General features: G+C 38.0%; 2 protein-coding genes, 2 long non-coding RNA genes and 3 other non-coding genes across 40 annotated transcripts; 4 read left to right on the top strand and 3 right to left on the bottom strand.

The window, feature by feature from the left end:
- Positions 1–208,634: 208,634 nt before the first annotated feature.
- On the top strand, positions 208,635–208,772 carry LOC120886727 (small nucleolar RNA SNORA3/SNORA45 family). Its single transcript, XR_005729822.2, has one exon. It is a non-coding gene; the product is annotated as a small nucleolar RNA SNORA3/SNORA45 family (small nucleolar RNA).
- A 13,539-nt stretch (positions 208,773–222,311) lies between these two features.
- Dlgap1 (DLG associated protein 1) lies at positions 222,312–1,100,510 on the top strand. Of its 20 annotated transcripts, XM_078030331.1 has the most exons (16): positions 222,312–222,450; positions 337,691–337,849; positions 511,454–511,562; positions 595,871–595,981; positions 618,643–618,733; positions 737,371–738,405; positions 808,692–808,906; positions 891,823–892,000; positions 901,699–901,939; positions 964,674–964,703; positions 1,025,636–1,026,006; positions 1,035,734–1,035,825; positions 1,068,302–1,068,723; positions 1,087,761–1,087,852; positions 1,093,672–1,093,824; positions 1,097,048–1,100,510. In XM_078030331.1, the coding sequence occupies exons 6-16, from the start codon at positions 737,440–737,442 to the stop codon at positions 1,097,255–1,097,257; spliced, it is 2,970 nt and encodes a 989-aa protein (XP_077886457.1). In that variant the 5' UTR covers positions 222,312–222,450; positions 337,691–337,849; positions 511,454–511,562; positions 595,871–595,981; positions 618,643–618,733; positions 737,371–737,439; the 3' UTR covers positions 1,097,258–1,100,510. The 20 variants fall into 20 exon arrangements, with proteins under 20 accessions (XP_077886457.1, XP_077886459.1, XP_077886455.1 ...); XM_078030333.1 differs by lacking the exon at positions 595,871–595,981 and having other exon boundaries at positions 1,025,720–1,026,006; XM_078030329.1 differs by lacking the exon at positions 595,871–595,981.
- LOC120886745 (small nucleolar RNA U13) lies at positions 539,811–539,908 on the top strand. Its single transcript, XR_005729842.2, has one exon. It is a non-coding gene; the product is annotated as a small nucleolar RNA U13 (small nucleolar RNA).
- On the bottom strand, positions 541,008–546,539 carry LOC144370130 (uncharacterized). Its single transcript, XR_013430070.1, has 3 exons — positions 546,395–546,539; positions 544,591–544,697; positions 541,008–541,530 (listed from the first exon to the last, which is right to left on the bottom strand). It is a non-coding gene; the product is annotated as an uncharacterized LOC144370130 (long non-coding RNA).
- On the top strand, positions 896,566–896,640 carry Trnas-gga (transfer RNA serine (anticodon GGA)). Its single transcript has one exon. It is a non-coding gene; the product is annotated as a tRNA-Ser (tRNA).
- On the bottom strand, positions 986,264–1,015,008 carry LOC120886307 (uncharacterized). Of its 11 annotated transcripts, XR_013429672.1 has the most exons (12): positions 1,014,390–1,014,748; positions 1,014,144–1,014,310; positions 1,012,234–1,012,465; positions 1,010,687–1,010,867; positions 1,005,802–1,005,988; positions 1,005,168–1,005,342; positions 1,004,704–1,004,811; positions 1,003,077–1,003,246; positions 988,741–993,516; positions 988,494–988,575; positions 986,900–986,993; positions 986,264–986,393 (listed from the first exon to the last, which is right to left on the bottom strand). It is a non-coding gene; the product is annotated as an uncharacterized LOC120886307 (long non-coding RNA). The 11 variants fall into 11 exon arrangements; XR_013429681.1 differs by lacking the exon at positions 1,012,234–1,012,465 and adding an exon at positions 1,012,496–1,012,580 and having other exon boundaries at positions 986,264–986,993; positions 1,014,390–1,014,751; XR_013429678.1 differs by lacking the exon at positions 1,003,077–1,003,246 and adding an exon at positions 997,030–997,073 and having other exon boundaries at positions 986,264–986,993; positions 1,014,390–1,014,749.
- A 33,252-nt stretch (positions 1,100,511–1,133,762) lies between the features above and the next one.
- Positions 1,133,763–1,143,383, bottom strand: Tgif1 (TGFB induced factor homeobox 1). 5 transcript variants are annotated; one of them, XM_040274793.2, is made up of 6 exons: positions 1,143,095–1,143,383; positions 1,142,023–1,142,714; positions 1,141,613–1,141,810; positions 1,141,179–1,141,503; positions 1,135,669–1,135,895; positions 1,133,763–1,134,828 (listed from the first exon to the last, which is right to left on the bottom strand). In XM_040274793.2, exons 4-6 carry the CDS (start codon positions 1,141,192–1,141,194, stop codon positions 1,134,253–1,134,255), a joined length of 819 nt encoding a protein of 272 aa, XP_040130727.1. In that variant the 5' UTR covers positions 1,141,195–1,141,503; positions 1,141,613–1,141,810; positions 1,142,023–1,142,714; positions 1,143,095–1,143,383; the 3' UTR covers positions 1,133,763–1,134,252. The 5 variants fall into 5 exon arrangements, with proteins under 5 accessions (XP_040130727.1, XP_013219137.1, XP_040130731.1 ...); XM_013363683.4 differs by having other exon boundaries at positions 1,141,613–1,142,714; XM_040274797.2 differs by having other exon boundaries at positions 1,141,179–1,141,363; positions 1,141,613–1,142,714.
- Positions 1,143,384–1,153,433: the final 10,050 nt, after the last annotated feature.

The following is a 1,153,433-nucleotide window of genomic DNA, read 5'->3' as shown; positions in this document are numbered from 1 at the left end:
GAATTAGAGCAGAATCACTGCACCTACTAGAAGTAAATGTAGGCCCAACACTCCAGTGTGTCACCTTAGGAACCAACTTCCTCAACAAGACTCCTAAAGTACAAGAAGCATAATCAAGAATCAACAGATTGGATGCTATCAAACTGAAAAGCTTCTTCACAGAAAAGGAAACAATCGAGAGCATGAAGAGAAAGCCGACAAAATGGGAGAAAATCTCTCCCACCCACCCCTCAGATAAGGCATTAATTTCCAGCCTATACAAAGAACTCAAAAAACTTAACAACAAAAATACAAATGATCCCAGCAACAAATGGGCAAAGGAACCAAACAGACACTCATCAAAAGAAGAAATTTGAACAGTCAACAAATATATGAAAAAAAGTGCCCCAAATCTCTAGCAATTAGAGAAACGCAAATTAAACTACACTGAGATTTTACATTACTTCAGTCAGAATGCCAATTATTAAGAAAAAAAGTTAACAATAAATATTGTCAAGAATGTGGGGAAAAGGGTAAACTCATATATTGCTGTGGGACTGCAAATTGGTACAACCACTCTGGAAAGCAGTATGGAGATTCCTTAAAAAAACTATGAATGGAACCACCACTTGATCCAGTTATCCCACTCTTTGGTATATATCCAAAGGAGTTAAAATCATCATAACTCAGTGATACAGCAACATCAATGTTTATAGCAGCTCAATTCACAATAACTAACCTATGGTACTTAGTGGGAATTGGGGCCTGGCTTTAGGGTATATATTTGTATCTGGCAAGTGGAGATCTCTCTGCTTCCTACATGCCCTTCAACAGATGAATGAATGAAGAAATATATACACTCTCTCTCTCTCTCTCTCTCTCTCTCTCTCTCTCTCTCTCTCTCTCTCTCTCTCAAACGCAATGGAGTATTTACTCAGCCATAAATAAAAAAATAAAAATGACTTTATTATATTTACCAGTAAATGGATAGATTTGGAGACTATCTTGCTCAGCAAAATAAAACAGTCCCCAAAACCAAAGGTTTAATAATTTCTGTGACATTGGAAGCTAATCCACACTAAGGGGTAGAGGATAAAAATAGGTATTTGGTATATTAGATCAAGGGGAATAACAGGAAGGAAGGGGAGATAGGAAAGACACTGGAATAAATCCCAAATAATTTTCCTATGTCTGTCTGTTTGTATATCTATCTATCTACCTACATATGAATACACCATAGTTAATCTTATTATGATGTGCTTCCATAAGAATGGGTCCTAACTACACTAACATATATTTCATGCTTGTACAATTTTATCAGAATGAATTCTACTGTCGTATATAACTAAAAAAGAAGCAATAAAAATATATAAATAAAATATGTGCAGTAGAAATAATCCACATTTTCTTTGTTAAGAGATGAAAACTCAGGAGTTTCATTTATCCAAGGTTTGCATTTATCTTCATGGTACAACAAGGTCTCCTTCCATTGTATAGATACCTTTATGGTTTAGATATGAAGCATCCCCCCAAAACTCATGTGTGAGACAATGCAAGAACATTCAGAGGTGAAAGCATTAGAATATAAGAGTTGTCACATAATCAGTGGTCTAATCCACTAGTAGGAATTAACTGGTGGGAAGTATAGGTAGGTAGGGTATAGCTGCTGGATTTGCATCACTGAGGACATGCCCTTGTATTTTATATTTTGTCCCTGGTGAGCAGAGCTCATTCTGCGTTATGGTTTGGATGTGAAGTGTTGCCCAAAAGCTCATGTGTGAGAAAATGCATAAAAGTTCAGAGGAGAAATGACTGGTTTGTGAGAGAGAGTCTTAATTCAAGCAGTGAATTAATCCCCTGATAGGGATTAACTGAGTGGTATTTGAAGTGTAGGGTATGGCTGAAGGAGGTGGGAATTGGGGCCTGGCTTTGGGGTATATATTTGTATCTGGCAAGTGGAGATCTCTCTCTCTCTCTCTCTCTCTCTCTCTCTCTCTCTCTCTCTCTCTCTCTCTCTCTCTCTCTCTCTCTCTCCTTTCTGATTATCATGTGAGCCATTTCCTTCTACCATGCTCTTCTTCCATAATGTTTTGCTCCTCTGGAGCTCTAAGGAATGAAGCCGATGGACTAAGACCTCTGACACCCTGAGCCCCTGAATAAACCCTACTTCCCCTATAGTTGTTCTGGCCGGGTCTTTACGTCATAGAAGAGGAAAAGCTGACTAACACCCTCTGTTTCATGATTGCCCTATTCTGAGCAAATTCCTACCACGATGGTTTGCTTCACCTTAGACCTAGAACAATGGAGTCAGCCATCTCTGAACTGAGACCTCTGAGCCCCAAATAAACTTGGTCATGAAACCATGAGCCCCAAATAAACTTTTCCCCTATATGTTGTTCTTGCCTGGTGCCTTGGTCACAGTGGTGAAGAGGCTCACTGAAACAGTTACATCTCTTAAACAGGCTGCCAATCTAGGATTGGCTGTAAAAGTTTACAGATTTCAGAGACTGCTTTGCCTGCCCTCTTGAACTACATGTCATCATATTCTGAGTTCTCTACACTGGGTCTCTTCCTGATGATGCTGATGTTCTCCTAACTACACATCATTTACAGGGCATCTCATTTAAGTTTTTAATAACCATGGGAAATGAGGCACAGATAGTGCCCTCTATTGATAAAGTGACTGAGGTTTGAAGAGTTAACAGCATTTCTCTGGGATCATTTACAGATATTTATGCAAGACTTGAAGCAGGGCCAGGCCAATCTTCTTATATTACAGTTTTCTTTTAAAAAGCTTAAAGTCATTTCTTGCAGAATAATATAGGTAAGATAATAGACCAAAAGATAGGTATTTTACAGGCTATTCTCATCTACAAAATCAACAATGAGTGGGTTCTTGGCAAACATATTCCTTTTGCTTTTAGTATCTCAAAGTATTGAAAATATGTGTTAGGGATGTAGTATTCTGAAATGCTGCTTCTGGAACAGAAGTTCACAAAGAAAACAAAATGGAGGCTTCGCAAAAGAGAGTGCACTTAAGGTAAGGATATTAAATGTGTCATCTCCTTCCACTCAAACTATTTTCAAGACACACACATTAGCAATGTGAAATAATTAGGACTTTTTCAAAACATCATACAAATATTTCCCCCAATTGGCTGTAGCCGTGGCAAGCTCAATAACTATTTTCAGCCTTGAATGGACCTTTTGAATTGTCAATTATAGTTCAACTTTCAAAATGCTGGTCAATCAATAGTAGTGAGGTGCCATTTCCGTTGATGCTATTGCTATTTGAAACTTCATATTGGAAAAGTCAATATCCAAGCTGCCATCTCTAATGAATCTATCTAGTGAACTCCTAAACATCTGCTTTCTATATTCTATTTTCATCTTCGTAAGTTTGTTAAAATAATTGAAATTATTACTTTATCTGAAAAATTCATCATATACTGCCAAAAGTAACCACAGTACAAAATATAACCAGTGTGTTTTATAAATCCTCTTTTCAAATATTCACCTTCTTCCCAAAAGCAAAATTAGACAAAAGATAACAGTGTTTGCAAATTACATGGATAGTGTTATTGGAAAATATTAAAATTATCTAGATTTCATTGAAAAGGACCTATAAATTTGTAATTATGTATTTGATTTTATTCCTGTTCTAAGCACTTTAAAACATGTTGGAGCATCTTTTTTTCCCCTATCATTTCTACTATTCTTTCTTTTAGTTCAAATAATGATCCTTTATTTCTTTTATTTTTCTTATCTGTTCTCTTTTTCTTCTCTTTTTTCCTTGTCATGCCTTCCCTGGGTTTTTCCTGTTTCTTACTGTATGCTAGTAATATTTTTGGACAGGTAGATTTAGTTTTCTGGAATTTCTCTGGCCTACTAGTTCCTTTACTTAAGTCTAGACTCCTCTGCATATCTTGGAACTGAAGGGGAACAGCTGTCCTCACAAAGCAGTTTGAAGTTGAAATCGCCACCTTTTGTCTTTATTATAATCTTTAAAACCCCTCTGCAAAAAAAAATATTCCAATCTGCCAATATCAAAATCTCTCTTTGATCTTTGATCGTAATGGGAACAACTCATGAAGAATTGGGGTTGCTGGTAAAGTCTAATCTTTTAATTTCCTCAACCATTTAAAAAATCATTGTTAGTATTAAATAGATTATTTTTGGAGTAGTTTGAGGTATACAGAATGAATTGAATGGAAAATATACCTCCACATATTCTTACCAACCTAACCACATGTAACATTTCTCTCATTAGAAACATTTTGTATTGGTAAAGTCACCTTTGTTAAAATGGATGAACCAATATTGATACATTATTTTTAAAGTTTACCATATTCTTTGTGTTACTGATGCTATATGGGTTCTGGCACATGTATAATGACAGGTCTTGACCATTGCAGCATCATACAGAATAGTTTCAATTGACTGACAATTTCCCTGTGATCTGCCAGTCATCCCTCCTTCCACTTTGTGAGCTCTGAGCAATCATCATCTTTTTACCCCCATTGTTTTTCTGTTTCCTATATATCATAAAGTTGGAACCATTCATGAAAAGGATTGTACCATCTTTGGATTTGTTTCATTCATTTAACAATATACACTTAAGTTTCCTCTGTATCTTTTCATGGCTTCCACAGACCATTTATTTAATAATTGAATAACAGTCTGTGGCATGGAGGTACCAAAGTTTATTCACACATCTACCGAAGGACATCTTGGTTGCTTCCAAGTTTCAGCAACTTTGAATAAAGCTGCTGTCAATATTTAGGTATAGCTTTTTGTATGGACATAAGTTTTCGATTGTATAAAAACCAAGGAATCTGATTTCTGGATCATGTGGTAAGTACATAGCTGGTTTTATAAGAAACTACCAGACTGTCTTTAAAGTAGTTCTATCATTTTGTATTCTTACCAGCAATGAACTGGAGTTCCTATTGCTCCACATTCTTCTCAGCATTTTGTCTTGCCAGTGTTTTCCAATTTTAGCCATTCTAAGAAGTATCTAATGGCATCTAATTGTTGTTCTGCTTTTTTCTCATTTTAATAGAAGAACATAGTTTAATTAAATATGTTAGCATTTATGGAGTAAAAATTAAGTACTATTCAACAGACATGTGATGAAAAAACTTGGGAGTTTATAAACTCCCCTAGAACCTCTCAAATCATGAAACAACAGCTCCCAGATGCTAAAAGCCTGTGTGGTCTAAATTATGATATGATTTTAGGTCCTTGATATCTAGGGACAGCAAGATTCTAAGATAACTGAATATACTTCAAATGTGCACATCATAGAAGTGAAGGTGAATTCTCACACCATTGATCAACAAAGTGTTCTTTACTGGAGCTGAGAAAACGTATCTGATTCCTAAGCACATCTTCAACCTTAGAGGCACCCTCAGATCTGGGACACATACAACTCCACTATTTTTACTCACAAGTATTAATATCATTCGTTTTTAAAAAATTGCACTCCCCCTCTAGCTGTATCAGGGCAAAATTGACAAATCGTCTCTATTTAAACTGTATGACAAGAATGTTTGATATGTGTATACCCTGTGAAATGACGAAATCAAGTTAAAAAAATCCATCACCTCAGATAGTTACTATTTATTTATTTTTGTTGGTGATAAGAGCATTTAAGATCTACACTGTTGGCATGTAATACATTATTAACTATATTTACCATGCTGAGGAACGGAGATCTGCAAGATAGCTCATTTATTTTATATGTCTCCACCTCAATTTTTCAGTATTGATTTTTTAACAGTTTTATACTGATATTTTAATGTTACCTGAAGCCAAATAAAAGTCTCCTTCTACTACTCCAAACATGTTTGCTTTTACTTAGAAGATTTTAAAAGGAGTTTTGAGAAGAAAGAGATACATCTTTTGAAAACAGGACCCATGAGATTTTTTTCAATAAATATAGGCATAGATATGAAAAATTAATAAATAGTATGATAAAACTTTAGACAAAATCAATTTACAAAGGCAAATAGTGACCTTTACCTTGTAGTCAGGTACAGGTGTTCTGTAAATTCTAAGTTAAGGTGGTGCATACTACGGAAGGATATCCTTGAAGGTACATTTGCCTAACAACAAAAAAAGATAATTTAAAACTGTGAATGGTTTTAATAATTCAATTTTTTTAAAGAGAGAGAGAGAATTTGTTTAATACTTAGTTTTTAGTTTTCGGCAGACACAACATCTTTGTTTGTATGTGGTGCTGAGAATCGAATCCGGGCCACATGCACGCCAGGAGAGCGCGCTACCGCTTGAGTCACATCCCCAGTCCCTAATAATTCAAATTTTCAGAATGCACTTCAACAAAAATAAAGCATCCAAGAACTAGAAAATTTTAGCTCAATAAATAAAAGAGGGAAACATTTAAAGCACCTTGGTCCAACTCTGTGGAGATGCCCACAGAAAAAAAGGGAAAAAGCATAAGAAGATATATAATAAAAATCCAAATTAAAATATGACTCTATGGGTCCAAATAGAGCAAAATTAAGTATACTGTCATGCTTTTAAACAAAAGAAAAGCATGTTTTGAAACACTTAAAAATTACTCTAATCTTAGAAAGGATGCTCTTTAAAAAAAGGCATTATCCCAGATCTACTTTAGTATAGAATTCAATATTACGAAAAGAAATTCACAGAGCAAATGAGGGCAAAGGCTGGTGGAGGCTAAGAACTCACACATTCTAAACAGTACAATAAATTTTACCTCTTAAGAGAACAAAAGTAAAAATAGATGACCTGGGCATCCCAAGAATTAATTAAATCAAACCAATCCATTCCTATTTTCACCCTTTCTCCTTTAAGAAACACTGTAATTGTGTCCCAAATTAGTTTTCTTTGCATTCATATCTCTGTACTTTTACTGCTGTTTCCTTCACAAATCAATGCTAACCCTTCCCTGGTTTTAGATGCTAACTGGATGGAGATTCTCAAATCCAGGAAATGGTTGTCATTGAGGGCTGCTACAAATTTGATCTACAATGTCCCCAATGTTGAAGACTTGGTCCCCAGATGGCATCACTATTGGGAGTTGGTGGAAACAGGAGAAAGCCCTATGTATCAGGGGCTATGCTGCAGACATGTGAGTGAGAATGACAGTTTCTGCTCTCAGGTATAAATTGCAGTGTAAAGGTTTGTAGGACGTGATGGAAGAGACATACAAGAAGGGAAGAGCACTCACAACTGTCTTTGAAATGTCTACCTGAAGATGTTCTGAGGGTCGATTATGGCATGCAATTCTATATATTCTGGGGAAATTTTCTGAGTTAATAGCTATTTGAAATTTCCTTGGGCTTTGCTGTGTATTACTTAGGGAAGATGGAGGTCAATCCTGCAACTGACATAGGAAAATTCAGCAGGCCTGCATCTGTTAGGTACCAGAGTGGCATCGTGGTATGAAGCAAAGACAGCAGGGATTGATCCAGGTGTTTATGTAGAGAGACAACCAGAGAGATTTATACTTCTCCCTGCTCCAGAAGAGAGCCATAGATCTAACTTTTGGGTGAAAGATCCTGAGCTAATTTCCTGTTTCAGATTTGCTGGCTGCCCTTTGTGGATTCCAAGTCTACAAAAATACTATCATGATTAAATGAAACCATTATATGAATTTAGGAAGTACAAACTTTTCAATAGTAATATATAATTTAAATTGTTTGTACCTCAATTTAAATGATCCACAATTAAGTGTCATACTTGTTTTAACTGTAGTCTCTTCTTTCCCAGGTGTAACTGAACTCACTGGAGCTTTGGCCTCCAATTCGAGGCAGCTGATCAAGAAGTCTTTCAGGGAAGCTGAATGGATGGATGGCACTGTCTCAGAGGTGAGGGAGTAAGAGATGAGGGCTTACAGTATGCCTGGAACAGGCCACTAAATTGCTGTATTGTGGTATGCTTTGAGTAAGAGCTGCTGGTGACTGTGAGTTGAAGGATCCGTAGGCTGTTGGAAGTCTCTCGGGGGAACATAAGGCAATGTGCAAAATTATGGAATTTATACTTTTAGTGCAAAACCAAATGTCAAGAGGAAGAGGAGAAACAGTCTGCATATGGTGACAGTTTGAGGGACCATTGCAGTATACGATCCAACAAGATGCAATACAGTTTAACGAGTCTAATCAGCAACACCGAATCTAGTTAGTGTAAGAGCAATTGATAGCCGAGTATTATTGAACAAACCTGGGCTCTGCCTTATGCTCTGATCCATCTAGATTCTTGCTTTTGTGAAGCTCACTACAGAAGTGAAGTAGAGAGGCAGATCCTTGGATATACTCGAGTTTGCGGAACAAGATGAACAAGTAGAGCTTACAGCCAAGTGGTCGGAAGGGACACAAGGAACTGAGAATGAGGTATGTTGTCTTGACCTTCTGATATCAAAGTCAGCCTCCATGCTGGTGAGAGGGCTGGAGAGAGATGGATAGACAGCCTTCAATTAGTGAGAATAAACTTTTAAATACTTGCGAAGATAAATCTTTTATAGTTTCCATGTTGTCAAATGAATGTTAAAACCTTTTTTCCCCAAGTCTACAAAAAATACTCTCATGATTAAATGAAACCGTTATATGAATTTTGGAAGTACTAACTGTTCAATAGTAATATATTGCCCATTTCTCTGCATCTTCCACTTAAATTCTGTAACTTTTTTTCACAAGCATTGCCAGTTTTTCTTTTTCTCTAGTTTTTTTTATGCTTTTGTAAATGACACAGATTATTCTTTTGTATTCTAATTGTTGCCATAGGAGAAATCTTGTGATTACTTCATTGTATGACAACTTACTGATTAGTTCTCAGAGAATTTAAATTAATTTTTTTTTGCATTTCAAAGACACAATAATCTAACTTATCACCACCTAATTGTGCAGGAATCTAACTTATCACCACCTAATTAGTGAGAATTTTTGCATAGTGAATTATTATTTTTAATTTCATTTTTAGTTTTCTGTGTTGTGGCTATGCTACTGTAATTTATATAGCCAGAAACACAAACTCTTTCATAAAATTGGTAATAAGATTTACAGATTATATGAGATGAATAACTGAAATCCGGGTGGTATTTAATTTTTGGACTTTTTTTAACCTAGATTTTTGTTTCTTTTCTTAAAAATACATTTTGATGTCATGGGCACTTAGTATTTCTGTCTGAGAACCAATAGTACAATAATTGTGCTTTTTTGTGAACTGAGGTAAATTTTTGACTCTGACGTTCAATAACATTTCATCCAAATGAGTCACTGGAACTTTTATGAAGAGTTTTATAAGGCAGATAACTGTCATGCCTCAGCTTGCAACATATAAAGTGAAAACTGGGAGATATGTTCAAAAGGACTATCAGCTTATTTATTTTTTTAAGATCATCCCAAAAGACAGATTAGAGATTGGTTTTGGTCCACATTAATGGTCAGGTCAGCCAGCCATTTGACAAGCTTATAGTAAGTGGCTTTTCTGGATTTAGCACCATTGTATATTCTGAGGAGATGATAGACAACTTTCCCCTTGTTAACTCTGTAAGGATTCCTTCCCTCCTTTGCAGGTCATTTCTTCTCCCCATTCCTCATCTCCCTTCCGCTCCCTCGTCTTCTCACTCCACGTTCTCATTTCCCTGGTTTTCAGCAGACATCATTACAGAGATGACTTCCCAATTGTTCATCTCTAGTCCCTGGAGCTTTACAGCCAGATCTCAGAAGCTGGATAGCAAACCTCCTGAACACCTCCACTAGCAGTTTCTTCAGGGAACCTCAGTACGTATTCGTTATCCTGATTCTTAAAATTTCCACCTCAAGTTTACTTAATTTCTCATGCTTAAAAACCAAGGGTCATCCCTCATTCCTTCCTCCCTTCTTTCTCATGCCTAACCTGCAAGAAATACCTGTTGATCCTTGTGACCTAGTATACTTCACCCCTTTTTATTATTACACTTCCACACGAATACTGTTATCGCTACCTTAACTAAGACTCATAACTTAGGTTACCTAGGTGGCAAACATAAAATATTCAGTGTTCTTTCTGTTCTATAGGCTCCTATCTCCAAATAATTTTTTTCTACATTCCCTTAATTTAATTTTGAGTTAATATGGTCATATCACTTTTCTGCTTGGATTGCCTAATGCAGCCTGTTGACTTGCTAGCTAAAACTATCTTCCATTTGCCCCTTTGTAGGAATACCAACTTAAGGAAGATCACGTGGAAACATTCTATTATCTCAACGTCCTATGCTTCCTCATGTTTCCTTGCTTTTCCGTATTCTGGTCTTTCACCCCAAAATACTTTTTTTTGCTACCCTTCTCTCCTAACTAATCTTTAAAAATTCAATTTAGTTTTCAACTGTTCTGAGGACTGCTGCTTAACTCGTAATGGTTTCAAAAATATTTCTAACAATTCTTTGATAATTCCTTCAAGAAGTGAAGCTGTCCCAATCAGTGTGAGCTGACCTTAGGCACTTGCTTGTGACAAATGTAACATGGGGGAAACGATGTCTTATAGCTTCTAAAAGTAAGTTTATAAAGACTGTAGCTTTCTTCTTGTTGACAAGTCCTTCTTTCTCAGATAGGTTTTTTCCTATTGCAGAAGAGCCTGGAGAAGACTGTGTGGTATGTCAGTATAGACAGGGCTTCAATGTAACTCTCAACAAACCTTCCTTCCATTAAGAATATTATTTCAAATACAGTGAAAGCAAATGGTAAAGGACAGTCTCCAATGGACTAAAAACTTAGATGGTGCAAACTCCACTCTACAGGAGAGATGAGAGATGTGTGAAAGCTAAAGAAATCCATGAAAACTTCCTAGAGGTGACAGTGGAGCTGACTCAGAACTTGGATAAGGCAGGTAAAGATTAAGTTAAACCAGCTTGAATAAATTAAGCAGAAACCAGACACCGAGGACCTTGAATGCAAGGGGGACATTTCAAAAAAGAACTCTGGTAGTTACCTTTATGTGTCAACTTAATAGAACCATGAGGCACCAAAATATTTATTCAAACATTATTCTGGATGTTTCTGTGAGGTTGTTTTTGGTTAAGATTCAATACTTATAGCAGCTCAATTCACAATAGCCAAACAATGGGACCAACCTAGATGCCCTTCAACAGATGAATGGATAAGAAAATGTGGTATATATATAATACAATGGAATATTACTCAGCTTATAAAAGAATGAAATTATGGCATTTGCAGGTAAATGGATGGAACTGGAGAATATCATGCTAAGCAAAACAAGCCAGTCTCAAAAAACCAATGGCTGAATGTTTGATTTGATATGCAGATGCTAATTCACAGTAAGGAGGGGGGGCTAGGGAAAATAGAGGTACTTTGGGTTAGGAAGAGGTGAGTGAATGGAGAGAAAGGGGTGTGGAAGAAGGAAGAATAGTGGAATGAACTGGACACTCTTACCCTATGTCCATATACGATTATTACATGATGGGTATGATTCTACATCATGTACAACCAGACGATTAAGAAGTTATACTCCATTTATGTACGATGTGTCAAAATGCATTCTACTGTCATGTATAACTAATTACAACAAAAAAGAGATTAGCTTTCAAATTGGTACACTAAGCATCAGGAGGCCCTCATTCAGTTGGTTGAAGGTCCAAATAGAACAAAAAGACCAACACTTGCCTTCCCCAGTGTATGGGATTCCTCCACCCTGTCTTCCAGCTAGGATATCAGCTTTTTTTCTTTATTTGAGGAAACATGGGATCTTAGCCCACAGGTCTTTTGTACTAGACCTACACCATCAACTCTGCTGATTCTGAGGCCTTCAGATTCAGCCAGGAGCTAAACCATTTGCTCTTCTGGGTGCTCAGTTTGCCTACTTACCCTGAAGTTCCTGGGACTTGCCAGTTTTCATGCTTGTGTAAGTCAATTCCTCAAAATCCCTCTATCTCTATTTACAACTGGTTCTTTCTAGAGAACCCTGGCCATACATATCCTCCCATTACATTTTTTCTTCCTAAAGAAAAGAAAAATAGAAGGTCTTTATTCATATGTGAATTTTCAGGCCACAATTTGGCACCCCAGAGAAAAAGACAAAAAGTACAAGAATACTCTCAGGTAAAATGATACAGAATGCACTCAGATAATATATCTCCAAGAAATAGTTTTCATAATACTTGATGATATTATTTTAGATTTTCTAAAATTTCTTCAAATAATTCTTATTTTAAAATAGTCATCAAAGATTGAGTTTCATACAGAAGCTATAGAGTGAATGTTTCTAGTTATCTCTGTGACCATGTTCTCTCAGTCATTAAAACCTAATCTTATTTCAGTTACAGTTGAAGCTTCTATAAAAAATCTAAATGGCAATGTGTCTCCCTTGCATCATAACTGGTATCGGTGGCTCATTACTGCTTTCATCAAAATTAGTTGTGCATTCCAGATGTACCACCTGAGGTAATTATAGAATTTAAGAAATAATCTCATGAGTCTACTTTTGGACTTACTTTTAAAATATATACATAAACTCTTACGAAGCCCTCAACTTCCTCCCCAGCCTGTTCCTTCTAGGAGGCTTGACTAACAGTGTCTAAACATATTCTTTTTAAACCATCCCCCACTTATGAAGTTACACTTCACTGTAGTGCAGGTTTTTACAGTGGTTGCATAGCAACAGTATTGGCAAATCATTTTTTCCCCCCACACAAACTGAATTTTCTAGTTCTAATCCAAAATTCCTTCTTTTCTTTAATGTGAAAAACTTTCATTGACTCACTGGGTGAATGGAGCAAGGTAGCAAGCTGCTTTTTTTCAGCAACACAAGCAAAAAGCCTAACTGTGTAGGAAGAAAATTAGTTGAGGAAAAAGTCTACAAAAATTGGGGGTCTGTAAGTACAATTTAAACTGTGCAACACTATTAACTGAATTTTATGGGAAAAGTGACTGTTTTCTGAACCCTTTGATGGAATTCCATGTCTGATGAGCAAAACAGTGATGGGGTAAGTCCATCAGCTTTTCACCACTGTAACAAATACCTGAGAGAATCAGCTTAGAAGAGAAAAGGTTTATTTTGGCTCATAGTTTTGGAGGTGTTAGTCCCTGATTAGTGTTTTAGTCAGTTTCTTTTTTTTAATGTATTTTGTGTTTTTTTCCCACCCTGTGACTAGGGGACCTGAACAGAACAACTATAGAGGAGGAAAAGTTTATTTAAGGGCTCACAGTTTCAGAGGTCTTAGTCCATCGAAGGCCAGCTCCGTTCCTAAGGGCTTGAGCATCATGGTGGAAGAGTTTGGCAGAAGGAAGGAGCAGCAGCTCACATGGTGATCAGAAGGCAGAGAGAGACACTCCACTCACCAGATACAAATATATACCCCAAATACATGCCCCTAATGGCCACCTCTTTCAGTTACCACTCAGTTAATCCCATCAGGTGATTAATTCACTGATTAGGTCAAGGCTCTCAAACCCAATCAGTTCCCTTCTGAACCCTCTTGCCTTATCTCACACATGAGCTTTTGGGGGACACCTCAACCCAAACTATAACAAATAGTTGGCCCCTTGCTTCTGGGCTTGTGGTGAGGCAGCAGCACATCAAGATGGTACTGCATGGCAAAACTCTCACCTCATGGCCAAGATAAAAAGAGAGCAAGAGAAAGAGGCTGGTGTCCTGATGTACTCTTCAAGAAAACTCCCTCAATTACCAGAAGACCTCCAACTAGCTCCTAACTTCCAACACTTTCCAATAGAGCCACCAGCTGGGGACCAAGACTTAATACCCGAGTATTTGGTGGACACTTATCTAACCATAGCAAGAGACATGTGGCTGGGAACTGTTATGTTCCTGGGAAACTTGGTTCCTTTATTTTCAGTTTTTTTAAAAAAATGTAAGATATGCCTTGAGTTTGCACCTCCAATATAAAATATGAACTTTTTTCCCCCAGAGAGTTTGAGATAAGAAACCTACATGTAATAATCTTACTGAGCTATGCAAGAGAAAAAGGATGCATCAGACTTTTATCCTCAAGAAGTCTGAGTCTCTTAGGTATTTTTTTGTATGCAGTAACTTAAAAATATTTTCCTCCAAGAGTATATCTGGAAGCTTTCCATGAGCAGATTTTCCTCCTTCTTTATCTAATCTCTCCTTGTTCTCTCCCTCTCCTGTTGTACTCTCCACTGAATTCCAAGCTATTATTGGTTACAACTAAACAGCTAAACAAGAAAGGCAGTTTACACTGCTTCTGATTTTTGATATTTTATTCTTCCATAGCGAAGATACACATGATAATGTTTTACATACATTATCACACTTAATCATCATAGCAAATCCTCAAATGTACAAGTAGAATATTCAACAAACTTTAGTTCTTAGAGTTTAAAAATAGACAGCAAATAATAGATACTTAATGGAACAATAGTTTTGCCTTAAATTTGGGACTTTTTTTCTTGGACCATGTTGCCTTTTGTAAAAGGGGATCATATCTGTTTGATTCACATTGTGAAATTAATTGGGCAATAGTCCAAAGTTGAAAAAAAATTCTATATTTTTCACTTGCTTGTGATAGTTGTACATAAAGTGAGGCTTGTTGTTACATATTCATACATGAACACAAATATAATTGAGTCAATATTTCCCCTTTCTCTCCCCTTTTCCTTCCTCCTTGTCCCTTTACTGATTTTTCAATTTTCATGAGATCCACTCCCAACAACTTTCTTTTCCTTTTTCCTCTCTAGCTTCCATAGATGAAAGAAAGCATATGACCCCTGACCTTCTGAGTTTGAATCACATTGCTTTACATAATATTCTTTGGTTCCATTTGTTTTTCTCCCCTGATTTCTTCTATCACCCATTCATCATTCAAAAATGTGTTGTTTAATCTCAGTATGTTTATACAGATTCTGTAGGGATTTTTGTTGTTGATTTACCATTTCATCCCATTATTATCTGATAAGATACAAGGAATTATATTTTTTATATTTGCTATAAATTTCTTTTTGGTCTAAAATATAGAGTATTCTGGAGAATGTTCCATGAACAGCTGTTGTTAGATGAAATATTCTATTGATATCTATAAAGTTCACTAGATTTTATAAGAGCTTTCATGTCCAAAGAGTTTTTATGGAGTTTATATTTTTATGATCTATCTATTAGTAAGAAAGATGTGTTGAAATTACCCCATATTATTATACTGGGTCCATCTGAGTCTTGTACTCAAGTAGTGTCTGTTTTATGTAATTAGGTACCCCAATATTTGGGGGAATAAATATTTACTATCATTATGTCTTCTTGTTGGATTTTTTTTTCTTTACCTATATGAAGTGTCCTTCTTTGTCTCTTCTGATTAATTTTAGTTTGGAGTCTGCTTTCTTGTATATGAGACAAAATTTTTTTTCTCCCTTTTCTTCTTCCTCCTCCTCCTCCTTCCTTTTCTCCTCTCCTCCTCCTCCTCCTTCTCTTCCTCCTCCTCTTCCTTTTTGTTAAAGTGTAGCAAAAGCTTGAGTGTCATTAGTTTGTGTGCAGAGCAAGGTGTGCTGCCTTTTGACTGGGTTTAGTTTGGCAACTGCCTACCCTGTAAACTTGTATTGTCCTTATAGAGTCCCAGCACATCACAGAAAAAGGGGAAACAAATGCTAGCAACAACCAATGCAAATAGTATGCAGCATTAGAATAAATTCCCAGTGCCTACTATGACATCTGCAACACTAATTTCCCCAAAAGAAGGAAGTGTGGGGTCAGCAATAACAACAGTAAAAATAATAAGTACCCATAAACTAGATCTGGCATTACTGTAAATAGCAGTCAACTATATCTTCCACAGCAGTAATAACTGCAACCACATAAATGGTGGGAGCAGAAGTTATATAAACCAAATAGTTCTAAAAGATGGTAAAAATACTGTTCATGAAGAGAAAATAAAATGTGATAGGAAGGTAGACTAGCATTTAGAATGTTCAAAATATGAAAAGAGAGGATATAGAAGAGACCTAGCAAATGATAGCACAAAGAATGAGGAGAAAAAAAAATAGGAAAAACAACATAAAGGGAGAAAGAACAAGAGAATCTACTGTTAGTGGGAGAAGAAAAGAGAGAAAGAGAAAGAGAAACCAACAAAAATGAAACACAAATCAGCCAAACACCTTAACCCTTAAAAGATAAGGCAAGGAAAAGTAACGATATTTTCAAAAAATAATACAAATAAGAAAAAAAAATAGAAACAAATGTGGACAAATGTGCATATAGTTCCATGAACCAATCAGCACAGCAAGAACGAACACACACACACACACACACACACACACACACACACGAAGAAAGAAAAGAACATTCTTAATGGAAACAAGAATTGTCCACTGTGGTGGTTATGACAGTTGATAAGAATGATGGCTACTGCCTATGCTTCACTATGCTTTCCATTTTTTCTTGGGATATGTGCTGAGAGAGAGGAAGGGAGGGGTGTGTGTGTGTGTGTGTGTGCATGCACAGGGGCTGATTTTTTTTTTTACCCCTTCCTTTCTGTGTTGCTCACCAAGCTGCTGCCAGTTGTAGTGTCCTAACCCTGAGGCTGGTTGAAACATCTCCCATCTTCCCTTCTCACCAGTATTTATAAAGAATGGAAAGTACTGTCATGGCAATTCTGTCTTCATAGAACAGATGGCTGCACTCCTAGGTTAGAGCTGCTGCAGAATTCTAAGAGAGGAGTTCCTCTGACTGGGGTTTAGGGTCTAATCAGGCAGTGGGGAATTTATGGTTGGCAACTACTCTGGAGAGATTAAATCAACACCACCTCTAGGGCCCAGCAGTTGCTGATTTCTGTTGGGAGTCTGAATCTCAGGAACCTCCCAGGAATTCTACTCATGGGGCCGAGGAGCAAACCTTCCACACACATTGCTTCCAATGAACACAGTCTTCCCAGACTGAGTCCCTGAGTGTATTCACTCCCACCTGTTCAGTTCCCCAATCCTCTTCATCCTGTTATGTGAGTTGCCAAACTCAAAGGAACAGAAAGTTGGATACCCCTTCGTTTCACTGACTTGAATTCCCCAGGGCACAATCTTCCTTGTGTCTGTTTCATTCATGTTCTGCTAGGTACACCCTAGGCCACATGTTAGGTGCCTGACAATCCATATGGCAACGTTTGCCACCATCTCCCAGATTCCCACAGCAGCAAGCTGCAGCATGGTCCCCTGAACATGACCCCTGCCTGAGCTCTCTGTTTGCCAGTTGAGGAACAGAAAGCACTTTTCAAACACCAGTTTTCTGTGCAAACTGTGGACCAGCTAAGTTCAGGCTGTTTTTCTGATCTACATGTTTTTCCGTGCCAAATCTCTCCAAGGTACTCCTCTCTGCCTGTCATCCCTCCCCTTTGCTGCCAGAGCTGCTATTGCTGCTGGCTGGACTCCAGTGTATTCTTTCTTGTTCTTTGTTCAATGCACCTGAATTCTAAGTCTCTAAGATACTCTAACTGCCAAATATTGAATGTTAGTGAAATCCCTCTTTTACCCACTTTGCTGAGAACCACAAGCCACAGAGCAACTGGAAATGTAGCCTTTCTCTATTCCTCCATCATTTGTTAACATTGTTTGTCTTAACTTGCCATCTGCTAGAAAGGAAAAAACAATATGTTAAATTCACTCCATCAAACTGTCAGGCCTTTAAGCATTCAACAAAAGAAAAGGCACATGCAGTCCTGGAGTTATAATCATGCAAGGTTATCATCAGACTTTGGCTCTTTTAGATTTTTTAGAGTTTTAGTAAGAGTAGCCCAACAAAATTTGAATCTGTTATTTCACTACTGATTTCACAGTATGATTTGTATTTTAAAGAAAAACCTGTAAAGAGACAATTTTCACCTGTTGATTGTTTTCATATAATAATATTAAAACCAAGAACTTTCAGTAAGAAGAAAACACTATTGATTTAAATTGTATTCTTAATGCCAGGATTAAAACATAAATTATGGTACATGATGAATTTTTTAAAATTTTTTTATTTGTTCTTTTTAGATATATAATACAGTAGAGTGTATTTTATATATTATACATATATTATACATATATATTACACATATATATAATACAGTAGAGTGTATTTTAATATATTATACATATAACTAATTAGGATCCCAGTCTTGTGGTTGTACATGATGTGGGGTTTCACTGGTGGTGTATTCATATATGAACATAAGAAAGTTATGTCCTGTTCATTCTAGTGTCTTTCCTATTCCTATCCCTGCTGGATTCCCTTCATTTTCCTTTGTCTAATACAATGAACTTCTATAATTCTTCTCCCTACCCCACCTTCTTGTGTGTTGACATTCACATACTAAAGAGAACACTTGATCTTTGGTTTGTTCACGACTGGCTTATTTCACTTATCATGTTAGTCTCCAGATCCATACATTGGCAAATGCCATAATTTTGTCCTTCTCTATGGATGAGTAACATTTCATTGTGTATGTACACCATATTTTCTTTACCCATTCATCTGTTGAAGGGAGGTTCCATAGCTTAGCTATTGTGAATTCAGTTGTTATAAACATTGATGTGACTTTGTCACTGTGGTATGCTGATTTTATGTACTCTGGTTATATTTTGAGGAGTGGGATAACTGGGTCAAATGGTGGTTCCATTCCAAGTTTTCTCCCTGTAGCTCTGGAGGCTAAGACAGGAGGATCACAAGCTTTTTAGAGTGGATGCATCAATTTGCAGACTCACCAGCAATGTATGTGTACACCTTTTCCCCAACATCCTAGCCAACGTTTATTGTATTCTTGATTGTCGCCATTCTGAATGGAGTTAAATGAAATCTCAGAGTAGTTTTAATTTTCTTTTCTCTAATTGCTAGTGATGTTGAACCTTTTTTCATATATTTGTTAACCATTCATATTTCTTCTTCTGTGAAATGCCAGTTTTTGTACAGGGTGAGAGATAGGGGTTAAAATTCATTCATAAATACATATGGATTTCCAGTTTTCTCAGCAACATTTTTTGAAGAAACTATCTTTCTCCAATGTATATGTATGGTGCCTTTGTTTAGAATGACATGATGAATTTGTAGAGCAGACAAATTCTGTAACATGTAAATTCTGTAGCACTGATGACCTGTTCTTTAACTGTTAGTGTGCTTTTAGGTTTTACAGTTTATTATATGTGTTGAAGAAAAGTGAATACTATTTTCTGGGTGGCATTTTGCTCAGAAATATAATCCATGTAAATATAGAAATTGTATAGGAAATAGAAAATTCTTGCATTGAAAACAATGGAACAGCATTTCTTCCTCTCTGATTCAATGAAGAGAGTTGGGTATTTCTTACATTTATGCTATTTTGCAGCAGGGCTAGAGGCAACTTGTGATATAGTGGACAAAACTTCAGACCCAGAGAAATAATGGGCCAGGCACAGCAGCACATGCCTGTAATCCCGTGGCTCTGGAGGCTAAGGCAGGAGGATCACAAGTTTAAAGCCAGTCTCAGCAACTCTACAAGGCCCTAGGTAACTTAGCAAGATCCTATATCAAAATAAAAAACTAAAAGGTGCTGGGAATGTGACTCAGTGAGTAAGTAACTCTGGGTTCAATGCTTGATACCAGAGAGAGAAAGAGAAAGATAATAGATACTGTCCTACAATATTTATCCATCAGAGTGATACGTTGTTCATATTTTCAGTGAAGATTTCACAGAGTGCTTGTTACCTCAGTATTCTATCAGAAATGATATAATACAAATGAATGAATGAGTAATCTAAACCATGAGTTTTAAATTCCAATATCTCAGAATAGTCATTTAAAAATTCCATGGGAATACTAATATATCTTCTCTGTGCTAGATCCTATAAATAATGATCCAATATAATTGATGTTTTAGAAAACATCAGGCCCCCCCTCCTTTTTTTTTTACTTTAAGGCCAAAAACACCACTTTTTTTTTTTTTTTACTTTAAGGCCCAAATTTTATTCTTTTTTAAAAAATTATTTATTTATTATAATTTGTTATACATGAAGTAGAATGCATTTCTATTCATAGTACACACATAGAGCATAACTTTTCATTTCTCTGGTCATACACAAAGTAGAGTCACACCATTTGTGTCTTCATTCATGTACTTAGGGTAATGATGTCCATCTCGTGTCACCATCTTTCCTAGCCCCATGCCTCCTCTCTTCCCCTTTGGCCTTTCTTCCCATGCTCTCCACCCCTACTCACATTATGGATCAGCATCCACATATCAGAAAAAACATATGGGCTTTGGTTTATGGGGATTGGCTTATTCATTTATCATGATATTGTACAACTCCATCCATTTACTGCAAATGCCATAATTTTATTCTCTTTTAATGCTGAGTAATATTCCATTATGTATATATACCACAGTTTCTTTATCCATTCATCTATTGAAGGGCATCTAGGTTGGTTCCACAATTTAGCTATTGTGAATTGTGCTGCTATTAACATTGATGTGGCTGTGTCCCTGTAGTATGCTGTTTTAAGTCCTTTTTTCGTTTTCTTGTGATGTAGTGGGATAGCAGGGCCAAATGGTGGTTTCATTACAAATTTTCCAAGGAATCTCCATACTGCTTTCCAGATAGGTTGCACCAATTTGCAACCCCACCAGCAATGTATGAGTATGTCTTTTTCCCCACATCCTCACAAACACTTATTGTTGTTTGTTTACAAAACTCCATGGTATTGGCACCAAAATAGACTTGTAGACCAATGGTACAGAAATAGAGAACAAACCCACATAAATATAGTTATCTCATACTAGACAAAGATGCCAAAAACATATAGTGGAGAAAAGATAGCCTCTTTAACAAATGGTGCTGGGAAAATTGGAAATCCATCTGCAGCAAAATGAAATTAATCCCCTATCTCTCACCATGCACAAAACTCAACTCAAAGTAGATCAAAGACCTAGGAATTAGACCAGAGACCCTGTGCCTAATAAAAGAAAAAGTAGGCCCAAATCTTCATCATGTTAGATTAGGTTCTGACTTCCTTAACAAGACTCCTATAGCACAAGAATTAAAATCAAGAATCAATACATGGGGTGCTGGGGTTGTGGCTCAGTGGTAGAGCACTTGCCTAGCATGTGTGAGGCACTGGGTTCTACTCTTAGCACCACATATAAATACATAAATAAAAGGTCTATTGACAAATAAAAAATATTTTTAAAAAAGAATCAATAAATGGGATGGATTTAAACTAAAAAGCTTCTTCTCAGCAAAAGAAACAATCACTGAGGTGAAGAGAGAGCCTACAGAATCTTTGTGGAGCAAATTTTTACCACACACACATTAGATGCTAATCTCCAGGATATATAAAGAACTCAAAAAACCAAAAAAAAAAGTAATCCAATAAATAAATGGGCTAAGGAACTGAACAGATACTTCTCAGAAGATGATATACAATCAATCAATAAATATATAAAAAAAGTTCAACATCTGTATAAATTAGAGAAATGGAAATCAAAACAACTCTATGATTTCCTCACACTCCAGTCAAAAAGGCAGCTTTTAAGAAAATTTTAAAATAAGCTTTTAAATGTATAAAGAAAACCACTCTTAAATAATAATGTGGGTGTTCTTTGATGGCTCGTAGTTTCCATCTAACACATCCATCCTTTTCCCTTAACTTCTTGACCATTTCTAAAGATTGACTACAGGCAGCTGACAATTGAGTATCATTCTCAATTTGATTCTTGCTCACAGCAAGCTAGAAGCACCGTGGCATTACTGCAGTATGAATATTCTCAGATTTTTTCAATCTAGACTCAGTGCATTTTTTGCAAATTCACTTTACTTACAAATTTTGTGATATCCTACATATCTGATATATTGCCTCAAATACCATATCTACAATTGTTTTTGAAACAATCTTCCTTCTAGACTCAATTACTACATTTGATACTAAACATATGTGAGATTACACGCTCCTTTTTTTTTTTTTGAATCCCTTTTATCTAACTGGAAAAGCCTGCCATAAAAAACTTAAAATTCTTTCAGCCTTCTTTAGAAATATCCTCATTATTGCACTCTTGATTTTTATCTTAAGCCTTCAGGACTCATTTTACATTAGAAAATTTTACTAATGGGGAAATAAAAAATATATCTATTTCCCAATCCTACCTATTTCTTCTAAGTTACACTTGCATGATGGCAAGTTTTCCTATTATCTCATCTTTACTGGTTTTTTTTTACGGTTCAGCATTACATACAGCTAAAAGCAATCAGTTTATATTTTCAATGTTATTTTTTTCTTTTCTTTTGGTCCTAGGAGTTGAACCCAGGGAACTTTACTACTGTGTATATCTACAGTTCTTTTTAATTTTGAGACTAGATCTCACCAAATTGTTGAGGGTCTCACTAAGTTGCTGAGCCTGGCCTGGAACTTGCAATTCTGCCTTGACCTTTCTAGTCATGGGAATTATTGCCGTAAGCTGCTATGCCCAGTTTATGCTTTTGATGTTCTGATTCATTATCATTTTACTCACAAAAATGCACAGTATATGTTTCATTCCTTCTTAGTGTACAAATAAGGACTTACCTCTAAATCTCCCAGGTTCCCAGGGAAGTGCTCATTTTGAATGGATTCATTGATGGGTCCGGTGTCAGCTATGAGACAGGGAATCCATTCTGATGATCTTGGCTGGGCTAGCTCACATACCTGGAGGCAGCTGACCATAAGCTTGGTTAGGATGTCCTCAACTGAAACAACTGGATTTTTCTCCACATGGAATCTTATTCTTCAATGAGCAAATTTTTTCTCTGACAGTGGCAAGGTGCTAAGAAGAAAGGTGGGACAGATCCTGACATCTTGACATCTTGACGCAGATGCTCAGAACAGTCTCTCATTCCTATATTCTGGACCGAAGCAAGTTCAGAGGGCAGCCTATTTTCAAAGTATGGGAAAACCATTTTCACTTCTTGATAGGAATCTCTCCAAAGTCCCATTGCAAAAGGGTATGCCTACAGGGAAGGGTGAAAATTCGCAACAATTTTTACAATCAACCAAGAGTCATTATCTCATCAAACATTGCATCTACTTCATTCTTATTCCATCTCCTTTCCAAACATTGAATAATGAGTATTATTTCCATGTCTTATAGCCTCTGTTTTCTGTCTCTTCTTTCTCTATGTGAGGTATTCTAGGTAGTTTCTTTTGACATATTTTAAGTTTAGTATTCCTATCTGTAGCTGTATCTAATGTGTTATTCAACTTCTCCAATTTTAATATATGATATTTTCCCTTAAGCATGGTGATTCCTGATAAACTCCATATATATATTTACTTTTTTATTACATATATATGCATACACACACACACACACACACACACACACACACACTACTCTGTTGCTTCTGTTGGTTATTACTCATGATGGCTCATTTCTTTGAAACAATTTTTCTTTGTGAGATGCTTATTTCTCATTAAGTGTTCTTAAAGATTTGAGTACAGATTGATGACTCATTTATATTACCTGCCAAATGCTCAGACTGAGTGTTAGGAAACAAGTTTGAATTTAATTCATCACTTAAGATTTATCTATTGCAGTATAATCTGGACTGATAGCCTTGTGAGGACGTGCTAATGTTTATAAATTTCAAGGGCATTTTCACTGTGACAAAGCAGAGTTCCTTTCAGCTTCATAGGAGTTAGGGGACAGGGCATGTTTACTGCTTAATCACTTAAAAAATTATTGATTATATTTTATACATTATATATTTCACCCATTTAAAGAATACTGTTCTTTTCACTTATCAACATGGTTATCAAGTCCACTTATGCTGTAACATGTATCAGTTTGCTTATTCCTCTTTTCATTGTTGAATAGTATTCCATTATACAAATATATTACATTTTGTCCACTGTATTTGTCTTAACTACTTTAAGAGAACAAATTTTGTTTTCAATGATATTTATCCATTTTGTTGTTTTCTGTTTCATTGATTTTTGCCCTGATATTTATCAATTTCTACTTTTCCTTGCCTTGGGTTGAGTTTGCCTTTATTTTTCAAGTTATTTGGGTGAAAGTTTAGGTCACTGATTTGAGATTGGTTTTTCTAAAAACAGACATGATACTCTAGATTTTCATGAACTCTCTTATGAACTCTTTTTAACTATATCACATACATTTTTATTTTAATTTTTAAAATAATTTTATTGTGTATATTTAAAGTACATAAAATCATGTACATATACATACCCACAAATATAATTATATGTATCATATATATGATTACTGTAGTGTAATAAATTTATAGGTCCATTATTTCACAGTTCCACATTTTCCTTGTGGTATGAACAGCTCTAATCTATTTAATTAGCAAAAATACTGTATATAATACACTGTTATTCACTGTAATCCTCATATCATACAGATCTTTGAAAATATTCATCCATGTTTTCACTTTTGTATGGTTCAAAATGCTTTCTAGTGTCCCTTGTTTTATCTTTGAGTTATGGGTTAAATGGAAATTTATTATTTAATTTCTATTTATGAAATTTTCAGTTTTCTGCTGTTGAAATTCAAATAAATTTCACTATGATCCAAGGGCATACTTTGTGTGACTTTAATCTTTTAAAATTTATTCAAATCCCTTTTGTGTTCTATTACATGGTTTGTCCAAATGAACATATTATGTGTGCTTGAAAAGAATATATTATCTGTGTTTGGATCATTGAATGGTCTGTATTTATCTGTTGGGTCATATTGATTCATGGCATTGATGAAGTTCTTTTTGTATTCTTGGTGGTATTCAGATTAGTTTTTGTGTTCATTATTAAAATTAGAGAATTATTGTTGAATTACCCATTTCTTCCTCTAATTCCATCAGTGTTTGCTTCACGTATTTTGTGATTCCATGGTTTGGTTCATATTTGTTTATATATCTTCCTCCTGAATTTACCCTTATTTCAATTATAAAATGCAGTTCTTCATCTTTGGAAATATATTTTTAATTCTAAAGTCTATTTTGTTTAATCTGAGTGTTGCCATTCCAGCTCTGTTTAGGTTACTGTTTGCACTTAATCTCTATTTCAATTTTTTTACTTCAAACATTTTTATGTCTTGGAAATTAATTATCTCTCTTATGGACAGCATATATTCAGATGATATCTTTTTATCCAGTATGATAGTGTTTGATTTTTTAAAGTTTTAATACATTGAAATTTAAGCAATTACTAATATATTAACATTTGCATTTGCTATTTTTTGTGTGTGATCTGTGTGTCTTACATCATTTTTTTCCTCTGTTTCTTTGTTACTTCTTTTTGTTCAAATATGTACTTTCTAGTCTGATATTTAATCCTTTAATTTTCTTTTTAATTTCTTGAGTTATTTCATCAGTATTGCCTGGGCAGAATACAGTTTGCATCTTAAGGAAATCTACTTCAAATTACTCTTAATTAAATTCTAGTACACAAAAGTTTTGCCACAACATAGCTCTTTCCTTCAGCCTTACTTTTTGTGCTATTACATATGATTTATTTCTTTTATAAGCCAACCTGATTCATTTTTATTGATTTTTTAAAAAAAATAAACAACAGCAGAATGCATTACAATTCTCATTACACATATACAGCACATTTTTTCATATCTCTGGTTGTATATAAAGTATGTTGACACCAATTTATGTCTTTATACAGGTACTTTGGATAATGATGTCTATCACATTTCATTTTTAAAAAATTTTGCTTACTTGTCTTTTAATCAGTTAGATTAAAAGAGTTTTAAAAGGTTGTGCTCTCTTTTATGTTCATCTATATAATTACTTTCATGGTGGTGTGGTTGTTTTTGTTTTTGTTTTTGTGTGAACATCAGTTAAAGTTTTCATCAGTTTGAAATACTCCTTTTAGCATTTCTTGTAGGACAGGTCTGTTGATGACAAATCTACTCTTTTTTTTTTTTTTAATCTGGGAGGGACTTCATTCTTTTTACATTTTTGAAGGATATTTTCGCTGGGTATAGAATTTCTGATTGACCGTCTTACTTTCTGCTCCTTGACTTCATTACGCTGCTGCCTTCTGATTTCTGTTGTTTCCAATAAGATGTGTGTTAATCTCATTGAAGACTCTTGGAGTATGTTAAGGCAAAAAGTGTTTCCTCTACCGGTTTTAAAACCTTATTTTTGTCCTAGATTTCCTATCAGTTTGTAATGCAATACAATAAATAAATCTGAATTTATTCGACTTGGAGCTTATTGAATCACTTGGATATGTAGATTAATGATTTTCATAAAATTTGGAAACTTTTTCTCAATTACTTATTCTAATACAATTTTTCTGCCATTGTCTGTCTCATATTTTTCTTGGACTCCAATTTTGCATATTTGCATAGGATTTTGTTTTATCCTTCTCCCTCTCCCTATTCCTATCCCTCTCTCTTCCCTCTCCCTTCTCTCCTTGCTCTATCTCCTCTTTCTTTCTTCTTTCTCTTCCTTCCTCTTCCTCCTCTCCCTCCTTTCCCCACTTCTCTTCCTCCCTGCCTCCATATCATTTTATGGACCCATCCTCATATTTGTTGGTTCTTTCTCTTGCCTCTTGTGAACTCTTTAATTACTTTACTTTCAAATTCAGAATTTCTATTTGAATCTTTTTTTTAAAAAATCATTTCTAGGTCATTTTTATTTCCTTGATCATTTCCTTGGTAAGACACAATTTCCATCACTTTCTTTAATTCTGCATCTTTAGTTTTCTGCATCTGTGATTTCCTTAACTCTTTGAATATGTTTAAAATAATCTTCCTCTACTAAGTCCAACATCTGAGACCCTCAGAATTATTTTCTACTAGCTGCTTGCTTTCCTGTGACTTTGCATGTCTTAGAACTTTTTTGGTGAAATGGGAAATTTAAATAATATATTGTAACAATCTTGGAATCAGCTTTTTCTTGTTGTCACTTTAGATCACTGAGTTCTTGCTTGTTCCTTGTATTAATCTGTTTCCTGTGATAACAAAATACCTGGAGCTGGGCACTTAATACCTTATAAAAAGTTTTTTTTTTTCTTCCTCATGATGCTAGTGATTAGAGGACCCAAACAGCATGGCACCAGTGTCATGGTGAGAGCTCCTTGGTTGCATTTCAACATGGCGGAGAATAAAGGTAATGACCATGACAGAAAGGATCACATGGCAAGACAAAACAGCCAGAAGCATTCAGGGGTCAGGCTTGCTTTTGTAAAAATTACAGCTAGCTTTTGTGGGCACTCACAGAATCCCATGAGAATAATATTAATCCCTCTCAAGGGCAGTGCCCCTAATCACCAAACCACTTTCCAGTAGGCCCCACCCCATGAAGGATTCATCACCCCAACACTCCCACAGTGAAGATCAAACTTCCAACACATGGACCTCTGATGAACACATTCAAACTATATCCAAATTATTACCTTCCTTTTTTTCATTTTGTTTTTAAATTCTTGTTTGCATTTTTAAGCCTGACATCCTAGGGTGTCACCTTGAATTATCATTATTTAATGGTCCAATAATAATCAGTATTTCCTTCAATAGCTTGACGCAGCAGATCTTGATTATTTGGTCAAGGAGGCTTATGTGGGAAATGACACCTTCACAATTTCAGGCATTTTATAACTCAGCCTTAGCTTTCAGTTCCTATCTGTAAAAAGTCTCGAGATCAGGCATAAGTGAATAACAAGCCCACACTTTTTCCCACTTCTTGCTGAGCATGCAAAGAAACCTGTCAATATTCACAGCCTTTTAGATACCTATGAACCTGTCAGAAATTTTCAAAGTATATTATGCAGTACCTACATCTTCCTTTTAGATTTTTTTCAGTCTCCTGTTTGCTCAGGACTTAGGCAGCTATGATGTGAACAGTTCCAGTGGATTGCTATTATTTTTGATAATGCCTTGAGGCTAAAGTTTTTTCTGCAAAGCTGAGTTTTGAGTCTGATTAATAATAATCAATGCCCTAGGACTAGGGATTTTCTAGGAAGCTATGAGAGTAGCCAAAATAATGGCTATGCTCTCTGGGCATGGGACTTTTAACAAAATTACAAAATAGCTCAGTCTCTTTTGTTGGATATGAGGCCAGTACTGCTCCATGGGATTGAAGAGGGGAGAAGGAAGCCACAGTCTCCCAGGTTTAGCTGGTTTTCTTGATTAAACATCTTGTTCTGTGTCTTCTATAGATCTTCGGAGGTCTGAAATTATTGCTACTGATAATTTTGTCATTATGTTTGTTGCTTTAACCAGGAAGGTGAATTCACTGAGCTCATCCTTCAACATTCCTGAAATCTTACCTGCTGATTCTCTTATTTATTTAATTTATTTATTTTTGACAGTGGAATGCACTACAATTCTTTTTTTAAAAAAATTATTTTAATTAGTTATACATGACAGTACAATGGTCTTGACAAATCATACATTTGAATCAGATGGGATATAATTTCTCATTTTTTTTCTGAGTGAACAGGTTGCAGAATCACATTGGTCATGCAGTCATGTATATACACACAACAATAATAATGTCTATTTTTAATATTAAGTATTGCAGACCTTTGTGGTTCCTTCTTTGGGGGCCTTTTTTTTAAAGTTAAATAAAAGATGCATTTCTTAGTCCATGGGGAAAAGAATCCACAGATACTGTTGAAAACATCTTCTAAGTAAAATTATGCATTTTATATAATCTAGTGGTATTTTTCAGCATCTTAAATGCTGTCTGTTAGTAATCAGGCATAATTTGTGATAACACCAGGAAGAGTTGCACTGATGACAAGAATGAGATTTTTTAAAATATTTTACCAAATGCATGGAATTATGTTTAAAAAAAAAAACTATAAGCAATTTACCTTTCAGAGGGTTAGCTCCAATTATGTAATGTTAATATTTTGTATTATTAGTTTCCTCAAGCTATCACATTATGGCAAATACTTATGACAACCAAAGCTATTCTTTTCTACCTACATATTATTGAACTACTGGATAACTTTTTGTTTTCTTTATTGAAAAGAAAGAAAGTTTATATGCACATTTGCCTATTGTATAATACAATTTGGATCAAAAATTCTTAACATTATTTTAGTTCTGTTTTTTTTTAATTTGAAAAAAGTCATTTTTCTTTCCCTCCAGATGCTTGCATCATTTTTCCATCATGGAGGAAGTACTATACCAACTTTCCTTAAGAATTTAAACTTGATAATTAACAAGGACCACCATAGAAACTCTGACATAAAAATCAGTAGCAAATTATGCATCTCCTTCCTCTCTCACTCTGGAACCCTCTCAGTTATATGGAGCTTTGTTTATCAGATCAATCCCATGCACTTTAGTGAGGAGGGGTTTCTCTCACCCCAAAATGTGAATAGCTGATAAAACACCTGAGACTCTTGATTACTTTCATTCTGACCTTGCAGAATCTCTGAGAAGTAAATTGAAGCAGTTAAGATAAGAGGCTGTGGAGTCTCTCAGAGACACAAGTCGGCCCTGCTCTGTCACATGACCTTGTACATGTTACTTACTGGCAATGACATCTTGGGCAAGTCCTGTATGTCTCCATGACTCATCTTTTATATGGGGAGCATAATAGTTCAAGTAGTTCTGGATTGACTACATAAAATATACACTTGGCAAATTTATCACACATGTAGGCTGAAGAACAGTCACCACAATAGCCTTGCCCTGGGAAGGTGTTTCTAGGTTTCAAAAGAACAAATCATTTCAACCTATGAACTTTTTATATAAAAAAAAATTCAGTAAAGGGTTGAGGGTTGAAAGTTAGTAAGAAAAATTAGAACTCAATACTTTGAACCCTCATTCTACTTTAAGGACAAATGGGCTTTGTTTTCTCATTTCTTCCTGAAGATATTTTAATTATCAAGTAGCAGAGGATTGTTTTTAGTGATGACTGCTAGTCATGAATAAAGATTTAAATTCACATCATCTCCCTATAAACAGTATAGACCCCTTGAAATTGGATATGTCTTTGGTATTCTCTAAAGTATTAGTACCTAGCAAACACTTAAAAAACGTTTTTTTTTAAAATTTACTCCAGTTTTATGTTTTGAAAAGCAGTAGTTAAAAGTGGAGTGTACCAAAGAAATAGCAAGGAGGACCCAATAACAAGCCTCTCACATGGAGGATAAAAGCTCTGATTCCGTCTTTGAAACTCCTTGATGCAGATATGTTTGGGCAATGGGAATGAAACAATCCATTGTGTCATAGATAAAGGTGGGACTGTATTGCCTATGATCATAATAAAAATACTGATGCCAAATATATTTTTTAAAAAAGAATCATTAAACATGCTCTTTAAAAATTAGAATCACAGTAAAAGATCACTCTGTGCAAGAAAGATGAGTGAACATAAAATGGGTGCATCTAAAATTTTTTTATTACTCTTAACCAAGTATTTCTCTCTGATGTCTCATAACCAGTCCTGTAATTATTGGTCTAAATTCACTGGGTGGCAATAATGAATAAGTCAAGACCCCTGGCATTAAGTTCAATGGGATCCTTTCCCAAGTTGATCAACAGTACATTCATTTTTAAAAGAGCATACCAAATGCTTATTAATTACAATACCAATAATCTAAATGATAGTGGATTTTTCTTTTCAGAAGAAATTTTAAAAGTAGGTCTGGAAAAATCATACTGAGAAGACATAATGGCCTTTATTCAGGAGAGGGACACTGAATGAGCATTCCATTTATTATAGAAAGAAAGCGGCGGGACAAAGGGAGATCTGTGAATGAAGATCATTCTTTGGACAGGCAGGAACTTGTACTGGCAGTGATAATGGTGCCTTCTACTCTGCATATCTACATTTTCCAAAAAGCATTTTGTCTGCCTCCATGGAATAGCTTTTTGAAAAACCATACAAAGCTCCGTAGCCGTTCAATGTCAGAACGTCAGTTCCCCACTTTCCAGTGAACATATTTCAGCATTCATCCAAACCCAGCTTCCAAGAAGCACAAGAGAAACTGGCAATCTTCCATCCATGGATGCTACAGGGAGAAGCATGATAGAAATAGTCAGCGAAAGCAACCACACACTGAAAGAAATGGCATTGAGGCTATTTAACTCGGGAAGAGATTTACAATGTATGTGGTAGGAATATGGCATATATGTATTTATGTTTTTGTATATAAATGTGTGTGTGTGTACATACAAATACACATATATGTTCTATCTTCTTTATACAAAGGAAATGTTTCCAAAGAGACAAGTCGGGCAGAGGATCAGTCTGCAAAGCAATTTGGAAAATTAGTGAGAATGTTCCACCTTCCTTCTTGGGGACTGAACTCAAAAGAGATGTGCTTGCTCTAAATTAGGAAACATGTACCAGCTAATATGGTTCAGTACCTGGAAATTTCCTGGCTCCTGGCTTCTGTCTGAAGCCTCTGTCTGCAAATGTGCTTGACCTCTAACTTCAGCAAGCTCTCCAACTTTCCCAGACTATCTGTTTTCAAAGAAACATTTTGACCTGTCCTCTCTTTTTCATATGTGGCCTGATTCTTTTGCTTATTTGAATTTTCATTTCCTTAGTCCTTGTGGGTCTGAGCTCTAGAATATTTATTTTAACAGAGGACTTACTTTGTGCTTCTCCATGCCTTGATTAGATATGTCAGAAAACAGTACATTTATTGAACAACCTAGGTCCTACTCACTGAGGTGAAAACCCTATGAGATTAGAATATTCTAATATTTTCATCAGCTCTATAGAAGCAAATGTGATTATAAAATGCATAACATTTGGGCGCATGCCTGTAATCCCAGTGGCTTGGGAGGCTGAGGCAGGAGGATGGCAAGTTCAGTGCCAATCTCGGTAAAATTGATACGCTAAGCAATTCAGTGAGACCCTGAAATAGAGCTGGGCATGTGGCTCAATGGTCAAGTGTCCCTGAGTTCTATTCCTGGTACCCTCCAAAATAAAATAAATAAAACACATAACAATACTGCTACCATGTATTGAATTTTTATGATATGTTAAGTACACTGATTGCTTTATATGCTCTAGAGAGAGCTATAGAACCATATCAGTTAGATAGTCATAGCTTTTGTGCAATTTACAGGCAACCAAGAATTACAGAGTGTATAGCTACTAAGTAATAAGGAAGGGATGCCAGCTCAGGTTGCTTGACTGCCTTGAAAATACTGTCCATAAAACTTAGAGATCTGGCAGACAACGACAGAGATCTGTCAGAAAAGGTAAGGAAGAAGGTAAAACTCTTTAATTCTGTGACCAAAAGGGTACTTTGTGAACATGGCTAGTAAAATCACACTTTAGCTAATTAGCCTGGTTGAGCCTTTCTTTTGGTTTTGGGGTACCCGAGATTGAACTTAGGGGTGCTTAACCACTTATCCACATCCCCATCCTGCTATTTTTTTTCTGTATTTTAAAGACAGGGCCTTGGGCTGGGGCTGGGGCTCAGTGGTAGAGCACTCATCTCACCTGTGTAAAGCACTGGGTTCTATCCTCAGCACCACATAAAAATAAATTTAAAAAAGTTATTGTATCCATCTACAACTAAAAAATAATTTTAAAATAAAGACAGGGTCTTACTGAGTTGCTTAGGGCCTTGCTAAGCTGCTAAGGCTGGCTTTGAACTTGCAATCCTCCTGCCTCAGCCTCCTGAGATGCTGGGACTATAGGTGTATGCCATTGCACCTGGCCTGGGTTGGGCCTTTCTAATGAACATGAGAGTAACAATCCATAAAAGTCCACATGAGTTCAAGGAAGAAAAGACATCCTTGTCTTGATACCCTCCCTTGTCCACTTAGTAAACTCTTAACTCACCCTTAAAGAAAGCTTCTCCTGATCTTCCCCTTGATGTAAAAGACCAAGTCCACATACACGGATAGAGTTAAGAGTCCCCTGCACTTGATTCCCAATGCACAGATTTCATATTTCCTTCACTTATTGTATTTAATCCCTCCCACATTCCGTTACTTGGTGAGCTTTGAGAGTGTTTTGGTTTTTTTGAGTTTGTATCCTCAGTGCCTCACATACAATAATACCCAGAGTGAATGAATGAATGTCTCAACTGGTCAGTTGTCAGGCTCATTGAAGTAAGAACCACAAGAATGGGATCCGAATAAGTTATACTCCATGTATTTGTAATATGTCAAAATACAGTCTACTGTAAGTATATCTAAAAAGAACATAAATTTTAAAAAAAAATTCAGGTGGGATGGCACTTAGGGAGTTTCCCTAAACTGCAAATTTCAAAGATTAATTTCTTGCAAACATTTTCTTTCATTCTGTGCTTTGTCTTCTCATTTCTTGATGGTGCCCCTAGAAGAATAAAATGTTTAATTTTGATGAAGTGCAATTTTCCCATTTTTTTCTTTTGTCAGCTGTACTTTTATGTGTTTCTAAGAAGACTTTGCCCAACACAAGATCTTGAAGATTCATGCTTACGATTTTTTTCTAAATTTTGATCCAATTTGAGTCAATTTTGGTTTCTGATATTAGAGGGGAGATCAATTTCATTCTTTCACATGTGAGCATACACTTTGTTCCAGTTGTTCCAGCACCACTTGTTAAAAAGGACAAATTCAGTTTCCCTGGTAGCCTAGCACCAATACAATTTTATTAAAGCCAGGGTACATTCATTATATCAAGCAAAAGAGTATTCTTGACCTGAGGGAGGGTATCAAGCCTTTAATTTCCTTCAATTTTTTTCCATTATTACCTTAATGACTCTAGAACCTCCAAAACTGTAATATGAATTGCTTTATTGTCAATAAATAGTTTGGGAATAAAGATATAAATGAAGAGTCAAAAATTGTATTGGCTTTTTAAATTTTTCTCTTTGCTCTTGAATACAAAATGCAGGCAGCCTCTCATTTAGCAGCTTGTTAAGTAGCTTGCTGCATAAGCCCTTCAGTGTTTGGTTCCATAATATCATCTCTACAATTTAGTTCCATTATGTCCACATTGACTGAATACAGATAAATGTGATGAATGACTTCTCAGATATTCTGCTTTAACAGATGGGACTCATTTCCCAACAACCACTTAATCCACAGTGGCTCGATACAGTTCATATATTGTTGTTCATGGGCCACAAACAAAACACATCTATTTGAGAAGAGATTTGCCCATAACTACAAGAAGTATCATGAATGAACTGTAGTCCAGTGTATCAGACTGGTTTCCTTAAGATCTTTCACCCACTTTATTTTAACCCACCTCAAAATAAATGCATTTGTTATTTTTGAAATTACTGTCACACTGAATAAATACTGGGATTACTTTTGGCATCTGAGAAACTAGTGAAATAGAAATTAAAAACTGTATTCCATGAGGATTTTTACTCCTTAGATCAATTAATAAAAGAATACCTAAAAAGAAATCAATTAAAATATATTCAACCATGAGAAAATAACACAATAGGAAAGTTTTACGATATTGGATTCACCAATAATTTCTCCAATATGACACCTAAGCTTGGGAGCAAGAGGACAATTCCCAAGATCAAGATTAAAGATTTTCATGTATCAAAAGACAGTGTCAGTACCATGAAAGGCAACCCATATTATGAGAGAAAATGTTTTCAAATTATATACTGATAAGATATTACTATTCAAATCACATGAAGAACTTCTACAACTCAACAACAACTACAACAACAACAAAACCAATTTAAAAGTGGGCAAGGGACTTGAATAGAAATTTCTCTAAAGAAGATGTACAGATGGCTAAAAGCACATAAAAGTGTATTCATTACCATCACTAATCATTAGGGAAATGCAAATCAGAACCACAAAGAGATGCCACTTCACATTCATTAGGGATAGCTACTATTAAAAACAACAAAACAACAACAAAGAAACAGAAAATCATATGTTGGCAAAGATGTCGGGAAATTGGAACTCTTGTGTATTGCTGGTGGAAACGTAAAATAGCGTAGCCACTGTGAAAAATGGTATCTCAGTACCTCCCCCAAAAAAATTAAATGCAGAATTACCATCAGATTCTGGATTTGATTCCCCAAATAACTGAAATCAGGGAAGTGAACAGGTGTTTCTACACCCACATGTATGAGAGCATTATTTATAATAGCCAAAGATGGTAACAACACAAATGTCCACCAGCAGATGAATGGATAAACAAAATGTAGTACGTATACGCAAGGGAATAAAATTTTCAGCTTTGGAAAGGAACGATCAGGTCATATCACGATTCACATTTTACAGTTGAAGAAATTGAGAAAGGAAAATTATGTAACTTATGCAAGACCTTGCAGCAGTTAGACTTATTTTACTTGTTTATTTATTTTGGTGCTATGGATTGAACCCAGGGGTGCTTAACCACTGAGCCACATTCCCAGCCTTATTTTGTATTTTATCTAGAGGCAGAGTCTCACTGACTTACTGAGCACTTCACTTTTCCTGAGGCTGGCTTTGAGCTGGCTGTCCTCCTGCCTCAGCCTCCTGAGCTGCTGGGATCACAGGCCTGCGCCATGGTACCCGGATCAGCAATTAGATTTAAACCTTAGTAATCCAAGCCCAGCATTCTTGCTCTTAGCCTTCATACTAGGCCACCTTTGCTGTTTACTCATATAAATCCCCAGAGTTTGAACTACTCAAATGAATAATGTGCAAAAAATCTGTACTTCTTCATAGCTATTATCCACTTTATTTATGGAGTCAATCAACCAAAATTCAAATCAGTCTCACCAAAAGCATTTGGAGCATTTTCCTTGTCAAATATGGATTTATTTTTAAGTGCTACACCTATAATAGAATGTTCCTCATAATTTTAAATCCATAAATTAGTAGTTGTCATGGACATTTATTTGCATATATTTGATGGCCACTTGAAATTATTATCTGACTCTATCTTTGCCCATTATTCTCTTTTCATTTTTTTTAAATGGAGATTCTGCTCTATGGGATGTACTAATTATTTTCCTCTTAAAAATAATGCCAATCATTTTTCTCAGTTGAAATGATTTTCTCTCTTTAGATGCATATTAGTGTTGCTTTACATAACAACACTAAAACTGATATGCAACGGTGTGGAAAACATGAAGAAGCAATGCACATTGACGCCCAAGGCCATTGTCATGGTCTAGTCTAGATCATCAAAACACCATCCCAATTATTCTTCAGTTCCCAGCCTTGCTCTTCATTACCCTATCTCTTCTGAAAATAAGGGCCTTTTAGTATAAGCATTTTTAATGTGCTTAAAATTTTCATGGTTTCTGAGTGTTGGAAAAACTTAACCTGAAATTTTTAGCAAAAGCAATAAAACACTTCTTGCTCTTCCCCTACTTGGCTAGACTCCTTATTCATCACTTTCCCTGGCCAAGCCCAGCCCCACCTCCTTCTGCCCTGTGTATGAACACATAGTGGCAAAGAACCACTGCGTTTCCCATTCTTCCAGCTGTTCCTAAATCCCTGGCTTTTGCTGTTCTTCACGAATCCCTGCATCAGCTTGGTCAGGCCCGCAAAGTGAACATCTCCTTGTCTTCTGGTTTACCTCTTTACTCAGAAACAAATTTTAACTATTCCTTTTGCACTTCTCCTGGGCTTCCATTGAAAAACTTCATAGCATTTATTTAGTGTCGATGAATCTGTTCAATCTATGAAAGATGGATCAATTCCTCTATGTTCCTTAGTACTAGAATCAGAGTCACATGGACAAGTAATTGGTGCTATCTCTAATCATCTGTCAGATTTACCATATAAAATAGCTTTATAGTCCTATAAAAATATTTAATCACTCTGAGCTGAAATTCCTCATTTGTTAAAAGAGTAAAAATATATAAATAGTAATCCTGTCACAGAATTATTTTAAACTTCGTATAAAATCATCTGGATGTTATTTTACAGATAGTCAATGGAGATTTTTCTATAGGGAAATCCAAAGGCTTTGTTTTATGTCCTACTCTATGGAAATAAGACAGAAAATTATACATCTTTGCCCCTTCCATATTATTTTTCTTTTTACTAAGTAAGAAAGAAATATATATTCTCTTTCCCCTTTTCAAGCAAAAGGCCAAGATTAATCAGCTCATCTTCTCTGTTCATTATCATTTTAGCTGAAAGTTGATTAAAGAAGATTATTTTCTTGCTAATACTTAATACAAACTCTTTGCCTTTTTGTAAAAGAATGACTCATTATATTTAAAATCCTGACAACTAAATAACGTGATTTCTATTCTATTAAGCATAAGATCCATCTGTGGCATGCACGATGGGCTCCCTTCACACTGACTTGCTGCTGAGGGGATTCATGCCCATCATTACTTAAAACTTACACAAATGATGGATATAAAATGAATTCCTCTCAGGTTCCTCAAAAGATTAGGAATCTAGCCACCATATGATCCAGTATACTATTGGTTTGTACCCAAAAGAACTAACATCAGCATACTACAGAGATATATGCACACCCTGTTTAATAGCAGCATGATTCACAATTTTCAAGTCATGAAATCAGCTTAGGTGTCCATCCACAGATGAATGGAATTAGAAAATATGGCATATATACATAATGGAGTTTTATTTTAACCTCAACAAAATTATGACATTTTCAGGGAAATGGATGCAACTGAAAAACATTATGTTAAGCAAAGTAAGTTAGATTCAGAAAGTGAATGGCCATATGCTTTATCTCATATGTGGAAGCTAAAGAAAATGTGAAAAATGTATTTCATGAAAATAAAAAGGAGCTTAGTAGAGTCCAAGAATGGTATTTGTAGAGGGAGGAAAGAGCAAGGGAGGTACTAGGGAATAAAAATGATCAAAATGTTTTATGTTCATGTACACACATGCCACAATGAAACCCACTATTGTATTATTATTATGGACCAATAAAACATATTTTCCCTCTCTTTTGGCATGTTGTGAGTTGAAGTGATTTTTGAATTTAGGATTTCCTCTCTGAATATTTCAGTTATATCCAATTGTGTCAAGTGTGGATCAGTAGAATAAATTTTCCTACTTGCTGGTGTGTACTTGTATGTAGGGTGTGTGTGTGTGTGTGTGTGTGTGTGTGTGTGTGTGTGTGTGTATGTGTTTATGTACATGCACACTTAGCAAATAACCATTGTAGCTATTAATTTTTCAAAATAATGAAAAATTTTTCATGGAGTGTGAGTGAAAATTATGCCTGATGAATTTTCTAGTTAGAATATTTATAGCACTAATAATTTTGAATAAGAATAAAATGCTAATTGAATTAGTCAAATCATCTCCATTTTACACCAAATCTGAGTACCAGCCCAGGTTTTCTTAAAAACAAACCTACTTATAAATAATTTTAATTATTGATTTACTCATCAAAATTCTTTCTGGACATAGTTATTGAGAATTACCGACTTCTCTCATCTTTAGCTACTTCTGTGGTATTTTATTAGTAGCTAAAGATGAGAGAAGTCAGTAATTCTCAATAACTATGTCCAGAAAGAATTTTGATGAGTAAATCAATAATTAAGAACATATCAAAAGGAAGGGGAATTTTTACATCTATGTTCATCAGGAAAGTTGATCTGAAGTTTTCTTCCCTTGATGTGTCTTTGTCTGGTTTGAGTATCAGGGTGATACTAGCCTCATAGAATGAGTTTGAAAGGGTCCCATTACTTTCCATTTCATGGAATAATTTGAGGAGTAGTGGGGTTAATTCTTTTTTGAAGTTCCTGTAGAACTCAGCTAAGAATCTCTCTGGTCCTGGGCTTTTGACAGAGTCTTCTGGGGTTTTTGACAGGGCCTTCTATTATTTCATTGCTTGAAATTGATCTTTTTTAATTGAGTATGACCTCCTTATTCAGTTTGGGTAGGTCATATGTCTCTAGAAATTTGTCAGTGTCTTTAATATTTTCTTTTTTATTGAAGTATAAATTTTCAAAATAGTTTCTGATCATCTTTTGTATTTCAGTAGTGTTCACTGTGATATTTCATTTTTCATCATGAATTTTAGTAATTTGGGGGGTTTTCTCTCTTTGTTAATGTAGTTAAGGGATTCAATTTTATTTATTTTTTTCAAAGAACCAACATTATTTTGTCAATTTTTTAGATAATTTCTTTTGTTTCAATTTTATTGTTTTTTTTATCTCTGGTTTTAATTATTTCCTGTCTTCTATTGCTTTGGTGTTGATTTGCTCTTCTTTTTCTAGGGTTATGAGATGTAATGTTAGGTCATTTATTCATTGACTATCTCATCTCTTCTTTTAATGAATGAGTTCAATGCAATGAACTTTCTTCTTAGCACTGCCTTCAGAGTGTCCCAGAAATTTTGATATGTTGTATCAGTGTTCTCATAATTCTGGCAAATTGCATACAAAAACATATTAAAAAGGTAGTGAACCACGATCAATTGAGGTTCATCACAGGGATGTGAGGTTGGTTCAACATATGGAAATCAATAAATATAATTCATCACATTGATAGACTTAAAGGTAAGAATCATATGATCATCTCAATAGATGCAGAAAAAAGTATTGGACACAATACAGTACCACTTCATGTTCAAAACACTAGAAAAACTGTGGATAGTTGGAACATTCCTCAACATTGTGAAAGCTACATATGTTAAACTCAACATTCCTCTAAAAGGAGAAAATTTGAAAACATTCCCCTTGAAAACTGGAACAAGACGTCTTCTTTCACTACTCCTATTCAATATTGTCCTTGAAACTCTTGCCAGAACAATTAGTTAGAAGAAAGAAATTAAAAGGATACAAATAGGAAAAGAAGAACTCAAACTATCACTATTTCCTGAGGACGAGTCTATATTTACAAAATCCAAAAAATTCCAAAAGAAAATATCCAGAAGTCATAAATGAATTCGACAAAGTAGCAGAATATAAAATCAACACTCATAAATCAAATACATTCTTATACATCAGTGATGAATCCATTGAAAGAGAAATTAGGAAACTTCCCCATTCACAATAGCCTCAAAAAAAAAATACTTGGGAATCATTCTAACAAAAGATGTGAGTAACCTCTACAATGAAAACTAAGAATACTAAAGAAAGAAATTAAAGAAGACCTTGGAAGATTAAAAGAGCCCCCGCCATGTTCTTGGGTAGACAGAATTAGCATTGTCAAAATAGTCATACCACCAAAAGCACTATACAGATGTAATGCAATTCCTATCAAAATCCCAATGACATTCTTCACATAACTAGAAAAAGCAATCATGAAATCATTTGGAAACATAAGAGACCTAGAATAGCCAAAGCAATTGTTACCAAGAAAACTGAAACAGGAGGCATCACAAAACAAATCCTTAATTTATACTACACAGCCATAGTAACAAAAATGGCATGGTATTGGAACCAAAAGAGACACTTATACCAATGCTACAGAATAGATGACACAGAGACAAACCCCCATATCTCATACTAGAAAAGGATGCCAAAAACATTCAATGGAGAAAAGATAGCCTCTTCAACAAATGGTGCTGGGAAAACTGGAAATCCATATGCAGCAAGATGGAATTAAACTTCATCTCTTACCCTGCACAAAACTCAACTGAATGTAGCTCAAAGATTTAGGCCCAAAAACTAGAACAGAGACCCTGTGCCTAACAGAAGAAAAAGTAGGCCCAAATCTTCAGCATGTCACCTTACAAACTGACTTTCTTAACAAGACTCCTAAAGCACAAAAAGTATAATCAAGAATCAATACGGATGATTCAAACTAAAAAGCTTCTTCTGAAGACAGGAAATAATCGATAATGTGAAGAGAGAACCTAAAGAATGGGAGAAAATATTTTTCATATGTACCTCAGATAAAGCATTAATCTCCAAGACATATAAACAACTCAAAAAACTTAACACCAGAAAAAATAATCACCCTGTCAATAAATGGTTTAAGGAACTGAACAGGCACTTCACAGAAGAAGAAATACAATCCATCATCTCTGACAATTAGAGAAATGCAAATCAAAACTACTGTAAGATTTCATCTCACTCCAGTCAGAATGGCAATTATCAAGAGGACAAACACCAATAAGTGTTGGTAAGGATGTGGGGGAAAAGGTTCACACATACATTGCTGGTGAGACTACAAATTGGTGCAACCACTATAGAAAGATATATGGAGGTTCCTCAGAAAACTTGGAATGGAATCACCATTTGATTCAGCTATTCCACTCCTCAGTCTATACCCAAGGGACTTAAAATCAGCATACTAAGTGACACAGCCACATCAATGTTTATAGCAGTCCAATTGACAACAACTAAACTATAAAACCAACCTAGATGCCTTTCAATAGATTAATGGATGAAGAAAATGTGGTGCATATGCACAATATTACTCAGCCTTGAAGAAGAACAAAATTATGACATTTGCAGGTAAATGGATGGAGCTGGAGAATATCATGCTAAGTAAAATAACAGTCCCAACAAACCAAAGGTCAAATGTTTTCTCTGATAATCAGATGCTGATACATAATGGAGGAGGGGCAGAGAATGAAGGGACTTTGGATTGTGTGGAGGGGAAGGGGTGTGGAGATGGGAAGGATGGTGGATTGAGATGGACATTATGACCTTATTACATGTATGATTATACTACTGGTGTGACTCTGCACCATGTTCAGCCAGAGGAAGAGAAGCTGTATTCCATTTGTGTAAAATGTGTCAAGATGTATTCTACTGTAATGTCTAACTAATTAGAAAAAATTAAAAAAATAAAACTACACTGAGATTCTATCTCATTCCAGTCAGAATGGCAGTTATCAAGAATCCAAGCAATAGTAAATGTTGGCAAGGATTTGGAGAAAACGGCAGACACATACATTGCTGGTGAGATTGCAAATTGGTACAACCACTATGGAAAGCTGTATGGAGATTCCCCAGAAAACTTGGAATGGAACTACCATTTGGCCCAGCTATTCCACTCCTCAGTTTATACCCAAAGGACTAAAAGCTAGCATAGTACAGTGACATAGCCACATCAATGTTTATAACAGCTCAATTCACAAAAGCAGAGCTTGGGTCCAACCTAGGGATCCTTCAATGGATGAATGGGTAAAGAAAATATGGTATATATACACAATAAAATATTACTCAGCCTTAAAGAAGAATGAAATTAAGGAATTTTCTAGTAAATGGATGGAGCTGAAGAATATTATTCTAAGTGAAATTAGCCTATCCCACAGAATCAAGAGTCTAATGTGTTCTCTGATATGCAACTGCTAATTCACAAAAAGGGGCAAGGGTTTTGGGAAGAATAGGGGTACTTTGGATTAGGTGGAGGGTAGAGTATATGGGGGCAGGAAGGATAGTAGAATGAATTGGACATTATGACCCTATGTGCATAAGTCACTACACAACCAGTGTACTTCTACACCATGCACAACTGAAAGAATGAGAAGTTATACTCCATTTATGTATGATATAGCAAAATGCATTCTACTGTCATGTATAACTATTTAGAACAAATAAAAGTAGATTTAAAAAATTAAAAAGTAAGGGATATCAGAAGGGGGAGGATAAAGGCATCTGAGAGGGGTCAAAATGATCAAAATATTGTAAAATATTTTACATGCACACTTGCATTCCTCATTTGCATAGCTGTCTGGACTGGGAATACAGATGGCAGAAGACTTCCTCTATGTAAACCATCCCCTCTCTTTGTTCCTTCAGAGCACACTTTCAATTTATCTGGAATCCTGCACCTCTTTGGTTTGTAAACTGCTTATCAAAATAAAGCCTCCCTTATATTTTAAATTATTTCCTAGTACTATTTGTTCACAATTGGTTCTTTGATTTATGTATTTATCTCTAGATTCCATAGCAAATGGAGGGAAGCCAGAGAAAGAAGAATTCAATGAATATCCTGGAACTTCTGAGAAATGCTATAGCAATGGTTTCCAGAAGTACAGAAGCAGAAATCCAGTTATTAGAACAGGAACCTAGAACAGTGCTAAAGGAATCAAGAGTAAGGAACATTTTATTTTCTCATTTTGTTATCCCTAATTAATTTGCATTCTCTGACTGTTATAGCTGTTTGAGGGAGAAAGGACAATAATGATGTTTTATTTGAAATGCTTCTATATTCTGGGTCCTAATCTGAATAATTCTACCCATCCTTAAAATCACCTCCTCAGAGGCCTCTGCTGACTTCTAGATATTGTTAGGTAGGCTCCCCTGACCTATACCCCCACATTCACTATAATAATTATGATCACCCTGTGGACCATTTATCATGTTGACTCTTAAGTTCTATCTCATCACAGCAGGATGACCAATCACAGTGTTTGGTGGCATCCCAGGACCTGACACACAGTAGGCAGTCAATAAATATTCCTTTAATAAGTGAATAAGTAAGTGATAAATATACTCATCAACTTTCTTCTCCAACCCATGTCATGAGCCCTGTGAGGATGGAGTGAGTTAGCATTTTCCACTTAGCAAACATTTAACCAACCAGAACTTTGAAAACAATGTTAATGTGCTTTTATAATCTGAGTTTCCAAACTCATATTTTTCCATCAACCCATGAGAACATAGGAATAGTTTAAGTTCCTATCGTTAGGAGTGGGTCCAGACAGTGTGGGTGTTGTATTTCCCATGGAATGGCCTTTTTATAATATATGTGGAATCTGTAAACTCTTCAGACTATGTTATAAATCCAATAAATGGATCTAATCACATAGCACTGAAATGAAATGTCTTTCAAATCATTAATCATATTCTCTTACCTGATGAAAATACCCTCTTCTGGAGATTTGGCTGCTTTTGACTCAGTATCTCTGTTACCGTGTTTCCAAATTACATTCTGTAAGTCATGATTTCTCAAATTCCACACTATGGCCTTGCTAGTCTCAATAATTTTTACTATGAGGTCGTTCTGTGTGTTGATAATTGTTTAGTGGTATCTCTGGCCACTGGAATTCACATGACTCTTTAGTACCAGGCAACTATGTCTATAGAGCTTACCCAGTGTTCCCTGGGAAGCATAATCACTCCTGATTGAGAAAAAGAACTTTTGGTTCATGTGATACATGATTGTTTCCCATATTTAAAGATTGACTTCTTGTAAACACTTAAATTCTAAAATTAATATTTAAAAGATCATTTTTTCCTAAATAAAATTTGCCTTTCTAGCAACAAAAATCTAAAGATTCAACAATGATTTTGCAAATTTAACATTAAAATATTCTCCAGGACCCAACCCTGGTCATTGTCATATGCTATCACTTCAAACTTTTTCCCGATTTGCAATGTTTTAAGAGTCTGTTTTTTAGAAGCAAAGGTCCTATTCTTGTGAATAAAGTGCTCCCTGGGTGATTTTTCATTGCTTCCCAGGAAAGCTGTAAGAATTACTGAAGTTATTTTTGGTCCAAATAATTCTGAAAGGCATCCTTCATCTGTCTCAGTCACTCACATTTGTCATGGATTTCAGAGTTCCTTTTACATTAGCTCCATCTTCTTAGAATTTAGATGAACAAGAACATAGTTACATAGGAAAAGATGAGAAAAACTTAAAAAGAATGTCATTTAACTTGCCTTCCTTTCCCTATTGCCTGAGGAGGAAAAAAGTCTCTCTCTCTTTCTTTCTTTCTTTCTTTCTTTCTTTCTTTCTTTCTTTCTTTCTTTCTTTCAGTATAACATTGCAATTATATAGCATTTACATTTTAGTCAGGGACTGAAATAATGAAATGCAGGGATCCCAGAATAGAGCGTGAGCCCAGGTTTTTGAAATGCATGGGAATAATTGTCATAATACCCTAGAACATAGCCTTGGGGATATATTTAAGACCCTGGATGACAGGAAATGGAGACATTTGCCTTTTGGATTTTGCCAAATTGATTCTTTGCCTATAGGAAATCCCCAAGAAGGTATCAGCCTGACATTAACCACCATCAGGTGCCATGTCCAGTTATGCACACAGTGTAGTCTACCCTAAGGGGTTCAACTCTTCTTTTGCAGAATCACTGCCAGCATCAGCTCAGCAGCATTGGAGACCTGGGCCATTCCATTCTTACCCAGGACAACGACCACAGGCAAGCTATATTTATTGCTGTTGGAATTCATCCAGGCCTCCAGGGCTGGCCTGCTTCTGTTCTAACATGTTCTACCAAGGGTCAGCAGCTGCAGAATCAGAGGGTCAACTTGCCAACTCTTGTTTTTCTATCATTAATAGTGGAGATAAATGCCACAGAGTACATAAATGAATACTGAAGAAGTCCCCTTTTCAGGGTATCTCCTACAGGCCTTATGCCAATTGTGTTCATCAGACAAACAAGCAGCTCTTGAAAAAGATCCTGAAACTGTCAGATAAGAAGGTCAGAACTACTCTTGTAGATCATCTAATGAAATCCCTCATTTTGTGGGGTAGAGTAGTTGATTATGTAGTCTATCTACATGATTTATTCTTAACAGAACCTGGATCTTTTTATTTCCTAAATGAAAAGGACATGCATTTTGTATAACACACTTTCTTAGTTTTACTTTTGGATGATACCAAAGAGGGTGTCTTAGCTTGAGCTGCTATAACAAAATACCATAGATTAAACAGTAAGCATTTATTTCTTACAGTTCTGAATTCTAAAAGTCTAAGATCAATGTGCCAAAAGTGTGAGTGTCTGGCAAGGGCTCTTTCCTAGGACTACAGCTAGCCACATTCTCGTGTGTTCTCAATTGACCTCTCCTCAGTTCCTGCAGATGGAGAGAGGATGAAAGCTCAGTAGTGTCTCTTCATATAGGGCCATATGTAGGGCCTCCACCACGAAGGCTCCACCTTTATGACCTCATCTAAACATAATTATTTTCCAAAGGTCTCTTCTCTAAAATCACCACATTGAGGGTTAGGGCTTTAGTATATGAATTTGGAGGGGAACACAATTCAGTCCCCAGGAGACAGACAGAAACAGTTTTGGTGTCTGGGACTCTTTGGAAATGGACAGACCTGAGAAGAATGATCAGTGGATTATTATAAAATAGTATGAGAATGCTAGCTGGGTCAGAGGCTGCCCGGGTGGGGGAATATCAGTCAAGGCATCTAGAAAATTCATAGGCAAAATTCACAATTTGATTTTGGAACTGTCAGAAACCATTGCTCTACCAGTCAGGGGCCATCATACTGTATGAGCAGCCGGTATCTTTTTATGCTGGTATCTCTTGCAAACACAACCTTTCAATGACACTCTCTTCTTTCTACATCTTACTAAGTCACCCAATATTGTTTATTTTTAAATAAAAAATACTGGTTCCCTCAAAATATGACAAGAGTGACTCCATCTTATTTTAGTCTCCTTTCTCTCAACTCAGCATAAACATGGAATGCTTACCTCTCAGAACTGTGCTGAATTATCCCTGGAGGGTGGCAGCTGGTAACACATGCTTTGGGAGAAGTTGTACCAGCTACCCAGGATCACAATGAGGCAACTGTTGGCCATAGTACAATTAGCATGTTCCAGGAGTTCCCCCTGATACCTCCCCTTTTCTGATTCTTCTTAGCTCCTCTGGTGGTCTTTTCTGAATATATCTTTGTTCCCTTTCTGCCCTATTTCTTTTCTTATCAACACTTCGGTTGATACCAGCATGCTCTTATTTTCATTATTCAAAACTGCCCAAAGCCTTCATTGTTGGATTTTAAGATGGCATTTTCGAGAAATATTATCACGTCAAGTCATGGTTATCAGATATATATACCAGGAAATTTGCAAAGCAATCTTTTTGCAATCTACTCCTCAAATACACTTGTCATTGTTTGTAAAAAAAAAACCCTCTAATAATCATGCACCAAATATGTGCTTTTCTGGTTATTTAGAGTTTTTATATTATCATCTATAATTTGGGTAAGTTGGGCCATAGTTTATTGTGCTAAAGCATAAGAAATAAGGGTTGGTGGAACTGAAGGATAGGATAAGTCATTGGATATGAGTTACCTTGACTCAAATTCTGCATGCTTTAGTATAAACACTGGCTTACCAATTTGTTCCATTTGTGTCACTGTTAAGGTCTGTTTAGTGACTCACCATGAAATCCCCACAAAATAGTCCAATTTTGGCCTCTGTTCTCTTTCCATTTTTAGTTAAATAACCACCTAACTCACTGCAAGTCTCTACTAATTATCCTCAAGAGCATCTGTTCCTCGGTCACTCCCCGCCTTTCCCAGATTGGCAATTGACCACTCTCATTTCAGGCTGCTTCTCTTGCATGGCAAAAGTCAGGTCATACAAAGCATCATTACCACTCCTACAATTAAGGATTCCCCGTGGCTGAACTCTTACATGTGGGGTCCGGGGAAATTGTTACTATGGGAATAAATATCACTGTCTCAGTGAAGATCTGAGACAGAACATTGGATGGGAAATCGAATACACTGCTGCCACAAAATGACCAACACCATGGCGCAGAATATAGCCTGATGTGGCATAAAAGGAAAAAAAATTGAAAGCATATTTTAGTAATACTGGCTATGGACATGACAGCTCTTATTTATTCAGTCAATATTGAATGAGTGTCCATTTTATTCCAGGCCCTGGACTCAGTGCTAGGAATAAAATGGCAAAGAACTAAAACATGAAACAAACAAAATCCCCAAAGAGCAGAGGATGCTTATCACTATCAAAAGTTTGTGGCATGTTTTCAGTACTAACCAAGTTTGTGTTGAAGTCGACTCTAGAGAACTCACAGGAAAAGTAACAAAGTGGAGAAAAGAAGAAAGTGCTTGATTTCAGGCTCCGTTGCTTACTCAATAGGAAATTTTCCTTATCTGTAAAATAAGTTGTGCCTCATAGAATGTATCATAATTAAACTAGTTAATACAGGTAAATATTTAAAATAGTGCCTGGCATATAGGCAGCATTAAATAAAACCAAGTAAAATGGAGCCCAGAAATATTCTGCAATGAAAATGATCCTGAATCAGAGTGTGAATTCAATAAGAAAGATTTTTCACACTTGATTAATAATGCCCGTAATGAGCAAGTGGTAATTATGTGCCACTTAAATATCTTGTCTGCTCTGTACATTAATTTACACAAACAGAGCACGGAAAGATTAAGACACTTATTAGATGCAAAGAGATGATTTTCAGACAAGGCTGTACAAAGATAGTTTCTCAAAGTTAAGAGGAGAAAAAAACTACCAAATATTTATTGATGGCAATATCTAGAGGCAATAAGTAAATAACAGTTTACCTGACTTGCCATATTTATATAGTTTAAAGATGAATTCAAGCATTTATCTGTTGAGTTGATTCCTTGCAAATTTTATTCTCTTTCACATATCCAAGGGTTTTTCAACATAACGGTTTCAATTCAGCCTAAAGTTATTTTCATTCTCTTTCTGGTGGTACCATGAAATATTTCTCAAATGATATGCAAAGGAATTTTTGTAGTCATGACTGCACTCACACTAGTGTATTCTAATGTTTAGGTTTATATAAGTTGGCAGCCTTAAAACTATACACTTTTTTTTGCAAATTACAATATATTTAGTAATTGATTTAGGTAGAAAATTAAATGCATCCGTTAAACCTAGTCATTGAATCTTTATTCCTGTGTTCATGAAAGAAATAGTTTCTTCTTATTTTGTGGTTGAGGAAATTAAGACACAGAAAAGTGGGTTTTTTTGTGTAATGAAGCACAAGAGGCAGAAATAACCCCATGAGAAATGTCTTTTCATCCAGTCTACTAACTGCAGCCTCTGCTCAGTTGCCCTAAATTCTACTGTTAGCAGAGAATGTGGGAGAATCCATGGGTGAAAGTTTCCAAGGCAGGAGTGTTGAGTCCCTGTTTTACAAACAAAGGAAAAAGTATAATCCAGTGCTGTCAATATGTCAAGAAGAAGCTTTTTCAGCTTGTAGTATAATAACAGAACTGAGACTGTCAGGTACACAGAGAGTGCCAATGATTTCTTATTAAATGTAAATGAATAAAGAATGCCATTGGGTGTGAGAGAACAAACATCCAAACATTTTTACTTCCTGAGGAAGAAGTGAACAGCAAATCACCATGTTATGAGACCCAGGGGATTTATGAACTCGTTCAGGGATGGATATTTGGTGAATATGTACACACATATTGGGGGGTGTGCCACACCACTGCAGACATTCTATGTAACATTAAATCTTGGTAAATAACAAAGAATGTGAGAACTCAATAATCAAACTGAAAGGTAGATGCATTAGGTTCTCCAGTGTTCAAATTTCACAAGGGGTAGAAGATAAATGCCCAGAGAATAGCAACAAAATCCCCAAAGCCACTTAGGGTGAGACTGTTGTTTTTGCCCTTGCATATATTTCTTTTCCAAACACCCTCCCTAGATTTCTTTTGGATCATCCCAGGTATTCCCTCTGCTTTGTGGAAATGGGGGCACTACCGGGGGTGTCACTTGGTATCAGCACAGCCAATCAGAATCTTTCTCCTGGGATTCTGACAGATGAGGGATACACTCCTCCAGAAGCGGCAGCAACAGCCCTGTCAACAGTGACCTGTCCTCTCTGCTGGCTTGGAAATACCCCTGTGCTCCTTGTTCTTGATTCTCGTCTGTTTGCCAATTTCCTGACCACATGTGCTAACTTCCTTTACGGTATACTAACATCTTTGTTAAAGTACAATAAATATAAAATGATGCACATATTTTAAGGATACATTTTCAGCCAGTCCTAGTGGCACAATCCTGTTATTCCAGCAGCTTGGCTGAGGCAGGAGGATTTCAAGATCATGGCCAGTCTCAGCAACTTAGTGAGACCCTAAGCAACCTAGCCAGACCCTTTCTCAAAACAAAAAAATTAAAAAATAAAAAAAGGCTGAGGATGTGCTCAGTGGTAAAGCACCAGTACCAAAAAACAAAAACAAAAAATACACACACACACACACACGCACACACACATATATATTTCAACTGTGTACACTCATGAAACCATCACTACAGTCACAATCATCTCCTTCAAAAGTTTCCTTGGGCTCCTTGGTACTCTTTACCTCCTACTCCTTCCTGGCTCCTACTCCCAGGCAACCATTGCTGTCACATTTGATTAATTTGCCTCTTTTGAAGTTTTGTTCGACTAGAATCATGTAGAATAAATGCATATTTGTTTTCTTCCACTCAGTATTTTGAGATTCATCCAAGGTATAGCATGTATTAATATCATATTTCTTTTTACTGCTCAATGGTATGCAATGTACATATGTGTGTGTGTGTGTGTGTGTATTTAAAATAAATGAAGTTACTATTCTAAATGAAGTTACCAGGAACATTCATGTACTATGTTTTACATTAGGTGGTTGGTGTATATATTTAAATATTTATTTTGTAGTTATAGGTGGACACAATGTCTTTATTTTACTTTATGTGGTGCTGAGGATTGAACCCAGTGCCTCATGCATGCTAGGTTAGTGCTCTACCTCTGAGTCACAAGGTTGTGCCATGTATAGTCTATCAAAAAAATATATGACAGTCCCATATAATGCCCCCGCTTTGCCAATACTTGGAATTGTGGAGCTTATTAATTTTTGAAAGTCAAATAAATGTAGGTTCTATTTCATTGTGGTTGTAATTTGGATTTATCTAATGACTAATAATAATCACTTTTATGTGCTTATATTCAATCTATGTTTCACCTTGGGTGAAGTGCCTACACAAAGTATTTTCCATTTATTTATTGGTTTGTTTTATTATTATTAAATTTGGAAAGTACTTTACACACATATTACCATAAATTTTTTCTTATTAGGAATATGATTCATAAATATTTTTCCAGTTTGTGGTTGTGTTTTCATTCTCTGTGATGGTTAATCTGAATTGCCAACTTGATTATATTAAGAGATGCCTAAGATTTAAAGGATTTGGGATGTTTTGATGAAGGTGTTTCTAGGAATGATTGTCATGTGACACAGAAAACTGAGAGGAGCCCCACTCTAAACATGGGTAGCGCAGTCCGATAGGCTGAGGGCCTGGATAGATAAAACGGTGGAAGAACGAGAATGCAGTAGGTGTGAACTTGGTTCTTCTTCAGAAGGTACTTTGATTGCTGCTGTCATCACCTGATTTCATCAGGATCTGGCTCCTTCACTCTTCTAAAGTAAACTCAGCAAATTCTCCAGGGAGTTTCCAGACCTTCAGTTCTGGAACTGGGACTCCATCATTGATACCTCTTATTCTGAGGGCCCAACTTCTTGCACTAGACAGCTACTGGTTCCTCTAGCTCTCCAGCTGCAGAGACAGTCCTTGTGAAACTATCCAGCTTCGTGCTGTGCAAACCAATGTATAAATCATATTTCTATAATTATAATATATGTAATTATATATATAGTCTTTTATGTTTGGAGCTGTGTACAGCACCTTCCAATTCCATTATGGGTTCTAGTCCTCTAGAGAATTCTGACTTATATGTTTTCTAAATCATATCCTTCTGAGGTAATATAGTTATAACTTTTGGTAAACTCCAGTTTAATGACTATTCTAATGAATCATGTTTTTGGTATATCTAAAAACTCATTGCCCAAGCCAAAGTGTAGTATAATTTGTTATATAGTTTTATGGTTTGTTATTCTACTTTTTAGTTAATTTTTATCTACTTTTCAGTTCTATCCACTTTTGCTTTATATAATTTGAAACTTATTAAGTGTATGACCATTGAACTTTTGTTGAATTGACCCCTTTGTCATTACAAAATGGGTTGCCTTATCTCTTGTAATACTTTTTCTGCAAAATCTTCTTTGATATTAATATAGTTATTACTCCAGGATTTTTCTAACTATTGTTGACAAGTTGTATCTTTGTTCATCCTTTCACCTTAGACCTTTATGTGTCTTTATATCCACATTGTATTGCCTATTATCAGTTTTAAGGTATCTCTTTCAATTGGTGAATTTAAGACATTTACATGTCATGTGATTATTGATATAATTAAGATTAGGTCTATCATCTTGTTATTTGTTTTCTACTTATATGTTATTCTGAGCTGAGGTTGTAGTTCAGTGGCAGAACACTTGCCTCACACATGTGAGGTACAGGGTTCAATCCTCAGCACCACAAAAAATTAATAAATAAAATAAAGATATTATGTACATCTACAACTAAAAATATTTTATAAAATAATATATGTTATTCTCTTTTTCCTCTTTTATTCTGCTTTCCTTTATTGGCTTAGTAACTATGACTCTATTTTGTTAATTTAGTAGTTGCCTTAGGGCATAATATACATATTAATATGCTTGGATTCTACCTTGAAGTGATGTCATGTCACTTAACCTATAGTGTAAGCACCTTAGTGACATTCTCTTTCTTTGCTCCTGGCTTCTGTGTTGTTGTTGTCCTATCTTTTATTTTTGCATGTGTCATAAACCCAAGTTATATTGTTGCTTCTGTGTAAATTGCCAATTGCATTTTAAAATATTTAGATAAGCCAGGTGCAATGGCACATGCCTGTAATCCCAGCAGCTTGCAGGCTGAGATAGGAGGATCCCAAGTTCAAAGCCAGCCTTAGCAATGGCAGGCACTAAGCAACTCCGTGTCTCCAAATAAAACACAAAATAGGGCTGGGGATGTGGCTCAGTGGTAAAGTACCCCTGAGTTCAATCCCCAGTACAAAGTATATATATTTATAAATTAATCTTATTTGCTTTTATTTGTATAATTCTTTCTGCTTTTTCTTCCTTTCTATGGATTCATATTTTATTCTGGAATCACTTTGCTTCTGTCTGAAGAATTTTTTTTAAATTTTTTACCTTTTCATGTAGTATGGGTCTTCTTGGGGCAAATTCCTTCAGTTCTTCTTAGGTTTGAAAACATTTTATTTTACCTTCATTTTGAAAGATAATTTCACTGAATATAGAATTCTTGGCTGACAACTTTTCTCTTTTCCATACATTGTTCTTCTCATTTCTGTCTTCATCAAAGATAAATTATATTGATCAGTTTTTAACTTGACCTATTTTCCCCCAGGTGTTGTGGATATGTTTTCTTGATTACCATTTTGAGCACTTCGATTATGATATCATGCCTTAGCATAATTCTCCTCATGTTTCTTCATGTGATTAGGGTTGTTTGAGCTTGCAATTTGGAATTTTTCATCAATTGTTTCTTCAAGTTGTTTTTATTTTCTTTACCCGGTTTTTTCACATCCTCTTTGGGGAACTTCAAGGACATAAATTTATTAGGTGTGTGAAGTTGTACCAGATGTTTGTTTCCCCACACTTTTTTTCACAGGTTTCTTTTATTTTGACTTCAAGTTTACTAATATTTTCTTTTGTAACATAAATACCTTTAATTCCTTCCAGTTTTTGCTTTATCTCAGATGTCCAGATCAGTTTTCTATCTAGAAATTCAGTTTGGACCTCTTCTAAAATGTGCCTTCTTTTACTGAATGTTAAAGTCTGTAAACAAGTCAAAAATAACGCATGGTATTTTGCCAGGGAAATGTTAGAGTTCTTAAACAAGTCTGGATGGTGCCTGGCAAAATGCCAGAGGGAGTGGTTTGAGAAGTAACAAAAGTGAGCCATTAAGTATCTAGTTTATGCTAATTAAGATAAGCTGTGCACAATGTATAAATAGCTCTATTGTCCTACAATAAACGGCTCCTATTCCTGCTGTATCAACGTGCACAAGTTATTCGTCGTCACCCCCCCCCTTATTCTGCTGCGGCCGCGCCCCCACCCCCTGCAACTGAACTGTTTGAACATATACACCAAATTATGAAAACGGCTTTATTGTTCTTGTCTGTTATTCTGGTATATATGTCAGTCCTGGATCATTTTTTATTGATTCCTTTCTCAACTTTATAGATCATATTTTCCTTCTTGGTATGACTTGCAATTTTCTGTGAATTGCCAGCCTGTGCAAATTTTACCTTGCTGGGTTTTGGATATGTACCTTTTCTTATAAATATTCTCAAACTTCTTTCTGTGAGGTAGTTCAATTGTTTGGAAAGGCTGAACAAGTGTTTGCCAACATTTTCTGTGAGGAGTAAAACAGTTATAAATTTTACACTTTGCAGGCTATACATGATCTCTGTGAAATATGTCTCTCCCTATTTTCTTTTCTTACAGCTCTTTTAAAATGTAGAAAACCTAATAAATATAAAATAAAACTCTCTCCAGGCTGCAAGCTAGTGTAAGTACAAGACTCTCATCATTTGTTTTCTGTCTCTCAGGGAACACTGTCTTCCATTGCCTGATGTTTCGGGGCTTAGAAAACATGGTTTCACATATTTTGTCTATTTGTGCTTTCTCCAGGAAGGTAAATCTAATCCCTGTTATTGCATTTAGTTTCAGAGTTTCAGAAGACCCTCTTAATTCCTTCTGATACTGTGTCCATCAATTCTGCAAGGCTAAATGGGTCTTCCAATAAATTTCCTTCTACTAAGTTGAATAGAGCGATTTCTGTAGTTTGCAAATAAGACCTCGGCAAATAGAATATATCAGCAGTGTCTGATTAAGCTAATTTGTTTTACTCTATGGGGAAAAGAAAAGCAGTGTTTTGATCTCCTGCTGCTCTAAAGACATGGAGGAGTTTTTCTTTTGATTTTTTTCTCTTTTGTTTGTTTTTGCTTATAAGAATGTAACTGTAGCCTTTTAAAGATGATTATATACAATCCTTACGTGTAAAACATGTAACACTTATAGAAATTTTATGCACATGTATGTTTATGAAGATAACTATTTCTAAACTTGCATTAAATGTATCCCCTCAACGAAGTGATAAAAATCTGTTAGAAATCTTGCTGTTTTTCCTTGTGATAATTTTAGAAATTCAGATGTACAAAAGCTGCATCAACCTGAACAAAATGATTTTGGTACTGTCAAAGGCCAGGGATATATAAAGAACCTCTGAGCTATCTAAAATAATAATTTACTTTTAATAGTTAGAAACTGGCATCTCTTTTCTCTTTTCATTAAGTTTCTATATTCAGAATCAGACAACTTAAAGTCAGAGCTTTAAGTGAGGATTTAAAAGGGGAAGAGAAATGAGAATAATAAGTTAAACCCTTCCATTACTGAAGGCATCTGGTCAATGATGAAAATAAGTGTCCAGAGCTAGAAGCATTTTTTTTAAAAAAGGTTCAAGTCTATAGTGGTGCCTCTGGGAAACCATGATGACCTTAACTTGTGCATGAGTAGAATAAAACAATAAAATGGAAGATCAGAAATAAATATTTAAAAGAATTCTCAAACGTATAGGTAACCAGCTGCAATCATTCTTCCATCAGTGGTACCAGTCTGGACCTAAAGGTCATGTGCTAAGACCAGAAGGAAATGCAGAGTGTGTCTTGCTATGGAGCCTAGTCTTCTCTTTGTGACTGACACTGGGCACCTCACAATCATGGATACCCCAGTGGGTTGCGGGTGGTGGGCTTCCTCCAGTAAAAGAATTTTCCAGACCCCTCCATCCCTCCTGCTGTCCATCTTTCCCATCACTGCCTCTTACCACCTTCAGACGTGGGTCCTTTCTGGATCACTTCAAAAGGCTCTAAGAATTCCCCCTGATTTCACCCTGGTTTGCCATCTTCACCTGACCCTCAGATGGTAATCATAGGCAGGGTAAAGGGATTCTCCCTTTACCCTGCCTATTTCCCACTGGTAGTGAGCCAGACCCTCATGGGTGGCCCACCAGTATTGGTGTCCATGCCTGATGGACCTGGATCTTCTCTCTGTTGCTTCCTGCTTCTTCAGCATGCTCTGGTCACACGGGATTCCTCCAGGCTAATCTTCAAACTCTCCACACTCCTCCTGGCCGAGGAAGTTTGTGTGTGAGTCCCCATACACCTTCCTCTATGAAATTGATCATCTCCCAAGAGACAGACTGAACCCAGGTCCACTCTTGTCATGTGTTCATCAGACATCACAGATGGTTCCCTGCCCTTGAAGCTCATCGCTGCTGAGGGGAAGTGTCATATATGCAGTGTTTATGACAAATTAAAATTGAAAATAAAAATGCAAACTGATGGCCTTAAAAAACTGCAAGTATACATACTTAGGTCTCACTGTTAAGGTGATAATATCTAAGATTTCACTGACAAGATATGAGATGGGTTCTGAGCCAGCTGGCCTGGGTTCTGAGCTCTCTGCATGATCTTGTACAAACCCTTGGTGTGAGAGATGGAGAGGAATGCATCGAACTTTCTTCCTTGGTGTTTTTGCTTACCTCTTCATTGTGTTCTTGTTGACAAATGTGAGTACTCTGAGTGTTGTGGACCCCATTTGCTACTGTTAACCAGAGTGCCTGGCAGAATACCTTGCAGTCCACAAATTGTTAAATGGATGTGGTAGCATTCAAAAGATGAACTCAAAAGCACCTGCAGCCTTGTACTCAGTAGCATATTCATGCTGTGCAGGAAAATTGTTTCTAATCCTTCACATTAAATTAATGCCATTCATTTGAGTTTTACTGCATTGGGCTTTTAAAAATTCAATTTACAAAATGTTCACCTACCGTTTGATAAGGGCTCTGAAGTAAGGAGTATGAGTCGCATGTTTTGTTTGTCTGGGTTTAAATAATACATCTAAAATTATGTAAATTAATATTAAAATTGCTTGAGATGATTTTCCTTCTAAAAATATCTACATAATTTTGAAGTGTGAGAACTATTGTTCTAGTCATTTCAGTGATTAGAAGTCTGCAAAGTCACTCCAAAGGAAAATAAGAAATGAGACGTTCATTCATTCAGGAAATAGTTGTTGAGCATTTGCTATGTGAACAACATTGCTATATACCCCATTTGTTTATTCTGCCCTCCTGGAGCTGATGATTAACAAGAGGGAATAAGGCATATACTCCTCTCACTAGAATTTCAAGTAGAAATTTATGAAAACCAATAGATACCCTAATCTAGGGCGAATTCCTTAGGAACTGAAGAGACATGATGATCTCAGTGACTTCTTGTGACTTTAGAACATGCATCTCATGTAAAAGTTTACAGAGAAAATAGTAACTCAGGCGGCTCAGAAATCGAGATGAATAGATTGAAAATTAGGATTAGCATGAAAACTGAGAGAAATGAGAGACTGACTCTGTGACTTTTATTTCTCTAGTGAATGATGCTGTTAACCTATGTTCACCTCCGGGATTTCAAGCTCGTTTTATCTCAGACCCCTCTACATCCCCCACTGAGTGCAGGTATTTGGGGCCCCAACCCCCTCTGCAGATCCTGCATGTAGGGAGGCAAAGTGTCTACACAGGGTGATCAGATGGGAGCCATGAAGTCTTGGAGCAGACACATGTCAATGCAAATGATGATGAATGTCCCTCATGTACATTTTTCTCCAATTGTAATGGGGAACAAGTTGAGAAGGAGTTGGGTGGAGACACTCCACTACCCAGTGGCTCTTGGGCCCCATAACTGTGGTTGCCATTGACCAGTGACTAGTTCCACTCACCCTACTCATCCCAGAAAGTCCTTCCTATCTTCAGCATCTGCCTTAGAATGAATTCCCAGGCACCTGGAGGAGGAATCAAAAGCTTCTCTCCCTCCTCCCTCTTGAATTCTCCAATACTCCTTTAATTTAAAGAAAGTAATATTTTTTTCCTTGTGGATTTCCAGACATACATTTTTTTTCTCTACAAAGTTTATTCTTTACAATCACAAGTCTTGCAGATCTATTATCTCCACGTCCCAAATCACTGGTAATTTTACAAAAGTAGTTTTCTTTTGTTAAGTCAGGTTGATATTAATTTTTGAAGCCTCCCTTGAAAGTGAGGCAAAATATTTGCATTTAATTTTCCTGATAGAGCAAAGAAAGGCAGACAAGAAACAAAAACAAGTCACTTTCCATATTGAAAAACAAAACAAGAAAAACCTTTATTCTACTACATTCAAAATAACAATTTGAAGTATTTAAAAGTCCATTAATAAAGAACAAGATGATTAGTTGAATAAATTATGGTGTATTTATTCAATTGATTTTTGTTAATCTATGGTAGATGAGGACAGAATAGAGGTTACATTGTAGAAGGAATTTCACTGGGAAATTTCTTAAAGGTGGGGAGATAGCGAACATTTCCATCTTGATCTTAAAGGTATGCATTAAGATTAATGCATTTCACTCTATGTAAACTGTACCACAATGGAAATTGCCTCTGACGGCATCATGAAAAATAAGACAATGTAGATTTATATTCGTTTATGTGGAATATTGCCTATAATACATTATTTAGAGAATAAAAAGTGCTAAAACACATGTACACACACACACACACACACATACACACACGAAAGATTTGGTACCCATAGATAATCATCTGAAACATGCAATCAAATAATCTCAATACTTATTCATTTTATTATAATTATTAGTGAATATTAATTATACAAAGTAATGGGTTTCATTTCGACAATTTCATGAGTGTGCATAACCTGTTTTGATCATATTCACTCTTCCAGTTACCCTCCCTATCCCTGGTTCCCTTTCTCCTTCCTCATAGTCCCACTTCTACTTTCATGACATCTCCCCCACCCCTGTCCTGGGATTACACATATAAGAGAAAACAGGTGGCACTTGTCTTTCTCAGTCTGTCTAATTAGATTAACATGATGATGACTCTTTCTATCCACTTTCCTGAAAATGATTTGATTTTGTTCTCTTTCATGGCAGAATAATACTCCTTTGTTTTTATGTACCACATATTCTTCATCCACTCACCCATTGATTGGCATCTAGATTGATTCCATATCTTCTCTATTGTGCATGTTGCCACAATAAACGTGGATATATGTCTATCTCTTTTTTATGCAGATTTCATTTCTTTCAGGTTTACAGCCAGGAAGTGTTATAATTGAATTATACGGTTGTTTGATAAACTTTTTTTTAATCAGTTTTAAGAGAATCGTGGTCAACTGTTTAAGGTTTTCTAAGTATAGAATCATGTCACCTGCGAACAGAGATAATTTGACTTCCTCCCTTCCTGTTCAGATCCATTTTACTTCTATATTTGGCCTGAATGCTGTAGTTAAATTTTCCAGTTGTTTATTGATTAATCGTCAATATCTTGCTCCTGGTTTTGGAAGAAATTCTATTTTTCTACATTCAAGTTGATGTTGGTTATGTATTTTTCCTATAGAACCTTTTTTATGTTGAGGTAAGTTCCTTCTACCCCTTGTTCTTTAGGGTTTTTATCATGAAGGAATGTTGAATTTTATCAAAGGCTTTTTCTGCATCTACTGAGATGATCATATGATTTCTGTTCTTAATTCAACTTTTTGGTGTATTACATTTATTGATTTGCATCCTTGGAATAAAACCAATTTTACCATGATGTTTTAAGTGATATTGAATTTAATTTGTATGTATTTTATTTAGAGAATTTTTGCATATATGTTCATCAACCATATTGACCTATAATTTTCTTTGTTTGTTATCCTATCATTATTAGGTTTGGATAGCAAGGTACTACTGCCTTTGAGAATGAGTTTGGAAGAGTTTCTTTTTTTCTATTTTGTGGAATAGTTTGAGGAGTATTCATATGAGTTGTTTTTTAAAAAATATGATAAAATTCAACTGTGATTCCATTCAGGTCTGGGCTTTTCTTTGTTGGGAGACTTTTAATGATTGCTTTAATCTCATTGTTTGTTGTTGATCTATTTAAGTTTTTTTATATACTCTTGGTTCAATTTTGGTAGGATGTATGAGTCTAGAAATTTATTTCTTCTATATTTTCAAATTTATTGACATAATTTTTCAAAATTATCTTTTGGGATTTATTGGTATCTGTTGTAATATCCTATTTATAACCTCTAATTATTTAAATTTGGGTCTTCTCTTTGTTTTGGTTAGTTTGGCTACTCTTTGTTTCATTAATCTTTCGTATTGTTCATTAGTCTCTATTTCATTTATTTATACTCTGATCTTTATTATTTATTCCTTCTACTACTTTTTATTTTCATGTGTTCTTGTGTTTCAGCCCTTGAGATTCATTATTTATTTAAAAATTCTCTGTTCTTCTAATGTAGCTACTTATAGCTATAAAATTTCTTCTTGTAGCTACTTTCATTGTATCCTATAGGATTGCTAAATTGTTTTTCTATTTAATTTGATTCTAAAATTCCTTAATCACCACCTATCTTATCTTCAATAGCCCACTGCTCATTCAGTAATGTATTATTCAATTGCCATGTGTTTGTATAATCTCTGAAGTTTCTCTTCCTGTTGATTTCCAGTTTCATTCCATTATGATCAAATAAAATGCAAAAAAATTATTTTAATCCTTTTGTATTTATTAAAATTTATTGAATGACCTATAATGTGATCTATTTTGGAGAAAGTTCTGCATTCTAATGAAAATAATGTGTATTCTGCAGCTGTTAAATGAAATATCCCATAGATTTGTGTTGCCAATTTCACCTGTAGTGTAATTTAGCTCCGATGTTTCTTTGTTGGTTCTTTGCCTGGAAGATATATCTATTGGTGAAAGTTGATATTGAAGTCCCTCACTATTATTTTGTTGGGACTTTCTCTCCCTTTGTGTCTTGTAATGTTTGTTTTATAAAATTAAGTGCTATGAATCTCCATACATATGTGTTTATAATCACTGTATCTTCTTAATGGCTTGTTCTGTTTATTAAATTTTAGTGGCATACTTTGTCTCTTCAGATTGATTTTGGCTTAAGGTCCATTTTGTCACATGAGTATAGCTACCCTTGCATGTTTTTAGGTTCCTTTTGCTTTTAATATTATTCTCCATCCTTTTAATTTTAGTCTATTTATATCTTAACAACAAGGTGAGTTTCTTGTGCAACAAGGTGAGTTTCTTGCGCACACACACACACACACACACACAGAGTTGAGTATTGTATTTTAATCCAATTAACTAGTCTTCATTTTTTTAACATTTATTTTTTAGTTGTAGGTGGACACAGTACCTTTATTTTATTTTTATGTGGTGCTGAGGATTGAACCCAGTGCCTCAAGCATGCCAGGCAAGCATTCAAACTTTGAGCCACAATCCCAGCCCAGTCTTCATCTTTTAATTGGAGAATTCAGACCATTTATATTCAGGGTTATTATTAAAAATAATGTACAAGTTTCTGTCATTATGTTGTTTTTCTTTTGTTTTTAATATTTCATGTAGATTTCTCTCTTTTTTGTCTCAGTGAGATTTGAATTTTTTTCTGAAATGATCATATCTGATTCCTTCCAATCTTCATTTTCTTATCTGCTTTTCTGGTGAGATTGTTTGTTCTTGTGCTATTATAGTTACTTATCTTGATTCCTTGTCTGGATGTAGAATTTCCTTGTACACTTATGTCATGCTGGTTTAGAGCTCATGAATTTATAGTTTATACTAAATTTTAGTTAAATTTTAGTTTACCTTAGAAGATGTTTATTTCTTCTTCAAGTCTAGTCAATAACTTTAATGGACATAGCAATTTAGGTTGGCAGTTGTTTTCTTTTGGAGCTGGAAATGTATTATTCACCTAATCTTTGAAGTTTCTGCTGAGAAATGTACTATTATTCTGATGGGTTTGCCTTTTACAAGTGACATGATGCTTCTCTCTTACAGATTTTAATATTTTTTGTTTTGTATTTTTGGCAGTTTATAATTTATCTGCTTTTGGTACCTGAATATTCATATGAATCCAAAGATTTGTGATATTTTCTACTATTATTTCACTGATTATGTTTTCTATGCCATTAGTCGATAGTTTGACTCTTCTAAATATATGATTTGAATGTTAGGTATTTTAATATTTCCCAGATAAACTTGTGTGGTTTATTATTTGTTTTCTTTATTGCTTTCTGTATGTGCTAGTTCATCCATGTTGTCTTTGAACCCTGATATTATTTATTCCACTTGAGCTAATCTATTGATGAGGCTTTCCAATGAGTTTGATATTTGACTTATTGAGCTTTTCATTTCCAAGATCTCTGTTTGGTAATTTTTCAGAATAACTATATCTTTATTGAATTAATCTTTAATGTCCTTCCTTAATTCATTCTTACATTTGTGTCTTCTCTGAATTTATAAATAATTTTAACAGTCTTGAATTCTTTGTCCGGCGTCCCATCCACTTTGATATATTTGGTTTCAGTTACTAAAGAGTTATGAACTTTTGGAGTTATGAACTTGTTTCATGTTATTTGTGTTTCTTTGTTAAGTTTCACGTATCTGTTGGAGTAGATATCTCTTCTAATATTTTTGAGAGGTACCTCTTAGTGAGAAGTGCTGTTACTTAGCAGTACAAAGATGCACTTTGTATTGTAGTTTCCCTGTGGCTTCTTAGGCTGGGATTGGTGGGTTTAGACTCTGTGCCTACTAAGTCAGAAACCGAGGGACCCAATTATCTGTAGGTCTTCTCTTCTGGTAGTTCAATCAAGTACGATAAAGACAGAATAACATATGAGGCTTGTTCTTTTTGGCTACTTCAAATTTTTCCACACTGTGCTTTCTGAAAGAGTGTGGGAACAACCTATCCTGGAACTCCTTGTGGGTGGAGCCATTGTGTTGTTACTCGATGTTGTTGCTAAAAGTGACTTTAAGTAGCAAGTCTTAAGCTCACCCACAATCTGTATCTACTTGGAGCTATGTTGTCAGCTGGGGACTTTTGTTTACTTATTCTTTATGTTGATGTATCTGCCAAAGATTGAACAGGATGAGGTGGCGAATGGAGTCAGGTGAAATTTCTCTCAACTGGGCTGGGGGTGAAGTTCAATGGCAAGCCACTAGCCTAACATGTTCAAAGTGCTGGGCTAAATCATCGAGAGGAAAAAGAAACTGCCATTAGCAACAAAAACTTAAATAAAAATAAATCAGATGTAGACATAGTATAAAAATTATTAAAAGCAACAACTACAATCTCACTAAGCAGTCAGCTTAGATAATTGACCTCTTCTAAAGATAACTCCCATTATGGAATCAAAATATACCAGGAGTACACCAGGAAATGCAAAGCACCACTTCTCCAGCACCAGTTTGCTATGCAAATCCTTGGTCTTTTGTCTGCTTTGACTGTGCATTTTCCAGGTGCCAAAATCTGGACTTTTAATTTGATTTCTAAGAGTCTTTGTCACCTAAAGTCCCACTAAAAGTGACCTTTCTTCCAGCAATCAAGCACTTGGTGTCAGGATTCTTCTTTGTTGCACTTATTATTCTAATAACCAATATTTGGAGTTTCATCTGGTCTCTGACCCTCTTCTGTTATATTCTAGTATGCTCCTGTAACTTTCTTACATTAACATACAGCTGCCCACCTGTTGTTTTGGTTCAGTTTTATGGAGAAGCAGGAGAGAACTGAGTGCCTCTACTCTGTCGTCTTCAATATTTATTTCTTGATGGAAAGATTTGGGGTGACCTTTTAAAATGTGTTTTTTTCAGTATCAAATTCTTCATAAACAGCATATGTTACTTTTGTAACATAAAATAAATTTGTTTTGGAAAATATTAAAAAATTTAACTCCAAAATCATATTTTTTAAAGCTGAAGTCTGTAATTTGGGTTTTTTTTAATGTGAGGGAACTATCAATTATTGCCATACAAGAGACCTCATGAATGCTGCCAGATTATTCTGTACTTACCCACATCAGACTACACCGTGTGGAGGTGATACATTTACTCAGCTTCATCTACCAACAGACTGTCAATAACTAGATTTCAGAAGCCATATCTAATTCACTATGCCCCTAACTTAGAGCCAAATAACTCACACATATCAGGTATTCAATAAATAATGATCAAATAAATAAGAAAGTAATAGTAATGAGTTTGAGGATGACTAACTTGGAAACAGGTACATAATGACTTCTAAGGAAGAGAGTACAGTATAACCAACAAGACTGTGATAGTATAGATGCAGTAAAAACCTGGAGGATAAAATATTAGCAAACTAGCCAGGTGCAGTGATGCATGACTGTAGTCCCAGTAGCTCTGGAGGCTGAGGCAGGAGAATCTTGAGTTCAAAGCCAGTCTCAGCAAAAGTGAGGTGCTAAGTAGCTCAGTGAGACCCTGTCTCTAAATAAATACAAAATAGAACTGGAGATGTGGCTCAGTGGTCAAGTGCTCCTAAATTCAATCCCTGGTAACCCCCCAAAATATATATATATTATATATATTATATAATAATATAATACAATAAATTAGCAAAGTAGAAATAGTAATAGATGTTCTTAATTTGAAGAATAGTATCTATTTGAATTTTTAAACCTTTCCCTTGGGACTGGTTTAAAACAAAAATGCCTATTGTGTTCAGTTCTGTTCAGCATTATAATGAAGGTCTTAACTAATACAGTAGGACAGAAAGAGCAATTAGATTTTTTTTCTTTTTTTTAGTATGTAAAGGAAGAAAATTTTTTAAAGTTATTGTGATTTAATATTTAAAGTATGCAAAAGAATCTAGAGAAAAATTATTAAGTACTTAGGAATATATGTCCTCCTATTGAATAAAAGGATACTTATGATGTATCTTATAGAGGAAAAATAATAGTACTCGGAGCAATTTTCTGTAAGAATTAAGTGAGCAGTCTGTTTTAGTCAGCTTTTTTGCTGCTGTGACAAAAAGATCTGACCAGAACAATTTTGAAGGAGAAAAAGTTTATCTGAGGGCTCACAGTTTCAGAGGTCTTTGTCTATAGAAGGCAGGCTCCATTCCTTGGGGCTGGAGGTGAGGCAGAACATCATGGTGGAAGAGTGTGGCAGAGGAAAGCAGCTCATATGGTGATCAGAAAACAGAGAGAGAGTTTATACTCTCCAGATACTAAATATATATCCCAAAGCCATGCCCCCAATTCCCACCTCCTACAGCCACACCCTAACACTTCAATTACCACTTAGGTAGTCCCTATCAGGGGATTAATTCACTGATTGAGTTAAGACTCTTATAACCCAATCATTTCTCCTCTGAACCTTCTTGCATTGTCTCGTATGTGAGCTTTTGGAGGACACCTCACATCCAAACCATACCACAGTTAAAATAGAAAGGGAGTTTCAAATGATGAGCCTATATGGAAAAGTGTTACCATTAACAGAAATAAGGACCCTGGAAAGGAAATAAGTTGGGGAAGCCAGTTATTGAATATAATTCAGGACATGTGACATTTAAGAAATCCAGAGGCAGGGGCTGCGGATATAGCTCAAATGGTAGAGTGCTTGCCTAGTATGCACAAAGCCCTGGGTTCTAATCTCCAGTACCACATTAAAAAAAAATCTGTCCTTGGGGTGGACTCAGAACACATTGAAGGTAATAAATGAAATCCAGAGGCTATCAGGTAAACATGCAACAATAAATGCAGGTCTAAATCATGAAAATATGCAAAATAATTGATTTATGTCAACCTAGATATGGATCACTTCCACACAATGTAAATAACCTAAGTTTTTCAGTAAACTATATTTAGTTTCCACTGGGGCTGTGAAGGTTTGAGGGTTCACAGTCAATAATTACAAAATTGAGGCTGAGAATCCTAGTTCCTTTTTAAAATTTCCTAAAGCATCAGAAATTTGATACTTTAAAAAAAGTATAAAGGGGAGGTAGATGTAAGAAGGGAGAGTGGGTCTTTGAGGCCATTGTTATTTCTGTGAGCTACTGACTGAAGAAGGAAAAATACATTAGAAAGGACAACTGGAAACATTACAGCATAGCTCAGAACAGAGACTCCCTCCTTTTCATCCTTTGCCTTCTTTTGAAAACCTGCCAACTTCCAGTGCAACCAGCATCTCTGTCCCTAGCTCACCCGTGGAAGAGGAAATAATCTTCAAAACTGTGCAGGGAACTTTGTTCTCATCTCCCCTTACTCCATCTAGGTCACCTCCTGCCTTCATATTGTTCTTGCAAACCCAAAGTTTCTCAGAAATAGCAAGATTAAATATGTGTGTGAGGAGCCCATAGCCTGCTATATGACCAGCATTTGCAGCCTGACCTCCGTTCCTTGGTGTTTATGGAGACCTCAAGGTGGAGTGTAGGGGGCACTATAGCATGAAGTTTCCTTTCAATTACAAAAAAAAAAAGTTTTTTTTTTAATTATTCATTTCAAAATAGCATCAATATAGCAGGTATAATTTACTAGGCTCAACACCTTTTAGTTGTTCTTCTTAATATTCTTCCTCCCAAATTGTAATATTTAATACTATTATAAGCTTCTATTCTAAGCAACTACTTGTACCAAACATTATAGATAGTCCTACTTAATACATAAAATAATCCTGCAAAGTAGATATTTCTGCATCCTTTTAATTGATTTTTTAAAAAGATTTCAAATGTAACATTTTTATTAAAAAAAATACTTTACAAGCTAGTAATAGCAGAAGATGTTTTTAATTTAAGGAAGAGTATCAGTTTGAATGATGAAGGATATCAAAAATTTCTCCTGAGACTGGGCAAAAGCAAACATACCTACTGTGTCTAGTTCTGTTTAACATTTTAATGAAAGTCTTGGGAAGGACAATAAGAATGAATAATGAGCTTTTTAAGGATTGAAAGGAAGAAATGAAAAGTTATTATTCTGATTGGATACTTAGAGAATGGAAAACAAGTAATTAGAATTATATGTACTGAAATAAATGCAAGACACTACAAGGTTTAGAAAATTGTAATGAAGAAATATTCAAAGAAATGAAAGAGAGATAAACCATGTTCATGGATTTGTAAGTTCAATAATGTAAATGCTGTCAAATCTTCTTCAATTGATTTCTAGATTCTGCATAACTTCAAAGTCTGAACAGTTTATTCGTTTTTCAATCTGAACTCTACTGTTTTGTTTTTTGTGGGTGTCTAAGGATGTTTGATTCATGACCAAAACATCCCTACAGAGTAGGGAGAGAAAAGTAATCATTTTAAAAAATGATGCTAAAGCAGTCAAATATACAGACTGCAAAAAAAGCAAGAAAGAACTCATTTCTACCACATTTTATGCATACAGACACACACAAAAACAACTCATATTGTTAGTAGAACTAAAGGAGGTGAAAATCATAATAATAAATCTAGAATATAATATAAAATGTCTTTATGATCTCCAGTTAAGAAATGTTTTTAAAATAAGACATAGAAAGTGTTAATCAAGGGCTAGAGTACTGGCTCAGAGGTAGAGAGCTTGCATAGCATGCATGAGGCCCTGGGTTTGATTGTCAGCACCACATAAAAATAAAATATATTGTGTCCACCTGTAACTAAAAAATAAGTATCATTCTTAAAAAAGAAAGTATTAATCAGCAGGAGAAAATTTGATAAAATTCACTTTATTACATTTTTAATTATTGAATTATATCCTTAAGAGAAAGAAAAGGAAATCCATGTTTTTTAAAAAATCAATTTTTGACACATCACCAAGAAAAAGAATTATGCCCAGAGTGTGGAAGTACTTTCAAATTAAATAAGAAAAGTAGAAATATTTTTTTTAAAATAACATAGCTCAAGATCTGAACAGGCATCTCACATAGAACACACACACATATACATATTGCAAAGGCCAATAGAAATGTGAAAGTGTACTCAGTCTTACTAATTATAGGGAAGTACATATTTAAAGTTATAATGAATTTGAAATCACAGTGTTATCAGCATAAATCCACAAGTTAGTCAAAAAAAAATTAAAATATGAGACAATCTAACATGTTGAGAAGCAACATGTATTAAAACAAAGCAGATAGAAGGTAGGTTTGCAAAATCTGTTTGACAGTGTTGACTAAAACTGAGGAATCACATACCCTTTTCCACCCTAGATCTTTGGGGGTTTTGTTTGTTTGTCTGTTTGTAGCGGGGATTAATCCCAGGGGTGCTCAATCACTGAGCCACATTCCCAGTCACTTTTATATTTTTATTTTCAGACAGGGTCTTGCTAAGTTGCTTAGGCCTCACTAAGTTGCTGAGACTGGCTTTGAATTTGTGATCCTCCTGCCTCAGCCTCCCACGCCCATAGAATATGCCTAGTTTTGTACTCCAAAGAGATATTGACTTCTGTGCACCAGGATATATCCAAAAAAAGAGAGTCATGGTAAAGGTGTTCAAATGGGTCCAAACAGAAAAACAATCAAATGTGTCATCAGTATTAGAAGAGAGAAACACAATGCGGTATGATGGAACAAGAGGCCATTCTGCAGAAAGCACGTGATTCCAGAAAGACAGCAGCAGCATGGGTGAGTTTTAAAGACGTAACATTACATAAAGGAAACCTGACCCAGCAGGATGAGTGCTGCATGTCTTAGTTCTGGCTGCTATAACACAGCACCATAGACTGAGAGACTTACATAACAGAAATTTATTTCACACAGTTCAGGAGGCTGAAAACCCAACACCAAGGTACAGCAGACCAGTCTGTGTCTTCACATGGTGGACTGAGGAAAAGATCTCTTACACTAGGGCACTGATCTCCTTCTTTAGAGTGCCACTTTATGCCACATTGATCACTATCAAAAGACCCCACTTCCTAAAACCCTTACATTTGGTGCCATAAGTGTCTCCCAAAGGCCCATGTGTTAAAGTGGTTTAGATTGTCACAGGTCTGTGACAGTACTAGGAGGTGGTGAAACCTTTAAGAGTTGGGGCCTAATAAGAGAAAATTAGGTCATTGTAGGTGTGCCCTTGATATTGAAATCTCATCCCCTTTCTCACTTAGATTCCCAGCCTCTCTGACATGAGCTCCACTGTTCCACCACATGCTCCCTGCTATGAGGTGGCCCCCAAAGCAACAAGGTCAACAGGTCATGGACATGAACCTCCCAAATTGAGCCAAAATAAACCTTTCCTCTTTTTTAAGTTGGCCATCTCAATTATTTTGTCATAGTAACAGAAAGCCAACTAACACGTTGGGTTAGGATTTCAACCTATGACTCTGAATGGTAGAGACAAATATTTAGACTATAGCAGTTCATTATGCCATTTATATGAATCTCACACAGATAGATAAATTAAGCTATATTACTTAAAGACATTTAGACAATAAATCTGTAAAAAAAAATTAGTACCCTAAAATTCAGAAGGCTCTTTCTTTATCACTGGAGGGAAGCCGGGTGATCACCTGGAGGGCTGGTTATCTTTTTTGTCTTGATTCCCAGAAAAAGGTTATTGTTTAATGATCTTTTGTTAAGATAAAGGTTTGTATTCTATGTACTTTTTTTTCCTGCTTCTTATATATTTTTTAATTTTACAATAAACTGAGACTCAGAAAGTTAGAGAAATCAGTGAAAGTGAGAGAGCCGGTAAGTGACAATTTGAGACTTAGTCATACTTGCCTGTTTCAAAGACTGTGCCTTTTCTAATGTATCATTGGTTTTTAAGTTTTGTATCTTGGGCCACGTAAGGAAAAAAAAAAACAATGGCACTCACTAAAAATGCATATTATATTCTCCAGGCAAAATTGAATCACAAACTTTATGTGATAGATTCAAGAAAATGTGCATTTTATCAAGTATTTCAGAAGCGATTCTGAAGCACCGTGAGGTTCAAAACAACTGTACTGTATCGTACTTTACCTCCCTGCAGGGAGAATGACTTCATTAATCCAGCCCTGCTGAGGTCTCACATCTTTCTTTTTATTCCAAAAGAGATGTTATTTTGACAGTTTGAAAAAGATATTTGAATGTCCCGGAGCCAAAAGCAGGTAAAAATTGTATCTCAGAGGCCACAGTGAAAAATGAAGCACATCAGCTTGGAGGAAGGAAGTTAGAGACCCGGATATTGTGCTGAGACAACTTATCAACTGTTTGCATCAACCATGAAGCTCTGTTATCAGCCTTTTTATAGAATGCAGTGTTTCTGAGTCATAGGAAGAGGCAGATTTCTTATGAATTCTGTGTTTATTCTCTTGTGCGCCCTTGGAAAGTCTCCTTAAACATTCCAGTTTATCTCAGCTTTTCTAAAGGTACCTAGAGAATGAAATATCAAGGGACAAAACTAAAAAAAAGATTCTCAAATGTTCTCTTCCTTCCTCCCACGGAAGAAGTCTCTGACTTGGTCCCCTGGATGGCCTCTCTGCAAGTCAGTAATGGTGCTGTCTTGCCAGATAGGGTGTGTGATTGTGTGTGACATAGAGCCTGCAGGAAAGACTATGGACGTGGAGTTTTAAAAAGAGCATGGAATAGACCTGCAGGCGCATCAGTTGAGACCAGTATGGAAGCAGGTGAAATGAATACATATATGGGTGAGAAATAGAAAAGGAAGACAAGAAAAACAGGTGAAGAATTCAAGGTGATTTGATTGACTTTTTGGTTGAATTTCTGTAATCAAAGCACTCCTCTCTGATCAGGCCATGCACAATACAACTTTATAAGCATTATGGAGCCCAAACACAAAAGGGTTATCATTGCTCCCCCCAGAAGGAAGTGGGGTGCTCTGTTGGCACAAGCAATTGGAAAGACACCTCAACCTCTGTGAGTTGTGACCACTGGTTCACCTGTCCTCTGCTGCCTGCACCAGTCCTGCAGCAGCCGGAGCTCAATCCAGCAGTTCTACAGTTGCAGTAATGTTTGGAATGGGTTTCTGAGTGTGTGAACAATTTGGCTCCTGTTTGGAAGCAGATCTGCAAGATAACAGTTTTCTTTTATAGAGGTACCATCAACCACAATGGGAGAAGGAGCATCCTTCTCCAGTGATAAGATTATCTCTTATTTTAGATAAATATAGTAGCCTAGGCTGGATATTGTGCTGACAGCAAAAGGACAGAATAATTTACTTTTATTTTCAGAATTTTGGAACATAAGCCTAAGAAACATTTCAAGGGTAGAAATTTTATATTCTTGCATGAATCCTATATATTTGTTCCAAAGAGACCATATTTTATGTGTATAGGCTTCTTTTTTTTTCTGAGAAGCAAAGCCAAATGAGACTGTTATTTTTCTCCAGCTGGAAAAATGATTCAGGATTAATAATAACAACTCATAATATTGGTATAACTATAGTTTAATAAGCTTTTCATGGATATTTTCATATATGATCACCGCTCAACTTTGTAAGGCCAGTTTCATTACTAGCACATTACACTAAGGATCTCATTGCAGATCCTGAGGTCATGAGGTTGAAATTATCTGCCTCCTGGATGTGACAGGTGGATGAGAACTAGCTCTTTAGACTCAATGTCCTTAGAGCAATGTTAATGTCATCACAGCTTTTGTATATATACACACATTCACACACACACACATACACACACACACATACACACACACACACACACACACACACACACACACACACACACACACACACACTGGTGTTTCAGCATGAGTGTTCTTTCACTGCCTGTCCCATATCTTAGCATGTGGTTGGGTGAAAGGCAACCAACCCAGAAAAATACCAAGTAGGCCTGGGAGACTTCAAAATAGCCAGGTGACATGAATAAGCCATGTTTTACTTCTTAAAACTAAAAACTAAAACTGCCTTCAAACACAATTCTTAGCTCAAATATGATGGATGACAACCCATAAGTTTTCTTCAATCTGATAAAGATTGTCATAAACAACAAAAAAAATTTCTTTCTTATTTTTTACGACACATACTGTTGCTGGTCTTGAGACAGTGAATGACTTTGGCAGACCAGGATTCAGGTCTAGTCCTTTCCCAAATTTTATCTCTTTAACAGGGGAATGTAGCCTCCTTGAGAGTCAGGTTCCCAGTCTGTGAAATGGAGGAAATAGTGTCTATCCTGCATAGTCACAAAAATATTGGGTAGGATAAAGAAAATAAGCACATGTAATATTGTTTTTCAGTGGTAATGTATTGTACAAATATGAAGCCTTATCATTCAGCATAAAATGTACTCTGGGTGATTACATGTGATCCATCATGCCTCAGAATATTTTAATATAAGTGTGAGGATGCTTTCAAAAATCTAAAAAAAGTATAGATCATGAGAAGAATCTTGAAATAATGTAAAATTCTCTTTTATAACTCCAGCGAGAAAACTGAATTGGTAGGTCTTGATAACTTTTAAGAACACAATATAAAATTGAGATCTGTGTTAGATATAGGAGATAATTTTTAATGAAAATAGAAAGCTAAATTTTTTATAAAAGTGGAATTAAGTAAGATACCACTCCTATATTAATTGTACTAAAACAATGCTGCTTTGAACGTGCCCATCAACTTTCTGGTATCAAATGATAAAATTCAGTAACAAACAATATAATTTGTTGGTTCAGCAGCAACTATAGGGATGCTGTGGATGACACAGATATGATGTCACAATTGTCACAATGGTACTTTTAAAATGTGTGAAATGCTATCATCCTTGAGTGAACCACATAATTTCCTTGCCTCACAGACAGATCTGTAATAGAGGGAATTATGAGACTAAATTAGCACCACAGAGTATAACATACCCAGTGATCATAAAGCACTCAATGGAGACATTTTCTTGGGAGAATAAAGAAAAAAAACCACAGTGGTTACAGTAAATTATTTGTAAAAAGAAAATGAAAAGAGCTTTAAACTTGATTTTTTTCCTACACTGTCCTAGAACTTAGGCAATAACTTTATATGGAAAATAATTTATCAGGTCAAATCAAGTAAACTGATCTATGGGTAAGAAGTGATGGGGAATGAATCTAGATTCAGGAGTCTTGGTTCTGACTTTGTGCCATCATGTACAAAGCAAAGGTATGTTATGGTCATGGGAAATAGTGATATATTCAGCTTATCACTTTCACACCAGTCAGAAGTTTCCAGTAACTATGACTGGATTCTGTACCGTTCTGATATACAGTACAACAATGACTATGATGAACTTAGAACTGCTTATCAAATGCCTAGTATATTATTCAATCCTGGAAATAGTAGTGAATAAATTAAGTGGTACATCAATATACAGAATAAAGCTGACACTCTGGAAATATGATCTGAAATAAACAGTAAAATATGCTAATAAAAATAAAATGCTATATCTGTGAAGTAGGGAAGGTTGATGATCTGTCTTGATGAAGGACAAAACTAGAAACTCAGACTTTTTAAGTGTCTAGTGCAGACTCTCACAAGTAATAACAGATAGAACTAGAACTAGAAAGTGTGGTTTTGGACCCCTGATTTAATTTCCTTCTTACTATACCAATGCCCACACTGTGCATCACATTCCCAGGAAGAGAGGAGAGAATTCTGAAAATTATATGAAAGAAATTCATCAACTCTTGGGGAAAAGTTCAGAGTCCAAATCCAAGAGCCTCAATAATTTGTATCAGGATGATTTTCAAGAGAATATTTAGGTTTTCTAGATTAGCTAGATGTGAATTCCAGTTTTATGAAGGTTGTTTCCCTATCTAGGGTGATTTTTATTTATTTTTATTTTTTGATAATGGGGATTGAATTCAGGGACATTCTATTATATAGCTACACATCAAGCACTTTTTTTTATTTTGAAACAGGATCTTGCTAAGATGCTCAAGCTGGCCTTGAATTTGTGATCCTCCTGCCTCAGCCTCCCAAATGCTTACTGAATGCACATAATTAGGCAAATGATATAATAAAGTCTATTTTGACACAATTCACTATTTTGTAAAACTTACATTGACTTCTACTGGTCAGGAAAAAAAAACAAATGATGAACATGTAACCATGACTTAGAAACCCTGCAAGTTGTAGCAATCCTAGAAAACAGAGAGGCAGAACAGATGCTGAATTGTTTTTCAACTTCCCAAAGTAGGTTTTCACGGTGCAACTTTGTTTTCCTTATGCAAGTCTTCCTACATTCCAGCAGAGCTGTGAGCCATATTGAAGATGGTGTGGACTTCTGCATGCAGAGCCACGAAGCAGAGAAAACAAGAAACCCAGATGGTATTGAGCTACCTAACAAACAGCTCCTGAAGACGGCCCCCCTTCTGGCCTTGCTTCCTTTTTGTTGGATCCAAAGTTAATCTGAGGTTTTCCAGTATTTGCAAAACAAAATTCCAAACCCAAACAAGAAAACATAAATGACGGTACGCTTAGGTGCCATTTGATTCTGAGATATTTTTCCATCAGTGCCAGAGTTCTTCTATAGCACTGGATACATATCAAAGTATGTGGTCTTTTCTCTGCTTTGGTCACAGATAAATTGATGAGGGTTTTGTGTGCATTAGATTGTGGCTAAAAAATCATGACCATTGATGCAAATTAATCAGCCCTCAGCATGATGCCTGGTGTGGATGCTCAATAAGTACATTAACTGTCTGACTATAGGCCTCTGTTCAGTGAAGTTCCCATTATCACCTTTCTCTTGAAATCCTTACCATGATATTAAATATATTATATGGCTTGCCTGGTTAAAGTATATCTTGTCATATTACTCAGTATATTTGATAAATAATAGCCTTGTTATTTGAGAGGAGCAGTTATCATTCATTATTTCTAAGTGCTAAGATCTGTGCTAAGTGTTTTCATTTCATTTTACCAGAACTCTACAAGGTAGGCATTATTATTCTCATTTTTAAAATGACAAAATCGGGATTATATTTTAAAGAAAAACTTCTTAACTTTAATACATTTCAATTTACCAGTCCTTTTGATTATTAAAAAAAAATCCTGCACTAAGATTTGCAAATTATTTGCAAGATGGGAAATCCTGACTTAACTACAGTTTTAGAGGACATATGGCATATATTTTTGCTTTATATTTCCATATGGAGAGACTTCTGATATGATGACATTCCTGATCTTATTATATTCCATGACTTTCTAGACTGGTAGTAACAACAGTAACTATCATTAATTCATGAATTGGGTGGTGCTTATCTTCTATAAATATTTAAGTGACAAAAAGTTATTCTCCATGCTGGACCATGGAAAGACAGAAATTAAGGATAAATTTATCTTTTCTAAAAGGCCAAATTTTATAACTGCGTTGTCCCAATGCCTAGGTTCATGGTAACCAAGTATAAGTAATAGCAAACGCGTTTATTCATTCATTGCGCATGTCTGTCTCTCTCAATTTGTCCAAATTCGCACGGGCAAAAATGTATTATCATTTCCCCTCAAACTCAAATACATATTTAATGTGAAACGACTTAAACATCATATTTAGCCAAGATTACAGAAGAGTTAAAGATAGGAAATGATAGTGAAGAGCTTTCTCTTAAAACAGGGATTACTTTGTGTGGTCTCAGAGAGAAACAGTATTTTGGTTTTTTTTAATACAGAAAAAAGTTGAGCAAACAGGAACAGAACAATTCGTTCATTCATTTGTTCATTCAAGAATCTACCATGTACCATGCCCAGTACAGAGTATTAAAGATACATCCATGAACAAGACCAGCATGATCCCTTCCCTCAGTCAGGGAATAACAGGTTATTTCAACACAGTGTGAGTAGTGCTGTTACAGAATACATACTGGAATGTTACCACATAATATAGGGCACATAACACAGTCTAAGGCGTATGAGAAGGGTTCCCAGAAGAAGTTATATTATATTGAGTTGACAACTAAACATAACTAACAGAACTGATTTACAGGCACCGAGGGGAAATAGAACAACATTCCAGGCAGTAGGAATGGTACATGGAAAAGTTCAGAAAGAAAACAGGTCTAAAGAGCTTGGAATTTATCCTAGAAATATGAGAAATCATTGAAAGCAGACACATATTTTTTAAAATTATGAGATAACTACACTAACTTTAACATGAAAAGTGGAGGGGTGATACAGATTGAGGGCATAACGATGGAGAGAGGTGGAACAATAGGGAGATGCTCAGTGGACAGAATGAATGACATCCCAGGTGATGAGGTGTAAAATGATGCAGAATCACCTTGCTGTTGGCAAGGGTGTTATATAAACATCTCTATATATTGACAATGGAGAGTGATCTCCAAGGACATTGGAGCCTCAAGATACCTTCCTTGTGTTCCTTAGCAGAGTTGACTAGCACTGAGTGAAGGTTCTTGCTCATTGAGATTAGAAGTTGCTATACAAAATTACATATAAGAGGTTGCGAGGGGAATGGGAAAATAAACAAGGAGAGTAATGAATTACGGTAGATGGGGTAGAGAGAGAAGATGGGAGGGGAGGGGAGGGGGGATAGTAGGGGATATGAAAGGTAGCAGAATACAACAATTACTAATAGGGCATTTTGTAAAATTGTGGATGTGTAACCGACGTGATTCTGCAATCTGCATTTGGGGTAAAATTGGGAGTTCATAACCCACTTCAATCTAATGTATGAAATATGATATGTCAAGAGCTTTGTAATGTTGTGAACAACCAATAAAAAAAATTCAAAAAAAAAGAAGTATTAGCTAATGATTAGCCAAAGGAACAGTGTGTCCTCTATCATGCTACCCACATTGGTATGAATTTCTGATGTGGAAGTGATGACTACTGACTTAATGAAATTTTTGACATGTCTGTTTTCAAACAATATGATGGCTTGAAATTTAGCAACCCCTAAGGAACTTTTAGAGACAGGCATTATAAGGGGCCATTAGAGATAAATGGAAGCAATCTGCCTAAATTATGGCTGGTGGCTATGTGTGTGTGTGTGTGTGTGTGTGTGTGTGTGTGTGTATTTAAAGTTCATCTATATAGAGATAAATACATATATATGTATACATTTTTATATCAAGCACTGAACCCAGGGATGCTTTACCACAGAACCACATTCCTAACCCTTATTAATTTTAAAAATTTTGAGTCAGAGTCTTGATAAGTCATTTAGGGCCTCACTAAGTTGCTGAGGCTGACTTTGAACTCACGATCCTCCTGCCTCAACCTCCAGAGCTGCTGGGATTAGAGGCGTGTGCCACTGTGCCCTGTTTGTCCTTTTAATTTTTAACTTTTATCAAAACAAAACAACAAATCAGATTAAACCAAGATCTTTACAATGAACACTAACAGTTTCATGACCGTGTTCCCCGCACCTCAAGCCTGTTCGACAGAGGCATTCATTTTCAACTCTTTCGGTTGTTTATTCTGGCATTTACCTCTTCTAATATCCATTCTGCCATTTACCTCTTTTAGAAATAATATATTGGCTTCCATGTTTATGGAAATACAAATTTAAATTTATTTTTGTCTTCCCAGCTTTAATTCTTTCCTCTCTACAAAATAAGAAAATAGCAAATGTCTAACTATTCAATTGCTGTGAGGCTCACATGAGATTTTCTGAGTCTGATATCAAATAACTCAGAGTATCATATCAAATTTTCTTTTCATCCACATAACGACTCTTTATTCACCTTTGAGCTATAGAGACTCACCAAATTTCAGCCAGGCACATGGATGTTCAGGGGTGACACCATTTTTCAACTTTCATTGCAGCTAAATATGGCCATATGACTATATTTTCACTGATGGAACAGGAATGGAAATAAAAGTCAAGTTTTTAAAAAGTAATTTTACCACTCTAAATCTTCCCTTTCTTCCTTCTCAAAAAATGGAAGACAGATATACTAATATGAGGCATTTCTGACCAAAACAAAGTCAAAACTTTGAAAAAAACACATCAAGATAGCAGGATAGAGTCCATCCAAAATGGCGGAATAGAGGAGGTCATGTTTCTGGCTGCTTCGTGATGAAACCAAGAAAGCAGACAAGCAGCTTCTCCTCACAGTGGGTGAAGAAAAAAGCAAGGGTGAAGGGTGGGAACAGACTTTACTGGAACCTAAAACTGGACATTCAAAGTAGATTGGGGACACAGGGGGTTGGATATCATAAAATAAGGAAAAAATCCCCAGCAGCATAGCTGCTGCCATAGTCGTGCTGGAAGCTTCAGCCAGAGGTCCCTCTATGAGCATGGGAGAGGGATGAGGGAATTAAAAGAACCTCCATTTTGGGGAGGCCTGAGGTATGTCTGGGTACTGAGAGTTTAGAGACCAAGGTCATTGCCCAGCAAACCTGAAGGACTCACCACACAATATTTGTGTGTGGTGGGGGGGAAGCCACTGTCTCTCCAGTTGGCATGTTGAGGACAAAGGAAGGAACATTTTGCAGCTGTGGCTTGGGGGCTGACAACTGAGGAAAGAGATTCCTGGTAACTGGTGGTTGGCCTGAAATATAGGCCCAGTAAACACACGCTGCACAACGTAGAGTGTGCTTAGTGACCAGAGGAAAATCAAACATGGAGAGGGGTTTACACAGGGACAACGGATTATGGAAACTCACCCTACTCTAGCCCTCTCCTCCAATCCAACTGCTTGCAGGACCAGCTGGGAAAGACACATCTGGCTGGGGACACGGAAGGGCAGGGATGGGAGAAATTGTTTGAAACATGGGGTCTTCGGGTGACATAGGGGACCAAGAATTGACTCCCTCATCCCATGAGTGGAACTCAGGGGAGATCCCTGGGGTAAGTCTTCCAGCATGGGCCAACAAGTTCTGGGCATTGGAAGTGGACTGATTTAAAATCTCCCAATTAGCTTTCAGTGAAAATCTTGGAGCCTACCTAAACTTAAACCCTGCCTTCAGGGACTCTGACTACAGGATTACCTCTCTCACTCCAGCAATCCAGAGGGTAGAGTATCACACTCCAGAAGACCCTACCTAAGTCTGCTGAGAAGAAAAGCTGAGAATATTTTGAGCTCAAATGGAAAGAATTCTTTAACTTTTCATCAATATTTTTTTCTTTTCTTTCTTTCTTTTTTTGCTAATTTTTTTTCACTGTTTAATTGTGACCTTAATGATACATGGACATTAGACAGTTTTCTATTGTTTTTTTTCTTCTCATCTCCAGCATTTTTGAGGCCTGTTATTTTACATGGATTAGTTTTCCGTGAACTAGGATGTTTGACTAGTATATTTTAGTTTTGTTTTGAATTATTTTATTTTTAATTTTTTTAAATTATTGTTTTATTTATAATTTTTTTCTCCTACCTGTTTCCCTTGATTCTATTTTCTTCTGCTAACAATCTCTATTTCTCTCTTTCACTCTTCCTCTAATCTTTTACTTCTGTTTTCTCTCCTCCTCCCTCATAATCATCACATCCTACATCACTTATGTTTTCTCCCTGTCCACCATTTGAAAATGTAAACCCTTTTGAAAACTTGCTATTTTTATTATAGGCAATAACTGATAATATTATTTTTGCTATTTTTTATTTTTTTGTTTATTTGTTTATTATTTTTATTATTTTTGACATTGTAGATGTCATGATAGAAACTTTAATTTCAGTTTAATGCTATAGGTTGTTTGCATTGGTTGCTGTTATTATTTGACTTCCCCTAAACAGTGAAGTACTGGAAACCTTCAGGGACACTATAAGTCCACAGGATAGAAACTCTACTGCCTCAGACTCATACTGTTAGATGGGTAGACACAAAAACAACATAAAAAAAATCAAAGGAATAAATCACCCCAAGCAAACCAAGATACCTTAATAAAAGACTCCATTGACACCACAGTGGAAGAAATGTCAGAGAAAGAGTTTAGAATCTGCAAAGTAAAGGATGATATAAGAGAGCAAAAGCAGGGACCAAAAAATCACTTCAAAATAAAGAGAGAGAGATTCTGAAAAACAAAAGCAAAACAACAATAACAACAAAAAAAAAACAGAAATCCTTGAAATAAAGGAAACAATATACAAAATTAAAAATTTAATAGAATAACCAACAGACTAGGCCACTTGGAAGACAGACCCTCAGGCAAGGAAGACAAAATACATAATATTGAAAATAGAGTTAATCACGGATAAAAGATGTTAAGAAACCATGAATAGAATTTTCAAGAATTATGGGACAACATGAAAAGACCAAATTTAGGGTTCATCAGGATAGATGAAGGCATGGAGATACAAACCAAAGGAATGTAGAATCTTTTCAATGAAATAATATCAATAAATGTTCCTAAAGATTTAAATAGAAAACCAAATATAAGAGGCTTACCGGATCCCAAATGTATAAATTTACAACAGACCCAAATGAAGGCTCATTATAATGAAAATGCCTAGCATAGAAGTTTAAAGGCTGCTAGAGAAAAATATCAGATTACATAAAAGGGGAAACCAACACAGACCTCATCTGATTTTTCAACCCAGACCCTCAAAGCTAGGAGGTCTTGGAACAACATATAGCAAGCTCTGAAAAGAAAGTGGATGGCAACCAAGAATCCTATATCCAGAAAATTATGCTTCATATTTGAAGTTGAAATAAAGTCTTTCCATGGTAAACAAAACGTAAAAGGAATTTGCAACCAGAAAGCCTGCACTTCAGAATATTCTCAACAAAATATTTTAATGAAAATGAAATTCTAAAAAAAGGGAAAACCAGCAAAGGAAGGAACTACACTAAAAAAAAACAGTCAATCAAAGGAAAAACTAATTTACATTAAAAACTAGAAATAAACCAAAATGACCAGGAACCCAACTCATATCTCAATAATAACTTTGAATTTTAATGGCCTAAATTCATCAATCAAAAGACATAGACTAGCAGATTGGATTTAAAACACAAGATGCAACAATATGCTGTCTCCAAGAGACTCACCTCATAGGCAAAGATATCCACAGACTGAAGGTGAAAGGATGGGGAAAAAAAAAACATAGCACTCACATGGATTGCATAAACAAGCAGGGGTTTCCATCCTCAGATCAATAAAGTGAACTTCAAGCCAAAGTTAATCAGAAGGAAGAAAGAAGAACATTCCATACTGCTTAAGCGAATTATACATCAACAAAATAGAACAGTTGTAAATATTTATTTCTCAAATAATGGAGCATCTATGTACATCAAACAAACTCTACTCAATTTCAAAAACCAAATATACCACAACACAATAATACTGGGTAACTTTAACATGTCTCTCTTATCACTGGATAGATCCTCCAAACAAAAAAAACTAAATAAAGAAGCTATAGAAGTAAAAAATTCAATTGATAATTTAGACTTAATAGACACAGAGTATTTCATCCATCAATGACTGAATACACTTTCTGCCCAGCAGCATATAGATCTTTCTCTAATATAGACCACGTTTATGTAAGCTATCACAGCATTGGCAAACAATTGTAATATTACCTTGATATATTTTTAGTATCTGTAGGGTTATTTTGATAGCTCCTTTTCCATTGATATTATTTTATGTTCTTGCTTTTTCCTTGATTAAATTTGTTTGATTTTTATCAAATTTTAACTGTTTTATTTATTTTCTATTTCATATATTTCTGCTCCTGCTCTTACTTTTTATATCGTACAACATAATTTGAAAATAATTTGATTGTTACTCTAGCTTCTTTCTGACACAAGTATTTTAAATTATGAATGTTCATCCTGAGCACTGTTGCATCCCAGAGATCCTGATATTTTAAACTTTATAATGACTTAGTACACAGCACCTTTTATTTCCTTTTCTTATGATTTCTTCCTTGTCCTCTGAGATATTTATAAGTATGCCATTTAATTTTAAAATAGTTGACATGAGGGGGTGGGATTCTCTATATCTTAAGATGATTGATTTCTAATGTAATGAATCATGCAGGAAACACAGCATACATGATTTCAAATTTAATAAAAAGCAATGGGAATGCTTTTTATATTGATTGTATTGGTTATACACATGTCAAAAATGATCAAATGCATACTTCAATAAGTACATTTTATTGTACTTCAATTTTACCTTAATAAAACTATGGAGGGAAAAAGAGAGCAAGATAGAGGGATACTGTCTGAGGATGATCTCACAAGGCAGTTATTCTCACAATCTTCATGTTGGTTCACTGATTTGTGTATCTAGTACAGAAAACATAACTTTTCCTTTTACTATATACTCCTATTGTCTCTAAGTTATTATGTGAAAAAGGAATATTTACATTAAGTTTATTTGAACCACCATATTTCAAATTATCTTTGTTGCAGTATCTCAGCCTATTTAGTGCCTATTGTAAGCATCTTGTTATAAACTTCTACTGAATGTTCAGTTAATAATGATTTGACTCATTCACATAAAGTCACTCACAATAGCTCTGCTCATTCACTATGCCCTACACAGTTTTCTCATCCCATCTAAAAATTAGAGCAAGTTAGCCATGCAAATCAGCACAGAAGTAGCAATTTACTAAATAGATCCCTTGTGGTTTAAAAAGTTAAGATATCTTCCAAAGTATCTAGCCATGCCTGCTCAAACCTTAAGTCCTAGAAGGGCTTGGTTTATTATAAACTAGTACTTTCAAGCTCTAACATTTTAAAAATGTTATTTATTTATTTATTTATTGTATTTGTTCTATTTAGATATACATGACAATAAATGAATTTTGACATATCATACATACATAGAGTATAACTTAGGATTCCATTCTTGCAGTTAATTCTCAGGTGGTGTATTCATATATGAATATAGGAACATTATTTCCAATTCGTCCTACTATCTTTCCCATTCCCATTCCTCCTCCTCCTCCTTTTCTAATCCAATGAATTTCTATTCTTCTCACCTCCTTATTGTGTGTCAGCATCCACATATCACAGAGAACATTCAGACCCTGGTTGTTTGGATTGACTTAATTCACTTAGCATGATAGTCTCCAGTTCCATCCATTTACTGGCAAATGACATACTTTCATTCTTCTTTATTGTTGAGTAATATTCCACTGTGTATATACCACTTTTCTTTATCTATTCGTATTTTGAAGGGCACCTAGATTGATTCCATTGCTTAGCTCTTGTGAATTGTCAAGCTCTAACATTTTGATACCAGCTTTGTAACATATTGCTTGTTGGTCAACAATGATGAAAGCATTCAAAGACAACTGGTTGTTCAGTTTGACAAATATTAATTGAATTCTTGACATATATTTCATGTAAACTTAGTAGACGTCTCTTGCCTAGGAGAGGAAGAAGTTCTCTTCTGGAGCTAGATTAAGGAATGAAGTCTTTTTGGTAGTAGTAATCCCCAAGTCCTAAAATAAGGAGGTTTTTTGAATAGAGGGAAGAGTGGCATTAAAGAGGTGCTCTGGGATACACAGTCCACACCCATCTTGAATCAAAGAGAGCACTTAAGGGGAGAACCAGAAAATCAGCAGATGATACTCATATCCAGAGAAAGGCTTACTTCAGTACCACCATGATAACAGCCTGGTCCGTGGCATATGACATTACAATGGCATAGCCCTCTGATCTTGATTGTGCTCCTCAATGAAACATCTTAAACTGAAATAACTACTTTATTATTTTATTAAGCTACATCAAAGTTAATGGGCTAAGTTAATGACAGTTTGCATTTCTGAATTCCAGCATTCAATTACTCTAGGCAAGCATAGTGATCATGTTGTAAAAGTAAAAAAATTTGGACATGGTATCTGATGGGTATGTATATAGAGAGACAGAGAAACAGGTAATTTGGAATGGAGATAGTCCCAGAAAATCTACATATATAATTGTCATTACAATTTTAACCTTGTACTAGTGTCAAGCTACTGTCTACATAAAATCTAGGTAACAATAAGAACAGCTGCTCAAATTAGAATTAATACAGGTATTGCTTATCTTTTTTTTAAAGCTGGAATTCAATCTCATAGGGAGTTTGTGGAGTTATATTTTAAAACAATGAGTGGTTCATTAATTGCTTTGATAAGATCCGAATTATTCTGCCAAACAAGAGAGAGAATATTCTTTCAAATACTAGCGTAACTGATAATACCTGAACACAGGCTTCCAGGAGGAGTATTTAACGTTGTAGAACAGGGAGTGCCTTCAGAAATTTTTGTACATCATGAGCTTCCCCTGTGAGAATGGGCTGGAGAATCATCCAGGGACAGACGGCATTTTGCAGAGTATGTCAAAGGCATGGTTAGCCTTTCCTAGAATTCAGTAGGAGAGAATTAATGCTTAATGAATGATCTCTGGCTAAGAGCATAAGCAACTGTAAACTTTCAAAATAAGTTTTCTGAAGCAAAAAGAAAACCTTTCCGTGCAAATCAGATAATATAATAAGGAACTCCCAGGAGAGAGCCCAGCCTGAGCAAGACCTATTCCCTAAGCCCTGGCAGGTTAAAGCTAATCATTCCCACTTGGGAATAAAGAGGAGGAACAGGAGGCTAAACAACGGTGCAGCTGATTATACTGTTGTGAATGTCATAGATGCTGTTGTTCGCGTGGGCACTTATTTGCTAACCATTATAAAATTGTTTGCTTAAGAACCCTTTAAGCATTTTCAAATGAAAACAGGGAATATGGTGTGTGACCACCAAATACCAGATATCAGTGTCCTGGGTAGAAACACAAACGACAGAAAATTCAGTTCTTCTGATATATGGGGCCTACCTTTTTGTCTTTCAGCCAAGTTTAGTGTTATTAAAGAAATATGATTTTTTGAATTCCATTATTCTGGTCCATTTGTCACTGCTGATTATTTTAGGTTGGGAGAAAAGGTTTGAGTATTTGTATGCCTCTTCACTGAATCTGTGAGCTGTATTCTGTACATTTTTCAGAATAGCAAATTATGTAATACCATGATGTATTTATCTCTTTATTCTGCTGTGTCACGAGAATATGATTGGATCCATATAATAATGTGTGCTGGTCAAAGGTTACAAACAGATAAATGGGCTAATGATGTAGTTTCTTCCATGTCACCAAAGAGTTCTTGAAAAGATATCATTATTTGAAAATAATTCACATGCCCATGCAATTCACTCATTTAAAATGTAAAGTTTAGTGACTTTAAATATATTAAGATATGTATAATCATCACCCCCAAGTTTTGACCAATTTCTTCACCTCTAAAAGAAACCCCATCCACTTACAATCTCTCCTATAACAAGTCTTATGCAACCCACAACCACTAATCTATGATAGACTATATAGATTTCTATTTCATATGCATCATACACTACATGGCCTTTTGTATCTGGTTTCTTTTACTTATTATAATCTGTTCAAGATTATAATTATTATAATTATAATATTACCCATGTTATAGTATGTATTAAAATTTCATTCCTTTACATGATCAAATAATTTTCCCTTATATGGATATACCATAAGTGGTTTAACCATTCAGACACTTCGGATGTTTCTAATTTATGGTTACCAGTTTGATACCATCCCTTTTATGGATTCTTGATTTTACTTCTTGTGCTTTAGGAGTCTTGTGGAGGAAGTTGTTTCCTAAGCCAACATGTTGGAGAGTTGAGCCTACTTTTTCTTCTAGTAGGCATGGGGTCTCTGATAGCTTCCAAAAGTACCTGATCTAATACCTAAGTACTTGATCCAATGAAATTTGAATTTTGTGCAGGGTGAGATATAGGGATTCAGTTTCATTCTAATTCATATGCATTTCTAGTTTTCTCAGCACCATTTGTTGAGGAGGCTACCTTTTCTCCAGTGCATGTTTATAGCACCTTTGTCTAGGATGAGATAACTATGTGTGGGGGTGTCTCTGGGCCTTCTATTCTGTTTCATTGGTCTATGTGTTTGTTTTGGTACCCATATCATGCTGTTTTTGTTACTATAGCTGTATAGTATAATTTAAGGTCTAGTATTGTGAGGCCTCACAATACTTTTCGTACTAAGGATTGCTTTGGCTAATCTAGGTCTCTTATTTTTCCAAATAAATTTCATGATTGCTTTTTCCAGTTCTGTGAAGAATGTCATTGGGATCTTTATAGGAATTGCATTTAATCTGTATAGCACTTTGGTAGTATGGACATTTTGATAATATTAATTCTACCTATCCAGGAACCTGGAAGATGTTTTCATTTTCTGAGATCTTCTTCAATTTCTTTGTTGAGTATTCTGAAGTTTTCATTATAGAGCTCTTTTATATTAGGTTGTTTCCAAAATATTTTACTTTTTCTTTGAGGCTATTGTAAAGGGGATAGTTTTCCTGATTTATCTTTCAGTTCATATATCCTTGTAGTATCATGAATAATGCTGCTATGAACATTCACATACGATTTTTTTGTAAACATGTCTTTCACTTCTCTTGGGTAAATGTGTAGAAGTGGAGTTACTAGAACATAAGATAAATTTTTATTTCAACATTTAAGGAATTGCTAGACTGTTGAAAGCATTTACACCATTCCCACCAACACATGTTTAAGTGTTCTAACTTCCCCACATCTTCACCAATACTAGTTTTGATCTGACATTTTGATTCTAGCCATCTTAGTGGGCATAACTAGTCTCTCAGTCTTGATCTGTGTTTCCCAGATGATGATTCATGTTGCGCACTCTTTCATGTGCTTTAATCATGTGTTTATGGACCATGTATGTATATTTCTTGAATTTGAATATATTTCTATTTGATATCATCTGCCCATTTTTAAATTGGAATATATGACTTTTTATTCCCCAAACATCCCTACACTTAGATCTGATGCCACATATTCCATGGATACACAGCTTCTCTTCCTTCTCTAAAATGTTGTTGAATTATTGCTGAAGCTCCAGCTCAGTGGTGGAGTAGGTGCTAGCATTGCAGGGTGTGTGTGGGGGGAAGTTGCCCTAAAGGTAAAAACCTTTGTAGAACTTTTATGTCCATGTGGTAAACTTCTGCCTTTCTGGAGAGCATCAAAGGTTTTTATTGCCTTCCTTAAGGCTCCAAGACATGACTAAATAAACCTGACACAATTCTCTTCTGCACTAGTAGTTAGAGTTTTCCAACCAGAACAGGTTTTTATGGATCCCTAGGGGGCCGGCTAACAGAGAATGGCTATGCGCTGGAGAGCTAAGTGAACTACTAAAGAGATTACAAATTTTTAGTTATTTCTTTCACATTCTTTCAATAGCAATGAATTTTTCACAGTGACTTTAAAATTTTCCCTTCTATATTCTGGATTCAGACAGAGTAAAATGTATTTTATAAATCTTAAAGAGTTAATTGAATCATGAATAAACATTTTGTGTGTGTGTGTGTGATTTGTGTGCATTTGGCATATTTGCAAAGATGATCCTTCATAATAGATATATTTGGCATAAGTTTGTGTATGCCACATCAGTCACATCAGTATTTATCAATCAAAAATATGAGAAATGGACAGAACCAGTGGCAATGATAAATTGTAAAATATCATTCTAAGACATTGATCAGTAAACAAAATTAAAATAAACAAGTAAACTAGTAGCAAGAGAATATGAATACAATTATTTTAAGAATGTAATGGAAATAATAATTTATCCAAAGATAGTTGTTGTTAAACAACCAATAAAAAAAAACTTGTTCTTTTTCATCAAGAATCTTTTTCCAGCTTATTCTAATGATTTTGGCTTCCCTCAAAGGGCTTTTCGTTGCTGGCAGGACAGAATCACAAACATTTCACCAGGTGTAAAAGGGTAGTCCTGCGTAATCTGGATCCACACGATCCGTCAGGTCCTACTTGCTGCTTTCTTCCCTGACTCTCTAAATTCCACCTACATTAATCTTCATTAAAGTTTTACTCAAATGCATGAAGCTATTTCACATCAAGAACCCTTATGCATAATGCTTATTAGAACTTATGGTAATTTCTATTTGTATTAAATGGTATTAGGTCCAAGGAACTTAGTGATAAGCAAATCCTACAGTAAGGACTCCTTTTCAAGAAGCTCCCAGGAGAGATACATCTCATTGAACAATAACACAAGAACGAGAAAGAAACACAGCAATGCTTATACAGGTTGCTTCCCCTAATCTAATCTGAACTCTAGTTCACTGAGCTACAACATGGGGATTGCACCAGTGGGTTAATTGGCTTTCTTATTTCCTAAGACCAAACCTCATTTGTTGAATTACGAGACGTTAACAAGTGCTATGGAAGAAAGAAGTAGAGAGAGCAAGTCAATATGGGATTTTCTAAGGGTTGCCCTAGGTCTGCTAAACACTCTGATGAATGGGTAGAAAAGATGAGAACCAAGCTGTAAAAAGCTATGCATGTTAAATAAAAAGAAAGCCACTGTCCTGCCCACCAGCACATGGCTAGTCACTGTTTGGATTTACTGGTCCCTAACTGTTTCTCTTCCCTATCAGTGGTGAGATGAGATTGCTAATTGTATTAGAGAAAATTCTTGACAATGGTTTCTAGTATCAATATCACCCTCTTCCCTCTTTCCTATTTTGAAATAAATCATAATAGGTTTTTTTAAAAAAAAAAATAGAAAATGAGACAAACAGGTAATAGGTGGGAGAGAGACATAAAATCTAATTTTTCCCAAGTAACATATTAGTACAACCTGGAACAATTTACCAATAAATTTATTTGAACATTTAAGCAAGGTGCTTCTTAAGCAAGCTAGGCTTTTTAAATTCATTCTCTCTCTCTCTCTCTCTCTCTCTTCTCTCTCTCTCTCTCTCTCTCTCTCTCTCTCTCTCTCTCTCTCTCTCTCTCTCTCAGTGCATTGTAGTTATACATAATATCAGGGTTCATTTTTGCGTAATCATAAATCATGGGATATAATTTGCTGTACATACGTCCCTAGTACTTTCTCTTTCCCTCCCCTGTTCCCTTTCCCACTCCCTTTCCACTACTCTGCTGCTCTTCCTTCTATTTATTTATAGTATTCTTTTTAAATTAGTGCTTTATAGATATACATAATGGTGGAACTCATTGTGGTATATTTAAATATGTACCTAGCATAATATGGTCAATAGATTTCACCATTCCTCTCTTTTCCCATCCCTGTTCCGTCCCTGTCAATCCCCTTCTTCTGTCCCACTGACCTTCCTTTTATTTTCAGGGAATCACCATCTCCTACTTCTTTTTTTTCCCCTTATTTTGGTCTAGCTCCCACATATGAGGAAAGAAATTCAACCCTTGACTTTCTAGCACGATGTTCACCCACTCCATCCATTTACCAGCAAATGCTACAATTTCATTCTTTTTATAGATGAGTAAAACACCATTGTGTATGGATCCATTATATATACTTTCTTTATCCACCTGGGCTAATTCCATAACTTGGTTATTCTGAATTTCATTGTTTTAAACATTAATGTGCTTATATCACTATAGTATGCTGCTTTTAATTCTTTTGGATAAATACCAAGGAATCGGATAGCTGGGTCACATGGTGGTTCCATTCCTAGCTATTTGAGGAATTTCCTGGCTGCTTTCCAGAATGATTGTATTAAATTGCAGTCTTATCAACAATGTATTAGTGTACTCTCCCCTTATATTCTTACCAGAATTTTGTTATTTGTATTCTCAATGATTGCCATTCTGATTGGAGTAAGATAAAAAATCTCAGGGTAGTTTTGATTTGCATTTCCCTGATTGCTAGGGATGGTGAGTATTTTCATATGTTTGTGGGCGATTAGTATTTCTTCTTTTGAGAAGCGTCTGTTTAGTTTCTGCCCATTTATTAACTGTTTATTTTCTATGACAAGTTTTTTTTAGTTCTTTATATATTCTGGATATTAATCCTTATGATAGGAGCAGCTGGCAAAGATTTCCCATTACTCTGTCTTTACACTCTTGATTATTTCATTGTTGTGCAGAAATCTTTTCATTTGATGGCATCCACTTATTCATTCTTGGTTTTATTTCTTGAGCTTTAGGAGTCTTGTTAAGGAAGTTGGTTCCTGGACCTCTATGTTGGAGTGTTGACCCTATGTTTTCTTCCAGCAGTTCCCTGTATCTCTATGATATCTAATCACCCCTGCCTTCTTTCCCATATTTTTCTGTAGCTTCCATATATGAGAGAAGACAATTGACCCTTGATTTCCTGAGTCTGGCTTATTTCACTTAGCATGATGTTCTCCAGGTCCATTCATTTACTAGCAAATGCCATTATTTCATTCTTCTTATGGCTGAGTGTGTGTGTGTGTGTGTGTGTGTGTGTGTGTGTGTGTATACCACATTTTCTTTGTCCATCTGTTGATGGGTACTTGGGTTGGTCCCATCATTTGGCTATTGTGAGTTGTGCCACTATAAACTTTAAAATCATTCTGTCTGGAGTGAGATGAAATTCTATTGTAGTTTTGATTTGAATTTCCCTGATGACTTTTTAAAAGTGCATAGCAACTAAATTAAATCTCCTCAATTTAACTTATTGATGATGTCAGTAAAACAAATAGAGAAATTCAAGTTAAATTCCATACTTCACACTGTAGGTAAACTCCAAGTTAAAAAAACAAGGTGTGGGGTGGAGGTGGGGACAGAGGTTTTAATTCTTATAAGTGCTTTGAAAATGTTGCTATATACAGGATGTGGATTTATACCCCAGGACAACTAGCAAGAAAGAAAAAGGTAACAGATGTCAGCACAGGAAAGTTTGCCTTCTATGGGCAAATCGTCCTGCATCACCTAAAAGAGAAATGGGACAAACTTTTATAGTTAGGCAAATGACAAAGAATTTAAATAAATATATGTCACTATGATCCAAGTAAATGGATAGTTGAAATAAATGTATAAGGCAATTCACAAATGTGATTTATAAATTTTGGAAAAATGTGTAATCCATATAATTGATTAATATAAGAATGCTCGTAATGATTAAGGGAAACACTGAACACCCAAGTAGACAAACATGTAAAGCTAAATGTAGAAAAACAATTCACAAATATTTCTTAAATATATAAGAACACATGCATTAGAGCATAGTATATCATAAATAATTATTAAGAATTCAGACTTTTTTCCAGGCATTTCTCCTATCCATCTCTCAAATTCTGAGGTCTTTCTCCTAGCCTCCCCTACTCTCAGGACCTTCCATCAATATGAGAAGAGGAAGACAAAAGGGAAGGATAGCGATCATGACCTTGGGAAGAGTTTGCAGGGTTTCTATATTGTTTCTGGAGGAGACAGATTGAGAAGGTTCTGTGATGTATGAAAGAAAGGATGAGGGAAAAAAAAGAGAGTTATCTGAAGTATTATGGAAAACTGATGTAAGCCCAGTAGTTTACTTAATATATTCCATGGGGTGCATATACTGAGTTCTGTAGATTCCTCAATGCCCAGAATAAACAGTGTGGGTCATGGTCACATGCTTTACACATGACCCCAGAGATACAGAATAGCATCTTTATAAAGATAGGAAATATTCATAAGGAGGGAAGGAAAGAAGGAAGGAAGGAAGGAAGGAACAAGGGGAGAGATAAAGGGAGGCTAAAAGTTTTTGTTATCTCTGACTAAATAATAATATATCCAATAATCTTGAAAATTTGTTTGTATTTTATTTTTAATATTTTTTAAGTTATACATGGACACAATATCTTTATTTTGTTTATTTGTTTATTTATTTGTATGTGGTGCTGAGGATCGAACCCAGGGTCTCTCACATGGGAGGCGAGCGCTCTACCACTGAACCACAACCCCAGTTCCTGTTTGTGTTTTAGATGTTATATATTTGTTTTCATTACTTCTCCCTCAGGAAATGTAGAAAAGTAAGAGGAGAATATAAGATATTTTTATAAGTTTCGTTACATTGATTTTAAGAGTAGTTTCATGTATTTTTAAATCTATTTTTATAACACCAGAAAAGTCATCTGAATAAAAGAGGATTGACTTATAGTCTTTTCAAAAATATAAAATTATTTTTATAGTTTTAATATCTACACTTAACACTTAGGAGTCATATTATCCATTTTAGCTATAGAATACTGAAAAGGAAAATTGCAGTTAATATTTAAAAAAAAAGAAAGGTGGTAAATCTCATTAAAAATCTTTGAAGCAAATGTCAGGAAGAAGGGACGTCTTTTTTTTACACAGAAGTTTCAAAATATATCATTGAGTTATGTTTTTTTAAAATCAGTACAAAACTTTTTCATTATAAATAAATGCCTTTTTACATTTTCTATAGCATTTTGTTGTACTCCAACAATGAAAAATAATGAAATCCCCATATGCACTTCAGCAATGCTTATTCAATCCTGGTGAGCTGAATGTCTGTGCACCAATACCTTTTGATGTTTATATCTTTAACTTGGTCCTCATAGCAAGTGGAGGGTATATGCCATAGATATGCTTGAGAAATCCAAATGGAATGGGAAATGTAATGTGTACAAGATCCCCCAAACTATAAATCCTGACACCTTTGGGCAATTTATCATTATACCATGTATATAACCTAACACTACATCCAACCTATGGTCATTAATGTCCTTCTATTTCATGGTGAAACCAGCTTCCTTAGTGGTCATGCAAAAACACCAAAATTAAAAAACATCAGAAGCAAATTTATGTATGACATTTAACCTCCTATAGACCTGTATAGCAGAACCAGTATCTTAAAACTACAGAATTTCTGCCCATCTGTGAGATTTCATGAATGCCTAGTGCAAAAAGGAGGTAGTGAAAGATTAATGATGTAGAGTGGGCGTTGGGGACACTGAAATAAAATATTTACTGGAGTTTGGAAGCAGAAATAAAATCTTTTAAGTCTCAAATTTACTTTGTAGATATGTACGTGTCATCTGCTATCTAAGATGGTTCAGATATTTCCAGTGACATATTCTAAACTACACATAGCACTCAATCAATGCTCGGTAGAAGAATGTATAATATTTCCTGTTATATTACATAAAGTAATTCTATGAGAACATCACCAGTCTTGTTTCAGCTAAGAGGGTTCTTAGAAGAAAGACTATTCCAATTGGCAATAGATTATCTGGGGGAAGGTGTAGGAAATGCTGTATGCTGACTTCTCTTCTGGGTAATTCATGGTGCATACCAGTATGTCAAATACTTTGAGACATCCTCTGTAAAGATATATTTTATATTCACATAAACCACCATTCCCCAAAATTACTTGACTATGATTTTTTTTCATGTAAAACATTTTTATTCATGTATATTCCAAAAACACTCTTTAGGTAACTTAGATCAAGGGAAATGCCCTCCTTCCAGAGTTAAATCATCTTGACATTGACTAGCCACCATCCTCAAAACACTTAACAATGCCACAATGATCCAGTTCCAGCCAATGACTGTGACCAGTGATCTCCAGCAGCTGACCCACCCGATAATCAGTGTACTTGAAAATTCACTCTCCAAAGTTAAGGCTTGAAATACACATCATGTTCTCTTATCTATCAGAACAAAGAACATAAGCAGAGATTCATTGTTCCAGGAAAAAAAAAGTCATGAAATGATAAAAATGATCAACCCCAGAGCCAATTCATAGATGTTAGAAACCTTTTGCAAGCAGCCTCTGTCTTAAAAGAGAATGGAAAAGTAGATCAAATTGATGGGGGTAGAAGGATCAAAACAAGGCTTCCATCACATTCTCCTCTTCATAAGTCAAATGGAATTTTTTCCTATTGACTTTGGTTAAAATAGGGAAACGTGGACAAAATTAATCCAATGAAATGTCATGGGATGAAGTCATCCGAGAGAGTGCCTGGGGAAACAAGAAGCATACAGTCACTTTTTGGAAGATGACAAATTTTCTAAGGCCTTCATGAAGAAGAAAGAAAATGAGAAACAATTTTTCTATATTTAGAATTTAAGTATGATTGTAAGAGAAAAGACCGTAGCTAAATTTCTTCATATAATTTACTTCCTTTTTTTTCTTCCAACTTGTTCTTTTTGCTCTATGTTTATTCTTTTTTGATTTGGGGACTGTATCAGTCAAGGTTGAGCCAGAGAAATAGAATCAATAGAGAATATATGTTAAGAGATTTATTGCAAGAAATTGGCTTATGTGATTGTAGGGGAAGCTAGAAATGATGAAAATCCACAGTGCAGGCAATGAGGAAGTATGAGCAAAGGGAAAACAAATGTTGCAGTAAGCAACTAGTATCTCCATCTTAGATGTGGTCCCCACCTTGTCAGTAATGGGAGGTGGCAGAAACTTTAAGAGGTGAGTCCCCGTGGGAGGTTTTGAGCTTATCGGGGGCATTGCCTAAAGGGGTCGTGGGACCCTGGTCTCTTCCTCTTGCTTCTACTTCTTAGCCATCAATTAAGCAGTTTCTTCCACCACACACTCCCTCTATGGTGTGCTGCCTTGCTACAGGCTCAAAGAAATGGGACCATCAATCATGGACTGGAACCTCCAAAACTATGTGCCAGAGAAATCTTTTCTATTTAGAAGTTGATTATTTGAGGATTTTGTTATAGTAAAAGAAAGATAACAGAGCATTTGGCCTATTGCAGTTAGGCTAGTGTAGCCTCTATGAGATTGATTTCGAAGAGTGAGTTGAGTAGGTGTATTTAGGTGTATTTAGGTGTGTTTAGGGGTGTTTTCCTCTAGCTCTTTCACCTTTGCCAGGTTAGCAACCTCTGTGATTTCTCTTTTTTAACATATGAGCCAGGGGCAGTGGTGCATGCCTCTAATCCCAGCAGCTCAAGAGGCTGAGGCAGGAGGATCACAAGTTCAAAGCCAGTCTAAGCAACTTAGTGAGATCCTGTCTCAAAAACAACAAAACAGGAGCTGGTCAGTGAACCTGGAATCAATCCCTGGTACCAAAAACAGAAAAAAAAAAGTTCATTGTACCCAAAACTTCAAACTTCACCTTGAAACTCTTATGTTAAAAAGGGTTTCCAGATCAATGGTCAAACTCTTTGAAACTGACATCAATCAGTTTGGTTCTGCCTTGGTACCAATTCCAACAATTGGGCCTCTGTCTTGTTCCCACACATATCACCACTTTATATCTGGTTTTGGAGAGTGAATTTGTGTGCATTTTTCTGTTTTTGCATTCCTTTCTTACTCATATTTTGTTACTTAATGCTCTAAGATGGAGGAAAATGGTGTCCTTGCCTTTCTTTTACCAGAATCAGTTTTTTGTGTGTCTGATATTGCTAAAGTGAATTAATTTCTTTTTCTCTTCTTTTTTTTTTTTGCTAACTTTGATTTCTGAAAATTGTGTGAAATTGTGAACTATATAATATTTGCCATCTCCCTGGCTTATCATTACCCAGAATAAAATTTTTCTCTTTAAATATTGACATAAAGTTATTACTCAGAATTCTATTCAGTAAGGGAGATTTAAACATAAGAAAAAAAAGAAATGTACTGTGCAGTGAGTGGCAATGTTTTGGAGAGGAACATAATTTACTTTCAGGTTATCAAACCTGCAAGAAAGAGGTGGTGTGTAAAGAACACTATTCAATTCTATTTGTGTGAAGAAATGCCTCATTTGTTCACTACTGATTTCTTTGGTTAATGTTGAAATGCCTTTGACTGTGCAATAATGAGGTTGAATACCTTTTCCTTATTGCAGTAATTTGTAATCATTTACAAGGTTGCAGAGTAATAATTTTATTATTGCTGTTAGGAGATGAGTCCATTAGGAAACAGCGATTGCCAACTGTTTATCCCTTACAGCACCATGTGAAGAGAATTATTATACCAATCACTGTTTTCCATGAGACATTGGTCTTTAATTGGTGATACCAGAATACAATAACAGCTAGCAGAGAACTGCTTAAAGCTATATATTTTCCCCAGATGGTCATAAAGGGACTATGGTCTTCCTAAAGTAGCACTTTCGCCCTGCATTTTATATTTCCACAGTTTTGAAGTTTAAATTTCTTCCCTTTGTTGCGATCTACTCCTTTTTTGAAAACATCTTTGGGAAAAAAAAACCTGTCTATTCTATATTCCATTTTTCTTATAACACGTAAGTAAATCATAAATTTAGGTCACCATTTAGATATTATGTTGCTTGGGATTTTTTCCCCTTCTTTCAAAAAGTAAATGACTGATTTCAGCTAAAAGAAAAATGTAGAGAGCTGGAAAGATCAGCATTCCAACAACTACAACAAGAAAAGTCTAAACAAATTGCAGATTCTTAATGACTTCCCTAAACCCACCATAGAATGGAGGTAGCAGAGCCAGACACAAAAGGCTACGTGTCACATTATTCCATCTGTGTAATATTCTGGGAGCAACAACAAAACCAGAGGGATGGAAATAGTAGGGTGGTTGTCAGGGCTGGGATCCTGGGTAAGGTATTGACTATAAAAAAGATGGCAGAGGGAATTTTAAGATGATGGAAGTAGAGTCACCAATGATTCATCTTAGCTTTCCAGAACCATAGAAATTGGAAGTCCTGTACCCCAGAAATCCCTGCTTCTCCTGGAAAAATCAGAATAATTGATGATCCTGGATGTAAATGCTCTGTTTGATCCTAGGATGGTACATACATGACTGTGTACCTTTGTCACAGTCCATTGAACTGGATGTCACAAAAGGTGGGCTTTACTGTATAAAAAGTATTTTTTGAATCAACTAATATGTTGCAGATAGAATATCATGTAAGCTGTGACAATGAAATCTAACAATATTAGAAATGAAGAATGTGTTATTAAAAAGTTGGAATCTACCCAGTACAAATTTGATCATCTGCTCACAAGAGCAGATATGTTGAATTTTGAAGAATGCTTGATAGGAATCTGCAAATACATGCAGAGCTATCATGAAGAAAATGGTTCAAACCATTTCAGTTCTAGTAGTGTGATATATTTAATAATCTTAGATTTGTGCAATGCATAACATAAAAAACTGTGTTCCATGGCCTTACATAATTTGGTATAATTGCTAAGTATCTTGAGATTTGATTTCATTCATTCATAAAATAAAAAGTTATAATGTTGTTGTTTTTGCATTTATGTGTGGAGACAATGGGATAAGGAACTTATCATCTTTACATTTTAACTCTGGCTACAAATTAACTCTGTAGCTCTGTGTCTTTGGTTGAGTTCTGTGCTTTGATTTTTCTTTTTCTTTTTTTTAGAATAAAGATTATAATGGCACATACACTCCATTGCTAGTGTAGGGGTAAAATGAGATCACATCTACAAAGTATAACACAACACTTGGGTACATCTTAAATAAGGATGACATACCCTATATAGTCCAAGTAGTTTGCTAGCATTATCATTTGGCATTACTAGTTTTTGAACTCATTTAATGCAGAAGAATATGTAAATTAAAATGTCACAATAGATGTTTTTTGCAGTTTCAAAAAAAAAGAAGAATGCAATTCTTGTAAATTTAACTTTATCACCTTCATTACAAGAATGGAGTTGACAAGAACATAGAAGAGTGTTACAGGCAAGAAATAATTATGTAACAGAAAAAAACAAAAAGGAAAACAAAAACAAAAACTCGACAATTTTCTACTCTGACCTTGAGTCAACCCTTTATACCACAAAGTTTAGACACTTACAGTAATAATGATATACCAAAATTAAAGGATTAGGATACTTCTTTCTAATCATCTATTATAAATCTATTGAAAGTCATGAGAAACAGATGTGTAGTTAAAGATTACTTAAGACAGAAAGCAGGTCAAGCCAATCCTTCTGGTTTATTGTCACTCACAAGGGAGATGTATACATTTTACACTCTGTAGGGGCCATGCATAGTATTAGTTGTAGAAGTCACAAAAATAAATATGTGTAGGCACATGGATTAATGAAAAAGAATTGAGGGTTCAGAAATTAGGCTCCATATATGTAGACAATTAAATTTTGGCAAGTGTGCTATGAAAATTCAATAGGGAAAGAGAGATCTCTTCAACAAACCATGCTCAGACAGCTGGTTATCCACATACAAAAGAATGAAATTGGACCCCTATTCCACACCATAGGCAAAAATTAATTCAAAGTGGATTGAAGTCCTAAAAATATGAGCTAACATTATGTTAGACTCTCGGAAGAAAATGTAAGCATAAATCTTTGTGACCTCAGATTAGGCAATGGTTTTATAGACGTGATAGCAAGGACACAAGTAAAAAAGAAGAAAAAGTAAACAGAGTTTCATCAAAATTTAAAATGTTTGTTATACAAAAGATGTCATCTCTCATTATCCTGCAGAACAGGAGAAAATATTTGCAAGTATATCTAATAAGAGACTTGTATCTAACAGCATGTGAAGAAAGATATTTGAGTGTTGGCACAGAGGTGGAGAATTTAGAAGACTCAAACTAATCTGAATGAGTTGAGTGGCAAATGAACACACTTTTCCATAGTAGTAGAGGAATCCATGAACTCCTTGGAGCAGATTGAGGAGATGTCACACTGACCTATGCTTTGATGTTTGTGTGCATTTTCTCTCATAATGCTAGGGAGAGTTGGATTTGTAAACTCAGCACCCATGAAGCACTATCTCCTAAATTTACTCCCAATAACAAGTATGTTTCAAACTGAAGTATAAGTTAAAAACCCTTTATCTTCTTCATAATTTACCTTCTTCATAATTTTTTAAGAGAGCATGAAATAGCACTATTTTGCAAGTGTGTGCAATGTAGTCACATTTTTACAAGATCATAATTAATGTAACTACATTGTTTTATATTTTACAATAATATCACATGTATTTTGATAGATCTACATAGTCTGTGTAGATAAATTTAGTGACTATTTGTATAATTTATAGGGAGTCAAAATAATTTTATCATAGCATACATTAAGAAAAAAAACGTAGAAAACAGACCAGAAAAAATCTCCCCATATTTAATGGATAAAGCAAACTCAGGGAATATTTAATTATAAGGAGAACTTATCAGCCTCTAGTCCAAGTCTCTTTGAGACCTAACCATCGAATTTACCGTATCTTTGTTGCTGGAGCATCTGTTTAGCTCTTGCTGATGAGAAGCTCACTCCTTCATGGAGCTGCCTGTCCCAGACATCAGCTCTAATCAAATGGAATGTGTGTTCAGAGTTTTTCTCTATAAAATGATTCTAGTAATTCAAGGTTTTCCCTTTGCAGCCACAAAAAAAAAAAATTCCTTTCCATATTTCATGTACTGTTATTTAAGCTTTACTTACATCTTATAGTTCTATCATTCTTTGATATTTTTTTCAAGCTGTTTCACAAATATTATCTAATTTTGTGCTTAGAGCAACCCCATGAAGTTTAATGATGTATGACTTTTTCAATTTTATAGATAAACTGCAGAGGTCTCTGTTGTGGTTCTTAAAGAGAGACAAGAGAACTCCACTTAAGTAGGAAAATTTTATTATTAATATCTACATTAACATGTGGATATCTCTCATAATTTGGCTCCTCTATAGGGACAGGATCTACTTGAAGCAACCTGTAAAACCACGGCTGAGAGCTGTTCTGGCAGCCACTGAACCTGGGTAGGTGTCCTCTTCATCTACTCTTATATGGGCACATCCCGTGGGCGGAATATGTGTCATATGTCTGCACCTTAGAAACAAGAAAAGCTAGGAAATGTACTTTTGCTGGATTTTTACAGAGAAGGCAAGATACAGTGTAAGAAAATATCAAAATGTAGAGAGAGCAAGGAAATTGTTTTAAGTTGTCAGAAATAATGGATGCCCACTGTAGCCTCCTAATTCATTTTTCTGACACCTACCTTTCCCCTCCCACATTGTCTTGTAAATTTTCTATTTCTATGCATTTTTAAACATGCACATGGATCTTTACATCCATCGACATCTGTTTTCCTCAAAATTGCCAGCTTGGCTCACAGCTTCTACCTTTTAAGATCAGGTTGAAACCTGTCTGTCACTATATGAGCAGTCCCACCCAGTTTTGCTGATCATTACTTTTAATACTTGCCCTTTCTGATTCTATAGGGGGATATCAAAATCTCTCTTCAGTAGTGACGACAGTATGAAAATATTACGAAGCCTACTCTGGCACATCCTTTTTTTTTTCTTTTTCTTTTCTTTTGTTTTTTTTTATTGGTTGTTCACAACATTACAAAGCTCTTTGCATATCATATTTCATACATTATATTGAAGTGGGTTATGAACTCCCAATTTTACCTCAAATGCAGATTGAAGAATCACGTTGGTTACACATCCACAATTTTACATAATGCCCTAATTGTTGTATTCTGCTACCTTTCCTATCCCCTACTATCCCCCCTCCCCTTCCCTCCCATCTTCTCTCTCTACCCCACCTACTGTAATTCATTTCTCTCCTTGTTTATTTTCCCATTCCCCTAACAACCTCTTATATGTAATTTTGTATAGCAATGAGGGTCTCCCTTCATTTCCATGCAATTTCCCTTTTCTCTCCCTTTCCCTCCCATCTCATGTCTCTGTTTAATGTTAATCTTTTCTTCCTGCTCTTCCTCCCTGCTCTGTTCATAGTTGCTCTCATTATATCAAAGAAGACATTTGGTATTTGTTTTTTAGGGATTGGCTAGCTTCACTAAGCATATTCTGCTCTAGTGCCATCCATTTCCCTGCAAATTACATGATTTTGTCTTTTTTAGTGCTGCGTAATATTCCATGGTGTATAAATGCCACATTTTTTTTATCCATTCATCTATTGAAGGGCATCTGGGTTGGTTCCACAGTCTAGCTATTGTGAATTGTGCTGCTATGAACGTCGATGTGGCAGTATCCCTGTGGCATGCTCTCTGGCACATTCTCTATATTAGAAACCCTGCTTTGCTGTATAGTTACTCAAGCTGCTAAGAATTCACCTCCCAACCTCTTTCCATCTTGCTCTCAAGAAGTCACGTGACATTGGGTCACATTTGTCAGATGCCTTGTTTCAATCGAAATACACAACATCTGCAGAAATCCTCTATTCCATTAGCACAGTAAACCTACTTAAAAAGGAAAGCAAATACTCCTTACTTCACTATCACTTTTCCTTGAATAATCTGTACCCATTTCTAAGGATTGGTTCTTCCTTTTCTCAGTGTTTAACTTCCCCAAAACTTATTTCAGAGTTTGAGTAGCCTTCCAAGGTTTAATGATTTTTATGTAAATGATCAACAAGATCATCTCTTCTCCTCTCTCTGCATCTGGGTTTTCTGGAGCAGTAAATAGATAAACAAATCAATAACAATAAAGACAGAAAATAGAAAAGACATGAGATACCAGATTCTCCACTTTTAGTACGTCTCCATTAATGCCTCTAACACCTGTATTAAACTACTTTATTTGCAATAGGTAGGTATTCCTCCCAACATTTTTTTCTATTCCTACCCAGAACATTTTACTTTCTAACTGATAAGTGTATTTTAATCAATTCAAAAGGAGGGGTTAAGGGAAAGGAGTGCAGAAACTTGAACAATTCAGAAAGCTTCCAGTACTCTAGAAAGGATTCCATCAATGGATTGACTCACTGACCCATGTCTTTAAGCAATATTGATGGAGCAGGGCAGGGGATATCCTCCTCTTGTGATAAAGCTTTTAATCAGAGACAGAGGTAGAAGGAGACCTTAGGGGAGACAATCGAGGTATTTTCTGGGAATACTATAAGGACTACGTACCACATGCTGAGAACTGGGTGCAGAATGAAATGGCTCATGACACGCAGGGTAAAAGGTGTGGGGAAAGGGTGAGACTTAACGGTACCATCTGAGCCTGAATCCTGCAGTACCGAATGTCAGGACAGCCATGGATTTTGTGGTTTTATGCTCTGATAGACTCCATTTTTGCTTAATGAAGTTTGTGTCCCATTTCTGTCACTCACAATAGAAAGGACACTAAAAAGACATGTAAAAGATTCTATTTTCAGTCTTTCTTTTAGGTATATATGCAAGCTAGGTCGGTCTCTCTCTCTCTCTCTCTCTCTCTCTCTCTCTCTCTCTCTCTCTCTCTCTCTCTCTCTCTGTCTCATTCAAAGGTAAATGCAGGAGACACAGAGGCTATGCCGGGGACCATTCTGTTCTCTATTATGTGGGCATAGACTGAATAATAATACTCATGTAATGAGGCTGAGAACATTATGTTGGCAGTATCATAAGGATTCCCGTGGAAAAATGACTAAATGTAAAAACACAAAAACTACCCTCTACCGTCCATCTGCTCCCATAGCTGCCCCCATCTCCTACTGGGAGTCTTTGGCCTGAGAACTGTTATAATCTGAGAGCTTTAATCAGTACCTGCTCCTGCTCCCAGATCCTGCTCCCAAATAAGCTTCAATTCCCTCTTGACAATACTCTAAGAGTCCCTGGAAAATTCACTTCTTTTTCACCTAGAATGTTTTAATAGGTAGGATTTTAAGGTTCAGTTATGCTTGCTTTTAGTACAAATATCATTTTCATGATTAACTCTAAGTTTATGCTAATTTCAATAAAAGTTTGTCATCTATTTTATTGACCTTCACTATAATCCCCTACCAGCTAGTTTTTTTTCTCATCTATGTTGTAGATGAAACTGTGTAGGTAGTCACCTTGGTTTTTCTCGGGGAAAGCCAGGAGCATAGGAATAAACCTTTGGCATTGTGATCAGAAAACAGCTACTTGGATTGGAGCAAGTCATGATGGCATTGGTTTGTGGGCTGTGAGTTATATATGTATAACCTTTTAGAAAGTGGGGCTTTCATTCTGATTCATCGGCCAAATTTTGTTCTTTGTGTTAAAAAAAGAAAAAACAGGTTCTGTATTTTACTTAACTGTGTGTGTGTGTTATTTACATAGGATTTGACCTCTGGTTCTTGCCATTGGCTAAGACTTTCAAACTTTCTACAGAAGTTGCATTAAAAAGACTCCCTCATGGGAGGTATGGCATTGACTTGTTGATTGATTTGAAGGTGACAGATTGATTTAAACTTACTGCCCACAATTTATGAAACCTACTGGACCACAACTATATTATAAGTAAAGCTTTATATAACAAGCTGCTAACAGAGTTGCTGGCACATAATGAGTCAAACAAGTTTATAAATAAAAATTTATACATGAGCAATTAAAAGAATAGATCAATTGCTTACCATGAGGAAGGCATATTGAGTGAATGATTTTTATAGCCTGTGTAATATTGCTACATAATGATTTTTATAACCTATGTAATGTTGCTTACTGAAAATATGTTGGAGGGTGTCTTTTAGGTACATAATGATAACAAAACTATATATTTCTACTGTAGCAGATGCTTTTAGTGTTTTCTCCAACACTCTATTATGAAAACCTGCTCCATGCCTTACTGTTGTAGCTACCATTTTGCTGTCTGTTTCTGTTGACTCTGCGTATGGTCGCTAAACTGTTTCTTACAAAACATTTTCCACAATCTTGACAGAAAAAAAAAAACACCTACAGATTTTGTCTAACTTAATTATCATTAAGGGCACTATGGAAAGATGCATTGTTTTCTAAAAAAAAAAAAAAAACAGAACAATAAGGGCATGGGAAGAAAAAGGTGAATCACTTAATAAAATATCTGTAAGGAATTAATCCTTTTACTGTGATAAAGATAGTCTGATCCATTCTTTTTTTTTCATTTTCAAATCTCATTTAAATAAGATGGGGAAGTAAATCAGAATAGGTGGGAAGTTACAGATGAGTAAAAAAAGTCTTACAGTATAAGAGGCAAGTATGTATCTATGCAAAAGAGCAGTGTAACATTTTCTATAAAATCTGAAAGTGATTTTATTTATTATTGCTTTTTCATTTGTTTCATCTCTTCAAAATCATATTTACATGGTATAAAGATACAGATCACTCACATTTAATTAAAGAATTGTTTTATATTTTCTTATTTTTTTTATTAGTTGCTCAAGACCCTGCAAGAATTATTTTATTTTATTGTCATGCTTTTCTCCTGTGCCAAGTCCAAATCAAAATCTTCAAATGCACACATTTCCTAGGCAGGTTGTACAAATAAGAACTTGGGCTTTGGGAATATAGACTGATGCATTTAACTCTTTATTTGGCAGGGGGAGGTTACTGGTACTGAACTCAGGGGCACTCTACCACTGAGCCACATCCTCAGCCCTATTTGGTATTTTATTTGAAGACATGGTCTCACTGAGTAGCTTAGTGCCTCACCTTTGCTGAGGCTGGCTTTGAACTTGCGATTCTCCTGCCTCAGCCTCCTGAGCTGGTGGGATTATTGGTGTATGCCACAGCGCCTAGCCATTTAACTCTTGATTCTGACGTATGGACAGGGTAACATCTTCTCACTAAATTCCAGTTTTCTCATGTGAAATGTCAAAATGAAAACAAGATTGCTTCTTTGGAGGGCAAATGAGATAATACTTTTTAAAATGCTTAGCCTGGTATCTGATATAGGAAGCAATCAGTCTCTAAAATAATAATTGCTGTTTACCATAGAACATTTCAAATGTGAGATTATGAATTTTTAAGTCTAATAAACAAAACTTAAGTCAGAACAATTGCATTTTTCCAACTTGTTATTTGGAAAAAAAAGTTCAAACACATAGAAAACTTTCTAGAATAGTACAATGGATAGCATCTATTCACCAAGATTCACCTGCTGTTCCGTTTTTGCCCCAAAGACAGCCAGTGGCTGTCCCTTTTTGTGTTCTAATACATCTGCAGGAACTTCCTAAAAATAAGAACCTTCTCCTCCCTACATGTATTATAGTGAAATCTTACTGGATTAAGTAAAATTATCTTTTCTCTTAAGAGGAATTTCTCATTTTCCTGCCTGGAACTTTGAGCAATGCCTGGAGGGGTCAGCCATAGTGTAGTCTGGTCAACTTTTGCAAGAGGTGAGGCAGGAAGGGAGACCAAGTGTCCCATATCTGGGCTCCAACCCTGGGATTCCTTGTTGAAGGACAAAAGTAAAGCGTTTTTCCAGTTTCAGCTGCTGTTTTTCATTTTCTTGTACATTCAGCTAAAGGCAATCCTGGCTGATACTCTAAATATTTGTTTCAAAAAAATAAATTTAATAGATATATATTTTTAAAATATAACACTTCAAATCTTTTCTATCTAAATTGCAAAGGCAGAAACATGATACTAGTTACAGAATTTGGCAGCATTGGAATCAACAAATTGCACATTATTAGACATAACAACACCTTATGTTTCTGGCACATAGAAAAAGATACTTGTTGCTGGGAAAAAAGAAAACAAAAAAAAACTGTGATCCTTCTTATCCTGATGGCTTTTTACCTGCTATCCTCCCAGCTAAACTTTTTTCTGTATCCTCCACCAATATCACCTTACAATATTGCTTATCGTTATAGCTTCCTTACAAGACTATGACTACCTTGAAGGTAGACAATACAATTTTATCATTTTGTATTCATAAATACCTGTTGCACTTAAAATAGCAGCTGGGTCACTACTTCATTAATTTCCTTATTAATTCTGTAATTTTGTTTTTGTTTTTTGTTAAATCCAGAAGTACTCTATCACTGAGACACATTCCCAGCTTTTTAAGATTTTGATATTTTTGAGACAGGGTCTCCCTAAATTTCCCAGGTTAACCTTAAACTTGTGATTTTCCTGCCTCAGTCTTTAAGTAGTTGCAATTACAGGCAATGCAGCCCACTCCATGCCCAAATATTCTGGGTTTTTTTGTTGTTGTTTTTAAGATATAGCATCTTACTACATTCCCCAAGCTGTACCTGCCCCTACCTCCCCGCCTAACTTCTGGCTCAAGTGTTCTTTGCCCCAGCCTTTCAAGTATCTGGGACCCAAAGTACATATCACCACTCAACTTTTATTAATTCCTAAAGTTGGAAAATGTTGTGGTTTGTGTCTAATGACCTGTTATATATAAGGCACTCTTATTGGTGCTGGTGCAATGAGCAAAACAAATACAAATTTTTGCAAAGATGTATGTATGTATGCCCCAACAATCTTGGTTCAATGAAAAACATCCACATACAGAAATCTTCTCTACATTTGTGAATACACAAAAACAAAATGGAATGATATCGAAAAGGAATTTATGAACAAATCAGTTTTATCAAGACATTTTGGTCCTCTTTATAATTTTACTTTTCATGTTGTCCAGTTAAGGTTTTTTTCTTTTTCTTTTTTTTTTTTTTAATACACGTCACCTTTAACACATATTGATGAATTCCAATACAGTTATTTCCAGGACAGCTCTTGATATCCAAGCCACGTCACCAGCCTTCTTCTAGATATATTAGGTACCACAAAATCACCTGTAAATTCAATAAGCCAAGAATGGAATTGCTTTCTCTTCACTCAAAACATAGTTCTTTTCTTAATTGACTTATCTCACAAAAACACATCCTCACACGCATGCCTAAAATTGACCATGCTATTCTCATTCATATTAACACATGACATTCCCTTGCCAGGCCTGGTGGCACACACTTGTAATCCCAGTGGCTCGAGAGGCTAAGGCAAGAGGATTGCAAGTTCAAAGCCAATTGCAGGTGCAAAGCCAGCCTCGACAATTGAGCAAGGCCCTAAGCAACTTAGGGCGACTCAAAATAAAAAATAAAAAAGGCTGTCCTGTAGCTCAGTGGTAAAATGCTCCTGGATTCAATCACTGGTGCCAATAAATAAATGAATAATAAAAATAAAAATAAAGAAAAGAAAACCTGGCCCCTCTGAGCTCTATACCTGCAGCTCCAGCTGTATGTGTACCCTTTGCTCTCACCAGAAATAAATGCTAATTACCATCAAATGCACAAACACAACTTTTTTACCTCTTTGCTTTTGCTCATGCATTTCTCTTTCTGGAAGATCTCACCTTCACACACATCCCGCACCTACTGAAGCACTATCGTAGTCAGTAACCCTACCATTAGAGCCCACTCCTTGTGTTTTCTTTGACCTTTGTGCTTACCATGATTATAGCATATATGAAAATATTTTTTAAGTGTTTACCTTTCTAAGGACATGCTTTTATGATCACTTTAACAATAACAAGTAATAGTAAAAGTAAAAGAAAAAACGTTCACCTTCCCTACCAAAAAAGCCACACTTTCCTTGTTTTACAAAAACGTTAGTAGATTTCTCTTATTTTCAAGTTTTTAACTTTGGGAAATGGTCAAAAGCTAAGAAATCCTGTATTTCATGAAGAAAAAAGCAGTTTATGACACATTTAAAATAACTCATGTTTAAGAGAAAATTAAATTAGTAAATTTTATTTTCTGAGTAAAATTTATTTCTACATTTAGTTAGGTAAATGTGCTGACTAAATCAGAGTGAATTGTACGAGTTAGAATTTTTATATTCTTTTTTTTGGTTAATGAATATATGGGCATATGTTTTTTATTTTTTCATGCCCTCTTTTTTTATTATTATTAGTTGTTCAAAACATTACATAGCTCTTGACATATCATATTTCATACATTTGATTCAGGGCAGTATGTAAAAACGTGGATATGTAACCGATGTGATTCTGTAGTATACAGGGAAAAAATGGGAGTTCATAACCCACTAGAATTTTTATATTCTTATAGTGTTTGAAGATACAGAAATGCCCGCAAAACTGTAGGCTTTCATATGAAACTGTCTTTGAAAATCACATCTTTTCTTTATGATACAAAAACACATGTCTACAATACTGTAGAAATGGAAGTCCAGAGAGAAGATAAGACTCTAAGATTGTACTATATCATTTCCTGCCAAATTTAACAGTCCTTAAGTTATGAGGTAACTTATTTAATTCAATTTTGGGGAAAAATAATCAAAAATCCTTGATTTTTTTTCTACTTAACACAATATACATTATATATCACTTATATTTCCTGTTCATATAGGTGAAGAAATGCTCTAGACATTTAGAAACATGAAGGAAGGAATGGAATCAGAAAGAAACAGAACTCCTGCCTAGTTTTTCCTAATAGTGTCTGTGAAAAGTTTTACAGATGCCTCTGTTCAAATTTTCTAATCCTTATTTTTATCTCTCTATAATTTTTATAATTTCTATTATATCTTGAATACCCCATTTTCTTGACAGGAACATTAGCCTTTGATTTAATGTGATGCACATAAAGACTGGATCCTTCTTCATTTTTCTCTTCCTGGAGATTTTAGAAGTGCACCAATTATGTGTGGTGATGGAGGAGGCTCGGAAAGTGTCGTGAGAGTACATCTCAAAGTTTGCAGTGACACAGACTTCTCTCACCCAGACTGGAAGATGCACACAGATAAAGACTGTATTTCAGTGTATGTGTGTGTGTTATAATTATATATCTGTATCTTTATATCTGACGACCTACCTATCTTCTTATGCCTACCTCCTAGGTGCATGGTGTGTGCCTAAAAAGCAGATGTGGAATAAACCGCTGGAAATGTGCCCTATTTTTAATAGAACTGTCTATGAAAAGTGTGTTTCTCAACAATACTGAGCTTTGTTTGTGTTACCTGGGAAAGTTCATGCTGTGCATGAGGTCGCCTTAGGGGGTAGATGTAAACCCCCATAACAAAATGCTTCATTTCTTGCCCATAATTTTAACTGGGCTTCTCTGAGGACTCCTTTGTAATTGTATTCAAGGGATATAATACTGCGCTGTACCTAATGTCCAATCTCTGAACTAAGGAGCATTCTTCATAGCAATGATGTTTCCTTCAGTCTAAGGAAACTCCCTCTAAGAATCCTTTTATTATTCAATAAAAGCTGTCCTATATTTGGTAAACTACTCCTAAATTATACTACCCCAGCTAATTTCACCTCCATGTTTTCCATCCCATCTTGATTTGCTGTCCTTACACAAATACCCTCCTTAGCATAGAAACCACCTCACCCTGACTTTCCAGCCTTGAAACAGTTAAGAATTAATGTAACTTCCCATCAGAGTAGTGGAGTCAGCTCTTGTGCTCTCCCAATGTGTCACCAAGTTTTGATCGATGATTTAGTTATTTTTACTACAACTGTCAAAACGAACATTGAGCTAAGCTCATTGTCTTTCTGCAGTGCTAGGGATGGAGCCTAGGGCCTAGTGCGTGCTAGGTATGTGCTCTTACCTGTGTGCCAAGTTAGAGCCACACACCTACCAGAGTCCCCCATTGCTATCACTGTGTGCCAAGTAAGAGCCACACACCTACCAGAGTCCCCCATTGCTATCACTGTGTGCCAAGTAAGAGCCACACACCTACCAGAGTCCTCCACATGGTCTTACCTTTTAGGAAGTGGGTGTAAACACCAGCTCAGAAGGAAGACACGTGGACAGCACAGCTGAGGATTTCTAGCAATTCTGTGGTGAGATAATGCAATACTTTGGTAAAACCAGAGCAGTTCAGGATGCTGGCGTATTTGATAGTTTTGAATCATTTCATTTCTTCAAGTGTCTACCAATATGTCGAGGATTTTAAAGATATTCATGAACTCCAAGGGACCACTGCATCTCTAAATCAACAAAACCATTAAATTTTTTTTAACCTAGAATAACTAATCCTGAGCTAGGGTTTTGTTTTTGTTTTTTTGTTTTTTTAATGCTAACAGAGAGTTTAACAGTTTGGGTTGTTTATTGCTGCCTAACAAATCACCCCCAAACTTGGTAGCTTCAAACATCAGCAACATTTATTTTGCTCGTGTGTGTAACTCTGTGGGTATAGGGATAACTTATCTTTCCACTTTGTATCTGTTGGAACAGATGAAGAACTAGGGACTAGAATCCTTTGTAACCTTTACGTATTGACAGACCTGGTCTTGATACTGATCGTTGGTTGTGACTTTAGCTGGCTCTCTCAACACCACACCCATATAGCCTCTCCACTTGATCTATGTTTTCTTATTATGTGATTCCAAGAACCTGTGTCCCTAGAGAGAGAACCAGCTACAAGCAATGTCACGTTCAATGACTCACCACGAAAAGTCATGCCACTTTCTATTTGTCAAAGCAGTCTCACAGGCTCACACCTTTAAGAGAAAGAGGAATGGATTCCAGTTTTTCTTAGTTAAAGGATTACCAGGGTTCTAGAATACCATGCCGGATCAGAAATATGGTTGTGGTTATTTCAGGAAATCATCCTATTAGCACAAAAGTATCGGGCCAGAAGCAAACATCATGGATCATTTCAGCCTTTTATTCAGGGACAGGATTACACCCCCAATGGATCCATTTTCCTGGTGGAAAATGATCCAATGGCCAAAGGAGGAGGTGGGGCTTATATGGGTTATACTGAGAGGTGATTTAGTGAGCGTGTCAGTATGGGCACTCAGGAATTTGGGCTTGGGATTGGGGGTCAATGGCCAGCACCTGGAGAGGATTTATCTTGGAAGAGATTAGTGTTTCCTAGAGACTATGATTCTAGGTTTGGTGAAACACTTTCTCCCCATCATTGGCCAGCACCTGAAAAGGATTTATCTTGAAAGAGATGAAAGGTACCAATGTATAGCTTTCTTTTTTATTCCCTTTCCCCAGATGACACTGTCTTGGGGTTTTTCACTTTCCATATCTAACACATCTTACGCTATAGTCTGCCCTTTGGCCACAACAATTCATATCCCTCCCACAGGCAAAATATATCTCAGAGAATTTTCTGTTTCTTCTTTTTCCGATGAGTTTGTTACTTTACATTTTAAAAATGTTATTAACTGGATTTTATTTCAAAATTTTATTTTTGAATTTAACATTTCCTTCTATGGTTGAAAAGTCAGGCACCTTACTCTTTATGATCTTTAAAATTATGTGCTCAAGACATTTTTACATGCATGCTAATCTAACATTTTAAAATTGATGAATAGCGTTTCAGTCACCCTGAAATACAAGATCTTAGCACACTTTAACTCTGATTATCCCCTCCCAGCTTGATGTGTGTCTTAGCTTATGCTGCAATAGCTAAAGACCATGGTATGGGAGGCTGTTATAATCTGAATGTGGTATCTTCCCAAATGATGGTTTTAGGAGGTATGACATTCGGGAAGTAATCAGAATTAGGCAGAAGCTTCATGAAGGGAATCAGGGCCCTTGTACTTGTCCTGAGAGATTGGCTCTTCCTGCTCTCTGCCTTGTGAGAGACAAGGAGAATCCAACAGTCTGCAACCAGAAAGGTGGCCTTCATCAGGGCCCAACAATGTGGGCACTCTAATTCAGACTTCCAGCTTCCAGAACTATGAGAAATGAATTTCTATTTTAAGTGCCACCCAAGCTATGATAATTTGTGATAGCAGCTCCAATTAACTAACTTGATGACTTTAACAATGTACATCTTTTTGACATAGTTCTGGAGACTGAAAAGACCAAGAGTGCAGTGCTAAGAGACTCAGGAGCTGGTGAGGGTGCTCTTCATGACGCTCAGGTGACTGCCTTCTGGCTGTACCCTCACATGGTAGGGAAAGAGCATGATGTGGGCTCTTCTTCTCCTTAAAAGGCCACTAATCCCATATTGGGACCACTACCTTTGAGATCTTATCTCAATCTAATTACCTCTCAACAGCCTCACCTCCAAATAACATCATATTAGGTCCTGGCCTTCAACATATGGGTTTAGCAGGGGACACACACATACAATTCATACCAATATTCTATTACTTTCTTGTACTTCAGACCTGGCCTATTTTTTTTTCATGTTTAGTGTTATTATTTTTGCTTTTAAAAGTAGAAAAATGCAGTTGACTATTGTTACATTGACCCATATTTTATCAATATTTTTCCTATCACTTTTTTTTGATTGGGCTATAATTTTCATATGATACAACTTACCATTTAAAAGTGTATACTTCAATGAAGTTTAATATGTCCATAATGTTGGGCAACTCTCTACCAACATTTAATCTCAAAACCTGTTGTCACCCCCAAACAAATTCTACTGGTTATTGAACTCTGAATTAATAGAATATTTTCTCTTGGCATGCTGAAATGAGTGTTTTCTAATATTTTGGCTTCTTTTGTTACCGCTGCTCTTAGTCTAATTGCTACTCTTTCTATGTGACTTTTGAGTCTTTACTCTTGGCCTGCTCGATTTAGAAATAATTCTTGAAGTTTTGGTTTTTTTTTTTTTTTAATAGAGGCTTTTCAGAATATTTCTGGAGTCACACTGAATCTCTAACTCCGTCTGGAGAAAAGTAGCATGTTTACTTTGAATTGAATGTTTCTTTCAATTAACATGGTCTGTTGGTTCATGGCATATTTTATTAAAGTTTTATAATTATCCATATATTATTCTAGCTCATATTTTGTTTGCTTTGTTCTTAGGTATTTATAACTCTTATACTATTATTATGGATGGTTTTTCAGGGTAGGGAGGATTGAACTCTGGGGCACTTGAACACTGAGTAACATCCGTATTTTGCATTTTATTTAGAGACATGGTCTCACTGAGTTGCTTAACAGCTCACTTTTGCTGAGGCTGGCTTTGAACTCCCAATCCCCCTGCCTCAGCCTCCCAAGTCACTGGGATTACAGGTGTGTGCCACTGCACCCAGCTACAGAAGGCTAATTTTAAATTATATTTCTAATGTTTGTGAATGCATGAAATTATTTTTTTAAATTTTTCATTCCAATTTGTTATATATGAGAGCAGAATGCATTACAATTCATATTACACATATAGAGCACAACTTTTCATATTTCTGGTTGTATACAAAGTATATAAACACCATTCACATCTTCATACATGTACTTGGGGTAATGATGTCCATTTCATTCCACCCTATTTTCTACCCCCATACCCACTCCTTTTCCCTCCCACCCCCTTGCCCTATATAGAGTTCATCTAATCTTTCCATACAACCCCCCTCCCAATCCTACTGTGAATTAGCCACATTATATCATTCAGCATTTTTTTTTGGCATTGGATAACTTCACTTAGCATTATGTTCTCCAAATCCATCCATTTACCTGCAAATGCCATGATTTTATTCTCTTTTATTGCTGAGTAATATTCCATTGTGTATATATACCACATTTTCTTTATCCATCTACTGAAGGACATCTAGGTTGGTTACACAGTTTAGCTATTGTAAATTGTGCTGCTATAAACATTGATGTGGTTGTGTCCCTGTCGCATGCTGTTTTTAAGTCCTTTGGGTATAGATTGAGGAGAGGAATAGCTAGGTCAAATGATGGTTCCATTCCGAATTTTCCAAGAAATATCCATACTGCTTTCCATATTGGCTGCACCAATTTAGTTCCACCAGCAGTATATGAATGTACCTTTTCCCCCACATCTTCACCAGCACTTATTGTTGTTTGTATTCATAATAGCTGCCATTCTGACTGGAGTGAGATGAAATATTAGAGTAGTTTAGATTTGCTTTTCTTTAATTGCTAGAGATGTTGGACATTTTTTCATGTATTTGTTGATTGATTGTATATTACCTTCTGAGAAATGTCTGTGCAGGTACTTGACTCATTTATTGATTGGGTTACTTGTTTTTTTGGTGTTTAGTTTTTTCAATTCTTTATATACACTAGAGATTAGTGCTCTATCTGAGTGCAAGTGGTAAAAATTTGCTCCCAAGCTGTAGGCTTTCACCTCACTGATTGTTTCTTTTGCTGACAAAAAGCTTTTTAGTTTGAATCCATTCCATTTATTGATTCTTGGTTTTAATTCTTGCACAATAGGAGTCTTACTAAGGAAGTTGGGGCCTAATTGGATGTGATACAGATTGGGCCTACTGTTTCTTCTATTAGACGCATGGTCCCTGGTTTAATTCTTATCTCCTTGATCCACTTTGAGTTGAGTTTTGTGCATGTGAGAGACAGATGTTTAATTTCATTTTGTTGCATATCAATTTCCAGTTTTCCCGGCACCATATGTTGAAGAGGCTATCTTTTCTCCAGTGTATGTTTTTGGTGCCTTTGTCTAACATAACTGTAATTATGGGGTTAGTCTCTGTGTCCTCTGTTCTATACCATTGGTCTACCAGTCTATTTTGGTGCCAATACCATGCTGTTTTGTTACTATTTCTCTGTAGTACAGTTTAAGGTCTGGTATAATAATACCACCTGCTTTATTCTACTTGCTAAGAATTGCTTTAGCTATTGTGTCTTATATTTCCAGATGAATTTCATGACTGCTTTTTCAATTTTATGAAGTATGTCATTGGGATTTCAATTGGAATTGCATTAAATGTATATAGTGTTTTTGGTAGTACAATCATTTTGACAATATTACTTCTGCCTATCTAGGAACAAGATAAATCTTTCCAAATTCTAAGGTCTTCTTTAATGTCTTTCTTTAGCATTCTGTAGTTTTCATTGTAGAGGTCATTCACCTCTTTTGTTAGGTTGATTCCTAAGTTTTTTGGGTTTTTTTTTTTTGAGGCTGTTGTAAATGGGGTAGTTTTTCTCGTCTCCCTTTCAGCAGTTTGTCACTGATATACAGAAATGCCTTTGATTGATGGGTGTTGATTTTGTATCCTGCTACTTTGCAGAATTCATTTACTAGTTCTAGAAGTTTTCTGGTATAATTTTTTGGGTCTTCTAGGTATAGAATCATATTGTTGGCAAATAGTGCTAATTTGAGTTCTTCTTTTCCTATCTTTATCCCTTTCATTTCTTTTGTTTAATTGCTCTGGCCAGTGTTTCAAGAACTATGTTAAATAGAAGTGATGAAAGAGGGCATCTCTGTCTGTTTCCAGTTTTTAGATGGAATGTTTTCAATTTTTTTTCAATTTAGAATGATGTTGGTCTGGGTCTTAGCATAGGTAGATTTTACAATGTTGAGCTATATTCCTGTTATCCCTAGTTTCTCTAGTGTTTTGAATATGAAGGGGTGCTGTATTTTGTCAAATTTTTTTTTCTGTGTCTATTGAGATGAGCATATGGTTGTAATCTTTAAGTCTATTGATGTGATGAATTACATTTTTTGATTTCCATATGTTGAATTAACCTTGCATCCCTGAAATGAACCCTACTTGATCATGGTGCATGATCTTTTTGATATGGTTTTGTATTCAATTTGCCAGTATTTTATTGAAACTTTTTGTCACTATGTTCATTAGAGATATTGGTCTGAAGTTTTCTTTCTTTTCTTTTCTTTTCTTTTTTTTTTTTTTTTGATGTGTCTCTGCCTGGTTTTGGAAACAGGTTGATATTGTCCACATGAAATGAGTTTGGAAGTGCTCCCTCTTTTCCTATTTCCTGAAATAAATTGAATAGCATTGGTTTTACTTCTTCTTTAAGTGTTTTGTAGAACTTGGATGTGTATCCATTCAGTCTTGGGCTTTTTTTTTTTTTTGGTTGGTAGGCTTCTGATGGCATCTTCTATTTCATTGCTTGAAATTGATCTGTTTAAATTATGTATATCATCCTGATTCAATTTGGGCAAATCAAATGACTCGGATATTTGTCAATGCCTTCGATATTTTCTATTTTATTGCAGTACAAGTTTTCAAAAGAATTTCTAATTATCTTCTCTATTTCTGTAGTGTCTGTTGTGATATTTCCTTTTTCATCATGAATGTTAGTGATTTGAGTTTTCTCTCTCCTTCTATTTGTTAGCATGGCTAAGGATCTGTCAATTTTATTTATTTATTTATTTATTTATTTTGCAGAACCAATTTGTCAATTTTTTCAATTGTTTCTTTTGTTTCAATTTTACTCATCTCAACTCTTGATTTTAATTATCTCCTGTCATCTACTGCTTTTGCTGCTGATTTGTTCTTCTTTGTCTGGGACCTTGAGATGTAGTGTGAGGTCATTTATTTGTTGACTTTTCCTTCTTTTAAGGAATAAACTCCATGCAATGAGCTTTCCTCTTAGTACTGCCTTCATAGTGTCCCAGAGATTTTAATTCATTGTATCTGTGTTCTCATTCTCCTGTAAGAATTTGTAATTTCCTCCTTTATGTCTTTTTCAGCCCATTGTTCATTCAGTAGGATATTCTTTAATCTACAGGTGTTGGAGTAGCTTTTATTTTTATTTTATCATTTATTTCTAATTTCATTCCTTTATGATCTAATAGAATGTAGGGTAATATCTCTACTTTTTTATACTTGCTAAAAGTTGCTCTGTGGCATAATATATGGTCTATTTTAGAGAAAGATCCATGTGGTGCTGAGAAGAAAGTGTATTCATTCACTGAAGGACAAAATATTTTATATTTGTTAGTTAAGTCTAAGTTATTGATGATATTACTGAGTTCTTTAGTATCTTTGTTCAGCTTTTGTTTGGATGATCTATCCAGTGTGAAAGAGGTATGTTAAAGTCACCCAGAATTACTGTGTTGTGGTCTATCTGACTCTTGAACTTGAGAAGAGTTTGTTTGATGAGCATTGATGCATCCTTGTTTTGGGCATATAAATTTATTAGTGTTATGACTTGTTGAGAATGGCTTCCTTGAGCAGTATGAAATATCCTTCTTTATTCCTTTTGATTAACTTTGGCTTAAAGTGTACTTTATTTTATGAGTGGATGGAAAAACCTGCTTACTTCCACAGTCCATGTGAGTGGCTTGATTTCTTCCAACCTTTCACCTTCAGTCTGTGTATGTCTTTTCCTAAGAGATGAGTCTCGTGGAGACAGCATATTGTTGTGTCTTTTTTTTTTTTTTGTAAAATCCAATCTGCCAGCCTATGTTTTATGATTGATGAATTTAGGCCATTAATATTCAGTGTTATTATTGAGACATGATTTGTATTCCCAGCAATTTTTGTTTATTTTTTATGTTTAACTTGACTTGGTTTTCCCTTTGATTAGTTTTTTCTTTAATGTAAAACCTCCCTTTGCTGATTTTTATTGTTGTTTTTCAATTCCTATTCATGGAATGTTTTGCTGAGGATATTGTGTAGTGCAAGCTTTCATATTTGGAAAATTTTCCCACGTTATTTCATTGAATAGATTGTTCGTTCCTTTGGTTTGGAACTGTATGCCTTCCTCTATCTCAATAACTCTTAATTTTGGTCTTGCTATGCTATCCCATATTTGTTGAATGTTCTGTTCATGGTTTCTTACCATTTTTACTGTGTGAAGGACAATTTTTAACAGATCCCAATATAAACTATAGATATCCTTAAAACAAATGTTTGCTATTAATACATTTACAGTTTGGTCACAATGTACAGAAACGGTGAGTTCAATTATTATCTACATTATACTCAGTAGCTTTGTAAAACCTAGGTTTACAGTTGCTGATGGTGGACAAAGAACTGGGGAGGGTGAGGAGTAGGATGATATGCTGAGGAGGTAGGAGGTGAGGATACAGAGTTAATATATCTTAGAAAGTGTGAAAGAGAAATCTAAAGAGGAAGATAAGTAGCAGGAGAGAGGAAGTAATTTGGGGTGGACAAGTAAGTGGGAAGACAGTACAGTACATAAAATAAACTCACATATACATTAAGAAAAAAATTAAAAATGTTAAAATAGTAGAAATTGGTGAGAAAAAAGAATATACAACACAACTGAATATACTATTCAGAGATCTCAGTAGTTAAAATTCTAATTCATGCAAAGTACTTGGTTTCACATATGTTGGGGATGTGAGGGCGGGAGAATGGAGAGGGAAAGGGAAAAAAAGAAAAGGAAAAAAAAGGTCTTGAAGAAAGACACAGGGCTTGTTTTGGTTGGAGATCAGTATCTTTCCTGCCTCCCTTCTCATCTAATAGGTGGGTTGTCTGTTGTTAGCTTGTATCTCTGTCCTCAGGATGGTGAAGGTAACCAGGGTGTCACTGTGCTGGGAAAGCGGCTGCTGGGGAGAGGGGTGAGTTAGAAACTGGGTACCTGGCCAACCAAAGTTCCAAACTGGGAGTTGCTCCCACTGAAGATGGTGATGAAAGTGACCCACAATGGAGGCACCTGCTTTCAGTAATGGGGTGTGGCATTGGGTGGGAGAAGCTGGGCAATGGCATTGGACTATGAGTTCAGAGAGGACTCTGTGGCATGCAGTGTGTGGTTTTGGCTGACTTCAGAGCCAGAATGAAGTTTCCAGGTACAGGGAGGTGACTGCTCATTGGGGACTATCTCTGCTGTTTCAGAGACCCAAGATGGCGGCAACCGAGGGAGCCCCACATTGGTATATGGGGGTCCATACAGGAGTGGCAGCCAGAGTTTCTGCACTCAAGAAGCTGCCAGGTGTCCTGCATGGGAGCCTCGTCCATGATTTCTGCTCAGGTGGGTGGCCAAAAATTTTGCATGGGTGCTGATGCCTATGGTCCCTCTCAGGTACCCAGTAATCCTGTGTGGGCAAGTAGTTGGGAGGTCTCACCTACTCTGATGCTGAGGCCTGGAGCCCTGGACAGGCACAGTGACTGTGATTCCTGCCACAAGCTTACAGAGAAGCAATATTCTCACTACTTGAGTCCCAGGTCACTGAGCGACACATAATGCTGCCTCCCTCTGGCCCACCATCTTGGATTGATGCATGAAATTATAATAGACTATTTTATATTCCTCTAACTTTCAGCAACTTGCTATATTCTTAATAATTAGATAAACTATTCTAATTATTGATCTGTATATCTTTTTATGTGTGTGTGTGGTGCTGGGAATTGAACACAGGGCTTTGTGCATTTGAGGCAAGCACTCTGCCAACTGAGCTATATCCCCAGTCCCTGATCTGTATATCTTGAGAGAAGTTTTTAGATAGTAATATGATCTGAAAATAATAAAAAATGCTAATTGTATTTCCTTCATTCCAGTGTCTGTGCTATTCATTTTTATTATGTTTTATTGTGCTTGTTAGCATATTTCAATTCAATGTTTAATAGAACTGACAAAGCTAAGCATTTTTATTATATATGAGATCTCTGATTCTTTATCATTTTATTCTTTAATGAGATTTTGTTTTAAATAATTTCATTTCCATTTTGTGTATAATGCTATGTTATAAAAATACAAAAAGTAAACAAATTATTTCATTTCATTCATTGCCCATGTCACAGTTAGGAAAAGAATAATTTTGAAGTAATGTCTTATTTTATTTTGTTTAGCTTTGTGGTGTTTAATAGATTCAATATTGTCTTGAAAACTAAACTTTTTTGCTGATTTATTTTAAATATTTCAGGTCTCAGTTGAACTTCTTAATGGCTGTTTTAGTCAGTTTTCCCTTACTGTAACAAAATACTTGAGGTAATCAACTTATAAGAAGGAAAAGTTATTTTGGCTCATGGTTTCAGAAAAGTTTATGTGGGCTCATGGTGAGTTGCCCTACTGCCTTTGAGCCTTTAGTGAGATAGCACAATATGGCAGAAAACACATAGGAGAGCAAGCTGCTTGCTTCATAGCAGCTGAGAAGCAGAGAGAGAAAAAAAGGAACCAGGGTCCTAAAATGTTCTTCAAGGTCATGCCCGGGACAACCTAACTTCTTTTCACCTAAAGGTTTCACCTCTCCCAGTAGTGCTATAGGCTGGATACCAAGCTCAGTGACCTGGGACTATGGAGAACTTCCATTAATGCCCGTCATGAATGTGCTTAGATATCACTGTAATTTCTGAACTGACTTTAACATGTGGGCCTTCAGAAGACATTATATATATAAACTATAGCCATGGCTGTCAAAATTATTGGGCAACTCAGAATTTGTGCTTTTTTTTCTGATTAACTAATGAGTACACAATTCTGGCGTTTTCACACCAAATTTGTGTCATTATAAATATTTTATAAAGTAAATATTTCATGAACAGGATGAGTAGCAGAGTGATGTTTCCCTTACTTTCAAAGAAAGCAAAGGGGATATTTTTGGAAATTGTCTAGCTTTCTTATCAGTGTAGCAAGATTTTAAGATCATATGTAGTGTATAAAGCACAACTTTAAAATGTAGTTGAATCTGAATTAACAATAGTATCCCTAGAACAATATAATCCCAATCTGCTTAAGCAGAATTAAATTTATGATAAATAGTGACTTAGGGACACATAATCAGCACTTGAATATGTTCCTCATACAAGCCTTATTTAATCACGAAATACCAAAACAAAACTAAGAGGCTTAATTTATTATAGTGGCATAACTTGATGAAATTTTAAATTAATCCTTTTCTACCTTCAAGCACAAAGCACATAACACATTTTATTCTCCATCAGATATTTCCATTAACTCATTTATTATGTGCACGCTAGGAAGTTCTAACAAAGTAAGCTAAAACTTGTAGATAATCCTTTATAGACTCACGTGATCTTTGTAACCCAAAGGTTTGAATAGCAACTTGGTTTGCTGATGGCCTCCTAGCTTTGGCTAAAGGCCATTTGGAAAACAGTGGAGAACTTCCATTAATGCCAATCATGAATATGCTTAGATATCACTGTAATTTCTGAACTAACTTCCTACACTGCACTCTTGCAGTTGCTATATTTGCATAGTTACAAAATTGTGTTCTCAACCACTACGCACTATCCAGAAACAACCTGGAGGGTAGCTGGTGTCCAGTCAATCTATACTAAGCTAGTGATTTGGCTTATGTGAAATTTCTTTTCTTTTTTCATATTATTATGGATTATTTCAATCTCTTAAGGTAGGTGAGAATTGTTACTCAACACCAATTTTCATCTGGCACATGTCGCTAAGAGTCTACTGCATACCAGGAATGCCTTTTTCAAATACCACAATGTAGTGTGCATTGAGTCAAAGGATATAACTAGATCCATGCTCACCCTGGTAGGTGAGACAGAAAAGTTCCGATTGGATGTACTATCATGAAACTACTCCAGTAAATGGAATGTACACCTCAGCCAGTGTCTGTTCCTTTTTGTTTTGGAAGACCCTAAGTTATAGAAGACAAATGCATGTTTTTACCATCTTAAGACACCTATAAATTGAGCACACACATTAGCATCCCCCTTATTAACAACCTGCTCCTAATGTCACCATGAATACTACTTTCTATTACAGTTTCTCTAAGTGCTCTTGGATGAAGCTTCCTAGATCCAGCCTCAAAGAAGGAAATCTCAAAAGCACAATATGCACTTGCTCTACATTGGCATGTCAAAATGTTGACAATGGCTACTTCAAAGACTAGATCACCTGCCCTAAAAATGTATCATTTCTAACAGTTTTGTTGATATTGATGTCAGTTTGGCAGTTGAGACAGATGAAACAACACCATATTTAGTTGAAAGACATATTGAGATCTCGTTGTCCTGGCTTACTATTTATTCTCTAGAAACTAACCTGCTCTCAAAGTAGGTTAGTTTGACACATGGACCTTCAGAAGACATAGTGATGTTCTTCCTTTATTTTTTTATAATCCAGAAAAGCCCTTTGATCAAAATATTTTCTATCTAGAATAAGAGATTCAGTTCAATGAAAGAACGGTGAAGCATTCGTATTCCAGGTGGCACATAGTAAGTGTGTAGAGAGATCTCTGAATAAGTGCACCCCACTATGTTCCTTTTTAGTGTTGATAGTTGGTTTAAAGTAGAAATAGGGGGTAGTGTCGGCGAGAAAAGTATTATCAGTTTCAAAACAGAGATATCTGAATTGATAACAAGAAACACCAATAACTACAACAGCAGACACTACTGTCAAAGAATTAACTTACAACGACAAGGTTCTCAATAAAAGAAGTCATCCAGATTATAAACAGGTCTTTCTGTGTTACTGATGCAAAGACTGGTGTTTTAGGGGCTAATAATTTTAGGCTCCTCAAAGAGGATACATAGTTATGCTTTATAAGCATATATGATATGTTGATATGGAATCAGGTTAGAGTTGACAAGAAAGTTCTAGAACTAGTTTCCTTTCTTAGCAACATAGGGATTATGGATGGCCTGATCCTGTGGCTAATTTTTTTAGACAAAAGTATTTGCTTTTTCTACTTTTAAATTCAGTCTCTGTTGACACTAGAGAAGTTAATAGATAAGAAGGCAAGTCATAACAAGCATTATTGAGGCCAGACTTTGTTTCTCGTAAGGACAATATAGGAGACCACTTGTTATTATCAGAATAGGTCACCCAAATTGAAGATAAATGCAAATTGTTCTCCTTTATAATTTTAAGAGGATGCATCTATAAAGTGAATAAAATTTTGGTTAAGTATTGAGATGAGGAAAATAATTCATTGGTTTCTTTATTCCCATAAATTAAACAAAGGATCTCATTGGTACCTTGAAATAATGTTATAGAATCTTTAAAATAGCAGGGTTTTAACATCATATGTTCAAACGTATTAAATTCAGAGAATCCATTTACCTTCATTAGTTTGACAAAGATTTATTCAATAGATCCTATGTACAAGGCACTCGGGAAATCAATAGAAAGGCACAATTTCTTTCCTTAATATTGTAAAAGACCCATGAATAAAAATACATCAAACAAAAGTAAACACAGTTCTTTGTCTGAATTAAAGAGTCTGAAAAGCAGGGCTGAGATTCCTTACAAGGCAGACTTCCAGGTGGATGCGGTTGCACACTGTGGGCCCTGAACAAGTTTATGGGTGGAGAGTTTGAGGTTCATCCTTCTGGTGGAAATCATGTACATGAAATCTGTAGAGAATTGGGAATGAAGATGCTGTTCTCATCAGCTATTTTGCCACTTTGACCCAAAGCCCTGTAAAGAACAAGTTTAGGGGAAGAAAAGTTTATTTGGGGGCTCATGATTTCGGAGGTCTCAGTTCAGAGAAGATTGACTCCATTGCTCTAGGCTGGAGGAGAGGCAGAACATCATGGCAGAAAGCATGTGGTGGAGGAAAACAGCTGGAAACATTGCACCAGGAAGCAAAGAGAGAGAGAGAGAGAGAGAGAGAGAGAGAGACAGAGACAGAGACAGAGAGACAGAGAGAGAGAGAGAGAGAGACTCCCCTCTCTAGGGACAAACTATAAATCCCAATGTCATGCACTTGGTGACCCACCTCCTCCAACCACACCCTACCTGCCTACAGTTACCACCCAGTTTATCCCTAAGAGTGAATTAACTCACTGATTAAATGAACACATTCATAACCCAATGAATTCACCTATAAACTTTCTTGCATTATTTCATGATCATATATGAATTTTGGGGGACACTTCCATATCTAAACCATAACATCTGTCAATCATCAGCAAACAGAGTTCCCAAGGTTGTCTTCTCCTTCCTAAGCTCACCATTTCTTGTCACTGTTGATTTGGATAACCTATCATTTAGAGGCTGTTTCTGAACTAAGAGGACTGTTATCAAGGATTGGCTCTGCCATTTTCTTCCTTTTTTATGTTGGCAAATCAACCAATCCTTCTAAGGTTCATTTTCCCTTTTTGTAAATCAGAGTAATTATGTTACCTTAGACTTACCTTTCAGTATGTAATAAAACCATAATTTTTGAGGCATAAGTGTTATCAATGCTCACTAGTTATTGATCAGAATCAGAACTTTGGCCTTGGGCATCCAGAAATCTGGATGTCTTCTTAGCTGGCAGTTATACATAATTATCTAAGAGGAGCTAAGTTGTTAAGATTACTGTCCAAAATCTGACAAATTTACATGCTTAAAACTTATGTTACTCTGAGATGAAGTGCCTCTTGCTGAGATGTGTATTATCAGTCACTGCAGCATAACACATCACCCCCATGTTACTGTCTTAAAACCCAATAGACATACATTAATACTCATGAGCCTATAGGGTGGCTGGGGGTTCTGCTGTCTGGACATGGCTCACCTGATCTTATCAGGAATCTCTAAAGCACTGTGGTCAGCTGGAGTTTGACTGCAGTCTGGCTGATCTAGGATGGCCAAGGCTGGAGTGCCTATGACCAGATGACAGTCCCCTTCTCATGTCTGTCACAAAGTTCTAACAGGCTAGTTCAGAATATCCTAATACTACAAAATAAGTGCAAAAAGAAAGACTGGGCAAGATAGCAAGCAGAAATATCTTGGCTTTTCAAGCTGTGCCTTTGTTACAATTGCCCTCCTTTTACTATAAATTGAATGATGTGGTCGCCATTCATACGTTGAAGCCCTGATGTCCAACGTGAGGGTATTAGGAGGTGGTGGCTTGGGAGGTGATTAGGGTTAGAAATCTGATTATGTTTAGGACTCAGTACTTATTATAGGGTAAGAGATATCAGAGTTTCCTTTTTCCAACATGTGAGAAGGCAGCTGCTTGCAAGAAGAATCCTCACAAGATACAAATCTGCCAGTATGTTGATCTTGGGCTTCTCAGCCTCCTAGACTGTCAGAAACAGAAGTCACATGTCAACCTCCAGTCTGCAGTATTTTGACTTCTGTCATGGGCCAAAACAAATACCTGCTAAGTTCAGGACGAAATTAGAAAGAACTACAAATTAGTGGGCAAAGGGCATGCATTCAGGGCAGATCTTATGGGAGCTACTGATTCCATCAATATACACCACTCTTAAAGTTTGCGCAGGAATGCTGCAGTCTGTGGGATCTTAGGGTTTGTCCTTCTGCAATTGCACTTTGAGCACACATAGCAGGCAATCAATAATTAATAGCCATCATCATTATCTCTCTTGGGCAACAATGCTTGGTTTGCCGGGTAATGACACTTCATTTCCTTCATTGTTTTCCCATCTCATGTTTTAAATGTGACAAGGGGATAGCAAGAATATAATAGCAGATTCTAGCTATCGGGCCTCTGTGAAAAGTTAAAAATTGGTGACTCAAAAGTGAACTTTTAACTTCTAGTTTTTTAATTATACATGTAATATATTGACTGTAGGAAAAAAGAAACCATAGTAAAAATAATCCATACTCTTTCTATGTAGAAATAGTCATGATTAACGTTTAGAAAAAATATTCCAAGATTTTTTCTAGCATATATAAATATCTAAGTATGTATATACACATATAATGAATATGTTTTCCTAAAACATGTGATTCTGTTGTTATCCTTCCTTCCAGAAAGACAAAAATAAGATGGTATGCAATACATTATAGAGAAGACCATATTTCCCTAACCTGCCAAGCCTCAATATAATACCTATAAATATTTGTCAATCTACTCAGTAAAAATGGAAATTCATCATTCTTTGATTTTACATACTTTTTATATTTAGTAAGAATAACTTTTTATGTTTGTCCTTCAGCTGTTCATGCCTTTTCTTATGGTTTTGTTTTTATGTCTTACTAACTATCCCATAGATATGTTTCTAGCTTTCCTTTAACTTATTGATTTACTTTTAATTCACAAATATTGTCATTCATGAAAGCACTTAATTTGCATATGTGATTAAATAACCCATGATTCATTATTTACTCTTTAAGCTAGTTTAGGATATTTTATGATGAAAAGTAAAATTTAGTCAACAATTTCTTATGGATACATTTCTTGAGTTCAGCCTCAGAAAAATTTCATAAGAAAAAGATGCTTTACTTCTCAAAATGTACCAAAATCACCACTATTTTTTCCTACCATGTGATACTTTCATAAGATATATCTAGTTGTAGTAAGAGACAGGAGTAAGTCATCTTTTTACTGAGCTATTTCTTTTTCTTTTTTTAGTTGTAGTTGGACACAATACCTTCATTTTATTTATTCATTTTTTATGTGGTGCTAAGGATTGAACCCAGGGCCTCACATGTGCTAGGAGAGTGCTCTACCCCTGAGCCACAGCCCCAACCCTTCACTGAGCTATTTCTAGGGACAAGTATGAATAGAAATTCTTGCTTCCCCATGCAGTGACAATGTAACATAATAAAAAGGAATGTCATTTCACTAAGCTTGGAGTCACATTCAGACAGATTGAAGCAGATGCATTTTAGAAGAGGCCTGCTGAGAAATGACCCTTCCACGTTAAGACAGCTGCAACACATTGCAATCACATCTTTCTCCTTCTTGAACCATCTTTATGTTTGGTAGTAAAGGAAAAAGATTCCTGGAAAATTATGGTGGGCCAATAAGAATAATTTCCTATTTAAAGAAGATTCTACACCTTTGATAACACCAAAGACTCTCATGCTTTATCTGACTCTCATCCTAGAATGAAGGGGAAAAAAAGTAGAAACTCTTAAAAACAATTGTCCTGAGACTTACACCTGTAATCCCAGCAGCTCAGGAGGCGGAGGCAGGAGGATAACAGCTTCAAAGCCAGCCTCAGAATATTAGCAAGGCCCTAAGCAACTTCCTTGTCTCAAAAAAAAAAAAAAAAGCAGAAACAAAAAATTAAAAAGGGCTAGGGGTGGGTGCTGGGGTTGTGGCTCAGCGGTAGAGCACTCACCTAGCACATCCGAGGCCCTGGGTTTGATCCTCAGCACCACATAAAAATAAATAAATAAAATAAGGGTATTGTGTCCAACTACAACTAAAACATAAATATGAAAAAAATACACATAAAAAAGCAGGGGCTGGGGATGTGGTTCAGTGACTAAGCTCCTCTGGATTCAATCCCTGATACAAAAGAGAGAGAAAAGAAAAGAAAAAATTGTCATGAAAATAATTACCATATAATAAATATTCATTCACATCAGTGGTGCAATGTTATTTTAGTCTAAGGCTATTCATAAAAAGACACACACACACACACACACACACACACACACACACACCACCACCACCACCACAAATTCAATTCAATCAAAATATATTGAGTACCAATTGTTGCCCTCTTCCTAATTTCATGGGGATAATACTCTAAATCTAGTGCTGGTGGTGACGAGACATGAAAAAAAAATAAGAAAAGGTGAAAAATTAAATAGTGATACATTTTGTGAAAATAATTAAAATGTCATAATATGACATTAAGTGACAGAATTTGCTGGATGGCCAGGGAAAGCATCTCTGCACAGGTGACATTTATACTGAGATCTGGATGACAGGATCATTTACTTCTCCTTGTCTAATATCCAATAAAGAAATTTTACTTTTCTTGTAATTTGATGATACAAAATTGCCATCTGTGGATTACTGAAAGAATGTATGTTAATTAGAAATATTTATTTTCTACTATATTTTGTTTGGCCATATCAAAATAATTTGTGATTATATTTTTTTAAAAAAAAACTTTAGTTCACATTTTTTCCATGGTAAATTTTTGCTTTCTATGAGGTCTCTCTCAACCCAGAATATTCAGTATCAAAATTATGAGGTACAGAGGAATACTTGAGTTTATCTATTTTCATGCTATAAGAAAACTATATCCAGATCCTCATGAATTTAGAAAATTAATACAGTTACATAAATATAAGGATGAGACTTAATGACTATGACCGCTAGAAACATAGAATGTATAACTTGGAAAATCATCAAGATAAAACCTGTCATGTTACTATGTAATAAAATATTAAAAAATAAAATTCAGTAATGTATAAAAAGAAGTGCAGTCTACATTGAATCAGAATGCATTCCAGGTATGTAAATCTTGCTTAATATTTGAAATTTAATTAATGTAATCCACCATATTAGCAGGTTAAGGAAGAAAAATCATATCAATTGATGCAGAAAAGTATTTGGCAATAAAGCAACACATTCATGAAAAGCTCTCAACAAACTGAAAATAAAAAAAACTTCCTAAATTTAATTTTTAAAAATCCCCCCAAAAGAAGCAAATCCCATACTTAATGGTGCTTGACTAAATACTTCAAAACATCTTAAACTTCATCTTTTTTTTTTGTTTGTGTATTTGTATTCTCTTTTTTTTATTGATTGTTCAAAACATTACAAAGCTCTTGACATATCATATTTCATATATTAGATTCAAGTGGGTTATGAACTCCCCTTTTTACCCCAAATACAGATTGCAGAATCACATGGGTTACACATCCACATTTTTACATAATGCCCTATTAGTAACTATTGTATTCTGCTACCTTTCCTATCCTCTACTATCCCACCTCCCCTCCCCTCCCATCTTTTCTCTCTACCCCATCTACTGTAATTCATTTCTCTCCTTGTTAAACTTCATCTATATACTTTAAAAGTAAACATAACTATAAAACTTATTTGAAAAATAATTTTAAAATCTTTAGATCCTAGGACTAGGTGAGCTATTATTAGATTTGATACCAAAATTATGATCTTTAATTATGATCAATAAATTAATAATTAATTATGATCAATAAATCAAACTTAATCAAAGTTTAAATCTTTTGTTCTGGTATAGATCCTGCTAAAATTAAGGGAGGAAAACCAGTCAGAGATTGGAGAAAATATTGTGCAATTAAATAGCATCTAGAATACATTATGAATGATTAAAACTCAATATTTTAAAAAATACAGGTAGAAAATAAACCCAAAATATGAATCTCTTACTAAGAATGAATATCAAATAAGCATGTAAAAATATGTTTAGCATCATTAGTTATTAGGGAAATGCACATTAAAACCATGAGATCAGAAGCAGGTCTCTGCAGCTGTGGGTCGTGGCTCTAAATGGTGGGCTATGCGCTCCAGGGTTGCAGCAGACCCCTGCAGCTCACCACCAGCTTCTTTCCCGGGTCTGACTCACAAATCTGAAGAAAGAAATTCTCAAGCAACAGAAGGCAAGAGTGAAAGGAGTGGAATTTATTCAAGAATAGAAACAGAGCTCTCACAGGGTGAAAGGGGACCTGATAGCAAGTTACCACTTGAGTATGTTAGTCTAGGGGTTTACATAGCCTTGGGTGAACACTACTGGTCCAAATTTAAGTTAACCTGGTTTGGAAAATTACTGCTACTGGTTAACCCTTGAGTCTGAACTTCCACTCGGGTCTTCCCATTTCCATTTTCTCACCTGCTCACTGCAATCTCAGGTTCCTAGGAAATTGAAGTTAGTGGATTATGGATGCTGAGGGAGGGAGTGTTGGTAGCTATGGTGTTGTGTGGAGTGGCATCTGCACTGACCTGGGCCAGTCTGGCTGCAGGGTAACAGGTTTGGCTCGGCCCTGGTTGACCACCCCTCAGGCCTGTGCTTGCACAGCTGTCTCTGCAAAGCTGTGTCCCATGTGGATGCACAGTGCCCAGGACACCTGCTTGTGCTCAGCTAGAGGTAGGAAGCTGGCAATGCGGCCAGGCCCCAGTGCAGCTCACCCCAGCTGCTACTCCCCTGCCGCTGCTCCTGACAAGGGCTTGGATTCATAGTGACATTGCCAAATATTGGTGAAGATGCAAAAGCACTCATATGTTGTTGATGGTTCAGTCACTTTATAAAATTGTTTGTTGGTATTTTTTTATATCACCATATAACCCAGTAATTGCATTCTTTGGCATTTATTACAGAAAAAAAACATTGAAAACATACACACTCATGCAAAACCTGGGTGCAAGTATTTGTATCAGTTCTATGTATAATATCCCAAAAGCAGAAAGCCAAAATGTCCATCAGTGGATAAAGAGTTAAACTCTGGTTTATGTTTGTAAACTCAACAAGGCTAGTGATCCATGTAAAAACCTGAAGATTTTCAAAATAATTATTGCAAGAAAAACATTCATTTCAAAAGTGTGCATATTGTATGGTTCCTTTAAATAGCATTCTTAAAATAACAAATTTGTATATATGGTGAACACATTGGTGGTTGCCTTGGGTTAGAGACGAGAGGAATGGGGGCAGCATAAAGAAATGCCATAGGACCTGTGAGGTGAAGGAATAATTCGATATCTTGAGGGTTGCAGTGATTACTCAAAGTTACCATGCAATAAAAAGACATCACATTGTGTACACACACACACACACACACACACACACACACACACACAAGCATGTCTTGTAAAACTATTGAAATTTGGATGAATTTTATGAAAGGTGTTTAGATCTGGAATGCTCACCAGACATGGGTTGAAGGCCTGGTACTTGGCTTGGTGCTATTAGGAGGTGGTAGAAACTTTTAGAGGTGAGATATAATGCAGGTTCTAGGTCTCTGGAGGTGTGCCCTAAAAGGGAATTGTGTGACCCCAGTCTCTTTCTCTTTCTTTCACTTTCCCAAACATGCTGGGAGCAGCTCTTCTCTATCATGCGTTCCCCACTACACTATGATGTGCTGCATCTCCGCAAGCCCAAATGCTATGGGGTCAATCAATCATGGACTGGAAACTCCCAAACTGTGAGCCATGACCAACCTTTTCTAAACCTATTCTCTCAATTATTTATTATAATGACAGAAAATTAACTGCATTATTTTTGTTATGCAAGGCATGCTATTGGAGAAAGGTAGATGAGGTGTGCACAGAATCTTCCTGCATATTTTATTTTCTGAATACATTGACCTCTGACACCAGCTTCACTTCAGACACCAGTTGCAAGTGGAGGGGTGCCCGGGCCACCTTCATTTCTAAAAAGCAAGCTACTATGGTAATGCTATAATGGTTCACAGAAATCATGAAAGCACTGTACTCATTCACAGCTTTATTTTAGCAAGTGGGTACAAAACCAGAGCCAGCCTAAGGAAAGGAAGCAGAGTGTGACTAGAATAGTCAGAAATAGTCCCTAGAGCAAATGTTCTTTTATTCTTTCCCTGTGGAGTTACCATAGGCTATGTTGACATGCATGACGTGCAGAGAGCTGCCAGCCAGGGAGGCTCACCAGAGTCTCTGGGCCAAGAGATTTTATTGGGGCTTCACTATCTAGACAAAATTGATTTGTCATCAGCTATATGACTTATCACCAGTGCCCTCTACACTTCTCAGAGATCTGGTTGTTGTCACATGTCCCAAAGCCCCAGTCCTCTAATCATATGGTTTGGTTGTCCTAGCCTTCATCCTGAGTCATCTAGTTAACATAAACTACCTAAGTGTCTGCCATGAGTCTTCTCATTGGTGCAAACTATCAAGGTCCACCAGTCATAATGGGACACCCCCATCACTCAAAACATTCCCAGAATCTAGATGTTACCTCTCAGATATTGGAACAGAGCCTCACCCTGATTATCACAGAGCAATTTCCTGTGGGCTTATAACTTGTTCAAACTATAGGTTTTGAAAAAGTTGTTGCACAAGGTGGTGAAATTATTGCACACAAATAGTGTTGGGGAACTTAGAGTGTAGCTCTGTGGTAGAGCATTTGCCTACCATGTGTAAGGATCTAGGTTCACTCCCCAGCACCCCCCCTCAAAAAAATATCATGAATAGTATTAGGAATGAGCTAGACAGGAAATAAATAATTTTTAATTCCATTCACCCATATCTGAGAAATACTTTTCATGAACCATAGATACAAATATAAGCATGCATGCATGTGCATAAATATATGCAAATATGAATGAATGAATAAATAAATTTATAAAGTGAAAATACTATCAGAATAAAATTTGGAGTGAAGATTTATAAAACCGTGACACAAAATCTAAACACCCTTAAGAAATTTTCAGAATCAATAGCACATGCAAAGTTAAAGACAAATAGAAAATATATAAGACAAATACAGTTAAGTAGTAATGGATTAATACTCCTCATATACAAGGAGATCCTCTCATATCAAGAAGCAAATAAAACCCAAAGCAGGACTATAAATAGGCAAATTTCAGAGAAATAAATTTCTGCAATAAGCACATGTGAATCTCGGTATCACCAAGGAAATGCAAAGTAAAATTCCAAGACATCATATTTCATCCATCGATTGCTAAAAATTTACATAATTTAGCATGTAATACTGATGATGGAAGGAATGTCCTCATGTACTCTGGGAACATAAATAGTTTAGGTTTCCTCTGAATAAAGCAAGTGCATTGTAAAGAAAACTGATAAAAGAAAACTTTGTATTTTGTTTTGTTTTCCTCTGCCTACTTTTTTCTTTCTTTTTTGGGGGGGAGGGGGGTACCAGGAATTGAATTCAGGGGCACTCAACTACTGAACCACATCGCCAGCCCTATTTTGTATTTTATTTAGAGATAGGGTCTCACTGAGTTGCTTAGGTCTCAATGTTGCTGAGGCTGACTTTGAACTCAGGATCCTTCTGCCTCAGCCTCCTGAGCCCCTGGGATTACAGGCATGCACCACCACACCCAGCTCCTCTGTTTATGTTAATGGACACATATTAATGCATATTTATTTAAGTTATTGAATTTAAAAGTTTGGAAAATAACAGATATTTTCTGAAGCAAAATCAAATTTTCTAAAAACAATAATAATTATTTGAAAGATACTTTTTAAATGTGTTTTTTTGGCACAGTAGTTTTAAGGGATTTTTTTTGTGTGTGTGTGAAACAAGCTTAACGTGAAACATGAATTTAAAAAAGCACATTTTCTTCATTAAACTCCAGTTCCTAAATCTTTCACCTGGTTATGTTAATGTCACATTCCAAGATTAATATGTGATGAATATTGATAACAACCTCTGGCCATTGTTTAATCATAGATGCACAGAGATCCTTCAGGATTTGTTTGTTAAAGGCATTCATCCTTTAACCATCCTGGGAATCCTTGCATTAATGCTACTCTGGTTGCATGAAGTGTATACCCTTCTGGAGTATAAAAATTCAAGAAAATGAATGGGAAGAGCCAATATACAAAAATCTTGTCAGTACCAGGAAAACTATCTTTTAATGAAATGTTGATTCTTCTCTTTAGAATTTCAAAGAGTAATTCCCCATTCCAACCATTATAAAGGAGAATTCCAAATATCCTTTTGGGCTATGAAGCATTCCATATATGTTTACATATAAAGATTTTTTTAGAAATTCCATTACTAAGCAACTACTTACATTTGACCAATGGGACAGATTTTATGGAAGAGGGGATTCAATAATGAAAGTAAACAAAAAAATGTCATCAAATGACATAAATTGCTATTAAAAAACACTTGAGGATCAATAATAGAATTAGAGGTATTAGAGCTCAAACTGATTATTCAGCCTAATTTTGCACTTGTGGTTATGGATTCCAAACATCAGGTCTTCTCACATCCTTAAATCCCTCCTTGGAGTCTCTTGAACTAAGAGTGACTTAGAATGGGTTCTGTACCTAAAGTATCTACTAATGTGGTATATTAGAAGACCTATCTGAGTTTGGGGTGTAAAAGACAGATGTCAGAATCAGGAGTTAAGAGGATAATTAGAGCTTACCATAGCTGAGGGAAGTTTCATGTCTCATCTCAGATTGCAAATTGTAACAATGACTAGGGAATGGGGCAATTGCCCACTAAGAGAGACCCCATTTTGTATTTCAGGAAACATATCTGGTGAATAGTGCTGGCACAAATTTCTGGAGGCCCACAATGATTATAAAAATTTGGCTGAATTTTTATTCAAAAAGAGACAAAACTAGAAAAAAAATTATAAATGCATACTCTGAATTGTTAGATTATTTTATAAGTTGTTTGTGGCCATGCTCTAGGAAAATGAAGATTCATTGTGGCTGAATTCTAACACGATTTTTAAGAGCAATAGAAATGAATAAACCTGAGCTGAATGAAACAATATAGAAAAATCTGTCAAAAATAACTAGCAAAGATCAAAAGCAGGTTGGAAAGAGATGATATCATTTATACACAGTGCAAACATTATGCAATGATTATGGGTGTAAAAATATGTGGGGAAATATATACATATGCATAATTTATAAAATCAAATTAATTTACCACCCTACAATTTTGAACTACATAAACATTTAACAATATATCATTGCTCTTATTGATAGGCATTTTGGATACTTACATTTTCATCATTATAAATAGTACTGTACTAAAGGATCATAATTGCAGATGTCTATATGGATATGTCTTTCCTAAGGAATCTAAGTATAGAATTAGGGTAAAATGGCATTTTCTAATACCTTAGGAATCTTAATTAATTGTCAATGATATAAGCTGTAATTGTTTTCTCAGATTTTCATTTGTTTTAAGTTATTGTTTGATGTGCAAATATTGAAATCTTTACTTGATTCTATCAATCATTTCCTCTATTATTCTGTGTTTTGGTTTAAAATTACAAATATATTCCTTCCTCTAAGATAATTATAAAAATTCCCATTTTTCTTTTCCTGAAAAGTACAATTTATTTTGAATATCTACACATAATTTTATCCTATGACATTTGAATTATTTGGACTTGTTCCCATCATCTCATTTTTCTACTTTTCATCCTTTATTTTATTTTAAATTTCCTGGCTGTTATAATATTGTTAACTTTCCAATAAAATCTCCCTTTGTTATCCCTCTCCTGATTTAGACATTATTAATAAAATTGGATGTTTCTACCCTTCAATTTTTCCTTTAAATTGCTTGAACTTATTCATCATTATTCTCCCCTTCTCCCAAATTTGGAGAGATGCTTGGAACTCAGATTTCTCATCCATCTTGTCATTACTGTACAGGATATTGGGGTCGAATCCTATTTTAAATAAAAAATTTTTACTAAGATTTATAGTCAATATTTGATAAAATTTCCTGGCATTTAATCAGTCGTGGAACTAACATTTGTTTCTTGAATCCCACAGCTTCTTTCTTTGTTCAGTTTTCTTCTTGCTGAAGTACACATTTAATAGTTCTTTTAATGAGAGCCTGTGTGGGTGGTAAATTCTTCTGGTAATTGTAAGCATGAACATTGCCTATTTTTTTCTTCACTCATGAATAATAGCTTATCTGTGTATATGGTTTACAGTTATTTTCCTTCAGCAGTTTAAATTCATTATTCCATTGTCTCCTGGAATCTATCATTACTGATGTCTTTCACTGGTCTAATTGGTCATTCCGTGGTTGGAAATACACTGTTACTCTCTAGTGCCTTTTAAGATTTTTCTCTTTATCTTCATGTTCTATGACTTCACCGTTCTGTCCTTGCATTCATTTGTTTTAATTCATTCTGTTTAGCACTCCATAGTATAATTTTGATCTGGAAAACTTTCAGCAATTACTTCTTCAAATTTTATAGCTTTGACATGCTCCATTCTGCACTTACTAAACTGTTGTTCATGTCAGGAAGCCTCACTATGTATTCATTATGCTTTTTAGGTGAGGTTTTGTTGCTGTTATTTTGTTTTGTTTTTGTCTTACCATGATTTTTCTGTGGAACATTCTGGGTAGCTTTCCCAGTGCTGTCTTTGAACTGAGGCATCCCTCTTCAGACTCTGACTCTCTAGCAGGCTGCCATTGCCCACATCAGAAAAACCAGGACTTCAGTCTCATTCGTTCTTTGATATTTCCATCCCAATCTGATGAAGAAGATATATGTCTTTTGTTGAGACCAAACACAGTTCTTTTGGCTTGAACTTCGAATGTATTACTTCTTTGCGTTTGACGCAGAGGGAACAATTAGAGAATGAAGCAAGTGTATCAGTTTGTCTATACATCTTATACTTGTTTTTTAAAAGTTGTACCCTATAAAAGATTGATCAAAAACTTAGTATTCTATAGTACAAATGTTCATTCTCTAAACTTTGCTTAGAAGAGCCAAAACAGGTCATTTGAAATGCCTACATAAATATTGAATGCAAGCACAAAAACACTTCTTAGACATATGGAGATAGAGTTGCTAAAATACTTAATTAGCTCATTTGAACAGATGTCATGAGTCATTATGGTAAGCACCACAGTAAAAAAAAAAAAATCAGTCCTGAAGTTTTCATTTTCTGCACATTCCTTTTTTGTAAATATTAAAAATTATCCAGAAAACAAGACTAAGTTCTTAAAATATAATAAGTATTTCTGCAATTGCTTTAATGTCTAAAGAATGTCGTCTGTTTAATTATATTTGATTATAGAGCATCTTTTTATTTTTGTTTGTTTCTGCAGTGCTGGGGATTGAACTCAGGGCCTCATGTGCTAGGAAAGTGCTCTACTGCCGAGCCACAATCAACAGCCAAACGTCTTATTTTTACAGTGGCATCTTTTGCTTTCTGTAAGTTCTTATAAATTCTTTCATTGTTTTGGAAAACTGAAGCTCTGTCACTGTAAATTACCACGGATGATTGCTTCCATACTATATAAAACTATTTTTTAACAATGGCATCTTCTATTTATTTGCTTTGCATTGTGTTTCACTGGCAAGCATGGCAAGCACAGGACAATTTGTCAAAGAGACCTATGCAGTCAAGACAGAGTAATGATGGACGATGCTTGGCTTCTTAATACTTAAATTCCTAATAAATCACATTACTATTACTCTCAGTTTTTATAGTTCACTATTCTGCATACAAAAAGGGAAAAGAAAAATGTTTACTAAGAATTCCTTAAAACTCTTTGCTTTGTGGTAGTTGAGATATAAGATTAGTAATTTTTACTAATTAGCAATTTTTTATTACATGATGAAAATCAACAGTAATCTTACTTAACCTTATCACATTGATGAGCGCCATATGGCCTTTAAAACAGGTGAACAGCTCAGCAACAATTATATTCTTAGCCATAATTGATCATTTGTTTGTTCATTCATTCATTCTTCTATTCATTCACTGTCTATTAGATTGCTATTATATACCTCCCTGTTCTGGTTCTAGGAACTAAATGTGTTAGCAGAACAAACTCCAAATATCTCCTCTCATAGTTTATAAGCCAGAAGGAGAAACATATTAAATAATATCATTAATGATTATGCAACTGCTATTTTGGTAAGAGCAATGATGAGATAAATACAAATAGCAACTAAGAGGGGGTGCCATCTCCTTGAGGACCTGAACTATTCATGGAACTGAGAGATGAGTAATAGAGAAAGGAGTGAGACAGTCAAGGGCTGACTTACAGGGAGAAGATGGATCCTAAATAAAAGCCATGGAGTGATTGGATGCTTGCTACAGTGCAATGTCAGAGGTGTGGACAGGGCAGGGTGCTTGAGAAGAGAAAGAAATTGGTGAACTTGAGGACAGAGATGCAGTGGGACCAGATTACATAGGTCTTTATGGATCACTTCAATGATTCTGTACTTTATTCCGTGGAGCATATTTTGGAATGGATCACATGTCAATCACAAACCCTATGGCAATAGTGTCCATTTGTGACCAATCATCCAAATCACTTGGGAATTCTTCCTCTGTGCACATTTCAGGGCCTAGAGTGCATTCATCCTGACACATAGCTTCTGGCTGCAGAAGTTTTGCCTTTGTTTCTTTTGCTAAACTCAACATTCACTTGTACCTTGTTCCAGTCTACTACCTGACTCTGCCATATTCTTGGCTACTAAGTGGTCACCCAAGGAAGTAGTTGCTTCTTTAGTAAGCATTAACTTCCTCATTTCAGCTTTTAACACTCTTCCAATATATTTCAGTTTAGTATTTTCTTTTTGGCCTTATGGTTTCATATAGTGCAAATAGAACACTTGAAAATTCTCACTGTTTAACAATTACATACCTGATTTCATTTTTTTACTAATACATATGTAAAACATGCATGCTTTCTTCTGAGCACTAGCTATATAGAGAGAAAAATAACTTAGATTCTAAAGAAAAATTGCCACTGTTCAATGTCTTGAGTCCATGCACAAGTTCCCAAATATAGAGTGCCATTTTATCTATGAAATAAGGATACTAATTTTATTAAATTCATTGAATAGTTGGAATGATGCAGTGAGTTTTCATAGTGCTTAGAACAATGTTTTGCATGCAAGAATTACATAATATAAAGTTCATTCCATATATTTGTGGTTCTAAAATTTATAGGTATATAAGCTATTTTACATATGTTCAAAATGTTATTTTCCTTTTATAACCAAAATTAACACCGATTGTTAGTCATAAAATAATTATTCAAGCTACTTTTTAGAGAGTGATGTTGAAATGAAAAAAAATGAACATAATGAAAATTATGAAGTTCTACATTTTAATTGCCTATAGCATATTCAAAAAATAAGGAATGAATAATAATTCTAGAAAACAATTGTTCTTTAAAAAAATAAAACAAGTTTGGGGTTAAAGTTAAAATCAATTACCATATCTCTTTTCTTCCCATTTGCCAAATACTTTAAAACAGTTGGACACAGATCTCTTGGGATATTTTTAATGACAATTCTATGTTCCATACACAGTTTTTAAAGTATCATTTTAAAACTAGCTTCTTTTGCCCCAAGATTCCATGTTGTCAATACTTTCCGCTCTAGTACTGTGGATCAAACTGGCAAATCCCTGAAAGGATGAAGATTCAAAACTCTTTGTACTTATTGGCTATTTGTATACATTCTTTCATGAATCCCTGTGACTCATTATCTTTTTTATTATTTTTTAAAGTGCTTTGTATCTGCAACTCTTTAGAGAATTTGATATATTTCAAGTATCTTCTTCCACTTAGTTTCTTGCCTTATCATTTTCAAAATGTTCTCTTTGGATTACTCCTAACTATAAGCTAGTATAATTTATCAATATATTCTTTTTTAATGGGTGATTTTTGCATCCTGTTAAATAACACTGGGCATTCTAGATTTTCAGAAACTCTGCAGTGTTCCTCAGGGAGCTTTATTATTTTGTTTTTCACATTCATGCCTGACATCTGATTTGAATGTGTGAAGGAGGTATGAGTAAGTGTCTTAAGGATATGATAGGTAATACAAATGTGTGTGTGTGTGTGTGTGTGTGTGTGTGTGTGTTAATCAGTTGGGTTTTTTTTGTTGTTGTTTTGTTTTGTTGTTATTTTTTTGTTTGTTTTTCTTTCCATCTCTTTGGCCAAAGTACCCAGCAACAGAAAGTAAAAGAGGAAAACATTTTTGAGGGGCTCACCGTTTTTGAGGTCTCAGTCCATAGATGGCTGACTTCATTGCTCTGGGCCAAAGATAAGGTAGAACATAATGGCAGAAGGGTGTGGTAGAGGAAAACAGTTTAAGACATGGTAACTAGTAAGCCAAGAGAGAAACTTCAGCTCACCAGGGACAAAATATAAACCCCAAAGGCACACCGCAGTGACCTACCTTCTCCAGAAACAACCTGCTTACCTACAGTTACCACCCAGTTACTCTGCATGAGTGGATTAAACCATGGATTAAATCACATCCTCATAACCTCATTATTCTTGCATTGTTTCACACTTGGATTTCGGGCAACACTACACATCCAAACCCTAACATTCTGCCCCGGGCCCCTCAGAAGCTCATGATCATTTCACAATGCAAAATACATTTACTCCATTCCCCCAAATCTCATAGTCTTTAACATTTTTAGCATGGTCCACAAGTCCTAGTCCAAAGTCTCCTGAGACTCAGGGCAAACTCTCAGCAAGAATCCCTGTAAAAATCAAAAGTAAGTTATATATATAACCCATAGATAGTTTCACAGAATAAACATTTCCATTCTACAAAGGAGGCAGGGAAGGGATGGCACCAAAAGCGAGCCTGAAATCCAGCTGGGTAAACAAGTCCTGAAGTTCTACTATCAGCATCTGCCGCACATGGTGTTCTCTCCAAAGGGCTTGTATAGCTCCACCCTTAGGACCTTGCTGGTTGAGCCCAGATGGCCTCTCTCTTATCTTGTCGCTGCTCAGTTCCTGCAGATTTCCTTACCAGATGCCCCACACTACTGGCATCTCTCTTTATATCAGGGTCGTCACTGCAGCTTTGGCTTCCTTCTCACATATTCATGCATCACCCTTTCAGTGGAAGCCCAGAGAGATTCTGACCCTACAACACTTTGCCTGGTCTCCAAGGCATTTTTTTTTAAATCTCCCTGGAAGCCTGCATGACCCCCTCACACCAGCATCCTTCAGTCCTGCAGATCCAGCACCATGGGGTTGACCTCAAAGTCTGCCGCCATCTTGAGCAGTGTCCAAGTCTCTAGGAATCCTAGCTGCAGGAGCCTCTGAGTGCCCTGGCCAATGAAAAATGATAAAACGACTTCCCAGGCCCCTTTCCCAGGCCCCCTTGCACAAGCAGGGTGACCCATCGATCTCTTCTCAAAGAAACTTTTACTTTTGTATCCTTGAATCTAAGATGGGTTCCTGAAATTCCTGGAAGCCATCTTTTCTACTTTGTCTGCTCAAAGGACTTAGCAAATCTTTAGTGGCTACAATGGCCTCAACAACCACAATTTCCTTAGCTCCAGTTTTACCCACACTTTTCTGGCTAAACTAAAAATTTTTCAAATCTTCCTGTTCTGATTTCTATTCCTGATTTTTCAATTAACTTGATAAAAACAGCAGCAATTTCCATGACACCACCTGAATATTATGGTGCCTTGAAATTTTCTCCACCAGATTAATTAGTCTATCACCTTTAAATTCAGCCTCACAGAAAGTCTCAGGACATGGGCAAAATATAGACAATGTCTTTGCCAGAACGTAACATGAATGGCTTCTAGTCCAATTTCCAATAGAGTTGTCCTTCTCCTCTGAAACTTTATGAGTCCAATTTTTCCTGTCCACACTCCCCTGGGCAGTCTGGTCTTCTGTGATCCTACACAGTTTGGCCACTAAGTTCCATTTACAACATTCCAAAGCATTTTTATAATAATTTACAACATTCCAAAGCTTTTCTTTTGCATTTGTAATCTTTTCAAAATCTAACGCTGCCTCCCAAAACCAGCTTCAAATTCTTCTGAACTACATGGTCAGGTCAGTTACAGCAACAATCCCACTTCTCAGTACCAATTTCTATTTTAGTCAACTTTTTTTTTCTTTTCCTTTCTTTCTTTCTTTCTCTCTCTCTTTCTTTCTCTCTTCTTTCTTTCTTTCTTTCCTTCTTCCCTTCTTTCCTTCTTTCTTTCTTTCTTCTTTTTTTCTTCTTTCTTTCTTTCTTTCTTTATATTATATATATATATATATTACTGTGATCAAAATACCTGGCAAGAACAAGAACAATGCATAGGAGGAAGTTTGTTGGGGGCTGCTCAGTTTCAGAGGTCTCAGTACACTAGGCTAACTTCATGACTACTATACTATTATGCTACTGAACGTTTATGAGTTTTAAATTTTGTATAAGTTCATGCTCACCAGACATAAAATATAAACCCCGAAGGCACAACCCCAGTGACCTACCTCCTCCAGCCACGCTTTACCTGCCTATAGTTACCACCCAGTTAATGCACAGTTATTGATTAAGCCATTAATTACACCTCTCATAATCTAATAATTTCATCTCTGGACATTCTTGCCTTTTTTCACACCGGAGCTTTTGGATGACACCATCTATCCAAAATATATCTCTAGTTTCTACCTGAACACACACACACACACATACACATACACATATATATGTATATAATTAGTATTCATTTATATTTACCCATACTTATTCTTTCTGTTGCTATTTTCATACAGCTCCATACTTCCGTATTGGGCCATTTTTCTCAACTAATAATAATAAAAAAGAATCAAAAATAATAAAAATTTAAAAAATAAAAAATATAAAAGTTTCCTTTATAATTCCTTTAGTATGGGTCACCTAGTAACAAAATCTTTCAACTTTCCTTTGTCTAATAATGTCTTTCTTTTTGTTTCTTTCTCTTTTTTGGCAAATTTTGTAAAATTTTTTCCCCTTTTATACTTAAAGATTTAACTACTGAACTACATTCCCAGTCCTTTTTAGTTTTTATTTATTTATTTATTTTTATTTGGGGGCATGATGGTCTCACTAAGTTTCTGAGGGTGTTACTATATTGCTAAAGCTGGCTTTGAATTTGTGTTCCTCCTGTCTCAGCTTCCTGAGTTGCTGGATTAGAGGTATGTGCCACCATACCTGGCTATGGGTAATTTTCCTAGGTTGAGTTTAACTTTTAGATTGGCAGAGCTTTTTTTTTTCCTCTCTCTCTCTCTTTCAACATTTGGAGATGTAATTCAATTGATCTCTGGTCTTTTATTTTTGTTAATTAATCAATTATTAGTCTTACTTTTGCTGCTTTAAACACCAGGTGTTTTTGATTCCTTATTACTTTTAAGATTTTTCAAACTATCTTTGGTTTACAATAGCGTTACTATAATGTACTTTGTGATGTTTTTTATTATGCTTGGAATGCATTTAAAGTACTTAATTTGAAACTGTTATATTTTATCATTTTTGGAAAATGCTCACCAATTGTTTCTTCAAAACCTGCTCTTGCTCCATTTTTTCTGTCCTTTTTGGAGAAATCCAATTACATATGCATTAGAACTTTTCATTGTTCCATGTCTCTTAAATGATTTTTTTTATATTTTTCTTTTTTTTATCTTTAGGCTGTTCTATCTGGACATGTTATTTTGTCTTATTTTCCATTCTTCTAATTCTTTCTTCAACTATACTAATATGCTACTGAACATTTATGAGTTTTTAAATTTTGTGTAAGTTCCAAAATTTCCATTTGGTTCTTGGTTCTTCCTATAATCTCCACGTTTTTATTTTCTTATTTACTGCTAAGCATATTGATAACACAATTCTTAAGTTATAGTCTATTTCTGAAAATTCCAATCTCTAAAGTCTGAATCTTCTAAAGATATCTCTCCTTCTCTCTCTCTCTCTCTCTCTCTCTCTCTCTCTCTCTCTCTCTCTCTCTCTCTCTCTCTCTCTCATATGTATGTATGTATTTTAATTGTTGTTCTCACGTGGTTTTATTTTCCGATATTTCTGATAATGTTTGAACATTGTGTATGAAAATCAGTTTGGGCTCTGGCTAATGTCATCTTCCTCCATAAAGATTTTGCTTTTATTTCTGGCAGTTATGTAAGAAAAGAGCCCTATCATGCCATCAGTGATCCTTCAGACTTTGTGGAAGGCAGAGTTAGCTGTGATTTGCTCCAATATCTGGGGCATACGTAGCAGTTCCTTATAGGTTCTAATAGAAATCTCCCTCCTCCTTCATGGGCCCTAAGACTCAACAGTGCATATCAAGATATTAAGACCTTGGAATCAGCGCTCAGCTTTTTAGCCTCACTTTGTGACAGGCAAATGCCCAGGTTAAATTCTATGTCAAATATAGGTTCTTCCCTTCTCTCTAGGATGTTTCTTTTTTAATTATTATTTTTTATTTATATGACAGTGAAATGCATTACAATTCTTATTATACATATAGAGCACAATCTTTCATATCTCTGGTTGTATACAAAGAATATTTACACCAATACCGCTGTCTTCATACATGTACTTTAGATAATAATGTCCATCATAGTCCACCATCATTAATAACCCCATGCCCCCTCCCTTTCCCTGCCACCCCTCTGCCCTATGTAGAGTTTGTCTGATCCTCCCATGCTTCTACCTCCATACCCCACTATGAATCAGCCTCCTTATATCAGAGAAAACATTCAGCATTTGTTGTTTGGGGGGGACTGGCTAACTTCACTTAGCATTATCTTCTTCAACTCCATCCATTTACCTGAAAATGCCATGTTCTCTTTTATTGCTGAGTAATATTCCATTATGTATATATGCCACATTTTTTTATCATTCATCTACTGAAGGACATCTAGGTTGATTCCACAGTTTAGCTATTGTGAAGTGTGTTGCTGTAAACATTGATGTGGCTGTTTCCATGAAGTATGCTGTTTTTAAGTCCTTAAGTATAGACTGAAGAGAGGGATAGCTGGGTCAAATGGTGGTTCCATTCCCAGTTTTCCAAGAAATCTCCATACTGCTTTCCATATTGGCTGCACCAATTTGCAGTCCCACCATCAGTGTATGAGTGCACCTTTTTCCCCACATCCTTTCCAACACTTACTGTTGTTTGTCTTCATAATAGCTGACATTCTGACTGGAGTGAGATAAAATCTTAGAGTGACTTTCTGACTGGAGTGAGATGAAATCTTAGAGTGACTTTGATTTGCATTTCTCTAGTTGCTAGGAATGATGAACTTTTTATATATATTTGTTGATTGATTGTATATTACCTTCTAAGAAGTGTCTGTTCAGGTCCTTGGCCCATTTATTGATTGGGTTATTTGGGTTTTTTTGTTGTTGTTGTTTGGTTGGTTGGTTTTTTTTTTTTTTGCTTGTTGAGTTCTTTATATGCCCTAGAGATTAGTGCACTATCTGATGTGTGAGGGGTAAAGATTTGCTCCCAAGTTATAGGCTCTCTATTCACCTCACAGATTGCTTCTTTTGCTGAGAAGAAACTTTTTACTTTGAATCCATCCCATTTATTGATTTTTTATTTTAATTCTTGCGCCACAGGAGTCTTATTAAGGAAGTTGGGGCCATATCCCACATGATAGAGATTAGGGCCTACTTTTTCTTCTATTAGACACAGGGTTGCTGGTTTTATTCATAGTTCCTTGATCCATTTTGAATAGAGTTTTGTGCATGGTGAGAGATAGGGGTTTAATTTTATTTTGTTGCATATGTGTTTACAGTTTTCCCAGAACCATTTGTTGAAGAGACTATCTTTTCTCCCATGTATGTTTTTGGTGCCTTTGTCTAATATAAAATAATTGTAATTTTGTGGGTTAGTCTCTGTGTCCTCTACTCTGTACCATCGATCTACCAGTCTAATTTGGTGCCAATACCATGCTGTTTTTGTTACTATTGCTCTATAGTAGAGTTTTAGGTCTGGTATAGTGATGCCACCTTCCTGCTAAGGATTGATTTAGCTATTCTCTGGTCTTTTTTCCAGATAAATTTCATGACTGATTTTTCTATTTATATGAGGAATGCCATTGGGATTTTGATTGGAATTGCAATAAATCTGGATAGTGCTTTTGGTAGTGTGGTCATTTTGACAATATTAATTCTGCCTATCCAAGAGCAAGGTAGATCTTTCCATCTTCTAAGGTCTTCTTGGCTTCTTTAGGGCTCTGTAATTTTCATTATATAGATCTTTCTCCTCTTTTGTTCTGTTGATTCCCAAGTATTTTATTTTTTTGAGGCTATTGTAAATGGGTTATTTTTCCTTATTTCCCTTTCTGAGGATTTGTCACTGATATACAGAAATGCATTTGATTTATGGGTGTTGATTTTATATCCTGCTACTTTGCCAAATTCATTTACTAGTTCTAGAAGTTTTCTGGTGGAACTTTTAGAGTCTTCTAAGTATAGAATTATATCGCCAGCAAATAGTGCCTATTTGAGTTCTCCTTTTCCTATGTGTATCCCTTTGGTTTCTTTCATCTGTCTAATTGCTCTGGCCACTGTTTCAAGAACTATGTTAAATAGAAGTGGTGACAGAGGGCATCCCTGTCTTGTTCTAATTTTTAGAGGGAATGTCTTCGATTTTTCTCCATTTAGAGTAATGTTGGCCTGAGGCTTAGCATAGATAGCCTTTATGATGTTGAGATGTGTTCCTGTTATAACGAATTTTTCTAGTGTTTTGAACATGAAGGGGTGCTTTATTTTGTCAAATGCTTTTTTTGTGTGTCTATTGAGATGATCATATGATTCTTATCTTTAATTCTATTGATGTAATGAATTACATTTATTGATTTCCATATGTTGAACCAAACTTGCATCCCTGGGATGAATCCCACTTCATAGTGGTGCACAATCTTTTTGAAATGTTTTTGTATTTAATTTTCCAGAATTTCATTTAGAATTTTTACATCTATGTTCATTAGAGATATTGGTCTGAAGTTTTCTTTTTCCTTTTTTTTTTTTTATGTGTCTTTGCCTGGTTTTGGAATCAGGCTGATATTGGCCTCATAGAATGAGTTTGAAAGTGCTCCCTCTTTTTCTATTTCCTGAAATAAATTAAAGAGTATTGGTATTAGTTTTCTTTAAAGGTCTTGTAGAACTCACCTATGTATCCATGCCGTCCTGGGCTTTTCTTTTCTTTTTTGGTAGATTTCCGATGGTGTCTTCTATTTCGTCACTTGAAACTGAACTCTTGATTCCTTGCATCCTGGATAGATTGTTCATGCTTACACTTGCTTTCAATTTTTGGCAATTATCATTGATCTCAGTGGGAGGACTGTTCAGCAGGAAGCTAAGACTACCTTTTTAGAAATATAAACATTCTAATTATATTTTAATGATTATGTTTCTTAATTTAAGAAGATATAGGAAATATTTTGCTATAAATTAGGAGGTTGGAGAAGTTCATTTTAACTTTTTTCAGTTACAAAACCAGTAAATTTTAGGCCAAGTAGTTGAGGAACATATTTATAATGAAAAAGAAAGCAAAGAGGCTCCTAACTTTACTTTTATGCTGATTTTGACTCTATTTTGCTTTTAAGTTCCCTAACTTGTTTTTTAACTCCAGTCTAATTTTACAGAGTCATGGAAACATAAAATGATAGAATTGAACTTGGACTTAAATATTTTTCTTCAATATTTTTAACATTTTCCCTTATTAAATCTTCTATTTCCATTTAGTCATAACATAGTATTATTTCTTCTTTCCAGAGTCTTTTAAATTTACCCTCTACTCTCTCTGTATTTCCATTATCACCATCTTTATCACCTCAAGTATAAAATACCTGAACAATTTACATATTCTTTCCAACTGTATGTTTCCTCCTTTTAATTCATCTGACATTTTTCTTGTAAGCTATTCCTCATAATAGACTCTGTTCAGCATTCTATTCCTTTATTAAAAATTCATAATGTGCCATAACTTTCCAGCACAAAGTACAATAAATTGAAATGCTCACTGCTTTGATCTAACTACCTACCAAACTTGCTTTTTACTGCTATTTAATCTCTCTCTATTCAAGTCAGATGAGTATCTTTCCTTTTTAGTCTCTTTCCATGGATCCTCTTACTCTATTCCTGATTTAAATGTTGACATCCTTACCATCTTCAAATGCTTGGACTTTCCTTTATTTTCCACATCCCACACCTTACACCCTCTATTTCTAGGAGAAGTAGTTTAAAATTTTCAGGTTTTTTTTCTACTATTGTGAATTAAATTAGAAGAATTGTTATAGCTATTCTAAAGAGCACTACTGCTCCACCTAAGACAAGAAAGCTGGTAAGACTACTGGGTAAATATCTCCAAGGAAAACCTATATTCCAATAAAATAGAAGACAGTGAAGACATTGATAAATTTCTTAAGTCATATGATATGCCCAGACTGAGTCAGGAGGATACACACAATTTGAACAGACCAATATCAATGATGAAATTGAAGAAGCAATCAAAAGACTACCAACCAAGAAAAGCCCAGGACCGGATGGGTATACAGCGGAGTTTTACAAAACCTTTAAAGAAGAATTAATACCAATACTTTTCAAGTTATTTCAGGAAATAGAAAAAGAGGGAGCTCTTCCAAATTCATTCTATGAGGCCAACATCACCCTGATTCCGAAACCAGACAAAGACACCTCAAAGAAAGAAAACTACAGACCAATATCTCTAATGAACCTAGATGCAAAAATCCTCAATAAAATTCTGGCAAATCGAATACAAAAACACATCAAAAAAATTGTGCACTATGATCAAGTAGGATTCATCCCTGGGATGCAAGGATAGTTCAATATACAGAAATCAATAAATGTTATTCACCACATCAATAGACTTAAAGATAAGAACCATATGATCATCTCGATAGACGCAGAGAAAGCATTCAACAAAGTACAGCATCCCTTTATGTTCAAAACATTAGAAAAACTAGGGATAACAGGAACTTACCTTGACATTGTAAAAGCTATCTATGCTAAGCCTCAGGCTAGCATCATTCTCAATGGAGAAAACTTGAAGGCATTCCCTCTAAAATCTGGAACAAGACAAGGATGCCCTCTATCACCACTTCTATTCAATATAGTTCTCGAAACACTGGCCAGAGCAATTAGACAGACGAAAGAAATTAAAGGCATAAAAATAGGAAAAGAAGAACTTAAATTATCACTATTTGCAGATGACATGATTCTATACCTAGAAGACCCAAAAGGGTCTACAAAGAAACTACTAGAACTAATAAATGAATTCAGCAAAGTGGCAGGATATAAAATCAACACGCATAAATCAAAGGCATTTCTGTATATCAGCGACAAAACTTCTGAAATGGAAATGAGGAAGTTATTTCCATTCACAATATCCTCAAAAAAAAAAAAATACTTGGGAATCAACCTAACAAAAGAGGTGAAAGATTTATACAATGAAAACTACAGAACCCTAAAGAGAGAAGTAGAAGAAGATCTTAGAAGATGAAAAAATATACCCTGTTCATGGATAGGCAGAACTAACATCATCAAAATGGCGATATTACCAAAAGCTCTCTATAGGTTTAATGCAATGCCAATCAAAATCCCAACGGCATTTCTTATAGAAATAGATAAAGCAATCATGAAATTCATGTGGAAAAATAAAAGACCCAGAATAGCAAAAGCAATTCTAAGCAGGAAGTGTAGATCAGGCGGTATAGCGATACCAGATTTCAAACTATATTACAGAGCAATAGTGACAAAAACAGCATGGTACTGGTACCAAAACAGGCGGGTGGACCAATGGTACAGAATAGAGGACACAGAGACTAATCCACAAAGTTACAACTATCTTATATTTGATAAAGGGGCTAAAAGCATGCAATGGAGGAAGGATAGCATCTTCAACAAATGGTGTTGGGAAAACTGGAAATCCATATGCAACAAAATGAAACTGAATCCCCTCCTCTCGCCATGCACAAAAGTTAACTCAAAATGGATCAAGGAGCTTGATATCAAATCAGAGACTCTGCATCTGATAGAAGAAAAAGTTGGCTCCGATCTACATATTGTGGGGTCGGGCTCCAAATTCCTTAATAGGACTCCCATAGCCCAAGAGTTAATAACAAGAATAAACAAATGGGACTTACTTAAACTAAAAAGTTTTTTCTCAGCAAGAGAAACAATAAGAGAGGTAAATAGAGAGCCTACATCCTGGGAACAAATTTTTACTCCTCACACTTCAGATAGAGCCCTAATATCCAGAGTATACAAAGAACTCAAAAAATTAAACAATAAGATAACAAATAACCCAATCAACAAATGGGCCAAGGACCTGAACAGACACTTCTCAGAGGAGGATATAAAATCAATCAACAAGTACATGAAAAAATGCTCACCATCTCTAGCAGTCAGAGAAATGCAAATTAAAACCACCCTAAGATACCACCTCACTTCAGTAAGATTGGCAGCCATTATGAAGTCAAACAACAACAAGTGCTGGTGAGGATGTGGAGAAAAGGGTACTCTTGTACATTGCTGGTGGGACTGCAAATTGGTTCGGCCAATTTGAAAAGCAGTTTGGAGATTCCTGGGAAAGCTGGGAATGGAACCACCATTTGACCCTGCTATTGCCCTTCTCGGACTATTCCCTGAAGACCTTAAAAGAGCATGCTACAAGGATGCTGCCACATCGATGTTCATAGCAGCACAATTCACAATAGCTAGACTGTGGAACCAACCCAGATGCCCCTCAATAGATGAATGGATAAAAAAAATGTGGCATCTATACACCATGGAATATTACGCAGCACTAAAAATGACAAAATCATGTAATTTGCAGGGAAATGGATGACACTAGAGCATAATATGCTTAGTGAAGCTAGCCAATCCCTAAACAACAAATACCAAATGTCTTCTTTGATATAATGAGAGCAACTATGAACAGAGCAGGGAGGAAGAGCAGGAAGAAAAGATTAACATTAAACAGAAACATGAGATGGGAGGGAAAGGGAGAGAAAATGGAAATTGCATGGAAATGAAGGGAGACCCTCATTGCTATACAAAATTACATATAAGAGGTTGTGAGGGGAATGGGAAAATAAACAAGGAGAGAAAGGAATTACAGTAGATGGGGTAGAGAGAGAAGATGGGAGGGGAGGGGAGGGGGGATAGTAGGGGATAGGAAAGGTAGCAGAATACAACAGTTACTAATAGGGCATTTTGTAAAATTGTGGATGTGTAACCGACGTGATTCTGCAATCTGCATTTGGGGTAAAATTGGGAGTTCATAACCCACTTCAATCTAATGTATGAAATATGATATGTCAAGAGCTTTGTAATGTTGTGAACTACCAATAAAAAAATTAAAATAAAAAAAACAGTCTTAACCACTATAGAAATAAAATCCAAGAATAAAAAAAAAAATAATGAGTCTTAGGTTACAAGAGCCAGAGGTAGCCTCTAACTGCTATTACCAAAAAAAAAAAAAAATCTATTATGGTTTAGATATGAAGTGTCCTCAAAAAACTCATGTGTGAGACAATGCAAAAATTTTTAGAAGTGAAGTGATTAAATGATTAATTCATCTGACATTTTTCTTGTAAGCTACTCTTCATAATCAGTGGATTAAGCCTCTGATATGGATTAACTAGGTGGAACTGCAGGTACTTTCTGGAGGAAATCGGTCACTGGGGGGTGTGCCATAGGGGTTTACATTTTTGCCCCCAGTGAACAGATCTATCTCTCTCTCTCTCTCTCTCTCTCTCTCTCTCTCTCTCTCTCTCTCTCTCTCTCTCTCCTTCCTGGTTGCCATGTCCTAAGCTGCTTTCCTCTGCCATACTCTTCTGCCATGATGTTCTGCCTACCTTGGGCCCAGAGCTATGGAGTTGGCCAACTATGGACTGAGCCTCTGAAACCATGAGCCAAAATAAACTTTTTCCTCTTTTAAGCTGTTCTTGTCAGTTCTTTCCATCACAGCTACAAAACAAAAAGCTAATTAAGTAGTCTATTTATTGTCAGTGAGTCTAATAATATTAAGAAAGGTGACTCATTTCCTTATAATCCACACTTGAATAATTTTCCAACAAATCTTCCTATTTTCAAATTCATCCTTTCTACATCTGTTGAGGTGAACTATCTAAAACATGAATTTGAGCATATTAACATATGCATATTCACATATATTCAACCTCCTTCTTCAAGGCTTTCAATAGATTCCCATCACTGAAACATGAAGCCCAATGTATATATTGCGTGGCATATATACATTGCAGTTATAATACAAGTCTTTAAGTACATGCGGTGACATGTGTGTGATTCATTGCATGTGATCACATTACATAAGCATCTAACACCCACCTGACAAGGAGCCACCCTCCCTTGCTAACTTGATGACAGAACACAGAGCTGGGAAGTACATATGACAAAGAACCCCAAAGGCTTCTGGGACTAAAGGCAAATGCCAGCCAATAGCCAACCAGGAACTGCTGGCCTCAGGCCTATGGCAACAGATGAATGGATTCCACCAACAAACTGAGTGAGCAAGAAAGTGCATCTTTACCAGGTCAAGCTTCTAGTGAGACTGCAGTCCTTGCTGAGATCTCGATTATGGGACTAAGACCCGAAGCCAAGAACCCCAGTAAGCCATTCCCAGACTCTGGACCCACCAACACTGTGAGCTAATAAATGAGTGGAGTTTTAGGCTGCTACATGGGTGATACAACTGGTGCACAGCAAGAGATAACTAATGCTCACGTCATACTATTTCTCACTTTCATAGTTTACACGGATAGCTCCCTCAACTTTGATGGTGTCACGGACACTCTTTTGTTAAACTAGGAAATTATTATTTTTCTTTGACGAGAAAATTCTTCATTTCTGCAAAGCCTGCTTTTATATTTTTCTAATTCTGCTTTCTACAAAATATCAATAATTATCCATCTTGCTAGTTAACCTAATTAATTAAAAGCTGATTTTTGCACATTTCACACATTATTAATGCTATGTATTGGATCTGTGTTGAGTGTGGCCACAAAGGTTCGTGTGCTAGAAGCTTAGTCAATGTTGAGGTGGTGGAACTTTTGAGAAGTGAGACTTAGTTTGGACCAGGAGTGGGGATATATTGCATTGCATATGTCAGAAGGCCATTGGGAAAAAAAAAAAAAAGACTATTGCTCTCAGAAAAGATTAATAGAGTTCTCATGGAACCCTGAATTCATTCTTATGAGAGTTTTATTATGCAAGAATATAAACGGCTCCACCCTTCTCTGGCTTCCTGTCTTGCCATGTGATCTCTTTCTCACACATTCCTGCCATGATACCCTCGGCAGTGAGGCAGTGACATGACCCAGTCGAGGGGGCTACTTAATCTTTGACTTTCAGTCTCCAACCTTGTAAGATAAATGAATCTTATTTTTATAAGTTAGCCAGCCTCTAGTAATTTATTATAGTAATAGAAATCAAACTAATACAATTAATTTTGTTTATTTTCATTAGCAAGCAGGACAGAGATTATATCATACTTATCTTTTTATCCACAGTATCTGTCACTCTGCATAATACTATATGCACCCACATGTCGCTTGCTAAACTCTCATCATGAATGTTACTACTGCTCTGACTTTACTCTTCAAATACCCTTCCCTAGACTGTCCTTTCTCTTTCTTTCCTTTTATGAAAATCTAATTTCTCATTCAAGGTGAACTGCAATTTTACCACCTCTTATTATCTTTGAAGTTGTATGATTGACAGTCTAAAAATTCATAACAAAGATGAAGTGTAGGTTGATTGCAGAGGGTAGGGAAGTTGCCTGATTTCTTTTATCATGCCTCGCTGCTCAGAACTGCTTTCCATTCTCCATTCCATGCTGAATATAAACACTGCCTGTTATAATGAAGCAAGGCACCAAGTTCATACAAGCTGTTTTTGTTTCCTCACTGAACTCTAAACTTCCTGTGTTTAATCATTCATATTTTTGAGAGAGATCAAAAATATGATTTTTTTTTGGCTTGCTGTTTTCAGGGAAGAAAAATTTACCCAAATGATGCTAAGTGTCCTATAACACTACTATGGGAAAAGTGTAAATACTTTATTCAAAACTATCAAGCAAGTAAGAAATTACTGAGTAATGAACAAAGTACATAGTCAATTTACCAAAAAATTAAATACCATAGTTTGGCTACTAGTTATTAAACCTTCTCTTTATTTCCGGTACGCATCTAAAATGCTCTACTTACTTATTCCATCTCATTTAAGCCTTCCAACAGTCCTGCAGAACAGCATGGTGAAGGGATTAATAGCATAGATTCCTACATAATTATAATGCCTTTTAAAAAAATGGGCTTATGGTGGAGATTGCCTACATTAACACATAAAGTGCTCTTAAAAGTATATCTAACATTTAAAGTGCCATTTAAAGGTTAGCTGGATTTATGATGAATAGAAATGAAGGTCTTGAGTGGTTTAGTTATGGTAAAAGTAAAATCGCTGTGAGGTAGACCTGCTGAAGTTAAACTCCAGTGGGATTCCCAAATCCCATAAGCCCAACCACTAACTACATTACTGCACGATTGTCATCTTTAGGTTTTGTAAAGCTTAGTCTAGACAAACAAGTACAAATAGAGATGGTAATGTCTCTCATTCAAATTAAGAAAGACTCAAACAAAATGTAGAGACAGATCAAAAGCAAAGCCATTGAGATTCATGTTGTTACATATTGGTGGCAAGAAATTAAATGGTAGATCTTGATTTAAAAAAAAATAGCTTTATAGTATGTAAGAAAATGATGACCATCCATGACAAAAATGTATCCCTTTATACTAAATACAAGAACCTGTATTCTGTAAGCTCAAATCAACAAGGAACCCTATTTACAGCCTCTCTGTTTAACATAGATCATAATTAAGAGTTTTAACTTTAGTAACAATGGTACCCCAGGGGAAAAGGAGATGCAAAATATTCATGCCTTCCCCAAATGTCAGTGATCAGTATGTACCGACTCGACGGCATCCCCCTAATGACTTGGTTTGGTACATGAGCAGAAAACATTACCTTGTTACTGTGACATAGTAAATACTGTGAATCAAAGCCTGACCTTTTGCGGTTCCCTACGCAGGAATTCCTGGCTGTGTGGACACTTTCTGACCGCATTTAAACCTATTGAAGTATCTCTAATAATAATAAATAGCTTCCCTAGAACCAACAAACCCCTTGATTTTTTCTTCCCCCTCCCTGTCAAACTTCTGAACAATAGTTCTCTTTACTTTTTGATTTCCTTTTCTGTCACTAAAGAAAAGCAATTTCAGCTGATTGCCACCCTCAACGATGAGAGACTCTTTTAATATTACCAGCAATTTTCATTCCGCTGTATCCTGTGGCCACCTTTGAAACAGTACTTGACTTGATCTTAATAGAGCATTTGACCCTGATCACCACTTCCGTTTTTAAAAATTTCTGCTTTCTTGCCCATTCCATGACTTTACACATTGTGCTTCCCCTTGAATCCCTTTTTATATTTGCTTCTCCTTTGTCTTCTCTGCAAATGCTCCTTTTCTCTAATATGTGTATGCGGTAACTCTTGTCTTCTCACTCTCCAGGAGTGGTGACATACATTCCCATGGCTTCCCATTTAAAAACTATATAACCTTATCCCAAGCTCAACATTTGAAATATCTCATTTCCTACTTTGACATCTTCATTTTGAAGTTGTATGGAAACCTTGTCTTATATATTTTCTGTTGTTATCACAAAATACTGAAGGCTGGGTAATTTATAAAGTAAAGGGGCTTATTTAGCTCACAGTTGTGTAGTCCCAAGAGCATGGTGTTGACATCTTGGCCTCTTGCAAAGGGCCCATGGTGCTGCATTAACTCATGGCAGAGAAACAGTAAGAGAAAGCAGGCTTATGGAGAGAGAGAGAGAGTATGTGTGCAAAAGAAGGACAAGAAGGAGGCTAACTCATAACAACCTGTCTTAGCCAACTTTCCATTACTGTAACAAAATACCTGAAGTAATCAACTTAAAAGAGAAAAGGTTTATCTAGGCTCACAGCATCACAGGTTTCAGTGCATAGTTCCTTTGCTCAACTGCTTTGGGCCTGTGATAGCACAGTACATTATGGCAGGAATACATTCACCTCATTGAGACTAGGAGGTAAAGAGAGAGCCAGGAAGGGGGGGTCAAGGCTCCAATATCCCTTCAAGCGCCTACCCCCAATGACCTAACTTCCTTCCACCAGGCCCCACCTCCTCACGGTTCTACCACCTTCCCATAGCACCACAGCCTTGGATCAAGACTTTATCACAGGGGCCTTCCTGGAACATTTAAGATCCATGTGCCAACTGTGTGACATTGGAAACATTATTTTATTTAATTAACTATGAGCCTCATTTTCCCTCTTTGGGTTGTTGGGAAAATTAAAATAATGTGTAAAAAAGCAAACCCAGCACCGTTGGTGACGCACAATAATTATTTAAGTGTTCTCCATTCCATGACTCTGTTCTCAGGGGATGACCTATGAATACCCCCAAGTACCTGAATGAATAGCTTGAGCATATTGACTCTCCTTTCCACCTGCCAATTCACATTCAATCCCCTAGTTTTGTTGATGGGTCTTACTTAAATATATTTCAAATACAATCATTTCTTTACATGTCGTCCTGAGGCCATCAGCATCTTGACTGCTTTCCTGATCTTATCTTCATCTAAAATTACTGGTTTTCCTCTCTTTGACCTCACTGATTTCAATTCCACAAGTGCCAAAATCACCAGAAAACTTTTCATGACATTAACCTAATTGATTCCTTTTAGCTAATAATTGCCCATCTCTGGTTCTTCAATTGAACATGGGGAAACCTTGTAGAGCTCCACCTTATCTATATCCATCTCTTGATGTTCACTTTACTATGTTCTCCAGTCCTGCTAGGCTGGGTCTCTCCTGATTTTGGCATGTCACCCACCTTAATGAGACAAACATTTCTTATACATATGATTTTACTTCATGAGTTAGAGTTAGGTTCAATCTTTTAAAAAAAACACACAAAAATATTGGTTTGCCCACGTTAGAGACAAGGTGAAATTAAATTAAAAATAAAGTACAGAAAATATCATGCTCTTTTTATCCAATTCCAAGACCAGACTTCCTCAAATTCTATGATGACTTACAAAGATACCAATAAGAATCTGATAATAATTGCAAAAATGAAATAAAAGAGAATTCGAACAGCAGGATTAGCTCAAAATTTTAACAATTGGGTATAGAAATAAAGCATGTGAGAAAATAGGCTCTAAGCTCACAACTGGAGAATGTTTCCACATTAACTAAATATTTATGCAACTCAAAATTACAGGGTTATATATTGAAATCAATTCCAATTCACTGCTTGGTTTTGGGAGACTGTGTCTTCTAAAGCATAAGTAGATTTCCTTCATTCGTTTAACCCGATTCAGGACTTTTCGTGAGACCTAGCCTGTGCCAACCATGGTTTTCCATTCCCCATACATCTTCCAGCTGATAGGGATTGTTATTCTTAGGACATGCCATGTTCTCTCCCACTTCCTGTAATTTCATACATTATTTTCTTACTTGAGCTGTTCTTTCCTATTCTTAAGCTCTTTCTTTAGCTAAATTCTACTCATACTTCATGAGTATGACATTCTTGACATCCTTCAAAAGGCCATTCCGGAGGCTTAACACCCGATCAGATTTCCTTCCCGTCTTGTTCTGTGATTACACTTCTTACCCTGACTTGGAATCACCTCATTTCACATATGTACCCCCATCATACCGTCATCTCTTTAAGGTGAGATACTTTGCCAAACTCAACCACTGTATGCCCAGGAACTAGTGCAAAATCTGACTTGTGGAAAGTTCAAACCGCATTTGGAATCCTATATTTGATATTTTTTAAAGTGGAAGTCAAGAATCAGCAATAAATGTCCTCTGCTTTCCTATAGAACAATTTTCTCAACGTTTTCCATTTTCAGTAATGTTCTCTGGCTAATAACTGTTCTATTTTAAAATTAACCTAATGACATCAATTCCAAGAATTTGCTTAGTGTAACCACAGGAGGTGGTCAGTAAAGTTCTCTTTCATAAGAATGACCTCTCCTCTTCTATGAATAATACTATTTTTATTTTATTTTTACTTATTCAATAGTTCTCACTTTCTAATTTCCTTCTAATTTTATTTCTATATCTTGTTGTCATCACCAAATGGTCTAGTTTCTCTGAACAGTTGTTTCCAAGTGGAGGAGAAGAATGACTTCTTGTTTGCACCAATCTGAAGCCTGACACAGCAGAGTCACTTCTCCCAGGGACTGCTCTGATAACCCTGGGTCAGTAATTATAAACAGAACTATGCTGAAGTTTTATGTGCAGAAACTATGGGAGTGTTTCACCATTCCAAAGAAGTGATGTATAATTTTAGACAATTGAAAAATCTGTTATGAGCCTTGTAACTTCTTGAAGTTCTACAGTCATGGTTACAGTAGTCATTTGTCACTAACGATGGAGACATGTTCTTAGAAATGTATCCTTCAGTGATGTCACTATTGCAAAAACATTGTAGAGTGCACTTGCACATAGAAGATGACTACTACATCACTAGGCAATATAATCTTGTGGGACCACCATCATAAATGTGATCCATTGTTAGCCAAAATATCATTCTGTGGTGCCTGTCTGTGTTTGTTTAAAAGTTATACCAAAAAAGCAATTGATTATAAATTACTGACAATATCTTTTTAAAGTGAGATCTTATTCTCTATAGTTTTACAACACACACACACACACACACACACACAAACAAACAAAACTAGTGCCCCAAGTGACTACACAACAATAAAAACAGTGCAAGACAAAATACAAATTGACATGAAAAAAGAAAAAAGTAAGATGTTTTCTCTTCCCTTTAAGGTGCTTCAAATGTGGTGGGAAAACACAGATTCTTATAGATAACAACAACCAGAATAGCCAGGCATGGTGACACATGCCTGTAAAGTTGGAAGTCAGGAGGATCACAAGTTTGAGTCCAGACTCAGCAATTTAGTAAGGCCCTAAGCAACTTAGTGAGGCCCTGTCTCAAGAAATAAATGACTGGGGACATGGCTCAGTAGTTAAGCACCCCTGGGTTCAACTCCCAGTATCCCTCCCCACAAATTAGAATATATTCACAGGTGGGTCCATAATAAAGATGGATGTGGTTTGGAGATTCGGGGCATAAGAATAACCTTAGACATCTAGATACATATTCCTGCTCTGCTGATCATGTAACCTGTATGTTTGTTAAACTCCTAAGACTTCGCTTCTGCATTTGTAAATTTGGGTTATTAATAAGATTTATCTCACAGAAAATCTTTAAAGATTAACTGAAACAATACAAGGGATTGCTACAGAGCCAATCTTCAAGGCGCAATAATGATTATTATGATTTACAAAGGGTTGAAAGTATACAGGGGACAAAATTTTAATCATGCTTGGAAAAGGTAACTAAGGTACTTGGAGTGGTGCACAAGGGGGATTCTTTTGCAATTTGGAAGGTAGACTTAACAGCAACCCTTTATAGTCCACACATATTGTTTATCTGCTAACTGGCTTCCTTCAGGTGAAGCAGCAGCTGGTTCTGCAATTGTTCTACCTTTCCCTGGAGGCTATACTGATTCTGGGCTCTGTGTGTGTGTGTGTGTGTGTGTGTGTGTGTGTGTGTGTGTGTGTGTGTGTTTAGCTTCATGACAAAGGGTACGGCTTCTGCAAGGTACCCTTGTGACCATGGCCAGAGGAAGTAAGACAGATTCAATCCATTCCTGTGGGCTTCTGGCTCACACTTCTTGGTTCCATCCTCCTTTGTATCTTCCTCACTTAATAGCCATCTTTCTTTCTTCTTGCCTATTCCTTCGAACTTCGAGAGCCAGCACTAGATGAGGAGATGACAGTATTTCTGGCTGCTTCATTAGCTTCCACAGTGTGTAAGCTAATCCTCTGAAATAAACACACATACATACAAACATCACCTACTGGTTCTTCTCTTGATGAGCCTCACGGGGCAGTGCTCTATGGTTATATCTATGTTATTGTCATAACACAACACATATGTTATGCCAAGAATAACAATGTGAAAATTTCCCATCAGTGTCTCTGAATACAACAGCAAATTTGTGATTGGGTGACTGCTGTGGCATTATACATATATCCTATACATTTATTTCAGAATTTCATTGTAACTTCATAATTAATCCATGAAATAAGTGAAAATATAAACAAGTGAATAAAGGAGACATTGGACTGTGGAGTCACCTACCCAACTGTAATCATTTTTTTTAATACCAGGATTATTGCATATTAACTATAACATTAAATATTAACTATAACATTAAAGGCAAACCATGGTTAAAGTTGTTTGTGTTAAAGAACAGCCTGTATATAGCTTCTAATTCTTTTTGTAAGCACTAAATGTTTTTACAAACTGACAAAAAGAAAGGATCAAAATAGGACAGACACAGAAATTGCTATTAATAACATTCAAGTCATCCTGTTCTTTTCTACTTCTACCTCTGACCTTCATTTCATCAGAGTCTGAAACAAAGTAAAAACCCAGTAAGAATATTACAAGGAAATGATCATCTTTCTGACATACATACTTTATGTAGAGAAACTATTCTTGGTTCTCATCATTTTCTTTTTCTCCCACTCACAATTTCTGTGCTGCACTGGTGTCCATGGTAACATCCATAGCTAATGAGTAGATTACTACCAATGTCCTGCCACTGCCAATCACTGTTGTCTTGAAGCCAATGCAAGTCTTCTCCAGTTTCCCCACCCCACCTGCAAGTCCTGCATCTTCACCATGAACGCACGACATCAATACACGACTATCTGCTGCCTTATCTATTTTATCACAATGGAAAGTTTTATCAGAACGATGACATTTATTCACAAACAATTGTACAGATTGAAAAAAAACCTCCCTGTTCTCTTGATATAATGAACAGGAAAACAGCAGGTTAACATATGTCAAATTATTCATAGAAGTCACTGTGCCTTATGTACCATTTGATGAGTACAATTGGAAGGCGATAATATTAAGAGCAGGAAAGAAGAATAAAACATACTTTAAGAGAATGCATCTATGTTTCTTCCCAACTAAAGTATAGGCTACTTGGAGCACTGGTAATAGTGTGAGAAAATTAGGGAGTGCTAACGCCATGTTTTGCACACCCAACACTTTCCATGATTGATTCATGAAATGGATTTGGTTATTCATGGTCTGGTTTGACAATTGATAGATTGTGAGCACCTGGATACCTAGATTATGGTTGATTAATCTTTGTATTCACCACAGTACTCCCAACACTACTACATATAAAGTAGAAAAAATCAGCAAATGTTGAAATGTATTAATGTAAATTATATTGCAGGTTAATTTTCTCTCCAAGAAAAGATGACCCAATTGTAAAATTCCATAATGACATAGGAAAAGGCAATGTGTGGGAAGACAAGAAGATTCTATCTCTAAATACCAAATTCATCCTTCTAAAATTAAGAATTAAGGAGGACACGATGTCATAATGGCAAAGTAATTTGGAGAAATCATTGAGCTTCTCAGATATTGTTGTAATATAAGCAAAATGAAATCAATGTCATTACTGAGGTCTCCTTAAGCCCTAGAATGTTATGATTAAATAAAACTATCTTCATTAATTATTCACATACATTAATTGAGCATATATTTTAATCTAGGAACTCTCCCAGGCCCTAAGAATCCCAGTCAAGGAAATTTATTGGCTTCAAGAAATGTGGTGACAAGGGAAGAGGTAAGTTGTCATATGCTAGAAATATTTTGTTTTGAAAAGGCAACAGGATCTACTAAAGAATGGAGGTAGAATATGATAGAAAGAACTCAAAATGAATTGGGGCCATATACCTGAAATCATGAATTCATGTTAATGGAGATGTGAAAAAACTAGAAGAGTATTTTCCAGGGGAAATTCAGAATTTTCTTTTAACATATTACTAAGAAGATGGAAATGAGTCTGGATTTTAGAAAACCAGTTAAGCACATTTGAGAAACACAAACATCATATATATATATGTGATGTTTGTGGCCACAGAAATGAAGGAGATTATGTAAGTGAGAGATTGTGTGTATGTGGAGAGAATAGGTTCAAAATTAAGTCTAAGGGAATCACACCACACAGAGATGGTCAGGAAGGGGAAGAGGAGTCAATAAAGGAGACTCAAGAGCAATAGCAAGGGAGGTAGGAGGATAGTCAAGAAAAAGCTACCTTCCAGAAGCCAAATGAAGAATAAACCTCATGGGTCAAGTGATATTGATAGGTCAAGAAAAAAAGAGATTCCTAGCATCGGTTCTTATATTGAGCAACGAACCACAGTCTCTAACCACAATTCAATTATTTTAGAAAAACAAAACTAAAAATCTTTGAAAGAACACTAAGAAAAAATTTGAAAAACTAAAAAATGAAAAATAAAATAAAATAATATATGTAATTTTAAAAAGCCAGAGTAACATACATAGTAGAAATTTGTATGAGTTATTAAAAAAGTCACAAAATTTTACTGTGACAATATATTTAAATTACTTCGATGAAATGGATAATTCACAGAGGAAAAGAGAATTACTCCAACTGATTTAAGAAAAAAAGAAGAAACCTGAGATAATTAATAACAAACCATTAAGTGAATCCCAAATGTAATCAAATTTCTCCCTCTTCACCCTAACCATGTGTTCCCCTTTCCATGCATATACACGTATACACACATTCCAAATTTTAAAAATCTACTCATCTTGAACTATAAGGAATTATAGAAAATACAGTAAGAATGAAAACCACTCAAGTAGTTTTATAAGACTAATATGAAATTGATACTAATAGCAAAGAAAGCATTATAAAAATATTAATGCATAATCTCAGCAATTCAGGAGGCCGAGGCAGGAAGATTTTGAGTTCAAAGTAAGCCTCAGCCAAAGTGAGGCCCTAAATGACTCAGTGAGATCCTATCTCTAAGTAAAATACAAAATAATACTGAGGATGTGGCTCATTGTTCAAGTACTTCTGAGTTCAATCCCCGGTTAGGCACTATCCAAAAAAAATTTAATGCAGATGTAAAAAGGTTGAATAAAATATTAGCTAATTTAAATTTATCAGTGAATATAAACTAATATATCATTGCCGAGTCTACTTTAACCCCAACATTTAAGTGGTCAGAATAAAAATATTATTACTGTCATATAATATACTACATTATCAAAAAAAGGTAAAAAAATCAAATATTTTTCTAAAATATGTGAAAAAGGCTTTCAATAGGTGTTAATATTGAAAATGGTTTTGTCTTTACAAAAGAAAAGTATAGATAAAATCTAGCATCTCATTAAAAATGATACCAGGACCAAGAGGAACTTATTTTATGGATGAAAGGATAATTTAATATTTAAAAATCTATAAATGCATCTGATTAGTAAATGTAAATAGAAAAATAATATTATTATCTTCATAGATATTTTAAAGACCTTTAATAGTATTTAGTAGGCATTCTAAATAAAAAAAATGCTCAAAAAGTAAACAAGCATCTTACTTGATATGAAAACATGAAAGTAATTCCTCCTAAGATTAGGGCAGAAAAAGCAAAGATATCTATATCTTTACTTGAATTTAACATTTTTAGAAGCATGAGCCAATGCAATCAGACAATATAAATATATATATTCAAAGCACAAATACAGTAAAAGAAAACATGAAGCTATAATTATTTACAGATAATATGAAATTATTTGTGGAAACCAAGACACAATTCATGAAATTAAAAAAAAATCTATTGAGCAATACTCAAGTTTTTATGCATACTACCTATAAAACACATTAGAGGAACATAATGGAAAAAAATTCCTGATTTACTGTGACAACATAACAGAAATAAAATGCTTATACTAAATTAACAAGGAATGTAGAACCTATATGAAGACATTTTTAATACACCTAAAGGACATAAAATTATATGCTCTCACAATATAGAAATACTTTTTTCCTTGTCTCAAGCTACTCAAAAACCAAAAACACATATTACACCCATATTATATGTAAATGCAAACACAACATTCTTTTCAGGAACATCACAATTCAGTTTTTAAATTATTTAGGAGGAAATATACATTTAAAAATGGCTATGAAAATCCAGAAAAATTGAAAAAAAATAAAAAAGAAGTTACAAGAGGTGACAGCCTTTTCTGAGGTGAAAACAACACTCAAACATTAACTGAAAAATTTGGTTCTTGCCCCAGAGTAGATAGACTGATGAGTACAACAAATAAAAGAGCCACCAATAGGTCCAAGCAAATATGGTAACTGAGTATGTGTTAAACTTATAAACTCAAATCACTTTGGGAAAAAATGTTATTGGTAATAAATGGTAATAGTCATTTATAAAAGAAAAAAATTTAATTCATACTTTCCACCATTTATCATAATAAACTTGAAATCAATCAGAAGTCTAAACATACAAAAATTAAGTATTTAGGAGACAAAATGAATGAATTTATTTTATTAGAGTAGTAAAATTCTTTCTGAACATGAGTCCAAATCTAGAAACAAAAAAAGAAAAGTTAATAATTTGGACAAAGTTATCAAAAGACATGACCAAATGAAAATGTGTGCAGCTGACAATACAAGAAAAGATAGGTTTTCTATTAACAGAGGTATGCAAAATTTAACTCACAATTTTAAAAGTATAACTTAAAACCACACTGATGTATTATTTCTCATGGCTAAAATTCCAGAGCTTAACTGAAATTGACAGTGAACACTCTATCTTCTTTAATTTTAAAAATGTAATTTGTAAAATTATATCTCATTATAAGTGCTTTATATTCAATTATATTTACACTATGTTTATTTTTTAAGTAGTAGTCTGTAGTCCAGGTATGCAAGGTTGGTTCAGTGCTAGAAAACCAAACAGTAATTCATCACATCAACAAGCTAAAAAGAAAATCACATGGTTATATTGATACAAAGAGTAAAAGCATTTGAGAACATTCAGCATTACCCAAACCCAGAGAATGGATACTACCTATTTTCAAGACTTACTATAAAAAAAAATCGACACTGAGCAAGAGTGTGGCATTAGTAACAAGAATAGCAAGTAGATAGTACAACAGAACAGAGAACTCAAAAATTGATCACAAATACAGTGAACTGATCTTTAACATACAAGCTAAGGTGATAAAATTGAGAAAAAATTGTCTTTTTGAGAAATGGTACTATAAAAAAAATGTGCATGCACACACACACACACACACACACAAAAAAAAAAGATCTAGACACAGACCTTTTCCTTTCCCCAAAGTTAACTCAAAATGCATAGCAGACCTATATGTAAAATGCCAAACTATTTCATTTCTAGAATATAAGATAGAAGAAAATATAGGTGAATTTGGGTTTGATAACTTTTTAGATATAGCACCCAAAGTCTGAGGGACTGGGGAATGAAATTGGTTAAATTATACTGTTTTATTGGGTGAATGTATGAATATATTTTAACAACAACAACAACAACCCAGGACCAAAGCACCAAAGATTCAGTGTCTCATTACTACACATATCCTGCAACACAGTGCCATTGTGCTGCACTGAGGAAACAGCGTACTAAGAAGAATAAGGAAGAGGCTACAGAATATGTCAAACTTTTGGCCAAGAGAATAAAAGAAGCCAAAGAAAAACACCAGGAACAGATCACCAAGAGACGCAAACTGTCCTCTCTGAGAACTTCTACTTCTGAGTCCAGTCAAACACAAAAATTTTCAAGATTACCAAATAAATAAGATCAGAACTTCAAAAAATATATTTCTTCCACTAATGGTGTATGGCTGACTTCTTAGGAAACATAGGCTTAGCTGTGCTAACATTGTGTGATATATTTATCAAAATCACTAAGGTAGTGGTAAATGTTCCGGACAATTTAAATAGTATAATACAGCATGTAATTTTTAAACTATCATTTCAATGATTCTGCGAATATTAACAAATTGTTTTTCCTCTTTTTGCTTCATATGCTACAGACACTTCATTTTCTAGTCAAAATAGATTTCTACAAGCAATGTGAATTTTTTTAAAAAAAGGTTTAGACAGATTGTGAAAGTCTTGCTCATCAGAGTTCAGAGGCATTTAATCAAGAGATAAGAAAGTGATACCTATTAAATAAGAAGAGAAGAAAATATGTAATGATCATACTTGACTATAACAAAATACACTTCTTTTTTTTTAAAGAGAGAAAATTTTAATATTTATTTTTTTAGTTTTCGGCAGACACAACATCTTTGTTTGTATGTGGTGCTGAGGATCGAACCCAGGCCGCACGCATGCTAGGCGAGCGCGCTACCGCTTGAGCCACATCCCCAGCCCAAAGTACACTTCTTTTACACAACTACAAAGTAGGTATGAAAGTACTTAAAGGCTATCTATTCTGGTATATGGAACAAAATACCATTTTAAAATAAGATTTATAGAGGACAAGAAGTATGCAAAGTAATTAAAGTTAATTATTTAATACATCCTCAAAACACATATTTAAGTTTCGTTAAAGTGAATTTTTGTGTGTGTGAATAAAGTTGTCAAGTTCACCATTTCTTTAGCAAAATATATCTCTTATGTTGAGCTACTATTGACAACATTGACTGCAACATTTCAAATTACATGATACATGTAAATATCAACTTTACCAAGATGCACAAATTTTCCTTACGAATCAAGTTATTCACAATAAAATAATAAATTAAAATATTTTAAATTTTGTGATTTTATATTGAGATATGTCTGATTTAAATATTTTACAAAATCTTGCTCTTTTCAATGGCAAAATTTCCTACTGAAATGCTTTTAAGACATAACAGAAAAGTACATGACTTCAGATCTACATAGCTCAGATTGTAGCACTAACACCAGGGTTATTGTGGTTGTAGTCCATAACAGTTGTGCCTTTCTTAAACATCTATTTCCTACCAGAAAAAGGCCACAATATATGTTAATTTTACTTAAACAAGGTAACTATCAAAGGCCAGGAAATAATGGTATATTCAACATTACAATTCCATGTAGTCAATGATGTAAATATAAACACTGAGTGTAGACATCACATGGATGGCATGTACATGTACATGTACTGCATGTACATAGAGGCCTTGCGTTTTCATTCATTCATTTATTTATTCATTCACTCACTCACAAACGTTAACTTAACATGTACCATGTGAGGCATGATTGTAAGTGCTAAGAGTAGCTGAATATATAACAAATAAGTCATAACTGAAGGGGACTTTTCTCTATGAGAGAAGTATGGCTGGTAATAACTTATATCTGAATGTAAAACAAAGGTTCCCCAACCCCTGATACTGTTTGCCGGAAATGCTGTAGTTATTTTATATGCAAGTCCTAATATGTGTTTCATATTACAGGGCACTGTTCTCAGTGACTTTATTTTGAAGGTTGATCCATAAGGATGATAGTTGATCCATAATACTGATAGTCTCTTTGGTTACTGGGAAAGGTCATCAGATAGAAAAAGTATGTCTATGGAGGAATTTAGTTCAAATTTAATAATTATTTCTTTGGGGTGTTTTAAAAGTTGCAAGTATTGAATGTTATTATAAATAATCTGTTCACAGATCAACAGAGTAAATAGTTATCTTGGTCCAAGACTAAGATCAAGAAATCAAGCGATGGAGTATATAATTAAAAATATATACAAATATAAACCCAAGCCAGGTGTGATGGCACACACCTGTAATCCCAGTGGCTCAGGAGACTGAGACAGGAGGATTGTGAGTTCAAAGCCAGCCTCAGCAATGGTGAGGTGATAAGCAACTCCGTGAGACCTTGTCTCTAAATGAAATATAAAATAGGGCTGGAGATATACACCATTATTTCCTGGCCTTTGGTTTTTTGGGGATTGACTTATTTAACTTAGCATTATATTCTCCAGCTCCATCCATTTATTTGCAAATGCCATAATTTCATTTTTCTTTAAGGGTGAGTAATATTCCATTGTATATATATATATATATATACCACATTTTCTTATCCATTCATCTGTTGAAGGGCATCTAGGTTTGTTCCATAGTTTAGCTATTGTGAATTGAGCTGCTATAAACATTGATGTGGCTGCATCACTATAATATGCTGATTTTAATTCCTTTGTGTATGAACTGAGGAGTGTGATAGCTGGGTCAATTTGATGGTTCCATTCCAAGTTTTCTGAGGAATCTCCATACTGTTTTTCATAATGGTTGCACCAGTTTGCTGTCTCACCAGCAATATATGTCCCACATTCTTGCCAAGAGTTATTTTTGCTTGTGTTCTTGATGTTTGCCATTCTGACTGGAATTAGATGAAATCTTAGAGTAGTTTTGATTTGCATTTGTCTAACTGTCAGAGATGATGAGAACTATTTCATATATTTGTTGATTGATTTTATTTCCTCTTCTGTGAAGTATCTGTTCAGTTCCTTAGCTCATTTAGTGATTGGGTTACTTGTTTTTTGGGTGTTTAGTTTTTTGAGTTCTTTGTATATCCTAGAGATTAGTGCTCTATCTGAGGTGCATATGGTAAAGATTTTTTTTCCCATTCTGGTTTTTACCTTCCTTGTTTAAGGGCTTTCTTCGTTAGAGAAGTTGAAAAGTTTGCAGGTTCTACTAACTCTTTGGGGTCCCAGTAAACAGTAGTATCTATAAATTCAGGAATATCCTTCTCTCCACTTTTCCCACAATAACCAAGTTGAGAACACTCAGATTGTTATCCACAATGCAACCTTTAACAGATATGCACTTTCACTCTCCAGTTGGCCTTGGTCTATAAGAGGAATGTCCCTTACTTGGTAGCAGGTGAAAAATGGCCATGGGTCAAGATAACCTGCTTCATGGGGAAACCTTGTTGGTTGTTCCCACTACTGATTCAGACCACATAACTCTTCTGTTCTTCACCCGGAGCATCAGTAGTAACTTCTGTGGTCATATGCTTCTCATAAAAGTCCACTTCAATGAGTTTCTGGCAGGCAGGAGCTGGGAAGGAGATACGTAGCTTCATATTGGTGCTAGAACAAAATATTTCTGAGGCAATACAGGGACTGACATTTTCCACTATGTAACATCCTAGTGTTAACCTGTGGAGTAGCTAGTTATCAAAAATGATCTCTGATGAAATATTTCTTTCTGTTTTCAAGCCATTATTCACATTCCAGTCCTCTTTGAAATGGACCAGCCCTGTGACTTAATTTAACCAACGGAATGTGACAGAAGAGACCTTGTGCCATTTCTAGAAGAAAGCTTGACCCCTTCTATGTTTTGTCACTTATGAACTCTGAGTCACCAACTAAGAAATACAGCTTCCCTCCCAGAAAGAAAGTGCAAAGAGACCAAACAGAAAGCCAAGTGGAGATTGCTGGGTAAAACGGTAGTTCCGGGCTGGGGATGTGGCTCAAGCAGTAATGCGCTTGCCTGGCTTGCACGGGGCGCTGAGTTCTATCCTCAGCACCACATACAAATAAAAAAATAAAGATGTTGTGTCCCCGATAACTAAAAAATAAATATTAAAAAATTCTCTCTCTCTCTCTCAAAAAAATGGTAGTTCCATTCATATACACCTAATTAAAATAAATTGGTTAATTTTTTTTAAAAGAAAGCCAAGTGGAAAGAAAAGCTCTGAAATCACATGAATAGAGAGAAAAATGCAGCCATATCAGTGGCCATGCTAAGCCTAGAATTCTAGCTATTCCTGCCAAGTTACCAAGTATACAAATAAAGACATCTGAGAGATTCAAAAATCAGTACCATTTAACTACAGCCATAAAACAGGCTCTGGGTAAGACCAGGAGAATCATCTCACAGAGCCCCAATCAACCCTCAAATCATGAGAAATTTTTTTAAAAATCACTTGGGTGATTTAGTGATTTATTATACTGCAACAGAGAATCAGAAGAGAAACTGGAATAAAAAGCTGATACACTGATAGCAAAAAATATGGTATTGGCTTTGTTAGCAGATCACAGGTAGAGATGGAAGGCCTGTGGGTGTTATTAACGAAGACTAGAAAGATAGTAAAGAAACGCTGATGGGAGCCTGGGGGAGAAGGAACTTAGTTATACAGTGGTAGGATACTGAAGAGCTGCATGAGATAACGTAGAAGATAAAAAGACACCAAGGGAACTTGCAATTTTAGCTACAGATGCCTTACTTACCTGGGCCACCCTTGATAAAGGAGAAGAGGCATGAGATAAGCTGTGGAAGTAACTATTTCATTTGCAAAGAGAACTTAGAGGGAATCCAATGAATTCAGGACTAGTTACTTCTGAAAATGTAATGAATTCTCACACTAATAATCTCCTGGAAAGTGTTTCTCAAAATTGACTTACATCAAAAATTATATTCATACTAAAATGTGCCCTCATGTTTAAATAAATAAAATAAAATAAGATATCCATAAGAGTGTGTGGGCGGGTGAGAGAGAGAGTGAGAGAGAGAAAGAGAGAGAGAGAGAGAGAAAGAGAGGATAGATACAGGGTATTGAACACAGGGCCTTGCATGCTAGAAAAGTACCACTGAGCTACATCCCAGCCTCTTTTTAAATTTTTATTTTTGAGACTGGATCTTACCAAGTTGCCAACTTGTGATTCTCCTTTCTCAGCCTCTTGAGTGGCTGGGATTAGAGTTGTGCACCAGTTAAAAAGCAGAACTTTTTAAAAATCAGGGAAAAAATTGCAGCAAAGTATGCAAACTATCTCATATACAAAAAAAATCTCCTGTAATCATAACGCCATTCATTCCTCATTGATCCTCTGTGATAAGTAATAGGGTGTGTAAGAGAGCTTCCAATAATATCTTAAAAATATTATTTCATAGCAAGCTGATCTGTAACCCAGAGTAGAAGGGACATGTATTGAAGAGATGTGGGCTTGTGGCTTCTGTCTGAAGTATATAACTAAGTGGATTATAATTTAACAATTAGATGGCTTTAAAAGTTCATTAATAACCTGTACTAACTCAGACTAAAGGATACAGAGGTCATACAGAAATTTCTACCCCAAGAACAGAAATAAAAAAATAAAAAAATCTCGAGATGTATATGAAGGCCATTTCTCATGGAAAATGGAGAATAAACTAAATTATTAGAACCAAAAGTCCAGAGGAAACAGTTAATAAGTTACAAAATAACCCTCAGGAATATAACTGGGTCTATAAGCAACACACATTACCTGCTCTGAAGCCAGGGCAACTGGCAGCATGTATTTGTTTGGATTTCAAAATTGCTATGAACCAGTGTCTCTTATACATCTTCCCAATTCCCTTTTTGAATGGCACTGTCTATTGCAGTGTTTCTATTTCTTTCTCGTCTTTGTCCATTTTTACAAATTTCAGGTCTATCTTTAAAAGTCCTACAATTTTCTTTTTTTTTTCTTTTTTGCATTTTCATGAGCCTTAAATCACCTTGAACCATCACATGAAATATCCAACTGCCCTAAATAAAGAGAACCATGTAGGGAGATTGCATGGAGAGGCCTCATAGACAGGGAGAGGCCCCAAATCTATCCTGAGGTGGGGGATGGTGGTGCCCAGCCACTCCATTGCCAAAGGTAAGCCTCACCTTCCAGAACCATTCACATCAGGGCAGCAGAAAAGTCAGACACCATCTGTCATCCCCAACCACCTGTCTTTGCTAATGATGAAAGCCCTTAACTAAGAAGAGCAGAAGACCCGCCCCGTTGGTTCAAACCACAGCATTCTGAAAGCAATAGAGTGAGGATTGTTTGAAGATTCTAAGTTTTTTAGAGGCTTATGATGGAGCAATAAAATGATGTGTTTTAGAAAGAAATATAACTATTTCATGACACTCGTGATCCCCCGGATAGTACTTCTATGGAGAAAGCACCCATAATCCATCTACTCCTGTTGTAGATTCTTCCTGGAATTTAAGACCTACCCACAGATGCCTCAATCCTATAGACATAAAAATCCACTATCATATTTTAGATGAAAGAATAATGTGGGTTTTGACTGAGGTATTATATGTTGAGTTTGCAATTATATTGCAATATTTTTTTATCAGTACCTTGAATTGTCAATTGTGGAGATGACAGTCATTGATTATTTAAAAATTTTATAATTACACATAACTGTGAACTGAAATCAGAACTGTCATTGGTATTTTTGTTGGTTTTTGCTTTTCATTTTGTTGTTTATTGAGCCCATCATGAATGAATAATTTAAAACACAAATTTTAAAGCATGAAAGCAAAGACAGTGATAAAAATGTGAATACAAATGCTGGCAGTGATATGTCTTCAAATCAGTCATATGTCTTTAAAGAGTAATGAGAACTAAGCAAATAAATGACTTGGTGTTTTATAAATAGCAACCTTAAAGAAAACTAAAATGTCACTAAAGTATATAGCAATAGTTGATATCTCCTACTTTTATGAGCTAGCAATGAAATTTATTCCACTTTGAATCAAGTATTTAGAGATACAAATTAAACTAATCAATGTCATGCATAATTTTGAAATACCTTACCCAAAGAATACTAAGGGGAAAATCTATCAAAATATTTGAAGTTTTATGTAAAAAGATACTCAATTGTTCCTATAATTAATGCATATTGGAACAGGGGACAAATTTAAAAGCTTCAGAATACTTACATACAGTGTCATGTTTAAACACAGAGCTAGAGATGCTGAAGAATTAGCAGAATCTTAAGTAAATTTACTATTAAAAAATGTTGAAAATGGTGTTTGGGCACAGAACAAATAAACATTAGTCTTATCAAAATGTTTAGGTATTGGAAGAAAACAAAGAAATTATCACCATCCTAATTATGGCCAAGTATTATTCATTAATAGCTATTTTTCAAATATGGGCTAATGAAGAATTCCAGGAAGGCACTATTTTTTAAATGAAACATTAAATTATGACTAGAGAACAGATTTCTAAAAGAACTTACACGTGTTGATGGACACCTAAGCCGGTTGCCCATCCACAGATGAATAGGTAAAGAAAATGTGGTATACATACACAATGGAGATCTACTCCTCCATCAAGAAGAATTAAGGTATGACATTTTCTGGTAAATAGATGGAACCAGAGAATATCATGCTGAGTGCACTAAGCCAGACTCAGAAAGTCAAAGGTTGAGTGTTTTCTTTCATATGTGGAAGCTAAAGAGAAAAAAGAGGGGATCTCCAGAGGAGAAAAGAGAGATCAGTAGAGTAGAAGCAGTCAACCAAAAGGAAGAGAGGAAGAGAGGGAAGGAAGAAGAACTGGAGAATGACATTGACCAAATTTTACTACGTATATGTATGAATATACTGAAATACATTCCAATTTTATATAATTACATTTACAATTACTTCCTGCTTATGGCAATTTAGATATTTTTAAGTACATGACTGGAGAAAAGTTATTTTAAATACATGCCTTTTAATAAAAGATAATGTATTTGTTGAAATAAACAAGTAAACAAACAAATAAAAGGCAGACAAAGAAAAAGACGAAGGGGACCAGGTGGGAGGGTGGAAGGAAGAGAAGGGGTAGCCCTGAGGAGGGAAATTGGGAAAATTGTCATATGCATTAAAGAAATGAACCCACTATTCAAAATGATCCCCACTATTATGCATAACTAGAATGCACTACAAATAACACTAAAAGCAAATAAATCAATTGACTTCATATCTAAAAGTAATATATTATGTTAATCAATGGCTCTAAAGAAAATTAGTCTGGGGGGCTGGGGAGATAGCTCAGTTGGTAGAATGCTTGGCCTTGTATGCACAAGGCCCAGGGTTCAATCCTTAGCACCAAAAAAAAAAAAAAAAGAAAAAGAAAAGAAAAAACAAAAAAATTAATCTGCTAAGGAAAACCATTTTAGGCGTTTTAAGCTTTTACAACTGAAGCACAATATATTCTGGGTTGAGTACATTAGGGAAGGTTTTCTCCCATTTGGAATGTACAATTATTTTAGCAAAGGTGTTTTAAAGTCTGTTAAAATGATCATTTATATCAAGGGCAGACCTTTAAAAACCTTACTGTTCTCAGCTTTTTAAAGAGATGGGTAATGAATACAGACAACTGCTATATAAAACCACAGCACGTTGACTCACTTGGTAAGTCTTTGGTGTTTCATCGAATAATGAAAACTTCAAATCCCACTGGAACAAACTTATTTTAATCAGATTTATGTACATGATTTGCAAATTAACTAAATTTTGCATCTGTATCTGCTCATTTGAGAAATCTAAATGTATGTGTGTGTGTGTTAGTATGGTCTGGATTCAGCTGTGGCAACAAATGATGCTCTCATATCTTTGACTTGGAAAACCAATGTGCCCTTCTCTGCTTGCCCAAGCCTCTGCTCTAGGATGGTGGTCTTCATTTTAGAACTCAGCATCACAGCTAACCACCACTAATTCACTGCCAACTGAGGAAGTATGCACTGTCCCTTGAAAGCTTCCACAATGAGATGACCACATCATTCTATTCAACAAATGGAGTCCCGTGGCTTAATTTGAAGAAAAATGGAAGCCTGTCATGTGAAGGAACCCTGAGAACCAGAATCTTGGGAAGCTCCCTAACAGCATCCAGGTTTTTCTCAAGAGTCAAGTTGCCTAAGGATTAAAGATAGTGTAATCATTACATACCTAACAGTATGCATATGTACTTGACCAGATGGAGCTAAAGTTTTTCTGTTGTTTTAAGTGTGTATAAATTTTTTGATGAGTTTTTCAAAAAAATTGAATTTTTTTTTTTTTACAAAAAGGCACTTGAAAAATGTGAAAAAAATTCTTAATAAACGTGTGCAGTCAGAGGGCACTGATGAGTGGAGAAGCAATGCAAAGGGAGCATATTTTTAAGAATTGGTTCTCAGTGTCCTATTGCATCAGAGACATAAATAATTGATTTTTCCCCCTTTTCTGATTTCAGAGTCAGAATTTTAATTCTTTAGTTAACCATAAAAACTTTAAAAACAAGTGTTCTATTCAGGAGCCACATCTTCACTTTCTACTAAGCTAAATGTAACTTTATCATTGAATAATCAAAAACATTATCATTTTTCTCACTGAGGAATATAATTTTAGGTATGCAATTTTGCAAAATGATTAAATTTAGCATTACTTCCATATTCTTTAACATAAAAACTTGGTTTTAATTACAATTACAGTTACTTCCTATTTATGGCAAATGAGATATTTTTAAGTACATGACTGGAGAAAAGTTATTTTAAATACATGCTTTTTAATAAAAGATGAAATAGGTAGTAAACAACTATGTAGATGGGACACACATAGAGCTAAAAAATATGCAAAGGTCATACAAATACCAATGTTTTATAAGAAGTAATCTAGTGAAGAGATTGCAAATGACTGTTCTGAATTAAAATAGAAAAATACTTAGCCTAAGGTTGTTGTTTAAAACATTATGTTACTTTCATGGAGACTTAATCATAAACAAATTTGAAAATCTGAAAATTTTAAACTTAGAGAAATTCATTTTCTAAAACTCCTGATTTTAAAAATGAAGTTAAAAAAAAAAAAAAACATGTCAGGTACAGTGGCACACACCTGTAATTCCAGAGGCTTGGGAGGCTGAGGCAGGAGATAGTGAGCTCAAAAGCCAGTCTCAGCAAAAGTGAGGCACTAAGGAACTCAGTGAGAATTGTCTCTAAATTAAAAATACAAAATAGGGCTGGGGATGGGTCGCCATGTGCCTCTGAGTTCAATCCCTGGTAACCCACCCCCACCCGCTGCCATAAATAGATAGATAGATAGATAGATAAATAAATAAATAAATAAATAAATAAATAAATAAATAAATTTGAATATGCACATATCAATGCAACTTTTTAATGATAAATATTAGACTGAATAAGCAAAGGATTTTCAGACCTATAGTGGCATTTGATGCCATTCTAAATTGCTTTGGGGGGATATACCAGAAAAGCGAAAATTTCCTGCCAGATTATTTACTGCTATGAAAGTTTATTTTTAACCACAGCTGGTCTTAAGACAAGCCAGGCAACTGCTCACTTGAGGCCATTTTAGAGATGTTGAAAAATACTCTGGCTCCAAGAAATTACAGCGAACACTTTGCTTTGTGGGTTTATGGTGTGCATGTTTATTTAACCCTAAATAACACTAAAAGGGATATATTCTCACTTATTGAGTGTTATTTGTAATTTAGCATGAATAAAGTGGCTAAAAGCAAACTGATAAGAAAAAATAAGATCTAATACTTTAACAATACTTGAGAAAAAAAAGTAAAGAAGGTGAGAATGTAAAAGAAAGTGGGTCAAAGGAAATTTTCAAAACTTTCACAATTCTATTTAGGGCTGGCCTTAACACTTAATCTAAAGTTTCAAATGGCATCCCATAAATGCATAGCAGATGCCTGGGGAACAATCTAGAGCTCAGTACTGTTACAGCCAAAGTCACGGATTTCCAAACTGTGCTTGCAGCATTGCAATCATGAAGACATAACTATATTCTCACCTGCATGGGTTGAGGAGAATATTCTATCTAATGTGTTTTTCCCAGTGAACATCATAGGTCCTTCACCTCTGACATTTATATCAATCTAAAATCCCTGAGCCCTTTTAGGAGAGTACATTTGGGGTGGTGCCCCACTTAGCTTAGATAGGTCAGCATGCTATTAAACACCAGTCTTTCTATGCAGTTAGAAAAATATTAGAACCAGTTATCCAATTAAAGAAAAGTATTTTCTGGGTTGACATCAAGTTTCCCAAGCTTCTCTTTGTAAGTATTGATCTATGGATTGAGGGAAAAGGCTACTTTATGGGGTGGGGGATGAGAGACAGGACCATACAATAGGTACAGAAATATTTTTCTTTCAAATTAAAAGAAGAAAACTACAAAAGGGCATACAAAAACACTTGGGCCTCCAAACATAAAATCAAAGGGAAACCTGAAGAAAATGAAGTTCACAATTTGTGTAGACATAACGCAGAAAAAAAATCATGGAAATAACAATCACTTTTTAAAGGTGTGTGCATTTGGTAAAAATTTTAGAGCTGAAAGGATTGTGAGAATATCTTTAGTCCTTTTATTTTACATACTGAGATTATCACTTATTTCACACTTATTCTATCCCCCAGAGGAGAGTAATGCTATTTTTAATCAACCAAAACTTAAAGAAGATAACACAAAAATATGATTCAGGGAAGAAAAATGATAAATTGTATATTATGAAATTAAAGCATCTATTTTGCAAAATACAATTAAAATTGAAAAAATATAAGTCATATACTGGGAAAACACATATCTTGTTAAAGACAAATTGAAAATATGCAAAGAACTCTTAAAATCCAACAATAAGAAAACAGGAAGTCAATAAATTTACTCAAAACTTCTGAAAAGACACTTATCCAGAGAAGACACATGGATGTCAAATAAACTCATGAAGAGAGCTCTATGTCATTTGTCATTAAGCAAACATTAATAAAGATAACAAGATACCACAACACACAGTTAGAATGACTTAGTAAAACAAAATGCACTGGCCATATGTATTGCTGGTAAAGATATAGAGCAAAAGGCAAGGCTTCTTATCCACAGCTGGTGAGAATGCTATGTGTTCCAACCACTTGGAGGGCAACTTACAAAGATAAACCTAATTTCACCCACCAATTCAGCAACCATGCCCCTTGGTGTTTAACCATCTGATTCTAAGCTTTTATCCATACAAAAACGGCATACCAACATTTATAGAAAAAAAATTCATAACCGCCAAACATGGCAGTAACCAAGATGTCTATCAGATGAAATAGCACACAAAGTATTAGATATCAACATAGTGAAATTCTGTTCACCAAGAAGAAAATATGAAATATCCACACAAAGGTATGGATGAAGCTTAAACACACATCACTGAGTAAAAGAAGGCACTCTGAAAAGGCCGCAGCCTATCAGATGGTCTAGAGAAAGCACAGCTATAGGGATCACCAGTGATTTCCAAGACTTGTGAAAGACTGAGATACAGCAGGATTTGGAAAGGTAGGCGAAAGAAAAAAGAGTATGTTTATGATAGGAAAAACATTCTTTATTATACTCCAAATATGGGATACTCCAGAATGCATAACACTGTGCATTTGTCAAAATCCATAGGACTTAGAGCAAACAGAATGAGCCTTAGTATATAATATGTTTTAAAAATATCATTTAGGAGGCTGGGGATCCCAGGAATGAATAGGACTGTGACAGGAAAATCTAATTGTTTTATAAATGTATGAAGCAATCTCATAAGAAAGGATAATGTTAAGAAGCATGGACCCAAGTAAATTTTGAAAGGAGCAGAGTCTGTAAGACTAAAGGTGAAAGGAACTTACATAAGTACCATGCTCCAGTTGATAAGATGATTTCTCATGGGTGTGCAAGCTAATATTTCTGAAACTGCTACATATGCGCCTTGCAATTGAACAATGAAGCAAGTGAATGCCAGATGGTAGGAGTGAGATTTCTAACTGTTGTAGTGAGGATTTACAGATAAGCAAAGGGTAGATATTTCCATATGGTTGTAGATTAGAGTTGGAGCATCAGTATTAACTTATTGTGTTAGTCATATTTTTGTCCCTGTGACAAAAATACCTAAGAAGAACAAGTTAAAGGAAGAAAAGTTTATTTTGGCTCACAATTTTAGAGATTCAGTTCCATAGTGGGCCAACCCCATTGCTCTGGTCCCAAGATAAGACAGAAAATCATAGGAGAAGGGTGTGGTGGAGGAGCACTTCTCAGTTCATGGGTAGCCAGAAGTCAGAAAGGGAAGGGAAGGGCCCACTGTGCAGAAGGAAGAGAAGCAGACTACAGAAACCTTGGCCACTAGCTACACAGAAGGAGGAGGAGCAGAGTGACCCTGACCTGCTGCAGGGTAGGAGGGGAGCAACTGAGCTGTGCCCCCATCTACCAATGCGTCGGGTGGCTTTCTCTGACAGCTTTCATCTAGTGACAACAGCCAGGACCTCCAAGACCCTCTTCCAGATTCCTACAGGCAAGATATTGGTAACCTGCAGGGACACTTATAAGATTATAAGGTAGAATACCTTGAATTCACACTGCGGAGAGGAAGACACATGAACAACATGAAGAAACAAGGGAAGAAAGTACCCCAAACACACCAAGTTGATACAATAAGTAATAGATTCCTTTGAGAGCACAGTAGATGGAATGTCAGAGAAAGAGTTCAGAATGTACATAATCAAAATGACCTGTGAAGCAAAGAACGAATTAAGAGAACAAATACAGGCAACAATTTACTGCTCCAACAAAGAGATATGAGAAAAAAAAATACAGGTAGCAAAGATTGCTTCAAGAAAGCGATAGAGACTCTGGGGGAAAAAAACCAGAAATACTTGAAATGAAGAAAACAATAAACCTAATAAAAATTCAATAGAAAGCATCAACAACAGACTAGTTCACTTGGAAAACAGAACCTCAGGCAATGAAGACAAAATATATGATCTTGAAAATAAAGCTGCCCCCTCAGTGAAGATGGTAGAAAACTTTGAACAGAACATCCAAGAATTATGGGACAGCATGAAAAGACCAAATCTAAGACTTATTGGGATAGAGGAAGGCAGAGAGATAAAAACCAAAGGAATGCACAATCTCTTCAATAAAATAATATCAGGGAATCTTCCAAACACAAAGAACTAATTGGAAAATCAAATACAAGAGGTTTGTACCAAATGTACCAAATTACAATAGATCCATACCAAGGCATATTACAATGAAAATGCCTAGCATACAGAATAAGGATAAAATTTTAAAACCTCCAAGAGAAAAGTTTCAGATCACATGTATGAGGATACCAATTCAGATCTCAGGAGATTTCTCAACCCAGACCATCAAAACTAGGAGATTCTGGAACAACATATACCAAGCTCTGAAAGAAAATGGATACCAACTAAGAATCTTATATCCAGCAAAATTAAGCTTCATATTTGATGAAATGAAAACCTTTTGTGATAAACAAAAATTAAAAGAATTTACAATGAGAAAGCCTGAGCTAGAGAATATTCTTGGTAAAATATTTCATAAGGAGGAAATTACAGAAAACAGTGAAAAATCAGCAAAGAGAGGAACTACACTAAGGAAAATCTAATCAAAGGAGAAATCAAAATCTAATCAAAGGAGAAAACAAAAATAAACCAAAATGACTGGTAATACAAACCATGTCCCAATAATAACCCTGAATATTAATGGCCTAAACTCATCAATTTAAAAGACATAGACTAGAAGATTGGATTTAAAAAATATCCAACAATGTGCTGCCTTCAAGAGACTCATCCCATAGGAAAAGACATCCACAGATTAAGGTGAAAGGATGGGGAAAAAATCATATCACTCACATGGGCCATGTAAACAAGCAAGGGTTTTCATCCTAATATCAGATAAAGTGGATTTGAAACCAAAGTTAGTCAGAAGAGATAAAGAAGGACATTTCATAATTTTTAACAGAAACTTACATCAACAAGGCATAACAATCAAAAATATCTATAGTCCAAACAATGGAAGTTCTACGTATATCAAACAAACCCTTCTCAATTCCAAGAAGAATAGATCACAACACAATAATGCTGGCTGACCTTAACACACCTCGTTAAACACTGGCTAGATCTTCTAAACAAAGAAACTATGGAACTCCATAATATAATCAATGATTTAGACTTAACAAACCCATCATTGAGTAAATACACCTTCTTCTCAGCAGCACATGGATCCTTCTCTAAAATAGACCATACATTATGCCACAAAAAAACTCCCAGCAAATAAAAAAATAGAGATACTACCCAATATTCAGATCATAGTGGAATGTAACTAAAAATCAATGATAGAATAAAAAATAGAAGTTACTCCACTACCTGGAGATTAAATAATATGATATTGAAGGAGCAATGGGTAGCAGAAAACATTAGGGAGGAGATTAAAAAAAAATTCTTAGAGGTAAATGAGGACACCGACAGAAACTACCAAAATCTCTGGGACACTATGAAGGCAATGCTAAGAGGAAAGTTAATTGCATTGAGCTCATTCATTAAAAGAATAAAAAGTCAATGAAAAAATGACCTAACATTGCATCTCAAAGCCCTAGAAATAGAAGAACAAATCAACACCAAAAGTAGTAGAAGACAATGAAATTGTATTCTGAAATCAATGAAATTGAAAAAAAAAACAATTCAAAAATTGACAAAATAAAAGTTTGGTTCTTTGAAAATATAAAATAAAATTGATAAACCATTACCCACGCTAACAGAAAGAAGGAGAAAAAACTCAAATATCTAAAATTTGTGATGAAAAAGAAAATATCGTATGGACACTATTGAAATACAGAAGACAATTAGAAACTGTTTTGAAAATTTATACTCCAATAAAATAGAAAATCTTGATGACATCTACAAATTTCTAGAAACATATGATTTACCCAAACTGAATCAGGAAGACATATACAATTTAAACAGATCAATTTCAAGCAATGAAAAACAGGACAGCATCAAAAGCCTACCAAACAAGAAAATCCCAGGACCAGATGGATTTTCAGCTGAGTTCTACAAGATCTTCCAAGAAGAACTAATACCAATACTCCTCAAATCATTCCATGAAATAGAAGAGGAGGGAATCCTTCCAAACTCATTCTATGAGGCTAGCATCACCCTGATACCAAAACCAGGCAGATATATCAAGGAAAGAAAATTTCAGACCAATATCCCTGATGAACATAGATGCAAAATTTCTCAATAAAATCCTGGCCAACCTCATACAAAAACATATTTAAAAGATAGTGCATCATGATCAAATAGAGTTCATCCCAGGGATTCAAGATTGGTCCAACATGCGGAAACCAATAAATGTAATAAATCACATCAATAGACTTAAAGACAAGAATTGTATGATTATTTCAAGAGAGGCTAGAAAAGTATTTGATAAAATACAGCACCTCTTCATGTTCAAAGCACGAGAAAAACTAGGAATAATAGGATCATCCCTCAACATTGTAAAGGTATCTATGCTAAGACTAAGGCCAACATCATTCCAAATGGAGATAAATTGGAAGCATTCCCTCTAAAAACTGAAACAAGACAGGGATGCCCTCTTTCACCAATTCTACTCAACATGGTCCTTGAAATTCTAGTCACAGCATTCAGATAAACAAAAGAAATGAAAGGGGTATGCCTAGGAAAATAAAAAATCAAATCTTATTTGCAGATGACATGATTCTATATTTAGAAGATTCAAAAAATTCTACCAGACCGTTTGGAAGAAGATGGCGGCGAAGGGAGTGCATCACCCCAGTGCGCCGCATCACTGAGCCAGTGAAAGAAGATATGAAACGGCTGAAAGATATCTTGTTGGGAATTTCCAGTGAAATTGAGGTGCTACAGAATCTAATAGACAGGTTTCCATCGTGCGAGGTTCGGCAGTGGGAGCTCCATTTCTCCGCACGGAGGGTCGCATAGCCTGATTGCTCCGCGGCTGGTTGTCTGTGGCGTGCGCTGGGGATTGGCAGGGTGCCGGAGCGGGAGAACAGCCAGGAGAGGGAGAACAGCGATACGGATTCGGAGGGCTCCTGCCAGTGATACATCAGCAGCGCTTGGTGCGGAGTTCCGGCTTGAGACAGAGGAGAGAAGCGGTGGTTCCAGTCACCGGTCTGACCACGGAGGACGGCGGCCTCCATCTTGGAGAGATGATGTAATCATCCCATTGTTCTGCTGATCTCAGCTCATTCAGCTACGGAACAGGTGAATTCAGGCTGGTATTTGCCTGCGTCTAGCAGACAGATTTCTTGCTCAGGATCGGGACTGGGGATCTTGTGGAGAATACTCTTGAAGGCTCGTGCCTGGCAAGGCGTGCGCCGGGCACTGAGCAGCGGGACTTGGGTTCCCGGGACTTGGGTTCCCAGGGATAACCGGGCCCAGTTCTGAGGAATCTGCGGAGACTGCCTGTGAAGGTGAGCTCCGAGTGGAGCGTGCGCTGAGCTTGGGGCGACTGGGTTCTGACTCCCGGGGGACAGTTTTGGCCTGGGGCTGGGGAACCCGTGGGGGTCGCTCGCTGGAGCCAGCTCCCAGCGGAGAGAGTGTATCTGGATCGGAAAGGCGGGGTTCTTGCTACCTAAGCTGCTTTGGCCCAAGGCTAGGGAACCGGTGGTGACTGCTTCTCGGCCAGGGTCCTGCTGGGTGCTGTGGGGGCAGAGTGGAGCTTCCACCTGCGCCCAGAGCAGGCCAAGTGACCCGCCGGCGTGGTATCATGAAACCCCAAATGCAGCTGGGGCTGAAGAGAGAAGCCGCCCACGCGTAGAATAGGACCAGCGACCCACTGGCAAGACAGGCCAGGTAGCTTGCCAACGTGGTGGACACGTAACACTGAGGCAGTCGCGTCACACTGGTTGGAGTGGGGGTGGAGCAGGGTCGCCGCCCAGGTCCGGAGGGGGCTCAGCGACCCGTTGGAGAGGTAGTCAGGTACCCCCATTGGGAGTGGGGGCTGTGCAGAACTGCGACCCACCGGCCTAGAGGTCTGCCAGCGTGGTAGACACGTCACACCAATTGGAGTGGGGGCACAGCAGAGCCGCCACCCACATCCAGGTCAGGACCAACGACCCCAGGGCGTGGTAGTTACGTTACCACAATTGGAGTGGGGTCAGAGCAGAACAGCCACCAGTGCCTGCAGTGGGGGCAGACCTGCGACCAATTAGTGTGGTAGACAGACCACCCTAATTAGGGGAGGAGCACAGCCACTACCCGCCCTGCAAGGGAGACTTCCCAACTATACAAGAGCAATATAAATAAATAGGAGGTAAATTTCAAAAACACAACAGTTGCACCAGCAGAAAGAAACGCGAGCAGTATGAAAAGACAAGGAAAGAAAGGACCACAAGCAATGCAGGTCAACTCAACTTTAGAAGAGGTAATAGCTGCAACAGACGGAATGTCAGATAAAGAGTACAGGATATATATGCTTCAGATGATCTGGAGTCTCAAGGAAGACATGAGACGGCAAAATCAGACAATGAAAGATCACATTGACAAACAAATCCAGGAAGTAAAAGATCAATTTCACAGGGAGATAGAGGTAATAAAAAACAAACAAATTGAAATCCTAGAAATGCAGGAATCATTAAACCAACTTAAAAACTCAATTGAGAATACTACCAGCAGATTAGATCACTTAGAAGAGAGAACATCAGACAATGAAGACAAAGTATTTCAACTGGAAAAGAACATAGACAGCTCAGCAAGTCTGCTAAGAAACCATGAGCAGAACATCCAAGAATTATGGGACAATATCAAAAGACCAAATTTAAGAGTCATTGGGATACAGGAAGGCACAGAGCTCCAAACTAAAGGAATAAACAGACTATTCAGTGAGATTATACAAGAAAACTTCCCAGACTTGAAGAATGAGACAGAATCACAAATCCTAGAAGCCTACAGGATGCCGAATGTGCAAAATCATAAGAGATCCACACCTAGACACATTATAATGAAGATGTCCAACATACAGAATAAGGAGAGAATTTTAAAAGCTGCAAGAGAAAGAAAGCAGATTACATTTAGGGGCAAACCAATCAGGATAACAGCTGATCTCTCAACACAGACCCTGAAAGCTAGAAGATCCTGGAATAACATATTTCAAACACTGAAAGAAAATGGGTTCCAACCAAGAATCGTGTATCCGGCGAAATTAAGCTTCAGGATAGAAGATGAAATTAAAACCTTCCATGATAAACAAAAGTTAAAAGAATTCACAGCTAGAAAACCATCTCTTCAAAAAATCCTTGGCAAAACATTACAGGAAGAGGAAATGGGACAGTAAAGGGGGAAAAATAGTCAAAGAGGATAACAAATCAGGTTTAGAAACATCAATAAACAAATATGGCTAGAAGAACAAATCATATCTCAATAATAACCCTAAATGTTAATGGCTTAAATTCACCAATTAAGAGACACAGGCTAGTAGAATGGATCACAAAAGAAGACCTAACAATATGCTGCCTACAGGAGACACATCTGATAGAAAAAGATATTCATAGACTGAAGGTGAAAGGTTGGGAAAAATCATACCACTCATATGGAATGCGGAAACAAGCAGGAGTGTCCATACTCATATCTAATAAAATAGATTTCAAGCCAAAGTTAATCAAAAGGGATAAAGAAGGACACTTCATACTGCTCAAGGGAACCATACACCAACAAGACATAACAATCATAAATATATATGCCCCAAATAATGGTGCGGCTGTGTTCATCAAGCAAACTCTCCTCAAGTTCAAGAGTCTAATAGACCACCATACAATAATCATGGGAGACTTCAACACACCTCTCTCACCACTGGACAGATCTTACAAACAAAAGTTAAATAAAGAAACTATAGAACTCAATAACACAATTAACAACCTAGACTTAATTGACATATATAGACTATACCACCCAAAATCAAGTAGTTACACTTTTTTCTCAGCAGCACATGGAACCTTCTCAAAAATAGACCATATATTATGTCACAGGGCAACTCTTAGACAATATAAAGGGGTAGAGATAATACCATGCATCTTATCTGATCATAATGGAATAAAACTGAAAATCAATGATAAAAGAATGAAGGAAAAATCAAGCATCACTTGGAGAATGAACAATAGGTTGCTGAATGATCAATGGGTTTTAGAAGACATCAAGGAGGAAATTAAAAAATTCCTAGAGTTAAATGAAAATACAGACACAACATATCGGAATCTATGGGACACATTGAAAGCAGTTCTAAGAGGAAAATTCATTGCTTGGAGTTCATTCCTCAAAAAAAGAAAAAACCAACAAATAAATGATCTCATACTTCATCTCAAAATCCTAGAAAAAGAAGAGCAAAACAACAGCAAAAGAAGTAGAAGACAAGAAATAATTAAAATCAGAGCTGAAATAAATGAAATTGAAACAAAAGAAACAATTGAAAAAATTGACAAGACTAAAAGTTGGTTTTTTGAAAAAATAAATAAAATTGACAGACCCTTAGCCATGCTAACGAAGACAAGAAGAGAGAGAACTCAAATTACTAACATACGGGATGAAAAAGGTAATATCACAACAGACACTTCAGAAATACAGAAGATAATCAGAAATTATTTTGAATCCTTATACTCCAATAAAATAGAAGATAGTGAAGGCATAGATAAATTCCTTAAGTCTTATGACCTGCCCAGATTGAGTCAGGAGGATATAGACAACCTAAACAGACCAATAACAATAGAGGAAATAGAAGAAACCATCAAAAGATTACCAACTAAGAAAAGCCCAGGACCGGATGGGTATACAGCAGAGTTTTACAAAACCTTTAAAGAGGAACTAACACCAATACTTTTCAAGCTATTTCAGGAAATAGAAAAAGAGGGAGAACTTCCAAATTCATTCTACGAGGCCAACATCACCCTGATTCCGAAACCAGACAAAGACACTTCAAAGAAAGAAAACGACAGACCAATATCTCTAATGAACCTTGACGCAAAAATCCTCAATAAAATTCTGGCGAATCGGATTCAAATACATATCAAAAAAATTATACATCATGATCAAGTAGGATTCATCCCTGGGATGCAAGGCTGGTTCAATATACGGAAATCAATAAATGTTATTCACCACATCAATAGACTTAAAAATAAGAACCATATGATCATCTCGATAGATGCAGAAAAAGCATTCGACAAAGTACAGCATCCCTTTATGTTCAAAACTCTAGAAAAATTAGGGATAACTGGAACATACCTCAATATTGTAAAAGCAATCTACAATAAGCCACAGGCCAGCATCATTCTGAATGGAGAAAAATTGAAGGCATTCCCTCTAAGATCTGGTACAAGACAGGGATGCCCTCTCTCACCACTTCTGTTCAACATAGTCCTCGAAACACTGGCCAGAGCAATTAGACAGATGAAAGAAATTAAAGGCATAAAAATAGGAAAAGAAGAATTTAAATTATTACTATTTGCAGATGATATGATCCTATACCTAGCAGACCCAAAAGGGTCTACAAAGAAGCTATTAGAGCTAATAAATGAATTCAGCAAAGTGGCAGGATATAAGATCAACACGCATAAATCAAAGGCATTCCTGTATATCAGTGACAAATCCTCTGAAACGGAAATGAGGACAACTACTCCATTCACAATATCCCCCCAAAAAATAAAATACTTGGGAATCAACCTAACAAAAGAGGTGAAAGATTTATATAATGAAAATTATAGAACCCTAAAGAAAGATATAGAAGAAGACCTTAGAAGATGGAAAAATATACCCTGCTCATGGATAGGTAGAACTAACATCATCAAAATGGCGATATTACCAAAAGTTCTCTATAAGTTCAATGCAATGCCAATCAAAATCCCAATGGAATTTCTTGTAGAAATAGATAAAAGAATCATGAAATTCATATGGAATAATAAAAGACCCAGAATAGCAAAAACAATGCTAAGCAGGAAGTGTGAATCAGGCGGTATAGCGATACCAGATTTCAAACTATATTACAGAGCAATAGTGACAAAAACAGCATGGTACTGGTACCAAAACAGGCGGGTGGACCAATGGTACAGAATAGAGGACACAGAAACCAATCCACAAAACTACAACTATCTTATATTTGATAAAGGGGCTAAAAGCATGCAATGGAGGAAGGATAGCATCTTCAACAAATGGTGCTGGGAAAACTGGAAATCCATTTGCATCAAAATGAATCTGAACCCCTATCTCTCGCCATGCACAAAAGTTAACTCAAAATGGATTAAGGAGCTTGATATTAAATCAGAGACACGGCATCTGATAGAAGAAAAAGTTGGTTATGATCTACATACTGTGGGATCGGGCCCCAAATTCCTCAATAGGACACCCATAGCGCAAGAGTTAACAACTAGAATCAACAAATGGGACTTACTCAAACTAAAAAGTTTTTTCTCAGCAAAAGAAACAATAAGAGAGATAAACAGGGAGCCTACATCCTGGGAACAAATCTTTAATCCACACACTTCAGATAGAGCCCTAATAACCAGAATATACAAAGAACTCAAAAAGTTAGACAATAAGATAACAAATAACCCAATCAATAAATGGGCCAAGGACCTGAACAGACAGTTCTCAGAGGAGGACATACAATCAATCAATAAGTACATGAAAAAATGCTCACCATCGCTAGCAGTTAGAGAAATGCAAATCAAAACTACCCTAAGATACCACCTCACTCCAGTAAGATTGGCAGCCATTAGGAAGTCAAACAACAATAAGTGCTGGAGAGGATGCGGGGAAAAGGGCACTCTTGTTCATTGCTGGTGGGACTGCAAATTGGTACAGCCAATTTGGAAAGCAGTATGGAGATTTCTTGGAAAGCTGGGAATGGAACCACCATTTGACCCAGCTATTCCCCTTCTCGGTCTATTCCCTAAAGACCTAATAAGAGCATGTTACAGAGACACTGCTACAACGATGTTCATAGCAGCACAATTCACTATAGCAAGATTATGGAATCAGCCTAGATGCCCTTCAATAGATGAATGGATAAAAAAAATGTGGCATTTATACACAATGGAGTATTACTCTGCATTAAGGAACGACAAAATCATAGAATTTGGAGGGAAATGGATGGCATTAGAGCAGATTATGCTAAGTGAAGCTAGTCAATCGTTAAAAAACAAATACCAAATGACCCCTTTGATATAAGGGGAGTAAACAAGGACAGGGTAAGGACGAAGAGCTTGAGAAGAAGATTTACATTAAACAGGGATGAGAAAAGGGGAGGGGAGGGGAGGGGAGGGGAGGGGGGATAGTAGAGAATAGGACAGACAGCAGAATACATCAGACACTAGAAAGGCAATATGTCAATCAATGGAAGGGTAACTGATGTGAAAAAGCAATCTGTATACGGGGTAAAGTTGGGAGTTCATAACCCACTTGAATCAAACTGTGAAAGATGATGTATTAAGAACTGTGTAATGTTTTGAACGACCAACAATAAAAAATAAATTAAAAAAAAATTCTACCAGAAAACTTCTAGAACTAACAAATGAACTCAGCAAAGTAGCAGGATATAAAACCAATACCCATAAATCAAATGTATTTCCATATATAAGTGATGAATCCACTGAAAGAGAAATTAGGAAAAATTCCTCATTCAAAATAGCCTCAAAAATATAAAATACTTGGGAATCAATCTAACAAAAGAGGTGGAAGACCTCTACAATAAAAAGTACAGAACACTAAAGAAGAAAATTGAAGAAGACCTCAGAAGATGGAAAGATCTCCCATGCTCTCGGATATTAATGTTAATATTATCAAAATAGCCATAATACCAGAACTGTTATACAAATTTAATGCAATTCCCATTAAAATCCCAATGACATTCTTCATAGAACTAGAAAAAAACAATTACGAAATTCATCTGGAAAAATAAGGGACCAGAATAGCTAAAGTAAGCCTTATAAAGAAAAAGTGAGGCAGGAGGCATCAAAATACCAGACCTTAAACTATACTGCAGAGCAATAGTAACAAAAATGGCATGGTATTGGCACCAAAATAGACATGTATTGGCACCAAAATAGACATGTAGACCAATGGTACAGAATAGAAAACACAGAGACCAACCCACATAAATGCAGTTATCTCATACTAGACAAAGGTGCCAAAAACATACATTGAAGAAAGGATAGCCTATTCAAAAAATGGTGCTGGGAAAACTAGAAATCCATATGTAGAAAAATGAAATTAAACTTCTATCTCTCACCATGCACAAAACTCAACTCAAGGTGGATCAAAGACCTGGGAATTAGACTGTAGGCCCTGCACCTAAGAGAAGAAAAATTAGGCCCAAACCTTCATCATGTCAGATTAGGCCCCAATTTCCTTAACAAGACTTCTAAAGCACAAGAAATAAAATCAAGAATCAATAAATGGAATGAATTCAAATGAAAAAGCTTCTCAGCGAAAGAAACAATCACTGAGGTGAAGAGAGAGCCTACAGTATGGGAGCAAATTTTTACCACACACACATCAGATAGAGCACTAATCACCAGGATACATAAAGAACTCAAAAAACTTAATACCAAAAAACAAACAACCCATCAATAAATGGGCTAATAAACTTAACAGTCACTTCTCATAAGAAGATATACATGTGATCAACAAATATATGAAAAAGTGTTCAACATCTTTAGTAATTAGAGACATTCAAATCAAAACTACTCTAAAAGATTTCTTCTCACTCCAGTCAGAATGGCAGTTATCAAGAATACAAGCAATAATAAGTGTTGGAGAAGATGTGGGGGAGAAGGTACACTCATACATTGCTGGTGAGACTGCAAATTGGTGCCCTTTGGAAAGCAGTGTGGGAGATTCCTTTAAAAATTTGGAATTTTTAACCATTTGACCCAGTTATCCCACTTCTGGGTTTATTCCCAAAGGACTTAAAATCAACATACTATAGTGACCATATTTCTCAACACCTTCAAAGTCATCAAACACAAGAAAAAGTTTGAGAAACTTTCAAAGCCAAGGAGATCCTAAAGAGACATGATAACTGAAAGCAATATCATTTCTTGAATGGGATCCTGGAATAGTGAAAGAACAGTTGTTTAAAAACTAAGGAAGTAGACTATGGATATAGCTCAGTTGGTAGAGTGCTTGCCTTACATGCACAAGGCCCTGGGTTCAATTCCTAGCACCAAACACACACACACCCCCCAAAAAAAAAACTAAGAAAATATGAGATTTTGATATGTTGGGTCAGAGTTCTCCTTTACTTCTAAGAATTTTTTTTATCCCATCCCTGATGTCTTCTGCTATTTATTCATCACTCAATAGTATATTATTTATACTCCATGTGTTGGAGTAGCTTGTATTTTTTATTTTATCATTGATTTCTAATTTTATTCCATCATGGTCTGATAGAATGTAGGGTAGTATCTCTATTTTTTGTATTTGCTAAGATTTGCTTTGTGGCATGACATATGGTCTATTTTAGAGAAGGATCCACATGCTGCTGAGAAAAAAAGGTGTACTCACTTCTTGATGGATGAAATATTCTATACATGTCTGTTAAGTCTAAATTATTGATTGTATTATAGAATTCTATAGTTTCTTTGTTTAGCTTTTGTTTGCAAGATCTAACCAGTGGTGAGAGAGGTGTGTTAAAGTCACCCAGTACAATTGATGAACAAATATATGGAAAAAATGTTCAATATCTCTAGTAATTAGAAAAATACAAATCAAAACTATTCTAAGATTTCATCTCACTCTAGTCCAAAGGGCAATTATCAAGAATACAAGCAACAATAAGTGTCGGAGAAGATGTGGGGGAAAAGGTACACTCTTTCATTGCTGGTGGGACTGAAAATTGGTGCAACCACTCTGGAAAGGAGTATGGAGATTCCTTGGAAAACTGGGAATGGAACCACCATTTGACCCAGCTATCTCTCTCCTCCATTATACCCAAAGGACTTAAAATCAGCATACTACAGGGACACAGCCACATCAATGTTTATAGGAGTTCAATTCACAATAGCTAAACTATGGAACCAACCTAGATGCCCTTCAATAGATGAATGGATAAAGAAACTGTGGTATATATACACGGTGGAATATTACTCAGCATTAAAAGAGAATAAAATTATGGCATTTGCAGGTAAATGGATGGAGTTGGAAAATATCATGCTAAGTGAAATAAGCCAATCCCCAAAACCAAAGGCCAAATGTTCTCTCTAATTTGTGAATGCTGACCCATAAGACAGGGAGTGAAGGGGAAGAGGCATGCATCACTCCATCAATTAATTAATTTTCAATGAATCCCCTCTTTTGAGACAAATCAGTCCATCAATTCTTTTATTTTGTATGTGCTTGCATGAATTTCTTTTTAATTTCAAAATGTAACCATGTGGTATTTCCTGGGTTGAATGGTATTCCATTTTTATTGAAAGTTGTGTAGAGTCTGAAAGTCCTCTACTCAGTTGTTGGTTTTTTTAAATTTTACTTTTATTTTGTTCTATCTGATTTTTTGCTCCAAAAAACTTTCAATAATTCATGTGTATAAAGCATTTTAAATTAGAAATAAAATTGTATACTGAAGTGTCTCAATAAAGCAAATGGTTCATTTTGTCCATAAGCAATAGTACTATGGAATCAACATCCATTTTAGTTTATATTGATAGATCAAGAACAGCAACAGAAATGGCTGGAGATTAGCAAGCAACAAAAAAATTAAGTTCATTTTTAGTGTTATCCACAAAGTTTTCTGCTTCTCTCCTATATTCTTATGATTTTAGAAAATGACAAGATAGCAATTTGAATTGTAGACAGAATTAAAGTGATATATTTCTGCTAATGAGAAATAAAGCCAGGGTCATTAGGTGAGAACTACACAGAGCTCAATATAAGAATACCTGTCAAAGAATCATGGAGTTACCCAAAGATAGCAAAACTATATCACTATGTGTTATCCTTAAGTTTTATTTTCTCATTTTTGTTTTGGATCTTTTGGGGGGATTTTTTTGTTTGTTTTTGTTGTTGTAGTTTTTGTTTTTGTTTTTTGTAGAGCTGGGATCAAACCCAGAACATGCTAAGCAGACACGGTACTACTGAGCTACCCACCCAGCCCCAATACTTATCCTTGGAAGCATTATCAGAAGGTGAACAATGTTCATTTGGAACAGCTGAAAAAGATTGTCACTGGATTAGACCAGTTAGAGTTCTGTCGTTTAGGTTATAAACTCCTGGAACTTATAAGTGGAGAAGAGTTCAACATTTGTGTGCATATATGTAAGCATAAGTCTGCATTTTACTTATTTATTTATTTATATTTATTTGGCCATATTAAGATAGAGACATTTATTTGATATCCAAGGGGAGATACCAAGCAGAAAGATGGGTATATAAAATATTGAAACTTACTGGAGTGATTCTATAATGTTCTTTTTTTAAATTGACTTGTTTATTCTTATATTTAAGGTACAACATGTGATGTTTTGATACACTTATAGATAGTGAAATTATTACTACAGTCAAGCAAGTTAACATATCTGTCATGTGATAACATACAGTATTTATTTGGTCTTCACCCAGTTTCTTGGCACACAACTCCTAAAATTCTGAAATTTCCAGAGAGATGAGAGTATCTTTCTTTTTTATTATTATTATTTTTTTAAATCTTTTATTGATTTTATTATTTTTTTAAATGCATGACAGCAGTGAAATTCATTACAATTATTATTACACATATAGAGCACAATTTTTCATATCTCAGTATATAAAGTATGTTCATGCCAATTTATACCTTTATACATGAACTTTTTTTTTGCATTACAATTCTTAATACACATATATACCACAACTTTTTATATCTCTGTTAGTATATAACGTATATTGACACCCAATTCATGTCTTCACATATGTACTTTGGATAATGATGTCCATTACATTCCACCATCCTTGCTAAACCCCTGCCTCCTTCCTTTCCCTCCCTCCCCTCTGCCCTATCTAGAATTCATCTAATCCTCCCATGCTCTCCCTCCCTACCCCACTATGAGTCAGCCTCCTTATATCAGAGAAAACATTTGGCATTTGTTTTTTGGGTATTGACTAACTTCACTTAGCATTATCTTCTCCAAGGCCATCCATTTACCTGCAAATGCCATGATTTTGTTATTTTTTAATGCTGAGTTAAATTCCATTGTGTATATATGCCACATTTTTTTATCCATTCATCCACTGAAGGGCATCTAGGTTGGCTCCACAGTTTCGCTATTGTGAATTGTGTTGCTATAAACATTGATGTGGCTGTGTCCTTGTAGTATGCTGTTTTTAAGTTCTTTGGGTACAGACCAAGGAGAATAATAGCTGGGTCAAATGGTGGTTCCATTCCCAGATTTCCAAGGAATCTCCATACTGAAGTCTGCATTTTCAAAGGCACATTTTAGTGTATTACTGAAGATTTACACATAGGTAAAAAAATCATATATCAAAAAAATATAAAAAATAGTATATGTTTATAACTGATGCATTAAAATTATTTTCAAACTAAGATGCTTAAATCAAATATTTTGCTTTGATCATAAATTATACGCTAGGTGTTTGGGAAGGACTTAGCTTGCAAGTTCTTCCTTTGTGGTTTCTCACACAGATACAATTAAATAATGGCTGGGACTGCCCTTATTTGAAGGCTTCCGTGGGTTGGATATACACAATGGCTCCCTCAGTGGCTGACAACAGATGCTGGCCATTGGCTGGAGGCTTTGAGGGGCTGTTGACTGGAGCACGAGTTTGGTCTTTCCATCATGGTAGTCTAAGAATAGTCATATTTCTCATACTGTGAAAGCAATGCTCCAAATGAGAGCATCCACCGAAAAAAGAAATAATGTACAACTTTTTTATGACCTACACTCCTAAGTCACAGAGTATTCACGATATCACTCTTACCCTTCACCCTTGGTTTCAAGAGAGTCTCAAGTTTGGTTTGAGATTCTAACTAAGCCAATGTTCTTTGGCCAATCTGAATTGGGATTCTTAATAAATAAAGATGATTGATACCCCTTGATCACTTTCAATCAAGTTGTCGCTATTCTTTAATTCCCAAGATGGAAACCAACCCTTTATCTACAAAACAGTTTTATTGGAAATTTTGTTGTCTATAGAATGTAAAGTCCTAAAAATTTTGTCTATAACACACACATTTTACTTTTGATCCATAAAAAGAAAATGGTAAAATGACTTTGTTGCACTGGCATATGATTAGAGAGCTCTGTTAAATCTGTGCCTAACTGCTTGGTGGATATGCTGAACTTCATCTACTGGCAGAGAGAGAGGAGAAAGAGGCAGTATGGAACTGTCACTGAAATTTTTCATTTTTACACGACAAAGACAAGTGGTAGTATTTATAATAGTTTTCTCCTCCTTGAATATAGGAAATCAATCCTTAAAAATCCAAAATCTTGGCAAGTATGTAGATAGCTTGAAGCATTATTCATATTGTGAAAAATTAGAAACATTTTAGATGTCCAAATTTAAGGACATCCACTAATGAATGCAGCAAAAAGATGTTTACGAAGAATTTTAAATCATGAGAAAATGTTATGGAAAGGGCTTATTGAAAAAGTCAGATTATAGAATTTTATATGATTTAAAATTCAGACATACCTTATTGCACTTCATTTTATTTGGCGTCACTGATAATGCTTTTTTTTTTTTTTTTTTTTTTTTACGAATTGAAGTTTTGTGGCTGCCCTGTGCTAAGCAAAAATCTGTTGAGAGAATTTTTTCCAAGAGCTTGTGCTCATTTTGTGTTTCTGTGTCATATAGTCAATAGCAAGATACTAACTCTTCAAGTCCTTGAAGACTGGGAAAGATATGACAGAGGTGCAGAAGAAAAATATGAATGTAGCCGAGGTTGGTGCATGTGGTCTGAGCTAAGGAGCCATCTCCAAAACATGAAAGTGCACAGTGAAACAGCAAGAGCTGTTACGGAGGCAGCAGCAAGTTACCCAGATGATCTAAGATAACTGATAAAGGTGGGTGCACTGAGCAGCAGATTTTCAATGTAGATAAAGCAGACTTGCCATCTAGGGCTTTTCATAACTGAAGAGCAAAAGGTGTTGCTTGGCTTCAAAGGACTGTGCAACTCTCTGGTTAGGAACTAATGCAGCTGATGATTTGAAGTTGAAAACCAGCACACATTTACCATTCCAAAATACGAGGGCCCTTAAGAATTACACTAAATCTATTCTGTCTGTGTTGTATAAATGGGAAAACAGAGCCTGGCTGACAGCACATCTGTTTACAACATGGTTTACTAAATATTTTAAGCCCACTGTTGAGACCGATTTCTTCCTTTCAAAATACTTCTGCTCATTGACAAATATTACTGCTCTTTGAACCTGGTTAGCCAAGAACTCGGATTGAGATGAACAGTGAGATTAATGTGTTTGTGCCTGCTAACACAGTATTCATCGCCAGCCCATGAATCTAGGAGTAATTTCAACTTTCAAGTCTTATTATTTAAGACGTAGATTTGAGGAGGCTCTCGCTGCCATAGATAGCGATTCCTCTGATACATAAGGGTCAATGCAAAAACTTCTGGGAACGATTCACCATTCTAGACTCCACTAAGAAGATTTGTGGTTCATAGACAGAGGTCAAAATATCAACGTTAATATGAGTTTGGAAGGAGTTGATTCTAATCCTTATAAATGCCTTTGATGAGCTTGAGAGCAAAAGAAGTAAAAGAAGTCACTAAAGGTGTGGAAAAAGAAGGAAAAGTAGAATTAGAAACAGAGCTTAAATGTGTGACTTAATTGTAATCTTGTGAGAAAACCTTAACACAGGAGGAACTGCTTCTTATGGATAACCAAAGAAAGTGGTTTCCCAATGGAATCTATTTCTGGTGAAGATGCTGTGCACATTGTTGAAATGACAAGAAAATGTTTAGAATACTAGGTGAACTTGGTTGATAAAGCACTAGCAGAGTCCCAGAGGATTGAATCCAGTTTTGAAAGAAGTTCTGTGGGTAGAATGGTATCAAACAGGCTCATCTGAAAGAAAGAAGAGTCAAGGCAATAAGACCTTGGGATACTGCCTGAGGCCTGAATGAACCTGTAGGGGTGCTGAGGATTTCCTGAGTGTCCTGGCTGTGCGTTCATGAGAACCCATGTATGCCCTGACAGCTATTGGCAGGCCAGCACTGTGTCTTGGGCAGGGGAGGGATTATTCCCTCATTTATTACTCTCTCCTTCCTCCCTCTTCAGTAATCTAGCTGGATCTATTGTGCATGAACCAAAGGGAAGCTAATGCAGACAAACTGCAGTACCTCTGTCCATCAGTCAGAGGTTATACTCTCATTCCAAACCTGGGGCCCATTCTCAGGAATCACAACAGCTTCCCCAATGTGTTTCCATGGCAACCCAAGGTCCTTTCCTTTAAAAGCAGAAACAGAGCACTTGGCCCAGGCCTTTAATCCCAGCAACTCAGGATGCTGAGGCAGAAGGATTCCAAGTTCAAGGTCAGTGCCAACTCTTTCTCAAAATAAAAAGGTAGGTGTATCTCAGTTATGGAATGGCCCTGGGATCCATTTCAGAACAGGAAAAAAAAAAAAGTCAATCAATGTGATCCACTTCATTCTCTTCTTTCAAGAAATTTCCACAGACACCCTGAACTTTAGTAACCAGCTGATTAGTCAACTCCATTAACATAAAGGTAAGACCCTTCAGCAGCAAAAGATTATGATTATGAAGGTTTAGATGATAGCTATGAATTTTTAGCCATCAAGTATTTTTAATTCAAGTATGTACATCTTTGGATGAAATGGTATTGCATACTTCATAGACTACAGTATAGCATAAAGATAACTTTTATATACACTGGAAATCAAAATATTTGTGTGACTTGCTTTAATTTTGTGGCCTGGAACTTCATTTGCAATATTTCCAAAATAGTCCTGTCATTAAATGAAAAGATAATTGAAAAAGGCAGAACTATTGTAAACTGTTAATAAGATAATTTATTTTTTAATTTATTTATACTCAGAACATATTTGTCTTTTATAATAAAGAATTCATACAGCCAGTCCTTAAAAATCATAGAATGCTAAAAACAATTAACATATTTCATACATGGTACATACCCATGCAGAAAATGATTTTCTTTCTTCCTTTGCTTGGTTTACAACATCATATTTATTCTACATTATCTTCTGACAATTCCAATGCCCAGATCAAATATTCTTTTTGTTACTTTTTCTGATATGTCCAGACAGAATTCTTTGCTCTTAAAATTACGTTCATATAAGGCATTAAAATTGTTTTCTGATTCTATGAGCTGGATTTCTACTTTCTTGATAACATCCTTTGAAGCACAAAAAAATTAATTTTGATCCAAATTTATCTATTTTTTCTTATTCTGCTTTGCTTTTGATAGGAGTCAGAAGCAGATCTGAATCTGCTTCTCATATCTAGGAACGATTGCCTAATCCAATTTTGCATAAGTGCGCACAGGACTTCATATAGACTTTACAATTGCATTTAATACTGTGTCATTCTTTAAAGAATTTATTCTTTACTTTCTTCCTCCAGATTTTGATCTCCTGAAACAATAAATATTGTATGGATTGATGCTAAAACTGATTATTTCTTTGAATTTGAATTTAATGCCATTTAAATGATTAAACAATAGCATGATGATGCCACCAAAATTTGCTTTGTTCACAAAATAAATCTTTTTTAAAAGTTTTTATTGGTTCTTTTTAGTTATGCATGACAGTAAAATCCATTTTCATATGTTGATACAACCATGGACTATGTATTATTCTAATTAGGACCCCATTTCTGTGGATGTAAACAGTAGCGAGATTCACTGTAGTGTACTCATATATGTACAAAGAAAATCATTCATTCCATTGTCTTTCCTTTCCCTAACCTCCTCCTTTCCTTTCATTCCCTTATTCTCCCCATCTTATGTTAGCATCCACATATGAGAGAGAACATTTGATTTTGTTTTAGGGGATTGTCTTATTTTACTTAGCATGGCAGTCTCCAGATCCTTCTATTTACCAGCAAATGTCAGAAAGTCATTCTTCTTTATGCCTGAGTAATATTCCATTGCATATATATACCACATTTTTTAATCCATTAATCTGCTGAAGGGCACCTAATTTGGCTCCATAATTTAGCTATTGTGAGTTGTGATGCTATAAACATTTAAGTGGCTTCATTACTGTATGATTATTTAAAATCCCTTGGATATATACTGAGGAGTGGGATAACTGGTTAAAAGGTGGTTCCATTCCTAATTTTTTGAGGAATCTCCATACTGCTTTCCAGAGTGTTTGCACCAATTTGCATTCCCACCAACAATGTATGAGTGTACCCTTTTCCCTGCATCCTGACCAACGTTTCTTGCTACTTGTATTCTCGATTATTTCCACTATGACTGGAGTGAAATGAAATGTCAGTATAGTTTTAATTTTCATTTCTCCAATTGCTAGCGATGTTGATCTTTTTTTTTTTTTTTACAATTTGTATTTCTTCTTCTGTAAAATGAGTGTTCAGTTCCTTTGCTCATTTATTGATTAGGTTATTTGAGTTTTCTGTTTATTTCTTTTGGGGGGTTTTTGTTTATTTGTTTGGGTTTTTTTGTTTTGTTTTTTGGTGTTAAGTATTTTGAGTTCATTGTGTATCCTGGAAATTAATGCCATATCTGAGGTGCAGGTGGCAAAGATTTTCTCCCAACATGTGTGCTGTCTCTTAAGCTTATTCACAGCAAAATAATTCTTATTCCTTATCCACTAGTTGTTACTTTTGATTTCAAACGTACCTTGTTGTGTGTGACCATTGCCTTGTGAAGGGGTAATACAATCTCATCTGAACTGAGATAATTTCATATGTGTGTTTATGCTTTGTGTGTTTTATTTGTTTAATAGTTTCCTATCTTCAAACTTCTCCTTCATCCCCAGAGAAAACTCTAAACAATACAAAACAAAATAAACAAACACTAATAATTTATTGTTCTTGTGTTAGCAAAGGTGCTGAATTACTAGCCTACAGATTTCAGGTGAATAGAGAAGACCCAAACATTCATAAGGACACATCAGATGCAAGTTTTTTTCCTTTTAGAAAAGTGAAAGATTGACTATTTTACTTGAACATCCATCATGGTGGAACAAAGCCAGAAACTCAGGAAGCATATTGCTCATGGCGTATAATAGAATATAGAGCTTCTCTGTCACTTCTGTTATACATCATAAGAAAGACTCAAAAAGTGTTGAAAATTTGATATCAAAGAATGAGTCTTACAAGATACACTTATCAAATATTAGCTTGACATGTACGGTGTTGTTTTCTTTTGATTTAATTTTATAATTATAATCCCCATTATCTCATGAAATCTCAGTTGTTGGGTATCAGGAAACTCAGATAAAATACTAATCTGTCATTTATTCCTATTACTAGAAGGGAACACAATTGTAAGGTGCAGATGCCAAACCAGCTACTGGAATATAAAGACAGCTGATACAGTGGGGGCCATAATATAGAGGGAACCAGCTAAAAGAGGCCAGAGTAAAAGTCTCTAAGCAATGATCCAACTAATAACCTAGACTAGGTAAAGGAGAAAGTCATTTCCTTTAGGCAAAAAAAAAAAGTAATAGTTTAAATGCTTAGAACTGACCAAAGCCACCATGGCTGACTGCTCTTGGAGAGTCAAGTGTTATCATTAAGAACCTGAGGGCAAGCATATCCGAGAAAGAATCTAAGCAAAAAGTGTGTGCAAATAAACTTTAAGAAAATGAAGCATATCTGACTTATGCTTAGCGTTTTTATTTTGAGTGACTTGCTCTGATGGGGCATGTTAAGCTGCTTCTCAGTAAAAGCAGTAGAAAATATAGCTGTATATACTTTTAAATTAATAATGACACTGTCATGAAATAGAAAAATAAGTAATAAAATCATTTGCAATGTAAAATAAATCACAAGCCAATTGTAGAAAACAAAATGTACATTAATGGCGCCATCAATTCCATGTGTTGAATTAAATGAGCTTAGATACTCCCAAGAAAACACTGTGTGCCTCAGTCTACAAAATAGAAAGAAAATGTTGAATTCAAGTTAAGAAATTTATGGTTCTGGGATAATTTCAGGTTGTAAAATAATTATATCATCTACTCAAGGGCAGTAACTGTTGTTACCAAACCTGTATTGTTGCTGCTTACTAATGACAAAAACTCCCATAAGAAAGGACAACGTAGAGTGAGAGACTTACTCTATTGCTTTCCTTTCATTTTCTGTTAATGAAACAAAATTTAGTATGTATTCTACCATCAACTGTTTTTAAATATGTACCATTGTAATGTTAAAAAAACACCATCTTTTTCCCAATGAAATATTACTTTAATCATGTTAAATGAATGCAAATTATATGTCAGGTACAAATCCATCAATTTATGCTGTGATTGTCAACTGTAGCAGCAGGGAATTTAAATGAAAGCTTGATTTTTTTTAAAAAAAATTCATTTCTTTGGGTCTCATAAATGTTTATTCACATGCACATTGAAGAAAATTTGCATGCTCAACCTGACCTAACTAAAAAGCAGCCTCAGACTAAATCAAAGCTTTTGACAGTTATGGAGTAGCAGAGATTTTTTTTTTTAAGAGAGAGAGAATTTTTTAATATTTATTTTTTAGTTTTCAGTGAACACAACATCATTATTTTATCTTTATGCGGTGCTGAGGATCGAACCCAGCACCCCACGCATGCCAGGCGAGCATGCTACGGCTTGAGCCACATCCCCAGCCCCATGGAGTGGCAGAGATTATTTAATTTGGAGGTATGCGTAAAGATAAAGAAACTTGCCCCCAAAAGCACTCAGTGGACTAGTAATGATAGAATTGCTTGGATTTCCTCAGTACTTTTACAGAGCAGCTTCAATTAAGGTGAAGAGTCTCAAGCTGGGGACGTTGAAGATATCAACCTAGATATCCAGCTACTCCTTTGGCTTTGGCTCCTGGATGTCTAAAAGCCAATTAGACCCAGGATGGTGAAAAACAAACTTGTCTTCCCCTCCAGTGCAGGTCTCTTCTATTTTTCAGTCTTGGTTAAGAACGAGGTCATTCACTATGAGGGTTTATATATAAGATGTCTCCCCAAAGCTTATGTATGAGACAATGCAAGGATGTTCAGAGGTGATATGATTGGATTACACAGACTGTGACCTAATCAGTGGATTAATCCACTATACGGATTGGCTGGGTGGTAACCCTAGGCCAGTAGGATGTGACTGAAGGAAGTAGGTAACTAGGGGTGTGCCTTTAGGGTGTGTATTTTGTCCTTGGTAAGCAGAGCTCTCGCTCTCTCTGCTTCTTGGTTGCCATGTCTTGAGCAGCTCTCCTCTGCCATGCCCTTACACCATGATGTTCTGCCTCATCTCAGATGTAGCGCTATGGAATTGGATGACTATGGACTAAGCTTCTGAAATCACTAGCCAAAATAAACTTTTTCTGTTCTAAATTGTTCTTGTCAGGTCCTTTATTCACAGTAACTCAAAACTGACTAAAACAGAAATTGGTAACTGAGACACAGGGTCATTGCTGGAACCAAGCAGACCACATGGTTCAGAAGAGTTTGGAGTTGGTTTTGCATTTCTATGACCACAATGCTGACAAGAACCATGAAACTTTATTACCACCAAGATCATTTCAATTTTGAATTTCATGACTGACTTTGACACAAAGATTAGGGTAAATTCTCTTGGAATCAGGAGAGATTTTGAGGAGAATAAGTACAGTGCCCTCTGCCTTCACATTTGCTTTCTTCTTTGTCTTCTTCAAAAGTGTCAGAATAAAAAAAAAAAACATACAAAATATAATCCAAAAGGCTGACAAAAAAAATATATATATATATTCTCAGAGCAACTGAAAAACAGTGACAACTTTACTGTTGGGCCACAGTTTATATTTAATAAAAAGAATAATGAAAAAGATGTGCTTTTGTGAATATGGCTGGGAATCACTTGGAAGAGAGTCCTTGTTACCAAATAATTATCTAAACAATATAAAGACCAAACAAAGTAATGAAAATCCAACTACCAAACAAATGCCTTTATTTTAGTGAAAGGCCCATCTGATAAGTGAATTCTGGAATGATTCTGGAATCCACTCATCAGTCGAGGGTACAACTGGTTCTTTATGATGTCACTATCCAGAAAGTTTGCTCACTGAGCTCATTGAAAAAACATGGCTTTTGTAAAGTCTGACTCATTTCCAAATGTCTGTTCTAGGACAAAGTCAATGACGTTTGTGCCATCACGAAAGGATAGATCTTAATTCAAGATCAAGAATCAAAAATCATGACTGTGATGTATTTATAAGTGGGGGGGAGGGGAGACCGCTTTTGTCCTGGAGGAATATGATAAGTCTTGATTATACCTTCCTTTGTTTTACACATAGAACATTTGGTCTTTTCATAATCATTTATTGATCATTCTACTAGTCACTGAAAATAAAAGATGAACCCATCCTCCTCTCTATTCTGGACTAACTGTTGGCTGTACTTTTGACTGATCTTATATAACATAGAAACCACTTCCTGCATTGATCTGCTCATCTTACTCTGGGAAAGTATACATGTATTTCAGTTTCTTATCAATCTATCTGAATGTAACTAGCAGGTTGAATTTTAACCATTCCGTCATTGACGGAGGTAAGCACCTTAGAAGTTTCAGTTTCCCTTATCAGAGAACTCACTGTCTTCTGATGATGTTAAATTTTACCATAGGCATGGCCATTGGAAGCTTACTTTGACTTTATATTATGCTTGCATTTTGTTTCGTTTTGTTTTTCATAAACTGTTGGTAAGTCTCTCCCACCTTTGTCATTAAATGATCTTCTAAAAATTCATGAGGAAAAAAATTTCTGAGTCCATACCATGTATTCCTAATAAGCTTTATGTTGTTTTAGTTCGCTGAGCATGCTTGGATTTTCACGGGTAGTTAATTGTCCCTCTCCTATGATGATTTCTCTGTGGCTACTGTGGCACTGGCAGATTTAATCAACTTGGCTTTTTTTTATTCAATCCAGTGACCAAATTGTAAAAATGACATGGGAGAACCCTGTCCTACACCCATTACTGATGTTTTTTTCCCAATGGTCATCTTCAGTGACTGACATATTACATTAATCAACATTCTTGGCATAAAATTGTTCAGCTAAACATGATGCTTACATTATTAATTACTAATGTTACAGATCAATTAGTTGAATTGCAACACCAACCCATATTTTTCAATCTCACACAAAGGATATAGTGGCTTGCTTGTACACATTGTGCACCATTGGATACCTTCCATGTATTTGTAAGCTTCTCCTAGTCTGGTAAATAGTCATATCTTGTTACAAATTAGTCCACAAGAATCTATGCCCTTTGTATCTGTATTTATTTATATTGATGGCCAGCTTCTTTAAGAACTTTGTGGGAGAGCATGGGAGAAATAGATGAATTCTAGATAGGGAAGAGGGGTGGGAGGGAAAGGAAGGGGATTAGCAAGGGAGGGAAAGGCAGGGGATTAGCAAGGATGGTGGAACTCGATGGACATCATTATACAAAGTATGTGTATGAAGACTTGAATTTGGGTGTCAACATACTTTATATACAAACAGAGATAAAAAAATTGTGGTATGTATGTGTATTAATAATTGTAATGCAAAAAAACCCACAAAGTACATGTATAAAGGCATAAATTGGCGTGAACATACTTTATATACAGAGATATGAGAAATTGTGCTCTATATGTGTGATAAGAATTGTAATGCTTTCCACTGCTGTTGTGTATTTAAAACAAATCAATAAAAGATTAAAAAAAGAACTTTGTTGAATCATAGTCCTTTGCTGGAGACTGATATAAAATTTGGTAAAATTTAATATCAGGACTTTATCTTCTTTTGAAAAATATTATGATGATCATGGTATATCTAAAGTCACCCAACACTTCTCTCCATATCAACTGTATCTGCAAGCTCATTCAATATATTCTATTTTTGTGAATCTTAAGTACCTGAGACTGTCTTATTCTTATGATTTCTCAACTCCATTGGATTCTAGATCTCTCTTTGTAATGCTTTAAAAATGTATTTTGCCTATATTGCAGAACTTTCTCTTTGATTTTAAAAAAGTAAGAATAAAAAAGATGCTGAAAATACATTGGATAGTCTGGTAGCAGTACACCATCTGCCCAAATGATTGTACCCAGGCCATGGTTGGTCTTGTTCCAATTTGTTTTATAAAGACTTATGTTTTTCCTTGTACTATAATCACAAGAATAGAAGCTGAACAATGTTTTCATGGACATTTGGTTCTATGTTTCTCTATCCAATATATAAAATTGTGATTTAAAAAATGCAAGTTCAATAGAAAGCTCCATTTGGAACTCATTCTGTTTTCTTAGAAGCCTGATTATTTTCTGTCAATTCAGAGTAATTTGTGATTGTACTAATTTAGAATGTTGTATCCCTATTGATTATTTTCCCACTTAAGGGTTTCTTACCATTGTATCATATCTATTTTCTCTATGAATTTTGGAAGTAAGAGGATTCTCTTTGATTACACCCAAAATCTTCTTTACTACTGTAATGTCTTCTCTATGTCATTTTGGCTTAGCAAATTTTAATTTTTGTTGTTTCTCTTATTTTTATCAAAGTAACACGTGCATATAGTAAAAATTAAATAATATTAAATAATTTGGAATATTTATCTTATCTTCTGCCATCTCTAATCCTGCTACTAATAAACCAGCATTTTTTAGGAGTTCTAATAGTTATTCTTTTGGTAGTCATGCCCATAATTCTAAATACTATAGGGGTATTTCTTGACTTACTGTATTTTTGATTCTCCTATGAAAAACAACTAATTAGTCTAAGTGCTCTCATCAGGCTGCCTCATAGTGTTCTTAATTTTATTAGTTATATTATGATTTTTAGTTTGGTCATTGCTTGGTTTTGTGCTATAATAGAATTATAATTCATCAACTGCAATTATTCTTGCAATTGAAAATATTGTCACTCCAGCTTTTTATTAACATCTTCTTTATTGTCACCTTCTGAATTCTGTCAAGAATCGGTTGATCTCTACAATCACAACACAAATAATATTTTATGTTCTGTTTGCAGCCATCATTTAATATTGCTTAAATTGATTCTTGAAGCTGAATAAACAGCATTGCCATTATTACAGCTGTGTATCTACTGTCCAATGAAGACCAACATGCCAGTCTAAAATGCCATTTTAATCTCCACATCCCCAGTGCCACACAAGCAGAACCACATAAGAACAGTGCTGTTTTAATCAAAACAGATGTACTTTTTGTGTACTTACTCAATATAGCCTGAATCATAGTATATTTCATTTTTTTCTTTTAAATTAATTTATTCATTTTAATGAGATATATATGACAGCAGAATGTATTTTGATTCATTGTACACAATTGCAGCACAACTTTTTATTTCTCTGGTCATACACAATGTAGCGTCACAACATATGTGTGTCATACATGTACCTAGGGTAAAGAGGTCCACCTCATTCCACCATCTTTCCTATCCCCATAACCCCTCCCCAACTCTCCCTCTCCTTTGCCAGAAGTTCCTCCATTTTTCCCATCTACCCCTAGATGGATCAGCATCTACTTATCAGAGAGAACATTTGGCTTTGGGTTTTTTGGAATTTACTTTGCTTAGTATGATATCCTCCAACTCCATCCATTTGACCTGCAAATGCCATAATTTTATTCTCTTTTAATGCTGACTAATATTCCATTTGTGTATATATACTACAGTGAAATCATACTATATTTTACTTTGTTTCACAAATTAACTGCTCTTTATTTTTCCTAGAATTTCTCATTTTCTAAAATGAGAGAATAAATATATGCATTCCTCTGCAAAACATGAAGGATTTCTAGTTCTTGCCAGAAACTATGGCACAAACCTGAATCATGATCCTCAGCACCACATATAAATAAATAAAGGTCCATCACCTACTAATAAAATATTTAAAAATTAGTCAAAAGGGCTGGGGGTGTAGCTCAGGGGCAGTTCTCTATTTACTTCATTTATTAATGGAAAATTATCCCACTCTCTCTTAAGAATTTTTTCCTAGAGTTTGTTGACTTTAGGATCTGATTTGAAGCAGCTATACACAGGCCATTCTGCTATTTGATGCACTCCTAACTCAGTTTTTACTCAACTTCTCTCTGCAGCCCTGACTGCCTACTGTGTTTGCTACATTCCTGTGGGTTTGTCATGTAAATAGAATCCTTAGGGAGTTCTGATTGTCACTGCTTTCACCTAGCAGTTGCACCATTTCTCTTTTTTTGCTTTTTTACCTTTATTTTCCTGGAGTACAACCTCAAGAGACTTCCTCAGAGGTGATACCTCAGAAATGAACTTCTTTATTGCTTGAAGAATTACATCATCTTTATTTTACAATGCACAATTTAGTACCACTTTGACCAGAGATAGAATTGAAGGTTAGCCGTTTATATATCTGCTGTCAGTGGAATTTGCTTTGTTTTAGGGTATTTATTTATTCTTAGAGTTATGGGATTTCACAGGGATTTGTGTATGTGTGAGATTTTCAGACTCATTTTTTTAGGCGTTCTATGGGATCCTTTTTATTTTTCCTGTATTTTTTTTAAATCAAACAAAATAATTTATGATTTTTCTTATCTTTCTCTTCATTGTTCTAGGTCATGCCTTTTTACTTATTATATAAGAAAATTCTCTTTGATGTAGAGCTCTATGAGTTTTGACAAAAGTAAAAACAAGACAAATAGGATACAAAAATATTTATTCCATTATCCCCAAAAATATATTCCTGCACCACTTCTTTGTAGTCAACTTTTCCACCTATTCTTAGTTCATAACAACCTCTGATGTATTCCTCATCTTGTAGAATAGAATCCCTAGGAAGAGCCTTGAGTCTAACTTCTTTCCCTTAACAAAATGCCTTTAGTTTAACAAAATGCCTTTGGTTTATTTTCTCACTGTGTTGTCTTCCACTGAATGAATATACCACAGTTTGTTTATTATTTCATCAGTTAAGAGACATTGGGTGATTTATAGTTTAGGATAATTGTGAATAAAGCAGCTATAAACATTCATCTACAAGTTGTGTGAACATAGGTTTTCAGTTCATTTAGACAGATCCCTAAAGAGGAGGTTTGTTTTGTATATGGTAAGCCTATGTTTGAATATATACAAATATATAAAACTACTAGACTTATCTAAAGGTCACAAAATTTTATGTTCTTTTCAACTGTTTATAGAAGTCCCCCACTTCCTTGCCAGCATTTATTTATATGGTACACCGTTTTTAATCTTAAATATTGTGTTGGTATCACATTATGATTTTAATTTTAATTTCTCTAATGACAAATAATATTGAACTTTTATTCATGGGCTAAATTACCATCTGTATGTCTTTAGTGAAGTGTCTTTTCTTATATTTCACATGGTTTATAACTGGGTATTTTCTTATTATTGAGTTAGAATGTGTTCATGTAATTTGGATACAGTTCCTTTGTGGAATTTGTACTATGCAAAAATCATCTCCTTGTTTTCATTTGCTTAATAATGTCTTTTATAGGGTGAGTTTTTTTTTTTTAATTTTGATGAAGTCAAATTTTCTTTAGGGATTGTGCTTTTAGTGTCATAACTAAGATCTCATCACCTAAGTCAAGGTCTTCACGGTTTTCTCCTATAGGTTCTTCTTGAAGTTTTTATAGTTTTAGGTTTTACATTGAGTTCTGTGATCCATTTGGAGATTAGAGATCACAGTGGTAATGCTAGGGAACATTTGTGTGTGTGTGTGTTTGTGTGTGTGTGTGTGTGTGTGTGTGTGTGTGTGTGTATTTGCATCCAGATATATAGATGTAGTCTTTCAGTAGGACTTTTGGAGGGTTGATGCTTCATGTTATGCCATTTTAGAAGGGCAATGTCATTCTTAGTCTAAGACACATGTCCTTTTTGTTCTGCAGAGAGTATTTGGATATTCTCTTCATCAGCAGTATTTTAAAATTCATGATGAAATACCCTAGCTTGAGACTCTTTTATTCAATGCTCTAGGTATCTGGTGACATCAACATATAAGACTTGTAAACCAAACAATGTTGGCAGATGACATGGATTCAAGGAAGCTCTGGGCCAGCATGTGCAGTGCAATAATAGGAAAAAAAGAAGAAGAAGGAGGAGGAGGAGGAGGAGGAGGAGGAGGAGGAGGAGGAGGAAGAGGAGGAGGAGGAGGAGGAAGAGGAGGAGGAAGCAAAGGAGATGAATGAAGAGGAATGAGAAGCCTGACAGTTGGAATAGCTGCATGAGATGATCAGCTGCCCAGAAGGAACTTCCTGGCTTCCGCTGTAAAGTCATTGAACTATGTTCTATGGGAGATCTAGAGCAATTTGTGTCCATGTTAGTGACCCAGGGCACATCGCTCTCCATCCTGGCACTTGGCAGACAGAAGTATAGTGGAAAATACTGTGTAGAACTCAAGCTAAAGTTTAGTTTCTCACTGGCCTAAACTCTAGTCAATATGGGCTCTAGTTGTGAATAATGAGAGAATCATAATTCACTAGGGCTAGGCAAGTGTGATGGGAGTCCGAGGCAGCAGTAGGGACCAGTTGTGCTTGGTGACCACCAATTTAGAGTGAGACAGGGCAGCATGACTGTGGTTCAACTCTGTGTTATTTATCTGCCGATTAGGGACTAGGCTGGTGGGAGGAGGGACTTTTGCTGACTGACATTTCATATATCAACTTGTTAAATCTTACAAGTGTCCATTACAATCATTTACTTTTCACCACACCCACTTAAATTGCCTTTGTTACCCAGTTTTTATTTTGGAATTTCGCTAAAGCTAGTGTTTTTTCAAGGGCAAAGATTTAAGAATCTTTGCAAATGAACACCCATCTTATCTGTCCGTGTCTCCTGTGTCCTTATCCCTCATATCATTATCTTTGATAAGTTATGTACGTAGTCTTTTTCTCAAGAGAAAGGAAAATTATAATAACTGGCCCAGAGGCAAAGATATCCCCCAAACCTTCATCTATAGCAGTCTTTGAAATATACCAGCCACAATGCAGGAGAACAAAGTGGTGGAAGGAGACAAATTAGTCGCCAAGTTGCCAATGGTACTCGGAATAATGCATTGTGGGGAGGAGGGATGGGGGAAGTTTGGCATGTTACAGACAAGTAGCCTCAAATACTTCACTGTTGGACTGGGGTTGTGGCTCAGTGGTAGAGCACTTGCCTAGCACATGTGAGGCACTGGGTTTTATGCCTCAGCACCACATAAAAATAAGTAAGTAAAATAAAGGTATTGTATCCAACTACAGCTGTTTGCCTGAGTACCTCTTGAGGAGGAAAAGCAGAAATGGAGCAGAGACGAGATGACCTTCCAGGATATGTGACCTCCTTTGCTTGTTAGGAGATCACTTGATCTACTGTATATATGCCCCCTAGCTCTTGACCTGTGCTTCTCTAATCTCAGATACTCTAAGAAGTCTGTGGATGGGGCTGCAAAATGCCCATTGCCAATCTAACAGGAAATAAGTACAAAAGGTAGAGTAAGAATTTTAAAATGCATAGGAATTTGAAAATGCTGCAGTATTCAAGCACATGAATTTTGTATTTTGTGTGTTTATTGGTCCTTGACAATAAATAATACATTAGGATTTTTAAAAACTAAAACTGGTCTATCAGAAATTCTGCTCAATAGACCATTATAGAAACGTAGTACATTTCTCAAGCTATTTTAAAATTTGAAATGATGATCTTTTATGTTTTCCCAAAGAGAATTTTTATGTTTAATTTTCCCATTGTCATACCACACTTAGAAAAATGTTTAAAAGACAAAAATACTCTGCCAAAATTATTTCACTTCATTGTTATAGAGACCAAACCCACTCGGTTTTTCCTTAGGCTACAGCCAGCTCAGGTGTGAAGTTGAGTGAGAAATAGGCTTCCTACAATTGATGGCTTGTTTCCGTCTTATCCGGAGTAGAATGATCTTCAAAGTCCCTCTTTTATTTTTTTTCTTCTTGTTGTTGTTTTCCTCATTTTAATTTTTCATTTTCTGTTCCCTTGTTATTTATCTTGCTATTGATTAAAAGGGCAAGCAAGTTGGCTGTTGTGCAGAACTTTATTTGAAACGAAATGAACCTGAAGTAATGCTGCTTTCCAAACTTTTGATTTCTCGCTTCTTTTGACAACGCATCAATGCTGTGATGTTGTTGTTGCTATCATGCAGATTGTTTTTAGTGTCCCCCATCATTGGCTAAAACATCTCAGAGGCTGTCTGTGGCTAGCTCCATCCAAGCTAAATGCATGTTGCTCAGGGAAGCAGAGTGTGTGTGTGTGTGTGTGTGTGTGTGTGTGTGTGTGTGTGTATGTGTGTGTGTGTGTGTGTGGTGTGTTTGTAAGCTGCAGCAAACGTGATTGTGTATGTGACAGAAACTGTCACACCTCAACAACTTGACTCTGTTGTTCCCTAGGAGAGACAAAGAGAGCTGAGCACTGTGTTGGTGAGCACAGGCAAAGGTGTTATATTGTGAAATAAAATTTCAAGGACTGAGCTCTTGATACATAAAATATTCACACTTCTATGTGAAATCTTTTTCTGGATGCCTGTATAATCCCAGAATGTCTAATATGAGCATTGTGCGGAAGTCTAAATTTTCTGAGTTCATATTCTTCACTTGGATATTATCAACTAGAAAGAAGAAAAGGAATTGGCTGGAATGTCATGAGGCTTCATTTTAATTTAATACCTTCAACTAATTGCAAACAGCATAAATCCCTGCTACTGGTTCCAGGCTTGATTGGAACAGGTGCCTGAGACTCCAACACTAAATAGTCAGGAGGCCAAGACAGAGGCATGGAGGAATGGTAATGCTGGCTGAGACTAGAGTCACATCCTGACACAGAACTTGTCCTGGTGTGCTACAGATCTCAGAGAGAATTTGCTGGTCTTGATTCACTGGTGGGGAGGAAGGGTAGTCAGTGTCTTCATTAGTGCCCAGATCAGAAACATACCCTACCTGGGACCTCAAATGTTAATGTTGGCATCTTTCTCGTGCCCATTAAGAAATTGGTACATGCTGTGGTGTGTTATAAATGCTTTTCCTCTAGGGTTACTACAGAGTTTTGGGGAAGGGAAAGCTCCCAAAGTAGCCTGTCATTGTGAAGCCCAAATTCTTCAGCAGAAGAGCTGAGGAGAAGATTAAGGGTATTGGGGTGCCTATGTCCTGGTGGCTTTAAGCCACATGGAGCTCTGGAGTTTCATTAAATCTTAACAAATACTTTAAAAAAAAGTGTAATGCACTTTTCTTCATTTTTTAAGCATTATTTTTTTTAACTTTACATTTCAATTTCTTTTTAACTTATACATAAAAATTGTATGTACTTTTGGAACACCACATGATGTTTCAATACACGTATACACTGTGTAGTATTTAAAGTGTATCTACCCCATCAAACACTTATTTACTTATGGTGAAAATATTCAAAATATTTCTTCAGCTACAAAAAAAAAAAAAAATGAACCCAAATGAAATCCTGTCACTTGTAACAACATGGATGAAACTGAAGATGTTCATGTTCAGTGAAATCAGTCAGGAGTGGGAAGTACCATACACTATTTTCCATAGGGAAAAATTCCTCTATTTATCACAGGACTAATTAAATGAAAAAATCATCAAATTTCCAGTAGACTAGCAACATTTATTTAGAGACTGCCTTATATAGATCATCATGCTAGCACTGCAAAGGTAGCATCTCTATTAAATTTATTTATTCTTGCCAAAGCAAATCTTTTATAGGCATAACATATATATAATTATGTCTTGTAGCATAGTTTGCTGTTTTGATTTATCATTCTCCCTCTACACTGCAAATTTCATAAGGCCAAAGATAAAGTCTTACATATCTATGTATTCCCCCGCCCCCATACAATGTATCCCAGCTTAGTTTTCTACATAATAGAAACTCAAAGAATGCTACCTAAAATGAAATATTGAAGGGATAATAGATTGGTTCTCCACACGGGGTTCAGGTGGCGGATATGACCATAGTTGAGAGACAGATTTAATTATTAATTAACTCAGTTTGTCATTCCAAAGATATTTATCTTGCTCCTGCTGTGTCAGTACTCTCTAAGATGCTAAAGCATGTAGATACAGAAAAGGATGCAGATGGTACAGCCCTTGTGAGTCTGTACTTGAGGTTAGGTTCAAGACTCCATTGCCTTATTTCTCTGCTGCACCTGATAAGACTAGGCTATGGAGTTCGGTTCCACTCCATCCCACCCTCATTTCCTAACATTATACCCCTGCACCCACTTCCAGGATTCCTGTTTGGTTGCTGAGAGAGGTGAGAGAAGGAGTATTTGATTGCCAGAATTTAAATTAACTTCTTTTATATTAAACTATAATGTATGCAGTGAAAAAAAAAACCTCTGAATTGTGTTAACAATAGATGACTCTTTGCAAGAGAAGAAGTGGGTATACTTGGAGCCAACACAATAAATAAAACCACAATAAAAAAAACACAAGGGGATAAAAGACAGTAAAAAAAATGAACAGCTGGGCATAGTGGTGCATGTCTATAATCCCAATGACTTGGTAGGGTAGGCAGGAGGATCACAAGTTTGAAGTCATTCTGGTCAATTTAGTGAGACCCCTTTTCAAAATATAAAAAGATCTGGGGATGTAGCTCTGTGATAGAGCTCCCCAGTAGCAGGGTGAAAAACAAAAACAAAAACAAAAACAGACTATTAGTAAACAACAAAGTACAAACACAAATGCCAAAATATTTGTATAATTGGAGTCCTAAAAAAAAATGAGTCGGGCCAAGGACTTAAAAAAAATTAGAAGAAATTTCTCATTTTGAGTAAAATGATAAAAACACAGATCTAAGCACTTCAAAGAATTCCAAGAACAATTGACATGAAGTAATCTCCAGCAAAGCACATCCTTTTACATTTCTTAAAACCAGTGGTAAAGAGAAAACATGAAACAAAGCCAAACAAACACACCCAGGTAACGCCACAATAAACAGATAGGAAGAAAGAAAAGAATGATAGCAAACATCTTCTATAAAACAATAGAAGTCAGAAATCATTGGAACAGTAGCTTTTCATACCAAAGAAAAATCGAGAATTCATTACCCTGCAAGACGTCTTTCAAATTAGAGATCTTTGCAGACATACGAAAGCTGAAAAAAATCATTGTCATTTTTTTCTTCACCAAAAGTATGTTAAAAAAAGTTTCTCACCCTGTGCTATGATGCATGCCTGTAATCCCAATGGCTCTGGAAGCTGAGGCAGGAGGATTGTGGTTTCAAAGCCAGTCTCAGCAACTTAGTGAGGCACTAAACAACTTGTGAGACCCTGTCTCTCATCAATACAAAAAAATGTCTGGGGATGTGACTCAGTGGTTGAGTGTCCCTAAGTTCAATTCCTAGTACCAAAAAAAAAAAGTTTTTTCAAGCAGAAGAAAAATTTCACTTGGAAGTAAAATGCATCTGCACAATTCAATGAAGATCCCTGAGAAATGGTAATTACATGGGTAAATATACAAAATAATTTTCTTGTTATTTTTGTCTCTTCAAAAGATATTGAGGCCAACAAAATAACATTTCATTGTAGAGTTCATAGCATGCATAGTGATTCATGTTTGGCAACAGTAGCACAAAGCCTTAAAGAAGAAATGGAAAATCACTATTAGAAGATTCTTTAACTATGCATAGCATAATATATCATAACTTATAGGCAGACTCTTGATAAGTTGAAGTTGGATAATGAAATGAACTTCTAAAATAATAACAATTAATAAATAACAGCTAATAAATCAAAAGAAGATACAAAGTTGATTCAGGAAATATATTGAACTATTTCAAAGAAATGCAGAAAAAGAAAAGAATCAGAAAGATGGAAATGAAATATCAAGATTATAGATATAAAAATCTAACCACATAGATAATCATATTAATGTAAATAATAATTCCAAATAAAAGGCAGGGAATTTTAGTTTCTGCCTACAAGTAACCCACTTTAAATATAAAATCATAAATACATTTGCAATAAAAAAATAGAAAAAGATATTCCAGCATAACTTTAATCAAAAGAATACCTGAGTGCCTCTATTAATGCTGAACAGTATAGATTGCAGAACAAATAAATATGTCAGGGATAAAGATGGTTATTTGATAATAATAAATGGGTCAAGTAACCAAGAGTATGTAATCAACCTAAACTTTGTTCACATAATAGCAAAGCTTTAAAATAATCAAAAGAAAAATAAAGAGAATTAAACATATTTACAATAAAAGTTGGTGACTTCCTTCTCCAGTAATTGAAAGAACAATTAGACAAGAAGTCAGTAAAGTCATCAAAGATTTCATCAAACAATTTCCCCTAATTGGAAGAGTGATGTACGTATTCTTTTAAAATATACATAAAACATTTATCAAAATAGACTATACTCTCTGTTCCATAAAACATCGTCAATAAATTTAACACTGTTTCATAGTATGCTGAAAAGATTTAACTTATGGTGTATACTTTGACCACTATGGACATAAATTAGAAATCAATAGCAGAATTTATCTGGGCAAGCGAGGCACAGCGTTGAATGCCTCTAATACCAGCTTCCTTAGCCTGAGTGAGGAGTATTGCAGGTTTGAGGCTAGTCTCAGCAATTTAGCAAGATCCTGTCTCAAAATAAAAAATAAAGAGAACTGAGCATGGAACTGAGTGGTAAAACACTTGGGTTCACTCTCCAGTACCAAAAAAAAAGAAAAAAAAATTTATCCAGAAACCCCCCAAATAAGTGAAAATTAAGCAAAACACATTTGAATGATGCAGAGGTCAAGCCGGCATTCAAAAATAAAATTACAAACATATGTTGAACTGAAGGAAAATGAAAAAACTATATCAAATTTATGAGACAGAAAAAAATAGTACTTAGGGGCATGTTACCACTGAGATGCATCCCAAACCATTTCAATATTTTTTTTTAAAGTCTAGCCAAATTGCCTAGGCTGATCTCAAACTTGTAATCTTCCTGCTTTAGCCTCCCAAGTAGCTGGGGTTCTAGGAGTGGTTCTCTATGCCTACCTTTATATAGATTTGTATTGTAATATACAAAATTGGGAAAGAGGAAAGTTTCAAAATTAATAGTCAATTATCTGAGCTTTCATATTAAAAAGCTTAAAACAAAAGTGAATGAAAGGTAAAGTAAGCAAGATAGAAAGCAATAAAGCAATAGAGAAAAATCAATGACTCTAGAAGCTGAGTCTTTGAGCTTACTAAAATTGATAAATTTCTCTTCTGCCTGATCAAGAACAAAAAGAAGAGAACCAAATTACCAAAATCAGAAATGAAGGTCGTTAATGACTACTTATAGACACTATAGCTATTGTGGTTAATAGACTATATGACAAGTTTACCTCAATACATTGAAAACTGAGACAAATTGAAATATGCACCTTACCAAAGATCAATCAAAAAGGAATAAGTAGCCCAATATCCATTACACTAGTTGCATTTTTTACTTTAAAATTTCCCCATAAGTAAATCTTCAGGACCAGAGGACTTAACCTTGAAGTTTTGCCAAACACTTAAGAGAAAAAATAATACTACTTTTACAGAAACACTCAGAAAATTGAAAGAAGACCTTTCTATAAGGCTGGTTTAATCTTGATACCAGAAAAAGACATTGTAAAAAAAATGGGGAGGGGGGAGAAATTGCAGGTCAGCATACCTCATGAATATAAAATGAAAACAGTTAAAAAAAATTACAAATTGTATTAAATTGAATCATTTAGTGAATTGAAAATAAATACAGCAAAAGGTTTAATACATAATAACCAAGTGGGGTTTATCACAGAAAAGGAGGCTTGGTTTAACATTCTAAAATCATTCAGCATAATTCACCTTTAACATATTAAAAAGAGAAAAATATATATGATCATGTCAATAGATACAGAGAAATCAACTGACAAACTACAACATCCCTTACTGATAAAAACTTTGAACAAAACAGCAATTGAAACTTATGAACCTAATAAAGCTTATCCATGAACACACTATAGCTAATATCATAATCAATGAAACAATGAATGTTTCCCTGCTAAGTTCAGGAAAGGTCAAGGATGCTTACTCTGATGATTCTATTCTCAGTTTTCTGCCATCTTAAACACAGTACACAAACAAAATTGCTTTGTTTTTCCTTACTAACTCAAGATAATCTCTAAGTCTGATAACCACATTTTAGGGCCATCATATAGACATGAATTTAGTTGGCATCACTCTAGATAATTAAGCCTGCTTACCCAAACAAATAGCCCTGGACTTCTATAGTTTGTAAAATTTTATTTCATCTTTTTATAGTTTACTATAAAAAGTTTACTATGTTTTCAGAAATTTCCATTATCAAAATTTCTGTTTTATGACTTATTGCTTTAAGTTGATCATGAAAATAAAATCTTTATTCCATTATTAAAAGTCAATCAAAAGTACAAGAGATTACTCACGTTGTGAAGACACAAGCTTTGAGGTAAAAATATTCAGATTTGAATTCTGACCGTCACTTAACTGGTTGTAGATCCCCCAAAATTTATTCAACTCAAGTATTCATTTCCCCCATAATAAAAGGAGGATACTAATGGCTAATTCATAGATTTGGTTGGGAGAACAAATAAAATACCATATATGCAATCTCAATTATACAGTTAGACACTCCAAAATGTGATCTTTCTTTCTTCACTCTATTAAATGAATTAACTTTAGTTCTGTAGTTGATAAATCCTCAAACATCAGTTCTACAGTTGTTGTTGTTTTTAATTTTTTTAATTGTCAATGGGCCTTTATTTTATTCATTTATTCATATGCTGTGCTGAGAATCAAATCAAGTGCCTCTCACATGCTAGGCAAGTGCTCTACTGCTAGGCCACAACCCCAGCCTTCAGTACATATTGTTTTAATCATGGAACACAATCGTATGGTCAGAACTATAAGGCAGTCAGGAAGAGAAGATTGTCTATGTGTCCAGAAAAGAGTGGAAATTTGGTGAACATAGAATATGCTTCTGCCACATTTCATGTGTAAATTAAGAATGGCTTGAGGGACACACAAAAGAGCTTTTGTGTATAGCCTCAGCAATACTGATGTGTTGTGCAGAGCCCACATTGGAGCTGTATATCAGAGAGCTCAAGTTGTGGCTATCCCTACCTCTGACAGTGGCTTGCATCCTGCCTGAAATGGTGTATTCTCAAAACTTTATTCTCAAAACTTCTCGCTCTCATATAATCATACATATATATAGGGTAAAATGTGACTCTGCACCATGTACAGCTAGAGGAATGAGAAGTTGTGCTTCATTTGTGTACAGTGTGTCAAAATGCACGCTACTATAACTAATTAGAACAAATTAAAACAAAAAAAATGACAAAAAAAGACACAGTTAAAGCTTATTTAAGGCAAATTGTGCTTTCATGCATTGTTTTACTCTGAGTAGAAAAAAAAAATTGGCCAAAAAGAGTATTTGAAGAAAAAAAGAAATTGGCCAATACATTTGTCTTCTGTTAATAAATTTACTTTAACTACCTTAAAAAAACTATAATTTCCAGTACTTCTTTTAAAAGGATATATATTGAAAGTATGTGTCACCATGTATGTGACACTGTTAAAAGATATATATGTCAAATAATTGTAAATAAAGTTGATAACACCATATATATAAACAACTTCTCACTCTCAAGATGGCTGGCATTTTCCCTTGAACATATATTTCTTACTTTCCTCCAAAAGATTCCTCTCTCTTGAGATAGCCTGCATTCTCCTTTGAATGTGTATCTGCTTTCCTAAAAAAAAAAAATCTGTCTCTGAAAAAAGAGAAACATTTTACCACTATTATTCCATCAATTTTCTGCTCTGGAATGAAGAATTCTTTGGGATAGAAGACATAGCATGTAGGTTTTTTCCCTGTGGTATTGAATAGAATGAAAGCGGATTATGGTTGGTGTTTTTTGAAAGAATGGAAAATAGAAACAGAATCTCTTTAAAAATTCCTAGGAAACATACCTCAGTCTCTTTAGTATCCTAGGCATGAATATACACACCTCAGTTTTTAATATGTCTTGAAAATATATTAGTATCAGATGGGTTTATCAATGTTAATAATAGATGTCAGGAGCTATGCTTCTGAGAATTCAATAAATTATATCTTTTAACAAGTTTGTATCTAAAGAATCTGGCTCTTAGGAGAGTGTGTGCCTTAGCCAGGTATGCTTGCAATCACCAGAAATTCACTGCTGATTTTTCCTGAACTGCACATTCTTTTTCTGAAAATGAAAGGTGCTTTCCATTTAAACCAGCTGTACACAACAATGAATACAAAATAAAATTCCACTTCAGTGTGCATTGCTCATTGCTTTTTTTTTGTTGTTGGTTTATGTAAATTTCAGGTCATTCCAATATTATGAATTTTTTAAGCCTAGATTCTCTTATTTAATAAGGGTCATGTTTATAATAGTATTTCCCCCTCTGACAGATTGAGGGTATGTTCATTCTATATAAAAAACTTAAATGTGAACTAAAATTACGAAAGATAGTCAAACTAAGTATCATGTTAAAAACAGGTTATTGAGATTAATAGCAAAATTACTCTTTAGCTGGCTGAATGTATTGCATGCAAAATTTAAGGTCAAATCTTAATCCTATTATTTGTTTTTAAACAGTTTTACTTAATGGAGTCTGTCAAGAACATTTATGTCTCTGGAAAAATTAGAATACTACATAATTACAAGAGATTTCTTGATTGGGTTAGATGTCTTGCTAAATTAAAATGCTTAAAGGAAAATTTGTACAGTACTTCCAGGCACAAAATTCTGGATTATGTTCCTTTTCCAAATTTCTGCAATTACACACTAATTTATTTTTGTTAGTTATCAGGATATTCTTCCTTCCCCCTCCCCTTTTTCCACTTCCTATGCTGGTAAATAGTTGCCCCAGGGATATGTAATATCAACAACCCTTAGTAGGTAAACATATTTTTATCTGCACTTATTGTTCTTGGATTCCTTTATTATTATTCTTAACTAAAAACTATCTCTAGCCTGTTAACATTATTTTCATAAAGTTTTTAATGTAATATTCCCAAATGTCAAAAGTCATTCAGGTCTTGATCCCAGCCCTTTCTTTTCAGAGATCTGGTCTTCAATTGGCCTTCGGTAGCACCTTAAGGGCATGATAAAAGGAATTTAGGCGAGGTAGTAGGAAAGAAGGAAAACCAGGACTCAGTGGAGTCATAGGAGTGTCTTGTGAAATTTTTGAAAAAAATCAGTTGTCAATAGTCTAAAATTATACACAGAAATTAAGGAAATAGGAACTATAAAAGGACTTTTTGTTGGGAAAATTAGGCTACTTTTATCAGAACAAAACCAGATTGCAACGTGCAGGACTCAAGCCATATTATTATAACAGGCTGAAGAGTAAACAGGGTGGGAGGATGATGAAAGGAAGAGGAGAGAGTGGATTTGATTAACCTATAAATAGAAGAATGTCAAGGAACAAAAGACAAGGTAGGACAGAAGTTAATCATTGTGTTGCAGCATTAACATCTTTAATAAAAAAATGTTAAAACATAAAGCAAAAGTTCACTGAAAAGCATTTGAGACTAATAAGTTCATTGCTTTTTACAAGATTAGCTATTGTAAAGAAAAAAAGGAAGCAAAACTGGATATATTCATCTGTCTCTCCTCAAGGGTTGTTGTTGTTATTTGTTTTTGTTTGCATGAAAAAGAAAGCTCCTGTTTATTAAACTTGATGAGGGTTGGGTTTTAAAATTTGACTACAGTTTGTATTAAATCATGCATAAGATTTTATTAAATGGTATTGATATATACTGACATTGTAAAATATTCTCAAAGCAGTTCAGGTCAATTGAGTTCAACAGATATTTAAAGATTATCTATTGAGAGGAAATATCTATGCTAGAAATTGGAAATCCAAATAGGGATAGATATAGTCTCAAAACATATTCTGGATATAACCTGAAATTTTAAGAACAATGTGGTAAGAGCTAAGATAGTGGTAGGTGCAATAAACATTGGCAATACTTATTTCAACCTAGTGATCTAGGCACAAGGTTTATTAAAGCCAGCCTTGAAGGATAAATAAATGAGTGAGAAAAAGCAGAGGAGGAAGAAAGTGTCATGGGGTGGGGAGGATATTGAGAAAGGGATAGAAAATACATTCACAACAGACAAGTCTGTCAGTTACAGATAACATGCAAAGCATGTTATATGAATGGTATAAACAAAATTTTGACTTATTGAGCATAATGTACAAATCATTGGAGGAAGGACTGAAGAGGTAGGTTAAAGCAAGTATGTGCAGAGGCTCATATGTCATCATAGGGACTCAAACTTTATATGTGTGTACTGATTATTATTCAAGATTCTAATGCATTAGAATAACAGTGTTGTATATTTTGATCACTGTTGCTGAGATGAAGAAAGTGAAACTGGGAAAAAGAAAATAAATTAGGAGAATATTATTCACGATGGAGGGGAGATAATGCATGACTAATAGGACTATATAATAAAAATGGAAATAGAAGAAGTGTTCAGGACCTATTCAATTGGTGAAATAAGTCAACAGTGTTTGAGGATAGGCTGAAGGTGAGTGCAGAATTCAAAGATAACAAAGGTTTCTGATATTGGTGACTTGGTGGATGACATTTCCATGAATCCTCCATGTAACAGGAAATGGAATAAATTTGAATGGAGGTGAAGGGCAGAAGCTGATGAGTTCAATTTGGACCTGTTAAGTTTGGGGTGTCTGCAGGATTTTCAGATGGGTTTTTCTACCAGGTCTTTGGATTCACAATTCTTAATTCTAGCACAGAAGTCAAGGCTAAAGATATAGATATGGAAATCATCACCGTTTCAGTGTTACTTAAAAACAGGAGAATGGATGAAAATGTTCTATTAATGCAGAATAAACATGTACTTCTTTCATATTTACTATTCAGATTGCCCCTACAGCTCTTCTGTCACAAATATGCTTAATTTTTTGAAATTTAACCTGCTTGACCATAGGGTGGTCTAGGAAGTGGAATGTCTCAATTTAATTTAACCAGGAAATTGGAAGCTCCTGGATAGGAACCCTGTCTGTCAGCGGTTTCCAAATTTCTCTTCTTACCATCTTGTTTGCCGATTAGGCCAGCTTTAATTTAACTTCTCCAAAAGTACATACACTTTTCTGGGGTCTTCTATAGTGAGGACTTTCATGCTACCTGCTACCTGCTATCAATCATGTGTTTTAGGGAAAGAGGGTGGTCCCAAGGGTCTATAAGCTGTCTATATGAGTTTCCTATGCCTCCTGCTAGTAATCACTAGAAATTTGGTGGCTGAAAGCAATACAGATTTATTATTGTACAGCTCTCCTTCTTCAGTAGACTAAAACCAAGATGTAAGCAGACCAGTCCTCCATGTGGAAGGCTCTAGGGAATAATCATTTCCATTACTTTCCTACTCTCCAGAAACCACCACCTGTATTCCTCATAGCCACCCTCGATCTTCAAAATACATCATTTCAACCTCTACTTCCATCATCCAATGTTTTTGTCCTGACTTTAACCTTCTTGCTCTTCTCTTATTAGGACTCGTGTCCTTATGAGGATCCATTAGGGTCTCAAGGATTTCCATTTAATCACATCAACAAAGTCCTTTTGCCATGTAAGGTAACAATCCTGGTTCCAAGTATTAGAACTTGGGTATGTTTTCATTATTCAGCTACCATATTGCCATTGTGGAAATGAGTACAGCAGATCAGCCCTGGCTTATATTAGAGTGTACAGAAACTCTGCTTATATAAATAAGGTAACCAGTTATGTGATAGATATTTAAATAACATTTTTAAATGCCTTAACTAAAAACAAGCATGTGAACCACAACAACTACAAAGAAGAAGTGTTACTAGTTTTCCTTAGGCAAAATCATTGTTTGCCATGTAACTCTTAAGAATTATAATGTAAAGTTCATAGACAGTCAATGTAACAGATTTTATCATTAAAAAAACCATAAAAAACCCTCATTATCAAATCCTGCCTCTTAATAGTTGATCTTCCCTTTTGAGGAATTACCTATCTCCAATCATATGTTTATCAGGTGCCTGACTTCTATCTTGGAAACTAAGGAATGAAATGTTTTCTCTCCCCATTCTGGTGTAGCCAGGCAGTTAGTACCTGTAGGCATCTTGGCCATTCAAATTCCCAACCCTGTCATTTTAAATCTAACCAGCAATGGCTGATTAGGAAAAACAACTGGCGTTTACTCATGTTGAGTGTGTAAGTAGTAGCAAATCAAACTGTTTCTGTCTTCCTGTTTCCTGGACTGCCAGTATTCTCTCAAATATTTCTGCTTTCTAACCCCATTTTTAATTCTGGAAGCTTTCTATATATTTTCAATAAATTACTTTAACTTAAGGGTAGCCAAATTTAGTTTCTGTCACTTACAGTCAGAAAATCCTAAAAATAGTAGCATTATATAGATATTATTGTAACTCAATTAAATCTACCATAATGATTTTGTAAGAAAATCGATTTTTCCACTTCAGGTTATTTTATTCACTAAAGTCATCTAATTTGAGTCAGGTCTTGACAATTACAGTGACCTTCTGAATTGTGCCATGTCATTAAAAATTCTGTGGATTCAACATATTTATAAATATGGACAGGCAAGGTAGTTGCCTTTCTTCAAATTATGAAAATTATTGGCTCTGTCAGTATTTTGCTTCTTGGAGACTGATTTGAAGTCTGTGTTCCCACATAGTAATTATTGAATTGGCTGGAGATGTCTTTCAGAACATTTAAAGCATTGGTGATCATGGTATTACAATGCTGAGAATTTACCTCCAGTTAGTGGTTTAATGATTCTTTTCCTTTTTAATGGAAAATCACTCAGTGAAATTATGGAAAAGAAATTATTTATCTGAGTCATATTTTTTATGGAAACTGTTTTTCACTTCCATGCATTTTTAGCAGTGTTTTCTTTAAAAAGGATATTCTATTAATATTTATAATTAGCACACAAAACAGATGCTAAATCTTATGCTATAACTTTATGGGTACAATTACATAAAGAAGATTATATACTTTTTGGCAGAATGTTCTCTCTGGGAGCTGTAGAACAAAGGGCATGCTCCAGGAAGATGGCATTTCATTTTTGGGTGGAGGGAAACAAGGAAGATGGTGATTAAACACGATTATTTCAACTATTTGAACATACAATGTTAATGCTAATGAATACTTACTTCATGTAATACTTAAGTGAGTAGAACAGAAACTCAATACATATTTAACGTATTGACTTCTCCTTGATCCGCTTCTCAATTCACCTCTTCACACTATTGTTCCTATTCTTACTTTGAGGAAAGGTGGGTTCTTCCTATTTTTAGAGCACGAAGGGGCTTGGTGCTGAGCTGAGCCTGGGGGGGGGGCGGATGACTTCCAATGACCTTGGGACAGATAGTGCAGAGTGAACTGAGTGAGGTCTGAAGCTAGGAGTAAAAAGTCTATCTATGGATCTATCTATCTATCTTAATATATATATAATATTAGAAAAGCATATATATGTGCTTTTCTAATTGTCTTTATGCTAAAACCAAGGCGAACTGCTGGAATACATGTTGTGTAATCTAATCCACACAACCTCCCAAGAGCCCTGGTTGTAGGAATGAGGAAATCCAAGCTCCAGCGAATAAGTGTTTGAAAGTGATGGTCCTGGGTTTGAAGTCAGTTCCCAGTGACGTGTGTCTGAGGCTTTCTACTACCTAGGCTTCTCTATGGCGATTACTTCTTCAAAAATTTATACTGTGGACCCCGAGGATAGAGAAGAGCCGTTTGCCTATCTTGTGCCCACCAATTTGACCCTCCTGTGATAGTAAGTGTTATAAGCCCTACTTCCCCTCCTTAAAATGACAAAGCTAGGAACAAGGCTGGCAAGACCGGAGCCGAAGGTTTAATTCTCCAAAGATGCTGCGCAAGGGAACAATCATTTCAATAGGTCACGCCCACTAGAGGGTGGCCGCCTCTCGGTTCCATCCCGGGCTTGTAAGGCTTTCCTTTCTGTGTGGTGCGGGAATTCGTCCCGCCTGAAGGCTGAGCGGGTAGCATCCCCCAGCCGAGATCGCGGTCCGGGAGACGCCGGCGCCTCCCCGTGGCCTGGGCGCACGTGCCTGGGCTGGGGCCGGAGCGAGTGGCCGCGCCGTAGTAGCTGGGGCGGGTGGGAGCGGCTGGCTCCGGGCCGCGGCCGCCGCCCGCCCGCCGGCTCCGGTGGTTGGGCGGAGGAAGCGCGGGACTCCTCCTCCCCACCGTATTAACATGCACCCAGGGGCGGGTGACCAGCCCAGCCTCGCCGCCCCAGCCCGCCGCGTCCCGGCGCTCAGCCTCCGCGCCAGAGGCGAGCGCTGCGCTCCGGGCGCCGCAATCCCGGGGACACGGCCTCGCCGACACCTTCCGCCCGCGGGAATCGGCAGTATCAGCGGCGCGATCGGACGCAGCTGCCTCGGCTCCTTTCTCGGGTCCTTCCCATCCTTTCGCTGAGAGCCGGTCCCGGCGGAGGGGCCACCCCTCGCGTCCTGCTCTGAGGCTCCTGGGCCCGACGGACGGACTCAGCAGGCAAGGGCCCGACTGCGGGCAGCGGCAAGGTAACGCCAGGCTGCGCCGCGGGACTCGGGTGTGCGCGGCGGCGACGGTGGCGGTGGCGGTGCGCTGGGTGGCTCCTGCCCGTCGCCCCCCGCGAGGTCGCCGCTACCCTCGCCCGCGGAAGGACTGCGGGCTGGGCTCATTTAACTACTCTCCGCGCATCCGCTTCTCCTTCCCTTGTCCCGGGCGCACTCCAGGGCTCCTTGGGGACTCCGGGATCCCGGGGGCCGGCGTGCCCTTCTCCAGGAGTGCTGTCCTCGCAGCTCCCCCCAGGAACCCCAAGAAGGGAAGGATTTCTAATTGCGACAGGGTCCCGGAAGGGGGAGGGGAGAAGAACCCAGTCCTCAGTCTCCGTCATCCTCGGACTGACCAAATTCTCACCCCCCCACCCCACCCCCTGAAGCACCTTGCAGGGGAGGAGTGGGCTGGTGGCACACTGCAGGCGTTTTTTCGACAGGTTCCTGGGTCGTTTGCAAAGCAAGTTGTTGCACTTGCTTTTCGGGTGACATTTTGGCTTTAACTGTGGAGAGAGACCCTCCCTCGTGAAAAAGAGAGAGAGAGAGAGAGAGAGAGAGAGAGAGAGAGAGAGAGAGAGAGAGAGAGAGAGGAAACAGAGACACAAAGACTGAGAGGCACAGAGAGATATAGAGATACACATAGAGATACGCACACAGAGAACGGATCCAAGGAGGAGGTCACTGGAGAGTCGCCCTCTACCCGCTGCCCAGACCAGTTGCCTGCAAATCGCGTGGCGGGCGTTGAGACCCGGTATTCAGTTAATTGAATTGAATGGGGCTGGAGCTGAGACCAAATAGGGACCTTTCCCCAGGGTTGGGGGAGGTAACAGATTGCACTTTCATTGAGGGCCGAGTGGCGACCCCTGCATTCAAGCGGGAACCGCTTCCCGGTGTGGCCCTAGAGGCCCTGGGAAGGGGCGGCAGGCGGCTCGGGTGCGGGCGCTGGGGACACTGAGCGCCTGTGCCCTAGCGCTGCTCGCGCCTCCCACGGCCGGGCTCGCCCTCCGCGCGGCCAGTAGCGCTGCGGAATTTTGTGTCCGAGATGGGGAGGGCACGAGGAGGGGAAGGGGTTGGAGGTGGCTAGGCGACAAGGACAGGGGCGCTGGTGGATGAGATATTATGTCTTTTTTGGATCCAGGCAAGACTTAATTCCTAGCTGTGTGTGAGAGAGAAGAGTTAGATGAGGGCTCCTGGGTGAGGGAGGTGGATGCTCCCCGCCTACCGGCATAGCACGTGAAGTTATGGAATTACACTGAGGAAAGACATGTCATAAAAGTAACAAAGAGATCTTTAGCTTTTATGGTCTTCATAAATGACTTCGTAGAAAGTGGCGATGGATCAATCTAACATAGTGCTAACATGTAGTGCTTAGAAATAGGAAAGCGATTTTAGGACAGCAGGCAAACATCTTGCAAATTATCATTATTATCATTTTTATCAGGAAGGAGCTGTTCCAAAAAGAACAGTCTTTTGACAGTTGTTTTATAACGCAATTTCAGTTTTAGGAAGCAACTTTTCATTGGCCTAATTCATTTTGCATACATGGCATTTACTTTTTATTCCAGCTTGAATGAAAATGACATGGAGGCAAGAAATGTTACAAGTGCCCTAATTTACATTATATAAAAAATAGTATTATTTGCCTAAGTTTTTAAAAAGAAGATTCAATATATAAAGAAAAATTGAATATATCTTTGTAACGTGTATAAAATTTTAAAAAAGCTATCATTGGCTCAGAAAATTCATGTTTTGACTTGAAACAAATTTGACAGAAATCCCTAATGAGTTTCATTGTGGAATATTGTTGCATGCATATATGCCACACTTTGATCATGTACCCCATTACTCTTTCTTACCCTCCCTGCCCTTCTTTTCCTGATCCTTTTCCTTTTCTCCTGTAGTCAGTCTGATAGCTTTGTTCTTAATTTTCTTTGGATTTAGTAGTTGAGTTTAAAATTGCCAGAGTGAAGTCACTACCTTGAAATATTCCTAGTTCCAGATTGGAAATTCTGTAGCTGCTTTTAAAGAAAACTGACATGCTTACGATAAAATTTTGGTTTGACTTATATGAAACAAAACAAAACTTTAATATACTTGCAAATGTAGTCTGTTTTGAAAAGTTCACATCTCTCTTTCCATTTCTCTACTTTTTACTGTAAGATTAGTTTGTCAAAAATATCTTAAAAATTACAGGCAATATAAAATATTGGTGAAATGAACTTGTTAACAGATGCTTTTACGATTACAAACTGGTTTTCTGATAAAGTTCTTCAAATTACATTTCTGCACTTGAGCTTTTGGGGAATGGTATGTACATGTATTTTCCCTGTGAGAATTTATTTTTTGTTTAGCATATTTAATTTCTCCCTCAAGATAAATTTTATTCTGACAGGATTAAAATCTCAATGAATCATATTAGTAATTTTTCAAAGGAAATGAAAACAAGACCTTCCAAAATATTGAGTAGCCCACATAGAGAAATAGTCCAAAACTGTGATATGCTACTTTTTAAATCCTTCTAAGCTTAAGTGTTGTATGATATCAAATTTGGGAATAGAAGCTGCATGCATTTTGAACTTCTACTAGATATGTATGCCTGTATTCCATATGCTTATGTAGATTGATTTTTGAAATATAAAAACAAAAATGGGAAGAGGGGAACTTGTTTTACAAACTACTTATTTTATAAAACATAGGTAGAACAATAGTAATTTGAGCTAGAACTTAATTGAGACAAGTACTTATTTTTAAATAGCAATTCTTTTGGAAACAGTTTAGTGTTTTGATTTTGCATATTATTTCAAATGCAGAAGGAATTGTAAAATGCTACCAAATGTGTATTTCTATAGTGAAGTTTCCATGATCAACTCAAATTCATATTATGTTACCTTTGTGATCATTTCCATCAACTGTTCCGCCCTTTATCAGAGGACAGGGACTTGGTTTCCTTCTGGGAAGCATTTAATTGGAAGACCTTTTACTAAGATTTCATCTCTATAGAAACCGCACTTACCTCTCTTTCTTTAATTTAAGGAAACGATGTAATTGTTAAGTTTCTTGGTTGATTTCTTCTTTTCCTTTGGTGATTTTTTTTTCTCCTGCTGATAGAATACCATTAAAACAGAAAGGCTAAAAGGACTCTTGAAAAAAACCTGAGTCCCACCTCCCATACTTTAAAATCTAAGCCTATGTCTATGTCTATGGTATGTTAGTCTTTTTGTACATTTTTATTATGAGACACTATCACAAGAAGCCGCTTTGCTAGCGTTGTCAAAAATCTTTCTGCTAAGACCCTTAGAGGCTCAAAAGCACCTGCTGTCTTGCACTGTCTCTTTTATTTCCAGAAGATCCTAAGTGTTCACAGTTCTCCTTTTTCCAAGAAAAGAATAACATAGTGGTCCCCAAAAGACAGTCTTTTTTTTTTTATTTAAATCATGGAGTATTTGTAGCCTGATTCTTGTTACTCTCTGTTGAAGGTGACTTTTGTCTACATGTGTGGTCTATCAGGAATTGCCAAAGAAGTTCCTAAAAAGGTCTAAAACATTCTCCCACCATGAAGATTTTGAAATCATCTTCTGTTATTCAATCTAGTTTATTAAACACCCACAGATGATTGATTGTATGAGATATCAGGCACCACCTCCTTTTTTTTTTCAAACACACATCTGTTTGACTTTACAGTATGTATTTTCTGGGTCCTTTTGTGTAACCCTGAAGCATACACCCCACAGAGCAAGACATGTGGTTAAAAACAAACAAAAAAGGGAGTGTTGATAGAAGGTTCAAAAAGATGGATGATTGCCCTTCTTCTCCTTATTCTGACTGCACACAAGTTGGTGTTGTATACATGTCCCCAATAATTTTACATCCTTTATTCCTGTAAATGATGGAGACTGATAACCTATCAAATGAGTCTGAAACAGGGGACATTTCCATCTTTTATTGACTTGAGATTTTTTTTTCATGTTGGTGTTTAATTTTCTCTTTCCTGTAGAAGTTACTGATTCTTGGGAAACAAGTGACATCCCATTTAGGAAAACCAGTTCCCCTACAGGAAGCCCCATTTGAAATCTAGTTAAGATGAGAACCAGCATAGCTAGGATATCATTGCCCATTTTATTTTTAGGTGCAAACTAGGTATCAATGCTCTGAATATACTATGAAAATGCAAACTCACCCTCCTCTCTCTAGAATTTGCCAGAAATGAAACCGTTCATTTTCAGATTCACTTATAGCTTGCTCATCTGTTGTCACTAACAATTTCTCTATCTTCTCTCAGTGTTTTCTTGTCAGATATGTAAGCAACCACACAAAGGCAAGCCATAAAGTGTGTAATTTGGAACTGCCCAATCTTACCAGGTTTCCTTAGCATTCAGCAGAATAGAAGTCTTGTTGAAGCCATGGATAAGCAATTAAAAGGGTTGTGTTATGACTGGCTTATCACCCTAGCTTTGCATCTGAATCTCTGCACCAGGAGGGTTCAGACATACTTAAAGGGCTCCCTCAGGCGGCTTGTGGGAAGGTCTCTCTGGGCACACTTCCAGCTCTGCTGCCTTATTCTGTGACACGGTTTTAAGCTAATTTGAAAACATCTGCTAGAGTAACTTCCTTGTTAATTCTACTACTGGTGAACATTTATGAATGTGTGATAGAAGAATTGGCACTAACCCTCACTCTAACCTCCTGATTATACCCCTTCCCTGGAGACCCTTTGCTTCTTGATTTCAGTTTCAGTGGAAATTCAGTGTGAAGTCTATTTCTGGACCAGTATTTTTCCTACTAAGATTTCCCTGAGATTTCTTTACAGAACACATGCAGCAGTTTCAGAGGAAAATGGCATTTTGATCTTGTCCCAGGCTTTGCAAACAACTACTCTTTGATACGATTCATCACACTTTAGTAGCATAGAAGCAGGGCACGTTCACCCCCCTTCAAAGCTATTTTCCTGTAGACATTAACCTAGAAGGCAGGGTAACCTTCTCATTCTTTCAAACAGGGATGTGCTTTCCCATTTAGAGTTGAGGAGAGGCAGCAAGGGAAAATCTTGAAGCAGTAACACTTTTGAAAACATATTGTGTGAACCCTTGCCTTGGCAATTCAGATGAGGCTTCTTGATTCTCTAGCTTTTATGAAGCAGGATAAGAAATCTTTTCCCACTTCTTCCTGGATCATTATATCTTACATTGTTTCCTTTTTCCAAGACCTCAACTAAAAAGTCATTTAATTACTGAGTCTCTCCAGGTGAAGGCAGTTTTAGTCCTTTATACTTTTTCATGGTCCTTTTTACAGTAAATACAGACGCGTTGCCTGGTGATGGTATGATTGACCCATAGGCTAACCTGCCACTTGTTCTCTGTTTTAAATACCAGGTCCTATCTTCAGCCTTAAATAGTCTGTGAGGAGAGGTGAGATTCAATGTGAACATGGCTCATGCTTTTATAAACTACAATAGGAAATAATTTCTCTAGATTTACATATTCTTTATGGATAATTAAAAAATATTTTGCTTTGTGATAAGAATCCTAAGGGCTCTAGATGTTTGCTCTCAAATATTGGGTATATACAGTCTAAGTGTGTGCAAGCAAAAGTATTTTTATCTCCCGGCTACTCAGTACTGGGGAGAATACAGAAATCCAAGACATAGTTCAAGTCCTTGGGCACCTTAAAATGCAGCCAAAAGGGAAAGATTGAGATGTAGGAAATAACTAGTAATGATGTGTAATAGAATTAAACTGAGTGCTCAACTGTGTGGGCAAATCATACTTATTTTGAACTTTTTTGCAAGGGTGGAACTTAACAATACATGAGGACTTATAGAATGCTTCCTAAACAGGAAGGTCTGATGCTGACTCTTTAAGGATTGGTAAGAATTAAATAGGAAGAAGGGATGGCTTTCAAATACTGTCAAGCATTTACAAAGATATGGAGATGCAAGTGAACTGGCATTTCCTGGTTGGGGAGATGGTCCTCTAGTTCCGTTAGCACATTTTGTTAGACCTGGAGAGGTATTTGATTGAGAAGGATGGAGATGCATTATGGAGGGTCCATCCAAGCCATATTAATTGCTATACAAGAACGTTTAGTTTATGAGAGCCACTTAAGGATTTTGAATAGGCAGTGATATGAAAAAGTGGCTGCTTGGACTCATAGAAGTAGTTGAGTTCAAATTGGAACAAAGGAAATTCTTGCCCTAAGTGAGGCATAAATTATTGAGAACCAGGTCTAAGGATGTAGAAATGGGGAAAAAATATTTTGAAAACATTTCAAGTTGTAGTTGATTATTTCTTTTCCCTTGCATGTAATACCTGTGTCAAACTCTATTTTCAATTCTTTATTATTATTAAAAATTATTGTGAAGTATTTTGTAAATTATTGTGAAATATTATAGTTAACACCCATATGCCCACTAACCCAAATTATAACTAGTTCATTGCATACACTGTTGATACTTCCAATGTACTATCTTTCCAAACATATCTTCCCTCACTTGTACGCTGTACACTGAATTATTTGTTAGTCATTCTCGTCCATTTCCATATACTTTGCTATGTATGTGTGCCAAAGCAATGTAGTGTTGTTTTGGTGTTTTCACATTGAAGAACACGAAGAACGTGTTACCGCAGACTGTTTAGAAATGGTAACATGTTCTTTGTGTTCTTCACTGTTATGGTTTGGATGTGGGTGTCCCCCAAAAGCTCATGTGTGAGACAATGCAAGAAGGTTTGGAAGAGAGATGATTGGGCCATGATGGGATTAACTGAGTGGTAACTAGAGGCAGGAGGGTTGTGGCTGGAGGAAGTGGTTCATTGGGTGCATGACTATGGGGTATGTATTTTATATCTGGTGAGTGGAGTCTCTCTGTGCTTCTTGATCATTATGTCAGTTGGTTCCCTCTGCTTCACTCTTCCACCAAGATATTCTGCCTTGCTTTGAGCTCTGAGAAATGGAGCTGGACTTCTATGGACTGAGCCCTCTGAAACGTGAGCCCTGAAATAAACTTTTCCTCCTCTGTTGTGCTGGTGGAGTCTTTTACTCATAGCAGGGAAAATTAATTTTTTTCTAGTTACATGGTATTCCATTGTGTAACTCAATCTTGATTAGTGAGTGCAACAGCCTTGTGTTGCTGGACATTTAAGCTGTTTCTAATCAAGGTGGTAGTGAACATGCATATGCATATTCCTTTGTACTATCAAAGGATAATTCCTAGGACTATCTCTTTAGATTGGAATTGTTAAAGGTTAGTATATGTACTTTTACATGTAGCAGATAATACCAAGTTACCCAGACTGGTTTTTATATTTATATTCCTACCAGGAATCTATAAGAGCTTCTTTTGTTCAACATCTTTGCTGACACTTGGTGGTAGATGTTATTTTTTTGTCAATATTATGGATGCAAGATGTAATATCATGATAGTTTTAATTTGCTGTTCCCTGACTGTTATAATGTTGACCATTTTCCCTCTCTCTTTATCAACATTCTTTTTTTTTTTTTTTTTTGTAGAATGCTTATCCACGCATTTTGTTAACTCTCCTGCTGCTTCTTAAAAATTTATTTTTTTATTTTTTTGGCGGGGGTAGTACTGGGGCTTGAACTCAGGGACACCCAATCACTGAGCCAATCATATCCACATCCCTATTTTGTATTTTATTTAGAGATAGGGTTTCACTGAGTTGCTTAGCACCTTGATTTTTACTGAAGCTGGCTTTGAACTTCTGATCTTCCTGTCTCAGCCTCCTGAGCTGCTGGGATTACAGGCTTGTGCCACCATGCCTGACAAATTTATTGATTTTTAAGATTTATTTACATATTGTGGATACCAGAGTTTTTTCTGTAATTTTTTTTAACATTCCTCACCCAGATAGTGGCAGATCTTTTATTTTGATAATGTCTTTGGATGAAAAGATTTATATTTTAAATTTTAAAATAGATGTATTTTGGTTCTTTTCATCATGGTATACATTTCTTGTTTAAGAAGTTTTTTTTTTCCTAATTTGAAGTGGTAGCAATACTATCCTTTGATATTTCATAAACAAAGTTTAAATTTCAGATTGAGTTCTTTAAGACATTTATATCTGTGGTTGTTTTACAAAGCTTCAATTATGTCCTAAATTTGTGCAAAATACAAGTCTTCTCTGGTCTTAATTTCTTCTCATTAAGTGAGAGTGGGAAGTAATTGTTTTGTATGAATTCTGCTGCCACCGACCGACTTCAGGGCTTTATTGTTGTACGCCTGGAACTCATGGAAGCCTCTTAATGGAACGTCTTGTCTTAGGTCTCCTTCTTCCCATTGAACTTGCCTCAAGATTGACTTTTCTAAAGAACTGTCAAAATCATTGCGAGACTTTTGAGACCCTTCATGAGGGCTGTGGTTACTTTTATTCTTTCTCTTCTACCTTCCCCAACACTGGGCCTGTGCCTGGACCCTGCATGGCCTTCAGATTGTGTCCCTGGGACATATGCATGAAGGCAAATTGGCTTCTGTCATCACTTAGCTAGCTGCATTTCTTTAATTATTATTTTTATTCTATTTTTTTATATATGATGGCAGAATGCATTGTAATTCACATTATACGTATAGAGCACAATTTTTCCTATCACTGGTTGTACACAAATTAGAGTCCCACCATTCCTGTCTTACACCAAGCTTTTCTACGGTGACCACCCCTGCTGGTCAACTCTGTGCTGCGGGGGCCATACCCTGCTATTTAATCCCTGCTATTTTAAATTCTGACTGTGTGTCACATTGTTTAGAGTAGATTCTCCTAGGAGAAACAGAGTCGGGAATTGTCTCTTCCTTCACAAGAGTGAGGATTTCTTTTAAAATAATTGTTTTAAAGCCCAGCTAAATCTTCCCCTCCCACGAAGCATTTTATGACTACTCAAACCAAGGGTAAACTCTCCCCTGAATTCCGTTTGTATTTATGTGGACCATTTATTTTATGATTTACATATGTGAGTGTTAGATTTTTTAAGCTCCTTTAAGTGATGAATTGGCTTATGTGTTTTTCCATCTCTCCCAGGCCTGAGCCCAGTAGCAGGCAGAGTGGTTTTCAATGGGCAACAGCTGCTTTCTTGATGATTGGTAATTAGTTTTTGGAGAGGGCATAGGCTGAGTGGGAATTTGGAGTGTAAGGGTACTGGGACTGATGACATTACTGAAACATACAAGGGTTTGTGATAGGGAACTGGTAACTGAGCTATATTTTGGCTGTGTTGATTTTTAAGATGATTTTGAACATGTCGCATAACAGCTTAGAAACTCTTTAGAGCTGAGCTTGTGAATGATGGAATTTGAGGTGTTCATTGGGGGTTATCTGCTGGGAGGTGGTGAGCTGATTCATGAGAGTAGCAGTTTCTGCATTCCAGGTAGAAAGTGGTACCTTCCTCTCCAGGTGTGCTCTATCTTGATCTATTTGACTTCCTAAATGACTTTGAGTAACTTAATCTTACTGAGCCCAGTTTTCTCATCTGAAAAATGACGATAATTAAACTTACATATCCAAGTTTTTCAAAAGATGAAATGAGCCAGCTTATGTAAAGTATCTAGTTCAAAGCTGGGTCCATGGTGAGCAATTAAAACATGTTCTTATTAAGCATCTGTGTTATCTGTAAGAGCTACTCTGCCAGCCATCTTTTGACATCAAAGTAGTATCAGGTAAAGAATTTCAAAATGATGAAATATTTTTCTTCTACTAAAAAAAAAATCCCTAGGTCTTCTTATCTCATGTTCCTTTATTATCCAGTGACAGTGACGACAATTCACTGAATAAATTTAATAATAGGTAGTGTTTATTGAGCACCTTGGTTTTTGTACTCAGTCAGGATGTGGCCTTCAGTATGGCCTGTAGGTTATGTGTGCTGCATCTGCAGGAAATAGAGGCCCCCCCCCAGCCCAGCCCTGCCTGACATGGTACCATCTGCTGTGAGGAGATTACAAAGGAAATCAAAGTCATGACTTTCTCCCCAAGGAAGATTTAATTGTGCTGATGAGAAGACATTCTTATGAAAACTGTTCTGTGCCTCTGAAGCAACTCTCAAAATATAAATTTTAATTTACTCTGATTAGAAGGCATATTTCCTAAGGTGAGATGGAATATGGAAAACATGGAGAGAGGAGGTAGAATGATGGCCACAGAGGTGTCCCTGATGGGGTGGTGGATCTGAATTAGTGCACAGGGCTGGTGGAGCCACTGTCTTGTGATTGCCTCTTCTTCTCTGCCACAGGGGGCTCATCTTCTGTCTCCCTGCCTTCTGTGTTCAGTGGGCTCAGTCTCTGTTCTTAGAAAAATGGCTCATCAGGTAACAACATGCACAAAGAAGAAAGAGAACAAGTTACTCACTGATTCAATGGGAGGAATTTTTTCATTAAAAGAGTTCTGGGCAGCTCTACCTAAATTATTTGGGTTTTATAGTTCTCATGATCTGTTATAGTAACCCACTAGGTCTTCTTGTTATATATTATATTTAAGACTTCATAGAATAACAAAACTAATTGCATTTTCCTGTGTGTTTGTTATTTCAGGTATCCTTTTGGGGCAGATATTTGCATAAATAAAGTGGCTTGTGTTGCTCCATAGAGAGTTGATAAATGGGTAGAGTGCGATTTAAATATTAGCAATACCAATTCACAAATAGGTGATATTTCAAAGGTACATTTATCACTGAATAATTTGGGGGTATTAAAAAGCATCTCCTCATTGAAATTGTGCTATGTAGTGGTGGCTGGCTTCTAATTTAACAGTTCCTAGTCTTTTGACTCCTCTTCCACAAAACAGATAGCATCACTCAAATGAGAACTATGAATTTAGGACCCTGTATCTATTTTAAAAATTAACTTAAGTTGTAAGCAAGAACACACACCCTCATTTCTGTGGCAGAGTTGGGATCACCCTGGCTCTGCCAGTGGTTGGCACTGGTTGATACTCAGACACCATCAACTCCCATTGCACAAGGATGATTTGCCTCAATCCAGGACCAGGATCCAGGGAGGAGAGGAGGGCACCAACAGAGCTTGCTTAGGCCATTAAAAATAGCTATATTAATATGACCATCTTCTGTTTTTTGGATATTTGAATAAAGAAAGAAATATATAGTACAGTTATTTTTATTTTCTGCATCCAGAACCAAAACATGCATGTTTAGTTTATTAGTGAGTCAGATTTCAGTAATATAGGAGTTACAGGGGAAAGCCAATTCTTTTGAATTTAGGTAATTTTTGCCAAATATCTTTTTCTTACATATTTCAGATTCTGAAGATGCCCATTATTGGATGATGGCCATTACAAATTCATTCCTTTGTCCTTCATTTATTCATTCAATCAACAATGATTTTTTGAACACCCACTTTATGCCAAGCATGATTCTAGGTGCTTTGAAGTCAACTTTGAAAAAGAACCATAACAAAAGATATAAGGCATACCCTCGCAGAAGTATGGAGGAATGGGAGGAAACATAATAATATCACATTGCATTATAGCTGCCTGTTTGTGTTTTGGATCTCCCACTAGATTATGAATTGTAGAGAGGTCATATTTCCTGCAAACCTGTATTTTAGTAATGATAATAGTGAGTGCTTATTATGCTCTAAGCAAGTTAATCATCTTAATTTATATTCACATCAACCTTATGTAGAAAGTGATATCACATTTTACGGAATATATTCTCAGATCATAGAACCGCCATGGTGAGAGCTAATAATTGAAGTGGAGTCTGCAACAGTAGGCTCTGTACTCCCCTGGTGCCTAACCCATTGCCTGACATTGCTTAGCATCCAAGAAATCAAATAAGCTAGGCATTGCAAAATTGATAGCTATCAATTATGTCTGTAGCTGCCTGCAAGATATATCCTCATCTTGTTTTAAAGCTTGATTGGCCCAGGAGGTAGTTCTTTGGAAATTCTGCAAGTGTCACTTCCTATATTTTTTTTCCTTAATTCCTTCCTTTCTATTATTCCATACATATCATGTGTGGAGAACACAATAGGAATAAAATTACTTCTATTAAAATGACAGTCCTGTGGTCTGAAATTGAAGCTACTTTGTTCTGTAAGACCGGTTGTTTTAAGAAATCTCCACTTTTCCTTTTGTTTATCTATTTATCTATTTTTAAGTTTTACTTTGATTTTTTTCCTAGTTGTGACTTCAAAGGGTTCTTTCAGGATACAAGCTATTTTGATGGTATGAAGGACAGAGAGCATAAATAGATTATATTTGCCTTACCACCTTCTTTGCACCTGTGCCTTCCTGCATGCCAGAGGAATTTTGTATGACAGAGGTGAAGCTCCATGGAACCTTCTAGGTGTGTGGCCATCTGCTTGCTCTGGATAAAATCAGTGTCTTCTTTCCAGGAAAGGAACTGTCTCTGCAAGAGAAACTTCAGCTCCCTGCTTCCCAGTGAGTAATCTATTTGAAAGGTAGATGAACACATACCTCAAAGACAAAGGAGTGCAAACAGAGGAGTCTGTAATAAGGACATGACTTAGAGAACACAATTAACAAACTTGGCACACAGTCTGCAAGGTTCAGATAAGGACTTTAATGGCAAGGGAGAAGAAAGATGTTTGATTGTCCTCCCAACATATACCTGAAAAAAAGTGCTGGTTATCTCTTAGGATTCTTTGCAGTTCAGCCTGATGGAATTAGAAACATCAATCTGTTTAAATGGACATTGGCAAATCAACATTGTTATTCTTAACTCAGGAGCAAAGTAACTCAATGGGTCCCTGAAATATTAGAGTACTTTTTTGTAGCTTATTTCCAACTTCAGTTTTTTAAGAAAAGGAAAATTGGATGTGTGTGCATCCCTGTTTCAGATACAGAAAAAACAGTGCAGGATGTTTCACTTAGAGAAATTAACAGAGGATGCTACCTGAGGATGGATTCAGGTAGCATTCATTGAACAGTGAGTGAATTTTATGATATTTTTGCTGTCACTATAGTGTCCCAGATGACAAATGCATATCATAAGTTAAATATCTTAGATCTTTCTTCCAGTGTTTCTCTAAGGATCATTTCTAATCCTTTGTTTTGTTCTGACATTTTACATTCCTGACCCAAAATAAATTTGAATGTTTAGTTGACTTAGGACATAAACTTAGTTAATATTCTAGATGAGTACTCGTCAAAGTTAGGCGCTAATAGTAATGTGTTACTTTGTTGAAGACAGGAAATATATGGCCAAAGGCATTATACCATTTTTCAGTCTGCAAGTACTGTTCATTGAAATTGAAATTGAAATTTATGTTTGACATGTTCTTAAAAGTAATTTGTACAATGGGCCCGGTGGCGCATGCATGTGATTCCAGTGGCTCTGGAGGATGAGGCAGGAGGATCGGGAGTTCAATGCCAGCCTCAGCAACGGTGAGGTGCTAAGCAACTCAGTGAGACCCTGTCTCTAAATAAAATACAAAATAGGGCTGGGGATGTGGCTCAGTGGTTGAGCGCCCTGAGTTCAATTCCTGGTATCAAAAAAAAAAAAAAAAGTAATTCATGGATACATGTATTGAATGTACATGAATCAAAATATTTTATTTGAAATTATATAATTGAAATTTCAGTAGCTCATATCATAGTCATGTTAGCTGTAAAGATAAATAATATTTTCTAAAATTTTTTTCCATTTGCCTAGTGTTGCTCCCAAACATTCCTGGTACACCTTCATGTGACAGGTTCTTATTAGTGCTGCTCTTGACTACCCTTATAAAGGGGCCCAACCTGTTCCAATTATCCTCTTTCACTGTTTTAGCAGTGTTTCCTAATAAATGTTTGTTAAGTATTGGTTTTTAATGAACATTTTTCCAAAGAATGAATGTGAGGTAATAAAGCACAATTATTTAAATCTCTTGCTTATAATAATAGCCAGGCAAATTTTCATTTAAAGTTTTAAGTAACAATTAGTTGAAGACATTGATTTTAAAGCTTTGGTTTTGAACTCTCTGCTCTATGACGACCATGTCAGCTCCTAATATGGGTTGGGACTTCCCCATTAGAAATGGCGTCCTCCTTGTTGTGGTGAACTCACAGGCTCATAAGGAAGGAGGAATCACATTCTGTCCCTGTGAGTAGCAGGGTCATGAGGGGTTATGGGGCGCTGCAGGAGGCCTGCTCAAGGTCAGTCAGTTCAGCAGGTGGATCCTCAGAGGTGAGATTGGGGTTGTCAAAAGAAGGTCAAGGGTGGGAAGGAAGCATGCACCAGATCTTTCCAGAGCCTCTTTAGGTCAGTTCATGTAGACATTTCTTCTCCCACCACGTTTCTAACAATAGTGTTCTATGACCCATACCATGCTCCCTGCTCAGAGTCTGAGTTTTCAGTTGTCAAGCACAATCATGTGCTTTTGAGGATTCCATAAAATACTAATATTCTCTCAACTATAATTTCAGATCAGTATGGTGTTCCATAAAGATCTCAGTGAATATGAAGTTAATGGTAGAGTTGTGTGACTTTACAAATCTTTGACTCTAATGTTGAGCAGAGAGAAGGGATCCAGCAGTTTAAATGTTGAAGTGAGAGAAAGTCTGTCAAGGAGGATTGAGTATGGGAGGTCATAAGTATAATAGGCAGAGCTACAGGTGATCTACATTCTTTGGGGGCAATTATGAGATATGCTTTAGGAGATGGTGATTATTAATGGGGTAATGAGGGTAGTGGAGTGGATTCAGGGGATATGACTGAACACTAGAAGGAAGCATAAGAGATTTAAAATACTTGCTTTCAGCTGAAAAAAAATTGTGAATATAAAGGATTTGTTGAATTTTTCTATGTCATGTGTTAGGTTAAAATTCTATATTGAAACATACATTATTCTTCAAACTTTCTGGAGTCAGATTTTTTTCTTTATCTATCAACACATCAAGTTTCAAGTAATCTGAAATATATATGATATATATGTATATATATACACACACACATGAATGAATAAATAAAGGTTATGAACACTTTTGAGAATCATGAACTGAATCATAATAAAAATGATTTTTTTAGTTGTAGATGGACACAATACTTTTATTTAATTTATTTATTTTTATGTGGTGCTGGGGAATGAACCCAGTGCTTCTCATATGCAAGGTGAGAAAAATCTACCACTGAGCTACAACCCCAACCCATAAAAATGATTTTCTAAGGAGTTAAAATAATGTAGGACTGGATCCAACAGTAGCATCAGGCTGGTACTTCAAAACCTTTTATTGATCCTTTATTTACCATGCATTATGTTTGATGCTGGAATCCAGAAGTACTGGGTCATGGAGGGACAGGCATGTAAACAAGATTTGGTAATATATTTTAATAAATACACACAAGATTTGAGTAGGACCCAGGGGAGTTATGTAAATCTTCCAAAGCTCCTGTGGAGACCCTCAAGTTGCTTTTCTGATGGGGATAGTCCATTGGTTGATGAAACAGCCCTGGTAAAACAAATAAATATCCTTTCTGTGTTTTGCTTCTTTAGCATATCCTTTGACTATGGTTAGTGGCAATTCAAAGATTGTGGGAGCAGAGAGAAGCGCCGTTTCAGCTTATAATCTTATAATCTTTAAAACCACATTTACTGTACAAGGGAGAGAAATGGGTAAATAAAAACCAACATCCTACCAGTTTATAAGTTATTATTCATTAATCAATTATTTAGTAATTCTGAAAAATACGAAAGAGTTCTACAACATTTTCTCCACCTTTGGGTAGAGATACTGCTTGGCTAGTGTAGCACAAGGCACCGACTTATTGTCACTCTCTTTAAAATTGTATTCAAAGTCTTTGTCAATGTGTCAGTTGGTCGATATTCTTCATATATTTTCAGAAATGAACAAGCCACCTGTTCCTAGAGCACTGTAATTCCTTGGCAACTTTATTGAATTTTCTTCTTGGTTGCTTTATCATTGTTTTGGAAAAACAATCCTGGTAGCATGGATAGAGAAAAACAAAGTCATCTTTTTCTTCTTAGAGATTGTTCTCTTTTTTCCCCCAAAAAAAGATAAGTTAAATCTTCTAGGACAATTAATAAATTATCCACAATGTTGCAAGGTTGGTTGGCATATGGAGAACTGATTGAGCCTTACTTAGCAAGAACTGTAAGTACTGTTAGATCCCACTGTTTAATCTCATGCAAAATATATGCCCATATTTTTAAATAGAGAAGTCAGCCTGCCTTCAGAAGGATACTTTGCTGAATCCAAAAGATAAATCATTTGTCACCGTTTAATTTACTTGCACGTGCATGGATAATTCTAAAATTCAGCTGCACAGTGAATTGCCTAGGGTGCATTAAAAAAAAAATAAAGATCTCCAACTGCATCCTGACCCACTTCAATCTAATGGGCTCAGGCATGCCTGTGTTTGCAAAGCTGGTCTGGTGCTTTGAGTTTGCATCCAGAGAGAAGACCCAGTAACTAGTGGCAGTGATTCACATAATGTGGTCCCTGGATCAGCTGCATCATTTTACCTGGAGATTTTAGAATGCAGATTCTTAGGCCCTAGTTCAGACCTACTAGATCTGAGACTCTAGGAATGAGCCTCTGAGATCAGTGTTTCAACAAATTTTTTAGGTGATTATGATGTATACAAAGTCTCAGCACTATTGGCTTTTAGGTTCAGTTTCAAAAAGGTACTTATTTTTATATGTCTCTACCTGCATGTGTCCCAGGCAATCATGCTTATGTATTAGCTTTCTTTTTGTAAGAGAAACAAACAAATAAGCAAACAGATCACTAATTATGAACAAAGGATCTCAGCTAGAATCTACCTAACTTGACCATGATTATTTTCCAGATCTCTTCCCTGGAAACTTCCTATCCCTTTCCCCATTACATAACTGTTTTTCTGAGCATCTCATCTTCCTCTTATACTATTAAGATCATTTTGCATATTTTGAGCTCCATCAGTGATCATTGTGGTCCTTCATCCTACAGACCTCCAAACACATCTAATTTTTGACACCTGTGTGCGCATCTACTTAGTTTTGAGCCCTTGGTTTCTCCCTATGCTCTTTGTATATTCACAACCTGTCCTCTGCTGTCCTGGTCCCAACCCTCCGGTATTTGTAACCTGCTGCTAACATGCCTTTGGGTGCTGTGTAGTATAAACCACTCCTGTGTTGGGAAAGGGAAGTAAAAGAAAGACTTCAGAACTTGGGCAGCTTTCCTCTTCCCAGAATTACATTTTTTTTTGCAAAGTGATTTTATTACTGTGATTAAAGAGTTATGAGTTTGTAGAACATCTGGAGCAATTGCACTCAAATATACCAAAACTCTTTCCAAAGTTAAATTATGGATGCAGCTAAATCATGATAATTTTACATGAATGTTCTCCCTCCCTTGGTGTGGGGACCAAGCTATGATTGAATGCTGCTGCCTCTTCCTTTGCCAGTTTCCCGTATCTACTTCAATTTCCCATCTTTTCTGTCTTCGGTGTTATTTCCTAGGATTCCAGGAATTGTCCTTCCTGGTTCCCATCCCGTTCCTTTTCATTTTGCCATGATCTACTATTTTCACCATTGAGAATTTGATGCTAGTACTTTACATGACTACGTTTTCTATTTCGTGTACATTATCTTTGCAGTTGCTCATGCCAGCATCTTGAGAGGCAGCCTCCACTTTTATTTTCTTACATCAGATCATCAAATTTTACAGACTGACTGCCTAACTTTCTATCAAAAAAAAAAAAAACAAAACAAAAACAACAACAACCAAAAAACCTCCCTTCTGCAGCTCAGGAATCTCTTTGCCTTCACCATCTCTTCTCTCTGCACGTCCAAGAGCCCTTGACTGCTCGTTGTGTTTGGTTTCACCTGTACTTTGAAGTTGTGCTCAACAGATCATTTTGAACAATTAGTTCCCAAATTAAGTCATTTGATGTCCAGCCTTCAGTGACTTATAGGAAAAAGTTTCAAGCTTGAAGTATTTGTAGCTCTTAAAGTTCTTCATGACCTGGTCAGATATGATTTTACAATCTTAACTCTTAATACTCCTGAAGGTCATGTGCTTTTATATTTGAGGCTGCTTTGTTATTTTCTAAACCACATGATGTTCTTGATCTTACCACTCTGGTGTGCTCTCCTCTGGATATCCTTACTTCACTTTTTGCTGGAAGACCTCTAAAATGTAGTTCAAGGACAGCTTGGGGGCTCCCATTCCTTCCCTGGGAAGATTTCTCAACCACCTCCTCTGGGTTCCAGCTGAATCTCATATACAGTCATCACAACATATTGCAAACTGTTGTCACCGTGTTCTCTCTCCATTACCTGGTTAAAAAGAATGAGCTTCTCTGCAGGATGAACAGAGGAAGCATCCTCTCTCCAGAGAAGCTGAGATTTGGCAACACTAGAGGACCATGTGGGAACAAATAGAAAGTGCGTGGGACCCAAGGTGGGTGGAGGGTGATGGAGTTCTCTTCCCTGGATGCAGCCCAAGGGAAGAGAGTGATGTGCAGGCTGTTTCTATAATTTGAACAGACCCAAGGAGAAAGAGGGTTTTTAAAAAGGAAGTTCATAAAACAAAGAGGAGAAAACAAAGCATGAGACAGGAAAAGGTAGTGTGTCAGTTGTCTTTGGCAGTTTAACTAATTGCTACAACACTTACGATATAAAACAACCATTGCATGAAGTTTCTCAATCCAAGAACTCAGAGCAGAACATTCTTGTTGGGGAGGCATATGTAGATGAGACTCTATAACAGAACCACAGAAGGAAACTCTGTCGTGTAGGGGTGGAATGCTTCAGGAGTGAAGAACAGGTTTTGATTCATAAAACAGAACATGGGAGGGAGAAAGCCTTTAAGAAGGAATTGAGTTTTGGGTTGGATTGTAAAGGAGAAGTTTAAACCTAGTCTCAAGCTCAGTAACTGAGTGAGTAAATGAAATGATTGAATTGTTTTGGATCACGGTGAGTAGTTGGTGTTGATTGGGATATATGATGTGTGGTCAGACATGGATCACACAGGAGCTATGGCACATAAACTAAGAGTTTGCTTCATTATGCATCAAAGAGGCATTGATTAAAAAAATAAAACCCTCTTACCTAAAGCCTATCCAGGTTGTGATCCTGGCATAGGCTGGGATTGACCAAAGAAGGAAGAGATGAGAGCGAGAATCAAATATAGGAGTATCAGGTTTGTGTCTCCAAATCTCTAACACATACGATACATTCAGGTTCTACTTGATGAAAGTAGAGAACAAATGATCGATGTGATGAAGAGTGTCATTGCTTGGATCCCTTCAGTTATCTTTCAGAATAAGTACTTTTCAAGTTGTAATGAGAAGAGTGCGAGTTCTATAAGGGCTACTACGTCTGTGCTGACTAGAAACACACCCAGTCTATTCAAATTAGATGAAAATAAGATAGATTTTAAAAAGATGCCTCCATCAGTATATGTACCACTTGCCTCTCACCTCTCCAGAAACAAAACCTGGTAGAGCTAAGTGGTTTATAGAAGTTTGGTTGGGGTAACCAATTTCTACAAGGTAATTGAACTCTTTTTGTTAATAGTTGGTTATTGGGATAATGACAGCTGCCAAGAGCCAACTTAAATTATGTAGAATTATCTTATGCTGGGACATAAGATGTTCCTAAAGAACATAGGTCTATTTCTGGCACCTTATTACAGATGCATACATTGAGGTCTATAGGAATTAAATGATTTAGCCAGAGTTTATCCAACCAACCACTTAAATGCTGAAACCAACACTAGGAGCAGGCTCTGATGCCTAGTTCAGTATTATTTTGATTGCTGAGTGCTGTATGACACTCTACTTTGGAAGTCCAATCTTGGCTTGAACCGTATAGGGGGAAAATTCTCCATTTGGTTCCATTAAATTCCAAGAGGGGGACCCAACCTTATTTGGTTGCAGAAAACTTTAAATCATAAGGTTTTATAGGTTGGAAAGGAAAGGAATTAACATCGTGGTATAGTCAAATAACAGTGTTTTTAATAAAGGAGATGCATGTAGTTTGATGGTATATACAATTAACTTCTTGAGAGCCCATTTTTGAGATTGAGTTCAGGTAGGCTGGATTTGGCCTTAGAAGGTCAAAATCTTGCCCTCAGAGCTTTATAGAATTAAAAGGTGCAATGCAGAAGATGATCAAAGGGCACCGAGTTTCAGTTAGGATGAATAAGTTCTAGAGATTGATCCTACAGCATGGTCATTATAATTAATAATGGTGTATTGCATACTTACAAATTGCTGAAGAGTAGATCATAAATGTTCTTATCCCACATACACAAAAGAATTAAGTGGAGTGATGTGTTAAATAACTTTATTGTGGTAATCTTTTCAACATGTATACACATATCAAAACATCACATCATATACAGTAAAATATAATTTTAAATTAAGAAGTATCAAATGAATTTCAATATGTAGTTTCAGTTTTAAATAGAGCTATTAGACAAGTTTTTCTAGTTAAAAATTTGTTATGGGAGGAGGGGATAACTTTATTAACTTACAAGTGTTAAACATAGTGAATAAAGCTACTAGACCATGCATTTATAAACGCCATGTTTAATAGTAAAAAGTTCTAGCTGTACTACTAGAGGGTAAAGAAATACCCTGTCGCACCTCACTGTTAATTATAGCCTTCTTCTAATTACTACTATGCCCAACAGAATTTTCTTAGATTTTGAGTCTTTCTGTACCACTTATGAATTGTGACTTAACCGTTGCTCTTTAAAGAGTTCTTTAAAAGAGATTTGAAAATTTAATTTTCACCTTGAACCTCTTTGATCAATGAATATAGGACATCATTACTACAGTCTTTCAGACAAAGAATTCAATGAAGAACAAAAATGGTATCTACATAAGCAGCAAATTTTTGATGTTTAACTCAGTTTTCTACTTAGCACAATAATAAACTTGTTCTAAGGAAATGGTAGTATTTATAAGTACAAAAATTATTATATCCAGTATGTGGTATTCTACGTAGACAAAGATAATAAGAGAACTCTTTATAAAAGTAGATTAAAAATGTTAAATGTCTTGATAATTACCAGTTTTCTCAAAGGCTAAAATGAAAAAGTGCAGGAAATAGAACTACTCATGGATTAACATTATTTTGCTTTCAAAAGTCAGAAAGCTTCTATTCTAAGAAATAAACAATAATGATAAAAGATGTGATTAGTATGCTGTATCTCTTTTAAGCCAAGTGCACAGTTCACCTCAGAGAGGTCAACTCTGACGTTTATCTTCTTAATTGCCTTTTTCCAGAACAGAATTCCATTTTGAACAATTATTTGAATAGAGTTTATAATCTGAAGTCATTTTCCTCCAGAGTGTATTTCCATAGGCTGCAAAATGGCAAATGACTAAGTCAGTTATTTATAAAGAATTTTCACATAATAAATGCTAATTAACAACAGTTGTCAACTGATAACCAACAATCGTCTGTACCCAAGCCTAAAAGTTACTTCTGCCCTGATGTCAGAACTAACACGAATTCCCCCTATGGTATTATTTTGGGTACATGAATTCAAATAAATCTTTGTGGACCCTTCTAAGAGCTGATATGTTCTGATTGGCCAGGGTTAATTGCTGGGTAGGGTTTGTAACCTTGGCGTTCAGTCAGGGTCCTTGCAGTTTTGAATAAGGCTTGCCAGATGTGTTTTTGAAGCAGGCATAGCCAACCTGAACGTTTTTCTCCATGGCCTCTTGACTCCATATAAATTTTGTGTCATCAACTTTCATGGTCCTTTGCAGTCCATTCCATAACATTCTTGGCTTAACAGTGTATAGTAATCATCTTTGTAGTGGTCATCTGAGTTTGTCCTGGGATTATTAGTGAGCTGATCACAATTTCAGATTTCTCTTGGCTGTTTTTCTCTTTTTTTTTTTTCCTTTGGTTCTACTGTACAATTATAAGGAAAAGGTTTAAATTTCAAACCTAGTGGCTAGTTCCTGGCCAGAGGCTCTAACTCTTGCTCCTGGGCCTTGGTAAGAGCTGGCCACATATCATGCTGCCCGTGGGGAAGCCAGGCTGGGCCACACCACACCAGCCAACCCAAGTCTCCTCTGCATTGCTCCTGGGACCAGCAACTGGTACCAGCACTCCTAAATAAATATATGTAATTTTTATTTGTCAATTATACTTACGAAAATCTGAAAAAAAAGAAAACAGGGAACCAAGAAAATATTTAAATCACTCTTACACACAAATATTTCCATTTAAAAGTGAAGCTTTTAAAAAATACATTTAACCTATGAATGTTTACTTGTGATAGAAACCATAACAATTCTACAGATGGCATGCTGTCCGTCCAAAGATAGAGCATACCAAGAGCAGTGGAATGCGAGGTATCCTCTGCTTCCTGACCTCAGCCTCCTCTCACCTCCAAAAGAATATTTCTCCTGAATTTCAATATGTTTCTGTTTTCTTGGTTTTCTGTACTCATTTGCCATTGTTTGCCTTATTCCTAAACAATCTATTTTTTAAAATATTTATTTATTTTTTAGGTGTAGATGGACACAACACAATGTCTTTTTTTTTTTTTTAATATGGTGCTGAGGACCGAACCTGGGTCCCAAACAATCTATTTTTGAGGGGGGTTTGCCTGCATTTGATTTCTACAAAATATTTATTTTTTGATAAGAAAAATATTTGTATTCTCCTGAAACCTGCTTTGTTTCATTTAACAATATCTTAAAGATTCATGCATACTGATGTACAGAGTGGATATATTTTCAATCTTTTGCCACCTGCAGTTATGAGCATTCCACAATTTGTTCATCCATTCTCTCATGATTGGACATTTGGTTAAGAGTTGTCTTGTTTGCTAGTTTTTTTCTAAATAACCAGGCAACCACACACATTCTTATACATGTCTTATGATAACTATATGCAGAAGGATGGACTACACAGTGTGCAAGATTTATAAGATAATGTCCAGCTGTTTTGCAGATTGGCTGTGCCAATTTCAATTCTTACAGTGGTGCACGAGAGTCCCTAGTGTTCTAAATCCTTGCCAACACTTAGAGTCACCAGCCTTCTTAATTTTTGCCAATCTGGTGGTTGAATATTAGTATTGAAACATTCTTTTTACAGTGATTTGGGGTCTAATATTTATCTGTAAGAAATGCATGTGCAATACTACAAGCGGGCGCAAAAATTAAGACATTTTATTCACTTTGGACAAAATGATCCAGAAAAACATGACACAGTTTACATTCAGAAAGTCTAATGTCTTTGTAACTGGAGAGGTATTTTCACACATTCAGAGTGATGGTTGTTGCTGAATTCAGCAATAACAACTTTATGTTCTTTAATATTTAATGATAATCTTGAATTAATTAAATGAAGTTCAATTTAGTCTGTTTTTTTTTTAATCCTGTTTTTTTAACTCATACTGGAAAAGAATATAGTAAAATGGAAATTACTCACATATGGAATCATATATTGACCTAACAAATTATGCTGCAAAGGTTTATAGAAGTAATAACATTGTTACTCTTAGGGTGGGTTGGAGAGTTTCACAATTTGAAAACTCATTATGGTCCATGGTAGAGAAGTGCTCTGGCTCTGCTTTATTGCAGGTCATTTCACAAGGCCAGCAATGCAGCAAGGCCTGCCTGGCTATGTTATAGATTGTTGATTGCCCCAGAGATTTGATGTGGCAACCACACTTTTCTATTTTAATGTGGTGATAAAGTTTTGCAAACCCTAGAACCACACCCTCCACTGAAACAAAAATAAGCAGATTTGCTCTAAAAACGTGTTACTAAGAACAGATGAATAAACTCAGAGAAGCAGAACATCTTTGGGGGAAGACTCAGTAAGTACTCAAAGTTAAGTGGAAATTTGATACAATACTCCTATGATGACTGATCTGAAACGTTTACATCCAGGTTTGATGGTAAAGATCATCTTTGTTATGAAATTATTTTGTAATGAGACACTGGACATTGACACAATGAGGTCAATCCTTGCATGACTGGACTCTGGGCTGTCAGATATCAGTGATCAGAAGGGATAAAGTTTGAAGACCAAGTTTATTTTAGAATCCACTATGAGCTCAGCATTCTCTCCACAAATTGCCGGTTCAAACTTGTGACCATCCCAGAGTCGCTCGGAACAATGGGTGACAGTAGCAAAAGGACTGAACAGGCCTAGGGACTCTCTTGGTTGGTTCCCATCAATTCCCCAACACCCCCACTCTCTTTGGGTGGTTTCCATCCTCTTTGATGGCAGCTAGGGATCCAATCTAGATTTCAAGCCTGGAAATTTTACAGAAGCTTCCAAAAGAAGAAATTTACCAGTCTAAGGTCCCTTCTTTGCACCTTGAGGGCCCATAGAGGAGTCGTGAAAATGTGGATCCCCAACAATTTCTTAGGCTGCAGGGTGTGCAGGAGTCAGGATCTGAGGCTTGCAAATGTGATCCAGCCAAGGGTGTTCCTCCAGGTCCCATCTTTTATTTATCGCATGACTCTCCTCCCAGTCCCACCACCGACCTTCTCCCAAGGTGTACTGAATCCATCTGCTTGTTGCTCTTGTCCCCATTTATTCTTCATTCCCTCTGCATGTGGCTTTGCTTGAGATGATATCACCAGCTCGGAAAGACAGTCTCTCTGCTCCATTTGGTTAATTAATCTCCGACTGTGTCTGTGGCTCACCTTGTTCTTATGTTTACAAGATGATGAAAACTCTGAAACTTTCTTGTCTTAGTTTTCTTGCATCTTTGCTATATACCCCAACCACACTGTCATTTCCCAAATACACTGCTGTAACACCTTCTATTTCTATACTAAAGCAAATCTGTAATGCTTCCAACATTAACAATCCCATAATCATATCTCAATTTGCTTTTGATTCCTTTCACCTGCTTTGAATTTAACCTAATATATTTTCTCTTTCATTACAACTATTTCCCTTTGAGCCATTGCCGCCTAGTAGCTAGAAGGCACCCAATCTTGTTTTATTGGTTTTGCGTGATTTCATACCTAATTGAGTAGATAATTCAAATATAAGAGGAAAATGAAAATTTAATGATATCTACCAAGGTTCTGTTTGGTCCTAGGAAGGTGTTACTTTGCTAGGTCTGTTAAGGTATTATCATTTATTTATTAGAGTAACCGATGCTGTAGTCATACTTTTATCCCTATTTTATAGATATGGAAACAGAGGCAAGAATAATCCATGGTTGCACAGGAAGTAACTTGTTCTGATTTGGTAGAGGAATGATGCGAATGTAAGAACTTTGTCTTCCGACTCAGCATTCTTAATCACTAGTCTCTACTTCTCTATCAATATGGTACATTTTTTATCCTCTTTAACTCCTTTCTGAGTAAGAAAGTCCTTCTAAATTAATAAATCTGTTCCTTGGTCCAAGAGTTTGAGCAGAACATGATGCAAGAATTCATAGGCAGAGGCAATTACTGCTAGAATTTATGTTAAAAGAAGCTTTCTGGACTTTTAACTGAGATTGTGAACAAGACAGGGATTTCAAAGGCCTTCCCAAGACCAGTTATCTGGGGAGAGATTTTTAAGTAGAAGATATGTTATTCTGAACAACAGCATCAAATCAGGAACACTAACCTCCTATGTGCATGAATGTTGTGGAGATGGGGGTTAGGGTAGTAGGGCTGTAAGAAAGTTTCTGTGGTTCCTGTGCATCTGGAATGTCTGCTGTGACTAACACAGCCACTCTGCTCTACTGAGAACCTTTATCTGCTTTTATCTTCAGAGTGGCCTGGATATCCCGACTTTTGCCAGTGCTTCTGTATGGAAGAGGATGTGATCTTATCCATTTTGCAGGAAAAGTAGTGTCATTCGATGTGTATCGCTAGGAAATTGGGTGTTGGGGAAAGTTACTAAAATGTCTATGATACAGGGCTCCTGACTTCAAGGAGTTTACTATCATGTTAGGGAAAAAAGACAGGTGCAATGAATTCATTAAGTGATAGTAGAGGAATCTTAATATGAGGCTGTGGGGGGGTGACTGTAAACTGTTATAAGTTGGTTGTGTTAGATTTGCATCGGGAGAGAGGTAAGGAGTACCTCTTTCCTTCCAACCTCCCCTCCGTGTATTCTGTTTGAATTCCATGAAGGTAGTGGCTATTTTTGTCTTGTTGCCACTGTGTCCTCAGTACCTGATGTAATACCTAATCTGTAGCAGGTGTTCAGTGAATGTTGGAATAAGTGAATGAAAAAGTGTTTTGGAGAAAAGGGAACCCTGAGAGACTATTGGTGGAAATTCAAATGACTTTTAGCCATTATGGAAAACAGTATGGTAATTCCTCAAAAAATTAAAAGTAGAATTACTGTACAACCCAGCAATTCCACTACTGGGTATATACTCAAAGGAATTGAAATTGTTATATTGAAGAGATTCCTTGCCACCATGCTAATTGTAGCATTTACTTACCATATATAAAATCACCTAGGTCTCCATTAATTTATGGCATATATGCACAATGGAATGCTATTCAGCCATAAAAATGAAATCTTGCCAGTTGTGATAACATAGATGAACTTGAAGCATTACATTAAATGGAAGAAGCCAGACACAGGGAAAGTACCACATGGCATCTCTCATATTTGGGATCTGAAGAAGTTGATCGTGTAGAAGTAAAGAATGAAATAGTGGATACCAGAGATTGGAGACTGTGGATGGAAGGAGGAGATGGGGCAAGGATGGTCAGTGGGTACAAAGTATACTTGGGAGAAATAATTTATGGAGTACTATTGCACAGTAGGGTGACTACAGTTCATAATATATGTTTCAAACTAGCTAGAAGAGAGGATTCTGAATGTTTTGCCACAAAGAAAGGACAAATGTTTTCATCAGTCACAGATGTTAATTGCCCTGATTTGAATGTATGTATTAAAATCTGATGTCTGTATATTTCACAACATATGCAATGTCTATAGGCTGATACAATGTAAACACGTACCAACACATTACAAGGTGGCTCATAAATTTGTCCAATGACTATATGTCAATTAAAAAAAAAAGTAAAAGCATTTGGGGATGAAAAATAGAGGGGAATAGTTTTTGGCATTTCTGAAAACAATTCCATATATGGGTCTAGAGTACTGAGTCAATGTTTTGTATCTGAGCAGGTTGGGAAGCATCTTCGGCAGAGGGTCAGTTCTGTTTGCAAGGTTGTGTTCTGTGTCAAAGCTGAGGCTGGCTTTGAACTCGCTTTTGTCCAGCCTAGCCTCCCAAGACTTTGGGATTACAGGGGTGCACCACCATGACTGGTTCAGCTAAGCTCTTATAGTGATAATTTGAGGAACCATTTTTTAAACTTAAATATTATACTGATTTTCAATATTTTTTGGAGATTTTAAACTCGAAATAAAAATGAATAGATAGAATCCAGTCAGTTTTACCCCCCTGAGGAGTATGTTGCTCTTTTTGATTTCCTTGGATTCTTAGAGAGTTTGGTGTATAGTAGGCATTAAAGATGCATTGGAGTAGAAGATGGAAGTATCTATAATTTTTAATTTGAAAGAAGTCTCTAGTTTATTCTGTAGAATAAACAATGGCAATAAATATTAGATGCATGCTGCTAGAGAAATCTAGCAATAAATTGGTTGGTGGAAAGTAAATGAAGAATAAGGTTCACATTTAGGCAGCTTCAGTATATCTTGTACTTGTACTTTGTCTTTCCCTTAAAAAAAGAAAAAAGATAAAAGCATTGCTTAAGAAACAAATTCTTAAGCAAAACTACTACTTTATGTTTTTTTCAGTTTGTGATTAATAGCTCTGCACTTTCAGATGTGTCATGAATTAAATCAGAATCTCACAGAAAACAATTCACTCAATGTTTGCTCACAGTTTGAAGGCATTCCCAGAGGGATTTAAAAAAATAACTTTAAGAGATTGCAGTATAAATTGCTAAATTTATCCTTTAAAATATTAATGGTTCTTTTATCTCCCTGACTATGGTCACCATGCATTATCTTTTCATCAAATGTGCATATTTGTGAATGTATATGTATATATTTATACATATATACACACAAAATGAGGATTGAACTCAGAGGTGCTCTACCACTGAGCTACATCCCCAGCCCTTTTTTTGTTTTTATTATTATTTATTTTTTGGTACCAGGGATTGAACCTAGAGGCACTTAATCACCGAGCCACATCCTCAACTCTTTTTGTTTTATTTAGAGACAGGGTCTCACTAAGTTACTGAAGCTAGCAACTTGAGATGCTTCTACCTCAGCCTATGGAGCTGCTGGGATTATTACAGGCTTGCACCACCACACCTGGCTGATTGTTTTTCTTTTTAGTCATTTCTTGAGATAGCATTTTAGTAAACTGCTGAGGCTGGCCTCGAACTTGCGGTCCTCCTGCCTCAGTCTCCTAAGTCACTGAGATTACAGGCGCTCACCACTATGCCCTGCTTGCAAATGTATATTAAAGCAATTTTTTTTGTAATAATGAAACTGGGAAGATGGCATATGAAGCAGAAGAAGTGAATTCCAAAAATGTTTGTTAATATTTAAGCCGTCTGTAAACTGGAATGAGGAATTGGGAGTCATGAGATTTGGGACCCTTGCCTGTTGTGATCTCAGTTGAATATCTGGAGTCACGAAAAATTCAGAGAAAAAGCTTGCTTAGATCCTTTTGATTTGCAAGGATCCTCTTGTATCACCTCCACTAAGTGCCTAGTCAATTTTTCTGACTTCAAATTATCTGCTCCCTTCTTCCATAGGCATTGAGAAGATTTTTTTCTGACCACTTCCCTCTTATCTGTTGTCTCATTTCTTTGGGATCCTTCAGGTATCTCACCTTTTCCACGGCACGTATATATGTTGTTTTGGGGTAGAAACCTTTTAAGGTTTTGATGAAGTTGACAGATTTGAAACAGCTGCTTGATGGTTATATTCTGCATCAGAAGAGGCTCATTTGTGGAGTGTGGAATTTCCTGGATGTTAAAAGCCTGAATGAACATCTACCCTAGTTTTCTATCACACCTTAAGAATAATCTAGCAAATTCTGTTAATGAACTAAGAATTTGAAAAGTTTTCTCTTGGATTGTTATGATTTTAACAAAGTTGAGTCATCTACTATACTTTGTTGTAAAAGGTTGAGAATTATAACTCACAACAGTAATATAGAAAAATCATTACTGTAGCTTGTTGTGAAATGCTTTGCAAACCATCACAGAGTGAGTTAAAAATTTTGTTAACAACTATTCAATTTCATAGTTGTTAAATTAATTGTGCGCTACTTCTCACCTTAATATGAATGCAAATGTTCTGCCAGTGAACACTACACAATTTCCATTATTCATTTTATGAAGTTACATAAAGTTCTCCAGAAAGCTCTAAGAGGACATTTTTGATTAATCCATTTTCCAGATGAAGAAGCAAATATTTATTGCTTTGGGAAGAACTGGTGGATCACATTTAATGATAGCAAAATAGCAATTTCATGATATTTCTAGGGTTTGAGCTATAAAATCAACTCTGTGCTGGTAGTATATAAATGATCATTTTTTTGTGAGTTAAATATAAATCAAAATATGTCTTGAAAGATCCATTTTGTGCACAACAGCATCACTAATCATGATGCTTAATAATAGTACAGCCTCTTCCAGAAACAATTAAATGTTATAATTTATACATATAATTTACATTTATAGATGGTTCATTCAGTCTTATTTATCAGGCGCACATAATTGCCTCTTAAATGGCTCATAGAGTATATTTACAGCTACCGGCTAGCTTTTCCTTAAATGATGAGTGTTTATTACACTCAGTAATAAAGGAATTTTCCCTTTGAAGGGATATGAACAAATAATGCTAGCATTAATACTTAACATAGGTGGTACTGATTTCTTTGGTCTTGGACATTGTAATATTTAGAAAACAAATATTTGATTATTTTCAGCTTTATTTTGCTTTTAAAATGATCTTTATTTTATGGCTAACTTACATTTAGTTGTCTGAAATTTTAAGGCTGACAAATACATTTTGGAGGAAGTGAATATGTGTTTAATAAAAACATATTCCAGTTATTTGAAAGTGTTATAAATAAGTTTTCTGTGGAAAAAGTCAAACCCATAGAAAAAAATGAATAAATAGAGTTCCAGTGGTTCTACTAATATCAATATTCTTGTGATTAATTTGTCAAAGTTCTTTTAGATGTATCTTTTTTTAAAAAAAACATGATCATATTATACATGCATTTATAACTTTTTCTTGATAGTTTGAATGCTTTTATGTGTCAAATGTGGAATTGTATTTCCACTTTTGATGTTTTTTCTTGTGTAAATACTCTATATTATATATATGTATATTTATTCACATACAATATGTATTGTGTATGTATATTGATTATGTTATTTATTTAATATACATTACAAATATTTTTTATAAACCAAAAAATATAATTATATATTTAAACTATAAACTATAAGATATTATATACTATAAACTATAAAATATGATATACCATAAAGTAAATATAATGTAAAATAAAACAATAAGGAATATGTTATATATATGAAATACATAAACTATATTATTCATTATGTTGTTTATATATTGTGTATGTATTGCGCATATTATGTAAATATACATGTAATATATAATTTAAGTTCATTATATAGATATACATTTATATTTACAAACATGAATTATAAATTTAATTTATTTAGAGACAGAATGTGGGAGAGGAGGAGTTGGCTATAGGCTGAGGAATACTGAGAGTGATCAAAAGTTCAAAAGGGCAAAGAATGGGATCTCCATGGAGGCTTCAGAGGGAGTGTGGGCCTTTACACAACTGGGTTTCAGATTTCTAGCTTCCAAGATAAATTTCTATTGCTTTTTTTCCAGTTTTTTTAAGTCATCTATGGACACAATACCCAATACCTTTATTTGATTTATTTATTTTTATGTGGTACTGAGGATTGAACCCAGAGCCTTGCACGTGCTAGGTGAGAGCTACATTGCTGAGCCACAACCCCAGCCCATATTTCTATTATTTTAAGTCATAATTTTGTGGTGATTTGTTACACTGGCCCAAGAAAATTAATATAGTGCTATGAAGATTTCACTGCTGGAAGAGATACAGTGGCCTCTGTGGTTTCATATCCTGTGGTTTCAGTAGTTGGTAGTGATGTGCAGCCTGAAAATGCTGATGGAAAATTCCAGAATAAACAGTGTAGCCTGAAAATGTTGATGGAAAATTCCAGAATAAACAATTCATATATTTTAAATTGTGCACCATTCTGAGCAATGTGAGGAAATCTTGAGCCACCCTGCTCCATCCAACCTGGGAGGTAAATCATCCCTTTGTTCAACATATCTGCTCTGTATAAGCTGTCTACCTTTAGTAACCCTCTAGATTACCTGATAGACTGTGTAGTAGAGCAGTGTTTGTGGTCGGGTAAGCCTTATTTTATTTAATAATGGACCCAATGCATAAGAGTACTGGAGCTGGCTATTTTATTACAATACATTGCTATAATTGTTCTATTTTATTATTAGTTATTTTTGTTAATCTCTTATTATGCGTGATTTATATATTAAACTTTATAATGGATACGTACTTTTAGGGATAAACAATCTATATATGGATCAGTTTTGTATGAGGTTTCAGGCATCTACTGTGGGGAATTTGAAGCATATCTTTTACTAATATGGAAGGACTTGAGGTACCATAAGAGTTCAGAGGGAAAAATTTCTGAACTTCAATCTCAAGAATCATCTGTACTTGGTCAAGTTTCTGCTTGATCTTTAAATCCTATATATAATTTTCTCTTTCTTATCACTTTAATTGTCATCAACTGGTCCCAGAGTCTCAAGTCATTACTCTGGCTCTGTTGTCACCCAACTTCCCTTCCTAGGAAGTTCTCATGCAGGCTCAAGGCTTCAATTATGACTATGCATTGATGAATCTCAAATTCACAATTCTAACCGCTGGAGTATAAACCTAGCATTCTGGTTAGATTTTTCAGTACCTCAAACCCAGCATATCTATTGTACTTCACACATAGCATATCCTATTGATAAACTACACATATTCTTCTCCTATCACTTTAATTATCTGCTGTGGTGATTCATACCTCCCTTGGAGCTACTGACAGTTTAGCAATGGGATGGTTAAGACAGAATTGTGCATTTTTTCATTTATCAACTCTATAGGAAATAATTTGTGAGACATTCTTTTTAAAAATTTTTTTTTGTGGTTGTAGATGTTTTTGTTTTTGTACGTGGACAGAATGCCTTTATTTTATTTATTTGGTTCTTTATTTTATTTATATGGTTCTGAGGATTGAACCCACATGCTAGCAAACATTCTGCCACTGAGCTATCGTCCCGGCCCTATGAGACATTCTTGATAAGCTATCTTTAATATCTTTCTCTCCACTTTAATGTGTGACGAGATATCATCCTCTATCACATCTGTAATAGCTGCTTTCTTGGTCCATTCCACACCCCATAACTATCCCCAGCCACTTTTTACATGTCCTTTGTAGTGTAACCAAGACTTCTTTCTAGCAAAAACTGGTTGTGCCAACTTATTACTCAGCACTGATTCCAAAATAATCTCAATGTTTAGTAATGACAAGTGAAGTTGTTGACTCTCTTTGTTCCTGCCTATACACCTGCCTGCCATTCTGTCTTTGGTAAACTGTGTCCTAGTAATTTAAACCAATTGCAGCTTCCAAATTTGCACATGTCCTCACAACATCCTGCTTTGCTCAGAGTATTCTCTTCTGGAGTGTCTTTCTTTGTTTCGCTAACCCCTGACTCTTTAAGCCCTGATGCATAGTCTACCATCTCAGAGAAACACCCACTTGATAGAAGTAAAATTTCTCTCTCCCCATTAGACTTTGAGGTTCTTGAGCATAAGGACTATGTCACCTCATCTTGAGTTCCTACTGAAATGTTTTCTAATTATTAGAAATTAACCAAAATGTATCTGATATTTACTAAACACTGGTAAAAAAGTTCTTTATAATAAGTTACATCTAATGCCCTTAGAAAGTAAGAACTATTATTACCTTCATTTTAGAAGTCAGGAATTGGAACTATTGACAGTTTAGCAAATGGCCCAAGATCACACATTTAGTATAAAGTGGACCCAGATTTTAACCCTATCAGTCTGACTGGAGAGCCATTCTTTTTCTTATGTAATTATCTTAAGACTGTAGACTTTCCTTTAAATGCTGTTTTAGCTGCATCCCATGTCTTTAGGTATGTTGTATTTTTATTTCCCTTTGGTTCAAAGTATTTGTGCTTTTTCCTCTGAGACTTCCTCTTTGATTCATAAATTAAGAAAATATACTTTATATTATTTTTATTATTTTAAAGTATGCTCAGCTTCTTATAGACTCTGTTGATGAATGTTCTATGTGCAATAGAAAAGATGGTGTATTCTGGTGTCATTGGGAGATGTATTCTATAAATGTGAATTTTGTCAAGTTGGTTGACAGTATTTCTGAGGTCTTCTATACCCTTACTGATTTATCAAGTCCTTATTTGCCAGTTACTTGAGCAAAGTGTTGAAATGCATTCATCTAATTATCTTTTCTGTTCTATCAGTTTAAGCTTTGTGTCTTATGAAGCCCTGTCATAAGGCACATATACATTTAGGATTTTTATGTCTTCTTGGAGAGTCAATTCTTTTATCAAGACATGATGTCCATTTTATCATTATATATGTGTACATGTATATATATATATATATATATAATTATATATATATATATATATATATATATAATTCCTTCTTTTGAAGTCCACTTTATTTGCTATGATTATAGCTACTGCAACTTTCTTTGGATTATTACTTCCATGGTTGATCTTCCTCCAGCTATTTATGTTTAACTAATCTGTATCTTTAAATATATAGCATATATTGGGGCCTTGATTTTTTTTTTTAACCATCTCTGTTAGGTGCTCTCTATTTGTCCCACCTGTTATTCTCACTTTTTTTTATATTCCCTTCTCCTATAAATTTAGTGTTATAATTTCATTTTATCTCCTGTATTAACTTATTTAGGCATTTCTGATTTTTTTTAGTGTTCTATGATTTGCAATATACATCTTTAATATATTAATCACAGTTAGTTTACGTTTTCTATTAGATAGTTATAATTTCATTGCCATGGTTGAGTGGTTCCATTTATCATTTTGTTTGGCGGGGTATGTGGATAGTTATTTTATTTTGGTGCATATGTGGGAATTTTTTTCCTTTCCATGTGCCTCAGAATTGTCCTGTTCTGTTGATGCATGTGGATGCCATGTGTGGTTTAATAGAGACTGAGATAAAGTGCTTTTAATGAATAGATATGGTCATGCCTTTTCTCCTGTTGGGCCTTTAGTGCAAGGTTGAATAAATGTAGTGAGGAGTAAGGTTAGGTTTAAAGTGTGTTGTCACTGTCTTTACCCTCACCATCTACCATAGGCCTCAGATTCCTTGTGTTTAGGATTGTTCTAGATTGTCAGAAGATTGTTCTAGATTGTTCTAGATTGTTTTCCCTCCATCTTTGCCCCATTCCCAGCTTTGGTCTTTCCTTTGCACTGAACACCAGAGAGAGTTTCCTCCCACACACTCGTTCATCTGCTGTCAGTGGAGTGTTCTCTGTTGTTCCCATTTAGCCACACTGTTAGGGCACACTGTATCCTCAGGTTTTGGGGTTTGATAGACTTCCTTCTCTTGCCTTCTCTGTTTCTAAGGTCAAAATGTACCCACCCTCCCTCCAGGGCAGGTGGTTTTGTTTTGGTTTGTTTTTTTGTTCTCCCAGCTGAAGTGGGTTTTCTTCAGTTCTCAAGTTGGTAGTGTTAGCCGCCTTTTTTGCCCACAGTTTAAAGCTTTAATTCTGTGGGGGAGATAGGCTAGAAGGTTCCATATAGAGTTTTGCACCTCTGTAGCAGCAGCTGCCATTCTCCTTCCTTAGGTCACACCCCAAGGAACACTCTAAACTTTTCCCCAAGTTTTGTTAGTGCCTGGTTAGATTCATGGAGAAAGGCATCTGAAGGAGATGTGAATTCGTCCTATATCTCTGGCCCCCAGAGTCTTCTCTATTGACCCTTCACCCTTGACCTCCAACACGCAGCTGAACTCTCTTTACTGGTTTCTAGTGTCAGTACTGAGTAAGCCATTGCTCTCCTGGACTCATACTGCAGTCAGCTGTCTCTCCTTAAATGTTGGCGAGTTGTTTGCCCTGTCACAACCTCAGCTTGCTAGTGGGTTCAAGAAAACTTGTAAAATTCTTCCATTTCTGGTTCTGCTTAGTTTTTTTCTGCCTTAAACAATGGTGTGAAAGTGAACCCATATGACCATTCTGTTTTTCACTTGCCGTGCCAAATTACATGGGCTACTGAACACTATTATATGTTAACTGATTTTTGTCAATCAGAGGCTAATTCTTTAAGTGTTCTAAGCAAGGCTTAGCGTAAAGGCAGGTTAGGCTAAGCTATGATGTTTAGTAACTTAGCTGTATTCAATGTGTTTTCAACTTAGGATATTTTCAATTTATAATGGTTTATCAGAATATAACCCCAAAGTAAGACAAGGAGTTTTATGTAAATGGGAGAATGAATTCTTCTTGATGTTCTTTATTCTTGAGTGAAAGCTAGGAGTTCCCAGAACTTTTACTTTTTACTGAATCATTAAGGCAGAAGCTATGAAAACCTTTCAATTTGAGGACCTCTTTAGTCTTAAAATGTATTGGAAAACCCAAAAATTCTTTTGCTAGTGTAGGTTGTATCTATTAACATTTATCGTATTGGAAATTACAACTATTGTATTATAAATTACAACTAAGTTATTTTTAAATAATTTAATAAGTTCTTTAAAAATAAGAGTAATAAATTCAAACATAAGTAAAACATTTTTAAACAAATATGTTTTAGAACAAAGTATATTTAATGATGAGTATTTTGTGATTGTTTTGCTGTTTTTCAAACCTATTTATTGTCTAGTTTTAGAGATCCATAGAAGACTTCTCATATCAGCTTTCTATATTCAATGGGTTGCCATCTTTCAGTCACATCCTATAATCTCTTAAAAATACCACTGTAAACTCATCAGGAAAAGACAGAAAAAAAGTGGAAATAACATTTTAGAATTATTATGAGAATCATTTTCATTTGGAAAACCCCCTGAATAAGATGAGGAACCTCCCCCAACGGGTTTTAAATAACTCCAACATGAAGTAAACACAACCATATATGTGCCTGACTTCTAACACTACTAAAGAATGAATATCACCTGTATGTTAGAAAGGTCAGTTTGGTTTGGGCATAACATATAACACTTTGTAGGCCTCAAGGAAAATGAAAGTGACCTCATGTCTGAACCCACCCAGGTCTGCATGACAGTGGAGTCCGTCCTTGATAGACTGAAAAATTAGGCAAGCATAGTGCACTTTGCAATTATTGTGTATTTCCTCTAACATCTTGTATTGGTCTCCCAAAAACTGATAACAGCATATTTTTCCCTTTATAACTGTTATTAAATAGAAAATTAATGAGCATTGCACTGGCCATTTAGAATGATGTAGGTATAAATGTATAGACGATTTGTAGATTTCTTACTGTTTCAAAGATATTAACTGAACGTGTTAAAAATATTTTTTTAAAAGTTCATGATATATGTTCTACAAATATCTTATTGTAGCATTCTTCCTTGAACTGAAAAGTAGTTATTAATGGGCATTTATTTCAGTTTTAATTAATGAAGGGAATCCAAAGGATGAATTTGATATCAATAAAAGATGCCTATTTTGACACTCCTTTCTAATGTAGCACAACTCAAAATAGTATCCCGTTACCAGCTAACCTTGGTATAAGCTCCTCTATAGAAACTTGAAGTTACTGTAATTTATCCATCGAGGACACAACTGCCAGGACCTATGACAATAAACAGTGGCAGGGTGGACAGTATTGTATGCTGAAGTGTGAACATATGTTTTGTTCTTTCTTAGAGGCCACTGAATCTTTGTAGAATTTCACAAAGTATTAATATGTCACTATACATTTAGGTCTTGAAGCATAAAATATATTCTAGCCAGAATGCTTGCCAAGATGCTAGTGCCAGAATTGAAATACTGTAATGTGTTTATTGAACAGCATAAACAGAATGAATGGAACTGCAGGTTTATATTTTACTGTGAGACTTTAACGTGATTAAATGAGAGGGAGAAAGAGAACTGAAAAGCTCTGTAAAAAACTAAAACTAAATCAATTCTCTGTCACTCACCAATATAATTCATAATGCAAATGTCATGATATAAATAGCTCCCCTCTATTGAACTCCTGCCTTTCAGTATATTTTAGGCTCTTTCCTAATATCATTGATGGTGGTAATCCTATATTACAGATGAAAACACTGAGATTCAGACAGATAAGAAACTTAGCTCAAGACACAAAGTTAGTAAATGACAAAGCTTAGTTTTGAGCCTATATCATCTAAAATTCAAGATCTGTTTCATCTATATTTTGCCAAGCTCATTTTTTTAATAATAGAAAATGATGGACCAAATTTACAGTAAAAAATAATTTGTTCTTTGAAATTTGAGTTTAATTTAATGTTAAAGGTAATTCAGTGTGTAGAATTATGTCCTAATGAACTTCATAAATCTGTTACCTGACTTATTCCATGTAATCTTTCTGATTTAGAAAAATTTCATTTTGGAATGCTTATTTTATAAGGTAGGCGATAAAATGAACTTCAACTTTTTAAATACTATAAATACTGAAATATTTTTGTAGCTCATATTTTACAAAACATTCTCATATTACATTTGTTAATCAATCTCATGACTCAAATTGTAAAATGCTAATTAGGAAAGTTGTCCAGAATACGATTCTGTGATTTCAATTGTGTATTCCTTTTCCATTATAATTTGTGTCTCATCCATCAAAACCAAGTAATACATTATACAAGTCTCTGTGCTGGGTGCTACGGTTTACAGAACATGACATATGGTACTTGATTTAAACTCTCTTTAAAAAACTATTTATTGAATATATATTGATCCTATAAACTCAGCAGCCATTAGGTAAATATATGTTCTTGGCCATAAGCAAGAAGAGGAGTGCAAAGTTTGTATTGTGACTGAAACAACATTGTGAGTATACTGCTATTTTCTATAACAGCACAGGAAATCCCACAGAATGAGCATCATTATTCTTACTGTAGAAAGGAAAGACTGTAGTTATAAAAGATAAGCAACTTTTATAAGATAGTTGTAGTTTTGTGGATTGGTTTCTGTGTCCTCTATTCTGTACCATTGGTCCACCCGCCTGTTTTGGTACCAGTACCATGCTGTTTTTGTTACTATTGCTCTGTAGTATAGTTTGAAGTCTGGTATCACTATACCGCCTGATTCACACTTCGTGCTTAGCATTGTTTTTGCTATTCTGGGTCTTTTATTTTTCCATATGAATTTCATGATTGTTTTATCTATTTCTACAAGAAATGCTGTTGGGATTTTGATTGGCATTGCATTGAACTTATAGAGAACTTTTGGTAATATCGCCATTTTGATGATGTTAGTTCGGCCTATCCATGAACAGGGTATATTTTTCCATCTTCTAAGGTCTTCTTCTATATCTTTCTTTAGGGTTCTGTAGTTTTCATTGTATAAGTCTTTCACGTCTTTTGTTAGGTTGATTCCCAAGTATTTTATTTTTTGGGGGGATATTGTGAATGGAGTAGTTGTCCTCATTTCCGTTTCAGAGGATTTGTCACTGATATACAGGAATGCATTTGATTTATGCGTGTTGATCCTATATCCTGCCACTTTGCTGAATTCATTTATTAGCTCTAATAGTTTCTTTGTAGACCCTTTTGGGTCTGCTAGGTAAAGAATCATGTCATCTGCAAATAGTGATAATTTAAGTTCTTCTTTTCCTATTTTTATGCCTTTAATTTCTTTCATCTGTCTAATTGCTCTGGCCAGTGTTTCGAGGACTATGTTGAACAGAAGTGGTGAGAGAGGGCATCCCTGTCTTGTACCAGATCTTAGAGGGAATGCCTTCAATTTTTCTCCATTCAGAATGATGCTGGCCTGTGGCTTATCATAGATTGCTTTTACAGTGTTGAGGTATGATTCTGTTATCCCTAATTTTTCTAGAGTTTTGAACATAAAGGGATGCTGTACTTTGTCGAATGCTTTTTCTGCATCTATCGAGATGATCATATGGTTCTTATTTTTAAGTCTATTGATGTGGTGAATAACATTTATTGATTTCCGTATATTGAACCATCCTTGCATCCCAGGGATGAATCCTACTTGATCATGGTGTATGATTTTTTTGATATGTTTTTGAATCTGATTCGCCAGAATTTTATTGAGGATTTTTGCATCTAGATTCATTAGAGATATTGGTCTGTAGTTTTCTTTCTTTGAAGTGTCTTTGTCTGATTTAGGCATCAGGGTGATGTTGGCCTCGTAGAATGAATTTGGAAGTTCTCCTTCTTTTTCTATTTCCTGAAATGGGGCTAAAAGCATGCAATGGAGGAAGGATAGCATCTTCAACAAATGGTGCTGCGAAAACTGGAAATCCATTTGCATCAAAATGAAACTGAATCCCTTTCTCTCGCCATGCACAAAAGTTAACTCAAAATGGATCAAGGAGCTTGATATCAAATCAGAGACACGGCGTCTGATAGAAGAAAAAGTTGGCTATGATCTACATACTGTGGGGTTGGGCTCCAAATTCCTCAATAGGACACCCATAGGGCAAGAGTTAACAACTAGAATTAACAAATGGGACTTACTCAAACTAAAAAGTTTTTTTCTCAGCAAGAGAAACAATAAGAGAGGTAAATAGGGAGCCTACATCCTGGGAACAAATCTTTACTCCTCACACTTCAGATAGAGCCCTAATATCCAGGGTATACAAAGAACTCAAAAAATTAGACAAAAAGACAACAAATAACCCAATCAACAAATGGGCCAAGGACCTGAACAGACACTTCTCAGAGGAGGACATACAATCAATCAATAAGTACATGAAAAAATGCTCACCATCTCTAGCAGTCAGAGAAATGCAAATCAAATCCACCCTAAGATACCATCTCACTCCAGTAAGATTGGCAGCCATTATGAAGTCAAACAACAACAAGTGCTGGAGAGGATGTGGGGAAAAGGGTACACTGGTTCATTGTTGGTGGGACTGCAAATTGGTTCAGCCAATTTGGAAAGCAGTATGGAGATTTCTTGGAAAGCTGGGAATGGGACCACCATTTGACCCAGCTATTCCCCTTCTCGGTCTATTCCCTAAAGACCTAACAAGAGCATGCTACAGGGGCACTGCTACATCGATGTTCATAGCAGCACAATTCACGATAGCAAGATTGTGGAACCAACCTAGATGCCCTTCAATAGATGAATGGATAAAAAAATGTGGCATTTATACACAATGGAGTATTACTCTGCATTAAGAAATGACAAAATCATAGAATTTGGAGGGAAATGGATGGCATTAGAGCAGATTATGCTAAGTGAAGCTAGCCAATCCTTAAAAAAAAATGCCAAATGACTTCTTTGATATAAGGGGAGTAACTAAGGACAGAGTAGGGACGAAGAACAGGAGAAGAAGATTAACATTAAATAGGGATGAGAGGGGGGAGGGAAAGGGAGAGAGAAGGGAAATTGCATGGAAAGGGAAGGTGATCCTCAGGATTATACAAAATTACATACAAGAGGAAGTGAGTGGTAAGGGAAGAATAATACAAGTGGAAGAAATGTTTTACAGTAGAGGGGGTTGAGAGAGAAGAGGGGAGGGGAGGGGAGGGGAGGGGGGATAGTAGAGGATAGGATAGACAGCAGAATACATCAGTCACTAGAATGGCAATATGTAAATCAATGGAAATGTAATTGATGTAACTGATGTGATTCAGTAATCTGTATACGGGGTAAAAATGGGAGTTCATAACCCTTTTGAATCAAACTGTGAAATATGATATATCAAGAAAGATGTAATGTTTTGAACGACCAACAATAAAAAAAACAGAAAAAAAAGATAAGCAACTTTTGCCAATTGATACAGCTAGTAATTAATAGTCAGAATTCAAATATAAAAATATCCAATTTTATAGCCCATGTTTATTTAATAATATGAAGATGTCATTTACTCTCACTTTGCTGGGAAAGAATGGAGTCTACTTTCTTATCACTCTTCTTGCCACAGGTAAACATGTATCACAACAATTGTGCTTATTTATGTATGTAAATGTATGATTCATATTAATATAATTCATATAAATTCATATAAATTGAAGTCCAATCAGGTAAGTTACTTGTTGTGAATAAAACAAAACAAATTATCTCATTTTTATTTTGATAAGCACTTTCAAGCATCTGTCCTATGCAAAGTTTAAAATTAATCTAATTTAGTGCTAATGCTATGAGTTATTTTTTATTCTACTTTAATATTATCCTCAGTTCTTTAAAAGGAATAGCTTATTTAGTAATCTCAACAATTCCATGTGGTGCTGTTTTGTTTGTATTAGAGACTAAAAAATCTAGGTTAACAGAGCAAAAAAGTTTGACCAGCTTTTCATGGCTAGTACATATCTAAATCTGATGTTGTACATAAGACTGTTGGTTTCACAGCCTAAAATGATAATTCATGTTCATATTGGTGATCAGAAGTGAAATAATTTCTGAATTGTCAAGAAGGACTGTGAAATGTAGGCTTCTGAGAAGCGTCTTCTTGATGTGTATATTATATAAAATATAAAATAAAATTGCAGAAGTACTATAATCATAATTGCCTAGCTCATGAATTTTCACATTCATGTCAATAACATCCAAATAAGAAGCATAACAGTATCATTTCTCCAAAGTCCTTTAATCCCCCCTCAAACCTTTCTTTCCCCACAAGGAGAATCTCTGTACTCATGATGAATGTAAGTTTTATTTCTGCCTGTGTTTGAATTTTATACAAATAGAATATACTGTGTGTGTTTGTTTGTGTTTGGCTTAGATTAGCCTCCCAGAAACTGACACTGAGATGGAGATTGACATACAGGAGATTTACTGGGGAGCCCCCGTGACATTGTGTGTGAGAAAGGAGGGGAAGTTGAATTGAGATGCAGTTGCCCAGAATCTATATCCAGTCCCACACAGAACAACGGAACTGTGTGGCCCAGACAGGCAAGAGAACAGTCCTGCCCATCGTATTGTTGAAGGGGAACCTGGGCAATGCTCTTAGCATCTCCTCCGCTTGCTGGCCACTGGGATCCACCTACTTCATTTAACCTATGGAATAGTTCCTCCAGGGTTTGGGAAAACTTGCAGAAGAGGAGCTAATGGAGTGAGCCAAGCTCTAACTGAGCAGCTGGTCTCTTGGCCACAACTGATACTCATCATCTTCCTCTTCCACCGATTCTAGATCCCCCTCACCCTCAATTAGCACTTCTGTTTATTTAGATGGACAATTGGATGGAGTGATCCAGATCTTTATCTATGAGGGGTCTGAGTTCCCAAACCATACCCTTCTCAGGATTGAGCAGTTATCTATTTACTGTCACAGTTAGGCAGGGGAGTATGAGAAATGCCCCAGTGAGTGTCCAACATGTTCTTTCCTTCTCTCTTGTGCATTGACTATGTCTCCTCCCAATGATCAGAATCAAATATTCTTACCAGAATTGTGACTTCCTTCCACTTCTTCTAGTTTCTTGATACAAGGAGCTTAGAGTGACTGAGAGGGAGCCTTTGCTTAATGTTTTGTTTTCCCTTGGTCCTCTTGGAAAGTGTTTCTTCTTGACTTCTAGATCAAAACCTTAAGTTTTGGGTGCAGGAAGAACAAATATTTCACATGGGTCTTTATAGAGATGACAAATAAGCCACTTGGATTCCCACCCTGTGGTTCCTAAACAATCATAATTTAGGGTGTTTATTGTACCCTTCACATATGACATCCACATGGTGGCCAAGTGTCATCCCCAACCTGACACCACCTTGCAGCCTTGTAGGGCAGAGCAGTCGTTTGTTAGGGTAGCAGTGTTGGGGTGATAGGACTTGTGGCTACTTAGAGTCATACTTCACTTTGAAACTTCCTTTGATGAAGGCAGTGCCCTGATCCAGTGCAATGTTATGTAGGAGCCTGTGACAGTGGATCAAATACTTGATCATGTACAGTAGTGCTGTCTGAGATCCTTTGGGTAGCAAATGAAAACTCATATATGGAATATGAGTCAATTCCAGTTAGGAGGAATCACTGCTTCTTCCAGAGGGGAGTGTGAACAGTGTATTTTAGCTTGCCAAGTGTCTCATTTCTCTCCTTGAGAGAAAGTTCCATGTTCGAGTATCAGCATTGGTCTTTGTTGCTGTTTTTATGTCTCTATGACATGTGTCTGGGGCAGAAGGTAGATCAGCCTTAACGAATTGGAGCCTGTGATGTTGGATGCATTAATGACACCCTGGCCACTACACACACCATCAGCTACCATGGCCACTTGGTTTATGTACCCATTGTGTTGCCCTTGGAGTGATCATGGCAGATACTTTCTGGTGTCAGCTGACCAAGTCATACTCTGCTAGGTTGAGTACTGTCTCTTCTGTGGCGGCTGCTCCCTGGCAGGCTATAACATGCAATAGAAAGATTTCCAAAGCTCTTTATATTTGCTGCTCATTCCCTTATATCTTTTCCAGGTTTCTCTTCCCCAGATTTTCCTGCTGCCAGTCTTTCATTCTTTTTCCCTTGAGGTATCTGACCAACATGCATTGCTGGCTGTAATCTTGTATATGATATCCAACAATCCTTGACGTGTCTGAGTACTCCCCTTCACCTGTGAGCAGTTTCCTGGTCTTTGGGCCCCTTTCAGGAAGGACTATGGGGATTATCAACATACATACTTGCCTTAGGTCTCAGGTTCCTTTTTCCTGGGAACCCCATTTTTTAAAATTTCAACTAGTGGGTTTAGAGTATAAAAACTGGCTCAGGTATAAAAATTAGGCAAGGGATCATAACTTTTTATTGGGAAGGCTATTTGCTACTTCATGATCATCCATTTCTGATTTGTTTTGATCATATAATTGAACAATTGGTAGCTTTATCTTTCCCATGAAGAATGTAGAGTTTTATTAACACTCTCCCTATATAGGTCAGCAATCCCTGGTTACCATTCCCAATGCCATCCTTGATGATAATTGTCCATCATTTCTATTAGAAGCATTGCTATATAACAGTTTCTCCTCTGATTCACCCTGGCCTAAGAGGACAGCACCACTGAGCGTCTCAGTGTTGATTTTGCCTATGTGACTAGTGGGTTTCTTATAACTTTAGCAAGCCTTGTATTCTCCATGACAGAATATGGAGTGAGTTTTCTGGTCTTCATACAAATCTAGAATACAAACTCAAGTATGCCCATTTTTGTCTACATCTTGATCCCTTTTTCTATTGTCTACCATGTTATGGACCACTTTTTTCTCTACATTTCCAAGAACTGTCTTATCCATATTAATACTAGTTCCTTTCCACAGAGTTAAGTACAGATTCTTTCAATAGAGTTAATTCCTATATTGTAAGTAGTTGTTTCCATATCAATAAGCTATTCCTCATTAAACTTTATGATCCTCTCTTTTGGGCCCAGGACCCTCAAAATTCTACTCAAACTCATTCCGTCACCTCTGGTCATGCTTGTTAGCTAGGTCACCCACCTCCTATAGACTCTCTCCTTTTTAAAAAATATTTTTAAAATTTAATATTAATATATTTTTTAATTTTTAAAAAATATTGTCAATGGACCTTTATTTTATTTACTTATATGCAATGCTGAGAATCAAACCCAGTGCCTCAGACATGCCAGGCAAGCACTCTACCACCGAGCCACAGCCACAGCCACAGCCACAGCCCTAACGTCTTTCTCTTTTAATAGGCCTAGAACTTACCCAGCTGGATTATGTTATTACCTGACTTAGTTGTTTGTCTCATATTCCAGAGGTAAGTGGGCTATATCCTGATGGGAGCACTTCTAATCTTGTAAGAGAAAGGTGCCTTTGCATACAAGAGAGTGGTGCTAACCACAAGAGTGGGCTTGTCCACTTGTTTAGGCCTAGAAAGTTCAAGAGAAGCTAGTAGTAAAAGAGTTTTATGTTCATTGATTGAGATATCCATGTTCCAAATCTCTGGTCCCTCTTATTCTCATCATGAGTCTTGGCACAACTGACCTGTTGCAGCTACCTATAAGTCCAGTTTCCCTTATAATTAAGTCCAGAGTCTCATCATTAGCCCCTTTTTACATTCTGACAGAAGGAATTAAACATATCTTTAAATGGTACTAAGAAGACTGAGTGAGCTAGTGAGAGGAACACCACAACCCCACATTCAGTGCCTTGCTAGTTCTTTTCCTTACATAAATATGCTTAATCAAGAAACAGGACTTATTTTGGATCCCCTTGAATATGGCTTGAACTTGAGACTGGCTATGACCAATCAAATATGGAAGAAGTGATGGTTAGTTTCTCCTGACTCTTGAGCTCACGAAAGGACTGGAAACTCCCTCTTCTTGGCACCTGACCATGCTATGAGGAGCCCGGGCTACACACAAAGAATTCTGATGAAGAAGAACTCATATGCTTCCATTAGGAAACCTAAGCTGATAATCCTACCAAGAGCCAGAATCCAATGCCAGCCACATGAGTGGACCATATTGGATATTGGCTGGAATAATCTGAAGGCTCAAACAGTTAGCCCTCATATGACTTGAGCCAAAATTATAGGGAGAATGTGTGTTATTCAGCTTTTTGTCATTGCAACCAAAATACCTAACAAGAACAACTTAGAGGGGGAAAAGTTTATTTTGGCTCATGGTTTTAATGGTTCAGTTTTTTGATGGGCTAACTCCATTTCTTTGGACCCAAGATGAGGCTGAACATCATAGCATAAGGATATGGTGGAGGAGCCCTACTTCAGTCATGGAAGCTAGAAAGCAGAGAGAATGAGGAAGGGGCTGTATGGAACATGGGCACTTGTAGGGCATGCCTTAGAGACCTACCTCCTCCAGCCACGTACTACTACCCTCCTACAGTTACCTGGGACCCAGCCTGTCCATTCAGACAAGGATGGACTGATTAGGTTAAAGATCTCGTAATCCAATAATTTTACCTCCTGTATTGACACAGAAGTTTTGAGGGGACACCTCATATCTAAACTGTCACAACCGGGAAGCGGTCTAGCTGCACCTGGTCAACCTAGACATCATGTCTAGGTTGAGAGTGTCATTTGAAACCATTAAGTTTATTCAGAGCCACTAATCTTTCCCTGTACTGCCCAGTCACCCAGCATAACACCCCTTAATTTGATCATAGATTAATATGATCTTATGGAACTTTAAGTTTTTCATAAAAACTCTTGGGTTCTTCTCCATACCTCCAGGTTTTATTACAGCAGCTGCTGTAGGAGAATTGGACAGTGTCTGTTGAGTACCTGGCGAATACTTTTAGGTTCATGAATGAGTGAAGTTATTTGCTCAGGCCCAGAAATCAAACCAGTGGTCTTTCGACTGCATTGCGTTGCCACTATATTACTTGTGAGGTAACAAGGACCAGGAATACATATTGTGTGAAGATATTCAATCCAGAAACTTCAATCCAGATCCCCTGTTTTTCTTATCCAGTGTTCATCCAGATAGAATTTATTTAATTTCCCTTGTAAAGATGACACCTCTTCATCCTTTAAGGGAAACAAGTTGGGCAACCGAATAGTACTTTTGGATGGTTAGAATTAAAATCTCCCTACCCCTCAATTTTCTTATTTCTTACTGCAAATGCAACATTTTCCCCACTTTTAACTAAATTGTGTTTTGCCCATTATTTTTCTGGTTGGTAAAATCTGTACTGCTAAAGTGGGATTAAACTTAACTGTTATTGTTCTGTGGCTAGAATTGCATGGAGTAAGCTACCTTCTTACATAAAGAAAATAGGTTTCACGGTTCAGCAGCTAACACAAAATTAACTTAATGTGACAGGAGAGTACCATTTTAAAAGCAAGGATCCCAGTGATCATAAAATCATCAACTTCTTTTGAGTTGGAATAAACCACAGAAATTACTTTTGTTTTTTTTTTTTTAAGCAGCCCATGTAAGTCAATATCACAGAGATAGAATGTGTTAGTCAGCTCCCTGCCACTATAACAAATACCTGAAATAATCAATTTATACAGAGTAAAGTTTTATTTTAATTCACTGTCTTGGAGGTTTTGGTCTATGATTGATTCCACTGTTTTTGGCCTGTGGCGAGATGGCACATCATGACAGGGGCAGTAAACTGGTCACCTTATGGCCAGAAAGCAAAAGATAATGAGGAAGGGGTCAAGGTCTCACAATACTCATAGGAGAGCTATCCCAAGGACCTCTCACTAGGTCCACACTGGAGACCAACCCTTAACATATGAGCCCGTGGGGGAATAGTCAACATCCGTACTATGTTTATCCAACTTTTAAAAATTATCTCCATTTGCATTTTCTCATGACAATATTTTTTTATATCTGATTCAGTTCCAATTATTGTATGGTTTCTTCTGATTTCAAGATTGTTTCCCTTATCTCTCTATTAATGCTTATTTATTTGGTACCTACTAACCTTAGTTGGACCACTACAGTCCTCTCTATCTGCTCTCTCCTATCTAATCCAGTTCATGCCACAACCACTCCCAATGTTCTTCACTAATTCTGCACTGATTCTCGTGTGCTTGTGGTTGACAGAGGACATCTTCTAACTCACGACCTCTCTTCCCACGTGGTAAAAAGATACCTCTTCATAGCAGCATGACGCTGGATGTCAATAGAGCCTCGGTTGACCTCAGTTTTCTCTGCTCTACAGGATGATAATACCTCTCCCACCTCACAGAGCTCTTTCAGGGATTAAATGTTGTATTCAAAGGCACTATTACAATCACACGAGACTTTGTAGTAAATGATCTAATGATCCACCAGCTCTTTGTCTGTTCTGTGGAAACATCTTAGGAAATGTCTAATCCTCTCTCAAGATAGCCTCTTGAAATTCTTGAAGTTCTACTTGGACCTTGAAGCTTTCTCCCTTATCAAGCCTGCCTCTTTAAGCTAAGCATCTGTAGTCTATTCATCTGCCCTTTCATGCCTTAGTTATTGATTCTATATTTGTTCTAGTTGATGCTCCTCGAGAGCAGGAAGATTTTTGTGTTGTTTTATACTTTCTAAAATTTTTTGAGTAACATGTATTGATTATACAAATTAATGGGCTTCATTAATATGGGGCCACCTCAAGATGTGGCCTCAATACCCTGTTCTCATTACCCTTCCTTTTTGTTCAGTCTATTTTTGAAGGCTACTTTGGATTCCCTGGTGTTGCCACCCTTGATTCCAGTATTTTAAGTGAATTCCTAGGATTCAATCTCTGTGCCGAGGTGAAGTCTTCAAAACGCACAAGTTAGGTGGCAGGCGTGAATGCCACTTTGCGTATAGGAATGAAATAGGTTAGACTTGAGCCAGTATGCCTCCTCCCACCATCTGTTTTTGTTGTTATATATATATTTTTTAATTCTCAAAAGACAAAGCTTTCTGAGAAAGAAAGATTGATACTTTGAGCAAATGTTATTTTTGTTGTTTTCATATTATGCATGATCCAGTGCTGGATTTAAGGAAACATGGTTTTCTCCACCTCATTCTTAATTATGAGTGCCTTTGTGTGATGTCCAGATTACAAAAGCAATTTTCAGAAATCATCTAAGGCACATTGTAAATCTGTGTTATATGTTATCCTGGTACTTATATATATTTTTTTCTTTCAGTGGGAAGTAGACTGGCATGTTGTCTTCTGATTTGGGCCTCTTTTGGGGGACGCATATACTGAGGATTGAACTCAAGGGCACTCAACCACTGAGCCCTATTTTGTATTTTATTTAGAGACAGGGTCTTACTGAGTTGCTTAGCGCCTCACTTTTGCTGAGGCTGGCTTTGAACTTCCAATCCAACTGCCTCAGCCTCCGAATCTGCTAGGATTACTGTCCTGTGCCACTGAGCCCAAATGATTTGGGCCTCTTGAGTAATAACTACAACTTTGACATTCCTCCTTTGACACAGCCCTGTCCTAGGTGCTGATATAAATCCAGTTTTGAGTTGCAGTTTATAATTGCACAGAAACTCCCTTTCCTTTTCAATCATGAGCTAAGTGCTGTAAACTCTCTTATGAATGCAAATGCTTTTCCAGCTGTGTGTAATTGAATGTATTTAATCTTAAGTAGATCTCTGATAGTCTTGTTCTTTTTCCTGTACAATGAAGATATCATTCTCCTCCATGGTTATTCCCTTATTTGTTCAAAGAACTTGTAGAATATGGTTGTTTCTATTTTTAGTGTTTATTTGATGATCATAGGAAGGCTTGGGGAGAAGTCTTTTGTTTTTAATTCAAACTGTAGATCTCTTACAAAATTGCCTCCTGTAAACTATGTGAGAATGTTTCCTTCTCCTGCCTAAGTCTTCTGTGACTTTGTTATATTTTTCAATCCTTTCTGTGTTTTCTGAATATTATTGTATTTTCTGATTTCATAGGATATCATTTTATATTGATATTTTTCTTCCATAATAATTTGACAGGGTTGGGGATATTGTTCAGGTGGTAGAGAACTTGCTTAGCATGCACAAGGCCAGATCCTCAGAACTGAAAAAAAAAAGATTTTCCTTTTGAAAAGAAAGAGCTACATGACAACATTATGTAAAATGAGAAAACACAGAGTCTTTTCTAATTCATTAGATTCATTTTGACACTGAGCTATTTTCCAGTAGTGTATATGAAAACAAATGAATCGTTTAATATTATATGTTGTAATTGACTCTTGATATCTATGTTTAGACTGACCATCTTGGGTATTACCTGCAGAATCTCTCTCCCTACTCTGCCACCTATACCCAACAGGTCGAGTGTCTCTTAACCAAAATGCCTGGGATCAGAAGTGATTCTAATTTTGGAGATTTTCTGTTTGGAATGTTATATATACATAAAGAGATACCTTAGGGATGGGACCCAAGTATGAACAAAATCATACATATATGTTTCATATATGTGTTATTCACATAGTGCAAAGGTAATTTAATACAATAATTGTCATAGTTTTGTATGTGAAACATAGTTTAATGGTGAAGAATTTTCCACTTGTGGTATTACATGAGCACACAAAACATTTTAAATTTTGGAGCATTTCAGAATTCAGATTTTGGGGTTAGGGAAGCTCATCATGTATAAGATTTTATTCTAACTTCATGCAACTATTTGGCATGTTTTCTTACTGTATCAAGAGCAATTGGTGTGTGCTCAACAAGTGCAAACTTCATTAAATAATTATTAGCAAAGAAAACCAACTTCACAGGAAGAAAAATAAAAATGTATTTCAAACTTAACGACAACTGCATTTTGAGTTATTTAATGCTATTAAGTGAGATTTCATTTACTTGCATTCATTAGTGAATGTCATTAAGAGTTGTTTACTTTTTCCAAGTAAAATGTAGTGAAATATTGATAAGCTTGAAAAAAAAAAAGAAGAGTTACTGTTGGATAAAGAGCAACGTCACCCTCTTCCCCACTAAACCTTTTCCCCTTTCCTCTCTCATTAGTCCATGAATTTGGTGTATGGTGTAAAGCCTCCTTACCCAATACTGGCCATCTGTGGTTTCTCTACAGGCCTTGATCCTGAGAGCAATTTAGTAGAGGAGTTTTTGACCCAGATTGGGAAGCTTAAAGGTTGATGAACGGATAATGTGGGAAGAAGCAGCCAGGATCGAGCAGGGAGTGGAGGGGGATAGACATAAAAGTCAGACTCAGTTCTCTTTATTATTGCAAAGTATAATATACATATGACATTTCCCCAGAATATCATATTGATCCTTCAAATAATTCATGGACTCTCAAATAGAAGTGTGGTGAGGAAAAAAAATGAAGGAAGGTAGGAAAGGAGGCTGGGAGGGAGGGAAAGAGAAGGAAAAGGGATGGTGAGAAGGCTCTTTCCATTCCAAGGGACAATCATTCATATATGTATATATATATGTATATACATATTTAATTACATATATATGTAATTAAATTTGTATGAACATGAGAACAAAGTTTCCCATTTAAAAATGTAACATAACTTAATTTACATAATTGAAACATTTCTTAAAGCATAATTTGAATTTGTCAGGGATATAGTTTCAATGGCAGAGAGAAAGTTTAATCACCACAGTTTTCCTATTCTAAAGCATGCGTGGTGAAATGCTGCCTATCATTTAAACATGGTTTTCCTGAGGAAATATTTCAGGTAAAGACAATGCTTATATTTTACTTTAAGACATGGGTAACATCAAATACCATGGTTGTGAGTGAGGAGGTTGAAAGATGAAACTAGTAAATAATTAGAATTGCCATTATCTTGATGTCTTTCTGAATTATAAAAATTTAGCCTGCAGATTTCAGGTATATTGTCATTAATCACAAAGACATGGCCTTTTTGGGTGGAACATTTGCACTTTGTTTATAGACCAGGTAAACTCTGCATTCCCTTAATCCACGTTATCCGACTACTCATTCTTTACAGTGGACATGTTTAAATAGCAGTAGGATTTTTAATTAAAAATAAATTAAAATTTAAACTTTAGAATTAGCTGGTATTTCCAAAGCAGGACTAATAACAGTACGTAATGCTAGTTAGCGTAGGAAATAAGCCTTTAGTTTGCAATATTATCCAGAAGAAAATGACAATAACGATATCTGTCAATTTGATACTAGCCACAGTCAGAATAGCAGTTATATTTCCTATAATTGATATACTGAGCCGTTATATTTGCAATATAATATCAAGTGAGAATTTCAAAGTAAGAAGTATTATTGGAGATAATAACAACTATAAATCTGTATAATCTCCATCAAGGCTCTGGGATGACCTGTAAGTATTCTAAATAATTACTTTGGGATAGGAGTTTAGTGACAGTTGTGGTGAAAATTAAGCTAGATTCCATTTGCTGATGGCCATGGTCTTTTCATTATGTGTCACATCAATTCATTTTACTGTTTTTTTTAACTTTCCATAATTTCTCATATTACAAAATAACCAATTTAGTGCTTTTTCTTCTTCTTCATCATCATCATCATCATAATGAAATAAAGCAATAGTGTAATAGTGTGCAATGGCAAAGTTGTTTGAGATCAGATTCTGATGCTCATGGGCCATTCAACTTTGGGAATGTCATTTTAACTTGTCTGAATCTTCCTCCTCTGGAAAACGGAATTATCCCTGCCTATTCTGCCTGCTTCCCATAGTTTTCTTGAAGAGTAAATAATGCAATAAATATTATTTATTTTGAAAATGATTTTGTTAAATGAATGTTTGTTCCTAACATCATACTATATAAGAGAACTATACGTTGCTGATGAATGTATTTTAACGATTTAAAAATTATTTCTTTGAATTTAGTGAATTTAAGAAAACATTACAATAATGTAGTTGTGAGTTCAACTCATTATATGAGTTTACAACTCATATAATGAAATAGTGATTGGACTCAGCTCCAACACTGAGCTGCATCCCTATTCTTCTCTATCGAGGAGAAATAGCAGTCTTTGTGCCCCCACAAAAAATAATTTAAAAATGCAAAGACAAGGTTTTAGGGTTCAAGCATCTTTCAAACCTATTATCCAACTAGAGTCTGCAGATGTTAACCAGAGAATTCTAAGACTCATTTTGACAGAAGAGTTTCTATCATAAGCATCTTAATGTCCTAAAAATGTATTAAGCAACATTATCACAGCTAGGTATCATACAGTTATTAACTTCTGTACAGGTGCTTATTGGCCAAAGAAAAGCCAAGCTCAGCTTTTTCGACAAGGGACAATAAATATTGCTGTTCCTTAAAAGCTGTAATCAAGGGCCCCCTGCTATTGGATTCTGAGAATGCTGAAATTCCTTTCTTCTAAGGAGACTTTACTCTCTTTGCCTTTGTTGCTCAGCAGGGGACTAAAGTCACCTGGCTTGTTCAAGTCACCTGGCTTGTTCAAGTCACCTGGCTTGTTCAAATACTGATTCCTGGGCCCTCAAAGCCTATTTGGTTTGGGAGTTACATGTAAGACAGATCTCCAGGTATTGCTAATGCACATCAATAACTAGATATCACTAATTATTGGTTAATAAATTCTCTGAGTTTGACAAATCAGTAAGTGCAATTTTTATAATTGTATATAAGAAAAACTTATTTAGGGTGGGAGATGTCTTTAGGTCTAAAATAGTGTCTAGTAATTTTCTTTTGAGCCCCCTTCCCCCAGTAATAGTGATTGAACTCAGCTCTAACACTGAGCTGCTTCCCTAGTCTTTTTTATTTATTTTTTTTATTTTGAGACCAGAGTCTTGGTAAGTTCCCCAAGCTGACCTTGAACTCGAGATCCTCCTGCCTCAGCTTTCCAAGTTACCGGATGTTTTGGATCATGTTTTACTGGCAGTTGTAGTTAACTTTTGTTTTATTGAGGAGAAGTAGCAGTCTTTGTGCCCAAAAAAAAGGTAATTTAAAAATGCAAAGACAAGGTTTTAGGGTTCAAGCATCTTTCAAACCTATTATCCAACTAGAGTCTGCAGATGTTAACCAGGGAATCCCAAGACCCATTTTGACAGAAGAGTTTCTATCATAATCATTGATTTGACTTCACTTCCAGTTGAAATAAGCGCTTCAAACTTTGAATTTGACTACTGGCCATTTGGGAATACTTCTTCTGACATGAGCAATATTGTACTTTATTTTCGGCTTACATGATTCACCCAACCCAATGCTATTCTTCCTAATAATCTAGAAGATTTTGCCATGTCTATTCTGGGTAAGAGTTAACTTGGTTTAGAATTTGTATATAAGGACTTCCCATGCTTTCACAGATAGTAAACATAGGCAGATGGAAGTAGATTAAGGGAAAGGAGATCTCCAAAACTCTGAAGCCAGACTCAGTTGTTTGATTGTTTTATAATGGTAATTCTTCAGTTGTTACAATCCTCAGCCAGGAGAATCAGTACAAAGTGAAGCTTGTTAGAAATGCAGCTTCTCAGGCCAAATATCAGAAGTCATAATGGAGGCCCAGGGATCTGAAATAACAAGCTATCCAACTCTTCCCACCCAAGCTAACATTTCAGAGACACTGCCCTAGAGCATTGTGTGAGCACTCACATGCAGGCCCTCCTTCAGTATCCCTAACTTCCAACAGTGTTTGCTAATTCATAATGAAGCAGCTCACCCCAATAGATTGGAGAAGTTAAGAATATGGGCTTAAAGATCACAGATCCTGGAATAGACCTTGTTCTTAGATTTTTTTTTGCACTGAGATAAAACATTGTACCCATCTGTCTGAGCCTGATTTCTTCATTTTTTTAAAACTGGAAATTATATCATATTTGCCTCCAAATAGCTATTTTTGCTATCTTTCATCATCCCACTTGCCCAGCCTGTTTAAACTTGCCTTTTTTTTTTTTTTTTTTAAAACAGTGTTGCTTCTTTCTGGTCTGGAAAGTTTGCCATGAAGCTATCAATTCTCACATTGACTTTCATTGTTTCTGACTTTCTCTGCACCATGTCTCAGTGTCTGTGCATCCTCCTTTATTCAGGTGGAGCCTCAGTTTCAGCTGCCATGGAAGATGGTTGCCTGTGCCCACCAGATGTTTCTTGCAGAGCCTTCCCCCAGTGGCATTCTGTGTATGTCTTCTAATCTTTATCTCATGTCCTTTAGGTTGAGTGACATATATCCCTGAAAATATGCATGGGACACAGTCCGAGCCAATGTGACAATTTGCTTCTGGAGGTTTGATGAGCCCTCCCTTGCCCAGTCCTTCTCAGAAGCACACAGCCAACATCCACTCATTAGCAGATGCTGTAGCAGCAGGTTAGACAGCTTGGCCCTGTCCTTTTTTTTTTTTTTTTTTGTTCAGAACAACAGCAAGAAAAGAATTGTCCTTTATGATACATAGAGGTCAAAACTTGAATGTTGTTTTTTTTACAGCATAATTCAGGTCAGCTTGTCCCTAGCTAAAAATCAGTCTTTTAACATCTTGTCAAAACCTTTGATTATCTCCTTTGGTCCTAAATGACACATGGGCACCACGCTTGTCTGACTGTGGGCGCGACACAAGCTTCTCTGTGTTTGCTGGGTTGATGGCATTCCGAGTACCTTCCATCAGGGCTTTCCTAATGATGCTCTCAGGGCCATTTTGAGACATGACATATTTAGCCTTTTACCGATCTCAGGTTGCCCCTTAGTATGCATAGTAATTAGGCTGTACTCAACCACATATTTATGCACAAAGGAGAAAATATTTGTCTTTGGAAATACAGAGCACTTACAGAATAATTTGAGAGACCCTCCCCCTTTTCCAATAGCTATCTTTGTCTATGCCTACCTGCTTCTCCACCCACCTCTTTTAAGAAAGCCTGCCTCTCCACATGTAATGTAAAAGAAATAACGTTAAGCATCCCATACTTTGACATGAATTCAGCTGAGGACGAGTACTGGCTTTATCTCCAATAGTTTTAACAAAGGACTTCTGAAAAAATATGGGAGAAAAAGGTTTCCTGTAACATTATAAAAGAGTGAAAAATAAAACAGTTGGCATCAGTTATTATGTTTGTTTGGATTTCCTTACTCACTAGCTATTTTCGCTGGACAAATTATCTCTCTGACCTTCAACATTATCACCTGTAAAATGGGGCAATAATACTTATTTTTCAGGGTTTCTTGTTCTAGATACTTATCCAAGGTAAATGCTCGTAAGTAGACCCTTAAAAACTAGTAGGCATCAATGATTGCTCATGGATTTTGAGGAATTTCTGTTCATAGTAGAAAATTAAACATACCTATAATGTTGAAAAAACAATCCTTTTTTTGGCAAAGCTTTTAAAAATAGGAATAAATTCTTCTTAACAATTAGACATTGAAGTGAGTCGTCAAAGAGATGCTTTGAAATCACTCAAAGTCTTTAAAATAGGGCTCATTTAATCTGAAATAGCCTGCCTTTGATGGCTAAACTCTGAAAAATCTTCCCTATTGTGAGATTTAGTGACTTAGCCTTGGCCTCCTGGACACATAGGGAATTGATTTAAGTGACACAGATGAAAGCCAAAGGACAACAGTTTCCATTTACCAATTTCCAGTGTTCGCGAAAGTAGTTCCCATATTTAGCTTTTAGTAGCAGCAATAATGCTTTCAACTCCTATGCCCATAATCATCTTCCATCAGTTTAAAAATATTTTCTGTAATAGCTATTCAGTTAATAGACACCACAGGTCTGCTCGACTCAAGAGTTGGTAAACAATTTGTGCAGGATGGAGCAGGGCCAAGCTCATGTCATTTCAGGTTAGCCTTTTTGCAGCATGTCCACTAAAAAAAAAAAAATACAGCTTCCCCTTTTACTTGATTTGACTTCAACTTCTAAGGCAATTGGGAAAACTGAAGAGTACTATTTCTGAAAATGAAAAAGAGTTTTATTGAAGTTATTTTTCTATATTCCAGCAGAAAAGTAATGGGGAAAATTGGAATTTTCAATACTGTACTTTGGTTGCATTTAAGGTACTTAAACATGTACTGTTCTTGTTTTTGTTTAATTTACTGCTTTCCCTTGGTTATGTCTTTTTTCCCAATATGATTTTATATGCACTAGGGTTCTGAGCACATACTAAGAGTTTATCAATAGTTGTTGACTTCATGCTAGTTTTTAATAAATCTATATTATTAAAAAATATGGCAGAAACATATCTGAGTATGTACACTCTAATGTCAAGCTATATGTTCCTCCATTCTCTTCTTTATAATTTATCCTCTGGAAAGTCTTTAAATCTTAAAAAAATAAAATAAAATAAAAGTATACACTAAATTAGAGTAACATGTTGATGAATGATCTGCAAAACAGCTTTTTTTCCTCGTAAAACCTGTTTAATAGCTAGATTAAGAATGTCCTGAGAAAGTAGATTTAAGAAATGTTTATCTCTAGCTGATTACATTGTAAATAGTACGGATTCTCAAAATATGGTAAGATTGACCTTCAAAATGGCATTCATCCTTTTATATCTTGAGATTGTTATGAATTGGAAACATAATGGGGAAATTTACTAATTTTGACTCAAGTCATGGCAGATTCAGAGCAATTTAATTCATTAACTTATGGCTCATACTACTTATGAAAAAAAGAACGTGATACATTTATAAATGCAATCAAGAGCAAGGAACATATTTGAAAAAAATATTTGGGGACCTTAGTGTATTCTATTACAATATACAAATTCACATTGATAATTTCTAGTGCAATTTATTTGTTTAAATAAGGTGAATAAATTTGTTTAAAGAAGGTGATCAGAGAAGTGCTTTGATGTAAATAAAGTGTGGCTTCTAAGTATGTAGAAGTAATCAAAAATTTAAAATGTTTCTGTGTAGACTTTAATAATTTAAAATAGTCTACCTTAGAACTAGTACAGTTAGACTTCTGTATCTGTAAGTTGTGCTTCCTCAGATTCAACCAAATGTGGATCAAAAATATTTGAGACAAACTGTGTCTCTGCTGATCATCTATAGACTTCTTTCTTGTCATTATTCCCTAAGCAATACAATGTAATAACTATAATGTAACAACTATTTGTGTAGTGTTTACATCATAGTAGGTATAAGCAATCTGAACATGACTTAAAATACAAGAGAATGTAAGTTATATGCAAATAAATACCTATATGCAAATAAAGGGGATTTGAATAGCCTTTGTTTTGTTATCTTCAGGGGTCCTGGAACAAATCTCCTGTGGGTACTGAGGGACTGACTTTGACATCAGACAGTTGCAAGAAACAACAATGAGCCTCTGAAATTGAACTAAAGCCTATAACCTTCTAATGACTTAGGAAGTCATGATTGTTGAGGGAACTACTAGCACTAATAATAGTGATTACGACTTGTTATACATTAGGTACTGTGATAAGCTCTTTGGATGATTTACTTCACACAAATACCCTATGGTGGAGATACCTTACCATACCTATGAAGCAGGCTTGGAGAATTACATAGCCTGCCTTGATCAGGCTAGTGGGATAGAACTCAGGGGTGTTTGCCTCCAGTAACAGGTTCTTATCATTTGGTTCTACCATCATAATTCCTTGGAAGCTTTCTCCCTTTATCTTTTTTTCCCCCACCACAGTGAAATATTGCACAATTAATTTTCTAATTAGATCAGAGAACAAATTAGTACAAATTATGCAATTTAGGTTTGGGAAACTATGAGCCAAACCTATCCAGGGTGACTTAATTTAGTGAAGCACAGACTCTGCGGTAGACCCAGGTGGTCCTTTTTACCTGAGTGTGGGATTAACCCCTCCTTCAGCTAAACTGGCAAAGAGAAGTAGCAGGTTTCTCTTTTTGTCTTCTCTTTGGGTCTCTTTTGGCTCCCCAAGCCCCAGCATCACAAATTCCTACCTTTCTAACATGGACTAGAGCTAAATTTGGAGAGAAAAGAACATTTGGCTTTCTTTCAGAGAAACTCCACACCAATGCTGCTGTCAGCTCTGCATGGTGCCCCTGCTCTTTCACAAGGTGAAGACAATAGATCTTTTGATGATATGGTCTTTGTGTCTTACAGGCTTCATATAGGGAAGTGTGGTTGCTTTGCTGTCTTCCTATCATTACTTTCTTCTTCCTCAGACTTTCAATCCAATATTACATTTTTATTTCCCCTTAGGGAGTGTTAAAGACAGAGCACTGAGAAGAGGCTCACTCAGCATCTTTCATGGATCTACAGGAAATTCCTCTGGCTCTTCCCTTCCTGGAGCCTGTGGAGTCAGAACATCTGTTAGCATATCTATGTTCAGGATGACTCCGCCATAAATCTGGGTTCTGCAGGATAGTGTTTTTTTTTTGTGTGTGTGTGTGTAATAAATAGACACTGAGTCTACTGTGGAGAGTCTCTGTCACTTTCCAGTGGTCTGGAGTCAGGATATCTTGTTTGTCTTTATCCTGGTTCTTAGAAAGTGACATTAATTCCAGCTCACACTTTCTGTGTTACTTGGGCATTTGACTACACGTGTTTTTGGTATTTCAAAGCGACTGTAGAGTGTCCTCTCTCTCCCACAAGTTAGGACTTTTATAATTTAACAGGTATTGACCCAAGTAGACTTATTAAAAATCATTAGACGAGGAAAAAATGCCATTTGACTCTCAAAATATATATTACATTTATATACATTTACCTGAAAAATTGGCTGTTTCATCTCCTTCCATTCCTGCTTGTTAATTAATGTCAGATATTTATAGAGCCTCTGCCCAAGTCTTACACATTTACTAGGTTAGGAAATCATCAGCACCTGGCTGTAGGTAATGCTCAGTTTTCACATTGAAATAGACATTAGAAATAATAATTATAAAAGTGAACTTGAATATTTATTTATTTTATTTTTTAATGATGTTTATTTATTTTATTTTTTAATCATACTGTTATGGCTTGGATGTGAGGTATCTCCCAAAAACTCGTGTGAGACAATGCAAGAAGGTTCAGAGAAGAAATGAAATGATTGGGTTGCCAGAAACTAATCAGTGAATTAATCCCTGATGGGATTAACTGAGTGGTGATTGGAGGCAGATGGGGTGTGGCTGGAGGACGTGGTTCACTGGAGGCGTGGCTGCATGGCATATATTTTGAATCTGGGGAGTGGAGTCTCTCTCTCTGCTTTCTGATCATCATGTACACCACTTCCTCCACCACTCTCTTCCTCCATGATGTTCAGCCTCACCTGGAGCCCTCAGGCATGGTGCTGGACTTCCATGGATTGAAACCTCTGAAACTGTGAGTCCTCAAATAAACTTTCCTTCCTTTACAATTGGCTGGTTGGATCCTTTAGTCACAGCAGCAATAAAACTGCATAAAACATAGTCTTTCATTTTAAGTGAGTTTGTCTTGATTTCTTTGGAGCCAGGAGTAATACCTTCCTCATTTCTTAGAATTGTAGAACTCCTTGTTCCCCATCTATCTATTTTTATCAACATATACATACACACACATATATATATATATATATATATATATATATACACACACATATATATACACACACGATATGTATGATATATACATATATGATATACATGATATATAACATGAATATATGTATATGATATTCATGTATATGATCTATATTATATATACCATGTATGTGTCACATGTCAATATCATGTGTATTGTGTATATATGTGATAAAGTTAAGTAAAAGTTTATGCTCATTTGAAATTTTATATTTTTCTTCTTTTTGTTTTATTTGGAAGTGGGGAAAATATGGGCTTAGCTAAGGAATTCTAAATGCAACATTCTATCTTTTATAGCATGTATTTTGCATTGGAACACTTTAAAGTTGTATGTTAAACACAAATGAAAGACTGAAAGTCAGAAACTGGAAAATTAACATTGAAATGTCTTTATAATTTAAATAGAGTATTCCTTGTTTTCTTTGACCAAATACTATATTCTGACTATTCTGAGGGAGGTTTTATTTCAGGTAACTGCTAACTCTCAGTATCAAATGGCTTACTTATTTCAGTGCATTGGGCCTAAAGAAGATATTCCGGGTGTGTATCTGATGTTTGTTCGCTTGGCTTGCTCCAGCTGAGCACTCCTTGTCGTTAACAGATGCGAATTGAAAGCCAAGGAAAACAATTCATGAAACCCTTTACAAGAAATCTTAAAATGTCACTGTTGGCAACAGAAACTGATTAATTTCCTTCCTCATCAAAATCCTCATTTCTAAAATTAGGTCTGTTTCTACTTCATTATCTGATTCAGTGGGAGAGTATTTATATTACAAAGAAGGGGCATCTTAACACAAAAACTGAAGTTTTCATTGAGAACTTTCATTTTCATGAATAATTAATTAAATGGATTCTCTCTAAAAGCAATGAAGACAGTGATTGGAGGCATTCTATTGGGAATTTTTTACCCCTTCAAATTCTTCGCCAAGGGAATTTTTGCATTCTGCCCTACATTTTTCTGTGGTTTGTTGTATTCTTTAGATGTTGCATTGTTTAATGATTGTCATTTAAACAATTACTTAGATTGAAGTAAATTTTTTTCAAGATGCTGATGAAATAGCAGACAAAGCTAAAGGAGATTATTTAAAAATCTATCATTTCACATGCTTTTAGTAGCTTTTTGTTTGTTCCTGGTTAGAATAGTGGATATTTGATACTAGGTGCTTATTAAAATTTCCACTATTCACTAGCAATGGCAGAATCTATGACATCTAGTAAACTGGATACATTTTTTTAAGGTGCACGGGCCTCACAGCAGACCTGGCCATGACTTTCTTCTTCATCTGATTTTTTTTTTTTTTACACATATGTGAAAACTTTCTTTTCACTTTGCAACTGTATTCAGTCACATGGCTAATTTTGTGCTCATTTATTCAAAAAAAATACTTATAACTTCTATGCATTGGTTGTACTAGGAGTGGGGACTCAAGGTGAGCAAAACAGACATGGAATTGCATGCATAGAGTTCATGTACTACCAAGAGAGACAACAGCAAACATACCAACAGAAAGGCAATGACAAATTATAATGCCACTAAGTAAACAGACCGTGGATTGAGATGAAGAATAACTGCATTGGGAGGTGGTGCCAGTTTAAACCCATGTTGAAGGGATGGCGTTTTCAGAAAATGGCATCTGAGACTAAATGTTGACAATGAATCAACCATATGAAGATTTAGTGGTAGAGTTCATTCCAGGTATAATGCAGAACATGAAGAAGGGCTCTTGGGCGGAAAAGAGATTGGCATGTTCAGGAAATGGAGAGGGAGACTCCTGCAGCTGCAGTGTGTGAGGAAAGGGCATGACATAATGGAGAAGAGCATCTGGGTGAGCAAAGGTCTAGGCAGATGGGAGCTGTCAGGGGTTACGATAAGGAGGTAGGATTCCAGCTGAGTGCAAAGGGCAACAGACAAAACTATTCAAGTCTACAAGTGACAAAAATCTAATTTTTATCTTTGGATCATTTCTTTTGCTTGAAGGAAACCACATGTAGGAGATTTGCAACCACTCACAGGGCTACTCTCAGTAATAAAATGGGATGAACCACGGGCTCAAGTTGGCAGCAGAGGATATTGAGAGAAGTTAATCAATTCTGTGTGCATTTGGAGATAGGTGGACATGACTTGCCGATGGACTAGGTCTGTGGGGTCAGGGAAGCAAGAGGAAGGAGGCAAGGGTGACTTCTGTGTGTTTTCAGAGGGAACTGTTAGCTGGGGGTGGTGTTTCTTGAGAGGGATAAATCAGGCCTGCGAGCAGGTGGGGACCAATCTCACATGTTTTATCTTGGTTATTCTGAGTTTGGAGTGTCTTGGAGATATTTGGGATGCTAAGTAGGTAGTTGGAAATTTAAGGTCCATAGCAGAAGTAAGGCTTGGCCTAGAGACACGAAGATAATCTTTAAATTTATGGGCCTCAAAGCACCTTCCACTTACAGTGATTACAGAGAGACCAGTACATTGTAGAACTTCCTGTCCTAGATTAGGCTTTAAATTTTGAGCAGCCTGATCAGTCAAGATAGGAGATTGACCAGCATTCCCTTTTGATCAGAAAGGAATTTTTGAAGTGTAAGATTTACATAAGCCCAAATTCCTTTGTTTCCTTGAGTATCCAAAACTTGCATATTGCCTCTGAATGAATCAAACTCTAAAAAAGGATCTGTTTTGAGGACTCCTAGATCTTTGTTAACCATTCTAACATAATTTCACTCTGATTTTAGGAGTCCAATCACAGAGTAAGGGAAGAGATCCTACAGCTTCCAAAGGGAGGAGTCCCCTGGATGTGATCAGGTCCTTCTCTAACACTGTAAGGAATCCAAGTCTTTGTCTTTGTCTCTAGATCTCAGGTTGTGTTGCCTCCCACTTGCTTTGAAGCAGGTTTTGGGCAGCCTGTCTGGGTTGCTCTGCACTGCAATTGCTTGCACTGACCCCCACCCCACCCCTGCCGCCGCCCCTTTCTATATGACACAGGACTCAAGAGGGAGCAGGCTTCATTTCCTTTGACCCACACTTGTCAAAAGAATCAATCCATGGATTTGATCTCTCCTCCTAAACCAGTAGTTCAATTTCTCCCTTTAAGGGTTTGGAAGAAAATGAAGCAATTAAGGCTAAGACCTGCTAAAGTAGAGTCAGGAGGTCGCAAGAGGATTGGACTTGCTTCTACTGAAGGTCAAACCATGAAAAATTCTAATGGACTTGGATGTATAATTGAAGTTGAACATTCCTGGCCTGCAACATCTCTCAGCTGGGAGGACTCTAACCGACTTTTCAATTAGAGCAAGTTTGCCCTTTAGAATGTCTGCTCCGCCAATGAACTGCTTTGCAAACAACTGCTGTGGAAATTCCCTATAAAATCCTCTCCTGCCTTTGCTTTATAGGAAACTATAAAAGACCACCCCAAAATGTTGTTTCCCTTGACAGTCCTGTCAATCTTTATATTTTTTAGTTAATAAGCGCTTGTACAAGCAAATGAACAGCAACAATACATCAGTAAAATACACTTTAAGAAAAAAGAACTTGGGCTGGGGTTGTGGCTCAGAGGTAGAGAGCTTGCCTAGCATGCATGAGGCACTGGGTTCGATCCTCAGCACCACATACAAATAAAATAAAGTTATTGGGTCCACCTATATGTAAAAAATAAATATTTTAAAAAAAGAAAATAGAACTTTTTTTTTGTTCAGATAAAGAGAGATTATATTAAAGTAAAATGTAGGTGTGATATGCTTGAGGCCAGATCATTTCTCTTATTTCAATAAACTAAGTGTTCTGGGGACATTCCGAAACTTTGCTGGCCCCAGTGAGATGAATGTTCAGCCTGAGAACACCTGTTTCTGGAAGCTCATCTTAGCAAAGGGTGTAGAACTGTTGGGAATAAAAACATAAAAGTCAGTATTTCTACTTGAGCAAATCTGAATTTCCTGCTGCCAGGAAAGATCAGTTTAAGTTGCAAGCTGTAATTTAAAAGGACTGCTATAGGTTATGTGGTTGCTCCTTTAGTATCTTCAAAAGTTAAAGGGATCATCATTAGTGAGTTCTGTAGACATCATTGAAAACAGGAGCTGTCCAACTGTGGGTTGGGGCCAATGTTAGTATTTGGAATAGAGAAGAAATATCCAATGAGTCAGCTCTACACAATGGTGAAATGGATAAATTAGACTCTAACGAGAACAAGCACCTGAGATCCTAGAAATGTCAGAAAGCCCACCCATGAGTCAAATTGGAAAAAAAAATCAGAAGTTGGATGAAGAAAACATATTCTCTGAGCACATCCTCAGCAGCTGGACTCTGTCATTTTTCTTGAAACAAGGAAGGGAGGAGAAATATCCCAGTTAGGTTTCCCTAGTCACATAAGCCTTCTGCTCACGACCTGCACTTGAGAAAGTGATCACAGGAGGAGCGAGTTTCCTTGGACAGTATGTCTGTTTTGTGGCACAGATGGCTAAATATCTGAAAGATGATATTTATCTGAGTTAAAGCAAACATACAAAGAATGGATGACCTTACCAGCTTGGACAGGTGAGGTTAAAATGAGGTAACATATAATGTTGCTTATAGTATTTGTACCTTTTGGATTAATAGTTCTGTTCTGGGCTTCTTTCCTCTAGGGTGTGTAGCTGTTGGAACAGGCCCATTAGCAAGCACTTCTGGTTGGAGGTCAGAGAAAAAAGTGAATATGGAGGAGTCATGAGAGAGTCCTAATGATCTTAAAGCTTTGCTTAAAGGTGCATGCAAATCTACTTACCACTGTTTATATAGCAGCTTTATTCAGGACTGTCAGCAACCTAGGTATCCTTCAGTAACAAACAGATAAATAAGCTGGTATATCCAGATAATGGAATATTATTCAGTCTAAAAGGAAGTGTTACATCAAGCCATTAAAATAAAAAAAAGACATGTAGGAACTTAAATGCATATAATGCATATACTAAGTAAAAGAAGGGAATCTGAAAAGGTAGCATATTGTGCTGACATTCTAGGAATGTCAGTTTAAGTTGCAAGCTGTAATTTAAAAGGACTGCTGTGGGTTATGGAGCAAAATAATGGACAGAGTAACAAGATTTGTGGTTGCAGAGGGTGAGGAGGGAGAGAGGGGAATAGACCAAGCATGGAGGTTTTAAGGCACTGAAACTACTCTATATTCCAATGATGGAAACACGTCACTGCACATTTTTTGAAGCAATAACACGTAGAACATCAAAAGTGAACCCTAACAGGAACTCGAACTGTGCATTATGATGTGTTGATCATCAGTGGTGCACTACTAATGTATGAGGTACCAACAATAGGGACATTGTGTACCTGTGGGGACAGGGCATTTTGAAAACTCAGAACTTTCCCCTCATTTTGCTGTTAATCTAAAACTACTCTGAAAAATAAAGTTTATTAATTGAGAAAGAGAGGAGGAATGCACTATTTGTTCTCACACATTTGCCAACATGAGCTGGGAAGTATATTGCTTCTGTAAGAGGCAGAGAATGTTTTGAAGAACAATACAATCTCCCATAGCAACATATTTCTTAAGATCAAAACCTACAGCTCATTTATTCCTGTAATCAGTACAGTGATTGAGGACAGTGTCTATGTGTAATTGGTGTTTGGTAAAAATTAATTGATCTTGAAATAGTATCTTACAAATATCAAAGAAAAGAACTTCTGGATTTAAAAATTAAAGCTATTCACTAGGAGTAGTGAATACAGGTTGTAGTAAGTGGGGTGCATCTGAGTAGATTTTTGTTGTGTGCCATGTAGATTCTAATGCACTAGTACATCTGCTCTCAAAGCATGTTGGTGATATACATTTGACTTGAATGTGTTGGGTGGTCTGGATTAGTTGTTTTTATGGCTTCTCTTTTGACTTATAAAAGATGAACATTGCAGTAATTTTGGATAATACATGAAATAAAGAAGAAAATAACAACAATCATTTAATTCAACCAATCACAGAAAAAAACACTGTATAGATTTGTGTGATCACTATTCTTTTGCTTTTTAAAATTTTTAGTTGTAAATAATTACATAAAATGCACCATGTTACCTTGCGTGTGTGTGTGTGTGTGTGTGTGTGTGTGTGTGTGTGTATGTGAGAGAGAGAGAGAGAGAGAGAGAGAGAGAGAGAGAGAGAGAGAGAGAGAGACTAGGGATTGTACTTGGGTCCTTATTCATGCTAGGAAAATGCTTTACCACTGAGCTACACACTCGTTCTTTTCTAAATTTTATTTTGAGACACGGTTTTGCCAAGATGTCCTTGAACTTGCAATCCTCCTCCCTTCCAAGTAGCTGGGAATACATGTTTGCATCACCATGCCCAGCTGTCTCAGCCATTTAAAAAAAACATTTTTTAGTGATACATGGACACAATATCTGTTTTATTATTTTTTTATATGATGCTGAAGATCAAGCCCAGTACTTCATGCATGTGAGGCAAGCACTCAACCACTGAGCTACAACCCCAGTACCATATCAGCCATTTTTAAGTATAGGTACTTCAGCAATGTTAAGTACATTTACATTGTCATGAAACCAATCTCCAGAAACTTATCATTTTGCAAAAATGAAACTTTATAGCCTTTCTACAACAACCTCTCATTTCCCACTTCTACCAAGTCCCTGCAACTACCATGCTACTTTCTGTTGCTATGAATTTGATTTTACCTTATATAATAGATTTATAGAACACTCATCTTTTTGTGACTGGCCTATTAGCGTAGTTTCCTCAGGGTTCATCCATGTTGCAGAATATCTTTTTAAGGCTAAATACTACTCGTTTTAGTGTGAAACAGTGTAGAATAGTTTGCTTATTCAACCACTGATGGACACTTGCTTCATTTCCATGTTTTAGCTACTGTGCATAATGCTGCTATAAACACAGGTGTACAAGAATCCTTTGAAGACCCTGATTTCAATTCTTTTGGGTTTATACCCGTAAGTGGGATTGCTGGATCCTATGGTAGTTCTATTTTTAATATTTTGAGGAGCTGCCATACTACTTTCCATAGTAGCTGAACCATTTTATGTTCTAAGAACCGTGCACAAGGGTTCCAGTTTTTCCACAATTTCACTAATAGTTATTTTCTCATTATTTTTCTCATATATAGCTTAAAAATTATGTTAAATACTTTAATAGTCTTTGGCTGCAAGTAATAGTAAAAGTAATGGCAGAAGGTAGTAAATTTTTTTTTTCTGATGTGATGTCTGAAGTTAGTAAGACCTTGATTAAGATAACTTTGGCAACTTAACTGCATTAATTTCAGTATGACATTAATCTTTGTCTTCTCCAAATTCTCTGCCTTTTCCCACCCTTTAAAAGCTCCTGACCCCCACAGGTCTATTTCTTAACATTTTGTTCTAACTGGAAATGCTCATCTTTTCCTGTGACTCCAGTCACTGTTTCTTCACTCTTAGCACTGTTATCTTCAGGCTAAGGACTCTGTCCTGTGTTCCAAAATGGCATGTCCATCTCCTCCTGTACATTTCCAAATGACATTCCATGGAGATGCACAAAACTGAAGCTATTTCCCTCTTCAAAACCTTCTCCTCCTTCCTAAATTTATCTTCACCATTTCCTGATCAGAAATCATTCTAGAATTCTCCATCACCATGCTGTTCCATTGATCCCATTTTTTTACCTTGTCATACCTATTCCATTTCTAATGGTCCATTAGTACTGCTACAATTCTAATTCAGAAACTCATTTTCCTCTTGGAATATTGTAAAGGCCTCTGAACTTGTCTTGAGGTTTATACCTGGTTTCCAATCTGTACTCCACACTGCTGTTCTTATCCCTTAGGTGCTCAGTCCCTATGTAAAATGGTCCAAACCCCTGAGTTTGACTCATAATCAACTGATCCTTTCCTTACTTAATGTTCCTTACTCAAGCCATGCTTAGCTTAATGAAAAGGATAGGTTCTGAGAACTCCTTTTGTCATTGTGTGAACATCACTGAGTACTTACACAAATTACAGTGTCATTAGGCAAGATGCTCTGAACGAGCCACCTTTCACATATAAAGTCTATCATTCACCCAAAAGATGTTTTCACTGTGTGACTTTTCATTTTCATTTATAAAATAAATTTACTTTCAATGACATTTTAAAATCATAATCTAGTTAATGATATGCCCTTGCTTTAATTTTTATAACAGTCCATAAATTATTTAAATATGGCCTTGCATATTCTATTTTCACTCCAAATACTTGTTATTTCCCAATGAGACCATTAAATTCTTTGTCACTCCTCAAATAGGCCAACTAAATGCCTTGTGGGCATGTTGGGAATGGAGGCTCAATAAATGTCTTTTGACTGATTGAAATCACCTACCTCTCCACTCAACCTTGCCCCATCATTTCTTCTTTGTACCCTTTTCATCCATTCCTATGGTTTTTATTACCATCCCAATGAGGCTCATGTAGTTAGAACACAGTGGGTGTTCAATACATAGTAAAGTGGAACAGCATACTCCCTGTTCTAACTCAAGTCTGGTTTCATTTGCAGGGGATGCTACCAAGGTAGTTTACTCTTATTTATCTCTGAGTATTATAGAGGCAACATTTCTCTTTTACTCCAAACACTCTTGCTCCACAGATTTTTATACCCTAATTATCCCTGTTATGCAACATTGATGTTTCATTGTTTTGGTTTCTTTACCTTATTTCCTCAGCTTTAACTAGCACCTCCTCTGTTCTAAACACAATCCTACTTTCTGTCTCCTTATTTTCATCCTCTCATTCCTAGATCTTAGAGGGTTGTTCTCCCAGAGAGTCATCATCTAATGGTCTCCAAAATAGTTACTGCCTGTTAACTCTACTTCCTCCCCAATGCTCTGCCTACATGATCTTTCTCATTACTGCTTGAGAAGACTCCTGCCCATATTTTCCCCATTATCCTCTGTATTAACTTTAAACCAGCTTTTTGACCTTGGGCAGGTCTATTAGACTATCCAGGGACAGCCAATTTAAAAAATGTTCAATCACTGTAGCTCTTGCTTCTACATATTGCTAATGTAACATGAGTCATGATGAACTGCAGTTTTATTTAATAATTTGCTATGTCCCATGGAATACAACCTCCTAAAGGGGAGTTTCAGTCCCAGAGAGGTCATAGCTATCATTGTAATCACCCCCCAGCACATCCCTGGTCGTAAATGCACTTAATACTTTTTGAGGAAATGACCCTTAGCATTAAGACTCTTCATCATCCCACATTACTCTTTCTCTTCATCCTCGGGGCAGATAAAGCCCTGGTTCTCATTCTGCATATTTCTTCAAACTTATGTATTCTTGGAAAGCTTTCATAAAATTTTCTCTGGAGAGCTACAAAAAGCTCATCTTCACTACCAAAGGAAAAAATGTTTGAAAAAACCAGTGCCTTATTGTCAATTTAGGGGCATGTTTATTTTAATGTTATTTTACAATTAACATGAAATTTTGCAAGCGCAAGTGATGAAAATAAAATGTAAAAAAATGAGTTTACTTACCATTTTATGATGATTATAGATATTTTTTATTGTATACCTTGTTTTAGAAGCGTCTTGATGGTGAGAACTCTGAATATATAGGTTTATTTTTCTGGAATAACCTGTTGGTTTTATGATATTGTATGGTCTTTGTAAGATCCATATTGCTCGTTTCTCTGGCTCTCCTCTTATTTATTTATCATGGGGTAAATGATTCCTTGCAGCGACCAGCAAAATACACCTCTCAAATCAGATATGCTCAACAACAGAGGGACTTCTGCTAAGGTATGGAGAGAATGAATGTATTTCAATAATATAAATAGAAAAGCATGAAAAAAAAACCTTCGTCCAATCTAATACCAGCTTCAGTCAGATTTTGATGGGGTCTGAGGAGGGCACTGTGAAAGCTACATCTTTTGAACATAGGGTTTGAGGAGCTGAAATCGTTCTCACCATTAACGTTTGCATTTCCTTTGTTCAAAATCTGCATGCTGCCTGTTGTCATCTGAGAGGATATGTCTGAAAATGAAAGTGGTAAAAAGAAAGGGAATTCTGGTGGCCTAGTTCTTAGTGTGGGGAAGTCTAAGTTCTATTTCTGGCTTTAGCCTCCCCTTCCTGGCTTCAGTACAGGCTGCCTAAGCTTTCATTATTACTTATTTTATTGTATTGTATTGTTTTTTAAAGTGATTATTTCCATGGCAACGAGGCACGGTTCCAGGCATGGGGGAGGCGTGACAGCCCCATTGGAGTTGGGAATCGGCAAAGAAAATAAAGGCAATGAAGAGAAACAGTGGGGATAGGAAGAACTTTGAGAGCAAACATGTAGGATGAGGCCCGTGAACACCAGAGATATTTTAACTTCTTATGTCAGTTTGGCTTGTTCATGTTTGCCATGTCAGTGAATAAGATAGTGGAAATTTTGTTTGTTTATTTTCTGATAGTACAAAATAATAGAATATTATTCTAGGTTGACGCTGCCTGTGAAGTCTCAGGGTCTAGCCACCAGACACCATTAGGTAGTCAGTCTCCCCTGATTTGGCCCACCATCCTTTTTCTTGGTAATTGTCCAACACATCAGTGGTGACAGGAAGTACTCAGCTATGTTAGTGTGAGGAAATACACAAAGAATACTTGATATAGAGGCAGAATAAAATTCTCACTGTTGTTAAGGTACAAGCTATTGTCCAGAGTTGAAGGGATAGGATTCCTATGAACAAGACATGGTGTGTGTAAGTCAATTAATCCCTGCTATTAGATTCTGTCATCCAAGTAAATAATGGTGGTTCCAAATGAAGGTAAAAATAATTAACATAATAACAACAACAAATGTTGTTGTGTACTTCCTGGGCACTAAGATTCAAGCACTGTTCTAATAAATGTCAAAATTTCAATCTGTTAACTTAGTGACTTCTCTGCTAAGAGAGAGATCCTTCGAAGGTATACTTGATGTGCGCAATTACCTTCACAGTGAAAATTTAACTTTTAAAATGTCCTCCCTGGACCTCTAGGAAATTGAATGAAGGTGATATAAGGGAGGATAGACATTTACTTTTCATTATTTATCAGGCAAAATATTGAAACACATATTAAATTCTGTCATTAGTACTTGGCCTTGGAAGGAACCCCATTGCCTTTGAGCAAAGCTGTTTGGGGGGATGATATTGCTTGTGGTATCAAGGAATAATTTACCATTTTATGCATTAGCCTAATGGTGGGGAGGGTTTTTGACTTTTGCTCATCTTTTTAGAAGACTACAGTATGTTTTTCACTCTTTCCTTTTCACTGAGTTCCAGAGAATGGATCCAGAGTTAGCTATTTATTAGATAGGAGTCATTCAAATGGTTTCACTTAACTTTATCCTCAATTTTACGGGTTGGATGTGCAGATAATGTGGGTGTTAAATGGAGATAGAAAAATGTAGCTTTCTCCATCAATCTCATGATACAGGGGTTTCTCCAAACTGAGGAAGGTCATATGGTTACATATTGTGGGTAAAAGAAGGAGTGACAAAAATCTATGATATTTAAGTATTTTGTATTCTACATAGCATTGTCCACAAACAGTGCCACTCAATCCTCATATGTAAACATTCCGTTGAAGAATATATGGCTATAGTTTTATGAGTTGGGTGCTTAGTTCTGGGACATATCTATATGTAGATTGTTCAATGACTAATTAATCTCTTACTTTTCTTCCCGGTGTTATTTGTACTACAAGCTCCTGTCATTAAACCAGAGAGAGAGAAAGAGGAATATCTTGTATCCCAATTTCATTAGGATTACATCTTCAAAATTTAATTATAAGAGGAAAAGGAAAAATGAATGCTAATAGAAACCGTGAAAATCCTGTTAGTATACTGAATATTTTGAAATAAGTTCATAATATTTTGCTCATTAATAAATATGCTTGTACTGCAGTTGAATTTTAAAAGCTAAAACTCCAGAGATAATGACCTTTCAATTAGATGAATATTAGAACATTATTCCCCAGGTAATGTTTTAATGTTTGTTTGTGCTTTTGTTCTATGTGGAAGATGACTCAGTAATTCTCAGAATAGTTAGCCTTTGTAAGAAGAAGGAGTGAAGCTAATTAACCTCAGATTTCTTTGTTAAACTCTATTAGCAGACACATCATTTATTTGACCTCTATTAGGCAAAATAATATGGTGGAGAGAAATGGCTAGGAATTTTTTATGAATTCTAAATACAGTCACTAAAGTACTGACTGACCCTATACATATGACATGATTTTGCCCTGGCTTTGAAATAATTCAGTGTGGATATTTAACCTACATTGTTGAAGCATAGTGTCAAATCCATATTTGATATAAACTTCAGTAAAACCCATTTAATAAGTCTTTACTAATTCTGATTATGTCTTAGATACTGTGTTGAAGTGAGAATTGTGTCCACCTTAGATAGCAGAAAATACAAGATAAATTTCATTGAAAAGTTTTCATATAGCCATTTCTAAAAAACAAGCAAACAAAAAAGAGGTTAGCATTCTTAACCTTGAGGGTTAGCAAGTAAATATTCTAATTAAAATGAAGAGCTTAAGAAAAGAAATAGATGAAAGAAAAGATTTCTTTTAGATTGTAAAGTACGGTCATACACCACCTAACGATATTTCAGCCAGTGACACACTGCATATATGATGGGGTCCCATGAGATCACATGACCTAGTGACATTGCAGCCATCTTAGTGTAGTATACTCCATGATGTTCACACAACAAAACGTTCTCAGTGCATTTTTAACAGCGAATTCTCAGAATGTCTTTAAGTGATGCATACCTGTAATTGACTCCAAATTTATTCCTGAGGTTTTATTAGAGATATATTAAGGAATGTTAAGAAAATACTTTCATACTAAGTAGTAATACTTTTATTAAAAAATAGCCCAATACTCTCTCTTTTTTTTTTTTTGATACCAGGGATTGAACTCAGGGGCACTTGACCCTTATTTTATTTTAGATGCAGTGTCTCACTGAGTTGCTTAGCACCTTGCCATTGCTGAGGCTGGCTTTGAACTCAAGATCCTCCTGTCTCAGCCCCCCGAGATTCTGGGATTACAGGCGTGTGCCACCACACCTGCTCACAGTAGTCTATTTTTATTGGCTACATACATGGAAAATTTTTTAAAAGTCAGTTAGGTGTGCTGGGAAATGGCATGAAGGTAAATCTGACTGCAGAGGTTGAGCTCCTGGTCACTCCACTCCAACCAGTGCGTTAAGAGTAACTGTAAGGACATAAGCAGGTCTTGAAGTTTAGGGGAGGAAGAGACCCTTCATTATGAGGGAACATAGATGAATCTATAAAAATGATGATGCTTTAATTGGGTTTTTAAGGGTAAACAGGGTTTGAACATACCCATGTTAGGGAGGAAGGAAGGGTAAATGCCAAAGGAATAGGAATGGGAACACTCTTATCAGGTTGCTTCCTATCTGTTGGAACATGGAATGAACAGGAATGAAAAGGAAGATGGAATGTTAGAAGGGAGATGAGAAACACATGGATCCATGGAGAGGAATTATTAGTGCTACTTATTTGCTTTATTTCACTTGCTCTATTTCAAGGAAGATTAATTTTGAAGGTGTGGGGAGTATTAACATATTCACCAAATATTACCTGAGAACTAGTACTTGCAAAAGATGCTCCCTCTAACTTCTATGCATTGGACATCATTGTGACCATATTTTATGGTATAAATATGCTGCAGAATATTTATCACGTTGTTCTTTCAGCTTTTACATTATTCTTTTTTTTTCTACCTACCTACCCAGCTAGCTATCTACCTTATCATCTCTTCATTTCTGCAAACAGTAGACTCACTCTGATAAGTAGAAGGACCATGTCTGTTTTTAAACTTCTAGTTCTTAGGGAAAACACAGTAATTTTAACATGGAGAAATGTTTCAGGGACCCATATGTCAATAATTTGTAATACTACCTGTCAGATATATCTTTGAGTAGTGTTAACTACCTGGGAAATTGATGACAAGCCAGTTGGAAATTAATGATTATTGATTGGAAATATTCAATAGTAGTATTGGTTGTTGGCTAAAGCTCCTTCAGTGTTAAAATAGGTGTGCCTCACATCGTAACAGATATGTGTTAATCATGTCAGCAGTTAGAAACTTTGAATGTGTGCATGGCAATAGAACCTAGCTGGTGACTACCTCATTAAGCTGCCATTGGAATATATCTAATGGGAGTTCTCAGGGCCAGGACAGGGTTGTGTGACAAAGACAATTCATCAGTGCTGCTTCTCAGTGAAGGGAATGAGGTAATTAATTAGTATACAAGCCAAGAGTTAAGATCCTGGGAAACATTAATGGTATGGCAAAACCTAAATGGGGTGTCAAAGAGAAAGTCAGAGGTTAATAAGGATTAAGAGGTAGTTCATGGTGAATATCTCCCCTATTAGACTGTATCTCAATGGTGCCACTTAAATGCTAAACTTGGTTTGCTTCTTGAGACTTGGAGCATGTGTAGAAAATGACCAACCTGCACATAGATCATTAATAAATGAGAAGAGAGAATGATTCATGAAAAAGAAGGAAAAGTGAAAGACACAAAGTTGATGTGTGAATGTGTGTCTTACTCCCTTTCTCCCGTGCTCCTTACCCTGTGTTTTATTCTATTGTAGGCTTACATTCTCCAATCTAGGACAAATGTCCAGTGCTGTCCTCTTGTGATCATTGAACTGGCAACTTCTTGAACATTATTTTAATTTTGAAGAGGTAGTTTTTAAGTTTTACTGGAGATAAGAAGAAGAACAATTTTTTAAAATATAACTATGTTCCTTTTAGAATAACTATATTCCTTTTATTTTCCAGTGAGTAATATTTGAGAAGTCATAAAGTATTGTATGTCTGTGATGTACATTATTAAAGTCTTTATAGCACATCTTTTTTTAGCAGTCATGAGTATACTTTTACTTAAGACTTTCACCTTTCATTTTTTCTACTCCTGGAAGAGTATTTATGTGTGAGAAATACAACACATCATCAACAATAATATTTTATGTGCATTCCTTTTTTCCCTGTTAGATAGAATACTGGGTTTTAAACACAAGGTTGAATTTGACGCATTTGCTTTAAATATTTAAATAGTATATATTGGTTTGTTTTTGTTTGTTTCTGTTTTCTTTTTGTTTGGTAGTGGGCATTGAACGCAGGGACACTTTACCACTGAACTACATCCCCAGCCCTTTTTATTTTAAGACAGGATCTCACCAAGTTCCTTAGGGCCTCACTAAATTGCTGAGGCTGGCCTCAAATTTTCTATCCTCTTGACTCAACCTCTCCAGTCACTGGCATTATAATCAGGTACCACCACACCGGGCAAGTTGATTCATTTTTCAAGACTGACTCTAATTTTCTGGCATAACCTATCTCTTTAATGACCTCATCTGTCATTTGAATGTTTTATTAGATCTCAATTCCTTATATTAGAATATTTACCTTAAGTACTTATTTCCATTGAGTGAGATTCAGTTATATTTTTGAACCATGCACTGAGCAACATTGTCCTCGTTCTGTGAATATCTGAGGACTCAGCATCTGAAAACTGCTGAAGAAATGGAACACTTTCCCTCTGCCCTAATGAAGTTTCTAGTCCAGTGAGTGTATCCTGTCAAAGTCGTTGTTTTACAGATAAAAATTGCTCCCACCTAAGTTTATTTTTTTAAAGAGAGAGAGAGAGAGAGAGAGAGAGAGAGAGAGAGAGAGAATTTTTAATATTTATTTTCTAGTTATCGATGGACACAACATCTTTGTACGTGGTGCTGAGGATCAAACCCGGGCCGCATGCATGCCAGGGGAGCGCGCTACCGCTTGAGCCACATCCCCAGCCCCCCCCACCTAAGTTTAAATGTTGATGCACAGACTTTGTGGTGTCTTCAAAGAGTGAATGCAATCATGAATTATAATTGTGCCCTGTTCTTTTTATGTGAGTAAAGAAAAAAGAAGGATTTGTGTGGACCTTGAAAGATGAATAGATTTAGAATTGATATAGGGACAATCCAAGGGGCTGTGTCGAGGACACAGACACCAATCCCATTAGCTTCTCTAAGGAGATACATATTAAAAGATTACAGTGGAATCTAGTAGGACCAAAGGAGATGAGGAGCCACTGAGTCTTCCTAGAGGTAGTAGTAAAAAGCCCTTGGGGGACAAAACAACTAGTCTTTCCCCTTTCCTTAGCTCTTCTCCCATCTTATTCTTATTCTTATGTGATTCTTGTTTTTGCCTCTTAGTATCTACAGTCTGAATCTGCTAAAAATAATTAGTATACATAATTCTAGGAGCTTCTGTGGTTTCTGATTCTGCATGATTTTCCAGCTCTAAGAAGCAGTAGGAATCAATTCAGAGAGGATAACTATCTTGGTTAAGTTCTTAAGTGATGATCTGATTGGTTTGTATCATGAGTAAGAGGTTGACCCTGGGGCTGATCAAATGTGATTACACAGGACAGGAGACCTCATTCTGTGAACATGGGAAGTCATAGCAGGCTTCCTCTGGAAGGGAGTGATGGAGTACATAATGGTCAAAGACGTCTCAGAAAAGAGAGTGTTGGTTGAGGAGGAACCCTGTGTTCATTAGATGCAGAGGAGTAAGAAGGAAAGAGGTTCATGGAAGGGTGTTCATGCAGTTAGGACACAACCAAGCTCTTAGCAGGGAAGATCTGTGTTGAAGAAAAATAGGAAATAAAAATGGCTAAAATGGTGTGATGGTTTGGAATGCCCGGCAAAGGCTTATGTGTTGAAGGCAGTGTTCAGAGGCGGGGCCCTGGGAAATGATTTCATCACAAGAGTTCTGACTTCATTATTGGGTAAATAAATCAGTGGGTTCATAGCTGATGGCATTGTTGGGAGGTGGTAGGAACTCTAGGAGGTGGGGCTTGGTTGGAAGAAGTAGGTCAGTGGGACCATGTTCTGGACACACACTTTTTTTTTGTCCTCAGCCCCTTCTGTCTCTCTAATTTCTGGGAGTTATGAGCAGAGCAGCTTTCTTCGGCCATTCCCTTCTGCCATGATGTTCTGCCCCACCTCAGGCACCACCCAATGGAGCCAGCCAGCCATGGACTGGAAGCTCTGAAACCATTAGCCAAAGTAAATCTTTCCTCCTCTAAAATTGTTTTGCTGAGGTATTTTGTAATAGTAACTGAAAGAAGACTAACACAGATGGGTTCAGATGAAGTAGTGAATTAAACTTCACAAGGAGGCAGAATATTTACACAGACAGAGTGCATATTTTGTACCAAGCCTTTTAGATGTTTCCATTTTGAATAGGGTGCTTTCTTATCTCCTTTTCAGTCTAACAACTATACCAATTATATATATTTTATATTGGTTTTGGTCTCATTATAATTCAGTTTTTAGATTCAGGCAAGTTAGTTCTTAATTTCAAGGTATCAAACTAATTTACCAATAATTACTGTGAAATTTATCTCAATTTGGGTATTAATTCCATATCCTGAACATATTCTTTGTATATATAAGTTTAATTATTCAACATGACTTTGTGATTAAAGTTCCTTGAAGCCAGGTGTGGTGGTGCACGCCTGTAATCCCAGCGACTTGGGAGGCTGAGGCAGGAGGATCTCAAGTCTAAAGCCAGTCTCAGCCAAAGTGAGGCACTAAGGAACTCCGTGAGACCCTGTCTCTAAATCAAATACAAAATAGGACTGGGGATGTGGCTCAGTGGTAGAGTGCCTCTGAGTTCAATCCCTGGTGTCTCCTACCAAAATAAATAAATAAATAAAGTTTGTTGGATTACTCCTGTTAATTTATGCTTTAAAATTTAATTGAGAAGTGCTATAGAGTAAACGTACATTGTAGAACAATCAGCAAAAAAAACCTAAATGTTAAGTATAATATGTTATGTGTGAATGTCTCTGTTCTTATCTCTTTCCTGGCCTCCCCATTCTTCACTCCAATCTATATATTTTTTTATGATCATATTTGTTAGTATACTTTAAAAAATAGATATACTGTTCACCTTCAGCACCTGGGGATTCTGCATCTCTGAGTTCGACCAGTCACGGATCAAAAGTATTTGAGAACAGAATTGTGTCTATACAACATGTACTGATTTTTCTTGTCATTATCCCCTAAATAGTATATGATAACAACTATTTACATAATATTTTTATTGCAGCGGTTATTATAAATTATCTAGAGTTGACGTAAGTATACAGGATGGTGTGTATAAGTTCTGTACAAATACCACACTACTTTATATACGGGATTTTAGCATGGGCAGATTTTAGTATTTGCAGTGGGTGCTGCAGCCAATTTCCATGGATGCCAAGGGATGTTGATGGTACATGTGATCTCACATGCACACACAGATAGAGTGCATATTATTCATAAGATTGATTTAGGGCTGGGGTTTTAGCCCAGGGGCTCTCAGTGGTAGAGCGCTTGCCTAGTATATGTGAAGCACTGGGTTCCATTCTCAGCACCACATAAAAATAAATAGATAAAACAAAGGTATAATATGGATTTAACTTGGCCATTCTTCTGAGTACAGGCTCAGAGTAAGAGGTAAGGAATGTTGCCATTATTAATAAAATAATAATCACTGACCCATATTTTTGTGGATATGTAATTAGACTTATGTCTGATGGATTCCAAACTGTAGAATTTTGGGATTTAAGGATATGTACCCTTTAAATCTTGACTAATATAGCAAGTTGCTATCCAAAACTGCAGTACCGATTTCCACGTCTTCCAAGAGAATATGAGATTACCTGTTTTTTTCAATCCTTCAACCAGTTATATTAAGAGTTTTTTCTTGGCACTTTTTCAAAGTGTTTATATTACCTCAATGGTGTAAATTATACATTTTGCAAGAAAGTAATAATTTACATGTCACAATACAAGAATGATGTAAAAGGATTTTGTGTGAGTGATTGAAGATGAAGTTAATTTAAAATCCTAAGGAATATAATATCTTCAATGCAATTTGTTTATTCTTTAAAAGCAAATGTTTATTACCCATCTCAATGAGTTCAAAATGTGCTCCATGTTTTCTTGAAAAACGTGGCCAATGATGAAAGGTTTTGAAGTTTTTACAAATACTTGACAGGTTTTCTTTTTAAAATGTTTTTTATTAGTGCATTAGAGTTATATAAAATAGTGGCGCTCATTTTGACATAATCACACATGCATGGAATTTAATTAGCTCTATTTCAATCCCTCATACTCTTTTCCTTCTCTTCTTCCCCCATTTCCTTTGCTCTACTCTGATGGTGTTCCTTCTATTTATTTATCGTAGTTGGTTCTTTATAGATATACATAAAGTTAGAATTCACTGTTGTATATTTACATATGTACCATAACTTTGTCATTTTCCTTACATAGTTCCTCTTTTTTTCTGTTTCTCTTCCCTCTTTTTCCTGTATTTCACTGACCTCCCTATTATTTTCGTGAGACCCCTCCTCACTTTTCCCCCTTATTTTGCTCCAGTTTCTACAAGTGAGAGAGAACATTTGATCCTTGACTTTCTGACTCTGCTCATTTCCCTTAGCATACAGCAAATACCATAATTTCATTTTTCTTTATAGCCCACATCCTCACCAACATTTATTGTTATTTGTATTCTTGATGATTGCCATGCTCACTGGAGTGACATGAAATCTAAAGGTAGTTTTGGTTTGCATTTCCCTGTTTGCTAAAGATGTTTTTCATATATTTGATGCCTATTTGTATTTCTTCTTTTGAGAAATGCATGTCGTTCAGTTCTTTTACGAATTTGTTGATTGGAATATTGTTATCATTAGTTTTTGGTGTTAAGCTTTTTGAGTTCTTTATATATCCACTCTAAGTTTGTGTAGGTGAAATCTAAGGATCTAGTTTTATTCTTCTACATATGAACACCCAGTTTTCCTTTCCCCATTTGCTAAAAAGGCTGTGCTTCCTCCAACCTATATTTTTGGCATCTTTGTTGAAGATCAGATGACTGTAGGTATGTAAGTTTGTCTCTGTGTCTTCTATTCCATTAATCTTCATGTCTGTTTTGATGTCAATACTTTTCTATTTTTGTTACTGTAGCTCTGTAGCATAATTTGAGATCAGGTATTGGGATGCCTCTAGCATCACTCTTCTTACTCAAGATTGCAGTAGCTATTCTGGGTCACTTATTCTTAAAAATGAATTTTAAAATTATTTTTTTTCTAGTTCTCTAAAGAATGTCATTAGTATTTTGATGGGGATTAAATTGAATCTGTGTAATGCTTTAGGTAGTATGTCCATTGTGACAATAATTATTCTGCTTATCTAAAAACATGAGATGTCTTTTCATCTTCCATGATCATCTTCAATTTATTTTTTCAGTGTTCTATTGGAGAGGTCTTTGGTTAGATTTATTCCCCAAATTTTTTATTTTATTTTTGAAGGTTATGTGAATAACCTTAGTTTTCCTGATTTTTTCACTGTTGGAGTATAGGAAATGTACTGATTTATGAACATTGATCTTGTATCCCACTACTATACAGAATTCATTTATCAGTGGTAGAATTCTTCTGATGGAGTTATTTAGATCTTCAGGATATAGCAAATGTCATCAGCAGATAGTTTTGACTTTTTTTTTTCCTATTTGTATCTTTCAATTTTGTTCTTTTGCCTGCTCGCTCAGGCTGGACTTTCAAGATCTATATTTAAGAAGAGTGGTAAGGGTGGAGACCTTTATTTTGTTCCTTATTTTAGAGGAAATATTTTCACTTTTCTTCCATTCAGTATTATGTTGGCTTTGGGTGTGTCATGTATAGCCTGTACAATGTCTAGGTAAGTTCCTTTTGTCTCTAATTCTAAGCATTTTTTAATATAAATGGATGCTGGATTTTGTCAAAGGCTATTTCTGCATCTATTAAGATGATTCTGTGATTATTGTTCTTGATTCTATTTATATGGTGCATTACATTTGTTGATTTCTTTATGTTGAACAAAACTTGTATCTCAGGGATGAAAACTTGATTACAGTGTATTATTATCTTCTTGAGGCATTTTTGAATGTGGTTTGCTAATATTTTACTAAGGATTTTGGCATTTATGCTCATCAGGGATATTGGTCTGTAGTTTTATTTCCTTGATGTGTGTTTGGTTTTCGTGTCAGGGTGATACTGAAATCATAGAATGTAATTGGGAACATTCCCTCTCTATAGTGTGTGGAATAATTTGAGAAAGACTGACATTTGCTCTTCTTTAAAGACCTGATGGAACTCAGCTGAGAATCAAACTTGTCATGTGCTTTTCTTTGTTGGAAGGCTTTTAATTGCTGCTTCAATTTCATTTTTTGGTGGTAGTCTGTTTAGGTTTTCTGAATCCTCATGGTTCAATTTAGATAGGACATGTGTCTAGACATTTTTTTTGTTATCTTCTAGATTTTCTAGTTTATTGAAGAATAAATTTTCAAAATGGTTTCTAATGATCCTCTGGATTTCTTGAATTGTCTGTAGTGATATCCCCCTTTTTATCTTTAATTTTGTTGGTTTGGGTATTCTCTCTCTTTATTGTCTTTTGATTAGTTTGGCTAAATGTTTATCAATCTTGTTTATCTTTTCAAAGAACCAACTCTTCGTTGCATTGATTCTTTCTATTTTTTCCTCTCAATTTCATTAGTTTCAGCTCTGATCTTAATTACTTCTTGTCATCTACTCATTTTGGAATTAGTTTGTTCAAGAATTGACATTCTGAAGCAATGTATTTACTTGAGAAAATTAGCTGAGAGTCAAGGAATAATTTTAGAGGAGTAGTCCAAGTCTTTTCTGTTTGGAATTCCGTCAACTCCTTGCACTGATTAAAATTGTAGTAAGTTCTCTCTCTCCAATTTGCAAAACCTTAATGCAAGACTGGCCTTTCCATGTCCCCCTTTTTTTGGTTTGGGGGAGCACTGAGCCACATCCCCAGCCCTATTTTGTATTTTATTTAGAGACAGGATCTCACTGAGTTGCTTAGTACCTTGCTGTTGCTGAGGCTGGCTTTGAACTCTCAATCTTCCTACTTCAGTGTCCCGAGTTGCTGGAATTACAGGCATGTGCCAAACATGCCAGACTCCATGTCCTCTTTTGCATCTAAGTCTGGAGGGAACATTATTCATACATGTAGCATCATTTCTGAAGTGTGTGTATGAGTGTGTATGTACGTGTGAAAGAGAGAGTGCGAGAGGGACAGAGAAGATGGGTATGTCTAACAGGGATCTGGAATGGCCCTCTGAGCCTCTGGAAATCCATGGGTGGCATGGCACTCACAGCACATTTAAGGTTTCATATGTTGGGAAGTGAACTTTTTCTTCCATTCATTCACTAGATGGAGTCAGAATTTTTGGAGTCAGACAGCTCTGAAAAAGTTATACTGAATACAGATTACTTAAAATTTAAGTAATCTAGATAACCATCATCAAGGAAATTATATATTAAATATGCTCTAAAAGCTTGTGGTTTAATCTTTGTAGTGTTCCGATTCGATTCACAATGCCATGTCCAAACACCTAAAACCCTGTGCATTGCTTTATGTGCCAAAAGCACTTAATGAATCTGTTCAATAAAATTCATTTCTCCTCTATCAAGGATTCAATGAAAAAAGTATAGCCAATAAAGGGTCCTAGCCAGGAGCAGTGGTGCATGCTTATAATCCCAGTGACTCAGGAGGCTGAGTCAGGAGGATCACCAGTTTGAGGTTAGCCTTAGCAATTTAGCAAAACCCTGTCTCAAAATAAAAATTAAAATGGCCTGGGAATGTGACTCAGTGGTAAGGTGCTCCTGTATCCTGTATTCAATCCCCAGTACGTGTCATTCCCCACCAAATAAATAAATAAATAAATCCCTAAGTGCTCACAATCATTCTGCAAATACATCCTAATTTTCTTGTAAGTCTGTCTTTTTAAGACTAAAGACCATTTATCTTTTCAACCTACAAAGTTTCTTGTTGACACCAGTTACCTTTTGGCTATAACTAATATTTCCTAAATCAGTGAGTATTTCTTCTTAAGAAATGACAAAAGTCACAATCCTGAGATAGGGACAGGAGAGTTCCTATTAACTGAGATTATGGTAAAGTTTACATCCCTTTGATTTCCACTGAAACTCATATAACAATTTGTGATGGTATTGAGGTATAGGGCATGAAGCTAGGCGAGGAGCAACTCAGAATCCAGTTATTTCTACCTGGATTCCACTAAGGGAAATGTGGTTTTACATTTTGGAAAATGTAATCAGATTGAAGGCTCTTGAGATTGAAGAGAACAGGTTATGGAAAATGGAGTATGTGCCAAAAGTAATTACTGAATAAATATGAGAAATAATTTTAGCACATTGTGTAGGAGTACATAATGACATTAACAGCTGGTTATTCCCTTGGCCTCCATACGGTACTTGAAATAATGCCATTATATATATGCCAAGCATTATTTTTGTTTGTGATGGTTTTAAGTAGCTATTTGATGATTTCCATGATCAAATACAAGTCAATGTTTTCAGTTTGTTTTCATACTCTTCCGAAAGAAGAATCTACAGATTTCTCTCTTATGTTCATGGTATCAAAAAATGTATTGTAAATGAAAAATATCCATGTTTGCCACATTTTTCTATATTAACATTTATAAATCATGAGCTTAAACTGATGAGAAAAAAAACATTTGTTTTGCTTCATTACAAGCAATAGGTTTCGTATATGGATAGTTTCAGATATTAACTGGCAATAAGGATTTGCTCTGAAGAAAACAGTACGACAAATTCAACTTTCTCGTCATAGTTTAATCTAAAGGGTTTTATTCTTTGGCTTCTTATTCAGCCTTAGGCCTTTGTGCAGATGTATATTGAGGTCCTGTTACATGCCGCATGCTGAGCCTGGCGCTGGGGTGAGCATAGAGAGTCATGAGCTCTGTTGTGGTGTGTGCAGACTAGCCTGATGCCGAGGACCCAAGTGAAGAGAGTGGAACAACATGGTGCCACGGCGGCTCTTTTATTGTACTGTCGAGATCCACTTGATCTTGGAGGATTCCATAGATCAAACAATGCTTCGAAAAGCATTGGAAAGATGAACATAACTTTTGGTCTACAGTTGGTTGGTCTCAGTGTTGAAAACTTAACTCTGTCACAAAGGAAAACCAACTGGCTTTTGGAACTATATACCCCTCATTGTTCTAGGCTGCTGAGAATATAAGGAATATATAATATATTTGGTTGCTGAAATCTGATGGAAGGCCAGCACTCATCTCTATTCCTGTGACAATTCAAAGTGTGTGAAAAGCATCAATAGGTTTTACATGTTGTGGTTGATTTAATCCAATTAATCCAAAGACTGCTGAATGAATTTAGAATTTCATTCTGTATCTTTTTTTGGTTCCTTTATCAGCATGCAATTATTAATATTTCACTAAAAACATTTGGAACTCTTGGATGAAAGCTAACAAATTGGTGGAAAGTGTTTTGGTAAGTTGGTAAAAATTTATCTAATAAAAGAGGAAAGAAGAACTTAGAGTGCCCAAATGCAATATAATTTCTGGATTTTTCTCCCCAAATTATGTGGAATGAAAGGCTTTTTTTGGTGAATTTTGCCTAAGTTCTTATTAGTTAGAAAATCAATTCATTCTCTAAGTAACAAAAAAGGTAATATTTTAGTTTTTCTGGTTAATCTTTTCATTCATACTTAAAAGTTGCCCATTTTCTGTATTCTCTATCTAGTAATTACATTGAATCTAAAAATTCACGCATTACGTGTAGTTATGGGTCATGAGACAGCATTTTAAAAGTCCCTAAATGTGATCAGTGTTGAATCCCTGTATTTTCTCTTGCTCATGTTTAGCCACGTTTGCCACCACCTGATTGTATTTCTTAACATTTACCTTTTCACTGTTAAACAGACTTCATGCCACTATTATTTGATTTATTTCATTTAGATGGTGTACTGTGTCCCCAAGCTTTAAGTGAGAGGAAATGAGGATCTTTGCACTATATCCCATTTTCTTTGCTCTTTGTCTTTTGGTGTGGGGTGTAGCATTTACACTGCCTTCTGTAACTATAATACTGCATTTGTTTTAGCTTTAGGTCTACCGTTCAGTAGATTCGATGTCCACGGCCAACCTTTTGCCATAGTATTTCCATTTCTTTCTTAAACAACACTAGTATTTCCATGGAGACAATATTATTAAATGGGGTGTTACATATTAATAAATGTTAGTGCGTTGTTTTTTTTTTAATCTTCATGTCATCTTGGCAGAGTATAAAATTTCTAACCCATTTTTTCAATCTGATTTTTGTTTTTATATTTTTTTATGAGTTTTGCAAGTACTTTCACATTGTCCGCTTGACACCAATCTGTAGTTAGTGACCAGCCTGGTCATGTTTCTCTTTATCAAATAAACATCTTTCCTCCTCTTTTCCCAAATACATTAATCTTAATTTTGGGAGTTCAGTAAGTTTCTTAGATCTTGCCTCAGTTTTGAAAACATCTCTGACTAGTTTTCCAGGAAAACAGTATTCCCTTTAAGTCTATTGAGTCAAATAATTTTATTTTCTTAAAAATTTCCTGGAATTATATTGTTAAATGCTTTTAGATTCTTTCTTCCTTTTCTTTTTCCAGACACTCCAGATATTGCCTACTTGAATCAACATATCCAAATAATAAATACTTAACCTTTCATCACAAACTTACTCCTTTCAACTTGAATTTATTTGACAGGATAAATACATTAATTTATTTACACAGGCTACTCTTCAGATTTTTAAGAAATGCAGATCTAGGGCAGATCCTTTCTTTGGCTTAATCAGTAATAAGAGATAAATTATAGAAAAAAAAGAAAAAAGAAAATCTAACCAGTAATTCTAATAACCAGTGGAGTAGAGGAAGGAGATCAGGGATGGGGAGGAAAGGAGGGCATGGGGAGGTGATAGAGAAGGAAATGGGCCAAATTGTTATTTTGTATACATGTGTGAATATCTAACAGCAAATCCCACTGTTGTATATAATTATAATGCCCCAAAAATTAAAAAAAAGAAAAAAAAGAAAGGGGTAAATAGGCAATTCCTGAATGATGCTGGAGAGGTTAAAAGAGGAAAGGAGGAGATGCCGAGGAGGGGAAGGGAGACACTGATGGACCCTGTACTGTATGTGTGCACCTGTGTGGGGGGTGCTCACATCCACGTGTGTGGATGCAGTGGTGAGTCCAGTTGGCCTGGATGTGGGCACTTGGCATGGAGAGGGGTAGTATGAACCCGCTGTGTTCACTCATACTAGGTTCCCTCTCTCCTCCAAGTTGGAACCTAGGCGTCTGCTTGGCCTCCCCTCATGCTCAACTTCCCATTGCAGTTTTCTCTCCTTCATTGCCCACATTTATTGGTCTCTGCTTCCTGTGGATTCTGACTCTTCACTCTCTGCTGCTGTGTCCAGCTCCTGTGTCCATCAGGCCTTCCTTCCCCTGAATGATTACAGTTGCCATTTTATTTCTTCATCTCCTTTAATCAGTCCTCAACACTGTCCTTAGAGTGATCTTACCCAAAGGTAGCTTGAATCCTGATTGAATGGACTCAGTGTCTTCCTACTGTATTTGCAAATGGGAGCAATATTTTGGATTTAAAGGTCCACCTGTTAAGGGATTGATTCCCAGGGTGGCTGTACCAAAGTGGGTAGAACGTAAGGAAGTGAGGCTAGTAGGGCATTGAGGTCATTGGCAGCATGCTCTTGAAGGAGTTGTGGGACCCTGTTCTCTTCCTCTTTGTCTCTTTTGATTCCTGGCATAAGGTGGGTGGCTTTGCCCTGCCACGTGCTGCTGATGTGATGTGCTGCTTTGCCATAGGCCCAAAGCCACAGGACCAACAAATCATAGATGGGAACCTCCAATATTGTGAACCATAATAAATCTCTCTTTACAAATTATCCTAGGTATTTAGTGTGTGATGGAAGGTCAACCTATTGGAATAAAGGTCCAATTCTTTAACACAACTGTGGCCTGAATCGCAGTCCTTTTGGGCTACCTCCCATACACAATGTCATGGGTATTTCTGTTGATTCCATTTATTGGTTCTTTCTTTGATCTATAAGTTTACAGATGATGCCCCCCTCTGCCTTTCCTTATCCTAGCCTCAGTTTCTATTTGTTTACGACTTGTCTCTAGCTGGACTGAGGTATTCCCTTACAATAGTACAGAGGTTCCTCTTCTACCACCAGGACATCCAGCCTGGACTAGATGGTCTCTTCTATTCCTCTTTGCACCTTAGGTATAGCTCCAGCACATGTTGTTATTATTATTATTGTTAGTTGGGGGACCAGGGATTGAACACAGGGGCACTCAACCACTGAGCTATATCTCCAGTCATATTTTGTATTTTATTTAGAGACAGGGTCTCTCTGAGTTGCTTAGTGCCTTGCTGTTGCTGAGGCTGGCTCTGAACTTTCATTCCTCTTGCCTCAGCCTCGGGAGCCCCTGGGATTACAGGCATGTGCCACCTTGCACCCAGCTTAGCACATATTATTTTGAACTAGTCACTCAAGCAAATATTTATGGAGTCCTCAGTATCATGTGATCACTCACCTGAACTCCTTCCAAGATGTTTTAGTCAGGTTCTTTACCACTGTGAACAAATAAGGTCTGCATCTGTAGAAGGCTGCTTCCATTCCTTGGGGCTTTAGGTGAGGCTGAACATCATGGTAGAAGAGTGTAGGAAGGAAAGCAACTGGGAATATGGCAGCAGGAAGCAGAGAGAAAGCTTTGCTTAACAAGGACATAATATATATCCCAAAGGCACACTCCCAGAACCCACCTCGTTCAGCCATACCCCACCTGCTTATAGTTATCACCCAGTTAACCCCTATCAGAGAATGAACACAGTGATTTGGTGAGGGTTCTCGTAACCCAATCATTTCACCTCTAAACTTTCTTGCATTGTCTCACATCCCTTAACCATCACCAAAGCCATGCCCGGTTCTCCATTGCCAGTCTCTTCCATGGTCCCTAGAAGTGGTAAACACATAGTAAATGTCTGTCAAAGGAAGGAAGTCAAGGTTAAGAAATACTTCTATTTATTCATGTGACATGGAAAATGCTAATATAAGTTTAGCATTTCTAATCCAAAACCATGAAGTCTGAAGTGCTTCAAAATCTGAAACTTTTTGAGAATAGACATAATACCCTAGGTGGAAAATTTCACGCCTTGAGATTTTGTTTTTTGCACAAATTATATAAAATGTGGTGTAAAGTTATCTTCAACCTGTGTGTATAAGGTGTATATGTATGAAACATAAAAGAATTTCATGTTTGGTATTGGGTTTTGTCCCCAATATATCTCATCATTGTATGTGCAGCTATTCTACTCTGAAAAAAATAAATAAGAACTCCTGAACACTTTTGGTCCAAAGCACTTCAGATAAGGGATAGTTGAGCCTATAATAAGTTTTTAGCCATTTAATATCTGATTGTGTGTGCCTTGTGAACTAATAAACCCACACTTCTCAAGAAATAAATCATTTATTGAATTTCTCTTGAACTACGCCCACCCCATCTATAGCCACCCATCTTCCAACATTTCTGTTTATTAGGTACAATGAAATTACATGGCTTTCAAGTATATCTTTGATGTACAGCTTGTGTGCTGGTAGATGAATGTGTCATTTAAAAGAAGAGGTTATTTTCTAAACCCAAGAATAGCAACCTGGTCTTAATATTCATCTTTAGAGAGATGCATTATTTTAGATTAAGAATTCACACCTGTTAATGTGTCCTCCTTTCTGATAGCAAATCAAACTGGCAGCACTTTGATATGAATTAGATCATCAAGGTGCTGGAGCAGTATTTAATACTGGGGTGAAATGACTTGGCAGAAAGAAGGATGGGAGAGGAAGATGATGCATTGAGAAGGCTGATTTTGCCTTTTTCACCAGGTTGGCTCCCAGTAATCCCAAATGCCTAAATATTGACTGTCTAGTGAAAGCTTCATGCATTTGTAATCTTCCTGCATGTTTATTCCTAACAGAAATAAATGCACCAAGTTCCATTTTTAATAGACAGTGATTAAAGACTCAGTAATAAAAAATAGAGGTTCTAGGGGTGACTAAAAAGCTTAGTCCAAAAATGAAGTAGAGCAGGAGAGCAAGAAACACCTGAACAGGGTGGAGTTTGAGACATCTGCGTCTTTGCAACTTAAGAGGGTTGTCTATTTAAGTCACAAATGCATGTGGTATAATCTGCCCCAATAAATACTGTATAGATAAACAAAAGGCAAGTTTTAAAACCAAATGACAAAAGGCAAGATTTCTCCATCCCATATTATTGCTACATTTTTTTTTATATCTTGTTCTCTTCTACTGCCCACCCCCTCAGCCTGTACTTGGCCATATCTATTTGACTTTTTAGCAAAGTCTATTGTAATTATCTATTTGTTTTTCTTCATGGACATGTCTATTCCTTTGCGAGACTGGAAACGGCTTGAGAACGCCGCCAGTCTTATTTATGCTCTTCTCTCTGATACCTGCCAATGTGTCAGGATGGCACATGGTTGTCAAATGAATGAATCAAACAACTGCTTTTCTCTACCAGACATGCCCCTGCATCTTTTTCTCTTGTGTTTGTTGTGTGTGTGTGTGTGTGTGTGTGTGCACATGGATGCACATGCTGTCATTAAATTGCTGAAGATGGACACTAGACTCATTATTAAGAAATAAAATATTGCAAAAACCATTAGTTGGCTACTTCAGATAGAGGGAGAGATGATTCGTCTATATTTTTATTTATTGTTTTAGATGGATATCACAAGCATGTCTTATTTTTGAAAAACAAAGAAGTTCTATGTGCACATGTATCCAGTGAGTTCCAGAATAGGGAAACAGACTAGGAATGAAGAATAAGAAGTCTTTATTCAAAGGTACCTTTTCCTCTCTAGTAGACTGCCCATGCTCTCCTAGAGGAGGTAAAGATCCAAGCTTGCTTCATTTATCACTTGGGAGATGAGACTGTAATTGGCTGTGGGTACTATCAAATTCTACAACAAGATTAGGTAGCGGATGTTGATGAAAATATTGAGGAGGAGAGAGAAAGTCAACAAGAAGTAATTCTTCCTTGAAAACACTTATTTTACCTGAGTGATTTTCCTGATCACGGTGTTCTGATGACTGCTGTTCTGCTGATGGCCAAGTCTCTAGTACCCCTCCACCTTCTTTCATGAGGTCCACACCAACTTACTCCAGTAATCCTTGGACTCCTCCATTTGAACATTCTATGGGAACTTCCTGTTCATGATGTCATCATCTCCTGTGTTTCCCTCCCACCTCTGTCTTTTTTTCTGTCTTCTCTAACTCTCTAAAATCTTTGGATCTTTCCTCACCCCTGCTTCGCCCTCCTTGTTTCTAAACAGTCAGTGGATCCTCCTAAGTTTCCTTCTAAATAGTTTTTTTCAAATCTAGATCCTCCTCATATTCTCACTACAGAGGTAGTCCCTTCTTATTCAAGTTTCACAAAAGCGAGGCACTGAGTAAGTCAGTGAGATCCTGTCTCTAAATAAAATACAAAATAGGGTTGGGGATGTGGCTCAGTGGTAAAGCACTCCTGAGTTCAATCCCTAGTACCAAAAAAAAAAAAACAAAAAAAACCCAAACCAACCAAACAACAAAAAACCCCGAGTATTTTGAGCTTGTTATTTACATAAGTTATTACTTTGTTTTAATTGTTCTATTATTAGTTATTGTTGTGAGTCTCTCACTGTGCCCAGTTTATAAGTTGGATGTGCATTATAGGGAAAGATGTACACAGAGCGTGGTGTGACCTGTGGTTCAGGCATCCTCCAGAACACATGCCCGGTGGATGATGGGACCCACTGGACCTTTATCCTTAAATTCATGTCCTTGCTTTGCCGTTCTCTCCCAGGTTACAGCTCTTTCTCTCTTGATCCAGTCTTTGCTCCTCTCTCTGCTTCTGCTCCTGTGAGAATGATTGTTAGGACCCTGTAGTCATGTCCATACCACTCCCTGCTCAAGGCTGCCCCAGCTGGAGCACCCACCGGCCCTTTGCTTCTGTGGTCCTGACTTGTCCAGAGCACTGTTCTCTCTTTTGCACTAAGGGTTTCTTCCTTTCAGCGATTCAGGTTTGTACTAGGTTTTATTTCTTCTGGGAAGTTTCAATCACATAGGATGCCAACCTCCTCCCATCCCCCATCCACTCTCCTGTTCCCCCGTGGGCAGAATTCCTGTCCTCTGCATCCCCAGGAGCCCAGTCCTGTCTCTCTGTCAGCCACTTACTATCCTGTTGAAGTGCATTGTTTGCCTCAGTTTCCCTTCATTGTCCCTGGATGTTCGTAGGTATTGAGTCGAGGTGCAAAAAGAATAGGACAGAGTCCTTAGATTGATACCGTAATCCCAGGGCGAACAATATTAAATTATCTGAATTAGAAAAAAAGAAAGAAATCTTGGGGGCAATTAGAGGGGTGGGATGTGAGGTCTCATTATGTTGCTCAGCCTGGCATCAAACTCTGGGGCTCAAGGGATCCTCCTGCTTCATCTCTGAAGTCGCTGAGACTGCAGGCTGATGTTGCCCTGCCTGGTTCTATTTCTTGATGGGAAGTATAATCGGAAGATCAGATTTGGGGTGTTCTTGTCAATTAGGGACAAGGCAGAAGGAAAAACAGACATCGTTTGCCAGATATGGGACTCCTCAGTGAAACACACCCCTGCACAAATACACGCCAAGATGTGTACACATCTATGTTCCCGTCCTCATACATATGTATGAAGAACGTAAAGTGAAGTTTCAGTTATTTTCACTGAAGACTACATCTTGGATATAGGAAGAGGCAGTTCTATTTCGGGCTCTCCAATCAGAGGATTTTGTGACCTCAGAGATCTGTCTTCACTTATCTAAACCGGTTTCCTTCCTTGAAAAAATACAGCCGAATACTGCTAATGCAGCGTAGGATGCTGCTCAGTTGTCCTGGCTGCAACCTGCTTGTGGTCTTTAACCCACGGAGTTCCACAGTGACTGCCTCATCAGGATCTGGTGTAGAATAATAGAGGGAATAGGGGAAATGTTGCTTCTTCCTCCCTCCTGTCTACCTGCCTTTCTATCTGTTCACCCATTCATCCATCTCTCTTTGTATCTACATAGAGAAAGCAATGCATTTTAATAACATTTTCATTTTAAATAGCAGTACCTTGGGTGTCATTCATATTTATTGAAGTATTAGTAATATATGATCTTTAAAATTTAAAAAAATATGTAAATCTGTGGTCGTCGGGGTTCTCCAGAGAAACAGAGCGAATAGGATATATGTGTGTGTGACTATACAGAGAAAGTTAGACGAGAGTGATAGATAAATTTTAAGGAAGTGGCTTATGCATTGTAGAAGTTGGCAAGTCCAAAATCTGCAAAGCCAGTCAGCAGGCAGGAGACCTAGGAGGGGCTGATGTTGTAGTTAGAGTCTGAAGGCATCGAAAGTCTTTCTTTTTCTTAAGGCCGTCAACTGATTGGATGAGGCCCACCTCGCCTGTGGAGGGTCATCTCCTTTACTCAGTGTCTACTGATTTAAATGTTAATTCAATCTAAGAAAAAATACATTCACAGGAAACTCCAGATGTTTTTAACCAAATATCTGGATACTGGACCTAGCCAAGAGGATATGTGAAATTAACCATTACAATATCTAAACTATATTAATGGTTATTGATAAAGAAAATTGTAGTAGGTAATTTGGAAAGTTTTTTAGAAATTTTTGAACTTTTGTTCATTACAAAAATTTACCCACAATGTTTCCTGTGATTTACTATCATTAAAACTTTGTGGTATTATGTATAAATTCTTTTCCATCTCAGGATCCATGAATTTAAGGTTGTTATATTTCTCAATCTATTTTCTGTTGCTAAAACAAATTACAGCCATGTGCTGTGTGTAACACAATTTCAGTCAGTAATGGATCTCTGATATGATGGTGGTCCCATAAGATTATAATGGAGTGAAAAATGGTGACATGGTAGCATCCTAGCTCAACACATTCCCCACATGCTTGTGTTTGTGTAGGTGTGAATGAACCTACTGTGCTGTCAGTCATATAAAAGTCGGCCATGTACAGTTGTGTACAATATATAATAGTTGATAGTGGTAATAAATAAATATGATACCTTTTTATGTGTTTACTATGTTTTTAGTCATTAATTTAGAATTAGTATAAAAAGTTAACTATAAAACAGCCTCAGGAGGGAGTTCCTAAGTAGGCTGAATTATAGTAGAGGATCGAAGACCTTCCATGGGACAAGATGTGGAGGTGGAAGGCAGTGATATTGATGATCATGACCTTGTGTAGACCAGTGCTAATGATTGTTTTTGTGTCTTAGTTTTTAACAAAGAAGTTTTACTTAATAATTAGAAAATAAGCCGGGCCCAGTGATGCATGCCTATCTCAGCAACTTTGGAGGCTGAGATAGGAGGAGTGCAAGTTCAAACCAGCTTCAGCAAATTGGTGAGGCTTGAGCACCTTAATGAGAGCCTGCCTCAGAAAAGGGTGGGGTGTGGCTCAGTGGTGAAGTACCTCTGGGTTCAATCCCAGGTGCCAACAAAAAAAATTAAAACCAGAACATTTAAACAATTTTAACTGGTTATGTCATGTAGCCTAGGTGTATAGTGGAGTGTGCCACCGAGGTTTGTGTAAATATTCTATACTGTGTTTGCACATGATGAACTTGCCTGAGAATGAATTTTTTAGAATGTGTCGTCATTGTTAAGCATCCTGTGACAGGGTGATTTATGAAGAACAGAGGTTATTTGATTTAGGGTTCTGGAATCCGGGAGGATGGCTGAGTGTCTGGTGAGGGCCTTCTTGTTGCATGGTAATATGGGAGAGCACATCTTACGGTGAGACACAGCACATGCACCAGCTTGAGTCTCTCTTCCTCTAATTATATAGCTGCAGACATCATCATGGAGACTCTGCCCTCAAGACCTCATCTAATCCCAGTTACCTCTCTGAAAAGTACCTCCAAATACCATTGACATGTATGTGATTTTGGGGATTAAGTTTTCAATATATGAATTCTGGGGACAAATATTCAAACAGTATCATCACATTTGTGTTGCTATTTGTTTGCAGGAAAGATGGTGGAATGAGATGGCCATCATTACTCTAGGTACCCATATGATTGCACCGATGGTGCGAACCTACGTTGTGTACAACCAGGGAAATGAAAAGTTGTGTTGTGATTGTGTACAATGAGTCAAAATGCATTCTGCTGTCATATATACCTAATTAAAATAAATAAATAAAAATTTAAAATGCATGCATTGCAGGTTTGTAAATATTTATGCTTATTAATGCTAATAGACATTTTTTTATTTTTTTAATTGGTTGTTCAAAACATTACAAAGCTCATGACATATCATCTTTCATACATTTGATTCAAGTGGGTTATGAACTCCCATATTTACCCCAAATACAAGCTGCAGAATCACATCAGTTACACATCTACATTTTTACATATTGCCATATTAGTGACTGTTGTATTCTGGGGATGTGGCTCAAGTGGTAGCGCGCTCGCCTGGCATGCGTGCGGCCCGGGTTCGATCCTCAGCACCACATACAAACAAAGATGTTGTGTCTGCCGAAAACAAAAATAAATAAATAAATATTAAAGCTAATAGATATTGATAAGGCAAAATTCATTAAATTCTTTTCTTTATATTTTTTCAGTAAAATATGTAACCAATTCAATTCTAACATAGTAACTTACCGTTTTCAAAAATCCCTTAAATTCCTGAAGAAGCTGATTTACTATTTCTGAGTATGCCTTCTATCTCTATACATCATTTCTTGGGTATAAGGTTTGGTAGAATGGCTACATTTTTAAAGGAATAACTTGATTTCTTAGTATTTTGGAAAGAAGTAGATAAATTGAATTTAAGGAGATTTGCAATTTTTTATTCTAAAAGAAACATTCTTAGGTTAGATGGGATGAAAGCAATTTGGGATAAAATTAGGAAAATGGTTATAATGGATACATTTTTGAACTCTAAAAATGATGAATCAAATCAAACTGAGATTTGACAGTGACCAGCTTTTTTTTTGTTATATCTGAAAACGATATGCCCACTAATTCTTCTGAAGTTATCCTATGCCAGTTCTTCTCATGCATCTGCATTCTACTTCTGAATAACTATATTAGGTGTTAGATGTAATTAGTGTTTAAAATTAGTTTGCCTGATGGTCTTGAAGCCAGTTCTTTATAATTTAGGTCAGCAAAGAAAATGCCAGGGTACCAGATTAGCACAGTTTTTACTGTTCTTGTTCAAGCAGCTGCAGGATAAGAAAACAAGTACCAGACCCCGCACCCCCCCACACACACATACACTGACTGCAGTATACTAAATTATTACATGGAATTTACATATTGTGAAAGTAAAGATCAAAAAATCAATTTTTCCATGAGATTGCCTTGCTCTATGTTTGTATATAATTAGCATGTTCATTTGATTTATGGCATGAAAGGTGAGAAATACTATTGACTTTTTGGATATAGCCTCTAGTATTAGGCATGGAAAGTGTTCCTCCATTCCTAATGCGATCTCACATTATTAGGCAGAGAGAATTCATTTTGCAAAGATAATGATCTTTTTTTTTTTTTTTTGCCTATGGTGAGAATTTCTAAAAACGGAGACTAGAGGGGAGAGCCAGATATGCTGAAATTATTTGTAAAAAATGTCTTCTACACTATGGTTTCTTAGCATTTTTTTAATCATCACCCACTAAGGATTCTTTCTAGACATGATTTTTTTTTCTGATTATTCCTGGGGACATTTTAGTATTAGAGATATACTGTATTCTACTTGTGTCCTCTGGCCCTCAGGAGGTCATAAATCATGGTAATATCTATGATTTTTTCACTCCCTGCAAGAAACAATTCTTGTGTTAAGAATGTATGATATGCTCTTTTGGCCTCTTATCTTTCTCATCAGATTTAGAGAAGATTTTTTTTTTTTTTATTGAAAGAGTTCAGGTTATTTTTTATTTCAAAACACTGATTTTCAAGAAAAATTCTACTCCCTAACTTCCTGTAAAATACTGCACAGTTTTAAATTCTCTCTGGTTTGATTTAACAGAGATTTATTTACATCTAAAATCATTTTAGAGATCATTTTAAGAGAGTATGTAAGAAGTAGATACACTTTCAAAATAATATAAATTTTTTTTTATAATGGACCTTTGGCCAATGGAATCCAGATTTATAACAGTTTTGTTGTATAATGTGGCCCCTGACTAAATCAGATGAAGATATTTCTTAGTTATTTTGAATATATACTTACATATATATACAGATATATATGTCTTTGGCCAAAATTATCATGATGTGTTTCAATCTTGTAATAGTTCCCCTTGAAAAATCAGAGTATCTTGATAAATAAACAAAATACATTTATATTATGATTTTTAAAAATCTGTAACTAATTATAGAGCTTTCCATATTGTGGGAAAATATCCATACGTTTTGACTTAATAGTTTAATGCTAAATAACTGTTATTAGACATTTAATTTAAAAATTAAGACAATAGCCCAATATTTGATGTGAACATATCATTTTAATGGCTCAAACTATAATAGAATATTTTTATTAACTATAAAATTTTTAGGAGCATGGTTAAATATTCTTTAAAAATTCGTGTCTGTGCTTAGCACTTAACAATTCAATTTAATATTATTGAATTTTGTTTATTTGGGATATGGACATGTATATACCAATTAAGCCATTAAATTTTAATGAATTTATTGAACTATAAATGTCATACTATTAAATCCATTCATTTTATCTGTATAACTCAATGATTTTAAATACAATTTATGAAGTTATGCAATTATCCTTCCAGTCTAGTTTTAGAACATTTGTCTTCACCTCAGAAGAATCTCTTTAGCCTGTTTGCACTAACTCCTTCATTGCACCCCACACCCGAGGCAATCACTAATCTGCTTTGTCTCTTTAGATTTGCCCTTTTCTGTCACTTTTCTTAGTAATGGAATCAGCTGGCCTTGGCCTTAGTTTTCTCTTTCTAGTTTTTCAGGGCAGGAGCTTAGGATACTGAATGCAGATTCTTCTTTTTCAACGTTGGTGTGCAAAATTTTAGTTTTTTCTTAGCACTTTATCTGTGTCCCATAAATTTTGATACACTGTGTATTCATTTTTCATTCAGTTTGATATACAGTTAAGTGCCACGCAATGACATTTCAGTCAGCAGCAGACTGCATATACAACAGTGGCTATTCCATAGAGCCTCAGTAGGGAGCAAACTACACTATCTAGGTTCAAATAAGTACCATCTGTGGTGTTTGCACAATGATGAAATCACCTAATGACACATACATTAGGCTGGATCTCCATCATTAAGCAAGACACAAGTGTATATTCTACAATTTCAGTGATTTCTTCTTTAACCCATGGGTTCTATAGAAGGGTTTTGTTTAATATCCAAATATTTATAGGATTCTCAAACTTCCTTCTGTTGCTGGCTTCTCATTTTGTTCTATTGTGGACATAGAGGGCATGGTTTAATCTTTCAAAATTTATAGATTATCGTATGACCTAACATACTGTCTATTCTAAAATGTGTTCTGTGTGAACTTGAAAAGAAGGTATGTTGCTGTTGTTGATGGAGCATTCCACATATGCCGGTTACCTGGAGTTAGTTGATAATGATATCTGAGACTTCTAGAAGCTTAATTTTCTGTCTAGTATTCTTTCAGTTATCAAAGTGGCATATTGAGTTTTCCTAATGGTTGTTGCTAAATCATCTGTTTCTCATTTTGGTTCTGTCAGTTTGGTTCTTTTTTTTCATATGTGTTTATTTTGAAGTTCTATTAAGAGAGTCTACATTTATATTCATTGTATATTCATTCTACTACTAGGAATATATACATTTATAACTGCTATATATAACTTTGAATGGACTCTTTTGCCATTGTGAAATGTCCCCCTTTTTGGTGTTAAATAGATATTTCCAGTGTATCATATGAATTCTTTTGATGATTTTCTTAAAACATGATTGTCATGGTTTACATCTGGAATATCTTTCCCCAAAAGTTCATGTCTTAGCAAGGTAGCAGTGTCCAGAAGTGGATTTTAGGGTTCTAACCTCATCAGAGTATTAATCCATGGGATGAATGAGTCAGATGACCATGGATTGAGGTCTTGGAAACTGTGAACCAAAATAAGTCTTTGCTCCTCTAAGTTGTTTTCATCTGTTTTTTTTTTCCACCATAGCAATGAAAACATAACTATATCATTTTCTTTGTGATTACTCCCAACAATTACACTCTGCATCTTACCTTCTACAGTCCACTTCAGGTCAATATTAATATAATGAAGTAAAGTTGAGAAACTTTGCTGCAGGACTGAAGATGTAGCTCATTAGCAAGGCACCTACCTAGCATGACAAGGTACCAGTACCACCACCAAAAATAAATAAATGAACAAGTAAACAAACAAATAAAGTAAAATAAAATAAAACTGCACTAAAATCATGCCTGTAATCCCAGCAACTCAGAAGACTGAATCAAGTGGATCGCAAGTTTGAGGGCTACCTAACAAAATTAACAAGACCCTCAGAAACTTAATGAGACCATGCCTACATTTTTTTTTAAAGAGGACTGGGAATGTAGTTTAGTAGTAAAGCACCTCTGGATTCAGTAACCCCAAGTTTCAGTAACCCCCCAAAAGAAAATTCATTGCAACATAGTTATATTACCTTTCATTTCTTTTTATTACTATTACCATACTTTTATATCTATCTGTTACAAAACCAATAGTTTCTTTTTATTGCTGATATTTATTGCATTAAAAAATGTTCACTGATGCATAAAAACATCAATGTTCTACAATATTAATGGGGATACCATGTAATGTTTAATATGTGTATATATTACATAACATTTAACTCAGGTTGAACTTTTGTCTTCTCAATCAGTCATCAATATTTTATGGCAAATACTTTTCAAATTGTTTCTTCTAGCTTTCTGAAATGAATAATACATAATTGTCATCTAATTCTCTATACTATGCAATAGTACCTCAGAGCTTCTTACCCCTATCTAACTGTAATCTGGTCCCCATTGATCAAAGTGTTCCCATTTCTTCCCTTCTAATAATATAATTTAAAACATTTATTTTATGCATTTGTCTTTCAGAGAAAAAATATAATTATTTATGCAGTCCTTTATGTCTTTTTGTGTATTTATCTTTTGTAATGGTTTTTATTTCTTTCTGTGGATTTGAGGTAATGTCTAGCCAGAAATACTTCCTTTAATGTTTCTTTTGGGATGGCTCTGCTAGCTATGAAATATATCAGTACTTGTTTATTAATGAATATTTTTATACATTTTCATTTTTGAAGGAAAGTTTTGCTGGGCATAGAATTCTCAGTTGACAGTCGCCTGTCCCCAATCCCGAAGAACGATCCTGTTGCCTTCTATCCCTCATTATTTTTATGAATAATCAACGATTAGTTGTAGTATTCTCCCATATATGAAATAAGTCACTTTTCTCTTGTGTCTTTCAAGATTTTCTTTGTCTTGGGATTTCACATGTTGAATTGTGATATTCCTAGATACATAGGTCAGTTTTGTTACTATAATGAAATACCTAAACCAGGATAGCTTTTTAAAGGAAAAAAGTTGAGGCTTACAGTTTGGAGGTGCAATTCTAGGGCTTCATCTGGTAATGCCCTTATTCCTGGAAGAAATTCAAGGCAATACACACTACACATGGCAAGACATAGGAAATGTACTTGTATATACATCTATGTGTCTTCCTCTGTTTGTAAAGCCACCAGGATTCAACCATGGGGAATCTGCTCTCATGTCCTTATCTAATACTGATAATTTCCCAGTGGTCCCACTCAAAACACCATAGTCAGATAAGTTTCTGCCCTCTTCATACTCCATAATGGGGATTATATTTCAACACGGGAAGCCCTAGGACTTCTCATAGTATATCAAACCACATGTTGCTCTCCTTTAGTTTATCCTACTAGGATTCTCTGAGATTTTCAGGTGGATATATATTGTCTTATAATCTTTTTAGAAAGTTTTCAGACATTCTGTCTTTCCAATTATTTCTTTTTCTGTCTTCTCTCCCTCTGGGACCTTGTTTTGCACTTATCCATAGCACAGATGCCCCATAGGCCACTGTTTGTCCTTACACTTTCTCTTTATTCTTAGGATTGCGTAATTTCATTAAACTATTTTCAAGTTTGCTGTTTTCTTCTTCTACTACCTAAAATATGCTGTTGAGCTCCTCTTGTGAATTTGGTCTGTTATATTTTTCAACTCTAGGGTTTTCTTTTTCTCCATTTTTATAATTTCTGTTTCTGTATTGATAGTGCACATTTGAAATCTCATTGTCATCTTACTTGCCTTTCCTTCTTTAAGCTTGATTTTCTTTAGTGTCTTGAATATATTTATAAAGCTACTTACTAACCTTTTCTTCCTGCTAAACCATGCATTTAAGTGCAGAAAGAACTTAGCCTATGGATTCAGATTTTCCTGTTTCCCTGTGGCTTCAAGGACAGTTCATTGTTTTCCTCCAGGTATAGAATGGGTATCTCAGAACAGTCCTATGACCTGCTTCAGGAGAAGGTCAGATAATTCAGAAGGTCAGATAATTCAGAAGGTCAGATAAAACCTCCAGGTTTTATGAGCTGCTTCAGGAAAGAAGGGAGGGAACATCAGAGCAACCTTTGTTCTTTTGCAGTTTTCCCAAATGCCAAGACGCTGAATTTGGGGTTAAGGGGTCCTGAATCCTATTACTCTTCTCCAGTATCTTTGCTCTTCATTTTCCTTCCTCTATAATTCGGTCTCCAAATGCAAAACCAGAACAATTTTTTTTTAAACCTGAATGAAATCCTTGTATCTTTTGTATATTAAAAAAGTCTTTCTTTTGCAGTTTTGGAAGCTAATAAATTATAATCTTCCTATCACCACCAGAGTCTGAAAGCAATTGAATGAGATAAAGGAGTCAAACATGGAGAACAAAGCATCAGTTTTATTATTACCAGGACTCTGAGAGAATGTGACATAGTGAGCACCAACAATGGGCTTCCCACTGCAGCACCAGACTTAGATCAGCTGACCCACACCTGCACAGGCAGCACTGAATACCTGAAAGGCAGAGGCCCTGGAGGTAAAGCCATTTCACAAAGCTCTGCTCTAGGCCCAAAGCAGACAGGAGGAGCCCTGCTCTCTGAAGGCCAGAGGAAGTGCCCACCTCTTCCTCCAGAGGTGTGAGATCAGGATAAAGGCCTGAAGGATATATTGGTTAAAGGTTTCCCTTCTCATGAAGAATAAATTAGAAGTGAAGACTTCAGTATTCTGCAGTAACATCTTTAATGTCTTTCTTTGCACTTGAAACATGAACACGGTCCCTGAAGTCACCAGGATTGAGGGGGCATCTCCATTTCTGTTTTCATCTGTTCTGACTCTCTCCCTACTCCTTTGGCTGTGAACATACTGCCTTTCCTTATTTGTTTCTCAAACATGCCATCCTAGCCCCCGAAGGCCTTTTAACCTCCTTTTCCTTTTCTAAGGAACATTCTGCCCTCCAATCAGCGTTGCATGACTAATTCATTTTAATTATTCACATTTGGGCTCAAATGTCATCTCAGAGTAATAACATGGTCACCCAATTTCCATGGACTCTTTCATTTATCATTTTATTGCCTTCGCAGAACCAAGCATTTTATGAAATTATATTGCTCACTCATTTGTTTGCATGTATATTATTTGTTTTCTTTCTAACTCTAGAATAGCAATTTTAGGAAACAAGAAATATTGGCTATTTTTCTTCCGTACATTATCCCCAGGGTTCAGGACAGTGCCTACTTCCAGGGGGACCTTCATAAACATTTGTTGAATGAATGAACAGATGACACTGTTATTCCCTGTATCCCTTCAACTAGGCAAACCCTGTATTGCAAACTCAGTCCTAGGCAAGCACATATATAGATGTTTGTAATCTACTGACTCTCAAAGTACTGGGATTTGTATTTTAGATTACCTGGTATAGGAGGAAGCTGGATGCATAGGTACTTGTCTCCTACCAGCTGCATCTCTTGCTGCCCTTCTGCTGTGGAGTCTCTGGGACTGAGATAGAAAATTGGTCTTATCCTGGCGGGGAGGGGTCTTCGTTGTTCAGTGGAGAGGTGTTGTCATCTACAGACCTTGCAGCAGGTGGTGGTATCAGCTGCATTCACCAGACTTGGCATCACAGAGCACAGGGGCTTCTCCATGACTTTTAAGAATTCTTAGTGTAGACCACTTTCTAACTATTATCTTATTTGAAAGTAGAGAATTATTTGCATAACTCATTAAATAATTCATTTTTACTATGATTATTTATTGAGTACTTTCTCTGTTTCAGGCATGATTTAGACACTAGGAATACAGAAGTGAAAACCAACCAACCAACCAATCAACTAGACAAAAACTGACCTGTGCCTTTTGCTTCTACTAGGAATTCACAGATAATAAAGAAACAAATGGCACATTGTGTGTGTGTGTGTGTGTGTGTGTGTGTGTGTGTATGTGTGTATGTGTAAGAGAGCTGTATGTCACAGTGGAGAATTATCTGAAATGTGCTAATCATGAAGCAAAGAGAAGTTTATTTATCTCCTAGTTTGGGAGGTCCAAGGTACAAAATGCATAAGGCAGGCTTGGCAAATCCTGCCCCTCAGCCATGTCATCTCATGGTGTGGATAGCAATGGTAGGTGGACATTAAAGATCAAGCAAGTAACTGCATCTTGAACCAAGAGCAGAGAGAGCCAGCTGAGTGGGACCAAACTCAGGGTCCTATAACAACCCTGCCATGGGAGCTACTTTCCAAGATCATGGCCCAATAGATCCAAGGAGCTTCCATTAGGCTCCACCTTCCACATTTCACACCTCCTAAGAGTGCTACCTTGTAGACCAAGCCTTCCATCATGATAGACCTGGAGGAGTTCTGTCTGTCTGTCTAGCTACCTATGCTTTAGGTGTCCTATGAAGAATAATAAAGTATGGAATGATAGAGATCCATTTAAAAAGGTGTCATTTGAGCATCTGAATACAGAAGGGCAAAGTTACCCTTGTGATATCTCATGTCAAAGAAATAACAATTACAGAGTTCCCGTGGCATATACTTGGCATGTTCTAGAAAGAGCAAGGAGACTATCACAGAGCCAATAAAAGGGATAGAAGTAAGGGATGAGTTTAGAAAAGTAACAAAGGACCAAAAGTGCTGAGTCTATTTGGGCAGATAAATGTCACACTGTAACTTGTCATTTAAAAGGTTCACTTGGGTGTTGAGCATACAGTAAAGGGAATGAGAGCAGAGTAGAAAGCAAGCTATTTTGGGAATTCAGGAAATAGATAACAGGGGCAAAAACGGGATGATAAGAGTCAAAATGTTGGGGATTGCTTAGGTTTCAGGATATGTTTTGAAAGTAGAGCCAATGGGATTATCCGATCGATTGGATACAACACGCAGTAAGGGAAAATTTCACCAATATTTTTTACCTGTGCTGAACTAGACATGTAAACGTGTCAGTTTTTGACATAGGGAAAACTAGAATTTGGAAATGTGAATGTCAGGCTGGAGTTATAGCTCAGTTGGTAGAGTGCTTGCCTTGCATGTATAAGGCCCTGGGTTCAAACCAGCACCACACACACACACACACAAATAATAAATTAAAAAAAAAAGAAAAAAAAAAGAAATGTGAATGCCATTGGTGACCTTGACAAGGTCAGCTTCATTGGAACTGGTGGAGGGATCAGAACAGCAATTGAAGCAGATTTAAGAACACATTGTAGGAGAAACCTTAGTGGCACCAAGCATAATATTTAAGAAGATTGTTGTAAAGACAGCAGAAGGAAAGCAGAGAGCAATGGCTAGAAAATTATGAGATGATATCTCATTTTAATTTCTTTAACATTTTATTTTGAAATTCTGATTTCACAGGAAATTGTCACATATATGTATCTATATGTATATATCCCATGCATTTTTTTTGCTTTTATGGTTTAAATGTTTCTTTTTAGTATATTACAGTTTCACATAATAGTGGGATATTTGTGACATAATTGTAACACATACATGAATACATGTGACATTTTTCTTCATTTCATTTCCTACTAATTCCCCTTCCTCTCAAGTCTTTCCTCCTCCCGAACCCCCCTATTCTTCTGGTCTTCCTTCTATTTACTAAAATAAATATTTTAATTGGTGTATTATAATTATACATAAAAATGGGATTCATTGTGATATATTCATGCATGCACATAGCATAATTTGGTCAATTTCATTCTACATTCCTCCCTTTTCCTTTCTATCCTTTCTATCCTTGCTTCCTCTCAGTTTTTCTACTCTCTTGATCTCATTCCTATTTTCATGAGATTCCTGCACCCATTTTATTTCTCTCTAGGTTTTTCATATGATAGAGAACATTAATTTTGTTCATCTTACTTATTTCACTTAGTGTGAATTACCAGCAAATGACATCATTTCATTGTTCTCTATGCCTGAGTGGAATTTTATTGTGTGTGTGTGTGTGTGTGTGACATATATATAACATTTTCTTTACTCTTTCATCTATTGAGGAGGACCTCAGCTGGTTCCATAATTTTGCTATTGTGAACTGTGCTGCCATCAACGTTTGAATTTGGGTATCATGATAGTATGTTGATTTCAGCTCTTTTGCATAAATATCAAGGAGTGAAATAGCTGGGTCATATGGTCCCCATCAAAATACCAGTGACATTCTTCATAGAACTAGAAAAAAATCATCCTAAAATTCATATGGAAGAATTAAAGACCCAGAATATCCAAAGCAATTCAGATTGATAAGAACAAGGCTGCAGACATCATAATATCTGATCTCAGGCTATACTACAGAACTATAGTAACAAGACCAGCATGGTATTGGCATAAAAACAGACCAATGAAATACAATAGAAGACAGAGACAGACCTGTGCACTTTTAATCTAGGTTTTTTTCCCAAGTTAACAACTTATATAATTATAGTACATTGCTTATTTCTATGTGTGTTCTATTTAATTTTTTGCTATCTATAGATTGTGTGACCACCTGTACAATCAAGATCCAGAACATTTCATAATCAGGTGGTACCCTTGAGCTTTCCTTTTAAAGCTACACATCTTCCATCTCTAACTCTTGTTAACTACTAATCTATTTTCCATATTTTTAATTTTATAGTTCTAAGAATATTATATAGAGAGGATCCTGTGATATGTAGCCCTTGAGGGCTGACTGCACAGTGTAATTCCTTGGACTGCATCTAAGCTATTACCAATTGTTCTCTTTTATTGCTGAGTAGTTAGTATTTGGTGGTATGGATTTACTCATTGAGGGATATCTGGGCTGTTTCCAGTTTTTGGCTTCTTTGAGTAAAGCTGCTCTAAACGTTTGTGTATAGGTTTTTGTGTGAACATAAATTTTCATTTCTCTGGGACAAATGCCCAAGAGTACAATTCCTGAGTTATCTGTTAAGCGCATGTTTGGTTTTATATGACCCTGCTAAAGTGTTTCCCAAAGTGGTTGTACGGTTTTACATTCCTACCAGCAATGTGAGAGTGACCCAGGATCTGACCAGGATTTTATGTTTTCACTATTTTTTTTTTAAATTTAGCCATTCCTACATGTGGATAGAAGAATTATTTTTTTTTTAGATGAGAATAATTATAGGAAAAGTCAGGAAGCTGTCTGTAATCCCAGTTTCTTTTGGGTAGCTTGAACATTATTAAAAATTCAGCACATAATTTTGAAACATTGAGCAGCTGTTGTGACATGTAAATGCATAGATGTGTGCAGTGCTTTATAGATATGAAAGTGCAGAGTTCGTCTTGATCCATGGCAGTAAGGGGCAGTACTCTGGTGCTGTCACAGAGTCCCACACCAGTCAACTGTGCTAGCATGACAACAGCCATTTCAGGATGCTGCTGTTTATATCTCAGCCAGAAAGTCTCATTCACTTGTATATATCTGACCACAAAACCTACTTCATCTTTAGGATGAAACTTATAGTAAATAGCAGCAACCTAGCAATTATAAATTTGAACTCTCATGTTTATCTATTAATTTGTTTGCCAAAGGAACAGAAAATTTGTAACTTCAATGGGGCTTAAAGTTGATATGGGCTAATAATCTTAAACACTGATGATCCCAACACTAAACTTCAGGACAAAAAATATCTTGAGCAAAAGAATGGGGAAAATATTCATATTTAAACATTTATTATATAAAATATACAGATCCACATATTATGTGTGAAGAATAATTGCATGTATTGTATATTAGAATATAATTACATACATTATATAGACAACATATGTATATATCTGTATCTGTATATCTGTCTCTATACTATACACATATATAATGATTTATATAGATTCAATTTCCACATTTTTTTAGAACACAAAATACCTTTCATTCTTTATCTGATAATACATTTTTCTCTGAGCCAAATTTGCTCATTGGAAAAAATAAATAAACAAAATTCAAAAGGCCACAGAGAGCCTTTTGTAAGGAGGATGAAATTATCTTGTGATGGAGAAAGCCAGGCCTTCAAACTGCCAATCAAATGTAGGTTGCAGCCTTTTGGGGACTGAAAGGCGCCTGTATTATGGTTGTTTTGCTTGATATGAGGCTCATCTCAAAGTTGCTAGTAATAAACTTGGCTGAACAGATGTAGCTAGGTCAGGTCATTGAAAACATGTCAGCTTGGGGTAGGTGATCTTCAAGGAGTAGTGACTCCCTGCTCAGTAGGAAGCCTTTATTAAGCCAACCTGTCTCCTGGGACCTAGAAGGAAAGGAAGAGAAAGATAAAACAAAGCAAAGCAAACATGAGATAAGCTGATGAGTGATGGGAAGGCAGGGGACAAACAGAAGCAGCTTCGGTGTGTGTGTGTGGTGATTCGTATTTCCCTGCTAGAGTCCTGATTTGTGTTAGGTCATTTAAAACAGAAGAGTTTGCTGAGAGTCAGAATTGTTGCCTGTGTTCTCAACTTTTTTGCGTTTGATCACGGTACTCAATTACCGCCTTTTAATAAGCAGTTCTGCCCTGAAGACTTAAGAGACTGAGAAACCTCTGTCATGCAAGCACATGTCTGTCATAACCGCAATCTTGCTGAATGCTCAAAAAGTCCCAAATGGTCCCTTCTCCCCAGAAATGTACATCCCATGTACAAAAGTAATGGAGATAACATTTGCAGAAAAATCCCTGGTCGAGAAACTCAAGTCATGGTTTGCATGAAATACTAGTTGTGAAGTATGTTTTAAACTTCTCAGGCAACAGCGAATACAGAGTTTTGGGTGATGGTTGTTGAGGGTACAGGACTGTCAGCTTCCCTTAACTGAAATGGAGCTGTTTGTGGACAGGATGTCAGGTGTGGGTAAGTGGATAAGAGGTTGTTTGATACTAGGAGATGAAGGAAATATGTGGTATCAGAGACTATTTGATAAACAAACAAGCCAGGATCATGGGACATTTATTTTTGTTAAAGGAAAGACACTGAATATCCTTTGTGTGTCTGTAGCCTGTGTAGCTAGCAGGACAGTGACATTCATTGAGCAGGTGCTAAGTAAATGTTATTAACTTGATCGATAGGACTTCAAGAAGGCAGAAGGTTGCCTTTTCAAGCCATGGTTAGAAAAAGACTGCATCGAGAATTCTAACTTTGTACAAACACGAAGGCCAAGAACGTAAGGCAAGGGGGAGATTTGGGAGAATGTGTCCCTGAAAGCAGGAGTTCTGGGCATATATAATATAAAGGACCTGTGGTATTGCAGATAGAATCTAGAAGCCCATACAATTGATTCTTATCTTTTAGGTTTCATGATACAACAAAGTCAGGTAAGAAAGACATCTGGCTGAGTGAAGATAGGGAGACATTTCCTTCTTTTGATGAAGTTGATAATGGTCTTTGAGTAATTCAAATAATAATCTGATGTTATTTCCAAAGCTACAGGAACTTTCTCCTGAACTATGTTACCATGAATATTTTTCTGTAACCATCTTATTCTGTAGAACATTTCTGTACCTCATAGTTTTATTCCAGGTTTGTGAATTGTGACAGAACAGTCTGACAGGTACGATTTTTATGGCAAAACTACATGTTGCTTATAACAAAGAGAAAAAAAATGCATTTAAATATTTCAAATATGCCTAAGCAATCTTCTTACTAAAGGAAGATTATTCATTTTAAATTTTAGCATAGTTGAAACAAAATGTATGAAAAGAATTTGTGCCTCAGATTATTTAGATTAATGATTCCATTTGTAGCACCACATTTATACAACAAATCTAATTTATTCATTATGAAACTCTAATACTTTGATGAATGATTAGCTATTCAGACTTATTTTTATTCAAGAGAAATCAGAATAAACTGAAGCAGAAAGCTTGGTTATAGATGCTGATTTTATTTTCAAGTGCCATAGATTCAGAAATATTTTATTGTGCTACATATGTATCTTTTTAAAATTAGAAACAGAAATCTATTCATCCAAGGAAACATTAGCTAGACTTTGTGTCACAATGATCTAAGATTTTAGTGTGTGTAATAAAATTAAATTGTTTATCTCAGAGCTATTAAGAACTTACAAATGCAACCCTGGAATATATAAGTGTGGCTATTTTTACAGATTCTTACAAACCAAAAAACTCCTCCCCCAAATATGTCAAGCTTAATTTTCTGCTCTGTGGAGCACAGCTAGTGAGGTAGCAGGGCCCGGTGACATTTTCCACAGTGTGAGTTGCCAGCCACTGCAAGCCCGTGGCAGTGTTTAATCTACAGCAAACCAGCTAACAATTGGTTGAAGAAAGGTTTATGTAATTCTTCCTTAATATCCCTGTCTAAGGTGATTACGACACAGGCAGAGAATAATAAAAGCAGAATTGGTGATTATCTGATAAGGTAGTGTTTCCTACCAATTATGAGCTGATATAACCTTTGTACTCTCTGAAGGTTACTTTTGTGACCCTCTCCATTTTTTTTTTTTTACTAAGCTCCTAAAGAAATGGATAGTTGAGTATGCTCCTGTTAGAATATGTTGGAACTGTGATTTCATCGGTCACTATTTCTGCAAGAGCAGCTTATGTGCATTCCAAAGTTTCCAGGAGATCTTTAATTTGTAAAATATTAACATGCTGCTACCTGGATTCTAATAATGCTTCAGTAATTCAATCAAATCTCCAATTTGAAAAATTGGTAGTGGCAGCAGGAGAGTTAAATTTGGTAGAACTGGAAAACTTTATTTATTGTTCAACAGATTAGAACAAAGGTCAAAAGAGGACCTCTGCAGTATCACAGACAAGAATGCCATGCTATGAAATTTTGTGAAGTTCTAGGGGAAATACGATTATCCAACTAGTCCTATGGCAGCACCTCCGTTTGGTTCCTGGATCTATAAACTATTGTGCATCTGCACAGTATTACCTCACCTACTTGGGAACGTTGGTGAACAGAATGATAAGTACATTCTCTACACAGCTGGAACATTTTCACTGCAAATGAGGTGTTTTTTCCCCCACTATAAATTAGTATTTTCACTATAAATCAGTGACAAAAATGGAACTGTACAATGGAATTTTTATAAATGAAATAATATGCTGTATTCTCTTGAGATTTTTTACTCATTTTTATCTCTGTATTGTTGATCGATATTGTATATAATAGTAGTTTGTTTTTTGTGTCTGTAGAACAGTAAATTTTAGAAATATACCAGGACATAATAGTTTTTTTTATTCTTTTATTTGTATCCATTGATCAGCATCTCTCATCCCCATCTCAACCACCTAACCCACCAGCCATTCTCCTTTCTTGCTTCTATGAGTTTGAGTATTTTTTTTTAGATTCCAAGTGTCATAGAGATAATACACTGTTTTTCTTTCTGACCTGGCTTATTCCACTTAGTATAATATCCTCCAAGTTCATGCATGTTGCTGTAACTAGCAAGGTTTCCTCTTTTTAAAAAGCTGAACAATATTCACATTCTTTTTAAAAAGCTGAATAATATTCACATTCATTATTCACATGTTCTTTATTCAACCATTGAAAGGCATGCAAGTTAATTTCATATCTTGCCTATTGTGAATAATGCTAAATGATCACGGACATGCAGAGTTCTGCAAGATAGTGATTTTATTTCTTTGGATATTTCTTGAGAAGTAGGATTGCTAGATCATATGATAGTCCTACTTTAAACTTGTCAAGGACCAGTTTACATTCCCACCAATAGTGTACATGGGTTCTTTTGCCAACCCCTGTTATCTTTTGACTTTTTGACAATAGCCATCCTAACAGGTGTGATATGACCATCTCATTGTGTTTTTGGATGTGCGTGGGCTAAAGTTTATTAACCAATTCTATTGTTAAACATTTGCCTCATTGTTTTATGAGTCAAAAAGTAGAATTGTTGATCCTAGCCCCTGCATGTTTATATTTAGTGAAATAATCATATAAAGTGATCGAACCAACTTATACTTGTCACACAGAAATTCTCCTTCTTCTCTCTATATTTTCCAACTCTGGCTGTAACTGTCCTTAGTGCTTTAGGCCACTGTTTCTTAGAAGCTATCTTGTTTTAACTTTCATGTTAATATACAATCCATCTGACATTTATTTTTATGTTTAGAGATAGTAACAGGAAATGGTCCACTTTTTTCCACACAGATTTTCAATGTGTCTAACACCACTTATTGAAAATACCCAATGTCCAGTGACAACTTTGTCACAAATCATGTATATGTGTATGTGGGTGTGTTGATTGACTTTGTTCTGTTCCATGATGCTGGCATACAATTTTTTTAAACATATTTTTGTTGACAACAGATTCCCTCATTTTTGTGTAGTATTGTTTAGTGTTACTTTTCTGTCAGTCTTATTAAGTTATAGAAGCAACTTATGGAATAGTTGGCTTTCTCCATTGTGTATTTTCTTTGAACTCTTATTTCTACACGTATTTTTATTCCCACCTTTCATTTATATTCTTTGAATTGAGTTTGTTGTTCTTTTTCTAGATATTTTTACAATGTTTTGAAATAATCATTTTGAAATAAGTTGAGACTTAAAAAAAATCTTCAAAAATATTACAGAATTTCCACCATCTCATTACATAGCTTTACCAAATATGGACAGCTTAAAAGACTGTGGTATAATTATAAAATCATGAAATCAATATTGATCCAATCTATAAACTGCCTTTAAATTTTGCCAATTATGCTATAAATTTTGTTTTTCTGGCTTAGGATCAAATCAGGAATCATATATCGTATTTATTTGTCATGGGTCTTTAGTCTCTTCTGAGGCAGAGAACCTCCTTAGACTTTGACTTTCACAGTCCTGACAATTTTGAAGACTGCTGACCAGTCGCTTTGGAGGATGCCCCTTGATTTGGGTTTGTCTGATTTTTCTTTCTCATTATGAATTCAGGTTATTCGTTGTTTGGCCTGAATACCACAGAGTCTCTGGTGTGGCCTCAGTGCAATGTACCTGGAAATTGATGTTGATAGGTCTCATTCTCAGGAATGCAAAGTTTGCTTACCTGAGTGAGGTGCAGCATATCAGTCTCATCTACAATGCATTTTTCATTTTTCTCCCTGGTAGTTAATCTTATGGGGAGACAGTTTGGGATTATGCCAATGTCCTATTTTGTACTTTCACCTGCTAATTTTAACCTCCATCAATAATTCTTGCCTCTAAACAGTTATTACCTTTTTTTTTTTTTTTTGATGTCGTACTGGGGGTTGAATCCAGGAACTTGCACATATTAAGCAGGTGCTCTGTCGCTGAGATAGAGCTCCTGCCCTTTTTAATAACTTATTTTTTGAGACAGGGTCTTGCAAGTTTGCCCAGTTTGGCCTTGCCATCTTCCTGCCTCAGCCTACTGAGTAGCTGGGACCATTGTGTATTTGAGATTATGACGTTCTGTTTCTATCATTCATTCTCTATTAGTTTGAATTCTATTGTAAGGATGGGTTGTCTCGTTCTTGTTTATTTGTAGTATAGACTTAAGGATATTGATTTTTTTTCCATGAGATAAATTTCATCATTATTATTTAGTTTGTTGCTCACATTATTACAGATTCGGCTCCTTTAGCTTGTTTCCTTTGTCCCCCCATGATATCCATTAAATTTTCATCACTTGCTTCCTCTTTGGCACCACAAGATCTTGCAGGCTCATCTTGCTATGTGTGTGTGTGTTTTTTCCCCCTTGCTCACCCCTGCTCCATTGTAGAAATCAGCTAATTGTCTAGGAATTTTGATTCTTTTTACTGAAGAAGGTCTTTGGAAGCCACAATCTATGTTCCAGTAATATCCATTGCTCTTTTTCCATTGGTTCTATGTCTTCACTAACCTGGCAGAGCTAGGAAATATGTGTGAATACATACACATATAAATATATATCTTAACCTGTTTTTTATCATTTTGTGTATACACGAACACACACACACAAACACTAAACTCTGAGTTCACACAGATATATCCTATTCTATTTCAGCATCCTGGGCTTCTTTCTAGCCAATTCCCTTTTATTATTTAAAGCTTAACTTTTTAACATTGAGAACACTTGCTGTCATCATCATCTGTACATTTAATCATTTGCCCAATCCTGAAATATATCTGAAAAAAAATCTCACATTTAAAATTTCTTACCCTTCTGATAAACAGATCTTCAGCTGTGTGTTTATAGTTTTTCTTGTCTTTAGTCTTGGAATATGCCATACCAATACTGTCTCTGAAAATTACATAGGTTAGTGTGTTCTTCCCAAACCCTTTAGTGTGGTTATTTATTTATAATGCAATGTTCATAAAAGCTATCAGTTTTTGAATATTAACTTTATGTTCTGTTGTCTTACTAAATTATTTTATCATTTGAGGTAACAGTGTTAGTGATTTCTAAAATCATATCATCTCTGAGTAGACAGAGTTTTATCTTACTTACCAATTCTAATATCTTTAATTGACTTATTTTACTTCATTGTATTTGCTAGTACTTTCAATATAATGATGAATAATAATGGAGATATTGAGCATTCCCCTCCTATTCCTGATCTGAATAGAAATGCTTCTAATGTTTTCTAATAAAGTAAGACACTGATTTTAAGATTGATGAATATATATATATATATATTATATTTATATATATAATCTTACTAAGAAAGTGTTCATTACTTTTAGTTTCTCAGGTGTTTTTTTATTGGTACATTATAATGTACATATTGATGGGATTTGTTATGTATTCATACATACATAGTATGTAATTTTTTTTTATATGATGAGTGAATATTGTGTATGGTGTTAATAGATTTCCTGCTATAAACCAACCTGGAATTTTTATAATAAATCCCACTAGATTGTGGATATCATTTTCTTATTTTGGTGCTGTGGATCTAACCCAAGGCTTGTGCATACTAAGCCAGTCTACCACTAAGCCACACATTATTTTCTTAATGTGAGGTTATACTGTTTTCTTATATTTCTTTGCATTTCATTGATAATAACAGAAAATATTGGTTTGTAGATTTCTTTATTTTTAAACAAAATAATTTAGGTTAGTTATCAACATTTTACCAGCTCAAGAAAAATAAACACATATTTTTTCTCTTTTCTAATGTTTTAGAACAGTTTTTAGAGGGTCAGGGCTATTTGTCTTTAAATGATTTATAAATTTCAATTATTACACTATCAGTGTTTAATTATTTTTTGTGTGGAAAGTGATCTCTGTAAACTTTTTATCAGCAATGTCATTTTTTTAAAAAATTGTATTTCCCTGAGAAATTGTCCTTTTTATCTTGTTTTTAAAACTCATATGCATAGATTTCTATGGAGTATTTCTTTATCATTTTATGTCATTTTTTAAAAATAGTTAATTCTTCTAATTTTTTTATTTCTATATTTTTGCTTTATCTCATATTTTCTTGGTCAAGTCTATTGATGGTTTGTTTATTTGTTAATGTTCTTAAAAACATAGGGTATTGATTATGTTGAGTTACTGTTTTCTGACTTTTTAGTCATTAATTTCTACTTTTGTCTTTGTTATTTCCACTTTTGTGCATCTATTTTTGCATTTAGTTGGACATTCAATATTAGTTTATGTCTTTATTTTTTCCTGATGTTAAAATACAATCCTTTTATATCACAGCAGAATTTTTTTGATGTGTGTGTATAAATTAAGCAATTGATTATTAAATTTACCTCAAATATGAAAGAGGCCAGAAGTAGCATGAACTTTGAAAATTAGACAGACATGACTGAAGATCCAGCTCCACTATTTTTTTGTTGTCTGACTTTGGAAAATTCTCAATTTCCTGATTTGTAAACCAGAAATGGTGGCATTTCACCTGAGAGTTAATTGAAATAATTTCTAAAATGTACCAACCCAATGTTTTATTCTGTGTAATCAATAAATGATCTTTTGTCTACCTTCATAATTTTTAACCAAGAACAGAAAAATGAGGGAACAGATAAAATAACTACTCTTTATTGAGGATTGTGTGTGTGGTCCTTGATTTATGGTAACATTTCTTCATTTCAGTGCCTTTCTCAGAAGGCATACATAGGTTGCCCAAAGAAGCCAAGTAGATGACTGGCTAATGACGTTAAGCCTCACCCTCTGACTCAAAGACCCTATCATTTTGTTAAAAAAATTTAATACACATTTGTACTTGCTTACTTGTAGTTTCACTTTCTGTGGTTTACGCTACCTATGTTCAGCCAACCATAGCCTAAAAATATTAAATGGAAACTTCTAGAAATGAATAATTCATGCATTTATATTGTGTACACTATTCTAAATAGCATGCCGAAATCTAAAATCTAAAGCTGTCTTGCTCCATTCTGTAGGGTTTATGAATTATTTCCTTGTTCAGAGTATCCATGCTGTGTATGCTACCTACATGTTAGTCACTGGATAGCCATTCTGGTTATCAGATAAACTGTCTGATATTATAGTGCCTGCATTCATCTTATTTTAATTAATAGTAACTCCAAAGTGCAAGTTTAGTGATGCTGGCCATTTTATCACAGTGTATTTTAATACTTGTTATATTTTATTGTTATTGCTAATCTCCTACTGTAGGCACATTTATTACTTAAATTATGTAAAGAAGATAGCACATTTAGGGTTCAGTACTCTCTGAGGTTTCAGGCATTCACTTGGGATTTTGAAACTACTTGTATTTATTTATTTTTTAATTAACATATAAACTCACTCACTTGTTAAGAAATAAGACTAAGACTGCTATTTATGTGGTTAAACAAGTAATATTGATAATATAACTATGAAGCTCTATTAACAGATCTGCATTCTTTTTTTTGTCCCCTTCTCTATTTTAGCAAATTGTGAATAGTACTCTTGAGCCCCTTCAAGTGATTATCACTTAGACTTTTCCTGGGACACTTCTTTGAAAGGACCATCATATATCCAATTTGCTCAGATAAGCCAAGATTAATGGAATTCTTGCAAAGTGAACTGCACTTGTCTCACTAAGACTGGTAAGAGTTTTAAAAATATGTTTACCGTTTGTGCATGATATTCAATGTCATGAACTGTTCTGAAATATTTCTTATAATTTGGAAAGTTATATTAATTAAATAACCATACTGGGGAGGAGGGAAATAGACTATCAGAGAAAGGCAGTAGTACATTGAGTTGTTTATTAGCCAAGCATAATGGTGATGTATTTGAAGATATTTTTATTACTTTTGAAAAGTACAGAGATTTAAAATTAAGTGTTGGTATAATTTCATGGCAAGAATTCTTCTTGTAGTGACTGTAATATAGCTTATAAAACCTGTAATTGCTAAAAAATCTGTGTTGTTTTACCACTATAAAATCAATAACTGTAAAATGGAGACACTATCTCCTTGAAGTTGGTTATGATGAAAATGTACCTATTGTGATTATCTATATGCAAATTTTTCCTAAGCTGAGCTTGCTTTACAAGTGTATAATGTTAGTGCATTTAAGTTTACTTTTGCATATCATTGCCTCAGCCTCAAAATTTCCTCTTCCAGTATACTAAATTGCCATAATTTCAGTAAGAGCTTATTATCAAAACAAAATTTCCATCCAGAGAAGACAATAAAGTTGAATCAGATGGCATAATAGGAGTAGTTACTGCAAGGGGTTTTTGGGGGGAAGAAGATGAGCGAACATGATTTGGCATCTCTCAGAAGCATATACCAGGGGTTTCCTGAGAATAGAAGCTAAGAGATAAGCACAGCTGCTTGGGCCATGACAAGAAACTATCTTGGGCGGACAGTTGTTGAGAAATAAAGATCATCCAAAGGTTTCCCTTCTCAAACATACAAGTCATTTTGCATCTCAAAGATCTAAGACTCAAGACCTGAGCCAGTAAGAGACACAAATCAGAAGAACAAGTATGTAGATGGAGTACTATGTCTTCTGAGATGTGTATTCATCCTGTCTCTAGCAACTTTTAGAATATTTTGAGGGTCATGTAAGGAAGAGCTATCCCCCAAAATTTCTGGTGAGTAGGGTCTGGAACTGGAATCTGAGGAGGCTGAAAATGTACAAATGCCCCTAGTCATAGCATAGTGGCCGAGAATATGGGCTCTGGGGACAAACTGTTTTTTCCAGTTTAAATCCTGACTCTGCCACAATTTGTCCTGATTCCTGGGGGGTAGTGGGAAAAATTCAAAGACTGAATTTTTATAAAGGGTGATGGACACTGTATTGACACATAATAAATGTTCAATAAATGGTATTATCATGCTAGACATTTGTACAAATATTTATAAGGGCTTTCTTAGGCTCATTATGACCTTGATTTTGATATGATTTTTCTCTATGAGATTTCAAATTTCTCATCTGTAAATTCTCCAACTGTTCTCAACAATTTTTCATAATCTCACATAGCCAACCACAGGTGGGAAAATATTACTATATTTTTCAAGAGTAGATTTTGTGTTTGTAAATCCCACCTGTATCATATCCTAATGATTATTTTATTTTAAATTTTATCACCTCAAATATGTCACTTGCTAGCATCTTAATATTGAATAAATTACTTAATTTTTCTAAATATCTGTATCTCTGAGATGGGAATAGTAGAATACTTAGAATTATTGTGAAGATTAAATGATAAAATACACAGTGCATGACACAGAAGTATTCAATCCATGTTAACTATGACTAATATTACTACTATCATTATTGTTATATTTATTTTTCTTAAATACATTCTTTATCTGTGATATGATTGTTAAAGTTGTTTAAACTTTGTTTATAACATCGTAGAGGCTTTTCTTTAAAAAAGTCATTCACATGTAATCTACTTACGTTCACTTCTGTAATATGATTGTTAGAAGATTGTGACCTGGTGAATTTTCCTTTTATATTCTTTGAAAAAATCAATTTTCTCTAGTAATAGCAAAATGCTTAGTGCTCTTCTTGGCAGATTTACTAAGAGATCTATTTAGATCATAATTTAAATAAAACATTTAAAATGGAATTTTAAATAAAATATTAATATATTAAAAATGTCAGAACACTTTTTGAAAACATGGTACATTGTTATCATTTTGTACCCCAATACAGCATATTTACTATAAACAAAAATTACACCTTGTGATATCACCAAATTACTTCAAGCATAGCTGCTTCTAAATCTATCTTGACTTCATCCTTTCCAAGTGAAATTATACAAATTTCATTTTAAGTTGTTTTAAACTCTGATGATTCTTAATAGCAGAGTTTTCAGTTTCACCCTTATTAAGAACTTTAAACTAGTGAACCAACTATTGAATTTATAAAGTCATAAAATAAATACTAGGAAATTAAGATCTACCACTGTTCACTACCCATTCCATCTGACTTTTCTAACTCTGTACTTGGCCTTATCTCTGTGGTTTTCAATTCTTAAGACGGAATGACTTCATAATCTAAACTCTGATTAATGCCAACTATGATTCTGTTTATAGTTACTGTAGTATAGTACTGGATTCAAAATAATAAATTAATTTTAGGAAACCAAAAATTTGGCTCTATCCCTCCTACTAGGGTCTGATATTGCTTATGCAGAGTTGTGTACCAGGGTTAATGAAAATGATCTCAATGAATTGTTGCAGACAAAATCAAATTTTATATTTCTCCCCGTTCTTCATTTTTGTTGGTTTACTTCCAATGTTTTAAAATAAATTAATTATATGTGTAAGCAGGAATAAAAATAGTAAAATTGGTCAAGATATATCTAGAAATCTTACACATAACTATATATTTTTCATTTGCCTACAAATAAATTTTCAATATGTAATTTTAGCTAAGCTAGATTTTTGACAGGAATTTCATAATTAAATTGTTTAATGGAAGCATTTGCAAATAAGTAGATCATAAACTCTTTCAGTGTGGGCAATGAGTAACTTTAGACCATCTGCAGAAAATTAAAAACTGCTTTTATTGGAAGAAAATTATTTAGTTTTAAGACTATAAGTTTTCCTTGGAGAAAAAATTCTACTCATCTGATATTTTGAAGGACTCTAAATATTTGGTATTCATATTAGTGGTTAATGAAAATTTAAGGTCTTCTTAAATATTATGCTCTTTGATTGGGTCAAATCTGGTCATTTTGTGGTGTTTATTGTTATAAGATTCACTGATAGTCTTATTCATTTAAGATATGTTAGGAAGACTTTAAAGACTAACAGGTTAGTTAAGATCATTTTCCTTTTTCAAAGTGTATGAGACATTATTAGTCCCTTAGTCTAATAGTTCCTTAGTCTTCTTTATCCTTTATTAAGAAAACTAATATTTTTCCTTTAGGCATATTTTCCTTATTTATGTGTTTTCATTCTGGAAATATATGGATAATTGTGGTCATTCATAATTCTTGGTGTGAATTGACATGAAAACATAAAATTTCATAGATGTATGAAATTAGCTAGATTATAGTTGCAAAGCATTGTTAGAGGTTCTTAACATCAAAACTTGAATTATTTAAAACATTCTAGAGGCTTCTCTTTAAAAAGTCATTCATATGTAATCTCTTACTTATATTCACTTCTATAATATTATTGTTAGAAGATTATGGCCTAGTGAATTTTCCTTTTATATTATTTGAAAAAAAAATCAATTTTCTCTAGTAATAGCAAAATGTTTAGTGCTCTTCTTGGCAGATTTATGAAGAGATCTATTTAGATGCTTTAGAAATCTGGCAGTAAAAATTCATCATGATAAAAAATAGGGATTGTCATCAAGCAAATAATAACGTGGTGCACACATCTCTTCCACTTTTTTCATATTCACCCTAAAATGAAACTTTTATGTAAAAGAAAGATCATTGGACTGAAGGTTGGTGGGCTATGTTTCTAATGGTGATTTTAGGCAATTCACATTCTAGGCCTCTTGAAGTTTGATGTTTTTCTTTTCCCTTAAAAAATATTAATACCTCATTTATTTGTGGAAATTAAATGAGATGACATTTGTGGAAATGTTTTTGAACTTGAAAGTTCTGCAAGAATGGTGCATATAAGTATTGCTCTTACCAGTGATGGAAACATTTACTATAAATAAGAATGTTAAAAGCCTAAGTGTATAAGTGTTTTAAAACCTTTTTAATTAAAGAATTTCAAAGTTAAGCATTTTCAGTAGATTTAACATCACATTTATTGTCATTTCCTTGGTCAACGCCTCATGTTTCCTACTCTTTAGTGGGAAAGGATTTGTGCAACACTCATTGGCAGAACTTGAGCCATCCCAGTAAATGATAGGTATTGACATCAGTATTGTAATTTTATTAGCCATGAAATCCATGAAGAGTTATTGAATCTTGAAGATTTAGAATTTCCTGGCATTAATGTCAGAAAATTTTGATCAAGGAATAATAATGATACTGTAATTTTAGTAGTTCTGATGAAGTCAATTATAATTACATATATTTTGTAATACAATTGGGAGCTGTAGTGAGTTCATTATGATGGAGGAACAGGAAATATAGAGAATCGATAAGACACAACAGTTTGGCTGGATGAACTCCACTTTTTTGACACCAGCAGAAAGTTCACAGGTGTAGCTGAAGACATAGTCCTGACTTGGTAATGTAGACTAGTTAGTATTTTATGGGGTTAGAATCAAAACCTAGTTTTGTCTAAGCCCAAAGTCAGAGTTCTTTTGCACTTGACATACTTTTTTAAAAATATTTTTTTAGTTGTCAATGGACCTTTATTTTATTTATTTATATGTGGTGCTGAGAATCAAACCCAGGGCCCTCACACATGCTAAGCAAATGCTCTATCACTGAGCCACAACCCCAGCTCTTGACATACCTTTTTGATGTATTATAATCATCAATCTGCAGTGTGTTTAATAACTATTCTGTCTTCCTCAATTTGATACATAGTCTCAGTGATAAATTATAAAGCATTTATAGTAAGTAGTTTGGAAGGGAAATCTTAATACATGACCAAGTAAGACATTTTTGAAGCTCTATTACCAATATTAGGCTATTTACGTCTATTAAATGACCCTTTTAATGTCTTAATCAGTGTCTTGATAGCCTATGAAATGATTCATGGATGACTACATAGCGGAAATAGCCTGTTTCCATAATTGAATACAAAATTATCCTTCTCAGTTAAGAAACAGTGAACTCCAAGTTTATTTAACACCTTTGTTAAATTCAATTCCTCTCCTACTTACCATCTTGTCATGTTGAAGAATGTATGATCATCAGTTTCTAATTTCCTTGGGAACTCCTAGAGGGAACCGTCTCCCATCTACTAGAGTGGTATCCTTGCTCCCAACCTCGGTTCTTGAGACTAGTAGGCACTTAATATTTAGAATACGGATGACTGAAGGACAAAACAATTCGGTACATACCCAGAGTCATTTAACAAGCCACTGCTATAATCGATAGTAAAATACTTTTTTATTTTCCATCTGTTGATACATCCTATGATTAATTTATTCATTCAGGAAGGATTCATTGGACACATGCTGTGTGCTCAGCGGTTTTCTGGATGCTACAACTGTATGAGTAAGCAAAACTCACAAAACATTATTACCTTTATGGACCTTACCTTTTACTTGATAAAAGCGCTCCTGGCCACACTTCAGAATCCTTTACAAATTTTTTTAAAAAGTTTTTTTTCCAGAATTTATTTATCATAATTTAAAAATGAATTTCCTTAACAATGGAAAATAAATGGAAAGTTTCACAAAATACTCAAAAGTCTGTGAGACTTGAGACTGAGTGATTTTGTAGTAGATGCTACACGCTCAATGAAAAGATTAGTTTCTACCTAATATCCATTATTATCTTAGGTAATTCAGCAGAGATTAAAAACCTTATAGTTTTCAACTGTTTTAAAATACGATGGTGTTTCAGATTTTATATATATATATATATATATATATATATATATATATATATATATATTATTGAGACAGTAGCAAAGGGAAATGTTGAGACAGTAAGGGGGAGAAGAACCACTGATTCAGTATACTGTTAAAAAAAACATTGTAAAATATAGCTTCAAAATAGATTTTCATTTTAGCTGTAAAAGTTTAAAATAAGTAAATTAAGATGTTTCCAGTATAAGAAAGAATAATGATTTTACTCAAGTACTCTAGTACTTCCAGTAATGTACCCAATGATGTTGATGAGGGGACTCTCATTGTATGTGTATATTTATTTTTTCTTATTTGGACCAACTGATAATTTTTCTTATTAATCAGGATGAACATTAGTTCCTGATATACAACTTACTAGGATGTACAATACTTGTGGAGTACAGGAGCAGAAGTATTTCTTTATAAAATATCATACATGTGTAATTTGTTCTTAAAATCTTTTTAAGGATATGAACTATAATATTTCAAAATACAAATATAGGTAACTCAGCCCCTCCGTTTACCAAATATCAAACTCCTACATTTGTTCTTTTAGATGCTAATGTGAATTAGATTGGATCTTACCCTCAAGGAGTTTACACTCTACTGGGAGAGAGAAATAGTCAAATAGGCATCTACAACAGTAATTTAGCCAGGTTTTATTCATTTAAGCCCTTGTGTTCAATATATATTCATATGGTATTTATATTAAACTATAATAACATAGAGTACATATTATTTATTAGGCTTTGAATTATCCATTGACTCAGCCCCTTACATGAAGGAAAACTAGATGTTACAGGATTGTTTTGTTATGAGAAGCAGAATCCCTTTCAAGCTAGCTTTGGTGAAGGGTATCTGCTGGAACGACATCAGAGGAATGTTTTATGTAAGTGTATCCCAGGGGATCCGCCTGGTCTACAGGTTGCCATGGTCTCTTTGACAGTCTGTATGGGCCTCATGGCCTCTCCTCTTTCCTTCTTTCTGTGAATCTACTTCCACTCCATCCTTCTACCTCCTGATGTGTTTCTTACACACTTGTTTCTTCTACGACACAATGAACCCCAAAATATAATTTGAGATTTTTCTAGATTAGCTGACTGCATTCCTTTTGGCAGAACATATTAGTTTTCTCGAAATATCTCATTGGTTCCGTTATTCACTCACAGCCCAATAAGCTGCACTTAGAGTGGAGTTATTTGGTGTGTACAGAAGCCCCTTCTGTGCCAATGGGCGGCACAACTCTTGAGAAAGGGTTGTGATCAATAAGGTACTGTCAGCTCCTGTATTACTATGTTAGGATGTGTTAGTGGTAATTATGGGCAAGTTGGCATTTAAGGTTTGCTTCAGTGCTTTTTATGTGATAAATTGTAAGCTTATTTTTTTTTTGGTATATAATTTGTGCCCTAAACGATAATAGAAACCAATGAGTAGTTATACTTCTAAGCCATAAAAATGCCACAAGTGATTCATGGTTTATATTTAATATGCACACTCTAAGTACCTGAATGTAATAAATTGATGATAGAATTTTTAATTCAAAAGTCCAATGGAGTTTACACTTTTGCAATCACCATAACATTTCTATTGCTAATTGCCTGCTTTAAACTACACTGTGCACCTGAAATTTTAGAATGTTTAATACTTAAGGACTTAAGCAGGATGTAATTTTACTTCTCTTTCCTTATACTCTAAAGTTGAGTGTACAGTCATTCCTTGGGATCCATGAGGAATTGGTTCCAGGACCCACAGTGATATCAAAATTTTTGGATGTTCAAATTGCTTATATAAAATGGCATGGTATTTACATGAAACTTCCACAATCCATATATATTAAGTCATCTCTATTTTACTTAGAATGCCTAACCCAATGCAAATGCTGTGTAAATAGTTCTTATAGTGTGTTGTTTAGGGAAGAATGGAAATAAAAAATTTATGTTATTATAGACACAATTTTTTTTCATGTATTTTCAACCTGTGGTTGGTTGAATTTGTGGAAGGGAACTACAAATACATAGGGTCACAAATATGATGAAGCTGCTTAGTTTTTTGAACTATTAAATTATGTCTTCAATTACTTTTATTGTGCAAAAAGCACTGAGTTCATTGCTTGAGTTCTAAGGGTGATCCTTGATCTTTGTCTAGTTCAGTGGATGAGTACTATGAAAGGTACATTGGGATATAATCAGCTTCATCCTAACATTGCCATTCAGTCCATTGTTACTGCTCTTTCCTTGGGATGCCTTTGAAACCAATCACATAAATCTCTCTGTTTCTGTTCTGGAAAGTCTCTCCAATAAGAAATTTGCTGCTATTGGGATAACAGTTTTATAAGTTATTATTATTTTGATGAATTAACTGCTGACTGCTTTATAGTACTTTCCTGTAGGTCTGCAATACATAGAGAACTGACAAATTGTGTTACATAGTGTCAGTCTCTGTATGTATATTGCATAAAATGATACATAACTTCACAAAATGAATGTTCAAATGGCCTCACAGATTAAAAGGCAAATGTAAACACTAGTGAGGTTTTGTAAATTCCTCATGGCTTTCTCCATTGTATCTTTGATTTTTTTTCTCCCCCAAAACTTGGAGACTTATTAGGATGTATTTTCATAACCATCGTTCCTATAATTTATTTACAGTCAAAACTCAAAGGATTATGTATATATTTCTTAAATAGTTATATAAAATATATATCTTCTATTTTAAAACATTCTTAAGATAATATGCAGACAAAGATGGTTCCAAAAGTGAGGAATGGTATTAGTGATTATAATCATTGTTATTTCAAAACCTCTTTCCCCCTCCACCCCAGGAAAATAGGAAACTTCAGTTTTTTTTCTATTTTCTAGTCCTACATATTCCTACATTGTTCCCTAAGTAGAATGTAATTTGAGGTTCATTGATATCAGATGAGGCCATCAAAGACTCTTGGGCCATCCCTAAACTCAGACTCGAATCCTTTTATAAATCTTTTTGCACACGGGGGTCAGAAATATTCCAGCCATCGTTAGAGCTGAAGGATGCCAGTTTGCTGTAGCAATAGGGAGATGCTTCTATAGAACCAGACTTCTGGAAATTCAAGGTAATTCATAGGTTTTGTGGTCAAAACCTGTCAGTAGAGAGCCAAACAAGAACAAGAGTTAGCCCATTTCTTTGGATTGACTTGATGCAAATGGTGTTAAAATCTACCATGAAAAATAACAAGTGAAACTTATTGTCACAGAGATCAAGATGCCATATGAATGGAAGTGGGGGTCTTTCATCCACCTCTTCATTTATGTATTCAGTCAGAAATGTGTTTTAATTGTCTTTTATAAATGGGTGGCACTGATATGGGGAGTCAAAGAAAATGTTTCTTTATTTTAACTTCTTCTAAGGATGAGGTCCATTGTAAAAATGACCACAGATTCCTTCCCTCTCTGTGTTGGTGGTGATGTTGCAGATCTTTCTGTCCAACAGTGAGTTGCACTGGACAATGGGGTGTTCACAACAGTGGTTTCAGCAAAGTCTTGAAAAGCACTTTCATAACGGAGCTTGCCATTTTGCTTCTTTTATTGTGGAGTATCCATGGGAGGAAGCATAGGACAACCAACTAGATAACAGGAAGTATATGGCCCATGCACCAGCCAGCTGCCACGCCTGGTAGTGAGGCCACCCATCACCCAGGACCAGCATCTCCTGCCTGACCTGACTGAGCCTCAAACTCACTTCCAATACATGAGCTAACCTCCTTGGGGTCAATGAAATTAACCCAGAGCAGATGAAGTCTCAGCAGAATTGTGCACTAAATAAATGCTTGTTGTAGTCAGCCACTGATTCGCTTGTAAAATAGTTATATAGGATAGTAGAGTCATATATGGCTTAGATGATCAGAATTTGGTGATGGATAAATTTTGAAGATGAGAAGAGCTGAGGAAAAAGAGTTAAGTTTTAAGCTCAATTTTTTTTAAAAAAATAAATAGGATTTGGTTAAGCAGAAAAAAAAATAATAGATGAGGAAAACAAGTGATTTCAGCCCAGCTGGGAGACCAGAAGGAAACAGGAGCATGAATGTAAAACCTCACTTTGGTCAATTTGGTGGCATAGATCAAGTGATACCACACTTCTACTAGATCACTAGCTCTACTTCCAACTCAGGCCATTTGCTATGACAAGCCCCCAGGGGGAAAAAAGTGTGAAGTGTATGGATATCCCTGTATTTTATATTGGTTGATTCTGCCTGAATGTTTAAGTCCACATTAAAAGAAGCATTGAATTGTGTTGTTATATTTGGCTAAGGAAATGCAGTTTGGGAAAAGTAAAATATTCTCTATTGTCATTAAAAGATTTTTTTTTTTATACAAGTCAGGAACCAGAAGTTTACATGAAAACTTGTTATTATTCTTTTCTTAATTCTCCTATCTTACAGTGCACAAAATATCATTCCTCTCTGTTGAAGGAATAACCCATAATTTTACCTTTAGATATATGACAAGATTGTGCCAAATTGAGAGTGGTTATAGCTAATTACTAATCATGATGTGTCTAATCAAAACTGTCATAACTTATCTGGTTAGCAATGCATATATATGAACTAAAATTTCAATTAATGTGCTTTTTCTCTCCACTGAATTCATAATTTATAATGTGCTGGTTAACTCCTACTCCCCCTTCAGATCATGGTCAAAGAACTCCTCCTGAGCAAAGTCTTTACTTATAACCTCAGTCAATTTCAGTTTGGGTGTGGCTGTGTATGGAGTGATGCTCATTTTCTTTATAGGATTTCTTTCAGTGCATGGTGCACTTTCATGGAATGCTGTTGGTCCTGCCTGTTAGATTGTAAGCTTTAGGCTTGTCATTTTATCCTCAGCATGGAGCACAGTGTTAGGCATCTAGTGTGCGTTGAACAAACATTTGTTGAAAGGATAAATTAGTGAAGAACACTTTTGCCTGCATGAGGTCTCCCTTGAAATGCTAAACAATGGAAAATATCAAGGGGAATTTTTTCTAGGCAGAAGCCAGAGCTGAGGCCCTACATGGGAAAGAGTTTAATAGAATCAAGGAACGGAAAAGGGGAACCAGAGCTTGGTGTTCCTTGTGGAGTTAGGAAAGAGGAAATCAAGGCACTTAGGATAGAGGGCCTTCCAGGCCACAGGAAGGAGTCTGCATGTGGGTCTGGATGCAGTGGGGAGACACTGGAGGGTGGGGGCATGTGACCAGTGGGATATATGATAAGATCCCCTGAGGTGCTGTGCAGGAGATGGCAGGGAGGTGGGAAGGGAGTGGGGGCTAGAGATGGGCCAGGAGCTTTAAAGTGGTAAAGATTTTGACTTCTTTTAGGTTTGTACTGTGGATATGGAGAAATGAGTTTTGAATATTTTCTGAAGAATAATTAAGATGCTCTCAATGGATGAGGGGAGTTATGGAGATGTTGACTAAGTTTGTGTCTTGAGCCACTGAGCGCCAAGTGTTCAATCACTGACGTGCAGAAAACCTGTGGATGGGATGTGGGGTATGTGAGTGGAGAGATGGAGAATGTGCCCTGTGACACATGGAGGCAAGGTACTAAAAGTAAGAAGATGGATAATGGTATACCACCCATGCACCTATCAAAAGCAAGCTAGCATGGCTTTATGAATGTCAGGTACAGTAGATCTTAGCACAAGGAGCACAGGAGGGAGAATAGAAATATTTTATAATGGTAGAGGTCAGTTTCTCAGAAAGACACAGCAGTGTCAGGTGTGTTTGCAGCTAGTGACGGAACCTTACCTCCCAAGATGGCCAAACTCAGAGTACAGCAAGGAGAAATAAGCAAATCTATGACTACAGTTGGGAATTTCCGAACTCCACTCCTAGTTACTGAAAACTGATAGGGGTATAGAAGACATGAACAAAGCTATTATCTAAATGATTTGCTTGAAAGCTTCTCCAAATAACAGAAAATACACACCCAGAACACCCTTCAGAAGGGACCAGGTGCTGGGCTCTAAGGCAAATCTCAATAATTTAAGAGGAGTGAAATCAGGCAGTGTCATCTTTGACCACAAAGGAATTAATCTAGAATTTAATTTTTAAAAAACTATCTTGATATTTGGCTGCTCTTTTAGAGATCAAATGACATATTTGTAGATAGTCCATGTTTAAAAAAATAAATCCCAAGAAAAATTAAGAAGGATTTCAAATAAATTGAAAATGAAATCATGACAGACCAAGATGGGTAAAATGCAGCTCAGCAATTATTAAAGGCTTTTTTTGGCATGAAATGTTTATATTAGAAAAGAAGAAATATGCCAAATCAAAGGTCTAAACACGTCCCTAAAGGATCTGTATATCAAGAATCCAAATAACAAGAAACAAGAAATAATTAGTATAAATCAAGGACGGAATGAAATAGAAATCGAAAAGCTATGAAGAAAATAAAACTAAAAGGATGTTCTTGGATAAGAGTAATAAAATTGACAAATTTTACCCAATCTGATCAGAGAATAAGAAAGAAATTAATAATGTCAGGAAAGTCTGGCATCAGTAATGATTTCCCACAAAGATAAAAGATAGGGAGAGGACAGTGAGAGAGGCTATCTGTATTTTTAAGTTTTGTTTGTTTGTTTGTTGTGTGTGTGTATGTTTGTGTGTGTGTGTGTGTGTGTGTGTGTGTGAAACAGAGAGAGAGAGAGAGAGAGAGAGAGAGAGAGAGAGAGAGAGGAGGGGATTTAACCCAGGCACACTTTATTCCTGGCTACATCCCCAGCCCTTTTTATTTTTATATAGGATCTTGCTAAGTAGCTGAGAGTCTGACTAATTTGCTGAGGTTGGTCTCCAACATGTCATCCTCCTACCTCAGCCTTCTGAATCCCTGGGATTATAGGTATGCTCCAACATTTCCGGCTAAGCCGATACATTTGACGTCAAAAATTAAATGGGAAATTTCTTGAAAAACCAAAAACTATCAAGGTTTTCTCAAGAAGAAGTTGGTATATGATAAAAAACCTAATATCTATTAAATATTTGTGTATATTATTTAAAATCTCCCTACAGCTGGACCTGATGACACATACCTGTGATTCCAGAGAATTGGGAGACTGAGGCAGGAGGATCGCATATTCGAAGCCAGGCTCACTTAGTGAGGACTCAAGTAACTTAGCAAAACCCTGTCTCAAAATAAGAAAAATAAAAAGTGCTGGGGAATGTGTAGCTCAGTGGAAAAGCATCCCTGGATTCAGTCCTCTGTACTGAAAAAAAGAAGAAAAGAAAATCTACCTACAAAGAAAATTTCAATATTAAGTGGCTTCACTGATGATTTTCTGTCACTTAGGCAAAAACATTACTGACATAATAGGAACCCTTCCAAAGCCTAGATCTCATTTCATGAGATCAAGCATTATCCTGCTACCAAAACTAAAGACATGATGAGAAATGAAACCGACCAACAGACCAGTGTCTCTCATAAACATGAATTGTGTTTCTCTATACTATTAACAAGTAACTTGGAAATTAAAATTCTACAGTGTGATTTATAAGAGCATAAAAATTATTAAATACTTAGGAATAAATTTAACCCTCTCTTCAGAATCTATAGATAGAAAACTACAAAATAAAACAAAGAAATTTAAAAAGAAAATAGCAAAGAGATAGCCCCTGATCAAAGATTAGAAGACTCAATATATTTAAGATCTTATTATCTTAAAAGTGGCCAGTGGTTTCTATATGATCTCAGTGAAGATCCACCAAATATATTAGTAGATTAACTGATTCATTTAAAATGTATATGAGACATTAAACAATGAGTAATGTGCTATAAACAATTTTAAATACAAAACAAAGTTAAAGAAGTTACATATTTGATTTCAAGGCTGTGAGATTGCATTAAGTATTGTTAGATAAACAAAAGAAATAAAATGTCACAAATATGAGCAATTGGTTTTTGACAAAGGAGTCAAGGTAATTCAATACAGAAATTTCAGTTTTTTTCAACAAATGATGCTGGAACAATTGGATATCCATGTGAAAATAAATGAATATCAAACATTAACATACAACATACACAAAACCAGTTCAAACCAAAATATAGACCTATAATCTATGAAGAGAGGGCTATAAACTATACAATGCAGAATAAAAAAAAATATATTCATGACTTTGGGTGAGGCCAAAAGGACAAGTTACAAAAGATATTGATACTATGAAAGTTATTGGCATTTTAGATTATTTAAAATCAAATTATTTGCTCTTTACAGTAAACTTCTTAGAAAATTAAAAATTGTGTTGTGACAATGTCTGTTTGGGAGTGAACTTTTAGCAGAAGAGTTGCTCTGGTGGAGTAGATTTAGAAAATTTAGTTCTTTTTAGTTCTTTTGGGAACTCTGCTTTTAGGCAGATAAGAGATTTAAGGAGCTCAAATGATATCAGCTTAAAATATTTTTATGTTAATGTGGCATATTTGGGGGTTGTGTATTCTGATCCTCTTTAACACACCAAGTAGCATACTCAATACTTTGCACACTGTATAATTCCATTTATATGAAATGGTAGAAAGGACAAAAACTAAAGTAACAAAAAACAGATGATAGTTTTGGGGAGCAGGGATTGGGATGGAAGTATTGATTACTAATGGGCACAAGGAAACTTAATGGCCTGCAAAAAAATACATGTGTATATGTGTATATATATATATATATATATATATATATATATACATATATATATATATATCCTGAGTAAAGTGGTCTTTATATAAGAGTATATAATATTTTATAACTTAAAATGAATATGTGAAATTGTTCAATTTCATTTTATATTTTCTATCAAAATATTGGCTCATATATATGCCTTCTGTATCAGTGTAATGCACACAGAAAATTTGATCTTCTACAGAGAACTTATAATATTGAGTAATTTTTTAATTCTCTTAAAATTTCCAGGATCTCAAAGATATTGACTACTTAGAACTTTGTAAAGTGAAAAATATTGAGCAAATGATATTTTTTTTTCTTCATTTAAATTGTATTTTTGACACATGATTGTACATATTTCAGGGTACAATGTGAGGTTTTGATGCATGTATGTTTTATGGAATGATTAACTCAAGCTAATTAACACTTGGATCACCTCACATACTTATCATTTTTTTTTTGTAGTGAAAACACTTGAAATCTACTTTTTTTTTTAGCAATTCTGAAATTTATAGCACATTATCATTAACTGTGCTCCCATGCTCTGTAGTATATTCCTTGTAGGGAACTAAATTGTACCCTCCAATCAACATTTCCCAGTTTCCCCATCTCCACCCTCAAGTTTTGGCAATTGCAATTATACTCTCTACTTCTAAAAGTTTTACATTTTTAGATTCCACATGAGGAAGAAAGTGTGTGTTGGTCTTTCTGTGACTGAATTATTTCACTTAGCATAACGCCCTTCAGACTAATCCATGTTGTCACAAATGACTGAGCCTCATTTTTTTGTAAGACTAAATAGTATTCCCTTGTATATGTATGTGTGTATGTATGTATTTGTACATATATATGTGTGTGTGAATATACATAATCTACATTTTATTAATTAATTCTTCCTTTGAAACTTTGGTTGATTCATATCTTGGCTGTTGGCTATTATGAATAAAGCTGTAAAGAACATAAAAGTGGCTGGGCACAGTGGTGCATACCTGTAGTCCCAGTGGCTGGGCAGGCTGATACTGGAGAATCGCAAGTTCAAAGCCAGCCTCAGCAGCTTTGAGGCATTAAGCAACTCAGTGAGACACCGTCTTTAAATAAAATACAAAATAGGGCTGGGGATGTGGCTCAGTGGTCCAGTGCCTTTGAGTTCAATCCCTAGTACAAAAAAAAAAAAAAAAAGAAAGAAAGAAAAGATAAAAGAAGAAGAAATAAAAGTGCACGTAGCTCTTTGACACACTGATTTCATTTTTTCCTTTGGGTATATACCCAGAAATGGATTTCTGGATCATATGGTAATTTTATTTTTAGAATTTTGAGAAACTTTCATATTCTTTTCCATGATGACTATATTAACCTATAGTCCCACCAACAGTCTGAAAGGGATCTTTTTATCTCCAAATCCTTGTCAACACATCATTTGGGTGTTTGTTGTTGTTCATAGCTATTCTGACAGGTCTGAGGTGACACCTCATTATGGTTTTAATTTGCATTTCCCTGATGATTGGTGATGACAAGCTTTTGTGTCTTCTTTTGAGAATTTTCAAATTTTTTAGCTGCTTTGCAATGAGGTCATTTGTTTTCTTGCTGTTAAGTTCCTTCTGTGTTCTAGATTTTAAACCTTTATCAGGTGTATTGTTTGCACATATCTTCTCTGGACCTTCAAATTGTTTCTTCACTCTATTAATTATCTCTTTTGCTGTGCGGAAGCTGTTAGTTTGATGTGCTCTTGGTTGTCTCTTTGCCTTAGTTGCTATGCTCTAGGGGAGTCAAATGAAGCAAAAATTATTGCCCAGGCCAGTATCATGGAGCTTTACCCCTGTTCACCCCCACCAATAGTTTTATAGTGTCAAGTGTTACATTTAAATCTTGAATTCATTTTGATTTGAGTTTTGTGTAAAAGGTGTTATATTAAATGAGGGACCAATTTCATTTCTCTACAGATGGATATCCAGTTTTTCCCCAGCACTGGTTTTTTTAAGAGACTGCTTTGCCCATTGTGTGTTCTTGGCAACTGTGTTGAAATTCAGTTGACCACCAATATGTGACTCATTTCTGGTCTGTGTTTTATGCCAGTACCATGCCATTTTGATCACTGTGTCTTTGTAGGATGGTTTGAAATCAGGTGGTATAAGGCCTCCAGCTTTACTCTTTTTGCTCAAGACAACAATGGGCTTCATGCATGAGGAAAAGATTCATGAACACGGTTTCAGGGTGTCTATATAATTCACTGTTACCGCCTCATATTCCTAGAATCAAGGAATGCCCTAAGTGATAAGATATAGAAAATTCATGTAACTGTGTTTAAATTCCTAGTCTTTTGTGGTTGAACTCAATTGATTTATTTCCCAGATGATCTGCTAGAAGGCTCCGAGAATTCTAAAGTGCTGAAAGGCTATCTTGATGTCTAGATACTATTAAGTTTGGAAATCATTAGTATCCTTATTATCAAATTTTAAAGGTGTCTGTGGTCTGTGAGTTGGGGATGACTTTTACATTGGAAGTTGCTGGAAACAAACTCTAGTCCTATGAGAGGAAGTTCTGCTGTTTTCTCTGATAGAGAGTAAATGACAAATGTTCTGATTCACACAATTGAAGCTGCTGAGTAATTTTCTGTAGTTACATCTCCTTGTCAATAATCGAGTGCTCTCAACCGTGAGCATCAAATCCATAACCTGGCGAAATGATAGTGGCAATATATCCTAATACTGGTAATTATGTAATTTTTTTCTCATGGATAATAGATTGATCCTGTGTAAATTATTTCTACCAACTCATTTTCTGTTATTACTAATCTCATGTATTTATAAATTTATATTAAATATTAAGTGCTGATAATACTGAGGAACCTTTCATCCTGTTTCTGAAATTTGAAAATGATGATTTTATTATCTGTATTTGACTGTATCATCTTCAAACTGAGAGATGAGAAAAAAGGAATTGATGACAGGACTTTGAAAAGCCATTTTCTTTCATAAATGGTGACAAAAATAATGTTTTTTTTTTTCAATTGAGTATGTTGCTGTTTATTTAAAACATCAGTGTTTCCATCCTGAAGTTCTGGAATTGAAAGTGTTGTAAAGGTTACATTAATGCTAGCACCCAAAGAGACCTCATTAAATTTCATAATGCACAATAGATACATGGGTAGTGATGGTCTTTGCAAATTTTTCACTTTTTAAAAATCATCTAACAATAGGTAAATTATTCTTCTTTTTGAATCTTATGAGTTTCCTTTCTGCAGTAGCATTAGTGTGCATGTATGTGCGTGTATGTATAAAATTGTAATCAGTGTTTCCACCACAGATGTTTTCTAAAGCTTGAAAAGGGCAACTCTAATTCATTATAAATGAGGGCCAGAGTGAATTAAAATGAGAGCTTTTGATTGTGCATACAGGAGAGCAAATGGTGTGGGGGTTGCTTAGCCACTTTTGACATATTTCCCATTGGCTTGCCTCCTACATTGTTTTGCTACTGCTTTGGCTAAGAAGAGATTCATTATGTACTGTGGGGGTGTGTTCAAGAGAACATGACAATTAGAACTCTTGAGACGATGATGGCATATGTAATTTAATGAACTACAATGAAAGTAAATACATGCAATTCAAAAACCAAAATCTTTGAAAAGTGGATCCAATGTCCTTGTTCAGCTTGAATATCAACAAAGAGGGAACCCAGCCAATAGGCATCGTCTCCCATGTTTGGAGTTCTTATGGTCACTTCCCCTCCTGTACCAGCTGAAATGATGCAAACGGCTGTAGAAATCATGGGAGGAAGAAGCCCTGGGAATATGAGTAATTGTGCAATAACTCACTCTGTCTTTCTCATAATTGCCCTCTTTCAGAGCATGCTGTGCTTATGGGGGGAAATGCCCCTAGAAAATTCAATGGTGCTCCCAGTGATTCTTTTGGAATTTAATTAACATGCTAATTAAATTTTTCACAAGGAAGTGTTAATAGCAAAGACCAGGTTGAAAGTAGAAGGGAAAGGAGACAAGGAATGGATCAAGCTCACTCTGAGAGTGGGAGGGCTGAGACAGGAGAGGGGTGGATGGATGGGCCTCACACGGGAGGAGGGAAGAGGCAAACTTCTGTGTGGAGAAGAGGGAGGCGCAGACATGTCCTCCAAGTGCTGCTGGGTTCCTTTCTAAATTAAAACGTTGTTTTCCTGTTTAGAAGCTTTCAGTGACTACTGCCGTAAGCACATGGGGATCTGGTGACATCGGTGACCAATCAGTGTCATGTCTCATCAGTTTTTCCTCATTCTCACTTTAATCCTGTCTTTTAAAATGCTGAATCCTGAGCATACCAAGTAGATCTGAACCACTGCAAGAATATCATTCCCTACTTGTGTTCCTGACAGTTGTTATCAAAGTCATCAGGACCCAATGGAAATGCCTCCACCTTTTCCATAAACCCTATGATAACCATCTGCAAGGTTTAAAATTAATTTCTCTTGTGAGGATCTCCATTCGGATTATTAATATGTCTCTAGTAAAGCTCAGTTTCTGGTAAAGATTCCACCCCCAGATTATGTACTAACTTTATCTAGATTATGCATTATCTTCTCTTGTTAGCCCTTATACTCTTAGCATCCTTTGACACCCACTAAAAATTTGTTAGAAGACACAAAAGAAAATAATGCAAGACAATTCATCACTACATAAAAAGATGTCCAAAAATGTCTGAAGAGCTATATAATTTCAGATACAATTACTGTTCTTTACCATAGGCATTTTCATTAACTATAGTCACCATAATGCCATCATGTGCAATAGATCTCTTGATATTTTACCTCCTACCTGAAATTGTGTCATGAAATGAAAATACCTGTATTACATTAGCCAGAAGCCCTGTAAAATGTTTTGGATGTTAATAGCAACAAACCCAGAAGACTTATGGACTAGGAGCATGAAAACAGGCTTTCAGTATAATGCTGATCTTTAGGCAGGTAAGTACATACAGACATTTTTTCAACAATTGAAATACGGTGGCTTAAAAGTTCCATACTTAATGAATGCAAGTAGGAAATGACTTTTTTAAAAAATTAGAAAAGGAGAGAGAGAAAATTCTTCCCAGTTTTCTTTGCTATAGATCGCCTATTTTTATTTATTTATTTATTTTGGTCAGGGATTGAACTCAGGGCACTTGACCACTGAGCCACATCCCCAGCCCTATTTTGTATTTTATTTAGAGACAGGGTTTCACTGAGTTGCGTAGTGCCTCTCTTATGCTGAGATTGGCTTTGAACTTGCAACCCTCCTGCCTCTGCCTCCTGAGCCACTGGGATTACAAGCATGTACCACTGTGCCCATCTGGAACACCTGTATTTTCACTAGGAAAGCCTTTGTGTATTGCCTTGTTGCTTGCCCCTGATTTATGCGCTCAGGTGTAGAAAACAATGAATGCCACATTGTGTAAGTGAAGGGTTGCATTGAGAATTGGCTTAATGCATTGTTCAAGATTCAGCCTGCACTTGAATTGGACTTTGATTTTAAGATCATGTTATAACTTTCAGGTTTTCTACTGTGTTTCATGCAGTACAATTTTATGGCTCACCAGTTCATATCTTAATGATCATTATTCTCCATGAAGGTGTGTAAATTTTACTGGATTAAGCAATAGAAATGCATTGAATTTTCCTTCAGATCAAGCATGGTGAACAATAGAGGAATATTTTAGTGAAACCTTGAATTCAAAAGATCTGAGGATATTATGGTACTTCTTTTCCCATGGAAGGGACATAATGCCTTTAAAAAGAAAACTTTACGTGATTTTGCATCGTTTCCTTATTCTTTTACACCTCCCCAAGTACAACTGTTCAGGTTATGTTGGATCAAATTCCAATTATTTGTAAACTCTCTGCCTTTCTCCCTTCCATCATATCTGCCCTTGAAGCCCTGGAGGAGAACAAGAGAGATATTTAAATACAAACAAAATCATGGGTGAATAGGGAATATGCAACTCACTTTGGGGATCTTGTAGCTTTCAGGCATTTTAATAGGTGTGAATTCATTGCCATAGTTATTCATGAAAGAGTGGCTATAGCTCACGGAAATCACATTTCCCATAGAATGGTTTTATTCCCAATTCAAGAAACAGAAGATAGAAGGAATAGACTTCTTTTTGTTACAGTGTGCAAGAAATTATATGAATAAAATCTCAAAAGAAAATTCCGTGTCATGACACTTTAAAAAAATATTATGGCCTGGTCTGTTTCTGTTTCATGATAATGATTAGTGAGGGCCTGCCAAATGTTATTAGAGTAGAGCAAACAAATTAACAGATCCAGCTCAGCAGAATATATCATTTGGAAAAGATGACAACAGATGAAGGATTATATGAACAGGTGAACATGTCAGTAACAAGGGTCTGACAGCAAGTAATAAATAAGTCTCCTAACAGGTGGTGGAGCAGCCCAACAAGGAGTCTAAGGTCAGTCAACTCTCTGCGAACATATGGGCAAAGTAGGAAAGCATACTAAATCACATTTCCTCCTACCTTCTTTTAAAACTTAAATGGAAATATTAAAGCCTAGCCTAATTCCAAGTAGTAGGAGTGTGATATCTCCATTTGCAGTATTTCCAGCATGGACCAAGGCAGCAGACTTGGGTGTATGTAGGTCATGAGGAAGTAGAAGTAGAAGAATGGTTGATAGAAAATGCCAATGAAAACCCTGCATCCCCGAAAGGAGGTGACAGTAATAACTAGTTGATGTCCCTGTCCTAAAGCAGCTGGGGAGCTCAGTGAGGATACAGACATGGAGCAAAGTTATGGATCCAGTGATCAGACTGTGCACAAGATCAACAACAGGTTTTACAAGTTGGATCCTGATCATTTCATCATAACTGGGATGCAGGGTAGGGCAAGGATTTGATGCACAGTGTAAGTGTTCAGCTTCAGAGTCTTAATCCTTCCTGTGCACAGTCAAGATGTGGCTGTTACTGTGGAGAGAGGCTGTAGTGGCAGGAACCTGATTCCATCATTGCTATCTTCTCTGCCTGGGGACCCTCTATTCACACATGGTCCTCCAGGGCTAAGTGGTAGCAGCAGGAGGACAGAACTGTGGCTTTTTTGGATGTCTGTGACTATGACTGTCAAGTGTGGCGGTTATGCAGGGTTGCTAACTACCACAGTGCCACCTTACCCCTCCCATCTGCCCCATCAAACCTGTACTAGCACTTTACCATAGGATGGGGAATAGAGATAAGAGCCACTTGTTTTCTACATTGTACATCTGTGCGTAATAAACAGAATTGTGATGTTTTCATAACCAACATAGAGTTTAAATAGTAAATAGTTATTTCATATGGTACCCAGGTGAGGTAGTTATTCTTATTACTTTCTGAACGCACAATGCTATGTAGCATAGAGACAAATAGAGATTAACAATCCAAAGTCAAGGAAAAATATATCGATAAGAATATCTATATGATAGATCCAGTTGGGCATAATAAACATAATTCCGGTTGTACTTTTTGTCCTTTGTATTTTCAACTGGTAGAAAAAGAATTAGCCATAGAAGTTTTTTTTTAAAAAAATTATTATTTTTATTTTGGGGGAAGAGATATCAGGGATTGAACTCAGGGTACTCGACCAGTGAGCCATATCCCCAGCCCTATTTTGTATTTTATTTGGAGACAGGGTTTCATTGAGTTGCTTAGGGCCTTGCTAAGTGCTGAGGCTGACTTTGAACTTGCAGTCCTCCTGCCTCAGCCTCCTGAGTTGCTGGGATTACAGGCATGCATCACCATGCCCAGTTTAAAATTACTTTTCTTGTATCAGTTTTGTATGTGTGTATGCCTTATGTTTTCCTTTCTGTGATTTCACCAAGTATCTGTGGTATAGCTATTAGTAACATGTAAAATAATGATGAATCCCAATCTGTGAGCTCCTTTGCTCATGGGATATATTATCAATTTAGTTATTCATTCAATAAGTCAATATTTATTGACACTTCCTATGTGCCAAACATTGGCTCTTATTCTCCTTCTGAGTAAAAAAAAAAATTATTATGACATAACATGCAACTCCAAGAGACAAGTAATCTGAATATTTATGAAGTGTATTTCAAAGGTTTATGTAATTTTGTCAATTTCTAAAAATATCTGGTACCTGAGTTGAATTATCTTTTATTAGCTTAAGTTTAACAATCAGTTCATTTTAAAATTAATTGACCTCCAGACAAATTCAAAGGAATAATTGCACTAAATTTGTTAATTATAAGCATAATAAATAGCATTCGTTGCTTAATACCTAAAACCTGTAACTTTTTAGTTGTCTACTTCTAGAAAGCTTTTGAGGTAATTTATAGTTTTAAAAGTCCTATAAATCAAAATAATTAGAGACTGATCAAAGACATATCAAAAGCTAATTAACAGGGGAGAGAGACTTGCCAAGACCCAACGATGTTATTCCAAGTAAGCATTTAATTCATTTTGAAATGTATAGGTAATAACATGGTAGCCCATATAGTCATAATATCAGCTAAAATTATATAGGTAATGACAACAATAATAATCAACTTATATCACACTTGCCATATGCCAGGTCTGCTGGAAGCACTTAACACGTATTTCATGATGACATTTTCACAACTCTGGGGCTCACTTTACTGTCCTACTTCTGCAAATTTTGAAATCGAGTTTAGGTCATTTGCCCAGCTGGTAAGGGACAGAGGAGGGAGGTCATCCTAGCAGCTTAACTTCAGGGTCAAACTATGGACCCTCAAATTATTAAGGCAAATCCTACATATAGATAATATTTTTAACATTTAGAATAATAACTTTTAATGATTCCCAAAATTCAGTTTTATGGGGAAAGGGATAGATATGGTACACAGAGACACATTATCCCGGTGTAATTCCAAGAGGTTTTAAATCAGTTGAAACCAGTACTTGGTCTTCATATCTGTAGACCCTGAGTATAGTAATCCACATTTGTCTGTGGTTTTGCTTTCCATGGTTTGTTACATGTAGTCAACTACAAACCAGAAATATTACATGGAAAATTCCAGAAATAAATAATTCATAGCTTTTAAATTGTGTAACCTTCTTAGTGTGCTGAACTCTCAAGCCATCATCCTTTATGCCACCTAGGATGTGCATTATTCTTTTGTGCTTCAGTGTATCCATGCTGTATATGCCACCTACCCATTAGGCATCAAATAGCCATCACAGTTTTCAAATATATTGTTTTGGTATCACAGTGCTTGTGATCAGGCAATCTTTATTTCTGTTACAGTGTTCCAAAGCAAAAGAGCAATGATACTGGCAATTTGGATATGCCAAAAAGAAGCCACAAAGTGCTCCCTTTAAGTGAAAAGGTGAAAGTACAATATTGAGAGAGAAAATACATTTACATAGCTTTTGTTACAGTATGTTATTATTATTGCTCATTTTTAGTGTTAGCTATTGTTATTAGTCTCATATTTGGTCTAATTTATAATTTAAACCTTTCCATAGGTATGTATGTACATAGAAAAAAAGAACAGTATATATAGGATTTAGAGCTCCCTATAGTTTTCGGCAACTACTGGGGTTCTAGGAACTTATTCACAGCAGAGAAAGAGGACTACTATATTGAATTTATCTACTCATATACTGCCTTCCTACCTCTCTGTTTTTGTCATTTGTTTGCTTGTTTGTTTTCATCACACTTTTGTGCTCCATCCTACTAACATAATGGGCTGCATTTTGTGTCATAATCACTCCTACAACTCTGTGTTCTGGATGGTCCCATTGAGTCATTTTTATTGTAACCCTCCCTTATAAAGATACTGGGCCAGTTTCTGGGGAAAATGTGCAATAATACCAACAAACCTGGTGTTACCTTTCTATAAAGCTTATGTGTCCGTGGGAGAAACATGGTGTGAACCATGATTAATTCTTTAATGAAATGATCAATGTCCTATGAGATCTGAAGGCCACTCAACTTCATGCAGTGTGAAGCTTCTTTCTGGAAATAATATTTGAGTTGAGAAATAAATAAAAATGACAAAAAATTACAGATTCACAATTAGGGAATACAGAGGTTCACGAAATCGGAGCAGCTCTTGCTTGATTTATGCTTCCAAATGACCTTTCTCAGATCATGGTACAGTATTAAGTTGTATAGAGTGTCCTCCAGTCAGTTTCTAGAATGAAGAATCTGTTTACCCTATTCTGAATTGATTCATTGCAAAGCTGCTTAGAATGTAGACAAAGCTCAAGTATTTGAAAAACCAGCTTCTAGATTTTCTTTCTATAGGCAAGTCTCTGGACCATGTGCCATTTACATCTGGATGAGGAAAAAGGGTTTTTTTTTTTTTTTTTTTAGATCTCTTTACTCTCTCTGATGGGATTTTAAAAATGGGACTCAAAGTTCTCTGACTCTGTCTTCTGAAACAGCTGTGGATTTCACTGACTCAGTGTGAAGGTCCATTCTCCATCTGACCTCCTGGTGTTCCCTCAAGCTCTGCTCTGATCTAAGGCATTGGCTTTATCTTTCCTGCTAATTGTGTTGAGCCCTGACCCAAGCAAGTTCTGGTCACTTATTTGTTGGCAACTTCTTCATTCAGTGTTTCTGCATCATGCTTTCTGCTCACTCTTAAGACCAAGTTTGAAGGTTAATATCACTTGTTCTTTTCCCATGAACTACAACATCGAATGCCATCATTTCAAGAGCTTCATTGCTGGTCATCTTATGATCACTGTTCCCCCACTTTTAAAGGACAGGCCAGTGGATTTTTGTTTCTTATCTCAGGAACACTGTTAAATCAGAGTCTTTGCAGAACAGAAATGATGACTGCCCTGGCCTTTTTATGGTGATTCCTTTACAACTCAAGTTTCCAACCTTAGTAGAATGCCCGAGTTTTCTCAAACACCACATTCATGCACTCCTACTCATATGAATAAATCTTTAAATTCAGTTTTAAGTAGCAAAGATTTTCTCAGATGAATAGAATGCAGAGTACTTCTTTTGGATAACTGCATGGCTGCCTTCCTGTCTTCCTTCCAGCCTCTGCTGAGACAGCTGTTTTTCAATGGCACCAACCAGGATTGCCCTATTTAATGTTCCAACTTACCTCAAATTCCTTCCCTCTTCTAGCTCTTTGTTCACCTAATGCAGCTCTATTTTTTTTTCTCTTCTTCAAAACACATACCATCTTTTAACCTCCTGTGAAAAGTTAGTTATTCCAGTCTGTCTTCTGATACCAGCACATACTCTCTAGGCAGGTAAATGATTCTCAGTGCATTCACTCATGTATGCCAAGCACTGGGAACATGGTAAGCAATAAATATTTGTTGCGTGATTGAACACAACTTACAGAACACATTGCAAACACAACTTTTTACTAAGGAAAAGGTGGGTCATTTTTAATTGCTTTTAGAAGACCAAGAGGTTAAAAAAGAAGATATAATATAAAAAAGCAAAGCTAAAATGAGTTTGTATGTGGGCCAGCAGGCTTCAGCAGCTAAGGTTAAGATATTACTAGAAGCTAGGTATGGTGACACACACCTGAAATCCCAGTGGCTCAGGAGGCTGAGAAAGGGGGATTGAATGTTCAAAGCCAGTCTCAGCAAAAGCGAGGCCCCAAGCAATTCAATGAGACCCTTTCTCTAAATAAAATATAAAATAGGACTGGGGATGTGGCTCAGTGGTCATGTGCCTCTGAGTTCAATTTCTGGTACTTCCCCCCAGAAAAGATATTACTAGAGAGTTAATAGGTGATTTTTATTTCCTAAACAAATTTTCCTAAGGCCTTATTATACACTGAAAGGATTTAAATAATAATAATAATAATTAAAAATTAGAAATAATAGCAAAGATCTACACAATGATATCAAAGTTATTGTGTTACAAAATTATTCAATAAGCATATTAGAAATAAAGTGTGTTAGAAATAAAACCATCATAAACCAATTGCTAAAGGCTAAAATTAATAGTTTTTGGCAGGAATTTTATTATTTAAGCCAACTTTTCAGAATAGAAGTACCTTCTCATTTAGTGTGTAATCTTTGTGTAGGGCATAGTGGCAAAACTATGTTTAAATTTCAGTCTTTTATATAAATTCTAGATGTTGCTTCTTCTGGGTTATGATACACTAAATAAATTTTTTAAATACTTAGAACGTTTTATAGGTTAGTCACTTAGAATAGTTCCTGGCACGTTCTTATTATTGATTTATTTTTTAGAAAACTTTAAATGAGAATGATGGGCATTGCATCTACCTGTATCCAGGTTCAATGTAGAATTAAGTACCAGTGATGCAGTCTGCCTGTACAAATATGTAACAACAAATCCCACCACTATCTGCAACTATAATGTACCCATGATAGGGTACCAATGTAGGGAGAAAGAGCCAGTAATGCATGGCTAAGAATGTTCAAGAGGAGAAAAATTTAAATAATATATTAATGGCCTATAATTTCTAGTGTTAGAACCAATACATAAATCATAAACAAACAAACAGAACTTCACTCTAATATAGCCCCCAGACTAATCAAAAAGATTTGTTATAAAAAGATCTAAACCCACTATTAGTATTTCACAAATGTTCACACACATTGTACTCAGTGCTATAGATAGAAACTGCAAAGGCATTCTTAGCCTCTTCGGCTAATTATCTAAATAAAGCAGACACGAGTGAACCAACCACTATAATTATCCCAGTGGGCACTCTAAAAAAAGTGAGGCTGATGTGTAAATTAGGAGGTTTTATCAGTTAGAGGGTAGAAGAATTTGACTTTATCAAAGTTTAGCTGTATGCAATAAAATGCTGAACTGTTCTGCTTGAGCTGAAACCAGCAGCACTGACTGCAGATAAATTTTGCCCAAAGGGAAAACATACCCTTACAAATAGGATGCTTGGATCTAAGTATTGGATTGTACCTACTTGAAAACCTAGGCTTCCTTTGTTTAATGCTGCAGAATTTTTTTTTTAGCTTTTTTTTTTTCTGGTTAGATCTAGGCTTTAAAGAGAAAAATAAATCAACACTGTTTTCATGTGGGCATAGAGTAAGTGTATATTTGGCGAGGAATATAAAGAATTCGAAAGTTTCAAATACAACAGAGAGAATTACTAATGTGTTCTGTCAGGTGCCTAAGGAGTTTTTAAAGGCATCTAAGAATTGGAGAATTGCTTAAATGATGTAAAGAACCAGGACAGAGGAGCTTTATTTTATCTTTGAGAGTGATTTGGAGAATCACTGAAGCAAGAATGAATGGATCCCATTTGAAATGAGGAATAATGCTTACATTTAAATGAAAGGGGACAGGGGAATGTTTTTGTTGCTTTCTGATAAGTATATCGTGTTATTATTTACTGAGCGTATCATTATATGCCAAGCAACCAAACCCATGACATACAGAGAAAAAAAGAGGATTCGTGCCCACAAAGAACTAACAGCTTAGTGTAGGAAAGAGTATATAAATATATATCCTATGGTAAGCACAATGCTAAAGATCCATTCCAGGTATTAGGAAATCACATGAAAGAGGTACCTAATCAAATTGGAGCAGAAGAGTGGGTCAGGGAAGTAACAGATGAAAGAATCTTAAGGAACAAGGTGAGAACTTCCTAGGAAAGATGGCCTGAAGCCTCTTTACAGATTTTTAATTTAAAAAATACCCAACTTACTACACAGAAATGTACCTACATACAATAGTGTTCAACATAGCGAAAAACAAAAATCTAATATAATACTAAAAAAAAAATAAATAAATAAGAAAAAGCCAGCAGCCAAGGAATGAGAGATGTTGCCGGCTCAATTCCAGACCACCACAATATAGTGAATATCATCATAAAGTGAACTTTTTGGCTTCCAAGTGCATTTAAAGTTATATGTTTACATAGCAGGCAGTGTACACTATAGTATAGTCTATTTGATAGGCAATAGATTTATGCCTAAAAATGAAACAATGTTCAGACCTTAAATTTAAAAAGATGGCAGTCAAGAAAATATAAGAGTACAGTGTGCCCCAGAGATATTCCAGGTTCAGTCCCAGACCACTACAATGAATATTGTATAAATATAAATACCAAATAAAATGAATATTGCTTAATGCTAAAAATCCTCCAAGTTGTTAGAAAAATGGCACTGATAAACTTACTCCACAAAGGGCTGCCCCAGACCTTCAATTTATACAAAACATGGTATCTGTGAAGCACAATAGAGCAAAACACAATAAAACAAGGTATACCTATATCTTTTCAATAAGGACTTTTTGTGTCCCACAGGGATAATTTCAAGTAGACCCAAACCTGGTAATTAGTCCTTTAGTAAAATGTCATAAATGAGAATAGAGACCAGGCATTCTAACAAGGATGTTAAAATTCCTCATCTAAGGCTTTACCACTTAGCATATATGAGACTGAATTTTCCCCAAGGATGCCAATCCTGCTTTGAGTCCTTGCATAAAACTTTAGCTTGACTTCAGCGTGACTTAGCTGAAAGCCTAACTGAAGAGTACAGTTGATAACAAATAGCTGAGCCTCAGCCAATCATAGCAGCTGAGCTCCAGTCAATCACAGGTAGCCAAGTGATCACATCATATTCAAGTAAGGCAAACATTGAGCTATAACCAATCAAGCCAACTCTGTCCTGCACTGCCATTTTCTATCCGTAAATGCTGCCTTCACACACTGCAGAATGGATCTCTGTAAACCTCTTCTGGTTCTGAGAGCTGCCCAATTCATGAGTGGTTCTTTGCATAATAAAATGGGTAAATTTAATTTGTCTAAAGTCTTTAACATTTACCATTTGATTAAGGCTATGAATAGACCACAAAATATTTAGCCCTCAAATGTAACTTTGGAGAAAAAAAAAACTGAGACTTTTTGTTTTTCAGATTTGACTTGTATCATTAGAATGACTTATATCCATCCATTCATCTATTGAAAGTCATCTAGGTTGATGCCACAGTTTAGCTTTTGTGAATTGTGCTGCTATAAACATTGATGTGGCTGTGTCCCTGTAGTATGCTGTTTTTAAGTCCTTTGGGTATAGATCAAGGAGAGGGACAGTTGGGTCAAATGGTGGGTCCATTCTCAATTTTCCAAGAAATCTCCATACTGCTTTCCATATTGGCTGCACCAATTTGCAGTCCCACCAGCAGTGTATGAGTGTACCTTTTTCCCCACATCCTCGCCAACACTTATTATTGTTTGTATGCATAATAGCTGCCATTCTGACTGGAGTGAGATGAAATCTTCGAGTAGTTTTAATTTGCATTTTCTCTAATAGCTAGTGATGATGAACATTTTTTTCATGTATCTGTTGATTGATTGTACATCATCTTCTGAGAAGTGTCTCTTCAAGTCCTTGGCCCATTTATTGATTGGGTTATTTGTGTTTTTGGTATTTAGCTTTTTGAGTTCTTTATATACCCTAGAGATTGGTGCTCTATCTGATGTGTGAGGGGTAAAGATTTGCTCCCAAGATTAATATACAATGTATACAACCAGACATAGAAAAATTGTGCTCTATATATATATAATAAGAATTATAATTCATTCTGCTGTCATATATAAATAAAAACATTACATTAAAAAATAAATAAATAAAAAGGAAAAAAAAGAATAACTTATCATTACATGTGTCCAAGAAGCCACTTCCAGTATATCAGAGCAAATATTTAGGCCTTCTTCTAGACTTTGAGAAGAAATGGTATTAAAAAAATAAGAAGAAGCAGAAGAAGCTAAAGGTTATGTTATATCAACTTTGTTTTAAAAAACTAGAAATGGGCTGGGGATGTGGCTCAAGCTGTAGCGTGCTTACCTGGCTTGCATGTGGCCTGGGTTCCATCCTCAGCACCACATACAAATAAAGATGTTGTGTCTGCCAAAAACTAAAAAAATAAATATTAAAATTCTTTTTCTCTCTCTCTTAAAAAAACCCCTAGAAATGGAATTCTATAGTCCCATTTTAGAGATAAGAAAACTGAGGTTTAAAATGTTTAATACTTTTGAAAAGCAGGGAACTTTTGAAATAAGAATTTGACTTAATTCCTAGAAATCCAAAGACGATTTTTTTCTGACACTCAATGTTGAATCTTGACTTTAATAATCAATTTTCCTTCTCTAATACTCTAGAAGAAATAAGAAAGAAAAAAATAGGCTAACTGAAATTATCTTTTTTCTTGTATTTCAGTACTGTGATCAAAGTTTTGGAGAAGGCAAATACTAGCTTTTAGAATGAAGTGCTAAATGCATCTTGACCTTCCAGAGCTGACCTATTCATCTCTACTTCATTCTTGTACCTTACAAATCCCTACATCCCATGAAATCTGCAAAACTCAGTGCAAATTATATTGCACTCTCTTGCTTTTTAAACTTACCTCAGCATTTTAAGACTTTTTTTTTTGCCTGATCTACAAAATTCAGCACTAACTTATACTCTGCTACGTATTTAGTATTATTTCTGTATATACTGTTTCCCCAACCTGTTGAAAGAGGGTTGTATATGGATTATTTTCCAGCTTTCTCCTTTAGGCTCTGAAGACAATGCCAGAAATTATACATTCTCAATGGACACTGATATCAGAAAGTATACTGACCACTAAGTCCTGCATTATAGATGGGACCATCTATGATGTTCTATCTTCATTATCTACATCTTACATATAGGTCTGCAGTTTCTGGACTGTTTCCATGTGTATTATTTTATTTTATATTAAGTCACGTGTATTTATCTGACTTAGTTGTTACAATGACCAGGCGGTGTTTACTTTTCAGTTCACTTGTTAATGAATGAAGCAATTATACTTGTCCTTCTGGCCTCTATGTCATTAAGAGGTTTGGATTTCACCTGTCTTACTGTTTAATAACTTATTTTAGCTTGGTTGGAGCTCTTAAAAGGTGACGTTCATTTTATCTGGCACAGGATAAGATAGCAGTTCCTTTGCCTGAGGCTTTGTGTTTTACTAATTAGGTTTGCTGCCAGGACTTCACATAGACATGAAAGTTGTCTCTTACTGTTTTTTTCTCTTTTTACTTTCTTAGTTGAGGCTCAATCCTGAATCTATTACTATTTGTGGAAATTGAAGCCTTTTAATTTGTGCAGGTAGCCTTATCTTACTTTGAGATTCATTGACAGGTGAAGTCAAGGGTAGTCCTTGTGTTTTCATTGTTAATCTGAAGGAGGAGAGAGTTTATGATTTTTCTACATCTTAATAAAATGAGATGCCTAGATTTGTAAGTCTAGTAAAAAATACATAATTCATTCCATAGTTGAAGTTTTCTAGTTTGATTTATCTTCCATAAAATTGAATATGTCACTGGCAGTAAAGATTATAGCATAAGATATGTGAATTATTTTAAAGGACAGAAACAGTAGTTTTGATTGCTATTTCATTGTGTGGGCAGATTTAATGGCTACTTTTTAATGTGGCCCCAGTTTAGTTGGTCTCAGTACAGTGCAGTTATGGAGTGCCTATGTATGGTTGCAGGTAATTAGTCATCAAGCAGATTTAAATGTGGGGCAAAGGCAGCAGGGTACAGTGGTCAGAGACTTGGTCAGGCTTTTGGGAGGAAGAGTCCTTGGGTCACATGGCCTCTTGACCACTCAAGGTCAGATAGATGTTCTGTTTTCTTCAAGTTACTTAGGTTGTGCACCTCCGTACCTCACTGTACTTAAGGAATAATAATAGCATCTTGTTTATCAAGTTGTGCTAAGGTTTATATGGGTCTGTAGATACAAAGCATAGTATAGTGACTAGCATAAAATAAACCCTCAAGTTTGTGACCTTGGGCTCAGAAGCCTGGCTCTGTCAATTTCTGTTTCTGTTATTTCTCTCACCTTAGTTTCTTTAGCTGTTTAAAGAAAGAATATTATACAGGAGTACCGTTATATGTAAATGAAGTAATAGATGTAAAGCATCTGGAATATCATGTGGCATTTATCAAGACTTTTAAGTCTTGGTGGCTTTGTCAGTGTATGTGAGAAATATTTGCAAAAAATTAATTGATCCACTTGAAAGATGGAAATCACAGCTGGCATTTGAGAATCTCTTAGATTGAAGAATCTTCAGTCAAGGTGATATGAAGGAGGACTAGGAATTCGCTGCCCAGAAATGGGCATTCCCACAAAGGGGAAAGAACCTCATGGAATGAATTAAACACATCTGTCTCTTTACTCTATAATACCGGGACTCTCAATTCTATTGCAGTATGTTTGCCTTTAAGGATGCATTCTTCCCAGGAGAACTTGGCTACAAATAGTGCCCACGTCCTGTACCATGTTAACACATTCTAAAAGGAATTTGAGCATTCAGACAAAGGCTTATTGTATAAAAATCTAAAAAGTTCCAAGGTATAAATGTGGGTTGTCTCAACAGCCCCAAATTTTGATGACTTTTTATTTGTCTTTGTTTTTTAATTTTTCTGTTTGTTCTTTTTAGATACACATGACAGTAGAATGTATTTTGACATGTTATACATACATGTCGTATAACTTATTCTGATTAGGATCCCATTCTTGTGGTTATACATGATGTGGAGTTTCACTAGTCGTGTAGTCACATATGAACATAGGAAAGTTCTGTCCGATTCATTCTACTGTCTTTCCACTTTCCATCCCCCTGCCCTTCCCTTAATATCTCTTTGTCTAACTCAGTGAACTTTTATTCTTTTCTCCCTCCCCTTGTTGTGCTATTTGCACTTTTTGTGACTAGACTATGAAGTCAGATTAAATGCCTTTTAAAGTTCAAATTAACATATTATTGAAAAGAAATTAAACAAAAGCGTATTGATTCTCTAAGGAATTTTTATATCACATGCCTGTAACATAAGAATCTGCCTCTCTAGAATAGACAAAGTTAACAGACCTAACACAATGTCATGAAAATTACTCAAATTGCTTTTAGGTGGATAATTCACAGACAAAGGTTTACAGTAACAAATGTTTTTGGAAACCAGCATTGTCAAATCCCCCCAAAGAGACTTTAGAAAAGAATGTCACTTAACAGACTCTCTAAAAATATAAAATTCCTAGCTCTACTATCATTTTGGAAACTCATGACAAAAATGTAATGATACTTGTAATACTTTTATATTAAGTTTAATTTTTCAAAGCTATACAAGAAGATGTTTTAAAGTCAAATAATTTTACAAGGATTCCAATTCCCTTCTCTCCTCTTCCCTGTTCTTTCTCTGCCATTTCTTCTTCTGTCTCTGTCTTTTTCTCTTTGTCTTCTACACATACAACACACGTAGACTCTTCTATTTTTTTTATTCTTCTCATATCTTTTAATTATGTTAACATTTTGGGAGTCAAAAGGCCAGAGGTAGATACGTCAGACATGACAAATTCTCTGATATTGCAAATCTTACTGAATTTCTCTGAGCATGATTTTATCATTTAAAAAGGTGGAATAAGAGAACTCAAGAAACCTGTCAAGAAGGTCATCGATGGCACGCATATAAAGCTTATATGTTTGTAGACTCAGTATAGTATGACCTGTGGTCTTCCTGACTATTTTTCATTCTTGTTATTTTACTCTCCCTTCCATCTTCCATCCCTTACCTCTCCTCCACCATGTACATGTACAACCAGATCATGATGCATTGGAACTCAGGGTCTCCTCCTTAATTGTATCTCTACCCTGGGGCCCAGCACATGATAGAAACAGATTTATTTATTAAGTTAATTGAATGAGTGAATGCATTATTAAATGATGTCATAGCTAACAGGAATGAATGAGGAGAGTGATATCTAATGTCAGGGAGAACTTTGGAATGAATTATGTTAGCACAGCTAATGATGACTATGCTTTAGTTAGTACTCTTTGAAAATTACTAAGATAATAATTTTAGGATACATTTCCTTAGAAAACCTCCTGCCATATTAACAAGTTATATATAATGGTGTAAAGAAATCATCAGCTAAATACATTTTTCATAAAAATTGCCCCAAATCAGCTGGAAGTCATTGTTCAAGCGGCGTTGTTTACAAATAATTGTATTATTTGTGAAATTCCAATGGTTCCAATTCATATTGCCCAAAGCAATATAAATAATAATTCCTAGATATCTGAAAAATTATTTGAGGACAGAGCACATGCATTTGCTTTTCTTTTCATTATGGTAAAATGTATATAACATAAAAATTACCCTTTTAATCACTTTTAATTGTACAATTGTTTGGCATTAAGTATATTCACGTTATTTTGCAACCATTCAGAACCAACCATCTCCAGAGCTTTTCATCTCCTCCAACTGAAACTTTGTACCCATTAAACTAACTTCTCATGATAGCCACATAACCAACTTCCCAATTTTGTTATTGTTGTTGTTTTTTAAATTCAAACTGAAAAAGATGTACATATTAAGGTTAGCTACTCTACTGCTTATCACAATAAAATGTCCAAGTGGACAAAAAAATTGCAATCTCAATTAAGAACAAATCAAAATACTTCTAAATTTTGCTTCAAAAATGTTTTTTTCCCTCAATATCATCTTTTTTTTACTTTGAGAAAAAAGAAGTTTCTGATATCATCTTAAGTCATCTTTTCCTAAACACTTTTCAAAACTAAATGCTAACAACCTGCCAAAACTGGAATTAAAAATAAACTAAGATTTTCGGGATGAATATGATATCCTAAACCTATTTGAATTTCTCTCTCTCTCTTAATGTACTTCAGAATAGATTGAACTAAAATAAGAAGGAACGTTTCTCTAACAAGCATAAAACCAAAGAACATTCCTCTTTCATAGTTGAAGTTCAGTGTTGTTCTGGCAGGAAATGAGATAGTGTGCCACTCCAATGTCCAATACCTGCATGGATCCAGTTGATGTGTAAACAGAGAGTCCCGGCTACTTCTCCTCAATTGACATTGGCCAGCTTGACGAAGAATTGGCATTGTTGGGGCAGGTCAAATCCTTATGGTACTTTAGCTTCTCAAATGACACTGCCGTCCTTGGAGCCTAGCATCCTAGGACTTGGTCTGCTGTGAGACAGATGAGCTTGACTGTGAGAAGTAGGTGTGTGAGTTTAAGCCAGGTATTGCTCTAAGTCATAACTGCTAAGTCACGGCTGCTAAAGCTGTCCTGAAGAGTGGAGCTCCTACTTGCTGTGATCTTCTACTTACACATTGGCTCCTTCTCCATATTTACCTGAATTATCTAAAAGTTGCTAATGAAAATAATGGCATACTACCATTTTTCTTCTTCCTTGTTTTTTTTTGGGGGGGGGCGGGTAAAGGACTTGGGAGTTGGCTGAAACAGAAAGAAATAAGCAGAAGTCCCACATTCTTTCCCAGAGATCAACTGAGTGATCAATATTGGATTAACTGGATTTCATTCATTCATTCCTCATTCACTCAACAGTTGTTTTAGTGCCTTCTATATACCAATCATTATTTTGAGATCTAGGAACCCAACAGTCAACAGAAAAGTTTCCAGCTCTTAAATATATACAAGGGGAGGATAAACTATAAAATATAAATAAATTCATAAATGATGTTATTTTACTTATTGATAAATGAGAAATCAAAAAATCAAACAGTCATATTTAGTAGCTACCAGGAAAGAATACTCAGAAATAGAATTATAAGAAAGTAAAATACCTATACACTGAAAACTATAAAATGTTTTTAAAAGAAACTAAAGAAGATAAAAAAATAAATGGAAAATAGCCCATGTTCATGGATTAGAAGAATTAATATTATTAAAAAGTCTATATTACTCAAAGTGATTTATAGATTTTGATGCGATCACTATCAAAATTCTAATGCATTCTTTCATTGAAATAGGAAGTGCCATCCTAAATTTCATGTGGAACTACAAAAATCCTGAAAAGTCACACTAAAAACCAGCATGAAGAACAAGTTGGAGGCATAACACTACCTATTACAAATTATGTTACTACACAAATGAAACAACATAGTTCTGGCAAAAATAATAGACACATTAAATGATAGGACAGAATAGGGAGCTCAGAAACAGATCTTGTGTATATTTGATCAGTTCAACAAGTGCCAAAAATACATGATGGAAAAAGGAAACTTCAAAAAATTATATGGGGAAAACTGGTTATCCATATGCATAACAATGAAACCGGACCCCTATCTTGAACCATATAAAAATTAATTCAAAATGGTTTAAAGATTTAAATGTAAGACTCAAAAATGTAAAACTACTAGAAGAAAACAGAAGAAAAAGTTACATTTAGCAACAAAAGCAAAAATACACAAATGGAGTTGCATCTCAGAGGTTTTCATACAGCAAAAGAAACATTGAAAAAACAATCCCCAGGCTAAGAGCAAATGGTTGCAACAAACCGGTTATTGAGTATATCCAAGGAATTGAGTAGGTTGAAAAGAAATATACACTTCCATGTTCTTTGAAGTATATTCACATAAACAAGATGTGGAATCAATCTAAGGTGTCAATTAAGCAGTTAATAAATAAAGAGAATGTGATAAATACACATGTGCATGCATACACATGAGGAATAGTATCCAACCTTAAAAAGAATGAAATTTTGTCATTTGCAAAACATAGGTGAAATTGGAAAACATTATAGAGACAAATACTGAATATTATATATGGAATCTAAAATAGATTATGGAATCTAAAATAGAATCTAAAATTATAAAAATGGAAAGTTGAATGGTAGACACCAAAGGTATTTGGTGGGTGAAATGAAAACCTGATGTTCAAAGGGTTCAAAGCCTCGATTAGGAGAAATGAGGTTGATTGTTTGTTGGTTTTTTTTTTTTTTTTGAGATTGCACAGCCAGGTGAATATAGTCCATAATAGTATTTTGTACCTTTCAAAATAAGAGTCATTTCAAATGTTCTTACCACATCATGTCATAAGTATAGAGATGAGGAATGTGTTAATTAGCCTAATTTGATTATATAGTATTTGTAAATCAGGATGTCACCTTGTATCCCCCCATCTATATTCCTATAATTTGTCAATTTAAAATTTAAAAAAAAGAAAATTCAAGAGTTATTTTTGGCTCAAATAAGAAAATTTTCATTTTCAAGAGCATCATTATTGGACTGGTTTGTCAACAATTAAGATCTTTGATCTGAGAATTGAATGACCAAAAGAAAAAAAAAATATCCAACTTTGGAAGTAGAGGAGAGAAGTTTCTCAAAACTGAACAGAAGAAAACCTTGTGTTAAGAACATATATATCCCACTCTTACAATTCCACTCTTACAAGTCTATGATTTGCAGTCAGGGCGTGATGACAAGATAACAGCATATAAGGACTCGGTGTGTAATACTGACACTGAGTATCATGAAAAAAGACTTTTGAGGAGCTTCCTCATATAAACATACTAAGGAAAGGAAGGCAGGTAACATCAGAAATAGTGGTGATGGTGATGATATGCGCACTTAAAATCATGTCTAAACTACATTATTACTATGAATGTTGGTGTCAAGTTCCATATGAAGGTTATCAAAGATTTCTGGGAAGCAAATACAAGATTTTTTTTTAAAATGCAAGTTCAGAAGTATTTGTGTTTGCTGGAAGTGTGTGTCTGTAGGTGTGTTTGTATGTAGGATGGGACTACATGTTGAAGGAAAGCAGTAAGTAAAATCTGCTCAGTCCTTTGTCTTGTATTGATATTGGTAGAGACTCACATAAGTAAAACCCTGTAGATAAATCACAGTAGGATATAATAAGTACACTTAATTATATGTGACTGAGAATGTTTTTAAAGACATTGTTTTAGCAAAATGGGGCAAAGGTGGTGTAGTAAAATTATAATTACAAAGGCATTAGGTAAGATAAAAATAAGGTGAAATATTGTTATTATTGTGGATTAAATCCCTCCGTTAAAAGACAAACCCCTTGGAATTAATCAAAAAGTGCTATTTATCTATATGCTTTCTATGAAATACTCAAAAGTGCTTACTACTTGTAAATAAAGACGTAGGCAAAGCTTTATCACACAAATGAAAAAGAAACTTTACTATTATAAATGAATGTTTTTTTTCCTTTGAGTATTCTAAATAGATTTTTTGGCATGTAGGAAATCCATTGATCAATTTAAATTGTACACTTACTAATTTTTTGTTAGCTTTAATAATTTTCTAGTTGAATCTGACCTAATTGCTCAGACTATTGTGTACATTTTTTTGGAATATAAAATATAACTTTTATATATCACACAGTAGTATATGGATTGGTTAAATAAATTACAGCCTCTAGGCACAGTTAATAGCCATTATGGCCCACATATCTGATTTTGTCCTTGGATAAGGTTTTTTTTTTTGTTTTGTACACATATGTGCACACACATGTGTATATATGTATGTAAAATCTTTCAGGGAAGAAACCGATACAGAAGTAAATAGTTTAAAAAAATTTTAAACATGTTTATTCTTTATGATATATGTTGAGTGTTTTATAAGTAATAAGCACATTTTAAGAAATGGATAGTTTTAAGAAGCAAGACATAGTTTCTATTTAATGACAGTGTGACAGAATGGACTTTTATTTTTCTGGGTGCTAATATAGATTAATATTTTTGGCTCCAATAAGAAATGTAGTATTTGGAATAATCTTCTAAGTTGCACTAAATCATAGTCATGAATGTAGAATTCGTTCTGTACTCTAAAAATTTTGGAAAGAATACCTCCAACATATAGAAGTGATTTATTTCAGGAAATCCAAAATTTCTGAGAGAGAGATCTGTTGAATCTTCTCTCGAAAATGAATTTATGTCAGCAGGTCACTGTCAAATGGAACTGCTTAGAAATATTTGAATAAAGTGTATTTCAGTGGTTCATCAATCTCAGTATGCATCAGAATTAATGAAATGGCTTAATAAGGCATAAATTGCTGAGCTCTATGCTGAGTTTTCGACTTAGTAGATCTGGGCAGGGGCTCAGGTATTTGCTTCTCTAACAAATTTCCAGGTAAAGTTACTGCCGGTGTTTCAGGAACCCATTTCAACAACTTCCAGTGTGAAGTTTAAAACAGGGGAAGGGTCTCTGATTTCCCTCTTTGAAAGTTAACAACTTGTCCAGGCCGAGTTTCACACACTTATGCTGATGGAAGACACCAGAACTAAGAGAGAGAGATGGCTGGCTCATCACTGGAAGCAAAGCAGTATCCAGAGAACTGGCTTCATCTGGTTTCCGGTTCCAGTTGCCCACACTGATTTGCCAGAGAAGTGATAATAGGGAGATGTTTACCTCCACTTCCTTCCGTTTTGTATCTTAGGAGTGGAACCCCAACTTGAGAGACTCTAAGCTTTGGTTACCTGATGGTACCTCTGCCTGCCCTCCAATACAAAGGGGATGGGAGGGAGATATGATTCCTTATTCTGGAATGTAAGCAAATTCCATTCAGAGATAGGAAGGAGAGGGTTTGTCTCTGAATCCTTCCTGGGTTCTCTCTCTTAATAGAGATCCTCATCATCTCAGCTACTAAGACTATCTGTTATATCAACATCCTTGTGGAACCCTTTGTTCAAGAAGGCAGGAGATCATGCAGACCTGTGGAAGTGATCAGGATAATAAAATAACCAAGACTGAATGCTTCCCAACAAGGGGTATAGAGGAAATGTGAAAATGCCAGATATTTTCAATTCCTCATTAAACGTCTGTTTTGTTTTCTTTTAACTAATTAGTTTCAATAATAAGATTTTGTTAATTTTCTGATGGTAAATTATACTTAACCAACTTTTCACCCGTGGCATGGAGCTCTCCAGGCACTATGGGCTCTAGTGTACTCTCCCCAAGGCGTGACGCTGGGTCATGGAACAAGTGGGGGTCTTCAGTCTTGTGATGGAGATCCCTCCTCTCCCACTTATTAGCATTTTACCTTACTGAATGTCTCTGAGCCCCAGTCTCCCTATTTATAAAATCAGGATCCCTTCCCAATACTATTGTGGAAGGTAAAAATAATATTTATTTACCTAGTCCTTTGGGTAGCACTTACTACATGAGAGGTGTTTAGAAGTTGTAATTATAATTAACATTAGGTGCACATAGTCATGGAATCCCCTGCTAATCCTGACACACAGACCCATTCCACACCCACTTTAGATGAACTACTCATCAGGTTCAATTTTGAGTTATAACTCCAGATGATTTACTACTGTGATGAAGTGTTCTTTGGTTATTAAAGATGTTGAAAGTTTAAATCCTTCCCAGGTCTGTGCAGGAAGTAGCTACTTTGCCAGGTGCAAGTGAGCTGCTTGGTCAAATGCTACCCGTTCTGCCACTCAGGGTCACAGGTTATAGAAGAAGATAGGAAAATATGACTTGCTATAGTGAGAGCTTGTCTTCAGGAATGTGGTTCCAAGTGGTTATTTATTCTTTTGATGCTGAAGTCTTCAACATCTAGGGGTAAAGAATTGTTTTGGAACACAAATGTTCCTTCCAACAGAGAATGTGAACGTTACAGAACTATTAATCAGGACAATCAAGCGGAAAGTGGATTTAACCATGGGATCTAGAGGAGAAGGAAGCTGGAATCCAGGTATAAGATATTTCAGGATTAAAAGAGGATGAACTAACCCAACTGCAGATTTTAGAAAGTCAACAAATTGTACCAGACACATTATAATTCCATGAATGTAAGCATGTGGTCCATTGGATGGTTCAGTTTGTCTCTTCATTGCTGGAATATTATTGAGGTTGACCTACCTTTTAATTTGCTGTGTCCTTTCCATCAATAGGGAGTTAGTTTGTTACTGACATCTGGGTGTGTGTGTGCAGGTTTATACACTAGCTTTGGGCTGTGAATGCTATAAAGGTGAGTGGTGCAGCCTGTCTTCAGGGAATTTACAGTTACCGGGAAGGTAGAGGGAGGTAATGCACATAGCTATACTAAGGCACAGTCAAGATACAATCAAGACATAGGGAGACTGGCCATAATGTATGGGCATCTTCGTAGAAGTTGATTTAAAAGTTGTGTATTTGCCACGAGCCCAGATTATAAAGCGTTAACTACAGTTTACACCCTTTCTCATTCTTAACTTTGAGCTTGTTGTAGTAATTTCAATGTTTCCTCATTACTAAAATTATACAATAATAAAAAAAGAATAGGGAAGACTAGATGATTAAGCACTCAGTAAGTGTGGACTATATTGACTTTTTACTTTAATCACTAGTATTTTTAGATACACTTAATAAAAACTTAAGTATAGTAGGAGGCCTCTCAGAAGACTTCAAGACAGTAATAACTAAACTTGGTTGAGCTTATACTTGAGGTTTATGCTCTCTGCTAAACACTTTACTTACTTTTATTTAATTTCATATATAGTGATAAGAGGTCAGTATTATTTTATACCCACTTTTCAGATAATAAAATAGAAGACCAAGAGTATGTAATTGCCCAAAGCTCCATAGCTAGTAAGTGGTAACCAGATGAAACAGGACTACCTCACTTAGTATTTTAGGTGCTTGACCTCCATTTCTTCAGTTTATTTTGTTTAACTTGGTTGTCCCTACCTCTGAACACTGCTATTAAAAAAAAAATCAATCTTCTATTCATTCACTAGCTCAGCAATCATTTTTTGAGTCTCTAAATTCAAAAAGTGCTTATTGTGCTCTGTGCCGCTTTGGAACCATAATTAAATACAGCTCAACAGAGATTTATTGAGACCCATCTAAGAATCAGGCACTACGCTACCTTTATTCTCCTGGGAAACTACATACAGAATCAAATAACCACAACAGATTGTGGGGAGGGTTGGAACAGAGGCGAGCACAGACCCTTGTGGAACCACAGGGGCAGAAAGAGTGAATCAATGAAAGTGTTTACTACCAGCACCAGCTGGATGCCATTCATCCCTACCCCAGTACCTTCTGCTCAGGTAACAGAGAAGGGCCAGGATGCTATGAGGGAGGTGATGGCATCAACATTATATCTAGGAAGGTCAGTGCTAAATGTTGTGGAAGGGTGAGGAGGAATTGAGGTGGGAAAAATTGTTTAGAATCAACTGAAAAAAAAGGTTTTTTGAATGTCATGCCATTGTAGATTTTTGATTCACAAGCAAAAATAAAAAGTATATCCCATAAAGAAAAGAAAAAGGAGGAGAATAGGAGACACTCCAAATTCCTGCTGAGTTTCATGCTGATTTCCTTATAGCTTGAGACAAAGGAGAACAGAGTGAGGATAAAGAATGATAAAAACACCAAGTTTAAAAGACACACACTAAAATTTTTTTAAATGCATAATATTTTTGCATGAAGTTTTCAGTCTCCTCTCTCCTTGGAATGTAGGAAAGTTTCCTAAACTTGGATTAAATTAAGGAGATGAAGTAGGAATATATTATTTTAAAGCCATCAATCTTGTTCTTAAAAGCTTGAATTTTCTCTTTGGCAGGGCAATGTGGTGGAGGTGGGGTTAGAAATGTGGGGAGAAGGAAAAGATGGGTGGGAGATTGGCTGCAGAAAACCATTAAAATACCACATTATACTTTATAGTTGTTAATTATTTTAAATGCTATAATGATTTTTCTGAGCTAAAGGTTTTTGTCATAAAGACATTGATTTTGTATTCAGGGAAATACATATAAACATGACCTCTTTAACAAATGCCAAAAGGTCTTGTTTGTATCTGAATGAAAATGAGACTCAAGGATGACATAGAGTCTGGAGAACTTGGTTTCCTGTGATCTAATTGCTTTGTCTTCGCATACAGAAATCTTCAGAAAAGTGCTGGGCTTTTAAATGATTCAGTATTGTTTTGGAATGTAGTTTAATCTGATTCTTGGGGAAAAAAAAGACAACTCAGTGTTCTTATTTTGATCTAGTCACTCTGATCTCTGTTAATATTATTGATTTTGTAACCTAATCAGATTTTATTTGTCCCTTTGAAATCTTATTTATCTCTAAGAGAAGACTTATTTCAGAGTCTGAGTCAACCATTCATTGCATGTTACAAAGGCATACTTCAGAGATGTTGTGGCAATAGTCTTTTCTATATTTCAGAACAGTATGTGTGTGATCATTGCATTCTTCATTATTGGAACCAGACTCTACCACTGCTTATTTTTCTCCAACGTCTTGCTATATGCAGATAATGCAGACATTAGAATCATAATTACTGTTGTTCTTAAGGAATACTTTGAACTTCTATGGATTTCATCTCCTTTTCCCCCCCTTTTTTTTAATTGTACTATGTGTATGGTGATCACAGTTTTTGTCTAAATGGGCAAATAAGCTTGGGGTGTAGCTCAGCATTAGAGCACTCACCTAGCATTGGCAAAGCCCTGGGTTTGATCCCAGGTACCACAAAGTAAATAGATACACACTTTTGAAGCTGTCCCTTATGCAGGAATCTGTAAGTGGACTATGATGGATCTTCTTGGTGGTCCCTGAGAAGATAGGGACAGAGGACAGCTGGTCACTGGAGGTGATGTGTGGAGGTCCCAGAGAGAGGAGCCTCAACTCCAGATGAGGGGATTCTTGACCTCTTTGATGGAAAAGAATTTCAGCACCTGTCAGATATTGAGGCACACTGATTTATTAAGGAAAGCAATGAATACTTTTTTAAGGGAGAATGTGGGCCACCTCAAAAGTGAGAGAGTTTTTAGGCTCTTCTTTTAAAGGAAACTTGGTGACAGGGTATGCATGGGAGAGTATGAGATGACATCGGTGACTACAAGGCAGTTTATGGTGGTCTGGCAAGTCTCAGGATCCTTGGGTTGATGTCTTTTCAACATTCTAGGATCAATTGACAACACTGGCAGAGTTTCGTAGGTTAAAGGTTCATGTCTCCCTTTGCTCACTCTATTCTAAACATGTATGTGTTCATGGGCTAATTAACATGAACATGCACAGGACAGATTTCATAAGTGGGTGAATTTTCAATAACTTTAAGGCTGTGAGTGCAGATGTGTAGACCTCCCAGAAATTTGGGATTAAGAAGGCCTGGAAGAAGAACTTGCAGAGTGACAGGCCTGGGACAAAGAACTGGCTTGGGGAGAAAAGGTTTGCAGAACCTCAGCATAGGCTTTCACATTCAAGGTTGAATCCTCCTCCTTCCTTTTGTCTGCTTTCTGCTTATCTTATTTCTTCTGTCCTACTTGAAGCTGGGGAGAAGAGCAGCCCTAAGCCTTTTCCACAGTGTCTTTGGTCCTGTCCCACAGGATTCCTCCTCATCTTTCCAACCAACTCTTTTTCCCTCCTGTGATGTCTGGTTCTTAGCAGAGAGAAAAGACTGTCCTTGAATTTCTATGGGGCCTAAATTTTATCTGCAAGAAAACACAATGTGTGTGTGTGTGTGTGTGTGTGTGTGTGTGTGTGTGTGTGTGCATGTTTAACCTCCAAGCCCCATTGTTGCAAATATATTAATTTTTAAAATATCGGAAAAAGGTTTTATCCTAAAAACATAATCAAGCAGGAATATTCATAATAGATCATTTTTTCCTAATTGTTTTAAATAATAAAAATTAATAAAGTGTATTCTGGGATAGGCAGAGTTAAATCATGAAATGTAATATTATAAGGGACCTTGTAATGGAATGGAAAATGTTCATAATATCTTGTTACATTTTTAAAAATTGCAAAAAAAAGTCAAATGATCTGATTTAAATATACATGTAAACATCAAAAAAGAAATATTGGTAGCAGTGGCAAGTACTAAACATTGTGATAATGAGTAATTATTTTGGCTTGTACAATTATTTCTGTTTTCAAAAAAATACCCATATTTTGCTTATATGATTAAATAATAATAAAGATGAATATTTTCCATAAACATTCCATAAACATCACTTTCTAAACATTCTGGACTGCTTTAAAGATTGCTAACCCTGTTTAATTAAGGCAATTCCATATTACTTAAGCTGTTCTACTTTGGAAATTGACTCCATCAATAACAGAAAAGAGATTGAAAATACCTATTTGGAATGTTTTCAGTGAAATCCCTGTAGCAATGATGTTTATGTACTGCTGGGATTCTGGTTAAAAGATTTGTCAGGCTTCTACTGAATCAGAGTCTGTGTTTAAGACTCTGACAAATGTATTTCAAACAGTACCCACAAACATTCCAATATATAGCCCAAACCTGGCAACTGCTAGTCTAGAGATAGTCTTCAGAAAATATTTTTCCTTTCCCATATTTTAATTTTTATGTAATTTAAATATTTTTACTTTCATAATGTTCTTCCTTCAAGGTCAATTCTTCATAATTTATCTCATGTTTATAATTGTCAACATTCAATTTCTGAGTATATACAGAACTTGAACCTTATTAGATCATATGTTTCCTTAACTATAAACCCAATATAAATTAGTAGTATTATGTATCATCATATTTCTCATGATCACAACTGTTCCTACCTTATTGTAATAACTGAAACCTATTGGTGGCATTAAGATGTTAATAGGAATGTATACCTCTGTGAAATAACTATATGTATGTGTGTATGTGTATATATACACATACACACATACATATAGTTAGGAATTAGGAAGGCTAATTTTCCATAGATTATTGGGCCATCTGGTTGTGAAAATTTCTATAAATAGTGTACTTAAGTGAATGTTTTATCAAGTGAATATTAAGTAGTTTCTCATGCTGAAAAACCATGCCTGTATTCTTAACAACAGGCAAGAAGTCAAGCCCTGTCAGGGTTACCCATTTCCTAGGCAAAACTAGACAAATGCCAGCAGCTCTGTCCTTACTTGTACAAAGACCTTCCGCTCCCTTTCTAATGGCTAATGAGTCTTGGCATCTAATCCATCTGAATTTCAGTTTCCATTTGTATTTTCTGCCTAACCTGGACTGAGAGCGGGCAGCCCAGATGTCGTCTTCAATGCTGTCACACAGCAAATCAGAACCCCAGTGTCCAGCATCTTGGGCTAACAAGAAATGTCTGTATTAAAATAAAACCCAGATTATGGCATTTTCCTATTCCTTTCCTTACTGCGCTTTCGATTTTTAAAATATTAACAATATTTTTTAAAATATTTTTTTTAAATATTTTAAATATTAACATCAGCTTATATTTTCAAGTGTTCATTTTCTTACAGAAATTAATCTTAAAAAAAAAAGTCAAAAACACTGTGATCACTCCCTGCAGGGCAACTTGTGTCAGGGTTGTAAAAAGTGCATCATAGATTGAAATAATAAGATAGACCACGTGTGTGGGTTTTTTTTTTCCTTTTCATGTTTTCTTGGGAAATAGTTGTGTGTGTCTCTCTTCTTTTAATACTCATTCTGTGATGTTAAGACAAAATCACTGATTGGCATCCACCATTAATCCACTGATTGACAATTCAAGTGTCTAACCTTCTCTTTATTTTACTTTTGTTGGATCTTAATTGGTAATTCACACATTCAGACTTGGGAATCTCAAATGTTTTCTCACACTGGCCGTCTTTAGTGAATTATAAACAAACAAAAGATTATTTAAGGCAGACTGAACTTGACCCTAACAGTAATCATGAAGCAGGTAAGAGTGATTCCCAGCCTGCCAGTTAGTCCACATTGTCATTCATATGCATAGAAATATACTCAGCTGTTGTCCCTTGGTAACCAAGAAGGAATGGCGGGTGGCTTGTTTTTACAGATGATCTCAACTAATTCAAAGTTCAGTTTAAGTTTCAATTTTCTGTATTGTACCCATATTTAAGTTGCAACATTGAAGACGACATCTGGGCTGCCTGCTCAGAATATATTCTCCTTTGAGTCGTTTTTAATAACTTCAGTACTTCTCCCAATACCACGCTTCTCCCTTGACTTTGGAAAGTGCACATAGCACTAGCATATAAATGCTAACTAATAAAAATTATTTTCTGCAAGATTTTAAATGGTCACCCTTCACCTTTCTGGTGGCAAGAAAAGAGATGGTAGGTGGCTGAAGTAATTCAAACCACTATATTTGAAAAGCCTCCTTTTGTAACAGTTGTGAAACAGAAAAATCTATCAGGTATGCTACATAACATCTGTGTTTATTTCCTTTTAACACAGAATGTTGTACAAGAACAATCTAAGGAGCTAGGTATGATGGTGCACACCTGTAATTCCAGCAACTCTGGAGGCTAAAGAAGGATAATCACAAGTTTGAAGTCTTCCTGGGCAATTTAACAAGAGCTTGTCTCAAAATAAAACAAACAAAAAAATTTTTAAGAGCTGGGGATGTAGCTCAGTGGTAGAGCGTCCCTGGTTCAAATCTCTATGACTGTAAAGTAAAATATAATAATAAAATAAAATAAATAAAAAATAAAAAATAATCTAAGGCTAATAGAATATATTTCCAAAGGTAACGAGCCTCAAAGAAAAAACTGGAAGAAGACAAAAATTTCTCTTTAACACTTTTATATAATTCATTGTGTATGAATTATTTATAATATTTTGTGTTTAGAAGGAACTCATTTATAATTATGCAAAAGCTAGGTTGCGAAATAAATATAATTGTTCTTAAGAGCAGAATGACTAGGAGGACTTTAAACTCATCGTTTCAGGACAGATATGTTACTTACTAAAAGAATTTTGAATCTCTTTCCTCACTCCCCTTCTTGTTTGGTAATAGAAATCCCCCTCTTTCCACTAAAAATCAGTTTAATTACTTTGATCCATTGAGGGAAGTATCTTCACTCCTAACCCTTCATTCACATACCTCCATTGATAATATCCATGCTTGGAAAGAACATTTCAACAGCTGTGGAATCAGATGTGACCACCTGGGTTTTCACTAAAAGCTTGGTCCCCAGCTGGTGTTGCTGTGGAGAAATGGTGCCAGCTTGAGTGGGTGGGACCTAATGGAAACGTGAAGTTCCTGAGGTTATGCCCTTTGAAGGGGATATCTGGACCACCCTGATCCCTCCTTTTGCTCTCTCTCTCTGCATCCTGGCTGCCTTGAGGTGAGCAACCTTCCTCTGCCCCATGCTTTACATGTACTGAAACCGTGAGCCAAAACCAACATTTCTTCCAAGTTGAGCATCTCAGGCATTTTGTCACAGTAATTGAAAGCTGACCAACACAACATGGATGTGGGGCAGGATCACAGGATCAGGTCACAGAATGTACGTAACAGTTTGTAACTTTGCCCGTGTTTTCAGCAATACTTTCCTTCTATTTTGGTTTTCTGACTTCACCTAACTCCTGTCACTCTTCCACTAGAAGACTGCCAGGTATTAAGACTTGGATAGGGATCTCATACAAGTGCTTCCATTTGCTCACCTACTTTCCTTACATATTCCTGCTCATTGCTGAATTGCTTCGTATGTAGAGAGAGAATTGTCCACTCTAAGATGGATAATAATTCCACATAAAGAAAACCTACCCTCATCTCCTTTTGTCCAAAACTGCTCCATATCTTGTAGAGTGAGCTGCTTGCCCTCAAAAGGCACTGAATTAGGTCAGAATAGAATCATGTTCTAGTCATTTCCAAGAACACTTCATACCCTGCTCTGAAAATTTATCTGTTATTCCATTTTTCATTTCACATTACACCCGGATACTTAATGCCCTCCGATAAGGCATGAGATGTTTTACAATGAGCATCCTATGAGAGAACACGGGCCAAAATAACCAGCAGCTACAGAGAACTTCCAAATTAAAAGATGGGCCTCCCTCCATCATTAATTTACCCTCCCCTAGAGAAATTTAAGTTAAAAATGAAGCCTGCTTTGTGAATTAAATTCCAATAACACCAAAGGCTAGACTCCTGGCCTCCCCATTTCTTATTTAGCTTAGTCTGAGGTAGGTGATGAACTGAGACCAAGCGGATCTATTTTAAGCTATCTTCTGGAACATTCTATTTTTAAATGACTAATACTAGAACATTTGTATGTGTCTGTCTTTGTCCCCCGAAGAGTCATGTAACGTATGAAAATTTATAGTGCCAGGCCCACCCACAAAATTACAAAAATACAAGGAACACCCTTCGTGCCGAGACTAGAGTAATTATCCCAGGCAAATTCATATACTCTGAATTAATCCATGGTGGTGGTAAATGTATCTGCCCTTCAGCTATCAATCATGGAAGAGACACAGAGCAGAGCTCTCAGCTCATTTGGAGGAAGGAACATATAGCAACCCTGAAGACAAAGCTAATGCAGGGCACTCAGCAATCCTTGCCAAGTTCCTGGGGTCTATAACATGTTAATTGAAATTCCTTTGGGCGAAATTTCCTATTAAAAGATGAATTGTGGGCTGGGGCAATAGCTCAATTGGTAGAGTGCTTGCCTTGCATGCACAAGGCCCTGGGTTCAATCCCCAGCACCACACACAAAAAAAGAATTGTGACCTCATTCCTCTCTTCTCCTTAGAGAAAATTCCCAATGCACAGTACCAGTTTCTCATAGAGTGAAGATTGAGTCTTACCTGCCTTATGCAAAATTTATGATTTCTCAGTTTGTCACCTTAGTCTCCTTATCTGAATCTGTTTCTCTCTTTGCCTTTGCATTGAGTTCATGTCTGTAAAATAGTTTCTCTCTCCCACATACCTCAGGGTCAAATCTGGACTTTGACTGCCTCCCTTGCCTTTATTAGCAGAGTGCTCCTCTCTTAACAAGCAAATCTTCATGGTCTTGAGTCTATAGGTGACCGATTTCCAATGGTCCATACGGTTCACCTCCTCAATTTTTATTAAAGGTGTCCTCCTTCCCTCACCACTCTAGTTCAACTCTCAGAGCCAGTCCTTGATATCCTTCTCTGCTTATATTTTTTTTAAGATTCTTCCTAGAGTTGGGGAGATAGCTCCATGAAGAGCACTTGCCTAGCATGTACAAATCTCTGGGTTTGATCCCAGCCCTGCAAAACGGAAAAAAATAATATATTCTCCCCAATAAAATTATTTTGCTCATTTCTCTTGCTTATTTTCCATTACTTTTCCTTAAATAGAAGTTTTTTAAAGGCACAGCTTCCTGTCTGCTTGTTCCCTTCCAGGTCTTTTGCCTTGTAACACATTCCTGACTCTCAGTATTTCTTGAACAAGTGAGTGAGCCCTCCACCCCCAGCAGTTTTACTGTGCTTCTCCCTGTTTCCCCCCATCCTCAGCAATACACCCCAGCGGTTTTACTTCTGTGCCACACAGTTGCTGTCCTCTAATTCTGGAGGCCCAGCAGTTCTGTCCCCCAGGATGGCCTCCTCTGAGGCATCTTAGCTTTAGAGTGACTCTCAGATGCCAGAATGAAGTGAATCATTTGTTTATGCTTTTGGCTGCCTGTACCCTGGGGGACCCCAATCATTGCTTTCCCTGAGCTTTGACTAGCCCAGGCTTTGAGGACTGGTCCTTTTGGGCCATATTTTCACTGGTCAGGAAGGATCAGCCTCTGTGTTCTATTTCCTTTCAAGCAGGCTCAGCTGGGTTTGCTCGCTTTCGTGTTCCTCTCTTTGATTTTATTGGCTGCTACTTAACTGGGCCCCTCTGTCCTCTACCACACACCACTGCTTTGCTCAGTCATTTAGTTATCCTTCCTTTTTGGGCTTCCGGATCCTGACACTGTTTTTGTCAACGCTTCTGCCCAGACTCTGTCCTTTGAAGTGTCCCTCAGCGACAGATGCAAAGTTACTGTGTTCCAAATTTGCCAAAATGTCATTTTGATTTTTCAAATGCATTTGACCATCCATCCAGGATCAGGCTACGTCAGCCTAGGCTATCTAAAAAGTCATCAGAATGTGCATTTTTTCCCTTTCCCTGAATCATCTGTGTGAGCTGCCCTGTGAGTTGTTGGAACATTCCCCAAAGGTAATTACTCTCTTCTTTCACCTCCACCAGCATTTTCTTTTCAGTTCACTTCCCTTCCTGTTCTGACTTTAGATAGACATTGGCTTTTAACTCGTCCTCCTCTCTTTGAGTCTCTTCTTAGGGTTGTAGATAGAAAGTTCTTTCCAAGTGTGAGGGTTTCCACTGCCCTTCTTCACTTCGAATTTGTAATAAAGGCACTGAATTTTTCTCTCTATGTCATTATGAAGGAAACACGTATAGGATTCCCTCTCATCCTACTTGGTTTTTAGCAACTAGTTCTACTATGCATACTACGGATCTTTGATATCCAAATATTGACCAGGACCTATGGTGTGAACAATTGGAATCACCTGAGACCTCGAGGTCATTGATCCCAAATCCCCAAGGATCTATACCCACTCCCTAGTTGTACACCACTAAATAGAGTAAGGCAAGTGTCAGACACCTGGGCCCAGTGATTTACGAAAGAGCAGCTTCAGTATCACATGTAAGAATGCTGCCACCATAATGTGTACAAAGCCACAGTAGGGTCTTATGAGACTCTTATACTTAAAGTTATATTTTCCCAATGAACAAAGATTTATTGTTACTAAAATTTATCCCTGGTACTTAAACTCAGGACCTACTTACTCATTCATCTCTGGTGGGATAATTCGTTCTAGGTTTTAACTGGTTCCCCTTCCCACTGTTATTTTTTCTCATTCCCACCCTCTCCACCCTCACCTGCATTCAGCAAGTGCTTACTATGCCCAGTTTTTCTAGGAAAAATGCTAAAAGGCTTCACTTCCCTGGACTGGCCACACTTGATCATTACTTGGAAATGACCTTGGGAAATAGCTTTTTTCTTTTCTTTCATTTTTTTTTTTTTGTACTGGGAATTGAACCCAAGTGTGTTTTACCACTGAGATACATTCCCAATATCTTTTTTTATTTTTTATTATGAAAAAGGGTCTGTCTAAGTTGCCTAGTCTGGCCTTGAACTCGGGATCCTCCTGCCTCAGTCTCCTGAGTTGCTGGGGTTATAGGAATTCACCACTGAGCCCTGCTGAGTGCATGGCTTTGAATCTCTCCCATATATTCCTTGGGTATCTCCTTTGGCGAGAGACTCATCACTGTTGGTACCTCATCCTTGTCCTTTGTTTAGTTCATTGTCTTCAGGACTGAGTCCCAGATTCCTTGCATCAGACAAATCATACTTATTCAGTAACTAGGATAAGGCTATATGCTACTTGAAATTAAACTCATAAGCCATTTTATTAAAAGAGCACTATTCTAGTTCATTGAATAAAGTTTAAGGATGTAGATGACTTCAGCAGACTATGTTTACTAATTATGTCTTCCGTATCATGTTTAGTATGTTCTTAAAGCTACTTCATCTAAGCTGCTTAATCTCTTCAAAACTTTACCACCTCTTTTGATGAGAAAGCATTTTGAATTATGCTGTTTAAAGTTACACCAAAAGTTTCTTGAAGAAAGGACTGGGTATACTGAAACATAATGAAATTATTTTCATCAGGGTTGGCAAGCCCAGCCAGGTTGTATTTTTGTATTTATTTCCCAGGGCCCTTTCTCCACTAGGGTAACTAGTTTATTTTAGTGATAATACTAGTTCAGGAACCCACAATAAATCTTAATCTTTCTGTCTCATAATGTCTTTAAAAATACTTAAAGATAGAAATACTCAAATAACCCTCACATGTTACATAATACATGTCCTTACTTTCTATATCTCTCATATTACAAGCTTTCAGGAATGTTTATTCTGAAAACACTTTAACTCATTGATGTTCCTTTTGAAAAATGATTTTCAAGAATCATCCTTATACTTCAGACAGGGTGTGATTTGCACAGAGTGTATTGAGAGTATTACTTTCTTTGTTGTGTCCAAGATTTCTGTTCTGTAGCCTATTATTCCGTTAGCTTCTTTTGACAGCCATGTACACAGTAGACCAACGTGGAATCTGCAGCATATTTCCTATAGCTTATCCCCTTCATTTTGACATTTCTCACATGATACAATGTCAGAATTAATTTTTCTATCCTATATGGCTGAAGTTGACACTTGGAACAGACTGATTACTAGTTTTGAAGTTAAAGTGTTGTAAAATGACAAGAGTGAGACGAAATAGTTCAGACCGTTTATTACAGTGTTTCCTAATTTTTGACATGTGTCCTGGAATTATTTGCTATGATCAGATCCCTAGTTTTTAAAATTGAAGTCAGAGTTGTGCTGCCAGGGCATAGTACAGCATGCTGTACTATGATAGTCCCTGGTTATGCCATCATAGAAAAGATAGCAGCTTCTAGAGTCTAGGTATGAAAATTTAGCAAAATTTTCTTAACAGATACAGAGATATGTAAATGCTTCCATAGAAGATCAAAGCATATAAATAGTTACTGAAATGCTATCAATGTTAAATATGGATCAGATGTTTATCTGATTCATTTTACTTGAATGTAGATGAGTTTACTGAAGATTAATTTATTCAGTGGCTTGGGAGGCTGAGGCAGGAGGATCATAAGTTCAAAGCCAGCTTCAGCAATTTATTGAGGCCCTAAGCAATTTATCAAGACTCTGACTCAAAATTTAAAAAATAAAAAATAAAAAGGTCTGGAGATGTGCCTCAGTAGTTAAGTACCCCTAGGTTCAATCCCTGGTAACAACAACAAAAAAAATTATTGGTTTATGATTTGTATACAGGAACCATTTTCTCTTTCTTGGGAACTAAGTTGTTACAGCATATATTACCATCAGGTACCTTAAGTTTCCCAACTGTATTCACAAATCACTTTGTCTTGTCATCACAAAATGAATCACTTTTGCTCTTTTGGTGAAAACATTATCATAGATATGCATAGGAATTAGGAATACTGATCATATGGATTATTAAAAAATTTTAGACATTTATTGGCAAAATAAGTACTGACAACAAAGTAGAATGATTTTTCAAGTTCATTAAATAGACTACACTTCTTATACCTGTTTCACTCAGAAAATCAAATAAATTACTACAAAACACCAAATCATAAATATAGGAAATATATATATATATATATATATATATATATTTTAATTTACCTGTATTTTATATGTATGTATGTGTTAATGTGTATAATCCTGAAGAAAATTAAGAAGTGAACTAAACTCCATAGTATCCAGACAGAATCTGAATATTTTTCCTGAAGAAAAATGCTATATTCTCTTTATTTAGTGATATGAAAAACAATATAAAACAACAACTAGTGAATAGAAGTGAAAGCTAATTATGATAAATACGACCAGATTCAGTGCAAGTTTTATAGATGTGCAACATTTTAAGAAATTTAAGAACAAATATATAAACAACAACAAATAATACAGCCGTAAGGCTATCATTTCTCCAAATTTTCAAGTCTCAAAACAAGCTGCTTTCAGATTGTTGACATAAAATATATATAAAAATGTGAGCCCTTGGGGCTGGGGCTGGGGCTCAGCAGGAGTGTACTTGCCTGGTATGAATGGGGCACCAGTTTCAAGTGTCAACACCACATATAAATAAATAAAATAATGTCTATCAACAACTAAAAAGTATTTAAAAAATGTGAGCCCTCAAGTAATGTTATTTCATTGGAATTTCAAAAGATCTAAGATGAAATATTGAAAGAAATTGGGCTGATAAGTTTATTCTAAAATTAATAGGCATAATTAATATATTTCTTATAAGATATCCTAAGTTATAACCAAAGATAATTTCAGATTTAAAAGAAAGTTCCATTTTTCTCTAAGACCATGAAGAATGAGAAAATAAGCTCATCATGAAAGATTACAGCAGACTGAATCAGTAAAAATAGGATACAAATTTTCTGAGAATTCTTTATCAGGGTTAATCAATCCCTGAGTATTTCATACCAAGTCTTTGTGTCCAAAACTGTCAGACTCAAAAGTAAGATCCTTTCTTACTTCATAATTGTAACATAAGAAACATGGAGCCTCCTCTGTCAATAGCTATAAATGGAAAGTCATCACTGCTAATGCTAAAAATTATATTGTTTTTACCAGAGTGTAGAAGATTCTTATGTTCACAATTGAAAAATTGCTGTTCACAAATCATTACAAACCAATGTGAAGTGGTAAGGTGGTTGGGGGGTGACAGTGTGGAATTGTAGGAATATCCTTAGTCTAGAATATAAAGGATTGGTATCTTAAACCTAGCTCTACCATCAAATATGTATGTGATGATTTGAAGATCGGAAGTGAATCCTTAAAAATATACTTAGCCCTATACTTTTGAGTAGTAATTTACTCATGCTGGGCTTTTGTTTCCTCATTTGTTTTACATGAGACTATGAAGGCAGAGATTTTATCTGTTTAATTGTTGATATATTCAAGACACTTAAGAACAGTACCTGGCAAGATTGTTTCTCAGTCAATATTTGTTAGTTTGATGAATGACTAAATAATTGCCAAGGAAGCTAGATTGGTTAATACCATATCTTGATTAATTTTTACTTGGAAATGTTGGCAAGACTACATGTGTTTAAAAAAATCTTAGCCAATATATATTAAGATTTCATTCAGCATTAAGAACGTGAAGCTCATGATGAAACTAAATAGCAACCCAAACCATTGGGTCATATTTTATAAAATCAATAAAACATGAAAACATCAGAAGAATTTTAATTACATTACAGGAAAATTAAAAACTAGAAAAGACAACTTATTTTTATTCATTGAAATTGAAAGGAAAATAGACCAAGTATGATATAATGCTTTTTAATGAATAAGTGAAATTTTTTGTTAAAAAACAATCATGTGTATATTTTAATATTCAGGGTAGTAAGATGAAATAACATTAATAAAATTATCTGGTTTGACTAGTGAAATACACAAAAATTAGTGAGAACCAAAATATTGAGATGATATGCTTAAGTTTTGTCAATCTTCAATTTTATAAAGGATTTTTATAGTACCTATAATATGTAAGCCAATTTGATATAAAATAATAGCTTGTCTGCTTTACCAATGTTCACATTAGTCAAGAAAATAGCAAATGCTGCTTTCTTGATATTAAAAATGTTAAACATCAGCTGCTTCCAGCAGGATTCTAATTTGAGCCAGCAACACACAGACTGTACTAGCGTTTACAGCTGCATTTCTGGTTCAAGACTATTATTTTGTTCATTTTAGGTAGAAGAGATAGTTTTTCTTGTTTCCTTAAGAGGATTATACTATTCTAAAGAGTACCTTATCAGTCCTTGAATAGACTATATCATTGCAAAAATAAACTTTCCTGTACGTATTTAAACCATTTACTATGCCATATTTTTAAAAGTATAAACTTGTCAGGAGAATATCATTCCCAAATGCAAAACAACGGCAACAACAACAGTAGCCACAACAACAAAGAAATAACAAAAAGACAAATCAATTTGAACACATCCAGAAGTCCAGTGAAAATCTCTTTCCCATTTATCAGGTTCCCCTAGCAAAGCACTGTTCAACTGTAAGTTTATAGGAATGAGAATGGGAAAGGCTGCTAGAGGGAGCTGTAGGGGCAAAGTGGGAGTTGCCCTCAGAAGGTTCAGGAATTGAGTCGGCTGAAGCCAACTGACAATGAGCGGATTAAGAGGAAAGTTTATTATGTGCATGGGGGCATCACAGGAAAGTGTATACCCAAAATCAAAATACATATATATTTTTTCATAGAAGGAACTGGAGGATGAAGGCAATTTTTGAAGATTTTTAGGGGAGATGAATGGTCTCAATGAACAGACAGTAGCCTAGAAGAAAATCATCCTGAGTGCCGGGCAGAGCACCAACTCTAGATTTCATTCCTGTGAGTTATCCTTCCCTATTTAATGAGATTGGGAGAGGAATGTCAAGATAATTGCATTCCTTCTGAAAGACCTTCCCTCAGTCAAATGAAAAAGCGTCAAAGAAAGCCCTTTTCTTGAGTTTTGGGAGAGAGAGAAGATCCAGAAACCTAGAGGGGTAGAGAGGTCAGACCGACCTTGAAGGTGAGTCTTTAGTTCATAGGACTCTGCCAGTTAAGCACCATGCTTTGAGATATCGTCTTCTGAGCCCCAACAGAGCAGAGTGGGGGCAGACATTCTATTTCCAAGGACTAAAATTCTATGAAGAAAAGGATTTAATTTAATTTATTTACCCAAAAGAATGTTTGGGTAATTAAAAATTCAACCAGCCCATTATTCATAGTGGGATCGGGAGCAGGGGAGGAATAGATGAACTCTAGATAGGGCAGAGGGGTTGGAGGGAGACAGAGGGGGCATGGGGTAATTAATGATGGTGGAATGTGATGATCATTCCTATCCAAAGTACATGTATGAAGACACAAATTGGTGTGAATATACTATGTATACAACCAGAGATGTGAAAAATTATGCTCTCTATATGTAATAAAAATTGTAATGCATTCTGCTGTCATATATAAATTTAAAAAAATTTACATTACAAAAATTCAGCCAGCCCAGACACACAAAGTGAAAGCAGGAGACAGCTTCCTGCTTCCCCTACTGAGTTCTACCATAGTAGTATCTCTAGTAACTTTCTAGGTTACAGTAATATGTGATATCCAGCCCACAAAAAAATATTTAGCGTCAAATAGCCCCCAAAAGACAGAGCAAGTGCAATTACAAGATGCTTTTTATACAAAGATGGTTTGAAACAGGCTCTCTTTAAGGTAGAAAACTACTCTATGGCTCATATACTAATGTACTAGACGTCCTTCATGGAACACATGACATATATCTTCCCCCACATAAAACCCACACCAACTATTCTTACTTTTGAAATATACACTGACACACTTGGGTTCACAGTAACCATGACATCCTAAAATTATCAGAATAGGAATTACACTGAGCCAGTGCCTACAGGCATACACACACACACACACACACACAAACACATGCTGATGCTCACACACATATATTTTTCATTTTTGAAATTGGGTTGTAAATAAAAATTCTAGAATTCTCTAAGTAAATTTAAAATTTAATGAAATTGTACAATTCTATATATGTCTTAAGGAGTGCTTTGATAGAAGCAGTTTGAGGCATTTTTATTGAGTCATGAAGCTATTCAACGTTTACAGTCTCCAATCAGAACATGTCTCTCTCACAGTGTTCCACATCATCTACATGCAACATGATCAAAATACCATTATACAGGGAGAGAAAAAAAAACTCCTACTGTTTTGGTGACAAGATTTTATTTCAACTTTCTCTCCTTTTCAAAAATCAGCATGAGCTGAGTTACAAAGAAAATTTATGTGTGACTTAGAAATTACATTCATTAAAGTATAGAAAAATATCAGGAGGCCAGAACTAATACTTATGCATATCTTTAGAAATTTAAGCTATAGTTTCCTTGATCTATTAAACATGTATTTATATTTATGCATTCTTATCTATATACAGTCAGATGCTCAGAAGATTCTAACTTCACTTGAAAATATTCCATAGAATTTGAATACTAGATATTCAGTACAAGTTTCTTGTATGCAACAAAAAAAGAACCACAAAATTTGAAAATTGTCTATTGGTAGGATTATACTATAAGAAATATTTTACTTTGACCATGGGAAACTCTTAGCTTTGGGAAAATGCAATTGTTTGATTCATTTTCATTTCTGTCCATAAACGGAAACTCTGAAAAGATTCCAAATAATCAAAAAATTTCATTATAATTCTCTACTGTAGTTAAAGTAATTTCACCATAACATAATTATGATCATATCTCTCATTCCTTTCCACTGCTTCTAACCTTCAAACTAAAAAAAAAGAAAGTAAAAACAAATCAGTAGTTTCTCATTTTTCTTAGATGATGGCCAAAAGCCATAACTTAGTTTTTATTCTGTTTTCAGGTTGGACACTCCTGTGCTCCTGCTTTCCCATTCTTTCTCTTGTCTTTGGTGGTTACAGGAGGTTAGCATATGCTCCTCATATCAAATTTCAAGAATAGTTTTCTGATATTTGAACAAAAGTTTTCCTAACCATAAACTCTATCTCCAAATATAGACATTTTCCTTTGCTGTATTTCCATAGTTCTGTTAATTTCCCCAGAATCCATGTGTATCTCAATTTTAGAATGTACTATATATTATTATTATTATTATTATTATTATTAGTAGTAGTAGTAGTAGTAGTAGTACTGGGGATTTAAACTCATGGGCACTCAACTACTGAGCCACATCCCTAGCCCTATTTTGTATTTTATTTAGAGACAGCTTCCTGCTTCTTAGTGAATTGCTTAGCACCTTGCAGTTGTTGAGGCCAGCTTTGAATTTGTGATCCTCCTTTCTCACCCTCCTGATCTGCTGGGATTATGGGGGATTATTGCTTGATCTCTATATTCACTACTCAGAAAATGAGAATGATGAACACTGACGTTCTTACACACCATGTAGCAGTATGACCAGCACAATGGCTGGTACTTAGTAGATGATCAGTAAGCATATCTTGTGAGAATGAGCAGAGATCTGCACTGGACATTTAAAATATTCAATAGGGAAAACTTTTCAATAGAACTAAAATCCCTGCTCCCTGAGGTTATATATCCTAGCAAGGGAAGAAGAACCAAACATGAAGCATAATAATAATTAAAAAATACATTCTATCAGAAAATTGTAAGTGCAATGCAATAATAATAATAATTATATCAGAGTAAAAAGATCAAATGGACCAAGGGTCAGGAGAGAATAAGAGCAGGTTGTAGATTTAATAGGATTTTTTAATACATGTAGACCTGCTTGAGAAGGTAGTATCTGAGCCAAAGCTTAGAGGAAGGGATTAAATTCACCACGTGAATCTATGAGGATAGAATATTCTTGGAAGGAAGGAAAACCCAGGGAATAAATAGGAGAGTTCTTGGAGTAACAAGATGGTCAGAGTCAGCCACACTGTGGAGAGAGCAGACAGGACAGTAGAATACTAGTTGAAGATACTGGAGCCATAATCAGAACCAGAGGCCTGAATGGAAAATAATGGAAAGTAGAATATTTTAAAATTTGTTTTGATAATCTCATTATTATTAAGCACAATTTACAATGTAGGAAATAAAAAAGTTATGAGAAAATACTATGAAAAATTGGACTCCAACAAATCGAATGAAGACCTTATTGTACAGTGTAGAAAAATTAAAATAGATTTTTTTAAAACTAAAGAGATCATAAGAGCTAAAATTATAAAATTCCTGGAAAAAATAAAACAGAAGAGTAAATCCTCATGACAATGGATTTAACAAAGAATTCTTAGATATGACACCAAAAATTAGAACAGCACCCCATACAGGTAAATCAGATTTGAATCAAAATTAAAAACTTTTGTGCTTCAATGGATACCCACAATTAAGTAGAGGGAAAAATCCCACAAAATAGGAGAAAATATTGCAAATTATGTTTATGATATGGGGCTTGTACCTAGAATACATAAAAGAACTCAGTTATACAGAATAGAAGACACAAAGACAAACCCATACAAATACAGTTATCTCATACTAGACAAAGGTACCAAAAACATTCACTGGAGAAAAGATAGACTATTCAACAAATGGTGCTGGCAAAACTGGAAATCTATATGTAGCAAAATGAAATTAAGCCTCTGTCTCTCATCCTGCACAAAAATCAACTCAAAGTGGATCAAACACTTAGGCACTAGAACAGAGACCCTGTGCAAGTAGACCCAAATCTTTACCATGTCGGCCTAGCATCTAACTTTCTTAACAAGACCCCTAAAGTGCAAGAACTAAAATTAAGAATAAATGGGATGGATTCAAATTGAAAAGGTTCTTCTCAGCACGGGAAACAATAAATAATGTAGAAGAGAGCCTACAGATTGGGAGAAATCCTTTACCACATGCATCTCCAATAAATCTTCAATCTCTGAGATATATAAAGAACTCAAAAAACTTAAAAACAAAACAAAACAAATAATCCAGTCATCAAATGGGCTAAGGAATTGAACAGACACTTCATGGAAGAATAAATAAAATCCATCAATAAAAATATGAAAAAGTATTCAACATCTCTAGTAATTAGAGAAATGCAAATCAAAGCTACACTAAGATTTTATCTTACTCCAGTCAGAATGGCAATCATCAAGAACACAGGCAATAGTAAGTGTTGGCGAGGGTGCAGGGAAAAAGACACACTCATACATTGCTAGTGAGACTGCAAATTGATACAACCACTACAAAAAGCAGTTTGGAGATTCCTCAGAAAACTTGGAATGAAACTCCCATTTGAACCAGCTATCCCACTCCTGGAGTTATACCTAAAGGACTTAAAATCACTATACTACAGTGATGCAGCTACGTCGATGTTTATAGCAACTCAATTCACAATGCTAAACTATGCAACCAACCTAGGTGTCCTTCAGTAGATGAATGGATTAAAAAAATGATGTGGTGTATATATTCAATGGAGTATTACCCAGATTTAAAGAATAATGAATTCATAGTATTTGCCAATAAATGGTTGTAGCTGGGGAATATCATTCTAAGCAAAATAAACCAATCCCGAAAAACCAAAGGCCAAATGTTCTCTCTCATACGTGGATGCTAATTTACAATGGAGGAACACCAGAGAAAACAGCATTACCTTAGATTAGGTAGAGGGAAGTGAAGGGAGGGAAGGAGAAGGGATGTGGGGATAAGAAGATAGAATGAAACAGACATTATTACTTTATGTGTATATTATATATATGACTGCATGACCAATGTGATTTTACAACATGTACACTCAGAAAATGAGAAATTATATCCCATCTATGTATGATATATCAAAGTGCATAAATGCACTCTACTCTCATGTTTAACTAATTAAAACAAATGAAAAAAATTTAAAAGCTTACTCAATTGAAAACTGGAGAAAGAGCTTCTCCAAGGAAGGTTTACATTTCTGGCTATTTCTCTTATTTGGATCAAATAGCCAATATGCATATGAAATGATCTCCACGTCATTAGTCCTCAAGGAGTACAAATAAGTGAACCCACCTCAGATACTGTTCCTTTTAATTAGGATGTTTGGTAAATAAACAGCACATGATCACAAATTTCGCAGGGGTTGGGGGGGATATGAAGAAATCTCAATTTTCATAAGCTGCTGATGGGAATGTAAAATAGTATAGCTGCAGTGGAAAATAATCTGGCAGTTCTTCAAATGTTAAACACTGCATTACCCAATAACTCCACGAAATATACCCAAGAGAAATGAAGACATGTGTCCATGCAAAACTTATGCTCTTATGTTTATTGAAGCATTATTCATAATTGCCAAAAAAGCAGAAAGAATTTGTTAGTACATCAACTAATGAATGAATAAAGGAAAAAATAAGGCACAGCCAAAGATGAATATTATTGGTCCCAGACTTCATTTCAGGCCTAATAAATCAGGATCTCTAGGGATGGAATCTGGGCTTGAGATTTTTGTAAAATCACCCCAAGTTATTCTGTGATTCTAATGTGCAACAAGTTTGGAGAAATCTGCTGAAAGAAAGAGAAGGAGGGAGGGAAGGAAAAAAAGAAAAAAAAAACACTCTAGTTTGTAATGAAATCATAATTAGAAATTATAGCATATGAAATATAAGCAAAATATGCTTCATAAACATAGACTACAGATTTGATAACTGCATCTAATATCACTTTTCTCACCACCTCTGGTACCTCTCGTCAGAAGAATAGTGCATTACTCTCATTTATAAAAGGTCGTCTCTGGAATACACATTATCTCTTGACTTTACATTTCTGGCTATTTCTCTTTTTTGGATCAATGTCCTGTCAACTGCAATTGAATTGCAAACTGGACGGCCTCCTGGGCCTTTGCTATCTAGAGGTACTATTAGTTAGGATTAGTGTGAGTTTAGAAGGGAAAAAGTTTCTTCAGCTCATATATGCAGACATTCCTCACAATATGGAACTTCTAGCAGACTCTCATGTACAGAAAAAAGGCTCTTTTTGTAAATAATCTAGGTTTTTAATATAAGAATATTTTACTTAATTTGCAATAAAATTTCTACCAATTTAAAATGATCCTTAATATAGTCATGAAAGAAGAAGAAAATGAATAAAGAATTATCAGTGGAAAATTGACCACAGTATATATATATATATATATTTTGGACAACATTTATCTGTGTGGTCTCACAGCATACCCCACCAAACATAAATTGTATGCGTCATCAAAGGTACTTTCTATAAGAAGCATGATTTCCTGGGTTTTTTAAAGCTTAAATTTTTCTCAAGTTATATTAAGTCATTTCAGTGTAATCAATTTCGACATCATTAAATTAGAAGCAGGAAGGGCAAAAGCAAAAAGGACTAGGTGAATGACATCATTTAAAAGTAGAAGAAGTAATAATTGTGACAGAAGATTTATTGCCTCCAAAAACTTTTAGAACTATGATATTACTTAATGGAAGTACCTAAATATAAAAAAGAAGAAGATAATGTGCTCATAGATGTTGATGATGATCATATTGAAACATCAAATGATTACATTTTGCTTAGTATATATGTTTGTCTTTTGCATTTCTATGTTCAACTAACCATGGACTTAGACTATTTGGGAAAAAATGCATTTCTACTGAGCATTTACAGAGTTTATTTTTGTCATCATTCACTAAATAATTATAGTACTATTTATATAACATGTACCTTGTAGTAGATATTTTAAGTAATCTAGAGATGACATAAAGCCTAGAAGAGGTTATACACCGATAATAAGCAAATATTAAACCATTTTCTAAAAAGGACTTGAGTGTTCATGGATTTTGGTTATCTGTGATGGTCCTGAAAACAAATCCACCTATGATACATAGGGACAACTGTACTTTCTTTAAGATACAGACTTATATAATATTTATTAGAAAGATTTCCAACAAAGTTGGTAATATATTTTATATCTGAGCATTGACAGACTAAATTTCTTTTATCTGGAGAATTTTTTCATTCATAATAATCATTCCTAAAGGATACCAGACAGAGGACATGTTATCTAAATTGCTCTATTCCTGCCAATTTGTATGGGTAAAGGTATATAGCAATATAATAGGCAAGAACCCCAAAGTAAAGTATTTGTAAACATTGTCCTTACTGGAAGTTTTATTCATAGCTGTGCATTAGAAAAACTTTTGGAGCTTTGAAAATATTGTTCCCTGGACCTCATTCTACACCAATGAAATCAGGATTTCTAAGGATTGAGTCTGAGCTTCAGATTCTTTGTAAAATCTTCCCAAATGAATCTAATGTACAACCTGCTTGGAGAAATCTGCTCAAAACAACAACAAACAACCCCCCAAAAAACAAAAATGCATTCCTGATACACAAGGATCTCAAGTCACTTTCTAAATCAAGAATGCTCCCAGTTTGTAGATGGGATTCTGAGTTGACTGGTGTTGGTACCTTCTGGAACAGGACAGGAGGAAAGCCTGCTTTGAAATTCCGTGTATAAGCTTTGGAATGCAATCCACAAGGAATGGAAAATTCCCTTATGAGAACAGTTACTTGCTAAAATGTTAGCGTGATGGGATCAAACAATAAAAAGGCATGGTGAATAAGGAATATTATTCATCATGAAAACTATTTAAGGTCCAAGTCAACATCTGAGAACAGCAATGGAGACAAACCTACACAACTTGCCTAACAGTTGTTCCTTAGAAAATCGTTCTTGCATCTTTACTTTGGGAAAGTAAGCTTACAAGAAATTATCTGATTACTAAATTAAAATTGATCCTGACAGTTATAGCCATACAACAGATATTAGAGAAATTGGAAGCTTAATTTGGGGATAAGTAGGAGGCAGAATTAGGAGATTCTATTTTCTAGCAAAATAATTTATCTAAAAGACATTTCTTTTATTATAAAAGAAAAGTAGTGATTTTCTTTCTGTTGTATAGTTTCTTAAACCTGCTTATTTATTTGTTTGTTTGTTTGTTTGTTTGTTTATTTATTTATGTATTCCATACTGGGGATTGAACTCAGGGGCACTCAACCACTGAGCCACAGCTCTAGCCCTATTTTGTGTTTTACTTTTAGGGTCTCACTGAGTTGCTTAGCTCACTTTTGCTAAGGCTGGCTTTGAACTCTCAATCCTCCTTTCTCAGCCTCCAGAGCCTCTGGGATTACAGGCGTGTGCCACTGGACCCCGCTTTCATTTTTAATAAAAGCTCCTCTTAAGAAAATATATTCCAAATATCAAAAAGAATTAATTTTTTTTGCCATGTAACCATCCACATGGACTATGTTGGTGGATTAATTTATCATCAAATTAATTATTCTCATGAACAAGTATTCACTCTGGTTTTAATTTAATAGATCATTAAATTATCTTCACCAAATATTGTGTACTCCTACTGGTTACCATTTTAGACCTAGGGATGGGCTCGATGGGACGAGTTGGAAGGAGAAGGGTTTCTGCAGAAGAGTGAGTTGTCCTCAAGGGAAGAGCAAAGTAAGGACTTGCTTTGCATTTTACTTGAAGTAGGTGACAGTGATGAAGAAGGACAAAATGAAATAATGCCATTGCCAAAAGTTCTACACAAGAGGCACACATGTTAATGGTCTGCTGATGTTAGTCATTCAGTCATGACACTTTGAACAATTTTGCAGTGTGACCTATTTGGGAGGTGATTTTCTCTGAGAGAGATCTGGTTCCTCAGTTAGTGAAACTTGAACCATTTTTTTTCTGAAAGGGTCAAATGCTAAATTTTAACACAGAGCTTGTGAGTGATTAAAATGGAGTTACTATAAAATGTGAAGGATCCTATCTTACCTATTTGTATTTTAATGATTGGATTGATAAAATGAAACAGTAAGGAAGGCATTTCATTTTTTTGGTGCATTATAACTTACATAATAGTAGAATTTGTGGTTAAATATTCGTACATGAACCTGACATATAAAAGCTAGGAAGAAGACATTATAACTGATTTCAGGTTAAAGTTACATTAGAAGTCAAGTTTTGCACCTTGTGCTGGTGGTAAGGTGTAGTATTTTCTGGATAAATATACTCAACTTGTCATGTCTATAATGTTCAATAACTAGACTTGTCATTTGTTATTTTTTCTTCATCACTACAACATTAATCATAGATTCTTTTAATGTTCCTTTCAAAAAGCTTTTATTTCTGGCCAAAAATAAAATTAGAATATGAATGATACTGTCAGTGTGTTTCCCAAAGAGAAATTATTTCTACATTCAGGGAGCCAACATGATAACCAATATTATGCAAAAATTAAATAGACACGTGGAAAGGTCAGGCTAGAATTACTTGGATACACTTTCTATGATATCTTACTGCAATTTGGCAGAAGTTCAATAAATAGCAAGGGATTTATTTATCTTTTGAAAAGGATCATTTGATTTAACACCATTAATTTGTACCAAGACTACTCTGATTTGCCAATTTTTAGTAATGCATCAATTGGACATATATGTTTTAGGCATTACTAAAACAACTTACTCAACTTATCTCCAAAGAACTCCTCATCATCACTAAGCAAGAAAAAGAATTGTATATAACTGTGTTAGCTTCTGGTCACTGTGACAGAATATCTAAGATAAACAATTTAAGAAGGAAAGGCTTATTTGGGTTCATGGTTTTGGAGGTTTCAGTCCACTGTTGCTTGTTGCTTGACCATATTGCTTTGTGCCTGTGGCAGCCACAGCTCATCGTGATGGTAGCGTGTGACAGAGGAGCCCTCTACCTCCTGGTGACTGGGAAGTGAGAGAGAGAAAGAGAGAGGAAGGAATCAGGGCTTTCAGAGATATGATCCCAATGACCTAACTTCTTCCACTTGCTCTCACCTCCTAAAAGTCCCACTACGTCCCAGTTAGTGTCACATGTTTGTGACTAAGCCTTTAGCATATGGGACTTTCAGGGACATTTAAGATCCAAACTCTACCATTAATACAACCTTGAATGCCAGAACCCCTTTAAAATCATTATTATATCATGGATCTTATTCTTCACTGAGATCCTCTGTAGCGTGTCATTTCTTAAAATAGACATTGGAACAACTTAAAATGTATTAAATACATTGCTTTAAACCACTAATTCTTATATTTTCAGGCGAAAAGCAAACTTATGAAATGTATTACTTTTGAAATAAGAATACATCTTTTTTGGAGTCTTTCAAGTTTAATAGTTACTCCTTCTCAAAATAATAGTTTTAAAATTTAATATCTCAAAAATTCTCATAGAAATAAAAAAAAACGTTGCCCCATTTTGGTGCAAATTATGTAAGTGAACTGGTGGCCACAGGACGTGAGAACAGCTCTGACCGCAACCCTTACTTAATATTAGAACTAGAAAATCAAAAGTCAGGCTGGTCCTATGAGGAGAGAAGACTGTGGCAGGAGCAATGGGCTAAATTATTATGCTGACGTCTACTTCAGCATCAAATTAGCATTTCCTCCTGTCTGTGGCATTCACACCTCTCTTTCTCCTTCATTTTCATTTTTTTAATTCCCTGGTGGGATTTCTATAGTAACCATACTATAGAATAGCAGTATTTGTGTTTGTTTCTTTATAAGAGTTCAAAAATTGCAAATAACAATTAAATTGGAACTTTCATATTCCAATAGCATATATACACACATATATATATCCATGTATATACATGGATACATATACTGGATATATGTATATGTGTGTGTGTATGTACACACACACACACACACACACACATATATATCTCCTGTGTGTATATACATACACACAGAGATATAAAAGCTATCAAAATCAAATAAACTGTACTTGTTTCTGTCCCCTCAGCTTTTACAAAGGTAGTAATTTGGGAGATAACAGTTTTAACTGTTCAGAGATGGAATGAATGACCATATGAGGCACAATCATCTTGTGAAAAGTCAAAGAGACATCAATTCTAGCCAACATTCAAGAGGCCTCCATTGACCGCCATTTCCTGATATTCATACCGTTGGTATAGTCCTGTGTCAAAATTTAGTATAATCACTTATGGCTTAACAATGGGGATGGGTTCTGAGAAGTGTGTTGTGAGACAGTTTTGTCATTGTGTGGACATGGTGCACTTAATGAAAATCTACATGCTGTAGGTCATCCGCTCAGCATGGCCTCTTGACGCTGCCAATGTCAACTCGAGATGAATAAGGCTGTATTTACTTTACAATGATAGAAACGAATATTGATCTTGTTGTATTTGTGAAGAGCTATTATCATATGATATCCCAAACCTATATAAGAACATAAGAACAAGTCAGGTGAAAGGAAAAGTTAAGGAGAACAGATGCAAGAGGGTAAGTAAGTTATTCTAACTCAGCAAGGGAGCGAGCACATTAGTTAACTCAGCACTTGAGTGCGTGGAATCCAGACTTGTTCAGAATGTCACATTTATACAAATATTACTTTGGGGGGTTGTTTTTTTGTATTACTTAATAAGTTATTAAAAATTGTACATACAACCCACGGGCTGATTTCAGAAGTCTTTGTTTAAAAAAAAATAAATCTTAGAGAGCTTGTTTGCACAGAACGTAGTTGATTCTTGAACCTTGTTGTCATAAGGTAAGGGTAAAGATACTCTGAAATTCACTCAAATATCACTGAACTTTTATTTTAACTCTCTGCCCGAATGGTTTGTGTGGAGATATGAGAAAGCAGCTAAAACAATAATTTTTACTTAATCTCTCCTGCCTTATGAAAATACCTGTATAGTATCGAAAAAAATGAGCAAATAAAGAAGCAAAGGATTTGTGCATTCAGCCTTGACAAATTTTGTGCCCTATGCTGACCTTTAAAGTAGTTAGGCACTCAGCAATCAGGAAGCCTACTATCAGTCTTTTAGTTCTAAAATATGCATTTTCTCCCTGGTTCTATTATATTGATTTCCTCTGTTCCCCAGCTCTTTATCACTGTTTTCTTTATTATCCCAGCAAGCAATCAGTGGAATCTATTCATGCTTTATCTGTAGAAAACTCAAAATCACCCTCTTTCCCAAATTGGGGATTGTTGGCTATATGGGTATGTGGAGTATAGCCTTATGCAGACCATAAGAAGTGATGTGGGTGGGTCTAATGTGGTAATTTTGTTCAATATACTTTATTTTCAAAAATCAGCTAAAAGAAAAATAGCTCCCTGCTCAATACAATCTCTCTTGTGTATTTTACAAATTATAGACTCTATGAAATAATCACTGGGATTAATAAACACATTTTGAGGAGCAAAATGTCATACGAGAATTCCCATATTGAACAATCTAGTGTCACTTATTTTCACCTTTTTAAGGCTTTACCAGAAATCTGTCATTCTCTGAGAGAAAGAAGTTTGACTGGTGAACAGAAGAAAGGAAGAAAATCTAAGACATTCTGGGTGGGTATTTTTTTTTTCATAGCCAAAGGGGCTTTGGAAAGCAAATGAAAAGCACCAAAGGAAATTCAAAGATGAGAATGGAAGATTCCATTCTTCCTGCCTTCTTTATGGATTTCCTAGGGCCATGGCATGGTGTGTTTGGAGAAAGCACTGCCATCTGTTGCTCTTGGACAGCTTCAAATTCACCTCTCCTGAAGGTGAGCTTTCAACCCCTTTCGGAGGACTAAGAATCTCAGTTTCCATAAACTCAGCTCAAGGTCCCCTCCCCCCCAAAAAACTAGCATATATAATCTAAATTTAGCAGATTAGCCTGTATTTCTGTGAAGGTGGGGGAGACGACGAGTGAATGCAAGGAGTCCTTTCAGGATTTGGCTCAAGGCAGAAATTCTGAGAAGCCAGATGGCTTACAGCCTGGGAGGAAATCCAAACTGCAGGGGCAAGGCAGAGGGAAAGTACAGAGTTGTAGGTAAAAGCAGGTGGTGAATGAATTTTATGAATCAGTACAAGTTCAAGGGCAGTAATCTAGCAGCTGGACAGATCAAGGACCCAGAGCAAAGCTTATACAATATTGAGGAAAGAGCAAGGACATGGGGCCCTCTTCCTCTGGACAGATTGGATCTCAGAACATGAGCTCAAAATGGAAGCTGAGCTGAGCCGAGCCAGGCCCACACATCTGGTGGAGGGATTCCGACTGTGGGGATGAGGACAGCCAACTGTTGCCCTCCAAAGATCAGAGCATATGGATACAGTCCTCTCCTTATCTCAGTCCCCTCTATTTTTAGTTCAGTGCATAAGGATTTCCCCAGCTCCAGGAAATCAGTACACCCTTTTCCTAAAAATACAAGTAGTATCTGCCAGTTAGATTTTATGGATTTTTCCATTTAAATGATTGATTTTGAGTGGCAGGACCCTGTCCTTCCAGAAGGTGATTGAACAGAGCACATATAACCTGTTCATAGTTTTGACAAGTTGTGAGAAAATATTTTCTGTGTGATGCTTAAAGAAAACTTGTTTTAATTGTGATATAATAATTGATTCCATATTAACCAAACTATTTTTTGATGAGTATAGAGTTGCTCATTTTGAGAAGATATGTCTATAAACCGGGTCCTCTTAGGAATGTGCTTCAGTGTTTGGAATAGTAGTGTATTTAAAAGAAAAAATATCAAATAAAGATTATGTACGAAGAGGGCCTTGCAATCGCCTTTCATAACATATGCTGCGATAAACCATAATTGATTAATTATGCAGTAATACACTAATTTGTTTTACAAATATTTAAGTTTTGGGCACCAGGTACTGAGATAAAATGAACTGGAAAGGACTAGATCTTGCCTTTATTGCACTTAGAATATTCAATGGAAACTAAAATGTTTAATTTAGAATTTTATATTCTTGGACCAGATATTTGCAGTACATCATATTTTAGAATTAGCCATAAAATCTGTTTCTATTATTTCTTAAATTTTACAACTAATTTGATATTTTACTCTAATTTTATTTAAATATCATACTTCAAACAAATTTTAATAAGAATTTATTTAAACTAATGGAAGAATTTATTAAATCCCACATACAGGTATAATTGCATTTTAGGTGATTAGAACAATGTGGAAACATACTGTATTAGATTTTGTTGTTACTATAATAAATCACCATAAGCTTAGTGGCTTAATACAACAAAAATTTAATATCTCATAGTCCAGGAAGTCAGAAGCCTGACATGTTCTCACTGGGCTGAAATAAAGGTGTCAACAGGACGATATACTTTTATGTAACTCTAGGGAAGAATTCCCATCCTTGCCTTTCCCATAGCTCTGAGAAGCCACCCTTATTATTGGCCTCTTCTACCATTTGCAAAGTTAGTAATAACCAGATGACGTCTTCTCAGATTGCCACGTGCCTGGGTCTCTTCCGCCTCCCTCTTTTGCTTTGAAGAACTCTTGTGTTTACATTGGCCCCATAAGGACAATCCAGGAGAATCACTGTTTTAATGTCAGTTTAGTTGTAACCTTCATTCCAAAGGCAATTGCAATTTACCTTTGGATCCTGACCTAATTGACAGGTTTTGAGCATTAACCCAAAAGAAGTCATTATTCTGTCTACTGTGTCTGCTGGAATTCTTCTGTCTCTGTGAGAAATAAGCACTTGGTCTAACCAGATACCTCAGCTCTCTTCACCAGGAAATTCAACCATTACTCTAAGTTACCTGTTTTAATTTTTATTCACTTTTTTTTAGTTTCTTCTGAAATCATCCAAGGTCAAAGCACACAAAATTTTTGTTGGACACAGGAACAAATTCAGGAGATCTGTAGTGCAGCATGGTGCCTGTAGTTAATAACAATGTATCGCATAGTGCAAAATACTAAGAGAATGGACTTTTAGAGTTCTCACCATGGAAATGATGCAAAGAAAGATTGAAAAGAGAGGAAGCTATTACAAAACACTTTCTGGAGTAGCTTGAGCAGAGGCTTAAAGAAGAGAAGGAATTATCCCATGAAGAAGGAAAGTAGAGTTGAAAGGGCATTTAAGAAGAGAATAGTTTGAATCGATCCCATTTATTGATTCTTAATTTTATTTCTTGCTCTTTAAGAGTCTTGTTAAGGAAGTTGAGTCCTAGTCCAACATGATGATAGATGTTTTCATCTATTCGGCATATGGTCTCAGGTCTATTTCCGAAGTCCTTGATAGATCTTGAGTTGAGTTTCGTGCATGGTGAGAGATAGGGGATTAGTTTCATTTTGTTGCATATAGATTTCCAGTTTTCCCAGCACCATTTGTTGAAGAGGCTATCTTTTTTCCAATGTATGGTTTTGGCATCTTTGTCTAGTATGAAATAACTGTATTTATGTGGGTTTGTCTGTGTCTTCTATTCTGTACCATTGGTCTACATGTCTATTTTGGTGCCCATACCATGCCATTTTTTTTAAAATTATAGCTTTGTAGTATAGTTTAAAGTCTGTTATTATGATGCCTTTTGCTTCATTCTTCTTGCTAAGGATTGCTTTGGCTATTGTGGATCTCTTATGGCATGGAGTTGTAGAATATCATGCTAAGTGAAATAAGCCAATCCCCAAAATCAAGGGGCTGGAGAGGCATATGGGGATGAGTGGAGGAACTTTGGATAGGGCAAAAGGTAGGGGAGAGGGGATAAAGGGATGGGAAAGATGGTGGAAGAGACGAACATCATTACCCTAGGTACATATATGATTGCACGAATGGTGTGACTCTACTACATGTACAACCAGAGAAGTAAAAAATTCTGCTCCATTTGTCTTCAATGAATCAAAGAGCTTTCTACTGTCATGTGTAACTGATTAGAACTAATTTAACAACAACATAAAAGAAAAAATTAAGACCTCTGAAACCATGGGCACTTAAATAAACTTTTCCGAATCTAAAAAAAAAAAAATGCCAAATGTTTTCTCTGATATAAGGGGGGTGACTCAAAGTGGGGTAGGGAGGGAGAGCATGGGAGGAAAATTACAACTAGATAGGGAATAGGGGTGGGAGGGAAAGGGAGGTAGAAGGGGAATAACAAGGATGGTAGAAGGAGAGGGTCATCATTATACAAAATACGTATATGAAGATGTGAATTTGGTGTCAACATACCTTATATACAAACAGAGATATGATAAATGGTGGTATAAAGGTGTATTAAGAATTGTATGCAATAAAATAAGAGAGCTCATGTATAATGGCATAATTTGGTGTGCACATACTTTATATACAGAGTTACAAAAAATTGTGCTGTGAATGGATAATTATGAATGTAATGCACTCCACTAATGTTATGTATATAAGAAATAAATTTAAAAAAGAAAGAAAAGAAAGGAAAAAAAGAAGAGTATAGTATTTTTTAAAGAATGTGGAAAGTACTATGTGCTAGGAAAACAAAAGAAGCCCATTTAAAGTGGGAACAGATGAGTGGGAACAGAGAACTGGGGTTGGTGGATGCATGAAGCTAGGTCATTTGAGGCCAAAAGCACTGTATGTGTTGGGGTTCAATGGAAGCCTAGGAACACTGAGTGGTACTATGGCTTGCATCATGAATGTCCCCCAAGTTCCACATGGTCAAGTCTGGGTCGCTGGTAAAAGCTATTAGGAGGTAGTAGGATCTATAGGTAGGGGCCTTGTGGGGAGTGGTCTTCTGCCTGGCTCCCCCAGTTCAGCTTCTTTTCAGGCTAAGCAGCTGCTCCCTTTCTTTCTTACCCTCTATGATATATTTTCAGTGCTGTTCCCTTAGTGAGTGTACTCTGCTTTCTAGATACCAATGTCTAGAAGACAGTGCATCACTTGAAGATCCAAAAACTAAACAGAATATTCTAAATGTTTCCTGACAAAACTTAGGATGTGAAAATATTTGTGTTTCTCCTTTACACACTCTAGTTCCATTAATGGACTTGTTTGTGTTAACTTTTTGGTAAGCTATGCCATGTTGATGCATTTGAATCTGTAGTAAATTAACAAGGTAGATCTTTTTGAGGTGATCTGTTTCTTAGCCAAGATTTTCAAATCCATACTATGTCATGTCACTTTATTTCACGTATGAACATTTGTTTGTATTATGAAATTTTACCTAGTTTCCCATGTCATATTCTAACACCCTGAACAGAACATTGGGATGCAGATTTCGTTTGCAGTATAATAACAAATTTAGCTTTTTGCTATTTGCCCATTTGCTTTTGCATCTATGTTTGCTCCTAAGAATTTATGCTCCTTAAAAAGCGTGAGAAAGATACTCACTGACCTTCCCTGTGTAAAAATATGCATCTAGTATTTACCTAGAAAACAGTATTAAGTAAAAAAAGTAAGTTCACCCTATGAGATATTTATTTATATTTAACATATCTTTTATTAAATCAAAGCCTGAAGAATCCCTGAGCACACAAAACCTGTCAGGTCTCATTGGTGACCTTAACCTTGCACAAGTGGCAAAAATAAGTGAAAGTTATCTTGAGCTATTTATTGCAAAAATCTGTAGTTAAGAAAAATGTAACCATGCTCACTCATCAGAAGTCTCTATTACCTTATAGTTGTACTTACTAGGGATTTTCAACCAGGATGGATTTATAAGGCAACCACAAAACAGTAACTATTTTTATATTTCCTTGGCTTTATGTCCATGTTCATCCTATAAAAAAAAATTCGCTTTGCATTTCCCCTGGTAGCGTTCCCAAACCACTTCCAGTGTGGACCAGCCTGATTCATGAATTGCTGTTTGTGCAAATAAACTCTTTAAAATTTTATTTTGCCTCAGCTGCCTTTCAACATCTCACATAAACTGATCCACTTGCCCCTAAAGATGATAATGTGGATTTATTTCTTTTTAGACATAGGTGGAGGTATTATTAAATATGACTTACCACAAAAATAAATACTTCTTGGTTTTAATTACACAATCCTGAAGTTAAATGCATCAATGCCTTGATTTGCAAGGTCATATCCTTTTTATTACAAGAAATGTCTTTATCTTTAAAGGAATTCTGTTCTTCAGTATTATAGACCAGCTGTGGAAAACAACAGCATTTTTAATGCATAAAACGATGTCATAAAATATAGCAATAGACATTATATAGAGGGTATCACACATAAATACATATTTTGTATTTGAGAATGTATATTCAACTAACCAGCATGTCTTCTAAGAACACAATAGACCCCTTGAGAAGAAATAATTATTTAGATTATTTTTGTTTTTTATATAATTTCTGTCATTTATATTAGGTATCAAAATGCATTGACCTCGCTACTGAACATGAACTGTTCCATCATGTAATGACATACAGGTCGAATGCCCAACCCAGTAAATCTCAAAGGACTTTTCAGATTTCATAGGAATTTAGTATATTTCTAAAGATCACATTCCTCTTCTTTCCAAATGAGGCAGATCCAGAAACTAGCTCCCTATTACAACTGCTGAATATATAATTTCACTAAAAAAAATTTTCAAATCAAAATCTGTCTACCATTTCCTAGAGAGAAAATTGACTCGTTGAATTAATGAATAATTTATCTGTCCTTTTCTTCCGAACCTGAAAGTATTCATTGTGTATGATTAAGGCACAAGTCTAATTTGCTGTCTTCTAAATGAGTTTTAAAGAGATAACACTAAGTGAGAACAGGAAGGGGTTAGGTTATTTCTAAGCCCACATTCTATATCCTACACGCTCAGTTTTCCTCACTAATATTTCTGGAGCTTTCCAGATTCCCTTTCCTTCTCTGCTCTTCATTTTCATTTCTGTCTTCTCCAGTTCTAATCTAACCCCCTGATATAGTGGATCCCCCATTCTTTTGCTTCGAAACCCTCTGGAAAGTGAATATTTGCTAAGAGGAAGCATTGTCTGAGAGAGAAACCCTGAGGCTGTTCACATGCATACAACTAATGTATTTAAATTTATGCAGATTCTTTAGTGGCTAATAAAATACAAAAATATTGCACCAGCCTTGCAGAGTTTGCTTGGCAGTATTTCTACCTTGAAAAGCAGCTACATGATCAACATTTCATGAGAAAAGTAGAAAAATGATGGGGAAGACGTGTCTCTGCTTGGCTCCCCTTGTACGCAGTATCACAAAATTTAAGATCACACAGATTATGGTCAAAGACTAGGAAAAGGCAAATATTCAGGAATTTAGTGCATCCTCTACACTTTTCTTTTTGGATCATTTTTATGTTGGTCCATGCTGGAGGATAAGGGGAGGTATTTCTATCATGATTTATCAGTTGGGAAATTATTAAAATGAAATCAATTATATTTTATAAATTTCATTCAAATCACAATATAATTTGGTCACTGTATGTATTTTTTAATTTTTTTAGTTGTAGTTGGACACAATACCTTTATTTTACTTGTTTATTTTTATGTGGTGCTGAGGATCGAACCCAGAACCTCGAACACGCTAGGTGAGCATCCTACCACTGAGCCACAACCCCAGCCCTGACAGTGTGTATATTTAAATATTAGTTATATTTTCACTTTCTCCACCAAGCCGTGATATTTCCATTTTTTCTCCTTTGGATAGAAAAACATTCATAATCACATCATGGGTTTTTTTTTTTCAAATATTGTATTTTCACAGAGACTCATATGTAAAAGTGATACATGATAGTCTTACAGACCTTGGGGGAAATGGAATATAAAATAAAATGTGAATGTCAATCATCTGCCCTAAAATGGGAACTTTAGAAAGTGTAATTTACCAAGATGGGTCTTAACTCATATTGAAATGGGAATTTTTATTTTCTTTAAATATATACTTCGCTCTCCCTAGGGATCCTTTCAAGGCTAACCCCATCCTTGAATCTAGAGAGATTGTTATCCATTGGAGGAGTCACATTCTTGTACAAGGGCGGGGGGGGGGGGACCTTGATTTTTTTGCTGACAAAGTTTGACATAGATTTTTTTTCTGAAAAATATATATGTATAACTCCTATCATCATCTATGATTATTGCTTAACAAGAAAATAGGAAATGAAATGTTCAAAGGAACTTTGGGTCTTTAATTAGATTTTATCAAATATCCAGAAGAGAGAATTCCTTGAGGGATATAATTGATGTAACTAACAAGTTTCTTTTATGTCTAAGATTTAAAACAAGTTTTTGCTACAATTCCAACAGCATAGCAGTTGCATTATTTAGCTATCACTCTTAAGCCAGATTTTGCCAAATAAGGTAGTGCACACACTAATATATGTTCTGAATCCCACATGGTGGCCTTAACAGCTCGCTCAGTTGGCTTCCAGCAATGTTTTCCTTTCAGACTTAACAGGACTCAGCTCAGTGACCTTCTGTAGCCCCCAGTCAGAGTGGCCTATGTCCCCAGGAGGATGCATCCACACTCACATACCATTCAGGTGTTTTGCTGGATACTTCTCTCATTTCCTTAGGATCATGATGGCTTTCTGCCTATCCTGGCAGTTATGGATCTCTCAAGGAATTCTTACTAGTTTTTAAAATGTAAACATACCTAACCCCTGTCTCTGCTTCGGGAGGTTTCTCCTTGAAGTGAGGGAGAACATGCATACCACTCGAGTCCTTGGCAGTGTGTCGCTTCTGTTCCTTCTCAGCCAGAATGAGTGTCAGAGTCACAGAGCGTGAACAGTGACAGCACTGTTCACACATGCTCTGGCTGGGAAAGGGACCCAGCATTTGTGTTCCTCCTCCTCCTAGTTGTCTTCACCCTGTGTCCCGTTAATGTCACATTCTCTGTATCCTTGAGCTATGGAGGAAAGCTGGAGTCAAGGAGCAAGAGTAGTCAAACTAAACTACCTCTGTAGCACTTTGTACCTTTCCAAGGGGATACATTTTCAACATGATTTATATAGTTTAACTACTGAAGCTTCTTTCAGGGGAGAAGAGTGATAGGAAAATTTTTTTCAAAGCTTTTAGTATAAATGGACACTCATGTAACAGGAAAATGGGAATCTTTGTTAAATATGATGTGTGTGTACAGTACTATATATAACTATCTATAAATATGATATGTATTATATGCTGCTGGGTATTTGTATCTGTAGGCAGTTGGCTCCAGAATCTTCTACCTATACAGATACATGTCCAAGTCTCTTAATATGAAATGGCATATTTGCATATAATCCTCTGCACTTCCTCCTGCCTGCTTTAAGTCATCTGCAGATTATGTTTAATTCCTAACACATGTAAATGCTATGTGAATAATTGTTACACTGTATTATTTAGGAAATCATGGAAATTACAAAAAAGTTACTACATGTTTCATACAGATATTATCATTTTAGCCCTTACTCTCTAGCATGTGGAAGCACCAACTTAACTTTGTTTTCCTGGATATTTTGACCAAGTTTGTTTCAGTCCACACATGTGGAACCCAAAGATATGGTGACCAATTATATATATTTCCCCCCAATACTACATAGATATATTTTCCTCATCTAAGGATACATTTCTAAGTTGAGTACATTTTAGAAAACACACACACACACACACACACACACACACACACACACATCACATCCCCCCCTCAAAGAATCTAAGTTGAATAATCTAACCAAATTTTACAGAACATACTGGAGTAATATAAATCATATTGAAGTAGGAAGACTTCAGTACAGAAGTATGATTTTCATCAGTAGTGTTGTTTGTGATTAGTTTTTGCTATGGGGCTGGCCAGAAGAGCCACATGTCAAATGATTTGCTCCTAGTAATGCAGAGAGTCAGTGGTTCAGCTTGGATTAGCATCTCCATGCTTATTTGTTGCTATAAGTTGTCAGATTTCTCTGAGCTTCCTTCCACTCCTTATTCTTACACATAATGATTAAGATAAGATTCCTGGGAGGGACAGTAAAATGTGATCTTTAATTGGATTCTGAAAGAAACTAAAGAATGATTGCTATCAAGTTTCCTTAACATCAGTTGAAATTATCTAAGTAAGAAGTCTCTAGCATTTTACATGAAACATTGTTTCCTTCCTATTCTTTTTTTTTGCACATTAAAAACAATTGTTTCTGTTTTGTGCATTTGGGAAGAATCTTAATTTATATCTCTTCACTAGATGTTAAGAAATAATACTTCTTGGCTTTGGTTTTAGTCTTAAAGGATGTGTAAATGATTTATTTAAAAATGACCTATACTTGCAGATAGATTTAACTATGGCAGACAAGATTGAGTTTCATTGGTGATTCTGTTTTCCATGTTTAAAGTTGACACCACACTAAGAATGGCTACTAATGACTATAGTTTAAAAAGAAATATATATATAATCAAGGCAATTATTATTTAAATTTGTTTGAAAGCAACTCAGAACAAAGTGCAAGAAAAAGCACAATTTTCTTGGGAAGATGATGGAGAGGCTCTATTTTGTTGAATAAAAGCGTGAATTAAGAGCTCAGAAATCTGCAACTTAGAACTAATGAAAATTAGTTCTCGTGTTCATTTGTCAGCTCCCTTTTTCCATCTCTGATTCCCAAACAGGCTCAGTAAATCATGGCAAAAGGCAATCTAAAGGCTAGATGAACTTGAATGTTCATCTATCTACAATACGTCAAGTCTAAATCCCATGCTGGGTTTTGATCTGACGTGCCTCAAAGTAATTCCTACGTTGATTCCTGCTCTAGCCCTGTTCCTTTTCTGTGCTTTGACCAGGTTGTTTCCCCACTGGTCCACCGTGCTAATTCTAAACTTTTCTTCTTGGTTTCCACCCTCTAGGCCTTTCCAAAGCTCAGCGTGTCTTCCTAGATTATATTCCACCGAATGCAGATGAGCACCTTTCTGCAGGCTGTCTTGATCCCTGTTTTTGTGTCATTATTTCCTCTGCAAGCAAACTATTTCAAATCCTGTCATGCCCAATTGTGCTCCTATAGATGTCCAAGAATCAAGAGCACCACAATACAGTGTTCACTCAGCAAGTTTCTCTGAGAACTAGGAAGTAGAGTCAGACGGGAAGAATATGTTTTCACTTCAGCCTTTTCACAATTTTCTTAAGGTGGATCACACCAGCAGGTGCATATTAATGTAAAACACTCTGCTTTCTTGCTTCTTGGCTGCAGAATGTCATCTCTTTCTGTTGTCTGGATGATATAAAGCAATATAGTGAAAAGTATTATTTTAGATTTTGAATGGTGCTCCAAATACAGGCCAAATTTACTGGAGATAACAGGGATATCTTAGGTAAGTCCTGATTGAGTATGATGAAACTTAGATATTGGAACTGATATCCAATTACCAACTGCTTGGTGTCTCGGAATTAATATCTTGAATTATTTCATTTTTACCAACAAGCAGGGTAAACCATGAGCAGGTATTTTTACCTTCTCTGGGTATAAATGTCCTTACTTTCAAGGTAATTTGGGCTAGCTGTTCTATTTCTAATCAATCTTTTAGGCCCCAAACTTCAGTTTCTATATAATTGTTGATAACTGGGATTATCAACAGAAGTACCTCTTTATGTGAAGTGGGTACCTGTGCATCATGACACATAGAAAACGCAATCACTAGAAGAAATAGGGTTCCTAATTTGAGGTCATGAGGAGGAACTTCTTGGGAAGTATTTTCCAATGGATAAGCCTTGTTCTCTCTCCTATTATCAATCCCTGTCTTACGTAGCATAACATGGGAAAACTAACTATGTACTGATCTTCAAAGTTATTGTGTATTAAGGGACATTTAAAGGGTTGGAAACAAAGGGAGGGAAGAGAGCATGTGGGATGTTATCTACCCATGATTTATTTTTATCTTTTTAAAGCACATAAATTTCAGAAATAGGTTTGGGGACAGGGGTGCTAAGGGAGGTCTGATATGGATGTGATGGACGGACTGTCAAATCCAAAGGAGATAAAAGCAAGACACAAAGTACAAACATAAATATAAATGGTGGGGATTGTTGAAATTCAGATGAATTACAAAGAAATTTAGTTTTTGACAAAAATCTACCAGGGGTTAGGCTGGTGCTCTCATTCTGCTTCCAAACTATTTGTATCTAGGGTCTCAATTATATTCACAATTGGAAATAGGGACAGTGTCCTTTGACAGTAATAGTTATAAGATATATCTCTCTTATATTTGTTGTGTTTGAGCATTTCAGAATATTATCTTCTTTTTCTCACTGCAGCTTATCTTTGGGGTAAATCATAATCCTACCACTTAACTATTTGGGGGGATGAGTGTTTAAATCTCTAACACAGCATCCTTCAAAAAGTGAGTTAAGATTGGATGAATGGAGTTGATTGGCCATAGCATCCTACTGTGTAATATATGAATGTATTTCTTGGGATTTTCTTTCTTTGCGCGATTTTACTGGGGGAATGAGTGACCCTTTGGTACTTGCCAGGAAGCAGGGAAAGTTAGTGAGTAGGCTGATATATAACTACCTACACTTGCGACTCGGGCAATTGCCTGCATTTCTTCGCTCCAAGGATTTTCAAATGCCAGCCACCAGCACTGTGCCTGTTGATAAAAATCTTAAACTGCATTATGTAGTTGGAATCTGAAGATCAATCTCCATGAGCCTTGAAAGGATTGTGCTTCAAAATTTCTTGAAAATAAGAAAAATGTGACTTTGTTTAAGAAAAAAAGGTGGCTTGTGATTAATGGCATGGCCATTGTGATATGTGCATTGAGTTCTGATGTTCTGCTCTGGGACGACAAACAGTGCTGATATCTGAGGCAAGATTCTCTTGTCTCATCATCAGCAAATGTTCTGTCTTCAGTGGTGGCATATGAATTCTGCAAAAACTTATTTTTCTTGGAATTGAAGGTAAACCCGTTTTGTTTTGTTTTGAATATTCGGCTTTCCCTTTCTCAGTGACTAGTTTAAAATGGAGAACACAGATTTTAAAAGACCATTGCTAAAAAAGAATTCTGAGTTTTCTTTTGTGTGAAACAAAAGAGTCTAAAATTTAATGGTGCAAGAAAATGTGCCTACTTTTGTTCTCTCCTGGCTTTCTTCATCCTAAGTGTACAGAAACTTTATTTCCAGTTTGTATGAGGAAGCCAGCATCACCCTCAACCTCATATGTTCTTTCTCAGTTCCATTTAGAACTAAAAGACGTTTATTTAATTTCAGAAGAATTCTCCTCCACCTTAGTTGCTCTTATGTCAGGCAGAGACATAATAAATAAATAGATGGCATTTGCACATTCACTGTACAAATGTGAGGTAAGGCAGAAATAAGATACTAGCTTGGAATTCCAGAGAATACCTTCTTCCCTGGTCCAGATAGAAGCAAGTCCTACTAACTCTTAGATCAGAGCTGTCACTGGTGAAGGTGGTGCCTCTCCAGGGCACAAGCCACCAGACAGCTCTCTCAAGGGCCCTTGTAGCTTGAGATGACAATAACACTACACTTAGCAATGCAATCTTTTTGGTGCCAGGTACCTCACCAGAGCTCACAGAGAGCCAGATGGGTACCTAGGGCACAATAAGTGCTCAACCCATGTGGAGTGGTCCCTACCCCCATAGCATTGCCAAAAATAAATATGAGGGCTTAGAAAGAGGAGTCAGAAATGATGAATGGTTTAGAAGTAAATGAGGAGTTCAAGTTATTTGTCCTGGAGACACTTGAGCTAAAAGATCCTACAACAGTAGTATCCTCTATGTTCCCTGACTCTAAGACTCAACAGACAGTACCTGTCGGGAGGCCCCATCTGTGTTTTCTCTAGACAAGATCAGCTTGCGTTGGTTTTTAATATTGGCTTCTCTGGATGACTTTATTATACCTGGAGTTGGGTGGCTACCAAATATTTTTAAATCCTATTTTATTTTATGAAGAATAAAAAGGTTTATGACAAATAAACATTACTCTATTTTCACTGATTTTAAAATGAGGTAGAGCTCTCTTGGGCTTCTGCTTACTCATCTGTCAAATAAGACACTGAATTCTTCGTCTTTTTTAACTCTAAGCAAATTCTGGGACTCTCCAAGGAGATTATAGTAAGCCAGTTGTCTCTGACATTGGTTACTGGAGACAGACTCTGGGGGAGAAATTAGGACTCCGTGGTCCAGACTGCAACAACTTACTGACCTCCTGGACCCAGTGTTCCTCTTGGTGAGGTTGAGTTCTTAGATTAAATCAACTGTGACAGATCTTCCAGCTCTAAGAGTTATATAATCCCATGATGGCAAAACTAACCTAAGAGAAAAGAAATTTATAGGATTTATGTGTATGATGATTTTTAAGGAGATAGATAAGTTCTGATCATCTCTCTCTCTCCCCTCCTCCCTTCCCCCCCTCACCCTCTCATGTTAGTATATTTTTCTGGAGGCTGGAAGAATTTAAAGACCCTTTCATTTCTGTGTTTCTAGAAAGTGTTCAGTGTTCAAATATTTCCTTTTAAACTTGTCTCCTGGGGCATTTTAGTTATCTTTGTGTTTTTTTTTTCTGGTTGTTTTGTTTTTTGATCTCTTTGAACAAACAAAGGCTTCTTACTTGTTCTTTTGAGTGTATATATTTGTGTGTGTGTGTTCCTTTGTGTTGAATATATTGCATATAGTGGCTAACTTTAGTTATATGGCTGTATTCTTCTTCTAAAATCCATACTTTAGGTTTTTTTTCCCCAACATCACATAAATCTACTTTTAAATAAATTGTTTTAGCAGTGGAATATTTAAAAAAAATTTTTGTTTCACAAACCAACTCTACTTTCAACCCTATTGGAGGGAAGGGTATTTTCACTCCATAATAGGAAGTTACGTAGACCAGGTATTGACACAGCTTTTCTTCCTTCAATTGAAGTTTTTTTTTCATTAAAATTACTGCTTAGAAATAAGTACAACAGTTATGAGAAGGTGCAGATGCTGCTAAATATGAACCAAAAAATTATAAGGACACATGTTCCTGAGCTGAAAAAAAAAAGTTTAGTCCCACAGTAATTTAATGAAACATGAAACACAAAAGTGTAGCAAAATAATCTTTAATGGTGATCTTCAAAACTGTTAGCATCAGGACTTTCTCAGGTACAGAGAATGTGTGACACTGCAGCTGACGAGATGATTTTTTGTTCCTGTTAACTGCACAAGTAGGTGACAGCCCTGAGTGTGGTACCTCACAGCAGAAGTGAGCTCAGCACAAGTTATAAATGCCAAGGTGAATGTGATAACCTCTCCCATGTAGACATTTGGCCTTCTTTGATAAAAGGAAGAAGAAGAAGACGAGGAGGAGGAGGGGGAGGAGGAGGAGGAGGAGGAGGAGGAGGAGGAGGAGGAAGAGGAAGAAGGAGGGCTTCTATTAAGTCTAAAAGATGGTTTCTCATTTGCACCTGCTGTTGAGGAACAAGGGCAAAGGAAGGATCTTGAAGTCAAGGGGAAGAGCTTCCCCCAAGGAAACTAACGTCAAGCCCTTCCCTCCAACCATGTTCCGGCATTTTCTAGACTTGTAGGTACAAATTTGCTTAGTAGAACGTAAACTTTTCCTCTTTAAAGAGGCATAGAAGTGAGCTAACTCCAGACAGTGTGCTGGGGACTCAGGAGATACTCCATCCTCATTTGATAAATTTTAATATAAGAAATAAAATACCATGGAGAGTATAAAATACCATGGAGAGTATAAAATACCATGGAGAGTATTTGGTTGGTTTATTTTGATGTAGCTAAAGTTATATTCTGAAATGCTGTAGTCTCTTAAGCATGGTTTTTCACCTTCTGTGGATATTTTGCTTTTTTCATTATTCAAATTTCAAACCCAGCTGGATACCGACACCTTTGTTTAGTGACATGATTGGGGTACTTGATGGGAAGTATGCAAAAATATAATTAGATAATTGATTTGTTAAAATAAAAAAAAAAGTACAAAGAGGTGAAGTGACCTGCCCACAGACATATGGCTGAATGACATGACCTTAGAGACTCTTAGATATAGCTGGGGACAGTGGAAGAGAAGGACAGAGAGAGAAGTTTTTATGGGGAGAAAGACTGGGAAGCAAATACTGAAGTCAGTTGTTATGGAAAAGCTAATATACTTTCATTGAGTAAAACCGTTGCCTGATTTCTTTAGGCAGGCCTGTCTGATATGCACTTATTTTTCTTTGCCAGAAATTTCAACACAGCCAGACCATTTAATGGAAATGTGCCTTAGTACTCCCAAACAGCAAGGGACACAATTGGTATTTTCACATCCAGGCTCTTTTTCTTATTTTACACAATGTAATTCCATTCATTTCTCACTCATAGAGTGAAGAATTCTACACTGAGCCTTTACTACATGCCAGACAGAGTTCTGCGTATTGGAAATAGAGTGTGAACAAAATAGACTTGGTGCATTCACATCCTAGAGGGAGTATACTGCAATGAAAAAAAAATAATGTTATTACAAAGACATATAGTATATGATATGGTGATAAGGGAGCAGAGAAAGATAAGGCAGGGAAGTAGGTGGAGTGTGTTGGGATTTCCAGTAGAAAAGTGAAGGGATACAGCCCCACTGAGCATGCACCTTTCATAGATGGGAGTTAGATGTGCAGGCAGCCTGGGTGGATATGTTGGCCTGGTTGTCCAGGCCAAGACAGTACACCCATATGGATGAACCAATGCACTGAAGAAGCAGGGACTATGGACAGAGAGATAAGGCCACAGGGGTGCAAATGGTGCGCACTGAAGTGTCATCCACGGTGATGACTTTGGTTTCACTGCAGGAAAGAGGGGGCCAGTTGATGTGTTTCAAGAAAGGAGTAATAGGATTTGACTGATTCAACAGAACCATTCTGGCTACCATGTTGAATACAGATGGCAAAGGAGCAATTCAGGGAGAAGTCTGAAGCTTGAGAAGTGTGGTAGACATCCAGGTGGAGAGGAGGAGGGGGCCTCCTGGTAGAAGAGTCCAGGGGACCTTTCCCTTTTCTACATTCATAAGTAAACATGTCTAAATGTCTCCACTCTCCCTTTGAATGATTCAACAGATTGAGCAGTGTCTGTAAGAAAATGATGGAACTGGCAGTCGATTAAAGTTAAGGGCCATTATGAGCCTGATTTGCTGGGAAATAATAGGCAAGAAAAGAAAGTTTTACTTCAGGATAAAGTAACTTCTTATTTAGTGAAATTTAAAAATTGCCACAGATGCCAAGGAGTACCTGTCTTGAAGGAACTGAAAATACGGCTGGGGCCCCTGCATTCTCCTCTTCATTTAACTGTGAAGGTCATTGTTAATTGTTTTTCTCCTGAGTTTTAAAGTCAACATTGATATTCCTTTCTTTATTTTTTTTCCTTCTAAGCTGATTAATACAGCTATATAGGAACCCCAAGATAGGCTTGCAAAAAAAGCAGCCCAGATTTGCAGCTGCATCCCTAGTGAAGGGCCAGGGAATTGGGAGTGTTACACCTAGGGCTGCCATTTGAGGGTGACTTTCACCAGAATCATGGGTATCTTTGTTCATCTTTTTATCCCCTGCCTCCCATGTTAAAACCCAAGAAATTAAGATGACTTTCCTTTATCACAGCATATTGAAGTTTATTTTTTTTATTTTTTTTTAAAGTTTTAATTCTGAAAATTTATTCAGTTACAGATCCTTTCTTAAAAACGCTAAATCTTTTGCCAAGTTCATGACATTTTATCCAAGAAACAAAGTTCTATGTAAAACTCTTTTCTTTTGAGATTAATTTTTAAATTCAGAACAAGTGAAGAGTCATAGTTTGGTTTTGAACTAATTTTTTTTATAGTTCTAAATGACACAACTCTTTTGCCCTAAGGCCTTCAACACCTTTATTAAAAGTAGCCCATGAATCCTTGGAACAATTTTGTCTGATAAGAACATATTGAAGTTTAGATCTCAGGGTTTACTGAGTTCTTACTTAATGGAGATTGGATGGTAAAGTAGAAACAAGAGTGAAAATTCCAGTTAGATCCCAAGAGCTATCATTTAGTGACCTTGGAAAAGAAATTTGATCCTCTTGATGGCAGTATCTTTATTTTTCAAACCTGGGCTGTGAAAAAATACATTGTATAACATTTCTGAGAATACTTTTCACAGTAAAGAGGTAAATAAATAAGTCAATATATTATAGCTATTAAAACTAAGAAAGCTTAGGCCACACTGTGTGGGTTCAAATTCTGATTCTTTTCCTTAGTAACTAGGTGAACTTGGCCAAGTTACTTAACCTCTGTGCACTTCAATTTCATAACCTAAAAAAAAAAGTAGGAATGAGTATAATGTCAAATATAGTAGGTAATTTGGAAGATTAAATAACTTCATACATGAAAAATGCTTATAGTAGTGCCAAACACATGGATGCCCTACTCAGTAATAATGATTTAAAGTGGAGGGCCATTGTGAGCCTGATTTGCCAATATAGGATCCTCTCTTCTGCCACATTTGCACTTTCAGTCACATGCAATCAATACAGTTCAAAAACATTGGCTCATTAAGTTCCAAGTTTTCAATTCCATATAGGATGGTGTCACATGTGGATAAAAGAGAAAATTCCAGAAATAAACAACTTATAGTTTTTAAAACGCCACTTTTATGGGTGGAATTTTATGCTATTCATCTCCATCCTACCTATGACTCATACCTTTGTCCAGTGTGTCCATGCTGTATATGCTGCCTTCCTGTTAATCACTTATAGCCATTTCCATTATCAGATCAACTGTCCTAGGATCACAAGTGTTTGTTTTTAAGTAATCCTTACTTAATAATGGGCTCAAAGCATAAGAGTAGTGATGCTGACAATTTGGATGCACCAAAGGAAGCTATAATGTGCTTCCTTTAAGTGAAAAGGTAAAAGTACAATAGAGTAGGAGGGAAGAGATTCATATAACCTTTATTGCAGGATATTGTTGTAATTTTTTATATTTTATTGTCATCTTTAATATCTTACCTAGATTAACTTATAAATGAAACTTTGACACAGGTATGTATGGATAGGGAAAAATAATATATATAGATTTTGGTACTATCTGTGGTGTCAGGCATCCCTCTGGAGGTCTTGAAACATACCTCTGATGTGATGAAGGGTGGACTCATTATACTATTTCTTCCTCCTCCTCTTTTCCTCCTCTTTCTCTTCCTTTTCCTCCTCCTTTAATGATTATGAATGATGAATACTATTACCTCTACTCTAACCCGGGTGAAAATTCTTAATGTAATCAAATCTTAGAGACTAGCTGAATTTCAAGACATTATCTTGGAACAAAATAAGAGAGCGCATCTCATAAGGCATCATAACTTTGAAACAAGATATTATAATAAAAGTATTGCTCTCTCTTTCCTTCTTCTTCCCTGTCTCTCTTATAAGGAGAGAAATAAAGGTAAAATGAGTTAACAAATGTCACTGTGAATTTAAAAGAAACTAACAACTATCTAAGATAGCTTTTTAAACAACCAGGCTGTCTGGGTTTCACTCTTTTTGTCCTGTGATAATCTAAGTAATGACCCTTAAGACTGATAAGTCCTGATAAGCAAGAAAGATGCCCTGGGGCAGAGCTGGGCATGTAGGGAGACCCAGGTAGGATCCTGTCCTTCCAGCCTGAGGTTTGACATTATTGCCTAAGCTGACTTCTCATTGGAGTGAGAGGTGGTGGCCTGTTCTCTGTGAGGTCCCCAGCACCCCAAAGTAGGAACACCAGGTATGATGATATCCTGGTTTGAGTCATTAGCACTACATTCAGCTTAGGTATTCCAAATTCTTTGTGCTCGGGAAACCTGGCCCTTTTATTTATTTAAAAATACTTTTAGAGCATTATAACTATACATGATAGTTGGGGTCATCCCAACAAAATCATACATGCATGGAATTCAATTTTAGTACATGTTCTTCCATTTTCCCTCTCTTCTTCCCTCCCCACATTCTCCTTTTTCTACTCAACTGATCGTCCTTTTGCTCAACTATTTATTATTTTCAATTGGCTTTTTTCTACTTATACATAAAGGCAGCATTCCCTCTGGTATATTTGTGTAGGCATATCATATAATCTTTAAACATTCATTCTGCATTTCCTCCTCTCTCTCTCTTGATCTACTTCTTCTATTCTATTGATCTTCCCTTTATCTTTATGATATGCAATTATCTCCTCCTACTTTCCTTTACTTTGCTCTAACTTTCATATGTGAGAAAAAAACACTCAACCCTTAATTTTCTGAATCTGGCTTGTTTGACTTTAGCATGATGTTCTCCATTTTCACCCACTTACTGACAAATCCATAATTTCATTCTTTTTTATGGCTGAGTATCCATTCATCTATTGACAAGCATCTGGGTTGATTCCATAATTTGGCTATTGTGAATTGTGCTGCTACAAACATTGATGTGGCTGTATTGCTATAGTATGCTGATTTTAGTTCTTTTTGGATAAATACCAAGGAGTATGATAGCTGTGTCATAAGGTGGTTCCATTCCTAGTTTTTTGAAGAATCTCCATACTACTTTCCAGGCTGATTGTACTAATCTGCAGTGCCAATGTCATTGTACAAGTGCACTTTCCCCCCACATCCTCTCCAGCATTTATTATTGTTTGTATTCTTGATAATTGCCCTTTTGGCTGCAATGAGATGAAATCTTATTTATAGTTCTGTTTTGTATGTCCCTGATTGCTAGAGATGTTGAACATTTTGTTTTAATATATCTATTGTTGGCCTCCTGTAAAATAAAACTTAAAAGAAAAAAAGAAGCACTATAAAACAGAACACTACTAATAAAGGCTATCTGTAACACAGAACAGCATGTACTGGTTTGAAATAATAAATGCATCTTTTTAAAATTAGACATACATACCTATTCTGGAGTTAGCCACATATATACAAATGTTGATGATGCAATTAGTGTATACTCTTCTATTACTGACAAATTGTGCATACTGTTATACATAAATTCTTTGTCCGAGAATTCTAAATAAAATTTGTTTGCCTTTCTTGAAATAACACCTGCTTGGGTTTTTTTTTTCTCTCTCTCTTTTTTAAAAATCAGAAAATGAAAAAAAAATCATTTAGAACATTTCCTTAGTATTTATGTTAAAAATATCATAAACCTAATTACATTTAACTACATTTTATAATTATTTTATACTGTCCCTACAGGAAAATAACAGATACATATCCTCAAGCTAGATCCAGCACACATACACATTAATAACATACAAACTCTTCAATATGGTAAGACAGAGACATATAGGGAGGGTTTCTTTCTTGTCACCAAGTGATGCTAACAACTAGCAGCTGTCAGGTCTTCTGGGAAATCTTTGAAGCTGTATTTCTGAGATTTGGTTTTCATTAAAGGGTCCCCCCACCCTGTTCCATGATGATGCTACTTTCCAGCATGTTGGTACTATCATGTTAGGTGGATAAAGGAGCATGTTTGCATTTCATTGATATAAATGCTCTCAACCTCTCTCGAAATAGCAGCAAAATCAAATCTTACTTAAAAAGGAAGCTTAATGCTTCTTGGCAAAGTGATATTGCCCAAGTGGATTCTGATGATACATCATTATTTCCTGCTGTAAGGTCAATGAATTGCTCTGGGACTCTGTGTTATCTCTGTGCTGCTGTAGTTTGGAACTTGCTGCTCATTTTAAAATCTAGGTCTATTGCTTATAAGGAAAAATAGCTTTGTTAAGATAAGACTTCGGAGAGATTGGGATGTTTGTTTTATTGCATTAAGAAAAAAAAAAAACCACAGCAATAAACCTGCTGAAATTGCAAGCTTTGCTTTTTTAAATTTTTTTTTTCCTTTTTGAAATCCCTTACTTCACTAAAGAAAGATGCTGGGAAATCTCTTTGTAAAATAAGCTTTTAAAACAGAACATATGTCTTTTGTGGATTTCACGTGATGATTTTTAATACATCACAGTGCATGGATTCACTGTGGTTTTGCATAACATGTTGGAGCATCCATAGCAATTGGTGTGGAAATATTTGGACTCTACAGAATCAGTTAATAGCCATTAGTATAGCCCTCTTAAATAGAGCACACTTTCATAATCAGGTTCAAGAACTTACACAATTTCAATACTGAGGTAATATTCTAAATAATAGCAGTAGTAGCTAAAACAGTAGTGGACAATATCTATTGTAATTGCTGGTTTAAACAATATAAAATTGGTAATAGTACATCATTTTAAACTATAAAATGATAATTTCATGTGATTTAAATTTTCTTATTACAATACGGAAGAACTGTGTATTGAATTTTACAAACTATTTAAGAAATATATTGCTAGATACTTGCAATAAGAACAATTCTCCAATATGGCAGGCCACTGCAGTGTACTTGGCAAAGACCTGTTCTATTACACTGGATTACAGCAGATATCATTGAGATGCATAAAGCTTGGATTTATGTTATACTCTGCTGCCTTCGAACCAAAAGCAATTTCATACTATTTCCTTTGTCCTCTTAACATCTTTGTGATGTCAATGGTGATATGAACCTGCCTATTGTACAGTTGAAGAAAATTATATACAGATCAGTTAACTGTAGTCACCTAAATATTTTGATTTGGGAGGAGGACAACCATTGATATAAAATCAACAAAGAATGACCAACAATATTTATATTATTGTCACTGCCATTTCTTCTGTCACTAATGTGGTGACTCATATTTCTGATTATTCTACACATCTAAAGCAGTATTGACCCTAGAATGTAATATAACGCATAATTTGATATAAGGGCAAATAGGTAAATTGTGTAAGTAGGTACTTTTAAGTTTTTAGGATATGAATTTGGTATATTATGATACTCTAAAAATCTAGGAGGCATCTAAACAAAAATCTAGAAAATAAAGGGTGTTATTTAATGTGTGATTCTTGTTAAACAGAAAACCAAAATTGTTTGTTAAATTCTTAAGAACTGACACATTAATCAATGGGTAGTTGTATTAAGCATGTTCCTGTCTAGGTAAGACTTGGAGGAAGAAGATGAACTTTATTAACCCAGATTTCCTCCTGACACTTTCTCCCATGAAAATAGATTTCAAATGATGGTGCTAATAAGATGGGGTGCACATTAGTTAGGTAAGTGCTATTTCACATGGCTTACCTTTTAGACACAGAATAGGGTTACCCATTTAAGCAAAAGAAATGTGGGTTTTATTTTTTCCCCCTAACTCAAAGCTATACACCTGAATAAAATATCCCATTTTTCATATTTTAATACATATGATGCCAAGGGGAAATCTGAAAATGGTGATATTTATCATCAAAATAAACAGTTTAGAAATAAGCACAGACATGGGATATCATGGACTATCACATTACAATGACATTGTTTTGTCTGATGTTCAGATTTGTTGGTGTTGCCATGGACTTGATAGTGAAACCTCAAACGTATTATACAATATAAAGTGATCTTGAATTAGTTCTTTTTATACAATATCAGTGAAGAAGAATATCTTCTACCATAGGGATGAGTTCTCTTCTCATAATGCCCAGGAACGCAGAGTCTTTTGTGAATCTGGCAGTACACACAGAAGCAAAATCTGGGACAAGACTCCTCTAGCACTGTGCATCCGTTATTTGTAAATTACCTCTACATACCTTGGAGGTGATAATAATTCCTGTTCTTGTTGTCACTCTTATGTATGGAGCACTTGTGAAATGCCAGGCACTGTATACACTGGCACTTCCTGTGAGAAAAAAAAGTCTATTACTGTGTCAGTTTTACCCATGGGAAACTTAGACTTTAAGTTACATGTTTCAATAAGTTAGTTTTTTAGTCGCCAAGAATGATTCCAGAACTCGTCCACTTAAACACTATTCCACAGTGCACAAGCCTCACAAAACATGTCCTAATAATTAGCTCTGGGTTTGGGGTGCCGGGTGGCAGCGGTATTAGTCATACATCCTCCCCTTTCTCCCTTACATGTCCTCACCTCATTGGTGCAAGAGGCAGCCCTGAGGATGGTTTGTGCACCTTGGCTCCTTGCATTGCTGCACCTCTAACCCTGTCCTGCATCATTCCTAGGGCAGCTGCCTTCCCTTATCCCCCTCTGCTTCCTCCCAGTTGTCCTACTGTTTCAGAAAAGAATTTTTGAATGAGCACAGTAACAAGACCCCCTTGCTCTGCCATTTCTCAAAGGAAATCATAGCTCTTCTCTGGAGGAGAAATTTGTTTTCTGACTTTGTATTTCTAAGACCACATCTATCCCAAATCCCCCGAGTGCCTGGCTGCCAGTGTCCTCCTTCATTTCAGATCCGTCTGTCAGGATTCTAGGTGTGCATTCTAGCACTCTCTGAAACAGTCAGCTGCGAGAGCTGCTTGTGTCCTTGAAAAGGTGATCCATGAGCCAAGTTAATTCTAGTGGATTAAAAAATGTGTGAAATGTTTTTAGACAAATCTTGCTAATGTTGTCCTATGGAGAATACTCCTTTGGCTCCTAAAAAGACCAGGAAGAAGGCTATAAGCTTCCTAAAACAAAGAAATGGAGCCTATATTCATTTTTATGGAAAGATACTTTCTGAAAAAAATGAAAACCATACAATACTAGGCTAAAATCTATAGAGATGAGGGGGACCACTTTTGTGCATCAGGGGATATGTCTGGCACCTGATGGTTTCTAGGACAGACTCATAATAATGTTTTATTTTTCTTCATAATGGCAGATGGCCATCCCAGATAAGGAACTATAAAAGAATACTTTATTTAAGCATTCCTATATATGTAAACATATGTGTGTGTGTACATTCACAGACATAAATATGTGTATATTTCAAAATGTGCACAATAAATACATAAAATATTTATTTTTAACTTAAAAAGTATATTTAAAAACTCTTAAAAATATAAGAAAAAAGTCCCAAGACATTATCATTGGCCATTCAATATTCTAATGAAATTATTGCCTGTGTTTCATTCCAAAATATTTGGAAGCACAATAATGTGTAGTAATACATGGCACTCCATAAAACAAATGTTTTCTTTTTTTAGAATAAAGGAATGAGGCTCCATAATTTTTACCAGTAGCATCCCATTTCTTCAGCCAGTACTATGGAATTTTGAATTTTTATTTCTTTCCCATTGATGGTAAATTTTATTTCTATTTTCTTATTCACCCATTTAACAATGATTTTTCTTTTCATAGTCTCTGGATAAGCTCTGGCATACATTTGTATTTCATATGAAACCATTCTTGCTAAGAGTTGTGTTTTAAACTGATACAATATATTTTTGTGTCAATTTTGTCTGTGGATTTTACAGTCAGATTTCATGATCAAAATTTACTGGAAATGAAAGGCAGTCTATAAAAAATGACAGAGTGGTTTACTTACCAGAGCTATGACCCAACTGTGGTTCCAAAATGGGATCAACATCACCTGGGAACTTGTTAGAAATACAAATTTGGGGCCCTAACTCCAGACCTAACAAATCCAGAACTCTGGGATGGAACCTCTGTGATTTAAGAAGCTCAGTGTATCAGAACCCCCTGGAAAGGACTGTACAATCTCACATTGCTGAGTCCCAGAAATCCTGAATTCCTGTAAGAGAGCAATTTCCTTACAGAGAGAAAAGAAGCATGACATAAGTCCACTTAAGTTACTGCTTTGGCTTTTACTAGACCAACAATGAATTGTTCAAGTTAACCAAGAAAAGAGATGAAAGGGTCATTGGTTCTTTGTTATATTTTGTTTTGTTTTGTTTTCTCCTTTAGCTCTCAGTATCTCTATTAATGTGGGGAGTGAAGTGATAGTGAATAGTGGATCTATTAATACTGAGATCAAAGGGCTTGTGCTTCTTGTATTCTATTTGTTATCCATCATCACTGAGCCAAAGTGAAATCGTGTTAAGTTCATATGATTGCATGAAGGTTGCGTGGAACTTACGAGAATCCCATCAATTGGTGGTCTTTTCAACAGCATGCCTTGGAAGAAATCCAGAACTTGTGCCAATTTCTGATCAAATACTTTCCAAATTCTAATGCTGTCAGTCAGCAATTCCCTTTATGTCAGAAAAGTTGAAGTTGTTTCTGTGGTTCATATCTAGAATCATCTAGGAGGCCTTGATTATATGAATTACTTTAAAGAAATGTAAAATTTTATTCTATTTGTTAATATTCACACATAGGAAGAGAAAATCAGCTTATCTCCTTTTTCAAGTTTTCAATCTGGTCTTATAAGAGTTCCACTTTTATCAGAAAATCGGATTTCAGATTTGTTATTAATATGATATTGATTTTCTAGGAACTTATCAAAAAGAATTGCTTAGGATCTCACATAATTTTTCTTTCAGTTCTCAATTTTTTTCTGAAGCGGTATTTTTATCTTAACTATATTTCCTTTAGAAGTATATTTGGTAAATAAAGTGAAATCATCCTGGCCTCACTGATACTGATAAATTATACCAACTAGATTTTGATATATAAGTACAAATGGGATAAAATACACTGTCAGGGATGTAAGAAAAATCTACTCTTTTTTCACCGAAAAAAAAGCATAAATAATTTAGAAACTAAGTGAACAGTAATTATTCCTGGGATTACCTGGCCTATTAAAAACACCAACACAAATCTGATAACTAGTTTACATTTCAGTGAAGGACTACTTGGTTAATTGAGAATTTTTAGCACAAGTAAATTACCAGAAAAGCAAATGTCTCTTTGGAGGGCAAACTTGACATGCTTGAAGGACTAAGAAGATGAAAGAAGAGATTTAAATAAACAAATAGAGCATGGAAGAAGAGAATAAAAGATGTGGGGAGGAAATGATATTAAGTACGTGCTAATGGATTCAGTGTGGATTTGAAGAACCACATTTAAACTGAAAATGTGTTCTTGAAGTTGAACCAACTTGAATGACTTGCCATGAGTAAAGCAATATTTTTCTTTTCAACCTTCCAAATAAATACGATTTTAGAGTCTATTACTAAAAATATTCATAAACACGCATATAGCCAAGGAGGCTTATATGGTTTCATTTTAAATGGAAAACAATTTGGTTTGCATGTGATTTTAAGAAATGGGTGTCGCAAAGCTACAGTTCTTGACTGTGGCTTCCAGGATTGCTAACCCTGATTATCACTTAACCATGGCTAATTTTTATAATGTGAGACTAATTTTTAAAGCAGCAAGTCAGCTTTTGGTACTATTTTCCTACAAGGAAAATAAGAAATGGATTTTAATACATTTTTCAGGGATCTTTTGAGACTAAAGAACCAAAGTCTAAAAACTAACCTGATCTCATTAAATAAAATTACTTTACTTTAATGGTTCAACATTTCTAAACGAAAGATTTTCCTTCTTTTTCTTCTTTTTTCTTTTTACCTTCCACTCTCTGGTTTAAAAGCTAGATTCCAACTGGAGTGAAACAAATTGATTTTTCAAAATGATGTTGATAATTCATTTAAGATTTAAGAGGCAGATCAAAATATAATCTTTCATATATTTCATAATTTGACAGTGAAAACCTGAGGGTTGAAAGTTATGAGTGGTAGATACGTTTATTACCAAGTTGATAATTACACAACATATATATGAATCAAAAGTTTGCACTAATATATACAAATATTATGTGTAAAAATACAAGTACTAATAGGGTGGATTTTTTCAGTTGCTGTTTTGGAAACTTCCTGGAAATATTATGAATCACTCAGAGCTGCTGTACAGGATAGTCCATGATATCAATGATTCCCTCCAATATTGTGCAGTGCATAGTTCTCGACATTGCTTAGTGACCTGATTGGCCTTCTGTCTACACAGGGATAACGTCTACCACAGAGGATCTGCATTTTTATGTTCATGAAAAGTATGAGAAGTTTATTACCAGTGCTTATTCAAATTTCTCCTTAAGAAATTGTAAGTAAATAATTTGGAAGGTGCATTTCACAAATCTGCTCTGCTGAAAAGTGATTCTAACTAGTTTGGATGCAGAGGGTCCATGGATTACTCCTGGAGAGATCTTTGCCTAAAGGGTGCTCATTTCTAACATTCAGGAAGAATTAAGTAACTCTCACTACCAGCTCATTTGCTTTTAGTAACCTGATAGGACAGTTATTACACATTTTGCTCATAATTAATAGTGCTACTATAAATCTATATCCCCTCATTATTATGTATCATCATTTTCTTTTTTTTTACAGAACACATCTCCTCAATAAGTAGTTATGAAATCAGTTTTATTGGAGGAAAGATAACCAAACATGGAGTGAAAAAGGGGTATTATTTCTAAAACGTATACTGTTTATTTACATAATTTTTTTTAAAAAAATTCAAACACTGAGAACTCTTTCCTGCTTCTATTTAATTAAAGAAAATGCAATTCATCAAAACATTGTCAGAAAGTTGTCAAATTGAGTTAACAAGCTAGATTTATTCCTTTGTATGATCTAAATAACTTCTGATATCAGCCTTTTTTATTCTACTTCCAAAGGGCATAAATTTGACGTTTGATTTCCAATAGAATATAGTTTGGAAGGGCTGTTTAGACTTGGTCATAATTTATGGAGGCCCTTCTAAGAATGTTCACAGGTATTATCTCATCTAATTCATGATACTTCTAAAAGGTGGTTATTCTCCTGTATAGATGATGACACAGGCAGAGAGGAAGTTTACCTGTACAAACAGAGGCTTGCTGTGTCTGACATACTTTAAATGATATGACATCTGCAGATTATTTTTGCTGGTAACAGATCCAAAGGAATTTTTCATTTTGCATGTATAATAATATTGCATCATAATGTTATATCTTTACAACTCACAGTAACTCATTCCATCCTAGTCATGATTAGTGAGCCGAAGTAATTACAAAGTGATTCATGTTAATGTAACTTAGTTTAAATTTAATCATTCATTCATTCTGTCATTGGAGCCATTTGTACCTATCAAATTTCAGTACACTCATAACTCAAGCAACAATGGTTTCTCTTTTATTTTTTTTCCCTTCAAAAATGGTGTCTGTTAAGGTCTCTTTGCTGCAAACAGAAATTAACTCTGGGTAGCATAAGCAAATCAGAAGGAATTCTTGCACAGTGTCCTGAGGATACCATCAAGTCTGAAAGGAAGACTGCAGTGTACTAGAAAAAGCAGGAAGCTAGGCACTGCAGAGCTGTTGTTGGTGGGCACACCCGCTCTGTGACTGAAGCAGTGTCAGTCCCTCCCCCCAGAATCAAGGCATCAACTCCCACCATACCTTCTGCCATAGGTTTTCCCACTTAATTCATATTCTTATCAAAAGGAGCCTCTAGGGACTCATTGAGCTTCCCAGATTTATCATTTCACCATGACAGTATCTGTGGAAGGAGACAGAAATTCCCCAAATGAACTTGGTGTGCTCTTGAGAAGGGAGATAAATATTAGCTGGCAAACAACAACAATGAGAGAATGAATGTCTGCTGCAATGTTTCCGGGAGACTTTCCCTTTTCCTCTTCTGAATCTGGAACGTACACATATGTTCACGTGTGCACATGCACACAACAGAGATGTCACAGATGACAATGTCACCTCTTTAAGTCACCAAGAAAGCTAACGGGAGAATGTGATATGAGAATTGTGGCCAAGTGGGCTTGTCAGACTTCACCTCTTAATGAGAGAGACATTGGAGCAGCTGTTGAACTGCAGCCTGCCCCAGAGACCCCCATCAAATGACAGCAAGCAGACCAGCATGTGGCCTCTTCACTGGCAGGCAAGTCCTCCCGAAGAAGGGACAGTTGCTGAGCGGAGCAGGCTGCACTTCTTCCTGCTCCTCATCCACTAAAAAGTCATCCCTTTTGCCATGGGGAAGAGTAAGAAGTGAGTAGAAAGACTCAGCATTTTATTCTGCCAGAAATTTCTTTAAATAACAACAACAGCAAAACAAAACAACCAACCAACAAACAAATGAAGCAAACCTCTTCCACAGGAAACACGGAGTTGGGGAGTTTGGGACCACCCCAAAAACAATATCCTTTATAACTTGATTTTTGTATCATACAAGTACTTCTTGCACAGTGTAAAAACCGAACCAATAAAGAAGGTTGTGAAGGACAAAATTAAATTTCTTCATAAAATTATTACCCCCCCCAAGTAACCAGTGTTTACATTTTAATGTTGATGCTTATTTCATTCCTTTTATGCACATATACACATTGACATATTGTAATATATACTTTAACACAGGTATCGTGGCACACATGTACTTTGGAATACAGTGATTCGTAATTATGCTTTTTTGCATGCTTTTCTTTTTAGTTTTTAAAAGTGATTTTGAGTGTGTTATAGTCACACAGAGTGGAGTTTATTTTGACATAGTCATATGAGCATGAAATATAATTTGTTCCATTTCAGTCCCTAGTACTTCCTCTTTTCCTCCCTTCCTCCCTCTCTTCTTCCCTTTTTCTACTCTACTCTTCTTCCTTCTCTTTATTGATTGTTTTTAGTTGGTGTTTTAGAGATGCACATAAAAGTGGAATTTGCTGTGGTATATTCAGAAATGTAGCTAGCATACTTTGGTCAATTTCTTTCTTTTTTTTTGAAAAGTATTTAATAATAATATTAGAAATTTGTTAGAGATTGTTGATGGGATTAGTTCAACAGAGAGAGAAGCCTATAGGGTTTCCAAGGATCGTTGTTGAGATGTGTCAAGCGGTGGCATTTCTGTCCTATAGAGGATGAGAAGGGAACCCTGCAAGTAGCAGTGGTTAGCAGCCACAACTTCCATAGTGCGTACTGACTGCTTTCACATCAGCATAACAGCATCGCCGTCTGTCTGCTTTCCAGAAATCATGTTATCCATTTCCTCAACTTTGCAGGTATAGAAATTGAAGGCCAAAAACTGGTCAGTGCTTTCCAATCCCTTCTCCCACCATAATGCATGACTTACCAAAAGTGAAGCCAAGAAAACTATGCATTGTAAGGAAATGATCATTTAACAGCACATAGTACGTGCTAGTTGTTTTGCCTATAACTTACATAACTTCATCTCTATACCAATTCTTAAAACAACAATTATTATATTTATTCCTGAGATGACACTATGTAGGGCCGGAGTTGCCCTAGGAATATTAAGTATCCAAATTCAATTTTGTCTGGTTCTAAACTGCTTCAAAGCATTACCTTGTATTCAAACTCACCACCACATAGTGCATCTCTGAATGTGGAAGGATTAAGAGATAAATCATGATTCCTGATTTCTCACCTATATCTAGGAATGTAAAGTGTAGGTTTTACACTTACAGTAATCCTTATAACAAATCAACAAAGAAGAACATATAATCATCTGAATCAAAGAGATTAAGTAAGTTCCCCATTGGAGAACATCAGAGTTATACTATAATCTCTCTACTTTGCTACGGAACTACACTGGTAATATTTTCAATGGAGATAACAGAGCAAATTATTAATTTTACTAAAATTGGAAGATTATCCAGCGAAGAAGTATCTACAAATCTATCCTGTCCTTTAAACTGTAAGTAGGTAAGGACCATAGCATCAAATAGAGCTTGGTCATTAATGGGTGAATTCAGGATTAAAAACATAGAGCCAACCCTACCATTCCCCTTGTTAGAGCTTACTCCTTCCTAGCACTGGGCCACTCATTAGCCATAGACCATATCCTCTGGATGTACTGTAGAGATACTCCTCTTGACTGATCCCACCTCTCTGTGTTGGAGTAAGCATGCCTGACTGGGAGGGTGGTTTATTTAGTTTTCAATGACCATAGAATGGCTCATTTTGTTGGATTTTCATATTAAATTGCACCACCAAGAACATGTCTTTGAACTGCTAAGTAAATATAACTAAATAAAATGAGGGGGTAATAATAAAGGGCCCATATAAAAGCAGTTGGCAATTCACTCTTCTACACATAGGTAGAGTCATGGGTCTTCCAGTTTCATCAGTCAGCTAAAAAAGACAATTACGTATGTAGTGTCACTTTCTTTTACGTAGTTGGAATCATCCTCTCCAGATAAATATCGATGGCAATAGTTCAACATGTTGAATAAACAACATGGCACTAAAATGTTATCATAATTCATTTAAGGGGGAGAGGGAAGAAACCAAGGTTTAAAGGGTCTGAGCTATAAAATGCAGGCTGTCCATCAAGGAGTTCCTTTTGACTGGCCTTTGAAAACTGCCTCAGCGGGCTACTGTGGCCCCTGGGCCAACTTATTCCTGAGCATCACTAGGAAAAGGGAAACCAGACCATGTTTGACCATATTATGCTCAATTATCTGTCTCTCCAAGATACATAATGGAGTTGAAGAAACAGTGAAGGAATTTTAATGACTGAAGAGATTCTGACCCATACACTCGTAATTGTAATAATCACATCCAACACTGCTTTAGTTCTTACTGTATGCCAGCCCATATAGGAACTTTTTTTCATGTATTCACTGACTGAGTCCTTACAAAATCCTACGAGGCAGAGAATGACATTTTATCCTCATCATGCGACGGTTGAAGACTTTAGTGACTTCTACAAGTCAGCCTGTTGAACTCAGCAGAGGCAAGATTGGAACCCTGACAATCTGGTCTTACATCTATGCTGGAACTATAGGAACAATATGTAAGGGAAATCCATGTTGTGTTATGGAAAGATGAAGGTAGAGAAAAAAATATTATTAAAACATATAGGACTGTAAATCATGCTAATGGATAAAATTTGCATTTGTCCTTCACTTCAAAAATATTGAGAATTAGTTATATTTTCAGATGAATAAGAGAAAACTTATATCTTATCCTTGAGATGTTGCAGGCTGAAACAAATAGATGAGAGCAAACTTTTCACTGAATGCATTATTTCAAATGGTATTAAGAATAGAATACCAGAAGGTTTACAAAAGGCTTAGATAATTTTATGGATGTTGGCTCTATAAGCAGAACTTCTATTTTATAGACAAAAATGAACAATTCTCATGTGGATCATATGATGTTAATCTCATTTTACTGTAAGGATGTTGCTAGTCTCTGGTCACCCTCTTCAAATTTCAGGGGGAGAATTCACCAGGCTCTGAGCCTCTGTTTCTTCCCCTCCTTTATCATGATGGGCTGCTGTCATAGGTGATAGTGTCCTGGTTACTGCCCTTTTCTTCCAACTTATGCCAGCAATTTCTTCATGTTGGCACACCTTGAATCTTTCCATTACCTAAACACCTTCATATGTGAGAATTTTAATTGGCAGTAAGCCATTCTTAATCCTTTCATTTATTCTTATTACCCTACATCACTTTTTAACTTAACTGAGGTTAGTAATAACTCAAATTCTTCTTACTTTTCTGAATTCTCAGTCTCTCCTGGATAAATTTCATTTCCTAACTGGCCAGTCATTTCATTGATATTTAGCCATATCCTCAATTCCTTGACCTCATACTCATTGGACTAGACCTTGATCACACCTTGATCCCATTCTTAAATCCAACCAAGCTTTCCTTTCTACTTCTGCTTATAGATTCCTGGAGAGGGTCTAAGAAATAAGGTTCCTAATATTTGACTGAAAGATATTAAATAATATGATAAATGAATGAATCGGTGCATTAGAAGATAGAACACTTCCCTTAATTGGTTTTCCCACATTCATGATTTCCAACTTCTGATGGTTCATTATTATCCATCAAGCTCCCTTATATATGGTGGATAATAAACTGATACCAAAATCACAGTTAAGGACAACTAAACTCCAAGCCTTAATTTCCACATCTCTAAATGGGGAATAACAATAGTTCACACTTCAGATTAATTTCCTTCTGTTTCCACCCTTTCTAGCCCACTTGCTGTGATTCCCTAATTTTTTCCATGGACTACATGCAGTTTTTATATTTTTTAAAGAAGTGTTGGTTTTAAATTTTAATATGTATTTATTTATTTGGGGGGAGGTGTACCAGGGATTGAACTTCAGGGCACTTGCCCACTGAGCCACATCCCCAGCCCTATTTTGTATTTTATTTAGAGACAGGGTCTCACTGAGTTACTTAGCGCCTCACTTTTGCTGAGGCTAGCTTTGAACTCGCGATCCTCCTGCCTCAGTCTCCTCAGCTGCTGGGATGACAGGCATGTGCCACTGTATCCAGCTAATAAATATTTAATATGTGTCCACTGTGATACAGACACCATGAGCGTAGAAGATGAGTGTGCCATGCTTCCTAATATCAAGCTGTGCCTCCTCAAACAGCAGAGGAATATAAAACATTCTTCATGAGGTCAGAAAAGGGGACACCACTAACTTAGCTGAAGGCAGGACACTGTTCATAAATGAGGCAAAGTTGACTCTGGAATCTTTTCATCTCATACAAAAATGAAGAAAAAAAGAGAGGAAGGAGGAAGATACTAAAAAGATGAGTCTTGTGGTCTTCCTGCACATGATACTATATAGTGCCTCTGTGTTATCTATCCATAGGTCTTTGTTTAGATTAATTTTTATGAAAAAGTAAAAAGGAGATGAAGAATTCAGTATCTAATCAAAGCATGCTGAGTAGAGGGTTGCATTGAGAATTGACACAGAGTCTCTTGCTCTTTCATAATGACCAGTTGTCAGAGTGGCACTAGATTTGTTCACCTATTATTCTTCTGAAAGGGTATATATTTCTAAAATATGCAAGAAGTGCTGTTTTGATAACTTCAAGAACAAAGGGACCATATGATATAAAATATTTTGCACTTGATATATTCTTCTGTCAAAGTTAAAAACCTAAAGACTTGTTCAGAGAAAATTATTGTTATCAGAAGGAAGGATGGAAGAGTTGATGGTTTCAAAATTAAATTGGCTGGTGAAATTGCTAAGAACAAAGTAAACACTTGTAGCACTTGAATCATTCTGTTATCATTGTGTTGAATCACAAATTTTGCGTGGTTAGTGTCAAAGGCAAATAGAAACTAAATTTAAACAGTGCTTATTAAGAATTGTTAGTCCAAAGAGCACTTCATCAGCTCTTAAGTATATATAAGTGTCATGGCTAATTAAAAATTGAATTTTAGTACTACTAATATAATATTCAGTCTTAAAAATCTTCTATCTGGGAACCTCTCCAGTACTTCATTTAAGATGTTCTTGGTACCATTATTAATATTCACTGGGAACTATTATAATAGATAATATCTGTTTGACCTTCCTATCAAGAAACTGAAATTTAAAGCAAAGAAAGACATTTTATGTGTCTTATGTCTGTAGAACAATTTTTGGTGTAATTTTATAGATTTTGGAATTTTTCTCAAGTTGAATCAGGTGAAAATGAAGACATTTAGGTATTATAATCATGCTTCTCAAAGTTCATTTTTCAATAAATGTTGAGGTAATTCAGTTATGATAAGAGGAAAGCATAATTAATCTGGATTATGATTTGGATATTAAATTAAATATAGAAATAAATGATGAGGGCTATGAGTAATCAAAATGAAGCTGAAATGCTTTCTCCAGTGCTGTTTTTTCTTTCCTTATGCACCATCAGAGAGATACATTTTTCAAACAAAAACTAATTGATCACTAAGGGGATTTTAACATTGGTCCACAAAGTTTTTGAAAACATTCCCTCTAGGAGGTGGAGATTCATTTCCTTCTCTTTGAGTGTCAGTCACTTAATAACTTGCTTCTAACAAATTATAGAAAGGGGAAAACAGTACATTTACAGGGAATAGAAGTGCCACACAACATCTTAACCAGGATAAGATAAATACAGCAGTGATAAGTCACATACCCTGTGATATGTTGTAATTTAAAGGGCACCTCAATCTTAGGGTGTTTTTCCAAAAACCCATAACTCCAGTTTATTTGTGAAAAATATATCAGATAATGCCAAACTGAAGGAAGACATTCTAAAATATCTCATCAGTGTTCTTCAAAGTTTTCAAGGTCATGAAAGACGAGTAAATATAAAGAAAGTCTCACTGATTGGAATTGCAAAAGAGACAAGACAACAAAATTTGATGTACTTTTCTGGCATAGATTGGGAAATAGTTAAATTGGTTTTAAAAAACAAACAAACTGGAGAAGCCAAGTAAAAGCTATATGTGAGGTCATAACCTTGTACCAGTGTTTCTTAATTGGGGGGGGGGGATGGTGATTGTGTTGGTCAGTTGTTTGTCACTGTGACTAAGGTGCCTGACAAGAACAACTTCCAGGAGTTCATTTTGGTCTCACGGTTTTAGAGATTCAGTCCATGTTGGTTGGACTCCATTGCTGTGGTCACAAGATGAGGCAGAACATCATGGTAGAGAAATGAGGTTAGAGAGTGCTGCTCTATTCATGGCAGCCAGGAAGCAGAGAACAAGGAGAAGGGGCCACAGTGAAGAAGGAACAGAGCCTTCCAGCCATGCCCCACCTGCCTACGATTACCTTGTTGGTCCATCCAAACTAGGATGAGCTGATTAGGTGATACTCTTTAATCTAATCATTTCAACTCTGAATATTTCTGCATTAACACAGAACCTTTTGGGGGAGACCTAACATCCAAAGCATAGCAGGGATAACAGTCATATAGGATATTAACATTAGGGAAAGGTGGGTCAAAAGTATAGGAAATTTTCTGAACTAATTTTTCAATCTTTTTTAAATCTAAAATTATTTCAAAATAAAGTCTTTAAAAAATAAATTCATGAGTAATTGCAATTTTCATCATTAGTTATTCTGGTAGCCAAGATCCAAGGTATGCCTCCTATAATCCTTGCCTTCTCTATACCCACACTTGTAGTTCCCTCTTATGATGGATCACAGCCGACCAGTGTAAAAGACTACTGCAGCAGTGATAGTGGTGGCTTCTGAAACTAGATTATAAAAGGTGCTGTGGCTTTCACATGATCTCTTGGATGGCTTGCTCTGGGGGAGGCTGGCTTCCATTGCTATGAGGACCCTAATGCAGCCTTGAAGAAAGTCCCATGTGGAGGAGAACTAATATCTTCCACCACTAACCTACTCACAACTTACTTGCATATATGAGCCACCATGTAATGGGATTCTCCAGAGGACTATAGACCCAACCAACATCTAATTGCAACTCCATGAACATCCTCACAACTATAAACACCCAAATGGTGTTCATTGTTTTTTATTAAGAGAGAGAGCAAGAGAGAGAGAGAGAGAGAGAGAGAGAGAGAATTTCAATATTTATTTTTCAGTTTTCGGCTTACACAACATCTTCGTTTGTATGTGGTGTTGAGGATCAAACCCAGGCCGCACGCATGCCAGGTGAGCACGCTACCGCTTGAGCCACATCCCCAGCCCTTATTGTTGTTTTTAAGCTATAAAGTTTTAGGTAATTTGTTATGCATGAACTGTAATTAGTAAAATTACTTAAGTTGTAATATGTAAGGTTCTCAGATTCTAATATGACCAAGGAAATGACACTACATATTATAAATAAGTTTTATACATGTTTAATGATGCTTACAGTATTTTAACATTTCCATGAATTAAATAATGAAATAATTTGCTATAAATTTTAAATTCAATGCTTAATGAAAAATGCACTTATATTTAAAATAATAATAAGCCAACAGAGGCCAAAACACAGCAAACTGATGGATGTTTACATTAAATTTTAAATATTAATATTCCTTTGATTTGGTTCTGCTTTGAAACTATTATTATTTCTGACATAACCATTTTGTAAATGGAATGCATTCTTGTTTCTAGAAGAGTAAGACTTTGTAAAATCTGAGATTCTAGATCAACTAGAGAGTTAACCTCTAAGGAAATTAATACTCATTTCATATATTGCCAGTTGTACTCAGAGTAACATTTTTGATACCTGTTTCACATTTATCTGCTCTTATATCTTATTGATCAATGAACTATATCATATATCTATTCTTGACTATGAATTGAGTTACAGTCTGTAGATCCACCAATCAGAGTCTGCAAAAGTTCCAGCAATTGTTATGTTGGAACTATATTTCCCCATTTTTAAGAGTTATTTAATTATTAACAGTTGATTGTGAATTTGGGCTCTTACACTTTCTTCCTAAGCCTTTTTACATTACAACAGGCTTGTCCTTTAAATTCCCTTGCACTGTCATAATCTTTACTCTTTCATTGATAAGACAATAAATACATTAGATCAGCCAACAGACGCTTGCAGGTGCCACTGTGTTGCAGGAAAATCATTATTGAGCAGACAAGTCTAACCATTTATGGTGCTCTGTATTCTGACTGACTTGTAAGTTAATAGATGTATCTGTCCTATGAAATAGTATCTTAAGCCACATTAAATTTCAGTCAAGCTGCTTTCAAATAGCATTTCTAAAATGATTTAAGCACCTGTCAGTATAAATTGAGACTATCTATGTTTTTTCCGTAAGGTTGCATTTTCTGACCAACAATGTCTATTTCTATGTTGGATGGCAAATGTGATTAGAGTATCCTTGATGTTAGTATTACTTTATTCTAAAATGTTTAGTTTACCTATTAGTAACCTCTAAATAATGATGAAATAGTAAATACTTATCATTTACTTGGTTTTACATAAATTGAACAAATATATGTTAGTACTTATTTATAACAAATGCAGTGGGCTAAACATTAGGAATTGAACAGTGACCAAGTGACCACATATTTGCATACATATGCTTAAATCTATTCCCTGCTAACTTCTATAGCTTATTGGCACTTGATCCTCAATTTTATTTACTAATAATCTGTCTTTTTATTGATATGTGTTGGCTGTGATTCAGATGTCTTCTGTATCCTCTATGGTCCTGGCAGGAAATAGGATGACCTCAGATGGTTTAAATGAAGAAAAGTTTTTTTTTTTCATTTTTTGTTTTTAATGAAAAATTTACTTACAGAGTGGTTAACAGGACTGTGGAAAAAAGGATATGAAAGGAACAGAGAACATCAATAGTATGAATAAAGTATTTTCCTTAAAAACTAAGATATAAGGGGTTATACCTGGAAAGAACTGGAGTTCTAAAAAGAGATCACCCAATGAAAGTAGTAGTCTTAAAACACCTAATTGCTTCCTGATACTTTGGCCAAAGCAACATGTATGCAGGAATAAAATACCCAAATTTTCTTTAATCCTGCCTGATAATCTCTTGCTCTGCTGCAAATAAAATTCCACATGCAAAATAATGTGGAATGCTAGCTAGCTTGGCAACATGGTCTACATATCTGCCACTTAGGCCTCTAGAGAGGGACAGAAAAGTATGGAAGAGGGACTTTGGCAAGGAGGACAATGGATAGTAAACAGCATACCTTCATAAGAAAATATTTTATTGTATCAGGAATTTTGTTTTTCTTTCTAGTCATATTTGAAATGTATTTCAATATAAGGAAGGGCTTATAGGTGTTTGAAATTTGATTCAAACATTAATATAAATTGAATAATTACAATATTTCTGAATATAATGTTGCTTTTTCTCAAGAGATAATATGTCTGAAAATAATTAAGCAGTAAAAATTACCTGACACGTAATCTTGAAATTAGTTTATATAAATTTCAACTAAGTAACTAAATATGCCCCAGTGGATGTCCTCTTCAGGACCATGGACAGATTCCCTATGGCTGCTTCTGAGTTTTCACTAGGACTTATGTTCACTCCGTTACTTTGGCTAAAATTGCCCCAATTGTATTTAAATAAATATTTGATGGGTTATATGAGGATTTTGTGTGATCAATGCTGAGAATTGCATTATAACAATTAGACCTTTTGGTGCAGATATTCTCCTTCATGTGGCAATTTGTGTATCTGCCATGACGATGCTCTTATGGCTATTTCTCTGTTCTCTGTGCAGAATGAGAATGATGGAGTTTCAAGTTTCAGAAATGAATGCTATAAAAAGTGAGTCTGTTACTAGTACAACTTCAAGGAAATTTGTGTTTCTGTATGGGGATACAAACATTTAGAATCACTATTGGCATCATAGTAATGCCTTTATGTATCTTTGTATTATGAACTATTGTGACCTAATCTTGAAATTTATTGAAATCATGATACAATTCCTTGACTCCACTAACCATATTTTCCCAACCTCATCAATTAGATCATTTCCTGTAAAACTAAAACCATGGTACTTGTTGCTTGTTCTTTTGGTTTTGTGCCCTTAGTGCATCTTGTCCAGATGTCAAACGCACCCACTAATACCTCAAAGTGCTGCATAAAAGGCTGACGCAATTTTTGGTACACAATTTTAGACTAAGCCACTAAACTATAAGGTTTTAAAACATGCATCAGTTCTTGGAATAGTTCTTCAGTAAATATGAAGTACAGTAAACTGAGCCAATCTTACTCTTTAGTGAATTATAAATTTTACTCCCCATAAACATGCTTTATACTCAGTTGTAGATAAGAAAAGACATTTTTTATATTTTGTTAAATATTAATTTAACAAGACATAATGTTTATAAAACATCTATAAGATAAAGAAGAATTATGCATTCAATACTATGTAATCCACACACTATTTAAAAAGAAAATGGTAACAGAATCCTGAATATGTGTTAACCAATTTTTAAATTTTGTTTATGGTCACTCCAAACTTGAATTATGTCTACTTACTTCACTTCTACATTTTAACTTACTGACATTATTATGGTTTTATGCGGAAAGTGCTTGTTTAGATTTTTACACCAAATTGCTGCATTTCCATCCCTCATTATTTTTATATTTCAGCTTCTGTCTCGTGTAATTTTCCTTCTGCCTGAAATATATCTTTGGGAATACCATACAGAATGGAACCACTGGCAATAAACCTTTCCAATATTGTTTATACAAAAACAAACATCATTCTGATTTATTCTTGAAAAATATTTTTCATCAAATACACAATGCTAAATTAATCATATTTTCTCACAGACTCTTAAATACATTCCATTGTTGTTGCTGAAATATTAGCTGTATGAAGATATTCAAGCATCTAAAAATAAACTAGCTCTTTGTTTTATGTTAAGATTATATCTTTACCTGCCCTTTCACCTTGATGAGTGCACTTGTTAATTTTTTAATACTTACCATACTTTGAAGTACGTAAATTTCTATATCAGATACTATGAGTTTCAAAAATGAGCTTGATTCTATATTATGGAGCTTATGAAGATATGAGGGAGAATTAAATAAACACCACAAATAAAACTTGTTTGGTGCAACGGTTTAGACATGATGTTTTTGGAAAACTGAAACTGATATATCTTTAAAGTAAAAAACAAAGAAAGAAATTTGTTACATGAGTCAGATACTCAGAGAAGTTTGGATTGAAGATATTAGTTTGAACATCACCAAGTAAACAAAGAAAATAAAATCACGGACTGGGAAACATTGTCTAAGAAGAGAATATAATGAGAAGAGATGGAATTTTAGGAGACAATCTTGAAAAGTATTTTATTATTTATTTAGTGGTCAAGTAAATGGGGCATGAGAAACTGAGAGTAAGCAACAAGATACCGGAGTAAAGTCAGGAGTATTCTGTACTCAGAGATTGCAAAAGAATCTTTAAGGTACTATTTAAAAAAGAAAAAGAAGGAATGAATGACCAACTATTTGAAATGCTGCTTAGAGAAATCACCTAAAATAATACAGGAAAATATTCATTAACAAACTGACATGTAAAAGTGAAGAAATAATGCTGGAGTCAGGTTAAAGCAGTTGAAGAGTAATGGGAAGGGAGAAAATGGAGGGAACAAGTTATGTAGGCAAGAGTATGAGGCCGTAAAGGAAACAATTCTAGTAGATATGCTGTATGCAGTGTTGCACACCTGTAAGCTCAGCTATTGGAGAGTCTGAGGCAGGGGATTGCAAGTTGAAGGCCAGTCTCTCATCAACTTAGTGACACCCTGCATCAAAAATAAAATTAAAAAGGGATTGAGATGTAGCTCAGTGGTAAGGGCTCCTTGGTTAAATCTCCAGTACTGGAAAAAACAATAGTAGGCACATTATCACAAGGGTAAATTTCATGCTCAAGCCGTCATCCATGATGGATTGACCTCAGCTCTGCTGGTGTTCAACAGCACCCAGGACCAGGATGGAACAGCAGCCACCATCTGAGGCAAGAGTGATCTTTTTAGTGGGAGAAAAACAGGAGCAGCACTATATAACTCCTGTAAAGGTTTCTTCTTGGAAGGCACGTATCACTTTCATGTATATTTCACTGATTCAGGAAAGAAGTGTGATGAAACCTGATTTCAGAAGGCTGCAATGGACAGGGAATATTTTATTTAATCAAATTTACAATCTACATATGATTAATGGACTCTTTGGGTTATTTTCATTATAAATTAGGAGAATGGAAAATAAATAACCCTGCAAGTTGAGAGAATTTTTTTAGAGGGAGAAAACTGAAGATGTTTGATTATCATGGGCAAAGAGTCTGATTGTAAGAATATAATTGGATATGTGGGAAAAAGAAATGTTGGTTGCTAGTTTGAGGTTTGTAATAAATAGGGTCTGACTTATAAGGGAAGGTCTTAAACCTAGATAGGAAGACTTTCTTCCCCATTCATGAAAGAGAGAAAAAAAAAACCTAAAAAATAAGAGTTTATATAGGTGGATTGGTAGGTTTGTTAGAGGGTACTTGAAAGAGTTCCCATATGTATGATGGTTTCTTTTGTGAAGTAAAACACAGAAAACCTACTAGCACAGTGGAAAACATTAAGGAATGTGTCAAAGGCTAAGGATAATGGAAAAGTTTTGAAATAATCATTGTGAGGAAAAGTAGAGAGGTAAAACAGAAAAATATAGTCATTTTGGTAAATGGTCCTGAGGGCCAATTTGATATTGCTGATATTATAAACTTATAGTGTCACCGTCTGCCCTCTTCTGATTCTTCCAGCTGTGTTTGCTCAAATGTAGACAAAATAAAGTAGCTGACTTACATGCATGCACAGTTGGAGTTTTGCCAGATGGAAGTGAACAAATGAGAGAAATGAACAAAAGACTCCAAGTTCTTGGCAAAAGTGTTAATGAAATTATGAATCATGGAATCTGAGCTAGAAACTAAGAAAGTGAAGATAAAATTGGATGTATTGGGATGAAGGTAGATGGAACCTAAGTTTTTGATTAGGAAAAAAAAAAAAAACCCTAAACCTTAATGACGCCAGAAAAAGATACACAGATGGCAACTGTGCATATGAAAAGACATTTAGCATCCTACAACTTTAGGGAACTGCAAATTAAAATAAGATACTACCACAAAACTATTAGAATGGCTAAAATCCCTGCCCCCTGCAAAAAAAAAAATGAACAATACCAAATGCTAGTGGAGATGCAGAGAAATGAAGTCTTTTTGATTGCTGGTGGGAATGCAAAACAGTAAAACTAGTTTGGAATAAAGTTTGAGAGTCTTTTACAAAATATGACCTTATGTTTTAGCAATCACATTCATAGATATTCATCCCTATGCTGCTGAAAACTTATATATACATAATAACCTACACATGAATATTTCTATAAACTTTATTTGTATTGCCAAAACTTGGAGACCACCAAGATGTCCTTTAGTGAATGAATGGATTAATAAACAGTGGTTCAGCCATATAGCAGAATATTATTCAGCTCTAAAAATAATGGCAGGAAAATGGATGTAGTGAAGTAAGCCATTCCCCAAAAAACAAAGGCTGAGTGTTTTCTCTGATAAGTGATGCTAATCCATAATGGGGAGGGGGCATGGGATGAGTGGAGGAAATTTGATGGGGCAAAGGGGAGGGGCGGAGGGGGCATGGGAGTAGGAAAGATGGTAAAATGAGAAGGGCATCATTACCCTTACTTACATGTATGATTTGTGCATGAATGGTGTGACCTACTTTGGGTACAACCACAGAAGTCAAAAGTTGTGCTCCATTTGTGTATAATGAATCAAAGAGTATTCTGCTGTCATGTATAACTGATTAGCAGACATAAATAAATTAAAACTTAAAAAATAAAATATAAAAGAAATGGGAAATCATGACATGAAAAGGTGTGGAGGAACCTTATATGGATATTGCTAAGTGAAAGAAGCCAGTCTGAAAGGCTACATAAACCCAATTATATGACATTCTGGATAAGACAAAAGTATAGGTGGTAAAATGATCACTGGTTGCCAGGAGTTCAGGGAGTGTGAGAGAGGGATGAATAGATGAAATGCAGGGATGTTTAAGGGCAGTGAAACTATTCACTATGATACTTTAATGATGGAACATAATATTACATATTTGTGAAAATTCCTAGAACGGTACAGCACAAAGAGTGAACCATAACATAAGTAGTTAATACTGGAACCTAAAAGTGATCTAAAAGTAAAATCTATCAATTTAAAAACATCAATCTTAACCCAAACTCCTTAACTCTGATTGCTTTTCACCTGTCTCAATAACCAAATTCTACAATGATGGTTGCAAGCTGAATCTGTAGAGTTAGTCATTGTTATATTCAGCATATATTTATTTGTGGTTAGAAAAATAATGTGAACATAGTTTTGTATATGTGTTTATGGGCACCATGACTGTGTTTATAAGAGACATTTAAAACACCATCCAAAAATTCACTATGAACGTAATGAAAAGATAAACAAGGGGAAAATGAAAGGGAATACAACAATTAAAATCTGTTGGTAGGAAGCAGAGAATTTAAAGGATGCAATGTGTTGTATGTTCTATAGTTGCTTCAGATTTACCCATTTTGTCTCTCTCTCTTTCTGGTGTAACTGGTGAGTTTGTTCCAGTAAATTCCCAAGACTCCACCTCCCTTCCCAAACCTGTTCCCTGCTTGTGCTTTTGGCAAGAGAAAAAGAGACACCTGCATTAGGAGTAAGTGTACTGCCAGAATGTGATGTTTTACCTTTGCCATAAAAACTGCATCAGCCCTTGTTTTAAAACCCCACCAAGCCATTAAAAATCTGCCAATATCCTTGGCACAAAGAGGATGCCCCAAATTAACACTGACCCTCTTCACTTTTGGCTGCTAAAAGAGCCCATCTGTTTTAATGATGGAGAAAAAAAAATGTCCCCCTTCCTTGCCACATGGAACCAGAAATACTGACTGAAGAATCAGGGGTGATCGCTGTCCTTCCAAGAGTATTTATGTCTAAGGTTCCTTTGGTAAATCAGTTTAAAAAACAACAACAACAACAACACAGAATTGAGGCTGACAGAAATCTGGATCACATGAGATGAGCTGCTCAAAAATATGAGACATGTTTGTCCCTTTAGTTATTTGTTAATATATTCACTCTTTCTCTTGAAAGTTTTGTGTAAAGCCTGTCTTTAAAATATTGACATAGATAATTGGTAGCAACATAAATGTTACATAAAACAACATTTTTTCATGCATAGCTTTTATTTAAAGATATTTTGTTGTGATCTCTCATAACAGTTGATGATAACGTCATTGTGTCTTCATGTTGAAGTATTTTTTTAAATAGTTGAGTGCTATTTAAATTTGTACAATAAATGTAAATTATGCATATGGCATCATTTCAAAGTACTTTAGATCATGTTATCACTTTTCTTCTCTGTGAGATCTATAGATATATTAATAGCACAAAGTATCTTACATCTTATGAAAAGTGAAACTGGTACAAAAATACAACAGAATACATCTGATTTTACAGGAAAACAAATCTCTGATAAATAAGTCTGAACTTTTCATTTATCTTTCCTTAACTATGTATAGGCCTGAAACTTCATTCTCATTTTAATACACATTGTATTATGAAAGAAAAAAGATACTGCATCAAAAATTGCATCAAGATCCTAATAATTAAGGAAAAATTTCTGGTGTGTGTTTGGGGTTTTTTTTGTTTTGTTTTTGTTGTTGTTCTGTTGGGGCACTTTCCCTAAATGAACCAGATAATTAATCATGTTCTCTAGAGTGGAAAATTGGCCTGATTAGATCAAGGTCAAATTGCAATTTGCTGCTCAGGTTAATTAATTCCAGTCTCCTGGCTAGATTAATAACTAATGTATCCATGTAGTGGTCATCATTTATAAGATTAGTATTTGTAATTGTATTAGAGAAGGTGGACTATTTTAATATTGGTTTCCATGTCTAACAGTTAGAAAGGTTTACAGAGCTTTTTTGTACTCAGTGCAAACCCTAAACCAGTGCCAGCATTATCACAGGTTATTTTGGATTGGAGATACATGTGCGGCTTCCTTGTCGGGGGAACTCTGTTCAATTGACCACTGTATGCATTGTCTGCTTTGCATGAATAGGTAAAAAACATGGGCCACTCTGTGAGTGAAATCAGAGTCACATACAAGGTTTTAAACTGAATATTTTCCCCCATTAGAAATCCAGACCTCCTTACCCTGTACTTGTATGCCTTGACCTATATGTGACCTTCAGTTCCTGCCTCACCTGCCTCCTCATCTACTCATTAGTCTGCTTCACTTGTTTTTGCACCTCTGATCTTCCTTTACTTTGTTTTTTTTTCTTGTTGTTTATTTGTTTTACCATAAAGCATTTCTATCTTCAAAAAAGCAAAATCCCAAGGTCTATACAGTGGGGTTCTTGGAAGCAGTGTCTTCACATAATGTCTCCAACCTTCTTATATTCTGTCATAACCACTCAATCCAGGACACTCTGACCTGCACGGAAACTTCTTTGACCAAGATCCCAGATGACTCTTTGGTGCCAAATCAGAAAGTCTTCTGAACTAGATTATGAATGAACCGAAGCCCTCAACCATGTTCCTTTTTTTTTGGCCTTTGGCTTCCAGGACAATGATGTCACTCATTCATTTTCCTTTGGCTTGTCTGGCTCTTTTCCAGTCTTCTAGTCTGATTTGCCATTACTTAAATGTCATTATTTAAACTATGGAGCCCAAGATTTGTTCTTGCTTTTGTCTTGTAAGCATTCCCTGATAAGGTGGGTGTTCCCTCCATGGTCTTCCATGCCTGCTAAACTCTGTCAATCCCTGTATGTCTATAGATCCTACTGGAATATCTCTCCTGAGTTTTAAGGGGACCCATTTATACTAGCATTCCTCATTGGTATTTCCAGTATGAAGTGTCCAAATTTTGTCTTATCATTTTCCTAAAATTTACTTGCTATATTTCTAATATTGCACACCATTGATCAGTACTGTCTTCTGTCCAGAGGCCCAAATTAAAATTTGAGACTAACTTCTCCCTTTATTAACTCGCAAACTACTGGATATTGCCCTCTTAATGTCCCTCTAATTCGCATCCCTTTTCTCCCTTCTTCCATCCACTCAATGTTAGTTCAAGGGCCTGCCTGGCATCTTTCCTTGCCTGAATTATTGCAGTGACCTTCCAGCTGATTCCCTTCAATCGTTTCCCATGCTAATAGAAAAGATTGGCATGGAAAATGATTGGAGGGAAATTTCACATGGCTCCTCCAAGCCTTTCCGTGATTCTCTGCTGCCATCAGTGTAAAGGTGAAATCTCTTAGGACTGGCATTTGTGTTTGGGCCCCTATGTGTTCTGGAATATGTTTCATAGAAGGAAAGAGACCACATCTATTTAGAGCCATAGTTCTAGCCATAGAGCCTTGTGCTTAATTAATGCCCAAAACACGTTTGTTCAATACATAAGCAGATAGATGGAAATAATATTATTAATATATTTTAATACCAGGGAAAGAAACCTTATGAAATAATGTAAATATAACTTGTATGTCACTTTATCATCTATGAATTTCTTTTAAGATGATTTTTCTCACAATAAATATGATAGCTTTTCTCAATACTACTGATTTATCGGACCTTCCTGAAGAACTTTTTGGATGATTAAAATTGATAAATCATACTACATATGAATTCAGTGATGGGATACTTTTTGTGCCAATTAAAAAATTGATAATTCATGTATAGTATACATTGATTCCCAAGTAACCAGGATATTTATAATTATAAATGGCTTCATTAAAAGTCTATTGATATCAATTAGTCTATGTAATTTTCATAAAAGTTCTGTGATGTGGTATGATTATTATCCCTACTCTAAAAAACTAAATCACCTTATTCACCCCTCTTACATTTCCAGTTTAATAGCAGAATCTTTCAGTTTGGGAGTGACTGATAGAGATGATGTATGTTAAGGATCAAAATGGTTTTAGTGGTATTTATGGTCCAGAGGTTGCATTGAAAGTCATCAAGTCCAATGACATTTTGGAGTTCAGTGTCACTTGCCCCTTCTGCACAGTGCTGTACATTAGGCGTGGAGTTGCCTTCCTACCTTCCTTTTTGTCACAGAATCAAGCCATATACCATTTGACCTGTGTAGATTCTAATGCTGCAGAGAAAATGGATTCCTACTGGGAGTATCTGCTTTTGTAAAAAGAAAACCAGAAAGGAAACAGCATATACAAAGAGTGATATATTAGAACATTTTCAAAAATTCATACAAAACACATACTTATATACTTATATTATTAAAGAGAGTTTCTCAAGACTACTGGAAATATGAAAAGATGCTTGAATTCTCTCTTACTTAGGTGAATGAACTGAGAAAGAATGACCAACAGAGATGCTGGACATGGTGGTGTATGCCTGTAATCCCAGTGACTTAGGAAGCTGAGGCAAGAGGATCATGAGTTCAAAGCCAGCCTCACCAAATTAGCAAAGCCCTAAGCAACTTAATGAGACCCTGTCTCTGAATAAAATATATAAAAAAAATAGATAGGGATGTGGCTCAGTGGTTAAGCACCTAGTACCAGGAAAAAAAAAATCAAAAAGGAAGGGTTAAGGACTGAAGCTAAAATCTAATCCAGAAAAGCCTCAGTAGTGTAATGACTTATGTTGACATGACAAGAGCAGTGCCCTGTCACTTGCCTGTAGTGATTCAATCATTTTACATAGGGAGCCACTGTTTCATCTTGTCTTGAGACTAAACAGAGATCCTGACCGTTGTCCCTCTGAAGCAGCATATTGAGTAATTGCTGATATTTCTGCATAAAATGCAGTGCATTGTGATTTACCACCAGACCTTGCAAATAGGGTCTGAGCTGTCATATACTGATATTTTTGGAACTGTCTAGGATGTTCCATGGAAGAAACACTTAATAGGCCAGAGGTGTCACTGGGCTCCAACAGGGCATCCACTCATATCCCATTCTGTCATTCGGAAAGAACAGATCTGATGCCTCCTAGATATAAACAAGACCCAATTAAATAGAACAACAGAATGATATCCTTTGATAACCCTTCCTAATGTTTACTGATGAAAAGAATCAACACATACACATCCACTATGCGGAATCTTTATCATATGGTCCATCCTTTTTGTTTTGTTCTGAGGAATTATGATGAACAGCTGTTTAGCATTCTCTACAGGATGCTCATGATTAATGCCATTAGGAACTCGCCCCTCTGCTTAAAGCATCCTGCCATCTGGCAGATGCATCGTCATCATCGATGGTCTAGAAAATCTGTGGGGTTGCGCTGGCTTATTGTGATCTTGGGCTGACTAAGCAACGTGGCTGCTTTGTGCAGCATGGCTCCATCTTAGTCCTGTGCTTTGGTATTCAAGTTGAGGGAGGAAGTTTCTACCTTCCAATATATTATTTTAAATGTCTTATTATGAGAAGATTAAGCTTCATTGTCTTTTTTGAATTTTAGTCCTCCACCTTCTGGTTAATTCTTGTGCTTCTTTAGGATTAATGCTGTGAGTCCTGACCTCAAGGTCAAGAACCTGGGTCTGTCATCCTAGCTCTGCGCGTAATGACCAGCACGATGCCATGGAGCCATCCTGGGCTGTTTCCTTACATGTAAATGAAAGAGTTGACCTAGATCAGGGGTGCTCTTTGCACACCAGGATTGCATAAAGAACTTCTTAATAGATTCTTAGACCCCAGTCAGAGGTGGTGGATTAGAGTTTCTGGTATTAGAATCAGGAATCTCCTAAATCTTGGCTCTCCTGTAGCTGTTCTTCATCTGAGCTGTTCTTCACTGAGGTTGGTACATTCTTATCCACTCCAGCTCTGCAGTTTCACATCTGTTCTGACAGGCTGGCATCTCCTGCCACCTGCAAAGTTTTCCATTCCCCTCGCTCATTTTCCTGAGTGGTATTGTATGTGCATGTAAGTTTTTGAAGGAAATAAAAATTTAAAAAATCTGTTACTCTTGAATTCTCTTTTCCTTTTTATAGCCCAATACATGTGAAGTATTAATAATAACTGTGAATCCATTTTTCCAACCACTAGTGCCCCCACCTCCATAAAAAGATACCTAAAGCACTTAGGATCTTTCTGCATTTCCACATTCATCTCCCATCACTCTTTACTTTAAATGTGATGTTTTTGATTATTATTATGTAGCTATTTACTTATTTATTTACTTATTTTTGGTACCAGGGATTAAACCCAAGGTCACTTAATTACTGAGCCACATCCCAGTTCTTTATTATGTTTTATGTAGAGACAGGGTCTCTCTGAGTGGCGTATGGTCTTGCTAAGTTGCTAAGGCTGGCTTTTACTTAGGGTCCCCTGCCTCAGCCTCTTAAGCCATTAGGATTATAGGCATGTGCCACCAAGCCTGGATTCACTCCTTTGTTCATCTATTCATATGTTGGATACTTACTCAGCAGTTTGAAATTACCATACACTTTGTAGGGAAATGAGTAATGGTGAACCTCACTGAAATGGTGTCAATCTTCAGAAAACTAATTGGCCAGTGAAAGACAGTCAATGAATTGTTTAAAAAAAAAAAAAACTGTGATGCATGGTGCAGGACATTGAGCACACCATGGGACCCCACAGAAGGAGCAATTAACCCTTTATGTATGATTAGGAAAAGTTTTCCAAAGAAGTGAATTTTAAGCCCAAACAGGACTGTTGGAGAAATTAAGCTGAATAAGGACCTTTCAAATCCAGTGGGAAGTCGGTGAAGGCTCAGGGAGTTATGTATTTACAGAGCAGCTCTGACGTCAGATTTCAATAAGTTATGGAATAGGGGGAAAGCCAAAAAGTGTAGATATGGAATAGTTTGTATCCTTGCTTTTCCTAAAACTCTTCCTTGATTCTTCTCCTGGAGGCACTGATAAGTCCTCTCATTGATAAGTCCTCTCAGTAATGCACTGACTACATTGTTCTAATGTACTACTCATCCATCTGTCCACCCCCACTACTAATACTGAGCTCTTTGAAGGCAAGGGCTGTCTTCTTCTTCAGCCTCTAACATTGAACAGCATGTGGAGTAAGCACTCAAATTGCTATCGAACTGAGCTGAACTAGCATCTGCCTCTATCCACATCTCCACATCCTCCTTGACCATTACCTTGTATAAGCACCATCTCACCTTTGCTATAGAAATATTTTCTTGATTGGTTAGGTTGACCTTGAACCTGCCCTTTTACACTCTATTCTTCATCTGTACCCAAATACAGGTTCTCTAAAAATCCAAGATGAATAGGTTTTTTACTTGTTTAAACTTTTCTGAGGGTAGAGGACGGACATTTTTCATGTAGAGGTGGCTTTTCTTCCTTTAGGATTTCCTTTCTGTCTTGACCTTGTGAAAACTGTTTATAATCAATAAATTATATTTTCTGCAACAAGGAAAAGATTACCTTTTCTCAAACTGTCTTAAACAGTGGCAGCAAAATTAAATCTCTAACAAAAAAGGATGCCGAGGCAGAACAGTCTCTGGTCACTGTGTATCAGGCTCCAGCTTTGTGACCTATTTGTGAAATCCTGAGCTCAGCCCTTCTAAGTATAATGCTTCACCCTCAAGCTGGTAGCAAAACAGCCACAGCAACAGCACCAAGGGTCATATTCCAACTTGGCAACGTCCAGAAGAAAAAGAGGGGTTTCTACTCCTCTTGTTGCTTTCTTAATAGCAAAGTGATTTTCCCCACAAACTCCCAGCAGATGTATGCTCATGCTTATCATCCAAAATGAGAACAGGCAAAGAGTTACCTTAATGGTTGTGGCTTAATCAGAATTCACCTGCTGGTCTCAGGCTGGAGTCATCTTCTTCTGGACTAGGAGGGTGAGAGACAGACACCTTAATAGGATTAGGACTCTCTGTATCACCTTCTGGATCCAGCTCATACCCTCTGTCCCTAGCATTAACTGCTCTCATGACCTTAGTATTTATTTGGTGCTGAGGATCAAACCAGTGGCATGCAAGGCAAGTGCTCAACCACTGAGCCACAACCCCAGCCCCTAGAAGTCACTTCTTAAAGAAACTTTTCCTGGCCTTCTGATACCACAGCCACCTCCATTTATCCTATCATGATCCTGTCATATCTGAAAATGCATGGCATTTCTGTGCTTTTCTGTCCTTTCTGCTGTGCTTCATCTTCAGAGGGGGCATAAACTACGTCTTTCTTACACATCATTATATTCACTCCACCTGACATAGACCCTGGCACTGTTATGCACACAACAAAATTGTTTCTGATGAACTGAACTTTATAAATCATAGGTAAGTTTCAATCACATATTAAATAATGTAGTACCTTGCTTTATAATGTATTTATTATAGACTTCTTGTCAGCCCCCAAAGAGAATTTAAGTTGATGTAATGTTGCCATCATGAATATATTAAAGTATGAGGCACAAAATCTTTTAAATTTTATTAAATAAAAATGTAAGTATTCGGGCTGAGGTTGTGGCTCAGTGGCAGAATGTTTGTCTTGCACATGTGAGGCACTGGGTTGGATTCTCAGCACCATATAAAAATAAATAAAGATATTGCGTCCATGTATAACTAAGAAAAATTTTTTTAAATGTAAGTATACACCACAGGTGTTTAATATACCTATGTTTCAATTACTCAGTATCTTAGTCAGCTTTTTTGATGCTATGACTAAAGATCTGAGCAGAACAATTTTAAGGAAGAAAAGTTTGAGGGCTCAAGGTTTCAGAGGTCTTAGTCCAAAGAAGGCCAGCTCCATCCTTGGGGGGCTCCAGGTGAGGCAGAACATCATGGCAGGAGATTTTGCAGCAGAGGGAGGCAGCTCACATCAAGGTGGTCAAGAAGCAGAGAGACTCCAGCTCTAGATACAAAACATATACCTAGTAGCCAAGTCCCCACTTCCTCCAGCCACACCCACCTGCCTCTAGCCCCCACCCAGTTAATCTCATCAGGGATTAATTCACTGATTGGGTTAAAACTCTCACAATCCAATCTTTTCTCCTCTGAAACTCCTTGCATATGAGCTTTTAGGGAACACCTCAGATCCAAACCACAACACTCAGGCAGGTTGAAAGACTTATTCAAAAGAAGGCTTTGAAACAGTCACCAAAGTAGATCTGCTAGTCACATACTCAGCGCTGACAGTCGGTCTACGATTTACACATCCTTAACTCACTGCTGTTCTTTGGGGGTCCATGGTGTTTTTCTTCATAACCCTCTTGTCTTCTGGCAAGAATAGCTCTAGTCTGCCTCTTTGGGTCTCCTTATGGTTCCAGTTCTTTCTTCCAGGCCACTTGGGGTCTGCCTTGTGGTGCTTCACTACTGTCATTACTCTAATCCTTGCCTCTCCAGCTCCAGAGCAAAGGGAACCTCTGGTCCTCTGCCTGCTTTTGCTGGTACAAGTGGATTCAATCTTGTCCTCCACTGAGCCTCCTCCTCAGCATCAGTTCATTGGATTGTAGTGTCCTCTGCTTCTCTCCCTGCTGCTTGGTAACCTCATTGCCACTGATAATTGCTATCAAGTGGGGAGCTCTCTCTGTGCTGTCTTGCCGAGTGGAAGCCCTTCTCTCCTGCAGGTAGTGATTTCCCAGCCTGTTTTATCTGCCATTATTCTTATTCTTCCTGAGTCATGTCTACACTGCTGGATAGTTCCACAGTGCTCCTTAGCTTGCTCTCTCTCCTCTGTCTCTCTTTTTCTTTCTCCCTCATTCTCTCTTTTTTGGCCTTGGTGGGAGAGGGGGCTTTGGATACTTTGGGGTCTAAAGGTGGTGGAAATCAAAATGTACTCCTTGGCTCCAGTCATCTTTTCCTGCTGAAGGACCCTCAGACTGTGGTCTGAATTTCCCACTTAGCATTCTTTTTATTCTAAATTCCAATAACATGTTCCTGGCATAATGGAAACAGACCAACATGAGTGCCAGCTCCACCTATGGCTCGGATTCCAGCCTTAAATTGGTCAAGTCCCTGGGCTTTGCATGAGTTCCAAAAGTGTTTGAATGCAAGAGGAAAACAGATTGTGATTCCATATGCTATTTTCTATTACTTCATGCAAATTTATGGTATTTCAAGTATATTGTGTATCAAATTTGCTTTTATGAGCAGGCCTGCAAACCTAATTACAATTTGTAATATTTTTTTTCCTATGGAAATTATGTTCTGTATCCCAAATGTGCAATTTATAAGTGAACTTTCGAAACGCAGCCTGCTCCTAAGGTGGGGATAACATGTTCAGGAATTTATAATGACAGAGATTTTTATCTTTTATTTCCTCTTTGATAGTTTTAATAAGAATAAACAGAATAAAATTTTTATGTTTAAATGTAATTGTGTAAAAAATTATCTTTAGGTGGCTGAAATGAACTTCCATTGAAAGTGAACAATATCTTACAGATAAGGATCCACGGGGTCTGGGAAGATTCTAAGTATTTGAACTGACATAGGCACCTGGAATCATTATTTAGGAAAAGTAGCATGTTCATTGCTTCAAAAGATGTGTGTGATTTCTGTTAGATGACTCAGGATTTGAGGCACATCAATGATTTTTAAAAATTGGGGAAATAAAGAAGCTTGAAAGACAGAACCAGGATTCAATCTAAGATAATTATATCCCTGAATAGAAACACAAAACCAAGAGTTCCAAAACAACAGGTATTGCTGGTTTGCAATTTGGCTTTCTTGGAGATTCAAGGATTAAACTTGTTCCATGTGGAAGAGGAGTGGGTCCAAAGTGTGGCTCCAGGATTGCCATCTCCCAAAGCTGGAGAAGTTCTCCCAAGCCCTCCCAGAAATCACAATTTGTATGGAGCTAAGGGAATGGGGAAGAGAGCCCAGCCCTACTGCAGGAGGACTTGGTGACTGTCCCAGGTGGATAATTCCTTTGGAATCCTTAGAATTCAGGTCAGATGATTTCTCCCCTGTGGTCCACATTTTTACCTCCTTTGATTCTAGAATGATTGAGGAGCGGTCCTTCCATCACCCCGGTGCCAATCCACCATTAGTATTCCACTCCATGTACTCCAATTTCCTGTGACACCTCATCATCAGGCTTTCTTTTCTTTCTTTTCTGAATCTTCAATGTCTTGGTCTTTATTCTCTCTTTTCCGTGGGGATCTAGACATATCCAACTGACTGACTCTCATCCCAAGGAAATCCCACATCAACTCTTTGTCTGCCTCTATCATCAATTCTTTGCCTGGCCTTCTATGACTCTTTTCCTAAACCAGGGACTGAATCAATTGAAAACTTAAGATACTTTGTTTGAGGGCAGTTGAGCAAGGCAGAATTTTCAAAGGAAAAAAAAATGTCACTAGAGCTTACTTTTTCATTAGTTCTTTTTAACTATACATGACATTAGGATTCATTTTGACATCATTATAAAAGGATGGGATACAATTTCCTTTCATTCAGTCCCCAGTATTTCCTTCTCCCTTCCCTCTTCCCTACTCTTGTTCCCTTCCCTCTACTGATCTTTCTGCTATTAATTTATACTTTTTAAAAATCAGTGCATTATAGATATGCATAAAGGTGAGATTCACTGTGGTATGTTCATATATGTATATAAGAAAATTAGGTCACATTTATTCCATTGTCCTGCCCTGATCCTGTCCTTCCTTCCTCCCCTTCGGACCCCTTCCACTTCTCCACTGGTCTTTCTTCTATTTTGATAGGATGCCCCCCACCCTTTTTTCTTTAGAAATTACTTTTGAGACCTTTTGAGACTTTATCCAGGCATCCTCTCTCAGCCAAGTTACCTCAAACTCAACAGATTACAAATAAACTAATATCTTCTCCAGCCCAACTAAAAATCTCTCTAAAGTCCTCTCCCAAGGGCATTACCATCCTTGATTCTACCCCTCAAAAATATTCTGAAATGGGCCACTGCACAGTTTTGATTCATCCATTAAACAGTTACCTTCTTACTGGCCTCCTGCCTCCATTCCCACCCACCTCCAAGCCAATCTTTTCACAGTATATTAGTTATGATTTTCAATCCCACACAGTTTGCAACTCAGCCTCTTGCTTTATAATTAGCAATTTAATTTGGCTGCTTGTTATTTAAAAAAGAGCTGTTTTTTTGTAGTATTTTTCAGTGATAAGAGAAACATTCTATATCTATGCCATCCAATATGGTAGCCATGAGTAACATGTGACTATTAAGTACTTGAAATGTGGCCAGAGCAACTGAATGACTAAATGTTTGTTTGTATTTATTTTTAATTGAAATTTAAATGGCCACCTGTGAAAGTGACTATTTTATTGGATGTTGTATGTCTAAGGAGTATGGTCCAAAATCTTTGACATGGCATGTACCTCCACAGCATTCCCATTTTCCCTTTCCCATTACATCAATTGGTACTGTAGGCTGTAGACTCACACAACTACTTAGCATCTCTCTAGACCTCCAAGAGGGCCTCTTGTTCTGACTTCTTCTGTATTTGTGTTGGTTTATGTGGGTTGTTGTATAATACATTTTATTTCTTCTTAACCTCCTGTATACATCCACAAATTCTATAAGGCAAGGCCACAATGTGACATTCAGATGTTACTCCTTTTACATTTTTAGCATCTATCAACATCCTTGAGGGGATTTCCATAACAACTTGAAAAGTATCTAACCAATCATTGTATATACTTCTTTTTATGTCTATATTAGTTTATTATTTTGAGGTACAATTAACATAAGACAAATGCACAGATCTGGAGCATGCATTGCAGTGATTTTGACCATTGTACACAAATGTGTAATCACCATTTTAAAAAGATATGCAATACTCCCATCATCCCCAGAAAGTTCCTTTATGCCATTTCCAGTTAATTTCTATCTCCTATCAGAAAATAGTCACCATTTTGGTTCCTCCTCCTCCTCCTCCTCCTCCTCCTCCTCCTCCTCCTCCTCCTCCTCCTTCTCCTCCTTCTTTTTCTCATTCCTCTGGCTGTACATGATGCAGAGTCACTCCAGTAGTATAATCTATACATTCTTCTTGGTGATTTTTTGTTTCCTTGTTGTTTATCCTCAATCTTATTTTTCCCCATTAAGCAGTCAGAAAATACATTTCAAAATTATTTCATATGAAGGCTGGGGTATAGCTCAGTGGTACAGCACTTGCCTAGTATACATTGAGGCCCTGGGTTCAATCCCTAGTACCATACATGCACAAAATCATTTCATATGATAGATAAGAAATATGTTTGTATCTGGGGGGAGTCAAGTTAAATTTCAAATTAATTATAAAAGAGAAGAAGGAAAAATTAAGAGGGAAGAGGCTCATCACTGATATCACCATTGCATACTCCAGTGCATGTAAGTCTTTTGAGAGAACTTAAGGGAAAGAGTTGATTTTGACCTTCATTCAACATCTAGCATTTCCCTTTACAATTCTGAACTGAATTCTTTCAGCTCTTACTTCATCTATATTTCAAATGTGTTCCTGTTTGATGTCAAATCTCTTAAAACTAATTAAGTAATAGATTTTCCATTGAGCACACCATATATCTTTCAAGGTTAAGGAAGAATAAAATGCTTTGTCTGGATTTTCCCATGGTGAAATTGATGGTGGGGAAGAAGGATGTTTTTAAAGTGATACACTGCAGTAGGAAAAACAATCCTGTCAATTAAAACTGCTAGATACAGTCAGCCTTATAAATGTTTTATGATCATTGTAAAAAATCAAAGTGAATTAATGATACTTTTTAATTCCTGGAAAAATTACTTCCTGCTCATTGAGTTATCTTGGAAAGACTCCCACCTTATGAGCTTACTGGAAAGGAATGAGAGTAGCATCTTTCTTGATTTTATGGGATACAAAGCAATATACTTTGCTTTTGAGAATGTTACTATTGCCTAATGTTACTATTGCCTTTTTAATAAAAAAGGAGATGATTTAAAAGAATCTCCTCCTTAGTACTTCTTCAAGTTATTCTAGTTTCATTGACAGTATTATGTAGAGATGATTGAAAGAATTATGGCTGTTAAACAGAGTTGAGTATTATAGAAAATTAATGCATAATGACTGGATTTCTGTTACTCCCTATTTTTATTATGAAGAGTTTCAGAGGCAACCTGATTTCAAATTGTGGACCATGTAATATTTGACAGTCAAATTTGGAAATGATAGTAATTCTCAAACCTCTTGTTTTTGTGGAAATGGTATCAGGAGGGAATTTTTGAGAAAGAATCAAACCATTAATCAATCTGCCACCTATTTTAATCTTCTCTGACCTCCTGGGAATACAGTGGGAATCCTCTCCTATGGGCTTAAAGCATCCTATGTTCCTATGCATTCCTCACTCAGCTTACCAGGTTATGTTGTAATTAGGTGTCCACATTTGTGCGTCCACTGGCCTGGGAACCTCTTGAAGCCAGGTACCATACACAGTTAAGTCATCATTGCATCTCCCAGAATCTAGCATGGAGCCAAGAACTAAATAAGTAAGGATTTAGGCAAGGAGAAGGGGAGGAAGAGGTGGTTATTTTCTGGGCCTTCTTTCAATGATGAGCATATTCTCATTCAATTTTAGGAGATGTAAAATCTCCTAAATATTAGGAGATCTAAAGAAAATAGAAACCCAAAGTATAAACCCAAATAAAAACTCATGGAAGAACAGTCATATATTTCAAAGATTGATAATGGCTTCTGTATCAAAGATCTTAAAAATGGAAGTATACCCTACCCATTGCTAACGTATTTCCTCATGATAAATTTGGGTTCTAAGAAGAAAAAATGGGGGAGGGAGTGCCCTGAGGTGGAACTCAGGGCCTTATGAATGCTAAACACACACTCTACCACTGAGCATCACCCTCAGACCAGAAAATATTCAATGGGTATTTCAGGAATGCATTCTTGCAACTGGGGAATATCTTATACTATATTTATGCTTTAAAATAATGACTTTTTTCCAAAAGCTTAATATTTTAATAGAGTGATTTGCAGACCAAGTAAAGGAGAAAAATCTGTCTATGATCAATGCGTACCTCCTATAATGTAACATTATTTAAATTACCACCTTCCTATCAAATATTCTTTTGGCATAAAATGTTTATGTTGAAATAATAAGTGTGCAAACAATATATTTCCCATTGGTGTTGCTTTGGTATGTTTTATTTAGATATCAGTACCACATTCCAGGACCCTTCTGCTGGAAAGTCCTACTATAAGTCAATGATGTTAAAATCGGTTTCAGAAATCTATCCCAGCATGACATGCCTGTCCATATTACCTTACTCCACTTCTGACCTTAGAGAATCATAGTCTAATTCAGTGAATTTACATGAGTGTTTGGGAAAGCATACCCACAAAATTACCATTAATTATTTGTTAATTTTACAGATAATAAGACTGTTTTTGAAAAGGTTTTGCCTAATCTTGTATCTTGGTCACCCTATTGCCAACTTCCTTAGGAAAACTAACCTCTCAATTGTCCTGTGGAACCTTTGAACATTCAGGGAACTTAGGCAAAGTGTCCCGAGCCCCTGACTGTCCAAACACCACTGTTTTACTCTCAATTATCAGATTGTTCCCTGACACTACCCACTCTACTGTTCAAACAAATATCATTTAAAAAAAAATACCTTTCAAGGCCTGATCGCCTTAAAACCAAGCATCTCTTGGTAAATTCTATTCTGAGATATCTTAGCCTGTTTGGTTCACTAAGTAAAAAAGTGGGATAAAACTTTGAGACTGCAGGTGGCAAAGTCTTTTTGCAAAACTATTTCTATCTTTATTCTGCCAAACGAAAGTCTAATCTAACGTGCCATAAATTGTCTTAAACATTCTTAAAGCCACATGGATTGAAAAAAATCACCAGATTGAATGCATGCTAACATTAGTGTGATTGTTATGGATGGATGTGAGGTAGCCCCCAGAAGCTCATGTGTGAGACAATGCAAGAAGATTCAGAGAAGAAACGATTGGATTAGGAGAGCCTTAACCCAATCGGTGAATTAATCACATGGTGGGATTAATTGAGTGGTAACTAAGAGCAGGTGGGGTGTAGCTGGAGGAGGTGGGTCACTGTGGGGGGTGAATGGCTATGGAGTAAATATTTTGTTTCTGGAGAGTGGAGTCTTTCTCTTTGCTTCTGATCATAATGTGAGCTGGTTTCCTCTGCTTTACTCTTCTGCATGATGTCCTGCCTTACTTCAACCCCTGAGGAATGGAACCAGCCTTCTCTAGACTAAGACCTCAGAAACCATGAGCCCTCAAATAAACTCTTCTCCTCTACAATTGTGCTGGCCAGGTCGTTAAGGCACAGAAGTGTAAAAGCTGACTAAAACAGTGAGGTTGCATTTTTAAACTTTCATTATCAAGGATAAAATCTGTACTTGCTTTCTTCTCTTAAATAATTAGAAAAGTATTCCTAAAATACTCCTCTCTTGACATAATATGTTGGTTTTATCTCTTACTTTTTAATGTGTTTTTATGTTTCTACTGTAAATGATAGAAAAATGAAATCTTTCTAGTTAAATTTTATTCAAAATCTAAATAGAGAAATCGAGCAGAAGAGGTTCTTAATACAAAATTGTGAAGATCATTATGAAGTGACCCTAATCATTTGTCTAAGACCTTCATATTTTCCAAATTTCTTATCTCTGCAGTATTTGGAAGTAAATCTGTTCTGTTAGATGAACAGTAACTTCACCTAGAAGAATTATGACCAAACACTTCCCTTATACATGGAAATTAAGAGCCAGAATTAAGAGCCCTAATTTCAACATATACTAAAGTTAATGAATAATAATTAGAATCAACTACTGGGGCTGCAGTTATGGCTCAATGGTACAAGTGAGTGAGGCACTGGGTTTGAACCTCAGCACCAGACAAAAACTAAACAAACAGCCTGTAATACCAGAGTCTTGGTAGGCTGAGGATCACAACTTCAAAGCCAGCCTCAACAACTTAGCAAGGACCTATGCAATTTAGTGAGCCCACGTCTCTAAGTAAAACATAAAAAGGGCTGGGGATGTGACTCAGTGGTAAAGTGCAGCTGAATTAAATTCCCAGTACCAAATAGAAAATAAATAAATAAACAAACAAATAAAAATAAAGTTATGAATTTTTTTTAAAAAAAGAATCAACTACTATATAAGAAATAAGAAATACAAGTGTGGTCCTTCATATCACCTTAATTATTTAATATTCCTTCTGGCCAGCACAATAAGAAAAAGACAGAGGTAGAGATGTAAATATTAGAATAATTCCATATGACATTCTTTTTAAGTGATGTTATTGTCATTTTAAAGAGCAAAAAGAATCAATTGGGAAAAAAAGTATAATTTAAAAAATATTGGTAACTTGGCAAGGTAAAATATAGACAACAGTCAATTGTAAGTTTGTGAACATGCTTTTAGAAAATAAAACAGAAAATGTTTCACTTATAGTGGCAAAATTATATAAAGTACCTGGTAATCATTTTAATAACAATTACATCTGAATAAACTGAAAAATCATGAAACAGAGTTGCCTGTATTTTAGGTTTTTCAATTCTCCATGATTTGACAGTTTTATCACAATCCTGATTAAAATCTTCAAAAACATCTTTTTAATAACATAACTAAACACTGTATGGTTTTTCAGAAATATTGAAGAGGAAATATAAATATATAAAAATAAGAAAAGAGGTCACAACCAAAAGTGAGCAGTACAAGATATTTACACAATAATATTATTAGAATTATAAACAAGGACAGATTTATTAGCCCCAAAACTGACTCTGATGTATCTAGAAATTAAAAATATTACTAAAAGCATCACAAATTTCTGAGGAAGAGAAAAATTATTCAGTACATGATATCAGAATAATTTCTAGCAAAAATACCTAGAATGATATCAACTTCAACCATCAAAATAAATCCTTAAGAATTAAAAAAAGTTTCTTTTTTAAAAATACAATATGAAGAAATTACCAACTTTCTTAATGGTAGAGGGGAAAAAATTCAAGCTTTAAAAAAATACGTGGAAAAGTAGATATATATATAATATAAAAACTTGTCAACTTCTGGATATTAAAAACCAACATATAAAAGGCATTAATCAGAATTCTGCATAATATATTTATTATATGAAATAAAATAATTGAGAAAACTAAGGTAATGGAATATATAAATGATGTGGACAGGGGAATTCTGATCATCAAACAAACATATGGAAGTTACTCAACCTTGTAATTAAAAGAAATACAATTTAGGAATCATTTCTCATCTATTAGAAAAGGCCAAAAATAAAAGTGAAGCTAATTATCATACCTAAAGTTTAGAACAAATGGATTCTACACTATTATAATTAGTATCCGAATAACTAGAGTACATGTTCTACAAAAGCCATGAAAAATGTGTCTTCATTAATATCATATCATATTTCTTAAAATCTACCTGAAGTTATATTTCAAAGTACACAGATCTTATGGCTTTCTAATTGACATATTTCAGAAACACTAGAAAAATTATGCGTAGAATATAGTTTGTACTTAAGATATTATTACCCAGCCATTAGAGATGTCAGTTAACAAATGCTGGATGCTACTCAGAAAATACTTGTAATTCAGATGTAGCTAAATAGACACAAGATACAAAATTGTACACACATATGCTAACAGTGTGTAAAATATGTTTATGAAGAAAATCTAGATGGTAAAATCCATAATATTATTAGTTGTGTATTTGTCTGATTATACAACTTTGAAAAGGAAAAATTTATTGAAGTGTAGGATCCTTCGAAAATGAGTTATTTGTTGGATGTGGTGGTGCACTACTATCATTCCAGTGACTCGGGAGGTGAAGGTAGGAGGATTGAAGGTTTGAGGCAACTTAGGGAGGCCCTGTCTCAGAATCAAAAAATAAAAAGGGCTGGGGATGTAGCTCAATGGTAAATATCCTCTGGGTTTCAATCCTGAGTACCAAAAAAAAATAAAAATAAACAGGAAAAGGAAAAATAAAATGAGTTATTTCACTGTAGTCTTTACTGGCTTAATCACCTGTAAAGCTCTTGAAGAAGTTTTCAACCATAACTTTACGTCCTCTTATAATACAGAAGATGCCATTGCTTTTAGAAGAACTACCTTTGATGATTAACAAAATAACCTTTCTTCTTCCCTCACTCTCCCATGGTCCTAAAGATAATCCATTAAAACAGTTTTCCAAAAATGACTTACTTTTTATAGGCAAATCAGAAGCCAGAGATTCTCCAGGTAAATATGGTGATCATTTTAAGGCAGTAGTTTAACAGTAGAACAGATTTAGCAGTTCACACATGCTGGAGACACTAACACTGATTACATGCTCCCATAGGCATGGCCAAGATTTTTCACAATTATCTTAATTTAGCAAATCTGACTCTAGTTATAAAATACGTTTTGTGTACCACTGAGTTAAAACACAAAAATGTGTGTAATTGAAGATATGTTATTGATTGTAAGAAGCATCCTTCCTTCACAGTGTTAAAACATTTCCAAACGCATATTAAAATTAATGAAAACATTGATATTAACACGTTGCAATTACTTCTCCTTTACACTACTCAGAAGATGTCTCAATGCAAACAGGAGGAGCCAAAGATGCTTACCAGAGGATGATCAGGAGAATCCATCCTCCTCAGGGCCAGAAGGTCTGGAAAAAGCACTATACCAGGATAACACACCTCTGATGATTCTCCACTATTCTCCAATTTCACATTTACAAAAGTTTCTACTGTCATTGATTACCAATGAAAAGTGGGGTAAACAAGGAAGAAGGCCCCTCACCTAGTGTACCACAGGAACTGTCTCAGGCTGCACCTCCCCTTGGGATGATGAGCCCTTGAGGGAGCCCAGCCTTTCGCTGACCACCCATCAGTGCTTCTCCCTTGAATCTCAGGAGGTCATAGCTTTCTCCCACTACTCCAATGCAGGTAACCAAGAATGCCATTGTTCTAAGGATGGTACTGACTTTATCTTAATTACCTCAAAACATATCCTTGAAAATCTGGCACCTAACACATCATTTGATGAACACCTGTAAGAAGTTTGGGAAGAAAGGTGTAATTAATTAGAGCTTGAGGCCAAATGACATCAATCTGTCCTTACTCTTCTTAAAGTTCTGGCAAATTAGATCATCTGAAAGATGTCATTTAAAAAACTGAAAAACTTAAAATCTTCTACTGTAATATAAGAATGTCAGAGAGTAGCAATTGGTTGACATTCCTGGTCAATTCTTTCATCCTGTTAAATTTGATGGACTTAATTTTTGAAGTTCCAGAGCTTGTATTGTATTATCAATGACCATCCCAATCTATTTTTAAAGGATTAGAAAGAGTAGCACCTGTCTGATGTCTTATTCAAAGTGCATTATTCAGAAATGTTCTCTGACAACATTGCTAATTTTTAGTGGATATACTATGGCACTTAAATAAAAGAGAATAAATGCACATGGTGTGGCATTCAAGAGAACAGAGCTCATTGCTTTCATTGATAAGACCATTATTTGAAATCATTTTGAGTTCTGGCTTCTTCCCCAGGTAGATAATCCTTAAACAGACCATGGGCCTCTATAGAAATCTAAAAATGGGTTTTAACTTCTCTCCAAAGTTTTCCATGTATTTCATTGTTATGATTTCAATATGTCCCCCAAAAGCTCACGTCTAAGACAATGCAAGAAGGTTTGGAGGAGAGATGGTTGGGTTATAGCCTTAACCTAACTAGTGAATTAATTCCTACTGGGATCAAGTGGTATGGAAGCGGGGGGGGGGTGTGACTGGAGGAAGTGGTTGATTGGGGGGCTGGCTATAGGGTATATATTTTTATCTGGAGAGTGGTATTTCTCTCTGCTTGCTGATCAACATGTAAGCTGCTTCCCTCTACCACACACTTCTGCCATGATGTCCTGCCTCACCTCCAGCCCAGAGGTGTGGAGCTGGCTGGCTATAGATTGAGAGTTCTGAAACTGTAAACATCCAGATAAACTCTACAGTTGTTCTGGTTGGGTCTTTTAGTCACAGCAGTGAAAAAGCTGATTAAAACATGCATCAACCAGACTGGTGTTATGGCTCAGTGGTAGAGCACTCACCTAGCAAGTGTGAGGCCTTGGGTTCAATCCTCAGTACCACATAAAAATAAATAAAAGGTACTATGTCCAGCTACAACTAAAACATAAATAGTAAAAAAAAAAAAAAATAAACATGCATCAACCAAAAGGGCACTGCAAAGAAGTGCTGGCTCCCAATCTTCTCATGCAATAATTTCTCCCTATATGATCTCTAATATCCAAGCATTTCAACTCACCCCTGAATGTAAATTATTTCCAGTTCTCATACCCTGACCTCTCTTAGAAATTCCAGTCCTGGGTATTCATGCTTGAACTCTACATGTCTGAAGTGGAACCCATCTTTCCCCCTCCTTCTTTATTTCTACTCTGTCATGTATCTCATTTAAAACATTCCCATCTTCTTGGCAATCCAGACTAGAAACATTTGAAATTTGTTGCCCTCTCCCTTTGAACCCACATTAATGAATTGTCAAATCCTACTGGACTAATTATACTCTGCCACTTCCCACTGCCACCAGCATTGTCTTCCTCAACTGCAGATTTGGTCATCCCTCCCTGACACAGCCAGAGACTCACGCCTGCACCCCTTGTCTGCCATTCTCAAATGCATCTATTTCTGAAATCCAACTATTTCTGCAAAACTTCTGCCCTGTGCATCCTCTGGAGGCATCCTCTGTGGCCCAACTTAACAACAATTCCGCCTTTGCCACTACAGTTTTGAAATGTCCTGTCTCTGCCTTTTTTCATGTTTCGATAGTTCTCTTCCTTTGGAAAAGCTGTCCATAAAGGGTTGTTTCTTCTTTTCTTCCTTTCCTAGTTTTCTCTTAATATCCTTTGTTGTGCCTCTCTTCTTTTTGAGATAGGTTTTAACCTGTCTCACAAAAATGTATTGTATGTTATAGTGTACAAATGACTTAAAATAGGAGCAAAGTAGGACATGAGATAAACATCCACACATAACACAAAACCAGAAAGAAGCTTGTCAGAATATTTTTCAATGGCAGTTAATTCAAAGAGCTTGATAAAACATCTTTGCCAATGGGATTATCCCCACCTTCCTCCTATGAGATCCTTCTGACTTTTAATTGCTCTTTTATCAGATCTCAACAATGCATTTTCCTGTGGACACAGTTTTGCGTCTTTCTGTTCAAATAGTGAATTACCAGAAGTGGAGAGTGTGTCACTTTCATATTTGTGTTGCTGACATGCTGGGTAGGTGCTACTTGGGTAGTAAACATTCAGTGTTTTCATTAATGAATAATGCATGAGTATGATGTGAAATTGAAAATAAAGTCCACGTGGCAATCAGTATTCTTTTTCTTTTTCTTTTTTTAATGTTTTGGTAGTTGTAGATGGACAGAATGCCTTTAGTTTGTTTATTTTTTATGTGGTGCTAAGGATCAAACCCAGTGCCTTACACACGCTAGGCAAGTGCTCTGCCACTGAGCTACAGCCCTAGCCCAGCAATTAGTATTCTTGTTTTCATTCTTTAAGTTTGGAGCTGAGAGCTTTTGTTTTATTCTCTAAAGGTGAAATTCATGGAAGCATTGCCAATAACCACTCGCAGTCAATTTCCATTCCTATATTCTCATACCTACCATCTCACCATGGCCCTTTCTTAGTTTGCAGACATTTATACATTAGTGTGAGTCTTTCTTGTCTTCCTTCCTGTAATGTTCATGAGCACTGTCTGGCCCTGTTCACAATGATAATCCAGTGCCTGGCTAGATGGTGTTCAGATGATTGTCAACTATTAAATGGAACACTGGAGAAATGGGCAGTGGTCCCACATGGATTTTGTTCACTCTTTTGTCTTTTCTATGCTGATGCTAGCACCAGGATGAGCAGGAGGTCTGTCCTCCCAAGCGGCAGAAGGTCTGGTCAATCACAATGTCAGATGTGAGCAGTGTAGATTTTCAGTGATCTGATTTGCTTATTCCTAAATTTTATCTTCATTTCTGCAAACTCCCTCATCTTTGAATGTGTCAACTGCCATAGATAATAGGGTCTTTTTTACAAGAACAGTCTTCAATGAGAAGCATTGTCACTTGGGCCTGGGGATGTGGCTTTAAGGCAGAGTATTGCCAACATGGCTAAGGCCCTGGGTTTCATCCCTAGCACTGCAAAAATGAAAAACAAACATCATCTGATATTCTGATGACAATTTTAAAAAGTCTTAATAGGCATGCCCAAATTTCCCCTTCTTCATCATTTTTAGAATAAAGACATGGGAAAATTAGGTAGTGAAGGGTACAGTACATCCGAAGCTAACTCTACTGTGCCTATGTGTAAGTTAAAGAGCTTTTAAAGATGCATAATGTTTCCTCAAATACCTTGTTATTTTTTAAAAAAATGGCTTATTTTCTTACAGAGTTATTTTTCATAATGTAAAAAGAATTTTTACAGTCTTTCATATACGACGTCTCATGAATCATGGAGAGAAACCACTTAATTCAGGTGTCTTCAAGCGTAGATAGAATTTTCTAGAGTTATAGATGATGATAGAACTCTCTAGTGTTATTAACTATCTGCCTGAATCTTTGGAATGGCAATCATTAATGATGCCATTTTCAAATACTTTGGCATTTCTTTTTCTGCAAAAGACCCGTGTGTTAAAAACTCTTTGACAGGAGGAATAGGTTTTGAGTTCTACTGCCCAGTGTGAGACTGGAGTTAATGATAATGTATTGTATTTCGAAATAAATAAGAGGAAATTTAACATGTCCTTCCACAAAAAATGATAGTGGGAGGATTGATATGTAAATTAGCCCGATGTAACCATTTTTGTCTATCAAAATAATACGTCACGTCGTACCCCATGTGTGTATACAACTATGATTTTTCAACAAAAATAATGTTAATAAAAAAGTAAAATATCCCTATAAAGCCTATTAAATAATTTTTTAAAATTTGCATTTAACTTTAAATTTTGTTAAATACAACTGCTGACATGGTTTAAAGTAACTAGAGTTTTTCATTGCTAAATTTGGCTCAATGTGATTTATGTATCAAGAAAATATTAAGTATAAGACTTTGCTTTAAAAACAAACACTCATACAGCTATATAGAGATACACACAGGCATCATTAATAAGAAGTCTTTATTGGTGTTAGTTCTGAACAATTTCATGGTTGGCTTGTCCTTGAATTTGCTAATCCAATTTGATAAGTTTTTTTAATCTGCAGCCAAGCAAGTGATTTAATAGTTGAAGAATATATGTCTTAATCCTTTTATCTCAGCATTTTTCACCAACTCAAGAGATGTTTCAAATTTGCAGCTTCAATTTCAATTTTTGAAAAAGAGGGGCTGAGGAATGTGTTTGGAGGAAAAGAAAAGAAACACAGAAGATTAATTCCTTCTGCATTTATATATTTCTGTTAAATTTCCAGATTTTCACATAAGCGTTTAGATCTAAGTATCTAAGTCGTTTAATTTTTTTTAATTGATGGAGGTGTTAATGAGTTTACTGGGACTTTGAAAATAGTCCCAGAACAGAAAAGGCATAATGCCAATGTGAAAGAGAACATGTAAGGTGCTGGCTTTTAGCTTTGTTTCTTTTGACCTTCCATCCCAAGTTCTTTCATTTTTTATACACTTAACAATATTCAATAAAAGATTAACAAGCTTTCACCCTAACATAAAATCCTACAAGATTTAGTTGTGTCTATAATCAAAAATTTTTAATTTAAGAAACCCATAAAACTGTTTCATTTTCATTGTTGTTAAATTAATCTTATAGATTCTAGGATGAAAATTGGTGTCAGTCCAGTATTTGACTGTTTTTCCCTCAAAGCTATTGTTTCTGGGTAGATTCATAGTTGTGTAATATTGGCTCAACTTTAATGCTACTACAAATCTTCTCTAAAGGCTTTATGTTTGCTTGGGACCGGTTGCAAAGGTGCCATGAATTATTAACTATACTTGGCTAATGATTTTAGTTTTTACCAGCATTAAATAATGTGTGTATAATAATCTGGAAAACATATTTAAAAGGAGATCCAATATGAGTTCTAGCCAGGGCTAGCCATGTCCCTCTCCTGAAATCCTGGCCAGTTTTACATCCAGCTCAGCCATGTCTCTGCAACACGTTCCAGAAAAGCCCTATTGTCATAGTGTGGAATGTGGAGTCAGTTGAGCCCTTAACAAGTGTCACTGGGACATACAAATAGACTTGATAGCACTGACTTCCAGTTGCCGTCAGTGGTTGAAGACCCATCATGGGAGATATGAGAATCTTCTATATTACATAGTTCTACATTCATCCTTCAAGGGGTTAAGTGGACTAAGGTATCTTTTCCTGCAGTCTGGATAACCAGTGCCTTTCTTCAATGAGAAGTTGATCCCTATCTTTGCCTCTCTTTTCACATCAATAACTTCTGAAAACATTTTATACAAAACATGCCCCAAATTCCTCCCAAGCTATAAAGCCCATAATTTGGCATTTTTCTGCAGCTTTAACCTCATTTCTGGTTGGCAACAGCCACATGGCCTTATTTGGTTTCATTACTCCACATTAGGGGACACTCAGTCTTTGCTTTAGTCTGGGATTTTCCTCTTCCACATCTTCACATCATTGTCTGCTCTTTTGTTTCAGCTCAAGAGAAACACAATGTTATATAATCATAGAAATAGGAAAGATCTAAAGATATTACCTTTAACAAATCTGTTACTGTTCTCTCTCTCTCTCTCTCTCTCTCTCTCTCTCTCTCTCTCTCTCTCTCTCTCTCCACTGTAACCATATTCCAGGCATAGCTTCTGCTTTTAAAAATGAAATTACGTTTATCTCAGTATCACTTTGAGGAACTGGAAGTGTGGGGGTTAACACAAGTTGTAGTAGGTATCAAGTGATATGATTAAGCCATTCCCATTCTTGCTTTGAAAGGTACACCTTCACAAATCATAATTGTTATTTCTTAAGGACTACTGTGTAAGTTAGATTTTCATCACCATCACCAAAATACCTGACAAGAATAATTTAAGAGGAGGAAGAGTGTATCTGGGACTCATGCTTTCAGAGGTTGTATCCATGGTTGGCTGACTTCTTTGCTCGGGGCCCAAGGTGAGGCAGAACCTCATGGCAGAAGGGCATGGTAGAGAAAAGCTGCTCAACTCATGAAAGCCAGGAAGTATGGAGAGAGAGGGCAAGGAGCCAGCCATAAGATGTGGTCCAGAACCATGCCCCACTGACCTTCTTCCTTCAGCCACACTCCTTGCCTACAGTTACTACCTGGTACCAGAAATGTGGTATGCATACAGAATGGAATTTTATTCATCCATAAAGGAGAATGAAATTATGTCATTTGCAAAAAAAATGGATGGATTTTAAGAACATTATATTAAGTGAAATAAGCCAAATCTCTAAAAGTCAAGTGTCATATATTTTTCTCCCCTATGTGGATGTTAGAAAGGAAAAGGGGAAAGAAATATGAGAGGGATCTCATGAAAATTCAAGGAATATCAGTGGGGTAAAGGGAAGAGACTAAGACGGAGGGAAAGATAAAATACTGGGGAATAATATTGACCAAATTATATTGTTATATTATGTGCATGCACCAATATGTCAGAAAAAAATCCCACCATTATGTGTTATTATAATGTACCAATAAAAAATATGGAAAAAAATCAGTGATTTACATTTTACACCTAGAAATTAGGAATGCAACCACAGCAACAGCAACAAGAACCTGCGCTATTTAAAGGCTATATTTGACCCCTCTAATAAATTATTAATCTATCAGATGGATAATCCACTGTTAAGAATAGAGCTTTTACCATTTACTCAATTAAATGGCTCATCTGGCACTTTGGAACAGAATAAAAATTCAAATCAGGTTTTGGGTTTTTTTTTTTTTAATTGTTTTTCTGAGGGTAATGGGAGAGGATTTATGAGAAATAGATCTTCCTCTCTCACCCTTAGGAAATTTTATAAATAAGAACTTTCAATGCTCAGGGGGGAAAATGATGTCTCAAACCAAATCAATTACTGAGCCTTCTTTCCTCATGCAGTCAGTTATGTGATCATAGTTGATTACTTTCTCCCTTACTTTCTGTCATCTCTTTACCTTGACCTTGCTTCTGACTTGTCTTGGTGGTGATATAATCAATCAAGAAACCCACATCAGGTTTGATAGACAGACACTTCTTCTGTATGCCCACAAAGTTCACTTTCCCTTAACAGGGCAAAGAGTGCTTGGGTAATTATATAGATGACTCTGTCATTGCAGTGGGACAGGTACTCTGAAGGAAACAGCATCCGGTGACTGTCTGGGGTGTCTTCATCGGCTAAGTAGAGGTTCAGAATATGTGTCACTGAGTAGCTACATGGAAGCTGAGTTCTGAAGGGCACAATTAGCCACTGAGGAAGGGAGGAAAGAGTGAACTGTGCACTCAGAACCTTTGAGGATATTAAGGACATGATCAGACTGTGCTTTAGCAAGATCGCTATGGTGACTCTTTAAAGAATGGATTGGAAAGGAGGAAAAATGGAAACAGAGAACAGTTAGGAGGCTATTAAAGCTGCCCATGAAAGAGACACTGGTACCTTAGGTGAGGTAAGAGGACTGGAGATGGGATGAGCAGATATTTTTTGAGATATAATTAAATCTTATGAAAGTACTACATGAGAACTTCAGAATTCTAATTAATAGTACATCTGTGGTTTTCATCATTTTGTATTCAGGTTTTAGAAAATGTACATGATGAGGACTTCTTTTGTGATGAAGTATTAAGTTGAAAGAACATTTAGAAATGTACTTGGATTATCACATTTTATGGAGTAATCACAAAATTCATGAGGCAATCACGAAAAGTGTAGAAATAAAATAAATGGAAAACTGAAGGAAAATGTGATCCTGTCTGTTATTACAGCAAACATATTTGGATGTGCCACGTGTAGCAAAAAATCATTTAAAGGGAAAAATCAATTTCAGATACACATCCATGAAGAAGAAGAAAAATAAAGTTTGTAACTTTTGGTGAGGAGGTTTATATGAAGTAGAGTCTTTCTAGATACTTCCTCATTCTAATTTTTTTTCCTTTTTTATTGGTTGTTCAAAACATTACAAAGCTCTTGACATATCATATTTCATACATTAGAATCAAGTTGGTTATGAACTCCCAATTTTACCCCAAATACAGATTGCAGAATCACATCGGTTACACATCCACATTTTTACATAATGCCCTATTAGTAACTGTTGAAATCAAGGGATTAATGCAAAGTCTTTTAAGCCATTGGCTTCTTGTTTAATACATTTCACATAATATACTTTGAAATGTTTCAGATGACAATAACATTTTCAAATAAACTTTATTTACTCAGAGAATATTGTTTGTGCAAAAAAATTAAAACTTTTTTAGAGAGTAAAAAAAAATTACCTTACTTAGGACTTAACATGGAAAGCATATTGACCTCTGTTTCTTCATGTTCCAAATTTGCACACAGGTTTCATGAAAATGTATGATTAAGAATGCAATAATGGGTTACTTTTTAAAAAAAAAAACTTTGTTTTATATTTATAAGAAAGCTATATGAAAAATAGAGTCCCTTTTGGCCTCACTCATTTTTCATATTTTATCTAATTAGTATCTTGCATTAATGGGGTGCATTTGTTACAATTGATAACCAATATTGATTCACTAATATTAGAGATTTATCATAGAGTTCATTCTATGTTGTCTAGTATAGGTTTTGACAAATGGATAATATTGTGGATCTATCCTTATAATATCTTACAGAAAAGTGTCATTGGCCTAAAATCCCCCCATGCTTCAACTATTTATCCCTCTCCATTACCCACTGGATCCCTGTCACCTGCCGATCAGTGTACTCTCTTTAGAGTTATCCCTTTTCCAGAATGTATATAGTTAAAATCATATGGTATATCTCTTTTTAAGACTGCCTTCTTTCATTTAGCAATAATTATTTAAAGTTCCTCTATTTATTTTTCATATATTTATTTTTGTAGCTTGATAGCTTATTCCTTTACAATCCATTGTCTAGATGTATCACAGTTTATTAATCCAGTTACCTGTTCAAGGATTTTAGTTACTTTCCGTATGGCAATCATGAATAAAGCAACTAAAAATAACATTCATATGCAGACTTCTGTGTGCACATAAGTTGTCAACTCATTGGGTAAATGGCTAGGAATATGATTCTGGATCATGTAGCCCTTTGTAAGTAATGGCTAAAGTGTCTTCTGAAGTTGCTGTACAATTTTGCATTCCGACCAGCAGTGCAAAAGAGTTCCTGCTGCTTTACGGTCAATGATGATGATGACACTGATGATGATGATGATGTCCTTCCCCTCCTCCTTCCCTTCCTCCCCCTTCTAGTCCGTTGGTCCATATCATGTTTTGAAAAGTCTCTCCTTTCTTCAATGAATTGCCTTTGCTCATTTATCAACGATAAATTGACTGCGTTTGTGTGGGTTCTCCATTCCTTTCAATTGATCTGTTGTCTATTGTTTCACAAATGCTGCAGTAACTTCATCATTGTAGTTTACAGTAAGCCTTGAAGTCAGGTAATGTCAATCCTCTCACTCAGTCTTCTTTAGTGTTGCATTGACCATTCAGGTTCTTTTTGCCTTTCCACATAACCTTTGGAATCAATTTGTTGAAATCCACAGAATAATTTTCTGGGAGTTGGGGGTTACATGGAAACTACAGATCAAGTTGAGAAAAATTGACATCTTAATAATATTAAGTCCCTCTTGTTCTGTTCATCACTTAGATCTTCTTTGATTTCTATCTTCAGAGTTCTGTAGGTTCACAGCCTCCTTTCTAGATGACCTGTTTTGCAAGTTAATATTTCTCAATATAAATATAGTATAATTCTAACTACTTCCACTTTTAAACTACCACTGTTTTTAAATAATATTCTCTAGTAGTCAATAACAAAAGGAAAAGTTATGTCTGGAAAGGACTTAATGAAATAAAAACAAAAATTACATGAGTAATCCAGGGGAGTTATTAACAAACAATTTCTTCAATATTTTTAAGGCATAAAATCCAGTCATTGAGGACAGATAGGCCCTAGTTGCAAAGTTACCATCAAATGGAAATTACTTTCATAAAAATTGCAATTTTTATATCTGATGGTATAGTTTCTGAGCATTATAATCTTCTGCAAATTACAAAAGAAACTAAAAAGTAATCCATAATTATTGAGAGTGTTTATGATTAAATGCTTAATTTGATGAAATGTGGAATAATAAAACATTGACAACAATATAATTTAAAAATGATGTCTCCAATAGTGAAATCCACTGATTTGAAGGTCTCCATATGAAAATATCTGATTTAATTTGATCTCTCAATGACTTTAAGTTTTTGACATCACTGCAAAGTGAATCTGAGACAGTTCATATGAGTCAGTCCTGCTGGGAAATATTGTAAAACATAGTTGGTTTTTAATAATTTTTAAAAATTGAATTAGTAAATAAAATAAACAAATATCAAGTAACTAGGGATGCATGAAAAGTTATGACAGTTTTTAGATGGAACATAGAAATAAGCACAAAAACTTGCACAAATTTTTTAAAAAGGAGCTTTTTATCAATCAAAACAAGGAAGGAAAGATATTCAGATACCAGTGTTCTTCACACACAAATTTTAGTTATAAAATTTATTCTTTAAAGAACACAAATTGCTGATAAAAAAGAAAAGATAATATAATATTACAGGCAAGACTAGTTCCTTTTGGTCAAAGTTATGTATCACTTTGTTTAGAATTATATCGAATATCATAGTGACAATACAGAAAATGAATGATAATAATCACAATTTAATTTTCATCTAGTGGAATTCTTTTTTTTTGGTATAGGGGATTGAACCCAGGGATGCTTAACCACTGAGCCACATCCCCAGTCCTTTTTATATAGTTAGTTAGCTATTTTTGAGACAGGGTCTCACTGAGTTGCTTAGGGCCTCTCTAAGTTGCTGAGGCTAGCTTTGAACTCCTTCCTCAGTCTTCTGAGCTGCTGGGATTACAGGCATGTACCAACACTCCTGGCTAGTTGAAATCTTATACTTACATTTATATGCATACAATACTAATACACTAGAATTTTAAAAGGTAGTTTCTCTAAGGTTTTAGTTCTTATTATGTCATTGTCTAAAATTACATTAAAAACCAACTAAAATATTTTAAAAAAAGAAATTAAACTTTAAATACAAAGAATTATTTGGGACATGTTTATAGGAGCATTTGCTTTATGCCTTGGAAAATGCACTAAATGTTGAGGTAAATAGTATTTCCAGGGCCCTTGGAATAAAAAGATGAATAAGAACACAATGATAACAGAGTCACACAATCTTGCGGAAGGTAGGAATGTGAGCTGATCATAGAATCAGCTGTAGTAGGTGGTCTAATATTATATGAATGTACATAGAATGTCAAAGGAACCCAGAATAATTGTGAGAATGGAAGAATATCTGGGTAACAGTGCTGAACACTGTTTACATATAATTCAACACTCAAAATATTAATGGTGCTTTAGGGGCACTTGGAATAGAGGAAAACATTGATTCATTATAGTAGTATATATGGTAGCTTATACAAGTATTGTGAGATCCCCAAACTATAGTTCTTTCTAGCAAAATAGGCCATTTCCACTCCTAACAAAAATAAGAACACAGTGATTTTCTTTTTTAATTACAAAAGAGAAGGCAGAGAGATTTTGGTCTTTTATCCAAGTAGTGGGACCCTGGGTGGTATATTTTACTCTCTTCATAGGTTTATTGATGCTTAGAAATACTGTCATTGAAGGAATCAGCATGGCTGTTTGTGAGCTTTGTATACATCCCCAATTTACTAAATAGATTTTGAATAATAACCCTAATGTATATAGTGAGAGATTTGTCTTCTCTGGGTAAACTAAAATTATGATATAGCAAAGCCCAACAGGACAATTCTTGGCCTTTGAAACAGTTTATTTTTAATGCAGCATTAGCTGATAAAGACCTGGTTATCTGGTCTAACAACAGAATATCTTTGTCTCCATGTTAATAAACGTAAATAATTAATGTACCATTTGGTAATGCTAGAATGGCTGTGGATTTTCTTCCCTAAGGGTTTCGTTGGAGTGCCTAATGCTGCTCTATGAACTGGGCAGAAGCATTTTTAGGTCATGATCAATAGGAGCAATTAAAAAGCCTTTAACAAAGTGGCTACGGCTTTGAATTCATTTAATTATTTTACACCCAATGTGAGAAAAGGTTACTTTTTCCTCTTAGAGTTTATCCAGAATTATTTCTAACATTTAAAAGATCTTTCTTCCTTTTTGGAATACAGATTTGCTTTGCATGAACCAGTTCTATTAGTCTAAATATAGACTCCTCGTAGAATATTATGAACTTTCCTGGGTGGGTATTTATGCACACTCTGTGCTGTCACTCTCTACAGTAAGATGAGAAAATACCCTCAGGTCTCTTTTCTACTGTGAAAGCTCTGTGGAAAAAAAAATGAAAGGAAAAGATTTGCTTGGACCCTATTTGATGTGAAGAAGAGAACAGTGTTTTCAGATCTTAGTGATAGAGTCAATGGCATAATTAATTTACAGATGAGACTAAGGCTTAAAGAAATGGATCCCCATAAAACCTATGTAAATGTTATTTGTTGTCTTCCAAGGGAACCTACGTGGCACATAGCTTTTCTTGGCTTCTAGAAGGAACGTTGGAATCCAAGAATCTTTCCTCGAGGAAGGAAAGAGGATACACAGGACCTTAAAGTAACCACATAATTCAAACAGAATAAAAATTTACCAAAGTCAAGAAAGAAGGGTAAAATCTCAGGAGAGAGAGTAAAAAGGCACTGGAAAATTTTGTCAATAATCATAAATATATATTTATATATATATATAGTCAATAAATACATATATTTATTGAAAAGGCAAATATATGTGAGATGTATAAGGAAACTTTCTTTTTAATCTATTTACTCTGATTCCATTTATGAAATCTTGATAGAGCCCTCTTCTAAGTACTTATTTCCTCAGCCTCTCATAGTCAATCAATTAACAGTCACTCTGTTTTGTGCTATAACTAAACTTGTGCATTAAACTCAATTAGTGAAAAGCATTTGCTTTGAGTCGGGCATAAAAAGGGTTGATGGTTTTCAGCCTGACTGGTGCATTCAACGTTTTTGCATGTTCAAGAGGCTAAGAATTTGATTTGAGTTAACTTTTTATTTTTGAAGAGGCTTTTTGTATGTTTGTGTTTGTTTAGTTTTCTTGTAGCCTGTTTTGGCAGCTCATGTTTCTGCAACCATCAGATCTTAACTAGTCTGTAAATAATAGAGATTAATTTATAATTGCTACTTGTAACGAGTTTAACTATGATCATCTTCAACTTCCTTCCTTGTCCACAGTCTTCTCCAAAGATTGTTCTCTTCCTTCTTATCTTTATGAAGTGAATTCAGTGTCATCAATCATTACCAGACATCTGGGCTTCATATGGGCAGCTGTTTTTATTTCACTTGGTTCCACCTTTCCATGATCCAGTGTTTTCTAACCAGATTCCTAACCAAAAGATCCTCTAGAGTCAGTGGTGTGTAGCTGGTAATATTTAATAACCAGCATCGGGGAATAAAATGTTTTCCTTCAACTGAGCTGGAATAAAACCCCATAATGAAAGATAGCTTCAGGTACACACCTGTAATCCCAGCAGATCAGGAGGCTGAGGCAGGAGGAGGGCTCCTTCAAGGCCAGCCTCAGCAACTAAGTGAGACCCTAAACGATTTAGCAAGATTCTGTCTCAAAATTAAAAGGGCTGGGGATGTAGCTCAGTGGTTAAGTGCCCCTTGGTTCAATCCCCATTTCCTAATTATAATAATGGAAGACTCTTTCACAAGAGAAAAATAAACAAAAACGACATGTATAACACACACACACATACACACGCATGCATACACGCACACACTACCCAGAGAATGAATATAGTTCTCAAGGAAGTAACTGTGAATTCCAGTTTATATGGCATCTTCAACAACAACAACAACAACAACAAAACAAAAAAAGTACATTTTTAAAGCGGTGTCAAGCCAGACAAAGGACTTTGAGTCTCTGGAAGTGGCAACGTGTGGGATAGCAAATAAATGGAAGACAAAGGCTAGTTAAGCTTGTTAATGTAGATTCCCCTAGTACCATCTCCGGGCTCCTCGGGGTCCAAGTTGTCTTCACTGGTCAACCGTTGCTCTCCCTGATTAATGGTGGGAGGGGAATACGGTTTGCCTTTATAAACTATACCTTTCTTTTAGGCAAATAGAAGAATCTCAGAGAACTATCCTGCTTCTGCTTTTCCTTATTTACCTTCAACTCAACCGTCCTGATTCCCCAGAGGCCTACTTTGAGGTACCATATTCTGGGAACACTTGCTAGCTTTCAGAGGATTTGTACCAATTTCTTTGACCAACTTCATGCTACTAGCTTCAAGCTACTAGTAAGTCTCCACAGACCCCTGCTTAGGATAAACATGTGCACAGTGTCCCAGCTGGTGGTTCTAAATCCCTGCATGGTCTTCTTCTGCATGGTCTTCATTGAGAACTGCAGATTGAAATACACTTTGCTAGCAACCCTTATATCAATTAGTAATACTGATGCTACTTTCTCAATTAAAAACTCCCCTCATTTGTTTCCTCGTAACAATCAGAACATCATCTACACAAAGGGTAGACTACAGATGTGTTTATTGGAACAACACATGAATACATTCCATGTGAGAACTGACAATTTGAAATACCAAACATTTTTAAAAAAAGAAATTCAAAGAGATTTTAATGAGAGAAATAAACTATTAAAGGTTGATTTTTTATTGTTGTTGTTTGGATATAGTAATAAAGATGTTGCAAGTTGGGTCCTTGAAATGCAATTAGAAGATTAGATAGAGGAGCTTTAGGTTTTGTCATGAATAAAAATGTTTGTGACCAAGATAAAAGTGCTTCTCCTCATTTACTGACATATGACAGGTAACCATTGCTACATTTTCTCCTTTATGCCACCCTAGTATATTTTTCAACCAACTGTGAAATTAAAAAATCCTCCCTGTAGCAGTTGGATCCAGTTTGTTAGTTTGTATCTTATCAAAAACTGTTTAAATGCATCTCTGGTGACATTTCAATGATAATTAAAAGCCGGGTCACAAAGTTTCAGGAGTGAAGCATATATTTTCAGTTACTACTTTACCCATCTAGTATAACCGGGCAAGAAATGAGTCTATTTTATGAAATAAGGGCCTATTTTTTTATATAGTCTTAATTTTATTATTCCATTTATGAATAACCAGGATGAGAAAACGGATAAATGGGTCTCTGTTTTGTAAAAGAAATATAAAAAAAAATCCTAGACATAAGTCATCTTAGGTCAGATAGTCATGGACACTAAGAAAATATTATTTCATTTTTACTCTGTGTCTTATGTCCATTAGTTTAAGTTCTTGGTGTTGAAACTGCTGAGCATTCTCCTAACTGGTTCCTCTCTCTAGACCATTCTTTTCTAGACCTTACTACACACCACACTAACTGCCATCTTCTGAAAGTAGTGATCTCAACATTTGACTACCTGGTAACTTTTTGCTGAAGGCCAGTTTCTGGTACCTCTTCTGCTTTGGAATCGGTCTCTCCTTCCTCTGAATGTATCTACATACTATGTTAAAAATGTAAAAACCTTCTCTGTCTAGAAAACATCTTTATGATAAAGCAAAGCAATAAAATGTTAGTAGTAGGTGGATCTTGGTAAAGGACTATGTATTCGGTGGTAGATGCCTATAAAAAAAATGACAGGGGAGACTGATGAGGAAGATCACAAGTTCAAGGGGGAGCCTCAGCAAGTTAGCAAGACCCTGTGCCAAAATAAAATAAATAAATAAATAAAAGGTCTGGGGATGTAGTTCTGTGGTAAAATGCTTCTGGGTTCAATCCCCCCACCTACACACATACAAAGAAAAGACTTTTACTCTTTGTACTATTCTTGCAACTTGTTTTGTATTTAATATTTATTTCTAGATAAGTAATTGTAGAAAAAACCTTAATATACAATCTCAATCAATAAAATAGCAATGATTTTCCTTTATATGCCATCTGCTCCAGTTACGTCAGGTGATTATGTATCGGCTTTGAATGAAGCCTTTCAAGGTGTGCATTTCCTGATAGAGAAATTTTCTATCACATTTGATATATCATATTTGGCATATTTGACTTTGCCTCCTAACTGCTTTCTTTTTCCAGACTGTTATTTTCTAGACCTTTTTACCAGGAGGAAAAGTCAAATATGCAGAAAATTAAGAAAAGGTTAAGTTCTTTTGGGTGGTATGATCAACTTTCCCAGTTTTCCTGAGACTGGTGGGTTTCCCAAACATAAGATTTCCATTGCTAAAAATAGTACTGTTCCAGGTAAACCAGAGTGAGTTGGTCACCAGCTTTGGAGGAACTCTGAGCAGATGATTATTGCTAACACCAAAAGCCGGTGTGGAGAGTGCTGGGTAATAGCTTCAGATGAAGTATTTCAGTTTTGTCCTGTCGGCAGTGGGGAACCAAACAAGTGCTTTCAACTGCCATGCAAGAGAGTTTTGTTGACAGAAAACTAATCTTTGGTAAACACACCATGGTCCTGTGGAAGATGTAGGTTGCTCCATTGTTTGAACCTCCATATTGCCTCCTCAGTGAAATCCAATTTCCTTAAGTCAGAGTAGAAGAAATAAGAATTACCATACACATGGGGCTATATAACTGACTCGCCCTCTTACCCCCAAAGTTGTGTTGCTGTGCTCAGTTAGCAAATATGGACCCAGAGGTCAGAAAGGGGAAGTACTCCTACCCAGGCACTGAGTTGCATGTGGGAACATTAGAAATCACACTAGTGGCTGCCTCCAGGATTCTCTCTTTTCTGCTCCCTGTTTGAAACAACCTACTCCCCATTGAAAGCCATGTGCGAACCACGCAGCTCTGCTCACATTTTGAGAGAAGCTGCATGCTTTTCCTTTGTAGGCAGCTCATTCTTAGGTTCTACTCACCTAAAACCTTTTCATTCTTTAATGATATTTCCTCCATGTGAATTCCTTGATATTGATCCAGCTACAAATGGTCTCTCCTATCTCGGAACACCTGGCATATTTTGTTTATAACATTCACAGAACACTTTCTATTTGGACATATACTTAAGAGATAATATAATAAAAATATATGTTTGCAGACAAGATCTCAATCATCTCAAATTGTGGGTAGTATGCTATCTTCATCTGTCGCCCTATGCTAATTGAAATGATCTTAAGAATTTTAGTTTACACAGAAATTTTATGCCACAAGGGAAGTGGTATAAAAGATAGCCTGATCTCTGAACCATCATCAACAATGCAATTTTAGACCTCTTAAGGTCAAAAAAATGTACCTCCCAAAGTTTTTGTTTTCTTTCTTTTTTTTTTTTTTTGGTACTAAGCACTATATTTTGAACATTTAAGGCATTTGATAAATGTTTAGTGGCTAAATCAAAGGCTTTATATAGGATGGTGGCATTGGAATGGAAATAAAAAAGGATTGTTGTAAGGAAGAATAATAACTAAGATTTGACAAATGGCTAGATATATGTTGAATGAAGCTTCTGAGAGGGAATTCAAAATGACTTAAATTTTAATTCTAGGATTCACAAATGAAAAAGAAGAAAGAGTTCGTTTCCTTTTTCTTTTTTTTTAAGATTAAATTATCAAGCCAATAAAACCACATAAGATTGCTGTAAGGCTCCTTGGTGTTAAAACACCTATATGTCAGACTCTAGGCAAATGTACTACTCATCCTAGTAGTGTGATTTTTTGAATATATTATTCTGTACCTTGGTTTCCTCATCTCTCATAAAATGATTATTATAGTATTTCTCATAATTAATGGAAAACATTTACCAGAATACCTTGTAGTCAGTGAGCACTAAATCAACAAGAACAATAACAGAAGTAGTGACAATTATTTTAATGTCTAAAGGAAATGATCTTAAGAATTTTAGTTGATATAGAAACTAGCGCAACATATTTTATTGAACAGTGAACATTTCTGCCTGGGAGCATCATTAAGGCCATTATTTTGACAGCCCTTACAGTTGCTGGTGTCATTTAGCAGAATTCACTGCACTTTCAGACAATTCCAATCAACAGTGATGACTTTTCACTTATTGCATGATGACATTTTTATGTTCTGAAATCCCCATCAACTTGAAGGTTAAAAAATTGCAGATTTATCCAATAAATAAAAAGCTTGTTTCTTTATCTTAAGTTTAAAGGACAGAATTGCCTTTTAATTTATACTCTGCTGTCCTGCTGCTTGACTGATAGTAAAAGCAAAGGAGCTACTTTTACATAAATCTCTTAATACATAAATATTTGACAATTTTAGAATAGGAATCAGGTTTCTAACATATTGTTATTTTCATAATAGATTCATAGTTTTCTTGCAACTGATTGGTTGATTATGAAAGAAAAGATACTGGAGACTGAATGAGAACAAGATATATTCCGTGCTTTTATAATTATGTCAAAATGGATTATTCTATTGTCATGTATAACTAAAAAGAACCAATAAAAATGTTATGAATAAAGTTATATTTCCAAATATCCTGACATCACATAAGTAATCATTTTCATTATGATTTAGACTTTTCTATATTGAATAGTCTTTGTAACTGTACAAATACTCTAAAAAGCAATATGAAAATTCATTTCCTTTGATATATATTTACTATTTATATTTAACTCGCATGAGATTTGCCAAGCTCTTTACCTCTTAAGACTCTTATTGTCAAATTGCTTGGAATATTTTAATATAAAATTTTAAAAGTCTTTCCTTTCAACATAGTCAGTATAAATTAACACCATTCTGAATTTTCATGAATGTTGTCGATTAGTTTGTCAAGGAAATGGGCATGAAAAAAATATTTATTTGAACACATACGAAGCAGACATTTAATTTAAGCACCTAATTCTATTTCTCAGCCACCATCCTAGGTAGTATAGGTTGCATAAAGATAAATAAGATTGATTTTATGGCCTTAAGAAGATTAGTCCTATTTAAAAGTAAAACCAATGTGCAAAACAGAAAATATATCATAAAACAAACTGTGATACCTTCTAAAATGTTTTAGGATCAAGGTAGACAGAGACCAAAATACCTATTTATGGGAATAATAAAAGACTTTCATTTGAAACAATCTGAGAGTATAAGAACATATATATGTGAATATGTGTGTGTGTGTGATGTGTGTGTATCTGTATACACCTTTCAGAAGAGTGTTAGTCAGCACTGTACATTTCAGTGCATTATTTAAAAATATATATTTTTTCTTATCTCAAAGAGATTTTACTTGAAACATAGATTTTTGTTTTGTTTTGTTTTGTTTTATTGGTTGTTCACAACATTACAAAGCTCTTGACATATCATATTTCATACATTAGATTGAAGTGGGTTATGAACTCACAATGTTTACCCCAAATGCAGATTGCAGAATCACGTTGGTTACACATCCACAATTTTACATAATGCCCAATTAGTAATTGTTGTATTCTGCTACCTTTCCTATCCCCTACTATCCCCCCTCCCCTTCCCTTTCATCTTCTCTCTCTACCCCATCTACTGTAATTCATTTCTCTCCTTGTTTATTTTCCATTCCTCTCACAACCTCTTATATGTAATTTTGTATAGCAATGAGGGTCTCCCTTCATTTCCATGCAATTTCCCTTTTGAAACATAGATTTTGAAATGCTCAAAGAATCACACATGTAACAAATATAAAGGCAAAATTTTTAAAAAGACTTTACAGTGACTATCTTTTCCAGGACTCTCTGATTTCTATAGGTAGACCAGTCTCCATGATAGTGTAATCTGAATTTCAAAAGTTCATAGTAGCTGAATGGAATTTAATAAAGATTTGAACAAAAATGGTAAGGATTGAAACATGATCAGTATGGAATGATATTTCAATAGGAAGAATTGGATTTTGATGGAATATGATTCGAATGGGGTGTGAATGATAGAGATGTGGAAATATGTCTGGAAACTTAAGGATAAAAGAACTAGAATCTAATGAGTGGGAATCAGATTTCCTTCCAAGCAAAGGAAGTTGTGTATATGCATCTGTGTGTTACATTCAAAAGCAAGCCACATGCCTTAGTCAGGTGTTAATCATGAAAAGAGCTTCTATGAACATTGTGGGAATATAGTATTTAATATGGGAATTAGACCCTGAACAATTGAGGTGAAAGGTAGGAGAGGGAAAATATGTCAGGGCTATCTTGCAGGTTCAGAACAACAGCCATTTCCTGGACCATGTTGGGGTGAAGCCTTCATGGAAATCCAGTGAATCAATCATATTATTTTAATGACATGAGACCACAAAGATGGAGCTTGTGGAGAGGTGAGTGTGTGCCAGCCCTGGGGAAACTGTGACTTCTGGGTAGCTCCCATCTCTAAGGGACTGCAGACACCCAAGAGCCAGCTGGGAACCTGGGGCTGGTGTTAATCAGCCAAGCCAACATGGAGGAAGTTTAGCTGGACACCGATGTAGGAAGAAAGGACAGCTAAAACTTGCTGGGCCCCTTTGACTCTTTCTTTTCTTGTTTGGCACAAACCACACCTGCATGCATGTGCATACCCTACCTCCCCCCACAAACACACATTCTTCGATTGCATGGAGACTTTTTGCATACAGTGATTCAACAGAAAGCCAAATTAGAAACAAGATCGTCAACAACGTGATTCCTCTGTGATACATCTAATGAAACCTACTTTGAAGCCATTTTTAATTTTTTTTATTTATTGGCACATAATAATAATTAATCGTTATGATAATTCAATATATGTATACAGTGTGTGCCTCTACATCTTTTTATCACCATGACTCCCCTTGACACTTCTCAAGAATAGGAGCATCTGTCCCATACCACCTTCCAAATCTCACACAGGCTCCTCTTGGCCAACCTAACTCAGAACAATGAGAGAAGAGGGGATTCTGAGCCAAGTAATTCTTAGGCCCAGAACTGGCACAATATGACCCAGGGCATGAACCCTGTGACATATTAGTAGTATTCATGTTGATAATGTGTGGACCAAAAATGGAGTGAGGGTGAGGAAGAGGAAGGAAGGGATCACTACAGTAGTACAGGAGAGTACAATAAGCATCCAAATTAGGTAACAGTAGAGATGTGAAGAAGGTTCCTGGAAAGGGGTAGGGGAAGGAAGACTAAAGTCAAAAGACAATATTACAATGAGTTTAGCTTAAAAACTTTAATAGGCTTTTCCAACTCTTTTTAGATAATGGTACCCGGGATTGAACTCAGGGGCACTTGACCACTGGGACACATCTGCAGTCCTATTTTTTATTTTATTTAGAGACACGTTCTCACTGAGTTGTTTAGTAACTCACTGTTGCTGAGGCTGGCTTTGAACTTGCAATCCTCCTGCCTCAGCCTCACTGGGATTACAGGCATGTGCCACTATATCCAGCCTTAATTGACTTTTATTTGCAGTTCTGGAGTTGGAAAACAATTCCTTTCATAAAACACAAGGAACGTTCTGATAACCTGAACAGAGAAACTTGGTTGTATAAACAGAAAAGGGTGAAGAGAGCAGAAACAAAATCCAAAAAGCAGATTGTCATTTCAAAGTTACTTTCCTTTTAAAGTTTAAAGCAAAAGAGATACTTCCTTATCATGCAGGTTAAAACTGGCTTGTTTGGGGTTTTGATTATTACCTCTCATTCTTTCAATTTCTCTGAAGGTCAAATAAACCACTGAGTTTGGACTTGGTGACATGGAACTTTAGCATGAGTGACTCCATTTTTGTTTGGCCAGTTGGGCCTAGATCAGGCACTCAGCCCAAATCAATGGCTGCCTGTAAGTTTTATTTAACACTAAGATGTAGAAGTTACCTCCAGGACTTTGTACTTGTGTTAACATGAATGTGCTGATACATTAAAAATTTAAACCTCATGAAAGAAGCCTGGTTTGTAATAGAAATAAACTTGGTTTTCGAGGTGTGAAGGTGTGGCATAACTCGTGAGAAACAGAGCACAGTAAACATCCAGAAATGAAGATCTGGGACCCTTGAGACAGAAATTCAAGGGTCATTCCTTTAGAAATGACAGTCAGGGTCAGTACAACATATAACATGTAGTGAAAAGGAAATTCAGAGAGGCCAAGCTTCTCACCTAAAGAAAGGCAACAGATGAGGTGGCTGCCATCTTTGTATTGCACATCTAGGGAATGAGGGGCACATGGAAGGGAAACAGAAGCTATGCAGACAGTTCTACAAATTTCCTGTCTATTTTTAAGAGCTGGGGTATAGCTGTTGAGCGTGTATTTGGAAAACAATGATGTTCCTGGGGCTCCTTCTGCCTCTGAAGAGGGTAAAGAAGAATGTCACTTAATCAGCTGGTTTCCAACTAGAAAAGGCATCTTAACCCCAACACTCAGAATCCCTATCAGTGGGAAATCTGAGAAAGAAAATAAAACCAACAAACGTAAATGCATGCATACATACACATATAATCATATTTCCTGGGAATGTTTTGCAGTGTCTATACAATCATCTTTGCTGATAAGAACATGGATATTGAGTTTCTTCTTTGTATTTCCCTTATTTATATTTTCCTTTAAAATTTTTTTTAACCATGTAATGCTTTTAAAATTGGAAAAAATAAATGAGACTTCATGAAGAATAAAAAAAAGAGAAAAGGAATGGAGAAATTAAACAGTGTGTCCAGGCTATCTCAAGGCAGGTTTCAGGCCCTGATACTAGGACTAGGATTCCTAGGCAGGAAGTCCCTTCTTGGAGGGGAGGCTAGACTCTGGACTGGGATAGGGTGTCTAAGATGGAGATAACTGGGAGTGCTGTGTTTGAGGTCTACCCCAAGGCATCTAAGACTAGTGCCCTGGGAGTATTAGATTAAATGTATGGTGGACTCACAGAAGACTAGAGGTGACCATTAGACTTGCATGAATCCTAAGTCTTAAGAGAATAATTTATTTGTCACTTTCAGCTTGGTTAAGTGAGTGAAAAGGAAGTCAGGCCGAGTTAAGGGTGCAGAAAGTAAAGTGAAATCCATGTCCATTTGAGACAGAATCTTCCTCTGTGGATACAAAAACTGAAGCGATTCTGGAAGCCAGGTAGAAATGATGAGTGGTTCCAATGGGGTCTAATAATTGGGGAAAAGAAAGGAAAGGGACCACGTGCTTGAAATTGTCCTTTTGTTAGGGAGTGAACTCTCTGCAGCTATCCCATAGCTCGTGCTTCCACTGGGTCTGTTCACTTCACTGTTGCCTTTCACCAGGTCTCAGGTTTCTCTGGCTCAAGATCCAACTTAATTCATACACATGCTTTTTGTTTTCCTCCTTTTGACTGAGACTTACTAGTTTCAAGTCCACACCTGAGGTACTCTGGCTTCAAATATTAGTGGATAGAGCTCAGTTTTATTGGTTTTCAAATAGAAAACACAGAACATGAATTGGTTAAAATAGCAGATATCACAAATGTTTGAACCTCATCCAACTTCCAGTGCTCAGTAAGCCCACATGCCAGGTAAACCCTGGGGAGAGAGGCATTCCATGGCCACATCACCTCTACTTTGACTCATTGCAAACATATGGGCTTCTCGAGAAACCAGCATAGAATACTTACAGAAAGTCTATTATCTAGAAAAATCCTGGGGCTCTTTGGAAAACTTGACTTCCATGCATGTTCAACCTAATATGATGGTACCTCCAATTATTGGGTGTATTCTCTTGGCTCTTGCAACTGATCATCTCTAAACCAAGAAACTAGCTACTGTTCACAGAAGCTGTTCCTTCCAAGAGTTAGACTATATTATAGATATCGGCATTGACCTTTGATACACAATGGAAAAGGATCTGACCCACCCTACACTCTGGAAATGCCCAGTGATCAAATTGGTTCATGAAATGTGCACCAAATATGTCCAATTTTTTAGCTCATAGGAAGGCAAAAATTTACAGATTTTTATTTAATGAAATTTTAAAATATTTATATTAATCAGGTAGTTCATTTTGGATTTTAACATTCTTCAAGTGCTAATGAAGTATATTCATAACTTCAGCAAAATTCTCTCTAAAAGGATCTTTTCAAAAAAACTGGAAGACCTTTTATCTGAGAAAAATAAATAAAGAATAGATTTTTCTCTAACATTGCAAGAAACACATCGGTCTGTATGAGAACAATTTAGGAAGTTTTAGCTTCAAAGTACTTGGCTTTGAATGTTCTAATCAGAATGGCTTTCAGCCTGTACTAGAACATTTACAGCTACTAAGGAATAGTATCATTTAACACATTCACTCTCCCAGTTTCTTTTGTTAAAGAAAAATGTCATGTATGACTTTAACATGGATTATGCTTTTTTCCAAGAATATTTCTTCTAATTTTTTGGTGGTGAAGCAGCTGCGGTTGCTATGCCATCAGCTCCGTTGCTATGGGGGATGCCTTGGGTCTTTGCCAGAAAATGATTGGTTATTTCAGCACCCTTATGTTCAGCAGTTGACATTTTCCTATGTTGAATCGTGCTATTTTATTTTAATTTGATGGGTAGGCTCAATAATGTTGATCAGCTTTGAAAGAATTGAAATTACATATAAGAGCATCCATTATTTCTCTCTTTAGAAAACATTAATAATTCAAGTGGTTTGCATAGAAAACATGCATGTATACAAGAGCATGTAAGACTAAATGGTGAGATATATAGAGAGAAACTTGCCTGCATACAAGACATGAGACTTTTAAATCATGAGATTCAGAGAAATAAAAAGGGACGAACATTGGCATTTAGGCAGTTATCTGAAACAGAGAAATTATTTCAAATTGGAGGTGGCCACATCCTGTTAACGTCAATGACAACTGTCAAAATCAATACAAGAACTGCTATTTGCATTTCATTCTCCCCAAATGCAGTTCTCTGCTTTCCTGTAGTTTAAAAGCAGTATCAAGATGTGTCTGGAATAAAGAGTTTCTATCATTGGCTCCACTTTCTAATCTGCTCTCTTTGCCTTTGTAATATGATAATGCTAATTGAGTGTTTCAGATGGTTGGCAATGAAAAATTTGAAATTCTTTGAAAAGAAAAAGATAAATTCTTTTTTATAATGACTGAGGTCTTGATCTTCTGTACCTCAAGGGCCAGCAGAAATAACCTTTGGAAACCAAGATCCAGGAGCTCCTGTACCCTGGTTGCTTAGTCACTAATCTGTTAAGACAGGGTAAGATACAAGTTTGTAATTTTTCCAAATAAATATTCATAAGAGGGCTTATGGAAGGAATATAAGTAAGTTGGCTTAATACTGGAGCATCAAGACTTTGCTACCTAGAAGCACATAACGGCTATATATTATAACGATTTTTTTTTCCTACAGCATTTGTACTCTTTGATATTAGAGAACATTGGAAGCCGGGTTTATGAGCAAATGTGACATTTCTATAATACAATTTATTTTAGAAAGTAACTGAATCATTTCCTGGAAGTATTTATTCTCAAATGCTGAGTCAGTTTTTCATCGCAATAATTCCCCTCCTAAAAATAATACTTTAACAATTAAAGAGGTTATATGTGTTTGGGTTGCAGAAAAGAAGATTTAACATTATTTCAAGGGTTTGTTGTTTATATAGAACTTTTCTAACTAGTGATATTTATACGAGCATCTAGATACAGATATTATACTTGAATAAAAAGTAAGTTTTTTTCATTCTAGACAGAAAATGATAACTGAGGAGGACTTCAGAGCAGAAATAATCCCCATGTTCAATTCATGAGGATATAGATGTTCACATATATGAATACATTTTCTCATATCAATACATAGTTAAATCTCAAATTGTGGCATGTTAAGGAGCAGAGCCATGCAGTGGAGGTACAAGAGCAGAAGTCAGTGTATGTGGTTCTCAATCCACATCTCTCCATCCATCTTCACGCCACCACCAAAGGCAAATAAATATACACGTGTAAGACCTGAATGAATGCTAGTATTTTTCAATTATTTGCAAAATAATTTGAATTATTATGTTTATGGAAAACATTTGGGAGGGCAGAAGGTAACTTTATTCTTTTACATAATTTGCTCTTATTTTCATCTGTAGAGTAGATTGAGCTACATATTCCCATTCATCCTTCCCCCTCAGATTGGCTTCTCCTATATTGTTGTCTGATGAATGAAGCCAGACCTGGTGGGGCCCTGCAGGAGGCCTCCATATCTCTTGTATTTTGGCTCCAGTTGGTCATCAAGTTCCATTAAACACTTTCAGGTCCCTTTCTTCATTCAGCCAGAGAATTATTTCAGGCTTTATCTTATTTTTGCTTGACCACTACCACGGTTTCTTTTCGTCTGGTCCCTATCTCCAGTCTCAGTCCTCTACAGGCATTTTTCAAAATAATAAGAGCAACAACAAAAAGTCTGCTTGCCCTCCTTCTTCTTTCATGTGTCTGGTGGACCTTTCATAATTTTAACATGTTCAAACCTAACATTTGAACTTTCCTAATACCTGAAACTTTCTTAACCTCCCTCTTTTACATCAAAATAAATAATCCCATGGCGAATCCCACTTCTAAAGCTAAGAACCCAATGACACTGCTTGAGCATATGTGTAGAATCTTACCATCTTTTACACAAGAAGAGGAATGCTGTCTGTTTCCACTAATGCGGGTTAGCAAGAATGAGCAAATTCACAAATAAAAAGTAGAATAATGTTTCCTTGGGGATCTGATAGAAGTGGGGAATGTGGAGCTATAGTCTGTGGCTTCAGGGTTTTAGTTTGGAATGGGGAAAGTTCTGGAAGTGGATAACAGTGATGAGAGGACGACACAGGGACTATTGTTGGTACCAGAGTTGTCCACTTTATGATTAAATGATCCATTTTACATTATTTACATTTTTCACAGTAAAAAATTATTATCCAAGAAAGAATCCAAAATTCAAATCACAAGGAGTGATCTTATGATGAATTGAGTGTATATTGTATTAGAAATATAAATTATTCCATTGTTTTGTGTTATCTTTTAGGATTTCAATTTTCCCTGAAACTTAAAATTAAAAATCCAAAATTCTTGTTTGTAACTGAATATATTATTAATAATAAGTTCACATACTCTTATGAAAATAAGCCCAAGAGATACCATGTACATTTTAATCAGTTTCCTTCAATGGTAACATCTTTATAAAAAAAAAACATAGAGTCATATCACAGCCTTGTTACAGACACCAAAAAAATCCACCAACCTTATTCAGATTTTCAGTTTTACTTCTGTGTGTGTGTGTGTGTGTGTGTGCGCGCGCGCGCACACGCGTGCATGCACCTGTGCACTATTATTCCATGTAGGGTCATATATCCACCAATATGGTCAAAATTCAGAACAGCTCCATCAGCACATGGATCTTCATGAGGCAAACACCTCCCTTCTCTGCTGTCCCTTCCTTTATCACCTGCTTCTCCCCATCACCCTAGCAAGCACTGATCTGTTCTGTCTCAATAATGTTGTCATATCAAAACAACATGTAAATAGAATATAGAGAGAGTGTAACAATTTTAGGATTGACTTTTTTTCACTTGGTGGCATAATTCCCTATTGAGTCATCTAAATTGCTGGATCAATATTTCATTCCTTTATTATTTTTTTTCAAGAGTAGGATTCTATGACATATTTATTTAACTCATCACCTCTTGTAGGCTTGTAGGACATCTAAGCTTTTTTTTAATATAGGATTTGGTATACAAATAAAGCTTCTATAAACATAAAACAGGGGTTTTTTCCATGCAAATATAAATTTTCAATTCTCTGGAATAAATGCCAAAGGATGCATTTTTTTCTCATTTCTGGAATAAATGTTCAAGATTGCTGAGTCATATGGTTGTTATCTGTTTAGTCTCATAAGAATCTGCCCAGGTGATTTCTAGAGTGACTAGAAGATTGCAAGATATTGTAATTACAGAATAAGCCCTGGTAGAGTACTTTAAACTGCAGTGCTTTTGTTTTCCATCATTAAATAGCTTTAGGGTGGCTGTTTATATTCAGTCTAATAGCAAATGTAACCAGACTTTGTGACCAAGCACTCAATTTTATCACTTCATTTCTATAATTATTGGCAAAAGCAAGAGGTTGTCTTATTGACTTGGAGGCAAATTTACATTTTATTACTAGGTCTCTGCCACTGGACATGTTGATATAAAATAAGATATAAAAAAATCAGATATAAAAATACTTTAGGTATATCAATTCCAGAAAATTTTAACTGTAGTTTGGGGACTTCAGATTATTTACTTATTATAGTTATAATAGAGTCGGCTCAGCAGCTCTAGAAAATGATTTTTAATAGTCACAGAGTGAAAGATAATGTGTAAATGTTATTTAATTTGCCTAAATAAAATCAGCATCAGGAAAAAAAAGACTCTCCTCTTTTCTACATGACTTATATTTCATCCTTAAGCTCCTTGCAAACAGAGACCTTATCTTTTCCATCTCTCCACTGGTATCACATAACCTGCACCAATCCTAGTTATGAATCTCCATACTTCTTCCCAATGTAATGATGGGGCTTTAATGATAGGTGCAAAACTGTAGATATTAGTCAGGGTCTTCCAGGGAGCCAGAACCAACAAGATAGAGAAGATGGATGGATGGATGGATGGATAGATAGATAGATAGATAGATAGATAGATAGATAGATAGATAGACAGACAGATAAGGATTTATTGATTTGGCTCACATGATTATGGAGGTTGAGAAGGACCATGCAGCCATCTTGCAAGCTGGAGACCTTTGGTTGTTGGTAGCATGTCTCAGCCCAAGTTCAAAGGCCCCAGAACCAGAGAAACTGAAGGTATAACAGTTCGAAGCAGAAGACCTGGAACCCCAGGTGGCTTCTGGTGTAATCCTGGAGTCTAGAGGTCAGAAATCCTGGAGTTGTGCTGTCCAAGGGCAAGAGAAGAGAGTGTCCCAGCTCCAGGAGAGAGAGAACAGATTGCTGTTTTGACTACCAGCTGCTCAGCTGATTGGATGCTGCCCACCCACATTGAATTCCCCACCTAGTCCACTGACTCACACTCCAGTTTCCTCCAGAAATACTACACAGACAACATCCAGAAATTCTCATTTACTAGTTCTCTAGATAATCCTTAATCCAGTCAAGTTGATGCCTAAAATTAGCCATCTGACATAATAAACTCTTCTGAGACATTATAGCTTTGAATCATACTTATTTCAAGACAGTGCTCCTGATCACTTTTTTTCTAACAGTAAATAAATTCAAGGTAACTTAAACTCATGACACATTTTTTTTTCATTTGACAGTTGGTTATATTTTCACATTGTAATACCAGGACAGAAGGCTCCAGGAGGGCAGGATTATTTTTTTCCTTTTTGTCTACTATCCTGTCTCCAGTACCTGGGAAACTGTCAGGCACAGAGTAGCCATGCAATATTTATTGTGTAAATTGGTATTTTTAACACTGTGAAAAAAATTGCTTGGAAATCTGGGAATGGAACCACCATTTGACCCAGCTATTCCTCTCCTTGGACTATATATATCCAAAGGACTTGAAAACAGCATACTACAGGGACACAGCCACATCAATGTTTATAGCTGCATAATTCACAATGGCTAAACTGTGGAGCCAACCTAGATGCCCTTCAGTGGATGAGTGGATTAAAAAAATGTGGGATATATACACAATGGGATTTACTCAGCAATAAAAGAATAAAATCATGGTATTTGCAGGTAAATGGATGGCATTGGAGAAGATAAAACTAAGTAGAGTTAGCCAATCCCCCAAAAACAAATGCCGAATGTTTTTTTTGATACAAGGAGGCTGACTCATAGTGGGGTAGGGAGGGGGAGCATGGGAGGAATAGATGAATTCTAGATAGGGAAGAAGGGTGGGAGGGAAAGGGAGTAGCAAGGGGTTAGCAAGAATGGTGGAATGTGATGGACACCATTATCCAATGTACATGTATGAAGATATGAATTGGGCATCAACTTACTTTATATACAAACAGAGATATGAAAAATTGTGGTACATATGTGTAAATAAGAATTGTAATGCATTCTGCTATCATTTTTTATATGATTGTATAGAATGCCTTTTTGTGTGGGGGGTAAGGACACCATATAAGGATGTCTCAATGATTGTCCAAACTCTGCTGGGATGAATTTTCTGTTTATGTGGGACTTTGCTACATGTACACCACTTAAATTCTCTGTGCCTTTCTTACCTTTAAAATGAAGAAATTTGACTGATGAATGATAAAGTTCAGTTTGTGTTTAAAAATGTTTGATTCACTGATTCACTGGCGATTAGCAGCAAACACTTGGGAAATGGCTAGCTGGGAAGAGTGATACAGTTTGTGGTCAGGGAACCAGTATTGCCAACTGGCATATCAAAGTTTGGAACCAAGACTATGGTCTCATTGGCAACTGAGTGTTTGGCTCTAGCAATTACACTAGTCACCAACTCGATTAAAAATATAATAAAGCTCTTTTATATTTTGGCACAGAAAATTGACTTTGAAGAATAAGGACATCTAAATCTGATACAAAAGAAAAAGTTGTTAACATAATGATAAAAAGGAGATTAAATCCTGGCTCTGAGGTTTTCACTAAGGCTTTGGCCAAATAATATCTTTGTGCCCCAATTTTAGCATCTAGGAAATGGATGTTGATAATAATATCTAGATGAAGCAATTCATTTAAAGATCCTGGAACATAGTAAGCTCTGATAATTTCTATCTAGATTGATATGTGTCTTGGGGAAAATACCAAGAATCAACATGGAGACCAGCCTGTATCTGTCTGAACCTCCACTTACCAGATATAATAATTAGGTCAGTTTCTTAACATCTCTGCATCACAGTCTCCTCTTCTATAAAATGGCAATAATAACAGCTCCTATTTCATAGGGTGATTGCAGAATATACAGGAAATAATCCAAGTAATATTCTCACAACAATATCTGGCATATAGTAAATTCAATATATGTAGCTTTTCCTGTTATGTGCATTAAGCTCCAGTGTGGAGGGAATTGAGATAGATACAGAAGGTGGGTCAGCCCAAATTTAGAGAGAGCAATGGGATTCATCTTTTATGCTGCATAGCTTCTGATAGTCTATTGGGTCTCTTAAAATTTTTAGTTTAGAAAACTATGTGAAATCGTACTGAAACCTTTGAGATTTTAGAGGGAAAAATGACTTTCAAACTGTAAGACATTGAATGATTCCCTACTTAAGGCATTGAAAATTAATATCAGTCTTCAAATGAAGATATAAGGATAGGGGTTGGGGATGTGGCTCAAGTGGTAGCGTGCTCACCTGGCATGCATGAGGCACTGGGTTCAATCCTCAGCACCACATAAAAATAAAATAAAGAAATTACGTCCACCTAAAACTAAAAAATAAATATTAAAAAAAAGATATAAGGATAGGATAGAAGTACACAGGTAAAAAGATAAAAACAGTAAAATGAAGGCTCAGTTTCCAACTAGGACTACACATTTTAAAATGCATTTTAATTTTGGCAAGCTTTAAAGAAAAAGGAAATAAACTTAACACATTTCATGACTGAGAGGCCCTTTTCACTTAGGGAAAAATGTTTACTTACATTGAACACACATTATTTCATTTAAATGAAAAGTATAATTGTTCAAAAATAGGTGGCCACCTGTTCTGTCAAGGGAATAGGGATAAAAGAGGGCTTCTTAGCAGAGAGTAATATAAAATATTTTCCCTTAAAAACATTGTTTCTTACACGTAATTAAGTTCATTTAGGCTGAACAAGTGCTTTTAAGGCTTTATTGAGGTTTGATTGGTTTATGAAAAGATTTACATACTTAATGGATCTGATTCGATGAATTTGGACACATGCTTTTTAAAAATATGAATGTCTCTTGAGAGTTCAGGTAGCTCTACTTTTCACACTTGAGAGTAAATTGCTTTTATCATGACTTTTCTCTCTTCTCCAACTGAGTATTTGACCTTGAGGGCAGTGGAGTTTCAAAAGTAATATTAAATTAAATTAGAAGTTAAATTGAATTAAAAGCTGGGGGACTTTTGAGCAGGTTTGACTTGAATTAGCAACTTTGGTCAGATGTCCAAGGAATCATTTGGGAGACAGCAAAAACACACTCAGGGAAACAGAGACTAAATTAATCTAGTTTTCTGTTGTACTAGGACTTTCAGAAGATGGTGATCTATTTCCAAAATCCTATATAATGCTTAGTACTATATAATACTTAGTCTATATGTTAATAATGCTTGAAGGGCTTGCTAGAGTCTGCACCGTTCATTACAACAGGGTGAATGCAAATGGGTACAGAATTTGCTATACAGGGCCCCAGGGAACAATGAAAATGCAGGTCCCTTTTCAGAAAGGATCATTAAAAATACTAGGAAAGAAAAACACAGTATTTCCTTCCTTTCACCATCTCTCTCTTGACATATCCAAGTGATTTTTATTTGCTAGTTCATGTTGTTGCAAGTAAAAAAGAAGAAAGAGAACCCAAAGCACAAATTATTAGCATGAATTTTACCATCCAGCTTTATCTTGCACAATGGAAATATAAGCATAAATAACTTGCATGCAAAAAGCACCAAACATTTCACAATTCAAATTTTGTAGATCATATTTATATGTGTCATTCTGACCAGCGCAGTGAAAAATGCCACACAAAACTCTCAACTAACTACCAACAGGGTCTCCTTTATTTTGCTGATGAGTAGGGAAGGATTGCATGAAAAAGAACCATGAAAGGCTCTTTCTTTTATTCTTTTTCCTGTATCATCTTTTTCAACCCAAGTGGTTGGCTAAACCAGGGAAATAAAACAAGGATGAACATTTATGATAGGGTATGTGTTTCTTAGAACTCCATCCCCTCCTTGCCAGTTTTGAAGGAAGTTCTGGTTCCAATGAAGGTGTGCAGCTCCCCAGTTAGACATAGACAGAGCACACTTAACTCTTTGTTCTCATGTTGAATCTCACTGAATGCCTTTAAATGATGTGTCCATCAAAATGCACCATCATGAACACCATGTGCAGATGAGGCCATAAGGAGTAGCCACAGACATGCATGTTGTGTAGCTACCCCTTGCTCCCTGCATGTTCACTGTCCCACTGGACACATCCTCAAAACAATGGTGTGCATTAAACAAAGAACAGTGCCTCCCTAAGCGTGAACCCTTTACAGCTGTGCTGGTGACTCACCCATGAACCCAGACTTGCCTTTTCTTACATGCAAAAGAAAGTGCTAACTTACTAGTTCTCTTTTTCTTATTACATGATTTAACACTGCCTCCGACAGATGGGAAGTCACAGGGTTGTTCTGAAGTTTATTTTTGTTATGGTTTGTATGTGAGGTGTCTCCCAAAAGCTCACATAGGGGACAATGCAAAAGGGTTCAAGGGGAAAATAATTGGGTCGTGAGAGCCTTAAACTAGTTACTGAATTGGGCTGGGGTTATGGCTCAGCGGTAGAGCACTTGCCTAGTATGCGTGAGGCACTGGGTTCGATTCTCAGCAGCACATATAAATAAATAAAGGTTCATCAACATCTAAAAATATATTTTAAAAAAAAACTACTTAGTGAATTAATCACCTGATGGGATTAGCTGAATGGTAACTGAAGGCAGGTGTGAGTTGGCTGGAGAAGGTGGGCATTGGGGGCGTGGCTTTGGGGTATATATTTGTATCTGGCAAGTGGCAATCTCTCTCTGCTCTCTGATCATCCTGTGAGCCACTTCCCTCTGCCACACTTTTCTTCCATGATATTCTGCTTCACCTCGGGCCCCAGGGAATGGAGCCAGTCTTCTATGGACTGAGATCTCTGAAACCATGAGCCCCCAATATACTCTATCTCCTTTACAATTTTTCTGGTTGGGTCTTTTAGTCCCAGCAGCAAAATAACTGTCTAAAATAATTTTACTCCAAGAACTTCCAGCCTGAGGGGGGCCAGCATGAGGGGCTGGCAGGTCGTTTAACATTGTCTTCAAGCAAATGTAACGATTTATGGATTTTGTTGTAAATAGTGAGTAAAAGTTCAGATAAAACATGAGATTTCAAATAAATGATGCTGCTTGTTAAGTAAAAGTGGTACTTGTGGGAAAACTTGAAAATATTGGAACAGAAGGACAGCTCTGCTGAGAGTTGGAAGGCCTGGGGGCCTGTCGTGGCTTTCTGTTGGCCATGATCTCAAAAAAAGTCCTTTATGGTCCCCATAACACTCCTCTGTAAAATGGAGTTTGAATATAGATGGTTTCCAATTGGAGACTTTTCCCATCAAAGAGGCATTTATAAATCAAGGAATCTGTTTTAAAAGATACAATGGTAGAATTTAAAAATTCTTGCTAGAACTTCCAGGGATCCTCAGCTCACCTCAGGACAGTGTACTTCCTCAGCTCTACACTTGGACTTAGGGTTTAAATGATCTTCTTTCCCATATCTCTGCATCTTCTTCATCCCAAAGGATTACCGATCATTACTAAAGGGCACAGAAGTTAGAACTAGAGGGTAAAATTTAAAAAAAAAAAAAGATAACTATTCCCCCCTACCCCATGAATCCAGGGATATCTGAAAGTCCAGTGACTTTTTAGATTCCTACATTTATTTCTGTTCTGTTTTCATTTTTAATTTAGATCTTTCAGTTCTTGTCCAAACTAAAATTTACCTAGCTATCTGAAAATTGTATTTTATGACTTACTTAGTACTGTTAATATTTTATCAGATTTTTCCCCCTATATTTTAAAAAGAACTGCCAAAATGTAAAGTATGATTTTTTATTAGGTCTTGCAGAAAATTGATTTTTTTCACAGAAAGATGGGTTCAATCTTATTATGCAGCCAATAGAAAAATAAGTATTTTAAAATGCAGGAAACAGAAGAGAATTAAAATATGTTGAATTCATGTTATGCACCAGTTACTGCCCTTTACACTATATTATTTGATTTAACCCCTACAAAAATCATCTGTGGCAGGTAAAAATAAGATTACCACCAGTTCCCTCTGCTCTGCAGAATGGTTTTAATGCAAACCCAGCCTGGACCTCTCTCCCTCATTCCAGTGTTGCATTTCTCTGTGTGTTGGCCTTTCATTACTATGACCAAAATACCTGACAAGAACAACTTAGAGAGGGAAAAGTTTATTACATCGTATGGTTTCAGACATTCAGCCCATGGTTGATCAACTACATTGCTAGGGCCCAAGATGAGTCAGAACATCATGGTGGAACATGGCAGAAGAGAGCTGCTTACCTCATTGAGGTGGCCAGAAAGAGAGAGAGAGAGAGAGAGAGAGAGAGAGAGAGAGAGAGAGAGAGAGAGAGAGAAAGAGAGAAGAGTAGAACCAGGGGCACAAGAGACAGTTCCCAAAAGCCTACCCCCAGCAACCCACTTCCTATAACACCTGGCACAGCAGTCTTTTCAAATTTTTAATCCATAGGATGGATTAATCCTCTGATTAGGTTACAGATTTCACCATCCAATCATTTTACCCCTGAACATTTCATCAATCATTTCACCCCTGAACATTCCTGCATTAATGCACCTTTTGAAAGACACCTTATATCTAAACCATAACAATATCCAACCATCGACGTGACGAGCCCACTTAACAAGGACACCTCAAAGTCAACATGGCCAGAGTGATCTCATCATCTTTTCCCTTAAGCTGATCTACCATAAGCTTTTCTCATCTCAAATGATGGCAATGTGGCTTAGGCTAAAAACCCTGGGGTCATCCTTGTCTCCTTTCTTCTCACCTTTGCCAACAATCCATCAGGAGATCCTGTCAGCTGGATCCTGTCAACTGCTTCACATTGAGTCCAACATGGAGTCACTCACTCCCAAGGGAGCTGACACTCCCTCTCCCAGATAATCAGTGAGGTTTCCAGCGACTTCTGTTTTGACCTCCCTTTGTTCTGGTCCCAGCCAACAGCCAAGATGAACCATTGAAACAAAATCCATGTCAGTCGTGAGCTCAGATTCCTGAGATGGCCTCCCATTTTACTCTCAGAGTGAAAACAAAAAGCCTTGAGCCACCCCCTTCTTCCACTTCCCCGTCATTCCCCCCACCACAGGGCCATTCTCCCGTCTAGTTGTCCTCCCTCACTTCACTCCATCCTCAGTGACTTCCTTGAAATTCCAAGACCATCCAGGTACACCCCACTGTAGGCCTTGATCCCAGCAGGTCCCTCCTCCTGGAACACCCTATTCTTGCAGATGACCAACTCTCTCCAATACTTCAAGCTTTTGGTCAAATTTCACTTCTTAATGAAATCCTGTAGGAGTCCATGTTCTGTTGCTCTAGCAAAATATCTTAAGGGTAGGTAAAGGAATAAAGAAAAGAATCTTAGAAGTAAAGCTCACAGCATTGGAAACTCCAAGGGCATGACACCAGCATTAGCTTGGTTCTGGTGAGGACCTGATGGAGGATTACAAGACAATGGCAGACCTGTGTGCAAGATGAAGAATCACAGGGTGAGACACGAAGCCAGAGAGAGGGGAGAGGCCAGTCCTGCTCTTTATAACAACCTTTTCATGAGCATTAGCTAGGGTCCCAAGGGAACTTTATTAATTACTTTTGAGTTTGGTGCCCCCAATGACAAATGGGCTTCCAGGAGGCTCCACTTCTCAAAGGCCCCACCACCTCTTAACATCACCACAATGGTAGGCGAGGATGTGGGGAAATAGGCACACTCATACACTGCTGGTGGGACTGCAAGTTGGTGCAGCCAACATGGAAAGCAGTATGGAGAATCCTTGGAAAACTGGAAATGGAACCACCATTTGGCCCAGCTATCCCTCTCCTCAGTCTATAACCATAGGTCTTAACCTTCCCCCTCCCTCTTCCTCTCACCCCTCTTCCCTATCTAGAATTCATCTATTCCTCCCATACTCCCCATCCCTACCCCACTATGAGTCAGCCTCCTGGTTACCTACACCATCCTGAGGGCAGAATAGCCAATAGTTTTTCAATGAACCTCTTAGAACACTGTAACTAAAATGACTGTATTATAGAATAACACACTTAAAATAAATGATATGAGATGTATTTGTTTGGACTCTGACCACAGAGTTATAGAAACAAACAAATTTGAGCTAGCTCAAGTCAAAAAATTAATTTAAAAATAAATAATTAAAGGTTTATTGATCTCCTGGAAGCCACACACAAAAAAGGAAAGATAAATGAATGAGAACAGGAGGCAGATTATTTTAAATAGTTTCCACTCTACTTTCCATATATGTGTTTTTCATCCTTTCTCTACAGTTTACAAATATTTGCTCCCTGTGTCTGTAGGAGACAAGGAGAAGATGCTCCATCCATCCCTCTTTAAACCTGAGCAAGGTTGTGGTTTGCTTGTCCTTAAGTTATGAGCCCTGTTTAGGTAAAATCTTTCTCCTGATCCAATCAACAATGGCCAGGATTGAGGACTCAGTGTGTAAATAACTGATAGAGGACACCTTACTGATAGGTGGATGGGGAGGGCAGGGTACACCCCAGAGAAATTAGCTCAGCACACAACCCAAAAGTGGTTGACCATAGAATAAGACAGTAGAAGAGAGAAAGCACACTATTCTGTGCTAAGTTGAAATTCCTATTTCCTATCATTTTATCTGTGTAAGTTCAAGGTTGTTACTGATGAGAAAGCCTATGTGACTCTTCTGATACTCAAATAATTATTGTCCTTTTGCTCTCATTTTTTTCTCCAGTATGGGGGCTAATTACTGTTACTTGATAATTGGAAAGACCAGAGAGAAAAAAACAGAAGAAGGACAGTTGGGGTCAGGAAGAGGAGAGAGAATATCAGAGAGCCAGGAGTTCTGCATTATAATCTCACTTCTGTCACTGGGAAACAAATGCCTTGGGCAAGTCCATTCTCTGATCTCTGTGGTCTTGATTGTCCAGTGAGGAATGACAATCAGTAGCTTTCCAAACTAGTGTGATCAGTGTAATGAGCTGGGAACATTTTCAAAATGCAGATTCCCCTGACTTACCCACGAATATTCTGATTTATAAGACTTTGCATAACCCAATGTTAAGGTTTGGATATGAGGTATCCCCCAAAAGCTCCTGTGTTGTTTTAGGAATACTCAGAGGTGAAATTATTAGATTCTTGGAACTGTAATCTTATCAGTCATCCTAGTTAGAATGGACTGGGTAGTAATGTAGGTAGGTGGGATGTATCTACAGGAGGTGGGTCTTGGGGGGTTGTGCTCTGGAAGAGTTCATTTTTTCCTGGAAAGTCTCCCCCATTCTCCCAACCCCCCACTCACCCTGCTTCTTGGTCACCATAAACAAAGCAGTGCTCCTCCACCACACCCTTTCACCAGGATGCTCTGCCTCACCTCAGGCCCAGAGCACGGGAGTCATCTGACCATGGACTGAACCCCTGAAACCATGAGCCAAAAGAAACTTTCCTCCTCTAAGTTGTTCTTATTAGGTATCTTGGTCATAGTGATGAAAACGTAACCAACACCAGGTGTGACAGCATACATTGGTACTCCCAGCTACTCAGGAGGCTGAGGCAGGAGGATTATTTGGGGCCAACCTACAAAACATAGAAAGAAAGACTCTGTCTCCAAAAACAGTACGTACACACACACACACACACACACACACACACACACACACACACACAGAGAGAGAGAGAGAGAGAAAGAGAGAAAGAGAGAGAGAGAGAGAGAGAGAGAGAGAGAGAGAGAGAGATATTACATGAAGCTCTCTATTTTGTACTTCCAAGCAGCTTTTTGGATGATTATGATGACCAACTATATATGGAAACCACAAGACTAGAAGATATTTAAGGCCACATTTAGTGTTTAAAATATCCGTTTGCCTAATAATCATCTCACTTAGAAGATACTCTGATTGTAATTAAATTTATTTCTTACCTATGCTTAATTGTCATCTTCAGGAGTTACCTAATATTTCCATTTTGTTTCTACTGAAACTTAAGAACACTATTTAGCACAAACTAGATTCTCAATAAACATTTATGAGGGCTGGGGTTGTGGCTCAGCAGTAGAGCGCTCACCTAGTACATGCAAGGTGCTGGGTTCGATCCTCAGCACCACATGAAAGTAAATAAATAATAATAAGTAAATAAATAAAATAAAGTTAAAAATTAAAAAAGATGCAGTCATTGCCTTTTCAAACAAGATAAGCTTTTATGTATGGATAAGTAGTTAGTTCTATATGTTTTCCAAATGAACTCTTATTTATTTTCCCTTGAGTATCTTTGTCCCCACAAATATGGTAAAGGAATTCCTTTTGGACTTTGTCCAGTTTACTAGAACATTCAGAACACCTAATGGGATAATAGTATATAAATCAAAGTTCAAATATCTAAATTATTCCTGAAAGTTTATGATGGTGGAATATCATTTTAAAGCATAGATAAACCAGATTTATGTGAAAGTGTGATATTGTTGATGTGCTTTGTTAAGTGCTGTGCAGATTTGTGATGCTGTTGTGTTACTATTTTTGCATTTCTCCATCCACAGCATTCTAATATCTGTGAGCTTTATCAGTGCTTTAAAGTATTCTGAAGAGGATTTTACTGGTGCTGAACTTTATGAATGTCCAGTATGCTTTTAGGAAACTAAAGGTCTTGGTTTCTAAAGGCCTGGATTTCCAGACAGCGTACCTATGCCTACCAACTATACAAACTGATCAAGCCAAGCCACATCCCCTAAAATTTCTCTTCTATATTATGAGTTCTACATTCATTCAGACACTATATTTTCTCTTTTCTACAGTACTGGGAATTGAACTGATTCTGTCACTAACCTACATCCCTAACCCTTTTTAAATTTTTATTTCAAAACAGTCTTGCTAAATTGGCCAGACCAACCTTGAACACGCGATCCTCCTGCCTGAGACTCCCAAGTCACTGAGATTGCAGGCATGCCTCACTGCCCCCAGCCCTGCATTGTAATTTTCACAAGTAATTAGAGGTTAAAAAAATGAAATTGGTATTCTCATTTCTGAGTCTGATTACATTTCTGCTGATCACTTAGATTCACCATTTTTCTCCTTCCCTTCTGAGAATATTTTTATATGCTTCCTTGGTCCACAAAATTATATTGCTGAAAATAAAAAACAGAAGCAGATCTCTATAGACTCCTACACTTTCCAACACCAGATCATGTGTGTGTGTGAAACCAGTCCTTTTGTGTGACCTTTCAGAAAGGAAAATCACAGCTCAACATATAGCATGTGATGTGATCTGAAATGCTTTCCTCTCCCACTACTGTGGGCCCAGGTGTGGGTTCCATTATGTTTCTTTCCTATGAAAGCATCACTAATAATTAGGAGTAATGGTTTGGCTTGGGTATCCGCAAGCCCACAGAAGTACATCTGGGATTACCGTACCATGATTGGTTCCTTCTGTGATGTTGAAAGAACCACCCTAGAAAGAACGATATTTTTTAGTCCTTTTACAGTCATGGTGGTTTAGTTGCAGTGGTGATAAACCAAATAATGCACAGAATATGAATACGATCTTGTATTTATGCTGAATATTATAAAAATCATATCATTGATGTTTGTATTTTATTGCTTTTGAAATAGTAGTAGTAGAAAGGTATTTTGTGAATATCAAACCTATTTATTACAGTGACTTTTTACATTTTTTGTGGTTGATTTTATTTTCTGAAAGACATAAAAATATTAAGTATGGCATCACATAATAACGGCTGCCGTGTAAATTTTCTATGAAAATCATTACTCATCATTGAATTTAATGTCTGCTAATGTAATTCTTATGAGACCATTCTTAACTTTTTTCCAGGTTAGTCATTACATCTAATCATTGCATTATTATCTTTCAGATTATTTGAATAAAACATACCAAAAGTGACATCAGGTTAAAAAAAATTCCTGCACTTTGGATCTTTTTCTGCTTTGGAAGCAAGAAAAATGGAAAATTAATAAACAAAGGTAAAACATTCCTTTTTCCCTTATATAACACATTTTCTGGCTTTCTCATCAGTCATTTCTTTCTTTGGGGAAAAAAACTAAATAAATAAGGTGGTGTTTTTTTATTTTTTTTTTCTAAAAATTTCTTTTAATATTTCTTATATTTCAAACAATATACCAAAATCTATTTAAAAGAAATTAAAATTTCCGAAGAAAATCTAATCCAGAACAAAGCAGTCAATAAATGTATGTTATAAAGAGAGACAACTCCTTTCTGGGAAATATATTACAACATATATAACAAATTATCACTGTGTATTTTTTTTTTTTTTTGGTTTCATGCATGGACTCTGGACCTGATGTAGTTTGTGTGTTTAATCTCTGTTATTGTTGCTAACCTAGAATAACATATCAGTCAAACACTATTTTTATGAATCTGTGAACCAAACTATTGTATGTTATGTTAGGTACAGAATTATAAAACTAGATAATATAATATCTGCTTTATTTGTATATTTATTGATTAGCATGTTCTACAGATTTGCAAACAGACATGCTCACCATGATCTAAATATGTTAAGAAAGACAATGGAAACACTGGAGTCCATGCTTCAATCTCCACTCATGGAAGGGGAAGAAGAGCAAATATTAACTATGTAGAAAAAAAGATAGTACAAAAATGACATCACATCAGAAGGGAACTGATAATGTGGAATATATTGATAAGTTATTGTCTTTGGGTTACTTGTCCACCAGTCAATGACTTGAATATAGCAGTGTAATGGGACACTGATCCCAAACATCAAGGTTTTGAAACAAGAAAAGTGAGTCAGTAAAGAAGCACAAGTCAAAATATAGGTACATGAATAAGTCCACCTTTGTGGACCCTGGGAATTTGGTTCCTAGTAGGCCTCCCAAGATGGATATGGATACTTTCTGAAATTTCTACCTGGAGGAGGTGCTACAAGAGTTTTATACATTGGCTCTTTCCCGCTGGTTGTGAATGGCCATCAGAGGCATGAGTTCCCCAATCTAGAGTGCTCTGGTGCCACATGGTGCAGGAAGTGCATACCAGTTGTCCCTTGATGTGTACACTAGGAAGGCAAGGATAATCCATGCAGGCATAGGAATATCTGTCCCTGCGGCTATGGGCTACAATCACAAGTGGGCGCAGGGACTTGAGGCAGACAACAACTGGTAAATGTTATGGTTCATTTTACTTTATTTTAAAACATAGCATTTTCTTCCTACATTAAATACCTCCATAAAGAACATTTTTGTGTGTTTCAAAGTTATACCCAAGTGTCACGGAACCAGAGTAAATTCTGTTTCAAAAGTATCTCTTTCATCAATAAACTTTCTTTGTTCAGAATGAGACATGCATCTTGGTTCACAAGTATATTTTTTAAGTTATATAATAAGATTCAAAGTATGGTAAACATTTTGGAATAGTTAGAAATACTATAACAAAATTTCACAGTACCAGTATTTATTAGTCACTGTCTATTGTTTCATATACAAGAAAGCGTCTGTGGATAGATCCTAAAGCAGTACCATGGTATTTCCTATGTGGAAACTGTAAGAAAAGAACTGAATGAAGGAAATAAAGAGAAAAGAGAGGCAGCTCAACAGGAACACAGGTTGATTAGAGACAAACCTGCGCAGGGGAAGCCCACTGGAGACTTAGACCTGTCTTATCCTTATAGCCTAGGGAAGTTGTAAGGGATGAGGAAGTTGGGGAATTTTTGCAGTTAGACCATTGCTAGGGGGTTGTCAGAAAAGGGTCCTTGGGTTTGTCAGAGAAGAGTCCTTATAATTGTCACCTCTCTTCTTTGAGGTGGCCACTGTACCATGTCCAACCAGGTACTTTTCAGGATTTCAGTCCCAGATAAAATTTTCCTTTCTTTGTATGACGATGGAGCCTGGGGATCAGGTCAGGCTGAGCCAGAGTGACTGTGAGGTGACTGTTGTGCTAGGATAGACGAGATGTTTCAAAATGGCGTTGCCTGTGTCAGGTTCTTCTGATCATAAACAACCCTGTAAGCAGTGGCATTATTTGTGTGAAAAGCATGACTGACATTGAGTCTAGTTGACATAATGTTAGGTGGATGGATGGTCAGCTAGTAAAACAGTACCTTAAAGTGAATCAAAGTATTTGGGTGGGGGGGGGGGTTGGCTTTAGGTTTTTCATTTTTGTGGGAGAACATTAACAGATTAAAGTTGGGAGTAGTCTGTTTGGACCTAAAACATCACATATTCAGAAGAACAATATTATCTGTGAACTCTAAGCAGCATCTATTAAAAATAAAACAGACATCAACAAACATCTGAACTAATACATATTAGGATGCAATTTTCTAGTAAAAGGAATGAAATTGGAGGGGGAGCAGAAAATGGTGGAGCAGGTTATGGCAGATGCAAGATGGAAATACCAAAAAAGTGGACACAATCAAACCATAGGGTAAAAACAAACCATATTCTGAGCACAGAATGCTCACTGGCTGAATGACCCATCAATCTGAGACATGATAAATTCCAGAATCACCAAAAAAGGGTGAATTTACTGTGTCTTCTCACTTTAACAGTATAATCGCCTCTTTAATTGGCTTCTCTTTGGATCCAGAGTCGACCTGGACAAGAGCTAGGATCATGTCTGCTTTTTGCTCAGAAAATATTCTCAGATTTAACAAATTTATTTGTTGTCTAAACTCCTAAAACAGATACTCAAAGCCTGCCACTCCAGTTTTCTGACATTTCTTATCCTTGACTTCACTTACAAGTAGCCTATCCCATTGTCTAGAAATGTCATCTCCGTGATTTATCAAGCTTTCGATTGATTTTGTGGATTTGTGATTCTCAAACAAGATTGAATCTAAGGTCAGGTCCAAGAATTTGTGTTTCTGTCAAGTTCTCAGGTGATGCTGATCTTGCTGGTCCAAAGACTTGACTTGGAGAATCACACTGTACAACAAATAGACTGGGCACTATAATGTCTGCATTACAGTTAGAATCAAAGAGAGTAGAATAAAAGACTTCCTTACCAGCATCACCGCCGTGGGGAGGTGTGTTAGTTTACACATGGCATCTGCGGCTGATAGTCAAAAACCATCTTAATATCATAAAATTCCCAACAATAAAATTTTTGATACATTTTTATATCTCCCACTGCATTAAAGAGTTAGGCGATCCATAAATATTTGTTGAGTGGATGAATAGGGGGAGGGGGTGTGGGAGTGAAAGAAATATGGACAGTTTAGCAACTCATTTCAGCAAGAAAATTAACTCCTTATAAAGAAACTTGTCTGGCATGTGGTAATAGAGAAAGACTTATTTCCTTAACATGGAAACCTCCTCATAAGACCATCCTCAATATATAAGACATTTTATAAGATGGACCAAGTCTATTCAAAACCTGAGTAGCTGATATCTATAGCATTGTGCTCTTTAATAAGCAGAGCTTTTCACAAAAGACTTTTTGCTATTTGATTGAGTACAATGGTGGAAATGTCATTTTTATCAAGACAAATTGTACATTTTATTTTATAAAAGAGCCACGGGATATGTGAAACCAGGAAATCACATCAATTTAATAAATTCCTTTGCAAATGTTTCTTCCTTGAGTTTAAATTTTGCAGCTGCAGCATAATTTGAATGTTTATTCACATTTAGGACAATTGTGCTTTCTGTTTTTTTTTTTTTTTTTTGCTTTCTTGCATTCAAATGTGTTCATGTATCAATGTTGCACATTTTCTCTCTGCATCTTTTATCTGCATACATCATCACATGATTGGCTTGGTAAATTTATCCTACTTTTCTTGCTAAAATAACTGTTCCTGCTGTCTGTTTTCTGCCTACTCTTTGATTTATTCCAGAAATTGGGCTCAATGCCTACTTTTAGAGCTCAGTGTGAAATTTATTCTGTATGTTTTTAAACCGAATTCCCACATTTTTTTTCTGTTATGTATTCTGTTGTAGAGTCAACTTCAAATTGCACCCATGAAAAAGCTTATGATTTATATTGGCATAAATAATCACAATGAATGGTTAACAGAAATGCTTGAAATTTTATATTTATAAATTTATTTCATAATTTACTTCAATAATAGAAAATTAAAATTTTCATTTATGCATAGGTCTAATGTTAAAGCTTAAATTAAAAGTCCTTGTCCCAACTTTATAATCATGACCTTGATATATGAAGTTGGCTGAGACCCTAAGGCTCAGTTACCTCAGTTAGAAAAAGAAGGGTTTGGCTTGCAGAGGCCTCCTGGGAACTGGAATTCTAAAAGACAAATATGTCTGGAAGTCTGTGGTGCAAGGTGGTTTTTCATGGATATAAGCCAGGGCTTTGGAACTCAGCTCTTCTTAAAATTGAAGGTGTTGCTGGGTGCAGTGCTGCACACCTGTAATCTCAGCAACCTAGAAGGCTGAGACAAGAGGATCATGAGTTCAAAGCCAGCCTCAGCAATGATGAGGTGCTATGCAACTCAGTGAGACCCTATCTTTAAATAAAATACAGCATAGGGCTGGGGAAGTGACTCAGTGGTCAAAAGCCCTGAGTTCAATCCTCAGTACCCTCCCCAGCCCACAAAAAAAGATTGAAGGTGTTGCTGGGCACCAAGGTACATGCCTGTATTCTTAGGAACTGTGAAGGCTAAAGCAGGAGGATGGCAATTTCTAGGCCACTTCAATAACTTAGAAAAACTCTGGGTCAAAAATAACATAAGGGCTGGGGTTGTGGCTCAGTGGTAGAGTGCTTGCCTGGCATGTGTGAGGTACTGGGTTTGATCCTCAGCACCACATGAAATAAATAAAGTTAACTATAACTAAAAATATTTTTTAAATAATAAAAACATAAAAGGGGCTGGGGATGCAACTCAGTGCCTCTGGGTTCAGGCCCCAGTATCAAAAAAAAAAAAATGTGAAAGTGTTCATGTCCAAGATGAAATTAGGTTCTAGTTGGCCACTGGATATACTTATATGTACAAAACAAAATAAATAAATAACCACAGTGACTCCTGGTGGCAAATGAAACAGAGCCAGTCATCCTGGAAAAGGTACCTCATGCCCTTAGGAAACAGTATCATGATTCCTGTCACGTGTCAAACAACCTTTCTGCTAAGCCATTAGACACCAAGTCTGTGTGATGCTCTACTCCTCAAAGATTAAAGAAATAAAATTAGATTTGTTCTCTTGCATTTGTTTGTATGTTTGTTTTGTTGTTGTTGTTGTTGCTTTGGAAAAGAAAGAAAAAGAAAGTTTAGGATACCCTGGTCTTGTTGCAGTGCCTTATCATGCAAATCTTAGCATAAAGTGAATCAATTAGAAAACAAGAGAATCAATCAATCAATTAACTCACATATTTGAAGGCAGAGTTGAAAGGTCAGGATTTTGGACACAGAAAGATTTCAATTCATAACCCAGATATTTTATTTACCAAGTGGGTAAGCTTACAGACTACTCGAACCTCTCATTATCTCCAGCTGTAAAATGAGAACAGTGTTTTATAATTATCTGCATGGTTGCTTTAGATAAAAGATAATACACAGATAATACACAGAATATCTAGAATGTGATAGAAGCTGCACCAATAGCTCTAAAGACTTGTCCAGGCCTCAAAGCTGACTGGAGCCCCAACCAGGATTTTCAGAGGTTAATGGAGATTATTACACTCTCCTCCAATATGATTCTACAAAGTTAAGAAATTGTACTCGGGACTCTAAAAGATGAAAACAGTTTAGAAAAATGTATCCATAACTCAGCCATTCTGAGTCTTCAAAAGCTAATGGTAAAATTCAATATAGTTTTTCATGTAGCCAGGGCACCTCTTCCTCTGCACATTGCCAGTGATCACACGTGACAAGTGAAATCCCTTTCATCTAGAGTAACCCCTTCAGCATCAAGTATGATCTCTGCAAATTGCATCCTGTCATCTGTTCTGTAATTTAGCCACAGCCTGGGCAGAAACCAAAATAAAGATTCTTCAAGCCATAGGTTTATCCTCAATGACAATTTATATATTCTTGATTTTTATCTGATTCCAGTATGTACATAATTATTCTTTCTTCCCCTGATTTCTCCTCCTCTTCTTCCTTTTCTTCTTCTCCTTGTCTCCCAAACAGTCCAGTCTGCCTGATGTACCCTTATACCCAGAGGCGAAAGAAATCAAATTTTAGTCAATAGATGATTCCTTTACTACAGGATTCATGCAGATATTGAGCATTTTTCTGGTCTTTTATGTCCTTTTGAGATTGAATTGTTACTTTGCTATTGGTTGACTTCAATACTTTGTCAGCAGAAATTCAGAGCTGTCTGTTTAATAGGATATCAATAAAGTTTTGGTGTAATATTTCATCAATTCTAGAAGATTTAATTCTGTTGGATTTTTTTCCTATTTCAATATTCCATAAATCTCCTGCAAGTTTGCATGCTTTGAGATAAATTGTACTTTTTACAGTTCTATTTTTTATGTCAGAAATAATTTAGAAATTGTGAACTGCTTGTGTTATTTGAGTACCTTGATTATTTCAGACATCTGGGCAATAACTAACATCTGACTGTGGAATGTTAAGTTTGCCTATTTGTCATGTTTCAGCAGCAAATCACCTTTGCAATGAAAATCATATGGATGAGGGGTCTCAAGCCTTATGAGGTAGAGACAGACAGATGGATATAGTGAGTGTAGTGGTGGTGGTAATGGTGATGATAATGTTTATCTGCACAATCTGATCATCCTCATTAGCATAGTTATTTCTAAGTAGACTAATTATTACTGATATTAATATTTTATGATATGAACTATTAAATATTCTCTAAAAATGCTATTTTGTACAATAGAAGAATTTGTACTATAGACTATAAAGGAGTTTATTGTGAATCACATTTTTGAATATTTTTTTGCACTGTAAGAATATCAAAGGACACTTACTATGCAGTGCAAGGATGCTGCTTGCAAGAACTATAGGAAAAGGTGCAAAGACTTGTTGGCTTATTTCATGAGGGGTTTTTTCATTCTTGCTGTATTCTCAACATGTGCTACAAATTTCCAACTAAAGTACCTTAATTCATTTAAAAAGCTAAGGTTGGGGGAGAATGACTATCTGTTTAACAATGAGCATTCATGCTAAGATTTCTTTATCTTTCCAATGAAGTCAGGGAAGTTAAAATTAAATAAAAGAGAAATTTGAAAAAATAATCATAGTCATACATACTGCCCATCTCTCTGGCACCTCAAATATCTGAGTTCTTCAACTGGCATTTCTGTGTAATCAAAAGCATAATAGCAAACATATATTATGTGGTTTGGGTGTATGCCAACCATTGTTTTAGACACTTTCCCTAAATTGTCTCACTTAATCCTTACTACAGCTCTAGGAAAATTCTATACAACTAAGGAAGAAATTGACAAATCTACTGCCATAGGAACGGGACTTCAAGATATTTTTCCTCAATCAATGACAGAGGAACTTCACAGGAAAAAGAAAAATTAATTGAAAATACAAAGGATATAAACAACACACTAAAGACTTCATTTAGGGGTCATACAGAGATGTCTTCACTGAATAGTTGAAGAACACCATTTCTTTTCAAGTGTATGTGTGATTATGCACTAAGCTATCTATCAGACCTAATACCTACTCTCCATTTCACAGACGAGAAAACTAGGGACAGAGAATTTAAATCACTTTTGAAGGAACATGGCATTAGCATGTTCAGAGCCAGGCATTAAATCCATGAATCCAGACAATTTGCTAGCAAAGCATACTGGATCATCATTTGCATGTGCGCGCGCGCGTGTGTGTGTGTGTGTGTGTGTGTGTGTGTGTGTGTGTGTGTGTGTGTGTTAGGAAAAGGAGACTAAACTTAATTTGTTACATTGTATTTTGAAGCAGGGATGTTGCCATGATTTGAGATCAACCCATTATCACCTTGGCAGAATAAAACAATTCAAACCACAAAGTAAAAGTATGTGTAAACAATTGCTAAATGCTGAAATTGAAAAACAAATTGAAGGACATACAATTGTGTGTCACTTAACAATGGGGCTTGCTTTCTGAGAAATCCGTCATGTGAATGCCAAGGAGGAAACGTATCCATTCAAAGATGGCTACAACAAGCTTAGGTGATATAATCCCAAGAGATCACCATTGTCTGGGATATTTTTATGTGTAGATGACCACAGTTAAAATTACCTTAAATTAATTGCCCTTAATAAATAGGATCTGAATTATTGATCATGTTGAGGGTCTGTGTATTAAATGTGAGGACGTCATATGTGTTTTGTAGCCATCAAACTCAGCCTTTCCAAATCTGAACTCTTGTCCCCCCTCTGTTCCCTCCCCCATGCTTCTCCCTCTTTGGCTGTTCCCTGTCTCAGTCTGTGACACCATTCTTCACCCACTCAGCTTCTTAAGTTAGAAACCCAGGAGTCATCTGTGAAATCTCCTTCACACACACCCCAAACCTTGGGCAAATTTGAATGAATTTCTTGAATGAAATACCATATTACCCATCTAATATTTTAATGCCCAATTAGACAGATGGTTACAGTCAGTAAGAGTTTGAAGATCAAATATTCAACTCTACAGATGTTTTCTAATGTGTGTTGGTTTCTGGGCACACCGTTCAATTCCTGTGTATGGTTTGCTTTTGCTTTTTCATTTTGTTGGTAGTGGTGTGGTTAAGGTTGAGCAGCCTCAAAGCTCAATGGAAGATCCGCTCCTGAAGAGCGGAGCTATCTTACCTCTCCATGGAAGTATTGCATTTATTGACAAATACAGCATATTGCCTTTGGCAAACACACACTGTCAGCAGTATTACTTCCTTTAATTATGTCCTTTGGGGAAAAAGAAAATTCCATTTTCTGGCAAGACAGCATTCCTAATCAAAGACTTCCTGGGTCTTGAGTAATAAAAAAACTCAAATACTTCAAGCTGCAATGTATAGTAGGGCTTAATTGGATATGTACTTTAATCTCCTGTGGGGATCAAGAAACTCTAAATGTTATGCACAAGAAAATATTTCATGAGGTACACAAGGAACATTTTGCACATTCTGAACCATTTTTATTTAAGAAATATTACCAGTAAATAACATGTGCATTGGTAATAAAAACTTGAATAATTCTCTTTCTTGACTTTGAAAGTACTGCTTCTTTTCTGATATTTTTATTATCATTATTTTTCATTCAATCCTGTTTCTAAGTATGGAAAATTCTGCAGAGTTGGATGATGGGGGAGGGTTCCTTGGGCAGGTAAACTGAAGGCCTGGGTTCTAATAAGGTATGAAGAATAAGAATGAGAAATGTTGGATATTAAAAGTGAAGCCAATCCCCAACCTCCCACCCCAGGGAGACAGTTTCTAGAAAAAGAGAAAGACTGTGGTTTCGACTCAAGGGAAGGCCCTTATTGAGATGGCAGTGGAGGAAGAAGCCCTGCTCGGGAAGGCTGCAGTGAGACATGGAGACCACAGATGTTTTTTGACATAAAGGCCAAAAGGAAAGTTTCAGAATTCAGACCAGAAAATTTAATTAACATGGTCATGTCATAATTTTAAACTTAGAAACTTCTTTCAAATGTGGCATCTATCTTACAAAGTTTATATATTTATACATTTTTGAAATGATAAATCCCATCACCCCATCTCAGCTATCTGACCTCTCATTTTTTCAAAATAGGACCAATGTCAAATTATGTCAGTTATGTCAATGTCAAAACCTCGAGGTGACCTTTGACTTATTGCTCACTTCCTTCCCACTTACTTAACACTGGGTTCGTGGTTATTTTCTCCTCATCCTTTCAAGCCACTCCTTTCCTAACATCTTCATCCAGGCCCTTCTGCCTCCTGCCTCAGCTGCTGCAGTCTCCTGCCAACCTCGTTCCAAAATTTCATTTTGCAAGCCATCTCCATACTAACATCCCCTAAATACCATTTCCAATATATTTTTGATTGTGTTTCTTGAGTCCTCATGGAACAGACACTATGCTAAGTGTACAATTTTATTTAATTCTTAGAGCCAATGTTAGACAGAAATGGATAAGAAAATTGGTCTTTAAAGGATTTGGAGGAACTCACCCAAGGTTGCAACAGCTAAGCAGGAAAGTCTAACTCCAGACATTTGAAATGAGTCATGGCACATAACCTACTATGGCTATGTAGGAAAGATACAGTGGTGACCAGATTCCAGGGGACGAAGCTGAGTATGCTAGATCAAATTGTGGAAAATTCAGCCAGGTGTGGTGGTGCACACCTGTAATCCCAGCGACTCAGAAGGCTGAGACAGGAGGATGGCAAGTTTGAGGTCAGCCTTCAGCCACTTAGCAAGACCTTGTCTCAAAAAAATAAAAAATAAAATAAAAAGGTTTGGGGATGTGGCTCAGTGGTTAAGTACCTCTGAGTTCAATCCTGAGTACCAAAGATGGAGAGGTGGGTTACAAAAGAAAAGAAAAATTGTGGAAGATTCAATAAATTTTATTCAACAGGGAAAAATTCATTCAAGATTTTTCCGCAAGGGCTAGGGAAACACAGGGCCAAATTTGTTGCTGCGCTCTCTGCAAGGGATGCTCTTGCTGACCTTCTTGCCTCCTGAACCTCTTTGGAGACTCTCCTCCATTGCCACCTCTGGGGAGGAATACTGAGTCTCTCCTTTGCACCTTTACAGCTTAACTCCAAGCACTTAGGGTGTTGCCAGTATATCCTTCTGCCACCCTTTGTTCAGCAATTCTCATAGGAATCCCGAAATCTTGTTGAGGTGTTGCTACCCCTACTTCAAGGATAAGCAAAGCAATACTCTCAGCCTCGATGTGAGGTGCCTCTATAAATCATAAGTGAAGCACATTTGCATTAACAATGCCTTCGACCTGGTAAATGCTCAATAAATGTGTAATGAATATATTGATGTCTTTTATCTGTTTATGCCTTTTCTTTCATTAAAAAGGTTTAAGACTTCTGGATGACAGGAAGTACTCTTCTCAGAACTTTCTAGTTCTCATCAAACCCACCACTGTGTATTGTACAGATCAAGTAAAAGTACTTGATATATGTATCATACGAGGCTTTCATTTTCTTTTCCTGTTTCTGTTTTAAATGCAAGATGCTTTCAAGTAGAATTTTAAGTGAGTTCTGTTTTGCCAGAAATCAGTAGGATGGACACCAGACTTTCAGGGAGGACCATTTTTGACCTATAAATACATGATGGTTATATACAATAGAAACTAGTGTATCTGGTAAAATGAAGGTAGAAGTTGAAATACGGTTATCAACTTTTGTTAAAGTTTGACTACGTAATAGGAACTATGCTTTACAGATCATATCTCATTTTATTCTCATAATACTCTATGCTATAGGTAATATTTTAATCCTTGTTTTATCCCCCAAGGAAAGCACAGAAAGGTTAAGTAATTTCTCCCAAGTTCACACCACTAATAGGTAGCTGAGCTGGAATTTTAACCCAGGCATTATTTCCATTTACTCAATTAATAAGCAGTTTTATGCCCTAGTATATATCAGCCAGTCTCTTATAGGTGTTCAGCAAATGTGTGCTTAATGATTGTACCATATGAGTACTTAGGCAGGCCGAGTATTCACTGACTGGTGTATAAAAAATAGATTTATAATTTAATGGCAGTTGAATCATTTCGGTGAAAAAAAAAATTCGTTGCCTGAAGCATCCATTTTTAGTTTTCAAATTTCACATGCTGTACCAATTCATACTCAATTAAAAGAAAGCAATTGCGAAGTGACTAGGAAATAGTCAATTATTGTTTGAGCTGCCAAGCTTCAGGAATTAGCATTCTAGAATTTGCAAAAATGTTAAGCCAGAAAAAAAAGAAGTCATAAAATACCATTTCAATGGCTTTTGAAATTCTGCCAGATATTAGTGATTGTATTATGATTTAAATTTTGGACTCTTAGAATTTTAGAGTTGGAAGGAAACTTTGGAATGATCTGTGCCAACCTACTACCTCATGCCAGAAATGTTCATACAATGTTCTAAAAATAAGATCTTTGACAAATGTTCCTCAAACATTTGCATAGAGTCAATAGAAACAATTATGGATTTTCTTTTGACGCTATCATATGACTTTGTGCCTATGACTAGTGAAATATTGAAATATCTAGAATGTAATCCAGCAAGACTTCCTGTCACTCTTCCCTGGCTCTTTCTCATGCCCACATTTTAGGAATCTTGGTATTTCAGAATTATCCTTTTGAGTAGTATTTTGCATTGCTTTCTAGTCCTGTAAAGTAGGGGTCAACAAACCTCATCCCAAATCTGGCCCATCTCCTATTAGTGTAGATAAAATTTAGCTGGGACACTGCCACACAGCTTTTGGGCATTATTTTTTGAAGTGCTTGGGATCACCCCCAGGACCCTGTGTGTGCTCGATAAGCTCTCCAGTCTCTTGAATACTGAGCAAATATATCCCTCCTGTTATGGTTTGGATGTGAGGTGTCCCTCAAAAGCTCACATGAGAGACAATGCAAGAAATTTTGGAGAAGAAATGATTGGGTTAGAATCTTAACCTAATCAGTGAATTAATCCCTAATGGAGTTAACTAAGCGGTAACTGGAGGCAGGTGGGTTGTGGCTGGAGGAAGTGGTTCACTGGGGGAGGGGCTATTGGGTATATATTTTGAATCTGGAGAGCAGAGTCTCTGTCTCTGCTTCCTGACCTTCATGTGAGCTGATTCCCTCTGTCACACTCTTCTACCATGAAGTACTGCCTCCCCTCAAGCCCCAAGGAATGGAGCCGTCCTTCTTTGGACCAAGAACTCTGAACCCATGAGCCCTGGAACTTTTCCTCCTCTACAATTGTTCTGGTTGGGTCCTTTAGTCACAGCAGTGAGAAAAGCTGACTTAAAACACCACCCCTGCTCCTACATGTCACTTGTGGCTGCTTTTGTACTAGAAAGGCCAAGCAGGGTGGTGATGACAGAACAGTGTCACCCACAAAGCTGAAAACATTATTGCTTGACTCTTTCAGAAAAAAAAAAAAAAAAAAAAAGCTTGTCAATCTGTATTCTAGCTCTCCATAGGTTTTATGTTTTCTCATTATTTCTTATTCTATTTGTCATATTGGACAAAATGATGTGGTGGCCTTAATGACAGGAACAGAGTCCACATACAGTTTGACTTTCTTCTCATATTGTTAGTAAACAATAGAGCTCCTTCTGCCACCCACCCCTGCCCAGTTCCCCACCCTCACATGCACTTTTTCCTGAACCTGATGAACTGGGCACAATAATGGTCTTTGTTTCTGTGCAAAGTCAGGATGTCTACAGTTGCCCTGGAAACAAATGACATAACCATATTTTAATATATTTCTGAAAAAGACATGGCATTGGCTTATTTACCATTAAGGATATTATTCATGAGTATCATATATATATATATATATATATATATATATATATATATATATATATATATATATATATACTTTTTAAAAAGTGAATTAGATGCAAAGATTTCTTTCTTCAGTAATTTCTTCTCCCTGCCACCCTTTCCCACCATCCTTCCCAATGGTTACCTCCTCCACCACCAGGGTGGGCAATTTCCTTCCAGTGTTTGCAAAAGGCCAACTGCTAGCTACTTCTGCCAGACATTCTCTGGTCTTTTTCCTGCCTCCTATGTCCCTTTTTGTCTCTTTGCCAAACTGTCACTCTGTCATCTAGCTTTCCTTGGCCTACAACGTTTCCCTCAGTTCCTTTTCTTTGGTGTTTCTGAACGTTCATCACAAGGTACAGCTCTCTCCTGGTCCACACACATGTTCTATGTGTGTGTGAGTGGTGGGCAGGGCCCCCTATCCTCTCTACTGACATGTAAGTTTCACAAGGGCAAGGACTGAACCTGTGGTACTGAACCATTATTTTCCTAGTTTCTAATATAATAGGTACTCAAAAACAAACAAAAAAAATTAAATAAGTGAATGTCTTGTAAGTGTTGATGTTGTAAGAGATTTCAATGCACATTCAAATGTCCCTAAGATCTTCACCCAGTTGTGCTAATGCCATTAATGCTTTTGTTTATTAATCAATCCCATACCATTGAGTAATCATTATTTCAGATACTGTGTTTGCGTCTCCCTTTCATTCTTGGGAGATGTATATCAGCAATGTCTCTGGAATTTACTATTCAGAATTTTTGGAAAATAGTAGACAGTCATCTGTCATCAACAGAGAAGGTTCTATAGAGTAAATGAAACTTTCTAGACTGGCTTGAAAGACTGACAGGGCATATGTTGGAGGTTCTTGTAATGAAACATGTAATGTTCTTGCAATGAAATTGAATGGGCTCTAATAGTTTAAACCACAATACCCAAGAAGGTTTGAACGTGATAGGTGATTGGACGAATATGCAATTAAGCTTTTCCAATATGACAAGGCATCTGTTTAGCATGCTTTGGACAGGACCCAGAATGCCCTATTCAGATATATAATAAGTAGTTCAGCTAGTACTGCTGTCAGGAGAGGTGGCTCATGCCTGTAATCTCAACTACTCAGGAGACTGAGGCAGGAAGATTGCAAATTGGAGGGCCCCCTGGGCATCTTAGCAAGACCTTGTCTCAAAAAGTCCTGTGGATACAGCTCAGTGGTAAACCGCTCCCCCTGCCCGCTGTTTAATTTAAGATAGTACTGATTATGTCACATGTCATGTTATTTTCCTGGTGGGAAAAACACTTTGAAAGATTATTTTCTAGATTCTTGTTCCTTAAATCACAATTTGAGAAAGAGTTTTGCCTAATGAATCAAGTACATTCACAGAAGAGCTGTGACTGAATCCCATAGATTTGATTCTCCTAAGTAACCCATTGCCAAAGTGAGCCTTGGGTAGCAGGCTCAGAGGGTGGAATGGTCAGAGGAAACTTAAACAGTCCATGACTTCCCATCTATCTTTCCTTATCTTCCAGTAATCCAAAAGCCTCAGGGGAGGCAGCTGGGTTCATTATGGTCTTGAAAAACTACAATAATGCAGATTGGCTTCTGAGGCTGATGGATTAGTGGTGCCTGATGATTTTCATGCCTGCATCAACCATTGTTTCCCACTCTCTTCTTTGTGATTTGGGAAAGGTAGGAGGAGCTGCCCAGTGTGCATCAATATGACAGTTGCCGAGCATGAAAGAATGATAAGATGCCACCCCAACGTAACTGGCACTCTCTGATGGCTGTAGGGTTGCCCAACCAACAATATATGACTGTAATCCTTTAAATGAGGTTGGAAATCAGAAGCTCTTCATGAGTTCCTCCTAAGCATACAGAATCTTTAAAGGCCTTTCCTATTTTCATCTCCAAATCTCTTGATGATGGTTTTTCTTTCCGGGGAACTTATCAAAGGGACATCTTTATTTTCTGGTGCTGCATGCAATGAGCAGTAATTTAGCTGTCACATTTCCGTAGCCCATCTGTTGGTGTTTTATTAATTAAGACCCAAAGAACACAACTGTGCTTAAGGATGCACCTTGACTGCAGATGCCTCTCCCCTTGGCTTCCCTTACCAAGCAAACATACACACACACACACACACACACACACACACACACACACACACACACACACTTCTGTTTACTCTATAAGCTCTTTAACTGTTAGGAATTTATCAAGTACTCAACATAACCTTTAGTGTGAAGTCTGCAGGCATTTGGGTCAAACTATTAGAAAAACAAAAAAAGAAGAAGCTAGTGTCCTATGCTTTTCAACATGTAATAATAATAATTCATTTTCGGTCTTTAGAACACTCCAGTTTTCTATGACCCCAAATCTTTCATTTGTTTCTAGCATATTTTTTTTCTAGCTTGATCATTGACTCTGTTGACCTTGGAAATGTATTTTACCCTCTGTATTGTCAAATGCAGCCTGACTTTGGAGTTTTTGTGAACTAACTTGGTCTCTGCTGATATCATGTGCCCTTCTCCCGATCTTGCATGCCAATAGCTCCTTGTAAGGACCCACTTACCTGTGTAAAGACAGAGTACTGAGTTTCTGTTCTTTCCATCACATCTTGCTGTGCACTGAGGCTCTTCTTTTCTAATCCATTTGAATAACATGCAGAGAGTGAAAAGCATGTAGAAAACAGGAAGTGGCACCCAACGGGTAAGTAATATAATCATATTTTCACATGTGGAATCAGCAATTGCAGAAGATACATCATTGCCTCTAGTGACATAGAACACTCTCTCTGAACTTTGTGGTATTCCCGAGGGACAATGTTATGCAGCTAAAAAAGGAAAAAAACAGTTCCATTAAACACAAGACTTATCTCAAACTGAAAATGCTTTTGAAAAACCTCCACCTTATTGTAGACTATTGTATTCGGTATTTTCTTTTGACACATGAGCTTATTTTATACAGTCTTGAGCCGTGTGAAATGAGTTTTCTATTTTTCTTTTCACAGTGACTGGATGGTTTAAGTAAATTGAATAAGCCAAGGAATCACATATAAAAGCTTAATATAGCATGTTCCATACCTGGGATAGAGAGCTTTGAAATTTTCTGTATTTTAGATCTTATTTTCTGAGATTTTAATCACTAACATACTAGAAGAGACATTAGTAATAATGTAATATTTTAATATCTGTTTTCTTATTTTCTAGCAAATATGTGAACTTCTCAATTAGGTTCTATGATGCTTCTCAGATAATGCAATTTATTCAAAAAATTTATTATCAGTCGTATGATACTGTGGTAGTTCTCTATTTGACTCCGTCAAATAAATTGATGCTTTTGTTTCATCAGTGTGTCAATTATTTAATGAATACTTCCAAACATATTCCTCTACTATTCTTCCTCTGCTTTTGAAATCTTTCTTTTAATTCCTTTTCCTCCTTCTTTTTTTAGGGTGTGGGGCGGAGGCGGGTGTACCAGGAGTTGAACTCATGGGCACTAAACCACTGAGCCACATCCCCACCCCTATTTTGTATTTTATTTAGAGACAGGGTCTCTCTGAGTTGCTTAGTGCCTCCCTTTTGCTGAGGCTGGCTTTGAACTCACGATCCTCCTGCCTCAGCCTCTGGATCCTCTGGGATTACAGGCATGTGTCACGGTGCCTGTACCTTTTCCTCCTTCTTCTCTCTGCTTCTCTTTTCCCTCTGTGCTGCACCCCCACACCTGCACAGTAAAACGTGACTAATGATTACCAGAAGGATGTCAGTAGTTGTGTTAGTCTGCTTTCTGTCACTGTAACAAAAACCTAAAACAATGAACTTGTAAAGAAAAACAGTTAATTCTGGAGGTTTTAATCCATGGCCACTTGGTCCGCATTGCTTTGGGGTCAGAATAAGCAATATATCATGGTGGAGAGCTTGTGACTAGCAATTAGCAAAATCATTCATCTCATGGCCAGGAAGCAAAAAAGGAAGACGGGGCTGGGATACAACTACCCCCTTCAAGGGCATGTTGCCAGTGACCTAAAGTCCTCCCAGGAGGTCCCATGTCATTTTTTTTCTTTCTTTCTTTCTTTTTCTTCAGTGCTGGGGATACAATCAGGGCCTTCAACGTGCTTGGAAAGCACTCTACCACTGAGTTATATCCCCAGCCGCAGAGGCCCCCTCTTAAAACACCCCCCAGTAGTGCTGCAGGCTGAGATCCAGGCATTTAATGCATAAGCCTTTGGGGGACATTTCAAATCCAAATTGTAACAGCAGTCAATACCATCTTATGTTTGGAAGAAGAGATTAAACACCATTCTTTTAGCTTCTGGAAAGAATCCTAAAAATGTATCACAAGCTGCTATCCTGTTTCCCCAGCTCTAAGTCCTACTTTGTGAAGGGTGTGTAGTTGTATGTGTGGCTGTGAATGACCTTGAGGATGCATGCTAGCTCCTGTTCATGTGCAGAATTGCCACTCTGCCTGTGGATTCTACTCAGGTGGCATGTTCCCCTTCCTCTTCTGAAATGATGGAACTATTCTTGGAAATCTTGACTGATATTACCATATTCTGGGTCAAATGACTAGGAATGTCAAAATACCGTTATGCAAATCTGTGTCTTTAAGGTGGAACTGGCAGACTATTGCTAGAAACGGGCAGAAGAGCAAACTGAAGGAGATTCCTTTTCTGGAGATCCTCTGGTGCTACCTTTTGCTCTCTTTCTTGTGGGATGTTCCCATTTCCCTTGAGGCAGAAGGGTTTCATTAATCTGGGATAGAGATCTCAAGCGGTTTTATCCCTTTTAGAGGTTGCCTTTGAAAAGTGTCTTTGATAGCTGTACATCTGAGTTTCTGTGATTTAAAAATTAAAAAAAAAAAATAAAGAGAAATCTCTGAGCATCATATGTAACGACTGTTAGAATAATGGGGTTGCTACCGTAAGGCTGCACAACAACTTGTGGCCAGTCAATGGAGAAACCACTTAATGATTTTAAACAGCTATAATTCCCTACAAAGAACCTCCAAGATGAAAGGCATCCTCACTTTTTTAGAATCATAAATGCATCACTAATAAATGTAGATACATGTAAATATCCGTATTTTCCACTATAATATGTATATGTATATATATATGTATGTGTGTATATATGTATACGTATACATATATGTGCAACACACACAGACACATGTACTCCATTTGCACATCTATATAATTAAAACAGATATGGAGGTGCTTAAAAATGTGCTTTGCAAAAAAAAAAAACTACTCATTTTTGCATAGTATCTAACAGGTTAACTCTGAGCTGGATCATAAACAAGCTTTGTATTTTACTGAGAGATGAGATGGTAGAAGTTGCCCTTTTGTGATCGTGAGCCAATGAGTTTGTGCCCTACTGAGATTCCTATTGCTGTCTCTGCACTTAAGGGCACTACAAAGTCATCTCAGAGACAAAGTGTTTAATAATGGTAGAGAGATCGGCTCTATTCATCTCTGCAATGGCTTTTATTTATTTTGTGATATGGTTCCCCCACCCCTACTCACGAGAGGATTCACTTACAAAAAGCTACAGCTGTGTCCCTGCCCTGTGTGGGCCACGTTGACCAGGTGCTTGAAATTGCAAGCTTCTGTCCCTGAGCCCGAGACCAGCTGTGCTGGGATTGATTTCTGCCACACAGGAAATGAAAGAGGAAGCCTGAACTAGGTCAGAAAACTGCCTGGCTCATCAGGTCATGCCAACTCTAGCTTGTGCCCTTGTTTCCTTCTTTGCTGATGCCTGTTCCTGGTCTCTGTGCCCCCCCCCATGCTGTGGTTGCAGTCACTTTAGCGCTGTCGAGGTTTCTAGCATCCACCTCTGGACCCAAATCCAGGCTCTGACTTTGGGACAAGTTCTTGGCCCCATCAAGAGCAGTAAATCTCTGACCAAAGGACAAATCAGTGTATATCTAGAATCACTGCTTTGGCATGTTCAATTTAGTACCCCCAGTTTTTATGTCTCTTAGTTTTACCTATGATTAGAATTCATGCCCTGGGGCCTAATACACACTCTTCCTGCATTGATTGATTGATTGATTGTTTTTTTTTTTCCCCCGAGTCCACAGATCATCCTCTCTGGGGTTTCCACCCTTCCCTGGTCCAACCATGATTCATGTAGAGTCCCCAAAGTCTCCACTATCCCAGTCCTATCTGGACTGCTACCCACTGTGTCTGGGTCTTTGGCCAACATTGCTTGAGTCTCTGTGATCCTTAACAACCCAGTTAGAGGGCAGCCTGTTTACCCTGATGACTGGAATGTTCCTTTCCTTTGGTGAATTGCTTTACATCACTTGTGACTTGGGCATTCATTCTTCATGAAGCCTCCTCCTCCATACTCCCTAATCACCACTGCTAGAGACCGGACTAGTGGCTGCTCACTGCATTCTCAATATGGCCCATGCATATTATTTCAAACATACACACTGATGTACGTTGTAATTGTCCACTTACATATCTATCACCCCCTCCTGTCTGTCTGTGGGCCTCCCAGTGCCTAGCATAAAGCCTGTACTTGTGTGCATTTTTCAAATGTTCCTTGAGTGAATGAATGAGTCATCAGCTTGGTGTTTCTATGTGCTGAATCTACATGCCTGACCTTTTGCCTTGCTCTTATAAGCTGAGCCTCAAGCTCCATCCAAACTCTTAATACTTTAATCGATGACATCTGTCCAACAACCTGGACCACATGTTGGCTTGCCTCAAGCTCTCTTCTTGCCCATTAATTCTGCTTAGTGTGGATGGTCTCCAGGAAGAGCCATTAAAATTTCTACTGCTGTTGACAATGGTGCACATTCTGGGATAGACGTATGGCCTTTCTCTCTTTCCAGCTGGGAAATGATCCGCATGAAGATAAAGTAAGTCTCGTAAACTCTGAACTCTTGAAAGGAAATGCCAAGCACATAAACCTTCTTCCTTAATAGAAAAATAAAAAGTATTGAATGAAACACCTTTAACACCTTTAAGGGTGGATTAATGAGATAGCCAAATATTTTATGGTGAAAATTTTCTGAAAATTCAAGGCCATTATTTAAAAATGAGCTGACGGTGTCAGCTGAGACCCAAGCTCTGCCCGGGGTCAAAAGCTGTTCTGTACCTTGTGAGCCAGACACACGGACCTGTCATTGTGTTTCTGGATTTGGAATCCAAAATACCGAGACCTTCCATCCTCAGCTTCACCAAAATTCAATATTGGTAGCTATTGAGAGTTGGTGAGAGCTATGGCTGCTTTTAGAGACTGGAGATTATTGAAACTTTTTTTCCCATAATATTATGCTCTCATAGGATTTGTTTAGGGGGCAAAGTCAAACCACATACTGTCATTGAAAATCTGCCTTGTGAATAGTTTTCTGTTTTATCCAAAATCTCCATGAGAAGTCGAGGTGAGGCTGAGTCACTGAGGTAGGGTCAGGTGAGCCCCACTTTTCATAGTCACAGAGCAGTTGCTGACAAGATTCTATCTTCATTTCCAGAGCTCTTGGGCCAGTGTCTTCAGTCAGGAACTCCTGTTACTTCCTTGGAGATTGAAGAGTAGGTCAGCTTTTCTAACTGCTTTGTCCAGCGGGGCCCTTAGAATCACCTTGTTTCTGTTCTGCATTCAGAGAAAACTCTTAATAAATGTGTTTTATTAGACCCTTCCCATTTTCTTCCCTCCTCCTCTTTGGTGTTTCCTTGTAGAAGCTTTCATGGGGCTACCATGAACTTGATGTTGTACACGGTCCCTGTTGCAGAAGTATAGTTTCCTCTGCCCACATTTAACTTAGTCACATTTATCCTCCTTACTCCTTTCCTGCACCTGGGATACAGGAAGAAAACCAGCCCCAGGGCTGATCTCCCAGGTCACTAAAAGTCCCCTCACTGCACCCTCCTTTGCACCAGCCACCTGCACAGGCCGGCACTTCGGACTTCCCATGTTGTCAGTTGATGACCATAAGGGAGAAGGATACAAATGAATGCTAAGTTTTCCATGCATGTTCTTATTAACTTTACCCTGATGGCAAAAGAGGGAAGGAAAACAGTGGGGAGAAATGAAAGGGGAAGAGAGAGGAAGAAGAAGGGGAGGGAGACAGAAAACATTAGATTCGTTTTCTTGACTGAGTACTTGTGAAGAAACACCACCTTTGGAAAAGGGGGGTAGGGGAGAAACACTCTGCTATTTTCTGATTTCTTCTCTTGTCAAGAGGAATCTTCAGCCCTTTCTTTGTGCTTTGAGCATGGATCTCATTCTTACCTGTCTATCATTACTTTCCCGACATTGCAGGTTTTATGATCACGAGTTACGTCACAGTGATTCACATCAAGATTAAACGGCGGACAACAGTTATGAAAAGCCAAGAGTGATGTGAAATCCACCTTTTCCTACTGGCTTTCCGTCATGCCACTGATTAGACACAGAATCAGGTTGTCTGAGTGTTTCCTGAAATTGAAGGCTTTAACTTTAGCCTTTTCCCCCAGTGACGCCATCGGATGACCTGCAACAATTTAATTGGGCCCTGTGATATATTTAGTAGGAGCTTGCTGCTCTTTTCAACGATTGCGAACATGAATGTCTGAACAAGTGGGAGCTGAATGTTACGGCTGTTTTTCGAATAACGGAGAGTTTTTAAAGGTCTCTTAATAAATAACATTATAATTAATCTTCATTAGTTATCCATCATGATAAATATGCATTTTCAAAATAGTGGTTGTGTTGAAGAGAATTTTTCAGTGAATGCCTAGCTGTAATTCAGCACACTGTCTTTTATTAATTCAGCCAGCCCCCTCTGCTGTTAAAAGCTTGGCGCTTGGTGGGGTATTTCTGTTTTGTTTTGTTTTATTTTGTTTCATGTTCAATGGCTTTTGTTTTTTCAACTCAAAGAGATACTTAAAATTCAGTCTTTGCACCAAATAAAGAATAGGGTGCATATGTCAAGTCATTCAACCACTGAGAATATTTATATAACCAGATGATGTCTCATTTCATAGGAAATCTTATCAAAAGCACAAGTTTCATCACATTGTGACTGAATTAAAATAGGCAAAGAGAAAATTTCCAGATTAATAAAGATCTACCCAAATCTTTGTGGGTAGATAAGCCACTATTCCACACAGAACATAAATTTTTTTAAGTGGTTTTTTTGCTGGTACTGAGGATGTAACCTAAGCCCTCACATATGCCCCTCTACTGGTGAGCTATATCTACCCAGCCCTAGTAGTACTTTTTCTTATTAAAAAAAAAAAAATGTGAGAGTTGGAAGTCTGGAGCCCTGGACTGTAGCCCAGCTCTGTCAGGACCATCCTTATTATCCTCACTGTATTTCCATATTATTCAGAACATTCCAGCCACTTTCTAGTGTGGACAAGGTGCTATTATCATTTCAATAGCACTGGAAACCATGAAGCACTATTCAAATGCAAACCCATGTGAGAGGGTATTGTTCTCCACTCTGCCCTACCCTATACTAAATCTTGGTGGTTCTAATCTATAAAATGCTAAAATAAATTTATTAGTCTATAAAACATATATAAAAGTAATAGAAGACGTCATCTCTGTCATGAAATAATGTACACCCAAAGGGAAGGGTTATTTGTTTTTGTAATAATACAAATAATACATTGTTTTATTATTTTAATAACGTATTATTTGTATTATTTTCATTATTTATCATTCAAGGGAAAGATGACTCCAGAGAAGAGAAAAGAGCAAATTCTCAAATTCTCTCCCCAGCAAACATCCACTTACATGGAGAAAACAAACAAAAAAAAATCATCATCATTTAAAGGAAATTGTCCTAAAGATATAGAACAAATAGATAAATGCTCATTCAGCTCTGGAATCTCAGTTCTTAAGTCTCATTAAGACAACGGTAGGTAGCATGTGAGCTGTGCCTGCTACTTCAGCCCCACACCTGGGGAAACCAGCTAAGGCACTCTCCTCCAGACAGAGGCTTCCAAGAACGGGAGCCCTTCCCGTCTCCCCCTGGTTCCCAGGTTGGGGCTGCAGTGCCCCACTGGGAGGAAAGGAGGGATTGGCAATGTTCCTTACATCTTTCAGCCCCATTCTGCAGCACCTTCCTTCCAGGCAGGTTGACAAAGAGGTCCAAGACTCCTTTCCTCCAACTAACCCCATTTATGGGACAGAATCTCTACCACAGACAGCAAGTCAAGAATACCAGGGCACTGATCACCCTCACCTCAGCTCACTGAAGCTGGGGTTTGCCACCAGAAGTGGCAATCCAGGCAGAGGGAGGTCACAGGCACACCTGCACTAGGCTATCCATGTGAGAAAAACAAGCACCTGACCTGCCCCCAGCCCTTGTGCACTGGAATAGAGGTTCTTCTGCCCAGGGAGAAAGGCAGGTCTCAAGGATGAAGAACTCCACAGCCCTGCCCAAGGGAGCTGACTTTATTTAGAACAGAGCATGGAGTATTCCAAGCCCAAGGGCATTGTCAAAAACAATGAACATCTTGGTGGAGAGCAATTGAGAAGGCCCTCATAGCTCCATGATGTAAGCAGCAAAAAAAAAAAAAAACAAACAAACAGGCAGATCAGTCAGAAGTTTAACCAAGAGAACAATGGGAACAGACAGCCTGGAAGAGCGCTCCTGGGATCAAGCATGACCCTGGTTATCGGAAGGTTGTGTCATGCTAGGCTATACTCACCCAGAAGCAATCTGAGCAAAATAAGGGCGGACTTGCAAACCTCCCCAAACCACAAAGAGGTCAGCTGACACCGGGTAGAAGCTTCACCAGCACAGAGACTGAGGCCCAATTTTGTACCAAAAACTGGCTGAACCATGAGCTGCTCTGATACAGAGGTATCTCTTGGGAAGGCAGACCTATCAAAAATCACAACTACTTCTGCCACTGGAAAGTTCTATATACATGCCTAAAACTGTACCTTCTCAAAAGTGACAAGAAAAGGAAATTCCAAGCTCATAGTCCCTGACAAAATGTGGAGGCAAACCTATAAACTATTTAAACTGAGATTGTTATAGGATTCACGCAGAGAGAGCCTGGGGCATGCAATAGGAAACAGTGTTTATTTTTGTGTCAGCACAGGATTGGTGGACTATTATCCCAAGGCCAAGTCCTTATATATCTTTTGCAAACTCTTTGTCTCCTATATAAATTAATGCACATTTGATTTGGTATTCTCATGTTATAGAGTTGCAACATGATAGCGTCATGCATAAACAAGTCACAACAAAGTCACAGTAGATTTATGGCAGAGTTGGCATGCACACTAAATGTGACACATAGCCTTTTCTTTATTCAAGAAGAGCCTCTACCTCAACATAGCAGCCTGCAAGCCATACGTACATCCAAAGGTAAGGAGTTTAAGCAAAACCTATAACTAGTAAGTGGTTTATGCTGACTCATGGAAAAATCTCTAAGTAGCAGTCTAAAAGACACAAACAAGAGGCTATATACTGTGGGAGAAATGCCCTTCAAGTCACTAAATATGTAAATTACTGAGAAAGGAACACTTCCAATAAACCTCTTGGAGTAGAGAAGGGGCAATCAGTAAGCAGAGTTGCTACAATTTATTATATAAAAATGTATCATTTTCTTTTTTTTTGAATATTTTTTTATTGGTTGTTCAAATCATTACATAACTCATGACATATCATCTTTCATACATTTGATTCAAGTGGGTTATGAACTCCCATTTTTACCCCAAATACAAGTTGCAGAATCACATAGGTTACACATTCACATTTTTCCATAATGCCATATTAGTGACTGTTGTATTCTGCTACCTTTCCTATCCCCTACTATCCCCCTCCCCTTCCCTCCCATCTTCCCTCTCTACCCCATCTGCTGTTATTCAATTCTCTCCCTTGTTTTTTTTCCCCTTTCCCCTCACCATCTCTTATATGTAATTATGTGTAACAATGAGGGTCTCCTTCCATTTCCATACAGTTTCCCTTCTCTCCCTTTCCCTCTCACCACTCATCTCTGTATAATGTTAGTCTTTTCCTCATGCTCTTCCTCCCTGCTGTGTTCTTAGTTGCTCTCCTTATATCAAAGAAGACATTTGGCATTTGTTTTTTAAGGATTGGCTAGCTTCACTTAGCATAATCTGTTCTAATGCCATCCATTTCCCTGCAAATTCCATGATTTTGTCATTTTTAGTGCTGCGTAATACTCCATTGTGTATAAATGCCACATTTTTAATCCATTCATCTATTGAAGGGCATCTAGGTTGATGCCACAGTTTAGCTTTTGTGAATTGTGCTGCTATGATCATTGATGTGGCAGTATCCCTATAATATGCTCTTTTAAGGTCCTCAGGGAATAGACCGAGAAGGGCAATAGCTGGGTCAAATGGTGGTTCCATTCCTAGCTTTCCCAGGAATCTCCATACTGCTTTCCATATTGGCTGCACCAATTTGCAGTCCCACCAGCAATATGCAAGTGTACCCTTTTCTCCACATCCTCTCCAGCACTTGTTGTTGTTTGACTTCATAATGGCTGCCAATCTTACTGGAGTGAGATGGTATCTTAGGGTGGTTTTGATTTGCATTTCCTTGACTGCTAGAGTTGGTGAGCATTTTTTCATGCACTTGTTGATTGATTGTATGTCCTCCTCTGAGAAGTGTCTGTTCAGGTCCTTGGCCCATTTGTTGATTGGGTTATTTGTTATCTTATTGTCTAATTTTTTGAGTTCTTTGTATCTTCTGGAAATTAGGGCTCTATCTGAAGTGTGAGGAGTAAAAATTTGTTCCCAGGATATAGGCTCTCTATTTACCTCTCTTATTGTTTCTCTTGCTGAGAAAAAAACTTAAAAATGTATCATTTTCAACAAAATAATGATAAGCCCTACAAAAGACAGGAAAATGTGACCCTGTCATAGTTTGCTAGGGATGCCATTACAAAGAACTATGGACTGTGTGACATCATCAACAGGAATTTATTTTCTCAGAATTTCAAATGCTAAAAGTCCAAGTCCAAGATGTCAGCAGAGTTGGTTTCTTCTAAGATCTCTTTCCTTAACTTGTAGATGGTCATCTTTTTTGAGAATCTTCACATGGTTTGGTGGATCTGTGCCTAATCTTTTCTTAGAAGAAGTCATGTTGGATTATAGCCCAAGCTGATGACTTCATTTTACCTCAGTTACCTCTTTAATGGCCCTATATCCAAATACAGTCATATTCTGAGGTTCTGGGGGTTAGAATTTCAGCATCTACTTTGTGGGGAGACACAGTTCAGGCCATGGCAGACCCAGAAAAACAGAAGAAAGGCAGAAAATACACAATGCTTTTGAGGGAGCCTAAACGGCTATCTCAACAGACAATGTCTTTGAAGCAGTTATTATCAATATGCTCTATGAGCTACAAGAGATCATAAAAAATTAAAATGTCTCAGAAAATAAAAAAATATAAGTTTTAAGACTTATTTTAAAAGTACCAAATGTAAATTCTGGACTTGGAAAATACAACATGAATGAAAGAATGACCAGAGCAGCTCAACAGATTTGAGCTAGCACCAAAAAAATGAAGCAGCAGTGAATTTGAAGACAGATCAGTAGAGATTATGTAATCACTTTGGAAAGAGAGGAGAAAAGACTATGGAATAATGACCAGTGCCTCAGAGAAATGTGGGACACCATTCAGTGTACCAACTTAGGCATAATAGGAGTACCAGAAGAAGAGGACAGAGAAAAAGGAATAGAATATATATATATATATATATATATATATATATATATATATATATATCTTCTTTTTCAGGAAATATTTCAGGAAACAGTGTCTGAACACTTCCTCAATTTGGTGTGAAAAGGATTGATCTACACATTCAAGAAGCTCAATAATCTTCAAACAGAGAAATAGAAAGAAATCAGAGCTGGACACAGTGTAGTCAAAATTTTGAAAGACAGAAAAAAAATAGCAAGAAGTAAATGACTCATCGCTTACAGGGGAGCTTAAGAAGATTAAGTTGACCTTTCTTTTAAAAAATAATGGAAGCCATTAAGGACTGGATGATATATATAACATGCCCAAAGTAAAACCTATTGAGCAAGAATCTAGCAAAATTATCCTTGAAAAAAGAAGGCAAATTTAAAACATCCCCAGATGCATATATTTTAAAAAGCTGTTTTTTGACCTGGCTTGCAAGGAATGGTAATAAATAATTTGAACCCACATGAAAAAATAAAGAGTGCTAACAAAGGTAATTATGTACATAATTGGTATAGTTGATTACTTAACTCTCTTCTCTACACTGATTTTTTTTTTTGAAGGGGATATTGGGGATTGAACTCAGGGGCACTCAACCACTGAGCCACATCCCCAACCTTGTTTTGTATTTTATTTAGAGACAGGGTCTCAGTAAGTTGCTTAGCACCTTGTTTTTACTAAAGCTGGCTTTGAACTTGTGATCTTCCTGCCTCAGCCTCCCGAGCTGCTGGGATTACAGGTGTGTGTCACTGTGCCCATCCTCTATACTGATTTTAAAAAGATATTGAATGAAAACATATCATATTATTTAGTTCACATTAAAATTTAATCTATTTGTCAACAGCACAGAGAAGGTGGTTTACAAAGAAGAGATTTTATTGGAGGAAGAAAATGGAATCATGTGGTAGTTTGAATCCATAGAAATGAAGAGATCATAAATGGCATAGAGGAAGGTTAATGTAACAAACTCCAGAAATATGTACTTACTCTCCTTTGTTCTGTCTTTAAAAGATGTCAATTATATAAAATAATAACAATGTAGTTTTGAGCTTATAACATGGTAGCCTAATATAAATGACATTAATAGCACCCCGGAGGAGTGTTTGATTTCCATGACCAACTTCAGGTGAGAGGGGAGGAGAGACGGTTGGAGGGATCTTCTTGCTTTTTCTACTTCCTGACTTTTCCTTAAACTTAAAACACTCAGTAGATCCTTTTATGGCTCAAAAGTGCAACAAATAGGTTTTCATGCCATTGCACGAGATGTGTCTCCTGCAAGCCTTGCTCTAGCACCTTAGAAATCTGACCTAAACTTAGGAAAAAAAATACTCAGCATGTAAAATACCACATTTGGGGGGAACATTTCCTGCACTACATTAATAGGTTTCTCAATTCACTGAGAGTAATAAAAACAAATAAACAAACAAAAAGACTTTTGGTCAGACATAAAGCAGGTAAAAGAAAAATCTAGAAAGAGAATCAAACACGTGAACACTGCAAGGAATCTTTAAAAAAATGGAATGTGGATGAACAGTCAATCTGTGTTGAAAAACAGGAGAAAAGAAACATTCATTGCACAGGTTATGATCTTAAAACGAGAGAAATGCCTGTATCTTTTTTAACAGCTTCACCGAAAAATGTTCACATCCCACATCTAAATAGAGTTCCCACATTTAAAGTGTCCAATTCAGTGGTTTTTACTCTATGCCTTCACAGTGTTGTGCAGCCATCACCACAATTTAAAATTCATTCCCCAGGAGAAAGGCACTGAAATCTCATTTTTTTATCAAGGTGAAGTAGAAAGCATCATAATCCATTTGGGGTTGTGGGGAGCAAGTTAGGTCAGAAAATGAAAGTTGGGGGGCAGTGGATATGATGTCTGTTTTCTCTGTGGATTGCATGGGACATTGTGCTTCTCCTAGAAGGAGGCAGACATCTTCGAAAAGGTTTTCCCTGGTAAATTTGGCTTGTGGAAAATTCACCGTGTGATTCCACTTAAGCCTAATGGGAGCGTCAGGGCTTATAAAGAGGCAGAATTGTGAATTGCATTCCTCACCACAGTGTTCTCCGGGTCCTTTCCAAAGGGTTCATGCTGAACCTGAATTTAAACACAGTGTGTGTTTTGCTTCAGCCCAGGCCATTGTAATCAAGCGGGGCTGTGCTTTAGCTGGGCAATTTTGAAACAAATAGTTTCATTGGGGAGGCTTTTCATAAGATCTGAATGGGTTTTCTTTGATTTTTATTCCTAACTTGCAGAGACCAAAGTGTTAAAGACAATCTAATGCATTTTACTTTGAAATGACCAGAAGGGGACTAGAACGTTGATGCACAGCATGCTGTTATAAGAAAACGCACAAATCATTTCTAGGAGTCATAAACTCTGAATTGATCTACAGATTGACTAAAATGTGGATGGTAGCCAGGATTCGCACTGTATCTGGCTTTCTTCTCCCTCACCCCTGTCCCAGTTTGGGTGTATCTGAAAGTCTTTACACCAGACACATGCAGTACTCATTAGATTGTATTGATCTGATGTCGAAAGCGTTGGTAAACATCCATTGTTAAAAAAATGCGATTTTTCTAAAGAAACGAGGGAAAACAGCTTTTGGTTTTGGTTCTTGCGTGTGAAGACAAGCAGCAATGCGAAGTCTGATCCTCTTTTCCCTCTGCCGGCTAAAGAGAAGTACTACTGGCACTTTGTAGCCTTTTTATTTTTTTATTTTTATTTTTTTTTGGCAAATCTGGGAGCACATTTTCTGCCTTGCATAATTAAAACAGCTGAATGAAATGCAGGGGTCAATCTTCAAATTTCCAAGGAGAAATGAAATTTCTTCTACCCACTCCTCTTTCGGGCCTCTTCCTCTACTCACAAAATGTGAGAAGGTGATACCCACAGGGATTGGGGACGTGGCAGCGATTGAGGTACCCACCTAGTGAATGCAAAAGGAATGAATTTCAGGGAAGGAAGTGCTGTGTAAGGGAAGTTCTCAGGAAGAGTTTATTTTAGTATCCCGTATTAGTGATTTCACACTATCATAGGCATTAAGGTTTGGATCTTAAACACTCTCCCCAAAGATCTGACAAAGGCTTGATTGACAGATTGTGGGCTATTGGTAAATGGTGGGACCTTTGGAAGGATCTAGTGCAAGGAACTTAGGAGGTCTTTGGGGGAATGCCCTTGAAAGAGATATCAGGACCCTGGCCCCTTCCAATCTTTCTCTTTGCCTCCCTGCTGCCATGAAGTGAGAGCTTTGACCCAAAGCAAAGGAGCTGACTGACCCTGGACTGAAACCTCAAAACTGGGACCCAAAAGAAATCTTTCCTCTTTACAAGTTGATTATCTCGGGTATTTTGTCACAGTAACAGAAAGCTGACCAACCCAGTAGGTATCACGGCACCGAATATGCTGTTCTTTAGTCCTTGTCTTCTGAGTTGAGGAGATGGGAACATGTCACTTCTTCCACATCATGTTTTATCTCTCAGCTAGAGAAAGTAACCAACGGCTACTTCTTTAAAGAAAAATAAAAAATATTTTGTTTTAACTTGTTTGGCTACTGCTTCCGTTAGTGAGCTTTCTGTTGCTTATTTATTATCAGAAAAAAAAAACAACTTAGAAAAGACTTATTTTGCTCAACTTTTTAGAGGTTTCAATCCATGTTGGCTTAGTTCCATTGCTGAGGCCTATAAAGAGGAAGCACTTCATGTTAGAAAATTCATGGCGGAGTCAACCACATCATGGTGGCCAGAAAGCAAAACCAGAAAAAGAGGGGAGCCCACTGTCCTGGTGTCCTCTTAAAGTCACAATCCCAGTGACATCACTTACATCCACTAGTCCTCACCTCCTAGAGGTCCTCTGCCACTTCCGAATAGTCCCATAGGCTGGTGACCAAGCCTTTAGTATGTAGCCTTTGGGGGACATTTCAGATCCCAACCATAAAGCTTGAGAGCTATTTCTGGGCACGTGAGATGAGAATGTTCTAAATCATTCTGCTCTTTTGAAATATACCACACATTAGAATGTGAACCAAGGGAAGAGGATCAGACAAACCTAATAGGGTGGTGTTAAAATGATTGTGGGAACTGTAAAAATTAGCAATTCATGTTTTGGTTTGGTTTGTTAGCTAGAAAAGGGAAGAATATTGGTTCAGTTGCCAAGACCAACATCTTATTATTTTATTCTTTTTTTCTCATACATATTCTGGAACGAAGGGAGACAGATTAAAAATGAAACATGATGCCAAATGTAATCTGCAATCTAAAATCATAATTTATAAGAAAAAGAATTATCAGAAAAATCAGTGTCTATGAAGACTTTTCAAAAACATAAAAGCATGAGGCAGAAATGATCAAAACAGATAAATAAATAATAGTGGAGTAGGAACAAATAAAAAAATAAAAACCTGATTCCTTGAATTGACCAGTGAAATTGACAACCTCTTGACAAGGCTGATCAAGGAGGAAAAAGATAAATGGTCCAAGTAAATAGTTTTAGTATTTAAAAAGGGGGTCATAATTACAGATAAGGGGGAACTTGAGTAATAGGCAAGTTGAAAATTCTAGGTGCAATTATTAGCTTTTAAAACTACAAACATTACCAAAATTTCTTAAATGAATAGAAAATTTTAAGAGAACAATAAGTCAATTAGGTAATCAAAAAACATCTATAGGCATGAGAGTCAGAAAATTTTATAAGTGATTTCTACTAAATCTTTAAAAAAACAATTTTTAAATTATAAAAATCCTATATCCAGATAATACAAAAAGATTGCAAATAACTAATCAGCAAACACTGATACCAAATTAAATCAGAGATTATACCCACAGAAGAAAAACTGTAAGCCAATCTCACTTACAGATATGGAAACAAAATTCCTCAATAAACCAATAGTAATTAAAATACAGCAACGCCTCTACAGAATTAAATGTGTGGACTAATTGCCACTTATATTAACTGTGTAAATCAGTTCGGTTGAGGAAATCCATTAATGTTATTATCTATGTTAACAGAGGAAGAAAACATATGATTATATTCTGAAAAGAGCATTTAATAAAATACAAAACCCATTGCTGGATTTTGAAAAAAGATAGCAAGCAATAGAGGATATTCCTTTTCACTTGCTGTTATAGCAAGCATTATAATCAATGATAAGACATTAACTAAATATCAACAAAAATGAGGAACAAGAGGTGGCTATCTGACATCTCAGCTATTTTTCAATTCCATAGAATTCCTAGCCAAGGCAGTTAAATCCAAAACATGTAGTTGGTGACAGGAGTGCATTGTTATTATTTAAGATAATTGCATGGACTATCTAGAATCAAAGATGAACAGCTAATTATTAGAACTAATGAAAGATTAAGTGAGTCTAAAAACAGAATGCCAAAACCATGTTGGTCAGAATAGAAATCAATAAGCAAAAATAAAGGGTTTTTCTACACCCGCAACTCATGAGTAACCCTCTTTATCAAAATAATCAATATCGTAAAATTTCTAGGAACAGCTATGCAGAGAAACATATAAAACTTACCAAAGACAACTACTAAACTTTTGTGAAATGCATAGAGGCCTTGAGTAAATAAAAACATATGTCAATCTTCTGAAAATAAAAGCTCTGTTTTTAGAATACCAGTTGTTCTCAAGTTATTCCATAAATTTAATACAACCTCAATCAAATGGCCAGAAGGAGTTTTCATCAGTTCTCTAATGTTGACCTAAAAATGCATATGAAAGGACAAATGTGCAACTCAAAGAAATTTAGAGGCGGAAAAGGGGATGGGGAGAAGACCAGGGAGGCACAGCATGGAGGTCAAGACTCTCCCCTGGGGCCACACCCCACCAAGTGCCTCTGCTCATTGGGTAGGAATTGCCAATAAATTCATAAGCTGGTTAGGAATTGAAATGCAATGCCCTGCACTGGTGGAAAAGCCAGAGTAGAGACTATTGTCTGGGCTTCCCCTGGAATTTCTTCCCTGGAATTTCACATACCCACCAGGTGAGAGGGGAGAACAGCTGAGCAGAGTAGGCAGTTTCTATGGAGCAGGAGGACAGGTCAGGGCACTCAACCCCAGGAGGAAGCAGAGAATGGTTCTGCAGGTTCTGCAGAGTAACAGAAGACAAGAATATCATTTTCTCAATCAAATCACTTCCCTTTCAAATCACTTCCATTTCAGGGAAAAGGGCGAGTGGGTATATGGAAAGAGGAGAGGGAAATCCCCTCTAAGAAGTATGGAGCTAAATGCAAGAGTTTCTCCAACACAAATACAGGTTGAACCCCACCCCACCCCCGCCTCCGCATCTGAAGCACTTGGGACTTAGAAGATTCTGTTTGGATTTTAGATTGTTTTTTTAATTATTTTTGGATTATTTGCAAATGCATAATGAAGTATCTTGGAGATGGAACCCAAGTCTAAGCAGAGTTCATTTATGTGTCACATACATCTTACAAGTGTAGCCTGAAGGTAATTTTACTTTTCACTTCATTTTGAGTGCACCCTCATTTTGACTGTACCTGTCATGTGAGGTCAGATGTGGAATTTGTGTCATTGGGAAGGGAGACTTTTGGTTTAACCGTATTGGTAGTATTCTTTTTTTACACCAGTAGCATATTTAATTATAACTTTTTTGTGTTAGAATTCAGTTAATTTGTTGAAAACAGAGAATTCAGATGAGAATAGACTTACAGAGGACAGAACATAAAATCTCAACCCCAAGACTGGTCTCACCAGCGTGGAGCTTGGAGCAGTTCCCAGCACAGAGATACCAAATGCAGATAGGACAGAACCATGAGGCAGTTAGCATTAACTTGTGAGAAAATGAGTGAAGGACCACTGGGAATAGGGAGCTGCTCTCTATATATAGCAGATGAATTCTGCTATCCATCTAGACTTGGAAGGGAATAAGGAAAATATGGAACTCAAAGAACGGCAGCAAGTACACTTGGAATGCTTTCCTAAGCTACCAAAGGATGATCTGGTGGTGAACATAAACACAAGTCAAATTATTAGAAAGAACCACCATCAGCAATGACTTGTCTTCTTGCTGGTCTTGCCCTTCATGGCCCCAAAGCACTCCATGTCTTCCATGACACCCCTGCTCTCATTAACCTTCCCAAAGACCACACATAAGTTGCCACCCATCCACTCCATCTTGATAATACAGATGAAAAACTGGGGACTGTTTGTGTTTGGTCCACATTTGCCATGGACAAGATGCCGTGCTTTTGTAGGCTTCTGGATGGAGTCCTCATCATCAAAAATTTCCCTCTAGATGGACTTGCAATTATGGCATGTGACTTCACCATCCTAACCCATAAATCCGGGAATAATTCTGTGAAAGCAGAAGCCCTTATCACCAAATTCTTTCTCTCCAGTGCTCAGAGCACAGAAGCATTCTACTATTTTGGGCATTTTCTTTGCAAATAGCTCCAACGGGACACAACCAATGAATCACTATCAATGGTAATGTCAAAGAACATGGTGGGGTGGACCATGGCTGGCAGCAGGCAATTGCAGTTGACAGAACATCTGCAAAAAGCTCTTCTTAGATTCTTAATAATGCAGCTCCTGTCATAAATACATGCATACATCCATACATACATACATAAAAAATAATGCAGCTCCATGGGCCAGCAGTACTGTAGCTCAGTGACAGAGTTCTCACCTAGCATGTGCAAGATTTCATCCCCAGCACCACACACACACACACACTCACACACACACACACACACACACACACACACACAATTCAAAAGGAAAGAAAAGAACACAGCTGCCGACAGTTGTACAATTACTCACCTAAGAAGGCCAATTTACAGCTCCGGTTCCTCTAATTCCTTATCCCTTCTTTTGATCTTCTCCATTCTTGCTGCTATTGATTGAATCATTGAGAAGATTCGATTGGCCTCTAGCTTATAAGTACTTGAGAATATAGCTTGCTTCTTTTTCTTTTTTTTTTTTCGTGAATGTAATCATTTGCTTTTTTACTTCAAGAAATGACAAGTTCACCAAAAAAAAAATAATAATAATAATAATGGGTTATAATAGAATTGCCTCTTACTTCCACAAATAGACTTTTATTTGCCCCATTAAGAAGTTAATAAAGCTGTTTAATCTATATAGCAAAAAGATCAACTTCTCTGGTATTAAAAACACATTAAAACATTTTCACCCACCACATTAACGAAGAGTTTTTGAAATACCAAATGATACTAAATGCCAGGTGAAGTGATAGAACCAGTACTCTGTCATTACTGACGGAGAAAAAATATATCAGAAAATAGTGCAGCGACAACCCATAATGTTGGCCTAAACTTTAATCAGCAATTCCTCTTCTGTGATCTATATGAAGAAAAATATCTTACTGAATGCACATACACCAACGTGTCTGCTATCTCTGGATAATTTTCTTTCCTTTACACTTTTGCAGTTTCCAAATTTTCAGTAATGAACATGACTTACTTTTATGATGGGAGGAAGTCATCTTTATTTTTAAAAGAGAGGAAGATCATGGACCCGAGTGTCAGGCCCATCTAAATTCAAAGCTGCCCATCATATTTTGTGACCTTGGGGAAATCACTTCATCACTGAGGCCTGTCACACTGAGTGGCTGTAAAAATTAAGTGCATAAATGTTATGTGGCTCGACTGAGAGTAGCACATCAGTGCTGATTCTGTGTGTGTGTGTGTGTGTGTGTGTGTGTGTGTGTGTGTGTGTGTCCTGACTTCTCATTTCAAGTTCTAGGGTCCCTGGAGCCGCTGTGGCATAAAAGTAATATAATAGGTCAAGACTTTGTTAAAACTTTTATCAATGGGCCAATCACCATATAAGTACTTTATGTTGTTTCAGTCTTACTGGAAATTGAGAAGATGGAGAGCACAGCTGGAGGAGTTGAAGTCATTTGTGTGAAATCACGGAGGTTGGCAGCTTAAAGAAACAAGATGCAAATACAAAAGCTGGGCAGACGTCAAATCTAGTGCTCTTGAGGGATCTAGGGATTCAAACAACTGAATACGTTGAGACTTCTCCACTTGGGATATTGGATAATTTACTTTAACCTCTTTGAACTTTGAAGGATGTCTAGAGATCTCAAAAAAATAATAATGACTATAAAGGGGATTTATAAAGCATACATTGCTACCCAAAGACCTGCCATCTGTTGGATATGTATTCTTAAACCTCTGATCTTCCTGCAAACCCAGTTTTCCTAATCTTGCATTAATTCTGTTCTCTCTATTCTTGTTCCCCTACTAAGATTTCTTCCTCTATTTTCTATATTTGGGTAGTTTGAACGACTTTCTAGGATTCAGATGTTTGCAGTAGCTGAAGCTGTTCCTTCTTCCTCTGACCCCACTTCATCTCTTGTCCTGTTGGCTCCTTCACGCATCTTTGCTCCTCCTTTCTCTCCCATCCCCTGTGCCACAGCTGCAGTCCTGTCCCAGTCACTGCAGCCTGCACTAAGGAAAGAGTCACCTCTCCTGTTTCACCAACTGCGTTCTCTCCTTGGATGTCAAAGCCTTTTCTTATATTTCCATATCACTCACTGACATGACAATTATTTTTGATTGATTTATACTATCAAGATAATTTATCTTGTTCCTATATCTTGAGTAATTACCCATATATTCTGTTTTTTTTTTCTAAAAGCCACTATTTATACAATGGGATTCTTATGTTTTTGTTTCACTTTGATTCCCAATTTAAAATCTGCAGCCATCAATTGTATATTGAGCTATAGAAAGGATGCTAAATGGTGGGTTTTTTTTTTTTTTGGCAGTGGGGAGGGCTACTGGGGATTGAACTCAGGGGCACTCAACCATTGAGCCACACCCCCAGCCCTATTTTGTATTTTATTTAGGGACAGGGTCTCACTGAGTTGCTTAGCACCTTGCTTTTGCTGAGGCTGGCTTTGAACTCATGATCCTTCTGCCTCAGCCTTCCCTGCCACCTGCTGGGATTACAGGCTCCAACACACCCAGGAGTTACATGACTAATAACCTTCTCCCTTGTAGAAAAACATCCCATTGTATTTGTTGACATTCAACAGTTTATAACATCTTGATAAAAAAGCATGTCTACCTGAATGTTTTTGTCAAAACATTTAAAACTTTCATTTTTAAGTTAAGTTAGTTCTGCTGTATGGTGCATCAAAGTGTAACCAATAAAATTGTGCACTGCTCTCCTTAACTAGGGCTTATCTAAATTGGTTGAACTTATAACAATGACTATCTGTTGAGCTCCCGTCACATGAAAGGCGCACTGCTGAAACCTCAGGGAATATACACCAGTAAGTTTAAACACTGCCTGTGGGAAATCTGGATAAATCTGGAGACAAGGAAGGAAGAATGGAGAGTGGCTACACAGACTATGCAAATTTCTGCAGTCCTTAGTACTGAAGAACTCCTAACACACTCAGGAGCATTTCACAGGACAAGAGATCACACTGGTTGGAGCAGTTATGATTGACATCCTGGAGAAGGTAGGATTAAGATAGGATATGATGAGTATAAACAGAGAAGACGGGGAGTATTGGGGGCAGTTAAGACAACTCAGCAGCAGGAAAGAAGATAACAATGATGACTTGAGAACTAGAATATTAACAAGGATACAGAGGAGCATTGTATAATGACAAAATCATTGAAGAATTTTCAGTCTTAAGTATGTATGAACCTAACAACAGATCTTCAAAATACATGAGGCAAAGATTAGTAGAATCGAATGTTGATATAAACAAATCCACAGTTATATTTGGAAACTGCAACACTTCTCTCTCAGTAATTAATAGAACAAGTAGACAGAAAGTCAGTAACAGTTTAGAAGAATCCAGCAATACCGGCAGCTGACTTGACCTGACGGTTTTAGAACTTTCAAATCAACGGTAGTAGAATATACATTTTTCTAAATGCACATGAAACATTCATCAAGATAGATCATATTGTAGGTCATTAAATAAATGTCAGCAAATTACATAAAACTGAGAACATACCAAGTATATTTTCTGATCACAATAGAATTAAGTCAGATTTAAATAGATAGATAGATAGATAGATAGAAAAATCCCCAATATTTAAAATTAAACATCACACTGCTTAGTAACCCATGGGTTAAAGAAAAGTCAAAACAAAATTTACAATCATTTGGAGTGGAATGAAAATGAAATACCTGCTGGGAAAGGTGGCACATGCCTTAATCCCAGCAACTTGGGAGGCTGTGGCAGGAGGATTGCAAGTTTGAGTCCAGCCTCAACAAATTAACAGGGCCCAAAGAACTTAGTGACACCCTGTCTCAAAAAAACTAAGAGAGTTGGGGATATAGCTCAGTAGTAAAGTACCCTTGAGCTCAGTGATAAAGTGTCCTTGGGTTGGATCCACAGTACAAAAAAAAAAAAAGAGAGAAAAGAAAATTTAAACACAACATAGCAAAACTGTGTGACACAATGAAAGCAATACTGGTAGGAAAATTTATAGCATCAAATGCTTATATTAATTCGGTGATTATGTTATTAGCTTAATAAGTTAATTAGCAACAATGCTGTCTTTATTTAGTTCCCAGCTTAGAGAGCAGTTTTGTAGTTTTGTTCATTTTTTGCTATTTGATCTTTATATTACAGAGACAAAGACAAAAGAGAAACTGAATGATCCAGTCTAAACCAGATTTAGCAGATGGCAAACTAAACCTAATCTCAAACTCGGTGATCTTTACAATGACTTCCCAGCCTTCTTTTTTATCAAGTCCTGATCCAACAGCTTCCTCACAGATTTCTCCCATACTGTTCCCAGGCCTAAGAAGTATCAGTAACTCAGATTGTCCCCAACAGCAAGATAGAATTGAGCACAGTCTCCACTTTTTAAATATATAAAAAGGAATTATTTGGCACAAACGACCTTTTCTGCCCAACTTAAGTTCCATTGAAGTTACCAAATTATGAAATCAAATCAACTTGATAGCAAATCAGTGATCACTTTCAAAAGAACTCTCCAATGTTAAGCAAAGTAGAGATGATGGGGAATTCAAGAGAAGGAAAATAGAAAGATGTCTGCAAAGTTGAAGGTAGAGAGAGTTCAGGTCAAAGAAAAATACAGGACTGTAATTTCAGATTATTTGGCCGGAACAGGGAAATACCTTCTGAGGTTTTGTGAGGAAATCCCTTTGTGTTAAAAGTGAAAAATACATTTTGTTTTCTTTTGGGACAGAGACTGAGATCAAGCAGGTCGAGTTGACAACAAGACACCCTGGGATTTGAAAAACTACATCAAAGAAACACAGCCTTGTAAAGTTTGTAAAACAGATATTGACTGTTGGAAACATTCTTTCAAATGATATCTCTGTGTCATTCGATCTATTTCTAAAAATACTGAGTGACAACTCTACAACTTGACCAGGTATAAAAAAATGAATACCCTTTTCCTAAACACCAAAGAAGTTTCTCCCATGGTAAGAAAGGGATGGTTTCTTACAAAGCAAACTTCTGACTTAAGCTGGTTTTGCTGAATTAAACAAACGAAACAGATTTTTCAATGAAGATACAGCCTCTAATTAGCATGTAAGTGAGTTGGATACTGATGCATATAATCACTGCTTGGGGGAAATAATCAAACCTCATGACCGCCCACATTTTTTTTTTTTTCCTGTCTTAGTGACTTGTCTGGGCAGTAAATAATTAGCTTCTTGATTTTTAAAGAGGCTGACATTTGGAAAGATTCTGCAAATAGTATTTTCCCTGAATTAAATGGAATTTTCCCTTAAAAAATTAATAGTATTTTCCCTTTTCATGGACCCCGTTTAATTCTACCATTCCGTTTTACCGAGACTGCCTGGTTTGCCTCAGTAATTTTCTTAGGAAATATATAGAACAATATAAAATGATCTGATCTATTTTTATGTCCTGTAAATATCCAAAACCTTTCTGATTCATAGACTTGTAATCTTCCGTTGTGAGACTGGGATGCGTTCCCACTTAACCATTCGACCAGGTTGAGGCCTTCGCCTTACCCATGTTCTCCTTTCAGAGTCAATTAGCAAAAGCAGATGTCAAAAGGAGATGAAAGGGGGAAAAAAAAGATTTTCCCCAAGTGCCTTAGTGTTCCTGGCTGGTGGTGAAAGTAACTCAAAAAGATTAACTTGGAGAAAAGCATATGAATTAATTTAATGAATTTTCATATTACAAGGGAATCATCGTAAGGAAATTAGGCCCACATATATGGGCAACCTCATGTATCTTCGTGCTGAGTTTGATGATAGTTGTGGAGAATGATCGGAAAAGGAGGACATGACCTAATAATCATCAGTCAGTGATGGACTGGTGCTTATCAAGGCCTGTTTCTTCAAATTATGCTCCATAACCTTCAAAGATAAGAATGTTCCTATCCTCTGGGAATAGGGTGGAAATCTTTCACAGGAAGGTCAGATGACCCCATATGAGAGGAGAAAAGTGGGAAAAGGTCAAAGAGACCTTCCTCCTTCTGCTGTTGTCTCAGTTTCCTTCAGTATAAAGAACTCGTTATGCCAAAGTGCCATATTTTCGGGTGATGTGTTCTGAGTCACTCCAAGAATAAATTTAAATTTTGAATAATGGAAAGTCATTAAACAAATTATGAGAGTCTATTTTCCATTAAATAAATCCTTAAAATAAAATACATTTAGAGGCTAGGGCTGTAGCATCGTGGTAGAATGCTTGCCTAACATGCCCAAGGTCCTGGATTTATTTCCCAGAATCAAAGGAAGGAAAAAAAATCTGGGGCACGGGGGTAAAAAAGAAGTCCACAGGGTTCAAGTTCAAGTCATGAATGCTGATACAAGATGGACAGATGAATGGATGAATGAATAGATATCAGCAGAAATAAAAATACACAAAATACATATAAATATATATCTATACATATATAAATACATAAAGAAAAAATATCATAAATAATGTTTATCAAAATATTTTCTCCAATGGGTTATTCATGTGTAAACTTTATTTTATACTACACAAGGGTGCCGAGTTTCTGTTCTCGAGACTAAAGGGCTCAGGGGTCACTCCAGGTAAACTGGGCTAACTGGGCTGCGCGAAATAACCACACAAGAGACACAAATACCTTTTTCTTTGGGATCGCTGTGACGGCTCCTCTGAGAGAGTGAGAGCACGCGCTGACCTCTTTTATTGAGGAGAAGCTATACAAATGAGGCAAGGGGTCAAGTTTCAAGGGGCTGAGTCTATCTTCAGGATGTCCACTGTCAGCAGGTTGACTGACACCTGGGTAGGCCACACCCAAGGGCACAGTAAGAGAAGGGGACACACACAAGGCACTTCCATGGAAGATTCTATCCTAAACAGGGCGAGGGGTTACATTACAAAGGAACAGGTGAGCATAGCTCCACCCATGGGGCTGTAGCAAGACACACCCATGCATGAGACACTGTCCCTGGACCCAAGAAGGGTGGGGAAAGCTCTGCCACATTTCTGCGACTGAGTGCCTCAGCACCCAGCCAGGGAGTGTAACCCAGTCACATGTAAGGTTGGTCTCCCACACAAGGGAACATTTATTCCTTTTTTTTTTTTTAATTCCAGTAATGGGGATTGAAACCAGGAGTTTTCTACATTTATTACTTTTATGATCAAGAAAGGGACATATAATTTGTTAAATAACCTTATTTATTTATTTATTTATTTATTTATTTTTTAATGTGGCACTGAGGATCAAACCTAAGGCCTTATGCATGCTAAGCAAGCGCTCTACCACTGAGCTACAATCTTAGCCTGGACATATACTTTTAATAACAAGTGAAAGAAGAGCATCTAGTAGAGCTGCTGTGTCCATAATTTAACCAGAAATTAAAACAAAATGTTATGAAACAAAGCAAAATTAGAACAAAGTCACTCAGAAACATAAGCAAAAATTTATGAGACCAAACCCTTATTAGTACATACATTCTTATAAACATTTACATGGAAATATTTCAAGCATTCCTTCCCTGAGCAGTTTTATATTTTACCCCCACTGACAGTAGGAATTCCATGTCCATTTATCTCACAATGACTAGAAATTCTTAAAAATTTCTGACTTCAAGCTCGAAAGGTTTGGGAGATCCTAACCTGAAGCAGCCCATGGCAATAAAGTCAACCATAAAATTGGCAAGGTGTTATGCAAAATGAAAACCTGCACCCTGTTGCTCAAAAATTATTAAGAATTTTAAGGTGGCTACAGCAGAGGTGAATCAAGCACAGGGCCCTGAGAGACTGCACAGGTCTCCCATTCCTGGAAGAGACCATGTGCTTTCAAGCAAGGCAGACCTCAGTTGCAATCTTGTCCTGACACCTGCTGCCTGACTTTCCCAACTTACTCATTCTGTCAGAGCCTCAGTTACCTCATCTGCAAATATGGACGCAAGTTATATGAGTCTTCCATGAACTGGTTAAGTAATATATGCAAAAAGATATGCCTGAGACACAGTGCTCAATATATTATAGTCTCTTTCCCCTTCCCTAAACATGCATTTCCTTCATTGTACCCAAAGATGGAAACCAAGAAAGTGGCCATCTTGAAAATCCCACTTAATTCCTTACTTTACGTTTTCCTTTATTTATGTATTATTTATTTTTTCACAGTGCTGAGATTGAACTCAAGACCTTGTGCATGCGAGGCAAATCCTCTACCTCTGAGTTACATCTCCAGTCCTGCATTTTACGCTAAACAATTCCAGTTACCATTAATAAGATTTCATTAAGAGCCACAGTGTGACCCAGTGAAATAGGATTTAAAATTAAATCCTGATTCCCCAAAAACAAATTTTTATAGAGGAAAGTACTACAATGTGTGTATTTTTAGGTATAAAGAGGGACTGAGAATCTATTGTTCCCTCACTTCACATTCCTGGTAAACAAGGAACATAGCTCTTTCACAAGATGCCATAAAGCATTTTTAATGGAACAAAATTGAATTTGAAATTTTCTTTAAAGTTGGAGATTGCCTAGCACAGGGGAAATAAATGGTTCCTAGGTAGTTTACGATACCAACTTTATTTTTGTCTTGTTTCTGAACCTACTTAATGAAGAAGAATTTGACGAAAGTAGATTTTAATATTCCGAGTTAAACCATGGAAGAAATTTATTATGAGAGATACATCTGCTGGGTAATGGCTGATTGGAGCCATTGTTCCTCAATAGTGTGTTAGAATCACTTTAGGGAGAGCGTTCAAATTGCAGATTCCTGGCTCCACTTCTAGGTTCACTGAATTAGAGACGCAAACATGAAACCACCCAGGAATCTGGTTGTTTGGGTTTTTTGTTTATATATATATCAACATCTAAATATATTTAGATGTTGATAGACCTTTATGTTATTTATTTCTATGTGGTGCTGAGAATCGAATCCAGTGCCTCACACATGCACTACCACTGACTGAGCCACAACCCCAGCCCAGAAATCTGATTGTTAAGAAGCTAGTGGTTCCTATCCACATCAAAGTTGGACAACCACACCCATATAACTTCTTATTCATGTGAACATAGATGAAAGCTGGGTGATTAACAAGTTTGCAGATGTGTCAGGAACAAAAGCACAACTTTCTATTTCTTCTGTTTCCTCCTCAAGGAAGTTCTGTTTCTGCCCCTAGGATTCCACTGTGAGCAGGACATTGCCTGCCACCATCCAACTCAAGACCCAACCTCAATCTAAAGAAAATGAAACCTGAAAGTGACCACATAGCTGATACCCATGGGGAGAATTCCTCATACATAGACACCTTCCCACCGATTTATCTCATTCTTCCCAAACCAATGGATGCCAGATGGTAGGCATGTGCAAGGTGAGGCCAAGAGCTCAAATCTGCCCCATTCATACTTGGTTTGCTTTGAATTTTTGTGGAAAGTCAGTGTTCTGATCATCCACAAGTACGGGCTAGAAGGTGTTGATCTTTTAAAGCTCCTTACAGCACACTTGTTTATCTAAGAACAACAATACTTATTTGCATACTAATCAACATTTAAGGAATATAATCTGTGGCCATAAATTTGAGACCCACGGCCTCATCCTCTTGGAGAATGAATCTATGTTCTGTATCTCATTATCCCAGGACAGTAAAGCTGCACCTGACCTTCAGGTTTCAAGAAAAATAAATCCATGTATATACCCATCCATATGTCCCACCTGCCTCCCTTGAACCCCCCATTCTTCCACCCAACTAACATCAAATACCAAGTTTCCAGATTGTAACATCCCTTCAAGTCCATCAGACAGACCATCAGTGCTTTGTAAAAATGTGGAACTGGCACTAATTTGTGTGTTTATAGAACTTCTTTGTGGACCATTTTTCTTAAATCTGCAGAAAAGGAGACTCTGAGGATTTCACCTGACCTGATGTGTGAAGTCTCTCGGGCCTGACTTCACATTTACTTTCTCACTTGCCCTGGGGGTTGTCAACCACCATTTTTCAGGCACCATAGGGAGCTACTGAAAATACCACCTCATGGGTTCCTCCCTTGAATTTCAGAGTGTATTTTTTTTTGGCCACTTGCCTCACCGTAGGCTGTTTGATGACTTCTGTTTAAAGATAAATGGGCATAATTTCTAGAAGTCAGAAGGGGTGACACATAGAGTGTCACACACAAGATCGGGTCCCCCGACACTGATTGTGCTGCCTCAGTTATTAATGGCAGGTGCTTTATTTTCTGAGTATTTTAGTCTTAATTCTATGTTATACAGAATACCCTTTCTAAAGGATATATAAGGGATAACAAAGATTAGATCCCTTTGTAATTCTGTCAAGTCTCAAGCTCTAATAATTTACTCACCTGGAAAAGGATCAAATTTTTTGGAAAAAGTTCGTAGCCATGAGAACCCCGAGACTTATTCCACAACAGCCAGAATGTGCTGTGGAATTGCCCTCTGTGTCTAGGCCACGTTGCAACATTCCACCTGTTTAATTTCCCCTTAGGTAAAGTCGGCACTTCCTAAGGCTCAGAGATGTCAAGTCCCAAGGGCTCTCTGTATAGAAGCCTAAATGACTTCCAAAGATTATCTAATAGCTAGTGTAAATTCACAGACGGCTTGGGGACCTGTATACTTGTAAATTGCTTAATTTCTCTACTATCATTTGCAAGATTTGGGAATTCACATATTAAGAAAACATTAGTTTCAAACACTGCTGGGCTCTTAACGAGTTGAGTAACTTTGTCAAAAGGCTGTGTCACACACACACCCAGATCAAGGGAACTTAACTTTTCACTTAATCCCTTTTCTTGATATGTTTACATTTATTATGCATTTTGATTATGAAGTACTAAAAGGACAAAATCTAGTTCTCTATGGGTAGCACAGAGTGAAGATGATCCATTCCTAAGTTCTACCAGTATTTTCTATATACTTGCTCTGAACAGAACCAGTCCCTGCCTTTGTGGAATTTGGAAGGACAGTTTCATATAAATGACATTTATATCAAGGTACCAAGCTTTAGCAATGCTTTCTCCAAGTATAGCATGCATTCTCTTTATTTTCCCAAACTAAGCTCTTTCTTATTGTGGTTTTCTCTTCTGATTTGTTTCCTACTTTGTTTTATGAATTCCTCATTTTTTACCAATTCCATGCATAAAAGTACAGTTTGAGCACTTACAAAGTATGGATTCAGTTTTGAATGCCTTGGTAAATGAAGGCTTTATTGTATCTTTGTTAATTGTCAGTTCTACCAAACTACTGTGAGCTCCTTCCCTTATGTATAATTAAATATATATATATATATATATATATATATATATATATATATATATATATATAGTACATTTCTGAGGAGTCAAGAAAAATAGGCATATTTTACGGAAGCTACCCTGAGCTGAGAACCAAAAAGAAAAAAAAAAAATTGAAGTTCCAGCTCTTTCTTCTGTACAAATCATTGGGTGTCAACAAAATGAGTTGAACACTTATTTTTGAGGAAATTCTGGAGGATAGAAAGGAATGAGAGGGTAAGGTTAGCAGGAGAACAGAGAATCACCAGAAAACCAAGAGTTTTGGAAATCAACAGGCAGAGATTGAGAAAGAAAGAGAATGAAATAGAGAGTTGGCTATGGAAGGAACCCAAGGGCTATGGAGGGTTCAGGTCTAATAATAAGCTCCATTATTAGATTTAGAACAAAAGAGTCCAATTAAAAAGAAAAAAAACAGCCTTAGAGTATTCCTTAAATAATCAACACATATCTTGTAAAGCATTACAAACTCATGTTGCATTTAAATGCAACAAAGAATAACTCTACAATGAGAAACAATGTTTGACTTCTTGTCAGAAAGAAATATCAAGTTGAATCCATTGTTGTCTCACATAATGCTATTATCACTAATATTTACATTCTAGATAATTATACAGCATTCTATGCTGGTGGTTGTTTTTTATGCTAATCATGCCAGAAAAAACAAGCTGTCTCCACGGGTATGCTCAATGAGGTCCTTGTCACTCATTCTTTACTGTACATATTTCAGAAACTTAAATAATTACTCCAGTTGGGGGCTCAGCCTCATTTTTCCCATATAAATGTAGCCAGGAGGAAAAACAGATGCCTTCAAATGGGTTAAAGTTGCTAAAATCTTGCCTCATTATTAGAGATTCCAGTTGATTGAGCATTTTTTAAAATGCTGTGTTGTTTGCTAAGAGTAAAAAGAAGAAAAAGTATTCTTATTTGCTTTAAGAAGCGATTTCTTTTTATACAATGAAGGAAGGCTGATCCGCTCATAGCTCAGAAGATTGGAAGTAGCAATCATTAAAATGTTTGAAGATTTCTTGCTCTTACTCACCAGCACCATATGGTTTTGGAAAAAGAAATCGTATCTGGAGAAATGATAGTCACTGATATTTTCTTTTTAAGTGTAATGATGCTAAGAAAGCTGTTTAATGTCAAGTGGCTGCCCCCACAAAGTCAACAAGAGGAAAATTCCCCTTGGTAAATTTTGGTGATTCTGAAGTGGAAAAGGTTTAAGTCACTTTTCTGTCAAGAAAACTAATGAGACTAAAGATTTGACCTTCAAAAGGTTAGATTAATGGGAAAAAAAAAACAAGAAAACATTCTGAACCAGAAAACCAAGCTTTCTTAGGAGAAACTGGAAGTTTTATTCTTCTGATTTGTCCTATGTATGTTAGGAATGGTAATTCTCCCATTCATTCAGTAAGCGTTTTCTGAAGGCCAACTCTTTGCCACTATGAAATAGACTTTCTCCCACACTGAAAACTTGCCCTTACAATTTTGAGAATATGACTGGTCCTTATCCAAGGTTTTCAGAAAACTACATGTTGCATTTGTTCAGTAGGAGTTAATGATATAGGTAGAGCTTGGTGATCACATATTTGCTGTGATTTGACATTTTCAGTAGAATGTTTTTTAAATCTCCTCAACCCCTGGTAAAGAAGACATGGAGATTTAGTATACTAATAGAAGCAACTGAACTATGTTTAAATCATATATATTCACTTAAAAAAAAAACACCTTTTATCAATTGATTTCCAGAATTGAAACTAACACTAAAAAGTTTCTGAAGGTCATGCTGAAATTATAGAATATTGACAATGCTGAGTCTTAAAAATAGATTTAATTGTAAGATAACAAAAAAACTTCCTTTCTTCAAATAGAGCACACAGCCACTTTTATGAAAATTCAAGTGACTGAAGCTTGCTGTACAACTTTGAGTCCTAAGATACTAGATAATTGACACTGTGTGTCTAAGTGACAGGTGAGAGGCAGGAAGAACCTTATAGATAATATATCCATCCAATAATCTAACCAAAAAATATTTGCCAATGCAAGAAGAGGTGAACCTGTTTACCCTGGTTGAAGCTGTTATTAGAACTAGATGTCTTGTTTCCTAGCTCAAAGGTCTTTATTTTACATGAATTTTTCTCACCTGCTGCATACATATCTTTATATATAAATACTTAAATCTTTGTAAAGCATTAGTTATAAGGAAAAGAGGAATCTCACTCTCTTTCTTCCTATAAATAATATTATCAACTCATGAATCAGCTTAAAAAAATATTCTTCAATACCTTCACTTTGAGGTTGTGCTTTCTGTTGAAGACCTTGACCCTGTTTCATTCGTTTTTTACTTTAATTTTATCTCCGAAAAAATCCAATTGGATTGGTTGTTTGTGGTATTTAAATTGTGGACTAAGAAAATCTTTGCTTGGAATAATCTGATATATTTGTTTAAGGAGCCCAAAACAGAGTGATTTGTGCATTTTTGAAGGTCCTTTTCTCCCAGTGTTAACATAGATATTTTTCTCTCTCTCTCTTCTTGAGCAGCTGATGTGGAAAATAATCCTTTCTAGGAAATTATTAGAATTTCTATTTATCTCATTGTATGCCAAGATTCTTAACTTATTTATTTGGTTTCTAAAATATGATCACATTCATTTATGCATGAAAATACTTTGGTCAGGACTTTTAGATATGTTCCATTTTTTTTTTTTTCCTCCATCAGAGAGCATCACCTCAAGGTAGCACTGACTTTCCTGACTTGAAAGTGTCAAGTTGGAGCCTGCAAATGAAGTCATCTCTGTGCTGGAGAAATATGCACCAGAAACAGACATTTACTAAATCCTGCTCTTAATTTTTTAAAAAAATTTGTGGATAAAAAAGAGCCTGGATGTTAAGACATCTGTAGATGACAACCACAGATGTGACCATTGAAGCCTAGCAAGGCAGGCTGATGCTGCCAATTTTTCTCTCATCTTCTCCCTTTGTAAAAGTGGTGCTTCTCCTCTTCCTCATCCCATCTCAATCTCTTTGGTGTGTGTCCATCATTAATATGCCACTTTTTCAGATGGGGAAACAACAGTTCAGGAAAGTTAAAACAGTTTGCCCACAGTTGCAAGTTAGTAATGGTGATCCAGACTTTGAATACAAGCAGGTTTGGTCCAGGGCCCAAATTCTGACGCCAGTAGCCACATACAGCTTCCTTAAATTCCTTTACCTTCATCTCTTCATCTGTCCCATAGAGGTGTCGATAGAGGTTGTTGAATTAAGTGAATTAATATTTACCTATAACATAATAAAAAAGTGGTTGCAAAGATCATAGTGATAAATGAAAAAGATAGCAATGATGATGATGATATTGGATTATGTCTTATATGATTAATACATTGGCCTTTTAGGACTGATCACATGTAAGAGAAGACAAACTACCAAAAAAAAAATTTCTCTAAAATTAAAGGTGGTTGAGCATTGCCATGGGAGGCAGATTTCAACTAAAAATGCAGTATGGGTATCCTGCTTGTGCCACTAAATATCTGGGCTCCTTCAAAGAATTCTTAAGAGAGACACTGCAGGATAACATTGACTTGAAATCTTTGCTACATGATGTTCAATGTCCACACAACTGAAGAATTAACTACTTAGTATTCCCTCTCAGTTGTGCTGGTATTGGACCACACACAGGCACAGCATATGTTCTCAGCCTCTACAAGGAAGCTGTAGGAACTAGAGATAATTAAAATTTGGACACACATATGTGAGCACATTCTCTTTGTTCTGTATAAAGAAACACTTACCTTAAGTCAATCTGAAACTTCTTTGCCGTGCAGCTGTAGGGACTGCTATAGGAAGAAGAATGGGAATTTTAGAATGAACGAAGTTGAAAGTCTCTCTGTAACAATGAATGGGTATTTGAACAGTTTGAAAATCATAATGACAGGCTGCAAGTAAAATAGGAGGCTCTCATTGTCTCTTCCTCCTGTCCTTAGAAACAACTCAAATAACCAGACTGCTCCTTGGGAGCTTATTGCAATGTCGAGACAAACTTTGTTTGTGCAGTATGAGATTTCAAAATATTGTCATTGTTACACATTGTGAAAGAATACACACTAGAGAGGTGGTACTCTTATTATAGATAATGCTACCTTGGAATGTGGCAATGACCACATCATTTTCCTGAGATAACACTAAGGTATTGTATGTTACTTGGGAGCTGTGGGAGTTGACTCTGGACCAGATAGACTACAACTTCCTTCACTGTGCTTACAATGATGAAATTGTGAAGGATTTTAGATAGTAAATTGGCAATCAACCAGAAGACATTTAAATAATTATAAGTTTTATAATTTTATCATTTTAATGTGCATATTATTGCCTCCTTATGGGAATGTGGTAATGCTGATATTAATTGCCCCAAGGAAACCTTCAAATGGGTAATTTTGCTTTTCCAACAAGTATCTTCGGTATTTGAATGCACATACACACGCATATCTACATTTTTATATTTAGTTTTAGGCTTTACATTTATGTTTTTCCATTTCAAAAAGTCAATCTTCAGGAAATAAGTCAAATATGTATGTTCACAGTTGTAGAATTATGTACAATAGCTTAATTTTTAAATATCCAGAAGAGACAAAAAATGATCATTTAGTCAATCTCCCTAATTAGCTTGGGTTATCTCTAACTTAGGGGAAAAAAAATACCCATTCCTCAAAAATTATTGGAAGTCCCCCCAAAGCTATTTTTAGTTGAATACAGATGAGAATAAGATTACAGCCTTAGACCTGGGTGCAATGGTACAAGCCCATTATCCCAGAGCTGTTTCTGGGGTTGAGGTAGGAGGTCGTAAATTGAAAGTTGGTATGGGACACTCAACAAAACCTTCTGTGTTAGCTTTTCATTGCTGTTACCAAAACACGGGAAAGAACAACTTAGGAGAGGAAAAGTTTATTACTGGGCTCCTAGTTTCAGAGGTTCAGCTCATTGTCAACGGGGGCTGACTCCAATGTTCTGGTCCCTGAGATGAAACAGAAGGGGGTGGGGGAGGGAGGCAGAGGAAAGCAGCTCTGTTCAGGGGTCCAGTAGCCCTCGGTGACTAACCTCCTCCAGCTACACCCCATATGTCTCATTACCACTCAGTCTTTTCAAATGAATTCATCAAAGGTTTTATTCCACTGATTAGGTTACAGCTCTCATAATCTAATCAATTTACCTCTTGCGTTGACACAGAAGCTTTGGGGGATACTTCAAATGCAAACCATATCTCAAAATAAGATGTTAAAAAATCTAGGGATGTCAATCAGTGGCAGAGCACCCCAGGACTGAGGTAGGGGTGGCCTTAGAATAACACCAAGTTTTTGACATGGGACCAAAAATGATGATTCTCTTACCTTTTAAAAATTTAATCACTTGATAGATTTCTGAAAACACATGTATCTTTCAACATGATTTTTTAAACTGCTTTTTACCAAGTTGTTTGCATCATATATTTGAAAAGCTCTGTTCCCGATGTTTACAGCTACCATGTGTTTGTAGATTAAGCCTTTTTGCCTATGAAAACACCCCTTTTTGTCCTGTGTAAGGCTCTTTATCATGAATTCTGTTTTATTTCAGATTAATACTTCCTCACTTCTTCTCATTATTAGTCTGATGTGTATTTTTAAATCCACTTATTATCAACTCTCTGGGTCATTTAGTTTTAGATGTGCCAGTTTTAAGTAGAAATTTTGTGGTTTTGAGTTTTCTTTTGCTGTCTCAGATTATGTAAGAGTCTCTATCTTTTAAGCTGATTTCATCCATTTGAATAGTTATGGTGACTCACATGTTTGAAATCATAATTTTATTAAAAATTCTTTTTTTCTTTTCTTTTATCCACCAATTTCCTTTTTCTTTTTAAATGATGTCCAAGCATCTTATTTCTAGCTTTGTAGGAGTTATACTTAAATCTTTAGTGCACTGATCGGTGTGTTGATTTGGGGGAGATACATAGATGGGTAGATCATTCCCTAATTAAGGACATTTGACATGCTTTATTTTCTCCCTTCAGTCTTCCTAACTCACCAGTCCTGTTTGATCCCTCACTGAGATCTCATTTCATTTTTACTTATTTTTCACATTGTACATCAATCATCATTTACAAACGTGTGTGTATGTGTGTGTAACAGGTTTAATCGCTACTGTTTCTCATTTTCCAATTCCTTTTGCTTAGATACATGTCTTATTTTGACAGAGTAAAATTCACGCCTCTTTCAAGAAAAAAGACTAAATTAATTAGACATAAAATTATAGTTTCAAAAGGTTTCTACCTGAATTTTGGAGATATCGATCCATTATATTCAAGGCTCTTAAAGTAAAACTGTCAAATTGATTCTCCTTTTTTGCAAATCACTAGTCTTCTTCCCTGAAGCCCTGAAGAATTCACACTTATCTGAAATTTCAACATATGATTTGAGTCTCATTAGTCCTTCTTGTCACATAGTGGGATCTTTCCATCTGAAGACTTTGGACTCTTAAGCTAATTGGATGTAGGAACTTTCAGAATTATTTCCAAATCTCTTTCTTTTTTTTCTTACACTTTCTATCTCTGCTTATTAATTTTATATTCTGGGAGATCCCCTCCCCTTTCATTTTCCAGCTCATGATATACCACTTCACCATGTCTATGGTACTATTCAACCAACCTTTTGATTCTTAAAATATTTATGATAAAAAAATTTACAACATCTGTTTTTATTGTCTAATCCAGGTGTTCTTTAGCACCTGTAATACTGATCTTTAGTTATACTCAATTAATGAAGGCTTTGATCTGCTCTGTTACACATGTCTCCCAAAGCATTCTCCTTATTGCTCATTTTTGTCTTTCTTTTTGATGGTATTGATCTGTAGCAGCCATTTGATTAACCTTGGCTGTCAACTCCGGGTTTGTGTTTGCAAATCTCTGTTCCATTCCTAAGGATGTGAGTTTTTGAGCTCTTGCTTCAGGGAGCAGACTCCAACTTGCTACTAGCCAGATGTGCAGGGTCCTTATTTTCTGGAAGCACAAGCTAACCTGAGCACAGTTTGCTCCTTCCTTCCAGCACCTACATTCACTTACAGATCCTGAGGGCAAACAAGTGTATGTGGAGTCCCTCAGTACTGTGTAAGTAATCCCCTCGCCAACCACACTGCAGGGGTCCTCTGTGATTCTGCCTCTGGTAGCTCAGCACAGCAAACCCAGCATTATTCTCATCTCTGTAGCCATCTGCTTTGGGGACCTGATTTCTCCAGTCTTGTTCCTTTTTCATCTGGTTGCTCTTGCTTTATGTCCCTCACAAATCTCTTAAATGAACTTTTATGTTTCTGGTGATAGTGATCTTTTCTGGTGATTTTTGTGAGAGGTTTCATAAAATATTGTCTGCCTCATTTCCTAGGGTTTGGAGCAAAGGAGGTGGTACACAAATGTGAAGAGTTATCATCGAATCCCACTTCCAGTCTGTTCCTGATGCACCGATTTAAGAGTCATAAATTCTAAATTTGTAAACCCTAACAATTTAAAAATTATTTTCTAGCTGTTAATTTTCATTTTAGCAGCACTTTTCTGCTTATTCTGCTCTTAAATACTTAATCATATTTAATTTTAGACTCTTTAAGGAGCTCAAAAATGTTTTATAAAATAGCATTACTTCTAATGAAATAGCATTAAAGAATGACATATTATGATCTTTATAGCTACTCTCTTAGCATTCATTCCCTGTCATTTGCGTTTTTGTTATCATTTATATTTTAAAACAAATCTAATTATATTTTTATATTGCAGGCATGTACAAATACGTAACAACAAATCCCACCATTATGAACAACTATAATACACCAACTGAAAATGTAAAAAAATAAAAATAAAAACAAAACAGAAATCTCTCATTTAAGACATAAATTGTCACTGGTTGTCAATAAGAGAGATGGTTTTGCTCACTACTGTTACTCTGGCTCTGATCTCAGAAAGGAATAATTTCATATCCATCATATTCTGAAAACATTTTTATTCAAAAATATTTATTTTGTAAATAACTTTCCTTTAACTTCTTTGTATCTGAATTTTCTAAGACTGATATTCTCTTTTCAGAGATTGAGTTGTGTTAAGCATATGATTTCTGTAGAGGTATTGGAAAAAGTCTGATATTTAGAAAACATGGAATTAATTAAGCTTTTGCCTATAAACTTAGTTTGAATCAAAAGTAGTGTACAAGAACATACAAGAACTCTAAGTTATGACTTGAATGAAACACACTGACATTGGTAAATCAGGACACATTATGAAACACAAAGAGAGAAATTGGTCAATATTCTTTGCACTTTATAAAACAGAAACATTAATCCCCGATACAAGATTTTTAGTGTAAGTTTTAATGATATGTGAGGGACATTGATTTTTAGTGTAAGTTTTAATGATATGTGAGGGACATTGATTTTTATGATCTTTCAGGTATTTAAGATGTACTTATTAAGTACTTATTAAAGACCAAGTGCTTTGGATACTTCATGATACAGAGAATTTCATGACAAAATACCTTTGTTATGGAAGAACTTACTTTCTAGGAGGATGTGTTTACTGTACCTTCATCATAGTCTTGTGTGCTGAGTGCCAGATAACACAGAGATCTTCTTACAGCAATTATATAATGCAAACATAATCAACTCTCAAAAAACACTAACTCACAGACCATGCAGCCAAAATGCTAAACCAAGCCTGACTCTGGGACACACACCACTACAAGCACTGTTTTCACACTCATCTCTTCTATTAACAATACATACATCCAGCTTGCAAGTCACTTAATTGTTCTTATCTTTGTTTTCTCTTCTGTACAAACAGAAGCACGATAGAATATTTTATAAGTTTTATCCCAACTCTCAGCTTTCAGATATTTGACCTGTTCACTGTTGTTTTACTGATGCACAGCAGATGGCAGTATAGAGCAAGGACCAGCCAACCTGGCCTCCTTCCCTCAGGCCCAGATTCCATTACAAAGTCACTGAAAATATAAAAACATTCTTATACAATATTGTACACTGTTAAGAATATTTTATCATATCCATAATTGAGCATTATGCTTATCAATATATACAAATAGACATCAAATCAATCCATGATAGTATTAATGTTTTAAATCTTGAAATTAGAAGATTAAAGTTATGATTTCAAGATGTAGACATACATAAAAATGTGTAACATTAACCTATTTTGTAATCACATATACAGTTTAAAGTTTATGTCAAAGCACAAACTGTATCATTCACTCATTCAGTATTTATCAAGCACCTACTGATTAAGGCAATCTACATAAAAATAAAAGAGGATGTTATATATATATATATATATATATATATATATATATATATATATATATAGTAAGCCATTAATAAATGTAAAAAGAAAAAAAAGCATGAAAGAGAAATATGTTTATGTGGGAAGGACGTGTATGTGCACATGTGTGGAAGACATTTATCTGTATATCTATATGTATAAATATATAGATATACACACATGTATATACAGTATAATAAATAATATATGTTATGTATTATATAATACATATTATATGTATATGGTTTTATGATAAGAGCTGGCTAGAGAATTTAAAATACATGTGATACTGTCCTTTTAATTCAAATGAGAATCACTTAGTGGAAAAAAAACCAAGGCAGAGCCTAAGTACTAGATTATGGGATATAGAAGATTTCTATAGAATATCAGATCAAGGGCAATAAAGCTTTGGAATACTAATGCTAGACCTGAAAAGGCTGGGCAAGTTTTAGATCCATGTGGATATTCCAGGTGAGCGAAACTAACAGAAGGAAGGACTGGATTTGAAAATGGATATTTTTTTAAGCCTTCTCTCTTTTGCATATATTTCTATATTCAGATAACAGACGTTCCTGCCATGCAACATTGCCTTAGCCAAGTTTCTATACAGATGGTCTTCCCATTCTTTGGGCTCAGGATATAAAGTTATTACTACTGGACCACAAAGACAAAGCACAGCCCTCCGCAAATTTGTAACAAACTCTAATATTGAATACCAGCCAGAGAGTAAATGTTATCTACTTCCATGACCTTCCTCTGTTTAGGGAGTAGCCAGCAGGTTTCCTCCCACTAAAGAAATTTTATTCTTGTGTCTATTATCTAGAAACTTCCATTTAGACACCACAATTATACGTAGCAAATACTCTGAGTCGCTAATATTTCCAAGAATAAATAAATAAATATGGTATCTAATAAATACAAAGGAGAGTGACAGAAATCTCCTTGTCAGCCTCTCCAGTCTGCTACCAAATCTGTCCCACACTTAGTCCAGTTATCACCTGGAAGTACATGTGGGTTAGGAAAATGCTAAAGTGCATTGGGCTTTGATTTGCCTTGAAAACCCCTGGATAATAAAAGAGGTCTGTAGATTCTTTGAAGGTCTTTTCCTGGGCTTGATCTGGACATTTGAAACCAGAACCCCCAGGCATTTTTTAGTGTATTTCTCAATTCTTAGGTGGCACCTGTGAATCTAGACCTCTCTCAAATTCTCCAGACTCCACAAGGCCTCAGTCCCAAATGATGGTATTTTGTTGGCAATGATGAGTTAACATTCTTTACCTTCCGAAGTTGTTTGCTGATTAGTGCACCAGTTGTTAGCTTACTTTGAAACTGGACTATCCAAGTAATACCAGTGCTAATATTGGAATTGAAAATTCTGTAAACCTTGTGTAGCAGCCATTGGGGGGGAAAAATGTGCCACTCAGGTCTCTTGCTGCAGGGAGCATAACTGTCTGAGGGTCATGGGCTAACTGCTCTGGATCTGCCACCATATTGGTGTCAAGTTTCATGGTTCCCATGTGGGACTTTTAGCCAGTGACAAAGTACATCAGAAGTATAAAGACAGACTCATCCACCAAACTGAGTCCTCCCTGCAGGCGACTGTGGTTCATGGACTCCCACCAGCCTGCCCAGCCACGCAGTCTGAAGCCCCTCTTTCCTTTTAGCTCTCTTCCCGCAGGTGGGACACCTGCACTGTGGTCTGAGTCACCTCCTACCTTCTTCTAGTGCTCTCCCCACAAATATCTTGCATATCTCATCTCATCTTTGTCACCTGCTTTATGGCACACTTGAGTTAACGTATCACAGGAATAGGTATGTCTTTTAATATCAAGGCAAGCAACCCTCTGTTTTCCTCTTCCTTGCAGTCACACACCCTTTTTAATGCATGACCTTCTGAGAAAGTCCTCAGTCTTGGGTCAACCTTGAAAGAGCCAGCCTTGGCAACAGTGGATAAAGATGATTCGTCTGACTGCACATCTCACCTTTCTTATTGATGACAATTTAATTAATTCTGGCATTTTTATGATGTCCCATTTAACAGGCATGTCTGATGGCATTAGGGACACTTGGGTGACACATCTCGTCATTCTGTAGTCACATTAGTGCTATTCACCAAATATTGCCAGCTCTCTCCCTCTCTCTCTGAACACATGCTAGAACTATACCTCCTGTCCCCTTTAAAGTTAGATGTGACCACAGGATTTGCTTAGGCTTAGAGAATATGAGCAGAAGTGTCTTGTCACTTCTGGGAAGAATAAGGGCCTATGTGCAAACCCAAGTCTCTTCTCACGGCTGTGGTGAACTTGGAGAAGCGCATTTACATAAAACCTGCCCGTCTGCATCCCCCAGTGACCATGGTGGCTGAAACTCCAGGTCCAGCCTCACAGGTCATATGGTACAAGAAAGAACCAACCAAGTGACTTGGATATTTGAAGTTGTTGTTCACATCACATGCTGACATCTGGCTCCCCCATTTAAAAGCACCTAGAGGGAAAAACAGCCACACCCTATCAACTGCTGCTCCCCAAACACAGAATAATAACTCAGGGTAAATTACTATTGAAAGGGTATTTATTCATAAAATCTGATATCAACTTGATTCAAAGTTTGGGTACTTACTACCTAAAAATTAAAAAAAGAGAGAGAGAACTTTTTCTTAACCAACCTATAAATATGCATTTTTTCAAAGCTGATGCTTGAATATGTGCTTAAGAAAACAGTCATTTTCCTTGAACTACGTGTAACCAAAGAAGGAATGTTATGGAGCACTCAAGATGGTGGCTGACAACGGAGACAAGTTGGAAACACAGCCCCATTCAGGTTAATGTCATCTAGTGTGAGCATCTGGGTGTGTTCAGCTCTTCGTATGTATTCAGTGTAGTATTTAAGACCACAACTAAAGAGAGTAGAGTTAGAGGGACTTTTCAATTTATTAAACACATCCTAAGACTTAAAGTAGTGTATTCTGCTCTTGTTAAAGGGAGGACACGTCCCTTTTGTCTCTCTATGTACACTGCAGTGTGGTTACGATTTATACCTGTGGATTTTCAGTAGCTATGAACCTGGAAATATTATTATATGAATTGTGATCTAATTCATAGAGATTAGGGATTCTTTTCAACTCGGAAGAAATATGCACTCTTTGAAGACAAACTAATGGCTTACTTTGCCATCCTGAGAAAGCTTTTGAATAAAACCTTTGAGGAAAAAAAAATAATAATTTTAAAGGAGCCACATCATGAAGAATTTTATGTCTTTTCCCCTCCCTACCAATTCAGTGTCCTTCATGGGGTTCCCATAGTGACGAGTACATAATACTACCACCCAGAAGAGCTTCCAAGGACAAATATTTAGACCTACAGAATCCGAGAGCAAGTGAGACGCACTGCGGGGAGGGGGAGTTCTCTATTCTACAAAACCAAGTGTCGAAATCACCTGGTGGCAAATGGCATGGGACAAACAGGATGCTGACCACCCTTTGGTTGTAAGGTGGTTCTCTGACTAAAGAGTTACAAAATGACTTTTTTAGATGTCTAGAATAGCCTTGCTTCAAAGCAATCAAGACCCTGTAAAATCACTTGGAAGATCTCTGTACAGAATCCACACAAAAATGAAAAAATTCCACATCTTAACGGTTTTTCATTATGTGATGTTCAACGCCAGGCTTTCCCCGTCCTTCCAGAAATCAGGTAAATAGAAGAATGGAGCAGCCAGGACGTGGTAACGTCACATGCCCTTGAACTTCACCTCGTCGCTTGTCATGGCGGACCGAGGGAGGCGGACCTGAAAGAAGACTCATGACTGAGGTTGCGGGACACCGGTTCTAGGAGAAATGAAAGGCAGATTGACATATGAAAAAAGAAAAGAGGAAGCAAGTGACATGTAGGAACACGTTCTGGTGAATCTAATTAGATATGACAACAGATGATAAAGGATGAGCCTTCCCCTTAGTGCCTTGGGGAGGAAAAATGCCACCGAACTTCAGTCATGAATCAGAGTTACCAAGTGTTCTTTGGGAAATGTTGCCAGAGCTACCTGCTGGTTTTTGTCAGGACTGAGTAATGATCTCACGTCTTTCAGAGATAAGAGACAAGCGATTTCGTCTTTCCACCTCCCCTCTTAAATTCATGGATTAAAGTAATAAACACTTAATGGAAGATGAATCAACACTTCAGAGTTCTGTGCTTTTGTCCTTTGTCACTTTTGCAGAACAGATGACATACAAGGCTATCCCCGTGAGCGTGACAACTGTTTTCAAAAGAGACAGCAATGACTGGAACTGATGTTACCAAGACGTTAGGAACTATATAAAATTCCATTGTGTCCTTTCAATACAGCACATAGAATTTTATATTAGCGATAATAAGGCTTGGGTGTTTTGTTTTTCAACTCTAAACTTTGCTAAAGCTGTCTTCCAAGAGTTCTCAGTTTATTTTCTATAAAAACGAAGACGAAAGTAGTACCTACCCTCCATGTACCTCACTGGTATGCTCTAAAGATTGAATAAAATCTATAAATAAATATTTGCATATTGCAAAGCTCCATACACGTCTAGGGGTTATTCTGTAAACATGCATATAATATTAATGCTTGATCTCCTGACCTTATAATGATAGCTTTTTTTTCTCTAAAGTTCTTTAAAAAAACTGAAAATATTAACCTTTTTGGCCTCCATAAAGTGTAGCTGTGTGCACACAGAGACCAAGAGGAAGACAGAATGTACAGAAATTTGGCCCAGGATCCACCTATTCTGGCAGATGTGTGGGAGAGCTACTCATCACACTTGATTATAATTGTTTATTTAACTCTCTCTTTTCTCCTAGAACATGGACAACATCTGTCTTAGAAACCACTGTGTCTCTAGCATTTACAGCACACAGCCTGGCATATAGTAAGCCCTGAATAAATATGAAAGAATAAATAAATGAAATGTGGATGGATGGATAAACCAAAAGGCAGTTTTCACAGCAGTACAGGGAAAAAAAAATCAAAAGCCAGTTCAAGTCCATGATTATCGATGGGGTGTCTTAATGACAGATCTGGTACTAGGTGGTGGGCTCGGTAGGCATTCAGCATCTGCAGCTTCTATCCTTGGGTGGCCTGCTGGAGATGAGGACTGACAAGAACAAAACAAAGCCTCTGACTTGGCAGTAGTCAAATTCAGAAACAGGACTAAGGCACATGACCCAGCTCCCAGAAGGAAACTTAATTGTTTCCCTTTTTTTTTTTGGCAGGGGTGGGGCACCAGGGATTGAACTCAGGGGCACTAACCACTGAGCCACATCCCCAGCCCTATTTTGAATTTTATTTAGAGACAGCGTCTCACTGAGTTGCTTAGCGCCTCGCTTTTGCTGAGGCTGGCTTTGAACTCATGATCCTCCTGCCTCAGCCTCTGGAGCTGCTGGGATTACAGGTGTGCGCCACTGCGCCTGGCTATACAGCCATATTTTGAAAACAGAGATAATAGTGAGAGGCTGGGCTGGCAGAACCTGTTAAGGAGCATAGAAGATAAGACAACCAGCATGAGTGGGTTGGCCAAATCGGAGGAGGAGAGGGGAAGCCACTCAGTCAGGATTAATTAATTAATTAATTAATTAATTGGGAATGCAGGCAGGAGGGCAGCACCCCTGAGCACTACTCTGCAGACCTTAGCATAGCGCAGGCAGTGGCTGGCATCTCTGTAGCATGATCTTCTATGCCCATGAGAATCAGGCTTTTCATTTACATGAGACTAGGGGTTATAGGTGGACCAATGGTTTGCAAAGAGTAGAAACATTTTAAACTATGCATACAAGTCATTTCCAGTTCATAGAGTAGAACTTACACTGAGAACGTGTTGTTTTAGAGACAGGGACAAGTGTCAGAGCTTCTTTGTCAATCCTTAGGCAGCCTTTTCCTACTGCTTTTGCCTTGATAGCTAATAGTCAGACTCCCCATAAATGTTGGCACTTAGAATCAAATTGTTTTCTCTCCCATGGTGTGGAGCAGGATCGACCCAGCAGAGGCCACAAGTTGATCATGTCACAGTTTTCAGGATCTTTCAGTCCATCCACATTCTGGGATTTGTATGACGGTCAAAGAAATGAAATACAAAAAAATCAAATCCCCCCCTGAAGTCTGACTTAGATTATTATACTGCCTGGGTGAGTGGGCACTGTTTGACTGACAGGCCCATCAAGATAAATCCTACTTCGGATCAAAAAAAGATTTGGCAAACTGCAGGCTTCATGCTTTGTCATGCTGTGGGAAAAAAAAAAAAACTTCAAGTAATTTAGAATCAATATGGTACCAGATAAGTATAAAAGGCAAAATTTGAATTTCATTACTTTAAAATGTCAAGAATAGGCTCTGATAGCTTAGATTAGTGTTTTGATTCTCCATCTTAAATCTGAGCCACTACATTTCTTCTAAAACTAACACATTTTTTGAAAATGGCCAAATAAGAGCCTTTCTGTCCTTCTGGCATGATGTAATTCATAAATCTACATTTTATGAATTTTTTGAATCATCTTTTAAGATAAAAGTGGGATAGTTAGGATGAAAACCTTCTAATTCAGATAGGAGTTTTGTTCCTCATTAAACCTCCGTGATGTAATGGGAGAAACCACTTCACAGGCAGTAAGCAGCTGCATTAACAATTCAGTTCTTGACAGGGAGGAAGGTGATGGACCAAGGTTTTTAGAAGGCTTTTATGTTAGGCCCTGATACAGCTGATAAAAATAGACTAAAAATAATAACATCAACACCCACCCCAAGCCACTGACACCTAGGTCACATAGGATTTCATTTCTAGTTTGAGTTTATCAACTTCTCTCATCATATTTAACCTTTGAAGTTACATTTGATAGCTAAATATTCTTCATTTCTTAAATAAGATCTTAAATGTTTCTGGTGTGTGTGTGTGTTATCAGCTACTGTACGTAAAACTTGATCATGAAGCAAGAAATGTGGTACAGGCAATTTTTTATTATAACTGAAATCTTACTACATTCACCCAGTAATATTTATAACGTATCTTTCCAAGTCAAAATGTTTTGGATTCTTGGCAATTCCTTATTCCACCATTCACCATATGCACATTGATAGACTAATTATACATGTGCTATGATAGTCAAAGTAAGCCATTTTATTTCTTTGGAAGATGGTTTGAGAATTTCTCATAAGGACAAGAAACTCCGGGACTGGAACTTAGAAACAGTTACATAAAGAACAGGGGTATTGCTGGGCATGGTGGTGCATGCCTGTAATCCCAATGGCTCAAGAGGCTGAGGCAGAAGGATCATGAGTTCAAAGCCAGCCTCAGCAAAGGTGAGGTATTAAGCAACTCATCGAGACCCTGTCTCTAAATAAAATACAAAAAAGGGCTGGGGATGTGTCTCAGTGGTCGAGTGACCCTGAGTTCAATCCTCAGTACCCGCCCCCCCCAAAAAAAAGAACAGTGATATCCTTTCTGCTGTGTTTCGAAGGCAGGTTAAGGGAGGTTTGATTTCAATTTTCCTATGGAAATCAACCATTGGAATAAATTAATAGAGTGGGCCAGAAATTTTTTTTCTTATAATTCTATATCAAAATCTCTTGGTTCAGCATTAGGTGCCTGAAGTCAAAGAACAAGGGTAATTAGTGGATCAGTCTGGTCTTAGCCTGACATTAGAAATTGGTCCCATCTCCTGGAGTTCTGGGCATTTGGTTTTGTGCTGCTGAGGTTGCTCTGTTTGAAGAGCAAAGATGAAGGCACTGTTTTTCTCAGACTTGATCTGAGACCCATCTATCCAACTGTCTCCATCTGTGTTTTACATACCCTTCAAACTTAGCCTCTCCAAGAAAGAACTTTTTTATTTATTTTTTTTAGTACTGGGGATTGAATGCAGGTGTACTCTAGCACTGAGCTATATGCCCAACCCTTTTAATTTTATTTTGAGGCGAGATCTTATTACATTGCTCAGGCTGACCTCAAACTTGTGATCCTCCTCCTGCCTCAACCTCCAGAGTAGTTGGGATTGCAGGTGTGCACCCCTGTACCTGGCTCCATGAAAGAACTTTCTATCAACCCACAGCCTCCAAGGTCAGAGAGCCTCCAATGAATTCACTCCTTTCGTTTCTATTAATGTAAGACAACTTACTTATTTATTTGTCTCCCAAGAATTTCTTGAGAGCACTTTAGCACTAGTCTAAGTCCTAGATGGAGATTTAAAAAGATAATGCTCCAACACAGAGAATGGACACACCCTTTACTTGAGTTGCAGTATGTTTCACAGACTTATATGCCTATGCTTTGTTTCTTGGTGTATATGATTTTTCATGAGACTTTGGCCCCTAGGCTTGTATTTTTGTGTCCCAAGAATTATTGAGTCAACATTCATTGCACAGTAAAATAACTGTGGAAAGACAACTATTTTTCTTGGGCGGAGAACACTAGGTTAAGTCATTTATTGCCACTCATCCTCATCCCAAGTAATACTGCTTAAATTATTGAGATTTGGGCAATAGATCACATGCAATATTTAGAAGCTATGTCAATAGATCCAAAATTGTACAACCAGCCCCAGGGAATAATTTTTTTTAAAAAAACTATCTATGATTTTGTTTATCACAATTTTAAATAATCAGCTTATGGGTCAATTCTGTAGCCATCTTTGAGGTAGATGCCCGATGGAGACATACAGACTGCAGGTAAACAGAAGTATCTTTTTCTTTTGGAATCTTCAAATGTTAGTGCTGTAATGTAAACTTGGCTCCTCTGAGGTCGTTTCTATTTGTAGTTGCTGTTTAAAGCACTGTTTTAAAAAAGTTTAAGAGTCTGAAAGAATATTAGAAGACTATCCTTTTAAACAAGGAATGCCAAAGGGTGGTAAAATGGCATGATTAGCAACAAATTTTAATTAATATTACCTCAATCAACTAAATGGTACAGTGAAATACAGAAATATGATTATGATACAAAATATATATATGTATATACATACACATACACATACACACACACATGTGTATGTGTATGTGTAGAGTGGCCACCCTGGGGATGGTGTTGCTCACTGGGACACAGCCACCTCTCAGAAGGGACAAAAGTACAGTGTTGTTCTAGTACTGGTCCCGTGGATTCGCAGCCATTTAGTTTATACTGGTGTTTGCTGATGTACTCTTTATTGGGAGTGGAGGCACATTCACTGTTCCCCACATCTGACCAACAATAAATCTCAACAACCCTTGTGAAATGGGGGTTGCCAGAATTCTTCTCTGGCCACACTATTCATTCTGCCTAAGGTCAGCCTGGGGGGTTGCATGTCTTATCAGCGTTCCTGTTGATATTTAACACCCGTCAATTTGGAGAGACGTGTTTGCTATTTTGTGCTCTCTGTTTGGTGTGCTCGAAACGGGTGTGTAGAGATGTTTCCTGTGGCTTTTTGCAATTGGAAGTGACATCTCTTTTATGTGATGCCCTGAACAGCGTTTAGATGGAACTGATTCATTTTGGGGTGGCTGGGACTATGAATATCCCCAAACCGGACATTAGGTAAAGTGATTGACCCCCACGAGGAAACAAAAACTAAACTTTAAAAAACACTGTACTACAGTTTGAATCTTACCTGTCCCTTGAAGGTCAATCTGTGTTAAAGACTTGTACTCATCTTGGTGCTACTGAGAGACTGTGGAAACATTGAGAGGTGAGGCCAAGTTGGAGGTCTTTTAAGTCACTGGGTGTGTCCTCCAAGAGGACTGTGAGACCCAGTCCCTTTCTCTCTGTATTTTTTTTTCTTCCTAACTCTGAAGTAAGCAGTTTTGCTCCACCATTTGTTTCTGCCATGAGATGCTGCCTTTCTAAAGCAAAACCATCAGGGCCAGTCCTGTGTGGATTGGAACCTCCAAAACCATGAGCCAACATAAACCTTTTCTCTTTGCAAATTGATTTTCTTGGGTATTTTATTATAGCAATGGGAAACTGACTAACACACACTATAGAAGAATATCAATTTTCCTTTTGGACTTTGCCTTTGTCTTTTGTAAGAAATTTATTGTTCTTTGAATCTCGTTGTTTATTTTTTGTTTTGGTACCAGGGATTGAACCCAGGTGACACTTAACCACTGAGCCACATCCCAAGATATATACATATATATATATATATATATATATATATATATATATATATATCTTTTATTTAGGGACAGGGTCTTGTTAAGTTACTTAAGTCATCACTAAGTTGCTGAATCTGACCTTGAACTTGCAATCCTCTTGCCTCAGCCTCCCAAGTTGCTAGGATTATAGGCATGCCCCACCACACCCAGTTGAATCTTAATTGTTTAAAAAGAATTTTAGTTTTCAGAGATAAATTTTGCATTTTTTCTTATTTCTTACTCTCTTCTCCATGTGCTTTTCTCTTTCACTGATTGTGCCTGCTAAGTGTCTTGGTAACTATCTTTGCAACTTTTACATTCAAAAAACAGAATAGAGGAAATATTCTACATTCCCAAGTTTATGTTTAGAACTAATTTTAAATGTGTTATAAATGCACAGCAACATCATTTATCATTCTTTATTATTCACTCTTAAGATAATGTTCAAAAGTGACATCAGTTTCACCTGAATTACTTTTCATTTGCTAAAGCTTGAGATAATGATAAATTAGGAAGTATCTCACCATCAAAGATTTTTTTAAAATTAGCTTCCTCTTTCATTCTGTCTTTCTCTCAGTTATTTCCTGCTAAGATGTGCTAGCCCTGTTTCTCTAATGTATCCTTGAAGGGAAAAACAAATCACTTCTTTGGATATTATAGATTAGAGCAGTGCTCCATAAAGCCTGGTGTCTGGGGGCACTCTAACTTATTAAATCAAACTGTGGATGTTGAAATATAAAAGACAAAATGTGTCTATCTTTCAAAGACAACCTTCAGAGATAAAAGGGAAAAAAAAATAAGATGTAGGTTACAACAAAACTGGTCTTCCTTTTGAAATCTTCCACACAAATATCCTCTACCTGGAGATTTTTCGCTGAGCTAAATATAACATCTGGTTTGTTGGAGAAGATTTAGTACAAATAAGTGTTAGTGTTCATCAGAAGAGAGAGCGAGAGATCTGCCCAGAAACCATAGATTTAGAGGCTGTTATGACTCGTACATTTCTGCCTTGACAAATTCCTGTTTTAATGTCAGACATTTGGTGATTAATTTCAGGCTTGTCATTTTCTATATTTGCATAAAGTCCAGCCAGGCTGGCTATGCAAATGCTTTTGTGTTAATTAGATTTGACTGTATTGCCTACACTGGGTATAGAAATTATATTTACAATAAATATTTCCAATAGAAATTAGTATGTGCAAATATTACTACAGAAATGAAAATCCTATGAGGACATGGATTCTTTCCTCTGTTTCCAAACACAGAATCAAGAGAATGGCTAATGTCTAGATTATTGGTGGGTACAGACAGAAGCACATTTTTAGAGGCTGGAATCTAAAATATTATATTTTTGTCTCAAAGGATTTCAAATCACATAAATGAATGTCTTAGAAGAGAGAAATTGTCTAGGTCCTGGTGTTCCCTATTGCTCATTTATAAGTCTTTTAGGTTGATGTAGCCATTATGATAATCCTTAGGGGGGAATTGGGAACACAGAAACTATTAGAAATTAAAAATTGTCTGCATTGTGGCTTTGAACCATATTTTTTAAAAATAAAATAATTTATATTTTGAGTTCAGAATCTGTACTTGTTTTCTATCACTGCGTAACAACTTACCACTTAATGGCTTAAAATAATGACTAGGTGTTGACTCCCAGTTCTGTGGGTCGCAAGCTCAGGCAGGCTTGGCTGGGTGCTCTGTTCAGGGTACCACAGGACTGTAGCCAAGGAGTCAGCTGGCCTGGGCTCTTCTCTAGAGGCTTGGAGGGAAGTATCTGACTTGCTTGATTGTGGGCATGTGTGAGCTCTATGCAGTCGTTATACTGAGGCTCAGCTTCTAGCTATTGTCAAGGTTTGCTCTCATTCCAGAGGGCACCTGCATTCCTTGGCTTATGATGCTATCCATCTTCAAAGCCAGCATGGGTAGATAGAATCCCTCCAGGGCATCCCATCACCCTGACATCAGCTTTTGTTTTCCTCCTCTGTCTTTTAAAGGGCTGCTGTCATTAAATAAATCCCAAAAGATCATCTCTATAGCTTAAAGTTGCTGGACTTGGGATTTTAATTACTAAATTCCTGCCAAGATTTTCAACTGATTGGAGAGCCAAGGACTGGGAACCCTGGGGTCCATCTCTAGACTCCTACTAACCCCAGAGAACTGCAGTTCTCTGACGTCTGTCTTCTTCACCTTGGTGAAAATCAACTGCTTGAATTCTAGTCTTACACACAGAAACTTTATAGAGTGTTGGAACCTATGGTACAATAGAATATTTGAGAAAATTATAAATGTCTGAAAATTTTTACTAAACCACGAGTTTCGAGTAAATGATATTTCTTGGAGAATGAATAAAAGATAAAAAGATAATTTTGCTTTCATTCACCAGGACATTTGGGACATTTTTTTTTAACGTTCCAAGTGAATTGAGTGACTATAGTAATACAGTAATACAATAATACAGTAATATAGTAATAGTCCAATCTAGTATTATAGGATGAATGGCAACTCTTGAAAAAGGAAAAAAAAAAAAAGAAGCTCGTCAATTATAAGAACATTTATTTATACGACTGCTCTTCTTTAAAGGACACATGAACTTAGAAACCCAAGCCACCTCAAGACATTTCTATAGCACAATTGGGTGGAAAAAATATTTTTCATAAACATTGGCTCCAGTTATTTTTAGGCAATACCACAACTCTGCCTCTGGTCTCAGCTCAACCTGAGATTTCCAGTATTTTCTTTTAAAAGAGGTTTACAAAATGAGATTTCAAAGCCTTTTTTTGTTAACATCTTCATACCTTACAAAGCCTTTAATACATTAAGAAATTATTATCTAAATCCCTAACAGAGGTAAATAGCACACTAGTCACCCTTCTTTGTAGGAAGCAGGTAGCAGGGAAAGTATTTTTCCTCTTGAATACTACTCGACAACAGAACTGGTGAATACTCTGTCGCTAATGGTCCAGGTCTGGAGTGGGGTATTAAAGACAGGAAACCTGGAAATTTGTATGAGTGAAAGGCAGGGGAGACACATTCTTATTTAGTTCTGTCTTGTCATAATAGCTGTGATAATATATCTTTTGGGATACCAGTAAAAAAAAAAAAATACAGGAGGTCATTTCAAGTAAGAAATAGGCTAATTAAAAGAAAAGGTTGCTCAACTAAACATAGAGCATCAAGTAAAGAAGATTCTGGACACCATGGCTGCTGTGGATTCAAAAGGCACTCTCCTTAATGTGAAGAATGTTTCTTTTTTTTCTCATTTTTTTTATTGGCACATTTTAGTTGTACATAATGCTGGGATATGGTGTTACAGATTCATGCATGCACACAATTCAACAGTATAGTTGTGCCAATATCATTCCCAGAATATTTCTTAATCTTGACCTCTGTAACTGGATCTGTAACTTGAACCCATGTAACTGGATCCTAAAGGGCATACTTTGCACCTATATTTCTCATCTATAAAAGGTGTTCTAAGGTTTGGAATGTCAGTCCGTCTCTAGAACATTCTTCAGATGGAAAAGAGCTCATAAATACAACATGTTATGATTCTTCAGATGGAAGAGAGCTCATAAATATAACATGTAATGAACATGGACATGCATCCTAGCAAAATACACTGGATGTGTCCTCTCCCTTCTCTCAAATGAGTCATTAGATCAACAAACTGCAGAAAAATAGAACATATCTTGCACTGACATTATCTCATTGCAGAGGAGACAAAATTTCACCTCCATCTCTTAGAGTTCAGCTGGGCCTGAGAATTGAGTTAACAAGAGAAATTAACAAGAGAAAGGCCTACAAATGTACTTGATGCACCTTTTTCTTGACACAGAGCTCTCATAAGAACATGAAGCCCCAAAGAAGCAAGTAAAGTCAATCACTTACATGCTGAATTGGACAAAGAAGAGTTAAGATCACTTACCTGCTGCATTGGACAAACAATAGTTAAGGTGTGAAATGTGACCAGGCAAACTGGCTTGAGCTGGGGTGTTTAATTGGGTAGAGAAGCTGCCAGGAAAATAAGTGTGGAGTGTCACAAAGTCAATCCAGTTTCCCTCCGCATCAACTTTCTGTCTTTGAGGACGAGAATATTATCTTCTTGGTATAGGAAGGGTGTCTTTCATGTGGGGATTAAATTGCCTGCTTTTGTGAACTAGAAACAAGTCAGAGTGATCTTGCACATGCTCAAAAGTGCCTTAATTTAAAACAGTGTATATGCCAAAGTGGTATATTATTAACTGCTTGCTTTTACTTTTTCACTGTATTCATTTGCAAAAGCACATCTCTCTATAGTCAGAGGGAACCTTCCAGGAGCTACCGCAGTAGCAAGCAGTTGGGGGTCAATCCCAGAAAGTGGTGTTGTGGCACTCTGATGATTGGGACTGTCACATTGTTAACGGCCAGTCCCACAGGAGCAGATCTCTGGCAGGTTGCTCACTAGCAAATGTCTGTGGGTATGTTTAGCCACAAAGTTAAAGCTGCCCCTTGACATGGAGAAGTAAGCAGGCCTATATTTTATTGAAAGCTGTATTGAAAAATAGTATTGAAACCCCAATCCCATCTTGAAGAATTCAGTTCTGTGCTTTCATAATCAACTGCCACATTGCTCTCTCTGCTTCTAAGACAGTAGATATTTTCTCCTTGAACTTTATCTTCTAATGATTTGCTATTGGGCTCAACTCGTTATCAAATTGTGATAACCTCACTGAAAAAGAAACAAGTCACTCAGAGTTTTTATGCATGTCCGGATTTGTGTGATGGGGGAAAGAGAGGAAAGAAAAGAAACTGTGCTTATCACCTTACTTGGTAGTTTTCACCCTGTTGGGAAAATGGGATATTTTTCCTTTTTTTTTTTTTCCTCTCTGTACTTGAACAAAGATAGAAATTACTCTGGTCTTGATACCTAGACCTTGTCAATTTTTAGAATTGCCTAGGAAAAATGAATCCATTAAGCTGAGTAAAATTCCATTTATGCCTTACACGTTATATTTTCTCGATGATAAATTCCAGCTTCATAATGACTGTAATTGTCAACATTTACAGAGTATAATGGTCTAAATTTTTGTACAAATAATTCTTTGTTCAATCCTCACAACCACATATGAAGTAATAATCTTACCTCCAGTTGATAAATAAGGAAACCAAAGTGCCATGCACTTAAGGGACTTGCCTAAGCTGGTACAACTGCTAAGTGACGGATTGAAATGTCAGCCCAAAAAAACAGAACTCTTAAGCATTATGTTACAGCTGTTATAAAAAGCACATTATTCTAAAATATCTGGAAAAACTGGAATCAGAACTCACTTGTCCAAACTGATAGTCTTTCATTGACTAGAAGCTCTTCCCTAGATCAGGAGAAAGTGCACTTTCCAAACTTTGGTATGTCCTCAACATCTAAATTGATCATGCTGATTAAAAAGTAATGATCCTGAATAATAATTACAATTAATATTTACAATGTTATACCAAAATCTTTTATATATAATGCTCTTAATTCTGTGAGGTCTCAAATAGTAAATGCACGCAAAGTAGCCTAAGAGTTAAAAACACTGATTATCACTGTCTGTCTTTACTTGTATTTGTATATTATGTTACCATGTCAACAAATAAGTAACTTAGTTCTGATCACCATCACTACCTCACATCTGAAGAGGCTTTCTGGGACAACAGAGTTAGTGATGGAGAGAAGAGCAATCTGAATCTCATTCTTTTGGCCATAAAATGTACTCCCTTTGTATTCTGATGGCTTTGTCCTTCATATTTGGTTTTTATATTTTACTTCATATGTTCATAAAGTTCTTCTGGGCATTTATTTAAGGAATTAATAGGAAATTTTTCTTTTCAGACAGAGAAAAAGGGGTTTTCTTTACCAATATTCATCCTACCCTACTTTAGCATCCATCCTGGGTATCTTCTGAGGGAAGAGTGACATAGGTGGTACCTGTGCTGATGAGCCCTCAAAATTCAGTCAGACATGAAGTAAGTGTCTCCCATGAACAGGGGTCCCTGTTGGTCCCAGCAGAGGATATTGAGATTGGTCAGAGAGGAAATATAAATAAGCAGGTAATCTATCATCTACACACTTAAGGATCTTGGTGTTAAAAATTACATATTCTCTAGAATATTTCATTTATTTCCCAATTTTTAGGGGAGTCATTTGTTTTCTTGGAAGCTGAGGGAGTAATGCAATCAACTTAGAGTTCCTGGTTAAGTGACCACCATTGTCTTCTCCACCTCCACCCCTGCCGCCATTTTCCTTCAGATGGTTGCAGGGTTGGGGAGGATGAGGGAGAATAGCCCTGTGGCCCCTTGACTTGATTCAGTGAACCTGATTTCAGATTTCTTTTGTTGTTGTTGTTGTTCTTTTTAGATATACATGTGATTTCAGATTTCTGACCTCAGAACTGTAAGGGAATAAAGTGTGTGTGTGGGTTTAAGCCTCGGATTTGTGGTAATTGGTTCTACAGCAGCCACAGGACTGTAAAACCCTCTCTTCACGGAATTCTTTCTTCTTTTATACTGTGTCTTCCCTTCTTTCCGTGGCACAAAGATCCCATTCAACCTCAGTGGTGGGAAAGAAAAATGGGGGTGGCGGGGGGAAGTAAATGAAATGCCAAGATGAAAGATAACCCAGAAAAGGCTTAGAAAATATTTTCTATGTCTTGATTATGCATTCAGTACCTGTGAACTGTCCAGACCCTCAGTTACTCCTTTGGTCTCTTTTTACACTCAGTTTATATCTCATAGCTTATTAAAGATGAAAAACTTAACAAACCGACTTTTTAGAAGAGATTTGAAATAAGGATGGAGATAAAAATTAAAACAAAACTATCAGCAAGCTTCTTTCACTCTGACTCTTTTATGGGCTTCTGGCTTTGGCACTAAATGAAATGAGTTATTCATAACCCCAGAGACTGAAGCCCATACCCACACCTTCAAGGATGTGTGTTTTCATGAATGTGTATGAATGGGGTCATCAAAGGTTACCAACAGTGGGCCAAAGAGTGGCGTGAGTCAATAAGCAGAGGCAACTTGACCATGAACTTCATTCATGTTTAAAGTATTATTTAATGTTGGTTGAAATCTGTTATCAAGCCTCTTACCCTGATAGAGGACTGATTCTCTTCATTGTAATTGTCCTATCTAGGATTGAGATCTCACTCTTCAGATCTATGGAGAGCTATGTCTGTGTTACTTGATTACACATTAGAATTAGTGTGAGCAAATTTATCATTGAAAGACTGCCATAACGCCCTATAGATATTAAAATGTACACTCCCTGCATCTTTAATGCTCTAACCAGAGTTTCATTCAGTAAAATTCTGTTTGCTAAGTAGCCCCCCAAAGAGAGAAGGCCTAGATAAACTCAAAGCAAAAGAAAAGATTGCATAAAAGAAGGGTCACATCTCCAGTTGTAACCAAGTACTGAAGCCATGTTCAGACATGATGCATGGATGCCATATGTATCATCCAATATGGATTTAACCAAGTCTAGCAAGTTTTAAATTAGAGGCTCCTTATAAAACATGTAAATGAAGGTTAACCTCATTGGCCATGAATATTAACTGAGACAATGCATACTATATCTCTTTTCTCATAAGCTGCCCATTTTTTTCATAACCTATATTCTATATCTATATATCCATATTAATAACATTCATTATACAATTTCTATAACTACAAGTGGAAAGCTATACTTTTTATATTGACTCTAGAATTGGTATTTGTTATTCTTCTTGGTTATTGGATATCATTATGGTTTAGATATTAGGTGTCCCCCGCAAAAGCTCACGTGTGAGACAATGCAAGAAAGTTTAGACATGAACTGATTGGGTTATGAGAGTCCTCACATAGTCAGTGTATTAATCTGCTGATAGGGATTAACTGGATGGTCACTAAGCAGGACAGGTGGTTGGAGGAAGTGGGTCACTGAGCACATGCTTTTGTGTCCCTGCTGATTGGAATGCTTTCTTCTTCCTGGTGGCCATGACTTGAGCTGCTTCCTCTCCTGCCATGATGTACTGCCTCACCTTGGACCCAGGCAATGGAGCCAGCCATCTATGGACTGAGACTTCTGTAACCATGAGTGCCAAAGAAACTTTTCCTCCTTTAAAATTGTTTTTGTTGGGTTTTTCTGGTTGCAGCAGTGAAAAAGTAGACTGAAACCGATATTATATTTCATAATTGACATTTTGTTCTACTTTGTTTCAACTCTAAAGTTCTTCTAAAGTCCGATGTTAACCTTTCTGGTGTTTTAGTGCCAGCAAATGATCAGTTCTCACAATTCAATAAGCAGAGTTTATGGCGATGTACAATATGAAATCTCTCATTAATGTACCGATGGAAATACAAAATATTCAAAGGAATTCAATCGTGCAAAAGTAAGCTTAATACCAATCTGCCTATATAAGCAAAAAAAAATGGTATTAGAGTTTGAAAGGTAGACTATGCAAAGAGCAAGTAATGAGGCTTTTGTTTATTGAATATGCATCATATTGAGCTTCATTTATTTTGGTGCTGAATTTAATTCTGACTTCTTTTTTTTTCTTTCTCATTCTTAAGCATGAGAAATTTACAACTTCCCCTTTTCCTCCTAAAAGTCTTTAATACGTAGCTGATTGGATGGTACACAGCTGTAACTTAAAATGTCTAATCTCTGCTGAGAGAGCAAACAAGCTAAACACTCTCTGTGTCAATATGACAATCTTAAATTTCTCTTGAAAGGGGATTTAGAAGGAAAATGTTCAGCCATGCAAGAAATCCCATATTTTGGTGAAGAATCTATTAGTGACATCCTGGGTGCTTTGTAAGGGTTCCTGAGAAAGAAATATTCATTTAGAAATAAGGAAAATTCTACTTTGGTCAACTATAAAATTTGGGGGAGGGGACATTATAGCAAATCTCAGGTTTTAAAAAAAAATGTTTTCTGTCTCTGTTTAATCATGTTAAAACTCAGTTTCTTCACTTTAAAAGTGAGAATTTTAATTAAACGCACGCCAGGATTTTTCCCAGCTGCTGAATTTCAAAATTCACAGTGCCTTTGCACTAAAACTGATTTTTCATATCCTCCTCACACCTGCTTTGAGTTTTTAACACATCTGCCTTTAAACTATGCTTAAATTGATGACCAGCTGTGTTCCTTCTCGTCATTACTTCCCACCAAGGACTGGTGTATAGCAGTGTCTAATCAACTTAATAAAAAAAAATTAAAGCTCTGTGACAGCTTATATAAAACTACCATAGAACTATAGTAGAACTTATATAGAACTACTGCTTTTAAAGATATCTGGTTTATTTTTCTGTAACAGAAATATAATTAAGTTATAACCTTTTCCAAATGACCTATCTGTGAGACCTTCAGGTTTTCCAGTAATCAGTGTCCAAGAGGTGGACGTGAATTGTAAATATTGAATGCGTTGTCACCGAATTAGACTGACAGGGACCTGGGACTTTCAAGACAACAGAACTGAGTGCTGCATTTTAGAATCAGATTAGCCAGGGGATTGCTATTGGGTCGGAGAGAGGCATCCTTTCTGATTAAGACAAAGAAAATCAAATCCATCCCCAGAAGCCATTAGCAACTGATAGAGTGTCAAGTGAGTAGGTGGCTTTCTGGCAGCAGGAAAGCGGCTTAAGTGGCAATTTCCTGTTGTTCTGAGCTCAACAGATTTATTTCAGGAACATTCCTAAGGCCCAGAACCTAGAGAAGGGAAGGTATATTAACTCCTTTCACCTAAGATATTATTTTCAATTGCGTAAATGATTGATTTTTTGTGTCTTCGCATCCCTGCAGATTTTTTTCAAACTCTTTTTTTTCTCATCAGCAGCTATATAATGTGAAATAGCACCAGAACCCAGCATTTGATTTATATTCTTTTACCTAATGACATTTCAGTATCTTCAGTACAGACTCAGATACCTTCTAGCCTTTAATTTAATAGGTATTCTTTTCTCTGTAGTTGTAAAGAAAGTAAATTTTAATCTGATGGAGTAAGACAGCTAAGTGAAAATTCGAACAGAGAACAGTAATATTCTTCTTCCAATTACATTTTGGAAATTGTCGGTATAAATTTGAGTGTAGATATTGGACTATACGAGGTGTTTAAGCTAGAATACCAGACATAAGATAGATGAAATTTGAGGTAAAAAGGAAATAATAATGCAACATGAGTACTATTCATAGAAATTGGACTTCAATAAAAAAACTGGTTTCTAAGAGCCAACATACTTCAAAATGTGAGAATAGAAAATATTAAATGATAATGTAGCAAGTCACCAGAAAATAATAGTGGGTGGCAAGAGATGGGAGAAGTTGATCGGTGGTTAGATAGGAGTTAGAAGTCCTGTGTGCTATTGCACAATGAGGGAGCTGTAATTCATGATAATGTGAGGTATATTACAAAAAAGCTGAAAGAATTTTGTATGTTTTTACCACAAAAAGATAAATGTTTGGGGAGAAGCATATATTTAACCTGATTTAAATATAATAGAATAGAATATGTGTATTGAAACATCACGTGATACCCCATTAATATGTGAAAATTTTATGTTTTTATGTATCAGTAAACATTACTTTCATTTAAATTTTTGAAAAAACAACAGTTGTTATCTTCATGTTGCTTAATGTGTTAGGTTTCTGTCTCTATAACAAATATTCTGAGATGCATCAACTTTCAAAGAGAAAAGGTTTGTTCGAGTTCATAGTTTCAGTCCAGAGTCACTTGGCCTTGTTGCATTCATCTGTGGCAACATGGTACATCATGGGAAGAAATGAGTTGGAGAAGGCCTTGTCCACTTCACAGTTGAAGAGAGAGAGGAGGAGACTGGGGCTTCGATACCCCCTACAAGGGCATGCCCCTCGTGGCTTCACTTCCTTCTACTAGGCCCCACCTCCTAAGGGTTCTACCACCTCCCTATAGTGCCACAGGCTGAGGACCAAACCGCCAATCCATGGACCTTTGGGGGACATTCCAGATCCAAGATAATGCCTTGACTGCTGCCCCCCAAAGGCTCATGTCCTTTTTATAATACAAAACACATTAGTTCCATCACCAAGAGTCCCCAGAGGCTTAATGGTGCCAATATTGCTCAGAAGCCCAAGATTCAAGGCAAAGTCTCAACTGGGAGGCCCTGCTTGAAAAAGAAACTTACATACTTCCAACATGGAATAGTGTGAGGAGAACAGGGCAAACCTTCTTTTCAAAAGGGAGCACCAGGAAAACAATAAGGAGGAAGCAGGCCAAAGTAAAACCCAAACCCATCAGCAAACATTAAATCCTATCGCTGCATGTCCAGTATCCAGGGCGTATAATGTCATGATGTGAGCTTCAAGGGGCTTGGGGGCCCCACCCCTAGGGCCTTGCTGGTTGCGGCCCACCTGACCACTCTCTTGGGCTAGTTATTCCACATTCCTGGCACCTCTGACTTTTTGGGATTTCCAATGGGACTTTAGTTTCACAATCTTAACTTTATTCATCTCCCTGTCTGGGGAAGCTGCAGGGACTCCAATACCACTTGTTCGGGTTGTGATCTGAAGTATCCCCCAAAGAGTTTGTGTGTTGAAAGCATGGTTCCCAGTGCAGAATGGCTCAGAGGTGGGCTCTGACCTCATCGGATTGATCTACTTGCTGGATCTATCCATTGACAGCAGAGTAGACTACTGGCAGGTCACTGGGAGGTATGGCCTTGGACTGTCTCTGTCTCTGTGATCTTCCTCTCTCTTTGCTTTCCAGCTGCCATGAGTTAGTATCTTTCCTTTCTCATACCCTTCAGCCAGGATGTTCTTTCTCACCTGTAGCCCAGAGCAATGGAATCAGCTGATTCCAGGATAAACCTCTGAAACCATAAGCCCAAAGTAAACTTTTCCTCCTCTAAGTTGTTCTTGTCAGGCCTTTTGGTCACAGTGACAAAAAGTTGAAACACACACTGCCACTCACTGCTTGGTCTCTTTCCTTTGAAATCTTAGTAGAAGTCTCCATGGCCCCATAACTCTTGACCTTCATGCCTGCAAAAGCAGCACCATGTGGACAACACCAAGGTCTGGCACCAGTGTGAGCTACATGTGGGCCAACTTCAATCACAGCTTCTGCAACCTGAATGCTTTGGTGACTGAATGTAGGGAAACTTGTGCTAGCAGGGCATTTCTGGGCTCCTTTCTCAAATGAAAGTATTCACAATGAACTTCCAGTTTTACACTTTGAACCTATTAATGGGTTTAGTCTTGACAATTCCTAAGTCATCTTTCCCTTGTCCTGGTGCAAAGTACCTGGTGTCTTTGTAAGGGTGCTAATCTCTTTAGCAGCTACACCTTCCTTGGCCAAACTTTACACACATCTTTTTTCTGGTCAAGTGCACATTTTCCAAATCTTTCTGCTCTTTCTTCTTTGTTTCTGATTCTCTAATAGATTTGACTAAAAGTAGTCAGTAATACTGATATCCCTGCCTGAGGCTGTATTGCCTTGAAATTTCCTCTACCTGACAAACGAATCAATCACCTTGAAACTGTGCCTCACATGAGGTCTCACCTTTAAACCGTACTTCAACACAAAGTCTCATGGCAGGGCAAAATGTACCCAGTTTTTTTGTGGGTTTTGTTTTTGTTTTTGTTTTTGTTTTTTGCCAGAGTATACCATGGGTGGCCTCCACTCCAATTCCGATTAGAATTCTTACTTCGATCTGAAACCTCATCAGCATAACTTTACTATCCACTTCCCTATCAATATTCTGGTCTTCTGAGCCTTCACCAGAATTCCTTTTCAAATCCTCATACAGCATTCTAGGTGTTCTGCAGCCTGATTCTCCAGATTTTCCCAAATTCTTCTATCAAACAGATCTCAGAGGCTTCTGGAATACATCATGAGGTACAGTGACAGCAATGGCCTTGCTTCTGTGGGGTCACAGTATTAACTCACAAATAGTGAGCTGTATAATCAGCCTTCTGTCCTTGTAACACATGTCTGAAACAAATCAACCTTTAGGAAGGAGGGATTTCTTTTGCTTCATAGTTTTTGAGGCTGCAGTCCATGGTCATGTGACCCTATTGCACTGGGCCTGGGGTGGCACTCTACATCTTGGCAAGAGCACATGTCAGAGAAGGCTGTTCACCTCCTGTATCCAGGAAGCAAATAAGAAAAAGAAAATGAGCCACTGGCATCCAGTATTCCTTCTGGGCATGTCCACAATGACCTGCCTTCCTTCTACTGGGCTTCACCTCCTAAAAGTTCTATGACCTTCTAATTAGACCACAGACTGGAGACCAAACCTTCAGCACTTATGACTTTAGGGAACATCCCAGATTCAAACTATGGCATCCGAGAACATATTTCTATTACTTTTCTGAAAAATCATGACTATCATTATTAGTCTCTTCAAGAATTATAATATTCTACTACAGGGACACAGCCACATCAATGTTTGTAGTAGCACAATTCACAATAGCCAAACTGTGGAGCCAACCTAGATGCCCTTCAGTGGATAAATGGATTAAAAAATGTGACACTTATACACGATGGAATATTGCTCAGCAATAAAAGAGAATAAAATCATGGTATTTGCAGGTAAATGGATGGAGTTGGAGAAGATAATGCTAAGTGAAGTTAAAAAATGCCAAATGTTCTCTCTGATATAAAGAGGCTGATTTATAGTGGGATAGGGAGGGGGAACAAAGTAGGAATAGATAAAGTCTAGATAGGGCAGCGGGTGCGGAGGGGAAGGGAGGAGCATGGGGTTAGAAATTATGGTGGAATGAGATGAACATCATTATCCGAAGTACAGGTGTGAAGACACAAATTGATGTGAATATACTTTGAATACAACCAGAGATATGAACAATTATGTTCTACATGTGTAATATGAATTGTAATGCATCTTCTGTCATATTTAAATTTAAAAAAAGAAAAAAAGAATTATAGTATTCTGTCAGTGTAATCTTAAAGATATATTAATGCTATGTCTATGTGATAACATTTGCTTCTAAAACTTCTTCAATCACTTTCACCTGTGTGTGCTAAACTAATTAAAAGTACTCAGAATTTTACAGATTCCTATTAAAACCTAATAAAATTACATGAATTTTTTCAAATAGGTGCAAAGACACAGTTATCACCTATTGAATATTTCCTTCAGCTCCCTAATCCATCTTTTTCTTTCCTTCTTATTCTGGTGTGTATACTCTGTTCCTTTATTTAATAACTTTTCACTTACTTTAAAGTCAGCAACCTCCTTTAATGTTGTTCTTCTTAAACTTCTTGTCAGAAATCAGAAAAATTAAAGAGAAAGCAAAAAAAAAAAAACTATGTTCAAAAATCTGATTTTGAAACCAAGTGGGACATTTAATTTAATTTAAAATGGAGAGTATTACAAATGAATCTCAGAAACACACCTCAAATATCCACCACAAAAGAACAACTGTGTAGCTCTAGCTCTGCTGCTCATCATGGAACATTCCTTGACAGTGAGGTGGTGCCTTCCTCTGAGCTATAACAAGGTGCCATAATAACTAAGTGAAGTGGATGAGAGCCTTTTGCGAGCCAACAAAATCCAGATTCATACCCTGGTGATGCAGCTTTGCAGAGACAAACCTTTAGTGATGTATCAAGTGCGCCAGGAAGTGAGAGAACAAAATCTGGAAATAAGAGCAGGGTTCACAAAGATAATAAGGACAAAATGATAAGGTCAGGGCAAAAGGCAGAGTTTCCTTAAGAGATCTGTGAGGCATTTGAGAAGGGAGGGGGCAGAAGCCCTCCATAGACCCCTGTAATGGAGTCTCTTTGAGAAAGAAGACATGAAAATGCTGAGTGAATTTCAACACGAGACCATGAGTTTTCTGAAATCTCACCAATATGTTCTTTAAGAGCTCAGACTTTTGAATTTTAGAACAGAAAGGCTTTATATGTTTCTGTCCAGCCCTTAACTACACATTCAAAGGGATGTATTATGCATTAAGAATTTAAATGAATCAGCCAGGTGAGGCTTGCATGAGCTGGAAGTCCTCCACATGAGCAGGTGGACCACTGTGCCTCAGCTCCCACTGGTGGGTACGATACCAGATGATGGACCCAGGTAGTCAGATAGCACAGGATTCCAAGAAGCACTTGATATACTCTCATGAAAAATAAGATACATCAAGGAAATTCAGTTTGTATCCTTCAATCTGGCCCAGTCCCTTATTTTACTCAGTAAGATACAAAAGATCAGAAAAATAATCATATTGTCACCTCCATGTTTAATATCAGCACCCAGTCTAGAATGCAGTCTCTTGAGTCTTAGTTAAGTACTTTGCAGGCATGATTATGACATTCAGAGAGGTTGTTTGCAAACGAAGGAAGCTGGGAGGAAGAATTTCAAGTTAAATTATTTGTTAAACTGGAGTAAATTGCTCTTGAAAAATTCTCAAGTACCTTCCTAAATCTGAACCTATTTCAATTTTCTTCACAAAATAAGTGAATAATAAGTGATATGTAAGAGGGTTTTTATTACACGTGCTGATTGAAAAATTATTTTACTAGAACGTATCAGGAAAACACACTACTTCAGAATCTAAACATAAAGTTGCTGGTACAACAAATGTTTACAATCTCCTAGTTGGTGACATTTTACTTAAATAAAATAAGTCCATGGCTTAGAAAAAATAGTGTTTCATGACAAATATGGTTTAGAAATAGTAAGGAAGAGTTGTATGTTTTTCCTTTTGATAACTTTCTTTTTTTTCTTTCTAAAATTTTTTGTTTCAATTAGTTATACATGACAGTAGAATGTATTTCTGAACTTTGATAGATCATACATAGATGGGATATAATTTCTCACTTTTCTGAGTGTACATGTTGCAGAATCATATTGGTCATGTAGTCACATTTATGCATACAGTAATAATGTCTGTTTCATTATACTATCTTTTCTATCCCTATATCCCCTCCCATCCCCTCCCATCACTTCCCTCTACCTAATCTAAGGTAACACTATTCTTCCCTAGTGTCCCCCCATCCTGCCTTATTGTGAATTAGCATCCACATATTAGAGAAAACATTTGACCTTTGGTTTTGTGGAATTGGCTTATTTTGCTTAGCATGATATTCTCTAACTCCAACCATTTACTAGCAAATGCCATAATTTCATCTTCTTTAAAGCTGAATAATATTCCATTGAGTATATATACCACATTTTCTTTATCCGTTCATCTATTGGGGGACACCTAAGTTGGTTTCATAGTCCAACTATTGTGAATTGAGCTGCTATAAACATTGATGTGGCTGCGTGGAGAAATGCAAATCAAAACTACTCTAAGATTTTATCTCACTCCTGTCAGAATGGCAATCATCAAGAATACAGGCAACAATAATTGTTGGTGAGGATGTGATGGAAAAAGGCACACTCATACGTTGATGGTGGGACTGCAAATTGGTGCAACCACTATGGAAAGCAATATGGAGATTCCTCAAAAAACTGGGAATGGAACCACCTTGATAACTTTCTTAATAATTCTTCTCCTAAAAAATTACTGATTCAAAAACTCTCAAGTATTACATTGTCCAATTTTCACTCTGAGGGTGTATGTGTATGTGAAAAGAATCTTAACTAATACCTTTTATATCTCCATTTATTCTCTTTACCCAAACACTGTTTATAGTATTCAGGTTTGCTGATAAAAGAAAAAAACGAGAGACAAGATAGAAATGTTTATGGGCACAGCAAATCAATCGATGGTTAACTTTTTACAAATAGATTGCCTATTCCTATTTACTTTGATCATGATTGTGTTATTTGACAGCACAAAAAAGTAAAGAGCACTTTTGTTTTCTTTTTTAATGATGTTTAGTGTTGGGGAAGAGCAGGCATCCTGTGAGTTTCTAGCATTTGGAAGTTTAAGATCACTATGTTGCTAAATCCATTGCCATTATAATAATCCTTTCATGATCCCACCACTTCAGGAGATACAGCAGCTATAGAAGTGTAAGCACAATCTCTGTTCTCAAGGTGATAGGAGTAAGATAGACTCACAAAGTGGAAGAATTGATGTTTGCTAAAAGCCAGGACTGTTTTTCCAAAAAGGTGATCAATATTACTTTGCAGTAAAGCAAGGTCCTCAGGAAGATTGAGAAACCTATAATGCTGGAAAACTATTCAAGAACCACACCCATAGACAATCGTGTGTCTGCAAATAGTTGAAAGGTTCAGTTTTGCTCACAATAAAGCAATAGGACTAGATAAGTTGTAGTGGTGACTTGTGGCTTTATGTTTTAATGTAATTTTGATATGAATAAATATTTGAGCTGAAGTGGATACATGGCAATTAGTATATAAAACATAGTGTGGGACTGAGGATGTAGGGAACTTGCCTAACATACACAAGGCCCTGGATTTGATTTTTTTTTTTTTGTCAAAAAGAAAGTTGCTAAAATTCAGTAGTAATCAAGGAAGGACAAAATAAGAGATGATGTTTTCCACCCAAATGATTAGAAAGATATCCATATAATAATAAAAATATTGGGGCAGAAGTATAGGGAACGCATATGTTCTACATTGTTGGCAGAAATCTCAATTTGGTGAACCATTTTTTGGATGAAAATTTGGCAATATTTGAAGTTTAAAATTTATGATCAAACAATTTTATTTCTCAGAATCAGATGAAGGATACAAAAAGGGGTCATTGATACATTTCCCATGATAACGAATCTGAGTACCACATAAGTGTCTCTCAGTGGGAGCAAATTAAGTAACTTATGGCATAACTGTCTTGTGGAGTCTCTGCAGCCACTGAAAAAGCTTTAAGTAATCCATATTTTCTCAATAGTAAAACAATAATCTTGTATGTAAAACTGACTCCACAAGGTCTGGCTTAGCAAAGGGCCTGGATGTTGATGGTCAGGAGACACCTTAGCTTTGTCTGAAATGTTTAAATGTTTCACAATGACATATGTTATCAAATTAAAACTAAATATAGATTTTAAATTAATAATTGGAGAAGAAGACATTAGTAAAAGATGGAGAACTATTCCAGTATTTTCCAATCTAACAGAAATATAGAAGGTTGATAAAGTACTATTTTATTGAAGAGCTACACCTGGAAAGAATGTTGAATTCATCTGATCTAATACTCAACAGAAGAGAAAAATATATCCACTCATTGACTCATCCCTTCTTTCATGAATTCAATGTGTATTTATTCAACACCAGCTGTGTCCCAGCCCCTGTGCATACAAAGGTGACCATGATGACTGCAGCCATCAGGCAGTTTACAGAGAGGTCATAACAGGAAAAGAGACAGAGACAGATCAGAATCTATTGAGAATAATTCCTATGAAAACTAATAATACATAGCTAGTCACTCTCTTTACTGGAGAGCACAGAAATTCAGAATTAGGAAGCCAAGATTTTAGGATGATTTTTCAGTACCCCCTATGCAAGTCACTCAGTATCTTCTACATTCAGTTATAAACTATGAGGATGGGCCTGGAGTTGGAATTATTTCTGAGTTTCTTACCTATTCATCTGTTTTTAAGTGATGAGGAGTCAATAAGAGGAGGTTTGATAGATCTGGAGAAAAGGGAATCCTTGTAAACTGTTGGTGGGAGTATAAATTTGTATTACTATTATGCAAAACAGTAGGAGTGTTCCTTTAATTAATAATAGAGCCACCATGTGAGTCAGCAATCTCAAAAGTGGGTCAATAACCAAATAACATCATTAGGTCAAAGAGATATCTGCATTCCCCTGTTTATTGTCCCACTATTCACAATAATCAATATATGGAGCTAAGTGTCCATCAATGGAAGAAGCTAAGTGTCCATCAATGGATGAAAGGATAAATTAATTTTTATATGTTATACATATAATATATATACATACACATAGATATAATTTTTTAAGTAGCATTTACCTATTGTTATTGTTTGTATTTGAGGTATTCCCCCAAAGCTCCTGTGTCATGAAGAAGGTAAATGATTAGATTATGAGGGCTATGATATAATCTGTCATCCTAATTTGAATAGGTAAAGAGAGTAGTTACTGTCGACAGGTGGGATATGGCTGGAAGAAGCAGGTCACTAGGGGCTTGCCTTTGGGGTTTTATGTATTTTCCCTGGTGCCTCAATCTCTCTCTGCTTCCCAGGCACCGTGAGGTAAGCAGCTTTTCTCCATCACCCCCTTCTGCCATGATACTTTGCCTCTCCTCAGCCCCTGAGCAATGGAGTTGGCCAACTGTGGCTGAACCTCTGAAATGGTAAGCTCAAATAAACTTTTCCTCCTCTAAGTTATGACTAAAAGCTAACACATCTATCAAACCCCCCTACACACACCCGTATGTACACACACAGTAAAATACTATTTGGTTTTATAAAAGAAAATGCTATTATTTGTTGCATGGGTGGACATGGAGGACATTATATTTATTAAGTGAGATGACCCAGGTACAGAAAAGCAAATACCACATAATCTCATTTACATGTGGAATCTGTAGAAGCAGAGAGTAGAAGGATGGTTATCAGGAGTTGGGGATGGAGTGTGGGGAATTAGGGAGATAGTGGTCAAAGGATCCAAAATATCTGATGAACCCAAGGAATAAGTTCAAGAGCTGTCTTATATAACATAATAACTATAGTTATAACCATATATTGCATACTTGGAAAAAAACCTTAAATTTGGAAAAAAAAAAAGTAAAAATGTTTCTCGCTGGCCAGAGAGAGAAGGCTAAGTGGCATTTAACTCACTAAGCAGGAAAATATGGGCTGCACTGAAGAAATTTTTCCATTAAAAAAATGCTTACAACCAAAGAATTCCTTGCTTAAATGTTAAACTGCAATAATCTGGAAAATGTAATTACGCCAACATCTGATACCCAGAGAATGATCAACAGGGTGTGACTAAGAGTGATAAGGGTAAAGGGGATGCAAGGATATAGGTTTCATTTTTCATGTTGGTAGCATAACTGTCATAAGCAAATTTCTATTAGTTTGATATGCCTCATCATTTCAGCACTTGCCTTTATATCTCCTTGTACTGAGGTTTGCATAGAGCCACAAATAAAAATTACAGATATCTATGTTAACACAGAGAGACAGTTCTCCATGTATTTATGTATTTTTCAGTGAATGTTGACAATTAAAAATCCATGTGGCCTGAGACAATCTTGCATTAATAGCACCTCATCAGTTAAGAGAGGAGCTAAGTTTTTAGAATCTTCTTAGCAACCTTGGATTTGTTTCTAATTTTTTTCTATTTGATCCTGTACTACTCCATTGCTGTTTCTAGTAGCACAGTTTCTTTTTCTCCACTTTGGATTTTCTTCTTTTTAATCGAAGTAGATGAAACTGCAACTGATTGGCTTATAAAGGACCATTTGGAGAAAATGTCCTTATCACATGCTACTTAAGCCACAAAGAATGATTTTTAAAGTACGGCTCTAAATGAAGTCAATCAGATTAAAGTTGTCTGTTACTCAATGCCTGCCCAACACTGCTAAGCTGGAAGCAAATTACTTGAGTCATATAAACTGAGGTTTTGGGGTTTTTTTGGGGGGGGACAGGTACCTGAATTGAACTCAGGAGCACTCAACCACTGAGCCACATCCCCAGTTTTGTACTTTATTTAGAGACAGAGTCCCACTGGGTTGCTTAACACCTTGCTTTTGCTGAGGCTGCCTTTGAAATCTCCATCCTCCTATCTCAACCTCCTGAGCCACTGGGATTACAGGCATGCGCCACCATACCCCGCAACTGGGGTGTTTTTTAATTATATATTTTGCTACCCATTTTTGCAATAATGAAATGCTTAGTTGATCTTATGTAATTATAATTCTAATAAGTGGATCTATATTAGTATGAATTGTAGAAGTTCCATGTATGAAGACATAAATTGGGTGTCAACATACTTTATATATGGAGATATGAAAAATTGTGGTATCTATGTTTTAATAAGAATTGTAATGCATTCTGCTGTCATTTCCTTAAGATCAATAAGAAATTTTTAAAAAATTAAAAAATAAGTGAAAGAATTGCTTCTTCCTATAGGATAGTGAGAGAGTGTGTAGGAACTGTTATTTTTTTTTTTTTTTGAGAATTTTAACATTTATTTATTTTTTCTTAGTTCTCGGCGGACACAACATCTTTGTTGGTATGTGGTGCTGCTGAGGATCGAACCCGGGCCGCACGCATGCTAGGCGAGCGCGCTACCGCTTGAGCCACATCCCCAGCCCCGGAACTGTTATTTTTTAAGAACTCTCTAGGCTCCAGATTCTAGGCTACATAGGTATCAATACTATCTCACTTAATCTCACTAATGCATTGTTATTCCTGCTTTTAAACAGGAAAACTGGGATTCCAAGACATCATACCAATCATCATATGTATAGTAGAGCACAGTAGAAACCTCCACAATTTCTGTAATTTTCCCAAAAAAGCATGCAGACTCCTATTTTTAGTCACTGATTTTGCTACTCCAATTAGTACAGTCAACACTTAGCATCCATGAAGGGACTGGTTCCAGAACCTCCACAGTCACCAAAACTTGTGGGTACTCAAGTCCCTTATCTGAAATAGCATAGCCCACTATGTGCATATATGATTATACAACTGGTATAATCCTACATCATGTACAACCAGAAGAATGAAAAGTTATACTCTGTTTATGTACGATGTGTCAAAATGCATTCTATTATCATTTATGACTAATTAGAACAAATAAAAAAATAAAATAGAATAGTCTTTGCAGATAACCTCCACGCATGCTTCCATGCACTTTAATTCATTTCTAGGTTTACTTATGATACCTACCTACTACAATGTAAATGCTATGTGAACAGCTGTTATACTGTATCATTATGGAATGACAAGAAAAAATGTGTATATATTCAGTAGAGATGCAGTATTCTTTTCAATTTTTTTTTCTGTGCTTAGTTGAACACACAGATACAGAACCTGGAAATGTGGAGAGCAGATGTATTCACTTGACTAGCCTATAAGCTACTGTGGCTATAATAGAGGGCGCTCAGGGTACAGGAAGTCTGTGTTCTCTCCTGGGTGCTTTCTTCTCCAGCACTCCCTGGACCTGCTAGATTATTCACACTGAGTCTCATGGCAGGGTGGGCATTACTGCTGTCTGTGCAATTCATATCTTAATAACATCTCCTAATGCCTAGACCTTGGGAAGTAACACAATTATCAGGCTGACTCCCAAACCAAATGCCCATTTAATAATTTATTTTGTGAGATATTTCAAGACTAAAGTTTTGCATCTCCTTTCTGGGAAACAGTCTCATTATTCAAAATTACACATTCACCCAGGAAGGCACTGTTGGACCGAAGAAATATAAATAGGAAAGTTGGGCACATTGAAGGTACGGCTGTTTACTGATGGAGTATGGTGAGGTCTCCTGATAAATTTTTTAATCTTGAGAATCAGAAATGATTTCTAAGACCCAAATCTCTGTCTCATGGATGATTCTACTGACTCATAAAATTCTTATTTTATTTCTCCTCTTTTGGGATTTTTTTAAACCTTCTGGTAACTCCTAATATCCGAGTATTTCTTTGCCAGTGTGTTGTTATTTTTAAGTATTCTATCCTGAAATGTGCAAAACCTACTCAGAGCAGAATATTTGAGTTTCATTATATTTTTAATGTAGTACTTCTTAATCATTTTTTGTTTGTTTCCTGTTCTGAATAGCATTTGAGAATCTGGATACTTCTGATTGAAAGAGCTAGAGACATTTGTGTGACCCTTTTAGTCAAAAAGCCACTAACCAACCCTTATCATAGTTTTTAAGAATTTAAAAGCCTCTTTCTAGTACTTCTTGAACAAAACTCAACTTACCCTAAGTAGCATTGTTACCTGGCTATGCGTGGACGACAGAGGTCAAGCAGAATTGTTTTAAGGACCCTCTTCACCTTCTGTGGATGGCACCACTATTGGACCACAAGAACCCAACAGCATGATTTGACTTGTGGGTTAGAACTCAGCATATTTGGAATTCTGTCAATACCATAAGCCTGGTAAAAGTAAACAGTGTTTTCACACAGTTCCTATGAGGAGAAGCCAGATTCTGATTTAATCATCTTATGACTGCCTATATTTGTCTATTTTAGAGGTGAGACAACTTATAGCAAAAGATTATTTTAAATTGAAGTAAACATTTTCTTAAAATAAACCCCAGGATATTTTAAAGTGCTAGTTTGAAGAATTTTTTAGGGTTCATATAAAAAAATTAAAGAAATGTCATGCAGGTGTTCTTTGAATAATTTTCAAAAATTTGCAATGGGAAGGAAATAGAACTCAGGTGTCAACATCAACCTTAGAAAGTAGAAATTTAAGCACAGGAAAAAATATATGCATATATATTTTTGGTACTGGGAATTGAACCCAGAGGTACTCTATGACTGAACTACATCATCCCCAGCCCCTTTCATTTTTCACTTTGAGATAGGGTCTTGCTAAGATGCCAAGGCTGGCCTCAAACTTGCCATTCTTCTGCCTCACCTTCCTGGGCCACTGAGATTACACACGTTTGCCACCCTGTCGTGCTAACACAGGACCCTACTTCCACCCAGAGGGATTGAACCCAAATTAGCACTGAGCCACATCCCCAGCCCTTATTTATTTGTTTGTTTGTTTGTTTATTTATTTATTTATTTGAGACAGGGTCTCACTAAGTTGCTTAGGGCCTCACTAAGCAGCTGAGGCTGGCTTTGAACTTGTGATCATCCTTCCTCAGCCTCCCAAGCTGCTGGGATTACAGGCATGTACCACTGTGACTAGCAACAGGAAACTTTTAATGTGATTTTTTTTTTCTGTTAAAAAATGACATTATAGTCCAAAAATGAAAGGAAAGGATCTTTTTTAGAGCCAGACAACCAGAACTCAGATCAGTCGTGTGACCATGGGCCTGTGGCTTTGCCACCCGGAATAACTGTCAGCTCTGGTGAAATGCTCCGAAGGGCATGTCTCCAATGAGGTGTGTGTATGAACTCCAGAGTACGGTGCACATGTCTGACCTGTGCCTGCTCGGTGACCCCTTTCAACTGTCGTGCACCTGCCACTTGTTTATTCACTGTTTATTCCCTAGCACCTGGATTGGTACTTGACACTTCCTAAGTGCACAAGAAGTATCTGTCACAGGTAGACAGGCTTCTAGCAATCTGTCGCGGAAATTTGAAAGATGTTATGATGCATGATATATATGCCTGTTCTACTAAATTAAAAACAGAAGAAAAAATTTAAATAAATTAATAAATGAAAAGAAAAGAAAGCCAGATTTGGTGCTAGGACCATCCAGATTTGCACTCACCTAGACAGTTCCAGGTGACCTCTGTGGGGTTCTGTCTCCTGTTAGAAAAGTATGTGATTGAACTGAATGAGACCTAGAGCCCTGTGATTCTCAAAGCCTTTTATCATTCTCAGGTGAGTGGGAACACATTTTGTTCTAGTTAAGGAGGTCAATTTAAATTTACCAGGTATATTTTGAGAAAGTAAGCTTATTGATTCACTTAAGCCTGACTCTTTCAAAACATCTGAAAGTTAAATGCTGGTGAAGATGTAGAGAAGTTCAGGCCCTGATGGGAATATAATCTCATGCAGCTCTTTGGGAAAATAGTCTCATCAAATTTACTGACATTAAATGTGTGCACACTTCTTGATCCAGCAATGTTTCTGCTGGGTTTGTCCCCCACAAATGACTAGGGTACTCAAAAAAAAAAGTGTGTATTGATGTTCATGGCAGTGCTATGACGATTAGCAGACTTGCCATTATATTAATAGCATAGCATCAGATGGAAGATAAAAAGTAATAAATTAAACTCTTGCAGCATTAGGAGCAGAACTTCAAACACAATGTTGAATAGAAAAAGTCATAAATACAAAGGTACTTACACATATTCAAGGCCAAACATTTTCAAAGCTTCTTTGTGTGTGTGTGTGTGTGTGTGTGTGTGTGTGTGTGTGTGTGTAAAAGATGAAACATTAGAAAAAAATTTTAAAGAAAATAAGATGTTTTTCTTACATGACTTTATCTTATTTATTATGTGGTGACGAGGCTTGAACCCAGTGCCTCACACATGCTAGGCAAACAAGCTACGGTTGAGCCACAACCCCAACCCAGAAAATATTTTAAATGTATTATGAAAGTCAACTATGCTAGGAGGTGACCATGGCATTAGGAACAGGAGAAGATAATAGAGGAAAAAAAGTAAAACCAAAGAAAACTAAGCAAAATTGGAGCATTCTATAAATTGACATAAATACAGTGTCATGAGCTGAAGTTTACAGTTATCTTATGTTTGCTTATCTAAAGTCCAGGCATTTAAAATTTTTCAAATATTTAAAAGTTGAAGAAAATGTTAAAAAAATGGTAAAACTACCAACTCTATTTGAGAGCTTTCATGAAGTTCATTTACCATACTCATTTTAGATCCTCCTCATAAGCACTGTCCCTGGCACCTAACAAGTACTCAATAAAAATCTGTGAAATAAAAGTATTTACATTATAAAAGCATAATATTATTACTTGTGGAGCTAAGCCTTAAGTTAAACATAAAATATTTTGAGAGAAATTTTCCTATTAACCTGTTTTGTCCCATCATCCCAGATATGGAACACCTATAAAAACAAACATTGTCATATATAATGTAATTATATTACAAAAAGAGTATAATCATAGTATAATATTAATTAATATAAGAATACATATAAATTCTAGATTATGATTTCTAACCTATTTTAATGCATCAGTGTCAATTATCATTTCCAGCCTATTTTAATTCACCTGTGTCAACTTTGTTAATATATTTCCATTTTGAAAACCTGGGATTTAATGGGTTCAGGACAAATTAATAGGTTTATTAGTTGAACTAAATCTTGAGCATAAGATTCAGTCATAATTAAAACAGCATACTACAGGGACACCGCCACATCAATGTTTATAGCAGCACAATTCACAATAGCTAAATTGTGGAACCAACCTAGATGCCCTTCAGTAGATGAATGGATTTTTTTAAAATGTGGCATATATATACAGTGGAATATTACTCAGCAATAAGAGAATAAAATCATGGCATTTGCAGGTAAATGGATGGAGTTGGAGGAAATAATGCTAAGTGAAGTTAGCCAGTCCCGAAAAACCAAATGCTAAATGTTTTCTCTGATGTAAGGAGGCTGATTCATAGCAGGGTAGGGAAGGGAGCATGGGAGAAATAGAAAAATTCTAGATAGGGCAGAGGGGTGGGAGGGGAAGAGTGGGTGCATGGAATTAGAAATGATGGTGGAATGTGATGGTCATCATTATCCAAAGTACATGTATGAAAACACAAATTTGTGTAAATATACTTTGTATACAATCAGAAAAGAAAAAGAAAAAGAAAAAAAATTAAAAACAGCCAGAAAGAAAAAAAAAAAAAGATTCAGATTCACTGCAACCAGACACCAGTACATTAGTGGCCTTGATTCAGACTATGGGTCACATCTTTCAGAATGGGGATCTAGACCTTTTCTTCCTTTGTATTGTAACTGGAATACAGCAAGGTTTAGGCAAGCAGGTAAACGAATGGTTCTATCTTAAGACTTACCATTCTCACACTTGAAAGAAGAGTGCAGATGATTGAAAAGGGCAAAAATCTACAAAATAATAGCAAGGGTCACACTGCATGCTCCATCATTAACTTTCATTCCTAGCCTTAGAAAGTATCTTTCATATCTTTATTAATAACTGTCAGTAAATATGGTTATTTACCATTGACAACTATATTATTATTAAATTTTCTATTACAATTTTTGATTATTTGTAATTATTGTGAATTTCTTCCAGTGCTGAGTCATACATCAAAGGTGCATCCGGGCAAAATTTAACACTTGTTCCTTCCAATGCAGGAAGTGAGAAATAGACATGCTATTGCACCTCTGCCTCCCCCTGAACCTTAATGATACCCTGTTGAGGAATGTTTTAACAGGGAACCATAGGGTGAGCTAATCTTCACACAATTGGTGCATAATTTGCTATTGGGGAATTTCAAGTTTCAGGAGATGTGTGGGGGTGAGGGGGAGTCTGCGTCTATGGGTCTCCACACCTGCATTCCCTGCACAGTTATAGTCAGTGATCCTAACAGGGTGATTCTGCAAAAAGAAGTACCTTATTTAATAACCCTTATGATCAAGGAGAAAAAAAAATCCCCCAAATGACCTGACACCCTAAGCCAGAAGAAAGAAAAAAAGGCATCAATACATCAATATTTATCTTTTGAATATTCCTCCCTAAAGAAGTTGAAATGAAGCATTAAATGGGTATGTCTGGAAAATTCATATTTCACAATAAACATATAAAGGACTTTTCACTTCAAGAAAAGTCCTACTATTTTGCCTGAAAATCAACTGTGCTGAATATATTTAAATTTTTATGCTCTATATGTGTAATTGTGCTCTATATGTTTAATAAGAATTGTAATGCAAGTCTCTAATCAGATAAATCTTAAGAGAAAAAAATGCTTATGCACTAAGTATTAGGCTCTACTTTAGTCTGAAGACCACTGATAAGAGAATTGAAGCCTGTTCAATATTACCATACAAGTCCCTGGATAGAACTGATTCATTGCCAGCATCTAATTTCTGTAACTTTACAAAATAAGGAGCATCGTGTACTGCAGGAATGCATAATGTCAGGAAAATGTCTTTGTGATTAAATTGCTGGCTGCAAGGTGAGTTTGTCCAAACACTTGGAGGAGGAGGTACTGGATCATTAGATTGAGCAGAATAGACTGTGCGTGGAAATGACCTTCACAAAGAACTTTAGATGATGATCTCCTTAGTTGGAAGGCTCCAAGCAGGAAGAGTTGTTAATTTTAGAAAGATTCAATCAGTGATGCTTTTCAATTCTTCCAGCTGGTTCACACACACTAATTATTTTCTTTTCAAAGCCTTGAATTTTTCTATCAAATGCTTACATAGCAGAATGTGTGCCCTTTGACAGTGAGTGGGGGAATCTCACTTATTGAACCTTCACTGGTCAAATCAGAGTCTCTTTTGATACTTGTTCTGTGCTCGCCAGAGAGCTTAATCAATTCAGAATCTGAATAATTTTAATGATTAAATCAAATGCCAAATGCACACCATACATATCTAGGCTAGAAGTTCTGTTCTACGTGGTTCATTATCGTTCTATGTTATTTCTTTGATTCATTTAAATCCCTTCTGTTGAATTGTAAACCCATTGCTTATCATTCCTCCTGCATAATAACCCCTCATTCATTCAATACATATTTATTCATACACTTTAATATGGCAAATTACTCTCTCCTAAATTTTTTCTGTTATTTAAACTTGCCAGTTTTAGTGGATGTTGGGGTTGGCCACCCAGATATCCCTTAGCACCAAGAGACCCTATTCATCAGCTTGGGGAGCACTGGCAGCTGATGGCTCTTGGCTGTTGCCTTCTGTTGAAAGAGCTGCCTGGCACACATTTGTGGGCAGCCGCCACCCAGTACCAGGCCACTGAGGGAGTGACAAAGGCTCAGACTCTTGACCTCAATTTGGGACAGTTCTGAAAGGCTATCCCAGCTAGAGAGCCCAGCATTTTCCTTCACCCAATCCTTCCTCCCTCACTATGCAGGGGGAGTTTTCCCCTGGGCACATTGCAGTGAAACTCCTCACAAATCCCCATCTCACAGGGAAGCAAACCCAAGATGCAAGGAAGCCACAGAGCATCTCCTGTCAGAGCCATTTTTCACCGAACCTGCATTTTCTTCCTTTATCACAGTAGCCAGAGAAACACTATGCTTTGGATACCAAAATATCCATTGCTTATCAGATGCCAGTCATCAAAAAGGTCACACACACACACACACACACACACACACACACACACACACATACCACAAGCATGCAAGACTCTGATATTCCCCCACAAAATTTTGCAATCTAATTTAAGAAATATGAATGATTCTCTCCACAACCAGCTTAGGCTGAAAGACAGTGATAAGATTAATGTTCTGTGCTAGTTTCTCATTCTTTTTAAATGGACACAAAATCATTACCTGAAAAAATAACTGAATCCTAAACTGGTCCAGCAAAATGTTTCCAAGTGGCTCTTTCTTCAGTGGTCCAGATTTCTCACATGGCACATCAGGCTTTAGATAGGCTTGACCGTAGGGTGTTTAGCCCATCAGCAAAGCAAATATCAATAACTGGAAAACCATTTCACCTGCTAGTCTTTAAGTCTATAATGCAAATGAAATACTCTCTCGGGTCTCAGCTTTTGTGTCTAATACTTCCATTTAGGCTGAGATGGGAGAGAAACTGGAGATCCAAACTGGATCAAACTGGAGGTTCTTGTGAGAAACAGCAGCTTCACCAGGGCCATTCTACCCTGTGTATAACCTATGGTTACCCTGAGTTACAGAAGCAGTTTGCTGATGGCTTTTTGGTTTGGATTGATTGATTGATTGATTGATTGATTTTGGAGAGAGGAAGGGATACTGTGATAAAATGAATAATGATTCCTTCTCTCTGATAGAAAATTAAAGACTCTCTTCTATTTTTACTTAGAAATAATGATTTTCATCCCTGTACCCCAGGAAAAGCAGAGCATTAAATCCTAAGAATATTCTTGTTTTCTTTTTCACTGTTAAATTCAATTTATCAAATATTCGTGGAGTACCTAGTCCATATAAAGATAGTGCCCTACATACTTGGGATACATTAGTCAATAAAACAGGAAAAACGCCTTCCTGAAATTCCTAGCTTTCATTTTCTGTCTTTGCCATCCTACTTTGTGGAAAAGAGAAGAGAGCCCGAGGGAAGGGTCCAGAGGTAACATGTCACAGATTTCCAGTTTTTCTGCATAAGTTTGCTGTGAATTATTCCATCCCACTCTCAACCCATGTGACTTTCCTATTTGCCAGGATTATAAGGTCACTTTTATTTTAACTAGTGAAATGCAACTTTGGGTATAAAATAAGAATGAAAATTCTCAACTCTTCCTCCTCTGAAATTATTGCTGGAAGATGAGGAGCTGAAATGTAGAGGGGGGGAATAACTAACATTCATTAAACATTTAGTATTTCAGCATATTCTCCACATTTTATGAAAGACACTGCATTTAATCTGCACAGTGAATCTGAGAGTTAGATGCTATTTTTATCCCTACTTTATGTATGAGGAAGCTGAGACTTTTTTTTTTTGGTACATGGAATTGAACCCAGGGGTGCTTTACCACTGAGCTACATCCTCAGCCCTTTCTATTTTGAGATGGGGGTCTCTCTAAATTGCTTAGGATCTCACTAAATTGCTGAGACTGGCTTTGCACTTGCCATCCTCCTGCCTCAGCTTCATGAGTTGCTGAGATTACAGAAGGGCACCATGGTGCCCAGTGGAAACTGAGACTTAGAGATAAACTAAGTGAATTTCCAGAGATCACACAAGTAGAAAGTCACAGACTCAGGATGTAACCCAGGACCGCCTGCTTTCCTCCTTTAGCATACCAGGCCGCAGGCACAGACGCATTACAGTTCTGGTCTACCAAATTTATCAGTGTAGCTAGAGCTTGAGAAATGATTTTCCTAATTTGGTTAAGATGTTTTCAGGTTTTCAAACCAATGTGCTTTGAAATGAATCTTGAGCAATAGAGACCTGTGGGCATGAGACATTCAAAAGAAATATTATAAAGATTTTTGCAAGGGTTGAGGTTTCCTTCACAGTGTTTGCCCCAATCTCCCCAGTGTTTTGTGAAAAATATTATAAATTTATCATGGCTTTATATTTTTAAAATCTTGTGTTTCCCCCCACATATTTAAGTATGTTATAAAATTAAAGGCTAAATATCTTTCTCTATGGGAATAAATATTCAATCATAATGGGAAGAGGGCGTACAAAAGGAAAAGACTCAAACAGTACTTTACTTAGATACTCGAATTTGTTAATAGCATGAGTTTGCTACTCTTTAGAAGTTGTAAAATGGATGAATTTTCTGAAGCCAAAGTAGTTGATATTTGTTTCTCATGGGAGATGTACAATATGGAAATATAATGATTTATTTTTATATTTTTAAATATTATTGGTTTATTTTTATATTTTTATTTTATATTTTTGCTTATTCCACAGAGGATTTAGAATGGTGTATAGAACTTGTTTAGATTAAAAAATAAATATATAAAAACAATTCATATCACTGCATGATACATTTTGTATCCTTGTATGCTGTAGAATTACTGACATTAAGCCAATCTTCCTAAAAGGTGGAAGAAAAACATATATATTTTGTCATTCATATTGTGTCCTGAAGGCATAACATATTTTAGTGAAGTAGACTTTCCTGACACTAGGTTTGACAAGGACCTCTTTCCTGTGTCATGCCTGGTCATTTTTATAGCATTCTGACAAAAAAACATAAAAGCAGGTGTCATGGGAAACTGTAATTTTTTTTAAATAAAAACCAAGGACCTAATGACCAAGTTCAACTCTGTATCAATTAGAAAGCATGTGGTCGACATCCACAGCTTGCTGACGGTTCTATCTTAATTTCCAGAGAAAAATGCAGAAAACATAGCCCATTGCCTGGCCCAGCACCTTCCTCATCCTAATAGGCCATAGAACTCTCTTCTGCTTAGACCAAACTGGGCTCAGATCCATTTCAAAGAGGAGCTCCGTGGCCTTCACTAGCACTGATTACAGATGGCAGGAACTGGAACCTGTTTGTCATCATGGACTGTGTATCTCCTAGGGATCGCAGGACACTCGGGTCTTTTGATTATACGCCCTATTTTCTGAGTATGTGTCTAAGGACGTTTTGCAAGGCAAGACTTCAGAGCTTACAATCCATGAAAGGGTCACAGTCAGGAATGCATTGACCTTGGGTGCTGAAAGCACTCAGCCCTGGATATTTCCATCAAGAGTTTTCACAAAAAGTGAACAGTAAGCAGTTCAAAGGCAGACACTGGCTAGATTGCGTGTCCACTGAACTGTGCTGAAGATTAAAGGCCAGGCCAAGCACACTAAAAATCAAAGTGTCCCATCAGCACTTGGAACATCTCCCAGGTGGGCGCCTAACACCCACCTGCACATGGAGAGGGAAAGGCAGAACCTCTGCAGAGCCAATCAAAATATTTCTCAAGTGTCCACTTTGTGCCAGAAAATAAGGATACAGTGTTGACCAGTGTTGCCAGGTTGGCAACATGGATTCCCCTGGTCTTTGACAGGTGGAAAAATCACCATATTAGTTTAGGAAAAGGGAAATGTGTTGGTGATCATAGACACAGATCTCCAGTCATCTTGCTGCCTTAGGACTATAGAAATGCATTTTTTATAAATTTGGTTTAACAAAGTATCCTGGCAGAATTCAAAGAAGAGATTCCTCAGTAATTATAAGTAGATTCATTAACATTAATTTTAAATGTTTTACATTTCCCATAAGATGAAGCCACTAATTGACAACTTTTAGAGATTTAGTGGTTTTTTTAAAATTTTATGGTGGTTAGAAGCATCCCACAACAATGGTGACAGAAATGTGTGGTGACTCCCATCTGGTGGCTCCCATTTCTCCATGAGTTATGAAAAACCTACACTGAGAACAAAAAGGGAAACACTGGAGGTTTGGAGAGCTAACAGAACATCTTAGAAGTTATCATTGTATTTATTCCTCTGTGCAAAAACAGAACATTTCTGTGAGCTACCTAAATTAATCAATTTATTGCTTTAATTTTTACCTTAAAACAAGTATCCAATTTGTACCACACACGTGGAAGTTAGAATTGCATAGATTAGGATAGGACTGTATGTATTTGGATCCAACTCCTTCACTTATTACCTGTGTGGTCTTGGGCAAGTAACTTTACAGTCTGTGCCTCAGTTTCCTCACCTACATCACAGGGTTAATAATAAGTCTCATCTTAGACAGGCATTTTAAATATTAAGTAATTCTATATGTAAATGCTCACAATAGTACCTTGTATTAGTCAGCTTTCCCTTGTTGTAACAGATAATCAACTGAAAAAGAGAAAAAGATTTATTTTAGAGATTTCAGTCCATAGTCAGTTAGTTACTTTGAGCCCTTTTGTAAGGCAGGAGGAAGCTGCCAACCTTATGGCAGCCTGAAATCCAAAGAGAAGAAGAGGCTGGGGTCCCGCCATGCCCTTTCAGGGCACACCCTCAGTGACCTAAAATCTCCCTTTAGGCCCCACCTCCTTAAAGGTTCCACTATCTCCCAATAGCAACAACTGAGGAAGAAGCCTTTAACATGTGGGGAACTTGCCAGATGCAAAGCATAGCATGCCTGATACACAGTAAGCAAGTGCAAGCATCAATGATTTAAGGAACACCAACAGCATAAGTGTCTAGAGCTAAAATGAGCATTAAGAATAAATGACCCCCACGGGAAAAGCAATGGTGTTTTTAAAAATATCAGGAAAACTCTTAGAATTTAATGTTGTTCAATTAGTATTTTTCACAGAACACTGGGAAGACATGGCAATCATGCAACAAGAATACGAAATAGAAGTCATCTGTCAAGATAGTCAGAGAACATTTATAGCATGAAACCAAAAAGACAAACCTCAAATACACAGAAGGCCAGTTCGGGAGATCCACGGCAGACTGCTTGCTCCGCAACAAAATCTGCCTTCTCATCTCCCTATGCCACAGCAAGAAGCGTTTCCCAACCACCCTTACAGATCCGTGTAGTCAGCAGAACCCAAAAAGGGATGCCTCACGCCCAAGCCTTGCTCATAACATCTCCCCTGCATGCTGATCCATGTGTGAGACTGGGGCTCAGCCGCACAATGGCAGTAGCAGGAGCCCAGTTTGTCTGTGTGACAGTGGCAGAGGGGAGGATGGGAGGGTGGGTGAGGTCTCCATAAGAACTTGCAATGATGCGCCAAGAAGGTTGAGCTATGCCTTGGGGGTGTGAGGGTACTTTGCATAGACTGGGATACATAAAGCCGACTGCATTCCAGAAAGTTCACCCCTTAACTGAATAGAGAATGTGCAAGAGGGCAGGAGAAGTGGGTGGAAGCTAAGTCCGGAAGCAGTTGGGAGACTTAAACAGCAGGTGGAAAAGGATCAGAGAGACACCAAAGGAAACTGTAGTATCAACAATGCTGCTGGGTGTGGGGACTGGGGTGCTATTATAAGAAACAAAATTGGATGCAGATGTCATTTGAGCACATGCCATAGCTTTGGGGTGCACCCACTCCTCTATTTTCCCCAAGCAGTTAGAAGATAGTTATAAGCACCCTCTTCACTGTTACTTTTCACATTCTGTCCATCCCAAACTATTTGCTTTTCCCCTGACTCTTCCCTTGCAGTAGTGGCAACCTCTATCTGGAACACATGCATGACCTTGACCATTTAGGAAGTCCCTTGACAGCTTTTTACCCATATGGAGCTTCTGCAAAGGCTTCTCTCTCCCCTCCAGACAAACCTGGCTGCACCTTTTGAGCCCTCTCTCTTGAGAAGTGCTCCCTTGAAGCACTTCTGAAAGTGTGGGCAGTGTGCCCACCTGACATCTCCACCACTAGGTGGGAAGCTTTTTGATAGTTGGAGTTTCTTCATCTTTGTATTCTTTATTACTAGAAGAGGGGGGCCCATGATATAATAGGTGCTCAGTAGATGTTTAATGAATGAACTAATGAACTAAGAAGAATAAGGGGACAAGAGAGAGATGGATCTTGAAATAGCAGCATCCCATTTCCATTCTCATCAGAAGAATACAGAGAAGGACTGAATAGCAACATCTGGAATGTCTTACACCATTGAAAAAGGTGATAATTAAGGTTTGAAGTAGCAAATATATCCAATCTACATAGGTGTAGGATTCCTGGGGTTTTTTTTGGGGGGGGGGTGGGGGTTGGTGGGTTTTTTTTGTTTTTTGTTTTTTTTAGTTGCTTCAAAAACATCTATTTTTCTTCTTTTGGCCTTGTGTTTGAAGGCTGATGCTTCAATGGGTATTTTGGATCATGACCTTAAATTTGGAGGGTAACCTTAGGTGCTATACAATCAGTAGGTTAGGTTGCATCAAGATAAAAGCATGAACAGAGCAAACACCTAAGTCCCTGCCATCCAAGAATCAAAATACCAGCACTGAACTACCCATCTCTGGACAGTTTTTCTTTGTAGTTACATCTATATGTTTGGACCAGTGTTATCATGGGTTTCCTATCACACACAGCAAAACCTAATATGATGTAGTATGGCTTGCTTTTTGGTAGCTACCATAGTGCCCTAATGATTCCTGGTCTGATTTGAGGATGATTGACTGCATAATTAAATATATAGTGTGTGCTCAGAAAGTTACCAACTTTTAACAGGAAATTTAGAGAAATTCTATGTAACCGTGCATTGTGTCCTGGAAGAGTCTGCAGGAAGAGGCTGTTACTGAAAAACAACATAATCACACTGTTGACTTCAAACACGCTCACATTCTGGATCATGGTGCAAATCATCTCTTGTCTTTTCTGCGTCTTCAGTCTTCAGAAGGTCAGGAGGGCTGCCAGTCTAAACATCCTTCTCTCCCATCCAGTGATTCTCTTCTTCTCTTCCATTTTCCTGACCTTCCCACATGACCCAGTTCCATCCTGCTGCTGTGGTCTGGTGAGGAGTCTCAGGAATCTAAAGTTTCCCAGTCCTGAGATGGAGAACACTGTCATGGTTTAAATTGTAGTAACCACAAGACAAATCCATCTCTGAGGTGGGAACATTAATCCCATTCACAGAGTGACTTCCTTATGTTATTAAGATGAAGTTTTCCATTTTTAATAGAATGAGGAGAGGAAGGAATTAAAATAACAAAGGGAAGAGAGAGCCCTAGGCCACCTCAAACGTGTTATTATCCCCATCCTCTACTAGATTGTAGGAGTATTAAAGAGGGAACCACCTTATTTCTCCTCTTTACCCCTAACATCCAGTAGTGTGCCACGCAGGCTTAACCACTGTGTGACTCATTTGTTGAATGAGTGGATATGTAATCCCTAGGCAAATGTACACGAGAGAATGAATGAACATAGGTAGGAATGAGTGAATGAATGAATGAATATGTAATAACCAGGCAAATGTTGCTATCAGTGTGGTCGTTGCCCTAGCAACGCCTACAGCCAATTAGGAGACATGGATCTCAATGGCTGCTTGCTCTAAATAATGCTGTTCATAAGAGCTTAGTATGTCAGACAAAGCAGCAATGTGGTCATTCACATTCACCATTCAAACGACAGGATCAGAAATCAAGAGGAGTTGAGAGCACGCACGACGGGTACAGAAAGGGATCAGTGGATCTCTCTCCCTCCCTGTGCCCTGTAACAAAAACAGATGCCTGTAGTATTTGTCCTTCTCTTGCCTTTGAAAAACCCAGTTTCTCATTTTGTGCGTTGGTTCAAAAGTCAGAAAAGTAGGGCTTGGTATGTAGCTTAGTGGTAAAGCTTGCCCAGTATGCACAAGGTCCTGGGGTCAATCCCAAGCACTGAAAGAAAAGGAAGGAATGAAGGGAGGAAGGGAAAAAGGGAGGGAGGGAGGCTGGCCCATCAGGTGTGATGGTGCACTCCTGTAATCCCAGCAACTCGAGAGGCTGAGGAAGGAGGATCACAAATTTGCGGCAATTTAGGGAGGACGTAAGCAACTTAGTTAGACTCTGTCAACGAAGGAAGGAAGGAAGGAGGGAGGGAAGGAAGGAAGGAAGGAAGGAAGGGGGCCGTGGTGTGGTTCAGTGGTTGAGTGCCCCTAGGTTTAATCTCGAGTACAAAAAAGAAAGGAAGGAAGGGAAGGAGGGAGGGAGAGAGAAGGAAAAGTAAAATAAAACTCCCCAAAAGTAGAGATTGGGCACAGGTGCTACCTGAATGGAAAGCATATGGTAATTGTACAACAAGTAAGATGGTTGCTTTTCCTCATCTCTGGTTTTAATTTGTCTGCCTTTTCTAGCATGAGAATTAAACACCACCCAGAGCAATTCAGAAAGTTAGAAAACTCTGAGCATGACCTGGGGCACAGGGCGGCACACCTGTAACCCCAGCGACTCAGGAGTCTGAAGTAGGATTGTCACAAGTTCAAAGCCAGCCTCAGCAATTTAGCGAGACCCTAAGCAACTTAGCAAGACCTTGTCTTGAGGTAAAAAATAAAAAGGGCTGGGAACATGGCTCAGTGGTAAAAGCACCCTTGGGTTCAATCAGAGGAAGGAAGGAAGGAAGGAAGGAAGGAAGGAAGGAAGGAAGGAAGGAAGGAAGGAAGGAAGGAAGGAAGGAAGGAAGGAAGGAAGGAAGGAAGGAAGGAAGGAAGGAAGGAAGGAAGGAAGGGGGTTTTTATTTTTGGACAGATGTGACATAGCTTCAGAAACCATTTATGTTCCCCAACTGTATCTGACTTTTTATTTTAAAATAAATAAATAATTAAACACACACACACACACACACACACACACACACACACACACACACACAGAGGAAAGACTCTATATTTCCATACAGAGTCTTGGTAAGTCTTTTGCCACTTGAACTTAAAAGTAATAATTAAAAGAACATGAAAATTCCTTAATAAGTTAACCATTTTTTAACTCTACATGAAAACATATAACTAGGTAGGTGATTTTGTAAAAAAAGATGAAAAAGCTGATATTTCTTTTACAGAGGAGCCGGATATGGTAACTTTGTTGTTGTTATAGAGTCCTGCTGAACAGTCCCAATGGGTGGAGAGTCTAGACAGAGGAAGCAACCAGCAGGGCTTATTAGGGACTGATTCCACTTTTTAAGGAAATGGACAATTAAGCAAGCGAATAGTCATATCTTCCAAATTTGAATTCATAGTTTGCCATTGGCCGAATAAGAAGCAGCAAAAATAAAGGAAGCACCCTCCCCCTAAACTAACCGCCAACCTACGTCAGTCAAAAAATAAAGACAGGCTGATTTATTTGAAGATGGTTCCCAAGTGAATATTGACAGAGATCCATGTGGCTTATCCATTAAGTATACCGTCATTCCTCAGTGTCTATGTGGCCTTGGTTCTAGGACTTCCATAGGATTCCCAAAGCTGAGGATGCTCCAGTCCCTGATATGAAATGGTATAGTGCATCTATAGAACCTGTACCCATCCTCCCTGATACTTTAAATCATCTCTATGACAAGAAAAGAGAACTTCTGTAATGATGAGTGCAGACGTGGTTTGTTTGTTTTGTTTTGTTTTGTTTTTATCCTCCAAATAATTTGGAGCCTCAGTTGGTTGAATCTGGATGTGGAACTCTCGGGTACAGAGGACTGACTATATACAGCCTTGATTTAAGCCACCACATAATGACTCAACAGCAAACCAATACATTTTCCCCGTTGAGAGGATACCAAGGTTTTGTTCTGATGCCTCCCGGCAAAGAAATGATTTTTAAGGAAGTAACAAAACACCATAAAGGAAAATGTGAACATGGGAACCCAAGTGGTCCCTTAAAGGTGACTCAGTCCTTGGCCGGGCCTCCCTGGACCACTGGATCCTTGGGTCAGCACCACCTGGAGCTGTCCCAGGGAGCAGGAAACCTTGCTGTGCCCTCTGGACTCCAACTCCTCTCCAAACCCATAATTAATCTCCAGTTTAGTCCCAGGGAGTCCTTTCAGAATATCTACTTCCTGTGATGAAAATAATATGTGACAATGTGATTATTCTTATATGGAGGCTCAGCATGGGTCAGGTGCTGTGTTGAATGCTTTAACCTGCTACAGCCCTATTTCAATGGAGTTTAATGCTTCAGTTAAACATTGCCATTACCTGCATCTCAGAAGAAGGAACAGAGGCAATGTTTTTCCAGGGACATGTGACTTGCGGGTTGGATGGCTACGGCTATAACTAACACTCCTATAACCATGACCGCAAAAACCTCTGCAAGGTGAAGACCTACACTGGGACAGCACTTATAAGCTGTACCTTCTGTTCTTATCAAGGAACCAAATTAACTTGACTAGTTTATGGGTTTAGAGTTTTTTTTCCTGGGAGCTGGTTGGGGAAATTGTTAAAGAAGAGAAATGATAGAGGTCATTCCCAAGGAGAGAAAAAAAAAAATACTAGAATCTCTAATGCTTCTTGGATTTTCTACAACGTAAGATGGAAGTAACTCCTCTTTTGTTTTTCCAAACACAACTAAGTCCTGCCCTGACCCTAAAAGGCAAAGAAGGTGTAGGGGCTTTGATGGGGGGCTATTTTTTCCTTTTGATACCAATCTTAGAGAGCAGGATCAGGTCCTTGAAGATTAACTACCTAAGAAATTCTGAGACAAGCATAGAAAGCAAGTTTTATCTAAGAGAAGGACTGAGGTAGCAGACTTCTCTGAAGAGACAGGGGCCCAGAGCTGAGTGTCCACAGGGGTGGGTGTGTCTTGCTCTTTTATAGATACCCTCTTTTTCTTCATGTATATGCCTAAGGGTAGGAAGGAGCATCAAGGGAGGTCATCCTTAGGAACTCCTTGTGCTGGGAATTGCGATCCCAGGATCCCAGAGGTTAGCTGACAGAGATTACCCATTGCCTTTTCTTTGATAACCAGCTTCATCTTCTCAATCCCCATCATTCATTACCTGCACTGACTGTCAGATCTTGCACCCCCGCCTCAGTTTGTTGAGAAATGTGACATTTCCTGTTCGCTCGGGCCAGGCAGGACTGCAAACAGATTGCTTTTTGGCAAAGACAGCATGCGGGGAATCCATACAGTGGGTTGATATTACAGAATTATTCTCTTAACCTCATGTTCCCACCATCCTCATCTGTTTGTCCCCTTACCCTTGGACCAAAATGGCCAGAGATGTGAATATGTGGTCAAATAAAGAGGTATGAAGCATTTTCTCTCTATGATTTGGGTATTCCAGCTGGGAAAAAAAGAAAACGATAATGACACAAAAGTGCATCGGGAAACATTTCTCAAGTTTCTCACTGTCTAATGGAAGGGACAGTGGGGTACAGGAATATAATCAATAGAGTTAAGTCCAAGGACTTAACTCTATTAGGGCTAGGATTAGGTTACGCACAGAGAAACGAATGATTGCCTCTTGTCTGAACGCAGGCCAGCGTCATGCCCATTCTGCCTGGGAATCAGTCCTAAGGCTGAGTGTGGTTTCTTGGGAGGAAGAGTGGGAGAGGCATCTGAGGAGGAACTGTATTGTAGGGCATGTGGATGTGAGGGAGGCGACACACCTTCTCAGGGCAGTGCCCACGGTGGATGGACAGAAAAAGCCCGAGATGATGCCAGAACAGAAGGCAGGACCCCTATTTTAAAGGGCCTCGGGCATCGGGTTAGAAATGTTCACCTGTAGTCACTGGTTGGCCCATCAGGCTTCTAAGCGCGTCCTGCTGAGATGCAAATGTTTTTGAAAAATTAACTCTGGCTGCGAAGGAAGGCAGAATGAGAAGAGGGGTCTACGCCGCAGAGCAGGATCTGGCACCTGAGTTCAATAAGCTCCCAAGTGGCAGACTTGTACTCTCGTGTCTCATGCTTGCACCCCACAGCTATTCTGAGTCCTCCAGTTCGTACTAGGAGTTTGAGCCCCAGAACCCTACCTTTAGCTATAATCCTGATCTTACTAGCACTGCTTATTAAATATGTTGCCCAGAGAAGCCACTTAAGTTAATTGATGCTCAATTACTTTTTCATTTGTAAAATGCAAACTGCCAGAATACTGTCAGAGGAAGTATGAAGACACGAGCTGTGGTTGTGGTTTAGTTCTTGCCTAGCACATGTGAGGTGCTGGGATCCATCCTCAGCGCCACATAAAAATAAATACATAAGATAAAGGTATGGTGTCCATCTACACCTAAACAAGCAAGAAAAAAATATATATATATGTGTGTGTATATATATATGTAAACATATATGTGTGTATATATATATAAAGACTCTGTGTGTGTGTGTGTGTGTGTGTGTGTGTGTGTGTGTGTGTGTGTGCATATATATATATACACTCTAAGGATTAGGGAAAGAGGAGTTATTGAGCAGGGCCATGCAATGCATTCAATGAGCATCTCTTGTTCCTGAGGAGAACTAAAGATAAATAAAGCATGGCATTTGCCCCTACGGCTTAGAGCAAGAACTTAGGGCTTCCCCAGGGGAGAGACACTAGCAGGCTGACTGGAGGCAAGGGTTCAGAGGCAAGGATGTGTGTGTCCTTTTTGAAAAGTGATGATGCTGGATCTGTATAACTTGTGCATGCTGAAGCGACCGACTAGGGAATAGACTGCTTCTACTTTCCAACAAACCTCACTGTACACCAGGAGCCCAAGGAGAACTCAACCAAATGCCCCACTCCACATGTGGGCTCCTGGGCTTCTGTATTAAAAACAAACAGACCTCCCCAAATTACATATTGGATCCTGCTGCACAACCGGGGTTGAGAACTCCTGGAATGGGGAAGATGGTACAAAATTGGATGACGGAGGCTTGAAATTTCAGGCTAATGGAAGCCACCAAGCCCTTGATTGCTGTGGGCCAGGCATGAGAATCTTCAAGATGATGGAAAGGAGAACCTAAACACATAGGCGCATGCACCTGGTGGGATAGACAGAAGGGACAGCAGATGCAGACAAGGACCCGCTGAGTTGCAAATTGCTGGGGACAAAGGTGACATTCACTGCTCCCACCCCAGGGTGCCAGGGTCGTGTCCAGTACCCTGACACACAACACACCAACTAGATGGATTGTTGTTAAATACTTGAATTGAGTAAATATATAAGATCTAGAAAACGGAGGTGCGGGTAGGGCGTTTCACCAAAACACAGTAAGGAAACTTAAAGGATAGAAGTTCAGAGAAGACAAATGTGAATTCAGTTCCAGCCTCAAGTTAAAGCAAACGAATAAGCTTCCGAGTATGCAAAGAAAAGTCTTGGGGCTCCTAAATTCCTGTACATCTGTCCCCCCTCCCAGTTTAATTGTATGTAACCAGGAGACTAAAACACACATTGTGTTTCTGATAGGTTCCTTCTACTGTGGGATCCACTGAATGTCACCAGATCTGCCTGCCTGCTCCAGAGGATTCCTGATTGAATGACAAAGACACTAAGAACAGTAAGTCCGGGGTGGAGCAGGGGAGGGGGGGCAGTGTGGGAAGAATGGGCCTGTGAGCTACAGATGTCCTGAATTAAAATAGGAAAGATTTCAGCTTATGAAGCATGTGCACCCAAATTTCAAAGTAAACCACCAGCTTCCGCTGTGCCTCCCCAGTCCAACATTCCTCAACTAGTGCACACACACCTTCTTCGTTGGAGGTAATTATGGACCCGAACTGACTTTCTGTTGTTGTTATTGATTATATTTTGACATACATACATGGAGTATAACTTCCCATTCTTATGGCTGAACATGATGTAGAGTTACACCGGTCGGGTATTCATATATGAACATAGGAAAATTATGTCCGAATCATTCTACTATCTTTCCCATTCCCATCCCTCTTCCCTTCCCCTCACTCTTCTACCCCATGTGCAATCTGGTGAACCTCCGCCACACATACACCTATTGTGAATTAGGATCCACATATCAGAGAGAATATTCAGCCTTTGGTTTTGGGGGATTGGCTTATTTTGCTTAGCATGGTAGTCTTCAGTTTCACCCATTTACCGGCAAATGCCATAATTTCATTCTTCCTTAAGGCTGAGTAATATTCCATTGTGTATATGTACCAAATTTTCTTTATCCATTTATCTGTTGAAGGGCACCTAGGCTGATTCCACAGTTTAGCTATTGTAAACAGAGCTGCTATAACATTGTGTGGCTGTGTCACTATAGTATGCTGATTTTAAGTCCTTTGGGTATAAACCAAGGAGAGGGATAACTGGGTCAACTAACTGTGGTTCCATTCCAAGTTTTCTAGGGATTCCAAGTTTTCTGAGGAATCTCAATACTGTTTTCCAAAGTGGTTACACCAATTTGCAGTCCCACCAGTAACGTATGAGCGTTCCTTTTCCCCACATCCTTACCAACATTGATTGTTGCTTGCGTTCTTGATAGTTGCCATTCTGACAAGAGTGAAATGAAATCTTACAATAGTTTTAATTTGTATTTATCTAATTGCTAGTGATGTTAAACATTCTTTTCATATATTTGTTGACTGGTTGTATTTCTTTCTGTGAAGTGTATTTCTTTACCCACATGTTGATTGGGTTATTTGGTTTTTTTTTTTTTTTTTGGTGTTAAATTTTTGAGTTCTTTATATACCCTGGAGGTTAATGCTGTATCTGGGGTGCAGGTGACAAAGATTTTCTCCCATTCTCTAGGCTCTCTCTTTATGCCAAACTGATCTGTTTTTTTAGAACCATAACATGGAAAGAGAAGATCAATGCATAATAGTATATCACAAATCAATACTATCTTCTATTTCTCCAAGCTCAAGACTCATATAATAACTTTAAAAATGTGCTTCAGGGTTTATTATTTGATTTCTTGGTGGTTTCATATAGCATTAGTTGGATGAAAGCTGAAAACCTTTTATATCTTGGTTATCACCTACTATGTAGCTGAAATTAATAGAGTAGAAACGCCCTCTTTTTAGTGACTCACCACTTTTTCTCTTCTGACTCATAAGGTTCTCCTTTTTTTTAACATTATGGATCAATAAATATAATGGTGGTATAATTTATGTCCATTTCTGGGACACTAACCTTGACTGAGGATGGAAGGGAATGTCAACATCTATATTTAAAAAAAAAAAAGAACAACAGACTGATTCAGAAGACCCAAAGAGATACTGAGGAGAGAAAGAGGAAAGCAGAGGACCCTCAGAGGGTGTCTCCCTAGCTGTGCAGTATGTGGGCTCTGTCCTGTCTAGGAAACAGGAAAGAAAAAAAATGAAAACAGGAAAAATACTAATGCTATAGATAAGGGGACCAAGTTTAAGGGACCTCAATTCCAATGATCTTTCTTTAATTGTGGAAGAAACAGCATCTGAAACCAAAAATACATAAGCAACTCAGAAATATAAAGCTGTCGATTGCACTGAGTTTGAGATGACAGTGTCCTTGCTCACAGAGGAAAAGTCTGCTTCCCTACTCATGAGCCCAGAATAGGGATCATGAGATAACATTTAGTTACGAAGTTAAGTTGCTGGAATCTCTGTTGATTGTTCAGAAATAATCCTGAATACTCGATGCTATTCAGCTCATAAATCATCTGCCAGGACTCAAGTCAGGGTGTCACTTCTTTGAATCTTGTCTACCTTCAGACCATGTTACCTGGTGACTTCCTAGGACCCCAGAAGCCAAGGCACTGTAGCCTCAGCATTCACAGAGGCCAGTAGTAGACACACACACACACATTTCCTAAGTTGGCAGAGTCTATGATTCCTACCTCTCTCTTGGGAACTTCCTCCTATCTCTTCCCCCGCGCCCCCTGCCCCCGTCTCTCCCCACCCCTCTGCCTTCATGTACTCTCTCCCGCTGTTAAACAGCCACAGATGTGATATCATCAGTCAGTCTTTGAGGGAAACACTTTCACCCAAATGGCCACCTCTCCCAAGCTTTCCCATTCAATACCTTTAATCTCTAACTGTAAAATGAAAGATTTTGTTTTCTGTTCAGAGTTGAGTTTTCTAAGCCTCACATTAAGCAGAGATAACTTTAAATGCCTTGAAAATAAAGCCATTTCAGTTGCTAAGCTACCTGAAGAAGATGAGCTCAAAAAGAAATAGATCCTTGAACTGATGTCTTCCATTCTCTATTTTCTACCATCTCTTAATCTCCGTCAGTCACTTCCTAACCCTCGGCTCTAGGATCCCCAGGTGACCTGGGCCCAGGGCCAGTCTCATGGCATCCTCTCTTCTCTAGCACCAAGAGCAGAGAATCCAAGTACAACCCTGGGGAGGTCTATTAGAATCACTTGGGAAACTTGTATCAAACTACTACTGCTTCCCAATGTAGTTCCTCCTCATTCTAATTCTTGGAGTCCTGCTTCTTTAGGTCTCTCTCCTCCTTTATCCCCTGGATTAAGAATCGATATTCATATAATGCTATGGGAGGAAAGAAATGAAGAGCATTTATGGCTGTCTTGTCGCATGGTGATCACACAGGAGCACTTTTCAGATGTGCAATTCATATTCCATTAAGCTCTATGTCCAGTATCAGGGACGTGTTAGTCAGCTGTGCATCACTATAATAAATACCTGAGATAATCAACTTATAAAGAAGAAAGGTTTACTTTGGCTTACAGTTTTGGAGGTTTCGGTTCATGATCAGTCAGCCCCATTGCTTTTGGACCTGTGATGAGGTAACACATCATGGCAGAATCAAATGGTAAAGGAAGACTATATTCCCTTCATGGTCAGGAAGAGAGAAAGAGGGAGAGACCAGGGTTCCTTAGTCCCCTTCAAGGTCATGCCCCCAATGATCTAAAGACCTCCCTCTAGGCTCCACCCCTTAAAGGTTCCACTGTCTCCCTGTAGTGCCAAGTTGGGAGCCAAGGCTTTACCCCATGGACTTTCCAGGGACATTCAAGAACCAAACCACAGGAAAGACATTCCAGACAGTAAGGGGAAGAACTGGCCAGAGATTTTACATAGACTGGGGATGGAGGAGACAGATAGATGTAAATATTATCAATAGGTCATTATCATTGGCATTCACTATGGAACACTTAAATATTAATATGTGTGGACATCAGTATACCTAGAGTGTTTAAACAAAATTCAGTCTCTGAATTATGATGTTCCACTTAGATTTTTCAACTTTACAATGTTGTAAAAACCTACGCATATAACCAACCATTATGTTTTTCACTTTCCATATAGTCAGTATTTTTTTATTAGTTGCTCAAGACAATACAATGATCTTGACATATCATGTATTTGATTCAAATGGGGTATGAATATAGTCAGTATTTAATAAACATTCACCTTTTTTTTTGTAAAATAGACTTTATGTCAGATAAGTTTGCCTAACTGTAGGCTAATGTAAGTGTACTAAGCACTTTAAAGTAAGCTAGGTCAAGCTACAATGTTTGGTAGGTTAAGTGTTTTAAATGCATTTTCAAGTTATAATAGTTTTACCTTAAAATGGGTTTAATGGGATGTAACCCCATAAGTCAAAGGAGCATCTGCATTGCATCAGAAAAACTTTTGAATAGATATAGGCCTAGAGGTGCTTGCAAATAAAGTAAAATAAAACAAGAAATTTTAGAGTTTTGCTGCATAATCTAGAAAACGGTGAAAGGCAGCATAATTTGTTCACCTTCCCAAATCACCAAAAAAAAAAAAAAAATAGCAAGTAGGATAGCAAAAGCAAAACCGCACAGACAACATCTCCAATAAAGAGATAAGACCATCCTTATGAATCAAATATGCTTATTCCAAATATGTGTGAATTGAATAAACTACTAGTGATATTAAGACCTGCGTGGTGTTTTAACTGAGTTACAGGAAGCAGATAGAGAGCAAAGAGGTTCTGATGTTGTCAAGAGGCAGAAAAAAACTACAATCGTTGACAAGTACTCACTGTAAAATTGGTGAGCCAATTGGGCAGGCACAGCTGAAATATGTAGAGTCTCGATGGCTTCAATTTGTGAATGAACACAAAAGAACACCCTGGTCCAATGCATCCAACTGGGGTCCTTAACACGTGTTTCTTCAAGCAGAAGAGAAACTTTCAGGGACAGAATCCAAACTGGACAGGAAATATTCAGTAGGGGCAAAGAGGCAAAGAGAAGATTCAGTTAAAAGTAGAGGAAGGAAGGGCTGGGGATGTGGCTCAAGCGGTAGCGTGCTCCCTGGCAGGCATGCAGCCCGGGTTCGATCCTCAGCACCACATACAAACAAAGATGTTGTGTCTGCCAGAAACTAAAATAAATATTTAAAAAAGAAGAAGAAGAAGAAGAAAAGAAAAGTAGAGGAAGAAGAAAAGAGTCAGTCCATTGCAGATAGAATTAAGCCATGGAGTATAGAGACCCCTTACCCATGGGGATATGATCCAAGACCCAGGGGATGCATGAAACCATGTATAATGCCAAAGTCTATGTATGCTGTGTCTTTTCTATGCCTGCCTGTGTAATTATGATAAAGTTTAATTTGTAAATTGGGCATAGTAGGAGATTTAAAAAGTAACTAATAATAAAATAGACTAGAACAATATAGTTTATATTTTAATAAAAGTGATATGCCTATGTGCTCCCTCTCCTTGCCCTCTTTTCCCTCCCCCTCTCCCCTTCTCTCCCTCCAGTCTTCCCTCCTTCTCTCTAAACTGGCATGGGGCAGGTAGTATATATTGCATGAATAGGCTGGACTAAGGGATGACTCATGTTCCAGGCAGGACAGAACAGGACAACACAGGTTTTCACTCTGCTGGTCAGAATTAAGCCTAATTTAAAATTTCGGTGTTGTTTATTTCTGCAATTTTCTATTTAATATCTTTGAACCATGTTTAACTGGAAATGCAGAAAGCAAAATCACAGATAAGGGGAGAGGACTATGTTTGTTAATATATCATAATAACAATAGAAGAGAGAGCTCTAGATTTCAGAGCTGTTTGTAAATGTTTATGGATCTAACACATTGATGTAAATTATTTTTAAGAGAAAGAGAATTTTTTAATATTTATTTTTCAGTTTTCGGTGGACACAACATCTTTATTTCATTTTTATGGGGTGCTGAGGATAGAACCCAGTGCCCCGCGCATGCCAAGCGAGCATGTTACCACTTGAGCCACATCCCCAGCCCCATTGATGTAAATTTACACAAAAAGAAATAGGAATGAATATGGAAATCACTATATGTATATGTGTATAGATATGTGTGTATGTCTACATAGAGAAATATGGGTAACATAAATATGATAAACTAATACAACTATTTAGATTTCTTCAATAAATTCACCTAGTAAATTCACCTTAAATTGTCTACTTAAAAAAAATTCAGATTACCAAATAAAGCAAAATCCAACACTCCAGAATACCATACACATACAAACTTTTCTCTGCCTGAAATAATACTATTTTTCCAATGGGGAGAAAAGTGTATACAATGTGCTGCCATTTATCTGATAAAGTAAAGAGAGGATTTATATATATATATATATATATATATATATATCACTCATTTTGTATAATTATGTTAACAATTAATGGAAAGATAAATCACACTATTTAAAAATGAGACAGTATCTAAAGGTAGAGGGAGGAATTAGGATAAAGGAGATAAGGGATAGAAACTAGATTCGTCTTGTAAAGTTGACTTTAGAGTCATGTAAAATTTCACATAATTATAGAACAAAATCAAATCTAAAATAAAGCAATCTAGTCTTGGGCTCAATCCTCAGCACCACAAAAAAAAACCCTGAATTACTTAATTAAAGCAATCTCAACATCAAAAGGAAAGCAAGACAATTGTGCCCGTCTGTCCAGTAGGTGGCATGCCAGCACTAACAGGATTCCGCCAAGTGACTTTAAATTGCAGTAATTTGACTGTTTATCCAAGTGGAATGCTCTCCTAACGCCAGAAACAACTGCAAAGAATCTTAAACTGGTTTTTGTAATCATTTTGCGGGTGGAATAGTCTTGGTATGTATTCCGAGGCAGTTGTGTGTGTGAATTATGGATGAAGTGAATGAGTAACATATTCAATATCATTAAAAAAATCTATAATTTGACAAGGGGAAGGCCCAAACTGAAAGAAAAAGAAAATCTTCCTCTCTTGAATTTAAATAAGAAATATCATTATGTCTTCATGACCAATGCTATTTTATGAAACCAAATGTTTCCTCTCTTTTTTTCTCTGAAGACTTAGAAAGCGCTGCCCCTCACTGTGATATCATGACCTCTATTCACAATTGCCACTAAAAGGGTTGAATCCAGGACTTCTTGAGTACGTAGCTGATTGCAGGTCTATGGGGGGACAGGTACAAGAATCTGGGATATCATAGGCAGCTTTGGTGTCATCAGAACTCATCAAATAAAACAGGCTCTCAGTGGCCAGAGATGGGAAAATTCAAACTGAAATAGATATAGTAACTGATGGATGGAAACACATCAATGTGTTAAAATTCATGAAGTCCTAATGATAGTGTGAAAATAAAATATTACTGATCATGCTTGAAAAAAATCCAAAGCCCAAATCATTATTCCAAAAACAGCAAATAAAGAAACAAACATTGATTCTGCTTTTTTTATACAAACTTCCAAGTAACCAAATAGTTGATGTTTCTTTTATAGAAGTGTTCCAGCTAATAAGGAAGGAATTCCCAAATTCCAATATCACCACATTGCCACCTTTAAAGAAATATTGGATTCAGATAATGATAGTGAATGCTAGCATCATAAAAAGGACAACAGACATGTGCATCTCAGGAGAAGTGTCCAACATCATCTATGGGGTATTTTTCAAAAAATTCAATCAGATGACATATCCAGTCTATGCTATTCAATACTAGTCACTGGTGTCTACTGATCATTTGAAATGTAATTGAGATGTGCTGTAAGTGTAAAATATACATCAAATAGCAAAACTTAGGGTAAAAAGGCATAAACTATCTACATTTTATATTGATTACATATTATTTTAAAATATTTTGGATATAGCAGCTTAAGTAGAAGCATAATATTAAGGGTAATTTTAACTATTTCATTTTTAAATTCCTATTATAAAGTTTTAAATTATCTTCATGGCTTGTCTTATATTCCTATTGGTCAGCACTATTCTATTCTAACTATATCTTAAAGAGAAGTGCATTGAATTAAAACTACACTGAGATTTCACCTTACTCCAATCCAAATGGCAGTTATCAAGAACACAAGTAACAATAAACGTTGCCAAGGATGTGGAGTAAAGGGTACACTTATAAATTGCTGGTGGAACTGCAAATTGGTGCAACCACTCTGGAAAACAATTTGGAGATTCCTCAGAAAACTTGGAATGGAACCACCATTTGACCCAGTTATACCACTCCTCAGAATATATCAAACGAAGTTAAAGTCAGCATACTACAGTGACACAGTCACATCAATGTTTATAGCAGCTCAATTCACAATAGCAATGCCATGGAATCAATCTAGGTGCCCTTCAACAGATGAATGAATAAAGAAAATGTGGCATATATACATAATGGAATATTGCTTAGCCATAAAGAAGAATGACTTTATGACATTTGCTGGTAAATGGAAGAATCTGGAGACTATCATGCTAAGTGAAACAAGCCATGGATTATTTGGATACTAACATGCAAATAATGTGGATGCTAATGCATGATGTGCCAGGTATAGACGTTCAGTGGATTAGACAAAGGGGAATGAAAGGAAATGAGGGGGAATGGGAATAGGGAAGACAGTAGAATAAATCTGACTTAACTTTCCTATGTTCATATATGAATATACCACTGGTGAACCTCAACATCTTGTACATCCACAGACTGGGATTCTATTAGAATAAGTTATACTCCATGTATGCATAATATATCAAAATATACTCTACTGTCATATATATATCTAAAAAGAACAAATAAAAAAAGAGAGAAGTGCATTGGACAGAGGAACACGTTCAATGACATCAGAGGGTAAAAACAGTACATCTGAAGCTTTAGGAAACTCTGAAATTTATATTTCCAATCTGCTTTAATTGTAGAGGCAAAGTAACTAAGGCAGTCTTAAATGTTAATATCTATGAAATCATAGATTTGTTATCTCAGTCGCCTTTTCACAATTGCCCCGTTACGATAACTGCACAACAATTAAAAGCCTATATATCTACATTGTCTAAAGTAATTTATTTAATCACCAGTGGTATGTGAACTGCTCCATGGAAAACACTGGTATACAATGTATCTCTCCTGAAATTTTCAAGTTTCGATAATCTGAAAACTCGATTTTCTTAGTTTTTTTTCCTGTTGAATAAATACATAATTATTATTCCTATACTATTAGAAAAGCTTTGTTTTAAATTTGCTGTATTTTAAAGCTCTAAATAATATTTCTACATCTCATGAAAATGAAATTACTTTAAAATGATTTTCCTGGAGAATATATACTACAAAACCAAATTAGATATGTGAAGTTTTTAAATCCCCTCCTTTTCTCCTTTCATTGTGTTCCTTAAAGTAAAGATTACCTTAGTATTGCAACTATCAGAGATTTTTTTAAGTTAAGGATAGAATTAATCTTAATTAGACCTCATCATTTTTTATATGCCTAGCATAACAGGCACTCAAAAATATTAGGTAATTTGGGGGGGATCATTAAAGCCAAAATTATTTAATGGTATCTAAATTTTTACTTCTGTTTTTACTCATTTAAAAAATTTTTGTGGGGCTGGAGTGTACCTCAGCAGCAGAGCACTAGGTTCGATTCCCAGTACCACATACAAAAACAAGCAAATAAAGGTCCATCAACAATTAAAATAAATAAAAGCTTTTGTCAACTTAGCATATTTTGGCCTATTTTCAGAACAAATAAATATGATATGTCTCTGTAACCCACTCTCAAATAGGAATCTATATACTGATAGATACCATGTATGTATTTTACATGAAACTTGGATTCTTTTTCTTTATTCACATTGCACTAAAGAGAACACTAGGGGGCACTGTTGTTAGCACAAAGCTCTGAAAATGATTGGAAAGGATTCACAACTTCTTGGATCCACACTTTACTCAAACCCTTAGCCTTTTACCTTGGTGACAAGCTTTTCTTGCAAAAGTCTTTCTAACTAAACTTGGCTATCCCAAAGAAACTACACAAGAAAAGGCATAGCCAGAAGCATCAGTTCATTGAAACTAACAAGTGCCAGCATAAGATCCAGTTGCTCTCTCATTTTCACCTTACATGTACCCACTATTCCTTTTATTTTTTTTCTACTCTCCCAGATTTCTGGGTACCACCCCCACACACTTTGAAGAATATTCTGAGATCATCTGAATTCATATCCCTCAGCTTTCTCCCTCTTCATCCTCAATTCAGTTTGATTCTATTGAATTCCATGTTAACATAAGTGCATTAAATAATCAATCCATAATGCCAGACATTACCTACCAAAAGAATGGGCCAAAACTCAAAATTCAAAAGCTACAGAAACTAATTTACAGTTTTTAAAAGTATATCTTTGTCTATTTTAATTGCATAAAATTCTTGTAAGCAGTGACTCTGTGGAACATTTTGCAGTGTTGGACATAGTCTATACAGATACTTAATCTATGATAAAAAGAAACATTTATATGCCAGACTCAGAAAAAGTGGAGACAGCTAAGTCTCAGTGCTTTTCTAATGTACAGTGAATTTTGTTATATTCAAGCAACGAATCATTTTTTTTCTTTTTCTTTTCCAAAAAGCAAAATCTGTAAGCATTATGTGAACCATGCTCTGATTGGTGGGTTTGACCTACTTAAATTTTAATAAAACATTCCTTAGAGTTCGCATGATTTAGTTTGGAACAATTCTTGAAGCCTCTTTGGAATGTGTCATTTTAGCAGCAGGTGGTTCCGGTGATAATAAAAGCGCGTGATTAATATAATTAATCATAGTTGACTTTGATTTGCTTCTTGAGATCTTTTGTACCTGCCATTTCTATAGCCTATTTTTCATGGATTCTTATAAATAATGAACGGTTTGCCCTCATGTATGTGTCGGCCATCAATCCAGGGTTGTTGCAACTAGAAATCTCAGCTCACTGTGGCTTCTATCTGGTTGGAGATATTTGGGTTTCACTGTATCCGTCAGAATCCCATGGAATGAGAAGCCCACTTAAGCGGGTTGAGGTGAACATAAAGCAGAGGCTATGTACAGAGCAGAGGAGAGGGTAAGGAGCCCAGAGATCAGCACAATGGCTAGCTGATGCCACCCCTAGTCCTGAAGGGGCAGACATGGGGAGGAATGGTGCTTCCAGAGCCTGGGAGAAATACAGCTATGAAGCTACAGAGGAACTGCCCTCTTGGAGGGGGCAGAACCACGGCCAGGAGAAAGAAGGACAGAAAGACCCAGACCTGCCTTCTCCCTCCCTCTGTTCCCCAAACAGAACCTCACCTTGACCACCCAGAGCAAGCAGGGAAGCACCCAAGACTGACAACCTTGTCAATAGCAGAGAATAATGGACCCTGAATGTTCTCTGCCTCTTAACACACAGTCTTCCTCTTAGACACTGCCCCTGCGGCTCTCTCCTTATCTTCTTATTTCACTCACGACATTCTCACCCAACTCCAGGGACAGCATCATGGAAGGAAAGTCCTCCTTACAAATGTCAGGCTTTCCGATGGAACCTTTTGTTCCCTGCCTCATTCGTCTTGTCTTTTGTGATGTTCAAAAGGAAGCATTTTCTGCTGCATAAAAGTCTAGAGGTTTTTCTTCCCGACGTCTTGACACGACAGGCTTTTAAGTGGGTTCCATGCTCCTTGATCTTGCAAAGATCCCGCAGGCGTCCTGGGGGAAGGGAGACCGGGTCTGTTTCCTTCTCATCTTGTCGTAGTTGCCATGAATCTTCATTAATCATCCCTGGCCTGGACTGTTATAATCTCAACTTCGGGTTTGGGTTCATTTATCGCTTTTCCTTTCTTGGTGGAGATAATCTACTTGAAACTCTAGATAAATAAATAAATGTGCAAATAAATAAATAAATAAAATGTTAAATGTGTTGTCACTTTCATCCAATATTGCTCTCATTACCCCACCCTCGCTGTTCCTTCCTATCCTCCCCGTTCTGATTTTTACTGAAGGGATGAAGGAAAAGGAAATCTCACTGTTTCATGTGAAGCACACTTTCATTAAAGACGGATGAATTTGTCATTTATGCATGGACAGAACTGCAAGAAAGCAAGGACTTCTGATGAAAAGCCAGTGCGTGACTTCTCTTTCAAAGAGCATACTGCTGTGAAATTTAATCAGTGGATAAAAATTTCTTCTGCTATTTTTTCTCTCTCCTAGGAGTCCTCTCCATTGTTCAAGAGAAGCTTTGACTTATTTTGTTTCCAAACTCCTTTCCCTTCCTTCGCCCTGCCCTGTTGATTCCTACCTTCTTCCTATTTGAGGGCTGGTGCACATGAGTGGGTTTATGGTAGGCTGTGTCTCTTCATCGGCTTGCCTTCCAAAGATAGATCACTGGCACAAATGAAAGCAAATAGATTGGCTTATTTATTTTTGTGTTTTTACTCGTCCACCTTCCCTGGCATAAAAGTAAAAACCTTTCTGTAACCTTTTGTAGCTTTCACATGCACAACCCAGTCACAGATTGACTTGATGATCTCCTTAACTGTTTTGAGCAAAATTAAAAACAATTTGGTGACCTGCATCAGGAGCAGATTTAACATTGTTGGGTTCTCTTGTGAAGTGCCAGGGTACATTTTCTCCCATTTTTACAAATAGGTCTTGAAGGTCTTCCAGGAACCACTAATACCTAAGTAATCCTGGTCTCTTTAACAAAGAAAGGTTAATTCTTTTCTTTAATTATTTGTGTCCTTATTGATGCTGATATTTGTCATTCGGTTTATTTTTCCAGGTTGCACAAGTTACTGTCAATGACACTGGTTTAAGTACGTGGCTTTTGCATGAAGAGAAGAGAAAAGCTGGCAGAATTTTGTTGTGAATAAAGTTTACATAAACTTACTTCAAAGGAGTAACTAAGGCCACCAGAATTTCCTAATTTGCACACAAGACTGGCCCAAGCAAGGATATTTCAAATAATAAATCTTTGCAAAAGATGCTAGAGAAGACGAGTCTGAGTAAACCAGTATTAGAAGGCAAATCAAAATAGGAGATTTTCCATGACCATTTTTAGGCCCATAGGAAGAAACTATAAAGAGTGAAGGATCCTTTTGCACATATTTATTAATCTTGTTTATTGTGACATTATAAATAGGACTAGCCATAAAAGGAGAGCAATCCTCTGTGATGTAAAGGCCTTGTCTCCAGAGACAAGAGCTCCTCAATTGGTCAATTTTAGAAATAACACCAAGAAATGCATTTTTTCATGGTCTTCAATATAGAACAGGACAAGGCAGGACAAGAAAGAAAAAGAAAAACAGATGTTAAAGTGGCTGGTTATAATGGGATAACCATCAGTTACAATGAAAAATGTTATATACAATGCACTTTCCTTTTTGTGGAGAAAAGGGTGGGAGAAGTTATTGGAGTCCTGATATGGAGAGTAGGTGGGATATTAACATACTAAAGCAGGAATGTCTGAAACAAGCATTGTGTGTTTCCAGCTCTCAGCTCAAATCAGGCACAGCTCTGGGCAGAAGGGACCAGGACATTGCCACCCAGAAGGCACATTGTGATTTTCAGGCTGGTTGGTGAAGACACCACACTAGCTCTGGGTCCTCTAGCACCTGTTCCAAAAGTCGGCAGGGCCACCCACCACCTCTGTGACGTGACTTCAAGGACCTGACCCCCTAGACTCCCACAGGTCCATTGGCCAGTGACTGAACGTCCCCTGACAAAGCCTCCTTGTCAGCCTAAGGCTTTAGCTCCTACTGTCACCGACCGTGCCTGTTACCCTGTCCCCTCCTCTCTACTCCAAGAAATAGAGATAGATACCCAAATGCAAATATAGAAAAATTCCTTTTAATTCTCATCCTTTGACTTTATTGAAAAAGTGTCAGGAAGAATTCAGGGGGAAAAAAATCATCACATCTCAGAATGGGCTGGTGCCTTCGTGAGGCAGGAAATGACTTAAAATCGGAAAGATGACAAGTCAGTGTATGCCTTGGGGATCTGTAAGACGAAACAGTTGAAGTCGGGATGCGTGGTTAATGCTGCAGAGAGCTCATCTGACCACAGATACACACACACACACACACACACACACACACACACCACACACACACACACACACACCACACACACACACACACACACACCACACACACACACACACACACACACACACACACACACACACACACTTCTTGTTCAAATTCATTGATCACCCCGGCAAGCCATCATTCCCCTGCATGAATATCTTCATTAAGAGGACGCCTTCTTTCTCTCCTGCTGACACTCCACCTCTAAAAACTGCTGCTCATCAGCTGTGTTCCAGCCCACAGAGGCTATAGGAATCCATGCAGTTTCTCTTCTGCGTGCTCTGCCACTTTATTAAAAAATGCACACACAAAAACCCCCTGAGCCATCTTCTCCTCATCCCATTTGGCTTTACTTTCTCACATGGCAGAATTTCTATTTCCCAGCTCTGCTGGGATCCCTGAGGAAAAGCAGCAAGGACCCACTCAGCTCAGCCAGAAGCCCTCTTCCCTTCCAGAAGCACACACAGGGGGCCCCAGGAAAGAGAAGCACAAGAAGATGGTGAGCAACCGTTAGCCCACGAGTGTCGAGGTGGAGGGCGGGTGGAGGGCCAGGGACCTGCCATCTCTCCTGAAGCCACATGAAAAGGATGGTGAGAAGGAACTTGATGCTCAGATTTGCATCCAGTGGTTTATCCCAGGTACACAAGAGTTGATGCTCAAGAGATGCCCACAGATATATTTATAACTACCAGGACCCAAGTCCACAGACTGGCACTAAAAACTGATTTCTAGGTGTTGGTCCAAAATGAAGGAACAAATGGTAGAAACCATAAAAGAAGTACTTGCATAGTTACTACTCCGTCTAAATTTTTCAATATGAAATCCAAGAGTTAAAGACAAAATGTTTTTTTTAAAAAATATATGCTTAAAAATCTGTAACTAGAGCACATAAGAAAGACAATAGCACCACTTAGGTTTCATTAAATAGTCATCGTGGGGATATTAGTTTTGAATAAATTATGACCACAAATGGATCTCGGGAAATTATAAAAGTAAAAATAAATACAGCGGAACACGCTCTTTTTAAACTTTAATCATCGTAATAATGTTTACAACATGAGGTCACAGTGTTGCTCTGCGGATTGAGGGAAGTTAAATATGTAGAGCACTTGGAACAACTCTTGGCCCAATCAGCTTCGTTACTGTTGTTCCATAGATGTAACATTTTTTTTTTTGTAATTATGGCAATAATTGGGTTGTAGAATTTTAAGACAAGATGAAAGATTGGCAGCTCATTTAAGTCAGTGGTTTTCAAACTTATTTTTAAGCAGCAAATTCCATTTCTCCAGATAAAAAAGATAGCGTGAGGGGCTGGGGCTGGGGCTCAGCGGTAGTGCAATTGCCTGGCATGTGTGAGGCCCTGGGTTCGATTCTCAGCACCACATAAAAACAAATAAAGATCTATCAACAATGAAAAAAATTAAATATATATATAGCATGAGTCCCAAAGAGTAGGCTAGATAAGCAGGAGCTACAGCTTGAAGTGGGCCCAGGTTCCTGCTCACCAGCAATCTCCCAAGGAGGAAACTCTCGAACCCAGTCTGAAAGCTACTCCATGACCCAGCCCTGCCACAAATGAGGAAAATCTAATCCTAGGGAGGTAAATGCTCTTATTCCCAAAGCTGGAAGCATCAGATTTTGTTCCAGAAAATAATTAATACCTAACATATCTAGAAACAAATGCTATTTGCAAAGGAATACTAAAAAATCATTTTACCAATAACCAATCAGCATGACCCTGCACAGTCACCTTATCCAGGTGATCCTTCCCGGGTCAGACCTTAGCTCTGAAGTTGACAGATCACTGAGCACCGTTGTGGGAGGCAGAATGTCACTGTTGAGGGGCTGGGTGACCAGGGGGTCAGGACAATGGGTCGTTACCAACTGGTATAAAAGTGATTTTTAACAACTGGTGATTTCAGCAAGGTACAGTCATACTGGAGGGCCACCAGCTAAATGTCAACCCTGGGTGTTTGAAGATGTCCTTTACAGGCTGGAAAAAATCCATGTTGGATTGGGATCCTGCTGAGAATAACTGCACTATAAATGGAACCTCTGGAGAACTGCATCTGTTCCTTCTCGTTTATTTGGTCTTTCTAGAAATTAAAGTTCCCCTTGCTGTTCTAAAACATTCAGACATTTATTGTCTCTCAGAAGAAGGGTCTTCTGATGCCGTGGACCATTTTTAAAGAATGTCACAGTTCAAATCACCCCACTTCTGTGGGAGAGCATGAAGCAGACTAAATGTCCATGGCTCTCAATGAGTCTCTTGTCACAAAGCCATCTTGTTAAATTAAAATAAAATTCTTTAACCCAAATCACTGCCAACAGACAGGAGTTGTCTAGGATAGAAACTGTGCGTGGTTGCTTTCTATTTATCACTCAAAATAAGTTGAAGAATTGAAAGTGATAGCTGAAAGCTACTGATTATGGGAGTTGATCTGTAACTTCATCTTTATGGAAGAATTAACCAAACTACTTGTCATTCCCTCACATGCCTTCCTGCCAGTGATTCCTGACATAAACTACCTGCCGAGGAGGAATAACAACAAAAGGGTGTCCTGCATGGGTGAATTAGATGGTTGGAACTGAATGGGAAGAGGGAGAATGTTCTAGGTGTCCAGAGAGAGATGGAATGGGAAATGAGCACTGTGCATATTATGTGGACAGTCAACACACCTACAAGTAGCTTATCACCTTGAGCTCAGATAACTTCTACATCACGCAGCTTAGATTCCCCCACGTCAAAGGCAGAACTGGTCCCCTTTGATATTTCAGAAAAGTAGCTGCACATCACTTTTCTGGCTCATGGGGGAGGGAGAGAGGCACGGGAGACAATTCATTTAAGTGTATGACTTAAAGTGAAGAGCATTTGGCTAATGGGTAAGCAGCTGTTGGTTTAAGCAAATGACTCATACTGGGATATTTATGGAGCACAACGATTTTCAAGTCTGTAAAAATGTAAGGAGAGAAAAAAAAAAAGAAGAAGCCTTTCTATAATCCAGAAGCAGATGTTTCTGTGTTTATGAGGAAAGTCCTACTGAACAGTAGGCCTATCCTTTGGGTTTATCAGTTTACCTATGGAAACATATGTGAGTCTTCCGGAGATATACTAATTTCTTTTAATTGGAGAGAGAACTTTTATAGAGCACTTATTTAATGCACTGTTCTATGCCCCCCCAAATAAATAAATAAAAGACAAAACCCAGTCTTGAAGGAGTAAAATCTGATGGGAAAATTATGTAACAAAAAAAAAAAAAACAGAGCTAATAATGAAAAGCGATTTTTAAAAATGACAACTCTGGGAGTGCCAGGGGATAGAATTAGCATAACTTTTTATTTGCTTGTAATTTAATAGCTAATTTTTTTTCAGAGATTAATATGAACCAGGCCTTGGGCCTTGGAGGTCTCTTGTTGAAAAAGTGTCTACTCCAAAGGGAGTTTAAAATGGGACTAGAAATAATATCATAAATCTCATCGGAAGAGAAGGAGATGCTGCAACTGGAGACTGAGATGAGAGATGTCAGCTGCTCAGGAGCATGGCGCTTGGTTCAGAGGTACTTGCTAATCTCCATCAAAGAGGGAACAGGATATGTGGCAGAGGCTCGAGGAGGCAGATACATCGAGCTGGTATCTGAATAAGGATTTTCACAGGAATTAGATGTAAAATTGTCTTTGAAGAACGGTTATGATTCGATGAATGGAAAGGATATCCAAGAAAGGAAAAAAAATAGCTTAAACAAAAAACAGTGAGTTGGAAATAAGAGAGTCCCTCCTCACTGCCTGCAGACGTGGTGTACTCAGGGTGAGTTGATGAACCCATGTACCTGCAGGACACACGTAGGGGATGATGGGTGGTGAGGTTGGCCAGAAGTCAAATATTGCAGGACCTGTAGAGCTGGCTAAGTTCTGTAGGCAGGAGGAAGTCTCAAAGTCTGAAATGGATTCGTGGGCAAAGATTATTCTGGACTGAGTGCAGTAATGGATGGCGAGTGGGCAAGAGCAGACGCACATACCTGGTTAGGAGTTTCTGGTAGACTAGAACACAGGTACACCAGGACCCACCAAAGGGAAGGCAAAGAGAAAACAAAAGAAGCCAAAATGAAGTGACCGTAAAGAAAGGCAATGACTGCTTATCTGTGAGAAAAGAAGAGTAAAGATGGGTTTAGCGCCTCCATTCTGGGCGCCATGATGAAAGTGATATGAGCTAATGCATCCCAGCAAAGGACAAGTTCATTCAGACTGAGGGTGCCCCAGCACAGACAGGCACCTTAGTAATATAGAGCTGGGACGTAGTAGGTCTGCAGAGACTGGGGCTGTCTATTTGAACAGTTTAGTAGAGGGGGAAACAGAGGGTAACTGGAACGGTAGATCTCTGAGAGAATGGAGGCAAAGCTGTCCAGAGTGCAGGGAGACTGGGGGGGAGGAGGAAGGCAGGAGGCACGTTGGTTTTCTTGGTAACAAAGTGCCATAGACCGGGTGGCTTAAGGAACAGAGATTTATTTTCTCACCATTCTGAGGCTAGAAGTTCAAGATCCAGCTGTCAGCAGAGGTGGTTTCTTCTGAAGCTTCTGTCCTTGGCTGGTAGATGGCCATCTTCTTCCTGCATCTTCTTGTTCTCTTCTGTGGGTCTGTGTCCCCGTCTCCTCTTCTTACATAGACACAAGTCATATTGGATTGGAGCCCAAACTAATGACCTCATTAAACTTTAATGACCTCTTCAAAGAACCTGTTTCCAAATACAGTCACATTACAATATGTACCCTCATGTTTCCAATGTCCCTCCTGTGTTGTTATAATTTCAGATACTTATGATTGTGACTCTGAATTCCTCTTCAGCCACAGCATGAAAGTTAGGATAAGTATAGAAAACTACTTTCAAGAAGAAATTTAAAACAAATCTCATAAGATGCAGAAGCAGTTGAGGGTTCTTGTTTTTATCTTCTGCTATCCCTTTACATCGACAAACCAAATTAATTAGAAACTATGAGGCAGTAGAAGTTAGGGCTTCAATATGTATTGGGGGCAGGGCATCATTCAACCCATGACAGACAGTAAGAGGACACAAAAAAATGGAAAGACAGTGAGCGTCAAACAAAGCCTTACCAGAAGCTAACGACCACAGAACCACAGTCCTCTCTCTGTTTGCATGTTGAGCAGCACCAGAACTGACATTCTCTGAGATCTTGCCCAATGAAACATCTCACATCATACAACAAATGGCATCACAAAGTGAATGGCTAACATTGCGTCTTGTCCGTTCGCTCATCATGAAACACAGTGCTAGTGTTGAGTCAAAAGTGACCCAGAAAAAGCATGTGTGTTTACTCATGTGCGCCAAGTGAGCAGAGGAACAAAAGTGACAACGAGCGAGAGTGATTTTCAGGGGTAATTTTCTAATGCCACCAAACTCTGCATCCTAAAAGCAATGTGAAAAATCACAACGGAACCGCGGTGAAGATGCTTTACACTTTGTCTCACCATTTTCTTCTCTTGATTTCTTCTCTTTCAAAGACCACAAGCTGGAGACATTCAGAAGCTCTCCCTTTCATTGAATGTCTTTTATATTTTCTTCTCTCTCCCCCCAGGAGCAGCCTTCCTCGTCCTCCTTCTCCTCCTCCTCCTCCTTCTCCTCCTCCTCCTCCTTCTCCTCCTCCTCCTTTTTCTCCTCTTCCTCCCCCTTCCCTCCTCCTCCTCCTTCCCTCATCTTTCTATTATTTCCCACCAAATAACCCTCCCAGAGCCTTTCTTTCTATTCAGAATCTCCATCACCTGTCTTGTCTTATTTCTGCATCAAATCCCAGTTGCGTGTTCCCAGGGCGGCACTTCCACAGCTTCTGCTGTCATGATCCAGGTGTTGTCTGAACACCTGCCCAGGTGTATCCCTCCAGCTGATTCTCTTATTTGTCTTTTCAAAAAAAAATATTATCAACGTTAGTGTGAGCTCGTGATTTATTTCCCTATTCTCGTAAGTGGCACAAGTATTTCTTTCATAATGGAGGTGTCTGGGAGAAGAGGGGATTTCGATTTTTTTTTCCACATTGACTGGAGAGTCTCCACTGTGGAGTATGAGGAATGCTATGATCTTCCCTATGATCTAACCATTCGTTTCTGAGATTATGTTCTTTTATAGGTTTAGTCACGTATCCTGTTTTAGTCGAGAATCCAAAGCTTTTTTATTTTTAACCTAAATGTGTCTCGAGAAAGCTCTGGTAACGAGAATGCTCATTTTGTACGTGACTTTCTGAAAAATTCTCTCTCTCTCTCTCTCTCTCTCTCTCTCTCTCTCTCTCTCTCTCACACACACACACACACACACACACACACACATTAAACAGCTAGTGTGAACTTGCTAAGTGACAGATCTTTTGTGGGTCTTAGCTACTGTCACCAGGTGAGCTTGTAGCTTTTCTAATAGGGCCAGAGAAACATAATACGTAAATATTCCCCTGTATTCCTTTGCCTTTGAAAAATAAACCCAAAAATTACCCTCTAAAATTATGTACCCTAATATTTCCTGTAAGTACATTTTATAAGAACCAATGTTCCTCCTGTGTTGTTATAATTCTCAGATATTTATGATTGTGGTTCAGAATTCCTCTTTAGCCATCACATGAAAGTTAGAATAAGTATAGAAAACTACTTTCAAGAAAAAATTAAAAGCAAATCTCATAAGATAGAGAAGCAGTTGAGGGTGCTTGTTTTTATCCTCTGCTATTCCTTTACATTGACAAACCAAATTAATAAGTAACGATTAGGTAACTATTCACCACCTAAACTCTGCAAGGCACTGTGCTAGAATTCTGTAGAACATACCAAGCAGTTCAGAATGGGCTGCTTGGCATTGCTGAGCTTCCAGAGTAGCTGGAGAGAAAAGTCAGCCTGAGGAGGAGCAGGAGGGATACAAATGGAATGGATGCCTTAGGGACCTCTCTGTCAGACACATATGGTGAGAATTTGTCATAGGCCATCCCATTAAAACCGCAGCTCATCTCTGAGAGGTACCCAGCACTGCTCCCATGATGTTCAAGGAAAGTGAATGACTGCACCAAATCACAGATCTATCCATCCTTCTCTAAAAGCCTAAATATTTTCTATATTACAACACCCATCATGAAAAGTTCAGAAGTGGCCAATAAGATAATAATAATAATAAAGTCACAATAACTCCAAAAGAATCATCCTATAATAAAGAGCAATGAAAATGTGGTTTAAGAGACTAGAAGAAAGAAGAATCATTGGATTAGAATGATCAAGGAAATTCCTACCAAAAATAATCCAACACTACATCTTATCTTATCCATCTAATGTTCTATAAAGAGTACAGAACACCACAAATTATTATCTAATCCAAGCCATCCAAAGAAACCCCAAAATATTTGGTTAGTTCTTTATCTCAATTTCAAGCATTTTTTTCCCCCAAAACATACAGAACGTGAAGAGTTTTTCTCACCTGGTGGCATCACTATCTACACTATTCCCAGGCCTCTGCCCTTCACTGTAGAGCCTTCTAGAACACCATGTGCCGCCCCTAGACCTTGAGCAGGGGACATTCCCCAGGGAATCTTTTTTTTTTCTTTCCTCCAACTCTGATCTGTAAATTCTTTGCAGTCTTCTCTCTCTCTCTCTCTCTCTCTCTCTCTCTCTCTCTCTCTCTCTCTCTCTCTCTCTCTCTAAGTGCTGCCTCCTCTTGTATATGACTCCAGCAGGGACTGTCCTCTCAATCATGTCTGGTCCACCACTGGAAGGAAGGAGGACAGAAGCCTCAGAGAGCAGCATTTGAAAGCTGATCATACTTAGCACCTGTGGGAATGCAAATCTTCTAAATCTAACTCTCCTATACTGAGTTATGCTAAATTATTTTCATTTCCTGGCCAGTTTTGAGTCAGAAAATGACAGAAGAAAAAGTGGTAAGGAAGTGCAAGGCTTCACCAAACTGTCATTGGAGTCTTTTAAACAATGTCTTAACCCATTTTCTGTTGCTATCACAAAATACCTGAGATCTGATAATTTGCAAACTATAAAGGTTTATTTGGCTCATGTTTTTGGAAGATGGGAAGTCCAAGAACATGGCTCCGACACTGCTTGGCATCTGATGAGGACCTTCTTGTTGCATTATAACATGGGAGAGGGCATCATGCGACAAGACAGACAAAGCTGGCCAGAGAGTTTGCTTTGATAACAGAGCTATTCTTGTGAGAACTCATTAATACCTTTATCTATTAGCTTATGAATTGACTAACCATTCATGAGTGCAGAACCTTCCTGACTCAATCCCTTCCAAAAGTGCTCACCTGCCAACATCACCACAGTGACCATCAGATTTCAACATAAGATCCAATAGGAATAAACCATAGCAAATAATGTTGTGACTTAATAAAATATGTGTTTTCTCATGGAGTAACTACCTGCATCTTGTCCATACAGGTCATTTGTACACAAGCCTTTGTAATTTTAAAAATTTACTTGTGTATTGAAGTTCCACTGTTTTTAATGAATTTGCTAATTGGGGATCATTGGAAAATAGGAGTCTCTATAAAAAGGAACTGAAGTCTTTTCTTAAAAAAGTAACCTCAAGGGCTGGGGTTGTGGCTTAGTGGTAGAGCATTTACCTAGCACATTCAAGGCCCTGGGTTCAGCCCTCAACACCACATAAAAAAATAAATAAATAACATGAAGAAAGTTAATGCCATATAAAAATATGCACAGAACAGAAAACTCGAGAAGAAAGGCATCATGGTGTTATACTAGCATAGTAAGAGTTACAGGTAATAATTATCAAATTTTTTTCTCCTTCCTACAGTTTCTATAGGGAATTTCACTGTGGTGAAATATACATATGGTGAGCATTTTACCATTCTGAACATATTCAGTGGTATCAAGTGGGTTCACATGTGCAATCACCACTATCTCCATCTCCAGAACAGACTGAAATTCTGTACCCATTAAACATTCCATTCTTCCTTCCTCCAGCCCCAAGCTACCATTGTTCTGCTTTGTATGAACTGAATCATGTAGTGTTTGCCTTTTTGTGATAGGCTTATTTCACTTTGCACAATATCTTCAAGGTTCATCCATGTGGTAGCATGTGTCGAATTTTCTTTCTTTTTAAGGATGAATAATATTCCATTGCATGTGTCCACCACATTTTGTGTTCATTCAGCCATTGATGGACACTTGGCTTGCTTCCTTTTCTGGCTCATGTGAGTAATGCTGCCACAAACATAGGTGCGCAAATATCTGTTTGATCCCTTGCTTGCAATTCTGACACATTTTCTTTTTCTTTCACTTTTTTTAGTTATACATGACAGTAAAATGTATTTTCAGGGTGACTCAAAGTGGGGTAGGGAGGGAGAGCATGGGAGGAAAATTACCTCTAGATAGGGAATAGGGGTAGAGGGAAAGGGAGGGAGAAGGGGAATAGCTAGGATGGTGGAAGGAGAGGGTGATCATTATACAAAATAGATGTATGAAGATGTGAATTTGGTGTCAGCATATCTTATACACAGAGATGTGATAAATGGTGGTATAAAGGTGTATTAAGAATTTTATGCAAAAAAATAAGAGAGCTCATATATAATGGCATAATTTGGTATGAACATACTTTATATACAGAGTTACAAAAAATTGTTCTGTGAATGGATAATTATGAATGTAATGCATTCTACTATTGTCATGTATATAAGAAATAAATTATAAAAAAGAAAAAATGTATTTTGACACATCATACATATATGGAGTATAATCCATTTTTGTGGTTGTACATGATGTAGAGTTACATGGGTCATGTATTCATATATGAACATACGAAAGTGATGTCAGATTCATTCTACTATCTTTCCCAATCCCAACCCCCTACTCTTCCCCCAACTCCTCCCTGTCCAATCTGATGAACCTCCACACCTCCTGCCCCCACTATCTATTCTGAGTCATCATCTGCATATCAGAGAGAACATTCAACCTTTTGTTCTTTGGGATTGGCTTATATCACTTAGCATGATGTTCTCCAGTTCCATCCATTTATCAGCAAATGCCATAATTTCATTCTTCTTTATGGCTGAGTAATATTTGATTGTGTATATGCATTACATTTTCTTTATCCATTCATCTGTTGAAGGGCACCGAGGTTGGTTCCATAGCTCAACTATTGTGAAATAAGCTACTATAAACACTGATGTGGCTGCATCACTATAGTATCCTGTTTTTAAGTCAACTGAGGAGTGAGATTACTGAGTCAAATGGTAGTTCCATTCCAGGTTTTTCTGAGGAATCTTCATACTGCTTTCCAGAGTGGCTGCACCAATTTGCAGTTCTACTAGCAATGTATGAGTGTGCCTTTCTCCCCCATCCTTGCCAGTATTTATTATTATTTGTATTATTTCTGTTGTTGTTATTCTTATTAGTTATATATGACAGTAGAGTGCATTTTGACATATTACACATATAATGAGTAAAACGAGTAAAACTTTCCATTCTTCTAGTTGTGCATGATGTATTCATATATGCACTTAGGAAATGATTCATTCTACCATCTTTCCTATTCCCATTCTCCCTCCCTTCCCTTCATTCCCTTTATCTAATCCAAAGTACTTCTAATCTTCCCTAATCACCCACTTATTGTGACTTAGCATCTGTATATCAGAGAAAACATTCAGCCTTTGGTTCTTTGGGGTTGGCTTATTTTGCTTAACATGATAATCTCCAGTTCCATCCATTTATCAGCAAATGCCATGTTTCATTTCTTTTTACAGCTGAGTGGTATTCCCCTGTATATTTGTACCACATTTTCTTTATCCAGTCATCTGTTGAAGGGCACTTATGCTAGTTCCATAATTTGGTTATTGTAAATTGAGCTGCTATAAACATTGATATGGATGCATCACTATAGTAAGCTAATTTTAAGTCCTTTGGGTATAAACTGAGGAGTAGGAAAATCTGGGTTCCAAGTTTTCTATGGAATCCCCATATTGCTTTTCAGAGTGGTTGTACCAATCTGCAATCCCACCAGCAATTTATGAATGTACCTTTTCCCCACATCCTTGCCAATATTTATTGTTGCTAGTATTCTTGATAATTGCTATTCTGACTGGAGATGAAATCTCAGTGTAGTTTTAATTTGCATTTCTCTAATTATTATTGGTGTTGAAAATTTTTTCATATATTTCTTAACCAATTGTATTTTTTCTTTTGTGAACTGTCTGTTTAGTTCCTTTGCCAATTTATTGATTGGGTTATTATTATCATTATTATTATTTGGTGTTAAGTTTTTTGAGTTCTTTATATATCCTGGAGATTGCTCTATCTATCTAAGGTGCAGGTGGCAAAGATTTTCTCCCATTCTCTAGGCTCTCTGTTCATGTTCTTGATTGTTTTGCAGTGAAGAAGCTTTTTAGTGTGATGCCATCCTATTTATTGATTCTTGATTTAACTCTTGCACTTTGGGAGTCTTTTTAAGGAATTCAGTTCCTAAGCTGATATGATGGAGATTTGGCCCTACTTTTTCTTCTAGTAGTTGCAGGGTCTCTGGTCTAATGTGTAGATCCTTTATCCACTTTGAGTTGAATCTTTGGAAGAGTGAGAAATAGGGATCTAATTTCATTTTGTTACATGTGGATTTCCAGTTTTCCCGCACCATTTGTTGAAGAGGCTATCTTTTCTCCAATGTATTTTTATGGCACCTTTGTCTAATATGAGACAACTATATTTATGTGGGTTTGTCTCTGTGTCTTCTATTCTGTAACATTGGTCTTCATGTCTATTTTGGTGCCAATACCATGCTGGTTTTGTTACTACAGCTCTGTAGTATAGTTTAAGGTCTTGTATCGTGATGCCTCCTACTTTGCTTTTCTCCGTGAGGATTGCTTTGGCTATTCTGGGCCTCTTTTTCCAAATGTGTTAATTTTATGATTGCTCTTTGTATTCCTATGGAGAACATCATCTGAAACTCAGTGGGTATGAAGTGGTATCTTATTGTCATTTTGACTTGCATTTCTCTAATGATTGGTAATGTTGAACGATTTTTCATATGATTATCATCAACTTACATATCCTCTTTTGAAAAATATCCATCCCTCATTTTTACTGGTGATTGTTGTTTTTTTTCTAATGAGATATCAGAACCTTGAAGACAAGACCCATTCTTCTGTTTCCCCATGCTCTTTATAGAATCTAGGAAATTGCATTGTATTTAATAGATACACCGTAAAGTTTGATTGTTCAACTTGAATAAAGAGAGTCGGATGATAATAACTTAGCACTGCCAGAATTTAAATTTCCTGGACAGTGATTTGTTGAGAGACTCCTTTTATCAGCTATTAGACACAACAGGCCTGCAGCACAAAGTCTTTGCTTGCTTAAGTTCATACTTCTTAGTTGTTATTCTTTTGAGGCAGCAAGACTAATTGATGTAGAATAGAACTTTCTTTGAAATAAACTATTACTATCTGAAGATTTCTTCTTTAGATCTCTATAAATACGGGGGGTGGGAGAGAGAAAGTCTGGCTAAGCTTTTGTTTGGAGAGAGGCACCCTCCACCTACCTGTCAGTATTGGGGACAAGGCAGGGAGGCCAGGGTGGTTGGCCCAGCACCTCACTCCTGCTCCAAGGATGCTCACGAGAGCCTCAGGAAAGATGAGAGTAAAACACAGCAAAGCCCTTCAGTGGACAGAGATGCTCAATAGTTTCTTCTTCAAAAATAGGTGACTTAGGACTATGTGATGCCAGAGTCTGACTTGTCACTGACCAGTTAGGCTCACAGAGACTATTTATCTATATCCCAAGTACAGTTAACAATTCTGAAACTGACAGAGACAGATAGAGCTGCTTTCAACTGCCAAATAACTGGGAGCAGAGAGGACAGATTGAATCAACAAGAGAACTGGAGAGAGAGCGGTTATATATAAAACTCATACCAGGACATGAGTAAATATGAGATGCATGTCATTAACAATGGTATCATATATCACTGATGTGCAGATTAGTGATAGAATCCTGTTTTCATACTCCTTGAGGTATTTTTCCTAAGTAGTGTTTCAATATTTAGATACACACACACACACACACACACACACACACACACGAAAAACTACAGTGTTTTTAATGACAGTTTCCCTTCATATATATCCTTCAACTCAGAATTTGCACACAACAGGACTATCTTGTTAGTTAGGTACTGTTAAATGACCAAAGCTCTTCTTTGCCTTGTGAGAAGAACACAAATAAAGAGGCTCTACTGAGTTATCTCGTAAGACCTTTGTTCAACTGGACCAGGACTTTATAATTGTGTAAAGTCTGGTTTTAATTATTTTTGTCCCACAATATCCACCATACTTGCCATACCCTATGAAAATTATTACAACTATCAATACAGAATCTCAAAAATTGCTTAATGGATACTTAAAATAAAAATGAACCGGGTATAATTTTTCCCATGTTTTTAGATTTTCTAAACCAACAGCCCTGTAACTCTCTAAAACTGCCAGAAACTTTCTCTGGGTACACTGATAATTCCCTAACTTATCCTCAGTCAAGCTCAGCCTACCAAAGGATGAATGGACCATTGAGTCTTAAAATAAGTGTTGGGGCAATATTTTGTTTCCAAAATGCAATCTGTAAGCACTCAAATGTAGATCATACCAATCAGTCATCCAAATAATTTTGATATTGAGGATTGAATCCAGGTTCACTCAACCACTCAGCCACATCCCCAAAAATTTTTTTTGGTTGTTTTGTTTTGTTTTGAGACAGATCTCACCAGGTTACTTAGGGCCTCACTAAGTTGCTGAGACTGGCTTTGAACTTGGGATCCTCCTGCCTCAGCCTCTGGAGCCACCACACCCCTAGGATTACAAGGGTGCACTACTACACCCAGCCCCAATGCTCTTTCTAAAAGAACTAAAAGAGGAAATGGATAAGATTCATTTTTTAAATGAAACTTGTTTCAGATACACATGTATAAATATATATGTGTCAATAGCCTTGTTTTATTAATGAGTCTTATATATATTTTATAAGTCTTATATATATTTTGTATTTTATATATATATATTCAAAAAGCAAAAGGGTGAGAAAGGGTACATTGCAGAAGTACGATAGTATTCAATTCATCTTCAATTCTGCATTTTCCTTTTTAAAATATGTTTGATTCAACCTGTTCTGGAAATCTGTGTTCTGCTGCTTTACCTACAATGACAAACATTAATCAAACCTACCATGATTAATAAGCACTGATTAAACGCCCACAATCTCACACAACAAAATCTGCTCACTTCTTCCATCATAAACACAAACAAGATGGATAGACAGGAAGAATTTAATCCTAGAGACTTTTCCTCTATATCTTACATATATATGTAAGATATAGAGGAAAATATATATAATGTAAAGCCCTTTCCAGGAAACTCATGAAAAAAAATTAAATAAACATCACCTTTGGGTGGAGCCTCTTACCTACAAGCTGACAGACATAAAAGTTGCCAGAGAAAGCAGAGAAAGTTGTCATTCTCATTAAGGACATTTTTTTTTATTGGCATAGATTTGTGGATATTCACTGCAAAAAAAAATTTAAAAACCTGAAAGATTGCATCTGTGCTAATTTCTTTGGTAGAATTCTTTTCAAGAACAGATTGAAATTATGAAACTCTGTAACTAAGTCTATTGTACTTATTTTCTGCAAGTCCAAGTAACTTAATTCTGCATCTTTTTTATTAATTCATTAAAGAAGACCACCCTCTTCTTTCCAGTTGCATCTTTGTTTGGTCTATATTCTAAGTCAGTTTTACAGATTAAAGTCTCTCTTTAATATTCTTTTTCCTGTAGAATGTGTCAGTAGTGTAACACCTACCACACTGGGTAGAATGTGCAACAGGATGTTTTGTAAAGAACAATATATGTGGCCACCATATAATAGGAGATGTGCTTTGCTCCTCTGCCATCTAGTCTTAAAAAATGGGTGACTAATGACAATATTTTTTTTTAGGTGGGAATCATTGGAGATGGATATGGATTGGCCAAGTGATAACTTAGTGAAATTTCTCACAGAGCTCTGTAATATCAGGGTGCTATAAAATTTGGCAAATGTAAATTAAAATACCTTGACCAGAAAAGATAAGCCAACTGAATCTTAGGGTTTTTTTCCTTTTAAATTCTTTCATAGTAGTAAATAATTATAATTTTTTTAAATATTATTATGAAAAATAATATGGGTCTTTCAGAACATACCCCTGTCTTCCTGAAGCGATTCACTTGTCACCTTTCTCTATCTTTTTTTTTTTTTTTGGTCTCGTTGGCACCTTGCCACCTACAACGTACGCCTTATAAAAGACTGGGGGAAGAATGTTCTGTAATTTTTCTTCTCCCTCCCACCAAAAATGAAATTAATTGTTTCATCTGTTACCCATTCTTCTTCATTATTTCTCTTCTTATTGCAAAATGTTGTCAAATTATTTTGATTATTATCTCCATAAAGTTGATCAGGGACAAAGAAAGAAAATAAAACCCCTTTACATGACATTACCATCAGCTATTGCAATTAAGAGCCACTGGCAATTGATTGGGTCTGATGGCTGAAAGTTTTAAGGAAAGGCGTTTTTTTTTTGAATGTCCATTATCCCTACTTGTTCTAAACAATATTTGCTTATATCATTGAATACTGGTTCTCAATCATTCTCCAACATTACTGTTTTCTCTCTTAAACAGTAGTAGTTATTTCTTTTGAAACTGGGAATAACGATATTAAGATGGTATGTATTTAAAATGTTCCTCTTGATTTTATTTGGATACAGAGATCATATCAGTTATGTTTTTGTGTGACTTGCTGTATTTTCATGCTTCCTCAACTGTATGTTCAGCCATTTCATTCAGCAAACCCTAATTAAGTTTATGCCATGAGCCAATGGCACGCTAATGATGAATGTGCATATGGAGAGAACAAATAGACAAGTGCTGGAAATTTTGCCATGTAAAATTTAAAAAAATCAAGATCAAGAGCTTCTTGATATACAATTTAGCTTTTCCTTTTGACCTTCTTAATTTATTTATATACTGAATAAAGGATACTAATGGGCAGAGAAGGGCTTAAGATACAGGAGAAAGACAAGGGAGAGGTAGGACTTGGTGGATTTATGCTCAGATTAGATCAGTTATAGCCCCTTCATCACACCATGATCCAAGGCAGAAAGATACAGCAAAGTTAGGCATATTTTCAGGATTATTGTCAGGAAGTTTTTCCCAGAACTTACTTTATCTCAAAAGATATTTTGATTAGGATTAATGTCAGGCAGTTTTTCCCAATGAGCTATTTTCAACCTTGAAGACGATTCGTTGGTCGTGATAAAGCAAGTAGACACAGAAAATGTTTAAGACAGTTACAGGGAAAATGTGAGGGAGCTACCAAAGAAACATGGTGGGCGTACTGCTGGCCAGATGCAGGTGGAAGCTGTACATTTGCTCTGTGCATTTATACTGGGACCATTCTGCACAGCTGGGTGATTTTCTCAGAAACCCACAACAGTTTTACTTACAGAATGGAAATAAACAACTCAACAATTTTAAATGTTCTCCCATTAGTCTGAAGCCAAAAGTACCGTTAAATATATTTGAAGCCAAAACAACCAAAGAGGGCTTCAGAAATGAACCAGAGTGATCCATATTATCATTACCACTATATTTTATATTGTCTCAACAAATCCTGGCCGAGGATATGGAGAAAAAGAAATATCATGCTGTGGTGGCGGGAATATCAATTATTAGAGCCAAGATAGAAAACGGTGTGAAGGCTTCTAAAAAAAACTAAAAACACATCCACCACCACATCTATCCATCTCATTTCTGGGTGTATATACAAAGGAAATTCCATCAACATACCAAAGTGATACCTATGTACCCATGTTTATTGTGGCACTATTCACAACAGCTGTTAACTTAGGTGCCCATCAACAGATGAATGGATAGAGAAAACATGGTAGATATACAAATGAAGTATTATTCATCCATCTGTGGCTCAGTGGTAGAGCACTTGCCTAGCATGTATGAGGCACTGATTTTGATTCTCAGCACCACATATAAATAAATGAATAAAATAAAGGTCCATCAACATCTAAAAAAATATCTTAAAAGAGAATGAAATCTGTCAAATGGATAGAACTATAGAATGTTATATTTAGTGAAACAAGCCAGACAAAAAAGCAGACCCATTGACTAGTAGAGATTGGGAAGTGTGGTGGCTAGGGGGATTGGATTTGATCGGTGTGTACTTTATACATGTGTGGTCACATCAGACTTAACCCTGCTAATATGTGCAATTAATACATGTTAATACAAATATGCTTTTTAAAAACCTGAGGCTCCCAGAGTTTCAGATTCAGCAGGTCTGGAATAGGGCTCTAGAATTTGCACTTCTAACAAGGTTCTAGGTGCTACTGAGATCAGAGGATCACATCTTGAGAATCATTGCTCTAAAATAAAACTCTGCAATGTCAGGGTGACTGTCTGCAGTGCTTAAAGTCACTGTGAGCACATCTGCTCAGAATCTGATGTTCATTCATTGCTGATTCTCCCGGTGCCCACAGCACTACCTGGCACGTCGCTGTACCCATAACTGTCTGGAGGAAGGAAAGTGAACTAGTGTTTGTTTAATGCCTTCTATGAATGTGGCAGGCACATTCTGTCCGCCAGCATAAGCAGGCATCCTTCACATGGGATTATACAGGCATTAATGATTGATTCATGTCTGTGCCCAAGGAATAAGATACTGAGTAGCATATATACACTAATCTCCTAAACAGCATTTACTTCAGAATAAGATCTTGGTGCTGTATAGGATTATTTTTAAGTCACCATCAATTAAAAATGCTAATCTTTGAAAAAATATAAATTGCCAAGTATATGCTATTTTTTCCTTTGTTCCCATAAAAAAGCATTATGTTTATTATTATAATCCACAATTTAGGGGACATTTTCAGTAGCTTATGTACAGCTACTGGCCCAACCAAGGCAAGAACTATAGTTTCCTAATTCTTAAAAAGTTCACAATGACCTACATCTTGCCAGGTCCTTTGGTCAATTTCACTTAGGTCCTCCAAAATATTCCCGATGGCCTTCAACTTCAGAATTAGTTAGAAGTCCCCATAGTAACCTTAAGTCCTAAATCAAATATATTTGATAGTCATTATTGCTTTGTGATGTTCTTCAGCATGTTGTGTCCCGAATTTAGGACACAAAAAATAAACAGAGAGAATCCATGCCCCTCCCTGTTCACAAAGAGCTCATTTCCCTATTTAAATTCTATTGCTATAGCATTAAACACAACAGGGATCCCCCTTTGGCCAGGTACTTAAGTTTGAAACATCCTTGCATTCTGCTTTAAACTTGGGGTTAACATAAATTCGGTTACTTTTCCTATCACGGGTAGTTAGCCCTCTTATTAGAACCTTTTATAAACATGCAGACTAAGAGCAAGATCCGTTCACCCCAGTGGGAACCAGGGTGAGACTCCCTTGTTACCATGGCAAATTTCCTTTGTTCACGGGTTTTCGCCTTAATCCATCTCATCTCAGGGTGCCACCTCTTAGCCACTCTTGATTAAATAAAAAAAAAAAAAAGGAAAGGAAAGGAAAAGGAAAATGTCTTGATAAAAATTTCCACTGATTCAAACATACCTTGTATTTTAATAGCTCCTGAAATGATAAGGGCATTGAGCGTTTCCATGGCACTTGAGAAGTAAGTCCAAATGTGCAGGTGCTGACCACCGCTACCTCGGGCCTTGGTGTGTAGAAGGGAACCTAGGTTGGCCGATGCTCCCTTTTCCTACAAGACACTTCCTCATCACCCCAATTAATGGTGGGTCAGATGATGGGCTTCCCGAAGCACCAGCCTCTAGGTCTCCTCTTGCACTGCCTGTCCCCACTGATTTCACCTACTGCACTGTTGATGCCCACGTCTTTGTCTTCAGCCCTGGCTCTGCGTCCACATGACTCGTACTCTCATCTCCCTGTTGGACATGTGGGTAGTCCAGGGACACCTCAAATACCAACCATCCAAAACCACGCTCATACAACCATTGACGTACATTCTTCTACTCCTAATACATTGGTCCCTAAAACATAAGTTCTGCCCAAAATACACCATACACACACACACACACACACACACACACCTCTAGCGTGACTTCTCCTTTCCTTCCACATTGCCAACTTTTAGGAGTGCAATTTGCCTTACTTTTTGGGTTTTGTGACAAGATCTGAGAATGGACACATAGTCTGTCTGCCTAGTCCTGCTATCATCTTGACCCACACTTCCATCCCTGCAGTGATGGACAGCAGAGCTACCCTGTAGAGCAACAGCAGGCCCAACACGAGGCACATGTGCAATTTTTTAAATTTTCTAGTGGCCACAATACAGAAGCAAAAACAACTGAAATTAACTTCATTCACTTAAAATATATTAAATTTGTCATGTTTAATGTATTTTACTATTATATTGAATTAACTTCTCTTTAAGCCCGAATACCCAATATATTCCAATTTCAAGCAATAACTAATATTATAAAGTATTATTAAAGATCTTTTTGGCTGGGGTGTAGCTCCGTGTTAGAGCACTTGCCTCGCATGTGCAAGGCCCTGGATATAACCCCAGCACTGCAAAAAAAGGAGGAGGAGTTTGAAATCGAGTGTTCAATAGCCACCTGTGGTTTGAAACTATGATTTCAGATAGGCTCAGCTCAGGGGGTGAGCGGTAATGGCACTTACACTCAGGAACCTGCAGAGGGATGTGCCTGCAGCCTCTGTGGGGGTAAGGGCATCAGCTAAGGTCCTGGCAGGAAACAAAGAGTCAGTCCATAATCACAATGAAAAATAGGAAGGAGCTCTCAGCAGAGGATGTATACAGGAGATGAAATCCAACTGAGGATAAAAGAATATAAAGAAAAAAACAAAGCCCAAAATACACGAAGGGAATGGGCCTTAAATTTAGAGTAAAGAAAAACACACACCAACACACAAGTGCACACGCACACACACACACACACACACACACATACACCCACATATACACACTCACAACCCGTGCTAGGGAAGCTGAGAAGCAAGCTCTACAAGAAAAGGCCCTGGGGCAAGTGTGTTCGGCCTTAAGAGATGATCCTGGAAGAGCAAGGTAAACGGAGCACCTCACCCTGATGCACAGGGAGCCAGAAAGCTCTGGTACTTTCCTTTTTGATAATGGCCCGAGAACTACTCTTCTCCCAACAAAAGGAAAGCTCTTCGGCCGGCTCATCTTTAAGAGAAGCAGAGTGGAACTGGGGGTAATAAAGGGCTTCTGAATCTGGCTCTGGCACTTCCTGGGATTCAGAGTACCACTGTGACCTGAGAAGCCTGAGAAGCCATAGTCCAGTTGAGGAAAAAGTCTCCCATCACTACCTGAAGCAAGGCTTCTCCCCATCCTGCCCAGCCACACCTGCAGGAGGCAGACTGCGGAGATCAGAACTCACATTGTTAAACAGCCATTAGGGCTGCTTTTTTGGATTGAGGACTTGTCCTTCCACTTGAGTGTGCACAGATAACCTGGAATCACCAAACTTTGAAAGAAAACTAACACTTTCAAGCATCACATCCCTCAAGCCACAGAGCTCTCTAACCCCAAGGAAATATTGTCAGTAGAAGAAAGCAAACACTACTTTAAAATAAATATGGTTATTTTCCTCAAATCTTTAATAAAATAAGAACTTGCCACTCTTTTTTAAATTTCTTTTTAGTTGAAGATGATACAATATCTCTATTTTATTTATTCATTGATTTTATGTGGTGCTGAGGATCGAAACCAGTGCCTCACATGTGCTAGGCAAGTGCTCTACCACTGAGCCACAACCCCAGCCCCATGCCACTCTTTTAAATTCCTAAGATTCACACAAACACACACTCTCCATCCAAAGCAGAATGAATACAGCTAAAAGAATGAATGTTCTGGAAGGACCCTCTGCAATTCCATGTAAACAAACATGGAGATGGAAAGAAGGAGAAGAGCTCAGACACGTAGAAAGGAAGGATCAGGCCAAACCCCAAACATCTATCCACTTTGAGTTTCAGAAGAGAATCAAAACAGGAGAAGAGAAAATCCTAAGCAAAATACAAGAAAATTTCCCTGAACTGAAGGACACAGCCAGGTATATTTAGATGCACATGAATATATAAAAGGTCCCAGGCCGTGGGGAGAAGTGAACACAGGTGACTAGTTCTGCTTTCCAGTAGTCACTGGGTCAGTTCTCCCAAGTGCTCAGGGAAAATGAAGGCTGGTTTGTATCTAGTTCAGTCTCAAATTTAATATGAAAAACTGAAGAGAATTTTAGACAGTTTACCAAATGGGATCCTTCCTAAAAGAATAGCTGGGCCCTTCAACAGATGAATGGATAAAGAAAACGTGGTATATATACACAATGAAATATTACTCAGCCATGAAGAAGGATGGCTTTATGACATTTGCCAGTAAATAGATGGATCTGGAGACTATCATGCTATGTAGAATCCCGAAAAACTGAAGGTCAACTTTTTTTTTCTGATTTTGGAAAGCTAACCAGTCATAAAGGGGAAGAGGGGAAGAATAGAAGTTCAGTAGATTAGACAAAAGGGAATGAAGGGAAGGGTGAGGGGATAGGAAAAGGAAAGATAGTGGAGTGAGTCCAAAATAAATGTACTATATACATATATGAATACACCATAGTGAATCCTGGGGTTCTAATTAGAATAAGATATATTCCATGCTTATATAATCATATCAAAATGAATTCTACTGCCATGTATAACGAAAAAGAGCAAGTTTAAAAACACCAAAAAAAAAAAGGAATAAAAACAAGTAGAACAACTGGGGAATTTATTTGAGCAATTGAATCCAAGAAGAAGAGGCAATAAGAGCATTATGAATCATAGTAAAAAAAAAACCTTACCACTATGGATATGAATGCCTGGAAATGGATATTTTTAAAATCTCAAACAAAAATTCCAAGATATTTTTTTAAAAATGAATATGCTAGGATATTATCTTGTTCCAAGAAGGACCATTTTATGCATGGCCTGTGAATCCACAGCGGCAGAACTTCCCGAGCCCCGGGATCTGATGGGTCACATTAACATCCTGTGTCCAGTTCTCCTCAGTCCTGGGACCCTGCCTGGGTGCCCAGCTTAAGACCAACCGTGGCCTTCCTCTGCCTGTGTTCCTCAGAGTGCCATGAAAAGCCACCCAAAGCCTGTGCTTCCTCTGATCCTGCCTAGGGATCATGGTGTAAGTGCCTGGGATGCTGGAATTCCCAGTCATATGCCCCTGAGCCCACTCCCAGGACCTGCAGAGCCGGGTCCCCAGGTTACCCTGCCATGGTGCACCAGACACCCACCTGAGCTCTCCTCTGCTCATTGGTGGTGAGTAAACTCCTCAACAGTTTCCTTCCTTCTTCCCTCTCTTGAGTCTGTGACTATGCGCAGCTTCGCCTGTATAGCCTGGTCCCCTCAGGGACCCAGGATGACCCTTGTAGTGCTGAGTGATGCAGCGAGACAACAGTGTCCAGCATCGGGAAAGAATGAGCCTGTCGTGTGTTCCTTTTACAGAGTAAGAAAATCTACTCAAGCTGACCCTGTCACACGGGTCTGATTTTCTAGAACCAGTCACCTGGCCACTGAGCCATACCTGGTCATGGCTGTGGAGCCCGTACCTGCAGGGAGCAAGGATGGGGAGAGTCTGTCAGGGATCCAATGTTGAGACATGCGGTTTAAGGGGATCCAGTGCAAGTGAAGGATTTTCAAGAGAACGCTGTGCATGGTTCAAGACAGAGGAACCAAGTCCAATGGAAAGCTAAAGATACCAGAATAAAGTAACAGTCAGAGGAAGATTTTCCTAAGAACTACGAACCAGGAGAGGCATAGAGCCTTGCTCTCTGACACATTAACGACGCACCACATGCGGTTACTGAGCACTTGAAGTGAGGCTTGTCTGAATTGAAATGTGCTATAAATGTAAAATGCACACTGGATTCCAAGCCTCAGTAAAAAAAAGGATATTAAAAAAAATACCTCATTGGTAATTTCATATTGATTGCATGTTGAAGTAATACTTTTTGATATACTGGGTTAAATAAAAGTTATTATTAACATTAATTTTGCCTTTTTATTGTAACTACTAGAAAATTGTCAGTTCTACTGTGGCTCCCATTATATTTCTGATGGAAAGGTCTGCTGTAGAGTCCCAGGAAGGTCTAATGGTTTGGGAACAAAACAGGTGATGACAGAGAATTTAGATGTTTCAGGAAAGCATAGGGCTTAAGTACAACATCATTTGTAATTGTTTAAATATTCCCCTACAGTTAAAATTGTGTATTAAAACATTCAGTGGAAAAATGTGTCTGTCCTTTAAAAAAAAAATGTGAAGGGATTATAAGGATGTGGAAATCAGCCTACAGGGGATTGGCTAGTCATTTAAAACTGACAAGGAGGAGTTGTGTCGTTGAATAAGAATGTGATTTGCTGCTGCAATTTCATCTGCATTTGGAAAAAGACCTTCACTAGGTTAGATATAAACTGATTTAGTCAGCTTTATTTTTCCCCCCATTGCTGGGATCAAAAGATCAGAAAAGAATGACATAGAGGACGGAAAGTTTATTCTGGCTTACAGTTTCAGAGGTTCAGTACACGCTCAGCCAACTCCTCATCTCTGGACAAGAGGTGAGGCAGAAAAACATCATGGCGGGAGGGCATGGCATAGGAAAGCAGCTCAGGACATAGCAAGCAGGAAGCAAAACACATATCCTAAAATAGTCATCTCCAGTGACCTACTTCCTCTAGCCACATCCTACCTGCCTATAATCCCCACCCAGTTAATCTATACCAATGGATTCATCTGTTGGTAAGGTGATGGTTCTCATAATCTAATAGTTTTACATCTGAATACTCTTGCATTGTCTCACACATGAGCTTTTGGGGGACACTTCCTATCTCAACCATAACATAAGCTATTGGTGAGTGGAAGACTCCCCACTATGGTGGAAGCCCTTCCTGGGGCTCTACAGCAGAACTATCAGAAATGTAATGGGAGCCCCACAGCATAACTGACAGTTTTCTTGTAGTTACAATAAAAAGGTGAAATTAATGTTAATAATAACTTTTATTTAATCCAACATATCAAACAGTATTATTTCAACATGCAAAGAAAAGTGGCCAAACATCATCTTTTGCTTTGTTGTGGTCATGTTTTTTTAAATTTTTTTCTTTTTTTTTTAATGTTTTACACTTGAAAGGGGAAATTTCAGGGTATAAGAATGAGATGTCCTGAACAAAAGTCTTCCTGTGGTATACTATAGGCAATCTATTTCTTCAGAAACGAATACATTGATAAGGACAGGACTTGTTTGGGAAGAACCTGGTACCGATGGCTAGACAAATAAAAGAAAGGTCTTCGGCTGAGAGATTGTCACTCAAAACTTCCTCCAATGCTTGGAAACGATGAGGTGAGAGCAGTAATGCTGTAGAAAACATCCTGCAAATTCTTAAATCCCACACAACCTGCCACAAACACTGTACTCCTAAAGAGGATTATAGTGTCTCAGGTCTTCTGTTCTTCAAATTATGGACTCTTAGTCTTTGCCTCTTGTCAATCTTTATTTGGACTTTTTGGCCAATCCTTAGTCTTTTCTTGGCTGGCAAACTACTTGTTCATGGCTGGTCTTGTTTTTCTTCCTCTCATTTACATGCTCCCTCAACAAAAGTATTAAAGTCTCAGTTATGCTGTTCCCAACTGTCCTACTTCTTTTACCAACTTCTCATGTATAACCACTTCTTCTTTATTGTATTTGATGTCTAAAAAAATATGGAAGGAAGAAAAATCTAAAACTGACCCCTTTGGAGAATGCATTTCTATCAAATACAAATTTTTATGTCCCGTACTGGCTTCTATGTGATTTAAGATGAAAGAAAGATGAATGACTCAGAGAAGTTCCTTTAATTTCTATGAACTATGGATTTAACTACTTTGATTATGGTAGAAAAAAGAGCTTTTAATAGATTTTAAATTTTTAAATAAGTTACATCCATAATGATAATGTACTGTAAATTTTCCAAAAAGCTAGAAGAAAGAATTTTTAATGTCTGCCTCACCAAGAAATGATAAATGTTTGAGAAGGTAAGTTTGCCTGGATGTGAACAATACACTATGTATATATATATATCAAAAGGTCAGACGGTACCTATAAATACATGAAATTTATGTGTCAATTGGAAAAGAAAGTAAAAATAAATAAAAATAATTTTGAAGCAGAAAATACTAAATATTTTCTGAGGGTTAATTTATACTAAATACAAAGGAATTAGCAGTGTGTGATTACTACAAATAAATATTTGTGTGTATGTACTGGAGAATTGAACTCAGGGGCACTCTACCATTGTGCTAAATCCCCAGTCCTTTTTTTTTTCTTTTCTTTTTTTCTTTTTTGTTTTGTTTTTGTTTTGTTTTGTTTTGTTTTTGTTTTTTACTAAGTTGCTCAGGCTCCTCTCAAACTTACAATTCTTCTATCTCGCCCTCCAAGTTGCTGACATGTGACACTGTGCCCACCTAAAACAGATAAAGATTTTCATTTAAATATCTAAGACACACATATAGGTCTAACTGGTTAATCTGAACATGTGAATATTTACCTTTTCAGTGGCAAAAGGGGGCTTTGGAGATGAGATTAAGAGAAAGGTCAAGATCTTGAGATGAGCAGATTATTCACATAGATCCAGTGCAATTACAAGAGTCTTACTAAGTGAAAGAGGAAGACGAGAGACAGAGGCAGAAATTGGTGCACCTGGCCTTGAAGATGGCGGCAGGAGCCACGGTAAAGGAAGACAGGAGGCCATTTGGAGATGGAAAGGATTCTTTCCTAGATCCTTCACAGGTTCTGGGGATCAGGACATGGACATCTTGGAGATCATTATTCTTCGCAGTAACCACAGGAGACCTCTAGCAATTTCACTTCCTGGAAAAGTGAGAAAATAAGAAACATCGAGGAAATTCATTTTAGCGTGATACATTTATTTCATCTTCACTTTGAAAGAACTTTTTTTCTGGGTACAGATTTCCAGCTCTGGAAATGGATCTTTTCACTTGCATTGCTTCTGTGAGAAATCTGCTACCATTTTTATCTTTTTTTTTTTCTAAACAAAATATCTTCTTTCACTAGCTGCTTTTGAGATTTTTCTCTTTGTCACTGGTTTTATACAATTTGATTGTGATGTGCCTGGTGTAGTTTTCCCTCATCTTCTCTGTGTTTGGAGTTCTTTGAGCTTCTTGGATTAGTGTACATAGACTTTTCATTGAATTTCAGCCATTCTTTCTTCTATATGCCCTTCAGAGATTCCAAAAACACATTCAACAGTCTACTTCACATTGTCCTGCAGCTCACAGCTCACAAATGTTTTTTTTTATTGTTCATGAACAATTCTTTTACATCTTTATGCATTTCATTTTGAAAAGTTTCTGTTTCTATTTCTGTTTCCAACTTCCCTCATGTGATCTTCTGCCATGCCTAACCTAACACTAATTCCATCCAGCGTATTTATCATTTTCACACACATGAGTTTTCTCTCTAGAAGTTCAATTGGAGTCACTTTAGTGTCTTTCATGTCTCTACTTAACGTTATGATTGATGCCAGACATTGTGAATTTTACCTTGCTGGGTGCTGAACATTTTTGTATTCTATAAATATTCTTGAGCTTTGTGCACATCCAAGTCACTTGGAAAGAGCTTGGTCTCTTTTGGTCTTGCTTTTATCATTTGCTAGGCAAAACCAGAGCATGTTCAACATAAGACCAGTTATTCCTCACTTACTGAAGCAAGATGTTCTTAATTACTCCACCCAGTGCCCCATGACTTTTGAGTTCTTCTACTCAACTTTTTCAATCTGGTAGGAGTAGGCACTGTTCTGAGCCCTATATGAGCCCTGGGCACTGTTCTCTAATATTTTCTGATGGTTCTTCCCCTGGCCTTGTATAGTTTCTTCACCTACTATTGCTGGCCAGACCCTCTGCAGATCTCTGGGCATCTCTCTTCTCATTAGCACTCTAATCCTGAGGACTTAGCTGGCTTTATCTTCCTGCACTCTCTCATTTCTCTACCCTGAACTCAAAATTCCTCTGCCTTGATTTCTCTCCCTGCACCACAGCCTGGAAACTCTCTGGCATACACAAAAGCGATTGTCAACTTCATTTAATGAGCTTCTCACCTCTGAAATATCACTACCTTTCATTGCTTGTGGGCAGTGCTTTGAAAACAATGATGTCATTTATTTTCTGTCTTTGGTTGTTTCAGGCAGGAGATGAATCTGGACTCTTATGACAACATCTTGGGCAGAAGTACCTCAATCCTTAGCAATTGTTGATGATTTGTGAAGTTTCTAATATTGTGCTTATCATTATCTCAAGAGCCTCCTTCTCGTATTTCTTCTAGATAACTCTGAGACGTTCTATTTATTTGAGTGCTCTACCATGGCGCTGGAAAGATTAGTCAAATAACTTTCTGCTTTAAAAAACATGAAGTATGAACCAGAACTTTTGAGTGTGAAAGTTTTATTATTTTACTTATTAGTAAAAATGGTGTTTAACTTTCACTGAAGTAAAGTCACTGTTTGATCTTTCACTCATCCTATTACTCATCTTCAGATGTGTCAATTAAAATACAATCTGTTCACACCACTTAACATCAAAAATCCTATTTTGGCAGTTGAATAGCAGAGGCTTCTGAAGTCCCCCCAGGGCCTTTTATTTCTGTCCCTTGAGTATCATCATATGAACATGGTTCTAATTTATCCTGAAAGGATAGATGTTTTTAAGATAATATCTTTCAGAAAGATAACTTCATTTTAAGAGATATTTGATCTCCTAGTTCTTGAAGTCTTTACCTTTTCTGCATCTGATCATTTCCTTTCATGAAATAAAATACCTATTCACTTTTAAATGATAAACAATTGCTATAATATTTTACATATTAAGAAAAACAAAATAAATACCAATATTTTTCTAATATGAAAAGCAAACTGGGGAAGGTCTTCATTTAATTGTAATGCTAAAAATAGTTTGCCTTCCTCAGTAAAATCCACTAGTGATGGAGATTAAAAGTCCCTCAATCCAAAAATCTTAGAATAACTTCCTTCAGGTCATCTCCCCAGCCTTTCCCTCCACCTTGGGCATCTCTCTATAGCCTAGTTTAGTGGTGACATAACAACTTTTTTTTTCTCCCACTAGTTAAAATATTAGGGGCTGGGGACATAGCTCAGTTGGTAGAGTGCTTGCCTTGCATGCACAAGGCCCTGAGTTCAATCCCCAGCACCACAAAAAAAAAAAAAAAGATACTTTACTGTCATCATTTATTCATCAATATTTCAATGGTTAAAATATTTTCACTTGGAAAATAGAGGAGAACACTGGGACATATCATTTCAGGAACTACAGAAATATGAAGCATAATTTATTCAGAATTCTGAGATAAAGCCATTTCTCAGGACAATTAAGTTTCAATGACTTTCTTATCTTCTGTTGCATATTTGGTGTACAACTAATACACTGGGGGAGGACCTTCAGTCTTCCAAGGGCAGATCATAGAACCTAACCTTAGTAGGAATTTAGGAGCATATGCCGATGAGTTCTTTCCCACTAAGTCGGCAAATGGTCTTGAACATCAAGAGGACACCCTGCAGCAGTCCGTCCTGAATGGTTTAAGGAGATCCTAAGTGCTTGTTTACTTACCATAAACTCTCTCCTCCTGTAACTTTATTGCATTGGTTCTGATTCTGTGACAGATCATTCAGCAGCACTCTTGGGAATCACTCATATGCTTATCTCCCCTATAGCCATCTTTTTTTTTTTAAGACAATCTCATTGAGGCCTGACAAAGGAGTGTAGGTTTAGTTAAATGATCAATATTTAATTTAGCCCATTCTCTATGAACACATACAATGGTTTTTGTTCCAATCCTCCTCAGCATGCTCTTTTGTGTCACTTCTGAGCTCAATCAGTTGGAACACAAGGCTAATGGGATTGAGGCTGTAGGTTTGTGGCCATGGTCAACCGATTCATTCAAGTGGAAAATCAACCTCTTTGGAGGCCATCCTTTTATCTCCATTCAGGCACCCCGTTAATATGAATTACAGGGGGATGGTCAATAGTGTGAAGGTGAAGCAGCCTTTGCCATCCATGGGAAAACCCACTTTGAGAGCACAAGGTTGGTCATGATGAGCCAGAGCATCATTACATGATCCATCACAGTAATGAGCTAAGGAGATTAAGGGAAACTTCCTTAATATTTTTCCCTGTGGCATTAAAAAAAATAAAAGCAGTAAAAACCATCCCTGAAGAGTGGAAATGTAGTTTTCTTCTCCAAAAGGTATGATCTGAGTCATGTTAATTGATGTTAGTCAAATGCTCCCACGCATGGCTTTAGAATTCATCTTGTAAGCTGAGTAATCACCAGCACAAATGCAATATAACATTGGAAACCATCTCTCTGTTATGGCAATTTCCCTGTTTTTGTGTCATCTTGCATTTTCCATAAAATGTCTCAATAATTCTAATAATCTGAAACTTCAAGGAAAGTAACACTCAGTTAATATGCCAACTTTTCTTCTCTGTAAACTAGAGTCTTTGGAATTATAAAAGATTTTAGTGGCTACATTAAAAATTAAATGCAATGAGAAAGTTGAACTAAACAATCAATAAAGGAAGAAGAAAGAACAAAAAGAAAAAGTGAACCAATATGTCAGTTTCTCCAAGTATTTTCTGAGTAATTTATTCATCAAAAGACAAATTTTACAATAAAATTTTTACATCAACCATTTAAGAATAAGAATATGCTTACTTGGGTGTATTAGATGATCTGTCCCCAGAAATATTTTTATATATGTTAATCATGGGAGCATGTCCTAAGACATATGTCATCAGGTGATTTCATGGTATGAACACCATAGAGTGTACTTAAAGAAATCAGCCAGCATGTCACAAGACACTTCCATCTTAGTGTAATCATTTGGCCACTAATCAAGACATTCTTGTGCAGTGCGTGACTATATTTGTAAATGTGGGTAAGGTGATGCTTTTCATTTTAGAACTGAAAATGCAGAACCAATATAAACCACTGTCAATCACATTTCAATTGGCTCATTTTGTTCTGACTAGTATGTTAATGCTTGAACAAGCTCTAAATAAATTGCATTAGTCTTACAGCATGAGGACTAAATGAGGTTTCTTTAGTTGTTACCTAGGGTCTATTACCCTGAATTCACTTAATTTTTTAATATGAAGGGTAGATAACATCTTACCTGAATGATAACTTGCCTTTATCTTCCTACCATTTAAGGAACACACTGTCACCTTTTTCCTGGATCTGAATTCTTCTCCAGCCTTTTCATTGTTTTGAACATGGATAACTTTCTATCTATGCTTTTCTTTTAAATTGTTGACGTTTCAACGTTCCCTTTCACTATTATCATAACCCTATAATTAGAAAGCATAGTGAACACACAATCCCTTTTGAGGGCTTCGAAGGATAATATAATCTTTGCCAGCTTAATTTGCCTCAAGCTAAGACAATTGGAAGCAGAGTTCAGAAGAGCCACAAAGCATCCCCCCAAAACAATGCATGAGCTGGTTCCAGTACAATCACCACTTCCTGAACTTGAGAGGTTTCGTTCCTGTTCATGGTCCATTCATTCATGCATACATTTAACTGATTTGTCTTGCATATTTATTATGTGATGTTTGCTAGAAAAAAAAATAATCATAAGCAACATTGTAGACAGTTGCTGCCCTCATAGGATTCGCTGTGTGGTAGGAAAGAAAGATGCTAATCTAATGATTCAGTAAACAAGTGTAGACTTCAGTGTGACGTGCTCCTGAAGGCAGGCCTGGTGCTGGGACACTCTGCTGTAACAGAGGGAAATTGACTCCATGAAGAGGTGCCAGTGTTTTAGTTAGCTTTTTCATTACTGTGACCAAAAGAGCTGACAAGAACAATGTATAGGAGAAAAAGTTCATCAGGGGCTCATGGTTTCAGGGGTCTCAGTTCATAGATGGCTGGCTCCATTGCTCTGGACCTGAGGTGAGGCAGAACACCATAGTGGAAGGGTGTGCACATCCCTTAATTTGGAACCAATAACATGGCACCATGACTCTCCACAAATTTTGAGATATGGGTTTCTGCTCTTTTTTTTCCCCTTTGAGATTTCATTAACTAAGTAGTTCTATGTTTTTTAGGAGTACTCAATCTATTATTCCCTCAGTGGTATATCTAATAGACAAAGAGCCTCGTTTAGATTATTCCTGAATATGGAGATATTTCATTGGGTGGTATGAAAAATCTCTAAGTAATGTGGAATTTACTTCTCACTCTGCCTACAGAGCTCAGATATTGTTAAAAGGCTGCATCTAGTTCCATGTTTTTCCTAGCATCTACCATCTGTGTCTTAGGATTTATAGAAATGAATTTGTTTCCCTTGAAGAAACAAAATATTGTGTGGACTACCTAATGCTACATAATGTGTAAACAGGTGGTCTTCAATAAAATACATTTTCCAATGGGATTTATACTGCTATTGAGTATAATTATTACCAACACCTCATCTGTTATAAACAATGTTGTCAGAAAGACAAAATAACAGATTTCTTTTTGAGAACAAAGAATAAACTAGTATCCATGCCAAATATTTGGTGTGATTTTTAAATACAAATATTATATTATATTACATTATATTATATTAGCTACATACATCCAATATAATCCTACATAACTCAGAGATGATGTCCCATATAGAAAAAAGAATGTTCTGACCAGGAAAAATAACTAACATAGTGGGGGACCCAACAGCCAGGGTCCTGTGAGAAAAAGAGAACCCATGTCACACAATCCAAGAGAGAGAGTTTAGTCCAGTGAATTGGTTATAGAGATGGTGGAAAGAGCCGGTGAACAGAGTTTGGCAGCAGGAATCCTCTAGCACCCTATGGCTGAAGTATGGGGACTCATAGAAAATATGTATTACCATGACTCAGAGCCACAGATGGGTCATAAGACCACTGAGTCCCCAGGTCTAAAGCTACAGAGGAATGAAGCCCCTCGAAGCAGAGAGTATAAAGGCACCCTGGCTCCTCCCTGCTGCCCCTCTCCAGTTCCCCACCATGCCCCCCACTGACTCAAGCCATTTATAAGGGACACTTAGAGAGGTAGTTTGCATGTAGCCCTATGATGCAGAACAGAGGAGGGAAAGGGTCAAGAAACGAATCAGAGCAAACAGAAAGATGACTGGCTCAGAGCCTGAAAATTAGTGCTGAGAAGTGCCATGTATTAGCTTATTACTATTGGTGCTTTTTCCTCATGGTAATATCCTCCCTAGGAACTCTTCTTAACTCTTCCCTATAGAAGGTGTGATGTTTTCCTTCTAGTCTTTCACCAATGTAGCATTCATGCTTGGCTACCACCCTGTACAAGAAAACACAGTTGTACGCTCATCTGCAGGGCTTGGGAGAGCCAGGCTGCAGGCAGGGTAGACCACATGTCAAGTACAAAGGAGATCTGAAGAACCCCAACAACTATGGAAAACCAGCCACCTTACCTGAATTTCCAGTAGTGGAAAAAACAAAAGGGAATCTAACATTTACTAAGCTGAGTGACTGATACTTATAGCCCTCACTTCTTCAGGTATTATCTACAGCAAGTCAATATCTTGGTGAGATATTCATGAGGTTGTCATCAACTAAGAGCCTTTGACCCTAATAGGTCTTCAGATTCTGCCTACCAAACCTGCAGATGGGTCTTGTCTGACCTTCCTGGGTCACCAGTTTACCTCTTATGTGTTCTTACAAACCTTCACATACTCAAAGCATTGGACTATGCTTCCATTTTGCATGTGCGAATCCATTTACCATTTTCTTTGTGCCACGATTTCAACCAATCTTCACTTCTCTCACCCAAAACTAATCCTAGTTTCTGAGATGCATCTACCAAGACTACCATGATTTGGAGCAGAGACAAGATGTTTTAAAATCTTAACTCACTTAAAAATTAGAAACTCGTTTGTCTTTAAGACCCTATATCTCCCGAATTATTTTAATAGGAAAATATCTCTGAGATCATGGCATGGTGAGACATCGTTTTCAATCTTAACACTATTTTTTTTTTCAATTGGGAAGATGAACTAATAAGGAAATGGGATACAGGATAGCTTTTCTTTGGTGAAGGAAGGATGGCCAAATGAACCCATCAGTGGAATAAAGAACTTCAAGTTGTCTGTTGGTTTATTTTTGGTTTTCCTCTGGATTGTTTTTGGTACTGGGGCTTGATCACACACACACACACACACACACACAGAGACAGTATATGCTCTACCACTGAGCTACACCCCCAGTAATTTTAATATCTATGAAAATAGATATTCACATATATTCATATATTTGAACTTGAAAATCGAGTTGGTTTGACTGAGGACAACTGCAACAATGTGAGAAATTAATGCCTAGAGGAAAAAATAAGGAAGAACAGTGTTCTTTAGAAAATGGGAGAAGAATGGGTACATAGGAAGGGCTTATATAGAGCCAGAGATCAAGGGGACAAAGAGAACCAGATTCCTGTCATTCAAAGAAAGTAAACCAGCAAAGGTTTTACTGGGAACATAGCCTAGAGGAGGAGCCAGGATCAGAAAAGCCTAGTTTGAGATCATGTTATCTAAGGAGGCTAGGCAGGGAAAGAACTCGAAACTATTGGCTCATTGCATTAAGCATATGAAAAGATTTCTACTTCAGGGGTTTCTTTGCAGAATTAACTGCCCTGAAATTATCTCAAGTTGCAACAAACTTTAAGTCTATACCCAACTCAATGAACACTTACCAGAACATGGTAGTCATGATGGAGAAACCAGCGTTGCTATGCACTGCAAGGAGAGGATCATTGAGCCTTGAAGCACCCCCCATCCTCTAGCGACCTTCTATATTGTTGGAGATCCATCTAGAAAATAAAATGGAAGCTTCATCCCATTCATCATGTGAGTCCTCTCCTTAAAAGTATCATGAACTTAGAGGAAAAACCTGTAAGTATATCTTGAAATCAAATCAATAAGGTCTAAAAGCATCATGTCAGAGTTTAAATGAAATAAGATGAATGCAATTTATTAGCTTTTTCTTTCAATCAAAATTTAGTGTTAATTTTAGCACTGACTCATCATTTCTAGCATCCTTTATTAGCAACAAGTCAGAACCTTTCATTATGAATAACTTTGGTCCCACAAAGAAAATGATAGGACTTTTCCAGAAATGTTTTCATTAGACACCAGATTATTTTAATACTTCATAATTCTCTTTCACAAAGAAAATACTCTGCTTTTAAGATTGGGTTGGTTGGTTTGTTTTGTTGCCTATTTTGGATTTGGTAACATTCCCCCCCTAAAAAAACTCAATTTAAACAATAATGTAAATAATTGAACCAGGTAATGAAGTGTATATGTATATATATATATATATATAAAATGAATTCAATCTATTTTGATTTGACTGGGGACATGACATTTTCTTAATGTTTGACTTTAAATGTAGTATGTTTCATTGACCTCTGTTGCTTACAGAAACCATATTCCTTGCACATTAGTCAAGGCCCTGGACTGATCTGGTCTAATGATTATTAAGAAGTGTGATTAGAAAATGAATCAAACTGGAGTCTTCATACTTCCTATCTGTCTGCCATATTGTCCAACTAGGCCATCTATGCATCAGAGGAAGTCCACAAGATGCTCTGTCATCTAGCTTTAGAGCTAGCAGTGGATAATAAGGTTGCTTTGGTGGCAGAAGTTCATAATTTCTTATTCTTTTAAAGTTTTTGTGCAATCAATAGATTCAAGGGGGAAAATAAGAGAAAAAAGTGCTCTAAGCCATAAATTCCCTACCCAGACAAATATTGATACTAAGTATATTTACTAGAGCTTTCTGTGAAAAATCAAAACCATTTTTTAGATATTATTAAGATTCAAATTTTGGGAATAAGTTCTCTCGAAGATAAATTTCCAATAGTGTCATCCTCAGTCTTGGCTTATCTAACAATTTCCATCAATAGATATTCTGAATAATTAGTGTAGAATTATTGTAGGTATCTATTAACAGAGCTATATGTTGATATTTCTATTATATTTGAAGCAAGCCCCATTATTTGAAATCATTGCTTTAAACAGTGTATTAATTTAAAATCTCTTAAGGAAATGCTATTGTCTTTGTTTTATATGAAGATACTGAGCAGAAATGTTTTAAGAATCCTTGGTTGTTGTGATCTTTTATTCTTTAAAGATTAACCTTTTGTTGATTTTTATGGGATCTCTTCATAAATATTTGAACCAAGAACTAACGTACCACTCAGTGGTAATTCTAAGTCCTTCATCTTATACCAAAAATTGTTTATTTGTTTTTGGTACCAGGGATTTAACTCAGGGGCACTTGACCACTAAGCCACATCCCCAGCCCTAATTTCTATTTTATTTAGAGACAGGGTCTCACTGAGTTGCTAAGTGCCTCGTCATTGTTGAGGCTGGCTTTGAACTCACAATCCTCCTGCCTCGGCCTCCCAAGCTGCCAAAAACTCATATAAGTGTTTTTATTATGTGTTACCAAACCATGAAATATGGAAAGATAAAAGAGTGGTTTCTGTCTTGTAAGGTGCTTATATTTTTCCTGGTGAGTCCTAATTTCTTCCCACAGCAAACTATTATGTGCAGTCAGAGCTAGTCTAAGAGATAGGGTTAATGAACTCACATCCTAGGCACTGTTTGAAGAATTTTACGTGTTCTAACTCTTTTAATCTGCATACCAATCTCACTATATAAAGATTATTATTGTTGCTGTTGTCATTTTATAAATTTGAAAGTCCAGAGAGGTTAGTCAGGAGCATGTGGAACTGAGACCCAGCCCATCTGGCCTCACACCCTGGCTTTCAATGGCTATTCTTTCTCTAAGATTTTTACCTGGATGTGAGGAACTCTAAGGATTTTTGAAAAAAAAAAAAAGTAATAAAAAAAGATGTCCCAATTATTTATTAAGAACAACTGAACTTGGTAGAAAAAGAGCCTCGTTCACACTTCAAGGATCCTTTGGGCAGGTTCCTGTCCCACTGTGACTCTGCCAAAGGTGTGATGGGCTTCTCCATTTTTACTTTGTGTCCCTCCATCCCTGAAACACCCCAGGTAGAAGCACAGCAAGGCTCCTCTCAGCAAAATGGCGATTCTCAACTTCTTGCTACCTTCACGACATTCTGAGGAAAAGACAGTTAAGTAACAGTGTTCACTAACAGGCACTAAACCAGGGTTGAGCACACTTCCTGGAGGTGGTTCCTGTCCGTTGGTATCTATCAGTCATGTGGGGCCTTGGCCTCTGTTCACACTCTCTTCAGAAAGTTGGCTGGAGCTGATGACAGCCGTAATTAACAATGATCTGTGGAGGCCCCCGGCTGTTTTTCAGAGCAGCCAAAATTGCCTTGCACTTATATTAGGACTTTGATTTTGAGTCATTGAGCTGGAAGGGTAAGGACATATTCTGCCATCTTCTCCTATCACTGTAATCGCTGTACACACACACACACACACACACACACACACACACACAAATGGTCATAAAAGTCATAAGCATGCACCCATAACCATGTACCCCACTGAGCCACTTAAACAACAGAAAATTATTTTCTCACATTTCGAGAGGCTAGAAGGCCACGATCCAGGTGTCAACAGAGCTGGTTTCTTCTGAGGTATCTCTCCTTGACTTGCAGGTGGCCCTGTGTTCACTGCATCTTCTCACAGTCTTTCCTTTTCCTTGTCTGTATCTGTGTCTGAAGCTCCTTAAAAATAAGCCAGTCACATTGTACTAGAATCCACTTTAGTGACCTTATTTTAGCCCAAGTACCCTTTTAAAAGCCTTACCTCCAAAGACAGTCAGTCCCAAGGGAGTGGAGGACTTTTCCAATCCCAAGGACTTTAACAAATGAGGTTTGCAGAAGTACAATTCAGCCCCTCCCATCCTCATCCCAAGAACTGCGATACTATGGAGATATAAAATATACAGACATCTGAAAAGATTGTGCATTATCACTTTAATTACATTCTTATATTGGTAAACAGATTTTTTTTTGGTAGTGCTAGGGATTGAATCCAGGGCTTTGTGCATGTGAGACAGGCACTCTACCAATTGAGCTATATCCCCAGCCCTTATATTAGAAAATAGAATCATTTACACACAAAAAAAATTTTTTTGAGAAGTCAGTTATTTTATTTGAATTCGTGGTTATTTTTCATGCCAATTTTTCTCATGTATGGTTTGCATTCTCTGTGTTATCTTCCCTTTCCAAAAGCCTACCAGTTCTACTGTTTTGCAAAATCACAAAAAGGAGTAATCCTGTGAATCCTGTGGTAGGCCCGGACTGTTTCTGCCAGGGAAGTTCTTTTGCTCATGCCAGAAAAAAAAAAAAAAAAAAAAACCTCTTTCACAGTAGATAATCCTCCATCTTTGTAGTTTATCACCTTTAAAACCTGAACATGAATAAGCTCTTTGATGATGTCAAAATCAAGAAGCAGTCTATCATCATTAAGTCACGGAAAGCCTGGCCATCTGTGAATCCAAACTTTCAAAATCCAAGTTAAGTTTGTTGTTCTGTTTTTTTTTTTCCTTTCCTTCCTTCAAAAATACGTATTTGTCAATTTCATGTCTTTGATCCTTGGAAAATGACAGAGGTGTGAAAATTTAGAGAGGGAAAATGATAAGACTCAGTGAAACTGAAGACAGAAGATTGACCCCAGAGAACTAAATAAACAGAAAGATAGGAAATAGAAAACTGAATGAGCATCAAGAAAGCAAGTGGTAACCAATCTTCTTTGTAAGTGAAGGGGGAAAAAAAACACCTGAGAATGAAACCACTTCTTGTTTATTTTTAATAGCTGTATCAAAAGATGCTTTTGGTAGAAAAGGTCTAAAAATGTTGCTGGTTCTGATTTGATCCTCAGTCCTTAGACTGAATTCCCCCACCCAGTACCCCATCTCACAAATTCTACTTCAACTACTCTCTATACCCAAGCCCAAGAGGGTGTATCCAATGAAGAAATAGAATTCTTCTCCAAATTGACAGAAACCAATAAATTCTCATAAGGATATTGAAAAATCATTTCGAATCAAGAAGCATTAACCATCTCTACGTGTTAGTTCTGTTCAAAATGAATTGCTGCCCTCCAAGAAAGAAAAGCCCAGAACAGGAAGGCTCCTGGCAGGCTTTTGTTAGCAGTGAACAGACACCTGCACTGCATCCTCTTTTGTTTTTTATGATTTTTTTTTTAAATCCTTTTTAGATGCATGTGGGACTGATACTGCAGCCCTTTCCTAAGACAAATCTGATGGCCACAAATTCAGATATAATCGACTTGTGAATCCTTCTTAAAATAAACTTGCAAGGCTGAATATCATTCCTCAGCTCAGCTCCTCAGTCTCCAGAACTTGCAAGACTGATATTCTGCAGCTTTGGCCTCCCAGGGAGGAGGTCATGTAATGCAGAGGAAAAACTCAGGCTCTGTAGTCACATACCTAACTTCACTCAGCAGCACTCTTAGTCCTGAAGATTCAACAAATGATTTAACCTGTCTTCCAGCTTCAGGTTTTTTTCCTTCATAAATTAGAAGGGTAACTACACTCAGAGAGTGTGTCTTAGTCCATTTTGTGTTGTTATAACAGAATACCTGAGTTACACATAGATCATGGCTCCAAAGGCTGGGAAATGCTATACAAGGGGCCTTCCTGTTGCCTCATCCCCTGATGGAAGGCAATGGTAAGAGAGGGCAAGAGAGAAAAAGAGAAGGCCAAGCTCACTTTATAAAACCCACTTCCATAAGAATAGCTTTAATCCATGGTCCTCGTGGCTTAATCACTGGGGACTAACTCAGGCCACAGTACGTGTTTGTGATAATTCAGTGGGAACCTGTATATAAATTGGTGGGCACAGTGCTTGATATAGAGTGAAGTCTACCCTTAAAAATTAACTTTTGGAAATTGAGCTTCATTCACTCCATTAAGGTCACAAAGTTGAGAAGAAACAGGATAATACCCGAATCCAAAATTCATGATCTACACCATGCATGTAGTCTCTCTCTTAAGACCTGGAAATTGTCTTGGTCTAATCTTCATCATCATGTCAGATTTTCCCTAGGATAAACAAAGATCTACAATTATGATATAATATTGTAGAATTTTTTCCAGGAAAAATCAATGTTAATGATCTTGAAAAAAAATTAACTTCTGTTACTATTAATTTGAGGTGGTAACCCGAAATGACTACTGGGTGGAGAGAGTTATTTCTCTCTCTAAATCCCAAGATCTTCCAGATGCTGATCTTACGGTTTTTCTCTTTACCCTTTCTGAAATTTTGTTTCCAGATTCAAGGAGTCAACTTCTGCTCTGGGCTATTCTGTTTATCAGCAGGTTGTAAGACTTCTGCCAGGCACGTTGGCCCACGCCTGTAATCCCCGTGGCTTGGGAGGCTGAGAAGGAGGATCACAAGTTCAAAGCCAGCCTCAGCAATTTATTGAGGCCCTGAGCAACTTAGTGAGACCCTGTCTCAAAATAAAATATAAAAAAGGGCTGGGCTTGTGTCTCCGTGGTTAAGTGTCCCTGGGTTCAATCCTGATACCAAAATTAATGAATGAATTAAACAGCACACTAAAAAAAAAAGAAAGAAAGAAAAAAGAAAAACTCCTTCCACCTTTGCTCAGCCTTGGTTCCTGTTCCCAAGGCTCTCACCAGCATGTCCCTTCAGGCCACATGGTCCAGGGTCACACATCCCTGCAACCTGAGCTTCCTGTCTCTAAGGGCTCCGTTCTTTTGATGTGCCCAGGTTCATCACTAGGTTTATCACACTAGGTTCCCTCTCTGGCAAGGGCAAACCATTGGCTGGATAGATTAAACACAAAAGTACGTTTTGCTTCCAGTTACAAGTTCTAGTCACAACTCTGGTCTTCAGATTTACTAGAAGTGAGACATTGTCTTTGCTGTCCATTTAAAGTGGAATGGCAAAGTAGTAAAACCTTTCCAACAAGGAAGGAAAATGTCATTCCCACTTCATAGCTGTGACTTTGTCCCCTGGGATAGAGTTAGGTGTTCATGTGTTCCTACCGAGTGCCTAAATAGGCTAAAAGAATAGGATCTCAAAACATCTCTCTCTCTCTCTCTCTCTCTCTCTCTCTCTCTCTCTCTCACACACACACACACACACACACACACACACACACATACACACACGCCACTGTGGGAAATTTTTAAGTCCTTACTAAAGGTCAGGAAAGGAAAAATCATTTCATTGATTTAAACTCATCTGTTGACTATGTATACTCTAAATATTCCTGAAAAACAAAAAAGCTAGAAACATAAAAAGGTTTCAAAGTCAGGAGATTTTTCAGAAGTCTGCATATAAAGAAAAGTATGTTTTCGTGAGACTAATTCATCCGTTTAAAGATGCTTCTGAGGTTGACTGCAGTGCCAATGTTTGATTTTATAAGAACCGATTTTTACAGGACTTGATTTTACCTGAACCAGATGTTACTTATTTTGACTTAAATTATTGCTTCTAGCACTTTTCCTGTTGAGGAGGAAAGGAGGTGATAATGAGAATCCATGAATCAGTCCAAAGCAGACAATGCTTTTATTCCCTAACAACTCCTAGTGAGGCAGTTCTAAGAGAAGAATTCAAGCACTGACTTTAAAAGGATTCATTTAGTCTATTGCTGCATAGAACAACTTAAAGTACAATAGTAATCACTTATTTGCCCTCCAAGAGTTTCTGTGGGTCAGGAATTCTAGGAATGGTTTCTCTGAGTCAGCATCTCATGAGGTCACCGTACAACTGTGGGCAGAAGACTAAGTCACCTATAAGCTGGTCCCTATAAGGGACCAGGATTGGATTCCAAAATGGGTCCCTGGCAAGTCCTTGGAGCCAGTGACGGGAGGCCTTAGTTCCTCATTGTGTCACCCTCTCCACAGAGCTGCTTGAGTGGCCTCACAACATGGCAGCTGGCTTCCCCTACAGCAAGTGATCCAAGAGAGCAGGGCATACACAAAAATGTCTTTTGTGACCCAGCCTTGGTGGTACACCGCGTCGTTTCTGTAATATCCCATTGTATTGCAGGTCAGCCCTATTCACTATGAGGAAAGGAATAAATAAGCGTGTGAATAGCAGGAGGCAGTAATCAGTGGAGGCCTTCTTGGAGGCTACAGAGTACACATACCAAAAAAGTAATAGTTTTAAAAATTATAAGGTCTCATAGAGAAATTGGTTATTATTTTTTTAGTATCTGTGGGTTGAAGGAGTTACTTCTCTGGGGCTGAGCCTCAGGAGTCAAGAGTTAAGCACTTTCCTTATTTCATGGCACATTATCACCAATGGTCCTGGAAAAACCCCTCTTTTGTTCCATTTTATTTTTATTTTATTTTTTTCTCAATTTCTTTCCATTCCCTTTACCCAAGAAGTGGGGACAAACATCATACAACAAGAATTATCATAAAAGCTTGAGGTTTATTCTTGAATATATATACACACGTAGATATGTATCCCAGCTCCCTAATTAGATGAAAGCTCCCGGAAGACAGAGCACTTCTTATATTTTCATGTCCCTGGGAAAAGAGCCCCAGACCATGGCCTTCTTTATGTCTGGGTTTCGGCTTCTAATACCTGTTTTGCCTCCAGACCCTCAGTGTCCTGGCCTCTCAGCACAGCGGTCTCAGCAGCACCATCTTATTTGCTGCCTCTTATCCACTGTGGCTTAGAGACTGGATCACCACATTGCTTCATGCTCACAAGTATCTGTTGAGTGCATACATTTTGCACCAGTCCTGTGAGTGTGGTCTATTATTCCTTCCACAGTAGAGTTCAGGAAACTGAAGCCTAGGGAGTCTAAATAGTTCACTCAGCTAATAAATTTCAGAGCCAGACTGGATATGGTCTTCTCCAAAGCCCACACTCTTGTTTTTATTAGAGTATTATGGTTATTCATAATACCAGGGTTCATTTTGATATAATGACACAACCATGGAATGTAATTTGCTTTAATTCAGTCCACAGTACTTCCCCCCATAAACTCCTCCCTCCCTCTCCTATTCCCTATTCTCTACTCTACTGGTTTTCCTTCTATTGATGTTGATAGTTTTTTTTTAAATTAGGGCTTTGTATATAAATATAAAAATGAAATTCACTTTGATATAGTTATATGTGTACATAAGGTAATTTCACTTCACCATTCTCCTTTTTCCTTTCCTCCTCCCTTCTTCTCAATACCCTTCCTCTACTCCAATGATCTCTTCTTTTTTTATGGAATTCACTCCTCCCTTCCCCACTCCCCTTATTTTGCTCTAGCAAAACATTCCACTATTGACTTTGAGTTTTTAGCCTGGCTTATTTCACTTAGCACGATGTTCTCTGGTCCCATTCATTTACCAGCAAATGTCATAATTTCCTCCTTCCCAAAGCCCAAACTCTTTTATCAGTATTATTTTTATTAAAACGTTGAAGTCATACGTTGTAGCTGGATTCATCCTGACAAAATTATACATGCATGGAATCCAAACCACTCCATCTTAGTCCCAATTCCTCCCCCTGCCCAGTCCAAACTCCATCCCCCTTCCCCAGCCTGTTCTCTACTCCACTGATCCTCACCTTGCTCATCCATTTATCCAGCTCTGACTGGTGCTTTCCACACACACATAAAGGTGAAATTCCGTGTGTGTGTGTATGTGTGTGTGTGTGTGTGTGTATTCATAACATGATTTTGTTAAGTTCATTTTACATTCCCTACCCTTTGTCATCCCTCTTTCTCTCCTCTTGATCTCCTCCTTCTACTCCACTGATCTTCCCCATATCTTCATGATAACTGATCCTGCCACTTCTTTACCTTATTTTGCTAAAGCCCATACTCTTAACCACCATAATACATGCCTATCCTTTTCTAGAAGCTTGTGTAAAATTAAGATACATTGACTTCAAGTCAGTGTCTGAAGTGACCGCCTATGAGTACAGGGCATGAAGATTTAATATGTGAGTTTTGTGAGAGATCCAGTTACTTTGGGCATATCTGATTTAGCATTGCTAAATTTGGTTACCTCTGATTTAGCGCTGCATCCCACAGAGGTGGTCATGGTGGATAGCTCCATTCTAAATGTGCAAAATGTTGTTATCCTATCATATAAGCAGGGGTTGAGATATATGAAAAGTGATCACATATAAAGTTGTGAATCTAGAGGATTCTCTTCTTTTCTGCCCACATTATTTCAGCAACTGGTCTCTCCAAGCCATGCCAGTTTCAGCTTTCATTCAGAGCTCCTTCCATCCCAGCATCGTACACCTTTTGGTGCTACCCCTGAGTTCCCTGTAAACTAGTTTTTAAAAAAAGCTAAGGAATATAGTCTATGAGTCAGAGCTGACCAACTTCTAACACCCACATGAAATGAGTATCTCTCTCCCTCCATGCACTTCCCTGGATTTCAGCATGCTAACAAGAGCTTCTCGTTGGTGGGTCACCCTTCCCGCTTCTTTGTTCTGACAGCTGCCACATCACCCCATACGGGCCTCCAGATTGTGAATAGTTTTGTGGACATTGGACTGCTGGAACTTTCTAGAATGCTAATCGAGAGCATTTCATTCATCAATTCATTCATTATTATTTATTCATTAAAATATTACGTTTAAACCTTCATGAGAAGCCAGAAATGATGCAAAGGTGATGAATCAGAAAATGGAGCCTTATCTCAAGGCATTTATAATCTAATAGTGGCTTTGTCCATTTTCTAGTTGCCACAACAGAATACCTGAGACTGACTAATTTATAAAGAACAGAGGTTTATTTAACATAGTATTCAGAAGCCTGGGGAATTCAAAAACATAGTGCAGGTGTTTGATGAGGGACTACTTGCTGCATCACAACATGGTGGAGGGCATCACATGGTGAGACTAAACAGCAGGTGAGCTTAGGTCTCTCCTGCTCTTCTTATTATTTATTGCCTTTAATGCCACCATGGGGCCTACCCTCAGAGCCTCATCCAATCCCAAAACCTCCCAAGGCCCCACCTCCAATATTATTAACATTTGAGGTTGAGTACGGAGTTTCCAACACAAGGACCTTGGGGAAATGCATTTAGACCACAGCTGGCAGAAATGTGTCCAGATTGTTGAAATACAATATTGTTGAAAATAGTGTGATAAAATGCACGTGGAATATGGGGATAGTTGGGGGGAGAAGCAACAGGTGGGCAACCTTTCTTTTCAAATCCCGGACCTATTGAGATAAGTTCAAGGTAGAACAAAGGTAAGACTCAGCACCAGCCAGAAATAGCATGACCTGTGGAGAAAGCAAGAATGAATGTTTCACTGGGAGGCAAATTGTAGAGCAGGGAGTGAGGCTGAGCAAGGACTGGATTGCCAGCTCAAAGGTGTTGAAGGCCTAGAGCACACTGCATCAGCATGATTTGCATCTTAGAAATACAGGTGGCTCCAGCTGGTCATATAGCTCAGTTGGTAGAGTGCTTGCCTCCCATGTACAAGGTCCTGGGTTCAATCCCTAGCACCACAAAAGAAAAAGAAAAAAGAAAAGAAAAGAAATGCAGTTGATTCCTGGCTTGAATTGGTTTGGCTTAACCATTTTAGAACTTCACAAAAATCCAAAATCAATAGGCTTCAGTGGATACCATCCTTTGAATTTCAAAGATGAATCTTTTTCCTGGATAGCCATGTGTTGGCCAATCCCATGGCTGATGCTGGACGGTAGCAGGGAGCTGAGGTGCCCAGTCAGTCAGCCTTGAGATCAGGAGGGAAGCAGCCAGCACTGTGCAGTGCACTGGCTGCTCAGCCAGAGTGGGCTGTGGGTTAGGTGGATTCAATGCATTTCCCACTTTGGATGCTTTGAATTTGCTGGGGGGTTATGGGGGCATCACCCCATGGTGGTCAAGGAGCATCTGTGCTCCATTGCCTGTCTAGACTTGGATTGCAAAGGAGGAGCAGCTGTGTGGTAGATGACTCTCTAAGGGGCTCAGGATGCCTCCTGGTGATAGGGGAGCCCTCCCTGAGATGATAGGCCGAGTCTCAGGACAGTCCTCTTTGGGAGGAACTTTTTTATTGGTATCATCAATGAAGTCATTAAGGAAACAAGTGTCAAAGGTTTGACTCTTATGCAAGGTTCACAGAAATTAAATATCTTCTTTACTTTCATAGGGGGACAACTTCCCAAGCCCTCTCTAGAGTGGAAGAGGCTTGGACTTTGGAATGACAGCTGGATTCCAATCTGCATTCTGAGCTCTGGCCCTGTTACCCTAGGCCAGTTATCCAATCTCTGATTATGCTGTTCCCATGTGCAATGTTTGGGGGATTTAGTTTTACCATATACATACAATTCTGGTACACTGTTGGTACTCGGACCTGGTGGCTATTATGCCACCTGTATTATTGTCAATGTTATGATCATCATTTTGCTAGGGACGCAAGAGACATGAAAGAACAGCTGATGTACTACTACACACGTCCTTATAGTGATGGGAAAATGCTGCCTAATTGTATCAGCAGCCCACCTTTGGACACAGTAACCTGATACTTCTATAAGCAGCAATACCCAGAAGATTTGCCTTTGAGGCATACTTCAGTAAATCCTTCTGCCCATCTCCCTAAAGGTTCACCTGCTGTCCCTTTGGTTTTCTGTTTAAAAATGTTCACTGGCATCCTTTTAGCTGTTGAATTAACATCCCAACAGCTTCACCAATTCTCAGTTTTTCTTTGAGCTAATCATAGAGTGTTTTTCCATTTCTCCTTTTTTTCTCTATTTTCCTAAGAAGGGGAGGTATAATAGGAATCCCATAGGGCCTACAAAACAAGGCTATTCCTATGTGCTTTATCTATTTCCCAAGGGTGTCACGAGGACCAAGTGAGATAGTGTCTGTGGAAGTGATTTGGGCATTTAAAGCACTACAGACACGAAGTCAGAACTTGCACTTCTCCCACACTTTCCCCAGGCATCTACTGAGAGTTTACATTTTGGTCAGGCAAGTATGTATTCTTTATTGCAATCACTAACTGCCTTACCTGCACATTTTTCTTCTAGTTTCAGAGGTTATAAGAAACTGAGGCAGAGCAAGGTTGAGTCACAACTTACTCTTAATTCTGAAAATATTACTTTACTATGTGTAGGTGTTAAAACTTTTATGTCATCAGCAGGTATATGAGTGGTTTTTTGTTTTTTGTTTTTTGTGGGTGTGGTACCAGGGTTGAACACAGGGGCATTTAACTACTGAACCATATCCCCAGCCTATTTATTTATTTGTTTGATTTAGAGACAGGGTCTTACTAAGTTACTTAGGGCCTCGCTGAGTTACTGAGGCTGGATTTGAACTCAACAATCCTCCTGCTTCAGCCTCTTGAACTGCTGGGATTACAGGCATGCCCAATCACACCCTACAGTCTGTTCGTGTTTTGGAGGCAGAAAAACCCCCTCCACATAAGGCCCAGGCTCTTTTGCTTGCTCTGTGTCGGCATTGATCTCTCCTTCATCTGTCCATCCCTCTACACAAACATAAGCAGATTCCCCTAGATATTTAAACCTTTATTGTATGAATGGAGGAATGAATGAAGTCTCAATGGGGCTGAACACCCTGGTCTGTGTAAGTGTCTTCTGGCACCTCCTCTTTCTAAGGAGCCTCCTAGCTTATCTTAGGACTCCTTTTAGGCTCAGCACCTTTAGGGAAATCTGCACAATTGCATTCTTCTTTAATGGTGTCAGCAGGCACTAATGAAAATAAAGGAAAAAATCTTTAATGAACATGCTGGTAATTTGTCACCTCTTCTCTTTAATATAAGAAGTTCCATTTTTAATGACTAGACAAAGTCACTAAGTGGAAGTAACTCTTAGCTGGAAGATCAACCCAGACAGACTGTCCTACTTGCACTACTGACTGCTGACTGAGCACAACATGAGATCACACCTGCCAATTAGTCCTTAAGAGCCTGCTTGGCTACTTCTAATGACCCCAGTGACTCAAGACTCAGCAGCCTGTTGAGGTCTTTGGATCAGTGTGTCTTCAGGAGACAGTTTGGGCATATGATATAAGATACCATCTATTTTCGGAAAACTGTTGATTTGATGAATCTGTCCACTTGTCTGTATGACTCTGGCCCCTGCAGGCATTGTATCAGGCCCTCTCCTCTTAGCCCAATCCCTTCCACATATCCCCAGCTCTGTCTCAGGAGCAGATAGATCCCAGACCAACAGGGTCTGAGAAAAGAAGCTTTCACACCGCATCTTTAGATGCCTCCAATAGAAGGTACTGGACACATGTGTGAGCAAGCTGTGATGAAGGCCAGTGGCCAACCATCAGGAGGGCTAGGCTTTCAGAAAAAAAAAAGAACAACAGGCAGCTAGAAAGAGCAGGCCACCATCTAGGGCCCTGCTGATGTGTTATTTCTTCTGTTCTCAGATACAAACCTAGAGAGGAAGATTGAGTGAATAACTCTGAAGACCAGGGGAGAGCTCTTTCATTAGTCATTAAACTTCAAATCAATCAAACCTGATTTCCTAATCAACTGTGAAGTTATTCAAAAAATTATGAAAAAAAAAATTCCTTAAATTCTTTAGCAGAAGCAGGACCTTGTGTATCTATGGAGTTCAAATATAGGGAGAATATTCCATTTTTGCAACCTAAATTGAGAGGATAAATCTGATCTTCTTGCCCATGTCCCCTACTACACTGTATTCTTCCAAAAGACAAAAGCCACCTGAATTTTCCTCTCATTTTATTTTTATTTGTTTGGTTATTTATTTATTTATTTATTGGTACCAGGGATAGAACTCAGGGGCACTCAACCACTGAGCCACATCCCCAATCCTATTTTGTATTTTTTTACAGGCAGGGTCTCACTGAGTTGCTTAGCACCTCGACATTGCTGAAGCTGGCTTTGAACTCACAATCCCTCCTGTCTCAGACTCCTAAGACGCTGGGAATACAGGCATCCACCACCATGCCTGGCTCATTTTATCTTTAGTTCCTAGTTTAATGCCCTGTGGAGGAGCATGAGATAGGGGGTGACGTAGAAAAAAGCACCTAAAATACCTAAATCCATAGAACAGAAATTGCGTAAATGAAGGAATTCCCAAGTGTCATAACGCATCACCCAGTGATCCACCATCTTGAACCCACTCCAACTCCCAAGGTCATATTCCCATTGACTCTAAAGAGACTTGGCATGTTGCTGTATTTTGAAGAGTCCATTTGGATAGCAAACTGAACCCCTAACTTCTTTCATCTCCCCTCCTCTCCCAACTAGTCTACCCTTTGAATATTCCTGCAATAGGAATCAGGCTGCAACCAACCTGCCCAACCTGGCCTCCACGCTGTATCCCAGGTACATATTTTCTAAGCTGAACTGATTTTTTTTTCACTTGTAATTCTGTTTCTAATGTCCTGCATGGAAATTGATGTAAATGTTCTATATTTCTGACCAATAAATACAGCATCAAGTGGTCCAATGGGTTTGGAATGAGTGTTAGGGGATAGGAAAAGCCAGTTCTAAAGTGGTTTTTGTCCACTGGTCCTGTTCTTGTTTCACGTGTGCCTTGGTTTCTGTCTTTACCTCTGAGACACACTGGGCAGAGACTCGACTAGACTCCTCCAAATATGGAATGTGTCACATTCCATACTTTCACTTCATTGTCTACCATACCCCCTTTAGTCATGTGGGAAGCCCGGGAGTTGGCTTCCCTCAACTGAGAGCAGGTCTGAGCTCTTCCCAGGGTGTTTCTGCAGCACGCCATCTTGGGGGCTACAGTCACAGCTTCATTCTGGCACAATCCTTGTGGGGGTTGTTCCATCTGCCACTGAGCTTCCGAAGATGCATATGAGCACTTTGTGTGGACGTTACTGGCTAGATCTCCAGAAGTTGGGGGGGGGATGCTCAAGAGAACTTTTTGACTCCTGCAATCTGTGGGAGGTGGGATGTCATGAATTCATGTGTTTGTTTATCCCTTCACTCACCTACCAACCTCAAGCTGCTGTGGCAACCTCCATCTCCAGTGGCCCTTCCCAAATGGACGTCAACATGCTCTAGATTCAGACATGTGAGTGAGTTGGCAGGGAGCCTTATTAGAGAGTTTAGGTACCTTCTGGACATGTATAGGTCTCTACTTCTGTAACAGGGCCTATGCATGTTTGGTATCTGTCACAGTGGCCCTCAGCATGGAGAAAGTGCAGTAAGAAAGCTGTCCGAAAGCAGGATGGGAGGAAATGTACAGAGAACAAGAGATGGATGGCACATGGCTTAAGATGAATGAGATGGAGGATTGCAGACTAACTGATCTTAACAATTGCTGAACGAAATGAGCCGCAATAAGGCCAAGATATCATAGGAAGCCAAATAAGTATGAGCTCCACCTGCCTCACTGAGTACTGTATTTATAGGCTATATTTGCAAAAAAGCAATCTTCTTTAGCAGGTCATAAGTATTACAATCATTAATTTTCATCACAAAAACAACTCTCTGCCCAAAAGTAGCACTAAACTGCTGTTCAAATGTATGGGAAAGAGGATGTTGAAAGTGATACATCCTAGAATGCTTTGGGCTGAAAGAAGTGAATATTCTAATTCTGTCCCAAGACATTGCTTTCCAGGTTGCAATAGAATTATCTTCTTCATAACTAACTAATTAATTAAAAATGAATCAATTACTTAATTACAAACAGACTCTCAGCTCCTATCCCATCTTATTGAGACAACAGGGAACAGGGCCAGGAATCTAGATTTAACAAGTGTCCTAATTCATTCCAAAGCATATCCAGATTTTAAAAAACTACTATCAGACTATTTTCTATCCCTCTGCCTCAGTCCCTGAGAAAGGCATGTGCCTAGAGAGAAAGCAGGTGACTTCTCATTCAGAGACCCTAGTAAACAGAACAGGACCAGTGAAGAGCTACTTCCTCAAGTTTCATCAGCCTAATAGACCACAGTCAAAATAAAATAAAATAAAATAAAAAGACTGCTTTTGCCTATTTTAACTCCAACTCCCAAGGTAATGCCAAGAACTTGGGTATCACCTTTCCATGCAAGAAAAGTCAGTATCTGCCAGTTAGATGTCAAGAGGAACTGGAGGAGATTCAGGCAACAGCATATTCATAGCAAGCCTATATTCTGTGGAATAAACAGATGAAGACAAAGAACAATTCATGGGACTGGCCTTGGCTTAAGGTGGGCACAGTGTGTGCTCCCAGAATCCCAGCAGTGCCCTGATGGCCATCTTGGAGAAGAAGAAGAGAAGGTAGGCAGTAGGAAATTGGTGGAGGTGGGTAGCTAGCCCCAGCCCAAATGCTAAGAAAAGAGCCATTTAGACAAACTTTTGCATAACCATGACAACAGAGTGGGCAGTTTCTAAAACCAAAAAGGAGAATTGTCACCATCTCAGGATATTTCAAGAGCCAGTGAGTCTTTGCTGTTCTTCTTCAACCATAAAACAGTGCAGTTTCCTATAGGTGCTTAGATAAGTGTTCAAACACTTTGGACCATTCTGAACCATTCTTACCCCGTATTTTCCTGTCTCTGCAGAATGGTGTCAGTATCTCTTAGCATACTGACCCTCATCGTTCTGTCCCTTCAGGATCCATACAAGAGCAGGCATACAGGGATGCCCATAGAGTACCTGAGACCTAGTTCTGAAGTCCCTACTGGAGTCATAGGCCATAGAGCCTGTATGCATTGCAGCCAGCAGCCTGGGACCTGGCAACTTCCAAATAAAGGACACGTTCCAAGCTGCGCAAACTCGGGGGCAGCCTACACAGGCTCTGTGCCTCAGCCCCCCCTCTCAAGATGTTAAGTGCTAAAAATGAACCAATGTAGACTTCTAAAACAGACTGCTCTGAAAATGGTCTCAAGAAATAGGAGTGATGACTTCATATGAGAGTATTTTAAAACGAGAACCACCTGGGAAAATATTTGCCAGGAATATAAGAGCAGCAGGCTTAGCACAGTGCCAGGCACATAGTAACTACTCCCAATGTAGTCGGGTTTTTTTATTGTTATCCTTTAAATAGCTTTATACAAGGCAATAGAAAAAATATAGGAAAAGAATGTTTGTAGCAGACCGTTCACAGAAATGGCCCAAAAGCATATAAAACATTATCTTCTTTATACATCAAATAATTATATATTTAAATAATTAAATGCCATTACACACACACACACACACATACACACACAATTGTCCAAGTTTGCTTTTTGTTTGGTTTTAAGATGATACCCAATATTGAACAGGGTGCCACCAAGCCACCCCCAGACACTACCAACACTGCCACTGGAAGATTGCAACTGTGCAAATGAACACAGCATTTCCATAGAACAATCTGGAAATTTTGTTGCAAGATTACAAGCTTCTGAAATGTACAGATAGATATTGGTATAGTAATTCCACTGCTAGGAGCTTTATCTTCAGAAAAGAGAATTAGAATAAGCACAAATATTTATCTATAGAATGTCTCTCTCTCTCTCTCTCTCTCTCTCTCTCTCTATATATATATATATATATATATATTTTTTTTTTTTTTTAAGAAAAATTTTGATGAACCTAATAAGGCAGTTTTGCTCATGATAGAAAACAAAGATCCACAGCATGGAATTTAAAGTTTAGCTGAGAGACGTAGACTTGTTCACATTTCTGTTTCTCCTGTTAAAGGTACACACAGGAATCTGGAGGGGGTGACCCCCCAGTGCCATGATGGTGATCCCTTACTGCCTCTGAGCTCATAATCAGACCACAGGTGGTTTGTGAGGACACTTCCAAACACTGCCACCATGTTTGCACTTAGAAAACCTCAAATGCAGTTTTGATCTTGGAACTACAAACCTCAGCCCCATGAGGGAGCCTTCACCTTCTGTTACAGTGACCTGAGCAGCTGCTGGAGTGGTCAGGACTGGGGAATTTGCTGTGTCAACTCATTTCAAGTTCAGGTGCCAATCCATAGGAATAATGTGCTACACCTCAATAACCTCAGACTGGGAGGACCTGGCTTAGAATGGGATGAGAGTAAGTAAACAACCTGACTTTCCTCTGAAGTTCCTTCCATCTAAAAATTAAATTGTACAAAAAAAAGCAATAAAAAATTTGGTGTGGGAATCACAAGGCATAAATTCAGAAGAGTGGGTGAGGACCTGCGTGCGCTCTGTAGCCAGATTGCGTATGTTTAGCCCTGGTTTCATGACTTGGCAGCTGTTTTTACTGTGGGCAAGTTATTCAACTTCTCTGTGGTTCAATTACCTCCTCTGTAACTGGGGGGATAATCAGACCTCCTCCCAAGGTAGAGTCAAGATTAAGTGATCTAATGTATCTGAAGTGCTTGGAACTGTGCCTGGCACATAGTAATGACTATACAAATCAATTCTCAATTGCATCATAATTATTTTTCCATGTTTTTATTGGTGCATTATAGTTATACATAAGGGTGGGATTTGTGGTTACACATTGGTACTTTGCACAATATAACAATATAATTTGGCCGATATCATTCCCCAGTATTTCCTTTTTTCTTCTTCTCCTCCCTTCCCCTGGTTTCTTTCCTTTACTCTACTGATCTCCCTTCGATTTTCATGAGATTCCCCCCAAACTTTGCCTTTTTCCTCTCTTGCTTCCACATATGAGAGAAAACATATGATCCTTGACTTTCTGACTTTTATTTCACTTAACATAATATTCTCAAGTTCTATCTATTTTTTTTGCAAATGACATCATTTCATTTTTATTTAGGGCTGAATCAAACTCCACTGTGTATGTACACCATGTTTTATTTATCCATTTATCCATTGATGAGCACCTAGATTGTTTCCGTCGGTTGGTGTCTGTGAATTGTGCTGCTATAAACATAGGTATGCATATGATCATAATTATTAAATCATTATTGTTATTACTAGCACATCTTTCTTCTCTCTTAATTTTCTCTGAAAATAATAAATTAGATTAATTTATTTCAATCTCTTTTTTTGCAAATTCTTTAGATATGCAGCAGTCCCCTCTGATTTGCAGGGGAATATGTTCCAAGTGGGTGCCTGAAACTACAGATAGTACTGAACCTCTGCATAGGCACTGTGATACTTCCCACAGCTGACATGATGACTGAGATAGCTAACAAGTGACTACCAGGCAGGTAGTATACATAGCATGAATACGCTGGACAAAAGGAAGGTTCTCATCCCAGGCACAGTGTGGAACACAATGGTGTATTTCATCATACTTCTCAGAACTGTGCATACCCTAAAATCTGTGAAATGTTGATATCTGGATTTTTCCATTTGATATTTTCAGACCTTGGTTTACAGGTGGTTACAAGAACTTCAAAAAAGCACCCAGATAAAGGTTGCCAATTTATGGGCGCCATGGCGTGTGTTGTAACCCCAGCTACTCAGGAGACTGAGGCAGGAGGATCACAAACCCGAGGCCAGATTGAGCAACTTAGTGAGACACTGTCTCAAAATAAATAAAACAGCTCAGTGGAGTATTCAATCCCCAGTACTGAAAAGAAATGGAAAGAAAAACAAAAAAAGCAGACCACAGTGTTTTTAAGCTGCTCAAGGAACTTTCAATATGATGACTGAGGTGATAAATATGTCTTGAGGTTCAAATGTCCCTTCAACAAAAGATGTTTGGGAGCATCAACAGGGCAGTCATTTAACAGCCAAATAAGATTGTCAAAGAGTCTTGTTCTGCAAAGCACTTGTCCAGCTGCTTAAAAGTGCAAAACCACAAGTGTGCTGGTGTCCTCTGATGAGATCAACAAACATCTTGAGCCCCGGATGCCATTCTGGATGCAAATAGAAAACAACAGCAGGAAGAAGCAGGAAAAAAAATTAGTCCAGTGAATGGGAGAGGAAAAGTGAGCTTACAAATTTCATAGAATAGAAAAACTGTCCATGCTCAGGAATGCCACTTGGCGTGGGTAGGAAATTCCTAAGCAATTAAATCTTCCAAGGTCTTTTGCTCTATGTGATTTGTTTGCAAGCCTGTTTGTTCGTCTCCACTTTGGGGAAACAAAATAGGGAGGAGCACTTTTATTGGGGTGTCAGTTCACAAAAATGCAAATGATGAAATGATTCTATATTACCTTTTAAGAACATTCATGCTGCTTAATGATCTAAGGTGCAATGCTCATGTTACAGTTTGTATCACTTCATAAAAATTTCACATGATGGTAATCCTCTCAGTTTACTGTAATGGGATTTCATATTAAAATGAACATAAAGGAATAATTCAGACTTGTCTTCGTTATCCTACTAGTAGAAATGTTGTTTCTTCCCCCACTCCAGCATCAACACTATAAATTATATGCATAGCTGAAGGCCTAACATTTAAAACTTCTCTGCTGATATACCAAGAATTTATTTAGGCTAAGAAAATCACAGGTGGCTGCTTTGCTCATATGTCACTATGGCACATTTATGACTCACACTGATACAAGTGTCATTTATCATATGTAATGGTGCTATATCATTCCTTCATTTCACAAGTATTTATTTCGCCAGGTATTGATGCTGAAAAATGTCATTATGTGTGCTCATTTGAATCTGAAACACACCATAATTTATACTTCTTTCTCTCAATCTATCAATGAAAGCATTTATGCAACAAGATTATCCTATGCTCCTCAGTCAAGTAATTGGCTCCCCCAAAATTGTAAAATGTAAATACTGTCACTCACCCACTTTTACCCACTAGTTTTGATATCCCTTCATTATTCTTGCCCAAACCAATTATTACCAGTCTGTGGGATCTTCTCTTTTTTTAATTTTATTTACTTATTTTTTATGTGGTGCTGGGGATCGAACCCAGTGCCTCACGTGCACAAGGCAAGTGCTCCACCACAGACCCACAACCCCAGCCCATGTGAGATCTTCTAATGATGGAATCATTATTAATTCTGCATTCATTAACGGAGTTTCATTAGTTGAGTAAGGAGGAATTTTCTTTCTCATTTATTTGTTTAGTATTGGCTGTGTTTCTTAGTTTAATCAATTATTACTCATTTCTTTCTCAAATTTTCTGAATATATTATCCTGTATTGGACCAGAAGGAGCACATTCCAGCAAACTCCTGAGTCTTTTGTAGTGTGATCCATCATTGTTTGAGCTTTTCCTGACTCTCTGACAGAAGAAGGCATTGCAGGTTCATCTTGTTTTCCCAGCCCTAGCCCTGGAGGAACACATTTCCCTAAAAAGCCCTGTCCCTTTTCAGTCAAGAATGGTAGTTAGAACCCAAGTCTTGGGTGATAGAGGTGCTCATTATTACTACTAAGGTGTCATCGCCACCAAGTCCTCTCAAGAGACAGGGTTAGGACACATGTGTATGTGCACACATACACAAACTTTGTGTCTAATATGTCTCTCCCAAAGGCCCTTTGTTAAAGGCTTGATTCTAGCTCATGGTAGTCCTGGAAGGTGGTGGTACAATTAAGAGGTGCAGCCTAGTGAGTGGAAATTAGATCATTGGGGGCATACCAATGAACGGGATATAGAAAACCCTGTCTTCCTCTTTCCCTCTCAACCTGATCATGAAGTGCATGGGCCTCCTCTGCCACATGCTTCTGCCATGATCTACTGCCTTGCTACAGTCCCAGAGCAACAGGGCCAATTAGTCATGGACTGAAACCTCCAAAACTGTAAGCCAAAATAAACCTTTTATCTCTTTTAGTTGATTTGCCTTAGGTAATTGTTACAGTAATAGAAAACTGACTAACACATTCACACACACACACACACACGCATGCATGTGCACTCCTGCCCACCTATGTACATACCTATATCTTTATCTGTATCTATTAAAAACCATTAGTTTATACAGTGATTCTCCACAGGGGACAACTTTGCATTTGGCAATGTCTGGAGATATATCTGGTTGTCAAAGCTGGGAAGGAAAGTGTTACTCATGTTTTGTGCACAGAAATCAGGGACACTGCTGTTGAGAGCCACAGCCGAAGGGGCCCCAGCAAACTTCCAGCTGCCAGCTGATGATTGGCTCACAGCGGCCCCAGCAAACTTCTAGCTGCCAACTGATTGGCTCCTCTGTGGTGCTGCTCATTGGGTTGTTTCTCTGCCCTTTCAGACCATGGAGCTGCTCATTGGGGGACTTTTTATGGCTCTGCCCATGCAACCCAGCCAATCGGCCTCAAGAGCAGGAGGAGTGGGGGAGGTTGAGAGGCTTGTGGGAAGCCCGTGATGGCAGTTGGGCTCTGAGGGTTTTCCTGAGGAGCTGTGTGGTGTGGTGTGTGTGTTCTAAAAATAAAATTTGTTTCTTATGAAAAAAAAAAAAAAGTCCCCCAATGAGCAGCTCCGTGGTCTGAAAGGGCAGGGAAACAGCCCAATGAGCATCACCGCAGAGGAGCCAATCAGTTGGCAGCTAGAAGTTGCTGGGGCCGCTGTGAGCCAATCATCAGCCGGCAGCTGGAAGTTTGCTGGCAGCTGGAAGTTTGCTGGGGCCCCTTCGGCTGTGGCTCTCAACACACTGCCAAATCTCCTACAAAACAAAAGACATCCCCCACCACATGGAATTCTGACCCCAAATATCAATGATGCTGGAGTTGAGAAACCCTAGCCTATATAGATTCTTCCAATATCAATCCAACCCCACACACTTCTGGGTAGCCTGCCCTTCTGACAGTGAGAAACATGGCTTCCCTTGTCCACAATAAGAACTCTATTGTGTAAACAGAAAGTATGCTTCCAAGTTATATTCCATCCCTCAACAGAAAACGAGCTACTTACAGAGACACAGTATTGTTTTCAATGGGATTTTTTTGTTGTTGTTAGTTTTGGTTTAATTTTTTTTTTTTTTTACTTTAGCCTGAGGACAACCCAAATACTGTGTTCAAATGTTACTGAGGTGGTTTGGGGCTTTTTCCTGAACATAATTAATGCATGAGAGCAACTTGTACTTTATTGATTTTTTTCGCCCCTGCACCTGTAGCTTTGCAAGTCATCCATAGTTTCCTTAGGTCCGTGTGCCCTACAGTATGACTACTTGTAATCCATTTGCACAAAAAGAAACTGATAGAGCCAGTCTGCAAACCTGTGCTTTATGACTCCACACTCTATACTCTTTATTACCCAGTGTTATAACTGCAAATTTCTCTGGGGTGACTTCACCATCACCTACAGGAAAATAATGTTTGTGCTCATACCTTTACACTCACATACATATTTAATTTTTTCTCAAATAAATTCATACAACACCTTGACATAGTGTTTCCATTTTATAATTGGAGGAACTGTGGCTCAGAATACTGGATCATCTTGCCCAAGATTACTCAGGTAGAGAAACCAAAAGAAGAGAGGAAAGGGACCAAGCTGGGGGAGGAGATAAGGGAAATTCAACTGACCCAATTGTGCTGTTATATTGTGCGCATGCAAGAATATGTAGCAATGAATCCCCACTATTATGTATAAATATAATGCACCAATTTAAAAAGTCAAATAGAAAAGAAAAAGATTACCTAGATAGGAAATGACAGAACTGGAACCAAAATCCAGGTATTATTCTTCCTGGTTTATTTTTCTTTCCTTACACATGTAGTTTATAAAAGAATGCATCTCTAAAACATGTTCTCTATTTCTATTGAACTCTAGAATCACCTTGAGTTGCATCCGTATCCTGGGAAATTATATGGTCCTTTTGCCATGTAGTGATTTTAAGTAGAACAGAACTACTGTTTTATAAACATACAAGTTAGACTTATGTTAGTCAGGACTGTTGTTTGAAAGGCAAACTAATAACTCTCTAATTATTATCTAAATAATTATTTAATTATCTAATAATCCTTTCTAGCAGATAACAGCATTGAATGTTCACTTTTGCCAGAAGAAAAACCTGACATAAAGTTTCTTATATAAATCAGTCCCTAGCACTCAACCTATAGTGAAAGTATTAAAAGGCAAAAGCATTTGACAAGAAGTAATATTTTCCTGAAAACCAGATTTGCGTAATATTATTGCTCTCTGGTCAACAAAACCTTTTTACATCAATAGACATTGCTTCCTGGATATGTGGACATGTATCCTGGGCGGGGTGGATTGGCATGCAGAGACCCATGCCCTCATTCAAAGCCAAATACAACACAACAAAATGCGATGAAAAACATACTTACCTTGAAGCAAGGAGAAAAACTGAGTGAGAAATGGGGCCACAGGAAGCACTAACTATAAGCTGGACAGGAAATGTGGCATGAACTGAGCATGCTCCATGGCAGCAAAGGGAAGGCAGAAAACCTGAAAACAATCCACTTCAATTTCAGTAAGTTAAAGGTAAGCTGGCTGGGGTGGATCAGGAAAATGGCGAGAATAATTAAATGTGGCAGATGTGGCCCGTCGTTCCAGTTCTGCCTCACAGCAAATTTAAGGTAATTGATAGAAAGAAAAAAAAAGGGAGAATTTATTTTCTCAAGTCTATGACATCAGCAGAAAATCCATCTGGGAGATGACCTTCCCCTCCCAGGTGGCTGATTCAACTTGCACAACCTCCAATTCACAGTGCAGTAGGTTCTACTCTTCTTTATCTTTGTCCGTCTCTTAGCTCCCTGGCTAAGGACACAGATTTAAGTCAATGATAGATCTTGGTTCAAAGCTGACTTTGTAATATTCTAGCTGTGTAGCCCCAAGCAAGTGCCCTCAATTTTCTGGGCCTCTGTTTACTTTTCCATGATATGCTACTGATAACTGTTGTGGAATTGTTGGAAGGATTAAGTGAGATCCTAGAATGAAGCCCTTTATTTAGCTCAGTGCCTGGCATATCGTAGCATGCAATCCCTAGTAGCTGTTAAAGTCTATTGCCTGTTATCTAGTTCATCTCAGCAAGTTGATGTCTGATAGTGGGACTAAAGAATTATTTTGATCATTGCATTTTTATTATGATGCATAGGTGACTATGGTACGCCCATGCAAAAATCACCACCATCTCCCTCTTATCAATCAGTCAATTCAAAATTGAGAGTCATTCGAAATCTAGACTCACCATAACTCCCAGCCTTATCTTCCAGTTAAATTCACCAGGAATCATATGCTCTGTGCCTGAAGCATTGTGCTTTCATAATGAACTAAATGCCACACTTGTGTGTGAAAATATGGAAACATCAGCTCATGGTGTGGATGGTATCAAATTCCTTTAACAGCTATGGAAAAGATAGAGACTTGCCCACAGGAACCACCCAACAAAGCTAAAGAGTTGAGATGTAAATTTGAAGGGTTTCCTAAAGTGCCAAAAAAAAAAAAAAAAGCCAATTCACCCATTTTTTTTTTTTTTTTTTTTTTGGTACCAAGGATTGAACTCAGAGGCACTCCACCGCTGAGCCACATCCTCAACCCTATTTTGTATTTTATTTAGAGACAGGGTCTCACTGAATTGCTTAGCGCCTCACTTTCACTGAGGCTGGCTTTGAACTCACAATCCTCCTGTCTCAGCCTCCCAAGCTGCTGGGATTACAGTCATGCACCACTGCACCCAGCTCACCCATCTTTATTATTGATCAACTTTATCTATATCCAAGAATCTTCTAGATATGGCATTAATGTTATTTTGACAAAATTCATTGGACTGCACATACCACAGGTTACCACAACTCTTTCCATCCATTCGTTTGAGTATATAGACTATGTGTATCTCTTGAGAATCCCACAGACGATGCTGTTGACTGCCCTGCACATGAGCTCCTGAGGCTTCCCTCTTCTTTCATGAGCCTTGCCTCCCTCCCCAGTTCAGTTTACAGTACTTCTTCCATCTGCCCCTTCTTTCCAGGTCTCTTCCACTGACCACCCTAGTTCAAGGCCATGTCACTAAACACCTATGGTCTAGCATCGTAGACAGCTTCTTGGTTCCCTTGCTCAGCTTTCTCCAAGAAGGATGGTCTCTTCTCATAAAGCCAATGCCTGGCGCCACCTGGGACACAGAAATCACTCTTTAGCAGAGAACATTTCTGGAGAAAGGCTCTGGAAACATATTTCTTGCTTTACCAGAAACCTCTAGACCCTCAATCCAATAATGTGAGATGCATTGCCCTGTGTGGCATCTTATCGCTTGTCCTCAGTTAATGCTCATGTTGGCTGTTATTTGATCAGTTTCCACCTCTTCTCACTTGACCTTTAGAGTCAAAGAGAACCTGAAAAACATCTAGCAGAGTGAGCATCTGTATTTCACAGAAGAAAGCTCAGAGAGGTGAAGTGACTTATCGGGCATATAGTTCACTCAAAATAAGAACTATTCTATATATTGATTTCCACCCTATTCGGATAATGTATTTGAAGTCACCGTCTGGTATGCTTTGTTTTTCTAGCAACAGACACACTATTAGAACAGCAAGACATATACCTAACCCACAAGCCCGCTCATAACAAGGTACTGTGTATTTCACAGCTCAGCCTGACTAGAAAGATGATGGCAAAGAACCAAAGGAAAGCAAAAGTACCAGTCATCTTCATCCTTTAGCATCTCAGTACCCAAGTACTTCCTTCCCTATCAGATCCCCTAGTGTATTCATGTTAGATATAAAGAAGACATCATCAACGATGATGATGATACAGGGGAGCTGCTTAAGCCTTTCCTTAACTCCCTCTATAATCCTCTCCACTATTTCATATCCCCAATCTGCGAGGGAAAACACATTATTTGGTCCCCTGGTACTAACTCTCCCATACATACGATTTTCACCCTACAAACAAGTGTAGTATGATCATTATTGCTCTAGCAGCGTATCCAAAGCCTTATGTACCATGCTATAGGAAAAAAAATCACTCAAGGAACAACTTAGGAGGCTGAGGAAGGAAGATGGTAAGTTTGAGGCCAGCCTCATCAACTTAGTGAGAACCCTCAGCAACTCAGCAAGACACTGACTTCCAAGAAGGAAAAAAAGGCAGGAGCGGACGGGGACTAGTGATATAGCTCAGTGACAAAAAAAAAGGCCCCTGGGTTCAATCCCCAGTTCCACAGATAAAGAAAAGAAAGGAGAAAAATAAATAAATAATCACTCAAGGCCTGTTAAACAGTTATCCAAAACAAAGTCTTTTCTTACTTATCCTGGAAATTTATCTAATAAGAAATGATAGAGCATTCCCTTGATATTTGTCAGGTGTATTGACTAATGACTTCCTGAACCCGCACGTTTATAAACACTCAGGTGCATCATCACTTCATAAAATGATGTAAAATAGAATCACGATAATATTTTAGGTGACTCCTCCAGAAACGAGGGCAAACAAACAACAGCAAAACTGACTGACAAATGGACATTGGGCTCCTTGGACCTCAGCCATCACTTAGACCAATGCCCAATGCTTCCCTCTTCCTTTGGGTGCAAGAGCAGGATACTGCCAACCTGCTTCTCAGCCCCTAATGCAAACCCTGCCTTCTGTAATGGATGCCCGTTTGCTCTCTGGGAAATTTAGTGTAGTGCCCATGAAACAGGGAACATCCCCATGCATTCTCTATTTCTGACGACCCTTTCTCCCCTCTGTTCTATGCACTCTCCCTAATACAGAGAAATATAGTTCATTCCCCCTCCCCACCCTTCTCCAAGTATTAGCTTCCAGATTCATTAGTTGGAGGCAGTAAAGTCTAACATTTACAAGTACCAGCTCTAGAGCCAGCCTCCCAATGCTGCCTTCTGGGTCCCCAGGACTTACCTGCTATATTGGTTCAGACAATTTACTTTTGTTTCTTTGTACTGCCGTTTTTTTTTTTTCTCATTTGTCAAAGGGAGAAATTTATATTACCCACAATGCAGAATTCTTCAAGGAATTTGATTCCACAGTACAAACAAGCGAAGTATGATCATTATTTCTCCAGCAGTTTTAACAGGGTATATAAAGAGTTTTAACAGGGTATCTGAAACAGAAATTAAGTCTTTCAGCTTATCCTGCTCAATAATTAACAAAACTATTGGTGGTCACTTTTCTAGAATAATGCAGGAGTTTAAAAATACATAATGATTAGTTTGGACAAGCTTTTAATAGAAACCAGTATGCTTACCTCATACAGCCACTCACTGCCACCTGCTACCGTAGGTTGGTCAGGTCAATTATATATTTTATATTGTTTCATTTGACCATTTCTAGATGTCAGTCCAAGTTCAAAGAAAGGGTAAAATTTTCTGAGTGATAAAGAGACGCTGAAAAACTCAGAATTCAGTTTTCAAATAAAAAATAATACCCACTGCCATTATCTTAACATTAATTAAAAGCTCAAATAGAAGTGGCAAAATAGGGATAGATGGATCTCAATTTCATTTGGTAAGAATATTACATTGTGTGCATTCTTAGAAATTAAAGGGAAAAGCTACTGAGTATCAGTTCAGCACATGTTGCTGCCGTCCTTTACACAGTGATGATGACGATGACATTATATAGGCTGTGAATGGGAGTCCAAGGTCCAAACACACTGAGAAGTGGGGAAGGGGTTCTTCCCCTCCATGGCAGATAAATTATGACCGTAAGAGCTTTGGGCAGATCGGAGAGGAATGGGACCAAGTTGCATTCATTGTGTGGCTTTGCATAGTTCCCATTCGAAAGCTGCTCTTATCTGAGGCCAGCAGACCCTTTGCTGTGGAAATCATTATCTCCCAAGCACTGGCACAGATTGGGATCGCACGCACTGTGCTGCCCACTCTTGACAGGTGGCAAGAAGCCCAAACCTCCCATATGCTGCTCTGTTCTCCGGGAAGGCACGGGCACGCAACAAGATTTGGCATGTGCAACTGTGGCCGTGGGTGTCTCTGAAACAGCATCCCTGTCCTTGGGTTAGTTAGCACCAGACAAGGTTCCAGCAGGTTGAACGTACTCTGCGGTGGACAGCACAAAAAGCAGAGCAAGCCCTCAGATATATGGATAGGAGTCTATCAATATCTTTGGGGATTTTCATTTTGCTCACTTAAGCAAAGGTGACCACAGTTTAGTGTAGCTTGCCCTTATAAACTATTCATTTCTGCTGTTGGGCATGTTGCAATAGTAGACAGAAAGGAATTCCCTGTTTTCATTGACTCTCATTCTCCTCTAAGGTCTAGAACTTTCTTAAATTGTATTCATTCCAAAGGCAGCAAATTGTTTTCAGAGACTTACACGCTCCCATCAAGGGAAACTTGCAAATTTTGCATGCTGAGGTAATGAATATTTCAGAAAGTGCTCTTTCTGTGCTGAGATGCAGTTTTCTTTGTTTTATTTTTTTCTTCCTCTTCATGAGCTCCTCATGATTTTCATTTTCAAGAAGCAACGTCTTAAATGATTTTGAAATTCTCCAAGTTTACAGAAGGTCAGTCAGAACTTACGTTTGGAACTTGGGTCTATCATGCCTTTACTTTTTAGTTGCAGTTAGTAGTTTCAACCTCTGCTGCTTTTTATTCTTCTCCATTACCCTGTGAGGTCACAATTGGGCTTCTCATTCCTCTATGCAGCGTGAACTAGCATTTTATTTACCAGCTCACTCCCTACTTTAACTCTCCATGAGGTGCACGTCAAAGGGACTCTGATGAAAGCTGACTCACTGTGCTCTCGAAGTTTTCTCTGTCTACCATCACCACAGCTGAATTTACTAAGTCAGCTGACAGCAAAATCTTTAAAATTCTTTTTTTGAAGAAGCTTTAGCTTCCATAGCAAGAATAAATAACCTAATTAGAAAACGGGCAAAAAAAATCTGAATAGACTTTTCTCGAAAGAAAACATAGAAATGGCCAACGGGTGGTGGGGATGTGGGGGAAAGGCACACTCATACATTAGTAGTGGGACTGTAAATTGGTGCAGCCAATATGGAAAGCAGTATGGAGACTCCTTGGAAAACTTGGAATGGAACCACCATTTGACCCAGCTATCCCACTCCTCGGTCTATACCCAAAGGATTTAAAAACAGCATACTACAGGGACACAGCCACATCAATGTTTATAGCAGCACAATTCACAATAGCTAAACTGTGGAACCAACCTAGATGCCCTTCAGTTGATGAATGGATAAAGAAAATGTGATACACACACACACACACACACACACACAATGGAATACTATTTAGAAATAAAAGAGAATAAAACCATGGCATTTGCAGATAAATGGATGGAGCTGGAGAAGATAATGCTAAGTGAAGTTAGCCAATCCCAAAAAACCAAATGTCGAATGATTTCTCTGATATCAGGAGGCTGATTCATAATGGGGTTGGGGGTGGGGCATGGGAGGATTAGATGAACTCTAGATAGGGCAAAGGGAAGGGAGGGAAAAGGTGTAGGCATGGGGGTAAGAAAGACTGTGGAATGAGATAGACATCTTTATCCTAAGTACGTGTATGAAGACATGAATGATATGACTAGACTTTGCATACAACCAGAGATATAAAAAATTGTGCTCTATATGTATAATATGAATTATAGTGCATTCTGCTGTCATATAACTAATTAGAATAAAAAATATATAAATATTACTGCCAAAAAAAGAAATGGCCAAGAGGTATGTGAAAATAATATTCAACACCCCTAATCATCAGGGAAATGCAAATTAAAACTACAATGAAATATCCGTTCATGCCTGTTAGAATGGCTAAGGGAAGGAAGGAAAGAAGGAAGGAAGGAAGGAAGGAAGGAAGGAAGGAAGGAAGGAAGGAAGGAAAACTGTTCCACAGATGTGAACAAATGGAAACTCTTATATCCTGTTGATGGGAATATAAATGAACACAAGCATCATGGAAACTGATATGGAGGTTCCTCAAAAAATTAATAATAGAACTCCCATGTGATCCATTAATTCCCCTTTCTGGTTATATCTCCAAACAAAATGAACTCAGTATATATTTAAAAGATATCTGTACCTCCACATTCATTGCAGCTCAAAAGAGCAAAAGTATGGAATCAATCAAATAGCCTATCAACAGAGAATAGATAGGGGCTGAGGTTATGACTCAGCAGTAGAGCGCTCGCCTTGAACGTGCAAGGCCCTGGGTTCGATCCTCAGCACCACATAAAAATAAATAAATAAAAAGTTATATTAAAAAAATAGAGAATAGATAAATGTGTATAAGGCACGTGTATATACACACAGAAACAAATGGATTAGTATTCGGCCTTAAAAAAGGAATAAAATCCTGCCATTTGCAACAACATGCATGAACCTGAAAGACACTATGCTAGTGGAAGTAAACCAGGGCTGAGGCTGTGGCTCAGTGGTAGAGCACTTGCCTAGCATGTGTGAAGCACTGGGTTCAATCCTCAGCACTACATAATAAATAAATAAAGGTATGGTGTTCATCTACTACTAATAAGTCAATTATTACACAATCTCACATGTGATATCTAAAAGAGTTGAATTCAGAGAAACAGAGACTAACAAGAAACAGATAGTAACATGGTGGTCACCAAGGGTTGGGTTGGAGAATGAGAAGATGCTAGTGAAAAGGTTCAAAGTTTCACTTAGGATTAATAAATTCTGGAGGTCTATGGCCCAGCATCATCACTATAGTTAATAATGTGGAGTCACATATTTGCCCCATAAAATAAATAATAGAACCACCTGTGGAGCAGGGAAGAAAGCCACAGTAACAATTGAAAGGGCTCTGAAGTAAGGCTAATTTAGTGAATTGTTATGAAAGTAAAATATAATCATTTTCCAGTCCAAACTAGTAATGATTTTTTTCCATTTGTCATTTATTCACATACTATTTTTTTACTTACTTTTCTTTTAAATTTAATATCTTCCTTTTTATTTTTATTTGATTTTATATTTTTAAATACACGGCAGCGGAATGCATTTCAATTCTTATTAAACATGTAGAGCACAGTATTTCATATCTTTGTATATAAAGTATGTTCACACCAATTCATGTCTTTATACATGTACTTTTTTTTTTGCCTTACAATTCTTATTACACATTGGTCCTTATGTTTCTGGATTACCTTTACATGATTGGCTACAGAATATTTAAAATGCAATTTAGTAAAACTGAAGTTGTATACTTATAGAAATTGGTTATGAATGACAAAAACAACAAGAAAAGCACATGGATAATCAATTACTTTCTTTGACAAAATAAATAGATATAAAGTTGAAGATGGATCCGGGGTTGTGGCTCAGAAGTAGACTGCTTGCCTAGTATGCATAAGGCACTATGTTCGATCCTCAGTACCACATAAAGTAAAATAAAGACATTGTGTCTACCTATAACTGAAAAATAAATATTTCTTTTAAAAGGAAAAGTTGGAGATGAACTGTAAAGTTTCAGAAAACCTACTATTTACTCTCAGAGTGATTATCACACTTTTAAATATTTATTTTATTTCCTTTAAAATAAAATTTCTCTTCAAGGGAAAAACTTTCTTTATTAAGATTTATTTTTTCTCTTTCCGCATATTTTATTGGTGCATTATAGTAGTACATAATGATAGGATTTCTTGTTTCATATTCATACTTGCACATGATATAAAAATATGATTTGGTCAATACTTTTACATTTTATACTTTCAGCACAAATCATAGTTACAGACATCAAATAGGGACTGAACAAAAATTTTTTGAATTGATGAATAGACAAGTCAATACATATGTATAGTTTTTATATATTTATGTGCACTAAATAATACTAGATAGTACATATCATGTGTGATATATTACCTCTCATATACATACTATAATGTACCATAATGCTATTGTAATACTATAAAAATCAAGCCTATAGGTTTAGAATGGTCACTAGATTGCTTTAAAATTTATCCACTGATTCCTACATAGATGAAATATGTTGCTGGATTATCTGCATGAATATCAAATGTGTATTTGTGAGAATTATATTTGCTTTCAAATTTATTTGCACATTACTATACTACATAAATGACATAATTGTTCTAGACCTCGTCATTCTTTTTTTTTATTGTTCAAAACATTACAAAGCTCTTGACATATCATATTTCATACATTAGATTGAAATGGGTTATGAACTCCCATTTTTACCCCAAATACAGATTGCAGAATCACATTGGTTACACATCCACAATTTTACATAATGCCCTATTAGTAACTGTTGTATTCTGCTACCTTTCCTATCCTCTACTATCCCCCCTCCCCTCCCCTCCCATCTTCTCTCTCTACCCCATCTACTGTAATTCCTTTCTCTCCATGTTTATTTTCCCATTCCCCTCACAACCTCTTATATGTAATTTTGTATAGCAATGAGGGTCTCCCTTCATTTCCATGCAATTTCCCTTTTCTCTCCCTTTCCCTCCCATCTCATGTCTCTGTTTAATGTTAATCTTTTCTTCCTGCTCTTCCTCCCTGCTCTGTTCTTAGTTGCTCTCATTATATCAAAGAAGACATTTGGTATTTGTTTTTCAGGGATTGGCTAGCTTCACTATGCATAATCTGCTCTAGCGCCATCCATTTCCCTGCAAATTCCATGATTTTGTCATTTTTTAGTGCTGCGTAGTACTCCATTGTGTATAAATGCCACATTTTTTTATCCATTCATCTATTGAAGGGCATCTGGGTTGGTTCCACAGTCTAGCAATTGTGAATTGTTCTGCTATGAACATTGATGTGGCAGTGTCCCTGTAGTACGCTCTTTTAAGGTCTTCAGGGAATAGTCTGAGAAGGGCAATAGCTGGGTCAAATGGTGGTTCCATTCCCAGCTTTCCCAGGAATCTCCATACTGCTTTCCAAATTGGCCACACCCGTTTGCAGTCCCACCAGCAGTGTACAAGAGTACCCTTTTCCCCACATCCTTGCCAGCACTTGTTGTTGTTTGACTTCAGAATGGCTGCCAATCTTACTGGAGTGAGATGGTATCTTAGGGTGGTTTTGATTTGCATTTCTCTGACTGCTAGAGATGGTGAGCATTTTTTCATGTACTTGTTGATTGATTGTATGTCCTCCTCTGAGAAGTGTCTGTTCAGGTCCTTGGCCCATTTGTTGATTGGGTTATTTGTTATCTTATTGTCTAATTTTTTGAGTTCTTTGTATATTCTGGATATTAGGGCTCTATCTGAAGTGTGAGGAGTCAAATTTGTTCCCAGGATGTAGGCTCCCTATTTACCTCTCTTATTGTTTCTCTTGCTGAGAAAAAAACTTTTCAGTTTAAGTAAGTCCCATTTGTTGATTCTTATTATTAACTCTTGTGCTATGGGTGTCCTATTAAGGAATTTGGAGCCCGACCCCACAATATGTAGATCGGAACCAACTTTTTCTTCTATCAGACGCAGAGTCTCTAATTTGATATCAAGCTCCTTGATCCACTTTGAGTTTTTGTGCATGGCGAGAGGAAGGGATTCAGTTTCATTTTGTTGCATATGGATTTCCAGTTTTTCCAACACCATTTGTTGAAGATGCTATCCTTCCTCCATTGCATGCTTTTAGCCACTTTATCAAATATAAGATAGTTGTAGCTTTGTGGATTGGTCTCTGTGTCCTCTATTCTGTACCATTGGTCCACCTGCCTGTTTTGGTACCAGTACCATGCTGTTTTTGTCACTATTGCTCTGTAATATAGTTTGAAATCTGGTATCGCTATACCGCCTGATTCACACTTCCTGCTTAGAATTGCTTTTGCTATTCTGGGTCTTTTATTTTTCCATATGAATTTCATGATTGCTTTATCTATTTCTACAAGAAATGCCATTGGGATTTTGATTGGCATTGCATTAAATCTATAGAGGACTTTTGGTAATATCGCCATTTTGATGATGTTAGTTCTGCCTATCCATGAACAGGGTATATTTTTTCATCTTCGAAGATCTTCTTCGACTTCTCTTTTTAGGGTTCTGTAGTTTTCATTGTATAAGTCTTTCACTTCTTTTGTTAGATTCCCAAGTATTTTGTTTTTTGAGCACATTGTGAATGGAGTGTTTTTCCTCATTTCCATTTCAGAAGTTTTGTCGCTGATATACAGAAATGCCTTTGATTTATGTGCGTTGATTTTATATCCTGCCACTTTGCTGAATTCATTTATTAGTTCTAGTAGTTTCTTTGTAGACCCTTGGGTCTTCTAGGTATAGAATCATGTTATCTGCAAATAGTGATAATTTAAGTTCTTCTTTTCCTATTTTTATGCCTTTAATTTCTTTCGTCTGTCTAATTGCTCTGGCCAGTGTTTCAAGAACTATATTGAATAGAAGTGGTGAGAGAGGGCATCCCTGTCTTGTTCCAGATTTTAGAGGGAATGTCTTTAACTTTTCTCCATTGAGAATGATGCTAGCCTGAAGCTTAGCATAGATAGCTTTTACAATGTCGAGGTAAGTTCCTGTTATCCCTAGTTTTTCTAATGTTTTGTACCTAAAGGGATGCTGTACTTTGTTGAATGCTTTCTCTGCGTCTATCGAGATGATCATATGGTTCTTATCTTTAAGTCTATTAATGTGGTGAATAACATTTTTTGATTTCCGTATATTGAACCATCCTTGCATCCCAGGGATGAATCCTACTTGATCATGGTGCACAATTTTTTTGATGTGCCTTTGTATCCAATTCGCCAGAATTTTATTGAGGATTTTTGCATCTAGGTTCATCAGAGATATTGGTCTGTAGTTTTCTTTCTTTGAAGTGTCTTTGTCTGGTTTTGGAATCAGGGTGATGTTGGCCTCATAGAACGAATTTGGCAGAGCTCCCTCTTTTTCTATTTCCTGAAATAACTTGAAAAGTATTGGTTTTAATTCTTCTTTAAAGGTTTTGTAAAACTCCGCTGTATACTCATCCGGTCCTGGGCTTTTCTGGTTGGTAGTCTTTTGATTGCTTCTTCTATTTCATCCATTGATATTGGTCTGTTTAAATTCTGTGTGTCCTCCTGACTCAGTCTGAGCAAATCATATGACTTAAGAAATTTATCAATGTCTTCATTATCTTCTATTTTATTGGAATATAGGTTTTCAAAATAATTTCTAATTGTAAAAAAAAAATTCTAATTGTCTTCTGTATTTCTGTAGCATCTGTTGTGATATTTATTGCCTTTTTCATCCCATATGTTAGTAATTTGAGTTCTCTCTCTTCTTCTCTTCGTTAACATGGCTAAGGGTCTGTCGATCTCATTTATTTTTTCGAAGAACCAACTTTTAGTTTTGTTAATTTTTTCAATAGTTTCTTTTGTTTCAATTTCGTTGATTTCTGCTCTGATTTTAATTATTTCTTGCCTTCTGATACATTTGCTGTTGTTTTTCTCTTCCTTTTCTAGGGCTTTGAGATGAAGTGTGAGCTCATTTATTTGTTGGTTTTTCCTTTTTGTGAGGAATGACCTCCAGGTGATGAATTTCCGTCTTAAAACTGCTTTCATTGTGTCCCATAGATTCCGATATGTTGTGTCTGTATTTTCATTTATCTCTAAGAATTTTTTGATTTCCTCCTTTATGTCTTCTGTAACCCATTGATCATTCAGTAACATATTGTTCATTTTCCATGTGATGTAGGATTTTTCCTTCCTTCTTTTATCATTGATTTCCAGTTTCATTCCATTATTATCAGATAAAATGCATGGTATTATCTCCACCCCTTTATATTTACTGAGTGTTGCCCTATGGCATAATATATGGTCTAATTTTAAGAAGGATCCATGTGCTGCTGAGAAAAAAGTTTATCCACTTGATGATGGTTGATATATTCTATATATGTCAGTTAAGTCTAGGTTATTGATTGTGATATTGAGTTCTATAGTTTCTTTATTCAACTTTGTTTGGAAGATCTGTCCAATGGTGAGAAAGGTGTGTTGAAGTCACCCATTATTATTGTGTTGAGGTATATTTGATTCTTGAACTTGAGGAGAATTTGTTTTATGAATGTCGCAGCACCATTATTTGGTGCATAAATATTGATAATTGTTATGTCTTGTTGGTGAATGGTTCCTTTTAACAGTATATAATGTCCTTCCTTATCCCTTTTGATTAACTTAGTCTTGAAGTCGATTTTATTCAATATGAGGATGGCCACCCCTGCTTGCTTACGAGGACCGTGTGTGTGGTATATTTTTCCCAACCTTTCACCTTCAGCCTGTGTATGTCTTTTCCAATCAGATGTGTCTCCAGGAGGCAACATATTGTTGGATTTGTTTTTTAAATCCATGTTACCAGCCTATGTCACTTTATTGGAGAGTTTAAGCCATTAACGTTTAGATTTACTATTGATATATGGTTTGTACTGCCAGCCATGTTTGATTATTTATCTTTTTTTTTTTAATTTAGTTTGTTTCTCCATGATTAGCTTTCCCCCCGCCCTCTGTCATTACCAAGGCACTTTCCACTGATGGTTTTGGTTATTGTTTTTCATTTCTTCCTCATGTAGTGTTTTGCTCAAGACGCTTTGCAATGCTGGTTTTCTGGCTGCAAATTCTTTTAGCTTTTGTTTATCATGAAAGATTTTTATTTTGTTGTCCTACCTGAAGCTTTATTTTGCTGGATACAGAATTCTTGGTTGGCATCCATTGTCTTTCAGTGTTTAAAATACGTTGTTCCAGGATCTTCTCGCTTTCAGTGTCTGTGATGAAAAATCCATTGTTAACCTTATTGGTTTACCCCTGAATGTAATCTGCCTCCTTTCTCTTGTAGCTTTTAAGATTTTCTCTTTGTTCTGTATATTGGATATCTTCATAACAATGTGTCTTGGCGTTGGTCTACTATGATTTTGTGTGCTCGGTGTCCTGTATGGATCTCCAATTTGTATATCGTTTCCTTTTTTATTTCTGGAAAGTTTTCTGTAATTATTTCATTCAGCAGGTTACGCATTCCCTTGGTTTGAATCTCTGTACCTTCTTCTATCCCAATGACTCGTAAGTTTGGTTTTTTTATGTTATCCCATATCTCTTGGATGTTTTTCTCGTGATTTTTTACCAGCCTTTCTGAGTTGGCTAGATTCTTTTCAAGATGATATATTTTGTCTTCATTATCTGACGTTCTGGCTTCTACTTGCTCCACTCTGTTAGTGATACTCTCAATTGAGTTTTTAATTTGGTTTATTGTTTCCTTCATTTCTAGAATTATTGTTTGATTTTTTTTATAATCTCTATCTCCTGATAAAGATGCTTAACTTCTTCTTTTATCTGTTTATATAATTCATTTTCAATGTGTTCTTTCACTGTTTGGATTTGCTGTCTCGTATCCTCTTTAAGGTTCCATTCCATCTGTCTAAGGTATTCCTTGAGTTCTTTATATGACCATTTTTCCGATGCCTCTAGGTCCTCCTGAATATTTAGGCTGTCCTTCATTGTTTGTACTCCTTTTCTTCCTTGCTTTTTTATGCTGCTCATGTTACTTCTTGTTCTGTGTGACTGCTGAGTTACTGTTTACTCTTATAAATTTATTTGATGCTTGGGAGGAAAGATATTAGAAGGGAAGGGAAGAAGTCACTAAAGAGAATGAGAGTAGGCAGGTAGAATTCAAGGAAGGGGGAATAAGAAAATTGAAAAGAAATGAGAAGACAAAAGAAAAAAATAGAAAATAAAGAAAGAAAAAAAATTTTTTAAATAATAATGATAATTTAAAAAATGAAAATTAAAATTTAAAAAAATAATAATAATAAAATAAAAAATTTAAAAAATTAAAAACATTTAAAGAAAGAGTTAAAGAACAACAACAAAAAAATGAAAATGAAAGAAAAAAACCCAAATTAAGAAAAAAAAAATAATAATAATAATAAATGCAGTCTTAGAGTTAGATTAACTTCTCTTCCAGTAGGTGGAGCTGTGCCCACTGGGCCAAGCTTCTCCTCTCAATAGGTGGGAACCAATCACTGTGCAGCAGCTCCTCCTCCCAGACTGGGCGGGTCTCCAATCCTGGGTGTCTAGGGCCTTCTCTTGTGTTTCCTCAAGCCAGGCCCCGCCCACCAGTGACGCTCACCACAATACTGGCTACATGCCAGGTCTGCTGCTCCTTGGAGCCCTGTTTTCATGGATGCCTGGGCACACTCTCCCTGTTTGCCTCCCTCAGACCCTAAGTTTGTAGAGCTTGGGGCTGAGAACTCCCAGCGAATTTGCTTGCCCTCCGGTAGCCATGCCCCCGGTAGCTGGTGCAAGGGACCTCAGTTGTCAGCACTGGTGGGAGCGGTAGCCAGGAGTTCCGCACCACGAGTCCCGTGCCACTCCTGATTCCCTCGTTCTGGCTATTGCGCTCACAGGAGAGCTGGGAGGGGCCCTTAAGGTTTCCCCGCTGTGTGGAGAGGGATGGCTAGGGGATTACACACCTGTAGCCGCTGGTTTCAATGAAGTTATCTCCTCCGCCCGGGACGTCAGTTCTCTGCCATGGTGGTATCCCATGCAAATGGTGACCTTTTGTTCCCTTTGCCGGGTGACTAATGCAAGGAGTGGGTCCTGACTGTCTCTCCCAAGCCCCGTTTCAATCCTGTGGCCACTGCCTATGAAGGCTCGGTTGGCTTTTACCCCTGTAAGTTCAGAAGGGCCGACCAGTTATTTCAGCAGGATCCTTAGTGCTGAGTCACGAGAAGCAGGGGAACCGGAGCTTGAATGCAGCCGATCCGGGCTCGGTGTGTGTTCTGAGAGGCCAAGACTGTTCGCTCCAGATCCACATCAGCTCAGCATTGCCTAGTGATCCTGAGCAAACAGCATTTAGACAGTTTACGACTCCCTATGCCCGCGCAGCTGAAGGGGTCAGAGACTTGATCTCTCTGCGCCCGCCGCCATGTTGGATTTCTGGGATGATGGCAGGGTGCTCATGCCGCTCCCTCTGGTGAGTCTCAGACTCGGTCTCCCGTGCCTTGGTCTGCCGCGGCCTCCACAGCCAGCGCCGCACCTTTACTTTCTTTTTGGGAGAAATATCCTCCTTATTGTAATATTTTAAGTGAGCAAAACATATGGTAGTAGATTAAGGGGAGAATACAATTTCAGCCACAGTATATTCATAAATAGAAGGCCAGATGAAGAGAGAAATTCAGTGTAAGGAGCAATACTAGTGAGAATTTGAATTATAAGATTTTTTTTTTCAATTGAGATCTGACCCATATTGAAATTTTGGTCCTAGTCCAATAGCATCAATATCTCCAACCAGCCATAGAAAAAATAGTTGTTTTCTCTGTTCTTTAATCAGAATAGGAAGTAGAAAAGGTAAATATATGCTTCCTTAGGAAAATTCAGAAATGTTTTCTATGCCTTTTTTTGAGTGGTAAATAGAAGCTGTGTTTAATAGCTTTTGTCTATTTTACCTTAAATGTCCATAACAACTTCCTGCAAATAATTCCAAATATCTTTTTCTTCTAATGAATCCTCCTAGAGCCTTATAAAGAATTAAAGACCGTGGAACCATAGCTGGAACAACCTGAGGTTATCTAGTTCCGTGGTTTACTTTTTTCTCCTCTTCATCTATAGAAACCTTTTTTCAAGCAAAAACTTACAGGGGCCAAGGGGGTCAGATACGTAAACAAGTAGAAGCAGGAGGTAGAGGTCCCCAGTTGACTGCTCCTGCCCCCAGCCCTTCAAAGTCAGTAAAGGACTTTTGCAAATCACAAGATTAGTCCCACTTCAGACTATTTAAGAAGCAAAGAGCCAGGAACACAGAGAGGGGTTTGACTTGGCCATGCTCACTACCCAGGCTGGGTGCTGAGGCCACAGTGGGTCAGGGTGCTCACAGGCACACCAGCTGCATGTGTGTTTCTATTTGAGTTTGCATTTCTCCAGAGCACTGATGACATTCTATATACTTATAATATGTGTTTATATATTTAAATGTATGTCTATTCATCTCACCTGTGCTCCTTCTGTTTATTAACTCTTTCCACAAACAGGTGAACTCCATGAGGGGAAGGCTTTCTTTCCGGTTTGTTCCCTGAACTATCTCCAGCACCTAAACAAGTAACCCTTTCCTAGTACGTGCTAAATAAGCACCTACTTATGTCCAAATGAAAAAGCCTCCCTTCCTTGTGTTAGTTCTGCCTTCCCTGATAGATTGTGAAATGCTGATAAACAAGAACCAGTCTTATTCATTTAGGTTTCCCCTACAGCACGTGTGTAACGTGATACTTTACAAAGAGGAAGTGCTCTGGTGAGAATTATCGAGGTGAATTGAAGTTATCCTGTTAAGATCTCATTGGGGAATACAATTTGGGGGAATGTGAGAAGTTTTATTTCGGTTTATTAAAGTTTTCATATCCACATAGAACAGATGACTACATAACAATCTTACTTTCCAAATATAAATTTTCCTGAGGAAAATAAATGCTTTTAGTTGTTAATTGAAGCATGACATATCATACATCAGCAGTTTCAAAACTTGAGCACATATCAGCCTGAAGCGCTTTCTGATTCAATCAAGTTTCTGATTCAATAGGTCTAGGCTGAGACCTTGCATTTTTAACAAGGTTCCAAGTGATGCTGATGCTGCAGGTCTGGGGACCCACTTTGGAACCAACTACCATCGACTTTTCATTGCTATATGTTAATTTGACAGTAAATAAATGTTCGACTGTTGGCACATGCTGAACCTGTAGCAGCTAAGGTGTTATCCACTGATAGCCCAGCCTCCATAGCAGAAGGGGAAGCTCAGTGATTCAGAATTCAGGTCCTATTTATTTCAATTCCTATGACATCGTTCACAGACAAGCCGTCACTCAACTCATTAGGAAACTGACTTGGATTGCCATTCTGTAGGATTGAAAATGTATTTAATTTGCTTGCTGAGTGATTCAGTTCTGGGTCTCATATCATGTGTACACCCCACAGTGAGCAATATTCTAGTCATCAAACAACCTCAAAATGAGCAAACCTCTAATCCATCTACGGACAAAGCCATGGAATATGTTTCTCCTGGTAACCATATAAAACGAAGTTTCTAATTAAAAAGAAAAAACAAGAAACTTGCTTTTAATAAGGACTCAGTCTTGACCTTCTTTGCATAATTACTTTCTCTCATGTCCTTCACCTACCCTTAGATAAAGCTGTTTTTTAAAAAAATTCATATAATATATGCATAATCAATAAATTTACAAATATTTATGAGTACTGCTGATCAGCTTGTGCTTATTGTGTTAAGAAAAATTAAATATGTATAAGATCCAGGCTTCATCCTAAAAGACCACACAGTAAATGTAAAATCACGTCCCAAATATAGCACCAGGTACATACTCAGTATGCTGTCTTGTCAATTAGGGAGAACACCAGTTTACCGGATAGGCGTTTGCCATCCAAAACTTTCTAATGCGAGTTGTGTATTTGCTCTACTTGTATTTCTATAAGCCTTTCTCAACTCACAGCAGGAGAAATTAAACTCTGCCGTGTTTATATGTCTTATCCTCCAGCAATTCGTGGGTCAGAACCAGGATTAGAGCTATGACTCCTCCTAGTTCCCAGCAAGCAATGATCCTTGGTAGGTTTTGTAGAAATTTTACCCCACCTCCAGCCAGCCTTCTCTGTTGGTATTCACCTTTTTTTAGACACTATTGATGTCATCAGAAAGATTCCTATTCTAATTTTCTTCAATATTTTCATATATTTAGAACATGAGGTATCCCTTCCCAGCTCTTTATTTCTACCCAGGAGAGGCGGTGAGTCACTCCATTGAAGCTCGATACAAATCCAGCTCCGTAATCAACATCCCCCGGATGCTGCAAAGGCAGGCTCTAGCAGATGGTCATGATTCCTAATCATCAGTTTGGCCCTTATTCCAAGCAGCCATTTTTAGTTTTAATTGTCTTGGAAGACACTAAGAAGATTTAAAAACTTTTGTCTACCTGAGGTCGCTTATTCTAATGTTTGAGTTTTGTTCTGTCCAAGGAGTCATCCCATTTGAATTTGATTTTTAGGTAGGAGCAGGTTTTAGTGGTTGAATATGTTGGTCCTGGACTTTTTAGAAAATTCAAAACCACTCTGCCTGTTTTGTCTTAAATCACTGAGTTTCTCCCCGATTCCCTCTCATTCTTCAACAGATAATACCAACCCTGAAATTGTCAGCAATTGGGTTATATTTTCACTTCTTTGAAAATAGGGGTGTGGGAAGAAAACTGTCCTCAGTATTATAAGATGACATTTCCAAATCACTCCTTTTGTGATTCTTTAGTACTTGAATAATGTGATAATGCTCGTGCTCATAGGAAAGAGAATATTTTAATTGTTCCCTAATATTAGCTAGGAGTACTAGGTGGCCAACAGTATTCATTTTTATGATCTAACTATCAACTTGTAGAAAGGTTTTAATCATGAAAAATAGCAAACAATTACTTTCTTTTCCTGTGCCACTGAAAAGTGCTTTCCCAAGAAATTCTCACTGAACCCACCAGAAATAAGGGAGATCAAGAGATCCTTTCTTGATCTCCCTTATTTTTGTGTAAACCCTGAACTTGAATTGGACTTCACATAGGAAGGAGTATGTGTCTTCTAGAAAACTCAAACCCAATTAAACAGTCCATTATTTGATATCTACTCTAGAGAAAAATTGTTCATACAATATCTGTTCCTATAATGGGGCTCTTCCATGTTCTAAGTAAATGAAAGATGAAATTACATATAAAAGATATCCTCTAAGCCAGGTAGTCAACAACCAAACACCTCTGTGTGTAACACACTGGAGAAGCACCAAAAGATGGAGCATACATACGGTCCCCACTGTTCAAGTCATTTGCCACTTTTTGACTCTTGCACCATTCACAAAAAGAGAAATCTATAAGCAATCGTCATCTCTAATTATTTGAAAATCACTAATTACTAGAAAATAACTAATTTTTTAGAAAATCAAAGGCAAAGAAAAGAGGTGAAACTAACTTCTGGTGTTCTTGTGTCCCTTATGTCCCATTTGGTCCCTTATAGAACGCAGCCTGAGAAAATTGGAAATTGCAATTCATGGTTCATCAGTGGTCCATTCGTAATGTAGCCAAAGGAATGAATATGATACAAACGTGCAAATTAACTAAATCTCTAGTCAAGGACTGAAATTGTACCTACCGTCCAATCTTTATGTGAGCTTAGATCTTAAGTAGGAGAACGTAAGTGCTAAAAGCCTGTAGTAGACATGACCATCAAGTCTTTCTTGCGTATGGTCAGAAGTCTCACTGGGAAAGTTCTTCAGCGACTGCGCTCACCTGTCAGGACAGGAATCATTTTTACCACCTTTTGCCTCCTATAGCCAAAGGCTGTCATGGCAATAAACACCCACATGAATTTAAGTACAGAATCATCACGGTTACTTAGATTTTTCCATGTAGAAAAAAAAATTATTTCCAACTTGGGCTTTTAAATATCACATCATATTTTATATGGTTTATCTTGTTTCTGCTAATTTCAATTTTCAAGCTAGAATTTCCTCAACACAAAATATACTTTGACCAAAACTGTGAAGAACGATACGAATGAGGCTTCCTACTACGTTTAAGAGCTGAAAAATGAAAATCTTTGCTTCATTATGACATTTATTATTCCAGGTTTTTTTGGATATGTTGCTCCTAGCATGAGGCTTCCAACACACTTTTATAAGTTCATTACTTTTCATGAATTATTAAATTTGTGTTATAATTAACACAAATTTTGACATTACATGGTAATATTTTTATGATTAGGATGTTTTATCACTGAATAAAAGTATATTTGGGAGTTAGTCTAAGTGATTTACTTGTCTCCTCTTGAGAAAATCAGGCAAAAGAATAAATAGAAAATCTATTAAAAAAAAAAAACACATATCATCTTCTATGGCAGTGGCTACCAACCAAAGCTGCCTATCAGAATCACCCAGAGAACATTTTGATAATACAGATGGTCAGGCCAAACCCCAGGTTTTCGGGAATGAAGGCCAGAAATCAGCAATGTTTCAAGAATACCACCGAGGATCCTGAATCCCAGCCAGTGAGAGTTAAAGAGAAAAACTCTGTAGTGCTATAATATTTTTGAGATGCTTAATCCGTGATAAGTATGTGTGGTCTTATTGCCACACAGCAATTACCTCTAATGAATCCATCATGAGATATTTATTTAGACGTCCCAAATAGATCACATTCATCATCATCGTGGGTATATCCCTCCCCCCCACTGCACTGTCTCTTTGTATATTGTGTTCTTCTCATTCTGCCCGTGTGCCAAGTGAACAGAGAATTATTTCTGAATCTGTGTTCAGTACAATGCTGAGGACACTGGCACTGGATCCGTGTTAAAAATAACAGCAGGGGCTGCATGTGGCTTCCATACACCAAAGAGTCTTTCAACGCAGGTAGAGCAGGTTTAAAATTTATAAGCACAAATCTTATGTGCAGTAACCTAACTTTTTATGAGTTTCTACCACTAAAGTTAAATTAGCCTCCGAGACCCTAATTCCAGTCAATTCCCAATGCTGCTGCTGGGAAAGGAACAGTCCTCCTCTCTTCTGGATGAGTGTTTGGTCAATCTGAATAGTCTATCATGCTGGGAGGCTTGCTGGGCATCCTGGATGGGACTCCTCTTCACAGCCTGCCCTTCTTGGCCTCTAAGCTCATCTCCTGATGGTTGGCATTTGCTGAGAGGTGGCATGTCCTGCAGGTCCTCACAACTGCTGACTGATGATTCCCGAGGCCTCTGCCACAGCTTTTGGTTTTGAAATGGATGCGCTTCTATCTTCACATCTGGCACTGTCTGGATTCGGGTTCTCCCTGCACTTCTGTACCTGCTGGACAGGTACATGACCTTGTTTCTTCCCAGCCCAGGAACAAGAGTCTTTCTGAGGTCACTCATCCTCCAAGTCAGTCCCAGGCCCTTACTAGTGACAACCTGCCTCAAACATAACTGTGGGGCTTCTATTTTTGTCCTGCCATCTCTTCAAGCTTGGAATTGAAGCCAGAGCAGGGGTACTCCCCAGACCTGCTTTATCTGAGTGTGTCAGCTGTCACACCAGACTTTGACCATAAGAGCGGAAAAGGGTGAGATGTGAATCTTGTGGTAGCACCAGGCATTATTTATATACTGTGCTATAAACTGGGGATCAAGAAACAATGTAGTGCACATGGCCAGATTTTTAAAATGAAACAGGATATTATAGTACAGGATAACCTAGCAGAGCATAGTGTAGAATCACATTCCATACAATCATACAGTATAAAATGTATGTACCCTAGTACCTTTTAAAGTATGGGATCAGGAAATAAACTATATGTTTCTTACTATACTTTCAGTCAAAAATAGATCAGTAATAAATAGTTGAGGTAAAAGATTTATCGAATCTTCCTATAATGTATACGTATATTAAAACATCACATTGGACCCCGTTCATATACCCAATGATTATTTGTCAATTAAAAAAATTTTTTTTTCAAAATGCATCAGAAACTCTGGTCTCTTTTTTTTGGTCCCCTTTAAACTTTTCTGATCTCCTAATATGAGTTTTATCTCTGGCTTTTCCAAGGAGAAAGCAATTCTCTAGAATCATCCTTCAAGCTCCCTGGTTGCGGGTCCATTTTGTAAATTAAACTCTGAGTGCTGCAGACTTTGGCTTTCTCCTGTATTGAAAGTCCAGATGTTCCTAACAACTGCATCTCAGCTAGGTGTTTTTATCCCTGCTCTCTCTGCATTGCTGCCCCGGGGGCAATGAGCTTTACCCTCTGTTCTAGTTTTAAAGAGAAAGTATAAATGAATTCAGATAAGGGAAAAAAGAAAAACAGGTGGATGTATTAGTAAGATTTTGCATCACTATGACCAGAAAACCAGACAAAAACAACTTAGAAGAGGGAAAATTTATTTGGGGGCTCAGAGTTGCAGAGGTCTCAGTCCATAGCCAACTCCACCGCTCTGAACCCACAGTGTGGCAGCATAGCACAGGGAAGAACTCAACAGAGAAAAGCTGCTCCCCTCATGCCAGGAAGCAGAGCGAGAGAAAAAGGAGGAAGGAATCACAAGGAAGCTGCACACTTCCTGGGCACACCTCCGTTGGCCCACCTCCTCTGCCTACAGTTACCACCCGGTCCATTCAAACCTGAATGGACCGATCATGTTACAGCTCTCACAATGCCATCATTTCACCTCCAAACATTCCTGCCTTAGCACAAGTTTTGGGGAAACACGTCATATCCAAACCAGAACAATTGCAATTCAAAAAAAAATATAAAGTCACATGGGATGTGGCACTAATATGTTAAGTATTTTTAAATGTTTAGACACTTGGTGACAGTTACCCTACACTGTTTGACTTAATTATACTAACAGTCAACTATTCATAAAGGTTAGATAAAGAACCCTTTAAAAATGCTTTATTCAAACATTTAGTTTTAACTTAAAACATACAAATTTGTATTTATTCACTATCTTTCACATCAAGGAACAAGTCTTTGGGGGAAAAAGAGGGAGGGGCATTGCTGAATGACATTCCAAGTTGTCCTTCTTGCATAAACCATATTCCTACTGAGTAGTCTATAAACTGTAGTTTCAGTGTTTTTAGATTTGGACATACGAAGCAATCTGAATGCATCTCCTAAATTTTCATTATTTTTCCATTATTTACAGTTGTTTCACTCCACGATGACATTGGCAACAATTTTTAACAGCTCATGTCTAGTCAATCTTTACAAAGTTTTCAATATACTTTTGGGGAAAATGTTTAGCACTCATACTTCAATACTTTTTGTTATATTTAATGAAGCCATGTAGTTGTGATTTCAGGTTGGACAAAAATTAAAAGATTTCAGGAAAAAATATAGAAAAACTAAAGAGTTGCTTAATGGGTATGAGCATTCCTGTGTTTTGGGCAGTCTGTGTTCTCATAGAAAATGAAGATTATCCATGATGTTGCTGAATGAGTTGGGTGAACTCTTATCAAAGAGTTTCTACTATACCAAGAGAAAAATAAGAGAATCAATGTAAGATAAAGCAAAATGCAAGCTCTAGTAATTTCCTCCCTAAAATGTTCTTCTATAGTGGCACGGGCTTCTCTCTCTCTCCTTCCCCCACTCCCTGCCCTTTTCTTTTATGAGGGAAAAGAGAAAGTAGAAGTAAAGACATTCAGGATTCCAGACCCTGGTTAATTGACAACCTTCAGTATATCAATTCAAATTCCCAAATGGAGTTCAGTTTCCTCTTATAAAGATGGACTATCTCCATCAGTTTCAAAACCCCGTTATCTGTACCTACCCAAGGTTTTTATGAGTAATTTACAGTTAGGAGAAAAGAGAGTGAACAGTACTCAATTTCCTCATCTGTAAAATGGTGAATGTGGCGAGGATCAGTAAGTGGTTGTCCAGGAATGTGCTAGAGTCATTTCAAGAAATGACAAGAGATCATCTTCAAGAAAGGCTCAATGGTCAGACAGTTTTGCAAAATGCCAGGATAAAAATGTTCAAAGGGATATACCAAACTTCCCAGCCTAACTTAATAGACTCAGGGGTACTGCACATCTCTAAAGGATGGTGTGTAGCCAGCTTCCCCCAAATATATTGAACCAAACCTCTTTTTTTTCCATAATGTATTTCAGAACCAGAGAGCCACAGAGCACTGAAATTCTGACCCAGTACTTTTGTTTCTTCTAACTCCAAGTACATGCTCTAACTGGGGCCTGTAGCACTGCCACTTTAAAACTTTTAACAAGTTGTTAGAAATTGACACAGAGGGAAGGGGGATACATTTTTTTTAAAGAGAGAGAGAGAGAATTTTTAATATTTATTTTTAGTTTTTGGCAGACACAACATCTTTATTTTATTTGTATGTGGTGCTGAGGATCAAACCCAGCACCCTGCACACGCCAGGCGAGCACGCTACCACTTGAACCACATCCCCAGCCCCAAATTTTAAAAATATAAAAACATTGAACGGAGTCAGTAAAGGAAAGAGAGAAAGCCAGTGAAAGAGATATATAGAGAAAAGGAAACTGATATTAAAATAATAATAATAATAATAATAAAATAGTTCTACTAAGAAACTTCAAACCTTTGCACATTCAGTACTCCAGAGAAATGTATCCACCTGTATCACATGATTAGGGTGCATGTTTTTCTTCCTTTTATATTTCATGTACAAGATGTTATTATATTTTATACATAAGATGTCACTGATCAAGAGCCAAAATTTATTTTGCAAGCCTAAATAACTTACAACCTCTTAAGGAATAAAAAATATTTTTGTGTATTATCACCAAAATTTGTATAAGTTATATTCCTTTAAAAAAAATTTTAGTTTTGACAGCTTTGCTTTAATTATGAGATTGGTCTGTTCTTCAAACACTGGTTCATTAAATGGTTAAATAAAAAAGATGAAGGTCATTTTCTCCTGATTGGAAGAGATTCTTTAATCACCATCAAAAAGCAACTCCAAGAAAAATTATGACCCAAGCTATCACTGTCTTGTTCTGGAGACTCAGGTGGTGGGAAGAGACGAGAAGTCCAGGCACTCATTTGGCAAGCATCATCCTCAGGGGCCAGGACTGGCCTGGGCTTAACCCTAGGCTTAAGGACTCCTAAAGGTTAAAGAAAATTTCTCAAATTCTCTTCCCCTAAGAGGTTAGGTCATTCTGGAGCCCACCAGCTTTGCTGAACGGTTTGTGGACTTCACCAGGCTGAGCACCAACTCTGTCACCACTGTTGACCACAGAACAACCCAAGCTGATTTGGATCTTCAGCGTCACTTGGCCCACAGTGGTCTACAGAGCGATGCTATGTGCCTCATGTGACTTCAATCCAGGGGTCCCCTAATAAACGAGACTCACCCAACAGTTATCCTCCATGGTCATATGTTACTTCAAGGGCATTGTTCTCACTACATGCAAACACTGACCTGAGAGTGCATTGCCTCAATCCTTCTGGAGGTAAAAAGGCAGCCAATGGAAATTCTCACTAGCTTGTGGTCAGAAAGGAAAATTGTTCCTCAAGCCCAGAGTTATAGACTTGATGAATGGCATTTGCTGTGAAAGTGATCTGTCTCTCTGAGAGAGCATACAGATAAAGAATTTCTAGGGCCAACATTCATCCCCAGGATCATCTCTTTTGTTTTTGATCTTAGTTTTTATTTTCTTTCTTTCTTTTTTAAGGCTAATAGTTCTAAGAATGCTTCTGTTACCACCTTTGTCATGTGAATATTGCTCTATTTCTAATGAGGCATCTGGTATGAAAGAAAACACAAGTGAAAGGTCAGACACCAGGACTTCTTTGAAATGCTTTTACATGATAATGTCCCTTTACCCTGGAAGGTCAGCCTGATGAGACTGCAGACCTGCCAGCCTCTTCCATGGTCACCATAAAGCATCTGACAAATGGTAGTCCCAGGACAGTCAACTGCGTACCACAAACACGGCTCTTACTGCTTCTCCTTGTATCTGAGGGTAAGAGCACCTCATAGAGTGTGATTCATCTGAGGTTTGACCCATGATGCAGAGAACCAAAGGACTTTTTTCCCTATACTTTTTTGCAGCATGAACACTGTGCTGGTCACACTCGAATTCATGTGTGTCCATATGTTATATGGATAGTGTTATTGCTATTTTCTTGCCTCTACAATGGAGGTACTGGGGCTAGATCATAAATAATGTTCTTTCAATAACTAATTTTTAAATATTACATATATTTCTAAGAATAAAGTCGGTTCCAATGGTCAAAGTGGGTCAAGTACCGTGTTCACCTTCTCAGTTGAGAATGTTCCTTTCTGGGGAGGTTGCCACCTGCTCTGTCAGCTTAGGTAGCATTAGGGCACTGACTGTCTGCATGCCTTCCCTCAGTGTATCCCCAACTATCTCCATTCATTGATGAATTCAGTCTGGAAGGTGTTCAGTCAACAAAAACAAGAGTTGGGGTAGAAAGATGGGTGAGAACTGGGTCTTACCTTCCCAGAGCCTACAAAAGAGAAAATACGGCCTGTAGGGAAATGCTAAAAGGTTATATGAAGTGTAATGCACACGTGGTGAATGTTTCCCCACAGGCAAAGAGCTGCCAGAGCTCAGAGGAGAGGCAGATCATGCCCCGATGGAATGAACCAACAAGGCTTCATGGAGGCAGGAGGATTTGAGTGGGCCTTCAAAGATGAGTAGGCTTCTGGGGGTCTTTCAACAAGAAAAAGGCTCACAGCCAGGAAGACAGTAGGATCACACACATCCACGTGGTTTGTGTAGTGCAACTTGGGTGATCATTTGGAAGGATAGATTTGAGCCAGCTTTTGGAGGACCTTGGATACCTGGAGTCAACATTTCATTGCCCAGTGAGAGGGGACCATGGCATGTTTATGAGGAGCTAATGCTGGTGCATAGCCAGCTGACCAGACAGTGGAACACCACTCAGAATGTGAAATGAGTGCCAAAACAGCACAAACTCGAGGCAGAACCAGATCGATTATGGAAGTTACAGAAGTTGAAAGAAGAGAGGAGATGCAAACGAGATGTACTTATCCATCCAATAAACACCGATCGAGCACCTGCTCTATGTCAGTGTTTTCCAAACATCCATCTTTTATATACCACCATCATGATTTGGGTCATTTCTACTTGTACTATTATTATTTCTTTAGTATATTCTTACTTCATATTTTTCTACAAATAGATTTATTTTAATTCAGAACACTTATTATTTCAAAACTGAACAATATCATTTCCATTTGCCATTTGAGATGGAAGTTAAATATAAAAATAAAAACAAGGAAATCAAAAAAAGTTATTCTTAGCTTGATAATGTAGCTGTATAAAAGGGACAAAAAGGGTGTGAAAAACCGACCATCCACAGAGTTGTTTTTGTTTTTGTTTTGTTTTGTTTTGTTTTTCTTTGACTAAACTAGAAGGATTGAAAGAGAATTGAAATGGAGCTTTCTCACTGTTCATTTCAATGCCGAAACTCAGTTTCTTTGCTCTAAGTCAGTACTGTGCTTGGAATTGGGAATACAAAGGTGAACTTCCTCCGCCCTCATTCATACTGTTCTTTGAGAGCATGTTTGATGGAAGGCATTTCAGAAAGCACACCAATCAATATCGCATAGTGCCCGAGGAAAAGTGAACTATGGACACGTTAGAATCCCATTGACCAGTTAGGAGGTTGAGATTCTCTTGTTTGACTTCTCCCTCAGCTTAGTATCACTCAGGAATTAAACTTTAGTTCTAGGATCTGATTTAATTATGACTCCATATATGTTGTCTGCTTCCCTCCCGCTGTTATGAATAAGGTTAATAACCCATCTTTGTTTTCTAAGAAAAACAAAAAAGCGGGTATTTCTTAGGCTGAGCAGAAATGCTAACATACAATGAAGGAAACCCACATAGACCGTAAAATATGGCCACACGTGAGCATCTGGGAGGCTGTGGATCAGTTGCCAGATCCTTGTCCCCTGTCAGAGCTAAGCATAGATGGATGACCTCTTAGAACAGCCAAGACCATGTGTCTGACAGCCAGCCACATTAAGGTCCCCATCCCTGGAACCAGCTCCAAAGTTTCTTTATGTAGTTCTGTTTTCATAGCTTTAGGAAATTTTAAAGCTCATTACTAATGAACAGTGAACCAGGTATAAAGTCTAAGGTTGTGTTGGCCCTTAGCGTAGCCTGGATCTCCCCACAAGGAGAGGAACCAGAGCTCAAAGGAGGGCTGGTGACAGTAGAAAACAACAGCGGAGTGTTCTTGGGGTGGGGGGCAGAGCTCAGTGTAAAAGGTGAATAAGAGACAGAGTAAGGAAAGAGTTGAATTTTGAAGGATGAGTTAAGTAAGAGCCACGTAGGCAGAGAAAGCCATTGCCCAAATGCACGAAATAAGCCCCATTCACAAAGGATAGAAGAGGCAGGGGTCTTGTGGATAGAATGACTTTTGGACCACTTCTGAGTATCTTTCTCCTTGGCCATCTTTTCTAATCAGCCCAGCCTAATCTCACACAATCTTATGTGGAACCTCCTGAAGGTATGATGTTCCTTTCTTACAAGTCTTAGAATATCTTTCCCAACTTGTTCATGGGGTTCATAGGTGAGCCAACAAGCTGACAGGCTCCCCCTCCTTTGGTCACCCATACAGCAGTCATTGAGCATGTTTTGTGCCTGGCATTGGGCTAGTTGCTGAGCACACAGATCCCCCACAGAGTTCTCACCTGGAAGGAAGACGGAATCATGTGAGAATAACTACTCTCCACTGAGTGAAATGCTTAAAAAGTGCGAAAATGTGATTTCCAAGGGCCTGGGTGCCTAAAGGTACAGGGATCTAGGGTGGAGAAAGGAAAAAGATAATGAGGATTCCTAAAAAGGGCTACATGGGACCAGATGAAAAATAACAATGTCAGGTATTGGTGGAGATGAAGTCACCATAACTTACCTCAGACTTCCAGAAAAGTACAGGAAAGAGAAACTGTCTTGCCAGTAAAATTCCCCTCTCTGGCCCCCATTTCGATTCTCTCATGAACTTGGTCAGTCTTTCGCTATGACTGCCACTGCATTCCGATCCTTTTTGTAGAGTTCATATTCATATGTAAAAAGATTTTCTTCTCCATAATGTATTTTTTAACTGTTTGTTGTTGTTTTGTTTTGCTTTGGTTCAGTATGGGAATTTTGTATGCATGCCATGATCCAGAGCTATTCCGAAGGGCCAACTAAAAGTAGATTTTTGATGGAAGGCTCAAGTTAAATAATTCTAAAGAGATTTCTTCATCTGGGGACATAGAATGTTGGTCATGTTTTAAAAAGGTGATGTTACTGCCAGCTACATACCAAGGATCTTGGCGAGATTGCTCTTGCACCTGTCAGTGGTCCATGCCTGTAATCCCAGCTTCTCAAGAGGCCCCGGCAGGAGGATTGTGAGTCTGAGACCATCCTGGGAAACACAGAAAGACCTTGGCTCCAAAAATAGAATAAGAAAGTGTTCTTGCAATTTACAGAGGTAGATTTCCCTTTAAAATCTTTCCCAGTGGGGAGAGAAAGAAAAATGCATTTGTAAGCCCACCGAAGCAGAAAGGAGGACAGAGAAGATCATCGCTTTCCAGCTAAAGGCGCTGGGCCTGGAATGAAGCTAGACTAAGTTCAAGACAACAGTAAGGACGTTTTCTGAAATCTGATCAAACCTAGGTGCCCAGTATAAAGAGAACAAGTTAAGTAAAGTAGCCCCATTTGAATTTCATTCCCAGAGCAGCCGAAGGGTTTCCTCAAGTCTGCAATTGCATGCCCAGATCTGCTCCACGGGAACTTCAGGCCACCCACTTATTTGACTGAGAGATGAAGCTCACAATCCTACTTAAATGGAATTTTGTCTGACATCGATTTAGGTAGAGGAAGCGATACCCCTTAGTGGTCAGAGGAAAAGCAGCGCAGCGGTGGTTGCTATGGACATCAGTGCAGTCTGCTCAGTGGATGTCCCCAGGGAGGTATTTGTTTGGGGTTTGTCCCCCTTCCTTGTATAGTTCACCGGGCCTGCAGGTCTTTACATGGTTCAGGATGTGTTCCTGAACCATGTAAATTACTATCCCCACTCCATGTGAGGACAGGGGGCCAGGTGAACATTGAAAGCTCCGGGTTGAGCTCAAAGATAGGTACACCGAAAAGCATTTTGGATGAAGAAATGCACAAATTCTAGGTTTCTAGCATTTTTTTTTTTTACTTTAAATGGCCTGTAGAAAAATGTAGAGGTATAGATTCTACACATGTCTCTGAAGTACATGTCTTCATGGTCTCAGTTATTGTCCTAGTGAATAATAATAATAGGTGAATAACTACATTTCTATTTAATGAGGCAATGCGTGATCTTTCTCCAGTACCTTCTTGCTATTATGCTATTATAACGTCTATTTAAACTAAAACACATTCTGTGCTGGCACAGCGGTAGAGCAAAGCCACAGGATTATGCTGCACCATAGGACATCAGTTTGCTCCCTCGCCACCCCCGGGTTTGTGCTGTACACAATTTATGCAGCCATATGCTGCCACCTGGGTGACAACCTATCACTGTGTTGAGCGACAAAGGCAAAATTTGTCACTGGCAGGATAGCAGTGGTGCACTGTGCAAGCTCAGAGGTCTGACTGCTGGATTAACTACGGGTAAATTATTTAACTTCTCTGTACCTCATTTTCCTCCTCTGGGAAATAAAGATAATAAGAGTGCCTGCTTTATAGAGCTGTTAGGATAATTAAGTGGGGTAATACATATAAAGTGCCTGGAACAGGTTTGGCACAAAAAATATATCTACTTTCCTAATATTTACTGGAATATTCTAATGGTACAAAGTTTACTAAACTTTCTCTTTAATAAAATGAAAGCCAGTATTTTTGTAAAACTTTCAATACTTCCAGCAAAGAGTTTATAAAAGACTGTTTATGAAAAGCATTTAATGTGTCAATACCTAACAAATTATAAAATACAATGATCACCAGTGTATTTATAATGTACTTGTGTACTATCTGTCTCCCAACCCGCAGAATGCAATTTCCAAGAAGACATGGACATTTGAGTTGTGGTCACTAAGGGATCCCTAGTCTCTAGAACTGTACCCGTCACTGAGTAGATATACAACCAATATTTTGGAGGGGTGGGGGTGGGGTAAAAAGGAATGCATGAATATTAGCAACTTTATGAGCTTTTACTGATAGCCAAGAGGTTGTCAATAAAATAGCACCCCCATTGCATGTACAATCTTGGTGGTGGAGAGAAAGGGGTTGTGAGTAGCCTAGTCCTTGGCTGAGTAGGATTCACAAGCTGTGGCTGGCACACAGTTGCTGAATGATGAACATAATTTCAGGGCCACCTATTCTTATGTAACTATATACATCCCCAGGGAGTAGTCCGCTGGTTAGCCTCTTAAATGCTTATCAAATTAATTAATTAATTAGATGAGTCTTCTTGTAAAAAAAATAAGAAGGCAATATGATAACCTATTATATACTTTATGAATAACAAGCAGGAAGGAGGTTGAAGTCCCCAAACATTAAGTAATGCTGAGGCCAAGGAAATGTTAATTAGTAATGATCGTTTCACCTGGTATACATGTATCGAATTATCACAGAGTAATCCCATAAATAGGAACAATGAAAACAATCATATAGAATAGAGGACACAGAGACCAATCCACAAAGTTACAACTATCTTATATTTGATAAAGGGGCTAAAAGCATGCAATGGAGGAAGAATAGCATCTTCAACAAATGGTGCTGGGAAAACTGGAAATCCATATGCAACAAAATGAAACTGAATCCCTTCCTCTCGCCATGCACAAAAGTTAACTCTAAATGGATCAAGGAGCTTGATATCAAATCAGAGACTCTGCGTCTGATAGAAGAAAAAGTTGGCTCCGATCTACATATTGTGGGGTCGGGCTCCAAATTCCTTAACAGGACACCCATAGCACAAGAGTTAATAACAAGAATCAACAAATGGGACTTACGTAAACTAAAAAGTTTTTTCTCAGCAAGAGAAACAATAAGAGAGGTAAATAGGGAGCCTACATCCTGGGAACAAATTTTTACTCCTCACACTTCAGATAGAGCCCTAATATCCAGAGTATACAAAGAACTCAAAAAATTAAACAATGAGAAAACAAATAACCCAATCAACAAATGAGCCAAGGACCTGAACAGACACTTCTCAGAGGAGGACATACAATCAATCAACAAGTACATGAAAAAATGCTCACCATCTCTAGCAGTCAGAGAAATGCAAATCAAAACCACCCTAAGATACCATCTCACTCCAGTAAGATTGGCAGCCATTATGAAGTCAAACAACAATAAGTGTTGGCGAGGATGTGGGGAAAAGGGTACTCTTGTACATTGCTGGTGGGACTGCAAATTGGTGCAGCCAATTTGGAAAGCAGTATGGATATTCCTGGGAAAGCTGGGAATGGAACCACCATTTGACCCTGCCATTGCCCTTCTTGGACTATTCCCTGAAGACCTTAAAAGAGCATGCTACAGGGATGCTGCCATATCGATGTTCACAGCAGCACAATTCACAATAGCTAGACTGTGGAACCAACCCAGATGCCCTTCAATAGATGAATGGATAAAAAAAATGTGGCATCTATACACAATGGAGTACTATGCAGCAATAAAAAATGACAAAATCATAGAATTTTCAGGGAAATGGATGGCATTAGAGCAGATTATGCCTAGTGAAGCTAGTCAATCTCTAAAAAACAAATACCAAATGTCTTCTTTGATATAATGAGAGCAACTAAGAACAGAGCAGGGAGGAAGAGCAGGAAGAAAAGACTAACATTAAACAGAGACATGAGATGGGAGGGAAAGGGAGAGAAAAGGGAAATTGCATGGAAATGAAGGGAGACCCTCATTGCTATACAAAATTACATATAAGAGGTTGTGAGGGGAATGGGAAAATAAACAAGGAGAGTAATGAATTACAGTAGATGGGGTAGAGAGAGAAGATGGGAGGGGAGGGGAGGGGGGATAGTAGGGGATAGGAAAGGTAGCAGAATACAACAGTTACTAATTGGGCATTTTGTAAAATTGTGGATGTATAACCGACGTGATTCTGCAATCTGCATTTGGGGTAAAATTGGGAGTTCATAACACACTTCAATCTAATGTATGAAATATGATATGTCAAGAGCTTTGTAATGTTGTGAACAACCAATAAAAAAATGTTAAAAAAATAAAATAAAATAAATCTGCAAACCTAAAAAATAAATAAATAAATAAAACCTCAAAAAGCTGATTAAAATATGGTATTGTTGGTGTTTTCATTTTTTTTTCTTTTAGCATCTAAACATTTGTCAGAGTCCAAAAGACTGTGGCTATCCACTGATTGAGGGTGCCCCATGCGAGGCTGGCCCCTGGAGTTCAGCAGGAAAGCCGTTGGTGGGGCAGAAAAAGCATGTGCTTTCCGTCACACACACCTGGCTTCAACTCCTAGCTTAGCTGCTTGGTGGTCATACATGTTTAGGAAGTTTATTAACTTCTGTAAATCTCTGTTTTTTTCATCTGAAAAAGGTAGAAATTATGCTAAGCTTGCAAGGATTTAAAGTAATGAATATCACCTTGCTACAGGCACACAGCAGGCCTGTAGTGAAGCAATAGTAAATCTAATAGGTCATTTTAGATGTCACTGCATCCAAAAAGACCTATTAGATGATTTCATTACTTATTGAGTCACCCTATATCCCACTGTGCAAAGAGAAAACATCTGTAGTAGTCTGCTTCTAAAACAAAAAGTCCCTGTTTTCAGAATGTGCAGAGAATTGGGGGAGTTTTCAGTCACTGCCCTTGCAGTTTCAGAGCCTCTGACTGCTGAGGAGGCTGAAGGAGGATGAAGGAGCCTCTGGGCAGGTGCAGCTTGTGTGTGTGGATGGATGAGGCAGCAAAGTAGGCTCCACCCATCTTCATTAGTTGCTGCTCAAATATTCACGGGTTAGCACAGTGCCTCGGCTCTGTACAGAGCCTGCACAAAAGATCCACAAATGAAAGCAAAAAGATAGTCATTCTGTTCATAAATTAACTATTTTTTTACTTTTTATTCTAATTTGTTATATATGACAGCAGAATGCATTACACTTCATATTATACATATAGAGCACAATTTTTCATATCTCTGGTTGTTTACAAGGTATATTCACACCATTTGTGTCTTCATACATGTACTTAGGGTAATGATATCCATCTCATTCCACTGTCTTTCCTATACCCATGCCCCCTTCCTTCCCCTCTCACCCCTTTTCCCTATCTACAGTTCGTCTAGGCCTCCCATGATCCCCTTCCCAACCCCACCATGAATCAGCCTCCTTATGTCAGAGAAAACATTTTTGGCATTTGGTTTTATGGGATTGGCTAACTTCACTTAGCATTATCTTCTCCAACTCCATCCATGTGCCTGCAAATGACATGATTTTATTCTCTTTTATTACTGAGTAATATTCCATTTTGTATATATACCACATTTTCTTTATCCATTTATCTACTGAAGGGCATCTAGGTTGGTTCCACAGTTTAGCTATCATGAATTGTGCTGCAATAAACATAGATGAGGCTGTTTCTCTGCAGTATTCTGTTTTTAAGTCCTTTGGGTATAGACCAAGGAGTGGGATAGTTGGGTCTAATGGTGATTTCATTCCCAGTTTTCCAAGGAATCTCCATATTGCTTTCCATGTTGGCTGCACCATTTTAGTCCCACCAGCAATGTATGAGTGTGCCTTTTTCCCCACATCCTCGCCAACACTTGTTTGTATTCTTAATAGCTGCCATTCTGACTGGAGTGAGATGAAATCTGAGAGTAGTTTTGATTTTAATTTCTCTAATTGCTAGAAATGTTGAACATTCTTTCATATATTTGTTGATTGATTGTATATCACCTTCTGAGAAGTACCTGTTTATTTCCTTGGCCCATTTATTGGTTGGGTTACTTGGTTTTTTGGTGTTTAGTTTTTTTGAGTACTTTATATACCCTGTAGAGATTAGGGCTCTATCTGATGTGCAAGTGGTAAAAATTTGCTCCCAAGCTGTAGGCTCTCTATTCAAGTCACTGATTGTTCCTTTTGCTGAGAAGAAGTTTTTTAGTTTGAATCCATCCAAGAATTGATTTTAAATTCTTGTGCTTTAGGAGTCTTATTAAGGACATAGGGATCTAATCTGATATGATGGATATCTGGGCCTACATTTTATTCTATTAGTCGCAGGGTCTCCGGTTTAATTCTAGGTCCTTGATCTTTTCTTTGAGTTGAGTTTTTGTGCATGGTGAGAGAGAGGAGTTTAATTTCATTTTGTTACATATGGATTTCCAGTTTTCCTAGCACCATTTGTTAAAGAGGCTATCTTTTCTCCAATGTATTTCTTTTGCACCTTAGTCTAATATAAGATAACTGAAATTATGTGGATTAGTCTCTGTGTCCTCTATTCTGTATCATTGGTCTACCAGTCTATTTTGGTGCCAATACCATGCTGGTTTTGTTACTATTGCTCTGTAGCAGAGTTTAAGCCTGGTATAGTGATGACACTTGCTCCACTCTTCTTGCTAAGGATTGCTTTAGCTATTCTGGGTCTCTTATTTTTCCAGATGAATTTCATGACTGCTTTTTCTATTTCTATGAGGAATGTCATTGGGTTTTTGATTGGAAGTGCATTAAATCTGTATAGTGCTCTTGGTAATATGGTCATTTTGACAGTATTAATTCTGCCTATCCAAGAGCAAGGTAGATCTTTCCATCTTCTAAGGTCTTCTTTGATTTATCTCTTTAGCATTCTGTAGTTTTCATTTTAGAGGTCTTTTGTTAGGTTGATTCCCAATTTTTTGAGGCTATTATAAATGGGGTAGTTTTTGTCATTTTATAAAATTACCATTTTTAACATGAAAATACCTTGTTTCCCAAGCAGAAGATTTACCATTCATATATTTATTCAGCTGACGTTTATTGAGTGCATACCATGTTTGGGGGACTTTCCTAGCAAATAGTAGTAGGAAAGTGAGACCCCACTCTACCTCACAGAACTGAACAGTCTCCTGTGGGAGATGATCATACAGGACAATAAGTCAGAACAGACATTTTCAGTAGCTAATGGAAGTATAAATTGCTGAGAGAAAACATCTATTTCAGACATTAACTCTGCCTATAGGTTTCAACAAAAGATTGGCCAACAAAGTGGCATTGGGCTGAAATTTGAAGGAAAAGTATGATTTTAAGCTAAATGGCAAAAGGGGAGATGTGTATTCTGGGAAAAATCACAAATGTTAGAAAATGAGACTCTAATTCAGAAGTTCTCAAAGTATGTTTCTGGGACCAGCAGCAATATTGCCACGGAATTTTCTAGAAATGCAAATTCTTGGGAATCACTCAAGAAACTCTGGATTCTAATGAGGCCACCAGCTGATTTTGATGCACACTCATATTTGAGAACCACTTTTATAATCAATTGATGGGATCTAGTGGAGAAAAAGTGTTGTGTTTTACATACATAACCCAGAACAGTAGGTTCTGGATCAGTAGAGACTTGTCACCTCTACTGTCACTTGTTTCCACAAAAGATTGAAGTGGTTTGTGAGATCGTATAAATCATGAAAAGGAATAAAGTGAAGACCTACAGGAAATAGAATGAAAGTAGAAAAGTAATAAAGCCATTACTATTCTGCCGCACATTTCCCAATAAACTTCCTGGTCTTCCATCTGGGACACCCCACTCTAATTGATATGGAAATACACTCATCTTACATTTTTTACCTGCAAGATGAAAGACAAGTCTTTAACATGCAGTTTTGCTAATCCTAAAACCCAAGAGGGATTTTGTCCATGGCCTGTCATGCACAAGTCACCCTTTGCCAAGGTAGTACAACCATGACAAATGCAAATGCCTGTTTGATGTTGCATCCCTACATAGGCCAGTGACTTACTAAGAGGAGATCAGTGAAAGAAACCCAGTGGCAGGGCTAGCAATGAGGTCAAGCGTGTGGCTCTCAGACAATCTGGTTAACATCCAAATAGTATCATCAAAGACCATATAGAAAGAAAAGGATTGAAAAAAGCCAGAGGAAAAAAATGAAATGGTTAGATTTGATCAAGACATAAAGCAGACATTGTACACTGTCCTAAACCTCTTTTTGGTGGATGTACAAACTATCTAAATCTCCCAAATGGAGATGTCTTAGCCTTCCTCGATTTTGCATCTTATAGGCTTCTTTTCAAAAGCTTTTTGCTTGATGCATTACACATGCCATTTGTATCCTTCGATCTAGTACTTGATTAGATTGTGACTTGTATTATTATCTGATTGTTCACGTTTATGTGATTTATTCTCTTAACCAGATTGTAAATTAGATAATCATTACCCTGTTTCCTTCAGCTATGGAATATTTTAAGAGGAGGCTATATTTTTACCTGCTCATGAAGGAGGAATAAGAATTTGCTCAGAGAATGGAACTGAGTATTTTAGAGGCATGAAGCAGAGGATTTGGAGAGCATAGTATATGGGGGAACAATATAAGTAAGGCAGCATTGCTGGAGAATGAGGTTTAGGGGTGAAGGAGGGGACAGGGGACAAGGCTGTCTGGTAGAGGGACTCCAGATCACAAAGTTCCCTGCTTTATGTCATATTGAAAGTTTTATATTATATCCTAAGGATGTAAGGATCCTTCTGAGAAGAATTTAAAACTAAATAATGGGGATGGCGTTGTAGCTCAATGGTAGAGTGCCTGCCTAGCATGCATGAGACTCTGGGTTTGATCCCCAGCACAATTTCCCCCATACACACACACCCCTAAAAAAAAGAAGAGGAAATGCTGAATAATGACATGATGGAATGACCAGGTAACAAAGATCATATTCCATTACAAGTCATACTGTCAGCATTATGGAAAAGACCAGGTGAGAGAGAGAGGAAAGAGGATATATAAGTTAGAAGTGATAAGAGCAATCATTACAGCATAGCAATGAAAAGAATTGTGTTCAAAATGTACTGCCTGACCTCAGAGAAGTTATTTTATTTTTAAAAGTCTGTTTTCTTATACGAAGATATACTAGAACCCCCTGTCCACAGTTCCATTTCCCAAAGTTTCCATTGCCATAACTAACCATGGTCTGAAAATATTAAATGGAAAATTCTAGAAATAAACAAGTCACGAGTTTTAAACTGCATACTTCTCTGAGTAGTACGATACAATCTTTCACCATCACTGCTCCATCTCACCCTTTGCCCAGTGTATTCACACCGTACGCACTACCTGCCTGTTAGTCACTTAGGCATCTCAGTTATCAGATCGACTGCTGAGGTATAACAACATTTCTGTTCAAGTAATCCTGATTTTATTTACTAATGACCTTTAAAGTGCAAGAGTTGTAATGCTGGTGATTCTAGTGTGCCCCCAAATAAGCCTTAAAGTGAAAAAATAAAAGCTCTCAACCTAATAAGGAAAGTAAAAAAAAATCATATGTTGAGTTTGCAAAGATATACAATAAGTGATTGTTGTTGATCACTTATGGCACCTAATTTATAAGTCGAACTTCATCATAGATATGCATGTATGGGAACAACCTAGTAGATATAGGGTTTGGTATGATCTGAGATTTCAGGCATCCACTGGAGGTGTTAGAACCTATCCTTTGTGCATTAAGAGGGACTACTATAGTTCTTACCATCTGGGATTAGTTGAGAATTAAACATAAGATCATACATCTAAAGTGGTCAACACAAGCCTGGTGTATAGGTACTCAAGAACGTTTATCATTATGATGTTTACTAGGGACACAGACACCATTTCTTTTTTATTCATTTAGCATCTATTGATTACTGGCATTCTTTTTCCAACTGAGTCCTCAGAGATGAGAAATCATCAGTAGATTCAAGGGCTTGGAATGGCTAGAGCAAAACCAGTGGAACCCATATTACTCTTCCTAACTAGTTGAGAAGTACAGCTGAGATGGGGCGCTGGGAATTTGTCATGGCACCAGCACCATCCCCAGTGACACTCAGTAACCTCTGTGTGGAAGGACAGAAAGATAGTGGCATCAGTCCTTGGTTTGTATTGTTCATAATGGTCAAAGCAGAAGGATCACAGGGCAAGGGAGCTGCAGGTGCTGGCCAAAGAATGGTTGAGCTATGGTGTCTCCTGAGATTGCCAGGGAGGAAGTGAGACCACCAGGCTCTGACAGGACTGGAGAAAAGGGAAGAGTTGAGGAGCAAATGGAAGAACTGACCCTGAGATCTCACAGATTTCAGGAAATGTGGATAAGAGAACAAGAAAATATGGGAGGTAGGAAGTCTTTTGACAGTGCCTAGGGTACCACATGTGAATAACAGTTTTTTCAATAAAAAGCTGATAAATTAAATTCCTGTGTATTGATTCTCTTTGACTTCATGCCAGTACATTGAAAGAAAATATTGACGGATGCCTCATAGGTTAACACCCTATCTGTCAAAATGTTAATCCAAGGACTTTAATCCAGAAACAAATGTTTTCTTCTCCAGCAAACACATCTTCTCCAGATGTGTTTGCAAAGACTTTAGTGGGAATGGATTTGTTTGATTAAAATTAAAGATTGGGTGTAGGAAGCTTCAGGAGAAGAAAGACCCAAAATGGAAAACAGCTCAATAGAAGTTAAAATGCTTGATGCGTGATAATTAAAAACAAGGCACTTTAAAAATCACAGGAAGATGGAAGCAGAAAGAAGGAGCAGTGTTTGAGGAATTGCAAATCTAATTCCCACTAACAGGCATCATTGCTGAGCCCAGAGAAGGCTGAACTGGCCTGAGGAAAGAGTCCATAGGATACTAAATATGGCTGCTTACAGAGTCGGTCCTTCCTCTCACCTCCGCCATGAAATCTGCCCACTTCTTTCTCACACAGGCAGGCATTGCTGAAAGCTTTGAAAGAGTGAATGTAAAATGTGAATGAATGTGCATCATTTCTTATTGGTTCTTTTTAGGTATGCATAACAGTAGAATCTCATTGCAACAGAATTATGCAACCATGGAATATATCTTATTCTAATTCAGACCCCAGTACCTCTCCTTGAGTGTGCATAATTTTTCAGAGGCAATTAATATTTAAGTGGGTGTAAAGCCATTGGAAGACTCCCTGGCTAACTCCAATGAGGCTGCTTCTGAGACTGATTCACACTTGGCCCTGCTTGGACATAAACCAGGTGGCAGTGGTTCTGGGAAATTTGTAGCAACTCCAGCTGGGTAGATGGGTCTCCTTTATTTGAATGAGTAAGAGAGTCCTACCATGGTTCTGCCATAGATTACCTCACAATCTCAGCCACACTGGGCAGGGAGCTGGCCTCTCTGTTTATTTCCCTGGGCTACGTGGTTCCTGGATGGGCTCCTTCCCTCTCTCTACACTCACTTCCTCTGCAGGGGCCTTGGCAATAGCAGGCAGTTCTGGCTTTCTTTGGTGCCAGTGCTGGCCCTTCCTCTACTTGATCTCTCAGAGAAGCTCACCAGGGCCCAGTGACTTTGAGAATATTCCTATTTAAATTTTCCAGAGTGAGAAAATGATTAGCCAAGTTGAGCCTGTGGATGGATGTCCCTGCATTTGGTTTTCAACCCCTATGTGATCAGCTCAGAGAATGTGGTGATTGCCTTCGACAGCCCCAGCCAAGATGTCCCCAGCAGATGCCGTATGTAGGGAAGAAACTCCCCAAAGCAGGTGTTGGCTGAACAAATACCACCAAAGGGCTTCACAATAGGTACTTTTTGGGCCTCCTGGGCTCAGTAAAGCAGATGTGTACAGCAAACTTTGTACAAAATGCAAAAGCAATTAAAAGAGGGGAATTTAAAGGAGAAAATTTGGTTCAGGTAATATATAATCTGGCTGTGAAATAACTTGTCTAGAATGTGCCAAAACATGTTCACAAGACTCTTTAGCTAGTTATGAGACATGAAGACAAAAATAACTTGGTTCTCATCAGAGGCTACTTCCACTGCTTCTTTTCAAGTTGCGGTGTATGAGGTTTAGATTGTTTTTGTTTTTTTGTTTTTCCATCTTCTTTCAGGACTGTTTATCTTCTTAAGCAGCTTTATTCTATCATTGTTCCTTGATTTTTTTTAGATTAATCCATGGCTTATAAGTTTTTCTCAACTCTCTCTCTCTCTCCTTTTTTTTTTTTTTTTTTTTTAGTAGATACTCATGGCTTTTGCTCTCTCTGTGAACATTCTGCATGTATCAAGTGTTCCTCCGCCCACATGCCTTGGGAAGGACCATTGGCCATGGCTGGTCAAGGTGACCACATTCTTTCCCAGGGCAACCCATTCGTAGGCTTAGCTAAGATAACCCTGTCCTCAAAATCCAAAGATAATATTTCTATTGGAAACACATCTCCAAGTGTTTCCAATAGAAATATTAGGCCAGTCACATTCTAACCGTCTCAATCCAAAAGAATGTTATGATATTTTACAATTTGCTGCCTGGAGTGTCTTCACATAAAAATTCTCTCCTACAACGTTTTGCCCAACCAGCAATAAGCATGCACCAATATTAATGATGGCCTGTTGGCCATTTCTCAAGGAACCATACTCCACCATTTTATTCTCAGAAACTGTTATACAACCACTTTTTAAGGCTTTGTGTGGAGACAAGGTGATTGTAATTGTGCTGCCTACTGTGACTAAATTGGAGAAGGTTTGAATTGCTTTGTTTTGGTTTGGTTTTTTTGTATAATACCATATCTTTTGAAAGAGAAATGCCTTCAAAAGCATTTATTTGTAGGAACAGGCTGATTGAAGGAGGTATTCACAAACAGAATCCAACTGCAGATGATTAGGATACCAATTAATGTTAATGAAAAGCCAAAATACATTCTGCATCTATAAAATGGCTTACTATTGTGCTTTGAGTAATATAATTGGTGTTTCAGACTGTGCTTATTCAAAGGTGCTCTAAGCAAACAACCACGTTCGTCCATTTTTTGTTACTATAATGCAATACCTGAGGCTGTGTACTTGCAAAGAGAAAGTTTCATTTCGCTCACAGTTTTGGAGCCTGAACGTCCAGTGGCATAGTTCTGGCTCTGGTGAGGGTTCCTCTGGCTGCATCACCTGTGGCTGATGACACCATGATGACAGGAGCACATGTGATATGGAGATATCACATAGAAGGCCAATAGAGGGGAAGGACCCAGTCTTACTGGGTTTCACCTCTAAAAGATCCCACCATCTCTCAACACCACCACACTGGAGACCAATCTCCCAACAGATGAACCTTCAGGGGACACACTCAAATCATAGCAAAAACACCTGGAAATCTTTAAGCAGGGAAACTTGCAAAAGTGGAAGAGAATGGCTTTCAGTTGTCTTTTATAGCTATAAACTAGAAGGCCAGGAAATACATGAAAAGAAGTCTTCGGGCAATGTTAACTCACACTGTCACCTCTGTTGAGTTCCCTGTTTACACTGACTCCTGTCTTTTGAACTTCCCTGCTAGAAGTAGTTGTTTCATTTAGAATTTCTTGCTCCCCCACAACCCTAAACCTATTCTTGAAGGACAAACACAGAACCCTTTAGTACACTCATGACCATGCTTCCATCTTGTTTAAATCCCTCTAATGGAGTACAGCAGCCTGCAAGCTACAGCTCTGTATCCAGCATAGCTTACCTCGAGTCTCCGTGATTGACCCTGGCCCCCTATCTCTCTACGGAGTAGATTCAATGCAAGTGACAGGAAAGAAAATGGCAGAATGCAAAATCACAGTGGTGTAAACAAAATTGAAATCTGTTTCCTGCCACATATATGAAATGCAGAAATACCTATGTGGGGCTGCTATGGCATGCCACAGTGGCCAGTAGCTTTATCTTGCACTTCTCTCCTCTTCAGATGTAACTTCTACCTCATGATATTAGATCACTGCTCACCCAGCCCTCAAATCTGCATCCCATCCAGGGAGGGAGTACAGATCTTTTCCAAAAATGGCACATGCCATTTCAAATTATATTCCATTAGTCAGACTGTCCCTGTGCCCATCTAGGGAGATTGGGTGATGCAGTCATTATTCAGGGACTACTTTGCACTTTTTGATAAGAGAATCCTTTATTTCTCTTCAGCTGAATGTGATTAGCTGTCACAGGCAGGTTGCAGGCAGATGGATAGAGTCCAAAAAGGTAGCTTGACCCTGAAAAGATTCGTAGAGATCTCCCTTTCCTGCTGTCTCCCAGTGCAGAACACGGTGTTCCCTGTTCTCCTTGTCAGAGTCCTCCAGCCACCACGGTGTTCTCTCCAAAGCCAGCAGTGATTGCTTGACTATCAGTCCTCACTGAATAAGACAGGGAAGGGCCTTCCGCTGGTCTTCCCTCTGCATGTAAAAGAAAAAAAAAAATCAAGAACAGCAGCTCTAAATAAAGACATGCAAAGAAATCAAAGTGAAATGAGGACTTGCCAGCTTTGGGAGGCGATTTTCCTCTTGTCAGCATCTTCTGAAATGTGGTCTGTTTGTTTCCTTGAGTCTAATAAATTACCCACCTTGAGAATTTCCTTCCCAGTGCTTAATCATTCTTGCTTCAGTCATCATCTGTAGAGCAGTGCTTCCGTTCCAGGTGTGGGAACTCTGGGGAAAAAACCAGTGTGCGTCTCACACACAGAGCTTCTCACGTGGTCATCAAAAGAGTCAACAACTTCTCCAAGCTAAACATCAAGACATAGGATCTGACGATAAAATTGAACTTAGGAGGACAACGAAGCGCAATTTTGAAGTCATAGTGAATGAGGAGAAATTGGAGTGAATCACTGTAGTCATAGAAACCTTCATGAAGGCAGGTTGACCACATTCTACATGTCTGCTCAGAGAACAAGGCATAAAAAGACAGCATCCCCTCTATTTTCAGAAAGTGTTACAGCCAAACAAAATCTATTTCTAGGACTAGCAGTTTCTTTCTCTAAGAATGCATAAAATGGGGAGAATCATTATTTATCGTTTTTTTTTTAATGATTAAATCATGTCTCTGTGTTCATCATAACCCCTTTGACCAGATGGATTCTCTATGCGCATTTGGTCATCTTTGCAGAAGTAAGCCCTGGGCTGTGCACAGGAGAGATGCTCACTTCATGCTTTGTACTAATGCTATTAGTCACATGACAGGTGGAAGGAAGCCAGTGATAGCTATGGATGCCACAACAGGCCCAAAGCAATGTAGTCAGTCCAGTGACATGGACTGAAACCACTCAGACTATGAGCCAAACAAAACTTTTCTTGCTTTAAGTTCCTAACTCAGGTATTTGTCACAGTGGTACAAAGCTGACTAACCTGCTGATCCACAAGTGTCATGTTCCCAAGTTTCTTTCTTTTTTTTTTTTTTTTTTGACTTGTTAGGTATTAGTCTCTCTTGCCCCTCCAGGCAGATCATTCTCTCTCTAGACATCCTGTGGTTACCAGGACAGGAGAACTCCCAAGACTTTAACTTCCAGGCAGGTAGAACTTCAAGAGTGATGATATTTTTCAGTGGATTGGGGAAGGGGTCAGAAGTCAAAGGCTAACAGGTGCAGAAGGAGCATCCACCTGCCTGTCTCCTGCCTTGCTCTGCAAACCACTGCTCCCTGGGATGCCTGTGAAAGGGTCCCTCCTGAATGTTGGGCATCCTTTCTTGGCTCTGGTCCTTCCTTTGCCACATAATCATGTTTTTCACTAAGCAGATGCTCCTTGAATCACAGTATGGGCCACTTTGGGAAATTTTGCATTAATGCATTAAATCACTGAAAAAGTACTTTCTGATATTCCCACCACTGGATGGGATGGCACTTTGCTAGACACTGGATGGGCAAAAACAGAATCCCTTCCCTCAAGGAGCTCATAATTTAGTAGACTAACCAATTTCAAAAGTGATAAAATCACCCCCACCCTCCATCATTTGTCCTGAATCCAGAAAGTAAGAGGCAGGAATCAAAAAGGAGACTCAATGTGAACAGAGATTGGCAACATTGTCATAAGCTCACAGATGCACTTATGTACCATAAAAAAGGCAAGACCTGCCCTCTCAAAAGTCCACGTCTGTCACCAAGTGTGGGTGTTTTATTTGGGTTTTGTTTATTAATTAGCCATTTATCTCTCCCTTTTTGAATATCTGAAATGACATTTGTGATATTTTTGGAAAGTCATTTTGGTTTTTCAGGACAACTCTTCATATGACAATTTTTATATTGTAGGAAGCTTTTTAAAAAAATCAGGCTGTCAGCAGGAAATCAAGTCAGTTCTTGATGAACACACTGTGTTAGAAGAAAATCTTCCACTCTGGCGCTACTTAGGCTTGGGGAAGTCCTGAGCCTGGATATGAGCTCACCATAAGTTCTCTCCACATGGTTCTGTAGGAGTGACTTACCTACTGAGATGAACATTAACCCAAAGTCCTTTTCTCATGAGCTCAAGAAATTTTCAAGGACCTTTTCTCTGGACATTTTGTCATCTGAACATTTAACCAGTAACCTTAAATCAGTGTGTAAGTCAGCTTTCTATCACTGTGACCATAAAAAAAAAACACTTAGAAAATCAAATTAATGAAAGAAAAAGGTTATTTTGGCTGTTTCAGAAGTGTTAGAGCATGGTTGCTTGACCCTGTTGCTTTGGGTCTATGGCGGGACAACACATCACAGCAGAAATGTGCCGTGGAGAAAACTTCTTCACCTCTTGGCTGCCAGGATGCAAAAGGAGTGAGAAAAAGGAAGAGACCAAGGTCCCAATATCCCCTACAGGGGCACACCCCCAAAGACCTAACTTCCTCCCACTAGACCCCACCTCCTCCAAGTTCCATCACTTCCCAGTAATACCAGAGACTCAGCCTTCAACACATGGCCTTTGGTGGACATTTAGGATCCAAAATGTAAGAACCAGTAAGAGTAAATATCCTGATACAGAGTCAATTCAATATTTGTTCTCTATCAGCTCTTAGTTTGTTTGGAGAATACACTTGACCCTCAGATGACAGAAATCCATGCACAGATTTTTGCACATCTCCTTTCAGCTCTGAGTAACCTGGGGATGGGGATCATTTGCATATTTTAATTGTTCCCACAGAATTTCTGACAATATATAAAGATATAGCCTGAACTTTTAAGATGCCCCTGGCTTCTTTTGTTCTTGTTTTTCACTCACATTTCCATTCTCACTTATGGAATTCTCACCATGTGCCTAAGGGCTGGCTCAGACCTAGGTAGTGGGAGGTAAAGGTGTCTAAGAGGTAAGCCCGGCTGCAAAGTCCTGTAGCTAAAAGAACCAGAAGCAAACAATAGTGTAGGTTCTGAGGAGTGTGTTTAAATGCCACCAAAGCACAAGAGGAACTGATTCTCACTGCCAGGAGTAGCAGCAATGGTTTTTCAGAGAAGCGGAGTTCTTTGGGTATGCACTAATTATGATTAAAATACAGTTAAGAGTACAACCAGAGAAACAAGTGGGGAAAGACCCATTCAGTTGTGGGACTGATGGGAATTATTTGTTTAAAACAATTTATAGTTTCTTTTTCCCCCTTTGATAACTTTTATCACTACTATCTCTTGGCTCCAGCTTTGGGGTGAACTCTCCTGCCCTACAGAGATGAGAGAGAGCTTTTTCAATGATGCATTAAAGTGATTTTTAGAGACAGGCATAAGTTCTTCTTCCAGAAAACCAACACTGTAGTTAGTACACAGCGCTCTCTGCGAGCCATGGCTATGTGCCAAGGAAAGAGTGAGCTAACCATTCTCCCCACTCTTGTTCTTGATTCCCTCAGGTCTTTACCCAAGACGGGTCTGGGACTTGACGGGGTGCCCATGACCCCGGCGGTTGCTTCCCGTCAGCAATGAAAGGGTTATCGGGCAGCCGCAGCCATCACCACGGGATCACCTGTGATTCCACCTGTGACTCGCTGTCGCACCACTCGGACCGCAAGCCCTACCTGCTGAGCCCGGTGGAGCACCATCCTGCCGACCACCCTTACTACACGCAGCGGAACTCGTTCCAGGCCGAGTGCGTGGGACCCTTCAGCGACCCGCTGGCCAGCAGCACCTTCCCGCGACGGCACTACACCTCGCAGCAGGAGCTCAAGGACGAGTGCGCCCTGGTGCCCCGCACGCTGGCCACCAAGGCGAACCGCATCCCCGCCAACCTGCTGGACCAGTTTGAGAGGCAGCTGCCCCTCAACAGAGATGGCTACCACACGCTGCAGTACAAGCGCACCGCCGTGGAGCACCGCAGCGACAGCCCGGGTCGCATCCGGCACCTGGTCCACTCGGTCCAGAAGCTCTTCACCAAGTCGCACTCCCTGGAAGGGCCATCCAAGGGCAGCGTCAACGGGGGCAAGGCCAGCCCTGATGAGACGCAGACGGTGAGGTATGGCAAGCGCAGCAAGAGCAAGGAGCGGCGCACGGAGCCCAAGGCCCGATCCAACGCCTCTCCCACCTCCCCGGGCTGGTGGAGCTCCGACGACAACCTGGACGGTGACATGTGCATCTACCACGCGCCCTCGGGCGTGATGACCATGGGCAGGTGCCCCGATCGCTCGGCCTCGCAGTACTTCATGGAGGCCTACAACACCATCAGCGAGCAGGCGGTGAAGGCCTCCAGGAGTAACAACGACGTCAAGTGCTCCACCTGTGCCAACCTGCCCGTCAACCTGGACGCTCCGCTGCTAAAGAAGAGCGCCTGGTCCTCCACTCTCACCGTGAGCCGAGCCCGGGAGGTTTACCAGAAAGCCTCGGTGAACATGGACCAGGCCATGGTGAAGTCCGAGTCGTGTCAACAAGAACGCTCCTGCCAGTACCTACAGGTACCATTTCTATCTAGGGTTGGATGCTTAGCAGTCTTTCCTGGCTTAATTATATCGTCTTTTCTCCTGGGGACTAGCCTTGGCTCTGCTCTGAGTGGTCCATATGAACTTGAGCAAATTATTTAGCATTTCAGTGACTAATTATAGTTGATAGCAAATGCTATCAATTCCATCTAGTTATCTAAAGAGACTAGCTACAGTGCGCAAAGGCACTCCTACACAGAGGCTAGAAGTCACTCACTTCCTGCATTCCTCTTTTGTCTAAGGGATCAAAGGATGGAGAGGAGAAGAAAGAATTTTTAAAATAGACCCACCTTTTTTAAAATAACAAAAAAAAAGTAAACAATGCTCTTCCGAATTTTGGAAAGAGTTTTAATTAAATTTATACAAGGTTTGGTTTTGTTTTTCGAGGGGTTTGGTTATTGTTGTAATCATATAATTCTGCCTGAAGCTATTCATTTCTGAAAATTGATAACCGTCTTCACCAACAAACACCAACACCAATCACACACCCCCAGCTCCTGTCCCCAGGGAGGAGCAGAGCAGGATGATGCCCTGAGGAGGTGGAAATGGAGCCAGTTTAGGGATCTGACAAGCACAGCTGCAGAGGCCCAGGACCACAGAGGAAAGGAGGAGGAGAAGGGGGAAACATCCGTGCAATAAAATACAATTAGTGTCAGTGAGATAATCCCACACACGCACAGACACAAGGCAGGCTGCTCTTCTTCCACCATCTCTTCATGTTTTTCCTTTGGGCTTCCAACTCACTGAAACCAGATTCCACCTGGATAAAAATATTGGGAAACTGGGGGAGAGTCTTTTTCTTCTCTCTCCAGTATTGTATTTTTTCCCAAGATAAGACCTTCCAACATGAATGCCTTTCATATTGTTTTCAGTGCATCTTTTTCCTCTATTCTCTCCTGCCACTCTATCTTTAAAAAAAAATAAAAAAAATAAAAAGAAGAAAGAAAAAGTTTCTACTGGACTATAAAAGTATGGCATGATCATTTTCACTTTTATCTCAAGAAGAGATGCAAAGAAAAATTCTTCCACTGAGTCCATCTTTTGACCTCTTTGAACTCCTTCTGATAAATGTGGCTCCATTGGAAGATCACCCCAAACCCTGAGAATGTTACAGGCTAGCAGTTCCTGGGCAATGACAGTACCAAAGTCCATGCCCAAAATTCAGAAGAAGCCATCAGTTTCTAACTGATTTTTTTTCCTTTGTATATTTTTTGAAGTCAAAATCTTGAATTGAGGTGGAAAGTGAAAGTCTAAGTTCACAGTTTTCACAAAACACAGTTATGTGAGCAATATTTCTCATGGAAAGTGATATTGCCAGATTTCCTATTAGTTTGCTGTGAACATTGAGAAGTCATCAAGAGGGGCTGGGGTTGCAGCTCAGTGGTGGAGCACCTGCCTAGCATGTGTGAGGCACTGGGTTCGATCCTCAGCACCACATAAAAATAAATAAATCAAAGGTATTGTGTCCATCTACAACTAAAAAAATATTTATAAAAAAAGAAGTCATCAAGAGCTGTTAATATAGTTAGGGATCATCTACTCCACATAGAATAGAAAAAAAATGTAGACTCAAAAAACTGTAAAGGTTAGGTGGGTTACATCATCAACATGTGGAAGAGGTGGGACTGGAATCCAAATCTTTTAACTTATAGAAGTGACCATTATGCGATATGCAACTAAAGGATTTAAAAAATTATTTAAATACATGCAGTCTCATCCACCGCTGAAAGTAAAGTATTTGGATAAGAATTTTGGTCTTGGGGCTGGGATTGTGGCTCAGCAGTAGAGCGCTCGCCTAGCATGGGCAAAACCAGGGTTTGATTCTCAGCACCACCTAAAAATAAAGGCATTGTGTTGTGTTCATCTACAAAAAAAAAAAAAAAAAAAAAAAAAAAGATATTCTCTCGCTCTCTCTCTAAAAAAAAAAAAAAAAAAGAATTTTGGTCTGTGAAGGTTTTGTGACTAATGACAAAAATAAAACAATTTTTAAAAACAGCTATACTTGAATAAGCCATGGTAAGATTAGATGAGAAATGAGAAGTATCAGATTTAAGAAGGAAAAAATAATAATGATACTGTACATGGATCTAGCACCACCAGCCTTGTTAGTAATGAATTTCTTTCATTATATTTGCATAATTGTCTATATTCTACTGACCCTAAAATTTACTTTTCTTTCCTTTTTTTTACCTTTTGAAGTCAAAATCTCAAACAGTTGGTAAGAAGTGGAAGGATAAAGAAGATACTGAAGCTAACGTGTTCACACTTGCTATTTCATTCCCTGTTCATCATAATCTTGAGACCTGGCTGGGTTAATTCTGTTTTTTAAATATTTATTTATGGGTGGACACAATACCTTTATTTATTTTTTTTATGTGGTGCTGAGGATTGAACCCAGTGCCTCACACATGCTAGGTGAGTACTCTACCTCTGTGCCACAACCCCAGCCCTGGGCTAATTCTATTTTTACAAAAGAGGAAACTGGGGCTGGGGATGTGGCTCAAGCGGTAGCGCGCTCGCCTGGCATGCGTGCGGCCCGGGTTCGATCCTCAGCACCACATACCAACAAAGATGTTGTGTCCGCCGAGAACTAAAAAATAAACATTAAAAATCCTCTCTCTCTCTCTCTCTCTCTCTCTCCTCTCTCACTCTCTCTTTAAAAAAAAAAAAAAACAAAAGAGGAAACTGAGCCTTGGAAATATCAAATGATTAAAGTCCCATGACCTAGCAGTTGTAGAACTGAGATTTAGTTATAGATCTGTTCAATGCCAAAGCCAAAGATAAATGTGAGCAAATAAAAAATAAAATCTTTAGAGCTCAATTGTTCATATCTCTGGTTGTGTAATATGAATCGTAATATATTCCTCTGTCATATGTTAAAAATTAATTAATTAAAAATTGATTAATTAAAAAGAATTAGTATACAGGGCTAGGGCTGTAGCTCAGTGGCAGGGCTCTTGCCTAGCATGTTGAAGCACTGGGTTTGATCCTCAGCACCACATAAAAATAAAAAAATAAAATAAAGGCATGCTGTCCATCTACAACTACAAAAAAAATTAGTTTACAATAAATGTCAAAAATCCTATTGCCATTCAGAATTTTTATGCCTACTAATAGCTCAACTTTTTTCAATCTTAAAGGTCTTATTTTGTTTAATATTAGTCTCTAAGGAATGAAATCTACCAGATTACAGTATATCTGTGTAAGAATATACCACAATGTATATAATTATAATGCACTAAATAATGATAATGATAATGATTATAAGAATAATCATAAGAAAAGGGAGATCAGTTGAGTAGAGAAAGTAGAACAGGGGAAGGAAGGGAGTAGGGAAAGGAAAAATAAGATATTAGGGAATGAGATTGATCAAATGATGCACATATATGAATGTGGCATAATGAATCCTACTATGTATAATTATGATGCACCAATAAAAAATAACCATATTGTAAGAAACAAAAAGAATAAATAAAAGTAAAATCTTTAAAATAAACATTTTATTACTAAAACCCTTCACCAAAATGAGAATGAGATCTTAAGTTTGGGATCTGGTATAGTAGCATTATTAGAGCTCAAAGATTTAAAGATACCATTCTCAAAGTATTTACCTTCTTTAAGCCAAATTTTAAAATAAAATATTTGATAGAAGGAAAGAAGTAAAATAAAGCACACATCCATTTTTACATCACCCAACCAAAGAAATAAAACATTGAACTCAATGGCTCACACGTGTACTCTCCTTGATCCTATTTTCTTTCCTTTTCTTCCCAGAGTAATCACTAATCTAAATTTGATACCCAAAATACCTTTGTTTTTACTCCTGAAATTATTGAGAGTTTGAAACAAAAATTAACATTTTCTGTCCTTCATTGGGCAATAATTAATCCTGAACTAAGTTAATCTAATCTTTTAAACATAAACTGAATTTCCAGTCAAGCCTTATTTAATAACTATCGATATTTATCGAGTCCCTAGTCTATGCAAGGCTTTCAATATAATTCTATATTTAAATTGGGGGAGGGGGTAACATGTTAATAAGTTCAACAAGGTGGAGAACTGTGTGTTTTTCCAGCCCTGTGTGCTAAAGTTGAATTATTCTTGTAAAAAAATGGGAAAGGAGAGCTATATATTCACATAGAAGAAAGGGGATCAGAAAACACCCTTGCTTCTGGGAAATAGAGAGAGAATCTGCCATCCTGTGGAAACTCTTCTCAGGAAATAGGTGTAGCCAGTCCCAGACAGCTCTTGCGGAATAATTTCCTTTATGAACACATTCCTAAAAGCAACTTTGGAGAAAGAGAGAGAGGATTTTTTGTTTGTTTGTTTGTTTGTTTTCAGGAATATTGCCTTAATTGCCAACAAATCTGAAGCCATGTGTACAGTTGTGTTTAACATCAACTTACAAGGTTTGATTAGTGGGCATGCCATTGTCTACGAATTCTGTTCTCTATTGGCCACTACTACTAGTAAGACAGAATAGAGCCATCCTTTTTGGTCTCTGGGTCTCCTTCCCCTGCTAGAAAATGAGGCACTTGTTCTAGAAGGCTGCCATCTCAGTCCACATTTTTAAATTCATACATATGCCAGAGTATTAATTAGAGAAATTTTCAAGAGTTGGAAGGACTGGGACATTCACTTCATAAATGCCTACTAAAAGTGGATGATTTGCAAATGTTATCTAATTTGCTCTTTAAAACTCTAGAGGTATTTTACAGTTAAAGATCCTGAGATTTAGTAATTAGGTTAATTTACTAAGGGCATACTGTTAGTTCACCGCAACCTGGTGGGCCAGAACTGATTCTTCTGCCCTTTCAAGTTCAGATTTTTTGCAGTGATCATGCCCAATCCTTCCAGATACAAAGCAGAGAGAGGAAGCCGTGCATTATATATATATATATATCATGTGCCCGAAACCATCTATATCTCATTTAATGTTCAAAACAACTTTATAAAGTATTACTATTTACTTTAGGTTTATAGACAGAATTGAAGTTCGTAGAATTAATTTAATATTAATGTCTTCAAATCCATGAGAACAAAGTGAAGAGGAGAGCTAACAGTTGATCCCAAATCAGTCCAATTCCATAATACGCTTCAGAAATAGAAATAAATGCATTTTAATTTTATTACTTGTTTTATTCTGTAGCAAATGTGCGTGTGCCTTTGACCTTGGATGTATGCATGCCATTAAGAGGGCATGGATATGAAGTTAGGCTAGCAATGGAATGATTGATTACATCCCTGATTTGATTCAAGACTGAACAAAGGTTAAATTAATAGGCATCAATAATAGAATCTAAATACTAGCAAGTTTCTGATTCTGTCTTTGTAGGATTATAACTTAAAATTAACTTCACATAGGATATCGCTATGATTCCTGTAGAAAATGAGAGGTCTTTAACAGGAATTTAGCCTGTGCCTGACATAGACTTAGAAATCATATACTATAGCCTGGAATCATTGCATGTTCCAATCAATACAGTCTATTGGTGATATGTGCTCACTCACAAGCTGTTTGTGGTTAATTAAAAAAAAGGACTCTTTTTTTCCCCAATATTGTTATTTTTAAATGTCAAGAATCAGATGTCTGCTGTTTAGAACTATTGTACGGCTGCCAGTGACTGTCTGTATTAGGGTTTGGAGCAGGAACATGGATTTGAAGACATTAAAACTGTTTAATTCTCAGTTGAGATGTGGCTGGCTTTTATACATTTGGAATAAAGCATTTATGGCACATCTCAGGGTAAGTGCTAATAGCTAAGTAAATAAAATAGGTGGGGGGTGGGTGTTGTTGTTTTGCTTTTGCTTTTAAAAAGCAGAATTCTTGGTTCTGTTTATGCCTCTTTATAGAAATGTTGTGTGTTGAGTGACTGGCATATAAAGCCATTCAGAAAAGCAAGATTTTAGATTTCCAACTGTTAACCTAAAAGAAAAAAAATCCCTTCAAATCGTGTATTTTGCATTCATCCAGCAGCAGACACAGGAACAGGGAAGCCAAACGCTCTCCTCCCGGTAGAAGTAGGGAGAGAGACACACACAGAGAGGGAGCGAGAGAGAGCAAGACAGACTGAGAAAGACAGTACTCTCAGAGATGAAATTTTAAGAGAGCAAAATGATCGACCTTTTTAAGGCTGAGTGGGTTTCTTCAGTTTGTGTGCAAGTTTCAAGAAATGGAAGGACTGACCAGGTTTGGGTATAACTCTTTTATTACTTTGTATTTGATAAGTATATGTTGTTGGTTTGGGTGGGGAATTTTTTTGCAGAGGTGTGCTATAGTTTATGTTATTGTTATTTTCTTTCTTCTCTGAATAATGGCTAGGAAGACTGAAAGAGCTAGCAAACTAATGTCTGTACAGATGGTAGGAAAACAGGTGGAGGAGACATCAGATACCTACAAATCTGTGTTTCCACAGAGGCTTCATAAAATTATTAATTGACATGATCCAGAGTATTATGTGCTGTTAGAGGACATTATGTGGCTAGTGATTGAAATGTGATCGGTTGTTTGCCTGCACAAGAATCCTGAGTATTTACTGTTCCTTTGCAAAAATTTCTGGGTGATTGGTTTTGTCAGGTTTAGTGTTCTGTTTTTTTTTCATTTTTTTTTCTGTTGTTGTTATTTTTAAAATTTCCCAAAAAGATTACTTCAGAAGTATTCATAGCAAGCATGTACCTAGGTTTTTCTTTTTTTATGCAGGTACAGTTATTTTCCAAATCTGTTCCAAGATTATTTCCATCTTTGCCCAGTAAGAGTTTCTATTCTCTGACTGAGCTTCTCTTTCTACTGTCTTAGAATAATTTTAAATATACTAATTAATGTTAAACAATTTATATGAAATTTAAGAAAGTGTTAATATTGCTAATGGCTTTGGCTACTGCAATATTTCCTTGCTGTTTTTGTCTAAAATTTCATCAGTAATATGAATTGATGATTTTCTTTATTTTTAGTTTAAATTTCCTTAATGGTCCAGCAAATGAATACCAAGTCTCCTTAAATATATTTTCTATTTGGTTTGTACAGTCTTCTATTTTTTCACTGATCTTAGTAGAGATGCCTCTTCATTGATAGAATGATGAGGTTACTCCTGCCTGGTGCTAACTTTGAATGTGAAATCAGCTACAGAATGCTGTTAATTTATTCTCTCTCTCTCTCTCTCTCTCTCTCTCTCTCTCTCTCTCTCTCTCTCTCTCTCTTTTTCTCTCTCATTCTCCATAATTGATACTATTGCCCATATCTGATCCAATCAATAGGGGATAAAAGACTATTGGGAAAATATTCTGAGTAATTGGGAGTCCAGAAAAATTTAGAAGTGATAAAGACCAAAACTTAATAAGAAAGCCTTCTTGGAAGTTGTTAAAGAAGCACTCTTATTCTTGATCAGTAATTTCATTGTTCTAAAGACATTTTCAGGAGTATCAAAAGCATTTAGTTAGCTATAGCCAGAGGCTTCTGACTGTAATATACACCTACTGATATCACAGAATTTCAATCTAATAATTGAAGATATAATATTAGTTATTAAAGAGTAAAAGAGAAAAGCTAGCTTTGGATATCTTAGTAACAGTGGACTTTATTTCTCCTTCCTCCAGTCTCCTTAGAGAATTGCAAATTAAAGACAGTAACTCAAGGTAATCCTTCATTATTCTTTAATAGAAGGATTAATTCCATAATCTCTAGCTATTTGAGATCATGGCATTATAAAATTTTACACAGTGATTTGTGAATGGTAGAAGACATGAGTCTTGTTTCAGTTTCTGTAAAGACTGCTAAGAATACACGTAATGTTTATTGCCAAACTGACTTAGATTTGCAATTAGATTGTGGTTTTCACCATTTTGATTTTTGAATCAAAGGCAATAATCTCTTTGAGTGGATTATTGTGAATTTAGAGTTCGGTGGAATAAAGCTTTCACTTAATTAAACTCAGTATCACTTTTCTTACCTTACAATAACATTCGGGAGTCCGTGACCATACAGTTTATTGATGCCAGGTTGAATCATGTGGAAATGCCATCTGTGTAGGTCTAAAAAACTGAAATCTGGAATTTCATATGGTTCAAATATAGTACCTGGTAATTGACATTTTCTGTCATTGGCCAGGGAAGTTTAATGAAGGGAAAAAAAATCTGTTTTTTCAGGTAAGACTAGGTTACTATTAATAAAATCCATCAAGTTATGTGACTTCACTATGATTTGTATTACTCATCTGAAAATTGGGACCCATACTTTTACTCTGAGGTAAAAACGTATGCATATGTGACTTTACTTCTGGAGCTCATTTATTGTTTCTCAAGACCATCTTGCTGGCCCCCCACCAGTGGGCTAGTGACTGGCTGCCATTTGGAACACATTTTAGTAAATGTATATTTAAGTGTCTTTCTAAATTCTTAGGCTAAAACCAGAGTAGAGAAGTGCATTCATTTTTTTTTTCAATGAATGATTCCCAGTTGGAATGATTTCCATGCTAGTTGATTCTCCAAGGGAGTCTACTCTGTAGATGAAGGGTAATGACATATTATTATTTAATTATTATTATGTATTATTTAATTATTATTATGCAATTGACAGAGTTTAGTGAAGGAGCAAATGTAATGTGAGGAAAGGCAGGTCATCAATTCCTCCTGTTATTTTTGACAGTTTATTTATACTGTTCTTAATTCTATTATGAATTAGAGAACACACACATGAAAAAGGAAAGACCTCTTCTGACTCTCTGATCTTAACTGTAAAAAAAAAAAAAAGAGAGAGAACATCATTTAAAACTTCTGGGTTTTTTTAAATTTTGAAGTTTAACAATATGCCCTCTTTTGTTTTCATTTCCAAGATGAAGGAACTTCTAACTATGTTTTTAAATGGAGTTTTCTACAGAAGTTTAAAGTCTTTCCCTTCATGTATATTAGGTCACTGTTCTGTGTCAACAGTTTGTACTCATTGTCCTCACAGAATTAGGAAACTTTCCACAAAAATCAGGCTCCTGACACGAGGTCAGTTTGTCAGGGACTGACATGCCTCAGCCCCCAACACACCAGACCTTTCCTTTCTGATGAATACCTTTTAGTGTGCTCAGATGTCATACTTACAGTTGCACATGGAAAAATCAATTGTCTAGTTTCCATATAACACAATCTGTCGTATGATAGACACCTGTTTACTAAAGGAACCATTTCCCTTTTCTCTTAAACATTCCTCAACAAGAGGTGCGCTCCCTCTTTCTGCTCCTAGCACAATGCTGAGTACCACGAAGAGCTAAAGGAATGCTAATCTTTTGGCTTACGTTGGCCCTGTCCACTACTGTCCACTACTGCGGTTCAGATAGTTAGGATAAAGGCCTTCTTGTTTTTCCAATTTGTTCAGGACTCTTCGAATATGCATGACCTACAACCGAAAATGAAATGTTACTATGAAAGTCTAAAAAAAAAATCAGGCTCCTGATATCAAAGAACCATCTATGACACATAATAATGTGGAGCTGAGGATCACATGTACGCATGTGTACAGGTCTATGCACATATGCCCTATGTGTGCACAGGTGTGCCTGCAGCCATACTTCTAAAATACACATTGATGCACTTGATGAAATCAGATCCACTTTAATAAATTCCATAAAGTTCAAGGAAGAGGAATAATTATGAAGTGGGCAAAAAGATTCTTCATAGATCCCAGTAGAAAATTCATTACCCCGCTTTTCCATTGATTATATTGAACTTCCTCTCAGACCATTAGTGTAGAATAGCCTGGGGTGTCCTGTTTCCCTGGGGTGAGGAAAAAGCAGGTTTTAGTCCCTTAAATACAAAGAGACCCTCAAGAACCATGAAAGAAAATGATTTCTGCTCCCCATTCTTTTGAAAACCGCTATTAAATATATACCAAGAAGCTTTGAAGACTGGGTTTTGCTTTTTTTTATTTTTTTCAAAAATGACATTTTTTTTTTTTAGAATAATGAAACCTCCTCATTGGAAGGTCATCTTGTTACACCTTTCCCATTACAATCTTCTCCCTGCAGCATGAACACTGTGTTTCCCTGCTTATTTATTTTTACTTTCATAATCACCTTATCAAAGAAACCTTTGAAATTATTTGGTTCTATCTACTCATTTTTAAATGAGAAAAGTGCGCTGTAAGGAAATACCCTGACAAGATCAGTAATCTCAGCAGAGACCAGCGCTGCAGGCACACTGCCTGACTACCAAGGTTCTGTCCCCTCGTGTCTTACACACTCTGCAGAAACCTTTGGGCGCTCTTCAAAAACCAGCTCATCCATTCTGACTATGTTCTTTCAAGGCAGTGAGATCAGGGCACAAGGAGGCAAAGGGAGAAAAGAATTGATCTGAGAGGTTTAAAGCCTGTTAGTGGCTTTAAAGGCTCATGATAAACGAAGACAGTTGTTATCTAGATAATTACCTGCAATTTGTAATTCTGTAGTCAAAAAGGGCATGGTACATTTTTAACTTCTAGAAAGAAAGAAATGGATGTTTCTCTGTTATCGATTAGTCCTTTCTGCATCCCAGTGGTTTCATTATGAGTAAATCATGTTCCAAAAAGAGGACAAATGAAGCAGAATAGACTCACATGTGGAGATGTAATCTTTAGTTTGTACACTTGGAGCCTGGGTCTGGGTTTTGAAGAGAACACCCTTCTCTCCAGCACCTTCCTCTCTCTTGGCCGTCAGTATCCCTCACCTCACTTTCCTAGGACAAAAGTGAACTTGACGGTGACTGTATTTCCAAGGGAACATATATAATATGTGCATATGTATATATTTATATTATGTGACATATAAATATGAACACATATATGTTATGACATGGATGAGAGTATGGATTGAGACAAGGAGACCAAATATATTAAACTGGCACAACTCCAGAGAATTTAAGAGAAATAGTACACAGAAGACACCAAGGACTACTGGCTGATCTTGCATCCAAAATTAAGAAGTGATTAGGAAAAAAAAAAAAAAAAAAGATCCATCTTTAAAATTGGAAATGCTACCTGCAACCCGATGAAGTGGCATCTCAGGGAGCAAGAACAGGGTTACTCATGATTACCATCACATCCATGTATGTGATTCTACACAGGCTTGTGTGCAATATTGTTATGCTCTTGTCTGCCTATATATAGGGGTGACTTTTCTTAAACTTGAGAGTGTCTATAAAGTGAGGATTTCTAGCATCAGCCTAACAGATTCTGATTCCATAGATGTGGGGTGATTCTTATAGAGGGTAATCAAAAACCATAGTTTGTTTTTGTTTTGTTTTTGTTTTCGTACTGGGGATTGACCCAGGGGTGCTTAAGCACTAAGCCACATCCCCAGCCCTTTTTATTTTTTATTTTGAGACAGGGTCTCACTAAGTGCTTAGGGCCTTGCTAAATGGTTGAGGCCGACCTAAAACTTGTGATCCTCCTGCCTCAACCTCCCAAATCTCTGAATTCCATTATAGGCCTTCCCTACCACTCCCAGCCCCAAACCACCTTTTTAAATAACCCAATTCTAAGCAACTGTAGGCTTCGTTTCTCATTTTATTTACTGTAGGGGGCAGTAGAGTTTTAAAAACAGGCTTCAGATGATCTGCCTAAGAGCTGACTTATTACATAACTTTGGGCTCCCTCAGTAACTGTCTTAACTTTCACTTCGATGTCTTAACAAGCATGGTGATATGGCTGTGTTTGCTTCTACCTAAAATATATATATATATATATAAAATTTCAAATTTAAGAAATTAATTAAAAGTAGCATATGAAATGTTTCAGAGTTATAAATCCTAAGCCATTCCCATGTTTTACCTCTTCTCCATGTGTTTCATGGACCACACCACTTTTTCCTTTACAATCTGTTTGACCTCATTATCATTAGGGCAGGATGAGGATGAACAGGTCCGACTCTGTGATAAAGGAAAGCCTCTCCCAGGGTTGGGGGACAGTTGCTCTTAGTCACAGTGCAGATGGAAGGCTGCTTCATCCCCTGCACCAACTAAACACATAAAGTGTTTGCCTGCAGGTAAAAGGGACTTGAAGGATCCATCTTCGACTAGGTCAGCCTCAGTAGGTCAGGCTTTCATTTGGCTTGGCGTTAGCTGATGGGATACAATCCTAGCCTCTGGGAGCCTTAGTTTGTTCAGATAAACCCCCGCTTTTGTTTTTATACCGTAAGTCTTTCAACCCCACTGCCTTGTTCCAGGCAGCTGCGGGAGATCAGCAGGTCAGGTTTAATCAACAGCTGTGGGGTTGGCCTGCAGGGGAACTGACCCACCCTTCACCACTTCCTTTATGGGTTTAACCAGGGTTCTCTGAGGAATGTCTCTTCCAGCACCTGGATAGGAATCAGCTCTGCCACCATTGTTGGAAGATGACCGCAGGCCCTTGACCAAGTCCCTAGCCAATCCTCTCTGTTCCCTGCAATCAGGTACCCGGTTCTTGTAGGAATTGAAAAGAGCAAATGAACATGGACGCCAGATCCCACGCAGCCTTCTCCGCAGAACCATATGAAGCTCAGACTTTCTCCATAAGCCATCTGGCTCTTGGCAGTCCTCAGACTTCCTACCTCACCTGCTTCCCGCTGCCACCGAAACCATCAAAGCGAAATGCACACGAATGAGCTAGGTTTCATGGAGTGGGTTTTTTTATTATTATTTTTAGTTTTATTATTTTATTCATTTGTATGTGGTGCTGAGAATCGAACCCAGTGCCTCACACCTGCCAGGCAAGAGCTCTACCACTGAGCCCCAACCTCAGCCCTGATGAAATTGTTTCTTAATAGAAAAGTTGAACAAATCATCTTGCTATTTTTAGTTATAAAAGTGGAAATGAGTGATGACAGAGATCCTTTGAGCCCAGCAGGCCCCTGTTAGGTCACCCAGGACCTGCGTCCATTTTTAGCAGGCCACCTGTTTGCCCTGTTGTTTCACGGGCTTCTATCTGACTGGCAACTCATTCAACAGGGACTGGGAATGGAGACAAGCCATCCCTGACAAGTCCCTTCAAGGATCTCAGCTACTTGCAATCCTTGAAGCAATCATGCCTCTCTTTCTCCTCTCCTTCACTAGTGGAAGTTTCACTGACTTCTCCGTAACTCAGACGGTGTCAGGGAAAGTAGCTGTCATTTGTTTGCAAATGAAACCTGAGCTTTCTGGAAATGACTCCCATGCACCATCATACCCCCATCACACTCCTCCAGCCTTCCAGTTGATTTTAGATAATTTCCTGTTCTCCCACCTCTTGGAAGTATTCCACGGCACGCTGAGCAGACGCTTTTAGTCCAAAACGCCTATAAATAGCTGATTTTCCTGCTTGCTGCCTTCTCTCCAAGGCTTTCGCAAAGGAGGTGAAACAAATCCACCAGAAACAGGAGCTCTCTGCGAGGGGTGTGCGGTGAGGCTGGTGGGAAATCAGATCCATGGGCTGCAAATTGTCGTGTAGGTCGCTTTGCCATATTTGACTTACGCAATCGCTGCACAGAAAAGGAAATATTTTATTTCATGCCAGATGATCTCATGAACTGAACAGTCCATCAAAACGTCTCCGAAGAACTCCTGTGCTTTTAAAAAATGTGCACTCTGACTCCCACGCTACTGTTTTTAAGTTCCCCAAACCATTGTTTGTCAGATTCCATTTGCCGAGCCCTATTCCATGTTGGGAGATGGTTTTTTAGCCGTTTGCCCATTTCTCCTTCCATCTGCCCTTGCTCACCGTTGGCTGCCTTCTTTCTTGTCTCCTCTCTCCCACTTCACCATCAGCATCACCACCAAATCTCCGGGAGTGAGATCATGGAGCTCCCTGGAAGACTGTGGCTGTGTCAGGCAAAACCTTAACATCGTCCTTCACCGATGTTACCAAAACAAACCTTAGAAATCTGATCGGTGGGGTTGATTATATGCCCTTCTACTTCTACCTCCCCATCCTCTACACCCTCCTTAGCAAAACAGAGCTCAGCGGTGATGTCTCTCCTTCCTTCCTCTTCCTTTGTCTTCTCTCTTATTTCCCCTGGATGTTTCGGGAGCTATTTTATTACATAATTTGAAAATGGAAGACAAATCCGAACATCTGTTTTCAGCCGAGGAAACTGAGATCTGGTGAGATGGACAGGCATTCCCATGGCCCCTCAGTCACAGAGAGGGGTGGAGTTCCAATGACAAGCACAGAGTCTTCCTTGGGTCCTCTTAATCCGTGTGCTGACATCTCTTCCTCAGACACCTAGCAAGAAGTGTTGAGTTACCTTGGTGTCATACTCGGGACATTCTGTCTTGGCCCAGGTCCTCTTGTTCCTACTGGAGTCACTGAGTCTTATGTGGTTGTGGCCTGTGCCCATCTATGGCCAAATGTCTGCAGGGTACATCTCCTTCTGCTTTTCTTCTTTGTTAGCTCCCAGAGAACAGACACAGTTCAATAGAAGCAGGTACCTGGAAGGATTCAAAATATCACTAAATCCAGGGCTTTTTCTACTTTTTTTTTTTTAACCATAGAATTCTGTGTTCAGATAAAGCAAAATATGTAATGCAATTTAAAACAGAGCTACTCACATTGATGCAAGAACAGGGGGCTTCGCATCCTCGTCCCCTTACCCTCCTATCCCACCCAGTACCAGTTTTGCACAGTTTGAAAACTACTACCCATTTCTTTCCTATTGTACAAACTAAGCTATGAAACAGTTTAATGATCCAGGGAAGGAAATTTCTGAATCTACTCCTGACAAACCCATTTCTAGTAAATCAGATACATCAGAAAAACTCTGATGAAGTCCAGAGATATTGGCTAACTATTCCAAGTTACCTATCCCAAGTAGGTTAAGTTTAATAAGCAACAGCAGCTCTCCCAGGCTGAAGTCCTGGTGAACTTGACCTTTATTTATAAAACAAAAACAAAAAACTGAGTATGGACTTCCAAGAGTTTTTGATTGGCTCAGGATAGAAAAGCACTTTTGGGCTTTAAACTATTTAATAGACAAATTCTTTTTTTAAAAAAAAAAAATCTACTGAGATATAATTCACATAGCATACAATTCATCCATCCAGTATACAATACAGTGGTTTTTAGTTTATTTACAAAGTTGTGCAATCATCACCACAATCAATGTTAGAACATTTTCATTACCACCCCCCCAATAAAACAACATATTCTGACTTATTTCATTTAATAGAGTGTTCTCTGGGTTTATCCATGTCATTGCAAACAACAAGATTTTGTACTTCTATGGCTGAACAGTGATTTGTTGCATGTATACCACACTTTTCTTGATCCATGTATCTGTTGATGCATACTTGGGTTGATTCCATACCTTAGCTATTGTCAATAATACTGCAATAAACATAGTGGTACAGATATCTCTTTGACCTACTGACTTCATTTCCTTTGGAGATATATCCAGTAGGATTTTTGGAACTTACAGTAGTTCTGTTTTTAATATTTTGAGGAAATCTCTTGCTTTTTATGGCTGTACAAATTTCTATTCCTACCAATGATGTAAGGGTTTCCTTTTCTCTATATTTTCAACACTTATCTTTTGTCTTCTTGATAATAGACATTCTAACAGTGATAGCTCATTGTGATTTTGATTTGCATTTTCCTGATGTTAAATGATGTTGAACATTTTTTTCATACACACTTCCATTTCCCTTTTGAAAAATATCTATTTATAGATTTTGCTCATTTTAAAATAGGATTATGTGGCTTTTTCGCTACTGAGTTGAGTTTCTTATAACTTTTGGAAATCATCCCCTTCTCATATGTATAGTTTGCAAATACTTTCTCCTGTTCCATAGGTCATCTCTTCACTGTTGATTTTTTTCCTTACTGTGCAGAAGCTTCTTCATTTAATGTAATCTCACTTGTCCTTTTTGCACTTACATATCCTTAATTACCTGTGCTTTAGAAATCATGCCCAAAAACGAATTGTCCAGATCAACATTATAGAGCTTTTCTCTTATGTTTTCTTCTAGTAGTTTCATAGTTTTAGGTCTTTCATTTAGGTCATTAATCCATTCTGAGTTGGTTTTTGTATATGGTAAGAGATATGGGTCTACTTTCATTCTTCTGCATATGGACACCATTTTTCCCAAACCTATTTATTTAGGCCACCATTTTATCCCTATTATATGATCTTGACATCTACGTAAAAAATCAGCTGTCCACAAGTGCTTGAATTTATTTCTGGGCTCTCCATTCCATTCCAGTGGTCTGTGTCTGTTTGCACCCCTTTTTCATTTGTCTAAAGAATTTTTAAACTTTTCCTCTTAATTTCTTCATTGTCCATCAATTATTCAGGAGCATGTTATAAAATTTTCATATTTGTATATTTTGAATTCACGTGCCTCTGATGTTGTTTTTTATTGTTGTTGTTGTTTGTTTGCTTACTTGCGATCACTTTGTCTATTTGAGGTTTTTTGTAGTTCCATATAATTTTAGGATTGCTTTTGCAATGTCTGTGAAGAATGCCATAAGTATTTTGATAGTGATTGCCTTGAATGTGTAGATTGCTTTGGGTAGTAAGGCCATTATTTTTCCAGACCATGAACTGAGATATCTTTCTATTTATTTGTTCTTATTCAATTTCTTTTATCAGTGTTTTACAATTTTCAGCATAGAAACCTTTTACCTCATTGCTTAAATTTATTCCTAAGTATTTTTTCGGCTATTGTAAATTTTAGATTGTTTTCTTGATTTTTTTTTCAGATAGTTCACTGTTAGTGTACTTAGTGTGTTGATTTTGTAACCTGCAACTTCACTGACCCCATTTATTGGCCCGAAGAGTTTTTTGATGGAGTTTTTTAGGGTTTTCTGTATTATAAGATTATATCATTTGCAAAGAAACTGTTGAGTTTTCATTATGAAAGGATGTTGAATTGTGTCAAATGCTTTTTCTGCACCAATTGAAGTGATCAATAGATGAATTAAATGTACTTCATTCTGTTAATGTAAAGTATCACGTTTATTGGTTTGCATAGATTGATCAATCTTTGCATGCCTAGGATGAATCCCAATTGATCATGGTAAAGAATCTTCTAAATGTGCTGTTAAGTCTAGTTTGCTAGAATTTTGGTGGTTTTTTTTTTTTTTGAGGATTTTTATGTCTGTGCGCATCAGGGATGTTGACCTATAAGTTTACTTTGTTTGTGGTGTCTTTATCTAGTTTTGATATCAGAATGATGCCAGCCTCGTAGAATAAGTTTGGAAATATTTTCTCCTCTTCCAATCTTTGGAATAGTTTGAGAAGAGTCCATATTAGTTCTTCTTTCTATGTTTGATAGAATTTGGCAGGTTCTGGCAGTAATTTCTTCATCATTAAATCTTGGTAGGTTGTGTCTAGGAATTTATTCATTTCTTCATTATCACAGTTTCTAATGATCTTTTTATGTTTCTGTGGTATCCAGTGTAATGTCTCTCTTTCGTCCCTGATTTTTTTTTGTTGTTTATTTGGCAGGGGCCGGGGATGCCAGGGATTGAACTCGGGGTACTGGACCACTGAGCCATCCCCAACCCTATTTTTTATATTTTAGTTAGAGGCACAGTCCCACTGAGTTGTGTAGCGCCTTGCATTTCCTGAGGCTGGCTTTGAACTCACAATCTTCCTGTCTCAGCCTACTGAGACAATGGGATCGTCTCTGATTTTATTATTTGAATCTTATCTACTTTTCTTATTCTAGCTAAAGGTTTGCCAGTCTCTTTGTTTTACTGACCTTTTATTATTTTTCTAGTCTCTATTTCATCTATTTCCATTTTGATTCTTATTATTTCATTCCTTCTGATAATTTGGGATTTGATAGGAATGAAACTACATTTGACCCACACTCCTTGCTGTATAGCCAAAGGATTTTAAATCAGCCCACTACAGTGACACAGCTACATCAGTGTTTATAGCAGCACAATTCACAATAGCTATGGAGCCAACCTAGGTGCCCTTCAACAGATGAATAGATAAAGAATATGTGCTATATGTACACAAAGGAGTATTACTCGGCCATTAAAAAGAATGACTTTATGGCATTTGCCAGTAAATGGATGGATCTGGAGACTATCAGACTAAGTGAAATAAGCCAGTCCCAAAAAGCCAAAGGTCCAATGTTTTTCCTGATGTATTGATGCTAATCTATAATAAAGGGGAAGGAGGGGAAGAATAGAAATTCAGTAAATTAGACAAAGGAAAATGAAGGGAAGGGAGAGCGATGAGAAAAGTAAAGCCAGTGGAATGAATATGACATAATTTTCCTACATATGTATATGAACATCCCACAGTGAATCCCACCATCTTGTACATCCACAAGACCGGGATCCTAACTAGAATAAGACATATTCCATTCTTGCATACATATATCAGAATGGATTCTACTGTCATGTATAACTAAAAAGAAATAAACAAAAACAAATGGGGGTTGGATTTTCTTGTTTTTCTATTTCCTTGCGTTGTAATGTTAGGTGATTTTTTGAGGTCTATCTTCTTTCATATATTATGCATACGAAGTAGGACCAAAGAGGTTGGACACCCAAGGAATTTTCAGGAAGCAGGTTTATTGACTGCAGGGTTCAGAGGTGGCTCTCACCTAAGAATTCTTCCTCTGAACCAAGATTTTGGAAATTCTCTGAACTTTATCTCCAGTGGGAGGAGAGGCTTGGAGGCTTTACAGGACAAGTGCTTTCTGTTCCATCTTCTAGACCAGACACAGGTTGCACAAGTTTTTACCAAGGAAACAGGGATAATACCTTTTTGTACAACAAGCTTGCAGATACTCTGTCCCACCTTTTGTGTGCAAACCTGGCATTTACAAGAAAGAGGAAACCACCAACCATAATAACCTCTGCAATATCCTGCTAATCGGACACTGGCCCGCTTTACTTATTGCTATAAACTTCCCTCTTAAAACTGCTTTTGCTGTATCCCATAGATTTTGAAATGTGTTTCCATTCTCATTTGACCAAGAAAATTTTTAAATATTTCTTTTAATTTTTTTCATTGACCCATTCATCATTCAGGAGACAGTTTTTTAATGTCCACGAATTTGTATAGTTTCCAAAGTTCCTCCTGCAATTGATTTCTGGTTTTATACTGTTGTGGTCAAAAAAAAAAAGATACTTGATACGATTTCCATCCCTTAAATTTGTTAAGACTTGTTTCATGGCCAAATATATAATCTATCCCTGAGAACCATTCATGTGTATTCGTGAATGTTCTGTAATTATCTGTTTAGGTCTATTGGTCTAGAGCATAGTTTAAATCTGATATTTCTTTGTTGATTTTCTGTCCAAAAGGGTCTGTCTGATGCTGAAAGTAGGGTATTGGAGCCCCCTACTATCATTATGTGGCAGTCTATCTCTTTCTTTAGATCTATTAATATTTGATTTATGTATTTAGGTGCTCTGGTGTTGGTTGCATATGTATTTATAATTGCTCTATCCTCTTGCTGAATCCATTCATCATTATGTAATGACCTTCTTTGTCTCTTTTCACAGTTTTTATTTAAAGTCTATTTATCTGATTTAAGTATAGCTCCTCCTACTCTCCTGGTTTTCATTTGCATGGTACATATTTTTCCATCCCTTCATTTTAGTCTCTGTGTCCTCACAGGTAAAATTAGTCTCCTGTAGGCAGCATATAATTGGGTCTTGTTTCTCATCCATTCAGCCAGACATGTCTTTGAAATGGAAAATTTAATTCACTCACACTCAAGGTCATTATAGGTAAGAACCTATTTCTGCCATTTTGTTAGTTGTTTTCCATTTGTGTTGCAGATCCTTTATTCCTTACTTACTGTTTACCTACAGACAAGTTCTTATGTTGCCTTCATACCTTCTTCCTCAGCTGTGACCCAAAAAGAGGAACTGACTTTTGAAAGAACACATAGGACCCCCATCCCCAGGCTAATGCTTATTACATGTTACCATGTTGAATGTCATTTGATCTCCATCCTAGGCTAGATCTACCTTTGTGTAATAATGAATACTGATAAAAATAAGGAGGTGAAAGAGAAAGAAGAAAAGGATTAGAAGAAGACATTACTTATTGAGAAAGTTCTATGAACTACACTAACTAAGCATAGGATGTTCAACATACATTGTTCCTACATTGCCTTTATTTCTTAGGTTTCTCAGTAGTTGATCTTACACTTGATTTATATGAAAAGGAGGGTGATACATTTACTCAACATTACAGAACTGAGATTTACACCCCTGGTCTATCTGAATCCAAAATCTGTTCCCTTTTCACTGTTCTATGAAATGCTTTGTAAGCATTTCCTTTGGTCTTTTCCTGAAGGATATTTTTTTGTTCTTGATGGAAATTTATTTTAATAGCAACAACAAATATTGGCTATAGTTCAAAAATAAGTTCTGCCTCTATAATTACAGGTGTAAACCTAAATCTAGTTTGGAAAGTGAACCATGTTTGAAAACAAAGGAGTACATGAGATTCATTTGCAAAGTCAGATATATAAGAGGTTAGGTGGCAAAAGAACCATATTATTTCATGTAACTGGAAGATTATATCCCAACTTGTGAAAGGACCATCACTCAAGGCTCTTACTTGTTTGTCTGTTTCAGTAAGGAACAATTGATCCTCGGAAACTACCCACCTGGCTGTAGTTAAAGCATTTTAATAACACTGTAAGTTCCTTATGTTCAAAGAAGACATGTCTGCCCATTTAAAAATCCTATGCTGGGTTTAATTTGGTGAGGTTCACATCTGTAAGAAGTTATTTTACTGAAATGACAAGGAAATAAGATAGTAATCCCCTAGCCCAAGTCCTCTAGAAGTCAATATGACTTTATATTTTGTCTGCTCTTGTCTTTTAGGAGACCGCATATTTATTTTTCAGGTATAATGTGAACAATTCTGCTGGACGTGAGCTCTGTATATCCCAGCATGATAACTAAAGATTTGGGAAGTTTGCCAGTTTTACTATATGTTAAAACACCACACCAGATCTGAAGGAAAAGATATGTTTTGCCAAAGATCTATGCTTAGAATTTCACTTAATTACCCATAAAACTGTAACTAAATTAGTGACTCATATAATAGCCAATGTAGAATTGTTATAGGTGCCTGCTTTTAGAGGTGGCTACAGGTACCCAATGCATAAATAGTACTGCTAGGGAACCCCAATAAAATTTAAACTAAGTACCTATAATAAATGGCAAAACAAAATGGTCAGACTTTGGGAATCCATTGGGATAGGGATCATATTCAATCGTGAAGTTGAAGTCAACATAATCTGTATTTTCCCACTTCTTACCTTGTTTGGGGGTTTCCTCATGTACATGTATCACATCTCAAATAATTCTAGCAAATCTTTATTTAATACTCATTCCTCTTTGTTTAAGCCAGATGAAACTAATTTAAACTGATGAATACAGTCTTAATATATTCCACAGCTTCCACTTTCTCATTTCAATATTTCATAAAATATCTTCGTGCATAAGAATGAAAAGTTAATTATTCACTTAACAGAAAATTGTAAGGGAAAAAGAAATGGAAAGAAAAGTCACTAAAATTAAACCATGCCAATTTGATCTCATTTATGTTTTTGAAGGTGTGATTAGACTAGTGGGCGAATAGAAGGTAGCATTGTATTTCCTAGCTCCAACCAGCTATGAATCCTTCGCATTATCTGATCCACAGACGTAGAGTGAAATTCTTTGTTCAAAAATTTAATGATAATCATTCTGAACAAGTCTTTCATTCAACCAAGATTTGAACCCAGACTGACTGAACTCTGGGGAAGGTGATTAGATCAAGGTGGAAAAGGGAAGGACCAATCTGGGGAGAGGAAATAAACAGACAGATGACTGGCTGGCCACTTAACTGGCGGAAGTAAGTAAATGGAGGAGAGGATTCCTTCTCTAATTGACAAGATGATATGTAACTTTTTTTTTTCTAAAATACTCAAATTTCCCAAAAATGGAAGATATGCTGTAACCTGGCAACCAAGCCCAAGCAAATAAATCTCCGGACATCGTTTCTAGGGACAATGAATGGTGTGAGGTTAAGAAGAGAGCAGGCAAAGAACCCTCAAGCAGAGAGGTTGCAGGCCCCAGAAGCAGAGGGGCCAACCGAGCCCTAGAGGAGAAATCCAGGGAGGCAACACAGCACCCTTGGCAAGAATTTGGCAGTGAAGCCATCAGATTCATGGAGCATCATTGCACTCAGAGTCAGCACCAGCTGACAGGATGGAATCACATGGAGAGTGTGGGTAGCTGTAGCAACACTGTGCACCCAGAAACTTTAGATGCAACTGGGGCCACACTTGGAACACCAAAAGTTTGCAACATGAGAAGAGTGAAGATAGCAGGTCAGGATAATGTGTGGTTTATTATTACACCAAAAATATGTATCCCAAGATCATAACTCCTGAGGATGTACTTCCTAGAGTGGGAAAATGTCTCTAACAAAGGCATCAGATCCCAAGAAGGGTGAAGAACTTCTTGGTATTAAATATGTATAATGAGGGCGAGATATAGCTTCATGGTAGAGGGCTTGCCTAGCAGGCATGAGGCTCTGGGTTCAAGTCCCTGTACTGTGGGGGAAAAAAAAATGTGTAATGAGACACTGGATGACTGTGTCATGGGTAGAGCAAAGGATATTTCCCTATTGATTTAATTAGGGCTGATGATCCATAGGACTTCTTTTAAATATGATCGTCTAGTCCCATGCCATCCAATATGGTAGCTGGCCACTAGCGATAGATAGCTATTTAAACTTCAAAGAAGTAAAGTTAAATAAAAATTTAAATTGACTTCCTCAGGCACACTAGCCAGATATCTAATGGTCTATAACCCCATGTGGCTGGCACTTACCATATTGGACACCACAGACGTAAAACATTTCCATCATCAGAGGAAGTTCTATTGCAGAGCATTCCCCTAGTTTTTTGTGTCTTTTTTACTATATTGATTTATAGGAGATTTGAGCTTTTTCATAAAAAAAAAAGATTGTATTTTGTTGTTCCACCATTGGTTGGAAGTGTCCAAATTGACCACTGTTTTTCTATGTGACTACATGGGAACTAGGAGCCTCAGGGAGAGGTAAGGGCTACCCTGGGTGAACGCCTGCTCTTCCACTTACTATAACATTAAATAAATTACCCCATCACTCCTAACATCTCTTTCTTTCTTTGCAAAAAGACTTACTACCTCGTGGAGTGATTTTGAAGAGTCAATTATTTAAATTTCAGGTTGAGTATCCCTTATCCAAACTGCTGGGGCCAGAAGTTTTTCATATTTTATATATTTTTTTGAAGATTTTTGAGAGACTTACCTACATGTAATGAGATTTCTTGGGACAAGATCCAAGGCTAAATGCAGAATTCATTTATGTTTTATATATACCTTATACACACAGCCTGAAGGCAATTATATGCACTATTTTAAGTGCGCCTACATTTTGATTGAAACCTATCACATGAGATCAGGTATAGAATTTCCCACTTGTGGCATTAGGTCTATGATCCAAAAGTTTCAGTTTTCAAATTTAGGCTTCTAAGATTAGGGATATGCAACATATATTTCCCAATAAATACAACCAACTTTTCACTAGAAACATGAAGACTGGTGTGGGATCTTGTTCAGATTCTCACCCACCTCTTCGTAGTCACTCATTGGACGCAGGCTTTTTCCCAGATGGTGACTTCTCTATTGGCCACCCGTCCTGGGCATGTCCCCTCAGGTGGCTGCCCTGCTGCTACTCTGCAGTTTGCACCTGACTCGCCATTTTCTGGCCAGGCAGGAGTACTTTGTGGGATGTTTCCATTCACAATCTTTGGGCCATCACTACTGAAGTTTTCTTTTACACATTAATCCTCATCTGGGATTCTCTTACTCGTTAGAGAAACAAGCCTAAAAAAAAAAAAAAAAAAAAGATTATAAATTACATTGTTTTGGCATCTCTAAGAGTTGCATCTGGGTGCACTTGGATTTGGAAGTTGGCAACGAGTAATCATAACTGCTCCATCAAGTCATTCAGGTTCAGGCTGCATGTTACCTGAGACACTCCTGCCAACCTCACATGCTTCTGCCTTTGAGCAAAAGGAAAGAGTTTTCTAGAAAGGCACTTAGAATATTCATTATGGGTTTACATAGAGAGTGTTTTACCTTAACTCTGTTTCCTGAAACAAGGGAGACTCAAACCTTTCCATTGTCCACTGAAAAATTAATGTTCCTGCTTTATGGGTGTCAATGTGACTTCATCATATCGTTCTGAGTTGTAAATAAAGCTATCTACTTTGATTATCAGCAGAAGCCTCTTGCAATAATAACCAAGATATGCTTTTTAAAGTCGTCTTCTGCTTTAGGAGACCTGGGATTACGAAAAACATACTGCCGAGTCTCGTTTGTTTACTCACCAAACTTCAAAAGCACATTTCTCATGTTGCTCCCTGAAACCAAGAATTCTTTGGCCCTCTTTGACACTGAGACAGAGAGAAATTGCTTCAATCCAGCAAGCCAGAAAAGTGCCACTGTTGGCAGGTGCACTAGAAAAGCTCACGGAGGCAGGGTTCCCCAATGCAGCCTCACAGGGTGTCCCTTCACAGGCTGGAGACAAGCCAATGGCACTATACATTTGACAGATTTTTTTAAGTCATCCAGCCTTGGAAATACTCTTGGTGGGAGCTTGAGGACAAAGTCAAATGCAGACAGGCAAAGCATACCACATCCACCTAATTCACAAGTTTTCAGCTTGGGCTGTGATCCCTTAAGGAGTCCAAAGATGCCCCAATGAACTCCTGAAATTATATAAAAATTTGGGGAGGTAATGTTTGTGTTCATCTTCTTGGAAGTGACATTTTTTTAGCTTTGTTCTTGTCTCAAAAAAAAAAGCCATAAATTATGGTATTTTAAAAATTAGGTAACCTTTTCCTTGAAAACATAAAATTGATGGCTTTCCTTCTTCCTTGGGATAATAGTTCATTAAAAAAAATGGGAGGTCATAACTTTGGAATAATTTGAGTTTTTTTAAGAGAGAGAGAAAAAAAATTTTTAATATTTATTTTTCAGTTTTTGGTGGATACAACATCTTTATTTTTATGTGGTGCTGAAGATCGAACCCAGCATCCCGCACATGCCAGGAGAGCGCGCTACCACTTGAGCCACATCCCCAGCCCATAATTTGAGTTTTTAAAGAATTATTATTTATGGGTGAATATTACCAGGAATAAGCATATACTCTGTTGGAACTTGGAGGTAAATGTCAAGGAGATTTTCTTTAGTGATCATTTCAGTTCAAGAAACAAACAAATAACCGAGGATCTGCTTATATACAACAACTGAAGATAAAAGGAGAGGGGAATTCAAAGATTTGAAAACTGTCCTTACTCTTCAGGTAATTTATTGTCCAGTGGGACATTAAATAAACATAAAATATAATACAAGGCAAATAAGGAAAAGCATAAAAATATCTGAACAAAGTATATGAAGATGTATAGGAAGAAGAATCCAAAAACTAGATTTTAGGAAAGGAGGGGTTAACCTAGATTTGGAGAAAGGAGGAGAGAAGAGAACATTTCCCCCTCATCTGAGATGCTTTATCTTTAAAATTTTGATAGCATTTCTATGGCAGTGTATTGGGCAAGATCTCCCTTAGCCCTTTCCCACTATTTGTTAATATCTCAGTGATCCAGCCCTGTATTTCTCATGCCTGACACAATGCCTAGCCAATGCCATTTATGTGTGCGTGGATGGCTGTCTCTCTGGGTTGATGGACAGAGGAGGTAGCAAGCAGGATGCAAGGAAGTCCAAAGACAAGGGAGGGAGGAAGAGGACCTCCAGGTGGTTGTTTCAGGAACCTGCCCAGCTCAGTCTGACAAGAGAGCAGCTGGAGAGAAGGTCAGAAAGGCAGACATGTCCATGGGTCCGAGGTCCAGACACAGCTTGGCTTGGCTGAATCCTGTGCTCAGGGTCTCCCAAGGTGACAGTGACTCGTCTTTTATTTGGAGACACTGGGGAAGATTCTGCTTTCAAATACAATCAGGTGACGGCCAAACTTACTTCTCTGCAGTTGTACAGTTAAGGTCTCTTCCTCTCCTTCTTAAATCTGACAAATGGCACCTTGGATCTTTCCTAGGATTTGAATCTCACCAGTGTCTTCTGCCACAACCTCTCTGACTCCCTTTTCTACCCTTGGCCAAAGAAGACTTTTTTTCCTTTCTTTTCTTGTTTTAATTTTATGTTACTTTATAGAGTTAAAATGTGGGTAATATAAAGCTGTTAATATCAGGGCTCATATAATTATCTTGAGTCCACCCAGATTAAACCAAGGCAATTTGCCTATGTTAAGGTCTCTGATTAATCTGCAAAGTCCCTTTGCCATGAGACATAAATTTTTGGTCATGACACTAGGAGGTGAAGTGTATGGGAGCCAAAATTCTGTCTATTTTGAGAATTATCAACAGAGTCAATGTGGATGGTAAATTAGTGTGGAGACCACCTTCACCAACAGCCATGCAGTTCAAGGGTCATAGTATTAGTTCTGGGAAAAGCAAGAACAGCTTTGGAGCCAGAAAAGCAGTGTTCAAATCCTGTTTTCTACTAATTATGTAACTTGAGTATTTTAACTTCTCTCTGCCTTGGCCCCCTCCCCTGTAATATTGAGAGAGCAAAAACACCTATCACTCAGGGTTGTTGAAAGCATTAAGTGAGTTAACACATATAAAAGGCCTGGAATAATGGTTATAAAGAGAACAATATATAATTCCTCAATAAATACTATTATAATTGAGCCTGAAAACCCAGTCGTGGCAGTGTTTTGGAAAACAGAAACAAATTTAACAGACATTACAGAAGTTACTGTTAGAGATCACAATTCCATGAAGTCAAACTTTTGAGAAAATGAAATCCTACACCATCTGTATCAGTATCCTATGGCTGCTATGATAACTACAAACTTATGGTTTAAAAGAACACAGATTTATTTTTATTTTATTTTTGATTAATGTGTTTTAATTAATGACGTGTGAACACATGCATACAGCATGCCCTGATCCAATCCAGACTCCCTTTATTTACCCTCCCACTACTCACACACCATTCTGTCTCTTATAATCACTATTCTACCTTCAGGCTGAGCTTTTTTAACTCCCACATATAAGATATTTGTGATATTTCTCTTTCTATGTCTGACTTATTTTACTTTATGTCCTCTAGTGCCATTTGTTTTGCTTCAAATGACAAGGTTTTATTCTTCTTTATGGCTGACTAATACTCCAATGTAAAGCAACGCAGATTTACTGTCCTACAATTCTGGAGGTCAAAAGTTTGCAGTGGGTTTCACTGAGCTAAAATCAAATTGTCAGCAGGACTGTATTCCTTCTGAAGACACGAGGGCAGAATTCTTTTTCTTGCCTTTTCAAGTTTTAGGGGCTATTCCTTAGCCCTTAGCCCCTTCCTGTACCTTTTTTATCCTAAAATTTTTTATTAGTGCATTAGTCGTGCATGGTGGTGGGATTGTTGTTATACGTTAGTGCATGCATCCTTCCTGTATCTACAAAGTCAGCAATTACACCACACTGATCTCTACACCTGTGGTCATGTCTCCTTCTCAGACTCTCTGCCTCCTTCTTTCACTTACAGAGAACCTTGTGATTACATTAGGCCCCCTCAGTAATCCTGGATCATTTCCCCTTCTCAAGGTCTCTAACTTCACGTCCTGAAAAGTCCATTTTGCCCTATAAGAAACACATTCACAGTTTCCATAGTGAGATGTGGGTATCTTCAGGGAGCCAATATTCTTCCTACCACAGAATCTACTACCTACTACCTAATACATAATATATTTTTAAACCTAATACCACTCTACCACTGAGCTACATCCTTATCCTGCCATTTTTTAAAAATTTGATATGAAAAGTGTATAAAATCATGCATCTCACTGAGCACATATCAGCCAAGAGAAATCACTGGATTTATGCAGTGGTCTCCTAACATTTCACTTATGTCGAGATGAAATGGAAAGGTCAACTATTTCTATGTCAGTTAGATTGTTTTGAAAGAATAGTTTTATAACATAGTTTGGCAACATCTCCGTTCAAATCATGATTTCAAGTCAGTGTACTTGTAGAAAGTATACTCACTTGTTTACTATAGCTATTCATCTCTGACTTTCAATTAACTTTTCAATTTGTGTTAAATATTACCACCTGCTCTAACTTCTCTTCCAACTTCAAATACACATGTAGTCTTAATACATAGAAAAACCTCTGAAGTAAATCAGTATTATTAGTCTGTCACTCTTTCTACACCTTCCCCCCCCCATCTTAATTTTTATTTTGACACAGGTTTTCGCTAAGTTGATTAAGGCCTCACTAAGTTGCTGAGGCTGGCTTTGAACTTGTGATACCCCTGCTTCAGCCTCCCAAGTCGCTGGGATTACAGGCATGAACCACCACACCTAGGTTGGCCTCTCTTCCTGATACATAAGAATTCAGTAGCTTTACTCACTTTTCTTCCTATAATTAAAGTGCTCTTAGTGCCCTCTGAGAGTAGTGTTCCTTTCTTTGAGATGTTATACCTGCCAATGTTTATCATATGAAAGCTCCTTCAGTGAGTGTTTTAGAGCAAAGGGGTCTTTTCTAGACAATATTGAATTTATTGGGTCCAGATTCCTCTTTGCCTATGAGCTACATATTTGTTGCTTCTTTTTTATTTGAATTTTTTATTATTCTCTTAATAAGTCATTTTCTCCTTACACAAATTCCTCATATCATTTTAAATCCCTTCCAGTATCTGTAAATGTACATACAGATGATCTCCGGCTTATAATGGTCTGACTTAGAATTTTAAGTGCTTTTTTTAGTGCATTATAGTCTTACACAATATCAGGGTTTATTTTGACATAATCATATATGCCTGAATTATATGCTTCAGTTCCCAGTGATTCCTTTTTCCCACCCCTCCTCCCTCTTCTGTTTCCCTTTCTCTGTTCTATTGATTTTCCTTCTATTTGTTTATTGCTTTTTAATTTCTGCTTTATTCATATACATAAAGGTGGAATTCACTGTAATATATCATATAAGTACATAGCATAATTTGGTCAGTATCATTTTGCAGTTGCTCCCTTTGTTTGACTTTATGATATGAAAAAGTGACATTCATTCAGTAGAAACTGTACTTCAAGTTTTGAGTTTGGATTTTTTTTCTGAGCTAGCTATACACATAATGATCCTCTCTCTCTCTGGACAGTGACAGTGAGCCACAACTCCTGGTCAGTCACCAATCACAAGGGGGAAATGACTGAGACTCCACAGACACTTTATTGCTAAGTAGTATGTCCAGTACGTTAGGTCCTGTTTTCAACTCATTGTGGGTATATTGAAATGGAACTCCATCATAGGTCAAGGAGCTTCTGTATATACATTTTTAATTGAAATTGTTTTAGTTGTAGGTGAACACAATACCTTTTTGTGGTGCTGAGGATTGAACCCAGTGCTTCACAAGTGCTAGGCAAGCACTCTACCACTGAGCCACAACCCCAGCCCCTGTATATACAAGTTTGATATTTGCAATTAAGTACTTTTGCAAAAGGACATTTTGGTCCTTTTTCGTACATGATATAATTTTTAGTACAATCGCTTGTGAGAACTAAGTGAAACACTCTGCTTAAAAGCTGAGAATATAATGCTGAGACAATCTTATTCTTTCCCTCAAGGAGCTCTTATTTTACTGAGAAGAAAAGGAGCCTGATGGCGAGAATTTTTAGATAGGAAAGAAATATTTATAGTACAGAATTGTCTGATCTTGAAGACTGGGTGACTGAGCCATCAGGAATGTGAAGAATAGAAATGGTGAGCAGTTTATAGTTTGAACAACTGAGTGCACATCAGTACTTTCAACTGAGATAAATAAGATGAGTCAAATAATAAGTTTGGATGGGGAAGATGATGTCATTCTAACCATGCTGAATCTCAGGTGCTTGCAGCATATCCAGTTGAAGATGCCCCATAGGCAAGCATTCATCTATTCAAATACTATTCTCAAAGTCATTACAGTGAATGAAACTGTCATTTGGGCTAAGCTAGCAGTAATAAAGATAGAAGTAAAAGTAACTTTCTACCATATCTTAAGGTTGTCAGATTTATCAAGAATTGAATGGGACAGGTGAAAAAGAGGGACAAGGGAAGGCATTTAGGATTCTGGAGTTCAGAAAGATGTCAGGACTGGAGAAAGGTATTTGGAAGTTAGCACATAGGAGGTAGAGAAGAGTTGGGGAGTGAATGTGATTACAGGGGACAGGTGCAAGGGCAGAAGATGAGGTTTTCCAAGCCAATTGCATGGGCTACACAAACAAGAAGCAATAGGGGAACAATAGTGAGCGTCATAACAATAGGAGGAAATCGGAGTATGGAAACAAAGGAAGAAGATGATTTCAAGAAGCAGGGAAATTCAACAAGTGGTCCAGTCAGACACTGAAAAGTCTGCAGTGAACTTGGCAATTGCTTAACTATTGAATGTGCCAGTGGTTTCTCTAAAGTGATGGGATTATGATCATCTTGTATCAGTTTAATAAAAGCTTAATATTTTAATAATAGTCTATCATTTTCATGAAAATGTGTATAGCCATTAAAGTATGCAAATGTACTACTGCTAGAATATTAATTTCTCAATCATTTGGCATTTGAATTTTTTATAGCTTTTCACCGTTATGAATCATGTCATAAATATCTTTCTCAAAGACTGAAACCTTTTTCTTGTTATTATTTCCAAATATTATCAAGTTGAACGAAAAAATGCAAGTTAGCCTTGCCATCTTAAAATAACTTAAATATTTCAATTTTGCATATTCATTATGCAGAGACATGGCTTGCTGTTTCTGTTATTTTCAGAGGAAGAGCTCAAATGTCCAGGGTGTTGTCTAACTTAGAGCATACACTTCTAAAGCAATCATTTTCTTCTTACTAAATACCAAAAACCTCTATTGATGCAGCATCATAGTATGTCATCCAAAGCAGAAAACCATTTCCTTTCTTTATATTATAAACAAGTTAATACCCACTCGTAATAGGTTTCTTCAGTTTCAAATGACTAAAGTAATTCCCCACTTATTAGCTATTTTTGTTGACCTCACTTTGCTAGAGTTCCTCAATCTCAGCTTAATTTTAGCAATCACAATTCTCTCATCTAATTAACCAAAAAATGGGGCCATTGCCTCAGTGGCCTGCATTCAACCTTATTTTGACTGGTAATTTTCTAATAATGTCTCACTGTGTCTTTCCACCCCCGTACTTATAATAGTAGTTTCTGTTCATTTATCTGAGTTCATTTATCTTTCCCCGGTTCTCTGCTCTCTTTCTGTTTTTTTCTTTTTTACAATTCTTTTTTTTCTTATTATTATTTCCTTAGGAACCTAGCCAAGTCTCTTACTATTATAAACTTCTTGTTCAGTGTCCAATTGTTAGTTCCTGAGAAAGTCGGGAAGTACACAATCCAGGCCAATGGTCATGCATCAGGATAAGGCCTTCTGTGCATTAGCAAATGACCTTGAATAAGGTCATCTGGTCTCCTTCCAGCAGCACCGTCCATTCTTGACACCCCCTGTAGAAGATGCTTCTCAACTGTGAATTCCAATCTGCCTCTCTTTTACTTAATTGTAGAACTATCTGAAACCTATCTCACTTCTGCATGGCAGTCCTTCACATATTTAACAGAAACCACTCTTTGCCCCAAAGTCTTCATCACTCTGCCCTCCACGGATCTACTTCCTTAGGAAATCCTTTAAAAACAGACCTGGGAAGTGCTTTCAGCATCCCAACTGACAAACTGTATCTCGTCCCAAGAAAAGAAACATCTCTCTGAGTTTATGGTACCATTGTGTGAACAATATTTCTGTTGGGTTCAGATTTCACAATGCTCAGTGAAAAATCTTTGGACATGAGCATCATCCATCTACTGGGACAGGGTGGGAGGGGGTACTGGTTTGTCCATCAACCGTGTCAGGCTGTCATACTGAGTTAAATTTTATGGGATTATTTCTTCATGTTCAATCATGTTGACATATTTCCCCACCCTGTACTGTGCACTTGGGCATTTAAGTATAATGTAGGATATTGTAGTTATCTTGACTGTGTTGTTCTACAGATATAAGTTTACCTTGCTAGCGCAGGGTCACTGGTTACTGTCATGTAGGTGAGTGCTGCTTACCTCTAGGGAGCACCAGCTACAAGTAGTTATCTCAGTATTATTTATTACCATAAATTTCTAATAAATGGCAACAGAGTCCTGTGCAAGAGACAGATTGTTTCTAATTCATCCACCTGGAAGTGCAATTTGGACTATCAAAAAGAATTTTCACTGTCAAAACTAGAGAACATTAAATCTGAAATCAAATAAATATCTTCCAATATGTGTTATTTTGTAAATCTTATAATTGTGTTTAATATATCATCTTTGAAGTTGATCATTTTAAAAAAGATTCAGAATAGGACAAAAAAAAAAGAAAAGTTTACACTTACTCCAACAGAATTTCCTGTTTCACATGAAATTATTTATATGCCATTTAGGAAAAAACATTCAACTAGTTAGGAATCTCCTATCTAGTCCATGTGTCTTCCTTTTGTTTAAAAGTTAGTTGTTTTATTACAGGTATTGTTGTGGGGAATGGAATTATAAATTAATGCACATGCATTGGGGAAATTCTGTAAAGTACATAAGATTGTAGGGAAGATGGAAATCAACCAGAGATAACCATTGCCATCTCTTTTATATTAGTGCTGTTCTTTGAAAAGACAGAAACTATGGACAAACCTCTGAACAAACTCATAAAGAGGAAAAAGAGAAAGCATGCAATAAACGCTATTAGGACAGAAAAAGGACATTTATATACAGGGCAGATGTTAAACAATATGAAACTAGGAAAAAGAATTTTCTACAACATATTGAAAACTTAAGTGTTTAATTTCCCAGAAAAATAAATTGTTCAGAACTAAAAAAAAAAACTGGAAACATTAAATATATGCACAACAATATAAGTTTAAAATTTACTCAGAAGGAGAAAAGACCAAACTCAGTTAGTTTTATGAAACTTGGAAGGAAAATTTCCTTCCTGCCATATATAAATTCATCTAGAGCTCACCATAACTATAAAAACAAACAAAAAAAAGATGCCCAGTTCATTTTAGGATTTACTGTAGTCTTAAGTGAGACAAAAAAAAAAAGAAAATATGAGAAAGAACATTTTAATGTGATTTATTTCATGGATCTAATACAAAAATTCTTAATACACTTGGTAGTAAAATTTAAAGATTTTATATAATGTAAAATAAAATGGCCAGATGACTTTTAATTTAGTAATGAAAGAAGGCCTAACAGATAATCACAAAATTAATGACACTACAAAATTGAAGTGAAAACACATATGGATAGCTCAATATAGGCAGAAAAGGTATATCGAAATATTGAACAGCCATTAATGATTTAATAACCAACACACACACACACACACACACACACACACACACACACACGGGGAGTAAGAAAAAAATTCTTAAAGTACATCTATATATAGCCAATAAGAACTTCTTGTCACATTGGGTCATTAAGGTATTCCTTTTTAAGTTCATAATAATATACTTCCAAAATATACTAAGTATATAGGCTTTGGCCACTAGTTCTCTTGATAACATTTTTATTGTTGTTGTTGTTGAACTCATGTCTATCTAGAGTCTCTCCCCCAGTATTTTTCCCTCGATAGGGCCATTTAAGAAGGATTACCAGGCTTGCGGTTGTACCTCAGTGGGAGAGCACTTGCCTAGCATGTGAGAGGCACTGGGTTTGATCCTCAGCACCACATAAATATAAATAAATAATATAAAGGCATTGTGCCATCTACAACTAAAAGTATATTAAAAAATAATTGTTACCAAATTTCTTATCATGTTCTAAGCATTTTTTCCTTGCATTCTGATATGTGAAGGAGAAGCTTCCCTGGATGAAAGTCCACCCAATCTTACCTTCTTTCCTTGGTTTTGTATAGATATTCTTGCTCCATGCACTGAGGTTAGATGTTTCTGTGTAAAGTCTGATGTCAGCTTCATTTTCTCTCCCTTACCTGATTTTATCTTTTGACTGACCACTTAAAGGATTCTTTCTAAAAAAAAAAAAAAAAAAAAATGTTCCAGAATATGTCTTTAGGTTGACCTAAAGTTCTGAATGACTGTTCATTGATACAAAAGACACCTTTCACATAGGTGCATTTAAGACTCTTATTTCAGAACAGACCTCTTGAATTACATTTTCAGATAATTATTCTGTTCCATTGTTTTGGCTTTCTTTTTCAGGGTTCATGGCTATGCCTGTATTGAATCTCCTTTGCCTGGCTTAAATATAGTTTCCTTTCTCTCTAATCCTTCTTTACTTTTTGTATCTCTGAATCATTTATATGCTCTTTTTCATTTTTATCTTTTGTGCCTTTCTATTTACCTTCCTTCCCTTCAATTCTACCAATTCCTGTTTCACAAGCTGCAGCAATCTGCCTATAACACCCTGTTGATCTCCCCATTCTTCCTTGGGTTCTTCTAATTCTACTTTATGATCTTTCCTTTAGAGCTGTCATTGTTTATTAATTGCTCTTTTATTAATAATGAAATTTGGGGCTAGGCACTTAAACCTTATTTATGACAACATATTTTTCAGGTGAGTTTCGATTATCTACAAGAAATTTGTGGCTGCTCTTTTTCATGTGTCTTATAGGATCTGCATGTTACTTTTATGTTAATCCTATTTGAATGAGTTGGATTTTCCTAGAGAGTTAGAAGAAGGTTCCTGGGAAGGGAAGCGTGGACAGTAATTTTCTGACCATCAAGGGCTTTCTTTGTTTAATCGTGTGTCCCCTGACACTCAGAACCAAATTTAGTTCTGTTCCTCAATTACATCATGATTTACTTCACAGGTTGCCTGACACACAGGGACACAGATTACAGAGTCATTTTCAGAAACACTTTTAGAATTTTTCTGGCCCTTAATGAGATGTACCATTCATCTTCCACCAGTTACATTAACTGCAGTCTTTTTCACAGCACTTGCCTCTTAGATTAAAGCCCATACTTTTGGGGAGAGAATATTCCTTTGGGGAAGTAAATATTCAATGAAGATTTCTGAGCTCTGCTGTAGCATCAAGGTCTCTAAAATACCTCCCATCTATTTACCACATTATTCTCACTTCCCTCCTTGGCTTTCTGACTCTGACTTTGGAATATGGGGATTTTCTACTGGTTTTGCTAAAAATATAATTTGTGGGTTTTTCTTTTCATTTTTTTGCATTTTTTTGGTTGTTTTGTTTGTTTGTTGTTGTTGTTGATGATGATGTTTGGATTAGATTCCAAGTAAGAAATTCAGTTTCTAAAGAAACAGATCTTCCTATTTTGTTTTTTTTTTTGTTATGAAGATAGGTTTGCATAAGGAAATTTGGTTCATTCACCTACCAACCAAGCTAATCTTTAAAAATAAAAAGTGAGTTCACTCAGCTTAGCACACTGCTCTCAGTACTTGGAGACCTTCCACTGACCAACCATTTGGGGATAATACAAAGCTACAAAGTCAAGCCCATCCAGCTGCTATATGTAAATCAAATCTTTTTGAAGATTCAAAAGTCTTGTCTATCTTCAGACTTTTATTGCCATCTTTTCTCTTATCAGTCTTTAAGATGACCCCCATTCATTCTAGGATCCTACCAAAAGCTTATTGAGTTAGAATTTAAAAAAAAACTCAAGCTTACTGTTTTTAGATGTATTATCTTTTTAAAAATAATGTCCTGATTAGAAAAATTGAACTTTTAATCTAATAAGTCTTACAATGTTTTAAACCAACATCCTAAGAAAAATGCATGTGTTGGCCTAATGTCAGATCTTCGTAATGTAGAGACATCACAGCTCAATTGACCAGGGAAAGATACAGAAAGGCCACATTTTAAACAAGAATAGGAGTACTGATGTCTTTCCTGGAATACATGCCTTACATTGTTTTGCTAGTGGCAATTATACTCTCATCACTCTCTCACCCCAGCCTACTAATTTAAGAGCTTTGCTAGTCATTCATTCAAAATTATTAAATATCTACTATTACTAGGCCCTGTGTGTGTGCAAAGTACACAATGATGATCAAATAGATTTTGTTCCAACTCTCCTGCTCCCTATTGTCCGGTGGTGAAAAGGACATTATTGAAATCAATCACACAAATGAATGTAAATCTTCTACCATGGTAAGGGCTGTTGTTAGATATTATTGAATTTTTCAGCTCTTTTGGCAATGTACTGTCTATAATCAGGGTGTTCCCTGTCTCCATCGAGAGGCACTGTGGCTGAATTCAGCTTCCCACAGGACTAAAGTTCTCATGGATTCTAAGGTATATGCAGCTGGCATTTTTTTTTTAGCACTGCCCAACAACATCTAGCACCAAAGATCAGACCTCCAGGTTCCCAAAACATACCCCTTTTGCTTATCGTATTAGAAGAGTGGTCAACAGGAATTCAGGTCTCTCCAGTGTGAGTTTAATCAAGAGTAAGTCTTTTAAAAGATGCTCTGAATGTAGTGGTCCATGTTCCTGTGATCTTTCTGCTCATAAGTAAAGACCTTTCCCAATTGATCACCTTGCTCAATTCCTACAAAGGAGATTATGTAATAGCATATTGATGAGACATTCAGCAAAGCATGCTCTGAGAAGTAATGGCTGGGGATGGGGTCCAAGAGAAGAACTAGCCTAAAATGGACAACAAGTCCAGGAAAAAAATGTCTCAAGCAGGACAAACATATGCCAAGGCAGAAACAAAAGGGTCAGAAATGAGCCTAGCATGGGTAGATCGCCCTGAGGGTAGGAGATGAGTCTGCAGAGATATGGAGAACTCCATCACTCTAGACCCTGAAGGTCATGTTTAAAGTTTAAACCTTTCATTCTTGTTCATATGGGAGGGAGGAGTGGGGAAGACTGACATTTACTTTGCTTTCTGAAAACATCCCTTTGCAAGGTATGAAAAGCGAAAAGCAATGGAAAAGGAGAACCAACGAGAAGACAAATATACAATTCTAGGTTTTAAAAAAAAATAGCTGGGAGAGAGAGGAAAGTGTCCATACAAGTACCTATGTTCCTGACTTGCATAAAAGATGGTGGATCCTTCACAGAAGTAGGGAACTCAAGAAGACCCCCAATATGTTTACTCTGGTGGGGGGGGTGAGATGGCAGCAGAAAGAGTTTGGTTTTTGAAGATTCTGTGAATGCAGTGTTCTAAAGTATTTAAATGAAGTTGACAAGTACCTGAAGCTCATTTGGGAATTTTGGAAAGACATATAAATTTATGCATTATCTGCATTGAAGAAACTTTCCTGGGGTTCAGATTTCTCATCACCTTGTTTTTTCTCCTACCCTTTCCAATGTGAAGCTCATGTCACTGGATAGAGAGAGTAGTAGGAAAACAAAAGTTTGAGAGTTTGATATTTTGTCTTTCTTCTCCCTCCTTCCCTCTGCTCCTCCACCCCTTCCTCCTCCTCCGTCATCATCATCTGTTCACATTAAACCATCTGGAGCAGGCTTTGGGATTTTCCTTGTTCTTCTAGTGTTCTTAGGACTTTAAAAAAAATTAGAAACCTCATTTCGCTCTGGGCTTAGCCCCTTGGTACAATTCTTTTTTTTTTTTTTTTTTTTTTTTTTGGTGGGAGAATACCGGGGATTGAACTCAGGGACACCTGACCACTGAGCCACATCCCCAGCCCTATTTTGTATTTTATTTAGAGACAGGGTCTCACTGAGTTGTTTAGCACCTCGCTTTTGCTGAGGCTGGCTTTGAACTCGAGATCCTCCTGCCTCAGTTTCCCAGCCACTGGGATAACAGGTGTGTGCCACATGCCCTGCCCCTCAGTGCAATTATGTAGACACTCATCCCCTCCTGTATTGTTCCTTGCTTGAGAACCTATCTTCCACGTTTAAAATTTCAAGTTTCTTTCATCAAAACACTTCAAAACCCTATTTTCCAATGCTTTTGGTTTCAAGGGCTTTCTTCTTTTGTTCTCATCTAGATCACTTGATGGCTATCATTGCAATTAAGTTTTGTGATCCTACTGTCCCTCTTGAGTCCTCTGCCTATTCATGGTATCAAAAACAAGCGTCTGTCTTCTCATTCTCTTTCCTCCACTTCTTCTTCTTCTTCTTCCCCTCTTTATTCTCTTCTTCCTCTTCTTCCTGTTTTCTTCTTTATCCTCCTCCTCCTCCTCATTTTTATCTTCTTGATGTCTCTCTGTTTTGCAAATTTTTCTTATTGAAAGTTTTCTGCAGGGGCTGGGGTTGTGGCTCAGTGGTAGAGCGCTTGCCTAGCACGTGTGAGGCGCTGAGTTCGATCCTCAGCACCACATAAAAATAGATAGATAGATAGATAGATAGATAGATAGATAGATAGATAGATAGATAAAATGAAGATATTGTGTCCATCTACAATTTAAAAAAATTTTTAAAGAAAGTTAGCTGCAATAAAACATTAGCACCAATGGTTCTTTAGGTCTATCTTATAGCCTCTCTAGTCCTCAAGAGTCACCCACATCTGGGTTCATTCTTTCTCCTCCTTCACCTCTCCCTATCTGCCTTTTACAGAATTCATTATATATGACCAATTTATGTAACAATAAACATCACATGACAACTTCCCATGACAAATTAGTTTTGTGAACATCCTTATTGAGTATAATTCAGTGGTCTTAGTGTATTCACAGAGTCCTACACCAAAATCAAAGCTAAAAACATTCCCTCTGCTTGAGTACGAGACCCTGTATTCATGAACAGTAACCCAATACTTCCTGCTCAGGGAAACTACTAATCTACTTGCTGTCTCTGTAGGTTCTGTCTATGCTGGACATTTCTTTATAAATTGGAATAATAAAGCGTATGATCTTTTGTGTATGGCTTTTTAAAAATTTTTTAAAATTTGTTCCAATTAGTTATACATGACAGCAGAATGCATTTCGATTCATTGTACACAAATGGAGCACAATTTCTCATTTCTCCGGTTGTATATGATGTAGAGTCACAGGATGTGTGCAGTCATACATGTACCTAGGGTAATGATGTATGGCTTCTTATAATTAGCATAGCTTTTCAAGATCCATCCATATTGTAGAATGTGTCAATATGTCATTTCTTTTTATTGCCAAGTGTGTGGGTACACTGCATTTTGTTATCTATTCATGGTCTATGGGGACATTAGGGTTATTTCTGCTTTTGCTATTCTGAATAATGATTCTACAAACATTTGTTTTCTAATTTTTATGTGGAAATTTGTTTTAATTTTTCCCTATATATACCTAAGAAAGTAATTGCTGGATCATATGATAATACTGTGCCAAATATTTTTAGGTCAATCAATCATTTAATTATGCCTTTTCTTTATACATTCTCATTAAAGACAGTCTGGCCTTTTATTAATTCAGGAGAGGAGAATTTGGGGGGAGGAGGGTTTACAGTGACAAGACAATAAAAGTTAAAAAGCCTTTGCTCTAAACTAAAATTACATCACAGTCATATTGATCTTGCCTGTTGATAACCTAGAACTGATCTTCCTATGGTGACTGACAATTTCTATTGAGAAAGCCGGATCTTAATAAACACCACCTGTTCAAAACTTTTGAAGTAAAACACTTGGGAGGACAAGCTACAGTAGTTCTTTTACCCCATCTAGAAATGAGACATACACGGAACAGGTATTTTCTGGGATTTTTTTCTATGGAAGTTAGTGTTTTTAAAAATTAAGAGTTCACCTAGAGGTTTCTAACATGTGTTTACTTAAAGAAACTTAGTGAATTAAAGAATATTGCTTCATTTTCTTCCAAAGACAAAAAAAATTGGATATACAAAAAACAAATATCTACTGGTATTTTACTCCTAGATCCTAAAAGTCCCTGTTGGTGCGCCGTATCTGAATGTTGTATCCAGTTTCCGTGTGTGCACAAAATTGAAACCTGCCTCTGTCTTTCCAACGCTAGTGAGACCATCAGGCATTTTGTTTTTTAGCAAGTTTCAGGGATGGCACCCCCACATGAACTTCTCTTTGACAGAATACACGTAACCCGCCCCCGATATGTGCCGCACCTTTGAATCAATAGCCCAAGAATCCACAGAGATAATGAAAGAGAGTGATGTCGTTTTGCTGGGACAGTGAGCCTGCTCCACCCTGTAACTGCACTACTATGCAAAATTGCACAGGCTTAAAAACCTGCACTCAGTATCTACTTAAGTGGTAGTCTTCTGTGATGAGATTTGATTCCACCTTCATATGAATGAAAATGTAAAGTTACAAGTCTCGAGTTGTGAGCCATCGCCAATCACTCTCCCTCCACCCCCAAGCCCTGTGTTTACTGCCTTACTCACCCACTTTGCATCGGCAAATCATAGAGAGAGCCTAAGTGCTCTCAGCTGCACTATACCAAATCAAAGCTGAGATGAATAATGAACTTAATTTTCCATAAAGACATTCTGTTTGGCATTTCAGCTAATAAGGTAAGCTAATATTACCAATTCTGGGTTATGGAAAGGAAAAAGAAATAGTCTGTTTGTGCTTGACTTCTGGGTTAATCCATAATTTATCTTTGAACATGCTGGAGATGGTTTTATGTTTCATGATGTCTGTGAATTTGGGATGAACAGTTTTATAAAGAGTACCCCTCAATGCACCCTTTTCCTTTGATGCGGTTGCTTTGGAAGCTAGAGGGGCTGAGGGAGAAACCTAGCTTTTTAGTAAGAATGACATTCATATAATTTTTTTATCATCTGTAATGCAGAGTGAATTTAGTTAAACATCAGAATATTTAGATGTAACAAAGACAGACTGAATTATTTAAGCACTGATTGTTGGAGATATTTATCATGATATAATGTAAATTGATGTCGAATTTGCTCTAAAGAAAGCAGAATATATACATCATGTTGGTTTTTGAATCATTTTATTTCTAAGTACATGTTATTCTAGAGAAGGTAGTAATTTTCAATTGCTAAAATTATTCCACAGCTTCGGTTGAGGTGGATTTCATTTTGTAAGATTGTATTTTTTAAAGTAGCAGCATACTGATAATATGAATCTTTCTTATTACTTTCTTGATTTGCCGTGGCTGCAACGATTTCAGTTCATGTGGGAAATGTACTTGTCCACTAAGTTCGTGGAGTTAGAGCAATCGGATCTTTCTAAGACTTTTATTACTACCCTGGCCACTATATGTCAAAAGCAAGAAGTGATGAGATAATTACTAAATTGGCTTTACTTTTTTTTATGATTCAGCTTTTTGGTGTTGAACACAGGGATTTTTTATTTCATACAGATCACAGCACAAATCCTTGAAACTAGCAATGGCTTAGCAAGATGGAGAAGAAATTGTAGTCTTTTCTATCAGAATAACAAAAATGAAAACTATAATTAAGATTAATGTTTTTAGGCATTCTGGGCTTACTGCTATGTCACCTGAAAATCAGAGACTCTATTCTCTCAAAGTAGGTGACCTCAAAAGATATTTTGGAAGGTCTACTCAAAAACAGCTAAAGAATATGGAAACATTTGGAGAAGTGGAAAGTAACTGTTCCTCCTATTCCTACAGTCTCCTCTTTGTATTGTTTTTATGCCTGTGAAATGAGCTACAGACAGGGAATGGTTTATGTCATGGAAGTCTTTAAACATCACCATCAGACTTTATAGATAAAGAACTTTTCTTTTCTTCCTTCACCATGTCTATTGTTCCTAGAAGTAGAAATGTGATGCTAAGAGTGCAAACACAGGTATTTAGCAATATTTACCAATCCTAAAGCATCACCCGCAGTCCACTTACAAATTTAGACAGTTCCCCTGAAATACATCTAATTTAGTAAACCTATGAGAAGTCAGAGTGTGGATTTTTTTTTCTATCATGGTTAATTTTTAAGAATAACAAGACAGACATATGTTACCTATTCATACTTCAAGGTTTTAAAATATGTTCAATTTCACAGCTATTCTGTTTGTAGAGCTGCATAGAAAGCTCAGGCATTGTGGGTTGTTTTGAGATTTGAAACACATTTGCTTTCTTTTCCTCTTTTTTCCTCCCTTTTTCTCTTACACCCCATCCCTCCACACCTTCCTCGGCTGCTCAATGGACTATTTTGCTGCTTTGATTTTGACATTTTCCTCCTTTCCCTTCTCCTTAGTATCACTGATCCAGAACCTATGGGTTGCTCTATGCCTATCTTAAAGCTGACAGAAACAAACTAAGAGACAAACCTTTGCAATGACCAAGTTGTTCATCTCCCTGCCATTTGTTCAATAAAAAAGACATTTATACCAGCAAGACTTTTGTCCACTGTATTCATCCAAACAACTCAACAATGAAAATGGGCAAGGCTATTTGGCCAGCATCCTTTTTGAGATGTATTCACTGCAGTGGCCATGAGATGTCACGTCAGGCCTTTAAGGTAAAATTTTTGCAAGGCATATGTTATTTATCCACTCACATGCTGACTATGTGTTGGTGAATTCATGGAGAAAATCTAAAAAAAAGCATGCACTCACACACGTATACACAGACAGTAAAGACCAGGGAGCAACTGCCAACTGAGGACAGTGGTGACCGAGGTGGCAGCTTTGATACAGATGGCCCGCCATCATAAAGCGTTCTTGGCACCACTGGCAAAGAGGTCTGACAGAAGGCAGCAAACAGATTTGTTCCCAAATGCACGTGAAGCCCATTCTTGGGCACAATCAGAATTAACTGCAGGAAGAACAAAGATGAGAGAGGACTAAAATATCACTGGATTTGGTTATCACTGTTAGTGTGACCTCATTTATACTCACAGACTGGGGGAACCCAAGAATATGGGGTTTGCAAAAATAAAGGCATTTTTCCAACCTACCATGTCTAAACTTAGTCTCCTCCCCCATGAGTCTATCCTGGGGTTTCCTAGCCCTGCAAATGGTATCACCAGCTACCTTTTTAAAAAATCCAGAAACATGAGGGGCAACCTTGATACTTCCCTCTACTTCATATCAAGTCTCCAAGGAAGACTCATAAAAGTTAACAGAATGGATGAATGAATGGGAAAAAATCATCTAATTCTATACATCTTAAATTTCTATACACTTCTTTCCATTCATCTGCCACTATCCCTGTTAAATTTCCATCATCATTTTTTTTCTAGATCGTTGTAAATACCTCCTACACAATCTAGTTTCCCCTCAATCCAATCCATTCCATAGACCATAGCTCAAATGATCTTTCTAAAATGCATGTGGAATCACTAAATCTTTTACTTAAAAATCATTTGATGTTTTTACCTTTTTACCTTGGCATGAAGTTCAAACTCCTTAGCATGACTTAGAGCATCTGACATAATTGGAGACCTTTTTCTTTCATAGTCTCATTTCCTAATTCTTCTCTGTTCCCTTTGCAATCCAGCCGTTCTGATCTGTTTTCCCTTTCTCACAGGTGTCATGCACTCTTGCCCAGCACCTTTTCAGGAACTTCTTCCTCTTCTGTTCCTTCTATCCATCACCCTAAACTCCTCTCTCTCCTATTTAACCCTTTCTCAACTTTCTAGTCTCATCTAACATGGTACTTTCTCTATAAAGTCCTTTATAACTGACCGAGTTGGACCCAGGTACTGTCTCCCAATATGTTCTCCTAGTACCCATTATTTCTTTATCATACAATTTCTATTTTATGTATAATTGCCTGTTGGTTTGACTCTTGCACTAGCCTTCCAGGTCCATGAAGCTAGATGTCCAACTTGTCAGTCTCGAGCTGCCATGAGTGATATTAATAATAAAGAATGGGCCCCTCCATTTGTTTGATTGTAGGAACAACTCTTCACATGACCCACTGCCTCCTTAGAACGAGAGGAAAACTTTTCAGTAATCATCGTACAGTAATCATAGAAAAATCCTTCACTTTTTATTAGCTGCTGGTGTTCATTTGCTTTCTGACTTCCAAGAGTCTGCCTTAAGTATATTTTTTTCCTTATTGTTAGTCTGAAGGTACTTTTTTTCTGAAGGTGCCCCAGTATTCTTTATTCTCAAGCTTTCTCTTATAACCCCTGTGTCTCTCCAAGTTTTTAGCCTTTCTCAAATTGTCTACAGTAAAAGTAGCTGGGCCTTACATTTCTGTTACATTTCCATTGTCCTTTTCAACAGGAACTATTTTCTTGGTTCTGGTCTATGATTACTCTTTCCACAGCGCTTTTGCTCAAACTCAGTTGGTCCTTAATGTTTTTCAGCCTTTGCCTGATGTCAGCCTACTTAGGGGGCTTTCACTGGTCTTTCATTGGAGAAGCAAACTGCTGCTTGTTACCCCCCCCCAGCTGCTTAATTAGCAGTGCTCTCTGTAGAAGAAATAGCTAGAAGTATAGGTACAGAAGGGACATGTACAATTTCTGGGAAATTTCCCATTATGTGTGATATGGTCATGATGACTTGGCTCCTTGTGATCCACACCAACACACAGATGCACACAACTAAAAAATGTGAAAGACAATACAGGGGGTGTGAGTAATAGCTTTTGAGTTGGACAGAACTAGGTTGGAATCCTCTTTCTACTATTGCTGTATCTACATGCCCCGATCAGGTTACTTAACCTTTTCATGCCTCCATTTCTTCATCTGTAAAATGGAGATCATAATGGTGACTACTTCTTAAAGTAATGTCTGCCACACAGTCCTCAAGTGATAATACTGATGGCATGGGTGGTTGTGATAAGTAGAAGAGTGCCACCAAATATGGCCATAGTCTCATCCCAGGAAACAGTAAACACTATTTTGCCTGGCCAATAGGATGTTACAGGTGTGATTACATTATCTTGCTATGTGAGATTAATGAATTATCTGAGTGGACCTTAAATGTAATCACAAGTGTCCTTATAAAAAGGAGACTTGGACCACAGAAGAAAGGCATTTGACCATGGGAACACAAAGGGATTTGTAGAAGCTGTACTTTTGGTTTTGAAGATGATGGACGAGGCCATCAGCCAACAAATGGATCTATAGACAGTGAGGGAAAACAAGGAAATGGATTTTCCCTTAGGTCCTCTAGGGGGCACTCAACCTGGCCAATAGCTGAGTTTCTGATCATTGAATCTACTGTGAACCTCTGGCCTTCAAAACCATAAGAGAATAAATATGAGTTGTTTTTAAAGCTGCTGAGCTGGTGGTGATTTGATATAGCAGCCAGAGGAAAGTAAGGCAGTGATATTTTGAGAAATGAAAGATAACTCCAAAATGAGCTGATCAAAGAGGAATAAAATGTTAATCTAAGAGAGATGATATTACAAAGGCTGATGGTGTAGGATGGAAAGGTCCTCTAAGATTCAATGTGTGCTGGAATATGTGCATGAAGGTATCCCATGCTTGAGTTAGAGCAAGTCCAGAAAGAGACAATTGAGGGGTGCAGCCATCTGTGGGACTTTGGGACAAAAATGGAAGTTGTGGAAAAGGGAGGCAGTAACTAGTGCCTGAGGGTGGGATGAGACCATGCAGGGTGGCAGAGCTAACGGTGGAATACCCTGTTCAGAAGAGAGGATTGATTCAGAAGAAAGACTTGGCAGAGGAACTTCCCTGGGTAACCAGCATGGATCTTAGAAAAGAGGACCTGTGTTCTACAAAAGGAGTGTGTTCTATGGTTCTTGGGGCAACATTAGAGAAAAAGACAGTTCAAGAAAAGAAATCCTGGGAAAGACCTCCTGGGTCCTTCAACCAAGTCAAGACTTTATGATTAGCACATGTCTGAGTACTTTCAATGTAACCTATTTATAGCATTTGGATTCTATTTTTAGGACCCAAGGTCCAAAGTGAAGTTTGTTTCACATGAGCTCTCCATATATTGCATGTAATTTGGAAAAGGTGTCGTGTTCACATGTCATATTATGCTGTTAGAAATACCTGTGCTCATGCCACCACATACTGTTTCCTGTCTTGTAAAGCCTCTTCTTCTCCTTTCACCCAGTTGGTAAAAGTCTCAAGTTAAGCACTAACTTGAATCAGCTTATACTGCCTACATCTATATTTTCCAGCAACTTAGACATTTTGCTGTAACCACACTGGAGTGTTTGTTGCTCTCTCCTCTCCAGTAGTACCACCTCTCCCCACAAGTCAGAAAGATCCCTGAGGGCAAATACAAGTCTACGGATACTGTGTCTTCTACTCCCACAGTCCTTGGCATATAGGAGGAATTCAATATATGAGAATAAATGGGTAGATGAATTGAGTCATTCATTGTATCCTGTGGGCATAATTATTATAGGATGAAGAAAATATAAAGTTCATGGATCATAGGTCAGTGTCTAAAGCAAATACATCCTTCCACCCTAATCTGTCAAAAAGAAAAAAAAATTGTAAAATGAAGTAACATTGGATTCACAGGGTTTTTTTTTTCCTTAGAAAAGATAAAGTTGCTATGTTTAATACAAAATTTCTAAATGAATGCAACTCTACTCTTTTTGTTGCAAAAATAAATAGTAAGTGGGAACATGTCATATTCATATGGGAATACAAATTATCTCATGTAAATTAACAAATCACTAATGAGAAAAAAATGTATGCAGTATTTGCCTGTGTCATATTTTATAATATGGAGTATTTTCTTTTCTTAAAGTGAAATTATCAATTTTGTCTATTTTTATACACTGCAGTGTTTTTCAAAGTTCCATTTGTGAAAAGAAGGAGGATGTACTTGTATAAAGCATTAATAATGTTTGTTGCCTGCCAAAATTAATGTATTCACACCAGAGTCATAAACCTCATCAAAATAGAGCTGGACAGAGTTGTAAGAGGGAAATATACCTCAATCTCAAATCATTTCCAACTGCTTCATCTTTATGGAAAGTAAACAAACCTTCTAAGCTATTGAAGAGGGAGAGCTAATTCATGGTAATGGAGGTTTAAACATAAAAGGAAGAGGAAAAAAGAAAATAACATATGCTCGGATTCCAAAATCCTGTTACATCATAACACCCAAAATTGGAAGGAAGATGGAAAACACATCTTGAAAGCCTATTCTACATGCTTGGCTCCACCTCACAAAAATCCCTGTGCCATTTTATTAACAAACTTTTCCACATGGAGCAGTTGGCTCTAATACAAGGCTACACCTTGCCTTTGTGTTAGAAATCGATTTATTTTTTCCCCCCTCATCCTGAGTTCTCCTGTAGCTAGCCCCAGGGACTCCAGAGCCCGCTTCGTTGTTCATCATTAGTATTTATCACTTTTACAAAATGCCACTGGGTGCTCAGAACTTGACCACACTATTTAAAAGAAAACACAAAATCCCTGCTCTTCGCAGGGGCGCCCAGACCAGTAAAAGCATTTGCAGAATCTAAGAGGAAAACACATTAGTGAGGAAACAATGTGTCCAACAAGAGGACCACTTAGGTAGCCTTTGTGAAGTAGGTCCAGAGCGAACACAGGACATGTGGGATGGAAACTCTTCTCCCCACAACCTGGCCACCCACCACAATGGGCTCAGGTCAACGCATGGCCTTGGAGCAGGAGCAGGTGGCACATCAGATTTGGAACATGTCAGGTATTCAAGGCACAGACCAAGGAGAGGCGAAAACTGTAATTCCTCCCTTGGTGGGCAGATCCCTTTGCCTGCAGCCTGTGTGGACAGCATGTAAGGTCAGGAGAACACTTGACAAAGGGAAAAATAATCTAATCCTGTTACCTTTTTGACTACTAAGAGAAAACTTCTTTAAAACTAGAAGAAAGTGCTGTACAGTGAAGGATAGGTCGTGCCTCACATGGACCTGATTTCCTTTTTCATATTACTCGATAAATGCAATTTCCTCTTAAAGTATATTTTTTTAATAAATAAAAGCAGTAAGATGTCCAGATTGGCACATTATTCTGGGTGGGAAAATGATACATTGGGTTTCATTTCCTCCTGGTGTCATAATCTTTGCCATCAGCAATGCTACCAAGATGGTAACACTGATTTTAATATTTCAGACTTTAATTGACTATAGTTCTCTTGTATATGTACTCAGGTTGAAATTTCAGGTGACAGTGTATTTTCAGCTCAACCTATTTTAATTATCCTCAATTCTATGGAATCACCTGACAGCAGGTTTAAGGCTAATATTAACCATATCTTTATTTTTTGGCAGATTGGTGCAAACATTAGTAAATAGGTCTATATAGTCAGATAAAATATACTCAACATCAGCTTTATATTCAGTTTTATAACAGTGCCTACCAAAATAGCAGACACTCAGTAAATAGTTGATAAAGGAATGATGAGAGGAAAGTATGTATTTAGGAGGTTGAAGGAAGAGAAAAATCTCCTTACCTAGTTATTAGAAAGTCTTTCCAAACATGTTTAGATTTTCATGAAATTTATTGTGATCATGAAATAGTAAACCTCAGTATGCCCTGATGCATCCAATGATGCTGATTGGTTCCAAAAAGGCTAATCTTTATATATTAGAAAAGGGAATATTTTTCTATAAAGTTCTCATTCCACAACAACTTGCCATTCTTATATAATAGAAATGGTAAATGTAGCATTAGAATTCTGCTTCTTTTCTCCAAAGGATATTTTTTTAAAAGCACCCACAAATGTCATCTCATCTATTTTTAAGCAGAGTGCTGCTGGATAAACAGCTGAAATTGTCTAAACCCAATGGGAAAATTCAAAGTTTAAATAAGCTATTTTATCTCATTGAAAATAAGTGGCACCAAATGACACTGAACATATGGGGCTTTGCGTGCAGTTACGTATAAATTTCCTTAACTTTGAATATAAAATTCTAGCTGAAGCTGAAGAATAGGGAAGCAAAGTACATTCCATAATGATTCTTTGGAGGTTCTACTCTGTTTCTTGAGCCCAGCTTTCAATTATTTCTTGTTAAACACTGTTCCTGCACGCCTGGAATCCCAGCGGCTAGGGAGGCTGAGGCAAGAGACAGCAAGTTCAAAGCCAGCCTCAGCAACTTAGCAAGGCCCTAAGCAACTCAGCAAGACCCTGCCTCTAAATAAAATATAAAAAGGGCTGGGGATGTGGCTCAGTGGGTTCAATTCAAGTGCCCCTGGATTCAGTCCCTGGTACAAAAACAAAAACAAAAACAAAAACAAAAAACCACTGTTCCTTTGTTCCTTAGATCTCTCTTGTATGTAATGATGTTTCAGGAGACAGATGAGACAAGACATCAAATAGGAACAGGAAGCAGGTTTATTTAGCTATAGTCAGGTTCAGAGGGCAAACCTTTCATTGTAATCAATCTATCCCCCTGAACCCCTAGTTCAGATAGTTTCAGAACTTTATACCCAAAACATGTAAGGGGAGGGGCTCAGAAGTTCACAGTCTGCAGAAGTTCACATAAAACAGCTTTTCTTTTATAGTTCTGGGCAAGTAAACCCTTCAAGGACAACACCTGAGAAGGGGAGAGCTTCTTCTCCCCTGCTTTTTTCCTCCCCCTGCCAGTTGTTACCATGGAGCCCAGTTGGTAACTTCTCTTATCTTGGAAATGTAGACATCCCTGTGAAGCCCATCTCATGGCCAGAGGTCTTATTAAAGGATCTGTCTTTTTTTTTTTTTAATCACACTTTGCATTTGCAAACACACTTCTACAAAATACTATGGTGGATAAATGTTTGTGAAAATAGTAAAGGGGCGTTCAGCACCTGGAGTGCTGATGTCTTCCTGGCCAGTGGCCAAGTAAAATAGAATGACAGGAAAATAGGAAGTTTAACTACACTGAACTCTTTTATATAGACTCTTTCGTTGATAGTCGTAAAATCAGTTATGGTGCAGATTTCTGGAGAAGCTTTGTTAAGATTTTCTGTGGAGAAGGATGTGCCACTACAATGAAGCTATATCTTTGAATTGATAAAATGTAAAGAAAACAAATACTTTAAAAATAAACAAGCAATTATATAAATAAATAAATAAACTAAGCTGGGCACTGTGGTGCACACCTGTAATCCCAGTTTCTTAGGAAGCTAAGGCAGGAGAACCACAAGTTCAAGGCCAGTCTCAGCAACTTAGAGGAAACCTTTTCTCAAAATTTAAAAAAAAAGTGGGGGGGCTAGGGATGCAGCTCAGAATCTCCTGAGTTCAATTCCCAAAATGAAGAAAGGAAAGAAGGAAAGAAGGAAGGAAGGAAGGAAGGGCCAGCCCTCTGGGGGGGGACCCACCCCCCGGGACCCACCCCCCAATTCCACAGCCACATCCTAATGTATGTTTTCCCTATCCAACTCCCCAGAACACCAAGATTTTCAATAAAGTGACAAAATTACTGACAATTATAGAATATAAATTAAAAGAAAAAATAGATCTACAGTGATTGTAACTTAGGGGATTTTTCCACTGGCTTCATATTTTTAATAAAATTGTATACGCTAATCATGAAAAATTATAGTTCAGAATGATGTAGCATCAAAAGCCCTACAACCCCTTGTCCCATTCCTACTCCCAAAAGATAAAAATTGCTATAACCATTTTAACATTTTCCTCCAGTTTTCTTTATATTCAAATTCACAAATATACTCATGTAAAACTGTAGATATGTATCTGGGCCCATGTACATAGATGTATGAGTGTATGCACATCTTCTTTCTTCTGTTTTAACAAATTGTTATTACACTACAAATACTGTGAAGCCCTTGGCCCTCCTTACTTGCTACGTGTCTATTGTCAACTTTCCACATCAATATGTAGAACTCTGCCTCATTCTTTTCAGTATCTATGAATGGCTTTGTGATGTGGGAGTGTTCATTCACTTAGCCAATGTTTAATGCCCATTTACCCTGTGCCAAGCACTCTTCCCTGGAAACACAGGTTGGAACAAAATAAAATCCCGGCCCTCATGAAGACCATATTCTATGATATTAATATCACATATTAAAGAACTAATATATTAGAAGCACTTTTCACAGGCGCACTTTTTCTTATACAAACAGTGCTGTGATGAGTCGTCTAGTAAACAAGTCTTTACACCAATTTATCAGTTGGATAAACTGCAGAAATTATTTTGATATATTCAGTCATTCACTCAATGTTTTATTTGCATCATCTCCTTTAGAAATAGATTGTAAAGTTTTCATTGTCAATTAAGTCAATACAGTAATGGAATTTAAACACAAATATTCTATCATTTTTAGGTCTATATCTTAATTAGACTATTAAAATTTTATCTGAATCAAATCCCCCTAGATGAGTCTATGATAATGCTCCAGGAGAGAATCGAGTCAGATGTTCCACTTTTCCTCAACTTTTTTTTTTTGCTACCAGGGATTGAACTCAGAGGCACTAGACCACTGAGCCACATCCTCAACCCTATCTTGTATTTTTTATTTAAAGACAGGATCTCAGTGAGTTGCTTAGTGCCTCAATTTTACTGAGGTTGGCTTTGAACTCTCAATCCTCCTACCTCAGTCTCCCAAGCTGTTGGGATTACAAGCATGCACCACCACGCCCAGCTTCCTCTAGTTTTATTGATCACATATGCTAGAAATGGCCAATTTAAACATTTAGTAATGCTTTCCAGACAAAATTTTTGTACCTCCTTTTGCCTCTTGTGTAACATGTGAACCATAGAGGAGGTGTTTAGTAAATCAAAGCAAACAGTGAGTGTATGACATTGTTCATAGGCATACATTCAAGAAAATTATGCCTCCAACATAATTTTCATAACATAACTGGACCAAAAAAAATCAATTGTTATTTATAAGAATTTCCTTTAGAAAGCCATTTGGCTGCTCTTGCCTCTATGTCCCATATGTATTTTATGACTGAAACCAGGTCAAAATCTTCCATACACTCTTAGAAGGAAAAAGGGAAGTTGTCAGGTGAGAGGCTGTGCAGGGGGAGAAAGGTAAGGTGGTCTCGCTCCCTCTACTTTGTGTCTGGGGCAGAGACATACTGAGCTTTTTCTTCTCATTTCCTCCCCACATACTCCACTGGGCCACCCACCTCCACCAAACATTCTGGTTTCCAGTGTCTTCTAGTCATATTGGGGAAATATGACTGGTTTGGGCAGAAACTAGGAAACCATGTAGTTGGGTTTTTTGATTTTTATTTTTTCTAATTTAAGAAATAGTCCCTTCCAAAATAAATAAATAAATAAATGTTTCTGTGGACGTTCCAACATGAAATGGACTTTTTTCCCCCCCCTAGACATTTGTCCAATTCTGCAGCAAGGAAAAACAAAATGATTCTTTTCATCAAATGGAATATCATAAGTGGGTTTAATTTAATGCTGTTCTAGTAATTCAGAATCTCTTCCTCTTAAACAAACAATTGCTAGCTTGAGTAGGAAGTTAGGTGCCCACACATCCTGCTACATGGAGGTGTATAGATCACGGAAAGCCAGCATGGTTTCTAGGAGGAAGTGTGGACGTCTCGGGAGCTCTCACCAGGTCAGCTTGACCCTTTGGTGAAAAGGCAAAGAAAAACATAACAAAAGAAATCCTTTCTCAGATGAAATACATCACCATCATTACTCTCCGTAGGTAATGCACAATTTCCATAATAGGAAAAACACCAGTTTTGAATATGCAGTACACTGTGGGTTCACGTGTATGTAAGAAAGAAAATGTTCAAGACTGAATTCCAGGCTTCTTCAGAGACACAAGGAATAACGAGTGTGCATGCCATGAGCAAGGGATCTATTTACTTCCACATTCAAAGATAATCATTTCTTCTCTTGAATAAGCTTTTTTTCCCCTCATTACAGTTTTTACCATCAAAAAGGTGGCAGAGTCTCGGTGCATGTTATAAAATTCAAGACGTAACCTATACCTATTTTTACAGAACAATATCACTCACTTGTCTCTATTATAACATTTTATTTGCACCAATATCTTGAGACACTCGAATACTGGCACAGGTTTGGCACAAAATGTAAATTCCTAAAGGCTGGACTTTGACATGGTTCTTCCCTCTAAATATAGTGGACCCTCCTCCGTTTTTGTTCTCTTCATATCCATTGTAGGGACATGCAACCAGTTTCACAAGTTGTAGAAAAGTGCTCATATATATTGATCAACTATTTTTCACTTTGTAGAGTTTAGTGGTTAAGTAAATAGTTGGAGTATGATGAAGTGGAGTGTTAAATGGCCCAAAAGGAGATCTGAATTCTCACCCATTCCTAACACTTATTAGCCATGATGGCTAATCGACAGTTTACATCTGGATGTCCATTTCTCCATTTACAAACGAGGAGTTTGACATTTACCATAATATAATGTAAATAATGTTCTTGTGAGAAAAAAATGTTGAGTCTGAGAAACTGAGTGAAATACTCAGGTTTCTATAATTGGCAAACATTCTGGAATCTTTAAAATGCTAATATGCATAGTTCCCAAACTATCTTGGACCCCTCTTCTGAGAGCAGAACAATTTGAAGGATTGGTGATCCATAAAATGTGCTTTGTAATACGCTGGGGTGAAATGACAGTTTTAGTTTTCTGCCTGGCTGATCCTCCCATGATCTGGTGATGGGCTTCCCCTGGCTGGTAAAGTTCAGTTGACTCTTTGATGGAATATAGTTTTGGTTCCCATAGATTTCCATGAAAATAAACAGCTACCGTGTCCTCTCTTCTGGATGCTGCTCATGTGTTCCCCACCTCCTGCCTGTACATCCACATGTGTGCCTACACACCAGCTCCTTCCTGCCCAGAAACATATTCTGCTGAGGTCCCTCCTTGTTGCCCACATCTGATGCCAGTTTTCTTCCCTGTCGCTGATGGAGGAAAATCCAGGACAGTGGTCCCTGCACTTCTCAGTTGATGAATAAACCAGGTATAAACAGTTGCTGTACTTAAAGATTTCAGGAGCACTTTCATTTTGTTTTATAGGGTACTCTGCTTGGAATTGGGGTTGTAGTCTCTGCCAAATGAATGATATCATCCCTCCTTTCAAGGTGTTTACAGTTGGTGGGTGGGGCAAATTTGTAAACACCTGGTGCCGCAGTCTGGCTGGGCACGATTCAGGAGCCACTTGTCAAAAGAAACAAACTTTATTTTTACAACCACACACGCAAAACAAAACAGCTCCTCTGGAAAAACCCTCAGAGCCCAACTGCCACCACCGGCTTCCCACAAGCCTCTCATACCAAAAACACAAGCCTCTCCCACTCCCACAATCCTCTTGCTCTTGAGGCCGATTGGTTGGGTCGAGTGGGCTGAGCCAAAGAAGTCCCCCAATGAGCAGCTCAGTGGTCTGAAAGGGCAGGGAAACAGCCCAATGAGCATCACCGCAGAGGAGCCAATCAGCTAGATGTTGCTGGGGCCGCTGTGAGCCAATCATCAGCCTGCAGCTGGAAGTTTGCTGGGGCCCCTTCGGCTGTGGCTCTCAACAACCTGATTTCTAGATGGTGTAATAGGTGTTACATTAGTAGTACAAATAGATTGTTGGAGAAAATCTTGATTATTTTAAGGTGAACTCTATATTTGTTTTATTAGGGCAAGCCATTTGGTCCTTTGGAACGTTGAAGGCTTAAAGGAAAGATGAGTCTCTAAAATTCCTATTTATTTCATAAGGTGTCATGTTTCAGCTGACTGCAAATGTTCCTGTTCATTTGTCCAAAATCTGTAAAAATAATTCCCTTAAAAAAAATTGTTCAGTGAAATTGACCTGCAAGGCATTCGGTGAGGAGCTGGGTGCAAATCTTGCTCTGGGTTGCTCTCCTTAGATGGCCTTTGTGGGCCTACTGAGAGGCTACTTAGGAACTTAGTATTGATGCTGAGGTCTTTGAGCCAACCTCTAACTCCTGGGAAAATGAACAGCAAGTACAGGTCAAAACTAAAGGGAGCTTGAGTATCCTGTCTGCCCCCGGAGTTTTTCTTCTGACCTGGAAGCTGCCACCTGAGTTCCCATCTGCAATGATTAGTACATAGCCCTGGTGCTAGGCTAAAGTACCCAGCTACTGAATCAAACCCTAAATTAGGTGTCATAATAAAGGAGTCATATACATATGGTTGAAATCAACCATTAGTGGACTTTGCAGAAAAGAGGTTACCCTTCATAATGTGGACAGGCCTCATCTAATCAGTTGGAAGAACTTAAGAGCAAAACCAAGGCTTTCCTGGGAATGTCCTGACCTAACACTACAGCATCAACTCCTGCTTGATTTTCCAGCTTGCCAACCTACTCTATGGATTTCAGACATTTTTCTCCATAATTGTATCCACCAATGCCTTAATATAAATCTGCTTTTTATTTCTGTTCTTAGAACCCTGACTGACCCACCATCCCCTTTTTCGAAGGGAGAGTCCCCCATGTGTGCTCATTTCCCCTACCTTTCACCCTGAAGCCCAAGGAGCTGTGGATCTATTGCATCTTCCTTTATGACTGAGCTCCATTGTGAATTAAGTAGGCCTTAGACGTCTGCACCACGCGGGGATAGAACCATCACTTGCCAGAGGACTCCTACGTGAAAATACCTTCTGAATTCCAAAGCACCAGCCTGCAAACAAGCTTTGACTTAGTAGGCCTGTTATATATGTTATCTTACATCATTTTCATCCTTAGACTCAGTCCCTGGCATTGGTGTTACTGTTCTCACTTTGTGTTTAAAAAAAACAAAGTTAAAAGACGTTCAGGTGACGAGACCAAAATCACACGCCTGGTTTAAGGAGAGTCAGACTTCAACTCAAGTTGACCTGATTCCAAAATCGATGCTGTGTTCACTGCGGTGTGCTCCTTCACCACAAGTGACAAACTATCTGAGGGAGAATTGCATGCTACCAAAATATTCCATCTTCTTCTGTGCCACTGTAGTCAGTGTGCCGGGCAGAGAAAGACTCAAACATCAGCTAACATTTACTGAGGGCTCACTGTCTGCCGGGCTCTTGTTTTAAAGATTCCTTAAATGAAATATTTAGGATAAATCATATCATTTCTGTAGTTGATCACTTTAGAATTTTAAGACATATTACTTTTCATTTTTAATCCCAGCTCCAACTATTTCTGATCATGCATTTTTCTCTTGGGACGATGGCATTTACTAACTGGGGATTGAATCCAGGGATGCTTAACCACTGAGACACATCCTCAGCCCTTTTTATTTTTTATTTTGGGTCTCACTAAATTGCTTAGAGCCTTGCTAAGTTTCTGAGGCTGGTCTGGAACTTGGGATCTTCCTGCCTCAGCCTCAGTCATTGGGATTATAGGTGTGAGCTAGGTCATGGTCATGGCAAGGTCATGGATATTTCATACAGGCTTCCCCCCTCCTATTTCTAAATGATAGATACTTCATATCGACCTTGAATATCATATAAATTATAACTTTAAAAAAAAACAGAATTGTTCTAGGATGTGTGAGAGTGAGTTTTTTTAAGGGATTTTTGTTTGTTTGTTTGTTTGCTTGTTTGTTTGTTTTGTTTAGTTTTGAGGAATGTTTTAAACTCCTCTTCTTCTGGCCTCAGAAGATGATTGTATAAAAACATGCAAAATGATTAGGTTTCTGGCTGTTCTTTGCACATGCAGCAATAACCTAACTGGTGGACTCGCTTCACTGGAGTGTCATCTCCAGCCTCTGGACTTTCAGCTACACAACAACCCTTTCAAAAAGACATTAGGTCTGCACTTATTCTGAAGACAAAGAGCTTTTAGGAAATGTTCTCCTATGCAAGTATAATTAGTAAAATAAAGGTACCAAAGATCCAAGGAGCTCAATTCAGAGAGTATTATTTTAGGTTCTCAAAACTATTCACTTGACAAGCACATGCTAAGCATTTATTTTACAGAAAGTTCTTGGGGAAACAAAGATGAATAACATTGTCTTTCTGATGAATAACGAAGGTGGCAGAGCTCTGTGCCAAATGCTCTAAAAGCAGTGGTTCAGTCCCACAGCCTCAACCAATTAGTGGTTAGTGAAATCAATTTAGAGGGGCAGGAGCAACATTATTTTTAATTAAATAGAATACAATAGAAGAAAATAGAAAAGAAGATGGTGTGCGCGTGGCATGCCAAAAGGTGAAGCGCTTCCTTCTTTCTTTCAGTGGTTGTGTGTGCCGACTGGTTTCCAAAGTAAGACATTCCTTATTATGAGACATAGTCAAAAATGGTTTAAAAAAATCAACTTTGAAGAGAGAGAAAAAGAAGAAAACAAACGCCTTGTTCTCAAGAAGATTTCATTCTGGAAGAGAATGCTAATTAATGGACAGCAGAATCTTCTGTATAAAGCAGTTAATGACAGATGAAATGCATGGTACTAATCTAGGGGGGAAGTGTCAATGTGATAGTCATCACTCTTTCCTCCTTGAAGAACTTCTTTCTACTCCCAGAACATTCCAGGTTGATCCTTCTTAGAATGTCTTGTTTCTCCTTTTGTGTTTGAAAAACTGAAGTTAAAAGATGTTCAGGTGACTAGACCAAAATCACATGCTTTTTGGTTCCCACCTCCTAATGTTGAAGTAAGGCTGAATGGACACAGCTCTTGGGCCTTTTCTCTCTTCTACCAACCCTCATTCCTCAGGTCTCCCCATTCATTCTCAGAGCTTTCGTACTGTGTGCATGCCCCCACAGATTTTTCCAGCCAAGGTTGCCTGACCTCCCAGGTGTATATATCCAGCTCCCTGCTCAACATCATCCCTGCCTGAATGTCATGGGCATCTTAATACATCCCAAAGCAAGATGCTTCCCCTGATCTACTTGGCCTTCTCCTCTTGGCTCATGGGAATTCATATCTTCCACTTGATTACACCAAAAGCCTAGAAGTCATCCTTGACATCTTTTTTTTTCCTAATCCATGCATACAAATCATCATTAAGAAACCTGTTTGCCCCATGTTCTCCCCTGCCACCACAGCCACCACAGCCACCTGGGTCTTCATCTTGAACTCTAATCTGGATTCTTTTTGTCTTTATTATTTTTTTAATTTATTGGCTCATTTTCATTATACATGACAGCAAAATCCATCTCAGTATAATCGTACCAGCATGGAATGTATCTTGTCCTAGTTAGAATCCCATTCTAATCTGGACTCCTACAGGAGCCTCCTGTCTCATCTCTGATTCCACCCTTGTTCCTCTTTAGTCATCCTCGACCGGGCAACCTAAGAGATTCTTTTAAATTAGAACATATCTTTTTCTGAACAAAACCTTCTATTCCCAGCTCACCCTGAGTAACAGCCACTGTCCTCCCAACAGCCTGAAAATCCCGCGTGAAAGAGACCCCCCCAGTCCTACCTGTTATCCCTGCTCTCCAACCTCATCTCCCCTCACCCCACTCTGCCCACCTGGCTTCCACCTGTTATCACTGCAGGCCTGCTTTCTCATCCGCTCTTCTTTCTGGATGAAGCTGTCTCTCCCCAGATATGAGGACAATACCATTGCCCCCCCTGACCTACTCAGGGGTCACTTCTCAGTGAGGCCCTTTGCAACTGTCTTTTAACACTACCTGCCTCCACTGCCCTCCCTCCAGCACACACACACTCTCTTCCTTCCTTCCTGGCCTTCTGTTCCTCCATACCACATCCATACACCATCCAACATGCACTTTCCTTATTTTATTAATGGCTTCTGCTTCTCCATAAAGACAGGGTTTGGTTTTTGTTGTTGTTGTTGTTGTTGTTGTTGTTGTTGTTTGCTTGCACATTGCTCTATTCCCCCATGCCTATCACAGTGCCTATTTCAAAATAAATGCTCAATAAATGTGTGCTGAACCAATGAATGAATGCTTTCAGAGCATTTTGATAGAGTCACAGGAGAAATGTTATTTTTAACTCTAGTATAATCCCTAAGTGACCAGTTAAAGTGAAGGAAGAGGATAGCATGATACAGTCTCATCTAAGAAGCCCTAGCACAGAACCCGATGAGGAACACTCCTGCTGGGACGTTCCTTTTCAGGGTCACTTGGGCTAGCTTGGAAATACTGATTTAAACATCTGTATTAGTGTATCATCTCGTCTACGCACATGCTTGTGTGACAACTCGTGTGTAGATTGAAACAGCTGAAGGTTCAAGTCCTTAGGGGCACTTCCCCTATATGGTGATTATTAAAGTGGGGTTTTAAGTCAGCAAAATATTATTCAGTGCTTTCCAGATGTCAAGAATTAAGATTCATGGAGTTTGGTGGCTTCGTTGGTACAGAATGGCTTAAAAGTTAGGAAGGAAAGATTTTACTGTGATCCATTTGAATACAGTATACCTTTAAGTGTTGTAAAAGTTTCTTAGAATAAGCTCTAATAATAGAATAATAATAGAATAGTGGCACGCCTCTTCTTAGTGTTTTATTTATTTATAGATATCAAAAGTTAAGTCTATGCTTTGTAAGTATCATCATCTATATCCTCGTTAGAAACTTAGTACTCTAAAATTAATAACAGACAAAGTAGAGGGAAGTGTTTTATGAAATTTACTTCGAAATTTTGAATTTTAAATTAAGTATTAATACCTGAGATGATCAACTTGAGATTTTATAATCTCCAAACTTGCAGTAGTACTATTTTAAATAAGATCATCAGACTTAAAGTTCTAAGAGATCTGCACTCAAGCATTTTTAAAAATAGCTGTACTATTTGTTCATTAAATGTTTATCAGACTTCATGTTCTAAAGAAATAGATTCATACTCACACAAATTTGACAAGTAGTTGGGGTGTGTTTGACAAATAGAAAATGTGCTGAGAGATTTATTAACATTTTAGCCAACACCCAACATTTGATGTCAGTGAATGACATTTTCTACATATGAGTTTATATCAACCCAAAAGGAAGATCCCTCTTCTTCCACCTGTACCTCTGCTTCTGGACACCAGAGTTGGAATCCCAGTTTACCTCAGGGAATTCATTTCTGGGAACTTGGAATTATAGCTCCACACCACATAGGATGTGGTGGGCAAACACTACTGACTATCACATAATAGAAAACTACAGGGGCTCAGCTAGTCATTCCAAGCCAACAGATAAGCCTCCAATATGCCTGAAAATAAACAATTGTGTTTAAAATAAAAATAAGAGTTCCAAATAAGCTTGTCTCCTATGCAGCCAGCAGAGAGAAAATATATTTACCACAGACACAAACTCTTACTGTTTTTATCTTTTACTCTTTTAAGATGTTTTTATTCTTGCTTATATTTCACTAAAACTTGCAGCCAACTATAACTGCTGGGTATTGAGTGTTCTGCGACATTACTATAAGTTCTCCCAGTTGTTCCAAGCATCTAACAACCATTACTTGTTACAATTTTTAAAATATTATAGCATTACATCTCCCAGCAATTTAATACTTGAGTTTTATGTTTAAAGGAAAATTACTGTAACTAAGTTTTGAAACTCTTATAGACACCAGCATGCTATGATGAAGAGCACAGAAATTCAAGTGAGACAAACCTGTCTTTCAGTTCTGGCCATCCCATACTAACGGTAGCATTTAGTGCATGTTATTTAATCCCACTCTCAGTGGAATTGGTAGCAACATAGTATTGTGGTAGTAGGTAAAATAATGTTTGTGTGTTAGGAATTATCAAATGGCTACCTGCAGGACCCCAGGCTACATTCTTTATCTTTGTCCACCTTTCCAAGCAAAGGTCCCAACATCCTTGTAGATGGAACAGGCTTAGATCACACACAGAGATCTGGAGCAATGCAGGGAAGCCGTGAATGAAGCTTGGGCAGCTTACATGCTGATTGGCTCCTGTGTCTCTCCTGAAACAGCGTCAAGTAAGGAGGGAAAGTTTCCCCAAAATGAAAACCCAATGGAATGTGACTCCAAGAGCCAGAGTGAAATCCAGTAGGAAAACACAGGGATACCCACGACAGTCAAAATATAAGGTGGACAATGAATAAAAATTCCTTTCTTCTCCTGGCCCTACATTCTGCAGGAGTCTAGTGACTTGGTTACCATTTATGTTGCCACAAAGGCATCTTCCCGAGAGACAGTGCCTTCTTCAATGTCAATGGCATTTTCTACCAGCCTCCAAGGCCAGCGGAAGCCTCCCCTCCCTTGGAGGACTCCCTGTGAGGCTCCTCCAGCACCAGTTCTCAGTGGCCCATAGGCACCTAAAACACATTTCACTCCCAAAGAACAGATGCACCCCCAGTGCAGAGGACATAGGGGAACAAACTCCAAGCCCAATAGGTAATTCCTAACTCCTGAGGTTTAATACTCAGATCAAGTTGAGCAGCTTTAAAACTCTTGTACTCTTTTCCTTCATCATTCTCCAAATTTACTGATCCGCTTAAGACTCACAAATTCCTTGGAAACCAGAGACTGTGTTTTATAAAATGCTTTTGCTGTATTTACCCAGAAACTGCTATGGTACCGGGTACTCTGTAGATCTGTATAAATTTCATGAGTGAGAATAACCCCATAGGGGTGGTTTGCATAATGAGCAAATCACCCTTTCATGTTGCTGTTTACTAAATTCTATTCTTTCAAGAGCATTAAAAAAAACACACACACACTACAGAGAGGGAGCTTTGGCAAAGTGTATAAACCCTACTCTAAAAGAGGTAGGTATTTACTTTTGTCCTTAAAAGGGAACTATAAGCAATCTCAAACAAATTAAGTTTTGTACCAGCATTGGGCTTCCAGGGGAGTTAGGAAGGATGGTTGCCAGGGAGATCTGCTCTTGTCTGCGAAACAACAATCATGCCTCGGATCTGCCTGTCACATTATTGTAATCTTCCTATTCCTGCTTTTTTTTTTTTTCCTGCTTTTGCTATGAGAAGAGCAAGCTAAAAAGGCTACAGGGACACTTAAGCCAAGTCGCATTTGTCAAGGTGAAAGCTGTGTGGAGGAGAAAAGCAGTTCTCCCAGCTGCAAAGAAGATGCAAAGGAGCCGAGTGAGTAGGGAATCTGAGAGCCCACTAAAAGTGCTTAGAAGCCCCCACGCATTACAGCCATCTCTGGAAACAGCTGGAGGCAGGAACGCGAACTCCACAGCGAAGCCTTCTCACACATGCTGCTGCATTGTAGGGATACTTGGCCTGAAAGTCGTGGCTGTCCTGCAGGTTTTCTAATTTCCCCCAAACTGTCCGATTTTGTTCCAGCAGTAATGCTGACCACAGCTGGAAAGGCACCACGAAACTGAAACATGTGCTATTTCACTTCCCAGTTATTTTAAGAATTCATTATTTTAAACCCTCTTGAGCAGTGCTAGCCAATTAGTGTCAAGGTGATGTTTACGCTTATTTTAATAGTTACACTCGATTTTTTTTTCCATGTACAGTTATGCAGGAGCATGTACTCTATTCCTTCTTTTTCTTTTCCTTTTTATAAGTTTGCTCATTCACTCAGTCATCACCAATGGATTGATCAGAAACAGGGGGGATAGTTTTAAAAACTTTGGTGCCAGACAGAGGACACTCCTGCTAGTTATTATGACCTTGGGCAAGTGATTTTTACCTTTTTGAGTCTAGTTCTGCAGCAGTAAAATGGAAACAGGAATGCCTATCTTATAAGATGGCTGAAAAGATTAAAATAAGTGCCATAGGTATTTCTCCCAGTCCTTTGAGGTTATTCCATAGTTGTGAGACTTTGCCATAATGCCAAGCCCCCACCTCTCCTTTCTTAAATGCAGGGTTTGTTCTTTTTTTTTTTTTTTTTTCCTCCTATTGATCCATCAAATTCAGGAAGGGTCAAGTACCCTCATTTATCTGTTTGCTGGCTTTTTTTTTTTTTTTTTTTTTTTTTGGCAGTATTGGGCCTGGAGCCCAGAGCCTTGCTCAAGCTAGGCAAGCACTCGACCATTGAGCTCCATCCACCCCAGCCCTTACCTGGTTGCTTTCACTGAAATACCCTATCCTTTAGGAGGCCATCAACAGCAGCTTTGCAAATATAGACCTATATAACTGATACCATTTTAATCACTAATCTTCTTGGCTGTCTTTTTCCTAATCAGTCAGATGCCCGAGTTATTTCTCCAGACTTCTTGGGTTCCTGATGAAATGGAACCTTGCCTTACACGCCACTCGGTGTCAGCCTCCTCCGTTTGCCTTCCACATCGATGCAATGCAGAATTGCGCTGGCCGGCCCTGGTGTATTTTCAGGACACGTGCTCCATTTCAGCTCTCTGGCTTTCTAAGTGTCTCCATTCCTTTTGTGGCTCTCAGATTTCCCAAAATCTCACACATTTTCATTCCTCCAAACCTCACCATCCAATTTCCCATCCTGAGATAATCCACTCTCAAGGAGTCACACGCACATGGCTTCATCTCTCAGCCATTAGACCATCACTGACCCAGAATGTCTGAGCACATCTACTGGTCAGTTGCACGTCGATAATGGCAGTCCAGCCACAGCGGGGTGCTCAAGCTACTTGTGCTTGGGGAGAGGGTCTTATAACTATGCCTTCCCATCTCTAGTATCTTAGCTCTTCTCATTTTTATTTCAAGGCATGTAACCCATTATTTGTTTATTAATTCACTTTTCTTCCAGACCGATCTAAAAACCCTATGAATTTGTTCTCTTATCTGAAATAGGTGTTCTGGAGATTGTCATAAAATAATTGTTATGCAAAAGACATATACAAATATGAGAAGGGAAAAGATTTCTGGTCTATGAAAAGCACACCCAGCTGGGGCACAGTGGTGCTATGCCACACTAGCTACTGAATTCTCTGGACCTCAGTTTCTTTATTTAAGTGTCATGTATTATTATAATAGCATAATTATAATAGTATAATACTATTCTCCCTGTCTCTCAAAATAGCTGTAAGGATCATGAGACATTATATGAACATGTTTTTTTATACTTGTGGAATTTGTTATTACATGTTCATATAATAGATTCATGCTGGTTATTAATATTAATTTGATCACTAATAAATATGAACATTAAGTTCTATAATTACTAACACAAAATACACCTTTTTAAAAGTCTTTTTTTCGTCGTAGATGGACATAATATCTTTATTTATATTTTTGTTTATTTTTTTATGGTGCTGAGGATCAAACCCAGTACCTCATACATACGAGGCAAGCTCTACCACTGAGCTACATTCCCAGCCCATCCTGTTTCTTGTTCTGATTTTCACACATGAAGAATTTTCAAGTGGCTCTAAGACCCATATTTTTCACATTTTAGCATCTCAGATAACTGAGATGCATCATTTATTCTCTGGATCATAGATTTACTTAATGGTATTTCTTTTCTTCTGAGTGTCACCAAACAATATGGAGGGGTTTGCATTGGTGCCTTAGATTCTGTAAAATATATTATTTTACCTTTAACTGGTGTGATCTTCTTTCAACTAATCTTGGAGAAACCTAAAGGGGAAAAAAGGTCAGGACCAAAATAGAGTCCGCTTCCAAAGGACCCAGAAGACAGACAAATACCTTTCTATGCCCACCAACCAATTTAGCTTTGTTCTTTTGTTCCACATTTTTATTGATCCACTATACTTGCATATAATGGTGGAATTTGTTATTACATGTTCATGCATGTATACAATGTAATAATCCAATGTGGCCAATATCAATTAGCTACATTATTACCATAGAAGAAATGTCTGAATTAAATTTGTGTATTATGACCTGTAATGTCTACTTGCATTTATATTCTTATACTAGAATATCTAATAAATAGAGGATGTCAGCTACTTTTTCATCCCCAAGGTATTTTTGGCTGGCCATACTTAAAAAGTAACCATGAAGAGAGATGTTTCCAACCTTTCTCTCCACAATTTTAAGGTGCTTTGAGGCTCACAAACTGTGTTCACACACATTATCTTTGTTCATTATACATCTGTTTTCATTCCATCTTACAGATTTTGATTCAGTAACTAGTGTGATCTTGGGCTAGTAATACACCCAAGGTCACATACAGTGCATGGGTCTTGGACAAGACTTCCTTAAAGTCTTCTCCAAATACAAAACTAGTTCCCACAGAGGTTTCTTTGTCCCTAAGATTTCTGTGAACCAAACCGAAGCCTTTGAGGTTAGATCCCTGGGAAGCCAAGTAAGCTGGTGTGGTCCTGGCATCCCAAGAGCTACAGGCTCCCCTTCCAGTCTAGAGTAGATCAGAGTCCCCAGGACAGAGAGCTGTAAACCGCTCCCAGATGGGGAACTCTAGCTCAGTCGTGGGAGTAGACAGTCCATTAGAACTTAAGCTTTGCTTAATAAATTTCAGTTATTTCTACCCCTATTTTACAAAAAACAATGTTAGTAGGCCTCAGAATCTTTTAGAAAAGACAAAAATCATCTATCATTAAGGAACATCTGTGTGCTCAGGAAGATGGGTACATGCCAGGAGAACTGGAGAAATCCCATAAAACAGAACTTTCTTAAAAAGCACTTCCTGTGTGCTTATGGGCATTACCTCATTTATTCCACACATAATCCTTTAGGGTAGGAAAATAAGGCATAGAGAAATTAATTAACTTGCCCAAGGAAGTAACTTGCCCAGCAGGAATTCAAACCTGGGCAGTATAATTGCAAAGCCCACCCCCCAGCCTTTCAGCAACACTGCTTCTCCCAATTTCAGTGAGCTTATGGAGTAGTTGGAGAGAGAAAACAAGGACTCAAAGAACCAGTAATGTGTATGAAACAACCCTTTAGTGATTATGCAAATAAGTATGCATATGATTATGTGGATTAGAGGCTGCTAAACTTTTGTTTTTTGAGCTATACATTCCCCCACACTACCACACAGCTCTGCCCTGAAGCTTAAAACTAGCCACAAACAACAAATCCTAACAGACCATGGCTGTGTATCGATAAAACTTTATTTATAAAAACGGCCAGATGGAGTCTGCAAGCTATAGTTGGCTGACCCTTTATGTAGATAATACATGCTGCAGATTTTATAAAGCAGATAAATTTAGGCTAAATGGAGAGAGCTTTGAGAGAACTGAGATCAGCTGTGAAGGACAATGTGAGATGAGCTTGCAAGATGCTCTGTGACCTCGTCCCTTGTATCTCCTCCTGTCACTTCCCTCTTTCTCAGTGCTCTCTGATGGGGCTGACGTTTTCATTGTTAGACTTTGGTTACTCCAAGTTCATTCTTGTTCTAGAGACTTTGCACTGGCTGAGCCTTCTGCCTAGAAGCTCTGCTCCCAGATCTTCCCAAGGCTGGCTCCTTTGGTCATCAGATCTCCTCTCCCATGTCACCTCTTCAGGTCAGCTTCTCCGAAGAGCAAGTTACAGCATGCATCGCCCCATGCATAGCCCCGTCTTATCTTCCTCATAGCGTTTACACTTTCTGAAATTATCCAGTTCGTTTATTGCTGTGCTCGTCCATGACCTACCTCTTCCAGCTCTCCTAGAATGTAAGTTCCGCTGAATGGAATCAGCATGTGCATTGTTCACTGTGGCAAGTAAGCGATCAAAAACACTTGACAGAAGGAAACGAATAAGGGAGGGAGGCAGGAAGGGAGACTTTAGCAGAGTACGAATGTATTCCCTCTGTTCTGTGATGGGATACTGCATTCAAATGACCCACCATTCAGGGCCATGATGCTATTTCAATGAAGAAAGCATCTTCATCCTGGAATTAGAGGATGGTTAGCCCTGCATCGTGGTCATTTCTTGGTCAGGGGCAGTCTTAGGACTTTGGAATGAGGCCACATAGTTTCAGTTATGGAATGGCTGTACCTGAAATAGAGAATGCACACTACTTCTTATTTTATCAAAAATAAAGCTCTTTATTTCAGTGTTAGCACTTAAACACTAAAATGTAAATACCCCCCCCCCTTTTTTCCCTAATCTATAGCTATTATAAAATTTAACCTGTCATGTTTCTTTAATGTTTGTCAAGCCCAACTACCTCCTAGAACTGATTTCCTAGAACTGATTTCCACCTCCTAAGATGGTTCCAGTAAGCAGGATATCCCTCTAACCTGATACCCTCAAGCTCCTGGTCCCTTTTCTCTTTCAGCTTCCCTTTCTTATCAAGACTTCAGTCCCCTAAACACCATCACAGGTAACAGTGATGCCTTTCACAGGCAGCCACAAAGGTGACGTTCTCTTTAGATTTCTCTGTGCTGCTTAAGTGGAAAGTCACAGCAACCTCTGACTCTATCCCAGCAGCTGCAGCCACGGAATGACCTTTCTCGACCATCCAAAGAGGGTAGCATTTTAAACTTTGAGCCCCTTACAAAATGGTACATTTTCTTCTAAAACTGGGTACCTAAGCAATGTCTGTCTCTTGCTTTGGAGTTTGACTAAAAATAAAAACCAGCTCCTTTATAGCAAATTTTACAAATCCTTATGGATTAGCAAGTGTTTCTCTTCTCCAAGGTCTGGATTTTCTGTGTCATTTCCATTTTTCCTAGAACTGATTTCTGTATTATTTTTTTACATGTTGTTAGGGAGGTGAATAATATATGAATATTTGTATTCTACTCTGATGCAAGTCGCTTTTGTACTTAGCTGCTGTCATTTGAAATAAATGTTTAATTGAGAGGTATACAGATTAAGTGATTCTCAACTGGTTCCCTTAGCAACAATTACAGACTGTTTCTAATAAACCCCCCCCCCAAAGTTTCTACCATAAACGAACTTTGAAAAGCACCTAAATAGAAATTTGCCATGTTTTTCTTCTATAAGCAATATTAGTAATCAGTGTGTCATCAGTCTCTAAGAACAATGCTTGTGAACTTTGCATTTGGTACTGAGGAATGACAGGGACTGGCTGCCTTATCTAATGACCCAAGCTGTGCCAAGTTGATTTTTTAAATGGAATTGCTTAGTCAATAATTAGGTTCTGAACATGATCGTATCTGTGCAATGAGTCACTCGTCAATTGAAGGAAAACAAGACTGTTCTCAACATTTAAAATTTCCTAAAAACAACCTTGTTGCTGTGGTGATTTCGATGCTTTTTAGCTGAAAAGTAAAAACTCTACCTTGCTACTAACATAAGTAATAAATGGCAACTGCATCGAATAATAATGGATCACGTAGTCAAGAACTTGGAACTGTTCAGTTCTGTGGGCACCACAAACCACAGTCTAGAAGGAGAGGCTGCATCAAATACCAGTCAACGGCGGGACCCCAGGAGCTGCAGCACTGAAACTGCCCCTTCAGAGCTGTAATTTGGGGGCAAGTTCCATAACCTTGGATTCCTCACTTGCAGAATGAGCTGGGCACAGTGGCGCATACCTGTGATCCCAGTGGCTCAGGAGGCTGAGGCAGGAGGATCAAGAGTTCAAAGCCAGCCTCAGCAAGAGTGAGACACTAAGAAACTCAGTGAGACCCTGTCTCTAATACAAATACAAAATAGGGCTAGGGATGTGGCTCAGTGGTCAAGTGCCTCTGAGTTCAATTTCTGGTACTAAAATCGTCATCATCATCATCATCATCATCATCATCAACAACAACATCACCTTATCCCTCAGGTGCATGGATCAAGTGAGTTCATATAACACATTTCAAACAATGTCTGTAAACAGAAAGCACAACATAATAATTTGTTAAATAAACACATTGCACAGCCAAGTTTCAACTCTGTTAAGTACCTGTCAGAGTAAGAACTACAAACTGCTATTTTCAAGTTCGTGAGTTGTTCCATGTATTCAATCTGGTGCCTCTTGCTACAAAATTCCAAATTATAGAGCTATATTGATAATTTAAGGAGAAAAATAATAGTGCTTTTCCTTCAGTGGTCCATCTATTCTCACCCCAGAGACTCTGTCATATTTAGAAATATGGCATATGTATTTGCCATTGTGGACACTTTTTCTTAACCTCTTAGATTTCAGATTCACTTCTTAATCATAAAACTTATTAGATTCTGATTTGTGGAAATTAAACCAAAAGACATTGAATCTCAGTGCTTCTTTTGACCAGCTGTGTGTCATTGGGCAATTTACTTCAGCTTTCTGAGCTCCTGATTTTCATCTGAGAAATACAGAAAAAAATACACAGGATGTTGTATCAATGAAAGAAATTCCTATAAACAAATTTCTTAGCATAGTTAAATGTTACCATGAAACACTGTGTCTTTTTAGTGGGTAACCAGTAAATAGCATCAAAATAGTAAGTGCCATTTTACCTTCTCATTGTCCACCTGGCCAGTTGGCAAACTTGGGTACTCCTTCCCCCCAGCACCATGGCTAACTCCTGTTTTGAATGTCTCTTTGATACATATTCCACTTGTGGCAATGTATCTTCAACTTGCTAACATGTTGATTTGGAACTGTTCCCAAATTTACATGTACTTTTTCTTCCCACCTCTGTTATAAACTTGTTGAGGGTTGAACCAGCCTGCTCCCTCTTCTGTTCTCTTTTGAGTTTCATGTGTGTTCCCTGTGTTGTAATTTATCACCATTTGATGGATGGGAAGTGTCACCATGCATTCCTTTCATCAAATGGAGGATGAATGAGATTCAACGGGAAGTAGGTTAAGTTCACATTGAGATGGAAAATGTAAGAGGAATTAAAAAGACTATCATAAAGAAGTCTTCTAAAATGTAGTATAATGCCATGTTCAACTTGAAAGAAATGACTGTAGAAAGAAGACACAGTGTGTTACCCTGAGAGCACTCTCTTGGGTGGTCTCCACAATTATGGACTTAGAGCAGGATCCAACAAAGCAAGAGGAAAAGAATGATTCAGATAAGTAGTAACAATCTCAGGTGAGCAGAGCAATCAAATCCCAACAGAACAAATGTCCTCAAGTGTGGTGTGTGCGTGCACCGGAAAACAGAGAATATGCCATTAGTTTTCACAAGAATTTCATTAGAAACCTTCGAAGAGTGCTTTTCTCAGAACTATAAAAGCCGAATCTGAACTGAAGAGGAGTTCAGAAGGAAGAGGTGATTAGAAAGTAAATGCAGTCGGTATAGACAACTAGTTAGGAAGAAGAGAGACAGGATATGAGATGGTAAAGATGGAAGGTTCAGGGAAGGCGTAGATAAATCAGAAAACATTCTTTAACCTTAAATGGCAATTGAAAACAAGTCATTGAAAAGCTCAAATAAAACTGCTTTTCTGCCAGGCATGGTGGCGCATGCCTGTAATCCCAGCAGTTCAGGAGGCTGAGGCAGGGGGATCTCGAGTTCAAAACCAGCCTCAGTAAATGAGAGGCACTAAGCAATTCAATGAGATCCTATCTCTAAATAAATTACCAAAGAAAAGGGCTGGGTATGTGGCTCAGTGATTAAGTGCCCCTGAGTTCAATCTCCAATACCAAAAAATAAAAATAAAAAAATAAATCTGCCTTCCTTTGTAATTGCTCAGACTCAGCTATTATCTGTGAGAAAACTGAGAAGTGTAAATGAATCAGAGCCAGTGTTTTAACTTTTCCTAATGCCCAGGAACTTTTTTTAAAGATTGTGACATGGATGTGCCTGCCTAGTGAAAGGTTATTAACTAAAGTTTTAGATATTGATCTCTATTACCTATATCTGGGGTCATATGAAAAGCAGGAAAGAAAAACAAAACAAAAAAAATTGGCTCTTAAAATAGTGAATTATGTGTTTTGTATCTGACTAGGTTCCTCAAGATGAATGGTCGGGGTACACCCCTCGAGGCAGGGATGATGAAATTCCATGCCGAAGAATGCGGAGTGGCAGCTACATCAAGGCCATGGGGGATGAAGACAGTGGGGACTCAGACACAAGTCCCAAGCCTTCTCCCAAAGTGGCTGCGCGAAGAGAAAGCTATCTCAAGGCGACCCAGCCATCCCTCACCGAACTCACCACCCTCAAGTAAGTAGCCCAAACCCTGTGCTTTTGATAGCGCTTTGCATTACCACCTCGGATCAGATCCTAGGTCTCCAAGAGTTAGTGGGGCAGTAGAAAACTCTGCGGATGGAGTGCTGTGACACAGGAAGTGGTCTGTTGATTTTGACATGGGATGTGACTCGTATGTCCCAGTGTCTTCAAAGACAGGCACTCCCAGCTACACTCTCGGTTGATCATAGCTGAACCCCTCACCCTCAAGAGGGGTTCCAAACAACCTAGAATGCTTTCTGGAAAAATTAAGAGAGATCCATTAGGCGTTTGTTCAGCCACAAAAATATTGCAGGGGAATGCTTCCTTAAAACACTTGAATTTTTTAGATAACGGAGTAATAGAGACAGTTGTCTTGGAGAAGTGTGTCAAATCATTTGTCAAAGTTCGTGTATTCATTCTTGAAAATTAGGCGAGATATATTAGGTGAGATGACAATTAAGTGTTTCTGGATATTGATGTTTAAATTTGGGCACTCTATACATATTAAAAATTATAAGACCTTATGGCTGGGGTTGCAGCTCAGTGGCAGAGCGCTTGCCTTGCACATGTGAGGCACTGGGTTCCATCCTCAGCACCACATAAAAATAAACAAATAAAATAAAGACATGTTGTCTATCTACAACTACAAAAAACTAAAAAAAAAAATTATAAGACCTTAAAAGTAGTTTTTTTTTAAAAAAAATGACCTGTACATATTATAATTTATAAGTTTTATTTAGAAAAAGAATATTATAAGTAGTCTTTACCTTCATTTGTGCTATTTGTAAAGAAAGAACAGCATTACAAAAAAAAACTATGGAAATTATTTCACACAAGACCTGACTTAAATTTTAATGTTATTTATATAGAGATATAATTGGATCTAGAGATATAATTCCATTTGGACCCAAAAAAATATATAACAGATAATTAGTACTTCTGAAGTGCCTTTGATTCCATATTTTGATGAAATGCATGTTACTATTCATTCATTTACATTATGTTACAAAATGAAAAATTAAAATATACAATAAATAAAACAGAAAAATCCAAAGAAATTGGGTTAAGGAAAACAAACCAGATTGTTAATCAAGAGCATTGAAAATCAGTGGACAAACCAATCAAATACAAGCTAATGGATGAGTGAAAGGAAATCTAGTAGAGTAGAGGAAAAAGAAAGGGGAGGGGGAACTGGGAGGGGAAGGGGGATTATGAACTGAAATAATTTCTATGCATGTATGAATTTGTCAGGAGTGAACCCACTCCTACGTATAACCATAAAGTTCTAATAAAAGAAAAAAGAAAGAAAAACAGTGAACAAGTCTATGAGCAAAATGTATTTAAATAGCAAAATATATCACACTTAAAATAACTGGAGTTCCTTGATGGATTTTCATCCAAGGGGCCATATGGAATCACTCCAGATTATTTTAATTAAAAATTAATGTCAATACATTAGTAAACCAACCTAAAAAAAAGCTCTTCTTTCTTTCCTTCCAATTCCAGTTGTCTTTCCTTCGTGCCTTTATGCATTAGTTTCCTAGGACTATCATAGAAAGGTATCAAAAGTGGGGAACTTGAACCATAGAAGCATATTATTTCACAGTTCAAGCAGCTGGAAGTCTGGTTCAAGGTGTCAGCAGAGCCAGGATCCCCTGAAACCTGTGAAGCACAGTCCTTCTCTGTTTCTTTCTGGATTCTGGTGGGTAGCCGGCAAAGCTCGGTTAATCCGTGGCTGAAAGCTGCCACCTTTTAGACTCTGTCCCTGTTGTCATGTGGTGCTGTGCCTTCTGTGTCTTTACATGGCAGTCTTCTTATGACACCAGTCATTGGGTGACTTAATCAAAGGTCCTATTTCCAAATACTATAGTGCAAGTCACATTTACAGACACTTGGGGGTCATAATTCAGTGTACACCATGGGCATACAAGGTAAGTTGATTATGGAATTGAAAAATGAAGACAAATCTTCACTGCACTGTGACACACCTAGCAGAAAATTGAATATACTCAGTCTGAGAACAACTGGTATTGTTTAAAAACAAAAGTCAGTGTGCCAAGGCAGTATGAAATCAGGGTATCCAAAGACCCTTCTGACAAATATCTTCTGTGAACTTTAAAATAGCTCTCAATAGGAGAATAAAAAACAACAACAACAACAACAACAACAACAAAAAGGTAGACACAGCCATGGTGTTAGTTGACATCTTCTAGAAGATGCAAAAGAGAAAATAAGATGAACAAAAAATCATTTAGACCTTTAAAGTCTCAGTTTCCTCTTATGGAATTACATCTGCAGCCTCCAGAGGCCCTGCCACCTCCTGAGGGTCCTGTTATGTTATCGTGGAGAAGCATGGGGGGCATGTTAGCTGAATGACACCTAGGGATCTGGGTGATGAGGTAGATGGTGGCTGCTCACAGCAATACACAGGTCTGAGGAGAACCAAAAGGAGTAGAGCTATGAGAAAGATGAAGGAAAATGCTCTGAGGAATGCTGAGGACAGATGCCAAAATCATCATTCACCACACTGTCTTGGCGTTCCTCTCCTCATAGCTTCCGGGGTGTGAAGAATCCACTCTGAAGCCTTTGGAACTCTTCCTTTTTCATTCACCTCCTGTGCAACATCATCTTCCTCTAATGTCCTAGATCATATTTTTATAACCATCCTATATTTCTTTTACTCCCAAAGTTTTGAGAGCAGAAAGAGGCAAACACACAGACAGTGGATAGACTGAGAGCCGAGAGGATCAGCTACTTCAGAGAATAAAATCGTGGAACTGGATATGAGTTAGTAACTGCCAAGATATGGAAATTCAAAATGGAACCAGTTTGCTAAGAACACCTTATACATTGAAAAACATTTTTCTTTGCTTAGAATGGAGTTTCATCACACCATTTCTATTGTCCTCTTTCATTAGCAAGCAGGAGAACACCTGACCACCAGTCATACACGTGTTTCTTCTCTCTAACCACCCCACTCCTGGAATTATTTCTCTTAGTTCCAGTTATCTCCATTCACTTTTCCCTCACCTGTCTTTTGAGTTCCATTTATCATTACAGTATAGATATTAAGCTTCCATAATACTCAACCACATAATGGATATTAATGATTTCTAGTTTAAAGATATTTAAGAAGATACTCAAGGAGAAAGGAGGCAAAAAAAAAATCAGACATGACATGACTCAGTTCTGTCTTTTATTCCTTGATGATGTTTTGACTGGAGATCATTATTTTTCTAGAAGCTTGAAGCATTTGGTCCCTCATGAGAAAAAAAAAAAAGATACCCATATCCTAGAATTCTAGTTCCCCCATAAAAGAAAACTATATTTATGTACCTACTTCTTTGACATTTAAGTCAATTTTTTTTCCTCCTTCCTCCTCAGCAATTCACAGCTTTAGGGATGAATCATAGCCATGAACCAAGACAACTAAAATTAGTCAAGTGAGATTGGGACAACATTTCATTTGAGATTTTTCAACTCCCATCTTCTCTCAGAAAATTTCAGAGAGAAAGCACTCCTACACTTTTTACATTGTTTTTTCTTTATTCTTTCCCCTTTCTCTTTTCCAATTGCATCTTGGGAGTTTGTCCATGGGGGTTGGTTTTCATCAACTACTTCGTGGTGGTGATTGGATCATCTGTGGAACATTCTGAAGTAAGGAATAGACTTAACACAGCAAAGTCCATCTTTGGCCTGCTGAAGTCCTCAACTACTACTCTCCAAAAGTTGTTTCTTTCATTCTTTTCTCATATCCCATAGCTGTTAACAAGTCCTTCCACCTCATCACTAGCTTTTCCTTCTTCTGTGCTTAACTACTGATGAATCCAAAGTGGCACATCACTCCAGAATATTAATATTTTCATGAGGAATATTTAATAGTCAATTTTCAGACAAGTAGAAGAAAGGCTTGGAGATCAAAGTTTCCTCAAAGCATATCACCACAGCTTGAAGAACTTAAGTCTTTTACTTGGATTTTCTGTAATATGCAATTTATTCTGGAACGGAGACTACTGCCTGCTACCATGATTAGTTAAAACCAAGCTCAAATCCCATCTTGGATTTTCATTCCATATACTACTGTAAAAGGAATTTTTCAAAAATGATATTAAGTGGGCTGTCATTTAAAAGTCCTTAAGTTAAATTCAAATAACCAACCAACCTGAAACAAATAGCACGTTTAAATCTCTCCATACTTGTTTATCTCTTCATCCAAGCAATAAAAAATTTTCTTTTTCCCTGGAAGAAATAATCAGCCTTTGCTAGTAGAGACTTTGGAACTCCTCTGAAATTGTCAAGAAGGGCCCCAGGCTTTTGTGAGAGGGCCAGTCAGAGCTCCCAGGAATTTTGAGAAAGCGTCTCTAATAGAAGGCTTTTGGAAGGTTTATTTTGAATTCTAAATGCCTCAAAGGAAGACAGTTTTCATTTTCAGGATGGTTAATCCTCTTCATCTTTATTCTTTTCCCCAGGGTCCTGAACCATTTACTTGGAATGGAGAGGGGTGTTTTAGATAAGTTGATAAAATACAAATAGCTCTGAGCTTTTGGTAACTGGTGTCACATCCCTGAATCTCCCTCATAGCACGAGAGTCACAGGCCTTTAGCGTGAATGGCACCACTCAGGTGACTCCTGCCCCAGCTCATGGGCAGACAGCATTAGCAGATCCCAGCATTGATGGAGCCCATCACCTTTCCCACCAAGCACAACTCATAGATCCTGGAAGCTATTTCTAGTCCACGTGAAAGGTCTCTGAGGAACCTTTTGGCACCCATGTGTAAACCGTATGGATGAAGGACAGAGGAACCAGAGTTCACAGTTCCAAGACAAAAGGACATTGCACTGGTAAATAAAATCCTTTTGATAAACAAAACACATTGATAAATAAAATCCTTCAACTTTAGCTCTGGAGATTTTAAATGAATTGGTTTTGCATCGGAAACCCCAAACAGGAGCCTCTTGCTGGAGTCTCTTTGTCTCTGTATAAGTCTTCTCTCTCTCCCTCTAGACACACTGTGTCCTCTGCCTGTTCCTCACATTCCACATGCCCCTCCTACCCACCGACTGTTCCTCCTGTTCCTTCTCTTCCCAAAAAAAGAGGAGGAGTGGTGGATATGGGAGCATCACTATTTTTTTTTTCTCAAAGATGTGAACCGTATTTAACAATATGGCAATATATATACCATCCTATCTTTGTCCTAGTGACAGGAAGTGCCTCTGGTTTCCCTTAATGCCTCTCCAAGCCTTTCCTACCTATCCCTCAGTACAATTGCCACACGACATCCAATAGTAAGGAGAACAGAATAGCACGATGTGACACTACAGAATCGCGAATCTACATCCTCCGTGACATAAACACAGAGCGGTTGCTCATCTCTCCCCGACCACAACACTTTCTCCTATTATTCTCCATCTTTCCTACTCCCCTCCCACTTTCCAGGGCAACACAAAATGGAAAGAAGTTTAAAACAGGGAAAGTAATTCTCACTCACTGATAAACGGTCACTTGCTCATGGGCTTACGATCTCCAGACCTTTGGAACCCCTGTAGAAATGCCTGATTGAAAGAAGAGGGGAAAGTAGGGCAAGAAATTAGTGTTGTATTCAGTCCCTGATTTTCCTGCTTTTATAAAAAATTGCTCCTTCTTTGGAATATGAATACTCTCCTCCAAATGATGCGGACTGTGTGAGTACTGCAGCCTGTATCACCCTGTGGCCCCTTATTGTATAAATAGTCTTTAGAAAACCTATGTTGGAAGGACACCAGCATAGATCAAACTGTCCCTAAAAGGACCATGATCACAGAGAAGAAATAACAACTCGTGTATCGTTAAAGGAAGCAAAAGAATGAAAGGAAGTACAGATTTTTATACACACAACACACACACACACACACACACACACACACACACACACACACACACACACACACACTAGGGATTGAACCCAGGGGTTGAGCCACATCCCCAACCCTTTTTTATTTTTTATGTTGAGGCAGGGTCTCACTAGGTTACTTAAGGCCTCACTCAATTGCTAAGGCTGGCTTTGAACATGCAATCCTCCTGCCTCAGCCTCTTGAGCCCCTGGGATTATAGTCATGCACTACCATGTTCAGCTTAGATCTTTTTTAAAAGAGATGGAACAGAGAGAATAAAAAGTAGGAAAGATATTTATGTTCTGAGGGCCTGGCTGAATGCTGAGGGCTTTACGTGTGTGTTTTCATCTGATCACACAACTCTATACACGTGATTTTGCTCATTTTGCAAATTAGGAATCTTGATGAGACTAAGTAACCCCCAAGGTAACCTATCAATTGCTTGTGAAAGCTAAGATCTAAACCCAGTGTTGCAGGCAGAAAAGATAAAAAAAAAAATCTGGATGGAATAGTGAACCATTTTAAAGACACTTTTAATGGAGGAAAAGGAAAACCATCTGGGTGTCAACATCTGAGACTTGGTGTCCAGGAAAAGGACATTCATAGCCTATGGCGAGAATGAGGAATGGATCTGAGGAGGTGTCAGGGCCTCGGGGAGGTAGGTTCTTACCTGGAAGGGCTAGCAGCAGACACGTGCGTTGGCGCTGGAAGGACTTTGAGAATGTCTTGACTTGGATTTCACCTGAGGTGAAGGAAAGAAGGACCAAATGACCAAAGGATCAGAGCTGCACACGCCATCAGCTAAAAAAAAAAAAAAAACACTAGGAGAAGAGATGGCCTCTGAGAAGTCTGGTTCAGCTCTGTGGGCATGGGGACAAGTGTGATAACAAATCCTAGACCCGTATGTGTCCTGGGACCAGCGTTGTATGTATGATCTGATCCTTTTTCACATGACTGCTGACCAGACTTTCCACCTGTGCCAACCAGCCACTGGGAGGGCAGAGATGTGAGCAGGGGAAAGACCCAATGAGGATTCTGGAAACAAAGTGTCCCCACTCTCCTTAGGTCATTCTGATCAAAGGTGCTGCTCACTGTCCTATGAAGAAGACTTCGATTTGCCAAGAGCCTTAAAATACTTTTGCCTTGACTATCTGCTGGATGCTATTCCTTCAATTTAATATCTATGTTCCCTGTTCAAGTGCAGACAACCAGCTAAAGAGAACACTCTAATTATAATCAGAAATCGTATTCATGTAATCATGCAGTAAACATTTATTCTGTACCTAAAATGTTTAAGTATTGCATGAGTCATTTATACCTTGGCTTCAGTAAATTTATCATTTGCGTTGCTAAAATTGTTTTCCAGATTTTGGAGGCACACATACACTTGAATCTGAAAAAGCAGGCTCTATGGAAAAGAAAAAAAAACTTAAAATTCAGAGGTTGATGATTGTCTTAGTCTATTTTCTGTTGCTATAACTGAGTAGCACAGACTGGGTGTTTTATAAAGAATGGAGGTTTATTTGGCTTCTAGTTCTAAAGACCAGGAAGTCCAAAATCATGGCACCAGCCTCTGATGCGGACTTTCTTGCTGTATCATAACAAAGCAAAGTGTTAAATGTGGCGAGACATGGCAAGCATGCTAGCTCAATTTTTTTCTTCTTCTTCTTTCAAAGTAACTAATGTCACCATCAGGGTCCCACCCCCCATGGACTCATCTAATCCTCACCTCCCAAAGGCCTCCCTTCTGAACATCAGTAACATCTCACTTTGGGGATTGTTTCCAATACGTGAACTTTTCAGGGACATATTCAAATCACAGCAAACACTTTTGTTCAGAAATTTTTCTGGTTGGAATGGGGAAAATTTTGAGGATTTTGTTTGTTTTCTTTTATATGATGAGTTACTCTTTTATCAGCATAATTGAAGTTATTAGTTTCACTTTCATTTTATATATCATTAAAAAAAAATTCTCATTGTGTGCCCAGATGGCAGGACACCATGCAAGAAAGAGAAAAGCTTCTTTAAAAAGAAGCCTCGGCAGATGCATTAGAAGATGCCTCTAACCCTTTTTGGAAGCAGGCTCAGTATAAGTCCTAAATAAATATATCTTTATAGAGGATGCATATGGAATGGCAAAAGTACCCATAGATCAAACAGAAGGAAATCAAAACTGCAGCCCAAGGAATGTAGGTTACCTGCAAGGAAGAACTTCTAGCTGCAAAGTTATTAATTATTAAATAAATTAATTTGGAATTTTTTAGAGAAACTTTAAAACATCTTGAATTGTATTTCTCTGGAGGTTTTGATAATCAGCATTGAGCTAACTGGAATGAATAGGATATCTATATGAGATTTGGCCTGGCTGGGAAGTCTAAGACTTCATCATAATATCAGCAACATATTTTTAAAATGTACATTGATCCTATTGATCAAGCTAAGCATGCAGATAGATAAGATGTCAAGGTATCCAAATAACCCAGTACTCCCTAAATATAAATATATTGTTATGGGGAGTTGCTCCAGAAAACACTCTAAGTCCAAATTTCAAATCAAAACAGAGCTTTATTTACCTGGCCAGGGACTGTCACCCACCACAAGATAATTTTTTATAAGAAAACAGCTTTCATTTCAGTTTCTCAGAAACAGCTCTTGTAACAGTTTTTTATAGAAGGCAGCAAAATGGCGTCTTGGGCCTGTCTATGACAATTTTTGCTTTATAATGGTCTTATCCACTTATCAAAATCTTATATCTATAATCTATATTTTTTGCTAATCTATAACCTATAACTTACATTCTTATTGATTGCATTTATCAGCTCACACACAACAATATCCCCTTTTTTCTTAGGTCTTCTCTTTCTATCAGTAGAATTGCCATTTTCCTAAATATAGTCATGAAGCATTGTGATTCTCTTCTTACCTCTTTAAGCTTTAGGGCTTCCTTCTCTTTCAGTTGAATGATTATATAGGACAGATTTGTCTTGCTGCACAAACCTCTCTATGTTCCAACTCCTTCCAAAATCTTTCTACCAGGTTACTTTAAACATCATTTCATTTCTGAATTCTGCTCTGTCTATATGCACAAAGTCCTCGACATAGCATTCAAAACTTTCACAGTGAATCTCCATTCTCCTTTGAGATATTCTTCCCTGCTGTCCCTCTAGAAGCTTTCTATGCTTCAATCAAACTTAGATATTTTCTGGATATGAAATGTCAAAGAAAAAGAAGATGAAGAAGAAGGGAATTAAAGCACAGGGTAAGTTGAGCACCAGACTGTAAAGTTGGTATTTGGAAGAAAAACAGATCACTTCTCCTCTCATTCCATTGGCGAAAGCTAGTGACATTGCAAAGTCTAACTTCAAAGAATACAAGACAGGCAACCTTACCATGTGCCCAGGTACAAACACGCAAAAAATATTTGACAAGCAGCTATAATGCCTACCAAAGTCCATCCTTCTTGACTCTAAATATTTCACTCCCTCCCCTGAAACCAACATATAATGCTTCACTATTAAAGGGATAAAACCCAAAGGTCTGTCCTATCCTGGCACAAAATCAACCTCAAAGTGTATGGTCTGTGGTTGATGCACAATAGTCTGTACAACAGAGAGTGATACACAGTGATATTTGCTTTGGTCCAGGTGTGTCTTTGAGACATGCAGACTCAAAAAGACAAATTCCTCTGCCTCCCACATATCCAATAGATGATTGTAGAACAAGAATAAAATGAACCATAATAAACATTCCAATGAAGGAAGAAAATGGAAAATAACAGTAGCCACTGATCCATACAATTCTGCAATCTCACTGGGTAAGATGCCGTAGGCCCTGTACCTTGGGGGACAGAAAGTTTTCTTGATTAGGCTGCAGTTCTCCCTGGGAGCAACTTCTCCGTTGTTCTCCATATGTCCTGGTTCCCTGCTCTGGAAGAACTCTTCCATTTCTATTATCTTCTTTGACCAAATATGTAGTGTACATCAGGGAATAGGAAAGTATGTTCCTTAGGATCCCAGGAGGCATTTCAGGACTCGTCCATTTACCCCCCACCCAGTTGTCTTTTGATCTAAGCTCATCCTTTTGTTTGGTTTTGTTGTGTTTTGATTTGTTTTGTTGGTAGTAAAGCTCTCTTCAACATACAGTTTGCTTCTTCTCTGTTGACTCCAGGGAGTTCCATGTACCAATCACCACACTGACAGATCTCTGCTAGCAAAGTTATCCTTTTTGCTCAATTCATTTTCCTTCCTACCCTCATACCTCTATCTTACATACTCTCAGCCTATCACTCTAAGTAAGAAAATCACAGTAATAGCTACTTTATGAATCATTTTGTCTAACCAGAGGGATTTACTTAATTGTATCTTCATTCTAAATTTTCTGAATCCATTCTGAGGTTTAAGCAATGGGATGTCCATATCCTTGATTTGAATTTTGCAGGAAGGGGTAGTTTTCATCTTCCATCATTGCCTAAATCCTTCTCAGGTTTACCTTTTACAAATTAGATTGAAATCGGTTTCTTCTTCTGATCCTGCAAATCCACAAATACCTAAGATTCTCCTTATTCTCCTTCATCGCTACTTGTAGTCTAACCATTTTTTTTTCTCAGTTTATTTCTTACAGATATAAAGGCATACACACTGTTAGGGATTTTTATCATTCTTGTTGCATTTCTGGTGCCAATTTATGTCCCAGCTAGTATAGGCTAGGTTATGCCTTGTCAACGGTTGCCAACAGCAACCAACCCATGGTATTGACACTGCTTTGAAGCTATCTCTAGAGCTATGAGTTCATTTTTACATCATCTACTATTCAAGAAAACAGTCTACCAAATGACTCACGACTGTGTCCCATGGAACAACACTTTTTCAGTCTCTAATAACAATGACTTTGCTGCCTTCTATCACATCCTGAAACCATAGCGCACACGTTTAGGGATTTTTGTTGTTCTTGTTGCATTTCTGGTACCAATTTATATCCCTGCTAGGATAGGCTAGGTTAGGCTGTGTTGATAAACAGCCAGGAGATCGCAACAGTTTATTTCTCACTCGTGATATTATGACTTGGTATGAGGCTCTGCTCATTGCTGCCGCTCAGACACTCAGAATCATAGAGACTCCATCCCAACAGGTGGGATGATCGCCAAATCACAGAAAGGGATGGTGGTAAATCGAGCACTACTTCCTGTAAGTCAGACACATGGCCTTCACTCATGTGTCATTGCTAAAGCAATCTATATGACCACAGCTAATTTTAAAGAGGCATAGAAGTGCAATACCAGCATGTGCCCAGAAAACAAAGTGCTGAATACATTTGGTGACCTACAGTCAATACCTCAAGTCCTTCGTTAATGCTATCTCCTGCCCCATACCTCTCCATTGCCATCTCCTATTCATTGATTCCTTCAACCAAGACAAGCATGTTGCTCAAGAGCTCGGGTGCTGAGGTTAAATTACCTCAATTCAAAATCATAGCTCTGTTGCTCCTAGATGTATTACTATGGGAACATCATTCACCATTCTCTGCCTCAGTTCCCCCATCAGTTACATAGGGACCATGCTATTTCCCACCTCAAGAGTACTCGTGAAGATTCAAGAAAATATGTGCATGAAGCACTTAGTACAGAGCCTAGTGCATTGGAAGTGCCCCTTATGTGTTAGATATTATCATTTTGGGCCACCTGCTATGCGCAAAGTATGGGGATACATTAGTCATTCCAACGCCTAGTCTAATGGAGAACACTAGGGGAAAAAAAAGGCTTTATTTTTTTTAAAACTCTCCTCTCAGATTTAACTTCTGTGGATGGTGTAAATTATTTCTTCCCCCTACGAACTCTCAAAGTACTGTGTTAACATTTCTCAAGGTAGCTGTAGCCTTCTTATGTACTTTTCTAGTTTCTCTGTTCCTCCTGCGGAAGGATGTTCGAAAGGTATCTGAAGGAATGTCTGTGAAGCGCCAGGTCCAGCATTACCCCCAAGGAAATGCGAAACAAATGCCAACTACCCCTGTATGCCCAAGGTGCTTGGAGCAGCCCCTTCCCTCCAAGGCTTCAACCTGTCTTGTTGGTTTGAACTGTCATCTGACATCCGCCCAGCATCCTTTAGCTGCGTCTGTGCTCCTAAGATTCTTCAGCCTCCCTGAAGTGTCTGAATCTGTGAAAAGCTCCCTGTTCCTTCCAACCCTGCATCACATTGCCAGCCCACCTGGAGGCTGGGAGCTCAGTCTGGCAGGTACACATTAGCATGTTAAAAATATCTACACAACCGTCCCTAGTACTGTCACCCACTTTGAACATCAGCATAGTTCCTTCTGTTCACCTGGGGAAATCCCTATTCTTTCCAGTTTTCTAAGGAGGAAGGGGTTGGCACTAAGCCACCAGCATTAACTAGTCCTTTTAGAATTGGGCAAGGGTCCTCTTCAATGACCACCTTAACCACTCGGCACGTTGTGAAACTTACTCGTGAATCCACATAAAGCAGTTACGTGGAGTACACTTGATCATCCATCCTGATCACTGATAATAATTTAAATTTCTCCCAAGCCTTTTTTTCCCAAGAAAAAATAGTACTATTTTTATATATATAAATATATAAAAATATATTTATATTTTTATATATTTATATATAGCAATTTATCAAGTGTTTTCAGTACATCTCATTTGATCCTCTCAATGGTCTCAGAAGGAATTTAGAGTTGATTTTAACCAAGAATTTACAAATGAGCCAAAGTTTTCTCAGGGTTTTGAGGCTCATTATAGTAGCACCCCCTCCTCCACAGAAAATCTGAACTAAGCTTCTCCAGAAATCTTCACCATAATTGATTTTCGAACTATCAGCAAAAGAGTCTCTACAAAAGAGTTCAGTGTAGGTGAACTTCCTATTTTCCTGATGCTCTATTACTTGGCCACTGGCTTGGAAGAGATCATCACTCCAGATGCTGAAGGCCCCTTTACTTGTTTTTCACAAACATTCATCCAGTATAGTAGTTTGTAGAAGTGTATTTGCAAATGCAAAATGTGATTTAAAAAAAAAAAAAAAGACACATCCTTAACAAGGCCTCTACCTTTGAGCTGGGCTTCACAAGGATGTCTACATTTCTAAGATAAGAGAAGTTACCAATTGGGCTCCATGGTAACAGCTGGCAGGGAGAGGAAAGAAAGGAGAGAAGAAGCTCTCCCCTTCTCAGGTGTTGTCCTTGAAGGGTTAATTTGCTCAAAACAGTGAAAGAAAAAGCTGTTTTACGTGAACTTCTGCAGACTGTGAACTTCTGAGCCCCTCCCCTTACATGTTCTAAGACTAAGGTTCTAAGACTACCTGAACTCGGGGTTCAGGAGATTGATTGATTACAGCAGAAGCTGTGCCCTCTGAACCTGGCTGCAGCCAAAAACAACTGCTTCCTGCTGTCTTCAGGGCCTTGCCTCCTCTGTCTTGCCTACAATGTCATGAGATTGGTCCTGGGCCCAAGCTCTAGCCCTCTGCTTTCCATTGCCAACTTTCTTCCTCCCACTGACTCATGGAGCAGTGGGGACTTTTCCCTGAACAGTCTGGGGACTGTCTATACCATCTGGACATTGTTTTTTGACTTCCAGCTCAGAACCTTCTTTTAGTTCCTTTGAACTTCTCTTTCCCAGAAAAAGCAGATCTGGGAGCTCTGAGCTTCTATCCAGATTGCCAACTGCATATGAAACTGCCAACACCTGGGTAGCATTCCTGTGCTGAACTTGAAGAAAGGTGAACACTCTGTCAAGGGTTCAGTCCCTTGAGAAAGTCAGACTCATCCTAAAGCTCATGTCTTCCGAGCCTAGGATGAGAAAGTCAAGTGAAAATCTCTTTCCCTTGTTGCTGACCTTCTCTACTCAGTGAAGAAAAGTTGTGTCTGAATTTCAGAGGAAACAAAGCCAGAGATGAACAGGGCTGGCTGTGTTAACTAGCTTTCTGTCACTGTGACAAAATACCTGAGATAAACAACTCATAGAGAAAAATTAATTTTGGCTCATGGTTTCAGTTCATGATCAACTCAGTCCATTGGTTTTGACCTGTGGTGCAGCATGACATCATGGCAGGGAGACATCGGGAGAGCAAATCTGCTCACCTCATGGTGGTCTGGAAGCAAAAAGAGAAAGAGGAGGGGCCAGAGGCCAATATCCTCTTTGAGGACACATCCCCCATGGCCTAACTTCCTCCAGTGGACCCCACTTCCTGGAGGCTACACCAGCTCCCAATAGCGCCACAGGCTGGTGACCAATCCTTCAACACATGGCGCTAAAAGTGCCATAATTGCTCAAAAAGGGGGGGGAAATTAATATGAATTGGAAATAGCAAGAGATGACTTCATGAAAGAGGAAGGATTCCACCTGGAATTTGAAGAATCACTCAAAGGCTACAGACTGGGGAGGGGAGATGTCTCAATATAAAGAATCAAGTTGAGTGGTGCATAAGAAGGAGCATTTGAAAATGGAAAACCATCCTTGGAGAATCAGGGAAGACTTTTACGAACAAGATCCTTAAATATCCAGAGAATTCATTTGCTTTTAATCCTGTTAGTGAGAGGGAACTTTTGATGGCAAAGTCAGGGGACGAAAGCAATGTGTTATTTGAGAAGGATGGCCAGCGTGGAGTGATGGAAAGGTCAGTTATAGGAGAGTATATTGTCTTCTCATTTAGATGAGGGTATATTCTATATTATTTATATGAGTATGTACGTATGGAATGATGTTCTCTAACATCACAATAGCTGTTCTCTCTATGGGGAAACTGTATAGGTGACTTTTGCTTTATTTTTTGTTATTTCTCTTGGTTTTTCTTCTTGCTTCTTTTTTTATTTCTCTGTCTTATTGTTAGATGTGTCTAATTTTAACCAAAAAAAAAAAACTCTCCAAGAATAAAAATGACTAACACATAGAAGCTCTCCTCATAGAAGAACTCTAATGGCATCAATAAGGCACAGATTATTCTTGTCCAGAATTATACAGGGAGAAAACAGGGACACAGGAGATGAAATGACACAGAGCTGGAGGTGACACAGCATGATTTGAATCCAGAGCCCACACCATTAACCACTGTACTAAACTGCCTCTAAACAGAAACAAATGGTAGGCAGAGAGTTTGAAATCAAGTAAAAGAGCCAAGAGAATATTGCTCGGGTCCAAGGAGGAAATGGTAGAAGCATAGACTGGCATGATCTAAGACAGAGCTGCTACACCAACTTGCACACATCAGTAAGGATTCCCAAAATCAGAAGTCAGCAGCCACCAGGTCAGAGCTCCTTATGGTTGTGGCTGCTGCTGTCATGATGGTGACTGCTGTTTTGTGTGGGGACTTTGCGAGGTGATTAGATGGTGAGACTAGAGGCCCGATGATGGGGCTAGGGTCTCTCTAAGAGATCAGAGCCAGCCAGTGACACCGCCTGAAGCCAAGGGAAGCCAGTCGGAGCTGATAAACCCAGCATAAGAAGACAGGTGGTCTTTCTTTCCCCCTGAATGCAAAGGGAAGCAATGGTAAGATATAAACAGCGGAGCCTGTATCACAATAAACATCATGTCATACAGCTCTCTTTTCTGTTTAAGAATAATGGAAAATTTTCCTATTATTATTATTAAAAATAAGACTCACATCTGTAATCCCAGAGGCTCAGGGGGCTGAGGCAGGAGGATCGTGAGTTCAAAGCCAGCCTCAGCAATGGCGAGGTGCTAAGCAACTCACTGAGACCCTGTCTCTAAATAAAATATGAACTAGGGCTGGGGGTGTGGCTCATCGGTCGAGTGCCCCTGAGTTCAATCCCCAGTATCCAAAAATAAATAAAATATGACTTACAAAAAATTTAACAGGCCAAAGAGTATTTTAGTACTTAAAATCTCCCTCCCCTCTCTAATCTCTTCTTACCAATCTATAGAGGTAAGAATTCTAAGTTTCTTACGTATTCTTTCAGAAATGTACTATGTGCATTTCTTTACACTAACTGTTCTACAATTTTCTCTTTTCACTTACAATTATATCTTAAACATTGTTTTCTATAAGTGCACAGAGAATAACCACATTGTTTTTAACAGCTGCTAAGTATTTTATTGTATGCATGTAGTATAATTTATAGAACAAGTTTCTGTTTTGAACGGGGAATATTTTTTGTGCAAGACAAAAAGGCCTAATTACAAGAAAACGAAATATTCCCAACATATCAAAATGGTCATAGAATTATAATTATTGGGCAAGAGTGAAGGAAGAAGCTGAGAGTTTAAAAGTTATTTCAGTACCCATGATGGTTCAGGATCTCAAAACCCTTGATCATTTGAAAAAAATGCAAATGAAGCAAAAGCTTAATATATGGCACACACCTATAATCCCAGTGGCTGGGGAGGCTGAGGCAGGAGGATTGCAGGCTCAAGGCCAGCCTCAGCAATTTAGTAAGAACCTGTCTCAAAATAAAACCAAAAAGGGCTGAGGATGTGGCACAGTGTTAAGCACCCCTGCATTCAATCCCTGGTACAAGGGGGAAGAAAAGTAAAATGTATTTCCAGCCACAATCATAAAACGTGCCTTTTCAGTTCCCTACAGGTGGGTCTGGGTTCTGAGACCATGCCACTCCAAGGCTGAACATAAAAAAACTACCACTGGAAAAATAATTCAGGAGCCATTGTAACAATAACTGGATTTGTTGTTGGGTTTTGTTTATCAGCTTACAGTCATGGTGATGTTCCATGAACAGCTAAAAATGTCCAGCTTCTTTTCCTTTATGAACTGGGCTAATTAGAAGATAAGACCTTCCTTCCTATTTTTTTCATTCTTTGTCTTGAAAGAAAATAATCATCTCAGGTAGAGGGAATTCCTCGAAGTACCAAGGAGAGAGAGGTGACCCTTGGGTGGGGGGGGGAGGAGAAATGTTAAGTGTTTCATTTTGTTTTGTTTTCCTAAAATTAGGTAAATCCATTAAATCTGTGTCCTCCTCAGCCATCCCTCCCCCTACCTTCACAGAGTTTATTTAAGTAGTTGCCCATAGCAACCACCCACACTCCATGTTAGCTGAGCCTGGTATTGTGGGGAGCGGTTTGGCAGGCTTCCGTCTTGCTTCCATTATTCACTGTGCCCTGGAGATAATTACATAAAATGTAAATGATCATTTAAATCTATTAACAATGGTTTGGGGTCTCCTTTGTTTATTGTTGTTGTTTTTAGGCCCTACTTGTTTCAATGCTATGATAAACTACTGACCACAAAACTGTTGTCCTTGGGGTCTGCTGGTCCCCTTCGCACTGTTAGAGAGGGAATTGTTTCAGGGAGAAGTGAAAGGCTACAAAGAAAGCCCAGCAGAAGGGACAGGTGCTTGGCCACCCTGCTTTCCTCCCCTCTGCCTTCATGGGGGACATTTCTGGGACCCAGTTCTGACATCAGGCTTTGCTGCTCATGACGTCTGAAAGAGTGGGAAAAGGCAGAGCAGGGTACAAAATCTGGGCATCACCACATGGTCACCTTCCACAAGTTAGTTCGTTCCTCCCAGTGGGCTTTCTTTGTTTTTAAGATGAGTGTCCCACCCTATCACTAAATAAATAAATATGTGAAAACTAAGTGAGCTCACAGATGTCAAGCCCCTGATCTGGGTACCTTGTTATGTAAAGACATAATCAGTATCTTTTATATATACTAGATACAAATTGTACTTTGACATAAACAACCTTAGAGGGGAAAAATCATAGATGCTGGTGTGTTGACAGAGTAGCCCAGCCTGGCCATGTGAGGCTCCTCCTTATGGACTGGAATCCCACTCTGCTCTGCAAGTCATGAGCCAGGACTGGTCTAGACTATGCTTTCCCTTTATGGGGAAGCTGCCCTTCGCCTTTGATCTATATAGGGTCATCTCCCATCTCTGTCCTCAGGAGGAAGGTATTTACCTGGCTGAAACAAGAAGGCCCAGGGACTGATCATGGGGGTTTCCCCTGACTACAAACCTATATGGGCTGTCTTTAGTCTCTGTCTCTCTTTTTTTTTTTTTATTGGTGCACTATATAGTTGTACTGTTGTCGGGACAGATGAGGCAAGGCACCGAAGACAGCAGGAAACAGTTGTATTTGGCTGCAGCCAGGATCAGCGGGCACAGCTTCTGCTGTAATCAATCAATCCCCTGAACCCCAAGTTCAGGGATTTTCAGAACTTTATACCCAGCATGTAAGGGGAGGGGCTCAGAAGTTCACAGTCTGCAGAAGTTCACATAAAAGCAGCTTTTTCTTTCATTGTTTTGAGCAAGTTAACCCTTCAAGGGCAACATCTGAGAAGGGGAGAGCTTCTTCTCCCCTTTCTTTCCTCCCCCTGCCAGCTGTGACCATGGAGCCCAATTGTAACTTCTCTTAAAAATGTAGACATCTCTGTGAAGCCCAGCTCAAGGCCAGAGGCCTTGTGTGCACATTTCTTCAAACTACTACACTGGATACATGTTTGTGAACAACTAGTAAGGGGGTGTCCAGCACCTGGAGTGCCGATTTCTTCCAGGCTAGCAGCCAAGTTAAGATAGGGGAACACAAAAATAGCAAGTTTATCTACATTGAACTCTTTGGTGGAGACTCTTTTGCTGACAGTCCTAAAATCAGCCATGGTGAAGATTTCTGGAGAAGCCCAGTTAAGACTTTTCTGTGGACAAGTGGGTGCCACTATAGTACATAAGGGTGAGATTTGTTGTTGGAATCTGTCTTTTCATCACCTCTTACTGACTTCTCTCCAGTGTGGGAAGCATTCCACAGGCAAGTCACCGTGACCTACAGTCATGAAGCCCGTGTTTTGCCCATTGTTCTAAACTAGTATCCTTGCCTATGTTTACAGGCGCTCCACCATGAGGGGAGTAGGGCTCGCAGTGTACCAGATCTGTTTTCCTAATATATCGTAATTCACTGAATCCTTATGTCTTTCGACCCCTTTGGATAAAACACACCCCTTGGGTAGTGAATGGGGGACCCACTAGTTGCCCCACTAAGAACATCAAGAATATCCCCCCGGCATGCTCACTAGCCCTTAATCACAGAACACTTGCTTTCTTCTCTTATTGTTCATAGTTTTCATCCTTGATCTACTCTTGATCTGCAGGGACTTCCCTAACAAAATGGCATAGGCTGGGAAGCTAAAGAGAAATTCATTCATTCCGAGTTCTGGACCCTGGAAGAAGGAGATCAGGGGACAGTCTGGTCAGGTTCTGGTGAGAGTTTGCCTGCAGATGGTCGCCTACCGGCTGTGTCCTCACGTTAGGGGAGGAGAGACAGAGAGAGAGGAAGGAGAGATGAAGCAAGCTCTCTGGTGTCTCCTGGTAGAAGGGCACTAATCTCATCATTAAGGCCCACCTTCATGACCTCATCTAAACTTAATTACCTCCTAATGACTTCATCTCCAAAATGCCATCAAACTGGGTGTTAGAGCTTCAATATATGAATTTGGGGGTTGAGCGGGACACATTCAGAAGAGACCCCCCTGACATGTATTCTCCTTTCTGTGATGAAGAAGGGTGTTGATGCACCCCCAGGAGGAGGAAACGATGGGATAATGTATTTTTAAGTTACCATGAGGTGACACACACCTGCAATCCTGGCTACACATGAGGCTGAAGTAGGCGGAAAGCCAACCTGGGTAACTTAGCAACACCCTGTCTCAACGTTTCTTAAAAAAAAAAAAAAAAAATGGCAGGAGGGGATGTAGCTCTATAGTAGATGCACCAGGGTCTTGATTCAATCCACAACACTACCAAAAACAATAGAAAAAGAAAAGGCTATTAAAATATGAAATCTGGTCGTTATTTTTATCAGGGATGCTCTTGCTGTTGGAATTTGCTTCACTGCCAACGTGAGGGTCTGGCAGTTCCCATCTCATGCCCACCGCAGCCCCTATCTTCCTGGCCAAGCATTTGTGACTATGTTGATAGCATATTTAAGAATCAAGCTCAGGTTTCATGTTTCTGCTTCCACCCACCTGCAGGATCTCTTTGATGGGCTGTCACTCAATGCATGATCCCTTTCTTCCTGACTTCTTAAGAGAACACATGACCTGAATCCTAACAATAGAGTGTGATGATTATAAGAAAACACTTTTCATATGTAGCACTGATGAGAGTATTTCACGTTTATGTAGATTTTACAAGTGTGAAAGTTTGTCAATTATCTCTCATGTGAGTCACATGTGAGTCACATGTGAGTCACATCTTTGCTACTGTAACAAAGACTGATCAAAGATAATCCACTTTCCAAAAGAAAAGGTTTATTTTTGGGTTCAAGGTTTCAAAGGTTCCAATTCGTGATTGGTTGACCCTGTTGCTTTTAGATCTCCCCCGTTATCATGGTGAGAACACATGGTAGAGCAGAACACTCACCTCATGACAGGCACACAAAAGAAGAGAGGAAGAGAAGGGGCTAGAGTCCCACTGTCCTCTTCAAGGGCACAACCCCAGTGACCTCAAGATGTCCCACTAGGCACCACTCCTGAATAGAACCTTCTCGGGGACCAAGGCTTTGAGGAACAGTCAAGATCAAACCGTAGCACAAGTCATGAGCTGCGCTGGGTATAGCCCAGGACCCCTCACTCCACAACCAGGGTGTTTTCCATAATACTAAATGCCAGTGCAAAATGGTTAAAGGACACAATTTTGAAGAAGAAAAAGGAGTTGTTTTCTCCCGGTCTTCATTACAGAAGATTTTCCAAAACAATATGAAGTCTGGAGTTCTAAACTCTCTTCCTCTCTTAATCACAAATTCTCTTTCTTTCTCTCTCTTTATAATAATGTATGCTGTGTATATGCAATATATATGCTACATATGTATTTGTATATTGTAAAAGGCAATAACCCTTTAACCAACCAGATGGCATTGCTTTGTAGCTGACCAAACCCTTCAGCAGCATTAATCCTATATTGTGGGTTTGGGTAGGTGTCAAAGGAGGACATTTGTGTTTTGTTTCAGCGATTTGTATTTACCAAGCCACACATCTCTAAGAAAATAGGTGAAGAGAATGAAGAAAATTTATTTATTGAATGAGTGTCTAACTAAATCCTCAATAAGAAAATCCCCTTATCTCTTTCAAAAGATTTGGAGGTTTTTTTTTTCTTCTTGACTTTTCATGACATCCAACTCCTCTGTCTCATAAGACGCTCAGTCAGTGGTCCATGATCCTCCTTATCCTAGCCAGAATTAGTTATGTGTGTCTGCAGAGTGTGAGGCTCATGCCCATTTGAAAGGGTAATTGGTTGAAGTTACTTTCTCCCTGTAACTTTCTCTAGTGAATCCGTTTCCTTGGAGCATTCTGCAATCTGTAAGATGCTCTGTCTTCTTCAAGATGTCCATTCCATCTCAGAGCGATGGAGGCCCAGGTTTCACAGTGGAAGATGCAAAAGCAACAGTTTTACAGAAGTCAGCCAGAAACCAGTGACGCACACCGTTTCTCTACCATATGCTATCAAATTAGCCAGATCCTGTGTGCGGAGAATTGGCAGAGCTTTCTCTACAGTGGATATCTTGCATCTTAACTCTCAGTCACACAACCATTTCAGTAATTAGGTGGAATCTCCTGCCAACTTCTGCAGTCTGCCCTCTAGGTGGTAGCTGGTCACACTATACCTCTGTTGCCACATGTGACCTCATGTGGGTGATTCAACCCCATTATTTTTTGTCAGTCTTTCCTGCCTTCCCCCCAAATCCTCAAGACATAGAAGCTCTCTTTGCACATAGAAGAGACTTTTACGTGCAGCATAAAGTAAGCACCAAATGGGGAACGTCTTGGGTTGGATATTCCTAGGCTTCTCCCCATGCCTCCCCTCTCATTGCCATAAGTCATTTCAACGAGGTATTAGAAGCAGGATTTTTTTTTTTTGAACCTGGAAAGTTCTGAAATCACAAATAAATGAATCCGTGCCTATAATTGAGATAGGCTTTGAACACGTAGCACTGTGATGCATGTGGACAACTGTACTGCGTCTCCTATTTATATGTTACATTCCAGCTGACAAGTCTCCTGTCTCATGACTGACCCCTGAGCTCTCACCTTCTATGCTGTCATGGTTAGAGAAGGATTAAAGGAGAAAGTGCAGCCACCTAGGGACTGTGAGGACATGCAGTTCTAACAGATCACCTGGAACCTAGCCAGCTGTGCCCCACCTGACGATGGAGAAAGGGAGGAAATGTCGGTACTTAGAAGTGAAATGCTTATTTTATGCTATATCTTTGTGCAGCCACGTATTTAACAAGGACTTGAGACTTGTTTGTAACCAGGGTGATTCTAGGCACTGGGGATACTGCAGTGAACAAAACAGACGTGGCCCCTGCCTTATGGAGCCCACATTCTAGAAGAGTGGACACAAACATGTAAGAAGGGAGTGAGACACAGTGTAAGTCAGATGCAGACCACTAGGAAGGAATCTTGAAGCAGGGGAGATGCCTTTCAGAGAGTGACCCAGAAGGCCTCACTGAGACGGGGTGTTGGGTAAAGCCCTGGAGGAGGTGAGAGAGTGAGGCATACAGACATACAGGAGAAGAGGGATCAGGCCTGGAGCAGCAAGTGCGAAGTCCCTGATGTGCACCTGGTGTGTGCAATGGCAGAGACAGAACAGAGCGTGAGAGACGAGCAGAAGGGAAGGGCCCAACCGGGAAGTCAGTAGGAGCACAGGCCTGTGGGCCACAGGGAACACTTTGGATTTTACTAAGTGTGATGGGAAACTTTCAAAAGCCTTGGGTAGAAGAGCAGCACTTACCAAGGGTCAATGCAGTTGCTTTCTTGAAAATAATGTGGAGGGGAGCCAGGGTGGAAATAGGAGAAAGTGTCCAGGGGAAGCAGCCACGAGGACAGAGGGCAGTGGGCAGGAGCTGCCTCCACTCTGAAGCCAGAGCCAAGGTAGAGCTGAGACCCACAGGGCGAGGTTCGCCTAAGGTAGGAGAGATGGTGAGAAGAACGGGTTTTGGAGGAAAGGGATATTGATTTTTCCTTTTTAATACCTTTTTATTATTTTTTGATTGACACATTAATGGTACATATTTTGGGTTTACAATATGATGATTTAATTCATGTATACATTATGTAATAACCAAATCAGGATGATTAACACACCCATTATCTTAATCTTTTATTATTTCTTTACGGTTAAATCCATTCTAAATTCTCTTTGGGGGCTATTTTGAGATATACTGTATTTTTTTGTCAATTATATCCACCCCAGTATGCCATGAGACACCGGAACTTAAGGAAAGGGATTTTTAAGTATAAAAATTTCACCAGAAATCTGGGCTGAGGTTGTGGCTCAGTGGTAGAGCGCTTGCCTAGCATGGGTGAGGCACTGGGTTTGATCCTCAACACCACATATTAATTAATAAATAAATAAAGGTCCATCACCAACTAAAAAAACAAGTTTTTTTTTAAATTTTTATCAGAAATCCAAAATGAAACTTCCTCAGAATTCTCGTTAAAGATCCCTACATCTTTTTTTTTTTTTTTTTTTTTTTTGCCCTGACTTGGGGTTGGGAGGTGGCAAGCATAATAATTACCTCTATCCAGAGATCTAAATGATTTAAGTTCCTTGCTTTTATATGAAGTAAACTTAAAATATTTTACTTGGCCAAAAACTGGCACTGATTTATTTATTTAGGTCATGAACCATTTTGAGGAGCTGATGAGACTGATAGGCACTGTCCCCAGAAGAGAGCCCAGAGGCACCCATACAAGTATTGCCTGAAGTATCAACGAGTTCACTGATTCCCCCAAACCCACAGGGGCCTGCAGAGGCAATGAAATTTCCAGTATTCTCAAATAAAAAGGGCTTTCAGTTGATCTGTGTTTTACTTTATTTCACAAATGTTGTCTTTGAAATAGGCAGAAAAATATAGCAACTTTTAATCAATGTTGAAGAAAAACAGGGACTACAGATGTAATTCAGTGGTAGAGTACTAGGTTAGCATACACGAGGCTATGGGTTGATCCCCAACACAAAAGAGAGAGAGAGAGAGAGAGAGAGAGAGAGAGAGAGAGAGAGAGAGAGAGAGAGAGAGAGAGAGAAACACTACCTACAAATGTTTTTTCACAAAATTGATCACCATAAAAAATTAGGCCTGTGCATAACTCCATTTTATTTTCTTCATAAGGTTGGACACTTAGCCCAAGGTCACACTACTAACAAATCTAGTGGCTAAACTCACCACTTCTGAGAGAACCTCTTCTAGTTTGGGCTGCTAGAAATTATCTTAAGCCAAAATCTCTCTCCTTTGGTCTAGTCCCTAAAACCATAATAACATAGAGCAATTACCAAAATATCCAAGGATTTGCCCATTTTTGCCATAACCCATGGCCACAGGTGTGAGACAGGAGTGAAATTGAACAGCAGACCTGCAGGGAACAGAGAAGAAGGTCTGAGCAGGGAGGATCAAGCCTCGGTGGGTGGCCTGGCACGGGCAGCTTTCTGTTCATGTTGTCTCTTAACCACTTCCCAGACATGGAACTCGAGGTAAACCTTCCAAACTCCTCTCAAGCGAGAAGGGAACATGACAAAAAAGGAGGGGAGGCCTGGAAGGAAGCAAAGCCAATACAAGGTGGGACATCACCAGGCTGTCCAGAGGACTGGAGGGAAACACAGCTGGGCATTTGATCACGTGCAACATCTCTGGATGGGCCACGTGGAACCATTGTATGCCAGAGCAGTCCGTCCAGAGAAAGGGCAAGAAATCTGCTAGTTCCTACCAGGGTCCTTCTGTCACTGGTCAAACTCACTGCACGGGGTAGTAACTGTACCAATCCTCCTCCATGGCCCCAGTAAGGAAGCCTGAGCCTTCACAGGGCTGGCAGCCTACCAGGGGCTGGGTTTTGCCTGCCCTCGTCCTCAAGGAAGGCCAAGACATGGGTAGGGAAGACACCGTAGGCAGGCTTTATAGATGGCAGCAGCAGGAGCCATCACCAGGCTTCTCTGTCCAGGAAACAGGGCAAGTGCCCAGGGCGAAGGGATCAGGCAGGATTGAAAGGATAGAGGAGGTACATAAACTGGACTCAGCACTTTAAGCTCTCAAGTATCTACAGACTGAGGTGTGGAAGGACAGCAATAGATAGAAGTGACACACGCTGTCAAGTTAGTAGAGCTAACTGGTTCCTCTGGTCTCCAGTGGATCCTGAGCTGGGAGTGGAAGGCAGAGCTCATGTCCCACCTCCAGGGTGGAAGGAGCCGAGAGGAATGGGAAGTCAGTGTCTCCACCAGATAGATCAGTGTGACCCCAGGGCAGAATGTCCCAGCCAGAGTTAGGGAATCAGATTTTTGCTCCCTGGTCCATGAGTATCTAGGGGCCAGCAATCATGGGGCTGAGGTGTGGAGCTTCTGGGATGAGATACTGGTGTAGGGTACCAGCCAGCCAGTCATAGCTGGAGGGTCTTTGATGGGAGGTGGAAGCACACAGGAACTGACATCATTTTGCTGTTAAAAATGATCAATTGCAACTGGGTGTGGTGACTCACACCTGTGATCCCAACAACTTGGGAGGCTGAGGCAAGAGGATCGCAAGTTTGAAGCCAGCCTCAGCAACTTAGCGAGGCCCTACCTCAAAAGAAAGAAGAAAGAAAAAGTGGGGATGTGGCTTAGTTATAAAGCACCCCAATACCAAATAAATAAGTAAGATACATTTTTCATTTGACTGTTTTAACTGTGCTCCATTTTAGTTGTTTACCTCAAGTAAAAGGCTTCAAAATACTGAGATGATTATACTTTCTAGGAAAATATATTCTAATTTATATAAAATATATGGCTATCTATGAATATCATCTTTTACATAATGATTATTCTTGACTCCTAAGGAAATATCTGTGCTTTTGACTGAGTAAGATTTCTCTGTGTGTCTGTCTCTCTCCACAAGACATGCACACTCGTACACCAGGAACACACACGCACCTCATTGTATAATCTTGCTTCAGTAAATGGAATCATGCAACACATACAAAGCTTTGACAACTCTGAATTCAAGCCAACACTGTGAATCTAGAGACCATTGTTCCTGTAACCCACTCTGAGTTTTCTGACCTGATTGTAGTAAGAAATGTGTATGAAACTATGAGGGGAAAAAAATTACTATTTTCCACTGCTTTCCCTTTTATGCTGATTTCTGTGGAGTACTTGCTATGCTATATATGGAGCCAATTTTGATTAGTAATTATCATCGCGCCTGGCAAAGTTGCTAGAAGGTAAGGTGCTTGTCAAGTACATTATTTCAGTGCCTGCACCTATTTTTCCGAGGGATATCATTTTTCATATCCCGATGAGCTCCACATCTTCCCCACTGTTCTCCAGTAAGATCATCAGAGTTGACAGGTCTTTATTGCCTCGGCCCCAGAGCCATGCCCATGGTGACTGTGGAGGTGAACCTGCACTAATTGATTCTGTCATTTCTAAGAGGCAGAGACCACATCTGCAGGAGCCTAGTTGATTCTCTTGTTTTAATGAAGCGAAAGTGGCTTCCATGTTTGTCTGTGCCTGTCTGCAAAACGACAGAGATTTATTTCACACTGAAAGCAAGTTCAAGGGCCTCCTGGAGTAGCACATAAATCTACCAACCCCCTTGTGACAGATGCTGAAGTCCTGCCAAACCCCTCACAATGACTCCTTCAAAGGAAACCTCCCTCCGGCCCCCACCACTTTCTAATGCCAAAATTTTAGTATCCTGTTCCCTAAAAGCCAAGGGTCTTTCCCTTCTTCTCAAGTACTGTCAAGGGCACATGAAATCTTGTGAAATCCAGTGTCTGTTTCCTGCGTCTCTTGTACAAACCAGATAATGACAATCATGGCATAATACAACTTCCTCGTTTTAGAGACTAAAGACTCAGGGGACTTTGAAACTGTCCATGCAACGAAACAGCACGTTCCCCCGTAGCTAGGCGTCTCCTTGTTTTACAACTAAGCAGAGAGCAGCCAGCTCATTCTAAAATCTTTCTGAGGACTTTGAATTGGAAGATTTTCCCCATGGATTCTGCTGTATCACCTAGGGACCATTAAGCAGGTTCCCAAACTAAAAGTCAGCTGTACTTGCCCATACTTTCTAGGAAAATATATTCTAATTTATATAAAATATATGGCTATCTATGAATATTATATTTTACTTAATTGTGCCCCAGCATCCTGTACACAGGACATCTATATCAGGGATGCTGGGACATAATTATTTCAAAGCCATAAAAAAATTTAACATTTTTCCCACGTTTAGGCTGAAAGAATTTTTTTAGACTCTGAAATAATCTGTGTACCAGAACTACTACTTATGATAGTTTCCCAGATATGATTTCTGACAATGAAAATTATCCTTGCTGCTTACCCTGATGTGGTGCCTAAATTCTGCTATTTTTTTTGTTAGCTTTTTGCCCATTCAAAACTATCTCTTTCTTTTTTTAATATTTATTTTTTCAGGTGTAGATGGACACAACACAATACCTTCATTTTTATGTGGTGCCGAGGATTGAACCCGGGCCCCGCCCATGCTAGGCGAGCGCTCTATCGCTGAGCCACAATCACAGCCTCTCTTTCTTTTTTTTAATGTAAGAGTATCTATCATCCCTTTTGCATTTCTCATGAACTCTTGGATCCATGTCACTCTTGTCCTCCCAAATGCCCAGCCCAGGGACATTTCTGAGTTCTCATCTTTTTTTGACATTTCTGTAATATGTCACAGTGTTGACAGTGTCTTCTAGAAACTCTTCTGATGGCTTAAAATGACACCTCTCTTTGCTCTCCTCCTAAACATCAGACCACTCCCTCTTGGTGTGTTTTGGGAGATCCCCTTCCTTTACTCTCCCTTTAGATACTGATACACCCTGTGGTGTGCTCCTACCTGGATCTTGGCCTCTTTTCATTCAGTAGGCAGTCCCATCCACCCTTGCAGATTCATCCGTTGTCTATTTAGTTTTACTCTCAAACCTACTTCCTCAGCCCAGGCCTTTTATCTGAGCTGCATATCATTTAGAAATTGCCTGCTACCTCTGAGTGGTTCCACAGCACCTCACAGTAGGGATCTTGACTTTCCTAGTCCCTCACCTGTTCCTGCTTCTCCGTTTACCATCTGTTCATTGATTTATTGCAGTCTATTAAAATCTGTTAACAAACTCTATTTCTCTAGTAAATTCTCCTCTTCATCAGACTCTTCTCAAAGGCCCTCAAATATCACTAATTTGTCTACACATGATTCATTCCACTAAACGAGGAGCTGGGGATGGATCGAGGGCTAGGACTGTAGGCGTTGGCACATGGTAGGTGCAAAATTAATTAAGCAACTGAATGAAACAAATATACAAATAATCTATACCATTAAAGGAATGTTTGAAAATGGAAAACAAAGTAGTTGTAATATCCCCACACAACAGGGGTGGTTTTGTGATTCTTCTTTATTTTCTGCGTGGCTTTTCAATGCTTTGTCCACAGGCACACAGACTTTTTAGGTAGTTGTAACAATAATGGGCATGTAATTTTGTGTCCTTCCTTTTCCACTTAAACACTGATTCATGACCATTTCTCCTTCTGTTTATAAGGGCTTTATAATTATATGCATTTTTATGCCTAAAGTACATCTAGAATGATAGTGATGAGATGGCCAAGCCCAAGGACTGCATCTGATATACAAAGCTAAGTGCCCAGGGAGCCTGCCAAAGTGTAATGACCTTGAAAAAGCTTCTTAACTCAAAGATTAAAATTTCCCATTTGCCAAATGAACCTCATCATCGTTGTTTGTAATCCTCAGACAAAGGGCATTATGCGAGTAGTAAAGTTTTAAGTGTCTTATAGATTGGAAATATGTTTGCCCGACAGAAGTAACTTATTTCCTCTGTCTCTTCCTCTGAAGGCAGAGCAAGTTAATGATAACCTACCTTTCCCAGTCAACATGGATTGAGAGGACGAAGCCGGGAAGGCAAAGCAAAAACATCTCGCTTCCTTTGTGATTTTGGAGTCATCTATTTTCATCTTTTTCCAACTTTTCTTCCTATCTTTCTATAGTTTAATATTGTCTTAACCTTAAATGATCGGATCTCAACACTATCAAGGAACCAAAGACTTATCCCTAGTCCCATTCTCATTGTCTGATGAAAAAGAGAGTTAGGAAAAAGCAAAGCAACTTCAGGGTCCACACATCTCTGACTGTCCATAACCCATTTCTGGGAGACTTTGTGATCCAAAGGAAGCCCAGTACTGCTAGGGATATAGCTCAGTAGTAAAGTGCTTGCCTTGCATGCACAAGGACCTGGGTTCAATCTCCAGCCCTGGTGAGGGTGGGGATAAGGGAAAGGAAGCCCAAACTTAGGATATTCACTGGTAATTTTTCAGAAGAAATGAAAGCCTGCCACAATGTGGGGGGAAAAATGTTTCTTAAGAAGATAATAAAGTGCCATTTGTTCTCATGGTAATACTATGTTCATATGACTCATCATAGTTAAATAATACTAACCACAGTGAAATCCATCAAAATACAAGTTCATTTTCCTCTTGTTTACTTTAACGGGACAATCTATCTATGCCAAAAAAAAAGACAAGCCATTTTGTGATGTTCTTATTTTGATGATCACTAACATTTTTCTAAACTTAGTTTTGGAAGCACAGATTTATCTGGTTATCCTCATTACTTTTTTTTTTTTGCATAAATCACCATTGCTAATTCTCCCATTATTGGATTCAAAATTCACCTTTTGGTACTTATTTACCATTCTTATTTATGACAGTGTAAAAATGCAAGAAATATACTCCATGAAATCTCACTAAGTTGCTTTCCCCATGCAAGTATGTTTGTTTGCCACTGTTCTCAACCTTGAGCTACAAGCCAGAGTTCATCATGAATGTCAAGCCTTTGTTGACTATATAAGACATCATCCAAAAAAAATTTCTTGAGCTCAAATACCTTGTTTTATACATAGGTACACTACTTTAAAATAATTTGCAATTGAAAATTGCAGTAATTTACTCATATTTTCCATTAAGCTGGCTTATTTTTGAGGCACACTTCAAAGGCTAGATCTTTGCTCAAGTAGGGTCCATGTTCACCTAGGATAGCTGATGACCACCCAAATAATCAAGGATTATTAAAGTTTGAGGATTCCCCATTGGCACGCAGGATATCTAGTCTAAAGGTTATACCTGCCACTGATAGTCTTTCCTACTGATAACATCTTCTGTTATCAGAAAGACTTTTTACTGAACTCAACTCTACCCCCTGGAATTTTTACTCATTTTTCTTATTAGATATTTTAACATAGCCACATACCAAAAGAAATTCTTTAAAAAAAACTCTAGAAAATGTGAATGTCAAACTTTAGTAATTATATCTAAACTTCAGTAACCCTGGCATTTACTCTTCCCATAAAAGCGATCAGACAAATATAAGTCAGTTTTCCTGTGTCTTGGAATAAGTACGACAGTGTGTTCTTGACATTTCTTCTGAGTTTATTTCTATTATCTGTAAATACTTTTCCTTTTCTGGTACTAAATGCGTGACTATCTAGTCATCATCATAAGAGTCAAATAGAAGCATTTGGCACCAAACAATGCATCTGAATTGTCTCACCCCTAAACCTCTGTGGAAAGTAGAATAGCAACTTACAAAGATACTAACCCCAGAACCTGTGAGTATGTTTCCTTACATGGCAAAAAGGGGTTTTGCAGATACAATTGGCACCAAACAATGCATTTGAATTGTCTCACCCCTAAACCTCTGTAGAAAGTAGAATAGCAGCCTACAAAGACACTAACTCCTGAACCTGTGAGTGCATTTCCTTACATGGCAAAAGGGACTTTGCAGATACAATTAAGTCAAGGATATTGAGATGGAAAGATCCTTGTGGGACCCATGACATCACAAGGGATCTTATAAAAAGGAAGCAGAGTCAGAGGAGATGCCTGCAGAAGCAGAGGTCAGAGAGAGAAGGGAAGATTTGAGGTTGCTAAGTTGTTGGCTTTAAAGATGGAAAAGGAGGCCACAAGCCAAAGAGCACAGGCTGCCACTGGTAAAGGACAAAGACAAGGAAACAAATTCTCCCTAAAATCTCTTATTCCACAGCCCATAAGACTCAATGCAGACTTCATCCTCCAGGCAGTAAGATAATAAACTGGTGGATATTTTAACCCTCTGAATTGGTGGTAATTTGTTACAGCAGCAACAGGGCACTGATATAACCTCTCATTCAAAACTACAAGAGCATATTTATAAACATAAAATAAACCCACAGAAAGCCCTGGGGAGTGATATTGACCTAATTATATTGTTAGGTTGTATGTATGTACAAATATGTAACAACAAATCTCATCCTTAGGTATGACTATAATGCACCAATTAAAAAAAAAAGAGGGAAAAATGAACACACAGATGTTGCATAGATTATTTCAAAACATGAGAAGAGAAGCAGTCATTATTTTCTCAGCCCATAAAGTAAAGTGGAAATTTTTTTAAGTGATTTGGGTTTCCATTCTACAAATCTAGGAAAGGCCTTTGGGCAGGAGTGTGGTTGTCTGACACAAGCAGCTGCAAGAAGGCCAGTGGTTGCCAGAGAATGAACTAGAGCTGAGGGGTAAGAAAACATCCCTGTCCCATGCAGATTTCCCTGACAGCTTTCAATTGTAGAACCCTCCTTGAACTCATTTCTGAGGTTTTTAAAATAAATTTTATCGTGTTTATTTAAGATTAACAACATGATGTCGCTGGATATGTATGGATAGTAAGACCATGACTGCATTGAAGTAAATTAACATGACTGTCATCCATAGACTTGCTTTATTGTATCAAGAGCAATTAAAATCTACTTTCTTAACAAAAATCCCTGACACAATTTTACTAGCTTTAGTCTTTGTCTCATACATTACATCTCTCGATATAATTTTTAACAAAATAAAATTTCAGCAGCACCCCTGCCCGAAGCCTCCTGCACAATGCCGGATGCAAACCCCTCCCCACACACCCCCCCCCCCAAGCATGGCACTGTGTCTTGTCACCAGCAGCTCCATGTGGGCGCCCTGCAGAGCAGCGCGAAGGCGGCAGAGCTGGGCAGGAATCCGGCCCATCATTAAGAAGCCAAATCAGAGAACACACTGACACTGTGGGTGGGTTGCTGTGGATGGGGAGAAAAATGTCTTCATCGTAGGGACACCTGAGAGATGAGAAAAAATAGATCCTCCAGGATTTTTTTAAAAATAAAACACAAAGAGCAGACTCGAATCTCTCCTGAGACTGTAATAGCTTGAGAGGAAAAAAAAAAATAAGGAAAAAATGGAGAATAAGCTTTCTTTACTAGCGTGTACTGACTCTCCGCATTAATGGGGTTCGATATGTTACTTAAACACATGCATGCAATGATCAAACCAGGGTTATGAGCCTTTCCCTCTCCTTATCAGTTTTTTTTTTTGGATCCTTGAACTCCTCTCTTATAAAACTTCATAAAAATATATAACATAATCAGTTATTGTGAGCTATAGTCATCCCCCTGTGCTCTGGAACACCAGAATTATTCCTTCCATCTGAGTTTTGATTTCACATTGCTCTGAATCATTGAGACCTGGAATCAATCTAGTGTCTATTGGTGGATGGATGGATAACAAAAATATGGTACATATGCACACTGAAATAGTAGTTAGCCATAAAGAACAAACTTGGACAGAAAACACAGGTTCTATTTCCATGGACTCTCGGTTTGTTTTCAGCTCAGGGAGACCCAATGACTGAGGGAGCTCAAGGAAGCAGCAGCCCAGGTGAGGCATCTTGTTCTAAAACCGTGTGACAGGCCACCTTCAGGAAACCAGGGCACACACCCTGTGACACAACTCTGCCTTGAGGGCTGGTACTTTTCTCTTAATTGCCTTCTTCCTATTAAGGGAACACACACACACACACACACACACACACACACACACAATTTGTTTCCTTCCACTCTTCTTAGTAATAACTCCTCTTATAAATGAAAGACCAAATACTCAAACATTTGGAAATTAGCTTTTGGTTGGACCCTCAAGATCTACATTCAGAAAGAAATAAGCCTTCCACACACAGGCTGGGAACAACCCTCATCGTGTGTATAAACCATCCATTTTTTTACATGAATACACATAAGATTCCCACCACCACCATGTCTGTCCCTTCCAGAAACTTCTTCGGCATCCATAGGAAATCAAAGGCCTTATAGTTACAAGTATGCCACTCTAAAAGGTTATTACCTTTTATAAATGACAGCTTCCCTGAGATATAATACACACACAATACAACTTACCCACTTAACGTGCACAGTTCAGTGGGTTTTAGGATATTCACCTTTGTGAAACCACCACAATCAATTTTAAAACATTTCCTTTTTTTTTTGAGAGAGAGAGAGAGAATTTTAATATTTATTTTTTAGTTCTCGGCGGACACAACATCTTTGTTGGTATGTGGTGCTGAGGATTGAACCTGGGCCGCACGCATGCCAGGCGAGCGCGCTACCTCTTGAGCCATATCCCCAGCCCCAAAAACATTTTCAACACCGTCCAATCCCCATACCTGTTAGGAGTTATGCTTCATTTCCTCCAGCCCTTCGTTCATTCCAGGGGAACTCAAATCTACTTTCTGCCTCTGTGGATTTGCCTGATCTGAACGTTTCACATTTGTGATATTTTGTGATGTACTTTTTTCGTTTAGCAAAATGTTTTCATGTAGCATGTATCAAAGGCTCCTTACATATAATAATTTTTATCATATGGATATTTGTACTTATTGGGGAGTGTCATTTACCCATTTATCAGTTGGTGGACATTTGGATTATTTCCAACTTTTAATTATTAGAATACAGCTGTAGTGAACCTATGTGTACAAGTTTTAACTTGAGCACAGGTTTTCATTTCTCCTGAGTCTACAGCTAGTCGTTCTTGACTGGGTTTTATGATAACTTTATGTTTAACTTTTTAAGAAACTGCTAGATTGTTTCCGAAGTGGCTGTATCTTTTTTTCCCCTTCCGACCAGATATGTAAGAAGGTTCAATTTCTCCACATCTTGGCCAATACTATTTGTCTCTGTCTTTAGTATTCTGACCATCCTAGTGGGTGTAAAGTGGTATCTCATTTGGGTTTTGATTTCCATTTCCCTGATAGCTAAGGATATTGAATATCATCTCATGAGCTTGTTGATCTCTTCTTTATCTTCTCTGAAGAAATACCCATATATTTTACCCATTTCTATTGGGTAATTTGCCTTATTACTATTAAGTTGTAGAAGTTATATATTCTAAATACAAGTCCTTTTTCAGAGATGTGGTTTGTAACAGATTTTTTGTCCAGCCTGAGTGTTGTCTTTCCATTTTCCTGAAGGTGATCTTTGAATCACAAAAGCTTTGAATCTTGGTGAAGACCAATTTACCTGTTTTCTCTGGTTGTTGCCTTTATGACTGTAACTTTGTAGTAAGTTTTGGAACTGAGAAGTGTACATCTGGCTCATTTGGCTATTCTAGATCCCTTGAATTTCCATAGAATTTTAGGATCAACTTGTTAATATATGTAAAGAGACCACCCTAGATTTTGATAGGATTTGTGCTGAATCTAGATCAATTTAAGAAGTATTACCATCTTTACAACAGTAAGGGGTGTAGTCACTACAGGACTCATGAATGAGCACAGGAGGGGCATGTTTGGGTGGGCTTTGATAAGTTATTGACAATGTTTTCTTCTGTTCCAAAAATAAATTGGGCCCCTCTTCAAGGGATGCTGGATCCTTGCCCACATTCTCCCTGAACTAGACTGGCTCACACGCCATTGCCACCAGTAAAGTCCCTCCTTGCATGAATAGGCTGGTAAAATGAGTTTGTACTGAATGTTTCATGCTTAAAATCTTGGTGCAGAAGAGAACTTGAATGCTATAAAGGTATCCTTAGTGCCTTCGGATCAATACTGGGAAAAGCTTGGAGTACACAGAATCTCCTATAGAGTTTTTGAAAAACAAACAAACAGTATTAACTACAACAAGGATAGCTGTGTTTTAATCAAATCAAAGTACACCGATGTGTACCTTGCACCAAAATGACTAATGGTTGAATCAATTGTTCAAAGAAAAAAAAAATGTGAATTTGGTGATCTTATAAGAATTTGAATAGCAAACAATATTATGTTTTTTAATTCTTACTTTATTTAGTGGTGTATTATATATAAGTACATATATGTGTATATCTTAAAATTTTTAAATATAAATATCTTATGATCCCTGCATGTCTACTTGCAGACATGTACACTGTAGAAAGTCTTATCTAAGTGCACAAACATATATATAGAAGGATAAAAAATTGAAAGCTACCTAAAATGTCCATTAGTAAGAAAACACTAACTAAACTAACCTATGAAACATTTATTTCATGAGATGCTATGCAACCATTAAAAACAGTGAGGGTCTCTAAATGAACTGACATTAAAAAATATAAAAAATAAATTATTTATTAAACACACACACACACACACTACCCCCTCTGAGCCTGGTACTTAGGAGGAATTATGACTTCAAGGGGTAGCACACACAAAAGAATGAGTTAGAACTTTGGGAAGACAATCAGTTGTCATTTGCACGGTGTTCCATGGAGCACTAGGATGTCTAGCCTCAGCAAGAACTTCAGTCTAGCTGGGTGCGGTGGAGGACACCTATAATCCTAGCGGCTCTGGAGGCGAGGCAGGAGGGTCATAAGTCCAAAGAAATCCTCAGCAACAGTGAGGCACTAAGGAACTCAGTGAGACTCTGTCTCAAATAAAATACAAATAAGTGCTGGGGATGTGGCTCAGTGGTTGAGCACCCCTGAGTTCAATCCCCAGCACCACTACCCCCCCCCAAAAAAAAAAAGAAAAGAATTTCAGTCTGATCCCAGAGTGCCTGGAAGGATTTCTGTGGATTGGAGGTTTGTTGGATGGGTAATGGGAACCATGAAGGTTTTGGAGTTGGGGGAAGTGTGGGGACTGATGGCATTGCTTTCTAAGATTGACGCTTCAATGCCAAGAGGAAAAGGGAGAGAAGACATGAGAAGACAATCCGGGCTTATTCCCTGGGATGAGGAAAGAAGGAGGGGCAGTGGACAGACATTCAGGAGACAATGTGGAAGTCAGCTCTGAAGGTCTTGTAGGCTGGCAAGAGAAGGAAGGGTGACCTTTGAGGCTGGGTTATGGGAGGAACACCTGATCAGAGTAATACTAAGTGTGCTGGTGGGAACAGGCTGGGATATACTGGGTTTAGATGCCACTAAAATCTCCTGTGCAGATGTCATATGAGCAGTGGGACAAGAGTAACTTATAAGATTTTAGGACAGGACAGGACTGTGGAGAGAGGGTGCAGAGCCACATCCCACCTGTCCCTGGCCGGGTCTTCTCTTCTGTCAGCTGTCAGTTTTTTGTCCCCTCTACCTATCCATTGGCTTCCCTACCTGCTTTCCCAATGAATATTTTATCCCTAAGAGAATGTCCAATTGTTCTTCTTTCCCATATCCATGCTTACCCTTTCTAGTTCAGGGGGTTTGACTTTGTAGTCTTCCATTCAGGCAAGTTCTGAAGGGTGTGAGTCTCTCTGCACGTGCCTGCTGCACCAGAACATTCTCTCTAGCTACCTGTGCTTGTAGAAACCTGTGCATGTAGCCCACACTATGTCTTTATTGTTAACCTAGAACCTTCCCTCAAAAAGTCTTTTGTCACCGGGCATGGGGCTGCATATCTGTAATCCCAGCTACCCAGGAGGCTAAAGCAAGAGGATCACAGGCTCCAGGACAGCCCGGGCCATTAATGAGACTCTATCTCAAAATAAAATGTAACAGTGTTGGGGATGTAGCTCGGTGGTATAGAGCTTGTCTAGCATGTGCAAAGCTCTGGGTTTGATTCCCAGTAAAGAAAAAAAAAAGTCTTCTCCTCCACATTTGCTCAAATAAAAGGCATAACCTGCTTTTTATGTGCACCATAAAAAGATGTGCCCAATTAAATTTTATCTCATAGATAGAATCTCATTAACCAGAAATTCTTCAGGAGTAAGTCTCGTTGACAATAGTGCAAAAAGAGGGATGGTAAAGAGTGAAAAACGGAAGAATGGATGGAAGTGGTGGCTTCCTTTGCTGGAATCCCTTCCATCTGGGCTCTGCAAACACATACACTTCCCCACCCACCCTCCTATCTCAGAACATGACCACCCTTCCCAGGGCTCTTTCATTGAACATGAAGAACTCGTTTCTGTTTGGCTTTTTTTCCTCTTCATACCCAAGGGACCTGGGGACCAATTATTGTTTTAAATGCTTTATTGTTTTGAAAGAAGCAACATTCAATAATACCAAAATATAAGACATTTTTCTGACCAGGTTCTGCTGACCCATGCAAACTTATCCCTGGTCTAGGGCACCTTCCAGAATCCAAAGATACTCTGTACCCAAAATATGCTTGGAATGACATATCATTTCTGGGGGTTTTTTTGTTTGTTTTTTCAAGAGGAGATGATCATAATAATATTTTTTGAAAAATTCCAAGTAGAAAGGCTTAGAACTGTTTTTGCTTTCCCTTAATTTCAATGTGGAATAAAGGCCAGCAGAACTATAAGAAGTTTATTTTTGAGATATAAACCTGGGTAACTCCTCTATCCTCTCTCTCCAGCCATGCCTGCATTTTCCTCCACCACTTCCACTTTTATGAAATTACCTACATTTTTTTCCTTTTGACTTCAATATAGCCCATATCAATATCAATATTGGCCCTTCCAATTATTCCCTGAAATTGTCACTGTAGATCACATAGGCTGGTATCAAAATGACCCCTCCCTACCAAGGATGCACTGGGGAATATTTTTGAATTTCCCCCTGAACTTCCATATGAGTCCCTTCCCCCACTCTCTGCCCAAACGTCCCAGCCCATATTCATGACTGGCTATTTAAAGAGAAACTTCAAACTATCATTTAAATACAAGGTTTATTCCAAGGCCTTGAAAATAAATTTTATAAACACATATATAAATACGTTTCACCAAGTTCTCTTTGAATTGGTTTTTCAAAATCTCAACTGGGTAAAGGTTACATAATTTCCCATTTATCACACTCAGAGAGAAACTGTGAAGTCCCCAAAGAAATATGCAGGCACTGGCACTAGGGGGAGGCAAGGGGTGAGTCAAGGAAGCATTTTCACTTTTAGGTTCTGATGGAGGGTCGGCACAGCCCCAAGAGTGGCCAAGGTCCCCAAGCAAGGAAGCTAAGAACTGGGTCAATATGAAAAGTTAATCATGAATTTGTTGGGTCCAGAGTGCCATCCGTTCAGCATGAAAGAGGAAACTCGTGAGAGCTTGCTTATTCCTTTCTGAAGGCCCATTTCATTTGGGTTCTACAAACCCACATCCATACACCCATCTTGACTTTCTAGAATGTTTTTCCTTAAAAACAGAGAGTTTCTGGTGATGATTATAAGGCTGGTAACCTTTCACAGCAAAAAAAAACTAATGTTGCCTTTAAAATTAGCCATATATTGAAAGCTGTAAACAAAATGGATGTCATGAAATTCGAAGGGAGACCCTTTAGAGTAGAAGAAGGGGTCGGGGAGGAGAAGAGGAGGGTAAAGGGAAGTTTGGGGAATGAAAAGTGATCAAATTATAATGCATGCACAATTATGCCACAATGAAACCAGTACTCTGTATAATTAATATGCACTAGTAAAATAAATTTTAAAAATCTTAACATTTTAAGGTAGGTCAGGAGCAGAAAGTTTCCTGAGGGGACGGTCAGGCCCCTGGTGCCAGGGAGGAGTCTCAGGCCTGAGATGCTGCTTTTGCCTCGAGAACCAGTAGGACAGATCAACAGCTTGATTAACGGTATCCCTGAAAGAGACTGCGTATAATAACTACCCAAGCGTATAAGAAGGTTGCATATTTTTGTATCTTTTATTTCATAGTTATATAACATGTATCCCATTTATATAATTAATCTGATTATATTCCATTGTTTAAAAAATAAAATTAACCACCTATTCTCTTCTAGATTTCTAAGGATTTCTATTTCCCTTCTAAATTTTTAGATTCATTTGCACAACCTGCTATTAGGAGACTGATGACCCACTATAAAAATTACAGTTATAATGCACCAACTTAAATTTTTTTTAAAATTAAATTAACTTTTTTAAAGAGTTACACCCAGAGGTTGAGACAGGAGGATCACAAGTTCATGGCCAGCCTCAGCAACTTAGCAAGACCCTAAGTGATTTAGTGAGACCCTGTCTCAAAATAAAAATTAAAAAGGGCTGGGGGGGAGCTCTGTGATAAAGCACCCCTGGACACAATTCCCAGTATAAAAATTTAAAAATAAAATAAAAATAAAACAATTACACAAACCTTCCATTCTCTTCCCTGTCTTGCCCCTGTCTGATCTCGGGCCATTTTACTGCTTATTTATCATGTACCAGATGGGATCAGGAGAACTCATACAAGTTCAGAGTTAAGGGTTGAGGTGTCTTGGCAAAATGCACAGTGATGTGAGCAATCATTCTGAACTCCAAGGTCACAGGTTCCAGCTGTGCCTCTTCCATTTATTGGATATAGACAAGGACAACAATGGTTAGCCGGCATGTGCTTGAACTTGGAGGTCAATTGCATCCTGGAGTTAAGTCTCAGTCCCAGTGTGTACTTTCTATGTGACTGTGGACACGTTAATTAACTTTAATGAGCATTGATTTATGGATCTGTTCACTGGGAATGATAACACCTGTCTCAAAGCATTGTAATGAAACAATTCACATAGAAAACACCAACCACAGGGTCTGATATGTTGTAGTTAACTATTGTTACATGTCATGATAACTGTTGTTATCATAGCCTGCCCTACTTAGTTCTACCTGATCAGCTATAGTAACTGCTGAGTATCAGGGAAAGAACGTGGCTTGAAATTTAGCACACTTGGGAACGATGTGCAGGGATGTCTGAGGCCCACAGGAGACATCGTTCCCCCAAAATGTATACTTTATAAGCTCGTAATGCCATTCCTAAGTACAGACACAACAGAAATGCAAGCACAGATACACCAAAAGATATGTAAAATATTATTTGCAGTATGACGTTTAGCAACCTCAAACTGGAAATGACCAAAATGTCCACCAACAATAGGATGGTTAAATTAATTATGATGTATGCACATGAATAGGTGAAGATGACTGATCATCGTACTACAAAAGACAGGTTAACAAGAGAAAGACATGACAAATTTAAAGTTTTATGTGACACAGGAGCTTTCAGAAACAAAGACTGAAAGAACCAGGAAAATTATGTATTTTTGTTCATAGATTGAATGAAGAATGGACAGCTGCATAGAACCTGTTGGACAAAAGGAAGATCTGGTGGTAATAGACTTGTGTCTGTTAAGAGTCTTCTTGGCCTCTCTCTGCAGCATTCTTTTCTCCCAGGTATAGGCCAGGATCCCTTCGGCAAGAAGGGAGAAGGAAAGAGTTATCCTTCTAGGTTTTATTGCTTGCTTTAATGAAAGGGGGCTCTAGTTTCTATGGGCCACACTTAGACTCACTTTGGGGAAGATAAATTCTGGTCTCTATGACTCACTTTAGAAGAGCAAGACAAGCAGAGAACAGGAAGGTAGGAGGGCAGAGAGAGAGAGAGACTGCTTCTGAGCCTTTTCAATCTCCTGTAGTTCAAAGTACTCAGCAGACCAAAGTGTCATAATTTACGTATTACAGTCTCATTTTCTCATCCCCACCATATACGGGGGAATACTTCTACCTGTAAATAAGCCACAGTTTATGCAAAAACAACCTGGAAGAATCTCAAACATCACATTGAGTGAAAGGAGCCAGATTTCTTCAAAGAATGCATAACTTTATGATCTCACTCTCTCAAGTTCAAAAGTAGGCCAAATAGTAATGAATCCCACTATTAGGTATAATTATAATGCACCAATAAACTTTTTTAAAATCTTTTTTTAAAAAGTAGGTCAAACGCACCCATGTGTTACAAGCTGAGATACAGCTTACCTTTGGGGGAAGAGGAAGTAATGATTGGCAGAGAGCTCTGGGATATGATGTTCTTTCTTGACTAAAAGTTAGTTCTGTGATTATATTCATTTTGTAACAATTTAGCCAGCTCTAAACTTATGACTATGTACTCTTTTGTGTATATGTTAATTTTTAGTAAAACATCTTCTGGGAGAAGTTAGGCCAAGTAGAAAGAATGGAATGACTGGGCTCACTGCCACCATCTTTAAGGATAAGCATCTCTTCCCGGAAGCCAGAGGCAAAGCAGTAATCAGAGAACTAAGTCCTTGTAGCAAGACAAATCTGTCTCCTTTCCATTTCATAGCTTCAGAATTATGAAGAACATCACAGAGAGCCTCTTAAATGAGAATTAAAAGGGGAAACACCAGCCCAGCATGGTGACCCACACCTGTAATCCGAGCAGCTCTAGAGGCTGAAACAAGAAGATCACAAGTTCAAAGCCAGCTTTAGCAACTTAATGAGGCCCTAAGCAATTTAGCAAGGCCTGGTCCCAAAATTTAAAAAAAAAATTAAAAGGGCTGGGAATATAGCCCAGTGGTTAAGTACCCCTGGGTTCAATCCCCAGGACCGAAATAAAAAGCAGTAGGGAGCAGAGGGAATCACCAACATCCCACCCATCTGTGACATTCCAGATGATAATCATCCCACAAATGACTTCTCAGAACTCTTGTTTATAAGAATCCCTAATTACCACTCTTTCTCTTACTTCTGATCATTATATATTCTTCGAGATGAATTACCTTGTCACTAAGGAGATAAATCTTTGTGTACCTGGCAGATACGAGCTATTGACCAGACGTTTCTAAAGGCTTAAACAGAAAATCTGAACTTTTTGTATTCTAGTACTCACCAAGAAGAAAATTCTGACATGGGGTTATTTAAGCAGCTTAAGGATGCCACCAAAACCCAGAAGCTGGCAATTGCTGCAGAACTTTCCCCAGACAGCTGCTGAAAATTATTTCTAATAAGTGGGAGGCTGGAGGTGGGGTGGCAGCTGCTGGAAAATGGTGGGGGAGGTGAGCAACCTAATTTGGGGGTAGAAGACTAAGCAAAGAAGTCTCATTTCTCAACTTGGATTCCCAGTTACAGAAAGATATATTTTGGTTCTTTCTGCTACTTTTTAAACTTGGCAATTTATAACTTCTAACATCTGGCTGTCGGAGCTATGCAGAAATATTAGCAGAGAGTCTCATTCTATTTCCCTGTATAATCTGCTTAAGTTAATGTAGCACCCGTCTCTGGTGCTCCCAGAACAGAATAAAATCTGTTAAAAATAAATAACACTTAGCAATCTGTGAGAAAATGACTTTGGCATGATTTTGTCAGTGGGGCAAGAAGTTATGCGGGGAAACTGCAGTGAGTTTACCAGAAGTTGGCCTACCAGTTCTTAGTTTCAGCCCTGGGGAATTTAGAGTCTTCTTGTCCAAAAGCATCAGATTAACTGAAATCATCAAATTGTCGGTATAGATGTGTACTAGAAACCCAGCGTAACAGTTAACCTCATATTTATCCCTAGGATTTCAATTTTCCACCCATCTGTTTTTCTCTGATGACAATAGGCTTCCTTAGGCCAAAGATTCTTTATAAAATCAGATTTTCCATCGTGGCACCTGGCACATAGCTGGTACACAATATGTTTTGTGGAATGAATAAATAAACTTGCCTAGATGCCATTAAAGAAATTAAAAAGAATTTTACCTGTTCCAGGTCAGCCCGTGTGAACCAGGTTCTGTCACCAGCCCATTTGACCATCCCACTACCTTCCTCCCAGACTTGAAATACAATGAACCTGATTTCTCTCCAGACTTGATCAATCCAATTTTTCTCAACAGACTTTATTTCTCTGTGCAGTTTTAGGTTCAAAACAAAATTGAGCAAAAAGTCCCTTGCTCCCCCACCACAGCTCCACTATCAACATTTCCCACCAGAGTTAAAATTGATGAGCTTCAATCACACATTATTATCTCCCAAAGTTCATTTTGACATTGGGGTTCACTCTTGTTGTTGTACATTCTACGGGGTTTAACAAATAGGTAATGACACGCATCTTCCATTATACAACCACACATTGGCTTCTTTCACTTAACAGGTATGCAGTAAATTTCCTCCGTCTTTTTATAGTTCACTGGCTTTCTTTTTTTTTAAGCCTTTTTTTTAACTTCTCAGTATTTCAACTGGCTCTCATTATTTCAGGGGAAAAACACACAAGTTCATTGTCTCAATCTTGACTGCAATGAAAATCATCTCTGGGGAGATTTTACAGATACAGATACCCAAGCACAGGCCAAAGATTTTGATTGAACTTGCCTGGGATGGGGTTCAGACAGCAGTATCATGTAATATCTCCCCTAAAGGATGTAGCTCAGTGTTAGAGTGCTTGCCTAGCATGCAAAAGGTCCTAGGTTCAATCCCCAGCACCACACACGCACACGCGTGCACACACACACACACACACACACACACACACACACACAAAAGGTATAAATGATCAAAGATGGGCTATTCTATTTTTTAATGCTAAGATTTTCTCAGACTCCAACCCAAAATTGAGACCACTCTTGGTTATAAAGATGAATCTGAACCTTAGAATATTCTAGAAGAAGAAAGTGAGTTTCACCTTGGTCACATTCAGGATGAGTTTATAATCCCAGTAACATGCATTTAATTTGAGAAGATTTGAATGGAGAGAGCTCACATAGACTTTACTTTTAAATGTCAATAGCATACATGAGTTACTTTTCTTCTAAGGACTCCTACCAGATCTAAAATATATACTACACAAATAATAAATGACTTATTACTACAGTAGATGTCCAGTTTCATTTAACCAAGTTTGATGACCTCTTGCAGGAGTCAAGAAGCCTCTAGCCTTGTGCCATATGTCAATCAAATGTGGAAGTGGAGTGACAGCCATGTCACCTGCTGGGATAATGACAAACAGGCACCAAAAGGTGGAGTTTGGACAAACGTTAGTATCTGACCCATAGGTGATATCACCTACAGGGAAGGAAGAAGCAAGATTTCTTTGCCATCACCAGAAAGACATCGGGAAGCATTGCTTATCAGAAAAGCACTGACACGGAAATTTGGGGACTTACTTTGGTGGCACTGCTCGAACCCTTGGCTTCCATGTTATCTGTTAGAGCAAAGGAGTGAGCAGTCATTTTAGATGATTGACACTGTGTGCTGATGGCCTTCCCTCTAAGCCCCCATCTTTGATGTGCCTTCATCCTCAAGGATCCTGCATGGTCTGAGAGGTGTGTGGCCACCACTAATGTTTTCCACACTGACTCCTCCCTGCCATTCAAGGGTCCCCCCTCTCTTCACCACATTCCTCACTCTTCTTCTTCTTGCCACATTTTCCTGTCTCTTTCAAAAGACCTTGAAATGACCTTGTATCTCTATTGCATCTTCCTGGTGTTCTCCTGAGCCTAACCCTTTCCTTCTCATGCTCCATATCCAATTTACTCACCAGCCAAACTGATCCTCTGGTAATAATCTATTTAGAATCTGAGCACTCTGAGCTCTTCTACAGCCAACACCCCCCTATCACTGCCACCATTTCCTGTCTGAATCACCTCCTGATCAATCACCCCATTCCACACAGGGACCCCCACATGGATTCACCACACAGCCACCAGAGTGATCTGGGTAAAGATAAAGCCATGTAGCATTCCTCTTTGCCAAGAACCCTTCAGTAGGTTCCTAAAAGCTGTGTTAGTCAGCTTTTCATTGCTGTGACAAAATACCTGAAAAAGGCAACTTAGAGAAGGAAAGGTTTATTTTGGCTCATGGTTTCAGAGGTTTCAATCTATGATCAGCTGGCTCCGTTATGGCTGCGCCTGTGGGGAGGCAGTACATTGTGGTGGAAGGAGGTGGGAGAGCAAAGATGCTCGCCTGATGGTAGCCCAGAAGTGGGCAGAGGGGGCAGGGACAAGGTGTAGGGAATGTCCCCAATGACTTGCTTCCTCCAACTAGTCCCCACTTCTGACCCTTTCCCCTACCTCCCAATGATGCCATCATATTATCAATCCATCAAAGTAACCCACCCATCTTAGTTACTTCCCAAGAGTTCCCCTTGTAATCAAGGTGTTAAGGGACGTGAGCTGTTAGGGGACATTTCAGCTTCTAACCACAATGCCATCTCCATCAAAGATACAGCCAAGTGGGTTGGGGATGTAGCTCAGGCGGTAGAGTGCTTGCCTCACATGCACAAGGCCCTGGGTTCAATCCCTAGCACCACCAAAAAAAAAAAGATAAAGCCAAAGTCCTGGCCATTGCTCACATGACTATGTATCCCACATCTCCTCTTGATCCACCCCAAACCTCTCATTCTCTTTCCTTCACTCCAGTCTCCCTTAGCCTCCGATGTTTCTGGAACAGGCCAGCGTACTCCTGTCTCAGGGCTTTTGAGCATGCTCTTTCCTCTGTCTCAATGGTCCTTCCCCAGTCATCTCTTGACCGTTTGCTCAACACAGGAATCGATAGTCTCCGTTTTATTTTCTATCTCAGAATTCCACTTACTTCCTTTATGATACATATCATCACTGGTGATTTTTTTTAATTAGGTTTTTCTCTCCCTTTTTTTTTTTTGTTTGTGTTTGCACAGGTTATTTGCAAATTCCATGTTTGGAAGTTATTCTTGTTCCCTCCTATATTACAAGTGCTATTAAAGTGAGAATTAGATTTATCTACTGTTATCCCCAGAACCTAGCACTGTGACTGACGCATAGTAGATATTCAGCATATAATTGTTGAATAAGTAAATGGGTGAGTTAATTGTATAAATGACACACTTCTATTCACATTACTTTCTTAATTGATCATCATAAAATTGATCATCATATTTCTAATTCAACATTAAGGCAGTCATTACAAAAGATCTATTATTTCATAGCTGAATGCCATCATCATCTGAAAGATATTATTTGTTCATGGAACTGTATCATTCCTGTGTTTAATATAATTATTGGAAATGCTATGTGTTCATAGATGTCCCATTAGTTCCTTTAAGCTTCAGTGGACCTCTCTTTGTCATCGCCAACGAGGACCCTGAACATGTGGGCACTGATGAATCAACTTGAAATTATTGAGATGTATGAGCAGAGACTTTTAGTGGGTAACTTTCTAGGCTCCCTCAAAAAAACAGAACCAGTTATCCTAAAGAAGGGACATGGTTGCAACAGCCTGCCAGAAGAAATGCTCTGGAATATTCCAATCTACTACTTGAAAATTCTGGATAGACAATTTCTAAAGCCTCTAGTACCAAAATTTCATGTCTTATATAAAGTGATGTGTTAAAAATACAAAATTTATTCTTTTAAGTATGCCAACATTTACATTATCAATCTTCTTAACATAGAATATAAAAAAAACCCAGCCTAACATGAGCTTAATTCCACAAATCCTGACATCCTTAGGTTTGATAATACTATAATTTAACAAATCATTTATCTCCAAAACTGATAGCTCTCTGAAAATATGTGTGGAATAAATGGGTAGAGTACGTAAGGATATATATAGGGGGTGAGGGGAACAAGGTCATCAGAACAGCTCTTTCAAAGATGTCCTTCTACCTAACTCTTGCATTAATAATAATAAGGCATATTTTAATTATGAAGAAAATATTTTGTTCCAAAATGTTACTTTGTTTTAGAGGATACACAGTAAATGTTTGTCTATTGTTATTTTTTGTCAAGAATAGTTAGGCACCTGGTCCATCCAAAACACTGCTTTATACGTGGTGGTACAAAGAAACAAAAACATTTAGAAGATCAGGTTTCTCCTTTACCAAGTGTCCTTGATAGACTGGCAGGGTTTATGTGTGTATTGGGGTGCCTCATTTATTACCACAGAGTGAGTCAGGCACAGATGCTCAACTATGATGCTCAATTATGATGCATCTATCATGCAATAAACTCATGAAAGATTGAAAATATCATACGTAGAAAATGCATTTAACTCCATCTCCTGAACATCCCAGTACACTATGGAGTGTGTGTGTTGTCTCCCCAGTGATCATGGGGTTTCCTGAGGGTGCTGCTCACTGCTGCTGTATAGCATTTCGAGAGAGGCTGGTATCATGCATCATTAGAGCAGGAAAAGGTCAGATTTGAAGTATGTCTGCTGAATATGTATCCTTCTTGCATCATTGTAAAGCAAAACAAAAAAAAATTACCTTTTTTTTTTTTGATAGTAGAGATTAAACCTAGAGGTACTTAATCACTGAGCCACATCCCCAGGTCATTTTTATTTTTTGAGACAGAGTCTCACTAAGTTGATTAGGGCCTCACCAAGTTGCTGAGGCTGACCTTGAACTTGTGATCCTCCTGCCTCAGCCTCCTGAACCACTGGGTTTACAGGTGTGCACCATCACACGCAGCTATAAGTCAATATAGCATCATAAGTGAGAGAAGATCACCTATATTGTAAATAGAGTCCAACAGGATTGGTTTGTAATTTTTTCAGCACCTACAAGTTTTTTATTGGAACTTTCAAAACTTCTGCATATAATGTCAACATAGTGTCCTTTTCTCATGAAGAAGAGGCCTATCTAAGAATACACAGTGAGCTCATTAAGAATCACTTCACTCTAATAGTCTTCTGATTTTAAATGGGAGAGCTTAAAATTAGTCATTGGCGGAACACTAAAGTAAGTTCTAGGAACTGGAAACAGAAGAAGTGAGGCCCTCTGCCAACTGTGTGTCAGAGTTATAAAGGGCTCAGAATTGTTCACCTCAACCTTTCATGCCCCCTAGAATCTCACCTGGGAATGCTGATTCAGTGCAGATGCTTATTCAGGAAGACAGAGATGAGGCTTGTGATTCTGCTTTCCTAACAAGTTTCCCGGTGGTACTATACTGTGGGTCCAATGGCCACATTTTCATTACCTTACTTTTAAATAAATACCCTGAGAAAAAATGCAAATAAAAACTTCACTGGGAAATGCTGGGAAATGGATGGAACTAGAGATCATCGTGCTAGGTGAAATAAGCCTACAAAATCAAAAAAGTCAAAGGTCGAGTGGTTTCTCTGATATGCAGAAGTTAGACCAAAATAAGGGACAAAGGAGAAGGTAGGCGGAACTGTGGAATGAATGCGAACTAACTTTCTATGTACATGTATAAATGTACCACAGTGAATCTCACCTTCATGTGTATCCATAAGGCATTATTTAAAATTAAAAAAAAAAAAAACCACTGCGGAGATTTCATCTCACTCCAAGTAGAATGGAAATCATCAAAAATACAAATAACAGCTGGGTGCAGTGGCACACACTTGTAATCCCAGTGGTCCTGGAGGCTAACAGGAGGATCTCAAGTTCAAAGCCAGCCTTAGCAAAAGTGAGGCGCTAAGAAACTCAGTGAGATCCTGTCTCTAAATAAAATACAAAATAGGACTGGGGATGTGGCTCAGTGGTGTAATGCCCCTGAGTTCAATCCCTGGTACCAATATATATATATATATACACACACACACACACACACACACACACACACACACACACAAATAGCAATCGTTGCTGGTGAAGATGTGAGGGAAAAGGTACTTATTCATTGTTGGTGGTACAACCACTACAGGAAGCAATATGGAGATTCCTCAAAAGATTAGGAATGAAACTACTATATGACCCGTGATATTACCAAATGTCACTCCTTGATATTTACCAAACAAAACTAAATTGACATAATATAGTGATATATGCATATCAATGTTTATAGCAGCACAGTTTACAATAGCCATCTTATAGAACCAGGATAGGTGCCTGTGAACAGATGAATGGATAAAGAAAATGTGGCATCTACGCACAATAGAGTTTCATTCGTCCATAAAGAAGAATGAAATTATATCATTGGCTGATAAATAGATGGAACTGAAGAACCTCACGCTAAGTAAATTAAGTCAGACTCAGAAAATCAAAAGTCAAGTGTTTTCTCTAATTTGTGGAAACTAGAGAGGAAAAAAAAGGAAAGGAATTTTTTTTTTAAAAAAGAGGGATTCCCCTTGTTAGAAGGGAGACAAATAGAGCAGAGGTAGGGGATTGGGGGGATGGGAGAGTACTGGGGAACAAAATCTTCCAAATTATGTGTAGTGTTCACGTATGAATATCCCACAATGAATCTTAATTTTTATACATATGCATGTATAATTATAATTTACTAATTAAAATAATAATAGAAGGGAGATCAGTAGAGTAGAGCAAGCAGATTAGGAGAGGGAGGAGGGAAGGTACACTAAGGAATGAGATTGATCAAATTATGTTGTGAGCATATTTGAATATGCCATGATGAATTTCAGTATTATGTATAATTATAATGTAACAATTAAAAGAAAAAAAAACACTCTGAGAGCTTCCACTAATTATTCCGGAATGGGGCTCAGAACTGGAGGGGGAGAAAGTAATACTAAAATTCCCAAATAATCATGTGAATGTGTAAATTACCAGAAAGGATTCCTTGTCCCTAAGATAATGGATAGATACAGCTAGGCAAAAAATAAACAAAACACATTTTAATAAAACTTAGCTTATTAACTGTTTTTTACCATCACAGTCTATGATGGTTATAAATAGTCAAATATTGCAATAAATTTGTGCTCATGTTCCCTAATGAGCTTCACCACTTTCAGCTTAAATCATAGAAATGCTAACTCAAAGGGGGGGGGGAGGGAGGCTCAAAAAGTTCTTTTAATACTATATATATATATATATATATATATATATATATATATATATATATATATAAAATAAACGCAGGCAATGGCCATTTGGAGTTTTTTTTAAGAGCGGAAGCAGGCTGTAGATTTCGGTTCCAGCATCAGCAATGCCACTAGCTAATTGGACAGAGAACATCTCTGAGCCTTAAATCCTTATCTGTAAACTAAAAACCTTAGAAGAGAGATGATCACAGAAATTCAAGTCCTTGGCATCCTTTGAATCTTTTGTTATGTCACCAATAATAAATATTTTAAAAAGTGAATAAGCAAATTGCCCTGAATTTCATAGGAAACACACCTTCTTGGACATTTGCATTGTGTTATGGCCCCTGGGAGATGTGGCTCCTCCTGCGCCCCGCCCCCCCCCCGCCCCCCTGCCCCCCCGCCCCCCCCCCCGCCCCCGTGCATATCCCGCAGTGTCGCTCGCCCCCTGCAGGCGCTCTCGGGACTGACTCTCTCTGGCCGCCTGATGCCCAGGGCGCGTCTCCTTGGAAACAGGCTCCCTCTTTTCTTTCAAAAGACCCCGCACCATTGTCTCCCACCAGCACATCCACAGGGCACAGGAAGGAGCAGCACGGAGTATAAGTGCCTTTTTCATTAGAGGAGAGACAAAGGTCAATTAATAGAGAAGAGGAAGGGCCCTCAAGGGTTGGAAGGGGAAAGGAACGTTGTCTGGGCAGCAGCTTGTGAAAGGGGAGCTTTGTTTATTTGCTGGGTCTCTCATCAGTGCGCCCCTGAACTCGCCTTTCACACCCACGACCTATTGGAATCTTGGGATTTTCCACAGCAGAATATGTATGATCTCTCCTATTGGCACCATCACAGTACATTTTGGCCAGAAAGCCTTCACCCTTTTTTCATTTTAGTAAATGATTGCTTACTGTTTCTCTGTAGAGAAGTTAGACCATTTTTAATAGGCTGAATATTATCTTTCCACTCGTTCTCAACTGAAACATAAGAAATTACTATAATTTACCATGGCACAGAGGTAATAAAAGTGGGTAGAAGTCATCTTTTCAACACCTAAGCACATAACTAAAAAAGCTTTTGACTGCCAACAGTATTATTTATTATAGTTTTGAACTTAATCAATTGAGAGTACAGGTGGTCACTTAAGTACTGTCTGATTCTAGTGATAACAGATTGATGGGATATGTTTCCTGGTCACAAATGTTTTAAAATATATTTTTGCCTTGTATGTCATGGACAATCATACTGTCATTCAGAATCTGAAGCTAATGATTCTTCACATTTCCTGGAAAACTTTTTTCCCTGTTTTTTTTTTTGTTTGTTTGTTTGTTTGGATGAGCACTTATTTTCTCCAAATTTCAGAACGGATGCATTTCTACAGCTAAAGCTGCCATAAAATATAATGAATGCAGCCGGCATGTAGTACATGACTGTAATCTGGAGGCTGAGGCAGGAGGATTGCAAGTTCAAAGTCAGCCTCAGCAACAGCAAGGTGCTAAACAACTCAGTGAGACCCTGTCTCTAAATAAAATACAAAATGGGGCTGGGGATACAGCTCAGTGATCGAGTGCCCCTGAATTCAATTCCTGGTGCCTAAAAAATAAAATATATAAGTAATGCATACATATTTGTCTATGTTACAGATTTGTATTTTCCTATGGCCATCTTTGTATGCCTTAATTAAGGCAGCAAGTTGGTAAAGCAGGGGAAATATTTTGGAGACCAATCAAGTCATTAAGAATTATGTGCATTTCCATATATTTAGAATAGAAAAAAGAAAAAAGTCCCAGAACCTCCTTTCCTATCCTCCCTTCCTCCCAACAACAACATTGACTTATCATGTAAATGAAATAGAATATTAATGGTTGGACACAGCAATACCTAATCAGGTACCCAAATCCATCCCTGTGAGTACATTCTTCAAGTGTGCAATACTCCCTGCCATACACAGAGACCCTGTTCACTGGGGCAGAAGTTTAAAAATTGGAAACGAACTTGCTTTTCTTATGCTTAGGCACAGGCTTGGGTTAGTGACAGTACACATTATTAATCTCTTTCTACATTCTAATCCATTCATTGTCTGCAGGTGAAATTTTATTTTTTAATTAAATATTCGGTTTGAGAATGAAGTAATTATAGATTCACATGTAATTATAAAAATAATATAGAGGGGCTGGGGATGTGGCTCAAGCGGTAGCGCGCTCGCCTGGCATGCATGCGGCCCGGGTTCGATCCTAAGCACCACATACCAACAAAGATGTTGTGTCCGCCAAGAACTAAAAAATAAATATTAAAAATTCTCTCTATCTCTCTCTCTCCTCTCTCTCTCTCTTTAAATAAATAAATAAATAAATAAATAAATAAATAAATAAATAAATAAATAAAAAGAAAAAAAAGACACAAATATTTAAAAAATAAAAAATAAAAAATAATATAGAGAGCTTTTATGTACTCTTTACCCAGTGTTATGGTTTAGATAGTAGGTGTCCCCCAAAAGTTTATGTGTGAGACAATGCGAGAACACTCAGAAGTGAAATGATTGGGTTATGAGAGCTTTGACCCAATCAATGAATTAATTCCCTTTTAGGGATTAACTGAGTGGTAACTGAAAGCAGGTAGGGTGTGGCTGGAGGAGGTGGGCATTGGGAGCTTCGGTATCTATTTTGTATCTGGAGAGTGAAGTCAGTCTCTGCTTCCTGATCATCATGTGGGCCCCTTTCCTCAGTCAAATCCTTCACCATGATGTTCTGCCTCACCCCAGCCCAAACAGTGGAGCTGTCTATGCAAGAGACCTCTGAAACTGTGAGCCCACAAGTAAACTTTTCCTCCTCTAAAATTGTTTTTGTCAGGTCTTTTGGTCACAGAAGCAGGGCTGACTAAAACACCCAGTTCCCCACACACACACTTCCCATGGTGACATCTTGCAAAACTGTAGTACAGTATCACAGCCAGAACTTTGATATTGATAGTCAATATACAGAGCATTGCCATGACCACATGAATGGTCGTGCTGTGCTTTTATAGCCACACTAAGTTCCCTCCAACCCACCCCTTTCTTTACCTCTTGCAGCCACTAATCTGTTCTCCATTTCTATAGATTCCACTTTTTTTCTTCTCTTTTTTTTATTATCCTAAGTACTCATGGCTTTTTAAAAAAAATACACAACAGCAGTGGAAAGCATTACATTTCTTATTACACATATAGGGCACAATTTTTCATATCTCTGTATATAAAGTATGTTCACGCCAATTTATGCCTTTATACATGTACTTTATTGTTGTTGTTTTACATAAAATTCTTAATACACATATATACCACAATTTTTCGTATCTCTGTTTGTATATAAAGTATGTTGACACCCAATTCAAGTCTTCATATATGTGCTTTGTATTATGATGTCCATCATATTCCACCATCCTTGTTAATCCCCTGCCCCCTCCCTTTCCCTCCCATCCCTCTTCCCTATCTAGAATTCATCTATTCCTCCCATGCTCCCCCTCCCTACCCATCTATGAATCAGCTTCCTTATATCAGAGAAAACATTCGGCATTTGTTTTGGGGGGATTGGCTAACTTCACTTAGCATTATCTTTTCCAACACCATCCATTTACCTGCAAATGCCATGATTTTGTTCTTTTTTATTGCTGAGTAAAATTCCATTGTGTATGAATGCCACATTTTTTTTTATCCATTCACCCATTGAAGGACATCTAGGTTGTCTCCATTTTGAGACAGAGCCTCGAAAAATTGCTGAGGGTTTTGCTAAACTGCCGAGGCTGGTCTCAAACTTGTGATCTTTCTGCTTCAGCCTCCTAAACTGCTCCGATTATAGGCATGTGACTGTCAATTAAGTTTGTTTAAATAACAAACTTAAATTTGTATTTGATAATGGAATCATTATCAAATGATAATGTAGCCTTTTGGAATGGGTTTTTCCACTGGGCATTTTTCTCTAGAGTTTCCTGTAGGCTGTTGCTCAGTCGCATTTCATGGTATGGGTGGACCCCAGTTCATTTCATCATGCACTTATTGCAGGGATCTCTGGTTTTCTGCTTTTTGTTTTTCCAGTTTGGGTCTATTACAAATAAAGCTGCCCTAAACATACTTGTAAAGGTTTTTGAGGGAACATGGGCTTCATTTTTGTTGTTGTTGTTTGTTTGTTTATTTGTTTGTTTTTAGGATAAATCCCAGGAGCACAATAGTTGACTCAAATTAGTTGCATATGGGTCTTTTGAAGACACTGTCAAACTGTTTACAGTATTTATACCATTTTACATTTCCTGCAGCCATGTCCAAGTGATCCCATTTCTCAGAAGCCTTACCAACATTTGTTGTCATTGTTTTCTGTTTCTGTCATTCTGATGGGTGTATAGTGCTATCTCATCATGGATTTTGTTTCAATGCCCCTAAAGGCTAGTGGTGTTGACCAACTTCTCATACACTGTATGTGTTTGTCACTTTTGCCCACTTTCTAATTGGATTGTTTGGTTTTTGCTGTTGTGTTTTCAAAGTACCTTATGTATCGCAGTACTAATCCTTTGTCATATGTGATTTCAAGACTCTCCTCCTGGTTGTTACTTTGTGTCTCATCTTCTTAATAGGGTCTCTCACAAAGCTAATAATTTTAATATTTTATTGTCCCATTTGCTGTTTTTCTTTTATGGGCAATTGTGTTAGTGTCAAGTCTATGAACTCTTTGTCCAACTTAGAATCCACAAAATTTTCTTCAGGTTTTTTTTCTCAAAAATTTTCCTCAATACTTTTTATATTTTATATTTAAGCCCATGATAGGCTTAGGTCAAAGTTTTTAAGTTCGTTTCTTTTGGTTTTGCCTATGGATGTACAATTATTCCATTTCTTTGAAAAAATTACTTTCCTCCATCAAGCTGCCTTTGGGACTAGAGGTATAGCTAAGGGACAGAGGGCTTGCCTGTCATGTAAGGTGCTGAATTCCATCCCCAGCACTAAAAAAAATAAAAATAAATTTTTTTAACTGCCTTTGAACTTTTGTCAATAATCAGCTGGAGATGGGCGAGGTGACCAATGCCCCTAATCCCAGCAGTTTGGGAGAGGCAGGAGGATCGAGAGTTCAAAGCCAGCCTCAGCACAAGCAAGGCACCAAGCAACTCAGTGAGACCCTGTCTCTAAATAAAATACAAAATAGGGTTGGGGATGTGGCTCAGTGGTCAAGTGCCCCTAAATTCAATCCCTGGTATAAAAAAAAAGAGAGAGAGAGAAAGAAAGAAAGAAATCAGTTGGAGATACCTGTGTGGGTCTATTCCTGAATTCTCCATTCAATTGCATTGAGCAGTGTGTCTTGATTACTGACATTAATAGTGTGTCTTGATTACTATAGCCGAATAGTACATTGAAAAGAGTGTATCTTCCTGATTAATTCTTCTTTTTCAAAATTCATAACTATTATTGTGCCTTTGAATTTCTATACAAACTTTAGAACAGTCATGTCTATACCTATAAAAGTCTTTATGAGATTTTGGTAGAAATTGCATTGAGTCTGCATATCAAGTCGGGGAGAACTGACATTTCTCCTTTGTTGAGTATTCCAATTCATAAACATGTTTTGCATCTCTGTCAAGTTAGATCTTGATTTCCTTCATCCATATTTCATGGTTTTTAGGCTCTCGGGTCCTGCACATGTTTTGTTAGATTTAGAACTGGGTATTTCATGTTTTGAATTGTTGTAGACTGTATTCACAATTTCTGCGCCAACAGATTTATAGATAAATAGAAAAATACAACTGATTTTTTTTGTGTGTGTTGGTATTATATCCTGTGACTCTGCTGAATTCACTTACTCACCTTGTTAGTTTTTTGTCAAGTCCTCAGGATTTCCTGTGCAGGCAATTATGTCATTCACAGATGCAGACAGTTTTATGTTTTTCCTTTCAACCTCTATGACTTTTATTTTGTTACTGCACTGGCTAGAAATTCCAGCAGAGTATTGAATAAGAATGACAGGAGTGTACATCCTGGCCTGGTGATTGATCTTAGGGGGAAAAGGTTCATTCTTTCCCCATTGAGTGTAATACAACTGGGGAGGTTTTTTGTTTTTTTTAAACATCTTTTTTTTTTCATTTTTTTATATGAGTTATGCATGACAGTACAATGATCTTGACATAACATACATTTGAATCAAATGGGGTATAATTTCTTATTGTTCTGAGTGTGCAGGTTGCAGAATCACATTGGTCATACAGTCATGTATATACATACAGCAATACTACTGTCTATTTTATTCTGCTGCTATTTTTACATGGTGCTGAGGATTGAACCCAGTGCCTCACACATGCCAGGCGAACTCACCACCACTTGAGCCACATCCCCAGCCCTCTACTGGGGAGTTTTTGAGATGCAGTTTAACAAATTGAAGATGGTTCCTGCTGTTTCTATTTTCTGTAGTTATATCATGAATGACTGCTGAATTCTTTCCAACACAATTTCTTCATCAGTCAATACAGTTGTGTGATTTTCTTCTTTACCCTGTTAACTTGGTGGATAACATCGACTGATTTTCAAGTATTAAACCATTGAATAAACTCCACTTGACATAGTTTGTGATTGTGTGTATATGTTTGTACACAGAGAGACATACATAGCACACACACACGTGTGTGTGTATACATCTGTGTATATATATAAATATGCATAATTGATTTTAATTTTTCTTTGAAAATTTGGTGGCATTTTCCTGTGAAACCACATGAACCTAGAGATTTCCTTTTATGGGGGAGCTTTTAAATCACAAATTCACTAACCTTAAGAATTACAGGTCAATTATCTACTTAAAATTGGGCAAATTGTGATGATTTGTGTTTTTCAAGAAATTGGTCTAGTTCATCTCATTTGTCAAATGAATATATAAAGTTACCTTTAGTGTCTCTATTTTTTTGGTCATTCTGAATTGGTAATTTGTGTCCTTTATTTCGTTTCATCAGGCTTGCAAGATGTTTGTGAATTTTACAGATCTTTTTAAAGAAACAAATCTTAGTTTCATTGACTTTTCTCTATTGTTTTTCTCTTTTTGACTTTATTGATTTCTGCCCTTATTTTATTATTTCCTAGCTTCTGCTATTTTAAGTCTTATTTTTAGTCTGTTGTTTTTCTAGGTTCCCAAGGAAGAAGCTTAATTACTGATTTCAGAACTTTTTTTCATTTCTAACATATACATTTAGTGCTTTGACTATGTCCCACAAATTTTAATATGTTGTATTTTAAGTTTCCTCAATCCATTGTATTTATTTATTTCCCTTGAAACTTCTTCTTTGAGCCATAGTTTATTTAGCTGTGTGTTGTTTAACTTCCAAGAGTTTGAAAATGTTCTTTTTATCTTTGTGTTATTGATTTTTTTATTGTGTCCTCATACATGTACCTTGGACAGTAATGATCATCACATTCAACCATCATTAATTACCCCATGCCCCCTGCCTTCCCCTTCCACCCCTCTGCCCTATCTAGAGTTCATCTATTCCTCCCCTGGTGTTATTCATTTTTTATATGATTCCATTGTGGTTGAAAAACACACTGTATATGATTTTTCCATTCCTTTAATTTTGCTGAAGATTTTTTACTAGTCCTGAATATGGTTCATCTTGGTATATGTTCTATGTTTATGCAATTCGTGAGCAAAATGTTCTCCGTTGTTTGTGTGATTCTAATGGTTGATGGAGTTGTTTCTGTATCCTTTCTGTCTAATTGTTCTATGAGTTGTTGAAAGGAGCTAATGAAATTTCCAGCTGCAATTATGTATTTTTCTATTTCTCCTTCCTGTTCTATCATGTTTACATCAAATATTTTGTAACATGAATGCACTACCACTTGCTGCATAAACATTTAGGATCGCTGTGTCTCCTTAATAGACACATGATATATCATTTTATAATGTACCTCGGCCTGTATCTGATAAATTTTTTTTACCCTGAAGTCCACTAATAGATCCACTCCTTTTTTCTTTCAATTAATGTTGACATGGTTTATTTCTACATTTTTTTACTTTCAAGTTGCCTACATTGTTATATTTGAAGTGGGTTTCTTAAGACAGCATGTTTTTTAGTGCACTCTGCAAATCTTGTCTTTTTAATTTAAACTTAAACCATTTACATTTAATACTATATTAGGGACTGAGTTGGCCATTTATATTTTGTTTTCCATTTATTTTCTCTGTTTTTGATGTTGTTTTCCTTCATATGTAATACTTGAACATTTTTTAGAATTCTTTATCTACCTATAGAGTGTTTTTTTGTTGTTAATTTTTTTTTAGTTGTAGATGGACACAATATCTTTATTTTATTTATTTATTTTTATGTGGTGCTGAAGATGGAACCCAGTGCCTGACGCATTGTTGTGGGCTGATCGCTCAGAAAATGCTCTCGGTCCGAATTTTGTCCAAATTAGAGAGTTTTTAATTTAGCCAGCTGGCAACTGCCCTCTTGCAGGAGCTGAATTGTCTCTGCCAGGAACAGTGCCAGGTCCGAGTTCTAAGAGGAAAAACAAAAACACATCCATGAAAATGTAGGTGCAGGCAAGCAAGCAGGATACAACGGCTGAGAAAGCACTTAGCAGAGCAAAATCAGACAACCACATCCTGGGTTTGAGCACATTTGTGGGTATATAAAGTACAGAAAAACTATTTTTAACACCTTAGAAACAGCTTCACATTATTTATTCTCTAACACTCATCACATAATCCTATTTTCCTACTTATTTATATTTTATATGTAAATATAAAATCTATAATCTATAATTTATAATCTATATTGATTAAGCTCAGACCATAACAGCAAAGGAGGCAAATGTTCTACCACTGAGCTACAACCCCAGCCAACCTATAGTGTTTTTTAAATGTCACTTTATATATATATATATATTTTTTTTTTTAGTTGTAGGCGGACATAATATCTTTATTTTATTTTTATATGGTACTGAGGATCAAACCCAGTGCTTCATGCATGCTAGGCAACTGTCTACCACTGAGTCACAACTCCAGCCCCCTTATAGTGTTTTTAAATGTAGATTCTGTACATATTTTTAATGGCACCTTTAAGTATTATAATTTATCAGCATCTAATGACGTCCTTTTACCACTTTGAATGAAGTATAAAACTTTAACTCCCCTATGTCTCTTTACTTTCTTCTATATATTATTACCTCAAATATTTCCTCCATATACATTTAGAACCATGTTAAGCTTAATGTTTTCATGATTGCTTTAAAGTCTCTTCTGATAATAGTAACATTTCTGCCATCACATTGTCAAGATCTATTGATTGGCTTTTATCGTTGAGTTCCAAAACTGAATCATGGTACAACAATTGAAACCTGGACATTTTTATATTATAAAACTTTCTGTTTTAGCTGGATCTAGAAAAAAAAATAAATCACTGTTCCCATCTAGGGAATCAGAGACACTGCCTCGTAACTGCTAGGTTCTTCACCCAAACTCTGATAACATGAGGTGTGGGCCACAATGGGGACTCCTCGTCACTGTTTGGTAGCAGTGGGAGTGTCAGCACTCCACCCAGTCTCCACTGATATTGCAATGAGGGTGCAATGAGGTACCACTGGGAAATTAAGTCCTGATTCTCCACTGAAACCACCCCACAAAACGGAGAGAGAGGAACACATCATTGCTGTTGAGAGAGTGCAAAAGTCCAGGCTCCCAATTGTTCATCACTAACTCCCATCAGTGCAGAAGAATCCTCTTGTGGATGAATAGTCCAGCTGCTTACTCAGCCTTCTCTGACATGCTGGTGGGAATGTTGGTGAACTTTGCAACAGTTTCATGGTCAGACAAGTCTAGGTGTCCCCCGGAGTTTTTGCTGATGTGAGTAGAGTCATGCCACTGTTTTTCTATGACTTTTGGCTGGAGAAGAGTAATCATTCTTTTAAAAAGTTCTGTCTTGCTAGGCTGCTCCTTTCCTGGTCTTTTGGCTAGACCAGGATTATTTATTTATTCTATAATATCCATCACATAATCCTATGGACCCAGCAACATGTCCTTCCTCGGGTCCTGAGGTCCCTACGTAGCCAGTATTCTTCTACCTTTCAGTCTTGTACTTGTTTTGTATCTAATGTTCAGAGTTTGTATTTATTTTGTTGTTTAGTTTAGTTTTGTTTTTGTTTGTTTTGGTGCTGGGGATTGAATCCAGGGCCTTGTGCATGCAAGGCAATCACTCTACCAACTGAGCTATATCCTCAGCCTATTGTATTTGTTCTTAATAAGCAGAACAGGGAAATGCACATCTGTTTCTTTCTCCCAGAAACAGAAGTCCCTCCTGGAATTATTTTTTGTTAATTTTTATTTGTTCTTTTTTAATTATACATGACAGTAGAATCCATTTTGACATATTTATGCAAACATGGAGTACATCTTATTCTAATTAGGATACCAGTCTTATAGAAGTACACCATGTTGAGTTTCACTGTGGTGTATCCTGGAATTGTTTTTGACAATAAAATTTTCCCTGATTAAAAACAAAAACATCAGGAATATAATAGGGTTCCTAATTTACAGTTTAAAAATCTAAATCAAAGTAAAAGCCACATTCGAACTGATAAAGTAGATATAAAATATGAGATATTTTATCTTCACTTTGTTACCATACCATTTGTAATTGTGGTAGACCGAAGTTTATATTGAGGAGGGAGATATCACATGTTTGCATGCACATGCACACACAACCAAGGGTCCTTGATGGAGTCAAAAGATTAAAAAGATATTTAACCAAAAGATATTGTAAAAGCAAAAACAACAAAATAATTAACATAGTTATCATTAAATGAGAGAATTATTGATGTCTTTTTTCCTTTTCTGATTTTTTAAGATTTTGCATGTATCTTATTGCTTTTGGTGTGTTTACACACACATGCATGCTGAGAATTGAACCCAGGACCTTGCACATGCTAAACATAGATTCTACCACTGAAATATATTCTCAGACCCTCTGTTGCTTTTGTAACACAAAATGTTTTAATATTTAGAGGTATGTTTAACACATATATTATCTGCTAATTGAATGGTTAAATTGCATTAAAATTAGATCTCATAATACTATCAATCTCAGTTTTTTACAGCTTTACTGAGGTATAATTCACACCCAGCAATTGTTTATAAAATTTAAGATGTGATGAGTTTTGATTCCTTCATCTTTTTATTTAAATATTTAACAATTCATTCAGCTAATTGCAGAAATAATCAGTTTACATGACAAGTTTGAATGATTCTCTTGGTTCAGCAAAGACCCTTGCAACAAGAGATGAGAATTCCAAACTAGGTTTGATATAAAGAATATTTTAATGCTAACATCTAATAGCATTTTCACTTACCTGGGTTCTAGGTTATTCATTTTAATACATAATACTTATAATAGTAGCTGGTATCTTAGAGAAAAGATATTATGTACTTAAGTAAAAACTTACATCAAAAATATTTAGTCTAGCTGGGCATGGTGATGCAGGCCTGTAATCCCAGTAATTCAGGAGTCTGAAGCAAGAGGATCATAAGTTCAAGATCAGCCTCAGCAACTTGGCAAGGTCCTAAGCAACTTTGTGAGACCATATTTCAAAATTTAAAAAAAAAAGATTGAAGATGTTGCTCAGTGGTTGAGCAACCCTGAGTTAAATCCCCAGTAACAACAAAAAAAAAATTTAGTCTAACCTATGACTAATTTAGGTAGAAGAGAATACATACAATGAATGTATACATTGAAAGGGGAGCTCTTGCTTTTGTGGGGTTTCAGTTGTTATACCATGACTCAGTTTTGGAACTGAATGATAAAAGCCAATCAATAGATCTTAATATTGTGATGGTAGAAATGTTACTATTATCAGAAGAGACTTTAAAGCAATCATGAAAATAGAAAGCCTCAATATTTTGAACAAATCAAATCTTTCTAATCAAGGTGCCTGCTAAATCCATGTGCATAAAATGAGCCTATTATGCCATTCATGTTTTAGTTTCTGACTTAGGTTTCTCAAAGACATCTAAAGGGCCACTGTTTGCATATGTCCAAGTTGCACTACACACGTGTGCCGTGTCTAAAAGGATTTTGTTTGCTTTGTAATTACACAAAATTTTAGCTGAAAGAGTACAACTGAGCATGGAGATTCTGAGCCTCCCAAGGCACTCAGGAATGCCCACTCACCTACATAAACAGACGCCACACACCACAGCCATGCGCACAAACAAATGCACAGCTCCGCTTGGCCCCAACTAGCTCCTCATGTCTCCTAAGGTTGCTCTTCTCACCTGCCTTCTGTCTTGAGGGGCCTGATTCTTATCTCATGCCCAACTCCCAAACTGACAGGGTCAACTCCACTTACATAAGCCTAACCTAGAACCCAAGCCAAGAAACAGCCATGAGTAAGAAATCACATAAAGCCATGAACATTTAATTTCCACCTAAAGAAAATCAAATATGATTATGGATATCACTGTTGGTGATATTTTAGGAATTATGGGAAAAATACTGGTAAAAAAGCAATTGATATCTCAGTTTCTCAAGGAGAAGATTGTAAGAACTACAAATAGCTAACCTAGTACAAGTCTTGGAAAATTCTAAAATGATTTTTTAAACAGATGGCTTGTGATGATTTAGAAAACAGGGAGGCAGCATAATCTCACTAACAAGGAGTACACAGAACCATCCCCTTGTCCTTCTTTGGCATGGGAGAACAGCCAATGCGACTGCATTCAGGATAGCATTTGAAACAGGGTCACAACAGACTTGCAGGAAGAAGTTAAAACAAACAAAGGCAGGATATTAGAGGATATGGAGCTATCAGAGTTCTCTTATGAAGACCGCATTATTAAGAGTCCAAGCTGACTTGGAACATCACTGGTTTGCTCCATCATAGTCAATAATTTACCAAAAAGTGGGGAAGAAAATAGATGGCATGCTTATGGGAAGGTATGAGGTAGTTAAAACTGCAGAAATTAGACATCACTGTCAATTCTGCATTTACAAACTTGTCGGCCTCCATTTCCTCTTCTGTAAAATAAGAATAATAATAATCCAAAGTTGTTATAATAGCCCATAATTTTGGTGTGGTGATTAAATAAGATACTGTAAGTAAAACACATTCATAGGTCCTTATAACTCCAAATTGCACTTTTGTTATTTTTAACCTTTGTTGTCACCTTTGCTGGAGACACATAACTGGCCAGAATAGGTGACGTTTTGCAGGTATTACACGGGGGATGATAGATAGTTCTAGCCTTGGTTTCTGTTTAACAGAACAAAGGGTGAAAACTCTAGTGACTTTTTTTATCAGCATTTGATGTGAAGACCTAAAAGTTGTCCAAAGGGAGTTTACCAGAAGCTAATGGGTGTGATTATAGCCCATCCTACCCACAGCTTCTCAGGCCACATCCACCGGGATTTTCCACAGAACACAGATGGTAAATGGCCGTTCTGTGTTCTGCACCTGTCAGGCCGAGTGTGGTTCTGGGTGCCCTACTTTAAAAGATAAACCAGCAAATTGGGCCAACCATAGAGAAGAGTCACCAAGGCTATGAAGAGCCTTAACATAAGTGCAATAGATGGAGGGGGCATGGCGCATGTCACTTGGCAGAGACATGTTAGTGTGTTCACATAACTGCAGATCACGACACGGAGGAGATGTCTTTTTTGAGACTTTGTGTCATGTTAGTGATGAGTTTAGACACAGAGCATCTGACAGGGAGGATTAGAAGAAAAACCATATTGAAAGAATTGTGTAACACTCTATCTTTAGTTGCTTTTTTCTCTTCCTAAAATGAAGTCAGAATATGAAACAATTTACGAAAAATCTATCTAAATACCTTTACACAGGCTTTAACTGTCCCATTTTATTAATGTCAATTTATATCTGTATGAGTACACCAGCTCTTCCCTGACACTTTTTTTAAATATTTTATTAGTTGTTAATGGACCTTTATTTATTTATATGTGGTGCTGAGAATCAATCCAGTGCCTTACACATGCTGGGCAAGCGCTCTACCACCGAGCCACAACCCCAGCCCCATGCCCTGACACTTTTTAAATGGAAAGAAACTGTTTTCGGTTCACAACGGCATTTAGGTCACTGTTTCCACCCTCTCCTAAGAATCGTGGCTGTGGGTTCTTTACTCCCTATTACAGTGGCATGGTCACCACATTTTTTTTAGTAATAAAATTATTCCTTTTATTACTGGTCTGTAAATTGACGTTGCTGTCAACAGCCTCACCACAATCTCTAACTGCCTATGGAATTATTTTTATAGATGACTTAATCATGGCAATACAATTTATTTGCAGTATTACTGTATCAAGTTTTAATTATATTACTCTGTTTTAATTAGTAATGCAGCAAAATTATACTCAGATTTATTACAATGCAATCAGTTGTCTGTATTTATGGGCTCTGCACCCATGGATTCAACCAACTGCAGATCTGGGTCTGTCCTAAACATGCACACTTTTTCTTGTCATTATTACCTGAACAGCACAGTAAGTAGAACAGCCATTTACATGGCATTTACTTTTTATTAGTTATTATAAGCAATCTAGAGATGATTTAAAGTACACAGGAGGATGTGTATCGGTTACATGTAAATACTATGTCATTTTATATATAAGAGACTTGAGCATTTGCAGAGTTAGGTATCTGTGGGGGGTCCTGAAACCAGTCCCCCACAGATATGGCACGATGACTCTCCTTTCCACCAACTAGTAGAAATATTATCTTTCTATTCTCAGCCATGGCAATTATTGTCTCTGAAATGCTACTATATTATTTAGCATCCTTAAAATTTGCAATCAAAAGAGTTCCTCGTCAGGAGTAAAAAAAAAAAAGTGATGATTTGTTTTTATTGCACTGGTCCCCACAATTGTTGGTAGCAAAATTGTTAAGATATGAAAAGAATAAGTGCCTTCGTTAGAGACACGCACCTCTGGGGATATAGTCAAAAGAATTGAAAGCTGGGGCTCAAACAGATATTCGTACACTCATGCTCATGGCAACGTTGTTCACAATAGTGGAAGGAAGGAAGCAACTCAAGTGTCCATCCACAGCTGAGTGGATTCAACAAAACGTGGTATAAACACTCAATAGAAGAGTATTGAGCCTTAAAAACAGGAAATACTCTGATGGGCTACAATGCAGATGAACTTGAAGATGTTATGGTCAGATAAATAAACCAATCACAAAAGGGAGGGTATTATTTGATTCCACTTATAGGAGGTACCTAGAGTGGCTAAAAACATAGAGACAGAAAATTGAATGGTGGTTGCCAGGGCCCACATCAGGGGCGGGGGATGGGGGCTTAGTGTTGGTGTTTAACAGAGTTCAGTTTGGTATCATGAAAATCTTCTGGGGATGGATGGAGATGGTTGCAAAACAACGTGAATGTATTCCATGCCCCCGAACTACATGCTTCTAGAAATGGTTAAAATGGTGGACTTTATGTGTATTTTCCATTATAAGAGAGGTAGACAGATGTTTATTGTGCAGTAACTTCTCACAGCTCTAGAAAGTGGGTATTGGTGTCTCTCTCTAAAGAAAAGAAAAATGTGGCTTACTCTGTGTCGAGGGCTCAACCGAGTCAGAAATCAACGTATCAAGGTCTATCAAATTGCAAAGCCAGGTTCACCAGAACAAGCTGCCTACATGAAACTCCTTGTGTTAAAGATGACAACCCACCACAACGTCTCTCCCTGGATTATTTTAATTGATTTAGTGTTCGGTTGGGTCCTAAGCAAACTAAAACAAACATAATTGCAGGAATTGTTTTCAATCAATATGTGAACATTTTTATAAAACTATTAACCTGGGCCAGGTGAGGTGGCACACACCTGTAACCACAGTGGCTTGGAAGGCTGGGACAGGAGAATTGCTAGTTCAAATCTAGCCTCAGCAAAGGCGAGGCACTAAGAAACTCAGTGAGACCCTGTAGCTAAATAAAATACAAAAAAAAAAAAAAAACAGGGCTAGGAATGTGGCTCAGTGGTCAAATGCTCCTGAGTTCAATCCCCCATATCCCCCCAAAAAAGTAAAACTGTTAACCTAGGAGCATAAGAAAGACAGGGAAGAAGCTCTCCTCTGCTTTTGTCATGGTTCAGTTCTGGGTACTGATTTTAGTGACTTTTCCAAACGTACATGCACCACGTCCTCACACAGAACTCCCTGGATGATAAAAGCTGACCCAGGTGGGGTTGTTTAGAATACTTCCTTACATACTCCCTGCTGTGTCTTCAACCAGACAGTAATAAAACTCTACTGGGCACAATTAAGTATTAAGAAAGGTTATTTCTTGGGGCTGTGGCTCAGCGGTAGAGCACTCACCTAGCACATGCGAGGCCCTGGGTTCGGTCCTCAGCATCACATAAAAATCAAATAAATACAGGTATTGTTTCCAACTACAACTAAAAACTAAATATTCGGGGGGGCGGGGAGGGAAAGAATGGCTATTTCCTTTCTGTTTCCAAAGAGAGAAACAAATATCCCTAGTCCTGATTATTTTCTAGGGGAAAAGATGTCACCTCCTGTCTTCCATCATCCTGGAACAGAGTGCTGAAGGTACCCCTCTGTCACTGTCCATTCTTCAAGTCGGCCCTGCCCAGTCCTGCCAATCTCTATCTTCTATGGCTCCCTGATTCTCTTTGGACCTCTTCAAGGTCTCACGGGGCCTCTGTCACAATGTGTGAACAGGCCTGAACACCTCTCCATCCCTCCCCTCTCATCCAACAGATATTGAAGGAAGCTCAGTATGTGTTGCACCTGTGTTGAGATTTTCCAAACAATGATGTATTCCCATGGCTGCTGCCCTCAGGGAGCTGCGATTTGATGCGGGAATTGGACCAGCAGAAAATTACGACACACTTCCATGTTCCTCCAGCCTGGACAGGGGTATCCCGTACACCCAGCATCCTGAGTATCTGCCACCCATACCCTCTGCCTCCAACCTTCTTCTCTTGCAATTCTCTGGGTCTTCTGTCTGACTCCTTTTACCTGGTGACAGTCTTGCCATGCTGGGTCTAACCCAAAGCCAGCTTCTCTGAAGTTGTCCCTAATGTTTGCACTCCAAATGAGTCTCTTCTTTTTCCTACCCTCTCACTGCAGCTTTCTTGAATGCCTATTATAAGCTTAACACAAATTATCCTTATTGGGCTGGGGATGTGGCTCAAGCGGTAGCATGCTCACATGGCGTGCATGCAGCCTGGGTTCAATCCTCAGCACCACATACAAACAAAGATGTTGTGTCCGCCGAAAACTAAAAAATAGATATTAAAAACTCTCTCTCTTTAAAAAAAAAAATTATCCTTATTTTCCCCACTTTTCTTATTGGTGCACTACAGTTGTACATAATGGGGGGGGGGATTCGTTGTTACATATTCATCATGCACACTCTATAACAGTATCATTTGGCCAATATCATTCTCCGTATTTCCCCTTCCCTCTCTCCCTCTCCCAAATATACACTGATCTCCCTTCGTTTTCATGAGACTCCCCACCATCGCCTTTCTTTTCCTTTTTCCTCTCTAGCTTCCACATACAAGAGAAAACATATCACCCTTGACTCTCTGAGTTTGTCTTGTTTCACTTATTTCTCCAGTTCCATCTGTTTTCCTGCAAGTGACATGTAGAGGCAAGAATCATCCTTCTTTATGGCTGAATAAATCTCCATTGTGTGTATATACCACATTTTCTTTATCCATTCATCCATTTATGGACACCTAGGGGTGGTTCCATAGTTTGGCTATTGTTAACTGTGCTGCTATAAACACAGATGTGCATGTATCATTGTAGTATATGCTGACTTTAATTCTTTAGGATAAATACTGAGGAGTGGTATGGCTGGGTTGTATGGTGGTTTCATTCCTATTCTTTTGAGGAACCACCATAATAACTTCCATAGTGGTTCTACTAATTTACAATCCTACCAACAGTGTAAAATTGTTCCTTCCTGCTTCCCACATCCTCTCCAGCATTTAATACTGTTTATATTTGGGAGGAGAATTTACTGGAGTTTTAATCCAGCAGTGCTTAGCCACTGAGCTATATCCCCAACCTTTTTCATTTTTTTATTTTGAGACAGGGTCTCACTAAGTTGCTTAGAACCTTACTAAATTGCTGAGGCTGGCTTTGAACTTGTGATCCTTCTGCCTCAGACTCCCAAGTCACTGGGATTACAGGCATGCGCCACTGTGCCTGGCTTTAGTCCTTGTGTTCTTGATGACTGCCATTCTGACTAGAGTGAGACGAGATCTCCAGTGTAATTTTGACTTGCATATCCCTAATTTCTAATGCTGTTGAACATTTTTTTTCATCTATTTGTTGGCCATTTGCATTTCTTTCGAAAAGTGTCTATTGAGTTCATTTGCCCACTTATTAATTGGCTTGGCTTATTTCATGCTCTTGCCTCTTTTGCTGTGCCAACGCTTTTTAATTTGATGCCATCCCATTTATTAACTCTTGGCACTATTTCTGAGCTCTAGAGGTCTTACTGAGAAAATTGTTGCCTATGCATCCATGCTAGAGTGTTGACCCTATGTTTTCTTTTTAGAAGTTACATAGTTTCTGGTCTAATTCTTAGTCTTTGATCACTTTGAGATGACTTCTGTGCAGGGTGAGAGATGAGGGTCAGTCTCACTCTACATGTGGATGACCAGTTTTCCCAGCACCATTTGTTTGAAAGAAAGTCTCTTTTCTCCAACGTATGTTTTTGGCACCTTTGTCAAGAATCAGATGAATGTATCTATCTGTTTTCCTCCCAATTATCTTTTTTGGAGGGATGGGGTATACCAAGGATTGAACTCAGGGACTCCCGGCCACTGAGCCACATCCCCAGCCCTATTTTGTATTTTATTTAGAGGCAGGGTCTCACTGAGTTGCTTAGCATCTCGCTTTTGCTGAGGCTGGCTTTGAACTCGCAATCCTCCTGCCCAGCCTCCGGAGCCGCTGGGATTATAGGTGTGTGCCACCATGCCTAGCCACACAGATTATCTTAAAATCAGTTCCGCACATTTGTCTCAAGTTGGAGACTGTAAAGTTCTCAGAGGCAAAAATCATTTGTTCTCCTTAGCATCTAACATAAGCAATGTGATTAGCTGGTATTTTTTTTTTAATTGCTTTGAATCTAATGTTGCCCAAGCCTAAAAATCTGAGTAAAGAACATTTGAATTCCAAGTGTTACAAGAGTCTAAATGTGATAGATATACATATTTGGCACACTGGAATAAATGCATTTGATGTTGATAAAACGTTATATATAATACATATAAGATCTAATATACGTCATATATTTATATTACACATATTTTATATACACAGAAGATTATTGTGGAAAGGGTTGCATCTTCAGTGCGGATAAAACTACTAGGTAATTAAAATGGATTATTCCAGCTTCTAGCACTTGGCTTTGCACAGAGTGAGCCTGTGGCTTTCTTGCACTATCTCTAGTTGAACAGTCAGAAATCCCCAACCACATCAGTCTCTTCTGCAGAGCAAAGATGATGGAGCAAATAAAAAGTTGCAGCATCAAATGACTTTCCAAGAATATTCCCTCAGCTCTCTTTCACCTGAACCCTGGGGTCTCTAGAAAACAGCCAACGTCTACAGAACTTAACAATGGCAATGTCTCCCAGAAATAATGCTGACATTTATCCTCCCCACTGAATCTCTATGGAAGAAGCACAGCAAAGGGAATCCATGGGTGTGTGCACCTTCAATTTGTACTTGATCTTTCAAGTTGCCCCCAGATGTAAGCTGTGCTTTTCCAACTGGGACAGAGCTACTGGTTCAAGAGATCCCTCTATGGAGTTACACTTCTATGAAATGGAAAGAAAAGTAATGTCAAAGGAACAATGCGATGTTGCCAAAGGAGTAAAGTTTGAAAAAAGGACTTTGTGGCTGGCAATGCAAGTGTCTGGAACTAAGGAAACAAAGTCAAGCATCTGCAATACTGCCATTTTCTGGAAAACATTTGTTGTCAAACAATGGTTGATACCATCAAGAAAATGACTATGGGCTGAAGCCACCATTATCAGAGCATCATAAAACTTAGTCCTTTCTCATTTTACAGATAGAAAAACTGAATTCTGCTGGGCACAGTAGCACACACCTGTAATTCCAACCACTCGGGAGGCTGAGGCAGGAGAATTGCAAGTTGAAAGCCAGTCTCAGCAATTAGTGAGACCCTAAGCAATTTAGCAAGATCTTGTCTCAAAATAAAAAATAAAAAGGGCTGGGAATGTAGCTCAGGGCTAAAGTGCCCCTGAATTCAATCCCCCATGCAAAAAATAAAAAAGAGAGCAAAAAATAGAGAGAGGGAGGGGAGGAAGAGAGAGAGGATGAGAGAAAGGAGCGAGAGAGAGAGAGAGAGAGAGAGAGAGAGAGAGAGAGAGAGGCAGACAAACTGAATCCCAAAGGTTCAAGTCATTTTTTTCAGTCATTCAAAGAGTTAATGAGTAAGCCAAGATTTAAACTCCATTGCCTGTATTTCATTGGTCAATTTTTAATACATGTGTAACATTTCTTTTCTCTCTTTTTCTTGCCTAATTGCACTAGCTTGAAACTCTAAAAATACGGCTAGGGCCATAGCTCAGTAGTTGAGTGCTTGCCTAGCACGTGTGAGGCACTGGGTTTGATCCTCAGCACCACATATAAACAAATAGATAGATAGATAGATAGATAGATAGATAGATAGATAGATAGATAGATAGATAATATTCATGTATGACTAAATAAAATATTTTAAAAAAATAGAAAGTAGTAAGAACAGTCATTATTGATAGGCTCCAGCCTTAAAGGGAAAGTCTTTAATCTTCTACCATTAAGTGCCATATCACGCGGTGGTTGTTTGTAGATATCTTTTATCAGATTTAAGAAGTTTCCTTGTACTCCAGGTTGGCTTGGATTTTTTGTCAGATTTTTACCTACTGCTATTGAGATCACCATGTTGTTTTTTGTCCTTTATTCCCTTGACATGGGTTTTTTGGTTGTTTTTGGTTTGGGTTTGCAATGCTGGGGATCAAGCCCAGATATGCTGTACCACTGAGCTACATTCCCAGCCTTTTTCATTTTTTTATTTTGAGAAAAGGTCTTGCTAAGTTGCTGAGGCCAGCCTCAAACATGTGACGTCCCTGACTCAGTCCCCCAAGTAGTTACAATTGTAAGCATGCTCCATCGCTCCTGGCTTCTATTCATTTATTTTCAAATGTTAAACCAACGTTTCATTCCTGAAATAAATCTGACTTAGTCGTCATGCATTCTTTTCATACATTGTTGAATTCGATCTGCTACTGTTTTGTTGAGGAGTTTTGTGTTAATAAGGGCTGTAATCTGTAATTTTCTTTCCTCTCCTCATCCAGCTTTTGTATCCGAGTAATACTAGCTTCAGGGATTGATTTTGGAGGTACTTATTCCTTCTCTATTATCTAGAAGAGTCTGTGAAGTACTGGAATTATTTTTTTCTTTAAATGTTTGATATAATCCACCAATGAAACCATCTGGCCCTGAGCCTTTCTCTTTGTAATGATTTTTAATTACAAATTACTTTGCCTGTTATAGATCTATTCACATTTTTTATTTCCTCTGGAGTTGGTTTTGGTCATTTTGCTTTTCTAGGAATTTCTCCAGTTAGGTTGTTGAATTTAGATTTGCCTTTTAATCTCTAATATGTCCATCATCTTGTTTCTTCTTTCATTTCTAATTTTGGTCATCTGCTTCTTTTTCCCTCCCCCCCCCCCATTTAATCTAGCTAAAGTATCGATTTTTTTTTCAAAGAACCAAATTGTGTTAAAAAAAACAATAAATTTCTTTTTGTTTTATTTTCTATTTCATTCGTTTCTGTTCTAAAAGCAATCGTAGCCTTCCTTCTACTTTCATGGAATTTAAATTACTCTTCTTTCTCAAGGCTGTTCAGCTGATAGCTCAGATTATTTATTGAAATTTTTTGTCTACTATTGGCATTTAAAGCTATTAATTTTCCTGCTGCCATGGCTGCAACCACATCCCATAAATGTTGGCATATGAGGTTTTTATCTTTATTCAGTTCAAAGTATTCTACAATGTTCTTTAATTTCTAGAGGATGAATTATCTCAGTCTTCCTTTATTTGGAAATGTCTTGATTTTCCTTCTTCTTTTAAGTCATGGGTTTTTAGAAATGGATTTTTAATTTCCAGATCATTGTGGGGTTCTAAAATTTGCTGCTGTTATTTATTTTCAATTTAGTTCTATTTTGATGGGGACATAATTTATGTAATTTTAATCCACTTAAACTTATTCAAATCCATCTTATGGCCTGGGATGTAGTCTGTCCTAGAGATGTTCCATGTGTCCTTGAAAAAGATGTGTGCTCTGATTTTGTTCATTGGAGTAATCTATAACACCTGTGGGTCTGGTTGGTTGGTAGTATTGTTCAACTTTTCTAGAGCTTTGCTGAGTTTCTATCCAATTGTATTATCAATTATTGAGAGTCAGGTATTGAAGTCTCCAACTACTGTTGTTGAATTATCCATTTCTCCTTTTAATTGTGCCCATTTTTATTTTATAGATTGGACTCTATTATTAGGTGCATATGTATTTATAATTATAATGTTTTTCCTGAGGGATTGACACTTTTGTTATTATAAAATGTCCCTAGGACTGGGAGTATGGCTCAGGGGTGGATCACATGTTTAGCATGTGCAAGGTTCTGGGTTTAATTCCCAGCAAGTGCATGCACGCACCCCCCCCCAACACACACACACACACACACACACACACACACACAAAGACAAGAAAAGTCCCTTATATCTTTAATAGCATTTCTTTTTCTCCTAAACTATATTTGTTCTGATATTAGCACAGTCATTCCAGTTCTCTTTTGGTTTTTGTCTACCTGCTACATCTTCTACAACCATCCTACTTTCAACCTATTTGTGTATTTAAGTCTTTGGCATATCTCTTGTGGACAGCACAACTGGATCCTGTTTTTTATCCATTCTCAATCTCTTCCTTTTAACTGGATTGTTTAATCCAGTTTAATCAACTGTTTACATGATAGTTTTAGATTCCGCATTTTGCTTTTGGTTTTCTAGGTGTCTTGTGTCCCTTTTGCCTCTCTCTTCCTCCACTATTGCTTTACTTGGTATTCTATATGTTTTTGCTAGTGTAACATTTAAATTCCTTTGGTTTTATAGTGGTGGCTTTGGAATTTACAATAAAGATTTTTAACAAGCTAGTTCATATTAATATTAATTTAATTCCAATAATATACAGAAACTTTGCTTCAGTATGACTCCCTTCACTCTCCCCTCTTTTGTCATTAATGCTATTAATATCATGCAAATTGTGTTTCATCACAGTTTTTGAATTAATGCTTATTTATTTGTCTTTTTCTTCATTTGTCATTTAAAGAAGCAGGAAAACGTTTTAAATTTTGTTTTCACTGTTTTTGTATTTATTATCATTATTATTTTTGTTTTCATTATTTTTGTATTTATTATCAATTATCAGTGATAGATGGATAGGTAGATAGTTGTCTCGGGCTTTCTTTTGTGGTTTTGTAGTACAGGAGATCAAACCAGGGCCTCACACATGCTAGACAAGTGCTCCCCCCCCCCCCCCCCCCCGGCCCCGAGCTACACCTTCAGCTCAGTTTTGTCAATGTATTATTTCTACTTTGCCAGTCATAAAGTCACTCCATGTTTTAGTCAGCTTTTTTACTACTGCAACTAAAAGACCCAACCAGAACAATTGTAGAGAAGGAAGAGTTTATTTGAGGGCTCACAGTTGCAAAGGTCTTAGTCCATAGAAGGCTGGTTCCATTCCCCAGGGATAAAGATAAGGCAGAACATCATGGCAGAAGAGTATGGCAGAGGGAAGCAGCTCACATAACGATCAGAAAGCAAAGAGAGACTCCAGTCACCAGATACAAAATAGATACCCCATAGCCACGCCCACAATGAACCACTTCCCCTAGCCACACCCTACCTACCTCCAGTCACCACTCAGTTAATCCCATCAGGGATCGATTCACTGATTAGGTTAAGGCAATGACCCAATCATTTCTCCTCCAAACCTTCTTGCATTGTCTCACACAGTAAGCCTTTGGGGAACACCACATCTAAACCATAACACTCCATCAATGAAAAGTTTCTTGCCCTTTTATCTTGAGTAAGTTTTCCTATAAAGCTTTTATATGTCGATATAAAATGTGTACATGTCTTTTTTTTTATTTTTTAGTTTTAGGTGGACACAATATCTTTATTTTACATTTATGTGGTGCTGAGGATCAAACCCAGTGCCTCGTGCATGCTAGGCAAGCACTCTACCACTGAGCCACAACCCCAGCCCTGTGTACGTGATGTTTTTAAACAGCATTATTTTTAATAGCCAAAGAGCGAAAACAAAGAAAGTGTTCATGAACTGATAGATGTACAAATTGTGATATGTACTGACACAACATGAGGCATAGAAAGGAATGAAGTAGTGGCACATGCTGCAACATGAACCTTGAAAATGTCATGACAAGTAAAAGAAGTCGTATAAATTAAAGTCCACAGGTTGAATGATTCCATATACATAGTGTCCGTAACAGGTAAAGGTAGAGAGACAAAAGGTAGATTCGTGGTTTCCAGAAAAGGTGGGGTAAGTGGAATAGAGAGTTACTACTAATGGATGCAAGGCTGTTGGGAGGAGGATAATGAAAAGGTTCTAAAGTTCGACAGGGTTATAGCTATGCAATTCTACAAGTATATTACGATCCACCAAAGGGCACACTTTAACGGGGTGAAGTTTTATGATATATGAATTACATCACAATAAACCTTTTTAAAAGTCCTTTATGAGGTTTTTATAAATGAAAAAAAAAGAAATAAAAATTTGTAAAGGCAAACTCACGCCTAGAACCATGATCCATGGAGTTACCCCTCCCTGTTTATTTATTTGTTTGCTCATCTGTTTCATGAGATCATTTGAACACAGTGCCTAGCATAAAAGAAACTCTCAACCAAGTGATGGATATTTATCATCAATCTTTTCTTTTAATTCTGTGTCAGTGTATCACTGTGTGATAAAATGAATGAAATGAGGATTCTGCCTTCTGAAAAATCCAAAGGCTACCCAGACATGTAAAAAAAAATAAAATAACAGTGGGGCAAGTGTGTAACAAGAAAGATAAAAGGCAGCAGGGTCCAGGTGGAGAAATACTTCATTTAGCCTGGAGAGAACAAAGGAGGACTCAATAAATGTTCTGGCACCTAGTAACCTGCTAACATGAGATGGAATAAGAGTCTTGTGGTTGGAAATAGGAGGAAGGGGGATATGTCAAGCAAAGAATGAGGCTCTGCACGTTCCATGTGAGGGAGTAGCAGAAGGTAAGGCTGAAAAAGCATGGAAGGACTTTAGACCTTGTCCTGTGGGCAGAGGATTCACAGAAGAAACCTAAGGAGAAGGTCAAAATAACCAGCAGGAGAAAAGAGATGCATTTGAGGGTGCGAGACCAGTGGCAGGGAGCTTGATTAGGAGAATCAGGATGAAGCCTGAATGAAGGAAGACATAGCTGGGTATGGTGGTGCAGGAATAAAGACATAGCTGGGTATGGTGAATAAAGAATAAAGACATAGCTGGGTATGGTGAATAAAGAATAAAGACATAGCTGGGTCTGGTGGTGCAGAAGAAGTACTGAGGAAGAGAGAAAGCCAGTGGTAAGGACATGCATGAAGCAAAAAGGAGAAATGAACAGTGATGGCCAAGTGGATTTGGATAGTCCAGAAAAGGAGGCAGGGTAAACTCCAGGATCTCTGGCTTGGGTTGAGCTGGTAGATTTTGATGCCATTCCTTCTCATTGTAGAATAAATGAAAGCAAGCCATTCTGACAGAAAAGATACGGGTCATCTGGAGGTCATGATGAGTTTGGGGGAACCTGTGGAATATCCAGGTAGAAATGTGCAGTCATTCATTGAGAGTTTCATTGTGAAGTTTAGGAGAGAGCTGTGGATCACAGGTAGATGGGTGAGTAAATAATATAAAAGTTGGTAATAGAGGCTATTGTGTAGATGAGATTTTTCCAAAGAGAGAATGTGGAATAATACAAGAAGATAAACAATTATAATATCTTAGGGGATAAAAATATTCCAGGGCAAATTAGAGAAAGAGGGATCCAAACGAGAGTCCAAGTAGGATGCTCAAAGAAATAAAATACAAGAAGAGCATGAGAATGTGGAAGGAAGAAGGCAAAGTTTCCATTCAATTACCTTCAACAACATACAGACTCTCAAAGGCACAGGCACAGTAGAGAAGTATTAGCAATAGCTGAATGCTTAATAAATGGTGATAAATGTCCGCTATGATTATTAAGTGGAGATAACTTGAGATACCTACACAAGCAAACAATTTACATGAAATTTTAAACATTTATAAAGACATAGCTGGGTATGGTGTTGCATGCCTGTAATCCCAGCAACTCGGGAAGCTGAGGCAGGAGGATCAAAAGGTCAAAGCCAGCCTCAGCAACTTAGTGAGACCCTAAGCAACTTAGCAAGACTCTATTTCAAAACAAAAAAATAAAAACAGTTGGGGATGAGGCTCAGGGGTTAAACCCCTCTGGGTTCAATTTATGGTCCCCCCCAAAAAATAAATAAATAAAAACATTACACAAGAGATTGCTTAGAATAATATTGGATTCAGTTTTACCAAAGCAGATTGACTAATAAAACACACTGTGCTTAAGCCCCTAAGCTAGTGATTGAGCACTGTTACCACTAAAGTGCCATTATCCACACTGAAGCCCAAGGAATCAGAGCCTCTCCATTTAAGCCCTGAATGTTTATGGGCATGAGTCGATAAAAGTGTCATGACCAAGGTCAGATACGTTCATTTTCAAAACAGAGCAAAGTTAACCCAATAAAATGTTTCCCCTGGGTCCTGTGGGATAGCCTTATATCTCAGAGTCAAGACAAAGTGAAAAATAACAAAAATCAGGGTTCAGATGGATCAGTAAGATGGCCCATCACCTTCAGAGCTTCTCCCATTAGAGTCAATGATCTGGAATCATAAAACATTTCCTTCTCTGGAGGAAAAAAAAAAAACTGCCAATCACCCAAAGTCATATTTTTAGTCAATATTACAAAGTTGATGGTTTTCTCTTTGGAAACATTGGCTTAAAGCTTTGTGCTCCGAATATTGCATTTTCTCTTTGCAAAAGCAGCTTCACCATCACCTTGGGGCTTCCTGTCTTTAGTGCACTTAAAGGATCTGACAATGATTGGGACTCGCTGGTCCAGCAGAGCCAAAATCCCGATTCAGTTTTGATGAACTAGAAAAAGTTAATCTTCATAAGTAATTTCTGATGAAGAATTGGGAACGATGGATATTACTCAATGGGCCAACATCCAAAACTAATCCAAACTGAGAACTAACATTTCTAAATATGCACTCCTCCCTTGTTCTGAGCAGATCAACTTTCTTTTGAAGCAAAGATAAAGTAATCAACAGATCGTGTTTTGGTGTTTCTTTGCTGAGTATTTCTGCATTAGGAGCACAGGTACATGCTGTCCCCTCAGTGTTGACAGCTGTGGGCTCTGTTCTCTAAGTGGTTAAGATAAAAGAGTTCATTTCCTTATATTTAGTGCATTACTAAAGTATGTGTGGTTTCATCAGGAATGACTCACCAGAGTAGAAGCATTCAATTCCTTCTGAATGATTTTGCACTTTGAAATTTTGGAATTATGCCTTTTTTTTTATAACAAGTGGCCAGAATGACTGATTGTTGCAACAATGCCTCATTTCCCCAGCTCAGCCAGCAGACACTTAATTTTCGAAACACCAGACTTTTACTTCTTCCTTTAAAAATACACCATTTATGAAACAGCCACCCCCACTGCTGCCCTGATAAACATTCAGAATAGTATCATCATTTATGTTGACAATATCATCATGGCTCTGGGTCAGCTTGTAAAATAGCCAAAGAAATATGTTTGTCATCTAACTCTTAAGTTCTAAGACGAAATGAAGTTTAGGATACAAGTGCTTCAAACTAGGCTCTCCTTTTCTAAAACAGACCTTTAAGAGAAAATAACTTCTTCATTTGTTGTTTGGAACTTTTGGCATGGACACTTGTAAAGCGACCCAGGGTAAATCACCATAATATTTATAGTACATAACAATATGGAAAATATCTGCTTGACCTGGCAGAGGTGTTTTCATGTTTGAGAGCTACTTGGAAAATTATAGGGCATGTTTCTAAATCAGTTTCTTGTAATAGTAAAATGCATAAGAGGTTTACTTTGGGTAAAGTAAAGATTCTAAATCTGTTTTAATTTGGTTTTTCTGTCAGTACAATTGCCGGGGGGAGTGACTGCTAATCAAATTCTCAGGTTTTAGTATTATTGAGACTTTCTCTTTCAGCTGTTGTAGTTAATTAATTCCACATAAGCTTTAAGAATAGGTAAAGTTTGCCAGGCACAGTGGCCCATGTCTGTAATCCCAGCAGCTCAGGAGACTGAGACAGAAGACATTCAAGTTCAAAGCCAGCCTGGGCAACTTAATGAAGCCTTAATCAACTTTACAAGACCCTGTCTCTAACTTAATTTTTTTTAAAGTGCTGAGGTTAAGTGTTCCTTGGTTCAATCCCCTATACCAAAAATAGATAAATAGATAAATAAATAAGTAAAGTTTTATACATTGCTGCTAAGAAGACATTTGAAATATCTTTACCACCTGAGAACATGGATGTGGGATGTGATCTATAAACATATGTCATTTTTTCATTAGCATTTCTCTAATTATTAGCATATCTTGTCATGTGCTTGATGGTATATAAATTTACTTTCCTGTGAACTTATGTATTTATTTTTCTAATGAAAAATAAATACATAAGCTTTACTATAGCCTTCGTCCATTTTTGTTGAGTTAATTGCATTATTTTTTATTAATTCTTAAGTCCACTTCAGATATTACAATGTGGACCCTTTTTGTTATACTGTGTAGTACAGTAAATATGTTCTCCTACTCAATGACTCTTTGTTGACAGTGTCTTTGGCTAAACAAAAGTATTTTTTGTTTTGTTGTTGTTGTTTTATAGGTGGACACAATACCTTTAATTATTTTTTATGTGATGCTGAAAATCAAACCCAGTGCCTCGTATATGTTAGGCAAGCACTCTACCACTGAGCCACAACCCCAGCCCTAAACAAAAGTTTTAGTAAATTCTACCTGTCAGACTTTCTCCTAATGGTTTCTAGGTTTAATATCATGCTTCTAAAATCTGTCTTTGTCATATGGCTTTGCACAAAGATTACTTGTTTGTTTTCATAATTTTCTGGTAGATTTTTAAATTTTAAGTATAGAAATTAGAATTATATTATGTAATTTTCTGTATAACATTAGAGAACTTTGAGTGTCTTTAATATTTTTATGCTTAATCTACATAGATAGTAGGGGATCCATTTTTCCCCCAATGGATGCACAACTGGTTTAACTCATTATTATGTCTTTGATATCATCTCCACCTATTTCAACTGCCATCTTTGCAATATACTGAGTTCAAACACTTATCTGAATCTGTTTTTCGTGTCCTTATTTTATTCCACTGATTTATCTGTTCCTTTACCAACACCACGCAGTTTTTATCTCTGTTGCTATAAAGTTTAGTGGAGATCTGATGGAGGGCATCCAACCTCTTGTCTTTTTATTTTTATTTTCAAACTGTTCTGAACCCCCACTTCTAACCTGTCTTCGACATCCACTATTCATGTGGATTCTCAAACTTAAGTGTTCCTCTCAAGTACCACTGATACTAGTCCTTATCACCTGTTTAGACTATTGCAATATTGCAGGCACATTAACTGGTTTTCTTTCCCAAAGTTTGGCCTACTCTCCAAGCTCTCTTCATAAGGAAATTCGATTATTTTGAGACTTTTAACAACCTTATTGAGACTATAATATGCATACCATACATTTCACCCATTTCAAATACACAATTCAAGGGCTGGGGCTGGGGCTCAGTGGTAGCACATTTGCCTGGCATGTGGGAGGCACTGGGTTTGATTCTCACCACCGCATATAAAGAAATAAAATAAAGGTCTATCAAGAACTAAAAAATATATTTTTAAAAAAATCAAATACACAATTCAATAAGATTAATATATTCAAGTTTTACAACCATCACCACTGTCAATTTCATGACAATTTCATCACCTCAGAAAGAAACTCCAGATCCTATGGATAAACACCCCTCTACCACCATCTCCCCCATCGATTTTCCACCTAGATCTATGCAACCATTAAGGTACTTTCTGCCTTTACAGGATTTGTCTTTGATGGACATTTCATAGAGGTGAAATTATATAATATGTGGTCTTTAGCGAATGGCTTCTTTTACTTAGCCTGATTTTTCCAAAGTTCACTCCATCTGTAGCCTGTGCCAATATTTCATTCCTTTTCTTGTCTAAATAATATGCAATTGTACCTCATTTTATTAGTTCATCAATTTATGGACATTTGTATTATTTCCATCTTTAACTTATATATAAAGTGCTTCTGTAGAACTTCATGTACACTTTTAAATGAATTTGTTACATCCCAATAAATAACTCTATGGAGATTTTTTCTTGCAATTGCATTGAATTTATGTATCAATTTAGGAGAAATTTAAAGTTTTACAAAATTGAGCATTTCCACCCAGGAAAGTTGTTTGTTTGTGGTTTTGTTGGTTGCATGACTTGGTCCTTGTTTATTGCCTTCCATAAAGTTTTATCATTTTCTTCATAAAATTCTGGTATATTTAGTTCTTGTAATTTCTATTTATTTTATATTTTTTCAATTTGAATGAGATTTTTAAGTTAAATTTTCTATTTGGTGGTGGAAGTATATAGAAAAGATACTCGTTTATTTTGACTTTGTATCTAGCTACCTCAAGGATCTCTCTTATTAATTTTCCTGATTTTTTCTGTCAATTTTATTTTATCTTTCAGATAACTAATTATATAATATATTCAAAATTTGTCTTCTTTTGCAATATTTGTATTTCCTATTTCTTTTTCATTTTCAAATACCATTAGCTAGATTCCAAAGTCAATGATAAAAAATAATATCTGTATTGAATACACATCTCTTATCAACCTTAATTCTTTTAGTTGCAATCAATATTTCAGTCAAAATTTTAAAATTTTGATAAATTACTGAACATGGTGACATAATACCTGTAAGTGCAGCTACCATGGAGGCTAAAGCAGGAGGATGACAAATTCAAGGCCAGTCTGGGCATATTTTAGTGAGACCCTGTCCCAGAAATAAAATAAAAAGGGCTGGAGGGGCTGGGATTGTGGCTCGGTGGCAGAGCGCTTGCCTTGCATGTATGAGGCACTGGGTTCGATGCTCAGTACCACATAAAAGTAAATAAATAAAGGTATTGTGTACATGTATAAAAAAATATTTTAAAAAGTGGGGGGTATGTATCTCAGTGATAGAGCTCTTGCCTAGCATGTGTGAAACCCTGGGTTCAATCCCCAGCACCATATATACCAATAATCATCGTCATCATCATCATCATTATCATCAGGTTGGGGATATAGCTCAGTTGGTGGAGTGCTTGCCTCGCATATACAAGGCCCTGGGTTCAATCCCCAGCACCACAATAATAATAATAACAACAATAATAGAGAAAAATCACCCTGATTCCATGTAAAAACAAAATTTAAAACAAAACATAAACTAAATTATGTACTTATATATATTTATTTATAAATATATATTTCTATATATTTATAAAAAAATGAGGAATATATATATATATATATATATATATATATATATATATATATATATATCAAACTGCTATGAATAGCTAGTTCTCTAAAGGATGTGGAATTTGAGAGGCAGGAACAGGGAGAAAGAGACCCATTTTCTGCTTTGTGTACTGCTGTATAGGCTGCTATTTTCAATGAGCATTTCCTACTTTTATAGTCCTTGGAATAAATCCAAAGAATACAAAGTATGCAAAGACTTGTCACTATATATCAAGACTCAGAGATGTGTGCATTTTTAATGGCTAAGATTTCAATTCTGTTCACTAAGTTCAATCTCAATTATATGAAAGAGTTGAAGATGAGATAGATAAGCAGCAAGGTAGGTGGATAGATAAGAGAGAAAGAGAGTAAATGGATCTACAGATTCAGGTCCAGACCTCTGGTTGTTACTAGGGAGTCCAAGAACAAAAAAGAGGACCCCAAGAAAGAAATAGATGCAAAGGAAATCTTGTACCTTACACAATTCAGAATTCTGGTCAGGAGAGTTATTGCTATTATCTCCATCCTTAGGATGCCTAAGACCATGTGATTAGGAAGATTGTTTCATGGTTGAAAGAATTAGAGAATTTTAATTGCTCTCAATATCATCAGATCTTAATGGTTTCCTGTCAAAAAGTTTCTTATGTGAAGAAAGAGAAACTTTCGCACACTATTATTGGAATGTAAACTAGTATAGCTATTTTGGAAAACAGTATGGAGTTTCCTTAAAAGACTAGAAATAAACTACCATATGACCCAGTAAATCCTACTACTGGGTATATATCCAAAGGAAATGAAATTGGTACGGTGAAGAGACATCTTCATTCCTCTATTTATTGCGGCACTATTCACAATAGCCAAGATATGAAGTCAACCTAGGTGTCCATCGATGGATGAATGGATAAAGAAAATGGAACATTATTCATCCATAAAAAAGGATGAAGTCCTATCATTTATGGCAACCTGGATGGACCTCGAGGGGATTGTGTTAAGTGAAATACGCGTATATGTGTAAGCTAAAAAAGTTAATTTCATAGAAATAGATAACAGAATAGTGGTTGCCAGAGGCAAGGAAAGGGTAGCGAGTATGAAGAAAGGCTGGTTAACAGATAGGATGGTACAGTTGGATAGGATGAATAACTTCTGATGCTCTATAGTACAGTAGAGTAACTATGATTGACAACAATTAATTGTGAATTTTAAATAACTAGTAGAGGGGTCTCTGAATGTTCCCAATGCAAAGAAATTATAAATGTTTGACATGATGGATACATCACTTACCCTTACCTGATCTTACCTATTGAATACATACATTGAAATATCATCCCATATCCCCTAAAAATGTAAAATCATGATATGTTTATTAAAATTTTTAGTTAAAATTAAGTTCATAACCCAGTTGATTCAAATATATGAAATATGATATGTCAAGAGCTTTGTAATGTTTTGAACAACTAATAATAAAAAAAGAAAAAAAATGAAATAGGAAAACAAAAACATGAACCTAGGGGGAAAAAATGATCTTCCTTCTTAGATACCATGGGAAGTCACAGGGCAACCTCAGGAAGACATCTGCTTTATTTAGGGTGATACATAAATAATGGTAGTTTTGCATCTTATCACGGTCTGCATTTTGGAATATACACCTCTTCCATTGTTCTCTTCCAGGATTTCCAATGAACATTCACCCAAACTCCAGATCCGGAGTCACAGCTACCTGAGGGCAGTCAGTGAAGTGTCAATCAACCGAAGCCTGGACAGCCTAGACCCTGCAGGCCTGCTCACATCACCAAAGTTCCGCTCCCGGAATGAGAGCTACATGCGAGCTATGAGCACCATTAGCCAGGTAAGCCCCATCAGATCAGCGGTGGGCAGGAGCCTTTAGCTGCAGAGGGTTAGCGAAAACTGAGGGAACCGGAGATGGAAATATGGTCACTCCCCACGGAGATCACTGATGAATCAGACCGGTGGTCCAATCACGTGCTATAAAGAGTATGCACATGTTCAGGATAGATGCTACTGACAAAACCAAGGCAGTGTCTAATCATAAAAGTACTAAAGTATGGAGCAGGTCACAAGACAGGACTCAGGCCCATGGAAGCAACATGTGACCCATGTACCTCAATTGGGTCCTGAGGGGTATTGTGTCTCGGTAATGAGAGTCCCACTGTGACGAATTGGTAACCAAGACTCAATGATGAAGACTCAATACAGATGACTGAATACTGCATCCAAACTATTGAGCTGAAACTCTTGAACCCCATCAAAACCCTCAGTATTTGAAAAGACTGAACTCAGTTCAGGGAAAAAGAAAACCTGGGACTCAGAGGACTTGACCCTGCAGTTTTCAGGGGCCACCAGAGGAGCAGAAAGTGCCTTGAGGCTCCCTCTGGGAGGGCATAAAGAAGGGTATTCTTGTTTTGGTTTTCTGTTTTATTTTGTTTGTGGTGCTGGATATTGGATTCAGGACTTTGCATATGCTCTGAGCAAGGGTTCTACCATTGAACTAGCTCAAGAAGGGTATTTTTTTTTTTATGATCTTAGAGGCTCTGTATATAAATTCACAGCACAATTTTTAAAGATAAGCACTGTACAGCGGGGCCCAGTGGTGCACACCTATAATCCTAGCAAATAGAAAAGCTGAGGCAGGAGGATCTCAAGTTTGAGAACAGCCTCAGTAATTTAACAAGGTTCTCAATAACTTAACAAGACCCTGTCTCAAAATAAAAATATAAAAAGAACTAGAAATGTAGCTTAGTAGTAAAACAGCCTAGTACCAAAAACCAAAAAAAAAAAAAAATAACAATAATAACAAACACTCTACCATTAATTCAGCCAATATTGTTTGAGCAAAACAATGGGCCAGATTTTGCAAGTTATCCAAGGATGAGCGTACAGAATACTCAGAGATTGATAAACTAATGGAGGGCATATAAAAAACATGAACATTCCATAACAAACATTATCTTCTTGACCACCACAAAAACACTCTCTCTCTCTCTCTCTCTCTCTCTCTCTCTCTCTCTCTCTCTCTTTCTCTCTTTCTCCTCTCTCTCTCTCCTCTCTCTCTCTCTCTCCTCTCTCTCTCTCTCTCCTCTCTCTCTCTCTCTCCTCTCTCTCTCTCCTCTCTCTCTCCTCTCTCTCTCTCTCTCTCTTTCTCCTCTCTCTCTCTCCTCTCTCTCTCTCTCTCTCTCTCTCTCTCTCTCTCTCTCTCTCTCTCTCTCTCTCTCTCTCTCTCTCTCTCTCTCTCTTTCAGAAACACTCTTGAGTAAGAGACACTTTTTGTTAGGAACTCCCATGCCAATTGCTTTATATTTTTATAAATAGTAGTCCTTAGAAACATACCTGTAAGATATGCAGGTTTAAATGGGACTTTCCCTGGGGCCATAAAATTGACCACTAGATCCCAAAGCTAACAAAAAGATGGTAAGGACCCAGGAGCGAGCTTCTAGGAATGGGGTCTAGGAAATCACGTTTTAATAAATACTCAAAGTGATTCTAATAGCATTGCAATTTGATCTGAACTTTGGAAAATACTAACCTAAAGCATATTCAGGAAACAGTGAGTGCTTTACTTTTTGCTGGAGCTTAGAATAATTGTAGAGACAGCATGGGGAGGTCCCTTCTGAAAATTGTTCTGGACACTTCTTTTTTTATGGATGGCTTTATATGCTTGGTTCAGAGAAATGGACTTTATTCACTTTAAAAAAAGAGAAATGAATTGGCCTTTATTAGTGAATAAAACTAATAAAACATCAGCTTTTAAACAGGTAATCGGTATTGGCGAGAATTTTTATGTGGGATCATTAATCTGGGAACAAAATATAGAAAAGATTAGAGGATAAGAAGTTAGAGGCAGAGGCTGGTTTGGAAGACATTGTGATCATCACAGTGAAAATCAGTGCTGTTGTTGTGAAGTGGTGATGGTACAGTGTGGTGGTAGTGTTGATGGTGATGGTGATGACTCTCGGGGTAGCGATGGTGGTCATGGCAATGCTGATGGTAGTATTGGTACTTACAGTGGTGTAGTGATGGCCATGACAGCTGTAGTATAGTGTGGCGGTGACAGTGACAGTGGTGGTGGTGGTGGTGGTGGTGACATAGTGTGGTACTTATATGGATGAAACAAATAATGAACATGGGAAAGAAATGATGAAACGGTAGACTGGTCGCTGAAGTGTCTGACTGTGAGAATAACCCTGGAATAGGACCACTGCTCCCACTTTGTCTCTGCCATCAAAATAGAGCTTTCCCATCTGAATGGAATCATGAAGTGCAAGTCAAGGTCAAATCAGCCTCCAAGGGCAGGGCAGGGAGAGGACCAGGGAAAGCTGACCTGTGGGAGTCCAGCAGTGAGCCACCATACATTTCCCTCCTTTAAAGAAATCTCAAGCTGTGGTGGCACACACCTGTAATCCCAGTGGCGTGGGAGGCTGAGGCAAGAGCATCGCAAGTTCAAAGCCAGCCTCAGCAACTTAGCAAGGCCCTAAGCAACTTAGAGAGATTTTTGTCTCAAAATCTTAAAAAATAATAATAAAAGGAGCTGGGGATGTGGCTCAGTAGCTAAGTGCCCTTGAGTTCCATCCCTGGTGCCAAAAGAAAATTGTTAAAAAAGAAACTCACACTATCAGTGCTAATTAATCCTTGCCAAGATACACACTGTCTATCCCAATCTCAAGGAAATAGTTGGAGCATCATTTTGGTGCAATTTAGACTTGTTTTATCCTCATTTCTAATAAATAAATATTATAATATTTAAAACTTCTTGAAGCATCTTTATTTTACACAGCCTAGTGGCCACATAGTTTTTGAGAACTATACAATAGTCTATAAATTTAGCTATCATACAAGCAGAATGCATAAGTGGGTATAAAATTTTTCTGTGAAAAAATACTTATACACATTTATGATTTTCATAACCTTAATATGTTTAGAACAAGGGAACATATAATTTCTTTGCTCCAGCAGGACTTTGTGCCTGTGTTGCTGTTGTCGGGTGGCTCTGACGTTCCTTGGGACAATATTGCTTCCCAGTGGTAGCTTAGTAAGGTATCAACAAATCACACTCGGGCCCAGGAGAGCATTAATGCTCTGTGAGGTCAGTGCTGCAATTCCATGGTCTAGTCATATGGCCTTAAGTGAACAGGAATAAAAAAAGGGGCCATCCTAATTAGATCCTAATGACATATCATTTTTTCCAGCACCGTATTCAATTTTCTAGTAATGTATCTTTAAAACTTTAAGGATAATTTAGTATTTCCTATGAAGTATTGTCATTATTCAGAGGAAGATAGTTTCCTCTTTGAAGCAATATAATCATACACATAATCTAGACTTTTCAAAAAGTTATTGGCTTTTATTACGTTAGAGATATGCTCTTGTATACATCATTAGAAGCTAGAATAGTGTCAAATTTAAGTATATTAGATCCCATTTCTGTTTAAAACCTCACATATTAATCATCAAAGACTCCTCACAGGATCAAAGTAAAATTTTGTAAGCCAAAGAATTGGTCTAGAATAATTAAATTGTTTCTGTCATTCATAATCTAAAGAAGTCAAAAATTGTGCTTGGATGATAAAGGAGAAATAGCATCTTTTCATGTTTACTCTTTTCTATACTTTATAATATACATCTAATAAAATAGGGGTTACATCAAGTAAGATTTGAGAAAGAATTATAGAATATTGGGGTTTTACACACTATTTCATTTAACAGCCATCATTTCAAAATTAATTTATGTCTTAATTTATTTTATATCCAAATCCTTAGTATCCTCATCTGTAATATCAAAATAGAAGCCCACAGATATATTTTATGTGGCAACATGTTGTGTTACTGCATCATTTTTTTAAAAAAATTAAGGTAGTACCTAGGGAGGTTTGTGCTTAGCATTAAAACCAGCACAATTTACCTATGATTTTTGACTTAGAATATCTATTCAGTGTGTGTGTGTGTGTGCATGTGTGTGTGTGTGTGTGTGTGTGTGTGTGTGTGTGTAAGAGTAGAGACCCAGATGGATTGCCTATGGTACACAGCTAGACAGTTACAGAACCTTTCAGAAAACCCAAGTATTCCAACTCCTAACTGGTTAATTACTTCAGTACCTGCTACTATTTGGTGGCAAAACTGTTGCTACTCTCAGTAGTATTAACAATGGAAATAACAATATAATAGTTGCCACTTATTGGTTACCTGATATAGGCTAGGAGCTTTGCATATTATCTCATTAATTTACATCAACAGTATAAGGAATATCACTTTTTAATTTATGAAACTCAGTCTCAAGAGAGTTGGAAATTTGTTTATCTCATTCTCTCCACTCTACTGTCTCACAAAATAATATTGACACTTAGGTAGTGCCTACCATGTGCCCAGAAATATTTGACACATTAAGAAAAAGGATTAAGGGCTGGAGATGTAACTCAGTCGTAGAGTGCTTGCCTGGAAAGCATGAGGCCCTGGGTTCAATTCCCAGCACCAACAAAGAAAAGAAAAGAAATAGAAAGGCTTAATGTTTTAGTTGCTTAAAATACTCCTACAAATTAATAAGGAATTATATAAAACCCAAAATAACCTTGGGCAAAGCTTATGAATTAGCACATCTGAGAAAAAGAAATACTAAAGCAAATAAATAGTGAAAAAGATGTTCATTGCAAAGGCAAATCAAAACAAAAAAAATCAAAAATAAATGAGATATAAAGGATTCAAGAGAAAGTGACAAATATCAAATTACAGGCAATAGCCAGGCGTGGTGGCACATGCCTATAATCTCAGCAGCTAGAGAGGCTGAAGCAGGAGGATTATGAGTTCAAAGCCAGCCTCAGCAACTTAGCAAGGCACTTAGCAACTCAGAGAGCCCCTATCTCTAAGTATAAATAAACAAACAAACAAACAAACAAATGGCTGGGGGTGTGGCTCAGTGGATAAGCACCCCTGGGTTCAATCCCTTGTACCTGCCCCCCCCACACACACACACACAAAAAAAAAAGTACAGGCAATAGAAGCTCCTGAAGAAGAAAATCAAAGCAAAAGAAAAGAACCAGTAACAAGAGCATTGTTGTTGTTGTTGTTGTTGTTGTTGCTGTGGTTGACCTTCACTGCTGGGAATGCAGCACAAGGGTCTTCCCTACACGAGGCAAGTGCTCTACCACTGAGCTGTACTCTTGCCCCTTAAACACAAAGCAATAATTTTTGTGTGTGTGCAAAAAATGTTCCTGAAATGAGAAGATGACTTGAAACTACGTATTGGAAGAACACACTACATCCTTGAGAATTGACCCAAAATAATCAATACCAGGACGTATTCTAGTAAAATTATATTCTAGTTTTTAAAAATCCCACTTGAAGGAATTTTTAAAAACATCTTTGAACCTCTATATAAAAAAGAGCTAATGACTGGAAAAAGGATGAAAAGGAAATTGCCATCAGAATGTTTCTTTAACAATGGTTCAAACCAGAATATGGGGTAACATTTTAACATACTCCAGGGGGAATAAAATGAACCAATGATTTTTATATCTAGAAAAAACTGACTTTCAAATATAAAAGGCAGGGAAACGTGTTACAATGTTGTGTGGATGCACAGAATGTTGTTCCTGTGAGTCTACCCTGGGCAATTTACTTGTCAATGAGATTTAGACAATCAAAACCACCAGACATAGTTCGTGACAAACATTAAATACATAGAAATTTTTAGGATTAAAACTAAGTAAAGGCTGGAGAGGAGACATCATGTGGGTTTATATGGTGTCACAGTGTGCACAGCACAACTATTTTAAAATGAGGAAAGAACAGAGAGAGCAGATGCAAAATAATTTTTAACTGCTTTCAATAATCAGATGTGGACAATGATGGTATTGTGATTCAGAGGTGGTTGTGTAAATATTGTGGAATAAAGCAAAGGAATAATTGTAGAATATTCCAATTCCATTGTCTCCTGTGTGCTTAAAAACTTGAGTACTCAATAAAAATATAAGGATATAAAGATATAATATAGAAGAGGTTATATTTAAAAAAACATTGAAATCTGAATTTAAGTTATATAGATTTGTTTCCCAGATCTGTCCACTGAAAAAAGCCTGAGATTAATAAAAGTGAATCTCCCTAGTGCCCAGATTCTGTTCTTGTAACACCAGGTCCACTTAAAAAAAGAAAAGTTTTTTGGGGGAAATATACGGATCCCAGGACTGGGCAGCGAAGATATAAGTTTAGAATACCTAATCACAGCAGATATCAAGCACATGATCAAAGACTTTTGGTTTCATGTTAATAGGAATCAAGAGTCAATGTTAGGTTCCCACTAGTCAAAGATTGAACAAATTTAAGTTCACTAAGAAAGTGGATTTAAAAGTATTGTGTTAGTCAACTTCCCATTACTGTTATAAATATCTGACATCAATCAACTTGAAGGAAGACAGGTTTATGTTAGCTCACAGATTTCGAGGCTTTGGGACCTTTGATGTGGCAAAATATTGTGGCAAGGACCATGTCACCAAGGAAGCTGCTCACTTACAGTAGCCAGGAATCAAAGCAGATAAAAGAAGGAGCTGGAGTCCCAATATCTCCTTCAAGGGCCAGTGACCTTACCTTCTCCCACCAGGCCCCACCTCTTAAAAGTTCAACCACCTCCCAAAAGAGCCACAGACTTGCAACCAAGCTTTTGTCACATGGCCTATAGGGGACACTTATTCAAACCATAGCAACTATTAAATATTTTAAATCTGTAAGTTTATTTTGATTTTTTAAAAAATCAATTGATCAGGCTGGGGTTGTAGCTCAGTGGAAGAGCAGTTGCCTAGCATGTGTGAGGCACTAGGTTCAATTCTCAGCACCATATATAAATAAATAAAATAAAGGTCGATTGACAACTAAAAAAAATATATTTAAGAAAAATCAATTGGTCACCTTTGGAAGATTAAAGGGAACAGATTTATTATCTCAAAACTTTGTAAATACAGGGGAGTGGAAAATCAAGCATTTATTCTTCCATTTTCATATAAAAGCAACCATTAAGTAATTGGGTAATATAAGAGAGAAAGCATTTCTTTATAAAAAAAAATATTCCAAGTTAATACTAAAATTTGAATATTGCCACTTTGCAACACCTGCTAGAGAATGAACGGATCTAGGCATTAAGCATAAATAATCTCCAACATAAAGAGGGGACAACCCAGACATAATGTTCCCTTTGATGAAAAAACACACACGAGGGCTGGGGATATAGCTCAGTTGGTAGAGAGCTTGTCTCACATGCACAAAGCCCTGGGTTCATCCCCAGCACCACAAAAACACACAAACACACACACAAAAAAAATCCACCTGAGTCAAATCAGGTCTCTGTATCCAGCTTACAATTTTCTGGAAATACAAAAAAAAGAACATGCCAAATTCCACCATACATATGAATTTAGCAAAATCTAAACCTGGGAAGCTATACTAGTCAAGGAACACAGATCCTTCAATAGGTAAGTTACAATCAAAAGAAATGTATATTGAAGGTGAATTGATAGATGGATCTGATTCTTTTCAGTGGATAAGATTTAACTTAGGGTCTAAAGATACACAATTGTGTAAAAATAGTGTAAAGAAATACAATGACATTTGCAATAAAACTCAGAATGGTAGTTATCGTTGAAGGTGGGAGTTCTGATTAGGAGGAGGGGGTCTGTGGAGGGCTACTGGAGGCCTGGAAAAATTCTCTTTCCTGACCTGGGTAGCAGTTCCCAGGATGCTTGACTTTTTGTGATTGTGTTGTTATACTTTATTCCATATGGTTTTCTGTATCTGTGTATAATAAAGGCTTGTCCATTCTTTCTTTCCCTCATTGCATTTGACAGTTGCAGATATCCATCCATCTCTTTACCTCTAAATGGATGCCCATGTATTTCCTAAAGAACAAAGACATACAGATAAAGATATAGATATATTTTTAATATGGAAGCATAGAGTTTATTTTCCTTGAAAATATGCAGTGATTTTAATCAAATTAGAGGATATGAAAGTACTATATTTAAGTTGTAAAGACATCAAGAAATGCAAGTCTCTGTTTATATGCCTTAAAGTCATTAATCACTTTTATTTGAAGTCTAAAGAAATAACCCATTACTGAAGCACATCTTCAGATAATACAAAAGAGCAGACAATGAAAAATTGGAACCATTTTCCATATGTGGCCTAAGCTGAATTATAGTTTAACCTATTAAATTCCCAATTACCCATATAAATTCAATATTTGGAAAAATAGAGACAAGAAGTCCTGGAAGGTAAATGAAAATTACTTCCAAGTCTCTAGAAAATCAGCTACGAAGTAAAATATTGGCTGGAACCTCTAGTTAGGGCCTTTTTTTTTTTCTGCAAGCAGTACTCAAACCCAAGTTATATACAGAGGAATATCAATAAAAACTGATTCCTCAAAATGCAGAGGGAGGGCTCATGTCCAAGAGCTTTTAAAGTACTCATAAATAATCTGTGGACCATCTCAGCTTTTTTATAGAGTTGAAACCAGTAAATAGTTTCAAAATCTTGATAGTGCTTTTCACGATTTTAACATATCTGGGCTTAGCCTATTTTTATGCAGAATGTATCTTGCCAGAGAATATAGGGCATGTTTCCATTACTTGCACTCAATTAAGCTTCAGTCAACACTGACACTATTGGAGAACCAGTCACTTCAAAAGGCACAGTAAAATACTACTTTCTAAAATGTGCATACTGAAAAGTTAACACTGGAGTACATGAAAGCTGACCGTGGACCGATAAAATTGATCTCTAAATTCGCGTTTATAAATAAGGAGGGGCTGGAGGTATAGCTCAGTGGTACAGCAGGTGCTTAGGGAAGGGAAGGGGAGGGAGGGGGAGAGAGGGAGGGAGAGAGAGGGAGGGAAGGAGAGAGGGAGGGAAGGAGGGAAGGAGAGAGGGAGGGAATGAGGGAAGGAGGGAAGGAGGGAAGGAGAGAGGGAGGAAAAGAAAAAAAGGGGAGAAAACTATACATCAGGAAATTAATCTTAGAATGCTTTGGAAAAGGCTTCCCAGATCCAATTTCTTCGCATTCTAAAAACAAAGCTCTCAAGGGAAAGAAAAATAACAACAACAACAACAAAAAGGCAAACATATTAGCTAGGTGTCATTCAATTATAGTCTGTAATATAATGAAAATAAGTAGCACACACCTGTAATCCCAGGGGCTCAGGAGGCTGAGGCAGGCGGATCCCACATCAAAGCCAGCCTCAGCAACTAAGTGAGGTCCTAAGCAATTTAGCCAGAGCCTGTCTCAAAATTAAAAATGAAAAAGGCTGGGGATGTGGCTCAGTGGTTGAGTGCCCCTGGGTTCAATCCCTGGTACCAAAGGAAGAGGAGATTTACTTACACACACACACACACACACACACACACACACACACACGAGAAATAAAATGCATTTGAGTTGAATACTATAAGACGCTGCTTTTCCTACTGGGAATTCAATTTGGAGATGCCCAGAGAGATCGGCCCTCCACCAGGTGGAGAACTAACCGCCAGGTGTTACCGCCCCTCTGCTCGCAGGTGAGTGAAATGGAGGTGAACGGGCAGTTCGAATCCGTGTGCGAATCCGTGTTCAGCGAGCTGGAGTCGCAGGCGGTGGAAGCGCTCGACCTGCCCATGCCCGGCTGCTTCCGCATGCGGAGCCACAGCTACGTGCGGGCCATCGAGAAGGGCTGCTCCCAGGACGACGAGTGCGTGTCCCTGAGGTCGTCCTCCCCGCCGCGCACCACCACCACCGTGAGGACCATCCAAAGCAGCACAGGTGAGTGAGCCGGCCGCGCCCCCGCCAGCCTGGCCTCAGGCTAGGACACAACTGTCCCCCAAGACAGTGCGCTCACTGTTGTCACACACAGGTGCCAATAAGAAAATACCACCCATGTCCCAGGAAACAAAAGGTTTGCTTCCCTACCTGCTTCTATCCCCACCTCTGACCACACCCACACACCTCCCTCCCTCTCCATCCCCATCTCTGGGATCAACCCAGGAAATTAAACCTCTGGCACCATGAGGTGGGGACAGCACAGCATCCCAGGAGCCAGGAAATGGATCCCAACCGATTCCCACTCAATAAGAAGGCTCTGACTTTTAGGGCTGTGACTCTAAATGAATCAGATACCCTGCTTCTTGTGCATCACAGAATTAGAATTCTTTATATTATTCCAAGATAACCACAAAGTGGCTATCACCAAAGACCTAAAATGTCGCTGTGAAGAGAAAAGGAAGAAATGGTGGGGTCACTAATATTAATTTAATGCTTTATGACTTATAACCAAAAGCAGATTTATCTCATCTTCTATCATGTAATTAATAGCTCCTTAACCCGCTAAATTGTATTTAGGTTTATGCATTTTAGTTGTATTTTTATCAGTAGATTTTTAGGTACAGAGGCACAGAAAAGCTTAAGTATTTTCCACGACACTGGAACCTGCATAGTAATGCAGCCTTGAGCAGTGTATGATGATATAAATAAAAACAATTTCATTCCAAGAAGAAAATCTCTCCCTCTTAACCAGATTTAACTTTCTGATTAAATTCAGCATAATTCAAATAGAGTAAATCCCCAAGATCATCAAACTTGGAGTCAAGATTTTTTAAATGATGAATAAATTAGAAAGAAAAGCCTGTGATATTCAATTTTAGTTCTAGGTGCATCAAATAATTCAATACCAATAATTATGATTCAGCCTAGAACTTTTGCAGGCTTGAGCAATAATAGGTCCTCAAACTTAAGTTAAAATCCTACTAACTAGAAATGTAGGACTGAGGTAGGACATTTTTTAAAGCATTAGAGGTTAAATGAAAGGAGTTCACATTTGACCACTGCAAACAAAGACCTCAGTGTTAGGAAAAGGGATGTTTCTAGACATTTGTGCAAGCTCAGAAGCTGTGACCCTCGATAGCCACCTGCAGATCCAAGATAATGGATGTCCATTCCTGCTCATTGGGAAATACTCCAAAAACAGTCACAGATCACATTAACAAATTACATAAAACTTATTTACAAAGAGGAAAAATGTTTCAAGAAAAAAAATCAACCACGGGCATATTTATGTGTGTGTTTGCATTCATGAAGTACATGTAGCTTTGATGGTCTGCTCTGTGTCTTTTGGTGTCCCCATCCCGCCAACCTTTCCCCAGTGTCTGGTCTATTCCTCTCTACAATGATCTCACTGTCTGCCAGCTGAAATGGGTCCTTAAATACAAAAAAAAAAAAAAAAATGCAGAGCCTGAGTGCCAAGGGGCACCCTCAGGAGAGCAGTCTGTAAGGGAAGGATCACTGGCTCGTTCCTGCTTCCTCCGGGAATGGTGTTGGAGATCAAGTGGTGAAAGACTGAGTGGCTTTGCCCTGTTCACCTCTCAGAGGGTTTTGTATTTGTGTTATTAAGGGGCGATTTTACTTGTATTTCACGTATCAGTTCTTACTCCCCCGGCTTTCACACACCCACAACTCAGGACCTAAGACCCTTCCCAGATACTCTAGATAGTCTCCTAGAGTTCAGACAACAGGGTGGCCAAACAAAATCTGGGTCACTTAGTTAAATTCTAACTTCATATAGTCAATAATTTTGAGCTGGGCACGGTGGCACACACCTGTAATCCCAGCAGTTCGGGAGGCTGAGACAGGAGGATCACAAGTTCAGAGCCAGCCTCAGCAATGGAGAGGTGCTAAGCAACTCAGCGAGACCCTGTCTCTAAATAAAATATAAAATAGGGCTGGGGATGTGGCTCAGTGGTCGAGTGCCCCTGATTCAATCCCTGGTACCAAAAATAATAATAATAATTTTGTAGTATACCTCAAATCGTGGATGGGAAATACATATACAACAAAAGTGTTTGGAGTGTTTGTATCTGTGCTAAAATCCAGCAAAGACCTATCAGAGAAAGAGATGAGTGCCGGGCCTGGGAGTGTGTCCTGTGTTGTTCCATTTAGAATCTGAATTGAATCTGAGAAGCTTTATCTAGAGGCTCTATGTGGGAGAACACCCCAAACAAGGAGAAGTGAATAAAAACCACACGGAGGAAACTGTACCCTCTCCTCTTTGGGTCCCTTGAGTCTTGTCCTAAGTACTGGGCCACCTCCCCTTGCTGCTTTCTGAGTAGGAAAGTTCCAGGCTCAGTGACTCCTGCAAGGACGTAAGTCAGGAAGATGTGACTTGCCCCTTGGGGTGGGAGGGTGAGGGATAAAATGCCAGATTTTTACACAAGACAGCTCTTGACTTGGCTCTTGATCATCAAACTAAACATTGTGAAATGTAATTTTTACAGTCATGGAAAAATAAATAGTTTAAGTACTCAACCATTATGGTAGATTCCAAGTAGCCTATCAATATTTAGGAGTGAAATTTTAAAAATTCACTCTCACCTTTCATAGTCTCTGCATCACAGACTTGAAAGAACACACTCACCTGTGGAAATCAGGAAATGGTGTTGCTCTAATTACTGATCTTGCCTAAGTACACAGGTGAGGTATGCGTCTAGATAGAGCAGGACTTGCCGGGTTCTCCTTTTGCTTCTCTTCCTATGCTTATTATTCTTGGATATTCATAGCAGATTCATTTTTTTCCCAAACTTGCCCGCGTTCTGAAAAAAAAAATTCTTCATTTTTCTTCAAGTGTTGTTTTTGGTACAACTTTTCCCACAATCCACACTCTATGACCTTGATTTTTTTGTCAGCTCATTCTAACTGTTGAAATTTTTAACACAGTGTACTATTAAGCCTTTCTCTTCCAGTCTTTGTTCATATTAGCAACCTGAAATCACAAAGTCTGCAGAAGAGTCTGATTCCACATGAGAGTCTAAAGATAGTCTCAGCTCTAAGAGGCAACAGGGATCTTCTAGAGGATTATTAGCAGGAGATTGAGGATGAACAGAGACATCTCCAGCAATGGAGACAAATTAGGAAAGAGTGAGGGAGTGACTAATTGCTATGTTTCCTTTGATTTATTGACTTCTTGGCTTATCTATAATAGCATCTTATTTTTCTCAATCTGTAATCTATTTCAATGACCCAGATCTTCCTCCATCTAACAGATTCAATAAGTTTTTTTTAAATAAGTTTTATTCTTTTAATCAATACATACATAATAACTGTACATATTGATAGGGTATACAGTGTGATATACACATGTGCACTGTGTAGTGCTCAATCAGGGCAACTAACATCTTTATCACCTCCAAAATATACCATTTCTTTGTGATGAGGATATTAAAAATCCTCTCTTCTATCTATTTTGAAATATGTAACACATTGTTTTTCACCAGTTATAATCACCCTGGGTACAACAGAATTCCAGAGCTGGTTCCTCCTATGTGTGTTCAGTGAAATATGCCAGGCCCAGAGGAAGAAATACTGCATGATCCCACTCATGTGTGGGGTCCAAAACAGTTGATCTCATAGAAGTTGAGAGAAAAATAGAGACTAGGAAGGGTAGTGGGGACACAGAGCTGGGGAGAGGTTGGTCAGCAGATACAAAGTTTCAACAAGTTTTTACATGAAGCACTGTAGATTCAGATGAGAGCTACTGTAGGAAAGTGAAATGGAAAAAAAATAGGGTAATTATCCTCATGAACATGGAAAATATGCACCTTTGCCTCAGTCCTCTGAGTATTTTAGGTAAGAGTAGAACTTAGGAGCCCAAAATAAAACCAGACTCCCACTTCCGAGTACTGGATTAAGTCTGCCCCTTATAGAATATACTAAGGCAGTGATATCAGTTTAACAGTGAGCTTTCTTTTTTGCTTCCTATGCTGAACATTTTCTAGGACTTATCAAAAGCATTATCATGTTGTAGCTAGGCAGATTGGCATCTAGTGATACCAGTAGCATAAACAGGCAGAAATATTGTACCATGGTTTTAAGAAGACATGTACCCAGAAAGATGGAGACACACACTTATAAGTATATACAAAAAGCAATCAGAAAAGACACCTTACTAACCAGTAGTAAGTGGAGAGGGTTAGAGGGAATAGGAGAGGAAGGTTGGTTTTTGTTTGTTTTATTTTGTTTTTGTACCAGGGATTGAACCCAAGGGTGCTTAACCACTGAACCACATCCCCAGCCCTTTTTAGTTTTGATTTAGAGACAGGTTCTCATGAAGTTGCTTAGTGCCTCACTAAATTGCTAAGGCTAGCTTTGAACTCACAACCCTCCTGCCTCAGCCTCCTGAGCCACTGGGATTATAGGCATGTACCATCACGGCTAATGAGAGGAAGATTTTCAAAAATAAGCACTTACTGCTTTTATGACTTTAGATCCAATAGAACATCTGAATAAAAATAATACTCTCACAGAAATAGCCAACTCTCATGAGAGTATGATTCTTGGGTCTTTTAGAGAAAAGTCTTCACTTTGAATTACAGGCTTTTCAAAGACGCTTTATATAGCAATAAAAATTCTTTATAAAAAGTAGAAAGAATATGTAGGTTCATTGGCCACACTGTTATTGCTGCTGAAGGTTGACCTGTGTGGTCTGTCATTTCCTAATTAGGGGAACCTCTATAAAGATGATGGATTGAACTGGGTTCCTTTATGCAGCCCTTGAAGAAGGAGAGCAAGGACCTAGGGCATAGTACACTGTGGGAGAGCACCAGTGTTGTCCAGCCAGGGAGTCAACAGTTTGCCCTTCTTGGCATAAACCTGGGATCACAGTTACAGCCATATATGCAGTTTGGTTGTTCCAACAATAGAAATCATATTTTCCTCTAAATCGAGATATATTCTTCCCACATTCTCCCATCCCTGACAGTTCCCCCATATATATTTATTCATCTTGCTCAATATCTAAAAGCAGTTCATTAAAACAAGTTGAATTCTAAAATATATGCTGTAGAAGAAACTTCTACATCATCTAGTCTAGAGATCTGCAAAGTACCCAATGCATTTCCTGGTTTTTTCAATAAAGTCTTATTGGCACGCAGTCACACCCATTTGTTCGAATACTGTCTGTGGCAGATTTTAGCAAGTGGAATAGTTGCTGTAGAAAATAAATGACCCAGAAAACCAAAAATGTTCATTACCTGGTCCTTCATAGAAAAAGTTTGCTATACCCACCTAATCCATTGAACCCATTTAAGGTAATGAAACTAAGCATGCAGGAGGCTCTGGATTCAATCCCCAGAACGAGGGGGAGAAAGAAGGGGACAGGAGTAGATAATCAGAATCTCACTGGAGACAAAGTTGAAATAAAAAACCCAGCTCTCCAGCAACCAGTCCTTTGCTCCTTTGAGTCTCTGCTCCACACATTTTTTATTGCCTGATTATAAAGTTAGTCAAATTTCAATTTCTTCATGTGTAACATGAGATTACAGTGCTGCTTCTCTTACCAGCTTTATTGACCATTTTTTGGAGACTGTTCAGAGTTCAGAGAAAGCTCACTTCTTTCCACCAGGTGCTAAGTTAATTAATAGGTCCTTTTAATAAAGCAATGAGGAAAAGAATTAGAAGTCCAAGGGGTAGATATCAATCAGAAGCCTTTGAAACAAAGTACCTTTGTTTTCCATTCACGATAAAAATCAAGTAAAACATTTCTGGATATTGCCTGGCCCGATGCCTTGTCCCTCTCTGCTAATGAAGTTTTCTTTTTTGAATCTCTCTAAGTAGAACTGGTGACATCCATTTACCCCACCCTGAGAGGCTCAGACAGAAAGAGAGAGAGCAAGATTCGTGGTATGATCTACTTCTCTTGTAGGGCAACTTGTCCTTGTCTGCTTTTATATCTGAAAAAAAAATCTGACAGTGATAAATTGCTTTTAACTTTTCCTGGCTATGGAGAACTTGAGATGGGATTCCTCCGTGATATTATAAAGTCCTAAAAATTCAAAAGTTCCATCAGGCATCGAACCAAGTTTAAAATCTGAAGGATACCGTCTGCTTTCATCAACCCCAGCTTGTTTTGAAGTATGGAAATGGCATCTTAAAAATGCAGTCCAGGGCTGGGGTTGTGGCTCAGTGGTAGAGTGCTTGCCTCGTATGTGTGATGTACTGGGTTCAATTTTCAACACTGCATATAAATAAATGAATAAAATTAAGGTCCATCAACATCAAATTAAGGCCCCTTTAGTTCCTCACTTCAACCCAAATCCATTTCCTTATTAAAAAAAAAAAAATGCAGTCCAAACACCTTAAGGGGCCAGGGAGCCACCTTTACCCAATGATGGTTACCACATGGCAAATTGTGAAGGGGCCCCAACGGTTTCTGGTACACCATCCTGTAGAGTTGGTGTGAGGTTCAAACAAAATAAGAAAGCAATGTGTAAGTTACAAACTAAAACGCCTCTACCTTGGCTTTGATTTTAAATCTCTCAGTCTGACTTAGTTTAATAATAAGGATAGTAGCTAACCTTTGAGCACTCACTATTTACTCTCTGCATTATGAGCCAACAGCAGAGATGATCTCATGTAATCCAACTGAATACTCTGTGACATGTATGTGATATTATCTTCTTCATCAAATGGGAAAAAAATTATATGATTCTGCAACATGTACACTCAGAAAAATGAGAAATTATATCCCATTTATGTATGATATATCAAAGTACATAAATGCATTCTACTGTCATGTATAACTAATTAAAACAAATTTTAAAAAGGAGTTTAGGGCTGGGGACATAGCTCAGTGGGTAAAGTGCTTGCCTTGCATGTACAAGGCCCTGTGTTCAATCCCCAGTGCCACAAAACCCAAAAAAATTCATACAACTTGACCAAGTTCCATAGCTAGTAAGAACAGAGAAGGCTCTTAAATTATTTCTATAACTATCAATAAATGTTTTTAGAAGTATGATATATGCTCTGAAATAATTTAATACAATTTCATTTCTGGTATGAGTAGCCCAAAGATTTTTCTTTCATTCTTTCCTCATAAATATTCATTTTGTTCCTGCCATATTGGAAATCTGTATTTTCCTTAAAAATTCTTGGAAGCCTCTCCCTTATTAAAACAGTGTTTTATTCACATATTATTGATATGGTCTCTCATACTGGTTGGTCTGTGAAATAAAGATTTAAAACTGAATTGGAGGCAATAAAAGATAGAAATTTAAATAAGTAAAGAAAAAAACTATGAAAAGAAAATACTCTTTGGGTTTAAAATTTCATATTACACTTTCTCATTTTGACATTATGATGGATTTAAAAGATCAAATATCCAACCCCTTGATCTCATCATGGAGTTGTCAGATGGTAGTCAATGAAGAAAAGAATTTTTGCCAACTCATGTGTAAACTAAGCAGATGGCAAAATCTGTTTCGTGGCTAATGAAATGGTCCGAGATCTCTGCCCTTGGATTAAGTTTAAAAAATAAAAAGGTCCTACAGTAATTTAAACCTGACCTGACAGGTCTCTTTATTGAGCTGCAAAGTAAAGACATGAAGTAATCCAGTCAAAAAAGGTCAATCAGAAAACACAAATTTTTAGAAAATCAGTCTTCTTAAATGTGAATATTTATTATATGGGAAATTTCTGGAAAAAAAATAAGGGAGATAAAATCATTGGATCTAAAACTTCACTTTTTTCTTTTTCTTTCTTTTTTTTTTTTTTTTTTACTTTTACGGTGCCTACATTGACATTGTTTAATAATGTTAAAGAAAAAAAACTATCATTTTTAACAGCCTTCAGATGTCCAGAGTCATCTGGTCCAGTTCATATTGAATATTAACAAATAGAACAAAGTTGAAAACCAACCATATTCATTCCAGCTCATTCTGGAAGTTGGACAACCTTCTAACGCCACTTTAGTAACAACATTATTTAGCTCCAGTTAGTAAATTTAAGACCTGAGGTCTCGTATTTCCATCTATTCCTTCTGCCATAACTTTCTATCATGCTACCAGAGAAAACCTTTACTACCGCCAGGTATTCTTGATTAAAAAACGAGCCCCACCCCCACCCCACCCCTCACCAATGAATAGTATCAGGATTCTCCTCTATTGACATTTGAAACATTCTTACATTTAATCAAAAGACAAATTAATGATCATGTAACAGTTAACACCGAAAGCTTTCTGTGCCATCTTCTGGTGCCCTACTGACACACAAATTCTGCCAACACATAAAGGAACTTTTATCACTTTTTCTACTTTTTAATTCCAATTATCAGTATTATTGAGAATACAACTTCTAATAGCTTCTAATTTAACATAAAAAAACTAGTTCAAGCTGCCTTTAAAGATTTGACACATTATCAAAATTTAATTAGTTTTTGGTTTAGATTTTTTAAAATATGTATTTATATTTTTAGTTGTAGTTGGACACAATACCTTGATTTTATTTATTTTTATGTGGTGCTGGGGATCAAACCCAGGGCCCCGCACATGCTAGGCAAGCACTCTACCACTGAGCCACAACCCAGCCCTGGTTTAGTTTTTTTTTAAACAATTTTATTGAGATATTATTTATATGCCATAGCTTTAAGCATTTAAGGCACACAGTTGAGTGGTTTTTTAGTATATATTTTTAAATGGATAGCATACCTTTATTTTATTTATTTGTATACAGTGTTAAGGATGGAACTCACTGCCTCACACATGCTAGGCAAATGCTTTGTCACTGAGCCACAACCCCAAATTTAATTAGTTTTTATCCCTAGAATATTTTATAGTTTCAAGGAGATATATAGTATCATTAAAATTAATATTGCTTAACCAGTTTAATGCTTTAGAGAGAGAGATGGCCCTGACAAGGGGCATCAATGTGATCAAGACAGAGGCTCATCTTGAATTTGAGGGTATGATAACAATCCTGTCTCTTTAAAACCATCCCTCAATTTTCTCTTCCATCTAACATTCTATGACGTATTTTCACTCCCACAAAGAGATTTTCTCTCTTTAAAATGCTGATTATGGCCAGAGAATCATGAGACAATACATGCATTTATAATTTTCATGGAATTTCTTTTTATTATCTTTTTCTCTTAACTCTTTATTTAGAAATAACTATGTATTTATTTTGCACAGATAGTATAAAGGGGTACAGAGAGTTCCTTGTAACTTTCACCTGGTTTTACCTAACATTGCATCTTGATATCATACAATATCAAAATCAGGAAAACTTTGGTATAATGTGCATGAAGAGTTCGTAATTTATTCCTAGATTCCTGTAACCACCCCTACAATGAAAGATTTAAAAAAAAGAAAAGATACATCACCATAAAGATATGCTAGTGTACATTTTTCCAGTTTGAATAAAATATAGAAACCTTACCTCCCTTAGAGTCCCTTTGCCCTCTACCATTTATGTGTAATTATCTTAAATATTCCTATATCTCTCTGTTAAAAAGCCACATCACATACTTTTTTCTTCAAATGTCAAATATAATTTAGAACGTTTCAGAGAAGGAAAGTCTATTATATTACTGTACTGTGTTATATTGTACTTACTCCTATTTTTTGCTAAATTTGGAAAATTGGCAGCCATTATTTCTATGGCTACGTTTTCGTGCCCACTGTCACGGTTTGGATATGAGGTGTCCCCCTGAAAGCCACTGTGTCGATACAAGAATGTTCAAAGGTGAAATGCTAGATGATGGGAGCTGTAAGCTAATCAGTACATCCTGGTGTGTAAGGACTGAGAGTTAAACTGTAGGCAGGTGGGGCGTGACTGGAGAAGGGGGATCACAGGTGTGCCCTGTTAGGATTCTTCTTCCCTTTAGCCCCTTCTCCTCTCTCCCTCTACTTCATAGCTGCCATCCTCTACCACATCCTTCCGCCATGATGGTCTGCCTCATCTTGAGCCCAGAGCAATGGATTCAGTCATCCAGGGACTGAACCTCTGAAACTGTGACCCCAAAATAAACTTCTCCTCTAAGATGTTCTTGCCAGGTATTTTGGTCCCAGAGAGGAAAAGCTGACTCACACACCCACCCTCCTTCTCTTCACCTGTTCAGATGCCAGTGACACACATGGCCACAACTCTCTCACTGGGGACTTTGAGGAGGGTGGTTTTCTTAGAAGAGAGTGTGGATAGACAGACACTATTTTATCTTTTATGACATTGTCTGCCTGCTGAATGCAAACAAAAAAAATGATTTTTTCACATTTTTGTAGTTCTAGAGAAGTTCCACCTAACATGACCCAATGTTCACATGGACATTCACAAATGGAAGACCAGCCAGTATTGTATTAGGTGCTACCTTCCAAGCCCAGGGCCTCTTCTCAGAGGCGTTATCTTCCTACCATCCTGCCCCCTATGGGCTAAACAATATATTTGGTTTAAAAAAAAATCCAGCTGCTGTGGCACAAAAGCAAAACAAAAACTCAACAATCTTGATATTTAAGGAAAGAGGAAGATAAAGGATCCTCAAGGACAGCAGCATCTATTATCCTTCCAATAACCTAGAAGCTTCACGCAGTCGATCAGAACTTTAATAGACTACAACTTGTCTTTCAAAAATAATACTAAGGGCTGGGGCTGGGGCTGGGGCTCAGTGGTAGAGCACTCTCCTAGCACATGAGAGGCCCTGGGTTCGATCCTCAGCACCACATAAAAAATAAATAAAGAAAATAAAGGTATTATATCCAACTATAACTAAAACAAGTTTTTTTTAAAAATAATACTAATACCAGACTAATTTCTGTATTTATTTAGTTATGAAATTGCCCTGTGTTTGTTGAATCAAATGGCAGCCACGCCGATATCTTTTCCAATTTTATTGATAGCACATTCACCATATCTCTTCAAATCAAAGGAATGTTCGTGTAAATCAGATAAAAAGGACACAAAGTAAAACGGCTTTTTTTCTGCTTAAAAATGAGTGATCTGAGGGGTTGGGGTTGTGGCTCAGTGGTAAAGCGCTTGCCTAGCCCGGGTGAGGCCCTGGGTTCGATCCTCAGCACCACATAAAAGTTAATTAATTAATTAATTAAAGGTTAAATTCATTTTTAAAAAAATTATGAGTGATCTGAAATATGAAGATTTGTCCATCTGGAAGAAAGGGAAATAAGCCAGGCGTGATGGTATGTGCCTGGAGTCTCAGCTCTCAGGAGGCTGAGGTAGAATCATCCTTTGAGACCAGCCTGGACAACACAGCAAGATCCATTTCTCAAAAAGAGAAAAGAGAGAGAACGGGGGATGGGGGGTCACAGGAGAGGGAGAAGGAAAGAAGGAAGGAAAAGGAAAGGAAAGGAAAGAAGGAGCAAAGAGAGAAAGCTCTATCTCCAAAACCCTCAAGATTTCTAAATTGCTTTAGTGAAGGGAACAAAGCACTTTGGCCTGTAGCAGTCTTGACACTTCTGCTACTCTTGTAGGTCTTTTTACTTCCTTGTGACCCAATAACAGGTTAAAGAGCTTCAGTACCATTTAATGAACAGCTTTGCAAAAGTCTGGCCCCTGGCCATCTCAACACAAACCCACTGTTCTCCTATATAAGATTTGTCCATAGGTATTTGTGGGTTGACAAATGAAATGAAAGATTCCCCCAGGAAATTTGCTGCTCCAATAAGTGCTGTAGGTTTCTGGGGTGACTCCAACATCTCCACAAAAACAGAATGTTCTTTACTTTTTTTTCTCATGCAGCCAAAAATAAACCATTTTTGTTTCTACAGAGAGTGGGATGGTCACATTCACCCCCATATCATTTTAAGGAACAAATTATCTTTTTTTTTTTTATTTTTCAGTACTGGGAATTGGTCCCAAGGGCACTTTACCACGGAGCTATATTCCTGGCCCTTTTCATATTTTATTTTGAGAGAGAGTCTTGATAAGTTGCCCAAGTAGCCTCAACTTGCCATCCTCCTGCTTGAGCCTCCCAAGTCGCTGGGATTACGGGCATGCACCACACTCGAAGCCTTCTCTTGGTTTTCTTCATTAAATGAGGTCTCTTGGGTTTCGAGGTTGAACAGGTCAATTAAAAGTGATCCCTAAAAAGACACTTCTTTGTTATTGTTATTTACCTAAGTATGTAAAAATCTCCTTCGTAGGAAAGAATTCTTAAAAAAAATAAAAATTTTCAAAGATCCTTTTCTTTGTCCCCTCCACTCTCATAGTGGTAGCCGTTGAGGTTTTTATAGATTTATTTTAAGAGGTTTTTTTTTTTTTTCCCCTTCACATGTCAGAAGCAATTAATTTTCCAACCACAGTTGCAGGTGGTTTGAGGGGAGAAGGGAGTTTAGGACAAAGGAATAAAGCTACATCCAAACCAGCTTCTGGCATCTTAAAAACATAAATCCATCTCTTTGTAGTTCTCATTCTAACAAAAGCTTAGCACTCAGAGGCCCACTCTCAACTTTACCTGTATTCCAGCCGGAAAAACCTCCCAAGCAATTGTGGTGAGAAGAAAGGTCTCTGCCACAGTCATGATGTGATATAATAGTGTCGGCCACCTGTGTTTTCAGAAAGGGGGAACTCCTTTGAAAATAGAAAAAGTGAACGTTGAGTGGAACTGTGGGGAGCAGAGAGGCAATCATGAGCATCGTTATTCATCAAGAAAGAACAGTTGACAAATCTGCACCAAAAATGGGCTAAGAAGCCTTGCTTCGTGATGTGTGTCAAAGGAAGAAAACACGGGGCCATGTTTTGGGGAAACCTTTAAATCTTAGTGCAGCACTCTGTGGTCTCTGGTGGAAATGGTGTTCCAGGGTTAACTGGGGATGTCTTTGCTGCAAATGCTTTCTCCTTCTCCAGCCTCATGCTGGACTTTTCTTCCCCACCCCCCACCATCACTATCTTTTCTTTATTCTTTTCCAGAGAGAATCCAAGGTCACTTGGCCATTTCTCACCCCTTCCAATAGCTCCAGGGGAAATTTTAAGAAAAGCAAAATGGTGGTGCTAACCAGTTTTCTCTTTTCTGCCATGTGTTCTTTTAGAATTCTGTGTTTGAGAGAGCATGGCATGAATCAGACCCCAGAAACCATCAATTGCTGTCCCTCTTTTCATAGAGTCCCCTGCTGTACACTCTTGTTCTCAACCGTATCTTATAGGACAGGTCATTTTAGAAGCATCATGAAACCTTCATCTAAGAGAATTTTTTTTTTTAACTGCATCTGCTGTGTTGTGTACTGAATTTTCAAGTCCACATACATCACATCAGTTAATACTTTTGAACCTGTTGTTTTTGCAGTCGAGCTGAATGTGGGCAACAGGAGGATTTCAATCAAAGAGGATGAGCAAACCAGTTTAGTTCTGGCCTGGTGCTTTAGGATTTTGCCAGTAATGATCATTGTGTGGGTTAATCCAGAGCCTTCCTTTGGAGGTTGTTCCTCCATCCCTGTGTTAGTCAGTTTTCTGTCATTGTAACAGTGATTACCTGAGATAATCAACTTATAAAGAGAAAAGGTTTATTGGGACTTACAACTTCAGAGGTTTCAGTCTCTGGTGCAGTTGTCCCCATTGTTTGGGGTCATGGCAAGGCAGTACATCATGGCAGCAGTATACAGCAGAGCAAAACCACTCCCCTCATGGATGACAAGTGAAAGAGAAGGAGAGAAAGGAGTTGAGGTTCTACTCTTCCCTCAGAGGTCTTGCTCTCAATAACCTAACAACCTCCCCATTAGGCTCCACTTCTGAAAGTTTCTACCACCTCCCAGTAATGCCAACACTTTGAACAGATGGGCCTTTGGAGAACATTCCAGATCCCAACGAGAGTCATCCCCTTCTGAGCTTGTACTTCCATCCACTTCTGGAGTTGTAGCTACGTGCATTCATACACAACCTTTGGTTAGGCTTGAGAAACAATTGATTATTCAAGCCTTCCTGTGGTTTGTAATGATCTTTAAAAAAAAAAATTTACTCTTTGTCATTTTAGTTGCATAATGGAAAGTCCCTAGACTATTTTTTTTTTAAAAAGTCATGCATGGTTTTGCTTTGCTTCCAAAGAAAATCTTAATAGGATTATATTAAAGAACAGGACACCCCTCTCTCCCCTCAAATTAGTTCTCAAACAAAATTATGTGTTTTTTTTTAATAAAATTAAGAAACCTGTGGTACTCAGATAAAATTCTTTCTTAAAAAGCTATTTCAGTCCCAGCACCAAAAGGAAAAAAGAAGAAGCCACAGCAGCTATTTCAGATGTTAGTGTCACACCTCCGGATCATTTGGACATTTCAGAATAGGGCAGAATCTTGATATTGTCCCCGCTTGGTTGCCTATGTTTTCCTATATAGTTTGCAATGGTAAATCATCTTCAAAACATTTTTATTTTTGGATTTCCCATATGTTCATTTTCTCTCACTTCCACATATGCCATAGGCTGGAAAATAGGCACAAATAACCCAAGCATTAATGAAATAGGCATTTGGATCCATGACTGTCAAACTGTGGACCCCCATTGCAACACACCAGGCTTTCCTGGGGACTGTGTCTCATAAACGGCATGTTTTTATAATGCACAAGTGTGGCACTTCATACCAGAGCTAGGATCACTGGATTCTTACAGTGCACGGAGGCTGGGATCAGGTGGAAGACTTCAAGCAAGTTCTGAGAATAGAAGTTTAAGCAAAAACATCACTCATCCATTTGCTACTTATTATCTCTCCCCACCACCACCACCACCAAGTCTGTATCTATCCCATACCATATGCCTTCACTTTATCCTAAAGGCAATTTGCACATACTCATACTTTTAACTACTAACAAACTCCGGTAACCTTTATTCATCTCCCCTTTTAGATGAAAACCTCCCCCAAACTGACAGATCTTTGCAATTACTGCAGAAATGCCAGCTGTCTGAGTAACGTGTTCACAGGCCTTCAGCTCCGCCAGGCTTGGATTGACCCTGTCCTCATTCTTATTCCTTGTTCCTCATCTTCTCAGCTGTATGGTTAATATCAGCTTGTGTAAGTTTTGGAACCCATTTCATGTTCTAGAAAAGGCAGTGTCACACGATAAAGCCATGTACAATGACGAAGAGGCTGGGAGAAGGAGAATCATTAGAATTGTCTTGTTTCAAAATTAACCCCAATTGTACTTGTTAGGGGTTCGAGTTCTGTCTTGTATATATAGATCTCCCAAAGCTAGTGTTTGATTTTTTTTTTTGTACCAAGATATTGTTTTAGGAGGATTGATTAAAGACAATAGCAGCTGCTTTGTATTATTTTATTTTCCATCATGATAGTGAAATACTTGAGGCTGGGTACTTTATGGAGAAAAGAGGTCTGTTTAGCTCACAGTTCTAGAGGTTTACAGGCATGACACCAGCATCAGCTAAGCTCTGGTGAGGACTTTGTAGTGGCTACCAGCACAATGGAAGGAGCCTCTGCACACAGGAGAGATCACATGGTAAGAAAAGAATCCAGAGAGCTATTCAGGGACAGGCTTACTCCTGATTGATTGATTGATTGATTGATTGATTGATTTTAGGTACCAGGGATTGACCCACAGGCACTTAACCACTGAGTCACATCTCCAGTCCTTTTCTATTTTTTTATTTAGAAACAGGGTCTCACTAAATTACTTAGGGCCTCACTAAATTGCTGAGGCTGACTTTGAACTTGGAATCCTCCTGCCTCTGCCTCCCAAGCTGCTGGGATTACAGGCATGTGCCACTACACCCACCTGGCTCACTCTTTAATAATAAAGAGTGTGGTGGTGCACCCCCATAATCCCAGCAGCACAGGAGGCAGAGGCAGAAGGATTGCAAGTTCAAAATCAGTCTCAGCAACTAGTGAGATCCTTTCTCACATTCCATGGGGGATGTGGCTCAGTGGTTAAACACTCCTGGGTTCAATCCCAAATACCAAAAAGAAAGAAAAAAAAAAAATCTCTCCTAACAACTAACCAATGTCCCATCAGAATGTGTCAGTTCCTTCCTAGGACAGTTTCCCCTGTGACCTCCCATTAGGCCCCATATCTTAAAGGTCTCACCACCTCTCGCATCACCACACACAGCGCACAAAACTTCCAACACATGAACCCTTGGGGGTCAAGCTCAGACCATATCCAAGCCATATTGAGCTTTAAATACCAATACAGGATCACTTGCAGATATTCACCTTATCCCACCCCATCTACACAGCATACCTGCAGGATAATTCCTTAAAGAAGAATATCAGCAGGACTGCTTCACCTTTTTATGAGTTCTGATTTCAAACTGAGTTGATTAGGAGTAAAATGATTCAGTTTAGGCAAAATTGCTTCTATTTTGGATGCACCTGCCTGAATGTATAGTCTTGCAAACTGCAAAACATGGGAAATTAAGCATTTGAACTATAATTTGTTCCTTCCTTTGTCTTCCCATACATTGCTGGAGCCCCTACAATTTCAAGCAGTGTTTCAAGAGGCAGTCTATGATTGATAAGGCCTTGTCAGCCTACCCTCCATCTGATACTCCACTTTTCTTTAGGGAGCCTGCTCCAAATTCAAATTTTACTTGGAAAAAAATAATATCTTGGGAAGGTATCACCTCTTTTTTTTTTTTTTTAGGTATCACCTCTTAATAACAAAGGTTTCATAACTTCATTAAACACTGTTCAAAGAGCCTGGTGAGAGGTAGCAAGTACAGGTGAGATGCATGAGCCCAGGTAGACTTTCCAGTGGGAACCCAGAGTGGCCATGGGCACCATTCCAAGTACAGCAGCCTGCCTTCCTAGCAGGAAGGATCAGGCCAAGACGAGCTGCCAAGAGCCAAGCCCCATAGGGACACTGCCCATGCTCCCAAAGTCCAGGACTGCTGGGGACCACAGTGGCCAGACCACAGACCAGCTTGTCTTCTTCCTCTTCTGGAGGGTCCATAAGTAAAGATGAGCTGAGGAACTGAGAGAACAGGGAGTGCAGTGAGACGTGCATTCAGTAAGTGTTCATTCTGGGTTTGCAACCCCGGCCTTCAGGAAAGAATAGGAACAAACCCCAAAACTTCTAACTATGAACTGGTTATCCCCCCCCTACTCACCCCCACCTCTAGATCCAGTGTGAATTTACTAAAAAGACCTCTAATCAGGACTCAGACATTGTGTTTTAGGACCCATGCTGAACCCAGTAGTCTGCCATCTTCAGGAGATAGTTTCCAGACCCTGCTCATGTACCAAAATCCGTGGATGCTCACAACATTTATATAGATTGCTGTAGTATTTGCACATGACCTGTATTCCCATGTACATTTTTTGGAGGGTGGTGGGCTAATGGGGATTGAACCCAGGAGTGCTTAACCACTGAGCCACATCCCCAGCCCTTTTTTATAATTTATTAGAGACAGAGTCTCACTGAGTTGCTAAGTGACTCATTAAATAACTAAGGCTGGCTTTGAACTCGCAATCTTCTTGCCTCAGCCTCCCAAGCCACTGGGATTACAGGAGTGCACCACCATGCCCAGCGCTCCCGTATACTTTCCATCGAGTCTTGATTACTTATAATACTTCATACATTGTTCATGGTATGTAAATAGCCCTTATACTGTATTGTTTAGGGAATAATGTTCAGAACAGATTAATTTTTTTTTTAATTTTCCATCTGCTGTTAGTTGAATCTACAGATGTGGAGGGTAGACCTTACATTCCTTTCTAACACCTGTGTAAGTCAGCTTTCTGTCACTGTGACAAAATACCTGAGGTAATCAAATAAACAGGAGGCAAGGTTTGTTTTGGCTCAGTTTCAGAGTTTTTAGTCCATGGTTACTTGGCCCCACTTCTCTGGGCCTGTGGCAGCACAGTATGATGTGGCTGAAGTGTGAGGTAGAGGAGCTACTTGACTTTATATAGGAAGCCAAAGGAGGGTCAGGAAGAGTCAGGGTGCACCTTTAAGGATGAATCATCCCCCGTGACCAAATTCCTCTAAGTAGGCCCCATCTCTCAGGGGTTCCACCATCTCCCAGTGGAGCTGGGGGCCAAGTCTTTAATCCTTGGGGCTTTGAGGAGCATTTCAGATGCAAACTACAGCGGCACCCTCACTGAACATCCTGAAACCACACAATCACTATCAGATGGATTTTACGTCTTGTCCCCAGCCACCGTCAGCGCAGCCAATTTTCTGCATGGGTTCTGTGAACTACTTCCCAGTAGTTGATCTGTGAATCGTCTCATCTGGGATATTTGTCCTTTTTGGTTTCCTGTTTTTCGTTTTGCTCCCGTAGACTGATTTGGGCATAAATATTTTATAAATAGGCCAATCCACCTGGCTGTTCTTTTAACCTGATTCTTATCATTCAGAGGAACTGATTCACTCCTGGGTTGAAAGCTCTGTTTGCCTGAGTCACCTGTGAGAGGCATGGCTGCAGCCTTGATCACCCCCAGGGATGGGTTTATCAGATTTAAATGCCTGAAATAACAAGTGATATGCTCCTTGCTTTTTTTTTTTTTAACTTCCTTTTAGGCTCTGTAGGGCTGACATCACATTTATAGCCAAGTTCAAGGTCGTGCCCCGTCTGGCCCCTTGCACCTCCCTGACCTCTTCTGTCACCTTTCTGGACTCTTCTGTTGCAGACACACTGGTCTTCTTGCCCCTCACCCACTACCCTCTCCAGTTCTCCCATCATAACTGCCCCCGCCCTGCCCACCCTCCTGAGTGTGTCACCTCCTCTAGACCCTGGAACCCATCAGCCATTCACCAGGGCACATGAACCACTGGATGGGGAACGCGGGCCTTCTGGAACCTAGCTGGCCTGTTCCCTTCCCAGGGCTTCAGCACGGCTGCCTCCTCTGCCCGACGTGCTCACCGCACTCCAACCCCTGGTCCCCAGCTCCATCTCCTCCCCCCCCCACCCCACATCGCCTCTGGTCCCTTGGGATGCTCTTTGTCTTCAGGGTACTTACTGCTACCTGAATTAGATGCTTGGGTGTTTGTCATTTCAGTTCTGGCTACAGAATTTTTTTCTGTCTTATTCACTGCTATATCCCCTGCTCTTAAAACAGTAACATCTATATCGGCTACTTTAAAATATAGAGAGATGAGAAAAGTAAAAGGGAACTGGGCTTTCCTCTCTAGAGTCAGTGGCGACATCCCTGATGGGAGCTTTTCTGAGAACAACGTGAAGAACTCTAGGCCAGTATCTGTGACCTTTCTAGCCCAATCCTCCTTGTGATTAAAAAAAACCAACTCGCCAAGCAAGGTGGAGCACACCTGTAATCCCAGTGGCTTAGGAGGCTGAAGCAGGAGGATCTCGAGGTCAAAGCCGTCCTCAGCAAAGCCAGGCACTAAGCAACTCAGTGAGACCCTGTCTCTAAATAAAATACAAAATAGGGCTGGGGATGTGGCTCAGTGGTTGAGTGCCCTGAGTTCAGTCCCTGGTACCCGCCACCCAAAAAAAACCCTCATGTCCTTCTTCAGGGCCTGGAGCTAAGAGTGGAGTGGAACAGAGAGGCCTGAAGAAGGGCACCCATGGAAATCTACAGGGGCAAGTGAATTTGGGGTTTATTAAAGCCATGAGCCATAAACCCCCAAGAAGATGATTTATCTTCCTTAAAACAAATATTTTCCTGCATAGGCTGGGGTGTAACTCAGTGGTAGAACACTTACCTTACAGGTGGGAGGCACTGGGTGCAATCCTTAGCAACTCAGGTGGCACACACCTGTATTCAGGAGGCTGAAGTAGGAGGATCACTTGAGCCTAGGAGTTAGAGGCCAGCCTGGGTAACACAGCAAGACTCTGTGTCAAAAAATAACACAAAGCCAGGCACAGTGACACACGCCTGTAATCCCAGCAGCTTGGGAGGCTGAAGCAGAATTGTGAGTACAAAGCCAGCCTCAGCAACTTAGTGAGGCCCTGTCTCTAAAAATACAAAAAAGGGCTGGGGATGTGGCTCAGTGTTAAGTGCCTCTAGGTTCAATCCCCAGTGCATACGTACTTACATACATACATACATATATACATAAATAAAACAGAATGTTTCTTCCTTTTGGTAGCAGTAGGATAAGTCAGCCTCTGAGAGGTTTTGGTTCATGGTTCAGCTCTCTCAGTGTAAAATGAAGCATCACGAGTATTCATGGAAAGACCCCTTCACACAAAGAAACATAAATCCATCCATGACTGTACAACCTAGGCTTACCTACCTAAGAAGAATCTCTCTACTATAAAAACTAGCAGTTCCCTGTTTAGAATATTATCTGTGCTTCTCACTGGCTGGAGAGATGGTCATGATTCATTCTCAGTAGACCTAAGTTTTTGTTTGTGTGCTGATTTGTAAAAGAAACCAGATTTTGACCAATCTAGACCCCCTGGATCTCAAAAGCAAGAGAGTATATACCTCTATTCTCACACTATTTCTGATTCCAGTATTAGCTGAGCCTGGCAAAATTGGGTCTAAAGGAAAGACAGGAATATCAAATACAGTTGTCCCTCAGTGTTGATTAGTCCAGTACACATGTATGGGCACGCACGTGCACACAGACCTTGGATACCAAAATCCCTTATCTAGAAGGGATTTTATATAGATGTTCAAGTCCCTTGTATAGAATGGTGTAGTTTTTTGCATATAACCCATACACTTCCTCCTATATACTTTCAATCATCTCCAGATATTTATAATACTTAATACAATGTCAAAAGGTGTTATACTGTGTTGTTTAGGGAACAATGACAAAGAAAAAAGTTCACAATGTTCAGCACAGAAGCATTTCTTTTTCCTGAATATTTTTGATCCAGGGTTGTCTGAAGCAAGGGAACCCATAGATGTGGAGGGCATCCTTCATTTCCACAACCACTGAACTCTTCTCTGTACCAAACTCTAAGTTCAGGGCTAGGAACCCCAACATAGTAAGAAACCATGCCTACCCTGAAGGAGTTCAGAGTCTGGCCTGGGAGCCTGTGCTTTTATTCTCAACGCCATATGCCAAATCGTCAGTTTTTTGCACTGCTGCTTTACAGTGGTAGAATTCTCTCAGACCCAATGCAAAATGTGCATGTCCTCTGCAGACTGAAAAGAAACTGGAACCCTGGTGTAATCTGTCTCCCTAAATTACTACAAGATTGTATGCAGTTGACATGTGCAATTACTTTCAACTCTACTGGCCTCTTATTAGAACTGTACTCTAGTTCAAAAGTGCTAACAGTTCAGTTTACATTCAAAGAAAGCTTATCAGATCAAAGGAGCCGGCTCAATACTGCTGTTTGATTAACCAATGTACAATGAAGGATTCTTCCCCGCCCTCTCCTACCGCTGTACCGGAGATTGAACCCAGTGTCTCATGCGTGATAAATATGCACTCTAACCCTGAGTTATATCCCCAGCCCTTTTTTTTTTTTTAATTTGAGAGAGGTGGAGGACTGGAGATTGAACCCAGGGGTACTTAACCACTGAGCAATATCCCCCACCCCTTTTTATGTTTTATTTTGAGCCAGGGTCTCGAAAAGTTGCTAAAGCTAATCTCAAACCTGTGATCCTCTTTCCTCAGCCTCCCAAGCCACTGGGATTACAGGTGTGTGCCATAGTGCCCAGCTTCCCAGCCCTTTCTTAAAATTTTATTTTGAAATAGGGTCTCGCTAAATTAGGCTGAACCTAACTGAAATTGCGAACCTCCTGCCTCAGCCTTCTGTGAAGGATTCTTAAAACACCTCCTTCAGAGTCTTCTAGGGATGTCTTTGGTAATGATCTAGAAGCTAAGCAGATAGCACAGACAGAAGGAAGGTGTGTAGGGGATCAGATTGCCTCCTATACAACTTTCCACTTTTATTTAGGGCCAGGACTTGGATTTGAGTTCATTTGTATGTAGTTTTCCTTGATAGCCCTTACCATCATTTGCAAATAAATGTGGGTATGATCACTTTGAGGAAAGGTACTGTTTTTTTTCTTTCTCTGTCCACCCAGAATCTGCCATGTAGTATGTGCCCAATAGAGACTTGTTAAATAAGTGTCTGAAAAAAATAGACTTGGTAGCATTTTTGTGTCCCATTCTCTTTGGAATCAGATCCAACCAAATTATAACTTTGGTTATATTTTACTTAAAGTTGTTCATTCCTGTGGTAGAGCAGGCGGCAAGATCAAAGCCATTTAGGCCCACACGCCTATTGGGAAGAGCTCCCTTACCAGCAGCCCTTCCCTAAAGTACTCTTGGAGAAGAGAGAAGGGCAGGAAGTGGAGATAGATTGAAGCATTACCTTGGCCTTAGCAGGGGCCTTGAACAGGAGCTAAAATCCTGGGTGCTGGGGGTGATGAGCCGTGACTCACCCAGCCCTGGTACATCTCAGGCAAAATGAGTGGAGACCTCCACACACACATAATCTTTACCTCTGAATGTACATCTCTGGTGATAAAGACAGGGTTTTACAACAGTCAGATCTATGTTCTCTCTCAGATAGAAATTATAAAGCGTCGGGAGGCTGAGGCAGGAGGATCGCCTGTTCAAAGCCAGCCTTAGCAACTTAGCAAGGTCCTTAGCAACTTAGCAAGATCTAGTGTCAAAATGAAAAAAAATAAAAAGGGCTGGGGATGTGACTCAGTGGTTAAAGGGGTTCAACCCCTGGCACTGTCCCCCACATACACACATACACACACACCAAAAAAAAAAAAAAAAGGAGAGAGAAATTACAAAGATTGTATAAATCTTCTCAAAGATAAATAAATAAATAAATACATAAATACATAACGTCCTTCTGAATTTCAAGACAGATTGTAGCCCTGGCCAAGAAGAGATTTAATCCATGGGTGTTCTTAGTGACTAAGTACCAAGTTACATACAGGGTGCTGGTGAGGATTCTGTAAAGGACTTTATTCTTCTATTTAATACAACCAAAGAGCCTTTTCAATCAGACAGAGGTCATCCTTGCCTTCATAGGAAGTACGATTCTGACCTTCATACCAGATCCTCTTCTGGTATGTAGTTACAATAAGAGAACTTGCAGTCATGAGATCCTAAGATATAAACTACATTCAGAAAGGTAGGTTCAAGCAAGGGGAGGCGGCACACGTCTTTAATCCCAGTAGCTCGGGAGACTGAGGCAGGAAGATGGCAAGTTCAAGGCCAGCCTCAGCAACTCAGCAAGGCCCTAAGCAACTTAGTGATATCCTGTTTTAAAATTTTTTAAAAAATGAGAAAGAGCTAGAGATGTAGCTTGGTAAAGCCCCTCTGGGTTCAATCCCCAGTACCCAAAAAAATAAAAGTAAAAAGAGAAAGATAGGTTTAAGTAGATACATAAGAGATAAGCAAATACTAGTTCCTAGCTTACTAATAATCAGACTCTTCACAACCCATTTCCCTATTTTATTCCCCATAACCCTTCAGTTTATCTGCAATACCTTGGTGATACTCAGTCGTCCCTTGCTGAACTTAATTCTCAAGGTTCATATTAAAATTCCTTTCCACCATTCCCAAATTCACTGGTAACAACACCCTCTAGTTCTCAGTAACTAAGTACCAAGTTACATAATGACTGGTGTTTGTGTGTGTTCGTCTTGATAGAAGTCTGTAGCAAGCTCTCACTTGGGGGAACTTTTTTCTAGGGATGTACAGGAGGCCCCTTTATCTACAAGGGGTACATTCAAAGACCCAGAGTGGATGCCGGAAGAAGTACCACACCCTACCTACATATACATGCTTTTTTTTTTTTTTACATATATACCCATAATAAAATTTAATTTATAAACTAGGCATAGTAAGAGATTAGCAATAACAAATAACAAAACAATAGTGAGAATTATTGTAATAAAAGTTACTTAAAACATATGCATTGTCTATTTCTGGAACTTTCCAGTTGATATTTTCAGACTTGGTTGACTGGATAATTGAAACCACAAGAGCAACACTGCAGATAAGGGATGTTTCCCCACATTTCTTGCTTCCTTAGCCCTGGTAAATTTAACATCTACTCTAATTGGAGTCCCAGCCCTGTGATCTGTATCACAGCATTCCATTAACTCCTCAGTTCCTCTCTGTATCCAGATTGCCATGTCACCCAACCCGTTACTGACATCTCCTCCATGTCTCCCACTCCCATCTTCATTGGGCTCTGTCTTTAACCTCCCCGAGCTCAGAACCAACATTTCCATCTTCAGAGTCCCCGTGTGTTCTCACACTCACAAGCACTTTGAGTAAGAGGAGTGCTGTCAGGTTTCCAATGCTTTTGTCTTCTGGGTCTGGGGCCTGTAGCTGTGGGTGTGTAGAAGGAGCTTTCCAGGGAGGCTGATGAGGAGGGATGCGCCCCGTGCCTTCTGGGCACTCGGTGCTGTTCTTGAGCATGGGGATCGATTGTCCCATCCCTGCTCAGCATCCTGGGTGCTCTGGGACTGGGAACTAAATGCAGCATGGTCGTTTAATTTATCATCCGAACTGGGACACCTTTGAAAGTGCAAAAAAGGAACCGTTAATAATTACACTGGGATATACGGCCACCCTATTTAATTGGCGTTTGGAGTCTGAAATTGTGTTGAAGCCAACTAAATGGTATTCTAATTCTCTTCTGCTGATAGTTCAAAAGAGCAGCCTCTTATTAATAAATGCAGTGTGACCAAGGAATTGGGATACATATTTTCCTTCGAATTTTAAAAAGACAAATAGAAATAAGTAATTAATTAAGTAATTTCAACTGCATACGGTATAACACAAGCACAATACTGATTGGCAATGAGGTGTCCAGAACAAGGCAAAACTGCACTTTAACCTCCTGAAGTTTCTCGAAAACTTGTCTGAAAAGTGGAGAAACATTCTTTTCCCAAAATAAACTGGAATAATCCTATCAATTTGTTTTATATTCACTTCAGATAGCCTCACAGATGGTTTGCCAAAGTCATTGTGCCAACAAAATCTGCTTGGTTCAAGAAATTAAAGTCATCCTACCCAGTTGTGTGTGTTTCTCCTCTACTAAAAACCTGAATTTCTGCTGGGTGTGGTGGCACATGCCTGTAATCCCAGTGGCTTGGGAGGATGAGGCAGGAGGATCATGAGGTCAAAGCCAGCCTCAGCAAAAGTGAGGCGCTAAGCAACTCAGTGAGACCCTGTCTCTAAATAAAATACAAAATGGGGCTGGGGTGTGGCTCAGTGGTCAAGGTCCCCTGAGTTCAATCCCTAGAAAAAAATCTGAATTTCTTATTTCTATCTATTCATCTTACTCTACTCTGTATTTTTTGAAGTGAACTATGGAAATAATCCCTTAGACACATATTTGTCTTTTATTACCTATTTCTGAAATGCCCTTGTTTGCTTGTGATGTCTTTTCTCTTTACCCAAGTCTGCTATCCAAAATATCCAAAAGATGTTGCATACTACTATTAATTAGTCCTGGGGGGTTCATTCTGGTCCAATGGCTTGCATCCCAGTCAGTCTCCATAACATCAGCTCAGTCACAAATGGATGGAGCCCAAATTGAAATTACTTCCCTTTCAATGAGATCCCAGTTACCCAGTGGGCCACTCAGTTGTGGAGTTGGGAAGTAGCGAGACACTGGGCCCACAGTTCTCTCCCACTTTTTAATTCAGAGTTGTCTGGAGATGTGGAAACAATTTTTTAAAAAATCCTAGCTACAGACTCCCAAAATGACCATTTCTCACTCAGTCCTGAAATTTAATTTTTTTTTTCCTTTTTAATATAAGAAGAATGACCACCTCCCACCCTCAGGGAAGTCTTGTGTCCAGGCAAAGTCAACGTAGCCAGCCTGTAGAGATCCTCGTAAGCAGCACCCAGCCCTTCCCGCTGGCTGTGCAGAGCTTCCTCCTCTGGAATAGCACATGGAGAAATGCAGCGAGGTGACTCAGCTGCTGTCATCCTATCTGCCTTAGTCTTGTTTTTAAATTTTTGAAAGCATCTGTTTCTACTTGCTTTTGGTTTTTACAAAGCAGTCTGAATGTTCCCGATGGTATAATTGCCCACATTTAGCCAGGCCTACTGCTCCGGGAACTGTCAAGATTAGAGGCCCAACACGTGAAGGGGAATTTGGGGAGGAATTTGTATAATGTAGGGCACAACAATCCCCCAGGGAATTCTCGCCTCCCAAAACCTGTGTGCAAGGGCTCCCTCTAGCGGCCGCTGAGGTGTGTGCATTGGGGGAAGAATAAACGTTTTGTAGTCGTTTTGCAATAAGGCGCCTCAGGAAAACTGGGAACATGTCTGTGTCTGATGAACTTGCAAATATCCCTCCATCTTCTAAAGAGAAACACGTTAAAAACAGCCACTCGCTCTCCTCCGAGCCCACGTCCTCCTCATGCTCCTGGTTGTTCATCAGATCAATGTCCCCATCATTCCAGACTTTGGCATCGTTCCAAGTTTGGCAGTTTCTCTCCATTTTCTTCTTACTTCACTACCAATCCCATGTATTTCTCCTTTTAACATTACTTTATAATTCTCGTGTTTTCTTGCCCTTGATATCATTTTCCCTGAACTTGCCACCTACAGCAGTCCCATAGCATTTGAAGTCCATGCAGTAAAATTCAGAGCGATTCAGAGCACATGAATCAAAGGCTCCTGACTCTCAGGGAGGTCTGACCCCTTGGCAAGGTAGTTCCCAACTTCCATCCCAAGGACATGATATCGCCAGCGATCCTGAGCCACAGCCTTCCAGCCTTTCAAAGATTCTGGAATCGGGAATAAAGGACTTATGGTGCAATAAGCTGCCTGGGTCCCGATCTTTCTCCCTGATCCATCTTTTCTCTGAGAGGTCATGTGAGCACCCAGCACTATCTGGCTGTCACCTACTGGAGCTCTGGGTTGATTCTGCCCTCACAGAATCCAAGATACTCAGTAACCCTGCTTCCTTCGTTTTAGACCTAATTCCCATCTTGTACTCCTTTTGGGGACTTGGGTTCCTACCCTCCGTCTCTTACTGGTTCCTGAATGAGCATCCTGGTACCCAAGGGGCTGCAGAAGTGGAAACCTATTTTTCTCTTCCCTTGCCTTCCCTCCACCCTGGAGGTAGGGGCCCTACCAAAGGGCCTCTCTGATTTAGCAGCTGTTCCTTATTTCCAATCCAGTAGGTGTGTCCCTTCAGGTGTGGGCCTTCTGGCTGCTCATGGAACTTCTCTCAGACCCTTCCAGCTATGTGTGATGACCTTGTTGTTACCCGTTGCTTCAAGGATGGCAGGATTCTGTAGCCTGTCTCACTCTATTTCTTAAACCCAGGGAAGGGTCCAGGAAGAAGCCTAGGATTCCAGAGCACCTCCACTTAAGAAGTCCATACCCCTGCCAGCTGTACCTGAGTGGTCCACCGTTGCCTCCCTTGGGAGCTTTTCTGTTGCCATCCCATAGGAAACATAAAGAGGATGAATTTGAGTGCAATTTGAGTACCCCAGTTCTGACTTCTGGGATAACGTCTCCCATCCTCGTCCATTCCAGTGGAGTACACACAATTCAGCACCCTCAAGCACACCTGCTACTTTAAAATTCAAGTTCAGTAGTAAAGCTTGTGGTTAGTAATGCATGAGACACTGAATTCAATCCCCAGCACCACACACACAAAGAATCCAGGTAGTCTCAGGAAAGTCCTGTAGCCCGAGACCTTAAATGTAGACATCTCAACATTACCCTGACACCTGGGCATGCATTTGAAATCGTACACAGACACTTGCAAGAACTCTGTGTTTCTGTCCCTCTCCCTCCCTCATACACACACAGCCCATCCTAGGACTTCTCTGGATTCCAGAGATCAGGTTGCATTATCCTCTCTCCATCCACCTATCATGTGCAAACAATAACTGAGGAATGCCTTCACCCTGAATGAGGACAGTGTGGTTATTTCTTCCCACTTCCCATGTCATCTTGCTTTTCTGATTCAATCAGACAATTAGTGCACTTTAAAAACCCTCATCAGCTTATGCCACAGCTGAAGCTGGCAGCAACCATGCTGGAGACTGAGCACTGATCATGACAGTGAGACGCTAGACTAAATGCTCCGCCCCCAGCAACCTCCTTGCCCAACACGCATTCTCTCTGATCTTCAGCCATAAAAGTTTCAGTAAAGGCAAATGCTTCCATTTCAAATGTATCGGGGTCCTGTGACCTCAGCTTTGAAATCGCAGAGGATTCCTGGCCCTAAATATAATTATAAACCAAGTTACACTGAGTCAATTACCCTGTGGCTTCTGAGTTTGCCTTTTCTCTTTATCTAATCATCTTCAGCAGGAAGCCAGACAACTAATCTGACTGGCACACATCTATGCAGTGATTGCACATTAAAATCAGTTTTCTAACAAGTTGCTACTCCTGCATGGTATAATTAAACATTTTGCATTTTTTTCAACATGCAGATTAGCGTATGTGGGAAAGAAGAAATCAAGTGTTAGAAAACATGGTTTGCACAGTTGTGTAGTGGTTTAGGGCAATGGCAAAGGACCTCAGGCCAAGGATTCCATGGAAGAATACTTCAAATGCAAGAAATGAACAAATATAAAATTTTGGTTCACACGAAGAAGAAGGAGGAGTAAAAGAAAAGAAAACATGGTTTGCCTCATATTTACTCCTTGACATTAGCAATGCAAGGAATTATGGCTTTGATGTTGAGAATCTAGAATACTTAAGCAGAGAGCTGAGGAATTTTAATAGTGACCCAGGCTGTGGGCTTCACTGAAGGCCAGGCGCCCAGCTTCCATAACATGTCCAAGCCTAGATTAGGGACTGAGGTCCTAGCTCCACATTGCCTCAGACCCATCTCATTCTCTAGTTCTGGAATACTAGAGAAAAGTGGAAGAACTTCCAGCTTCTTCATTTCTTGATGGAGCAGGAGAAAAGTTGATAAAGGTGGTTGGTAAGTAATTCCAAAATGATATCCATCTCCAGAGGAGGGTATGTGAGCTGGGTAATGGAAACTGTAAGTGCAGAGTATTAGCAAGCAGCCACCACAGGCAGATCTTGTGCTGGACCTGACCACCCGGGCCTCACGTGTAGAAGCAGGGTTGACTTACTAGGTCCTCAGCCCCTGCCAGAGTCAATAAATGGGGAAAAGTACCAAGCCTCCTTGAGGAGCTAAGGCCTCCCACTCCACATATGCTGGGAGTGAGGAGAGGCCATATGTGCGCTGTTCGAAGACATCCTGATGCCTGCTAAAAGAATAAACTCCTAATTAAAATGACAAAATTGCATTTGAACTCTGGAGAGCACGAGAGCTTTATAATTGACTCTTAGAATGTGCTTTAGGTGCACAGACACAACGATTAATGGTTTGTCAGCGAAGGAAAGTCCATTTCATTTTGTATTAACGATAAAAACACTCCAAAAAAATACACATAATGGAAATGATTACTTCTCTCCTCTGGTAAGAGGCACTTAACCTTTGATCTCTAGCTAAATTACATTACCAGAGGCAGCTTGTGAGCAGCCAGGAATTTGTTTCCCTTGGTATCATTTTGATAGTTTGTTAAAATAATTAATAAAGTTTTCCAAGTTCTCCTAAGGGTAGCTTCTTATAGATTAAGAAGAAACCAAAGAAAACATGAACTCAAGCTCATACAGGGAGTGAAAAATACAAATCAACATTACGTTGTTTGCAGTTTTCTACTTATCCTGCTCCATGTGAAATAATAAATGAACCAAATCTTCAGTCCTTTTTTTCTAAACATTTTTTTTAGTTGTAGATGGAAAAATACCTTTATTTTATTTTTATGTGATGCTGAGGATCGAACCCAGTGCCTCATGCATGCTCGGCGAGTGCTCTTTCCTCTGAGCCACAATCCCAGCCCCTCTTCAGCCCTTTTTTAAAATGTTGGTTTATGGTGGAATTATAAAGGACATCTTTTTACTTTTAAGCCAGAATTTATACTGATATTCTTATAATAATATATGCAAATACAAGCCAATAAATTTAAAGATATAAACAAAATACTTATTTGCCAAAAGTCATATGTATGTTAATTTAACTTGGCTCAGTAATACACATTTATCCAATTCTCGTTTGTTTTTGTTTTTTTGTTTGTTTGTTTTTTGTTTTCAAATTAGCTTGTCAACTGTGGAAATCAGTGGAGGCTGGCTCAGTGGTAGAGCACTTGCCTAACACATGCAAGGCCCTGGGTTCGATCCTCAGCCCCACATATAAATAAATAAAATAAAGGTATTAACAACAACAAAAAAAAACTGTGGAAATCATCTGACCTGAGAACAATAGGAAGTCTCCTTTATCAGGAACGCTCATTATGTAGATGTGTCTTAGTCCGTTTTCTGCTGTTATAACAGAATTCCACAAACTGGTAATTTTTAAACAATAGAAGTTTATTCGGCTCATTATTATGGAGGCTGGGGAGTCGAAGGCCACAGGGCCACATGTGGCGACGGCAAGATTGCTATATCATAACATGACAGAAGGCAAGAAATTGCACAGGAGAGATCAAACTCATCCTTCAAAAGGGTGCCACTTCCATGATAACCAACCCACATCCAAAATAATGGTGCCCATCCATTCAGGAGGACAGGGTCCTCATGACCTAACTGCCTCTTAAAGGTTCTAACTCTCAACACTGTTGTCATGGGGAGTCAGTTTCCAGAACATGAATTTGGGGAAATACTTTCATACCATAGAAGGGTGCTTTCGAATGTCCAAACCCAGGTAGATGACTTTGATGTATACCAAATCCTTTTTCGTGTGGTATGCCAATCTTGTACTATTTTTGAAAGTTATGTTTGCATATTCCTTACACTGTGAGAAACCAGCCACCATAAGTCTTGGCCTCAGTGAATAGTAGTATAAGGTGTAGAGCCTATTTTTGTTGGTGGTGGTGGGAAATCCTAAATTTGGAGACTCCAGGGGAAAATCAAAAAATAATAACATAATAAGGAAATCCCCTTCTTCAAGAAATATTCTGCCAGGTACGGTGGCACAGGACTAATCCCAGCAGCTCAGGAGGCTGAGGCAGGAGGATTGTGAATTTACAGCCAGCCTTAGCAAAAGCAAGGCTCTAAGCAACTCAGTGAGACCCTGTCTCTAAGTAAAATACAGAATAGGGCTGGGGATGTGGCTCAGTAGTCAAGTGGCCCTGAGTTCAATCCCCATTACCACCACCACCCCCATAAAAAGAAATCCTAGAGGAAGTGCAGAAACAAAAGATCAGTCACTTGATTTTCTGCTTTCTTAATATTTCTCTGTTCTCCGAATGTGACTGTATTGGCCTGTACTTCTTCCTCTGAGCACTTTGTTCACTTCACTGGACCAATGATCAGTTCCAGGCCACGCAAAAGCCGTGGAACTTCAGAACAATCAAAAACCCCAAAGTCACCTTTGAATCCCCAAAGCTTTTTCCAAGAGCCAAAACAAGGAAAAAGTAGATCACCCTTTCCTTGATATTGTTCCCTCAAGGGGCCACTAATCATTCTAGAAGTTAGAAATTCTCAACAATGCTTAGGAATTTCAACCAAAAAAAAAATAGGGAGGAAGGAAAAAGCTTATCAGCATTTCTCAAACTATATTCCCTACCCAAGTGCCATGGTGCATGCCTATAATTTCAGCAACTAGGGAGACTGAGGCAGGAGGATCAGAAGTTCAAGCCCAGCCTCAGCCACTTGTAAGACCTTCAGCAACTTAGCAAGACCCTGTCTCAGAAAAATAAAAATAAAAATATAAAGCCCTGGAGATATAGCTCAATGGGAAAGTGCTCAATCCCCAAAACCAAAACAAAAAGAAAAAATTATATTCCAAGATTTCATGAGATGTTCTGGAAAAAAAGGTTAAAAATAAACAACAACAAAAAAATTATGTCTCATGCTAGTGACATGTCACAAACCTCTTAGCAAGTCACAGTGCTTATTACTATATTGAATACTCTAGAAACCCTACAATGAATAAATCTCTTTAAGTCCTCCAGAATTTCCCAAATTGCTTTAAGCACCCAAAAAAAAAAAAAAAAATTTTTTTTTTTTTGTTTTTTCTCAAAGACCTGATCTTCCAAGGCATTCAATTTAGGAAACACTTGAACAATCATTATATCACATAGGCCTATGTAAACATTTGTGTGGGTTCTACACCTACACACACGAAAATGTGCCTTTATATCCTTTATACTTTATGTTTTGGTTTGATGATGTGGGTAGCAAGTCTCGGCATATATCAGCTTCCCATTTAAAAGGTTAATTACCTTCTTTTCTGGTATTGAGAGGAGGAAAAAGATCTGCTAAATAAAGGACACATGATACATGTTGTCTGATCTACACAAGGCCAGAGATTATTTATCAGACATTCAGAGAGCCACCCAAATGAGGGCAACCTGACCCTAATGATGGGCAATCTAAAATTACGTTTCTGAGACCCATTAACGGTCAAATGGAGGAGAGGGCTTATTTGGCAGTTAGGTTTTTAACTCTCTTGATCCTGCTCATGAAAAGGCTTGTTGTTTGAGGATATCAATTATAGTCTAAGGTTGGGGAGTAATTTGGTATTAACATGAACAGGAAGATAAGTGAATTTAAATTCTTTCAGAAACCACAGACCTTACTTTGCAAATAATACAATAATTAATACGACCAAGAATCTTTTTCCTCAGCGATTCTTTTTTATTTATTTATTTATTTTTTATTTCTTTATTTAGCAAACACTTGTTCAGGCATATTGTCTGCAAAAGCATCACGCTGAGAAGAGACAGAACACAAGAACAGCACCTAAAAAATCTGTACATAAGGAAATGTATGAAACCGGGGCAAAGCCTGTTATAGCTGAGCTGAAATTCCCAAAGTGGGAATGATCTAAACACAAAGTTCTAAATGACAGTGTTTCTAGCATAAAATCTGTTTCTTATTAGCACAGCCCAGCCCAGCAGTGGAGTGGAGTCAGTAGGAAAGGGGGTTGGAGAGTTCCAGAGGCCAGAGAGGAGGCTGAACAAAAGAGGGCAGAGTCTCACGTACCATCAAGGAGGTTTCTACAAACATGAAGAATCCACCTGGGAGGAGGCAGGCAACCATTGCCAGATGTCTCCAAATCTACCCTTTAACCCACTCTTTAGCCTATTTGTCATCTTTAAGGACAAATTTTTGGTTTTGTTTGTTTGTTTTATTTTTTATCTTTTTTTTTTTTTTTTTTTTTTTTTTTTTTTTTTAAATTTATTTATTTTTTTTTTAGTTCTCGGCGGACACAACATCTTTGTTGGTATGTGGTGCTGAGAATCGAACCCGGGCCGCACGTATGCCAGGCGAGCGCGCTACCGCTTGAGCCACATCCCCAGCCCTATTTTTTATCTTATTTTTCATATCTAGAATATAATACTTTAAATTGACAGGATAAAAGCAAATATTGTCAATATAACAGTTGAAAGTCTGTTCTGATACATCACAGTAGCTTTTCATGAGCAGGTATTTCATAGTTTTTGTTGTTGTTGTTTTTGAACCCAGTGGTGTTTAACCACTGAGCCACATCCCCAGCCCTTTTTATTTTTTATTTTGAGACAGGGTTTCACTAAGTTGCTTAGGGCCGTCCTAAATTGCTGAAGCTGGCCTTAAACTGGTGATCCTCCTGCCTCAGCTTCCCCAGTCACTGAGTTTATAGGCATTTACCACCATGCCTGGCCTCTTTGAGATTTTAATGACTTTTCAGCATTATATTTACCTTTCATCCTCAGATGGCCAAGCAGTCTTGGAGGGTATGTCTTCCATTTCTCAGGACAATGTCCATCAGCTTTCTTTAAAGATGTTTGATTTCCACTTTACAGCTTATATCTTTGTCTGATTTTAGGACACTCATTCTTCCGTATGAACCAAAAAATTTAGTTCTGTTATTCATTAATCACATGGGTTTGTGATGCAAAAGAATTCAGTCGTACAATGTGACTAAGTTAAAACAGTCTCTGAGGTGTGGGATAATGGTACTCATTATCATAGATCTGTCATTCAGTCAGAATTTCTGCTTTAATATCATAGATGGATCATGTGTTTTCTTTGGCCGTTCTCGTAATCTACACATACACTTCACTTTCTAACATAACATCTGTTTTGCTTATATTTTTTGGCATTGAGTTCTCAGTTTTTTTCTGTGAAAGTATATGTTCCAAAAGCCATTTAATTTTCAATTCCTAGCTATACCACCAATACTTAACATGTTTCTAAAAGCACTTTTTCACTGTGATGATTTAATATAATTAGATATTAAAGTTTGATATATTGAGAACTCAGTTCCTCATTTTGAAAAGTAAATATTCTTCCTAATTCTTTTTTTCCAGATTTTTATTGATGCATTATAGTTATACATAATACTTGGATTCTTTGTTATTTATTCATACCTACACAAAATATAACTATAACTCGGTCAATCGTATTCCCCAGTATTTCCACTTTCCCTCCCTCCCTCCCCACCCATTTCCTCTACTCTACTGATCTTCCTTTGATTTTCATGAGACTCCCCACAAGCATGTTCTTTTTCCTCTCTAGCATCCACATTCATAGGAGAAAACATATGACCCTTGACTTTCTGAGTTTAGTTACTTTGCTTAAGATAATGGTCTCAAGTTCCATCCATTTTCCTGCAAATGACATGTTTTCATCCTTCTTTCTGGCTGAATAAATCTCCCCAGTGGGGGCTGGAGTTGTGGCTCAGTGGTAGAGCACTTGCCTGGCATGCATGAGGCCCTGGGGTTCATCCTCAGCACCGCATATAAATAAATAAAAGATCCACAACTAAATTCCTTGTCTTTAAAAAAAAAAAAAATCCTTGAGTATATATACCACATTTTCTTTATTCATTGTCTGTTGACAGACACCAAGGCCAGTTCCATAATTTGGCTAAGGTGAATTGTGCTGCTTGCTGTAAACATAGATATGCATGTATCACTAAGGTATGTTGACTCTAATTCAAACCTCCATACTGATTTCCATAGTGGTAATATTAGTTTACAATTCCACCAACAGTATAAAAGTGTGCCTTTTCCCCCACATCCTCTCCGGCATTTATCATCGTTTATATTCTGGATGGCTGACATTCTGACTGGAGTGAGATAAAACCTCAGTGGAGTTTTGATTTGCATTTCCCTAATTACTAAAGATGAACAGTTTTTCCAAAACCTGTTGGCCATTTGTATTTCCTCTTTTGTGAAGTGTCTGTTTAGTTCATTTGCCGTTTATTAATTGGGTTGTGGGGTTTTTTTTTCCTGGTATTAAGTTATTTAGTTCTTTGTATATTTTAGATATTAATCCTCTATCAGAAGAACAGCTAGCAAAGATTTTCCCCGTTCTGTACATTCTCTCTTCATGCTTTTAACTGTTTCCTTTGCTGGGTGGAAGCTTTTTAATTTAATGCCATCCCACTTTTTTAACTCTTGATCTTATTTCCTGATCTTTAGGAAATCTATTAAGGAAGTCATTCCCTGTGCCTGTGTGTTGGAGTGTTGACCCTGTGTGTTCTTCTAAGAGTTGCATGGTTCAGGTCTAATTCTGAGGTCTTTGATCCATTTTGAGTTGACTGCTGAGCAGAGTGAAAGATAAGTTTAGTCTCGTTCTTCTGGACAACCAGTTGTTCCAGTACCCTTTGTTTAAAAGGCTCTTTTCTCCAGTGTATGTTTTTGCACCTTTATCAAGGATCAGATGACTATCTGTTTGGGTTTATCTTTGTTCATTGGTCGTGTGTGTGTGTGTGTGTGTGTGTGTGTGTGTGTGTGTGTGTGTTTATATCAGTAACCATGGAGTTTTACTATAGCTCGGTAGTATAATTTGAACTCAGGTGTTGTGATAGCTCTAGCATTGCTTTTTTCTTAGAATTGTTTTGGTAATTCCGCGTCTTTTATTCTTCCTAATGAATTTTAAGGTTGTTTTTTCCTAGTTCTATGAAGAATGTCATAGGTATTTTGATGGAGATTACATTGAATCTGTATACTGCTTTTGGCCATTATAATCATTTTAACAATATTAATTCTGTCTGTCCATGAACATGGAAGATCTTTCCAACACAAGTCTTCTTCAATTTCTTTCTTCAGTGTTCTATAATTTTTACCTCCTTGGTTAGTTTAATCCTGGGGGGAGGCAAAGTGATTGTTTTTGAAGCTATTGTAAATGAAATTGTTTCCTAATTTATTTTTCAGCAAATTCGTTATTGGTCTACAGGATTTTTGTATGTTGATTGATTGATTGATTTTTAGTACCAGGGATTGAACCCAGTGGTGCTTAGCCACTGAGCCACATCCTCAGCCGTTTTTATATTTTATTTAGAGACAGGGTCTGGCTGAGTTGCTTAGGACCTCACTAACTTGCTGAGGCTGGCTTTGAACTTGTGATCCTCCTGCCTCAGCCTCCTGAGCCACTGGGATTACAGGCATGCACCACTGCACCCAGCTACATGTTGATTTTGTAAACTGCTACTTTGCTGAATTTGTTTATTAGCTTTTGCAGTCTTCCGGTGGAGATTTTTTGATCTTCTAAGTATAAGATTACGTCATTTGCAGTGATAATTTGACATCTTTCTTCACTAGTTGTATCCCTTTTATATCCTTCTCTTGCCAAATTGCTCTAGCTAGAATTTTAAGTACTATATTGAATAGAGTGAGATTGGATATGCTTTGAGTTTATTGTATACATCCTTTATAATGGTGGCTTCTATTCCTCGTTTCTTCACTGTTTTACCATGAATGGATTCTGAATTTTGTCAAAGCTTTCTCTGAATCTACTGAGATGACTATGCAATTTTTATCCTTAATTTTATTTGTGTGGTGAAATACATTTATTTGCTTATGTCTTCATAATTCTTGGTAATTTTAAATTTGGAAACCAGTTTCTTGTCAAATCCAATAAGATCAGCACCATGTTTAATCTATAAAGTAATTAATGAAGAGCTATACCAAAGGAGCTTAACTTTTCTATTAGGTTGTTTGTATATGCTGACATTATTGGCATTATCTTTAATTATTTTAAACCATCTGTCTACTTTATGAAGGCTAATTCAGAGAACATTAGATAATATAATGAGGAAACCCTGCTGATTGGGCACCCACAAGCTGAAGAACACCAAAATAACCAAATACAAAAAATTTTTTGTTTTGTTTTTTGGTACCAGGGATTGAACCCAGGGGCACTTAACCACTGAGCCACACCCCCAGCCCTTTTTTATATTTTATTTAGTGACAGGGTCTCGCTGAGTTGCTTAGGGCCTCAGTAAGTTGCTGAGGCTGGCCTTGAACTTGTGATTCCCCCTGCCTCAGCCTCCCTAGCCACTGGGATTGCAGGCATGCACCACTGCACCTGGTTTCTAATAGATTTTCACAAACCTTGTGACTTGAAAGAAACACAAAGTTATTTTCCTAGACTACTAAAAGGTCAGAAGTTTGATGTAGCTCTTAGTAAACTAAAATCAAGATGTCGATAGGGCTGTATTCCTTCTGGGGGATCTCAAGAAGAATCTGTTTTCTGGCTTTTTCCAGCTTCTAGAAGCTACCTGCATTCCTTGGCTATGGCCTCTCCATCTTCAAAACCAGCCAACTGAGTCTTACCCAACCTTCTCCTGCTTCATACTGACTCCAGCTCTCCTGCCTAACCCCTTTGCTTCTCAGAACCCTTGTGATGACACTGGGCCCACCCCAATAATCCAGAATCATCTCCCTATCTCAATATCCTTTGTTACTCCTGCAAAGCCCCTTTTGCCAGATAACCTTTAGAGGTTCCAGAGGTTAGCACTTGCCATCTCTGAAGGCCATTATTCTTCCTACCACCAGGCCTCTAACATGTAGAGGATCTCACCCACTCAATTGGCATAGAAGGTGCTCCCTACTTTACAGATTTTAAAAGTTGACTTAGAACCTGACCAGTGATTTCTTTGATCTAGCTGCATCTCTTCTCTTCCTGAGACAATGAGTCTCCAGTTCAGTGCTAAAGGTCTAAAGGGTAAAAGAAAAATCAGAGAATAAATTCTTCTAACTAAAACCTCCATTGCTTTCCATAGCATTGATACAAAAGAACACTGCATTTGCCCTGTGATATATTAAACTGAATAAAAATGTGCAATACTTATTACTATTATAACCAACCTATTTTTTTAAATAATGCTTTTATAATACTGTGGACAATATTCTTTGCTGTAGTTATTTTAAAATAACAGTGATATAAACAATTTTCCTCCTTCCTTCATCAGTTGCTCTGCTAGGGATTCCTAACACTGCTTCTATTTTTTTCTCCCCCATCCATTACCGGGGATTAAACTCAGGGACACTCTGTGAGTGAGCTACATGTTTGGACCTTTTTACTTTTTATTTTGAGACAGAGTCTCACTAAATTGCTAAAGCTGGCCTTGAATTTGCGATCCTCCTGTGTCAGTCTCCTGAGTAGCTGGGATTACAGTCATGAGCCACCACACCCTGCTGCTAGTGCTTTTTGAAAGGGTGTCCCACCTGACCAAAATGATCAGGTGTCCCCAAATCCTCTTACTCAGCATAATCTTATTAAATCGGACTATTACATCATTACATAATGTCAGGGACCTTGAAGAGTAGTTATTTTTCATAATATAAAGGGCTTCTAGGTTTCTTGGTTCATTCTTATAATGAGGATGCAAAGAATAACACCTTTGGATTTGCATCATGAGACACTGAATACTAGAGAAATAAACTTTGCCCTTTTCCATTCTCTGTCTCAGTTGCTAGTACATCATTCATAAATCCACTTCTTCAATATGTGCTCAATTTACAGAGAAACCTTCAAGTCAAGGCTAAATCAAGAAGTGAGGAAAATACAGTTAATATTTACAAGGCTATGCATGTTTCTCGGTGATGCTTGATATTTTTATTTCAAATATTTACTGGGGTAAATCCATGCTTTAAAAATAATGCCAAACATTAATCTGAGGCTACCAAAATAAAAACTCAATATAAGAATATGTCTACAGCTTTTTCATTTGATGAATCTTTGGAAAATGTTCACTGCATTGAAATCCTTCTTTGACTTTTTATCAAATAAGTTAGCAAACCCTGTTGCCTTCCCTACTTAAGACTTTGATTGCAATGTTTACATAGAGGTACAGTCTAAGAGACGTGTTTTGTTATTGTTGTTTCATCAGAATCTCACCAATTTTTCTTCTGAGGGGAAAGACTCTCACTTCCAAGTCTTTGTCATCAAATGCTTCCTACCATCTTGAAGGGGGGTGTCTCCATTTCTTCTTCCACTTCTTATAATGGATAAGTTACTATGATGTTTTAGAGGATCTCGGGTGAATTGCTTTTCCTGTTGTGTGTGATTCATGCCACAAAAGTGAAGACTCACCAATTTTCAAGAAAGATATCTTCCTAGTACTGGGAATGTGGCTCAGTGGTAGAGTGCTTGCCTGGCATGCATAAGCCCTGGGTTAATTTCCAGCACTAGAAAAGAAAGAGAGAGAGAGAGAGAGAAAGACAGACACCTTTCCTGACCATTTTATAAGTACACAATATTTTAATGAGCTGTCTTGGAGAAGTAAGTTGCTGGAAAACAGATCTAATAAGAAATCACAAGCTGAGGATATAGCTCAGTTGGTAGAGTACTTGCCTAAAGCCCTGGGTTCAATCCCCAGCACCACAAAAAAAAAAAAAAAGGTCAAGCCCCTCCCAAATGCTAATTTTATTTCATCCACTTTTTCTGTACCCTCATTTCTCAACACCATGACTAACAATGTTTACCTTTTACAGGCTCATAAGTATTCTCTGAGATGATTTAATACTCCTTAATTATTTGTTAAATGCCTCATTCCCTCTTCATGATGATAATGCTTTCTCTGATCCTCATTTTTTGCCATACATGCCTCAGAAGGAGAAAGCAACAGCTCTGTTTATTTCTAGCTCACTTAAGCACTTATTATTTCACCCTTGGTTTTTAGTTGGATCTCTGAAACTAAAAAGCATCATTTATCATCCCAAATAGAGATGGAAAAACCATGTTTCTCTGTTGATAGATTTGAAGGTTGAGTCTGATCTTTTCTCCATAAAATTTTAGGCTGGGCTTCAGGAAATCCATTTATTTTAGGATTGTATCATGAAATTTTTTCCCTATATGTTGTGATATTTTCAGTTAAGGTTATTTATTATAAAGAGAAACTCAATTTATGTTTGGGGGTAGGGAGGGGGTACTCGGGATTGAACTCAGGGACACTTGACCACTGAGCCACATCCCCAGCCTTATTTTGTATCATATTTAGGGACAGGGTCTGGCTGAGTTGCGTAGCACCTCACTTTTGCTGAAGCTGGCTTTGAACTCTTGATCCTCCTGTTTCAGCCTCCAGAGCCGCTGAGATTACAGGTGTGCGCCACCACACCTAGCTTGATTGATCTCTTGATGTTTTCTGTCTTACACCTGATTTCACCTATACTCAGCTTCTTCACAAAACTTATCAATTAGAGCACTCAATAAGATAGGCAGCAGTTGATGTATTTTGTTTCTTCAAAGCTTTAGATTCTAGTTTTGGATGAAATGATGATCATAAATACAGGTGCTTGTCAACTTACAGTAGGATTATGTTCCAATAAACTCATTGTAAATTGAAAATATTGTAAGTGAAAAATTCATAGTAGACTAAGCACAGCAGCACACATCTGTAATCTCAGCGGCTCTGGAGGCTGAGACAGGAAGATCAGGGGTTCAAAGCCAGGCTCAACAACTTAGCAAGGCCTAAGCAACTTAGAAAGACTCTGTATCTCAATATTAAAAAAAAAAAATGCTCCTGATTTCAATCCCTGGTACAAAAAAAAAAAAAAGTGAATTTGGGGCCTGGGGGCTTGTGTGTGGCATATACATAGCTCTGGATTCGATCCCCAGCATTGCAAAAAAAAAAAAAGAAAAAAGAAAAAAATATGCATCTAATACACCTAACCAACCAGACATCCCAGTTTAGTCTAGCCTAGGCTAAACTCAAACAGTTATATTAGCCTATAGTGAGTCCAATCACCTAACCCCAGACCTATTTTATTAAAAAGTAAGGGGTAACTTGCAAATTATTGAAACAATCAAAATTCAAAAGTCCAAGTATGGCTTCTACAAATGCATATCACTTTCACACCATCATAAAGTCACAACCTCACAAGTTGAGCCAGCGTAAGTCGGGGACCCTCTATGTGGGCATGCACAAAGGAAGCTCATGCTACGAGTGCTTCTAGAACTGGTTCAAGCCCAGTAATTACACACCACACCATCCCTCAGAAGGATATAGCAGAAAGGGACTCTGATTTCATCTAGAGTGGCTGCCTCATTACAGAAGAGGCAACTAAGGGTTAAAATAGCTAAACCACAGTCAAACACCTTGCAAGAGAAGAATCAGGCTTCAATTACAGCCTTTCTGACTCACAAATTAATAGCAGCTTTAGAAAAATCAGAAACTTAGAGGGGATCCACCCAATCCTTTCTTTCTCATGCACCTTCTTTACCACACATCTAAAAACTGATCATCCAACCTTGAACTTTAAATCAAGACCTTTTTCTAAAATGCCATGGCCTCTTAATAATCACAGCTGGCTTTGGGAGGGGGTGGCTGGCGGAAGAAAGGAAGTAAATAAAAACCTCAGCATGAGGAATCTGCAGATTTTTCCAGCAAATAGCAATTTATGTAAGTACTTCTGTTGTTGAAAGAGACACATCCACATTTTATTTCATAATTATCATCTATCACACAAGGTATCTAGAGATCAGAGTTCTTTGAAGAAGATATTTATGAAAAAATATCCTTGACTTTTAAAACGCCTCACATTAGCATCAACCTATGAAGACTTGCTATCCTGTGCAAATGGAAGTGTAGTTCTCTTCATGAAGATCCCGGCAAGGAAACCCATTTCTATTAATAGTCCTGATCACAAATCTGTATGAGAAATGTCCTTTGATTACTTCCACTAAAACACTAGGCATGATCCTAGAGAAGCTTCAGGAAGTTTAAATGGACTTGAAAACAACACTGTGCTCTCACTTTTTCATTAGTTTCTTAGCGTCAGAGGTAATTGTTTAGAATTGGGCAATACTTTATTCCATAAAATAGAATAAGTGTTTCAATTAGCAGAGCTGAGGAGACTGAAAAAAAGCCAAAACAAAAAATGGTGGACTGGTCATTTCAAAGTTACTTTCAAAGATGTGTAACATAGTAAAGGACTGCAGTACAGGGATGTATTTATTTGTGCCTCAGGAGGATTACAGGTGGCATATGCATGTAATCCCAGCAGCTTGGAGGCCGAGGCAGGAGGATTCCAAGTTCAAAGCCAGCCTCAGCAATTTAGCAATACCTCAAACCACTTAGCAAGACCCTGCCTCAAAACATAAAAATACAAAGGGCTAGGGATGTGGCATCCCTAGGTTCAGTTCCAAGGAAGGAAGGAAGAAAGGAAGGAAGGAAAGAAAGAAAGAAGGAAGGTAGGTTATTTTCTTGTAAGGTGCAGACAGGGAGATGGAACAGTAGAATAATAATTGATTGGTTAACAGCAACTTACTTCAGATTACCTCTCTATAAGGATTAAAGCAGAAGGAACTTATTATAATACTAATTAAAATTGATCTGTTTGGGAGCCAGGGTTGTGGCTCAATGGTAGAGCGCTTGCCTAGCATACATGAGGCACTGGGTTGGATCCCTGGAACCACATAAAAATAAAACAAATAAAATAAAGGTATTGTGCTCATCTACATCTAAGAAATATATATATATATATATTTTTAATTGATCTATCTGGCTAGGTATGGTGGCACACACCTGTAATCCCAGCAACTCAAGAGGCTGAGGCAGGAGGATCATAAGTTCAAAGCCAGCCTCAGCATCTTAGTGAGGCCCTAAGCAACTTGGTGAGACCCTATCTCAAAATAAAAAATAAAAAGGGCTGGAGATGTAGCTCAGTAATTAAGCGCCCTAGATTCAATCTTCAGTACAAAATTTTTAAAAAGAACTAATTATTTATGGTATGGCATGTCTTTTTAATTAAAACATATACACATCTAAACAGTTTGCTAATCCTTTTTGACCAGTATTGAATTTTCACACTATATCCTCACCATGTGAAAAGCACTGACATAAGAGCTACGAAAGGAAGTAATGTGAATAACCTCTGTCCCTAGGGAACCTGGAATGGAGGAGACATTCACCTCCAGATGAAGAATTCAGTCTACAGTCAGAGTCCCAAGTTATACTCCAAACTCTTCCCCCTAGAGCTGTATAGTCAGAAAGACGATACTTACTCTCATGGTTTCAGTTTTCTCATATTTAATCACATTGTGGAGTTGAAATGAGATAATGCATATGAAACAGCTAATGTAGCATCTGGTACTTGGCAGTGCTCAGTCAGTGTTAATGGGTGGGGATAATGACAGTGGACTTGTTGGTGATGGTGGGAAAGGAGATTGTGGAGGTGGTGGAAATGAGGGTGATTAATGATGGAGGTGAAGATAGTGGAGTAGAGATGGTGAAGAGGGTGGAAGTGATGGAGATGATAGAGGTGGAGATGGTGAAGATGGTGGAGGTGATGGTGAATGATGATGGAGATAGAGATGACAGAAGTTGTGGTGATGGTGGAAGAGAAGGTAGAGGTGGAAGAGGTAGTGGTGATGTGGAGGTGATAGTGGAAATAGGAGAGGTGGTGAAGGTGGTGGTGGTTGTGGTAATGGCAGCCATTTTAATTGTAGCAATCATCTTCCTCTAATGTGTGCCAATAATAGTTTTTATAATAGCTCTTTACTAAAATCACTCCTTATTTATGAGTATCCCATCAACAGGTGGTTTTACCAATTAGTACTTCTAAAGAGCACCCATTTACAATAATCAAAGGGAGCAATGTTCTAGTAGAATGCACAGTTCACTAAGGACAACAAAAATATAAATAAAAAGCACAGTCTTATGCAGTAAGGACCACACGAGAGATGTATAAGATAGTAAAGGGCTGCAGTAGAGGGATGGATTTATTTATGCCTAATGAGGATTAGGAGGACTTCTCAGTCAAAGCCTGAGTTAAACCCAGAAAGTGAAAAGATACAATTCTCAAGGGAAATAGGAGATGGGTTCCTCAGGCACATGCAGAGCAATGGAGACATGTAAATAACACAGTGTGGGAAAGAGAGAGAGAAGCCAAAGAATAGGGTACATGGGAGAAGCAATGGAAGACAAGGTTGGATCCAGACAGCCGAGCCTTGAACTCTGTACCATTGTTAGGTAAGAAAGTAGTGTGTATGTTAGAAAAGTCATTCTAAGAGGGAAGAGACTGAAAAACAGAAAGACCAGTAGGAATCCAATTGAGGGGATTGAGCAAAAAAAAAAAGATAAGGACTTGCTGCAGTCAGGGCAGGAGGGACAGAGAGAAGAGAACAGGTGTGAGAATCCACTAGGGGAGGTGGTGAGGGAGATGTCCAGTGGAAGACCTGAGCTTGGAGGAGTGCTTCCTGCTGCCCTGCCTGCCCTGATGTGGGAGATAAAGCTCGCCAGGCTAAGAGGGAGCAAAGAAAAAGAGGGAGAACACGTGACTTCAAAGGAATACAAAATAAGAGCCAGGGCTTAGTACGGAGTGGTGGCTAAAATCTTAAACACTCCCTGGTATTATCTGTTTCTCATTAGCTTTTTAGGAGCAGAAATGTAGAAGTCAGCGAGCAAACTTCCGTGTGCACGCCCACACACACAGCCCTAATCAAAACCCCAGTGGCTGGTGACCATCATGTTTGTTCTATGGAGGTCATGTTTCCTCCATAAAAAAAAAAAAAAAAAAAAAAGTTGGGAATATCCAGCATCTTTATAACTCATTTTCAATAACAAAGTGACAGAATGTTCTCTTTCCAAAGTGCTTTTCCTAACATCACTCTTCTCCTCTTAATAATGCTTTTGATTTTTCTAAACAAAAATTTCACTGTAGAAGATTCTGAAGACAAAAAGTAATAATAATGATAACATGAATTATATAGAACTTTGTTGGCAAAGGAGAGGATTTCACTTCTACTAAGTGAAATAGGAGCCATTTCTGGGTTTCTGCAAAGGGATTACATGATCATAGCTTTTAAAGATTATTTTCATTCCTCTGCTGGGAATATATGAGGGTAAGGATAACAGCATCTATGATTATTTCTTTAAAATAGATTCTAAAAATGGAATTACTTCATCAAGATTATATTTGTTTAGGTTCTATTATACCCATCAGTCATGCATGAGTACATGCGGGGGAAAAAATATATCTGTTTAAAAAGCTCTGTGGTATACAAATTCAAAATCTGTTTTCTAGGTCTAGGGAAGAGCTCAGAGATAGAGTGCTTGTTTAGCATGGGTGAGGCCCTGGGTTCAATCCCCAGCAAGCACTGAGAGAGAGAGAGAGAGAGAGAGAGAGAGAGAGAGAGAGAGAGAGAGGAAAGAAAGAATGGAGGGAATGATCTGTTTCCTATTGTTATAAAAATAACTGGCTCTATCTCAGACTTAAATCGGTTTCTGAGGCACGGTGATCATTTCCACTCAAGTACAGTCATGAAGCAGGAAAGTATGAGTTGCCAATTTAAGAGTCAGGTGGAATTAGGAGCTCCTTTCCTTATTTAACAAGCATTACTGAACACTGTGCTAGTCAGTTTCCCAGAACTGTAACGAATACCTGAGGTAAATCAATTTAAAAAGAGGAAAGGTTTATATTGGTTCACAATTTTGGAGGTTTCAGTCCATAAGCAGTTAGCCCCAGCCTTTGGGCCTGTGGTGAGTCAGCACATCACAGCAGCAGCACATGACAGAGCAAACTGCTCACCTCACAGCCAAGACACAAGAAAAGAGAAGGAGGAAGAGGAGGAGGAAGAGGAGGAGGAGGAGGAGGAGGAGGAGGAAGAGGAGGAGGAGGAGGAGGAGGAAGAGAAGGGCTGTAACCCCAAAGTCCCCTTCAAGCGCCTGCCCCCAGTGATCTAAACTCTCCCCCTAGGCCCCACCTCTTAACATTTCCACCACCTCTTAATAGGGCCACAGATTTGGATCCAAACCTTTACCACATGAGCCTTTGGGAGATACTTAGCAAGCAACTGCTGTGTGCCAGGCTCCTAAGGATACACAGATATCACTGACCCAGCCTCTGCCCTGATTTCACAGAGCAGGTAATCAGAGTGGTTTTGGTAGTGTTCATGCACACCATGTTTGCCCTGTTACAAGTGCTAGGAAGAGAGAACTAGGGATGTTGTGATCCTAGGGTGACCTCGAGCCATGTTGTCAGGGAAAACAAATCACCTCTTCCTCTAGGAGGTCTTCCTTGAGTTCCAGATAGAGAGCAACAAAGAGCAAAGGCCTAAGGCAGGAATGAGAATTAAAAGTGAAGGAACTCAAGCCTAGAGTAGCTGTTTAGAAGGTATGAGAGTGGTTGCAGATAAAACTAAGAGTAATGAGGGCCAGAAACCAGAATATTGTCCACCACATTAAAGGTCTTCAAATTTTAACCAAGAGCAAACAGAGGCTACTAAATGCTTTCAATCAAGAGCTTAGCAGCTTTGTCACATGTTCTGATTCAGATAAACTAAAACCTGGCAGGTTGACCTTGATCTCAGTGTGTTTCATTATAGAAAAGTTAATGTTAGAAGATTTATAGGCACATTTATAAAATCCATTTTACTTACATCATAGTTGTCAAATATGAACTTACAGGATATGGTTCACAAGCATGTTACATTTAGAGACAATGGAATAGAAATTACTTAGGCAGGGTGAGGTGGCACAAGCCTGTAATCCCAGCAGTTTAGGAATCTGAGGCAGGAGAACAAGTTCAAAACTAACCTCAGCAATTTAGCAAGGTCATAAGTGACTCAGTGAGACCCTGTGTCTAAATAAAATACAAAAAAGGGCTGGGGATGTGGCTCAGTGGTTGAGCACCGCTGAATTCACTCCCCAGTACCCAAAAAAAAAAAAAATACTTAGAAATTTCTCATAAATATTCTACTATATCTCACTTACTTGCACTTGTAGAGACTCTACCCTCGCATCTTCTCCCTACGCTTGGAGAATGACAATCACCATTCTGGCTAATCTATTGCCAAATGAAAATTAAAACCTTTAAGATGAATTTATTTCTGCAGGGTGGATATTGCAATCATAGAAAGATTTAGCTGACAACTACCAAAAAAGAATTAGGAGGGGAAAAAAAAAGAATTCAGGGGAGAAACAGCTGTCCAGGAAGTTAACGTTGCCAGGTTTGCTTGGAATGCAGTGGAATCTACAGGATGCGGGAGTGTGCTCTGCCAGTGAGTCCCAAATAGCTCACTGATACTTGTACATCTTTTGAAATTGCATTCGAAGGGCCAATTTTCTAGTCTATTCTCTTCTTGGAAACAAATATATACTTCCAGGCTCCCACGGGATGTATAATTTTGCACCATTGTTAGTGGTTATAGGCACCATTTGTCGCTAGTCATCCACTCATCCCATTTTGTATAAGCCTGAATATGCCTTGCACATGTTTAAAAATGCATCATCAGTTACACTTCAAAAGACAGAAGCTAGTTAAAAGATCCCACTTTGATGGTCTTAGTCTAACAATAAAAATTTTTAGTTTTTTTTTTTTAAATAGTATACATTTGTTCCATCCACATATAGACAGTATTTTAAAGATGCAAGAAAAACATCTAGAAGGTTTGCAACCCTGAAGCTAGTCTCTACTGTCTTCTCTTAAAGACTGCGATTGTACAATATAATGAATATTTACTTTTATTTAACAAACACTTAATCTAACACTTCTGTTGGTCAGCCATTGTTCAAAGAGGCTTTACAAAGAGCAACACACTGAATATTCTGTTTCCGGTTCCTGTGGACTTGTTTATCCAGCTGCTTAAATTGAGAGTGTTCTGGAGAAAGATGCTCAGCAGATTCTGAGGACATGAGCAGATTTACCACAGCAGGATTTAATATTTGGCCAAGGGCACAGAAGAAGGCATCAGACAGGAAAAACTTTTCCTCTGCCCTCTTAGGTTCAGGATTGGGACGGGTAAATTCAAAAGACAAATTTATAAGAGAAACAAGATTTGTACTCAGGTACATATGGGAGTTCACAGAAAAAGGTGACTCAAAGAGACTTCCAATTCAGTGCTTTTGTATTCTCTTAATAAGGAAAGGGGAGGACATTTAAGAGAAAATAAATTAATAAAAGATGAATAGGCTTTTAGGAGAATAGATGGGAGATATGATAGTTTTGTGACAGCATCTGTTTAGGTGTGCTTCTCTGCAGGTTAGAGTCAATCTTCCCTGGTTGCAGACACTCTAAGGCAGGGGATTGATGAGGATTGACTTCTCTTGGAAGTTCTACATATAAGTAGATAAAGTAAAAAATAAGAAAAAAATAGCCTATAATCAAATGTATTCTGTTCCAAATATTTTTTATGTCACAGTGGCATATTCAGGACCACTTCAAAAGATACCAGGGCCAAAAGCTGACCACAGTGACATGCCTGTAATCCCAGCAACTCAGAAGGCTGAGGCAAGTTTGAGGCCAGCCTCAGGAACTTAGTGAGACCCTGTCTCAAAAATTAAATAAAAAGACTAGAGATGTAAGCTCAGAGGTAAAGCACCCCTAGGTTCAATCTCCAGTACCAAAAAAATAAAAAGTAAAATAAAGAAAGTATGGCCAAGGAAGACTGCCCTTGACCCCCACTCTAGTGGACATTCAGGCTCTGACCTGGCCTTGGGGTGGAGATCTGCCCTGGAATGGAGGGGGAAAAAATGAACTTTCTCAGGCCCCAACTAAAAGTGTCAGAGCTGGGCACAGTGGCACGTGCCTGTAATCCCAGCAGCTCCGTAGGCTGAGGCAGGAGGATTATAAATTCAAAGCCAGCTTCAGCAATTTATCGAGGCCCTAAGCTACTTAGCAAGATCCTGTCTTAAATTTTAAAAATATAAAGAATTGGGGATGTAGCTCAGTGATAAAGTGCCCCTGGGTTCAATCCCCAGGGCACCCCAGACCAAAAACAAAATTAAAAGTAAATAAAAGAGAGAGGTCCTTGATTCCACATTTGCACTGAGACCAGCCTAAGGGACAAGACCAGCTTTGGGGAAACCCCACTAGCTGGGACATTCCTTTGAGTGTGGGGGTTTTAGTAATGCCTCATAGAACAGAATTTGGCAGGAACCTGTCTCTTCCAACAGTTCAGTTTTTGTTTGTTTGTTTTGTTTTGTTTTGTTTCTACAGTGCTAGGGATTGAACCCATGGCCTCTCACATGCTGGTCATACTCTCTGCCACTAAGCTGCATCCCCAGCCCTATTCAGAATTTTTTAAAATCTCATATAGTGGAAAATCTGAACAGCTCTCCTCATGAACCAATGTTTACAGAGCATTTACCAGACCCCAGATGGTTCATCCTACCTACTATTCTCCCCATTGTGATAGCTGAGAAACTGAGACATAGAAAGGTTAAGTAACTTTCCCAAGGTCACATGGATACTAAGTGGCACAGTCAATCATCTTTGTACCTATTTATTCAGTTTGGCTCCAAATTTCAAGCTCTTAACCATTAATTGTGCTAGACTCTGCTAGCCTTCTCCTTGAGACTTTATTTTAACAAAATGAAAGTGTAACAAATGGCTTCAAGAAGTTTCTATTAATAGTATTGATGTAGCCAGTGGATGAAGCTCAGTGGTAGAGCATCTGCCTGGAGTGCTTAAGCCCCAACACTTCAAAATATGAGAATACTGTAACCTAAAAAAAAAAAAAAAGAAAATGTGGTCTTTTGATGGGACTCACAGGTTCCTGAGCCTCTTAAACTGTGCAGGCCCCTCTATCTACCCAGTTTGTTGGGGGGGTATTGTCTTGCTGATAGTATCAACCTCTTAATCCATCCTAATGCAATAAATTCTTCTAATTTAGTTATTTCTTCCCTACTGATGATATCCAGCTCAGAATAAGTCTGTTCTTAAAATACATAGGTAGGTCTGACTCTTGATTCACCGTTTCAGCCCCTCAGTAACCTCCCCTGACCCTCATGTTTCATTTATTTATTTGTTTATTTATTTTCAGTGCTGGGATTGAACCTAAAGGGGTTTAACCACTGGGAAGTCCCCCATTCCTTTTTCTTTTTTTTAACATTTTATTTTGAGTTACTTAGGGCCTTGCTAAATTGCTGAGGCTCAACTTGCAATCCTCCTGCCTCGGCCTCCAGAGCTGCAGGGATTACAGGCATGCACCACTGCACCCGGCTCGTATTTCATTTTCATTGTCACTCAGCTCAGAGACCAAGGACCCTGTCCATCTGCAACAGTACCTTCAATAACAACATGCTTTCTCCTAGAAATAGCTATCCAAAAGAAATTTCTAATCTCACTGGTGATAACAAGTGTACTCACCATCTCACTGGAGTAAAGGTTCATTTTGTGACGTAATGGAAGTTAAAATCTAAATAGCTTCATGGACCCCTAGTTGTTACAGCCAGAAATATTCTAGTTTTAAGTTATTCCATCTATTCCCCCCCAACAAACTGGGTAGATAGAGGGGCCTGCACAGTTTAAGAGGCTCAGGAACCTGTGAGTCCCATAAAAAGACCACATTTTCTTGCCACCAGCCCTGTTGATCAGGAAGTAGATTCTATCCTTTTGTGAATAGCAAGATTGTTATATATGAACAAGAAACAACAAATTTTTACTGGACACATATTGTCTGCCAGGCAGCACCTAATCACATTGGATATAAAAACAAATCATTCTCATGTTTCTAATCAGATAAATGCTAAGACAGAGAGCAGCAATATTACCTAGGATACACCACTGCTGAGAAGTAGGAAAAGCTTTTCAGCCCGTGAGATGCTTGAGTTGGTTCTGAAAAATGGGTAAGTGTGTGACAGTCACTCCCATGACCACTCCTGTATTAAAACTTGGCAGACTAAAATCTGATCAATTTCTTTTCGGAGCTACTTCATCACCCCAGGATATTCTGCTGAGGGTAGAGAAAGGGTTCTTAATTTCAAAACTTTTTCAAACCAGGTCTGGGTTTGAGGTTTAAAACGATATTCTTCAATCCTATACTATCAGGTTTCTCCCTATGGGATAAAACCGGAAGCTGCGTCCTTACTCAGCTTGGGTTTCAGTGGGTGATGACGCAGTGGCAACACACAGACACCAGGGGGCGATACAGTTTCACCGAAGAATCACAGGGACCTTGACTAAAAACATCCACAGTATCCTGGTACAAAGGTGAAATCCATAAATTAAAAGTTCTGCAAAGGAAAAAGAAGTGTTTTAAAAAGTCTTTCTTCGAAAGTTTCCTGAATTACTATCAAGACTGCCTTTCAGCATTTGTGCACAGCTGGAATTTTTGCAATATCATTTGCAAAAGAATCACTTTTTATTTTTCTTAATACAGCTGCCTGATCTTTCTAGGCTTCTGTCTTGCAAATGATTTTACTTAACCACCCCAGCTAGCCAAAATCATATTTTTAGGATTTCTATCTTGCATCCTTTGGCGGACCAGTGGGGCTCTCTTCCCTCTATGCCCATTCAGGGCTTCCAGCTGCCCTTGTGGCTGCTACAGCTGCAGCTTCAGTCAAGGTAATTCCAGCCGGGGCCTGTGTTTTGTTTCCTGCTTGGCAGCCACCAGGTGTCTGCCCTCCCTTAACCCCTAGGGATGAGAGATCAAAGGTGTACCTACATCTGCCTCCTGCCCAGCTCTTTAATCTGTTACATGTTCAAAAGGGACAAATGTGGTATTGTGCACTCAGGGAGGGAGGACAAATCAAGGTGGAAATGGGCTTGGTCTCAGAGAGTGTAAGCATGCTGAAATGATGTGGAGTATGTCTATCTGCATAGTGGCCCTGTTACTGTGGGCTGCTTCCTTTTAAAAGAACAAGAGTCTCACTGGTAGATGAAAGCCTCTTTTCTTCAATTGGAGGCCTACTAAACCCATTTAATGAACTACTGTATACAGACCCATTTGGAGATTACCATAGAAAATAATAAAGTAGTTGGCCATGTAACTCAGAGAGAGAGCATTTGCCTAGCATGTGTGAGGCCCTGAGTTGTTCTATAAATATATCACAAGAATCTGGGTTCAATCTCTAGCACTGCACAATAAATAAATAAAGAAAGAAAGAAAGAAAGAAAGAAAGAAAGAAAGAAAGAAAGAAAGAAAGAAAGAAAGAAAGAAAGAAAGAAAGAAAGAAAGAAAGAAATATGGAAGTATAAGGACACTGATAGAGACTTGGCCTTATTTCACTAACAGGAAAAAAAAGATGAATTATTAAGTAGAGCAGAAAAAAGTTTTAAGGAAGCCTCTTTCCAATGGAACTGCATTTTCCCTACGTACAGGACTAAGTAAGTAGAGGACTGCATTTTTAAATAGAAAAGCAGATAAGGTGAAAGAAAACAATTCCAGAGGTCATGGTTATGGCAAGTGTAGGTTTTTCCTGACTCTCAGGACCCTATGGTGCGTGGTTCTTTTTTCTAGTATTAAAGAATGGAGGGGGCTGGGGTTGTGGCTCAGAGGTAGAGAGCTTGCCTAGCATGTGTGAGGCACTGGGTTCGATCCTCAGCACCACATAAAAATAATTGTGTTGACCTAAAACTAGAAAATAAATATTAAAAAAAAGAATGAAAACCAGCTCACAGCTCATGATCTAATAAATTACTCCTAAACTTCAATTTAGAAATACTTTAAACAATTTGAGCACTCACAATTTTTTTTTTAAAGACTCTCAGGAAAGCCCCCAGATTTCCTTCAAAGACATAAATGTGAGTTTTTTTCTTCCGTGCATTCCTGCACCTGCTTATCCCGAGGCTCCCTCGTGCTTCTTCTACTTCCAAGGTCCCCCCAAAAAAAGGGAGAATATGAGCACCTTAGTCATGTTTGAGGGCCTCCAAAGACAACAGCAAAACAGAAATAAGGGCCAAATAGTAAGTACCACTGTGTCCCCAGTTACAATGGCTAGGAGTTTTTACACTGTGAGAGACAAGTGGCAAGTTGTTAACAGCTACAGTGAGAATGGATTCTTATCAGCTGCATCAAATATTTCATTCATCCACTCAGCAAATATTTATTCAGCACTTACTATGTCCAGACACTGTGCCGAACTCAGGAATTTAGCAAGGATCAAAGAGAGTCTGAGTCTCTGTTCTCAGGGCGTTTACAATCTAGAGGTAGAAACCGGTGTGAATCAAATAATCAGAGATGATTACTCTGAGGTAATTTGTGGGAGAACGTACTGTAAAGAAGGAAGTAGTCTAGAGGTCCCTGGAGAACTTTCCTGAGAAAATCCTCACATATAAGAGCTAAAGGATCAGTGAAGAAGGGTGAGAGAAGGTACAGGTTATTATTCAGAGAACTGAAAGGGTGGTGTGCCCAGAGCACCAAAAGCTAAGGGCCGAGTTATGTGAAGTCAGAAAATTTAGGCACAGTTGACTTTTTCATTTTATTTATTTATTTATTTAGGTCCTGGGAACTGAATCCAGGGGAGCTTTACCACTAACCACATCCCCAGCCCTTTTTATTTTTATTTCAGGACAGGGTCTCGCTAAGTTGCTTAGAGCCTTGCTAAGCAGTTGAAGCTGACCTCAAACTTGTGATACCCTGCCTCAGCCTCCTGAATCACTGTGGATTACAGGCGTGCACCACCAAGTCCACTGACCCTTTGATTTATCTGATACTAGCTACCATTATCTCAAAGTGTAGCAGCTTAAAAGCAGCTATTTGGAGGTTTGGAGTGTAGTTCAGTGGCATAGCTCTTGCCTTACATGCAAGAGGCCCTGGTTCTGATCTCCAGCAATATTTAAAAAAAAAAAAAAATCATACCACATAAATTTGCATGAGGTATTTAGGCAAAATTGAGCTGGGGATGATTCTTGTGTTCTCTTTTCAGCTAGAAGTTGAGGTATTTGTCAAGGTTCTCTAGAACCTCCTTTCTCTCTCTCTCTCTCTCTCTCTCTCTCTCTCTCTCTCTCTCTCTCTCTCTCTCATACACACACACACACATATATATATATACATATACATATATAATTTTTTAAAATTTATCACTGATTATGGAAATTGAGAAGTCCCATCTGCAGGCAAAGAGCTAGCTGGAGCCCCAGGAGAGCCAGTAGTACAGTTCCAATCTGAGTCCAAAGGTCATAAAACTAGAAGACCAGGAGAACACTAGTATAGGCTGTAGTCCAAGTCCAAAGGCAAGAAACCAGCAGAGGGAGAGAGTTGTCCCTGCTCAGAGGCATTTCTGTTCTTTTCAGGTCTTCCATTCGGATGAGGCCTACCCACATTAGGGAGGACAATCTGCTTTATTCTATTTTTGAATCTACTGATTCAAATATTAATCTCATCCAGAAACATTATCACAGACACACCCAGAATCATTTTTGATCAAATATCTGGTCACCCTATGACCAGCCAAGTTGACACACCAGCTAATCATCACAGCCGGACTGATCTCAGGCCTCCACAATGACATTATTCATGCTCCTGGCACCTTGGTTTCAAGGACTGGGAATATGGGCTCAGCAGTAACTATTGACTATAGTACCTACAGGTATCCCCTCCAGCCTGTGGCTTCAAGAATTCTAACATGTCAGAGAAAATGTCCCAAGAGACAGGAAGTCTTAAGGTCTAGGCCCAGATGGTGGCAGATAGTGGCAGAGCATCACTCTGCATTCTGTTGGTCACAGCAGTCAACAAAGCCTACCCACACCAAGGGGGAAAACAAAGATGCTGACTCTCGATGAGAAGAGTCAGCCACAGTTCCTCCTCTGCACATAGATATTTACATGCTCTCCAGGGCCAACTACACCTGCTTCACACACACCTACACATATCCTTATCAAGATCTCAAAAACCTCATCCCAAACTCAAGTTTGAGACCCATGTTCTTTGGGGGGTTTTGTTGTTTGTTTGTTTGTTTGTTTGTTGTCTGTTTGGTTGGTAGGTTTTTGGTTTTTGGTTTTGGTGCTGGAGATTAAACCCAGAGGCACTTTACTACTGAGATACATCCCCAGTCTTTTGAGACAGGGTCTGACTAAGTTACTTCGGGCCTCACTAAGTTGCTAATGGTCTTACATTCCTCCTGCCTCAGCCCTTTTTTAAATTTTTATTTTGAGACAGAGTTTCTCTGTGCTGGCCAGGCTGGTCTTGAACTTGTGATTCTTCTGACTCAGCCTCCCCAGTAACTGGGATTGTAAGTGTGTACCACCATGCCAGCTTGAGAGGTTCTTTTTTTGACCTATTTTTCTCTTCCTACAGTCTATATATAGGTTGTTTTTGTTGTTGTTGTTGTTGTTTGTTTTTTTGTTTGTTTTTGCTTTTGTTTTGTTTTGTTTTGTAATGGTATTTAAATCATTCTGCTTGGCTACCTCTTAACTAAAATTGATGATCTGGGGCTGGAGATGTAGAGGAGTGGTATAGCACTTGGCCTAGTATCATCGAGGCCATGGATTAGATCAACAGCATCACATACAAATAAAAGTAAATAGAAGCTATGAGCATATTAGGTATATTTTTAATTTTCCATGTGACTACAGGTGATAATGCTGCCAAATTTCCTGCCACTCCATAAAAAGGTTGCCTTTTCTCCAGCTTCCAATGACAATTTCCTCTCCAGCCTCCCAGCCTCCACTGATCATCTCCTATGGCCTCACAGCTCCTGCTCTCTGCCTTACTGAAAGCAGAGGCTCTGCCACTGTTCACTGCAGCATCGGCACATGGCCTCTGCCTCACTGAATCACAGGACTTCTAACCTCCCTAAGACAGGAAACAAGAACTGTCATTACAGGAAGGCTGGGCACAAAACTGGGAGTGTCACACCCTCTGTATTCTGATGCTCAGAGCAGTCACAAAGCCTGCTGTTTCAATGGGAGGGGCATAGTTTCCACCTCTCAATGGGAAGAGTGTGGAGGAATTTATGGCTGTTTTTATTCTGCTTTAGTTGACATCCTAAAGAGCTTTGCAGGTCACTTTAGGCCTGAAAAACAATGAAAAGTCACATAAAAGTTTTAAGGGGTGGAGAACATTCATGACCTTACTGAAAGGTCACTACAACTGCAGTAGGGAAATGAGAAGAAGGATATTTTAAAATTGAATAGTTTTTTTTGAGAACTTCTGTCTCTTTTTTGGGGGGGTGGGGGGTGGGGGCAGAGGAAGAGGGCACCAGGGATTGAACTCAGAGGCACTCAACCACTGAGCCACATCCCCAGCCCTATTTTTGTATTTTTATAGAAACAGGGTCTCGCTGAGTTGCTTAGCATCTTGCTTTTTGCTGAGGCTGGCTTTGAATTCATGATCCTCCTGCCTCAGCCTCCCGAGCCACTGGGATTACAGGTATGTACCACCACGCCTTGTGAGACCTTCTTTCTCTATCTGTACCTCCTCATACAGATGAGGTACAGGAGGATCATGAGTTCTAAGCCAGCCTCAAATAATTATTTGGCCCAGGATTATGACAGTAGAAACAAGAGAAATACGGATTCTATCAATAGTTGTACATAAAATTGATTAGCTAATATTTCTTGATATTCATTTAGAACACAATCTCACTTCCAAATAGCTGATAAAAATCCTTGGCGACTTTGCTTATAATGCATTTCTGAAACACCTAAATATCTATTGCAGTTTACATATGTTATCTCCATACATCGATCTTTACTAACCCCCATAAAGACCAGCATTCTGAGTGCTGGCCATGATGGTACTACACCTCTAATCCCAGCAGCTCAGGAAGCTAAGGCAGGAGGATCACAAATTCAAAGCCAGCCTCAACAACTTAGCAAGACCCTAAGCAACTCAGCAAGACTCTGTCTCTAAATAAAAAATAAAAAGGGCTGGGGATGTGGCTCACTGGTTAAACATCCCTGGATTCAATAGCTGGTACCAAAAAAAAAAAAAAAAAAGACCAGCCTCTGAGTAGAAAGACAGTAGTCATTACAGTGAGATCCAAGCACTCTGTAGAATAGTGGCCACAATTTCAAGAGCATACTTGAAATTTATTTGATGGGAATGGTCACTTCTTCATTCATTAAAAGGAAATTACAGTAGCAGACAAAACAGGTCCCTACTTTTACTCTGCCTATATTCTAATGAGGAAGACAGTTGTAAACTAGGAACCAAAAGCTGAATTGATGAAGTAGTTTGTTTGTTTTATTGAACCCAGAGCCTTGTTTGCATGTGAGGCAAACAATCTACCAACTCAGCTATATCACTATCCCTAAAATAGTTTCAAATAGAAGTAACTCCCACTAAATGACCAAGAGATAGGACAGAGGGTAATCTCTGGGGGCAGCTCTAAATAAAGTAATCAGGAAGGACTCTCTAAGGATGTAGCATTTGAATTCAAGTCTGAATGAAGAAAATGAGCTGATTATAGAAAGATTCTACAGATTTGGGGAGAATATTTAACTGGAGGGAGCCCTGGATAGCTGGCGGCAGAAAGGATCTAACATTGCAAAGCACAGAGAGGAGACCATATGGCTAAAGCATCATGTGAGATTAAGTAAACTAGTACAGAAATAGGTAGGAACATGTCACGTGGGGCCTCCTTGACCAGGATTAGAAATTTGCTCTGTATTGCCCGGCATGGCAGTGCACACCTGTAATCCCAGCAACTCAGGAGGCTGGGGCAGGAGGATCATAAGTTCAAAGCCAGCCTCAGCAATTTAGTGAGACCCTAAACAACTTAATAAGATACTGTCTTAAAATAAAAAATAAAAATGGGAGCTGGGGTTGTGGCTCAGTGGAAGAGTGCTCGCTTTGCATGCATGAAGCACTGGGTTCAATCCTCAGCATCACATAAAAATAAAATAAAGATATTGTCTCCCCCTAAAATTAAAAAATAAATATTAAAATAAATAAATAAAATAAAAAAGGCAGAGGATGTGGCTCAGTGGTTGAATACCCCAGGGTTCAATCCCAGGTAACAAAAAGAAAGAAATTTGCTCAATATTTTAACAACAGTGGGATGTCATTAAAGGGTCTTAGCCCTAGATATTCATATTTCAACATGAATTATTTTAACCTAACCCTTTCTCTTTTGAATTCTTTTAGATCTATTGAAATTCACCAGTGGTAAAACATTTGCCTGGTATGTGAGAGGCCCTGGGTTTAATCTGCAGCACAGAAAGAAAGGAAGGAAGGAAGGAGGGAAGGAAATATTAGGGGAAAATACTAGGAAAGAGGTCATAATAGTTTTGGAAATGCAGAACCGTTTCAGAAAACACACCTGGCTAGCGATTGCTTCTGACTTTCAAGAAGATAATAAACAAAAGGTACACAAATGTCTGCAAAGTCAGGAATTTTGCCATATTTGTAATAGTGGTCCACTTCATGGTTTGAATACAACCCTTGCTGCTCTGCTACAGAGGCTTTTTAAAAAATGGATGTGTTTTTCCCTCATCTCTCACTCCCAAATTAGCAAATGAATTTCAACTCCCCTCCTCCCTCCTATGGGGCACACCTAGAATGCAGCCTTCAAATCACCTCTTTGTTCCGCTTGATGGGCAGAATCACAACCTCTGAGTCAGGAGTCCCCTGTGTTTCTCCTTTGCTGGCAAAGCAATAAAACTTCTTTTTCCTTTTTCTCAAAACTTTGTCTTCATTATTGAATTTGTGTTGGGGACAAGGTTGGAGCTTATTGAACGTATTGAAGATATCAAATTCAGGGAAGAACAGTTAAGTTCCTTTATCTTTTTATCTTTTCTTGTTTTTCTTCAGCTCAATATGAAGACTTCGGTGAGGGGGTTGGTAGGACCATTTTGTGTGTGTGTGTGTATATATATATATATATTTATATTATATATGTATGTTATGGTTTATCCTTAATTACAGGCAATGTCAACATCAGCCACTCAACAGTACTGTCTGCTTTGTGTCCTAGAAATCAGCAGTATCATGTGTAGCTTTTAAATATCAACACCAATCACTTCTTAACATTCCAAATTTTCAAGATATTCACACTTTAAGGCAAAAGTTATCTTTTCCTGTCATTCTATAATTGTTTATATGTAATGTTAACATTAGCTATATGACTAGATTTAGCTAATTTTAGATTTTTACTATAATAAAATTAGTTTGCAACATAAAGGCCTATCCTATTATAAAGAAGCATTTAAATTGGGTTAAAAAAATAAGAAATGTCCATATAAAGTTAATGAATCATTAATGCTTTTATTAAAATAATGATTACAATGAGAGTTCTAGAATCAGACTATTGTTTGCTTTTTAAATTAACCTTTGTGCTCCTAAATCAATAAGTGCACTATTGGGCTTCCTTCCACCACTACCTTCATCTCCTGTAAGAATTCACGTAGATGTCCCTCCTAGAGCCCTTTTCTACACACCAATGAGAGTACATGTTTTCATTTGAGAGTCAAGGTTAATATACAAAATCATGGTAATACACATAAATGGTTATACACAAATATGAATATGGGGGCCAGTGTTGTGGCTCAGAGGTAGAGCGCTTGCCTAGAATGCATGAGGCACTGGGTTCAATCCTCAGCACCACATAAATATAAATATGAAAATATTGTGTCCACTTGTAACTAAAAATTAAATTTAAAAAACATGAATATGGTTATTTCATGGTTATACACAAAATGAATATGACTAGAAGAAAATTAATGTTCTAAACATAAAGATTCAACAATTTGAAAAGATAGTGGATCATTTCTTCAATAAGTATGTTACTCAGATCTGATTTTGCCTTTTGCCTGCTAAAAAAAATTCAAATCCCACCACAGGCATTGTGGTGTATGCCTCTAATCCCAGTGATTTGGAAGGATGAGGCAGGAGGATCACAAGTTTGAAGCCAGCCTCAACAACTTAGTGAGGCCTTAAAACTTAGTGAGACCTTGAGCTGGGGATGCAGCTCAGTGGCAAAGTGCCCCGGATTAAATCCTCAGTAACCACCCCCACCCTCACCCCAAAAAAAGTCAGATCCCTTTAGTCTTATTCTTACTTGATTATCAATGACTTCTACTTAAAGGGTGGAGTATACACAGTATATATATATATATATATATATTTGTGTATGATAGTTTTAGGAGCTTTTGGAATTACTGCAAAATAATAGCAAGTGCCAAATTTACCCCCATTTGGCTTCTTCAATTTAATTAGAACCCCTTTCATGACCCCATTTCAGTATTCTGAAGTTCAAGATTTTATTTCCTGGGCCTGAATAGGAAGAAACATCAGTTATGATAGTGGTACCCTAAAACTGGCTCATACAAACTTGAGCTCATTGATAACAATTATATTGTGTACTCTTACAATGAATTATATTGTTTAAAAGATAAGGGCTAAGGATGTAGCTCAATGGTAGAATGTGAACTTTGCATGCTCAGGCACTGTGTTCAGTTCCTCAGCTCCGAAGCCAAGCAAAACCAGATAAGTAAAAATGTAGGACTTTTTACTTCCCAATGTCTTGACTACTTTTTCTTTCACTTCACTACCTTTTTTTTTTTTTTTTTTTTTTTTTTTGGATACTGGACCTCACTACATTGCTGAGTCTGGTCTCATACTAGTGATCTTTCTGCCTCAGTTTCCCAACTGGCTGGGATTATAGGCATACGCCACTACCTCCAGTACCAAGACCAGCCTACTCTTCACATTCTTTACATTTGCTGTGCCTGTGTGGTGTAAGGGCTACACAGCTCTGTGGCTGGTGCATTTCTCTTGACAGCTCCACGTTCAGGGAGGGGTATTCATGGTGAGGAAATTTACATAGTCTTGAAGCTGATAGAGATTTTAATTGAAAAAAATAATTTATATATAGATGAAGAACAGAATAACAGTAGATTGCATAAAATATGCAATGAAAATTGCCAGGCAAACTGGTGAACACTTGTAATCCCAGCAATTTAGGAGACTGAGGAAGGAAGATTGCAAGTTTGAGGGCAGCCTCAGCAATTTAAAGATATCGCGTCTCAAAATTTTAAAAATAATTTGAAAAGGTCTGGGGATTGTAGCTCAGAGGCAAAGCACCCTGTGTTCAAACCCAGTACCCCCCTCCAAAAAAGTAATATAATTAACATAAAAAATGTATGTAATAGCCAGGTGTGATGGCACATACCTGTAATCCTGGTGGCCCAGGAGACCAAGGCAGGAGGATCACAAGTTCTAAGCCAGCCTCAGCAACTTAGTGAGACCGTACAACTTAGCAAGACCCTATCTCAAAATAAAACATAAAAAGCAGGGAGGAGGGTGGCTTAGAAATGTGGCTCAGCAGTTACACACCATGGGTTCAAATCCTTGATACCAAGACAAAAAAAAAAAGTATGTAATACAAAATAAGATTAGGATGTGGCTCAGTGGTTGAGTGATCCTGGATCCAATTCCCAGTACCAAAAAAAAAAAAAAAAAAATTACATTTTACGATTTACTATTATTTGTGGATTATATGCTCTAGGAAAACTTATAATCAACATATGTACACAGAGGTGCACACTTTTTCCTCTGGGAAGGCCCTTGTTAGACATTAACCAGGCAGCATCAGCTCTACAAGAAAGATGAAGTTCAGCAGGTAAATTAAAAGCAGCTTTTTTAGGAAGTCATAATGAATAGCAAAATTGCCTTTATATGAACATAATCTGCTAAAGTCAGTGTGTATTCTTGCTGGTACTGATTTGGTTTAGTGGTGTTAAAATGTTTTGTTGCCATTTAAATTAGAAATTCCTCCAGCTGGAAAGAACCAGAATTTCAACAAAATGATACTACAGACATGTCTACTGAGCCTAAAGAATCATGGCTATGGCATAGAAACTGAAGAACATTATTTATTTATGGCTATGACTTACAAAAAGTGTTTTTTCAATAAAATTATTGCACCACCTGTAATTCACCTTAGCTTAGTATTTTTGCCTTTAAATTCATTGACAAGGCACATGATTCTCCAAGGCACATGACGGTCAAGTCAAGGGTAATATTTACTTGCTTCATGAATAACTTGACCTGCTCAGGTAGACTGATCACTATCTAATTTGCAGGGAGCCAAAAGTTGAACCCCTCCATCCAAAAAAATGGCTTCTAATCCAACCACCCCAGTGAAGGAAATTACAAGATTGCACCATGGTTTTTTTTGTTTTGTTTTGTTTTTCTTAGGTGGGGGGGGGGGTTGAACTCAGGGACACTCAACCAGAGAGCCACATCCCCAATCCTATTTTGTATTTTATTTGGAGACAGGGTCTCAATGAGTTGCTTAAAAATGCCTTGCTTTTGCTGAGGCTGGTTTTGAACTTGCGATCCTCTTGCGTCAGCCTCCAGAGCCACTGGGATCACTGGCGTGTGCCATCATGCCTGGCTTGCACAATGGTTTTTAATCACCTGATACATATTTCATCACAAACTGATAGAGATTTTAATTGAAAAAAATTAAAATCTCAAGGTGCACAGATATCTCTATACCTAGTGTTAAATTGGAAGTATCAGACCCTGGTTTCCTACTGTGTGAGTTTTATAAATCCATAACCCAGAAATAATACACAGAAATAATCAAGGCCTGTGTCTTATCCACAAATATACCAGATCCCTTATTCAATGAAAAATTCCCCCAAATGGTTTTAGTAGGACAATGAAGACAGCTATGTGTTCTAACCAAGGAGAAAAAAAAAAAATAATTTGTGAGATAGATAGTTGTTCAACTAAGATCTCAAGCTAGGTGTGGTGACACATGCTGTGGTTTGGGAGGCTGAGGCAGGAGGATCGCAAATTCAAATCCAGCCTCAACAACTTAGTGAGGCCCTAAGCAACTTAGTGAGTTCCTGTCTCAAAACATGGAAAAAAAGGTGGGGCCTGAGGATATGGCTCAGTGGTTAAGCACCCCTGGGTTCAATCCCCAGTACCAAAAAAAAAGAAAAAAAAAGGCCAACGAAAAATCCAGTTCTGATGTACGTGTGTATCATGCAAAGAGTGGAGAAAAAGCAATTTGGGTCCATTATATAACTACCGCTTTTTGTTTTTATTCAAGGTGTCATAAAACTGAGTTCTGCAGTTGAAGGTACGTTTTTACAACCACAAAATCGATAATGTTTTGCTTCAAGGTTGCACAACGTGGCCTGTAGCTAGCAAGCTTCCGTGGCAGTGGTGTTTGACGCCATGTTCGAATTGCCAACTGTCGCCATTCCATCTGTGTTTCTCCTCGTTCTGGTCATGTTATGCCACAAGTCTCTTGGCCTTCCACAAGTGGCGTTAACACTGCCCTAAGAGGGTGGTGGCATTTTGAAAGCATATATGTCTATTTGTATTCCCTTGTGTGATAGCCTCTGATCCAGTGCTCCTCAGGGACACCCTGGCTCTCCAGTGGCCTTATTGGAGGCTGAATGTAGAGTTATATCAGGAAGCTTTGCCCTGGCCCTTTCAGCCAGGCCTTCCTTGTCTAGGAAAGCCTTGGCCCTTTATTCCCATGTAACAGACATATTTTCCAGAAAATATGTGCAAGCATTGTTAAGGCTTCACAATAAGAAAACTAGATAGTGAGGGCATTTGCTAATCTCAGGATTGGTTTTTCTGGGCAGTTGATCCACAAAACAAGTGTTGTCTAGTTGGTGAGTGGCAGTTCCCTTTACCGATGCACTAGAGAAGTTGAGGAGGAAGAGGGATTTCAAGAAAGCAGGAAACTGACCACACATCAGGGCATTTTGCTGAATAATCCCCCAAACTGGAAAAATATCTCATTATCTGCAATAATTAATTGGTTATTGAAATACAATTGGTCTCCTTATCTTCCTGGGGATTTTACAATCAGAAAGGCAGAAAATGTGTAATTTCCTCTTTCTGTGAGTTTCTGTGTTTGTTTTGGTATATGCGTGTTGTGTGTGTGTGTGCGCGCGCGTGCATGTGTGCGTGTGCGTGTGTGTATGTGTATGTGTGTGTGTGTGTTTTCTTGTTTATCAGGAGTGTATTGCGCATGCTTTAGGGGTGTCTTCATCCTCGCTTAATCAGGGAAGGCTGCTTGGAAGAGGTGGGGGCTTTCGGGTGAGTTTTCTAACTTGAAGGGAGATATACCTTGATGAATTGCCGGGCAGCCCATGGAAATGGGGAGTGGAAAACCTGCAAAGGGGTTGACGTGCTGAAGCCAATGGCTAGACTCAAGCCAAGGGATTCTGGGTGCTGAAGTTTGAAGGTTGAAAGATGAGAGAAGAGCTCAGCAATGTATTCATGGAACCCACAAATCCAAAGTGGAGTACCATCACAGTCTACAAAATCAAGTTGCAAAGGCAATATTTTTACATTCATGGCAGAAAATGTGCTGATGCTCTAGACTAAAAAATACTATGAGGGATGGGGATGTCATTCAGTGGCACAGCCCACACTTAGCATGTGAGAGGCTCTGGTTCTACCCCTTGCACCATTAAAAAAAAAAAAAATGGTGGGGAGAAGGAGAAGGAAAAGGAGGTACAGGTAGTGGTGTTTCAAGGTAGAAAGAGATGAGGATAGAGAGAGAGCTTGTTTCTGCTAGGCCAAGCAGAAATTCAAGTTCTCTCTGTACATAAAAATGGAATTTTATTGAAAGACTCTCCTATTGTCTGCCTACTGGAAGAGTCCTGGAAATCTAGCAGGAGCAAGAACTGACCTTGCCCACACAAACTCCCAGTGGCAACTTCAGCTCCGCATTTGTTAATTATCTGTAGAATTGCAGATAACAGTTGGTCCACCCTGGGCTGTTTTAATGTTTTATCAAGGAACAGCTTTGAAGTCATAGCTTTACTTTGCCTGCTTGGATTAAGCACAGTATTCCACTTGCAACAAAAGAACATAAAAACAAACCAATTATTATGTTTTTTAAAAAAACAGGAGACTCTGTATAAAAAGGGAGCGGGCTGGGGATGTGGCTCAGTGGTTAAGCGCCCCTGGGTTCAATCCCTGGTACCTAAATAAATAAATAAAATGTCAGAAAGCCAAGAGAACATTAGATTAAGGAAAAATAAGAGCAGGGAGTGATATGACTTCCCAGAGAAATGCCCCACAGCCTCTGGCTGCCTCCCTCTTGACCTTTTCCAAGTCCCTGAGGATTTAAAGAAAGAGTCCCTGGTTAGTAGAGGTCAGGGCAACTTGCTGCTTAAGCATCTTTTTGGCAGCTTATTGGCTGAGGGTGTCAAAGCTTAAAGGCTTGGGAGCATGCTGTGTTATAACTGTGTAGAATATATGTGTGCAGCAGTGGTTTGGGGCACAGTTTTGGGGATGGGGTGTGTGTATTCAGTGCATGCATTCTCAGTGCTTCTAGAATGTGAGACTCCGGCGAGCATGCTCAGTGGAATGTGTGTCTAGCACTATCTCTGGATGAGCTATCAAACCTCAGGCTAACTGCTCAGCTAATTACTGTACTTACTCAATTCCTATATTACTCTATTCTGTACTCTATGTCTGTGGAAGGCAGCTTCCTGATTCTCTGATCTTGTCAAGGAGCATGCACATCTGTGGAAGGCAGCCATTGCCAAAAATGAAACCTCTTTACTTTAAAAATGACTGTTTTGGATTACTCTAGAACTGTAAAAATAGCATTCAAGTTTTAGGTAGGTGTTCTTTTCTTAAAAAAAAAAAAAAAAAACCTCTGGAAATCATAAAAGTCAACAAAGATTCCACTTGGTATTTCCTATGGAGAATTTGTCAAGTAGTTTGGTATCTTCCCTCTCTCTAAAGCAGGGGTGCCTCCTTCCGCATCTTTCACCTTCATTGAGCCTAAAGAAAAAGCCACGTTGATCACAGTCATGGTAAGGTTAAAAGCGAGATGTCATTTGAAAGGCTTAAAATTGTACTTCAACAAAAACACAACAGGGTTCAAATATTTTGCAATGAAGATTTGAACAGGAAAGAAATTAATCATTAATTAATTATTATCTATTAGTTTTATAATAATATGTTTTCTATTTTATATCATGTTTATTATTTTGAAGAAAATAACTGCAAAGTCTTATCATTAATACTGATTAACTCTCACCTCTAATTTTAGATTAGTTCCAAGCCATTTGGGGGGAAGGGGAGATAGTTGGAGCAATGACGTGGAGGAAAAAAAAAAAATCCATGGAAAGAATTCTAGAACAGAATCTTCAAAGTAATCTTTTTAAAAGGGATTTTCTGTCTTAAAACTGGAGCTGAGAGAAGGTGGCAGGGTGGGTGGAGTTGCATATACTTCCACATGTAGAATCAGAGGACCCCCTTATCAGGGTAAGTGGAGAACTCAATTGAGGCCTGCGTCAGAATTGCTCTCACCTCCCTCAGGCAGCCATTTCTTGGAGGGGAGGAAGTCCAGCCCCTGAGAGCTCTTTGTCCAATCAGCAGGAAGCATTCAGACTTCCGGGAAGCGCTGGGTATTCTGGGAAACAGCCTCAGAGCCAGACAAGATGGGAAGCTGCTGAGGGAGGTTGCTCTAAGCCGTGGCTACTGATAGTGGGTATGTTCTGTGATGAGGCTCCCCTCAAAGGCACCCTGCTGATGCCTTGTAGGTGAGACTCCCAGACTCCAAAATGACATCAAATTCTTTTAAAGCCCTAAGAAAAAATGAAGTTTGACTCTACAGGAAAAGCCTCAGTTCTTTAAAAATAGGAACCAGCCAGGCCCGGTGGCACACGCCTGTCATTCCAGTGGCTGGGGAGGTTGTGGCAGGAGGATGTGAGTTTAAAGCCAGCCTCAGCAACTTAGTGAGGCCCTGAGCAATTTAACAAGACCTGTCTTAAAATAAAACATAAAAGGGGCTAGGAATATGTCTCCATGGTTAAGTGCCCCTGGTTTCAATCCCTGATACCAAAAAAAGAAAAAGAAAAACAAAAATCTGAACAGATGAGCCTAAGGAAATGGGTTGAATGATAACATGAGCTCTCCAAGCCCGTTTTCTCCTACACTTCCACCTTGCGTAGAGATGAAGGGGACTTCAGTCAGGCAGTCAAAGAGAAGCTTATGAGAGCTGCCAGGAAAACCTATCTATGTGTCCATAATGGACAGTGTTGATTTTATAAACAAAACCTCCCGTGGCCATGTGGAAGTTCTCTTCCTTTTTCCTACTTGTCATTCCATTTTGTTTAGATAATTTTTTTAAATTAAACTTTATGTTTTTAGTTGTTGATAGAACTTTATTTATTTATATTTGGTGCTGAGAATTGAACCCAGTGCCTCACACATGCTAGGCAAGCACTCTACCACTGAGCCTCTACCACTGAGCCACCACCCCAGACCCCTGCTTAGATATTTTTAAATGACCTTTTTGGTTCATCAGTAATGGCTCCTGAGTCACAATCCCATCAGAGCAGGGAACTTTGGACAATTGTCATATCCAAAGTCATGTTTCCTGTGGCCTCATGGTCCCTGATACACCAAAGGAAAAGATTCGTCAAGTATAAACAAAATAATTGGTTGTGGTAGTGCATGCCTATAATCCCAGCAACTCCAGAGGCTGAGGCAGGAGATCACAAGTCCAAGGCCAGACTCAGCAACTTAATGAGGCCCTTAGCAACACAGAACCCTGTCTCAAATAAAAAGGGCTGGGAATGAGTACCAAAAAACAAAAATCTATTTTCCATAACATGACATGCAGTATATCCAGAAATCCCCCAGATAAAGTTAACATTTTTAAAACATTGTGACAACAAATACTGATGTTGTTCCTTCCATAGATAAATTTTGCTCTTGTCATCATGTCTTTTTTTTTTTTTTTTTTTTTTTAGCAAAGCCATCTGCTCAGTGTGTCAGGGTAGACTGTGGTAGATCCATATAGCTGATGGGCCTGCTTGTAGTGGTAAATTTAGAATGAAGTTTTGACGTTTTTACTACTGAAAATCAAAACATCTTTGAAGACCTTCAAGCCAGAGAGCTGACAGAGATAGGGTAGGGCTGTCTCCCAGGAAGGAATTCCTCCCTTCCACCCAAGTGAAAGGCAGCAGTGTCAGGAACATAAAAGGGAATATTGTGGAAACTGAAAACAAGACTCAAGAAACTTGTTTCTGCAAAGAAACCCAGACCTCCCGCTTATAAGGTTAACCTAAAAGCTGGAACACTAAACAAATAAATGCTTTCTTCTCGAGTGTATTTTTACAGAACTTGTCTTGGGCTTTTGCTAATATTTTCCTATTAAATAGTAATTTCAGGGGTTGGGGGTGTAGCTCACTTGGTAGAGCGCTTACTTGGCATGTATGAGGCCCTGGGTTCCATCCCCCACTGCTGCAAAAATAAATAACAAAAATAAAACTAAATAAGTAATAACATTCCTGGAAGAATTGAGAATTTATCAGATATGATCATCCCTCAGTATCCATTTGGTATCTATTAGATAGCAAAATTCCTGGATACTCAAATCTGTGATATAGCCAGGTGTGGTGGTGCATGCCTGTAATCCCAGTGGCTCAGGAGGCTGTGACAGGAGGATTGCAAGTTCAAAGCCAGCCTCAGCAACTTACTGAGGCCCTGAGCAACTCAGTGAGACCCTATCTCTAATTAAAATATAAAAAAGAGCTGGGGCATGTGGCTCAGTGATTACACACCCCGGGTTCAATCCCCAGCACATTCATTTCTAAACATTGAAGTGTGTGTGCACGCGCATTATAGTACATGTACACACTCTCGCACACACACATTTCAATTCACCATTCATTAAATCCACAGATGTGGAACCTGAGGATATGGAGGGTCCACTGTAGCTTCCTAAGACTAGGACCTTCCTGAAATGGCAAATATGGAGCCATGTGGCCCAGAAACTGGAAAAAATGGTGGAACAATGCCAAGGTTCATCTGGTCCGTAGTCTTTCTGGGTGATGTCCCTCCTGCAGATTGGATGGCCATTGGCAGCATTTCACAGCTCTCTCCCAGTTTGGATTTTTGTTTTGTTCTGTTCGTTTTGTTTAAAATTTCTCTTTTCCTATTCTTCCCTGGATCTCTGCACCCTGTAGTAGAAAGCATGCAGGAGGCCTGCAGACAACAGAAAACCAACCATGGACTGAATGAGTCTGGCAAGTAGCTGCTATTTGCTTCAGCATCCTCACCAATGAAATGGAGCTCGCTGTTTCTCAGAGCAGCTGTAAGACTGAACATGGTGTGTGGAGTGCAGTGCGTGCACACTAAGCTCTTTTTGCTCTTCTCCACCTGTTCCTTTCTCCACTGCTCTCCTGGCCCTGCTCCCTCTTTCCAGTGTCCAGAGATATAGCAAACAAATGATTGGTCCCACTAGGATTATGTTGTAGCACACTATCAAACTTTTCTCTTTGGGCAGAGCCATAGACAAGACTAGGTAGCCTGAACCCTAGCTTTTCTCCCTTGAGAGAACTTAGGTGATCCTCATGTAGCTCCTCATGTGGAATACAACTCCTGATCACCTTGGTAATCACAGCATCTCTGTGTAGAGGAAAACAGCTGCCCCAGAATCCAGGCACCAACTAGCCCAGTTTAGTATTCAGATCCAAGAAATTTGTCACCTTACCTGCTCTTCCAGTCCAGGAGATTGGGAGAGAGGAGGGTTTTCAGGATAGTGCAGCAAAGCAGTAGTTAAAAAATGATTTCACTGATACTAACAATGTTTTATTTAAAAAGTGGTTCATACTTCCACAGTGGTCATGAGCATGACATCTGTCACTACTTCCCTCAACAAAATTACAGAAAACAAGCCAGGCATGGTGGTACACAATGTAATCCCCGCAACTCAGGAGGCTGAGGCAGGAGGATCACAAGTTCAAAGCCAACCTCAGCAATTTAGATAGACCCTAAGAAACTTAGCAAGACCCTATCTCTCAATAAAATTTTAAAACAGGGTTGGGGATTTGTCTCAGTGGTTAAGCACCCCCCAGGTTCAATCCCTGGTATGGGGAAAAATAAAAAAAGAATATGGAAACCAGCTGGGCACTGTGGCACATGTCTATAATCCAAGCAGCTCAGAGGCTGAAGCAGGAGTATTGAAAATTCAAGGACAGCCTCAAAAAATTAGCAAGACTCTGTCTCCAAATAAAAAATAAAAAGGTCTGGGTATTTAGCTCAGTGGTAGAGTGCTGCTGGGTTCAATTGCCAGTACCAGGAAGAAAAAATAAATAAATGGAAAAAGGAGAACTGAAATGAACATGACTACAGCTAAACAGAGAGAATCTTTTCATAAATCTGTGAACTTGTATCACCTAAAACTAATAAAATAAGCAACCTTCAGCACTAGCAACAAATTAGCATAAACCAGAAAACAGTTTCCACCCTAAAAACACAAGCTGCCCTTTACCATACTCCCTGGAGCAGGAAATAAACCAAAGCCAAACTGTAGAGGAAATCTTCCATTTTCACTCATTGATTTATTTTCAGAGTGCATATTTTGCTATCTGCATATTTGTTTTTATTATCAGTTTACCAGAGGTTTTCAGTGTATATAAAACTTTTACTCTAAAAGAACAACCAATTCTATTAGGTTGCATAAGAAGAAACCAGGTTTTAAGAAAAATGGTCTAATTAGCAGACTTTGAAGCCAACTTCATAGTGATATCATGTCTAGCATTTCAATCCCAAACTCAGAAAATGGTCTTTACATTTTCGATCTAAAAGTGTAGTCCGACCTTCCTGTTAACTTTTGAACTGGCCATAATTGTGACAACCACTGAAATCACTTGATGCCAATGCTTGGGGTATGACCCTGGAAGTCACCACTCTCTTAAACTATCACATCCGTTAAAGTTAACTGTAAAATCCATTTTTGTGTTGATTCTTGTGTACATTTGGTATTCAGCTAAGATGCTTACATGTCTAAATATTGCCACAGCTGTATATACATTGTGGGTTTTGTTTGGTTTCACTAAGAAGCCAAAGCATTTTTATAATAATATGTGAATGATATGCAAAATCAACTGCCATTCTAAAAGCTTTTTATGAATGTGAAATGTTTTAAGATAAGGTTTTTAAGAGATTTCCTAATTTTTACCAACACATATACTTAAGTGAAGACTGAAAATGACTGGGGGCATTGCTACTTAGTATGGTGTTTCTTGAAACTGTAACACATAGAAGCAAGTTTTACTTCCTTTGAATCCCTCTGTCTGCCATGATTGATTTTATAAATGGCTGCCTTCCTCAAAAATCAACTCCTAAAACTGAATTTGGAACACAGTATATTGGAGGAAAGTATAAAATAGTGGAAACCGCATTCTAAGTTTCAGGCTTCCTAGTCAGAAACTCCTGTGAGTTACTCTCAGCCAGGTAGTGGTACACACCTATGATCTCAGTAACTAGGGAGACTGAGGCATGAGAATCAAAAATTCAAGGCCAGCCTGGACAACTTAGTGAGACACTATCTTAAAACACAAAATAAAAAGGGGTAGGGATGCAGCTCAGTGGTAGAGCACCCTTGGGTTTAATTCCCTACCCCCCCTCCCCCGCCAAAAAAAAAGTGAGTTAATTTCTGAACCACACTTTCCTCATCTGCAAAATGGGAATAAAGCTATTTAGTACTTCAACCAGGCATGGTGGGTACATGCCAGTAATCCCAGCAGCTTAGGAAGCTGAGGCAAGAGGATCACAAGTTCAAGGCCAGCCTCAGCAACTTAGTGAGGCCCTAAACAACTTAACAAGACTCTGTATCAAAATGAAAAAATAAAAATAAAAAGGGCTAGGGATGTGGCTCAGTAGTTAAGGCCTTATGTTCAATCCCTTGTACCAAAAAAAAAAAAAAAAAAAAAAGCTACTTAGCACTCTAGATGATTAAAAGAATTAAATAAAATGAGACAATGTTGATAGGTATAGTGAATTGTCTCTCTATATAGAGTGCTTAGTTCACATAGTAATCAAAAGGACAGAGTATCTCACCTGCCAATTACACAATCAGACACATTTTGAGACCCACTTTGTGACTGTCCTTTTGTTCTTAGGAAAAGACAGTTACCTTAATAAGACATAAAAGTAATTTAAGATATATGAAAATATAATCAAGATAACTCTTGTAGACCCAGTCACTGTGTCGACTCTGGAAGTATGTTCTGATTTGATCTCTTGGGAAAACAAAAATCTATAATTAGGGTGAGGTATGAGGGACAGCTTCTGAAGACTGAGAAAGCCCAGGGACGGTATGGATAAGGGACAGTGTGAATAACCCAGGAAGGCTTTCCAGGAGAGGTGAGGGCAGTGCTAGAGGATCAGTAGAAACTCGCCAAGTATAGAGAGGCTGGCAGGGCTGTGGTTGTAGCTCAGCAGTAGAGCACCCGTCTAGCATGAGTGAGGCTTTGGTTCAATCTCCGGCACTGCCAAAAAAAATTGCGGGTTTACAACTATAGGCAGAAGCCACTGCGGGTGTCAGGTCATGGAAACAGAAAATACCATAGCCCTCCTTTATCTGTGGTTTTGCTTTCTGCAGTTACAGTTACCTATAACCAACATATAAAAATATTTAATGGAAAATACCAGAAATAAACATCTCATAAATTACACAACAATCCTGAGTAGTGTAATGAAACCTGGCACCATCTTAATCTGTGCCTCCCAGGACATGATCAAATTTTGTCCATCTCAGGAAGCAGATCCACTGTTCTGGTATGACAGGACTTATGTTCAAGTAACTTTTATTTTACTTAATGTCCCCAAAGCAGTCATGATGCAAAGAATGCATGGGACATAGAACATGGAAGGACAGATTAACTCTGATACTACATAGCAACACTGCAGGGTGTATAGAAAAAGACAGATACTAGAAGGTTCTATACTCTCTAAGGTTTGGGGCATCCACCCATCTGTTATAAAAACTCCAACAGGGGACTGGGGATGTGGCTCAAGCGGTAGCGCATTCCCCTGGCATGCGTGCGGCCCGGGTTTGATCCTCAGCACCACATACAAACAAAGATTCTCTCTCTCTCTAAAAAAAATAAAAATAAAAAAATAAAAACCCCAACAAGGAATTTGGACTTTGTCCTTTACGAGAATTTTTCTCTAAATCAATGAAGTTTTTTTTTTTGTTTGTTTGTTTTTGTTGTTGTTTTGGAGATAAGGTCTCACTCAGTTGTTTAGGACCTCACTAAATTGCTGAAGCCAACTTTAAACTTTGATCCTCCTGCCTCAGCCTCCCAAGTCACTGGGATTACAGGTGTGTACCAAAGTACCTGGGGCCATTGAAGATTTTTAAGCCAGTGAATGAAATGATCAAGTTTGTCTATTCAAAATATAATTCAGAAGGCAGTGCAGGGAGAGAATCAGAAAGTGTTTGGATGAGAGGCAGAAAATCCAGTGATTATTCAGAAAGGACTGTGAAGACCAGGCCCAATTCGCAGGATGAAGGGGTTTGAATTAATTAAATGACCATTTAAACATAGCTATGAAGCCGAGGAATATGGGTTTACAAAATGAATATTGCCGATTTCTTCCTATTTGAAGATTATAACTCAATATAAAAGGGTTATATTGCAAAAGAGAGTCGGATTACACATAAGAGAATTGTTAGCAAATAAGCCATTACAGGATGGAGATGAGGGCCCCAGGAGGTTGACCCAGCCAATCATCTGCCCTCTACATGGGAGGCCACACCCACTGCTGCCTGCTTAAGAGGATGAGGAGGCTGCATGCCTGAGGGGAGCATCTGAAGACTGCCAGGAAAGTGGGATTCCCGTGCACTGACAAAAATCAGACAGACCCTGGACCAGTTTGCAAATGGAACTCTGTGGTCGGCGGCAGGCCAGAATATTTGGTCATTTTACTTATTTTCGGTTGTAGTGATTTCTGTGATTATTACACATTCCAATATCCCTGTAAGGGAAACCAGAAGTGGCTCTTTTTGTATATTCCCCAGCGTGCCTCCTGTCAGATAACGGTTAGAAAACTGCATGTGCTTTAAAAAAGGATGTCATTAAATTGGAACAGGAAGTGGGAAATTTAATATTTGATAAAGATTAGAATTATTTTGTTCACCCTGAAATAAATCTAGTTGTACAAATACATGTCAGGGACAGTCCCTCAATATCCCAGAGACCAAAATCATTAGGCAAGAACATAATATCTTTCCAATTACCTCATCTCATGTAGTTGGCTATTATAGCATAACTCAAGTTAATAATCCATGAAACAGTTTGCATAAAAATCATAATGTAGGATTTAGTAGGACACAGAATCAGAGAACTCATGCAGCGCTTCAGGCAACATTCTCAACATAATTAACATATGTCTGGATTTTATTCATATAATGTCAGGATATTCCACAGAAACAAAAAATTGAGGGACTAGCAGTGTAGCTCAAACCGTAGAGTGTGTACTTAGCATACACAGGGCTCTGACATCCCCCCCAAATTCACCCCCCCCATAAAAAAAATTAAAACTTGAAGAAGTAAAGCAAAAACAACATAATTAGGGCTGGGGATGTAGTTTAGCAGTAGAGTTTTTAGCTAGCATGTGGTTCAATTTTCAGTATTTATTTCATTTTATATTATTTTGGTACCAGGGATTGAACCTAGAGGGGCTTAACCACTGAGCCACAGCCACAGCCCATTTATTTATTTATTTATTTATTTATTTATTTGTAGATGGACACAATATCATTTACTTACTTATTTATTTATTTGTTTATTTATGTGGTGCTGAGGATTAAACCCAGTGCCTCACTCATGCAAGGCAAGCACTTAACCACTGAGCCACAACCCCAGCCCCTGTTTATTTATTTTTTATTTTGAGACAGGGTCTCACTAAGTTGTTTAGGGCCTTCCTAAGTTGCTGAGGCTGGCCTCAAACTCATGATCCTCCTGCCTCAGCTTCCCAAGTTGCTGGAATTACAGGCATGGGCCACTGAATTAGGCTCTCCTGGATTAAAAAAAAAAAAAAAAAAAAAAGATAATGGGTCAAGAAGGAATGTCCAAAAGTATCTTTTAATCTTGAGAGAGAAAGAAAGACCTTAAAGTTTTAAAATACAGAAAGGAATTTTATTTGGATAGTACATAGCATCTGTCTTTTATTTGGAGTAGATTATAAAGAATATAAAACATTATATATTAGAAAAAATCAATCTTTAATCAACATGACTTTTTAAAAAATGCATACAAAAATACAAATTATAGTAAGGCATTGCCCAAAGATTACTTGGTTTAAAGAAAAAAGTTGGGGGAGGTGTATGCTACTAATTCTAGTAATTCAGGAAGCTGAAGCAGGAAGAGGAAGACTACAGGTTGGAGGCCAGCCTCAGTAATTTAGCAAGACCCAGTCTCAAAATACAAAATGCAAAGGGAGGGGGATAGAGCTCAGTAGTAGGGCACCCCTGGCCTTAATCCCCACCAAAAAAAAAAAAAAAGGTCTCGATAATACCCATCTAATAGCATTGTCCAAATGTCTTGTGTGTATCCTGATAGTTATTTTCTGCATATATATGCAATTAGAATTATGCATAATAGATATGCAATGTCATTCTAACCTATTCTATAACATGTCCTTTCATTTGGCATTTAATCTTTAGTCTCTATTAGGGTATATAGTCATCTCCATCATTTAATGACTATAAAATTTTGTTTTTCTGGATGGCCACAGTTTATTTAACCATCAGTTTATTTATGAAAATTCAAGAAACATTTAGTATTTTCAGAACACAAGTTCTTACTCTGGATGCATAATTAGACTCTAGATGTTCTTAAACCATCTGAAATTATAATCAGAATTTGCATTTGTGGCGTATATCAAAATTATTTCTGGAGAGGAGGGTCTATAGACTTCAGCAGATAAACTAAGGAGTCAATGACCCAAAAGCTAAAAGAATATCAAGATTTGTAGAATTCCAATTTCAATAAGTTTTTAGAAAACAGGATTAAATCCAGTTATGGAATAGTGTTTCTCAACTTTTTAAAAATCCAAACCACCTTTTGGTATGTTATGCATACATATATATAACCACCCCTGGCAAAAATCACCACCTTTCACTCTGACATTCTGATAAACTCCCCTAAGGGAAACATGCTAAGCAGCCCCCCTTTCCTCCCCATCCCCTCTCCCCTTCACTCAATCACACTGGGAGTCATTCACAGTCGACCTGGAGCCAAAAAGATTTGGTTGGGCTTTACTTTCAGTCATTATAATATAAAAACAAGTAGATGTTTAGTTTTCCAAATGTAAAACTATGTTCTGAGAGAATTCCACCTCTAATAAGATGGCAGGCTACGTGATATAGACAAACTATCCCACTGAAAACTAATAACATCACCACGAGAGAGAACACACAGACAACTCAGGACATTTCTTAATGATCCTCTGACTATCCCATGGTGTGAAAGCGATAGGCATTCTGCAGGAACTGTGCTTTGACTTTTTAATTTGGATATTTTCCTGGGCTAGTGATGAAGCCTGATTCTCCCTGATTGGGGCAAGTCAACCCTGAGGGGAAACACCTGGTCCTGCAATAAGCCGTGTTGCTCTTGGAGATGGTGGGTAAGTTAGGCGTGTCCAGTGCACTTTCAACTTCAGATATTTTCAATTTATGATGGGTTTAACAACACATAACCCCATTGTAAGTGGAGGAACATCTGTATACACACATATTTCTTAAAAATATCAAAGGTCTAACGTAACGCCTAATGCGGTGTAGTAAGGTGTTACTGGGAAGCAGTAACCAAAACAAAGAAGGTGCTTCTGCCCTGAGGGCATTTGCTGATTCGGTTGATCATAACTTTGTGTTCTGATGGTCTCTCCCAGTAGGAAGAAACAGATAGACTTTAAAGCCCAAAGTTTACCCAAGGGAATGCCTAAATGGAAAATCACATCCCATAAACCTGGCACCTGAAAAAAATTATAACTTCCAGGTAAGGATTAACCAGCAGAAGGTAACCACTCACACATAAATCTACTTCCTACCCACCATTGTAAAAAAAATTTAAAAAGGAACAAAAACAAAAATACCTTTCTTGTACCAAGGTGGAAGATTATTCATTCAGAAGAGGTTTTAACCTTGTAAGGCCTTCATTCCCTTCTGCAGCCCCAAAACCACCTGAGTGGTTCCAAGGCTCACACCCCGATGATGATCTCCTGCAGAAAAGGGTGGTTTTGTAGGCCACAGAAAACTTTCCAAAATAAGGCTCCAAGGAAAGTGATCTGCTCACCGTAAAAAATGACCAAACATACAAGGAAAGAAGACACTGTGAATGAGAAGTGAGTAGACCCAGCATGGATTAAAATGTTAGAGTGTTAGAATTGCTGGCTGGAGGCGTAGCTCAGTGGTAGAGAGCACTTTCCTAGCATGTACAAGAGCCTGGATTCAATCCCTAGTACAGCAGTAATAATAAGGCAAATGTGCTTATATATTAAGAAACAAAACAGAAGCTTTAAAAGATGTGCAAGGAACGAGAAACTCTTTTAAAAATGATTAGAAGATTTTGGAGGAAAGGAACAGTCTAGAAATTTTTGAAAATTGAAATTTAGCTGAGTACATTGGCACCCCTGTGATTCCAGTGACTTCGAAAGCTGAGGCAGGAGGATTACAAATTCCAGGCCAGCCTCAGCAACTGAGCAAGACCCTGTCTCAGAATAAAAACTAAAAAGGGCTAGGGATGTGGTTCAACGGTAAAGTGCCCCTGGGTTCAATCCCTGATACAAAAACAAAACAAAAATCACAAGTTCAAAGCCAGCCTAGATGACTTAATGAAGCCTTGTCTCTAAACAAAATTTTAAATGGTCAGAGATATAGCTCAGGGGTATAGCACTTGCCTAGCATGTGTGAAACCCTAGTTCCAACCCCAATACAAGTAAGTAAATAAATAAATATTTTGTGATAAAGCAGAGTTCCCAAAAGAGAGTAGAGAGAAAATGAAATAGAGAATACATCAGAAGTGATAAAAGATAGACACCAATCCATATTCAGGAAGCTCAACAAATCCCAAAGAAAGAATAGAGAAGGAATTAAGACTGGACAAAACCTAGTGATCATCAAAGGAACTAGAGAGAAAAAGACAAATTAACTTCAGGGAACCAAGAAATAGACAGCATTAGAAGTCAGAAGAGAGTAACCTCAATATTCTTTTTTTTTTGGGGGGGGCACCGGGGATTGAACTTAGAGGCTCTTGACCACTGAGACAATCCTCAGCCCTATTTTGTATTTTATTTAGAGACAGGGTCTCACTGAGTTGCTTAGCCCCTCACTTTTGCTGAGGCTGGCTTTGAACACGAGATCCTCCTGCCTCAATATCCCAAACTGCTGGGATTACAGGTGTGCACCACCACAACCAGCTAACCTCAATGTTCTAGAAGAAAATTACCTCTAACATACAAGGTTTTTATCTAATGAAAATGTTCTTCCACAATGAAGGTAAAATAAGGACACATACAAAGACTGCAGGCCACAACTAAAGAAAATTACAAACTATTATATTTTAGGTATAAGAAAAGTGAGCCCAGTGAAAGATCCATGATGGTTTGGGATGTGGTTTGAATGTGTCCCCCAAAGTCTCATACTGGAAGCTTGGTCTGCAGTGTGGTGAGGAGAGATGGCAGAACCTTTAAAAAGAGGAGACTAGCAATGGTGATTAGATCTTGTCATTTGATCTCCTCCCTGTACACGTAGCCAGTTCTCTTTCCATTTCTCTGCCATGTTGTGACATAGTCAGGGGACTCTCTCCAGAAAATTAGTGCCATGCTGTTTGGACACTTCGCCCACCAGAATTGTGAACCAAATAAATGTCTTTATGAAGCACCCAACCTCGGGTATTTTGTTATAGCAATAGAAAATTGGACCAAGATATGCAAGAAGAACATAGAACAATGAGCGTGGTGAATATATGGGTAAAGACGAACAGGCATTAATAGTGTAAATCAATGAAAATGAAGTTTGGTGATTTTTTTTTTAAAGGCAGAATTAAAAATAGGACTCAAGGTGTGGCTCAATGGTAAAGCATTTGCCTAACCTATGTGAGGCCCCAGACTCAGTTTCCAGCATAGGAAAAATAAATAAGTAAATAAGAGTATAATCACCGCACCATAAATCATGAGAAAACATAGTGTTATAAATGCCTTGTATTTTCTAAAAGGAGGTTAGGGGCATTGATCAACTCTAGATATTAAAAGTTAAACATGTGGATTATCATTTCTAGACTAACCACTAAAATGAATGAAAAAAATAATTTCTAAACTTGTAAAGGGATACCTGTGCTTTAGAGAAATGAGATATACCTAAGTGAAATACATATTTTAAAAGTAATTAAACAAATGGGTCAAATCAGAAACAAACAATAGTATGGTAGGTAGAAATTCAGACATATCACTATATTACATTAAATATATATTGACTAAATGTTCCTATTAAGAAAAAAAATCATTCCAGATTTTTTAAAAAACTATGGTTTTTCTGGGAACTTCACCTTACATAAGGACACAGAAAGGCTGAAAGCCAAAAAAGAGAAAACATATACCATGTGTATAAGTCTGAATAAATAGGTTATGCTATAATAACAAAACCAAAATCTCAGTGACCTACAACAGCAAAGGTGTATTTTTTGTACATACTGAATGTTCACTCAAAGTCAGTTCTGATCTTCACCTCCTCCCACTTTCAAACAGTAAGGATTAGAAAGTGTTCTAGTTTCTATTTCTGCATTATAAGTTGCCTTAAATCTTAGCACCCTGAAACTACTATTTTATTTTGCTCACAACCCTGTGGGTCAGCTAAAGGTTTATCAAGGAAGATCTCCCGTGGGGTGTCTTATGCATAAACATTCATACTTTGCCTGGGGCTATAGTCATCTGAAGACTCAGTTGAGCTACATATTTAGGATCACCCCCTGGTATTGCCCCCTCACATGGCTGCCAGAGGAGAGTTGCTGGCTGTTCAGTGAGAGTTCAGTTGGAGCTATGGACCAGAACTCCTATATATGGACTCTACAGCTTGGCAATATAGAGGTAATTTTCTTCTCTGGTGGTTGGCTCACAGAGTAGTTGTATTAGTCAGTTTTCCATTGCTGTAATGAAATATCTGATACTGGGTAACTTAGAAAAGAGGTTTGTTTAGCTCACAGTTTTAAAAGCTGAAAGTCTAAATATGATAGTGGCAACTCTGGCAAGGGCCCCCTAACTCTATCACCTCAAGACAGATGGCATCACACTGGTGGGAACATATGCAAGAGGGAGAGATTACGTTGCCAGACAGGAAGCCAAACAGCCTGGGGAGTAACCAGGAATATCCTTTTATAACTTCCTTCTTATGAGAAAGAAGTCCTATGAAAGCTATCTTAATCTCTTCTAAGAACGGCATCCTCCATGAACTGAGGACTTATCACCAGGCCCCACCTTTTAAGGGTTCCACCACCTCTTAACCTAAGCACACTGGGAAGCTAGGGATGCAGCTTCTAACACATGAACTCTGGTGGCAAACTACATCCAAACCGTAACACAAGACCCCACCCACCATGAGACTGAACCTAGAGCCTCACACATCTGCATATTTACTCTATCACTGAGCTTCCTGCAGCCCCCAGCAGTAGACAGCAAACATGGTAACTGTCTTCTCTCAGAACAGGCTCCCAGCAGAACCAGGCAGAAGCCTTTCCTGACCCAGAATCCCCTCCAGGCATCCTGTTGATCACAGACAAGTCCCTAAGTATTATCCACATTGATGGAGAGGGTCCTTGGTCCTCCTCTCTTAAAGGGAAGGCCACCAAAGACTTTCAAATATGTCTTAATTACCAAAAAAGGGAATAAAGTTGACATTCTTCAGAGATAATATAATGGCCTACATGTAAGTGCCAATTAAACTATTGATAAATTAAAATTTGTTTGAAATTTTAGAAAGGTTTCTAGTATGCAATTATTTTTAAAAACAAATAGTTATAACTTTACCAACAACAAATACAAGATTAAGTAAGAAAAGTTAAAAAAATTATGAAGTATGTAAAACCAAATATAATAAGCATACGGAAGACTTCTCTGGAGAAAATTTTAGAACTTTATCGAGAAACATTAAAGAAGAAATAAATAAATGAAAAGCTATATCTTATTTATGGATATGAAAACTCAAAATCACAAATTGTAAAAATGTCAGTTTGCTTCAAATTGATCTATAAATTCAATGCAATCTCAAAAAAAAAATCCTGACAGTCTTGTTAAGTATTTCCAAAGTGCAATGTGTAGCTAAGACACTCTTTAAAAAAAGGGCAAGAGGAGACTATTCTCCTCATCAAGCATCAAGACTTATAATTAGCCTATAGTAATGAGACATGTGGTGTGGACACAGGGACAGGGCAGTGGCCCAATAGAATAGACTAGAGAGCACAAAAATAGTCCCATGCACATACGGAAGCTTGAGAGGCAGGTTTGAGATCAGTGGGGAAGGGACAATATTATAGTAGATGGTGCTGGTACAAAGGGGTATTTATTTAGAAAAAATAAAATAAAATTGTACTACGTCTTTGTATTAGGGTTCTCCAGAGGAACCGAATAATAGAAGACAGAGAAAAAGAAAGAAAGAGGGGAAAAGAAAGAAAGAGGGAGAGAGAAAAGAAAGAGAGAGAGAGAAAGACTCATTTATTATAAATAATTGGCTGGAACAATTATGTAGGCAGAGAAGTTTAATATCTACAGACAGCAAGTGAGCAACTCAGGATGGTCAATATGTAGTGAATTCATCAGCTTTCTATCACTGTAACAAAATGCATGAGAAAATCAACTGAAAGGAAGAAAGGTTTATCTTGGCTCACAAATTCAGAAGTGTCAGTGCGTGGTCGATTGACTTTGTAGCTTTGGGCCTTTGACAAGACAGAACATGATGGCAGTGACCACATGGTGGAGCAGAGCTGCTCTCCTCTGGATGTCCAGGAAAGAGAAGCAAAGAGAGAGAAAAAAGCAAGAGAAGCAAAGAGAGAGAAAAAGGCATTCAAAATGTCCCCTTCAAAAGGCTCCTGAAGTGACCTCCTTCCTTCATCTAGGTCCCACCTCCTCATAGCACCACAGTCTGGGGACCAAACCTTTGGCATATGGTCTTTGGGGAGCGTATCACATCCTCAAACCATAACACGTAGTACCAATCTGCAATCGTAGCCTGAGAAACAGGAGAGCAGAGGGCATAGTTTGAGTCTGCTGGCCTGTAGGCTCAAGACCCAAGAAGATGAAATGTTTCAGGCTCAGTCTCAAGACCAGAGAAATGGATGTCCCACCTCCACCCGTCATTCAGGAGTGTCCTCAGACCTGGCCCTTTCATTCTACTCATGTGTTCGACTGGTTGAAAGAAATCCACTCACATGTCGGCTTCACTCAGTCCACTGATTCAACTGTTACTCACTTCAGAAACATCCTCAAAGACACACCCAGAATGTTTGACCAAATGTCTGGGCGCCACATGGCCCAGTCAAGTAGACACATAAAATGAACCATCACAATCTTATACTCTATCCCACCTAATCAATTCTAGTTGAGTTTAAGACTCAAATATAAAAAGCCAACAATAAAGCTTCCAAAAACGATAAAGGGTTAAGAAAAGGTTTCTGAAATAAAATACAAGGAATATGAAATTTTTTAAAAAAACAAGTCCCACATTTGCTTCAAACTTGATCCTTCACAGAAGAGGAAATCAAAATGTCCAGAAACTGTTAAAAAAAAAAAAAAAGTGCCTATCCCATTAGTAATTCAAATTAAGTAAGTTAAAACCACAGTGAGATATCATTATATGCTTGGCTAGTAAAAAATTATAAAGTGTAACAATGTCAAAAGTTGAGAAAGGGGGTTGGGCACTGTGACACATGTCTGTAATCCCAGTGACTTGAAAGACTGAGGCAGGAGGATAGAAAGTTCAAGGCCAGCCCTAAGTAACGTAGCAAGACCTTGTCTCAAAATAAAAAATAAAAAGCGGTGAAAGTTTTTTAGAAAGAAGTGGAATAATAGAAATTCTCATGCCCTCTTTTGTGAATATAAATTGATATAAGCATTTTTTTTGAAAATTATTTGGCATTGTGAAGAAATTCCCAACCTGCAATTCAGAAATTCCCTAGAAAAATCCCTTTTTCTTGTGTGCCAGAATGCCTGGACAAGAATGATTATGATAGCATTGTTTAAATATCTATCCCATGACTGGAAACAGCCCATCAGAGGACTAAATTGAAGTTTATTTTAAAGCTTTTAATTGGCTTGGATTTTGTTTTGTTGTTGTTGTTTTGGGTTTGGCTTTTGGAGGGTTTTCGTTTTCAATACTGAGGATTGAACTCAAATGTGCTTTATCACTGAGCTCCGTCCCCAACCCTTTTAAATTTTGGACAGGATCTTACTAAGTTCCCCAGGAATTTGCAATCCTCCTGCCTCAGCCTCCCCAGTAGCTGAGATAACAGGTATGTGCCACCATGCTCAGCTTTTAATTGACTTTATTATTTTATTCTAATGCCAGGCTTCATTCCAGTTAGCAGAATAAGTGTTCCTATGAGCAAGAGTAGAAAATGTTCATTTCAGACAGAAAAGAGTTAAAGAAATCAACCCCCAAAACTTGTATTTTAAAACTACTTTCCTTTTAAGGATGAGATAAAAACAGAACAATAGAAAAATGATTGTTTAACATAGGATTACTTTAGGTTACCATTTTTTTGTGAAAGAAGTAAGGCAAAGGGAACTTCATTATGGTGCTAATTCAAACTGCCTGTTTGAGAAATAAATTTGTCTGTTACCTTTCTAAACCTAACTTTTTTTCCTAAACCCCATTTCTTTTTTCTTTCTGTTTTTTTTTTTTTTGGGGGGGGGGTGTACTGGGGATTGAACTCAGGGACACTGAACCACTGAGCCACATCCCCAGCCCTATTTTGTATTTTATTTAGAGACAGGGTCTCACTGAGTTGCTTAGTGCCCATCTTTTGCTGAGGCTGGCTTTGAGGTCATGATCCTCCTGTCTCGGCCACTGGGATTATAGGTGTGCGCCACTGTACGGGCTCTAAACCTCATTTCTTAAAAGGACAGATAAATAGATGTTTCGGCTTAATGATGTGGAACTACAATGTAATTCCATTGATTTTTAGACTGGTCTGTTGGGACATAGTGAAGGATCTTAGACTAAAACAATGGCCTCCTGTAATTTTTATTTAAGAAACTTAAATATAGCCAGGCATGGTGGTACATGCTTATAATCCCAACAGCTCAGGAAATTGAGGTAAAATGATCCCAAGTTCAAAGCCTGCCTCAGCAACTTAACAAGACCTTGCCTCAAAATAAAAAATAAAAAGAGCTGGGGATGTTGCTCATTGGTTAAGCACCCCTGGATTCAATCCCCAGTACCGCCCCCCCAACCAAAAAAAAAAAAAAAAAGAAACTTAAATATACATCTATAGTTAAATGTATTTTTATTGTATTACTTTTAGGTAATGAAATTTTTGTATTTTCATAAGCAATGAAAATAGGTGTGTCTATAAAAATATACACGAATCTACCCACAACACTAAGTAAAAGAAACAAAACCTGAATATATTTTATATATATATATTTTTTTCATTAAACATAAGCATCAACAAGTGTAAATAACCTATATTGTTTAAGAATGCATGCAGAAATGGAAAAACTAATTTTTAAACGGCAAGGAAATAGTGGCAAACATTAGTAGAGTGGTTCCTTCTGGGCTGGGGAAGAAGTTATCATAGGGTACAGGTGTTGGGGGTGCCAGTCAGCTTTCCATTACCGTGACAAAATAACTGAGACAAATCAACTTATAAAGAGGAATGTTTTATTTTGTCTCATGATCTCAGAGGTTTCTGTCATCATAGTTTGACTTCCAGTCTACAGCAAGGAGAACATGAGGGTGGGGAGCACATGGTGCAGGGAGCTGCCTACCTGCTGGCTGCTGGAAAATAAAACACAGAAAGGAAAGGGCTGTGGTCCCGATAACCCCCTCAAGGCAAGCTTCCACTGATCCAACTCCCTCTCACTGGGCCCCACTTCTCCAGGGTTCCACTACCTCCTATTAGCAGCTCAGGCTAATGACACAGCCTTTAACATACATGGGCCTTCTTTTTCGCTTATGCAATTCATAGCAGGAGGTGTGAACTGAGGGCTTCTAGGGGTGCGGACAACATTTTTTATCTTGGCCTATAAGGCAGCTACAGAATTTATTTGTATTCTTTAAGAATATTTTACAGATCCCAGCAGCTCGGGAGGCTGAGGCAGGAGGATAGCGAGTTCAAAGCCAGCCTCAGCAAAAGCAAGGTGCTAAGCAACTCAGAGAGACCCTGTCTCTAAATAAGATACAAAATAGGGCTGAGGATGTGGCTCAGTGGTTGAGTGCCCCTGAGTTCAATTCCTGGTACAAAAAATAATTAAAAAATAAATTATTAAAAATACTGGACTCACATTCACCTGCTGTGTTTGTCTGCTTTAGAGCCAGTCGGTGTCTTCCCTGGGCTCTGAAGTCCTATAATGTCTCTAATGTGTTCTTCTTGAGAGCCTGTTAAAATATTAGCAATAATACACTAAAAACAATCAATAAAAAATTACTAGTACCATCAGGAACAGCAGCACAGGCCTATAAGCCCAGCTACTCAAGAGGCTGAAACAGGAGGATGGCTAAGTTTGAGGCCAGCCTTGGCAACTTAGTGAGATCCTGTCTCAAAAATTTGGCTCAGTGGTAAAATGCCCCTGGGTTCAATTTCTAGTAACTAACACACACACACACACACACACACACACACACACACGTTACTAGTATCAATGAAATATTAGAGCTATTTTTTTTGTGAGATCATGTAATTCTTTTAGAGTTAAAATTTTAATGTTATTGAGGTAGAATTCACATATCATAAAATTCCCAATGCATACAACTCAAAAATTTTTTATTTTATTTATTTGTTTATTTATTTATTATTGATACTAGGAATTGAAGCCAGAGATGCTTCCCCACTGAGCCTCATCTCTAGCCCTTTTTTTTGGTTGTTGTTTGGTTTGTTTTAAACTTGGAGACAAGACCTTGCTAAATTGCCAACACTGACCTTGAATTTCCCATCTTCCTGCCTCAGCTTTCTGAGTAGCTGGGATTAAAGGCATGCACCACCATGCCCAGCCAATTCAATGATTTTTTTAATAATTTACAGAGTTGTACAATCAACACCACAACCTACCATCAAACTTTTTTTTTTATTTTGGGGGGTGAGGGGTACCAGGGACTGAATTCAGAGGCACTTGGCCACTAAGCCACATTCCCAGACCTATTTTTGTATTTTATTTAGAGACAGGGTCTCATTGAGTTGCTTAGCACCTCGCTTTTTGCTGAGGCTGGCTTTGAACTCAGGATCCTCCTGTCTCAGCCTCCCGAGCTGCTAGGATTACAGTTGTGTGCCACCTCCCCTGGCTCATCAAACATTTTTATCTCCCCAATTACCAGTCACTCTCCGCTTAATTCTAAATCCTGGCAACCCCAAATCTACTTTCTGTCCCTCAGAATTAAAATCTGTGCTTTTGTTTAATTGGCTTAAACTAAAGCAAACTATTTTTCAACATAAATTGCTTGAGATTGCCCGGAATCTAATCTCCAGGAGAGTTAATTTGGTAATTTAGCCTATGATCATTTTTCCATTGGGGCACGGTTTGAGTGGTGCTGTCTTAAAGAAGTTGACACATAGGAAGCAGCCACCGCCCCCCACCCAGAAATGCTCTTCACTTGAAAAGGTCTCTTGTCCTCACCATTACCCACCCCCCCCCACCAACACACACAATTTCTAATGGGGTATGATGACAGAAGGTGCCCATTCAAGAGCACATAAGTCTTGGCCACCTATACAAACAAGTGGAGGGTGCCCATTCTTTCCACAGTTTGATCTCAGTAGATGTGGAATGTGGCAGTCATGTGATCAGTAGGCAGAAGCTGTCTGGAGCTAAATATCTTTGAAGTAGGACAGGAAGCTTGGGAGACAGGAACAAAGAACCATCTCACTAAATTGCTGAGGCTGACCTCAAACTTGTCATCCTCAGGCCACAGCCTCTTGAGTTTCTGGGATTACAGGTGGCACCCAGCGAGTCATCTCTTTAGAGACCTGTGAGATAAGAAATCATTGTTATGGAGTCTGGGGAGAGGGTGTGGAAGATGCTTGAGGCAGGTGCTCAGGCAGATTCAAGGGTTCTTGGCTTTGGTTTTTCCTTTTTGTGGATTCTGTGTGTGGGAGACTTTTTATTTTTAAGGAGAGGGAGGAGGAGCATACCAAGAAAACTTCCGGGGTGTGTGTGTGCATCTTTGTGGTCTGCTTCTTGACATTTAGGTTATTTTTCTCTTGAAGTGCCCTCAAAGATATGCTATCATGCCCCATCCTTCCATATAGCTGAACAAAACAGACAAAACAAATTTGAGTTAAAAAGAGGGCAAGGTGTTCTGTTAATTTCTCTTGTCCTATATTGTGACTTTTGGGGACATGATAAAGTTCCCCAAACCCATTCTGTCCCTTCATCCTCTGTAGAATTGAAAACTTGGGATTTAGTAGAATAACAAGTTAAACTCTGCCGAGAAAAAGAAGTAGGCTTTTCCCTTGTGAGAAGGCGAAGTCGTAAAACCTGTGGGACTCAAAAGAGTTTGCTCCAAAAGTACCCCACAGCTCAGAGAAAATGACACAGCAGTAAGGAGTCCCCTGGCGGCCGGCTGTCAGCTCTGAGACCCAGAGGCCGGCCCAGCCCTTCTGGTTTCCTGGAATGCCTTCATTGTGTCCCCACATGGTAGCTGAGGAAAAACCCTGCAACTTCACCCGGGGGAACTGGAATAGTCCCTCATCCTCCATCAGGAGACAGACACCCTGCGTGGCAGGCAGAGAGACCCACACATGCCCAGCACAAGGCATGGCCAAGGACACTGTGGCCAGGGGCCACAGGCTCACTCAGTAGCACAGTCAGACCTACGCTCCCAACACACAGTGTGCACCAGGTCACCAGCGGGCCCACAGCCAGAGGCTGACACCCTCCAGTCACACAGGCCAGCAGTCTTCAGGCTCAGTGTCTGTGTCCTGAGAAAGGCGGGTGGAGGTGACTCAGGGGAAAGCTGGTTTTCCCCCAACACTAGCATTTGGTTAATCTCATATCAAATGCTGTCAGTCACCCAGAAAGGTCCTGAATGAGCCTTACTTCCGCTTCTGGAGCAGTGGAATGTGGCAGCAGCTGTCTGCGCGACATGGAGGCCCTGCCGAGGAGGAGGGAGGAAAAGTACCAGACCTGTCGTAACCAGTCAGAGGAATGCAGGCCGTGAGGGACCCGAGCAGCTGGGCTGAGATGCTGCCAGGTCCCGTGCAGGCCCACCCCGCTGCAAAAAGGTCCATTAGCAGGAGCCGGAGGAACACCTTAAGTCCCCAAGGCACTTTTTTTCCTTCCCCCTTCTGTGCTGGGGATCCAAGTCAGGGCCTCCTGCTTGCCAGGTTCTCCAAATCTCTGTGAAAAGGAAGAGACTCCCTAGGGCTGTGGACACAGTTCAGTGGGAGCCCTGGCCTAGCATGTGTTGGATCCCTACCACCTGGGTTGGATCCCTACCACCAAAAAAAAAAAAAAAAAAAAATTTAATCCCTTATGTAGGTGAACTTGAACTTATAAGTATTACATATGTAATATTCCTAACATGTGACGCTTGGAAATAAGGCTGATATAAATGACAATAGATATTAATTATAATTCATTACATAAGAACCACAGTGTTAAGCTTTTCCTTTGCTCTGGGCCCTTGACAAAAGGACTTTCACATACTTGACCTCATTTAGTCTTCCCAGTGCCTCTAGCAGGGCATGTTTTCAGCGTGCCCATTTTACAGATAAATACACAGAGACTCAGAAACTAAGCACCCACGATCACCCAGCTAATAAGAGACACATCCAGGAGTCAATGTCTGTGTGATTTCAACCTTTACAGGGTCACTGGCATTTTGAAAGTGAGTACTTTATCTTCCCACCTAGCCAGTTTAGGATTGCCTCAGGCAAACAGAGAAAGGGGAAAGTTGAGAGGAAGCCCCGGGCTGGGACAAGTAAGGGGATAGTGCGGGCAGTCACCAGGATCCACTCTGATTCACACCAGCACAGCCTGAAGAGGCAGGGACTGTGAGCACATGGAAGCTGAATTCTGGGCTCTCCCTCTTCCCACAGAGCCCATCTTTGGGAGAATCACTCGGCCCCCATCCTCCCAAGATTCCAACCCAAGCTTAAGTTATGAAATAATCATTGTAATTATGCATCCAATGGGAGCGGATGCACCCAAGACACACACACACACACGCACGCACGCACGCACGCACGCACGCACTCGTGCACACACACATGCACGCACGTGTGCACACACACATGCACATGCATGAATACAAACACAGAGAGTCCACAGGTACTCTCCATCCACCAAGAAGCCCCTCTCACATCGTTCTACAGGGAACCGTAGTGTGCAGCAGAACCCAGGGAGGGGCCTGTCACCAGGACCCATTGCCAAAGCTTATGATCCCACAGTGCCAGGGGAGCCTGAGAGGACTGGACCCACAAGTTCCCAGGTGCTGCTGGCACTGAGCACCTGTTTTTAAAGCATGGAAGCTTCGTCTCTCTTTCGTTGCGTTTTGTTTTCTGGGCTCTGAGTACCGCCTATCTAAATGTCATAGCAGCCGTTCTCAAGGATCTTGATCCTGCTTTGGTTTCCTGTGGTTGCTGCAACAAACTCCACAAACTTGGTCGCTTAAAACAACTCAAATAACTGACAGTTCTGGGGGGTCAGGAGTCGAAAAATGAGTCATCAGGGCTGTGTTCTTTTTACTGAGGTTCTAAAAGGAGAATCCACTTACCTACCTTTCCCAGCTTCAAAAAGCTACCTGCAGCCAGGCACAGTGTCACACGGCTATAATCCCAGTGGCTTGGGAGGCTGAGGCAGGAGGATCACAAGTTATAAGCCTCAGCAAACAACAAGATGCTGAGCAACTCAGTGAGACCCTGTCTCTCAATAAAATACAAAATACGGCTGGGGATGTGGCTCAGTGGTTGAATGTCCCTGAGTTCAATCCCGGTACCAAAAAAAAAAAAAAAAAAAAAAAACCTACCTGCATTCCTTGGCTGGTGGCCCCTAATTCCATCCTCTAAGCCAGCAGCAGGATAGATCTTCGAACCTCCCCACCCCCTTTCCATCATCTCCTTTGTCTCTGAACTTCTGGCCTCCCTTTTATAAGTACCCATGTGATTACACTGACCCCACTGAGATAATCAAGGATGACCATTCCATTTTAAGATTCTTAATCACATCGACAAAGTCTCCCTTGTCATGTGAGATAACAGTCATAGATCAGGATGTCACCATCTTTAGGGGCCACTATTCTGCCTGCCCCCCACTCATTCACCCCCCTGCTTAGACTCCAGCAGCTGCCTCTTCAACCCATATCACCCCCCAGCCCGCCCAACAAGAATACCCAAAACAGAATCAGGATTTGCACAACGCTATGTCAGAAGCGCAAATGCAAATTTCTCCTTCCTTCTGACTTACTGGATAATAAAACGGTGTTGTGGGAGGGGCTGGGGTGAGAGTCAAAAGAGTAACAGCCAGGAGAAGAGGAGAGGGATTGAAAGGATGAAGTGACTTTTTTTGGGGGGGGAGGCGGTATCAGGAATTGAACCCAGGGCCCTTAACCACTGAACAACATCCTCAGCCCTTTTTATTTTTTATTTTGAAATAGGATCTCACTGAGTTGCTTAGGGCCTCACTAAGTTGCTGAAGCTGGTTTTGAACTTTCAATCCTCCTGCCTCAGCCTCCCAAGCTGCTGGGATTACAAGTGCCAAGCTATGAAGTGTCTCTTGATCATGCCCCAGACACCTAGTAAGGGACCCTACTGCTCCCTAGGCATTCTGGGTCCCAGCCTTCCCTGCCTCCGTGAGACCTGCTGAAATCGGCAAAAAAAAAAAAAAAAAAAAAAATCTTTACCAAAACACCAGATTTTTGCCTTTGGATATTTTTGGATATTACTTTCAAAACTTTTCTGAAGTCCAACATCAGGGCTGTGAACTTCCCATTGATAGGTGTCTCGGTCTGTGACAAAGCACCACAGACAGGGTGGCTTCAACAACAAGATTGTATTTTCTCACACTCTGTGGAGGCTGCGTCCAAGATCCATGTGTCAGTGGCCTCTGAGCTTGGCTTGCAGGACGCTGTCCTCTCCCTGTCTCCCTTAGTCTGTGCCTGTGCACCCAGATCTCTTCTTCTAAGGACACCAGTCATTCTGGAGTAGGGCCCACCTTAATGAGCTCCTCCTAACTTGACCATCTCTTTAAAAAGCCCCTCTCCAAGGATGGTTACCTTCCGAGGCACTGAGAGTTAGGTTAGGACTTCAACATATGAATTAGGCGGGACATAATTCAGCCCAGGACAGTGGGGTAAGACTTGGGAGATTAAAAAAGATCACTTCCATCCTTTCCAGGTGTAGCAGGTGGTCTAGGTACAATAAGGGTGAATGTGGCGAGAGGAGGGCCAAACCATTGAAAGTGGGTCCCACACCCCAGAACTGCCTTTTCATATGTCCCGTAGGCTGGGAGGAAGGCAGAGGAAGTCAAAGAAGCCACCCGAGGCTCACTCCTAGTCGGGGTAAGCAAACAGCATTTAAGGCTCACTCTCCCCAGAGCCAGCTTCTTGCCGTTTTTTTTTTTTTGTTTGATACGTAATCCACAGCTGGTCCCAGAAATTCCACCAAGTCAGTACACACCCTGGACACAGAGGAAATGAAAGAGCAGACGGTGTGTTTGTGTTTGATGATCTTTGGAAGGGCTGAGAGATGGAAATGATTTCATTCTCCAGGCAGGGCTCTGATAGGGAACTAAACGGCACACTGGTTGAAACAAACCAAATAGCCTTATCTTATTCTTGATTCATGGGTTTCTGTTTCTTCAGATCTCTTTAGAGGCCCGACACTGTGAACTGTGGTTCTTAGAGATACTGCTTCCTTCCTTCCTTCCTTATCCTGCCTTGGGCATGTTGCTTCTTGGACATATGGGACCTGGATTAAATAAATGAATATGTATAATTTTTGTTAATGAATTTATATACAAATGAATACACATTATTTATTAGTATATTGTGTTTGAAATAACCCAGTCTCTCTCTCTCTCTCTCTCTCTCTCTCTCTCTCTCTCTCTCTCTCTCTCTCTCACACACACACACACACACAAAAAAAAAAAAAAAAGACATATATTGTGTGATTCCAATTATATAAAGGAACCTAGAGTAGTCAAATTCATAGAGACTCTCAAGAGGCTGAGGCAGGAGGATCAGAAGTTCAAAGCTAGCCTCAACAAGTTGGTGAGGCCCTAAGCAACTTCACAAGACCCTGTCTGTAAATAAAATATTTTTTTTTAAAAAAGGAGTGGAGATGTAGCTCAGTAGTTAAGTGGCCCTGAATTCAATTCCTGGTACAAAAAAAAAAAAAAAAAAATCACAGGAATGGAAAGAAGAATGGTAGTTGCCAGGGGCTATAGGGGTAAAAGAATGAGGAGTTGTTTTTCTTTTTTACTTTGTTGGGGATCCAACCTAGAACCTTGCTAAGCATGTGCTCTGTCACTGAGCAACTACCCTGCCCTGAGAGTTGATATTTAATGGATACAGACTTCCAGTTTGCAATGACAAATGTTCTGCAGATGGATGGCGGTTGTACAATAGTTCAAGCATACTTAACACTATAGAAGTATATGCTTATAAATGGTTAAAATAAGGTAAATTTTGTATTATGTATATTTGCCATAAATTTTTTTAAAAAAAAGATTCTGGAAGACAATCATGAACTAGTCAGACCAAGGTAATGAACATATCCTTGATCTCAAAAAAAAGAACTAGTTAGGCCAATCTAGGTTTAAATGTACCACTCCCAAGTTTTAGGACAATATTCTATTCATTTCTTTTTCTTTCTTTTTTTTTTTTTTTTTTTTTTGGTACTGAGGATTGAACTCAGGGGCACTCGACCCCTGAGCCACATCCTCAGCCCTATTATTTTTTGTCTTTTTTAAAATTATTATTAGTTGTTCAAAACATTACAAAGCTCTTGACATATCATATTTCATACATTTGACTTCAAGTAGATTATGAACTCCCATTTTTTCCCCATATACAGATTGCAGAATCACATTGGTTACACATCCACGTTTTTACATACTGCCATACTAGTGTATGTTGTATTCTGCTGCCCTTCCTATCCTCTACTATCCCCCCAGCCCTATTTTGTATTTTATTTAGAGACACAGTCTCCTTGAGTTGCTAAGCACCTTGCCATTACTAAGACTTGCTTTGAACTTGCAATCCTCCTGTCTCAGCCTCCCAAGCCACTAGGATTACAGGCGTGCACCACCGTGACTTGCTTTATTCTATCCATTTCTGTGTAAAAAATCACCCCCAAAACTTAGTGCCTTAAAACAACAGCAATCAGCACATGTAATCTCAGCAACTCAGGAGACTGAGGTAGGAAGATCTCAAGTTTGAGGCCAGCCTCTCAGCAACTTTAGAGATGTGTGCTACCAATATTTTACTAAAGCTCAAACTTTTTTTTTTAACATAGTTCCTAATCTAATCCTTCTTATATTATCAGTAGAAAAGTGACAGAGTTCAAGGTATATTTTTTTTATTTTTTTTTTCAGAGAGAGAATTTTAATATTTATTTTTTAGTTTTCGACAGACACAACATCTTTGTTTGTATGTGGTGCTGAGGATCGAACCCGGGCCGCACGCATGCCAGGCAAGCGTGCTACCACTTGAGCCACATCCCCAACCCTCAAGGTATATTTAGAGTAAGAGGTAGAGCATTTGCCTTATAACATGCATGGGGGCCCTGGATCCAATCCCCAGCAACACACACACACACACACACACACACACACACACAAATTTATACACACGTATACACATATATGTATATACATATACAAATATGTACACATGTATATGTATCATAAAAGCTTTTGTTGTTTTGCTTATTTTTAACTCATGTAAACATGAGAGAATAGCTAAAATAAAATTGTATATAGGATGTTACTGGAGTTTGGATCTTAAATGTCCCTTCCAGGTTCATGTGCTGAGGGCTTGCATGGCAGCCCTGTGGTTGTACTGCAACCTTTAGGAGACCTAGTGAAGAGAAGTTAGGTCATTAGGGAAGTCTCCTTGAAGGGGATATTAGGACTCTGGCCACTTCCTGTCTCTCTTTGCTTCCTAGCCTCCATGAAATGAAGAGGCCTCCTCTGTCATAGGCCCAAAGCAACAGGGTTGAGCAACCATGTACTGAAACCATGAGGCAAAATAAACCTTTTCTCTTTTAAGTTTCTTACTTTGTGTATATTGTCGCAGTAATGGAAAGCTTACTAATACATATAAATGTTCAATGTTTATGACTGAAACTATTAATTCAAAGATCCGTGAAATGAGAATTTACATATATATGTATATTAGAAACACCACTAATAACTGAACTAAACAGGAGAGACCTAACCTGTCATCCCATTTGTTTTATCAAATATCACCTTCCTGGCACTATGCAAGATAATTGATATATTTGGCTGCCATGAAGATGGATAGCCTAGTTTGACTACCTTGGTGTGGAAGAAATACACAATTTAAAATTTTCTTTTGTCTTCTGCACAGAACCATAGTGTACAAGACTTGGCTGCTATAACAAAATGAAGAGAATAATTTCCCTTATGGACTTACTTATGTTAAATACCAATTATTGGCTCCATTTAATATGTGTCAGATACTCTGTTGAGCATTTCACATTTATTATTTTCATTTCATCCTCCCAATAATTCTAGAAGGAAGTTATTCATTCTTATCTGCATTTTACAGAGTAAAAACAATATGATTAAAAAGTTTAAGCAGGGCTGGGAATGTGGCTCAGGCGGTAGCACGCTCGTCTGGCATGCGTGCGGCCCGGGTTCGATTATCAGCACCACATACCAACAAAAATGATGTGTCTGCCGAGAACTAAGAAATAAATATTAAAAATAAAAAAAATAATAAAATGGGGGTTACTTAGTAATGTAGTTTAAAAAAAAAAAAGTTTAAGCAACCTTCCCTAGGTAACACACTTTTAAATCAAGGTCTGTATCCAAAGATTATGTTCTTTTTATTTTTCTTTGTGGTACTGGGGATTGAATCCAGGAGTGTTCTACCATGGAGTTAGAGTCTCAGTCCTTTCTATTTTTATTTTAATTTTGAGCTCACTAAAGCTTCTTAGGACCTCACTAAATTGCTGAGGCTGGCCTTGAATTTGTGATCCTCCTGCCTCAGCCTCCCAAGTGACTGGAAATACAAGCACACAACACAACACCCAGTCAAAACTCAAATGCTTAAATATCATGCAGTTTGATAGGTTTTTGGTAATATGATGAATAAGTTTAGGGCTAGTAGCCTACCCATTACCACGGTAACATGGGATCTCTGACTGACAGGCTGTAGCAGAGCTTAAAGAGGATCTACAATGAGTGCATACTTGAAGTTGCACAGAGAAGAAAAAGTTGCTGGTTCTACTCACATTGTGCCCTCCAACCTGCACTGGCTGGAAACCATTAGTGTTGACTGTGGAGGCAAAAAGAGACATACTTGGAAGATTTTGTTTTGGTTTTAGGGTTTTCTTCTTTGTCTTTTCTGAGCTAACGAATGACAGAGAGAGCATGAAAAAAGTTGGAAACCACTGACTGGAAATCTTTCTGCAAGATATCAGAAATTTGTGGCAATCTCTAAATTTTCCAGCTACCATAAAGCAGAGGCCAGAGCCAGTCATGCTATGTGACTACAGTGGGGTGAGGTCAGTATGGTCATGAGAAAGACTGGGGAAGGCCTTGGATAGACTCCAGAGGGCATGGTCAAGGGGGAGAATGAAGCTGCTGATCTGCAGCCAGGGGTCTGAAGACAGCAGCAACTGGAAGGCTACTGAGGGCTGCATCAAACTCAGTGGCACCGAATTGGAAATTCTGGATTAAAGAGCAGAATGAGGGCTGGGGATGTGGCTCAAGCGGTAGCACGCTCGCCTGGCATGCGTGCGGCCCAGGTTCGATCCTCAGCACCACATACAAACAAAGATGTTGTGTCCGCCGAGAACTAAAAAATAAATATTAAAATTCTCTCTCTCTCCCCCTCTCCCTCTCTTAAAAAAAATGTTTGTTTTTTTTTTTTAAAAAAAGAGCAGAATGAGTAAGCCAGCACTCTCCATCCCGTGGTCACAGTTTTAGCTAAGAAAGGGGGCTGGAGGGGGGGTGAGAGAAAAAGAGAGAGAAAAAAAGGAAAGATCGGGCTGGGGATGTGGCTCAAGCGGTAACGCGCTCGCCTGGCATGCGTGCGGCCCGGGTTTGAGGTTCGATCCTCAGCACCACATACCAACAAAGACGTTGTGCCTGCCGAAAACTAAAAAATAAAGGTTAAAAAATTCTCTTCTCTCTCTCTCTCTCTCTCTCTCTTAAAAAAAAAAAAAAAAAAGGAAAGATCTTTATATTCACTTTTTTCCCTCTTTTTTTTGCTAGGGATTAAACCCAGGGATTTATGCATGCCAGGCAAGCTCCTGACCACTGCGCTACCCCCACCTCCAAAGCATCACAGACAATTTAATTTTTACTACATATCTCCTCAAATCAGTAAAGGCTACGAGTCCAGGCTGCTCACTGCTCAAGGACCAATATTTGGTGAGGTGCAGTGGTGCATGTTTATAATCCCAATGGTTTGAGAGGCTGAGACAGGAGGATCACAACTTCAAGGCCAGGCTCAGCAACTCAGTGAGATCCTGTCTCAAAACAACAACAACAAAAAAAAAAAAAAAAAGTAAAAAGGGCTGGGGATGTTGCTCAGTGGTAAAGCAGCCCTAGGTTCAATCCCCAGTACCAAATATCAACAAAAAAGCCAATCCTGGGGAGATCAGAGTTGGTAGGAGAGAGGCCTAGGGATGCAGCTCAGTGGTAGAGCACTTGCCTAGCACAAGTGAGGGCTTGGATGTATCTGCAGCCACACCCTCTCACACACACACAGAGGCAGAGACAGAGAAAGAGATGTAGTGTAAGGGTCCGGCGGAGCGTCGGAGGGAGAGACCACACAAGAGACCAGCTTCATGCAATTGCAGGGGGAAGTTTTATTGAACCAGCATGCTGGGGATCAAGGCCCACTCAGGAAGGGAGAGCAGCCCAGAGCCCAGAGCAGAGGTCAAGCAGAGCTTAAGTACAGTTTTTGGAGAGGGTGGGGGGCTTTGCATACATCAGAACAAATCATCTTGAGGCCCGGGAAAATTGAACAACAACCCTGAGCCATGATTAGTACATGTATTGGCGGGAACAATCTGGGCAGGGGTGATTGGTCACCCCTGAGCGGGGTACACATTTAAACTGATTGGTTTTGTGGCCTGGATGCTTACATCTGAGCTATTTGGAGCCCTTAGCTAATAAACAACCAGGGAATCAATGGAAATATTTACTGGGCAGTTCAGGTATTGTTCTAACAGCTACAGAGATTACAGGTTCGGGGGTAGCAGAGGAATTTTAACAATACCTGGCCTATTATTATTATTTTTAGCCCAAGCCTTTCAATTTAGAAACCTTACAATCCCCAGTCTTTTACACTTTAACTCAGACTCTCGCAGCTTAGAGTCAGCTTAGAAATTTTACCTTTACAGTAGGAAGGCATTGAACTTATCCAAAGGCCAAGCTCTTGAGGAGACAAAGGGGCTATGAACCTCAATGCTCCATCTTAGAGGGCTCAGGGTGTGAAGGTTTTTGTTTGTTCGTTTTTGTTGTTGTTTAACAGGGATTGAACCTCAGGGCCTCACACATGCTGAGTAAGCACTCTATCACTGAGCTACATTCTCAGCCCTTTTTATCTTGAGACAGGATCTTGCTAAATGGCCAAAGCTGGTCTCAAACTTGTTATCCTCCTGCCTCAGCCTCCCAAGTAGCTGGGATGACTGCCACACACCACTACGCCCAGTGCAAGGAGCTTTTACAGGGAGGGGAAAGAGAAGCAGGGCAGGAAGGCTGCATGCTGCGACAGGGGCTTCAGCATCCAGGGTGTGTGTCTTCTTTTCTTGGCCAGAATATCCAAATGGGCCTCAACCTCCTGCAGCTAGTTCCTATAGTTCTTTAGACAGACATATTACTTTTTTTGCAAATTAAATCTTACAGCTTTGTTAGTTGCAGCACAGAACTAAAGACTAAGGAGGTGGTGTAACAGAGGTCTCCACTGGTTCTAGGTTCTATAAATTTAAAGAAAGATTATATAGCAATTAACATCAACCATTTAGTTAGGGCTTCCCTTTAGAATTTAAAATGAAGGGCAAAAAGGAAGGGATATAAACCTTGAAAGAGAGTTAGGGAAGGGAAACAGCCTAGTGGAAGGGCCTAGGGAGAAGAGGTAAAGTAACTTTGCCAAGGACAATTCCCCAAGGAGCAGCCACTGTTACACTGGGATGGAAGGGAGTGGTCCACTCAAGATGAGTGGCCAAGGAAGGCCTCTGTAAAGAGAGGACGAAGGAGTGGAGAACAGAGGAAGATGAAGTTTTAATATCAATCATTAAGAAAAGGCACGGGGTAGCAGCATTGAAGTACCCTGGATTAGACAAAGGAGAATGAAGGGCAGGGAGCGGGATGGGAATAGGAAAGACAGGACAATGAATCAGACATAACTTTCCTGTGTTCATGTATGAATACTCAACCAGTGTAACTCCACGTCACGTACAGCCGCAAGAATGGGATCCTAATTAGAATAAGTTATACTCCATGTATGTATAATATGCCAAATGCATTCTACTTTCATATGTATCTAAAAAAGAACAAATAAGAAAGAAAGAAAGAAAGAAAGAAAGAAAGAAAGAAAGAAAGAAAGAAAGAAAGAAAGAAAGAAAGAAAGAAAGAAAAAAAGGCCTTTTGTTGGGTGCAGTGGTGCACACCTATAATCCCAGCAACTTGGGAGGCTGACACATGAGGATCACAAGTTTGAGGCCAGTCTCAGAAAGTTAATGAAGCCCTCTGCAATTTAAGACTCAGTTTCCAAAAAATAAATAAATAAATAAAAATAGAAAGGGCCAGGACAAATGGCACATGCCTATAATCCCAGAGGCTCAGGAGACTGAAACAGAAGAATTGATAGTTCAAAGCCAGCCTCAGCAACTCAGCAAAGCCCTAAGCAACTCAGTGAGATCCTGTCTCTAAATAAAATACAAAAAAGGGCTGAGGATATAGCTCAGTGGTTAAGCATTCCGGGATTCAATCCCCATGCCAAAAAAAAAAAAAAAGGTAAAGAAGAAGGTGTTACAGGTATTCATACAGAGCTCTTCAAAGCATCTTTGAAGTGTGAAATCCATTCCCTTCAGGTAAAATTCCCTCAGGGAGTTTTCAAGATGGTTATTGTATCATTTGAATTTGGTCAATATAGTGAGAAAAAGAAAAAGAATCAGATAGTCAGATGGTATGTGCCACGCTGTCACCTAACTTAAGAACTTCTCCATTCACCCCATTACGCTGAGACAGGCGATGTTATCCGAACACAACAGATAAAGACACTGAGGATAAATAATCTAATAATCTGTAAGGGCTACAGGTGTGTAACTCAGTGCTTGAGTGTATGTTTAGCATGTGTAAGGGCCTGGGTTCAATCCCCAACACACACACACACACACACACACACACACACACACACATAGAAGTATAATATAATAATCTAAGGTTGGGCTGGGGATGTGGCTCAAGCGGTAGCGCACTTGCCTGGCATGCGTGCAGCCCGGGTTCGATCCTCAGCACCACATACAAACAAAGATGTTGTGTCCGCCAATAACTAAAAAATAAATATTAAAAAATTCTCTCTCTCTCTTTAAAAAAAAATAATAATCATCTAAGGTCATGTGGCTTAAAAGTGGCTGGTCAGGATTTACACCAGTTCTGACAGTATTCCAGATCCTTCCTTTTCCAATATAAGGCAGAAAAAGTACTATCTTTTCCTTACTCAACTCTTGGCTGACTAGCTTATAACCAAAGACGGATTAACGGGAGAAAAGCATAGGAATTTATTTCACGTAACTTTTACATGACATGGGAGCCTTCAGAAATGAAGATCCAAAGAAAATGAGAAATGTGTGTATTTTTATGATGGTAGAACATAAGTATGATTGGAGGACAAAAGGTGGGATCTAAAAATCTGCTGGGAGCTTAGCCAGGCGGGTACAGATTCTTCACAGCATGCTTCAGTGACAGCCCTTCCCTCTGAGCATAGGGCAGGATACGGGTCACCTGAGGGTCTTCAGAGAAGGGAGAGAGTGACCTGCAGTCACTCGATGGTCAGCTCAGGGAAGAAAGGTGGGTATTACTTGTCCCAGCTCTGGCTCCTCGATGCTCCAAAGCCAATACTTGGTAAAGGTAAATTGGTGAGTTGGTGGGAGGGAAATCAAGGGGTTTTTTTTGTTTGTTTGTTTGTTTGTTTTCGTTTTTTGGTGGGAGTGGTTTACTGGGAACTGAACTCAGGGGCACTCAACCACTGAACACAGTGTATTTGTATTTTATTTAGAGACAGGGTCTCCCTGAGTTGCTTAGTGCCTTGCTTTTTGCTGAGGCTGGCTTTGAACTTGTGATCCTCCTGCCTCAGCCTCCCAAGCCGCTGGGATTACAGGTGTACACCACCAAGCCCAGCAGAAATCAGTTTTATTAAGGATCTGGCATCTTGAGAAGATGGGTGCAGGGGCTATATACTCTGAGAGCACCATTTTCTGGATCAGGTGTACAAAGGGTTTTCACAGGGAAGGAAAGGAGGCAGGGCCAATGGGCAAGAAGGAGACAGGGGCTTCACCATCCAGGGTGCGTCTCTCCTTTATTCTCAGGTGGGCATATTGCAATGCACCTGAACTTCCTGGGGCTACTTCCTATGGTTCTCTAGATAGACATTACTTTTCTGCAAGGTGAAAGTCACAGCAATTTACATGTTTTGTGTCAGTTGAGGCACAAGATAAAAGAATAAGGAAGAGTGCTGCATAGGCTGGTGTAACCTGAAGGTCACCAGATGTTCTGGGTTCTGTCAATATCGAGAAAGATGACAGGGCTGGGTGGCTCAAGCGGTAGCGTGCTCACTTGGCATGCGCGGGGCGCTGGGTTCAATTCTCAGCACCACATAAAAATAAAATAAAGATGTTGTGTCCACCGAAAACTAAAAAATAAATATTAAAATTCTCTCTCTCTCTCTTTAAAAATAAAAAGATTACATACTAGTGAATATCTTAACCATTTAGGTGAGGCTTCTCTTTAGCATTTTGAATGCCAGGCAGAGAGGGGACATGCCCGTGCATGTTACCAGGGAAAAGTAAATAGCCTTCTTCCTTCTGTTTGTTTTTTTTTTTTCCTCAAATGCCAAGGTGCCATATTGGGAGGTAGCATGTCCAGAGACCCACCAGTCACCATGTTACCAACAAAGGCAGTTGGGCTACCACAGCTGAGAATCTCTTGCATAATAGAATTTGCCAGAAAGAATAATTGAACTCAAAGAGATAAGAGTAGTAAGCAAAGGTCTACCTGATGGCTAATTGTTCAGTTTTTAGCCAAGAGCATTAGAACAGAACTATACCAAGCAAAGGGAGATGAGATTTATAATGAAGCCAGATGAGGTCGATGGTCCACAGATGGCAGCCACAGTTCCAAATCCCATCATCTCACACATGAGCTTTGTGGGGAACACCTCACACCCAAACCATAACACCTGTAGTTCCAGGCCAGGCTGTGCAATGTTATAAGACCCTGTCTCAAAACAAAAATAAATAAATAAATAAAATTTGAAGATCTCTCCATCTAAAGGGAAAACAACAGTGAGAATATTTCCGGGATAAGCTTTTTGGGTTCTGTGTGTTGCTTGTTTTCAAAAATCCATAGAAAGGCAAATAATTTCCTGCTATTAAAAAGCTGTTTAACCTTTCCCAAGGAGAAAAATCAAGTTAGAGGATTAAAGTATTAGATTGGAAGGGATTTTAGAGATTATTGAGTTCTGACCTTCCATTTACATATGAAGGATCTGAGACAAGGGAGGGTAAGTGAACAGCAAGAAGTCCAGTAGCTTTCTTCTAGTCTTATTATTTTGATTTTTTTAAGAGTTCTGTAAATTTCAAAATTAATTAGGTTGTATTTGAAACACAAATAAACTAGGGATGATGGAAAAGTGTAAAATAAAAACTAAAATTTTGAGAAACAGAGATAAGGTACTTTTTTTTTCCTTTGTAACAGGGATCGAACCCAGAAAACTTAACCACTGAACCACATCCCCTTTTTATTAGTTATTGATAGACTTTATTGATTTGTTTTATATATGGTGCTAAGAATTGAACCCAGTGCCTCACACATGCTAGGCAAGTACTCTACCACTGATCTACAACCCCAGGCCTGTATTTTTTACATTGAGAGTGAGTCCTGCTGAGTTGCTTAGGGTCTTGCTAAGTTGCTGAGGCTGGCTTTGAATTTGCAATCCTCCTGCCTCAGCCTCCTGAGCCGCTGGGATGACAGGCATGTGCACCTGGCTAAGATACTTTCTAATGAACTATCCAAATTGATCTGTCGCAAGGAGATGTGAACTGTGTAGGTAGGACATGCAGCACTCGATGCACAACAGATATTTACTGAATGTCCCCTTGGAGCTGAGAGTGCTGTAGGGAACTGGGAAGACAACCACCATGTAGCAAGCGCTCTGTCAGGTGAAGTTCAGCCTTGTAAGAACTAGAAGAGGCATCCAGAAGGATGATCCTGATGTCTTCCTGGAAGCAGTGAGACCTAAGATGATTTCAAAATAGAAAGAAAAGGAAAGAAAGTCCCTGCAGAGGGAACAGGTGCACAGCCAGGGAATGTGGTAGCCTGAATAACTTTTTAAAAGTGCCCAGGAAGGAGAAGCAGAACCAGGTTAGCAGGAATCCCCTAAGGCCCAGATGGGAGACTTTCTCCTGGGGGAAGGCAAGCAAGCTGGAGTGACAGATCTGTGAAGCGTTCCCAACTATTACTCTGATTATCTACAAGAGTTTGGAAGCAGGTTCAAGGTCAACCCAGTGAGAACAATGAGAAAGGTATTTCTCCAGATATTTTGACCAACAAACTGCCTCTCTTCCTGTTGCCCACTCTTGGGTACACATAACAGTACTTTTCCTACACGGTGCATGCTAATGTTTCCTATTGAATCATTTTCGTTTTCTACATGGTGGAGCGGTTTGACTCACCTCAGTTGATGTCATGACTCATTAATAGGTCACAGCTCCGAAGATGGAGAAACTTGGAGTTAGGGAGTTACCGGGACACCAGAGACAGGAGATGATGCACAGTAGGATCTAGGGACAGAGAAAGGTACAAAGAGGTTAGGGAATGATTCCAGAGGGGCTTAAGAGATAGGAGAGAAAGACCCAAGGAATTAGAGGTTAACTGACCATCTATTAGGAGGGTAGAGATAATGAGTATTTTTAAAATGCCCTTCCCTTCATTCACGTTTTTGGTAAACTCCAATAGATTCCTTAATCTGAGGCCTATTCCAAGAGCAGTATTATATAATTCCAGAAAATAATCCAGTGTTATTCAGAGAGGGAGTCACCTTGTGGAAATGATGGAGAGGAATTCGGGCGGACCAGAGTGGACTGAGAGCTGAGCTAGAAGATTCTACAGGAACAAACAGCTCAGATCAAAGACTTACCTGTGCTTTCCCAGGGCTGCCATCAGGGCTTTTGTAAGGCTGGGAATAGGTTCGGTTCGGCCTGGGTTTTTCATGGAGCAATCCTGTTGGCAGGAGTTACTTTCTTTACCTACTTGGCATCCAGTTTAGAATCCACAGTCACTGGTCCAAGACAGTCACCGGCGTTTCTTGGACACTTAGAAAAAAATGGAAAGACCATTAACTTTCTTCTTCTTGCACACTGTCAGACCACACCAGGTCAAAGGGACGTCTTTCCTGCCTCTTTCCCCAGCTTCCCTAGTCCCAATCCTTCTCCATCTAAATCTTTTCTTTTGCAAAGCCGTAGGGAGTGGGGAAAGCCTGTTGCTAGAGGAAGATTTTGAATAATAGGTGTTTCTGAGCCGGGTTTATTGAAAAGGTCTTGTCTGTGTCCTGGGGGAGATTGTAAAAGAGATGTCAACAGGAGCTCTTTTGTGTGGATGGCATTCATCCCGAAAGAGAGGAATTCCCTCACTGGGCTAGTATTTAAAGCAGATTTGTTGCCGCTTTTGCTAAAAACTTTTTATCCAACTGCCTGAGCTCACAGCAGCAAGTGAGTCACTGGGTGATTGCAACTTCCTCTCCTCCTTAGCAAAGCAATGACTCAGTCATTTACATTTAGAAAGGAAGGTTCCTAAGAAGATTTCCTGGGTTTTCCTCAGCTGGAGCTTCTTTTCTTGACCGTCACGTGGGCCAGATCTGTGGGCAATCCTGTTAACCCCAGAGGAGGGGAGGCTAGCCCAACTGTTTTTCTCACTCCTTAGAAAACTTCTTGCTGTTCTGCTTGCTTTCTTTTTTAAATCCTAGAAGAGAGACAAACACAATTTCCTGCCTTCTGGCTTTTTCTAGTCTCCCTTCCCCCCACTCTTTTTTGGAGAGGGACTGGCAATTCCTGGGTACTGTAATTACCGCAGGCTGAGGTTTGACTTAACTCCACCCTTAGGAGATAAGGCAACCGTTTTATTACCTCTCAGCCAGGTGCCCAAGGGTGACAAGACTTGCCTTTATCTGGGGGACCTGACAAGGTTATCAGAAACTGCAAAAGGGCTGAACCTTGGAGCAGCGACCGCCAAAATTATTCACTTCCCTGTGATCCTTTTTCCAATCTTTTATTGCTAATTTCAATCCACAGACTAGTTCTACTTCCCTCGGAGTTTTTCCTGAATTTCCTGAACCTGAGTTTTGACCTACTGGGGTCCCTTTGGACCTAAGCCACAGTAATGGAGCAGTTGTAATCATGAGCAGGGTCAGCCCCAACTACCACACACAATATCTTGATATCCACTGGTTTAGTAGGTTTGCAATGTTTATAGTTGCTTTTTCTCAAACTTATTATTTAATAAAATCTTTGACCTGCAATGATAGAAATTTAAAAATAAAATAATAAATAAAATCATATTTTATTGCCTTTACTTTTTACGATTCCTCTTGAAAACTAGGCTGTAATCCACACCAGGAGGCAGTGCTGTCCTTAGGTCATAAAAACATCTAGTTCTTTAACTATTTATGTCTGTAGTTTACTAGTATATCTGTCTAACTACACATCAGGTTGTGGGGGTTTGTTTTCCGTTTTATTTTTGAAGGGGACTGGGGAATCAAACCCAGGGCCTCGGTGAACTCTAGGCAAGGGCTCTGCCACTGAGCTACACCCCGAGCCCCATTTTATTCTATAATTTAAGCTCTGTTGCATGGATTTCTGTTATCATTTGTGTTGAAACTGTGGCATAAAAACATGGATTTCTATATCATTTTTTACATTGATTGTATTTTTTTAAATACACGAGAGCAGAATGTACTACAATTTCTTATTACGTACATAGAGCACAATTTTTCATATCTTTGTATAAAGTATGTTCACACCAAATCATGTCTTTATACATGTACTTGGTTTTTTTTTTTTTTTTTTTTTTTTTTTTTTGCATTACAAAAAAACATGTATTTTGTTTTAAAATAGGATTGGAAGCCCGGTGCAGTGGCGAAGGCCTATAATCTTAGCGGCTCAGGAAGCTGAGACAGGAGGATCACGGGTTCAAAGCCAGCCTCAGCAATGGCGAGGTGCTAAGCAACTCAGTGAGACCCTGTCTCTAAATAAAATACAAAATAGGGCTGGGCGCGTGGCTCAGTGGTTGAGTGTCCCTGAGTTCAATCCCTAGTATCCCCCCCCCCGAAATAAAATAAAATAAAATGGGATTGGAGCTGGGAGCTGTGGTGGACACTTGTAATCCCAGCAGCTCGGGAGACTGAGGCAGGAGGATCAAGTTCAAAGCCAGCCTCAGCAATTCAGTGAGGCCCAAAGCATTTTAGCAAGACCCAGTCCCTTTTTTTTTTGGTACTGAGAATTGAACCTAGTGGCATTTAACCATTAAGTCACATCCTCAGCCTCTTTAAATATTTTATTTATTTAGAGACATGGTCTTGCTAAATTGCTTAGGTCCTCTCTAAATTTTTGAGGCTGGTTTTGAACTCATAATCTTCCTGCTGGGATTACAGGGGTTGGTCACTGCACCTGGCCAGTCTCAAACTTTGGGAAAAGGGGGGGAGGCGGGGTCTGGGAATCTGGCTCAGTGGCTAAGTGCCTCCAAGTTAATCTCTGGTTAAAAAAGCGGGGGCAGGCAGGATTGGCAAACTGTGCACTAGGTAGTTTTAATGAGTAAAGAGTGCTCTTCCAGATAAACTTTAGACAGTACCCTGAGCTGCATCAAATCAGCTGGCACCCAGCTGCACCTAGAAAGAGGCCGCCCTCCTGTCAGTACAAATTATAGTGGGCCAAGGTAAAAGCTGCTCACTTTATTTGTTTTGCTGTGAAGTCAGACTGTGGCCTGAGGGTAGAGTAGGGGATGGGAAAGAAAAGGCGGATCAGAGAATGTTGGAGAAGTGAGTTTAAAAAACGTACACACAGGCCTGAGGGGGTGAGGGAAGTAGATCCACGGTAGAGCTCTTACCTAACACATGAGAGGTTGTGACTTCCATCCCCAATACAAAAAAAAAAAAAAAAAAAAAAGCAAGCAAAGAAAATAGCTAAAAGCTCCTACTAAGTGTGGTGTGGTGGCACAGGCCACCACAACTCGGGAACTGCAGCAATTTAACGAGGACCTAGGCAAATAAATATATATAAAATGGCCTGAGGATGTGGCTCAGTGGTTGAGCACCCCAGTACCCTGGTTCACTCCCCACTACCAAAACAAGACTTTCAGGAATGCCGCTCTTACCATCATAATGAGAGCCCAAAATGGATGCCTCCCCATACAGTGTGGGGCACACTGTGATAAACCAGTTGACAAGGGTCAGAAGTACTGTACTAGAGCTTTCCTTCCTTTAAAGATGTAAAACTTGGCACACATACGGCCACTGTATCACCATCCTCCGTGGCCACCCTCCGTAGGTGGGACTGAGGGCCAGAATTTGAGATGCCTCTGCAAGAAGACATCCCCTGGTGGGAGCTTTTACTGCTCCAGGGGTGGGAAGGTGGGGGTAGGACATCATTCTTCCTTCCACATTTCTTTTTGCTTTTACTTTCATTTATTTTTATTTATTTATTTATTTTTAAGTACTAGGGATTGAATCCAGGGATGCTTAAGCCATATCCCCAGCCCTTTTTTATTTTTATTTTTTTAGAGACAGGGTCTAAGTTGCTTAGGGCCTCACTAAATTGCTGAGGCTGGCCTCAAATTTGCAATCCTCCTTCCTCAGCCTCCCGAATCGCTGGGATTACAGGTTTAGACCACTGCACCAAGCTCACTTTCAGTTTTAAAAAAGAAACTTGAGGGCTGGGGATATAACTCAGTTGGTAGAGTGCTTACCTTCATGCACAAGGCCCTGGGTTCAATCCCTAATATCACACACACACAAAAAAAAAAAAAAAAAGAAAGAAAAAGAAAAGAACTTGAGGGATTAGTTGTAAAGCACTTGCCTAGCATGCATGAGGCTGCATCCACATTTCTGAAAGCCTTTACCTAAAACCAGTTCTTGGATCTATTTGCAGCGTGACTACACCTTCTCTCCTGCAGACCCCTCCAAGTACTTGATTGCTGGGTCTGCCGTGTATTAACAATCTAAAATCCCCCAAGCCCCGAATTCCAAGCACATTCAGCCAAAGAAAGGTTCAGTTACAGGCTAGGACATTGTTCTCACAGGATTCAAAGGAGAATGTTAAGGACAAAAGCAGAAGAGAGCCCTTTCAAAGATAAGCAAAGCTTTCGTGGGAAGAACCCAGGTTCCACGCCAGCCTCACCCAGGGAGAACTTGGACATCAACCTCTCCTTTTCATCTGCAGCATTAGATCATAACCTCCTCTGCAGGGTTGTTTTCAGAATGTAATGAGACTAGCAAAAGTGCATGCCTTTACTAAACAGGCAAGGAATGAGGAGGAGGATGGGAACTGAGTTTATACCAATTTGAAACTCTTGAGAGATTCCTAGGTTAGCACTTGCCTGCATGAAGCTCTGGGCTCCATGCTCAGTATTGAAAAAAAAAAGAAGAAAAAAAGAAAATTTGGGCTCTGGAGCACATGCCTACAATCCTAACTACCAGGGAGGCTAAGGCAGGAGCATCACAAGTTCCAAGCTAGCCTGGGCAACTTAATGAGAGGCTGTTTCAAATTTTCATAATAAAAATAAATTTTTTAAATGGTTCGTAGGTTTTTAATTTAATTTTGGTAAATAACAAACACCAAACAGTAAGGTGTTTTGGAGGGGTTCTTTGTTTTCTCTTTGTTGTTGTGCTGGTGCTTGAATGGGGCTCCCACCAAGCTCCTCCCAGGCCCAGTAAGGTGCTATTTTAAATGCAGCCTTGAGGGACACTTTAAATGGCTGTGGGGGTGAGAAAGAGCTCAAGGGGACACCTGGACAAATGTTCCTGTTCTCTCTGTCAATGACAGCTGGACAACACGGTATGATTTTAAAGCACTGATCCTACTGGAGGATTTATAAGGAGCTGGCATCCTCTCTGGGCCAAGTGGGTGACGGAGGCAACATCCCACAGATGGTTGTTCCTTTGAAAAGGGGAGGGTGGAGTCCGGGAGGAAGGAGGAAAGGAGCAGGATGAATAATTGGGTGCCTTGCTGCACAGCCCAGAGCCCCCTCGGCCTCTGCAGGAGGGCCTTCCACTCCCAAGTAGCTGGAAGCAACAGCAGTGCATTTCTTTGTTATGCGCTTCCACAAATCCTGTCTTCCCAGGTTTGGGGCTCCCAGTTTGCCTTATGCAGAAGCTGCAGCTCCAGGGGAAGCCTTGCTCCAGGCACCAGGCTCCGGGGGCAGCTCTGGCTGCTGTTATAGATCTACCTTCTCTCCAAACCCAAGGAGTTGGCGGGTGAGGGGCTACTGGTAAATCCACACCGGATTCTCAGGTAGGACTTAGGCGGACTGGATGCCCATTAAGTGTGAATTCAGGCCTCTCACTTCCTGAAGCCAGGCAGATCCTACATGTGTCCCCTGTAGAAACCCTCAGCTGCTCCGTACAGTACAGCCATAGGGGTAGGGACACTCAAGCTCTTCTTAGTTTACCAGGCTTGGTGACAAGGCAGGAAAGTCTTCACTGCCTGATTCATTGTGTTGTATAATTCCAATCCAGATCTGTCCTCCTATTTCAGACCCCAGGTTCCTTCCACTGAGCAGGTGATGCCGATTCCCATGAAACAGAACAGGCAGGAACGAAAGGTCCTTGGCGCTCACATATCCATCTTGTCTGCAAGCAGACAGAACACAGGATAAGAGGTCCAAGAAAATGAGTAGAAGGGGCTAAGGAAAAGTAAAGCTGCAGGCCAGGGTTGTGGCTCAGCGGTAGAGCGCTTGCTAGCATGTGCGAGACCCTTGGTAGGATCCTCAGTACCACATAGAAATAAATAAATAAAATAAAGGTATTATGTCCAACTACAACTTAAAAAAAAAAAAAGTAAAGCCACCACACAGGAAAAGGGTGGTTAGCATCCTGGGTCCTCAACAACCATCCCTCCTGCCCTCCGGGTAGCACCCATCAAAGAGAATGGACATTAGGTAAATAAGCCACAGGTGACTTAGTAGTTTCTACTAAACTAACTGGTGTTGGGGTGTGTGTGTCTGCACACATGCTGGGGATTGAACCTGGGGTCTCATGCATGCCAAGTTCCTGCTCTACCACTAAACTCCCAAGGTGACTAGGACTAGATTGGGAATTAGATTGGGGTTTAACATACTTGATCCATGTCAAAAGTTGGTCAGTCACTAGCCAAGCATGGTGGTGCTACCTCAAAGGCAGAGGCAGGAGAATTACAAGTTCAAGGCCAGTTTGGGTGACCTAGGGAGACCCTATCTCAAAATTTAAAAGTAAAAAGGAGTGGGGTTGAGCTTAGTAGTGGAGTTAACAGCTACTGTTCTGGGTCCAGTACTGAGAAAGAAAAAAAAAAAGTTGGTCATTCATAATTGTATTTGGCTAGTACTTGACCTATACCAAACAGAAGTGGGAATACCGTTGTTCCTTGGTACCCTCAAGGGATTGATTCCAGGACCCTCTATCCCAACGAATGTCAAAGTCCTCAGATGCTTAAGTCCCCTTTACACTATTTTCATATACCCCTGCACATCCTCCCATGTAGTTCAAAATATCTGGAGATTACTTTTGATACTTAATACAACACAAATGCCATGTGGATAGGTTATGCAATATCTTGGGGGACAGAGTACTGGAGATTGAACCTAGGGTGCTCTACCACTGAGCTACTTCCTCAACCTCCGCCCCACAACCTTTTTTGGATATAGGATCTCACTAAGTTGCTGAGGCTGGCCTCAGACTTGGGATCCTCTTGCCTCAGCCCCCCAAGCTGCTGAGATTACAAGTGTGCACCACTGTGCCAGTCCACAGTATTGTTTAGGAAACAATAATGTGGCAAAAGGTCTGTAAACGTGTGATTTTTCTCAAAATTTAAAAAAACAAAATTTAGTTGTCAATGGGAGTTACTTGTTTATATGTGGTGCTGAGAATCGAACCCAGTGCCTCACACATGCTAGGCAAGCGCTCTACCACTGAGCCCCAACCCCAGCCCTCTCAAATATTTTTGAGTGATAGTTGGTTAAACCTGTAGATGCAGAACCCATGGAAATAGAGGACCGACTGTACTGTGACATCCCAGGTCACAGAGGATGGCTCTGCTGTTTATTCCTTTTACTTGTGGCCCAACGACTTTTCTTTCTGGATTGTTGATCCATTTTCCTTCTTCTCTAGGAAGACTCTTTTCATTCCTATTCGTTCCTTCATGCAACAAGTATTAGCCATAGCACAACCATGTGTTCTAAGGATCCTGGTGACATCTGTGAACAAAACAGACAACAATGCCTGACCTTGTGATTCTTCAATCCTTGGTGAATTCCCATCTCTCCGTCTGATCAGGGGGAAATATAGGACCGTATTGCTGAGAAGTGTCATCTGACAAGAAATGAAAAGCTAGCTGATGAAAAGCTTCAAAGAAAAATCTCCTTCCCGGCTCCTAGCTCCGATCCCCATCCCAGCCTCCTGAGGGGCTGGTAGACCAGCTGCTCAAACAGGAAACCTTATATAATCCTGTAACCCCGACCTTGGTCCCTGAGTCTTCCTCTCTTGTAAACAGTCCATTCAAACCAGGAAGACCTGCAGACCTGGCTGGGACCCATTTTGAAAAATACACACATCATTATGAATGTTCAAAAAAAAAAAAAATCCTAGATCTAAAAGGAAGTGATCTATCTGACTCACGAGTAGAAATCACTTTATAAAGTAATGGAACAAATGGAAATTTAATCCTCACAGATGAAACTGCCAGGGCAGTCATTTGTGTACATGGATGACTCAACAGCACCTGTTAGAGAAGCCGGGAAAATGAGCCGTGAAATCCTGGTCACATTCCCAACTGCAAGCAACACTCCCTCCTTGGAGTGAGTAGTAAGCCCCAAGTCCTGAACGCCCTGATTTCAACACGAAGCCTACGATTGACTTTAGCATTGGCTAAATGATTCTTAATCAGAACCCTAGGTTTTTAAATCTCTAGTATTAAATGATCGAGGCAAATACTAGCCAAATATCTACTTTCAAGATGATCCTTTGAAACTGATTTCAGGCAACCCACTGGTTTTACATATGGAAACCTTCAGTTTCCAATATTACTCAACTTACTGTCAAACTTCATTAAAAGTACATATTACAAGCTTCAGACCTGAACCCCTGGCCCTGAACCTTCTGAAAGGACCTTCATCCAAACATCATTTAGCACCCTCTAATCTAGTTAATTAACGGAACTTCCTGAAGAGAACAGTCACTTTGATCTGAACCTCATTTTTCCTTTCCAGTTATTTTGAAGCAGAAGGAAGAGAGGCCCTCTTTTCTGGGCTAGCTGGAGCTACCAGAAGCTCCTTCAGAGACCGCAGGGTGGAAACAGACCTGGGAGGAAGAAAGCAGGTTCAAAACACTGCCCTGAGCATTTTCGTGGGTGTTTGCCCCACACAGAGATAAAAGAGTGAAGGTGTGGCTGGGAGGCATGCTCTTCGGGAAGCCGGGCCTGCAGGCTGGAAATCTTAAGTAATCTTTGCAAACAGGCTCACTGGAAGACAGCAAGGCAGTTAGAAATGCTTCAAGCCTGAAAGAAAGGTGTCTGCATATACAGTACAAATTCAGATGAAAATGGAAAATGTCAGTCACCGGCAGCAGGAATCCCCAGTCTTTGCATTCATTGCCATCTGCCCATCTGACTGGGAGGTGAAGAGATTGGGTGAAAATTGCTAGAGCAGTTCTTGCTTTTTAACTTCTTACCTTAAAAAATATTAACATAGCTACTGCTTAAAAAAAAATTCTTAGCCGCAACCTAGATTTTACCCGAAAGCCGGAGAAAGTTTGTTTTTTTTTTTTTTTCTTAAGGTGCTAAGTTATAAAGCAAGACGTTCTGAGTCTTGACTTCCACTCTGTGGTTTTTGGAAGACAAGTCCAGCCAAGGTCCCCTTCCGCAGCAGCGCCACTTACCTTGCGGCCGAGTGGCCATTGAGTATGTACGTGTTGTTCCAGGTTTGGCCACAAGGGGACTGTCGAGAGTAGGGTTGCCTGCAGCAGTACTTTGTTTTCTCAGACTTTGGAGTGGGAGGGATGGGGGTTGGGTGTGGGGCCGGTGGGGGGGGGGGAGAAGCAGCTGGCTTGGGAGGAAAAAAAAAAACATTTGTTCTCTGAAATGATGCCACTTGCCGTTTTATAAGTCAAAGGTTGCCACGTTACCTGTTGCCAGGTTCCTGAGAATGCTCAGGGAAAATGTGGGAGACCAGGGCACAGCACCAAGTCCTTCCGCCTGGTAGATTTCAAGCTTTTTTTGACTGGGGCTGGCGCTGACATTTGGAGAGCAGCTGCTGTGGATGGCCGGAGCATTGTTTGGTTGTAGTTCTAACAGAGGAGTGGCTGCCTCTTACATCATTTCCAGGCATCAAGTGCCTGGGGCTTTTTTTTTTTAAATGACTCTAACTTTCTGATCCCTCCCTCCCTGGATCTTTGTACAGTACACACACTGTGCAAAACAGCCTCACCTCGGGAAGACCAAGTTTTGTAGTAACTTGTTAAAACAACTTGGATGCCTCTTTAAAAAAAAAAAAAAAAGAAAAAGAAAGAAAGAAAAGAAAATGTGACTCTGAAACAAACCTTTCCATTCTTCCTTCTGAGAACAATGTTGGGTCTGATTAGCAGCCGCAGCCCGGTTCTCCCCAGAAGAGGCAGCTACTATCAGCTGAATAGATCTCCAAGCCAGACATGCCGAGGCTTGGGGCATTTGTCTGGCATTAGGAAGTGTCTGGAATACTAGTAACTACCAACTGGCAAGGCGGAGGACTGCAAGAGTGATTGCCCTCCCCCTCCCCCTCCCTCTCCTGCTGTTCCCTCCCCTCCCCCTAGGCTCCGACACAGGCGTGCTCTTTTCTGCTCTTTTCTGCTTTGACTAAGAAAAGTTGCACTCGTCATCTCTGTGGTTTCCGTGGAGGATGGCGTTAGTGGAAATCATTCTCTCAGCCACTTCCCTGGAGCCGAAGTTAATGGGAGAGGAGACGACTATGGGATGCGCCGTGCCTCACGGAGGTGGGCTGGGAACCCAGGGTTTCCTTGTCACCCGCCCAGGGAACCTCACATCCTGCCTTCCTTCTCACCACTGACACCTCACTTTGGGTGGCCTGGAAATGGGAAGCTGTAAATATTTTGCAACAAGGTAGTGATTTTTTTTTTTAACCCCATGTATTTTGTTGTGCAGATTTTTTTCTCTTTTTGTAATATTTTGCTTTATTGATGGATGGATGGATTGGTGCCGGGGATTAAACCCAGGGCCTTGTGCCTGCAAGGCAAGCACTCAACCAATGAGCTATATCCCCCGCATTTTTAATTCTTTAAAAATTTTTATTTATTTATTTTGCTGTGCTGAGGATCCAACCCAGGGCCTTGCCCATACTAGACAAGTGCTACACCACCGTTGAGCTGCATTTTTTTTTTCCTTCTGATTCTTGCTATGGTCCTCCTGCTCATCTCAAACTGCTGGGCACGGTGGGTGGTGCAGGCCTGTAATCCCAGCAATTTGGGAGGTTGAGACCAGATTGCTAGGTGAGTTCAAAGCCAGCCTCAGCAAAACCAAGGCTCTAAGCAACTCAGAGCCAGTCTCTAAATGAAACACAAAATAGGGCTGGGGATGTGGCTCAGTGGCAGAGTGCCATTGAGTTCAATCCCTGGTACATCACCCCCAAAAAACAAACAAAAACTTCAAGGCTCAGGGAATCCTCACAATAGCTAACAGGCCCACACCACCATACCTGAGTACAATATTTTAAATCATAGCTGGTGTACTCCTTGTTGACCACTGGGAATTCTTCATTCAACTTTTTTCTTCCTTCCTTCCTTTCTCTCTCTCTCTCTCTCTCTCTCTCTCTCTCTCTCTCTCTCTCTCTCTCTCTCTCTCTCTCTTCCTTTCTTTCTTTTTTTTGGTGGTAGGGATTGAACCTAGGGGCACTTTACCACTGAGCCACATCCTCAGCCCTTTTTTATGTTTGATTTTGAGACAGGATCCTGATGAGTTGCTAAGTTGCTGAGGCTGGCCTCAAACTTGTGACCCTCCTGCCTCAGCCTCCAGAGTATCATTCACTAAATTTCTGATGAGTTCCTGCAGGGTGCAGTGGGCTTATTGTTTTTTACTTTGATGATGTGTGTTGGGGACATGAATACCAGTGGTTTGGGTTAATGAGGAAATGGAATGTGTAGCTCTAAGTATTCTAACTTCACCACTTGGTAGATATGTGACATAGGGTCATCCGTTTCTTGCTCTTATTCCTGAAAGCTCGGTGCTGGTCCCAAGGCCAATCCAATGAGGAGGATGTAGTTTTGAGAAAAAGGAAAAAAGAAGTTTTATTGCTTTGCTAGTAAAAGAGAAACACGGGGACTGCTGTCCCCGAGGCTGTGATTCTCACTGTCAAGGGGTGATTCAAAGGCTACATTCCAGGTGTGTCCTGTCAGGGGTCATAATTCACTTGTAGACTTTAGAGACAGCCCCTTCGTAGGTCCTCTCCTACCATCCTGAAGTCGATTGCTTTATTCCTGTGGCGTGTTTGCTCAAGGACAGATAACTTGGCCTAGGATGGGAAGAAGGTTTATCTTGTTCCCCCCACCTTATAGGCGGGGGTTGGGGGGTAGAGGGCGAAGAGAAAGGAAACAAACCAAAAAAATGTTCATTTTAAAATAAGTCACAAGGGTTATATTCAAAGCATGGAGTGGAACCCCTGTTACCCTCTAAGCCTTAACATTTCCATCTATTGAATAGTGACAGTGGGATCCTCGTGTCAGTTAAGGCCATGTCCGTTAAGTTCTTAGCGCAGTGTCTGGATCTCTGAAGACTAGGAAGATCTAATCTTGGCATGGTGAGGAGGGTCTGGACTCATTCTGCAATCTCAGCCTCTCTCTTGTCACCTGAGCTTGTGCCTTTTCCCAGTGAAGGACCTGAGCCAGACCACTGGTTTGTCTGGCACTTGACGGGGAGTCCAGTGTGCCAAGGCACAGTGCCATGAACAGCAGGACTCTAAGATTCACGGTGAAGTGCAAGACTTCTGGGCTGGCCAGACCGGAAACAGCAGCAGCAAACTTTTCTGTTAGCAGTTGCATCCTCCCCGAGTTCAAAATGCTTCCCCGGGATGCCAGAACCTTTGTCATGACAACCCAAGAGCCTGGTTGGTGACTTCTTCCCCTAGCCTCTTCTTTGGGATTCCTTCTTCAACTCTTAGGCATCACCCTCAGTGAGACCCTGTGCTTCAGATTCTCTTCCAGATTCCATTCATATTTATGAAGCCATAGGGCCTTCAGTTTAAAAGAAATCTTGTCATCAAATTCAACTGTCTGTCAGTTGTTGGTACAATTTCTATAACTTCTCAGACACACGTACAAAAAAAAAAAAACGATCTCCGCTTGTATATCTCCAGGGACTGAGAGCTCACTACTGGGTGAGGTCCTCATATTCCATGTTTGGATAGCTGATGACTATCTTTGTCTTCTTTTTTTTTTAATTGGTGCTAGAGATTGAACCCAAGGATGCTTTCCCACTGAGCCATATCCCCCAGCCCTTTTCATTTTTTATTTTGAGACAGAGTCTTGCTAAGTTGCTGAGAGTCCCACTACCTTGCTGAGTCTGGCCTCAAACTTGCAATCCTCCAGCCTGAGCCTCAGACTCCTGAGTTTCTGGGATTTCAGGCCTGGGCCACCAAGCCTGGTTTAAAGGATTTTTCTTTATTCTCCGACCTCTTATCTTTGTAGTTTTCTTGGGGACTTAACACAGAAGTCCATGCTGTGCTTTAGGCAGCCACCCTCCAAATCAGTGAATTCCTCTGTCTTCCTTCTTTTCCAAACGAAGTATGCCCTTTCCTTAAATCCATACATTTCTTCCTAAAGCAAGGTGCCCACGGCTGGGGATGGAGCTCAGTGGTAGAGCAATTGCCTAGCATGTATGGGGTCCTGGGTTTCATCTCTAGCACCATATGAGAGTGGAGAGAGGTACAGGGGCAGCCACGGAGCACAGATTAAAACACAACACAAAGATCCTCCTATTATTCTGGATACCACACTTCTATTCTTAATGTAAGTACCTTACCTGACATTCAAACCTCAAGTCCAGTCCCCATTCTGCGTTAACTGCAGTCATCTCTTTATATCCCTAATTTAGGTGCTTCACATTTCATTTTCCTTTTGAGCTCTTCTCTTTTCTTTTTCTTTTGATACCAGAGATTGAACCCAGGGGTGCTTAACCACTGAGCCACACCCTTAGCCATTTTTATGTTTGATTTTCAGACAGGGCCTCACTAAGTTGCTTAGGGCCTCACTAAGTTGCTGAGGCTGGCTTTGAACTTGCAATCCTCCTGCCTCAGCCTCCTGCCTCTGAGGTGACAGGTGTGAGCCACTGCGCCCAGCATCATATTACCTTCTAAAGCACCCTGTAGGCTCAGTTTACCTCTCTGACATGTTCTTCATCCTACTTGCCTCTGTCTGCACTGTTCTCTGAATTTGCAAATGTCTGTATAGGTCCTTCCAAGCTCTCTGTGGTGTGGGACCAGTTTTCTGTTTGATCTTCCATCTGTTGTAGATCAACACTCGGATAAAATGCAATAAAGATGAATTACTAGAAAAAGGAAGTTTAAAAAACAAAGACACACTAAAACCTAGCCCACTGTTTTCTTTGTATTTCATTCAACAGACAAAAGACTATAAAATTGCTAGAAAGTTCCTAAAAGCTTTCAGTATTCAGGACACGGTGCATGCACACCACCAGGTACAGTGGTTTGTGAACCAGCCCCATTCGGCCAGTAGCACTTTAAATATCTCTCTGCTCTGTACACAGAAATGCTTCAACTTGCTGATTTACAGCATCTGTCGGTTTTTATGGTGTAAATACCCACACCATGGTCAATTTCAAGTTGAACACAGAGCTGGGAAGAGATGTACACAATCAACTTTAGCAAGTGATAAGAGTGAGTTCCAACACCCCCCTATCAATGCTATTTGGTCTTTGAAATCTTTGTAATAAAAACTTTCCTTTTGAGCATTTATTATACAACTGCTGTTTATCTAGACCAAGTCAAGAGTCCTTCATGTTGCCCTGAGCAGAAACTAGACAGTGGGTTGAGGCAGCCCTTCCCTCTGGTGGCCTTCAACACCATCAGAGGAGAACATCTGGTGCAAGTCACAGCTCATCCAAAGGTGGCCCAGTGCCGTGCAGAAGCTGCCACTTCTCAAAGGTGATCAGGTCACAGCTGGCTTCATAACGCAGGATAACACGTTATCAGAAAGAAGTTGTTTGACTGCGACTGTATCTAAAATTATTATTAATTTTAGATTTTTAACAATTTCTTTTTTTTTTAAATTAGTTGTTGATGGGCCTTTATTTATTGATATGTGGTGCTGAGAATGGAACCCAGTGCCTCACACATGCAAGGCAAGTGCTCTACCACTGAGCCACAACACCAGCCCCGACAATTTCTTTTTATTGTTGTATCATGCTTGTATCTGTAGTTCCTCAAGGACTCTCTCTCTCTCTCTCTCTCTCTCTCTCTCTCTCTCTCTCTCTCTCTCTCTCTCTCTCTCTCTCTTTTGCGGTACTGGGGATAGAACCCAGCAGCACCATACCACTGAGCTACATCCTTAGCCGTCTTTATTGTATTTCAAGACAAGGTCTTGCTAAGTTGCCCAAGTTGGCCTCAGATCACTGGGATTATAGGTGTATGCCACCATGTTCAGCACGTATTTGAAAAAAAAAAAAAATATATATATATATATATATATATATATATATATATATATATATATATATATTATTGTTGTTGTTTGCATTGCTGAGGATCAGTCCCAGGCTTCTCCTAGGAGAGCACTCTGAGCCACTACTGAGCCACCCCTTAGCCCCTGAAAGAATTTCTGAAATCCAGTAACCAAGGACTGCTAAACAGTTTCTCAACATAGCTAATGTATGTAAATGATCCATTAGTTTAGCCAGTAGGAATTTATTAAGAAGTCAGTACACCTGGGCGTGGTGGCACATGTCTGTAATCCCAGTGGATCAGGAGGCTGAGGCAGGAGGACTGGGAGTTCAAAGACAGCCTCAGCAATTTAGTGAGGCCCAAAGCAAGTTATCGAGACTCTGTCTCTAAATAAAATACAAAAATGGGCTGGGAATGTGGCCCAGTGGTTAAACGCCCCTGCGTTCAATACAAAAAACGGGTTGGATTCCATATCTGTTTTGTGACTTCCTGATATGTGTATGCTCTTGATCACAAAAGATACCCAGGGATAAGACAGTGTAGATATTTTGCCAAAAAACCTTCACCACTGCAGAACAAAATAATTCCTGGTTCAGCCAAAGGCCTGTGGCTTGCAACACTAGCACTAGCTTTCAATGCAAATATAGACAAGGCGGAACAGTTAGCTAGAAGCAGATCTGACAGGAAGCTGTTCTCATTTGTTTTCTCTGTATCTCTGTAAACTTTTTATTTAATTTTAATTTAACATAGTTCTACAACTTCTGAAATCAGATGTTAATACCAGCTTCTGCTTGTGCTGTCCTCTGCAGTGTGAACTGAATGAAAATAATGTCATTGGCATCTGCAGCTTTGTATCTAGGGACTCACCTTACAAATATATAGAAGTCCTATTGCTGGTGGCACAAGCCTGTGTCATCCTAGCAACTCAGGAGGCTGAGGCAGGAGGATTGCAAGTTCCTCTGCAATTTAGCAAGACCCTGTCTCAAATCTTAAAAAATTTAAAAAGGGCTGGGGATGTAGCTCAGTGGTAAAGTGCCCCTGGGTTCAATCCCAGCATAGAAGGAAGGAAAGATGGAAGGAAGGAAGGGAGGAAGGGAGGAAGGGAGGGAGGGAGGGATGGAGGGAGAGAGAGAGGGAGGGAGAGAGGAGGGAAGGGTAGGAGGGAGGGAGGGACCAACAGGAGTTCTTTCAGCCAGGACCCAGAGGAGGAAGAGAAGTCATCTTATTTGAAGTAAACAAATAAACATATCAGGTTAAAGAAAAGCAATAAGCATGATTAAAAGACATCATTTCTTTTTCAAGTTCCATTTGTTTTAAAGGAGCATTTATGTTTTTAAATCATGCTTTTTAAGAATGTTCCTCTTAACAATTGAGGTATTTCATTTACCGTGTAGAAGCCACTCAGTTTCCCTTTCTGTTTAGACCAGGCAAGATTTATTAGCTTATCTTTCCCCTCTGTGGGCCTCTCTCTGCCTGCTGGTACTCAGACCTTCTTGGTGGGTTCTCAATCACCCCTGGTGATGGATCACTGAGAGTCATATTTTTAGAAAGGCTACCCTTAGAAGAAAGAGCTCAGGGCTTAGCCTACAAAGCTAAGAAAGAGTGATCCTGGGGAAAATGGAGAGATTTAGTTGAGTGAGTTTCTGAAGCACCCTTGGAGTGCCAAAGAATTAGGAAGTGACCTGGCACCTGTAATCCCCGCGGATCGGGAAGCTGAGGCAGGAGGATCACAAGTTCGAGGCCAACCTCAGCAAATTAATGAGACCCTGAGCAACTTAGTGAGATCCTGTCTCACTGAAACAATAAAAAGGGCTGGGGATGTGGCTCTGTGGTAAAGTGCCTCTGGGTTTAATCCCCAGTATACCTGTCCCCTCCCCCCACCCCCCACCCCCCCACCCCCTACCCACCCCCCCCACCCCCGCAAAAAAAAAAAAAAGAATTGGCAGGAAGAAGTGTGAGTTGTGATTTGGATCTCCTTTCCTCTCCTTTGAAAGGCAGTCTTCAGCTGGGAGTGCAGGTCACTAGTAGAGTGTGGCCTTAGCATGCAGGTAGGAGGCACTGGGTTCCCTCCTCAGCACCAAATGAAAAACCAACCATAAAGATCCAAAGTCCTGGGCTGGGGATGTGGCTCAAGCGGTAGCGCGCTCGCCTGGCATGCGTGCGGCCCGGGTTCGATCCTCAGCACCACATACCACATACCAACAAAGATGTTGTGTCCACCGAGAATTAAGAAATAAATATTAAAAATTCTCTCTCTCTCTCTCTCTCTCTCTCTCTCTCTCTCTCTCTCTCTCTCTCTCACTCTCTCTTAAAAAAAAAAAAAGAAATTAAAAAAAAAAACAAAAGATCCAAAGTCCTTTGAAATTCCTGTTTGATGACTGGCTGGTGCTTCTGTGAGTCTGACTGCAGCAGTATCTCATCAAGCTTCACCAAACCTTGTTGTCAAGCCCCTCTAATACAACACCGTGGTAGATGGAGCCTGGCCCCTGCTCAGATCCCTTACCCAAAGTGCAGCAATCTCAGATTCTTATGACCTTTGGGTGTGGGAGCTGGGCCAGCCTTTGAAAAAGCCAAGTCCCCGGCACTCTCCCTGTCTAACCTCACACTAGTTAAATTGGAGTTGGCTGGGTGGGTACATGGACCACACAGGAGGCTGAGGTCCCCAAGTTCAGCCGTCACACTGGAAATAATGGAACTTCATCATTCCCTCCAATGACCACATCAATGACCACATCATGGCAAGAGCTTTTCTTTTACTTTTTTTTTTTCTTTTCATTTATTTATTTATTTATTTACTTATTTTGGTACTAGGGATTGAATCCAGGAGTATTTAACCACAGACTCACATTCTGAGCCTATTATTTATTTATTTATTGAGACAGGGTCTCACTGAGTTGCTCAGGGCCTTGCTAAGTTGCTGAGGCTGGCTTTGAACTTGAGATCCTCCTGCCTCACCCTCCCGAACCGGTGGGATGACAGGTATGCGTCACCATGCCCGGCTCGTGGCAAGAGCTATTCTGTATGTCAGAGGAAACAAAATAGTATTATAATGGGCTGCATTGTTCAATTTTGATTATCCACACTGAAAGAGGAAACTGGTGAGAGCTACCGATAAGCAGTAAATAAATAAAATCAGAAAGATCAGACATTAGATGTTGGAATGTGTTATTTAGCTTCCTTGCGACACGAGTGGGCCAAATGACCCGAGACTCCATTTTGAACGAGGTCACGGTTTCACATTGTAAAGACGTGTCTCCGAAGAAGTGACGCAAGGACGTATTTTCATTAGATTCAAATAGAGAGAGAGAGATTCTATTCTAACTCTGTCTCCCTCCCGCCTGTCACCTGCTCTGAGTCTTCCGGTGTATACCTGAGACTGAGCAGGCTGACCACCCTTCAAACTGTCCTGGGAAACTGAGGTAGCTCCCTGATGGGTTAAGTGCCTGAAATGCAATGGAGTGGGACAGCAGATAAACACCACCCCTGAGGACGTGACTTGGCCATGGGCTTAACTGAGGGCTAAGGGATGAACCTGGGGCTGGGCTGGCTCTCCGATCTTCCACTAGTGGCCTCCCTTCTCAGGCACCCTGGCAAAAAATGAGGAAGCTGGATGGTTAGTGCTTACTGTGTTCAAATGGTAAAGGTGGAAGTTTCAGGCAGTAAGTGTAAATGGAAGGTTTTCTTGGAGTGAGAGTCTGCCAATCATCCATCTAGGTAACTGAGAGGTGACCCCATTTATATATATATACCCCCCTATCTTCTGGGGAGCATAGATGACATTGTAATGTGGTATTTGTGTTGTTTATTATTTCAATTCTCAGGCACTCTCTGGGAAGTAGCCAGTATGACTTCTGCTTTCTCTCTTTTAGTTAAGAAAATGATTCCCAAATCACAGGGCAGTGGAGAGCAGTATCGCATGATAGGATCTTTCTGTTTATTGTAGGATATTTTGAGTGACCTGAGGAAATACTGGATTTGATTCAGTGAGATGGCCCAAGTGGCAGCTAGAACCATAGGCAACAAGTCTGGACACGGTAGCCAGGTCCAGCTGACTCAAGGAAATGACAGGAACTTTATCTCTGAGTGGAAAAGCATGGAAGGGACCAGGTATAATGGTGCACACCTGTAATCCCTACCACTCTGGAGGCTGAGGCAGGAAGATCCCAAGTTTAAGGCCAGCCTCAGCAACTTAGCAAAACCCTGTTTTCAAAATTTAAAAAAAATTAAAAAGGGCTAGGGATGCCGCTCAGTGGTAGACAGCCCTGTCTATTTTGTTCAATCCCAAGTACTGGGGGAAAAAAAAAAAAAACATGGAAGGGGTGGGTGAGAAATAGTTGCAATTGTTTTATGAGGTGTTTTGTTTCAGGGCTCAACCCCAGGGCTTCCCACATGCTAGGCAAGGGCTCTGCCACTGAGCCACACCCCCAGCTCTCAAATGGGTTTTTAGGAGAACTACACAAAAGTCTCCAGGAAACTGCTTAAGGAATTGTTTCTTACTGATAGGCATTCCCACTTGGAGACTTAAGAGTTTTTTTTGTTTTGTTTTAATTAAGTTTTTTTTTTTCTTTTATATTGAGGATTTAGCCCAGGGACACTTTACCACTGAGCTACATCCCCATCCCATTTTTAAAATGTTACTTTGGGACAGGGTCTTGTGAGTTGCCCAGGCTGGCCTCAAACTTGAGATCCTCCTGCCTCAGCCTCTCGAGTCGTTGAGATTACAGGTGTGTACCACCATGACCAGCTTAACGATTCTTTTTAAAAAATTTTCTGTAGTTTTCTAAAATCATGCTCTACAAATGGAAACCCGAAAGCTAACTATCCAGTATTATTCAATATTACCATCAGACAGTGATGCTTCAGTGGGAGCCTAGGGAGGACTTAGAGCAGGTACATGGATCCAGGGCCTTGACTGGATGGAGTGAGTGGCCCTACAGGAGGGCCTCTTGGGGATGAGGCTCAGAAAAACCAAACGCATCCTCAAAGACTGATTTACAAACTAGCGCGCCAATGTATTCTTACCATAGGTGACTTGTGTACAGCACATTCCTTCTTAGAAGTTGAGCTCAGAAAATCAAAAATGTAAAGCAAATGAGCGCCTGTCCATTTAAAGGAAGAGAGGAAGGGAAGGAGGGAGGGAGGGAGGGCGGAACAGGGACTGGAGGAAGGGGCCACAAGGAAGCACCTTACAGGAAGCCAAGATGGCTGCCAGGCCTCCCCCAGGGGCACCTCCTATGGTCACTAGGACACACAGGCTCCTGGGCCTTTCTTTCACTTTCCTTTCTTCTTCTTTCAGCATTTAGTTATCAGCCACCAGGGTGACTCTAATGACTGACCTCTGGTAGCTGTAGCTGTATTTAATGTGCTCCTGAGAAAGCAGGGCTCCCCTGATTTGCCCAGGCTGCCTGGAGATTTCCACGGTGGGCCCATCCCATGATTCTCAATTTCCATTTCAGAAACTTCCATGTCAGAGGTCGGTGTTCTCCCATCTCTTCCCCTCAGTTGTGTGGGGGGTGTCCCCTCCTGGAGGCCCCCCATCCCCCCCATCTCCCCAGCAGGGATCTCTCTTGGTCCGTCCATGGGCTTGTTTTCGTGTCCAGTGTCTGAAGAGTGTCTTGTGTTCCCTGATTTCCAGTGGCCGTCAGTGACAAGATCAGCAACGCCGACCCGTGCAGGAATCACAGTGTCTCTGTTTTCACTGTCTTCCAGTGTCATCTTGCATTACAACATATAAGAAGACACCACCTCCAGTCCCACCCAGAACTACCACGAAACCTTTCATTTCTATCACAGCCCAGAGTAGCACAGAGTCTGCGCAGGATGCCTACATGGACGGACAGGGCCAGCGAGGGGACATTATCAGCCAGTCTGGACTCAGCAACTCCACAGAAAGCCTGGACAGTATGAAGGCTCTGACAGCCGCCATCGAGGCCGCCAACGCCCAGATTCACGGCCCTGCGAGTCAGCACATGGGCAATAACACGGCCGCGGTCACCGCCACCACCACCATAGCCACAGTCACCACAGAGGACAGGAAGAAGGACTTTAAGAAAAACCGATGCCTGTCTATCGGGATACAGGTAACAGCCTCCCTTGTGCCCTTTGAAATGGGAACCACAACTAAGAAATATAGCACATCTTTTTTTCTATCCAGAAGTTTATTATTTTGTCGTTGACAACACTGTAGTTCTATATGTAGGACCAGATTTGCAACAACAACAATAAAGATTGGCTCTGGATTCCCTATATGGGTAAATGTGACCCCAAATTATGAAGAGGTGAGTTGTTATTGACAGCTCTTGTTTTTATTCTCTAAATTGAATGTGTGGCTTGAACCCTCAGCTAATTTAGGGAACATGAACACGATCACACATAAAGTGCAGTGCCCTTCGGTTCCTAATGAGTGTTGGGAGTCTCATACGGGAGTGGACAGCCAAGAACAGCCAGGGTCATCCAGTGCCCTGCTGTGTGTCCGACCCTGCTGAGTCACCGTGTGGAACATCAGGGCGCATCTCTCCTCACAGATGTGGGAGAGCAAGGCTGGGAGCGTGGTGGTGTGGAAAGCCCAAACTCATGTCCCAGCGTCACAAGCAAAGAACGTGCATCACTTTCAGCCTAACTGTTGGCTCTTTAACCACGCATTTCATAAAGGTGGTGGACCACTCTGCCGCTTCACTGTTGGCTGCTTTTCTGAGACAGTTCTGATCTGATTTCCCCTGGTGGTGGTTTTTTTTTTTTTTTCCCCCTCTTGTGGGTTAAACCCACAGGCACTTAACCACTGAGCTACATCCCCAGCCCTTTTTATTTTCTTATTTTTTAGACAGGGTCTCACTAGGTTGATTAGTTGCTGAGGCGGACCTCAAACTTGTGATCCTCCTGCCTCAGCCTTCAGAGTCGCTGGGATTACAGCCATATGCCACCACCTCTGGCCAGCCTTATCTTTTTTTTTTTTTTTTTTGATAATAGGGATTTAATTCAGGGGCACTAAAAAAAACCAAAAAAACAAAAACAAACAAACAAACAAAAACACTGAGCCACATTGCCAGCCCATTTTTTTTTTGTTTGATTTAGAGACAGGGTCTTGCTAAGTTGCTTAGGTCTTCGCTAGGTTGTGAGGCTGGCTTTGAACTCACGATCCTCCTGCCTCAGCCTCCCAAGCCACTGAAATTACAAGCGTACACCACTGTGCCCAGCCAGTCTTATCTTTTTTCACGTTTATCTCTGGTTACCCTACAAGAAAGACTACCTTCTATCAGAGAAGATTCATCCCTTTTCTCCATCTCTGTTGTGCTATCTCATTCTGCAGGTGTTCACTGAATAGTAACTTCTCAACGTGGCCTCTAATCCACACTGAACCAACTCTAGGTACATCTCAAAGCCAGGCGGACGGTACCTTCCTACAATTGCTGATGTATTTTCACAATCTGTTCCGCAATGCTCGCTTTGAAAAGGCAATTAATCTTTCTCTAGTGGCAACGGGTCAAATGCCTTTTTATAACCTCCAGGTTACCATAGCACAAGTTGTCAAGCTTCCCAAAAGAGCTTGGATCAGTGATGCTTGGGAGTAGATGACACAGGAGGAGGCAGGGCCCCAGCCAGCCAGCTGCCCACATCTCTATTTCCCCAGAAGCCAAATCCCCTCCCATCACCCAAGGATTAAGGAGTAGGGAAGGAGGAGGCTGGCCCTCTGTGTGGTCCTGGGCAAACCATTTAATCTTCCTGAGCTTTAGTTTCTTTGTCTCTTCCTCATAGGATGATTTGGAAGATCTAGTTTTCAAAAGTCTAGCTTTCTGTAGGTGCTATTGTTTAATGTTATTATTTATTATTATTTGTATTTAATTTAGAGACAGAGTCTCACTGAGTTGCTTAGCATCTCACCTTTGCTGAGACTAGGGCTTTGAACTTGTGATCCTCCTGTCTCAGCCTCCCGAGCCCCTGGGATTACAGGCGTGTGCCACTGTGCCTGGCTTAATGTTATTTTTTAACCCTAACCAGAGTTACAGTTTAGGCTGATGAAAAAATTCTGGAGATGGATAATAGAGCTGGTTGCACAAAATGTGAATGTACTTAATGCCAGTGAATGGCACAATTTAAAAGAGTATTAAGCCTGGCATGGTGGCTCACACCTGTAATCCCTGTGGCTTGGGAGCCTGAGATGGGAGGTTCGCGAGTTCAAAGCCAGCCTCAGCAACCTGCGAGGTGCAGGGAGGTGCTAAGCAACTCAGTGAGACCCTGTCTCTAAATTAATATAAAAAAGGGCTGGGGATGTGGCTCGGTGGTCAAGTACCCCTGAGTTCAATCACTAGTACTCCCCCCCAAAAAAAGAGTATTAAAATGGTACATTTTATGTTGTATATATTTTGCTATAATAATAGAAAGTTGCTTTCTTATCTGGCACCTAGTTGGTACCAAGGCATGTTAACCTGTTTCTACTTCCTCAACATTTAATTCATTTTTTTTCTTTATTTTGTTTTACTTTCAGTAAGTAATACATCTCTATTGTTCAAAATTCCAAACTTGTTCTTAAAAAGTGTACAGTGACCAAAGATACAATCAATATTTGCATCTCCATGCAGGCATATTTTGTACAGTTTCAAGCAAATTTTTTTATTTAGTCCTTTTTTTAATCCATATATTAGCATACGCCTCACACTATTCTACATTTTTTTGCCTTTTTTTTTCACTTGACAATGTATTTTGAGGATAACTATTTGTTAGTCTTGCTTTTCTTTTTTCTGTTTCTCTTCCCCCCTCCCCGCCCCCCAGTAATGGGAGATGAACTCAGAACCTCACACATGCTAGGCGAGCACTGTATCTCTGAGCTACATCTTAGTTCCGAATTTCATTTTATTTAAAAGCTTCCATGTGCTTATTTTAATCACTTCCCAAGTTCTGCTGGTTTGTCATATCTCCTCCTTGCCAAATAATTCTAAGAATAAGGCATTTTATATATGAAATCCAACTTCTAGTATCAATATTTTCATCCAATAAGATGGGTGAAAATCCACATGTAGTGTTGGGGAGAAAAGTTTTTACTCTAGAAATTATTCCATTTACTAAAGGATACTTTAGTAAATGAAAGAAACTGTTTTGACTCTTCCTTCAACTGTCTTGCTCTACTTATATAAATTATGGTAAAATACTGACACTTGATGATATGAATGTGTTAGTTAGTTGTCCAATACTGTAACAAAATACCCAAGGTAATCAACTTAAAAAGAGGAAAGGTTTATTCTGGATCACAGTTTTGGAGGTTTCAGCCCATGGTCAGTTGATCCTCTTGGTTTGGGGCCTCTTGTGAGGCAGTACACCATGGCAGAGAGTATGTGATGGTACAAACTGCTCATCCCATGGTGACCAGGAAGAGGAGGGACTAGGATCAAATATACCCTTCAAGAACTTGCCCCCTATTACTAGAAGACCTCCCAGTAGTTCCCACCTCTTAAAGGTTCTAGCACCTCCCAACTGTGCCAAGCTGGGGCTAAGCCTTTAACACCTGGGCCTTTGAAGAATATTCCAGATCCAAATTATAGCAATAAGTGTCTCATTTAACCAGTACAGCCACTCTGTGCATGGTTTATTATCATTATTACTACCCTTCAGATGAGCACTGAGAGGTTGAGTAACTTGCCAAAGGTCACACACCTTATGTTGACCGAATAGACTGTACCTCAGTATCCAATGTCACCACATTATACTGCTTCAACAATGGGAAATCATAAACAACTAAAAATTCAAGATGCAAAATATGCATTGAATTTCATTATGTAGAAATCTAATTTTAAAACTAAATTGAGGGCAGTAGTGCACACCTATAATCCCAGCAGCTCAGGAGGCTGAGGCAGGAGGATCACCAGTTCAAAGCCAGCCTCAGCAAAGATGAGGTGCTAAGCAACTCAGTAAGATGCTGTCTCTAAATAAAATACAAAATAGGGCTGGGGATGTGGCTCAGTGGTTGAATGCCCCTGTGTTCAACCCGCAGTACCCAAAGCAAAAAAAACTAATCCCCCAAATACATGACATTAGGATATTGGACTCCCTCTCACCCCTTTACCTCTTTAGGGGTTCCAAACTTATCCTCACACTTTTAATTTATTACACACCTACTAGCTGATATTATAACCACTTACTCTACAACCTATATGAACTTAAGCCAATTATTTCTGGGTCTCAGTTTCCTCATCTGGTAAATGAAAATAATAATTGTTCTTATTTCATTTGGTACTTTATAGGATACAGTAAAAATTGAGTGATAAGGCTTTAAACATAGTACATGCTGTAATAAGGGCTTAACAAATATTAGATTTAGTTGTTATTATTAATATTATCCTCCTTTATAATCACCATTAGCTAAATAAACTAAGTTGCTTAGGGCCTCACTAAATTGCTGAGGCTGGCCTTGAACTTTGGATCCTCCTGCCTCAGCCTCCTCCAGAGTTGCCAGGATTACAGATGTATTCCACCACACCCAGCACTTTCTCAATTTTTTAAGGAGATTTAATGGTTCTGCAATTTCTTTTGAAAATTTTGAAATTCCCTTCAGAAATTTAAGTTGATTACCTTAGATATCCTATGTGAAGAGTGGCTTTTGGCCCTGATGATGTAGTTCATCGATAGAGCACTTGCCTGGAATGTATGAGGCCCAGGTCCAATCCCCAGCACCACAAAAATAATATAAAATAAAAAAGTTGTTAGTATTTGGACTTAAGAAGGAGAATCACAGAGATAAACTTCACATGCACTGACTCAAGCTTGGAAGACACCCATATTTTGATGCAGATGAGCAGGCAGTTTGGGTCCATGGGGTGAGGCTTGAACCCAGAAGACACCATTCTCACCCTTGAGGCCCCTGCTGCTGCTGCTGCTGCTGCTGCTGCGTCTTCTTTTTTTTTTTTCTGTTTTCTCTGCATTCTGGAGGTGATTTTGATACTGCCGCACGGTGTAAGGCTGCAGCATTCTGGTTTGGCCGATATCCTGAGTGTTTTTAATTTGCCCGGGTCCAGCCATGTGGAATCGGTTAGAATCCTATTCAGGAGATCAGGAGCCAGGCTCATTTTTCAAATGGAAGCCTGCCTCGTGCACACAATTGGTTACACAGATCTGGGAAGGCTGAGGGCAGTAAAGGGATACAGTCACGGTGACCATTCCTAGAACCAGGGGAACACCAGGGGGAAGGTGGGGTTGCCAGGATTTAGGAGCTAAGCTAAGCAGGAAGGCCCTGGAACAGGCCCTGTGCCCACGGCACTGGGGCAGCCATGACCCCTGGAGCTGGAGTTCTGGGGAGCCCAGGGCAGTCCAGGGCAGCTGGAGCTGGGCTGTTGAATCGGGATGGAGGCTGCAGCCGTAGCCACCCTCAGGTGGAGGAAAGGGAGGTGACACGGAAGTTGGAAACAGGGCTGCACATGGTGGTGCACACCTGTCATCTTAGTGACGGGGAGGCTGAGGCAGAAGGATCTTAAATTTAAGGCCAGCCTCATCCATTGAGCAAGACCCTGTTTCAAAATAAAAAGGGCTCAGTGCTAAAGCACCCTTGGGTTCAGTCCACAAAAAACTACTGAATACAGGAAAGAAGTTTCTCCCCACCTTCTTTTGTTTAAATATTTTTTAGTTACAAATGGATCTTCTTTTTACTTATTTATTTATATGCCCGGCGCCTCACATATGCCAGGCCAATGCTCTACCACAACTCCAGCACCCCCACCTTCTTTGGTTAGCTTTTTCTTTTGTGTGTGTGTGTGTGTATTTTATTTAGAGACAGGGTCTTGCTGAGTTGCTGAGTTCCTCAGGGCCTCACTAAATTGTTAAGGCTGGCTTTGAACTCCTGATCCTTTTTGCCTCAGCCTCCCAAACTGGAATTACAGGATGTGCCACCAAACCCAGCAGTTTTTTTTTCTTAAAATTACAAAAACGAGCCGGCATGATGTCACATGCTTACAATTTGGGAGGCTGAGGCAGAAGGATTGTACATTCAAGGCCAGCCTACTCAGTGGAGTGATCTTAAGCCGTTTAGCAAGACGTTGTCTCAAAATAAAAAATAAAAAGGACTGGGGATGTGGCTTGGTGGTAAAACACCCCTGGGTTTAATCCCCTGTTACCAAAAAAAAAAAAGCAAAATGATTTATACGATAGAGTGTATACAGAACAAAATATGAAATCCCCCTCTTCTTCCCCACCCCAACTCCTACTCTAGCTCCACTTCCCTCCAAAATGACCACTGGCAACAGATGGTTACACTGCCTTCCCATCTTGAGAGGAGTTCAACTTCAGATGAGTTTTACATGCTAGTTTGGGGAGTCTGACTTCTCTACAGCTAGATATGTATGACATCTGTCATCCCTTAATTTATGTTGCAAAGCAAGAATAACTGAGCTTTAAACTTCATTGTTCACAGTATACAAAATGCAACTGCTTTCTCCTTCTTCAAATTAAAAAGTAAAAGGACATCAGCCTATTTGGGAGGCACTCCTAAGATTGACTGTTTCATTTCCTTTACTGTTTGTCCATTGAGACATAATTTATGTCCTGGGCGAAGAAGAAGTACAATGGCAAATGATGAAACTTGTCTCTGACAAATTATCTTCCCTAGAACAACACCACCCAAATAAGTGGATTGTTAGATGATGTTTAAAAAGTTCTTTGAAAATAAAGAGGTCACCTTCTCTCTGACTCCCAATTGACTTGAAACAATAAAGGAAATTGCAGGTAATAGGTGCCATTGCATTTGGGCCTTGTACTTTTTTTTTTTTCTTCTCTTTTTTGATGTCCTTGAAATCAGCATCAATGTGTATTTGGGAAGAGATGGTGAGGGGGGCGGGGATGTAAGTCAAAACTAATGAACCTACCAAGTTCATTTCATTAGATCCAAAAAAGAATAAATATTGCAGTCATGTTTTCCAAACAATGTGCATTAAAACTAGGAATTAACCAATCACAAAATCTAACTATTTGAAAGTATTAAAACATCTAAATAACACTACTAGAGTTAAAATTCTAAATTATTGTGAACTAACTGACAAGTATCCTGTAAATCACTGTAGGGTTTAGCCAGAGCTGTCATCTAAAAGTTCACAGCCCTGTGTTCTTTTGAAATTAAGGAAGAAAAAAGGAAGAAACATTATAAACTAAACATTCAATTCAAAAAGCCAGAAAAAGAAAAGCAAATTAAAAGGAAGACATTACTAGTAGTGAAAGTAGAGATGAGTGTATGAAGAACAAAACAAAGCAATGGCGATAATGAAAACAGAACAGATAACATTAAACCAAAGTCAGTTCTTTGAAAAGACCAAATAAATAGACAAGTCTGACTGAGAGAGAAGGAAAATGTCAATTAACAGTATTTGGAATGAGAAAAGAATATGACCTCCCCGCAAAACTACAGAAGATTCTTGGTGCCAATTTAATGTTGGCAAATTTTAACTCAAATTAAATAAACATATGTGTGAATTGATAATACTGATGCAAGAGAAAGTGTAAAATCTAGGGGAAGAAACCTCAGAATAAATTGCAAAAAAAAAAAAAAGAAAAGAAAAGATGTCTAATACTGTAAAGACTTGATGATTTTACAGAAAAGGTTTTCCCAATGTTCAAGAAGTTAATAATTCCTATGGTTTTGTTTTTGTTTTGTTTTGGGATTTTTTTTTTTTTTTGAGGTACTAGGGATTGAATGCAGGGGTGCTTTACCACTGAGACACATCCCCAGCTCTTTTTATTTTTTGTTTTGGGACAGGGTCTCGCTAAGTTGCTGAGGCTGGCCTTGAACTGGCAATCCTTGTGTCTCAGCTTTCGGAGCAGCTGAAATTACACGCATGTGCCACTGTGCCCAGCTGTTTACATTTTTTAAAAGAAGAAGAAAAAAAAAAAAGAAAGAAAAACTACAGGAAACTTACCATCGAATATATCAAGATTGATTACAAAATTATATTAGGAAGAAGAGAGGGAGGGGCAATAAAGCCAATAGATCAATAGCCATAAAGAGATCTGAGTGTAGAAATTTCTTTTTTTTTTTTTTTTTTTTTTTTTTTTTAGAGAATTTTAACATTTATTTATTCTTAGTTCTCGGCGGACACAACATCTTTGTTGGTATGTGGTGCTGCTGAGGATCGAACCCGGGCCGCGCGCATGCCAGGCGAGCGCGCTACCGCTTGAGCCACATCCCCAGCCCCAGAAATTTCTATATATATGAAAATGTATGCGCAAATATAGGTGGGTAAAGCATGGTATAAAATAAAAATATATTTAAAAGATGAATTAAGTAATAAATAAATTAAGTAATAAGATTAGCTGGTGACCCAAGTGGGTCAGGGAATATTAGCTGTCTGTGTACATCTTACAGGCAAACATGTAAGGATGGTGGATATTTAAGAACTAAATATGGAAAAAACAAAACAAAACACACCTTGAGAACCTGAAAGTATAAAAACAAAAATACAAGCGAACTTTTAAAACTATGTTCAGAGTGAGGAAGTCCTTCCCAAACCATAAAAGCTAGATTTAGATATGTAATAAGATCAAGGACAAAGTTTAAACGACAAAAGATCACCTGAGAAAAAAATATTTGCAGTGCATTTATCAGAAAAACGATTTAGGTTCATAAAAGAGATCCTATAAACAAGAAATTCAAAAACACTAGGAAACTTATGTTTTCTTTATTTAAATTTTTTTTTGTGTGTGTGTGTGTGTGTGGTGGTGGTGGGGATTGAACCCAGGGCCCTGTGCATATGAGGCAAGCACTCTACCAACTGAGCTATATTCCTAGCCCTACATTTTCTTATATATAGTGTAGAAAATGTAAGTTTCCCAATGTTTTTAGATTTATCTTATCACTATATATATATATATATATATGTGTATATATATATATATATATATATTTATACAGACATATATATATGCACACATATACACATATACGCACGTATATACAGGAATATATACATACATATATGCCCTCACCCCCAGTATTTGGGATTGAACCCAGAGGTGCTCTACCAGTGACCCACATCTTCAGCCCTTTTTATTTTTTATTTTGAGACAGAGTCTCTCTTAAGTTGCTCAGGGCCTTGCTAAATTGCTGAGGCTGACCTTGAATTTGAGATTCTCTTGCTTCAACCTCTCAAATCGCTGGGATTACAGGCGGGCACCACTCCAGCCTGCAATTTGCCTCCATTTTTACTATTTAATCTGCTAATTTAGAACTTCCAAGAACACATTTCCAAGTAACACTACCTTCTAGTGCAGTCCACAGAAGTAATTAATCACAGTCATCCCTCTGTATCAATGGATCCAGGCACCGCAGATCAAAAGTGTATTTTAGAAAAGCATCTGTATTGAACATGGACATTTTTCCCTTCATGATTCTCTTGAATAATACAGTACAATAACTTTTTACATAGTACTAGGCATTATAAGTAACCTAGAGATGATTTTTAAAATATGGGAGGATACACATAAGTTATGCAAATGCCAATGTGATTTTATAGAGGAGATGAGCATTTGTGGATTTGGATGGGTATCTGTGGGGATCCTGGAACCACTTCCCTATGGATGCCAAGGGACACTTGTACTTGGAAATTCATGGAGGAATCATAGACCTTTATCTGCCACCTTGGGAATGAATAAAATTGCTTTGTATTAAGATCAGCAGAGTCAAAGGTCATGCTAATACAGTAGCGATGGCTCTTATCAGGTACACAAATATTGAACAAAAAGGTTACGAATCACAAAATTTTCCAGTAACCCTGCAGATGTTTGTTTTTCAGACAAGGTGACTGAGTTGGAACAACTGAATTTGTTTGATGATTTCTGCAGGTGGATGATGCTGAAGAACCTGACAAAGCAGCAGAGAATAAAGCACCCAGCAAGTTCCAGTCCGTGGGCGTGCAAGTAGAAGAGGAGAAGTGGTGAGTCCATATGTGTTCATCTTTCCTTGTCTTGGTGTTGGCAACTAAGGTGAAATTATTAGTCCCCATGATAAACCTACACCAGTCAATATTCTCCAAGGCTCCACTAGTTTAGAGGAGTACTACGAATAAACTTAGGCCAATATTAGCTGATTCCCTCTAAAGCTTCATTGTAGACACTTCTCCATCTAAGTTTTCATCAGAATAGATGTTTAAGTGCATCATATTCACAAAAAAAAAAAAATTGAGATTGGAATTGTACTTTTATCCGGTACAATACAATGCATATAGTATGTTGGATTTGCCAAATTTCTTTATATATATATTTTTTCTTACTACTTAATAGTGTCTGGGGTTTATTATGTGCTCAATGAATGAAGAGAAGGAAAAAAAAAAAAAGAATATTCCCTATCATTATCCTAAACCACCAGTTCCTTCAGATTGCTCTTTAAACTAAGCTTAAAGTCTTAGTACCTAAAGTGGGACATTTAGGGTTTCATAAGATCACAGAATTCAGGATCTGGAAGGGATTTCTGAAGCTAGCCCTTTCATTTCACAAATGGGATTTTGAAGGAGAGGTATGTGAGTCTCTCAGTTGAACTTTGAGGTTCTAAATGGCATTGCGCTCTATTTATAGTAGTACCCAGCTTTCAGCACTATGCTTTGCATATATTGTAAAGTCTGGCTGAATGAAGTAAAAGTGGAGTTATGGTAGAAGAAAGAGCATTGATTATGAATCAGAATTCATCTCAATTTTACCATTAACTTCCTGTGTGTTAATTAGAATCATTTGGGCCAGGTGTGGTTATGGATACCTATACCCCAGTGACCCTGGAGGCTGAGGCAGGAGGATTCCAAGTTCAAAGCCAGCCTCAGCAACTAAGTGAGGCTCTAGGCAACTTAGTGAGACCCTCTCTCAAAATAAAAAAACTGAAAAGGACTGGAGATGTGGCTCAGTGGTAAAACGCCACTGGGTTTAATCCCCAGTACCAAATAATAGTACTACTAGTAGTAATAGTAGTAGTAATTATTATTATTTGGTTGTCATTCATTGATTCATCCATCAGATATCCATTCAATAAATATCAGTGGAATGATTCCTATATGCAAAGCCACATATGTAAACTAAAAAGAAGTTAGGCATCAGGGTATGGTGCAGTTTAGTGGTAGAGTGGAGATGTAGCTCTGGGTTCAATCTCCATCATACACACACACAAAAGTCAAACATTTTCCATTAATTCATAGAAGAGGTCCTATCTTTTTTATTTTATTTTTTCAGTGCTGGGATCAAACTCAGGGCCTTTCACATGCTAGGCAACTTCTTTGCTATTGAGCTATATAAACCCAGCCCAGTGTTTTTTTAGAATGCCTGATATTGATTGGGATTGTATTTTTATCTAAGAGGCGTGCGCGCACGCACGCACACACACACACACACACACACACACACACGATTATATAATGCTGGAAGCTTAGAAAATTGGTACAGCCCTTGTGGAAATTAATGGGACCCAAAACATTAGTGAATAGTTATACATTTATGCATACACATGACCCAATCAATCATACTGATGGGGCTATCTCCAATGAAATCACTCAACGGGCAGGACACAATTGTGGAACATTATCGCTGCAAAAGAAATACATTAATTATCAAGTATCAAACAACAATAGCAGGCTTTTAATTTTTAGCCCATCAACAAGCTAGACTATTATGCAGCTTAATCAATACCATTAAATGTCATTTATAAAAAAGGAAATCACCATGATACAATGTTAAGTGAAAAGGTTCAATGCATAATATCCATTCACATGGACCAGGGGTGAAATGTAATATGTAAAAATGATAGTTTTCATTTCTTTTTTTTTCCCCCTTACTCTAAAATATTCACTTATTGACTTTAAATCTGAATTTTAGTAAGCATTATTTTTATGCCAACCCTTCTAAGCATGTGTTCCTTTATTAAATATTTTATTTTTTGTGTATGTGGTGCTGGGGATGGAACCTGGGGCTTCAAGCATACTAGGCAAGTGTTCTACCCGTGAGCTGTACTGCAGCCCTGACATGTGTGTGTGTGTGTGTGTGTGTGTGTGTGTGTGTGTGTGTGTGTGTGTGTAGTATGAATTTAGAAGACCTGAATGATCTCCTGGTGAGAACCCCTGTTCTTCCAACTGCCTGCCAACATTCCAACCTGCTTGTTTTTTCTCAATGGTATAGTGCTTAAGAGCTCAGATTCTTGACCCAGAACACCTATCCCCAAATCCTGGATGTACCCCTTCCTAGCTGAGTGCCCTTGAGCAAATGACGACATGTTTCTGTGCACGGCTTCCTTTTGTGTAAAGAGGGGATTTCAGGCCATTTCTAGTCCAGCCTATCAGGAGCTCAGAAGTCACCATTCTATCCTAACAACAAGTAAAAAATCTGAACCAACTGAAAAATCAGCAAGTCTTCTTGTGTATGTGAGAGAAGGGACGTCACAGAGCAAATCACCCGGCCCCCTCCTCCTCAAAAAAAAAAAAAAAAAAAAGTTAGAGGCTGGAGAAACAGAAAATCACAACTTGCTGGAAAAGAAACCAACAGGCAGAAACCACTGAAGCAGCCAGAGGAAATCCACACTGTGACTGAAGAATTAGGATCCTGGGAGTGATGAATTCCAGGGAGTCCAGTCAAGGGGAGGCCTCCAGGGATCCTACCTCCAGGAGCTCAACCAGTGGACACTGAGGGGACAGTCCCTTGCTCTTCCAGCAGCAGGGAGGAGAAGGAACCCTCCTGAAGGCCCAGCACCCTGCTCTCCACCAGCTGCACCCCCCACAGACTGTTTTACCAGGGCTTTTGCCTGCTGGGCCTTCATCAGAGCCTCGTCATCCACCTGGGGGCAGGGGGCACTGAGCTCCAACTTTCCCCAGCTCCACACAGAGAAAGGCAGAGTCCAACTCTAGTCCCCATTAGCCACCTGGTCCCTTGTAAAGGAAAAGAAAAGCTGAGTCACCAGTGCAGTTGGCAGTCCAGGGGACAGGGTTCCCCGCAAAAAGAGACTCAGTCCCTCCCCACACCTCAGCCCTACAGGGCTAAAGGCCTCCCCGCCACGGTTTGTTTCACACCACGCACCACGTTCACTTTTTTAAAAATTGTAAGGTGAATACTACAAGGTTAAAAACTCCATTTGAAACAAAATAAAAAAACAAAAAAACAAAACGCCATTTGAAGAAATAGAACAAGCATCAGAGCCACAGTCTGATAAGGCAGTAATGCTGGGATTACCAGACCAGGAGTTTTTGTTCTCAAATTATGGTTAATGTGATCGCGGATCTAATGAAAGAAATAGAGAACATACAAAATGGAGGGATAATGTAAACAGGAAGATGGAAATTTTAAGGAAGAATCAAAACTAAATGCTAGAAGCTGGGTGTGGCGGTGCACACGCGTGTAATTCCAGTTGTTTGGGAGGCTGAGGTAGGAGGCTGGCAAGTTCAAAGCCAGCCTCAGCAAAAGTGAGGTGCTAAGCAACTCACTGAGACCCTGTTTCTAAATACAATACAAAATAGGGCTGGGGATGTGGCTCAGTGCCTGAGTGCCCCTGAGTTCAATCCCCAGAACTCCTCCCCTACGAAAAAGTAAATGCTAGAAGAATGTCAGCCAGGGGTTGTAGCTCAGTGGTAGAGTTCATGCTGAGACCGTGGGTTCAATTTCTAACACCAGAAAAAAAAGGGGGGGGGGGCAGGGGGGAGAGAGAGAGAGAGAGAGAGAGAGAGAGAGAATGTCTTTAAAGTGCTCCTTAGATGGACACTAATCTCTGAAGTTGAGGATAATAATAATCTCTGCATCTCTGAGCTTGAAGAGATAATAATATAAACTTCCCAAATTAAAAAAGCAAAGAGAAAAAGTCTGGAAAATAAATAAATAAATACCAGACCAGACTATGGGAGAACTGTGGGACAACTACAAAGGATGTAGCGTACAGGGGAGAGGACTACAAGAGGGAAGGAAAGGAACAGAAGCATACTTGAAACAATAATGACAGAGAATTAGTCAAAATGTCAGACATCAAACCAAGATCCAGGAAGAACATCAAGCAAGATACATGCAAAACCAATCAAACAACAGTGACAAAAATCTGCACCAAGCCATGTCATAGCCAAACTTGAAAAAAAAAATCAAAGAACAGGAAAATTTATCTTTTAAGAAGCTAGAGACAAAGGACACCTTATCTATACCTTATCTATAGAGAAGCAAGGATAAGAACTACAATGGACCTCTCTATAGAAACCACACAAGAATTGAATGAAAGGTTTAAAGAAAAAACAAACAAACAAACAAACAAAAACAACAACAAAAAACAGAAACAAAACACCAACTTAGAAGTCTGTACTCTGTAAAATTCTTAACAAGCAAAGGGAAAGGATATGCCTGTAATCTTGGGAGGCTGAGGCAGGAGGATCCTGAGTCCAAAGCCAGCCTCAGCAATAGTGAGTCATTAAGCAACTCAGTGAGACCCTGTCACTAAATAAAATACAAAATAGGGCTGGGGATGTGGCTTAGTGGCTGAGTGCCCCTGAGTTCAATCCCTGGTACCCAACCCCCCCAAAAAAAAAAGGTGGGGAGGGAGAAGTACAATACAGACTTTCTCAAACAAAAATTGAAGGAATTTTTGTCACCAGTGGGCCTGCCTTGCAAGAAGTGCTGAGAAGTTATCCCGACATAAGGAAAATTATATAGGTCAGGAACTAAAATTTTTTCAAAATATATTTTTCTTATTCTTCATTGATCTAATAGATAAAATTTGTTCAAAATAATAACTGACAAAGTATTCAAATGTGTGTGAGTGTGTGTGTGTGTGTGTGTGTGTGTGTGTGTATGTGTATGTGTATTATATAAAAAAAACCTGGTGAAGGAAGAAGAAGAAGAAAAAGAAGAAGGAGGAGGAGGAGGAGGAGAAGAAGAATCTCTTTAGATGTAAAATAGTCTAAATACTTCATTAAAAGACAGAGGTTGCTGGGTGTGGTGTTGCAAATCTATAATCCCAGCTCTTCTGAAGGATGAGACAAGGAGGTTTACCTGAGCCCCCTAATTCGAGACCAGCCTAGGCAACATAGCATAATCTTCTCTCTCAAAAAAATAATTAATTAAAAAAAAAAAAGACAGATTGTCAGAGTGGATCAAAACACAGCTGTATGTTGTCCACAAGAAATTCACTTTAAATATAATGATACATGTAGATTAAAAAGTAAATGGATGGAAGAAGACATACCATCTAAGGAACATAGGAGTAGCTATATTTAAACAGAGCAGAATGCAGAATGAGGAAAGTTATGGACAAAGAGAGGCATAACCTAATAATTCAAAGTTAATTCACAAAGAAGACAAAGATCTTTAATATGTATGCACATAAAAGCAAAGTTTCAAAATACACAGGACAAAAACTGATAGAACTGTAAGAAAAAATAGGTGATTCCACTCTTATAGTTGGAGGCTTCAATACCTCTCTCAGAAATGGACTGAGTCAGAAGCAGAAAATTAATAAGAATATAGTTGAAATCAATGGCACCATCAATCAACTGGATATAACTGTCTTCTATAGACTTTTTCACCAAAAATAGTAGATTATACTTTGGATTGAAGCTCACATTGAAATAATCACCAAGATAGACCAGACCACATTCTGGGTCACAAAATACATCTTATCAAATTTAAAAAGAATATAGATCATGCACTCTCTACTGTCAGACCACAATGAAATTAAACTAGAAATCAATAACAGCTGGACATTCCCCTAATACTTGGAATTAAACAAAACACTTCTACATTATGCATGGATCAAATAAGAAACATAAGGAAAATTTTAAAATATTTTGAACCAAATTAAAATGAAATACATCTTACTAAAAATTATGGGATGCAGTAGGAGTAATGCTTAAGGGACATTGCTAGCATTGAATGTAAACATTAAAAGAAGAAAGATTAGAAATCAATTATTTAACTTAGGAAACTAGAAAACATTGAATTCAGACTAAATAGAAGAAAAGAAATCACAGAAAGTAGGACAGAAATCAATGAAATTGAAAGCATAAAATAAATAGGGAAAAATCAACAAAATCAAAATATTGGTTTTTAAAAATTAAAAGTCTGTAGCCAGGCTAAGAAAAAACAGAGAAGATGCAACTTACTAATATCAGACATGAGAGGGAGTATCACTATAGCTCCTATGGGCATTAAGAGGATGATAGAGGAATATTATGAACAACTCTGTGCCCACAGATTTGATAACCTAGAGAGAGAAACCAATTCCTTGCAAGCCATAATCTATCAGAACTCATGCAAGAAGAAATAAGCAATCTAAATAGGCCTACCCATATTGAAGAAATTGAATCAATAATTAACAATCTTCCAAAACAGCATCAAGCTGAGATGAATTCACTGCCAAATTCCATTAAATATTTAATGGAAAAGTTATATAAATTCTCTGCAATCTCTTAGAGAAGATAGAAGCAGATTGAACTCTTCCTATGAGGCCAGCTTTACTCTAATACCAAAAACACAGACCAGCAACATTCATCGACACAGATAAAAAAAATCCTCAAGAAAATATTAGCAAATTGAGTCGAACTATGTTTAAAATGAATTTTACATCAGGGTCAATTGGGATTTATCTCAGGTATTCAAGATTGATTCAGTGTTTGAAAAACAATTAGTATAATCCATCAAATCAATATGCTAAAGAAAAAAATCACAATTGCATCAATATTTACAGAATGAGGGGACAAATCTAACACCTGTTCATGATTAAAATCTCAGCAAACTAAGAACAGAGTGGAACTTCCTTAAGTTGATAAAGAACAGGCAATAACACCTACAGCTAACATCATACTTAATGGTGAGAAACTTCAAGCATTCCTTCTAAGATCAGGAACAAAGCAAAATGTCTCCTCTCACTACTTTTTAACAATGCAGTTAAGGTAAGAAAGTGAAATAAGCTATATATATTGAGCAAGAAGAAATATAACTTTTTTGTTCACAGATGACATCATCTGTGTATAACATCCAAAAGAATAAACCAAGAAACAACAAACAAACAAATCCTGAAATTAATAGCAATTATAACAAAGTCCTGGGATACAAGATTAATTTATAAAAGTCAATAATTGTTCTATATACCAGCAATGAACAAGTGAAATTTAACATCTAAAATACATTGACATTTACATTAGAACTCCCCAAAATAAATGATTAGGTATAATCTAAGAAAATATGTATGAGAAGTGTATGAAGAAAACTACAAAACTCTGATGAAAGATATCAATGAAAAAATAAATAAATGGAGAGATATTCCATGTTCATGGATATGAAGACTCAATATTGTCAAGATATTGGTTTTTCCAAAATTCATCTGTAGAGTCAATCCAAACCTAGTCAGAATCATAGAAAGCTCTTTTATGGGCATCAAGGAACTGATTCTCAACTTTATATAGAGAAACCAAAAAATCTAGAATTGACTGGATATAGTGACACATGCCTATAATTCCAGAGGTTCGGGAGTCTGAGACAAGAGGATTGAAAGTTCAAAACCAGCCTCAATAATTTAGCAAAGGACCTAAGCAACTTAGTGAGACCCTGTCTTAAAATAAAAAGAGCTGGGATGTGATTCAGTGATTAAGCACCACTGGGTTCATTCCTAGGCAATAAACAAACAAATAAAACAAAGAAAGATCCAAAATTGCAAACTTAGTATCAGAGGAGAACAAAGACATCACCTGACTTACTGTAGAGATATAGTAATCAAGACAGTGTGGTACTGGTGATGAAAGAGACAGATAAACCCACGGAACTCACATAAATGTAGTCAACAGATCTTTGGGAGCAAAGGCAGTACAATGGAGGAAAGATAGTCTTTTCAACAGGTGATGCTAGAATAACTGGATATCCAAATGCTGAAAGGTAAATCTAGACACAGACCTTTACACACATTAATTCAAAATGGATTGTAGACCTAGTAAAACAGAAAACTATCAAACTCCTAAACAATAACATAGAAGAAATTTTCAGGTGACTTTGATTTTAATGATGACTTTTCAGATACAACATGAAAGTTATGGTCCAAGGCAAATATAGTTGATAAGTCAGATTTCATTAAAATGAAAACTTTCTTTTGCTGGGCATGGTGGTGGCACACGCCTGTAATCCTAGCCACTCAGGAGGCTGAGGCAGGAGGATTGCAAGTTCAAGGCCAGCCACTGCAACTTAGTGAGAGCTTGCCTCAAAATTAAAAATTTTAAAAAAAAAGTAGCTCAGTGGTAGAACACCCCCGATTAATCTCCAGTAGTGCCAAAATAAAAAAAAAAAAGAGAGAGAAAAGAAAAATTAAAAATTAAAAACTCCTGCTCTGTGAAACCAAAGACAATAAAATACAAGTCACAGAGGAGGAGAAAGTATTTGCAAAAAAAAAATAAAAAATAAAACACAAAAACAAAATCCACATCTGATAAAGGACTGCTATCTAAAATAAAAAAGAATATTTATTTATTTGTACTAGGAATTGAATCCAGGGCACTTAACCATTGAGCCACATCCTCAGCTCATTTTTTTTTTTTTTGAGTGGGTTATTTTTTTTGTTTTGTTTTAGGTGCTAGGGATCGAACCCAGGGCCTTATGCATGCAAGGAAAGCACTCTACCAATTGAGTTATATACCCAGCCCCTTGTTTTTTTTATTTTGAAATAGGATCTTGCTAAGTTGCTCAGAGCCTCATTAAGTTGCTGAGGCTGGCTTTGAACTTGTGATCCTCCTGTCTCAGCCTCCCCAGCCACTGGGATTATGGGTGTGTGCCATTGTACCCAGCATATAGAAATAAATTCTAAGGTTCAACCATAAGAAAAGGAACAACCTGATTAAAAATGGTCAAGGTAGTGTGGCTCTGTGTAGAACATTTTCCTAACATTTGTGAAGCTCTGAGTTCAACCCCCACCACCCTGAAAAGGAGATAGACAAAAGACCTGAGCAGATACCTCACCCATGATAATAGATACGTGGCAAGTTAGAGAGAATATGATGTCCAATGTTGTTTTACTCAGAAATTGTAAAATGAAACAAAAATGAGATAACACTACACTCCTATTAGAAGAGCCAAAATCCAAACTAGTGATACCACCAAATACTAATGGGGCTGTGGAGCAGTGCGACCACTCATTCACTGCTGACGGGAAAGCCGAGTGCTTCAGCTACTTGGGAAGATTGATTCTACAAACCTAAACAGTCTTATCATTCAGTTCAGCAGTTATGCTCTTGGAATTTAACTAAATGAGTAGAAAACTTAAATTCATTCAAAAACCTCCGCATGGATGTTGACAGCAGATATATTCATAATACCCACACTTAGAAGCAACCAACGTGTCCTTTGGTAAGTGAATGGATAAACTACAGTACAAACGGATGAGAAAATATTATTTGGTGCTTTTTAAAAAAAGCTATCAAGACACAAGACATGGAGGAAACTTAAATGCATATTCCTTAGCAAAATAAGCCAATATGAAATGATGATGTATTGTTGATTCCAAGAAAAGGCATAACTAGAGAGATAGTAAAAAAGACTAGTGGTTACCAAGGACTGAGGGAAAAGAGGGACAATAGGCAGAGCACAAAGTATTTTTAGGGCAGTGAACTCTTCTATATGATATACAATGGTGGTTGCATGTTATGCTATATTTATCAAAACCTGTTGAATTCGAAGCCACATCAATGTTTATAGCAGCTCAATTCACAATTGATAAATGATGGAACCAACCTAGATACCCTTCAACAGATGAATGGATAAAGAAAATGTGGTACATATACATGATGGAATATTACTTAGCCTTAAAAAAGAATGAAATTATGGCATTTGCAAGTAAAATGGATGGAGCTGGAGAATATCATACTAAGCGAAATAAGCCAAACCCAAAAAACCAAAGGCTGAATGTCTTCTCTGATAAGTGGAAGCTGATCCATAATGGGGGCAGGGAGTAGGGAAGACTGGAGGAACTTTGGATTGGGCAGAGGGGAGTGAGAGGAAGGGATGAGCTGTGGGGGTGGGAAGGATGATGGAATGAGATGGACATTATTACCTTTTATACATGCATGACTACACTACTGGTGTGACTCTGCACCATGTACAGCCAGAGGAAGGAGAAGTTGTGCTCCATTAGTGTACAATGTGTCAAAATGCATTCTACTGTCATGCATAACTAACTAGAACAAATTTTTTAAAAAATTTAATTAAAAAACCCATCAAATGTACCCATCAAGGGTGAACACTAATGTGAACCATGAACTTTGGGTGGTAATGTGTCGATGAAGGTTCATGGATCTTACCAAATGTTCCTCCCTGGTCGGAGGTGTCAGCAGTGCTGGGAGGCTGCATGTGTGTGTCTGAGGAGGGGGTATACAGCAACTCCTTACTTTTTACTCAATCTTGCTGCAAACCTAAAACTGTTCTAAAAAATAAAGTTTATTCATTTTAGAAAGGGGAGGTGGATAATGGTATTAACCTTCGTGTGTTTCCTGGGAGGTGTTGTTTGATATATGGGAATATTTTAGAACAATGTAGGATACTCTACATAAATGCTTCCTAATCTGTTAAAGTATCCAAAAAGAGTCCCTCAGATGGACATGGTGGCACAAACCTGTAGTTCCATCCACTCGGGAGATTGAGGCAGGAAGATCGAAAGATCAAAGATAATCTGGGCAATTTAGAGAGACCTTGTCTCAAAATTAAAAGGGGAGCTGGGGATATAGCTCAGTTGGTAGAATGTTTGACTCACATGCACAAGGCCCTGGGTTCAATCCCCAGCACCACAATCAATCAATCAATCAATAATAAAAAGGGGGATGTAGCTCAGTGGTAGAGTGCCTGCCCCTGGGTTCAATCCCTAGTACCACAAAACAAACAAAAAGAATTCTCTGTAAATTCTTAAAGTTTTAAGAAAGCAATCTTACTACCTTTTCCTCAAAAATAAGAGGTCATCTCAATCTTATATGTTACTTCAAACATTTCTCCTGTGTGTGTGTGTTTGTTTTGCAGTACTGGGGATTGAACTCAGGCCCTCTGACATGCTAAGCAAGTGCTTTACGGTTGTACATAGTAGTTGGGTTCATCCCAACATCTCCAGCCCTTTTTAAATTTTATTTGAGATAGGGTCTGAGATGCTGAGGCTGGCCTCAAATTTGCAGTCCTCCTGCTTTATCCTCCAGAGCCAACACACCAGGCTTCAACTAGTCCGTCTAAATCAACACAGTGACACTTGTCCATTTGCAAGAATGCTGAGTATTGCATCTGTAATACCTACCCCACAATGTCAAATAAGCCACTTTCGTCATGTTTATAAAAATTTGTTTATTGAATTACTAAAGTTTGCAGGATGGTCAGAAACTGAGTCATTTATTTAAAATCTATCTCCTAAAAAGTCCAGCAGATCAATTTTAGTGCTTAACTTTCCAAAACATACCCTTCCTCACAAATCACTTTAGAGTTAACCACAGTAAAGTAAACAAGCAGGTAAACTGATGTTAATGATTGTTTTCAACCTTTCCAAAGACACCTATTGTAAAACATGAAGGGATTATCTTTATCTTCTGTCTCTTATCTTTTCATAATTCTGCTGATAGCAAGTCATTTAGATAGGATCTTAAAAAGCAAAAATGGGTGGTTGAGATTACTTAATGATTTCTTTTTAAATTATTTGATGTTAATGATGAGCCTGTTGTTTTCACACTAAAGGGCCTGTAACAATCCACCTCTTCCTTCCTCAAATAAAGGACTGACTAAAAAGCATCCACCTAACAAAAAGTGAGAAAAGAAAGAAAACAGAGTCAGAGAAAGAAGTAGATAATACAAAGAGATGAAGAGTAGAAGACGTTTGTAAAAGACCAAGAGACTCATTACCTTTTAAATGGTCACAATTTAGGAACCAGAGCAAACCCACCCACGAAGTCCATCTAACTGAATTGTTTAGTAAGAAGTCCTGGTTCTTCAGTGTTCCAAATCCAAATAAAAGAAACCAAGTTAGTGAAAAACAACACCAGGAAAAAAAAAAAAATTGTACCAGACAGTCTGCTTTGAGAAGGAGCATGGAAACAGAGTACTGCAAATATTGCTGGGACATTTGCAGGCAGCCATGACATCCTCAAAATGCCACAGGTAGCACCTGTGCCAAGTCCATTCTATTCTCCCTGGCTGCCTCACCGTGGGGACTGTACACAGAGGAATTCTGTGTAAAGGTTGCTGGTTTAAATGCCCCAGCACAAAAGGGAATGAGGAAAGAGAGGAGGACTGGGCATAGGAAAGACAGTAGAATGAATTGGACATATGCTCATATATATATGCATCCATGACCAGCATAGCTCCACACCATGGACAACCACAAGAATGCGAAGTTAGACTCCATGTAGGTAGGCTATGTCAAAATACATCCTACTGCCGTGTATAACAAAAAAAGAACAAATAAATAAATGATCACATAGTATATAAATAAATGCCCTGGGACAGCAAGCCAGGGATCCTGAATATAAATGTTGTTTTGAAATAAGACAATAGAGAAACTCACTATCTTCATCAAACATGAGTCATCTTCCTACATTCCTGTTCCACTGGTCAGCTAGCAGCACTTATCAGTAACATCCACACAGGTATAGTGCCAGATATGCAGGGTCATCCAAGGCAAAGCAGACAAATTTTGGTATCACCTCCCCCACCCCCAAGCTCTCACCCACCAAGAATCTTAGTGGCTGCCTCTAGCCTCTGGTCCCCATCCCCTCTCAAACTCTGATCCTCTTCAGGAATTTCTATGAAGTCCTCCTGTCTTTCAAGCTGGTAATTAGCAACTGTAGTAAACCAATCCTATCTGTTGACTAAGGTGAGAAAGCTCAGAGGTTCCCAGGGAGCTTCCCTTTCCTTCAGTAGCAACCGTATTTAAACAAGTCAGACTTTGGCCCACTGAAGACTCTCACCGTGACAGTGATACAAAAAGGAAGAATATTATTTTTTTCATTTGGGAAGGTAGCAGATACATAGATACACAGTGGCAGATACATAGTGTCAACTGACTTAGTAAACCACAGAAAGCTGAATCTCAAGCCAATAGTGCAAAAATCCAAAATGATCCCATTTAAATTTGAGAACTTGCAAACATGTAAAAGGAAGACATACAGCAGCATGTTAACAGTTTGTAACTCTCATGGGCTTTGGGGTGATTGAAAAAAATTCTGTGTGTATGCGTAGGTGTGGTCTTTTTATATTACTACTACCTTTTCTACAAGGACTATGTACTATTGAATAATTCAACTAATGATAAGAAAAGTAAGATGGTTTTTATGCCTTGTAAAAATTCATAAATTTCAGAAATAAAGTAAAATCCTTCATAATCCCATACATTAACCAATGAACTAATAATAAAGCATATTTTTTTGAGAGAGAGAGAGAGAAAAATTTAATATTTATTTTTTTAGTTTTCGGCGGACACAACATCTTTGTTTGTATGTGGTGCTGAGGATCGAACCCAGGCCACATGCACGCCAAGGCGAGCTTGCTACTACTTGAGCCACATCCCTAGCCCTAAAGCATATATTTTTACCCATACATTTCCCATGATCATTTGGGGATGGAACCCAGGGCCTCGCACAAGCTAAACCTAACACTCTATCATTGAGCTAAACTCGCGGGCCCTTGAAGATTATAAAAGTTGTTGAAATCATCCTATGTACACAATTTTGTAACATTTTAAAAATTAACATTACAGGGGCTGGGATTGTGGCTCAGCGGTAGAGCGCTCGCCTAGCACGTGCAAGGCCCTGGGTTCGATCCTCAGCGTCACAGAAAAAATAAATAAATAAAATAAAGATATTGTGTCCAATTACAACTAAGAAATAAATTTTAAAAAAATTAACATTACAACAAAGGTTTTCTCCGATATTAAAAATTCATAGCAAAGACCTCTTTTTATGGATGTACAATATTCGGGTCTATGAATGGACCATAATTTGCTTCCTCTTTCTCCCATTGTTGGCTTATCGACATTATTTCTAGAGTGACACTAAAGATGGTAACACACACACACACACACACACACACACACACACACACACACACACCCCTTTATTTGGGATGAAGAAGACAGAAAAGAAAAAAAATGGCAAATTTTGGAAGGTGGCAGATACATAGACAAGTGACGACTGACTTAGTAAACCACGGAAAGCTGAATCTCAAGCCAGTAATGCAGAAATCCAAAATGATCTCATTTAAACTTCAGAACTTGCAAAAGCCATGGTGGTTGGTAGCACTGGGTTCTCTGAAAGTGGGGATGAAGATGAAACTAAAAGCTCCTGGAATCCCAGAGCCAAGGGACAGTCCTTCCTGACTCCAGACCCTGGAGGTTTCTCGCCTTCAGAGGCTGGAAACTAAGGATGCTTGGTTAGGAGGATTGTAGTAAGTCGAGGGCAGGGTTACTATACTCAAAATAGGAGAAGTGAAAATTTACAGTATTGAGGCACCCTGGCCTGAGCCGCTTGCGGCTAATTTTTTTCCCCAATGCTGAGGCTGGGCCTCCCACACACTCCTTAGTGGCAAGCCTTCTGCCACTAAGCTACATCCCCAGCCCCTGAGCCTTCTTAAGCTCACTCAGCTCCCAGAATCCTGGCAGCCAGGGCACAAACCATCTAGGCAGGAGTTTCAAAGAGTCTATTGTGAAGAACTGACCAGCCTGAGCCTCAAGACCCTCAGCTGCTGACTTCAGGGATTTGGCGAGATAAAAGCCCAGCAGATCACCCTACAGTGAGGATTAGAATGGATAAGCCCCTCCCCAAAGCACAGACTTCTAACCTGGCTTTTACTGTGCCTCTCAAGCATAAGCAGACAACTGAAGGATCTGTAAACCCAAGGAGATAAGACAAGGGCCTGAAAACCAGAACCAAAAACTTTAAAGAAGAGCCAGGAAATTGATAGGTTATTTTTGAGAGAAAAGAGAGGAAGAGTAAGTAAAGTAGAGTTCATCAGGAATGTGGGAGTTCTCTCGCAGAAAATTATCCTATTGGAGGGGGAAGGAATAGAAGTGTTCTTAGACATTAAAAACTAATTAGAGGGCTGGAATCCTGGCTCAGGGGTAGAGCTCTTGCCTAGCCTATGTGAGACACAGGGTTCAATTCTCAGCACTGCATATAAATAAATAAAGATCCATTAACAACTAAAAAATAAAAATTAAAAACAAAACTGATTAGAACTGAAAAATGCAATGAAGAGTTGAAAGATAAATTTGAAGAAATTTCTAGAAAAAATATATAAGTGGGTAAGCACAGAAAGAAAATATAGAATCCTGGAAATAGATGATCCAATCTAAGACAGGGAAAAAGAGGAACAGAGACAATGCAGAAGGGAAGTAGCTGTTCACAGGTGTATAGCAGGTTTGTGAGAGGCCAGGTACAGAGGAGCAGGTAAGAAAGTCTGTGAAAGATGTCTTCCAGGAAACTTGCAGAAGACGGAGGATGTAACTCAGTGATAGAGCATTTGCCTAGCATGTACGAGACCCTGGGTTCAATCCCAAGCACAGAAGAAAAAGAAAAAAAGACTTGCAGAATATACTTTCATATGTTCTAATGCACGGAGAGGAGCTTTGAGGGTTAAATGCTAAGGGCATAGAAATCAAGCCAATTTTTAAAAAGAAAAAAAAATTGTTCAGGAACAGAAATATATGATGTCTTAGTCAAATTCAAGTTGCTGTAACAGGAATGCCACAGACGGATGGCTTAAACAACAGACATTTATTTTCTACAGTCCTGGATGTTAGAATTTCCAGATTGCAGGGTTAGTTTCTTGCAAGGTCTCTGGTTTGGTTTGTAGATGGTCATGCCCTGCCTGTTTTCACCAGTCTTTCTTCTGTGTGTCTACATTCTGTCCTGATCGGTGCTTCATTGAAAGACACCAAGTCATGCTGGATTAGAGCCCACCGTTTGGGCCTCATTTGAACTTCAACATCCCCTCTTTAAAGACCTTATCTCCAAATAGTCATATGCTGAGGTGTGGGGGATTAGAATTTCAACGAATCAATTCAGGGTAGGGGGTGGGGGGAACAATTCAGATCCTAACACTTGGTCAGTTGTGAACACTACTTCCAGGCCATAATCATATAGTCATAAAACCTGAGTTCTGAATATTTGTCTAAATTTTTAATGTAATAATAATACGAGAATGGAAAAATATAGGGATAGTCCGGCAGTGAGGGTGCGTGTGTGAGTGTGTATGAGTGTGTGTGAGTGTGTGTGTGTGTGTGTGTATGAGAGAGAGAGAGAGAGAGAGAGAGAGAGGGAGGGAGGGAGGGAGGGAAGGAGGGAGGGAGGGGAAGGAGACAATGGGGAATAGGGGTGGTGTGAGGTGAGAAATCTAAATCCTCATCTTTCCTAAGGACCAAAGCTAACTTTTTTGTTGTTGTTGTTGGGGAAGGGTTCTGGGGATGGAACCCATGATGACCCTGAAAATACAGATGATTCCTCAAATCACATCATACACATTTTTTTATTAAAGTTAATTGACCTATAATAAACTGCATATGAAGAGTCTACAATTTGATTCATTTGGGCATACAGTTTCAAATACAAATATGTAAATGAACTGAGATTATCATTATCATCAAGATAAGAACACTTCTATACCCCACAAAGGTTTCCTTGGGGGTCAGAGGTGTAGCTCAGTGGTAGGGCGGGTGGTTAGCATTTTCAAGGCCCCGAATTTCATCCCCATCACCCAAAACAAGAAGTTTCCTGGATTCTTTGAGAATCAGCCCTCTTCCCACCCACGTTTTCCTTTCCTGCTCCTTCTCCTGTCTACTTTCTGTTGCTTATTGGCATTTTCTAGAATTTTTCCAGTAGCATGTAAGTATCTTTTTGCCTGGTTCTTCTCCGTCAGAATAGCAATTTTGAGAGTCCTGTGTGTTTTGCATGCATCGGGAGTTGATTGTTTTCTTTGCAAACTAGTATACTAAGGTATGGATATATCACACTTTGTTTACTCATTAACTTGTTGATGAACAGAGAGGTCATTTCCAGTTTGGAGCTGTTATTAATAAATCTACTATGAACATTTGTGCACATTTACTTTCATTTTGTTAGGCAAAAATCTAGGAGTGGAATAGTTGGATTTGATGATAGAAGAATGTCTACTGTTTTAAGAAACATTCAAAGAATTTTCCAACATGGTTATGCATTTTACATTTCCACTAGTGGCATGTGAATTCCAGTTATTCCATCCTCTCCTCAACAGTTGATGTGGACAGTTTTTAAAATTTTAGAAATACTAATATGTAAGCTAGTGATATCCCAATGTGGTTTGGATTTACATTTTCCTATTGCATAATGATGTTGAACATCTTTTCATGAGTGTATTTGTTATCCCATATATCTTCTATGGTGAAGTGCTTGGTCACATATTTTGAAACAGAGTTGTTTTAATATTGTTATTATTGCTATTATTATTATTGAATTTTGAGAGTATATATAATGGATGTAGGTCATTTATCAGATATGTTTTGCAAAAATTTCCTCCCAGTCTGTGCCTTGTCTTATAATGCTCTTAATATAGTTGATGATTAGATGTTCATAATTTCACTGAAGTCCCATTTTTCTTTTACAAATTGTGTTTTCATTATCATTACTAAGAAATCTACCCTAATTCAAGGTTACAAAGATTATCTCCTCTGTTTTCAACCAGAACATTGAGGGTTTTTGTTTTGTTTTGTTTTGTTTTGTTTTGTTTTGTACTGGGGATTGAACCCAGAAGAGCTTTACCACCGAGCCACACATCCCCAGCCCTTTTTATTTTTTATCTTGAGACAGGGTCTCACAAAATAGTTGCTGAGACTGGCTTTGAATTTACCCATCTTCCTGCCTCAGCCTCCCAAATCACTGTGATTATAGTGCCCAGCTTTTCCAGAATATTTTTAAACTATTTTAGGTCCTGTGTTTTTCCCTAGGAATTTTAGAAAGCTTGATAATTTCTATTGAAGATTGCTAGATTTTTGTTGGAGTAGCAATGAGTTTGTGCATCAATTCTAGGAGATTTAACATTGTCACAATAGTTTTCTATTCAGTTCTCACTTAATTTCTCTAAGAATGATTATTTAATTTATAATGTAAAGGTCTTATACCTATTGTAGTTTTGTTTGTTTTGTTTTTGTGGAAGTACCGGGGGGATTGAACTCAGGGGCACTCAACCACTAAGCCCCAGTCTCAGACCTATTTTTGCATTTTATTTAAGACAGGATCTCACTGAGTTGCTTAGCACTTTACCTTTGCTGAGACTGGCCACTGCACCCAGCCCATATTTGTAGTTTAGATATTATGTATTTTTCTTATTATAAATGGCACTTATTCTTATTTCAGTTTTCAATTGTTTATTGTTAAATTGTAGAATTTTTTTTTCTTTCATTTTTTAGTCCTGGGAATTGAACTCAGGGCCTTGTGCATGCTAAACACCTGTTCTAATCACTGAGCTACACACCCAGACCTTCACTGATTTGTATGTTAGTCACATATCTTGTAATGTTACTAAACTTGCCTATAAGTTTTAGTACTTATTGTGGATCCCACAGGAATTTCTTTATAGACTACCATATTGTCTACAAATAAAAATGAATTTATTTCTTATTTTTAACCTGGATGCAATCAATTCTTTCTCTTGTTTCTTGCACTGACTCAAAGTATAATTTCTTTCTTTCTTTTTTTTTAAGAGAGAGAGAGAGAATTTTTTAATATTTATTTTTTAGTTTTCGGTGGACACAACATCTTTATTTTTTATTTTTATGTGGTGCTGAGGATCGAACCCAGCGCCCCACACATGCCAGGCGAGTGTGCTACTGCTTGAGCCACATCCCCAGCCCTAGAAGTGTAATTTCTTGATTATAGACATCCTTCCTCTGTGAAAATATTCCACTTTTTACTATTAAGTATGGTATCAGCTTCAGGTTTCTGATAGGTGCCCTTTATCTCATGGAGGAAGTTCTTTTCTAGATGTTAAATTGTGTCAAATGCTTTTTTGGAATCTATTTATGGAAATATTATATGGGTTTTCATTTTAAGACTGTTAATATGATTTTTATGATTATAATTTTTATTATTAATAAATTTTTTAAAAAGTTATTGTGAAATACATGTAACATACAATTTACCATTTTGATCGTTTTAGAGCATAGAATTAAGTGGCATTAAGTACATTTGTAATATTATACAACCATGACCACTACCTAATTCCCAAATATTTGGGTCAATACAAACAGAAATCCCTTACCCATTATGCAGTCATTCCCCTTTCCTCCTGTCTCCCAGCCTGTGGCAAAACCCTATTTCAAAAACAGAAAAAAAATAGAACTGGAGATACAGCTCAGTGGTCAAACACTTTGCTAGTAAGTGCAGGGCTCTGGTTTTAATCCCTGATACTACCAAAAAAATAAAAAACAAAACTTTTCCCAGAAGGTAAATTCCAGATCCAGATAACTTAACTGGGGACTTCAATCAATAAAATAGCTAGTCAAGCACTCTACCACTGAGCTACATCCCCAATACCCCCTTGCCTATTTTTTTTTTTTTTGAGTTGTTGTTGTTTTTGTTTTGTTTTGTTTTGTTTCTAAGTGTTTTAGGAGTTCTTTGTTTATTCTGGATACTAAATCTTTCTTAGATTTACTATTTGTAAATATTTTCTCCCATCCCATGAGCTTTTAACTCTCTGGATGGAGTCTTTAAATACATAGAAGTTTTGAATTTTGAATAAATCCAGTTTATCTATATTTTCTTTTTGTTCCTCATAATTTCAGTGTCATATTTATGAAATCATTACCGGATTCAGGGTCATGAAGATTTAGGCCCTGTATATTTTTCTAAGAATACTACAGTTTTAGCTCTTAAATTTAGGCCCTTGATCCGTTTCAAATTTTTCTATATGGTTTAAGGTAAAGAGCCAATTTCATTCCTTTTCATGTGGCCATTCAGTGTCTCACACTGATTTTTAAAATGTTAACCCAACCTTGTATTCCTCAGATAAATTCAATACGCCATTATATATAATCCTTTTTAGATATCATTGGATTGGATGAGCTAAAATTTGGTTAAGAATTTTTGTGTCTATATTCGTGAGGATATCACTCTGCAGTTGTCTTACATTGCCTGTATGCCTTTGATATCAGAATAATTCTATCCTCGAGTTAGGAAACATTTCTTTTTTTTTCTTTTAGTTTCTGGAACATTTTGTGGAAACTTTTTATTATTTTTTTCATAAATGTTTTATTGATTGAAGTCCCTAGTGAAGTTGTCTGCATCTGGAACTAACCTTCTGGAAAAAGTTTTGTTTTTTATTTTTTTGGTAGTATCAGGGATTAAAACCAGGGCCCTGCACATGCTAGCAAAGTGCTTGACCACTGAGCTGTATCCCCAGTTCTATTTTTTTCTGTTTTTGAAATAAGGTTTTGCTAAATTTCCCTAGCTGACCTAGTACTTGCCATCTTCCTGCTTCAGCCTCTCTAGTAGCTGGGATTATCAAGGAATTCAAATTCAATTTCTTTGAGAGGTATAGGACTATTCAAGCCATCAATTCCTTCTTGCTTGAGTTTGATAATTTGTTTATTTTAAGGAATTTATTTCACCTAAATTATCCACTTGTATTTATTTATAAAGTTGCTCATAGAATTGCCCTCTTATTATTTTAGTACCTATAGAATCTGTAGTGATGTCACTTTTTTTGATTCTTATGTTAGTAATATGTATCTTCATTTTTTCCCCCCACTCTGGCTAGAAAATAATCAACTTTATAAAGCTTTTAAAGCATCCACCTTCTGATTTCACTGATTTTTCTCTACAGCTTTTTTGTTCTCTGTGTCATCGATTTCCACTTTCTTTATCATTTCCTTTATTCTGTTATACCATGAGTTGCATTTGCTCTTCTGTTTTAATTTATGAAGATGGATGACAAGCATTGACTTGAGTATTTTTTTTTAAGTATTGGTGTCTAATTCTATAAATTTACTGTAAATATTACTATAACTATAGTCCACACATTTTGATATATTGAGTTTCCTTTTTAATTCAGTTCAAAATATTTTTTATTTTGCCTTTTATTTTCTTTTAATCCACAGGCTACTTGGAAGTATATTATCTAGTTCTAAATATTTTGGGGTTTTGCAAGTATCCCTTACATTTCTATTGAGCTCCATTGTTGTTAAACAACATACTGTGTCTTAAACCCTTTAAAATTCATTGGAATTTGTTTTATGGCCCCAAATTGTGGTATATCTTACTAAATATTCTGTGAGTACTTGAAAAAGATATGCATTCTGCTGCTTTTGAGGACTGTGTTCTGTAAATGGCAATTAGATCAGGTTAATTATTACATTCTTCTGTAGTCTCTGATTTATCGATTATTGAGATGGTGATATTGAAATATTTGATATAATTGTGAATTTATCTATTTCTCCAAATAGTTCTATAAAGTTTTGTTTCATGTGTTTTGAAACCATCGAAGTAGGTGTGTACATATTAGGTTGTTTGGTCCTTTTGATGGATTTGCTCCTTCTCATTATGAAGCATCTTGTTTCCTCCTGATATTTTTTTGGTTTTAAAATCTGCCTGTCTGACATTAAAACAACAAATATAGCTTTCTTTTCTATATATTAGTATAGTATAATTTTTTCTATTAGAAATATTTTGTCTCTAAAAAATACAGTTTTCATTGGCAATATATAGAGTCTTCTTTTTTGGGGGCGGGGGGGGGGGAGGTTTACTGGGGATTGAACTCAGGGACACTCATCCTCTAAGGCACATGCCCAGCCTTATTTCGTATTTTATTTAGAGATAGGGTCTCACTGAGTTCCTTAGTACCTCAACGTTGCTGAGGCTGGCTTTGAACTTGTGATCCTCCTGTCTCAGCTTCCCAAGCCCCTGGGATTACAGGCTTGTTTTAACTGCAGTAATTAGACCATTTACATTTCGTGTAACTAATGATGTACTTAGATTTAATAAGTCTTTTTTATTCATTTTAAAATTTCACTGGGCACAGGGGTGCACACCTGTAATTCTAGCAGCTCAGAAAGCCCAGGCAGAAGAATTGTGAGTTCAAAGCCAGCCTCGGCAAAAATAAGACACTAAGCCACTCAGTGAGACCCTGTCTCTAAATTAAATACAAAAAAAGGGCTGGGGATGTGGCTCAGTGGTTGAGTGCCCCCTGGTACCCAAAAATAAATAAATAAACAAACAAATAAATAAATAAATTTTTATCTCATCTTATTTTCTGTCTTCTTTGGGGTAAGTTATGTTTTTCTACTTCTACTTATTTTCCTTTATCATTGATTAACTGGCTAAAATTCATTTCATTTTTTAGGGGCTGTACAACAGATTACAATTTATGTATCTTTAATTTATCATAATCAACCTTCAAATGAAATTATGTCACTTCAAATACAAGAATCTTATGATAGTCCACTTCCATTCCTCCACTCCCAGGCTTTTTGTTATCATCAACAAACATTTTGTTTCTACATAAATAAGATTCACAAAATGTCATTATCGTTATTGTTTTAAGTCATTTGTCTAGTTTAAAGAGATTTAAATCTGAAGGGGAAAAGTTCTTAATTTGTCCACAAAGTTGCATTTCCCAGTGTTATTTATTCTTTTATGCAAATTCAGTTTTCCATCTAAGATAACTTGCCTTCTCCTTGAAGGACTTTCTTTTGAACTTTCTGATAGTGTGTGTCTGCTGGTACTGAATTTCAATTTCTGTGTATCAAAAAGTTGTTATTTTACCTCCATTTTTAAAAAGATGACTTTGCTATATATCACACTCTAGGTTGATGGCTTTTTCTTCCAAAGAGAAGTACACATACCTGAGTCTTGGGCAGTTTCTCCCCGCAAGCTCTGAGCAGTACTTATGGGAGTTCTGTAGTGGGGCCTGTGCAGATCTCTGAGGTTCTCTGTGTGTAGTTCTTTCTTCTCATTCTCTGCAGACCCTAACTTCATTGGCCTCCTTGGACTCCCAGCAATGTTTCATTAAATCCCGAAGATAACTCCTGGGAACTCTCTCCAATTAGTTAAAGAGGCTGTTGGGGGCTTCCTTTATTTCCATATCTTAGTGATCACTGTCCTTGGTTATTATCTGATGTCAAATATATTTAACATGGTTATTTCATATATTTTGCTGGTTTTTAGTTTGTCTCAGGTAGTAAATTCAGTCATTCTTACCCCATCTTGTCCTAAAGCAGAAGAAATCCATATAGGTTTTTTATTGTTTGATTTGTTTTGTTTTGTTTTGTTTTGTGGTACTAGGGATTGAACCCAGGGCCTTGTGTATGCAAGGCAAGCACTCTACCAACTGAGCTATATCCCAGCCCCCTTATCGGTTTTCTTAGTCCTAAAAATGAGGCAAATCTGCTATTTAGCACTACTCTTTGGCTTGAAAGGTCATAGAATATACTGGAAAAAATACCACATCCTTGGGGGAAAAAATAGCATTCTAATAAAGAGCTCCTGATTGAAAGAAACTTTCCCTTTCTATCTCTAAAATTTAGAAGCTGTATACAATTAAAATCAGTAACTATTTCCAGTATAAGTTCTCTGATTCAAAATTCTATGAATATCCTCAATTTTAGAGTTGCATAATGTATGACAGAGACTGTTCAAGTTTAGCCAAGTGTCCTTTCTGTCTATTTCAGGAATAAGAGATAAGTGTGATAAGTGTGTTGTATAGGTTTTAGCCTTGGGCCACTGGCCTATTTCAACTACTTTTCATAAAGTTTTCCGATATATTTTGGAACAGTTTATAAAAACAATCATCTTCTGTCTTTACAACTGAAAGTGTTAAGAGGAGATAGAAAATATCCAATTATACTGTAATCCCAGCAACTCAGGAGTCTGAGGCAGGAAGACTGCAAGTCCAAGGGTGACCTGAGTGACTTACTAAGACCCTGTCTCAATGGTACAGCATGCCTAGGTCCAATACCCAGTTTAAAAAGAAAGAAAAAAGGGAACAAAGAATAAAGAAAAATTGAAATTCTATTCTTTCTGGGTTCTTTATTGAGACTGTTAAATTGACAAGTTAATGTCTGTCTTTAACAGATAGAAAGAAGGTATTGGTCTCACAATAATTTTCTTTTAACATTTATTTTTTAGTGGTAGTTGGACACAATACCTTTATTTTATTTATTATTTATGGAGCTGAGGATGGAACCCAGGGCCTCTTACATGCTAAGTGAGGGCTGTACCACTGAGCCACAACCCCAGCACTCACAATAATTTTCTAGAAAGAGAAATCCAGACTTATTTTTCAGATGTATATTTAATATTTCATATACCTCTTTGTAAACTTTTTTTTAACTGTCCAAAATTTTTAAAGTTTTCTGTATTGAAGATGTAACCCAGGACCTTGTGTGTCCACACAAGCTCTTACCACTGAGTCACACCCTCAGCCCTGTCTGAGATCTCTTTTTTTTTTTTTTTTTTGGTACTGGGAATTGAACCCAGAGTCCCTTTTTTTATAGTTTATTTTGAGACAGGTTCTCACTAAGTTGCTTAGGGACTCACTAAATTCCTGAGGCTGGCTTTGAACTCTCAGATCCTCTTATCTCAGGATCCGGAGCCACTGGGATTACAGGCGTGTGCCTTCTTGCATGGCTCTGTCTGGAATCTCATGGGGACTTATCCAAGTGGGAATCAGTGTTGCAACCAGGCCTAAGTGCCTTCAGCACCCAGGAAATTAGAGGAAAAAACTTTACCTAGAATATATGGGTGGCAAAACACTCGGAGGTTTCTTTCCCCCATGTATCATCTCCCCACCTGGCCATTCCTTTATTAAAACTAGCGTTGCCTAGCAAGTCAGTGTCCAGAGCTGGCTTCATGTGTTTGGAGGTGTGAGCAGCCAGTTGGAAAGCTAGGATTTTTTCATGTATGGTAGTGGGAAGGGAGCAGGTGACTTGCCTCTGGTCTTTCTCCAGTTGGTGGAGCCCCCTCTCCCTCCTTCTCTCCTAGTATGTCTTTCATGCATTATGCATTACACTTGGACTTGCTGGGCTGGCATCAAAATGTGCTTGTGAAAGACACCTGCCATTCCTGCAGATCTTGTGAAAGTGGAGGCTGAATCACAGGTCTTGAAGTCGCACTGTTCATCTGGATTGAGAGCCACCCTCTATCTCTAGAAGCAATTGCCTCAGTGAGTAGGATTATGGCATTTTTAAAAAAAAAATTTGTTTTTAGTTGTTGATGGATCTTTATTTATTTATATGTGGTACTGAGAATCAAACCCAGTACCTCACGCATACTAGACCAGTGCTCTGCTACTGAGCTACAACCCCAGCTTCCGACACTTTTTTTTTAATGTTCTTTTTTGTTTGTTTGTTTTTTAGTTGTAGGTGGACACAATAACCTTTATTTTATTTTTAAGTGGTGTTGAGGATCGATCTCAGTGCCTCATGCTTGCTAAGTGAGCGCTTTACCATTGAGCCACAACCCCAGCCGGACACTTTTGATCCTTCACTCAAATTAACTCTGTTCCCATATGCATTTCCATAGGTAATTCAGTTGTGGGTTTTTAAATCTTCCTTGCTTCACACATTAAAGCTCATGTTTAGGACAAGAAAGTAAAACAGTAGCTCTGTTTTCTTTCTAACCACAATGTCAACTGCTACAAAAGATCTCTTTCCATTCCAAGTGACTTAAATGTGCAAATATTTGGGCTTTTGATGATTTGTGACTTTCACCTAAACAGCATGTTAAAACAAAAAATCAAAGTTGAAACAGCACATTTTTCTGATCACTAGTTCAGGGACTCCAGATGGGGAAGGCCTTCAGCAAACAACAACACCCTTTCTTTGCCAACTTAGAAGTTCTGGATCCATCCCCACTCTTCACGGTTTCCTTGGAGAACCACATAGCCTAGTACCCACTCTTGATGCCAAGTTAGCAATACCATGACTTAGCCAAATACTCACTTCCTGTGTACCTGAGTTCTAAAGGTGTGGCATTCATGCGTTTCAAATTTCAAAAGCCTGAAACTTGGCACAACTCTGGAGGGACCTCAGACATTTCTCTCTCCCTTCCTCCTTTTCTTTTCTCTCTGTTTCTCCCCGCACCACACACTTTCCTCTCTAGCCTTGGTCCTCCCTTCCTTACATCTTCTCTTCCTTCTCTTTCTTTCTTCCTTTGTACATGTTTTTCAAGATTGTTTGCAGAAAGAAAATGACCATCTGATTACTGATAAGCCTAGGGCTCCATTTCACCAAAACCAAGATTTTATTTTTCTTTATATGGTGCTGGGGATTAGAACCCAGGGCCTTGCACATGTGAAGCAAACACTCTACCAACTGAGCTATGTCCCCAGCCCCAAAACTAAGACTGTATTAACAAGTTGTTAGTGAGGCCTCTCCTGCTTTTTGTTCCTGTCCTGCTTTTGCTCATTACCTCAGGTAGGGTTGTAGCCAAGAAGAGCCTTAGGCGCTGGTTGCTGAAGCCAAACAGTCCCTTCTGGAGCACTTTCAATTCAGGAATGTTTTGTTGAGACTCCAAACCAAGGTTCCTATAGTGACAGCCCATCAAAGATACCAGTTAGCACCTGCCCAGATCCTACTGAAAGAAGACTGGCAGCATGAAGGCCCTATCAGAAGCCTTTGGATAATAACTGTCATTATTTTCCACTCTCTCCATTTCTTTTATTAGCATTATTTGGAATGGGGAGAATCTTCACCTAGAAAATGTATTCTGTTTTCTTTTGCTAAAAAAGATCTTTAGGAAAAGGAATGATGAGTGATGGAGGATTTTAATTTTTTTTTTTTTTTTAATATGGTGCTGGGGATTGAACATGTACATGTGGGGCAGGCAATCTATGAACTGAGCTGTATCCAATATGGAGGATTTTAAATAAGCAATGGAGGCTTCTTGTGGGACCGGTTTTAGAGCTGGGCTAGGACCATACTAACTGCACACAAATGGGGAGCAGGAGAATTCTTCCCCCCAGGTTTTAGAGCGAGGGCTACTGTAGACCTTTGTTTCCACCATGCCCTGTTCTAATTTGGAAGCTGATCTGACAAGAAAGAGTCAACTTCTGGGGAGAGCGGGAGTTCTCCATCTCCATCTCCTCGGCCCCACATCTTTCTTTTGATCTGTCTTTGGTTTCATATGCGAAGCCATCCTGGATTTGGCACCAGTTACAGGGAGCCATTTCACAACCCACCAGGATGGCTGGGCCTCTGAGGACCAGCCACTCTCAGGTCACAGGAAAGCTTCACAGAGGATTAGTTTAAAAAAAAAAAAAAAAAAGTCTGAAGTCTCTTACAAAGAACAGCCTTAGGCCTAGCATTTTCCATTTGCTACTAGATTTAGCCCTAAAAAGCAAGCATTATGTCAATGAGAGAGATAAAGAGGATATACCCAGAGGCCAGGGGATTCTGTAGTGAATTTATCTCCCTTAAGTAAGTTTATAGCTCGAGTCTCACTAGTTGGATAACCTGCCAGGTCCAAAAATATAAAGATTATAAAAATGCCAAGCAGGGGCTATAGCTCCGTGGGTGGAGTACTTCTCTAGCTTGCTTGAGGCCCTGGGTTCAATTCCCAGTGCCACACAAGCACAGAAGAAAGTTCTAAAGTTACCAACCTCTTAGTTTGTGTTCACTTATTTTGTTTAACCAAAGCCCCATCAAGCCAGGGGGCACAGGAAGTGGCCTCTGCAATTCACCACCTATCTCTTCCTTTGTAATCTGTTATACTGGAAAGTTGTGAGAAGGGTCAGAAAATCCTCTAATCAGAAACATAAACTCATTTCATAGAAGGAGGGAGCTTAAAAAGCAACAGCAGAGGTGAATGCTAACGAGTGACTTTTTTTCTCTGCTGTTGGGAACAGATAGGGTATTGTGTTCCATACTGGTTGATCCAGTCTTTCCTCCCATGGTTTTCTGTTCCTTAGGCCAGAATATTGGCCGGCATTTTTCAGAAGTTGTAATTATTACACATTGTGCCTGCAGGGCATTGAAGGACCAAAGAAAGTTCAGGGCTGGAAATTGCGGGTTTGGAAAGAGCAAAGCCACTGGGTTCGGCTTTTAGGTTTATACCATTGACCAACAACGGGTCGATTCTTTTTTAAAAAAAAATACAGAAATTAATCTTAGTGACACCCTTCTGGGTTCCTATCAAAATTTTAAAACAACTCGATTACACCCTTCCCTCAGAAGGAGACTTTGCACATAAAAGACATGAAACAGTTTTGTGGAGCAGAACATTCTTTGAAAGCTCTGGGTGGAAGAAAGCACTTGCTTAGGGGACTTAATTGATAGAAACTAGCAGCCTGGACAGGCTGCCTGAGTTCAAAGGCACCGCTTTTAATCCCAAACCATTTTAATTTTACTTAACTTTTATTTCTTTCTGGGTGACTACACTGCAAACTTCTATTAATGTACTGCCAAGTAATTTTTCTTAAGAAGGTGGATACTTTACCAGATCCATAGCCAGGAGACGGCTCTCAGGAATGCTGGTAGTACAGTGTTGTGTAGATAAAAACAGAGGCCAGGGGAAAAGTAGGCCATTCTGTTTTATATGTGGAAGGGATTCTGTCTCTGGCAAGTGTGCCCTGATGGAAAACAACCAGGGACTAGTACTTCTGTAAGCCTGGAAATGTAATGCCTCTGGCAATACATGATCTTAAGAGAGTGAAGCCTCGTGTTTTCATAGTTGGAATTTCGTGTTAGTAGAACAGCCAAATGTCAACTGTTGCAAGGAGCCTCATCCAATTCACAGGCATGCAGCTGGAGAGAAAGCTCAGCTTCAGGAGATGACATTTTACGTTTGGGGGATGAACAGGAAGAATGCAAAAATAGCCTCCTGCAGCCAAGAAATGAGCAGCTCTTGGAAGGAGCCCTTGAGCAAAATTGTTCTTCCTTTCCTTGCTAATACCAGGGACTCACCACACGGCTTGCAGACTTGCACACGAGGCGATTTTTCATTTTTATTTTTAATGTTTTTGACCCATCTGAACATTGAAGAATTTACAAAAAGTAATAAGGTGTGATACTTTTGGTGGAAGCAGTTTCTTTTTTCTAGTTATAGTCAGCAGACCTTTAGTGTATTTGTTCATTTTTAGGCAGTGCTAAGGATTGAACCCAGTGCCTTACGCGTGCTAGGCAAGCGCTCTGCCACTAAGCCACAACCCCGGCCCAGAAGCAATTTCTTAAAAACAGCAAACAGTGAGATGAGCTGACTCTGGCAGTTCTATCTTCATAAAATAAATAGCGGGATTCATAGTATATGTGATCATTTTGACATCCTAAAAACTAACAGTGGTCAATATAGCAGCCACTTCTCTTCCCTGACATGTATTCTCTAGGGAAAATAAAATGGATTTACTAAGATGATTTGTACTCTCTCCTTCCCGAGAGTCCCAATCTTTCTTCCATCTTGCACATAACTACTTTGCCTGTGTTGCTCTGGCCAATCTATATTTATGATAGGCTCGAGTACTGAATTGTTTCGTGTTGTTAGTTCCAGGGATGGAACTCAGGGGCACTTAACCATTGAGATACATCCCCAGCCCTTTTTATTTTTTAAGACAGTGTTTCACTAAGTTGTTAAGGTTGGCCTCAAACTTGTGATCCTCTTGCCTCAGCCTCCTGAGTTGCTGGGATTACACACATGTGCCACCATGCCCAGTTTACAGTATCGATTTTAATTGACTTTAATAGGATAGTCTGCGATAATTAAGGAAAGGCATTTAATCTGGTATATTTAATATTGTTGGATATTGTCAAATGCACTGTCCTTTAAGGCTAGTGCTGTTGAATATGAAATATTAATTGAAAATCAGCTGGCAGACAAACTCTCTTAAAATGCCACCACCATGAATTAGCTTAAGAAAATGTACCACTTCACACCATTAGATGGCCACTATCAAAAATCGGGAGCCAGGTGCAGTGGTGCATGCCTGTAATCCCAATGGCTGAGAAGGCTGAGGCAGAAGGATTGCAAGTTCAAAGCCAATCTCAGCAATGGTGAGGTGCTAAGCAACTCAGGGAGACCCTGCCTCTAAATAAAATACAAAATAGGATGTGGCTCAGTGGCCAAGTACTCCTGGGTTCAATCCCTAGTACCCTCCACTCCACAAAAAAAAATTAGGAAATAGGCACAGTGGCACATGCCTATAATCCCAGCAGCTCAGAAGGCTGAGGCAGGAAGATCTCAAGTTCAAAGTCAACTCAGCAAAATCGAGGTGCTAAGTAACTCAGAGAAACCTGGTCTCTAAATAAAATACAAGGGGCTGGGGTTGTGGCTCAGTGGTAGAGTGTTCGCCTAGCATGTGCGAGGCCTTGGGTTTGATCTTCACCACCACATAAAAAACAAAACAAAGGTATTGTGTCCAACTACAACTAAAGAAAATGACTATTAAAAATAAATAAATAAGTAAATAAAATACAATAGGGCCCCTGAATTCAATCCCCAGTATATCCCCTTCCCCCAAAAAAGAAAAATCAGGGAATAACAAATCTTGATGATATGGAAAAATTAGAATCCTTGTGCAATGGTGGTGGGAATATAAAATAAATTGAAAATAGTTGCCAGTTCCTAAAACAAAACAAAACAAAAAACAGAATCACCATATGATCTAGTAATTCTACTTCCCGGTATATATATTCAAAAAAATTGAAAACAGAGTCTCAAAGAGATTCTTACACACCCCTGTTCACAGCGGCATTATTCACAATAGCGAAAAGGTCAATTTGAAAGCAAATGTTCAAAGGAATGAATGTATGAACAAAGTGTGACACACATATATACTATTTATTATTCAATATTAAAAAAGGAAAAATTAGAACATACATAACACTGATGAACCGTGAAGACAGTGTGCTGAGTGAAATAAGCTAGTCACAAAAGAACTCATGCTGTATGACTCCCCTGATGTGAGGCACCTAGAGCAGTCAGACTGATAGATTCAGAGAGTAGGTGGTGGCTGCCAGGGGCTGGGGGAGGAGAGAGCGGGGAGGTAGTGTTTGATAGGTACAGAGGATAGCTGGCAATGAGAAAATTCTGGAGATGGATGATGGTGATAACTGCACAAGAGAGGTCAATGTCCTGAATGTCACTTAACAATGGTTAAAATGGTAAAGTGTATGTTTATGTATATTTTATCATAATCAAAAAATGAATGAAATATTAGACCAGAAGTGATTTAAAAAAATAGAGTGGACCAGGCATGCCCAGCAATTTGGAAGGCTGAGGCAGGAGGATTCCAAATTTGAGGTCAGCTTCAGCAACTTAGCAAGGCCCTAAGCAACTTAGAGAAATCTTGTCTCAAAATTTAAAAAATTAAAGGGAGGCTAGGATATAGCTCAGTAGTATAGCATCCTGGATTCAGTTCCCAGTACAGTACCAAAATAACAACAACAACAAAAAAAAAAGTGAGGTAATAGACACAATGCAACCTCTGGTGGACTTCTCTCACTGTTTCCTACCTGCTCCAGCGGCCAGGGAAGCTTTAGTGTATGTTTTTGTCATTTTGTTTCTTGTTTTGGGTGCTGGGGATTGAAGTCATGACCACTGAGCCACATCCCCAGCTCTATTTTGTATTTCATTTAGAGGACAGGGTCTCACTGAGTTGCTTAGCTCCTCGCCATTGCTGAGGCTGGCTTTGAATTCGAAATCCTCCTGCCTGAGCCCCTGGGATTACAGTTTGGTGTATGTTTTAAATCACTTCAGGCCCACACTTTTCTTGCTCCTGTGAGGGTTCAGCTAGAAATACATGATGAGGCTCTTTGGTTGAGAAACACGGATCCCATGAATATCCATGGAAAATGCCAGATTGACTCTGTTGTTCTGTTGTCTTTTATCACTTGGGAAGAAAAACTGAAGAATTAAAGGGGCAGGGAAGGGCAATCATAGAGAACTCTAGAACTGTAAGCTGACTTTCACCCCAAAGGCTTTTTGAACCACATTATAATGATGACCCTTGTGAGTAAAAGCCAGTGGATTCTTATGAAGAATGGAGGTTTTCATTTGAAGGGGAACCTAAAGAAACTTCAGCTTGCTTTCAGGAAGTCTTTTTTTTAAGTCTTACTTGGTAAGAGTTGACCCTAGAAAAATGCAGGATTCATGACAATGTTGGAATTGACTGGACTGTGCCCACCTTACCCCACCTCACCTTTTCTAAGCAAACCACCCAGACTAAGATATAAATGAGTTGTTTCCTGGCCCACCACCAGCCTGGATTTCAGGATTTAAGCCTTCTCCGACTTGGAGAGAGGTTGAGCCCAGGATGTGTGATGACTTTCCACTGGTGGAACTGCTTTAGAGAGGCTCTCCTATCTAACCACGGTGGGAGATTGGCGTTCATTCCTTTAGGTCGAGGGCCATCAGCAGGTTTGAACGGAGGGTCCTCACACATCCAAGAAAAGCAGAATGTGGTTTGGCTTCCAGAAACGTGTCCTGGAACTCAGTGTCTTATCTCTGTTCTCCAAAGTTTCCGCAGGTTCACTCGATCCAACAGCGTGACAACGGCGGTGCAGGCGGACCTGGACTTCCATGATAATCTGGAAAATTCTATGGAATCGATAGAGGACAATTCGTGTCCGGGCCCCATGGCCAGACAGTTCTCCCGGGACGCCAGCACCTCCACCGTCAGCATTCAGGGCTCAGGAAACCACTACCACGCCTGCGCGGCCGACGACGACTTCGACACGGATTTTGACCCCTCTATTCTGCCTCCTCCGGACCCCTGGATTGACTCCATCACCGAAGACCCCCTGGAGGCCGTGCAAAGGTCAGTGTGCCACCGGGACGGCCACTGGTTTCTGAAGCTTCTCCAAGCGGAACGGGACCGCATGGAAGGGTGGTGCCAACAGATGGAGAGAGAAGAGCGGGAAAACAACCTCCCGGAAGACAGTAAGTGACGCTGCGCGCGCACCTGCACACAGGGTGGCGGCGGGGGATCCGGGGTCGGTCACTCCCGGGGCTCGGCTGTTTTCTTTCACCTGCTGCATCTTGGCCATTTCACGTAGGAAACCAGAACAGGTGGGAGAGCTAGGCGATGGCAACCCAGAGTCCAGAAGCTTCTGTGCTGGGCAAGAAAGAGAAACCACTGGGCAGACATCACTCTTCCTAGCCCTAGATCAATGACTTTTCTTGTCTTCTCAGAAGAGTACCAAGCTCGACATGATAGCTCAGTCTCTACCATGGTCTTCCTCCCTCAAGAGGATCTAGAAATGCTACTGATTCTTAGGGGGTTAAAAATAATTCTAGGCCAGGCATGATGGCCCACGCCGGTAATCCCAGAGGCTCAGGAGGCTGAGTCAGGAAGGCCACGAGAGTTCAAAGCCAGCCTCAGCAAAAGCAAGGTGCTAAGCAACTCAGTGAGACCCTGTGTCTAAATAAAATGCAAAATAAGGCTGGGGATGGGGCTCAGTGGTTGAGTGCCTCTGAGTTCAATAACAGGTAGCAAAAAAAAAAAAAAAAAAAAAAAGCAATGCTAAGCCAGACATAGTGGCACACTGCTGTAATTCCAGCAACTCTGGAGGCTGAAAGAAGGATTGTAAATTTGAGTCCAGCCTCAGGAACTTGGCAAGACCTTGTCTCAAAATAAAAAACAAAAAGGGCTGGGGATGTGGCTCAGTGATAAAGCACCCCATGGTTAAAATTTCAGTATCAAATGCTAATAATTACTACTACTAATAATTCTAACTAGTTTCAAGGTTCATAGATATATGAGCATTTATAATCTGTAGAGTTCTTTTATTTTCCTACCATGTTAAAATGAGGCTAATGTATAGACCAATAGAAATCCATGCTTATTGCATTTTTAAACCTTGTTAACATGTACTTTGTTTGTTTTTCATTTTTGTACTGGGGATTGAATTTAGGGATGCTTTACCACTGAGCACATCCCAGCCTTTTTTATTTTAATACAGGATCTCACTAAGTTGCTTAGAACCTCTCTAAATTGCTGAGGCTGGCTTTGAACTTGTGATCCTCCTGTCTGAGCCTCCTGAGCTGCTGGGATTTTAGGCATATGTCACCATGCACTTTTTTTAGGTTTCAAGGAGGCAAACCTTCAGCCACTAAAATAATCAACACAAATTCCATTTTAGTGGTTAAAATAAGTGATAAAATAAAATGAATGATAAATAAATAAAAAAAATAATAAAGACCCCACTTTCTTGCACATCATTATTTTCAAACTTGGCCTTTTAACAACAATTCCCATTGTTAAAAGAGAAAAATCGCAACAAATCTGGGTTTGCAGATCTTAACAGGCTTTATCTGCAATTCTAGAATCAGGCAGCAATCTAGAGCAAAAATGGACAGGTTCTACCTATGAATAGAGAAAAGGAAGTGACACACAGCAAATGGAAGTGAGGTTCAAAGTCAGACACATCTGCTTACATCTGTCTTATTTGAATGTATCTTGAAGAGTTGGTTCTGTCAGGTTCCTGTGGCTCTTTCATCTTATGAATGCAGACAACTTGGCAATGGTAAAGGAATGCCCTTGACATGCGCCTCTTTTGGTACCAAGGCAGAGTCACTGGAGTGTCCCTTCGTGTGCACAGTTACCTCATTTATCTGGTAGCATCGCCAAGCAGCAGTGGCTTAAGGTGGGGATGGATTAGGGAAAGAATGTCTGAACAATGGCATTATCTTATCCCATCCTCTTGTAGACACACCCCAAATTTACTGGGTTTTCCCAGGAAAAATGCCATTCTCTAAGGAGCAGTGGCATCTGGTACTGCTCTCAACAGGATAAGCTTTCAAATTTTAATTCATTCAGTTCTTTTTTATTATCTGTTTATTTATTTTTTTTATTGGTTGTTCACAACATTACAAAGCTCTTGACATATCATATTTCATACATTGGATTATAGTGGGTTATGAACTCCCAATTTTACCCCAAATGCAGATTGCAGAATCACATCGGTTACACATCCACAATTTTACATAATGCCCTATTAGTAATTGTTGTATTCTGCTACCTTTCCTATCCCCTACTATCCCCCCTCCCCTCATTCAGTTCTTTAATTCAGACTGGTTCTATCTCTCCAGTCTGCTTCTAAGAGGACCCAAGGAAGCCACTCCTATGATATTTATCATTCTTTTTTTTTTGCAAGGGGAGGGGGAGTGGGTACCAGGAATTGAACTCAGGGACACCCAACCACTGAGCCACATCCCCATCCCTTTTTTCTATTTTATTTAGAGTCAGGGTCTCCCTTTGAGTTGCTTAGTGCCTCCCTTTTGCTGAGGCTGGCTTTGAACTCACAATCCTTCTGTCTCAGCCTCCCGAGCAGCTGGGATGACAGGCATGAACCACCATGCCTGGCCCTGATGTTTTTCTTGAATTGGCCTTCCAATGTAAGCCTGGATCTTTTTTCTCTCAGCCCAAATTTAAAATGATACATGAAGATAGCCATTGTATAAAAAATTAAGGGACTCTTCCTTGAGACTCATAGAACAATGAAAACAAGTTGATGTATTTTCATACAACTACATAGAGAGGGAGTTGAAAATCTTGCCAGAAAACCAGGTTCTCATCTGTGTTTATGAGAAAAGAGAGGCAATATTTGCATCTTGAGATGAACATTACCAGTCAAGTCCCCAAATGATGAATATAAAGGAATTGCCCAACCATGTATTGTTCCAGACTGAATTTTCTGTTTAGGCCAAGTTGACTCCCCAGTTCTTCTGAAATATGTTGTGCATTTGTCTGTCAGGAGCTTCAAACATTATTTTATAACAGTCTGCAGTTATGATAGTGGGTAGAAGGTAAGTTCTATCTTATTCCTCTTAATAAATCTCCAGCCTCTCTGACACATTGTAGGGAACCATTAAATAAATATTTGAATCCTCAAAATATTTTGGAAATTTTGTTTTACCAAAGTCTTTCACTTAGCAAACCTGTCTTCCTGATTAGCTAAAAAGTACTCAAAAACTACTATCTTATTCCTTTTAAGCTGCTACAACAAAATACCCTAGATCGGGTAATTTTTAAACAACAAACATTCATCGTTCACCATGCTATAGGTTGGGAAGTCCAGGAACAAGAACTGGCAGAATTTGGTGTCTGGTGAGACTCACTCTCTATTTCAAAATGACGCCTCTTGCTGTGTTCTCTCATGGAGGAAGGGATGTACAGGTTCCCTCAGGCCTCATTTATAATGGCACTAATCCTGTTTGTGAGGGTCCACCCTACTGTAGGCCCCATCTCTTAATACTATCACCTCAGTGATTAGACCTCAGCATATGAATATGGGACACACATATTCAGACCACAGCAAGTGACTAGCAGCTGTGCTTGACAGAGCTTCAGGGACATATATTTCTGAGATATTGAGCTCTTTGGATGAGGGCAAAGATTTGTCAGAAAGACAAGGACACATGCCACAAAAGTGATACAGAAATGGGGCTGGGGATATAGCTCAGTTGGTAGACTTCTTGCCTTGCATGCACAAGGCTCTGGGTTCAATCCCCAGTGTCATACATACACCCAGAAAAAAAGAAAAAAAAAAGAAGTGATACAAAAGATGAATAGTCTAGATGAACCTCCCATGCGCTTTCCAGCTATTAAGATACAATTCCAGGGCTGGGATTGTGGCTCAGTGGTAGAGTGCTCGCCTAGCATGCACGAGGCACTGGGTTCGATCCTCAGCACCCTATAAATGTAAAATAAAGATATTGTGTCCACCTAAAACTAAAAAAAAAAGATGCAATTCCATTTCACAAACACTTGAAGATCTCCATTTTTTTCATTCTGTGGAGAAATACTAGCTTAAAACTGCTATGATTCCAAAATTCTCACTGGTATAGCATCCAACTCCCAGGGCAGAGTTACCCATTTGAAATGAGGCAAATCCAGATCCTAAGCGGTAGCCACCCTCCACAGCAGAGAAGGGAGGATGGAAGCACAGGAAAGAATATTCATCTTGTCCTTAACAATGTCCCTGACATTAGACTAGAGACTTTGACAGGTGCTGTTTTATTTGCCCTCCAAACGGCTCTCTGGCGGTATCTTGTCCAAGGTCACAGAACACAGAAGCGTCTGATAGAACAGATACAACATGAATAACATTTGACAAGATAATGATACTTTGTGTGGCTTGGCACTGCCCTGGGTAAAGCTCTCCACACATATCTGCCCCTGGTTCCTTGGCAACCACCATTCTGTTCTGATAACCGGGCCTGGTGTTCAGAGGGCCTTTGTTTTACTCAGTCTCTGATTTAACCTTTTCTCTTTTTTATTAGAAATTGGCAGGGAAGAGCCAAGTTCTCAGTAACCGGTTTTGTTGGCTTATTTGTTTGTTTTGAATCTGTAGACATCACAAAAATAGCTTTGACAAAGAGGTCAAGTACAGTTATCTCTCTCTTTTTAGCCAAGCTACTTCATATGCTCTTTGGGTCCTATATAAGAAGGAACTCTCTTCAGCATGATGATAAGGTAGCTTCCTGGAGGTTAATCCTTTTTTTTAGTACTGGGATTGAACCCAGGGGCACTGAACCACATCCCCAGCACATTTTGAGACAGGGTCTCCCTGAGTTGCTTAGGGACTAAGTTGCTGAGGCTGGCTTTGAACTCGCGATCCTCCTGCCTGAGCGTTCAAAGCCACTGAGATGACAGGCATGCACCACAGCCCACGGCTAGGATTTCATACTCTTATGCTTTAGGCATGTAATCAATTTTATGTGTTCTCTTTTTGGTGAGGGGAAAAGGTAGCTTCTTAACAATATTCTCCCAGGAGATGTGATCTCTTCAGAGTTGTCATGGAAAGATAAATACGACAGAGTGAGAAAAAGGAGAATTCTCATCATACTTTCTCAATTTGTTTTGTGGGATATTGAGTTTTCCCAATTTTTAAATATTTTTAAATGTACGTAGCACCTTCAATACCCTTAAAAATGGTAGGATGCGAGGTACTGTGGCATGGGCCAGTGAGTTGGGGGACTAAAGTTCCAGGTCAGCCTAGGCAACTCAGTGAGAGCCTGTCTCAAAATAAAATGAGATGGGATGTGGCTCAGTGGTAGATGATGCCTGGGTTCAATCCATAGTATTGATTTAAAAAAAAAAAAAACTATTGGGCTTTGGGTGTAGTTCAGTGAAAGAGCACTTGTCTAGCATGCCTAAGGTATTAGATTCCATCTCCAGTACCACAAAAAAAAAAAAAAAAAAGGAAAGAAAGAAAAGTTAAAACAGTAAATCTGTTATATATTTTACCACAGTCTAAAGAAAGAAAAATTACCCCCTTCTAAAGGCTGCAGCGCTGGAGGGTATCACCATTTCCATAAAAATGTAAGATATTTTATTAAATGTCTTTTTAATTTCAAAATATAGTATGTCCACAGGAGTGGGGCAAAAGTTTGGTAAGCAATCTATCTTTTCAATGACAACCTGGATTACAGATTTGGAATGTGGTGTAGTTATCTTTTTATAATAGAGCGTTGAGGAAAAGATTGATTTCATTTAAATAATTTCTTAGTTATCAATTATTTTGTGATGCTGTTAATCTTACAGCACCTTCTAGAGATACTGTTTCTGGCCTGGAAAACGCTTTTCCTAATATACCTGGAAGTGACTAAATGTATTACCCAGGGAAGATAAAAGAAAGAAAAAAAAAAAGCACTCAGTGTGAAGCAGGTTACCTCAAGTTGTCTTTGCAAAAGTATAAACGTAAATCCTGTGTGGGTCTGTGGAGCTATTATTTTCCCTGATAAAAGCAAAGCAGAACAAAGACTTTAGTTCTTGTTTTAAACCTTCACCCCTCACAGTTGATAGTAGGTTTTTTTGGCTTGATAACAAAATAATGAAACTGCTGTGAGCCAGGGTCCCTCCAAACCATGGCAGTTGACAGAATGCCTGTTCCCTGGGCTCTTGAAGTAAAATGATACAAGCTCTTCTCAGACAATGAAGCTCTTGTGTGAAACAGCTGTCTCAGGGAGATGGCTCAGTGCTATTTGACAGTGGCTTGTATGTTACATAGATACGTCTGGTATTATCTAACCGGGAATGAACCGGCCAGATGGAACCGAATGCTTCTAACTAGGAATGCAGTCTGGCGGGGGAGGGTGGGGACAGGCTCAGATTTCTGTGGCCCAAGGATGAAATAGCAGTTGATTGTACTTCGAAATCTATCTTTGCCTCCTGCATGGTGGACAACTTATAAGCAGAATTTTCAGGCTTTATCTGAAATGAGCTGATAGACCTAGAACCTGTGTGTGGGAGGCAGATTCTTTCCACTTTAATTTTGCCTGGTAATAGCATCCAAGTTAGTGAAACTTGGCCTTCCATCCCCCAGAAGGCTTGTGAGCCTTGGCCAGGAATGGGGGGAGCTGGTGATGAAAGCCGCAGTGGGCCTTTGCGGGGTTTCAGGTTTGGTTACGGAAGCTGTGCACAGTCATTATTATGACTGGCTATCAGTGCGATCACCAGGCTTCGTCTGCCTGGGATTGCCTCTGCTGTATCTGTGCAGCCCGTGAAATAGTGGGCAGCAGACAAAGCAGCTCTCTATGAGGTCTGCCATTCATCCGCCCCCCAGCATTGCTAAGCAGAGCACCCTGGGTGCATCCTGGCTGCTTTTGGTTTTATTCTCACCTTACTTTTGAAGTAAGGTGAGAATAAAACCTTCCAAAGGTCTCTCCCCACCCCCACTCTACACAACACACACAGACACACACACCACACACACACACACACACACACACACACACTGCTGCACAGTCTCTTTTATAAGTTCTGGCCAACCTGAAATTAGTGACCACAGAGGAAGTGGCAGTCATGAAAAGGAAATCGAATGGAACATGCCTTGTGTTTAACTTTTGAAAATGCACCATTCATTTTGCTGGTGCCAGAGGGAGATGGAGAGCATCCTCTGTGGGTGTGCTTTGTGGGAATGGTGTGCGGAGGCTGAGGAGGGCACGGAGGCAGGAAGGGGTGAAGTTCAAGGCAGCACCAGGCCTGGAAACCCATCTGTTCCTGGGCCTTGGAGTTTCCTTTCTTCCAGTGGTCAGTGAGAGGGGGACTGACTCACAAAATAAGATCTGATTGCTTTCTTCAACAAGAACTATTTCTGTGGAATAAAAATGCAGCAAGACTTCAAACCCAGAGCTCTTTTCTTTTATATCGTTGAAGAAAATCATGTAGATACGGGAGGTAAAAACAACTCAAATGCTGCACCCACAATACAAATCACTCCTGTGTTCCCACAAGCTTCAGGGATTTGTCAGTAAGCAAAGATTTACCAGTAAACAAGCAATCAGTGTGCTCTTCTGGACACCTGCTGGGTGTCCTCTAACTCATTCAATTTTGACCCCGTCTACCTAGAGAGAGGTTGCAGGTCAGTTCCCAAGGCTGGCTCACTTTAGATGCCACTCACAAGTTCCACGTTGTAACCTGTGCTCTGACAGAGCGGCTGTGAATCTGGGTTCCCAAACCCCCTCTTCCAGTTTAGTAAATCTGCTTGAATAACTCACAGAACTTGGAGGAAACACTTAACATTTATCAGTCGATCACAAAGGTCATTACAAGGGCAAGAGATGAAGCAAAGACTCAGGCAGGAAGAGCCCTGGAGTCTCAAACCAGCCTGGGCAACATAGCAAGACACTATCCCCCACACCAAAAAAAAGTTAGGTAATTAAAAAAATTTTTTTTCCATATAGGAGACTTATTAGTAAAAGAAGGTTGTACTTTGGATTCATATTTCTACTTATATTGGCCATGAAGCAGTTATATCATACATATTACATAAGTAAATAAAGACCGTTCAGAGTCTTTGAAAGTTGAACGAAATGAAATTAGCTTGTAATTCTGTGATCTTGTGAGATGTGTGTGTGTAGAATGTCATCCATCATCTCTATAGAGAATGTATATTTTATCCATGATTCCTGCTCATAACTCCTTCCCAAGGCAGCCCACAGAACTAGAATTTCTCTTCCCCAAGGCAAGTCATAGAACGCTAATCTTCCACCTTGCAGTTGGCCATAAGGAAATTCTCTGAACTGCCACTTCTGATAGCAAATGATAAGACCCCCATTTCAGAAGGGGTCTTGCCCCATATCCCTGAGGAAGGAAAGCTCAAGAATCCCAACAGACAAGTCTTGCTGGGTTTCCCCACCCAGTCTGTTACCATTAGATCTTACCGGTTTTGTTCAGGCACATTTCAGTGTGGTTGTCTGTGTTTTACTCATGCCTCAGCAATGAAGTGTCTATAGAAACCCAAAAGGATAGGGTTTCAGAGAACTCCCACTGGGTAGCTGGATACACAGAGGCTCCCGGAGGGTGGCACATCTGAAGACAGTATGGGAGCTCTGGGTTCCTTCCCCCATACCTGGCATAAACCTGCTCTTTAAAATCTAAACAATGTTTTCTCCCTAGAGCCCTTGGTTTTAGTGTATAGGAATGTTTCTGCTTGAAAATTTGATTCATTATTGATTAGACACCAAGTTTAGGCTCCTTAAAGAAAGGAGAAGGAGAAAGAGGAAGGAAAGAAAAGAGAGAGAGAGAGAGAGGGAAGGAGGAGGGAAGGAAGGAAGGAAGAAATAAATTAATTAATTCCTGTGAAATGCAGTGTCAGGAATGAAATAGACTCATGTAAGCTACATGTGGTCAGCCGCTCTGGATCACAGATGTGTGTGAGCCACAGGCTGGAGAAATTCTTTGCCATGAGGACACACTCATAAATAAGAGCATCTCACTGTAGGGTTGGGGCTGGGGCTCAGTGGTAGAGCGCTTGCCTTGCACATATGAAGCACTGGGTTCAATCCTCAGCACCACATAATAATAAATACAAAATAAAGATATGTCCATGTAAAACTAAAAAAATATTTTTAAAAAAATAGAGTGTCTCACTGTGGGCAATATCGACTTGATGAAATCACACAGATTTGGAATGTCAGACCCATGTGACTTTAAGCGGGTCTTTCTTTCCTTCCTTCCTTCCTTCCTTCCTTCCTTCCTTCCTTCCTTCCTTCCTTCCTTCCTTCCTTCCTTCCTTCTTTTCATTCTTCTCTCTTCCTACACCCCTTAAGACTTCAACATGAAAAGTCAATAATTCAGGTGATTAAAAAGAAGCCAAGGGGCTGGGGATATGGCTCAGTTGGTAGAGCACTTGCCTAGCATGTACAAGTCCCTGGGTTCAATCCCCAGCACCACAAAAAAAAATAAGTAAATAAAATAAAAAGAAGCCAAGACTTGAGTATGAACGATACCTGACTTGCAGTGGTTTGAAAGCAATATGCACTCACTGAAGACCATATTTTGGAGTTTGGAATTTTGCTCTTTTCCTAGGCTGAGCTGATGATGGATGTTTCAGTGTAGCAGTGAGCTGCATCCCCAAGTAATCTCCCAATCAGAGAGGAAGCAACTGGGTCTTTATAGAGGACCGTATTCCTAAGCCCGAAGGATCAGCAGGTTAGGCAGATTACATGCATCTTGGACATAAGATATTTTCAATTTACAGTGCACTTATTGGGACATAACCTCATTGGAAATTGAGCAGATTCTGCATAAGGAAATTTAATTGACCCACAAACATGTTCAATTTATCCCAGGTGATTCGACTTTTCCAGCTCAGCCACTGCAAGGAGCATCATAAAAGATAACCCCAGTAGCCCGGCTCAGACTGTATCAGCAAATCATTTAATACTGTCATTTAAAAAGTGATACAGGAGGGGCTGGAGATGTAGTTCAGTGGTAGAGCACTTCCCTAGCATGCATGAGGCGCTGAGTTCAATTCCCCAGCACTACAAAAAAAAAAAAAAAAAAAAAAGGTCAAAAAGTGATGCAAGAAATGATACAACCTTAAAAGATCAAAATGCTTAAGGACTAGAATGTCGTAGTTAATTTGCTTTCAGGTTGACATACAGTTCATATGACTCAATTAATTTCAAAACTTACTCCTTCAGGGGGATATACCTGGGGTTACCTGGGTTCAGTCCGTGTGATCAAAGAGCCCAGGGTCGGGCTGGAAATCAAGCATAGAATGAGATAGAGCTGGGAAGAATGAGGAAAGGGCAGAGCCAGATAAGCATGGGGATCTGAGGAGCCGGAGGAGGGAGAGGTGAGGAGAGATAAGGCTTTCTGAAGCGGAATGTGTGAGCTGAATCAGAGGGATGAAGCCATTGGGAGGCAAAGGGACAGGGCCTAAGATGAAGAGAGAACCCCCAGCTTAGTGTTTAACTCCAGCAATGACAAGGAGAAAAGAAACATCTTGGGGACCTGGCCAGCCGTGTGTTCCTGGAGCACTCTGGGAATGAAGGAAAGGAAGGCTGGATACTTTGGCCTTCCCTGCCCCATTGAAGAGGGTTTTGAGTTTATCCCATGGATAATAAGTGCGATGGCCTATGTCTTTCCCAGTTCATGGGTTGAAACTAAATTACTAATGTCTCAATGTTAAGGGGTGGGGCCTTTAACAGATCATTAAGAGCTCTTACAAAAGTGCTTGCGGGAGTGGATTCCTTCTTCTCCTGTCTCTTCCACCATGTACAGACTCAGTAACAAGGTGCCATCTTGAAAGCCAAGAGCAGTTCTCACCAGGCATGCCACCTGCTGGGACCCTGAGCTTGGACTTGCCTCCAGAACTGTGAGAAATGGATTTCTATTTGTAAATGACTCAGTCCTGGAATTCTGTTATAGCAGTACAAACCAACTAAGAGCATGGGGGAAACCCTGGAAGTGTCTTCAGCATGAGAATAATATGAGACAAGAACACTCTCTGGGGCTAGAGGTATAGCTCAGAGATAGAATTGCCTAGCGTGTGCAAGGCCCTGGGTTCACCTCTCAGTACTGCAATGAAAGGAGGAAGAAGGGTGGGGAAGGAAGGAAGTTCAACTGGAAAGAAGACGGTAGGTGAATATCAGTGGAAATGGTAAAGAAATGTGAAGATTTCTACCTGGTAACTTTCACCCCTGGGGGACACACTTCTCTGTAATGATATGTTGCATCCAGGTGTCAGGGAAGCTACATTAAAGATGTGAGAAATGTTTCTATTCTTCTATATCTGAAGCCTTAAAGTGGTGGCTGGATGATGTTGGAGTCCCACATGGTAAATAAAAACTGGAAACAGAGAAACCAGTGCTTCTGTCTCTTGAGGTCTAGGGACCTAATCCTCTGGGAATATGAAAGGATACATATGATAATTATGCTTATTGATTTTTTTCCCCCTCTGGTGCTGGAGATTGGACCCAGGGCCCCCACAGGGCTGAGCATGGGCTCCATCTCTGCTATATCCCCAAGTCGTGCAATCTGGATTTTGACTCAGCAAGAAAATCAGGCATATCTCCAAAGGAATCAGTCTTTGTTTTACCTTGCTATTACCAGTAAACCCAAACTCTTTGCAGCTACCATAGATTCACTTGCAAGGTTAAAAAAAAAAAAAAAAAAAAAAAAAAAAAAGTTAATTCTCTCCACTCCTGTGCCTTTTATACCTCCTCCTTGTTCACCAAATTAAAACCATACCCCATAGGGGCCAAGGAGAGAGAGGAAATATGCTCTTTTCTAAAAGTCTGAATTTTTTAATTGAATGTAGATCTCAAATCATATTTTGCATAAATGACCCTACCCCACAAAATGGTCCTTCTTTCTCTGCTTCTCATTATGATATAGAATCTTTAAAAGAAAACACAGAGCTTACAATATATATTTGCCAGCTCTGTCAGGTTAGCACTGTTTTCTCCATTCTTTTCAAAACTGAAATGTCACTTCACGTAGACATGTTTTGCTTTTCCTTCTTCTTGTGGGACAGTGATGGGGTTGGGGGAATTTTTTTCAAATTCCCCCACTGATTTGTTCCACCCTTTCCCTTCCACCTGCCATCCATTGGCACTGGCTTAAGAGTATTGATAAAGGACAGCAATGACACTTTGAGAACAAAGAAAAGACGATCTGTGCATACAGTGGAACATTATTCAGCCTTACAAATAAGGGAGTCGTATATGACAACATGGATGAACCTGAAAGACATGACACTAAGTGAAATAAACCAGCTACAGAATGATTAATACTGTATGATTCTACTTATATGAATTATCTACAATAGGCAGATTCAAAGCCTGATGTAGGGGCATTTCCGTTATCCCAGTTTCTTGGAAGGCTGAATCAGGAGGATCCCTTGAGCCCTGAAGTTCAAGACCAGCTTGGGCAACACAGCAAGACCCTCCGATCTTAAGAAGAAAACAAAAACAACCAAGCATGGTGGTGCGCACCTGTCATCCCAGCAGCTCAGGAGGTGGAGGCAGGAAGATTGCAAGTTTGAGGCCAGCCTCATAATCTTAGCAAGTTCAAAGCCAGCAATTTAGTGAGACCCTGTCTCAAAATAAAAAATAATAATAATAATAAAGGGCTGGGGATGTGGCTCAGTGGTTAATGGCCCTGGATTCAATCCCCAGTACCAAAAAAGAAAACAAAAACAAACAAATTCATAGAGTAAGTCAAAGGTAGGAGCTAGCGGATGGGGAAAGGGGGAAATGAGGGGTTGCTAATCACAAATATAAAATTTCAGTTATGCAAGATGAACAAGTTCTAGAGATCATTCAGCTATCGTGTACTTAAAAATCAAGAGGGGAGAGTACGCGTTAAGTGTTCTTACCAAAGTAAAAAAAAGAAAGAAGAAGCCAGGCGAAGTGGTACACACCTGTAATCCCAGTGGCTTGGGAAGCTGAAACGGGAGGATCGTGAGTTCAAAGCCAGCCTCAGCAATTTAGCAAGGTGCTTAGCAACTCAGAGATACACCGTCCCTAAATATAATATAAAAAGGGGATGTGGCTCAGTGGTTGAGCACCCCTGGGTTCAATCCTTAGCACAAAATAAAATACAAATCAAGAAGAAAGGAAAGACTCATACATAGATGGCTTTCACTTCAGCAGATTTAGACCCAATTTTCCATAAGTGTTGAGGGAAAAGCCCAACTTGCACTTCAAAGACAGGGATCTGGACACAGCAGAAGTACCCCAGGGATGGCACTTCCTAGTTTAAGCCCAAATTTCCTCAAATGTAATGAGGTTGTCTACCCTGCCTCAGAGGGTTCTGTGAGGACCCAATTAGATAAGACAAAGACAGTGTTGATATAAAATAATAATAATTTAAGCTGAATAAGGTGGTACACTCCTGTAATTCAAGCTACTTGGAAGACTGACTCAGGGGACTGTAAGTTCAAGGCCAGCCTGGGCCAGTTAGTAAGATGTTGTCTCAAAATAAAAAACTTCTCACTGTGTAGTGAGAAGTTCCAGGAATTATAAGTGTAATTTGTAAAAATATGCCCACTTCGTAATTAGAATTTCACCCAGCAACAGTTTTTCTTGTTGTTTGTTTCTTCCACTGAGGGACAAACTAACAAAGGAGCTGAGGAAGGAAAAGAAAGTGAGGAAGGGGTCCACAAACTTCCCCATCAAGTGCCTAGAAGATACCTGGAGAAACTAGATTTATTTCTATTTTAAAAAGTGTTGCAAAGCAAAGTAAGGCTTATTGTATGATTAGTATCACACAAATAGATGGTATAAGTCACAGTTAAATGACGTGTCTGGGAGATATAGCAGAGATCATTATTCTAGAAGATGTATTGTCTGTGCCTTAAGGGAGATGAATGGTAAAAACTTGGCCATGGTTTGTTCATCAGCTTCCTGTTACTGTGACAAAATACCTGAGAAAATCAACTTAATAGGGGCTGGGGATGTGGCTCAAGTGGTAGCGCGCTCGCCTAGCATGCGTGCGGCACGGGTTCGATCCTCAGCAGCACCACATACCAACAAAGATGTTGTGTCCGCCGAGAACTAAGAAAAAATAAATAAATGTAAAAAAAAAAAAAATCAACTTAATAAAGGAAAAGGTTTGGCTCACAATTTCAGTCCATGGTCACTAGCCCTGTTACTTTGGACTTGTGATGACACAGGACATCATCATAGTGGGAGCATATGACAGAGGACACTGCTCATCTCATTGCAGCTGGGAAGTGGAAGATAAAGAAGGGACCACGGTCCCACTATCCCCTTTAAGTGCACACCCCCAATGACCTACCTTCCTCCAGTAAGCCTCACCTTCTACAGGCTGGTGACCAAGCCTTCACCAGTTAAGATTTGGGGGACATTAAGATCTGTATAGACCTATATGTACACCTATATAGAGACCAATTTTGGTTGAACAAGCTGGAAGGATCTCATGAATTTAAGTGTGGGAGAAACCAACTACATTGGAACCCAGGACCTCCTGGACTCACAGAGTCTTTTTTTTTTTTAAAGAGAGAGAGAGAATTTTTAATATTTATTTTTTAGTTTTCGGCAGACACAACATCTTTGTATGTGGTGCTGAGGATGGAACCCAGGCCACACACATGACAAGCGAGCGTGCTACCGCTTGAGCCACATCCCCAGCCCCGACTCACAAAGTCTTAAAACCCTATTCTGATGTCCAGAGAAAATCTCTCCTTAAGGCCACAGGATCTCATCCCCAATCCATTGCCCTTTGGTTTACACTCAGAAAGTCCCTGACTTATCACCTTTCCAGGAACAGAGAAGAGATTTAATGAACTCAGTGGTAGGACTATTCCATTGAACCACTAGAACCGTCATTCTCTGTGTGGATTACCTTGGGGAGAGAGGGAATGGGGCGGGAGTGGAGAACATGTGTTTTATCTGTAAGGCTTCATTTTATTGAAGAGAGAGGAGGCAGCCAGGGAATGGGGACAATCCAGAAGCAAATCCAATAAAAAATTAATATCGGTTCTTTTGAGAGAGAACACATATGAATATTTGCTCTACTATGCTTTAATAGGAAAATACGAATTTCCTGAAAGTATCTTAATTGTTTTTCAAATAAAAACAATGGCATCATCAAATTATGATTACTGAAGCTGTTTAATCCAGATACATTTTCATTTTGCAGCTGAAACTACTTCAGCGCTGCTTTTGGTTTGTTTGTTTTCCATTTCCTGGGAAAGAGGGAAAATCCTTCAGTAGTCTCTGGCCACCATTTAAAGAATTTGCTACTCTTGAGTTGCTCAATCAAGCTTAGCTCCATCTGGCTGCTACCTGTCCTCTACCAAGTGCAAGACGTATCTGTATTTGTATGTTTGCTATCACTTTTTCCCATTACTCTCCCCCAGGATATAAGTTCCATGAGGGTAGGGACCTTGTCTTACTTACTACAATGTCATATCCATCTATCATAATGCTAATCACAGGATTATCCCTGCTCCACAAAAATGTAACTGGCCTCATCTACCAGTTTTCAGCTAGATCCCACTCATCTTTTCAGGCTCCTCTGGACTTTTTAGCTTTGGCCTTGAGGACCAGCCCAGCTCCCACAAAGTTACCTGACACCAGGCTACAGTAAGACTAACCTTGGAAAGATGTGTTATATCTAGGCCTCTTCCGGGACTTTCCAGCATCAGCTTGGGCTCTTTGGTATGTGTAAAAAAAGCCCTCAATATATAGTTGCGGCCTATATATTTCACTGGATATTTCTCCCTTACTCTCCTTTACCTAGAGTCCCTGAGAAGGCTGGGGACGTGGCTCAAGCGGTAGCGCACTCGCCTGGCATGTGTGCGGCCCAAGTTCGATCCTCAGCACCACATACCAACAAAGATGTTGTATCCGATGAGAACTGAAAAATAAATATAAAAAAAAAAAATAGAGTCCCTGAGAAAAGTATTTCTCTTCCCATCCTGCTGTAAGATTGCTGTTGGACATTTCAGAGTAGTTTCAAAACAACACCAAGAGCTGGGGGCAACAGTATGGTAGAGCACCTGTCTTGCATGCAAGAGTCCCTGGGTTCAATCCATAATACTGTAAAAACAAACAAACAAACAAACAAAAAGCTCATCAGTAAGCTGCTTTCTCTCATTTCTTTAGCAATTTCTTCGCTCCTTTATTTCTGCATTTTTACTTCCTCTGTAATTAACCATTTATTGTTTACAAGTTCTTACTTCCTCAAAACATATGTAATAATATAAAATTTACTTTCAGGAGAAAACATTTTGTCTCACACACCAAGTGGATGTCTAATGGAGAAAATAACAACAAAATCCCCCCAAAATGCCGTTAGAGATTTCTTCTTAAAATTAAAGTTGAATGTTTTATTCTGAAAAAGGAAGAGTGGAGGACAAGGAAATATGAGTTCTTACCTGCTTGTCCCGAGCCCTCCTGTTGCACTCAGGCCAAAGAAGTCATTTCCTCACCCTTGGCCTAGGAAAGATCATCACTTGAGATGCAAGTATCCTGCAGCCAGCAGGGAATTTCCATCCCAGGAACTTGAGGAGAAAAAACCTAAGAAACAGAAGGGCCACAACTCCACGCAAGATACTGTCACCAAGGCTCTGCATCCAGGGCTCTCTCCAAATTTTGCTGAATGAAGAAAGACGTCCCTTGTTTTTTTTTTTTTTTTTTTTTTTTTTTTTTTTTTTTTTTTTTTTTAAAGAGAGAGTGAGAGAGAGGGGGACAGAGAGAGAGAGAGAATTTTAACATTTATTTATTCTTAGTTCTTGGCGGACACAACATCTTTGTTGGTATGTGGTGCTGCTGAGGATCGAACCCGGGCCGCACGCATGCTAGGCGAGCGCGCTACCGCTTGAGCCACATCCCCAGCCCCCAACGTCCCTTGTTTTTACATCCAAGAAACAGCCAAACTGTCCCCTACCTATATGGGTGCGTGTTGGTCACCCAAATGGTTGTTTAGACCAGCGCTTTCTCCTCTTTTGAGAATCATTATCATAGCTGCTCTTATTTTGTGGTTTCATATGTAGCTCAGGTGTTCAGATAAAATTGAAAACCTTTAGCTCCAAGTTTTGAAGTGTATCCGAATAGCTGATAAGTTCCTATGATAGTTCCCAGAAGCTATAGAATGCCAACCAGCAAATTGGAGAATCAGGTACCCTTGATTTAAGTTTCCAGGATTTATTCCGAGATTTGCTGTGTCATAATCCTGCCGGCAAGATAATTCAGAGTGGTTTCCAGGTACCTCAGAGTTTGCCTAATACCACATGCTTACTTAGGAAGTCCCTGTTCTGTGCACCTTCCCAGATCTGGAACAGTCATCTGTAAATAGTCCACACTTTGTGTTTTTCCTCTTCTCTACTTGCCAGGGCAAGTATGGCTCTTATAGTTGACACACCTATGGAAGTAACATAGTTTTCTGATCCTAGATTATAACCAACATTTATCACATACTTACTGTTTATCCGATGTTCTCCTAAGAGATTCATATACATAGTGCTTTTAACCTTTACCACAATCCTATGAATAGGTACCCTTAGCACCCATCTTATATATGAAAAACAGATTAAGTGACTTTTCCAAGGCAAGTGGCTAGTAAGCGTTGGAGCAAAGATTCAGACCCGCTTAAGGCCTGAACTCTGAACCATCAGGCCACCTTGTGTCTCTGTGAGCTGTCCTTTCTGCTTTGGGGATCTAGAAAAAGGAAAAAGAGGCCTCACACAACTGATTTCTGAGTTCAAGAGGGAAAGGATAACCATCCCAAAAGATTATAAAAGCGGATTGAAAAGAAAGTGAAAAATTTAGGCCTAAGGAATTTGCTGCCAAAGGGCTGTCCAGGGGGACCCCTTGATATGAAGAAGAGGCAGATGTCTGCCGGTGAACTGTTCAGTCTGACTGGTGACATATGGAAGAATTTATAAGCGCTCTGAGTTACATGTGTGGGAATGCTGAAATATTTGAGTAGAGCCTAGGTATAATGGGTACCATAAACCATTATTCCAGCCTGGCAGTTGTGAACAAACAGAGGAGCAAATCCCTAGAAAACTCTGGGAAATGAAGTTTCTTTTTCTTTTTTGTTTTCTTCTCTTCAGACGTTGTAAGGAATGTGGTCCAGAAAAGGAGACCTAATTCCACTCTGGGACTCTCACATTCTGTGCCACAAAACCCAGATGGCTTAAATCCTAGACTCTTCTCCCCGCAGGAAGGTTTCCAAACTGCGCCAGGGCTCTTCGGAGAGACTCGGTTCTCCCTCTCTAATTTTGCATGTGGGCACCTTCTCCCCTCCCCTTGTGCCTGGCGGAGAGGGCGTGTTGCGAACCGCCTTGTGGCGGGGATCCAGCAGCCGCAGCTGTGCGGGGGTCGGCGGAGGGGGGGATGCAGGGGGAGCCCCGGGGACACGCAGACCTCTTGGATGCTCTGCGCAGAGCGCTCCGCCGGTCCCGGCACGCCCGCCCGCCAGTCCGGGGAGCTAGCCTTGCACTGCGCGGGAGACAAGAAGTAGCTTGCTTACAAAAAGACTATTTCAGCACGGTGCATAGGTAATTAAATCCATCTTTAAAAAGAGAAGTGGGCTGTGGGGTGTAAAAGCTGGGTCGGTGGGGCGTTCCCTAGGCAACAGGCTGAACACTGTCACTCCTTTGCAAACCTGTCACCCGGCCATGGCTCTTGTCCAGTGTCAAAGCTCCGAAAAAAAATAATGAAGGATATGGATGGGATCTGGTGAGTGCCAAGAGAAATTGCTTTTCTTGTGTTTAAATTCGGATTCGAAAAGCCAGAAGATCATGATTACTGACTCCATAAATCCATGAATAGACTGACATAGGGCTGGGGTTGTGGCTCAGTGGTAGAGGGCTTGCCTAGCGTGTGTGAGGCCCTGGGTTCGACCCTCAGCAGCGCATATAAAATAAAGGAATATACCAGCAACACTTGAAATTCATCCTTGCAATAAAAAGGGGTTAAAAGAAAAATACTGTTCACCTCTTGGTAGCAACAGGACTATGATGGAAAACTCCCGAACTCCCAAGGAATATGCACTATGAGTGTGTGTTTTTCCAAGTTCATTTCATGCTTTAAGGCTGCGACCCAATGGAGCAAGGACAGGGATTGGGCTGTCTGGGTGGGCGTGTGCCCACAGTGCGTGCTCTCCTTCCTAACCATGACAACATAACTTTCTCTTTGCTTTGTTTACCAGACTAGATCTCAACAATGGGGCATGTATAAACTTCTTGTATATTTGCTCTTTTCAGTTCTAGGGAAAATCCGAACCGCAGTGGGCAGTGCCCAACTTCTCATGGCCCAGAAATTCTACCAGTTCAGAGAACTGTGTGAAGAAAACCTGGTAGGTAATATGTCCCATCCCTATGATCTTCCTGTTCCTACAGCACCATGAGACCAGCACCAACTGAACTAGAACTGATGTTGAATCCAGTCAAGACTCCCAGGAGTCTCACACCTGGAATACAGAGGCTTTTAGTTGAATCTCAATTTCCCACTTTTCTTAAAATTAAAAATATTTTGCACTTAAAGAATCTTAGGAGGAGAAAAAAAAAAAACAAGTTCAAACTCCATTTCCTGCTCTTTTGTAACTGAAAATTTTCCATTTTCCTGGTTTTCACATGATATCTCTGATTTTATTATTCTACCAAAATGCGAAGCAGTCTGGTATTTCAAAAATGATGTTACAAAGAAAATAATTTTGGATCATGATTCTTTTTCTAAAATAGACAACAATGACTATTTTCTACTCAGAGTGTTCTGTTTTAATTCAAAGGGCAGAGTTCAGAGGTGTCACAAAGTATAGATTTGGTCTCTTGAGACAAAGGAATAATTCACTCTTCTGAGCATACAAAAAATAATAATAATAAAGCAAAACAAAGAAAGAAAAGTGCCACTACCAACAATGGCATTTTTTTTCCCCCAACAAGAGCATTTTAAAAGTTGATTGCAAACTAAAAGGGCAAGCGCTTCCTTACAAGTGCTTTGAAAAAAAAAAAAAAAAGAACACTATTGTCTCTATAAAACAATTATACAAGAATAGCTTTTATTGCACAACTGCTTTTGTCCAACTGAATCTAAAACAAAGAAAATTTTTTTAAAAATTTATTTGTAAAAAGTGAAAACATGATTATTTGCAATCCAAATGACCCAAAATATGAATTGAGAGCTTTAACTCTGTATCATGGCACTTTGTTTCTCCTCACAAGGAATCTCATTTACAAGGACAAATGCAGACTTGAAGTCATTTATCTAGCCAGGGCTCAATCAAGAAAAATATAAAGCATGAAAAATTAGCACTCTCCATTCCTCTTCTCCAGGCTTTTCTTTTCAAATATTTCCTTTGGGTGCCCCCCCACACACACATACACACACATACACACACACATACATTGATAGTTTCTTTTCTTCTCTCTCAGCAAATATTATCTGACCCTTTTCTACATTCACAGAAGTCTATTCTATATTATGAGATAATTTCTAGTAGTAAATATAAGTGAACTCAATTCAACAAATATTTTATTGAATTTCAGCTATGTGCCAAATGCAGAAATTCCACAAGTTTGCAAATTTGCTAATGTGTCACAGATTTTTTTTTTTTTTTTTTTAAGTACTGGAGATGGAACCTAAAGGCCTCACACTTGCTAGACAAGTGCTCTACTACTGAACTATGTCTCCAGCCCTTTTCATTTAATTTTTTTTTTAATTTTTTGGTGCTGGGGATTGAACCCAGGGGTGCTTAACCACTAAGCCAGATCCCCAGCCCTTTTTATATTTTATTTTGAGACAGGGTCTGACTCAATTGCTGAGGCTGGCTTTGAACTTGTGATGCTCCAGCCTCATCCTCTCAAACTGCTGGGATTACAGGTGTGCGTCACTACACCCAGCTTCATTTTATTTATTTTCTTGTGGGAGGGGGTACCAGGGATTGAATTTAGGGACACTCCCCAGCCACATCCCCAGCCCTATTTTTTATTTTATTTAGAGATAGGTCTTACTGAGTTACTTAGCGCCTTGCTTTTGCTGAGGCTGGCTTTGAACTCACAATCCTCCTGCCTCCGCTTCCAGAGCCACTGGGATACAGGTATGCGGCACAGAACCTGGCTTCGTTTTATTTTTTGAGGCAGGGTTTCACCAAGTTGCCCAGGCAGACCTGGAACTTGCAATCCTCCTGATTTAGTCTCTAGTAACTGGGATTATAGACGTGAGACACCAGGTCCTTCCTATGTCACAGATCATTTTTATGTGTGTGTGGTGCTGGAGATTGAACCCAGGACCTTAGTGCATGCAAGGCAAGCACTCTACCAACTGAGGTATATTCCCAGCCCCTAAATCTTATTTAACACAATTCTTTGTTTTTTAAATGTAAGAAGGCTCATATGAATCCATAGGATCCAAACAGGCCAATAGGTGTGTGAGGAATAAGTCACCAGGTACACATCACAGGGAACATATAGCACACCCTTATTATGAAGTAGTATGCAAATATTGTACAATTTTAGAGATGAAAGTGTAGCAAAATTTTTTTGAAAATTTTGCTGATTTCTAGGAAACGTTAACCTTGTTAAAGCCAGCTTTTGATGTTTCCTAATCCCTTATGGTCTCATATTTCTTGGCCACTGGAGAAACTTGGGTGACAAAATATGAGAATGACAGTTATAAGTGGACTGAAACAGTGTCCCACGGGGGAAGGAGGGCCAGTGGTGCTGGTTAAACCACGCCCCTGCAGAGAAGGTCAAGAGCCTACCACGTGCTAGTTGCCATGACAACTTTTAGTTTGCCAACTTTTAGATTTCTGATCTTGTTCAATCCTCACAACCATGTTGGAGTTAATAATGACATCACTGTTAGGATGATTTTACAGATAAGAAAAATAGGCATGGGGCTGGGGTTGTGGCTCAGTTGTGGAGCACTTGCTTAGCACGTGTGAGGCCCTGGGTTCAATTCTCAGCACTGTGTATAAATAAATAAAATCAAGGTCTAATGACAACTAAAAAAAATTTTTTTTAAAGAAAAAAAAATTTAAAAGAAAACAGGCATGGAAAAGTTAAAAAACTTAATCGGGACCACATGGTAAAAAAGGTAGAGCCAAGACTCAAATCTCAGTCTATTTGACCTCAGTCCCTCCAATCCCACCCAGGATTTGAGTTCCACTCCTCTCCCACATGGAGGCATCCCCTCCACCCCTGGTGGTGGTACCATTTAGGTCTACAGCTGCATAAACGTGGCACTATGATTGGTCAGAACCAGACTCAGACCTTCTTTCTTGAGTTCCTACTCTGAAGAGCAGAAAAATAATAGCTCTTTATTTAGAAAACACTTACACATTATCCTAGACTCGATTCTCAGGCTTAGAATGAATGGACAAAAGTTGGCTTTTTCCAACATAACTAAACCAAGGAACACGGCCTCCTCCTCCTCCTTCACTCCCTCCCACACCTCTGACCTCCAAGATGGCCTGGTTTAGATTCAGGAGTGAGCTGCCACTCCCTTTGTTGCAGGGGATCTCACGTGACCACTGCTTTAGGAGATGACTAAGCACGAAAGCCCTTTCTCTCTGTTTCCTTTTCTCTCTGTTTCCTCATCCATCTTTTTTGACAATGTGAGGGCAAAGAGGGAACAAATTGCTCATGATACAGAATTAAGGACATTTAATAAAGCATTACAAATAAACAAAAGAAAAGAAAAGAAACATTACAGATATTTGGGCCCATTGAACATTACTAATGTGGGGTAAGATGGAGCATTACCAATCCAAAATCCAAAATCAGTAATACTCCAAAATCTGAAACTTTGGGGGCACCAACATGACACTAAAAGGGAAAAATTTGGGCTGGGGCTATAGCTCAGTTGGTAGAGTGCCTGCTTTGCATGCACAAGGCCCTGGGTTCGACTCCCAGCACCACAAATCAAAAAGAGACAAATTCTACCCCTTATCTCATATGACAAGTCACAGACAAAATGCAGGTGCACTAAAGATACTGTCTAAAATTAATTTCAGGCTAGGTGCATAAGGTGTATATGAAACATAAATGAATTTCATGTTCAGACTTGGGTTCCATTCCAGATATCTCATGAAGTATATGGAAACATTCCAAAATCTTAAAAAGCTCAAAATCTAACTTCCAGTCTCAAGGGTTCTGGAAAAGGGATATTCAGCATATATTAGTTCTTACATTGGTGCATTGAAACATTGGTGCATTTAGTCAATAGGGCTATTAGAAGACTTCACTAAAACTCCAAAATAAGAAGAGTTTAGTTTTCAGTTACTAATAAGAACAAATATGTTGTAATATCATAAAACTATTTGGAAGACACTTTGCAAAGAATATTATCTATTTATTTTGACTATCTAAATGTTGAGGAAACTCCCTTAAAAAAAAAAAAACTAAATCAAAATACTACAAAGAGTTTCTTTTGTTAATTCAGGTATCACTGGAATGATTTGGTTTTGGTTGGGTTCTGGGGCCTCAAGCACGCTAAGCACGTACTGCCCCACTGAACTACTCCCAAACCCTAGAATAGATTTTAAAATACTGAATCCAGTGCTTCAAATTTTTGGAATTTATTTCTTCCAATGAATTTCAGAACTATGTAGTTTTAAAACTGTAAAATTATAAATACATCTTTATTTGTATTTATTTTGAGCCAGGTCAATAATACTAGTCCATTCATAGATATAAAAGTTCTTTACAAAAGAGACCAAAGTTGATACCAGACAGAAGCTGCTGACACAGGCAGTTTCCTGCCATCTAACCAGTGCCTTAAGCCACTTTTGTGGATATCAATTGGCAATGAGTGTGACATCTTCAGTCTCTTGATGTGGTTTCTCTGTCTTATAAATTAAGGTTCATACTTTCTATTGTCATGGCTAATGTGAATAGAGACAAAGAAAGTCAATCCTTAACCACTGAAAAACGTTTATGAGCCATTACAGATGTATATCTGTAATGATATCTATACACACACACACACACACACACACATATATACATATGTATCTGTAATGACTCATTTCCTAGAATAGGAAACACACACACATAAATTCATATATAAATACATATATCTGTATAAATAGATATTGTTGTCATATTTGTTATATTATTATGTTATAGCCCATTTAGAACCAACTAATTTCCAAATGATTTTGTCAAAGCAGTCATATGACAAAATGACTTGCTGTAACATCTTAATTGCTAAGCACATAGTATTTTGAGGGGCTGGGGGTATCCCTCAGTAGTAGATCAATTTCCACCTATGTGAGAGGTCCTGGTTCAATTCTTTGCACCAAAAAAAATAAAAAAATAAAGAAAGGAAAAATAATACTTCAAAAATATTATTTTTAAAAATTTTTTAGTTGTAGGTGAATACAATATCTTTTTTTAGAGACTTTTCTTTTTTTCTTTTATTTAAATATTTTATTAGTTGTTGATAGACCTTTATTTATTTAGATGTGGTGCTGAGAATCGAACCCTGTGCCTCACACATGCTAGGCAAGCGCTCTACCACTGAGCCACAATCTCAGCCCCTCAAAATCTTTATTTATTTATTTTTATGTGGTACTGAGGATCAAACCCAGTGCCTCACATGAGCAAGGCAGGTGCTGTACCACTGAGCCACAGCCACAGCCCCTCAAAAATATTATTTTATTAGTCTTCCTTTGTTATTCAAGTATTTCACACAAAATGAATATTAAAATTAATCTTAATTTAAATTCCTCATTTGTTCTCTGAATAAATTGTATGACATGAGTCAAGTACCTACTCTAATAATAATATACTTTTTAATAATATACTTTATTACTCTAATAATAATGTATTTTCTCAAAAGTGGTATTTTCACTTAAACACCATATGCTAAAATGCATCCTGTAATAGGATTTTCCAAACATGTAGACCCTGCCCCCTTACCATATCATATGCATGCAATCATTTTGTTGTCTCACAACAGAGGAATTTTACAACCTTGACATTTGAGAATCACTGTCTCAAAACGAGGAGTGTATAAAATTACCATTTGTAGCCTCACTTTTATCTCATATCTAAAAACTAAAAAGAACTGATCCTCCTTATGTTATTTGAAGTATTTGAAAATGCCTCTTTGGTCCTGTTCTTGCCGTGGATCTTCCTCTAAAGCATGAATATTTTTCTTTCTCTTATACAGAATCCTAATGCTCATCCAAGGCCCACCTCCCAGGATTTGGCGGGGTTTTGGGACATGCTGCAGTTGTCCATAGAAAATATTAGTATGAAATTTGATGAACTTCATCAGTTAAAGGCCAATAATTGGAAACAGATGGATCCTCTTGACAAGAAGGTAGAACAATGTAGATTTTGTATGGTTCATTTAAAAACCTGCACAAACACTGGACAGTCTAAATAGGCTTCTGCATTCAGTCCTGCTGTTTACAATGTGAAATGGAGCTGATATCATATTAACTTCATTGTAATGACAATGTTTACCTAGTAATCATTTGGGATATTATCTGTAATATGTTTCAGGCATATTTTTAAAGAAAAACCTGTCTTTGTGAATTGGAAAATGGGAATGTAGCTTTTTTTTTATTTTTTATTTTTTTGTTAATTAAACTTTAAGTTTAACCATTTTAGTCACTGGAAGGAACTGCCTCCATTTTGCTTTTTAAACTAAAATAAATGACATCTTCAGCGCATGATTCCATAGAGAAAGAGTCCAACTTCCTTATACCCTTAGGATGTGTTTCTGAGAAAACTAGGAAGCCCTGAAAAATAACTGACTTTGATAACCATTTCATAAATACAGTAATAAAGAAACCACTGTTGTTCAAGTTTAAAAATATACACCATAAAGTTTCATAGTAATCATAAATGTTGGGATTTTTTTTTTTTTTTTCAAAAATTCTACTTTTGGTTGACTTGCTTGGGGAACATTGCTCACTGGGGTCCTCATGCAACAGTTTAGAAATAAAGACTTAAATTATTTTACTTTAATTAACCAACTGTAATTGCACATTTGATTACGGTGGTCCCAACAGGCTCATACAGATATCCAATGTCTACCTCCCAGGCTGGCCCATCATGCATGATTTTTTAACCCTTTGTCCTATGACCTAAAGACAACAGTTCTAAGAGATTTAACCTCTGAAAGTTAGGAATGGCTGTGTCCCTGAAACAATGGTGACCCTGCTCTTTTCAGGTCCCCTCACTATCAGAGAGCTAATAGCAATCCAGTTCATTCCACTGTGTCCATCCTAACAGGTTTCCTGGGGTCCCTGGGCTCCCAGGAGAAATCTAGCCCAAGGTCCCATCTGTGAGTAGCAGGAGGGTGATGCTGTCATCACTGTAGTCTCTCACCTTCAAACGGGTGGTTTTTATATTAAACATGAAAGTACTATTGATGTACATGTGGCCTCTCAGTTGGGAAGCTAAACATTGGATGCCATTTCTTTATTTGTAAAACTATTTGTTAGAAAGATTTTTAGATTGGTCTTATTTTAAGAAAACACTACAAGTGTACACATGCTGGTAATTTAGTTTCCAGTATGGATCCATCTAATTCCTCATTCATTGATTATTTAAAAATTAATTGCTGGGCTGGGTAGAGTGTTCTTAGTTGGTAGAGTGCTTGCCTTGCATGCACTAGGCCCTGGGTTTAATCCATAGCACAAAAAAAAAAAAAATTGCTAAAGAAAAAAGTTATGCAAAGAAAGGAAAATGACTAAAAAGTTTCCAGTATACATACTTTTAAAAATATGCACTGAGTTCCCCAGCAATGAAGATTATAAATGTCCGAAAGAAGTGATACTAAGAAGTATTATGTTACTTATTGCTATCCACACAGTGAATCATTAGTTAGCTTAATTTTTCTTCAGGGGCATATACCAGGGATTGAACTTAAGGTCACTCTGACACTGAGCCACACCTAGCCCTTTTTTTGTATTTTATTTAGAGACAGGGTCTCACAGAGTTGCTCAGAGATTCACTTTTGCTGAGGCTGGCTTTGAACTCCTGATCCTCCTGCCTCAGCCTCCTGAGCTGCTGGGATTACAGGTGTGCGTCACCATACCTGGCTTAGTTAGCTTAATTTGTAAGATTTTTATTTTTCTTAATGTGCCTTGTCTATGATCAGATCACAGCTTTACATCACCCCAGCAGCCTGAGAGAGAGAGAAAGAGAATGAAAAAACACGAGTTAGTGGAATACTGTTTGTGCTCTGTGCTTTCCATTTGTCTCCTTTCAGATCACACAGACTCCACCTTAAATAACTGGGGCAACTCCAACTCTAAAACATTTAATTAGGTCCTTCTCACAGGTGAGCAAAGAGGAACTGTTGTGCGAAGCACACATCTGCATCCATGTTAAGACCCAAAGTGACATGTAGAGAATCTCTGAATCCATATTTTAAGATAATTTTCACATTAAGTTTTATACAGACTTGGGATATTTTATCTAAAATGGAAACATTGAATTTACATAGACCTTTTCACAGCCTGAAAACTCAATATGCTTTTCCTAAAAATCATTTGTGGTTTCAATGCCCTCCTTTCTCACTGCATTTTTTTTTTCTTGTCAAAGGGATGAATGGCTGTGTTTGGCAGTGGCTTTAACAATATCTGTTTTATGGTTTGCTGCTGATAAGAGGGATGATCTCTTCCAGTCCCGTGTTAAGTTTTCATGGCACTGTTTCTGTCCCTGTGATTAGAATTGCCTCCTGGGCCACCACAGTCATCCTGAGGAGGCCCCTAGGGGCTGACGATCCTGGAAGGATCTTTAAGAGTCCTGTTGGAATTGGCTCCTCTCCCCAGAGTAAGAAACACCAGTGTCTCCCTTCTCCGGTGACCCCGTACAGTTTATTGCTGTGTGTTGGTGTGTGACATGTAAAAGGGTATATAGAACTCGCTGTGGCACCAACGAAGCTGAAGAAGACAGTCTCATAAACTCTTCCTCCTTTGGTTCCTTAAAGTCTGGGGGTGAGGGGAATGGGAGGCTGGGGGGAACCCAGAAAGAGAGCTGAGAGTTTTTTCTACTCTGAATCAAGCTTTCCTCCTCTAGAGAGGCTGCAGAATTCTAGATGCTTCTGCTTGCTGCTGCGCTCTCCTGGCCCATCGCTGGCACCAGGAAGAGTCCGGAGTCTCCAGGGAGACTCACACTCCAGGGGCTGGGAGCCCCAGCCTCTCAGCAGGGGGGTGCATTTTAAATTCCCACAATCCTGCCCTTGAAGAAACCTATAGTTTTGCAATCGAGCCTTACCCTTGGCCTTAGGTTTGCTGGGACGTCCACCCCTCCTGCCATCTTTTGAATACCCAAGCCAGAATAATGAAGAAAAAAAAAAATAGACATGCAGTGCGCAGATCAGAACTAACCACTCTTAGGTTAAAAAAAAAAGAGAGAGAGAGAAAAAAAATGAAATGTGTGCGCGCGTGCGTGCGTGCGTGTGTGTTTGTGTGTGTGTGTGTGTGTGTGTGTGTGTGTGTGTGTTTTCTAACCACTGACCTATCCCAGTCTTTCCCAAGCTTGTCCTGAGAAGCTGTGTAATGTCCTGAACCTTCTGCTTTGATCAGGAGAGAAGGGCCCCTCCTCCAGTGCCAAAGAAGCCGGCGAAGGGCCCCGCGCCGCTGATCCGGGAGCGCTCGCTGGAGAGCTCGCAGCGCCAGGAGGCCCGCAAGCGCCTGATGGCCGCCAAGCGCGCCGCGTCCGTCCGCCAGAACTCGGCCACCGAGAGCGCCGAGAGCATCGAGATCTACATCCCCGAGGCGCAGACCCGGCTCTGAGCGCCGCCCGCCCCGTCTCTGTGGCCCCCTCCACCGCCCCATCCCCGCAGCCGTCTCCCCGCACCCCTCCGAGCCCGTCTGTTTCTGAGCTCAGTGACTTCCACTGTCGTGGTGTAGTGGTCCACCTCGCAGGAGCCGTCCCCCACCCCGCCCCCGGCGCCGTCCCGCTTCCCCAACCAATTGGCCCATCTTCACCGAGCTGCGCCCCCTTGATTTCCCGATGCCGGCCCCCTGCCTCATACAGAGATCCAACCCTTTATTTTGTGGGCCAAGCCAAACCCACCTGTGTAGAAACGACACCTTTAGGTCACCTGCCATCCTCAGTTCTTCTCAAAGCTAGTTGTGTTCCTAGAGCTCAGCAATATAAAACCATAGGGTATTTCAGAAATCCAGAATCACACGGCGATCCTTTGGGACTTTCCGTCTTCCACATGAAAGAAACGAGGGCTCCGATTCCCTTTATTTCCCCTAAATGGTTATTCTTTTTTTTATTATTATTATTTTAAAAAAAAAAAGCAGATGGAGCACTTTATTTCCAACCTCAGATTATCACACCATCTCAACCGGAATCGATGAATGACAAAAGAGAGAAGGGACCAAGCTGGCCTGGGGGTGGGGGTGGGGGAGACCTGGATGTGTAGGATTGCAGGGAGAAGCGAAATCTGCAGGTGCTAGGGGCACCTGCACCTCTCACAGCTGCACAAACTGCCTCGCTGTTAACTTCATCAATCACAGCTTCAAATGTCTCAATCAGCAGAAGATTGTAAATTTGATCTTTCAGGGAAATTAATCTATTCTGAAAGGCAATAAAAAATGAAGAAGGCAAGGCAAAGCGAAGGAAGCGCTGATGGTTTGAGATAATGCATAAGGGATTTTTTTTTTTTATTTTTTGTCCTATTATTAAGAAAAATTTAGGCCTGAAATGTTTTCTCAACTTTTATTGTACTATGTATATTATATTGTCGTTGTGGCGGTGATTTTTAAAGGGCAGAGTGTTGCTTCTGTTAATTTAGCGTCCATCCTGGTGGACCTGGTTAATGACACACACATAAGTATACATCTCCTTCTGAAGCACTGTAAAGGGCAGCAAAGCTGTTTTCAGAGAAAGGTTTGGGTTTTCCTATCATCCCTTTGAATGCTACACATCCGTCTAGTTGAACCCACTCGTTCACATTTCAGGTATATTTCCTTCTTTAGCCTCTTCTGCTTACTATCCAGAGTTCGCTCACTCCCCACCATAGGATTTTGTCCTATGTCAAATGGAGAAACTAAGTTTATTATCCCAATAGACATGCTGCCTCACTCCAAAGAGCTGTCATTGTCATCTTGAGGTTCCAGGTAGGGAGAGATGAAGTCTGACCTGCAGGGGTCAACAGCCATGAGGAGGGGGAAAGGTTATATGATTCAGTCATAGACAGAAGTCCAGGCACTGGGCAGAGTATGTTGGTTTACATTTTTAGTCATGATTGATGGGCAGTATGCATTGGTGACTAGCTGAAGATGTCTTCAAATGCCCTTACTCGTAGCAGTTTAAACATTTAGAATGTGGCGATCTTAAAGTATCACTGGCATATTATGTCCAGTTCACACCTTAAAGCATTAGAAATTTGCCATTGAACAAGAAATGAAAGACTTTTTTAAAAAATAAAATATGCTTGCACCAGAGAAGCTTTTAAAAATAATAATAATAATAATACACTCTCATAGCCAGGTGCTAATTTAATTTTATTTAAGAGAGGTGATGGGTTCTGGCAACAAATACTTTCACAGACATATTCTAAAACCACTAGAGAATTCGCTACCTCTCAGAGCCATTGATGCTTTGAGCTATCTTTATCCACAGGGCACAAATGTTTACTGCTGTGGTTTACAAGAAAAGGGCTACTAACTTATTTAAAAAAACAACCAACCAACCAACTTTTAACTAGGGTAAGCCAAGCACCTTTCTGAAAGTGCTTTGTAAAATGGGGGGAAACAGATTTTTGAGCTTCAAGTGTTTGCTAGTTCAGAAGAACACACCTTTTCTTACCTTGTAGCAGCAATGAAGTGTCACATAAAGTTTGCCGCAAGGAAGGCCAACTGTCATCTTGGGTCACCTATGGTCACAGTCACTACTGAGAATGACTTGGAACTCAGCAGAGTAACAGGAAGGAAGCAGCATCCATTCCCTAACCCATGTTCACACCCATGGCGCTGTGCCCTGAGGCAGAGTTAAGATCCGGATTAAGAAATCGATTTCTAACATGATTAAGACCATCCTACAATATTTTCTTTGGAAACTGATTTAGCCCAGGATATTTTAAAGAGAGACAAGATAAGGCCTATTTATCTTGTCTAAGCGAATGGTATTTGTATATTCATAAGCTATTTTTGGTAAGAATTTTAAATCTTTTAGCTGACTGCCTACAGGGCATCATGACCTTTGCCTTCCTTAAAAAACACAGTTTAAATTGTACAAACACTTTATAAAAAGCTAATTATTGATGTTAGAACATGACCCCCCCCACAATGCTATTTGCTAACCACTTGAACCCCTAAACTGACATCCATGAGCTTAACCTTTGTTACATTGTTCTTTTTGATGTAATTTGTAGATATGTTTTTTAGTTCATAATGGAAAATGTATGTACCCTGAAAAATTACTTATTTTGTTTAACTTTGGTACAAAGGTGTTGGGCATTTTCTTGGGGCGGGGGGGATTACAAAAAGAAGTTTGTCTCCCACATCAAAAAATGTTCAAAGAAATTAAGTATTTATTATATTTTTTGCAGATGTTTCCATACAATTCACATAACCTTTTTGTAAAGAGAGATGAAGAAATGGATTAAAGATTTTTAATATTTGAAATGGTAAATAGAACTAATTTATTTGTAATATATTTCTGTTATTTATAGATGTTTCCTTAATGTTTTACTGTGCATTACCACTTTAATTTAAGCCTTATCCTTGTGAATTTACCATTTCTTTTTTAAAACATGTCTAGATGCATATTTTAAATAACTGGAATGTAAATCACTAGCATATCTGAATTCCCAAATGTAATTTTTAAAAATTATTTTGGTTCGGAAAAAAAAAAAAGATTCATTTGAAAGCCTTCAGATGGAGGGGTGGGGAACATTTTTATGGCTTTCTGAATTGGAATTTCATAGGCTTATTTACCTAGATTGTGTGTGGATAAAAAAAAAATTGTAAATAGATGAACGTTTCCCATAATGTAAAAAGAAGAAATTAATAAAATAATTAATGCACCTGCTTTCAGGTCTGTGTGCTTTCAGTGGAGTCCCGTTTCTTCGAAAACCTGAGTAGTTGTTTTTGGAGGGAAGTAGTTCCGTGATGATTCTGAACTATTATAACATAAGCATGTTATTCTTACTTTTGCATTGTAACAACAGGCATGCTACTCACTGTTGAGTATGGAGAGATCTTGCATTCTATTTAAAGTATTTCAGTACTGAAGAACTATAAAACCCTTTTACACTGATAATCATAGACACATGGAATTTTGAGTCAGGAGCAGCAGAAACTGTTGCAGTCAGAATTAGGTATACTTTCTGTTTGCAGTTTTTAACCCTTCAAACATATGCAAATAGATGTATATTTTGCGCACTTTAATTTCTTTTGTATACCTTTCACCCATTTGGTTTGGGACACAGTTCTCCAGCTAGGAAAATCAGAATAATGTTTTGTGGTTTTCATTTTATCCTCACAGTAATAAAAACAAAAACAACAACAACAAAAAACTGTGCTCACTGGGACTGGGGTGTACTGCAGTGGTAGAGTTGTGCCTAGCATGCATACTTCTCGGGTTCAACCTCAGCATCATCATCACACACACATAAAGAGCAGGGTGCAGTGGTGCATGCCTATAGTCCCAGCGACTCAATAGCCTGAGACAGAAGGATTGCAAGTTCAAGGCCAGTCTGGGCAATTTGGTGAGATCTTGTCTGGAAGAAAAGAAAAGAGAAGAATTGGAATGTAGCTCAGTGTTAGGCAGCACCTGGGTTGGATCCCCAGTAATGCAAAAAGAAAAATCAAACTGCTTACTGAGGTTTAGTGACTTGCCCTCCAGTGACACAATTTTGAATGAACAGATTTGAATCTAAAATGCAAGCTTTTATTCAGTTCCTTCTTCAGGGTCATCTCTATTGTTCTTTTCATTTTAAAATTGGTAATTATTCGCACTATCAATTTCATCTGGCTTTCATCTAGGTCATATTCATAAACGTTTATTTTACATGCACAAACAGGACGAAAAAGTTAACTTTGTTTTACAAAGTGCATTTGCACTCATCTGTTAGTTGAAAATGACACAACTCTAAAACCTGTGTCCACAGTGTTTCATTCCCAAGCCCCACCAAATTCATGGACAAATCCATCCACTTCTATGTGGCAAACTTGGGAACTGGTAAGCACAGTAGCCACTTTTTCCAATTTTTGTACATAAGCAAGACCTATGCAAGTCACCAAATTAACACCATGTACTTTTTTGTGGGGGCAGGCGTGCTACCTGGGATTAAACTCAGGGACACTCAACCACTGAGCCACATCCCCAGCCTTATTATATGTTTTATATAGAGACAAGGTCTCACTGAGTTGCTAAGCACCTCGCTTTTGCTGAGGCTGGCTTTGAACTCTTGATCCTCTTGCCTCAGCCTCCCTAGCTGCTGGGATTATAGGTGTGTGTCACTGCACCTGGCAACACCATGTACTTTTGAAACTGCTTCAAAAGAGGAATGATCCAGCCATTGAATCCCTGTGAGTACAACAATCTCATTATTTTGGTGCATGTACTAACTATTCATATAATCTGAACCTTGATCATATTTCTCTTTTCACAAATTAATTCTTCTATTTCATTGAGGCTCCTAACCATTTCAGCCAATTCCCAAACAAAATGAGTTAGCTTTTGAAGGTAGAAATTCAAATTTCAGTGACATCATTTCCCATGTTACAGGGTCCACCTTTCCCACCCTGAAAAAAAAAAAAGGAATTTAATTTTTTATAGAAATTGGACAAAATTGTTTGCTTTGAACATGCTGTTCTTTTTTTTTAATATATCTTTGAAATTCATCCCTTGAGAATATACATTGATTTTGCTTTAAATAAATGACATATTAAAATCACCGTGTCTGAATGTGTTCATTCTCTAATGCCATTGATAATAAAAAGTGCTGAAATTTACTTCTGGTTTGCTCAATGGGCTGACTTTCAGCTGCTAAACCAAGATGAAATCAATTTCTTTTGCAAACAGAATCTAGTGGCCCTGTCTGAAAAACCCTCGCTAGGTCCTAATTTACTAGTACAAGTTTACAAAAAAGGTCTTAAATTCCCCTGTAAATCAGGTATTATCTCCCATGAAGCAGAGAGGGGAGAATAGTGCTACTTCTTGATGCAATGTTGTCCTCTGGGCTTACTGCTGGCTCAGGAGAGGCAGCCTCAGAAAAATCACAAGAATGTGAAGCCCCACTGTGATTCCTCTTGGCAGTCAAGAGATTATTCCCATACATCTTCTATGTGATTAAGCACAAGCCTGAACTTACAGAACGTGGCCAAAAGCAAGCAAGCTTTGCAGCAAATGCCAAAAGTCAAGCTCTGCCCTGGAGCTGACCAAACTGTTGCCATTCATTGCACAAAATGCTTTCACTACGCTGATAAAGGTGGTCACTCTCGCTCTTCTCATTTTTAGACTTTCTTGTTTGGAGAAGGAGATGCTAATTTCATCTGGAAACTTGATAGGTCAATCAGTGTCACTAAGAAGCTTCTATTGAGTTCTCCAAGGAGAAAACTCTCTCACTTTAGAAAGGGGGAGGGGGAACAGTTGTCTCTTCCGTTACATAGGGAAAAAATGCATTCTTCCTATTGGCTCTGCAGGGGGTTCTTAAACGACAAGGACAGCTCTCTGTAATCCGAAATCCTGGTGTTTTGCTGTTTCTGAAGGCCAGTGGTTTACAAATAGAAATATTCCTGCACAGAGAGGCTTCTGAGATCTGCATATACAGCTGTCCTTCCTCACCATTAAGGATGCAACCAACTGCACATCAGAAATATTTCAAGGGGCAGGGGGGCTAAACATGTACAGACAGTTTTCCTTGTCATTATTCCATAAATCATACAGCACCACAACTACTTACATAGCATCTACATTGTACACTAGGTATTGTGATAAATCTAAAGATGAGTTAAATGTATACAGAAGCATATGTGCAAGTTCTGTGTGAATACGACACCGTTTTATATAAGGCACTTGAGCGTCCACGAATTTTGGTATCCAAGGAAGGTCCTGAAATCGAGGATACGGAGAGATGGCTATATAGTCATTGGTTGATGGATACTTCCTTCTTTCTAGGGCTTTCAAGTCTAACGCCGACCGGCAGCTTCAATTATGAAAGATGAGGAGAAATATGCAAGGAATTACATGATACTGTATTTGGCCCCATAAAGTATAAGTCAAGGAAATATCTCCCTAGATTAAAATTAAAAATTCTACTAACTGAAAAGGGGAGGTCTATTTTAGAAGGATTTGTTTGTTTGTCTTGGGGGAATACTTTCTTACTGTAGAACAATTTTACTTCTGTCTGTGACACTTTAAAAATACCAGATTTGTCACTTCTTTTCCTTCCAGAACAAGACCCCCCCCCACACACTGTGCTTTACAACATCAGCCAAAGTGAACTCTAATTCCCAAGTGGGAGAAGCAGCATCCTGAAAAGACAGAACACAACATAGGTGACAAAGAGTCCTTAAAAGACTTGACCCTGGAATTCCTTTCCAGTTTGACTGAATTTGACCCATTTCTTGAGTATGCTCCTCTCCTCCCAAAAGTGTTTAGGGAAAACTCTTCTTTGCAGTCTAGACTCTGGGAGGGCTTGGTGAGCCTGGCATTTCCAACATTGAGCTTTGCAAACATGAAAGCCACTCAAGGGCTCCCAAATTTTTTTCTGAGGATTAGTCAAGCAAGGTAATAAATCTGGAAAGATTGAAGAGGATCCTTTCCAACGAGGTGGTATCTTCATATCTAGTCTTGGGTTGGTGCACCAAGGAGCCCTTGATTAGCAAGCTGAAATCCACGAAATCTTACAGAGTGAAAACTTGATCAATCATTTGGAAAATTGGAACAGTGGAGACATGTTGGCACAGGAACTTGGGGATTTCCAAAAAACGAATTCAAGGGAGTGTTAAGTGCTTTGTAAACAGTGGTGAAGTGAGGGGGGGGGGGCTCTATTCAGATAATTCAGGATAATTCAAGAAACAAGGAAAGAAAGCTAAACATCTTAATAAGGAGGATCTAAGATATTTTAGCTTTAGCCTACTTAGGATTTCTCAATGGTTAGATTCATCGTGGTCTCAAGGGCTCTTGATCTGCATATAGGTTATGAGGAGGTCAAGGGCCAGCTATTCTTCTAGCAAAGATAACACATTAGAATTGGGTTAAATATTCAACTGAGAGAATTTAGGTTAAACATTAAAGAAGTGCTTACCTAAGACAATTGTGAGATCTAGGCTACCATGAGAAACTTGATACCACGTGAGAATGACAGAAATCTGTCACCTGAATGATCTTTGTCAAAGAAAGCAGGACTTTCAGGGCTGTAGTCTAAATTTGTCTGTAAGATGGTAAGTAAACACATAAAACATGGGTTTCCCTACCTCAGGATCCCTGTTGGCTTCAGCCCAAAGTTGTAATTCTCCTGCAGGGTTTCTGTCAGCAACTCCAGATTCACAAGATTCATGAAGACGAAGGGAAAAGTCTCCACACACTGTATCAGAAATCCCAGGTATTATTTTGCTATTTTTGCTTTTTTTTTTTTTTTTTGGTTGCAATGCTAAGGATAGAATCCAGGGCTTCAAACATGCTATACAAGTGCTGTGTGTCATTTTAATGATAATATTCTGACTTGTGGTAGGGTAGGAAAGCCCTGCCATAAGCCCTGCCATATTCCTGAAATATCTTTCTTTTGCGGGGATGGAGAGGAATACTGAGAATTGAACCAGGGGCACTGGACCATTGAGCCACAACCTAGGTCTATTTTGTATTTTATTTAGAGACAAGGTCTCACTGAGTTGTTTAGCGCCTCGCTTTTACTGAGGGTGGCTTTGAACTCAACTCGTGATCCTCCTGTCTCAGCCTCCTAAGATGCTGGGATTACAAGCAGGTACCACTGTGTTGGGCAATACCAGCATTTCATTTAGAAACTTGACTTACCCTCTTAGCCTCAAAACTAAGAAATAACTGTGCCAAGAAATAACTGAGCTTTTCTGAAAGTGGGTAAAACCTCAGATTTGAAACCAGACTACCCAGTTTGAACCCTGGCTCTACTCTTTACTGACTGTATCTTTTTGGGCAAATCATTTTACCTTCCTGTGCCTTGGTTTCCCCATCTATACAATTAGGATGAAAATATTACCTATCTCATAGGATTGTTATAAGGTTAAGTGAAATAATATATGTAAAGTTTCAGGCAAATGTTCAGCATTCAATCAGTGTTCACTATTGTCATTATTAAGCCTTTTATGTTTACTGAGTATGTGCCTTGTACCCTGGATGGACTGTTTTATGAGTGTTCTGTAACTTAATCCTCATGATACCCATGAGGCATCACTATAAGTGAGTTGTCAAGAAAGTAGAGGGCACTCCAGGGTCAAGGGTGATGCAGATATTGTTTGAATCCAGCCCGACACTAGACACTTTGTTCCTATGTGTGTGACATGGGTAGGACAAAGCAACTTATATATTGTTGATTTTTTTTTCCTGGTAAACAAAGAGTGCTCGTCTAAAAATTCCAAAGAAAACAGAAGGCTGTACATGCAGCAAGCCTGCTTTTCACTCTAGTTTCTATGTTCGTCCTTCCAACATTTCTTTGCACATTCAGATTTGTGTCCATTTTCCCCCACAACGTGGAAGCACACTACACACCTTCCTTTTTCATTTAGTTATGTATTGCTCCTTTTCAGAGCATGTAATCTGCCTGTTATTTTTAATGGCTCCACAGTCGTAATATGCTAGTAAGTTCTACTGCTGGGTTCTGGTCTCTTCCCATTGCTTATTATGATAAAAAAAAATCTGAAGTGAAAATCGTTTTATCATGCATCTTTAATATCTATAGATTGATTGTACTCTATAAACAAATGAACATCTTTCTTTTTTTTTTTTCTTTTTGGTACTGGGACTTGAACTCAGAAGCACTTAACCACTGAGCCACATCCCCAGCTCTATTTTGTATTTTATTTAGAGATAGGGTCTCACTGAGTTGCTTAGTGCCTTGCTGTTGCTGAGGCTGGCTTTGAACCTGCGATCCTCCTGCCTCAGCCTCCTTAGCTGCTGGGATTACAGGCATGTGCCACCGTGAATAGCTTTGCATATATTTTTTTTAAATATTACCAAATTCCTTACCCAAAAGGCTATATTAATTTTCACTTGGTCAAACATGTCTGAGTATACCTTTGCAAACAATAAAACAAAGCATTCAGAAAGTAAATTCAGAGGGTTGAAGTTCATGCTCCAGGTTCTTGGATCAATTCCCAGCACTGGAAAAAATAAACAAAATACAGAGGGTATATTCAGAGATGTGTTAATTAAAAAAATAAAATAAAAATTAGCTAGGCACAGTTTCACATGCATGTAATCTCAAGTATCTGGGAATCTGAGGCAGGGGGATCACCAGTTTAAAGTCAGCCTGGGCAATTTAGTGAGCTTCTGTCTCAAATTTTAAAAAAGGGTTGGAGATGTGGCTGGGTGGTAGGTTTAATCCCCAGTACCACGAAACAAAGACAAACCCTCTTTTATTTAACTATTTTTGGGTTCTTGGTAAACAAATAGTCCCATAAGAAGATGGTGTTAGTTCTGACACCCTTTGCAGTTCAACGTAAGAATGTGCCCTGCTTTCTAGAAAGTAAGAAATATCCAGCAGGTGTTCTCCTCTCCTCTCCTCTCCTTCCTCTCCCTTCCCTTCTCTCCTTTTTCTTTCAGCACATGTCCTGACAAATAAGAAATCCGAGTTTCCCTGCGGGGGCAGGGCCCATTTCAGAGCCTGTGACTTTTGAGAACTCTTTGTCATGAGCAGAAACTCTTCATTTCCCAGAGGCCACCCTTTGTCACACTACAGGGTGCAAGCCTTTCCATCCTGTAGTCCCCGCTGCCCCTCACTGGCCGGAAGTCACTGCCCACTCTCTAGTGGGTTATACCCAGCCCCAGTATCCTTGCTGTGACCTGGAGAGTCGTTTCTGCTGCAGTTAAGACAAACAGGCCTGTGTCTTTTCACATGCATTAGAACAACGCTTTTCAGTGTGGAAATGCACACAGAGAACTTCACACAACAGCTACAACTTTCGAAGGTCTGGTCAATATTTCAGTTCCAGGCCTGGAAAGAATTTGCTTTGACATTGAATTTAAACAACGATTTCTTCATTCCATATAAAATCCCAGCCTAAGCTGTTCGTGGCTCTAGTAGCCACTTTCTACAGTTGAGAAGGTGGGGGAACATGGCAAAAGAAAAGGAGGCACCCTATAAAGACACTAGAAGCTACCAGAAAAAAACAAAAAACAAAAACTTGAAAATGACCCCAATACTCTGCCTTTTATGAAATGTTCTAATAGATACAGAAAGTGATGATGAATGACTGGGGGTGGGGGGCTAGGCCAAGATTTATGGACAAAGTGGACTTTGACTTGTAGGCTTTTGACAGCCAGGAGAACAATGATTCTCAAATATCAGTGTTCCTAGGAATTCCCCCCTAAGAATCAGCCCCCTGCTGCAGATCCTGAGTGGGGGGAGATTGCCCAGAGTCCATCTGCATTTCTAACAAAGTCAACAACGGAGGCTCATTCCGGATTGCAGGGGCCACCCTCTGAGAAACTGCCCTCCAGCTGTGGTTTCAACCTGGGGTGCTGTAAGAAACCTGCAAAAGGGCTGGGATCAGGAAAGCTCAGTGGTAGAGGGAGGGCTTGCCTGGGTTCCATGAAAGAGAGAGAGAGAGAGAGAGAGAGAGAGAGAGAGAGAAGGGGAGGGGAGGGGAGGGGAGGGGAGGGAGGGAGGGAGAGAGAAGGAAGAAAAGAGAGGAAGGAAGAAAATCTGCCTAGAAGACCAATAACATCAGAAACTGCAGGGGAGTAGGAGAGGGCCAGGGGCCTCCATGTTGCTGCACACTTTTGTGCAAGGCTGAGAACTCTCACCATAAAGGCATTTGAAACCAACGGAAAGAGGTGGAGCCCAGGCCTGGAGAGCGTGGGAGCGGTGAATAGTCAGGGAGTCAGTCACAGGTAAACACATGACTCGAATGACAGGCTCCTCCGAGGGGTTGTATTTTAACTCCTATGCCAGGGCAGGGACAAGTGAGAACTCGCGTCCTGTGGACAATGCCCTTACTTAAAGCATTGCTTAAAAAAAAAAGAAGAAGAAGAAAAGAAAAGAAAATACATTGTGAACCACTTAGGCTGGTCCCAATTTCTCAATTTGTGTCCAAGGAGCATGTGTCAGGGGCATATGTGACTCTCAAGTCAGGTGTGAGATTTCCTGTTGAGATTAAGCATCTCTGCCCTCCTGCTTCTGAGAATAAAAACACAGAAGCAGAAAGCTTAACATTACAGAGAATATTCTTATGTACGGACTGGTGCACATCAGTTTATTTTCTTCTCTCTCTTTTTTTTTTTTTGGTGAGTGTGTGTGTGGCACTCAGACTTGAACCCAGGGCCTGGCCATGCTAGGTCACCACTGAGCCAGATCCTCAGCCCCATCAGTTTATTTTCTAAAATATACTCTGTAATAAAATAAAATGTGACTTGATGACTGTGCACAAGATTATTCTTCATAGCCACCTGGCACAGAGAATCAGCATTTTAGAGGAATCACCTAAAATGACAGTTTCCTCATCTACTTTTTGTATAACTCCAGAATCTAGAGACTAATTGACCACATCTGGTCAATGATTTACCTAGCATTCAGTACCATTCATTCTCTCTTAACATCTGAGAAGCCGGATACTCTATAGCAAAAAAGATACAGAAAGTTGGTGTCATGAAAAGATCCATAAGCTCTCCAGTCTCTGGTGAAGGGACTACTTATTTCAGTCAACCTCCACTACCACAGACTTCCTCTACAGCAATGTTGGAGATTTCTCTCTGGATATTTTTAATATAAGAATGAGATTTAAACTATCAGAAAGGAAACTATAGATCCTGAATTTTATAGGATAATTTAGATGTTATTGATTTTGTCTATTGTTTTACTCTGCTTTGTGGTACTATAACAAAATACCTGAGGCTCATACCATACAAAGGAAAGAGGTGTATTTAGCTCACCATTCTGGAGGTTTAAGAGTATGGCACCAGCATCTGCTCAGCTACTGGTGAGGGACCCATGGGGGTTCAACTCATGGCAGAAAGGAGAAGCAAGCACTTGCTATAGAGAAGCGTTTGAGACTTTGAGAGTGGCAGAGGAGAGGTGCCAAGCTGATTTTACAAAAACCCATTCTCGCAATATATAGTCCAGTCCAGTGAGAGCAGGAATTCACTCCCCCAACAAAAGCATTCATCCCTCTTAAAAGCCCCAACACCCCTCAACACTGTTACACTAGGTTCACTGGGGACAAAGCCTCAATATGAGTTTTGGTAGACATAATTACATTTAAGTCACAACATCTATAAATGTTGATTTGGGTACGTGTACAAACCAGGGCCAAAGTCCTTTGCTGGATCACGTGTTCTGGTTTTTGTTACAGAAGCACAATGTTCTCCCCTCCATCAGATCATTGTTGCTCCCTTCCACAGCACCCAGAAATCTATGCATATTTTCCACAGATTATAATTTGGAAATCTAACTGGCCTCCAGAGTCATTCTCCTTGATTCTCTACTTTCAAATAGCTCTCACAGGTGGGCATGGGTGGCACATGCCTGTAATCCTGGTGACTAGGGAGGCTGAGGCAGAAGGATCACAAGTTTGAGGCCAGCCTCAGCAATTTAGCAAGACCTTTAGTCACTTATCGAGACCCTGTGCCAAAAAATAAAAAGAGCTGGGTATGTAGCTCAGTGGTGAGGTACTCCTGGGTTCATTCCCCAGTACCAAAAAAAAAAAAAAGTAAATAAATAAAATAGCTCTCAGCCATGTTGGCTATATTTATATGTATACATCTAAATTTATGTGTGTACTTGTGTGTGTGTGTGTGTGTGTGTGTGTGTATTTTATTCTAGGGTCTCATTTTATCCTTCCTGAAACTAAAATTCTGTTTCTATTGAAAGTGAACATGAACATCTCTAATGTGAGAAATACTGATTTAGAGAAATAGCTTTTTATTAGTTATAAAGTATTTAATAAAACCTTTAAAACTTATTACTCAAACCAATGAGTCCCCCAGAACATAAATTGTGGTTGCCCAAGTACCTTCACCTGCAAAAAAGGATTAAACCTTTCTGGAAAAAGATCTGATTTCCAAGTTTGGGGCAATAATATAACAGGTAAGTATGCATGCCCTTACTGTAGCTGATCATAAGAAAGTTAAAAATGACTATACCATTTCAAAGAAACTAGGAGCTGACTTAAAAAGGTTCTCACTGCTATACGATTAGCCAATTTGAGCATCAACAGGGAAATAACTGCAATGGATTAAAACATCAAGTAAGTACAACCCATGAATGCACAATGATAGTCCTCATTGCATTCTCTATACCCAGCACCAACAGAATTTTCAGCAATGATGAACTTGTCCATATCTGCACTGGAACTGGAGCATTTGTGGGTTTTGTTTCTTTGTTGTTGTTGTTGTTGTTGTTGTTTTAACCCAGGGATGCTTAACCACTGAGACACATCCCCATATTTTGGGACAGGATCTTGCTAAGTGGCTTAGGGCCTCAATAAGTTGCCAAGAATGGCCTTGAACTTTTGATCCTCCTGCCTCAGCTTCTCAAGTTACTGGCTGGAGCATTCTTTATACAATTACCCACAGCTCTTCATGTAGCTTACAGTTCTGGAGACCAGGAAGTCCAAGAGCATGGCACCAGCATTTGGTGAGGGCCACTTAAGCATTGTAACATGGCGGAAGGCAACATGTGGTGAGACAGAGCCAGTGGGCTAGCTCAAGTCTCTCTCTCTCTCTTTTTTGGTACTGGAGATTAAGCCCAGGCATGCTTTACCACTGAGCCACATCCCCAGCACTTTTTAAATTTTTTTATTTTGAGACAGGCTATCGCTAAATTGCTAGGGCCCTGTTAAATTGCTGAGGCTGGATTTGAACTCGTGATCCTCCTGCCTCAGCCCCAATGTTATGGGGTTATGGGCATGCACCACTGCCCCCTTACAGGGGCCCCATTGTCATGGCCTCATTGAGTCCTAATTACCTCTCAAAGGTCCCACTTCACCTTCAAATACCATAAACATATGAATTTGGGGAGTAAGTTTCCAACACATGAAATTTTAGGAGAACACATTAAAACTGTAGTGGGCCCCTATAATAAAGACAGTCTAACAAGAGAAAAGCATTATGAGCCCTCAGAAACAAAGACTCGGAGAAACAGGGAATCTGTGTATTTTTACACTAAGTTTGATGAAAACTGAACAGTCCCGGATAAAGAAGTGTAATCTAAACTGAGGGCAACTTAGCACGGCCAATTTGTGTAGATTCTTCTCTGTCCCTATGTCTTCAGAAAGAGGGATGTTCCTTTTTCTCTCCTGGTAGAGGGTGAGTATCCTATGAAGATTTTATGACCTACCTCAGAAGAACTTCAGGAAATTCTCCCCCCACACCTTTTTTTTTTTTTTTTTTTTTTTTTGACAACAGGGATTGAATCCAGGGATGCTTTACCACTGAGCCACATCCCCAGCCCTTTTTTATATTTTGTATTTAGAGACAGCGTCTTACTGAGTTGCTTAGGGCCTCACTACATTGCTGAGGCTGGCCTTGGAACTCACGATCCTCCTGCCTCAGCCTCCTGAGCTGCTGAGATTACAGGTGTGCACCACCAAATCCAGCCTTAGAGAATTCTTTTATGGGCTGCTTCATGGGAGGTGGGGAGAGAGAGACTGTCCTGCTTCTGGGTTTATCTCAAATGCAAAGGTGCTGTATTTCGGAGTGCTGCGACTTGAGCTACATCACACAGCATGTAGCATGGGCTTGGTTTGAAAGCCTTGATTTGCTCATCCTCTTGTTTTCTCCCTCCATATCTTATCATCAGCCCTCACTGTCTCCAGGCCCTGTCTTCTTGCCCTTCCTCCTCTAGTCCTCGTGACTTTTCCTGATGACCTTGACCTCCCACCTGGAGTTAGTTTGGCAATTCCTCACTTTTGACCAGCTAAACCGGTTACTTCTTGTTGTTATTCACTATCTCTGCATCGGCCATGAATATTAGATGCCAAGTCATTAATTTTTAAAAACATTTTTCAATGAAAAATTTGAACACATAGCCAAATTGGAAAGACTTTTAGCATGAAAAATTTCCATGTACCCATGATCTAGATCCTACTACTAACACTTTACTTTCTATATCACAATTCTATCAATCTAACCATCAATCTTTCTTATTTTATGCATTTCAAGGTAACTTGCAGACACACCCTAGGAGTACTTCAGCATACGCGTGACATTCAATGTTTGTTTACATTTTATTTTAATCACTGAATTTGGACATTTAGAAGCACATTGGAGATAACCCAGTCTCACTAACCCTACCAAAGTAGGAACTGAGACAACACATAGTCTCTGGGAATGGAACCAACTTTGAAATAAATCATCCCAAGAAATATTCATAGGCATGTTTTAGGACTTTTCCCATTGCATTTAATGGTTTTTTTGTTTGTTTGTTTGTTTATGATACTGAGGATTGAATCCAGGGTACTCTACCCCTGAGCTACAGCCTCAGTTCTTTTTATTTTTTATTTTGTGACCAGTTTTGCTAAATTGCCCCCTTGCTGACCTTGAACTTGTGAACCTCCTGCCTTAGCCTCCTGAATAGTTGGGATTACAAGGGTGTGGTCACTGTGCCTGGCTGTCATTGGGTCTTTTGATGTTCATCTTGGGCACTTCTAGAGATAGAACAGTGGGCTGAACTGTGTCCTCCCCACCACAAATTTAAATGATGAGGCCCTAACACTCAATCTGATGATATTTGGAGATGGAACCTTAAGGAGATAATTAGGTTTAGATGATGTCATGAAGGTGGAGCCCTCCTGACGGGATCCGTCTCTTTTATAAGAAGAGACACCCGAGAGCTTGGTTGTCCTCTCTCTGCAATGTGAAGACTTGGGGAAGGCAGCCACCTGGAAACGAGGAGGAGAGTCCTCACCAGAACCCAACCATGCTGGTACCCTAACGTTGAACTGCAGTCTTCAGACGGCAGGAAATGAATGTATATTGTTTAAGCTACAGGGTATTCTGTGGTAGCGCCCAAGCCAACTAAAACAGATGAATTGTAAATCTATTCAAACGATCAGTTCATCTTATCTGTAAATCTATGCTTCACAAAGAAGACTCGTGCAACCTGGATCCTTGGTTGAAAATACAGGAGATAAAAATTATAAATAGAAATAAAATCGTCCACTCCTAAGTTCAATGCAGCGTGATTCACGATAGCCAAGATATTCAAATAGCCTCAGTGTCCATCAACAGATGAACAGATTTTTAAAGTGTGGTGTATAATCACAGTGCAATGCTACTTAGATTATAAAAGAAATTTTTAAAAAAGAAAAGAAAGGAAGGAAGGAAGGAAGGAAGGAAGGAAGGAAGGAAGGAAGGGGAAGTTGTTTCATGTGATAAAATAGGTGAACCTAGAGGGCATTATGTGAAATAATCCAGACTCAGAGAGACAAATACTGTAAGATCTCAGTTAATGTGTGTAATCTGAAAAAGTCAGACTCATTAAAGTAGAATGTAGACTAGTGTAGAATCCAGACCAGAGACTGGAGTGAGAGGTGGTGTAGGGTAAGGGGTGACATTTGTCAAAAAAAAGTTGTAGTTAGACAGGAGGAAGAAATTTTCGTGTCCTATTGCACAGCAAGGTGAGTACAGTTAAAATGTATTTTATATTTCAAAATAGCTAAAAGAGAGGATTTTTAAATGTTCTCACCACAAAGAAATGATAAATATTTGAAGTAATATTTACATTAATTACCCATATAAACGTTTAGCAATGTATACATGTATCAAAACATCACATTGTACCCCACAAATAAAAAACAATTACTATCTGTCAGCCAAAAAAAATTTTTAATGTCATGATAGGAAAAATATTTGCAAATCATCTATCTGACAAGAGGTTAATATCCAAAATATATTAAGAACTCTTACAACTCAACAACAAAAAGAGCCCAAGTTAAAAATGGGCAAGCCAAACGCAGTGGTGCACACCTGTAATCCCAGCAACTAGGGAGACCAAGGCAGGAGGATCGCAAGCTCCAGGGCGGCTTTATCAATTTAGCAACACCCTGTCTTAAAGTAGCATGAAAAGAGTTGGGATATGGCTCAGTGGCCTGGGGTCCAATCCCCAGTATCAAAAAAAAAAAAAAAAAAAGCGCACAAATATGACCAGGCATGGAGGTGTATCTCATAATTCCAGTTACTCCAGAGACTGAGGCAGAAAGATCACAGGTTTGAGGCTAGTGGGGACAATTTAGCAATACCTGTTTCAAATTTTTTTAAAATATTTTTTTAGTTGTAGATGGACACAATATCTTTATTTTGTATTTATTCATTTACATGTGATGCTGAGAATTGAACCCAGGGCCTCATGCATTCAAGACAAATGCTCTACCACTCAGCTACAACCCCAGCCTCTGTTTTGCATTTAAAAAAAAAATTTTTTTTTAAAAATATGGCTCAGTGACACTTGCCTAGGATGCACAAGACCCTTGGATCAATCTCCAATACCACGAAAAAGAAAAAAAAAGAAAAGAGAGAAAGAACACAAAGATAAATACTTATTAAACAGACAATTCTCAAAGCCTGGCATGGGAGGCGCACGCCTGTAATCCCTGCGGCTCTGGAGGCTGAGGCAGGAGGATGGCGAGTTCAAAGCCAGCCTCAGCAATTTAGCAAGGCACTTAGCAACTCATCGAGAGCCTGTCTCTAAATAAAATGCAAAAAGAGCTGAAGATGGAGCCCAGTGGTTAAGTGCCCCTGGTTTCAATCCCTAGTACCATAAATAAATAAATAAATAGACATTTATCCAAAGAAGATTTTTCTGAAAGCATGAAAAGATGTCCAACATCACAATCAGTAAGGAATGCAAGTCAAAGTCACAATGGGATACCTTACATCTGTGGGGATGGTAACTACACAGAGGGAAAGGGAACAGCATAGAAGGGTTTTTTGTTGTTGTTCTTTTGGTTTGGTTTGGTTTTGGGTTTTTTTGTTGTTGTTTTGTTTTGTTAAACCTTTGTTTTATTTGTTTATTTATTTGTTTATTTTTACGTGGTGCTGAGAATTGAACCCAGGGCCTCACACGTGCTAGGTGAACACTTTACCACTAAGCCACAACTCCAGCCCCTCATAGAAGGTTTTTTAAGTGGTGTGGCCATTATGGAAAACAGTCCAGGCTGGGGATGTGGCTCAAGTGGTAGCACGATCGCCTGGCATGCCTGCGGCCTGGGTTCGATCCTCAGCACCACATACCAACAACGATGTTGAACCCGGGCCTGCAGGCATGCCAGGCGAGTGGGCTATCGCTTGAGCCACATCCCCAGCCCCGGTTTATAATCTCTCATCGCATAATCATCACATAGTGTAATTCTGTTCACCACGCTGCTTCAAAGGTAAACAGAACAGCAGTATATTCTCTGGTGGCATATGGATGTGCTCTTTGTCTTTTGCATCCTAAGCTGCAAGCCTGGAATTCTCAATGCATGTTCATTGTCAACGTATTTCAGAAAGTCAACTTGCATGGTTTGTTTACAGGCTGCAGAGTGCACAGTAAACACATCTTATATGAATGACACTGAGTCCAACTTGGTGGTAAATGCCTTTAATCCCATTGGCTCAGGAGCCTGAGGCAGGAGGATTGAGAGTTCAAAGCCAGCCTCAGCAATTTAGCAAGCTCTTGTCTCAAAACATTAAAAAAAAAAAAAAGAGGGGGTGTTGGGGATGTGACTCAGTGGTTAAGCGCCTCTGGGTTCAATCACCAGTACTAAAAAAAAAGAAAAAAAAGAACAGCCCTGAGAATGGCATCTGGGGAGGCTGAGGCAGGAAGATTTCAAGGTTGAGTCCAGCCTCAGTAATTTAACAAGGTCGTAAGCAACTTATTGAGAACTGTCTCAAAATAAAAAATAAAAAGGACTGAAGATGTGACTCAGTGGTAAAGCACCCCTGGGTTAAATAAATCCCCAGCACCAAAATTTTTGTGATGACACAGAAGATTTTTTTTTTCAAAGAGAGAGAGAGAGAGAATTTTAATATTTATTTTTTAGTTTTCGGTGGACACAACATCTTTGTGTGTGGTGCTGAGGATCGAACCCGGGCCACACACATGCCAGGCGAGCGTGCTACCGCTTGAGCCACATCCCAGCCCATTTTTTTTTTTTTTTTAAAGAGAGAGTGAGAGAGAGAGGGGGACAGAGAGAGAGAGAGAATTTTAACATTTATTTATTTTTTCTTAGTTCTCGGCGGACACAACATCTTTGTTGGTATGTGGTGCTGCTGAGGATCGAACCTGGGCCGCACGCATGCTAGGCGAGCGCGCTACCGCTTGAGCCACATCCCCAGCCCCCCCATTTTTTTTTTTAATATTTATTTTTTAGTTTTCGTTGGACACAACATCTTTCTTTTTTTTTTTTTTAATATTTATTTTTTTTTTTTAGTTCTCGGCGGACACAACATCTTTGTTGGTATGTGGTGCTGAGGATTGAACCCGGGCTGCACACATGCCAGGCGAGTGCTCTACCGCTTGAGCCACATCCCCAGCCCCTCACAACATCTTTCTTTGTATGTGGTGCTGAGGATCGAACCTGGGCCACACGCATGCCAGGCGAGCATGCTACCGCTTGAGCCACATCCCCAACCCAGACACAGAAGATTAAATTTTGTAAATCCATACTTCAGTACATTTTCTGAAGGGTTATATCTAAATTATAATACATAAATCATATAAGTCTTGCATGCTAACCGGTTACACCACTGGAGCCACTGTCAATACACAAATCAAGGACAACAAATATGGTAACTTTGGGGAGGGTCAGAAACTATCTGAACTGTCACAAAAACAGCACTGTCACCAAGATGCCATTGTCACAAAGACATCCTTGACATGCATTAATTTGGACTATTCAAATTTGAAGTACATTCATAAGTATTCCATGCATCCTAATCTTGCACCAAACTTAGCTTAATAACAAAATACTTTTAAGTAATTCCAGCACAATTAAAAAAAAAACTGCAATATACTGGTTGCATCCTGCTTTTTTGGCCAAAAAAAAAAAATTTTTTTTTTTACATGAACTCTGCAACAATTATATGGTGAAATATAGTAATCACAACAGATAAAAGGTGGAAACAATCCAACCATCCATTGATGAATGGATGGATAAACCAAATGTGGGATATATATATATCAGAATATTATGCAGCCTTTAAAAAGAAGGAAATTTTCACATGACGCAACACAGATAAACCTAAATGGGGAAGAAAGGCAAACGCAGAGTTAGTGTTTAATGGGAGCAGAGTTTTAGTTTTGTAAGACAAAGAATATGAAGATAGTGGTTGCACAATGAGAACATTCTCAATACCACTTAACTGCACACTTAGAAATGATTAGAGTGGCAAATTTTAATATTGCATGCATTTCCCCATAATTTTTAACAAATTTAAAAACTGACACATAGTAACTAAGTTCTCTAAAGTAAGAGAGAAAATGTTACTCCTTGGTGAATGTCTATCAAGTCATTTAAAAATGTCCTACCAGCCAGGCGTGGTGGCACATGCCTCTAAGTCCACCAATTTGGGAGGAAGCAGGAAGATCACAACTTCAAAGTCAGCCTAAGCAATATAGTGAGGCCATATAAGCGACTTAGGGAACCCTGTCTCAAAATAAAATGAGTTAGGGATGCAGTGGTAAAGTGCCCCTGGGTTTAACCCAAAGAAAGAAAGAAAAGAAAAGAAAAGAAAAGAAAAGAAAGAAAGAAAGAAAGAAAGAAAGAAAGAAAGAAAGAAAGAAAGAAAGAAAGAAAGAAAGAAAGAAAGAAAGAAAGAAAGAAAGAAAGAGAGAAAGAGAGAGAGAGAGAGAGAGAGAGAGAGAGAGAGAGAGAGAGAGAGAGAGAGAAAGAGAGAAAGAAAGAGAAAGAAAGCAAGCAAACAGAAAATCCCTACAAATGATCTACCACGTTTATATAATGTTTATGATTCATGAAGCACATAAGCATCCATTATCTCATTTATCCTTACAAAATCTCCATGTTACAGATTAAATGTATGTTATTCCCACCTAATATGTCAAGCAATTGACGTCCAGACAAGGTCATGGAGCTGGGAAATTGCAGAATCAGGAATTAAAAATTAATCTTGCCAGACACAGAGGTACTCCTGTAATCCCAGCTACCTGGAAGGCTGAAGCAGGAGGATCACAAGTTTGAGGCCGGCCTGGGCAACTTAGTGAGACCCTGACTAAAAAAATAAAAAGGGCTGTAGATGTAGCTCAGTGGTAGACAGCCCCTGGGTTCAATCTCCAAGGACAAAAAAAGAAAGGAAAGAAAATGATTGGTCTTCTGTCTTTAAAAAGTTGAGGTCATTCTACTGCACCTGGCTACTCTGAATTCTTTCATGATAAGCCATCCCTATAATTCTTGGAGCTTGTAGTATGTTGTAGCTCAGTACCAGGGATTGAACCTTAAGTACCAGGGCACTTAACCACTGAGTCATATCCCCAGCTCTTTTTTGTCTTTTATTTAGAGACAGGGTCTCAATGAGTTGCTAAGTGCCTTGCCAAGTTGCTGAGGCTGGCTTTGAACTCTCAATCCTCCTGCCTCAGCCTCCCAAGTCGCTGGAATTATAGGCATGCACCATCCTGCTCAGCTGGGATAATATCTTTAATTCAGTTTGTTCATGAGCCTCAATAACCAGCCAATGTCATGGGTTTTCTTTCTATAGTTCCATTTGCTTTATGGTTCCTCGGGATCGTAGACAGTTAGTCTAGCCCTGACCAAACATCTTCATGGCAAGTATATACAGATTAAAAAAAAAATGTGTTTAGGTAATTCCATATCACTACTAGAAAACTCAAATGCTTGCCATAGACACATTAGCACTGTAGTCCTCCCTGATCCATGGGGGACATGTTCCAAGACCCCCGGTGGCTTCTGGAAACTGCAGATAGTACCAAACCATATGTGTGCCATATTTTTCCTATGCAGACATAACAATGACAAAGTTTAATTCATAAATTAGGCAAAGTAAAAGATTAACAACTAATAATAAAATAATCATAACGATATCGTATAATAAAAGTTATGTGAATAGGATCTCTCTCCTCGCTCAAAATATCCTAATTCTGCATTATGCTATGGCAAAATTTTCAGGCTGCAATTGACCACAAGTAAGTAGAACTGTAGAGAGTTCAACCATGGCTAAGGGGAACTGCTGTGTGTGGTAGAGATGATATGAGAGCCTGCATCCGTTAAGATACTGCCAGTTACAAGGTAAACAGACCTGGTTGAAACAATAAAATAACTTTGTGGGTTCCTGTAAGTACCAAATTTACAAACCATGCCATTCCAGGTCTGGAAATATCTCGAAGTTTGTGACATCATCAGGGCTCCTAGACTCTAATCATTTGTTCTACCTTTTTCCAAGCATAAGCTTTGTCTTGGGCCAGCCTCCTGTCCTAGTAACACAGGGGACACTGCAGTTCCTAGCCTCACATCGGTATGCAGTTGTCTAAGGAAGAAGAGATCAAAGCCACGAGTTGCATTCTTATGGGACTGTGGGAGTGCCATGCTAGAACCAGTCACTAAGGCCAGGGTTATGGAAGCACCAAGTCACTTAGCCAAAGTCCTGGATGGTTCCCCAAATGGAAAACACAGGCTCTTGGAAGGGAGAAAGGGGAAATGTCTTTGGGGAGAAAACATAGAGTGCCTACTACCACAGAGCTTCCCATCTGTGTGTGGAAGCCCCAGGAATGACTGAGCTAAGGGGTGCTGAGATGTCTAGGTCTCAGAGCTCTGCTGAGGGCTGAAGCAGCCAGAGTACCCAGGTGAGTTCTCCAACCTTGAGCCGTCACACATTTTACCATTTCTCTGTCTTACTCACCTGCAGAGGTACTAACGCCCCTTTAACACAGGCTCCCAGGGGACCCAGGCCTCAAAGTGAGGGAGTGCCAGGTAAATGTCTACACCTTAGGAAGGAGGGGAAGTGCTGATAGCTCCAAAAGGCACCATTCAAGCCAGAAAAAAAAGGTGACCTTCTAAGAAACTGTCACATTCTTTCCTGCTCCTGTTAACTTCCCTGTATTAGTCAACGGCTTAGGCTGAGACCCATGACGTAGCAGTCCAGGGGAAGAGAAGGTCCTCTGCAGCTCCTGTGACTTCCAGTCCTTCTAAGCCAAAGGTAGAGCACATGGGTAGGATATAAGTGTATTAAGAAGTGAAGAGCCGGGCTTGGTGGTGCACACCTGTAATCCCAGCAGCTTGGGAGGCTGAGGCAAGAGTTCAAAGCCAGCCTCAGCAAAAGTGAGGTGCTAAGCAACTCAGTGAGACCCTGTCTCTAAATATAATACACAACAGGGCTGGGGATGTGGCTCAGTGGCTGAGTGCCCCTGAGTCCAATTCCCAGTACCCCCCTCCAAAAAAAAAAAAAGAAGTGAAGAGGAAAAAAACATTTAGTTACTTTGATGCAGTGTTTCCCTGGTTTTAGTAAGAATGAAAAATATACATGTGTCTACAAGCGATGAAATAAAAGTTGTGTAATTTGAATGATTCCACTTATGAATAACATGCTATATATTTCTGTTTAAAATTGACATTGCACAAGATAAAGATAAATGGCAGGGCACCCGTGGTGGTGCATGCCTGTAATCCCAGAGACTCCAGAGAATGGCAAGTTCAAGGTCAGTTTCAGAAACTTAGTAAGATCCTCAACATGTTAGTGAGACCTTGTCTCAAAACTTGAAAATAAAGGTCTGGGGTAAAGCATCCCTGGGTTAGATCCCCAGTACAAAAAGAAAAGAAAAAAAAAAAAGATAAAGATACATGGTCAAAATGTATGCAGTAATTTAAAATTACTTCTCCTCTTAAAACATTGAGTGGCCAATAGAAAACACCATGACAAGTCAACAGAAAGGGAAAAGACTTATGAGCACCCTTTAGAAGGACCCCTACGTGTGTATTTTGCACTTTTGTCTGAAAACTCCAGCGGTGACAGTGGGTGGTGTGGGCAAGGACACACAGACACACCTGTATGGGTAAGCATCAGCCTGAAGGCAGCTTTGGGGGCACAGCCAGAGCTGGGGATCTGGGCTTCCTAGAATTCTATTCCCACCTGCCTTGCCCTTTCCACCTTAGCCGAAGTCAGTCCTGAGCTCAAAGTCATCTGCTTGACCTTCCTCGTGTGGAAGTTCTCTCCCAAGTAAGACCCTGTTCTTCAAATGTCCTTAGTATCAAAGCATGACCCAGCTGCCCGGAAGGGGATGCTCCGTTTTAAAAGCTTGAGGTCCTGACTTTGAGGCCACACATTTTTAATCCATGTGGTCATGAAAGTTCTTCCCTCTCGGGGGTTTCAAATGCTCTTCTGACTTCTCACTGAGTTTACGCTGATCCACTACAGTCTTTTCTTAATCAACTGCAGGATTTCCTGGATCTCTGTCTGTTCTCAAGAAATCCCTAGGGTTGGCTGGGGTGTCAGTGGTAGAGTGTATGCTTAGCATGTACGAAGCTCTGGCTTCCTTCCCCAGCACCAAAAAAAAAAAAAAAAAGAAAAAGAAAAAAGAAAAATCCTTACGTCTTTTAGATCTTTCCTCTTCTGAGACCACTTCACCTGGGCTTAGCAGGGCTCACCTGGCACTGTCCAGCCACCAGGCTACAGCACAACCACTCTTCCTACCCCTATGTTGTCCCCTGACCCACACTTCCTTTACCCTGCACCCTCTGGTACTCTGCTCTCTGCCACCTGCAATAGGGCACGTCTCCTCTTCACACCAGTTCCCTTTAATTTTTTTTTTTTTTTTGTACCAGGGATGAGCCCAGAAGGGCTCACCACCAAGCCACATGCCCAGCTCCAAATTTTTTTTTTTTTTTTCCAATGTTTTGAGACAAGGTCTCGCTAAGTTGCATAGGGTCTCCATGGTTGAGGCTGGCTTTGAACTTTTGATCCTCCTGCCTCAGTCTCTTGAGCTGCTGGGATTACAGGCATACACCACCATGCCCAGCTCCAATTCCCTCTACTTCAACCTGAAACAAAATGCTCTCAAACTTAATGTTTTAACATAGATTGTTCTTTTCTTTTGACTGAAGTGTCACTCCTAAAATTTACAACCACTCTCTTAATGGTTTTGCCCAAAGAAATGAGTCATTTCCACATTTTGTGACCCCTCTCTGAACCTTTACATTTGCATTCTGGGGTTGAGGGTGTTAACTCAGCAGTAAAGTAGTTGCTTAGCATTCATAAGTAGCTGGGTTTGATCCCCAGCACCACAAAAACAAGAGCCTGCCCACACAGCAAAATTTTCACCTATACTTACAGTGATCAATATTTTATACAACTTTGGTTTATTTCAAATAACCTATTCTGTTACTAGGTCTGTTTGTATTATTTGTGTGCTTAGAAAATTAGAGCTTTCTGAATCCCAAATCATCCTCTAATCCAACCCTTTGCTTTCCTAGTGAAAAAAAGTAGTCAGTTCACTTTTAGCCACATAGTCTATTCCAATAAGCTAAAGTCAGTACTTTTCCTTCTTCTTTTTTTTTTTTGCATTGAGGATGGAACCCAGGGGCACTTAACCACCAAGCTACATCCCCAGCCCTTTTTTTTGTATTTTAGAATCAGGGTCTCACTGAGTTCTCAGGACCTTGCTAAGCTGCTGAGGCTGGCTTTGAACACTGCAAGACTCTTGCCTCAGCCTCCTGAGCCACTGGAATTACAGGCCTGAGCCACTGCACCTGGCTAGTACTTTCCTTCTGCATTAAGTGACAGCTTCAGTCATACAGCCACTCCTGCATATCCCTGTGTTCCCTAACCACCTGCATTGTTACTAAGCATGGATGGAAAATTTTATTTTAAATTGTGTTGATACTGAACATGTACAAACCTTTTTTTTTTCCCTACATAATACAATGTAACAACTACTTAGACTGAATTTACCTTGTTTTAGGTATTTTAAGCATCCTACATAGGATTTAAAGTATATGGGTGAATGTGCACAAGTTATATGCAAATACCACACCAGTTTGGAGTCCATGGAGGGCGGGATTGGCCTTGGAACCAATTTCCCACAAATATTAAGGGATGGAACTACTAGTATCAAAATCACAAGAGGCAAACTGAGGGCTCTTCAGAGTATTCCATTTGGGGAGCCCAGAGGGAGAAGCAGCGATCAGAAACTGCTGTGGTCAGCGGTTTAGTAATAAGAGCCTGTGTTGGGCTAGGGGCGTGGCTCACTGTGGAGCACTGGCTAAGCCGGAGTGAGGCCCCAGGTTCAAATCCCAAGGCTGCAAAACAAAAAACTGATGATCTTTTGAGCATTGTTGGAACAATGCCAGTGGTTTAAAAACAAAAATCATCTAACTGCTCGATTTGAGAGATGATGGTTCCCTTGTCCTCAGAGTAACAGCCAACAGTCCCCACGCTCCAGGGTCCCTCCTATCACTTCCTCATAGAAGTCACAGGCGAGAAGGAAGTAGGATGGCATGAAGGGTCAGGGCAAAGGGAACTTGGCCGCTGCTGTTTTAGGAAGCCAAGAAAAGTGGCCTGCAGGTGGCAGGAATGGGTGACACCTGGGCCAGGCAAGAGAAGCTCAAAGGCAGAAGCTGGGTTAGGGACATTCACCCACTCGGTGACAAGTGGAAGTAGGACTCTGAATCCATCCCAGGTAGATTCATTCAAAGACCTAACAACAGCTTACATTTGTAGCATAATTATCTTTGCTCTAACATGGAAAGAATTTCCACTTTGTTACCTCACTTGACCCTTTCAACAGCTTTGAGATTTAGGTATTTGTTTGAGGTTTATACTATTGTTGTTTTGCCAAATTAGAAATGAAGAAATCCAGGCTTAGAGATGCCAGATAATTTGCTTGGATGCTGGGTCAGCTGTTAAGCACTAGTCTGATAGGTGTGAGGCCCTGGATTCCATCCCCTCTGTCCCCAGACCCCCCCCCCACCCACTTGCTTGCAGTGACACAAGTTAATTCTCCTTTTCTCCATGCCCCTGGAAGTACTAAAAGATACCCCCAATGCAAAAATCTTTTTTTCAAAAATTCTAAATATTCTAAAGAAGAGTCTAATAAGCCAGAACTATATGGCTTTGAATGATAAATAAAACCCAGGAGCAGGTATGGGCTTGTCATTGAGAGTAAAAAGAATGAGAGGCCAAGTAAAAACTTTCTTTTTTTTTAAATAAAAGGAAGACTAGATCCAATCTGACCTATCACCCTCAATAAATAGGTCTTCGGTAAGGAGCTCTGCCTTGTGTTTCTAGAACAGAATTCCCAACCCACGGGCTAGGAATGTGGCTCAAGTAGTAGTGCGCTCACCTGGCATGTGTGAGGCACTGGGTTCGATCCTCAGCACTACATTAAAAAAAAAATAATAATAATAAAGATATTGTGTCCACCTAAAGCTAAAAAATAAATATTTAAAAAAAGAAAAAAAGAATTCCCAACCCACTGTTAAGAGTCTCAGTATATCAGCCAAATCTGTTATCAGATCTGGCTTCATGGTCAGAAATAGATCCTGCTTAGTAACTGCATGTCTGAAGATAAAGTTTCCCCCAAACTGAACTGTTTTCTTATGGTTACTTGCAGCCTCAGGCCAGCTGGCATTAAGTCACATACCCACATATGTGTCATTACCAATGAGCCCGAATCCAGACTCTCCTTTTGCAGAAATTTGAGTTACAAAGAGGGACATCCCCTTGAAAGAGGACCCAGGGTGGAACGTGGTGACACTGGGCATAATCATCTATGAACACAGTGGAGAATGCCCTTGAGGAAAACCAGGCTGTTATGTGTGAACCTAGGGGGAGGCTAGAAACAGGAAGGCTGAGATTAGAGGCTGCTTTACAGCTCTTTTGATGTTGCCCGAGCCAACTCGCAAAGCCTGGGAGGCTGTGAGAAAGCTGATCAAAGGTACCTCTGAGGGCTCAAATTAACAAGGAGCTGGCGAATCAGGGCCACACCTGCCCGCCAACAGCAACACATTTCACCAAATAAAGTTAATCTTTTCGCCAAGCGGGAGGTGGTGATGCTTCAAATAAGACTTGCATGGGCGGTGGATTCCTGCTGCATCTTGGGTCTCTGAAGGGAATGTCATGTTCTATTGTTTTTGCATAGAAATACTGATTTATTTATTCGAAAGCTGAACTTTACCTACCTTGTATACCACTGAAGCTCTTGGTTCTAATCAACATATAGCACCATGTTTCAAAAAAGGTAGATGTTTGGGGTTTGAAAGAGAGAAGATGGGAAGCCTTTGTCATAAACCTTCCCTTTCCTTTTAATGCAGGTGGGGTTTAAAACTGCAAGCGTTGTCCCTTCACTTCTAATTGGGGAAAGGTCACTTAAAAGCCATAATTCGTATAGAGAAAAAAAATTGAGATTATACTATAGCCACTGATTCAGTATAGAGATTTGATCCAAGGAAAAATAAAAAAACAGAAACTTACAAAAAAAAAAAAAAAAAGAGTGGCCCAAGCCCAACTTTGCAGGCTCAGAAATCTGACACCTTCAAAAGGAAATGAAAGGCACCAAGAAAGAGTAAGTGTCAAGTTAATACTTTCGCAGAAGAGCTACAGAACAGATTTCTTGGCATGGAAGAGGACATGATGTCAGGCACTGGCTAGTCATAAGAACTAGGAAGCCAGGAAGATGTGTCAGATCCTCCTGCAAGTCTCCCCAAGAGGCAGATGCGGTCAAAGGGAAATGGAGTGGGGGAGGGGGAGGAGTAATTTGGTAGACTGCAGAAAAGTCCGTGGAGGTAGTTGGAAAATAAAACTTGTAGATGGTTATTTACCAAAGCAACCCCCACATCTTTTACTGAGCAGTTTGATAAAAAAAAGGGGGGGGGGTGTGTAGAAGCAGTTGGGTTTGCAGAATCACCCAGTGGGGGGCAGGGGGCGTCTATTATTGCAGACAAGTTGAACTTGGATGAGTCTCTGTTTCCTCAACTATACAATGAAAATAACACCAGCCTAGGGTTGTGAAAACTAAAAGAGATATGTCCAGTAGTGTTCAACAAATATAAATATAATAATAATGATATAAACAATAATATAACATTTGATACTTATTATGCCTTTTTCTTCTAAATCTGACATTTTCATTGCAATGCTGGATTTACAGATGATATAAAAAATGTTATTGATAGAAGTCCTTCAATTAGAAGTTCTGGTTTGTTTGTTGTTTTTTAATTTTTCTTTTCTTTTTTTATTTATTTTTGCAGTGGTGGGGGTTGAACCAGGGCCTCCTGCATGCTAGGCAAGTGCTCTACTATTGAGCTCTGCTCTCAGCCTTATCTTTTTCAATTAATAAATAAAAATTATATATATTTGTGGTATAGAATATGATGTCTGGATATACGTGTAAATTGTGAAAGGATTGAGTTGAACTAGTAACATATCAGAAGGACTGTTAGAGAAGTTAAAATCAATGATATTCTAGATTGTGTAGATTTACTATACCTAAGAAGAAAAATGGTGAATACTGTAATACAATCGTTCCTTAACTTATGATGGGGTTATTCTCAGATAAATCTATCCTAAATGGAAAATACTGAAAGTCCAAAACACGTTCAATATACCTAACCTACCCAACATCATAGCTCTTAGTCTAGCCTTCATTAAGCATGCTCAGAATTCTTACTAGTTTGCTGTTGGGCAGTGTAACACAAAGTCTATTTTATAATAATGTGTTGAATAACTCATGCAACTTATTGAACACCTGTACCCCCCCAAAGCTGTCAACACAGCACCTATACTGTGGAGTCTCAGTAGTTTACCCTCATGGATCCATGACTAAGGGAGCTGTGGCTTGTTGTAGCTGTTCCGCATCACAACAGAACATATTGCTGGCCTAGAATAAGGTCAAAATTCGACTTTTGGTTTCTACTAAATGCATATTGCTCTCAAATCATCTTTCTTTGTGTGCTGTACCAGGATCCAACCAAGGGCCTTGCACAGGCTAAGCAAGGACTCTACCTTTGAGGCCCACCCCTACCATATATCCCCAGCCCACAAATCAGCTAAAAGTGAAAAATTGAACTACTGTCAATCAGAATTATCTATATAGTAGCATCCCTTTATCCTGGTAAGGGGATACATTCCAAGACACCCTGGGGATGTCTAAAACCACAGATAGTACTGAATCCTACATATAACGTTTTTCCCAATACATGCATAAACAAACTTAATGCTTTCTCTATCTTAACCCAACTCTTATCATGCACTGTAGGCATACGTTTTGCAGTTCAAGGTACAACAGCAAAACTTTCATGAACTTCTTTTTCCTTCTTCAATTTCACAGATAGGTTTATACTTACCTCAGATCTTATTAACCTCAGCATAGGATTTTTTTCTTACCTTATTGAGAATGTTCACCTTTTCACATAAGGAAGAACTTCATGGTCACTTTTTAGCATATTCTATTTGCCACTATCACTACACTTGCATTTGGTGATCATTGATAAGTAAAAAGGTTACCTGAACACAGGCACTGATACATCCATTTGATCTGCTACTAAATGATTAACGGGTGGGTAGCATATACCATGTGAGTACATCAGAGGAACGTTTTACAGGATTAGACAACATGAGACTTCTTCATGCTACTTAAAACAGCATGAAACTTAAAACCTTTGAGCTGTTTATTTCTGGAAGTTTTCCATTTAATAGCTTCAGACCTTGGTTGACTATGGGTAACTGAAACTGTGGGAAGCATACTACAGATAAGGGAAAACTGCTGTGTATATTGGCTTGTCACAGAATTATTTGAGTAAATCAAATTTCAAAACAAAAACCATTGGAAAGAACTTTAAAGCAATAAAGTATTAGTGATCAGGTTTGGTAAAGGTAAAAGGAAGGCTAAAGGTGTAGTTGGTAGAGACTGTGCTTAACCTGTGTGATGTCCTGGCTTCAATTCCCAGTACTAGAAGAGAAAAGAAAGGAAGAAAACAGGGGGAAAAGACAACAGGATAATTTTTTTAAAGAATTATATGTAAAAACTTAAATTACAAATTAAAAAAAAAATTTAAATATTTTTTTAGTTGCCAATGGACCTTTATTTCATTTGTTTATATGCCATGCTCAGAACTGAACCCAGGGCCTCACACATGCTAGGCAAGCATTCTACCACCGAGCCACAACCCCAGCCCTTAAATTACTATTTTTTTTTTTTTTGCTGTATTTTAATCTATTTATAGTCTCACATTAAAATTTGTATGGAGATGGGGCTAGGGTCGTAGCTCAGTGGTAGAGCGATTGCCTTGCACATGTGTGAGGCCCTCCGATTCTCCGCACTGCATAAAAATAAAAATAAATAAAATAAAGGCATTGCATCTATCCTCAACTAAAAATATTTTTAAAAAATTTGTATGGAGACAATTCATACCTTTAAAATATAAAAATATATGTATATAATTATCAAGAATACAAGTAACAATAAATATTGGCAACTCATAAATTGCTGGTGGGACTGTACATTGGTGCAACCACTCTGGAAAGCAGTATGGGGATTCCTCAGAAAACTTGGAATGGAACCACCATTTGACCCAGTTATTCCACTCCTCAGTTTGTACCCAAAGGACTTAAAATCAGCATACTACTGTGATGCAGCCACATCGATGTTTATAGCAGCTCAATTCACAACAGCTAAACTATGGAACCAGCCTAGATGCCCTTCAACAGATGAATGGATAAAGAAAATGTGACATATATACACAATGGAATATTACTTAGTCTTAAAGAAAAATAAAATTATGGCATTTTCAGGAAAATGGATGGACCTGGAGACTATCAAAGGCCACATGTTCTCTAATATGGGGATGGGATGTTAACACACATAAGTGGGGGGGTAGGGAAAAATAGAAGTACTTTGGATTAGATAAAGGGGAATGAAGAGAAGGGAGGGGGGGTGGGAATAGGAAAGACAGTAGAATGAATCAGACATTACTTTCTTATGTTCATATATAAATACACATTCAGTATAACTCCAGATTATGTACAACCACAAGAATGGGAAGTTATACTCCATATATGTGTAATATGTCAAAATACATTCTACTGTCATGTATAACTAAAAAGAATAAAATACTTAAAATGATATATGTGCTTGTATATACATACATGTGTACATATGTATATACATGTATTACTAACATATATGTAATATAATACAATGATACATAATTGTATCATATATACATAAAATATTATATGTGCATATAAATATGCAATAATTTGAGATGGGAAAAAAGTTGAATTTGTTTTAAAAATCACAGATTTGAATTTTTTTTTTTTATTTGTGGTGCTGGAGATTTTTTTTTTTAATATTTATTTTTTAGTTTTCAGAGGACACAACATCTTTGTTGGTATGTGGTGCTGAGGATCGAACCCGGGCCGCACGCATGCCAGGCAAGCGCGCTACCGCTTGAGCCACATCCCCAGCCTTATGCATGTGAGACAAGCACTCAACCAACTGAGCTATATCTTCAGCCCAACAAATTTGAATAATCTTATCAAATATGAATATATTCAATTTCCAATAACTTTATTTATAAAGACAATAGTTTGGAATATTTTTCTAAAACAAAAGAACTGGTTGACACTTCTTCCTAGGGTAACAATTTATCTTCTGGAATCCCTCTAAGATTTCATTTTCCTACCTGTTAGTTAAATATCTGTCTATAACCATGTACTTCCTAAATCTGAGTAAATTTCCATCATGGGAGTTAAATCATTTGTAAGTCACCCATGCAATACGTCAAGGTTGCAGGTTCTAAAGGTATCCATAAAACATTTCATTCAAAAACTGTTTCCTTGACATTTGACTAAATCCCTGCACGACTTATTCTTATTCATCGATTTATCATGCTTCCCTTGTTTGTCAACTGTGCTATTGTGATCATCAGCCACAAAGCATATGTTGAGTGTTTTTTCCTCTTTACCCTCTGAATCGTGAAAACTCAGCCCACAAGGCAGTCTGTTTTTAATTAAAGGTCATGATTTTCAGAGGTCATGTTGACACATTCTCCTGTTAATGAACTTAATGAGATCGAACACTCCATCTCTAAACAGTACTTTCTGCTCTCTGGCCACTTTCTGGGGATAACTTTAATTTTTGGTTAGATACAAATGAGTGTTTACCTTCCTGCTGTGTTTCCAGGCCTATGATTTATGGGGATGGCTTTATATATAGTAAGAACCATGTGCATACTGGTGCCAAATACCAAATGGATGTGAAACTTCTCAAAGAGTTGGTCTGGGTGACAAAATAACTCTACAGCAATTCATTGCTCTTTTATAAACATTGTCTAGAGTCCAAACAAAGAGTACAATTTTTTTTTTTTTTAAGTCTGGAAAGAAAATGATCAACTCGTAATATTCTGCTGAAGAACAATGAGTAAGTTAAAAAGAAAAAAAAAAATTCCCAAGCTTGTCCATGCATTAGAGTCACCAAGAAATCTTTAAAAAATTCTCATCCCCAGGGCATAGTACATTTGTTTTCCAGGTGATTCCAATGTGTAGAAAAGTTTGAGAACCATTGATTTAAAGTTTAAAAATAATAGTAAAATTCTGGTTGGTAGAAACAGTGGTCTTTTTTTTTTTCCAGACCAGTCCCCATATAGGTGACAATCATAAACTATGAACAAAAACATTTAACAAATAAAAAGCTACTGAAGGTATAAAAAATAACAAAAAGCTATAAAAAGCTATGTGAAGCCCCGAGAGTGATCAAAAGTAGGCAGACTATAGGATTGTCTCCCCTTAAGAGAAAGGAACTTTTAAGATGTAGAAGTTTCTGGTTTTATGCCTGAATACTCATTCTTCAGGTGCCCAGGGGTGGGTGACGGCTGCAGACTTAGTGTCCTGAGACATCATGGACAGAATTGGGATGGGCAGAGTAGAAAATTTAGCAGTTAGTTAGGAGAGGTATTCTTGAAAGGAGAGCTACAAGAGCAAATCTCAAATTCTGAATCTTTGTTCAAAGCCTTGGTTGACTTGTGCAAGGGGGACCCTGGTGGCCCCGAATGTCAGCAACTGAAAACTGAAGGACTGATCAGAATTCAGCTACTATCCAAGACAGAGGAGACAGGGTGAATTTCCAATCCAGCCAAAAGAACCACCTGAAGACAAAAACTAACTCTTCAAAGAAGGTAGCAGAATCAATTTCAAATAACATCCTCCCTGCTAAAGTGAAAGTCAGTTAACAGAAACTGACTGATTATGATGTTACAATTAGCAGACAAGTGCTTTGAGGAAGCTATTATAAATAGCTTATATGGTAATGGACTCATAATTCATAAGCAAATGAGACATCAAAGCACAAAAGTAGTAATGAAAAAAACAAAAACCCCAAATGGTGAAGCCTGGCACAGTGACCCACTCTTGAGATTGAGACAGGAGCCTCAGCAACACCAAGGAGCTAAGCAACTCGGTGAGACCCTGTATCTAAATAAAATACAAAAAATAGGGCTGGGGACGTGGCTCAGTGACCGAGTGGCCCTGAGTTCAATCCCCGGTACCAAAAAAAAAAAAAAAAAAATCAAAGTGCCTAAACACATAGTAAAAGGCAGAGATCATTAGACTAGATAAGTCAGACCCACCTGTATGTTCTCTGAGATGGTTTTTAAACACAAATAAGTTAAAAGTTAAAGAATGAGTAAATATGTACCAAGTAAATAATAAGCATAAAAACCATTTTCTATTGGCTTTGATATGAATAGCTTTCATGTTTACCTTTTCAATTGTATTTACCTGTTCTAAAAACACAGGCAATTTAGAGACTTTTTTTTTTTTTTCCCAAGCCTTTGGGTTTCAATGACCTTGGGGGATCAAACCCAAGGCAGGCTGGGCAAGCACTTTACTACCAAGCTCCTTCCCTAGTTCTTTTCAAAGACTCTTCTCCCTTTTAGTGTGTGTGATTAATCAGAACACCTTAACATAAAGCTTTCAGAATTTGCTGTTCTCCCTTACCTATGCTACAGCAAAATGTGTGGCTTTTGATCCAGCTATTGGAGCAAGCAATAATTTTAATCACTTTTATTTCATTTGTATTATATTAATGTGTTTTGTTTCTTTTATGTATCAGCATTATATTTTGGTTCATCTATTTCTATGACTCTGAGGCAGGGCCAGCCCCCTCCTAAGTGCCTTCACACAGCACCTGGCTGGACTACCACATCTTTTTCTCACTTCATTTTCTTATATCACTTGGTTATCATTATCAGTTTCTGTCTTTCCCTTTTGGGGGGAAAAAGTCTATCTCTTTCTACAGGAGGGATTTTCTATAACAGAGTTTCAAAACTAGACCAACTTCAATGTGGAAGAATGTTTCTATACTCCACAATCCTGACGCCATAATGCTCCCCCTAACTTAAGACAATTCATAGCTGGGCCAGTGCTGGAAAGAACATGACTAGACCAACAAAGAAACTTCATGCTAAGCATGACGATAATAAGAATGGTTTTGTGGCATGCGACAAGTGAAAGGAACACTACAAATTCCCTTCTGGCTATCTGGGCTTTGTAAGTAATTGTCTAGTCCAACAAACTCTACTTGTACACAGCACCATTTTTTCAAAAACTTGTGTCCTTGCAAAATGTTTACCTATTAAAATAACCAAACCACCATAGACAGAACCTCATCCATTAGTTCGTCAGTTTAGAGACTGCTTTAAACATATTTTAAAAGGTAATTTCTCTATAAATTAATGTTATATTTGAATGCAAAGACCTTGCCCAACTGTACCACTGAGCACAGCTTATTTTAAAGGATAATGTGGAAGAGGGACAATACTAAGAAATGGCTTGTGCTATTTACTTCTGAAAACTGAAGCCATAACTAGTTGCTTCCCCCAGCTTGGCCAGGTTTTAAAAAAATACAGGACAGATCACAGGAAGGATTTAGCAATTAGCTCGGTGCTCATTAAATGATTCATTTCGATTTGCCATTCAGCTCTAAGAAAAGATTTAAGGGCCTGCTATGCCTCCTATCAAGAGTAAATATCACACATCCTGTTTATACATATTGGCTTGTTGTCCACAGCTCTTCAAAGAGTCAGTGACACCCCCCTAACTCACACTCAGCCCCACCCCCAACTTCCTGCTCACTGGGGTATTGCATTCCTATCACTACTTAAGAGGTGCCTCCTGCAACAAAATACTCTGTATTACGACAACTTTTAAAGAAAATACTTTATTACGTCATGAAAAAAGGCATCGATCAACTAGATTCATACTTGTTTGAAAAAAAAATGAAAATTTTATTAATTAGACAGTATGTGGGCATCCTGTTCCACATGGGAATGAAAAGATGCTATAGGTTCTCAAAAGTATTGCACAGTCTGAAAAAAACACCAACAAAAAATAGGGGAAGGGGTGGGGAAAAAAAAAAATCACATGATATTGGGAGCCATCTCACATTATGAATAATCTACCAAGAAACATTTTAAAAAGAAAACCCTTTGTTTCTACAGTAGCTTTGAGTTTCTAGTTCTTGGAATGACTGTATTCCATTGAAGACATCTCAGTAACAGGAAGCTTCATTTTAGCAATCCCATGTGCAAATATTAATAAAAAAATATATAAAATAACGCAATTCATCTCTTGCCATCACCACCCCCCTTGGCAATCATGACATTTTCGAGAACTGTTTTGCTTGACAGAGGGGTTAAGCTGTAAGTTTGGCCTGAAGCTCCATCTCTGCAGCCCGTTTGAGTGCAACATCCACTAGAAGCTGAAATCCACTAAAATCCTGGTTGAGGTCCGGTGGAGTAGGGGGAGGAGTGTTGAAAAGACCGCTCTGAGTATTTGTACTCGGTCCAGACTTACATGTGTCCTCCGGATACACGAGAGAGGTGTCTGTAAAGTTGCTGGCTGCCATTTGCTGTATATCTGTGGTTTGTCCCACACCAACCGACTGGCAGAGAGGGAAAGGCACATCTTTCAATGCAGTCACAGTGGTATGGCAGATCACTGATGGACGAGCCAAAATTGATCCCGGGGATGCTGGCTTGGGAGACAGAGGCCTCCCTAGGGTTGGGTTTGGTCCAGCTGTGCAGGAATGAAACGGGCTCTCCTCTAGAGGTGGCATGAAGTTTTTGATACCTATGGCAGCCTCCATAGAGCTAGCTTCAGAAACCTTGGCCCCACGGCGGGAAATTGTGAACTGATTTGGATCTTTGCCATCCTTTCTCAGCATGTCAGGGAGAAGCCTGCGTCGGGCGTTGATGAACCAGTTACAGACCTGAAATCATATTGGTACACTTTGAAAACAGGTTCTAGGGGTGCCTAGCTGACCCCTGTTCTTTGGATGAAAGAAGGCATCGAACGGCTTATTTGGACTCGCCAGTTATTTCAAGGTATTTGAACCCAGCCAAGAAAAAGAGCCACCTCCTGTCATAAATCTCCTTCTGCTTTGAATACACATTTGCTTTGGGGACTTGTTATCTTTCAATCTCTTTAGGAGAGAGAAAAGATATAAATTCCCAAATACCTGAAAATGATTTTAGGGAGGAAGCTTTACCTTTAACTCTCCCCTGTTTAACCTATTACCTACTGCCCCAACACTTGAGTTAATCAACTACAGGAAAACCTTTCCTGTATGAGAAGTGCCACACCTCCCCAGTAACTGATTTTTCCCAGTTCAAATGACTATGTCAACAGACATAACATGAATTACCTCACTGAAGTCTGTCCTTGTTTAAATATCAAACCAGTTTCCTGGGCAATAGAGTAAGGTTTAACCTTCTTTTTATGTTTGAAGGCTCTTTTAGGCATTAAAGGAAATGCTATCTGACAGATGACTGTCAAGTGTTTCTGTGTTCTCTAAATAGCCAACTATTAGCTTTTAGCGCTATAACGTTTCCAATAAAAAGATATTTCTTCTTTTTCTTTTTTTTTTTAAGTGGGGAGGAGCTGAATGACTTTCCGCGCAGGAATGCTTTGAAATGACTTTGAAAATGAAAATTCATGCGTGAGGGCCTCAGAGGCAGAGTAGCATACACTAGACCCTGGGTTCAACCCCTCAGCATTGGAAAAAAAAAAAAAAAAAAGAGTGCAATAACCTTGTGCTCTCTTTCCTTACCTGTAGTGTGGACAGGTGAGTTTGCTGGGACAGTAATGCTTTTTCTTGCTCTGAGGGATAAGCGTTGTACCGGTGCTCATACAGCCAATCCCGCAGAATCTGAACAGACTCCTTGGGTAGGTTACCCCTTCTCCGTCTCTTGCTTGAGCCAGCTGAAGAGGAAAGGTCCAGGGGTATGTCCATGCTGTCCTCATCCTCAGTCTCACTGCCAGATGCTGCAACAACACCTAGAAAAGCACAAAGGCCAGCTGTCACTTGCTTTTTATCAGCAGGGCAACTATCGCAGAGCTCATCGATTCTGACCAGTCAGTGTAATTGTATTTTTTTCAACCACTGAAAACGAAGCGAAAGACCTGTGCTTTCTGCTCTGAATTACCAGGGTACCTGTAAAAGTCCTCAAGAATAATTTGACTACCTGCACAAGGTAGATTCTCAACCACCAGATACCTTTTCTTAGGCACGGTCCTCTAGGATTTAACTTCTCACATTCTTTTTTGAATGATGTTCAGAAGTCTTTTGTTCAATCCATTGGGAGAGACAAACTGAATAATTTGCCCCATTTGAAACAAGAAGGGTGCTGGGCAGTGGGGTGTGTGTTTAACAAGCTTCTGTTAAAGGTCATTCCTAACTAGAAATAAAAGGCTAATGAATATGCTAATTTACATCTTAAGTGTTAATCTTCCTCTTTCCATTAAAGGTTTGAAGTAAAAGAGAATTGCTATTTTTCCCCCCACTGATATAAGGAGGACAAATTACCTAGCTAGTACTATAAAATACTTGTTAAAAATTTCTAATTCCATGATCATTTCTTATTCATCACGACCTATATTTATGCAGGATTGGAACACCTACTTTCAATGGTCACTTCATGAACTACAACCACTAGTTTTCAGTTTTATTATATAAAAGTATTTCTCTACTATTAGTACTCCAGGAAGACTTCAAAAGATGCCTGAAACGGAATTAACTTAAAACACTGCATAAATTTCAACTGCTAGTTTAATATGAACCTGCAATATTACATATCGATTAGCAGGGTTCAGTACTTAAAATTCTTACATGACAAAGAAAATTAAGTATGCAACCCCCAAGGAAGCTCCTTCTGTTTTAAGTACTTTAATCCTACCAGAAATTTTAAGAATTCACAAACCATACAGAATATTTAAATCAGATACACAGAATTCAATAAAAATTCAGACCGGCCCAACTGTTAAATATCATTTTTAATTAAAAGAATTTAAATAACAAATGCTATGAATCTCACCTTTCAAAACTATAACTGGTAACTGTAAACGTCTAGAGAAATATTCTTTGTTGGGGGAAGACAATCCAAAATTTTAAAAGTATACATGAATTACAAACTATAAGCATGCTTGAAAATATCAGTGTTTCTGTATTAGAGATTAATTTTTAAAGATATTGCATTTTTAGCTTCATGTAGATATATATATATGTAGATATGTTTTTCTTCTGTAACTTTGGTTGAACAAAAGACCCAATTTTAACTGAGTACTAGAAAATAAAAACAAAATGTTCTTCACAGTGATATACCATATAATGTATTTTTAAGGAACTTTTAAAAAATACACCAACTGATTGGCTTTACTTGGTGACACATTTAGTTTTGGACTGCAGGGGGCAGAAGGTGCTGGAGGACGTTCCTACAGGAAAAGCAAATGCTCCAAAGACAAAGTAAAGCAAGTTCTTGTTTAACAAAAGAGATGAATGATTTTGCAAATTCACTGTAGCTCAAGGATTAACAGTACCCAAGAATCCTAAGTTTTAACTGCTATGTGTTTGAATTTCCCCTTCCCTAAAGATTTAATTAAACTGTTTCTTTTTTAAAGTTTAAAGAAAGGGCATATTGAAAACTGAAACTGCTTTCACTGCTGAGAAGTTGAGAAACTTTCAAAACCCATACTGAAATTTGTGTGAACTATTAATAAAATACCATGAGATTATAAATGATTTCCTGTTTCACATTTGCCTTGATAACTAAGGAAATCACTTCTAAACACGTGTCAAGTTAATTGAATAACTAAAGCAAATTTGAATAAGGCAATTTGTTTAAACTCTCCAACGTCTGAAAGCTTCAAGGCTTTTAATTTCCCTCTTCCTTTTTTTAATCTGGAAAAAAAGTGTGGAAAATCGCTCATTGAACAGTGAATTCCCAACTGTAAATTGGTAATAACAAAGAGTTTGAAACAAGCAAGTAAACAACAACAACGGAAAAGAATAAAAAGCTCAAGAGTGTCCTTTGATCTGCTTGCTTCATTTGACAAGAAGCTTGATCTTTTCCAATAGGTTAGTGACATACAAAAGCAGGTTTCAGTTAAGCAACACCAAACTAAGGAAAGACTTCACTCTGTTCTCAGTTCATTTGGGGGTGGGGGGATGAATGCCAGGCCTCTGGATTTCTTAACAAATATTTTCAATATGTGCACAAAAGCTGAAGTAACAGGAAGTTAAAGCCTTCAGTGCCTTGGCTTGGGCCAGCTGATATTTCACTGCAGCTAAACCACGTTTATTGCTGTCAGGACTGTTTTCATTAAAACTCTCCCTCCTGATTGTGGCTCAACTTGGAAAAACAAAGACTTTTCCTCGTTACTCATTTCCTACTGTAACAGAGCTTTTGAAAAGTTTCCCGGTTACGATTTGTTTCCAAATCGTCTTGCTTTGCTTACACTTTAAAAATTGTGGTGTAGGAGGGGGGCAGTGGTGGGTGGGGAGAGAGGAATCAAAAGCCTTTTTACTCTATCCACATACAAGGAAATGCTGTTTAGAAAGCCACAAGATGGCTCGTGGATCCCACGGCTCTGAGAAGCAATCTTGCTTCTCTGCACTTTCTTTTTCTGAATAGCTCTGAAACATCAAGGGGGAGGGGGACTGAGAAGGTGGTGGTGAAGTTGGATTTTTAAAAAATGTTAAGAATCTAGTAATAAGAGTAAAGGAAAGTTTAATAATTAGGTAAAGGCAAATCTAACCTAACTAACGAGTCTCCTGATCAGAATACCTCCCCTCTGGAGAGGCAAACAGGAATCCAATTTAACACCCAAGTTACTAAATCCACTGTGCGCGCTTGGCCGCCCGCAAAGAGCGATCCTAAAGCAACGTGATCAGGAACTGGGACCAAAAAGACCGGGAGCATTTTCCTTGTCAAACCTTCCTTCTGTCTGTTTTTAAACCACTTTAGGTGATCTTTGGGGGCCGTCTTCTGTTTTCTAAGAGGACACATTATCATCCCACGCTGGTTTACCAAAACCCGTACCCTGAAACTGAATTGAAAGTGCCTTTGTCTTAAGGAAACTTGAAAACATGCTCAGACTTTTCTGTAGACAGACAATAGGCCGAGACTGACTTCTGGGAGCCCTACCGGAGCCGACAGGCAAGACTCCCTTTCAGCCCCAGGTAATCTTGGACAGGAGGAGGCAGGACCCGGAGGCTCGCGGGGGAGAGGGAGGAGCCCGGAGAAGAGCAAGCCGCTTTTGTTCGGCTCCAACTGAAAACCGCCTGCAAACTGTTTGAGTTAGCACGAGCAGAGGACCTCTGGGGCTTCGGGTCACTAGAGAACTAAAAATGGGGTCGTAGATCCCACATCCTCAAGGTGCCGGTCCCCGATCCCGGACGATTTGTCAGGGAAACCTAAAAAAGGGAAAGAAAACCCCGGCAACCTCAGCAGTCTCTGCTACCCTTCAGGGAGCCCAGAAGCAATCGCAGCAAAGTTTCCTCTCCAACACGTCACCTTTCATTGTTTCCATGAGTCGGCGCAGAGTAGCAGATCCTCGGTGCGCCCGGGGCTGGGGACCACGGATTCCCCCACCCACCCTGCCAGGGTCCCCCGGAATACCCAAGAGGGCTGGGGGATGGGGGACGTCGGGGGGGGGGGCGGGAGGAGGGAGGGGTTCGGGGGTGCCTGAGCCGGGAGGGTAATCGCAGCGGCCCCCGCCAGAGCTCAAACAATGGGGAGGGGGCCGGCGGAAGCCCAGTTTTGCATTCGGCGCACTCGAACCACTCAAACCCAGAACCCCCTCTCCCCACACCTTATGCTGGCAAGTCCTATCAGAACCCAGAGCGCCTCCTATTAAGAGTGTAGATCTGTCAGCCCAGTATCAAGGATGACACGGCTTTGCAGAGACACCCGGACGTTCCCCCGCGCGTTTTCTCAGCACCAAGTTAAACGTCCCCAACTGTAAACGCCCACGTTCTCACTGTCCTGCGGGGAGGGGTCCGCAGGGAGTTCTACTACCAAGTGGCACGTTTAATGTTACTCTCACTGGGGAAGCCTGGAGGCGGGGGGGGGGGGGACAGGGAAGTTCCGCGTGCCTGAGTCTCCCACAGAATCACATCAACAGAACTCTAAGGTAAAAACACAGCCGAAGGAACCCTACGGGGAGTGCGGCTGCCCCTTCCGAATCTCGTTCCGTTGGAATTGCAGTTGCAGTCCCTTTCTGAAAGAATGTGGAGTTACCAACTCGAGGAAGCTCCTGAGCATGCGCAGCAGCGCCCCCCGCCCCCGATCCTTGGCTTCCCCGAGCGATTAACTTCTGTTTTGAACCACTCCACATAAATCACAACAGAAAAGCCAACTCTAGTCCACGACGGAACACTCAGGGGACCTCCCAGCGAGGGACTCAAAAGTTAACTTCAAAAGAGACTTTACAGTCTTTGACCTTTCAGGTGTTTTTTCCCCCCTGTGTATTTTGTTTTTAAACCAGACTGACGGCAAGTTTTAGTTGTAAACCGTCCAGAACGCTTCGTGGAAACAATGACAGCCTCGCTCTTTGCACTTACAACCAAGCCTGCTTGTCACACTTGGACACATTTTGACTGCATGCAGCTTTAAGCAGCTTGCCCTGTGTCCAACTCCTCATCTTGCCCCAAATCCATCGTGGGAAAACTTAAAAAGCTGGAAATTTTTTAGAAGTCTAGCTTTCCAAAGCCATGTACGCCCAAGGGCGATGTGGGGGTCCGGAATCACATTCCTTTGATTGTGAAAAACATCTCATCCCTCAAAAAGGGTACCAGGGCCCACTGGGGCGTGGGGGCCCCCGGAACCGAACTTTCACACAAAGGCACCTCGGCCTCGGTAGCTCCGGATCCGGGCCAGGAAAACCTAGGTGGGGTCCCCCGAAACCGACCCCACACCCGCCGTCCGCCAGACAGAGCTAGCAGCCACGCGGCGGCTGGGCCAAGCGTGGGGTGTTGGTGGAGACAATGAAACTTGGAGGCGCACAAACAAGGCGCTGAGCGTTGATTCTTGACAACGTGCCAGCAGCGTGGAGAGGCTCGGCTCCCCACAACAGCCCTTCGTGTTGTGTCTAGAAGGAAAACAGCAACTGCCGTTCCAGACACAGCCTCAACAAAGAGAACGGCCGCCGCTCCAGCCCTAGAGCCCCTGGGCAGAAAAGTCCACCAAGTCACTTTCGCCCCCAGTCTAGCGCAGCGCGGCCCGGCCCGCGTGTTTCTCTGGGACTCGCAGCCCCGGTGCGCACAGCCCGCGGCCGCCTTACCTTTCTTGCTCTTCATTCTGGAACTCCCCTCCCAGCGAAAGGCAATGCTGGGGTCTCGAGGGGCCAGGAGCCAGGACACAGCGGGCAAGCGGTCGTCCTCCTTCACTGCAGACTCTCCAGCAACTTATAGGACGTGCTCCAGCCGTTATTGCTAAACAAGGCGCTTGGATCCCAGGCGCCTGCTCCTTGGGTGGAATTCAAGTGACACTTGGGCTTCCTCCTGCCGGGATCTTCTGGCAGCCGGCCGGGGGCTCTCCCTCACCCAACTCGCTCCCCTCCCCACTCCGCTCCTTTGTTCCCGGCTCCTGCACGGCGCACCTCGGCGCTGTCAGAGTGAGAGGCAAGGAGGGAAGGTACAGGAGGTCCTGCCTCCGCCCCCAGCCGCCCGCCCCGTCCCCCGCCCGTCCCACCGCGCCTCCGCCCCTCCCCCGCACCTTTCAGCGGGGGTGGACTGGACCGAGCGGCGCGGCCGCTCTGACCTGGCCACTGTCACCCGTCCCTCACAGGGGTGGAGGACCCTAGAAACACTATCACGCCTGCCTGCTGCGCGTGCACCGCCCGCATCCCTCGCCCGGCGGCGAAGACACCAGCTGAGCGTTCCGGGTTTTTCCTTTGGGCCTTTCTTCCTGAGGCTGGCGAGAGTGCGTTGGGTTAGGAAATTGCAACAGATGGGAAAAAGGACGCCCCCTTCTTCCCCTCCTCCACCCCAGGGAAGAAAAGACTCGCCCTCTTGTTTTTGACAGCTGCCCCAAACTCCTCAGTCCCTGCTTGAGCCGCACAAGACAGCCGCTTCTGATTCAAGGGGCGGGGCACAAGAGGAAAAGTATTCGGGACAAGAACCAACTTCTTCCAGAATGCGCGGCTGCCATTGACACGCGGGCGCGGCGCGGCGCACCCTTCTCCTCCCGGCGCTCTTCCTCCAACAACGGCAATGGGAGGTGGGGGGGTGGGGTGGGGATGAGACAGAAACCCTAGGCGAATGTCTGTTCCCCCGGGCTAAAGCTGTGAGTTCCGGATTGGATTGCAAGGCAGTTTCGAAATCTAACACGTTGCGAATAGACACTTGTCATGCTCACATGCTCTTTAAACGTCTCTGTCTGGGGACTGCCCGGGCGCGCGCCCGCCCGGCTGCTACTCGGCCCGACCCCTCCACCCCCGGACCCCGGCAGCAGCCGCCTTTATAGCAAATAGGCGACCACGCCGTGACTGCTCATCCGTTTTGGTAAACAGTGTCTACTTTTAGGACTTAAATCCCGCTAGGGGACCCCTCCTCCCCTTCTGTATTTCAAACAGAAACTAGCCATTAAGTAAACACATGTTCCTGTGGGTTTATTTTGGTTGAGTTACGAGGACTCCAACAGGAGTTCCTTGATGAAATTCCCCTTTTAAAAGACCAGATGCTGTTTGGCTGATTTCTAGACACGCATGACCTCTCCTCTGGGTCTAGTTTTTTTTTTTTTTTCGCGTGGGTATGTCCCGTTGTTCTGAAGCAAAGCAAATGAACTGTCATACACCACGGTTAGACTTTCTCCATCACTGAAAAAGAAAAAAAAAAACCCTAAACGCAAATAAGCCTAGTAAAAGACGTCAGCGCCTGGGTCGGTCTCCAGTTTCGGCTCTGTGGCTGTTTTTGTTTTGTAACCTCGTCGGAGATCCCGGTAGGAGAAAGCTCCGTGGAAATAAGGTTAAACCCGAGAAGGACTAAAGCAGCCAAAGAATGACTAAACTAGACTTTGGAGACTGTTTTAGGATTACGCTGAAAATTAAAGCCAGCCTCCTCTGCGCCCCCTTCCGAAAGACACCCCCGCCCCGAGAGTGCGTTAAGGCCAGGGTTTAAAAACTTGGGTGGTTTTTCCAATTACAGGACTTAAAATGAATCAACAAGGAAAAAAGCGTCACTATAAGAAGGCAGCAACCTTACGATTTTTTTTTTTTTTCTTCTGTGGTTTGCCGACTGCTCGGCCCAGAAGAGAACACACATCTAAAAGCACGGGAAGCAGCCAGAGGAGGGAGGACAGGGTCCTGGGGAGAAACCACCAGCCTGGAGCTAGCTTGCAACTGCCTGGAGCCGAGTTCCTTCGCCGGGCCTGGCTGCAGATGAATCAGCTGCTGCGCCCGAGTGCAGGACAGATGTGGCGCGGGGAGGGGGCCGGCTTGCCCGGCGCCCGTTAGAGGGCCGCCTAGTTATTTCATTTGAAGGGTTGTTTGTTGCTGGGATTGGTGGCTCATATCCGCTCGGGAACCAGGAGAGGAGGGAGGAGAGACGCAAGGAGGAGGAGCCGGGGGCCACTGCCGCAGCGACTCCGCGGCGTGAGTGGCAGGATCCAAGCCTGGGACCGGACGGTTACTGCGGAGACGCTTTGTTTGCTAACTTCCAAAGCGCCTTCGGTTGCCTCCACTCTTTCGAAGCCACTCTACAAAACAAACCTTCGGTCCGTTTAACCCTCCCCTTGCCTGCTTTCGGCAGCCAGAGACAAAAATGTTTCCTTCTTCCCGGTGGTTATCCTTGGCCACGGGGTGGCTCTCATTATGTACACAAAGGTAGCTTTACTTTGGTCTAAGTGAACTTAGCTAATTAATGCGATTCTCCAGCAACCGAGATGGAAACCTAGAGTCAAGGGAGTTTACAGCTTGAAAACAAACTTTACAGGGCAAGGGGGAGGGGTGGAGAAAAATTAAAAGCCTCTTTCAAATTATGAGGAGGAGGAAAACGTGGAGACTTAAACCAACCTTGGCTAGAAAGCCAGCTTGATCCGGTCAACGCACACCTTTTGCTCGAAGCAGTGTTTATTAAAGCTGGCGGGATGCTCCCAAAAGAATCAGGCACAATTCTATGATGCAGCTAATAGCTTGATAGCCTCCCTGGTGCATGTCACCCCACTCCACCCCCAACGCTAGTGCCAAACTTATGAAGAAAGCAACCCCCCCAAAAAAATGATCTCTGAACTCCAGCAATTGCTTTAGGATATTTTTTGTTTGCTTGCTTTTGTCAAGGTGGAAAAACAAGTTTCGGTTCTGGCTCTGTCAGTCTTTAAAGTGTCAGGGCCTCTCTGTAGAATCGATTCAGTGACTTTTAAGATTCCAATGCTTTAAAAAAAATTATGTGGACTCACATTTGCTACATATTATTTGCTGAATCCATCTGAATTTTCATTGGATTGGGAAATTGCCTGCCTGAAATTGAGACGTTGCAGGTTCTGGGGAAGGCTGCTGATAAAAAAAATTTTCACCATTTTTTTTTTTCTTTTCAGGCACACACACAGTTCCATTTGGTGTCTTATCTTTAGAAGCTGCCTCAAGGCCAAGCAAAGAACAAGAGTTGTCATTAAGTTACTTTTCACAGCTTGCAAAAACTCAGATGGAAATTTGGAAAGGCAAAGAAGCCAGAAAAGTGTATCAATGAATGCAGTTATTATTTTTGATACCAGGTCCATCAAATGATTGGAAGATATATTTATTGTATTTCTTTTTTTTTTTTTTTTTTTTAATTCACTGACTCAACAATTGATTAGACATGATTTCCATCAGGTGCTGTGTCCTAGGTGGGGGGATGATGACTCACAGTCTTTGGATCCCTTTTGCTTCTGGTGTCTAGAAGGCAGATATTTTTATAAAATATGCAGACTCTTGGGCTCCAAACACTGCACAAGGGGCCTATAATCATCATGTCACATCTCAGGTCAGAGGGTCTTGGCTGTTTATGAAGAAGCTGACCATTGTCTTTTCAAGGGCCTGGGGCTGGGCTATGGCTCTTGTGGTGATTTTATCAACCCCAGCAGGATAATTCTCCTCCTTTTTGCTGCATGAATAATGTAACCGGTGCTACTACTTTTCTCCTACTCTTCACATCTCTTTCCAGTCCTCCTTTCTCCTCTGTTGTTACTTCTCTTTACCTTAAGTGGATTTTGAAATCCAGGAGACAGACAGCAAACTAATTTATTAAGCCCAGCATTTACCTCTTTTATTCTAAATATCTCCTATCTGCATTGTGCTTCATAAGTTTATGAAATATTTAATTTAAATGATCTTATTTCATGTAAGTTTTTTTTTTTTCTTGAAGTCAAGATAAATAACACATTCAAAATGCAACATAGCTAAAAGGCATAACACTAACTATTGGACATACATTATCTGGCTCTAAATCAAGTGATCTCTAGGAAATCCTGTGAGGAAGACAGAGACTGACCTCAGATTACAACATCAAAGGATACCAGGGACATCACCATCTCCTGGACACTGGGGGTTGCTCTCCGAAATCTATCTCTAGTTTTCCAAGAGGCTATATCTTTCAATGCACCTATCTTTTGTGACTTTTTTTTTATGTCCTTTTTTTTTTTTTTGGTGCTACTGAGGCTGAAACCCAGAGCCTCACACATACTAGGCAAGCAGTATGCCACTGAACTACACCCCCAGCCTAGACTCTTTTTTTTTTTTTTTTTTTTAAATATTTATTTTTCAGTATTTGGCGGACACAGCATCTTTGTCTGTATGTGGTGCTGAGGATCGAACCCAGGCCGCACGCATGCCAGGCTAGCGCGCTACCACTTGAGCCACATCCCCAGCCCTAGACTCATTTTTTAAATTAAAAACAACAACAACAAAAGACTTCTCAACAATTCAGGGAAGAAAGAAGAACTATACAAACTGAGATATGAAAGACCTCCTGATTGCACCCTCTTACCTTCCATGTGGGTATTTATACACCCACAAACCTAATGGATTTTTCATCTTAATTTTGTGTTTTTAAGTCCCTCTGCCTAGGCCTATCCTTCATCCCTTGTTTCGAGTCTGACAGTTATCAGTCAAGACTTGGCTTATATTTCACCTTTTTAGAGGACTCTTCTCTGACTACCTAACCTAAATTAGGTGTCATGTGTCTCCTGCCCCTCCATCTCACCCCCACATAGCTCAGGGTTTTTTAGCCACGATCCTATTGACATCATTTGGGGGCTGGATAATTCTTTGCTGCGGGTGCTGTCCTGTGAACAAGATCACTGGCCTCTAGCCAGTATGTACTAGTAGCATCTTCCCCCCAAATTAGGACAAACACCTATCTCCAGACATTGCCAGGTATCCCCTGAGGGTTTAGAAATGTGACAAGAGCCGTCATCCTTTGTTGGAGACCATAAAGCTAGCTCACCTCTTTCTTTAGTTCTTCAATTAAACTACAGTTTTTAATCACTTCATTTATGTATTAAGTTTTTCCCTCTGAACCCTCACTAAAGTACATGATCATTATTAAAACTTTATGCACTTAGCATATTGCCTAAAATATGATAGGTACCCAATAAATATTTATTTAACAAATAATGCATGACAATGAGACTATAAACATCAAGAAGAACAGAATTATTTATTGTTTAGAACATGCCAAGCAATGTGAAAATACTTTCCTTGTTTTACCATATTTATTCCTGAAAACATTCCTCAAAAGTACTTCTTCTTTTTCTTATTTTGTTTTGTGACTCACCAGGGCCTGGTGCATGCTAGGCAAGCATTCTACCACTTGTCCTATACCTCAGCCCTACTCCTTATTATCTCCATCTTACAGATAAAGAAGTTGAAGTCTAGAAGAGTTAGTTTGTCCTGCCAGCATGACCCCTTGGGTCAGTGAGCTAAAAAATAATGACATTCTAAGATTTACTTTTTCATTTATTTAACAATTTTCTCAGCAGTGAGCCCTTAACAGTTTTCAACTTGTAGGCAATTATATGTAAAATATACAACAATTAACAGACTATAGGCAGCAACCAATTGGAAGGGGCCTCTGATTGTGTACCAGAACACACTGATATGAATTAACATCTCAGCATATTGTCAACTTGTATGCAAATCTCTTGAGACTTGTGGGAGCAAATATTTTTAGGAGTCTCCAGGGGGTGGAATAGCTGAGTCAAAAGGTGTGTGCATTTAAAATTTTGGCAGATCTTGCCAAATTGCCCTCCAAATGATCTCACTTATTTCAAATCCCACTGAAGGTATTTGAGATCTTTTTTTCTATACTCTTGCTAACACTGCATATTATCAATTTCCAATTTGTTTACTACGTAAATAAATGGCACCAAATTTTTTTAAAGTTCATATTTCTTTGTTTAAGAGGGTAAACCTATTTTTGTTATATGTTTTGATCATTTCTAAAATTTCTTTTTTGTTATGGTTTGGATCTGAAAGTTCTCCCAAAGGCTTGTATGTTGAAGGCCTGGTCCCAATGCAGTAATGTTCCGTGGTGGGGCTCTTGGGAAGTGATTGGATCTCGTGGGCTGTGATCTCATCCATGGATTAATCCCTAGGTGTGTTCATAATTGAGTGGACTATGAGGAAGTGGTGGAAATTCTAGGAGTTAGGGCCTAGTTGGAAGAAGTAGGTCACTGGAAGAATGCCCTGGAAGGTCATTTCTTATCACTGATCCCTTCCTTTCTCTGTCTCTTTCTCAACCGACCCACCTTTTTGGCTGTCATGAGATGAGCAGTTGTCCTCCACCATGCTTTTCTACCATGAAGTTCTGCCTTACCTCCGTCCAAAGGCATTGAAGTCAGCCAACCAGGGACAGAAACCTCTGAAACAGTGAGCCAAAATAAACCTTTCCTCTTTTAGGATTTTATCACAGCAACAAATTCTGACTAATACATTCTTCTTGCTTATTCATAACTTTTTCCAAATTTTATATTAATATTGATTTTTTTTCCTGTTCTATTTTTTTCTCTCTGTAAAACAAAAATCAAGGGTATTTTTGTATTAGCTTAAAAAAAATCAAAAAGTAGTGAACTCATTGTATCATAAATGCATCCAGGTGTGGTGGTCTATACCTGTAATCCCAGCAACTCCAGAGGCTGAGACAGGACGATGGCAAGTTAGAAGCCAGCCTCAGCAAATTAGTGAGGCCCTAAGCAACTTAGTGAGACCCTGTCTTAAAATAAAGTATAAAAAATAGCTCAGTGGTAAGCTCCCTGGGTTAAATCTCCTCTTAAAAAAAAAAAGAAAAGGAATAAGTGCCATATTTTCGCAATAAAATTCAGACCTTCAGAATACTTTTTAAGTTTTAAATGTATTTCCTTTCTTTCCATCAAGGGGTTAATCCATTCCCATGTTTCCATTTATTGCCATATTACTTCTGCCCCAAACTGTTGGAAGAATCCTTTATAATAACAATAAAATATCCAGGAATAAAATTAACAAGAAATATGTGCAAGTTTTATGAAGAAAACTTTAAAACCCTACTGAGGGACATAAAGGGAAGACTTAAGTAAAATAAAAGGCAACTTATTCTTTCTAGCAAGTTTCAACAGTGAAATCTATGGAAAGATCGAGTCTTCCCATGTCAATCTTTAAACTGAAAAGCAATTTCCACTGAAATAATGACAGGGTTTTTTGGTGGTTGTTGTTTGTTTTGTTTTGTTTTTGAGACAGGAGTCTCCCTATGTTGCCTTGGCTGATCTCCAACTCCTGGGATCAAGCATTCCTCCTGCCTCAGCCTCTCAAGTAGCTGGAATTACAGGCACATGCCAATGCACCCAGCTTTGTTTTGTTTTTTAATTGACAAAGCCAGGCTACAGTTCATGAAAATGGAACATCTCACCACAGCCAGGGAAGGTCTAAAAGAGAAGAGCTGGGAGTGGGAAGGACAGAGAAAGTCTTTTCAGATATTTAAGTTCATTTTGGAGTTTATATTTAAAATATTTAATTTTGTACTGAAAAACATATGAAGAAGAAAAATAAATAATGAAACGGATTATAACATATCTGAAGACTTGAATTTTACACAAAAGGCGTTTCCTATTAGGAAATGTATTAAATTGGGACAATTTGACTAACTTTAGTTAAAAATATAGCTGGGTCAGTTGTGACACAAACATGTAGTCTCAGTTACTTAGGGGGCTTAAGGCAGCAGGATGGTTTGAGCCCAGCCAGAGCAACATATGAGACTGTCTAAAAAATCAAATAAATATGAAGTTGTATCTCTGTCTCCTTTAGCAACAATAAAATTCATCTGAATTTTAAAAGATGAAATGTAAAGGTAATTTAAAATACAACTATGCCTTTTCTAAAACACTGATTCTCAAAGCATCCTGCGAATACCAGTTTTGCCTCTCAGGTGACATTTGACAATGTCTGGAGACATTTTTATTGGTCACAATAGGAGAAGAAAGGAAGCTATTACTGGGAACAGAGGCCAGGAAATGCTGCCTTATACCACCATGCACAGAACAGGACACTCTGCTACCTACAATAAAAATTCTCCTATGCCAAACATCAGTAGTGTCAAGGATGTGAATCTTCCTTCTAAAAGACAGCATCTGATCTTGGAGTGGGGAAGCCCTTTCAAATCAGAACATGAGGTCAAAAAAGAATAAGAGGTCTAAAGAGTCATAAGCATTTTTTTTTTAAAGAACTTTTTTTTTCCCCAAAGAAAAATTTCTATAAAATTCTCAACAGCAGCCAGATGCATAGCACCACATCTGGCTGGGGAGGCTGAGGCAGGAGGATCATGAATTCAAATCCTCAGCAAAAGTGAGGCTCTAAGCAACTCAGTGAGACCTTGTCTTCAAATAAAATACAAAAAATAGGGCTAGGGCTGTGGCTCAGTGGCCAAGTGCCCCGTACCATCCCCGGCCCCCTGCAAAAAAATTCTCAATAACAAAGAAACTGGGAAAGATAACATGGAGCACATGTCATGCATAATACAATCAATTTATGAAGTTCTCATATCAGCCATAGGAAAGAAGACCCATTTTTAAAGTGGTAGAAAAAGTCTAAAGGACAAAATGTACTAAAAAATGTAATCCAAATAACAAAAAGAAAAGAAAGGAAGAACAAAGAAAAAGGAAAAAAAAACCCACAAAAACATAATTTTGGTGTTACTAAAACAATTAAATAAAGCTCATTAAGCTGACTTGGTTACTAGATTAGTAGCATACTGATTTGTCACTTAACAAGGGAGAAAATTCTGCCAAATGCATTGTTAGATGATTTGTGCAAACATCACAGAGTATGTCATGACAAACTAAGACAATTAGAATGTCATTAGGCCATAGAATCTTATGGGATTACCTTGGTAATATGTAGTCCACCCTTATCTGAAATGTCATTATGCAACCCATGAGTCATTGTAAAAGCAAGGTACAGAACATTATAGTATCCTTTTTGTGTAAAATTTTTGTACGCCAATAATTTTTTTTGTGTGTGTGTTGTGCTGAGTGGGAATAGAACCCAGCTTTTGCATGGGAGGCAAGCACTCTACCAACTGAGCTATATCCCCATCCCCACCAATATTTTTGTGAGAGAAGGAGAATTACCGGGGAATGAACTCAGGGGCACTTGACCACAGAGCCTAATTTTGTATTTTAGGTAGAGATCAGATCTCACTGAGTTGCTTAGCACCTTCACGAATCATGTATAAAAATCTGAGCCAGGACCATAATGGGACACAGTTGTGTTTGAGGCTTCTTAGTGTGACTGCTGTAGTCCAAGAGCCTTTGGTGGTTAATCATTAACAACTGTGGATAACCCTTATTGACACTTTGGGTGCTAATTATTCTTTTTTTTTGGTATCAGGGATTGAACCCAGGGTCCCTTAGCCACTGGGCTGCATCCCACGCCCTTTTTATGTTTTATTTTTATATTTTATATATGTTTTATATTTATGTTTATATTTTATATTTATATATATATTTCAATTTATTCTCACCAGCTGCCCGAGTTGACCAGATAAGCTGGGTTCAAAGGAGCTGGCTGCACAATTAAACTAAGAAAACGGCAAAGAAATTCCACAACACATGGACAGGAGTTTCTCAGGTCGAGGGTGGGACTGCTGTGTGTCCTCTTCCATTCTGGAAAGCAAGAGAGGATGCACCCACCAGGAATCTCTTAATTTTATAGCGGGGGACACAGAAAGAAGCTTTGATGGAATGTTCTTCACCAAATAAGGCAGGGGATAAGGTTTCAAAGGGGGGTTGTCCATCCCATTGGGTAACACCCAGTCCAGGGTTAGAGCAAACTTCTTTGCCCAGTGAAGGTGGAGGCCACTTGCTCCGCACAGCGTGTGATATGCTATACCAGACCAAACCCATCCTTTTCTCAAAGCTGAGAGGGGGTGCTCAGTCCATGGGCAGGGCAGTCCCCCACCATTTATATACTTAAGTGAAATTTAATGTTTTTATAAAATGTCACAAATATTTATTACAATAGTACACTAGATGAACCAATACATAGTTTTCAATATTGTTCATATCAATGGAGCTAATTTTATTTTATTTTTATTGGTTCTAATCAGTTACACATGACAGTAGAAAGCCCTTCTATTTTTTGTACACAAATGGAGCAAAAATTTTCGCTTTTCTGGTTGTACATGAAGTAGAGTAACACTATGTATGCAATTATACATGTACCCAGGGTAATGATTTCCGCCTCTTTCCACCATCTTTCCTACCCCTTTGCCCCTTATGTTTTATTTTGAGACAGGGTCTTGCTAAATTGCTTTGGGCCTCACAAATTGCTGAGGCTGGCTTAGAACTCATGATCCTCCTGCCTCAGCCTCCCAAGCTGGGATTACAGATGTACACCACTGTGCCCAGTTATTCATCATCCTTTTTTTTTTTTTTAACAATAAATAAGAACAAATGCTGTCAAAGTATATTTATCAAATAGTTTGTAAATAGTAAAATTTAGAAATGTTCATCCTAATATAGGTAATTTTCTGTAGATTTGGCCACCCATTACAACATGTAAAAATAGACAAGATGTTTTTCCTTAAAATGAATTAACTGCTGTCAATGTATAGGTGATATCAGCAAATCTCTTGAAAATCTTGGAACATTTAAGTAAAGGTTTTTTAGTCAAGTGATGTACTGTAAATGAGAATAATCTGTTATCTCCCAAGTGTTTGTCAATTTCAGGCCACCCCAAGATGTCATAAAGAAGCCAAAATTATTCTTCCATATTACCTTAAAAGGAAGGAAGAAGCTTATTCACTTCCAAGCTACTTGGATAGACTCCATTTTTAAATCTATATTTATTTTTTGTGTAGTGCTGGGGATAGAACTGGGGGCCTCACCCCTGCTAGGCAAGCACTCTGTCTTGAGGCCATGCCCCCAGCTCTGTTAAACTTTATTTCTAAAACTTTGATCCATGTTATTTTATTTTACTTTTCCAACCCATTTTTGGAAGCTCTCCTCACATTTGCAGACTAGGTCAGTGGGATCCCTCCTCAAGGGTGAGAGAAATATCTAAATCAGCCTGAATTAGAATCCCTCCACACGTGATTGACAGCGATGCACACATCTGCTAGTCCTGAATAACTCTTATTAAACAACAACAATAACAAAAACTTAAAAATAGCCAAGTGACTCAAATTCAAAGACTTTGTCATTCCCAGAATGGTTTTGTTTAACTTTTTATTATGGAAAAAAAATTTAAACATATCTAAAAAACGAGGAAATACTTGTACAATGAATCCCTAAATAGCTATCAGCCAGCTTCAACAACTGTCAGCTGGTGACCACTCTTGTTCCGTCTGTACCCTCACTTGCTTCTTACTTAGATTCTCTGGAAGCAAACCCCAGACATCATTTATTTCTGGATGAGCTCTTCCCCTGAAAGTTCTGGCTTGCCTAATCAGTAAACTCCTCACTCCCTAGACTAAATGATTTGTTTCCTGTTGGAGCTAAGTAGTCCCAGTTGTATACTCTATTGTCTTTGCTTTCCAGCCTTTTCGGTTTCAATGGTTAAACATTTTCTTCCCGCCAGAGAGAACAATTCCATTTTATCTTTAGATGGTGCTTTCATGCTTTGGGTTCTACTAGCCTATTTTAGACCAATAAAGAGATAAAATTCCTCCTTTGGACTGTCCTGCTCTCAAATATTTATCTCCATCTTTCCTGTTTGCACTTGTCAGGCTACATGCCTGGGGTTTTTTGTGTTCACAAAACATGTTCACTAAATCAGTATGAATTTAACTTTTTGTCCCCCTCTTTTCTTTTTAGGGCTGGGGGTTAAACCCAGGGCCTGACACATGCTAGCTAAGTGTTCTACCACAAAGCTGCATGCCCAGCCTAATGTAGATGACTTTAAAGTCACTGAAAAGTTCTAAAAAAGTAATGATATTGGCCAAAAACAAAAACAAAATCCTATTTGGTGTAAAAAGCATGCCAAACAACTATTAAAAAAAAAAAAAAGACAAAACTATTTTATGTTGAAACTAAAGCCTTGCACAAGCTTAAGTGCAAGCTTTGCCACTGGGCTACATCCCACCCAGAAGAT

The sequence above is a fragment of the Ictidomys tridecemlineatus genome, chromosome 13 (genome assembly GCF_052094955.1).
Source record: "Ictidomys tridecemlineatus isolate mIctTri1 chromosome 13, mIctTri1.hap1, whole genome shotgun sequence".
Classification (NCBI taxonomy): domain Eukaryota; kingdom Metazoa; phylum Chordata; class Mammalia; order Rodentia; family Sciuridae; genus Ictidomys; species Ictidomys tridecemlineatus.
The sequence above is the reverse complement of the archived record's forward strand: the minus strand, read 5'-3'. Positions and strand labels throughout refer to the sequence as shown.

Bases quoted from the DNA above. Each gene is read 5' to 3' on its own strand.
- Dlgap1 (XM_040274808.2), top strand. From the start codon at position 737,440: ATGAAAGGGTTATCGGGCAGCCGCAGCCATCACCACGGGATCACCTGT. The intron at 964,704-1,025,635 runs GTACGTTTTTAC...ACTGTCTTCCAG, and splicing joins ACTGAGTTCTGCAGTTGAAG to TGTCATCTTGCATTACAACA. The intron at 1,087,853-1,093,671 runs GTAGGTAATATG...TCTCTTATACAG, and splicing joins AACTGTGTGAAGAAAACCTG to AATCCTAATGCTCATCCAAG.
- Tgif1 (XM_013363683.4), bottom strand. The intron at 1,134,829-1,135,668 runs GTAAGGAAAGAG...ATATGATTTCAG, and splicing joins CTCACCTGTCCACACTACAG to GTCTGTAACTGGTTCATCAA.